Here is a 1,153,433-nt window from a genome sequence, read left to right as displayed (position 1 = left end):
TGCTTCTGGGTCCGCAGGGTGAGAGGCATCCTCTAGTACTGAAGAGGCAGTTGCAGCTAATGGCTTGGAGGCTTTCAGGCAACAGTGGCACTTGCCAGGCATTTCGTGATCGGCTGAAGAATTTATCTATAGGGCTTGGGTGCCCTCCTCTAGGAAGAGGTATTTCTCCACTTGGAGAGTTTGGAGGAGTTGGTGCCTGGAACGGCATTTGGATCACGTGGCAGCCAGGATTTTCCAAATCGTTAATTTTTTGTCTCAGAAAGCCGAGGCAGGATTGTCGTACAGGTCAGTAAATAATTTTTGATCAGCCATTTCTTCTGGCCATGTCAAGGTCGATGGCATTCCAGCAGGCATGCACCCTGTGGTGACTAAGCTTCTTAGGGGTGCGAAAGCTTCCAATCCTCCTTCTCCCAAGTATACGTTCCTTTGTGATGTGAACTTAGTTTTTAACTTGTTTGAGAGATGGCCAGACAATTCAGCTTTGTCAAGGAAGCAATTGCCAGCCAAGTTAGCAATGCATTTATGCTTGGCCGCCTGTCGAGGATCTTCGGACGTGAAGGCTCTGGATCTTGCAGGTAGAGTTTTTACACCGGAAGGTGTTTCTTTTTCGATCTTTAGGAGGACTAAGACAATGTCTATGAGTATAGTAGACTTTGCATTCCCGTTTTCTAAAAAGTTGTGTGTTGTCAATTGCTTAAAAGAATATGAACAGTGCACTAGATTACTCAGGTCGAATCTGACTGGTCAATTACTGATTTCACTTTGTTAGCCTTTTAAGCCTGTCTCTGCAGCCACCATTGCTAGATGGTTGCGCCTTGTAATGGTCGAAGCTGGTATTGATACGCATTTATTTGGAGCACACTCGGTTCGGGGTGCAATGGCATCAAAATCTGTACATTTGGGTGTGTCTGTGCATGATATTATGAAATCAGCTGATTGGTCCTCGGACTCTACTTTTAAACAGTTTTATTTCAAGCCAGTGGGTGATTTTGCATCTGGAGGGTTTCAGGTAGCTTTGAACTAGCATAATCTGAGCCTCCGGTCCTGCCATAGAATGTAAAATTTGCTAGCAGTCACGCCAAGAATTTTTAATTCTATTAAGGACACGGAGGCGAGGATTATCCCTCCCAAGGATTTATTTGCTGTTTCAGGTGGCAATATGTTAATTGCAGACTATGGGCCTCATTTGGACCCCAGCAGTCTTTTTTCAAGACCGCCGAGGTACCGCCGTGCTGAAGACCGCCAGTGCAGGTGGTTTTCCGCATAGGTATTATGACTGCTGGCAGCCTTCCGCCCTTTCCTGGACGGAGAGCCGCCAGCAGCCATACTGGCAGTCGGCGGTGAAGTGCAGGCTGCTCCACCTCTACCGCCACGTCATCAGAACACCGCCCACCAAATCACATCCCAGGATTTGGTGTGGCGGTGTTCTAGTGACGGGGAGCTGGTGGCGGAGCAGCCCCCATGGATCCCGTTCCCTCCCCGAGGATCACCGGACCAGGTAAGGTGATCGTCCGTTAGGGGAGGGGGGTCTTGTGTGTTGTGTGCGTGCATGGGGGTGTGCGTGTGAGTGTGTAGAGGGGGTGTGTGAGTGCATGTATGCAGGCGGGGGGTGTTGTGTGGGAAATGTGTGCGTATATGTCTGTGTGTATGTGTATGTGTGCGTGTATGTGTGCGTGCATGTGTAGTAGTTGTGTGAGTGTGCGTGTAGGGGGGTGTGTGTCAATGATTGGGGGATCTGGGGAGGGGATCTTACTACCTTTGGGAGGTAGTAGGGGGATCGTGGGTTTGGGGGGAGGACTCTGGGAAGGGGGTGGGTGAGACCCCTATCAATGCCAGAGAACGAATTCCCTGGCACTGATTGTGCCTACTGCCAGAACCCCACGAAATCCATGGCGGTATGCGGGGTCGTGATACCGCCGGCGGTGTAGTGACGGCCGACGGGCTGGAGACCGCAGTCTCCAGCCCAGCGGTCGTTACCAAGCTGGCGGTCGGAGTGGAGAAGTGGCGGTTTGGCATGGCGGTCACCGCCATGCTTGTAATTTCACTTTTTTTACTGCCGGCCTATTTGCAATATTACTGCCACTTCTCCACTGACCGCCAGGGTTGTAATGAGGACCTATGTTTGGATATGTTTGGATATGTTTTCATGTGCCCTCCCGAGTCATGAAGTTGATGTATAGGATGACCATGCTATTATTTTTAGTTCTCCATTTTTTCTTAGGATCAGAGCAGAAGTCGGAGTAACAGGGAAATCCTTTCCAGTGGACCATGGTGCGACATGCTATCTGTGGTGAATGATAGCCTTCAAGCAGTTGATTTTCCTTTGTGGATGTTTTTCCAAGTTCTTGGTTTATGATTCATTGTGATGCAGTTTTGTGAAGCAAAGAAAGAGGAGTTCTCCTTAGTGTTATGGACTCTAATAGGGTGGTCGAGAGGCTGGTGATTGGTGGACATGTTGTGTAAAGCATGATGGGAAATGTAGTTAACATTTTCTGTATTTTGATTGGCTGCTGAAATTTGAGTAGTAAAGGAAGAGAAGCATAATCCTCACCTCCGTATCCTTAATAGAATTGAAAATTCTTGGTGCGACTGCTAGAAAATTTTACATTCTTGACCATTGGTCAATGATAAATGCAACAAATGGTTTAAGGATCGTTCCCACCACACTCTGAATACAATAAAAAGCCATTACTGTGACCACCTTACTCATCCACCATAAAATCCACAGTGATAAACATTGGACTACATTTAGACCCGCAGAACAACTAGACTGCGCACTAACCATCTAAATATCACCAATCAAATCCATCACCATGACATCGGTCCCGCTAGAACACTCACAGACCGTGCTCAAATCTTAATGGTGCCAGACGCTGACAATATTTCCAAAACACTGTCAATCAAGAGTCAAACTTCATGCACTGTACACTGTAAGCGATCCAGCAGAGTCCACCTTACATGCCCGAAATGAAACTCCACTAACTAAGATAACGGAATGAGAACAGACTCCCGGAAACAACTAGACCGTATTCCTAAAAACATCTTTGGTGTTCCTGATGTGCAATGATCTAGCTCTTCCATCAAGCATACTAAACAAGCACTAGTCAACGAAACATATAACATAACCCAAACACAAAGTCAAATTTTTTGTCAAACAATGCACGATGTACAATGATGCAAGGGGATTTAGACAGCACATTGTGCGCCAGAACAATTGCACGATCCTGTCCGTTCCCTATCATGTAGCACACTAAGGTGACTTGCTGTGCTGCATGATCATTTCATAAATATGCCCCTTATTTATTCAGGCCCTTGATAAGATGTGTTGCTGCATTCAGGATGCTGATAACGGTTGCCAGTATGAAATCTGAGAGACAATGTATTAGGGCATTACCACCATCCAGATAGGTCATTACAATGACTTTAACAACAGTTCTGAAGTTGCTTTCTGGGAGAAATTGTTAAGAGGAAAGAGCTGGTACCAGGCCAGCTCTGTATTTTTTGCCAGAGTGCACCTTAAGGGTGAGGTTGGCGTGCAGGGTGAATTTGAAAGACTTGCTATAAGGTGAGAGCTGGGATTTGAAGCCATCAAGGTTGATGTTATTGAGCCAGGTTTGTCCTGTGTCTTGTTTGTTCCGCTGGGCATCTTTCTGTACATTTTCATTCTTACATTCTCAGGGGGCTAGCTGACGTGATGTTGGCCCATTCTAGGGTTTACCGAGTCACTATTTATCTTCTGTAAAGCACTCAAGGAAGATCTGGACACCTTTGGCTTTCCAGGAGGATCTACTCTAGTTCAATATGTAGATGGTTTATTGGTTATGTCTGACTCATTGTATCACTATATGTCTGTGTGAGAAAGTAGCCTCTTTCTAGCCTTGTTACCCCCACTTTTGGCCTGTTTGTGAGTGTATGTAAGGGTGTTTTCACTGTCTCATTGGGATCCTGCTAGCCAGGGCCCAGTGCTCATAGTGAAAACCCTATGTTTTCAGTATGTTTGTTATGTGTCACTGGGACCCTGCTAGCCAGGAACCCAGTGCTCATAAGTTTGTGACCTATATGTATGTGTTCCCTGTGTGATGCCTAACTGTCTCACTGAGGCTCTGCTAACCAGAACCTCAGTGGTTATGCTCTCTCTGTCCAAATTGTCACTAACAGGCTAGTGACCAATTTCACCAATTCACATTGGCATACTGGAACACCCTTATAATTCCCTAGTATATGGTACTGAGGTACCCAGGGTATTGGGGTTCCAGGAGATCCCTATGGGCTGCAACATTTCTTTTGCCACCCATAGGGAGCTCTGACAATTCTTACACAGGCCTGCCACTGCAGCCTGAGTGAAATAACGTCCACATTATTTCACAGCCATTTACCACTGCACTTAAGTAACTTATAAGTCACCTATATGTCTAACCTTTACCTGGTAAAGGTTGGGTGCTAAGTTACTTAGTGTGTGGGCACCCTGGCACTAGCCAAGGTGCCCCCACATCGTTCAGGACAAATTCCCCGGACTTTGTGAGTGCGGGGACACCATTACACGCGTGCACTATACATAGGTCACTACCTATGTATAGCGTCACAATGGTAACTCCGAACATGGCCATGTAACATGTCTAAGATCATGGAATTGTCTCCCCAATGCCATTTTGGCATTGGGGAGACAATTCCATGATCCCCCGAGTCTCTAGCACAGACTTGGGTACTGCCAAACTGCCTTTCCTGGGGTTTCACTGCAGCTGCTGCTGCTGCCAACCCCTCAGACAGGTTTCTGCCCTCCTGGGGTCCAGCCAGGCTTGGCCCAGGAAGGCAGAACAAAGGACTTCCTCAGAGAGAGGGTGTTACACCCTCTCCCTTTGGAAAAAGGTGTCAGGGCTGGGGAGGAGTAGCCTTCCCCACCATCTGGAAATGCTTTGATGGGCACAGATGGTGCCCATCTCTGCATAAGCCAGTCTACACCGGTTCAGGGACCCCCCAGCCCTCCTCTGCACGAAACTGGACAAAGGAAAGGAGAGTGACCACTCCCCTGACCTGCACCTCCCCTGGGAGGTGCCCAGAGCTCCTCCAGTGTGCTCCAGACCTCTGCCATCTTGGAAACAGAGGTGCTGCTGGCACACTGGACTGCTCTGAGTGGCCAGTGCCAGCAGGTGACGTCAGAGACTCCTTCTGATAGGCTCTTACCCGTGTTGCTAGCCTATCCTCCTTCCTAGGTAGCCAAACCTCCTTTTCTGGCTATTTAGGGTCTCTGCTTTGGGGAATTCTTTAGATAACGAATGCAAGAGCTTATCAGAGTTCTCTGCATCTCTCTCTTCACCTTCTGCCACGGAATCGACCGCTGACTGCTCAGGAAGCCTGCAAAACCGCAACAAAGTAGCAAAGACGACTACTGCAACCTTGTATCGCTGATCCTGCTGCCTTCTCAACTGTTTTCCTGGTGGTGCATGCTGTGGGGGTAGCCTGCCTCCTCTCTGCACTAGAAGCTCCGCAGAAATCTCCTGTGGGATGACTGAATCCTCCCCCTGCAACCGCAGGCACCAAAAGAACTGCATCACCGGTCCTCTGGGTCCCCTCTCAGCACGACGAGCGTGGTCCCTGGAACTCAGCAACTCTGTCCAATTGACTCCCACAGTCCAGTGACTCTTCAGTCCAAGTTTGGTGGAGGTAAGTCCTTGCCTCCCCACGCTAGACTGCATTGCTGGGTACCGCGTGATTTGCAGCTGCTCCGGCTCCTGTGCACTCTTCCAGGATTTCCTTTGTGCACAGCCAAGCCTGGGTCCCGGCACTCTAGCCTGCAGTGCACAACCTCCTGAGTTGTCCTCCGCTGTCGTGGGATCTCCTTTTGTGACTTTGGGTGAGCTCCGGTTCACTCTTCTTCGTAGTGCCTGTTCTGGCACTTCTGCGGGTGCTGCCTGCTTCTGTGATGGCTCCCTATCTTGCTGGGCACCCCCTCTGTCTCCTCACGCAATTGGCGACATCCTGGTCCCTCCTGGGCCACAGCAGCATCCAAAAACCCTAACTGCAACTCTTGCAGCTATCAAGGCTTGTTTGCGGTCTTTCTGCGTGGGAGCACCTCTGCAAGTTTCTTCACGACGTGGGACGTCCATCCTCCAAAGGGGAAATTCCTAGTCCTCTTCGTTCTTGCAGCATCCACAGCTTCTACCATCCGGTGGCAGCTTCTTTGTACCCTCAGCTGGCATTTCCTGGGCATCTGCCCAATCTCGACTTTGTCGCGACTCTTGGACTTGGTCCCCTTGTTCCACAGGTACTCTCGTCCGGAAATCCATCATTGTTGCATTGCTGGTGTCGGTCTTCCTTGCAGAATTCCCCTATCACGACTTCTGTGCTCTCTGGGGAACTTAGGTGCACTTTACAACTACTTTTCAGGGTCTTGGGGTGGGCTATTTTTCTAACCCTCACTGTTTTCTTACAGTCCCAGCGACCCTCTACAAGCTCACATAGGTTTGAAGTCCATTCGTGGTTCGCATTCCACTTTTGGAGTATATGGTTTGTGTTGCCCCTATACCTATGTGCTCTCATTGCAATCTATTGTGACTGTACATTGCTTGCATTGCTTTCTATTGCTATTACTGCATATTTTTGGTATTGTGTACATATATCTTGTGTATATTTGCTATACTCATACTGAGGGTACTCACTGAGATACTTTTGGCATATTGTCATAAAAATAAAGTACCTTTATTTTTAGTATATCTGTGTATTGTGTTTTCTTATGATATTGTGCATATGACACCAGTAGTATAGTAGGAGCTTTGCAAGTCTCCTAGTTCAGCCTAAGCTGCTCTGCTAAGCTACCCTTTTCTATCAGCCTAAGCTGCTAGAACACCTCTTCTACACTAATAAGGGATAGCTGGACCTGGTGCAGAGTGTAAGTACCCCTTGGTACCCACTACAAACCAGGCCAGCCTCCTACAGTCTGGCTGTATCTTCTTTTTAGGTTATCTAAGAAAAGGCACAAAACTTCCAGAGCAAAATTATAATTCTGTCTTCACCGTGTTTGCTATCCAGGTCATAACATCTCAGCAGGAAAAAGGCATCTGTCAACAGATGGCATTGAAGCCATACATAAGTTAGCTAGACTAGTCACCATCTCTCACATACGCACACTACTGGGAATAGCGGGTTTTTGCAGATAATGGATACTGGGACATATGACTATTGTTAGGCCCTTCCAAGGTTACATAATGAAACATACCCATGAATGTTTGCACTGGATCAAATTGTGACCATCTCCATCATATAAAGGCACACTCTCATGTCTAGCATCATAGATGCACAATTCTCAGATAGCATGCTGTGTTCTAAACGTTTGCATTTCTTATCACTTCTAGGATCGATTGTGCTAGCGCAGGTGTATTAATAAAAAGTATTAATGAGTGTTCATGTATTCTGAATAAGTGATTTGTGTAGAAAATATAATAACATAGAAAATAATGCACACATTTGAAAATGTGATTACGAAGAGCGGCTGCCAATATTCTCAAAGTGTACTTACTAGTGAATTAATATTGTGAAATGTTGAATATATGTTTGACTAATGTAGTAGTATGTCATATTAAGGGTTTTGCATTATTCTCTAGCTTTATTAATTGTAGACATTAACTTAGCGAATGTCTTGGCCTAGTTTGCCAGGCCTCATGTCAACGCTGTATTTCTTAACGTTTAATAAATAGTTGTCCTAGAGAGTTAAACTGTGATTTCGTTTTGCCTTGTTCAAATGTGCTCATAACATAGGTTATCTCATGAGAACCGACTGTTTGAAGATGCTGTTCTTGTTAATGTAACATTTTATGTGTAATGCGTGTGAGACTGACTTTCTCAAGAGAAGAACAATGGAGATACTGACTGAAGTGGAAGCTGCAACAATATTGTTACCTGGCAAGCCAGAAGATGAGGACATTTGAAGACAAACCAATCAACGACATGTGAACGGAGTAATAGTAGAATTTATAGATTTGGACTTTTAGTTTCATTGGACAAAGTGTGAACCAACGCTGCACTGAGAAAAACACAGCATTCTACCCTTGTATTTAGCCCAGCATTCTACATTTGCTATAGATCATTCTTGCGCATTTTGCATCTTGACAGAAGACGTGCTTAACTTTAATGCTTAAAGACTTTGGTGGTCATTACAACCCTGGTGGACGGAGTTAAAGCGGCGGTAAGACCGCCAACAGGCCGGCGGTAAAAAAAATTGAATTACGACAGTGGCGGAAACCGCCAACAAAGTCAGCCACTATAACACTCCGACTGCCACGGCGATACAGACAAACAGCTTGGCGGTCACCGCCAACAGACAGGCGGAAGTCAAAGTAGCGCCCACAGTATCACAACCTACCAATCCACCACCTTTTCTGGGGCGGATTCACCGCGGACAAAAACACGGCAGAAACAGGACTTAGAAGGGAAAACGCTCACCTCTACACACCCCACGAAGAATCCTGACGCCATGGAACCAGAGCTGCACATTTTTCCAGCCCTCATCTTCTTGCTCTACCAGGAGCACGAATGCCGGCGGCGAAGACAACGGTGAGTACTGCACCTACGACACAGGGGAGGGGGGAGGGAAAAAACAGGGACACACACACGCAACACCCCCACCCCCACCCTCACCCACTACAACACACACACTAATACAGCATGATACATTAAAGTTACACCCCCAAACCCCTCGGAAGAATGCAAAGACAAAAGCAAATGTGTGTAACCATTGTAATATATTAAAATCAAGTACGCAAAAATATATATACACACCATAAACAAAATATACACCAAGCTTAGTAGTCCAGGTAGTGCTCCAAGGAAGTCCGTGGAACACTGGGCCCACAAGGTATGGGCGAGGCCCACACAAGATCCCCGACCATGACGGAGAGAACACTGCAGGGGCATCAGAGAGCTGGAAAACAGGCACCTCAGAGGGAGGGAAAGGGGGGGGCACCTCAGCCAGTTGAGTGCACAACGCCAAATCCACGAGGGGGCCACATGCCCACTGTTCCATCCTGGGGAGTGCAAAGCCACAGTCTCTCAAGTCCATACAGTGGGTGGGTTGCCCACTGTCCCATCCTGGGGAGTGCAAAGCCACAGTTTCTCGAGTCTCTACAGTGGGTGGGTTGCCCACTCTTCCATCCTGGGGAGTGCAAAGCCACAGTCTCTCAAGTCCATACAGTGGGTGGGCTGCTCACTCTTCCATCCTGGGGAGTGCAAAGCCACAGTCTCTCAAGTCTCTACAGTGGGTGGGTTGCCCACTCTTCCATCCTGGGGTTTGCAAAGCCACAGTCTCTATACAGTGGGTGGGTTGCCCACTCTTCCATCCTGGGGAGTGCAAAGCCACAGTCTCTCAAGTATCTACAGTGGGTGGGTTGCCCACTCTTCCATCCTGGGGAGTGCAAAGCCACAGTCTCTCAAGTCTATACAGTGGGTGAGTTGCCCACTCTTCCATCCTGGGGAGGTCAAAGCCACAGTCTCTCAAGTCTCTACAGTGAGTGGGTTGCCCACTCTTCCATCCTGGGGAGTGCAAAGCCACAGTCTCTCAAGTGGATAACAGTCTCCACTGGTTCTGGAGGGGGCCTGGTGCCCAGAGTGCTTCATCCTGCTAAGGACAGAGGTAGTGGATGTATCTCTCCACTGGTTCTGGAGGGGGCCTGGTGCCCAGAGTGCTTCCTCCTGCTAAGGACAGAGGTGGTGGATGTATCTCTTCACTGGTTCTGGAGGGGGCCTGGTGCCCAGAGTGCTACATCCTGCTCGTGACTGACTCAGTAGCGTCAGTGCCCTTGGCGCTCATGGGCCAGCGGTGCTTGAGGCGGTGGTGCCCTGTTCAGCGGTGCTTGAGGCGGCGGGGACCTGTTCAGCGGTGCTTGAGGCGGCGGGGCCCTGTTCAGTGGTGCTTGAGGCGGCGGACTCCTTTGCAGTGACTCAGCTGCTGGCGGTCCTCTCTGTCCCAGCGGGGCTTGTGCTGGCGGTCCTCTCTGTCCCAGCGGGTCTTGTGCTGGCAGTCCTCTCTGTTCCAGCGGGGCTTGTGCTGGCAGTGGCCTCCTGGGCAGCAGGGATGATGATGGCGGTGGCCTCCTGGGCAGCGGGGATGATGGCGGTGGCCTCCTGGGCAGCGGGGATGATGATGGCGGTGGCTTCCACCGTGCTGCTCTTCCCAGACTTTCCTGGTTTCTTGTGGCCCTTCCCCACCTTGGAAGGTGTCGCAGCTAACTCCACACTCCCACCGGGACCCCTGGGAGCGGCTTTGGTGGCTGGAGTCTTCTCCCTCTCCCGCCGGGCACTGGCCAACTTCTGATGCTTGACAGGTGGGGGACTGTCCGTGCTGTGGCTCTGTGCCACACTGGCTGCCCTGGTGGTCGGTGCACTCCAGATTCCGGTGACTACAGGCACCACTGGTCCTGGAGATGTTGTGGCTGAGGTGCTAGGTTGGGACCTGGAGAGTCGGGACCTAGGAGACGGACGGGGTGGGGGAGGTGTGGGAAAGAGGTCAAGGTTGGACAGGAAAAGTTTTTGGGAGACACTTAGACGGGTAGCTGGAGGGTGGATGGGAGTGGAGGAAGAGATTGTGGTTGTAGGAGGTGTTCGTTTGGTGACTTTGGGTGAAGGTGCATGCGCTGGAGGCTGTCGTGAGGTGGATGGCTGTTGGGTGGGTGTGTGCCTGCGTTTGTGTATCTTGGGAGGTGGCGTCACAGACACACTGGGAGAGGACACAGGGGACTTGTGAATGGTAGTGGGGGTGGTGACTGCACGTGAGCAGGGTGTGGTGGTGGGTGTGCTGGTGATGGCAGTAGTGGCTGTAGATGTAGTGCATGCAGGTGTGAGTGTAGACGAGACTGGGAGGGAGGAGGGAGACGAGGAGGAGGGGAACACAGTGGAGGCAGTGGATGTTGGTGTGTCTGCATGTGTGTGATGCTTGCGTGAGTGCCTGTGGGATGTGTGGTGCTTATGTTTTCCAGAGCTTCCCTAGTGTGTTGACGTGTGTGCATGCTGGTCTGTAGGTGTGCTTGGGATAGGCTGGGTTACAAGGGATTGGGTCTGGGTGGAGGAAGTTGGAAGGGGGAGGCTAGAAACAGGGACAATGGCTGCCATCAGTGTTGAGGCCAGAGTCTGAAAAGCTAGTTGAAGGGCCGCCTGACCAGAATGAATGCCCTCCAGGAATGCATTGGTTTGTTGCAACTGCCTTTCGACACCCTGGATGGCATTCAAAATGGTAGACTGCCCAACAGTGAGGGACCTGAGGAGGTCAATGGCCTCCTCACTGAGGGCAGCAGGGGTGACTGGGGCAGGGCCTGGGGTACCTGGGGAGAAGGTGGTGCCCACCCTCCTGGGTGAGCGGGCACGGGGCAAAGGCTGAGGGGCTGCTGGGAGGGCGGTGCTGGTAGGGGGGTGGCAGCTGTACCTGTAGATGCGGGGGGCACAAATGTTGCCGCCACCACAAGGGAGCTCCCATCAGAGGACGAGTCCGTGTCGCTGGTGTCAGCTCCTGTCCCTGCCGTGGAGCTCCCCTCGCCCTCCGTCTCACTGGTGAACTCTGAGTCCATAGTCTTGCCCTCCATGGACATATGGGATGCAGCTCCCTCGTGCTCCGGTGCCACTGCTCCTCCGCATGATGATGCTAATGCACACAAGAACAGGGAGACCACAAAAAGGGAGGGACGACAGAAGAAAGACATGTTGAGTGCATGCATTACCGCTACCATTGGCGGACACAACAGACACAAAAGCCCCCTGCACTACGCCGCGCTCTTGGGCTCTACTGTTCAATCCCTGGGAAATGGCCTACAAGGCTATGGATGACATCTGCACACATGGATGACACAGGGGCATGACTAGGTGTACTTGGCACTCTACAGAGGTGGGGTAGGGTGCCACATGGCCTGCCTTACGGACGGACCTTGCCTACTAAACTCGCCCTGGCCTAGGGGAACCCACAGGCCACCTCCCCCACCCAGACCCCTCCACTGCATGCAAAATCAGCAGGATGAGATTGTACTCACCCCCTTGTGGCTGCTGTGATGCCCTCAAGCGCCCATCCAACTCCGGGTACGCCACCGCCAGGATCCTGAACATCAGGGGGGTCATGGTGCGACGGGCACCCCTCCCACGTTGGGAGGCCATCCCCAGCTGAGCCTCCGCCATCTTCTTGCTCCAGCGGCGAATGTCCTCCCATCTTTTCCGGCAGTGGGTGCTCCGTCTGTGGTAGACCCCCAGGGTCCGGACGTCCTTTGCGATGGCACGACAAATATCTTTTTTTTGGTGGGCGCTGACCTACATGATTTATACAGGGGGAAGAGAAACTTATTACCAACTGCACCGTCACAGTCATTGGCCCCCATCCCTACCCTTACCATGTGGCACATGCACTCACCGTAATTTCAGGCACGCTGCACTCTTCCCCCCTCTCTTACATCCACCCCTCTCCACACAGGCATAGCCCATACAGCATGCTCCCAGTCTACTTACCGGTTTGTCTGGAGGACCGTAGATTAGCGTGTACTGGGGGAGGACCTTGTCCACGAGTTTCTCCAACTCCTCCGATGTGAAGGCAGGGGCCCTTTCCCAAGACACTCGAGCCATTGCCTCTTCCAGACCGAGGTCACAGCAGCAGTTGCAGTGTAGGTCCTCTCCTGTCGAAGATCAGGTATCGAGTGATTGAACAGATAGAAAATGGCGGTCATGTCTGCGGCGGTGCGTACCATCACTGCCGGCGTACATTGTCATTGGCTCCTGGGACCCATAGGGTCCAATGTTAACCAATGCAGCATTGCGCCACTGGCTTCGACCGCCTACCGCAATGGTGTACAAAGACAGCGCAGTTACCTCACATCCCATTGTCCCTATTCTACTCACCAAAGAAGGTGTGCCAGATCATCGTGGCCTGCTGTATGCTTCACAACTTAGCTTTGTGACGACAGGTGCCTTTTCTGCAGAAGGATGGTCCAGATGGCGGTGTTGTTGCAGCTGTGGAGCCTGTGGACAGTGAAGACGAGGAAGCAGAAGAAGAGGACATCGACAACAGGGACTCGTTGATCCTGCAATATTTCCAGTGAGACACAGGTAAGAATACAGACCGGCCTACTACATGTACTTTAACACTACTACCTCTCTACTGTCTGTCGTTTTCAGCCAATGTATGGTCCCTGAGTTGTCACTTTCCCTTACGATTTCACAGATGTGACGTCTGCTTTGATTCCTCATGGACTAGAGCTGTGTGACATAGGTATGTTGACATTACAATTGAAAGAGCTTTTTGCCACAGTAATTTATAATACACTAATTCAAAATCAAAGACTGACTCCAGATTGTTTTGTGCTTCAAGGGTGTTTATTTAAGTGCTCAATATTGGAGGGAGTTGCAGAATGGGGAGGGGTGATGGTGGAGGTATGTCCATGGCAGAGTCCAGTCTATTGGTCTCACAGGTGCATTGCCCAAACGGGCATAGGAAGTGGAGCTGGGGCAGTTTAAGGATGGACAGGGTGAAAAAAAGTGGAACAGAAAGATGACATTCAGGGTAGTCTCATTTCTTGGCAGGGTCTTGGCATTGTTCTCTGTCTTTGTCCTGGATCTCAGGGACCGTTTGCAGGGTGGTTCTCCCTCTGCAGGGGGTGAGGTGCTGGTGTGGTGGTCCTGTGGCGGTGCCTCCTGTCCACTAGCGCCGGCGGAGGTGGTGGGCAGTTCATCGTCCAGGCTAGTGTCAGGGGCCCCTTGTTGTGTCACAGTGTCCCGCCTGGTGTTGAGTACTTCCTTCAGCACCCCTACGATTGTGCCCAGGGTGGAATTGAGGCCTCTGAGTTCCTCCCTGAAGCCCAAATACTGTTCCTCCTACAGGTGCTGGGTCTCCTGAAACCTGGCCAGTACCGTTGGCATCGTCTCCTGGGAGTGGTGGTAGGCTCCCATGATGTTGGAGAGGGCCTCGTGGAGAGTGGGTTCCCTTTGCCTGTCCTCCCCCTGTCGCACAACAGCCCTCCCAGTTCCCCTGTGTTCCTGGGCCTCCGTCCCCTGGACCGTGTGCCCACTGCCACTGCCCCCAGATCCCTGTTGTTGTTGGGGTGGTGGGTTAGCCTGGGTTCCCTGTAGTGGTGGACACCCTGCTGATTGACGTGTCCTGTGAACAGAGGTATGGGCCCGCTGGGTGGGTGCTGTGCTGGTGTTTTCAGAGGGGGGAAGCTCTGTAGTGGCCTGTGACTGTGTGATGGGAACCGACTGTCCCGAGGTCCCCGATGGGCCGGGCTGGTCATCAAGATCCAGTTTGACAGAGCTGCTGTCATCACTGAGGGCCTCTTCTGTTGGTGGTGTGGACATGTCTGGACCCTCCTGTGCGGTGACGTTGGGTAGGGGTCATGCAGGGGTGTAAAAGCATGATTATTGCATCTGTGTGTGCCATGGTGTGCAATGGGTGGGTGACCGTGTTCCCCAGTGCTTGCATTCCTGTGTGAGACCTTGTGTGATGATGGTTTAGGGGGGTGTATGGGTTTGAGCAGTGGGCATGCTTTGGTGTTGGTTGTCCATGCTTTGTAGTTGCATGCAGGGCTTGGTGTTGGGATGTGTGGTTTGTGATATTGGGACATTTGTGAGGAGGTGGAGTGATGGGGGTGAGGGTGGGGGTATGTGATGGCATGCAGGTAGGGTGTGGTATGTAATAGTTAAGATTAGACTTACCAGAGTCCATTCCTCCTGCTACTCCTGCGAGGCCCTCAGGATGCAGAATCGCCAAGACCTGCTCCTGCCATGTTGTTAGTTGTGGGGGAGCTGGTGGGGGTCCGCCGCCAGTCTGCCGAACCACCTTCCCCCAAATGTCGTTCCACCTCTTCCTGATGTCATCCCTATTTCTTGGGTGCTGTCCCACTGCGTTGACCCTGTCCACTATTCTTTGCCATAGCTCCATCTTCCTTGCAATGGAGGTGTGCTGCACCTGTGATCCGAATAGCTGTGGCTCTACCCGGACGATTTCCTCCACCATGACCCTGAGCTCGTCCTCCGAGAACCTGGGGTGTCTTTGCCGTGCCATGAGGTGGTGCGGGTGATGTGTGGGTGGTGATAAGTTTGCTGATATGTAGTGGTGTGTTGTGTGAGGTGCGTGGAAGTTATGTGGGTGATGGTCTGGTGTGCCTGTGGATGCTAGTATTGTTGATGGTGGTGTCTCTCTCTGGTCTTCTCTCAGTGATTCTGGTCGTAGTGGTTTGTGGGTGATGTGGGTGTGTGTTTTGTATTGTATTGGGTGTGTGGGAGTGGTGTGTGCATGTGTATCAGGTGTGTGTATTTTGAATTGTCCAATGTGGCTGTGTTTTGTAAATGTGTGTGTATTTTGAGCGCGGCGGTGTGTACCGCCAATGAAATACCGCGGTTGAAAGACCGCCACGTGGATTCGTGTGTCGTGATAGTGTGGGCGTACTTCTGTTGGCGTGACAGTGGAGGATTTGTTTTTGCCAGTTTATCACTGACCTTTGGGGTTGCGGACTAGTGTGGGTGTCTGAATTTTGGCGGATTTCGTGCTGTGGGTCATAATAGCTGTGGAGGATTCCCGCGGGCGTGGCGGTGTGTTGGTGGTGTTCTGCACGGCGGTAAGCAGCTTTTAACGCCACTGTTATGACCGCCATTGCGTTTTCTGAACTTAGATGCTGAATCCTGATGCCTTGCTAATCGATGTCCTGAGGACGAAGACTGATTCTGCTTGCTGATCCACACTGAGGATAGGTATTATGACTTAGACTGCTGATTATTATGCATATTTGCTTTTCCTTTGTAGGTACCAACTGCATTGTTTTGATAGAGCCATAATTAGATGTTTTTCCAAATTTGTGTTACTAAATCGTTTTGCATGAAGCCCAACATGCTGATGCTAATTTGGTGTTAGTTGAGGAGTCTCACTAATGAAAATATGCTAATAGGGAATAATGCTTGATGAATTTCTTTGCTAAACTTAAATGTACGTAATTACTTTGATGCAGTTGACTCTGTTATTAACTTGCACTGTAGCTCTAGAATGTGTTGTAGTTCAAGCGTTAATTAGATAATGTTTCTTCCGTGGCTTTGGACAGCCAGAATTGTTTCTTTATGTGTTTCATTTGATTTTGAGATTGATCTACATGACCTTAGCATTGTTAATATAACTAAATAAATAGTCTAACTTTTACTGAAAGGTGTGGTTATTCATGACTGTAAGGTCATGGTGCGTGAAAATTACTGACCCCATTGATTATTGATGTTATTGATTGTTGTTGATTATTGATATTGTGTATTGGTCATTGATTATGTGCTGGAGCTATGGTAAGAACATCTTAATTGCGAGTCAAAAGGTTCATTGACCTATACGTGTCCCCTTGTAAGTTTACTTATTAAGGTCAGATGCGCTAACAGAGATGGTAGCAGAGGATGGTTACATCTCCCTAAGAACTTATCATAGATGGCCGGTACAGAGTAACAGGTGTTAACAGAGATAGGTAATGATTTGTCTCCCTAAGAGCTCATCATAGACGTCCGATATAGAGTAACAGGTGTTAACAGTGTTGGTAAGGAGAGGAGAAGGTTCGTCGCCCTAAGAGCCTGGTATAGGTGTTCCCAGAGATGGTAGCAGCTTGATGAGTTGGTCTTTTGAGAGTTCATTATTATTGAGATTTGGATTTTATTTTTCAATGATGCTAATTGGAGAGAAAATGTTCCCTTAAGCCCAGAAATGACTTTCCTAGAATCCTGGATCCTGCTAATGGTTTTTTGAGGATGTTCTCGGCGTTCTAGTGACGGTATGAATGAAGTAGGTTGCGCTTGCACAGCTTATGCAAAACGCGGGTTAATTGTGAGGTTTGTGAGGGTTTTAGGGAGTTTGTATTCTCCAAATGAAGTTGTAGAAGGAGTGTGCGTACTCCGCAGCGTGAGATTAGTGAAGTCGTCAAACTTCACATGTGTGTGGTGCTTGGTGTTCAACAATTGTCCACGTGGTTGTGATGTACGGACCCTGCATGATCTAAGACTCCGGAGTAGTGTATGAGATAGTTGGTCTTATGTTGTAATCTGTTTGGTTTAGTAGGTTGATCAGGTGTGGTCGACAAGTCAGAGTGTGAGTAAAGTGAGTGAAAGAAAATTTTTGACTGAGATTTAGCGAGTCCTATGTACACCAGGACAGACCCATTGATCAGCTGAGAGTAAAATTTGCAGGTCGAATTTTGTTTGCGAATCTGGGAGACCGAGAAAGAAGGAGTAGCTGTAAGAGTGGGAAGAGCCGTCGGTAAAAAATCCATAAGGTTTCTGAAGCGATTGTGTTACCTTTTCTGTAGTAAATCAGCAGATTTGGTTTATGTATTTTGATTAGTGCTCGCAATTTTTGCATTCTTTTCTGTGAAACAGAGTTTGAGAGGACAAGTCGCAAGACTTTGTCAACCGCAGTACGTGTGAGTGTGACGTCATTGAGCTGCGCTGGGATAGGTTGGTTAGTGAGAAGGGTCGCGCACGGATTGGCAGTCGTCCGTGAGAGGCAATTGGTTGAGAAAGTGGGTGAAGGGAATCTTGGGATTAAAGGGCACTTCCTGATTTGATTTTCAATAACAAAAAGGTCAAGAAGATGACATTTTTCAAATCTTTAAAGAGTGCTTTAAAGGGAGATACGTATGTTATGAGTGTAGGCGAGGCTACACCGCCAGAAGGTTCACCAGCTTACATTGTAATGGAAGAGAAGGGCGTTGTGCCATGTCTTTGGCTAGAACAATGGTGCAAATTGACAGAAAAAGACAGGAACTTAGCGTTTCCTACAAATGGGACGTTCAATTTCAGGGTTTTGGAGCATTTAAGGATGGTGCTATTTGAATCGAAGCCCCTTCCGAGACCAGTACAGTTTGAGGCATTAGCGATATGGGAGTGAGTAGCCAGACAGCAACAGAAATTTGAGAGGAGCATGAGAAAGGCAGAAAAGACTTTAACAGAGGCTAGGTGGGACAGTGCTCAGAGAGTTTGGAGGATGGAGACTTTGCACGGAATTAAGTTGTTTCCGGCAATTACGCAGGACAATGAGAAGGAAGGAAGGAAAGCTACAAGGAAAACTAACAGAAGTCCGTCCGCAAGTAGGGAGGCTAGAAAGTCTTCAACAGTGGAGGAGGAATCGGACGATAAGTTTACTACGCAGTTACTGAGAAATCGCCCACCACCATATACAACACATGAGAGTGGTCCAAGTACAAATGCTGAACCAACAGCCCCAACACAGGTTAATGGGACTATGAGTCCGAAGAAGGTTAATGCTAGCCTGACACAGAATGTGATGTAGAATGGTCTTAATGTGCCTACAACTCCTGTAGCACAAAGCCAGGTGTGTCTGCCACAGGTTCAGCGAATTTATCCTGATGTTCCCATTATGGAAACAACTTCGAACTTAATGGTGCCAACGGAACAGGTTTATCCAAGACCGATGTTGGTTCAGACTGAGCCAACTCCACTTTTACTGCCCCAAGTGCAACCACAGATAATGCCTAGGTTCACTCAAGTAACAAGGACACAGTCAGATATGATTCCAATGGTGAATCAAAATATGGGAGTTACTCTCCCACAGAGCGTAAGTGCCAGAACAGCCCCAGATGCTATATTGCTACCTATTACTGTTGGTCAGCTGTACCCTTGTTTGCACAGAAGAAACCTACTGTATGTGAACAGGGAGCAATGTCCCAGAATATAATGAGGGGAGGACATAATGAAAATGTTCAGATAGTCTCTCCTGTGGGACAGACTTTTGATGGATCAAGATCGGTGCTAGACCTTAGTCCATTTGTAGCACTTCCAGATACCATGGCAGGGTCAAAAGTTAGCCAGAGTTTGAAATTATTGACACCACAGAGCCCGAATGCAGTTGCACAGCAGGTGCCACCGGTCCAAGCAAGTAACATTTTGTTGCAAGGATTGACAGGTTGAATGGTTAGACAAGCTGAATACCCCACAGAGTGCTCCTAAGGGAGAGGAGTATTTGAATTGTGCTAGGCTAAGCATGTCAGTGGGTGAACTCATTGAGGGAACTATGGGGGTGAATAGATTAGAATCCTACACAGAGGCAGAATTGAGATATCGGTGCACGAAGATTACGAGAGAGGTGAGCAATGTACATCAGAGACTAGCAGACCTGGCAGAGAGCTACGGCATAGAAATAGAGAAAACTAAGCATTTGAAAAGGAGTTGCAAATTAGATTTTGAGGCTAAAGATTTTGAACACATGAGATCTGCCGGAATGAAGGCACACCCTAAGGAATTGCTTCAAAGTGCTCAGACCTGGGGAGCATTAGACAAATGGGAAGGCAGATGGGTAAAGAAAAGAGACAAAGGAAAAAGGGATTCTTTGGAGCTGGCTGCAAATGTGTAGCAGGATAAATATCCAGTGAAAATGTTACCAATGAGAAAGATTCCAGAGGGGAATTTGTTAATGTCTTGTGGAGCAGAAGTGACATTCTGTCATTTACAAATGATTATCCAAAATTGAGAGAGAATGCAGTAGAGTGGTATCAGCAGACATACAGGTTTGTGAAACTTGCTAAGTGCCTATGGGAGGACTTGAACGTATTACTAGAGATTGTGGTTGCAGCTGATCTGTAGATCGAGTGTAAGAGGAGTGTAGTTTGGCCAACAAGCGAAACAGAGAGAGACAAAATTATACAGGTGCACCACCTCCTGAGGTAATGAAATATTACTATGAGGTGATTGAGTTTTTGAAAACGAGAATTTCGCCAAAGAATATTGATTGGCAGAGTATTGACAGGACAGCTCAGGAACCAAAGGAGTCGATACATGCGTATTATGAAAGATTGTTGCAGGCGTTCAAGCATTACAGTGGTACAGAAACAATTGAGGCAAAAGACATGCTCCATTTTGTGTTCAGATTTGTGGAAGGATTGAGACCTGAAATTAGCCAGATGATTAAAAGTCACTTGATTTGCTGCAAGCAAAGACGATTGATGAGGTGTTGCTGTATGCGAAATACTGTAATGACGAGATTGAGTTGAAGCAGAAAAAGTTGAAAGAGAAGGCGATGGTGATGCAGATTAAAGCATCTCAGACGGGAGTGCAAGGGAATTTTCCATAGCAGTTACAACAGCAGTAGCAGGTAAACATGATGTTTCAGCCCCAGATGAGAGGTAGAGGTGATGGAGGAAATATGACGCGTGGTCCAGACTTGAGTACTGTAGTGGTTCAGAATGATGTGCAGGGAATGAGGACGTTATTGCCATGTCACGTTTGCGGAGCCATTGGACATTGGAAACGGGAGTGTCCAATGATGGTGCAGGAGGGTGTTGTTCAGCAGAGTAATTACATCAATTCATTCCAGAATGTGAGAGGAACGAGAGTGAGAGGTCCTAATCCACATTTTCAGAATAATGTGAATCAAGTGCAAAATGTCCAACCCATGCAGCAGATGCAAATGCCACGTGTACAAATGACACAGTGGTAGCCGATGCAACAGCAGGTTCCCAGGATCCCTAGACAGCAAATTTAAATACCTCAAACCCCGATGGAACAGCAACAGATGATGCTTTCTCAACAGGTCACAGGTCAGAGGCTTAACCAAAGTAGTAAAACAGTGCACCAATTCCCCTTACACAGTGAGAATGGATTAAATGATGACTGGACGAGTGACAGCTCAGATGAGGAGCCATATGTGCTTGCAACTTCCTTAGAAATAGATCAAAGAGGTCCTTATGTGAAGGGAAAGGTCATGGGTCACAGAGTCCATTTAAATTTGCATTCTGTACTTTTGTGTTATATCCTAATGTTCACAAGGTGCCAGGGGTCTGCTTGTCAACCAGCTCTATGATTCACAGACTATTTACTTTTTGTTAACAAATATTTTCTGCCTCCAAAATCATGTGGGCACAGATTTCTATTGACATGTAGTAGGTAGCGTTTCTGTTTAAAAGAATAGCCTTGACTTGTCATTGAGTTTTTTAAGTGTGATAACAAATATTTTATAATCTTTAACAATAAACCTTTGGGTCCGCTCTTTGTTAGTGTAAGCATTGAATGCTTGACCATACTTAATACAAAAAGGCCAATGAAATGGCAAGAATCTATGGTTAAGTTTGTGTACAATAGTACAAGAGATCTTGATTGATATGTTAAGTATGTAACCTCACTTTTTATATCCATCGTACCTTCCAGCACCCAACAAGGGTCGGAGAAAGAGTCTGGCACCCAGTATGGGCGAGTCCTTCTCAATTTAGTATAGAGCAGCACCCTGCTCCCACCAGTGTGCGCCAGTCTAGACCTCTCAGCCCTGTCATGTTCACAACATGGCAATAAATCCAAGCAGTTGGCAAAGTGTTGCCACCTCAGAACGTCCCTTACTCACTCAGGCCCGTATTTATACTTTTTTAGCGCCGCATTTACGCCGCTTTTTAACGCAAAAGCGGCGCAAACTTACAAATTACAATTGGATTTTGTAAGTTTGCGTCGCTTTTGCGTCAAAAAGCGGCGCAAATGGGGCGCTAAAAAAGTAAAAATACGGGCCTCAGTCTTCTCTCGGAGAGCCTAGAGGACGACTGAATCGGGCTACAGCACACCCTGTTGTGAACAACTCGGAACCAAAAGTCCATTGCTGCCTTTTCATTGGAAGCTCAACAGCACACCACGCTCCGTGCTCAGACCTGTCTCACATGAGCACCAGAGGGCGAGAGCTAAACCCGACTGCACCCACACATGCAGCACTGCTCAGTTGCTGGTCAACTGTGCCATGTAACAACCCCAGCACTTCCTGCAGGCAAGGGACAGCCGTTCAATGTTGCTGCCTGCGCTGCGTGGAAACGTCCTGTGCCGCACCTGCCCAACACCCGGTTCGCCATCACTAACCAGAAAGTTGGACATTCAGATCTTCACTTCACTGATAAAACACAGTGACTCCAGACCACAGTGACTTTGGTCAGTGATAAATTCTACTACAAGAGCACGGAGTTTCCGAACACTACCAGGCTGTACTGCTGATGCTAATGTAAACGCCTCGAGCAGCACGCCTAGCATGCCTCTCCCTGCCATTCACTCTTTTTCTTTTCTTTGCCAGGATAGTCTCCTTTCTCCCTGTCACCTTCCACCCCAGTGCCCCCGACCCCTCGGTTCCTCTTCCTCATTCTCCCAGCCCAATTCATTGTAGTTCATTGCAATTCGATTACATTGGCATGACCAACTCTCTTCCAGTCTTTTGTCTACCCCGTATAAGCCAGACCATGTCTCTCCCTGCCCCCTAAGTCCCCCTCCTGCTAAACGCGGTCTTTCACTGCCCCCTCTCCCAGACCACTTTCCGTCCCCTCGCTCATCCCTCTCTCCCAGACTCTCCTTCTCTCCTAGTCTCTCTGCAGTTCCTCCCTATCGGTCACTTTACCCCCTCTATAGTAGTAGCCCGGGTATCTCTCACTCGGTTTCATTTCTGTTGCTTCCTTTCCTACTCATTCCCAGCAACTCCTCACCCACCGCCGCCAACAGTCTTCATGTGTGTGTTTACACAATATATATATATATATATACACAAGTCAGCCTTGATATATGTCGTGAGCCCGTCTTTCACAACCCTTCCTCTGCAGCCCATTCCCGTTTAGTCCTGCTTTTTCATAGAATCTCCTGAGTTAATTTAACTCTTTGAGTAGTGTATAAACTCTGCGTTTTAGCCGGGCAAAACAGCAAAAACTCGCTATTTTACAAGCTGCCGGCTAAATAACAAAAGGAACTTTATTATTCTTCCCCCGCTGCCGGCTAAGCAGACACCGCCTACTCTCCCAGTCTGGTTCTCCCAATACCATATTTGTTCCTGCTTCCCACAGTTACCCCTTAGTCCACCTTTCTTCTACTGCTTTTCTATCAAACACCCCTCTCTCCCGGACCCCAGGCTTCCAGTCCGTCTCCTGCAGACCCCCACTCCCACCAGTGTCAAAAATGTAATGATGTCCGACGACCCCCCCCCCCATCCACCCTCCCCCGCCCCCAAACCCAGCCCCTGCAGAATGGGATGAGAGGCCCCCCGAGTCTCTCGTATCTCACAGATATTAATTCTAGGTGGGCTGAATTTGCCACTTTAGATGATTTAAGTCCCATATGTAGGTGGGGGGGGGGGGGCTGCAGGGGTCTGCGTAACGACCCAGTCTCCCACGGTCACTTTTCCCTGCACCGTCTCAGTTCACGGATAGGCTACCAGCTCTCTCTCTCTTTCTCCCATTATTTTTGGATTTATTTTTTTAAATCCATGTCCTGTCTCGATATATTCCAGCCGTTGAACCTCTCAGCCCACTCTCTGACAGCCCCATCGCTCAGTCCCACTCGAGCTAGTTCTCACCTTTCTCTCCCTTATTCCCTCTCTCCCAGCTTCGGACTCCCAGGCCCCGTCTCCCTGCCCCTCCCGGACTCCCCGCCTCCGCGGGATCCCTGCCCCGCACTCACGCCCCGCTCACGGCCGAGACAGGCTGGGTCCAGCTGTTGCTGTTATCATTGTCTCAGCCGGTCCGGGCCCCCTCCGGGAGCGCAGGGGGCGGGGGCGTGAGTGTTTTTTTTCAAAAGGAGGGGGGCAAGTGACAGGCATTTTACACACATCTGGACCGAGTCAGCAGCACTGAGCTGCTGGGGGCAGCTGCGAACTCTGCTCCTGAGAGATGAGCATGGCCCGGGCTCGTGCCCTGCTGCCGCCGCCCTGGACCCTGGTTCTGCTGATGCCGGTGATGGGTAAGATGGGCACTCTGTATTCACGATGGGAGGGAGCCGAAATACTTTATATTTCGTATCTGTTTGGTCATGACTCGCGGGGCAGTGCGGCAACTGCCCCAGGGAGGGGTCCCTGGAGCGGATGCCCTTCTTTCGGAGGGACAGCACGCACCCACTCCTCAGGGGGGCACGGCCAGCCGGGGTCATAAGCTACCTCATCAGGGGTGACAGAGTGACCTCTGCGGGCACAAGAGCAGTAAAGGGCCCTCTCTCTAAGAGGGACCACTGTAGTCAGGGTCCCTCCGGAAGGGACAGTGAGTGGCTGTCTCGTCAGGAGTGTCAGGCGGATGGGGTCCTTCCCTAGGAGAGACAGATAGACACTTTTCCCAGGGGGCTCTGTCCAGGGACAGTGAATGGACGTCCCGGCAAGCTCTGAGTCTGGGGTCTGCCAGATTACAGTACCACGGCCCTTTCTCACAGAGCCCTTTAGCTGAGGCGGGGCCCTCCCAGGGAGGCCTCGTGCTTAGGAATGTTCCTCCCGCCCAGCCAAAATAACATAACAGCCGTAATGTCATCCCTGGAAAACCGAGGACTGGCTTCTGGCGGGCTGAGCCTTAGTCCCGCTCCTGAACATGGTCCTAGTTTGAAGGGGGGTGGCGGGGCTCTCGTTTTATGTTAACCTTCTCTACCACATGCTTAAACAACGCCGTTTCACTTTATTGGTGCTAAAATGTCCAATGCAGGCTCGCAGGTAATCGTGTCAAGGATGCACAGAACGTTGCAGTGGCGTGACAAAACTTGAGGGTTGGGGGTGGAGGGGGTGCAGCACAGTACATGTTCTCGGGGGTCCCGGGGATATACACGTTTATGAGGGACACAAGTAGTGTCTGCAGAGAAACAGGTGGTTTTAATGCCATTGTGGACACAGGTGAAGTTCTGACGAGTACAGGCGATGTGTCCCGGGGCACACGTTGGATCCTCAGTCACACGGGCAGGGGCCTCACGCTCACACAAGATTTCCAGAGTCCTAGTGATGCTGCAGCTATGGCTGACAGGAGTTTCACTGGCAGGGCAGTCAGTCCACCAGGAAGCCACGGCACGTTTACAAGGACACTGGGGAACTCCAGGTGACTGGAGGAGAGTGGGAGGAGCACAGACTGCATTGACGGAGAAAAACATTCGAGTATCAGGGACACAGGTGAAGTGCTCAGGCCCACGGGCAATATTCCCAAGCACGCAGGCATTGCTACTAGGGTAATATTGATCGTGCCAAAGTCTCTGGGACACAGAAAATGCTGAGCACTGATTGGCCGAGTAGAAACCCGGGGTTGAAACACCTCTTAGAGTTACTTGGTATTGTAAGAAATCCAATTTCAGAACCTAATATCTCAATGAGTATTGTGAAAGGAAGTCCGAACTCTCATTAAGGGGAAGGGGATTACAAGTGCTGATTGTGTCAGCAGACTAACGCGTGTGACAGGTTTAGGTCTGGGTGGAGCAGTTCTTTGTAAATACCAATGGATGTTTTACGCAGATGGACGGTGTGTGAGGGGTCATTTCTATGGGCTCGCGGATGTGCAGTGACCTCCTTAGATGTTCCAGCGCAGAGGTCACCGAGCGGGGTGACGGAGGGCTCAGGCGTTTAATCTCTTTTCTATACCCCTACCCTCTAATGCATCCTGACCACTGATGCAGCGTCATCAAGGCCATCTATGGTTTCCTGGGATAAGCACTGCCCCTACCCTGGGTGCCCTTTACCTGCCCCTTTTAATGACCTTTCTCTCGTCGACGCCTCGCTACCCATGTTCCCGTTCACTTTATTTGTAATTCAGTGTGAAGCTAATGCTGGCCTCGGCGAGAGGTCTCCACACCGACCAACCTCCACCCATCTTCACTGTGAGAGAATTCATGAGTTCCGGCTGGCTCCTGAATTACGTCGCGTACTTTTTAGGTAGTTGCCCGACTTGTCATGATAAGAACGTATTTTTCATGTTGCATTTTTACTCCACTGCGCTATCGATGGCTCATTTAACTGACCTAGGGTACAGCCCCAAACCTTACACCAACTTCATAATTACTGTACTGACAAGCTTTAAACCAGAAGTATTACTATTAGACGTGTTTTTATGGTGACACATCTCACATTCTCTGGAGTTCCTCCTTTACCTCCAACATTTCCCATTTACCTTAAACATTTGTCTTAGCAGTTATTAGATTTCCCTCCTGCAGTACACCCAGATTTGTATCCTTTTTGCAACCCCATCTGTGTATTTTCTCACATATTCAGTGTTCTCTTGGGACCGGAATGTAAAGTCCCGTTACTTTACGAGGCCACGATACATAGAGAAAATGTTTATTCTGCAAGTTCATATTCACTATCCTGCAAGGCCTTTTCTCCGGGCCTTGGCCGGATGTGACGTAGGCAGTGACGTTGTTTGGTTCTGCTCTTTCTCCTCACGGTTCCATGGCCCTGCACTGTGCTGCTTCACTGATTAACTAGGGCACCCCTACTCTACTCTTCGGTGTTAACTCTGGTTGAGCAGGTGAGGCCAGCTCCTGTGGGCAAGGTAGTGGTTGTGATTCACACTAATACGTTATCAGACTTCACAAGATTTAGTTAATGTTCAAAGACCTTCTTTGAAAAGGAATATTTTTTAAATATACTAACACAACAAGATAACAGCTACAATAGAACACAGCAGTGAAAACCGAAATTACCCAGCTTTTACAATTATCAAGATGTGACACTAGCCATTTTCCAGTGCTACTCTATGGAAGTAAAACATCCGGCAGTGTAAGCTGATAAGCACACTTAACAAAATATTAGGAGTGGGTGATAAATATTACTCCTCTGGCGGAATTGGTGGAATTTTGACACACTTGTAATGCAAAGTTCCGGCTAAATTCCACCAACTGCTGCATGGCGGAGGTTTTTCTCATGCATGACTTGCTAACAGTAAATTGGCGAGCGTGAGAGAGAATTGATGTTCCCTTGAACAATTTTCCAGTACTAAGATGGCTCCCGATGAGATATTCTCACTGTGAATAGTTGCAGGCAGTCACTATCGTTCGCAGTGAGAATGCTGACTCTCGAGTAGAAAATCTACTCGAGCGGCAGCAAAATCAGCTCAAGCAGCAGTGCCCTCTGACATGCCACACGGTGCTATTCGTGCTGATTTTTCAGCACAAAATGTGCTCCCAGCACTAAAACTCAGTGTGACGTGCAGATTTCTCCCCGTTCACAGGACTCTGTGGACTTTCGTACAGTTTTCACGTAACTCTGCGGAATTTCGCAGAGTGAAACCCCACAGGTTCCACCTTTCCCTACAAAATATTGGCTGCTGGCATTCTTCACCAAATATTAGCTGATGGGTTTCCTCACAAAGTATTGGCTCAGGTGTAGGTTATTACTTGATTGTTTACTACCAGTCAAAGAAAGGGTACACATTAGCTTCAGATGTTTGTCCAATGGTCCCTCCCCATAAGATTGACACGTCAGCTTAGCTCAGCAGATATGGCCCCAACTGCTAAGTTTTAGTCAAGTATTAAAAGCTCACCAAACCAAATAAAAGTTATTGTTTTGTGGAGGAATTAGGGCTTCTGTGCTTGCGATACATTCCATATTTTTTCACCATTGTCTGGTGTTCTGGAGCCTCCCTTTGCTCCCTGATATTGATTGTGGCTAATGTGGAGACAAAAGAGGGAAGTAACACAGAAGTGGAGAGTTGTTTAATTCTTCTAGTGCCTCAAGCTTACTTGGCCCATCAAGGGCCTGCATTTTGACAAGGACTAGTTGTGGGCAAAATCCTTTGGAGCTCTATTGGTCTGATTGAAGTGAGAGCCCAGGTAGTTGGGGTTAGGATTCCTCATAAAGTGCAGGGTCTAATACTTTCCGAACTCCTACATCTGGTTAAATGTTTTTGCCAGTTGATCCCTAAATTAATTATTTACCCTTTCAGATCATATTTCATCACTCACAAGATAGGGAACCTTGGTAATACAAAGAGGGGCAGACACGTGTCTATTTAGCGGCTGGTAAAACCACAGGAATTGACCTTAAATCCTTTATAAGGTGGGGTCTTTTTGGAAGACCTAGGTGTCTTTGGACAACGTCACCAACCCTGAGGGTCAGCCCCAGCCGTGCACCAATGTGAATCTGAATGGAGACAAGCCTGAGCTGTTCTTCACTGTTTGGGGCAATTTTACAGATGGTTCATGATCAGCGCAGATGAGCAGGCTCACCAGACTTTCTGATCAGAGCTGCTTACTTGCATATTTTATGTTGCTCTCATTCTTCTCTGGATCGCTGGATCTATGCACCCATCCCTCCAAAATCACTTGTCCTCTCTTGGGATCTAGGCTAGTCAACTTTGTAAGTATGGTGTGCTCCCTCCATACAGCTCTTTGCAAGGCTGGCACGCGTGTCAGTCATCTTGCAACAGAAACTCTCCTAGCTTGCTTCTAGCAGGAGGGGGGTGCCCAGTTCAAGTTCCATATGTCCTAGGACCACCTATTTTGGTGAAGTTCCTATAAGTATGGCCCAAGAAGTCCACTATATTGTTAGTTCTTCGAGGACTTTAAAAGGATTCCAGCTCCAATCAGCTGTAACGCTTTCTTCAAAATATGGGTGGTGAAGGTATTGGGGACTAATGCTATTTTGCAAGCTCTTCCCTGGAAGTTGCCACATTAGGTTCGTTCTAGGTTGGAGCTGGATGTTGAGCCCAGTTTTCAAGCTTGATGTCAGAGAAATAGCTTCTTGCAGGGTGTTTCTTAATCAGACATTATGTGGGCAAGGGGCACAATTGCACAAAGACACGGGAGCCTTCCTGACGATATGAGGGGGATCTCCTGCACTAGTCACCTCCCAGCAGAGAGCCATGGTGACTTAATCTCATGAGGAAGGGTTTGGCCTGCAGTGGGGAACATTGTCACGGCCTCTTCACAGAGACCACTGACGCATTTGAACCTACGTTTGCACTATACTAATGCTTCTCAAACTGTGGGCTAGGAGTCCATTTTTGATAAGTCACGTAATAGCCAAGCAATAAATAAAGATGCCTTGAAATTCTGCATTCATCTTGCTGTGCTTCCAAGACCAAGGTCAAATGTTATGCCATGTCTTTTGAGAAATTGCTGCATTTTTTACAAGGGGATCGGTGTTTACAAACTCCTCTCATTTTGCAGTCAGAGAAAAAAGTAAAGTAAAATATGTGGCAATCTTGCTGGGGTACAGGAAAGGCTGAGAGTGAAAGGAAAGACTAGAGGATGTCATTTTTGTAACACATAACAAAATGTAAATGCATGTAAATGAACAGTACACATTCAGCAGTTAGGAAAACAAAAAGCAGAAAGCATTTGCAATGAAATGGGTCTCGCGTTTGCTCGAGTTAGAGCTTTTTGTGTTGTAAATTCCTGACTGGACTTTTCTTGCCACATAAATTGAAAATGAAAAGTAAAACAGTTGACAAAAGCACGCCGATTCAAAGCACCATGGTCACCACGAGCATGAGCATGAAGATGAGACACAAAAGGAAAAAGAAGTTCGCTTGCAGTCAAATGTATCTGCAAAAGTGCAATTATCCACGTAACATGGTCGATTGCCAAGGCAGTAACAAAACTGTCCCAAGGAGGAACAAACATAAACCATTTTGCAACGATAACAAAAGATTTTTAAAAAGGCAAGCCCATGAACGAGTGATAGTGATGGGCATGCGGTGGGCGTGGTTAAAAGCCCACAGAGAGATTACAACAGGCCAGAGTGCCTGCGCGCTCGACCTAAAAATGAAGCATTTTTTGACATTCTGAAGTGTGATGGAAACAAAGATTGTAATAGGATCAAAACAAATCAAGATAATTTACTTAGTGATGCACAAATGTTAAATATTCACTAAAACCCAATTTCCACACATTATCTGTGATCTATATAGTTTTATCAGAAAAAAATCTATGTCTGTGCAAATTGAGTGGCCATTTCAATGGAAAATGTACTGTTTGTAAAGGACAGCGCGCTACCACATAATGCTTCAGTTACATTAAAAAATCGTCTGCCTTATGTTAATTAAAGATATGTTGGTCACAAAAGTTTTTTGTCCTAAAACTGGGTTGCTGTTCTAAAAAAATTGGGAATCACTGCACTACAAGTATATTAAGAGAAACACGTTTTTATTTCATCTACACTGTATCTCCCTCACCTGGGAGATAGATGGGAGCGGGAGGGTTAGACCACAGAAACACATTGCAAATCTACAGGACCCATTATGAAGCATAATCCCTCTACTGGAAATGAGGAGCACAGTGGGTGCTGCTCGACCAGATAGAGTTTAACTCAATTTAGTGGCGCATGAGAGCTGCCACCTTTGTGGTATCGGGTTAAGAGACTGCCAGGCAAAAACATTTCACTCATGGATCTTTCAGTGAGGAAAAGTAAGTATAACGTTGCTGCGTGGGGTGGGCGGACAGACATCTCTAGTCTTTCAACCTCTCAGGTATCTGTGCTTATTTTACTCTTGCACTTGCAGAACTCATAGCTTTTTCGTTTATGGATTTGACATAGAGATTAACTTTTCTGATGTGATGTTTTCTCCTTCTTTTAAAGGGGCATCTGGCACATGATATCTTGGTATTGTTATGTTCTTGATGGTTGGGTGCCCTGAAGCTAAGTTATAAAGGTAGCTGAGAGATTATTAATTCTTTTTTTAACAGAGAACATTTTGGGAGTGGCTCAAGGCTGCCCAGCCTGCTGTACCATAAGTCTTGTTATACTGATTATGAACTTCCTGGGTTCCAATATCTGTGATTGTATTGCACGCTGTTGTGTGAACAAATCAGCATACATGTGTGGGTGCTGGAGGACAAGTGGAGAGTCCAGGGCCAGTCCTAAGTGTTTGATGAGGCTGGCATCTCATTTCCTCAGCGTTAATGACTGGCCTCTTCTAGTTCGGTCTTTGTAGATGGTTGTATTGTATTTATATAGTGCTTACTACCCCTGACAAGTACATGCTACTCCAGAACCCAAAAGGATTAGTGATGGAGTTGTATAGGGAAATGTGAGTTAATTTAAGCGGTGAACATGTGAATCTGTTAGTTGGATTGAATGGAATAATGGACAGATGAAAGGGGGAAGAGTCCAGAAAGTGTTAGTTGGGAGATCTTAGTAGTAAGATGAGGTTTGTGATGAATAAAAGGAGAGCTGGGGGAGGGAAGAATTTGTAGAAGGGATTAGGGAGATCATAGTAGTAAAATGAGGTTTGGGGTGAGTCAAAGGAGAGGTATATGAGGGAAGATTTTAGTAGGGTTGTTTGAGAGATCCTAGTAGTATACTGAGGTTTGGGGTGAGCTAAGAGGGCTAGAAGAAGGAATGGTATAGGGAGCGTTATTTCAGAAATCATAGCAGTAGAATGAGCTTTAGGATGAGTCAGAGAGTGGAGATAGTGGATAGATTGAGAGAGGTCTAGGGTGAGACAGAGTAGTGCATTGGAGAAAGTGAATTTTTTTCCCTCTTGTACAGTCAGATTATGTATGCCTTTTTCAGATCTCCTTGAAATATTCCCATAGTTTTAAAAAAATTGATGACTCTTCTTACTGGCGTGGGTGCAGATGTAGATGAAATAATGCTCTTGAAAATGGATCAGAGGGCAGCTGGAAGGCCTTCTTGCTATGACCAGATCCACAAATTCACCTGTGATATTTGTTTGAAGGAATGCAAAGGCTGGGTTGGCTTACTCTTTCAGGGGATGTTTGGAAATAGGTTGGTGGTTTCCCTTTGTTTTAAATAGGAGCCTAACATGTCTGCTTTGATTGCGTATTGATTTGCCTGTTTGTCTGTGGATTCTTGAGTAATAGGATGAGTTCCTTCCATCCATGTAGGTTTACAAAATTTTAGCATTTTGAATTCTGTCTGAATAGTACCTTTTTAGCTTTTTGGCTTGTTGTCTATATTCTGATAAGTTGCCATAGGTGAAGTTTGTCTTGATTGCTGTTTTTTCTGAGCCAGGTTCATTGCAGCCTGTTTGTTGTCTTTATCTTTTTTAGTTCTGTATTTCTCCAGGGTGCATGTTTCATTTTGTCCTGTTTTGTTGTTGTTAATGGTGTCAAGATATCGAACGCTTCCTGTAGTCATTCAACGTTTGTGAATTACATTTATTGTGTCTAGATCTGTGTTGGATGTTAGTTGTTTTTATAAGTGTCCAAAATTGAGTTTGTCCTGTGGTTGATAGGTGGATACATGTAAGGTGGTCTTGGGTGTGTTGATTTGTGAGGTTTTATGTTGGGAGGTTACCAAATGGTAGTCTGGCCATGTGATTGGAGTAATCCTTTGAAAGGTAACTAGTTCTGGATTTGCAAAAATTACATCTAGGATGTGTCTAGTGATGTGTGTGGGTTTGTGTATGATCTGATTTAGGATCAGTGTAACGAGGCCAGTGATGATAGTTTTTGGAATGGGCTTATTGGGTTTGTCAAACCAAATGTTTAGGTTCCCAAGAATGCATAGGTTTGAGCGTAGTGTTATAAGGTGTGAAACTGTGTCTAGAAATGTGTATGGGAATGTTACATTGCTAGGTGCTGGTCTGTGAAAGAGTAGGAAATTACAGGAGGAAGTAGGTGCAGGGTTGCATCTGGTGATGAGGGCCTTACAGCCTTGTATGGAAATGTGGTCAGTTTTGGTGAGATTTATTGCTTGCTTGAATATAACAGCTAGTCAACCTCCTCTTTTGCTGAAAGTATTTTGTACTATAGTTTGATGGCCTGGAGGGATGGCTTCTTGCAACATTGGGGCCATGTCATCTCCCGCCTGTGATTCAGTTAGGATGCTGCTGTTCTTGAAGATGCAAGATGGTGCAGGCCGGCAAGGGGGTCAAAGACGTCCCGTCAGATTGGGACTGATATGGTCATATTTCTTCAAACCCTTGATGAGGTGTGCTGCTGCTTGTTGGGTGGCCTCAAAGGAGCCAATTGGAGCCTGAAAGGCTGTGTAGCGGGACACGGTTACCATCCAGACATGGAAGGAAAAAGGCTCAAATAGCTGTTTTGAAGTCACTTTCTGGGATGAACATTTTTTCTTTCTTTGCTTCATACAGAGAGACGTGGTGCCATGCTATTTTTGGTCTTCATGGGGATGTGTTCCCTGAGGTGTAACTCAGTGCCCAGAGTGAATTTGAGTGTCCTGGTGGTGGTTGAAAGTTGTGGGTTGACTTAATCTAGGATCTTGATGTTTATTTTGTAGGAAATCAATTCCAAGCATTTACTACTCTCACTCTGAAGAGCTTCCTCTCAGAATTTTGAAGTATCCCTGGTGATCTGCTAGTGCTAAATAAGTAATTGTTGTGATTATTATCATCATCATTGGAATGTATATTATGATTATTATTATAATTATTATACACAATAATTGTGTTGTTGTTACCCATGACTTTGCTGTTCTTGTGTTCTGACCTCACTTTTGAGTTTAACCCTGATACATTTTTTATCTCATATATCCTCAATGGAAATCTTCCAAATCCTTGACTCTTGAATGACGCTATTTTGGGAGATAAAGAAGGGTACCTCAAGTTCTAAAAATTGACATATGGCATATTTATGAAACCTGCTGGTAAACAGGGTTGGCAGTTGTATGAGCCAACTACTGAAGAGACATGACTGCTTCTTCTTGCAGGACTACTTTCAAGAAGTGTGAGTGGATTTTCACAATTGTCCTTAGATTACTTTTTCACCTAGAAGCAATTTAGATATCTCATGGACATTCTAGGAATGTGATTAATATTGAATAAGTTCATTAGATGGGATATTGCATTATTTGACTAGAACAATGTTGGAGGAAGAGTTAACTTATAGCACCTGACCTCGGTGAAATCACAGGAAGTGCACGCTTGACAAACAGTATTGCTCCTATCTGTGTATTAGTATCACAGAGGCATTAATCATTGACCCCTCCCTCAGTATTCACACTCGTTTATGCACAAGCTTAAGACACATGATTGTCCTGATTTACCTCCTCTGGTACAAGGTGCATTATGGTGATGTAGAGAGTTCAAATGGCTGGAGAAGTTTCCTGTGTCGAAAGGCCTTCTTCACGGGAGTTGCACTCTTCATCTTGACCACAGAAGCCCTGTAGACTCCATCTCCTGCACTCAGCCTGCAGCTCCAGATGAGGTGTAACTTCACAGTGAGGTTTCAAGGATGAGCCCTCTAGCTCTATCTATTGCTCTCCACCTGTAGCCCCGGTGTAACTTCACACTAATGATTGCAGGGATGAGCCTTCTAGTCTCCAGCCCCTCCTCTCAACGTGTAGCCTTAGCTGAGGTGTAACTTCACACTGAGGACTGTAGGATGAGCATCTACCCCCCCATCTCCTGCACTCAGCCTTTGCTCTGGCTGAGGCGTAACTTTGCACTGAGGACTGAAGGGTTGATCCCTGTGCTTACAGGGATCAACCCTTCACCCCAACCCACTCACTGCTCTCAATCTGTAGTTCTGGCTGAGGTGTAAATTCCCACTGAAGGCTACATACAGGGGCGAGGTTCAAAACTCAGTAGTCAGTGTGGAGCTTTCTGTTGACATTAGAATAGTAACATTTGGGTCTCTTTTATTCGTCGGCAGGAGAAACATTTTATTTTAGTTACAGACGAGCACTCTAATGTTAGAGGAAGAGTGATGTTGACGGCGGTGTCCTGGGGGCCCTATGAGTGTGCATTAAAATCCGACGCAGAGTGAAGTCTGCTGCTGACCTAAAGGGCGAGCCTGGCATAATGAAAACATCCTAAACTCAGTCTTCTCTGCTGCAGGTGACCTGGGATGCTGATGTCTAAGAGGACCATGAAAAGTCACCTGCCCCTCCCTTCAGCATTACAAATAATACTGGTTGACGTTTTTTTCCATTGTATGGACTGTATTGATTCCGACTTTAGAGAAAGTAGCCTTGGCGGCTTTGTGTTCGTGGTGACTGCAGTTACTCTGTACAGCAGCTGTGCCACAAAACATATTTTTAAAGCGTGGTTTTCCTGAGAGCAGACCGAAACGCAGACACGCCTTGTTTTTCAGGGATTCGCTTGAAATCGTGCAGGGAGACGGTGATTCTCAGGCCCGTATTTATACTTTTTTTGCGCCGCATTTGCGTCGTTTTTTGACGCAAAAACGGCGCAAACTTGCAAAATACCATTGTATGTTGTAGGTTTGCGCCGTTTTGCGTCAAAAAGCGGCGCAAATGCGGCGCTAAAAAAAGTATAAATACGGGCCTAAGTTTCTAAAACAGTGGTATTATGCTTAACACTCTCCCGTTCCAGCAGTGACACATCTGGGCGCCGCGGGGAGTTGTGCCGCCGCACCCTCCGAGCAAGAGTGCCCATGTGAGTGAGGGTATCGATGCCCCGGAAGAGAGATCCGCAGGGGTGATGTGGACTGGCACAGTTAACGAAGTGTAAGGCACGTGGTTGTTTTGACAAGACAAGGCACATATTGAAGAAGTCATTTTTTTGCTAGTGAGAGCTTGTAAACTGCACACAAATTGCTGCACTTATGGGAATTAATCACGATAGAGAGGATGTGGTGTAAGGGCCAGGGCTACCGACTTTGGAGGTGGGGAACTACCTCGAGTCTCGGCAAATCACGTAATCTCCCCGTGCCTACCAAAAAATGAATCTGTGCTTGTGTAACTGTTGTTCATGCAAAGCACCCCAATACCTTCGGGCCAAGTCACACTATACAAAAAAACTACAAAAAACAATGGTAGACCATGTTGTCCACCCCCAGTGGGGCAGGGACAAAGAGGGCAATTTCCACCATCCAGTCTAAGACTAAGGCCCTCATTACGACCCTGGTGGGTTGCGGTGGCAGTTGGACCACCAGCACTGCCACTTTACCACCACAGGACAGACTGGCGGTGCTGGAGGTCCTAATCCGCCAGGGGGATTACAACTCCCCTCTCTGCCAGCAGTTTCATGGCTGTGATACCGTCATGAAACAGCTGGCGGAGATGGGGTGCAGAGATACACTTGGCATGGGCAGTGTAGGGCTCCCCCTGGCCAGTCATGGTGCTGGTGCACCCTCCACGCTACAGCATTGCCGCTGGCTCTATTACGACCCGGCGACAATGCTGTAGCTCGTTTCCCACTGGGCCAGTGGGTGGAAGCTCTGTTTCCGCCCGCTGACCCAGCTGGAAACTCGGAATGGGGCTAATGGGGAGGCGGCCGCACTGGCAGCAACCTACCCGTCTGGACTTCAGAGGATGGGCTTTTCCGTCCACTGAAGTCACAATCGACCCCATAGTGGCAAAGGTATGGCCAGAGGTGGGCCCCTTGCTGGCTGTGCCACAGTATCCAATCTATTCCTAATAATCGGTCTGCAGTTGCTTGTGGTCCCTTCTTGTGGAGCCCTTGCCTGACAGTTTGGGATGGACGGTTCCCATGAGGAGGGTCTGTACTGGTTTGCATGAGGCCTGATTCTGTCTACAGTGGCACAGTGTGTAAAAAATAGATGGGCTAGAATGCTACCCCGAGAGATTGCCAGAAGTCTGAACCGTTGTCACGCCCCCCTCCAATCACCTTTTGTGCATGCAGTGTTAAATTGAAAAAACTAAACCTGGCCTGGCTTGTGTTGTTGGTAATTCCGCTGAGCCTTGCAGTACCAGAAAGATGACATTCAGAAGAGGAATAGAAAGCACCAGCTCGGCATCTCTTGCTCAGAGCAGCCGCTCCGTGCCCTTGAACTCCAAAACAACCTGGTGCAGAGGAACAACACACTCAGCACACGCTCCATCCTTCCGAGGGCCAGCTTTCACTTCTGTATTAAAAGATCTATTCTGGGGTCAAGATCTCTGGTCACGCAGCAACCTCACCATATTGCACATTGTTGTGTCCTGGAACCGGCCCAGGCTTCATAGAGAATTTAAAATCGTCCCATATGGTGTCTCTGGGACAGACGAGGTATGACGTGAGGCCACTAACTGCACATATTTCTATAACTATACATTTTGTAAAACACCAAAATACTTTCTTTTGAACTCTATGCAGCCTCTTTGCGCCTGGGCGCTGGTAATTGTTGCTCTGTGTGGTTTATGTGTCATTGCTTGACCCGTATGTTCCTCTGCTTTCCAGCATCCGGCCAAGACTGGGACAAGTAGCCTGATGTTTACCTCAATTTCTTCTGGGTTCCAGAAGGCTGTTCTGCAGTCGAGGTTGGAGGTTGGGCAAAGTCGGGGCAGGTTGGCAGTGGGCTTGGGAGGGAGGAGGGGTTCGTGCACTGGCGGGCAGTGGGGTGGGGGAGTGAACAAAAAAATAAATAATAATAAAAACAAACTTACCTCAACCCCGCCACATCGCTGTCGCTCTTCAGGTGTCTGCTGCACTATAGGCAGGCACAGGCTCCCAGCCTGCCCCGCGGCCAGTCCTGATGCGGCTCTCATGTTGCTGGCAGCATGAGAGCAGTGTTAGGATTGGCCTGAGCATCCTGGCTTTGCGCTCCCATTCAGACTAAGAGCCTGTGCATCTTTCTCCAATTCGGCAATGCAGCTCGGGTTGGAGACAGCTCAGTGGGCATGTGTGTTTGGCTGTCCTGAGACGGCCAGCCAAACACACATGCATACTGAGGGGAGTGCACACCACCTTCTGCCTGTCATCTCCCATGGCCCCCCTTTAAAAATAAAACAATATTAAACAGCGTTTATTTACATTTTGGGCCAGATGTACGAACCGTTTTGCATGGCGCAAACTGCGAAAATCGCATTTTGCAGCATGCAAAACGGCCATCGCGATGCACATTCCCATTTTGCGAGTCGGTACCGACTCGCAAAATGGGAATGCGACTCGCAAATAGGAAGGGGTGTTCCCTTCCCATTTGCGACTTGCACCACAATTCGCAGTTAGCACCCACTTGAAGTGGGTCCACTGGGACCCCTTACCCTTTGTAAATGTCGCACAAAATGTTTTTTCAGAGCAGGCAGTGGTCCATTGGACCACTGCCTACTCTGAAAAAACGAAACCAAATGGTTTCATTTTTTATTTTGTATTGCAACTCGTTTTCCTTTAAGGAAAACGGGCTTCAATACAAAAACAAAAAACTGCTTTATTGAAAAAGCAGTCACAGACATGGAGGTCTGCTGTCTCCAGCAGGCCACCATCCCTGTGAGTGCAGGGAATCGCAATTGGGTCGCAAATTATGACCCACCTCATTAATATTAATGAGGTGGGTCTTTGCGACCCCCTTGCGATTCGCAGAAGGTGTCTGAGACACCATTCTGCATACAATTTGTGAATCAGTAATTGCGAGTCGCACTTACTCGCAATATCCGATTCACAAATTCATATCTTGCTACATCTGGCCCTTTATTCTTTAAGTTTTGCAGCTGCTGCTGCTGGCGGAAGAGGGGAGATGCTCCTCCGCCGTAGCGGAGGAGTCTCGGCTGCTGTTCTCTTTAGTTTATCAACAGCAGGCAATGGGAGTTGCTTTCTGGGCCAGCCCCCCTCCAAAAGGAATCTAGAGTAGGCCTGGGAATAATTTTAATTGCAACCGAGCAATCAGAGTAATTTCAGTAATTCCACGCTACTCTTTGACACAGAATTACCAATAATTATGGAAATATTCCCAGTTGTGTTATAAAGAGTAATCTAGGGAGAAAATAAACACAGAAACAATGAACTTTGTGAGTGTGCACTGCTGTTCATGTTGTTTTTTCATTCACACTGTTTTCTTAGTGTATAATGCATCCTGGCACTCTTTTTGAACCTTAGGGTGCATTTTGCGCTAAGGAAATAGCGGTAAATGCAGGGAGTATGTTAGGAGAAATATCAGGCTGTTATTTGTGTTCCTTTGCATTTAGCTCTGTTTCAAAGCAAAAAATGAACCCATGCATCCATTTGGGATGCAAGGGGCATGTTTTCTTTAAGCAAATAGTGCTAAAGCTGAATTACTTTTATTTCTGTAGGAAGTTGGCTCTGTATATACTATCTCAAAGTGAGAGATAGTGTGCACAGAGTCCAACGGTTCCCCTTAGAGGTTGATAGTGGCAAGATTAGATAATACTAATGCTCTATTTTCTGGTAGTGTGGCCGAGCAGTAGGCTTATCAGAGGGTAGTGTTAAGCATTTGTTGTACACACACAGGCAATAAATGAGAACACACACTCAAAGACTTAACTCCAGGCCAATAGGTTTTTATATAGAAAAATATTATTTTCTTAATTTATTTTAGAACTACAAGATTCAAATTTTAGGTAAGTACATAAATTGTAAGGTACTTCACACATGTAAGTATAGAACTTTGATTTAAAACAGTAGTCCACACAGTTTTGGTAAAAATGGCAAATGGCTATTTTAAAAGTGGACACTGCAAAAATCAATAGTTTCTGGGGGACGTAAGTATTGGTTAGTTTTTCAGGTAAGTAAAGCACTTACAAGTTCAGTCTCCTGGGCATAGGCAGCCCACCGTTGGGGGTTCAAGGCAACCCCAAAGCCAAAGCACCAGCAACACAGGGCCGGTCAGGTGCAGAGGTTAAAGGAGGGCCCAAATAACATAGGCGCCTATGGAGAACAGGGGTGCTCCAGTTCCAGTCTGCTAGCAGGTAAGTACCTGTGTCCTCGGGGAGCAGACCAGGGGGGTTTTGTAGAGCACTTGGGGGGGGACACACACAAGCACACAAAACACACCCACAGCAGCACTGGGGCAGCCGGGTGCAGTGTGCAAAGTAGGTGTCAGGTTTGTCATAGAAAACAATGGAGGGACCCGGGGGTCACTCTGGCGATGCAGGCAGGTTACAGGGGGGCTTTTCAGGCCAGCTACTGACTGGGCTAGGATGAGGGCCGCCTGCTGGTCACTCCTGCACTGGTAGGTGGTTCCTCTCGGTCCTGGGGGCTGCGGGTGCAGTGCTTGGTCCAGGCACCGGGTTCCTTTGTTACCAGGCAATCGCGGTCAAGGAGAGCCTCTGGATCCTCTCTGCAGGTGTCGCTGTGGGGGTGCAGGGAGGTCCACTCAGGGTATCCACGTCGTTAGAGTCGCCTGGGAGTCCTCTCTGCGGTGTTGGTTGTCCTGAACTCGAGCCAGGGGCATCGGGTGCAGAGTGTGAAGACTCACGCTTGTGGCACGAAGTTGGAGTCTCTTTAAAGTTGGTTTCTTGTTGCTGTTTTTGAACAGAGCCGCTGTTCTCAGGAGCTTCTTGGTCCTTTAGGTGCAGGGCAGTCCTCAGAGTCCTCAGAGGACGCTGGTCCCGCTGGATGCTTTGCTGTACAGGTTCTTTGAGTTGGGAGACAGGCCGTAGGGCTGGGGCCAAGTCAGTTATCATTTCCATCATCTCTGAGGGGCTTTCAGGTCAGCAGTCCTTCTTCTTTCTTCAGGTTGCAGGAATCTGATTTCCTGGGTTCAGGGTTGCCCCTAAATACTCAATTTAGGGGTGTGTTTAGGTCTGGGGGGCAGTAGTCAATGGTTACTGTCCTTCAGGGTGGCTACACCCTCTTTGTGCCTCCTCCCTGTGGGGAGGGGGCACATCCCTAATTCCATTGGGGGGGAATCCTCCAAAGCAAGATGGAGGATTTCCTAAGGCAGGGGTCACCTCATCTCAAGACACCTTAGGGCTGGCCTGGCTGGAGGGTGACTCCTCCTTGTTTTTCTCATTATCTCCTCCGGACTTGCCACCAAAAGTGGTGGCTGTGTCCGGGGGGGCGGGCATCTCCAGGGGCATTGTAACACAAAGCCTGAGCCTTTGAGGCTCACTGCTAGGTGTTACAGTTCCTGCAGGGGGGAGGTGTGAACACCTCCACCCAGTGCAGGCTTTGTTTCTGGCCTCAGAGAGCACAAAGGCTCTCACCACACAGGGTCAGAAACTCATCTCAATGACAGGCTGGCACAGACCAGTCAGGCCTGCACTGAAGGATTAGGTAAAATACAGGGGGTATCTCTAAGATACCCTCTGTGTGCATTTTTCAATAAATTAATAAATCCAGCACTGGCATCAGTGTGAGTTTATTATTCTGAGAAGTTTGATACCAGACTTCCCAGTGTTCAGTGTAACCATTATGGAACTGTGGAGTTCATTTTGACAAACTCCCAGACCATATACTTAATATGGCCACACTGTACTTACAGTGTCTAAGAATGGACTTAGCCACAATAGGGGCATATTGCTCATGCAGCTATGCCCTCACCTGTGGTATAGTGCACCCTGCCTTAGGGCTTTAAGGCCTGCTAGAGGGGTGACTTACCTATGCCACAGGCAGTATTTTGTGTGCATGGCATCCTGAGGGGGATGCCATGTCGACTGCCTTTTTCTCCCCACCAGCACACACAATCTACAATGGCAGTGTGAATGTGTTAGGTGAGGGGTCCCTTAGGGTGGTACAACACATGCTGCAGCCCCAAGGGACCTTCCCTCGTCACAGGGCCCTTGGTACCACTGATACCTTTTACAAGGGGCATATCTGTGTGCCAGGGGTGTGCCAATTGTGGAAACAATGGTACCTTTTTAGTAAAAGAACACTGGTGCTGGGGCCTGGTTAGCTGGTTCCCAGCACACTTCTTAGTCAAGTCAGCATCAATAGCAGGCAAAAAGTGTGTGTGTGGGGGGGTTACTGCAACAGGGAGCCATTTTCCTACAATTGCATAATTATGTATTCTTGCGTAATTTTGCAATCTCTTTTATTGCATAACTACACGTAATCTTACATAATTCCATGGAATTATGGCACATCAAATTACACGAGTTACGCCCACCTCTAACCTAGAAGCATTATGGAGCATTGTTATATTCAAAGGCTTGTCCAAATAAAACACATCAAGAGGTGTCCTGAACGCAAATAGTTTGGTTGTGCCCTCAATGATTGATGTTCAAAGATATTGTACAGCCAGAGACCTGGCCCTCATAGGATCTGCCTCCTGGTCTGGTGTATATTTACTCAGCCTGCTGGATAGTTCGAGCATGGCTGTATATGTGGCATCTGCTAAGGGTACTGTGGTAATGCAGAGCTGCTGGTCCTTCTGGGCTCATGTTCCCCAGCCAACGTGCATAGTGCAAAATGGATTGACTTGTCCTTTACCTGTACTCCAACAGGAGTCGCTGAAGAGAGGTCAGACTGGCGTCACTGTAAATGCCACTGTTATTGTTTTTGAAAATAGAGACACAAGTTGGCTATCAGCTGTGTGCACTTCATAGTTTTTGGATTTTATTTGGGAAAAGTCTAATGATACGAAACACAATCTGGTTACCCAGCCGGGCCCTGTCTAGGAAGGTGAAGAGATCCTCTCTAATTCCATACCAGCGTGGTCTTGATGCCTCTCGTAGGTCTCAATCCAGCTGCAGATTGTAGTCAGTTGTTGAATGCCATGCATTCCCGTGAGTGTGGTGTTACTTTGATTTCTAGAATTTGGTGATTTATAGTGGGTTTGAAATGGAGACAGAGTTTGCAGGTTACTTGGGCATGCAAGGATTCTTCTGCGAATGGTGTGAATATTTTATGTTTCAGCAGGTCAAGGGCCGGGATGTTTTAGAGGGATATGCACAAACGTTTGGTGTTGTCTGGGGCCAGGTCATTGAAGCATTGTTATAGGGACGTTGTTGTGAGTGTTTGGTAGTTCTAGAACATTAACCTTGTTCATTGTTTTATTGAGTTCCACCAGGTTCCTCGGGTGGATGAAGGAAGATTGTTGAGAGGATGGTTGTTCATTGAAAGCAGGACCTGGATTTGTTGGTTTTGGTATCAAGAGTTTTCAATATTTTTATCTCAAGAGTGACAGGAGATTTACTGAGACCTGCACAATCCGGGTAGGCCATGCTGGATGTGTGTAGCACTCTGTCTACCCAGTCTCTACACTGTGAATGAGTCCCCTCATAGATGGCCTGATTTAGATCTTGGTGGTCTTACTGCCATCCTGCGGCAGCGGTGGTCCCTTATACTCCATTGAGTTGACAGAGCACCGCTCACCGTATTTAGATACCTGTGTTTGAGTAACCGCTTGTGGCAGACTGAACTCTGCCACTGTTGGCCTGGCGGTATACTGCCGACCTGATTTAGATGTTCCCACTGTACCGTAGGTGTGACAGTGGTGGGTTGGCAATGAAGGAGGAGTGTCCTCTTGGATATATGTGTTGACACAGATGTGTTAGATACAAAGTATGCAACTACCTATGTCAACACATATTCCAACCCCAAGAAAAACAAAAAACACATACTTAGATGTATGCTGATGGTTGGGCCGTGTTCGACGGTACAGACTCACCCTTTCGCTTACAAGTCCCATGTATTGGTCACCTTCGTATCTGGTGACAACAGGGTCGGTGTCCTTCAGGGTGAAATGTCAGAAGAGCAATAGCAGAAGTTCTCTAGTCGTGTTCCATTTGAAAAGGTAAGAGAAAAAGGGGGAGAAGGCGGATTTTCACACCCTTTCTCTCCCAATCGGTCAGTCTTGGGTGGGAGGTGTTCCTGCCACAGTCGGCCTGACAGGAAGGCACTTCTAAATCAGAATGGTGGTAACAAAGGCTGCAGTCCTGCCGCCAGCCACTGTTCCCTATTGCGCTGTCGACGCAGGTTGAGATTCCCAGCAGAGTCGGCGGGACTGTGGCGGTCTGTTGCCTGTGGTTCTGTCAACATCTAAACATCGGACTGCCAGACCGGAGGATGCGAAAACCATCGAAAATTGATGGCTGGACTGTTACCGCCAATAGTCTGTCTTCCTACTTTAGTTTCAGTCTTGTGGCCTTTGCTCTGATTTGTAAAAACTGCAATTTTCAGATTCTCTGCAGTGGGTTTGTCCCAATATTAGTCCTATGAAGATACCTGGTAGCTGTGATCCTATCACCTCCTCCCTGACTGCATCCCTACCTCTGTTGCTTTCAGAATGCTCCTATAGTGTTCTAACGTCTCAGAATGCTATGCTTTTGGGGAAACATGTTACTCGTGAGGAGGAAGGAGTTGCCTGTACAACCTAAACCTGTGTCCTGTAGCAGCAACTGTGCCAAATAAAGTAGGGGTTGTCAGGGCTGCACAGAGAGAATCTAAAATCAAGGAAACAAGCATTGGCATGGCCACTAGGTTTCACCTACTCGCTTTGCCAATGTCTTTTAGCCATGTTGTAAACACCGTGGCTGTGCACGCATGGCTAAAAGTAAAGTTAGAAAAATGCAATATGAAACGGCCACGCCATGCCTCTTTTTTGTCTTCTTTTGGGTGGAGTTGGGTAAGATGTACAACAGGAAGAAGTGTGGGAGAGAAGGAATGGGCAAGAGGGACACCATGGGAGAGAAGGAACGGGCAAGACGGACACCATGGGAGAGTTTGGGAAAGTAATACAAAAAAGGTACAATGGTGTAGCCAGTGCTGGTCGGCTCAGAGCACTTTTTTGTTATGTTGGGTAGGGTGGGGAAGGCAACACAGACAACGGAGGGTGCAGGTGGAAGGGTTAAGCAGCCTGGATAATGGTAGTGGTAGAAGGTATAGAAGCAATAAGCTACTAAATGGTTAGGGAGTGGTAGGTTAAGAAGCAAGAGAGGTGGGATGGGAAGAAGCAAAGGGGCAACAAAAAGTCAAATAGTACCTGGAGCACAGTGAGAAGCAGATGGACAGCAGAAGGACACCAATAAAAGTAAATCAATTTGCACTTGGTTGCTGCTCCTAACTGTTGAACAAGAAGCAACATCAGCAAAGCTGGTCAATTAGAAGGCAGTAAATAAAAGTGACAAAGAAGCCAATAAATGGCTCCAACCCCTCTATAGTACACAATAAAATACCCCAATTTACAGAAGACAAAAACTTAGGATTCAATGAGAGAGCTCATTATTGTAAGGCCAGTGCAACCCTACATTTAACCATTGTGTTTTGCTTTTAGAAGTAATCCCATAATCATTTTGTAATTTAGCTTCAAACTTAGAGCTTTACTTTCACCTAAAAATGGCTCAGTGAGTTGGATGTTTATTGCTGAAGCACACAGGATAAAATCACAGCAGGACTGACTCACCTTCTCAGGGTGAGTACATTTAGTTCCAGTAAATTGGGAAACAATAGCACATGTTATTTATAGCACTCAAAATCGGTAGCAGTGTGGTTTGAAGCATTACAGAGAAAACAAGTTATTATTAAAGTTGCAAGACTCCTCTTTCAGATGGTGGCAAGAATTGTAGCCATGAAAGCCCACAGATAGCCACTGTAAGAACCCTTGGAACTGTTTGCAGTGGTGGCCCTGCAAATCACCATCTTGTGTTTCAAGGGGTGTGATGATGTCAGCAAAGATCTTGATGAGGAGATGGGAGTGGTAGCCATCATAAATTGAGTACTAAAGCATTACCCGCTCATCGGTTCCCTTTGTCCCAGATCATAACTAGATGAGGAAGCCCCAGCCTCCACACAGGCTTGTACCTTACAAGTCCTATTTCTTTTTTTATGTCCAATGTGGACATAAGGCTCCATCCCCTCTTGAAAAAGTCCTGTGTTTGTTCCTTTCTTTGACAGGTAAGGCTACGCAAGTTCTTAAAGTTGGGGTTGCCTTTAATATTAAATTGTTTTACCCATACCAAGGCAGTAAGCAAGTGGTAGCTCTGCCTGCACCACCCGCAATTGTGCTCCCCGTCAAAGTGCAAGGCTGGGACAGGAAGTGCCAGTCTTTTAGGGGCCATGAAGAGGTTTTCCTGAACCCTGCGGAGTGTACAAGTGTGCATAAAGGCAGGGGAAGTTGCTGGCTGGTTGTTTTGGGCAACCAAGTCACTTTTCTCGAGAGACTCGGATGCTGGGCAACCAGTACAAATAGGAAGTTATAGTAGGCCTAAACTTAAAACTTCCTGGAACAATGGAGTCTGCGGGCTCAGGGATGAGGGCTGAGGAACTACATAGCATGAGGCTTTGAGGAGAGGGCCACACCCATAATATCTAGAGTAGACTCGCAGCAGCTAATTAAGCATGCTGTTAATAAGGCAATGAATGACCCTCAAACAAAGAGACAGAGATTGGGATCCTCATGACGACATGAATGTCTCCCCACAAGGGAAATTTGTTAAGGGAAAGACCTTTATTGATATGTTGTGCCACATAAAAGAGGTTTTGGGGTTTGAGAAGAAAACACAAGATGATGAAGGGTTTTACACCCAATACAGCAGATTATTGGTGGATGAGCTTCCTTTTCAGGAGTTGATTAAGGAAAAAGTTATGATGGAATGGAGGGATGCCAGTCAGCAGAATATCCCTTGGTTGTTGAATAAAAAATATTTTATGAAACAATTTAAGGAAACATTTTCCCAAATTCCTAGTGTTAACTTTATTCTTTCTTGTATGGCTTACCCATCATCAATATCATCATAATTATTAGAATCTCCTTTTGCTGATTCAATTGACAGAAAAGTGGAAAATACATTAAAAAATGCCCATGCAGCTTCAAATTGTGGTAAAAGGGCAATGTCCAATGCTGCACATGCATCCCAAGTTCTCTTGAACGATTTCCAGAGACTATTTGATTGTGTACAATCCAATGGATACCCTACTGCAAGTTTAGCTCAGATGGAAGCGTTATCACAATTAATTTCTGAGGTGACATTTGATTATCTATGGGCTTCTTCATCTGAAGTGGGGCTATGATTTCTGGAAGAAGAACACTCAGGCTAAAACCTTGGAAATTGGACTCCACTTAGAGGCCCTTGGTGGAAAAAAAGTCAACATACTGGGTTGAAGCTTTTTTGGAGAAGAGCAGAATGGCATGGTGCAGATATCTGTCAAGGAGAAGAAGTTATTAAAGCCCTTCAAACTCTATCAAGGAAAAAAATTATTTGTCCAAAAATAGAATCATCAAAGGCAAGAAGGAAGATGTCTTTCTCATTTTCGTGACTGAGCTTGTCCTCAGGGAGACGTGCTCACTAATAAGTTCTGATCTCAATGATAGTCTGAGAAAGATGTTAACCCTAAATGACTACATGGAAGTTGGAGCCAGACTAAAGTTCTTCCTTCCTAAGTGGGCTTCTCACGTAACTGATTCTTAGGTTCTCTTGATAGTGCAAGAGGATTACAAAGTTTCTTTCAAACAGTTTCCTCTTTTTCCAAATTTCATGACCACACTGTTGTCAAACTATGAGACAAAAAGGTGATTGCCCCTGTCTAGTCAGAGCCTTTTCTTTGTATTTAAAGTGGATGGGTCTTTTTATCCAGTACTGATCCTGAAGGTGTTAAACAAATGGGTCCACCTTGAACAGTTTTGAATAGTCTCGTTTTTAGATGTTTATTACTCTGGTCAAAGATGGCAACTATTTGGTGAGCCTAGATGTAGAGGACGCCTATTTCAATGTACCTATCCAACCTAACAATCAACATTACCTAAAACCTGCAGTGGAAGGGAAGCATTTCCAATTCCAGGCTCGCCCATTTGGATTGTCAACATCTCCAACAACCTTTACTAAGCTATTAGCACCAATAGTGGTGCTTCTATAGCTTGTGGGGTGAGTTGGGGGGTTCTATCTCCCCTTCCTGGATGACTGGCTAGTCTGTGCTTCCTCTCTCGAAGGCTCAAGAGTCAGTGATCACAACAACAGATCTTCATTTCTCGATTCAAATTGAACAACCTCAAGTCTCGCTTGATGCCAGTCCACGTCACACGGGGCAGATTTATGAAGGGTGGCACTGCACCTAGTGCCCCCCTAACGCCACCATTTGTGAGCCTTATTTAATATACCACACACCATGGGGCAGTTAGGGAACTAGCATCATAATATTTTTTGCTAATGCGGCACAGGATTACCATCAAAAATGTTGATGCTAATCCTGCAAAGCCCATTGAGGCCCATTGTAAACAATGGTGTGCCTCCTTTTAACACCTGCTCTGAGCAGGCATTAAAAGTGCAGAAAAAAATGAAGCAACGAAGTCTCCTAGATTTCTTTGTGCCATTTTTTACCCCCCCCCCCTACCGGGGGAACGCCCCCTTTGCATACATTATGCCTGGCGCAGTGATAATGTAGCTCAAAGCGTTACAAAGTGGCGCAATACATGCATTGCGCCACTTTGTAAATTTGCCACTGCGATTTTGGCCTTAATGGGCCACAATAGCATTACAAAATTATGCTAATGTGGCGCAAGGAGGCACTTAAATCTCCCCCTCAGTTCAATACACAGTAAGATTCTATATTTCTCTCTCAGTACCGGATCGTTATGCTCTAGAAAAAATCTTCAAGCTCTGTTGACTTATCCATTAGCATCAAGGAGGTGTTGCTTGAAGAACTAGGTGCAGATGATTTTGATGATAGCCATAGTCTCAACCCCACCTGAAAACATTGGTGAATCACCTCCGGAGTTATTGTGATCCAGTTTCAAGAAACTATGAGGCAGAAAGTCTAGTGTCTTCAGAGATAACTCTGATTCTCATTTGGCGGTTGCCCACCCCAACATGGAGAAAGGAGTTTCCTTTCAGATTCCTCTTCCACTCCAATAACAACAATTAAAAGTCTGTGATGATGGAGTGCAACATTACAGGACTGGAAATGCAAGGGGCAATGGTCCCAGGAGGACAGACTTCACTCTTCCAACTGTAGGCAACTGGCAGCAATGAAAGCAGTTCATTTTTTTCAACCTCACTTCAGGCGAAGAGCCTGATTTTTCCTGTAGTCAGGTTCCATGATACTACCTGAATCGGCAAGAGGGGACAAACAATTCTCTGCTAAATTGGTTAGTGCCTCAAAGTTGTTCCAGGGCAGAAAATCACCTATTATTCCTGAGAGCAATTTACATTCAGTGAGCATTGAATTTTCATGCAGACAGCCTGAGTACCAATCTGCCTTCTTCAGTATTATTCCACAGGGTGATTCCTCAGTTCCAACAGATACGCCATCTATTTAGAGAATCTGTGGATAGACATGTTTGAATCTTCACAGAACTTTTGGAAGCGTTAATAAATGGAACAAGCATTTGCAATGCAGTGGGTCTCACGTTTCACTTGAGTAAAAGCTATTAGCATTGCAAATTCCTAACTGGACTCTTCTTGCCACATAAATTGAAAACAAAAAGTAAAACAGTTGACATAAGTGAGCCGATTCAAAGCACCATGGCTGCCATGAGCGTGAGCACGAAGAAGGGACACAAAAGGAAAAAGAAGTTTGCTCGCAATCAAACATATTATCAAAAAGTGCAATTATCCATGTAACAGGGTCAATGGCCAAGGCCAGTGGTTCCCAACCTGTGGGCCGGGGACCCCTGGGGGTCCGCGAAGACTCATCAGGGGGTCCGTGACTGCTCAGAAAATGTAATAATGTTAGGTTCCAACTATCAGTAATGACTCAGTGGGGGTCCCCGGATTCCAATAATGATTCAGTGGGGGTCCCCGGGCTCCAGTATTGATAAAATGGGGGTCCACAGAAGTCAAAAGGTTGGGAACCACTGGCCAAGGCGGTGATAAAACTGCCCCAAGGAAGGACAAACGTAAAGCATTTACCAATAATAACAAATGATTTTTGAAAGGCAAGCCCATGAACGAGTGATAGTGATGGGCGTGCGGTGGGCATTGTTAAAAGCCCACAGATTGATTACAACAGGCCAGACTGCTTGCGCACTCGACCTAAAAAGGTATCCTTGTCCATTCTAGCTATGTAGATTTGGCAGGCAATTTCCCAGCCTTACAAGTCAATTGAGGAACTGTTCCATCCCAGATCCAAGGTCAATCTACCAGATCTGTTTCAGCTTCAGGGGCAGAGGGGAGTGGAGTTGCCATACAGGAAATATGTAGGACAGCCACATGGGCATCCCACCATACACTTGTAAAGCACTAGAGGTTGGATGTATTGGATGAAACATCTAAAAATTGTGTTTCAAATGTTGTTAAAGTAACAATGAAGTAATTTGTAATAATAAACCTTGATGAGCATTAAGAGTTGGTGCAGAATTATTTTTTTTTAGGGTTTGTGAATTGCCGACTCTCTTTTCAGACTGGGATGAGGGTGACCAATAGGGAGTTATGAAACTATTACTTACCAGTAAAGTTAATTACCACAAATTAGGTTCCTCTCGTCCCAATCAGGACCCCGTCCTCTCAGTGAGTATTTATACAGCACCTCCTTTTAGGTCCCCTTGCTACTCACGGGATATTTGTAAGTTGGAAGGAGCCTTATGTTCACACCCTACATGAAAACTGAAATAAGGAGTTGGGGTGGGGCGGTGGGAGGAGGGCACCTCACCTTGTTACTCACTGGGAAGAAGGGAACTTGATTCTGGGTAATGGAGTTTACTGGTAAGTAATGCTTTCATTACTTAGAGTCATGACTGCAATGTACACCGTCTGTCTGCGAAGTGCAGCAGCAGTATCAGTCAATTTAGCTCAGAGTCCCCCAGCGAAGGGGCAAAAAACTGTCAAAGCCAAAGTCCGTGACTGTAGAGTTTTCCACACAACTATGGATTTACCTTGCTTTCTATTTATTCTACCACCTGCTGCATAATTTGCCAATCTAAACAAAAATAGTTTCTAGTTTCAAATAGTTCAAATTTACAAAACAAATTGCGGGGCAGTGGCACACTTAAGAAAGGTTAACTGGTCATCTTTCAATTTGTCGATTGCTGTACTGTGATATTAACTGTTACTTATGAGGTACAACCTTGCCTAGAAAGTGTTAATGTCCCCAATGTAAGGACTGAGAAGGGCTTTTGTCTACAGCATGAAATCCTTATTGCAACAGAGTGTAAATATTGCTTACCTTTATGCCACAAAAATGTTTTGTTTCGTGACTTGTGCAGATTCGTGTTGCTCCACAGACACACAGCAAGAAGGCACTCAGAGTGCAAAAATTACAAACATTTTTACTCTTTTTAAGGTCTATTCTCCTTAATCTTACAATGTCTTCAAGCACAAGACATATGCTTAATTTTCCATTTACTGTTGAACAGTTTAGGGCATCCAGCCACATAATTTGGTCCTCTGCTACTGCATAATTCCAGTGACTGACTTTAGGTGTCGTTTCATGAACGATTCAAATTGCTTTATAAAGATATGTAAATGTTTATTGTAACTGGTATCTGGTATCTTCAAGAGTAGACGCTGTTCTGTAATTTTATGGAGATATTCAGGTAGTAAGTATAGTGTATGGCATGATTAATTATAAGCATGCGAAGTTGTCCGCTCTTTGATGGCTCTTTTTGGTGTTTTGATTATAGACAGTGAATCCCATGCCAATTTTAAGTTCCATTTTTAGAGCAGTGACTGATTGCATATGTATTCATTATATGTTATGGAAAGATGTTAAACCTTTATTATTTCTATATGCTTCTTAAAGTTCATCTTATTTGGCGCTTTACGAATAACCAAGTAAACTAAACCCTCTCACCGTGATTACATGATGTGGGTGGTTCTGAAGTAAAGTCTCTGATACAGTTTCCTTACTTTTTTCCAGTCTCCATGGGATCTGCAGTCACTGTGACTGGGTGGGTGGGACAGCCAGTCACACTCCCTTGCAGTTATGCTGTTAGAACGGCACCAGATGTCAACCCAGTCTGCTGGGGACGTGGGGCTTGCCCCTATTCCCAGTGCAGTGATCCACTCATCCAGACAGACCAGAGGAGGGTAACGTGGAGGAAATCCAACCGCTATCAGCTCTGGGGACAGCTTACCAGAGGGGTTGTGTCGCTGACCATCCTGGACCCCAACCAGGGGGATAGCGGGACATACTGCTGTCGCATTGATGTGCCTGGCTGGTTCAATGACCTGAAATATAATATTGAGCTGAAAATGATGGAAGGTGAGCCTACACCTGCATGTTTCTATAGATTTGAGGTGAATGGGTGATGGATGGATGAATAATATGGGGATGAGGTACATCGGTTTGCCAGGTGAAGGCTTGTGGCCTACTGGAAGAACCCTCCCTGCCACCTAAATAGATGTCAAGACACGAGAAAATTAAGCACATGCATTGAGCCCAATAAAGCTCGGGAGGCATAGAACATAGTGAGAGAAAGGCATGGTGAGAATACTTCAAGTGGAGAACAAGATGAGTTGAGGTGAGGAAAATGGATGCCTTTAGGAGGAGTAGAGTATTAAACTTATCTGGTGGGAAACATTGTTGAAAACAATTAGATAGCATACACGGTTCTGGCCCCAAGTGGATCCACTTGGCTCTGACCCACTCTGATTTGGGAAAGACTGAGGTTTAGCAACCTAGGATGGAGTTACTCTGAAAGAGTGAAAGATGGTTGTCCGGGACATTCATGGTGATCCATGTCACAGTGTATAGGTAGAAGGAGTTAGCATGTGGCGTGGGACTAGCGTGGCTGGCTAGAGTGAGAGGATGACCATGGATCCATTGAGGGAACCCAATGCTGACGATGTAACTGCATTGATTACATCTGTCAAAAATGCAGGAAACCAATAATCCTGATTGAGACAGATCCCTTATTGGTGGGGGTGGGGAGGTGCACCATTAAAGGGTGAGGTGGCAACTCCTAGTCCACAAAGTAGGCAATCTAGCATGAGAACAGTTTGGGCATCAATAGTCAGCAATCAACTGCCCAGTAGGTGAGGGTTTTAATTATGGTTGTGAACAAGGTATAACTGCAAAGAAGGAGAGACAGTAGAGCCACATTGGAGTGAGTACCTAGTTTATTGGGACTTGAGTGTGTTACAAATAGAGACATAGACTACTCCACAGAGGACTCAGCAGAGCGTGACAGTTTAAGGTTTAATAGAAGAAGAACCCACACCTGTCTATGAACAAGATTCCGAGGCTGATAGGGTGCATGGAAGATACCCAGATAGAGTTTCACCCAATAAAATGAAGGCTAGCTATACAAATATGAATGCACAGTCAGATGCTAATAAGTTTAAAAGGCATTGGAAACAATGACTGTTTTTGCCAGGCAGGCAGGTCTTAACTACATTTAATCTTATTTCTTTAAGTACGGCGAAGGACTCCTTAACATCCTGCTCTTCAGGCTCCCTGCTCGACCCATGCCATCCCAAGATCTTAGAACTCGGGTCAGAAGCTGTCAGTACTCCACTCTGAAAGCTCTTAAATAATGTATTGGAGCTCGGGACTGTCGCTTCTTGGGTGCTGCCATTACGAAAGAAACAAACACTCTGCAGTTCCAGACAATGTTAGGCCTAGCACTGCCACAAGTCCTTTTCGAGATTTTCTCTCTGCCTTGACCAAATGGATGCACCAACGCTGTCTTCAGTTTGACTCTAACAAAACAGAAATGTTGAATTTCGTGTCTCAAGCTCGATCTGGACTCTTTTCTGGTGGCAACCTAATCTAGATCAACCCCATCTCCTTCATCAAAATATTGAAATTTGGGCCCATATTTATACTTTTTGACGCTAAACTGCGCTAACGCAGTTTAGCGTCAAAAAATTTAGCGCTAGCAGACCGGCGCTGCCTGGTGTGCGTGGAAAAAAACCACGTAGACCAGGCAGCGCCGGCGTAGGGGGAAAATGGCGTTAGGGCGTCTTAAAATGGGGCAAGTCAGGTTGAGGCAAAAAAATCGCCTCAACCCGATTTGCGCCATTATTTTCGACGCCCAGACGCCATTTAAATGACTCCTGTCTTAGTAAAGACAGGAGTCATGCCCCCTTGCCCAATGGCCATGCCCAGGGGACTTATGTCCCCTGGGCATGGTCATTGGGCATAGTGGCATGTAGGGGGGCACAAATAAGGCCCCCCTATGCCACCCAAAAAAAATTAAAAAATATAAAAAATTATACTTACCTGAACTTACCTGAATGTCCCTGGGGTGGGTCCCTCCATCCTTGGGTGTCCTCCTGGGGTGGGCAGGGGTGGCAGGGGGGGTCCCTGGGGGCAGGGGAGGGCACCTGTGGGCTCATTTTGAGCCCACAGGCCCCTTAACGCCTACCCTGACCCAGGCGTTAAATAGTGGCGCAAATGCAGGGTTTTTTGACCCGCCACCTCCCGGGCGTGACTTTTGCCCGGGAGTATAAATACGACGCATTTGCGTCGCCGTCATTTTTTTAGACGGGAACGCCTTCCTTGCATCTCATTAACGCAAGGAAGGCGTTCACGCAAAAAAATGACGCTATTTGCCCATCCTTTGGCGCTAGACGCGTATAACGCCAAAGTATAAATATGGCGTTAGTTTTGCGCCGAACTTGCGTCGAAAAAAACGACGCTAATTCGGCGCAAACGGAGTATAAATACGGGCCTTGGTGTTTCTCTTTAATCGCGACCTCTCAGTTAACTCACAGATCATGGCTGTCTCAGCACCCTAATTTAAACTTCTGAAAGCTCTCAGAAAAGTTTGGACTTCCTTCCAGTGTCCTGAAGGAAATCAGTTATCAACGTCACAGTCGACCTAGGGCTGGACTATGGTAGTTCCATTTATTTGCGATTACCTAAATATTCCATTCAGCACCTGAGGTGGTGCAGAACGGGGTGGCTCGATTGCTGCTCCAGATGCCTCCATTTCAATTGATTTGCACCCATCTTCGGGACCTGCACTGGCTTCTGGTGTACAAGAGAGTGATTTATAAGGCCATGGTACTCGCAAGGTGCTCCAAGACAATCGCAAAATTTAGTACAGCTATATGTTCATCTTAGAGACTCAAAAGCTGCTTAGGCTATGCCTTTCTCCTCCCCTAAGAATGCAAATGGACGCTCCTTTTCTTTTTGGGCAGCCAAGCATTGGGCTCTTGTGCCATTTAAAGAGTGTTTTAGCCGCCTTTGTCCATATTTAGAAAGAAACTGGAAACACTGCTTTTCAGTCTTGACTAGTTTATCCCCTCTGGGCTTGTAGGATATTATTTTGATGCTGGGACACCCTGGTTTGCTCTTTGTAGGAAACTATTCTGTTAAACAGAAACTATTTTGTTGAACAATTGTATGTGTGCCTGACCTGGCCCCAGCCTGTCAGGAAATCCCTTTTTCTCTCCACAGACCAGTCCGCCACTCTGGGTGGCGAGAAATCTTAGGGAAACATTCTTGAGTCTGGCTAGAGAGATTATCTAATCCTCAAAAGAAAGGTCTGCAAATGTGGATTAGTTGCAGTGCCACAAACAGCACGAGGGCTTGTTTAATACTATCTCAGCCAATAAATGTTCTCTTGTGCTGGGGGGTCACAGTCAATAGCAGAGTGAATTATGAAAGGAAATCCCCTGGGAAGAAGGTTATATGGACCAGTAATGTATGGTCATTAAATCTCACTGTTCAGTCCACTTCAGCCCAACTTTATAGACCCAATAAAGACGCAGGTGTTAGTTTAGGGCAGTAGTGCGTATTGTAACACCCCCTATCAGTGGGTATTAGATCCACACGTAGGAGACAAAGCCAGACATTACAGGTTTTTCCAAGGCTTTGGTTATCCACTAAAGCTTCTGGTTTCCAGATGTGCATTTTGTGCAACCTATATGACAGGACCTTCAAAAAATACTTGCTAGCCTGCCTAGATGTCGGTCTCTATATCTGTCTATGCCCAACAATGCTAGCCTATTATGTGGATGGCATACGATAACTCCAGGTCAGAGAACCCCACCATAGACACTGACAAATCCAAACAACAGTTATTTGGGGAATCGGAAAACAAACTAAAGGAAATATGAGGAAAAGAGAGTTTGCAGTCGCAATTGGGATTAATGTAGACTTTCAGTAGTCAGGCTTTTGTGAGCCAGAACCCTCACATTTCTTTCCTTAGACCCCTAACCACTTAGGTGTGAACATAGCTATTCTACAGGTGCAAACAACAGCTATATCACTATTAAGATTGCACTGGATTAGGACATGCTTATCCATAGACCTGTAAATATTGTGGTACGTCTTGGGCACTTGGATTCAAGCAGCTAGACTAAAAAACCTAACACTTGCTCTTTTATTTTCTATTTCTCGGCCACCTGCCTTGCTCCATATCGCTCTGTTGTTTGTCAAAACACTTCAATTTCATTACCTCTCACTTGTCCTCTTTTGTTTTACATCTTACAGTAGTCTCTACGGGCATCACAATATCCCTAAAAAAATTACAACAAGTGATTATTAATTCTTATTTTTCAGCTCCTACAACTACAGCAAGAACAACTACAACAACTACTACAAAACCCACAACAATATTTGTAACTACAACTGAAGCCACAACCACACTGGAACAAACAACCACTGCTCCACCAACAACCACAGCTGCACAAACACCCACAGCTGCACCAACAACCATAGATGCAACAACAGTCACAACTGCACCAACAAGCACATACTTACCAACAACCATACCAATAAGTACAACCAAACAAACAACAATGCCAACAACTGCACAAACAACCACAATCACAACTCTTTCTGTATCAACAACCACAGAGGCCCAAACTTTACCTACCAGCATACCAGCAACTACACCAGCAACCACAATGATTACCACACCAACAAACACAGTGAAATCCACACCAGCAACTACATTTGTAACCACATACACAACAGCTATACCTGCCACCACACCAATTGCACATAGTGCTGCATCAACCACCACCCCAACACTTTCGCATACACCTGCACCAACATGTGAATCAAAATTCACCGCTATTACTACAGCTGGGACCATACTAACAACCATAGTCAATACACTTACAATTGATGAAACAGCAACAATAACTGCTTTGCCAAGTTCAGGGATATCTTCTCCACCAGCAATTCCATATACAACTGCAGACATCACCCCATCCACAGCTACACCTTTTAAGCCACTTATCACTAAAAATTTACTAGTTCACACAACAGCCACAGTCACAATATCACCTCCTGTTTCTGCAACCATTGCTGTTGCCAGCACCACGCCACCAGATGCCTCTACAAATGCTGCTATTCGTATTAATAGCATGCCCACAACTGCACCGTCTACTAAAACTGTACCGGCATTTAGTTTCACTAAAACACCAACCACACCTGCAAGCATTCCTGCGATCATAGATTTAATAACTCATAAATATAAAACCACAACCAGATTTACAGACGCAACTACGCTGACCGACTCAAGAACACTTAGTTCTCCCTACATGGATTCAATGGGAAGTTTTCCAACAACTGCGAAAATAAGCACACTGGTGTTTGGCAATGGAGAGCGGCAACCAGCTCCGACAGGACAACATACCACACAGACCATGAGGCCAGCCGCCAGAACTGCAGGTAGGAGGTGCCTTCCTCTGCATATTCTCTTGTGCGCTAGACTATTATGATGGTTAGGTTTTTTTCACCTCACCACTAATCACAGACGTGAGGGCTTCCTCTTGAATTAAAAAATGTTGACTGCAGAGCAGCTCTACGTCTCTGCTCCCTAGCATGGCTCAGTGGAGTAATGCAAGATCATGGGCCCCCTGCAGAATAAGAAGAGGGGCCCTAAGTCTCCTATATCTCCCTTATATTCATCGGTCTTGGGCTGAATGGGCACACCTGAAGGGTTGACCACCCCCTCCTAGGCTGCAGGGGTTTCAGGAGACTGTGTTACACCCCTGGCTTAGCAGAATGGGAGGCATAGGTTCCGGGAAACTTGTCTTCATAATGACAATGGAACAAGAAGGTTGTGTAGTTTCTATATGTACATAATGTATCTGTGCAGCTAATGAAATGATAGTAATGCTATTTTTTTTTTTTTTAAAGAGAGATAAGTGCAAAGGCGCAAAGTTTCTGTTAAAGGGTTGCAGCTGTGTGTCCTTTGCACCTACTGGGTAATCCCAGCTTTCTGTACTTTAATGCCATAGAGTTCCTATGGCAGGCCTATTGCTGTGCCCAGCACTCTATTAGTCTTCAATTAGATTTTTGCAGCACTATGGAAGTGGCAAAACATATGTTACATATTGCTATTTGTTTCGCATAAGTAACATTCGACACTTATGCAGACATGGATTAATCCCGGTTCCATATCTCAGTTGAATAGCTTGGCTAGCACTGTTATTACATTGTCATCATGTTTTTGTAGTTTATAACAGAAAACAAACTATAAGTACCAGAATTCAATCAAAAAGTATGACTATGTTAGTTACCTTTGTCTCATGTATCAGCTTGAGGCCTTCTAATAGTTTTGACTGGGGGTGAAAACTAAGGGGCATACTTACAAGAAGTGTTGCACCGCTGCACCAAAATTGACAGCAAGAAATGCAGGGATACATCCTATTTACAAATATACAGTGCACTCCAGTGTTTCCCTTAGTTCTGGCGCTAAATGTAGCTGTCTAGCGTGAACGCAGGCACCCTTGCAGCTAAATTTAGTGCCATAGACAATCATTAATGGCCTTTTGCTCTTTCTATGTGTGCTGCAGAATGCAGAAAAAGCCAAAACAAGGAGAAATAAAAGTATTTCTCCTCGTTGCGTCATGCTAACACCACCCTAGGGATGGTGTTAGTTTTTGGCACTGCCTCAGATTTACTTTTCCTTGTAAATCTGGGGCAGCGTAAAAAAGCAATGGGTGTTGCGTGGGCATGTCCACAGCAACACCCATTGCACACCCCTCGGCTGCAAAAAACTGTGCCGAGGGGCCCTATTTACAAGCAGGCGTTAAGCAATGCAAAGTTGCTTAACGCCACTTGGTAAATATGGCACAGGGCACAGTGCCACCAGAGAGTCACAAAAAGTAATGCTCCGGTGGCGCTAGGGACTTGTAAATATGCCACTAAATCTGGCCATGCCGATGCTAGAGGAAACAGCCAGTCACACATGGCTGACGGAGGGCTTAGTCCATCAACCACAACATACTTTGTCCTTCCAACAAACATTTGATGTGGATCTTTGCTTCTTCATTGCTTCCTCTTATACAGAGCATCCTAGCTCCACTATCTCTTGCAGTGCCCACCCTACACTGGCCCCCTCTCATACCACATGTCCTTTGGCGATGGAGGTTCCATACTGATCCAGGCTGCCTTTATAACACGTATCCCTGCATATCCGACTCATGGTGCAACAAGAATCCGCTCTCCTATGCTCTGACCCTGCAGCTCTATCTGCTAGTATATCTATCTGAGCATGCACTGATCAGCTGGTGTACGTGTCCTATTATACACTTCTAGCTCATAAATGGGTGTCTACCTTCTTGCCAGGTCATTTCACCTGGCACTCAGTTTTCTCTCTATTGTTTCTTTCATGGAAACAAGAAAAGGAAGAAGGCATCGTTAGGCACTGGGGCAGTGCTTAATTTGTGCTTGTTGTTTCCGGTGCTGAGCACCGGCACTTATTTTTGAGGGCTGGGGCTTATTCTTCTGCCTCAAGCATTTGCTGCGAGCAAAAGACACAGATGGGAAAGACGGATGAAGGGAAAAAGGAAAAAGTGTCACAAAGGGAGAAATTAGAAAGCTGCAAGAGTGAGCTGAAGGGACAGCGAGTGGCTTTAAATGGATTGGAGAGGCCCGAGATGGCTTCAAGATTACGCTGCCTCCGTATTCCATGATCACAAATTGAATTGCAGCAGGCGCGTGTTTAAGAGGAGGGCTTTTGGCACCGGCACCTTTTTATTTACAAATTAAGCACTGTCCTGGGGTGAACCTGAGTTTAGAGCACTGCACAAAGCCCATCACCTAATAGGTCTGAGAATTCAGGCCTCTCAGCCCTCCCTGCCACTCGGTGTCGCTCAAACTCAGTGCTTTCTGTCTGCAAGTGTCCCAGTGTCTAGGCCTCTCAGCAGTTTTCTCGCTTCAGGGGCCCAAAAGTCTGGCCCGCTCTGTAATTTTGCTGTGTCACCTCAAGGGCATTTCCTGTTTTGCTTTTGTGCATGGGAGCCAAAGACTAGAAAACACTGTGATAATGAATATGATAGAGTCATCTGCACGGAGTGTCACATCCAGGTTAGGAGTTCCGAAATCTGAACATAAATGAAAGTTGTTTGGGGTTTTCCAGCTCAGCTGCTGCTCTTCATTTGCACAATCAATCCACAAAGTCCACTGTGGGCTGGTGCTGCTTTTAGCGGTACTGGTTAAGACATACTGGTCACTGTAGTAAACATATACAAAAGGAGGATTAACGTTACCTTCTAGGGCAGGGGTCTTCAAACTGGGGATGGGACCCCCCAGGGGGCAGAAGTGATCCCAGAAGGGGCGCCAGGCTCTGGCCAAAAGAAGCATTATATTATTCTGATACAGGGCTTAGTTTTAAATTGAAAAAAATGAGCAGCAGCAAACCGCTCTGTAATGGGCCACCACTAACTTGTTTTGCCATGAATATCCAAGCTGAGAGTATGTGTCAAAAGGGAGGGGACTCCAAATACTCCTCAAAACCCCTGTCTCCAATAATCACACTGTGGACTCTTACATTTTAGTAGGCCTGCCTGACCAGAATAGTATGTTTGGCATTGTGTATTTGTTAATTAATTAAGTGTAGACATATTTAAACATTGGCAATTTAATGGAACAATTGTGAAAAATTCAGAGGGGGAGGCCAATGATTTTGTTTTTCACTGGGGGGGGGGGTGCAGCATTAAAAAGTTTGAGGACCACTGTTCCAGGGTCAAGGAACAGTATTTAAGACATTTGTGGCACACAATATTTGTGTACCGATTTTTTTTGCAAATACAATAGTTATGCACTATGTAAATATTGGAATCTGGTTTAAGAAAGAAACATTTCAATACAGTGAGTAATTAAGCTTTTCTTTTAGCTCCACCAAAATGCCTTATGTTTTTTCGGATTATGCAGGCTGCAGCTTCTCCCACGCGTGAATGTGCTTTGTGTACAATTTACAGTGGTAAACCTGGAAAGACCCTGTTGATGGTACTTGTTGGCACTACTGCAAATGTTTGTGAATTACGAAAGGTCATGTACTTACCCCTGTGCAAAAGAGTGAATGTACGGATCTAGACGTATAACATTTTTTTGTGACTTGGACCCCACAATATAAATCGTAAACCATGTAGGTAAAGAAAACAAGGTCTAGGTGGCAAGATCTTGTATGTCAGTGCTTATGGTTAAAAGTTTTGGGAACTGCAAACGCCACATTGTCTCCTCGTTAAGGGTTTGGGTGTGCCAGTACTTGTGCATCGTGGACATCTCACAGACCTCTGTCTGCTGTGCCCATAATCACAAACAACACTTTCACAAAAACATCAACTACACCTTCAAGCATTCCTGCGATCATATATTTAATGACTCATAAATATAAAACCACAACTAGAATAATAGATGCAACTGACTCAAGAACACTTATAAAGTGGACATTCCTTGGTACTGAGGAGCAGCCACGGGTCTGGCCCTCTTGGGAAGGTGGTGTGAGTGTTTACAGGCCCAAGGGGACACAACAGGGACCACGCAGTGCCTGTGATTGCTTTTTGATCTGGGTTATGCTGGATGTCTGTTTCCCAAGCTTCACCAAACGGGTAATAAGTCGGGGACACTTTTGCCCTCCAGGCCACTTTGGGCCACGCATATGTTTATATTACAGCAGACAGGCGTTAGTAGTTTTGGGAAGGGGAAAATGCCAATAAGCAAATGTTGACACAGGGAGATCGTGTGCGCACCAGGCAGTCACCACTGAGTTCATTTGAACCTGATGGCTAATCTTAGACACCTTTCCTGCTTTACTGCTATCTCTGGTTATGGCTAAAGGAGCCTTCTTGGCACGCTGTGTCTCTTGACTCCTTGGGCTGTGGGACCGCCACAGAGACAAGATCAGCATCAGTAGCAGAGAAAGGTATCAGAGCTCTAGCAAGGCATCAGGCTTGTGGAAAAAGGCAACATAGATCTTGAGAAACTGGCAGCACGCAGCTGCAGCAGGATCTACTCGGGTTTCATTTAAAGGAGAGCTGGTAGAGAAGGGCTCCTACCAGTGCTTAGTTGGGGGCTGCCACCAGCACTTAAGTTTGGGCACCAGTGCTTATTTCCCCACATCAGACATTTCCTGAGAGCATCAGTGGGTAAAAACACACAAAGCGGAAAGGCAGAGGAAAGGAAATACAGAAAATCTGTCATTAGGGGTCTATGCAGCCTTGGTATTCAGCAAGTTCAAAAATCCAGCTTGTAAGGTTACAACACTTTCTCACTACTCAGAGGGGATGGGTGATAGAGCAGGCCTTGCACTGATGTCAGAATACAGTATGAGGTCTGAGGCCTACATGACATATGAAGAATACACCGCCCAGGGGTCTGCTGTGATGAGAAACTAGACTGTAATCGCCAGGAAGATCCTGAAGTCTGTGGGCCTCGTGCTAAGGCCTCTGGTACCTTGATTTGGATTGCAACAGCCAATCTTATTACTGGCTGAATCTTATTCCATGATCTGCAGTAACCCAGGTCAGTATTGTTTCATCCTGATATGGAGCAACTGGTTAAAATAATGGGGAAAAATAAGGAATGATAGGGGGATGAAAATTACTGATCCATCTGGTATTCCTAATTTTACTGGGGCTTTTTATGGTCCAAATTGCAATCCCTATTAACTCCACCGGCCCCAGAGTTACTGGAATGTTAAGTATTGTTAACTCATTGGAGGGGGTGGGTGTAATGAATTTCATAGGGTAGATACCTAGGACCATGTAAGGAGGATCTATGCACAAATGCTATGGACCTTAGGAAAAATAGAAGTTTCCTACAATTCATCAACTGCCTATCTTTTCTCATACCCTGATCTAGGTTAGGATAATAAACCCACTCCTCACATATACTATGTGGAATGCTTCGTCACTGAAGTCACTCTTTGCTTGCAATAGCCTTTTGCTGATGGGCCCACCATGAGCTATTTATTTCACAATTGCGTTTGTTGGAGTATCCAAATTCAAAATGTGAGGGGCACTGCTTCCTGTAAGTGCACCAAAAATTACCTGGTGTGATCTTGAAAGTTAAAATGTTATGACAATGAATATAAATTTTTGTATTAATTATCCATCTTGTACATGAGTAAAACACTGGAAAGGGTTTTAAGGGACCTGCCTTGTGTAGCAAAGAATTATAAACGTACATCTTATTCTTCCAGGTTTTTGTTAGTCTGTCTAATAAGGCACAAAGTAGAAAGAGAGGAAAAGAGCAAGGATGGGCTGTTCACATTGTTTCTTTGTGGACAACAGCCATCCTTCATCTTACATTTTCCACCCAAAGAAGAAGACCACCTAATTGTAACCCTAGCCACAGGGTCGAATTGGGATCACACTTAGGTCCGGACACTCCAAAAAAGTGGCCACATCCCCTCATGATCATCCCTCTTATGGCTCACCATCTAGTTAGTCTCATTGGAATCCAGTTATTTTTTGTTATTTTTTTGTGTAGATTTATATAGCGAGAACTCAGTCCAAAGCCACTGGAGCAATGTACACGAGCACCTGTTACATTACACAAGATCAAATTATTTTTTATTTTCGGTACGGCTATTAAGTGATTTACCTGGAATCACAGTTTGTTGAGCTGACACTGGGACTCAAACCTAGTTCCAACATCTGCAGCTCTGACTATAGTGCTACATCCAAATTTATAATAACCTCCTTCTACCCAGCAAGGCCTAAAACATATTTAGGCTAAGGTGGCAACAACTGGCCCCTACAATGGTCACTTCTCTTACCACCACCCCAACCCACTATAGCCTCAGGGCAATGACCTGTCAAGGGAGGTGTCAAAGAACCACACTGCTGCTGCTCCAGAGGGACTTAGGTGGGAATGGTCCAAGGGCACAAAATCACCTAGCCCCCCCTGAAAGGCCGGTGCATACTTCCACCCTCCCCACACCCACTATGGCCTAAATGTGATGGCCTGGCACGGTGGGGGGTGACACTGCTTCTGGCAGGGCAGCCCATACGAGGCAAGGGGACAAGGTGAGAATGCTCCAGAGGGTAAAGCCTCAATTTACAGCATGGCAGGGGAGTGACCATGATACTGGTGCCACATTAAAGTGGTCTGGCAGGGACTGGGAAAGAAAGTAAGGGCCTAAGTTATGAAAAGTTAGCAAATATAATTATATTTTGTAAGTTTGCAACGCTTTTGCGTCAAAAAATGAAGCAAAGGCGGCTCTAACTTTTCATAAATCAGGCCCTAAGTTTCTTAGGCTGGTTCACAAAGGTACTAAAAAAATCGTCCCACTGGTGACCCTGAGGCATTGCCTGACTGCCCGCCTTCCCAATCCGACTCCGCCTAGCCACTGGTGCATCAAAGCCGATTGCAGTCAGGTTTCCACCTCCACTCGCACCAGTGTTCGCAATTCAGTGCTGTCTGCAAACATTCACGTTCATAGTAATAGCCAAGGCTGATAGAGGTCATTGAGCTTTATCTACAATTAGAGGACTGTCACCATTTCTCCTGTGCGCAGCTGCCTACACTCCAAATTACCCAAAGATCACCTAGAATTAAGGCAAATAAACTATGATACACCACTCAAGACTACAGGGTGGACAAATCAGTTGATGGTCTTTCCTGTCCCAGAATACTCTACTTCTCTGCAGAGCACTACATTTGCATTTAAGAGGTCCATTAGGGATAATGGCTCTCAAAGTGAGACACAGAGGGAAAGCATCTGGGGACCTAATTGATAAAGATAGAAATGTGAGGGATATGAGAGGTGCTTTGACTGGTGGCTCAGTGGACTAATGCATTCACCACATGAATTTGTGTTTGACCTCATGGTCACAGGGTTTAAACCCAGCATTTCCACTGAAGCTTTCATTCTTCTCAGGTCAATAAAATGAGTGCCATTCAGTTGAGTAACAATAAATGCCTGTTAGTCAGCGCCAAGAGGACTGGGGAAGGCTGAGTTTTACAAACACTCATTATGTTTTAGTTGTACAATCAGTTAGGTACTTTTTGCCAGGGACACTGATTTCAAATGAATGGTTGGACAGGAAGGAGGGCCACGTCCAAGGTTACATTATGTGCCTAGCTAAGCACAGTTTTTTTCAGGTGTCTTCCATCAGGGTCTGAACTGGCTGCTAGGTTCAAAGGTAATTGTGGAGATTTCTAAATAAAGAAAGAAATCACGAAAATTAAACAAGCAGCAAACTTTTGACCCAATACAACCAGGAAAAAAGAGTGAGAAGAACTTTCAGTACATTCACACTCAATTTAATCATTCATGAGAGTATTTGTGTGCGGCACAAACTCCTTGAAGATTTGAATTGAATAGTTAACAAGTTAGAAAAACGTGAGAAAACAAAAACAAAGCATTATATTCGATCTATTAGTGTCTTCACTTTGCATGTCTCAAGCTGGTGTTTTAACATCTCTTTTGATTTACGAAAGAAAACTCTCTGCTCCTCTATAGAATATTTTAGCACATTTTGTCTATAGACAATGCCATCCTTACAATGCATTTTGAAAGGGTCTTTCTGCATCCTTTTGCAAATGCTCTTGAATGCAGTGGTTGACAGTGGCGGATGGAGTGCATCAGCCACGTGGGATACCGGTGCCCTTAATATCCTCTTCAATCTGTGAGTGCTTCTTTGTTTGGATCCATCCTCTGCCAGCATTTCTTTAAGAGACCCCTGCCCGAAGAACAAGATAGCCAATGATTCTCTCAATGGATTTTGTGATTCTAGTGATTGCGCCTGCCTGTTTGTGAGTGACGAGGCTTTAGGATAGAGCCTAGAAACAAAATGGCACAAGTCATCATCCCCCTATAATTCTAGCCCTCAAAATCTCACTGTTTACATACCACAAGACAGTAGTAGTGGCAAATAAAAAAATACTATTGGAGAAAGGCAATGAAGCCACAACCAGACAATAAGTAGAATTCAAAGAAGTTCAAGAGCTTATCATTCTCCACTCTACTACATGGCCATCCCGCATATGACAGACTTTTGCAGCTCCTTGGGCAACTTGATTGGCAAGAAAGTACTAACAATGAGTGCAGATGTTGCCCTTGTGAGCCAAACACCAACAGCCACAAACACAGTATGTGGCAACACCCTCTCCGTAAAGAAAGCAACCTAAATCAAACTCTACCCTATTTCTGAGTCATGAAAGACTCAGGGGTTCGTGACCATCTGCCAATGTATCCTCTCATGCAGAATCCCTGGCAGTAACTATACAAGCCTTCACCATTGTTCAATATGTGTTGGTATTTGGAAGAAGTGAGCACCAAAACTCTTTTTTGGGGCCAGAGACTTATTTTTATCATCAGACTTTAAACCAGAGCGATGAGAGAAAGACAGAAGAGAGAAAAAGAAAGATAGGGAAACAGTGACCAAGGTAGAAATCAGAGACAAAAAATATCCCGTAAAAGTGAGATAAAGATACTTGTAGTGTAGGGCAGTGGAAGAAAGGGCAGTAGAATCAAGATGAGGTAGCCTTGGAATATGGTGAACCCATCATTCGCAGCTCCAGTGACGGGCTAGTGATATAAACTCTGCCCCCTGCATATTATTTTCACAAATTAAGCAATGGCTCCTTATCAATAGCTTTTTACAGTCCGCTAAAGTACACTACATCCTGTAGCCATTGAACAACTAACTCCCTTAGCAAAAGCGCCAATCTCGAGCCAAACAACTGCAACCCTTTTGTGGGTTCCCATGAACTCAAAAAAATCCAAAACAAATCTGTCACCACCAAACTCACATTGAATCTCACAATGTCCTAAATACTACACAATTTGGCTTCTGCCCTAAACATGTGACAGAAATGGCCCTAATTAGATTCAGGGGTGACCTAGTAGACGTAGATGATCAAGGCTCACTAAGCATGCTGGTTCCCAATACCTTCCGGGTTCATTCAACACTGTCGGTCACATCATCCTCATTTACCGCTTACAGTCAGTTATTCACATCACCATCCACTTTGTAAAATGGCTAAAAACCTTCCTTACTGACTTCTCACAAATAACCACCCTGTGCGACCTGTCCTTTTCCGCTGGCCAGGCCACGTGCAGACTACCACAGTCATCCCTCTATCCCTTCCTCTTAAAATGGATGTGATGTTCCTCATGGACTTCCTAAGAATGCACAACTACTTCTTCCACTTCTACAGGGTTGCGACATTCGTTTACCTGATGACCATAGGAGACAAAAACAATGCAATAATGTAATAATGTATTGTCCTCATAAATAGAGGAACTTGGACGTGTCAGCAGACTTCCAAGACAGCAATTCTGGTGCTTCATCTGCTTCACCTGCTCAAATACATACTCACGCTGCTCTCACGGGTTGAGTTTGAGGACTCTGTTTCTATCAAAATCAGCGAGGAACCTAGGCATAAATCAGGACGAGGATCTCAGTTTCAACTCCTGATAGGCCACATTCCTCCAAAACGCCATGCCCTTCATCCTTAACGAAAACACTCAAACCATGATAATTGGAGCACTATTACGTTCACACATTAAATACAGCAAATTTCTGCATATCGATCTCACTCCTACCAAGAGTTATTAAAATGCTTGAAATGTGGCCGTCGGCATCTTTTCTGTCCTACAAAAGCAGACAATAGCAAAAGTGAAAAAGGCTCGCTGGCTATCAGTAAAAGCAAGGATCAGCTTCAGAACGCTGTGCTGTCTTCAAATGCCCAGGAAGCTCGGCTCCTTTGTACCGGTGTAACATAATTAAATGTCAGAAATTAGCCCAGCATGTAGGTTCTGACTCAGCCATTTAAATGTCCCAAAGACCAATTATAAAAGCAGAGGTGCTGGGCACTTCTTAGTCACTGGCACTTGCTGCTACAATGGCCCTACTCACATCTGTAATGCCCCTTCCCCTATGATCTTCAGGCCTCACCTATTACCTCATCTGTTCTGACCAGTCAAGTTAACTAATGAGTGCTATGCAAGTCAAATAAAAATAAGTCCTGCAAAACACAGTGTAAGGAATTCTTACTATGGCCCCTGAATGTGCCAGCTCAGCCTATCATGTCCCAGCAAGGCTGAATGAGAGTAGACTGCTCTTCTCATTTAAAAGCAAAGGCCCGGACATGAAGAGAAGTAGTTATAGGCTGGGTGCGGAGAGGCGACTGTCTCCACCTCCCCCGCAGCCCTGCAAGCTCCGTAGAAATAGCTATGGCTCCCTGGAGCTTCTCTCCTAGTTGCCAGAATCTGAATGGGCCCAGAGGACATTTTCTACCCACTTTGCAGCGCTACAAGACCTTAGTGAGGATGAGGAGGAGAAAGACCTTACAGGTGTTCAAATGGAACACATTACCTACCCAGCTGAGGATTCCTGCAGATGTAGGGAGTACAGAGGGTAAGAGACTAGAGAAGTGGACAGCAGGGAGTTTCTCAATAGCAAGAATGAGCAGTTAATGCCCAGCAGAAAATTGCAATTTTCTAATCAAGGACAGGAGATATTTACTCACAGGGGAAGGTGATTTTCTGGCAAGCACTGGCAGGATTTACTGGCCCTGATTGTCTCTCCCTTTTCACTTGGGCAGAATTTTCTGTGACCAAATTATGCAATGTTTTCAGGCATAGATGTCCATGCTATGGCTTGACTTTTTTTTTAGCTAATTATCTAAAGCAGCAACATACATTGTACTCTAACAAAGATGTAGAGTGACAATATTTTTATGTATATAGTATTTCTACAGCACAAACCTAGTCAAAAGGCAGCATAGCACTGTACAAGTTCAAAGACAAGCATAAATTCGAAGAGTAAGAAGGGCGAAAGCCGGGTTGTGGCTTATTAATGCAAGTGAGTCTATAACTCTCTCCTAAATTGGAGAAGTGTTGGGATGGTCCCAATGAATATGGGGATGTTGTTTCATATCCTGGGTGCATAGAAAGAAAAGGCCTTTTGTCTTTTCTTTTGTTTTTTACGCCTCTTAGTCTGCAGTCTAATGGTGTCGTAGTTGCAGGTGTACAAAGGTCCTCAGAGGTAGTGCTCTTCTCTGCAAGATATGTGCGGGTGCTGGTCGTAAAGCTTTGTAAGTTATGCAGCTGGTTTCGAAATTGTTGTGGATTGGCAGGGGGAGGCAATGGACTTCAGTCAAGAAGAAACTGATATGATCATATTTCCTCAGGTCCTGGATGAGTGTTTCTGCAGTTTCAAGGTCGCTATTAAGGGGTAACAGCCTAGGAGGCCTTGGACCAGGACTTTAGCACCATCCAAATCCAAGAGTAGTGGGGTATGAACAGCAGTTCTGAAGTTGTTTTCTGGAAGAAACTGTTCCACTTTGTTTACCAGAGAGAACTGGTATCAAGCCATCTTTTTGTTTCCGGAAATGTCATTTTTGAGAGTGATGTTGGGGAACAGGGTGAATCCAAGTGACTTGGACTTGAAAGTTAGGGTTCAAAGTCGTCAAAGTTTGTGTTGTTGAGTCAGTTTTATATTGTATCTTGTTTATTGGTTTTGGAAAATAATATGGTTTCTGTCTTGGTTAGGTTTAGATTCAAGTAGGCACTGGACATCCAGGTCTGGATGAGTTGCAAGTAGTGTTTGAGGTGTGGAATGTCTAGTCTACCTCCTGTGTCCCTTCAGGGTGCGACCCAACTCTTGGTCTTCTTCTACACTTTCAAATGCCTGTGCACCCTTTCTTTGTCTTTGTTTCTCACCAGTTGGCTTGTTCTTTTTCTGTCTTTTTCTGTCACTCTCACAATCTCCTCTCACTTGCTCTGACTCTCCTCCCATTCTCCTTTTTTCTCTCTATTTCCCCTCCCTTTTCCTCTTCCCCACTCTATATCTCTCTATTCTCTCTCCTTCTTTCTCAGCCTTCCTCCCTTTTTCTCTCTCTCGGCCCCTCTCCCTCTTTCTCCCTCTCTCTCTCACATTTTCTTCCTGTTTGGCATCTACTCTCTGTAGTCTGTGGTTTGACTCACTCCTCTGACGTCTCAAGTTTTCCTTGCTAAGCCGCAGCAGCCGTTCTATTTTAGCATTTGGTTTAGTCCCTGCCCGAGAATTGCAAGAAAATGCAGATATGTCCTACATTGGATTTTAAGTCTGTTACAGTAAACTTCCATTACATTACTACGGTATATTCAAAGGCTCTTTTTAAAAATGCTAAAGGCTCGTGGCACCCCTAAAATATCATTTCTCTCACCTGCTGATACATAATCATGAAATATGCCAGAAAGCATAATTATGAACCATAGAAAATCCCGTAGTAATGACAGAAAGTTCTCCTTAAATGTGCCACGTAATGCGTGTCTGACATGCATCACGAGATTAACTTCTGTGGCACATACTATCTGTTTCGCATGAGGCATAATGACCTCGCCAGGTGAACCGTGTGATGCCTGTTTCCATCGGAGTTGTGACGTCACGGTGGCCTGCTGCCAGAGCACGCGGGCAATGTAAAGCACAGGTTACTGAGTAGGATTGTAGCTGCCGGGATTGTTCATTTTACAGATCACATCTGAACTTTTCCCCCTGGAAATTCGCCCTTATTAGGCCACAGGAATTCATTCATGTTAACATGTTTGTTTCTTACACCGCTGGAGTTCATAACAACAAAGCAGACTACTGTTTGAGGTTGCCTGACATTTAAACCCAAAGCCAGTTTAGACATATTAAATTGTATGACAAATTACAAGCACAACACAAAATTATTTTTATAGTACATAATGAATGGGTATTTTACAAAAACGCAACCATAGGATGTACTACAAGAAGGAACAAGACACTTTTTATTAAAATAGGGCTGCAGGGAGGGCTATATCTTCGTGATTATGTACTATTAGTAATAAAATGCTTCATGGTGGACATAAAATGGATATTGCAAGTCCACCTTTGAGTTCAGAGAACTATAATCCCCATGGAATTTCTTAGCGACTTGCAATATCCCGATAACACACACTTCTCTGTTATACAGCTCCTGTAATATATACTCGAAATGCGTGCCAGGAAATATCCCCATCATATGAACTCTAAAATATAGCATTATAATGTCTCACAAGATGTAACCATCACATGACTTCACAGAAATCTCTGATACTTATATAATAAATTCAATTCATTTAAATTTATTGCATGCAACTATAGGAAAATCTGGAAAAACTTTAAGAAGCCTTCAGTACATGCACCAATGTTTATTCCCTAAAGTTAGCGGAAATATTTAATGCCAGCCTTATCCCAGTGTTCATGTCCCATTATTTAAATTTTCTGTTTTTGTATTAACCACAACTGGAAGTAAGCAGAACTTCAGCAGAGTTAGTTATAGCCGAGCACATGTGTAAATATTGTAATTAATGCCAACGGCTCTAGCCCGTATTATTTTATCTATCCTATTTTACTTAGTAAAGTCTACTCAAGCCACTGCTCCTACTATGGAACAATCAAAGAGATTTGTTGTACATTTTGAAAATTCTCAGATGCATTTTCAAACCGCACTAACTAAATGGAAGAACCTAAATCAATTATTGGTATTAGATGATATTGACCCACTTACTTAAACTTTTTTTTTACATTTATGCCATTGTATGTACATTTTATCTTCTTCGTGTATTTTATTTACGTTTATTACTTGCACTATGAAGATATATTTCTTCTATCTCTTTAGGATTTACATGGTTGGAGGAGAAGTTGCTCCTCCCCAGAGTGCTGTCATTAATTACTTTTTAGGTTTCGTAATCATGGAGAGTTCTGAGTTTTCTGATTCTAGTTGTCATTCTCGACTCCATTTTGTTGACTGCTATGCAAAGAAATATTGTAAATGTGTTTGATGAGGATATTTGACATACGAAGGCCTTGTTAAGTAGATGACACCCACTGATGTGTGAGTTTCTGGGTACTCACAAACCTTTGTTAGGAACATTCTCACCTATGACTGGGGATTTAGGTTTTTCAAGGGCAGGAGCAAATCTAGACCTATGAAGGGAATAGAGAGGGAACACTACCAAATGGTTGTGCATACTGATAAAGGCTTTCAACACAGAAAGATTATTTTCCTCGTGAATAATACAAAAGTAACAAGCACATTTGCACTTTAGTCTGATAATTTAACATGATTAATGTATATATGGGTATATTTTCTCAAACAAAAAGTACATCCACAAAAGAATTCTAGGTAATCCTCCAGGAAAACTAAGCCAGTCCGATCGTCCCAAGATTAGTCAAGCAGACCTTTGTGAATGTCAAAAAAGTCAGAAATGTACTTCACACGTAGGTGCAAACCTCCAAACATACATTTCAGACTGATTTCTGTGAATTGGGCCTCATGTCACACTTTCCATCACACTGTCCCTCTGTCTTGCACTTTCGTGTAACATTGATCTCTTTATCACGTTTGTCTCCTCCCCCCATCTATTTAATTTTCTGTTTTACCCCAAGGTATCCTGTCTTACTCTTTCTCTTTAGTCTCCACTGCTTCTGTTTCTCATTTCTCCACTCTCTTCTGATATGTCTTTCACTTTTCTCCATCCATTCTGTGGCACTCTGAATGGAGTCTGCAGTGGCAGCAGGGCCAAGAGGAGGTGTTTACTGTTGTAGGTGGAGGGCTGATGTTTCTGGTTTGCACTGCTGCTGTGAGGCCTGGCTGACAGCCCCTTCCTGATCGTCCCATGTTAGAAGCTGTAAAGTTAGCATCATTTGCTGATGTTCCCTCACCTCCCTGTGCTCAATGCAGTCACCTCATTAGTCTCTATCTTAAAATGGCTTTCAGTTCACCTTTGCTTTGAATATTTTGTACTACAATAAAGTAGGCATGAACTCTCGCTCTCACCAATAGTGCTATCTCTTTCTAGTCCTTCCCCAGAAGAAGGTACTGATGCCAGATCTCTGCCGTCCTACCAGAGGTGCTACCTTGCCCATTCATGTCTGTGCTGCCTATAATGCTGCCTAATTTGATGCTATTTATGTTCCCTGAAGCAGGGTGTGTGGGTCCAGGCTTATGTATCTTCTGTTGTTATGAAATAATAAATGGTTTATATGCATTTTAGTGATTTTCTAACTTTTGGTATTACATTTCTGAAATTCCTTATACAATATTATAGTCAGCTTAATTCCCTTCTACCCACTATGCTTCATTAAAATCTATCACTAAGCGTCTCTCATATTATGTGGGTTTTGCATTTTTTTCAGAAATCCCAGTTTCTAAATCAGATGTCTCATTGTCTGGAAACGAGATGAAAACAGAGGTGAGAGTTGATGATGCAACGCTATAATAGCTGTTCGAAGGACTTTCACTGTCATGAGCTTTATACAGGTGACTGGTGTTCCAGGTTGCACCATTCTGCAGCTCAATATCAAGTACAATGACAGCATTTGTTTGAAGGTAGGATGAAGACAACTATGCCCTCCACTAATCAACTTCAACATCTACCATGCTGTGGCTCTACTCTGTCTTCCTTCTCGTGGAGCGAGGCCTCTGGGCTCTGCCACCCCGAGCGAGATGTCTAGGATAGCTCTTCACTAGGCTGGAATAGCTAGATGACATTCATTAATAACACAGGCAAGGCATAGCATCAGTGTCCAACCAATGCTGGAAAAACACACTACAATATCGATGTCAATGTTATAGTGATATTATAATATTAACAATTAAAGTTAAGTCAATTAACATGGCTCAGACCCTGATGGTTTAAGCGGGCCCAATCAGCTGGTGCTCGGTACTCTATGAATTGATTAACTGGTCATATTTCCAAACTTTATGTTTATTTTCCATTTAAACTTGAGTTCCTACAAAATAGTGAGTCAATGCCCACGGCAAGGTCATTCTGCTTGACCCTTATTAGAGTTGTCCACTAGTTTGAAGCCATCTTTTTCTGTTTAGTGAGGATTTGTCACTGAGTGCCCAGACCAGGCTTGTTGCAGCTTTGGGTCATTGCACCTACTCTTCTAAGAAGATCTAACTGCACGAATTGTACACTTGGTATTGGCTGGCATAGATTATGATAGTCCATTCTAGGTGGGAACAGTAGTTCATCTACTCTCTGGTCTGCAGGCAGTGCCAAATACCACGGCTAGGGTGCTGAAAAGGTCTTCTGTGTGACTCCATACAGGAGAGCTCTACAGTGGCTGCCAACTAAGTTGTGTTTATTGCGTATATATATGCCTGTATATGCCGTATTGGGCACTCATTGTAACCACCGAACCGTTCTTAAACGACAATATCCTTTTACTGTATTTAGCGGATTGTACCAATCCTCTGTGCATTACTTAATTCTATTTCTCAGACATTTTTGTTGAGTGAGCTAAAGTTGCTCCTTGTTTCCTGGAAGGGCTCTGGAGCCAGATTCACTTCAGGAGCTTTGTGAAGGCCTGACACTGACATATCACACATAATGGTTTGGACTGTCTCCAAACTGCCAACAGGCTAATGTACTGCTTATAAGGCTGCAACATGTCAATGCATATTATTCTGTGAAGTCATGAGACACTAAACGGATACCAGTTGTCTTGCAATAAATAATGTAATTAAAATATGTGCATTACAACCCTGGGACACTCTCAAAATGTATGTCAAGCTGCTTGGATCCCAGCTCACAAAGTCTAAAGCCTTGATGTTGTCAAGTGGAACATAGAAGGAAAACATGCACAATTCCTGGAGTTTGGAAGTTATCAATTGAGGTAAAACCTTGGTAATGGAAACATCCTGTTCCCCGTGTTTTAGAAACGATCCAGACGGCCATAGCACTTTGCAGTGAACAGTAAGACTGTGATTTCTTACGCTAGAAGTGCCGCGGTGCCATAGTGGACCCTCGACGTCCCGCTAATAATAACCTTGCCTACGTGTTTGAACCTAGCTGGGCAATGGCAAAAGATAAAGTAAGGAGACTTTCTGTGCACAGCTGCATATACTAGTTGTAGGTTTGCTCTCAAATGTTTGCAAAACTTCTTAATAGTTTGTTAAAATTTGTATAAGAAAAATGATGCTAATGCAATTACATTTATTAGTATTTCAACAAAGAATGTTAGCAGCTGAATGTTGGGCTCGGTTAAACGTTTCATTGGTTTTACAATTAGAAATGTTTATTTATAATGGACCAAACAGGAAACATGTTAATTTAATATATGCATTGTTAAACTGAAAAATAGTATTTTACATGCCGACATAGTTCACAATCCTTACGATCTGCATATTTATAATGGGATGCAATCAAAGGTGAAGGTGTGTATTAAGGAATTTGTGTGTGTTTTTTAAACAGTCTCTGTAGTCCAAACGATACCGTTTGCTGTTTTTGTGTTTTTTTTTTACCTGCTCCAAGCAGATTGAAAAGACATATGTCTCGCAGAATATATGGTGTAATGGATAACTGATGTCGCTATGCTGAGCCCCTATTACCAAATCTATGTGCCCATGGTGGGAAGAGCGAGGAGCTATTGCACGGAGACTTTAATATGAGTTGATTTTAGTGTACGCCAAGCTCTTATAATGCCTTCACATTTCCTTCAAAGTGCAGTTAATCATTGTAAGTTTGAGCTTCACATCCAATCAGGCTCGTGCTTAATTACTGTAACTGAGAATACAATTTGGGTAAATGATAACACTTTATTAATTTAAAACCAGAGTAACCACCAATGTTATGTGCATTATATAAGGAGACACACCTAGATCAGCTCAAGGACCCACAACGTCATAATCTTTTAATTAATCATTCTTGAAATTGAATAATAATAACTATCTCTCCTGTAATGTCTGTGACAGCATAGGTATCGTGCTTCTCCCCTTCTTCTGAATAGACATGCTCCTTCCCTGTTTGTAATACACCCTTATGCCTTTCACCCTTTCACCACTGGGAGAAAGATGCCCTTAATGTTGGCACCCGCCTCCTGCCCTCCCCCTGGTCTTCCCTGTTTTTGTATACTATTGCATCTGCTGCAGTTTTTTTCCATGAGAAATGAAAATTCCCTAATGTCTCTCCCACCGTACCTGAAGACAAAAGCCTTTAATGTCTCTACTCTAAACCTGAGGGAGAACCTCTGACTATGGTTTTCCACTAGCTTTGAGGACAGACCTCTGACGTCTATGTAGTTCCTAGGGAGTGAGTCCCAGTGAGATCTCTCTGGACTCATTTCATGTTTCCTAATCACCTGAGGTCTCTTCTTCTTTCCAGAGAACATATCTCCTCTCTCATCTCTTGCTGTCTCTCCATCTTTTTCTAGAGTATGGCTGCCCTCTCTAGTGCCTCACTCATTGCTGTGGTTTGCGGATGCGTGGCCTTCTGTGTGCTCATCCTGCTGTTCGGGCTAAGAGTAAAAAGTAAGTGAACCTTTTCATGGAAATGTTTCAATTTGGGGGGGAGGTGGGAACTGGAGTGTCACACCCACAATAACTTGCTTAATATAACTCCAAATATTTTCAAGGTCTTAAAGAGGTAACAAGAAGTTGAGTAGAATATGAAACATCTTATCCTCATTCAGTCCATCAAGAATGAGTGAATATTTCATGCAATAGTGGTTGAAGGAGATGTTTGCCAGGTGGGTGATGCGTGTTCTGTAAAACGGACTCCACAAAATGTCTGAGAATGGGCCAAGCAGGATGTCAACTTGTGTTATATGCTATTTAGTGATTCAAACAGTTCCCATTCCACTGACACTGTGAGAAGACAATGACAGAGTTGAAACTGCATCAGTGTATCTATGTATGTGTGTATGTATGTGATATTCGCAAAACCAACCGAAAGGCAGCAGAGCGCTTTACAAAATAAGCATAAACTTAACAAGTGACAGGAGAGGTAGCTGATTTGTAGACTAAATGCACGTTGGTGTAGTGTTCTTTAAAGAGCTGCGTCTTCAACTCTTTACTTCACTGGACCAGCAATTTACAAATAGTTGCAGATGCACCTCTTTTAGGAACAAAATACCACAAAGCAGGGGATATAACAGTACTGGATCTGAAAATAGTGGGTACTCGGGCCTTTTTCAGACCAACAAGCAAACGATACTGATCAGGAACGCCAACACTCCAACAATGTCTGCAGTGCTTATTTTTAGCTGGTGGTTGGAGGTAAGGCCCACCAAGGCTTATTTTTGGCATCTGGCAATTATTTCCCCTCATCAGACTTTGGCGCATGCCAAGGGAGGGAACACATAAGGAGGAGAAAAATATGAACAGAAAGATGGACAACACCATGATAATGGAAGAAAGCAGGAACCATTAAGAGAGAGTTAATGGGTTGGGGGGCTCTGGTGGTGGATTAAAGAGGCTAGAGGTGGAATCAAGACTACGCAGCTTTGGTATTGCGAAAACCGATATTCGATAACCCTGGCTGCAGGCTTCTCAGCAAAACCCATGGCCTTAGCACTTACCCTTTCGTGAACTAAGCACTGAGGGCCTGCATTGTAAAATGTGGCAAAACAGGCTTACCCCAAATGTCGAATGAAGGTCAAAACGTATGGCATTGGTCCTTCAAAGACGTATTACACTCAGAGCAAATATGGCCCAAGAATAGATAACCGCATAGCAGACAAATGTAACACTCACAGAAATTGGGGTTAGCCCAAAAGACGGTACATAACTGGCATTAACCTTCAATACATTTGTTTACCTTATCGGAAAACATGAGATGTCATGCCACATGCAGCAACCTGCAACTTTGTACAGCATTTTTAAAGGTATACAAGTGTAGGAATGTGCAAAGCTTGCAACGAAAAAAGGCAGACTCAGGAGCCCTCCCTGGTAGTGGAAAACCATCTTGCTGCTGCAAGCACAAGGGGGTAAACTGGTGCCACTTTGCACCCATTATCAGTAAGACTCCTCACTCCGGCATGTCCGTACCAATCCTCTGTACTCACAATGTCCTCTGATGATTTAGCTGCCCTCCTCCTACCCTGACATGAGCCCCTACTTATGGTCTCTAAGACGCCTGTGCAGACCCTCATACTTCACTCCCTACCACATACCCCATCCACCAGCCCCGCCATGTCTCCAATGCCAGTGCCCAGTTGTAGGATACCCCCACCTTCCACGGGTATGAAATCATGCATTTAGAACACTCTGTGTTATTTGGGCCGTGAACAGGGAGACTTTGCCTCTTCGAAGTCAGAATATGTTGTCTGCCATCGCCCAAAGTTTCTAACTGCATCCTACTTTGTGGATAAGGCTTTCGTTTGATCCACTATTAAAGTGGGTCACCAGAGCATGCACTTTTGATCAAGTGACTAACAACATCACAGTTTGTTAACTCCGAGATGTGAATGATCACACAACCCCAAATGCCATTACATTGGTAGATTGGATCCCCTGAAATGATTGAGCCTGGATTCTTAAATACTTTTGAGTCGATGGGAGACTAGAAAGAATTCTTCATTCGCCCCACCCCTGCTTGCCCCAATCCAGCCAATAGCAGCTACATTGTCGGACTGAAGAAACAAAGAGATCTCACTGACAAAATCTGCAGTGTGGAATCTATGTTCTTGTCTTTATTAAACTGATTGGCAGTTCTCCTATGTGTCACTGGAGTACACTTGGCAGTGCAAACTGCAGGCGAGCAGACAGGACAGGATGAGTCTTTTTCAAGATACCAGTGTTGATGACCTTTTTGATATAGGAAACATTTTCTATTACAATTAACATGCCCCACCACCGTTGGGGCTGCCCTGAATTTTTAATAGGCTCATAGCCTTCCTTTCAAGCCAACTCACATGGTGGACCTTAAACACTTAAATTCAAATGTTTTTTTAGCGGCTGTCAGATACAGCACTATGCATACAGCACTACACAAATCTCTGTTAATATAGGATAGCCTAAAATCATAAGTTAATGCTTCCTGATCATAGAACAAAAATTAATAAAGTTGCAATGAGACAGGGTCGAACTATACACATATTCAAGGTAGGGTCATGCGTAAAGTAGGGAAGTACCAGCTTTCTTTAAGGATCTGCAAATAGGTGTTTACTAACATTCAATGTATGAAAGCATCAAAGTACTTCTTAGACCAAGCAAATGAATTTCAGAAGAACAAACAACTCTCAATCTCCACAGAAAAATCAAATTAAGGAAACAGAGCTCTAATCCAGGACTCACCAGACTGTCTGCCCTCTGCATATAATCTAGTTGCAGGTAAACAGAGAACATTTTCCAAGTACAGCCTAAACCACATTCAATAAGGGCTGGAGAGGCATCTATTGCTAGTGAGTAATGCCCTCACACAGGACATTTTCAGAGCAGCAACTTGAAGTTGCACATTCATTCAGTGATTATAATTGTGCTGATGTTATGTTAATACCTATTACAAAGCACTCGTCCAGCAAAGGTTTCATGGAGCTTCGTTGTACCTTCTGCAGAGAGCCTTTGGGAAAAAGCAAGATTTTAGAGGTTTTCTAGACAATGCTTCGAGAACAAAAAGATTCGACTTTCACGGGTAAAGGGTTCCAGGTGCAGGAGCTCGAGCATAGAAACTGAGCGCATTCCATGTGTAGAGTCTTGAACAAAATACACTCTCCTATGGGTTGCCCTTGCAAAATGCTGCAATATTTTCTGGCATAGATCCCCATGTCAGCTGCCTGGTTATGAACGGCCTGAATGCACTGAAAATAATCAGCAAGGCCCAAGTAGAGGGAGTTGGCAGAGCCCAACCTTGAAATGCCCATGGCCATAGTGGTCCAATTTTAGTTCTCGTCATTAAGATCAGTGGCGGCCGGCAGCTTTAGGAGGGAGAGGGATGGCCGGGAAGCACACAAACACTCATTCTTTCACACACACATGTACATCCATTAATGACATTCAAACATGCACGCATGCACCAAACATTCATTTTAAAAGATCACACACTCATTCTTTCACACACATGCACGCACATCCATTAACAACACTCATAATATTCAAACATGCACGCACGCACCAAATATTCATTTTAAAAGATTACACACACACGCACACATTACCTTTAGCCTCGGACTTCCCAGAAGGGTTGGGACTGCTGCCGTCCCCCTGACCTTAGGTCAGCCAATGAGGGAAGGCAGCAGTCCCAGCCTCGTCACAGAGTGGGATCGGGTCAGTGAGACTGCTGAACCCACCCCACTCTGTGACGAGTGTCACTGATTGACACTCACCCATGGCGCTTCAGGCCTTAAACCTGAAGCGCCCAGGTTGAAGTCAATGGGTGACGCTTTCTTCATCACCCAGGGGAGGGCCTTCGAGGCACCTTTGCTGAGCCGAAGAGGTCAGGCCCATAGGAGCTGTGACCTCCTCAGCCCAGCAAATTTCAGCTCAGACAGCCAGGAGTCTACGCAGATCACGCATGTCTGCTCCTGGCTGCCTGACCTGAACATGAAGAGTGTCTGTCAGGCTGACCTTTGCTCAGCCTGACAGACACTCTTCATGAGGGGCAAAAGGTGGGGTGGCGTGGCCCCTCTATCCTAAAGGACGGGACGCTCCTGATTGAGATACGGAAGAACGTTAGTTGTTAGTCCACGGGGAATACACTGAAGCAAAAGATGCTGTACTCAGAATTGACTTCTAGATTTGAAAGTGATGGCTCTGGAAATGTCAGTCCCCCATCTCATTAGACACATCAGTTCACCCAAAGGTCTGACCTCCTATTCCCCACCATCACCCCCGTTATGTCTGCATTTACTAATGTCCTGTGCAGTTTCAGATGTACCTCACCCATTGTTGAATTGCAGGGTTGGTGATAAATCTCGATCTAACCTAATGATTATTGTTGGCGATTACGGAGTAGAACCGATGTGGAGAGGATTGGGAGGAATCAGGGACATATGTGTCCCCCATCTCGGCTAGACATGTTTCTAATTGTTGTTAGATTACCTGTAGAAATATATACCCCAGTAGTGGACGAGACTAGTAACTAGTAACTGCCCAACATACAGTTTAAAGAGATGTAGTGAGGAGATATATCCCTGTGAGATCTCACAGTTTATAGATGTAGATGAGACTGAAAAAGGACGAAGAGGGACTGATGTAAGAAAAGGTGAAAACAAGGCGAGTATTGATTTGAGGATTCCTGCAGTCCCTAAATAATGCAACAGTGGTCAAATGCAGCTGACAGATCTAAGAAAATCAGTGCACTTATACTACCAACCTCAAATACAGATACTAAGGAGGATTCACTGAAGAGGGACAAACTGTACTTAAAAACTTATTCCATCTGCTGCAGCCTTGAACCTGCAAGCAAGTTAAGGATATTGCTTACAATTCTTGGAGCAACGCAAGGAACTAGAACAGATGTAAAACAGATTTATGCTGCAAAAGAAACCATTTACCTACTAGCAATTGCTTTGCTGCTGAAATAGTTATAGTTTGGCATGTAAGAGTTACAATATGTTTCAATTGTTCTCTCTCTGTCGCTATCTATCCTTTTTAGGTCGAGCATGCAAGCGCTCTGACATGTTGTAATCTATCTGTGGGCTTTTAACCACGCCCACCGCTCACCCTTCATTATCACTCAGGCATGGGCTTGCCTTTCAAAAGATCCTCTGTCATCATTGATTAATGCTTTACGATTGTCCCTCCTTGGGGTGGTTTTGTTACTACCTTGCAGACTGCCCCTCTAACATGGATAATTGCACAATTGCTGATACATTCGACTGCAACTGAACTTCTTTTTCCTTATGTGTCTTTCCTTTGCGCTCATGCCGATGGCGATTGTGGATATTTCAATCGGCTCGCTTATGTCAACTGTTTTACTTTTTTATTTTCAATTTATGTGGCATGAAAAGTCCAGTTAGGAATTTACAGCGCTAATGGCTCTAACTCGAGCATTGAGACCCATTACATTGCAAATGCTTGTTCTCTTTATCTGTTCCTCTCTTTCTCGCTCTCTTCTCTCCCTGTCAGACACAAAAATAAATCACTCCCAAGTGACACTCTACATTGTTTAACAGGAGCAAGAGAACTGTTAATGTCTAACCACTAGAGGGCAGCATATACATTACATACTGTTTTAAAACAATTCAAGCTCGAAATCTGTTCTAGGTTAGGGTTTCTCCATAAACAGATGATGTGTCATGGAGTTTTTATAACCGTTACGCAATCTGTTTACTCCATTTTTGCTCTGGTTAAAATATGGGCAGGAGCAAAATCTGGTGCCTACATATCCTATCAAACAAACATCGAAAGTTGCACTACTGCAAAGTTTCATATTCTGGCCGCAGATGGGCATATCCAGACAATAAATTGTCTTGTGCCTCTATGACGAGGGTAATAATGCAGGGGCTCCTAGAGGTAGAAAGTAGCCTCTCTATACCAAATAAGGGAGTCCATGAATTCTGCGCCCATCCCCACCAAAGTGAATGCCATCAGTGTGTGTTCTTGCCATTGGCAAGTTGAATATGACAAAGGTTTTCTAGCTTCCTCTAGGGGTCTAGGGGTGTTACCTGGCTGTCACCATTTGGCTTCTCACATTCAGCACACAAACCACAAAAACATTGCTGGTGTCAGACAAGGAATCCTGGGGCCTCTGGTGCCCCGCGGCGCCGTCCTGTAGTGCTGGGACTGAGGTGGCGCTGCTCTTGAGGGCAGAGAAAGGAGACTACTATTAGATAACCCGTGAAAGTGACAATGAAATCTTACAGCCGATTGAACTACAGCAGCGGACAGCGGTATTTCATTTGACACTTAAATAGTTTGAAAACGTTCCCATGGATGCTCTGTCGATAAACTCATTTTTGGGAAAGTTGACTCTTTTAGGCTCGTGTTTGTTTGCTCTCACTTTGCCCTGCTTTTTAATTTCAAATAACTGACCTCCCATCTCCTTATCTCCTAGGTAAACTATGGAACAAGTATCATCTGGATAAAAGTGAGAGGTGAGCATGTGGTGTGCAGTCCCGAGTCACTCTGCACTTCAGGTGCTCACAGTTTTCATTTCTTAGTCACATTCTATCATTTTTGGTCCGCACATTAAAATAGAACACACATTTTGAAATGTTTTCAATGGCGTTTTAAAACAATATCACATTTAATGTTTGAATGCAATGCTTAATTTGAGCCGGTGGTTCCTGGTGGGGCCCACCGGCACAAAAGAAAGCAGGATCCTGCAGGGGTGGGATAAAGGGCAGCGGTGCCTGGTAATGGATTACAGAGTCATCAGGAAGATACCGGACTAGGCAGCCTTGGTATGCGGCGTGCCGGCCGGGCCTTCTGTGCTGAGCTTTGAGCACCAACACTCATTTTCCCACAAATTAAGCACTGTTTGAATGTTACTTATTTATTTTTTGAATCTTAGAGGTCTTTCAGACGTCTGAAATGCAAAAAACAGACTTTGAAGGAAACAGCCTTTGGGATGGCTGCGTGAGTTACCCCAAGTTGATGATTTTATGACCAATCAGTGGATTAACATTGGATTAAACAACAAAGACTCCAGTTATTTGCAGTGCTATGTAAATGCAAATGTATGCAACCCGTGTACAGTAACTGGTAATTTTTAAGCTAGGGACAGACTTGTGATGAAATGGGAGAGACCAAGAGACCTAGTATGTGCCTGTGTCAAAACATGGCTAAGATTACACTCATAATGAAGACAGAGAAAGAAGAGAAGAACTTCCAAAGAATATTAACTATATCTTAAGTGCCATGAAATTCGACGACTCTCCCACAAGCAAGTCACACCCCTGATCTTATTGGCTGCAAACTGCGAGGCATCAGGAGAGGAGGCAGAGTGGAGGCGGCCCTCTCCAAACAGATGTTGTGCTTCCCAATCTTAGATCCTAACTATAGTGTGTGGTCACATGATGTCTAACCAGTTCCATCGCCTCCTTCAGAGAGCAGTGAGTTGCCTCAGACACCATTTAATTCTATCGCTTTTGTCATATTTGCCATCTGCAAACATTAAGGCAACGATTCATATTGAACAATTGAATTTCAGAGATAAAAGCAATACTGAGTGGTTATAAAAATGTAATGTCTCAGGAACAGCGGAAATGCAACTAATCCAGTACCCTTGTGGGACTGATGTACTCCATCCCAGTACATGACAAGTCCTACCTGAAATAAATCATTAAATTAGCATCATTTATGCCTCCTAAGACCCAGAGAAACCTCCTAGTGTAAGGCCTTAGCACATAGATGAATATAATAAAGGACAGGCGCATTATGTGCCTAACAGAACATGGAGGTTTTTTGTTTGCAAGTTCGCATCGGCTATACAAGGCATCTTGCCTCACTTCTAATATGGTAAGAACAACCTAGCGGTTCAATGCCAGCTATGGGTAGAAAGGCAGTTCACTCATCCTCATCCAACTCTCAGCGATGAAGTACCACCTCCACCCTGGCAGAGTCACCCATCATGATACTGCCTCATCCAGGGAGACTTATAAAGTAAATGGAGCTGAGTTTCCAAGCACAAGAGTCCAAATATTAGCTTAGAGTTCAGCCAATCAAGAGGCGTGGGTGGAGGCCCTCTAGGGAAGCATCACCATAAACGTCAATGGGGCAACCTTTCAAAACGAGTAAAAAAACGTAAGTCAGCGTTTGAAGTAGCCACAGTTTGGTGTGTCTCCTGAGTTTGCACACCTGTGTATAACGGTCCGTAAACTCCAAAGCCAATAGCTGTTATCCAACACTAATGTAAAGGCAAGATACTCTACAAAACTCATAGGAGAAATTTGGAGTCAGATTAGGGAGTTGAGAGGATTGGGAGGAATCAAGGATAATATGTTGCATGTTTGGGGCCAGGGGCCTCTGAAGTTGGCAGTACCTGTGGCCCCCATGGCACATGACTTGAAGTCGGGTCGGAGCACAAGCCGCTGGTAAAACTGTCAAGAGCGGTACAGGTTTGAAAGGATGACCAGGCCTCCGGGTGCCCCTTTCTTTGGGAAGCTCTCATCTAGCTGTCTGTACGGCCGGTGAAGTGGGCTCTGCTGCGAGACAGCTTCGTGTGCTCTTAAAGGAACTGTCTGACCCCCCTGCTGGCAAGTGAAGCTGATGGCACCAATGCACTGTTTTGGCTATTTTGGAGCAAAAGCAGTAAAAGTGCAGCGGAAAATTGCACAAGGTCCCTTTCAATGGAGTTTTAGTAGTGTCTGCCAAATAAAAAAACAGAAACCATCAGCATATCATTTGAGAAGTGCTTTTACGTGTATGGCTTTTTACCCAATTAATTTGAAACACTGTGCAGTAAAATAAACCAATAGACCTCATTTAAAGAGCAAAATCTTGATGGGAACACCAGCCAAGCCATCTGGGAGGGGATGGATTTGCACTGTCTCTTGGAGCAATAACATGCTGGCTGTCAAACGTGACCCATCTAACCCTGAGCCTCTTGAGAATGCATCATCTTTCCAACTACCAGGTGCTCTCTGCAACCAACTGGCTAGCTTACTAAACACATTCCATTCGGACAATATTCTGCCCACATCTTGTTTGCAACAGATGCTCAGGGGTAAACGCTTTAGAGCAAAGCACGTCACATTCAAAAATGTTGCAAAAAATGTCCCTGTTTATTCATAATCAAAAACATTCAGCTGTCAACAGACAGTTTGATTGCATGTGGGTATCTCTGAGAGATAGACTGCTTGGGCACCACTGAGTGTCAGGCTCCACCAAGCACATGTGGACATCCCAGAGAGGTAGTCTCCCAGGGTACCTCAGCAAGGCATGGTGCCAGCGTACTACTTAGAGGCAGTCTCCAGCAATGACAAGTGAGAGGCATATCACTGGGCTACTACTGAGAGGCAATCTCCACCAATCATATGTGGGTTCTCCTGCAAGACATGCTGCCGGGCCACAGATGAGAGACAATCTCCTGCAAAGACATGTGGGCACTACCATGACGCATGCTGCTCATGTACCGATGAGAGAGAGTCTCCAGTAATTACCTCTGGGCACTCGGCGAGGTGTGCTGGAGGGATACTGTTAAAAAGCAATCTTCACTAATCATATGTGGGCTCTCCCGTGAGGCATCCCGCTGAGGAACTTCTGACAGGCAATATCCACCAATCATATGTGGGCCTTCCTGCGAGTGATGGTGCTGGGGTACCACTGAAAGGCAGTTTCCATCAATCAAAGGTTGGCACCCAAAGGCACAGACTCAAGTCAGCTTTCAAGTTTTATTTACCACATTTTGACTGCTAGAGTTTGTGGTGTACGGAATTAGTGTTAAAATAATACAATCTCAATGACACATAAATCACAATTATAAAACAAAAACAATAAAGGCGGTAAGAAGGGAGAATGGGTGTAAAATGAACAAACTTCAGGGAACCCTAAAAGTCAAATATGCATTTAAGGCAAAAATAACCTGTGTGCAAACAAAACAATGTGCAGCATTTGCCATTTCAACTGACCAGAGCTACCGCCCACAATCTAGTCGAAGCATACATACATTTTCATCACACTTTTATTTGTAACTGGGCCAATAGAGATGTGAGCATGTGATTGCAACTATTACTTGAACAAAACTAACAAATGTGCAAATGTCAGGATCTTCTTTTAAAAGTGAATGAAAAAAAGTCTTTGTTGACTAGATACAGAAATACAAATAACCACTGACTCCTTTACTTTCCACAATTAGAGCTTCATGGTGCCATTCCTCAAAATGAGGAACTTCTTACTACATAGTGCGGAAAATGTGCAATTTTACAACACTGAATAAAATGGCTTCTGGACCTTGGATACACATGAAACCTTGAAGGCTATTATAGTTAATGTGCACTTCAGGTCAGTATAAAAATGATATTGCAGTTTCCACATGAAATGCATCAGTACACGTTAAGGCATACATGTGCACAAGCGTGTTCATAATAAATACTGGCATTAAGACATGGAAACAAATGATTCGGCTTTCTCAGTGGCAAAGGCTATCATGATCAAGGACATGGACAGAGTGGTCTATTTATGAGGGTAGAGAATGGTCTAGGGTTGAAAATGAGGTAACACATATTACATAGGGCTGAAAAGAGGATTTAATGAACACGATTTATAACATTGATCAGTAACACCACTCCTGGGTAAATGCACAATTAGAAAATATAATGTTTTTTTTTGTTCCAGAAAACATTTAAACAAATGTATATAGTTATAGGGCGAGAGGGTCAATAATCTACCTCAAGACTTGGGAAATCGTTCTTGACTACCTTTTAGCCTTTATCCACCCTGTCTTTTTTGCCCCAGGCAGTAGGTTGCAGCAACTGTAAGAGCCTGCTAAAAAACAACCTATATGAGGTCTAACAGGTCAAATTTATCTTTGGCTGGAAGTGGGCATAACAGGCATATCTGGAGAATGTCTTGTGATCCTGTCACAAAACATTTCCTGCTGCTCTGTGGTCCTGGTCAAGCTAAGACAACACTAGGGTATCCCTAGCAAAGGCATGTATAACAGATGGGATGTTATGTCTTCTACCTCCTACCTCACAAGGATTGAGGGGGCAACAAACAAAGGGCAGGTTTTATCAAGGCTTTGCACTGGTACATTATCATAAAAACGTACACAAATTGGCGCCAATCTTTGAATTGAGATTTACTTTCCAGTGCAGCTCTTGGTTTAGATTGGAAAGTAGCTCTAAAGTGAAGTAGCACTTTGTGCTGTTTAGCGATACTTTGCCCCAAAAGGGCATCCCATGCAATGTTGTACGGGCCTTACAATGGTCTTTCGATCTGGCACTGGAAATTGGCCAGTCTGAAAGGTCAGGTGTGTAGGCCATTTTATGTTTCGATGGGTATAGGGCTCAATAGACAGGGCAGTCTGGCCGGACTGCAATGAGTGGAGCACCCAGCTCCTAGCACTGAATGCTGCAATCAAACAGTTGCTTCAAAGACTACAGAGATGTGCATCGAGCCACTGTTGTGTGTGCACCCAACTCACTGTTCTCCATTTCGGTTACCTCTTTCACCCACCTCCAGGCCGTAATCTACTGTGAGAGCCCTAAGCTTTTTCCTCTAAGGAGAACCTGCACTATCACAATTTAAACTGCCAAGTACTTCCTAAAACCAACAGGATTTGAAGAAGAAGTATGACTTCATGCTTTTTCTTCTGAGAAATGCACTCCCTTTGGATTGTGGCGCTCTGGATACTCTGAAGCACAAATTCATCCTGCCAACTTCTTCTTGTTTTAAGAGAAAACATTACCAAGTAATGTGTATCGTATTCATCAGTGGGTTTCAAATGGTCCCTGTCTGTTTGGAGTCAAATAACTCAAGAGTTCAAAACAGAGAGATTGACCACATATGGGCAAGGATTTTTGGGAGTGGTACCCAAGATGTCTGTTCCTTGAGAGTCAGGTATCTTGGGAACTACGAAGAGGCAAGTTCCGGTAATTTAAGGTAGCATCCCTAAGAGGCAGCTCACATGTGCATTTCTGGGAGCCACATTTTATAAATAACATGCAGGTACTGGTGAGAAGTATGCCCCATCAGTCACAAGAAGCTACTACTCAGAGGCCGGCACTATGGATCATGTGTGAGGACCCCCTGATAAGCAGATTGCATGCAGGAGAGAGCACTTGAGAAGCATTCTCGATGGGTGCAGCTGAGGGAAACCCTCATCGATCCGATTTGGAAACTCATGAGAAGCAGACTCCATTGACCACACGTTGATGGCTTTGTGAGCCAGGTTCCCTATATCATTTGTAAGTACCCCTGAGAGACATACTCCATTGTAGATTCCTAGGACAGGATATAGTAGTAGGAAGTTGTGTGAGTCCTTCAGTCACCAGGAAATAGTGTGCTGCTACTGCACCTACATTAAAAATACTTTGCCACCCTCTCGCAAGTACACACCCTGCCTTGCATACACTCTTTCAGGCATAGACCCTAAGACGCAGGACCATGCAGGTGTTCCCACACACAATGTCAAACACTCATCTTCCACGCACAATAAAGATACTCCTGCACACATGTACAGTGCATCAAGCTTAGCACTTAGACCTACACTTAGTGCACACCTATACCTAGTGTAAACATCACATTTAGTCCTGTACATATACCCAAGCATCTAGAGTCCTGCACATGCCACACATAGACCCTGCCATAAACTATTTATGTGCAGTCACTTCAGACAGCCCCCCACAGTCCTGCACAGCATATGAATTATTCCTTCACATACATCCCCCATGCACAGTAAGTGCCTTTTATACAGTTCTGAAGAGCTGCACTCGCACAGTTCTCTACATCTTTACATGGTCTCATGTACACCACGTCACACAAAGCCCTGAACATACATCATCTCACAGATGCACCAAAGAAAATACAGCACCTTGCAGAAACTGTTGTTCAGTCTTAGATGTATTCTTATACAGAGTACAGCACAACATGCTTAGACTGTACTGTCCCCACATCACTTTCATACACTTTTATATTAAAGACACCCTTACAAACAGCATAAACATGCAGTGCATTTACACAAAAAACATGCTCGCTCCACAGTTATAAGCATTCATCCCTACGTACTCTGTGCTGGCTGAGCACTCAGCATTTAGAAGTCGTGCACTTGGCATGCCACTTACACAGTACTGCTGCACACAGACCCTCACACACACATTGCACAGCTTGAGAGTGGAAATAATTTTACTATATCCTTAGAATCCACTGTAGTGGGCTATACCGGTCATTAAAAGGTCCGCTCTAGCGTTAACAAGGGAGTGGGACTTTAATGGCTGGTAGACCCAGCTATGAAGGGCTATAAGTCTATTAGAATATTCCACCACTAGAGGGCAGAATGTTCTAATAAATAAGACAAAGGTCTCAGGTAGCCCGAGGGGATTGAAATCCCCTTGTACTCCCCAAGGCATTTCTTCACAGCTGTTTGTTTCTGTGAACAAAGAACATTGGACTGTTGAGTTTCCCGGCCATTAGAAGCCCGGAGGTACGCCATTGTCTCCAAAGGAGCTCTCAACATGCCAATGTTATAATAACTTAGCGTTAACCTCCAAATCCTCACATCTTGTTCTACCCCAGTACTTAATGATATTTATTTCTCTCTGTCCTACAGATTCTGGGCTGATGGAAGGCCAGTGGAGCTGTTCAACCGGACATTTAAAGATGGAGATGAACCAGACAATATCTTCAGCCTCTGACAACCGACTCTATTCTGAGTCTGTTGAGTAATGTCACACACATGCAGGTGGTACCACACATCACAGCAGTAATGCCTGAACCACCACGGACTACCCATTACAACAAGAGTAAACCCAGCGGCCTTGCCTGTTCTGGAGAAACAAAGCAGGCAAGGAATTTGACAGACTGGCAGAAGCCTGTTGATACTTTTCCCAATATCCACATCTGGAATGAACCTCTTGGATACAATTATCAAGGACTTTAGCATGATGGGAAATAATCATCAGTTTACTACCACAGATCATACAGAGAAGATATGATTCCACTGAGCTCTGCGAGTGCGGAGATGAGAAGAAGAAAGTAATTTCAAGGATAATTAAATCCATAGCGTTACATATTGCTAATTAATTTTATTAACTCTCAAATTGTTAGTCACAACCTCACTATTTCCAGCCTTGAATGCAGCAGGATGTATATTTTGTATGTGTAATATATAAAGAGAGATTTTTTTAAGGATGTTTAATCGTTCTCTTTATTTATTTCTCAAATGTTTACCATATCACATGCCCATTAGCCAAGAAGAACCTGACAAATTCAGTATACCAGCTCAGAGATAAAGATGTCTTGTCTCGTAGACAACTAACCCATACCCAGGCAGACTACGATCAAACAACACCCATAAACACCCAGGCTACAAAAAGATCCAGTCGCAGCTTGATAGATATCTCATATGAAACCCTTCATAATCCCACACGTAAAACATCCACAAACATCAAGTGCTTTTTAAACCTACTCCCAGCCAATCACCACGAACAACCAATAACAATAGCCCTTATACTAAGACCTTCAATCAATTCCAGAAAGATAGTCTGCAAACAACCAGTAACAAAGAAAAAACACACAAATGCATGCAGACATGCACTTAAACATTCACACACAGTCACAGTCACATTACATCTCAACTACCATCACTCATTCACAAAGATAATAAATGCATGAAAGATCTCTCAAACTACCCTTAACCCTCCTAAAAACACACACGTACACACACAACCAAACAGAAACTGACAGCAACGGAATATTGATTAATTCTAGAGTATTCTGGACATGTCAAACATACAAATCCCTGCACCTACACAAACAGAACTATAATCAATCACTCACAGACACCTACACCCACTTTAAAGCAAATACCCACCAATCAACAACACACACAGGTACTGAATAATCATGTTCATTGAAAGCCTACTCGATAAACTAGAGATAACCCAGAACGAATGCACACACCCATGCACACACGTGCACTGTCAAGCAAAACACAAACGCTGTGGGATAGCGTACCTGGATGGACGGAATGCGGAACCAATCAAACATTCACCCCCAATCACAGATCTGGGTTTAATCCATCCATTATTTTGCTCACCATGCCACCCCAGTTTGAACCCAGCCAAATGCAAATCAGTCTTGACCCTGTTCCTCATGGGAACAGTCCAGCCTGAACTGCCAGGCCAGGTTCTCCCTGGACCGGAAACAAGCATCCTGGGACCAGTTTCGGGATTTCACCCCCCATCAGCCAGGCTAGCTTGAATCCAGTGGCACAGTGAGCCTGGCTGGGTCCAAACTGGGGTGGCATGGTGAGCAAAAGAACGATGGATTAAACCCAGATCTGTGACTGGGGGTGAGTGTTTGCATTGTCAGCACTCCGTCCATCATCCTTTTGTGTTGTTAAAGTCACACGTGCACTGTCACCTTACATCGGGATGTCCACTGAGACATAACCATATTTATAGTTAATTCTTGTAAAGCTACTCACAGGCACATCCCTTCTCCTTTCTGTTAGCACACACACCCACACAGACAAACACATACCACCTAAAACCTTGCAAAACTGCTTAAAAACACACAGCTTGTGGTTCCTCACTACTGCACACACTTTCATTTAGATAATCGCCCCAAAACAAAGAAAAGCACCTATATTCACAACATCAAAACATATTAAACACATCCTGAGTAACATTCTAAAGACAACCTCTCACTCTTTGGCTCTTTCTCTCTCTCTCTCTCTCTCTCTCTAATGCACACATTTACAAAAGAACCACACACATCGATTGCTATCCACTGTGACCAAGTCACATTAACATTCATTGAATGGAAAATTGTCTCATGACAGACACTCTCACAACAAGAAGCTTAACAACCACACATCATATATTAGGGCTGTTAACAATACTCCACCCTAAAAAACTGTATTACCACTGGTAACTCTGTAAGACATGCCGCATTGCAAATAATGTTGCTGGAACCTATGCTCCTCTGAACGTGGCAGACAAACTTGCCATCTTTGGGGGAATCCAAAGCACAAGAAGAAATGCCACCGCTAGGCTCAAAATCAGAAAAAAAGGAGACTTTCCCTGCTACCCACTACACGCCACGGATCTGGAATTCCATTCAACAACATATTATGGTTGTCTCCACTCCAAAAACTTAAAAACTCACCTCTTTCAGGGGCAACTTATCCATAATTAATAATGAGTACAGCTCCTGAGGCATCCTGTACTTGATCTATCTGTGCCAGTCTGTGCCTTGACTCCCTCCCTTGCACTAGATCATGATTGATCCCTTTGAATTAAACACATACTGTATCTTATCCCACACAACTGGCATCCACCGACCTATGAGAGTCATAAGCAAATGGTAAAGCCATCAATCCACGCTACTGCACATTTCAACACTGAAATCACATTACAACGAATAAAAAACTTCCATGTGACCATCTAATGTCGCCTCACACTTGATTGTCCTCTGGGAAATGAAACCAATGCTCAAACTTCATATCGTACACAGGACACAGCAGTGTTTGGAAACGTACCAGGGTACAATACTGAAACATCTAATAATATGATGACCCAGACTAAGGTGTGGAAAGAAAACACAAAACTGCGTTAAAGCACACATTATAAACAGTCGAGCAGTAATACTGGGGACTACTAATAACAGGTATGTGAAATGTAGAGGTTAATAATAGAAAACGCTTTCTCTCTACAGTTTTTCATTGCCTCTCAACTATGTTCCCGCTTCATTAACACCTATACACACACACACCATACTTTAAAGAAAAGACAAACAGCCACTCAACACGTGGAGCAAGCCAGTCACCTACCTCCACCCTCAAAAACATCGAATGAACAATCACTTGGACATACCTAGCAAGATACACACTGTTGACCAGCCACATCCGATCGACAGCTAAATCTACACACCAACACAGACCACGCCAATCACAAACACCACAGAAACGTGAAGACACCAAACACTGCTTTAAGCACCCATCGTAGAGACGTAGCTGGAACATCAACGTTGCTCTTTCCTTCAGACTTGATAAAACCATCCCAGATGGAATCTTATCTGTGATACATGCTAACTTACTTTACCTATGCAGAGATTGTAGGCGGGTTTCAGGACGTGGCCCTTTATAAAATCATAGATAGTTCTCATTGCAGTTTTTTCTAGCCAAGTAAACTCAAACTTTGAGTTAGTGTGGAAGCCCTGGAATCAAATTGTGCCAGTAGTCAAGCTTCAGGTCCCATGCAGCTCCTACTCATCTAGCTCTGCCACGAGGTGGAAGGGGTCCGTGGATCCGAAAGAAGTCCCCTTTCCGCGGAGACCCACTCTGGTTTTTATTTTATTTATTATTCTTTTGTTTTTGTTTTTTATTTTTCACTTTATCTTTGTTTTACGTACCAGAACATTGCGGACCAAATATCATGTGGCGTTCAAATCCTTTATAATAATATCACCCCATTGTAATTAACAAACGGCAAATCTACAACGAATGCGACGATATTTTTGTAAACAATAAATAAAAGTATGTCTTGAGGGATGAAAACGCTATACAAGTTCCTTATACCAGCCAACAGCAGATGTACCACAAAGGGTACTAGATATTGTTATGACAATAAAGGCTAGTCAGTAGGCTCGTGCACATTAAAACATACACGTCTTAGTTCATGTTTTTTTGCCATAGGTATCTAGAAGCTGTTTCCTTCAACTTCTCTTTAATAATTTCTCGGAGCCAGTGAGATGCATGGGCTGGGGAGGCAATTGGTGGGATGAGCGATGCTCTAACACAGCCACACAGAGATGCGAAAGCAGCTGTGGGACGCCATCGCTGGCCCTGATGTGATGTTATGTTGTTGGCATAAGTGTAGCATAAAGCTTACCATATGTCTGTCCTCAGAATGCTGCCAGCTGCTAGGGATGCCTCAGCACGAGATTCCCGGGGGTCTGAACACAGCCAGAGTACGGCTATGGGCCAGAAACAAGGTCAAGGCTGTCCAAAGAGATTGTTCTTAGTCTGGCCTTAAAGCCGAGGAATGAAAGGTAAAGGTGGACATGAGTGGGAGAGTGAATGAGCTCGAACCCACATCCTTAAGTCGCCATTCATTCAGTAGCCTCTGCGTCACCTATTTATCGTGTACTTTCACAGCGTTCAAACATTTTCAAGCAGCCTATAGGCCAAAGGCCTCCCTCACGGGACAAAGAGCGCACACCTTTAGCAAGCAGGAGCCTTTTTGGCTATGTCTCGCGGCTTCACTGGGTCTGATTGGTGTATTATAGAAACGACCCCGCGAAGCACGCGAGCCATTCTCGGAGGCTGCTGTCGGAGGCACGCAGGGGCATATTTATACTCCGTTTGCGCCGGAATTGCGTCGGTTTTTTTTACGCAATTCCGACGCAAAACGAACTCCATATTTATACTTTGGCGTTAGATGCGTCTAGCGCCAAAGTCCATGGAGTTTGCGTCATTTTTTAGCGTGGACACCTACTTTGCGTTAATGATATGCAGGGTAGGCGTTCACGTCTAAAAAATTGACTCCGAGGCATGTGCGTCGTATTTATACTCCCGGGCAAAATTCACGCCCGGGAGTGGGCGGGTCCAAAAAAATGACGTACGGCCGCTTTTGCGCCGTTTTTTAGCGCCTGCAAAAGGCAGGCGTTAAGGGACCCGTGGGCTCTGAAGGAGCCCAGAGGTGCCCTCCCATGCCCCCAGGGACACCCCCTGTCACCCTTGCCCACCCCAGGAGGACACCCAAGGCTGGAGGGACCCATCCCAGGGACATTAAGGTAAGTTCAAGTAAGTGTTTATTTTTTATTTTTTTTGTGGCATAGGGGGGCCTGATTTGTGCCCCCCTACATGCCACTGTGCCCAATGACCATGCCCAGGGCACATAAGTCCCCTGGGCATGGCCATTGGGCAAGGGGGCATGACTCCTGTTTTTGCTAAGACAGGAGTCATTTCAATGGGGGTTGGGAGTCGAAAAAAATGGCGCAAATCAGGTTGAGGCGAAAAATTTGCCTCAACCTGACTTGCCCCATTTTTTAACGCCTAAGCCCCATATCCCCCTACGCCGGCGCTGCCTGGTGTACGTCGTTTTTTTCCACGCACACCAGGCAGCGCCGGCGGCTAACGTCATTGATTAAATACGGCGCCCGCATGGTGCTTCAGAATGGCGTTAGCCGGCGCAAATTTTTTTTACGCAAAACTGCGTTAGCGCAGTTTTGCGTCAAAAAGTATAAATATGGGCCGCAGTACGTTTCCGGCTCTGGGCTGAACATGGCAGGGCTCCTCGTGTTCAGAATGAGTCCGCAGAAACCACACTCTTCTTACATTACACCAACATATGCTTTTAATTAGAGCGTGACTCGGCTATTCCCCCGGGCAGCCTCCCGTTGGACAGCTTCACTTCACAGAATTAGGATACTTAGGCCCGTATTTATACTTTTTTTGTGCCGCATTTGCGTAATTTTTTGACGTAAAAACGGCGCAATCTTGCAAAATACCATTGTATTTTGTAGGTTTGCGCCGTTTTGCGTCAAAAAGCGGCGCAAATGCGGCGCTAAAAAAAGTATAAATACGGGCATTAGGGGCATATTTATAATAACCTTGCGCCACATTCATTTCCTTAATTTTTACGTTGATTTCGCCCAACCAGGCCGAAATCCTGGCACCATATTTACAGAATGGCGCAATGCGTGCATTGCGCCACTCTGTAACACTTTGCGCTACATTATGCTTGCGCCAGGCATAATGTATGAAAAGGGAAGTGTTCCCCCATTAGGGGGGGGCTGGAAAAATGGCACAAGGAAGTCTCTGAGATCTCCTTGTGCCATTTTTACTGCACTTTTAATGCCTGCTGAAGAGCAGGCATTAAAAGGGAGCTTCCATTCTTTAGAATGGGCCCCTATGTACTCTGCAGGAGTAGCACTAATATTTTGGCGCTACTCCTGCAGAGTACATCAATAGCGTCATTAGAAATTATGCTATTGCCCCCTACCCTTAGCCATGGTGCGCCGTATTTTAAATAAGGCACATGGTGGCGGTAGGGGGTGCTAAGGGGCGCAGGGAAAGAGGTGCTGCACTCGGTGCACTGCCACTTTCCACAAATCTGCCCCTTTGTATTATTATTATTATTTTAATTTCTGATGAAACGTCTCATGAGCTCAATGTTCTGCAAGAGGGCTCGCAAGAGACTACTTTTGAATAACAAAACAGAAGAGGGACCCTCGCTCACGAACTGTATTTGTACTTGAATCTGCGGATTGAGTTGAAAAGCACTAAAAACAGAAGTGCTGAAGCCAGCACAATGGTGGCAGATCTAGAAACCCTGTGTGCAGACCTGCCGACATGTAAATATATTTTACTGTGTGAAGCCTTGGAGGGCGAGGGCGTGAACAGCACCAGAGTGGTTACAAATAAAGTGAGAATAATGATGCTGACTAAGGATCCTTAGATGTAGACAGTGCGGTGCACCCATAGAATACTTAAAGACTGCACATAGTTACACAGTGATTAAAGTACAGGGCAGGGAATGTATTGGCGTGACAACGGCAGAATCACATTGAAGCCTAAGGGTAGAGTTGGCAAGCGCCGAAATTCATAGGGCAAATAGCGCCATGGCCAAGCCGTGGGTCTGTCCTGAATCTATAAGCAAAGCACAAGACAAGCCATCAAAAGATTTGCCATGTAAATGATACATCAAACGTCATCTATAGGTATGATTTTGAATTAAAACTAGGTTATTTCTTGAACGCTTATGTTTCAAAGAGTAACCCTGTCTGGAAAAAGGGAAGTCAGGACTTCCTTCCATTGTCATCTCAAGGATTTTGAGGGCCTAGGCAATGCACATTTTGAGGGCCCCTATAAAGATCATTTTTTGTATTTTATTACTCATTTAAAAAAAAATGTATTAGCAGTTGCAAAGAATTAGCATGTCATCATCAGTACAGATTTAGGAATATATAACATAGCATCTTCGGGAAGTCCACTAATCTATTCAAGAGTTGCATGAACAACACTTTATTACCCATTTCTTGTTGAGGCAAGCCCCCATGAAGCCAAATAGTACTGAATTATGTGTTAAACTTTAACGGGTATCACACAAAACAGTTGAAATATGTTTTGCCAGGACCCCAAACATTCTTAAAATGGCATGGAGTAGACAGACAAAGTCAGAGATAGAGATAGGCTTACAAGTAGAGGGGTCTAGAAAGAGAACAGAATACATAGATAGTCAAATAGAGTTTATGTTCCAAGGGGCACCCTTGTTAAGTGATGGCCCTGGGCAATTGTCCACTTTACCCAGGCCTTAAACTGTCTCTGCTTCCTGCAGCCTCCTGAGCCTCAACAAGATGAGTTGAGGATTCTGGGACAAGGAGTGTGATCATTCCGGAAATTCAAAGTTCACATGAAAGGTGACATTGAGTGACCGAGGTTGAGAGGGAGTGGGCGGTAGAACTTGGGCCTGGTAGAGGTGAACTATTGAGGGGTGGGGGCGTAGGAAGAGGGGGCTACAATGGATATGATAATGAGAGGGTCTGGAGGAATGATACAGTGCAGGGGTAAAGTGCAGGGGAAGGGTCAGCCGGAGAGGGGCATTGCATGTGAATACACCCTTATTTGCTTAATATGAGTCATTGTGAAGCACTGCATACCAACCTGTGGCCCCTAAGAGCACTTTTTCAAATGTTTGAACAATATAGGGAAACTTGCTGTGGCCATGAAGAGAGCTGGCAGCCAATCACAATCTTTTCTATTACTGCTATTTTGCACTGTGGAATAAGTAAACTCATACTTTGATGGTTCAATTATGCAATGCAGCTCTGGTTAGTTTTGATTTAGATCAGGTCCCTACTAGCAGACAATACGACAACTACTGATTGCACGTGTGACTGATCTTCCATCTGTATTTTCAAGTCTGAGCTTTGACCCGCCATACTTGTGGCATGTTGTGTGTTTTAGCAGTTTTCGATGATCAGGGCAGTGCAGTAATGAGACTGCAGGGACAAGAGGATCCAGCACACTTCTACGCTTGTAAACCAGGCTTACAAGTGGAACTGTAAGAACCTGGATTACTAATTAGGATGGGTGACTACCAATTTAAGGTGTAATCAAAACCCTTCTCAGGGTGCACCCTGATACTCACCAAATTAACCTGAGCTCAACCCCTTGGTAGCTATGTCACAGAACAAACATGTTTAATTTAGTGCAATGTGCAAAGTACTTATGCAATACTAAAACAGTAATAAAGTAAAAATTAAAAACAATAAAAATCTCAAACCAAATCAGAAAAACACAGTAAAATTTAATAAACAAAATGAAACCAAAATGAAAGATAGTCTAGGAAGGGGAACCAAAGATATGTTTTTTTTTAAACGTTTTAAGTAGAAATAGCACTAAGAAGCACAAAGTGCCAGTGATAGTCATGGTAAACTGGTACATAGATGCAATTCGATACAGGGAGCAATGAAGTCAGGTTTGTCGATTTTGCCTTCAAACCTAGTCGTTTAAATCCAGTCCACCCCACAAGTACACTTTTTTAGCCCCAGGATCTCAGGAGAGGCAAGTAGAGATTCCCAGGGTTTCAGGCAGAGGCCAACAACAGGGTCAAGTCCAAGTCCAGTTGAAACTGGTCAACTGGGCAGTTGAGAAAATGACTCTTGTAGCTTGTTGTATCCATGTAGCTTGAACAGGAGATCAGGCTCATGTCTCTTGGAGTCCATGTCTTTATCCTGGGTAAGAAAGGGAGCAGATCTAGTCCTCCAGGGCTCGTCCTGGTTTACAGACAGAAAGTCTAGTCATGAGCTAGTGAGTTGGATGGAATGACTCTTGAGCAATCCATAACCAATGGAGTAAAAGGTCCCAGGGGTCACCCTACTCACTTTGGGCATTTTCAAGATTGAGAAAGTCTTCAGGCACACTAAATGTGGGCTTGGAGGGCTTAGAGTATGCATAGGGAGTTTACTATGGTAATCCTAGTGTTCTCCCACATCTAACACCAAAAACCCGTTTGAAGCAGTCACTGTACCCTCAAAGAACCCAACAGCAGGAGTCTGGTATGGCTAAAGCATGGTTTTCCATCAGCCAGACAGTGAATACACGAGAATTGTCTTTGCATCCTGTTCCATTTCTTTCAAGTGCACCCAAAGTAGTGTTACATCTAAAGTCAGAAGATCTGTCAAGCCGGATCTGAAACTCCTTCAGGATCTGGCACTATGGTGTCAAATAGAATACACAACGCACCCACCCTCAATTTTCTGTGATGTTCAGAGGAGTCATCTCTGCCCATTCACGTTAGTTTGTTGCTTGTTCCTGAGAGGTATGTTGCCCTTTTTTCACACTTGTTCAATTTCTAATCATGGGCTTGGAGAAGTTGGCGTGCAAATGGAGATTAGCCTTCAGGAACTTTGGGTAGGAAAAGGGTAATTTTCCCTTTCTAAAAGTTACTTTTTCTTGACATTTAGTAAACTGTCAGCTTCACAATTTAAATGGATTTTTAATAATTAATAAAATAGTTGTTTATTTTTCTAACTATTCCTATTCCTGAGATTCAGTTTTAGGTTTTAATCTGTACTCTGGTTTTTCACACAGGACAGCTAGGCCTCCAACAGTAAAAATGAGCTTTTGGGAGCTAATTACTGTAAGGACATGTTAACATTATATTTCTACATGTCCTACTTTTACATACCATGCACCCTGCTTTGTGGGATATCACCTACTTAGGGGGTGACTTATTAATATTTACAAGGGAGTTTTCGACCTGTGAAAAGGTTTTATTTTGAGAGGTGAAATTGCAGTTGTTACACTGCTATAGTCGGGCTACAATGGTGGTGCCATGTTTCCATTGTAACTTTAGTGGATGTCACAATAGGTGCTGCAGTCCACTAGTGACTTTTAACTACCAGGCCCTTCATACATCTTGTACGATATACTAGGAATTTACAGGTAGGTCAAATATGTCAATTAGGAATATGCCAATTCAACCATCTTTAAAGGGAAAGCACAGGCAATTTACTACTGGTTAGCAGGGATAAAGTGCCCAGTTCTAAAGACAACAAAAATATAAAGTCGAGCAAAAGGTGAAAAATTTGGGGTGACCACGCAGAAATGGCTAATTTCCTACAAGAACTTTTTTCATAAACGACATAAACTAGGCAGATACAGAAATGACTCTTTTTGTAGCAATCTGCATTTCCTTATTAAACAAAAGGACTCATAGAATTTTTTTAAGGCACCCCAGTCACTCCCTCCTTACTTCATTATCTGGTTTTATTCCCTTCAGCTACAGAAATGTAGGTAATACTCTTCCACTGTCTGGAACACTAGCTTGACCCCCATCCTGTGCCAAGCTACAACAGGGGCATCCAAATAGAACCCACTTTGCTTTGGTAATTAATACCGTAAGGTAAATGTTAAGGGTAAACATCAGAAGATATTCGCTCCAGCATTTTCCAGAATCTAATTTTCTATGTTTGCATTATTTATCTGGCATATTCTCTAAGGATGCTTTGATCATGATGTTTTTACCTCATTCAACTTGGCATAAAGCTCTCAATGTTTCCCTACAAATTTGTCCCCAGCGATTACTTTATGCTTCTAATCCCTGTGCTGATCGGCTGACCTTGCTTGAGTGGTGGTCTAGCAGCAACCTAGCACCTTAATCCATGGCCTATCAAAAGTACCTAAATACAATTATCTCACAAGTAAATAAAGATTTTCTTTTTTTCATCAGTTTTGTATCTTCTGAGTAAATGCTATCTCAAAAGTCTACTCAACGGGCCTGGTGTACAAAGTATTTTAATGGTTGCAAAGCCTCAAATTCAGTAAATCTGAGGGTTTTGTGACTGCTTAAACATTTTTTTTTTTTTAATATACCTGAATAATAATTTGGAAATTATTTTCTGAATTGTTAAATAGATTAAGTAAACACTAAAAATCTTTCTTTGAAGGGGCGTGTCCCTTCCAAATACCGATTTCTTAAGGTATGTAAGACGTTTTTGTGACCAAAATCCGGATGAAAAGCATTCATATTTTACTACTAATTCAGAATTGATAATAAGCCATTCGCAAACAAGAAGGGGTCCTGCCGAGACCATTTCCCCTTTTAGAATGTTGGCAATAACATTTTTTAGAAGTAGTAAGTAGTCCACCACTACCTACTCCTAAAATGTTTTGTTTAACTTTTCATATTTTTTTTTAAATATGTCCAGTTTTCCATTTAGGAAAACAGACAGCGTTAAAACCCAGATTGCTTTGTTTAAAAGCAATCACTGACATGGTGATCTGCTGATCCCAGCAGGCCACCATGTCTGTGACTCTCTGCAATCACAGTGAGTCTCAATGTGCAACCTGCACCATGCATATTAATTAGGAAGGTCGAAATGCAACCCATTGTGATTCAGAATTTTGTGAACCAACCTATTAGTACATGAATTCATCATTCACTTTCAGATCTTTTAGAACTGAGCTTGGGTGGGGAAAAGGTAGTGCCTGGGATAGCTGGCCCAGGTCTGTTTTGGCTCACTTATTCTAATGGACCCAGGCTTAAGCCTTGCATGACTTGTCCACTCCTACTTACAGGCAGTTGTGGAATTCCCTATGGGCCCCAGGCTCCTCCGTCATGGGCTAGTTTCACCTAAGGCGGCATCTTTCAAGGGTCCTCTCAATGAATGATGTCACTGTACATCTTAAATCCCAGCTGACCTCCTCAGAGCAACAAGCATTAATGTTGGTGATTGTTAGAGATGCAAAACTGTGAGACAAGAATTGTTTTTCTCTAGCCAGGATGCCCTTTAAAGGTAGTAAATAGGTGTAAATGCATTTTGATTTATTTTTAGCAGCCACCATGCCAGCCTGGGTTATCCTCACCATACACACAGGTTGAAGCAGTCTTAAGTTGTGCGTGCATCAAGCGAGATGCTCAGTGCCATAAAAAATAATGTCAAGTGCCGTCCTGGGTGGTCCCTGCCCTAGCGTGGACTTGGTGAACAGGGCACCCAGAAAGTGGACTGCATAGGCAGACTTCAAAATGTTACCTGGAGATGTGGCTTTGAACGAGAGCAGATATTCCACTGATTACCCAGCGTAAAGTTGCAGAGAGTTTAAAGGCAATAATGGGCGAGGGGAGAGCAGAATAAATGCAAAGGTGTGCGGTGCATCAGCCAAAGTATAATTTTTAGAGGTGGTGCTCTCGGTTCCCTAATTTAAAAAAGACTGCTTTTCATCGTTTCTCTTGTATTTTGGCATCATCAACTAGTGGTGTCCTGAGGCTTACTGTAGGCCTGTAATTGCTGACCTTCTGCTAACCACTTAACACCCCCTGCCAGTTATATGCAGGTTAGTGAAGATCCTCCTGGGTGTTTGAGACATCAGATAGAGGCACAGAAGTATCCCCTTTGATACACTCGGCTTCAATCCACAAGCGGTTCAGAGCTGAACAGAGAGATTTTTCATCTAGTATACAGTTTCACGCTGTCTGAAAGGGCAAGCTTTTTTCCACGTGCAAGATAACAACATCTGTATACAACAAAAACAAGCATTGGCAAAGCCAATAGGTTTCGCCTATGTAACCTCTTTTAGCATTATTATTCATTTATATTATTTTTTTGATTGCAGTCTATGCTGCTTTTTAACCTAACTCTAAAAATATTATTATTGTTAGTTGTAATACGAATACTAACATTATTATTATTATTAGTGATATTAGGGTTATTATTATTTTATTTATTATCATTAATGTTATTAGTATTAGTATTATTATGTGTTTCATTAAGGCACTGCCCGGAATAAATGTGCGAGATTATCAAATTACATTTTATTGTGCTATATGAAGAGAGCATGCCCCCGCGTTTGTATATTTTGCACAGCAATTGCTAATAGTTTGGGGTCTCGATGTACCTTCACAATCATTCCTTGGAGGAGAAACCCTTTGGCCCTTATTTATACTTTTTGGTGCAAAACTGCACCAACGCTGTTTTGCACCAAAAAGTTTAGCACCGGCTTGCACCATTTCTGAGCACCAGCTGGGCACCATATTTATGAAATGGTGCAAGCCGGTGCAAAGGGTAGGCTAGCGTAAAAAAATAAAATGACGTCAGCCGGGTGGGGCTGGCGGTATGGAAGAAGGGGGTTTTGCACCAAAAAAATGACATTAGGAAGGTTAGAATAAAAAAAATGACTCTAACCAGCCTAGCGTCATTTTCTGCTGCAAAACCATCCATACCACATGACTCCTGTCTTAGAAAAGACAGGAGTCATGCCCACAACCCCAATGGCCAGCACAGGGGACCAGGGTCCCCTGGGCATGGCCATTGCAACAAGTACCATGTAGAGGGACCCACTTCAGGGCCCCCAATGGCACTTAAAACAAATACTTACCTGTACTTGCTTATACTTACCTGGGATGGGGTCCCCCATCCTCTGCTGTCCCTCTGGTGTGGGTGGGGGTGTCCCTGGGGCCTGGGGAAGGCACCTGTGCGCTTATTCCATGGTGTTTCACCATGGAAATAGGCCCACAGGTCCTCTAACGCCTGCCCTGACCCAGGCTTTTAATAATGGTGCAAAGCAAGCTTTGCACCATTCTTTGACCCCTCCTTCCTCCCGTGCTTGATTTTAGCACGGGGGATAAATTTAGCGCTAAGGTCATTTTTTGCACGGGAATGCCTACTTTGCATCTCATTGACGCAAAGTAGGTTTCCACATCCAAAAATTACTTTAACTCCATAAATTTGGCACTAGACGGGTCTAGCGCCAAAGTATAAATATGGAGTTAGTTTTGCACCAAATTTGCGTAAAGAAATGACACAAATTCAGCACAAAACAAGTAGAAATATGCCCCTTTGTTTAAGAGCATGGCCCGGAAGTATCTGTGGATATGGGTTCATTGTGTTATGCCAGCTACTAAGTCGTGATGTGTCCATTGTTAAATACAGACACACAGTTAACTAGAAAACATTTGTGCTTCATGGTGTATGCCATGTGTAGGAAAGTCCTCCTTTTTTGCCTGATCACCCCCACTCTTTTTGGATAGGTACTGGTGGTTACTGACTCTTGGCTGTGCCCTGGGTACTGCTAACCAGTCCCAGGGCCTGTGCTCTGTGTAAAATTGATATGCAAATTAGGCTAATTATAATTGGCTAAGTTAACCTACCTATAAGTCCCTAGTATATGGTAGGGCATGTAGGTTTAGGGACCACAGCATAGGTGGTGCACACCTAGGTGCACTGCTGAGGTGCCCAGTGTCATTTTTAAAAGCAAGCCTGCCTTGCTGGCTGCTTTTAAATTAAAGTTATATGCAAATTCGACTTTGGAATTAAAGGTACTTCCAAAGTCTTAAACTACCTTATTTTTACATATAAGTCACCCCTAAGGTGTGCCCTATGTTCCCCTAGGGCTGGGTGCCATGTAACTATAAGCAGGGACTTTATAAAAATAGATTTATAAGCCCTGGTGAGGTAAAAACAGCCAAATTCGTTTTTCCCTCATTGAAGTAAATGGCCTTCATAGGCTAGAATGGGCAGACTTTATTTACAATTTTAAAGTCTCCTTAAATGTTACATACCAAGAATTTGGTATCAAATTAATTGTTGTAATAAATCCCACAACTTCCAGTTGTTGGATTTAATGTAACTTGTTCAGGTAAAAAGTTTAGACTTTACCTAAAAAGTTGCCAATTTCAGCTCTGCATTGTTTTTGCTGCTGGGCTCTGATTGGCCAGCCTGCAGCAGCTTCTGCCAGGCTGCCTTGATGAGGTGTGAAGTGGCCTGGCTTCACACAAAGGAATGTGCTTGGGGGAGAGAATCTCCCCTCAGCAGATGGTGAGGCAGGAAGGGGGAGGGCTGCCAAACTGGTCTTCAAAGGCAGAGAAGGACATTTGGAGCACCCAGCAACACCCCCACATCCTGCAACCCCAGACAATTAGGTGCCCCCTTGATTAGATTTGGAGAGGGCAGGAGAGGGGTGTGTTTATGATTTTTAGCCACACCAGTGGGTGGGCTCAGCCAGATGTAACCTCCAAAAATCAGATTCATCCATGTTGGATTTTTAGAGACTGTTGCCTTCTGGGATGGATTTTTGCCACACTTCCCAGGAAGTGGTCATCACAGGGGGACGACCCTGTCCCTGATTGGAGAACCAGGGCCCCCCTGCTTTTCACCCAGGAGCAAGGATAAAACTGGCAGACCTGCACCCACACCTCAGATCCCCACCAAATTTCAAGAAGAAGGAACTAAAGGAGAAGAAGGACTGCCCTGCTGGACCCCTGGCCTGCACCTGGAACCTGCACTCAGAAGGACTGCACCAGCTGCACACTTGGGCTTCACCAAAAGAAGGACTTTGCCTGGCTTCAACTGGTTCAAGGAGGGACTCCCTGTTTGCTACAGGTGAAAAATTGCTATCCAGAGTCCCCTGCACCAACTCCTGAAAAAGTGACCAGCTGACCACTGTCCAGTGGCCAAAAAGGAGTTTGCGCCAGGTGCATTCTGGGAGTTGAAGTCCGCACCCCCCAAGGACCATCACAGAACTTCTGGACCCTTGGGGTGAGCTGTGGACCCCAAAAGAACCTTAAAAGAACATCTGGGTGAAGCCCCAGAAGTTTGGAGAAGATTTGAAAATTTTTGTAAAAAAGCTCCAGAGAGGGACCGACCCGCCGCGGAAATTCTAGCCGGCTTGCCTCAACCGCGACCCGGCCTGACTTCGTGGTTCGTCCCGGTAAAGAAAAACATCCGAAAAAGAGACTAAGTCCGAAGGTAAAAAGTTGACCGGGACCTCCCAGCCATCGTATCCGAGAAGGGCTCCACCGACGTCCGATCAAGATCCAGGTTTACCCCGGTCGAAGGATTTTCATCTCGAAAAAACGACTGAGTCCGAAGGTAAAAATCACCACCGAGGAAACCCACATCGCGTATCCGGACAAGGGCTCCAGGAGGTCGGATTCAACTGGCAGGTTCGTCCCGGTGAAGAAAAACTTCAAAATAAAGACTAAGTCAGAAGGTAACTTTTTAACCGAGGCCTCCCGCGACTTGTAGCCGAGCAGGGCTCCATCGCGGTCGGCCTGAAACTTTGACTTTGCCCCGGTCGAGGTGTAACCAGATGACCCGATTGGCGCTTTTTGTTTCTAAGCGCTAGAAAAGTAATAATTCTTTAAAAATTCATATCTCCGGTTCCCTTTATCCAATTTTATTCGTTTTTGTGTCATTTTAAAGATAAAAATATAAACTATTTTTATAAATTGGTTTTGGATTTTTAAACTGTTTCCTGTGTTTTATTTAATTACTGTTTTGTGATATTTGAATGCTTTACACACTGTCTCCTAAGTTAAGCCTTGACGCTCGTTGCCAAGCTACCAAGGGTTGAGCTGGGATTAATTTACTGAGACCTAACTGTACCTAGGTGGAGGTTAGTGGCTTGTTGCTAGGTGTAGGTACATACCTGCCCTTACCAATAACCCATTTTCCAACATTTTTGGTGGCAGCGGTGGGATCCTGTACTTGTGTTCAGTATCACGTTACAGTTTTAAGTAAAACAAATTAAAAATCCTTTAAATTGTCTTAGTGCAATTTTTTTTTTTTTTTATTTTAATTTTTTTTTTTTATTATTAATTTGGATTAATTTGAATTATTGAATTTTTGTAATTTTTCTAAATTCTTGTTTCCAATTTTTGCAAAAAGTTTTTGTTGACACAAAACTAGGGAACCATGGAGCTTGATCTGGCTAGCCTACCCACACTGACAGTAGTCCAGCTTAGGGGGTTGTGTATTGAAAGAGCGTTGCCTGCAACCACTGATCTCAGGAAGCAAATCCTGATCAAATCCCTGACAGCATGGGCTGAGGCCCAAGAGGTAGAGTCAGAAGAAGCTCCAGAGGAGGGAGAAAGAAGGGAGGATGCTAGCTCTAACCACTCAGGGGAGGGAAGGCATCTGAGCCTAAGTGAGGATGAGGAAGAACGGTCCTCAGTAGATACAGTCACTAGGGGCAGACCCAAAGCTAGTGGTAGGAAGGGGGTCCTTTCAGGAGGAGAGAACCCATCCATCAGAGAAAGAGAGCTGGAGGCCCAGCTAGCATACATAGCTTTGGAAGCAGAGAAGCTGGCCCTAGAAAAGAACAAGTGGGCAAGCAAAGAGAAAAGAGATGGTGGCAGCGAGAAAGAAGCTGAGGTGTCCCTGGGTGGGAGTTTTTCCCCCAGATTACCCAAAGGGGTGGTTCCTGCCTATGTAGAGGGGGATGACATAGATAACTGCTTTGAGAGGGCCCTCCAGATGAGGAAAGTCAAGCCTCAGTACTGGGGTTCACTTCTTTGGGAGTTAGTTCCCAACTCTGGGAGGGATAGGCTCCTAACCATGAGTGGGGAGGATGCAGACTCATACCCCAGTATGAAGAGTCGCTTGACTAAAAAGTTTGGTCTGACCCAAGAGCAGTATAGGCTCAAGTTTAGGGACACCCAAAAGACAAGCACCCAGTCCTGGGTGGACTTTGTGGACATTTCAGTAAAGGCACTGGAGGGCTGGATACAGGGCAACAGGGTAAGTACCTGTGAGGGGCTGTACAATTTGATTATGAGGGAGCACCTTCTAACTAATTGTGTCCAAGAGAGGCTCCGCCAGTATCTGGTAGACTCTAGGTTGACCAACCCCAGAGAGCTGGGGGAGGCAGCAGATGACTGGTTAAGAACTAGGGTTAACCAGAAACCCCCAGGGGGTGATCAGAAAAAGGGAGGACATGGTTCTTCTCAGGGGAAGAACCAGGGGAAAGATGATAAAAAGCCCAAAGAGTCCTCACAAGAGTCCCCAAAAACTTCTCAGGGAGGGGGAGCCCCGAGCCAATTCACTTTTAAAGGGAAAGGGTATCAGGGAAAGAATTATGATCCTGCTAAAGCAGGAAGGTTTCAGGAGCTTGCTAAGGCCGGCAAGTGTTTTGATTGTCATCAACCTGGACATAAAAGAGGAGATGCTATCTGCTCCAAGAAGCCCCCCACTGGTGGGCAATCCCAAGGGATTGCTAGTGTAGGGTTGGGGGTGGAAGTTGGCCCAGGGGTGGAATCAGGGTACACTGAGGTCACCTTAGTATCCGTGGGTGGGGTGGACATTGCAACTATGGCCACCTTACCTCCCATCATGGAGAGGTATAGGCAGAGGCCTAAAGTCAATGGGACTGAAGTGGAAGCTCTGAGAGATACAGGAGCCAGTGTGACAATGGTCACAGAAAAGCTGGTTTCTCCAGAGCAGGTCTTACCTGGTGTCTTCCACCAGGTGACTTATGCAGATAGCAGAACCAAACTCCATCCCATGGCTATGGTGAGTCTGGAATGGGGAGGTGTGACTGGCCCTAAAAAGGTAGCTGTAGCTCCTGCCCTCCCAGTAGAGTGTCTGCTGGGAAATGATCTTGAAGCATCTGAATGGTCAGAAGTGGAGAGAAGGGTCCATGCACAGATGCTGGACCTCCCTGAATGGGTGTGTGCTGTGACCAGGTCGCAGGCAGCACAACAGGGAAATGCTGGACACTTGGACCCTGGAACAATGGGCCAAGCCTCCAAGAAAAAGAGAAAGGGCACTGGGTCTGGATTGCCAGCCCCAACAAGTACAGAGGGTCGGGAAGAATCCAACCCTGAGGGGGAGGATCTGAACTCTGAGGGAGGGACACTTTCCCTGCAAACTATGCCTGATTTGGCAGAACTGCAAGGGGCAGGTGGGCCCACCAGAGAAGATTTGTGCCAGGGACAAAGAGAGTGTCCCACTCTTGAGGGCCTGAGGCAGACTGCTGCCAGGCAAGAACAAGGGGATATCAGTGGGACCCACAAGGTTTACTGGGAGGATGGAGTTCTCTACACTGAGGCAAGGGCCCTCAAACCAGGGGCTACTAGGAGAGTAGTGGTCCCCCAGAAGTATAGAGAATTCCTCCTTACCTTAAGCCATGATATCCCCTTAGCTGGTCATTTGGGACAGACCAAGACCTGGAACAGGCTGGTCAACCATTTTTATTGGCCCCAAATGTCAGAAAAAGTCAGGGAGTTTTGCAGCTCCTGTGTCACCTGCCAAGCCAGTGGCAAGACAGGAGGCAAGCCAAAGGCTCCCTTGATACCACTGCCAGTGGTTGGGACTCCCTTTGAGCGGGTGGGGATTGACATTGTTGGTCCCCTAGACCCACCAACTGCCTCAGGTAATAGGTACATTGTGGTGGTTGTGGACCATGCCACCAGGTACCCTGAGGCAATACCCCTAGGGCCCTACTTGGTGTGTTCACCAGAGTGGGGTTCCCAAAGGAGGTGGTCTCAGATAGGGGCACAAACTTTATGTCAGCCTATCTGAAAACCATGTGGGATGAGTGTGGTGTTACTTATAAGTTCACCACCCCCCTACCACCCACAGACCAATGGTCTCGTGGAAAGATTTAATAAGACCCTGAAGGGCATGATCATGGGTTTGTCTGACAAACTCAGGAGGAGATGGGATGTCTTCCTCCCATGCCTGCTGTTTGCCTACAGAGAGGTGCCACAGAAGGGGGTTGGATTCAGCCCCTTTGAGTTACTGTTTGGGCACCCTGTAAGAGGCCCATTGTGCTTGGTGAGAGAGTCTTGGGAAAAGCCTCTCAAAGAATCCAAGGAGAATGTGCTAGATTATGTACTGGGCCTGCGGTCACGCATGGCTGAGTATATGAAGAAGGCAAGCAGAAACCTGAAGGCCAGCCAGGAGCTCATGAAGCTCTGGCATGATCAAAAGGCTACCATGCCTGAGTATCACCCAGGACAGCTGGTGTGGGTTTTGGAGCCCATGGCTCCTAGGGCACTTCAGGCCAAATGGACTGGGCCCTATCCAATTCTGGAGAAAAAAGGTGAGGTCACCTACTTGGTGGACCTTGGCACCCCCAGGAATCCTCACAGGATCCTGCATGTAAACAGGATGAAACCCCACCAGGACAGGGCAGACATGACCATGCTAATGGTCACTGATGAAGGGAAGGAGGAGGAGGGTGAACCTCTGCCAGACCTCCTGTCCTCAAAGGCAAAAGATGGGTCAGTGGAGGGAGTGGTACTCTCTCCCAAATTGACAGATCAGCAACAAAAAGACTGTAAGCAAGTTTTGGGACAGTTTGCTAGTCTGTTCTCCCTGACCCCAGGACTCACCAATTGGTGTGTCCATGATGTTGACACTGGTGACAGCTTGCCTGTCAAGAACAAGCTGTACAGGCTGTCTGACCAGGTCAAGGCCAACATCAAAGCTGAAGTGGCTAAGATGTTGGACCTCAAGGTAATTGAGCCCTCTGATAGTCCTTGGTCCAGTCCAGTGGTACTGGTGCCCAAAGCTAATCCCCAAGGTGGGAAGAAAGAATTGAGATTCTGTGTGGACTACAGAGGTCTAAACGCAGTCACTAGGACTGATGCTCACCCCATACCTAGAGCTGATGAGCTCATTGATAGGTTGGGGGCTGCCAAATTCCTGAGCACATTTGATCTGACCTCAGGATATTGGCAGATTGCCTTAAGTCCAAGAGCTAAGGAGAGGTCAGCATTTTCCACACCAGAGGGCCACTTTCAGTTCAAGGTGATGCCCTTTGGCATGAAAAATGCTCCTGCCACCTTCCAACGGTTGGTGAATAGAGTCCTATCTGGGTTGGAATCTTTTAGTGCAGCTTATCTGGATGATATAGCTGTATTTAGTTCCACCTGGAAGGACCACCTGGTCCACCTGAAGGAAGTGCTTCAGGCCCTGCTTCAAGCAGGCCTGACTATCAAGGCAAGCAAGTGCCAGATAGGGCAAAGCTCTGTTGTGTACCTGAGCCACCTTGTTGGTGGAGGCCATGTACAACCTCTCCAGCCCAAGATCCAGACTATCCTGGATTGGGAGGCTCCAAAAACCCAGACTCAGGTCAGGGCCTTTCTTGGCCTGACTGGGTACTACAGGAGGTTTGTTCAGAATTTTGGGACCATAGTGGCCCCTCTGACTGAGCTTACCTCCAAGAAACTGCCCAAGAAGGTCATTTGGACCCCAGAGTGTCAGAAAGCTTTTGACACCCTAAAGCAGGCTATGTGTTCAGCACCAGTGTTACTGGCCCCTGACTATAGCAAGGAGTTTGTAGTACAAACAGATGCTTCAGAGGAAGGGATTGGGGCAGTGTTAGCACAAGTTAATGAAGAGGGCCATGATCACCCAGTTGCCTTCATCAGCAGGCGACTATTCCCTAGAGAGAAAAAATGGAGTGCCATTGAGAGGGAGGCCTTCGCTGTGGTCTGGTCCCTGAAGAAGTTGAGGCCTTACTTGTTTGGCACTCACTTCCGTGTACAAACTGACCACAGACCTCTCAGATGGTTGATGCAGATGAGGGGGGAAAACCCAAAACTGTTAAGGTGGTCCATTTCCCTGCAGGGGATGGACTTCACAGTGGAGCACAGACCTGGGACTGCCCATGCCAATGCAGATGGCCTTTCCAGGTTTTTCCACTTAGCTGATGAGGACTACCAGGGTGTAGGTTAGTACCCATCACCTTTCATCTGGGGGGGGCAGTGTAGGAAAGTCCTCCTTTTTTGCCTGATCACCCCCACTCTTTTTGGATAGGTACTGGTGGTTACTGACTCTTGGCTGTGCCCTGGGTACTGCTAACCAGTCCCAGGGCCTGTGCTCTGTGTAAAATGGATATGCAAATTAGGCTAATTGGCTAAGTTAACCTACCTATAAGTCCCTAGTATATGGTAGGGCATGTAGGTTTAGGGACCACAGCATAGGTGGTGCACACCTAGGTGCACTGCTGAGGTGCCCAGTGTCATTTTTAAAAGCAAGCCTGCCTTGCTGGCTGCTTTTAAATTAAAGTTATATGCAAATTCGACTTTGGAATTAAAGGTACTTCCAAAGTCTTAAACTACCTTATTTTTACATATAAGTCACCCCTAAGGTGTGCCCTATGTGCCCCTAGGGCTGGGTGCCATGTAACTATAAGCAGGGACTTTATAAAAATAGATTTATAAGCCCTGGTGAGGTAAAAACAGCCAAATTCGTTTTTCCCTCATTGAAGTAAATGGCCTTCATAGGCTAGAATGGGCAGACTTTATTTTAAATTTTAAAGTCTCCTTAAATGTTACATACCAAGAATTTGGTATCAAATTAATTGTTGTAATAAATCCCACAACTTCCAGTTGTGGGATTTAATATAACTTGTTCAGGTAAAAAGTTTAGACTTTACCTAAAAAGTTGCCAATTTCAGCTCTGCATTGTTTTTGCTGCTGTGCTCTGATTGGCCAGCCTGCAGCAGCTTCTGCCAGGCTGCCTTGATGAGGTGTGAAGTGGCCTGGCTTCACACAAAGGAATGTGCTTGGGGGAGAGAATCTCCCCTCACCAGATGGTGAGGCAGGAAGGGGGAGGGCTGCCAAACTGGTCTTCAAAGGCAGAGAAGGACATTTGGAGCACCCAGCAACACCCCCACATCCTGCAACCCCAGACAATTAGGTGCCCCCTTGATTAGATTAGGAGAGGGCAGGAGAGGGGTGTGTTTATGATTTTTAGCCACACCAGTGGGTGGGCTCAGCCAGATGTAACCTCCAAAAATCAGATTCATCCATGTTGGATTTTTAGAGATGTTGCCTTCTGGGATGGATTTTTGCCACACTTCCCAGGAAGTGGTCATCACAGGGGGACGACCCTGTCCCTGATTGGAGAACCAGGGCCCCCCTGCTTTTCACCCAGGAGCAAGGATAAAACTGGCAGACCTGCACCCACACCTCAGATCCTCACCAAATTTCAAGAAGAAGGAACTACAGGAGAAGAAGGACTGCCCTGCTGGACCCCTGGCCTGCACCTGGAACCTGCACTCAGAAGGACTGCACCAGCTGCACACTTGGGCTTCACCAAAAGAAGGACTTTGCCTGGCTTCAACTGGTTCAAGGAGGGACTCCCTGTTTGCTACAGGTGAAAAATTGCTATCCAGAGTCCCCTGCACCAACTCCTGAAAAAGTGACCAGCTGACCACTGTCCAGTGGCCAAAAAGGAGTTTGCGCCAGGTGCATTCTGGGAGTTGAAGTCCGCACCCCCCAAGGACCATCACAGAACTTCTGGACCCTTGGGGTGAGCTGTGGACCCCAAAAGAACCTTAAAAGAACATCTGGGTGAAGCCCCAGAAGTTTGGAGAAGATTTGACAAATTTTGTAAAAAAGCTCCAGAGATGGACCGACCCGCCGCGGAAATTCTAGCCGGCTTGCCTCAACCGCGACCCGGCCTGACTTCGTGGTTCGTCCCGGTAAAGAAAAACATCCGAAAAAGAGACTAAGTCCGAAGGTAAAAAGTTGACCGGGACCTCCCAGCCATCGTATCCGAGAAGGGCTCCACCGACGTCCGATCAAGATCCAGGTTTACCCCGGTCGAAGGATTTTCATCTCGAAAAAACGACTGAGTCCGAAGGTAAAAATCACCACCGAGGAAACCCACATCGCGTATCCGGACAAGGGCTCCAGGAGGTCGGATTCAACTGGCAGGTTCGTCCCGGTGAAGAAAAACTTCAAAATAAAGACTAAGTCAGAAGGTAACTTTTTAACCGAGGCCTCCCGCGACTTGTAGCCGAGCAGGGCTCCATCGCGGTCGGCCTGAAACTTTGACTTTGCCCCGGTCGAGGTGCAACCAGATGACCCGATTGGCGCTTTTTGTTTCTAAGCACTAAAAAAGTAATAATTCTTTAAAAATTCATATCTCCGGTTCCCTTTATCCAATTTTATTAGTTTTTGTGTCATTTTAAAGATAAAAATATAAACTATTTTTACAAATTGGTTTTGGATTTTTAAACTGTTTCCTGTGTTTTATTTAATTACTGTTTTGTGATATTTGAATGCTTTACACACTGTCTCCTAACTTAAGCCTTGACGCTCGTTGCCAAGCTACCAAGGGTTGAGCTGGGATTAATTTACTGAGACCTAACTGTACCTAGGTGGAGGTTAGTGGCTTGTTGCTAGGTGTAGGTACCTACCTGCCCTTACCAATAACCCATTTTCCAACACCATGCCTTCCAAATATCTTGTAGTGTGCGTGAGACCAAAGCTTTGTGTGCGAGACCCTGAAGTGGTTGTTCATGAGTGGAACAATGAATTAATGCATGTGAAACACTGAAAGGTGGTGGAGAGAACGGGCAAACCACAAACTGGAATGTGGAATGCAGGGCTAATTAAAGAAAATAAATAAAAGTACGGATGAGCAAGCAAAGAAGGGGCATGCAGCAATGGGAGTGAGATGGTGGGAGGGATGGGCAAGCCACGGATTGGAATGCGAAATGCAATGCCAATAAAATTAAAAGTGCCATTACAAGTGGAGGAAGACAGCGAACGAGCGAGAGGGGGATGCATCTCCAATTCTTACAATTTTCCAAACGTTCATACCTAATATATTATTTCAGCCAAGTGTATGGTGCTCTGTGGTCCGATCAGGGATCAGAAGACATGCTCAAGTGGCTAATACACAGTATGTGGAATGCAGATATCATACTTCCAATCCCGGCTTCGACACATGTTCAATCGGGTGATTGTGAACAAATAATTTGATCAGGCTGTGCCTCACCATAGAAATACAAGTATATGTAAATATGGCCAGTGTAAAGCTGAAGCCAAGAGTAGCCTCGAATGGTCGCATTCGTGTATGATCAGCTTTTTATATGCATACAAGGGGCGCATGATGTGCGTCCATTGCCCACATGCAAGTTCATCAAGTTATTCCAGCAATTACCTCATGAAGTGGTCATTATTAGAAACTGACACACAGTTAACATGAAAACATTTGTACAAGTTTCATGGCACTATGCCATGCCTTGAAAATAGGTTTTTAGCACAAGCATGTGTGAGACAAAGCTTTGTGTGTAAGACCCTGAAGTGGATGTACATGAGTGGAACACTGAATTAATACACATAAAACACTGAAAGGTGGTGGAGGGATGGGCAAGCTACATACAGGAATGGGGAATGTGAGGCTAGTTAAAGAAAATAAATAAAAGTACGGATGAGTAATCAGAGAAGGGGTATTCAGCGACAGGAGTAAGGTGGTGGGAGAGACTGACAAGCCACGAACTGGGATGCAGAATGTGAAGCAAAAAAAAAGAAAAGTACCTTTCAAAGTGAAGGGGGACAATGAATGAAAGTGAGGGGGTAAGCAGTTAGATGTGAGTTGGGAAGAGGCTGCAAAGGCACAGGGAGGATAGAGACACAGGCCTGCAGATGCACGTATTGAGTGTTCGTTGGTAAATTAAAAAAAAGTACCTGCAGAGTAAGTAGTCAGCGGAAGGACACTGACTAGTAGCTAGGGCCAGTGACGAAAGGAGTACTTGGTGGTGGATCCATGTAATCACATGGACAGCAAAAGCAGAACAGGAAGCGAAAGCAGACGCGTGCTGGCCAATGGGGAGCAAGTATATTAGAGCGACTTTGGAATCTACAAATGGCAAGTTCAGATAAGTAAGGGGCGGGTTCTAAGGCCCTTTTAAGATTTTTTTGTTTTTAATTTTGATACTTTGCAAGTACAGTGGAAGCGCTGTGCAGGTGAAACCTAAAAAAAGAAACAATGAATTCCTCAAGATATCTTTTAGCTTGTCTTCATGGTAACTAGGGATAATAATGTCCCCTGAATGCACAATTTTATAAATATGCAAATTCATAGAGCGTGTTATCATTTGTATTTGGAGCTGAGTGTGTTGGTTCAGGTTTCACGAGACATTTGTATTTAATGATGATTCTTTTTCATACACAATACAAGTCAGCGTATGTTCTGAAAAGTGATCCACACCCCATCCTTGGATCCTTCAGTGATCTGCTCTGTACCCTCAGGGGTTCTCTACATACCCTCTAAAGTACTGGGTATCCATTTGGTCACAACATCACCCACTTTGACTGCACTAATTCCCTCTTTGAAATTTTCCTTGTGCATCCTTCCCCGAGGTACTGTGTAAAAAGCAGTGATTTGCAAATGTTTGTAAAAAAGCTTTAACATGTCTGGATCAATAATGAATACACTCACTTAAACTGCAATGCAATTTTGTTTTGCAAACAAATTCAGTCTTGGGTAAAGATAGAAAAAGCAACAGAGAACAAAACATAAAAATAGATGGTGGATCCAAGGGAGTCAAAAAATGCAATATTTTTTAGCCCATCCAGACCACTGTTCTGTTTTTGGGTTGTGTAGGCTTCTTACATCACATGTCCTTGGCAAGGGTACAGGAATTGCACATGACGAGGAATGTGCCTGTCCGGCCAAGACGGTCATCAAGGGATGCTGCTGGCATGTAATGTTACTGGGCGTTAACCACTGTGGCCTGAGTCCAGTGCAGGCTCCTAACAAAAGCGTCATGCACAAATAAAGTGTACACGCGCATGTGCTCGTGCCCTGCGCTTGCAGGCACCTCTGTAATCATCAACATATCATCAGAAAAGGCACCACAACAAAAACGGGCATGCGTGGGCACATAGTAGACTGGTCTTTAACTGAGTTTGGCTAATGGCGGATTGACTGGCTGATTCTACAACCTTGAAGTCACCCGGATGTTGTGTTGTCGCTATAAACATCTAAGTTTAAATAAATAAAGAAAAGGATTTAGGGCTGATCCCCTGGAGCTCGGGGCTCTTCTCTGCTGGAATTCACATTAATCCATATGTACTGCAGCGAGTCATGGGATAGACTCTTAGGGGGTGGGTACCTTCTGTAGTCTGGTGTTAAAGAAGAGGGATCCGATTAATATAGAGAGCACCCCAAATTCAATGTCGCACTACTGTAGTCAACACAACACAGTTTAAAAGAAGAATTCTTCAATTAGAAAATAAATACCATGATTTACAGCTCAGGTTTGACAGGTAGCGCATGGACGGAAAGGGTTAGGTAACCTATATCTTGCTTTAGATACCTTAAAAGAGGTTGTTTTGCATCAAAGTGAACATCTCCCACTGCACCCTTTGGTTCTGAATGGAAAAGAAGTATTGAAAAGAAAAGAAATACAAGGGTTTGCAAAATAACTGAATAAAAACGATGTCATTACTTCATACAAGGACGATGCTTATAGATTCCTTGATTATATAGCACAGTCGCATCTGAATGCAACCATTTTGAGGCTGACCTTAAAAATGACAACCCACTAGACCCCCACCCCAGAGCACAGATAGATACGGGTATCGGCATTTTTAAGGAAGAAAAAAATATTTACCCTACTTCTTTATTTTGGATAAGTGGCAAAACACTTATACTGAAATATACAGCACACCCATATGCCAAGAAGAAGAAATCACCATACTATGCAAACCCATAAATCCCAAAGGGACCTAGTACATGAATAAGCCTGCAACCTTTCCTGTACGGTACCAATCATGCCACACAGATGGCACCCAGTGGTGTATAGATTCATATGCAGTTCTCGTTCCCATGCAGGGATAGATGGCACATTCTTATTATAGAAGATGCCACCAATCAGCTCTTTCAGGAACCTCTAGAACTCCCTTAGAATTTCTTTAATAGGGTGCAGAAGGTTGGGTCCCAGACAGAAATTTAATTTGCCCAGAGCAACCACCTACAATCAGAAAATACAAGCCCATGCCCACCTTACCATATTCATTCACTAAATTAACGAAGGTAGTCAAGCATCATATTAATGAACGTGTTGAGGATGGGGCAGCAGCTTGCCATGGGACCCTCTATAAAAATGGAACTTACAGGCAATTTAACAACTACTCAACCCCCTTTACTGAATGATCCAAAGGTAGAAACAGCTTATCGTGCCGAAAGGATCAATGCAGCAGTCTCACGGTTGTCCCCCTTCAAACTTCTCATAAGTCATAAAAGCAAGCCAATGGCCCCTTGTTTCTCTTTGGATCTTAGGGTGCTCACAAATAAAAATGCTGAGACAGGAGAAGATTTGGAGAAGCAATTATAATTCAACCTAAAGAAGTAAATATAAACAATATATTCAGGATTACAAAAATGTAATTATCCCATGAAAATTCAGTATTTTGCTGAAAAACATCAATCAGGCTAAAAACTCAGCGAGAGACCTTAAAACAGTAAACATGCTGTGCAGACTTAACTTGAGAGGTACAGTGACTCCTTGCCAGTCTATATGTGATCATTTAGACAGCTTTTTAAAGAATAAAGTTGAGGCAGTGTTTGGAGAATTGGACTGGAGTTGCAACACCAACATTTGTGCTTCGAGAGATGAATCATTAGGCCTTCGTAATACAGAGTTTGGCGAGTTTCCCCTTCTCACCAGAGAGAGAGTGCTCAAGCTAGTTGCACACACCAGATCAGGGGCTACTTTAGACCCCTGCCCCCTCAACAATTCTTCATGGTATAGCTGGGATGGCAGCAGCTCCTCTTACTGCTTTATTGAACAGCATTATTACTTCTGGACAGTTCTCTATCGATTGGAAAAAGGCGCTCATACTTCCTACATTAAAGAAAGCTTCCCTCAACCCGAATGATGAAAGAAATTACCACCCGAATTCTCGCTTGCCAATGCAGGTGAAAATTCTAGAAAGGCATCTCAACACTGCTCTATCGGGATATTTAAACTAAAATGAGATTCTTGATGGTGCTCAACATGGTTTCAGACCAAATCATACCAGCGAATCAGCCTTAGTAGTAGCTACAGAGGAAATAAGATCGATTGTGGGAGGCTGCGGTGGTCCTTTTGGATTTGTCTGCAGCCTTCAACACTGTGAGCCATTTTGTCCTTATAGATCACCTGGCCAAGATAGGGATTTGCAGAATGGTTCCTGATTTACTTCGATCCTTCCTCACTGATAGAGAGCAGTCAGTCTCCCTCAGAGAATTTAGGTCAAAATCCTTCTCATTGCCTTGTACTGTCCCTAAGGGGTCATCCTTGAGCCCCACACTTTTTAATGCATATGTGGCTTTCCTGGCCAACTTGATTCGATCATTTGGCTTCTCTCCAATTTCCTATGCTGACAACATCCAAATTATAGTGTACATTTACACCAACACTGAAGATGTCTCTTACCGCTCAAACAGTCCCATGCATGAAGTCGTCAGATGCAAAAAGTGCAATAGCCTTAAACTAAACTCTGGGAAAACTGAGGTCCTTCTCTTTGACAAAAGACACCTCATTCTGGAACCCTTTGTGGTGACCCAGCCCCTTGGCCTCCATACCCGGGTCTGAGAGTCAACACCAACCTTACAATCTGAAATCAGATCAATAAACTCACTTCCTCTTGCTTTTTTCATTAAGAACCCTAAGAAAAATTCTTTAATTCATCCCCTTCGACCTTCAGAAGTCATGAATAATTGTGTTGCTACTGTCCAGGCTAGATTATTTTGCCCCTTACCAGGGCATTAATCAACACTCTTTATATAAACTCCAACTACTGCAGAACTTCAGTCAGTTTCTCATGCCCTCGCAGAGTTCCACTGGCTCCCTGTTAAGGAACGAGTAGTCTTTAAGGTATTCTGTATGGTGCATAAATCACTCCATGGGTCAGGTCCAGAGTATCTAAGGAGGAAATTTACATGATGCATACCAAGGAGAGCTCTGCGCTCATTTGCATCCAAAACAGTCCCAGTCCCCAAATGTAACAGGTTATCTTGAGGCGGTAGGAGCTTCCTTTATTCCACTTGTAAACTTTGGAATAAACTTCCCTGGCATCTCAAAAGCTACCAGAATCTGACCATCTTCATGAAACGTCTCAAATCTTGGCTTTTTTCACTTCCTTACTAATTCCTTCTGTTGTTTTACACCTTGCAGACACCAGTGCCAAGATGCCCCTGGGCATTGTTAGAAGTCGGTGGAACTTGCAGAGTTTTTCTCTGTGGAAATCCGCAGAGTTACATAAAAACTCTGTGAGATTCCACAGAGTTCCGCCCACCCGCAATTAACTGCAGAATGCTTTGAAACTAAAAGGTCTGGACACTGTTCCTGCAGCAGTAGGGCAGCTCTGGCAATGACATAGGTACATTACAAAAACAAAGCCCTGTTTTAAGTTAAGCTGTTAATCTCTAGCAAGCTCAATGATGGCTATTTCTGTTCGGGGAGGTGCACATCTTGAAACGCACCAATTTATAATAACTACAGTGGCTTGCTTCTGCAACTGCAGACTGTCGGGCACCAGTAAAACATCACAATTCAAATGGCAGAATAATCATGCAGAATGCTTTTGCCACTTACTTGGTCCGATTAACCTTCCCTCTGGCAGGTACTCTGCATGTTCATCCACAGGATGGGGTTCATGTCTTTGGGACAAATGCCAGCATGAGAATATTTTACAGGAGGCCAGCCTAGAGCCTGGGGTGGGGTATCCAGCAACAACACACGAGAGTTCCACAGCCAGAAAGTCCCTCCACCAGTAGAACTGCGTGCACTACATCGCCGACTTCCTCCAGCACAGATCAAACGCTGTAGAGAATTCAATGCAGGGCCTTCAAACGTTCGCCCGTCTGCAACTATAAAAGAGGTGGGTACATTTGTTTTAAGTTTAATGTCCACTCTCCCATGAACATGACTTACTTTGTTCTTGTGTCGCTTCCTGCTTCTCAGGCCATGGCTAGCTCACCTTTTCAAGCACCAGCCTCTAGTCCCATGTCTCTGCCTTCTCTGGTCTGCCATTTCTCCACTGTCAATGGAGTCGAAGGTACTGTCAGCCATCGGAGAGCTCCTCAGCCCACCTTGACCAGCTTGGTGATCAGCGCTCCCCTTCCCTCTAGCTGTGTCCTGAGAGCAGCAGTGAGGTGAACCAGAGGTTCAGCCCGCTCAGACCTTGCTTTCAGATGAACTTTGAAGCTCTTGCTTCAGTCTTAATGTAACCACACTTTGTTCCACGTCGCAACTATGGTAAAGTTAAAAAGCGCCACCCTTTTATAATCTGGCGGGCACAATCTTCTATCAGCAGTGTGGCCCCGGATACACTCCCTAGTCCATCCGAGGGTGCCTCTTGTGTCAGACTGCCATTCCTAGGGCGAACAGCGAGCCCCTGTACCAGTCGCTGCTCTTTTCTTGAGATTTAAGTGCTCATTGATTGCAGCATGTGGACATTAGAAATAGTGGGAGACAGCACCTGGGGTTGAGCCCCAGTAAACTCAGTCACATGGTGGTTGCCACAGTTTTGGCCGCACTGCGTGCTCCAAGCAGAGCACAGAGTGGTAGATCTCTGCAAACTCTGCCGGTGCAGCGGAGTTTATCGCCCACTCCTAGCATTCGTGCACTTAATAAATAATATCAATATCTATCCCTATACATTGACTATGATGGTCCAGACAAACAAAATCAGTTGGGGGTACAAAAACATAACTTCTAAGATCATACTTTTTGCACCCCCAGAACACTCTGCTCTCATGCCACCCCAAGTACCCCTTCCTATACCAAGAGAAGGAAGAGGGCACTGTAAATTCCAAAGTGTACAAGAAGCCAGGTGAAACGAAGAAACTTTGTTACAGCTTTTATTGGAAGTACCATTGGCTGTGATGTTAGAGATGGGAAGGCCTGTTAGAGAGACAAGCATGTCTCTGTCTGCTCCTACATCACATTTGTGGAATTGAAAAAGCACTTACCGAATGTAAAAAGAGCAGCTGAATTACCGACGACTCAGTTACATGGAATGGTTGCCATTCTTTGTGCAAAACGTAGAAAGACAGGCAAAGCTGTGCCCTCTAAGGAAGACAATACAGGTGAGAAAGGGTCTGACGTTGTCTCCCTTCTCTCTGAAGATGTGATACAGAACTCCTTGGAAATAGAGACTCCACCCTTCCTTTCACTGGCCACAGTAAATGTACTAAGGTTGCAACCTCCGTGTTTAGTGAAAATGTTTTAATAGCATTGATCGCAAGCGACGAGTATTGTTGAGGGTGGAGGTGTCAATATGCTTGTAAATACTAGAGCCAGTATTAGGAAGACACAACACAAATATAAAAACATTTCTCCCTGAAAAGATCTTGTAGCCCTGCAGGGCATTAAAGGGCAAAATGTCACTGGCCACAAAAACAACTGTGTGCAAATAGGGTTTATACCCCAACACAATCCCATACAACACAATGTAGCAGTGGGTTGATCTGAGGACATTTTAGAAATAGGCATCATGAAGCAATGTAAAATTCTAAATGACCTTGTAAACAACATGGTGTTACAGGCGGAAATGTATCAGCACAACAAAAGCAACAACCTTATCCACTGTATTGTTCCACAAGGCATCTGTCCTATGGCAAGCCTGACCCCCTTCCGCCACCAACACATAGCGAGCCCATCAGACAAGCTGTAATAACATATTTTCAGAATATGTTTGCAAACTCCAAATTGAACTGTGGCAAGACTAACTACGTTGCCATAATTCAAACAAAGTGCAACCCCAGGCACATTAAAAAATGCCCTGTGCCGCATTCCCAGCATTGACAAAGACATTAAGACCATACTGCAACAGGATTGTATTGAGGTATATCCAGTGGAACACATATCTGTTTGCCCTAGCCTGGACAGTTAGCATGAAGACTGACACAGATCCTCCATTCTTGATCTAGATCGCAGCGTTCCCCACTACGGGGGACCAACTTAAGAGAGATAGATAGCCCCAAAACAAGGCAGCTTTCAAAGCTTACTACAGACTTTGGGGAGCTCAACCGAGTCCAGGTACCTTTTTATGGCATGTTTTCCTGCACTATTTGGAAAGATTCGACCCGGAGATAAGGTCTACATAGTTCTAGACATCAGTAATGGTCTCTTTTCAATTCCCTCACACCTTCGAAGCTGCAACAATAATGCATTTCATTGGCAAGGAGAGGTGTTCCAGTATTCCCCCAGGATTGAAAGTGCTCCCCACTTTTTATCACCAAGTCGTGAAACAAATACTAGAGACACCCCCCTCTCAAAGGCGGACCATACAATATGTAGATGACATTTTCCTTTCAGTGAAGAAATGCAGTTGCATGCAGAACTTTTGCGGCAAGTCCTACAGGCTATTCAGAGGGGAGATTTGAAGGTTCAAAAATGCTCTAGCCACGTGAGAGCAAACAAAAGTTTCCCTGCCTGACCTAGTGCGGGCAGAGAAATTGCTATGTTCTGGGGTGAACACAGCATGTGAGCAGACACTAAGTCCACTCTCAGAAGCAGGGAGTTTTAAGAATGCTCCTGACCGCTGGGAGCAGACTTTTGCTTCTCAAAATTCCCAAAGTAGTAGTTTACTTTTGATAAACCAAACAAATGGCCCTGGTGTGAGAAAGTACCCTCTTTCTAGCATGGTTACCCCCACTTTTTGCCTGTTTGTGAGTGTGTGTCAGTGTGTTTTTTACTGTGTCACTGGGATCCTGCAACACAGGACCCCAGTGCTCATACATAAAAACCTATATGTCAGTGTGTTTGCCTGTCTCACTTGGCTCCTGCTAGCCAGGACCACAGTGCTCATAGTTTATGTCCTGATGTGTGTGTCTCTATAGTGCCTGACTGTGTCACTGAGGCTCTGCTAATCAGAACCTCAGTGCTTATGCTCTCTCTGCTTTTAAATTTGTCACTATAGGCTAGTGACCTCATTTACCAATTTCAATTGGCACACTGGACCCCCCCTTATAAGTCCCTAGTATATGGTACCTAGGTACCCAGGGCATTGGGGTTCCAGGAGATCCTTATGGGCTGCAGAACCCATAAGGACCACAGACAAACCCGTTCACAGGACTGCCAATGTAGCCTGCGTGAAATAACACACATGTTATTTCACAGCCATTTTCACTGCACTTAAGTAACTTATAAGTCACCCATATCTAACCTTCACTTGCTGAAGGTTAGGTGCAAGGTTACTGAGTGTGAGGGCACCCTTGTACTAGCAAGGTGCCCCCACATGGTTCAGGGCCATTTCCCGGGACTTTGTGAGTGCGGGGACGCCATTACACGCATGCACTACATATAGGTCAATACCTATATGTAGCTTCACAATGGTAACTCCGAATATGGCCATGTAAGGTGTCTAAGATCATGGAAATGTCCCCCCATTCCAAATCTGGTATTGGGGAGCCAATTCCATGCATCCTGGGGGGGGGCACTATGCACCCCCAGTACTGCCAAACCAGCTCACTGAGGCTTGCACTGCACCTACAGTTGCTGCCACCTCACAGAAAGGGTTCTGCCCTCCTGGGGTCTGAGCAGCTCAGTCCCATTTCCTTTGGAAACAGGGTGTTACACCCTCTCCCTCTGGAAATAGGTGTTACAGGCTGGAGAGGGGTAGCCTCCCCCAACCTCTGGAAATGCTTTGAAGGGCCCTAATGGTGCCCTCCTTGCATAGCCAGTCTACACCGGTTCAGGGACCTCTTGTCCCATGCTCTGCTGCAAAACTGGACAAAGGAAAGGGGAGTGACCACTCCCATGCCCATCACCACCCTAGGGGTGGTGCCCAGAGCTCCTCCTGTGTGTCCCAGGCTTCAGCCATCTTGCTTTGCAAGGTGTGGGGGCATTCTAGAGGGCTCTGAGTGGCCAGTGCCAGCAGGTGACGTCAGAGACCCCTCCTGCTAGGTCCTTACCTGATAAGGTGGCCGATCCCGCTTTCAGGGCTATTTAGGGTCTCTCCTGTGGGTTCTCTTCAGATTCTACTTGCAAGTTTACAGCAGGAATCCTCTGCAACTACTACTTCATCCTCTGACCTCAGATCAACCTCAGCCTGCTCCAGGAACCACTGTAACAGCAACAAAGTATCCACAAGGGATACTTTTCTTCTGCAACTTCAGCTCCAGCCAGTAACTGCAACAGTTTCCATGGTGTGCACGCACTAAGGACTCCCTGTCTTCACCCTGCACCAGAAGGACCGAAGAAATCTCCTGTGGGGTGACGGAGTCACTCCTCTGCTCACACAGGCACCTTCTAAGTCGACGACTGGTTCTCTTGGACTCCTCTCACAGTGACGAGTGTGCTCCTTGTAACACAGAGGGTGGACCCCATCGACACAGACTGTCCTGAGGTCAGCTGTCTCAATTTGGAGGAGGTAAGACTTTGCCTTCCCCCAGAACGACAGTACCCCTGTGCACTGTGTCTTCTTCACCTCCTGAGGCCTCTGTGCACTATTTACAAAATTCCTTCATGCACACCCTGGCCCAGGTTACCCAGCACTCTACCCTGTGATGCTCAACTCGCTGAGTTGACTTCCGGCAGCGTGGGACCTTCTTTTGTAGTGCTGCACCAACTGTATTTTACACCTCCTTTGACCCCATGAACTGGGACACCCGTGGGTGCTATCTGGTGCTCTGAGGCTCTCTGAAGTGCTAAGAGACCCCTCTTCCTCCTCATACAGAGTTGAGGCCCCCATGTACCTCCTGGGTCCAGACAGCGCCTAGTTGATGCAAAACACAAGTTTGCCAGAACCAAGGCTTGTTGGAGGAATCCAGCACCAAAACTCACCTGCATCCAACTTCACGATGTGGGACATCCTTTGCATCATGCAGGAGCCTGCTGGCATCTTCCTAGGGTGCATTTCTTCAGTATTCGTTCAACCAGGGACTCTTCTTTTGCACCCTATTCTGGGTTGGCAGGGGCTCCTGTCCTTCCAGGAACTTCTTTTGACTTCTGGACTTGGTCTCCTTCTTTTGCAGGTCTTCAGGTCCAGGAATCCACTGTTTGTTGTTTGCAGACTTGGTTGGTTCTTGCAATAATTCCAATCATGAGGTGTAGTGTGTCCCAAGGAAACTTGCAGTACTTTACTCCTGCTTTTCTGGGCTCAGGGGTGTCGTAATTTACTTACCTTTACTGTATTCTTACTATCCAAGCGGTTCTGCACACACTACACTTGTCTAGGGGAACATTTGTGATTCGCATTCCACTTTCTTAGTATATGGCTTGTGTTGCCCCTAGACCTATTTTCTCCCATTGCATTCTATAGCATTTCCTATTGTTTGCACTATCTTATGTCTAATTACTTGCCTTATTTTGGTATCTAGTGTATATATTGTGTATAATACTTACCTCCAGAAGGATTATTGACTCTAAGATATTTATGGTACTGTGTCACCCTAATAAACTACCTTTATTTTTGTTAACACTGAGTATTGTCTTTACTTGTATATAAGTACTGCGTAACTATAAGTGGTATTGCATGAGCTTTGCATGTGTCCTAGTTCAGCCTAAACCGCTCTGCTATAGCTAACTCTATCAGCCTAAGCTGCTAGAAGACTACTACATTTCACTAATAAGGGATAACTCGACCTGAGATGCAGTGTAAGTACCCAAGGTACCCACTACAAACCAGGCCAGCCGCCCACATTAGTGGTGCAGCAGCGGTATAAGTACTTGCAATTGCTTTACCGCTTTGTTACTGGCGTTTTTCACAAGAAAAGCTTGCTCCAATACTTAGAGCATATATAATATATACCTAGAAGTAATTTTCTAACTTTCTAAAAAGTTCTTTAAACTTTGCAAAAGTTTTTACAAAGTTCTGAAAAGTTTTCTTCTTTTTCTCTAGAAAGTTAGCTCTGTTATTCTACTAACTCTTTACTCACTTTCCTAAACTTTTTATCTTTCAATATGTCTTATGTAGAAGATACCACCAGAGTTGTCAAGACTACCTATGAGAATCTAAACTTTAAAAGTTTGAGGGGTCTCTGTATTTAAAGAAGTTTAGGGATTTGGAAGAACCCCAATAAGGAGTTCCTCTTAAATCTTCTCCTCCAAGATGACTAGGGACTCAGCACTGGTCCAGATGAGACAGGAGAAGAGGTAGAGGATGATTCCAACCAGGAAGGGTCAGAGGAGCACACTGACAATCCTGGGGAGGGTCCTTCCACAGATGTATCTATTAACAAGCCACTTAGTACAACTGGGAGTGGGAAGGGTTCACACACTAGTAGGGCTCCCTTCACCCCTAGAGGCCAGGTCACTAGGGTGGCCTCTGTTAGAGATAGATCTGCCTCTGCACATTCAAATGTTACCTCTGTTTCAGAGGCATCCCACACATCTAACCCTGAGGACCAGTCCCTAGATACGGAACTCAGAAAGCTGAGGTTAGAGGAGGCCAGACTGAGGCTAATGCAGTAACAGTTGGCCTTAGACAGGGAATCCCTGGTCGTGGAAAAGGAAAGGCAGGGTTGGGGTTAGTTCCCAATGGTGGCAGCAGCAGTTTCACAAATTCAAATGTTAGGGAACCTCCATTTGACTCTATGAATCTGCATAAAGTTGTCCCTCCTTACAAGGATGGTGATGACATCTATAAGTGGTTTGCTGCACTTGAGAGGGCATGTCAAGTTCAGAGGGTCCCTCATGTACAGTGGGCTGCTATTCTGTGGCTATCCTTCTCTGGTAAGGGGAGAGACAGACTCCTTATTGTCAGAGAGGATGATGCAGATAATTACCAAATTCTTAAAAGTGCACTCTTGGATGGTCTGGGCTTAACCACTGAGCAATACAGGATAAAGTTCAGAGGGACCAGAAAGGAGTCATCACAGGACTGGACAGACTTTGGAGACTGTTCTGTGAAGGCCCTAGAAGGTTGGTTAAATGGCAGTAAGGTGACTAACTATGAAAGCCCATACAACTTGATTCTGAGAGAGCATATTTTAAATAATTGTGTGTCTGACTTGTTGCATCAGTATCTTGTGGACTTAGATCTGACCTCTCCCCAAGAATTGGGAAAGAAGGCAGACAAATGGGTCAGAGCAAGGGTGAGCAGAAAAGCTCATACAGGGGGTGGCAAAGACAGCACAAAGAAAGATGGTGAACAATCTCAGGACAAGCATGGGGATAAAAGTAAAACCAAAGACCCTTCTTCAGGTCCAAAACACTCCTCTGGTGGTGGGGATAAAACTTCTTCATCTTCTTCAAACTCTTCACACAATAAGAAAAAGCCTTGGTGCTATGTGTGCAGAGGTAAAGGCCATTGGCCAGGGGATAAGTGCTGTTCAGGTAAAGCCCCTGAGCCTACCACCACTAATACATCAAACTCTAGTGTCCCTAACAGAAGTGGTAGTAGTGGTGGGACTACTGGCAATAGTCAAACTAAAGGTGTAGTTGGGTTCACTTTTGGGACCATAATAGAAACTGGGGTAGACAGCCCCAAGAGGGTTTCTGTCACATCTGGTGGCATTGGCCTTGCCACCTTGGCTGCTTGTCCCCTTAACATGGATAAGTACAGGCAGGCAATCTTAATAAATGGTGTTGAGGCCCAGGCCTACAGGGACACAGGTGCCAGTATCACTTTGGTGACTGAAAACCTAGTGTCACCTGCACAACACCTCCTTGGACAGAAGTACCATGTTACTGATATCAATAACTCCACTCAGTCTCTCCGCTTAGCTGTAGTTCAACTTCATTGGGTTGGAGTTACTGGCCCTAAGCAGGGAGTGGTATCACCTAGCTTACCTGTAGATTGTCTCTTAGGGAATGACCTAGAGGCCTCACTCAGGTTGGGCTGAGGTAGAGTTTAGGACCCATGCATCCATGCTGGGTATCCCTGAGGAATTGCTTCCTTTCATTTCTGATGAAATGAAAAAGCAAAGGAGAGAAAAAGGCCTGAAATCTCAGGATCCCTCTCTCCGCCAACAGATAAGAAGGGTATCAAAGTATCCCGTCCCCACCCTGCCATTAAGGATACCATTCCTGTGGTGGTAGAGACCTCTCCTGGGGTGGAACCTCTACTAAGGGAGCCATCAGCTGGACTCCCAGAGGTAAAAGTACCTATCTGTAGGACTACTAATCCAGATGTGCAAAATTGCACCATTTTATTAAATATGGAGCATCCCTCCAGCCCTCCCAGAGAAACTTTAGTGCAGCAGCCCTGCATTACCTCTAAACACTTAGGACAGCAGCCCTGTCCTAGTGTGGAGCTTATAGGACAGCAGCCCTACCCTGCTCCAACTCAAGAGAAACAGCAACCCTGTTCTCTCTTACAGCCACATGGACAAAGTTTTTGCCTAGCTATGGGTTTATTGAGACAGCATCCCTGTCTAGCATTTTCTGCATTTGACATAGGCCCAGTGGACCAATCCCACTGCCCAATTTTAAAACACACTAATAGGAACCCTGAGAATTTACACTCACACTGTTGGTTAGGTAAAAATCTCCAAACAGGGGGGTTTACATCCTCACAAGGAAGTTGCCAGATAGTGGATGATAAAGGGAGTAACCACTCTATTGTAAATCTACTCTCCACTTATCACCACTTAAACAATAAAGTCTCAACTGGACAAGGATAGCCTTATTGTCCTTTGTTTGGGGGGGGGGTTGTGTGAGAAAGCAGTCTCTTTCTAGCATGGTTACCCCCACTTTTAGCCTGTTTGTGAGTGTGTGTCAGTGTGTTTTTACTGTGTCACTGGGATCCTGCAACCCAGGACCCCAGTGCTCATACATAAAAACCTATATGTCAGTGTGTTGTGCCTGTCTCATTGGGATACTGCTAGCCAGGACCCCAGTGCTCATAGTTTATGGCCTAATGTGTGTGTCTGTATGTGTTTGACTGTGTCACTGAGGCTCTGCTAATCACAACCTCAGTGCTTGTGCTCTCTCTGCTTTTAAATTTGTCACTAAAGGCTTGTGACTTCATTTACCAATTTCAATTGGCAAACTGGACCCCCCCTTATAAGTCCCTAGTATATGGTACCTAGATACCCAGGGCATTGGGGTTCCAGGAGATCCTTATGGGCTGCAGCATTTATTTTGCCACCCAAAAGGAGCTCAGACAAACCCTTTCACAGGGCTGCCACTGCAGCCTGCGTGAAATAACGCACACATTATTTCACAGCCATTTTCACTGCACTTAAGTAACTTATAAGTCACCTATATGTCTAACCTTCACTTGCTGAAGGTTAGGTGCAAAGTTACTGAGTGTGAGGGCACCCTTGTACTAGCAAAGGTGCCCACGCGTAGTTTAGGGCCATTTCCCGGGACTTTGTGAGTGCAGGGATGCCATTACACGTGTGCACTGCATATAGGTCAATACCTATATGTAGCTTCACAATGGTAACTCCAAATATGGCCATGTAAGGTGTCTAAGGTCATGGAATTTGTCCCCCCAGTCCAAATCTGGTATTGGAGAACCAATACCATGCATCCTGGGGGCTCCACTATGGACCCCCAGTACTGCCAAACCAGCTCTCTGAGGCTTGCACTCCAGTTACAGCTGCTGCCACCACACAGACAGGGTTCTGCCCTCCTGGGGTCTGAGCAGCTCAGTCCCAGGAAGGCAGAACAAAGCATTTCCTTTGGGAACAGGGTGTTACAACCTCTTCTTTGGAAATAGGCAGGGGAGGGGTGGCCTCCCCCAACCTCTGGAAATGCTTTGAAGGGCACAGATGGTGCCCTCCTTGCATAAGCCTGTCTACACTGGTTCAGGGACCCCTTGTCCCCAGCTCTGGCGCAAAACTGGACAAAGGAAAGGGGAGTGACCACTCCCCTGTCCATCACCACCCTAGGGGTGGTGCCCAGAGCTCCTCCAGTGTGTCCTAGACTTCAGCCATCTTGCTTTGCAAGGTGTGGGAGCACTCTGGAGGGCTCTGAGTGGCCAATGCCAGCAGGTGATGTCAGAGACCCCTCCTGATAAGGTACCTCCTCACCTGATAAGGTAGCCGATCCCCCTCTCAGGGCTATTTAGGGTCTTTCCTGTGGGTTCTCTTCAGATTCTCCTTGCAAGCTTCCAGCAGGAATCCTCTGCAACTACTATTTCAGCCTCTGACCTCGGATCAACCGCAGCCTGCTCCAGGAACCGCTGTAACAGCAACAAAGTATCCACAAGGGATACTTTTCTTCTACCACTTCAGCTCCACCCAGCAACTGCAACAGTTTCCATGGTGTACATGCTCTGAGGACTTCCTGTCTTCATCCTGCACCGGAAAGACCGAAGAAATCTCCTGTGGGGTGACGGAGTCACTCCCCTGCTCACGCAGACACCTTCTAAGTCGACGACCAGTTCTCTTGGACTCCTCTCACAGCAATGAGCATGCTCTTTGGAACACAGAGGGTGGACCCCATCGACGCAGACTGTCCTGAGGTCCTGCTGTCGCAATTTTGGAGGAGGTAAGACCTTGCCTTCCCCCAGAACGACAGTACCCCTGTGCACTGCGTCTTCTTCACCTCCTGAGGCCTCTGTGCACTATTTGAAAAATTCCTTCATGCACACCCTGGCCCAGGTCCCCAGCACTCTATCCTGCGACGCTCAACTCGCTTAGTTGACCTCCGGTGGCGTGGGACCTTCTTTTGTAGTGCTGCACCAACTGCATTTTGCACCTCCTTTGTCCCCATGTCCTGGGACACCCGTGGGCGCTATCTGGTGCTCTGAGGGCTCTCTGAAGTGCTGAGAGCCTCCTCTTCCTCCTCACACAGAGTTGAGGCCCTCAGGTCCCTCCTGGGTCCAGATAGCACCTAGTTGAATCAAAACGCAACTTTGTCAGAACCAAGGCTTGTTGGAGGAATCCAATCAAATCAATCAATCAAAAATCATTTGTAGAGCGTGCTACTCACCCATGAGGGTCTCAAGGCGCTGGGGGAGGGGGATCAAGGGGGCAAATCCAGTGCCAAAACTCACCTGCATCCAACTTCACGACATGGGACATCTTTTGCGTCATGCTGGAACCCGCTGGCATCTTCCTAGTGTGCATTTCTGCAGTCTTTGTCCAACCAGGGACTCTTCTTTTGCACCCTCTTCTGGATTGGGAGGAGCTCCTGTCCTTCATGGAACTTATTTCGACTTCTGGACTTGGTCTCCTTCTTTTGCAGGTCTTCAGGTCCAGGAATCCACTGTTTGTTGTTTGCAGACTTGGTTTGTTCTTGCAATAATTCCAATCATGAGGTGTAGTATATCCTATGGAAACTTGCAGTACTTTACGTCTGCTTTTCTGGGCTCTGGGGTGGGGTAATTTACTTACCTTTACTGTATTGTTACTCTCCCAGCGATTCTGCACACACTACACTTGTCTAGGGGGGAATTCGTGATTCGCATTCCACTTTCTTAGTATATGGTTTGTGTTGCCCCTAGACCTATTTTCTCCCATTGCATTCTATTGCATTTCCTATTGTTTGCACTATGCTATGTCTAATTACTTGCCTTATTTTGGTGTCTAGTGTATATATTGTGTATAATACTTACCTCCAGAAGGAGTATTGCCTCTAAGATATTTTTGGTACTGTGTCACCCAAATAAATACCTTTATTTTTGGTAACACTGAGTATTGTCTTTACTTGTGTATAAGTACTGTGTAACTATAAGTGGTATTGCAAGAGCTTTGCAGGTCTCCTAGTTCAGCCTAAACTGCTCTGCTATAGCTACCTCTATCAGCCTAAACTGCTTGAACACTACTACATTTCACTAATAAGGGCTAACTGGACCTGGTGTAAGTACCCAAGATACCCACTACAAACCAGGCCAGCCTCCTACACCTGGCACCTTCGAAAGTTTCTACCTGGATGAAAGGGTCATTTTCATTTTTTTTCTGTTTGGGACAGCTAGGCTTTTCCAGGCAGTGCCTATGAAGTTAAAAGTACATCAGGAAGTGCTTTTTAAATAGTGCAGACTGCCTGGTGTACTTAGACCGACAGCATGAATCCAAAAGAGACATGACTGTTTGCTTGACTCTAACTAGAGCAGGAAGAATATGAGTTAGAGGGAGCAAGAATATCTGCTCACCAAACTCATATTATCTCCCACAGACTCAGTTCAAACTTCTTAGCCTTCCGAAGGACTCTAAAAACTCACCTGTTCAACCGCCACCTAAGACCTGTAAATATTACCCTTCTTCTTTCTTGTTCCAATAGTCCTGTGTTTCATGTATTAAGATGTCCATTTGAGTAGATCCCCACTATATTAATACCAAAAGATAGAAAGAATAAAGAAAACAAGAAGGAAAGGTGGATCTGAGGAATCACAGTCTGTTTTCTTTTCTCCTGTTTGTCCTTCCTTCAAAGTTGAAGGCACTGGTGTAACAAAACTTAAGCGGGCCATTGCAAAGTACATGAAGGGGGCCCCTCCGGAGTCACTCAAGAGCTCCCATGACAGGTTGCTGAGGCGGCCCCCTGGACTGCGGGGGACCTTTGTTACGTCCCTGGTTAAAGGTATTCTTATACCAGGCTGGCTACTTTATTTGAGAAATGAAAATTCAGTCACTATACAAGATTCACATTTATTTTACTTTTGTCAGAAGGTTTACTTTCTACAATATATTTTTAGGACAAGTGCTTTGACCTGTTGTTAGTATTGTTGTCTTTTAACCATGCCCCCCTCACGCCCATCACTTTCACTCGTTCGTTGGCTTGTTTAACATCCTGCTAGCTTCCCCCCAACCTTAAGAAAACATCCTCCCGTTCCGCCTGTACTAGCAGACTATTAAAAATGTTCCATGAGCCGGGGATGGCAGGCGGGCAGCTCCTCCTGAGCTGCAGCTGGAGAATTGGCTCTGGCGACGCAGAGACCCGAGCTTGGGTCGGCCTGAGGTCGGCTCCAAAAACTCTCCACGGCAGGCGGGTGGCTTTTCGTCGGCAGCTCTTCCCAAGCCAGAGCCAGAGATGGTGGGTGGGCGGCTCCTCTCGAGCTGGAACCGGAGATGGCTGGCGGGCAGCTCCTCTCTCTGGAGCCAAAGTCGTGGATCCGGTGAAACGGAGACCGGGCCTGTGTTAGTCCCAAAACGGCATAGAGAGGCAGCCTGCCGGTGGGACTAGGGCTGATCTCATGGAATAAAGACCTGGGTGCGTGGCAGTCTCATGCAGGCAGCGAAGGCAGCCTGCCTGTGCGACCGGCGAGGTGATCAACCTCGAACGTCGGCAGGTCCTGGGAAGCAGCCGATCCTCGGCCAGGTCGGCGGAGTCGGCAGAGTCGCGCGGCAACTGTCGGAGGGGGCAGCAGAGGGAAAAAGACCGGGATTTTCACAGAACGTGATCCCGTCCCTCAGGAGCTCTGTAGGAATAGCAATAAGAACTACAGTACAAATTGTAAACAAAGAAAGATAAAACAAAAACGCTTCTGTTCATTATACTGAAATCCACATTTTTATAACTCTTTGTAACTCTGTCTACCACATATGCCAATAGATCCGATTCAGACAGGAGAGGTCAAATTTTTCAAGCCAAAAATGGCTTTATTTTAGCTGTCACCGCCTGAAATTGCATCTCCTTTAATAAAAGTCAATGGTGAAATTACATTCTCCCGATTTCTGTTTCAAAATCTCCCACTTCCCTGCCCTAAGATGTTGACAAGTATGTTCTACCTCCTGAGATGGCTGCTGTATTGTTCAGACAGTGAGAGGAGACACAGCCTTACACAGGGGCGGCTCCTGTAGGGGCAAAGCCGCGAGGCGGGGGCACAACAACATAAAGAAATTTAAAAACAAATAAACTTACCTCTGCAGCTACTGCTGCTTTGACGCTTTTCTGGCTCCAGCTCCACTCGCTGCAGACACAGGCTCCCAGCCTGCCCAGCAACCAATCCTAACACTGCTCTCACATGAGAGCAGCATTAGGATTGGCCAGAGCTCCCTGGATTGGCGCTCTGAGGCAGAGTGTGAGTCTCTGCCTGCTCTCTCCAACCTTGCAACACAGTGTCGGGTTGGACAGAGTCCGGACAGCATGTGTGTTTGGCTGGCCTGAGACAGTGGACAAACATACATGTGCACTGGAGGGGCCACGCCTGGCCTTTCATAACAACTAACCCGTTTGTATTGGTCATAGTCAGTGACTTGTGTTCGTAGTGAACGGAAGAGCAAAGTCTGCGGTTCTTTCCTGGATTGGAAGTGATCGTGAATATACCTTATTCAATTGATTTGGCATTGAGTTTCAGGTGATTGGCTGTGTGTAGAGAAAAAAGAGGTCACGGCAGGCAGAATTTTTGTGTATAGAGGTGCAGTCAATTAATGGGGCAAACTTTGAGAGCCGACATCTTGCTTGGTGCTAATAATGATGTTTTTGTTGAGGAAGAGTGGACCTGTCTGATTGCTGGTGTGTTCTGCATATTTATGTAATGGTGATATTTCTAACTACTGGCAGCCAGGGTAAGGGAAAAAAGGTCAGGTATGAAGTGAGTCTACATTGGTAGTATAAGGGCCTGTCCACAAACGGAAGACAATATAGCCAACAGAAATATCTTTTATGGGTTTTATCTCGCTCCCTTGCGCTACCTTTCTGTGTCTCTTTCTCTCTGCCATGTGCACACCACCACATTTAACACCGCCTTCTTGTGTGTGAACATTCTTTTGCAGAAGTGGCTCAAGTCTCATAATAGGAGCCCATTCGCCGAAAATCCCGGTGATGGCAGATCCCTAATGTCATCGTTATGTTTCCTAAAAACATAACCTCAAATTGCAGTTTTCCGTCTTTGGAAACATATAAAAACAACAATGATGGGGTTGACGGCAGTTGGACGGTCTCGAAAACTGCCACTACCCGGCTTCTAAATGAGGCAGGAGATGCCAGCGGTGGGTTTTCTATAAATACAGATTTTTGGACAGATTTCCTGTTTTAGCCCTCCTTTAAATGGAGACTTCTAGGAGGAACTGTTGTGCACTGCAAGTGACTGAGCAGTCAGGATATATGGCACTTTTGTAGCTCTTCTTATTGCAGTTCAGAATATTTGTTATATAGAACAGCAGTGATGCTCCTTTGGGAAGCGTTACCATGAACACGCCAGGACACACAGGCGCGGTTTACAAGGAAGATGGGCGAGACTGCAGCGCTGTTGCATAGATCTTACAGTAACGCCTCTGTAAATACGTCAAGGTTAAATGAATACTTTACTATATACACTTGCAGCACGTGGTAAACATTCAACCGTAATGAGTTCTTTAGGCCATGTAACATCTTTTGGACAGTTTCTTAGTAGGATCAGGGCTGAGTAAATCAGAGGAAGCACGAAAACATTTTTGCTAGTGTGGTAACCGAGGCCTAGTGATATCTTGAAGACACAGGAGAAATGAACTAAGATCTCACATAATTTAGCACAGGAACCAAGGATGCTGTGCTGCCTTGTGCGAGAAACAGAAAGTAGGACAGCACCATATCTGCTAAGCTGGCACACAATCAGGCTGCATAAGGCCACACACACCTTTCCACCATAGTGCTAAGGTGCCTATGTGATGTCTAGCATGGGTTTTTGTAATGGAAGGGTACCCTTACAGTACAAAATACTATACCTAGACACACCTTTTCCACTTTGGATGTTTGCTGTGCAGTGCAGCACACATGAAAAGTCAGAAAAGTTTGGTGAATCATTTTTAAAGCCAGTCTCAAAGAGACATGGGCCCCCATTACAACCCTGGCGGTCGCTGGTAAAAAAAATTGAATCACGACCATGGCGGAAACTGCCAACACAGACAGCCACTTTAACACTACGACCGCCACGGCGGTAGAAACAAACACCGCGGTGGTCACTGACAACAGACAGGCGGAAGACAATGTACTGCCCACACTATTACAAGGCACCAATCCGCAAGCTTTTCCGGGGTGGTACCAACGCCATCAAAAGCATGACAGAAACAGTCTTTGGAAGGGAAACCACTCACCTTTCGACACCCAACGAGGAACCAGGACACCATGGAGCCCGAGTTACAGGTCCTTGCCCATGTTGGTTCACCTCCTCATCTACCAGGAACATCAAAGACGGCAGCGACGATGACGGTGAGTACTGCACCTAGTACACAGGGGAGGGGTAGAGGAAAAAGAGAGTGACACACACACGCAACACGCAACACACCACCCCCCACCCACAACAACATACACACACACACATCCAATAACATCACAGATACACCCCGTCACCCCGTGGAAGAACGCAAGGACCAAATGAAATTAGTTTAACGAGTGTAATAATCGAACAGTCATGTAGCCCAAGATAACTTTAAATCATCAGTATATACAAATATTTACAGCAAGTACCCAAGTCCGTACACTGTCCCATTAAATGTCTGTGGACCAGTGGTCCCAAAAAGCATGGGCAAAGCCCACACATGACTCCTGCCTCAAAACAGAGGGAACACTGAAGGGGCATCAGGTCGAAAAAACACAGGCACCTCAGGGGGAAGTGGCGGGGGGGCACCTCAGCCGGATGATGGGGCGACGCCACTGCTCCTCAAGGGGGCTCCATGCCCACTGCTTGCTCCTGGGGAGTGCAAAGCCACAGTCTCTCAAGTGGGTGGTTTGCCCACTGCTTGCTCCTGGGGAGTGCAAAGCCACAGTCTCTCTAGCGGATGCTGTTCTCCACTAGTTCTGGAGGGGGCTTGGTGCTCAGAGTGCTTCATCCTGGCAAGGACTGGGGTAGTGGATGCTGTTCTCCTCTGGTTCTGGAGGGGGCCTGGTGCCCAGAGTGCTTCATCCTTCCAAGGACTGGGGTAGTGGATGCTGTTTTCCTCTGGTTCTGGAGGGGGCCTGGTGAACAGAGTGCTTCATCCTTCCAAGGACTGGGGTAGTGGATGCTGTTCTCCACTGGTTCTGGAGGGAGCATGGTGCCAAGAGTGCTTCATCCTGCCAAGGACTGGGGTAGTGGATGCTGTTCTCCACTGGTTCTGGAGGGGGCATGGTGCCCAGAGTGCTTCATCCTGCCAAGGACTGGGGTAGTGGATGCTGTTCTCCACTGGTTCTGGAGGGGGCATGGTGCCCAGTGATGCTGCACCAGCGGTGTGGCAGTTCCCATTCCCTGACATAGGAGTCTGCGCCATGAGATTTACCAGTAACAGGTAGCATGATACTCCCTGGAGGCAGATCCACACTCCTCCTTGAGACGACTAAGGCTGCAAACCACTGGTAGTGCCAGTGCTGGTGCCTCATGTAGTGTGTGCAGGGTCCAGGACGTCTCCTGCAGCCTTGGCCGCCTGCCCACTGGGGATGCTGCTGATGTCCGCTGTAGTGGCACTGGCTGGGCACGTCGCGGGGCAGGTGGCAGTGGCTGCGGCAGTGTCTGCGGCGGAGATGTTGCCGGTGGTGCAGGTGTCTGCACTTGTGGAGGGAGACACCAGGCCGTCTCCTGCAGCCTCGGAAGGCTGCCCACTGGGGATGATGTTGGTGACTGTAGTTAAGGCAGCTGGCGTGCAGGTGGAGGTGCAGATGGCGGTGCAGGTGGCGGTGCAGGTGGCGGTGCAGGTGGCGGAGCAGGTGGCGGTCGTTGCGGCGGTGCCCACCGTGGTACAGGTTGCTGGGCTGTCTTGCGAAAGGGGTGACACCAGTCCCTCACACTGAGGCTCCGTGCCCTAAGCTGACTTCCCTTTGCTCTTCTGTCCCTTCCCCACCTTGGAAGTCACTGCTGGGACCTTGCCACTGTCCTCTTTGGTTCTGGAACTGGCCTTGCTGGGTGGTTGGTGCGGCTTTTCTCTTCTGCATGCTGGCCCCTTCTTTACCTTGGCAGGTGGTGGAATAGGGTGGTCCTTGGCTTCACTAGGCGGCACACTGGCAGCCCGGATGGGTGCCCCCTTTGATGTTCCCGGACTTGCAGAGACCACACTGGATGAGGATTTGGTGGCTGAGGTGCAGGTCAGGGCTCAAGACAACCTGGCCCTAGGGGAAGGACGGGGGGGAGGTGTAGGGAAGAGGTAAATGCTAGCCAGGAAATGTTTCTTAGACACACTGGGATGGGAAGATGGAGGGGGTTTGGGAGTGGAGGAAGAGGTAGTGGTTGTAGGAGGTGTACGTCTGCTGATTTTGGGTGAAGGTGCATGGGTTGGAGGCTGTTGTGAGGTGGATGGCTGTTGGGTGGGTGTGTGCTAGCGTTTGTGTACTTTGGGAGGAGGGCTCACAGACACACTGGGAGAGGACACAGGGGACGTGTGAATGGTAGTGGGGGTGGTGATTGCACGTGAGCGGTGTGTGATGACGGGCGTGCTGGTGATGGAGGTAGTGGCTGAAGATGTAGTGCATGCAGGTGTGAGTGGAGATGAGACTGGGAGGGAGGTGGAGGACGTGGAGGAGGGGGAAACAGTGGAGGCAGTGGATGTAGGTGTGTCTGCATGGGTATGGTGCTTGTGTGAGTGCCTGTGGGATGTGTGGTTCTTATGTTTGCCTGAGCCACCTATGTGTGTTGATATGTGTGCATGCTAGTCTGATGGTGTCCTTGGGATAGGCTGAGATAGAGGGGATCGGGTCTGGGTAGTGGAGGTTGGAGGGGGGAGGCTGGACACAGGGACAATGGCTGCCATCGGTGCTGAGGCCAGAGCCTGAAATGCTCTCTGTTGTGCCGCCACGCCAGAATGAATGCCCTCCAGGTATGCATTTGTTTGCTGCAAATGCCTCTCTACACCCTGGATGGCATTCAAAATGGTTGACTGCCCAACAGTGAGGGATCTCAGGAGGTCAATAGCCTCCTCACTGAGGGCAGCAGGGCTGACTGGGGCAGAGCCTGAGGTACCTGGGGCGAAGGAGATGCCTACCCTCCTGGGTGAGCGGGCATGGGAAACATGCTGAGGGGCTGCTGGGAGGGCGGTGCTGGTAGGGGGGGTGGCAGCTGTACCTGTTGTGCCACCGCAAGGGAGCTCTCATCAGAGAAGGAGTCTCTGTCGCTGGTGTCCCCTCCTGGGCCCGTCGTGGAGCTCCCCTTGCCCTCCATCCCACTGGTGCCTTCAGAATCCGTACATTCACCCTCCTGGGCCATGAGGGTTGCTCCGGTGCCACTGTTCCTCCACCAGATGATGCTAATGCACACAAGGACAGGGTGACAAAACAAAAAGTGGGGGAAAGACAGAGGAGACACATGGTCAATGCCAGCAACACTACTACCGTTGGCGGACACAACACACAGGGAGCAGCCCTATGCACTAGCCCATGCACTAACAGTTCTTAGGAAAATCACCTGCCCACGGGGGACTATGCTTAACCTCATTCGCTGCACACCTGAAACCCACAGGAGCCTGACTAATTGTAGATGGCCACTATACTATTGGGGTTGAAGTGGCACAGAGCCTGCCTAACAAGGGACCTACCCTACTACGTTCGCCCTGGCCTAGGGGAACCCACAGCCCACATCCCCCACCCAGACACCTCGTAAAGCGCGCAGAGTCCGCTGAATGAGACTGTACTCACCCCCTTGTGGCTGCTGTGATGCCCTCAAGCGCCCATCCAACTCCGGATGTGCCACCGCCAGGATCCGGAACATCAGGGGGGTCATGGTGCGACAGGCACCCCTTCCACGTTGGGAGGCCATCCCCAGCTGGGCCTCTGCCGTCTTCTTGCTCCAGCGGCGCAGGTCCTCCCATCTCTTGCGGCAGTGGGTGCTCCGTCTATAATAAACCCCCAGGGTCCGCACTTCCTTGGCGATGGCACGACAAATACCCTTCTTCTGGTGGGCGCTGACCTAGAGAAAAGGCAAAGTAAGAATGGAACTTACTCCCCCATCCGGTTCTTCTTACTCATTGGCCACCAGTTCCCACCCATGCCCTGCAACACATACACTGACCATCCTCACATGCAGGCGCAGCCCCCCCCCCATAACATGTATCTTTCATCCAGACCATTCCATACATTCATGTCCCATCCAGCATGCTCACAGTGTACTCACCTGTTTGTCTGGAGGACCGTAGAGTAGCGTTTACTGGGGGAGGACCCCATCCACCAGTTTGTCCAACTCCTCCGCAGTGAAGGCATGGGCCCTTTCCCCAGACACTGTAGCCATTGTCGCTTCCAAACTCAGGTCACAGCAGCACTTGCAGTGTAGGTCCTCTCCTGTTGAAGGTCAGGTATCAAGTGAGTGAACAGATGGAAAATGGCGGTTACGTCCGCGGCGGTGCGTACCGTCACTGCCGGCGTACATCATCATTGGCTCCTGGTACCCATAGGGCCCAATGATAACCAATGCTGAATTGCCTGGCGGTCTTCGACCGCCTACCGCAATGCTGCACAACGCCAGCGCAGTTACCTCATTTCCCCTTATCCCTCCTTACAGGTCAGGCAGCCGCCATTTCAGGGGGGCATGCGGCAGGGCACCTAACTGCGTCACAGCACATTTGGGCAGGAATATGGACAGACAGCGCCACACACCGATTAAATCACATTAGTGCAAAACACCCTTGTGCAACCTATGTGGTATATGACCCTCTGCTCACCATTCTCCTCCATAGGGCACATCCGCTGGGGCAGATGATGAGATGGCGTCACCCTCCGGTATACAGACCCCTGGTGGACCTGTCGACAATGGAAGACAGACACATCATTATCACATGCAGACTTGATCGTGCCACAATCCAAGAACTGTGTGCCCAATTGGAGCCTGACCTGATGTCAGCTATCCGCCATCCCACAGGAACCCCCCTCTAGTGCAGGTCCTGTCAGTGCTCCATTCCCTGGCCAGTGGTAACTTTCAAACAACAGTGGCCATGGCATCGGGGATGTCACAGCCAATGTTCTCTAATGTGTTGACCAGAGTGTTGTCTGCCCTGCTGAAACACATGCGCAGCTACATCGATTTCCCCCAGGTGGAGGATTTGCCCACAGTGAAAGCTGACTTCTATGCCCTGGGACATATCCCCAACATCATTGGTGCCATTGATGGTACACATGTGGCATTTGTCCCTCATTCCCCCCCCCCCCCCCACAGGAATGAACAGGTGTACAGAAATCGTAAATGCTACCATTCAATGAATGTGCAGATGGTGTGTTTGGCAGACCAGTACATCTCTCATGTGAATGCCAAGTATCCTGGCTCTGTGCATGACGCTTACATTTTGAGGACTAGCAGCATCCCTTATGTGATGGGCCAACTCCAGAGGCACCATGTGTGACTAATAGGTGAGCCCAAGGTCCCCACACAGTATGAATAGGTGTCTGGGTATGGGATAGTCCCTAAAGGTTGGTGTATGTCTAACAGATATCCCTCTACATTTGCAGGTGACTCTGATTACCCCAACCTGTCATGGCTACTGACCCCAGTGAGGAATCCCAGGACAAGGGCGGAGGAACTCTACAATGAGACACATGGGTGAACTAGGAGGGTTATAGAGCGGACATTTGGCCTCCTGAAGGCCAGATTCCAGTGCCTCCATTTAACAGGTGGCTCCCTATACTACTCACCGAAGAAGGTGTGCCAGATAATCGCTGTATGTTGTATAACCTGGCTTTGTGACGCCAGGTATCTTTTCTGCAGGAGGATGGGCCTGATGTTGGTCTTGTGGCAGCTGTGGATCCTGTGGACAGTGAAGAAGAGGAGGCAGAAGAAGAAGATATTGACAACCGAAACAACATCATCATGCAGTACTTCCAGTGAGACACAGGTAAGAGACTGGCACTGCTCCTCTCATATCAGACTACTGTAGGACATTGTATAAGTCTGCCTTTTTATCTCTGTGTGTGGACCCTGACAGTTCACTTTGCCTTTCCTTTTAACAGATCTGGGTACCACATTCTGCCTTCTGCTATGTTCACTGCTGCCCAATAACTGTCATACTTTGGTATGTGCAAATGAACATTAACATTGATATTTGTCAATGAGGTTGTAATAACACATTTGTGAAAGTACAGACTGACTCCAGATTGTTTTGTGATTTAAAGGTGTTTATTTAAGTGCTAATAAGTGGAGGGGATGTGCAATGGGCTGGGGTGATGGTGGAGGAATATCCATGGTAGAGTCCAGTCTATTTGTATCACAGGTGCATTGTCAAAGGGGGCATAGGAAGTGGAGCAATGGCAGTTCAAGGTGGTCATGGTGACATAGTGGGACAGAAGGGTGACAATCACAAGAGTCTTATTTCCTGGCGGGGGTCTTGGCAATGTTCTCTGTCTTGAGCCTGGATCACAGGGACCGTTTGTGGGGTGGTTCTCCTTCTGCAGGGGGTAGGGAGCTGGTGGCCTGTTGGTCCTGTGGCAGGACCTCCTGTCCACTAGTGCCGGCGGACATGGAGGGCTGCTCATCGTTTGGGCTGGTGTCAGTGGCCTGGTGGTATGCCACTGTCTCCCTCATGGTGTTAGCCATGTCTGCCAGCACCCCTGCTATGGTGACCAGGGTGGTGTTAATGGACTTCAAGTCCTCCCTGATCCCCAGGTACTGTTCCTCCTGCAGACGCTGGGCCTCCTGAAACTTGGCCAGTACCGTGCCCATGGTCTCCTGGGAATGGTGGTATGCTCCCATGATGTTGGAGAGTGTCTTGTGGAGAGTGGGTTCCCTGGGCCTGTCCTCCCCCTGACACACAGCAGTCCTCCCAGCTTCCCTGTTGTCCTGTGCCTCTGTCCCCTGAACCGTGTGCCCACTGTCACTGACCCCAGGTCCCTGGTCATCCTGGGTTAATGGGTTTGCCTGGGGTCACTGTAGTGGTGGACACACTGCTGATTGATGTGTCCTGGGGACAGTGGCATGGGCCCGCTGGGTGGGTGCTATGGTGGTGTTTCCTGAGGGGAGGTTCAGTGGTGGTTTGGGACTGTGGCAGGGGAACCGACTGTCCAGAGGTCCCCGATGGGCCTGGCTGGTCAACTTGATCCAGGCGTGCAGAGCTGCTGTTGTCACTGTGGGCCTCTTCTGTGGGGGGATTGGATATGGCTGGCCCCTCCTGTCCAGTGACGTTGGGTAGGGGTCCTGAGGGGGTGTAAATGCATAGTTATTGTATCTATGTGTGCCATCTTGTGCAATGGGTGATTTTCCCTCTACTCCTGTGCTTGCATTATCACCTTGGCCCTTGTGTGAGTGGTGATTGTGTGCCCTGGCTGAGTCTCTCTACTGACAATACTCCAAAAGAGGGAACCCTGTAACCCTAACCTGCCCTGGGAACTACACTAATCATAAACACAAATAATCAGCAGGTAGGGACGAATCAAACCATTATTTTAAGAGACCAGTGCTAAATCCTAATTTCATGGGTCAATTACTTCCCCTTATTTATTTAAATCATTCTAAAAGGTCAGCAGTAGCTCGTCGGTGAACATTCTATAACATAGGTATATACATAACATAGATATATACAAAACATAAATATATACAAAACACTACAAACATATTATGACACGAATCTCAGTATTGGCAATATGCCAAAGGAGGGTTATGCCCGACACCATTTCTTTACATTGTGGTCACTGTAACAAGATTGTAGTTGTAATCCACTAGAAATGCGATAATTGAAGGTTTTTTGCTGCACCCAGCTGTCAAATACCTAAACATTTATTTCCAAAGGTATTATGTAGTGCATATTACATTTCTTGTCTAAGTAAATTGACTCAAAAAGCCCTCAATCTCGCAAGATGTGTCAACGCGTTTCGGCCTCTTCAGTCAGGGCCTCATCAGGACTATTGGGGGCAGTGACACCTCTACAAAAATTAACAAAAAGAATAAAATCATACCGTTCCTTACGGTATCAAAGCAACAAGTATACAATCGAGCTGTGCGTCAGTAACATCCAAGCCTAGCTATATAACATCACTGTTACTATTTATACATGAATCTAAATCAATGTAAATTTAGCTGAACCCCACTTTCACCACCGTGTAGCAAGGGTGATAGCTAGAACGCTAGTTAAAGCAATACACAACGTGATCCATAAAGTAAAACCAACCCTCGTGCTCATTGTTCTAAGTGGGCATGCTGTTTCATAGTGCACCACCCACAGAAAAGGGGCTGTTGGTCTTACCTTTTTTCCATTAGGCTTAGTAATGCTTGCAGATTGCTGCGTCTACTATCAAGATGGTAACTAGCTAGTCCAAAAGACAACAGCACATTAGTCTATTTAAATCAAGAACATATCTATCAAAATGTATCTGTGCCTTTTAATAGCAACATAACTATTAAGCTCTAGTCTTACTTTGTAATATCAACTAGGCACGTTCACTATCAGAGCCTGGAGGAATCCTCTTACTAGATGGTCCGATGACGCAATTCCGAGTAAAACCCAAAGTCAAAAACAAAGAAAATACCATTAATCGTTTGCACAAGGTTGCCAGATCTCAATTAATTGCCTCTGGTCTAGGCGTTTCACTTACTCAAATTGCAGTTAGCTATTTCAAATTTTGTGCGAGAACAGCTGGTCCTATGCTGCTCGCGTGTTTCCAGAACCAAGAATGGTTCTTCCGATACGCGCATTTAACGTGGGCTCTCAGGGAGCCTGCACCCACTCCCACCTGTCTTGAAAAGGCAGGGCGGCGCAGCCAGGCGGCCATCTTAGGGGAACCCATTTCCCCATTTAATCAAGCAGCATCTAGCGTGCCCGACTCCATTATGCTAATGGTAAAGGTGAAGAACGAGGAAAAAAACTCTTCTCCTCTAATGGCTGGACATCTAATGGAAGCATCTCTTCTAGTAACTAAACTAGCTCTGACAAAACCTCTGCTCTAATTGCCGCATAATCACTGTACGGAGCCCCGGCCACCTAAAACATGCGGGCGGCCATCTTGGGGGGGAAAAACTACCCCAATTGCTAGTAACGAGTCTAATCTTCCTATAACCATTTAGAGTTCAGTATTGGATGAAGGCATACTTGCAACGGACTACATTCAATCATTAGTGGTAAACATGAATATTTATACACAGCATCTGGTGCTGGGTTAGACCCTAAAACAACACAATGTAGAGCCCTTATCAATCATTACCATCGTGGATGCTGGATCTTCACTGTTGGTTTCACAACCTTCTACATATAGAGTAAGCCCCTCATATATTATATATGCCTTTGTCATAATACCTCCTTATAATCTTTAACAACCGGCTAAACAGATAATGCAATCCCATCATCTGATGAGTGTCCATACTTCATCACAGTCATTTAGTCCAGTTTTAGCTGTTTGGAATTTTTCGATCATCCTTGCTTCAAGTTTCAGCAATTTTGTTGTCATAGATGGTCCGTCTAATTTAGGCTGTATCACAGCCAATACTGTCCAACGTATATCTTTGGGTTTACGATTTTGCTCCAAAAAGTGTGCAACTAGTGGTGCTCCTTTTATTGCACATTTATTCCTTGAGCGATGTTGCATGATACGAGTTTTTACTGGTTGCGAGGTTTGTCCAATATAGGCTTTGTCACAAGGGCACATAATACAGTAGATAAAAAATTTTGTGTTACAGTTTGAGAAATCATTTTGTGCATGCAATTTGCCATTTATTTTTTTATCTTTAGAATCTTGCGTATATTGACAAGCTATGCACTTACAACACCTATAGTGGCCCTGGACTGCTGGTAGCTGCAACATTGATCTCAAGTCCTTTCTTTCTGTTTGTGTTTGTGCCGCCTGTACCCACTGGTCTTTTAGGCTACGTGCTTTCTTGAATGAAAAGAGAGGTTTATCTATGTTGAGGTCTTTGATAATTTTCCAGTTTTTTTCTATAATCGAACGTATTTTATTATCCTTTGGACTAAATGTGATCACACATGTTAGGGAGATCTCTTTTGTTCTTATTTTAGGAACAAGGAGTGTTTCTCTTGGTGTGAACCAAGCTCTTTTTGCCGCTGTTTTTACCAACTTTTTGGGATAGCCTCTGTCAGTTAGTTTTTTTGTGAGTTCCTCTGTATTGTCGAAATAATCAGTTTTTTCAGTACAATTTCTCCTTATTCTTAAAAACTGCCCGTGCGGCAGATTCTCTTTAAGTGGTCTTGGGTGTCCACTAGAGAAATGTAACAATGTATTCCGGTCTGTGGGTTTTTTATATAAGCTTACTTCTAGCTTCCCATTCCTAGACAGAATCCATAGGTCCAAAAAAATTATTTTTATTTTGTCTTTACTCATGGTAAACTTAAAATCAACTGTGCGATGATTCAACCAGTTGAAAAACAAGTTGGGTGCAGCAAAAAACCTTCAATTATCGCATTTGTAGTGGATTACAACTACAATCTTGGTACAGTGACCACAATGTAAAGAAATGGTGTCGGGCATAACCCTCCTTTGGCATATTGCCAATACTGAGATTCGTGTCATAATATGTTTGTAGTGTTTTGTATATATTTATGTTTTGTATATATCTATGTTATGTATATACCTATGTTATAGAATGTTCACTGACGAGCTACTGCTGACCTTTTAGAATGATTTAAATAAATAAGGGGAAGTAATTGACCCATGAAATCAGGATTTAGCACTGGTCTCTTAAAATAATGGTTTGATTCGTCCCTACCTGCTGATTATTTGTGTTTATGATTAGTGTAGTTCCCAGGGCAGGTTAGGGTTACAGGGTTCCCTCTTTTGGAGTATTGTGTTTAGTACACCTGGTGAGGTGTGAGGTACACAGAGTTAAAGAAGACAAAGTCTTCCCTCCCAAGATAAGGAAGTGAAATATAGCAAACATATAGGGTGCGGCTGCTCGTCGGCTGCTTGTTAACAATTTTTAGTGGAATTGCACAAGATAGAATTGAGCATTAGGATGTCAGAACCCCAAACAGTGTGCTACACAAAAGAGCAGATATCAAAACTTCTGGAACTTCCTTCACTACTCAGTGGAGAACTACCTCCTAGCGACGCACCCAAACTAGATAAAGTAGAAAAATTAAAACAACTTAAAAAGAAAAACACAAGGACACAATTGCACGCACAAGTCTTACTAGAGCACTTAAAGAATAATACAATCCCACAGGGTTTACAAGTGAGAAATATTCCCGTGATCTTTACGAGCGACCCTGGATATCTTACCCAGTTCAGTGGAGTAGGGACTAAATGTTCAAGAGACTGGCTAGCCCTCTCAGTTGAGACAGCATTAAGGATCAGTGAGAGCGAACTAAAAGAAATCGCCGAACTAGAGCAAGAAATAGCCACAGATAATACCATACAGAATGCCCAACAACTTCAAGATTCTGTGAACAAAACAATAGCAGAGTTTAAAGTAAACACGATAAACCAAAAAAACAACAAAACTAGCACAGGATATAAAGGGGCATATTTATACTCCGTTTGCGCCGGAATTGCGTCGTTTTTTTGGACGCAATTTCGACGCAAAACTAACTCCATATTTATACTTTGGCGTTAGACGCGTCTAGCGCCAAAGTCCATGGAGTTAGCGTCATTTTTTAGCGTGGACACCTACTTTGCGTTAATTATATGCAAGGTAGGCGTTCCCGTCTAAAAAATCGACTCTGAGGCATGTGCGTCGGATTTATACTCCCGGGCAAAAATCACGCCCGGGAGTGGGCGGGTCAAAAAAAATGACGTACGGACGCTTTTGCGCCGTTTTTTAGCGCCTGCAAAAGGCAGGCGTTAAGGGACCTGTGGGCTCTGAAGGAGCCCAGAGGTGCCCTCCCATGCCCCCAGGGCACCCCCTGTCACTCTCGGCCACCCCAGGAGGACACCCAAGGCTGGAGGGACCCATCCCAGGGACATTAAGGTAAGTTCAGGTAAGTGTTTTTTTTTCTTTTTTTTTGTGGCATAGGGGGGCCTGATTTGTGCCCCCCTACATGCCACTATGCCCAATGACCATGCCCAGGGGACAGAAGTCCCCTGGGCATGGCCATTGGGCAAGGGGGCATGACTCCTGTCTTTGCTAAGACAGGAGTAATTTCTATGGGGGTTGGGAGTGAAAAGAAAATGGCGCAAATCGGGTTGAGGCGAAAAAAATTGCCTCAACCTGACTTGCCCCATTTCTTGACGCCCAAGCCCCATATCCCCCTACGCCGGCGCTGCCTGGTGTACGTCGTTTTTTTTAACGCACACCAGACGGCGCCGGCGGCTAACGCCGGCTAACGTCATTCAATAAATACGGCGCCCGCATGGCGCTTCAGAATGGCGTTAGCCGGCGCTAATTTTTTTTACGCAAAACTCCGTTAGCGCAGTTTTGCGTCAAAAAGTATAAATATGGGCCAAAAATTTTTGATATCTTGACCACATATCCCTACTTGAGAGCAGATTTCTATAAAAATAATAATCCAAACACTCTCAATTTACAATTTCAAACAAGATCCCGCAGGAGATTCATAACTTTTTCAGATACATCCTCTGACTCCGAGTTAGAAACGCAAGGACCTTTCTCTACGGCACAACCTTTTTTAGGCAGAGGCAACCGGAGAGGGACAAGAGGGGGCGGAACTCCCAGAGGTCAATTTCAAGATCAGAATTTTTTCCGCACCAGAAGGCGAGCGTACAGGAGACAATAATGAGATCAGAAGACCCCATCCCGATTTATAATTTATCTACATTTCCTCTATCACAAATAGAAAAACAGGTACTTAGTAAAGGACTATTGTTTGTACCAATTAGAAATCAAGACCCTATAGATAGCAAAATAGAAGTCCTTAGATTCCTTCGGAAAGTGAGATTAAGAGCTTTTGTTAGCTCAATGCCCCTACAAGAAGAGATTACAGATAGTGGACTTAGGCCAAAATCTACCTTTTTACCTGAAAGGAATGATTTGCCTGGAGAGATAAAAGTCTTTGAAGATCTAGTGTTGAAAGAACTAGATGCTCTTAACTCTAAAAAGACTTACTACAAAGATAATTGTTCCAAAATAGAAAAAGAAGCTATCGCCAATCTGGCCGAGAAAAAAAATCATAATCAAACCGGCTGATAAAGGAGGTGGCATTGTGATCTGGGGGTTGGAACAGTACAACAAAGAAGTTATGAGACAATTGAATATTCGGTCTCATTATCGTGAGATCGAATTGAATACACCAAAACAGGTCAGAGATCAAATTGAAATGACGACACATGCAGCTAGGGAACACGGGTGGATCAGTAAAAAATAATTTGAATTCCTGAATCAAAATGAAGGAAGGACCCCTTGTTTCTACATCCTACCTAAGATCCATAAGAATACAGAGAACCCACCAGGTAGATCGATAGTTTCAGCTTGTGGCTCCATGTTGGAACCCCTTGACCAATTTGTTGACGTATATTTGAAACCCTTTGCAGCCAAGACATCTGCTTATGTACGGGAGTCAATGGACATCATCAATAAGCTAGAAAACTTGCCCTATGATGAGGAGAGACAATTTTTGGTCACTTTTGATATAGAGTCCTTATACACAAACATACCACAAGATGAGGCAATAGAGATTATCAAACATGACTCAGAACAACAATATTGAGCCAATGAACCCTCCCACAGACTTTCTAGTTGAGTTAGCCACGCTGTGTCTGAAAAATAACTTTTTCAAATTCAATGAAAAACTATACCGACAAGTGAAAGGAGTAGCAATAGGGTGTAGCTTTGCCCCGGAAATCGCCAATCTGGTGATGGACTGTTTTGAGCAAAAATGGATCTATCCACAATCCAATCCTTTCAAAATACCCATCACTAATTGGTTTAGATACATTGATGACATTCTAATGATTTGGGAAGGGCCAGAATAAATGCTCAACTTGTTTTTCAACTGGTCGAAACATCGCACAGTTGATTTTAAGTTTACCATGAGTAAAGACAAAATAAAAATCAATTTTCTGGGCCTATGGATTCTGTCTAGGAATGGGAAGCTAGAAGTAAACTTATATAAAAAACCCACAGACCGGAATACATTGTTACATTTCCCTAGTGGACACCCTAGACCACTTAAAGAGAATCTGCCGTACGGGCAGTTTTTAAGAATAAGGAGAAATTGTACTGAAAAAACTGATTATTTCGACAATGCAGAGGAACTCACAAAAAAACTAACTGACAGAGGCTATCCCAAAAAGTTGGTAAAAACAGCGGCAAAAAGAGCTTGGTTCACACAAAGAGAAACACTCCTTGTTCCTAAAATAAGAACAAAAGAGATCCCCCTAACATGTGTGATCACATTTAGTCCAAAGGCTAATAAAATACGTTTCATTATAGAAAAAAACTGGAAAATTATCAAAGATCTCAACATAGATAAACCTCTCTTTTCATTCAAGAAAGCACGTAGCCTAAAAGACCAGTGGGTACAGGCGGCACAAACACAAACAGAAAGAAAAGACTTGAGATCAATGTTTCAGCTACCAGCAATCCAGGGCCACTATAGGTGTTGTAAGTGCATAGCTTGTCAATATACGCAAGATTCTAAAGATATAAAAATAAATGGCAAATTGAATGCACAAAATGATTTCTCAAACTGTAACACAAAAAATGTTATCTACTGTATTATGTGCCCTTGTGACAAAGCCTATATTGGACAAACCTCGCAACCAGTAAAAACTCGTATCATGCAACATCGCTCAAGGATTAAATGTGCAATAAAAGGAGCACCACTAGTTGAACACTTTTTGGAGCAAAATCATAAACCCGAAGATATACGTTGGACAGTATTGGCTGTGATACAGCCTGAATTAGACAGACCATCTATGAAAACAAAATTGCTGAAACTTGAAGCAAGGATGATCGAAAAATTCCAAACAGCTAAAACTGGACTAAATGACTGTGATGAAGTATTGACACTCATCAGATGATGGGATTGCATTATCTGTTTAGCCGGTTGTTAAAGATTATAAGGAAGTATTATGACAAAGGCATATATAATATATGAGGGGCTTACTCTATATGTAGAAGGTTGTGAAACCAACAGTGAAGATCCAGCATCCATGATGGTAATGACTGATAAGGGTTCTACATTGTGTTGTTTTAGGGTCTAACCCAGCACCAGATGCTGTGTTTAAATATTCATGTTTACCACTAATGATTGAATGTAGTCCGTTGCAAGTATGCCGTCATCCAATACTGAACTGTAAATGGTTATAGGAAGATTAGACTCGTTACTAGCAATTGGGGTAGTTTTTTTCCCCCCCAAGATGGCCGCCCGCATGTTTTAGCTGGCCGGGGCTCGGTACAGTGATTATGCGGCAATTAGAGCAGAGGTTTTGTCAGAGCTAGTTTAGTTACTAGAAGAGTTGCTTCCATTAGATGTCCAGCCATTAGAGGAGAAGAGGTTTTTTCCTCGTTCTTCGCCTTTACCATTAGCATAATGGAGTCGGGCAGGCTAGATGCTGCTTGATTAAATGGGGAAATGGGTTCCCCTAAGATGGCCGCCTGGCTGCACCGCCCTGCTTTTTCAAGACAGGTGGGAGCGGGTGCAGGCTCCCTGAGAGCCCACGTTAAATGCGTGTATCGGAAAAACCATTCTTGGTTCTGGAAACACGCGAGCAGCATAGGACCGGCTGTTCTCGCACTACATTTGAAATAGCTAACTGCAATTTGAGTAAGTGAAACCCCTAGACTAGAGGCAATTAATTGAGATCTGGCAACCTTGTGCAAACGATTAATGGCATTTTCTTTGTTTTTGACTTTGGGTTTTACTCGGAATTGCGGCATCGGACCAGCTAGTAAGAGGATTCCTCCAGGCTCTGATAGTGAACATGCCTAGTTGATATTACAAAGTAAGACTAGAGCTTAATAGTGATGTTGCTATTAAAAGGCACAGATACATTTGGATAGATATGTTCTTGATTTAAATAGACTAATGTGCTGTTGTCTTTTGGACTAGCTAGGTACCATCTGGATAGTAGACGCAGCAATCTGCAAGCATTACTAAGCCTAATGGAAAAAAGGTATGACCAACAACCCCTTTTCTGTGGGTGGTGCACTATGAAACAGCATGCCCACTTAGAACAAAGAGCACGAGGGTTGGTTTTACTTTATGGATCACGTTGTGTATTGCTTTAACTAGCGTTCTGGCTATCACCCTTGCTACACGGTGGTGGAAGTGGGGTTCAGCTAAATTTACATTGATTTAGATTCATGTATAAATAGTAACAGTGATGTTAAATAGCTAGGCTTGGATGTTACTGACGCACAGCTCGATTGTATACTTGTTGCTTTGATACCGTAAGGAACGGTATGATTTTATTCTTTTTGTTAATTTTTGTAGAGGCGTCACTGTCCCCTGATAGTCCTGATGAGGCCCTGACTGAAGAGGCCGAAACGCGTTGACACATCTTGCGAGATTGAGGGCTTTTTGAGTCAATTTACTTAGACAAGAAATTTAATATGCACTACATAATACCTTTGGAAATAAATGTTTAGGTATTTGACAGCTGGGTGCAGCAAAAAACCTTAAATTATCGCATTTCTAGTGGATTACAACTACAATCTTTTTACAGTGACCACAATGTAAAGAAATGGTGTCGGGCAAAACCCTCCTTTGGCATATTGCCAATACTGAGATTCGTGTCATAACATGTTTGTAGTGTTTTGTATATATTTATGTTTTGTATATATCTATGTTATGTATATACCTATGTTATAGAATGTTCACCGACGAGCTACTGCTGACCTTTTAGAATGATTTAAATAAATAAGGGGAAGTAATTGACCCATGAAATCAGGATTTAGCACTGGTCTCTTAAAATAATGTTTTGATTCGTCCCTACCTGCTGATTATTTGTGTTTATGATTATTTGAGTCTCTCTACTGGACATTCTTTGGTGATGGGTGTCCATGCATGTCTGTGATGGGTGTCCATGCATTGTTGTCACATGCAGAGCTTGGTACTAGAATGTGTGGGTTGTGATAGTGGGGTATCTGTGAGGTGTTGGGGTGATGGGTGTGAGGGTAGGGGTAGGTGTTTGTGATGGCATGCAGGTAGGGTGGGGGATATAATAGTAAAGATTTGACTTACCAGAGTCCAGTCCTCCTGCTACTCCTGCGAGGCCCTCGGGATGCATGATGCCAAGACTTGCTCCTCCCATGTTGTTAGTTGTGGGGGAGGATGTGGTGGTCCACCGCCAGTCTTCTGTACTGCTACCTGGTGTCTGGATACCATGGAACTCACCTTCCCCCATAGGTCGTTCCACCTCTTCCTCATGTCATCCTGTGTTCTTGGATGCTGTCCCACTGAGTTGACCATGTCGACAATTCTCCACCATAGCTCCATTTTCCTCGCAATGGATGTCTGCTGCACCAGTGATCTGAATAGCTGTGGCTCTACCCGGATGATTTCCTCCACCATGACCCTGAGCTCCTCCTCAGAAAACCTGGGGTGTCTTTGAGGTGCCATGTTGTGGTGTGGGTTATGTGTGAGGTGATGGTTGATGGGATGTGTGGTGTGATGTGTTGGGGTGTGTTCTTTGATGTGCGTGGATGGTGTATGAGTGATGGTGTTGTGTGCCTCTGGATGCTGGTGTTGTCTTTGCTATTCTCTCTCTCTGCTTCTTCCAAACATGTCATTGTAAGGGGTTGTGGGTAATGTGGGTGGGTGTTTTATAGTGGTGAGAGTGTGTGGTGTGGTGTGTGTATGTGTGTCAGGTGTGTGTATTTTGAATTGTCCAATGTGGTTGTGTTTTGTAAGTGTGTGTGTATTTTGAGCGCGGCGGTGTGTACCGCCATTGTGTTACCGCGGTTGAAAGACCGTCGCGTTGATTCATGGGTCGTGATAGTGTGGGCATATTCCTGTGGGTGTGGCGGTGTGGGTTTTGCTATCGCCAGTTTATCACTGACCTTTGGTGTGGCGGATTTGTGTGGGTGTCTGTATTGTGGCGGATTTCCAGATGTGGGTCATAAGACCTGTAGCGGATTTCCGCCGCTGCCACAGTATATTGGCAGCCGTCTATACGGCGGTCAGCGGCCTTTAACGCCAGGGTTGTAATGAGGGCCATGATGTTTTAGCGCCAAGTCATGTCTACAAGTGTGAATAGATGGGGCTTTGTATTACAAACCATGGGTCGCTGTGTGGGAACGCCGATATACCATCAATGGCACATTCTGTTCACGCAGAGCAATGGATAGCACTGCTTTGCGTTACTTTATAGCTACTTTCGAGTGCAAATAATGTTTTATGTTGGACATTAAATCCCAAATAAAAATTTGTGTGGGTTGGTATCACTACTGTGATGCAAACTCAATGCAAAATGTTAGCAAACTTGCCCCTGAGTATCTTAAACCTCAGCCATCATTGCCATTCATCCAAGGAACCATGTGGAACAATCATGATCGTTGCTAGTTCAACTAAAATAATTGAATTTCCCTGAAGAAGTTCCCTCAAAGTGAAATTAAATGTGTTGGCTGGAAAAATGTTTTGAAAATGTGAAATAAATATTCGATGAATTGACAATGCTAGAAGAATGACAGAATTCGTTTTTGCAGATGTTTACCATATAGTGCCAGTGATTATACTATATAAAAAGTGCATTGTGTGAGCTATGGTTTGGGGGCATTAGTTTACCAGCTAATCCCATAAACTATCGCTCTTCTTTGCCTTATATGTTTAAGAAACGACCAGTAAGTGCCGTGTTTTATTGCCCTAGCTGCTAGCTGTTAAATCATTAAAGAGTTCCATATTGTAAATATTCCTAATCCATGCAATTCCTACAATTCGAAGGTTGTCCCAGCAGGATTTCCCCTTCAAATTCCCATTCTTGGACTGGGCAGCAAATAATTTTCTCTCCAGGTCTTGAGCAGGGACTAAAGTGAAGCCTGAGCACGATTTGTTTATGCAAGCATAATCTTGTGCAAACCGTCGATAATTGGGTTATTGGTATCTTGTGTAATTTTTGTTTTCATTACACTTAAGCTGATCATAACATTTTTGCCTGCTGGAGACATTGTTCAGTCAGAAAATAGCTTGTGGAAACAAGGGCTGGGAAGACTTGTTTTGTTTCAGAAATGGGAAAGAATTAAGACATTCAAAAGCGGAGGTTTCACAAAGGCTTCCCTTAGCTGCCTGTACTCGGAGCTTATTTTGAGCCGGTGGTTGCAAGTGGGGCCAACCAGCACTCATTTTTGGATTCTGGCACTTAACTTTGAATAATCAGACTTTAACCCAGAACAGAGAGAGAAAGGCAGAAAAGGTGGCTGGGCGAGGATGACGAGAAAATGTCAATTCAGGTAGAATGCAGAGTTTAAAATTAACCTGCAGGAGTGAAATAAAGGGTCAGGAAGTGTAGGGTGATGTAAGAAAGAGGCATGAGGTGGATTCAAAACTCAGCATTCCTGATATTCAGCAGACTCAACATTCCACAGCACTGACCGCGGGCTTCAGAGAAAAAGATTGGGAACTGGAAGTTATTTTTCAAAGTAAAGCATCCTATACTCATTGAGTTCGGAGCGTGTCAGTTTGGTGCCATGTTTCCGTTTCAGGATTGAATAACCTAATTAATCAATAACATTTTCTTCATAATGTACTATGTGGTTTAAGTTTGGTAGGCACACCTATGACATATTGTATGAGACACGGTTTATTTGGTCCTCAGTAAAAGATTCTGGAATATTCACATTTTAAATCGTTGAGTGCCCGGAGCGAGATGTGCCCATTCCAACACTGGTGAGGGCCTCTGAAATGTATCTCCTCTGGTCATGAACAATCAGTCACAAACTAGCACAGGCAGTGAAACATGGTGACCTACATTATTAGGAATTATCCATTATTGTACTTTTTAACATGTGCTAGGAAACATACTCAATAAAACTTCTTGCAATCCTTGAGCACCTTTTTAGTTTTCAACAGTTCCCTATTCTGACAATTCACGAGGACACACTCCGACAAGGAAACCGTGAATCCGCTTACACAGACATTTTACAGTGGGCTACACAATAGGGCCCAACAGAGTTCAGCTAAAAGTGTAACACTAAGAGATGGTGCCATTGATGGTTCAATTAGGACATATACACTGACAGGACAGTGACTACTCCCCCCTTTTCCTTTCATGAGTTCACCTATGGTAGAAGCACTAGACATAGCAAGCACTACATATGAGTCCCCAGTGGTTGCTCCTGTGATTTGACTCATTTTTTTCTTTATTATTTGTTATTTTTCCTGGGGGTGCCAGCACTGGCTCCCCCATACTGACCACAGGTGAGGATACATTTATCAAGTCAAGTAAGGGCAATAACTTTGAGAACAAGTTAAACCTATGCACACAATGACACCTTTGTACACCACTCCTTCCCATAAGCAATTAAGATTAGCATTTCAAAAGACTCCAGCCTGTGAATTGTATGGTATGTTTTATCTCATGTAGCAGAATTAATTTTGCTTTGTCCCATTTTTGCAGCGTTCCAGGTCTTGGACACCGCCATCAATTTGTCCACATTTGCAAAGTGTGAAGTACTGGGTTTTTCAGAACCCAGTGGTGCCAGGGAACACACCCTAAGACTTCGAGTCCTTCCTGTTTCAGACTACAGAAACACAGAGTCTTCTTGGTGAAGTCAAAGATCTTGTTTATTGGCTGCAGCCAGTAACAGGTATCCTAGAAGTACAACACTGTGTATATTCTCAGGAGACTGCTCCTCTTGCAAAGCTAACCTTCTCTTTTATACAAAATATTATGCTTTAGGCAAACATTCCTTATTTTACAGTTGACCATTCACATATTTTCATTACAAAGAAATAGCAGGTTTATGATGACAAGCCCATATTCCAGTTTGTCCAGCCCTCAATCAATTACCCGGCAAGGCTTAGTACTTTCATCAGATATCGACGGACCCCCAATATAAACGGGCACCTCCTCCTTGTAAAGCAAGTCATAAAGAAAGAAACAGGGACAGGTGTGTGTAAGATTAGGCATGGTTTGTGTGTGATAAAAGGTTTATGATGTGTTGTGCCTTGATACTAATCTCATTCGGCCACTGGGAAAGAAACTGGCCGAACAGGTTTGGCTTCAGGCAGTGGAGTCAGCTTGCCCAGGTCACAGAGGAGTCAGCAAAGATGCACGTGTCCTTCAGACTCGTTTTCGGCATTAGTCATTGGCCTATGTGAGGGCAATCACAAAATGGCTGTCGTTTAAATGGAACCCGAGGGTTCAGGGCGGAAACTCTGATATTCGGGTGATTTCGTCACCCGAATATGAATACAATGCTTGTGCATACTATTCTAATAATTCTCGGTCTGCTGATACCAAAATCGTTGTGATACGACGATGTTTATAACACGGGTCCAGAATTTTCAGTACCACAAGTGGATGTAAGGGGAGGATTTTTTTGCTTGTTGCAAAACAATTTAAGCAGCTTGATCCCTAGCTAAGTCTTCATGTTCTAGCTGGAATCTTCCTTCCGTTTTGGAGGCAGAGCCTGTTGAAGGGATTGTACATTTTACAGCTGCAGAACACATGAGGGAGTTGGTGCTCTGGTGAAGGATACCTTTTTGCCATATTTTTCTTGATATGCTCCTTCTTTGTCTTGGACCTTCGTTTTTCCTAGAAACATTTACCTCTTTCCATATGTCTCCAGATATTGTTCTTCAGGTCTTCTTCCTGTGCAAGCTTCCCCAAAGACAAACGTATGCATATGTCAAATCTGTAAAGAGCTGTAAATATATATTTATAAAGAAATTCACTGAAAAAAAACAAGGGTGACAGGGATGTTATAGTTTGGAAATAAAATTTTAAAAAACCATAGAAATTCACTTAAAAAAACAAAGGTTACAGGGCTATTACAGTTAGGCTCACATTTTAAACGTACACAACCATAGAAATTCACCAGTTATAGTTAGAGTTACCTCAAGTAACTATAACACGTGCCCTAAGATAACTAAAATTCACACCCCAGCCATGCATATTTATTTCATCAAAAATTTTACTGCAAGTATTTCATTGATATTATCCATGATGTTATTAAAGATGTCATGAGTGCCATAATTTGTGAGGTAATTATCAGTGCATGGCAAGGGCATGAGTTATAGTTACCTTAGGGCACAAGTTACAGTTACTTGAGGTAACTCTAACTATAACTGATGAATTTTTATGGTTTTGTATGTTTAAAATGTGAGCCTAACTATAACACCCCTGTAACCAACCACCACCGTGGACAACCTTCGACTGTGTGTGGTGGCAGTTGGTCACATGGCCTGGCCTGGTCAGTGACCAGGCCCTGATGCCAACCCCTTCTAAGCACCCAACCTTGCACCATGCATGGCCTTCACCCATGCACAGCGGCGGTTGGCCCCAAGACCCATTGTGCAGCCAGAACCTGCTTCCAAGCCCCCTAACCGCCCAACCCCATGCTGTGCACAGCCCTTCGTCTGTGCGCAGAGGGAGTTGCCGCAGCCTCTACGGGTGTGAGAATATGTGTGGGAGGGTATATTTGGGGGTGAGAGTGCCTATGAGAGTGAGTCTCTGGGTGTGAGAGTGTGTACATCAGTGTTTTAGTGGGTGCATCAGTGTGTGCATGGGTCTGTGAGAGGGTGCATGAGGATGTCAGTGGGTCTGTGAGTGGGTGTGTGAGAGTCTGAGTGGTCTGTGAGTGGGTGCATAACTATCGGAGTGAGTCTGTGGGTGTTGAGGGTCTGATTGGGGTTGTGAGTGGGTGCACGAGGGTCTGAGTGGGTCTGTGAGTGGGTGCATACGTGCCTGAGTGGGTGTGTGAGTGAGAGAAAGATTGAAAGAGAGAGTAAGAGTGATAGAGTGTGTTTTAGGCTCTAATATATGATATAATTAGAATCAGATACTTCTGGGTAAGTTGAAAAGAAAAATGTATTTATCATTTTAAAACAGTAAGATCACCTTTCAGTTTGAGGCTTAAACATTTGTAGTTAAAAGGAGGGAAACGAGCCCGGCTGGACGGGAACCCTCAACGCTTAGTGTGAAAGTCTGTGACCTTTACACTGAGCTGTTCTTTTTATTTTTTTTTATATATTATTTTGTTGGCCCTTTATGGGCTATCTGGGGCTGCAGGGGAACCTTCAAGGGATCCCCACAGTCCCTACATGTTTTCTTTCTACTTTTCTTTTTTACTTTAAAACAAGCCATTTAATGGGTATCTTGGTCCGCGGGGAAGCCACATGGCGTCCCGCAGTCCCATTGCTTTAGCAACCAAGGAGCGGCTTTAAGTAGCAGCTCCGTGGTTGCTGAAGCAAACCTTTCATCTCTGTTCCCTGCACGCACTGCTTTTTGACAGCGGGACCTGTTTGACAAGTCCTGCTGTCAAACACCAGAGTGTTTGCTGTGGCTTGGCTGCAGCTTCAAAGCTGCAGCATGCTAGTAGAATACCAGTGAAAGCCTTCATGCAGGAGGTGCCAATACGTCGGAACTCATCCTACTACATGTTGAAATGTCTGTTTGAGCAATAAAGACCAATCACTGACTATGTCTTTCACAGAGAAGGGCATGCAACTGGGAAAAGCATGACCATGTAAATGGAAAAATGGGGCCTAGTCAAATATCTGACACAGATACTACTTCGTTTTGAAGTTCTCACACGGGAAGTCAGCAAGGATGGCAGTACGACGAGCTAAGCTATCCTGTTAGTGCTACATCTGCTGCAGGACCAAAAAAAAACAAATTTGCTGGTGTCAAGGAACAAGCATATCAGCTGGTTGAGAGCTTAATCCTTTGCTTGGCTGTTAATCCAAGGCTGCAAAGAGAGATTGTGTCCTCCAAAGAGCACATCTGCGCCACAATATTTGATCTATGGTACAAAAAATGCTGCCACTTTCATTCTTTTTTCAGAAGGAGATGTTTCACTATACAAGACATAGATTGTTGAGCAAGTGAGAGACCTGGAAGAAGAGCGTCTGGAAGTTATAGGCCCAGGCAGAAGTTCTGGCATGCAGCCTTCAAACTCCAGGGAGGGCAGTGATGTTGTCTCACAGCAGCCAACGCCAGTAACAACAACACTGGCATCATAACAACACCAACAAAAGAAGAATTGAACCAAACCTATAAAAATGCTTGGTTTCAATTCCAGTGGAGAGGTGAAAGCAGCAGAGATTGAGCAAATGGCAGCACCAATGACCATTCATAGGATAGTCCAAGACTATCTCGATGGCCCTAAAGAGGTTTACCTGGAGCAAAACTCATTGGTCTATTGGTATGGGAAGATGCACCATTGACCAGAGTTCAACAGGCTGGCAATATAGAATCTGGCTTGTGCATTAGCCAATGTGTCTGCTGAGTGCATGTTCATTGTAGCTGGTGCAGTTGTCACTGTCAGAAGGACCAGTCTCTCACCTCACCTCAAAACATTGAGAGATTGACCATAATTAAAATGAAGTAACACTTCATACCACAAGATTACACTGTTCCTGAAACAACACAGGAGGAGGAGGAGGGCAATTGGTCAGACTTGAATGCTTTAGCTGACCAACTTCTGGGCGAACCTCCATGAATTTGAGGAGAAGCCCTATTTCCCTGACTGAGAATGCCACATTATCATTGGACAGCTTGGCAAGAAAAAATTTATATAGTTGATGGACATTTATATATTTGGTGTCTGACTTATGTAGTCCCACCATTTATTCATATGTATGACCAGACTGGAGATGGACAAGTGTGCATAGAAGAAGCCTTGTCATTTGCTTAAAGGACAGAAAGACAATAACCTGCCTCCATCCCATCTGTATCCTTCTTTTTTCTTTCCCTAGCTGAGCTGTCCCAGTAAAGATTATTGATTTACCAGATTACCATTGTGTGGCTTGCTTCCATGGGAAAAGAGGAGATACATTAGACAATGTGTACTACCATGTTTGGAACAGGTAACTATTGCACCAATGTGTGATATATTATTGAGTGAGTGTGAGTAGTGCTGATTGATGTGGTGGCAGACAGTGAATGTGTTGTTCAACTAATATTTGTAAACTTGATTTTGACAATTTGCAGAGTTTAGGGGCTTGTGGGAGTTACTGCTTGAAGGTGATTGGCCTCTCACACTTAGCTGGATTTACTTGCATGCTCCATTCCTTGCTGTACTTCTTATTTTTTGGGTTTTTCAGTGGCAAGCCAGTCTAGTTAACAAATACAATCTACACAAAATGCTCAACTTCTTTTGCAGTTCTTGTTCATCTACAGTAGTGCACTACCAGGTCTATCTCTCTCCATCTCATTTGGGTCAGGAGGACTTGAGAGTCAGATGGAGTCAGGACTTAAAATCAGACTCATGATTCAGGGCGGGACTACCTCAACAGTCAAAAGAAGGAATTTATCTACTTCAAGTTAAAAAACAAACCAACAGGCCTACTCAGCCCTGTGGATTTCACTGGAGAGAGGCGTGTGGACTTGGGAAATGCTGAGTATTGTGCTGGCTTAAAAGTCAACCCCCTCTAATGAAGTGGTTGTGGTTGGGAGCGGGTCTGTAACTGGAGACAGACATGTCACACATTAGATGCAATCGGCAAAATGGCATGACATTTGTGCGATTGATCACAGAGGTACATACAGCTACTTGTCTGGGATTGGTAGTTAAGTTGTTCCACTTCTCAGTTAACCAAACGAGTCATCATACTATTGATTGCACTGCAGTAGCCTATGCTCTTGCTCTTGGCCCACTCCTCATTAAACTCACATTCTCTTTGACTCTATATTGTCAACATTTACTATTTAACAATCCACAGGCCTTTTCTTTTGCATGAAAGCTCCAACACTTCTTATCTTACCTCTGCACCTTACTTACTTACCTTACCAGACTGATTTAGCAATGCATCCAAGATGGACATTCCAAGAATAAGGCAGATGCATCTCTCAATTTGGCATTTATTGACATTATCATTTTTCTTTTAACAATCATACTTTTTAGAAATGTGTGGGTTCACTCCTCCCTAATTTGCATTTTTCAAACCTAGAACAATTAAATAATAACCTGGGTGTCTGTAGGACTGTTTACAATGCATTAACTGAACTGTGCAATTCCTTCATTTTCTTCCACAACAGATTTGATAATGATGATATGATGCTCATGGACCTGATGAATATTGTTGTTGTGCAGTGTTCGTCTTTGTCACACATTTCCCTAACTCCCAGTTCTCATCTGTTCACCAAACACCTAACCCTCTTCCCCCAGGCTGTGTGATATACTGAGGTGTGACTTACAAATGTACACTATAAATGGACCACACACTTGGTGGGGTGGATGTGGTCAAAGCGACACCAACTCACTGCAAGATCTTCCTAGAACTCACAAAGTTATTACTTGTTAAGTTACTGATCGAAAAGTTACTAGTCATAAACTTACACTGCAAGAGTTAGTAAAGTAACACCAAAAGTCTAATTTTACCTTTATGAATCATGCATGCCCTCCCTGTGTTAGTAACAAAATCTATATAACATGGAGTAACCAAAGCTTCTCCTCCTGACTCAAGAACTTTGTAAGTTTAGTTGTATACTTTTTGTTTTATAAATTGGACATTGGATTGTTTAGGAGTTACTACTGGTAGCTTTTGTAACAGGAGTTTTTGTCATGGTGGTCTGATCTCAGTTGTTGATAACCCAGTAATTCTGTGTTTTCTTTCAGTCTAGTTGCCTGTGATGAATCTTTCTGAATGATCCAAAAGTTGGAATTCACCTCTGGAATAGATGGGAGTGGGACTTCGTTATGTCTTCCTGTTAGCACAATAACACTAATAATACCACCAAAATTAAAAGAAGGCCCTTTTGGGAAACACTGCATTAATGCTTGGGTAGATTGCAACAGATACCATAAGATGTGAACTTGAAGACCTAGTTGTTGAATTTTAGAGAACTTATCCTTTGCAAGGAGATATAATAACTTCTGCATTATTGTGCATATTGGCTGTCACCTTACTGGGCAAACGCCCAGGCTGCCTGCTTCTTCCATCGGAAGGAGGAAAGAGTGGGATGTAAGTCGGGAGGGAAAAGAGAGAAACAGGAGAAGGACAGAGAACAGGCCAGGAAAGGAAAACAAAAAAAAGTGCAAAAAAAGTCACCAGAACGTAAAATAAATGCAAAAATAAACACAGGGAAAATGAGACAACTACAAAATAATTACAAAAAGTTAGGATTCGGAATAGGCAAGAGAAGATTGGGTTGGATTGAAGAAAAGGACAGACAGCAAGGAAAGAGGATCAGAAGCAGGCAAAACAAAATGGCTGCACCCTTGCACACCTCATGGTGCTGCTAGCGCCGATTTTTCAGTTAGGAACGTGTTACTGGCCTGAAAAAGCAACACAAAAGGCAGATGAGCACTCAACCGCCTGTTCCCTCACTTCCTCGTAATCTTATGGAGTTTTTTCTTAACTCTGTGGAATTCCTCAGAGTAAAGCTCCTTGGGTTTTTAGGCCATTTCTGCCCCCATCTGCCTATTTTTATTAGGCCAATCTGCCCCCAAGGGAGGCAGAAACCCCTAGACACCAAGGATTTTTTTTGTGTGCCAATTTCACGCAAAGGGAGCGACCCCTCAGGCAAGGGTCACTCCCCGGTGGGCTGGGGGGGCAAATTTATTTTAGGCCATTTCTGCCCCCCTTTGGGGCGGATCAGCCTATTTTTGTAAGGCTCATCTGCCTCCCAGGGGGGCGTAAACCCCACCAGACCCCAGGGAAGAATAGTTTTTTTTTTTAAAAGAGGGTGGGGTTATGGCCATACTCCCACCCTAAATAAATGGGGACAATGTTGTTCTGCCCACCGGTGAGCAGCAATTAGGATCCACAGAATCACCATCAAAACTCGTTCCATGCATTGCAAGCACAAAATCCAAATAGAAATTTCCGTCAGACACGCCCTCAAATCGCGCGTCTCAGCTACCATAGGAAACTGAAACAACGCGCCAATTACACGTGTCTTAGCTCCTCCCCCTTCCTCTCGCTTCCTCACACGTCTCCAAAGGATTGAGAAGCAGAGTGCCAGACACGACAGGCAAACGCTGTGTACCAGTGCCCTCCGCTTGCCTCAAAAGGCAGATAAATGAAGTGCACTCGGTTTCATCCACCGTTGCACCAACGTCCACACCGATATCCAGACCGCTCACTCCATCGCAGGAACTGAAGTCTTTCTGGAAGGAGAGGAAGACAAGAAGCAACTGGGATGACCTAGGCCATGAATGAAGATCAACTTGTCACTAAAATGTGGTAAATAATGTCTGACACCGCAGTATTTTTTAGTTCAAGATGTTTAATTATAGAAACACGACCTAGCGTCCATCCATTCAAGGGATTGGCCAGTAACTGGACTCCCTGGAATGTTACAACGCTCGCATTCTCCACAGAATCTCTAAACAACATTCTTTTAAAAACAATCAACACATAACATTTCCCTATATGGCTGCTGAGCCCTGGACTAAAAACGCAGGTGCCCCCCGCAAAAACAAGTAGTTTTGTATTTGATAATTCTGATGTGTCCAGATAGTGTTTTGGGGCATTTCCTTTCATGGGCACTAGGCTTACCCACACAAGTGAGGTACCATTTGTATCGAGAGACTTAGGGGAATGCTGGGTGGAAGGAAATTTGTGACTCCCCTCAGATTCCAGAACTTTCTGTCACCAAAATGTGAAGAAAAAGTATTTTTTTGGCCAATTTTGAGCTTTGCAAAGGATTCTGCGTGACAGAACCTTGTGGGAGCCCCACAAGTCACCCCATCTTGGATTCCCCGAGGTGTCTAGTTTTAAAAAATGCACAGGTTTGGTAGGTTTCTTTAGGTGCTGGCTGAGCTAGCGGCCAAAATCCACAGCTAGGCACTTTTAAAAAAACAGCTCTGTTTTCTTTGGAAAAATGTGATGTGTCCACATTGTGTTTTGGGCCATTTCCTGTCTTGGGCACTGGGTCTACCCACACAAGTGAGGTACCATTTTTATGGGGAGGCTTGGGGGAACCCTGGGTGGAAGCAAATTTGTAGCTCTTCTCAGATTCCAGAACTTTCTGTCACTGAAATGTGAGGCAAAAGTATTTTTGTGGCCCAGTTTTGAGGTTTGCAAAGGTTTCTGGGTAACAGAATCTGGCGAGAACCCCACAAGTCACCCCATCCTGGATTCCCCTAGATGTCTAGGGCCATATTTATACTTTTTGACGCAAAACTGCGTTAGCCGCCGGCGCTGCCTGGTGTGCGTGAAAAGAAACGACGTACACCAGGCAGCGCCGGCGTAGGGGGATATGGAGCTTGGGCGTAAAAAAATGGGTCAAGTCAGGCTGAGGCAAATTTTTCACCTCAACCCGATTTGCTCCATTTTTTTCGACTCCCAACCCCCATAGAAATGACTCCTGTCTTAGCAAAGACAGGAATCATGCCCCCTTGCCCAATGGCCATGCCCAGGGGACTTCTGTCCCCTGGGCATGGCCATTGGGCATATTGGCATGTAGGGGGGCACAAATCAGGCCCCCCTATGCCACAAAAAATAAAAAAATAAAAACACTTACCTGAACTTACCTTAATGTCCCTGGGATGGGTCCCTCCATCCTTAGGCGTCCTCCTGGGGTGGGCAAGGGTGACAGGGGGGGTCCCTGGGGGCATGGGAGGGCACCTCTGGGCTCCTTCCGAGCCCACAGGTCCCTTAACGCCTGCCCTGACCAGGCGCTAAAAAACGGCGCAAAAGCGGCCGTACGTCATTTTTTTTGACCCGCCCACTCCCGGGCGTGAATTTTGCCCGGGAGTGTAAATACGGCGCACATGCCTCGGAGTCAATTTTTTAGACGGGAACGCCTACCTTGCATATCATTAACGCAAAGTAGGTGTCCACGCTAAAAAATGACGCAAACTCCATGGGCTTTGGCGCTAGACGCGTCTAACGCCAAAGTATAAATATGGAGTTAGTTTTGCGTCGGAATTGCGTCAAAAAAAAGACGCAATTCCGGCGCAAACAGAGTATAAATATGCCCCCTAGTTTTCAAAAATGCACAGGTTCAATAGGTTTTCCTAAGTCCGGGCTGAGCTAGAAATCAAAATCCACAGCTAGTCGATTTCCAAAAAAACACGTCAGTTTTCAAAGTAAAAATGTGATGTGTCCATGTTGCATTTCCTATTGTGGGCATTAGGCCTACCCACGCAAGTGAGGTACCATTTTTATCAGGAGACTTGGGGGAATACAGAATAGCAAAACAAGTGTTACTGCCCCTTGTCTTTCTCTACATGTTTTCCTTCCAAATGTAAGACAGTGTGTAAAAAAGACGTCTATTTGAGAAATGCCCTGTAATTCACATGCTAGTATGGGCACCCCGGAATTCATAGATGTACAAATAACCACTGCTTCTCAAGACCTTATCTTGTGGCCATTTTGGAAATACAAATGTTTCCGTGATAGCTTTTTTCACTCTTTATATTTCAGCAAATGAATTACTGTATACCAGGTACACAATGAAAACCCATTGCAAGGTGCAGCACATTTATTGGCTCTGGGTACCTAGGGTTATTGATGAACCTACATGCCCTATTTATCCCAGCAAGTAAAAGCATCCACCAGACGTAACGGTATATTGCTTTAAAAAATCAGACATCGCAGGAAAAAGTTACAGAGTAAAACATGGAGAAAAATGGCTGTTTATTTCACCTCAATTTCAATAATCTTTTAATTTCAGCTGTTATTTTCTGTAGGAAAACATTGTAGGATCTACACAAATTACCCCTTTCTGAATTCAGCGATTTTTCTACATTTCAGAAATGTTTTGCTTTCCGGGATCCAGCATTGGTTTCACACCCATTTCTGTCACTAACTGGAAGGAGGCTAAAAACACAAAATATAGTAAAATTGGGGTATGTCCCAGTAAAATTCCAAAATTGTGTTGAAAAATGTGGTTTTCCAATTCAAGTCTGCCTGTTCCTGAAAGCTGGAAAGATGCTGATTTTATCACGATAAACGCTTTCTTGATGCCATTTACAGGGGAAAAAACAACAAGCCTTCTTCTGCAGCCCTTTTTTCCCATTTTCTTTAAAAAAAAAAGAAATTTTCGCTGTATTTTGGCTAATTTTTTGGTCTCCTTCAGGGGAACCTACAAACTCTGGGTACATCTAGAATCCCTAGGATGTTGGAAAAAAAGGATGCAAATTTGGGGAGGGTATGTGGACAAAAGTTATGAGGTCCTAAGTGCGAACTGCCCCAAATAGCCAATAAAAGGCCTGGCACCTGAGGGGGGAAAGGCCTGGCAGTGAAGGCTGGCTCCTGCTATGTGCCAAGGTGCCCACCTTGGGACATAACTGTTTGCTGTAACTTGGTGGGAGCTGAGAGCTCCTACCAAGTTACATCAAATACTCATGCAGCTTCTCACACACCCACCCTCACACATACAACAACCAGAAGTGTAGTGAACCATCAACAATATTTCAACATCCCCCCAGCAATTTGCACACCATGACCAATTTGGCCATAGAAGGAAAACTCCAATCAGAAATAAAGTTAACATTTTTTAATTACAAGCACAAGCTCAAAGTCATGTAGACATTGCCTAAAACCAAATTATAAAGATACATTATCACCAAGGGTTGTCCAAGGCGTTGAAATAAATTCAGACAAACTAACATTAAGAAAACTAAACATTCCAGGAGAATAATGCATAGCATCAATAAGAATATCAGTAACACAGATATCACACAATGCTCAGAGTTTACAATCGTTAGTCAATTCAAATTCAGCAGAGTCAATAATCTTTGGATGGGCATAGGTCAACCCTACAACTAACCAAATCAGGGAAATACATGTGTGGGGAGGAACACATGTGGGCAAAATACAAAAAGACCAAAAAGGACATAAATCATTTGGAAAAAGATAATCTTGGACTGCAGAATAGTGACTAAGTTAGGCAAAAAATAAGTAAAAAGAGAAAGCGTCAGCATATCAGAAACTCAGGCACAAGTCTTCTGAAGGGGCAAAATAAAAGGTCACTAAATATAAAAAAGGGAATTTCAAGGATAAGGGCAAATGGCAGAGAGGAAGATACCTCTTCAAGGGATATAGTATTCAGGGACTCTTCATCAACGAGCTATCAGAATCAGCAATCATAAGGATAAGTGCTGCAAACCACAAATGTCTGCTCAGGGAAATGATGCAGACTGACCAAAGTTAAAACTTCCATTGATATATCAAATTACAAGAAACGTTTTGATTTGCCAAAGATGTCACTTCATGCTATGTTGAATAGGGATCATCCAACTATAATTCATCACCAGACTCCAGGTTGCAACCGTCTGACAATTCTCAAGTCTGTCATGGGAACACCTCCTTTCTGTGTGACTCCAAGCAGGTTTGAAACAAATGTAAATGATCTCAGTCCATGTTCCTGCAATTTAATGTTTCCAAGGACAAATGGGTACATCTCTCCACGTTTAAACAATGAACTTATTATAAAAGGAGTTTGCTTCTCATGGGAATAATATCTAAAAGAAGACTTCACGTTATGAAAAAATAATTCAACACTCTTACATGACTGCAACATGCAAGCTCAATAGGCCACACCTATGCTAACACAAGGGAAAATATAAAATGCATTCAATTAATTCATTTTAGTAAAACACATATGATATGCAAACCTATAAATTCAACATGAATAATATTTAATTAGTATGAGTAACACATTTCATATGAATGGAAAAACTTGTTATTGTATTTCCTTAAGTATAAGAATTGCACTTCTCTCATTGTGCATGCATTTTTAAACCCTTTGATCATTCATTAATCACAAGAAATTCAAAATCATTTCTATATGCACAGTTAGTTTAAAGTCTAAATTACATTTTAACATTGGTTTTAACCTTCTAACATGATGCAATTCAAAAGGCATTTCAGTTGAACTTTGAAATACAAGCAATTGCACATTTAAAATGTGTCAGTGCAGCTTTCTAGGATAGTTTTTCCTCTCTTTTACTTTCATAAACGAACATTTGTCACATTCTGATGACTTTTATGACACGAGGGACAGCACTAAAATTTACGCTCTATCAAGTTCTTAGTAGTAAATCGGACAGACAAGGTGGAAAAGGCAACTATCCAAACGCCCATGCAGATTCAACCAGGTTAATGGTAAGAGGTAACAATACACAGTCGCCCACACTCAGTACTGACTGCACATAATCTTTGGGTACATTTCCTTTGTATGTGTGCTTATCAATACATTCCTGGAAATTTACATTGAAAAGGCAAATGGTTTTGGGACACCCTTTTGTGGATGAATTAAAGAGTCATTGAACAAAGGGGTTAACTTAATGGTTTATGGGTAACGCGCAGTTCTGTACAATGAATACCCCCACTGTAAGGTGTAAACAGGAACGGCTTCCTGCTCAGCTTCCTATTTAACTCCTCTTCCCACTGACTCAAATTCATAGCTAACAACCAGAGCACTCTCTGTCAACTTCTGTAGCAATCTTACACACACTATTGGCCAGTGGCAGGACAGGGCTATCCTGCAACACTACAAGAATGTCACAACATTCCATGTAAGTTCCTCCCTCTTGGTCAACATGCATGCAACATTAAGGATCAAGTTCATGACACATATATTGCTTTTGGGTAAGTTTTGAGCAGATTCAAAAGATAGGAGCTATGTTGCAAACACCGTATGTACTTGTGCTGATAGTTATTAGGATGCAACCATGTGTGCAGCACACACTGATGACAGTACAAAGTGCATATGTAAGTTAGGGTTATAGGGTGGAGTCATATTAATGACAAATCACTTTGAATAAGGTGTTTCTAATGAGTAGCTCTCGAGCTACCCATTAGTGTCTCGCCTGTATGAAGCCCAGCCTACAAAAACTGAAAAGCGTGTATTTAAAACAAACATGCCAACTTGTCTGATGTGGTCAGCATTAAAATTCTAATAATATTCGTAGCTCTGGATGATTTTCATTGAACATAAGTAGCTTTTACTACAGAAAAGGTGGAGACCCCTACTTTAATGGAACACAAATGCCTGCAGGCTGCACTCTGTGGACCTGATAGCTAAATATAGACATTTTTCTGTGAGAAAATCACTCTTTCACCCCTCTGGGAATTTCCCTAATCCTTTGGGCATAGGATGTGTTCACTTCGCCCCCATAGATCCAGGATTTTTTTTTAATAATGAAACCCCACAGACACAATCGAGTAGTCAACATGGCAGATGGAGCAACCCAATAAGATCACATAAAATTAGGATTCCATAAAGTAAAACTACAGAAAAAGAACAGAATTAATTTCCACCATGGTTTTAAAAACATGCCAATGAAACTGAGCTCTGTGTGATTTTTGGTGATACTGTAGCACAATACTATTATTATTATACCTCATCCCAAAATACCCCATCGGAGATAAAATGAAGAAATTGAGTACTGGATTATTCACAACAACTTTGGGGAGCACAGCCCAACCCCAGGGAAAATATGGACCCTCAAATTATTGGAAAACACTTTTTTAAAAATATTACATTGTGACATGAGGTTTGTGAACCTCTGTCTGAGAGTCTCAGACCCAAACAGTTATTCTGATCAGTATTTATTTTCATGTATGTGTTGAAGCTCATGAAACATTCATGACTTGGCACTGTCGTGGTGAGTGGCAATATAATTTGCAAACCACGCTAAACAAAAAAAGCTTTTACTGTGTGCAAGGCTTGGACCCACTTGGAGTAGAACATGGCTAACTCCACTCCACTCTGGCTGTTGGGCTTCAAACACTAGTCCAGTGGATTACAATCTCCCTTGTACCCATAATAATCAGCAAAAGGGGTTCCCAAAGGAAGCTTGAAAGGAGCGCAGCAGCAGCTGAATACCTGGGAGCCCTGGGGAAAATGGTGGCCCACAAAGAAGATGATTTTGTCCCTAGAACTTAAATGAAGACTGTGTGAGTCAATAGGCCGAGGTCACCTCTAGAGGTCAAATGGCCCTGCTGGACCGCTTTGGTCATGGGGCCCAGCGGGCCAAGCCGCTGCTACAGACTCACAGCAGAACCTAAGGACATGGAGAGGACTGAGCTGATGGGGGCATGGAACACATAAGATGACCTGGCAAGGTGAGGAGGCCTGTAGGGGATTTTCCAGGGGAGCATTTTGACATGCTCAATTCAAGAGGAGCATCCTGCAGAAAATCATGTGTAACTCAGGGCCATCCCTGAGAGGACCCTGCTGGCGACAGCCCTGAGAGAAACAATTTTGTGGTCCTCCAGCCATTTCCATAGCTGAAAGCCCAATGGCACTGAATCTGGGATCCCACTCCTGCCCCACTGTTGCAGTACCACATGGGGGTAGTGTTGTCCTTGAGCACCTGTACAAGCTTCCCTTTGATGGATGGAAGGAAGGCTTTCAGTGCCAAACTGATAGGTCTCAGCTCCAGAAGGTTGATGCAAAGCTGGGACTCTGATGTTCACCTCTCCCACATGGCAGTCCAGGCAGAGAAGCAATGCATTTGTCCTCACTGTCAGCTCAACATGGGGACAAGAGAGGGGTCTACCATCGGTCCAGTAACCACCATTATAAATATTTTGTAGTCTTCTCTAAAATCTGAATGTGGTCGAAGTGGTCCCCTTGATGTTGGGCCCAAACGGATATCAGATCCCACTCCAAAGCCCACATATGCCACCGGGCATGCTTGGCCAGCAGAATGCAGGAGGTCATCAGTCCCAGCAGCCTCACAATCGATCACACTGAAACCAAGGACCAAGGCTGAAAGATCGGGATCATAGACTAAGGCCCTCATTATGACATTGACGGTAAATGGCGCTTACTGCCGTTCTGACGGCCGCCAACTTACCGCCGCGCTATTATGACACACCCACACCCCAATCTGACAGAATACAGCCGCATAAACAAATCCGCCAGACCAAAGGTCAGTGATAAACTGGCGGACCCAAAACCCACTCCATTACGCCAACAAAACAACGCCCATCACATCATGACCCACAAATCACCACGGCATACATTCAACGGCGGTAAACCATTTGCGGTATATACCGCCCTGCTCACAATGGACACCCACATACAAAACAACACTACATTGGACAATTCAAACAACAAACACCTGACACCCATACACACACACCCACACCACTATAAAACACACACCCACATTACCCACAACCCTTTACCAACAACAATTACTGCCAGGAGATTGACACGAACAGCACAGAGACAACCAGACACACACACCACACACACCCATACATCCCTCACGAACACCACATCACACACCCCACCACATTACCCAACACACCCTCACCAATACACATCACACGACACCCATGGCACCACAAAGACACCCCCGTTTCACTGAGGAGGAGTTAAGGGTCATGGTGGAGGAAATCGCCAGGGTAGAGCCACAGCTCTTTGGAGCACAGGTGCAGCAGATATCAATAGCAAGGAAGAGGGAGCTATGGCGGAGAATCGGGGACAGGGTCAATGCAGTGGGGCAGCATCCAAGAACAAGGGATGACATCAATAAGAGGTGGAACGACCTAGGGGGGAAGGTATGTTCCATAGCAGTAAGGCAACAGCTCGCCATCCAGAAGACTGGCGTGGACCTCCTCCTCCACCACAACTCACATCATGGGAGGAGCAAGTCTTGGCATTACTGCATCCTGAGGGACTCGCCGGAGTTGGAGGAGGACTGGACACTGGTAAGTCTACTTTTAACAATTATCAGCCCCCTTACCTGCATGCCATCACATGCCCTCACCCTCACTCCCATCATTCAACCACATCCCACACACTCCACCATCACATCTCACTAATCCCAATGCCAAGCCCCACATGCTGTACCAATGCATGGACACCCCTCCCAGCCCTGCATGGACACTTATCACCAAAGCATGCACAGCATAGGGAAACTAACACTCCTACAATAGACCAACATACAGAAGCAAAAGCTGGCAGGGGAAAAACAACCATAGAGGGGAAGCTACAGAAGTACACATGTCAGACACCTGAAGCATAACACATCACTTACATCCCCATAGGTGCCCAAGCCAATGTCACTGGAGAGCAGGTGCCACCACTATCCAATCCCCCAACTGAAGAAGCCCATAGTGATGACAGTAACTCTGGAATTCAGGATCTGGACGATCTACCTGGTGTAGGAGGCTGGCCTGGCTTATAGTGGGTACCTTATGGTACTTACACCTTGTGCCAGGTCCAGTTATCCCTTATTAGTAGATTAGTAGTGTTCTAGCAGCTTAGGCTGTTAGGGGTAAATATAGCAGAGCAGCTTAGGCTGAACTAGGAGACATGCAAAGCTCCTAGTATACCAATTATATCACTTAGCACTATATCACAAGAAAACACAATACTCAGGGTTACTAAAAATAAAGGTACTTTATTTTAGTGACAATATGCCAAAAGTATCTCAGAGTATATACTCCCTTAGGAGGTAAGTAATATACACAAAATATACACACAAACCAAAATCAGGTAAGTAAACAGTTAGAAAAGTAGTGCAAACACTGTAAAACACAATAGAATGCAATAGGAGACAATAGGCCTAGGGGCAACACAAACCATATACTCCAAAAGTGGAATGCTAACCACGAATGGACCCCAGGCCTAGTGTAGTGCGTAGAAGGTCACTGGGAGTGTAAGAAAACAATAAGGGTGTCCAAGACACCCCACCCCAAGGCCCTGAAACGTAGGAGTAAAGTTACCCTACTTCCCCAGAAAGACAGTAAAGTCGAGGTAGGGGATTCTGCAAAGACAACAACTGACTGCAAAGCACTGAAGACGGATTCCTGGACCTGCAAAGGAAGGGGACCAAGTCCAAGAGTCACGCAAGTGTCCGGGGGGGGCAGGAGCCCACTAAACCCCGGATGAAGGTGCAAAAGGGCTGCCTCTGGGTGGAAAAAGCCAAAGATTCTGCAACAACAGAAGGTACCAGGAACTTGTCCTTTGGTCAGAAGATGTCCCACGGCGTGCTGGAGGATGCAGAGTTATTTCCACGCAGAATGGCTGCAAACAAGCCTTGCTAGCTGCAAGAGTCGCAGTTGAAGATTTTGGGTGCTGCCAGGGCCCAGGAAGGACCAGGAGGTCACCCCTTGGAGGAGGAGATAGAGGGGGTGTTCAGCAACACAGAGAGCCCATGCAGAAGCAGGCAGCACCTGCAGAAGCACCTGAACAGGCATTCAGAAGATCTGAGCACAGCAGTCATCTCAGCACAATGAAGTCGGAGTCCAACTCAGCGAGTTGGGCAATGCCGGACGGAGTGCTGGGGACCTGGGCTAGGCTGCGTACAAAGGAAGTCTTGCAAAAGTGCACAGAAGCCAGAGCAGCTGCAGTTTACGCAGTACACAGGATTACTGTGTGGGGAGGCAAGGACTTACCTCCACCAAATTTGGACAGAAGGGCCACTGGACTGTCAGGGACACTTGGACCCAGCTCCTGTGTTCCAGGGACCACGCTCGTCAGGATGAGATGGGACCCAGAGGACCGGTGATGCAGAAGTTTGGTACCTGCGTTGGCAGAGGTGGAAGATTCTGTCGACCCACAGGAGATTTCTTCTTCGCTTCCAGTGCAGGGTGAAGGCAGACAGCCCTCAGAGCATGCACCACCAGGAAACAGTCGAGAAAGCCGGCAGGATGAGGCGCTACAATGTTGCTGGTAGTCTTCTTGTTACTTTGTTGTGGTTTTGCAGGCATCCTGGAGCAGTCAGCGGTCGATCCTTGGCAGAAGTCGAAGAGAGAAGTGCAGAGGAACTCTGGTGAGCTCTTGCATTCGTTACCTGAAGAGAAACCCACAGGAGAGACACTAAATAACCCTCAGAGGAGGATTGGCTAAAGAGAAAGGTAAGCACCTATCAGGAGGGGTCTCTGACGTCACCTGCTGGCACTGGCCACTCAGAGGTGTTCATTGTGCCCTCACACCTCTATATCCAAGATGGCAGAGGTCTGGGACACACTGGAGGAGCTCTGGGCACCTCCCCTTGGGAGGTGCTGGTCAGGGGAGTGGTCACTCCCCTTTCCTTTGTCCAGTTTCGCACCAGAGCAGGGCTGGGGGGATCCCTGAACCGGTGTAGACTGGCTTATGCAAGGAAGGCACCATCTCTGCCCTTCAAAGCATTTCCAGAGGCCAGGAGAGGCTACTCCTCTCAGGCCCTTAACACCTGTTTCCAAAGGGAGAGGGTGTAACACCCTCTCTCAGAGGAAATCCTTTGTTCTGCCTTCCTGGGACTGGGCTGCCCAGGCCCCGGGGGGGCAGAAACCTGTCTGAGGGTTGGCAGCAGAGGTAGCTGCAGAGAAAACCCCGGAAAGTTAGTTTGGCAGTACCCGGGCTCTATGCTGGAGCCCCGGGGATGCATGGAATTGTCCCCTCAATACCAGAACGGTATTGGGGCGACAATTCCATGATCCTAGACATCTTACATGGCCATGTTCGGAGTTACCATGGTGACGCTACATATAGGTATTGACCTATATGTAGTGCACGTGTGTAATGGTGTCCCCTCACTCACAATTGCCCTGAACAATATGGGGGCACCTTGGCTAGTGCCAGGGTGCATTCACACTAAGTAACTTTGCACCTAACCTTCACTAAGTGAGAGTTAGACATATAGGTGACTTATAAGTTACTTAAGTGCAGTGTAAAATGGCTGTGAAATAACATGGACGTTATTTCACTCAGGCTGCTGTGGCAGTCCTGTGTAAGAATTGTCTGAGCTCCCTATGTGTGGCAAAAGAAATGCTGCAGCCCATAGGGATCTCCTGGAACCCCAATACCCTGGGTACCTAGGTACCATATACCATATACTAGGGAATTATAAGGGTGTTCCAGTGTGCCAATCAGAATTGGTCAAATTAGTCACTAGCCTGCAGTGACAATTTTAAAAGCAGAGAGAGCATAAACACTGACGTTCTGGTTAGCAGAGCCTCAGTGATACAGTTAGGCACCACACAGGGAACACATACAGGGCACACTTTATGAGCACTGGGGTCCTGGCTAGCAGGATCCCACTGACACAGGCAAAAACAAGCATACATACAAGCAAAAATGGGGGTAACATGCCAGGCAAGATGGTACTTTCCTACACCTGGCCCATCAGGGACCACTGGAAAGCCGGTCATCCAAGCCCACCCACAGACCACCACAGAGCCTCCCCCATCAGGATCCAACACCGCAGCACCCGCCCAGCATACCCACACCATCAATCAGCAGTGTGTCCACCTGTCCAGGGACCCCAGGCCACACCTCGCACACAAGATAATCAGGGACCTGGGGTCAGCGGCAGTGGGCACACAGTTCAGGGGACAGAGGCACAGGCCAACAGGGACACTGGGAGGACTGCTGTGTGCCGGGGGAGGACAGGTGCAGGGAACCAACTCTCCAGGAGGCACTCTCCGAGATCCTGGGAGTCTACCAACATTCCCAGGACACGATGGGCCAGATCCTAGACAACGTGCAGGAGAACAGGCGGCTTCAGGAGGGACAGTATCAGGGGCAGAGAGGACTTGCAGGCCATTAACAACACCCTGATCTCGATAGCAGGGGTGCTGGCAGACATGGCCAACATCATGAAGGTGGCAACAGCATACCAGCGGGCCCCTGCCACTAGCTAGTCATCTGAACAGCCCTCCACTTCCGCTGCCGCTAGTGGGCAGGAGGCCCCGCCACAGGACCCACAGGCCACCTGCACCCCTCCCCCTGCCGAAGGGGAACCACCTCGCAAACGTTCCCTGCGACCCAGACAAAAGCCAGAGACACTTGCCAAGACCACCACCAGGAAATGAGACTCTCCTGATTGTCCCATTTGTGTCCCACTCAGTCACCTTGTCCACCTTGAACTGCCATTGCTCCCCTTCCTATGTCCCCAAGGACAATGAAGCTATTCTACAAACAGACTGGAACAATACCCTGGACTTTCCTCCATCATCACCCCATTCTATTGCACTTTCCCCTCTATATTTTAGAACAACAATAAACACCCGTGGATAAAACTCGACTACTAGTATTTCATGTATTGCATATTTGTATTGATTGAAACAGCTGCAACCGTTGCAAATGAACTGTACATAGTATGAGCATAGAATTAATGGCCTGTAGCTGGCTGTTGTGATCACATCAGGAGAATGTTGTCATATCATCAACATCTGTAAAATGAATATCCATAGGTAGCAGTAAGTAGGGGAAAGAAGTGGGTAATGCCAGCATGCCAATGACACATAGAATACACCAATACTCATAGAAATGTGAAGTTGCACCGTCTCACCTGTTTGTCATTAGAAGTACTGATGTATCACTGATGTTCTGTTGTCCACATCCTCATCCTCTGCCTCCTTATCCTCACTGTCCTTAGGGTCCACTGCTGCCACAGGGGCATCTCCAGTCTCCTCCTCCTGCAGAAAAGGTACATGGCGTCTGAGGGCCAGGTTGTGCAACATGCAGCATGCCACTCCTTTCTGGCAGACCTTCTTGGGTGAGTAGCACAGTGATCCACCTGTCAGATGGAGGCACCTGAACCTGGCCTTCAGGAGGCCAAAGGTCCTTTCAATGATCCTTCTGGTTCACGCATGTTCCTCATTATAACGTTCTTCTGTCCTTGTCCTGGCATACCTCACAGTAGTCAGCAGCCATGATAGATTTGGGCAACCAGAGTCACCCGCAAATATTGAGGGACAATATTTAGCCACACACTATCCTATATGGCCAACACTATAGGCATACACCAACATATACTGGGTGGGAACAAGGGCTCACCTATTAGCCGCACCCTGTGCCTCTGTAGTTGGGACATTACATTTAGGATGCTGCTATTCCTTAGGACAAAGGCATCATGCACCGACCCTGGATACTTAGCATTGACGTGGGAGATGTTCTGGTCCGCCAAGCACACCATCTGCACATTCATGGAGTGGAAACTCTTACAATTCCTGAACACCTGTTCATTCTGGTGTGGGGGGGACAAATGCAATATATGTTCTGTCAATTGTCCCAATTATATTGGGGATATGTCCCATTGCATAAAACCCGGCCTTCACAGTGGCCAAATCCTCAACCTGGGGGAAAGCAATGTAGCTGCACATGCGTTTTATCAGGGCAGACAAGACTCTTGTTAGCACGATTGAGAACATTGGCTGTGACATTCCTGCTGCCAAGCCCACTGTCACTTGGAAAGAACCAGTTGCCAGGAAATGGAACACTGATAGCACTTGCACAGAGGGAGGATCCCAGTGGGATGAAGGACAGCTGAGATCAGGTCAGGTTTCAATTGGGCACACAGCTCTGTGATTGTGGCCCTGTCCAGTCTATAGGTGAGTATTGTGTGCCTGTCCTCCAGTGTAGCCAAACCCACCAGGGGTCTGTACACGGGGGTACGTCTCCATCTCCTATTCATCCGCAGCAGTAGGTATCTAAGGGACACAAGAGTGGGTAGGCTGTCACAAACTGAACAATGGAGCCACAGCAGCAGTCCATAATGGCAAACATGTAATGGGACAGTGTAACTTGTGAAGTATGTGCTTATTGATCCTGTGATGCAGCAATTATCAATAAGCCTGTCCACCCCCCCTGAAATGGCGACCACCTGTCCTGTGAGGAGGGACAGGTGGAGGTGGGGTAAATCCGTCAACGTTGGGTGCCGTGATGGTAGGCGGTTGTGAACAGCCGTGCAATTCCTCATTGGTTAATATTGGGCCCGATGGGGTACAGTGGTCAATGGGGATCTATGCGGGCGGTGACGGCATGCACCTCCGCGGACTTGACCGCCATTTTCTCTCTGATTCCTCACTTGTTTCTTGACCTTCCATAGGAGAGGACCTACACTGCATGTGCTGCTGTGACCTGGGTCTGGAACCTACCATGGCCCGTGTGACCGGGGAAAGGGCCCCAGCCTTCACTTCTGAGGAGTTGAAGCGACTAGTGGATGGGGTCCTACCCCAGTACAGACTGCTGTAAGGGCCTCCAGGTGAGTACACTGTGGGCATGATGCATGTGGCATGAAGGCATGGAGTTGTGTGTGAAGGCCTAGTGTGAGGGGGGGGGTGGATGTCCTCTTGGTGGTGTGGGCTGGGCTATGTGTGTGCCAATGGTGATGCAAACTAGTATGGTGGGCCATTTGTGTGACAGGCTAGACTATTTGTCCAATGGTGTTCTCCTGTCTGTATTGCCTCTGTAGGCCAGCGCCCATCAAAAGAAGGGAATATGGCGTGCCATCGCCAAGGAGGTGCGGACCCTGAGGGTCTATTGCAAGCTGAGCACCCACTATCGCAAACGGTGGGAGGACCTGAGACGCTGGGCACGGAAGACCGTGGAGGCCCAGCTGGGGGTGCCCGTCGGACCCTGACCCCCCTGTTGGCCATCATATTGGTGGTGGCCTACCTTGAGCAGGATGAGCGCTTGAGGGCATCACAGTAGCCACAAGGGGGTGAGTACAGTGGCTATCATTACAACTTACAGCTGGTGGGGTGGTATCCGGGTGGTGATTGTGTGTCAGTGGGTGCCCCTAGGCCAGGCCAGACATAGCAGCATAGGTCCTCTGGTGGCTAAGGGTTTGAATGTGAAATACTGCTTACCTAGCTTGTTAGTATTCACTTCTGGGCAGGGCTTCGTGGGTCCCAGGTGTGCTGCAGTTGGCGGTGTGTGCCCCTCCTCATTCCTTGTTGACTAGCCATTTCACTGGTAGTGCCATGCATAGTGCGTAGGCCTGTTCCCTGTGTGTGAGGGTGCTGTGTACGCCAACGGTGGTGTTGGTGTAGTCATGGACTCAGTGTATCCTTTGTCTCTCTCCCCTCCTTTCTTGTTTTGTCATCCTGTCCTTATATGCATTAGCATCATCTGGCGGAGGAGCAGAGGCACTGGCGACAGAAGGAGCTGCATCCCACAGGACCCTGGAGGCAGAGACCACTGATGCTGAGGGCACCAGTGGGACAGAGGGCGAGGGGAGCACCACGGCTGAGACTGGAGGGGACAACACAGACTCAGATACCTCCTCTGATGGGAGCTCCCTGGTGGTGGCGGACACCTCTGTGACCACCCCAGCTGCAGGTACAGCTGCCACCACCGTACCAGCACTGCCCTCCCAGTAGCCCCTCAGCGAGTTGCCCGTGCCCGCTCACCCAGAAGGATGGGCATCTCCTTCGCCCCAGGCACCTCAGGCTGTGCCCCAGTGAGCCCTGCTGCCCTAAATGAGAAGGCTATTGACCTCCTGAGATCCATCTCTGTAGGGCAGTCAACCATTGTGAATGCCATCCAGGGGCTAGCAGCCCAGATGCAGCACTGCAGTGCATTCCTAGAGGGCATTCACAGTGGATTGGCGGTCCAACAGAGATTGATTCAGGCTCTGGCCTCCTCTCTGATGGCAGCCATTGTCCCTGTTTCAGCCGTCCCCCCTCCCACTTTCACTTCCAAGTCACATTCTCCTCAACCCCAACCCATCCCAAGCACACAGCCAGACGAGCGTGCACACAAGACAACACCCAAGAGTGGCACAGGCAAACACAAGCACCACACTTCATCCCACAGGCACTCACACAAACACCATTCAGTTGCAGACACGACAACATCCACTCTCTCCACTGCCTCCCCCTCCTCCTCCTCCTCCTTTTCCACCTCCCACCCAGTTACGTCTACACTCACACCTGCATGCACTACATCAATATCTAATACCAGCATCATCACCACACCAATCAGAACACACACCTCACTGGCAGACACCTCCACAACATCCATGCACGCGTCCCCTGTGTCTTCTCCCAGCGTGCCTGTCCCTCACTCCTAAAGGACACAAACGCAAGCACTCAGACACCCAACAGCCATCCACCTCGCAACAGCATACAGCCCATGCACCTGCGCCCAAATCCAGCAGAAATACACCTCCAACAACCACTCCTTCATCCTTCACTCCCATTACTCCTCCCTCCTCCCACCACAACGTCCTTAAAAAGCTTTTCCTTGCCCAACTTGACCTCTTCCTTACCCCTCCCCCCATCCTGCATGTATGGGCAGGGTAGCAAGGATCCAGCCAAGCACTTCAGCCAAACAGTCACGGGGCCAGTGGTAGCACCATCTACTCGTGGTGGTAGGGATTCCAGACCAACAATACTTAAAGGGAAGGAGCCTGCACCAGCTGGAAAGAAGGGGAAGGAGCCTGCACCAGCTGGTAAGAAGGGGAAGGAGCCTGCACCAGCAGGCAGAGGGGGGAAGAGCCCATCCACCCCTGCCAGGAAGGGTAAGGGATCCCCAACCCATGACCAGGAGGAAAGGAGGCAATCTATGCCAGCGGAAGCTGTCAGGCAAACACAGCCACCACCACCAGCTGTCACAGGGCCCCCACCACCTGCTGAGGTTGTGCAGCCATCAGAGAGTGCAGGGGCTGACCAGGAGCCTCCCACAACCACCACCACAGTGCAGCCATCAGAGAGTGCAAAGGCTGACCAGGAGCCTCCCGCAACCACCACTGCAGTGCACCCATCAAAGTGTGCAGGGGCTGACCAGGAGCCTCCTACATCCATCACCACAATGCAGCCATCACTGCCAGTGGACAGCATGTAGTTTAGCCTCCAGGGGCTACTGTGCGGCCTGTCCCTTCCAGAACCAGTGGGGAAGACACCCACTTGAGAGACTGTGGCTTTGCACTCCCCAGGATAAAGAGCAATGGGCATGTTGCCCCCTCCAGAACCAGTAGGCAAGACACCCACTCGAGAGACTGTGGCCTTGCACTCCCCAGGACAAATAGCAATGGGCATGTTGCCTCCTCCTGAACCAGTGGGGAAGACACCCACTTGAGAGACTGTGGCCTAGCACTCCCCAGGACAAAGCACAGGACATGGTACCCCCTCCAGAACCAGTGTGCAAGACACCCACTTGATAGACTGTGGCCTTGCACTCTCCAGGAGAAAGCACAGGGCATGTTGCCCCCTTCAGAACCAGTGGGCAAGACACCCACTTGAGAGTCTGTGGCCTTGCACTCCCCAGGCAGGACAAAGCACAGGGCATATTGCCCCCGCCAGAACCAGTGGGATTCTTGCTGCATCCGGCTGAGGTGCCACCGCCACCCCCACCCCCTCTGAGGTGCCTGCCTATTTGACAACTGATGTCCCTGCAGTGCTCTATCAGGATTGGCGCAGGATTCGAGTGGGGCCTTGGACTGTGCCCTATGGCCATGTGGGCTCTTTGAACTATGGACTGGGCAGTGTCCCTTTTTTATACAGGTGTACATATCTGTTTCATGGCCAAATCGGATTGTTGATTTTATTGTTGAACTGATTACAATCAATCACTTTCATCAATTCCTGTTGTCCTTGTATTTTTCTGCAGTTTTTCAGGGTCAAATTGTTTTTGTAATGCATCTGGTTGTGTCTATGGCGTGTGTGTGTGTGTCAGGTGTGTGTTGTGCGTGTGTGTGTCACTCTCTTTTTCCTCCCATCCTCCCTTGTGTGCTAGGCGGTTGTACTCACCGTTGTCGTCTTCGCCAGCGTTGGTGTTCCAGGTGGAGCATAAAGTAGGAGATCATCGGGAGAAACTTGCAGTTCGGGTTCCATGGTGGCGTGGTTCTTCCCTGTGTCTCCAATGGTGAGTCCTTTGACTTTTGTGTTCTGTTTCCGCCAGGCTTTTGATAGCGTTAATACCGCCCCGGAAAAGGTGGCGGATTGTAGTGTCATAATATGGTGGGTGGAACTTTGTCTTCCGTCTGGCTGTAGGCGGCTACTGCCATGGTGACTGGTGTTTCCGCCCTGGCGGTCGGTGTGGAACATTGGCTGTCTTTCGGAGATATCATCGCCATGGTCATAATTTGGCGGTACTTACCGCCAGCCTGTTGGCAGTATTACCGCCACTTTATCACCCACTGCCAGGGTCTTAATGAGGGCCTAAATATCCTAGTCTCTCATTTACCAGTGGAGACATGAAACCAAACTGTGTCCAGAATGGCTCCAATGAGTTGGAACACCTTCAACAGCCAGTTAGAGGAAGACTTGCACCCCTGGCCGCTGAAGGCTTAATGCCACCATCGTCATCACTGTTGTGAACACGTGAGGGGCACTGGTGAAAAGGGAGCACAGCAAACTGAAAATCTTTCTGTCCCGCCATGAATCGCAGGTAGCGCCTATTGGCCGGCAGGACGGGAATATGAAAATAGATGTTTTGGAGATCCAAAGCTACCATTCAATGTGTCCATGGTCTAGGGCAGACTAAACCTGGGACAGGGCGAGCATCTTGAATTTTTCTTTTCTGAAGGAAGGTGTTGAGAGGTGCAGGTCTAGAATAGGCCAAAGGCCTCCGTGCTTCTTGGGCACCAGAAAGTAGCAAGAATAACAACCACATCATACTTCTTGCACTGGCCCCCTCTTAAGAGCCCATTGGCAAAATGGCCTCCACTTCCTGCTGCAAAATGGAGAGATGGTCGTCTGTCAGTCTCTGGGGGGACAGCGGAAGGAGCGGCGGTGAAGAGAGGAAAGGAAGAGCATATCCCTTGCAGATGATTTGCAGAACCCACCTATCTGAGGTGGCGGCCTGCCAACCCGGGTAGGATTGATGGATTCTGACTCCCACCTGGTGGCTGTGCTCTTGGTAGGACATGCTATGAAGGGGTGGCAGGTAAAGCTGTGAGGAGGCAGTGGGCTGGGCAGCCTTTTGACCTTGGCAGCAGGGGTGGTGGGCACCTCGGCTGCTACTGTGAAACTGCTGGGTCACCTATTGTGGTTGGAAAGGCTGGCCATAGGGGACACCTCGACCAAGGCAGCTAATGGAGTGGTGAAACTGCTGTGGTTGGTGAGGTGGGGAGCAGAGGCCCAGAGAGTGAGCCGTAGCCTTGCCCCCTTCAAATCACTCAAGAGCGGAGTCAGCCTTGTCTGCAAATAGGCAAGTCCCATCAAAGAGCATGTCTATCAGAAAGGACTGGACACGCTGGAGAACCCAGCTGAATGCAGCCGTGCATGTCGGCGAATGGCAACACTGTCACCAATAGCCCGCCAGATGGAACCAGCGGTGCCCAAGCCACAGCGAATTGTGAACGTGGCTGTGACCATATTAAACTGTCTGAGACACATTAGGACGAAGATTGTCAGTCACACCAGGGAGGATATGTGGCACTGAGTCCCAAAGGACTTGGGAAAATGGCCCAACAAGCAGCTGGCATTAGCAGAACAGAGGGCCAGGCTGGTGGGAAAGAAGAAAATTCTTCCGAAAGTTTCCACTCTGTGAGATTCTCTGTCAGAGGGAGTAGGTGGAAATGTGTTGGGGCTGGAAAGGCTGGTGAAGGCCTGTCCCAGGAAGCTGTCTGGTGAGGGGTGCTGAGAAAGGACAGCAGGACACCACTAGCCTCTTGTAGGTGTTTGTACCAAGTGGAGGGCCTCTGGGCTCCTCGAGGCCCAAAGCCACGCCAGAGGGAGTCAGTAGGGATACGAAGAGCCTGAGCCTGGCTGCTTTGAACTCCTTGATCTGGCACAGTGTGACAGAGGCCCCGGAAACTTGGGTTGTGCTGGAATGATTTGCGGAATCGGCTCTGACATAGGGAGCGAGATTGAGAAGAACGGCTTCGCCCCCGCACATGCTCATGCGAATGCAAGTGGCGTGAGGGAGCGGTGCGCTGATTGGACTTATTGTGCTTTTTATGCTTACTTGAAGCCTTGGGGCGCAGCAAAGACTCTGGAGCAGCTCTTTCGACTTCAGGAAAGGAAGCGGCACCAAGATCGAACCTTGGACGCTGAGCATGACTTGGAACGGTCCTGACAAGGAGTTTTCTTGTTCTTGGCAATGTAACATTTCTATTACCAACTGCGGACACCAGCTAAAACTTAACTGCTGGACTATATCAGTCGCTTCAGGCAGCAGAAGCTTCATTTAAGTCGGGCTTTAAAGCTCACGGGAGAGGCAGCTGGGAATCTCGCTCACAGACATGGAGTGGGTAAATCGCATACATAACTCGCATAATGAGTGCATTAATAGTAACGGAGTGGAAACAATTAAGAAGCTGTTGCACCGGTTGCACTAGATCTCAAAAAGGCTGCACTCATTCTGCAATTAACTATCAGACACGTGCCAGAGGGAATGATGCCAGAGAGGTTCTTTGTCGTCTGTCCCATAGCAAAGGCCTCAAGATCCATAAATTCTGGAAACGGTTCCCGATGATTTATTTCAAATTACAGGATTTAAGGTCCCAACCTCTTGCCCAGATAATGGAGGCAGATGGGGGCACAAGGACAACTGTCCTTTCGGTTCTGCTCGTGATCAAACAGACATTCCTAGGTAGATGGATGGGTAGACCCCCCAATGGAAGTAAATTGGTAATGAAGGATGTGGCAAAATCTGGGGATGTAGAGATTGCACATGATGTTACAGAAGGGGAATGTTTTCGAAAAACGCTCGGGGCTACTGCTTAACTTGCTAGGAATTAAAAAACACTGCTTTGCCCACAAACAATGGGAACATTACAACTCCTGTCATGACAACTAACTTAACATGATCCCACCAAAGAACCTGCTCGATATTAAAGGCTGGTGTTGTGTGCTTGTTTACCTGCAATCAGTCTGCACATTATTTTGGCAGCTCTGAATCTTGGCTTTCCCAAGTACGGGATTAGGGAGAGGAAGAGAGGTTTAATTTCCTGTTTCAATTGTCCTTCAATGATTATATATTTTTGAAAATAAAATAGAACATATTGAATTCTAAAACTCTTTCACTGTTTGTGATCACTTGTGGTTTGTGAATGACACACGTACTTAAAAAATGCAAGAACCCTTAGTAAATTGCTGTCAGAGTGGGTTCCAGAGCTGGCTGTATTCTTGGTCTTGGGCATCAAGCCTGTGAGCAGTCAGTGGCTGGTATCAGTCTAACAGAGGTATGTTATTTTTCTTCCATTTCGGGCACTTAATTATACAACATGTCCCTCCATGGCAGCTGGTGTCAATGTAAAAGTAATGGTGGGCGAGCCAACAGATGGACAGGACGAGCCGAGCTAATTGTCTGGCTTGGCTCTTAGTGCCTGTGTACGGGTCGAGCCCTGAAAGTTTTTGTAAGGTAAATCGTACAACAAACATCTCTTAAAATATAATAAAGTCTCTTTTAAATTATTACGTCATATACCAGCACTGCATTGAGATCTACTTCTTAACAGTGATCGTTTTAAAAACAAACTTAGAACCATTCCTCCTCCGGTCCCCACCACTGTGCCACCAGTGAACTAAGAGGCTCGACAATTGTCGTGTGAACCCTGTAAGCTGCTACGTTCTCATAGATAGAGTAATCTTATAGATGGAACAACATTAAAGTACGCGATGGTGCAGAAAAAGAAGGATCAGTAAAATAAACTATTTGCCAGAAATCACTCAATTTGGTTCCAGAGAAACCATGATTAATCCAGGTTTTCTGGTTTCACTCTGTGGAAATCAGCCACTTAATGGGTATCTATTTGTCAATCCATGTAACTACAATGTTAATGTTTTGTTTTTTTACCTCTGTGCATAAAGGGTAGAGCGATGGTGACAGACTGTACATGAAAGCTCAGGTATCCAATATGACCTCGAGCTGAGCCAGGCGCGAGCTTTCAGTGGCTGCCTACCTCTAAGTAACAGCAACACTCGACACTTCCTCTTAAGGTATTATGTTCCTGCAATCCTGTCAGACCTGTCAACCGTACGGTGATCTTTCCCCAAACTATTTGCCTTGCTCCTGTTTTTATCAATTTGTTTTGTTGGCCTTAGGACACTGTACACTTTACAATGCTAATCAGTGCTAAAGTGCTTGTGCTCTCTTTAAACATGGTGAAATTGCTTACACCAAATTGGCACACATTTAATTGACTTTAAGTCCCAAGTAAAGTGGTAATACATGTATCATGGCCTGTTAAATACAAACTACTGGTAGGCCTGCAGCACTGATTGTGCCACCCAATTAAGTAACCTTTCAAACATGTCCCAGGCCTGCCATTTCAGCACTGCGTGTGTAGTTTGATAGTGCCATTTCGACCTGGCCGAATGAACCTTTTACCAGGTGCGAACCTTCCTTTTTATCAAATAAAAGTTACCCCTAAGGTTTGCCCTAACCACCCAATACAGCAGGGTGCAGTGTATTTAAAAAGTGTGACATAAACGTTGAACTTTTGTGTGTCCTGGTAGTGAAAAAGTCTTAAATCCATTTTTCACTACTGCACTATCTACCCCTTCCATAGAATAACATGGTTTTACCTAATAGCATTTAATAAGTGAAGAATTCCAATTGGGATCAGGTAAGAAAGTAGAGTTTGGTCTTTAAAGAATTGCAATTTAAAGCCATCTTTAATGGTAAAGTTGAATTTTAAGTCACAGTTCTGACAATGACACTTTTAGATAGTTGGCATTTTCTTGTCCTAAAAACTTGGTGCCCTCAGCCTGTGCCTGGGTCACATGACTAGATGTAGCTGGCAGTTGGTCATTGTGTATTAATCCCAGGCAGTGAGACAAAGGGGGACTAGGTGTTGCCAGATGGCCCATCTCTGTCAGGATGAGGGGAGGAGCTGTCACCTACCACACTTGCACATCACAAAGACTCTGCCTCAGCACACTCACAAAGGGGTTCACACTAGTTTTTTGTGCCCCCAAACAGCTCAGGACAGGGCAGGGAGGAGGAAAATTCCAGACACCTCTGTAGGAGGAGGAGGACTGTAGAAATTTCTTCTTCAGGGTGGGCAGCAGGTAGCGGACCCAACTCTCCAGATCACTTCAGCACCTGTGGTTTCTGCCTGGAAGAAGAGATGCCTACCTGTGAAGTATGCCCTCCTTCCAAAAATCAGCTTACTGACCAAGGCCTGATGTTGTTGCACCGGGACTCTTCTGCTGCTGCCCTGCTGAATCCAGCCTGCCTGTATGGACCCAAAAATTTTTGGAAATCTCAACAGGTCAGTTAGAAGACCACCTGTTTAAAGCCATATGGACATAACAGGCTTTTTTGACATCCATGCAACTCCTTGCATCTCGACACAGCGCAACAAAGCTTACCAATGGCTCACAGTGACTCATCTCATCCTCTGCGCTGATGTATCATAGTGAAAGGCCCTGCAAGCTCAGGTGGCTTCTTTGCAGACAATGTAGAATGATGCTGGCATCAGCCCAGTATGACACATCTTGTCATGTGGCAACGCAGCACAGCGTAAATCCTCGCAAGCTACCACAATGGTTTCCTTGACAACGATGCAAGACCATGTTTTACAAGCTCCCATCGATGGCTTCATCAACTCTGCCGCCAAATGGTGCATCTCAATGTCAGACCTCGCATTGCAACTCCTCATCGATGACTCCTTGACCTTGGCCCACGCAGCTTGACACAAGGATTCCACAGGATTGTCAGTGGACTGAACTCAGCCCTGTATCTGCTCTTGGCTCCATACTGATCAGCCTGAACACGTGATTTAGACAGATAACCGCTTTTGCTGCTTTTTGCTTCTTAGCACTTGATTTCTTCAAAACCTTTTAAATTGCGCATCTTCTCTTCTACAGATTGATTTTTGTCATTTTAGTTTCAAATAATTTAAAAAAACTTTTACTCTAATTCTATAATTGGTATGGGATTTTTCTTGTGTTGTGTTTTCACTTTATTACTGTTTGTGTGCTGCATAAATGCTTTACAGACTGCCAATAAATTAAGCTTGACTGTTTTTGTGCCAAGCTAACAGAGAGTAGGGCAGAGTTTAGTTTGGGGTTTGCTTATATTTCCTTCAGACAAGAATTGGTGAATGCCAACGCCTATTGGGAAATACACAACATTACAAATGCCTATCCAAGGACCCAACATCAGAGATCCAGGAAGAAATTTCCTTCCTAATATCAAGGGGATCCGAGAACAGCTGGATAACCAAACAGGAAGCAGCCTTCCTGATACAAACCAACCCAAAAGTTCCTTACTTTTATATTCTCCCTAAAGTACATAAAGGGAAAACCCTGCCTCCGGGAAGGCCCATAGTGTCAGGTATAGGCTCTGTCTTGAAACCCCTGTCACAGTTCTGTGACTTATTTTTACAACCTCTGGTCAAACAGATTCCAAACTACTTAAAAGACACCACTGAAGTCCTAGCCATGCTAGAGTCCATGCCATTTGATAAAACATCGGAACTCCTGATCACACTGGACTTGGAATCTCTATATCCCAATATTCCCCAGGAAGCCATTCTGGGAGTTATCTGTGACTTACTGAAAAAAAACAGAGGTGATTCACGAACACTTCCAGAATTCAGACTAGACCTAGCACACCTGGCACTAACTAGGAATTATTTTGAGTCTGAAAAGACTTTCTACCTACAGATACAGGGGACTTCCATGGGCAGCACGTTCGCTCCCAGTCTGGCTTGTTTGTATGTAGATAGCTTAGAAAAACAAGTGATCTTCCACGATGACAACCCGTTCCTAGGACAGATCAAATTGTGGAAGCGCTACATCGATGACATCTCACTGATCTGGACAGGTAACAGGAGTGAAGTCCAGGCTTTTTCTAACTGGCTCAATACAGCAAATCCCTTCCTAAAATTTACAATGACAATAGGCAATAATCAATTACCTTTCCTTGATTTACTAATTTATGAGAACAGTGGAACATTAGCCACATAGGTCTACAGACCGCAATAACCTGCTCCAATTTCAGAGCTTCCACCCTAGGTCCCTGCGTGAGAACCTGCCGGTGGGTCAATTCCTACGATTAAGATGAAATTGCTAGGACCTATCCAACTACAAAAAACATGCCCAAAGATTATCCAATAAACTGCGAGAAAATGACTATCCTGCACACCTTATCAGGAGAGCAAACAAACGGGCACGTAATAACAATAGAGACCATTTGTTAGAACCCCATCAAAGCAAACCAAAGACCAAACAGATAGTGTGCGTGACAACATTCAACCCAATGTCCAACAGAATCCAAAAAATAATCTGGAAAGACTGGAAAATCCTGACCTCTGGTGGCCTCCCTTTCTCACAACCCACAACCTCTACATGCCTACAAGAGGGCGACAAATATACGAGATTTGGTAGTCCATACACGACCCATCAAAAAACCTTCTCACATTCAGACTACATTGGGGCAATTACCACCTCCAATGGGTCACTTTCCGTGTGGTAACTGCAGTGTCTGTCGGTTCACGCAGAGGTCCACCATGGTGAACCTAGGCCTAAAAACACCATGGATATTGAAATCACTCACCAACTGCAATAGCAGGAATGTGATTTACATGATCAAGTGCCCCTGCCAACATAAATACATCGGGATGACAACCAGAAAAGTAGGCATCCACATCTGCAAACATAGAATTACCATCCGGTGCAAACAGGACGCGACCAAACGCACCAGCCACTTTATTGAGTATAACCACTCCCCAGATGAGCTGGAATGGACAGTATTAGACAAACTATCACCAACAACAAATGACTTGAGCCAGAAACTGTTCTATTCCGAACAACGATGGTTGTGGAGACTGCACACAGACACTGCTGGACTGGATGATGAGATACCTTGGCCTTCACTAACTAGGTGATTTGATATGCAACCATCACCTCTGAAAACTTGCATGTTCCGCCCTTTCTGCAGTGACTTTTTTGACTTTGTTGAACTAAGTGACCTGGCACACGACCATTGTCCGTCTAGAACCACTATTGCTAATCTGTCCATCGCTTTCTGTCTGCGGAAGTTTCTTGAACCTCCTTTTTTCCCCCCTCCCTGGGCCTTCAACCCCTTATGACCCTCTGTCATCCGTCCCCCCTCACATATTACACACTCCCTTCCCCTTTCCCTCCTCCCTTTCCCATTTCCCCTTTTCTCTCTTTCTCACTCCCTTTGTTTCTTCACATTAGTTTCTTGCCTATAATCTTTCCTTGTTCCTTAATAGCCTCTCCCTCAGTTTTCTTTCTGCAATCCATTCTTAACCTCCATCTGCCTGTTATTTAGGCTTCACAGTTTTATTCCTTCACAACTCACTTCCTCTTTTTTTAAATTTCCTTTTATTGCTTTTAGCTACTCTTTTTTCCTTCTCCTTCCTTCTTTGTCTACCTCCCTTCTCTGCCTTCCCGCTCCCTTTTCCTTTTTTGTTTCCCCCCCTTTTTTCACCCCACTGTTTTCCTTCCTCCCCCGTTTCCTCCCTTGGAACCCCACCCCCCTCCCCCTCCTTCTTTTCCATCTCCTCCTCTCTTTCCACCCAGGCCGGTACCTTCAAGCCTGCGGATCGTGGAAAAGGAGACTACAATTCCCAGACTCCTCGGTCCAGTCTAGCATGCAGTGTCACGTTGCCAGCGTCCCGGGCCCTGGAATAGGACACTGCATTTCCCAGTCTCCTCTGCCTGCTGCGGAACGCAGCGCCACATCCTCTGCGCCACGCCCACCACGCTCCCGGATCTGGCCACGGCTGGCGGGCGGTCACTTACCGGGGTTCTTTATATGCCCACCGCCTCCTAGACCCGTTACGACAAGCGGTCTAGGAGGGGAGCGGTTTAGGTGCTAAGGGAGCGCCTCCTTTGGAGTTGTGAGTCTTTCGGTACCTTGGAACTGTGGCGACGCCCACATGACAGAGATAAGATGTGGAACCTTTTGTTTTTTTCTGATTCTATTTGGTCTTTTTGAGCCCGGCTGTGGGCTTTATGGTTTGGTTACATGGCCGTTAGTCGTTGGCCTGAGATTGTTTAATTATTTATGAACTCTTGAGATACACTTGTATTCTTTGATAAATGTACTTGAGTTTGTCATTTTATCTAGTACACTGCTTCCCCTGTGTTACCAACACAGAGCACTTAGGGCGTCCATTTAATGGACCTCTTTCAACCTGAATTACTCATAGGTTGTTTACTGTTGTGTTTTGCCTTATTCTCCTCTCCAGTGTGTGACTATAAGGGGACGCTCCCCCTCCTTTGACCTGGGGCAAGTAACCACCGAGGATTAGGGTAAGGAACTCGTTGGACACTTATTACTCACGTTTACTCTGCATGACCTTTTGCTTGCTATGTCACTTCTATGGGGGTCATTCTGACCTCGGCGGTAAAAGCCGCTTACCGCCGGTCAGAAGGCCGCCACAATACCGCCGCGGCCGCGGTCAGCCGCCACGGACATTCTGACCCACAACTGCAAAACCTCCGAAAATCCGCCCTCCACTGCAGTCCGCCACATCAGCGGCCAGCGGTAAACTGGAGAAGACCAAACCTCCACCGCCACGCCAACAGAAATACGCCCATCCCATTATGACCCGCAAATCCATGCGGCGGTCATTCAACCGCGGTATTCCATTGGCGGTAGACCCCGCCGCGGTCAAAATACTCACACCTTTACAAACCCCTACCACATTGGACAATTTGAAAGGCACACACCTGAAACCCATACACACACCACTCCCACACATCCAATACCATATAAAACACACACCCACATCACCCACAAACCCCTACCAACAAAAACCAGAGACGAAGGAGAGAGAGACACACATCAGAGAATAGATAGCCAGACACACAGAGGCACACCGCAACATCACACACACCACATAGAAGCACAAAGCACCACACACCAACACACACATCATCACATACACCACCCCACACCTCATACACCCCACCCCATGGCACCACAAAGGCACCCACGCTTTTCGGACCAAGAACTCCGGCTCATGGTGGAGGAGATCATAAGAGTGGAACCCCAGCTCTTCGGCTCACAGGTCCAGCACACCACCATAGCGAGGAAGGCGGAGCTCTGGCAGCGGATCGTGGACAGGGTCAACGCGGTGGGACAGCATCCCAGAAATAGAGAGGACATCCGCAAACGATGGAACGACCTACGGGGGAAGGTGCGCTCGATGGTCTCGCGACACAACATCGCAGTGCAGAAGACTGGCGGGGGACCCCCACCCACTCCACCCGAATTCACAACATGGGAGCAGGAGGTACTCAACATCCTGCATCCTGATGGCCTCGCTGGAGTACACGGAGGAATGGACTCTGGTAAGTACAAGGCCAACCACTTCACCCCACCCCCGGCATGCTAACCCCCACCCTCACCCCCAACCCCCCAGCACACATCCTCCCTGAGAATGTCTCCCCAGCACAACCCACCCAACACCAACCCCTGCATGCCACCCCCAAACTATGGACACCCATCACCTAAGCATGACCACTGCACATACCCATCACCCCCCCCCACAAAACACCCTCACAACACCTCCCCCAAGGGAATGACAGCACTGGGGGACAAGGGCACCTATAAAACGCAAGCTAATGCACACACAGAAACAATAACCATACCCTCTTACCCCATGCAGGACCCGAACGACAACACACCGGTCAGGAGGGACCAGAAATGTCCATCCCACCCCCGGAACAGGCCACTAGTGATGACAGCAGCTCTGTCGACCTGGAACCTGACGACCAGCCTGGACCATCGGGGACCTCTGGGCAGTCGGTTCCCCTCACCCAGACACAGGCCACTGCAGAACCAACCCCCTCTGGGAACAACCGCACAGCTCCCACCCAGCGGGCCCATGCCTCTGTCTCTAGGACAGGTCAAGCAGCAGTGTGTCTACCACTACAGGGCCCCCAGGGTAACCCACCAACCCAACAACAACAGGGACCTGGGGGCAGTGGGAGTGGGCACACCGTCCAGGGGACAGAGGCCCAGGGAAACAGGGCAACTCGGAGGGCTTCTGTGCGACAGGGGGGGGAGGAGAGGCCCAGGGAACCCACTCTCCAAGAGGCCCTCACCACCATCATGGCTGCCTACCACCACTCACAAGAGACGATGGCGACGGTACTGGCCAGGTTCCAGGAGATCCAGGCACAGCAGGAGCAACGCTACATGGGGTTCAGCGACCAACTAACCAACATCTCAACCGCTATGGGGAGCATAGTCCAGGCCCTGAACCGCATAGAGGACACGTTTCGGGACCATATGGCATCACACAGGGCCCCTGTCACTAGCCAGGAACAGGAACGGCCTACCACCTCCGCCGGCGCTAGTGGACAGGAGGCCCCACCACAACGACAGCCCCCCAGAACCCCACCTCCTGCTGAACAACAACCGCCCCGCAAAAGGAGCCTGAGATCAAAAAAACCGACAGAGTAGGATGTCAAGTCCCCCGCCAGCATCACATACCCCCTGAAGTCCTCCCACTGTCCCACATGGCCACCCTGTCAAACCTTGAACTGCCCCTGCTCCATCCTGCCACAGGCGTATGGACAATGCACCTGTGAGACTGAGAACTGGACTCCGCCATGGACATTACTCCACCCCCACCCATCACTGTTTCACCATCATGTACCAATATCTATGCACTAATAATAAATCACACATTGCACTGAAATCAATCAGGACTCAGGCTGTCTTATTTACAAATGTATGACACATTACATATCAATTACGTATTGTGAACATTACACATACAGAGGTAACTTAGCATTAGTCCATGGGCCAACCAAGCCGAGGTCACGCAGTGGCTCATACAGCACAGAAAAGGGAAGGGAAATTCAAACATCATGTCCATAGGTCTGGGGGGAAACCGACAAAGTTGAGATGCAGGAGGCTTTCAGGAAATGTAAAATGGCATGGGTGATCATTACCTGTGTGCTACTGGAAATACTGTGCTATTACTCTGTCCCTGTTGTCTGTGTCGTCCTCTGAGTCTTCCTCCTCTTCACTCTCCGCAGGCTCCACAGCTACTTCAACACCACCATCTGCACCATCCTCCTGCAGGAAAGGGACCTGACGTCGCAATGCCAGATTGTGAAGCATACAGCAGGCCACGATGATGTGGCACACCTTCTTTGGTGAGTACATCAGGGATCCCCCAGTCATATGCAGGCACCTAAACCTGGCCTTCAGGAGGCCAAAGGTCCTTTCGATAATCCTCCTAGTTCGCCCATGGGCCTCATTGTACCGTTCCTCTGCCCTGGTCCGGGGATTCCTTACTGGGGTCAGTAGCCAAGGCAGGTTGGGGTAACCAGAGTCACCTATTAGCCACACACGTTGTCTCTGTAGCTGCTCCATCACATAGGGGATGCTGCTATTTCGCATCACATACGCGTCATGCACTGACCCTGGGAACTTGGCATTTACATGGGAGATGTACTGGTCAGCCAAACAGACCACCTGGACATTCATCGAATGATAACTTTTTCTGTTTCGGTACACCTGCTCATCGTCTTTTGGGGGTACCAAAGCCACATGGGTCCCATCAATGGCACCAATGATGTTGGGGATATGTCCAAGGGCATAGAAATCACCCTTCACTGTAGGCAAGTCACCCTCCTCTGGGAAAATGATGTAGCTCCGCATGAGTTTCATCAGGGCAGACAACACTCTACTCAAAATCTTTGAAAACATAGGCTGAGACATTCCAGATGACATGGTGTAAAGAAATGGCTCCCTGTTGCAGTTACCCCCCCACTTTTTGCCTGATACTGATGCTGACTTGACTGAGAAGAGTGCTGGGACCCTGCTAACCAGGCCCCAGCACCAGTGTTCCTTCACCTAAAATGTACCATTGTATCCACAATTGGCACACCCTGGCATTCAGATAAGTCCCTTGTAACTGGTACTTCTAGTACCAAGGGCCCTGATGCCAAGGAAGGTCTCTAAGGGCTGCAGCATGTCTTATGCCACCCTAGAGACCCCTCACTCAGCACAGACACACTGCTTACAAGCCTGTGTGTGCTAGTGAGAACAAAATGAGTAAGTCGACATGGCACTCCCCTCAGGGTGCCATGCCAGCCTCTCACTGCCTATGCAGTATAGGTAAGACACCCCTCTAGCAGGCCTTACAGCCCTAAGGCAGGGTGCACTATACCATAGGTGAGGGTACCAGTGCATGAGCATGGTACCCCTACAGTGTCTAAACAAAACCTTAGACATTGTAAGTGCAGGGTAGCCATAAGAGTATATGGTCTGGGAGTCTGTCAAACACGAACTCCACAGCACCATAATGGCTACACTGAAAACTGGGAAGTTTGGTATCAAACTTCTCAGCACAATAAATGCACACTGATGCCAGTGTACATTTTATTGTAAAATACACCCCAGAGGGCACCTTAGAGGTGCCCCCTGAAACTTAACCGACTATCTGTGTAGGCTGACTAGTTCTAGCAGCCTGCCACAAACCGAGACATGTTGCTGGCCCCATGGGGAGAGTGCCTTTGTCACTCTGAGGCCAGTAACAAAGCCTGCACTGGGTGGAGATGCTAACACCTCCCCCAGGCAGGAATTGTCACACCTGGCAGTGAGCCTCAAAGGCTCACCTCCTTTGTGCCAACCCAGCAGGACACTCCAGCTAGTGGAGTTGCCCGCCCCCTCCGGCCAGGCCCCACTTTTGGCGGCAAGGCCGGAGAAAATAATGAGAATAACAAGGAGGAGTCACTGGCCAGTCAGGACAGCCCCTAAGGTGTCCTGAGCTGAGGTGACTCTAACTTTTAGAAATCCTCCATCTTGCAGATGGAGGATTCCCCCAATAGGGTTAGGATTGTGACCCCCTCCCCTTGGGAGGAGGCACAAAGAGGGTGTACCCACCCTCAGGGCTAGTAGCCATTGGCTACTAACCCCCCAGACCTAAACACGCCCTTAAATTTAGTATTTAAGGGCTACCCTGAACCCTAGAAAATTAGATTCCTGCAACTACAAGAAGAAGGACTGCCCAGCTGAAAACCCCTGCAGCGGAAGACCAGAAGACGACAACTGCCTTGGCTCCAGAAACTCACCGGCCTGTCTCCTGCCTTCCAAAGATCCTGCTCCAGCGACGCCTTCCAAAGGGACCAGCGACCTCGACATCCTCTGAGGACTGCCCCTGCTTCGAAAAGACAAGAAACTCCCGAGGACAGCGGACCTGCTCCAAGAAAAGCTGCAACTTTGTTTCCAGCAGCTTTAAAGAACCCTGCAAGCTCCCCGCAAGAAGCGTGAGACTTGCAACACTGCACCCGGCGACCCCGACTCGGCTGGTGGAGATCCGACGCCTCAGGAGGGACCCCAGGACTACTCTGATACTGTGAGTACCAAAACCTGTCCCCCCTGAGCCCCCACAGCGCCGCCTGCAGAGGGAATCCCGAGGCTTCCCCTGACCGCGACTCTTTGAACCTAAAGTCCCGACGCCTGGGAGAGACCCTGCACCCGCAGCCCCCAGGACCTGAAGGACCGGACTTTCACTGGAGAAGCGACCCCCAGGAGTCCCTCTCCCTCGCCCAAGTGGAGGTTTCCCCGAGGAATCCCCCCCTTGCCTGCCTGCAGCGCTGAAGAGATCCCGAGATCTCTCATAGACTAACATTGCGAACCCGACGCTTGTTTCTACACTGCACCCGGCCGCCCCCGCGCTGCTGAGGGTGAAATTTCTGTGTGGACTTGTGTCCCCCCCGGTGCCCTACAAAACCCCCCTGGTCTGTCCTCCGAAGACGCGGGTACTTACCTACAAGCAGACCGGAACCGGGGCACCCCCTTCTCTCCATTCTAGCCTATGTGTTTTGGGCACCACTTTGAACTCTGCACCTGACCGGCCCTGAGCTGCTGGTGTGGTGACTTTGGGGTTGCTCCGAACCCCCAACGGTGGGCTACCTTGGACCAAGAACTGAACCCTGTAAGTGTCTTACTTACCTGGTAAAACTAACAAATACTTACCTCCCCTAGGGACTGTGAAAATTGCACTGTGTCCACTTTTAAAACAGCTATTTGTGAATAACTTGAAAAGTATACATGCAATTTTGATGATTTGAAGTTCCTAAAGTACTTACCTGCAATACCTTTCGAATGAGCTATTACATGTAGAATTTGAACCTGTGGTTCTTAAAATAAACTAAGAAAAGATATTTTTCTATATAAAAACCTATTGGCTGGATTTGTCTCTGAGTGTGTGTACCTCATTTATTGTCTATGTGTATGTACAACAAATGCTTAACACTACTCCTTGGATAAGCCTACTGCTCGACCACACTACCACAAAATAGAGCATTAGTATTATCTCTTTTTACCACTATTTTACCTCTAAGGGGAACCCTTGGACTCTGTGCATGCTATTCCTTACTTTGAAATAGCACATACAGAGCCAACTTCCTACATTGGTGGATCAGCGGTGGGGTACAAGACTTTGCATTTGCTGGACTACTCAGCCAATACCTGATCACACGACAAATTCCAAAATTGTCATTAGAAATTGATTTTTGCAATTTGAAAAGTTTTCTAAATTCTTAAAAGACCTGCTAGGGCCTTGTGTTAGATCCTGTTTAGCATTTCTTTTTAGAGTTTAAAAGTTTGTAAAAGTTTGAATTAGATTCTAGAACCAGTTGTAGATTCTTAAAAAGTATTCCAACTTTTAGAAGCAAAATGTCTAGCACAGATGTGACTGTGGTGGAACTCGACACCACACCTTACCTCCATCTTAAGATGAGGGAGCTAAGGTCACTCTGTAAAATAAAGAAAATAACAATGGGCCCCAAACCTACCAAAATACAGCTCCAGGAGCTTTTGGCAGAGTTTGAAAAGGCCAACCCCTCTGAGGGTGGCAACTCAGAGGAAGAGGATAGTGACTTGGAGGACAATTCCCCCCTACCAGTCCTATCTAGGGAGAACAGGGTCCCTCAAACCCTGACTCCAAAAATAATAGTCAGAGATGCTGGTTCCCTCACAGGAGAGACCAACACCTCTGAAATCACTGAGGATAGCCCCAGTGAAGAGGACATCCAGTTAGCCAGGATGGCCAAAAGATTGGCTTTGGAAAGACAGATCCTAGCCATAGAGAGGGAAAGACAAGAGATGGGCCTAGGACCCATCAATGGTGGCAGCAACTTAAATAGGGTCAGAGATTCTCCTGACATCCTAAAAATCCCCAAAGGGATTGTAACAAAATATGAAGATGGTGATGACATCACCAAATGGTTCACAGCTTTTGAGAGGGCTTGTGTAACCAGAAAAGTGAACAGATCTCACTGGGGTGCTCTCCTTTGGGAAATGTTCACTGGAAAGTGTAGGGATAGACTCCTCACACTCTCTGGAAAAGATGCAGAATCTTATGACCTCATGAAGGGTACCCTGATTGAGGGCTTTGGATTCTCCACTGAGGAGTATAGAATTAGATTCAGGGGGGCTCAAAAATCCTCGAGCCAGACCTGGGTTGATTTTGTAGACTACTCAGTAAAAACACTGGATGGTTGGTTAACTGGAAATGAAGTGTGTGACTATGTTGGGCTTTATAATTTGTTTATGAAAGAACACATTTTAAGTAACTGCTTCAATGAAAAGTTGCATCAGTATCTGGTAGACCTAGGTCCAATTTCTCCCCAAGAATTGGGAAAGAAGGCAGACCACTGGGTCAAGACTAGGGTAACCAAAACTTCCACTGGGGGTGACCAAAAGAAAGGGGTTACAAAAACTCCCCAGGAGAAAGTGGGTGACCCTAGAAACAAAGAAAAAGAGTCCTCTGTAGGCCCCCAAAAACCAGAACAGGTGGGTGGGCCCCAAGACACAACCCAAAACAAAGGTGGGTACCAGGGTAAGAACTGGGATGCCACTAAGGCCTGGTGCCACAACTGTAAACAGTCTGGGCACCACACCAAGGACACTTCTTGTCCCAAAAACAGACCCCAGAATAAAATTCCAGGGGTAACCAGTGTAGCCATGGGAGATGACTCCTCAGATGAGGAGGTCTTCCTAGCCTTCAACTGGAAACAGGGCCCAACAGGTGAGTTGGAGATTCCAGAGGGAAGTAGACACTTCCACCACCTACTGGTGAATGGAATCCCAACCACTGCCCTGAGAGACACTTGTGCCAGTCACACTATTGTGCATGACAGGCTGGTGCTCTCAAACCAGTACATCCCAGGTGAGACTGCCAGGGTAAGAGTTAGCCTAGACAGGGTCACTAAGAGGCCTGTGGCTTTAGTGCCCATAGAAGTGGGTGGCACTCTTAGCTGGAGAAGGGTAGTAGTCAGTACAGACCTCCCCCTTGATTGTCTCCTTGGAAATGACTACCCAGAGGTTAGTCAGAGCCCAAGAGAGGAACTGGTCCAGTGCCAGTCCTCTCCCAAGGATTCTGGAAGTCCTGCCTCTGCAGTAAATGCAAGCAGGCCCCAGAAGAAGAAGAAAAGAAAACAGAGTAGGAAGGGTGGACAACCTTTAGCCAAGGTTACAGCAAGCCAGGGAGATTCTGCTCCAGTAGGGGAGAACTCCAAAAATGGCCCTGATAAAGTCCAACCTGACCCACCAGAAGTCCTGGCTAGTCAGGCAACTGTTAAACCTGAGTGGGTGGCTCCTCAGCTAACAGAAGAAAGAGTGGAAGAAGGGTGTTTACTACAAAATGTGGTAACCCCCCACTCTAATACAGCAGACAGGCACCCTGAACCCAAAGAAGCCTGTAACTTAGCCCCTTCCCTTATAGGTGAAGAGCTAAAGGTGTGGTTCTGGGCACTGACAGCTGTCAGTGGCCTCTGCTGGGTGTTAGCCTTTATGGCTGCACTATCCTTGGCATGGTGGTCAGACCCCATGCCAAATAGCAAGTTAGGCCCCCTGACCCTGTTGGTCATGGTGGGGTTACTCCAGCTCTGGGTAACCTCTTTGGGTAAGCTAGGGATGACCCTGGCTAAGATAAGATTAGCAGAGGTGGATACCTCTAAACCCAAAATAAAAAGAATGGGTGGAGACATTGAAGAGGCAGACAAGAGGCAATTCAGACTAGGTCCTATCACTGTGGAAGTGGGTCAGTTCCCCAAATGGAATGACCTGAACAGAAGGATGTAAGGCAGAGTAGGCCCTGCAACTAACCAGCCTATTTCTCCTACTCTTCCTCGCCTGACAGACTAGGAAGACTCTCCCAGCTTGGGCTGAGTCTCCTGGCCTGTGGGCTGGGGGGGGCTTGTGTAAAGAAATGGCTCCCTGTTGCAGTTACCCCCCCACTTTTTGCCTGATACTGATGCTGACTTGACTGAGAAGAGTGCTGGGACCCTGCTAACCAGGCCCCAGCACCAGTGTTCCTTCACCTAAAATGTACCATTGTATCCACAATTGGCACACCCTGGCATTCAGATAAGTCCCTTGTAACTGGTACTTCTAGTACCAAGGGCCCTGATGCCAAGGAAGGTCTCTAAGGGCTGCAGCATGTCTTATGCCACCCTAGAGACCCCTCACTCAGCACAGACACACTGCTTACAAGCCTGTGTGTGCTAGTGAGAACAAAATGAGTAAGTCGACATGGCACTCCCCTCAGGGTGCCATGCCAGCCTCTCACTGCCTATGCAGTATAGGTAAGACACCCCTCTAGCAGGCCTTACAGCCCTAAGGCAGGGTGCACTATACCATAGGTGAGGGTACCAGTGCATGAGCATGGTACCCCTACAGTGTCTAAACAAAACCTTAGACATTGTAAGTGCAGGGTAGCCATAAGAGTATATGGTCTGGGAGTCTGTCAAACACGAACTCCACAGCACCATAATGGCTACACTGAAAACTGGGAAGTTTGGTATCAAACTTCTCAGCACAATAAATGCACACTGATGCCAGTGTACATTTTATTGTAAAATACACCCCAGAGGGCACCTTAGAGGTGCCCCCTGAAACTTAACCGACTATCTGTGTAGGCTGACTAGTTCTAGCAGCCTGCCACAAACCGAGACATGTTGCTGGCCCCATGGGGAGAGTGCCTTTGTCACTCTGAGGCCAGTAACAAAGCCTGCACTGGGTGGAGATGCTAACACCTCCCCCAGGCAGGAATTGTCACACCTGGCAGTGAGCCTCAAAGGCTCACCTCCTTTGTGCCAACCCAGCAGGACACTCCAGCTAGTGGAGTTGCCCGCCCCCTCCGGCCAGGCCCCACTTTTGGCGGCAAGGCCGGAGAAAATAATGAGAATAACAAGGAGGAGTCACTGGCCAGTCAGGACAGCCCCTAAGGTGTCCTGAGCTGAGGTGACTCTAACTTTTAGAAATCCTCCATCTTGCAGATGGAGGATTCCCCCAATAGGGTTAGGATTGTGACCCCCTCCCCTTGGGAGGAGGCACAAAGAGGGTGTACCCACCCTCAGGGCTAGTAGCCATTGGCTACTAACCCCCCAGACCTAAACACGCCCTTAAATTTAGTATTTAAGGGCTACCCTGAACCCTAGAAAATTAGATTCCTGCAACTACAAGAAGAAGGACTGCCCAGCTGAAAACCCCTGCAGCGGAAGACCAGAAGACGACAACTGCCTTGGCTCCAGAAACTCACCGGCCTGTCTCCTGCCTTCCAAAGATCCTGCTCCAGCGACGCCTTCCAAAGGGACCAGCGACCTCGACATCCTCTGAGGACTGCCCCTGCTTCGAAAAGACAAGAAACTCCCGAGGACAGCGGACCTGCTCCAAGAAAAGCTGCAACTTTGTTTCCAGCAGCTTTAAAGAACCCTGCAAGCTCCCCGCAAGAAGCGTGAGACTTGCAACACTGCACCCGGCGACCCCGACTCGGCTGGTGGAGATCCGACGCCTCAGGAGGGACCCCAGGACTACTCTGATACTGTGAGTACCAAAACCTGTCCCCCCTGAGCCCCCACAGCGCCGCCTGCAGAGGGAATCCCGAGGCTTCCCCTGACCGCGACTCTTTGAACCTAAAGTCCCGACGCCTGGGAGAGACCCTGCACCCGCAGCCCCCAGGACCTGAAGGACCGGACTTTCACTGGAGAAGCGACCCCCAGGAGTCCCTCTCCCTCGCCCAAGTGGAGGTTTCCCCGAGGAATCCCCCCCTTGCCTGCCTGCAGCGCTGAAGAGATCCCGAGATCTCTCATAGACTAACATTGCGAACCCGACGCTTGTTTCTACACTGCACCCGGCCGCCCCCGCGCTGCTGAGGGTGAAATTTCTGTGTGGACTTGTGTCCCCCCCGGTGCCCTACAAAACCCCCCTGGTCTGTCCTCCGAAGACGCGGGTACTTACCTACAAGCAGACCGGAACCGGGGCACCCCCTTCTCTCCATTCTAGCCTATGTGTTTTGGGCACCACTTTGAACTCTGCACCTGACCGGCCCTGAGCTGCTGGTGTGGTGACTTTGGGGTTGCTCCGAACCCCCAACGGTGGGCTACCTTGGACCAAGAACTGAACCCTGTAAGTGTCTTACTTACCTGGTAAAACTAACAAATACTTACCTCCCCTAGGGACTGTGAAAATTGCACTGTGTCCACTTTTAAAACAGCTATTTGTGAATAACTTGAAAAGTATACATGCAATTTTGATGATTTGAAGTTCCTAAAGTACTTACCTGCAATACCTTTCGAATGAGCTATTACATGTAGAATTTGAACCTGTGGTTCTTAAAATAAACTAAGAAAAGATATTTTTCTATATAAAAACCTATTGGCTGGATTTGTCTCTGAGTGTGTGTACCTCATTTATTGTCTATGTGTATGTACAACAAATGCTTAACACTACTCCTTGGATAAGCCTACTGCTCGACCACACTACCACAAAATAGAGCATTAGTATTATCTCTTTTTACCACTATTTTACCTCTAAGGGGAACCCTTGGACTCTGTGCATGCTATTCCTTACTTTGAAATAGCACATACAGAGCCAACTTCCTACACATGGCCACTGTGGTCTGGAATGACCCACTTGCCAAAAAATGGAGGACTGACAAAACCTGCACCAGAGGGGGAATCCCTGTGGGTTGGCGGATGGGGGACATCAGGGCTGGCTCCAGCTGGGCACACAGTTCATGGATAGTGGCTCGGTCAAGTCGGTATCGTAGTATGATGTGGCGTTCTTCCATTGTCGACAGGTCCACCAGCGGTCGGTACACGCGAGGATTCCTCCTTCTCATCGCAAGTCCCAGCGGACGGTGCCTAGGAAGGACAACATGGAGCACAGAGTCAGCCAAACCACAGGTACGTACAGACAGCTTGCACAGTTAAAGAATGGCAATGGGTTGAAAGGCGTGTATGTGTGGCAATGCAAGGCCTAGGCCTGTGTGTCGCATTCAAAATTAAGCCATGTAGGCCCTTGAAATGGCGGCTGCCTGACCTGTGAAGTGGGACAATGGGATGTGAGGTTAATGAGCTGGCGGGGCACACCGTGGCGGTAGGCGGTCGAAGACCGCGGCGCAAAGCCGCATTGGTTAACATTGAAGCCTATGGGTTTCAGGAGCAATTGACGAAGTGCGCCGGCGGTCGCGGTACGCACCGCCGCGGTACGCACCGCCGCGGGCGTGACCGCCATTTTCTATCTGCTTAATCACTCGAGACCTGATCATCCACAGGAGAGGACCTATACTGCCAGTGCTGCTGTGACCTCGGTCTGGAAGATACAATGGCTGCTGCGACTGGGGAAAGGGCCCCTGCCTTCACGTCTGAAGAGTTGGAGAAGCTCGTGGATGGGGTCCTCCCCCAGTATGCGGTACTCTACGGTCCTCCAGACCAACAAGTGAGTACACCGGGTGCACATGGAATGGGCTATGCCTGTGTGGATTGGGGTGGATGTAAGTTGGTGGGGTGGGGGGCGAATGAGGAGTGCAACGCCCGACACATGAGAGCATGTGCCATATGGCAAAGTTGGTGGGGGGGGGCAATCACATCTAACATGCAGGTCATTGATGAATTCCTCCTTTCCACCCTGTACATGTCAAATAGGTCAGCGCCCATCAGAAGATCGAGATTTGGCGTGCCATCGCCAAGGAAGTCCGGAACTTGGGGGTCCACAACAGACGGGGCACCCACTGCCGCAAGAGGTGGGAGGACATCCGCCGCGGAACAAGGAAGACCGCAGAAACACTGCTGGGGATGGCCTCCCAACCTAGGAGGGGTGCCAGTCGCACCATGACCCCCATGATGTCCCGGATCCTGGCGGTGGCTTACCCAGAATTGGATGGGCGCTTTAAGACATCACAGCAGACACAAGGGGGTGAGTATCAGCACATTCTCCTATCTTTCTGCGCAGTGGAGGCGTCTGGGTGGGGGAGGAGGGCTGTGGGTGACATTAGGCCAGGGCGCTTTCTGTAGTGTAGTCCTCTCCCTTAGGCATGGCCCTGTGCCCCCGGCCCCCACCTCGGTAGGGTGACAAGTACAGCCATTGAAGGTCCACCATCTCCCATGTGCGCGTTTGACGTCTCTTGGCCTGTTGTCCTAGTCAGTAGTACTGAGTAGTGTACCCCGAATGCGCGGCTTAGTGCATTAGGCTCCTGTGTCTGTCCTCTCCGCCAACGGTGTTGACATTGCATGCACTCAACCTGGTCTTCTTTTTTCTCCCCCCACCCTTTCTCTTCATCTTCTTGTGCATGTGTGCATTAGCATCATCAGGCGGAGGAGATTTGGCATCGGAGCACGAGGGAGCTGCAGGACACAAGGCCCCGGTGGGCCCAGGAACAGACACCGAGGGCACCAGTGATCCGGAGGGCGAGGGGAGCACCACGACGGGGACCGCTGATGAGAGCAGCGAAAGCGACACGTCCTCGGACGGGAGCTCCCTAGCGGTGGCGGCAACATCCGTGCCCCCCGCCTCTACAGGTACAGCCGCCACCCAGCGCACCAGCCCCGCCCTCCCAGCAGCCCCTCAGACTTCGCTCCGTGCCGGTTCGCCCAGGAAGGCGCGCGTCTCCTTCGCCCCAGGCACCTCATCCCCTGCCCCTGTTGCCCCTGCTGCCCTCAGTGCGGAGCTCATTGACCTGGTAAGGACGCTCATTGTTGGGCAGACGACCCTTTTGAATGCCATCCAGGGTGTGCAAAGGGAGGTGCAACAGAGCAATGCGTACCTGGAGGGCATTCATTCGGGTCAGGCTGCCCATCAACGAGCGTTCACTGCTCTGGCCTCAGCACTGACGGCAGCCATTGTCCCTGTTTCCAGCCTCCCTCTTCTTACTGCCTCCATCCTTTCTCTGTCTCCTGTCCCTCAGCCTATCCCATCCACACCATCAGACCAGCCTGCACACACCTCAACACCCAAGAGCAGCTCATCCAAACACAAGCACCACAGATCCCACAAACACTCACCCAAGCAACACCCAGATGCAGACATGCCAACAGCCACTGCCACCCCTGTGTCCCCCTCCTCCTCGTCTCCCTCCTCCCTCTCTGTGACATCTACACTCACACCTGCATGCACCCCAACATCAGCCAGTGCTTCCATCACCACCTCACCCTCCAGTACAGTCCACACTCGTGCAGTCACCACCCCCACTGCCATTTACACGTCCCCTGTGTCCTCTCCCACTGTGTCTGTCACCCCCTCTTCCAAGACACACAAACGCAGGCAGCCACCCACCCAACAGCCATCCACCTCACGACAGCCTACAGCACCAGCACCTTCACCCAATGACAGCACACCTGACTCTCCTACAACCACCTCCTCTACCTCCACTTCCATCTCCACTTCTCCTACCTTTTACCTTGGCCCTAAAAAACTTTTCCTGGCTAACCTTGACCTCTTTCCCCCCGATGAGCTCCCCCATCCATCTTCAAAGAGTCCCAAGAGCACCGCAGCCACCACCAGCCCAGCTTCGGATGTCACTGTTGTGCATGGGCTCTGGAGCCCACCCTTTGCCAGCAGTGACACATCCATCAGCAGCAAGGACACGTCCAGCCCCCCACCGGCAAGAGGACCCGCAAAAACAAGGGCCGCCATGCGAGGACCGACAGGGCTGCCCCCAAGGAGCAATGTGCGGCCACTTCACCACCCACACCATCTAGGGGAGGCAAGGGCCCGAGAGCCCCATCAAAGGAGCGGAAGGGCAGCAGGAGCGCAGAGAAGGTGGACCCCACATGCCACATCCCAGCTGGGAAGGAGGACACTAAGGAGGCCAGGAGTCCGTCCCCGAAGGGTCCAGAAACGTCACGGTCCGAGGGCGACTGAGCCGGGAGTCCAGGCCAGGTCTGGCTCCCTTGACCTGCTGGATGAGCACCGCTGAACCGGGCCCGCGGGGCAGAAGAGCACCACTGAACCGGGCCCGCGGGGCAGAAGAGCACCGCTGAACAGGGCCCGCGGGGCAGAAGAGCACCGCTGGAGATAGGCACCGCTGAACAGGGCCCGCGGTGCAGAAGAGCACCGCTGAACAGGGCCCCGCCGTGGAGATAGGCACCGCTGAACAGGGCCCGCGGTGCAGAAGAGCACCGCTGAACAGGGCCCCGCCGTGGAGATAGGCACCGCTGAACAGGGCCCGCGGTGCAGAAGAGCACCGCTGAACAGGGCCCGCGGGGCAGAAGAGCACCACTGAACAGGGCCCGCGGGGCAGAAGATCACCGCTGAACAGGGCCCCGCCGTGGAGATAGGCACCGCTGAACAGGGCCCGCGGTGCAGAAGAGCACCGCTGAACAGGGCCCGCGGGGCAGAAGAGCACCGCTGAACAGGGCCCGCGGGGCAGAAGAGCACCGCTGAACAGGGCCCCGCCGTGGAGATAGGCACCGCTGAACAGGGCCCTCGGTGCAGAAGAGCACCGCTGAACAGGGCCCCGCCGTCTCAAGCACCGCTCCGCTGGGCCCTTCTTCCCAAGCACCGCTCCGCTGGGCACCGCCTTCCCAAGCACCGCTCCGCTGGGCACCGCCGTCTCAAGCACCGCTCCGCTGGGCCCTTCATCTCAAGCACCGCTCCGCTGGGCCCTTCCTGTCATGCACCGCTCCGCTGGGCACCGCCGTCTCAAGCACCGCTCCGCTGGGCCCTTCATCTCAAGCACCGCTCCGCTGGGCCCTTCATCTCAAGCACCGCTCCGCTGGGCCCTTCCTGTCATGCACCGCTCCGCTGGGCACCGCCGTCTCAAGCACCGCTCCGCTGGGCCCTTCATCTCAAGCACCGCTCCGCTGGGCCCTCCATCTCAAGCACCGCTCCGCTGGGCCCCGCCGTCTCAAGCACCGCTCCGCTGGGCCCTTCATCTCAAGCACCGCTCCGCTGGGCCCTTCATCTCAAGCACCGCTCCGCTGGGCCCTTCCTGTCATGCACCGCTCCGCTGGGCACCGCCGTCTCAAGCACCGCTCCGCTGGGCCCTTCATCTCAAGCACCGCTCCGCTGGGCCCTTCTTCTCAAGCACCGCTCCGCTGGGCACCGCTGTCTCTCCACCTCTCCGCTGGGCCCTTCTTCTCAAGCACCGCTCCGCTGGGCACCGCTGTCTCAATCACTGTTTATGGTTCACTGTGCCCACCATGCCTCCTCCTTGACCAGTGGAGACTGTCATCCACCTGATGGACTGTGGCTTTGCACTCCCCAGGATGGTACAGTGGGCAGCCCACCCACTGTAGAGACATTGAGAGACTGTGGCTTTGCACTCCCCAGGATGGTACAGTGGGCAGCCCACCCACTGTAGAGACATTGAGAGACTGTGGCTTTGCACTCCCCAGGATGGTACAGTGGGCATGGTGGCTCCTCGTGGATCTGGCGTCGTGGATTCATGTGGCTGTGGTGCCCCCCCCTTCCATTCCCCCTGAGGTGGCTGTAGTTTTTACATCTGATGCCCCTGCAGTGTTCTCTCCAAAGGACTCAGGTCTCCTGTGTGGGCTTTGCCCTTATTTCTCAAGACTTTGGCCCACGGACATGATGAATTCGTAGGATGTGCAGGACTTGGTACTTCAGTTATACACTGATGTGTATGTCATTAGTTGTGTTGTGAATATCTTTCATGGTTGTACGATCATTTTCTGGAGCTTTTTGGTACATAAATATTTATTCCAAATTTGATTATGTCCTAGCATTTTTCAGGGGTGTTTGGGTGGTGTCACTGTGACTTGTTGCTCTGCATTGGTGTGTACATAGTTGGGGGGGAGGGTCGCATATGTGTGTGCCCGTAACCTTTCGTCCTCCCCCTCCCGTGTGTCGTAGGTGCAGTACACACCGTTGTCGTCTGCCCCAGACTTCGTACTCGTGGTAGATGAGAAGGTAGACGAGAGCAGGTAGGATGTTTAATTCGGGTTCCATGCTGTCCTCCTTCCTCCTGGAGTGCGTAGTGGTGAGCATTTTCCCGTCCGTAGTCTGTTTCCGCCGTGTTTTTATCGGCGGTGCTCCCGCCCCGGAAAAGGTGGCGGATTGGTGAGTTGGAATAGTGTGGGCGGTACATTGGCTGCTGCCTGGCTGTTGGCGGTGACCGCCGCGCTGTTTGTTTGTACCGCCGTGGCGGTGGGAGTGTTAAAGTGGCTGTCTGTGTTGGCGGTTCCCGCCAGGGTCAGAATCCCATATTTTTTACCGCCAGCCTGTTGGCGGGTTGGCCGCCGCTTTAACACCGACCGCCAGGGTTAGAATCACCCCCTATGTGTGCTGTGCATTTTTGTGGATTACGGATATGTTATAAGTAATTTCCTTGTTTGTTTCCTTCAGGCCGCCTTAGGGTATTCCCCCACAGGTAGGCCTTATACTACTTGTACTTCTATATAACCTTCACTCCTCCTAGTGGAGTAGTCTTTCTCTTGCAATAATAATGCATGACTACTTAGGGATCCTAGGCCCTGAAGAATGCCCCTAGACCTTCCTTGGCTCTTTGTAGCGGGCAGAAACATGTTGGTCAATAATTAGTAGATAGGTGACCCAGTGAGTCATTGTTCTCACATTGGTGTCCCATCCTCTGTTCCTAACCTCACCAGCAGTCACCATGAATAAAGGTGTACTACTACACAGGTGACTGACTAGGTGTTTTTATATTTTCCCTAGCGTAGTTGGATCCCATATACTTCCAGACAATCTGAATTTTCGCACTCGCTCCCGTTCTTTTAACGTTGAGGTTGAGTCTGCCCAGGTGACACTGTCGTACCAGGGTGGGGCTAGGTGGTCATATGATGAAGCATTACACTATATAGTGTGTGAGAGCACCTAGTCCGTAAAGGACACTTCCCTTCCTCCCCCTCACCACGAATTTCTCATAGCACATTATATGGTACTCATAGTCTGAGATTAAAAAGCCCTAGGTAAATCGTTCTTCAACTGCCCCGTCTTTTAAGCGACTCCCATACTCCTTGTGTTAGTGAATTAAGAATTGTGGTTGCTTCTTGAGTTGGGTTCCATCCCTCCTCAACCAGTAACCCAGTTTCTAACCAATCCCATTTTATGGTATTCTATTCTGTAGCCATTCCTTTATGCACCCTGCAGAGCGGTGACTCTAAAAGCAGTGCTACTCTTTTTAGTTTGAGCCTGCAGGCAGTGCACATGCGCTTTCGCTATGGTAAGATCTATTGTATTAAAAAAAAAAAAACTCTACAAAAACGGACTTTCAGTTCACCCATCACTTACCATTTGCTCGCACCATTATCACTCTTCTTTGCTGCCTTCTAATTGGGCAGCCCATTGGATGTCGTCACTTCCTTGTCACTGTGTGGAGCATGGCCAAGTACAGATTAATTTAATTTAATCTAATTAGTCCCCCTCCACCCCTCGCTGCGATTGAGGTACTAGGTTTTTTTTTCGTTTTTAAGTAGAGCAAACTCAACCCAATTATGTGACACTTTACTTGATTAAAGTAAGCAAAAATGTAATTTCATAGATAGTTCCCTTCCATACCCAGCAGATATGATGCATATCTATAAATCTGTCTGTTCGAGTGGCGCTTTGGGTAAAGTTGGTGGTTTTTGTCATGACATAAATACTTCTTCGTAAATCACATGTCTCGAGGTCACGAGTAATGTTTTGCCATCTTATCACTTCAAGTTAACACATAGGTTCAACATAGGACACATCAACAACTACTGCCTTGTCAAGTGCAGCTTTTGCTTAATTTCTAGTGGTGAAGTTTCTCACCAGAGTGAATTTACCACACTTTGCAGGACGTATGTTCATGTAATATAGCCATTAATGGGACCTGGGCCAGTGATTTCTTGCATTGGCCATACCAGGTGTCTTCCCATGATGCTTGAGGAGCTGGGGTGTAACTCTTGTATGTCAGCTAAATTAGTAGTGAACAGAGGACGCGCGTGTCGGCCAATCAGTCCATTTTCAAACTGCATTGTTCATTATTTGACTTGATCGGGGTTGTAACCTGGATATTTTGGAAGTTCACAGTGACATTTCTCACACTAGGTCACAGGTTTCCTCTTAACTTATCTTCTTGTGACAAAACACCCTAGTTCGTGCTACGTTTGTTCAGTACTAGATACCTCACAGTCCTAGTCTGTCAGAAACCGATTGTAATACGGTCCATTTCGCTGGTGCCACACCTCCTTCCTCGTCTCCCTGCCTCCTTTACCTATTAAAATAATCAAGAGTAGGTGGAGGATGGAAAATATAAAGAAAACTATAAGTATTCTACAGCCAGGCAAACCGAACTGCTAGCTAATTAGAACCATGAACAGCCTCTCTCTCTCCATATTCCATTCAATTACACCGCTGAGAGCTGCTTCCCAAGGCAAGACGGAAGCACCTCTCTGGTCACTCATCTGTGACACCGAAACACAGACTCGCAGCAAATAAAACATTCTTTCAACCATGCTCTCCCCCAAGGTGCTCCCTGTGTGAGACGGCCGCCCACAAGGGGGTATAGAGCGCTGTATAAAGCCACAGTGCAATACAATGCCTCATATATTACCCCTACATGATCTACCTGTGCACTCTGATCTTTGACTGTCCCAGTCATGCCAAGACTTCGATTACAAGCGTCAGCATGGCATGTGTTCTTTGAGAAGGATCTTTGGCACTCTTCACTGAAAGAGTGTCTCACCTGAAACTCATGAGATAGTATGAAGTGCTACTGTGGATGAAAACAAGTGCTTTCTGTTCTCATCTGTTTTATGCTAAACATGTTTATTTCATTGAGATGAAGGAGCATATAAATAAACCAGTATCCACATAGTTAAACATGCATCCATTGCAGATGGTCATCTAATCCCCAGGCATTCATATACAACCAAAAAGATTTTATTACCAACTATGCATGTATAGGAATGAGTGTGCGATCAATAAAATTATAGCGGAGCGAAATGGATCAAAGATGAGTGGGCGAGGGAGAGCAACAAAATGAAGGCTTCACAGGCAAAACATCCATGGGAGTTTGCTCCCTATATCCCCAGACATTGCTCCCACCATTAGGGGTAGGCAAGGTAAGGCCCCTCTCAGACCACTACATTGCCTCACCAGCAGGTAGTGAGAATGACACTTCTTGGGCAGGTGCTCCTCACAGTATAGGCAAAGACTATGGTTGCTGACTTTTGCCTAAAGTTTAAGATTAGACTAGAGACAGTATTGCCCTGACTTCACTAACCGCAGAACAACAGTGATCGTAGAAGTATCAATCCAGTTTATACCAGATCCGGACCTGGATTCCCCTGTGGGATCATAGAAGGGTAAACACCCAGAGGGTGCTTCTAACCCTTCTGAGGGCTGGACAGGATGTAGAGGAAATTCTTCATTTCCTCATTCCGATAGTCTCCAGAATTTGCAAAAAGGAACCCTAGGCACAGCTTTGCATCTCTTCCAACCGTAGGTTCTTCTACCTAGCACTTGAACTCATTCCTTTTCCTCAACAAGGAGTCAACTTTCACCTTTAAACGCCCAAGAGTCATGAGTCTAATTTGCATTATCTTCGGTTATTGTTCATACTATGATTCCATCTCCATCAGATTTCCCCAACATAGTCCTCACAGCTTTGACTACTGTGGTGAGAACTCCAGCCTTCTTCACCAGGTCGAGTGGAGTGCATGAACATGCTGAAGCTTTGCAATCTTGTATCTCACGTGCACTTCTTCTTCAATGTGGCACCTCCCAGTGCCAAATCCATAGGATCTCTTTTGCACTATAGCAGTACAGTGTTTTAAAAACGTCCAAACTTGAATATTTTTTCTCTCTCTCAGCCATCTTTTTAGGTCACAGCCTGCCAGACATCACAGCTGTCTGATTTGCTAAAGACATTTGGGGACTTTCAGGAAGTTGACCTAAAAATACATTCCACCCGTTGATTACCATTGGATTTGTAGTTTGTAACTCACATTTTCTGGCTTTCCATTTGCTGGCTTTATTTGCTTTAGACTAGCCAGGGTGAGTTTGTCCCTCCTGTTTCCAAAGCTGTGTTTACTGCATCCTTCAGACATCTCACTTTCTGTAAAGAGAACTTCAAATCTTGTTCTTAACTTGTCACATTTGCTGTGCATTCAGTGCCCACAGCCCTTCCCTGCTTGGGAGATCAAAGGTCTGATGAATTAACAGAGGTCCGCTGGGGGTGACCACCCTGTACATTAGAGTATGCATGAAGGCCCCAAGTCAGGGAAGGACTGCTGCCAGCCAGGAGGGCAGGTCGCCTCCAGGCACAGAAATGATCCTACTTCCCACCTTCTCCAGAAATAGAGTATGAGCACTGCAAGCTGGGGAGCCTGTGGTCATGGCTGTTGCTTTTTTCAGCTACTTTCAGGATATGTTTTTAGGGAAAATGTATCTGAAGTTTGTTAAAGTCGACTTCTGGGGAATAATTAGACCTGGACGGAGTTCTCGGAGTCCAACTCCTTGAAATTTTGCAGAGTTTAAAAAAAAAAAAACTTGGTGGAATTCCGTGGAGGCAGAGTTCTGTAACCTGCAGAGTTCTGAGTGTGCCCAGTCTCAGAAGTGCTAAGCAGGGTTGGGCCTGGTCAGCCAGGCCCGACCCTGCTTGGCGCATCCGAGATCAGGCGCATTCAGGAGAGGACCTTGGCAGTGAAAACTGCAGTTTCAGTAGCTTTCTTTTGCTGCCTGCGGCCCTTGCCTGAATTCAGGCCAGGGCCGTAGGCAGCAAAAGCTGCCATTTCAGTCCTTGTTTGTGCACCAGTGTGCACAAATAATGACACAAAAACAAGAGTACTTACCTGGGTCTTCCCGGGGGGGGGAACATCCTCTCTGACAAATCCTCCTCAGTGCGGCTGCCTCACTCCTCTGCTCCAGTGCGCGCTGCAGCCCAGTCATGCAGATGCAAATTAAAAATGAATGCATTCAAAACCCACCATGAATGGAGCACATGGTGCAGTTGGGGCTGGCGTAGGTGGATGGAGAAAAGAGAACAAATTACAATATCTTTCTTGGGTGTATCCCACTGAGAGCTCATCTACCGGTAAGACAGCTGTCCACACGCATTCACCTCCCTGCGCCCTACAATGTAATGCCCCAGTCCAGCCATACTGATGTACCAATATATACACATACTGACTGATGCACACACCCATATAAGCCTGCAGATGCACACACAGGCACTGTCTCACAAATGTACTCACAGGCTCCGCTCTCATGCAAAGCATATACTGGTACACTCACACAGGCATACAGGTACAAATACATGCAAGCCCACAAACACGCAACATATAAACACATATACATGCACACACAAAGACCCACATATCGCACTGGCATGCTCACACATACAGTATAGACACACATGCACAGACATACACATGCAGACATACACATGCACAACAAAGGCAGAAAGACCCCATTCCTCCCTCCTGCCCACACTGAGGGTGGCTGTTAGGAGGGTTGTTGGATGGGGATGGGACCATTGTGGTCTGAAGGGGGTGTTGCTTCTGGGAACCGCCCAGAGAAACCCAAATGACTGGGGATGTTGCCATTGCAAATCAGACAAACTCCACTCAGTTGGAGCGATATTGGGAAAGCAGGCTATGCCCTTCCCTGTTTCCTTTCAAATTCCTCTCAAGACCTTTCTTCTTTCCCTTTGAAGAAGGAGTTTCCATCCCCATACTAAAAAACAACAAACAAAAGAACCTACAGGGCTGTATCCTGGTGAATAAAGAGATTATTTACACTTGGCCTGACCAGCCTGGTGCCGCAGCCTTTCAAGCATGTGCATCAAAAATGTAACGTTATGTTGGCTAGTCGCTACACACGTTCTGCTCCTATCTTGTCACATTTAAATCAGATTGCAGCTATCTTGGTAGTTGTAATTCTATCTGAAATATATATTGTAATTGTATTTATTTAGTGCTTACTGCCCCTGATGAAGTGATTCTAGGCGAGCAGCACGCTACTCTGGAACCCAAAAGAATTAGTGGTGGATTAGTGTAGGGGGAATATGAGTACAGTATTAGTATAGAGAGATATGATTTAATTTGTGTGGAGGAAGTGAGTCTGTTGGATTCATTGAATAGAATAATGGATGTATAGAGGAGGGAAGAATCCAGAAGTGTTAATTGGGAGATCATTGTAGCACAATGAGGTTTGGAATGAGTAAAGGAGAGATGGAGAAAGGAAGAGGGATTGGGGAGATCATAGTAGTAAAATGGGGTTTGAGATGAGTTAAAGGAGAGCTAAATGATGGAGAATTTAGTAGGGTTGTTTGGGAGATCATAGTAGTAAACTGAGGTTTGGGGTGAGCCACGAGGGTTAGAGGAGGAAATAGTCCAGGAAGGGTTATTTTAGAGAGCATAGTAGAAGACTGAGATTGGGATGAGTTAGAGAGTGAAGATAGAGGATAGATTGATAGATGTATAGGGTGATGGTGAGACAGAGTAAAGCTTTCCAGAGAGTCAATTTTATTTTGTTTGTTTTTTCCTCTTGTACAGTAGGACTAAAGTAATAAATATATAGATACATGATTTCATAGTAAAGGAATATATGTGCAAGGAATATAATAGATAAATATTTAAGCTGTATGGCATAAACACAGACTTTTAGGAGTTGCAGTATTTGAAGGTAATTTATTTGTGTACTTTTATAACTTTTTTTTATCTTTCCTCAATATTTCAATAGTGAATTGCTTGTATATAATTAAAATAATATTTATATATTGCGATAACAATAACAGAGACTCCTAAGCAGCTAATCAAACAACTTATATAAAAACTATGCAATGCACATACATACATTTAACCATAAGTAAAGTATCCATTTGTTACAACGGGCTTAAACAATATGTACATATTTTAAGATAAAATTGTTATTATATTTATTTATACAAAGAAATTCACATATCTAGATATATACATATAATGAAATTGTAAATATTTACATATACAGGGATATGAAGACCATTGCTGTTTGAGTATGATTATGTAGGAAAGAGACGACTGTAGATAGTCTTCTGGAGATAAGATAGTTATCCGTGGATCTTATATTTGGGGGTAATGAACTCCAAAGTTTGGCTGCTTGAACAGAGAGAGATGTACCACCTATTGTCATTTACTTGTATGGTGATATTTTGAGGCGGGTGACAATCTTGATCGGAGGATTCTTTTTTCAATGTATTTTGTGATTTTATTCCTAATAAAAAGCTGTTCTGTTCCATGTAGTGCTTTGTGGGTGATACAAAGCAGTTTAAAGGTGGATCTTCTGGTAACCACTACAGGGCCCCTCAAGGCATGGGAGATGTGTACTTGTGGCTTTACATGTAGGAGTAATATGGCAGTCGAGTTCTGAACGCATTATAGTTTTTTCATAGTAGATAGAGATGATCTATAGTAGAGGCCATTGGCGTAATCCAGTATAGATAGTACAAGAGAGATAGTGGCCTGCAACTTGTGTGAAAATCCAAGGGGGGAAGATTTATTGCAAAGTTTTAATGGTGTCGAAGCTTGTTCTTGCGAATTTCTCCACTTGGGCATTCATTGTTAACTTGGAGTCCATGGTAATTCTAAGGTTTCCAACGTCCCTAGATATTCTGGGAGGTGGTCCCAGATCGTCAGGCCAGGGGCATAGTGGGTCATAATTCTTCCATTCAACACATGAGTATTTCGGCTTTCGAAGCATTCAATTTGAGATGGCTCCAAGTTATCCACTGATCAATTGCTCTGAGGCAACTGAAGATTTGTGAGTTTCCAACGTCTTTGGGGGATTCCAGTTTAAGGAGTATTTGTGTGTCACCTGCATAGTTGTAGCATGTGAATTGAAATTCATTGATCATTGCCGATAATGACATCATGTAGATGTTGAAAACCATGAGTGAGATGATATGCCTTTATGGACCCCTGCTTTTGTGAAGTAGGGTTTGGGCAAGAAAGGGGGAGTATGGATGACATTAATTCTCTTCTGAAGGTAGGATGTGATCCAATCGAGAGCAGTCCCCTCTATGCAGGCTTCGTAGAGTCTTTGCATTAGGGTGTCATCGTCAACTGTGTCAAAGGCAGCTGACAGGTTCAGGAGAAGCAGTGCAGCAACTCTATTGTGGTGTATTATGTGTTTAAGATCATCCCAGATGGCGCTGAGGGCAGATTCAGTGCCTCGTCCCGGGTGGAATCCAGTTTGGTAGTCTGCAAATATGGAGTTATCTTCAATGAATTGTGACATCTGGGCAAAAGCTGCTCTTTCTATCAGTTTGCCCAGGAAAGGTCCATTTGTAATTTGTCTGTAGTTGTTGAGATTGCGCAGGTGCAGGTTTGTTTACTTTAATAATGGGCATTTGTATGCCCTTTTAATGTCTTTGGGAAAGATTCCTGTAGCTTAAGAATTATTGATGATTCTTCTTACTGGTGTGGCAGCAGAGGTAGATAAAATAATGTTCTTGAAGATGTGTCATGGACAAGAATCAGAAGGGCAGCCGGAAGGTCTGCATGCTTTGACCAGATCCATAAATTCACTGCATGATATTTGTTTGAAGGAGTGCAGAGAATGGGTTGACTTACTCTTGGAGGGGATTTTTGGAAACGGGTTGGTGCTGGTGATTTTCCTTCGTTTTAAATAGGAGTCAAATATGTCTGCCTTAGTTGTGTGTAATGATCTGCCAGTTCATCTGTGAGTTGAGTAATAGAATGAATTCCTTCCATGCATTTAGGTTTTCAAAATTTGTTGAGAATGTTTATAAAATTCTTTACTTGCAGATTAGCATTTTGAATTTTGTCTGCTAAGTACTTTTTTAGCTTTTTTGATTGATGATTTGTTTAGTTAAGTTTGTGTAGGTGACTTTTGCCTTGAATGCTGTTTGTTTTCAGCCACGTTCATTGCAGCCTTCTGACTTGCTGTTTTACCTTTCTTTAATTTGGTGTTTCTCCAAGTGCTTGTTTTCTTTTGTCCTGTTTTGTTTTTCTGAGTGGTATCAGGATATTAAAAGCTTCCTGTAGCCACTCAAAGATTTTGAACAGACTTTATTGTGTTTAGGTCTGTGTTGGCTGTTAGTTGTGTTTCTAACTATTCAAAATTGAGTTTGTTCCATGGTTGATAGGTAGATGTATGTAATGTGGCCTTGGTGTGTTGATTTGTTGTGTTTTATGTTGGAATATTACCAAGTGGTGGTCTGACCATGTGACTGGTGTAACATCTAGGATGTGTCCAGAGATGTGTTTGGGATAATACAATCTGATGTAGGTTCAATGTGACTAGGCCAGTGATGATAGCTTTTGGATGGGGCATATTGGGTTTGTCAAACCAAATGTTTAGGTTCCCAAGAATGCATAGGTTGCAGTATAGTGTTATAAGGTTTGAAAATGTGTCTATAAATGTGTCTGGGAATGTTTAATTACTAGGTGGTGGTCTGTAAAGGAGTAGGAAGTTGGTATAGGGTTGCATCTGCTGATGAGGGCCTCACAACCTTGTATGGATATGTCTGCTGTTTTGCTGAGATTTATTGCTTGTTTGAATAGAACAGCTAGTCTACCTCCTCCTCTGCCTATACGTTATGGTTTTGCGAGATGGTTTGATAGCCTGGAGGAACGGCTTCATGCAACACTGTAGCCATGTCATCTCACAAGCATGATTCAGTTATGAAGAGTAAGTCAGGTTGTGTGTCAATGAGCAGGTCGTAGATGTGGTGCTTGTTTTTAGAGAGTGAGCAAGCATTTATGAGTAGACAGTTTAGAGACTGTGTTTTAGTGGTGGTGTGATTTGTTTTGTCAAAGAGAGATCAGTATATCTTGAACTTGTAGCAGGTGTCATTAATGCTATTAACTGTATGCGGGTCATAATGAGGGTCATAATAGTGTTGTATTTCTATATTGTTTTCTTCATCCAGCAGGCTTAGAAAGTAATTTCTAGGGCCTGTGTGTTGGTGGTGGAGATGGTGGTTGCAAGTGACATGGTGAGTTGTGTTCTTTTTGTAGAGTAGCATTGTTGTGCAATAGACCAGGGGATGTGTAATTGTGAAGAGGGACTTGTTGTTTATATTCGTTGTGTCTGTTTAGGGTGGAAGGAGTATGCAATAGGGGGGGTGGTGGAGCATGTGGGCCATATTGTAAGACTCTAAATTGTGCAATGATAAGAGGTGGGTGCTGTGTTGGGATGTATGTTGGTGAGGTTTAAGAATTTAGGAGTGAAGTTGGTTCGGGATTTGTATTATTTGCGATCATGAGGGTAGAAGTGAGAGTGACGGGAAGTATTATAAGTATTATGAAAGTGTGTGCTATTTTGAGCTGCTGGTGTGTGTTTTGTTTATATATATATAAATCCAACTTGACAATGCTATTGATATCTAAAACGTATCATGGTAACACACGGGTTCAGCCTGTTTCCCTCACTTTGATGTAATTTGGAAAGAAACACTGACATGCTGTCCAAAGAGATACCCATCTAGTGGCTAATTGCACATTGCATAGCAGAATGTCTGGTATCAGTCACAGCTTCCTTGGTTGACCCAATTGTGTGATCCTGGGCAAGACTGAATTTCATGTGTCTCCCTAGGTCCCTTGTCACGTAGATGAGAATTTTCAAATGCTTAGGCTTTGGATGTGCGAAGGTCTATGAACCTCTGTTTCGATGTAATGGCCTACAATGTTGTACTACATAGGATGGAATATGGGTTTGCTTTCTAGTCACCACAATATTGCCACTAGGGCTGTGGCAGGAATGTTTCTCAGTTCACAGTTAAAACACATTTTAATTCATATTTCAGCATGCCCGTGGACGAAAGCTTCAGTGGGTCAAAAGCAATGCACGTTCTTGAACGTGAAGGCACCTTCCCATACTCCTATGTCAGCCCTTGATTGCAGGAATTCTGTGATGTTTGTGGCATGATTCTATGTGGAATATGTTTAGGGCACATAACGTGAACAAAACCATAGGTGCTGGTCCGACATGATAGTGGGTTGGCCGTTTTTCGCAGTTTTTCAGCCGGTTTTACTATTATTTTCTCCGACAATAAACAAATGTGCCCGCTTTTAAAGTGACCCATGTTTGCCAGTAAGGGTAGTTTGAACTGGTACTGGCACACTGCATCAGTGTTTGCTCAGTTAGAGGACTCTATGGATTTGAACTTACTGTAGGTCGGGTTTGTATTCTGTGCTTTGCCCTACTTTTCTCGTCATTTTTTCCGGTCCTATCGCAGTCCTGAGTTTAGGAGCTGTCTCTTTCTCCAGCGGGGAGTTACCCAAATCTGGTTGGTGCTGCCTCCGCTTTTGGACACAAGACATTCAAGAACTTCTAAATCATCCGCTATCTGATGAGAGCTAACAATTGATTCACGATTATTTTTCCACAGTGGACCGGGTACAGCACTTAAATACATTTGCTGTGTAAAGATACGAACTATGTAGGGAAGCATTACCTTCCTTATGTCTTGAATTTACCAGCTAGAACACGTATTAAGTGTACAACATTGCAGACAATATGATATTTTATTTTGGAATGCTTTATTTAACACCGACTTCACTGGGAAAGATATCTGTAATTATTCCTCTCTCAATGGCGGTGGAAGTCCTTTAATATGTATTTAATAGTTTCAGGAGCATGTCAATGTTCTCTTTAGAAATGCTGCCTTTCAGGGCTACATAACACACAACATTACCAACATTATATTAGCGCCTTCCAAAGTCGGTAAGCAGGCGGGAATAATTCAGTGATTTCCACAGTTTAGTTATGGGTTGGACCCATTTGTCTGAGGCCATGTGTCGAGGTCTCCCTGGAGCCATATTGAAGCATAGTATGTGATATGCTAATATGCAAAGAGGAAAATATTCTTTTTGTGTTCCATCCCGGGTCCTAACCCACTTAGCATGATATTATGTCTTCGCTTTGGCAGTGTTTCTCATTGTGTCCTTTCTCATCACCCTGGCCTCCAATGAATCGAAGCCGCCTGTTCCTTCAGTTCTGTTCGAGGCCTAGTAGAGATGGCGCGGGTTAACATGGCTGGTGGTTGTGCAATTAAAATTACATATTTACTTGTGCAGCTTTTTGTTAATTGTTTTCAGTCATAGCTTTTATTATGGAACATGTTTTCCAAACATGAATGTAAAGGATAGGGTTAGTTACAGATTATACATATTACCTAAATGCCCCTGTCCAGACCCCTCTCCCCAGACCCTGTCACTGCGTTTCCCTTCGTTGCTTACTTCCCATAGCCCACCCACTGTGTTTTCCGTCCCTTACACCCATCCTTTTCTTCTCCTCATGCACCCACCTACCACTCCCACCCGACCTCAGAGTCATACATTTCTGTAAGCAACGGGTGTACGGCGTGCTCTAGTGTACTGGAATTTAAGGTTAAAAAAGGCGCTATAATGCGGCCAGCACCTACCACGTCATATTGCTTTCATTTTTCTTTAGGTCATGCTGCACAGCAACTCGTGCTGCTGTGTGCAACATGTTAAAAACACAAATTGACAAAGCCAATAGATCTCGCATAGGCGAGACCTATTGGTTTTGCCAATGGTTGTCCTAGACAGGGGTTTTGTTGATTTCACAACGCTACCAGAACTAAAGTACGTTTGGTTCTCTCTAGGACGGGGTATTACTTCAACAGAACGCGCGTTGCCATTGCTAGCCAGCAGGTGTCACTGTAAGATAACACTACTGGTCCACATTGATCAGAAACAAGGTAATATTAAAAAAAGGTTTATTGTTAGAAACCAGGGAAGTGGCAAGGCCAGGACTTACTTGTGAAGAAGAAAAGAAAGATTAGTATTATAGGTGTCACTCTTATCAGGAAAAATCCAGCTAGCCGAAATCTGGTGCAATAAGGCCTCTCCCACTATGGAATCTAAACGTTTGCCTCTATTTTCTGACTTACCACTTGCTGTTCAGGAGAGTATACCTACCTCCGGAGCGATCACAGGCTTATAACTTGAGAACAATTTGAATGATTTTGTTTGATTATATCTTTTTGATCGAAGTGGCCGAAATAAAATAATAACGAAATAATTAAATTTACAAAAAACATAGACAAACTATCATACTTATATTTGCTGTCGGTTGGGATGCACTCTACGTCATATTCAGGGTCGGACTGGGATCACAATTAGGCCTGGGAACTCCCAAAAAAAGTGCCACACATTTTCAAATCATTATTTTTTTGTAGTTTTATATGGTGTGAACTCGGCCAAAAAGCATTGGAGCAATTACCATGAGCACCATCTACATTGCAAAAGATCAAATTCTTTTTCTTAGTTTTAGGTAGGGAGATTTTCTCTGCAAAGGAGACCTCACAGTGAGGCCTATGCAAACACTCCCCCAACGCCTTAACCCCTTCGCTGCCAGGCCTTTTCCCCCTCAGGTACCAGGCCTTTTTTTGGCTATTTGGGCCAGTTCGCGCTTAGGCCCTCATAACGTTTTGTCCACATAAGCTACCCACGCCAAATTTGCGTCCTTTTTTTTTTTCCAACATCCTAGGGATTCTAGAGGTACCCAGAGTTTGTGGGTTCCCCTGAAGAAGACCAAGAAATTAGCCAAAATACAGCAAAAATGTAATTTCTTTTCAAAATAAAGGGAAAAAAGGGCTGCAGAAGAAGACTTGTGTTTTTTCCCCTGAAAATGGCATCAACAAAGGGTTTGTTGTGCTAAAATCACCATCTTCTCAGCTTTCAGGAACAGGCAGACTTGAATCAGAAAACCCAATTTTTCAACATAATTTTGGCATTTTACTGGGACATATCCCATTTTTATGATTTTTTGTGCTTTCAGCCCCCTTCCAATTAGTGACAGAAATGGGTATGAAACCAATGCTGGATCCCGGCAAACTAAACATTTCTGAAAAGTAGACAAAACTCTGAATTCAGCAAGGGGTAATTTGTGTAGATCCTACAAGGGTTTCCTACAGAAAATAATAGCTGAAATGAAAAAATATTGAAATTGAAGTGAAAAAAAAGAGCCTTTTTTCTCCATGTTTTACATTAACATTTCCCTGCAATGTCAGATTTTTTAAAGCAATATACTGCTATGTCTGCTGGACTCTTCTGGTTGCGGGGATATATAGGGTTGTAGGCTCATCAAGAACCCTAGGTACCCAGCGCCAATAAATGAGCTGCACCTTGCAATGGGTTTTCATTCTACACCGGGTGTACATCAATTCATTTGCTGAAATATAAAGAGTGAAAAATAGGTATCAACAAAACCTTTGTATTTCCAAAATGGGCGCAAGATAAGGTGTTGAGAAGTAGTGGTTATTTGCTCATCTCTGAATTCCAGGGTGCCCATACTAGCATGTAAATTACAGGCCATTTCTCATATAGACGTCTTTTTTATACACCGTGTTACATTTGGAAGGAAAAAACGTAGAGAAAGACAAGGGGCAATAACACTTGTTTTGCTATTCTCTGTTCCCCCAAGTCTCCCGATAAAAATGGTACCTCACTTGCATGGGTAGGCCTAATGCTCGCGACAGGAAATGCAATATGGACACATCACATTTTTATATTGAAATCTGATGTGTTTTTTGCAAAGTACCTAGCTGTAGATTTTGGCCTCTAGCTCAGCCAGCACCTAGGGAAATCTATCAAACCTATGCATTTTTGAAAACTAGACACCTATGGGAATCCCACTTGGGGTGACTTTTGGGGCTCTCATCAGGTTCTGTTACCCAGAATCCTCTGCAAACCTCAACATTTGGCCCCAAAACACCTTTTCCTCACATTTTGGTGACAGAAAGTTCTGGAATCTGAGAGGAGCCACAAATTTCCTTCCACCCAGCATTCCCCCAAGCCTCCCGATAAAAATGGTACCTCACTTGTGTGGGTAGGCCTAGTGCTCGTGACAGGAAATGCCCCAAAACACTATCTGGACACATCAAAATTATCGAATACAAAACTACCTGTTTTTGCGGGGGGCACCTGCGTTTTTGGTCCTGGGCTCAGCAGCCATCTAGGGAAACCTATCAAACCCAGGCATTTCTGAAAACTAGACACCTGAGGGAGTCCAGGGAGGTGTGACTTGCGTGCATCCCCCAATGTTTTCTTACCCAGAATCCTCCGCAAACCTCAAATTTAGCTAAAAAAAAATCAAATTTTTCCCACATTTCTGTGTGGGATCACCGCACTGGGACAAATATCCTACTACCCAACGTTCCCCTCAGTCTCCCGGTGAAAATGATACCTCACTTGTGTAGGCGGGCCAAGTGCCTTTGACAGGGAAGAACCAAAAACAGCCAAAGTGGGTCCAAAAGGGCAGTTTGGAAAAAAACATTTTTAGGCTGACAAGTGCAGCAGAATTTTTATCGGTATAGATGAGACAATGTTGGGTGGTAGGAATTTTGTGGATTCCTGCAGATTCCGGAAGGTTCCATCACAAAAGGGTGGGGAAAATGTGTGATTTCCAGCAAAGTTGGAGGTGTGCAGGGCATTTTGGGTAAGAAAATGGTGTGGGGTGCATGTGAAGCACACCACCCTGGAATCAAGCAGATGTTTAGTTTTCAGATGTGTCTAGGTCTTGTGGATTTTTCTATAGGGCAGAATTCCAAAATCAAAAAACTGCAGCCCTCACCATTCCAAGTGGGATGATTTTGAGAGTTACCAAGCTCTGATGGCCCAAATGTAAAACCAAAACCCAAAATAATCAAATGTCCTCTTGCTTGCCATGGGATAAGATGTTTTAATGTGCGGGGGAGAGCTTAAAGACTGTTACCCCCTTCAGTTGGGGTCGGGGCATAACCAGGCCTTTACTGGTTGGTAGCCACCAACCCACTATTAAATAAAAAAATTATATTCCATGGCATCTAGTAGACTTTGTGCCACCCCCGGGTGTGAATCGGGGGTAACTGCCCAATCTGCCCACTGGTGGGCAGAACAACTTTGGCTCCATTGATTTGGGGTGGGGGTATAGCCATACCCCCAACCTCTTGTTTTGAGAAAAAAAAAATCTTCCCTGGTCTCTCGTGGGCTTTCAGCCCCTCTTGGGGGCAGATGGGCCTCCCAAAAATAGGCAGATCTGCCCCCAAGGGGGGCAGATATGGCCAACCACAAAGTGCCCCCAAGGGGAGCGACCCTTGCCCACGGGGCTGCCCCCACAAACAAAACACACACATACATACACACACACCAATCCCTGGTGTCTAGAGGTTTCGGCCTAATAAAAATAGGCCGATCTGCCCCCCTTGGCCTAAATACAATTTGCCCCCCATGGGAGCGACCCTTGCCTAAGGGATCGCTCCCGATAGATAAAGTAAATAAAAAAATATATATATCCCTGGTGTCTAAAGGTTTCTGCCCCCAAGGGGGCAGAAAAGGCCTACAAATATTTCGCCCCCTCTGGGGAGCGGCCCTTGCCCAAGGGGCCGCTCCCCTTATGCGTTAGTATAAAAAAAAAAATACATCCCTGGTGCCTTGTGGTTTCTGTCCCCCCCTGGGGGCAGATCGGCCTGATATAATTAGGTCGAACTGCCCTCGGGGGCAGAAAACCACTAGACACCAGTTTCTGTCCCCCCTGGGGGCAGATCGGCCTAATATGATTAGACTGATCTGCCCCCGGGGGGGAAGAAACCACTAGACATCAGGGATTGTTTTGTTATATCATACTTACCCATAAGGGGAGTGGCCCCTTGGGCAAGGGCCGCTCCCCAGGGGGGCAAATTATTTTTAGGCCATTTCTGCCCCCCCTGGGGGCAGATCGTACAATTAGGCCGATCTGCCCCCAGGGGGGACAGAAACCACAAGGCACCAGGGATGCAGAAATGGCCTAAAAATTATTTGGCCCCCTGGGGAGCGGCCTTTGCTCAAGGGGCTGCTCTTGAAATGTACACCAAAAAAAAGTCCCTGGTGTCTAGTGGGCACCGCGATCTGGCAGCAGAAATGCTTCGAGAGACATGAAAGGAAAGGAAAGGTCTTTCCTTTCATGTCTCTCCCGCCCCACCTCCCGGTTGGAAGAGAAATGCAAGAGCATTTCTCTTCTGGGATCTCGCTGGAAGCGCGATCCGAGGTGACCTCTGATGAGGTCAGCGTGCGATTTGCATGCTGACATCATCAGATGTCACTGGGGGGGTGGAGGGGGTCAGGGGTGGAAGGCAAAGTGATTCCCCTTCCATCCCTGACTGGGGGGTTTGGGCCGGGTGTAGGACGAGCTGGTCTCGAGAACCGTGTGCCTGGACGCGACCAGCTTGCCTGCAGCACCTAAGGGGTTAAAGACACTGAGACTGAGGTGACAACACCTGGTCCCTGGTGAGGCCACTTCTCTTATTCACCCCTTTCCAGCCCCATATAGCCTCAGGGTTTGACCTGGCAGGGACGGGTGAAAGAAAAGCACCGGGCTGCTGCACCAAGGGGACTTAGGTCAGAATGGCCCTTCTGCGAGGCCACTGCATATTCCCACCCTCCCCACGTCCACAATAACCTGTAAGCGATGGCTCAGCAGAGGAATGACACTGCTTCTGGGGTGGGCCAGCCACAGAGGCAGGGGGACCATGGTGAGAATACCCTAAGGGCCAGAACATTACCTGACCGCCAGCCTCAGTTTGAGAGCATGATTGGGATATGCCCAGGATGCTGGTGCCACATTACAGTGGCCTGGCGGTGAATGAGTAAGAATCCGTGGGCGGATTTACAGAGGCCCTAAAAAACAGCCCAAACGTGACCCTGAGGCACCGGCCCAATGCTCGACTCCCTGCCTTCCCAATCCCACCCTGCTCATATTATGTTATCATAGCTAGCATTTATTTAGAACGCTACTGCCACAAATGCATCACTGTGGCACTTGAGCTTCCTCAACTGTTACAGGGGTACCTGTTTGTTTGGAGTGCTGCTAGTTATATTATGTCCTATGTGAAATCGATCCTGCCGGCATTCATGCACATATTTATAGACAGGGCACAAGTCCTAAAAAATATAAGTGGGGGGACTAACCAAGTTAGGCACTGTGCAAGTAACATCCTGGTGTGTGACATCACAGCGTGTGACATTGCGGCATATGATATTGCAAGTGTTCTCAAATGAAGTGACATCACAGGAAGTGGCATCACAACCCATGACCTGACAGTAAGTGATATCACAAGAAGTGACACCAGAAATATATTTATCAGTTCTGTCATGAGTACATTTAATTTTATTACAAGATTTTAAAAAATGACATTTTGCATTAGGGTTGTGTCAAAAAAGTGATGCAACCACAATGCTAAATATGGGCCTCAACTTTTACTTAAAAAAAAAAAAAACACAAAGAAATTGGCAACAAGGAGAAATGTGGAAGTAAATCTGTTCTGCCTGATTGGTTGCAGTCTTAATTTCAAAATATCTTACAGGTTTAAAGCACCTGCTGCAGAGATCATTGTGTGTCCAGTATAATCTCAGGGAATAATGACAATGGCAATATAAATCTGGAAGTAAACACATTTGTTGGAGAAAATTGTGTTTTGTCTAGTCCCAGTTTTGAATCTAAGTAGCATTGAGATTAAATGTATCTCCTGCAAAGTATATCATGCAACACGTAGATGACAGATTGTTTTTATGTAGCTAGGTAAGTGGATTGTTGCTTGTAGCACAGATATCCTTTTATAACTTGCAGTTCATAAATTGTAATCCTTATAATTTAGCGCAGTGCAGTATGAAGGACATCAGACTCTCACACCGTGCAATCCTTAGTGTCCTATGTAACATATCCTATACATTGATTTGCACACTTTCATGATTTATTGTCATTATATGATGTGCATGTACGATGTAAAGCGCTCTGATGCCCTGCATTAGGGTGAGTAGGGCTATTTAAAAAAATAGTGGTATTTCAGTTTTTATTTATGTAAACACTGGGACAGACCAACACATCTGATATTCTTACAGTGCATGCATAGCTCTTATATACAGGGACTGAACAAAGTCAAAACCATGTACCTTTTAAGCACTTGTGAAGTGACAAGAAACAATGTGCCTTTGTTTCACCTAAATTACACCTGCATTTAGGTGTGAGGGTCTAGGCAGCTTTCAGTCAGATCACTCCAACAAAAGGAGGCCTGATGACACCTTAACTATGGCCTTTGATTTGTGCCCAAATGGAATTTAAAACAACCCCCCTTGTCTACTGCAAGTTGCTGCTCAGAACGAAAGCAGAGCACATGCAGGCGCTGCTGAATGTGTGCTGGCGTCTAAAAGCTACACCGGGATGAGTTCTGCATATTTGAGTTGGTCCCAACTTCTTGGCAGGATGCACGGCTCCACCCTCTGAAAATAGTGGGTGGACGCCGTCTATGTGCCATTTTATAGAGGTATAAGAGAAAAATCGAGCACAGCTCATTCAGTATTTGTTTGACGTACCTGATCAACAAATTGGGTATGATGGGCGTGCGAGTCCCACGCTGCTGGCATTGGTATTTTCAGGTTATGTCCATATCTAAAAAGAATATTGTGCATTACCCCACATCCAATATTTCCCTTGCACACAAACCAATCAATCCCCTTAAGGTGGAACGAGAAAGAAAAGCAGTCACCGATCCTTCAAAACAATCATTTTATTAATATATTTTACAAGATTGCAGTTGAAATCATTTAAATACAAATCTTTTTTTATACAGAAAATGTAATAAAGTTAAAATGCTTCCTTGTCGTTTAGCATTATTGCAATGCTTACAAAATTTTGCATAGAGTGTGTGCAAGGACTGATGTTACTGGATACAAAAAAGCTATATATTTTTCTCACACAGACCCAAACATGTGAAAATGTAAAAACAGTCAGAATATCAGAACAAGCCCTGTGGTAAACGTACAAATACTTAGCTTTTGTTTTTCTCGGGTCACCATTGTCGAAGATATCGGTCATGGGGGTCAGGGAAGGATAAGGTTTCACAACGCTTCCAATAAAGCCACTGGTGTGGTCAGTGTCCGGTGTACAACTGTCCTGCAGCCACATACTACCTCACTGCATCGGCTGAAAAACAGAAGACGGGTGCCTTTCTGTCCGCTGAGTGCAGGCCTGCCAAGTTTCCCAGGTCCAAGCATGATGTGTTGCTCCAGTCCGGATTTTGTAGTTTTATGGGACTTGTAGGCTTGTTTATTCCCTTATAAAACAGGACTACGTGTCCCACAATTCAAAGAAAAAAAGCATGAACTGGAACAGCACATCACGCATGGACATGGGGTACATGTGTGTAAATCGCAGCTGGGTGTCAGTCTTTAAAGCAGGGGCAAATTAATTTGAAGAGTAAATGCCCCGCCACCTTATGGCCCTCAAAGAAAAAGGAACTTCCTCGCCGCCATAATGGAAGTTTTGATGCGCGGTGCCTGTGCAGGGGACACAGTCAAAGGCTCGTGGTGGCTCAACAGTTTCTTGCAATTCCATTCTTTAGTAGGGTTCCTGGGAAAGAGTAAAACAGAGATGCGGGTGCCATTGTTAGAGCCAGCCTCTATATTCAGGTGACTTTTTACTAACACCGTAATAGAAGTCAATGTAAAGAACAAAATATATTTAAATCAGGTCCTAACTTCTTGAGATTTTAATTAAGCTCCCCCTCTTTTTCTCAAATAAAAACCTGAGCACGCCTTCACTTTGGAGTTCTGCTGGACTTTTCAGGCACAGACTGGAAGTTCTAGAATCAGATGGCTTCTTATAGGGAACATGTAATCAGTCACTAGACAATGTATAGACCATTTTTGTCCAGCACAGGCATTCATTAAATGAGCCTCATATACCAGAACCAAAGAGAAACGAAGGTTAACAACCGAAGGTGGATAATGGCCTAATGGAGCTGGTGAGAGGCCACAGCAGGACTCCATCCATACATCCCTGAATGGTGAGAAAGAGACTCAAGCTTGGAACATATGGACTCTCAGTTCAAGGTGCCTTTTTTATTGCTATCAATTTACATCTTGAAAGAAAAAGATTTCAAAATATGAAAATGGCATCGTCTTCTACCGAATGGTTCATATCTTTCCTAGAGAAGCCAAGGAGCTCTGGTTACAGCAACATCAGCAACCCATCTCCTTTCTAAAATGTATGCCCAGAGAAAGCCAGGTATGTCAAAAGCTGGGAGGCATTGAAGTTCTCTTTGACTCCTTCAGCCACTCCTCCGTGTTAAGATAGGCTTTACCCATCAGACTACCATTTGCACAAAGCAAGTATTTCCACCAGCAGTGTGCATTATGTATGGAGAATACATCTTTCATCAGGCAATTAGTGCAACGAAAATACGTATCCAGATTTCCAGATGCAATGCGTACACATATTGTAATTCCCTGCATCCACTAAGCACAATTTCCACTCTCTAATGTGTAATATCAACACAATATCTGTGGGATGCTTACAAAATTGTGAGATAGGAAGTTAAAGATTTCCGTAGATTGTAGTGGGGTGAAATAGAAATTTCTGCAGTACAACTGTAGACGTATACTTATCTGGCTGACATTCTATAGTTTCCCCACAGCTTTTAAAATCTCCATAAGTCCCTCCTTCCATTCCTTTAGCTTCAGTCGGGACTCAGAGAATTCCCACTAGCTCGTTTACATTTTGGTTTACTCTAAGAATTAAAACATATAAGGCAGAAAGATTCTGCTTGTCACCTTGACTGTCTATGTACTTATTTTGTTTTGTAATTTCCTACCAAAATACTGGGAACGAAAGTGTTTAGACTTTCAAAAATTAGAAGTACTTCCAGAATTTAGATATGGGATTGTATGACCTCCTCATACAACAAAATGTAACTGAAACTCGGAGTGTTTATCTCAGGTGACAACTTGGTTACATGATTTTGTCCTCAGTATGAACACGATGGATGCTCTGTCATTCTTCAGGAAGGCTTTAAGGAAAGGTCCTTCTATAGACATAGGGAAAATGTTATAGAAAATAGAAAATGCCTTGACCTGTTTCCTGGCCTGGACTTTCGCTTGTAAAACTGTTTGTGTAACCTTGGACAAGGTTAGCATTCAAGCAATCATGTACAAATTCTAGCAGGTAGCATGAATTGACATTGAGTCTCAAAGTATTAATAAAGGATTAGAAAAACAGCCAATACCAAGCCACAGCTCAAAGCAGACAAACCATAGTCGTGACACTCAGGTCTTCATTCTTATGTCCTGAACCCAGTGGCAGCTCCCTTAGAACATTGGATTCTCTTTGATCTGTTCCTCATCTCCATATAGAACCTAAAGAGTCACGACATAAAGGCACCATCTCTTGGAAGGAGAAATGCTTCAGTGAGTTCATCACAAATTAGCAACACTAGAAGTAATACCAGATTTGTTGCTCGCCTGCTGATGAATTAACCACCTCCACTGAGATCTATCCCATGAATCCACAAACCCGGCTGGTTGCTGTGTCATGAGCCCACCATCTTGGATCAGGGCTCTCTAAAGGATCCACCGCCTCTGCTTTAGACTGTTCCATGGATTCTCCTGCTCCACCAGGTTCTGTTCTATGCATCTGCCATTTGGGCATGGTTTTGTTCCAAGACTCCAGCACCTTTGGCAGGATCAATTTCATGAGTCAGCCACTGTTGGTTGCTCTATTTCATGAACCTGTTACACCTCCAAGGTCTCATAGTTCTGTAGGAAACTGTTCCTTAGACCAATGACTCTTTTTGTCCTCCTTGGGCCTACCTACTGCCATCTCATGTTAGGGCATCCTATGATAAGCCTCTTGGTTTGTTGTTCCTTTCAGCTGACACTTTCTTTGTATAACTGACGCCTTCCGTTATTTCTTTCACACCCTTCTCTCTTACTTGGTGTTTATGCAAAGGCGTAACACATCAATGTGAGTGTATTTACCAGTTCAATCCTAAACATTCTGGGGGCTAACCTTCTACAATTTGAAACCTACAGTCTGGTATATTTTAGAGAACCATAAAGAATAGTTATAAGTGCGGGGAAACAGGTAATAACATGATTCTATTGAAAAACAATTAGAAAGATTTCCACATAAATAAAAGGGTTGGATAGTATCTGTGTACTCTTCTTCTAGATTCTAAACTGTACATTCCTTGCAATGGGCGGTGTCAGTGTTTAAAGATATATAAATAAAATAACGTATGGTTTACCAGGGCCAACACAGAATTTGATAGAAGGTATAGTTAATCTGTCCTGGCCCATCACCTCTGCCAGTCCATTAACCACAAACTGCTTTCCTTGCACACCCGCTTTGGCACTGATTCGGCTGTGTTTGCATGCCAGTTTTGGCACTTCTCTGTCCTTCCATGGGAAAGATTTGCCAAACATGGCGCAGTCTGTCTCCCAGCAATACTTTCAAAATTGGCAGTGAACCACCCAGACATGCTGATCCTATGGCCAATGACTATTTTTACCTAGTGGGGCATTGTCATGAATGGGTCTCAGAGCTGGATCTCTGTTTTAGCGCAATGGGTTCTCGATTAATTACATGTATTAAAGTCCACTAAGCTAGCCAGGATGTTGCAAGTTACATCAGGTGTATTGAGAAAAACAGAGCCTCCATGACCACCGTTACTGAACCTGGGTTTTGAGTAGAGTAAATGACAATGCTCCACTAAGGTAATTGTTTACAACCTTTTACGCTATCAGTCATTCCAGTCACAGAGTTATATGGAATATTCCTCATAAATGTATTGTGTTTTGAAGAAAGAAGGAAAACAGTGCCGAACACTATGTGGTCAAACTTGCGTTTTTATCAATTAATACAATGCTATGTTTGTAAAATCAAGCATAACACTGTGATCCTTGGTTCTCTATCACTCTGTGCTGTTGCAAGATATTTTTGTCGTCCTGATGATGACCCTAGAATTGTCAGTGGGTCAGAACTTTGTTGACTCTCCAAGCGACTATAACTGTATACCCTGGTCCATTGGACTAATGATTCATTGTTAGCCTGTTTCGATCACATACATTGCTTTAGGGCTGGTCATTGCTTGGCTATGAAACACATTTCTAATATATGTGATTGACATCAATCTATTCACTGTGTCCACACTAGTGCATAGATCACTTTCTTCACTTTTTCACTAAGCATTGTTTGATTGCACTAACATGTTGTTTTATTGATTGATAAAAAGAAAAGTTTGACGACAGTATTCACTCTATTTTTCTTTTTTTTTTCTCCAAAATTTGCTAGGTATGTCAGAGCGGGCACAGGATCGAAGATGAAGATTAGCTCATGGGAAAGAATGAAGACCTGCCAATCAGGCAGCCAATGACTGCAGCACATGGAGGCTAAATTAGAGTGATTGAGTGCGGCTTGAGCATCAACAAGCAGACCATTCTTTGGGTCAGTCAGATCTGAGGTTCTGAGCAAATGATGTGATGTTTCTACTTTCAACACTGTATAAAAACATGTGGAGTGCGCGTGAATTTACTGCTCCTTCAGCAACTAGGGGACCACTTCACAGATGACAGAATAAACAGAGAACCTATTGTCATGGAGAAAATGAAGCAGGCAAATGGTAGGCGGACAGAAGAGTAAGCCAAACTCTGGAGAGACCGCTGCCATGCGCAGATCTGTGTGCATCCCAACGACAGAGGTCAACAGTGGTAACATCACATCTAGATGTAGGCGTGTGAGAGTACAGTTCCAGAACAATTTATATGCCTACTGCGAACAGGACATGTCACATTTAGAAAATAACCATCCTGGTCACAAGAGGGATAAAAAACAGCAGGTCATACCACTTGACATTTAAGAAGGAGAGAGTAGTGTTCTTTGCACAGTACGTGATGTGAAGTAAATAATATATTACCTTTCAAATCAGAGTACCTACCCACCTTTACTTCACAAATGCAGACAAATGTCACACTGAAGCGAATTTTGAGGAACCTCAAAATACCCACACCCAGCACTCCTCTTGCCTTATCTAACAGTCGATTTCCCATGATCCCAACACCCCCAACCACAACCACAAGTCATAATTCATATCCCAGCACGGAATGCCCATCCTCTCCAACCCTATAATAATATTCATCCAGCAACCCAACCTCGCACTGAACACCCCTTCTTTGCAAAGCAAACAAAAGCGAATAAAGCATTGTAAGAACAAGAAACATGAGATGTGCTTTTCCTTGCAGAGTGCATCGACTTAAGGCATAGGCAGAATCCCCCCTCTTTGAACAGAGATGGTTCAGTCCAGTGTCACAATACAAACAACCCCTGGGGTGACCCTTTGAACTCTAAAGGGGACCAAAGGATTAAAGAGGGTTCTATAGAGTGAATAAAGACAACAAAGAATAGGTTGAATGGGAGAAATTGATAGAGGAGCAGTGAGCTCAATGAGGAAGCAGAGAAAGGAAAAGAAACAGAGCGAGGCATTCGAAATGAAGAGGCTACGCTAAAGAAGAAATGAGATGAGTGGAAGGCAAAGGGAAATACTTTTATGATGCCATCTGTCAGTCGCTGACTGTCTGCTACAGCTTTTACATATATCATATCGAATTAGAGCCTGAAGAAGGCAATGTTGGTTGACTCATGAAGTGTCTGGCCTTGGACTATAAAGCAGCCAATAATTCTCAGGCGAGAGGTAGACAGGCAGAGCGTACAATCACCAGTTCTCAGTCCTTCCATGACAGCTGAGTCTTTCAGCCACAGCCAACGTCAACTGGATTGACAACGACCAGTGCATTGCCAGATGATTTCTGCTTGCAAGGCAGCCAAAATTACAACTGGAGCTAATGATCCCAGGTATGTTGCTATGTGCTTAGAGAATCAAGGGCTTCCTTAATCCAAAATATTGCCCAAGATCTGAATCCAGAGTCTCCGGGCACCGGTAGCAGTTATGGTACTTGCTCTATTGAATGGCATCAGAAGCGTCTCCCAGCCTACTTGCATGGCACATGTGATCAGTCATCCCACTCAGTAGGCAAGGCACAAAAACAGGTTTCAGGGCCTTCAGGTCTAGAAGCATTGACCCAGTCTATGCCAGTTTCGGCCCAGCACATAGCAGTTAATGTCTCTATTTGACATCTCACCTTGGCAATCTTTTCACATGACTTTAACAAGGACAAAGAGACTGAGGTCAGAAGTGGCAGAAGCTTCTTGTTAGCAGTGAAATGTGTAAGTCGAGGGGGCATCACTTTGGTAGAGGTCCGAGCAGCGTTCAGATGACTGCACTGTGCCCGCCTTATGGCATTTCCTGTCCCAAGATCCAACTCCTTTACTTGGCCCATCAACACTACGTGACCGTCAAACACCACTGCGTCCCACATTCTCAGCTTTTACCATGTGCACCACAAGTCTTGCGTTCTAGGATGATGGATCAGGAGCTGAGCAGGGAAGGTTAGAATGGTACCTCGCTGGGTCTCTGGCTAACGGGTAATGTACCTGGGTCACCCTGGGATTCCTTGTACTGAAACGTCATTTTACAGAGGATATATATATATTGAGATATATATCTATATAGGTAAATGTATATTCACGCACACCTTTACACACTCACACACCAAATGTCTTTGATAGGCTTTCTGTGTCTTAGTAAAAGAGTCTCAAGTGCTGCTTGACGGGGCCAAGGCGTGTCTGCACTTTACCAAGTTGCCCTTCTCAGTCGCCTCAGGAGCAGACACCTGAATTTATCTGGCAGGTGGAGCCGCTGCCCGCCTGGGACAGGAAAAGTCTTCCGTTGCTGCAGACGCAAATCTCGTAGACTTTCTGCCTGGCTCCTGTGGAGGTGTACGACCCTCGCGGCAGACGAGGAATCTTGACAGTCGCAGCATCCAATACGATCTAGTTGAAAGAGAGGAAAGGTAACATATTCAGCTCTGTGAAAAAGTCTCAACGTCTTATTTCTCCTTCATCCACCATCCTGCCTTCAGCACACAGGATCACACTCACAAAACCATGCATCAGTATGTGTACTCCCTTGATATTTTAGGAACAGGACTCCAAAAATATGCACCATTTTATCACTTCTGGCTTTCTGTTTTTGACCGGAGGCATTTATATGATCAAAGCAATGAATACATCGTTTTTACATCAGTTAAATAAACATATAGCTATACAGAAATGCTCAACTGGCATAAATGCAAAAACCTTTATTACATCATATAAAAATCTTAGTGAAATACGGCATCTACGATTTTTGTAAAGCTACACATATTGGTTTGCTTCTTTGCCTTCGAAAAAGAGCTGTTCGTAGAGCAATAAAAAATGAAAAGTGGAACAAATACAAGGGGGTGTCACACTCTCCTGGCCATAAGATAAATATTCTGTAAAATATATGGTTACCGGGATGCTTAGATTAGTTTCCAGACATCTCATAACCTGCTTAATTAAACTGTAATGATTGCCTAGTACTTGTTAAAACTGTGGCAAATTTTGTAAGCCCACAGACCAGCTGCATTTCGCTACTATACAGGCCATCAACTTCAAATTACTAGTCACTTGGTGTAGGAAACTGGCCTCTTGTTTGCAGTAACCCTCACTTTTTTGCCTGATATCTGATGCTAACTTGACTGAGTGTGTGCTGCGGGTCCTGCGAACCAGGCCCCAGCGCCACTGTTGTTTCCCTAAAATTGTACCGTTGTTCCACAATGGGCACACCTCTGGCTCACAGCTAAGTCTCTTGTAAAAGGTTCCAGTGGTACCTAGGGCCCTGTGACTTAAGGGCTGCAGCATATATTGTGCCACCCTAAGGGACCCCTCACCAAACACACGCACACTGCCAATGCAGCTTGTGTGGTGTGCTAGTGGGGAGAAAAACGTAAAGTCTACATGGCATCCTCATTAGGGTGCCTTACCCACAAACCACTGCCTGTGGCATTGGTAAGTCACTCCTCTAGCAGGCCTTATAGCCCTAAGGCAGGGTGCACTATTCCACATGTGAGGGCATAGCTGTGTGATCAATATGCCCCTACAGTGTCTAAGTTCATTCCTAGACATTGTAAGTGCAGGGTGGCCATATTAAATACACGGGCTGGGAGTTTGTCATCATGCACTCCACAGCTCAGCGATGGCTACACTGAAGTCTGGGAAGTTTGGTATCAAACTTCTCAGCACAACAAACCCACACTGATGCCAGAGTTGGATATATTGCAAATTGCACACAGGGGGCATCTTAGAGACACCACCTGTATTTTACCCAATCCTTTAGTGCAGGACTGATCAGTCTGCCAGCAAGAGATAAGTTTCAGACCCCATGGGGTGAGAGCCTTCATGCTTTTTGAGGACAGAAACAAAGCCTGCACTGGGTGGAGGTGCTTCACACCACCCTCTGCAGGAACTGTAACAAAGACTCGGGCCTCCTGTTACAATGTCCCAGGGCACTCCCGCTAGTGGAGGTACCCGCCCCTCAGACAAAGCCCCACTTTTGGGAGCACGTCCAGTGGGCAACTTAGGAAAAACAAGAAGAAGTGACCACTCCAGCTAAGACCATATATAAAGGGTCCAGAGCTGATGTGACCCCCTCCCGGCAGAATCCTCCATCTTGGTTTGGAGGACAGAGACCAATAGGGTTAGGTCTTTGTCTCTCTCCCCAAAGGGAGTCGACACCAGAAGGGTGTAGTCACCCTCAAGGACAGTAGCCATTGGCTACTGCCCTCTCACCACTGTAACACCCCTAAATCCAGGATTTTAGTGCCTCCCTGAACACAGCTCACCAGATCCTGGCGACCTCAAGAAAATGACCAACAGAGAAGACTGCAGACACCAACTGTTTTGGCCCCAGACTTACTGGTCTATCTCCAGCTTCTGAAGCCCCTGCTACAAAATGACGACTCATCCTGCAGGCAGACCTCTTAAAGCCAAGAGGACTGCCTGCCCTCCAGAGGACCAAGATCTCCGGAGGGCAGTGGCCCTCTCTACAAAGATAATCCAGGAAAGGACTCCAGAACTGCCCAGGATCTGCGAGTCCTGCCCACTCTGCACCCGACGCCCATGGCCTGTGCCCAGGTGGTACATCCGTCCAGAGCAGGTCCCCAGGCAATTACGACCTTGTGTCCATCCTTGGTTGAGCCCTCCTGGTCAACACAACAACGCCTGCAGCCTAAATCCAGAGGACTCCCCTGACCACAAGAGAACCGGATAAAGATTCCCAAAGCCAAAAGGTACCCCTGCACCCGCAGCCCCCTGGCCTTGGGGAATCCAACCTCCGATGCAGCAACGTTCATCAGACAGCCCCCTCCTCCTCATCCAGCCTGTGGTTTCCCTAAACCGACCTCCTGGACCCAGCTTGCAGCATACTTGTGACCCCTGGGTCCGCCTATTCAAAAGCATTGGAGCCCGATGCTGAGTTTGCACCCTGCATCCAGCCGCCCCAGCGCTGCTGAAGGTGTGTGTTTGGTGCCATCCTGTGGCCCCCTGGTGCTCCCCTAAGCCCCCAGGTCTGCCCACGAAGACGCAGTACTTATCTGCTGGCAGATCCAATTCCGAGAGTCCCCAGTCTCTATAGGAGCCCATTTGAAATCTTGCAGCAACTTTGACGTCTGCACCCGGCCGGCCCCGTGTTGCTGTTGGTAGGTGTTTGGGGTTAACTTGAACCCCAACCTGTGGACATCCTAGCCCCTGGAGACTAGAACAGTGAGTTGTGTACTTACCTCAAATCCGTAATAACTTTTCTTTCCCCTTGGAACTGTGGCTGAAAATTCGACTTTTGAAACAGATTATTGCTCTTTACTTGAAAACTGTTTAACTTGCCAAGTTGAAACAAAGAGGTGCTGATACATATGCTTGCTACTTACTTGCAAATGTACTTACCTGCAAACTGAATCTTGTGGTTCTAGAAATAAAATATATTTTTGCTATATAAAAACAATTGGCCTGGAGTTAGTCATTGAGTGTGTACTTCATTTATTGACTGTGTGTATACAACAAATGCTTTGCACTACCCTCTGATAAGCCTAACTGCTCGACCATACTACCACAAAAGAGAGCATTAGTATTTTCTACTTTAGCCTCTGTTAAGCCGCTGGGGAATCCCTGGACTCTGTGCACACTATATTTCATTTTGATGTAGTTTATACAGAGCCAGCTTCCTACACATGGGTTGTAAAATAACAAATAACTACTTTAAGTGTAAGCGTAACAAATGAGCCAAATCCATTCAGTGAGAGGGTAGGATGGTCTAGTAGTGGGGTCCAGTGGTGAATTTTACAGCATGTATTCCAAATACATGGCTAGAATGTGGCATGATATTGTCTTTTGTAGAGAGAGCTTTGTCGATCAAACTGCCTCTTTGTGTAACTAAATTATTAGAAACAACCTATGAAACACAAACTCAGTTTGATTGGGCAGAAAGTGAAATCTTAATTAGCAGTGGGAGAAAAATTCCGCTCTGCTGGCAGAATTTGCTGAGTTCTGCCCACCCCACTTGGAACACAGAGTTCCAGCAAACCTCCACCAACCACTGCATGGTGGAGTTTTTTCTTGCATGCGGATCACCAATGTTAAGTTGGCAAGGGCAAGAAAGAATTTGTGTCCCCTAGTGTGATTTTTGGGTGCTAGAATGCCTCCCGTTAAGATTTCTCAACATGTGTGATTGAGGCAGGTTGCAACCGTTCACGTTGAGAACGCTGCTGCCTGAACAGAAAATCTACTTGAGTGGCAGGAAAAAGCAGCCTACTCTGGAGCACCGCATGGTGCAGACTGTGGTGACTGTGCTGATTTTATAGCTCGGAACAAGATCCCAGCGCTAAAAATCAGTGCAAGCAGCTTGCCAAGCCTGAATTCCGCCTGCTCCCAGAACTCTGCGGAATTTCACTGAGTTTTTATATAACTTTTAATTGTTTTGCACAACTTACTGTTGCCTTTTTTAATGTAAAACCTGAGGAACTTTTGTGTTGACACAAATTGACATTGTGCTATGAATCTACTTCATATTAATAGGTTCTTTCTCAGTCCTCCAACAAGTGCTTCATTTGAGCCGGCGGTTGTTAATAAGGACTCTGGTACTTATTTTTCTCCATCACACACTTACTGAGAACAAGAGAGGGAATACACGCAAAGAGGAAAGACAGAGGAAGAGAAAGACAGAAAAAACGCCACAAAGAAAGAAAGAAGCAGGACTCTACAAAAGTGAGATAAAAGGCAGGGGATGTCTGGTAGTGGGTTAAAGAGGCATCAGGAGGATTTAAGTCTACCATCCTTAATATTTGGTGTCAGCATTTAATTGTACAGACTGCAGGCTACTGAGCAGAGCTTTGGGCATCAGCACTCATTCTCTTTCAAATTAAGCACTGCTCCCAACAGACCAATGTATCGTGACCTCACATCCTAAATCACAAGTGGTAGATCATTCAGCCACATAGTGTGCATGCTTCATTATGGGGTTCTTCTACCTTTTCAAAAGAAACAACCTCTAGATCATCCATGCACTTCCTTCACCAGACATCTGGGGCCTTAATCAACTAAGGCCTGTATGTATACTGTTGTTGTTTTCTGATGCCAAGTTACCACGATAGGGCCACACTAATAACTATATATTTGTAAAGCTGAACAATAAAAATGTAATTTATAGCTTTCCTTTATCACATGATAATAAACCACAAGAATCCTTAACTGGGTTCTCCATATTCCAGCAGCCTACATGTTTCTGCCAGCAGGAATACTGTCCTATCAATGCAGCAGTTAAATGCAATAATATACCTCATCGTGCTGCAAAGTAACTTTATTTCTCGGACTATGGGGCAAGGCAAACACCCAAAACATTGTCAAAGGTAAGTTACAATTCAGCAGGGTCTTGTGGCATATGCCACCTCGTGCTGTATATGGAGGACTGCAAGATCTTGGCAGGACACTATTGCCCTTATAAAGAAGCGCTTACTGGCAAAAGCTCACAGTGCCTTCTTTGGCACCTATGTTTTTATGAATCGATTCATGGATTGCTGACTGGTGCTGGTCTGTGGTTGCTTCCGATCTTTGCAATTTTCCATTGATTATACGTGCTGCACATCTTTTTTCATCTGCGTGTATTACATATTAGTGTTGGAACTAATCAGTAATTAAGCAATCAAATTACACAATGCAAGCACAATGGCACTTTGGTTTTAGTGGAGCTGCATGGATACAGATCATGTACTTTTCTGCCGTTATAAAGTTGAAAAGCTCCCTGGTGCACTTCAATCCTGACTATGAGATACGGCCAGGAGGTTTTCTGCACATGGGCATTTTTATTAGCTTTCGTACACACTAACCACATTTAAATTCGCAATAAAATGTTTAAAGACATGCCTGCGCCTGGCTTGCTTTGCGAGGGCCATACGAAGTACTTCACCACGTTATTGATACAAACCTGTTTTTACAAAAACGTTTTAGCTTAAGTGCTATAAGAGAGGGTTACATAGTGCACATGGTCCATCTCAGAAAACTCACTATCGCTGGGTAGGATGCCCTGAGATCATGTGATACCAGATCTTTCCCTGAGACATTTCTGCCTAAAATCCGTGACTATTCTTAAGGCCCCTTTGCTCCTAATATTAATATTTGATTAAAAAAGTCAGGCTCTGTATTACTTTTCTACTTCTTGCGATTCAACGCTGGACCACGAATTAGCGCCCAGATGCATGGGACAGCTGAGTTATAGAAATGAAGCACACAAGTGACCTGGGAAATGATAGCATTTGAGAGAGAAGTTTAACCAGCAGATCATCGGTTCCTCCCAACTGCACAGCAGTAACATTGTTACCGAGCTCCTAACTAAACTTCCAGTTAAATCGCTATAATACCATGCTTTCTAATCTACATCAAAACGTCACCAGTTTCTGAAACGCATTATTCCATCTATGCACCACTAGGACAGTCTTTTCTTGAGTCCCACCCAGTGCTTAATTTGTAACTAAAAAGGTGCCGGTGCCCAAAGCCCTCCCCTTAAACATGCGGCTGCTGCCATTAAATGTGTGAACATGGAATACTAAGGCGGCGTAATCCTCAAGCCATCTCGGGCCTCTTCAATCCATACAAAGCCACTCCCTGTCCCTTCAGCTCACTCTTTCAGCTTTCTACTTTCTCCCTTTGTGAGGCTTTTTCGTTTTCCCCTTCCCCCATCTTTCCCATATGTGCCTTTGGCTCACAGCAAATGCTTGAGTCAGAAGAATAAGCCCTGGCCCTCAAAAGTAAGTGCCGGTGCTCAGCACCGGAAACAATAAGCACAAATTAAGCACTGGTCCCACCACAAGAATGATTTCTTCAGCTCCTCCACCTCAATACTTTGCTAGTCAAACGGTATTGCACCAAAACCTTCCAACACAATATTTTTTTCGCCAGGTTCCATCAACATATCGTACCTGAAAGTCTCACCAATACAATGTTCTCCAATGCCCCAATACAGCTAACATCAGGGCCCTGGGATGAAAATGAGGGCACCCCTTTGTTCCCATGGCAGTAGTAAGCCTCAGTAACTGGGGGCTTGCCTGGTAACGCTTGGCTTCTGTGTGTGAGTACTTTTCCGGGATTTAAGAAGCTAGATGTGGCGTGAACTCCCAAAGGTTCAGCACCGGATGTTGGGTATTCCTGATCCTTATTAGCTAATCAAGTGGGAGGCCAGCTTAGTTTATTTCGTCATTGGCAGCCCTTGGATTACTCGTAAGTTAACCGACTACCTTACCAGAGAAACGTACAACATAACTTTCTCCAAGTCATCTCAGTGATTCGACGTGTGGACTTTTCCTTTAAATGCATTTAGTCAGTGTGATATATATATATATATATATAGAGAGAGAGAGAGAGAGAGAGAGTGTGTGTCAGTGTGTGTCAGATAGACTGACTAAGGCATATTGGGTGCTATGTTTTCGCCAGCTACACCAATGAAATGTTTTTCTTCAGAACCCACAACATGCTACTTTTGCCAGTTAAACAGTATTTCACCAAAATCCCCCACACAATACTTTTTCACCAGGTTCCAACAACACAATGTACCTGAAGGTCTTACCAATGCTCCGCAAATTCCCTCTAGATTAATGTTTCTGTAGGTATTTTATTCCACCATCACGTTTTCCAAGGTTCCAACAACATCAACATTTCTCACGAACAAACAAGAAAGTTTCCAGGCCCCACACACTCTGGCTTTTTACCTCCGGTGCAAGGAATCCACGACTACTAAATGGATTGCTTTCCTTAGACTCACCTCACCAACTTTGGATTCCAGGCGTAGGTCTGTCCTACATGTTGCTAGCAGGTCCCCTGCCTCAGCGTCAATTTCAATTCCTTTAGGAGCCTCCAATGTCAGTGACCGAGTAGGTGACTCCAGGCTGTACAAACAAGAGAAACAGACTGGGTAAATAACCACACCCAAGAAGAACACCTACTCCATTTGTACCATGTGGAATGCCAGGACTCACAACATCTGCATACCTGTGGCAGTAATGATGGACAGCAGAAGTACACCAGTGAGTGATGACATGACAATAAACATGTCATTCACTGTGATAGCTGTTGATGTGGAGGATGCAAGAGGACACTGTAGCCAGTCCAGAGTCTTTCTCCACCCACTGGCAGACTGCTTCAGGAACAGTGGAGCGTGGCTACAGATGATGGATTCCCTGCACTGTTCACAGGCTACCGTGTTTTAACAGAGAGGAAATACTTACCCCTGATTCTCATGTTGAAGCTGGTGTGAACACACTGGGTTCCAGAAGACTAAAAATGGCGTACTGTGGTAGCCACAGCAGAAAGTGGAGAATAGTCGGAAATCTGAGGAGCACGCACAAATTTGTAGATACGTATTTTCAATTGACCTACTGGTTCTGATTGGAATAGGATTGGTACATCCTTCTTTACGGCAGTAGTCTAATGGTTTGCCCCACCTAGCCAGCCCTCTGTAAATCCTCTGCTGCTCCTCTGGAGGATGGGCGTTGTTGAGAGAGTGGGTGTGTGTGTGTGTGTGTGTGTGGCGCATAGGCACACATGGGTGTGCCTACGTATGTATGTCTCTGTCAAGGCCATCTCTCACCCCGGTTAAAATGCTTCCTTGTTAACTCTTTGTCCTCTATTACCCTGCACCGAACAAACAAATTCTGCTTCCTGTAGGCACTCTTTTCTCGCTAGAAACAAACTCAGGGAAAGCTTGGAACATCTGAATGAAGCAACACTGTTGATGGGATGCTGGATTTTTTCCTAGCTTCTGGAATCATAGTGAACCGTTGGGACCAGAATAAAAGAATTAGGATGACTGCTTGTTCTGGGGGACTTGCATGCTCCTGCTTCTCAGATGATTCGAAAGGACAAGGGCCAGGACAATTTTTAACTGATCCCATGAAGTTCAGCATCTTTGGAAAGGTGGATGACATTTCCTTACTATGAACAGCTTTGCCCAAGGTGACGTTTTCTGTCACTTGCCTCCTACTTGCTTAGCTGAAGCTCCATCCAAGATGCCAGATTTTTCATAGGGCACAAATCTGCCACATTTTCTGCCAAAGGAGGGAGACATCCCTGCCATTGTGAATTGTTGTTGTTGAAAGCCCTGAGAGGCAGTGGGGAAACATTAGTAGCTGATGCACTTAACATTCACCTGAAATCGACATATGCAGTCGCTGAAGAGCGGCAACCTCACCTCAGTGCAGAATGGGAGCAGGGACTATTTTGAACTATCAAGCAGAGTCCTCTTTGCCCGCTTTCACTTCATGCAGCTGCAATTTGAAACAAATGTTACTTGAAAGTACAAGAAACTTGCCTTCACAACTTTGCAGATGCAGTGTGGCCAATTACATTCCCACGTAGGGCCTAGCTGAGAAGAACTGTTGCTCAGCAGTCTGCTTCATGTTTGCCTGCTGACGGAGCTGCCTGAGGACTGGAGCAACCAGTATAAGGAGCCAGGGAAAATATTCAGGGCCATCTGCTCACCAACAGCAGAGGAGTGGAGCAACCAGTCCATGAGTGCTGTAGTGACAATCACAAAGAACTGCAGAGCCACCAGAGACCAATGTACAATGTGGCAAGCTTAGCCTTCCTTGTAGTCCTGCAAGAAAGCTTAAGAATTTTAATGTGTGTCCCTATTCTTGACCTCATCCCAGAAGAATGTGTAAGGCTGTGACTGATGATCACAATGGATTTGTGCAGGGGGTGGGCGAGTCATTAGAGGACTCTCCCAGCAAAAAGTATATACTCCACTCCAATCATACATGCTTATCTACAAATATATGTTTGCCTCTCAGAAGTCCAACTATTTTTTAAATTTTAAGGTTTGAGGTTTTGCAATTTCGTAGGTAGAGTTCAGCATTACTATTTTGCTACTAGGACATATGGTGCAGAAAAAATGTAATTGCAACTGCCCAATTTCAAAATGTAGGCCCACAAAAGCGAAGTACTTTTGGGGCCTAACTATTCAAAGACTGAATGATTATGTCAACGCTGACCTCTCATTGACCTCTCAATCTTTCTGGTAGGGCTATCCATTGCAAGAGCCGAGTTAGGTCGTGTGAGAAATAGAAAAATCCAGAACAGCAACATTTGCCTGCAGAGACTGTGAAAGAGCACAGGTGCCCCACTTGTTGTGACAGTCCCAGTTTGGGACCTAACTCGACTTCACCCAGTGCTCTGTGGCAGGAACCAGAGCTACTGAGTTGCCCTGAACTAAAACGACATCAAACTCTTGTGTAAGACTGGGCGGACGCGTAAAAGCAAAAGTCTACCTCACCCACCTCCATTGACTGATTGTCTAGTTGTAAAGCACAGCAGTAACCTTCAATCTATGTTGTTAAAAGTGCTTAAAGAAAGAGGCCTCGTAGATTTACAAGGGGTTGGGTATGGCCATATAGGATGATACTGCTTTGTGTTTAGGTTTTTGTCACAGCCCCCCTAAGGGCTCGGCATATAAGCTAAAATACACATATATTATATTCATCTTTATGATATTTTGAATAGTTATTGTATTATGTTGTTTCAGAGCCAAATCCACCATCAACTTGACTACATGCCAACAGCTAGTGCTGGTGAGCAAAGAGGGCCAAGACAGCTGTGTGTAGCTTCTGCAGCAAAAGTATTTATAACCTTGGCCAGTGAGGGGAAAAAATGATGGTACAGAACACTTGAAAGTGACCATAACTCCCTATAATCCTAGGACCTTATGAAATCACTTCGGGGGAAGGTCTGGCCAGCACAGATTATCACTCCAGTGACCTGGTTTGGTTTGTTTCTGATGGCATCTTTGGGGCACCTTGCCCCTGATGCTAGGAAGATATTTTGCTGGAAGAAGAATACATTTTGGAGAAAAGACATTAAGAAACCATTGACAGTAAGAGTGAGGTAAGGAGGGTCGCTTCATTGGAATCATGGTTGCAGCTCACCTGGATCAGTCACCACTAGAAACATCTTAAGGCTGCTTTCTGCTAGATGACATGCAACCTCTCTTTCTTGTATAATTTGTGCATGCTAGAGTACGTTCAGGCTGAGAGAGAAATTATTTGATTTTTTTCTTGCCTGAAGAATCCGGGAATGTATGGGACATAATGAACTTGACCAGTTACCCTTCAACTAGTCCTCCAGGCTGGCCATGGCCTCTCCTCAATTCCTGTAAACCTCAAATGTTGGTATTAGGAGTGTAATCCGTTTGGGGGTGGGGGGATCAGGGCGATCATCCATAGACAGATCATCTACGTGGCAAGCTGGAAAGGAGTTAGTAGAATAGAAGGGTCTCACTCGTGAGACGAAGGTGCTGGGAATGACTGGAATATTTTACAGCCACTTCAACGTTATCTTGAGTGTTCCCAAAATCAAAGGAATTCAATATTTCTATTTTCTGTGTATTGTGAGCTACATCCTAACCACTAGGCTTTCTTTGCACATAGTTTATGGCGTGTGAATTTTCACTTATTTTTCTAGAAATGCAAGGCAGAGGATTTGAGCGGTTTTGAACTATATGTTACATGTCTTTTGACAAACAAAGACTCATATTACACCTGATCCCATAATAACATATGATGCAAAGCCAGATATTGATTACTTTGGAGACTAGAATAGACTTACACTCTCCTGCCACACACTCATTGCAATGTTCCTGATCTTACCCTAACTTGTGACTCATGTACCTCGGTTATACACAGCTGTACAAATATTAAATAAGCATAATGTACTAGCATAGGCTATTGAGACAAGATCTGGGGACAAATAGAATTGGGAGCAAACTAATGATATTTAACTATAAGGCTCACAATGCAAAGCAAGACAAAAGAGAGAGAGAAAGGGCTACTTATGCCAAAAACTACACCATAAGTGATTACTATTAGTAGGGAACGTCCCCTGATGTGTTTCAACCCTTGACTTCACAATAGCTTCAGCAATGTCAAATAGTTTTGATGCCTCGTACAATCTTTTCAACAGCACAGTGTTGTTAAGCTTCAGTTTTCACTATATCATTACCAAGTATACCCACACCTCTAGATGACGTTACCTATTCATGCCCCAAAAATACTAACACACAAGTTCTTAACCGCGGAGCATCTGGACTCCTGCAAAATTACCCTTAATGCTCCCACTTCTTTTCTTTATTCAGCCTCACCTGATGTTCTTCAGCACTATTAACTCTCTTCTCTCCCATTCCCACTGGAATGACCTGTGAGGCAAACCCACCTCACTGGCAGTAGCTTTGACAAATAAACATTCTTCTAAAGATCTGAACTATCAGGAGCAATGCTCATCCCTTACAAGGACCAACCCCACCAGCCCCCTGGCTCCAGCAGCCTCCCATACAGCCATGCTGAGCCCCCATTGAAGAACGAATTCCTATACTCCGTTGCACCAAACCACTCATGGGTTCCCTATAATGCTTTCTCCCCAGACATTTTTTAACATCTAGCCTTATCTTCAACCATGCTGCTTTGCCTCGCCTCTGGTCCTCTACTCACTCTTGTCTTGTATCTACCATGAACCCTTTCAGCCTGCAGTCACTTTACCCCTTCCAGCAATGCCGACCCCTAGTTGCTCCACCACTCCAAATCCTGACCAGTATCTCAAGTTCTTGCAATCCTCCCAGATTTCAAATTGGTACGGGTGTCACCATTGTTTTAAACTTTTTAGAACTATCTTACTTCCACACATTACAATACCCTCTCTGTGCCATACTCATTTTGACTTCTGCGTTTGATAGTGACAGCCACTCCACCACGCGTCTAACCCTTGCCTGCCTTATGAGCAGGGCACTGGGCCGGGCGCCTGCTACCTCTCTCATCACTCTTTCTCAGTCTCCTGGCAATCCTCACACTCCCCACCTTCCAGCTGGCATACACCAAGGCTCTGCCTTGGGACAGCTTCTATTTGCCCTCTGCACCAGCTTCTGTGGTATCATAATATCCTCCTTTAGTTTCTCGCTTTATATAGTTGGTGACAACTCTCAAGTCCTTTATTCCTTTCCTTCCCCTATAGCACTTTTACAAAGTACAGCTATACAACACTCGGTGGCACCGTGCAAAAGGGAAACATTTTTTCTCGGGTCTCACCTGCTCCTATCTCCCTCCCCTCTGCCTTTTCCAATTCCCTTCCCCAAGAAGGTGACATGCCATTGTAAATGAGGAAGTGTTTGATAAATAAAAAACGAATCATCAAAAACACTTTAAACAAAATCTTGAAAAAAAGAACAAGTGAAAATGTTTAGATTAAGCTAAATCTTAGTTTGAGAGTTAGTCAAGGGTTAAAAGAAAGGGCACCAGCCAGAGTCTGACTAAGGGTAAGAGACAGAGTAGGAATAAGTGTAGTGGATAGGTTTGGTATTAATGTGAGTGTTAGGTTTAGGGCTATGTAAAAGGTAATATGGATAGAAACAAGTGGAGGGAGCACAAGGTCCCCCTAATTTTAAAATAAAAAACAAGCAAAAATGAAATCTGGAATAAACCTTAGCTGGGGGTAGGACCCAGAGATTTTTTAAACCTGAATTTAATCTCCCAAAATTAACTTTCATTTATTTTTAGCCTCTAAAATGTCATAGAACCCTCCACTTCCGTGACACCTCAACACCCTCTTGTGCAGTCACGAAATAGCCGTACTGTTTACTTCACCACTGGATCAGAATACTTCACCTTTTCAAGCACCAGTACCTTTCCAAAGCTGCATTTATGGTTCAATGGTTACACAAACTGTGCTACAACACCCCAGCCTCATTCACAGCACAAATCAAAAAACAAACACAAGAAAATCCAAAAGAAAGAATCATATCTACATTACACTACATTACATTCTCCTATTTTCCCAGATTCTATACAAGATTGAATGTTCTAAACAGCTGCTATGATTTTGTAAGACTTACTTCCATCTCTTTCTCAGAACATCAGGCTGATTTCCATTACTTGGTCTCCAGAATAAAGCTTTTGGGAAACTCACATTACTTTTCGGGCCTCGTTACGAAGCCCTAGATGAGGGGGTGTAAATTTTGTGTCCCCTGATTGAATGATACTGGGAGTCCCCTTAACTTGGAGGGTGCAGTATCACAAAGGATTCCGAGTCAAACCCTTTGAATCCCATAAGAAATGAGGAATTACCAAAGATTCAGTAATTACGGGTCTGATTCACTTGAATATTGTACATCATTGGGGTCCCCACGAAAAAAACTACAAGGTTTCTAGTTTTGCCGAAAGTCTTGGAATCTCGATGAGGCTGGTAACTGTTCTAAGCACCCCTGGGTATCATGCTTTTTATTGATTTGGCCATTCCTGATCTTCATGTGTTCTCTGACTTACTCAAAATTTAGCAAACCCATTTCATTGAACTATAGCAATATTTTTTGGTAGCCTTACTGCAGCAGCTTAAAAGAATCAATTATGCAGTGGAAAGTGGAGGTAAATAGGGGGCTATTCATAAACTGCATTTTGGAGTAAATTAGTAGTACCACAGCAGTACTACTAATGTACTACAAAATGCTATTTACAAACTTACACGATGAGGTTCCACCTTCCCCATACTTTTCTGTGTACAGAGCTCGGTCCCAACTGCAGAGTTTTTGCATATGGAAGTATACATACTTGTAGTTAATGTGGGAGGGATAAGTGGGAGTGGGTATTTTACAATGGGAAATATTTACTACTCACAAAAAAGAATGAGCCCATTCTTATCCACAAACTCCACTTCTAAAGCTACAATAGCCAAAAAAGGATGCAAAAATGGTCATAAATGTACTCCATCCCAAAGCTGGAGTAAGTTCAGCACCACACATGACCACTAAGTTGTACCACAGCACCCTCCTACAGAAAATAGAGGAGGAAGGGACTTAAAATAAAAACCCATACGAAATAATGCTAGATAAAATTAAATTATTTGAAATAGTAAACAATATAGATCATTTAAATTTAATGTTCAAAAAGATAAAAATAAAACATTATTTAACATATCATTAATTTCTATTAAAATATAATAAAATATAATTACATCACCTATAATAAATTCTGTACATCACTTTTAATAATTATAACTGCATAATCATAAATAAAAGCAAAATTACTCAAAATTAAGAGAGTGAACTTGTACATGTTGAGTAATTCACTTGTATGTTTACCTTTGTGAATAAGGCCTACAGTCTGAATTCAGAATAAAAGTAATAATTCTGCTCTGGTAGAAATACTCCTGTGAATGGGTGCACATTTACTACTTTTTGCAGTTCACCAGCATGGGCATTAATATGCCTGGAAAGCAGCACCACTTGTAGGTTTTCAAGCCTGCCATTGACAATGTCATGTGAAATATTTAGATATTTCTATTTTCCCATTATGGAACTGTTCGTATAGTGCAATGCCGCAGATAGGAAAGACAACATGCTCTGCAATTGCACAATTTTTATTCACGAGGCAACATATTTCCCTTTTGTGGGCCACCTTTCATCATACCCATGAAAAGTTGGGGAGTGTTCTATTTCCTTACACCCCCGCCCCCATTGAAGAGGATTAGTGGCTATATTTTGTATTTAGCTGGAGCAAATCTGTTACCATTGCCAGATTGGGGAAACATCACTTTTGAATTTGTGAATGACATCAAACTCATGAGATTGGTTTGTGAACATTAACAAACATACAGGACAAATTATGCTCTGAACCACTCACTCCCAAGACCTTGCGCTCGGTGTACTACATGCAGTCAGCCCAGTCACTGCACATAGTCACAGTAGTCAATTTATGCCTCTTAGGTTTCCTTTTATGGGCACCTAGCAGGTGTAAATCCAGGCATTTTCGACAATAAACATACATTTTTTGGAAAATAATAGCAAGGCTTTCAGGCGGGAGATATACGGTGTCATTGGGCTTTGCATCGCTCTGCGCCAGAACCAAATCAGAAGAAAAATGACTTTGGGGATTTTTTCATTGCCAGGACATGAAAAATACTGAGCATTTTCACTTACCACAGTTGCCATGGAAGAATGTATTCCAGCTAATTGTACTCCATTTTTATTACACTAATAGTGAATAATATATTAATATTCAGTATTAGTGTGATACATTATTGGCAGAAAACAAAGAGTGGAACCCCAACTGATATCCATAGGGCGGAGAAGCCAATGCTTTCCTGGCACTGAAATTTCCACATCTGAAGCCAGGGGCCACAAAGGCAGTGCCAGGGATAGCAAAGGGCAAGCCAGAGGTCATAGCTGTGATCCCTGGCGACCCCCTAAATGACGCCCAAGGTCAGACTCCCTCTCTCTCCCCTTCTCTCTCCCTCACACAACTCCTGCCCCCTCTACTGCCTCTGTTTTCTTCTGCTCACAACTGTGATGTCGCTGACACTCCTCAGAGAGCCTTTAAATATGTGCGCTGAGAACCCCAAATTAGACATTGTTATTTCAACGGGAGGTGGAGTCGAGAGGCAGACGAAGCAGTCTTGTTGTCTGCCACCTATACCACCTGCTACTTTTCCCAACATCAGAGCAAAGCGCCAGGCTTCTCGATGTCGCAGATGCATTTCCTGAGGTCTCATGTAGCTCTCAGCTCTCACCGCACCTCTAACCTCACCCCCATGTCGTACAACTCACCATGACTCTCACCTGACTTCCACATCTTACACCCCCTCTCACCTCACACATTTTACAACCCACCATGCCTCCCACCTCACACATCTTACAACCCACCATGCCTCTCACCTCACTTCCATATCTCACACCCAACCAAGTCTCTCACCTCACACATCTTACAACTCACCATGCCTCCCACCTCCCACATCTTACAACCCACCATGCCTCCCACCTCACACATATTACACCCCACCATGCCTCCCACCTCACTTCCATATCTTACACCCCAAGTCTCTCACCTCACACATCTTACAACTCACCATGCCTCCCACCTCCCACATCTTACAACCCACCATGCCTCCCACCTCACACATATTACACCCCACCATGCCTCCCACCTCACTTCCATATCTTACACCCCAAGTCTCTCACCTCACACATCTTACAACCCACCATGCCTCCCACCTCACACATCCTACAACCCACCATGCCTCCCACCTCACACATCTTACACCCCACCATGCCTCCCACCTTACTTCCATATCTTACACCCCACCAAGCCTCTCACCTCACACATCTTACAACCCACCGTGCCTCCCACCTCACACATCCTACAACCCACCATGCCACCCACCTCACTTCCACATCTTGCGATCCACCGTGCACATCAGCACCAGGGTGGGACACGACCATGGTTCTCCCACCTAAGGGAAGGCGGCCCCAATTATCTTTGACTTTCAACGTCGTCAAGCCTATGGATCAATGGTTTGCTGAGTGTAGAACATCAACCCACTAGCAGAGACCAGAAACCTTTCAACCTCACTGATGCCTTTCAAAGGCAGTCACTCTCGAAGGCACCTCCCCCACTGACATCGCTGTGACCCTGACGCTGTGAGTCACCCCTCACTAGCATCAGCCATGATCACTGACATCACATCGGCCCTTCAAAAAATATTTGTCACCCTCACTGACGGTGTCGGTATGAATGCCATTACAACCCTCTTGTTGGTATAATAACCCTTGGTGACAGCATAAAACCATTCAGGAAGTCACATATACCGGCATCATAAAATCACCCTCGGAGACAGCATAACAACCCCTATGACATCGTAGCGCCCCTCATGGACATTACACTGACCCTTACTAGCACCATAATAACCCTCAGTGCCATCATAGCCACCTTGCTGGAATCATAGTCAACCTCGGTGGTATCACAACGGGCAACATGGACAAAATGGTCACCCATGGTGGCATCATAGTTACTCTTATTGACATCACACTCACTGACCTATTTGTCATAGTTGCTGGTTTAACCAGCACCCTTGCTGGGATCATAACCACTCTCAATGGCATCATAACGCCCCGCCCCCACACACGCATCTCATGGGCACCTTCCCTTGCACCTCAGTCACCCTCACAGGCATCATAATCACTCTTTCTCACATCAAAAAACCCTCAGTTATACCATAGTCCCCCTTGTTGACATCATAATGACATCAAAGTCACGCTTGCTGTCTTCTTAAGAACACTCAATAACATCAAAGTCATAGTCGTTCTTACTGGCATCAATGACGTCATGATGACCCTTGCTGGCATCAGTCACTGGTTCCCACATCTCATACACCTCTCTACTGGCATAATTACCACAAGACACATCTTTACAGATGTCACCTCAAGCGCCCAGGAGTCCGAGAGCACCGTGCACGTGCATTTTACTATTTAAAGTGAGACCAAGACCCCGAAAATAATGAGTAAGCAACTTTTTGGTACGCGATGTTCGAATCAGCGCCTTCAGCAGTTCCATGCTACAAGAAGCTCTCTGCTACTCTTGCTGTCTGATCTAGGGAGGGTCTTAATTACTACAAATACATTACAAATTATACCACCAATGCCAACGTTTTATGACAAAAATGTACTTTTACTCGCCTGAAAATTCTTCTGCCAGGAATAAAAACATGGCTGTTACATTAAAAAAAAAAATGACAAAATGCGTTTTTTACAACATGGCTAAAAAGCATTGCAAGAGGCAATATGACTCGTAGGCGAGATCCAGTGGCTTGGCTAATGTTTGTTCTTCTAGCCACCCTCTAGCATAGCTCTCAGGTAGTTTCACTTCTGCATCATCCTTCAATTTTAGCACTCACTACACCAGTCAGTGCTTCTATTTGTCCAGACATAACCCCTCACAAGTGTTTATATACTAGTGTGTGACATCTTTTCCTGAGTTTATTCCCTTGTGTAATTGATCCCTAGCATGTGCTTATGGTCATGAATAAGGAGCCCTTGAAACATAGGGAATGATTTAGCCTTTGGCAGATAGGTACTCTGTCACAAACATGGAGGATATCCTGTTTGCCTGATTACAAGTTCATTAGGATATATTGCCTAAATTACTTACTGCTAATGGCATTACTTTGAGTCCTACTCCCTCGCTTTCATTCATATTATCTCCTGCCCTCCCAGTACCTACAACGGGCATATTGGTTGGTTGAGAGCTTGATTACTGACAGGAGGTGTTGGGGGGGTTTATTTTAAATGATTGTGTGTGATTGGGTCTAATGAGGCAGAGAAGCCTCGTACATAAGGAATGAAAATGAGGGAGGGCCGATAAGGTTATTGCACTTGTGTAAGTAAGAACTTACTGAGTATGTTATCCCTTACACACTAAGGGCCTGATTTAGAGTTTTGCGGATAAATACTACATTACAATTGTGGCAGAAATCCAGTCTGCCAAACTACAGGGGCTACATTAGAATATGATGCACTTGTAATATGGCGGAGAGGATACCCGTTACTTTTGTGACAGAGTACTTGTCCACCAAACTCTAAATCAGGCCCTTAGTGTGTAATTGATAACTTGTAGTTGTAGTGTGTAATTTATAACTATTCAAACAATTTCTGATAAAAACTATGTTTAACGACACCTGAATACTTTCTATCACTGTGTATGAGAACTTTCATGAGCTATTGACCTAGTATCAAAGATAAATTGCTTGCATTTATAACAGTTACTACATGCACTTCTTTGTTTTCGATATTTGCTATGCTATGTGGATTTATAAAGTGCATAGCTACTTGAAGGCTTCCCAGCACTGAAATTAATCATAGCGTACACCAGTGAGCTTCTGGAGCAGTAGATATATAAGGCAAATGGGGGTATAGCCATGTTTTGAGCATTTTTCTGAAACTTATATTGTTCATTTTGTTTCTCAGTTCATCAGGCATCATATTCCATAGCTTAGGGGTCGGATACGAGAAGGATCTGCCTCCCCATCTGTTCCATTGGATGCACAGAACCTTTAGTAGTTGTGCCTTGGAAGATCCTATGGTCCTACTACAGCTGTAAGGTGCCAGAAAGTCAGTTATCAGAGAGGGCCCTTATGGGCAATTCCCCTATCAGCCACTGGAAGTCAGTGCAACGAGGCCAGTGCACTTTGTGCAGAGGAGTGTTTGGGTAGTTTAATGATAATCCTTGCTGCCGCCATTTGGACCAACTGGAGTCTCTTAATAATGTATTGGGTGAGCCCATATGCAGGGAGTCCTTGTAGTCCAAGCGGGAGAGAATCAACGCTTGAACCACTGTTCTCCTAGAATATACGGCTAGGAGGTCTAGAATTTTGCATAGATTTCTAATAATGCCAGAGCAAGATGCATTGCTTGACCCTCCATGCGTAAACAACTGTCCAACCACATCCCTAGGCTCTTTATGGGGGATGAGAGGGTGGGTAGTGATCCTAGACACTCCGACCATCCGAAGTCTGTTTGCAGGGTTGGCTTGTTTTGTAAAATTATCAGCTCTGTTTTATCTATGTTCAGCTTAAGTGAGTGGTTCGCCATCCACCATGCAACTCTCTCTAGACACAGGGCCAGTTGTTATTGATGGAGCCTGTCCCCAAAGTAAGTGAGGCGACCAGACCAGTTGGGTGTCGTCCGTGTAAAGAAACAATCGACGCACCAAATTCCTTGATGATATCTGCCAAAGGGTGTAGATAAGTATTGAAAAGTGTGGGGCTCAATGGTGAACCCTGCAGAACCCCAAATTTTAAAGGTAAGACATCTGAATAGCAGGGAGGTTCACGGATTTGAAAGGACCTATCTTGCAGAAATGAGGAGAGCTAGCTCAATGCTCCATTTATTATTGCTATTTCACTCATCCCTAAGCCTGCTTAACAAATGTATGAATTACGTACGGTTAAATATATATTTGATTGGATGCTTATGGGTCTCCATTTTATTTTTCAGAATAGGTAAATATTATTTTAACTATTTATCTACAAACATTTCACTATTGAAATATCGAGGAAAAAAATAAAAAATAATGTTATAAAAAGTACACAATTAAATTACCTTCAAATACAGCAACACTTGAAAGTCTGTGTTTATACAATACAACTTTGCATCACAATATATTTTCTTCCTTATATGTAATCATGTATCTCTATATTTATTACTTTAGCCCTACTGTACAAGAGAAAAAAATTACTTTCTCCGATACACTACTGTCTCACCCTAAACCTCTCTCAGTCTATCCTCTATCTCCACTCTCTGACTAATCCCAAACCTCATTCTACTATTATGATCTTCAAAATAACCCTTTCAAGACTCTTCCCTCCTCTATCCCACCTGGCTCACCCCAAAACTCAGTTTACAACTCTGATCTCCCAAACAGGCCTGAGTTTGTACAAGGTTGTAAGAGTAAGGGATGTCCAGGGTGGCAGCAGGAAGCTTGATTCTTGCCAGATTTTTACGTTAATCACTGATCATGTATATATGTTTCATTGGGATCAAATACATATAAATTTATCATGGGTGGATATTCTGATGATATTTCTTGCATCAGACCTAAATTAGACACAGCTGCTGTAAGCTATACCTTGCATGGGTTTATGCCGGTGGGCAGGAGATGCCTGGACTTTGCATCTGTCCATGTTCCTGTGTACGCGACTACTTGCATAAATTGATGCCTGTGATTAAATTACATCTTGTTTTAGTTTTAGACCAATATGTATAAATGTATACTAGTGTTTGACACCTTGCCTAACATTATTCATATGGGTTTTTGACACCATGAATGAGTCTATACTAGTTTGATTACTTACGTTTAAACAAGTGTGACACTTTGCATAAGTTTATGATTAAGTGGTACCTTGCATGCGTTCCTACCTGTGTATAATACCTTACATGACTTACACCGGTGAGTATTTGATACCATGCATGCATTTATACTAATCTTCTAACTTCCATATGTGTATGCTAGTGTAGTGTGCAACATTGCATATGTTTAGGAGTCTTTAAGTGCAGCACCCGTGCGTATGGGCTGAGGGGCCATGCCCTCCACATTTTTCCTGAAGTGAAGAGCGTCAGGATGAACAAAAGTCAGCCTGACAGACACTCTTCTGGTTCAGATCGGTAGCCAGGAGCTAGAGAAGTGCTAAATGTGCAGACTCCTGGCTGCCTGAGGTGAACTTTGCTGGGCTGAAGAAGTCACAGCTCCTGTGCCCATGACCTCTTCAGCATGGCAAAGGTGCCTTGAAGCACTCCCCCTTATGACAAGGGGGAGAATCACTGATTACTTCAGACCTGGGAGCTTCAGTTTTAAGCCCTGAAGTGCCCAGGCTGAGTGTTAATCAGTGACCCCTCATCACAGAGTGATCAGCAGTCTCACTGAGCCCCATCCCACTTTGTGACAAGATTGAAATAGCTGGCTTTCCGAGGGAAGGCAGCAGTCCCAACCTAATATCAGCCAATGAGGGAAGGCAGCTGTCCCAACCCTCCTGGGACCTCAGAGGCTTCCCTGTCAGAGCTGTTGCTCTTGAAGTAAGTTTTATTATTTCATGTTTGGTGCGTGCGAGCATGTATGAATGTATCTGTATTTGTGAGCGTTGTTAATGTATGTGAGAGTGCATGTGTGAATGAATGGATGAGAGTAGGGTGTATGTGTGCATGTGTATCCCCGCCCTCCTCCCTCGTAAAATTGCCTGCCGCCACTGCATTAAGTGTTAACTTTCATGAGTTTATACTAGTGTGTAATACAATACACATTTGTATATGAGTATGCAATTGATTCTAATGTTTCGTATCTTCAGAAGTCTATCCCTGTGTTTAAGTTTACACCATTTGTAAATGGTGCAGAGTTTTTAACAAGTGTGTAGGCAATATCTTTTATGAGGTTATACCAGTCAGCAAGAGATGACTTTAGTTGATACTATTATATACATTGTAATTTGCATACGATGTCTTCTTATAGGGGCATGTACTTCCTAACACGTTCACATGAGAATACCAGTGCATTATCACTGCCCTCAAAGCCTCCTGCTCATACATATCTCCTTACTCGCCCTATGCAGACTGGGTGAGGGGAGTACGTAATAATGGTAGGCGCAATCCTTGAAGACAAGAGGAAGAATATAAGACAGTGCTTGTCTTGTTTTATTTTGTTTTTTTTACAGAGTTGCAGCACAGAGGAATACTTCCGCAGTTCATTGGATTCTCCACAAACCTAAGCAGCGGAAAATTGAAAACAAATGGAAACAACAGCATGTAGATAATTAGAAATATGCGTATCACTCACCCCGTGTTATCTGTGACGGCTCCAATAGTTCCGTGATGGCTTATTTCAGCTGTGAGGGAAGCTGCAAGATCCCGCTCGGGTCCACGAAATTAAATTATAAATTGTGCTGCAGGAGCTTTTCTAGATCTGCTGTTTGCCAGAATTCACTCAAAGCCGAGTAATTGAATAAGCAGGAGAAGTGAATCTCCCCTTGGTCACGTCTCCACATCTTGTTGAGGGCAGAAGAAGGATGGAAGGTTTAGAAAACGTCGGCAGGCATTGGTTGGTACAGAGGTAGGCTGCCCAGGGTGCTTTGTGGTACAGGAGTGAGATTAGACCATGAACCTCCCTCCAGCTCCACCTTATTGCACTGCTGCTGGTTCTCTCCTGGCTTGGATGCGAGATAGGCCCCAAAGTTCAGAACTCAGATCTATGGAAGTCTCCGGAGGTGAGCTGGCCTCTAGGTATCTGCATCCACAAACAGATAGTGTCTTCAAGACTAGCCAATGGGTACAACACGCGGCCTAGAAGGGGAGGCAGGCTAAACAGTGATAGCTGAACAACGACGGGCATTGAACAACGAACATGGGTGGTTAAGGCAGAGGAAAACAGACTCAGGATCGGAGAGGACGTGGTCAGGTAAGTGGGGCTGTGGTAGAGTTTGTGGGTAGTTTTAGTTTTTAATGGCGGGGTGTGGGGTCGGGGTAATTTTAGGTTTTAATGGCAGGGGTGGGGGGTCAGGGAATTGTATTGCTTAGGGGCGGGGTGATGGGGTCGGGGTGGTTTTAGGGGCTGGGTTGGGGTACTTTTCGGTTTTAGGGGTGGGGGTCGGGGTAGTTTTAGGGGTGGGGGTCATGGTAGTTTTAGGAGCAGGGTGGGGGTAATTTTCGTTTTTAGGGGTGGTGTGGGGGTCAAGATAGTGTTAGGTTTTAGGGGCAGGGTGGGGGTAGTTTTAGGGTTGGGGTGTGGGATTGAGGTAGTTTAGGTTTTAGGGGCGGGGTCACTGTAGTTTTAGGGTCGGGTGGGGAGTTGCAGTAGTTTTAGGGGCGGGGTGGTCGGTCGGGGTAATTTTAGCTTTTAGGGGTAGGGGTGGGTGATTAGGGTAGTTTAGGTTTTAAGGGTGGGGTGGGGGGTCGGGACAGTTTTAGGGGCAGGTGTGGGGGTCGCAGTAGTTTTAGGTGCAGGTGGGGGGTTGAGTAGTTTTAGGTTTTAGGGGCAGGTAGTTTTAGGGGCGTGGGTCGCAGTAGTTTTATGGGCGGGGTGGGGGATCAGAGGGGTCACATGCTGGAACCATACATGCCTTTACCAGGAATGGGTTTACAACGAAAAATCGTTGTGAATGCATTTGTGGAAAAGGCATTAGTGGTAACAATGCAGTCGTTGTTCCGACCACGTTGTTCAGAAATGCGTGGTTCCAGCATGCGTTGTTCCGATGTATATTCGCCTAGAAGATGTATATTAGTGAGAGTGAGATACAGGGAAAGAAAGGGCTGAGATGAGACATTTCACAAAGGCACAGCATAAACCACAGATAGGTTGACTGCTGAGCCGTTTCAAAATCCTTAAGGAAAAGGAACAAGGAATTAGTTTGTCAAAATCAAACAACATAGAAGCATGAACCATCACCCACATGATACACCTTACAACACAGATATATCTACTTTGACAATCTGTCCATCTCTCAAGGGTACTCACTTCGCGAGGGGCACTTGCTATTAGGGTACCATCATCTGCGCATCAATACTGAAGACCACCTCAGATAAAGCTCTCACTATGTTGAGGACATCCCGCGCCCAGGGGATGCCCCTGACTCACTGAATAATGAACAAAGCCACAAAATAAAACCTGGACCCTGACATTCTTGCAAACTACAGAACCCTTGCTTACTTGTTGTTCCTGGCACAGTCATCAAAAAGGCAATAATCACCAAGTTTAATGAGAAGATTGATGGGTCAACCAGTGGGTGTGTTGTTACGGTCAAGGCTGTTGACTTTGCTACTGGGGAACAAGCTGTCAGTCTTGGTATTGGATCAACATTCTGTGATTCTGTCCAAATCACTTAAACTCTCCATGCCAAAAAAATTAATGTGACCTTGTGTAATGTAACTGACGCTAATGTAAAGGGCTACAATACCTTCAGGTCGAGTTTGAGCTATATAAATCTGCAAAAGTGAACACAAATTACCACAAATCTGATTCATCCCACAGTGTAGTACAAAGACAGTTACCATACAAGTATAAGACAGCACCCACCACATCACTGATTACAGTAACTCCTGTCTTCTCAACCTACTCAAGCTCCAGGAGCATTCCACAATGTAAAACATCATGATTTGCTTAATACCTTCTCCTGGAGGAATGGTTCTTCTCTTTCTAGTCAACAGATCCCAGGTCTTACAGATGAGCTCCTCTAGTCTTACTTCTATTTCCTCTACAAATTGCATTCCCAGTGTTACATCTTATTACCAGTGATCTTCAAACTTTAAACATGAATGTCGGATTCATCTATGAGCATATGATATTGAGCTCTACCTCAGGATACCGTTGGGTGGCAATCGTTAACAATTTACAGGCAGTCTCACTGCTGCCCAAATCTAAATATGAAAAGTCTACCGGAAAAGTGCCTCACCCCTTGCATCTTCGAGATTGCTAAATACCTGACACCACGCTAATCTTCCGTACACACTTTGCCAAAAAGACAAAAACCTCTTGCCATTAACTCCTCCGAATACCCAGATTAAAGGCTTTTTTTCCCCAGAATCAGCCTTTTGAGCTGGCATCAAAGCATGGGGCTTATCACAAGTTAACAGAGGCAATGTCCTGCTCACTTGCATTCAAAGGCGACCACACTAAAAACCATTCTTCACGCTGTGTCCTGTGTGAACTAAGAGTTGTAGTCATGGGAAGGGATCACCTTCACTCTCCGAAACCCGATCTGGCTACTACTGGCTACCGGCATCTCCTTCAAAGTCTGTGCATCTTATTCAAGTCAGCGACCCCATAGAGCCCGCTCCACCTGGCAAACAGAAGCAAGGCCTCCTTTGGCTTAGCAGCACCTGCAGCGTCATCATCATCATCAGGGTGGAAACCAGAGAGGTGAAGTACAGAAGGCGGGACAACAAGCCATCTCCCACAACGCTCTGATGATCTCAAACTCAATCCAAACCCAGATCCAACAAGGCCTTTCCCTCTCTCACTTCTGAAAGAACTGATGACCCGTCCCCTGAAGCGGTATCTCACCTCTGTGGAACTTGCTCAGGATGATGGATGGCCTTTATCGAGGCCTTGTGTAAATCTTCAGATTTTACCTCTTTACTGCCATTTATCCGTTGCGTTCCATTATCTGGAAGCATTAGGTAATCCGTACGTGTACCCTTTACTATAGTATGTGTTGTTTTGTAGCTAGAATTGAACTTTGTCAGTGCTCTCACATACACACACATAGGTATAAGAAGTTCTCTCAGATACAGGAAGTGAAACCTGGATCCTTTGGCACCTCTTACTTAGCCAATGATCAGCTTTATCACAGTAGTGAACAATTTTGTTTTAAAGACCCTAAACAGTGAAGTCTTCACCTGGAGGGTGTCGCCATATCAACTGAAATATACAACTATTTCAGCCTCGGGTTGTCAAAGTCGAAAAGTGCTGAAGGTCTCAACTCTGCAAGAATTCATGCGAAACAGGTAACTATTCAGACTTTTAAAAAATGAGGGTGACAAAGTGAAGGCGGGACAGCTGCTGATAGCCACCCATCCACCCAGTTTTGGATACGAGTCTCACACCGAAAAGAGATTTCTTGACACAGAACCAAATGGCCTAAACCCACCTAACTCGCCCAAAGTGTTTCCCGACTAGAAGCCTGTTTTCCAGAGGCCACCACACTCTACCCCATAGCGCAGCCCCAGAACCCTCCATAGCACTCCACCCCACTGTCTCCCTCTTCTTCTGCACTGTCCAGGTCGCACTCCCAGCACTTTTTGCTTTCTCATGGGTGGGTGTAGTCTTTTCGCTGCCATTTCCTCCACCGAGATGTCCCAGAGCAGAAAATAGTAATAGGAGCAATGGCATGGGTAGTCGACTCGTAAGATATTGGAAAACTTCAGCTGCCACTAATGGACAGAATTTACCAATGTTCACCAACTGCACAAATGGTTTTTACTCCCCACTCGTAGGACAGATTTCATCACAAAGTTTATTCTTTATCTGACACTCTTTCTTCATTCCTTCATAAAATTCAGACAAGAACCATGCTGCAACTTCTAATGTTCCTCTTAAGAATAACCACAATCTGTGATACTAACAAAACCCTGCCCCATATCTAACCTGCCTGAAGTGGACAAAAATACAACCCTTTTCTGGAGCACAATTAGTGGTATTTATTGCAGGTATTCAAATTGAAATTAAGAACATTATGACACAAATGTATGACTGGATATTTGCAAAATCAAACACATTAAAAGTGAACTTTAGGGTCAACATGGCCCTTTTATTTGATCTGCCCCAGTCGGTAATAGCATACCATATCAGTATGTGTTACACGTCCAAAATGCTTTTAAACACATGCATCATGGCTACAGTTCCAGCAACCTAGCCTTAAGTCTCTGTCCCCAGCCCATGAACCTGCAGGGGAACTGACAGATGTTCAAGATATATGCACCATCATCTGTGCAAAAAGTAGGCTACCCCATACCTGTTCTGCACCCAGAGTAGAAATTATTTCTGAGTTATTTTGTCCAGTTGTAAGATGTGAGGTGTCCTTTTGTGTTCTCGCAAGAGACTGCTCCAGCTGCTTGTTGGGGACAGCGTTAAATACAATACCCAACAAACCAATCCTTTCTCAAGATTGGATATCTTGTGTGTCAGGCTCAGTTGTCTTGGTCGTATTTATTGCTTTCTTCAATTTCTGTGTTTGATAGGGTACGTGAGCCTTTTGGTTTTGCCGTCAGTAGATTCACCATTTGTCCTTCTCCAAACGCAAAATTACATCTAATCAAACAGCCATGTTTAGACAACGCCATTTTAATATATGTCACTGCCACCTGGTGGTCACTAGAATAACTTCAGCAGGAAAGTGAAAGATTTAACATCGATTTTGAAAGACAGTGAAGACTACTATAAGGAACCGTAGACAGTGCAAGCTGGTTGCACACTTGTATGTGAAGGTTACAGAGACCGATTGGCATTACCAGTGCTTGTTTACAAAAGAGAGAAAACACTGCATTAACAACAAAGCAACCCTTAAAAGATCCAAACCAAACATAAAAACGTTTCTATACACAGCCTATTACACTATAAAACCTGGATTTGGGAGGGTAGGAAACAAGAACACCCATTGCAGATGGCGGTGCAAGGCTTTGACTCTGGTCACTGAAGTGTCTAGTTGCATACAGTTCACAGTTCCTTTTCCCCAGGGTCTGATAGCCAGTCGAGTGCGTGTGTCAATCCCAGTCTACTCGTGAAATAGTATCACATCCAGGCACTGGACACCACAGACCCAGAACTAGGTTTGCTGATGCTGTCTCTGGTCGGCAGCCATGCTAACGAGCCTAACTAGTTGCAACGGCTAGACAGGACTGCTACCTGACCCAGCCTTTATAGGGTCTTAGGGCCAGATGTATCAAAGGGTTTTTACCATTCTGTGTCAATGGGAAAATGTGTTCGTACCTATGGCCCTTAGTTCCTTGTTCATTACTTTTTCTGGTTCGGGTCGTTTGTCGACAGAAGGTAGCTGGCTGGCCAGGGAACCTGGGGCTCATCAACTTGCAGTAGATCTCTATGTAAACACTTGAACTTTTCCCCGTGCCACATATGATATAAAACACAAACAGTTTGTTCCGGTGTGTTTTGACTCGCTGGAAATAGTGCCCTTGATGTGACCGCAGAACTGGAAACAAATATCCGACATCTAGCCTCCACTCCTGGAAGCCATATTCCAGATGTGGGCTTCAGGGCTGGACCAAATGCTCCAGGCTTCACCCCTGGGACTGGGCACAGTCGTGAATAGATGCCCACCAGACACAGACACAGTATTAGTGTTGAACATTATTCCTGGAAGTGATGCATACAATCTTTCCATTCATGACAGCTGTGTAACTGTTTAGCAACAGCACAGCCACTGCCAAGCACGAACAGGCACAAATAAGTAATGCATGTCCTCTGTCACTATAAAATATCTCGTTAGCTGAGAGCTCCCTCCCTCGGAGCACTCTCGGAGTCATTCTCAATAACTCCCTAGACTCTAACAGTCTTAAACCTGGAAACCTTAATGTCGCCTTTAAAATATGTTTTTCAGGTTGAATCTATCGATTCTCCCTGGCGTCCTGATGCATTCGCGACAGCATGGTGCTTACATTCAATACGGTGCCCTGGGGAGGATGCTGCCCGCAGCAGAGGAAGGACACGGGGCTACTGAGGGGTCTCAATAAGCTGTAACACGGGGAGCCCCCAGCACAGCTGGTCACAATCAATGGCGTGCCAATCATTCCCCGTGACAACCTTCTGAACTCGGAAGGGAAGAAAGGCCTTCACCTCAAACCTGAGCAGACCTGACGGGCGGCTCCATGTCCAGCGGTGTATAGATACTGAGATTTTTACATAAATCGATAACTTTCATCAATAGCGAAATCATTTACTGCCATCTCCATGGAGACCGTGTGCGACAAAGACCCGTGAAAACCATTCAGAGTAGTCTTGTGCTTCTGCAACATTTCCGTCAGCATTATTGCCGAACAAACGCCGACCCACAAAGGATGGACATACAGGACCGTCACAAGAAGAGGTTAGAGAGGGAAATATACCACTAGGCCCCGTCCTCTGGTTGGATCTCCTGTCCCTCCTCCTTCAAAATATATTTTGTAATGAATTTATAAAGTAAGTTGCCAGATTTTTTTTTATCACCATTGACGAGGCGGCTAACGCGGAAATTCCACTAGATGGCAGCATATGCTACATAAAAAAACTAGGAGGAAATGTTGCACTTAGAATCAAGTGCTCCGTTCCAGTGCTCTTGCCACCTGGCATCAACTGAAGAAATGGGCTCTGCATAAAGTCTTTTCATCCAGACCCCGCATACATTCCTGACATAACTGCAGTCCTGCTGCTGCAGGAGGCACAACCCAAAGGACCCATCCGCCTCGCTCACCCAGTGTGTGACTTTGCATGGATTCCCTTTTATCCTGGGGGCGCTCACTGCAAGTCAGCTATGCAAGTGCAGAATACAATCACGTCCTGGAATCCGCGCATCAGTCAGAATCACACGCCACAGATCCCATGTCCGGATTCATGTGGGTACTGCCAAACTCAACAGATGTTGTGACACGTCGTAGGCCACCTGAAGTTCATGGTCAGCTGTGCCACATGCCTGCCCTTTGTAATGTCGGTGCTATGTCAGCACCAACATTAACGCTTAATTGGGGAGCGAAGCGGCCAACAGACTCACTCGACACAGTTGGTTTGTGATGCAACATCAGCGTGGTCGACGAAGGCCAGCCACGCTCTCAAGGCAGCAGTACGGGTCCCCCGTCTCACTCTGCCTGCCGCGTGTACCTGGCTCCCGGCCACGCCTTCTTTTATTTATAGCTCCGAGGCTCATGCCTCGGAGCAAACCAAATTAACTGTCACCACAAGGGGGAATCCGCTCGGCAACACCCGAGGATTCCCCCACACACCAATTACAAATAAGCTGGTCGGCTACATCACCGACCAGCGACATTACATTCCTCCCAATTTTTTTTTTTTTTAAATCATAACGCAACCAACAACACAAAAAAAAACTTTCCCACAGTTCAAAAATCACACAGATGATCGCGCAGTCGAACAGAAGGGCAAGGATTGCTGCGCAGGTTGTATCGAGTGGACTCGGACCGATGAGACAGCATGAAGTAAGTACACTGGCTCTTCTTGTTCTTTCCTTAAAAGTTTATTTCCAGTTATAATGTACAGACAGAGATACATGAGCTTGCCATCCCCAAACCGGCACAACTCTGACCTTTCATATGAAAACATTCCAATCCCCAGTCACAGCCTGCCCCAACATTCCACTGCCCCTGATGTCATAGCATTCTTCTTTTACATACAAACCAATACATCCCTACACATCCCCTTCCCTTAAAAAAAAACACAAAAAACAAGAAAAAAAATAAAATAATAATATGTATATAAATAAATATATATATTTGTATTTAATCACACACAAAATTTTCTAATACCTTAGGTTTTCTCAAAACCCTGCCGAAACAACTTTTTTTCACTTCACCACAAACTACATTTTTATTCTGTTCACGCTCATTCACATTACATTCAAATTCTCCCATATTAATACGAGTCTGGACACCTTCCTGACAGCCCCTAGCTCCCAATTCCCCAATAACTCTAGAATCTTTGTTACCATCAATATCACACTCCAACCACCAATATTTGTTATTATTACCTTCCAGCAAATCATACTGCACAAATTGTTGTTTGCAAGGCTTAGCAATAGCAACGCGACTCATGTGACATACACTGCCATCATCCAAAATGACAGTATTTCTCATCACTTTCTTAATTCTTATAGGCTCGCCAAACTTGCTCTCACCTTTAGCCACTTTCCTTACGGATTTCACTCTCACCCAATCTCCCACATTCAAATGTGCTTCTTTAGTGCCATATTTATTATTAAAATATTCCTTGTTCTTTTCTTGTGAATTCTTTATGCACTTTCTTACATGTTCCTTGCTCCAAAGTACTTGTCTGCTTCTTTGCATCCAACCAGGGTTAATCTTCGAAAATGGAATTCTACCTCGCATTATATCAAACGGACTTTGACCTATTGTCTCATGAGGTGTCACTCTATAAGCCCATAACATTTTCCTTAACTCAGAATCTATATTACTTTTGTTTCCATGCTTTGCAATTTGAATGATGCCCTTGAAAATCCTATTTATACGTTCCACTACAGCATTCCCCCTGGGATGATATAAAGCTGTAAACCTTTGTTCAATACCAGTCATTTTAGCAAAAGTTTTCATTTCCTCAGATTTAAATTGAACACCCTTGTCCGTCAATAAAATTCTGGGAAATCCTTCCCTCAAAAATATTTCCTCCAAAAAATTAATCACTGCCTTGGTATCAATTTTTTGTAACACAGAAAATTCAATCCACCTTGAAAACAAATCAACTAAAACCACAATAAACTTTGAAGTCCCATCATGCCACGTAATAGGACCCATAATGTCTAAAGCAACTTCTTCCCATGGTATATTAGGACAACTTGAAGAAGAAATTGGCGGGTTAAGTGTCTTTTGAGATTTGTCACTATTCTCACACTCCATGCAGTCACGTATATATCTCTCAATTTCTACATCAATTTTTGGCCACCAATAAAGTACTTTAATTCCTCTTTTGGTGCGAGATATTCCTGAATGACCTTCATGTCCAATAGCAATACGTTTATTTCTAATACCACAGGGGGGAATAATCTTCCCACCTCTACACACAAAATCACCTTCAATGCTCAATTCATCTCTCACTTCCCAAAAAGCTCTTAACATATCACTGCTTTTGACTTTCTTGTCATTATACCAGCCGAACATCACTTTGTTTTTAACTTCTTTCAACACTTCGTCTTTCTCATACTCCATGATCCATTCTTCTTTTTGCAATGAGCTTAAAGTATTCTCATCAAACACACCAGCTACACACCAGTCATTCCATGGATGTTGATCCAACTCTCTTAAAGGTAAGGACATTCTACTTAAAAAATCTGCAGTAAAAATTTTTACCCCAGGAACATACTGCACTTCATATAAGAAATCTTGTAGTCTCATAGATAGTCTAGCTATTCTCGCAGATGCTCTACATAAACCTTCTGTAGTTAACAATTTTGTAAGAGGCTTATGGTCAGTCCGTATGATGCATTTTTGCCCCCAAACAAATTTCCGAAAGTGTTCTAATGCCCATACACATGCCAAAGTTTCTCTCTCTATTACAGAGTATTTTTCTTCTGTGGGAGACAAAGAACGGGATGCAAATGCAACCACATATTCTTTACCCCCATTGTCACTTTGTGTTAATACACTACCAAGGCCCTTACCACTCGCATCCGTAGTGATAATAGAACAAGCTTTTGGATCGTACCCATGCAACATTGGAGCACTCACAATTGCATTCTTAATTTCCTGAAAAGCCTTCTGACAACTTACATTCCATTCAAATTTCACTTTGTTTTTTAGTAACAGTCTCATTTGGTAGGTTTTAGCTGAAAAATTTCTACAAATTTCGAATAAAACTCGGCTAGACCTAAAAAGGATCTCAAATCATCTTTAGATGTGGGGCATGGGGCATTCTTAATAGCTTCCACCAACTTTTTTTTTTAGGTCTTATGCCTTCATGATCAATCTCATGTCCTAAATACATTTCTTTTCTCTGTGCAAATCTACATTTACTGATCTCTGCGGTCAAACCTTTTTCTTGTAAGATGTTCAAAACATTCCTCAATTCCTTATCATGATGTTTCTTGCTACTTCCCATAACTAAAATATCATCCTGAAAGAATGTAACATTAGGCAAATGTCCAAATAACTGCGCCATCAACCTTTGAAAGACGGCAGCCGCCGACGCCAAACCAAATGGCATACGTTTGAAACGAAAACAACCCCATGGTGTACAAAAAGTTGTAAGATGTCTGCTATGATAGTCCAACCTAACCTGGTGGTAAGCAGACGACAAGTCCAAAGTGGAAAACCATTTAGCATCTCTCGTGGCAGACAACATCTCATCAATACGAGGCAAAGGAAACTGATCTACTATGATATTATTGTTCAAACCTCTCAAATCCACACACAAACGCACTTTGCCATTAGCTTTACGCGCAACAACCAAAGGTGAAACCCACTCAGAAGCTTCAACTGGTTCTATAATCTGTGAATTTTGTAACCTGTCCAACTCTTTTTTTACCTCTTCCCTGACAATAAACGGAATATTCCGTACCTTATGAATTTTTGGTTTGGCATCCTTTTTGAGTCTAATCTGATGTATAAAGCCTTTCAGTTGACCTACTTGCCCATTGAACACTCCTGGAAATTCTTGTGTGACCCATTTCTTTGTGCCTTCTTCATCACACATTACTAAGACTTGCTCTACACTGTTAGGATCAAGCACAATATGCAGTTTCTTTTGGTCTTTCCAGCCTAATACCGACGGACCATCCTTAGCCACATATAATTTACATACGGCGTGTCTTTGCTTAAATTTGAATACCAGCAATCTAAAACCAATAATATCTATTCTATCACCAGTGTAACTTTCAGGCGAAATGTCAGAGGTTTCTAAATGTTCCCCTAAACTATGTACAAAATGCTTTTGCCATGTGCATTCTGAAACAATACTGTATGGGGAACCAGAGTCTGCTGCCACCTGCAACATAACTCCCCCAAATGATATCCAACACAAGGGTTTGTTTGACGTTTGTCCTGAAATGTTCCAAACCACAGTTTTGTGACCCCTCAGTTTATAATTTACGTCTTCATCACTGTCATCAGAACAGTCTTCCACCACTTCCTTAATGCAGGCCACTTTACTGTTCACCTTCTTCAGTTGTTTCTTCCTGCACACCCTAGCAAAATGGCCTACAATTCCACATTCCAAACACTTAGCATTTTTAGCTGGACACCCATCAAATTTTGCAGAATGAAAGGAACTCCCGCAATGGAAACACTCATTTCTGGATCGATCAGGCATGTTAGATTTTTGATTTTTTGCAAAAGTTTGATTTTTCTCTTTTTTAAAGTCATTATCCCGCTTATCCATGGACCATTTGTTGTGCTTGCGATCACTAACTTTGGCAACAACTTCTTCAAAGTTCTTATCCTGTGCCAAAGTGATTTTCGCACATCTTTCGGATAATTCTGCTTTCTTTACTAAAGCAATAATATCCTTTAGACTGGATTCGCCTTCAATCCACAACCTCTCTTGAATAGATTTGTTTTTAGTATACATTTCAATCTGGTCCCGTACCAGATCATCATGTAGACCAGCAAACCTACATGAGCTAGCTAAATGTTTTAAAGTAGAAACGTAGCTCTCTATGTCCTCGTGTTTCTCTTGTTTCCTGTGGAAAAAAGCGTGACGAGTAACCGCAATGCAAACAGCAGGAGAAAAATGATCATTTAAATCCAAAATAGCACTTTGAAACACATCTTCATCGCCTCTATCGTGTTTTTGTAGTTGATTGTAAATACGAAGACCTTCAGAGCCTAAACAGTGCATTAAGATCCTTTTTTTTCTTTCAGCAGAGATTAAACCATTGCAATCTTCTAAATTTGCGATGTAATTCAAAAAATATTCCTTCCACTCCTTCCATTGTACAGCTGGTTCACCAGGAGACGCAAAAAATTCCTTTGGTGTACTCAACTGCAAAGAAAGCGACGTCCCTGTACCAGAAGAATCTCCACTCGAAGACATGGTGTACTAAAAATTATAGCTGTAAAATATAACTCTTTAGCTTACTTCTTCAGCAAGACATGTATCTCTGTTATAATAATTTCTGTTAGTTTTCCTTTGTGCCGGATAAACTTCAGCAATGAAGTTGCTAAAAAATTAAGAATAGTAAAAATAATACCATGTACTTGGTACTAATTAACATTAAAAGGGCGCTGTTCCTGCTCCCATGTAACTTCCAGCGCAAGAACCAGCACGTTCACAAGACATTGTTATTAAGCATTATGTTGTCCAGGCAACCAGTAACCAAGCGGGGGTGCACGCGAGGACCGAGGCGATGAAAAATCTAACGTTTGAGCAGTACACACGCGCCTCAAACAAAGTAAACAAACGGCAACTGTATTAGAGAAAGAGAAAAATAAATAAATAATAAAAAAAAAACTTCCCTCACTTGCTTAAAATAAGTTGCCTTTAACAAAGCAGGTCCGAAAATAGCTGCTCTCCAATCCTCAGTCTGATGTCTGTAGCGTTGCCTTCCAATAATTGCAGTTTTCTCAGTCCAATGCTTGCTGCTTTACAATCCCATCCTCGTCGCCATGTGAAGTAAGTACACTGGCTCTTCTTGTTCTTTTCTTAAAAGTTTATTTCCAGTTATAATGTACAGACAGAGATACATGAGCTTGCCATCCCCAAACCGGCACAACTCTGACCTTTCATATGAAAACATTCCAATCCCCAGTCACAGCCTGCCCCAACATTCCACTGCCCCAACATTCCACTGCCCCTGATGTCATAGCATTCTTCTTTTACATACAAACCAATACATCACTACACAGCACCTCCGGAGTCACATCACTAGAGGCAGTGTCAACTGGGCCAGGAAGGGGACCAGCATCCGTAAAAATAGCTGAACGAGACACTGAATCATCCACAGCACAACCTGGAGATGACGGAACCAACTCCTCAGCATCACCAACCTCATCCCTGACAGCACCCGCTGGAGAGTAAAATCGTTTAAACAAAGATACGTTGCGGGTCACAGTCTCATCGCCACGCCGGGCTACAATAGCCGAACCTTTTCGTTGAACAATAATCCACGGGACAGTGCCGAACGGTGTGCGAAACTTGCTTCCTGGCACCGTTTGTTTCAACAGCACTTGATCACCAACTTTCAGCTCCGAGGGAATGGCCCGGCGCCTACAGGTCGCCTGCTGATTCGACATCCTCCTCTTCTCCTGAACCATGTCACTGGACACAGCTGGAGAAATCCAAGACGAATGGTGAGGAATAGCATCCAACAAAGCCCTCCCAAACGCAAGGTGAGTTGGAGCTCTGTTGGTGGTGGAATGTGGTGTTTGCCGATAATTCCTCAGGAATGAAAATATAGCATATTCAACAGATTGACCACCAGCAACAGCTATTCGAATAACTTTATTAAGAGTCCGCATGAACCTCTCAACCTCACCGTTAGCTTGAGACCAACGTGGAGTAACTCAACGGTGATAGGTGCCAGTGATGTGTAGATAGTCTGCCAACTCTTTACTTTGGAAAGGAGGCCCATTATCTGTTTTAATTTCCGATATCAAACCATGAGTTGCCATTGCTTTTTCCAAACCGGAAATTACTACATCAGCTGTAAGAGTAGGGATGATTTCCACTTCAGAATATTTTGAAAAATCATCGATGAGAACCATAGTGTGATGACCATCAGGTAAGCTTCCAAAATCCAAACTCGCCGATACCCACGGGCCAGCTGGGGCGGGGCCAGTTTGGACTGGATCAGGTCGACTCGGCTCACCTGTGACTTGACACCACCGGCAGGACCTCACTAGATTCTCCACTTGCTCGTCCATTAAAGGAAACCACACCTTCGACCGGAGACGGCTCTTCGTTTTAACCATCCCTTGATGACCATTATGAGCCAACTCGACCGCTCTGGGAGTAAGGGAAGAGGGAACAACCAATCTATTTCCTCTCAAAAGACAGCCATCGGCGTCAGTTGTTAGTTCATCCCTCACATGGTAAAGACTTCCGATAATGCGTTGGGAGTCGGGAGTTAGCAGAGGCATCTGTCTTTTCAAACGGTGCCACTGATTATGGCACATAGCCACCAGAACTTTCTGCAAACACTCGTCACGCTTAGTGGCTCGCACGATTTCACTCAGTGTCATTGGTATTGGCTGGGACCTGTCCGTAACATATCGGACATACTCTTCTGTTTTGTGTGCCTCTTCCATCTCCACCGAAGAGGCCTCACGGGGATGCCTTGAAAAATAGTCCGCAGGATTCTCAGATCCAGGTCGGTATTCTAACTGGCACCGATAATCTTGTAACTGTAACATCCACTTCTCCATCCTGGGAGGTGGTTTTGACGCAGTGCCATTAAAAAGGGGAAGTAACGGCTTATGGTCAGTAGTCACGACGAATGGGCGGCCATACACATAAATGTGGAAATGCTTACAACCCCAATGTACCGCAATAGCTTCTTTTTCTATCTGCGAGTACCGCTGTTCCGTGTCAGTAAGTGATCGGCTGGCATAGGCCACAGGATACCACATGCCTTCGGGATATTCCTGCAGTAACACAGCTCCTAACCCTTTGGGCCCAGCATCAACGGCAATTTTGGTGCTGCGTTTCGGGTCGAAAAACTTCAGGATAGTTTCACTGGACAGCGCATCTTTAACCATATCAAATGCCAACTGCTCGGGGACTCCCCACCTCCATGGCTCAGAAGCTTTGGTGAGATTCCTCAAGGGTTGCGTGAGGTTGGACAAGTCCTTAATGAAACGGCCACAATAATTCACCATCCCTAGGAAGCTCCGGACTTCAGTGATATTGGTGGGAGGAGGAGCACTTTTAATGTCACTCACTTTGGCTGGATCTGGAGCTACTCCACTTGAGGAAAACACATAACCCAAAAATTGTATCTTGTCCTTCAAGAATTCACATTTTTCTCGATGAAGGGTGAGCCCCGAGTCCTGAATACGCTGTAGAACTTTCTGTAGTCGAGAATGGTGTTCCGCAACAGTGGGCGCATGAACAAGAATTTCGTCACTGACATTGAGTGTTCCAGGCAATCCAACCAATAACTCCTGAATGACATTCTGGAACACCTCTGCAGCACTAGACACTCCAAAACTCAGTCTTTTATACCTCCGAAGCCCAACATGGGTCGAGAATGTAGTAATGTAACGTGAGTCTTTGTCCAGTACAAGCTGGTGGTATCCTGATCGAAGATCCAACTTCGAAAACCATCGCGAATCACTGAGCTCCCCCAGGATATCATCTATTGTTGGCGTGAGGTGTCTTTCTCTTCGGATGGCAACATTAGGAAGTCGCATGTCCACACAAATTCTCACCTCACCAGGTTGGTTGGGCTTCCTGGCCACCACAATGGGGGAGACCCAGGGAGTGGGTCCCGACACCTTCTCGATGATCCCAGATCTTTCCAATTTCTCCAGTTCTCTCTCTACTTTGGGTCGAAGATGGAAGGCCACTCGCCTGTGACGAAGAGCAACTGGTTGTACCGTAGGATCAATGTGAAGCTTGATTTCTCTCCCTCGGAGACACCCTATGCCATTGAACACCCCTTCATATCGGGCGACCAATTCTGTCACGGACTCTTGATGAATGCTGAAAGCGAATGTTACAATTGCCAGCTCTTCAGCAGCTTTGCATCCCAATAGCATTCCCATTCCTCCTTCAGTCACGTAGACTTTTGCCGAAGTGGACTGTGACCCATGCACAAGATTGGTTTGGAACACGCCTTTCAAATCCAAAGGGGTACTCTGTCCATATGCATATACCTTAATGTTAGTCTTGGCTAATGTTGGAGGCTGTGCCATCCGATTGTACTCTTCCCCAGCTAAAAGATTTATTGATGCCCCTGTGTCCACTACAGCCACAATACTGTGATCGCCCATCACTATTTGGCACCTTGGAAGAGACGCCTGCTGAGGACTAAAGGGTTTGACCGCAAATAAAGAATGTACCACATGAATCATCGTCTCATCGTCATCCATGTCACTCCCTCGCCCTACTTTTCCAGGAGTAGCCTCTTCCAGTGCAACATTGACCGATGCACTTGCAGCTGTCTTCGACCGGCAAACCTTTGCAAAATGGTTCATTTTACCACAGCTGGAGCATATTTTCCCTCTGGCTGGGCACTCAGATGACTTACGTGGTATCCCTCCACAATACCAGCACTGCCTTGTTCGGACTTTACTCAGTTTTTGTCTGGGCCGGTTCACAGGCGTGGTGGCTACATTGACCACCTCTTCTTTTATGGGTCGTTGTAACGCAGCTTCCATGTGTGAAGCTCTGGCTTTCGACAGTTCTTTTGTGCGCCCTAATTGTAAAATATCTGGCAATGATTTTCTAGATTCCTCCAGGATACGCTCTCGAAGTCTTAGAGACGCACACCCTTGAATCAACTGCCCTCTTACCTCCTCCGTTCCATCATTGAATCTACACGTGCTTGCCAGCTCTCTCAACCTTAGGTGGAACGCATCTAGCGACTCTTCCATTTGTTGTCTCGCTTGTCTAAATATGAATCTTTCATAGTCTGTGTTAACCATAGGTTCAAAATGCCTGTTTAGTGCCGCTATCAGCGTAGCATGCGTTTTGGGTTCATTCTCCACTAGGTTTTTTGATATCTTGTATATGTCTCTACCACCTATGTGGATCAGCAATGAACGCTTCTGGTCATCTTCTACCTTGGTGGCCTGAAAGAATAGGAGTACTCTTTCTACCCATTCTTTCCACTTTGGAGCCTGGGCAGATGGTGCTCCCTCTACAATGAATGGCTCTACCGGAGGTATTGCGGACATTATTGCTGGTTTGGTTGAGAAAACTTTCCGTAGACTTTACTTCAGCTGTGCAGGTGACAGAGTGACAGAGGTACTTTCCCTTTTTTTTTTTTTAGCCAGAAAAAAAAATGGTCCTTTTCAACTACTTTCTGTTTCCCCCTTTTTTTTTTTTTTAGAAAAAAAAAAATTGTGGTGCACACACTAAACCTCTTTCTTGTTAGGGCGTGGAAAAGAACTTTTCTAATTGCACTCTGCACTCTCCTTGTGCAGAAATGTCTTGAGACAGAGCAGGCACGAGCACTGTGTCACTCACGGCCGCCTCTCTGTGTTGGAAACAAAAATAGATTCGGCACGAGCACCACGCGTTGCGCGGCCGCCGTTCAATTTGTTGATTTGTTTTTTTTTTTAGTTCGGCTGTGCAAACCCCGCACTAGCACCACGTGTTCTTCACTCGGCCGCAGCGAAATACAGCCAGGGGCGAGGGTTCGCGCACCCTCGTCGCCAATTTGTAATGTTGCGTGCTATGTCAGCACCAACATTAACGCTTAATTGGGGAGCGCAGCGGCCAACAGACTCACTCGACACAGTTGGTTTGTGATGCAACATCAGCGTGGTCGACGAAGGCCAGCCACGTTCTCAAGGCAGCAGTACGGGTCCCCCGTCTCACTCTGCCTGCCGCGTGTCCCTGGCTCCCGGCCACGCCTTCTTTTATTTATAGCTCCGAGGCTCATGCCTCGGAGCAAACCAAATTAAATGTCACCACAAGGGGGAATCCGCTCGGCAACACCCAAGGATTCCCCCACACACCAATTACAAATAAGCTGGTCGGTTACATCACCGACCAGCGACATTACACCCTTCAAGCAACGGCTCCATCTTTGCACTGCCAGCCCGCTACCGTCTGGTGGCCGCCCTACATGGATCCTGTAAATGGATTCAGGGCTTCTCTACAACTATCCAGTGTGATCAGTCTGAAGATCGCTTAGGCAAAGAACAGAAATAGTTTATTTATTTGGCGGTTTTATACAGTGCAGACCATACTTCCTCGGTGTTGGAGCACTTTAGACCTTACAGTGTTACAGATGAGATGGAAAAAAACCGAAATATGATGGAACAGAACTAAGAGAATAGGATACACCTCAATATTGAACACATAACTACATATCTACAAAAGTGCTGGGATCAAACCAAGCAATGTAAGGAGGCAACCGACACCAGAATCTTATATTCACCTAAAAAGAAAATACGGAAGTAAACTGATGCAATCAGTATATGTAAGCAATGGATGTAACCGTTCAATCGTGCAGCGTAAGTTGTATTGTGTGCAGCAAACAAACTAGATATCATCCAATTACCAAACAGAGAAGCAAGAGACACAACCACCTAATCACAGACTGTGCTCAGTCAACAGACACAACCAGCTGTCCTCCAAACAATGTACATGGGCAGTGGATGCAACAAGATCCCTTCTACTGGCTCAGTTTGATCAGCACAATATCTAAAAGGATGGGACCACCCCACTTTGTACCACCCTGCTTGTTAAAGTAAACAATGCCACCAGTGGCTCTCAGACTGCTCGGTGTTATTTAATGCATGCAACAGCCTACTGAGCAGGATTACTCAGGACCCCCTAAAACCTCAGGAGGATCAGGTGTCTTCAGTGATCATTAGGTGCCTTCTGAACTTTCACTGATCATCAGGTGTCTTCTGAAAGTTTCAGGTTGGTCTTGCACATCCATTCCTATATAGGGTGATAGTCAGAAACCTGAAATAGATTATAAAATTCCAATAGAGCTGATTTTGTTTTAGGTCAGACTTGAGCCACTCAGATGCCAAGGTCCCTTCTTTATATGCCTGGGTGTTGAACAAATATTTAGTGGTGTTGCAAGTTATGTGTATTTTCTTTTCAAGTCTTCAGTGGTTCTGCTGACAATATGACGTCCACTGTGCCACTCTGCCAGGCATGCTGCTCAATGTTTTACTCATTTTGAGCTGTTAGGGGTCTCAAAAATGTCCACTAAAGTTCAATCAGGCCATTGCTCCTCGTTGTGTCAGTGCTGCTCTGCGGCATGCTAGGAGAAGTTCACATTACTTATGCACATTGTAAGCATTCAGAGTACCACGGAGGAGCAAGGGCTCTCCTTACCTCCTTAAACTACCTCCTAATCAGGCAAGCACTGTCTCTCTAAGAGAGAACCATGTCAGCCTTCTGGTAACAACTTGACACAGGAGGTCTGGTGTGAAACAGCACCAAAACAAAACCGGAATCAAGAACTCACTCAGCAAAACTCCCAAAACAATTTCGTAAAATTAAAACGTGTGTTATATTTAGAAAAAGACCAAAATTACCAAAGTTGAATTCAGTTTAACTACATTCTGCAAGACTGTCAATGAAAGTTCCTGCACCTTACAAGTGGCAGTGGAGGTTTCCTCCTACTCCAAGAGCACAGCAAGCCCTCCAGATCCAGGCTCCCTCGAGGGTACAGTCTGGCCAGAGGGGCTGGGTGAGAGTCCATTGCTTTGTTCAGGCTGCCCAGCTCGAAGCTTCCAAACGTCACAGAAAGTGGAATATCTCTGCAATAAAACACCCACGGCTCTAGGGGGAACTATTTAGCCAGTCTTCCTAAGACCTGATTTAATTTGATCGATTTCAGAGTAGAAATTGCATTCAAAAAATTGTAAAATTGTTAGACAATAATGAGACTGGAAGAGGAGCAAACAGATTAAGTATCATCTTGACTAAGTTGGAAATTTATTTTTGAGGACTCGAGTTGTGGTGCTGTAATTGGCATTTATGTTATCATTTGTCTTCTTGGTGGAATTCAAGAATGATCCTTGCTGGCCCTGAGGTCCAGTTTGAGGATTAATTTTGCCAATTTTTCTCCAGCTGTCGGCTTCATTGTTTTGTTACTTTAAGTGCAGGGTAAGCATAACCTTCAAGATAAATTTAAAAATAGGCCATCACTGTGGGGCCAGGGAAGAAAGAATGCAAACTGTTGAAAATAATTTTGTGAGTTTTGTTATGCGCTGGTCTCGTAGACAAAGGATCCCGAGGCAAGTGAATTTTTCTTATCTCTCCAGTCCAGAAATATAACTCACCATTGCCAAGCCATGCCACTGCAAACTCAGTGTCTAGTCTGCTAGTGCTGGGTCTCTTCCATAGCATCTGTGCGGCCTGGCCACTGAAGAAGGTGAACTGGGACCAGCAGCTGGACTGGGGTTCAATCTCAGATGGACCGTCTTCTTCGAGGATACAGCATCGTACACTGGCTGCAGCACTACTCTTTGACATTCCTGCTTCCACAGAGCATGCTGTCTTTGGGATATGCACTATAGCGAAAGCCAGAGCCAAGACAGGCTCTGTGCTGTTCAAACCATCAATAGTTGGGAACCACAAACTTGTGCTGCTTTCAAGCTCATTAAGGTACACTTTGGTTCTTGTGTTCTTGGGATGAGAGAGAGGATGGTTACACGCTGAAAGGGACAGGCGCTCCCTGTAGAACTCCTCTAAGAACATGCATGGTTTAGCCATTCAGACATGATAGCAGTGAATGGGACGCAAGCCTCCTCACGCTCCTTAGGGGACCACCCACAGTGGTCAAAAGTGGTGGATCGGTGCGGCATGGCATGCCCATACTTTTTTAATTTATGAAAAACCGTCCACCAACTTTTGGTGAAAAAGACAGCTGTCCCAAGGCAGTTAATTCCAATAGTTTAAATACTTCAGCTGAATTATCATCCAGTGAGCCTACTGTACTGTGAAATCGAAAGCAGGCAGACAGAAAAACAATAAACAAGCCTTCTTGCCACGGTGCCTGCTTGCCTGAAAGAAATGCGAATGTGCCCTACGAGTTAATCAGAAAATGTAAACGGTGCTTGAGAGTTGGTGCTGGCTTTAGTGATGGAATCACTTGAAGCTTTGTGGTGAGAAAAATTTACTTGTTTTGAGTGGTAATGCAAGGGAGTTACCAGCTGAGCTGTGAAATGTGTGCTTTTAAGGGACAGCTATATAAACACAAAATGCATACAGTTTGGGTGTTAATAAGATCTATATTTTGAAAGCACTATTTTATCTTAAACATTGGTGTATAATACAAGTTTAAAATAATGACTAACATATTCACAGTGCTTTCTATCACAGACTGGGGTCAGGTAGCACTAAAACCACGTCACTATTCTCTACTGCACCAACCAAGGTTTAATTCTGTGGCTTTGTGATTACACCAAGACCTCTGCATTGTATTAACGTTAGCTAACAGAGGTTTCATAATGTACTACAGTACATTTGCCACTCAGTAACTTAACTTTTTTTAAATTAATTTCTCATTTAAGCTGTGTGCTATTTTATAAGTAGCTACTGGAGGGTGAAAGACCAAATAAAACTTACTGAATATTTTGTTTTTTTGACCACACCTTTGACCCAGCCCCAACACTCACTGACCACGCCCTATTGTATGCAGCATCACAGTTCTCATACTTTTTTTTTTAATGCACTTCGACCGCTACTGCCCCCACAGGCAGCCCGGGTGTTCCAGTTGATAAGTGCAGTCCTCAGACTGATGTATCACACCAGCCCTGGACATCTCAGAGACCTATTTCAACCTTCGAAGCCTGCCGGGGATCTAGCATCGACCTTTGGCAGCCCACTCCTCCTTCACCCAACAAAGCACATGTGGGTGGGGGTGGACCATTCACTGCCCCAGGCTCTGTACCATTGAAACCTTCATGCATCCACCTCAGAATTGAGGACGCTGTTCCCACCGGCCTGCTATCCAGTCATAGCATGAAGACTAGAAAATGCAGGGGATCCATGGCACCTTTTAAACACTAAGGGGGTTATTACAACTTTGGAGGAGGTGTTAATCCGTCCCAAAAGTGACTGTAAAGTGACGGATATACCACCAGCCGTCATACGAGTCCATTATATCCTATGGAACTCGTAATACAGCTGGTGTTATATCCGTCACTTTTGGGACGGATTAACACCTCCTCCAAAGTTGTAATAACCCCCTAACTGTAGAATTGTCTCTTTGTTACTTCACTCTTACCTTTTGCCTTTCTCTCCTACTAAAAGGTGCCTTGTGAATCCAGAACCCTGCAGCAGTATTTAGAGAATCAAAAACACAGTGTGAATCCGGAACCCTACAAAGGCACAGTGTAGGTTCAGTTCCATGTAGCAGCATTTTAAAGCTGTGAATCCAGAAACCTGCAGTAGCACCTTGAGAGCAAAGAACCACGTGATACATCTTAGGAATACATAACATCCGACTCCGGTGATTAAAATAGAACTCAGCTCGAGAAAGTTTGCAATCTAGAACCCTGCAATAAAGACACATGAAAAACCTGCTGTCAAGTTAAACCATGCTTGACACCGTCTGAACCCAGAAACCTGCAACAAAACTGCACAACTACAGAGCCTCTCGTCAACAACTTTAAATCAAACCATGCAGCATTGCACTAGGGACACTAAACACTGCAACAGCACCTTGTGAGGTAGAACCCTGCACGTTGTGAATGGAGAAGGCATTTTGAAATCGAGCCCTGCAGCAGCCCAGTGTGAACTTGGGTCCGGGTAGCAACACCCGTAATTGCTGTGTGCAAACACAGAACCCCGAAACAGCACCTCATGAGCAGTGGCGTAACGCAAAATGATGGGGCCCCTGTGTCTCCATTATCTCACATACTGTAGGAGGCTGGCCCGGCTTGTAGTGGGTACCAAAGGTACTTACACCTTGTGCCAGGTCCAGTTATCCCTTATTAGTAGAATAGAGGTGTTTCTAGCAGCTTAGGCTGATAGAAGGTAGCTATGGCAAAGCAGCTTAGGCTGAACTAGGAGACATGCAAAGCTCCTACTATACCACTTATATCATATGCACAACATCATAAGAAAACACAATACACAGAGTATCTCAGTATCTCAGTGAGTACCCTCAGTAAGAAGGTAAGTAATATACACAAGTTATATGTACACAACCCACAAATAGGTAAGTAAGAGTCAGAAAAGTAATGCAAACAGTGTAGAATTACAATAGGTTGCAATAGGCAAGCATAGGTCTAGGGGCAACACAAATGATATACTCCAAAAGTGGAATGCGAATCACGAATGGACCCCAGACCTATGGGAGCTTGTAGAGGGTCGCTGGGACTGTAAGAAAACAGTCAGGGTGTTCAAGATACCCCACCCCAAAACCCTGAAAAGTAGGAGTAAAGTACACTTACTACCCCAAGAGACCACAATAGTCATGATAGGGGGATTCTGCAAGAACAACAAACACCAGCAGTGCACTGACAATGGATTTCCAGACCTGAGGACCTGCAAGGCAAGGGGACCAAGTCCAATAGTCACAACAGTGTCCAGGGGGGGCAGGAGCCCAGGAAACCCCGGATGAAGGTGCAAGGAAGCTGCCTCTGGATGGAGGAAGCTTGGAATTCTGCAAGAACAAAGAGGACTAGGAACTTCTCCTTTGGAAGACAGATGTCCCACGTCGCGATGAAGGTTGCAGAAGTATTCCCACACAGAAATACTGCAAACAAGCCTTGCTAGCTGCAAGGGGCGCAGTAGAGGTTTTTGGGTGCTGCTGAGGACCAGGAAGGACCAGGATGTCGCCCCTTGGAGGAGGAGACAGAGGGGGTGCTCAGCAACTCAGAGAGCCCTCACAGAAGCAGGCAGCACCCGCAGAAGTACCTGAACAGGCACTTGGAAGATTTGTGAACCGGAGTCCATGCAGAGTTACAAAACAGGGTTCCACGACGTCGGAGGCCAACTCAGCGGGTTGAGCACTGCAGGACGGAGTGCTGGGGACCCAGGCTAGGCTGTGCATGAAGGAAATCCTGGAAGAGTGCACAGAAGCCGGAGCAGCTGCAAATCATGCGGTACACAGGTTTGCAGTCTAGCGTGGGGAGGCAAGGGCTTACCTCCACCAAACGTGGACTGAAGGGCCACTGGACTGTGGGAGTCACTTGGGTAGAGTTCCTGTGTTCCTGGGACCACGCTCGTCAGGATGAGAGGGGACCCAGAGGACCAGTGATGCAGTCTTTTGGTGCCTGCGTTAGCAGGGGGAAGATTCCTTCGACCCACTGGAGATTTCTTCTGTTCTTCTGGTGCAGGGTGAAGGCAGGCGACCCCCAGAGCATGCACTAGCCGGCAGGATAAGGCGCTACAATGTTGCTGGTAGTCGTCTTGCTACTTTGTTGTGGTTTTGCAGGCATCCTGGAGCAGTCAGCGGTCGATCCTTGGTAGAAGTCGAAGAGGGAAATGCAGAGGAACTCTGGTGAGCTCTTGCATTCGTTATCTGAAGAATTCCCCAAAGCAGAGACCCTAAATAGCCAGAAAAGGAGGTTTGGCTACCAAGAAAGGAGGATTGGCTACCAAGAAAGGTAAGAGCCTATCAGAAGGAGTCTCTGACATCACCTGCTGGCACTGGCCACTCAGAGCAGTCTAATGTGCCCCCAACACCTGTTTCCAAGATGGCAGAGGTCTGGGACACACTTGAGGAGCTCTGGGCACCTCCCCTGGGAGGTACTGGTCAGGGGAGTGGTCACTCCCCTTTCCTTTGTCCAGTTTCGTGCCATAGCAGGGCTGGGGGATCCCTGAACCAGTGTAGACTGGCTTATGCAGAGATGGGAACCATCTGTGCCCATCAAAGCATTTCCAGAGGCTGGGGGAGGCTACTCCTCCCCAGCCCTCCACACCTATTACCAAGGGGTGAGGGTGTAACACCCTCTCTCAGAGGAAATCCTTTGTTCTGCCTTCCTGGGCCAGGGCTGCCTGGACCACAGGAGGGCAGAAACCTGCCTGAGGGGTTGGCAGCAGCAGCAGCTGCAGTGGAAACCCCGGAAAGGCAGTTTGGCTGTACCCGGGTTCTGTGCTAGAGACCCGGAGGATCATGGAATTGTCACCCCAATACCAGAATGGTATTGGGGTGACAATTACATGATCTTAGACATGTTACATGGCCATGTTCGGAGTTACCATTGTGACGCTATACATAGGTAGTGACCTATGTATAGTGCACGCGTGTAATGGTGTCCCCGCACTCACAAAGTCCGGGGAATTTGCCCTGAACAATATGGGGGCACCTTGGCTAATGCCAGGGTGCCCACACACTAAGTAACTTGGCACCCAACCTTCACCATGTGAAGGTTAGACATATAGGTGACTTATAAGTTACTTATGTGCAGTGGTAAATGGCTGTGAAATAACGTGGACGTTATTTCACGCAGGCTGCAGTGGCAGGCCTGTGTAAGAATTGTCTGAGCTCCCTTTGGGTGCCAAAAGAAATAGCGATCTCCTGGAACCCCTGGGTACCTCAGTACCATATACAAGGGAATTATATGGGTGTACCAGTGTGCCAATGAGAATTGGTAAATTTAGTCACTAGCCTGCAGTGACAAATTTAGAAAGCAGAGAGAGCATAAACACTGAGGTTCTGGTTAGCAGAGCCTCAGTGATACAGTTAGGCACCACACAGGGATCACATACAGGGCACATACTATGAGCACGGGGGTCCTGCCTAGCAGGGTCCCAGTGACACAAGGACTAAAACAACATACATACAGTGAAATATGGGGGTAACATGCCAGGCAAGATGGTACTTTCCTACACATACTCACTGGGCATAAAGGGGACCTCCCCGAATGCTTGCCCCCCCACCCATAAAGCAGGGCCTGCAGGGGTGTGCTTTATGGCGCTGCTCGTGCGCACTGGGCCAGGTAAAGACACTTAATAATAATATTGTAACAGCAGCACCAAGGCTTTTACACAGGTAAACTTACACTCTTGTGTAAGTTTACTTTTTTTTAAAATATATATATTCACAAACTGCGTGTTAATACTAAGTCCACAACTGCTGGGACTCCGCCGTCAGGGCTGAGAACTTTGCACATAAAAAGATAGGACAAGCCTGTTATTATTATTTTTTTTTAAGTTTACCTTTGTGAATCAGGCCCTGACTTTGAAACAGGTCGTCACCCACCCCTATATTCATGTCTAACTTCAGAAGAAGAACACTGGCATAGTTCCAAAAATGACTGCAAGAGCATTTGCTTTTTCCAAATGGTATGTTTCTGTAGTTTTAATATTTTAATTGGTACTGCATGCAGTGAAAGGAGTCGCCTCCAGATGTCCAGGCGAGGATGCTGTGGATGAGCGGCGCACATGATGGAGCATGAGTGGGAGCCCTGGGCTGGGGCTGCAGGCACTGCAGGTTTCTCAAGGTGCCTGTCAGTGTCTTATAAAGGTGATCAGCCTAAGCGTCCATCCAGTTTTTGGCCTCTCTGAAAAGTGCATATAGAGCGAAGGTCATATCAGTGCCTATTGCAATCAATGTTTATGTGAAAGACTGAATGAAGCATACACCGTTGTTGAAATGCTAACAGCAGTAAAGGAAAATAAATGCTTTGTTTATGGAGAGGGAGAAGGACAGGGAGAGGGAGAGGGAGAGAGAGAGGGAGACTCACTGAGTGTGTGATGAAAAGAAGATACGGTGAAGGGGAGGTGATAAAAGGACCCAATCGAAACAGTGATGAACAGGAAGGAGGAGTGTGAGGTGAGCAGTTGGAGATTGTCAGGGAGCTGTCTGTATCTAATAGAGAGAGGATTCAGAGGAGGGTGGTGTGAACAGGAGAGTGGGAGTGACTGAGACACTCCACAGACCAGTGAACGACTGACTCTTCCACAGACCTTAGCCAAGTTTAATAAAATCTCATGTATTCCGAACTGAGACATTTTTGTTTTAATTATTCTCAACCAAACAATTGCTGCTATTCATTTATGTGAAACTGATAACAAGCATTGGCAAACCCAATTGTTCTGAATATATCCAGATGCAAGAACCTAAAACTCCTAGACCAATCAATATGCAGCTGATCAAAATCTCACGTGATGAGTTCAGGCTTTTATCCTTCTGGGTTCAATGAAGTGAGCACCAGTTTAGATAAGTAACAGTATCTGGATAAAGACTGTTCAATGTCAAGCACTTTAGGCAAAAGTACTATGTAAAGCACACCTTGCAGGGAAGGAACCGAAAGGTGGCATGCATAACACTTTAAAACCACAAATAAATTCATTAAAAGTGAAGGAAATGAATGATTCTACAAACGGTGAAAGGCTGATGTTTTGCTTCCTGATTTTTCTATTTTTGTTAACAAGACATAAAAGCGTGCCCCCTCAAACACTTCACAGACATCCAGTACGTTAATGTAATTTTTGACTTGTTGACAGGAAAGGCGCTGTTAATATTTAGGGCCTAAAACAGCAAACAAGGTTAAATCGCCGCAGACACTGGGAGCTCCAAAGACCCTTCTGTGAGATAGAGGAAGTCTTGTCAATTGACTTCCCCGAGAATTCTCCTCCAGTCCAGGTTTGCGCCTGCGCACCACTGACAATTTAGATCCTTTGGCATCTATTGGCCTGGCCACCAGATGCGATAAGTTGTGTTTTTTTTCAAGAAGGGTGAGCAGATGGAAAGGAAGTGACAAACCGAGTCACTTCCTGACCTCCTGCAAAAGAGACCTCCCATAAGCTGTGCGTGCTAGTGTAATTTATGGAAATTAATGTATGTGTGTGGGAAGTGAGGCTTTTTGCCAAGCTCACAGAAGCTCCAGATGCTTTAGTCGAGTTGGGTCAGCGAGGCTTCGGTTTACCCCAGACCAGTGCTTGAAATGGGCACATAATGTCCCGTCCTGAGTACCCACACTTTCTTAATTTGAAAGGAAAAGAACCTGCACTTCTCAGCCCTGCTGAAATACATTTAATGGGAGGTACACGCACTTCTCAGAAATAAATCGGTACTCTAAAGAGTGAGTGCCTAAACTTCTACATTTCCATTTAAAGCGCTGCTTCCGACGCTGATCCTGCCCCTACACTTCTCCATCACGCTATGCTCTCCACACCAGTTCCACACATGCCAACGTTTTAGACCTGGAAAGGGCAGGATTTTGTAAAAAAAAAAAAAAAAAAAAAGTGTGAACGTATTTTCCCCATTAACTTCGATTGGAGCAGAGGAAATGTTAGGCAGTAGGCAGCTTAAATAAAGCCATTTTGGGCTTCTAAAAATAGGAGTCTCCTATCTGAATCGAGCATGTTGGCATGTACTCGACACTATTTTGACCCTTCCGAAACTGGTCATGCTGCCCTCCGCACTGACGCCTCAATGGCTCATCTCCCTCTTCATTTAACCCCTCTGTGACACACCAAGCTCTTTCTTCTAGGGCACAGTGAATGGGTTGTCGTCTGCCCAGAACTATCCGCATTGCTTTCTGCACCCATGTGATGCTCCAACATCTTCTGCATATTATGCTGGGCATTGTCTCTTACACCCATCCCTCCTCATCACAGTGCTGAACCCTTCCCTGCCCCAAACTGCTCACGCATCCCGGTCACAGCCCTCCAAGCAGCCAATGCTCACCTCCTCCCACGCCAATTATCCACTGATCCACACTTCAACCAGTCACAGGTCACCATCCACTACCCGCTCACAATCAATGTCCATTCAATATTGATTCTGACTTCTCTAAAACTGGACACCAAACTCAAGATGAGAACCCAGGAACTGACCACAGAAGTGCCCTGCAGATCAGAAACAATAAGCCGCTGACAACCTGGAAAGGTAAGAGCAAAACTCCAGGTGAGAAATTAGTAACTCAGCACAACACCCAGGATAGGGTTCTAGCACTTTACGCAATCCCCAAGGAACTTTCAAAAAGCTGACCCAATACTTCAGAAGATGTCTCCAGATTTGGACATAGTGTTCCAGAGATGGCCCATAAATGTAATAGCATTAGTGTGTATATAAATTCTAATTGTGAATAACAAAACCAATAATAAATTATTTAAGCTCAATATTCCATATAAAGCAACATACTTGAAAGTAGGAATTACTATTGATTTGCACATTTTAAAGTTGTAACAACAAGCTCAGGTTCTTTTCTGCTGCTTTCTCTGCTACATACTGCTGGTTATTTACTTGAAAAGCCACTGGCTGTATTTTCAGCGGATGTGTTGCCTTTCTGTTTTATAAGTAGACTGTAGTAAGCTGCCCTGCCGCAGTCACACAAAATGCCTGTCCTTCTCAGAAGGGAGCTGCAGAAGATCTGACTCCCTCTGTGGATCTCACTGGGGTCTGCAGTCCTAAAGGGGAAGAGGGGGTGGCATCTACCTTACTAGGAGGCACCGAGGAGAGAAGAGAGGAGTGTGGAGTGGGGTTGGTCCCACCCTTTCAGTGAACATTCAAACACCTAGCAAGGCTGAGATGTGACAATGGTGAGATATATGTTTTCAACCTGTTGCCTACTGATGCGAAAGATCAAAGGTCAGCAAGCCAGTTTGAGTGTGAAAGCCTTTGTATTAAAAAGGAGTGAATATCCTAAATGAGCTAAACAAGGGCAACCCAGTTCTGGTAGAATACTAATGTAACCTTTTGAAAAACACTGATTCATTTAACACATTTTTCACTGTAAATCAGACTGCAGTAGATTGGAGATAGAAGAATCAGAGTTGAGGCCTCTGTACCCATCTCTGGTAAAAGAGGGTGAGGACTTTGAAGTCAATACCAAAGTTTGGATTGGCATCTCCAGTGGGCTCTTGGAAGTGCTATGCAGCAACGTTAATTCATTGTCCATGCAGAGTTATGAAGCCATATGGACTGGGAAAGTCACTTTAAAATGCTATTACTTTGCAGTGACTGGTCCTTTTTTTGTTATAGTGCCCTTATTTTAATCATATGTTTTCATTTTGCTACATTGGCCTAGATGCTTTACTGACTGACCTCTTGATGCAAGTGTTGTGCTGGTATTGCTAGGCTAACCCTTAACACACCTTCTCTGTAAAAAACTTCTGTCTCGGACCTGCACTTCTAATGTGTAGAACATACTGTCTTGGAGAAATATTGTTTGCCTATTGGTTTTGCACCATCGGGATGAATTTGCCCCACTGAGCAACCCTGCTTCCTACAGACAGGGGAGTAGCTTCGGGGAGGGGGGATTTTGGGGTGTTACACCCCTCTAATAAATCTATTTTCTGAAGGGTAGTTAGGTACAGTTTCTTCCAGTTTGGTATGGTGAGGTGTCTGTCAGATTTCACCTGGCATTTATGCACACACACACACACACACACACACATTGTTTATTATTTTACAAAATATTCTGTTTCTGTCAATTAGTACTCCCACCAATTTGCATATCTCTACCTTTCCACTGCCTCTTAAGCCCCTCTAATACACCCTGCTTATGATATAATGTACTTTAACATTATTGTTGGGATCATGAAGCTCACACCCCCTAATCTTACCGACCAAGCTACGCCCCCCGCCTACAGTTAGTTTGAGATCATTCAATATGTGAAGATTAGATGCTTAAGAGAAAGGGACACTTCTGTGGCTTCTGCTACTGCTAGAGCAGTTTCTTGTGTCATGGGGAAGCTTGCACTACCCCTACCAGTGTTGTGAGGTGTATAAGAGGGATGTGTGCACTGTGCACTGCAGGCGCTCTATGTGCATGTTCTGTGAGTTGGAAGGTGGCACTTTTGCTGCTCATGTCTGACTTGCACTGCATGTTAGTGAAACCTAGCCCAACTTTTTAACTATACCAAACCTAAAAGCGTTATAAATTCCTGTTTCATTAAGAAAACAAGAAAGGCCCTGGCCCATTAAAAAAGGAATGTGCAAACTTTTATTAGGTGAGAATAATCTTGCAAAATTCCAGATTATTGGCCTACCTGTAGTTAGTGGAGCTGGCTGCCTTCCTACCCTTCTGCACCAGCGTATGCTTCCCTCGTGACTAGCTGGCCCCGACTGTCACTAGTGAGCCTTTTGCCTCCAAGTGCATACCTCCTTGTTTTACTCAGCAGGAACCCTAGTGAGCCAGTAACTCGTATGAGGTTCGTTGATGAGACCACTCATGGATTAGCCTGTTCTCCCGAGTACCCAGAAATCATGTTGTACTGATAACTCGTGGGCATTTTGTAAATATTCACTAACATTCTGTTTTTGACATGAAAGCTCAACTCCCATGGAACTTTGTAACAGAAATACACGAAGTTCATAAGAGAAAACCTTTGCAACTTCGCACATCTCCTAATAAAGTCAAGATTCATGTGATTTTCCTTGCTCTGTTGTTCCCTGGGTTACCGACTATGGCCTAACGCCAAGTTTATCACGTTTTGCAGTAAAAATAAATAGCAGATCTGAAAATCTTGAGCGGAAGTTTATTTGGGGCTCTGTTGTTTGGGCGGGAATTTCCTGTGCTGAAATATCTGGATCATGTCCCCTGGCATGAATCTCCTGCCAGCGCCACGTGAAATCCATCCTCCAAGGACGCAGTGTCCTCCGATGACATCGAGGGACGAGAGGCACTAAATTACTCTCCTCGCCAGGCCCTGTCGGCCATACATCTTCTGCCCACTTTGGCTGATGGAAAAGCTGCGGATTATGGAGGCTTGGAGAGTTCAAGGTTAAAACGCGGTGTGCCTGGATGCCGAATCCGGCTCGGATCAATCCATGGCGTGTTTATCCCATTCTGTACAGAACACAAGTACCCAAAGTCCCGCCTTTGTCTCAGGAAGGATGTTCTAGGAACGACCACAGTCCTAGAAAATATGCTTCGAGGAATGGGATTCCCAGGTCTGAAAATTGATAAATAAAGCCGCGCGAGATAGGGGGAAGAAGAGGTGTGAAAAGGAAGGAACATTCTGAAAAGGAGAGAGAGAAGGACAGAAGAGGTGATTCATGAAGAGAAAGGGAGGGAGAGGTGGGGGAAAGGGTGCAAACAAATTAGAGTATCATGGGGAAAGGGAGGGGCAGTGGAGATGGAGCGAGAAAGAGAAGAAAACAAGTGTCTGGGGAAGGATGGAGACTGTCAGAAGATAGGGGAAACAGGGAAGAGAACGGTTTGAGGAGAAACTAAGGAGTGGAAAGAAGGAACGTGTAAGAAAGGAAGGTAACTTGAAATGGAAAAAAGGGGAACACGGGCGATAGCTAGAGAACTCAAGAGCGAAACAAGAAAGTAAGAGAATGATAGTGGGGGAAGAGAATGGGAGAGAGCGTGAAAGTGACGGGACAATGTCGAACAGAGAAAACAGAACAGAGGACTAGCATTGGCAAATGGTGCATAAAGATAGCCACATACGCATACAGCCACGCACGCACAATCAGTAACAAAATAAACGCCCATGCAAAATATGCAACCCCCTATTGGCAGTATAGATTGTACTGGCTGCCATCAGAGAAGACACCCATGACCCTACTAGGCAGTGTTGACGGTCTTGCCCCTCATGAGCACCTGGGGCTGGTGAAATTATTCAATATTTGGTAGGATTTATAAGCCACTTTTAGTGCGTTTTTTTATCCAGTGAAAGAAGATCACCATGAGATTAGGATTTTGTATTGACATGCCAGTGAATTTGTGTGGCCAAGATGTTTTTCTTGCTTGCTATTTGGCATGGCGTGTGCCATGCTTACGTATGGCACTGTGTCTTCTGCGCAGGGTCTGTGTTTGCATTTATGAATGGCTGATCAGAGCAGGATAATGCAGTGTTTGTGCAGTGCATTTCAGTGTGTATTTACGGCAGTGCTGCTCACTTTCTAAGTGAATACAGGCAGGTGTGATGTGAAGTGTGCCTGATTGCCAGTGTTCACTGCCTGCATGGATGTCCAGCCAGTGGTACCAGGTGGTGAATAACTTGAGATCCTCTTGGGAGATGCTGGAGAAGACAAGGAGGCTAAAATGCCAAGTTGTGAGTTTTACATCTAATGACACCCCCACACTCAAAAGCCTTATGAGGGTTGTTTACCTCTGGCCACTGCAACCCAGAGATGCTTGTGGGCTGCCTAGAAGTGTTCTTCTGTTAATGTTTATTTATAGTATGTTGACACTCCAGTTGTGAGCAACTTCCTCTGCCACTACCTGGTCTATGCCGCTGCTCTCCATTTTGTGGAGTGTGCTTCGCATGTGCCCCGGACAGCTATATGAAGGCTTGGTGGTGATGTGGAATAAAGCATATGAAAAGGCCAGTGGTGTAAGGCAAACTAAACCCCCTTACCCCACAGAATGTGATGAGGGCCCCCTGAGTCTACCATATCTCACAGATATTCCTTCTACCCTGCTCAAACTGTTCTCCACAGCAGAAGCCTTCTACATATGGGAAGAAAGGCTGACATTTTTGTCAGTCTATCATGCAGGGGTAAAATAGATCAACAGGAGGTCAGCAAACTGCCCATTTGTTTTGCAGCTGTTAAAGCAACTGGTTAAGTCCCGATTAGGATAAATGTTGAGTTATTGGTGAGGCATGTTCCAGGTACTGTTAACTCAATAAGGGATGCCCTTTCTTGATTCCAGTAGGACGGATCTAGAGGACCTGCCCCCATGCAGAGCAGCAGATTAAGTCTTTCTCCATGGAGACTGGTGCACCGGATCTGTTCACTCTGTTGAAGTGTGCCCTAGCCTCAAATACAGCCAACAAGTACCTGAAATATCCCATCACTTTCAGACATGCAGCGGGTATCAACGAGATAGGCGAGAATGCAGGTATTAGACAAGGCCATCGGGGGGGTTATATTTTGGGCATATAAAGTGGGAATTAGCAAGACCTGGGCACAAAAGCGCATGGCAGCGGTGGCATACTTCGCAAAGCTCGGAACAGAGACAGACCCACCCAATAACCTGTAGCTGCCAGCAGTGGTGAGAGGTAAAGTGGGTCTGAGAGACAGGAGGAGATACCCCAGTCCGCCAAATGTCCCTATCAGGCTGGTAGCAATGATGGGGACAACAGAGATTGAATGTGGCTGAAAGAAGCCTTTGCCATTGCATTCACTGCAGCACTCCGGTTCTGCACACCAGTAGCACCACCCAAGACCACAGGGGGTTATTCCTGTCTAAGGGCACAAGACATCCATCTAGGGCACAATATAGTAATTTGAAGAATTAGGAAACCAAAAACTGACCAGGAGGCCCGAGAGAAATGTTGGTTTGTCATGGTAATGCCTAATAAAAGAGTACTTTGACATTAAGCCACAGGGTGGTGTCCCCTTACTGGTATATACCTGGCAGCTAGAGCCTAAACAAGTCCCAGTTCATATCAATCATGCGCTGGGTGCTAAGCAGAGCAAGTTTACCAGCCCCTAATTTTTCACCCACTTTTGTAAAGAATTGTGGTGGCAATAACAGCTGCCCTACACAGCACAGCTGAGGAAGGGGTCATGAGAGTGGATAGGTGGGTGTCCAATGCGTATAGGCAATACACAAGAATGTACATGTTGTAATTGTCTCGAAGCTCTGCATTGAACCGCATCCCTGTCTGCTCACAGGGCAAGCAACCAACAGAAGGTGGTAACCAGGGCCAAGTAATGGGCAACTAAAATGAGAATATTCAAGAGGGTGTGTTTTATGAATACAAAAGTCGAATGGTTCGAGACCCCAGGCATGAAATGGAAACATTCGATCCTGGTCCAGAGGGGTTTAAACACAGACCAGGAAAGTCCAAATATCCAAGTAATACACTATGGAGGGAACGATTTAACTGGCATAGGCAAGGTGAAATTGTTTAGAAGAAATGAAAAAAGGTACGACCCATATCGCAAGATCAATGAGCAGAAAAAAATTATATGGGCGGAGATTATACATAGGTGCAAATGAATGGGGCGTAAACCCCAGTGGTACAGTTCAGAAGCCGCGCAAAAGCTAAATACTGCCATATGCAAGTTCTGTAGAGGAATGGGGCTGGAATACGCAAGGGGTTAATGAGTTTGAAAATGTCGGGTTACTATACGCAGGATGAGGTGCCCTTACCAACAGCAGGCATGGACATGTTTGTCTAGAACAAAGCAGGCCTAAGAGTTAGCAAGATGCAAGAAGGGTTGAACAGGAACCCGGAAGAATGTAGGGGAAAGAGGGAACCCACGAAGAGGCGCCAATCCCCTATCAGCATGGTGGCAAAGACTAATTGAGACTGCCAAGCACCCCTGTCCAATGATGGCCAAAGGAGGGTGTTTAGCAAGCCATGAGCCTTGGATTGTGGAGGGGCCTGCTGTCGGGCGAGGGCTCTCCCTATGACAGACACAGTACTCACAGCCCAAAGCTTGCGGCGTGACCAGCTACCTTGGTCAAACCATACAGTATCGAGTTCAGCGTAGAATCAGTAAGGGGGAAGTGGGATACTTATTCCTGAGAAAGGTCTGAAGGAGGGGCAAGGATAAAGGGACTATTTAGACATCAGATCATTCTATTATGACACTGATTGAAAATGTATATGTGACTAATTATTTAAGGCCGACTGTGTGCAGATTTTGAAGAGATGTGTGTGAAGGAACTCTGGCCTTTAACTTCAACTACAGATTTAGCACAATTGTTAGGGGAGCGAACAGTGCTTACTTTTTACTGGCAGCTGCACAAGGTGCACACGGGCACTTCTTTTTGGGGACCAGCAATTATTTATCTGCATCAAATATTTATTGAGTGCAAGATAGGGAAAAATCCGAGAACGGAAAAGCAGAGAAAGAGCAAGACTACAAAACTGTCACAAAGGGAGAAAGCAGGAACCTGAACAAGTGAGGTAAAGGGACATGAACTGTCTAGTGATGGATTAAAGAGGCATGAGGTTGATTTAAGACTACCATCCCAGGTATTTTGTGCACTGTGGTTTATTTGCCCTAGCTGCAGGCTTCTGAGCTGAGTTGTGGGCACCAACCCTCTTTTACAAACTAAGTACTGGGAGCAAAGGGTCTGGTGGATTCTTGGAAGAGGGCGAATGGCCCGAGAGTACAGGTAAACACTCAAACAGGAAGTGATATTTCTTTGTTGAAGCTAAAATGAAGTGTCCCTGGGTGAATCTGATCCTATAAGGTAACAGGATAACAGTTTAGCAATTGCACCCCAGAAGCTTCCAGCTCCTGACGAAATGCACATTCTGTAGCGGAAGCCAGCGCAGGTCAAAGATTTTCTTCCTGAAAGAAAAATGAGGGTTCGAGTTGAGAGTAATTTTGAGTTCTCTGCCAACCCCATATGTGGGGTCAGACTGGGACAAAAAAGAGGTCCAGGAACACTAAAAGAAATGTCCCAATAGTAAATTAGATAGCTAAAAAAAGTGGCCCAAGTTTTCCAACTGGACAGATTTGAACTTGAACATGCTGTATACATGTTTTGCAATTTAATGAAGACTGCATTAATTTGAGCTTGTTTTCATATCAGAGAAACCAACAGTACAAAAAGGCAGCACAGACTATAAAACAGGTCCATAGACAGCCACAAATTGGCAATGCCAAAAGGTCTGGCTTTAAGGGAATATTGTATGGTAATGTGAAACACTGCAAGTAAATGGATGTGAATAGATATTTGTGTGGAAGCAAAGAATCGTAGAATAATACTGGTGTAGATTAAAAGGCCAGGTGACAGTTGCACCTAAGAATCCATGTAAGTTAATGACTGCCCCGAACCCTTTTGTGCTGCTGCCAAAGAAAAGCATCATAAATTATCAAATTATCTAAGAAACTCTAATAGCATTATATGTCATGCTTGTCCCCAAAAGTTCAATCTTAGGCAGCTGGATAAATAAACAAAATGATCACAGCCAGTTGGAGGGGCATTTTTGTGGACACACACAACTTCTGCCCTATCAAAACATGTTCTCCTGGCTCCCAACATGTGGGCAGAGCCAAAGACCCTCTCTAGTGATACTCACATAATTGTCTGGCAACAGCTGCGCTGTGAGGCCACAGAATAAAAAGGGCCCAAAGACTCATCTGTCACAAAAGCCAGAACAGGCACTGCCAGATTGCCCTGTAGGCCAGCCCAACCTGGGCCTGAAGGTACAGAAGTGTTTTTAAAGCATCCAAGTAGGGGACGCAGGAAGAGACTATTTAAACCCAGTGCAGACACAGAGTTGGAAGTTGTAAAGCTCCTTCACAATGCAAGTAACTGCACCTCCATCAGAAATGGTGAGTTTCCTATTAGTAAAAAAGATCTTCCACTGGACTTATTGTTAAAATCCAGACCTTCGCTATATGAATGTTTAATTATCAACACAAGAACAACAGATATAACTTTGATCTAAAAAAAAATATACCCAATTATTCTCCAACCAAAATATTTAGAACCTCATAAATATTTAATAAAATTTGTTAATGTAGTTTATCATCCATTGGACCAGATACATCATAAAAACATTTGGTTAAAAATTAACATAGAAAACAGTTTTATACAATCAAAATACTAAACCAGTTATTGTGCTGAGCAGTGTTTGCTGGCTCCTTGACTTTTATCCAACCTTCTTCGGGACCAATAATTGAATTAAAACTATGTTGCTCTTACTATCATTCTTTCATACATAACCACATATTAAAACAGAAAGACATGATTATATTATCAACATGCTGTGTATTTTTTGTACATAGCAGGCATCAAAAGCCTTTTAATCATGCAGTTTCTTGTTTTATTGGGAAAGAAACATACTGTACAATTATGGGTGAAGGACACTAAAAGCAAGGCAATTTCAATAAACATGATATAAATTCCTGGAGGATATCAATTGGTAAGAACACTGTTATAACAAGTTAGCATATAAAGGAAGGAAATTTAGGATGTCCTATATTAACAAATGTCACTGGTATTTTATGTGTAATTTAATAAATATGTATAAAAGCATAATTGGTTATTTTTTATATCAAAGTTATATCTGTTGTTCTTATGTTGATAATTAACTATTCACATAGCAAAAGTTTGGATCTAAGCAATAAGTCTAGTGGAAACACTTTTGTATTGGTTTGGCTGAACACTAACCACTGGGCCTTTATAAAAGAGGTTACTCTCTAAATTGTAGTCGACAGTTTCTAATTAGGCAAGTCAAGGACTACCCCTAGAACGCCTGCCCTTCTTTGCCCCAAAGTTCATATGCCATCAGTGATCACATGCACATCACTTCTTTCCCAGTGATTGGCAGTAGGCCCAGCTCTGCTCCTCCAGCTGTTATAAACACACAGGCTTAGGTTTAGGGCTGAAATTTGGAGGGTTGTGGGTAATCTTGTTACTGTTGTGAGCATAATGAAAAGTAAGGTTATGGTAAATAAAAATAACGATTAAAAGGCTGTATATGCTAATGAGGTTCCAATAGTTCATTTAAAACTGAACTAAGAAACAGGTAGAAAATGAATTGTTAGCATCATGACTGGTGCAGTAGGAATGTGGCATGAGACGGGTATTGAGAGTTAACACTATCATAGACATAAGCTACTGGGAACAATGTGATGTGAAACACACACAGGAGTGAGTGAGCCTCTGGAAGCTGGAGCGCTCGAGCCTGGTGCTAAGTTCTAGCTCAGCCCGAGGTCTTCTTGGGCCCTTGAGTCCAAAGTGAGCTGAGTTTTCATTGGCTTCTGTTTGTCACCTATGCTCTACCCTCATACGCTAAGAATTATCAGCAAAGCAGTAACCTTTGAGGAAAAAACTTGCAAGGGAAAGCGATATTCATTTAGTGGCTAATCTTTGCAATATGAAATTAAAAAACGGGGATCAATCCTGTCTTCCCAGTTTAAAAAAACTGCCTGATCCTTGATAAATATTTAATTTTACAGATCCTCCTTTTTCGAATTATCACATATGACAACACATTCCAATATGCAAGTTTAGGAGATGTGCTCTAGGAAACTTCTTGTGTTTGTTTTAAAAAGTTACAAAGTTGTTTCACCTACAAATCTTGGCCGTGTATTACAGTGTACACATGACTAGTGACATGCCTCTTCCCTCACCACTAGCATTGTTGCCAGGGTGTAGAGGGGGCATCAATGTTTAAAAATCTATTTTAAGAAAAGCATCTCAATGCAGTGGTACAATCAGATGTACTAAGGTTATACACTTAGACATGTTAATAAAATCAGCTTTTTTTTAATTTTGAAGAAACTTTATTATATTGTGCTGCATGGTTTACATGGCAAATATTTTCAGGGCTCGACTCGTGCACGGGCTCATAGAGACCAGAAAGACCCTTGGCTCGGGTCTTGGTCAGCTCTCCCAGTTAATTTGTTGTCTCGCCCACCTCTAAGCACACACTCACGACCTCTTTCCATTATATGCAAGCAGTGACACAGACAGACCACACCGAATATGGCCTCTGCAGCATCATGACTGGACTGGCGCAACAGGCTGACTACTAGTGCTCCAACACGAGTAAGCAGATGGAGCGTTGCAGGGATCGGCGTGGGCAGAAAAGGAATCACCTGTCCAGGCTGCGGCACGGTCACTAATGGCATCTCTAATTACATTTCAACGGATAGGCTGCATTTGTACATTTTTTTAAAGCATTGCATAAAACTGACAGGTGCAGGAAGTCAATAGGTAAGTGACCGCAATGCACGAGTTACCTATTCTCAGTAGTATCTGTGTGAGAGAGAGTCTCCATCCGAGAATGCTTTGGATGCTGCCAGTAGAGACAGACGTAGGACTAACATGCATCCAGGCTTATAATTAGGACATTCTGCTTATCTGCAGCGCACTCACCACACATCTGGGCAGATGTGCTGAATGCTGTGTATGTCAAAGGGGGTTCTCTTCAGAAATATATGCTGAGATAGACACGGGGCGATATAATAATTCAGACTCATTCTGGATTAGGTGATTTTATTGAATCAAATGTTTAATAGAGTGATAAATATTCAGTCAATAGGGAGCGCTTTTGGCCTCGATGCATCTGACTGTGAGAGCGCCGTCCTGGACCTGCGTCTGTCACAGACGTTTCCTTGCAGATTATTTAGGCATTGTCATGCACAGCTAATATTCAAACCAGAATAAGGCATTTTATCATTTAATAAGGCTGGATTTGACACTGTGTTGCCAGGACTGCAAGACATTGATAGCAAAGAGTTCAGAAGCACGGCCTGCTACTACAGGAAGCTTTCTTTTGTTACAAACCAGAAACACATTTAATCCAGGAGAACATTCCATGTGTCACGTGGTCTGGAAATTGGCGCCTTTGTTAGGCTTTAAGAAAAAGGGCAAAAGTGGGGCAGAGATTGTGAAACACTGTGAGCATAGAATAGTCCCAGTACAGCAGCAGGCCTCGTGCAAAGAGGCACGAGCTACAGAAAACCAAAGCCCCTCTTGCTGCTGAGTTCAGGTGTACGCAGTGCAAAGGGCCTGCTCGCTGCTCAGAGAGAACTGGAATAAAATGAAAGGAGCCCAAACCGAATCTAGCGGAAGATGGAGACCCCGACTCCTAAGGAGAGGGGCTAGGGAAAGAGGGTGTGTCCAAAGTGTGCAAGAAAGGGACACCCCCGTTCCATGCTCATGTCAATAGTTTTATAATTTAGGGGGACGAATAAAAAAAAGTGGAGAGTTATAAGAAATGAAGAGTCGGGGGCAAGAGCAAGAAAAGGTGGAGAATAGAGAAAGATGGGTTATAGAGAGAAAGAGTAAAAGGAAGGGGGGAGGCACAAGTATTGGCATTGCCAATAGGTCTGGCTTATGAATGAAGGGTCCTTTTGTGTCGTTAAAAGGGTTTAGGCTCTCAATAAGTTGCCATGTATGCACCCTGTCATGCATCTTTGCTCTCATGTATCTATTCATCCAACAACTGGCTCATTCCTGCATTCACAATCAACTGCAGTAAAATACACAGACTCAACAACACATGCAAGATAAAGTAAAAGAATACAAGTAGAAAAAAGAGAATGTGCTGCCATCACAACATGGCGGTACACTAAAGTATACAAAAAAGTGTATATAAAAGTGATGCATGGAATGTCTGAATTAATCTCAGCCACAGGTAGTTACTCGGGCCGCATCCCACTCCATCATTAGTTTGCACACCATGTCACTTTAGTTTGGACCCAGCTAAGTGAAAATCAGATTTGACCCAGCTCCAATCTGAAAAGTCGAGCCAGAACTGGTCCTCCCTGAACTGGAACAGAAGCAACCCAGGACCGGTTTCACCCAGGACAGGCTTCACCTAGGACAGGCTTCACCCTAGTTATGGGCTCATCAGCCAGGTATAGCTTAGTTCCAAGGACACAGTATGCGCATTATCCACATCTGGGCATACCCGGCCTACTTAAGGGAACAGATTTTAGTATATGAAAAAGTGATGGATGGAATGCTTGAATTATTCTCAGCAACAGGTACTTACTTGGGGCCAAATCCTAATCCATTGTTATTTTGCACACTGTCACCTCAGTTCGGACCCAGCTATATGCAAATCAGTCTTCCCCTGCTCCAATCGGAACAGTCCAGCCTGAACTGCTAAGCCAGGTCCTCCCTGAACCTCACAACCTCATAACCTTTAGCATTGACTTGTTACCATAACCAACTCAGACCTTCAAGGCAACCATCAAGTATACAGTGACAGCATTAGAAATATGTACAAAATTACAGTTGTCTAAACAATAAGACAACCCTGCTAATAAAGCCTATTAAGTATATCCATAGTGTAAATCTTCTATCCCCATGGTTTGTCTAGGCGGGTCACCATATCCCTTGCCTACTACTGTAAACTAAGATTCAATGTAACAAAGAACCTGCCAAAATCCTGTTCTTTTACATAGTGTAAAGACAATGCACCCCTAAAAAATATATTGCCTTTAGCACTTGCTTTTTACACCAAGGAATCAGGCATACTTGCTTAGTCATAACTTGTCATACTAAACAGACCATTCCTATGGCTAACAGAACCTTTCCCAGCACATCAATCTGGCCTACGACCTTTACCATTGGCGTTGCAGCATAACAATCTAACGTCTACTATACTAGCATACGGTTTCCCACAAGGGAAACATGAGGCATACAGTCATGAAATTACAAATTCACTTCAAATTACAGTTAGCAAAGCAAAATGTTATCTCATCTAGAAAGGCTTAGCATGGATTGTCACAAAACAAATGTTTGTAACCAACACCAAAACTCTTGTCTACCGTAGAAATCTGTGAAATTCCATGCAACAAAATACCTACTTGTAATACAGAGTAATAACAATCCATCCTTAAATGCCTGCAGACCAGACTTTAACATACACTTTTCACAAGAAATATGTCCGGCTTAATGCCTTTTTCATAGCAGTTAATAATATTCAGATCAAGCTTTGAATCATGGTCAGTGTCTTGCCACCAGAACCAACGCAGGCGTGCTGTATTGAGTATAACCTGGATTCAAGCTAGCCTGGCTGATGAGGGGTGAAACCCCGAAACCGGTCCCAGGATGCTTGTTTACAGTCCAGGGAAGACCTGGCCTGGCAGTTCGGGCTGGACTGTTCCCATGGGGAACAGGGTCAAGACTGATTTGCATATGGCTGGGTCCAAACTGGAATGGCATGGGCAGCAAAAAAACGATGGATTAAACCCAGATCTGTGACTGGGGGTGAGTGTTTGCATTGTTCAGCACTCCGTCCATCATCCTTTTGTGTTGCTTGAGTATAACCTTTGCCACAAGTCAAAAAGTGAAATACAAGCACTTCCTTTTTAGTGGAAGCACACAACTTTGGCCAAATCAAATGCCCTACTAAGGGAAACAAACAAGTGGGTGAAGCTTAAGACCCTCTCTCATGAGTATTCTCAAAAATTTTCTTTTTTTGGATCACATAAGTTTCAGTGAGAGCTAAGCTGCCAAGGTAGATCTAAAAATGAATGTAGATAACCGTAGCCCTGGCTATCCGTACTACTGTCATGCACACAACTGCACTGTCAAGTCTAAATTAATGATGGAAAGAGAGAAAGGAAGGGGATCTGTGCTGCTGCCAGAGAAAAACAAACATTGTCAATTATCTTCTAATCTAAGGTACTTTAACTGTGCCATATATATGCCCCTGAAAGTTTAAGTTCAATTCCATTTTAAGCTTGATACTTTATGCATGTTAGTGAGCCTTCTGTGGGCATCCTTACTGCTGCTGGCCCAAGTAGTTGGTTAAACAAACAAAATAATCAGAGGTGCCCGAAGGGTAAGTGTTTTTTTTCCTGTGGAAGCATCCAATTAAAACACGTACTTCAACCCCACAACATATGGGCAGAGCCAAAGCCCTTCTCCATAGCACTCCTGAAAGCTATATTTCAGGGTGATCACATAATATATGGTAACATCTGTACTATCAGGCCAGAGCTAATAAAAAACAACACACCCAATACAGCTGAATAACGTAAGGAGCAAGTGAAAAGATCAAGCAACTGAAAGGTATCTCCACCTCAGCGAGGGGACAGAGGTGTCCCTTATGGCACATGGCACTTACCCCAACAGCAGCAAACGATGGTGAAAGAGACTTCACGAAGAGGTACAACAGCCATCACAGAGACAGCGTATAGGAATGGGCGATATACTGCACAGAGACTGGAGGGATGGTATATAGAGAAGGAAAGAACGCACCTACAAACGTGAGAGCCAGCACACAGACATGAAGCAAACAGCACAGAGAAAAGGAAAAGACATCACACAGAGAAAAAAAGACGGTAGATGAAGAGAGGAAAAGCATAATCGTATTTAATGTATTATTGAAAATCTCCTCGGCAAGCAAAGTTGTTAACCCCGGGGTGTGTTACTACGGGGTATCTGCAGCAAAAATAACTTCTCTAGCAGAATATTTTCATGGAGAAGGTGAAAGGGAGAAGGGGGGTAGACAGACAATATGGAGGCACAGCTAAGAAAAGTGGTGCCTGGCACACTGAAATTGTATGCACGGGCTTTGTAGTGAATAGCAAAAAAAACTTCCAATCCGTTTTCAAGTACCTGCTAAATTCCAAATTATGCACAAGCCAGCTGAGGCAATACAAAGCAACCGCCAATAAAAAGAAGTGGCTGTATGGTAGCCCAGCAGGCACAGATAGATTCTGCAATTTAAACTCATTGTCGAACCCCTGTGAAAAGTTCAGAATGGGCAGGAAACCTAATTCGGTTTCACAGAAGACAGACTGGAGCAAGCACCCTGGAGCCAATCTGACGACATCGCTCCAGGAACCATGAAAAGGCATCGCAGAAACAGCCTGAAAACCAAACGTCTGCAGGAAATCATGAAAAAGCAGTAGAATCGGAAAGGATAGTAGCAGACATTGAGAATTATCACTCCCCTAATAAAAGGCTGAGTGCAATGCCCACCTACAGTTGTGCACAAAAGTAAATATTTCTGGTAACATATCAAATATCACCTTATAACCGTAGCACTTCTCCGACACATGTTCAGCATATACATATACGTGCACACACACATACATACACATATTTACAAGGCTACCTTACATTATATTAGCTATTGAAGAGCTCTACCCTGAGTCCTATCTTCCTCCCTTCACACTCCTCTCTGCAGGCAACCTCCTACTGCGCTGCAGGAATGAAACACACAAACACATACATTCCTTAACAATAGTATACTTTTCAATACTGCTTTGAAGGATGACCAGACCTTTGTACCAGAAACCGGGACATGTCTACTTTTCTTTAAGTGTCTAGACGCCAGGACAGTTCTCTGAAAACTGGGACTGTACGGTGAGATGTGGGACAAGGGAGACCGTTGACTCAAACATATACAGGACCACTACTCAAAGCTCAAAGATTGCAGAAATTAAAATACACATGTAGAGCAAGGGATAATATCAGATACTCGAAAGAATGGCTATTTTGAGACATAAATCCAAGGGTCACTAACAGACACCCAAAGGTAATGGGAGTTAGGTACACCAAGAATCAATATCAGATACACAATGGTATCTGGAATTTTAAGATACACGTTCAAGGGAAACACTGAGACACTCAATGGTAATGGAAATTGTAAGACACAGTCCAAGGGACACCACCAGACATCCAAAGAGAGTGGACTTTATAGAGTACATGAAGATCAAGGACATTATGAGGCAATACAAAAAAAATTGATATTATAAGACTGCAGTATCCTGTGTGATCCCATTCCTAGTGTGTCTGTACTGATGTCTGCAATGCTGAGAGTGAATGATGTATTAGACTCTTGGTGTGGAGTAGGAGCTAGGAGATAAGGACAATTGGAAGAAGGATGGAGCCATAAGGAGACCTACCTACCTGCTCTTATTGTAACTTGTAACCTAAGAGCCTAACATGAAATAAAGGACTTACCTCCTACATGAATGGTTCCAGACTCTATGAAACCCCTTCCCTCTAAGTTCAAACAGCCACAGTCTGTCAGACACTTAAAGGCAAAAGCACATGTTCAAACACATACAAGCTATGAGTAGGAGGAACTCGTGCAGTTTCACTCTGTGGATTTCCATGGAGTTCTATAAAAACTCTACAAGATTCTGGCGGAAATCCATGAGTGGCGTAATTCGACACATTGTGCTGCTCACGCTGATTTTTTAGCATCAGGAGCCTGTTCAGCACTGTAAAATCAGCATGCACCGCACCACACAGCGGGCCAGAGGGAGTGCTTCTTTCTGCTGCTCGAGCAGCAGCTTTCTCAACCCGAATGGGAGTGACCTGCAGCAACTGCCTGCGTTGAGAAATGTCACTGGGAAGCAATCTAACAGTTGATTTTCTTGCTAGCCAACTTAACGTTGGAGAGTCGCGCAAGAGAGAAAACTCTGCCACGTGGCGGTTGGCAGAATTTTTCAGAAATTCTGCACTCCAAGTGGAGCACAGACTGGGCAAAACTCCGCTAAACCTGCCAGTGGAAAGGGATTTTTCACCCTCCCTTAATAAATAAAACAACAAATAATATATAATGCCCAAAGACGATTCAGCACTTTCTACAAAAAATGGCACATTATCAGATACTCAAAGACCATCTGCCATTTTCAGACAGTGAAAAATCAACTGACACTTTCAGACACTCAGTGATCATCTCACGCTGTCAGACACTGAAATACCAATACACGTAACCAGACATCCAGAAATGAATATGAGTATAAACATCGTGTCATATGCCAATGACACACAACTCATCATTTCCCTCACCGAAGACCTGGACACGGCCAAAAGGAACTTTCACGCAGGAATGGAAGCCGTCGCCACCTGGATGAGAGAAAGCTGCCTCAAGCTCAACTCCGACAAGATGGAGCTCATCATCTTTGGAATTGCCACGTCAGCTTGGGACGACTCCTGGTGGCCCACATCCCTCAGCACCCCCTCTGCACTGACCGAGCACACCCGCAACTTAGGAATCATCCTCGACTCCTGCCTATCCATGACCCGCCAGGTAAAATCTGTCGCCTCCTCCTGCTGGCACACACTCCACAAACTCCAGAAGATCTTCAGATGGATTCCAGCAGACTGCCGCAGGACAGTCACCCACGCCTTAGTCACGAGCAAGCTCAACTACAGCAACGCCCTTTATGTCAGAACTTCAAATAGGAACATCAAGAAACGTCATCTCAACTTTAACGACTTTCCACGCCAAAGAGCAGAGCCGATAAGAACACTGAGATTGGTGCACCAGAGCTAAGGACCTGAAAGGGGAATCCCTTTCCCTAGAAATCAGTTCGCAAGTGGGGAGGATGGGTGGGTCAGTAGGGAATCTGCAACTAGAATATGTCTCGACCAGATATTTTGTTACTGAAGGTAAGTAACTTGTCCATCTAATATAGACTTCTAGTTGCACCTTACCTTAGAATAGATACTCAAGCAATGCCATCCTCGGTGGAGGGCTGCGAACCAAGATCATACTAGAAAGTCCTGCAGGACCGAACGACCAAAGTAGCTGTCCCGATGGACCTGACTGTCTAGGCAGTAGTGTTTAGCAAACGTGTGCAGGGATGCCCACGTAGCTGCCTGGCAGATATCCAGGACAGGAACTCCGAATGCCAATGCAGTGGAAGCAGCAGTTGCTCTGGTGAAATGAGCACGCAAGCCTTCAGGGGGTTGCTTCTTGGCCAAAGCGTAGCACATCTTGATGCAAAGAAGAACCCATCGAGAGATGGTACGTTTTTGCACCGCCTTCCCTTTTTTCACACCCACATACCCAACAAAGAGTTGATTGTCCACCCGGAAATCTTTAGTATGATTAAGATAGAACGCCAATGCTCTTTTTGGGTCCAGATGGTGGAGTCTCTCCTCCTCATGGGAAGGATGTGGAGGTGCATAGAAAGTAGGCCGGATGACGGACTGGCCTACATGAAAAGGCGTAACCACCTTCGGAAGGAAGGAAGCCTTAGTGCACAACACCACTTTATCAGGGTGTACAGACAAGTTTGGAGGTTTGGACGAAAGGGCCTGAAGCTTTCTCACCCTGCGAGCAGAGGTGATGGCAACAAGAAAGACAGTTTTGAAGGTGAGGAGTCGTAAGGGACAATTGTGCATCAGCTCAAAAGGAGTACATATCAAGTAAGTAAGGACAAGATTGAGGTCCCACTGAGGCATGATAAATGGAGTGGGAGGAAATAAATGGGTGAGACCTTTTAGGAATCTACTCACAATAGGAGATTTTAAGAGTGAGGGCTGTTCAGGTAACTTAAGAAAGCCCGAAATGGTAGACAAATCCCCTTTAAGGGTACCAAAAGCAGAGCCCTGCTGGGCCAAAGAAAGAATGAACAAAAGAACCTCAGATAGAGGGGCAAAGATGGGATCAACAGATTTGTTGGTGCACCATGCCACAAATTTATGCCAACAACAGGTGTGTACCATTATGGTGGAGGGGTGTCTGGCTGCCAAGATAACATCATAGACTTCAGGTGGAAGATCAAAAGTCGTCAACTGTCGCTGCTCAACATCCATGCATGAAGGCAGAGATTGGACAGGTTTGGGTGGAGAACAGCCCCCTGCTGCTGCGACAGAAGAGCCGCCCAAAGAGGCAGTCTGAGTGGAGGATCGATGGCCATTCTCAATAGCTCTGGATACCCTGCTCTCTGCGCCCAGTCTGGAGCCACCAAGATGTCTTGGGCCCGGTCATTCCTGATCTTCTTGAGAACTATGGGCAGGGTGCAGTATATGCGGAAAGAAGGCCGGAGTGCCACTCGAGACGAAAAGCGTCTCAGAGCGAGTTCCGCGATGGAAACTCCAACGTGTAAAACATCTGACACTGCGCGTTCTCTGCAGAGGTGAGCAGATCTAACCAAGGCTATCCCCACTGCTGAAAGAGAACTTGCACCACCTCTGGATGGAGATGCCATTCGTGATCGGCTGTGCATCGACGGCTGAGTTTGTCCGCTCTGGCATTGACCTACCACGAATCGTAGGTAACATCTGTGGGCAGGCAGGATGGGAATGTGGAAATAAGCGGCATGCAAGTCCAACGCTACCATCCAGTCTCCTGGGTCTAAGGCAGACATAACCTGTGCCAGGGTAAGCATTTTGAATTTCTCCCTTTTGAGGAAGTACTTGAGGTTCCAAAGGTCTAGGATACCACGTAAACCCTTGTCCGTTTTCGGCACCTGAAAGTGGAGTGAATAACAAACACGAACTACTTTGGGCACAGGGACCTTCTCTATAGCTCCCTTGGCCAAGAAAGATGCGACTTCCTGGCAGAGAAGTGCCAAATGTTCCTCCGGGAGTTGGCTGAGTAATGGAGGCATGGCTGGTGGGGCAGATTCGAAACGGAGGGAGTAGCCCTTTCGAACGATCTGCAAAACCCACCTGTCCGTAGTGATGGATTCCCAGTGAGGCAGGTGATGGTGAATCCTGCCGCCAACTGGATGGGAGTGACTGCGAGGGTTTGGAGGCTGCAGCGGGGGCAGAGGTGGACTGGGGGCAGACCTAGGGTTCCCTGTCCCACGTCCACGTGGGATTCCGCGTCCCCGGCCACGCAGTGGCTGAATAGCATGGGTGGCATGGTGGATGGGGGGATGAGACAGGGAGCCCCTCCGGGGCCGCGAAAGGGGTGAAAAGCAGACTGCAGGGGGTGGGGGGCAGAGGAAAGACCAAGGGACCGAGCTGTAGCCCGGGAATCCTTGAATCTCTCCAAGGCAGAGTCTGCTTTGTCTCCAAAGAGACAGGAGCCATCAAAGGGCATGTCCATGAGAGACTGTTGGACATCCCCACAAAAACCAGAAGTACGCAACCAGGCTTGGTGTCTCAAGGCCACTGTCGTAGCAACTGATCTGCCCAGAGAGTAGGTCGTGTCCAGCCCACATCGGATTATGAACTTCGCCGTATCTCTCTCATCGTTGACAGCTTGAGAGACGGTAGCACTGGCCTCCTCAGGTATCTGCGGCAGGACTTGCACAACCGTATCCCACAGAAAGTGGGTATAGCGGCCCAAAAGGCATTCAGTGTTCACAGATCGCAGCGCGAGACTGGAGGAAGAAAACAACTTCTTCCCAAATTGTTCCAGCCTTTTTGATTCCCTATCCAGGGGTGAGAAAGGGAATGCGTCTGAAGAAGAGGAAGCCTGGATGACAAGACTCTCAGGCGAGGGGTGTTGGGACAGGAATTTAGGGTAGTTTGGGGCAGGCTGATGTCAGCGTGGGCTAGTCTGTTTCACAGGAGCCCCTGTGTTGGGTTTGGACCAAGTACCCAAAAGGACATTGGTGAGGGCTTCATTGAACGGAAAAAGGGGCTCAGATGTGGAAGCCCCTGGCTGAAGCACCTCCGTCAGGATGTTGGACCTGACCTCTACAGTAGGTAGCTCAAGGCCAAGGACCTTGGCCACCCTACTCACCCCCATACCATAAGTCGCTCCCTCTGCCGTAGCCACGGTAGGAGGAGACAGCATGCCAGCATCTGGAGAAGTGCCCAGTCCACTGGCATCGCCCAATTCCTGTGCCCAGTCCAAAGACGGGTCATCCTGGAATTCATAAGGGGTCCAGGGACCCCGCCAATCCTTCCCCAAATTCGTACCCATAGGAAAAAGGGTCCAAATCCGACCTGGGGTGAATAGGCCCCATCGAACACAAAGGCAGTGGCCGCTCCAACTGAGTCGTCAGGGATAAGGATCGGGCCGATGTTGATAGTGGGCACTACCAACGTCGGGAGCGTTGACAATCGACCCGGCACCGGGGAAGCTCTCAATGGTGCGACTGGCGCCAGTGCGAATCCGCGAGCGGATCCAGAGGGGACCTCGGTGGCCAGAGCAGAACCCGAAGGCCCCTCAACCGAACCCTTTGGGCCCGAAGGCATCGTATCGGGGTCGGTCCGCCCAAAGATGAAGCGCATGGCCTCATAGAATTCCTTAAGTTGGGCGGGGGTTGCTCCGGCTCCCGGAAACTTAAGGAAGCGCGGAGCAGACCCAGATGCAGGCTCTGAAGACGGAGGTCTTGAGCCTCGACGCTACTCCTGCGTCGCGTCAGCCGAGCGACGGGACGAAGTCGAAGAGTGATGAGATCACTTCGACGACGACTTCTTATTACCTGCACCCAAAGGTTTTGAGGACGACAAGTGGCGATGGCTCCACGAACGGTCTCGAGAACTTCCTCTTGAGCGAGACCAGGACCTACGCGAAGTCGAGTGCTGGGCCGCCATGAGCTTGAGGGACCGCTCCCTCAAAGCCTTCGAGTTCATGGCCCGGCACTCGGAGCACGACTTCAGATCGTGGTCGCGCTCGAGACACCACAAACAAACCCAATGCGGATCCGTCACCGACATCATGCGGTGACAGTCATCGCACAGCTTGAGCCCGGTCTTCGGGGACATCCTCGACGCACCAAAAGCTCACTAGAAAACTCCATAAAACGGTTGAAATCAGTCAAAAAGAGACCAGGGTAGCTCTCTCCGGATCAGAGTATGGCGCGGAAAGAAAAGAACAGACTTCACTGCGCTGAGGCAGAGTCTACATACTACTCCCGACTTCATCACGGCGAATACGATGCCAACAACACCCGCGGAGTTGACCAATACCACCTACCAACGTGCAAAGGTATTGCTCGAAGAAAAATCTCTGGATCCAGTCTGACACCTGGGGGAAATTCCAAGGTAAGGAATCTGCAACTAGAAGTCTCTATCAGATTTCCTAATTCTAAGTCTTCTAGACAGTGTTGCTAGCTGCTTCTTGGGTCCCAGTGGCAATTCCTCATTCTTAGACCTCTAAGAAGTGCTGCTAGCTGCTTCTCTGGTCCCATCAGTAATTTCTCATTTTAAGTCCTCTTGACAATTCTGCAAGCTGCTTCTCTGATCCCGACGGTGATTCCTCATACTAAGTCTTCTAGACAGTGCTACTAGCTGCTTCTCGGGTCCCAGCGGTAATTCCTCATTCTTAGTTCTGTAGACAATGCTGCAGCTGCTTCTCAGATACAAGAGGTAATTACTCATTCCAAGTCCTCTAGACAGCACTGCAGCTGCTTCTCTGGTCCCAGTGGTAATTCCTCATTCTTAGTCCTCTAGGAAGTGCTGCTAGCTGCTTCTCTGGTCCCGTTGGTGTTTCTCATTCTAAGTCCTCTAGACAATGCTGCAAGCAGTTTCTCTGGTCCCAGTAGTAATTCCTCATTCTAAGTCCTCCAGACAGTGCTGTTAGCTGGTTCTTTGGTCAGGTCAGTAACTCCCCCATTCTAAGTCCTCTAGGCAGTTCAGCAGCTGTGTTTCTGGTCACGGTGGTAATTCAACATTCTTAGCCCTCTCAACAGTACTGCTAGCTGCTTCTTTGGTCCCATCAATACCTCCACTATTCTCAGTTTTCTAACCAGTGCTGCATCTGTGTCTCTGTTCACAGTGGAAAATACTCATTCTAAGTTCCCTAGACAATGCTGCAACTGCTTCTCTGTACTGGTCAGTAACTCCCTCATTCGAAGTCCTCTAGGCAGCAATGCAGCTGTGTCTCTGTTCCCTGTGATAATTCCTCATTCTTAGGCCCCTAGACAGTACTGCAGCTGCTTCTCCGGTCCCGTCGGTAACTCCTTCATTCTAAGTCGTCTAGACAGTGCTGCAGCTGCGTGTCTGTTCATACATCCACTACACTCCAAACCAAAACACTTTGACAAACAACATTGTTATTTACAATGCCAGCAACTCTAACGCTCACAAATGCAAGACCTATTGCATTGCACATGCTTGTTTATTTTCTTTAGCTTCCTTTTTCAATAGAGTGTGAGTTTAGATAAAGAGTTTCCCAGAGCATGTGCCCTCTCATCAGTAAATGCATTTTCTTGATATAGATTATTGCACCTGTATGGGGAGTAATGGGTTTGCCAATAACGCCTTGCTGGGTGTATTAATACACGGGCATTAATGGGAAGATGATCAGGTAAATTGTTGAGTGGCACTATGTCAGTCCTTTCTGAGGAGGAAGGGTTTGGCTCGATTCAGCAATAACTGGGTCTGACGCCAGATTAATGTCTTTGAAACATCCTTGCACAAAGAGTGAAGATGCAATTTTGAAGAAGCATGTGTACAAATTACCAGATGGGGAATTAAATTCAATGTCTATGAAATCTAATTCTACAAAAGCCAAAAACATAAGAAGGGTGTTCAATTAGCCCTAGAAGTTATACAAATTGTGCGCAATTCTTGTTCCTGTATCTAAGAAAGAGAAAAATCATTCAAATGTTTTAAAACCATGAACACTCCAAAAGTGACCCATATTAACCTTCCAAATGATTGATGTTTATAGCAAAAGGAGACCTTAACTAGTATGTCACAAAACGTTATCGAAAACATGGACAAAAGCTAAATATGGGCTGTGCAACAGCCCAGGGTCAACCACAAATCTATTAAAAGCCTTAGAGGTGCCTGGGGTAGTACAGCGAGTAAATCCACATAAGACAGAGAAAGGATCGGTCAATCATGATAGAGGATGCCAGCCAACAATGTACACTGAAAGCCTATGGCACTAGCTTCTTTTTTTGAACACTCTGACATAATGTATTTTGACTTTTGGTTGTCATCTACTGGAAGGAGAAGTCTATGTGTTGGGACGGAAAAATGACTGCCTAGAGCCAGCTTCAGAACTGATTGTTGGCACACACAACAATTTACAACTTTAGCATAAAGATGAAACAAACATTTTCCAGCCAGTGTGCCAAAATGTATCTACCATTAATTGGGGTCTGTACACCAGTTGGGACCAAGAAACTCATTGTGCTCCAGGCTTTTTACTACCGAGATTCCCTTCACAAAAGTCTAAGAACTTTAACAGTGACTGGACCTTGGTTCGAGGGTAAAAGTCAGCAGTCTACTCAGAAGGGACCTTCGAGGTGCACTTGCACGAGGGAGATAATGCTCTGAAAGAGAAGGACCACGAAGAAGCCAAGGTGATTCGAGCAGACGACATCCAATGCAGCACCAGGGAAGTACCTGCTCCTTTATGCCAGAGTGAAGCCCAGTGCCCCACAGTAGGAGTCAACCTTTTAACCCCATGTATGGATGGTACTGAGGAACTCAAACTTGCCCGATTTCTTTCGAGACACTACGGGCCCAGAAGCTGTAAGGTGCTGAGAGAAAGCAGGACCGGGGCCCACACGAAAGAAGAAAGTGCTAGAAGAGAACAGCATTGTATGAGAAGCCTGCTCCAGGACCCAAGTATTCACTATTACAAAAGAGGAGGGGCTTCTAGTTTGTTGGGGTGATGAGTTCTGGGTTTGGGCCGAAGGAAGAACCCCAGCTGCAACATCTGCCAAGACGAGAACAAGGGGCTTGATTACAGCCACCTCAGCTAGTGCTGACACTGCCTCCATTTCCCTGTAAAACTGAGTCTGTATCATAACTTATGCTTGTGTACCAGTCAACAGTGCAGGGGCCATGTCATTGCCCCTTGCACTCAACGGGCTGTGAGATGCTGTCTAATTGGACCAGCACTGCCCAAGTGAACACCAGAAGACAGAAAGCTCTGCCTTCAATGCCACAACTAAACGGACATCATACTGTACAAATCAAGAGTGAAGTAGACAGAGTTTTCACATAAGAAGAGGGAGATAATTGCAAGAGCTGGCTCATAACCTGAGTTGCCTACCCAAAGGAGTTTGTGTCCCAAACCCCCTGCAAGCCAGGACAGCTGAGATTAGACAGGAACTGTTGCACAAAGAGTATTAAAGAGGTTGATCCACGGGAACAGTTCAGACTGTTTCCCAATATCACTGGAAGTGTTTGATAACTCAAAAATACAGTTGACTGCCATCTGAGGTAATAGATAGAGTGGAACACTTCACTCGATCAATCAATCAAACATTTGTAAAGCGCGCTACTCACCCGCTTTCGAGGTCTTGGCGGGTGGGAGCGTGGAAGGTGAGTCGCTCGTTGAGGTAGGCAGGGCCCATGTTGTGAAGAGCTTTGTGGGCGTGGATGAGGAGTTTGAAGGTGATCCTCTTGGTGACGGGAAGCCAGTGTAGGTCTCTGAGGTGGGCTAAGATGTGGTTGCGGCGTGGGATGTTGAGGATGAGGCCGTGCGGAAGCATTCTGTATACGTTGTAGTTTCTTCTGGACCTTGTCTGTGGTTCCTGCATAGAGCGCGTTGCCGTAGTCCATTCGGGTGCTGATGAGGGCATGGGTGACCTTCTTGTTTCGGTGGGGATCCAGCTGAAGATCTCGCGAAGCATGCAACGGGTGTTGAAACAGGAAGATGAGACAGCATTGACTTGATGGGTCATGGTGAGCGACGAGTCTAGGATGAAGCCTAGATTGCGTGCGTGGGTGGTGGATGTAGGTGCGGTTCTTAGAGTGGCTGGCCACCAGGAGTCGTCCCATATGGAGCGGTTAGAGCTGAGGATGAGGATCTCGGTCTTGTCCGAGTTTAGTTTGATGCAGCTCTTTTCCATCCAGTTGGCATTGGCATGCAGTCCATCGTGGAGGTTGGTTTTGGTGGTGGCTGGGTCCTTGGTGAGTGAGAGGATCATCTGGGTGTCGTTGGCATAGGAGACGATGTTGAAGTTGTGGGATCGGACAATGTTGGCGAGCGATGCCATGTAGATGTTAAAAAGAGTTGGGCTGAGAGGAGACCCTTGGGGAACACCGCAGATGGTCATGGTGGCTTCCGACAGGAAGGGAGGGAGGCGGACTCTGAGTTCTGCAGGAGAGGAAGGATGTGATCCATTCCAGGGCCTTGTGGTGGATCCCAGCGTCGTAGAGGCGAGTGCAGAGGGTGTAGTGCCAGACGGTGTCAAAAGCAGCCAAGGGGTCCAGGAGGATGAGGGCCGCGGTTTTGCCTTTGTGTGTTTGGGTAAAGTACTGGCTGGACATTGGATTATTAACATGTATTGGTCAATTTATTGAGTTCTGAGTCTCTAACCCCACACTACCTTCCTGGGTAAGCCTTGGATCCATCAACTTCACTTCCTTTTGGGCCAGATGCTAAAGGGGTGTACTTGGTGCTTAGTTTTAGGTTCAACAGTAAGGTTAATCCCCAGGACAATAGTGGTAAAAAGGCTTTTATTTGCCACAATTTGATCCCATTAATCCCTGTCTGCCCTGGTACTCCTGTAAAGGTTTCCAAACCGTGGTTGAAGATTCTGCACAAATTCTTCATGACTACTGGTTCTGATGCATGCTCTTGGTATTCTGCCACTAGAAACTGGTACTTATGGGGCAAGTAATAGTCTCTATTCTGTTATCCACTGCTGTCTTCTGTAACATGATGCAACTAGTGGCAGGACTTTTAAGCAATGTAAAGTACATGGGCAGCAATATTCTTATTCTAAGTGGTGGATTTAGGTACAAGGAGCACAGCACACAGGTCACCCTAACTATCCTTCAGCATGTTCAAGTCATGGGGAGGTTTTGCCTTCAGCCATATGACCCACACTCCCGAATATAGGGAATCTGAGCTCTCTGAATTATAGGGCAGGTTTGAATATGCCTTGGCCAAGCACACATGGAACTAACATACGATGCCTTTAGCATGTCTTGGACAACTCTCTCTAAATGGTTGTAATGGAGAGCTCTTCAGGATAACACTCATGAACAGAGAACAATCTGTTGGAAGGTCCAGTATAGGTGCTTGTTTAAGTATCAATGCACCTTCATTAGAGGCACATTTTACATAAGAGAGCATGGGTAGGCAGCACAGTCAGCACATAGTTATATAGCAGGTTATGGGGATACAGGGTTAAAGTGTTTTTACCTAAAACCCTGGTATGAATCCTTTGTTCCAACCAGGTGCTCATGGTAGACAGTAACCTCACTTTTCTCGGTGATGACTCCAACAATGTCACATGACTTGCTTGTCTCAGTGATGCACTCCGGCATACAGGGTCATCCTATCCTCACAGTACACAGACTCTGGCCCAATCAGCATGGTGAAGTCCTTGGTGGTCGCCCCCCTCCTGGCTGACAGGCTTATGGCCCACTACCGAACATAGACAACAGCCCTTATAACAAAGCAGCCTTCTCACCGTGCACCTCCTGACACACACGGTCACTGCTCTCCCACTACACACACAGGTCCTGACTCAGCAATGCGCATTGCTCAATTCACAGCGACACTCCGCTGGCATATGTGGGTCACTGATTTCAAGCTCCACATCGGAGATGACCCAGTTGGTTGGAGAAGCCATCTCCTCACACCTCACAGAGGGAGTCCACTCAACAGGGTTCCCCACTGGGCCTTGCATCCCCAACGCTCTCCTCTTTCTCACAAGGCACAATGGTCTTGGCAAGCAGGAAGACGCTGGTGCTCCAAAATTCAGAAGAGGTCATCTTGGATTCCCTAGGTGATATTCCTTCACCCAGCACAGAGACTAGGAGGCTTTGGTCTCAAACCTGGTCACAGGAAGAAGTCTTGCAGAGCTTCCCCTCCTCACAGCCCATCTGGTTACCTGACAGATGATTTAGAGCCTGAGTCTTTGAAGTTTATATTGCAGATCTGCTTCTTTTGAAGTGCCCTCTTCTCTTCAATCTTCTTCCTTTTCAAAGTAATCTGTCGCTGCAGGAGTGGCTTCAAAGCTAATAGACCCACAACTGCATTCATGCCTAGTGTCATTAGGCATTTATTCATCAGTACAATTGGGTATTCAGAGCAGGGGTGCACACCCATTACCATGAGAGGACTTTTCCATCCCAACAGACACCTTTCCTAGTTCAGAATACCATGAACCAACTCCTAACCTGCAGTGACTGGGTGGTCAGACTGGTAAAACAGGAGGGAAAGTCCACCAACAATTCAGTGGCTGTAGTGGCTGGGTGGTCAGACTGGTAAAACCAGTGGGGAAGTCAATCAGCAATTCAGTGGCTCAATCTGGCTCTGTGCTCTAACACAAAGTGTAACCCTTGCAAAGAAATAGACCATATCAACAACTTTAGATTCTCTCCATTCATAGCCATCAACTGTGATCCCAAACGTAGGGCCTGATTTAGATCTTGATGGTGTTACCTCCAAGCTGCATCGGCAGCAGACTCAAGAACACTGTCAAGTCAACAGTGTTCTGCCCACCTTATTTAAATGTTCCAGCTCTGCAAGCAGTGGACTGGTAATGGATTGCTGATAGAGGGAGACAGAGGCGGGACTCATTAGACATTGTACAATGGCAGGGGCAATTGTATAGAGGTAAGTGACACACACACTGTACCTTAGCCATATGTATCCCCCTGCACAACACAACACACCACCATGCACACCATCATCCATTACAATTCCAACACACCACAACTCGTACATGCCAAAAACATACACTCGTGACAACACACACACACACACATCATTGAGACTGCACCCAGACACAACACAATCACAACCAACACAACTTCTTACTCAGCCACACAAACTCACACACAAGCACTACACACATCATGACAATGTTCGCCACACAACAGCACTCACCTAAATGTGTCACACAGCAGACTCAAGAACACTGTCAAGTCAACAGTGTTCTGCCCACCTTATTTAAATGTTCCAGCTCTGCAAGCAGTGGACTGGTAATGGATTGCTGATAGAGGGAGACAGAGGCGGGACTCATTAGACATTGTACAATGGCAGGGGCAATTGTATAGAGGTAAGTGACACACACACACACTGTACCTTAGCCATATGTATCCCCCTGCACAACACAACACACCACCATGCACACCATCATCCATTACAATTCCAACACACCACAACTCGTACATGCCAAAAACATACACTCATGACAACACACACACACACATCATTGAGACTGCACCCAGACACAACACAATCACAACCAACACAACTTCTTACTCAGCCACACAAACTCACACACAAGCACTACACACATCATGACAATGTTCGCCACACAACAGCACTCACCTAAATGTGTCACACAGCAACACAACATACGTAACAGCGATCTCACATGCAAATGACACACATACAGACACAACTACATCACCTACTCCAGCTCTCTCCACCTCAACCAGACAATCCATACACACACACACACATGCGCGTACTGACACACAACAGAAAGCACAAACCTACCAGTACAGGTCCCCTTGCAATGTGCGTGTAACATCATTGTGGTGCCAGCATTCATTTGGCAATGAATGACACCACAACGACATGTGAATGTGTGCGATATGCGTGTTGTGCAAGTGTCCCCATCCATGTGTGATGCAATTGTCATCCTGACATATGGATGTCACATTGATTTTAAAAAGAACTACCTTGAGATGTATATACCTGCAGTGGTCCCGACCTCCTGCGCTTTGCCCACCCAATGTACCCTGGCAATGCAGCGTCCCTACCTTTGAGTTTAGCGATGAGAGAGGTCATGTTTTCTCTCTGAGTCAGTGGCAGCAGCAATGGCAGGTGTTGTCCAGTTGTGTCCAGTCAAAATCGGAGGAAGAATCAGGAAAAAAGGTGAGTTTCACCCCTTCTCCATGCCCCCAATCTGCCAAGTCAGAAGTGAAGGTTGGACTGCCACTTTTTGCTTGGAGGTAAGGCACATCCAAATCTGCATGGCGGGAAGGGTGGCTGGGGTCCCACTGGCATCCACTGTCCCCTATCCTGCTGTTGACGAGGGTAGTGTTTCTTGATGGTGGTTTGAATGTGGACTTTTGCCTATGGGACCCCCAACATCTAAATACAGCAGGCCAACCTTCAGGGAAGAAGATGGGTTTTCAGTCGAAAACTTGACACCAGGACCATTAACCGCCATGATCTAAATCAGGCCCTCAGTGCCAAACAAATAAGAATGGAACATGCGCACGGCCCACTCTATGACAAACTGCTCCCTTATTAGTAGCCACCCAGTTCTATCTTCTGGTAATAACCTCCTACTAATAAAGAATGCTTGACTCCTTCTACTTTTGTCATCCAGTTGAGCTAGCACGGCTCAAAATCATTTGCCAGAGTTATCTGTCTGTACTATGACATGTTGACTGTAGTCAGGTGCTTTCAGTGTAGGTGCAATAAGAAGGGCTTTCTTCAATTCCTCAAATACTTTCTGATACTTCACAGTCCATATCACTTACCCACAACTTCTTGGCGGTCAAAGCAGTAAATGGGCAACTATTCTTCCACAGTTCACCACAAAATTTGTGGAATACCCAGTGAATCCTAAAAAGTCCAGTAATTCAGTATAGAGTAGGGGCACTTCCCATGTCATCACGAACTGAATCTTGGCATCCAACAAGAGAATCTTCCCATTCTCTACCTCAAGCCCAAGTTAGACTATAGTGGACTGACCTCCCGGGCACTTGTTTGCCTTGATGCTCATGTTTGCCTCCTGAACCCTATCTAACACTTGTCCTATGTGTCTGAGGTGGCCCTGCCATGAAATGCTAAATACTTCAATGTCATTCAAGTGAGCCACACAGAACACTTCCAGCCTTGTGAGAACATGGTTCACCAGGTGCTGAAAAGTGGCAGGCGAATTCTTCAACCCAAAGGTTAAAAGCCTTAAACTGATAAAGCCCTTTTGGCACAGAAAATGAGACTATGCATTGCCATTTGCTGCCAAAGCAATCTCCCAATATCCACTGATCAGATCCAAGGTGCTCAAGTACTTTGAGGCAACTAACTGATCCATCAGCTCATCTGCTCTTGGAACTGGATTAGCATCAGGTCTGGCTAACTCATTGAGGGCTAGGTAGTCCACACAGTCAAGTCAGTAGACCCTTGATTTTGTACTAGACCCACAGGATTAGACCAAGGACTGCGAGATCTCTCAATGACCCCCAGTCCAAAATTTTGGCATCTTCCACCCTAATATTCCGCTGAACTTGGTTAGACATTCTGTACAACCTGCCTTTCACTGACAGACTGTCACCCACGTCTATGTCATGCACAAAGACAGCTGTCAACCCTGGAATCAGTTAAAAAAGATTGGCAAACCATCAGAACACTACATTATCTCTGCTGCTTAGGGGTTAACTCAGGGGCTAACTTAACCCCTTCCACAGTGCTATTCTTCATGTCACTATGCAGCAAGTCGGGAAGAGGCTCATTGTCTTCCTCAACATCCTCAGTCAAAGCCATGACATTCACTCTGCAATCGTTCTGGAGAAAAGGCTTCAGCCTGTTCACATGGAACACCCTCTTTGGTTCCCTTGTGGCACCTGTATCCACCAAGACGTTTACCTAAGAAACCTTCTGATCTACTTTGTATGGCCCACACCATGTGTGCTCCAAAGTCCTGGAACAAATAGGCTTGAGCAACAACACCTCCTAACTTTCCTGATATCCAGTCAGAGTAGCTTTTTTAGTCATGTTACTCCTTCATCGGCTCTTGTCTGGCCTGAAGGTTTTCCTTCACCTCACTCAAGTATTGCACTATCACGTTCTTGCAGCCAATCACATAGGCGAGAGGACCCCACACCAGGTCCATACAGAAGCTCAAGGGGACTGAACCCTATCCCCTTCTGTGGAATCTCTAGGTAGGTCAACAAGAGACATGGCAGGATAAGATTCCACTTCCTCCTGAGGTTTCTGGCAGAGTTATCATCATGCACTTTAGTGTCTTGTTAAACCGCTCCACCAAACTATTGATTTATGAGTGGTATGCCTAGGAAACCTGGCTGATGATCCCTACATAGGGTGAAATCAGTCCTTGGTAGGTTGTGTTCCGGTTCAGTAAGGACCTGGCTTGGCAGTTCAGGCTTGACTGTGCCCACTGGAGCAAGGTCAAGGCTGATTTGCATATAGCTGGGTCCAAACTGAGGTGGCATGGTGTGCAGAGTAACAGTAGTTTAGGATGCGGCCCAAGTAATTTCCAGTGGATCAGTTTACTTCAAGTAGTCCATCCATGACTTTTTTCTATACTTAATGTGTCGCCCTAAGTGCAATGGATATGCCCAGACATGGCACCCATGCACACTGTGTCATTGGAACCAAGCTATACCTAGCTGATAAGCCTTAAGTAGGGCAAAACTGGTCATGGGTAGCTTGTGTCCCAGTTCAGTAGGGACTGGGCTTGGATGTTCAGGCTGGACAGTACCCATTGGAGAACAGTGAAGGCTGATTTGCATATAGCTAGGTCCAAACTGAGGTGGTATGGTGTGCAGAGTAACAATAGATTGGGATGTGGCCCAGGAAATTACCAATGGCTGAGTTTTCCATCCATCACTTTTTTAACACATAATGTGTCACCCTAAGTGGGAAGGGTTTGACAGATGTGTGTCCAATGCACACTGTTTCACTGGAACCAAGGTATACCTGGCTGATGAACCCTAAGTAGGGAAAAACTAGTCCTGTCCCACACCCCGCTGACAGAGCTTCAGAGGCCAACCTTCAGAGTGGGAAAGAGAACGTCATGAGAGTCAATACAGACTTTTATGGCAAGCTTTGCTCACCGAAGTTGTTCGAGAGATCCCAGGCAGACAGTTTTCTGGAGAGCATCTCGAAGACATTGGTCTGGAAAAGAGAGAGGGCCTTCACCCTGGAAGAGCTGCACTTGGTCGCTATGACCTCCAAGAGAGGCAAGACCCTGGAAGTTATGGTTTCCCGGTGGAACTTTATGTCAAACTGTGGGACGTGATCGGGCTGGACTTGCTGGACCTCTACGATGAAATGGTGGCAAAAGCAGTATGCCACAATCCCTGCGTGAAGGTATGATAATGCTTTTGTACAAGCAGAAGGGAGAGAGAGAGGACATCATAAACTGGAGGCCCAACTCGCTTCTCAATGTGGACTACAAAATCCTAGTAAAGGTAATGGCCAACCACCTAAAGAAGGTAATACCAAAGATATTTCACCCTGACAAGACTTGTGGGTTGGCAAAACACCCTTTTCTGGTCTAGACTGACCAAGGCCACCTGAAACTTTAGCTCTTGCCGTACTCTTTGTGTCCTGTACCCAGAGGTGGGTCTCATGCACACTGTGTCACTGGAACCAAGCTATTCCTGACTGATGAGCCCTAAGTAGGGTGAAACCAGTCCTGAGTTTCTTGTGGTCTGGTTCAGGAAGAACCTGGCTTATCAGTTTGGGCTGGACTGTTCTCACTGGAGCTGGATCAAGGCTGATTTGCATATAGCTGGGTTCAAACAGAGTTGGCATGGTTTGCAGAGTAACTATGAATTGGGTTGTGGCCCCAAGTAATTATCAGTGGCTGATGGGGACAATTATTCCCACTGGCTCCAAAAGAACACCTACAACTAGTTGAGGCACTAACAGTGCCTTGCTACAATATACTATGTAGATTTTTATAGTGTGCTAATCACCTGTGAAGGTATCCAGATGCTTGGCAGTGGTTAGGCGGGGCTTGCCTAGAGTTAGTTGAAGAGTCAGGTCTTCAGCTTCTTGCGCAATTTGAGGAGCAATGTGGTGGGGGAGGTTGTTCCAAGCCCTGGGGGGCTCCTGCTCTAGTCTTGTGTATGAAGAGGATGAGGGTGAATCAGAGACCGGCAGAGCAAAGTTGTCTAGAAGGTTGGTAGAAGTGGATGGGTGTGTTGAGGTAAGCAGGGCCTATGTTGTGTAATGTCTTTTAATTGTGTGTGGGAAGTTTCAAGTGAGTGTGTTTGTGTATGGGAATACATACTGAAGCCATACTCCTTGAGGTGTGGAGTGGTGTTGGTGTGTCCAGGGAGGTTATGGACAAATCTTTCTGCAGTGTGCTGGATGATTTGGAGTCTGTTCAGGACTTGTTTGCTGATTTTAGCAAAAAGTGTATTGCTGTAATCTAGTACACTTATTATGAGGGCTTATGTGACTGTTTTCCTGGTGTTTTCCGGTAGCCACATGAAGATTTTTTGCAGCATCTTCAGCAGGTGGAAGCAGGTGAGGTGACTGTGTTGACATATCCTGTCATTTCCAATTTTGCATCCAGGATGAATCCCAGATTTCTGGTGTGGGGGGGTAGGAGTTGGGGTGGCTCTGAGGTCTACCGGTCACCAGGTGGAGTCCCACAGGGAAGTTTTGCTTAGGAGAGCACCACTTTGGCTTTGTATTTGTTAAACTTGAGGCAGTTGGCCCTCATCCACATGGCTAATGCGATCATCCAGGTGTTGAAGTTGGCCTTTGTCACAGGAGTCTTCTCGGAAAGGGAGAGTATGATTAGAGTGTTGTCTGCATAGGAGAGGATGTTTTGGGATCTGATGACGTCAGCCAGTGGTGTCAAGTAAATGTTGAACAGAGTTCGGCTAAGAGATGATCCTTGGGTACTCCAGAGATGAGATTTCTGGCTTCCAGTGTGCAGGATGTCATGTTGACTTTCTGTGTTCTTCCTGTGAGGAAGGAGCAGATAAAGTTGAGGGTGGAAACCTGGGTGCCTAAGTCGTGGAGTCTTTTGATCATGGTAGGTTGGGAGACCATGACTAAAGTGGCTGAAAGGTTGAACGGGATGAGGTTCACTGTTTCTTCTCAATCAAGGAGCATCCTGATGTTTTTTGTGACTGCAATGAATATGTTATTTTGCTGTGGTTTGGTCAGTCAGGACTGCAAGGAGTCCAGGAACTGGTGTTGGTTGAGTTGGTTGGCGAGTTGCCTGTTTATGAGCTGCTCCATGATCTTTGCCAGAAAAGGTAGCAGGGAGCTCGGTCTGCAGTTTGATAACTGAGTGGAATCTGTTGAAGTTTTCTTAAACAGAGAGTTTACCTCAGCATCTTTCCAGGCATCTGAGAAGGTGGTGGTGGAGATGGAGGTGTTCAGGACGTGGGTGAATGATTCATGTTGTAGGTATGGTGTTGGCATGGGTGTGAGGGTGATCCAGGGGGGATGATTCTCATGATGCTTGTTGTTTTTTCGCCAGTGGTGGTCTTCCAGGCAAACTGGGTGGTTGGTGTGGTGGGTTGGTAGGCTGGCGGTGAGGCTCTAAGGGTCCGGTTGAGGGTCAAAGTTCCTGTAGATGGTTTGTATTTTGTCGGCGTAGTCTAAAAGTCTGTTGCAGAGGTCATGCAGGGGGAGATGTTGTGTGAGGAGGCGGATAGTGAGGTGAAGTCTTTGACAATCACAAAGATTTCTTTGTTGCGGTTAGTGCTGTTCTCTGTGTGTGTTGGCTAAAGCTTTCTTTTGAGTTTCCATGATCCTGCAAATATATTGTCTTTGGGTAGCTTTGAAGATGTCATTGGCAGTCTCTTTTCAGCTAGTGTTCCATTCCCTCTTTAATTGTTTGTAGTGCTGTTTCCTTGCTCGGAGTTCTCCTGAGTACCAGCTGGCCTGCTTTATGGCTCTTTTTGTTGGCTGTGTTTGAGGGCTGCCAAGGAGCAGGCACAGTCAGATAACCAGTAGCTGAGTTGGTCTGTGTGGACACTTATGTATTCGGTGAGGATCGGTCTAGTCCTGCTTAGGTCATCAGCCCCGTCTGCTTCTGCGCTACTGTGCCAGGTGTGGCTAGCCTGACTGGTGTTGGTGGGTGTCTTGAGGCGATAGGGTCATTATCTGGAAGTGGATGATGGAGTGATTTGTTGAAGTGCAGGGTTGTGGTGGCAATGAGCTTGACTAAGTTGAGGGTAGTGAAAATGGGGTTGAGGGTATGTTCAGTGTTGTGGGTGGGTTTGGTGATGTTTTGTGACCTGTCTATGTCTGCATATTCCTGGCCAATAGAGCAGAGGGAGCAACCTATCCTGGGTTTTCCTTGCCCCTAAGTGACCTACTAAAGGCACTACATGGACAAGTGACAAAAGGAAGACCCTGTGTACTAATGGAACCACTAGGGTCTTTCTAGTTCCTGGCTCAGAATTAACTGACTCACTAGAAATTAGGCCATCCTCACAGCCAACAAAGTATGTCCTAACCACTCCTTTGCTGATCTGATCCTAGGCTTCCTTCTGAAGTCCCACAAGCATACAGCAACTTCTCCTGTGCCTAATGGAAATCTTCCTGGGTAGGCCACCCAGCAGGCCCCCTAAGCAGCTAGCAAACCCTGAAGCTCTGAAAGTGACCCTGATCAGCTTCAGGAGCCTCATTCTGAACCTCCTCCTGGAGCAGAAAATATGACCTTCAAGGCCACTGCCTTCCTGGACTCTGTAGGTCAGGTCACAAAATACTGAATTGAAAGGAGTTGCAGAATGACATGCCTAATCAATATTCATTAAAAAGGTCTTACGTTGCGACCCTGTGTAATTGGCCACAATCAGAGAAATGGTTGCCTGCACGCATCAGCTGCCCACCATGTCTGTGATTAAATAAAGAAATATTTTTTGTTTAGACGCATCCATCTTCCTTACAGAAAAACTGTTTAAAACTAAAAGTTGTACAAAGTTTCACTGATAGTTGGCAGTGGTCCCGTGGACCACTGCCTAACCTCCCTAAAAGTTTTTCAAGGTTCAAAAAGGGGAAGGGGGCAGTTACCACTCTAACGCTGGAGTCTGTAACTTTTCAACGTTTTGCGACTGAATTCTGAAACTATTTCTAAACCCATTTAGCAATTAATCAAAACATTTCCGAATCACTAAGTGAGGTTAGCACATTTGAAAAAAGGTTTTAGCGTTTGCTAACCCTCCAATTTACTAAATTTGAGGGTTTGCAAATGCTAAAACCCTTCATAAATTAGGCCTATAAGTCGGACCGGGATTCTTTCTTACGAAATGTGAAATTGCCGTGGTAATTAGTATTTCAAATCTGCTTTCCCCTGATTAGTCTCATTTTATGCACAACATTTCACAAAACGTGTTCAAAATGGACCTTGTAATTCCATTTGGGCTGATAACTCATTAATAGCCCCATCAGCATGCGGTAGCCATTTGTAATACCCTTAGCCTGCATTCTCTGTCTGCCATCGTTTCAGTCCTGAATCCATCACTGTGTTCAATGGCGCTTTACATTTGCTCCTTGAATGAACATGCGAGGGACGAACGCCCACCTTCTGCTAGCGGCTCCTATGAACTGGTGAGCTGTGTAATATATAGACCAAAAGAAAAGGGGGCTCCCTACCCAGACTTTAGCGTTTCGGTGATTTCCAGAATTCAAAACCAGTTCTACAATCGCGGGTCAAGCTGACAACACCAGAGCCTGAAGGTTTCGAAGGCCATCGCTTCTATCAACTGTCAAAGCCAAGCCAGACGGGAGCTTTCACGGCTTTCCATGCTCCGACATCTTAGGTGCGTTCCTCAATCCTCTAGTAATTGCCAGTCTGCTTCCTCCGTTCACTCCTGCCCTCCAAAGGCCCATGAATTCTGCCACAGCTAAGTGCTATGCAAATAGCGGAATCACATCACTGCTCCAGCCAGCACACCCGCGGGCCGGGCTCTTCCAAGTCACGCTCAGACACTCAAGGTAGTCTGAATTACAGCGCTCTCCTGGCGTCCCAGAGGGAAGGCAATATTTCTAATGGACGTCCTTGAGCGCATGAATCAGCCCTCTCCCCCCGGGGAGGCGGCCGTGGCTCCCGCCCCAGTGCTAAAGCATCCTGTGCGACAAGTCGTTGCCCGCGCCATGCCGAGGCTGCCGGTCTACCTGCAGTCAAAGAACATGTGGCCTAGAAAGAGAGGAGGGTCTATGTGAGCACTACAAACCTTTAATAATAACTGATAAAGCACAGAGGGCTGACTCAATGTGCTCGAATGGTAGCTGGTATACATGCGGCAGCATTACCAACCTTTAAAGAATGAAATGGTGTCTCATCCATGCCACAGTCCGAACCAAGGTCGATGCTCAGCACGCGGAGCCACCTTACTGCCACACTGCAGGGGCTGAAACTTTATAAACAAGGGACTTACCAGCATGAAGTCAATTCACCAAAATGCCAGGGGTAGCGGAAGTGACATCACATGCCCTTTGACCTTCAGTTTCACTCACACACACCAAACATGCTCATCCATAAATGTTTATACATACACACATTCTCACTTACACTCTCGCTAATGTACATTCACCGCAAGCGCACACACAACATACATTTAAACACAATTTTTAACTTAGATGCCAGGAAAGGTCACAGTCCAACTAATTGTACTACATGTTTTATAACACTACTAGTGAATAATGTTTCAATATTCACTATTAACGTATATGCAAAATTCAAGCGAAAACCTAGAGTGGAGCCCCAACCGACATGCATAAGGGCAAGCCGCCACTGTGTTCCTGGCACTGATTTTGTCACCTCTGTGTCCCGGGGTCAGGTCGCACAGGCAGTGCCTGAGGTCACATGTGACAAACCAAGGGTCGCAGTTGTGACCCTTGGGGACCCCTAAATGACATCCATGTTCACCAGCTTAGTAGAGGGGCTGTAAATGGGACTACAATGAGACGGATCCATTCCAGCTTCAGAGGCTGCCTTGTTGACTAACGGACTGGGTCGTGCAGTAACTTTTACCAGTAGTTCTCAATTTGCGGAGACTCATGGGGCACCCTAGTAGTAGAAGTGAGCCAAATGCTTCCTTGCAAATACTGCTCACGTTACTATTCACTGCAGTATTAAAAGTATGGCATTTATAGCTGCCAAGGGTGCTCATGGAATGTGAAGCCGCTGTACCATGTATTTAGCTGAAATATAAATCTTTATAATTTCACCTTAATCATGTTTCTGAAAATAGGCCAGGTCAAAACTCTACCTTTCTTTCCTTTATTTTGTGTCTGTAGATCTCCATCCGGAAGGTGGAGATATCTGCACATGTATATGCTTTAGTAATAAATGTAGAGGGGACGAGGGGAGTGGCTGGAAAATGGGGAATACTTACTACTAAATGGAAGGTGTTAAGTAAGGATTAAGGAAGGGATATTCACCTTCCTACAAAAGAGTAAGCCAATTGCTAATCACAAACTATAATTCTATAGTTACTACAGCCACAAAGGAACCACACAGTGGTGAATGTGCTACAGGTTACAACAGAATAAATTAATCACCACACATGGTCAACCACTAATACTGCAATACCATCCTATAGAAAACAATGATGGCAAGGACATAAACTAAAAACTTGCAGGAATTAATGCTAAACTGTATTACCTTAATTGAACGTTTTAAAAATATAAATACATTTAATTTAACAAAGCATAACTTTAATTTATTATATAATATGGTAAGAACCTTTTTTAAGAGTAAAAAAAAGTAACTTTAATAAAAAAAGAATTACATTAATTCTATGCATAACATTTAATAATTTTGATAGAATAAAAATAAATGTAATGCAGGTGGGATTTTTACTTCACTTTCAGTACGGTGAGCACCAATCTAGTTGATGTTAGATTACGGCAAAATATTTTACATCAGACAGCAACAACAAACATTGTGCTTTAACCCATTATGTGCGGGCGTCGGCCACTGGTCGATGACCGCTCTACCTCACTGATGCGGGTCAAGACAAGTGGCCGACACCAGGGAGGGTGTTAAAAAATCCTCCGGTGCAATGCAGCGGAGGATTTTTTTTTTCTGTCTGGGAGACGTGGAACAACTTCCGCATCTCTCCCCCAATCCCCCTTCTGCCTCTCTGTGAAGTCAGTGCACAGCGAGGCGCGCTGACGTCACATTTTTGCTTACCAGAGCAGCAGAGGAGCGAGTAAGTGTCCTCTCCCTACTCTGGTGGGGAAAAAAAGGCCAAAGCAGTCTCCCCAGATGCCAGGGAGGCATCGATGGAAAGAGGAGACTCTCCCCTTTCCATCGATGCCTCCCTGGCAAGGTGCGCTGCGATCCATGATCAGGAAACGCCCCTAGGCACCAGGGATCTTCTTTGGGGGTTCAGCCCCCGTGGGGGCACTAATGAAAAAAATAGGTTGGGGTTGCTTTGGGGGGCGATCGCGACCCCCAGATTAAAAAAATATATATAATTTGAAAAAAAAATGTAAAACAAAATGGCGGGGTCGGCCTTCTGAACACTGGACGACCCCTGGGGATCACAAAAGATTCTAGTTTTCCCTGTGGGCGATCGGGCCCCCCCAGGGAATATTTAAAAAAAAATAGAAAATGTTGGGGGTCGTAGGCTGGCCCTCTACGGGCCGTTTTTTTTTATACATGTATGCTTTTCCAAGTGATGTAGAGAGTTAGTCTTGTGTGTATATGTATATATATATATATATATTTTTTTTTCATTTGTTGTTTTCTGGGAGCCACAATTGGGCCCCAGGGAAACCACACATATATAAAAGTGATATATTTATATATATATATATATATATATATATGCATACGTAAATATATATATATATATATATATATATATATATATATATATATATATGTGTGTGTCTTTTGTCTTGATGCCATAAAGCAGTGCTGCAAAGGATATACATTTATATGTATTTAGCGGAGTGGATTAGTAAAGGCAAGCGTTACCTGCCCTTTAAAACAAATGATATGTGAGGGGGACTATGGAGATATAATGGGCACTTTTTCTGGGTGGTACTGAGGGAATTAGAAGAGGAGGTAATGGGAGGCAGAGCACAAAAATGACTGTCACGCTGGGTGCCACCAGCGCTAAAGGCTGTGATGATGGGTATGTGGTAAGGTGAAGTAATACAGTCTTTTTTGTTTTTTTCAGTGTCTTCAGAGAATCTGCCAATCAGAGAAGAAGCAAAGGTAAGGTGACGACATTTCCTATTGGACACAACAAACATACCCACAAGCAATTTTGTGACTATCTGCCTTCTACTTAGGCTAGTAATTTAGAGGGACAGTTTAGCCAGTAGCAGAGATGGTGTCTCATTCGATGAATGCTGATCAAGCCCTAACTCAGGTTATGGAGGACAGTTCTGATGTAGGATCAGAGACTGAGAAAGCAGAAACTGGGACAGCATCTGAAGGAGAGGACAATGGGACAGAATCTGGGAGTAACTTTTCAGTCGGCAGAGTCCCATCCGAAGACACCTCTTCCAGTGAGTCTGAAGGAGACGTTGACGACAGCCGGGCTGTCCCTTCACAAGCACAATCTGTGCAGCGGGACAACACTGGATTAACTGAACCCAGAGAACAGGTGCATGCAGCCACAAGCACAGAGAGAGTGCTCTCTTGGCAGGCCCCTGTTTATTTGAGCCCCAAATTCCACCTTTTACTGGTGACGCTGGATGTAAAGTCGATACAGCTAACTTTTTGCCAGTCGACTCCATCCATCTACTTTTGGATGTTGACTTCCTTCAGGAGATTGTGCAGCAAACAAGTTTGCGTACAGACCAATTTCTGAGGGAGCCTGGAGGCACTTTAGGGCCCCATTCTAGGGCACGGCATTGGGCTCCCACTTCGCAAGCGGAGTTGAAGATATTTTTGGGCCATATGCTCAAAATGGGGTTAGTGCAGAAACCCACCTTGCAGTCCTTCTGGACGACTCGCACGGTTTGGGTAAGCCCCATCTTCGCACCATACATGAGCAGAGATCGTCTTTTGCTACTGCAGCGCAAGCTGCATTTCAATGACAATTCTGCTGCATTGCCCTGGGACCATCCAGACCATGACAGGTTGTTCAAAATTCGGCCTGTCGTGGAACATTTGTCTGCCAGGTTTCCAGAGATCTATACCCCTGGAAAGAATATAGCAGTCGATTAGTCCTTGATCCTGTACAAAGGACGGCTGTTTTCAGACAGTACATTGCAAGCAAAAGAGCTCGCTATGGCATAAAGCTGTACATGCTGTGTGAGAGCTCTTCTGGCTATGTGTACAGCTTGATAGTGTATACAGGGAAGGATTCTACCCTAAACCCTGTAGGTTGCCCTCCTGTGTTAGGGGTCACACGTAAGATTGTATGGGAACTTGTCCTGCCACTTCTTCACAAAGGTTATAACCTTTATGTGGACAATTTCTATACAGCATTAGAGCTGTTCAGTGAGTTCTACAAAGCTGGCACTGTGGCCTGCGGTACAGTTCATTGTAACCGCAAAGGATTCCCGCAGGAACTTGTTTGCAAGAAGCTCCAGAAATCCCAGAGTACTGCATTGTGTTCTAACGAACTGCTCGCAGTCAAGTTCTTGGATAGGCGTCATGTATACGTGTTCACTACAATTCATGATGAGAGCACTTCCCCCTTCACGGTTTGGGGTCAGATGGCCCATCTGTACACTTGATTACAATAAGTACATGGGCGGAGTGGACAAGAACGACCAGGTTCTTCAACCATACAATGCGTGTCGTAAAACTCGCACTTGCTACAAGAAACTGTTTACCCACCTGATTCAGATGGCAACATACAATGCGTATGTTGTTTACCGTCAGACAACCACAGGAAGACTCAAGACTTTCATTGACTTCCAGTTGTCTGTAATTAAAAGCCTCACTGCTGTTACAGAAGCAGCAGCAGCCTCTACCTCATATGTTCTGGAGGATGTGGCAAGGCTGCAGGAGCTACACTTTGCTGATCACATTCCTAAAACACCCAAACAGGATCGTACATGTCGTCACTGTAAAGTGTGCTAGAAGCATGGAAAGCGGCAGGAGAGTCGGCAATACTGTCCCCAGTGTCCATCACAACCAGGCCTCTCTATCACTACTTGCTTTATGTTGTATCACACTAAAGCAAAGTTCTGGAAAATTGACTGATGTTGAGCTGCCTTTTGGTAATCCTTTCAGTGGCAGTGCATGGATACCGAACATCCATGGGTCACTGCTTCGTTAGGCAAGGAGCCACAGAATTTTACTTCATCTACTTCATCAGGGACTTCCTTATGGACTGCTTGGGAGCTAAATCCACCGTCAGAACGTGGTAGGTGTTCTGATCAATTAACATGCATTATTTTCCCCCTACTGCATATACTAGTGGACAGAACATATTCCACATTGTCACGGAGTACACTTTCTTCACCAGCATGTCTACCTTAGTTTCAACGGTAGATATGCTCACTCAGTTTGAGGAATCACTTTGTACAGCATACTTGGACACCCCCAACTTGCATCGACAAACTAGTATAGGTTCACTTGGCAATTATACAGGATTAGTCAGGACTCTGATGAGAATAGAGACATGGATGGGTAAGGAAAGCTTATGGTAGGAGTGCCTTCACAGGGATATTGCACAGGTAGAAGGCAGATAGTGAAGTTAGTACAGATGTACATCATCTACACTTATGGATTCAAACCCATTGGTGCCATCCCAGCACTGAAGGAGAATGACTTGTATAGGTCAGTCTTTGACCTGCTTTTCCTGTTCACCCTCCATCAGAACTTAGTAGATGTTCAGTTTGCTGTATAAGTGCATTACAGTCACAGCACTGCACATAGGGGTCATTCTGACCCTGGAGGTCCATGACCGCCAGGGCCAGGGACCGAGGAAGCACCGCCATCAGGCTGGCGGTGCTTCCATGGGCATTCTGACCGCCGCGGTCAGAAACGGGAAACTGGCGGTGTCCCGCCGGTTTCCCGCTGCCCCAGGGAATCCTCCACGGCGGTGCTGCTTGCAGCGCCGCCATGGGGATTCCGACCCCCTTACCGCCATCCTGTTCCTGGCGATTTTCACCGCCAGGAACAGGATGGCGGTAACGGGTGTCGTGGGGCCACTGGGGGCCCCTGCAGGGCCCCACATTGATTTTCAGTGTCTGCCAAGCAGACACTGAAAATCGCGACGGGTGCCACTGCACCCGTCGCACGCCTTTAACTCCGCCGGCTCCATTCGGAGCCGGCTTCCTCGTTGAAGGCGCTTTCCCGCTGGGCTGGCGGGCGGCCAGCGACAGCCAGAATGGCCGCCGCGGTCATTTGACCGCGGTGCGGTCATTCGGCGGCTCCCGCCGGGCGGGCGGTTACCGCCACCGGCGGGAGTCGGAATGACCCCCATAATGTTGGCTGGGACATATGCTACGTTCTCATGGACTCCTCTGTGCCAAACACTACCCTTTTTCATTGCCTATGACCTTCTCTTTAGGAAACATCATGAGAAATCCCAAGCATGTCTCCCTTAGTTTCAAAGGTAGATATGCTCCCACAGTTCGAGGAATCGCTTTGTACAGCATACTCGGACACCCCCAACTTGCAACCACAAACTGGAAGGAGTTGGATTTAGCACAGTGAGTGCGTTAAAGGCACATGAAAAACATGTCTTCCTGAGCCTCAGGTGGCTGTCACAGGAGTCATTAGTAAATGTTTGTTACACATGCATTTGGTAATGTTAAGGAAGAAGGAGGCAGTTACTAGGTGGTAAAATGTAGTCAAACTTATTCCGTTCTGTGGCATATGAATGTGATGGGCCCTTGTCTGGCAGCGGTAAGTTAATGTGAGTGCAGTGATTGGTTGGATTGGGCCCGTGGCCAGTGGTATGAAAGGGTTGTTTGTTGTGCGTGGATGGCGTGTGAATGGACCATAAACAGGTTGGTGCCTGGATGCTGCTTTATGGCCCACCTTCAGAAGGCTTGGTGTCAATATTCAGATACTTTGATAAGTATTTATGCTTTGAAACCATAATTTCTGGATGTGCTAAAACCAACCAGTGTGAGTGGTGGGTTAACTTTAACAAACTAGTACCAGGGGAGTCCAAGGGTGCAGGACGTGCGTGGCTCTCACCAGTTTTCCTTCACCCAGAATCCCCTTGAAATCACAAAATGTGCTTAAAAACATATTTGCTTTGCATTTCAATGAGCAGAAGACCAGGGATCTGCAGGCAGCCCCAAATTTTCTACCACTCAGCGTTCCACTAAGTCTCTAGCAAAAAACTGCCTCACTTTAGTGAGTGGGCAAGTGACCACAACAGGGAAGTACCCAAAACGGATTGTGGAGACATTAAAATTACATACAACAAAACAGACTTGTTTTTTAAGGCAGTCACCTAAGTATTTGGTCCACTGCTCAGCAGCCATATAGGGAAAACTACCAAATGCAGACATTTCTGAAAATTAGACACCCAAGGCAGGCCACGTAAGTGTGTCGTGGTTGGATTTCACAAAGTTTTCTTACCCAGAATACCCTGCAAAAATGAAACGTTAATTAAAACCACTATTTTTCCTTTCTTTTTTTATCACAGAAACTACAGGAATGTGCAGGGATCCTCAAAATTCATACGACCCAGTGTTTCTCCACTTGTCCTGAAAAATACACAACCCCACTTGTGTGCCTGTGCCTGGTGCCTGCGTCAGGAATGGATCACTCCCGGGTTAACAGTAGTCCTCATGCAAGGACTACCGTTGACCCTTGTGTGATCCATTCCTGTCGCAGGCACTAGGCCTACCCACACAAGTGAGGTACCATTTTTATCGGGAGACCTGGGGGAATGCTGGGTAGGAGGACATTTGTGTCTCCTCTCAGATTCCAGAACTTTCTGTCACCGAATTGTGTGGAAAAAGTGTTTTTTTTGCCAAATTTTGAGGTTTGCAAGGGATTCTGTGTAACAGAACCTGGTGAGAGCCACACAAGTCACCCCATGTTGGATTCCTGTAGGTGCCTAGGTTTACAAAATCCACAGGTTTGGTAGATTTCGTTAGGTGGCGGCTGAGCTAGAGGCCAAAATCCACAGCTAGGCACTTTGTAAAAAAACAGCTCTGGTTTCTTTTGGAAAAAGTGATGTGTCCACGTTGTGTTTTAGGGCATTTCCTGTCGTGGGCACTAGGCCTACCCACACAAGTGAGGTACCATTTTTATTAGGAGACGTGGGGGAACACAGAATAGCAAAACAAGTGTTATTGCCCCCCTGGTCTTTCTCTACCTTTTTTCCTTTCAAATGTAAAACTGTGTGTAAAAAAAGACATCTATTTGACAAATGCCCTGTAATTCACATACTAGTATCGGCACCTCGGAATTCAGAGATGTGCAAATAACCACTGCTTCTTAACACCTTATCTTGTGCCCATTTTGGAAGTACAAAGGTTTTCCTGATACCTATATTTCACTCTATATTCCAGCAAATTAATTGCTGTATACCTGGTACAGAATGAAAACCTATTGCAAGGTGCAGCTCCTTTATTGGCTCTGCACATCTCTGAAGTCCGAGGTGCAGATACTAGTATTATATACATGCTTCCCAACTACAATCCTTCCTAGATTGCCACCAACTCCAACTCCCCTATACCAAACCTTCCACATTCCACTACACCACATTCTATGGATGAGGACCACAGATCGTTTTTCATCCCCTCATACACTTACTACTGCTACTCTTTTGGGGTACTGGGATAAAATTAATCACAGTCCGGCATCCCGACTCTCCCCATTATACAGAACCCTAAATACTCACCATGCATGATGGATACACATTTTGAGGAGTGGTGGGAGGGGGCACCTCCATTACTAGGAGATCTTTATGGGGATGAGGCCGCTCTAGACAGGCCTACATACAGAATTTTTCAACTGACCAGAGCGGATGGGTTCCACCTTACTCGACTCCTTCACTAGGCGAACACACCAATAGTAAAGGTCAATGGCAGCAGAACCAAGACACATTTAGAACACCTCTTGTCTCAGGAGTTTGCGTAGAAGGGTATCACCCATCTTTGTACAGCCCTATGCAACCTATCACAGGCACCCCTATCATTCAAAATGGGAGCAGGACTCAGGAACCACTTTGACAGATGAGACGTGGCAGCTGCTTTGGTCAAGAGCAGCAGAGTCTTCTATTTGCCTACAAAACAATGCTAATTCATATAAAATTCTTACTAGATGGTACTTTACTCTGGTACACCAACATGCAATATCAGGAATGTCTGATCTCTGTTGGAGGGGGTATTGGACCCCTGGCACCTATTTACACACGTGCTGGCGATGTGCACAGTTAAAACTGTTTTGGGTGGAGTGTTACAGCAAGTTCACAAGATTTGCTTGGGGGCCTTGCCACTTGACCCATTGGTATTCTTGTTGGTTGCGGCAGAGGAGGATTTCGTCTACTCATAAACTGCGCCTAGGGACAGATTGCTCACTTCACTTCTACTGAAAGCAAGCTTAACCATAGCCCATACTTGGAAGATCCCCTTTCCGCTAAGCCTTACATTATGGTGGACTAAAGTGTAGCATATTTATGCTAAGGAACGTTTGACTGCTGTAATCAATGATAAGATGTTTAATATGATTTAAAAAGAATGGGTTACATCAGGGATTGTTTTACTCAGGGATGAAGTAGGGTGTGTTATTGGAGTTGAAGGCATGAAGGAGAAGTGAGTTTTCTTCACTTTTATGATGGATAGTAGGGATGTAAGATGTTTACGTTCGGTAGAATTTGGGCACCATTGAAAAGTTACGTCAAGGGGGACAGGGACCGTGTGAACCCATCCACTACTATGCTGCCTCTCCTACAACGACCTCAACTGGGGGAGCTTTCGTCACTCGACAGCGTATCTCATGATGATGATGCTGACCCATCATGAACTGTTTGCTATGTGACTCTGCCTAACAGTGGCCCACTGGATTGCTGATTTTATTCATGTATCATGAGGATTTGTACCATGCCCTGTGCTGCAATGTGGCATCAATAATTTTACTTTAAATTGTAAACACTCTGGATCTCATTCAAAACTCAAAAATAAAGGATTAAAAACGAATAATTTTAATGTAATTTAATATAGTCAAGACAATTAAATGCTTAAGTGAAAATTAAGAGAACAGTGCTGTTGATTTTTATATTTTTCCCCACATTTAAAATAAATATATTAAATTATATTACATTAATATTTAAATTAAAATATTTTTACTTGTTTAAGTTTAATAAACTTTTCCCTGTGCTTTACCATAGGGAGTTATCTGCTCAGGTGACTGAGACATCAGCCTACAAGCAGTAACCTTACCCTCATGAATTAGGCTCCACCTCCTGAATTTAGGGGGTGGGCATATGTAGCTCCACGCATCTCAGTTACTTTACAATTGTAAACGGTGGATACCCAAAAGCAGTAAAGTTATTCTAAAGTGTAAAAATGAATGTACTTGTAGTAAATGTACACATATAAATGTAGGTTTGTGAATAAGGCCCATGGTGTTTAGCTGTTACAATAGTCTCCAATTACTGGGGACAGATACATAACAGGATACACTGGCCATCATGTCTTGAATATCTAGCACTTACACCATTGATGAAATGCGTAGGAACAGCAGAAGACCAAACAGACTTACCAGAGATAGAAGAAAAACAAATGTTTATGTTTATTAGGGCAGCTGTGTATTTTGCTTTCTCTTTCAGTCAAGCTGAAAAACTATTGTTGACTTTCTAACTCGTACTAAAACTGTATATTGTCCTGGCTGTTGTGGGATCTGTAATTGGTTGTCCATGGTAAGAACTAAAGCTCATCATGGGAGATAGCAACAGATATCCAGTGTCCTGTAACGTCCTCATTCCCAGCTAGTTGTGTGGCGAGAGTTCTCCTGGGCGCTCCCAGGTCACAATATCATCTGCTAACCTTGGTAACATGGTCAGAAGAGGCATGAGCCTCACACTGGTTCTGCTCAGTGTGTTTATGTGTTACTGAAAAACACTTGTTATGATGCAGTCCCATGTCAACAAATTGAGTGGAGGTAAAAATGTTAGTGCTGCACAAAAGTGCCAATGCTTGTGATAACAGTGGCCAGACTACTTTCTGGAGAAGGGAGTCTGTGCCTTATGAATCCTGGTCCCTTAACTGGAATACCCAGATGATTTAAAGAGAATGGGTTACATCAGGGATTGTTTTACTCTGGGATGGAGTAGGGTGAGTTTTATCACCGCTGGTTATTAGACCTGAAGGCATGAAGGAGAGGCGAGTTTTGTTCACTTTTATGAAGGATAGTAGGGATGTAAGATGTTTAAGTTTGAAAGAATTTGGTCACCATTCAAAATGTATATTAAGAGGGACTGGGACCTGGTGAACACGTCTAGGACTATGCTGCCTCTCCAACAGTGACCTCAACAGGGGGGCATCTGATGGTGATGATACTGACCAATCGTGTATTGTTTTTGCAATGTGACTGCCTAACAGTGGCCCATTGGATTGCTGATTTTATTCATGCTTCATGAGGCCTTGTCCCATGTCCTGTGCTGCCAATGTGACATCAATAATTTTGCTTTGAATTGTGAACACCCTGGATCTCATTCAATACTCAAAAATAAAGGTTAACAAATATTTTTAATTTAATATAGTCAAAACAATTAAATACTTAAATCAAAACTAAGAGAACATTGCTGTTGCATTTTCATATTTTTTAATAGAGAGTGAAGGACATTTATTTCCAAGGGCTTCATCATCTATGAAAGACCAGTAAGAGCGAATTTATGTTTCACAACCCATGTGGGTATTCACCCTGGGAAATGATAGTTCAGTCATTATATGTTTTGGTTTTCCAGAACAAAGATGCTTGTGAGTATTACATGGATGCCTAAAATTGACGCGGTTCTGGTTTTCCAGAATGAGGGTACTCCTGGGTGATACATGGGTGTCTGAAATGGATGTAGTGCTTCTTCCAGAATGGAGGGTGCGTGCTACACAGAGGTCTGAATTTATTTTTAGTTTTCCCATGTGTTTGAAATGAAGATGGGATTCGATGAGGAGTCGATTTAGCTGGAAGATAGTGAGCGGAATGCAATCCTGCCACCTGAGGCTATTGATTTGGTCAACCTCGTGTGGCGAAACTGGCAAACAATACAGAGGCTTCCATCTCTACTACGGGGTGGTCCAGTGGGTTGGCACAGGGGCACAAAGCTGGTAACCTCTAGGGCTGAATGAATACAGCAATTGGCACTGAGACGGGAAGCCTGTGATTTCTATTACTAGATCTGCAAAAGAAATAGACTGGGATAGCGAGCCTTTCACTTCTAGCACTGGGTGGCTAAGGAGATTGGTACGGGGATAAAAGGCTCTCACCTCTGGGGCTAGGTGGCTATGGAGACCGGCACAGACACAGAACGCCTGTCCCTCAGCCCTAGAACTGGATGGCTGAGAGTACTGGCCTGCCATCCAGGGTACCGACCTGGATGGCTAAGGTGGTTGTTAAGGAGCTGGTTACCTCTAGAACTGCATGGTGTGGCGCAGGGGTATGAAGCATGTCGTGACTTACACTGGATGTCTAAGGGGGCTGGCCTGGAGAAGCCAAGCCCTTCACCTCTGTGCTTGATGGCCCAGGAGAGTAGCAGGGGGATACAAGGCAAGTCACTCTGGTCAGGAGCACCTCTGGGAAGGGGCACAGGGAACACAACATTGGCCGTGTATAATACAGGGAAAATCCCAGTCGGATGAGGGCATCTTTAGCAGATGGATGGGCTGAGATGCCCAGCTAAGCCTGGCACAAGGACACACAACCTTTTGTCTGTAGCAATGCTGGGTTCGTTTGAGAACCATTATAAACTGAAGCATAAAACCTAGTTTTGTCTCATAAAATGATTTTGCCCAGCTCGCTGATAATGAATGTAAGGTGCAGGCGGTATTACCCATACAACACTGCAGGCTGAGCACAAATGGAACACATTTCTGTTGTCAAACACGAACTCTGCATTGAAAAGCAGACAAGTGCTTAAAATGGAGTTAATTGAAGGTAGAGAGCATGGAAGTGACAGGGCTGGGCAGGCCTGCTATTCACAGAGAAGAAAGACCCCATTACCATGGCAACGAGGGGCCGCATCTGCATACACAGCAGGGGAGATAAGGAGCACAGCCAGCAGCAATATACAGGAAGATGCATAATAGCATGTTGCGGTGAGGGTAGAGGGTGCCCCATTCAACTAGTCCCCTCCCCCAAGGCCTCATCTCTTGGCAAAGCAGGTAGCTGTCGCCGTAGTCAGTGACGCAAGGAAGGGGCCCAGGGCACAATTTACATGACGCATATATTTCAGACTGAGTTAACTAGATTAAAAACTAACAGCAACTTCTGGCATTGAAAGGAAGCCGCGAAAACCTAAAACGTGTGACAGTTATCTTTCACACAACATTACAAGTGATGTTATCCCATAATGAGTAGTATTCAGGTGAACCGGCGGTGCTTGATATCTTTGGGATGCAGACACCTTAAAGTCTAAGGTATTCAAAATAAATCATAGAAGGAGCGAAAATGTGTATAAATACATATGCAATAGGGTGGTGAAACGCCAATAGCATACAATAGTCGTCTCTCGCTGAGGACCGTTAGGCGTATTGTGTAACAGTGTTATTTATCTATCATTCTGTGTATACATAATTTATGGTGCGCCATTTTTCTATTGCAATTCTTTATTATTTTGCTGTGACAGAAGTACAGAAAGGATTCGAATACTGGTCACAATATAAAGCAAAACTACAACAGCAACCAAAATTCAAGCATTACTTCAGTGATCATACCATGATACCACGAGGGGCGACCGAAATAAGCGTAACAGTCAGGAGGGAGGCGTATGAACAGACAAGGAACATGAAAAACAATGAAACTGCAAATGAGAAGGTAAAAACACAAAAATGGAGGTTGAGGGTGATCCCCCCTTAGTAGGGAGCAGAGGTAAATCCACCCCTAGACCTGCCCGGTCTTACCATGGTGGCGCTTGTAATAGCGCATACACCAGTGGTTCCAGGCACCCTGCCAGCCGTTCAACATGGAGCCCTCTATGGGAGAACGAGGAGCGAGGAACAGGTGCTCAACAGGGCAAAACAATATGCCATGCCAGTATCCAGAATAGTATCAGCAGAGGACTATAGGATGAGTCAGGGACGCTTAGATACCAAGGGCAGAATGGTCATGTGAGTTGCAAGCCCACAGTAGATAGGTTCAGTGGTACCGTCATCCCTTGAGGAATGGGCCCCTGATCTCTTTAAAGGTCTGCAGCTTGCCATTTAGCTTGGAAATTATTAAGAGTGCAAAGTCATACATTCTTTCCAGTCCAGACTGCAATAGGGAGTGTGGGTGTGTTCCAGCGATGCAAGATCGCCATCTTTGCCATGCCAAGGACAGTCGAGAGCCATCTATTGATGTATTACGTCATGGAGGAGAGGTCCAAGATATCGTGTAGTAGGACCAAGCATCACTCGTAGCTCTCCCTTCAAGTGGTCCCAGATCTGTTCCCAGAAGTCTTGTTGCATGTTGCATTCCCATAATACATTACCTATGTCACAGTCTAGCTCTCCATATCTCCAACACCAAGAATACGTGCTGATATGGGCTTTGCATAGTTTCACCAGTATACAATGCCAGTGGTGGTGGATTTTGAAATAGCGATACTTTACCCATACTTTAGCCGTGCCCCCCACAACCCCATGGTGCCCTTGTTATATTTTCAACTTTTATGGCACAATAACATAAAAGTGATTCCTTAAGTCCTGAGGTGCTGCTGCAGTTTCTATTCGACTTTCATCCATATTGATATATTTATATATATACTTATTCAGTAGTTAGGCAATAACCAATATTTTCACTAATCTCTCAGGGCATAAATCTCGTTGTTGGGCTAAAAAGCCCACCCCCTCCACAATATTCTCATAAAACTCAGAAGCATTTGCTTATATCTACCCTTGAGAAATGCACTCTAGGGCAGTGGTTGAACTGCATTAAAAAAAAGTCTGGGAACTGTGATCCTAAGTCCGGTGGGGGCGGGGTCAGTGAGCATAGGGGCAGGATCAAAGGCGTGGCTAAAAATAAAGTATTCTGAACCTATTTTGTTGGTCTTTCACCATCAAGTAACTGCATATACAAGCTGCATGCATCTTAAATGAAAAATAAATGCAAGTTAAACTAATAAGTAAGAGATGCACTCTTTTATGCAAAACCTCTATTGGTCATTGTGATGACTTCAGATATATGAGTGTGAGCAGAGAGCCATAGAACTGAATTGAATTCTGGCCGGTGCAACGGGGAAGAGGGACCTGTGGGTTTCTAGTGTTACGAGGTCCCAGCCTGTGACAGAAAGCACTGTGAACATGTACACCATTACACACAGTATATAATAGGCTGCCACAAACTTTAAAAAAAAAGATTAGGGTTTAAGATGAAAAAAAGGACTTCACAAAATAGTTTTGAATAATATGCAGACTGTACTTATTGCAAACATTTTCTAACTGTCCCTTAAAGGACGTACATTACAGCTCGTGAGGTCACCGTACATTTCGCTCTACTTCAGCTGAGAAATCTCAAATGTCAGAATTAACCGTCCTAGGGCAGTTGCCATTTAACATAAAGTAGGGGAACTATTTTTGTCAAATTAAAAAAGTATGGGCACGTCATGCCCCTCAGATCCCGCCCACTTTGACCTCTGATCTAGGGGCAAATATACCTGAGTGTACATGAGAAAAATATTTAGAATTCCCTAGATTAGCCACAGTTATAATTAATGAAGATTCCCTTGCTGCCTAAATCGCCGCAGGGAACTCCTGCAATTAAAGAATTAGACTGCATGGAATGACAAATAACTCTGTGTACCCAGCTTTTTCAGGCGATATTCCGCATGGAAGTCTCGATTCCATGATGTTTCACACAGGAATTCACCACCTGCTCAGAGCAGATGGTAAATGTCTGCGAGATCTTCTGGATGGGGTGGTGACTGAAGGAGGAGGATGGCAAGGGCTGAAGAAAAAAGAGAAAGATATCCTCTTGAACAGGAGTCCATATAATGCACCTTGGATGAGGGTTGACGATAGCTGACAAACAGGTCTGGGCTGTAATGAACCCATTTCCAAAAGCAATTTCATCTCCTGGAATACCCAGCGGGTAAAACCAGGTCTAGTGTTCCCACACCGAAGAAACCCAGGAGCAGCACAGCGGGCTACTTATAATTGTGAGGACCAGAATTCAACTTTTAAGTGGACCCAAGTGTCGTATGCTCAGGTTTAAGAAATTCCTATGGTCCACAGGCAGAAAAATTACCTGTTCTGAAAGTATTGCATATATGCTTATCCAGTGCTTACTTTGAGCTGAAGAAAGGTGGTGGTGGCCACCAGCACTTATTTTAGGGGACTGGCACATATCTTTCTGCCTCAGACATTTACTGAGAGCAAGAGAGGGAAAAACAAACAAAGCGGAAAGACAGAAGAAGAGAAAGATGGAAAAAGTGTTACAAAGGGAGATAGGAGAGGCAGGCAAGACTGGGATAAAGGGGGCAGAGAGTGTTTGGCAGTGGATTAAACAGGCCTGAGGTGGATCTAAAACTACCAGCCTTTGGCATTTATATCACAAACATTTAATAGCACCAACCACAGGCTTCTGAGAAGAGCTTTGGGCTACAGTACTCATTCTTTTATAAATTAACTACTGTTCTCATCCACATCTCCTGTAGTATCTCTCCAAGCTACACACATTTGTCTTCAGTGACAAAATAAACATGACATCCTAAGAAGACAGCAAAGCCATGTGAGTGTGAGTTGTGGCTTTAAAAGCGGGTGCTATCTCAATATGTTTCTATTGATAATGATATTAAACTAGGCTGTGGTTTATTATTTGCACATATTTCAGAATCCAGTCCTCTGATTTGACGATGAGAGGTGAAGGCTCCACCCCCATCTAGGAGTTCACGAGTACCAGACGGTTGTTGAAAAAAATGACTTGATGATGTTCTGTTGTGTACATTTTTTAAAATATGTGTTTACCTTTTCTGCAACACTGGCCTCAGTTATGATCTTTGTAGAGGTGCATGAGATGGAATTTCTACTCATTGTCCGAGTTGATTACCAGCCCAACGTCCAGCTTCTAATGACTGATTTAGGTTACTATGTAGTTAATGGTGTATAGTGGGACCTCCTGACGATAACATGGAGGGTCCCCTGGTTTCACTGAAGACATCTAATATGAATAGGTGGATATCAATGAATAGCTGCAGGGATAACACCCCAGATATGTGAGGTTGACTAATTTATTTTGCTTGTCTGAGTTATTGGGTCTGAGGCACATTGTATGTCCTGAACTGGCTTCCTTACTTCTAACAGTTTTCAAGCAAGACACCTATAGTGGCGAGTGTCCACATTTCAAGCTGACATGCCTCATAGTGTATGCCTATGTTATAATTATTAGTCTGCACAACACATTTTGTTTACTTCTTGGATAATTAGCAAGGTCGGAAATTGAATGATTCTCATGATGTGAAAGCCAAAATGGACACTTACTGTCACCCAGTCATATTGCATATAGGTAAGGTAGGAATTCATTGGCCTCATTACTCTGGAGCCTGGATGCAAGGATTAGCAGCACATTCTCGGGCATTCTTGCTCATTAGACCAGGTTTCTCATCAATCACAAACAGAAATCTGGGCCCTACACCGATAAACATGCATACAAGGATGGAGATAGTTTACCGTAATTCCTTGAAGGGGTCTGCTCTAACATTTGGCGTTTCTATGGATTTCGGGAACACAGCGCCTTCAGCCCCTGAAAGATAAAAGAAAAGGAGGAATACGTGAGAAACTAAAAGAGAGGTATGGGGTGTGAGAGAGGGAGCTGGGCCTTGGAGGACCACAAGAGAGGGCAGTGAGAGATGGAGAACCGATGATCCGTAGTACCGATGACCTTTAGTGGAGAGATGAGCTTTGGAGAGGCAGCTAGAGGGGCAGTGAGAGAGGGTGGGTCCTTGATTTTTGTTGGAGAGAGGGAGATGGGCTAGTGAGCCCTAGAGGATACAATGTTTGGGGGAGGTCTCATGGATTGTAGTGGAGTGAGGATATGGACTTTGGAGGGACTGCTAGAGAGGGGTGGTCCATGATTTGCAGTGGAGAGGGGGCAGTGAGAGTGGGAGATCCTGTGATCTGTAGTGGAGGAGGATGATGGCCTGGGGCTGAGGCTCTACAGTGTACCTGGTACAGGGAGATCACATGATTTGCACTGGCCAGAGGGAGATAAATTTGGAGAGGCAGCTAATGAGAAGGACGCCCCACAATGGTCACTGAAGAGATGAGCTGGGCTTTGGAGATGCAGCGAGAAGGAGTGTGAGTCTCCCTGACTTTTGTGACTAGAGTACCACGTGCCCTACAGCAAAGGTGAACGTTGAGCCATATTCATGACTTTAAGAAAAGAATAGCGTTTGCATCAAAGGTACAACACACAATAGGAAGAACAGTGAAATGAGCTATAAACAGCTCTGGAGTGATTGCCATGTTACCCCATTCAACGGGCTGGTGTGTGTTCACAAGCTGTTGTCACAGAGTTCAATGTACTATATTATGAAATTTTATCATGGATGGAAAGGCCTGGGGAGAGGGAGAAGCGTAGGGAGAAGGTACAGGAAGGGTTCAGGAATTAGGTTCCCTGGGCCTGAGATGGGAGAGAGGCCTCGAGAGACCGAATGTGTCATTTGAAGGGGAGATCTCAAGAGTAAGGCTGGAAAGAGAGGCGTCACGAAGAATATTCTTCTAAAAAAAAGCACTGGATTACTGTGCTCAGTGTAACCATTTCTTGCTTCTAATTTTATTGCGGTGTTTGAAAATAAATGCTGAATTTAAATCTAGATTCACTTTGAAACGTAATTACATCGCACGACTTTAAAGATTCATATTATAATTTGAGTATTTTCTTTGCCCTTAGGCGAAACATTGGTCATTGAAATTCTGATACAACTTGATTTATAGTGACGTATGTGTCATTATAATTTAAGGAACTTTTTTGAATTTGTCCCCTAATGGAAGGCAGGTTAGACTATGCAGCTCAATTATTAAAAATACTGATTGTATAGCAATTTGTCGAAGCAGAAAAAGTTGATATAAAGATATCTACAGGTATAATTCAGTTGAAAGGTTTGCCAGTAATTGAATGTGATGTCACAAATAAATGGTATCGTAAACTTTCTGGCTGTTGGTATGATTGACTGTTCAAAGATATTTTATAGTATTATGTTGCTGGCGTTCAGAAGTTGTGTTCAAAATAAGAACATTCCGATTGTGATTGCAGGTTCGAAGACAGAACTAGCCACCGAAGGCCATTAGACACTACTCCCCATTAGAGCCATTAATTAATTATTCAATGAACCGGACCTCTGAGATATAGCCTAGGAATCTGTTGGCCGATCCCTGTGTTTACAGAACACTTCCAGGAGCTTAATATATATAAAAAAAAAATACATCGTAGCCACCCTGGAATTCCCTTTGAGAGACTATTTATTACAGATGATCTAGTATAATTTTGCATGTCAATGAGTGAAACCTTAAATATTCTGACTGGTCACAAATTGCTGCATTTGTCAGCGTCTGCAGCATGTGTTGTATCTTGATAGAAATGAATGGTGATGATGATGCAGGAGCGGGTAGAGTGTGATAGGGAGATTTCAGAATTCAGACTTCGCCTGAGCCGGGTTAGGGACATAGAAAACCAGTGGGCGGGAATAGTGCAACAGAGTTCCCGGGAATCAGGCTGGGCTTGACTTGGGACAGAAGCACATAGAGTCAAGGAGAGGAGACAGTGTGAGCGGAGATTCCAGGATTCAGGCACGGAGAAGCAAAGACAGGGCACAAAGAGGCAAAGACAGGGTTCCATTTGATGTTGCTTTTGTTGTTGACCAGGAAGTGCTTTCGAAGCAGTGTTCGGCGCAGTGAACCAGGAGCTGGGAGCTATACGAGAAGCTGGCTGCTCGGGCCGCGACTGTGTCTGCCTACTGCTGCCCTCCTGCTCCATTTAATGCCATGTCCAGAGCAGTGAGCAGCGAGGTCGGGGAGCTCCAGGAGAGGTTGCCCGCTGTGTCCGGAGCAACGAGCAGCTTGCCAGGAGTGTGGCCCGAGAGCGGACCCAGCAGCCTCTATTCTTCATTTGGCTGCTCTGCTCACTTACCCAGCCGCCTACCGCCTTCTTGGCCCGCCAAGATGATTGTTGAGTGGCAGCCTGCTTGGTGGGGTGGGGGGAGGACAGTGTGAAAAGCTCTGCTGATGGCATGCAACCACAACCCAGATCCAGCACTTGGTCCATAATTTTTGAAGCACTTGTCGGACCTCTTCTGAACATTCAGGACACCTGCGTGGATTTCTACAATGAGAGGAATGGTGTCAACATCTGAAATTGAGGAAAGGTGAACAGAGGTAGGGATCCTGCATTGGTGTCCTCCAATAGAAGTGGCCCCTTCAGGAGGGCTGTGCGTTCAGCAGCAGAGGTGGCCACGGGTAGTTCGCGATGCAGGTTGTTGCGCCTCTCCTTTTGCCAATGCTCACCCTCCCTGCTCAACTGAAACGGGTTGTTTACGGGATGTTTTAGAAAAAACGGCAGCTCCTTGCAGTTGCCAGTCTTATCTGGAAGTGAGGATTACCCTACTGTTTGTAAGGAGGCCCACCATTGAAAGCCTCAAAGCTGACATCTTCAGTCTTCATCTTTTGATTGGGCTTGCGCCTGTTGCTCAGCCCTGTGATCTGAATAACCCTACCTACAGCGGGATTCACAGGCAGGTGTTGTGCACAAGTGAGCTGTGGAAGCGCCAATTGACATCGGGCGCCAGGACAGAATTTTTGCTAGCCCTCAGTCGGGTATAGTGACCAAGCTTCTTCATCTGAAGGGGATAAGAAGTCCCTCCCCCTCCAATCTCAAGAATCAGGTTGTGCTTGTGCATTGGAAGTACGCGATGACTGCAAAGAAGCTGAGATCGGGTTGTCTGCCTCCAGGAAGGGCCTTACTCAAAAACTAGAACTAATCCCTTATGTAACAGAGGTATCCTAGTCTCGGCTCTGAAAGGCATAATTCCATTTTTTTTCTCTTTCAGAAAAGGAGAAGCCTCCGTCAGAGGCCTTAGGAATAAACATAAGCATACGTGATGGCTCTAATGGGGCTATGTGGCCTGGAGACCCAAGTGTGCCAAACCCGGAGAGGTGAAACCCATCTGCTAATCTGCGAGTTGGGCAGGGTGAACCCCATGGCTCTCCAAAATTTATCACCAATTTCTAATGTTTGAGATAACCTTGCATTTCCACAAAGGACACATGCATAAAAGTTCCTCCATTGACACTCATGCTCTGTTAAGGTTTATTATTACAAAACACAGGCAGCAGTGGTTTAATATAAAACTGTGATTACTGCAGCGGAGTCCACAAACTGAGCCTTGCAGATACTATATTGTCGCCTTTTGTAAAGACAAGTTATTTTTCTCAGAGCAATTTTTTTCTCTTAAAGGACAGATATAAAGGAGAAAGCAACAATAGGACAAAACAAATCAAAGATTATCTTTGTTGTGTTGAATAATTCCAACTGGCCCAAGTGATGAAGGGTATGTTTGACTGTGAGCAGGGTGGAGAATTAGACACATAGGGGGTCATTCTGACCCTGGCGGTAGACTACCGCCAGGCCAACGACCGCGGATGCACCGCCAACAGGCTGGCGGTGCATCCATGGGCAATCCCGCCGGTTTCCCGCTGCCCTGGGGAATACTCCATGGCGGCGCTTCAGGCAGCGCCGCCATGGGGATTCCGACCCCCTTACCGCCAGCCTGGCTCTGGCGGTTTTGACTGCCAGAACCTGGCTGGCGGTAACGGGTGTCGCGGGGCCCCTGGGGGCCCCTGCAGTGCCCATGCCAATGGCATGGGCACTGCAGGGGCCCCCTAACAGGGCCCCACCAAGATTTTCAGTGTCTGCCAAGCAGACACTGAAAATCGCGAGGGGTGCAACTGCACCCGTCGCACCCCTTCCACTCCGCCGGCTCCATTCGGAGCCGGCATCCTCATGGAAGGGGGTTTCCCGCTGGGCTGGCGGGCGGCCTTCTGGCGGTCGCTGCCAGCCCAGCGGGAAACTCAGAATTACCGCGGCGGTCTTTTGACCACGCAGCGATGTTCTGACGGCGGTACTTTGGCGGGCGGCCTCCGCCGCCCGCCAAAGTCAGAATGAGGCCCATAGTCCTCGTCACTCCAATCCACTCCTGCCACAAATGCATAGACCAATTAAATGCTTCAAGCTCGCTGAAATGTTCATAGGCCCAGGGCAGTGGTAGGGCACGGCACGCGCCTCACATTTCATCTGCACTCATGCTGGTACATGTCATGTTGTTGGTCTGGCATAGACTAGATTCGAGCAGCAACGCATTGTGCTGTCAGGATGCCTGACAAAATATCGGGTTGCAACAAGTGATCTGGAGAAGCAATTTATTCATGAGACACTGACAGAAGAGGAAACAATTGGTATTGCCGAGATGAAGACCTTGAATGATTTCCAGCTCCAATCAAAATGAGGAAATATCCTTTTAATCCAGCCTTGGAATGTGTGTCTCCTAATAAGAACTTGTGTAGACTGGTGCTCTCTGTTTCTGAGCGTTAGAGGTCCTCTCTCACCAAAGCTGGAACCACTTTTAAAGAGCCAGAGGCTGACACCATTAAATGTCAGCTAGGCGAATACCAATGCTACGTAGTCCTGAATCCACATCAAGCCCCTTTATTCCAATAACAGACATGCCCTGTCCCTTTTTCTCACTGTTGCAGGTTCCTACTTTTGCCCTTTGTGATGGTTTTGTGGTCTTCCTCTTCCCCCATCCTTGCTATTGTATTGTAATCGTATTTATATAGCGCTTACTACCCCTGACGAGGCGTTGAATCACTTTTCGGTGAGAAGCACGCTACTCTGGAACCCAACAAGAATTAGTGATGGATTAGTATCGGGAAATAATGAGTACAGTTTTAGTATTATTATGAGTTAATTTGAGCCGTGGATATGAGAGTTTTTTATTTAGATTGACTGGAGTAATGGAGGGGTGGAGGAGGAAAGAAATTCAGAAGTATTAATTGGGAGTATATCCCTCATTTACTCATCCCAAAGGCTTGGGATGAGTAAAGGGGGATGGAGGAGGGAAGAGTATGTGAAAGGGTTTGGGAGAGCATAGTAGCAGGGTGAGATAAATGCGGGAGAATTTAGTAGGGTTGTGTGGGAGGTCACGGTAGTAGAGTGAGGTTTGGTGAGTTAGATGTGGAAGCGGAGGGAAGAGCTTAGACAGAGTTATTTAGGAGATGAAAGTAGTAGAAAGGATTTGGGATGAGTCAAAGTGAGAATGGAGGATAGTTTGATAGAGACATGACGTATCATGATGGGCAGATAAGTGTGATAACATGAGAGCAGGAATTCATAGATATCTAGTAAAACAACCCACCCAGGAGCCCTGCAATGACCTACGAACATGCCAAGCACAGAAACAACATATACACATACATATATATATATATATACATACACACACACACACACAAACACACATGAATACACACAGATATGCACATACAATACATAATTAGAACCATGGGTAAAATATACTTAGTCAAACAGGTTTAAAGAGTGTGTGTGTATTTTATTGTTATGACATAGTAGCGATACATATTTTCTAAAGAACTATACATAACTAGAAATATACACATAATCTGAAAAAAATATTTATCAACATAGGCATATGCAGTCCATAGTTGTTTGAATATGGTGGTTATGAAGGAAAGAGCCAACTCTTGAGTAGTTTTCTGAAGACAAGAAAGTTATTTGTGGCTCTCATAGTTGGGGGTAATGAATTCCATAGTTTGGCTGCTTGAACGGAGAAGGATGTACCACCTATTGTCTTTTTCTTGTATGGTGGTGTTCTAAGGCGGGGTGCCAATCTTGAGCAGAGGTTTCTTTGTTGGATGTATTTGGTTATTTTGTTTCTGATAAAAAGCGGTCCTGTTCCATGTGTAGCTTTGTGGGTGATACAAAGCAGCTTGAAAGTGCATCTTGTGGCAACGGGTAACCAGTGTAGCGCTCTCAAGGCAGGGGAGATGTGGGCTTGCGGCTTTACATGTAATAGTAGCTTGGCTGCGGAATTCTGGATACGTTGTAGTTTTTTCATAATAGAGCGAGATGATCCATGGTAGAGGCCATTGGCATAATCCAGTTTGGATAGTACAAGCAAGATAGTAGCTTGCACCTTGTGTGGAAATCTGAGGTGGGGGAAGATGCGTTGTAAAGTTTTCAAGGTGATGAAGCTTGTTCGTGCTAATTTGTCCACTTGGGCATTCATAGTTAACTTGGAATCCATGGCGATTCCTAGGTTTTTAACTTCCTTGGATAATTGAGGAGGTGGTCCGAGATCATCAGGCCAGAAGCACAGAGGGTCATAAGTATTCCAGTTACCACATATGAGTATTTCTGTTTTGGAGGTATTTAGTTTGAGATGACTCAAGGTCATCCACTGATCAACGGCTCTGAGGCAACTGAAGATTTCTGACTTTTCAATGTTTTCGGGGCATTCTAATTTAAGTAGTATTTGTGTGTCATCTGCATAGTTGTAGCATGTGAGATGGAAATTATTGATCAGTTCTGGTAAAGATATCATGTAGATGTTGAAAAGCAAAGGTGAGATGATTGATCCTTGGGGGACCCCTGCTTTTGTGAGGTAGGGTTCGGACGAGAAGGGGGGCGAGTGGATGATATTAGATCTTTTTTGAAGATATGAAGTAATCCAGTCGAGAGCAATCCCTTGTATGCCGGCTTCGTGGAGTCTTTGAATTAGGGTGTCATGGTCAACCGTATTAAAGGCAGCCGAGATGTCCAAGAGAAGTAGTGCAGCAACTCCATTTCGGTCGACTGTGTTTTTAAGATCATCCCAGATTGCTATGATTGCCGATTCAGTGCTGCTTCCTGGGCGGAATCCAGTTTGGAAGTCTGAAAGTATAGAATTGTCTTCAATGAATTGTGACATCTGGTCGAATGCCCCAAATATTCTATTTGTGTCTTTTTCCCTCTCTTGTTTTTGGGAAATGCCTGAAGAGGAAAAATAAGTGCCTGTCCCCAAAAATAAGTGACAGTGGACCCGCCAGCAACTCCCAGCTGATAGAGGCACTGGCCATGAGTTACCAGAGTAATCCAATAATCTAGGGGTTAAGGAATTCCATGACCATGCCAGTCCAATAAGAAGACATGACACTTTGACATGTCATGCACCCATCAATCCCCAAGGTACAGGTGAAAGAATTTCATGACCGTGGTTATTCAGTCCAAAGATATTGGACTTTAAAGATTTCAAAAGTTCCCTAACCATCATGTATCAGGGGTTTTACTACTCCTGGAGCACCAGTAAATCTCAGATATCCCCCTGAGCTAGTGCTCAACAAATAGCTAAAGAAGCACAAATTCATGAACAATGTCCCAATACTGGACCATTAGGACTGGCTTACTTTTCAGGCCATATTGACCCACTTTGTGCATACTTTTCACAGGATTACTCCATCCCATTTTAGCCTATCACAGACAGATTTATGAACCAGCATCTGAACAAACTGTTAAACAACTCCCAAACTGAAAAAAATGCCCCAACCCTAAATCAAGACCTTTGAATACCCCAAGTACAGTTAGGGCTACTGTTCTTCCGAACATATCGAGCTATTCATTCTCAAGCAAAATCTCTGACTGGGCGCTATTGCTAGTCCATGTGTGGAAATTAGTTTCGCTATACTGCATCTGGTCTCAACCTTCATGCTCACTTTCCTTTACTGCTTGGCCAGCTACCTTAGATATTTAAGGAGACAATGAAGGTGAAATATTATACAAAGTATCCAGCATCGAGGTCAGTATAGAACATGTGCAGTCTCACTTCTGATTCTGTGGTTGGGTAGTCTCCAGGAGCGGGGTCAATGCTTGACAGTCCTTGAAGGGAATTTCAGGCACAAGCATGATGCCGTATTTTGGAAACAATGCAGTCTTTTTAAAAGATGCAACCAACGCACCATACCATTGACGTAGTCGAGCCCACGCAAGACTAGAGAAAATGCAACTTGGACCTGTTGCCAATCGAAGTATATTAAAAGCTTTCTAAAGGGTTTCAATCTATGACAATAGTCTGTAATGATTACATAATGACACTGGAAAAGATAACCCAACAGCACTTTAAAGATTTTTAACAGCTTCACAGATGTGGGACAATCACCCTGCTTATGGAGCCACATGTGAAATATGGAGGCCAGATGACATACAATTACATCTTTGAGGGAATTCAATTTCAAGAAGTTCTTATATCTGTAATAAGCAAGATTGGGAGGCAGTAGCTGGCACATTACCAGATGTGGTATATTTACTCTCAAGGGGAAGCTTCATAGAAACATTAGACAGAGGGCCTGATTTAGATGTTGGCAGACAGGTTACTCTGTCACAACAGTGACAGCTATCCCGTTCGCCAAAATGATATCCAATTATGTCCTATGGGATTTAAATTTCTATGGTACTGTTGTGATGGAGTAATCCGTCTGCCGATATCAAAATCAGGCCCAGAATAATGAGCCATAAAAGCTTAGGATCCAATCAAACAAGAAGCATTGATGATAAAATGGGGGTCCTATGGCCTGCATGGTCAGCCTCTGGTCAGATGCCATGTAAAGAACAGTTGCTGCAGACATTTTAGAAACAATTGAAACCATGGACATGTGAACATTGGATAGACACGTTTCTGTACAAGAAAATGCCCGATTCATAAAACTGAGCTTGGTTCATATGCAGAATTTAGCATAGTTTGGTTAAGTATAAAGTGCATATTGATAAACTATCATTTATTTGAAAATATGAAGAGCTCCTACAGAGGGCTATTTGCATTTTTTAACCCAATATTGCTCTAATTGTCCAAAGTGAATGCCAAGTTGTTCATGGTTATCTGGTCTTATCTTGATTTTGATTCAGCCATCCAGGCACACTCCCTGTTCATACAAATCAACACCACTATCCTCTATTTGCTCCTGCCAGACCCCCTTTTATCATGACAATGTCAAAACCCAGTTTTCCATCACACCATCCACAAACACCCTCCCCCTCTCTTCACCAATCACACACAAACATACAATCCTTACACTCCACTCCAACACACATATTACCTCTTCCAGTGATCAAAATAAACACAAACACCCCTAACTCTCATCCATCCCCTCTTATACACCTCATTTTTTATTTTTTAAAATATTTTATTGGTTTTATATTTCCAATATACGTTATAGGCTGTACAATTGTCGGTAACAGGATCCCCTAAGAAATTAATCAGTGTGAAAAACATATAACAACCCCAAACCCCACACATTAGACACGTCTCGGAACATTACCTATCCTTCAGTAACATTACTTGCTGCAATGGCTGGAAACTTTAGCGTGTGTTAAGTATCAGAGGGGGTGCGCACGCGTGACCAGTGTGGACCCTTTACTGCTGATCCTATATCGCATGTCGCCTGGTAGTGGCCCAGCATGGGCTTGGTGGCAGCGTATGGTGACGGAGGTTAAGTGTTTACCCTACGTGTTATAAATATTCTTGTGCTGGTAGCCTAGTGAGCTGACTGTGCGGGAGGGGGGGGGTTGGTCAAGCCCGTTCTGTAGTGGCAAGCCGCACTCCGAGTCGAGCTTCTGCGGTGGGGTGCGCCGGAGGGTTTGGGCTCTGCTTGTTCAGCCTGTGTGTTCCCCAGTTCATGGGGGCTTATCATCATTTTTGGCCTCAAGTTTGGTTATCAATGTTTCCCAGGCGGCGCACCCTGTGTGTTATTGCCCCTCTCACACCAGCTTCTTTAGTACCTGGTATTCCGTGCGGGCCCAGCGTAGTGTTAGGGTGTACCAAGAGTTCCGATTGGGTGCTTTGGGCACTTTCCAGTGCATTGCTATCAATCTTTTATACATTAGACAGGCTAGGTCTGCAAATTTGTGAAGGTGTCTATGTTTCTTAGGTCTTGGCCTCAGCCCCAATAGGCAGGACTCGGGGTCTACTATCAATACAAGCCCCGTTAGTTCGGAAATCCCCTGTGCCACCTCCGTCAAAGCTTTTTGTATGCTAGGGCACTCCCAGACCATGTGGTAAAAGTGTGCTGAAGGCGTTTTACATGCGCTTTATTCTGGCAGGGGACAAATATGTTTGATGTGTGAAGTTGAACTGGGTGTACCTGAATCTGGGGTTCCTTGACACTCCCCGGGCGTGATACAGAGCTTTCGACCATTCAGCTTGTGGGATCGGGTCAGGGAGAACGGCATTCCATCTCTCCCTGGCTCTCTCCGCATGTGGCTCGGGGGGTTTATTAAGGATTTTGTACAGGCTTGATGTTACTTTTGTTTGGGTGTCATATTGTAGGATATGATGGATTACAGGGGAGGAATCTGGTTCTGAGGAACCTGCCCCCCACGTGTTTTTAATTGCATGGCATATGGCGTGGTATGCCAGAAATTGGCCGGGGTGCACCTCGGTGAGGGCCCGTAGGGCCTCGAACGACATTAGCTTGCCGTCTTCGAAGCAGTCGCCCACTGTGTGCACGCCTGCCTCTGCCCATGCAGTCATTGTTTGCGTACCGGCCCTGGTCCACCCCAGGAGGTGATCCAACGGAATGTACGGGGAGTAGGGGAGCTTGTTACCCCCGCTATGCACATATTTAGCCCAGCACGCATGCGCCACTGCCAGCAATGAATTAACAGATTCCGCCTTGGGGCATTTGGATGCCAGCCACTTTAGCAGGGGGGACCCTTTTAACCAGGACTCTAGCCGCATGGGCTCTGCCAACGCCGGTCTATGGATCCAATTCTGAACCCACTGCAGCTGTGCGGCTGCGTAGTAGCGTTCGAAGTTGGGGGCTCCCTGTCCACCCATGTCCAGTGGTCTTTGCAGCGTGGCTAGGGCCACATGCGGTCTGCCACCGCCCCAGATGAGTTGCAGCAGCGCTGTGTTTAAATTACCAAAGAAGCTTTTGGGAATAATTATCGGTAAGGCCGCGAAATAGTATAGCAACCTGGGCAGAATCAGCATGTTCGCGATCGCCACCTTCCCTGGAGGTGAAAGCAGTAGCTTGTTCTAAAACTGCAGCGAGACTTTTATGGAGGCCAGCGCCCTTCCCAAGTTCCCATCTCTGAGATCTTCTGTGTTGTGGTATATGTTTATCCCGAGGTATTTGAACGTTTCAAAGCACCATTTCAGACGGCCCAGCGGGGGAGCCCCCTGCCTTTCTGGGGGCCACTTTACTAGCGGGAACGCACATGACTTTTCCCAGTTTACCACTAGACCTGACATGTCTCCGAACTCATCTAGTAAAGATATTACTGTGGGGACAACCTTGTGGCCTTTCTGGGTATATATTAAGGCATCATCTGCATACAGCGAGATTGTATGATGGAACCCGTTCCTGACTATTCCCCAGCTGCGTTCCATGGAGCAAATTCTTGCCGCTAATGGTTCCATTGCTATAGCAAACAATAGCGGGGATAGGGGGCAGCCCTGCCTCGTGCCCCTAGTGATCAAGAAACTGTCGGAGATCACCCCGCCCGTCTTCACCCTGGCTTGTGGGCTGGAATACAGTGTCCGAACCCAGCGTATGTAATTGGGGCCTATTCCCATGCAGCGCATTGTGGCCAGGAGGAAGTCCCACTCTAGCGTGTCAAACGCCCTTTCGATATCCAACGAGAGCACCATCTCTTCGTATGCATCTGGGGGAGTGTCTCCCATTATGCTCAGTAATCTACGGATATTCAAGAAGGTGTTGCGCCTTGGTATAAAGCCATTTTGGTCGTCGTGTATTAGGGTGTGGATGATGGGGGCTAGTCTGTTTGCCAATATTTTGCCTAGTATTTTGCAATCTAAGTTTAGGAGCGAAAGTGGTCTGTAGGATTTGACATCTGTGGGGTCGCGGCCCTGTTTGGGGAACACCACTATCATGGCTTCTCTCTGGGATGAGGGCAGGCATTCATTGGCCCACGCTTCTTCGAACACCTTCAGCAGGTGAGGCTTTAGGCAGGACGAGTAGGCAGTGTAATACTCCAGCGGGAGGCCATCTGTGCCAGGCGCTTTATTCCTAGGCATCTGCGCTAGGGCTAATTCTATTTCTCCCATTGTCATGGGAGCTTCGATTATTTCCCTGTCAGTTTGTGCTAGCTGCGGCAAGAGAGAGCCCGCAAGGAAGGACTCGAGCTGCGGGGAAGTGCATGAGGTGCGTTTGGTATATAAGTTTGAGTAATATTCTCTAAACGTTCCGTTTATCTCAGCTCGTGTAGTGGCCATAACGTGTGCGTCGACACGTATGGCCCCTATTGGGGATTGCTGTCTATCCTCGCGTAACAGCCACGCCAGCATTCTGCTCGATCTATCCCCTTCTGTTTGCAGACGCATTAGATGATAGTTATAATCGTGACAGCGGAGTTTGCCGTCAGCATCATTGTATTTTGAGCACCTTTCTTTTAGGACTGTGTGGGGGATTTCCCCTAGCGCTACTGCTATTTTTGCCGCTCTAAGCTCCTTTTCTAACTTACCGATTTCCACCTGTAAGGTGCGTCTTACTCCCCACGTGGAGGATATGCATAGTCCGCGGACCACTGCTTTGTGGGCGTCCCACTCTATAGCTCGTGATGTTGCGGTCATGGCATTTGTTTCCCAGTACTGGCTTATTGTGGATTTCAGTGTTTCGGCAAATGCCTGATCTTGTAAGGCTTCCACTTGTAATCGCCACATGGGGATCACCTGGCGTGTCCTACCCCAGTTCAGTGTTACTCTCAGTGGTGCATGATCCGACAGTGTCTTCGCTAGGTATTCTGTCTCACTGACCAGTGCTCCTATGTCCTTAGTGCCCCATATTATATCAATTCTAGTGTGGGATTTGTGTGGAGCTGAGTAGAATGAGTATTCCCTCTTTTGCGGATGTCCTAAGCGCCATATATCGTATAGCCTCATATCGCCTGCCCATTCCTGCAAAGGGCCTGGGGTTTTCCTATTTACTAACAAACTCGCTTGGGCGTGAGATCTGTCCAGTGTTGCAGTTGGAGTGCTATTGAAGTCTCTGCCCCAAAGGGCCAGAGCCATTGGGTTTGACAATAGTGTCGGTGTGAGAGTGCCCAGGAAACCCACAATCCCGCTGTTTAGAGCGTATATGCCAACTACAGCTAACTGTCTGCCATCCAGCCGGCCTTCCACTACCACGTATCTGCCTCCCTGGTCTATTTTGTGTGCCGATAAGAGGAATGGGACCCCAGCTGCTATCCAGATCAACACCCCCCCTCGCGAAAGCAGAGTACGCAGTGCCTATCAGCTGGCCCCCCCATTTCGCGTGCAGCTCTCGCAAGTCAGCTTCCAGCATGTGCGTCTCTTGTAAAATGGCAATGTGTAGTCCTAGTCGCCTAAGGCGTGCGTGTACTCTGGTCCGTTTACTCGGCGCTCCCAGGCCCCTCACATTCCATGTTACTATGACATACTGGTTTTTGTTATTTCTCCCGTGAGGCGCCATAAGGGTTTCTAGTGTGTATCTCTGTGCATGGGTTTTGGACCTTGAGCTTGGCCCACCTGGTCACTGCCCCTCTGACAGAGCTGTTTGTTAAAGGGGGCGTGTGCAGCTGTTTTCCTTGTGGTTTGAATGATTCCGGCGCGTGTATTTTTACTAAACTACTAACCCTACCCACCCCAAATGGATCCCCATCCCTTCTAACAACTTGTGTGGATCTACTGAACCCGTGAGTGTGTGAAAAAACCCGTATCCGATTGGATTTTGGTGGTGGAGTAATCATATCTACCAGATGTGGCTCTTTTACGGGGCACATATCTTTCCGCAGACTTAGTCTGCTGATACCATTGGGCGCCCCCGGGAAGTGAGATTGCTCCGCGCTTCGCCCCCACACCCACAGGATCCTCCCCCCGAACCTCCTGCATCGGTTAGCTATACATTTATACCAAAGTTACTCGTTGCTGGAGGCGCGTCCATCCCAGCCTCCGCCGCCGCCCCCAGGCCCCCAGTGGCTTCAGAGTTCAGCGAGTGTTAGTGCAAACGGGCCGGCAGAGCAGTTTTGTGCGGTTAAAGTTCGTCCGCGGATCTGGGAGTGACCCTCTGCCCCCCTAGCTCTCCTGTTATTGTAGATGCAGAGCTGGCCGTGTCAGAGTCCGTAGCCATCTCAGGGGGCTTCCTAGCAATCGCGAAGTTGCTTTGCGTGAGCAAGGGAGTCTCTTTCAGAACTCTTGCTCTTTCTTCTGCTACTTGTTGGTCGTTGGGTTGGCCCCTGGCGCGCCTTCTGGACCGCTTTCTTAAGGCAGAGATTTGCCATTCCTCATCTCCTTCCGCTTCTTCCCAGGGGCGAGTGAGGCCCTTGGCGGGCAGCCATGTCCAGGCGTCCTCAGGAGTGGTGAATATGTATGTGCGGTCCTCCGCTACCACCCTTAGATTCGCAGGGAACAGCAAGGCGTACTTTATGTTGTGTTCACGCAGGCGCTGCTTAATTTTAACATAGGATTTGCGTTGACTCTGCACCTCCTGCGTGAAGTCCGGAAATGCGTTGATGGTCGAGTACTCATACTTGTATGGGCCTTTGTTGCGGAACTGTTGTAGTATTGCGTCTCTGTCCCTGTAGTTTAGGAATCTGGCGATCAGTGGTCTAGGCGATTGGCCTGGGGCTGGGGGCCTGCCCGGGATTCTGTACGCCCGCTCCACGGAGAAAAACTTAGATGGAGCTCCATTTAACACCTCTTTGATAAGCCATTGTTCCAGGGATATTTCCGAGTCTGGCTGCCGCATACTTTCTGGAAACCCCAGGAAGCGCACATTGTTGCGACGCGCCCTGCTCTCCATCTCCTCCGATCTCCTCCAGAGCACTTTCAGTTCTGCGTCTATGCGCTGTATCTGTTTTTGATTGTCTTGAGCCACAGGGGTTAAGTCAGAGAGTCCTCCTTCTGCACATTTCACTCTTTCCGCTAAATTGCGGTGGTCCACACGTAAAAGATTCAGGTCTTGAGAGACTCCGTCTATTCTGTTTTCCAAGGAGGATTTAGTGTCCATGATCGCCTGTAGTACTTCCTCAAACTGTGCAGAATGCGACATGAGGTTATTTTCCAATGACTGTAGGGACAGGTTTGTCTGCTGGTCATTGGGTGTTGTTCCAGGAGTGTTGCGGTCTAGGTTCTTGGATGATTTGGCCCTGCCAGCCATTGTGGCTGTCTGGTAGTTGCCTTGTGAGATGTTGTTGCGCTCGGATTGGCACTATCCTGTCGGCGGGCTAGCCTTTTGCCTGTTGTCCTCGGTTTGGCGTGTGCTTTTAACTCTCCGGGTGTGACGTTAGCTAATAGAACTAGGAAGGAGCTTATTCTTAGTTTTTGAATGTCCAGATCGTGCGGCTGTATGCTCACGGTGCGGTGGCCGCTAGCCCACCCGTTGAGCTCGACGTTGGGTCGCCCCGGGGCTATATGTTACACCCCTTGCAGGGATGGGTCTCGTGTGTATTGAATTAGAATACCGGATCCTCCAGGGGTAGCGACGGAGTCAGGGAGCAGCAGCGCCCCCAGAGAGAAGGGGGAGCGCAGCAGGAGGTAGACAAGGGGAGCACAACAGGGCGAGTCAGCGGAGGGGGGGCGGGCGTCCGGCCCACAGACGGGCTCCGCGGCCGCTCCTGCAGCCGCTAGCAGAGATCTGAGGGAGCAGCCCGTTTCCTCCTTCACACAGCTAATCAATGGGACCCAGGTGTGGCCCCCCGGCTCTCAGTCCAGGCCCGCCGCCGGCTCAGAGCAGCCCTTCAGGGCGAGGGCAGTGGGGTCCCTGTGCAGATCTCCGGTGGAGGGCCACCTTCCATGCTCAGGTGGGGTGCGCCGCCATTTTGGAGCCGTGGGACGGCAGAGGAAGAAGCGAGGGGGGGAGGGAGGAGTACTTGGGGGCTCCCCCCGCGTAGGCCAAGCCTCCCCGGTAGGTCCCCCCTTACCTCTATGTCCCGTGGTCGCTGCTTCAGTACTTTTTCCGGCCCCACCTTGGGCCAAGAGCCGTGGTGCGTCCCGTTTGCAGGCAGGCGAGTCTGTCTGGTCCGGCGAAGGGGCCTGTTCCTCCTCCGGCGCGGCTCTATTCAGTGCGGCGGTGTGGCCCAGTCCTGGGCCCTCGTCTTCGCCCCGCGGGCGTTTTACGGTGTTGCAGGGAGCGCAGATTGCCGCTCCCGAGTTCCGGCCCCAGCCGGGTGGGCCACGGCCGACGGAGCGAGGGCGGAGGTCCGCGCCCCCGGCCCCCCCGGCCGTGCGACAAGCCAGGTGGGTGCGGGCGCCGCCGGGCAGAGGCGCGCCCAGGTCCACCGGCACAGCGCCCTCCCCCAGCGGCCACGGCTGGGTCAGGGTCCGCGTCCCGCGACTCCCGGCCTCGCGGGCGGACTCCGGCGGCACAGCCTCGGTCCGGCCAGCTCCCAGCTCACGCGTGGTGCTCCGTCCCGCCCCGGGCAGACCACCACTCCCTGTATGTCAGTGGGGTTCCGGGGGGCGCCCTACAGGATGTTCTTGGCAGGCCCTGGACGGAGCGCTCGTTTCAGGCGTCCATCCCGGCCGCCATTTTGGCTCCTCCCTCCCCTTATACACCTCATACAGTCTTCTCCAAAACACATCAACACCCCCTGTAATTTTCTAATGCCACTCACCAGCATTAAGTCACATATCCTTCACAGAAAACCACTACATCAATATATCCTCTCACTATACCACAAAAACAAAACAAACCACACATCACCACATCACAATAACCCAAACTTTCATCCTTTCCATCACACCCACTCCCACCCTCATGACTACACAAATATATACAAATCCTGACAAATCTTTACTCCTACATTCTTACCCTTCACAAACATCTACCACAAGTACCCCCACACAGCAACATTCATTCACCCGCCTTTCATCCATTGCACAATTTAGAGCCTTACATTATGATCTACATGCTTCTCCACCACCCCAAAACATAGTCTTTCCACACTAAACAGAGACAAACAAAATGAACAAAACACCACTCTTACCAACTTCGCATCCCCTTGTTTATTACACAATAAGGCTACTCTACAAAAAAAACTACACTCACCATGTCACTCAGCCACCAAGTCCCCCACCAGCAAAATGCCTCCTAAGCCTGCTGGACAAGGAACACTATATAGAAAAACAGGACTATTGTGACCCTCATACAGTTATCACAACTAGCAACACACCTGCTACAAGCTCAAAATATTTCACCATTCTTCAAAACAAAATGACACTGCCACAAACACACATTTTTTAAACTGCCTACTCATAAATGCTCGATGTCTCTCAAAAAACAAGCACCACATCTACAACCTGCTCACTGACACACAACCATGATTTACTATTCAAAATGGACTCATGGTTGGGAGATGACATGGCCCCAGGGTTGCATGAAGCTCTTCCTCCAGGCTATCAAACCATCACCCAAAACCGTAAAGGCAAAAGAGGAGGTGGACTAGCTATTATATATCAAACAAGCAATAAATCTCAACATTTCCATACAAGGTTGTGAGGCCCTCCTCACCAGATGCAACCCTACCGCAACTTCCTCCTGTAACTTTCTCCTCCTTTACAGACTTCCACCTAACAATTCAACATTCCCAGACACTTTTCTAGACACAGTCTCAAACCTTATCCCATTATACTCAAACCTATGCATTCTTGGGGACCTAAACATTTGACAAACCCAATATGCCCAATCCAAAAGCCATCACCACTGGCCTAGTCACATTGAACCTATATCAGATTGTACACAATCCCACACACATTTTTGCAAACCCTGAACTAGTTACCATTCAAAGCATCACACCAATCACATAGTAAGACCACCATTTGTTAACTTTCCGACATAAAGCACTACAAATCAACGCACCCCATAGCACCTTCCTTACATACATATATGGACCATGGGGAAAACTCAGTCTTGAAGACTTACAAACACAACTAACAGCCATCACAGATCTAGACACAATAAATTCTGTTCCAAACCTTTATGAGTGGCTACAGGAAGCTTTCAATATCCTTATCACTCAGAAAAACTAAACAGGACAAAAGAAAACCAACACCTTGGAGAAACACAGAACTTAAAAAGATAAAGCAACAAATCAGAAAGCTGCAACTGACCAGGCACAAAACAAACCACATTCAAGACAAACATCAGCTACACAATCTTCGCAGAATATACAAATAATCAATCAAAAAAGCTAAAAAAAGGTACTACTCAGATAGAATTCAAAATGCTAAATCTGCAACTAAATAATTTTATAAAATTCTGGAAGGAAGTCATCCCACAACTCATGATTTCACAAACAAACTGGAAATTCATTACACAACAAAGGCACACACATTGGACTCCTATTTAAAACAGAAGAAAACCATCAGCACCAACCTTTTTCCTAAAAGACTCGCAGATCTTCAGTTGCCTCGAGCCATTGATCAGTGGATGACTTGGAGTCATCTCAAACTGAATGCTTCCAAAACAGAAATACTCACATGTGGCGACTGGAAAAATGATGACCCACTGTGAGCCTGGCGATCTGGGACCACCTCCTCAAGTATCCAAGGAAGTTAAAAACCTTGGAATTACCATGGACTCCAAGTTTACAATGAATCCCCAAGTGGTAAAATTAACACGATCATGCTTCATCACCTTGAAGACTCTGCAGCGCATCTTCCCCCATATCGGATTTCCACACAAGGTGCAGGCTACTATCTCTCTTGCACTATCTAAACTGGATTATGCCAATGGCCTCGACCATGGATAATCGCTATCTATTATTAAAAAAACTACAATGTATTCAGAACTCAGCTGCCAGGCTACTATTACATGTAAAGCCACAAGCCCACATCTACCCTGCCCTGAGAGTACTACACTGGTTACCGGTTGCCAGAAGATCCACCTTCAAGCTGCTTTGTATCACCCACAAAGCTATACATGGAACAGGACCACTTTTCATCAGAAACAAAATAACCAAATACATTCAACAAAGAGACCTCCGCTCAAGATTGGCAACCCGCCTTAAAACACCACCATACAAGAAAAAGACTTTAGGTGGTACATCCTTCTCTATTGAAGCAGCCAAACTATGGAATTCATTACCCCCAAATGTAAGATCCACGGATAACTAGCTTGTCTTCAGAAGACTACTCAAGAGTTGGCTCTTTCCTTCATAACAACCATATCCAAACAGCAATGGACTGCATATGCCTGTGTTGAGAAATATTTATAATCTGATTATGTGTAAATTCTAGCTATGTATAGTTCTTTAAGAAATATGTATAGTTACTATTTCATAATAATAAATTATACATACTTTTTAAGTCTGTTTAATAAATGTATATTTACTCACGGTTAAATATATATATGTGTGTGTATGCGTGTGTGTGCATGTGTGAATATACATATATATGTGTATATTATTCTATGATTAACATGTTCATAGGTCCTTGCTTCGCTCCTAGATAAGTTGTTATATATAGATACTTATAATTCACTGCTTTCTTTTTTATATTGCAATGAACAAATGTTGTCTTAACTATTTCAAAGCAAGCATTTCGCTACTGAAAAATTGAGGAAAGATAAATGAATGTTAGAAATGTATACTTATTAGTTAACATAAAATTTTATAAATCTTGAAAGTCTGTGTTTATACAATGCAACTTTACTTCTCATATTATTTTAACCATCAATATATTCCTTGCATATATATTCCCTTACTATGTATTTACATATCTATTTACTACTGTAGTCCTACTGTATAGGTGAAAAATATATAAAAATAAAACAAATATATACATTTCAAAAAATAAATAAATACATAATTAAATAAAAAATAAATAAATGCAAAATAAAATGTACTCTCTAGTAAGCTTTACTCTGTCTCCCCATCACCCTATGTCTCTATCAATCTAGCCTCCATCCCCACTCTGATTCATCCCAAACCCATTCTACTACTTTGATATCCAAAATAACCCTGCCTAAGGTCGTCTCTCCTCTACCGCATCTAGCTCACCCCAAACCTCAGCTTACTACCATGATCTACCAAACAACCTGTTGTAATATAGTGCATCAAAATATATATGAAGCTCATAGGTAATACTTTCACTAGAGGATAAGTAATTCTAGGAATAGTGTTGTAATAGCATATAAATTAACAGAATGAGATTACACATAACTAGGAATGGTAGATCCTTCTCCCCCTGTTCCTAACTTGGCTCATCCGGAATGTTGGGTACAGGAGGGCAGAATAGAATGTTGGATTCTGTGAGAGCTGGCTGACTAGAGAGGAGCTGCCAAGAGAAGCTGTCTGAAGAAATGACCGTTGAAGCAGTGGAGATGTAAAATAAAGCCTTTCACTTGAACAACGATTGTGGAACTGTCTTTATATCACAACCCTACTCAATTCTCTCTCATTTAACTCACCTTTGACTCATCCAATCCCCCATCTACTACTATGATCTCCCTAACCCCTTTCCACAGACTTCTCCCTCCTCCATCCCCCCTTTACTCATCCCAAGCCTCATCCTATTACTTTAAACTCTCAATTAACACTTCTGGATTCTTCCCTCCTCTATCCCTCCATTACTCTAGCAAATCCAACTAACAAACTCACACACCCTCCTCTCCAATCCACTCACACTATTACCCCTTGTCAGAGGTAGTAAGCGCTATGTAAATACAATACAATACATCAGAGCATTTTCTCTATTTGTAAAATTCCAAAGTGCTTTCAGAAACCTGGCATCCTTTAATGTATTGACAGGTGTCACAGTGGTCTGTAGGTAAGGCATCTGATTGTGTTTCTGACTGATTGCAAGTGAATCATACTGGTCGCAGAGCAAGGGTGCAGGAGGCGTATGCATTGTGTACTGATGCATTACACCGGGTAGCAGCTGGCTGGAATCCGTTCTGGATCTGGTTGTGCCAGTAAGCGCATGGAGTCATGTGGTGAAGGACATTGCCTTTTGTTTCCCTTTGATGCTCTATACCATACAATTACCCTTATGAAATGGAAAGTGACGTAAGCCTCACGACTGGGGAGAGAGCCGGAAAGAGATTTGCTGCAGGGCTTCAAACAGCGAGGGAGGGAGACGTGAGGTAGGTCCTCAATGGGGGAGGGACGGCGGGGGCTGGCACAGGGCCTCGCAGAAGTGAGGTGAGGAGGCAGACGTGCATGGGAATTGATGCAGCTACGTGCTTTAAAAGAAATATTGGACATAGGCTCTACTCTTATCTGATGAAAAATATATAAACGGGCGAAAGAAAGTCGTGTTTTGGCCGAAGGATTATTTCAGTTTCCAGCTTTCTTCCCCACAGGCAGGCACACTGTATGTGGATGACACTGTCTGACAGCACCGCTGGTGGGCAGCAGGGCAGATATAGTACCCGTCCCCTCCCCCCTCACTTCCTGGCTGCCTCCCTGCACGGGTCACGCATTCACGCGCGCCAGCGCGAGCCCGGGCACATGCAGCCGCATCTGCCGGTGACAAATCATTTTTATTTCCTTTCCAAGGGCCCTGTATTAAAAGTCTGAGCTGATCCCACCTCTGCCACTTTGTAATTTACTGACGATAAATGTTCATAAACAGTTTGAGTGAAAAATCCATAAAGCTATTCCGGCTTTATTTTAAGTTCCATTTAATGTCCCTCAAACATGATTTCATCAATGTCTCTCCATTAGCTGCTTCTCTGCCCAATAACTTCATTCTCAGCTATCCGTCAGGGAGTGCTGGAGCGTGCGACACCAGCCGTGCAGGCGATCGGGTGAAGCTGTGCTGGTTCCTCCGTGCTGGATGTAGACACACGAGCTTCAGTGATGCTGGCTTCAGCCTGCAGGCTGTGCCCGTGTTGGCTGCAGGTGTGCCTGCTGCTCAGGTGCTGACTGCAGACATGCAGCCTCCATGAGTTCTGGTGCAGGAGTGCAGGCTTTAGTGGTGTTTGCTGCTGGGATGCAGTCACGGGTTGTTTGTTGGATGAAGCTGTGCTGGCTGTACAGTAGACACAGGTTATACAGTGATGCTGGCTTCCGCTGGCAGGCTGCAACTGTGTTGTCTGCAGGTGTGCCAGCTGCTCATGCGCTGGCTGCAGGTGTGACTGCTGCTCATGCGTTGGATGTAGGGGCGTCTTCTGCTCATGTGCTGGCTGCGGGTGTGACTGCTGCTCATGCGCTGGCTGCAGGTGTGACTGCTGCTCAAGCGCTGGCTGCAGGTGTGACTGCTGCTCATGCGCTGGCTGCAGGTGTGACTGCTGCTTATGAGTTGGCTGCAGGTGTGACTGCTGCTCATGCGCTGGTTGCAGGTGTGGCTCTGGCTCGGGTGCTGTGGCAGTTGTGCCTGCTGCTCACGTGCTGGCTGTAGGGGTGTCTGCTGCTCATGCGCTGGCTGCAGGTGTGACTGCTGCTTATGAGCTGGCTGCAGGTGTGCCTGCTGCTTATGAGCTGGCTTCAGGTGTGACTGCTGCTCATGCGCTGGTTGCAGGTGTGGCTCTGGCTCGGGTGCTGTGGCAGTTGTGCCTGCTGCTCACGTGCTGGCTGTAGGGGTGTCTGCTGCACATGCAGTGGCTGCAGGTGTGAGTGATGCTCAGGAGCTAGTGGCAGGTGTGCCTGCTGCTCATATGCTTTCCGCAAGTGAGCATCCTGTTCAGGTGCTGCGGCAGGTGTGACTGTTGCTTGGAAGCTGGTGGCAGGTGAGCCTGCTGCTCATATGCTAGTATATGTAAATACGGGGTGTTTCCATGTAACTGCACTAAACCTGGGCCAGAAAATATAAAAGCAAAAACTGTGCAGTGGGAACAGATTGTGAAAAACGTACTCCTATCCAGAGCACACAAATTAATCCGGGGCAAACAAAGAAAATTAAATCAGCTCAAAGAAATACAATAGCAAGAGAAATAAATATGATAAGCAAGTCAGTTACTGGCCAATGTGGAAAAAACTATTGCGGAATTTGATACACACACAATTAACACCAAAACCGCAAAGGTATCTAACTAAATACAGAGTTTCAAAATTGAAAATGTCTATCCCTATGTAAAAGAAGATTTTTATAAAAACAACAATCCAAGTAATTTGAATTTGCAGTATAGAGGGAGATCACAGAGAAGGTGTGTAATCTTTTCTGATACATCCTGAAATACAGAAACATTGAAATCCTCTCCTTCCACCCTAGAGTATCAGAGAGCACAAGCCCCTTTTTTTGGCAGAGGAGGACGAGGAGGGAGAGGTGGCGGTTGGAAGCCAGCCCACTGAGTAAGGTATTTGGAGGACCAAGAGGAGGGTATACAGATGGTAATAATGGCTTCTGCAATAAGAGAAGATCAGATCCCAATACATATCCTGTCCAAATATGCACTCACAGGTAATGAGAGGAGGGTGCTAAGTAAGGGACTATTGTTCATGCCACTAAAAGTACAAGATCCAATATAAACTAAGGCTGAAATACTCCAATTTCTCTGCAAAGTAAGATTGAAGGCTTTCTTTAGTGAAGAAAGTGGTGGCAACAAGATCAATATCAATGGGCTGAAGAATAAGTCTTCCTTTTGTCCAAGTGGGTCTAATATGCCCCCTGAGATTCAAATAGACTGTCTCAATACTAAAAAGACATTTTTTAGACAGAATTGTACTAAAATGGAGGTGACAGCGATTGAGAGTTTGTCAAAGAATGACAATGTTGTGATTAAACCATCAGACAAAGGAGGGGGGGGGTAGTGATTTCCGACACTGAGAAATATGATTAGGAGATAATGAGACAACTTAACAACCAATGTCATTACAGACCCATCAGAGAAGATCTAACTAAGGAACTAAGCAGTACAATTATTGCACTCACAGAAGAAGCTATGGGAGGGGGGTTGATCTGTAAGAAAGAGTTTAAATTTCTTAACAGAAAACAGTGCAGAACACTGGTCATATATGTTGTCCAGAAATTCACAAAGATTTAGAAAATCCCCCCAGGAGATCAATTATATCTGTCTGTGGTTTGCTCTTGGAACCTCTAGCCCAGTATGTAGATTCCTTCCTGAAACCTTTTGGGTGTTTGTCAGGGACTCTATGGATGCTATCAATGAGTTTGAAGGCCTTGCATTTGACGAAAATTTCAAACTTTTGGTTACATTAGACATTGAGTCCTTGTATACCAACGTTCCTCAAGATGAGGCCTTATATGTAATCCATTCGGCACTCGAGAAAAGACCAAGACCACATAAGATTCCCACAGAATTCTTGGTGACTTTAGTGACAATGTGCCTCAAAAATAATTTTTTGAAGTTAAGGGTGAATCAATCAATCAATCAGTATTTGTAAAGCACGGCTACTCACCCGTGAGGGTCTCAAGGCACTCCAGGTGAACTATATCTCCAAATTAAAGCGGTAGCTATGGGTTGTAGCTTCATCCCAGAGGTAGTGAACTTAGTGATGGACTATTTCAAGGAGCAGTGTATTTACAGCAACTCTACAACCAGAACATCAGACAATGGTTTAGATACATTGATGATATCTTTATGATATGGGCAGGCAAGATAGACAACCTCACTAGTTTTGTTGAATGGCTCAATGACAGAAGAGTGGATTTGAATTTCACAATGTCCAGAAGTCACAAGAAGATTACTTTTTTAGACCTCTGGATTAAGGAAGGAAAATTATTGGTCAGCCTATCTAATAAACTCCCAGACAAGAATACACTACTTCATTTTTCTAGTGGGCACCCTCGGAGTTTGAAGGACAACATGCCTTATGGACAGTTTCTCTGGATAAGAAGCATCTATTCAGAGAAGGAAGATTATTTAAAAAATGTAAACATTCTAACACAAAAATTGATAGAGGGTACCCTAGGAAATTGGTCAACTCAGCGTCCAAACGGCCTGGTTTACTCCTAGGGAAAATGTACTTACTCCCAAGATTAGGCAGAAAGAAGTGCCCCTGACATGTCATTACATAGCACCCTAAAGCAAATAAAGCTAAGAACATTATTGAAAGAAATTGGAAGATATTGGCACCATTACAGATCACCAAACCAATGTTCTCATTTCGTAAGGCTCGTAATTTAAGGTAACACTTAGTAAAACCAGCCAGCAAAGAGCCGAAAAAGAGCAACTTGAGAGAGATGTTAAGTTTACCTCCAGTGACAGGACACTATAAATGTGGAAATTGTGCAGCCTGTCAATTTACAGAGAATTCTCAAGCAATTAGTATTAATACAAAAGTACATTATCAAAAAGATTTCTCCAACTGCAATACAAAACACACCATCTATTGTATGCAATGCCCATGGGGTTTAGCTTACATAGGACAGACTATGCAGACTGTTAAAGCTTGTATACTTCAATACCGGTCAAGGATTTGATACGGTGTAAGTGGCGCACTAATGGTGGATCATTATAAAAGAGTCAATCATACAGAAAATGAGATTCAATGGTCACTTATATGCACTGTTAAAAAACAAGGCCACTATCGACATGTCACCAAATCCTAAACAGGTTGGAAGAAAAAATGATTGAGAAATTTGGTATAGCCAACAATGGATTAAATGAAGCAGATGAAATATGGGCTCTTATCAAGTGAGGGCTGTCTTTACAGTATAGTCTATGTAGACATGAGTGGTAGATAGAAGTTAACACTTTTGGCTTAGGGTTTTTTACGAGGCGACAGTATTCCATAGAAAGTTTTAATCATAGGTCCATATCCATGTATATCTAGAAATTTCAGTGCTGGAATTGCAATTATATGCTTGTTACATTGATGGATATTGTCAGTTTCTTTTCTATAACAATCTGGGGTATACATATTGTCAATATGCTTGTGAGATCGATGCACAATGTCTGTTTCTTTTGTTTACTAATTTTGAGCATATATTTTGCTCATTTTTTGTAAGAGTTTTAAGGTGAAAGGGGTTGCATTTTATTGTACATTTCTTGTATTTTCAGTTATTGTGTTTTAAGTAATGTAGTTTCCTCCATTGCTCTGCCGACGATCAAGAGACACTCAGCGGGGCTGTTTAGGACTAGAACAACCTTTTTTTATGACAATCACAAGTTTAATTATGTATTAAGCCGGTCAATTTTACATCAACCCGTGGGTGGCGCATCTTAAATCTAACTATTTCAAGATATACTATACACACTGAGATACAAAGTGACTTGCACTGCATGATTTATTGATGGTCGTTTCGGTCTAAACTTGTTGCTCACCGGCAGAGTAATGAATCACTACACAAGAAACATGCGTTTGGCAACTCTTTTTTAACTTGGATAGTTTATCAGAGTGTGGTTTGTGATTAGGGCTTTAAAACTGGCTTTTATTGCTTTCATGGATTGAGATGTTTTTCCCCGTGTCCTGAAGAGGTCTGAAATTTGCAGGACCGAAATGCGTCTGGCTTTTGGAAGCCGATTGATGTCCTTCCCCGTTTCCTGAAGAGGCCTGAAATTTGCAGGCCGAAACGCGTCTGGTCTTTGGAAGCCTAGATTAAGATGTATCCCCCCCGTGTCCTGAAGAGGCCTGAAATTTGCAGGGCAGAAACGCGACGACATACACTATTGGAGGAGTCAATTCAATCTTGATTTGGGGTTAGAATATTGGTCAAGGGCATCGTAGTATTTGAATTATGAGAGTGCATTGATTTGTCCTAAGCCCTAAAAGGACTACTTCACAAAGGTTTTTTTTTTTGTAATAAGAATGCAGCCTATAAATAGATGATCAGTAGAAGACAATGTTATTTAATTGTTGAGAATATAGGGCCTGATTACAACTTTGGAGGAGGTGTCAATCCGTCCCAAAAGTGACAGTAAAGTGACGGATATACCACCAGCCGTATTACGAGTTCCATAGGATATAATGGACTTGTAATACGGCTGGTGGTATATCCGGCACTTTACCGTCACTTTTGGGACGGAATAACACCTCCTCCAAAGTTGTAATCAGGCCCATAATGTCTAAATGTGTCCACAAGATGGTGTTTTTTTTTATATAAATAATTGTGAATGGCACTCGAGACTGAGGACTTCTTCTTTTTCTTTGTAAAAAACTTATGAAAAGTACGGATTTAATTTTCTTTGTTTGCCCCAGAGTAATTGGAGTGCTCTGGATAGGAGTAGGTTTTTGACAATCTTTCCCCACTACACATAGTTTTTTACTTTTCTATTTGCTGCTCATATGCTGGCCACAGGTGCGTGTGCTGCTCAGGTGATGCGACAGGTGTGTCTGCTGCTCATGTGCTGGCTGCAGGTGTGTCCTTGCTAGAAATACTAGAGCAACAGCATAGGGTCGAATGAGGAGATGTGGTGGAGATGTCGGCTAAAGACTGTTCTGCTGGTGCACTGGTTGCACCCAGTGCATCAAATGGCTCCAGAAGTAAATGCTGGACTTAGGAGGTGCTGCTAGGTGTAGGAGAGCTCAAGAGTAAGTAGAAGGTACCTGTGAAGGAATTGACTGCAAATATGTCGCTGGGTACAGGGAGTGCTGGGTACAGGGAGTGCTGGGTGCAGGAAGTGCTGGGTTGAGGTGCTAGGTGTAAAACTGCTTGCTGTGGAGATGCTGGAACAATAGTCCTTATTTCTACGTATTTATCAATTAAAGTCTGAAACAATTTGAGGCAGCCGTCCAACATAGTATGTTTTTAGTTTTTTCTCAGAAGTTAAGCACCTGTTCATTTTCAATTGTTTAAAAAAAAAAATATTTGTATTACATAGTTTTGCAAATACAGGGTAGCAAGTGGTCTACAAGCATACAGTTAGCAACACCATTAAGCAATACACTTCCATTAATGGCATATCAAATAATGCAAAGGTGTGAAGAACAGTAGTTAATAGGAGTGAGCAGACTACCGCATCGGAGTGCAGAGGGCATAGGATAGCCAGAGTAATAAAAAGATGGAACACATCTCAACTTCGAACAAAATAACTAGCCGATACCTACACAATAAACGAGGAGACCTGGTACAATATTAGAGCAAGGAAAAAGCTGCGACCTGAAAGGGAGGGACGGACAACAACGCTCAAGAATGGAAGTACCATTCGGGGAATCCAAAAACGCCGGTCAGGCGTTAGGCGAAATGTATTAAGGTTATTGTTTCTCAAAGAAGAACATAGCTCAGCCAGCAGTGTCCTAGCCAGCAGAAATAGGATATTTACGCAGCCTGCGCCCAGGCACCCAATGAGTGAGCCCAGGCAGGGAGTTGAAGGGGGAGGGTCGGCTTAAATCTATGAGTAATCAAAGTTTAACTAGCAGGAGAGCCTGGTCCGAGAACCGCAGAGTTACTTTGTTCTTTTTGCTGTGTCTGAGCATAACCAGCAGGCACACCTCATGTGCGGAGATAGGAGTTCTCTCTATAGAGGACTCATAGAGTTGCGATACCTAGCCAGTACTGGGAGAGTGCAGGGCACATCCGAAACATATGCAGGAAATCAGTGTCTGGCAAGAGGCAGTGTCTGTGCGGTGGATGTACTGCTTGATTTTGTCTGGTGTCAGGTAGGCCCTGTGTAATATGTAGGACTGCATTATTTTTAAAATGAGTGTTATGGGACACCAAGGCTAGGTATGCCAGAATGCTCTGCAAATCGTTGCCTGCACTGGGGCACCCCAGCTTGTGGCCCCAGTAGTGGCATAGTGATGTAACAGGCACTGCAGCATGCCTACTAGCAAACCATTTTATTATATGGCTGCCCGTCCCCATGACATGCAAATATTGAATTATCAGGAGCACTGTGTGCTCCTGTTGTATTGCACCCCAGTGTACCCCCTCATCATCCAGGTAAGGGAACTGTATAGTAGGAATTGGCCCGGGTGAAGCCTGGTGTCAGTGATGTGCTCCCCCATAGGAAGGAGAATGCTAGCTTAACAAAGATCACCAAGACTATGGAGTCCTACTTCATGCCGAAGGCACACCTCTGCTAGGGTAGTAACCAACCTATCTCTAGGTGTACCGAGTAGCGGAAGCGCCTGAGCATATAGTGTCACTAAGCGAGTAAGGAAGAGTCTTCTCCGGAAGTGATCAGCATGAGACTAGAGCAAGGCAATACTAGTTTGGAAAATGGATTAAAAAGATGCAGTATATGTGTTAACTCCCACAGGGGTGATGTAGTCATGGAATCATCCAGCTGGAGTCCTGATAACCACCTGGTCACCCACTGAAGTTGAGATGCTAGATAGGAATGCTCAAATCTGAGTATCCTAAGGCCCCCTGATCAGGCGGGAGGTAAACCTTCATGAGTGCATTCTTTTGTCACACAGTGTGCCAAATAAAATCACATCAGGGGAGGCTGGTAACCTTAAAAAGTGGTGGGGCGAGCGAAGTGCCCCACCAATTCCCAAAAAAGAAAATAAAGCACCCCCTCCCACCAAAAGCCCCAAATAAAGCACCCCGTTCCTCAAAAGCCCAAGATAAAATACCCTAACCCTCCAAAAGCCCATAATAAAACAACCCCTCCCTCCAAAAGCCCAGAATAAAACTATGTTATATAAAATTAAAATTAAAGGTACTTACGAACTGCAGCATATCCTCCTCAGTGTTCTGCAAACTGCAGTCTGCTGTTGAGCTCCCCTGACCAATCCAGACGCTGCTCTCATGCCATTAACTAGCATGAGAGAAGCGCCTGGATTGGATGGAGTGGGCTGGCTTGGTGCTCCTTCAGGCCCTGGAGGCCTTTGCTTTGTCTCCAACCAACTGTCTTAAAACAGCTGGGTGAAGGTCTTCAAAGTGCGCATGTCACTTTGCTGGCTTAAAACAGACGTCCAAAGTGACATGCGCACTTTGGAGCATCCAGCCAGGCACTGCTTGTGTCCTGCATTTTGCCAATCAGCAGCATAGGACACGCCCCCATTACTTTGCCTCAGGGGAACTGCAGCTTGCACATCAGGGGGGAAAATAAAATGGCAATTAAATCATTTGATTGCCATTTTATGTTTTTCACCTGTGGCTCGCAGTGGGCTGGGGGGAGGGGGTTGGGAGGGGACGGATGCTCCACCGCCCTCATGGAGAAACTGCAGCTGAATCACATGTCAATTGTTCAAGCGACCAAAAGAGGGAGATTAGCAACAACAACAAAAAATACAGTAGGGATGGTAGCACCACCATCTCTTTGCGGGCTATGCGACCTGCTACTAAAAGTGGCAGGGACCGTCCAAAAGCCATCTATGCTCACACTGAGGACACTGCATGCGTAAGATTGCTATCTAAGAGGTCCCCAGGCATATGGTATATTCTTATTCCTAAATAACAGAACGTGACAGAATGCCAGGGTAAATAGCACCATTTCTTCTAGTGTCAGGATCAGGCATAGCAGCATCCAATAGGACAAAATGATTTAGCCCAGTTAACTTTTAGGCCCAGTACATATGCAAACTCAGTGAGTGTCTGCACTTCGTCACATTGGACATCATGTATGTCCCATAGGTAAAGGAGCATATTGTCTGTACAGAGGGAGACTAAATGAGCTCTGTCTTCTAGCAGAATACCCCACTATTGACCTTGCACACAGAGGACATGAGCCAACAGTTCCATGGGTAAAGAAAATATTAGTGGGGATGGAGGACATCCCTGACGGGTATCTCTGTGAATCTATATCTGGTCAGAGAGGAGGCGGCTTGTTTTTACCCCTACAGAAGGTTAGGTGTAAAGGAGTTTAATCAAGTGAATGAAGAAGGCTCCCAGACCGCATTTCGGAAGCACCTCAAACAAGAAGGTCCACTCCAGTGAATCAAAGGCTTTTTCTAACTTCAGCACCAGACAACTTGCCTGGCGCCAGAAAGCAGGGGCATACTCCAGCAGGTGAAAGAACCTGCGCAGATTGAGGAAAGTACTCCTTGCCCGTACAAACCCATTTTGGTATGGGTGAACCAGATGGGGGACCAGGGAGTGCAGGCAGTCAGGCAGTATCTTACCAAGTATCTGGTAGTCTGCATTAAGGATTGCAAGTGGTCTATAAGGCTCCAGCCCGGGTAGACCGCTGTCTTGTTTAGTATAGAGATAAGAAGAGTTGCAAAGTGAGGGTAGAAGACAAGCAGCTCTTATAGCCTCGTCATAAAACATCTTCAAGCATGAGGCAAGAAGGGAAGCGTAATTTTTATAGAACTCAGTATCTAGCCAATCTCAGCGCAGAGTCAAGCCAGATGCAAGCATGTATAGCTTCTTTCTTCTCAAAAAGTGAGATGTCACTATTAGGTTCTTCCCCTTGGTCCAGTAGCACTTAGGGAGGAGACACATTAGCTAGGAAGGACCCGAAATTTGAACTTGAAGGTCCTGAGGGTGTGAATAGAATGAATATACTTATGTTGAGGCATTTAGCAATTGCCAGATGTTCACAAGACTCCAGTGATTTAGCCAGACAGTTAGCGTGCGTACATTCGAAGTGGCGGCAATGTGAGGGAGGGTTGGAAAGGAGCGATCCAATTCAATGTTCAGAACACTAATAAAGACCCAAACCAACCAGCCAGGCGAGTCCACTTTAGCACGACAGAACCCCAAATAGAGTATCCAGGGAGGCGGCCTGCTCAGAGTTAGAAGCATATATTGCTCCAAGCAACACATGGCAGCCCTCCAATCTGCCTTATATAAAGATGTAACATATCTCTGGAACTGGATCTCTGGCATCTGCAATGAAAGAGACCTCTGCTCTTATCCAGACTAAATCCCCATGAGCGTATGTGGAGTAGTTAGTAGAAAATAGCTGTCCACTTCAGTGCTTCATACAAAGAGATCAGAGGGACAACAGGTTTCTGCCCAATCACGTATACAGAGAGCACAGGCATGCAGAGCTTCCTTTCTGGCTAACTACCCTGAATTGGGAGGGCGCAAAACACCCCAATGCCAGGTGGTTTGGGAGCACGTAGGGCACTCGGTGTGAGCCTCTAAGGCATGAGGCATAGTAGATTCAATGTAGTTAGCCAGAAAGGAAGGTTTGCATGGGAGTGAGAGTTTGTATAGCAGGGCAAAAAGCACAGTTGCAAGTCAAATAGAGTTAAGGTGGCATTCACAGCACCTAGCATATTAACAGTCTGAGCCAGATATTAGCAACAACGGCACCCCTTACAGGCCCAAAGCACAGGTCTGGAGACTGAGACCTAGAGGAGGGGCACCAGTTAGGCACCCCACCCACAGCAGCACACAGGACTAGGGTATTACCAGGTAGACAGATTTAGCAAGCAGAGGACTCACATATTGGGGAATGCTAGAGGGGGTTGTCCATCAAATACGGCAACTCGTGGCAGCAGGCATGAATGGAGCAGACTCTTGAGCTGACTAGGTCCAGGAGTCACACCCACAGAGGGCAGTCTGTACTACAGTGTCAGGTCTCCTGTAACACCATAGAGCTAGTAAAAGAGAGTGTTCTGTGTGCAGCCAAACACGTAGGTGAGTAACATTGTTAATACAACACAGCAAAATGTCCTTTGTACATGAGTTCAAGTATTCTGAAGAATTATTCCAGTACAAACAACAGATGCCAAATTAGATACACATGTATGCCAAACTCCAACCCTTGAGGAAGGAAAAGACAAACACAGAAGTGTCCCACCACCAGAAAGAGTTCTTGATGCGAGGGATCATCAATGTGTTAGCCCCAGATTGCTACTCAATACAGTTCTGGAATTTGCATAGCCATGGATCACAAAATGTGCTTCTTCTTTAATTTCCAGAGATTACTCTCTCTGGTCTGAATCTGGAGTGTTCCATGTTGGTGACCTCTCACTCCCCTGACTCTCTTTGGCATCAAGGGCTAGAAATAGATTTGGATTGACTGAAGATATGAATGTGTCCACTTCAAGGTGATGTATGGGCGTCCAGGCCTGCACAAATGGCACCAAGTGTGCTCAATGCAAATAGAAATACCAGTATAATAGCATAATAGAAATAAACAAAGACAACAAATTTCATGCTAAAAAAGTACAATAAGATGGGATACCTTTCGGTTGAATTGCTTGAAACTCCCTGATCCTGGCCTGCATCAAACTATGTATGGGTTAGGATTGTAAATTTCCATTTACCTTTACAGGAAGTGAGGAGACTCTACCACCTGGAGCTTGAATTTTCTCACTAGTTAGTCTTGTGATGTAGCCAAATATTCATTTTGGCCAGAAGTATAAAAGCTCAGCTCTTAGGATCGGATCACTTAGGAGCAACAGAATGATTGCAACTAATAAGTTGTAAGAAATTTGTCTTTTTGTCCACACGGGAGTCAAGAGAGGCTCAGGGCACCACTGACACAGCAGTAATAGTAACAGTGTAATGGACCAGGGGAGAACAGACCGGTTCATCTCTGAACTTGGGCAGAAGTCTCTGTAATTTCCAGGGCCTGCAGAAAAAGCCTGACTCAAGGATGCTGGCTATGAAGCTACAAGTTGCAGGAACAACTTGCATGTATGTTGCTGGTGTTACTGGTTGAAGAAGAGCCAGTTCCATTCTTCAAACACTTTATAGCTCGCCTTTCCTAACAACACTGCCTCGGAGATGACCTGTGTACTACCTTCAAGCACAGTTTCCCAGTCCCTGGCAGAGGGCAGAAGTGCTGGAATGGATGACAAGGAGGAACACGACTCTAGCAAGTAATGAAGATGCCTCTGCTTCCTCGAATGTTTCTAAAATCCAACATCCTTTTACATGAACGTGGCAAAATCATACCTAAAAGGACTACAGCATTGTTTCAAATATATCAGTGAGAGAAAAATGTAAACTAACATCATTTGTGACAAAATGTATTGGAGGATGTTAACCTTGATCTCAACAGAGCAATCCATGTTTTGCCTCAAATATTCATGATATTGTCCTTACAGGATTTATTGCAAGACAAAAACGCTACACAATATGACTTTTTAACTTTTCATCGTAATCTATTGAACTTCCAATGAGAAGTTTGTCTGCTTGTTTTATTTTGCATGTATGCCTGGTAAGAAATTACAAAAGGGAAGCTGGATGTCAATTTCCCATACACTTATGTGATTGCCTCACATCCCACTACTGTGGTTTAGCATTCTTACTGCATTTCACAAATGTAATGTGTGAAATATTAAATGTATTGCCACTTTTCTATAGGTCACTACAATCTTTAACTCAATGAGCAGCTGGCACAAGGTGAGAAGACCGCTGCTTAAATATTTAACTGTGCTAAGATTTTTCTTCTGACCACTGTTTGCAAGTAACGTTCCTTAAAAACTTTCGCTGATTTTCTGATTGACAGTGCCCCAAGATATGTCAGTTTCAATTTCTGATTAGTAAGCAATCTTACCTAAAACACGCAGCCTCTCCGCTCCGACGACCACCTCTTCGTTAGTTGCAGAAAAGAGCAATTTCCCCGAGTTTGACATCACCTGGAACCGCTTCCCGTAGGCATCTACACCCTGTGCACCTGCAGCGGGAGGGGTGAGAGCAACAGAAGGGTGCATCAGCTTGCGGGGTGGCGGTACTACTATGCAAGGGCTGCCATCCTGGAACAGACCATTCACACTATCATGCATTGTGGGCAGAGGCGTCGTGCATCCCCCACTTTAGCAGCTACTGTGGGGTTCTTGGTGGGCCTCTTCTGCCTGCAACTCTCAGATGAAGGCTCATGATTAACGTGAGAAGGTGGGTGAGTGTGTGAGTGAAAGGATGTATGTAAGAATGGATGTGTGAATGTGAGGGAGGATGGATGGGTGGACACAGATGGATGAGTGAAAGGATGAATACATGGATGGATGAGTGAGTGAAACAATGGAAGGATGAGTGAGTGAAAAGATGGATGGATGAATGAAAGGATGGAGGCTGAGTGAAAAGATGAATAAATGGAATGGAGGATGATGGGTGGATGAGTGAACGAATGAATGGATTTGTGAAAAGAAGGTAGACTGGATGGATGGACGAAAGGGTGGGTGGCTGATAAGCGAAAGGTTAAATGGATAGATGAGTGGATGGAAGGATGTGTGGATGGATGAGTGGATGGAAGGGTGTGTGGATGGATGAGTGAAAGGATGTATGACTGAGTGAAAGGATGGATAAATGAGTTACAGGGAAGATAGATGGAGTGAAAGGAGGATAGATGGAGTGAAAGAAGGATAGATGTAGTGGACGGGTGGATGGATGGGTGAGCGAAAGTATGGATGGATGAAAGTGGGATGGATGGATGAAATGATGGATGGGAGAATGGATGTGCTAGAAGATGAATGGATAGATTTGGATGTGGCTGACCAAACAGGTGGACGGAAAGTAGAAAGAAAGAAATATGGATGAAAGAATGAATGTGTGACAGAATGTAAATGTGCAACGGTGGATATCAGCAGGTGAATGGAAGGATGAACGGATAGATGGATAGATGCATGGGTGGAAGAAACAAAGAGCTCTTCTGGGAAGGGTCGCAATGACTTGCTTTGCATGCCTGGTGCAATAAGAGCTTTGGTTCAAAGCAGGGGGTATTTTCATTTTCTGGCTAAACCCTGGATTGTGGAAATAATAAACCATGCTGGCTAAGTGAGGTATTTGGGACCACATGAGGGACAAGAGTCAAGAGCCATGGCCCAAGAGCCTCTTCCTCCTGCATTAGCAAGGCCTGCAATTTGTGACCCAATCATTTCTGGGTAAGCCTGTCACCATCACCAATGTGAACATGACTAGATAAGCTGGAGACCATGGCAACTCCTGTGTGACTGCTTAACACGGCCACACTGAATATACCAGCATAACTGTGTAACTGAAGCACAATAGCCGATTCCATCACAAATGGACACCACTGCAAATAGCGGCAACATCAAAATGGTAAGGTAACAAAGATTTCAAAATAAATGGGTAAATCGGCGATTGTGGGCATTGCTTTTTAAGAACAAGCAACCTACAGCACTGAGGCTATTAACATTTTGAAAGCACAGAAGATAGTAAGTTAATACCAACCAGAGCAAAAATGCTAGAGATATATGTTACATAAAACTGAACAGCCAACAACACGTGCTATAATTTCCTATAGACCTTATTCCTACCTGTTATTACTTGGGTCTGAACTTTCATTTCGTCGTCAAGAATATTCACTGTCACGTTTCTGGCAGACTGAAGGTACAATGGATTACCCTTAAAAAACATAAAATGGCATGTTAAAATAGAAAACAGTAATGAAAAACAACATAATTGCATCTGATGCTAGCTGACCAGGCCAAAAAATTGTCAATTAACATTTGAAGGCCTATGAAAACAGAAATTCACAATGAAAAGTCCAACACGAGTAAACTGAATGCAAGAGGCACCCTGGACTACCAAGGCAGACTCAGAATGAGCTGCCTGGGAAAGGCATTTATGTGCAACTATAGATGATTGTCTACTGACCATGCAGTACAAGTTCGGGCAAAAAGTTGGTTCTTTTCTCAGGCCTCCAATTAAATACTACTGCCTTTGCATTTTCATCTGGAACACTAGCGCCAAGTTGCCCTAAGGCATTTGAGTGTTATATAAACTGGTTATTTACTTACTTTAGGGAAAAACATGAAGGATGATGAAAAGTTGAATATGGAGGTCCATGGAGCTTACGCCACTGTTTACAATAAAAGTCCAGGAATGGCCACGATGATGATGAGGCTTCGTAACCTATGCAGGATGAGGTAAAGCCAATTATGAAGGACAAGGAGTGGCCACCTCTGGAGGATCAGGCTGGGCTGCCTCTGAAGGATCATGCATCGCCACCTACAGAGGATGAGGCATGGCCGCATATGGAGGCTCAGGCATCTACAACTATAGGATCATTCATGCCCAAATATGGCCACAGCATCAGGGGTGAGTGCACGGCTGGACTGGAAGGAAAACACACCCTAGAATATATTTTAATAAAAATCACGTTCAACTGAGAAAGTATAGAAAGTGGGTCCTTCCTTCTTTCGGCGGGATTTGGGGGTTTACTTCCAAAGATTTTTTTTTACATGACTCTAAAAAATTCATTTAACATTATGCTTTTCCGAACATATTTGTTACAGGCAGAGAAATGTATAACATTTTCCAACATGCCACACTCATTACATCCAAGAGTATTAATTTGTCACAGGTGCAAAACAAGCAAGTGCCTAGGAGAAAACTGTGTGTCAGCCCCTGGGCCCTACTTTCAGGGCTGCAAGAGCTGAGAATACCCATTGCGTGCAGACCTGAAAGCAGCTTTACCTCCCCACCTCCCTGCATACAGCGGGACAGCTCTTTACCATTCATGGCCAGACTATCAAGGGATAGCTACTCCTGGAAACCTAGGCATGGACAATGATGGAGGGCTAGAAAGAGCCTAATATCAAGGATCAGGTCTAAACAACCAAGAGTGATTAGACATAGAAAACTATGGAGGAACAGAAACGCCCAACTATGTAGAAGAAGACATGACCAAACATGGATTATAGTCAATTAAAGATAATCTCGAGTTGAGTACAATGGAGGATCTGGCATTTTTTCGCAAACTGAAAGAGTAGGTGAGGTCAACTACAGAGGAGTAGGCCTGGTCAGTCCTGGAATCTATGAAGAACCTGACATGGGCAATTCTTGCTTTCAAAAGTCTTAGAAAATACAATTTTCTCCCAGTCTCTGGTTTTTCTGGAATCTCAAGAGTGGTGAGAATCTGGTCACTCAGGATTCAGGACTCATCACTATACTGAAAGCTTTGTTTGATGATGAACTGGCAGCAGCTCATCAAGGGATCTGCTTGCTCTTGTTGTCCTACATGTGTCGCCAGCATTTGAAAATTTGGACTTTTACTTTTTGTTCTCAAGATTGATCAGACGCTGCATGTCAGATGTGGCATTTTGGTGGTTTAAATCCTTTTTGAGCGGCAGCACATTAAAGGTCAAATATACCCCTGCCTGTCCTCTCAAAAAAGGATGGAGTTTGGAGTACTTCAGGATTCCACTATGTCTCTCCTGCTTTTTTAAAACTTCATCAGACCATTCTTTGTTTCCTGATTAAGCTATTCTCTATCAACAAGAAGACAGGTCTGCAGTACATAATTAACTGTATGAGGCAAACCATTGGATGAACAACAGAGGGTGAAGTTTGAAAGGAGACAAAACTGAGGTCTTCCTATGGGCCATGGTTATAATCCTACCATCAAACTACTTTGCTAAACTAGCAAGAGATGTGCGTAATCTCAATTTTTAGGCCTACGTAGGGTTACTGTTTAATTGAACGTTTTCTTGCTTTCGAAAATGAAAACAACACCTGGGCTGAAAATAAAACCAAAACACTGTAAAATACGAGGGGTCTCCCTTACAACTGAAAACATTCCTAACGTGCTCATCAGTAGAGTAAACCGTAAATGTACAAAAATCCCATTGCAGCTACGTCTTTAATGGCACCAAGCGAGTGAGGACAGTATGTCCAAAATGTCCTAGAAAGGTGTGTGTGGGGAGAGGAGTAGGGTTCCCTGTATATAAAGCCCAGAATATGCCAAGGAGGGTCATTATAGACCAGGTCCTCCATAATTTCTGTAATGGTCTAAGAATGCCAAGGAGGGCCACCATAATGATGAGAATGTCCAATATAATCGCAGGAGGGACATTTTATGCCCAGGCCATAACAATGCATTGAACACCCACCACAATCTTTACTGGAGTCACTATCAATATCCCGGTGTCCTTCTCTTCACTACCGCTCTATAACCAGACTACATCGATTTCGCAGGTACTCTTGTCTCCATTTCCAAGGCTTTTTCTTTGCATGAAGGTCAACCTTTCTCCTTTATCTCGTTTTTCTGTTTTACTCTTTCTTTCACACCTCTCGTTACTCTTTTATTTCAGTCTTTGTTCACTGCCTTTTTCTCATGTTTTCCTTCCCGTCTCTCCTTCTTATTTGTTTCCTTCCTCCATCACTTCATCTGTTCACTCATCCGATGCTGTGGCAATTAACTCTTTTAACATCTGTCTGCCTTTTACCTACTTCCGCTTTCTTTTCGACTGCACCTTCCTTCCCCACTTTTCTCTCGTTCCTTCTTTACATTTCTTTCTTGATTTTTCTTCTGTTACCATTCTTCATTGTTTCTTTCTGCTCTCTTTTCTTCAATTCTTCTACTCTAACTCTTTCTATCTCTCTCTTTTCTTTGTACTTCCTTTATTGGCTTTCTAATTTTCTCTTTGTTTTATTCTCTCATTTCCTTTCTTCTCTTCTCTCCTTTCTCATTATTTTTTATCAATTCTTTTTCATATATGCACTCTCACAATTTTACTTTTTATCTCTTTCTCTTTCTGTCTTTTTTACTATCTTCCTTCTTTGTCTTTTTTTCTTTGTTCTGTCTTTCTTCACTTCTACCTCCCTTTTTCCCTACCTGCTTGTTTTTCCTCTTTCCCACTTTGTTTTTTTTTGTTTTTCTCCTGGTCCCTTTTCCTTTCTAAGCTCCTTTTTCATTTTTTATTTTCTTTCTTATTTTTCTTTCCTTCCTTTTTAGTTTCGAGCCTGGCTTGCAAGACTCTGTTGTGTTCAGTAAAGAGCTTAGAGCCCGCCTGTCGCTTACCATTTGTTGGCTTGTGTGGCAATCTTCTTTACAGCCTCATATTTAATCACTGCAGGCCTGGCATAATTTCCGTTCCTCTGTGTGGAGCAGGGACCAAGCACTGAATTATTCAACTTAATCAGTGCCAGTCAGCTGTTCCTGGTGTGACGGAGGTACTATTTTGTTCTTTTCAACCTTTAGTGTCCTGCAACAGAAGGCTTGTGCCTGGCAAAAACATGCCTAGCAGAATAAATAAAATTGCAACGCTCTATTTCTCAAACTTAGCTTTCTTTTATTTTGCCAAGTTGTCTTTTGTCATTTTGCACTCATGTTTCATTTTGTTTTTGCTCGTGGACACTGTTCTCAAAAGATGATGATTATCTTGTTCTTAATATTGCAGGAGACATTGGGCCTGATTAAAACTTTGGAGGAGGTGTTAATCCGTCCCAAAAGTGACGGTAAAGTGACGGATATACCACCAGCAGTATTACGAGTCCATTATATCCGATGGAACTCGTAATACGGCTGGTGGTATATCCGTCACTTTACCGTCACTTTTGGGATGGATTAACACCTCCTCCAAAGTTGCAATCAGGCCCATTGTTTCTTTGTTATGTGTAGTTTCTGAAATTATGCTTTACCACATAATCATGCAGTACACCCCACTCCAATTCGCCCCACTACAATCCACCCCAATCCACCTCACCTCACCCCACACTAATCCACCCCACTCCAATCCAAACCACACACCCCAATCCAATCCACTCCAAACCCACCCCACCCCACTCCAATCCTCCCAACCCACCCCAATCTAACTTGCCCCTCTTCAATTCACCCCACTTCAATCCAAAACAATCTGCCACACTCCAATCTGACTCACTCCAATCCAAAACAATCTGCCCACTCCAAGTTGGTTTTTAAATTGTAACTTTGAAAATGTCACTTTTAAAAAGTGAGCATTTTCTTGCTTAATCATTCTATGCCTCTGTTTGGCTGTGGGATACACGTCTGGGTCAGGATGGCAGTTGGGCTGTTCGTGAATTCACTCTAGGCAGCTGAGGTGTGCCCTGCATATTCTGATGGGTCTTCCTGGGATAGAGTGGTGGGAGGAGCTGACATTTGCACCTGAATAAGGCTGTGCCTGTCCTTATACAAAGCAGTCTACAACCCCGTGGAGTGTGTCTGGGGCTGGAGCAGGAGAGGTAGGTTCTTGTGCACTACAAAGTCTTTCATTTGAAGTTTGCCTACTTCAAAGGTAGATAGGAGTATAAGTATTGGACCTCTGAGACCACAACATTGGAATCCTTCTGGACTGAGGACATTCTGCCAGGAAGAAGATGCTGTAGGAGGGACTGTCACTCTGCCTGTTGCTTTGCTCTGCTGGCCTGCTGCTTCTGTCCTGGGAGTGAAAGGACTGGACTTTGCTTTCTAAGGCATGTTTCCAAAGGGTGCCCAAGGGCTTGGACTAAGCTTACCTCCTGTTAGAAGTCTCAGGGACCTCAAAGACTTCATCTGCCATCACCTGGGCTTTCTTGCTGAGAGTCCTGACTCACCAAGTGGTGCCAATTGCAGTTCCTGGACCCTTGGGAGTGGTTTCTGGTGTAACCAAGAAGAAACCAAGTACATTGACTCCAAAGCGACTTCGGAACCAGCGCCGCTGTCTGACTCCACACCGCTGCCTGCACTGGAGGAGTGGTCTCCGCTGGGTGCAACGACTGCGACTGATACCGCAGGCCCGACACCACTGCATCGTCCCAAAGTCTAGCCACAGCGCGAGTCACGAGTGCTGTGTCACCGACGTCCATGACAACCAACTCCGGCCGGCACCTGTGGCCCTGTGGTGTGATTGCGACATCATGAAGTCGACGTCTCAAATGTTGACCTGCTGGATTCATTGACCCCGCCGGATTGTAAGGAACCGACACCTCACCACGGACACTGCATCACCTCGCCTGCAAGCGTAAGGAACCATTGCCTCACCTCCCCTACCTTGTAGTAAGGAACCGGTGCCACACCTCCCTGGTAGCAGTAAGGAACCAACAAGGCTATGGCTCCAGCGACGCCTCACCTCCCTGACTCCAAGCAATGTCTTTGTTACCTCATCATTTTCAAAGGTACTGTGTCTTGGGTCGGTGCGACTCTGTGACTGGCTGGCACTCCCTCGTGAGTTCGGAAAGACTCCATCGAGACGACGTGATAGCCCTAGTTGGAGCGATTGTGTTTTTAAGCGCTTCACTGAAATGTAATCTTAAAAAAAAAATCTTTGCTTGGGTATGTTGAATTTTTGTCAATTTGGTCTTGTTTTACTCAGATAATTTTGTAAATATTGGTTACTGTGCTTTGGAGTACTTTTTTTGGGAGGGTTGGGGTATATATATATACACATATACACTCTACACATTGCATCTGAGATAAGCCTAACTGCTTGTGCCAAGCTGCCAAGGCGGTGAGCAGGGGTTATTTTATCTGTGTGGCACCCTGACTAGAATGAGGGACCCTACTTGAACAGGGTGCAAACCACTTCCAATTACAGATCCCATTTTGAACACAATCCAAAATAATACGCCCCACTCCAATCCACCTCACGCCAGTCCAATCCACCTCACTCCATCCCAAACCACTCCAATTCAATCAACCCCACTCTAATCCAATCCACCCCACTCCAATCCAACCTGATACAATCTTCCCCACGCCAATGTGCTCCACTCCAATCCAAAAGGATCTTCCCCACTCCAGTGTGCCCCACTCCAATCCAAAACAATGTCTCACGCCAATCTGCCCTACTCCAATTTGCCCCACTTCAATCCAAAATAAACTGCCCCACTCCTACCTGTCCCACTCCAATCCCAAACACACCACTGCAATCCATCACAAATCACCCCAGTACAATCCAGTCCACCTCACACAATCCAATCTACCCCAGACTAAACCAATCCACCCCAGTCTAGCCCAGCCCAGTTTACCTCACTCCAATCCAATACACCTCACCCCAATCCAATTCATCCTACTGTATCCCAATCCACTCCAGTCCAATCCACCCCACTCCAATCAAGACCACCACTACCCTCACCACCTCACAATCCACCCTCACCACCTCAATCCAACCCACTCCAATACAATCCACTTTAATCCACCTCAATCCAGACCAATCCAGTCCGCATTAATCCACCGTACTCCAGTGCAATCCACCCTACTCCAGTCCAATCCACTCCAATCCACCCCACCCTAATACAATCTGCCCCACCCCTATCATTCTACCCCAATCCAATCCATCACACTCCAATCCAACCCACTCCTATCCAATCCAATCCACCCCAATCACCACACTTCAGTCCAATCCACCCCAATACAATCTACCCCAGTCCAATTCAATCCACCCCACTCCAATCAAACTCACTCCAGTCCAATTCTCCCCACTCCAATCTAGTATACCCCTCCAATCCATCAGTCCCACACTAATCCAATCCACACCACACCAATGCAATCCACACCACACCAATCTAATTCACCCAACCCAATCCTCCCCATCCCAATACAATCCACCACATTCAATCCAATCCACCCCTAAATCCAATCCATCTCAATCCAATCCACCCCACCCCACCCCAATCCATCCAACCTGATCCACCCTACTCCAGTCCACCGCATCCCACTCCAGTTCACCCCACTCCAATCCAATCCACCTTACCTCAATGCAATCCACCCCACTGCAATCCACCCCTCCTCAATCCAACCCACGCCAATCCAGTCCATCCACCCCACTCTACCTCACCCCAGTTTAGTCCACCCCACTCCACTCCACCTCAATGCAAACCACCCCACTCCAATCCAATCCAATCCACCCCAATCCCACTGTAGCCCACAACACCCCAATCCAATCCACCCCACCCCATCCTATTTCAATCCACCCCATTCCAATCCAATCCACCCCACTCCAATCCACTACACCCCAATCCAATCCACCCCACCATATTTCAATCCAATGCACATCATTGCAATCCACCCACCCCATTGCAATCCACCTCCGCTCGCTCCAATCCACCCCACTCGCTCAAATTTACACCACTCGCTCAAATCCACCCCACTCTATCTCAATCCAGTTTACCCCACTCCAATTAAATCCATCCAGCCCACCCCTCTCCAATTCAATCCACTCCCCTCCAATCCACCCCACTCCAATCCATTCCACCCCACTCAAATCCACCCTACTCCAATCCAATTCACCCCACTACAATCCAGTGAATCCAATCCACCCCACTACAATCCAGTGAATCCAATTCACCCCACTCCAATCCTTCCACATGGATCAGCACTCTACCTCGTGAAGCAGCATTCTGCCTTTTGGAGCAACACTCTGCCTTACGAAGCAGCACTCTGCCACATGGAGAAGCACCCTTCTTTGTGTAGCTGCATCCAAGGTATGGGGTGCAACCTAGTCACTACTGGAACAGTAACACCCTTGAAGTTTAGGCAGCACATTGAGATTACTGGCAGCACCCTACTATGTTGAGCAGTGCCCTGTGATATTGAGATGCACACTAAGGTATCAGCCGAGTTCTAACACACTGACCAGCACACCTGGATGTTTAAACAACAATTTTTCACTACTTTTGGAACCCTGAGATGCTGAACATCCCATTAATAATATTGTCAGTTTATATAGATGAGCTGACAGCACCCTGGCGTATGGTAGCAGACATTCTGATGACATAAGAATTCTGATGGAATGTTTGCTGGCACAGAAAGTGTGGGTTACATTAAATTCTCAGCATGAAGTATTTTGCACTGGAGCTATTTCTCCGCAAACCGTATGTCCTTATTTCCTCCTGGCCACTGTGATTGAAAGCTGTGCAGCTACTGCAATGTAGCTAGCAGTTTCTGATATGCTTCCAGTGTTCCTACCGACTATGTCATTTTCAGGTTGTTATATAACTGCATTTGCTCCTGAAGATGAATGATGCTCCTGGGTACGATACAAAACCTGCTAGAAATGAATTTGTTTTTGAGCTCCTCTTCACAAACGTCAACAAAATGTGATATGTTAGTCAATGCATTTGATAGACTGTGCCTTACGACTATAATTTGGTTCAGTGTATTCTCAAAAAAAATCTTAAGGACAACATGGGACATACCTCTCCAAGCACACCTAGAAAAGTGGTGGCGTCACATGATGCTCTCGCTTGCACTTGGTGACATGATATCAGTGGCCCGAAATTCAGCAAAAAGATTTTTGCTTTATAGTCATGGCACAGATCGTGTAAGTGCAGAGCCTGATATGATAACCTACTGGGCTGATGCATTTATGAAAGGGATCTGTTTGTTGTCTGCTGTTGTATCAATTTAGCGTTTCATCCTTCTGAGCTCGATAGACGACCATCGGCTTGGGTAACAACTTTAGCATGCAACAGTAGGAAACCAAAGTATGTGGTAGAAAGAACTACGTAAAACAGCATTATCAGTTGAAATTATTCTGGAGAAACAATATTCCTTTAGACTATTTAATATCGTTCATATATTGTATAAAAGCTGTTTGTACAGAAACATGCTTTTAAAGGGCCTGTTCAAACCTTTGCTAAGGATGAACTCAGTTGTTGCCCACAGGCCAAACTGAGGTGTGCTTTAGCTCAAACATGCACTGACTTTTAATAGGCACTGATTATGCTGCCAGTAATGCATGAAATTAAAATTCTCAGAAATCTCTGAGCCATTGGTTTTTCTATCAAATGGAGCCGGTCAAGGTCTGAATGTATCATAGGGTGACTTGTGGTTGCATGCATAATTCCTCCTGTTGCAAAACTGTTCCATGAGGGGACAAACAGAACACTTTCACTAACATTGCCCTTGCATGATAAATGCCTGGCTCTGGAATGTCCCGGGCAGACCACTGTCATTGAAGGCAGCTACCTCTTTTAGCAGTGTCCATGCAAGGCCAAGGCAAGCCAGTGTAAGGTCCAAGTATGGCACCATCATGGATTTCAAATGGTCTCAATGCATGAACCCCAAAGATTCCTCCTGAATGGTTCCCGTCTTGTTCCTTCCTAAAGCCAAGGGATCTGTGATTCTAGGAGATACCTCCTTCAGTAGAGACCTCCTTCTTCCCTGAATGATCCTGGTATGGCCTTTGCAGTGCCTTGTTAGATCAATGCAATGCAAGTAAACCTCCCACGCATGGCCACCAATGCAGGGCCTTTATGAGTTATTCTAAAATAGACCTACTTTAGTGTGGATTAGGCTTTACAAGTTCAGTTCGGTGAACATCAGAGATCCCGCCTCCAGCATTCCTCAACTTGCCCCAAGCATGTACCCTGCTTGCCTTTCGCTTGACTTCAGCATGCCGACATCTTGATTCCAAGAGGTCCCTGACATATCCATGGTGTGCCGCTAGCTTGACTTCAGCATTTTAACATCTTGATCCCAACTGGTCCCTGGCATGTCAGCAGACAGGCCCACAAGGGCATCAGAAGTGTGAGGAGAGAGATTTTCAAGGAAACATCAATATACCTTGATAGCCAATGTGTGTCTTCCGGGGTTTATTTCTCTGCAGGAATCATTTTGTGGTGTGGGTTCGTCAAGCTGAAATGAAATTCAATCATCATAAATGAATTTCAGATGAGGCAGTTGGGCTTGGTGTCTAGGGGACGCTCACATGCCCTTCTGTCCAGGCCTGTGGCACCGAACGTGCATTGTCTGCTTGCATCTATGCGCATTCTTATGTATTGTGCCTCAGGGACTTTCACAGAGTTGTAAAATGGGAGATGAACCTGTTGGTGGACGTCAGTCTACACCTTCCATTTTTGTCATCCGAAGCACATTAATATTGGTTCCATTGTGCACCCTTGAGAATGATCGGTTCGGTGGACAGCAAAATCCGCCGTTTCAACACACATTGTAGCTCAGAGGAATCCGTAATTTAAACAGTCCAACATGTCACTACACAGTGAATTTTGGGGTGAAATGAGGTTGGATACATTTTAATAACATAATCTCGTTTTTTGCACCATTTTATCGGTTCAATACAGGCCTCGTTGTCACAGTCTGCATTGTTGCCTCTCATTCAGTTTGTGCTACTTTTCCTTCTTCATCAATGATGTGCACTTCCTTTGACTTTTCTCTATCTTTGGCTGAGTATGATGGCTCACTGGACTATCAGCATCCACTCCAGGGGCCTGTGTTTAACTTCATGGCCACAGATTTAAATGCCAGAAGGTCCCCTCGACTTTTCATCCTTTTACGGTTGACAAACACGGTCCCTCTAATTGGCTAACAATAAACATCCTTTATCTACAATTAGCACCAAGAGGCCTTCAAGAAGATGAACCTGTGTTTTACAGACCGTTTATTTTTAGAAGTTTTTGTTAATTAACTACCAAATGTTCTGGCTAAATGTTGGTCTTGCAGCTTCAAATATCTTTACTTTATTTTTTCTTTGCCACTTCGGCCCTCTGTTTTTTTTATCCTTTCAACATTGTTCAGTTTTTGTATTCCTCAATGATCAGATTCAAATTAGAATCCCCCTTGCATAATGTAGGAAAAGGAATTTGTGCTCTGTAGCATGAATAATTGTGTTTTAAGAACAACCTGTCTTCAATAGGTGACAGCATGAGATCATCTGCGGTTAGTCATGCCGTGATTGACAATGTTTGACACTCATGATTGGTCACAAAGGAATCTCCTAATAGACTACGTCCTTAGCGTGTGATGCCTGACCTTCCAGTTAGCAATACTCAATTTTCCATCGCCGTCCAGGCTGGATCTCAGTAGACGATCTTGCAAAATTGTCCTCGCCTGATCCTTCATGGTTAGTAATGTCTGGTCCTCACTGGTTTACCATGTCTCATTGGGAGGCTTCCGTGATTCTCTGTTGTTGGTCATGCCTGATCCTCTCCGGCTTGTCATGTCTGATCCTCCAGGGTCTGGCCAGATAATCATAAATGTTCTTTCTTTTTTTAAAGTATTTTTTAGGTGTGTTTCAAAATAATTGACTCTAAACATCACTTCAATTTACAGAAACATAATATATCCTAATTTCAAGCACATTCATTATTAATATCATACAAAGTCACAGGCTTTGAGGTTAAATTGGAATGTTTTTCTAGCCTTTCTTAGACCCAGTAGAGTAGACTTGCATTTTATTTCCTCTTGTTCCTTTCTGGTCCCCGACAGAGTATCTTTAGTTACTTCCCAGTGCAACTAGGTTCTCTAGATTCAAGGATGCACATGACTGCCTGACCTTAATGAAATTGCTGGGGATATTGAAATACCATTTGCCTTAGCTAGGGTGCAGACTTTCTAGGCCATTTAACAACCAGTAGGTCCATTAAGCTAGGGGAATTCCTCAAATAGATGTTATGCCTGCCCTGATGTAGTAAGAAATCCTTAGCCTGAGAACTAACCTTGCTGGTATGTTTCGCAAAAATTGGAGACATCCAATCAAATACATAAGTTAGCTCTCTTATGATGCCATTAACTTCAAGTGAGCCGTGAACCCCTGCTCCATCAAATAAAGTGGGGGAAAGAGGGGGTTGCTTCTGGCGCCAACTGGTCGATGAGCTATTCTCACACAAACTTGCTTTGTTCTTTAGGAGTTTCTTTTGTCTACAACAGAAGCTTATAAATAGAACAGCGAGAAAATACCACTACAGAGCCGCAGAAGGTTGGAGAGGGATGTCAGAGTAACCAAATACAGTGCCATAAACAGAGCATGACAAAAACTGTACAAAAAGGTTAGCGCAAGGCAAATTCATTGGGAGAGAGGATGTATTGGAAGAAGAAAGAAGGGAGAGAGAATTAAAAGAAAAAAGTAAAGATGAAACAGGAATAAAGGGAGGAAGGATGAATGAGGGGGAGAAAGGAAATAATGATAAAGAAAAGAGATAAGAAAAGGATTGAGAGACAGGAAAAAGATAAACAAAAATAAGCAAATATTGGTAAAGTCAATAGGTCTCGCTTATACAAGAGCTATTGGCGTTGGAAATGTGTTTTTCCATGTGGGACACAAGTGTGGCGGCTGTTCAGCATGGCTAAAAGTTAGTGGTGTGGAGTGGGGGAGTAGAGTGTCGTAGAGTGGATTTGTTGGAGTGTCCTAAAGTTGAGTAGAGGGGAGTAGAGTTCAGCAGCAGAGAGTTTCATTGAGTGGAGTGGAATAGGGGTAGTGCGTTGGAGTGGATTCAGGGAGTGGATTGGATTGGAGTAGAGTGGATTGGTGTGGGGGTGGATTGGATTGGAGTGTGGTGGATTGATATCGGGAGAGGTGGATTAGATTGGGTGGATTGGATTGGGAGGTGGTTTGGACTAGAGTGATGGGGCTGCTGTGGATTGGATTTGGATAGATTGGATTGGAGTGGGGTGGATTAGATTGGAGTGGAGTGCTATGCCAGTAATGCTGCTCATTGCAGCAAGATGCTGCCCTTGACACTGAGGTGCTCGTCTTCTTCCATACCCTGCTTGTCTTGCAACAAGGCTAATGGACCAAGGTCCTGAGTGGCTCGAGACAGGTGCCCACTGCTGCCTCCCAATGCTTGGAGGATTTGGGGATGATAACAAGCACCATACGAGCTCTCCTTGAGTGATCAATAACTATCTCTTGTCCTGCTCTCTTGATTTGCTGTTGATGTGGTAAACGCAGTATGGCAATCTGCCTAATCTGCCTTTGACCTCTTCTGTAACCAATAAAAGCTACTTTTTTGTTTGCACCTTTCTATAGTGCTGAGCGCCTAAAATGTGCTAATGTGCATTACATATAACAAAGAGAGTTAAAATGGAACTTGATGCTTAAGTCAAGTGATAGAGGGCGAGATCTAGAGTTTGACAAATCGTGCTTCATCTCTCAGCGAGGAGGAGGTCTTTACATCCTCCACCCCGTCAGACTACCGTCCACCAAAGTTAGAGAACACCTCTGAGCTAGTTGTGACCCCTATGCCTTGACAGGAACCGCTATCTTGGAGGTTCCTGTCAAGGTACAAAATGTTTAGTGGATGGCCACTGTCAGATTTGACGGCCACACAACAAACTTTTGCGAACTTTGCATTTTTCAAAAACTAACTGGGAGTTGATAAAAAAGTAAATTAAAGGTCTCCTCACCCAGGGAGTTCCTTTCTAATCCCGGCCCCCTGATATATCTCTGTAAACAAATTGGTGGCCAGAGATTTTGATTTCCATTTTTGGATCATTACAGAAGTCATTTACCTTCAGTAGAATTGCTGATCTGGGCTGATTTTTTCTGGACAACATTTTTGAAAATGGCAGATGTGTTGCAGTGATGGTGTAATGTTTCGGGAACCATGAGACCTATATACTTCATTTTGGTGTCAAAACATAGGTTTTGGGGGTCAAGTAGTCTTATAGAGACAGAAAATAACTCCTCAGAGCAGCCCCTCCTCCATTTTCCAAAATGGCAGCTAAAATAGAAGAAGAAGAGACCTATATAGAAATAAAAGAAATAGTGGTTTTTAATACTTTTATGTATACACCAAGCAATGTTTATGATCTGAATATGAAAAAAATACTGTTTATTACTCATGTTTAAGACACATTTTCATGGTTTATTTTATTTATTTGTTTTGGCAATTGTTCATGGTACATTTCCAGAATGTTGAACATTTGAGAAGAGCTTATCGACAGGGACATCTTTTTGTAGCACAGGTTTTGCAAGTATATGTATGTGTACGTTCTGTGGGTAGAGGCTTTTGAAATTTTGTAGAATTTAGCACCCCACCAATATCTTCCTAACCAAATTCACATGGATCTTTTTCTACATATGCATCATCAAAAACATTTACACATCTTCTGATCAAGTAGAACGCTCTTTGAATGTGTCCACCCACCAAAAATTATGTTGGTACAAGGTCACTTAGCGGGATTGATCTCTTGAACTCCCTGTATCGAAGATAGTCAAATGTGTGATAGTCAGAACCCGTTTTCCACACACGCACAAGGTATTTTTTTATGTCTTTAAAGTCACATTCTTCTTCTGTCCCAGCAAATCCTTTAGAAACTTCACAGGTTCAGCAGTTAAAGCTTTAAGCTTTGTTCCAATTTTACTCATAGTGTCATCACCCGTAAAAATGTGTATTGATTAGAACACTGAGCGTCTCTGGGTCAGGTTTCTTGCACAAAATATGAAGCATGATTAAGTGTCTTTTCTCTCCTGTTCCATAATGTGTCCATAACTCTGAAAATCCTTGACTTATGAACATTGCAACAAATCTAAGAAGCATAATAATAACATCTGTATCATTTGACAGTACAAGGACTCGATTGGAACCATTTCGGACAGCCCTCTTTGTCTCATATTCTTTGACAGATAGTTCAAGACAACTGTCAAAGACAATGTGCAGTTCTTGCAAGGTGCACACTGACTTTAAAACCCGTAGAATAGTCTAAACGACCTCTCCAAAGTTTTGCATGGATGAAATCTTGACCATTCGCAATTGTTACATGTAGTCCACAACAACCGCAGTTTTCAGTGTGGACACATTTTGGAATTGAAATTGTTCAGGTGAACATTTTTTTTCAAGCTCTTGTACGAGTTTGTGCTTCACTGGTTTGGTTACAGCATCTCCATCAAATATTGCATTTGCTGGGAGAAGATCATGCAACAGAATGTCTTTGATATATTCACCCCTTTCTTTTGCTACATCCATCCCTCTATGTGCCTGCAAACGTTTTTTTTTGTATCCTATTTTTTCAGTGTCTGGTTGGGGGAAACTCCTACTATGGAAATTAAAGCGTGGAGGTTTAGTTTTAGTGACTACGTCAAACAGCTTTTTCTCTTTCAATACAAATCTCTCCTGCTTCAGTTCTGGGTGTAGTTTCAATCCATATTCCAGGACATCTAGTAGACATGTCTTTATGTCATTATCCATATACAGCTTGATCACAAAGTTTTGTAGTCGCACAGAGTCCGTCATTTCAAAGGGGTTTCCTTGCTGCTACATGTAATGAAGAAGGCTGTCAACATGATTATTAAAATGTTCCCCTCTTTCCAATAGGTTTGTGGTGAGGAACAGTTTCACAATGGTCCATTCAATTTGAATTTGTCATCTCTCTGATAACATTGCAATTCGAAAGGACTTCATGGTAAACTGGCTGCCATTGAGCAACATATTTACTTTTAAGTGTCTGACCAACAATTCCCTTGGAGCTTTTCTGTGATCTCTGGATCGTCTGTTCCAGTTTCATATCTGGAGCCACAGCACTGAACCTTTCCCTCTCTGTCTTTCACCACAAAATGTCTTTGGATGAATTTTCTGAAGAGGTATGGTTTTCCACCTCTAGCTTCGTCACTGTTTCCAAATACCAGGGCCCATATCTCATGTAGTTTATGGAATCGAATGCACAAAACACAATAATCAATGACTCCACAATCTTCACGTGCAGCTCCCAATCACCTTCCCGATCAGCACGTACCAAGTTTTTGCTAGAGCCATCATGTATAAAACATTTCCTCAGCACTTGCAACGTTCTGATTTTTCTTCACATTCTTTGACAAACTCTACAAACTTGTTTTTCTGATTTTGAACTGAGTGTAATGAATATTGCCTGGCTTTGCATTATGTCTTTTGAATCAGGTGTGCCTTGTTCACTTCTGAGATAAGATATGCAAAACCTAATTTGTCAATCTTGTTACAGAAAGCATTCTAACGCAATGTTTCTATAGTCTCAAATATGATGAGCATACCTTGTAACAAATGAGCTGTGTATACTATTGCGCAGTTTGTGACTTGAGGTGGTATTACTGGTAAAAACTCAACCTTCTTCAGTGGGATGGTATTCTGGGAGATCAGAGCATGAATTCCAGCCCACAGTGGAAATGGCTTTTCTTCATCCTTCAGTCTGCACCAAATAGGCGATATGATAAATTCAGTTAAATCAGCTTTGCAGACCACAAAATCAGGAAGAAGAAGATCCATGTCCTCTGCCACTTTAAAACTTTCTGGTAGAGCGGGACGTGTTGGTGGCTTATGGTGATTTTGCACACGTTGGCAAGGTAGTTGGGTTATAAGTTTGCAGCTTCGTTTGTTTATGCCTACAGCTGACACAACTTGTTGTCCAGCAGCAACTTTATTGGTATAGTCTTGAAAACGCACCATGGCAGTATCATGTGTGCTGGGTGTTCCAGACAAACAAGAGTTGTCTCCAAAATCAAAGTTATCAAGAGCAGCAATTGGTAAATCCTTTCTTGGTGAAGTGACTCAGAAGTGGTGTGCTGTTGGACTCACAAGATTTTACAGCATGAGTTGCTAACACGTTTCTGCTCCATTCTATGTCATTATAACTTGTTGATACACCAATCCTATTAATTGAAGTGTTTAGTTCTCTACTTTTGCACTTGTCTTAGATTACCTGGGCAGTCATAATGTATGGTGGAGTTTTCTTTTTGCTGTGATCTAATTCTTAAATCAAGACTTGGAAAAGACATTTGCACAGCATAAGCCTGTCGGTTCATTGGATTGTATTCCACTTCTTCACTTATATCTTCAAAGCCATCCTCAATGTTGTCAACTTCTGTTCCAAATGAAAGAACTTTAGTTTGCAACAGTTTTGCTTTGCTGATATTAAACAATGATGTAAAAAATGTTAAGACAACATCAGGCTTTCTTGTTGACTTCCATGATTTGCAGAGCTCTTGAGCATCACAAAATTTGCCACTTAGTGCAAAATTTAAAATTTTCAGGACTTTTCTTAAAATGGTTCCTGCTGATTTTACTGCATCCTGTGGTCTTATTTTGGCAGCAGGAACTGTAGGAGTAAATTCAGCTGAGAGCACAAGAAGTGGCTCATTTCTTTTTGTTAGAGTGACAAACACGAATTCTGTCATTGTGCATTCTCACCAGAAAAATCGTAATTTCATTATTATGGTTAAATACAGTTTGTTGACCATTATTTCTCGGATCTCACTGAGTGTGAATCCGTAGCCAGCACTCAAGAATGACTTTACAACTTAATTTGCTTTTTCAAAGACTGCAAACTTAACTAAGAGCTGGTGGCAATATTGCTGCTAGGAGCTCATTGTACATTCATATTTTCAAACCTATGCGCACATGCAGTTCGAGTGGGCATACAAATCCGCTGCAAATACATTCTCCTCGCTGTTTAGATCAGCTACTCGGCTGAAAACTTAATCTTGGAAGAAACTAGATGCAGATAAAAACATGTTTGCCCTTTGAGACTCACATACTCTGTTCTTTCATCAATCTCTTCTGCCCTTGTTCTGGCTAACATATAGATAAAACTTTGAAGATCCTCCGCTTTTTAATCCGTTGTTGGTGGTTGACGAGGGTTAGCCATCAATCTTCTAAGTGCATGGGCATTGGGTTTATTTGTCGTCGCTTTCTCAGAAGACTCAGATTCTTGTTGTGATTCACTGGTTTCTACTATTTTTTTACAAACTTTTCCAGGCTTTTTTTCTTTGTATACAACTTGTAGCACTTGTTACAATGATAAAATATTTGGTTCTCTTCACCCATCAGTATCAGTCTTTTGTGAACTTTGTCTTGACGTATTTCTGCAGCATCTAGAACTCTCTTCTGTCCAGGCGCAGTTGATGTTAGTTTTTAATTCAGATTAGTTTGGCATATGACACATTTTTCTTTGTTGAAGGAGTCCTCAGATCTTGTAGTCAGCAACACTCTGTCAGGAGGTAAAGATCCTCTGCTACCACCTGCTTTGCTCATATTTATGAATTTGAATAACTGGAAAACCTGAAATAAAAAAACATTAAAATAAATTACCAATATGATGGCTAAAACACATCATTGTAGAGCTGCCAATATAGAAAATGGCATAAGGGTTACTCTGAAATCATCATCTTCGGCCCCAACAAGACAGTATGGGACGACTTCTGGCGGCCCACCGCCCTAGTACCACCCCAACACCCTCCACCCACGCACGCAACCTCAGCATCATCTTAGACTCATCTCTCTCCATGGCCCAACAAATCAACACCATAACATCCTCTTGTTTTAACAACCTTTGCATGCTACGGAAGACCTTCAAATGGATTCCCATAGAAACCAGAAAAACTGTCACCCATGCACTCATCAGCAGCATATTAGACTTCGGAAACACCCTCTACGCTGGTACCACAGCCAAGTTTCAGCAGAAACTCCAGCGCATCCAGAACGCAGCCGCACGTCTCATCCTCAACCTCCCATGCCACGAACACATCTCTGCTCACCTCAGATCCCTTCACTGGCTGCCCATTAGCAAAAGGATCATCTTCAAAGTCCTCATCCACGCTCATAAATCCCTCTACAACACTGGACCAGCCTACCTCAACGTACAAGGGAACTTCCACGCACACACTCAACTCCTCCTTTCTGCTGACCTCTCCCTCTCCACAGTCCCCCTCATCCAACGCACCACCTCTGGAGGCAGATCCTTTTCCTACCTCGTCTCCAAGACCTGGAACTCCCTCCCCACCAACGTACACAAGACCCAGGACCTCCTGACTTTTAGAAAGCACCTCAAGACAAGGCTTTTTGAGCAGTAAACGGCATCCCCTGACTCTCCCCCCCCCCACACACCGCCTTTAGACCCTATCAAGTGAGTAGCGCGCTTAATAATTTTTTTGATTGATTGGTTGATTGATTGATTGAGGAGTCATTTTCTGTCTCTATAAGACTACCTGACCCCTAAAACCTATGTTTTGACACCAAAATGAAGTATATAGGTCTCATGGTTCCTGAAATATTACATCACCACTGTAACACATCCGCCATTTTTAAAAATGGCATCCAGAAAAAAAATCAGACTAAAATAGCAATGTCTGCCCAAGCTAAATGACTCTAATCTCTCTAATGATCCAAAAACACAAATCAAAAATGAAAATCTCTGGACAAAAACTTTTTTTTTTTTTTTACAGGGGCTTATCAAGAGGCCAGATCTATTCCCTGGATGACTGGGGTAGTTTATTTTCTGTCGCTCACAGTGATCAACAAAAAAAGGCATCAGATCATCTACCATAAAAAGGGTGAGCAGGGTAATGCCCTTCATCCGATGGTGCACTCCGTCGGGACACTGAAGGATGCCAACACCATCTATGGAAAGCTGGCGGTCCTCCCAACCATGAGTAGGGTAAGTAGACAGCCAGTCTGGTGGTCAAGGTACTTTATCACATTTACAGTGGAGTGCCAGGTCCACAATACTCGCTGCCAAATCTAACACAAAATCAAGTCAAGATACCACAAATGCAAACAAATGCATTGTAACAATGCAGGAAGATACTAGTTGAAAGTAAATTAGAATACATTTACAATGAAGGAAGATACTAGTTGAAAAATAAATTGGAATACATGTATTTTAAACCATTTTCTGAAGAAGGGGAAGTCTGGTTGTGCCCTCGAAAGGGGCATAAGAGAGTTCCAGACATCAAGAATGGCACCGGGTGGTGTCACTGAAATTCAAAAGGTTTTTTCCCTTATGAGCTGTGCCCACAAGAAATGTTGGTGCTAACATTCCCTTCCCAGCATGCTCTAGGCTCACAGAGCCATCCTCGCCCGACCTGCGGGACACGCTCTGCCGGTCGAGGAAGGTGAGCAGATGGCAAAGCTGTCAGCCTCACAGTAAATTACTGCATTTAGCGAAGATGGTGGCATGGGTGTTCACTATATCGAGCCTCTGTGACAGATGGATTCTCCAGGCGAACCTTCCAGCCTTTAATAATCTTCATAATTTATGTGCCAAGCAAGAAAATGTAAAGACACCAAATCGGCTTCTCATGCACTGAACAAATTGCACCTTGCTTCCTCGGGTAAGACTTCATGGTCCGACTCACTTCTTAATTAAAAACAGCGGCTGCTCCTGTTTTCACATGTGAGTGGAAAATCTTGTTTACTCTGCAGAACGTGGCATTCTGAGGCGGTGGATTCTCTCCACACATCTTTGCTCTGTTTAGGCCTCAATTCTGTGATGCAAAAAGTCCAGAAACACACACTCTCTTATGTTTAAAATGACAAACTTTCCAAACTCACCTAACTTTAAAATTCATATGGAGGGTCGATTTTTAAAAATACCTAAAGCATCGTGTAGAGAGCAATGTCATTTACAGACAGCACATTTTCTATTGACCAGGAGACTAACTTTGCACAGACATACTGTTTTTATGATAAACCTATGTAGCACACAAATGATAATGTGTGAAAATCGGGTTTCTGTGATTAATAATCATTAGAGTATCACCAAGTAAAGTTTCTTGATTTGTTTTGTTCCTATTAAAATCTCTGTTTCCAGCACACTTCAAAATTGCAGAATAAATGTGCTGCATTTTTGCTTTTCCTAACTGCTGAAACAATGCAGTTCATTTACAGGTATCTACAATGTGTTGTGTGTTGCAAAAGGTAATGGCACCACATTTTTCCTGCAAGATTGTCACATAATTCACTGTGAACACTCCTCTGGCTTTGCAGTCAGAGAAAGAAAAGTAAAGATCAATCCCTTAAGCAGCAATTTGTCAGAAGACATATAACCTGTCATTTGACTTCTGCCTTTGATAAAGGCAGAATTTAAAGGAACCTTTATTTATTGCTCACACTTTTATGACCCACCAAAAATTGGCTTGCAACCCAGGAGGTGGTCGCAACCCACTAATTGGAAAAGGCTGCTTTGAGGGTATGTTGTCTAAACCTCTTGATTTCAAAATGTATCAGTGCAGCAGAGGAAACAGGACTTGCCAAAGATCACACAATGAGGCTAAGTCGTGGCACTCAGCTTCATACCTGAAATTAAGACCATGAGATGGGAACTGTCTAAAAGAGAGCCCAACCATGGAAGTTACAGAAGTATCTGCAGTTCCTGCGATGCTGCAATGGGCCCTGACCATTAAGGTGGTCAACTTTTGTCAGAAGAGCTTGTCTCTGAGGTGGTTTGATTGTATGCCCACTTTGCCCTCTGTTTGGAATCAAAATGGGGAGCATGTTGAACAGCTGTAGGTTTATTCCATAAAAGGCCCATCAGGATTTGGTGAGGTTCACTAGGGGTGGGTGGGCCACTGACAGTGGGTCCACCTTCAGGGGTTGGTGTAGTTTTCGAAGTCATCATAATCTATGGACCTAGTTAACGTAGAATGTCCATGGATATGGTGTGTGGTTAGGCCTGCCCTCTCTGCCTGCCACTAAGGCTTTGCATTGTCTTTCTAATGAGCGAGGCATATGGAGCCCAGCAGGTATCCACTTCGAACTTCCATCCAACACATGGGACAAAACTTGGTTTTATGAGTGGTTGGAATGGATTAATTATTTTATTTGACAAGGTAAGAAAGTCTCCATATCTGGCCTTATTACTTGTGTGGGTATACTGGAGCCGACAAGTCCACTGGGCCAAAATATGTCCTCGGTTCCTTGGTGACTAATGTGTGACATGGTAGCACATTCAGACATAGGCTGCCATTTGCTCCTCAGTAAACAAGTCTTGATAATAAACATTATCCTACAAGCTGTATATCATTATGACCACCTGGTAGGGACACCTGGCCCAGGTCGGACCTTTACCTTCATTGTGGCATGGGTGGGGAAGTACAGGACCCCAGTTGGACCTACTTCTCTTGCACCATGAGAGACAATACCTAATATTAGTTGAAGGGGGTAAGCACCCACCTCAAGCAGTAATCATGGTCCTTGCCAGGGTGAACCACTTAAGTCACTAAATAAACCTGAGCTTAATTCCCTGGTAGCTATGGCACAGAGCAGACAGGCTTAACTTAGAAGCAATGTGTAGAGTGTTTATGCAGTTCTAAAACAGAAATAAAATCAAAGAGCAAAACAATAAAACCCAATAAAAGAATTTGAAAAATAGAATGACAATTAATAAAGAAAATTACACCAAAATTACAAAAAGCCTGGTAAAAGATTTTACATTCTGACTTTAGTCCTTTACGTCCCAATCCACCATGGGACTACACTTGTAAAGCCCCTCAGGGAGGCACTTAGAGACTCATAGGGAGACAGGCAGAATCCAATCCAGGCCCAGTTGCCACTGATCAGCTAGGCAGTTGCAGGAAAGGCCCCTTGTAGCTAGTTGCATCCTTGTAGTTCAAACAGAAGGTCAACCCTTTGGCCCTTGGAGTCACCCTTTTTGTGCTGGCTACAGGAGAAACAGCAGGTCCAATCCTGGTTGCAGATAGCAGATTAAGTCCTCTTTTGATCTTCCTCAGGTGCAGGGGTGTTCAGAAGTGGAAGTCTGGAGATACCATATTTATGCCTGGTCACAAACTTGTGGGTGGGAATGACCCATGTGGTCACCCTAAACAATCAGGTAAGGTTCCCAGGGCTAACTCTCCTCACTTTGGGCATTTTCAAGAATGGCCACACTAAATTTAGACTCTGGGAGCTGGGTTTGTGACTGAGGAGTGTTATATGGTAACCGTAACTGTATAACCATATTGTCCTCCCAAATCTAACATTAAAATCCCATTTTAGAGGCTCCCTGAACCCACGACAACCTCAGAAACCAGAGGCTAGTATAACAAAGCCCAGTCTAATTGAAGCCTGACTGGCTGGGGAGACAACAAAAAGATCCTGCCTAAGTGTCAGTCAACATTTGTCTGTGACAGAGGATGCCTCTTTAAAGTGTGTCCCAAGTATAAAAAGCCCAACCAGATCTGTCAAGCACACCATAACATTATAATGTCAAAAGCATCCTCCTAGCCTCCTTTCATATTCTGTTGGGTTCAGAGGGGTCATCTCTGGTCATACAGGTCAGCCTATTCATTTGCTCCTGTGACCAAGTTCACAGCTCATTCACACCTATTTAAATGCTAAAAAAAAAACAGCTGAACAAAGTGGGAGAACAAAATGCAGATTCAGCTGGCAGAGACTTCAGGCAGGGTAAAGGTAACTTTTTAAATGTTATGTTTCCATAATATTTAGAACAAATACAGCTTCACCACTGATATGGATTTTAAAAACTATTAAACATAGTTGTTTAATTATTTTCCTAGATAGTCCAGTTCCAGTGATACAGGACTAGCATTTAATATTGCACCAGAGTTTTTTCCAATGAAATAGTCAAACCTGCAACAGTGAAAATGCATTGATGGCATTTTCACTCTAAGGACATGTTTAACATTAAAATTTTACATGTTCTACTTTTAAATACCATGCACACTGCCTTTATGGGCATTAGGGCATCCTTAGGGTTGCCTTATAAATGTTTAAAAGGAAGGTTTAGGCCTGTCAAAAAGGGTTATTTGGACAGGCTGAATTTGTGGTTAGAACTTGCACAGTCATTTGTGCCGCAGTCCACTTGTGGCATTTAACTTACAGGCCATGGGTAGAACTTGGTATCATATACTAGAGCAAGATTTCACATACTCTGGGTCGCGAGCCGATTTTTGGTGCGCCACGAATGCCTAACCAATAAATGAAGATGAATTCAATTCTGTATTAAACTTGTCACATTTCCTGTGCTTCAAAAAGGGAGGTCAAATTTCAGGCTACGCCTTCTGAAACATTGCTGGTTATTTGTTAATATGTGGATTGGCATTTACCTACTGCTCTCACAATGCAGTTGGAAAAAAAACAAAGGTAAAGTGAATTATGTGACAATCTTGCTAGAGTATAGGGAGTGTGAAAGCAAATAATGTAAATGAACTGTACACATTCAGCAGATGAAAGCAAAAATGAAGCACACTGGCTTTCTAATTCTGAAGTGTGATGGAAAAAAAGATTCCAAAAGGAGCAAAGTAGTAGCTCCTCCTGCAGTCTATGCTGGCTAGCATACATACATTTATACATTCTTCTTCCCACTCTGTTAGTTTTGTTCCTGTATTCCTCTTAAGGGTTCTCCTAAGAGGAGTGATATTGACAAATGCTGCCTTACGGTTGATCGTCTCTTTGAACAGCAATGGAATGGTTTGATTGGTTGCTTCAGGCATCTCTAGTTCCCCTTGCAGGGGATGATCCCCTGCTGGGCTTTGAGATAATAACCTTGGTAGGGATTTGGCTCCTTGACTGATGTCCTCTGGTCATTGTCTAATACTGAGCTCCTATTTTGGGTGACTTTGGACTTTTTAGTAATGGTTCCCTTAAGATACCTATGGTTAGAGTCCAGTGTGCGAGCTTTAGATTCCTTTTTCCTCATAGTTTTTTTTTGTTTAGTCTTAGTTTTGGGATGCCTGTTCTGGCGTTTTGTTCTTGGCATTTTTAAAATTTATTTGAGACTGGTATTACACTGATTTAGCCAGGACATGATGCGATTTCTGTCCTTGTGGGTTTTCTGTTTCCTCATGGCCTTGAGTATGCAGTGATGCCTCAGTAACTCAAGGGTTCGACAACTTGCGTGTCTCTACCGCTGTTGTCAGTGATGATTCTATTTTCCGAAAAGAAAGTTGGTATTTGGTAGAGATCGGATCATGAGACTACTTAGTGCAAACTGAGATGAGAAAGATGTTGAGGTGATAATGCGATGGTTACTTACCAGCAATGTTCATTATTTGGATTACTCTTCCTCACCCCAGTAGGTACGGCCCTCTTTCTCTTCCATGATCATGAATATTATGCTTAGGGATTATAGGTACATCTGGTGGTATCTGTCCCCTTAATAGGCCCATGAAAGGAAGAGCATGAAGGAATGGGCGGAAATGGACTGGAAGGAGGCCAGTTTCAAGTTTCCCAGGTCACATGGTGTCTTGGAGGAGGTGGACAAACTTCAATTAATGCATACTGGGACATAGAAGGGCAGTGCTTAATTTGTAAACAAAAAGCTGCCAGTGCTAAAAGCTCTCCTCTTAAACACGCAGCTGCTTCAATTAAAAGTGCGAGCACATAATACTGAGGCAGGTAATCCTGAAGCCACCTCGGGCCTCTTCAATCCATTAACAGCCACTGCCCGCCCCTCCAACTCACTCTTGCAGCTTCCTGCTTATCCCCTTTGTGATGCTTCTTTTTTCTCTTCCTCCGTCTTTCCCACGTGTCTTTTGCTTGCAGTAAATGCTTGATACACAAAACTAAGCCCCGGCCCTCAGAAATAAGTGCTGGTGCTCAGCACTGGAAACAATAAGCACAAATTAAGCTCTGTGGAAGGGTAATCGGAGTAATAAAGATCACCAGTAACTAATTGCTGCATTACATCTGAAGAAGCACAACTGGGCTCTATGGCCATACTCTAGTTAGGGTGGAAACCTAAGGTGTCTACCCACCACGTGCAAGCAGGTTGTGTGTGCCTGTTGTACATGTGAAAGCTGAAAATAATTGTTGCTGTTACAGGGCCTGCAGGATCTAGCAAAACCTGTTACAAGGTTTGTGTAAACTAGTAATCTATATTGCTTGGCATGTGGAAACTGGGAATTCATTTTACTAGGCATGTGGAAACTTGCAATATTTGTTACCGGGCATGTAAAACTAGAAAATAGCTTTGACAAAGTATAAAGAAAATGGAAATATCAGTCACTGGTAGTCAGCAGCAAAATCTATTGGGGGAGTGTGAATACTAGTAACAGCTGTTACTGAGCAAGTGGAAAGAGACACTCTCTGTAAATGGGCACACTCGACAACCATATATGTATTTGAAGCTTGTGGAAATAAGTGGCACTGACACACCCAAACTGGCACTATCTTTTAGCAATCTTGTGAAACTAGCAATAACAGCATACCAAGGGCCAGATGTATCAAAGGTTTTTACCCATTCTGTGTCTATAGGAAAAAGTGTTCGTACAGATGGCCCCAGATGCAGTGAATGCTGAACATATCTGCAAATTGGCGTGCGTTAATATGTAAAAGATATGGATGCCGCAATGTTTAACAATGCTGCGCGAGCAGTTGCAGATCATTGATGTATTTCTCAATATTCTTACAAGGATGTGAAGCATAGTTGAACCATCCGGACTGCCCTCCCCGCCACCTTCCTTTGTTTGTTGGGGGGTTTGTTTGTTTGTTTGTTGTTGTTTGTTGCAGCCTGACCATACACTAACTGCTAGATGTCCCTTACCAGGAATGAGTGATAGAGAAGACGGACAACTTACATGTTCCTCCACCATTTCTTAACTGTGCTATGAAAGTTTCTTGCAACAAAGTTGAGTGCAGAGCATGACCCTTCAGATATTGGAGCACCGTAGGTGCAGTGTATGAAGCAACAATTGTTACCAATACATAGAATGCACCTTGTAAGTTACTAATGTGACAGATGGGCGCGGAATTGCTGCTAGGGGTGCAACTTTCTTTTTCCTGGATTCATGGAAACCCAACGGCACCCTTTAGAAACTGGTCTGTTGGAGGAGGGCTTACAGTTCAGTCCACATAGATACGCAGGTTTCGATAAGGGTATGCTTTGATAAACGTCTGCAGCTTGGTCTGAGCAACAAGGTGAACCTCAAAGAAAGTGCATGATGGTAATGTGCAAAACAAACCAACATGGCACATATGCAAAAACAAATAAATAAATAAATAACATTTCGACATCAGGTTCGTTAAAATAAATAAGTAGAAGACAAACAAAGGCAAAAAGGCAACAAACTCTTACAGGGTCGAAAGGTTACAACAATATGACCAAGCACTGTTAAAGCCAATAGGTATGCCTTTAATGAGCTAACACATGCATGCACAAGTCATAGCTGCCACGTTTCCCAGATCCATGAAGTGATGTGCTACTCCAGTCTAGATTTCTTTTCTTTGAACTCTAGGACTTGTAGTATAATCTAGTATAAGGGACTAAGTACGACTACAAGACTCAGAATTCAAAGAAAAAAACAGGACTGGAGCAGCTCAGCATCCATGGACTATTTGTGCTGTGTGTCTGTGAAACCTGTCTTTTTCTGTGCCTCCCAAGTCCGTGCCCTACTTTATATTGGACATCCATCTGATGCTACATGAAACCCGCCCCAGACGCTTCGGAAATAATAACAGCAGCCTGCAAGTATTGGGACTTACACCTACCACTCTAAATGTACATATAATTCCTGGTCAGTTGCACATGCTGACATTTCTGTATAGAGAGCCAATCCACACACAACTCTTTTCGTGCTCCAGCGATAATAAAGCACTTGCTGCTGAACTCTGTGAGCAAGCTGCACATCACAGTTTTGAGCCCTGGCTGGGCCTGTACATGTATTCATCATTTAAGGGCTGATAAAAATAAGTACTAGCCAATTTAGTAATCAACTGTCATTTTCAACATAAAAATGGCAATCACTACCGCATCAACATACCTATAAAACCGCAAGTTGTTAATATTACCTTAGTTATGACCTGTATCTCCTATTAAAGTTGCACCACTGGAACACACAGTCAATGTACCTCAAACTCCACAAGTCCCCTTGGCATCGCAGCACATCTAACACAAGATCTGACAAGGCACCTCAATTCAGACCTGCGTCACCCCTGCTCTTTCAGCACTAGGGCAAGCAGCACTGCTCCCCCATTGCATCTCAATGCAGAAGAGCATGTCCACCTATAGCCTGCCACAGCACCTCAATGTCAAGGTATTTGTTCCCAGATGCAGTCTAAATTAACTCAAATTCAAGTTACATTAACCTGTTGTAACATTGTGGTCTCCCAACCGATACGCACACCTTAGGAATGCCATAAGAAGCAGGTGTAAGTGAATGGCATACATGCACAAATCTCGCACGTGCCTTCCAACGTGAGTAGCCTACACATTGCGTAGAGTACTCATATCTAGGTTTCCAGCATTTCAAAACGATTTCGACTAACACTTTTTACTTTTCACTTGAGAATATTAATAGAGCACTTTGCTGCACTTCTACTTTCACGTGGATCTTTCATGTTTAACTTGGATGTTCTTTGAAGCGCAACACACAACTTTTCAAAAGTTTGCAATTCATAGCTAAGTTCAGACAGTGTGGGTGTTCACAAGGACTTCCTTAAGCGCTCTCATAAAAACATCTGTGAACGTCCACTAGTTACTTACACTTTTGGACACGCAGACCCTGTTGTAGGGGGATAGCTAATATTATCTGTGCATCCATTTTCTATGAGGCCAGCGCACTTTTAATGGGCACATCACATGACTGTCCTTGCAGCTGTAGAGGAATGATGCTCCTAGGTGTTCAAAGCGATCCTGGGGCATCCGGTTCACAGGGATAAGCATTTCTACACCCTTTTGGCCAATGTATTTTTCGGGACCCTTTAGCAAGACATTGATCAATCAATCAATCAGTCATTTGTATAGCACAACACTATCATCCCTAGGGGCATCTGGGTGCTGAGGGTGCTGCCCCTGCGTCGAAAAGCCAGGACTTGAGTTGCTTTCTGAAGACTGCCAGTGAGGGTGCTGTTTGAATGTGGAGGGGAAGGTCATTCCAGGAGTAAAGAAGAGCGCAGGTGTCTTGAGGGAAGACTGATGGAGTAGATCTTAGAGAAAAGTAAGTTCAAGGCTGGGTAATCCTGCTAGGAATGGGCACTTGTCCACGGTACACTTTATTCATGCCTTCTCAGTGTTTCTAGTGCTCTTGTTCTGCAGGGCAGAATGTTGTGTCCGGACCCTGGCACTCTCAGTAGGCAAGTTTTAGGGACCAAGTAATAACTCCAACGTGGGCAGCATGGCCCCCTATTACTTTCTAAACTGGCACATCCCACAGCTCACTTTGTAGACAGCCATTGGTAGATAGAGCCAGACCTGTCCCTGTTGATGAAGCACTGTGTCCTGGGCTGGGCTGGCCTTGTTTTCCACCAGGCATTTCCCTGGTGGGCTGGAGCCCTCAGAGGCCAATTTTGAAAGCCCAGGGAGGTTCGGCTCTGTCACTTTCCCCAGCAGGCAGGGGAGGCTTCAAAAGAGAGAGAGAGAGACAAAAAGAGACAAAGAGAGCGAGACAGAAAGCAATCAGAGAGGGAGAAGAGACCATGAGGAGACAAGGAATGAGAGAGGATGGATGAATTGATGGATGGATGAAAGAGAGAGGTTGCACCAGGAGACGAAGGGAGGAGGGCTCGTTTAATCCTTTTTTGCCAGAGCTGCTTTTGGTTCCTCTTTCTTCCCCTGATTATGTCCAAGTGGCCCTGATTATGTCCAAGTCCATGGCAGCCTATTTGGCTCTCAATAGGACCAGTTTCAATCTCTGACATGGGTAGGGTGGTTGGGCTTCACTCAGTTCAGGTTCCAGTCCCTTATCTGCATTTGTCTCAATGAAAGATCTGAATAACTACGCGCGGGAGGGAAAAGGGGCGGTGCAGGATGTGTTGCGGTGGTAGGCGGGACAACAACAAAATAAATAATATTTTTTTAAACGTGCCTTTCGCACTGCTCCGATCCACTCCGGCCCTCTGCTGCAGGCACAGGCTCCCAGCCTGCCCTGCATCCAATCCCAACAATGCTTTCATGCTGCTGGCAGCATGGAAGCAGTGTTAGGATTGGATGGAGCGCCCAGCAGTGCCGGGGTGGAGAGAGCCTATTGCGCATGAGTGTTTGGCTGGCCAAACATACATGCGCACTGAGGGGGAATGCTATGCACTTCACCTCAGTTCCTGTCATCCCCCATGGCCCACCCCTTTTCCAAGAAAAACGATAATAAACATAGGTTATTATTGTTTTCTTGTAAAAGTTTAGCAACTGATGCTGCTGGAGGGGGGTGGGGGGGAGTTGACACTCCTCCGCCATAGAAGCCGCCCTTGGACGATCCAGTCCTTCAGCATTCAAACATTTAGCACAGGAATGGGCTGGGTTTCAGTGGAACAAAGGTTTGTCGGTCCTCACAACTGTCAGAGGATGTTAGTGTTACTCTGCGATGGACGAGCATGCCTGAGGCATCCTTTATCGATGGAGGTGCAATACCTACTCCTTGTAAGGCATCCTCTGCCCCTTTCAGTGTAGTAGGCGAGTCAGTGCTGCAGCAGGCCGAAGGCCGCTGCATGATGGCAGGCATACCTTTACAGGCCAAGTTGGGGCCTGGAAAGTCGTTTAGTTTTTCTTCACAAAATACCTGTCATTCTCACAAAAACTACAAAAACCAAAGCAGTGCTTGATTTGTGCCGGTTGTTTCCTGTGCTCAGCACCGGCACTTATTTTTCAGGGCCGGTGCTCATTCTTCTGCCTCAAGCATTGTAAGGAAATGCCTCCTTGGCATGGTTGCCCCCTGACTTTTTGCCTTTGCTGATGCTATGTTTACAATTGAAAGTGTGCTGAGGCCTGCTAACCAGGCCCCAGCACCAGTGTTCTTTCCCTAACCTGTACTTTTGTATCCACAATTGGCAGACCCTGGCATCCAGATAAGTCCCTTGTAACTGGTACTTCTAGTACCAAGGGCCCTGATGCCAAGGAAGGTCTCTAAGGGCTGCAGCATGTCTTATGCCACCCTGGAGACCTCTCACTCAGCACAGACACACTGCTTGCCAGCTTGTGTGTGCTAGTGAGGACAAAACGAGTAAGTCGACATGGCACTCCCCTCAGGGTGCCATGCCAGCCTCTCACTGCCTATGCAGTATAGGTAAGACACCCCTCTAGCAGGCCTTACAGCCCTAAGGCAGGGTGCACTATACCATAGGTGAGGGTACCAGTGCATGAGCATGGTACCCCTACAGTGTCTAAACAAAACCTTAGACATTGTAAGTACAGGGTAGCCATAAGAGTATATGGTCTGGGAGTCTGTCAAACACGAACTCCACAGCACCATAATGGCTACACTGAAAACTGGGAAGTTTGGTATCAAACTTCTCAGCACAATAAATGCACACTGATGCCAGTGTACATTTTATTGTAAAATACACCACAGAGGGCACCTTAGAGGTGCCCCCTGAAACTTAACCGACTATCTGTGTAGGCTGACTAGTTTTAGCAGCCTGCCACAAACCGAGACATGTTGCTGGCCCCATGGGGAGAGTGCCTTTGTCACTCTGAGGCCAGTAACAAAGCCTGCACTGGGTGGAGATGCTAACACCTCTCCCAGGCAGGAATTGTCACACCTGGCGGTGAGCCTCAAAGGCTCACCTCCTTTGTGCCAACCCAGCAGGACACTCCAGCTAGTGGAGTTGCCCGCCCCCTCCGGCCAGGCCCCACTTTTGGCGGCAAGGCCGGAGAAAATAATGAGAATAACAAGGAGGAGTCACTGGCCAGTCAGGACAGCCCCTAAGGTGTCCTGAGCTGAGGTGACTCTAACTTTTAGAAATCCTCCATCTTGCAGATGGAGGATTCCCCCAATAGGGTTAGGATTGTGACCCCCTCCCCTTGGGAGGAGGCACAAAGAGGGTGTACCCACCCTCAGGGCTAGTAGCCATTGGCTACTAACCCCCCAGACCTAAACACGCCCTTAAATTTAGTATTTAAGGGCTACCCTGAACCCTAGAAAGTTAGATTCCTGCAACTACAAGAAGAAGGACTGCCTAGCTGAAAACCCCTGCAGCGGAAGACCAGAAGACGACAACTGCCTTGGCTCCAGAAACTCACCGGCCTGTCTCCTGCCTTCCAAAGATCCTGCTCCAGCGACGCCTTCCAAAGGGACCAGCGACCTCGACATCCTCTGAGGACTGCCCCTGCTTCGAAAAGACAAGAAACTCCCGAGGACAGCGGACCTGCTCCAAGAAAAGCTGCAACTTTGTTTCCAGCAGCTTTAAAGAACCCTGCAAGCTCCCCGCAAGAAGCGTGAGACTTGCAACACTGCACCCGGCGACCCCGACTCGGCTGGTGGCGATCCAACACCTCAGGAGGGACCCCAGGACTACTCTGATACTGTGAGTACCAAAACCTGTTCCCCCTGAGCCCCCACAGCGCCGCCTGCAGAGGGAACCCCGAGGCTTCCCCTGACCGCGACTCTTTGAACCTAAAGTCCCGACGCCTGGGAGAGACCCTGCACCCGCAGCCCCCAGGACCTGAAGGACCGGACTTTCACTGGAGAAGTGACCCCCAGGAGTCCCTCTCCCTTGCCCAAGTGGAGGTTTCCCCGAGGAATCCCCCCCTTGCCTGCCTGCAGCGCTGAAGAGATCCCGAGATCTCTCATAGACTAACATTGAAAACCCGACGCTTGTTTCTACACTGCACCCGGCCGCCCCCGCGCTGCTGAGGGTGAAATTTCTGTGTGGACTTGTGTCCCCCCCGGTGCCCTACAAAACCCCCCTGGTCTGCCCTCCGAAGACGCGGGTACTTACCTGCAAGCAGACCGGAACCGGGGCACCCCCTTCTCTCCATTCTAGCCTATGTGTTTTGGGCACCACTTTGAACTCTGCACCTGACCGGCCCTGAGCTGCTGGTGTGGTGACTTTGGGGTTGCTCTGAACCCCCAACGGTGGGCTACTTTGGACCAAGAACTGAACCCTGTAGGTGTCCTACTTACCTGGTAAAACTAACAAAAACTTACCTCCCCCAGGAACTGTGAAAATTGCACTAAGTGTCCACTTTTAAAACAGCTATTTGTCAATAACTTGAAAAGTATACATGCAATTTTGATGATTTGAAGTTCCTAAAGTACTTACCTGCAATACCTTTCGAATGAGATATTACATGTAGAATTTGAACCTGTGGTTCTTAAAATAAACTAAGAAAAGATATTTTTCTATATAAAAACCTATTGGCTGGATTTGTCTCTGAGTGTGTGTACCTCATTTATTGTCTTGTGTATGTACAACAAATGCTTAACACTACTCCTTGGATAAGCCTACTGCTCGACCACACTACCACAAAATAGAGCATTAGTATTATCTATTTTTACCACTATTTTACCTCTAAGGGGAACCCTTGGACTCTGTGCATGCTATTCCTTACTTTGAAATAGCACATACAGAGCCAACTTCCTACATTGGTGGATCAGCGGTGGGGTACAAGACTTTGCATTTGCTGGACTACTCAGCCAATACCTGATCACACGACAAATTCCAAAATTGTCATTAGAAATTGATTTTTGCAATTTGAAATGTTTTCTAAATTCTTAAAAGTCCTGCTAGGGCCTTGTGTGTTAAGTCCCTGTTTAGCATTTCTTTTAGAGTTTAAAAGTTTGTAAAAGTTTGAATTAGATTCTAGAACCAGTTGTAGATTCTTAAAAAGTATTCCAACTTTTAGAAGCAAAATGTCTAGCACAGATGTGACTGTGGTGGAACTCGACACCACACCTTACCTCCATCTTAAGATGAGGGAGCTAAGGTCACTCTGTAAAATAAAGAAAATAACAATGGGCCCCAAACCTACCAAAATACAGCTCCAGGAGCTTTTGGCAGAGTTTGAAAAGGCCAACCCCTCTGAGGGTGGCAACTCAGAGGAAGAGGATAGTGACTTGGAGGACAATTCCCCCCTACCAGTCCTATCTAGGGAGAACAGGGTCCCTCAAACCCTGACTCCAAAAGTAATAGTCAGAGATGCTGGTTCCCTCACAGGAGAGACCAACACCTCTGAAATCACTGAGGATAGCCCCAGTGAAGAGGACATCCAGTTAGCCAGGATGGCCAAAAGATTGGCTTTGGAAAGACAGATCCTAGCCATAGAGAGGGAAAGACAAGAGATGGGCCTAGGACCCATCAATGGTGGCAGCAATATAAATAGGGTCAGAGATTCTCCTGACATGTTGAAAATCCCTAAAGGGATTGTAACTAAATATGAAGATGGTGATGACATCACCAAATGGTTCACAGCTTTTGAGAGGGCTTGTGTAACCAGAAAAGTGAACAGATCTCACTGGGGTGCTCTCCTTTGGGAAATGTTCACAGGAAAGTGTAGGGATAGACTCCTCACACTCTCTGGACAAGATGCAGAATCTTATGACCTCATGAAGGGTACCCTGATTGAGGGCTTTGGATTCTCCACTGAGGAGTACAGGATTAGGTTCAGGGGGGCTCAAAAATCCTCGAGCCAGACCTGGGTTGACTTTGTTGACTACTCAGTGAAAACACTAGATGGTTGGATTCAAGGCAGTGGTGTAAGTAATTATGATGGGCTGTACAATTTATTTGTGAAAGAACACCTGTTAAGTAATTGTTTCAATGATAAACTGCATCAGCATCTGGTAGACCTAGGACCAATTTCTCCCCAAGAATTGGGAAAGAAGGCGGACCATTGGGTCAAGACAAGGGTGTCCAAGACTTCAACAGGGGGTGACCAAAAGAAAGGGGTCACAAAGACTCCCCAGGGGAAGGGTGATGAGACAACCAAAACTAAAAATAGTAAAGAGTCTTCTACAGGCCCCCAAAAACCTGCACAGGAGGGTGGGCCCAGAGCCTCTTCACAAAACAATGGGTACAAGGGTAAAAACTTTGATCCCAAAAAGGCCTGGTGTCATAGCTGTAAACAGCATGGACACCAAACTGGAGACAAGGCCTGTCCCAAGAAAGATTCCACTCCAAACTCCCATCCAGGTAACACTGGTATGGCTAGTCTCCAAGTGGGATCAACAGTGTGCCCAGAGCAAATCAGGGTCCACACTGAAGCTACTCTAGTTTCTGAGGGTGGGGTGGATTTAGCCACACTAGCTGTCTGGCCGCCTAACATGCAAAAATACAGACAGCAACTCTTAATTAATGGGACTAGAATAGAGGGCCTGAGGGATACAGGTGCCAGTGTCACCATGGTGACAGAGAAACTGGTTTCCCCTGGCCAATACCTGACTGGAAAAACTTACACAGTCACCAACGCTGACAATCAGAGAAAAGTACATCCCATGGCAATGGTTACTTTAGAATGGGGAGGGGTCAATGGCCTGAAACAGGTGGTGGTCTCCTCAAATATCCCAGTGGACTGTCTGCTTGGAAATGACCTGGAGTCCTCAGCATGGGCTGAGGTAGAACTAAAAACCCATGCAGCAATGCTGGGTATCCCTGAACTGGTGTGTGTGAAAACAAGAGCACAGTGCAAGGCACAGGGTGAACAAGTAGAGCTGGAGTCTGGAAGAATGGCCCAGCCTACCAAGAGAACAGGAAAGTCAGTTGGGAAACCAACTGCAACACAGCAAAAGAAAGGGAACCTCTCTTCTCAGGAAGAAGTTCTGCCCTCTGAGGGAACTGAGCCTTTGGAGCTTGAACCTTACCAGGTTGAGCTCTTAGGCCCAGGGGGACCCTCAAGGGAGGAGCTGTGTAAGGGACAAGAAACCTGTCCCTCTCTTGAAGGCCTTAGGCAGCAAGCTGCTGAAGAGTCCAAAGGCAAGAAAAATGGAACGCATAGGGTCTATTGGGAAGATGGACTCCTGTACACTGAGGCCAGAGACCCCAAACCTGGTGCCACTAGGAGAGTGGTAGTGCCTCAGCTGTTCAGAGAGTTCATCCTAACATTGGCCCATGACATTCCCCTTGCTGGACATTTGGGACAAACCAAGACGTGGGAGAGGCTAGTCAACCACTTCTACTGGCCCAATATGTCCAACATGGTTAAGGAGTTTTGCCTCTCCTGCCCCACCTGTCAAGCCAGTGGTAAGACAGGTGGGCATCCAAAGGCCCCCCTCATTCCACTTCCAGTGGTGGGGGTTCCCTTTGAAAGAGTGGGTGTGGACATAGTTGGTCCACTGGAACCTCCCACAGCCTCAGGAAATATGTATATCCTGGTAGTAGTGGATCATGCTACCAGGTATCCTGAAGCTATTCCCCTTAGGTCGACTACTGCCCCTGCAGTAGCCAAGGCCCTCATTGGTATCTTTACCAGAGTGGGTTTCCCTAAGGAGGTGGTGTCTGACAGGGGTACCAACTTCATGTCAGCATACCTAAAGCACATGTGGAATGAGTGTGGAGTGACTTATAAATTCACTACACCATACCACCCACAAACTAATGGCTTGGTTGAGAGATTCAACAAGACATTAAAAGGCATGATCATGGGGCTCCCAGAAAAGCTCAAAAGGAGATGGGATGTCCTCTTGCCATGTCTGCTTTTCGCTTACAGAGAGGTGCCACAGAAGGGAGTAGGATTCTCACCCTTTGAACTTCTGTTTGGTCATCCTGTAAGGGGACCACTTGCTCTTGTTAAAGAGGGCTGGGAGAGACCTCTCCATGAGCCAAAACAAGACATAGTGGACTATGTACTTGGCCTTCGCTCTAGAATGGCAGAGTACATGGAAAAGGCAACCAAAAACCTTGAGGCCAGCCAACAGCTCCAGAAGTTTTGGTATGACCAAAAGGCTGCACTGGTTGAGTTCCAACCAGGGCAGAAAGTCTGGGTTCTGGAGCCTGTGGCTCCCAGGGCACTCCAGGACAAATGGAGTGGCCCTTACCCAGTACTAGAGAGGAAGAGTCAGGTCACCTACTTGGTGGACCTGGGCACAAGCAGGAGCCCCAAGAGGGTGATCCATGTAAACCGCCTTAAGCTCTTCCACGACAGGGCTGATGTCAATCTGTTGATGGTAACAGATGAGGATCAGGAGGCAGAGAGTGAACCTCTCCCTGATCTTCTGTCATCAGACCCAAAAGATGGTACAGTAGATGGAGTGATCTACTCAGACACCCTCTCTGGCCAACAGCAAGCTGATTGTAGGAGAGTCCTACAACAGTTTCCTGAACTCTTCTCCTTAACCCCTGGTCAGACACACCTGTGTACCCATGATGTGGACACAGGAGACAGCATGCCTGTCAAGAACAAAATCTTTAGACAATCTGACCATGTTAAAGAAAGCATCAAGGTGGAAGTCCACAAGATGCTGGAATTGGGAGTAATTGAGCGCTCTGACAGCCCCTGGGCTAGCCCAGTGGTCTTAGTCCCCAAACCTCACACCAAAGATGGAAAGAAAGAGATGAGGTTTTGTGTGGACTACAGAGGGCTCAATTCTGTCACCAAGACAGATGCTCATCCAATTCCAAGAGCTGATGAGCTCATTGATAAATTAGGTGCTGCCAAATTTCTAAGTACCTTTGACTTGACAGCAGGGTACTGGCAAATAAAAATGGCACCTGGAGCAAAAGAAAAGACAGCATTCTCCACACCTGATGGGCATTATCAGTTTACTGTTATGCCCTTTGGTTTAAAGAATGCCCCTGCCACCTTCCAAAGGTTGGTGAATCAAGTCCTTGCTGGCTTGGAGTCCTTTAGCACAGCTTATCTTGATGATATTGCTGTCTTTAGCTCCACCTGGCAGGATCACCTGGTCCACCTGAGGAAGGTTTTGAAGGCTCTGCAATCTGCAGGCCTCTCTATCAAGGCATCCAAATGCCAGATAGGGCAGGGAACTGTGGTTTACTTGGGACACCTTGTAGGTGGAGGCCAAGTTCAGCCACTCCAACCCAAGATCCAGACTATTCTGGACTGGGTAGCTCCAAAAACCCAGACTCAAGTCAGGGCATTCCTTGGCTTGACTGGGTATTACAGGAGGTTTGTGAAGGGATATGGATCCATTGTGACAGCCCTCACTGAACTCACCTCCAAGAAAATGCCCAAGAAAGTAAACTGGACTGTGGACTGCCAACAGGCCTTTGACACCCTGAAACAGGCAATGTGCTCAGCACCAGTTCTCAAAGCTCCAGATTATTCTAAGCAGTTCATTGTGCAGACTGATGCCTCTGAACATGGGATAGGGGCAGTTTTGTCCCAAACAAATGATGATGGCCTTGACCAGCCTGTTGCTTTCATTAGCAGGAGGTTACTCCCCAGGGAGCAGCGTTGGAGTGCCATTGAGAGGGAGGCCTTTGCTGTGGTTTGGTCCCTGAAGAAGCTGAGACCATACCTCTTTGGGACTCACTTCCTAGTTCAAACTGACCACAGACCTCTCAAATGGCTGATGCAAATGAAAGGTGAAAATCCTAAACTGTTGAGGTGGTCCATCTCCCTACAGGGAATGGACTTTATAGTGGAACACAGACCTGGGACTGCCCATGCCAATGCAGATGGCCTTTCCAGGTTCTTCCACTTAGAAAATGAAGACTCTCTTGGGAAAGGTTAGTCTCATCCTCTTTCGTTTGGGGGGGGGTTGTGTAAGGAAATGCCTCCTTGGCATGGTTGCCCCCTGACTTTTTGCCTTTGCTGATGCTATGTTTACAATTGAAAGTGTGCTGAGGCCTGCTAACCAGGCCCCAGCACCAGTGTTCTTTCCCTAACCTGTACTTTTGTATCCACAATTGGCAGACCCTGGCATCCAGATAAGTCCCTTGTAACTGGTACTTCTAGTACCAAGGGCCCTGATGCCAAGGAAGGTCTCTAAGGGCTGCAGCATGTCTTATGCCACCCTGGAGACCTCTCACTCAGCACAGACACACTGCTTGCCAGCTTGTGTGTGCTAGTGAGGACAAAACGAGTAAGTCGACATGGCACTCCCCTCAGGGTGCCATGCCAGCCTCTCACTGCCTATGCAGTATAGGTAAGACACCCCTCTAGCAGGCCTTACAGCCCTAAGGCAGGGTGCACTATACCATAGGTGAGGGTACCAGTGCATGAGCATGGTACCCCTACAGTGTCTAAACAAAACCTTAGACATTGTAAGTACAGGGTAGCCATAAGAGTATATGGTCTGGGAGTCTGTCAAACACGAACTCCACAGCACCATAATGGCTACACTGAAAACTGGGAAGTTTGGTATCAAACTTCTCAGCACAATAAATGCACACTGATGCCAGTGTACATTTTATTGTAAAATACACCACAGAGGGCACCTTAGAGGTGCCCCCTGAAACTTAACCGACTATCTGTGTAGGCTGACTAGTTTTAGCAGCCTGCCACAAACCGAGACATGTTGCTGGCCCCATGGGGAGAGTGCCTTTGTCACTCTGAGGCCAGTAACAAAGCCTGCACTGGGTGGAGATGCTAACACCTCTCCCAGGCAGGAATTGTCACACCTGGCGGTGAGCCTCAAAGGCTCACCTCCTTTGTGCCAACCCAGCAGGACACTCCAGCTAGTGGAGTTGCCCGCCCCCTCCGGCCAGGCCCCACTTTTGGCGGCAAGGCCGGAGAAAATAATGAGAATAACAAGGAGGAGTCACTGGCCAGTCAGGACAGCCCCTAAGGTGTCCTGAGCTGAGGTGACTCTAACTTTTAGAAATCCTCCATCTTGCAGATGGAGGATTCCCCCAATAGGGTTAGGATTGTGACCCCCTCCCCTTGGGAGGAGGCACAAAGAGGGTGTACCCACCCTCAGGGCTAGTAGCCATTGGCTACTAACCCCCCAGACCTAAACACGCCCTTAAATTTAGTATTTAAGGGCTACCCTGAACCCTAGAAAGTTAGATTCCTGCAACTACAAGAAGAAGGACTGCCTAGCTGAAAACCCCTGCAGCGGAAGACCAGAAGACGACAACTGCCTTGGCTCCAGAAACTCACCGGCCTGTCTCCTGCCTTCCAAAGATCCTGCTCCAGCGACGCCTTCCAAAGGGACCAGCGACCTCGACATCCTCTGAGGACTGCCCCTGCTTCGAAAAGACAAGAAACTCCCGAGGACAGCGGACCTGCTCCAAGAAAAGCTGCAACTTTGTTTCCAGCAGCTTTAAAGAACCCTGCAAGCTCCCCGCAAGAAGCGTGAGACTTGCAACACTGCACCCGGCGACCCCGACTCGGCTGGTGGCGATCCAACACCTCAGGAGGGACCCCAGGACTACTCTGATACTGTGAGTACCAAAACCTGTTCCCCCTGAGCCCCCACAGCGCCGCCTGCAGAGGGAACCCCGAGGCTTCCCCTGACCGCGACTCTTTGAACCTAAAGTCCCGACGCCTGGGAGAGACCCTGCACCCGCAGCCCCCAGGACCTGAAGGACCGGACTTTCACTGGAGAAGTGACCCCCAGGAGTCCCTCTCCCTTGCCCAAGTGGAGGTTTCCCCGAGGAATCCCCCCCTTGCCTGCCTGCAGCGCTGAAGAGATCCCGAGATCTCTCATAGACTAACATTGAAAACCCGACGCTTGTTTCTACACTGCACCCGGCCGCCCCCGCGCTGCTTAGGGTGAAATTTCTGTGTGGACTTGTGTCCCCCCCGGTGCCCTACAAAACCCCCCTGGTCTGCCCTCCGAAGACGCGGGTACTTACCTGCAAGCAGACCGGAACCGGGGCACCCCCTTCTCTCCATTCTAGCCTATGTGTTTTGGGCACCACTTTGAACTCTGCACCTGACCGGCCCTGAGCTGCTGGTGTGGTGACTTTGGGGTTGCTCTGAACCCCCAACGGTGGGCTACTTTGGACCAAGAACTGAACCCTGTAGGTGTCCTACTTACCTGGTAAAACTAACAAAAACTTACCTCCCCCAGGAACTGTGAAAATTGCACTGTGTCCACTTTTAAATCAGCTATTTGTCAATAACTTGAAAAGTATACATGCAATTTTGATGATTTGAAGTTCCTAAAGTACTTACCTGCAATACCTTTCGAATGAGATATTACATGTAGAATTTGAACCTGTGGTTCTTAAAATAAACTAAGAAAAGATATTTTTCTATATAAAAACCTATTGGCTGGATTTGTCTCTGAGTGTGTGTACCTCATTTATTGTCTTGTGTATGTACAACAAATGCTTAACACTACTCCTTGGATAAGCCTACTGCTCGACCACACTACCACAAAATAGAGCATTAGTATTATCTATTTTTACCACTATTTTACCTCTAAGGGGAACCCTTGGACTCTGTGCATGCTATTCCTTACTTTGAAATAGCACATACAGAGCCAACTTCCTACAAGCATTTACTGTGAGCAAAAGATATATGGGAAAGAAAAGGAAGCCAAAAACAAAAAAGCGTCACAATGGGAGAAAGCTGCAAGAGTGAGCTGGAGGGGCAGTTGGTGGCTGTACATGAATTAAAGGGGCCTGAGCTGGGTTCAGGATCACGCTGCATCAGTATACTGTGCTCACATGTTTAACTGCAGCAGCCCCGTGTTTAAGAGGAGAGCTCTGGGCACGGGCACATTTTTATTTAAAAATTAAGCACAAAGTACCTTTAGATCGGCATCATGAGTGCTTCAGTGTAAAACGTGTGACTATACTACATTTTCGTATGTGTGTGTCGAGCCATTCACAAGAAAAACCTAAGGAAGGAGTGCACTCACAAGCAAAATGAACTCAGAAGCTACCAGGTTCACTAACACTCTCAGTATAGTACAACCCAGATGCGTAAAGATGGGAAAACCAGGATTCCCGCAATGCAGTGGGAATGCCAAAAACAGGAGCCCAGGGCAACTAGGCATGTGCAGTAAAAACTTTGCACACCCTGCTCCTAGGCCTCCCTGGTGTGGATGAGGTCTGTGTGGTATTTATGCAGTGCTTCATTTGTACACAATTAAGTGCCAGGGCTCAAGGTATTTTACATGAGTCCACTGCAGCTGGCACTACATATATGTAATTTAAACTGTACATGCAAGTCCTACCGTAATCATGTTTTTAAAAATATATTAAATAGTTAAATTCTCCACTAATTAATTCTCCTAAAAAACACACACACACACACCCAAAGCCACTAAGTAGTAGAATCCCCTATACATGTGCTGGTTATACAAATTAGTGCTGGTGTCGAGTGCTGGCAAACACCGGCACAAATAAAACACTATGTTTATCTAATCGATGAAGGATACACATCTCTATTGTACATATCACACCCCTCTCCAGGGAGACAGCCAACACTCACAAATGTGTGCTTAACTCAAGCTATTATCTGTTTGTTAATAAAACTCTTCTCTTCTTCATCAGTTGTGACTCCGTCTGTTGTGTTCTCTGCTGGTAAGAGACCCTGAAGACTTAGGGTGTCCCCTCCACCGCTGGGAGAGGTGAGGCCGCCTTTCCCGGTTCTTCAACATTGTGAGGATTTACCTCATGCCAAGTTTCACGATGCATTTTCCGTGTTGGAAAAATCCCGAATGTTGTGTTCTTTCCTGCGTTTATGTGGAGGGGCAAGCAAAGGGGTGAGTGGTATATTGTCCATTTTTGTGCCACAAAAACGCGTTATAATTTTCTGGCATCAACCAGGTAGCCACAGTGCAGAGTGCTCGGTAAAGTTTACTTGCATGAGATAACAAGTCACAGCAAGGTTTGTTATTGTGCCTGGTCACCAAGTTAAGATCCTACATAATAAAAATCAAACTGGGGTAAATGAAAAAAATCAAAGAAATGCAGGGGATGCGTGACTAACTTTCTGTCCCAGAGCACTCATGCCAAAAACAAATGAATTACATGGAAGGATTAAAAAAGGGGGAACTGGAGCATTAAGCAGTCTCCCCAAAATAGTTCTTCGATGCAAAAATACCATCAACCAGCCAGAATTGTGACACACAATCCCGAATATTTAGATGGTCTGTTCTCAGTCCAAAAGCACCAGGAAAAAAGAGAATGATTCCAAACCAACCTCGTAAATGTCATCTCCCTAATAACAAGTGCCATTTATTTTCCGTCCATACCTGAGCCAGCAGAAACTGTATTTTCTTGAACATTTGTGTTAGCCAAAACACAGCAAAATGCCCTTCAACGGAAATCCCATTTCCAAAATTAGTATCTCAGGGCTTTGGCAATGTTGCAGACAAAGTAAAATTGGATTGTTTACATTAAGTGGATCGGTAATCTAATTCATATTCTATGGGTGCCAAACCTCTGACTCACTCAAAGCCCTGCAGAATCTCTTACAAGAGATGCTGTCTGTTTTATAGGTTCAGATAAAGAGTCTATTCTGTGCTCAGTTTCAATGATGCATCTTGAGAGGGCATACGTGATTACACCCGAGGACAAATACAATAGTTCAGGAAGGGAAGACGTTTTTAATAATTAAATCTCCCATTGGTACACATAGCTAGAAGATATTTAGGTCAAGATTTCATGCCAGTCTCCAAAAAAGTAGTACAGAAAAAAATCTCAGAAAATCTCACATTAAAATGTCTCGTTTGACTTTTTCTCAGCTGGGCATGTTTCCATTCTGCCATAATCTCCTATGTATATGATTCACAGTTTACCTCTGCATACGGCACAACTTCTAACATGTGGATACGGTCAATTACATAGCCCGGCCCACTTCCAATGCCACTGCGAGGAAATCGATCATTGTGTGTGTTCCCATCAAAACGTATATGTAATTCTGAACAATAAGGTAATTGTCGTGGTTAGATGTGTTTTCCCAAACAGTGCTTGTACCAGTTATGGCAGTGTTGCATGTAGCATGCATGAACTCAGTAGAGTGCCTACCACAGCCAAACTGTCCTCAAACTCTAGAGCTTGCTCGTATTCCCTGGAAGCCGAGTTGCATCAGACACCTGGGGGGCATGGGGTGGTGCGTAGTGAGATTAGCCCCAGGCCATCCAGGTCACATCTCCCTTTAAAGTGCTCTATCAAGGCCCCACTTTTTCCAGCTCCGACGAAAGAGGTAGCTCTTTGGAGCCAGATTCTACAAGATGGCCAATGAAGACTTGTGGGTGAAGATTTTCTTTGAAGCTTAAAAGGATTTACTGGTTGCACAGAGCGGAATTAGAGGGCAGAGACAGCGTTTAGCACAAAGGTGCAAATAATCCATTTTTTTGAGGTTTTTTTGGTGCAAAAGTCAGTGGGAAAGCATTTGCCTTAAAATACAGCCACAGAACAAGAACCGGACCACACCTTTTGAGATGCCCTTTGTAACCCACCCACAGAAAGAAAGTGCATGGAGCAGATGAAAAAATAAGACTTCTCCTTTTCCTCGACAGAAACAAACTCCTATGGCTTGATATAGGCCTGAGGATGTACATGTGCCCAAAAGGTACATTAACGACTGTTGCTGGTAGTCTCTTGCTAACTTCCAATAAACGGCACAGGTCCTTGAAATCAAGCTTTCTTGATCCTGTGAAACGTCCTTCCTCTGGCTAGAAGAAGTAGAAGATCCTGAGGACAAAGGGCATTGAGTCTGCAGTTGAAAATGTAATGGACCAGTCTGAACTAGACCTGTTCCAGTGGACCACGTTTCTACTGCTTGTGTGGAACTTTCCTTCTCTGATTGGAGGGTATAGAAAGTTCTAAGGAAAGAGGAAGTTCACACTATTGAGGGCATTCCAAAGACCTAGTGGAACCATCCAGTTTGCTATGGACCTGTATTGGAGGTTTAGGTAACCCTAAAACTGGAATCTGTTGACTGGTTCCTGGAGGACCAGCCCCCGGATTTTCAAGGCTCTTATCATGCTATTTCTTTCATCAACAACATGTCATGCACAGCCTGGTAGTATTGCTGCAAATTAGCAGAACGTTTACTTTGAAAATACATTTTTTTAAACAATTTCTTTTTTCCTGAAGATGCTCCTGGGGGCTTATGGATTCTTATAAAAGACAAAAAGCAACACACTACTGTCTGTCGCCCATGGTTGTTTAGAGAAAGGAGCTATTTGTTATAAAGTCATATTTACCAAAAGTCTCCCAATTCATTTTTGCCGAAACAATTGCTTCCAATCCCAAATTTCCTTCGTCTCTGTAGAAATATACTGTATAAATTGCTTTCCTTTTAGCTAATGTGCTTAGGAGATTTTATTGTGCTTAACTCTTTCTTGTTTTCTTCAGCTGATGCACTTGTACCACATCACATCCACGTCTCTAAGAACAGCCTTCTGGGATGAGCCAGTCTATCAAAAGAGAGAAATAAATTCCTATCTACCTCCGATGTGTCAAATTATGTAGGCCTTAATGGATCTCAGTAATAGTTCACATTAAGACTGTGGCCTCCCACATAGAACATTTAACATTGATTTTAAATTGTGATCAGCTAATCATCTCCACATTGTCTGATGCTGATATTTTCTCACTCATTCATTTAAATGCAGTGATTTACATAGCTTCAAGGAGTCTGATTATTATGGTCTCAACATAGATTTCAAATATCTAGGATGACAATTAGTTCAGTTGCATTTTTGTGAATAGCATAAATTGCTTGTGCCAATTTTATTGGCCACATCCTTTCTCATGCATAATCCCAAGTCATGCAGTAAAAGACCTCAAGAGTTAAAGTATTTTCAGAAGGAACATCGAATGTTACAGACTCAAGAAAACAGTTGAAAAATTGCAGCCTGGTGTGAAATCCTGATGATTGTAATGAACTAAAAGCTGAAAAAAGGCATGTTAAAAAGATGGTTGGAATCTATACAAAGATAATTAATTGTAATCTTACCAATTTTAATAAGTTGTTCATAAGAGAACATCTTTGCAATTCTTAAGCACAACAATTGTAAAACATTACCATAATGCAGGTATTGTTCCATAAATTTCTATATCCTAAAGTAGCACCATGGAGAATTGGACTAACATTACCTATTTTTTTTAATCCTCTCAACGCACAACATGTGAGGACTTTCTATTTTGCCAATCAATAGATTTTCACTTATAATTGTGATTTCTCCTTCTGAATCAACTAATCAATTACATTTGTAGCTTCCAGTAAAAGTGAATTAAATTCAAAAGAACCCAAAGAATTCAATAATACAAATTTCCAACTAATCACTTTGTGTTCAATAAAAATACAAGGAGATAAGGTACTCTTGGTCTTTTTATTGTTGTCAACCTATTGCTTAGCCCGAGTAGCCAATAATTGGCCACTTGTGTTCATTTCATAGACCTGAATGTCACAGACTAATACCGTCTGAATTGGCTTGTAGCTGAAGCGATTTTCAGTCTCTGGCATATCTTGTTCATTGCTATAATCAGTCATGTATGCTCTTTTCCATACGAATACACTATGGCCCTCATTACAACTCCAGTGGTCTTTTCATAAGACCGACAAAGCCGCGGACACCAGAAGACCGCAGAATTCGAACACCAGTCGTACTGGCAGTCGGCAGTGAAGAGGGGTGTGAATGTATGTATGTGCAGGAGGGGAGAAAAATGCTGGCAGTCTCTTGCGTCATAATACAGCTAGTAGTATTACGGTGCCCCCGTGCTGGAGATGTTCATCTTCAGCCTGGCGGACCGTGGAAATGAGGTGGGACGGGCAGAGTATCGGAGGTTTGGCTTCGGCCAAACCGCTGAACTCATAATTTGGTGGTCTTCAACACCAGCCCATTGGCGGTGAGACCGCCACCGCGGCTCTGGCGGTCTTTGGACCACCAGAGTCGCAGTTAAGGGCCTATATGTCTACCTTGAGCTAACAGCCACCATTACTCCTTGAACACAAATAAGTTGTTTTCCACGATTCTAATGCTGGATTCAGCTTAAATAAAGCAGCCCTTACAGAATATTTTAGTACGTCTAAAATGGTGCTTACCTAATGTACATCTTCTATTTCTACGTCCCATTCACAACAGAAAGATGTGAGAACTACCAAAGAATAGTGGGGCATATATACAGTCATGACTTGCAGGATATTAGGGTCTTGAAATAAGCCAAACATGTGTAATGTACACGCCTACATGAATGAAAAGAAAACCCAAGGAGACCAGGATGTGCCACCACCATACCAACCAAAGAGAGCAAGGGAGCATTTTTTATGGAGAATGTGTTTCTGGGTTTTCTAACTGATTGATTAATGCATAGCTAGAATATACAGATTTCCCAAGATAAACAATCCAGCATGCATTTAGCTTTAATATGTAGATGCTCCAAGATAAGGATTACACACCAATGCATGCTTTAATACTTTACCAAACAATGTGCACTTGTTGGTAACTCATCTGCATATAGGATCCATGTGCACTTAATTTGTGCCTCATAATTGTTTTAAATAAACACAGTTATCCCCAAATATGCTGTTTTTAATGAGCCAATTACCAAAGTAACTTCCATTCTTAATGTGGGGTATGTGTTTCATCATAGCAATATCTGGTTCTTTTGAGTTTCATAAAGGCTGTTGAAGTAATAGACTCATATTTCACATTAGGATTGTTGACGTTCCATATGCCCAATATTCATCTGTTTGCCATGAGCTAAAGCCAAGAAATATTTTGCCTCAGCCTCGCCGTATTAATTCTAAATGTATTTCTAAATCACAGCTGCAAACAGAGACATTTGTAACTTTGTAACTTTTCTGTAGGCTATTTCTCTGGAACCAGAGAGAAGACTATCCTTGCCGATCAACCTTGCCCACTATGCAGAAACCCTAAACAAGTATAAAACTGTCAATGGAGAGGCACTGAGTACAATACTAGTCAACAATCACTGTTAACAACATGCATTAGCCCATGAAAACTATTAGCTTTGTCAATGTTTTATTTTCTAGATGGCTTGCACACGTGTGTGCTGAAGGAAGGTCCTTCGTGTAATGATTTTTCTTAAACCAAACGAAAAATTATTCAAAATTGCTGCTTATGCATGCATCATTAGGCCATCTTTGAAATATTTGTCTTTGGTTTTCAAAAAAAATCATTACAAGATGCTCGTCATGCTTAGCCATCTTTTTAATTTACTAATAATGTACCATTCCAACATGGCAGAAAGGCCTCTTGGACTGGTAAACTTAAATAAATAGAGTACGTATGGGATGCCATGTAATGGAAAAAAAAGCGATCGGCCTTTTAACAGTTGCCTTGGCCTTGCAAAAATAATAAGACTAAAAATGTAAGAGGTACGGCATGGGGGATTTGATGAGGCAAGTAACGGGAAAGGGAGAAAGTTGATGGTGCAGGGGGGGTAGGGTACAAAGTTGATGGCACATGGGGAGGGTGAAGTGGACAGCATGGGAGCAAGTTCCGAAAGGTGAGTGGCCCTGTAAGAGTGTGCAGTTTCCAGGCCCTAGCAAAAAAGTAAAGAAAGTAATGAAAAATCAAGTAGGGGCCAGGGACAGAGAAGAGGGACAGGAAAGATGTGTGCTAAAATGGTGTCATACAAGGAAAAGAAAAAAAAGTACAAAGATGCAAGTAAGCTAATCAAAATGAAAGCAAATAGGTTATGCTTCAGGGTCACGGCATAAACAGGAATAGGGATGAAAGCCTTCAAATAAGGTGCAGGGATCTGAGAATGGTAAGAAAGCCATAAATCATGTGAAAGGCACTCACCCAAACCCATGCTATGCGTGTTGTGCTGTAATGCAATAAGCCTTACGTCTTATACAACAGGCAGCTACAGCAGTCTGCAGGTTGAGATCTAAAGAGAAAAAATATGAAAACTTGCACAATAGTAAGCGTAAAGTATGACAGATGAGAAAAGGGGCCTAGAACTCGGGGTGGGTGAAAAATTCCGCTCTACTGCCAGAGTTCACAGAGTTTTGCCCACTGCATGCTCTGCTTGGAACCTGGAGTTCTGGCAAAACTCTTCCAACCGCCGCGTGGCAGAGTTTTTTCTCATACACGGCTTGCAACGTTAAGTTGGCAAGCATGAACAAGAATCTGCATCCCCTAGCATGATTTTTGGGTGGTCGCAGCTGGTAACAACCTTTCACATTGAGAAAGCTGCTGCTCAAGTAGAAAATCTACTCAAGCGGCAGAAAGAAGCAGCACCTTCTGGCTCGCTACATAGTGCAGTTCGCATTGATTTTACAGTGTGGAACAAGCTCTCGGCACTAAAAACCAGCACAAGTAGGGCGACGTACATGAATTCCACCAGCTCACGGAACTTTGCGGAATCTCACAGAGTTTTAATGTAACACTGCAGAATTCTGCAGAGTCAAAGTTTGCGAGTTCCGCCCAGGCCTACCTAAACCTGTTTTGAGGCCAAACAAGATTATTTAAGCCCCAAAAACTGAGTTCACTCTTACATTTTTGTATCTGCACATTTTTCTGAAAACAACAGATAGTTTAGTTAACAACATATTTATACTTCTTTGAAATAGTTTCAATTGTTGTGAAAAGCTCTTATTAGCCTTTAAAGCCTCTGCCCCATCTGATACAAGGATACAATAATATTTTGTATATGGCTGGATGTTGGAGACATGCGGTATGCTCAACATCATTAAGGTTATCAATGTATGCTCTCAGTTGCTTGCTGTTTCAATTCAATTTAGTTTATTTTCTATGTGACTTCTAAAATTGTCTCTCGCCCAATAAACAAATGTTACTATAATATTGTGCATAATCAATAAAGCAGCTCGGACGTAATCGCTACAGTTTGTGTCTTTGATTCAGAGGTATTCTTGTGCATACTTCACGTTGGTTAGGAAGCATAAGCAGAGTGTAGGGTTTTTTCCTTTGTTCCTGAATGAGGGTTTCAGCACAATTTTAGATGCTGATGATACAGCATCTTTCAGAACAAGAAGATCTGAGTCTTTCAGTTCTGAGTCAAACTCAAAAGTCGTATTTTCATTATAACTGGGATGTCTCCTTGTAGCTAAGAAAGAATATATATTCGGTTTCAGAGGAAACTATGCTGCACTCCATTAACCAACCAGCGCAGGAGTTGTGTGCACAATCAGTGCAGGTAATCAGTCTAGTCACTGTAGGAACTTCACTAAAACCAACCCTTTGTTGGTTTTACCACTACACAACCACTAGTAGAACCACTTTTCTGAGGATTGGTTCTTCTCATAGACATACAAGGACAAAGAGAGAGGGAGGCAGATGAAAAGGGACATATTCAGAATCTTAATGCTAGAGGTTACCTTTCAGGATAATTGCTCCTAAGCCACACGGATATGATCTTGTCTCTATGGGAACACTAACAGGCTGTACCTATCAGCTATACCTACACAGAATTAGCCATCACCTAGCACTTTCCTCTCATTATGCAACTTCAGCTCAGACCCACAGCCATGGGGCATTCATTTCACATCTGTTAATGCCGTCAGCACTGGAAAATATTCCTTATGTAGCTAACTGAAGTGTGTTTGGTAGCTGAGGGAGCAGCATATACCGAAGCACATATGCAGATTTCACTGAAAAAATTACATTCATGCTGTGACCTTGTTAAAAACTGAGAGTGGGCTTCGTACCACCTTTTCTAAAAGCATATGTAATTTAATTTCCAATCTCACTGTAATAAAATATGTTCATCTATGCAGACATGACTAGATTTAATAGGCATGTCAATGCTTGGTTACAATATAGCAATTACATGTATAACCCACTATTTTAAAACTGTTCAGTTGGAAAGAATGTATGTATTTTCAACACATGCACTTATCACTCAAGCCTTTACCACGCAGCCTAACATTACTACTCAGATAACTTTATTACACATGCCTTTACAACCCATGGTAGGTGTATCTAAGTTAGGTATACACCCATAAACCCCATGTTTTCATTTACTTCTAACCTCCAGTCGGAAATGGCCCTTTCTGCAGGGTCATCCCCAGACTTTTTGCCTTCTCCCTCCACTTTTTGCTGAATCCGTTTTTGCTGGCTCTAGAGCTCTGGAAACCTTATCAATACTAACTAGTGCTAAAGTGCACATGCCTTCTGCTTAAACATGGCAACATTGGCTTGTCCACAACTGGCATATTTAATTTACTTGCAAATACCCAGTAAAGTACACTATAGGTGTCCAGGGCCTGTAAATTAAATGCTACTAACGGGCCTGCAGCGCTGATTGTGCGACCGCTACAGTAACACTTTAAATATGTCTCATTCCTGCCACTACAGAGCCTATGTGTGCAGTTGTAAACTACCATTTCAGCCTGGCAGGTGTAACTACTTGCCAGGACCAAACCTTCCTTTTTATTACATGTAAGTCACCCCTAACATAGGCCCGAGTTAGCCCCAAAGGCAAGGTGCAGTGTATTTAAAAGGTTGGACATGTACTTTTAAGTTTTACATGTCCATGTAGTGAAAAACTGCTAACTCTATTTCTCATTATTGCAAGGTCTATCTCTCCTATAGGATATTGTTGGGATTACATTAAAAAAAAATAAGTGTAACTCCGAATTGGGAAAAGATAGAAATGCCGAGTGTGGTGTCTCTGGACTCACAATTTAAAATCACAAATGATAGTGAAGTCGTGTTTTAAATTGTAAGTCAGAAAATGCCACTCTTAGAAAGTTGGCATTTTCTTACTTTAACTACTCTGTGCCTCTGCCTGCCCATGAATACACATCTGGGTTGGGTGACAGTTGGGTTACAATATAGCAATTACTTGTATAATCCACTATTTTAAAACTGTTCAGTTGGAAAGAATGTATGTCTTTTCAACACATGCACTTATCACTCAAGCCTTTACCATGCAGCCTAACATTACTACTCAGATAACTTTATTACACATGCCTTTACAACCCATGGTAGGTGTATCTAAGTTAGGTATATACCCATAAACCCCATGTTTTCATTTACTTCTAACCTCCAGTCGGAAATGGCCCTTTCTGCAGGGTCATCCCCAGACTTTTTGCCTTCTCCCTCCACTTTTTGCTGAATCAGTTTTTGCTGGCTCTAGAGCTCTGGAAACCTTATCAATACTAACTAGTGCTAAAGTGCACATGCCTTCTGCTTAAACATGGCAAAATTGGCTTGTCCACAACTGGCATATTTAATTTACTTGCAAATACCCAGTAAAGTACACTATAGGTGTCCAGGGCCTATAAATTAAATGCTACTAACGGGCCTGCAGCGCTGATTGTGCGACCGCTACAGTAACACTTTAAATATGTCTCATTCCTGCCACTACAGAGCCTATGTGTGCAGTTGTAAACTACCATTTCAGCCTGGCAGGTGTAACTACTTGCCAGGACCAAACCTTCCTTTTTATTACATGTAAGTCACCCCTAACATAGGCCCGAGTTAGCCCCAAAGGCAAGGTGCAGTGTATTTAAAAAGTTGGACATGTACTTTTAAGTTTTACATATCCATGTAGTGAAAAACTGCTAACTCTATTTCTCATTATTGCAAGGTCTATCTCTCCCATAGGATATTGTTGGGATTACATTAAAAAAAAAATAAGTGTAACTCCGAATTGGGAAAAGATAGAAATGCCGAGTTTGGTGTCTCTGGACTCACAATTTAAAATCACAACTGATAGTGAAGTCGTATTTTAAATTGTAAGTCAGAAAATGCCACTCTTAGAAAGTTGGCATTTTCTTACTTTAACCACTCTGTGCCTCTGCCTGCCCATGAATACACATCTGGGTTGGGTGACAGCTGGGTTCTTTGCATTCCCTTTAGACAGCCACACACAATGGGAGATTAGGCCTTAATGGGCCATTAATGGGCTAGATGGGGGCGAAGCCTAACACTGCCTTACTTACAGCTGAATAGCCTTGTACTGTTCACCCAAAAATAGGACTTAAAGACACAGTAATGTCACTCTAGCCAACCTGGAGCCAGGACAGGGGTGGCGGGGTATCTGTACATTTCAAAGACCTGCCTCTGGAAGCTTCTCCCACATTCCAGAACTAGGCCACCAAAGTATAAACACCCGACCCCAAATCCAACCAAATCGTATTCTACTGGAACCAAGGACACTTTGCCAGGAAGAAGGATTGCTGTACTGCCAGGAGGGACTACCACTCTACAACTGGATTGCTGTGTTGGCTTACTTCTGGTGTAGCAGGAGGGACTGCCACTTTGCTGTTTGTCTGCTGTGTTGGTCGACTGATTCTGTCTTGCAAGGAGAAAGACTGGACTTGTCTCTACATCCTTGAAACCAAGAATCTCCAAGGGCTTGCTGGCTTGCCATCTGTTCTTCTGCAGTCTCAGGGACAAAGATTGCCTGCATCGCACCTGCTACAGCACCTGGACTCTGCCATCTGTGAGCCTACTCTGCCAAGTGGTGCCACCCCAGTTCTGGACTCTTAGAAGTGGGCCTAAAGTACTCTCGCTCTGTAGTTGTCATCAGAACTGCTGTGAAGCAACGTGAAGCATCACAAAGCCTTGCAAAGCAACGCTGTGGAGACCGCACACCAGGATTTAAGGTACTGTGTTCAGCGGGCCCAAGTGGGTCCCAGTTGGCCTGAACTTGTGACTGTGTCCCGGTCCAGCCTGACCAGATAACCCCCTTCTGCACTTTGAACTTCTATGGACTATTTTCACCTGAATCTTTAAAATTGAATATCTCAGGATCTACTTATTGGACTTTTGTTGTTTTGGTCTTGTTTTAATCGGATAAATATTATCTATTTTGCTAAATTTGTGTTGAGTCTTTTTGTGGTGCCTTTTACTGTGTCACTGTAATTAAGTGTTGCGCAAATACTTTACACATTGCCCTTTAAGTTTAGCCTGACTGCTATGTGCAAAGCTACCAAGGGATGAGCACAGGTTAAATTACAATGTGTATCTGACTTATCCTGACTATTATTGTTTTCCCTACTTGGACAGGGTGCAAACCTGTGCCAATTAAAGACCCAATTTCTAACAGCTCCCATTACCACTACCAAGCTCCCAACCATAAAATTACCCAACCTTGCCTTACCACTGCCCACCCCAAAACCCTGAAAGTATGCATACCTCCTTTTAAAACTACTCATCCCTCAAATACTGTTACCTCTCTTTAACACTACCCATCCCTAAAACCAAAAATTACCCCAAACCAGAAACTACCCTTAACTCCCTATACCACTACCTACCCCTAAACCCAAAAGAATTATCCTTACATACCTTTATCACTACACACCACTAAATCCTAAAATGACTCTTACCTCCCATTACCACTTCCCACCACTAAATCCCAAAAGTATGCATATTTCTTTTTAAACTACCCATCCCATAACTGTAAAATTCCTCTTAATTTCCTTTACCCCTACACATCCATAAACCCCAAAATTATCCTTAAACCTTAAAATAACCCTTACCAGCTCTTTACCACTACTCACACCAAAAACCTTTAAATAACACTCTTACCTCCCTTTACCACTACTCACCCAAAACCTTAAAATTGCCTTTACCTATGTTTACCTCTACCCGCCCTTAAACCCCATGTTTTTAATTCACTCCTAACTTCACTTTACCACTACCCACTCCTAAACCCTAAAATTACCCTTATCTTGTATTATCAGGACCAATCCCAAATCCATAAATTACCTTTACCTCCCTTTACTGCTACCCATCCTTAAACCCTCATCCTTCCTTACCACTACTCACTCCTAAACGTTTAAAATAACCCTTACTTCCCTTCACCACTACCCATACAAATCCTTTTTTTTAAAACATAATTATGTTGTTAAAAAATACTCACCTATGTGGTAAAGGCATGCGTCGTAACGATACAAATACCTGCATGGTAAAGACTTAGTTGAAATGGCTGTTTCCAAACGAAACACATTATGAAGTGAAAATAATTCTCACTCTGCTGTACACATTCCCTGTGGCTTTCATTAGAAGCGGTCACAGCATATTCTTTTTGTCACAGAATAATGATGGCTGTTCATGACTACTGTATTCTAACAAGCTTAATTTGTGTAACTAAAATGCAGCCGTCTGCTCAATTTTCTTTTCTAAATACGGTTCTGCGATTACAACCCTGCCCAAAACAACATCATAAGGAATTCGTAAATTTTACAAGTCATTGATCTAAATATCTAGTTATGTTCAACAGGATTTTTATAGGGGAGGTATACTATTTTCACATGCTTGAAAGCAAAGAAAAGAGCACGTGTTGACTGCATATTGCAAAGTATTGATCTCCTAAAATGTGCATAAAACACCTTCAAAGGGCCTGTAGCAATGTATAAAGATATAAAATGAATACTGAGGCCTAGGTGACACAGTTATTACCATTTATAGATTTTTCTCTGAGATTGATGGGATCTCTTTAGACTTCCATAGACTTTCCCATAGAAAAACCACACCATTCCATATATTTTGAGAGTATAATTCGGACCACAAATGATGAGGCTCTTTGCAAGGGAATTCGGAGAACTAATCTTATTGTGCAGAACGTAGTTGAACATTAAAGTAAATCTTTAGAATACCCAAGTGAACATATCAATTCATGAGTGGTATACAGACCTCCCGAGGGTGGACTGACTTAGAAACGAAATAATGGCATTTGCACTCACTGCTTCTAAATGATGTGTACTTATCAAAGAGAAGTAGCGATCAAACAAGCCTACTATGTTACTGATTCTACCCCAGTTCTACTGGCTTTTCAGAAGGACCAGCTTTTCAGAGCACACGCAATGAAGCTGTGCAATTCCTTGGCATAACACATCAATTGAAAAGCTGATGCGCTTGAACCTCACTTTCACTTAAAGTAGGAGCCCTCTAGTGCAAACTTAACCAAACTGTATCCCCTTCACAACAAAACCCAAACCACGCTCTTTCATCATGGTAACGAAAAAAGAAGAAAGCAATAAACTGATCAAAGTTTTAAACATAATAAAACTACGCTCACAGACCACCCTCTAAATATATAAATATATACAAGAGCATTCTCCTACAAACCTCTAATGTCAAACAAGCCACTGAGATCATCACTTCATCTCTATCAAATTCATACAATTCTGTTCCTTGGGATAGTACTGAAAAGCTTTTTCGCAGACCTTTAACTCCATTGAGAGAAATATATTCCTTTCAGACAGACCGACAGAATTACTTCGAAGTATTAAATGAGAATTAATTTCAATTTGACATGACCACAAGAACACCATAGTTTCTGGTGTATTTGCTCATGCTCAGACAATTATCAGACCTTGCCACTGAAGACCCCCAACACAGGAATCCAGGCCACAGTCTCCGACTGGATAAAATCCAATCTCATTGACGGAGCCGAATTGTAACTTTTCTATCATTCTCGCCGCTTAGGCAGGTGTTCCCAAGACTTGATCATCACCCCTCTCCTCTTCAATGTATACCTGTCACCATTCCTGATCTCTTCAATTCCTTCAAGCTTATGTGCCCCAACTATGCTGATTACACCAACATCATTTTAAAACTACAAACATTATTGGAGTTGAACATTACCAGCCTTGGCTACTACTTTTTGGCAGTAGAGCAGTGAATTCTAAAGGACTTAACTCATCCAAAATGGAAATATTCACCCACTGACCAAGCACACATATGACACTATATTCACTTGGACCCTGGAGACAGGAGTGCTACCAACCACAATGAAGGCAATGAAGAACCCCGCCTTATCATACACCCCAACCTTTCACATGTTAAAGTGACCAGAGTTACTTTAATTCATTATGATAAACACTGCGAATTACCCTTGCCTTCTAGAATTCACTCTAGTTAATAGCTGCAAGAACAATTTCCTTCTGAGCCCTTGTTAGACTTGACATCCTTAGAGTGGTCTTACCCCAGTCTTTTTGCCTTTACCTCCTGTTTTGTTGCTCTATCGTTTTGTTGGCCTTTGGACTCTGAGCACGTTACCACTGCTAATCAGTGCTAGAGTGCATGTGCTTCTCCCCTAAAACATGGCAACATTGGTGTGGCCACAATTTCCATATTTAATTTACCTGTAAGTTCCTTGTAGAGTGGTATACCATATACCCAGGTCCTGTAAATTAAATGCTACTAGTGGGCATGCAGCACTGATTGTGCCCCCCACTTAAACAGCCCTGTAAACATGGCTCCGGTCTGCAACTGCAGGCCCTGTGTGTGCAGTCTAACTGCCACCCAGACTTGACAGTTAAAACCTTTTGCCAATCCCAGAACTCCACTTTTCTTACATATAAGTCACTCCTAAGGTAGGCCCTAGGTAGCCTGTAGGGCAGGGTGCCATATAAGCAAAAGGCAGGACATATACATTTAAGTTTTGATCTCCTGGCAATGAAAAACTCCCCAAAGACATTTTTCGTTACTGTGAGGCCTGTCTTTCTCATAGACCAGCATTGGGAATTCCTTATCATACTTTTAAGCTGTAATTCCAGATCAAAGAGGAGTAGCAGCATAATGTGTACAATTATTGGAATGATAATAATGCATCCTCTATACTGGTAAAGTCGGATTTATTATTACTATTTTAAAAATGCCACTTTTAGAAAGTGGGCATTTCTCTGCACCCACTGTCGTGTGTGACCACAGCCTATCTCCAATACACATCTGGCTTGGGCTAGGTGACTGCTACACTTGTGCATTCCCTTCAGACACCCACAACACAGGATACTCAATGACATCTGCATGCATCTGAATACTGATTGGTCTTTCTGGGGAGGAGGTTGGGAAGGGTACACGTTTACACCTCAAAGGGTAGTCTCTCGAGTCCACACAAAGGAGCAGATTACCTCCACTGATAGTCTGGAGCTGAGGCTGGTCTGAAAGGAGGACCTGTGCGCTTCACAAGAACTCTTTTTAGTCACCCCCACACCAAAGGCACTTTCTAGTGGAAGTACTGGGTTCCTGACCCCCTAAAATCAGTACACTTGACTGCTCTCAGGGACTGCTGCCCTGCTTTGCCACCCTGCTGCCTTCTGATTTATACCCGGTAACCCTAGACTCATCCTCCAACCCCAGAGTGACTCTGAGGGGCTTCTGCTTGCCTTTTCAGCTCCCCTACAATTCTAACTCAAGCAGCTTTTGCCAAACTTCGCCACTTGCTTTTGTGACCTGCCCTCAGCAACCCTCCTTTCCTGTGCTGCCCACCTTCAATTTCAACCTGAGCGGCTTTTGTCAAACTTCTCCACTCGCATCTGTGACCTGCCGGGAGTGGCCCTGCTTTCCTTTGCTGCTCGCCTTCAATTTCAACTCGAGTGGCTTTTGCCAAACTTCACCGCTTGCATCTGTGACCAGCCCGGAACAGCCCTGCTTTCCCTTGCTACCCGCTTTCAACTTCAACTCACTTGCCACTCTCTACTTTCAAACCCAACACAAGCAGCTTTGTCAACCTTTCCCGCTTACACCCAGATACTGTCAGGAGCAGCCCTGCTTTCCTTTGCCGCTCGCTGCTCTCACTCAAACTGAGTGGCTCTGCCTAGCCTAGCCACACACCGATCACCGAGAGGAGCACAACCAGAATAGATCTGGAGTCCACCAGGACATTGTACACCCATGCAGAGGAGTCCCCGGTACCACCTCTTTCATCTATTACATTTGCTCATCAACCTGGCTATTTTTGAGCTTACAAAGCCTACAGTTCGCAATTTGTGACTTGGATCTGTATAGTGTTGAACTTAAAAGTAACCAGATAAACAAGCTTTATTTTTCTACAGCCATGTGAAGTATTTTTCAGTGGTGTGTCTCATGAAGCTACTGTGTATGTGTGGCAACAACCTGCTCGACCCTTCACAAACCGGATTCCGAACCAACCACAGCACTCAACCCATCCCTCGTCGACAGTGGAACAAGATCCCCGAAGAGCAACTCTTCTCCGCACTCGCCGCCAACCAACCCACCCTCACCACCGACCCCAACGACGCAGCCCTCAGCCTCACAAACTGGATCTCCAACTGCGCAGACAACCTTGCTCCCCTCAAACGCACGCATCGACAGACCAACACCAAAAAACCTCTCTGGTTCTCTGACACCCTCAAAGAATCAAAGAAAACTTGTCACGCTCTTGAGAAGGCCTGGCGCAAGGACCACACCGCTGACAACATGACCGCCCTCAAGAACGCTACCCGCGAACACCACCACCTGATCCGCGCTGCTAAAAGGAACTTTTTCACCGACAGACTGGACAAAAACAGCCACAACAGAAGAGAACTCTTCAGCATCGTCAAGGAGTTCTCCAACCCCAACGCAAACGCCGTCACGCCCTCACAGGATTTGTGCGAATCCCTCGCCACCTTCTTCCACCGCAAGATCAGCGACCTCCACGACAGCTTCGGACACCAGACCCAACCAAACACCACCGAAACCGCACCCCCGACCATCACCCTCAACAACTGGACCCACATCAACACTGAAGAAACCAAATCCACCATGAACTCTATCCACTCCGGCGCCCCTTCGGACCCCTGCCCTCACTTCATCTTTAACAAAGCCGACAACATCATCGCCCTGCACCTCCAGGCCGTCATCAACTCTTCTTTTTCTTCTGCTACCTTCCCCGAATGCTGGAAACACGCCGAAGTCAACGCCCTACTAAAGAAACCTACGGCTGACCCAAGCGACCTGAAAAACCTCCGCCCCATCTCTCTCCTGCCTTTCCCAGCCAAGGTAATAGAGAAGACCGTCAACAAACAGCTGACCACCTTCCTGGAAAACAACAACCTGCTCGACCCTTCACAAACCGGATTCCGAACCAACCACAGCACGGAAACCGCCCTCATCTCAGTCACAGACGACATCAGAACCCTGATGGACAACGGTGAAACAGTCGCCCTCATTCTCCTCGACCTTTCGGCTGCCTTCGACACCGTCTGTCACCGCACCCTAATCACCCGCCTCCGCTTCACCGGGATCCAAGGCCAGGCCCTGGACTGGATCGCCTCCTTCCTCTCAAACCGTTCCCAAAGAGTTTACCTCCCTCCGTTTCGCTCAGTACCCACCGAGATCATCTGCGGCGTACCCCAAGGCTCATCACTCAGCCCGACACTCTTCAATGTCTACATGAGCCCCCTCGCCAACATCGTACGCAAGCACGACATCATCATCATCACCTCCTACGCCGACGACACCCAACTTATACTCTCCCTCACTAAGGACCCCGCCAGCGCCAAGACCAACCTACAAGAGGGTATGAAGGACGTCGCAGATTGGATGAGGCTCAGCCGCCTAAAGCTGAACTCTGAAAAAACGGAAGTCCTCATCCTCGGCAACACCCCGTCTGCCTGGGATGACTCCTGGTGGCCCACGGCCCTCGGCACCGCACCGGCCCCCGCAGACCACGCCCGCAACCTCGGCTTCATCTTGGACCCTCTTCTCACCATGACCAAGCAAGTCAACGCTGTGTCCTCCGCCTGCTTCCTCACCCTCTGCATGCTCCGCAAGATCTTCCGCTGGATCCCCGCCGACACTAGAAAAACTGTGACCCACGCCCTCGTCACGAGCCGCCTGGACTACGGCAACACCCTCTACGCTGGAACCACAGCCAAACTCCAAAATCGCCTGCAACGCATTCAAAACGCCTCGGCCCGCCTCATCCTCAACGTACCCCGCAACAGCCACATCTCCGCACACCTGAGACACCTGCATTGGCTCCCAGTCAGCAAAAGGATCACCTTTCGACTTCTCACCCACGCACACAAAGCCCTCCAAGACAAGGGACCGGAATACCTCAACCGACGCCTCAGCTTCTACGTCCCCACCCGTCTCCTCCGTTCCTCTGGCCTCGCACTCGCTTCCGTCCCTCGCATCCGCCGCTCCACGGCGGGTGGGAGATCTTTCTCCTTCCTGGCGGCCAGGACCTGGAACTCCCTCCCCACCAGCCTCAGGACCACCCAGGACCACTCCGCTTTCCGGAGACTCCTAAAGACCTGGCTTTTCGAGCAGCAGTAACCCCCTCTTTCCCCTAGCGCCTTGAGACCCGCACGGGTGAGTAGCGCGCTTTATAAATGTTAATGATTTGATTTGATTTGATTTGGCACAAGTACTTTACACCTTGCCTTCTAAGTTAGGCATGCCTGTTCTGGTCCAAGCTACCAGAGGGTGAGCATAGTCTAATTTATGTCATGTTATTGACTTGCCGTGACTAGGATTGTGGTCCCTACTTGGACAGGGTGCATACCTCTGCCAACTAGAGACCCAGTTTCTAACAGCCCTCTTCATCACTCACCGTGTGATCCATGGGATGGGACCACTGCATCTAACTCAAAACTGGGCAGTAAAATGAGAAACCTTAGAAACAGAATAGTTCCACTCCTGGTCATTCCTGTCTTTCAAAGACCCCACAATGGTGGAAGTTCCTATTCAGTTCAGATATGCAAGTTCTGGAACTGGAACTCAAAGAGAATAAGGATTATCAAAACCATTTGGTATTCAGAAAAGCAAGAAAAACATGACTATTTCCAAAACTATAATTTAAATGACTCTCAGATTAACAGTCAGTATAAGTAACCAGAGAAATAATCCATATTATGTTATGTTATGCAGATTTGAAAAGCGCACTATCACTCAGGAGAGTACACTGGGCTCAGCATGTGTGAGTCTAACCAATCCTAGGGCCTAGTGGGACTATTCGAAAAGCCAGGCCTTCATCTACTTGTGGAATTTAAGGAGTGAGGAGGAGTCTCTTATGTGTTGTAGCAGGTCATTCCATACTTTAGGAGCAGTATAATAGAAGGCTTGAGCTCTTCATCTGGTTTTCTGTATGTGTGGAATGTGCGCGAGTCGGAGTCCAGACAAGCAGAGGTGTCTGTAAGGTTTGTGAAAGCAGATGCAATTGATTAGGTATGTTGGGGCAATGTTATGAAGTGCCTGTAAAATGTCGGTAAGGAGTTTGAATTGTGCTTGTTTATGTGTGTGGTGCCATTGGAGCTTCTTCGGGTGTGGTATGATGTGAGTGCAGCGTGGGAGGTTGAGATGATTCTGGCCTCCGAGTTTGGAAGGGCTGCAGCCTTTTGCTGATTTTTAAGTTTGATCTCGACATGACTTGGGCGGTCATGTTGAGTTTGCTGTTGACGATCCTGAGGTCCTTGGCACAGGTGGTGTAGTTGGGTGTCGGTCCTAGCACTGTTAGCCACCAAGTGGAGTTTACGGTGATCTGTTCTTCCTGAAGATTGCAATTTCAGTCTTGTTAGTGTTCAGCTTCAAACAGACATCACAGTCCCCTGGCATGCATGGCATGTGTAACATGTTGCTACATTCCACTGAAACATGCCTGGATCACATTTTAGGGCCTCAAGTATAACACCAAAACACAATGTCAGAGAGGACACTGTAGCTAACCGTTTCAGAGCACGCACAACAAATGTAGCAGCTACTTGCTCGACCAACCCAAGAGTGCTTTACTGTCTCATCAGAGGGTAGAAACCCTACAGAGAAATGTTATAACACAATACAATACTAGTGCATGATCTCAAAAAATTCCAGTCCACTTCTATATATATAGTAGGTCAGAAAATGCAATCAAGTGCAGTAACTGATCTAAGAATGACTAGTGTCCCCGGGGATCCCCAGGTATCCCCAGAATTCAGATTTGTCTTTGTGTGATGTTTGTAACAAGCTCAGAGGCTTGTTGAAGATTGTCAGTCACATTTGTAACCATTAAATATCTCAGAAGTCTGGTTTTCCTCAGGGTACTTTTAAGTATGCATTAGACATTGCAACTTACATATCTATTTGACAATTGACTTCAGCTTCTCAGTGTTGGTCACAATTGCGTATTGTAGAAAATGTTTCCTCTATAGATAAACTATTTTTATTAATATTAGCATGTGCTGCCTGTACCGTAGACATAATCTCCTAGTACTGCTCCTTTGATGCAGGAATGTTCTTGTGCCTGCGCTACTCTGAGTTGCAAGTTTTGGTAGGCGGATTGTTCTTTACTTTGTTCTTGGCAGAGCGCCTCAGAGTAATTGCAGCAATTGATGAGATTGTATCAATCACTCAATCAATCTTTTTATTTGGGTATAATTCATCCACAAAGCAGCAGCACCAAATTCACACATAAACATGTTTCCTAAAACACACTAGAGATGGCAAACCAAAGTGAAAACAAAATGTGACAGAACGGTGTATTTTATACATTATCAAAAACTTTGTTCAGCAATAATATAACGATTATTAGTTCAATTATAGTTTTAGGTATGTCCTCCTAATCTACATTGTATATATATATATGACAGATACAAATCCTATAAACTTATTGCAAGTGAACAGGCACATTCCAAGGCAGCATACATATCTTATTTTTTTAATTCTGGAAAACAGGAACTAGCTAGTCACTCTTTGTTGAGGACAGCAAAGCAAAAGTTGGATTCCTGTGTCTAAGCCCCATCAACATAGACATAGAACTCAAAGACTTACGATGCCCAGATCAATTCATAACTTGTTCACCAGGTAAGATATATACTGTGAAGCTGATATAAACAGTCTGTATTTCTGGGATAAAGCCTAGTCAAATATGGCTGTTTTCTTGGGACAGGTTTAACTGCCAATGGTTCTAGCCCTTGGTTTTTATTAAAGTTATCTTAAACTCTCTTTTCTTATCTAATGTCCATTACTTTTACTGCAAAGCTGTTGTGTTCACCGACATATTATTGGAGTTATACCCAGTAGATCCCTAGGGAAATAGCCTTTACAACACAGCGATTAGCACACAGTTCCTTTACCACACATGTTTTTACCATGCAAATGTTTACCGTGCCTATACCATGTATTTAAGGTAAGTATAAATGATTGTGTGTGTGTGTGTATATATATATATATATACACACATTTAAGGGTTGAGGGTTGGGTAGGGGTTTATGGAAGGGTAGGGGTATTTATAGGGTGGCAAAAGTATTTTAAAGTTTAGGGATCGGTAGGGATATAGGGTGGTAAGGGTATTTTTAGGGTTTGGGGTGGATAAGGGAATTGGGTGGTAAGGGTATTTTTAGGGTTTAGGGGTGGGATATGCTGAGGGGTCACACTGTGCACCACTTGGACCCCTCCATGTGTCCTTTGGGGTCAGGATAACTGTATTCTGAACCCTTATGGGTTTTTACACTTTATTTTTCCCTTCCCCGGGCCAAGCGACAAGGAAATGGAGGTCGTAACTTTCTTGTCAGGTTGCGGACAGCCAATCAGGGCCTTGCTTACCCCAGGTCCGCAGATTCTCTGCAGGTGGATCCACAAAGGATTCACATCCCTAGGTGTCTCTATTTATTTTCCTTTAATAACTCCAAAACTACTGAATAGATCAACATCAGATTACAACAAGCATTGGCAAAGCCAACAGGTCTCGCCTTTTGAGCCACATAAGTGTTTAGCCATGTAGCATATTATCCTGGGTTAAATACATTACACTAAATAATAAAAGGCATAGAAAAAAAATGGTGACCAAGACATCGTGCCTCACCTTGTTTAATAAATAAGGCTTCATTTGTGGATTTTTGTTTTACAACAGTTCTGTTGACTAAGTTGCAGAGTGATCAAATCATAAATGAATAGTGTTGTGCAGATAAGTGAAACGGATTGGACATACTACAGTAGCCAGAATTATAGACATCTCTGATTAGTCTAGCAAAAATCCATACTTTACTGACTTGATCCAGCATTGCAGAGTAAACCAGCCACAGACCACCAGATTAAGCACTTCCTACAAACATAGAGGTGTATTTTTAGTTTACTTTAGCATCTGTTTAATATGTTAATGATCTGTAGTTTAAAGATGTTATCAGTAAATCTGTCACACCTTTTCTCTGTCCACTGTCCCTAGGGGTTGAGAGATACAGCTGCATACAGGGCTGTCACCTTTTCAAGAGAAAAATACCATCCATTTGTTTTTGTTTTAAGCGCCTGCAAAGGCCCTGATATTATTCTAAATAGGCCTTTAAAGAAATGTGCAAGTATTAATAGGTGCCATGACCTTCTGCCTTTGTTTACTTTAGTTGTTAGTCAGGAGTTTTTAATGCAGAACCAGAACACTTTTAAAAGCACTTTCTATTTGTATTTGCTGTTTCAATCAGGCATCGGGGAAGACAAAAAATGAATGGCTCCCACAAGCTGGCAAATCAAACAGCGTGCTGGTAGTGCCCAAGACACACTGAGAAAGACTTGCCCATCTGTGAGCTCATTCATTGCGAATACGGATGGCAGCTGGGCATCGCCAGATGTGGCTAGGTCAATACCGGCACACAAAGTCTGATCACAGCAACAAATGTGACGATAAGAACATGATTTACAGCCTGTTTACAATGGCCAGGTTCTGACCACAGCCAAGGGGTTTGTTTATAGGCTGCACATTTCCATTAAGCTGCAGAGGGACATTTTATGTTCCCGCATACTGCGCCGCACAGCATCAACCAAATTCAAAGCGCACACCTGCGTACTGACCCTCAGTAGGATTGAGAATCCTGAATCTTTTCAACACATCAGACCCGATTCAGCACGCAGTTGTTAAAGCCTGCAGAACTCTCCACGAACCTACCACACATCAGAAAGCAGAGCAGGGAGCACTGACATCAGATTAAAGCCAATTTGGCACTCAAAGGGTAATGATCGTTTAATCAGGCCTGATTTTACTGCCCAGTTCTACCACCAACAGCCACTTTGTTGCGCAATTTTGCAACCCCTGCATTGAGCTGGGAGTGTAATGCAATTTTTTTTTTTTTTTTAAAGCAATGCGCAATGTCAACACCGTGCACGTGCAAATGTTTCAATGCTGCAGAGCACAGAATAGAAACCCAAGTGTGGGTGTAAAACCCCTGCATAAAGATGAAGGTAGCACGAGGTCTTCAAGACCGAGTGACGTAAAAAACAACCAATGACATGATAATGGCGTGGTACAGGCAGCGCACCGAGCACTCTCACGGCACACTGGAACCAGTGCTCAAGAGGCTGGGTAAAAGAAGCGCTATAAAACAAGGGCTGTAACGCAGCTTGCCGAAGCTCTGCATTAAACCCTTTGATGGGCATCACCCTGGCGGGGCCTGGGCACTCTCTAACCCTGGAGTAAATAGAAGACGGAGCTAAGTATGGTGTCTTCTCGGAGTCTGCCCTTCCATAGCGGTGGCTGCAGCAACACTGAGTGCCCTTGGCGGTAACAAGAGCCTCCTCCCAGTGCTCTCAGAGGCAGCCCAGTGTGTACAGCCTGTGGATGCTGGGCTGTCAGGAGCCTTGCGAGCACCCTGCAGGAGGGCAGTTACCACCGCTGACAGCAGGGAGGTTTTCAGTGCAATAAAATGTCACATAGACAGCAGGATCAAAGCAGAGGCACTTTTGGGAACACAGCATGCCTCTGATTCCATCAGAGAAGGCCAAAAAAGGAACCAAAACCATGCATGTTTGAACTATTTCCTTCCCTCTACAATAACAGAGTGGAGGAAGGGCGGGTTGCACATGGTGCATAATGACGAGCAGCATTTAGTGCACTTCATGGCTACATTAACATTGTAGAATTAGGAAGTTAGCAAATCCAATTATACGTTTGTTCATTAAGGGCCAGATGTAGCAAAGGGTTTTACCCATTCTGTGTCTATGGGAAAATGTGTTCATACAAATGGCCCTAAATAACTATTACACAAGTCCATATTTTCTAAAGGCATGAGGAAATTAGGTGATTTGTCCAGAATCACCGGGTGTCCTGAGGACACCAACATTCGAACCTGGCTGATTTACAACCCTGTTTACAATGGCGCTGCAGCAAGTGAAAACACTAGCACTCCTAAGGAGGGATCCCAGAAAAAGGAATAAAGTAAACCCTTTTACAGCTGCTTTAATGGGACAAGTGGAACACTACAAGTACTGGGGAGCCGCTCCATGGGAGTGAACGACTGATGAAAAGGTGGGAAAAATTGAAAAGATTAACCACTTGGAAGCAAGGATTTTCAAAGGATACTGAAAGAAACAAATGAAAAGCACTGGGTGGAGTGTTACCCCCACAAAGTATATACATCAGGACTCGAAGAGACAGCACAAGCGCTGCCTCGCCTCGACCTAAAAAGGGCTCTTTCTAAACCAGGATCTAGGTTTCTGTCAAATTTGGTGTATTTCCGTTCAGCGGTTCGAACTGTAGTCATACCTACAAATTGCAAAATTCCCATAGATATTGCATGGGGAAAAAGTGATTCAGACCCATCTTTACAAATCACCCTGACAGCAGCTGAACTAGCTTGCGTATTAGTTTTGAGAAACTCGTGAAGATTCATCATAGGGTGCCAAAGTTATTAGCAAAACAAAAAACACTTAGTCTATGGGAAAAGTTTGTCCTAACTATAACTACAAACTGGCAATCACTATTAGGATATATATATATATATATACGCACCTGCATTTTAGGGGCAATATGCGTGTTAAAAGGCACAAATTGTAAAAACAAATATATCATGGTAAAGGCATGAGTGGTAATTGGCAACGTTGTAATATCATACAGCACTACAGAATTATGCTCCATTAAATGGCGAGTGTTAGGAGTCAGACAATCCTGTCAGCGAAACTCTTATCTGCAGGTGATGAAATGTAGAGCAGTGCCGTTATACCTAGAATTAACAGGCACACACAATGATTGGTATTTCATAATTTTAAAGATTATTTATAATGCATTACTTGCGTACATAACAAATGCATCAGACTGGCCATGATTATTATAAACAACTCAGCAAGTAAAGTGCAAATTAGTGAAAAGGTTAAGAATCCTGAATTATGTTTCGGTGCACATCCCTAACCTGTTAGTCTATTTCTTACCAAATCTATCTTATATAGTTTCCATCCAACCTATATAGCTGGTTAATTCTTTATGCTTTATTATAGCAAGCTGAGTGCAGTTTCCCCCACATACTTTAAGCTGTCATCTGGTCAGCAGCAAGAATTCAACTCTTCACCATCTCCCCTCAGCAACAAGTCCACGTGTATCTACACCCCAGGGCGGTACCTTACATGCACCAATTGCTAATGGTTTCTTACGGAGCGAGTTAGGGTCACGCTTGCCACACTTGATCAGCTCTTGCTTGGTTAGGAAAAATGTCCAAACAGTGCCCCATTGTAAAAGCATACAGAAGCCATGGATGATAATGCAATGCTACTTTACCAGCTTCCTTCCAAGACAGATCTGTGCAAAATCATTTTCTCCTGACTACATCACATGCATCAGAGCATTGGAAAGTTTTCCCTTCTCTGTCTTGTTAGGAGTTTCCAAAATTAAAATATGCTAACCAAGTGTACATTTGTCACCGTTACCATTCAAGCAATATGCTTTTCTAAGCCCAGTGTCTATGCATAGATTAACTAATGCTAAATTAGGCAATGGTTACACTAAATTAGGCCTGTCCTACATGTAAAATGCACTACTGTCATAAGAAAGCCCTGCCACACATGATAGGGGTCTGACATTATCACGTATACGTTGATCCAGGGTGCACCAAACTTGAGGCATTTCAAGGTTATACCACATCCCCTTCTAGATAATAAAGCCCGAACAGCATCTCATTAAATGATGACCTATGGGTTGGTTCAGTCTTACCCAGAAGATTAAGAGAAGCATTTCAGCCTAGTATTCAATCTAGGATCCCTAGAGAGAAACACGTTTGGTGTAGCCAATCTAATGAACGCTAACACTTCAGAAGCTAATTCTGTGATGGTTGCAGTATCTCAACCATCCCAAAACCCCACAGCTCTGCCCCATATAAGTTGCAGGAAAGGGACTGGAATTGTACACCGTATTAATAGAATGTTTACTAAATATCTTGTATGATTTTATGTCCTCAATCGATGCAGCCAGGGCATTTTGGTACTTGGGAATCAGTTCAGACCAAATGGTGGAAAACAAAAACTTATGCCAAAGTAATCAAGAGATCTGACCTGATCTAGTTTGCTACACTCAAACGTCTGTCTTCTAAGTTTTGCTGTTTCTCAACCACCAGCACTTTGCATTTAGGAACCTTAATCAATACTATGTTTTCTTTACAAAACCTTTCAAAGCTGGTTAACAGTTTGACAAATGTTCAGTGCTGGGACATAGAACTGGATCAACTGCATAAAGAAGAAGTGGGTATGGTGGGGGGGGTAGATATTTTCCTGTCACAGGGCAACACATTTAAAGGTTTTTAAACTAGCATTTGAGTTAATATATGCATTAAATAATGAAGGACTCGTTGAAGATCCCTAAAATGCTAACTTTGGGTAGGCAATTTCACCAGTAAGATTCGACAAAGAGTAATATATCTGATCCTCACGATCGTTTGTGTGCAGAGATTTTATCTCAAGCAAACCAGACAAGACGCCTGTGCTAAGCATTGTCAAAAATAGTGCTTCCTGTGAACTTCTTCAAAAGCACTGTTGGCCTTTGATTCAGAACACAGCCTCCCCTGGATTACTTTGCTGAAAAAATTAAGAAAGAACATCTATGTGTGATATTAGATGGAATTGGATGGATTTGACTGGATCCCTTCGTGTGAACTGGGCCAATTATAGCCTTCCACCACAAGCCAGGAATCTTCCCAGTGTGTAGCACTGGGTGTAACACACAGAGAATGAAGACATTCCAGACTACTGGCTTTTTCTTGTATAGGTCCCTAGGGACGAGAGGAGTCTCGTCCAATTTAACTTTCTATAATGCACCAAGAACGTCCTGAAAGATGATTGGCTATATACTTTGCACTAGATGAATACTAGGTATGGTACCAAAATATCACAACTCAAATATTGTCTTAATACTTAATACTGTGTCATAAATATTGTTTACAAAAATATCACCACATTTTAGTTAATAATAATAAATCTACATCCATTACGATAATATTTTTGCTAGGCTGCCACTGTACATTCCTTTATTGTCGAAAGAAGCACCAGCTGCTTACATCGACCTCACTGCCACAAGCTGCTTTCAAACTACTAAAATAAAGCAGTCTCCTCCCTATGACGTACCTGTACTTCACAGTGTGAGCCTGAGATGCAATATGTGTTTCTTAAAATGTTCATAAGGTTTGTGACCCTCTTCTGTGGTTTTGTGCTCAAGTGAGAATGTATAAAACAACAAAAATATTTCAAACAGATTTCATTTGATTCCATCCAATGTGCATTTAATAAAAGCATCCTATGAAAGTTAATCCAGCAAAAACATGATCAACTTCAAACAAGAAATAAGGAAAGAAAAGAAAAAGAACCCAAAGAAATGATACAATCATAAGGGGATATTCATAATAACCTAGACCTGCTCTACACATCGTTCACTTCGACAAGTTTCTTCTGATAGTGCGAGCACTCACTCGATCCATGTGTGAGCTTTGACTCAGGGACTCATTTCAAAGCCCTCTTTTTGCCTACAGCTGTTTTATTCTAGTGCAGGTATCTTCTGTTATTAAATTGATGAAGGTTATTTTCAAATAGTAATTAGTGCATCTAGTGGTTGTGTACTTCTCTTCATAACATGGGCAGCTCAACATTCTTGCTTGTGATGGCCAAAAAAGACACCTAATATATCATTTTTCTGGGCTTCCACGATTGTCAGGCTTGACTTTTCTTCTTTTCTAAGGAAGTCAAGACCTAGATTCCAAGTCAAAAATACATTAAGCAGGACTTATTTTTCCTCCGTGCTCTTGTTTTACTATATCTTTTCCTGGAGATGGGCCTACAACCATTAACGGGCTGAAACGTCATTGAATAACCAAGGGACCTCAGTGCTTGTCTAACAAGACTTCATTCATTCTTTGATCTTGATTAATCTTGTGTGACTAGCTCTACTAATAATCATACGGTGGGACAGTTACTTACAACTGAAATGCAAAAATGCATGCACACACATTAGACTGACCACTAGTGTTTTTATTGGCTAGTTTTATTGTTTTTTCCACACTTTAATATGTAAAAACTGCTTATAATTGTATCATTTCATGACGTTCCTTCGATTTTCTTTCCTTATTTCTCGCATGAAATTGATCATGCTTTTGCTAAATTATTTGACATAGCATGATTTGATTAACTGTAAATTAGGTGGGATCAAATGATAAAAATTAATGTTATTTCTATTTAGGGTCCACCTTCAATAGGGAGTCACAGGGAAGCTACTATTTTATATAAGTACAGGTTCGAGTATTGCTTAGGGCTTGTCAATAGTTCTGGCAACTATGTACATTTCTTGAAAATCAAATTAGAAACCCATGTCTAATGAACAAAATAATTGAAACTCCAGTTAGTGGGAAAAACACTAATGGAAACATAGTTTGGTCAAACATAATAAAAGAAAAAAACAACTAAAAATACTTACAAAAAATAAACTGTTAAAAAAAAAAAAGAAAATTGTCAAACTCTCAGCGAATTCCGCTTAGAGTGCATAGTTTTCATATTGAAGCAGAGAAAAGATGTGAGGAGACAAAGGTAAAAGGATGTAAGGGAGACAGAGGGGTAATAGAAGGAATGGGGGCGTGGTAAAGCCTCCTTGAAGAATACAAAAGGTGGCGCTTTGAGCACTTTAAAAATGGCTGAAGCAGGGGGCCACAAAGGGCAGACAGTGGAAGCAGGGGGGTGAGGAATAACCTCTGGGAGCGGCAACTTAATAAAAGTCTAAAACATCACCCATTTTCAGGATGTGGCAAGAGAGCGTATTGTAAAGGGATCGTAGCATTCCTTGCATAAAAAACGACAAACAACCCGCTTTGAAAGCTCATGGTATTTACACCTATTTAAAAAATCACGTGAAAGACAATTTCGAAAAACTAAGACATTATACGAATTGTTTTCTCCCAAATGCTAAATGTCGTTCATCTTGAATATTTTTAATAAACAATTTAGGTGAAATGGTTTCCCAGATAAGGTATCCCAGATGTGTTTTTTTCGGAGATCACATACAGCGATAGTTCCTGCAGCACAGACATGCTGAAAACGTAACCACAGCATAAGTAACTAGCAACAGATTTTTCAGTTTATCGCTCTATGCATCTAGTAAAGTTGAATATGATGACCTCCTTAACTTTTTGCACCCTTGCGAGTTGATTAATTTACACATTTTTATTTTTGAGATGCAGTGTTCTGAAATGATGCTTAAAAACGAAGGAATGGACTCCGTTCTGGAAAGTATTGATCTCCTAAATAAACCTCCGACTGTGCAGGACTCCCATCGGGCCTGGAGCGCTCTATAGAGACATAAAAAGAATGCAAAGGAATAGGTGACACGATCATCCCCGTTTATAGATGTGTCTGGTGGATTGATGGGACCTCTGCACACGCCACAGATTTTACAATATTAAAGCCATGTCGTGCCTTCTATTTGTTGGGGGCGTGTCTGGAACACAAAGTTTTAAGTGCTTCAGAAGGAAATGTGGCAAAATTAAATTTTTTGCAGGATGTGGTTGGCATTAGAAAATTCGTATGGATGTTACCAACAATGACAGCAATACCATGGCTGTAATTCTGTATTACAATTTCCAAGGGGTGGACAGGTCTACTAAGACATCATGGGATTTGTGCCCATGCTTCCAAAAGATCTTTAGTGCTGGGGGAGAGACAGTCAGTGGGCAAGCACGCCTTACATGTCAGTGATTCTGCCACAGTTCTACCAGCTTTCACTGGCACCAGCATTTCATGGACCCTCATGATGCCCCCCTATAGTCCACCTTTCATTTGTGGCGGGTCAAAACTGCAAACATCACCCCGGGCTGTAGGGATTAACATTGGATATCAATGTAGCCATCAAAGTACCCTTCCTCCCTGCTGCACAAATGTACTTTACAGCGCCTTTGTATAGAACTAGACCGAAGACTTTTTCTCAAAGCCCCAGTCATTGGCCCTCAGAAGTAGAACCTTCATTAGTGCCTTTAAAAAGAAAAAAAAACAGCAAAGGGTAAAAAAGATGATGACGGATGAGAGACATATGGTGAAAAGCAGGGAAAAATACTGCAATAGGGCCTGCTCCACTTACTGGTACCCTAGAGCAAGTGGTAACTGTATGGAATGCTCACGTCTGCATTTCTGTTCTCTTTCATCTTAGGGGCCAATTAGAATGGCAATAACAATCCTTGCAATCGCAATGGTGTGCTAGAGAAATGCGGAATGTAAGGCATTCCACTGTTATGGTGAATCTGGAATCCCCTTGTTGATGCTGGGTCTTGTGGTACATCAGACTTGCACATCCACTGGAGGGTTGGATGGTTGAAACCATGGTAACAGGTTTGAATATCTGAGGGTCCCCTTGGATATTCATCCTTCCCAGGTAGATATAGTGCGCACCATTGAGTTTTGTAACAATGAACACACATTGCCTGTAAATTGTGCTCTAGGCTGAACATGCGCTCTACAAATGCAATGTTTTTGTTATGATATGTAGGGTCCACGTCTGTGACCAGTGGGAAAAGCGCCCCACCTACCCTAGTATAGGAATGGCCACCTGGACTGGGGCATGTCTGGAGTTCTGGGGGAGGCTTTGTCTCTGCAGTCCAAACCAATGCCAGGCCTGGAGATACAATGCACACACTGGAGTAGGGCTTCCTTCCCTTGCTCTGAAGATCCTGTCCGCACTGAAAGTAAAGGAGTGCTAATGTGTCCTTGCCTACTGCCGGAACAGATAACAGGAACATTATTCACAGTAAAAATCAAATGTCGACATTTCAGAGTCCTCTTTGGAATTCAGAGGAGACAAGCAGTAGACAATAGGTCTCCTTAACAAATGGCTTGGGCTGCAATAAAACCTATCTTCAAAATAATCTCTGGAGTGCAAACAATCTGCTAAGAGCTCTGCACCATAATGCGTGTTTGCTCATTCTGCCTGTGTGTATTTTATGCAATAATTTCTGTATGCAGGTTTGCTCTGTGCCGGCCTGGTGGCAGACCGGAGGTACACGATGAGAGAAAAAAGAAAGTGCTCACCATTGATTAGACAGGGGTACTCCAGCCACAGAAAGGCCGCTCACGTAGTTAATACTTTAGAACAGGTCTTAAAAATGGACCGAGAGTGGCTTTTAGCTCAACCCAGTAGAGTATTACTTCCTCAGCCCATTCCATTGACTGTGTGGTGTGTCCTTCCACTCTCATGGAAGTATTTCCTATGAAATACATGTGGCACTATTTTAAATCTGAAAAGCACAATCAATCATCACTCTTTTTTTGTCACATTTAATTATTCATTCCCAACATAAATTTCAGTTAAAAAAGCGCATAATGATTTACTACATATATTTGTGTATAATTTTATATTTGTACTGGCCCTAATGTGTGACTTTTTACATTAACAGTTAAATATAGTTGGAGTGTGGTCACGGTAATTTAACAGGAGTCACTGTAGGCCTCAGTTAAAGGCTCCATTTTAAATGAAATGTTTTATTCCTGCAGATTGAGCGGAATCTTTTTCTTGCTCCAGGAGCCAAATTTCATTGTGTTAATTGTATTGTTAGATTTCGTGTGAAGGTCATTGCTGTTCCATTTTAATGGTTTGGATGGTGAATACCAGCACCAGTGTGAGAAGGGTGAGGGAGAAGAATACCTCCTTGTGCGATATCTATGAAGGCCACAGTGATGGAACATTCTGCATTGTATTAATCTTAAGAAGTGGGCCTACATCAGGTACATCGTGAACGTTCATTCTGATTGGTTCTTTCCTTGTGGGAAGCATAGGATTTCCATAATGTTTCCAAATTTCACGATTTAATTGCGTGTTTTGGGTATTAGGGAGCCAGACTTACTTCTGCAGGTGGACATTCCCTTTTCCACTTGAGACTCATTGTTAGTTTTGCTCAAAGAGACCGTTTGTTTTTGGAGTGAGCACATCTCTCTTGTCCTGAATGAAACTTTCATTTTGTTCTATTTTAGATATTGTATTTACTGGCACCTGCTGATTATGAATTTCCCAACTTTGCCTGCAACTTTAGCTTAGCATCAGGGGAACACAATCTATTATAATTTGACTATTCTATCTTTAAATAGCCTGCTTTGCAATTGCCTATAGACATTGCCGGATTATATTCACATATGCTGTATTCAGGTGATTATTGATTTATGAGTAAACTGATTTGATTTGAAGTCATAATTTACGAATGTGTTAATAAACCTTTATGGTTTGCAAATGTTCTCCCCTCTGTCCTTACTGTAGCTTCTTCCCCATCCCTGGACCCTGGATATGAATTATGCCACACTGGAGCTGCGTTCAAACGTTACTTTATTCCTCAACGTACACTAACCTACTGTGCATAACATCATGCTTTGTTTCCCACACCTGCTATCCATTTTGTACTTCCTGCTCAGAGTCCGCCCAGTACCACAAGGGTTCTAGTACATATAGCCTCCAGATGCTACAGCTCTCCCATTGTGAAATAAAATGGTGGCAGACGTCACCAAAATCAAATTTCCTTAATTAATCAGCAAGGCACTCTCACTTGTCTGTCAGCTCGATTTGAGGTGATTGAGGCTCACCCTGATCGGGCACTGGGCCAGTAGGCTAATGCTCTTAAAGCGGACAGCATGGCTGGGTCATTTCCCTTACAGTTTCAGGGCTCAGCGAGTGTCTCAGTAGGTTTTTAAAATGTGATATGACAAGAGTGATGGATTGTCCAGAATGATGTGCCATCACCATATCTCCTTTGCACGCCACAACCTGTAAAGGATAAGCAGCAAAAGGAGTGTCCTTTTTCCATCTGCGTTTCTGCTCAACCAGTACCTAATTTCCTGTGTCAAAAACTGTCTCTTGGGTGTGGCGATGCTGATCTGCATATGTTTTCATTTTTCTTTGCTGAATCTTGTCAGAAGTCACTGATCAATTAGGACTCCATTGAGATAGTTTTGTTCTGGTGACCCTCCCAAATAGCAAGTTTACAGGACTCTCACCTGTTGTGGGATGAGGAGTTGATCAATAGGCCGGGAGGGCCTGACACATGCGTTGGTTCATGTTTATTCCCTTCATAGATGCTTGTTGAATGACCATGAATCATTTGACTATGCCATTGGCTGGTGGACAGTGAGGTGTGCTCTGTTGGTGTTTGAAGTTGAGTCAGACGAAGAATTCTTTGAACTCTCTGGTGTCAAAGCACAGACCATTGCTGTAGTTGAGAATCTTGAGGATACCTCACGGTGCAAAGATGTCATCAAGCCATTCTATGATTTTGTCATAGGTTGATGAGAATAGGACGTCCACGAAAGGGAATTCCAAATGTGGCATGACTTCAGATCTTTCTCGGCTATCTCATCTGACAAAGAGAACCACACTTGATCTCAGTGCTCATTTGGTGGATACAACACCCCAGTGTTTCTCATGAGCCAGCTCAATGACTCGTTGCCTTAGGCTTCGAGGTATGACATTTCTCGAACCTCGTAGCATCACACCTTCTTGGGTGACTGCTAACTCATCCTGTACATACTTGAACTTCAGAATTCAACATCGTTGGCAAGGGGCCGGATCTCTCTCCTCCATGACTGTAGGTAATCAGTTCTTTTATTGCACTCATGTCTTTGTCTGCATTGGTTGCAGCAAAGATTTTTTCCATAGACAGAGCTGCTGGTGTGCTGGAGTTACAATAACATTGAGATATGCTTCAGCTGTCTTGGCTGTCGAACTGTGATGATTCAGCGGCATTCGTGAAAAGTAATCTGTGGAGTTTTGATCCTTCCCCAGTTTGTGCACAATCTCATAGTCATATTCTTGGAGTCATAACCGTCACCTCTCTATCTAAGGCGGCAACTCAGTCTTTCACTTTTTAAAAATTGTAAGCAACGCCTGGTTGTCCGTGATGATGGTGAATCGTTTTCCATAGAGGAATACACAAAAGTGTTCGCAGTCCCACACCACACCACAGCCAGACTTCTCTTTTCTGGATGAAAGTAAGCACATTCTATAGCAGAAAAGCTTCGACTTGCATAGGCAACAATGTGTGAGAAGATAGTCAGTCAGCAGTCATCCAGAGACCCACAGGATCAAAACTCAGCAAAAGTGACTCAGCTTCAGCCCTTAAAGTCCAATGAAGTGAGTAGTATTATCATGATAACAGTGGCTGTTTTGTTTTTGCTGTTCTTATTTATTAAGCAGTTTACAAAGCGCATGTATACCTAAAGGACTTATCGAAATCCAAGGGGTGCCCACGTTAATTTCCAAACAACTGAGGGCACAATTTGCAAATAGACAGGTCTAGCAAAGCAGATGCAAACTGTGCTCCTGCTTTTATGGCCTTTCTCTGAATTGGGTTGCATCACAAAATATCCAGTCAAGTGTGGGGGAGAGGGTGGTTGCAGCAGGACCTGCCTAATGAATACTAATTATGCAAGTCACTACTTCTAGTCCCTTCTACTTTGCTACAACCATAGGATAGTGGCCTGCAAGGAACAGCAGATCAACATTACTATTTTTGTATTACCAAATGTAAAATGTTGTCTTTTAAAAGCAGGTCATGTTCCTTGAAGGAAAATATGCTGTTTTAAACATATATATGTTTTCCTTTTGGGAATACAAACATAATAATGGTGGTCTGCAGGTCCTTTGGACCAATGCCTACTCCCCCAATTTCATTCAACATGATTTACAAAGGTGAAAGTATCCTAGAGTAACACTTCCCTTTTGACAATCAGTTACCGCCCCACTGAGACTTTGGTGAATGATAAATGGTTTGAGACCACAATTGCGGGCGCAAACAATTTTTCCATAGTACTACAATTCGCAGTTAGGAGGTAATACCCCTTTCATTTCCCCACCTAACTGCGAGGATTCAGAATGGATCCCAAAACCCATTTTTCAAGTCAGAAATGCTTTTCTGACTTGCAAAATAGGTTCTGATCATGGAATACAATAATTTTGCCTTCACAAAAGTGTTTAATACACTGGTCCTGAGTTCTTCAAACTTTTCTGAAAGCATAATTCCAGTTCCATTGCTTTTTGTATAGTACAAACTTATTTGGGTAGCAATGGACCACTGTACATTATAGGGGTGTTGGAAAATGATACACGATCGTGCACATAATGTAGGTATTTACATATTTGAGTTTCACTATTATAGTACATTTCAATAATATAGGAACACGAAATGTAAAGGTTTTGCCCAGAAATGTTTAGGCAAATTCCTAGGCCATGAATTCAAACTTTGATCCCATGGCTGGGAGCTTAGCCACTAGATCCCTTCTCAATCCAGATGTGCTTAGCAAAAAGTCTCAAATAGGGCACATACTTTTTGTGAATCCAATCTCATTTTGTGAACCAACCTATGTACTAATCGGTCAGTTCACAAAATACAATATCAGAAAGGGTCTCAGAACAACTAGCTTAATTAATGTTAAAATTGAAAAAGTGACTCAAACCGATTGGCTGCAAGGACGGGGCTGATGGCGTGCAAGGCAAAGAAGACGGTCATGTCTGACTTTGCCTGTCAAAACTGAACACTATTTTTTTTATTAAAGACGCAGATTTACTTAAATAAAACTTAGCTGCATTTAAAATAGTTTTCATTTCTGAAAAATTTCAGTGAGAGTTGGTAGTGGTCTCCAGGATGACTGCCTACTCCCTCTGAAGCTGCCACCATGATTATCAAAGTGGAAAGGGTCTACAGGGAACTCCCTTCCCTGTTGCAAAAGGATCTCTGTGACAAAAGCAGTAATTCACTCAGCTATCCACATAAAATACAGATCTGTGATCTGAGTGGTATGCATCCTTTGCAGCAGGCATGTTAACCTTCCTCACTACTTTATGGTGAGACAAAACGCCATCTCTCTTTCTAGCAAGTACATTAATCACAAAAGTTATCTTGACATGTTCATTGCTGCCTGAAAGCTGGGAGCACAAGGTACTCTGCAGCAGGTGTTTTTAAATTATGTTATTTCAAAACACAGTGCCCCCATTTTTCTTCCTCTAAGTCAGCACCCTCTTACCCCATGTCAGCACCCAGTGCAGCTGCACCAGTCACACGGCCCTGAAGCCAGCCCTGCACAGAGTCCAAATCAAAATTTGGAAGGGAAGACCAAAACACGCTTCTTCCAAACAGCGATTCTGAAAACATTTCTAAATCTAATTAGCTATTCAGAACAATATTTTCAAATCACTAAATGGATTTAGTAAATTTAAAATAGTGTTTTATCAGTCACAAATATATTATTTTTTTGTGAAACACAAGTTGTCATACAACTAACCCACATGTAGTGTGGAGACCCATGAGTGACATCAAAATAATTTGATGTGTGTAAACTATTAGGCAGTAAACACAGCAAAACCAAACATAGTGCAGCAATTTTGCTCCTCTTAAAGCTATTAGCATTGTAAATTACTAACTGGACTTTTCTTGCCATATAAATTGAAAAGTAAAACAGTTAACATAAGCAATTCAATTCAGAGCGCCACGGCTGCCAGGAGCGTGAGCGCGAGAATTATTGGCTCTTTGCGTGAATGTCTAGAAAGGATTGCGGTTGGGATGATAGGCAATCCGAAACTGGGGGAAGGAGACATCACACGCTGTAACAGGAGGAAAAGTGACACGGTATGGTGGCCAACAAAAATGTTCACTAAGTGAAATCGCCTGGGAGGGAACTCAGCATACAAAGGAGGGACATTTCACAAAATAGACAAATAAAAATGAAGCATTTTAAAAAAGCCATCACAAAGTAAGAATAGCAAGAGTGGGCGTGGATAAAAGCCCACAGAGAGATTATAACAGGCCAGAGCGTTTGTGGGCTCAACCCAAAAATAATAGCTAATTCGTAAATTATTAACAGCTATTAACTTAGCTTATCGTATTACAATCTGGAACATCTGTATATGTAACAAAAAGCAACTGATGACCATTTTAGTCAATGAGATGCATAAAAGGCAAACATTATGTCTTGACTCTCTGAACTAAGGTGGTAGAGTTTTGATCACGATGCTGTATGTTTACTGTAAAGCAGGTATCAGTGGGCTCCACAAAAACCTCTATCAGCCTGGTTCATCAGTAATGTTCAACCATTACAGAGAAACGGCTGTTAACTTTGTATATAGAATTTAATGAAGCACTACAGAGAAATTTCAAGTAAGAACAACTATAATACTTGGATTTATCTATGAAATAAAGATAGGTTTCCAAATGCTGGCATAAAAAGAAAAAGTATCAAAGCCAACCATGTGCAGATACAATTGTTATGTATCATCGAATACACGAAATTCTACAGATGCAGCAACATAAAGTGAACCAATTACTAAATGTGACGATTAGTTATTTTTGTCAGTGAACCCTGCTGCCTCAACTGCACCTTTTGGTAGGGTGAAATAAGCTTGCAAAGCGATGCCTGTTTTGTGCGTCTCTGAAGCTTGGTAAAACCATATCTTCACACAAAGCTGTGTATTACTCAGCATGCATCGTCAAAGGTGAAAGAAAACTGGAATATATAATTCAACTCTGACAGGCCTCTGCTGACTTTCACTTGAAGCCATAAACGACTTCAACCAGCACTGGCTAATAGGACTGGGCTTGGCAAGCTGCACTGTTTTTATTGACTATTTTGTAAACATATTCAGTAGACATTAAAAGTTTAAACGTAATAAAAAATACAATGGTGCCATTTAAAGGTTTAGTATCGTGGGATAGCAAAAATAATTAAAAAGTAAAACCTGAATGTAAAAAGCAAGAAATAAAAGCAGAAATGAAAAATGAGATTACCCCACCAGCCATGGCAGTAAAAGTGACTGCTTTTTAGGCGGATATGCACATGTGCGTAGGCAAAATGCTGCCACTCACAGCAAAGGGAGCCAGTGTCCCAATGGCTGAAGTGCATTAAGTTGATGACCCTTTCTGTACGTTGTGATGGGAGGAAGCAAAATGTGAACGACAACTGAACAGAAAAATGAATTAAGACAGCTCATCGATAGCAATGTACCTGTAGCGCATCAGGATAGAGCTGCATTGCAAGAGATCTAGGAATATTTTAGTACTATGATATTTATGCATGATCTTTGGCGGGAGAGAGGTATGTCATGAAAATTCTATGGGCCATACTAAAGGTCGAGATCGAGCTCCATTGTGAAAGGTCGATAGATATTTCAGAACAGAGACTGCTGCATGATAGAAAAAGATGAATAGAGGGACATCGAAAGACCTAAACATATTAAAATAATGTTTTGAATGTATTTTAGGGGTCATTAGGTACATTGAAATTTGTTTAAGAATTCAACATACACTTTGTGTAAAGCGATATGACTCAGATGTACTTTTCGATTACACTGAACAGCCAATAGCTATTTGTTCATTATGCTCTGCACCAGATGTACATGACCCATTTCTTACTGGGGCGCTATGCAAAGAAAACACATTATGGACCTTTGACTTGTGAAAAACTTGAGTGAGTAAGTCACCACACTTACGTAGCACCTCATATTCCCACTCACCCATCTACAGACTCAGTGGGCTCTTGGGCTGACTTAATTAAATCTTTAGGAATTAACCGGCTACTCCAATAAGAAAAAAGAGGGGCAGGATACAACGTCCCAATGGAGGGGAATCTAGATAACAGAGTCTGATTTAAAACATCTCTTCAACCTAGGATTAAAGAAGAAACCAAAGTACAGCCATGTGCTTCTGCCTAGCTAACCTTAAATATATGCTTAAACAATCATCACCTATAAGGGTCAGCCGCTGACAGAAACCTGTATGCAAGTGAAGCAACTCTGGAAGAAACTCCAGAGTATATGGAAATCCAGGGAACTGATGACTGTGCTACAGAAAAGTAATTCTGCTTTCTATGACAACAAAAGAGTCTAACATGATATTCCAGGGTTCTTAAAGTTATGTTATGTGCTACTAGCATAAAGATTACTACCAAACCTCAATTCATTGCAGATGGAGGTGATGGAATACTTCTGAGCTTGTTGTAGTTCTTACAAAATGACTGGAATCCCACTAATATCTTTGGCTTGAATTACATTTGTGACCATTCCCCTTCTGGCTATAAACTTACAGGCCTGGACCGTATTTCTTTGGCGTAAAGAGGTTTCAAGAATTCGGAGTCTCCTTCCAGCCTTAGTCCCTTCTCCGTGATTCTCAGGTTCCCCATTCCATCCTGGAATAAAAAAAAAGACATTAATTTACTAACCATGTCCCACAACTAAGAAGACAATAACAAACTCAGCAAATCTTGAATGAGAGAGGGAACTCATGAGAGAGAACTTCATCCACTGCTCAACAAAACAGAACTGCTCGTATCAACACAATAGGGAGATCTGCAAACCATACAGCTCCCACATAAGCACATGCAAGGACAGAGACCTGTACAAACAGAAGAAAAAAAAAAAAAAAAACAGAAAACGTAAAACAAAGGGCCAGTTGAAAGCCTTATAATGGTGGAAAAAATACCTTACACAAGAGCTACATCCAATTTTACCCAGACTAGGAACACTTTTTTTTTTTTCTTCTTTTCTTTTTTTTTTTACATTAGAGCCATCCAAACGTAACCCAGAAAAATAACCAGATTATCATCCAGTTCCACCACCTAAAGATACCATTGGAGGGCTACCCAGCATTAACCACTCAGGAGCCCATCAGAGTAAAGAAGACTACGCATCCACTCCAAGCAATGGAGGTCACAATCCACAAGATCTTCAACACGCTACTAATCAAAAGAAAACATGGAAGCATAGTCCAGTGTAACTAGCAAACAGACAACCAAGGATAAACAAGTGCCAAACAATTGGAGAACCGCCTCAACACAGGAAAATAAGAAAATATATGGAGACCATGAAACCAACAAAACCTAGTTAATCCATATCACGCACAATAACCATTCAAGTTTCTCTACTCAGGGGAATCACATGACATAGCTGTTCCATTCTACGTTGGTACCACAGGGCGACCACAGGGAAATCAAGTCCTAATAACCACTGAGGGTGAAGGATACAGGAACATCAGTAAACGACATAGTACAGGAGCGTCTTCCAACTTTATTGCCGTAGGAGAACTGAAGGACACAGGAGGAACAACAACTATTTAATGTCTTGAACATCAGAAGAAATAGACATGGTGTACTATATGTTCATGAGCTGGGGAATAAATGCTTGACGCCGCACTTTAGTGGTCAGCGAGATTGTACTGTAAGGTTGTGATGTTCTTTCTAGGAAGGTCAAAGCCTCACGAAATTGATATTTCCAGGAAGCAAAAAACAGCTTTTAGCGGCTACACAAGAACCTGTGGCATCGAGTCCTGAAGAGAAAAATGAATGCTACCCATCATCTTCAGAGGCCTCTTAGCAGACGCGGATGGTCACTGGCACCAGAGACAAAAGGAACCAAGGGGAAGGAACCACAACAACAAAGAGGGGGATGTCTAATGCACGATACAGATGAAGTATAATGTACGCGAAGAAGGAGCAGGGTATGAGAGGGAGGATTGGTGTTGTATGACAGGGAGGAAGACGAGGGCGCGACATGGAGGAAGTGTATTGTAGGACAAGGAGGACATAAAGGGTACAGCAAGGGGAAGATGTACTGTGCGACATGAAGGAAGCATAGCTTGTGACAGGGAGGAAGTTCAGGGTGGGTCAGGGAGGAAGTCCAGGGTGGGACAGTTCAGGGTGGGACAGGGAGGAAGTTCAGGGTGGGTCAGCTCAGGATGGGAGAGGGAGAAAGTTCTGGGTGGGACAGGGAGGAAGTCCAGGGTGGGACAGTTCAGGGTGGGACAGGGAGAAAGTTCAGGGTGGGACAGGGAGGAAGTTCAGGGTGGGACAGGGAGAAAGTTCAGGGTGGAAAAGGGAGGAAGTCCAGGGTGGGAAAGGGAGGAAGTCCAGGGTGGGTCAGGGAGGACGTTCAGGGTGGGACAGTTCAGGGTGGGACAGGGAGAAAGTTCAGGGTGGGACAGAGATGAAGTCCAGGGTGGGGCAGGGAGGAAGTCCAGGGTGGGACAGGGAGAAAGTTCAGGGTGGGGCAGGGAGGAAGTCCAGGGTGGGGCAGGGAGGAAGTCCAGGGTGGGACAGGGAGGAAGTCCAGGGTGGGACAGGGAGGAAGTTCAGGGTGGGACAGAGAGGACGTTCAGGGTGGGACAGAGAGGACGTTCAGGGTGGGGCAGGCAGGAAGTCCAGGGTGGGACAGTTCAGGGTGGGACAGGGAGGAAGTTCAGGGTGGGACAGTTCAGATTGGGGCAGGGAGGAAGTCCAGGGTGGGAAAGGGAGGAAGTCCAGGGTGGGAAAAGGAGGACGTTCAGGGTGGGAAAAGGAGGACGTTCAGGGTGGGACAGTTCAGGGTGGGACAGGGAGAAAGTTCAGGGTGGGACAGGGACGAAGTCCAGGGTGGGACAGTTCAGGGTGGGACAGGGAGGAAGTTCAGGGTGGGAAAGGGAGGAAGTCCAGGGTGGGACAGGGAGGAAGTCCAGGGTGGGACAGGGAGGAAGGACAGGGAGGAAGTTCAGGGTGGGACAGGGAAGAAGACCAGGGTGGGAAAGGGAGGACGTTCAGATTGGGAAATGGAGGAAGTTCAGATTGGGACAGGGAGGAAGTTCAGGGTGGGACAATTCAGGATGGGACAGGGAGAAAGTTCAGGGTGGGACAGGGAGGAAGTTCAGGGTCAGTCAGGGAGGACGTTCAGGGTGGGATAGTTCAGGGTGGGACAGTTCAGGGTGGGACAGGGAGAAAGTTCAGGGTGGGACAGGGAGAAAGTTCATGGTGGGTGAGGGAGGAAGTTCAGGGTGGGTCAAGGAGGAAGTTTAGGGTTGGACAGGGAGGAAGTCCCGGGTGGGAGAGGGAGGACGTTCAGGGTGTGACAGTTCAGGGAGGGACAGGGAGGAATTTCAGGGTGGGACAGTTCAGGATGGGAGAGGGAGTAAGTTCTGGGTGGGACAGGGAGGAAGTCCAGGGTGGGACAGTTCAGGGTTGGACAGGGAGAAAGTTCAGGGTGGGACAGGGAGGAAGTCCAGGGTGGGACAGGGAGGAAGTCCAGGGTGGGTCAGGGAGGAAGTCCAGGGTGGGTCAGGGAGAAAGTCCAGGGTGGGGCAGGGAGGAAGTCCAGGGTGGGGCAGGGAGGAAGTCCAGGGTGGGGCAGGGAGGAAGTCCAGGGTGGGACAGGGAGGAAGTTCAGGGTGGGACAGGGAGAAAGTCCAGGGTGGGAAAGGGAGGAAGTCCAGGGTGGGAAAGGGAGGAAGTTCAGGGTGGGACAGGGAGGACGTTCAGGGTGGGGCAGGGAGGACGTTCAGGGTGGGACAGGCAGGAAGTCCAGGGTGGGACAGTTCAGGGTGGGACAGGGAGGAAGTTCAGGGTGGGACAGGGAGGAAGTTCAGGGTGGGACAGGGAGGAAGTTCAGGGTGGGACAGTTCAGATTGGGGCAGGGAGGAAGTCCAGGGTGGGACAGTTCAGATTGGGGCAGGGAGGAAGTCCAGGGAGGGAAAGGGAGAAAGTCCAGGGTGGGAAAAGGAGGACGTTCAGGGTGGGACAGGGAGGAAGTTCAGGGTGGGACAGGGAGGAAGTTCAGGGTGGGACAGGGAGGACGTTCAGGGTGGGGCAGGCAGGAAGTCCAGGGTGGGACAGTTCAGGGTGGGACAGGGAGGAAGTTCAGGGTGGGACAGGGAGGACGTTCAGGGTGGGACAGGGAGGAAGTTCAGGGTGGGACAGGGAGGAAGTTCAGGGTGGGACAGGGAGGAAGTTCAGGGTGGGACAGGGAGGAAGTTCAGGGTGGGACAGTTCAGATTGGGGCAGGGAGGAAGTCCAGGGTGGGAAAGGGAGGAAGTCCAGGGTGGGAAAAGGAGGACGTTCAGGGTGGGACAGGGAGGAAGTTCAGGGTGAGACAGGGAGGAAGTTCAGGGTGGGACAGTTCAGATTGCGGCAGGGAGGAAGTCCAGGGTGGGAAAGGGAAGAAGTCCAGGGTGGGAAAAGGAGGACGTTCAGGGTGGGACAGGGAGGAAGTTCAGGGTGGGACAGGGAGAAAGTTCAGGGTGGGATAGGGAGAAAGTTCAGGGTGGGACAGGGAGAAAGTTCAGGGTGGGACAGGGACAAAGTCCAGGGTGGGACAGGGAGAAAGTTCAGGGTGGGACAGGGACAAAGTCCAGGGTGGGACAGGGACAAAGTCCAGGGTGGGACAGGGACAAAGTCCAGGGTGGGACAGGGACAAAGTCCAGGGTGGGACAGTTCAGGGTGGGACAGGGAGGACGTTTAGGGTGGGAAAGGGAGGAAGTCCAGTGTGGGACAGGGAAGAAGTCCAGGGTGGGACAGGGAGAAAGTCCAGGGTGGGACAGGGAAGAAGTTCAGATTGGGAAAGGGAGGAAGTTCAGAGTGGGACAGGGAGGAAGTTCAGGGTGGGACAATTCAGGATGGGACAGGGAGAAAGTTAAGGGTGGGACAGGGAGGAAGTTCAGGGTCAGTCAGGGAGGAAGTTCAGGGTCAGTCAGGGAGGAAGTTCAGGGTGGGATAGTTCAGGGTGGGACAGTTCAGGGTGGGACAGGGAGAAAGTTCATGGTGGGTGAGGGAGGAAGCTCAGGGTGGGTCAGGGAGGAAGTTGAGGGTTGGACAGGGAGGAAGTTCCGGGTGGGAGAGGGAGGACGTTCAGGGTGTGACAGTTCAGGGTGGGACAGGTAGGAAGTTCGGAGTGGGACATGGAGGAAGTTCAGGGTGGGACAGTTCAGGGTGTGACAGGGAGGAAGTCCAGGGTGGGACAGGGAGGAAGTTCAGGGTGTGACAGTTCAGAGTGGGACAGGGAGGAAGTTTGGGGTGGGACAGGGAGGAAGTTCAGGGTGTGATAGTTCAGGGTGGGACAGGGAGGAAGTCCAGGGTGGGACAGTTCAGGGTGGGTCGCATGCCAAGAATTCCATTACACAACACATCCCCCTCCTTTACAAAAAAAACAAGAAAAAAAGGAATAATGCAAACAAGAAATAACCAAAATGAAAATCCTGCAAAACACATTTTTACAAAACACTTTGTATGGAACCAAAACAAAACAAAGTTCACAAATTGCAACTATATATATACACTGGTTACACTTTTTTTTTATTGAATACTAGAGATAAACCATAAGGCACTACATAACATAATCCCGTAAATACCCTGGGGGTTTACGGCCCCTAAAACGTATTCTCTTAGCACGAACACTCCTTGCATTCACTTCCATACTCATATCCGCTTCTGTCTCTTGTCCATGTTCAGATTGCAACTGAACACTCTTGTTGTACACCATTCCTTCTATTGCCTAACAGATCCTCATCCCTCATGAGTAAAAAACCACTATCACCACCTGGAGGGTCCACCCTTCTTTCACCCTTTCCATCACCTCTGCGATACAAAGCCACTCTCCTCTTGCTCCATTGTTCCCCATTACTCAACACAATATGAAATTCACATACATCTGCAACTACAAACGGTCCATGGAATTTCATACCACCACTTCCTGCACATCCTGTTTTTATTTTCACCAGATCTCCCTTCATAACATCCTTTCCCCACAACGGCTGCGATGTTCCAACACACTTATTGACTAACCCTCCTTCCTCTAAAATTGATGACATCCATGGTGGCTTAACCTTTGTGCGTGCTCTCCTACCTCTCATTTTCTCAAACGGTATCTTTCCCGTTACACTATGTGCAGTAGTGCGATAAGCCCACACTAGATCATTCACCATGGTACGTACATTTTTGCCACCTCTTATTGCCATATGAATGACCCCCTTTACCACCTGATTACACCTTTCCACCATGCCATTGGCCTGTGGATTGTACAATGCAGTACGGGAAAAGTGAATCCCTGACTGTTTAAGAAATTCCTCCATTTCATGGGACATTAATTGTGTTCCATTGTCCGTGATTAATTTTACTGGACATCCTTCCTCATGAAATATTTCCTGCATAATCTTAATAGTAGCCTTAGTGGTGATTTCTTTCATAAATTTCACCATCAACCACTTGGAATGAACATCGATCATTACCAAAGCGTATCTCAAATCCCACAGAACACCATTTAAAGGTCTGATGAAATCCATGCATTAGGTATGCCACACTATACCAGGATCAGGTATAGAACCCATTACACGCTGTTTGCCCACTCTCAAACTCTTTTCACTCTCCACACAATAAACACCATTTCTCAACCCAAGCATTAACATCATTGTCAACCCCGGGCCATCAAAAATTTTCCTTTAATCTTTTTTTTGTTAAAGTTTGCCCTAAATGACCTTGATGAGCCAATGTAATCAACTTGTAAGTCACACCCTCTGGAGGGACAAATCTATCACCTCTCACCACAATGTCCTTCGTTACAAGAGACAACTCCTTCAGAACCTTCACATATGGTCGAACCTGAACATTCAATGCACTCTCTTCTCTCTTCACCCAAAATCAATTTGACAACGTCCTTCATCGCCTCATCTTTCTCCATTCCTTCACACCACTCCTCGCGGGACGCCACGCCTTGAGTACAATCAAGAACATCCTCAACACTTGCAACTGCCCCTCATCTTCACACTCTCGTACATGTTGTTTATCTACATCCTGCCAATTCAAAGGTAAACCGGACAAGCAATCTGCCTGAACATTACGCCATCCAGGAATATACTCAATGGTAAACTGATGTTCTTGTAACCTTGCAGCCAATCTTGCCAGACGGGGCGACACCTTGTTAGCACCACCTGGTGACAGTACCCTCAACAACGGTTTATGATCAGTACGGAGTGTTATCTCACGCCCCCAAATGTAAGTCCTGAAATATTCAATACCCCACGCGGCAGCCAATGTCTCTTTTTCGATGACAGAGTAATTCTGCTTTGATTTAGTCAAAGAACGCGAGGCAAACGCTATTGTCACTTCTCCCGTATTAGAATTTTGTGAAAGTGCAGCTCCTAACCCAATTGCACTTGCATCCACTGTTACAATGGTTTTCGCTTCAACACTGAATGGTACTAACACTTTGGCTTCACACATTTCTTTTTTTATATTCTGAAATGCAAACTCTTGTTCATCTTCCCATTGAAATTTATGTTCTTTGCGTAGCAGTTTCCTTATACTTTCAGTCTTATCAGCAAAATTCTTTATGAACTTGGAGTAGTACTCGATGAGTCCTAAAAATGACCTCAATTGCTTTTTGTCCTGGGGAGATGGGACCTTCTCAATGGCCTCCAACAGGTTTCTCTTAGGTTTGACTCCTTGCTCTAAAAGGGTATACCCCAAATACTCAATTTCGTTAACTAAAAATTTACACTTCTCCTTCTTCAATGTGAGACCTGCTCTTTTAACTCTTTCCGATGTACACTTGAGGACTTGGTTGTGCCTTTCCAAAGTGTCCCCGAAAATCACGATGTCATCCTGGAAATAAATCACATTACCCTTCAAATAAATCACTCATCATTCTCTGAAACCCACCCGCAGCAGAGGCCAACCCAAACGGCATCCTAGTGAATTGGAACACACCATCCATTGTGATAAAAGCTGTCAACTCTTTAGGTTCCTCATGCAACTTAATCTGGTGATATGCACTTCTCAGATCTAATTTTGAAAAGTACTTTCTACCCCTCAAAAGTAGAATTAACTCATTAATGCTCGGCAAAGGGTAATTGTCCACCACTATATTTTGATTGAGTGATCTGAGGTCCACACAAAACCTTAAAGAACCATCAGATTTGCTCGTGATAACCACTGGAGAAATCCAGCTCGAGGTCTCAATACATTCTATGATACCCTCTTGTACCATATCAGAAATTAGTTTCTTAACTTCTTTACTTGCCTTAATAGGAATTTTCCTTTACTTATGTTGCACTGGGATTGCATTCTTTTTAACCACAATCTTGAGAGTATACCCTTTAAGTTCTCCTAACTTGTCAGCAAAAACTTCTTTGTTCTCCTCTAAAATGTCATCTAGGATGTAGTCTCACAACATCATAAGTCTATTATCCGCCCTGGGATCTAGTCTGATGAGCAGATCATATTGGTGGTGCCAACCCAAAATTGGCAGACCATTAGTGGCCACATAAACCTTCCCTTCAATCTGTCTCTCGCCAAACTTTATTTTAGCCAACATGAAACCAATGATGTCTATTTTTTCACCCTGATAACCACCAGGATTAATATCTTTTGGCAAAAGACGTACTTTAGGCCACTCTCTGGCAAACATGCTTTGAGGCACAATTGTGTATAACGAACCAGAGTCAATCATTAGTTGGACACTCCTCCCACGCACCATGAAATTTGCTGTTAGCCTGGGTGGTCTAGGTACATTGCTCTTCCCAAAACTTATGTTCTCTACAGACAGAACTCTATCTACTTCTGCTTCCTCACCCGCCTCAAAATTTTCTTCATATATGACACCCACTCTAGATTTTCCGTTGGTCTTGCACATACGTGCGAAATGCCCCTTTTTTCCGCATTTCAAACATTCTTTACCCAAAGCAAAACAAGATTTAGAGTCTGTGTTGTGGAATTTGCTCCCACACCTCATACATATTTTACTTTGAGTTTTGCTCGCATTGCTATTAACAATCTTATTACTATTTTTTTGCGCACCCACACCCCTGGTGCCTGCTAACACATCGCTGCTTTCTTTCGTAATCCAGTTCGTGTCCACGTCTGAATTGTCAGTGAACAATTTCTCCTTCTTTTCCATCTCCCTCATACAGTGCTCAGATTGTTCCACGATTTTTGCTATTTCAATAGCGTCCCTCAAAGATGGGTTCTTAGCTGCCCATAATCTCTCCTGCATTTTCTTGCTGCAACACTGTACTATCAATTGATCACGTATCAACTCCTCTGTCATAACACCAAATTGACACTTAGTGGATAACTCCCTCAACCTCGTCACAAATTTGTTGATGCTCTCTTCTGATCTTTGTGGCTGAGTATAAAATTCATGTCGCGCCATGACAATATTGACTTCCCTCGAGAATCTCTTTTCCATTCTTGTCCTCGCTTCTCTGTACATATCAGCTTCTGGTTGACCATCCTGTCCCAGAATAGGAGGTAAGTACTTAAATATGGGCTGACCCTCCTGGCCCAGCATGCTCAAAAGAACAGCTTTCTTCCTTGGTGGCCTCAAATCTTGTCCATCAAGGGCCACCAAATAAATTAAAAAAATGTCAATCCATTTATCCCAAGGAATAGGTGGATTCCCTGGATGAGAAAGAAATGGGGGGGGGGGCGCAGAACTATACCTTGAGCATTGATTGCCATGGGTAAAATTACTATGTACAAAAACACAAAAAAAAAGAAAAAAAAAAAGGCTCCAAAGATGAACTCTGCACCAAATATAGTGTGCACAATGAATTGTTGTATTGTTGAAAATACTCTATTTATATTATTGGTTTTCTACAACCAAATAGTTAATTTTTTTTATCTGAGGTGGTTTTCTTTATGTGAAAAGTTCCTACACATTGATGTTTCAAGTAAACAACACAAAGTTCATATTTACTACTCCCAATATGGCCGCAATGTTTTTTGACGTATTATCCGTAGGCGGTGGGGATTGTTTCGAATGAATCCACCCAGACCAGTGCACCCAAAAAAAAAATGACATTCACTGCGCGTGCACGTGCAATAGCTATAGAAAGAAACCTATGCGCCAATATGCAGCCTAGACGATAGTCGACAGACTTCCCCCAAAGAACGAAAAAGTAATCAGGAACGCAGTACACCTGAAACACAGGAATCGTGGGTACTAATCTCTCGCGTCCTTGTACTTCCGTGACGTAGAGACGAAGATCCCATCCTCGTCACCAATGTAATGAAGTTAAAAGAGGCTCTTCAGGCTGGTACAAGTCTTCCAGCATTTATTTAGTACACAACAACACGGTAAGTAGAAATGTGAATCCCTCGCCGACCTCTGACACTTCCCCTCCATCCAACTCCAGCCCAACTGTCTCCCCCGAATGTAGAATTCTCGACATGCGTCGCATGCCGAGAATTCCATTACACAACACATGATAACAGAGGGAAAGTGCAGTTTACGAAAGGGAGGCAGCACAGTGTGGTAGTAGAGGGTACAAGCATGGGCGGGAGCTCAGCATACCTCAAGGAGGAAGCCTTGTGTACAACAGGAAGGAAGCAGACTTCATACTAGTGAGGAAGCCAAGGAAGAGGCAGAGCGCACACCGGTGAGAACCACAGGGTCCTACAGAAAAGAAGCGCATTTCATGAACGGGGGTGTGGGTTATGAAAGGGGGTAGCACGGTGTGTAAGAAGGAAGCACAGCGGAAACACAGTGCACAATATGAAAGAAGCAGAGTGTAAGCAAAGGAGGAAACACTACAAGAAGGAAGAAGCACGGAAGGACAAGGTGCACATATGATGAAGCAGAGTTGAAGTGCCCGTGAGGAAGCATTGTGTCCTACAGAAAAGAAGCACATTATATGAACGGGGGTGTGGGTTATGAAAGGGGGCAGCACAGTGTATGTATGAAGGAACCACAATGGATATAGCATAGAGTACAATAGTGAAAAAGCACATTTTGCGAATGGGAGTGAGCACGTGAAATGGTGGAAATATGGTTTATAAAAGCGGGGAAGCGCAGTGGATGGATGACAAATGTGGCTAACGAAAGGTGGGGGAGACGGTGAATGACAAAGAGTGCACAGTTGTCTGAATCGTGTTGCTTCATTCCATTCCATCAGCTGAAAGCTCATCAGTAATGCCCTTGTGATATTATAATGAAGCTCTCCAAGCCCACGTACAGCGTACACATGCAACAAGAAGGGCCGGCTGCAAAGGAACAGACCCTGAGTTACATTTATATAGTGCTTCATACCTCTCAGGAGACACCCGATCGCTCACGAAGGGTACCACGCTACACCGTGGGGTACTGCTTGATAGAAGGCGTGTTAGAGTCGTGAGTTGTAGCATCGCCTATGTGGAACCTTTCTGGTTCCAGAGGGTGCTCTAATCCCATCTCAGACCGCAGCACCGATGAGTGCGGTGGTTGGAGGAGCAGTGGGAGATCACAGAGAGTTTATATTAGAGGGACCATCGGGTGAATGATGTCACAATATGTCTCAAAGCCCGTACTGACATCATTAAACAAAGCAATATTCTAGAACACCTGCTGTTGGTGATTGTTAACAATGGAGGGTTGGATAAAGGGTGGGATAAAGAGAAATATGTGTCTTTTTTCTCTGCAGGGCCCCATTTTTTGATTATTGACATTGATTGACAGGGTCTCTATAGAATCCAGTCATGAGGGACAGAGGAGGAGTATGCGCTTGCAAGAAAAAGCATGAGCAAAGACTGAAACTAATTCGAAAAGAAATCAAAGCAATACACTCCATAATGAATGAAACAGTGGAGGGATGCATCTTGAATAAGGTGAGAAGCCCCATCATCTGATGCAAGGAAGAGACAACAAGCCTACTGAGGTGAAGGGTTAATTGTTGCACAGTGTCTAAGCCTAAACAAATGACACACAGCTGTGCAACACAGACAGCCCTAGGACAAAGCACGATATATCAGGCTTTCATCCAGTACAGTTTTGCTCACCGCCCAGGGACAATTGTTGGACCTGGCTCTTTCTGCAGGTTCATTCCCCAATCACTTTTCCTTCTCCTCCAATTTTTCTGACCCTTTTGGCTAATGTTATGACTCTGGGTACTTTACCACTGCTAATCAGTGCTAAAGTGCCTGTGCTCTCCCTTGTAAACTTGGTATGATTGACTTATACCTGACTGGCACATTTATTTACCTGTAAGTCCCTTGAACAGTGGTAACTCTATACCCAGGGCCTGTAAATTAAATGCTACTAGTGGGCCTGCAGCGCTGCTTGCGCCACCCACTGAAGTAGCCTTTCAAGCCTGTCTCATGCCTGCTGGTGAAAGACCTGTGTGCACAGTTGGCTGCCACAGGAACCTGGCATCTAAATCTACTTGACAGGCCCAGAACTCCCATGTTACTACATGTAATTCACCCCTAAGGTAGGCCCTAGCTAGCCCTATGGGCAGGGTGCCATGTATGTAGAAGGCAGGACATGTGTCTAGTAGTGTGGCCTATCCTGGTAGTGACAAACAGCCTATTTGGTTTCTCACTGCTGGGAGTGCTGCCTTCTCATAGAAATGCATTGGGAATGCTCTGCCTTATGTCTAGGGGGTATTGTCTGATTTATGAGGGGTAGCATAGGCATGTTTGGTATGGTTGTAATGGAAGTGAGAAATGCTGCTTACTGCTGTAGGTGGATTTTTTATTATCATGACAGAAATGCCACTTCTAGAAAGTGAGCATTTCTCTGTGCTTATGACTCTGGGGTTTTGCAGCTTGACTCCAGTCCACATCTGGGCAGAGTGACAGATGAGCCTTGTGTATACTTCTCAGACAGCCTGTACACAGGGGTCACTGAGGTGCATATATATTTTGAGGCTAAGAAAGGGGGAAGGCGGGGCACATTGGCATCTGTAAAGGCTGTGCCTTGGACTCACACAAAAGGGTTGTTTACTCCCAACTGATGTGTGGAGCCTGTGATGGAGGACAGAGGGGACACCCCAGAACCAGTTGTAGCTGGTTGAAACCCCCTCTCCTCTTCATTGTAAATGCTTTGCAAAACTGAGTATAAGTACAGGGGATTTTTCCCCACAATTTGGAGACACTCTGAACTTACTTGTAACTGGACACAGAATGCTGCTGGAGGGACTCACCAGGAACTGCCTAGAACTGCTGCTGCTGTGCTGACCTGTGACCTGCCTGGTCACTTGGAGGAACTGCCACTGACTGAATCCTTTTGTGCTGGCCTGCTTCTGGGCCCTGCCACCCTGTGCTCCATCTGCTGTGTCCCACAGGAGCTGGGTGCTGTAGCCCCTGACCCCCGCAACTGCCTGCTGCAGCACATAAGGAGTGCTGCTTGTGCTTCATTTCTCTGACAAAGCACTGTCTTTTAAGCCCAGCGCCTTAGGAAGCACTCTATTCACTAACGCGCCTGGAGAGGGCTCTGTCCAGTTGTCTTGAAGCGCCTTGAAAATGCTTTTTCTTTGAGTTGTTTTGCACTCTGAAAGCGCGTGTTTTGCTGCCAGGAAACTCACCGCCGCAACCCAGGCGTTGCCCGCTGTATAGCGCTTTGCTGATTTCCCAAAATCACTGCCGGGCTGTTTTCGCCAAGCGTGCCAGAGACGCGTTGTCCCTGGGACCCCCGGGGCACTCTTGAGTGAAGAAAGGAGTGGGCGTGGTCCTAGCATGCCCCTGGGGCGAACAACACTCCGAGGAGCGCTCCCGGGGCACAAGCAGGCACCCACTTTGGTTCCTGCTCACCCCTGCGGCCTGGGCCTGCTTCTCTGCTTTCTGGAGGAGACAGGCAGGTAAGGAAGTCTCATCAGAGGCTCCCAGCCCCACCGGAGCCATAATTGTGTTTTTGGAGACCACAGGTGGAGTGGAAGCCTCGCCGGAGCCCCCCGCACTCCAAGGTCCCCCCTTTATTGGCACCGTATTGTTGTTCTGGATTGTCCCCCCTTCTAGAGGGCCAGTTGCGGTCCAGTGGGGGGCCCCCAGAGGGGCCTGGCATAAAACACGGAGTGGGTGCGTGCCGCTCTCCTCCCCCTAACATCAGCCCAAGGCCCCCATTTTGCATAGATGAGCGCCGGGTGCCCCCTTGTGTTACTTCCTGGCACCGGAGGTGTCTCATCATGGGAACAGGTACTTTTAATGGACACATACTCTTTTCTTATGTTCCTGGTATGGACATTATGGACTGATATGTTTTCCTGTCTCTTTTGATGATGTGCCATATATAAGCTGATGTTCCTTTTATGAGCATGACATGCTGATATGTATTTATGACTTGCCATAGGCTTTCTAATGTTCCTGGTATGGGCATTTATGGTATTTTTATGACAAGTGCATTTCTTTAGTAATGTGATTCCTGGCTACTGCTTATGTTGCAGAATAATAAGTAACTTATGAGTTATGTGTGACTACTGCTGGTTTCTGCAGAGTAACTATTGTATAACGTTCTGACAACTGCTTGGATAGCAGGGTATTATTGACATGTTGTGTTTGATCTAATTATGCTGTGTACAATACAGTTTATTTTTATATACCTTGGTGTTGTGTTTCCTTTGTGGTGAGGATAGTGCACCACTTGTGTTGTGCAAACGCTTTACACATTGCCTCTAGGAGGCCTGACTGCTCGTGCCAAGCTACCAAGGGGTCAAGCAGGGATTATCTTGGACGTGTAACTCCCTTGCACTGACTAGAGTGGGTGGGATCTGCCTGGCTTAGGTGCATACGCTAGCTAACCAGAAATCCCATTTCTAACACAAAGCATTAGAAAAACATATTTTCACAAAGTAGTCTCATGATGTATACGGCTGGGTTGAAGAACATCAATTGAAATAACTTTATAATGTGAAGGCATGGAGCTGAAGGCACTTATTTTTCTGCCTCAAGCATTTACTGCGAGCACAAGACAAATATGGGAAAGACAGAGGAAGAGAAAAACGAAAAAGCATCACAAAGGGAGAAAGCAGAAAGCTGCAAGAGTGAGCTGAAGGGGAAGGAAGTGTCTGTTAATGGAGTGAAGGGGACCGATATGGCTTCAGGATTATGCTGCCTCAGTATTCTATGCTCGCACATTTAATTGCAGCAGCCCCATGTTTCAGAGGAGAGCTTTGGAATCTGGCACCTTTTTATTTACAAATTAAGCACTGCCTCATCCCCTCTTCATTTTACTATGTTAGCTATACTTCTCTGGTCCATAGCACTGAAGTCTAGCAAGAAAATATGACGGACTAAAAAAATATTTGTTCCCAAAGAAGCAAGCTCACCAGTACAGCACCAGTACAGCAGACATTGACTATTCGTTCCCCAGGAAACAAGCTCACTAGTGCAGCAGGTGTTGACTATCTGTTCTTAAAGGAACAAGCTCACAGTTGCAGAAGACATTTACTATCTGTGCCCAAAGAAACAAGCTCACAGTACAGCACACATTGACTATCTGTTCCCCAGGAAACACGCGCACCAATGCAGCAGGCACGGACTATTGGTTCCCCAAAAAACAAGCTTTGCAGTACAGCAGGCATTGACTATCTGTTCCAAAAGAAACAAGCTTACCAGGTACAGCAGGCATTAGCGATCTGTTCCCCAAGAAACAAGCTCACTAGTGCAGCAGGTATTGAATATCTGTTCCCAAAGAGACAAGCTCACTAGTGCAGCAGGTACTTACTATCGGTTCCCCAAGAAACAAGCTCACTAGTGCAGCAGGCACTTACGATCAGTTCCCTAAGAAACAAGATCACAAACGCAGAAAACACTGGCTATTTGTTCCCATAGAAACAAGCTCACTAGTACAGCAGGTATTGACTATCTGTTCCCCAAGAAACAAACTTTCTACAGAAGGCACTGACTATCCTTCTAATACAGAAGGCACTGATTATCTGTTTCCAATGAAACAAGCTTACCAGTACAGCTCTTTCCCCAAGAAAGAAGTTTAGCAGCAAACACTGAGTATCTGTTCACCAAGAAATAAGTTTACTGGTATTACAGGCACTGACAATCTGTTCCCAAAGAAGCAACTTTACCAGGCACTGACTGTTTCCAAAGAAGCACGCTTACCAGTACAGCAAACACTGACGATCTGATCCCCAAGAAACAAGTATAACAGCAAACGCCGACTATCTGTTTCCCAAGAAGCAAGGTTAGCAAGGTTAGCAGTACATCAGGCACTGACTGAAACAAAGTATCTTTCTTTTGACTGAATAGTGAGGCTCACTGAGATAAATAAAAAATGTACAGCTAAGCAGCAGCAGAGCAAGCACTTTATTATAGAATGAAGGGGCCCGCGGAGACAGAGACGCAGTCTAGTCTCTCCGTGGGCAGTTTCGGGAGAAGGAAGTGGCGCGCAAGGCTCCCCATTGGGTAAAAGGTAAGTGGGGGAGGGTTTTAGGTTAGGGAATATAAGGGGGGTGGAGGGTGGGGTCGGCCTCTTCACCGCGCCGACTTAGCGTGGGAGGGTCGCGTAAATTAGGAAGGAGGTAAGGAGGCAGTTGTAGCTAGGCCAGGGGAGTTTAGCTGAGAGTAGTCTCTCAGGCAGGCACACCGTCCCGCGGGGTCTGCAGGAGGAATAGGACACCGGCGGAAGGGGAGGCCGGCTCCTTGGGCAAATTTTGCACGAGGGCAGAGACGAGGGAGGCAGCCCCCCCCTTTTGGGCATTTTTGCTGGGCATTCGAGCAGTTAATCGGCGCACGGAAGCGGGGAAGGCCGCTATAAAAAATATATATATATATATAATATTATTAATTGCCGTAGCGCGCGGAGACGTGCGATCGGCAAGAGGCGCCCCCCCGGGGTTTTCAGCACCGCCGGGAGAGGCGCTGCCGAAAAAGCAGCAGGCACAGGCCTTGCTGACGCGGAGGCGCCGCCACACCCCCGCGGGGGCCCCCAGGGAAACAAAAGGCACGCCAGGGATAGGGAGGGCCCCATAAAAAAATAAAAATAAAAAAAATAATAATAATACATATAATTTTGGGGGAATTTCTGGCAGCAGGTCACAGGCAGCTGGACACATCCCCAATGCAGGGGATAGAGTAAGGAACACCCAGAACGGGTGCAGGCCAGTTTTTGGGGCACATCAGGGGGCAAAAAAAAAAAAAAAATATATATATATATATAATAATACATATAAATAAATATTAAGGAAATAAAAGATAAACACTGATAATTATCAGAGACTCATAAGAGGAAGCACCTAATAAGGCTGTGGTAGAGGAACAACCGACGTCTCGGTCGGCAACATGGCCACCGGCCATGACGCGGAGGCAGTAAGGGCCGCTCTACGCGTTTTAGGCGAAGCAGGCAGGGCGGATTTACTTAGACCAGGGGTCCTAGACCAGGCCTGGGTGGGGATGACACGCCCCAGTAGGGCGGCATCGGGCGGGTGGCAGCTGCAATAGCGGCATGCGAGTCACAGGACTCTGATGGGGAGAGGGATGACGGATCTGTAACACCCGGGCAGGGCGCAATTGCGCAGCAAGTACTTCACGGGACACAGAGCCCGCTGATGTTTGGCGGGGAGACACAGGCCACGCAGGACGCAGGGACAGCTAGCGCGCAAGTAGGCGCGGACCCCGCAAGCAGCGGGGGCCACACAGCAGGGGGGGCCGGGGACTACAGGCATAGTAAGGAGGCAGAGCAACCCATACCGGGGCCCAGTGGGGATTTCGCCCCCTTAGATTTGTCATACCACAGGGGGGAGGGCCCCAGCTCTGGGTTTTTCGGGGCGCCCGTAAAGAAAAGAGGCAAGTATGCCGGAAGACACAGGGTGGGCCAGGGAGGGCCAAGGCAGCGCCACGCCAGGCCAGGGGAGGGAAAGTCAAGGCAGCACAGGAAGCAGGGACCGTGGGGGATCTGAGTCCGCACACGCAGGGGGCCTGGGACCAGGCAGAGACATGGGATTTAGAGGCCAGAATAAGGGAACAGCGTAAGGCCGTTGTAGAAACAGAGGCCAGGTGGGCGCAGCTCTGCAAGGACAGGGACGAGGCGCAGGCCCGCATGGAGACAACTACAAAACCCAGAGAGGCCAAGGGGCAGGCAGGGACACAGCAACCAGGGCAGGGAAGTGGAACCTGGGTATGGGTGCCACAGGCAAGGGGAGAACAGAGACAAGAGGCTCGAGCGGCCGAAGGGGCAGTAGGCACGGTGAAACCCAGTGACGCAGACGGTCACGGGGGCAGAAGGGCAGCAATGCCAACGGCAGAGTTTGGCAAGAGACGGAATACGCAGACTGGGCGCAATACGGCCCAAACGCATTGGCACGAAGCTCTGGAGGGGTCTGCGGCGGCCTTCTCCACACCGAGGGATCACGGACACCGTCCCGATGACACGCGTCATGCGGGTTTTGAAGCAAGTGCGAGTACATCAACTAATACTAGAGATTTCGGCCAGCGTAAAGGCCAATGGGAAGGAGATGAGGAACTGGAACTGGACTATGAGGAGGAAGGGGATGAATGGGAGGATGGCGAAATACGAGATTGGGAGGTGAGCATGGTGACAAAGGGTGGCGGGCGAGGGCGCAAGTGCGGCGCAACCTCTTCGTGCTCTGTTTTACAGGTGGCAGCTCCGCTGGAAGGCCCCACGGGTGGTCGGCAAGTTACGCCGCGTGGCAGAAGCCTAAAAAGAATACCAAGGAGTCTGGGAGACACCGCTGGAGGTAAGAATTGGTGGTCAGTGTGGGGTGAAGGGAGCGGGAAACCAAAGGAGGCTAACACAAGAAGGTCCATTGGGGTAGGAGACGGGTCAGTTTTAGAGAAGGCAGGTGATAGCGACATTCAGAAGACGGTAGAGAACATAGATAAAGAAGGCACCGCCACGAGTGGTACGGACACAACGGGGAAGGTGGATACAGGAGAAAAGACGGTAGAGGACAAGGAAGGGGGAGGTCACAGAAAGAGATTGCCATACATGGGTCTAGCCATGCCACTAGGTTCGCATGTGGCAGAAAAAACTAAAAACAAAATATGGAAACATGAATATGTAGATGTGTTTAAACTGTTGCATAGGGACATACAGGCAAAGGAAGGGTCCAAAGAGGAAGAATGGGAACTAGCACGTAGGCCTCGGGTGCCGATAACAATGGATAACTAGACATCGGCTTTTCTGATATTCGCCAGTATTTACTGCGAGAAATACCCGGACAGGGCCATTGCACTTTTTAAATACATGGATATAATTAGGAAGGCCCAAATGCATTTTGGAGGGTTCGCATGGCTCAGTTACGATGAAGAATTCAGGGCCCGGGTGAGTGTCAATCCGGAAAAACCGTGGGGTGACCTGGACCACGAATTGTGGATGCAATGGATGGCATCAGCGCAGACAGCGGCGTCCACTCACACTGCGAGCGGCCTGCCAGTGACTTATAAGCCTTTTCAAGCTCGCCCCGCCCAAGGAGGGGTGGGCAATACCACTAAGACAACAGGGACAACGGCGGGGGCTTGTTGGAACTTTAACAAAGGCTTTTGTTCCAGGGCACAATGCAGGTTCAAGCATGACTGCTCCAAGTGCGGGGGTCGTCATCCAGTCACCCAATGTTTCTTCCTGTCCAGCCCAGCTGAACAGTGGAGGGCGGCTAGAGGGAGAGGGGCGCATGGCACTCCTGCGCCTAAAGGGGCCTACACCAGTTAGACTGGAATTTCTGTTGCCATGGTTACATATATACCCAGACATGAATAAAACGTGTTTACTTGAATGGGGTTTTAGAGAAGGTTTTAGAATAGGTTACCAAGGCCCGTGGCAACGGAGATGGGCTGACAATTTGCGGTCAGCCAAAGAACACCCGCAGATAGTGCGTGACAAACTGGCAAAAGAGGTAGTTTTAGGCAGGATAGCAGGACCATTCTCCGGGTGGCCAAGTGACACCCTGATGATATCCCCCTTGGGAGTGGTACCCAAGAAAGCACAAGGGGAATTTCGGTTGATTCATCATTTGTCTTGGCCGGAAGGGACGTCTGTCAATGATTTTATTGCCCAAGAGGACTCTAGAGTAATTTACGCGTCAGTCGATGATGCGATAAAGTTAGTTTTAAAGTTTGGCAGGATGGCGGAATTGGCAAAATGCGACATTCAATCAGCCTTTAGACTGCTCCCTTTTCATCCAGCAGATTTCGACCTCTTGGGCATGCAGCTGGATGGCAACATTTACGTGGACAGGGTGCTGCCCATGGGCTGCTCGATATCATGTGCTCTTTTCGAGACCTTCAGCACCTTTTTACAATGGGTTTTCGTAAGAGCGAGTGGACATAGGTGGATGACGCATTACCTAGACGATTTCTTATTCGTAGGGCCTGCGGCATCTGGGGTGTGTGGGTGGGCTCTGGACGCTTTTCAGAAGCTGGCGCAACAGGCAGGCGTGCCTTTGGCTCCGGAGAAAACAGAAGGCCCGTGCCGATTCTAACCTTTTTGGGCATCGAACTGGACACAACAGAATTGGTCGCCAGGTTACCAGCGGCAAAAGTGAGGGAAATGCTAGATTGCCTGGCAGAGGTGCGCACTTTGCGCAAGATGGACCTGAGAATGACGCAGAGGCTGTTAGCTTACCTGAATTTTGCGTGCAGAGTAGTTAGGGGAGGTAGAACCTTCTGTAGGCGTTTGGGACTTTCCATGTCAGGTGCCGTACTTCCGCACCACAGGATACGAGTATCATTGACGTTACGAGAAGACATGAGAGTATGGGAGATTTTTCTGAGACATTTCAACGGAGTGCCGATGTCTTTTGGGGAGTCGGACACGGTATGGCAAGTACAAATTTTCTCAGACGCAGCAGGAGCATCAGGTTTTGGATTGTATTGGGACGGGAGGTGGTGTGCGGAGACATGGCTGGCATCGTGGATGCAGCAAGGGAGAAGCATTGCGTTTTTGGAGTTTTTTCCGCTTTTAGTGGCACTGGCAGTGTGGGGGAAAGAATTAGCCAACAGGACAGTGATTTTTCAGATAGACAACATGGCAGTGGTAGAGTTGGTAAACAGACAGAGAGCAAGGGACCTCAGAGTTTTGCGCTTGTTGCGCCAGTTCATGCTTTTATGTTTGTCTTTGAAGGTTATATTTAAAGCTGCACATATACCGGGGATCTACAACGAGATTGCAGACTCACTATCTTGTTCACAGTGGCAGCGTTTCCGCGAGTTGGCACCTGGAGCTGATCAGAACAAGACTGTGGTCCCGGCAGACATCTGGGAATGGGGGGCATGATGATCACGGGGCTGGTGGAGATGTCATTAGCAGTATCCACGCGGCGTAATTACAGAATGGCATGGTTGGAGTTTCAATCTTTTGAACAGTTTTGGGGCAATTTCTGGGCACAAAGCCGGCCAATGCTTGAAGCCAGGACTAGACGTTTCGTGCTGTTTCTGATCGGGGAGGGTTTATCTCCAGCTACAATTGGGGGGAAACTGGCTGGCGTGTCTTTTTATGGCAAATTGTTTTTCGGTTGTGATCCAGCGCGCAATGATTTATTGGGTAAAATGCTGAGGGGATGGAGCAAGGTTAGAGTGAGCGGAGAAAAGCCAGCAAGGGAACCCATTACTTTTGAAATGTTGGTAGAGATGGTACAGGTGTTACCAGTTTGTTGTAGGGATGAATACGAGGTGGGCTTATTTCGGTTATGAAGGATAGGGCGGCGCGCAGGTGACTATGGAACGCACTCATTTAGGATTGGCGCGGCAACGGAGGCGGCACACTTGGGATGGGATTGGGCTAAGTTTAAGGCCATAGGGAGATGGAAGTCTAGGTGCTGTGAGAGATATGTTAGGCCTTGAAGAACACGGAACAGACAGAAGAGGAGAGATGGGGGGGCGGGGGTTTGCGTATACAGGCAATTGTTACAATGTTTTTTCTTTACAGGCTGCGTGGCTGGGCCGGAGACGGGAAAGATGACGACATGGTTGGTCGGACATTCTTTTGTTCATTGGGCGGCGAAATTTGCAGAGAAGCAAATTTACGGCAGATCATTGGGACTGCCCAGCAGAAGCCACGAAGTGCGTTGGTGGGGCAAGAGTGGTATGAGGTGGGGGAGCCTGCTTCCATTTATCACAAGTAACTTGCCTCAGTGGGGATGCCCAGATTTGTTATTGATACATCTGGGGGAGAATGATCTGGTGAAGCTATCGGGGCTCACTTTGATTCAATTGATGCAGAGGGATTTGGAACTTTTAAAACAAAATCTATGCGGAACATGTTTGATATGGACGGAATTTTTGCCGAGAAGGGCTTGGAGAGGGGCTATTAATCACGGAGCCATTGAGCGGGCTCGGAAAAAATTTAACAGAGCTATGAGAGTTTTCTGCTGGCCGCAGGGGATCAAAGTGTTGAGACACGGGGACATAAAAGAACAAGAACAAGTTTTGTTTCGTGACGACGGGGTCCATTTATGACAGTTGGGTAATGTATACTATATCACAGAACTGAGACTGATGTTAGAAAGCGTATGGGGTACAAATTTGTGTACCCGGAAATAAAAGAAGGTGGGGCAGCGAAACGCCTCACGGGTTTCTCTGGTTGGCAGGAGATGGGGGAGGGTGGAGAGCCAGGTGCGGGCTTGTCCACCCTTCCAGGGGGAAAAACAAGGAATTGAAGGATCAGAGTGGGGAGGGGTAGGCTACAGGCAGGGAAGGCATGGGAGGAATAGGGGAGCATATACGGTAGGGAAATTGAAGGGAGATATTTTAAGGAGAAAATAAAGGAAAGGGAATTGTTAAGTTAAAGTCTGTTTAAAAGGAGATACAGTTAAATGTTTAAGTAATGATGTTTAAAACCTGTTCTAATAAATGACCTTTTACACCAACAAGAGTGTCACGTATGTATGTCCCTATGAAGGGGCCCGCGGAGAGAGAGACGCAGTCTAGTCTCTCCGCGGGCAGTTTCGGGAGAAGGAAGTGGCGCGCAAGGCGCCCCATTGGGTAAAAGGTAAGTGGGGGAGGGTTTTAGGTTAGGGAATATAAGGGGGGTGGAGGGTGGGGTCGGCCTCTTCACCGCGCCGACTTAGCATGGGAGGGTCGCGTAAATTAGGACCACCCACCCACCCAGCTTAGGAAGGCAGAGGGAGGAGAGGTTTAGTTAGGCAGGAAAAGGGGGGTCAGGTAGGGGCGGTTAACAGTCATTTAAGACAGGTGAATTTGAGAGTGATGGCAGGAGATGGGGAGGGTGGAGAGCCAGGTGCGGGCTTGTCCACCCTTCCAGGGGGAAAAACAAGGAATTGAAGGATCAGAGCGGGGAGGGGTAGGCTAAAGGCAGGGAAGGCATGGGAGGAATAGGGGAGCATATACGGTAGGGAAATTGAAGGGAGATATTTTAAGGAGAAAATAAAGGAAAGGGAATTGTTAAGTAAAAGTCTGTTTAAAAGGAGATACAGTTAAATGTTTAAGTAATGATGTTTAAAACCTGTTCTAATAAATGACCTTTTACACCAACAAGAGTGTCACGTATGTATGTCCCAAACAGATTACTCTGATTAGTTTACACGGAATCATCATAGAAGGAACCCAGTTGCTTTACTGTGCATTAGATTTTTGCAGTAGATTACTATGGTTGCTTCACCCTACATTTCATAAAGCACAAATTGCAAGAATCGTCATTAGACCACAGCAAGTCATTCTCTTTATCTGTACTTTGCCATTTTTGGATTCAAGGGAATGACACTGACTACTTGAACATGTGTTAGGTTACAGAACGGGTTAGTTCAAAATAACTTATCCGATATTAAGGGCCTGATTTAGAGTTTGGCCCACGGGTTACTCCATCACAAACGTGATGGATGTCCCGTCTGCTGTATTACCATGTCCATAGGAAATAATGGACTCGTCAGTGGTGTAACAAAGGTCCCTGCTGTCCTACAAAGCACCCTCAGGATGTCCGTCTGCTGTATTACCATGTCCATAGGAAATAATGGACTCGTCAGTGGTGTAACAAAGGTCCCTGCAGTCCTACAAAGCACCCTCGGCACAACATTTGGCCTGAGAGAGTCCATAGGGGCGCACCCTTCCATGTTCTTTGCACGGGGCACTCCTCCAAATTTGTTAAACCATTGGAACCCGTAATACGGAGGACGGGATATCTGTCACGTTTGTGACATAGAAACCCGTCTGCCAAACTCTAAATCAGGTCCCAAGTCTGAGGAGGCTATTACCATAATTATTTTACCCTGAATTTTGTCATAAGGGAATACCCTGATTACTTAACTCTGTACTAGATGACACACATTCTCCAAACACAACTGGAGCCCCACACACATTAATGTCCAGTCAGAGATAAAAACCGGGCAAGGAGAATGTCACAGACTGTGAAGGCTCATTTAGAAGTAATGCCTAAAGAGGCAATTATGTAAAGCCCCTCCCCCCACACACACACATTAATTAATTATGCAACCATTGTTATTCATGTTTTTCTGCATGTACTTTGTTAGCGGTTGTTGTCAAAGTCCTGGCCTGGGAAAACGATTCTCCATCACAAATGTAATATTACCACAGCACTGATGGTCTTTTGGAAGACAAAATTAAGAATTGGATTCAAGCTCATCGTTGACATAAAACAACATTCCTCTCTCTTACATAGTTGGGAAAAAGACTTCCATGCAACTTTACCATACATCTTTCTTACCCCTCTATCCTATTTACACATCTCGTGTCCTATAATTATTCTCCACACAAGAGGAATTGCATTGGTTTCAAAGACAATTACCCCAACGAGGTATGTGTTTGTTTTTGAATATACAAAATAATATATATTTTTCAAAACTATTACTGTAAGCAAACACTGTTAAGGTCTGCACGTCTGGCTTTAGCTGGACCTCACAATTGTTTTAGGGAATGCAACGTCCTTCTGTGCTTAAATATCTGTTGCACAGTGGGGATTATGGCCCACACTGTTGAGAAACTGTTCCCTTCCCTTATGGATTGGCCATTTCTCAGTCTTACTTTGCTTCATGGTCTAGCAAGGACTTGGGGGCCAGAGCAGTTCACTGCGTTGCCATGCTCAGGCGGTATAGGTTAGGGGCAGGGGGACAGCATCTCTAATTATAAGACAGCTCTCACTTGTAGGGCAATGGTCAGGTACACATGGATTTACTCTCTTTTTGGTGCTCTATCTGGAACAGGCATGAAGACAATTTCATTTTTAGGTCTCACCTGAACAGCGCATGCACTGTCACCTGAACGCCATTTTTTTTACTACAAGGAGCTAAGAGCCCACCCATTACTTAACCATTGATTGACTTCATGTTCAGTCTCATTTTCTTGTTTCTTATTGGTGAGTATGTGCCAGATTTACATCCTCTGTGTGTTTGCCCCTTTTGGGAAGCATGGACCAAGTACTGCATCCTGCCAATGGCCAGTGTCCTTCCACAGGTCGTGCACATCCGGAGCTACTTTTTCTTCTTTAAATTGCAGTACTACAAAAGAGTGCATATGTTTGCAGGCTGTCTTTCCTCCCCCATACAGCTCAGTGTCAATGGTTGCCCGTCTTCCATCCACATTATCTTGTTGTTGTTGCTTGCCTCATCCCCCTCCACATCTCGCATTGCTGTTTATCCCTTCCCCTTGTGGTGGATTGCCCAGATCCCTTCTCCTATCCCACATTGTTGCCCTTTCATCATTGTTTGCGCCACTCCCCTTCCTGAGTTGCCCCCTGAGCCATTTCCCCTCTCTACTCACATCATTGCTTCCCTATCGCTCCCTCACCCTCCACAATCACTGCTTGCCCAGCCCCCCCCACCTCACCTTGTCGTTGCCTTCCCTGTATCCTCACCCTCTTCTCCTGTCATTGCTTGAACCATACACCTGGCCCCCTGACCATCTCCTTCCATGGTTGCTTGCACCTTCCCCTTTTCTTCCCCTCCTGTCACAAAACAACACTGTGATGCAGTCAGCACTGGCCGCATCATAGGGCTTTTATCCTGTGCATTGTCAAAGCCAATATGTCTCACCTATGTGAACTCTACACACTTTGTCAATGTTATCTGCCATGTTGAACAGCAGCACAGCTGCTGCGCAGCATGGTTGAAAGAAAAAAAAAAGTGCTATCATGCCAGCATTAACCACGCAATAGAACCTTTTCTTTAAAGAAAAAAAATACCTTTCAGCCATGCTGCACCACAGCTGTGCTGCTGAACAACATGGCCAAAAACATACTGACAAGCGAAATAGATCTTGCATAGGTGAGACCTACTAGCTTTGGCAATGCTTGTTACTGTGTATTGTAAAACTCTTGCAGAGCACTCCTCTGCCATAATTCCACTTCACAGCGTTTCCTTATTCTGAATCTGAATGACATATTAAAAAGAGAGAAAGGAAGAAACAAACTCAGAAATTATTGCAAGTTCTGGCGAGACTCTGTTTTTTAAATTATATTTATGTATTTTTTTATTTTATTTTTTTTTAACAATGACAGTACTTAAAGCAGGCCCTCTGTTAATTTGTATTCTCATTCTGCCCCTTCATCAAGTGGAGAAAGAACATGGAGAATGACATCATGTTGACCGTGTGCCTTCTGTCAAAGAAAATATTGCTTCTCTATGGCAGGCTGAGCTTTAAGAGATGACATCAGAGGCAGCTGCTTCAGGGTCTTCAGCTGCTCTGCCTCCTAAAAGACCAGTGTGCTCTGGGTCCTAAAGGACCAGTATCTGATCTTGACCCAATAGACAATAATTATAATCATTGTCCTTTGTCAAAGGGGTAATCTGTTCAAGAGGCTTCACTGATTGCAATTCTCGACCATATTTGTGTGAACTGATGGGGTTATCAGGAAACCTCAGCTAGGTATCTCTGATTATTTTTATGCTCAATATGAGTCTCCATCAGTTTTTTTCCAAGGAATTTCCTCTCTCCTTGCCAAGCATTCACTGTTGTCAGTACGCCAGATCAGAGAAGCCTGAAGCTTTATGTCATCCTCTTTCTAGCTCCCAGGCCAGGTGGATGCTTCATACCTGTCCTGGATTTGAAAGACATTAATCACTATGTAAACACATCCACTTCAAGATGGTATTACTACAGGCAGCGACTCCCTTAGTAGCTTCCAGAGATTTTCTTGTGACTCTGAATTTGAAGGACGCCTACTTTTATTTTCCCATACATCAAGAAAGACAGTAATTACTCAGATTTTTGGTGGGATCTCTGCACTTTTAGGTCAAGTTCCTTCTTTTAGGTTGGTTTGGCACATAAAGTTTCTAGATACTTGCTTCTGCAGTAGCTTCCCTACACTTTAAAGGTATTAAAATGTCCCCTTGCCTCGACAACTAGCTAATTTCTGCGCACTCATTTCTGAAGGCAGAATTCAACACTTAAAAGATGTGCTGTTGACTACAGGAGTTGAAGCTTCTGCTGACCAATGGTAAATCTAATCTAATATCAGCACAGACTTGTCAAGTCATTGGGGACCTCTTCAAAGCCAATCTGGACTATGTTGTTCTTTCAAAGGACTGAGCATGATGCAGTCAAACTTTAGCTCTAGAGATTGCTAAGTCTTGCATCATCCTTTTATTTAATTTGGATAAAAAATAAACAGAAGGCTGATCTTTATGGCAAGACCTTAATAAGCGTCTCACACACTGGTCCTTTCAGGGTGGCCATTTGGCAGTGCCAGACTGTCCGAGAGGCTAGTCAAACCATGGAGAAAGCTTCAGTAATCCAGATGGCCTTCTACTGGCCATGTCACCCCTGGTTACCAAGACTTCTTCAGGTTGCAATAAATCTTCCATTCCACCTGCCAGTATTTCTGTCTCTCCTGAAACTCACCAACCTCTACACTTGGTTTCTTCTACACTTTCACCTCACAGCTTGGAGGTTAAATACAAAGAGATAGAATTCCTGGATTGTTTCCAAACTGTAGCATTAGATATCCAATTGTCAAAAGCCATCTACGTTAACTTCTTTTGTTTAACACTGGGGACATTTTGAAGCATCATGCCCAAAAGAAAGTTGGTCTAAAAACTAGATCTTGTGAACTCTTTCTTATCATGGATTTCTTATGCAATGGGTTTTTTAAAGGATAGGGTTATTCCACCTTGGATCATCAAAAGGCTCATTTCTGAGAATCTTGGTGTTCACTTTCTTCTGTAAATACTCTATCCACTCAACTCCTTCAACCTTTTTGCAGTCCTCTCATTGTCCACTCTCCTCTTCCTACCTGGGACCTTCCAACAGTTTTACCGGGGCTGCATACTGCACTCCTTGAATCTCTTGAGGCAGCTTCTCTGTCCTGACTTTCTGCAAACTTCTCTTTTCTGGTTGCAATTACTTCATTGGGATTCGGAGAGTTATCCTCTCTAACTGTCATTCCTTCTTACTTGAGGTTCTTTCCAAACCACATTATCTTAAGGCCAGGACCAGATTTTATTCTCAAGATCTTGTTTCGATTTTCATTATCCCAGGACGTAGTTCTTCTAGGTTTCCACAAAAGGTTTTGAATAACTCAATTCATATTTTAGATGTGCAAAATGCCCTGCTCATTTACTTGCATTTAAGGATTTTTGTGCCTCAGAGTACCTGTACATCACGTTTGGAACAGCTGACAAGGGTAAAAAAACAACTACTTTCACACTGAGCCACTAAGGTCAATCAGTCACATCTCAGTCTTATTTGTCTCTGGGCGAGTTTTGTCCTAGGGATATTTAACTAGGGCTATTGCACCTACTTGGACTGAAGCAAATGGAGTTCCCCTACATGAAATTTGTTGTACAGCTACTTGAGCACATTCTAACATTTTTGTTTACCACTACCATCTAGATGTTCTGGATATGGGTTGTTGCTGTATTGGACAGGATTTACAGATCTGACCTCTGTTTAATACTTATGTTGTTTTCTTTTGTTTTTCTTGGAATAAAAGCAATTGATTGCATCTTTCAGAGTTCTGATTATTTCAAATGTCCAATGAAGAGCTTTATACATCTCCACCAATGTCAGGAATGTGACATGGAAGACGGATAAGGAAGTAATGTGTTGATTACTTAATTATAATGTTCATTACTCTAAGTTCTAGTTTTCTGAGTTGCAGTATATTCTCTCTTATTCTCCCTCCTACTTAACCGGAATATTTCCTTTAGTAGACTTTGATAAAAGTGAATCCTGTTGTGAGGAGGACAGATTCTAGGGCATCGGATGGTGTAATTAGAATAGGAAGAAAAGACGATTCTTTATAAAATTGGAGAGGCTTTTTTTTTTTTGTAAACTAGGTAACAATGAAGCTTGCCGGTAAGTAATCAAAACATCAAGAAGCCCAATGAACCAGTCCATGTATAGTTTTATCTCAGATTCTTAGACTACCTACCTTATGCTGATTGAGGAGTTTTCACTTTTTCTTTGTGCTTTGATGTGTGTCCTTGTGTGCATTATTTGTATATTAAAGAGAGCCCGGTCACTAAATAATACTTTAATTCTTCCACGATTTATCAATAGTTTTACAAGTGTATGAACAATAATAGAATTCTGTACAAACTTATTACACTTTTATGGTAAAATACATTTGCATCAGTATACCGATTGCTACATCTTATACAAATAATGAAAACCTAGATTATTATGACACTTTTGTTTACAAGAATGTTTCACTTCCCTACTAAGTGAATAACTGCTGGTGCACTTTTTGAGAAAAGGCATCTTTCCCAGATGGATCCTTAGTGCTCTCGAGTAAACCAAGAAGTGCCCGGAGCACCACTCTCTCTGTGCGGGAGCTTTGGGATAGGCCATGGAGGGATACAGAGCGGATGATGTTGAAGCACACGTGGCCCCTACATCACAGCATTATCTGCAAGGGTCTCTCTCCTAGAGGGGGCAAATTTATTTTAGGCCATTTCTGCCCCTCTTGGGGCAGATGGGCCTATTTTATTAGGCCAATCTGTCTCCAAGGGGGGCAAAAACCACTAGGGATTTTTTTTGTGACAATTTCATGCAAGGGGAGCGACCCCTTTGGTAAGGGTCACTCTCTTGGGGGGCAAATTTATTTTAGGCCATTTCTGCCCTCCTTGAAAACCTACTAGATGTCAGGGAATGTAAAAAAAATAGTGGGGCGGTTGCTACCAACCAGTATGGGCATGGCACCCCAACTGAAGGGGGTAGCAGTCTTTCAGCTCTCCCCCCGCACACTAAAACATCTTATCCCACGGCAAGCAAGAGGACATTTGATAATTTTTGGTTTTGGTTTTACGTTTGGGCCATGAGAGCTTGTCTAACTCACAATATCGTCCCACTTGGAATGGTGAGGGCTGCACTTTTTGGACTTTGGGACGCTGCCATGTAGAAAAATCTACTAGACCTAGACACATCTGAAAACTAAACATCTGGGTGAGTCCAGGGCGGTGTGCTTCACATGCACCCTGCACCATTTTATTACCCACAATGCTCTGCAAACCTCCAACTTTGCTTGAAATCAAACATTTTGTTCACGTTTTTGTGATGGAACCTTCCGAATTTGCAGGAATCCACAAAATTCCTACCACCTAGCATTGTCGCATCTATACCGATAAAAATTCTGCCCCACTTGTCAGCCTAAAAATTTTTTTTTCAAACTATCCTTTTGGACCCGCTTTGGTTCCCCCTCACTTTCGACTTGTTTTTGCCTCTTCCCTGTCACAGGCACTTGGCCCATCTACACAAGTGAGGTATGATTTTTAACGGAAGACTGAGGGGAACGTTGGGTGGTAGGAAATTTGTGCCTGTGTGGTGATCCCACACAGAAATGTGGGAAATGTGAGAAAATTTTTATTTTTTAGCAAAATTTTAGGTTTGCTGAGGATTCTGGGTAAGAAATCACTGGGGGATCCATGCAAGTCACACCTCCCTGGACTCCCTCGGGTGTCTAGTTTTCAGAAATGTTTGGGTTTGGTAGGTGTCCCTAGATGGCTGCTGAGCCCAGGACCAAAAACGCAGGTGCCCCCCCAGCAAAAACAGGTAGTTTTGTATTTGATCATTTTGATGTGTCCACATAGTGTTTTGGGCCATTTCCTGTTGCAGGCACTAGGTCTACCCACACAAGTGAGGTACCATTTTTATTGGGAGGCCTGGAGGAATGCTGGGTAGAAGTAAGTTTGTGGCTCCCCTCAGATTCTAGAACTTTGCAGCACCAAAATGTGAGGGAAAAAATAGTTTTTTGCCCATTTTGAGGTTTGCAAAGGATTCTGGATAACAGAACCTGGTGAGAGCACCCCAAATTACCCCATCCTGGGTTCCCCTAGGTGCCTAGTTTTCAGAAATGTTCAGGTTTGCTAGGTTTACCTAAGTGCCGGATGAGCCATTGGCCAAAATCCACAGCTAGAAACTTTGTAAAAAAAACAGGTCAGTTTGTCGGTTTTCTTTGGGAAAATGTGTTGTGTTCACGTTGTGTTTTGGGGCATTTCCTGTCGCGGGCACTAGGCCTACCCACACAAGTGAGGTACAGTTTTTATCGGGAGAGTTGAGGGAATGCTGGCTGGAAGGATATTTGTGGCTCCTCTCAGATTCCAGAATTTCTTATCATTGAAATGTGACGAAAGGGTGTTTTTTTTGCCAAATTTTGGAATTTGCAAAGGATTCTGGGTAACTGAGCCTGGCGAGAGCCCCACAAGTCACCCCATATTAGATTCCCCTAGGTGTCTAGTTTACAAAATGCAGAAGTTCAGTAGATTTACCTAGGTGCCGGCTGAGCTAGGGGCCAAAATCCACAGCTAGGCACTTTGCACAAAACAGGTCTTTTTTATTTGGTAAAATGTGATGTGTCCTTGTTGTGTTTTGGGGCATTTTCTGTCACTGGCACTAGGCCTACCCACACAAGTGAGGTACCGTTTCTATCAGGAGACTTGCGGGAACGCTGGGTGGAAGGGAGTTTGTGGCTCCTCTCAGATTCCAGAACTTTCTGTCGCTGAAATGTGTGGAAAAAGTGTGTTTTTTGGCAAATTTTGAAGTTTGCAAAGGAATCTGGGTAACAGAACCTGGTGAGAGCCCCACAGGTTACTCCATCTCTCTATTCCCCTAGGTGTCTAGTTTTAAAAGATGCGCAGGTTTGGTAGGTTTTCTTAGGTGCCGGCTGAGCTAGAGGCCAAAATCCACAGCTAGGTACTTTGCAAAAAACAGGTATTTTGGGGGGGGGGGAAATGTGATGTGTCCATGTTGCGTTTCCTGTTGTGTCGTAGGCATTAGGCCTACCCACGCAAGTGAGGTACCATTTTTATCGGGAGACTAGGGGAAACACAGAATAGCAGAACAAGTGTTATTGCCCCTTGTCTTTCTCTAAATTTTTTCCTTCCAAATATAAGACAGTGTGTTAAAAAAGACATCTATTTGAGAAATGCCCTGTAATTCACATGCTAGTATGGGGACTCTGGAATTCAGAGATGTGTGAATAACCATTGCTTCTCAACACCGTATCTTGTGCCCATTTTGGAAATACAAAGTTTTCCTTGATACCTATTTCCCACTCTTTATATTTCACCAAATGAATTGCTGTACACCCGGTATACAATGAAAACCCATTAAAAGGTGCAGTTCACTTTGTGGCTCAGGGTACCTAGGGTTCTTGATGAACCTACAAGCCCTATATATCCCGGCAACCAGAAGAGTCCAGCGGGAGTAAAGGTGTATTGCTTTCGAAAATCTGATATCACAAGAAAACGTTAGAGTAAAACGTTGAGAAAAATGGCAGTTTTTTTCACCTCAATTTCAATTTTTTTTTTATTTCAGCTGTTATTTTCTGTAGGAAAGCCCTGTAGGATCTACACAAATGACCTCTTTCTGAATTCAGAATGTCATCTATTTTTTAGAAATGTTTAGCTGTCTGGGATCCAGCATTGGTTTCACACCCATTTCTGTCACTAAGTGGAAGGAGGCTGAAAGCAGAAAAAATGGGGCATGTCCCAGTAAAATGTCATAATTGAGTTGAAAAATGTGGTTTTGTGATTCAAGTCTGTCTGTTCCTGAAAGCTGGGAAGATGGTAATTTTAGCACTGCAAACCTTTTGCTGATGCCATTTTCAGGGAAATAACCACAAGCCTTCTTCTGCAGCCCTTTTTTTTTTTTTACGAAATTTTTGCTGCATTTTGGCTAATTTCTTGGTCTCCTCTAGGGGACCACAAACTCTGGGTACCTCTAGAATCCCTAGGATGTTGGGGAAAAAAGGACGCAAATTTGGCGTGGGTAGCTTATGCATCCAAAAAGTAATGAGGGCCTAAGCTTGAATGCCCCAAACAGCCAAAATAAAGGCCTGGCCCCTGAGGAGGAAAGGCCTGGCAGCGAAGGGGTTAAACGCTACTGTGCAATGTGAATCCCACCATCCACCCTCGTAGATGTTGCTGAGCTGTGAGTTGGAGACAGGCAGCCCAAGGGCAAGTACTTGGATATATATTTGTATGTTGCTGCTGTAGGCAGGCGGAAAGAACTGAGCTCAGGATATGGAGAGATCACTAGAAGAGATGTACAGGGAAAGATCTGAATGAGGACGGAGTAGGACACAACCTAGGCCTAGAATGAGGTATGTGAAGAAGAGAGCGGTAGAGATTCAACAACAAAGAGTAGGAAATAGGAGATCTCACATAACCATGATACCATGTGGAAAGTTAAATAGGAGGATGGTGGCAGCAGAGTACAAAGGGGAGGGCAATGTTTGGGGAGATGGGTTTGTTTGTGATGTTATAACACTGCTAGGGGTTTAGCTTGTGCAGCTAAAGTGCAGGATTGCTAACAATTGTGAACTCTGATTGTCTCCAATAAAGCTGCCTTTTCCATAAAACAGAAAGAATCATGAAGAGTCCTCCCAAAAATGCCCTTCTTGACGGGAAACCATGAATATGAATTTCATCCAAGCGACACACTAAACCTTTAAAACTGCAAGGATGAAGCATGTTACAGGTTGGAAACTGCCACAATATGTTCCTCCCTTACACTGCATCTCTGGAAATTGTAATTACACCGAGCCAAACCGAGCAAGTCCTTCTGCTTGTGAGTAACCTCACCGCCTGGTGAGGACAGAAGGGGCACACCTGGCACAGGATGAGCTTCACCTGCTGGCCTGAGCTCGAGACAGACTAATGACTGACAGCTCATTGCTCCGGAGAGGCTGTGAGAGGCCTGCCGAGTCACTGCAAGCCTGCCTCATTCCAGCCTCAGGTGTCCTGCACGCCTTCATAATGAAAACATGGGTCGTTCATTAAAACAAGGTTTCTCTCACTAAGTAGTCTGACAAATACAAAAAGTGACGCTGATTTGCTGCATAAGCAGCTTCAGTTGAGCTCATCAGCACGTTCGCCCTCGGCCCCGTCCAAGAGACGTTGCTTAGCAGGTCATTATGTTTCGTAACCTTGGCAGTCCCTGGCAGTCCTGCCATGCAGCTACCCACGGCCCCCGAATGGAGCACGAGGGGTTTTGACAGATGGCTCTGCAGAACTGCGCCATTCATCACTGGTACCAGTCTGCCAAGTTGCCATTTTAAACAAAAATAAAACATTAATTACAGCCGCCCCTTCCTAATGATGGTGCGGTTAGCTTTCCGACTACTAATATGTAATAGGGATGCGTTGTTTAATGGCAATCAGAGGGTAATGTACCTCGTGGGTCACTGATGACCACAGTATCTCACGTTGGATTGTACCAGCCCTTGTTGTACGACAGACACTTAAAGGGTGGTCCGCCTGTTCACCGGGTTGGTGGAGTCCCTTGCCTCTGGCCCACTTGAGGAAGCAGCCAGCCAAACTGCTTCGCTACCTGCCAGAGATTTCCTTATCGAAAGAGTATTCGCTGGTGAGTTGGTTGCCCTTTCGGGAAAGATGAGCGCCAAGAGAGACGCTGTGTTTTTTGGCCTGGTCGCCAGTCTCTTTTTCTTTCTCAAAGAAAGACTTGACAGAAAGAAGCACCTTCCCCGCCAAACAGAAAGTTTTCTCCCCGTGCATGAGTGCATTCTTGTTCTCTCTGTCCGGGCCTACCATGCAAATACTGGCACACCCGGATATGGAAAATATGCATCAAATGGGTGGAACGCGCAGTGCAAAACATGAGACAGCCCTGGGCTAGGAGTGCTGCTGCCTTCGATTGACCAGCTGGTACCAGCGCTGACTTTACCAGTGGCCAATCACTGTTTCCCCTTCCATTAAACTAGATGTACAGAGCACGATTTCCCGTCCCATCAAACTCCATATTATTTCCTTATTATGCTTCAATTAGACACCTGCAGTGCTGGCCTCCAGGCGAACCCAAAACGAGCAACTAGGAGGATGGAAACTGCAGTCGGTGGAAGTACTGGCACTGCCCCAGATTTATGAGAAAGAATGAGGAAAAGAGAAACTAACAACATGTTAACTGACTAAACAGAAAGACTCAAACAAAAGATGCCCACAGATGCTGATGAATGGATTGAATAGTACGCCGAGTACCGGCACTGGTCAAAAAGACATCAATAATGGATTGGACAGAGTTGGTGCAACGCAGTAGAAATAGTCAGCTATAGATTGGTTAGTACTGTGGAGATATGAGTAAAACGTTGAGTGGGCTTACAGAAATCAATAACTCGGACAGATACTGATAAAATGGTTGGGCAGATAAATCCAACCATAAGACAGACAGATGACGATTACAATTGCAAAAATACACTGATCAATGGTTTGAAGGGAAGGAATCAGGTCTGAAACTATCAACAATTTGGACGAACATGAACAAATCAATCTATTCCTCAAACACTTATCATGCAGGGGTGGCTCCTCCATTAGAGCGGAGAAGCATAGCCCCACCAACTAAAATGTCCGAAAAAAGCCCCAGAGATGAAAAATAAAATTGTAATAAAGTGAATTTATTAACAGTTTATTTTCCAGAACCGAGTGTCGGAGAGAGGGTTGGTGGAGGGAGTGGGGTCTATGAGTGGCAGCAGCAGCAGGGAGGAGTGGTGGGATGCCTGTGCTCCTAAGTTTAAAGTGTGCACCCTTTGGCCAGCTGTCTAGCGACGGCCAGCCAGATGTGACTACTTTAAACCTCTCTAACCCAGCTGTCATAAGACAACTGGGTAGAAAGCAAGCACAGGCATACTGAGAGAGGCTGCTCCCTCCGATCCTGGCATTTCTCTTGTTCTGGTTGCCAGCATGAGAGCAGTGTCAGAATTGGTTAAGGAAGTTGGCTGGGGCCTGCGCTAAATACCGGACTGGAGCGAAGAGGAGGACATGTCATGCATCATGTAAGGTAAGTGATTTTTTTGGTGTGCAGCACACTATAGTGCACCCACGCACCACCTATTTGCCCACCCGACCGTTCTACATAGATGCCAGCCGCCACTGTTATCATCAGAAGCCTCTTGAGGGATCCCTGGGCACACATGGATTACTGGGCCCCAAGTTAGGTTGCGTCCATTAACCACTGATGACTTGAGCTTGGCTTACTATGGATACGGATAAATGAGCACTTGACTCTCAGAGAACGAGCAGGCAGTTCAAATTCAGGGAGGTGGTGTGTGGTTAGATATTTGGAACTCAACAATTCTGCCCAATTATGTCATGTCCAGCTATATCATTTAGTTAACAAGATAAAGTGCTTTAATATACTACTACTACTACTACTAATAATAATATATAATTTATAAAGCACATGGTTACTCCACACACGGAGTGTCCCCGCACTGGGCGCTGGGAGAGAAACAGCAGCCATTCCCAGAACCCAAACCGGAACACCTCTACGACTAACTAAAAAAGAAATCTCAAGTTTCTTGCACAAGATAGCCTCACAACTTTCCTGTCTTAGGTCAGTAGACAGGGAGTTCCAGAATTTAGATGCCAGAAATCCAAAGGAATGTCCACCCAGATGTGCTCTTGTAATCCTGGGGATGACTACTCGAGAGACACCAGCGGATCTAAGATCTCTATTCGGAACATATCTTTTTACCAAAGTGTGCAAATTGCAGGGGCCTCTCCCATTTAAGATTCTGTGACACAAGAACATCACCTTTAAAGGGACTCTCTTATTTATAGGGAGCCAATGTAACCTACTAAGAGCTTCTCAATAGAAGCCTATCTGGGGATGTTCAGCAGGAGGTGCACCACCACATTTTGAGCTCTCTGGACTTTGATCAGACACACCCAGATACAAGACAATGCAGTAGTCCAGCCTTGTGATGACTAGAACCCAGACTACAGCTTTCCTGGATTCAACCGGGAGGAATCCTAAAATTTTGCTCAACACTTTCAAAATGCCAAAGCACTTCCCTGCCAAACAGGAGATCTGGTCATCAAAATATAAATTGGCATGTAATCAGATACCAAGATTTTTCACTTTCAACTGCACCACTGGTATAGCCCCTAGTACATCAGGCCACCCTACAGAGGACGAAATTGAGGGCTGATTTCCAACTTGTTAGTTTGACTGTTGTCTTACCACCGTTGAGCTTAAGGCAGCTCCGACACATCCATTCTGCTAAGCCTACCAGGCAGGATTTAAGCCAGGAGGCGGATACTCCACCATCCTGGGAAAGTGTCGTAACAAGCTGTGTGTCATCAGCATATGATATGATCTTAAATCCATAATGGTCTATAACATCAGCAAGGGGGCACATATACAGATTAAACAAAGTAGGGCTCAAAACTGAGCCTTGGGCACCCCTTTCTGCAGCGGCACCACCTCAGAAACAACCAGTTGTTGAACCACCTGGAAGGTGCAATCCTGGAGGAAGGAAGCTAGCCACAGCAGAGCCCACTCCCCAAATCCATACATGCACAACTGTTCCGGCAATGTGTTGTGGGAGACGGTGCCAAAAGCTGTGCTTAAGTCTAACATAATCAACACAGCAGTCCCCCCCGTCCACTAACTGTCTCAAGGACTCACCTCCTAACAACAGTGCTGATTCTGTACTTAACTGAGGACGGAAGCCTGATTGTGACTCATGGAGTACCTCCTGTGTGTTAACAAACTCTATCAATTGATCGTTCAAATGCTTTTCAGCCACCTTGGTGAAAAAAGAAAGAAGACAGCTAGGCCTCAGATTTTCCGGTTTTGCAGGATCAAGAGAGGTTTTTTTTTTTTTTTTTTTTTTTAACAATGGCACCACCATGGCCTGTTTCCTGCCCAGCTGTGAAGGACAATTGACAAGGTCACATAGCCCTGAAAGAATTGCCTACTTGCCTCTTTGTACAATCTTAGCAGGGGCCAGATCATTGGGGGAACCTGATTTCACCACCCATGGAGCACATTCTCGATCAGGATCGGGAGCACCGAACTCAGATAATCCTGCCTTAACCTGCCGGGGTTTAAACCATATATCGAAGCAGGGAGCCCCAGTCACCTCCTTAGGGAATGAGTCATAAATATTGAAAACCTTTTCACGGAAGAAGTGGCAATTGTGTTGCACCCTTTCTCAGTGGGAGTAGAAGTCGGGGCCACCGCTCAAGGGAGGGCAGTGCCTTTACAATGGAAAAAGTTCTCATGAAGAATTCTGTGCTTGCTCGAATTTTGTGGCTTAAAAAAGGCTGAGTGTTTTCCTGAACTGCTTATGATAGTCTCTATCCAATAGGTAGTTTCCTCCTCTTCATTATAATTAAGATGCCAACATCACCCAAGGCATTTACAAGACTCTTTTGTGTCCAACGTTCTTCATTGAACCATTTGCCTGATGATGTATGCTGCTTCATCATGTGACTTGTCACTGGAGGGATACGGTGCAACACACCCGTAATCCAATTATCTAGTTGAGTATTTGCTTGATCCACATTTTTGAATAAAATTGGGCAATTTGATGCTAGGTCCTCCATAAAAGCTACCGGAGTGACCCTCCTCCAATTGCGTGAGTTGTTCTGCCTATCAAAATTTACACTCGTTGAGACACTAGGGATTGGAATCTGAAAAGGTATAATGCAGTGTTCAAACCAAATAAGAGGGATGTGAGCATCAACCACCCCCCAGCCCAATTAGCAAATATCGGGTCTAAGGTATGACCCATATTGTCACTGGGTAGGTTGACCAACTGGACACACTGAAAAGCTTCCAGATCTTCTACCAGCAGAGCAGCTGCTTTGCACTTGGGGTATTCAAAATGCAGATTGAGATCCCCTAAAACTAAAAAAAGGGAACAACATCATAGAAAAGGAGGAAGAGTATCTGCTAGTGCAGTCACAAAATTTGACACCAACCCTGATGGGCTATAGAATAAAAAGAAAGCTATAGAAAAATTCTCAGATGAGTTAGGAGAAAAGTAGGCTGCTTCACTATCAGCAATATTAACTGCTGAGAAAGTACACTGAAAATGTTGCTTAAAAATTATAGCACCCCCCCCACACACACTTTCTTAGGGTCTGTCTATCCAGGTGCAGAATAGAACACCCGAGGACCTGCTGCTAAAATGTCTAGTGCTGACAGTTCGGTAAGCCATGTCTCAGATAAAAAGAGAGCATCAAGATCCTGCTCTATGGGGAGGTCAAAAACCTCCATTGTGTTTTTTACAAGGGAGCAGCAGTTAAGCAAATAGTACCCTTACTGACATATATTGGCCAGCTTTTGGCATGGGGCAGAGAAAGTTGCACTTACCGCAACCTTATATGCCCTTCATGACATCTAGTCTGTATCGGCATTCCCCTGAAATAGCTGGGGCAAGCCACCTCAAACCCCTTGATGTATAACATATAGGGGCTGTCTTAAAAGAACAGGGCCCTAGCCCCTGTTGACGTCCTGGTGCTGACGTCTGGCCTTAGGTGCTCCTTCTGCATGCCAGCGACGCGCCTACTTTGTGGACGCACCATGGCCACAAAGAAATACTTTCTGAAACCTCTGAATTCAATGTAAGCCAAGGATCTCCATGTTAGAGCCTCATTTTGAGGTGTGAGACTTGGTATCTCTGCGGTAATACCATCACAAGCTCTTCCCATTTTTACGAGGAGTAGAAACACTCCAGGTAAAACCAATAACTTCACACAAACACACACACACATTTTCCTTCAGCAGGAGGAAAATGTGTGCAGAAAAGGGACCTGAGTAGGAACGTCCCAAGACTAAAGGACCAGGTAATTATGGGTCCTGTATGGTAATCACCATTCCGAGCACAGAATCTTTCAATGGTCGGTAACTGGAGTGAAGATGCTGGCCTGAATTTCACACTCTGTGGGAAGTGAAGATGAGCAGTTTTAAGAGTGGCTTAGGGTGCAACACTCAGGTAGCGGTACTACAATGGAACACAATTAAAAAATGATCAAGTTAGTGTTAGAACCTCTTCTAAAAGTATGACTCTTATTCACAATGAAAGCTTTAATAGCTAAGAGAAAATACTGACATAAGACTCTTAGTAACCTACGTTCAGATGCAACTATATACATACAATCAAGCTCTCCCTGGTATGCAGCGGGACACCAGGCAGTCGTACAAGCACATGTGCACTGCTTGTTTCTTAGTCGTTGGAAGGGACGATGCCCTTTGGCATGGTGCTTCTCAAGCCGATCCTTCTTCGCAAGGCACAGACTGACTTGTCCAACCTGGTCCAATAGAGTGAGGTGAAAAAAAAACATCCTTTCTGGTTCCAGTCATTTTATGAAGCTAAACTATAAATGCACAACAGCCTGGCTACAAGTGCCATTGTGTGGAAAGGAGAGAGCAGCACAGGACATGCAACAAGACAGAGGAGACATCTACTAAGCCTTCCAGATTTACTATGATAACTCGCCTTCTTTGTGCCAAATGCGTGCTAGGGATACCTCTGTCTAGGGACCTTAATCCCACATTTTTGATGGATTCGGGGTAAGTGTGATACTAATGAAGACTGGCTGGGAGCAGGTGAGTTTTTAATAGCATGCAGAGGACACCTCTGTCCATTTATGGTTAGATACTATCTATCCAGGCCAAATGGTGCTGATGTTAACACCTAGAGGGGCCCAGAACCTGAATGCTCAATGGGGCAGAGTCTCTGAACACCCGACAAAGGTAGCTCCTAGATAGACAAACAATGTTTCTAAAAACATTCTCATCTACATCTTCTGGTAGCACACAACTGTGACAGATGGTTACTTCAGAGAATTTGCATTAAATATGAGTGGGACCACTTGAATAAATAGATCTCTGAGGTAAAACTCTGTAAGAATTTAATGAAATCAAAAAGTATTTTATTATTAAAGCAAGACCAAAATTACAAACAATTGAATCACGGACTATAAAGATATAGAGCTTCATGCTAACACTCTTATTCTCCACTCTGTATGGAGAGTCCATGACAGTTCTTGCACGTTGCTTAAACATGGCCTCTGAGGCTTCCTCTCGCTCCAGAAGCAAAGCACAAATCCCAGCTCCAGACTGCCTCTTGCTTTCAGTCAGGCTATAGGAGATGAATGTGTATCTGTCTCCTTGTGTTGGCACGGTTTACAGCTTCCAATGTTCTTCTAAGCCGTGTCCTTGGATCTTGGTTGCGTTCTTGTAGGTGACAGAGTCATCTGGTCATTCAGTTCTGTGTTACATGATTGTAAAGCTTAACAGTTATCTAATGATAAATGGACAGAAGGAAACTCTGCATGGGATTAAAGAGTCACAGACTCTCAGGCAGTCCTCATTAGTACATCACATACCCTATGCCTGTAGATGGTGGTCTTCACCTTCCATTTACAAATTCTGTCTTAGGTTACTGACACCAAAGTCCTTGACTTCCACTTGAGAGTTCTCATTCTAGATATGAGTTTACATAGAGTGGATGTTGGATTTGTCACTCACTTACAATCTCTAGCAATGAATCTTTACAAAGACCAGTGTAAACCCAGTTATAACTAGTCAACTCGTCCTATTTCACAAAAGGAACACTCTTAGGTATCCCTTTTTTGTTCCAGGTGGCCAACAAGTTGTGATCCAACTCTGATCCTCTTTTATAACACACAGTTCTTGGTCAAGGCAGTTGTAACTCTCACCCACAGTTCAATAGTCTCTTGCCTGAGTCCAATTTCTGGACCATGAGCATCCATGGTCAAATGGTCTTCCTGACGCTTTGCAAAAATCCCTACCATTGCCTTTTGTGTGTTTGATGCAATGCCTTAAGTGGCCAAGGGCATGCCTAGATGTGGGTTCTATGCTCACTGTACCTCTGGAACCAAGCTTCACCCGACAAAAGAGGACCAATTGTGCCAAAACCGGTCTTAGGTTGCTTGTAGCATGGTTGAGAAGAGACCTGACTTTGTAGTTCAGGCTTGACTGTTACTAGGGCCAAAGCTGATTTGCATAGTGCTGGGGCTGTTATGAGGTGGGATAGGGGACAAAAGGTTAGGCTGGAGTATCACCCAGGGCAATTGCCATTGGTTAGACTATTTGTAAGCATTCCTATCATCACCTTTTGTGTGTTTGATGGAATGCCCTAAATCAGGGTTCGAAAAATCTACTCACCACTCCCATTGACCAGTTATAGTTTATGAGGTGAGCTATTTTTAGATTCCACTGGACCCTTCTGGTGAGTGGACAAAGAATAGGTGTTCTGTTCAGTCAAAAACGAATTAGCAATTAAGTTGCCTTTAAATGTTATTCTTGTCACATTTGCTCTGTGTTCAGAGAAAGAGGTCAAAAGTCAGTTTGTCTTCTTACAATGCAAATACTGTTTTTTGTGACTGCAGAGTTCCAGGATTTTCTGAGGTGAACTGTCTGACCTATGTGAAATGAAAGGCTTTTGATATCAGGTTTTTCCTAACACACAACATTTATATAACTAACTCAACTTTACAAACATTTTAAAATATATTTCAGTAGCTGTGAAAGACCATTTACTTCTATTTCTGTGTGATGAAAAAATATTTTAATAGAATGGAGTAAAACTTCAGAACACTTTACTTAGTGATGTACAAACGCTAATCTTTTTCTGAAACCCAATTTTCACAGATTATTGTTAATACACTATATAGTTTTATCAGTAAAGCTGCAATTTAGTGGGAATGTTTTTGGACATTTCTTGGAAATGTACTGTCTGTAAATGACAGTGTGCTACCACATCATGCTTTAGTAATATATTTATTAAAAGTGAGTGTCTAAACATAAACTGAGAAACACTCCTGTCCTGATGGCAAAGCTATTAGTAAACTAAGAGGCAAGTCACGCATGGATCATGTGTACCCTGTATGTGGGCTAGATTTATTATACATGGAGCAAATGTTTAGAGTATTTAATCAAACAAAAGAGGATTTTTTTCTACAGTAGAAATGATGAACTGACATGTTTGAAGGTGCACTTGTATATGAGAATGAAGAAAAAAGGCGACTGTAAAATACAATATTTGCCTGGGATCACACAATTTGAGACTCGTTTCTGGGTCAAGTACATTACAGTCAGGTCGAGTAGATTATTCAAGCTACTTGACCTGCAGGTCTAAAAATATTTTTATGGTTTTTCGAGGCCTACCCTAACTGCCCAAAGGTATCCCAGACATGGGATCTGTACTCATTTTACCACAGAAAAAACTACAAATGACCAAAGAAGCCCAACTGGTCTGAAACCACCCTTGCCTTGCTTGTGTTCCAGATTAGATGGCACCTGGCCTGGCAGCTTGGATTAGACTATTCCTACTGTAGTAGGGCTCAAGCTGATTTACAAATCAGAGGGCCTAATCTGAGGTGGCACAGCCAGCAAAAAACAAGCTGGAATGTTATCCCAAATGATTGGCAATTGTAAGCAATCCTTCCATAAAATAAAATACCTGCAGTCCATTCGAAAGAAATAAGCAAGAGATTATGTAAAAGGGGTGTGATTTCTCACATGGTGGACCCCCAACCTAAATGGCATCCAAAAAGCTAACCCATAACATGGAGCTTTTCACCATCTAGGCTGAAGAACCATGAAAGAGCGTCCACAATAATGTGCTTACTCCCTGAAGAGTATTCAACTGAACAGTATATTTCTTGTGAGTAGATGAACCACCACAACAGTTCTGGATTCTCCCCCATTAGCTGGTGGAGCAAGTTATAATCAGTGTGCGCCTGTAAATAAGTCTCAAACAGGTACAGTCACACTTTGCGTAACAACCACACTACAGCCGAGGCCTCCATTTTGCCAGTGTCTCACTACTGTTCCTGGGGCAATGGACACCTACTGTGGAAGACTACAAGTTGGTCCTGCCCCCACTTCGGCATTCATCTGAGACCTCAACCTTTCCATTGCCCTCAACACAATTTCCAACCCCATCCTCATAGAATGACTCCATGACTCTACCTTAAGAGGACCTGCTCTCCAAAGGTCTTTCCCTTTTTCATGGAGCATACCCAGTTAGTCAACGTGGCAAAATACACACCTACGGCCATCAAACTGATCTGTGGAGTCCCCCAGGAGTCCTCACTCATCTCGGAGCTGTTCAAAATATACATGACTTCGCTCACTGGCATAATATGAACCCACAGAATCAACACCATCAACTATGCAGACAACATCCAACTCAGGCTCTTCGATGACACACCCAAATCTCAGACCACTTTTGCCACCTGCATGTACGTAGCTGCCAGCTGGATAAAAGTTTACTGTTTTAAGATAAACTTCAACAAGACAGAGGTGGTACTCTTCAGATAGCACACCTCTCTGTGGTCTCTGGCCTGGTGGCCAGCAGAACTCAGATAAGAACTCAACCCCACCAATTATTTCCAGACCCTGGCCATAATAGTGGATAAACAACTCTTGATTACCAGCCAGGTCAGCACAGTGGCATCATCCTCTTTCCTGTCGATCAAAGTCCACAAAAATATCTTCAAGTAGCACCATCTTGATACCTGTTCTCTCTCTCTCTCTCTCTCTCGCTCTCTCTTTTCCTTCAGCCTTTGCATGTCTGTGTTCTGTTTCCTCTCTTTTACAGACAATGAGATATATAAAACTCCCAATCAAAAAAATGAAATGAAACAAAAATGATCACCAATTAAAATAAAGATTTGCCTCTAAAACTGGTCAGGAACTTTTAGTTTCTGAATCCAAAGTTGTTAGGTACTGCTGGAGCTCGGTCCTATCCCGGCTTGCTCTTATATTTCCAACGTGCAAAATAAGCTTCAAATTAGGAAATCACTGTTCCTCCGGACAAATCTCATCTAACCCCTATCAAAGTGCAGTGTTGTCATTCTAATACTAATACTCCATTCATGGCACATTACAGTCCAGAATTTCTGTGATAATGTTTTAACGTTGCCTTACTTGAATGCATTTACCCTATAATAATGCTCTGCTTGTTGCCCACTATATTGCAATGAGACAAATAGCAAGACTGTGTAACTAGCATTATATACTGTTACATTCATGCATTAATATTGTGTTGATACTCTGAGATATATATATATATATATATATATAAATATATATTATATAACATAATATTAAACAAAACATACATGTATTGAAAAAGCGCACACTAATCCAGGAGGGTATCTTGGCATCGAATAACAGATGTTTATTATAACTCAACTCAATGGTACTCATTTTATCCGCCTCAGAAGGAGAAAAGGCTGAGTGGACCCGCCAGGATTTGACCATGAGGTGGAACATAAGCCCCTATAGCTGACTCATTAATCCACCAACCCACTCAGAGACTCACATAGTCACTTTCAGGCCCACTCACTTACACACCCATTCACAGACCCAGTCAGACAATATGCACCCACTCAGAGACTCATGCACCCACTCATACACTCACCCACCAACTCACAGACCCAGACTCTCATTCACCCACTCACAGACCCACTCAGAGACTCATGCACCCACTCATATAGTCACTTAGAGACTCACATAGTCACTTTCAGACCCACTCACTAACGCACCTACTCACAGAGCCACTCAGACTTATGCACCCACTCACAGACCCACTCAGACACTTACACACCTATTCACAAGATTTACTCATTCATGCACCCACTCACAGACCCACTCAGACCATCATGCATCCACTCACAGACCCACTCAGACCCCCATGAACCCACTCACAAACCCACTCAGACACTCACTCCCAGTCTCACGCAGACAATCATGCATCCACTCCAGACCCACTTAGAGACTCACATAGCCACTCACAGATCCACTCACATCCTCATGCACCCACTCACAGACCCACTCAGACACTCATGCATCCACTCACAGACCTACTCAGACCCTCATGCACCCACTCACAGACCCACTCACACATAGACTCACAGACCCAATCAATCATCCACCTACTCACAGACCCACTCAGACACCCATGCACCCACTCACAGACCCACTCAGACACTCATGCACCTGCTCACCGAGCCACTCAGACACTAACACACCCACTCAGACAGTTAAATACCCATTCATAGACCCACACAGACACTCATGCACCCACTCACAGACCCACTCAGACAGTTACACGCCCATTCATAGACCCACACAGACACTCATGCACCCACTCACAGGCCCACTCAAAGATTCATGAACCCACTCGCCGTCAGTCAGAGACCCAAGCACTCACTGACAGACCCACTGATGTACTCCGGCACACACTCACAGACCCACTCAGAGACATGCATGTGAAGTTGGGTGGCTTACAGGGCTTGGCTCCTGGCCCTGCAGCCAACTCCTGCCACCCACAGCTGAAAGCTGCACGCAGCAGTGGTTGTATTTACGTATAGTCATTAAAATTACTTTAAATTTTTTTTTTTAAACTGAAATTCACTGAAAAAAACAAAAGGTTACAAGGACGTTATAGTCAGGAAATATAATTTAAAAAACATAGAAATTTACTGTAAAAACAAAGGATACAAGGATGTTAAAGTCAGAATTGGAATTTAGCCGAACAAATCCATAGAAATTCAGCTGTTACAGTTGTGGTTAGCTCAAGTAACTATAACTCATGCCCTAAGGTAACCATAACTCCCACTTTATCACAGAAAATAACTGCAAATGACAGAAGAAGCCCAACTGGTCTGAAACCACCCTTGCCTTGCTTGTGTTCCAGTTTAGAGGGCACCTGGCCTGGCAGCTTGGATTAGACTATTCATACTGAAGCAGGGCCAAAGCTGATTTACAAATCAGACGGCCTAACCTGAGGTGGCACAGTCAGCAAAATACGAGTTGGAATGTTATCCCAAATGATTGGCAATTGTAAGCAATCCTTCCATAAAATAAAATACCTGCAGTCCATTCGAAGGAAACAAGCAAGAGATTGTGTAAAAGGGGTGTAATTTCTCACATGGTGGACCCCCAACCTAAATGACATCCAAAAAGCTAACCCACAACATGGAGCTTTTCACATTTCACCATCTAGGCTGAAGAACAATGAAAGAGCATCCACAATAATGTACTTACTCCCTGAACAGTATACAACTGAACAGTATATTTCTTGTGAGTAGATGAACCACCACAACAGTTCTGGATTCTCCTCCATTAGCTGCTGGAGCAGGCTATAAATCAGTGTGCACCTGGAAATAAGTCTCAAACAGGTACAATCACACTTTGCGTAACAACCACACTACAGCCGAGGTCTCCATTTTGCCAGTGTCTCACTGCTGTTCCTGGGGCAATGGACACCTACTGTGGAAGACTACAAGTTGGTCCTGCCCCCACTTCGGCATTCATCTGAGACCTCAGCCTTTCCATTGCCCTCAACACCATTTCCAACCCCATCCTCATAGAATGACTCCATTGCTCTACCTTAAGAGGACCTGCTCTCCAAAGGTATTTCCCTTTTTCGTGGAGCATACCCAGTTAGTCAACCTGGCAAAAGACACACCTACTGCCATCAAACTGATCTGTGGAGTCCCCCAGGGATCCTCACTCATCACACAGCTGTTCAAAATATACATGACTTCGCTCACTGGCATAATATGAACCCACAGAATCAACACCATCAACTATGCAGACAACATCCAACTCAGGCTCTTCGATGACACACCCAAATCTCAGACCACTTTTGCCACCTGCATGTACGTAGCTGCCAGCTGGATAAAAGTTTACTGTTTTAAGATAAACTTCAACAAGACAGAGGTGGTACTCTTCAGAAAGCACACCTCTCTGTGGTCTCTGGCCTGGTGGCCAGCAGAACTCAGATAAGAACTCAACCCCACCAATTATTTCCAGACCCTGGCCATAATAGTGGATAAACAACTCTTGATTACCAGCCAGGTCAGCACAGTGGCATCATCCTCTTTCCTGACGATCAAAGTCCACAAAAATATCTTCAAGTAGCACCATCTTGATACCTGTTCTCTCTCTCTCTCTCTCTCTCGCTCTCTCTTTTCCTTCAGCCTTTGCATGTCTGTGTTCTGTTTCCTCTCTTTTACAGACAATGAGATATATAAAACTCCCAATCAAAAAAATGAAATGAAACAAAAATGATCACCAATTAAAATAAAAAAGATTTGCCTTTAAAACTAGGCAAGCACTTTTAGTATCTGAATCCAAAGTTGTTAGGTACTGCTGGAGCTCGGTCCTATCCCGGCTTGCTCTTATATTTCCAACGTGCAAAATCATCTTCAAATTAGGCAACCACTGTTTCTCCGGACAAATCTCATCTACCTCTATCAAAGTGCAGTGTTGTCATTCTAATACTAATACTCCATTCATGGCACATTACAGTCCAGAATTTCTGTGATAATGTTTTAACGTTGCCTCACTTGAATGCATTTACCCTATAATAATGCTCTGCTTGTTGCCCACTATATTGCAATGAGACAAATAGCAAGACTGTGTAACTAGCATTATATACTGTTACATTCATACATTAATATTGTTTTGATACTCTATTATGCATATATATATATATATTTATATATATATATATATATATATATATATATATATATATATATAAAACATAATATTAAACATAACATACATATATTTAAAAAGCGCACACTCATCCAGGAGGGTATCTTGGCATCGAATAACAGATGTTTATTATAACTCAACTCAATGGTACTCATTTTATCCGCCTCAGAAGGATAAAAGGCTGAGTGGACCCGCCGGGATTTGACCATGAGGTGGAACATAAGCCCCTACAGTTGACGCATTAATCCACCAACCCACTAAGAGAGTCACATAGTCACTTTCAGACCCACTCACTTACACACCCATTCACAGACCCACTCAGACAATATGCACCCACTCATATAGCCACTTAGAGACTCACATAGTCACTTTCAGACCCACTCACTAACACACCTATTCACAGATTCACTCATTCATGCACCCACTCACAGACCCACTCAGACCATCATGCACCCACTCACAGACCCACTCAGACCCCCATGGTCCCACTCACAAACCCACTCAGACACTCACTCACAGTCCCACGCAGACAATCATGCATCCACTCACAGACCCACTCAGAGACTCACATAGCCACTCACAGATCCACTCACATCCTCATGCACCCACTCACAGACCCACTCAGATACTCATGCACCCACTCACAGACCTACTCAGACCCTCATGCACCCACTCACAGACCCACTCAGACACTCACACACAGACTCACAGACCCACTCAATCATCCACCTACTCACAGACCCACTCAGACACCCATGCACCCACTCACAGACCCACTCAGACCCTCATGCACCCGCTCACTGAGCCACTCAGACACTAACACACCCACTCACAGACCCACTCACAGACCCACTCACAGTTAAATACCCATTCATAGACCCACACAGACACTCATGCACCCACTCAGAGACCCACTCAGACAGTTACATACCCATTCATAGAACCACACAGACACTCATGCACCCACTCACAGGCCCACTCAAAGATTCATGAACCCACTCACATAGTCAGTCAGAGACCCAAGCACTCACTGACAGACCCACTGAGGTACTCCTGCACACACTCACAGACCCACTCAGAGACATGCATGTGAAGTTGGGTGGCTTACAGGGGTAGGCTCCTGGCCCTGCGGCCAACTCCTGCCACCCACAGCTGAAAGCTGCGCGCAGCAGTGGTTGGATTTACGCATAGTCATTAAAATGACTTTAAGTTAAAAAAGAAAAAAACAGAAATTCACTGAAAAAAATCAAAGGTTACAAGGACGTTATAGTCCGAATTGGAATTTAGCCGCACAAATCCATAGAAATTCAGCTGTTACAGTTGTGGTTAGCTCAAGTAACTATAACCCATGCTCTAAGGTAACCATAGCTCCCACCCTCACCATGCCCTGCTAATTATTCCACATATTACATCACACATGACATCTTTAATAACATCAATGTAACATTTGCAGAAAATTATTTAGCAGAAAACTGTGCATGACAGGGGCGTGAGATATAGTTACCTTGGGACATGAGTTCTATTTCCTCACTATAACGTCCATGTAACCTTTGCTTTTCCAGTGGAAAAAAACGATATATATCTATATGTGATACTGTCTCCAGAACAATAGCGCATTATTTCTATGTTACGCTCTAGATTTAGCACACAATTGCCAAAGACACTAGAATTATGTGATTCAACTGCAGCAGCTTTTTTATGTGTAGATATGTACTTGACTGACTTGCCATATAGTCCACTCTCTGTAGCATACTTTACAGATGCCAAATCAAAGATTACTAGAACACTGCACACAGGGACCAACCCAGTTCTATGGTATTTTTGAAAAGTGAACTGGTCACCTTTCACTTGTTCATTCAGTATTCGGGTATTAAAGATCAAGATTGTTGCCCAGAAAGTGTTAACATCCTTATTTCACAGACTAGGTGAAAGGCTGTCGTCATCAGCAGTCACGAAACCCCTTACTTATTAGAATGTAATTCAGAGTGGAAAGGAAAAAACATACTCTTTCTTGGTCATAAAACTGTTTTGTTGTACTGTTCGTATAAACTCATGTTTAGTTTAAAAGTACTCTTAGCACGGCATGTATTTAGGAGGGCATTCAGAGTTCAGAAGAACTCAAATAATTTTTAGCTCTTCCCGTGGACTAATGTTTTTTTAATCTTAAATTGCCTCCTTCTGAGATGTGTACATCAAACATTTATAATATACAATACTGCTCTGCTGATGCTTAGCATGCTTTACATTGTGCACATCGAGTAAAACAAGTTTCAAAATACAAATTAGATAAGCAGACTATAAACCAATCCTATTGTTACACTGTGTAGAAGGAAGCTTGTTTTCTGCCGAGTTCTATGTTATGTATATATTACACATACTGATTATTTTGTGATGTAGAAATGACAGTGATTAAAAATGTTTCCTTAATCCTGTTCAAAACAAGACAAAATGTTTACCTGTTAGTGGATAACACCGTGAATAAGATCTGTTGGACCTGTATAATTCCCTATTTTCCATAGAACTGGGCTTCCTTTTGTATCTGTTTGTGTAACAAATGGCTAAACAGTTAATTATATTGACACCAAATATGTTTCACAATTTCTCTCTAATTGCCTAATGTTTTGCATATTCTGCCAGTAATCAGACTCGTAATTTGCTTTTTATGTCATGCTACTTATTTAATGCAGTCACATAACTTGGCACCCCACTGCTGCAGATCCAGGGACCTTAACCATAGTGTCACATTCATGTGATTATGCAAGAGATGTGGCACATCATTCGCATGGCCCAGTAAGGCCATGGCCATTAGAACTATGCAGCAAAAGAAGGCCAAATTATGTAACATTGTTTATTAAACTATGAGGCGTGAGGAGCAGATTATGCACAGCAAGACAAGATAAAATGTGCTGCATATTATACAAGTAAATGCAACCTATCTGGCACATTCTGTGGCATTATAGCAAAAAATAATTTGCCATTTTAAACATACATTGACACAAAAGATTCCCCAGTGCTAATAAAATGTATAGGTTGCTCAAGACAGAACGCCCTTCAAACTAGTATTTTGTACCTTGTATGCTTCTTGCTGGTATTCTGGGGTTCACCACATTAAATTTAAAAAAGAGATATAACATATTTCGGATTCTCCTGAAGTCGGAGTGCCCTCTGGAAATAACTGAAGCCATTACAACAGTCTGTGATATAAATGATGTGTGTGTGACTAGTGACACATTTTTGTGAAAAATACTACTCAGTGAACGCTATTTAAATTGCATTTAATTTCCTTTTTAGGTCTTGCATAGACAGCGCACGCACTGTCTCTTCAAGACGTGTTGTTTACAGTAAGTGGTCCAAAGCCCGACCCTAGTCTTGCCATTGGTTAGCTTCAGCGTGGCTTCAATTACCTTCTTTTCTATTTGCCACGGCATTAGTGCGTCATATCGCCATTTGAGTTTACCCGACCCCTGGAGCATGGACTAAATACTTGTGTGCTTCCACGGCTCAGTTTTTTGGACCTACTTTTTTCTTTCTTTTCAAACGTACGAGTGTTTGCGTTTTCAGGGCCTCTATCATACACCGGTTTACGTTGCTTCTTTTCCCTGCAGCCCCCTTCTCTCCTCATTGCATCTCTCTCCTCGGCCCTGACCCTGTTTCATCTTACCGCCCTGTCCCATTTCTCTCCACTCACCTGGTATCTGCTTCTAATTCCCCCATTTGTTCATCCCTAGTTCTTGTTCTCCTAATGTATTTAGGATACAGAACAGAGATGGAGTGAACTTGTTTGCTGGCTGGACTCCGCCATTTGTTTACTTTTCTCGCTGCCTTATCTTGTAGCTCCTGTTACTATTAATGAAGGATTGTGTTCAATAGCGCCGGCTAGTTCCCATAGGGTACGATGCATATGGATGTGTGCATGTATGAGGATTTTGCAGATTGTTTAATTCTTTTTGGGTGTACGAAGTGTTGGTCTGCCATGAGCTGCAGACTTGTGTATTTTTATTACTAACACTGCCCCCGTCCCCACTTCCCTCCCCTGCTTCTCAGAACACTTTGATTTCACAGGGAGACTGCCCTTAGAATTGTAGCGAGTAAACAGGATGTCATTCTGTTTCACCTCAGCCTGAAGGGAATGTGCCCTGGCAGTGTGTGACATCAGCTTGCAGAGCCGCATGACCAAAAATAGTCAGATTTCCACCATCCTTTGACTGGAGCACTAGCTACAAATGATGAGCATCTGCTATATGGGAAGATAGGGACGGATATAAATGGAGGATGCTGCTACTGACACTTTACATGAACCCCTTGACAGCTCACGTGACACTGGCTGATACTTTAAAAGACATCACAGTCAAATGCTTTACTTAAGATATCATTTGTATGTAATGTTCTCTCTTTAATTAGTTTGTTTTAAAGGGGTAGCTTCCCCATTTCTTTTTAAACATTCTTTGAAGTACAGAGACCATTATTTTCAGCATAAAAAGTTTGTATATTTCACCTAGATTAGCATGGATAAAATCTGACTACAACGTCTTTAACCAGCAACCAGTCAATCATGGATTTGCGAAGTGCGGCTAATCCCCCATAGGGTCTCAAGGCACTGAATGAAGGCGTACTGCTCAGTCGAAGAGCCGGCCTTGAGGTCCTTCCTGAACTGCTTCAGTGATGGGGTCTCCCTGAGCTTGAGGGGTAGTGTGTTCCACGTCCGGGCTGCTAGGTACAAGAAGGACCTTCCTCTTGCTGTATTCTTCCAGATCTTGGGGACGGCTGCAAGGGCGAGCTGGGAGGAACGGAGATGTCCGTTAGGTACACAGAAGGTGAGACGGTGGTTGAGGTATATGGGTCCTATGTTGTGCAGTGCCTTCAAGGTGTGGATCAGGAGTTTGATGATGATGATGATTATTGCTACTACTACTACTATTATTCGTAGTAATAGTAGGAATGGTAGTAAAAACAGTATTATTATTGTTGTTGTCAATATTGGTAATGGTCATATTAATAATAAGACCTTTGATCATTATACTCATGATAAAAATTGTTATAAGCCACTCAAATACCGACAGAGATAAGCAGTGACTTAGGAGAAGGAAATAAGTTGAATTTACTTCAGGGAAATAAACTATTTTTGCACTACCTGAATTGCTTTCTCCTAGTCAATATAAAGGTAATATAAATCGTACCTTGATTTTATATGTAGCGCCTTGTACCAACAGATTGCCATTATATGGCCCTGTGAATGACAGATGTTGGTATTACTCAACTCATTGTTGGTCGTTTTATTAACCTTGGAAGAATGAAAGACTGAGTCAGTCCTGCTGGGATTCATACATGTGATCGGCAGAGATCCCTTAAGTGATTTCACACATGAGGCTCAAAATAGCAGAGATAAAACTTTTGTGACTTTTTTGTAACTTTTGTAACATTTCAGGCACCTGGCAATGGACCAAAGTGCCCTTGATGACACTTCCTATTAACAATATGAAAGGGATGAAAGCAAACTATAAACTGATTTTCTACTATTACTGCTGTGTTTTTTATAGGAAATGGAGAAATAAAAATTCCGTTCCTGCTTTGTCTCTTGGGGATTGCTGGTACCCTGTAGGGTGAGGGCTTGACCACCTGAATGTTCTTAACTTTCTCAGTTGTATTCTGGATGTTGTGCCTACTTGTATTTAGCCGGCAAGTGCAGGCCACACTTTCCCCCTACACACACAGTGCTGCTCTCAGGGGCAGGGCCTGCTGCTGGGCCTCTTCCCACATAATACCACCCCACATAATTCCACAACTAACAATTCCAATCTAGCCACGTAATTCCACTCCACACCACATACATCCACAACACTCCAAATAAAACACATGGGTAAAAGGCATTACCATTTGCAACGCCAATAGCTCTAACTCTCGTAAATGCTAGACCTATTACATTGCAAATGCTTGTTATTTCCAGGTGCTGGAAAAAGCCCTTCCCTCTGTCCATCAGGCGGAGATGTCTTTGAAGGTTTGAACACAGGAAACAACAAATGAAAGGTACGTGGTTAACTTTCATCTTTTTGTGGGCATTTTAATAGTTTTTGATTTGTTAGAGTTAGAAACTATTGTTTTGTTGAAATCAGTCAATTATGCAGCAAATGATGGATTGAGTGGCATGTGTGGCAAGTTCACATTAGTGGGCGAGGGTGGTGGGTGAGACACGAAATTCCTCTTTCCAGGGGCCCTGCAGTGGCCATGACTATAACACGGCATCTCTATCGCACTATGTGTCAGGTGCACTGGTGTCGTTCCTCCCCTCTGACCCATCTCCCTCCCACCCCTCCCCTCGGCTGACCCTGGCTGCAGTGGGCCTGCTCCTACTGGATAGCTCATGTAAGGGTGTACTCTGTGCTTGCCTCGCCTCTTTTCCGAATACATTAAAAGGCGAAGACTGATTAACTGTTACAAGCTACTCTCTGCATTTTAACGCTCGAATGCCATTGATTTTGGCAGAACTTTTTCTCAAGGTTGCCAGACGCACAAATCAATTTGTAGAACAAACAGTCATCAGTCATTAATCGATTCCTGATTCCACTTTGTGCATCAAATAAAACAATATCTACCAGATGGTCCAACTCAGGCAAGACCAAGGTTTCAGGCAGTAGACAAAGTACACACTTGGTTGTGGTTTCACACAGTCTTTGTGTGAGAGATACACAAGACCCCTGGCGGTCTCACTCAGTGCCGGACTCAGTCATGCAGACCTTGGTGGTCTTCCAGAGTGCCTGAGGATATCACACTAGACAGGAATAAGAAACATTCCACTGTGTCTAATAGTTGTGTGACCACCTGTGCCACATGTGTTCTAAAAGTAACCCACTATGGCATATTTTGTGTTATTGTTTTGTATGCATGCTACTACTCTGGAACTCGGAAATAAACAGATAAACAAAAATAATAATTAAAAAAATCAATCCCACTTGTGCTACAAGCAGCCAATATTTAGATAGAGCTCATAGCAATGAAAACGACTGATATGCCCGTAAGTGCACACCCCTTTGCTTATCCAGTTTCTAAACATCTGCATTCATGATAGATAGGGAAACAGAGACACAGTGCTGGGCTTGCCTTTGGCTTGTGTGTTGAGCTGGTCAACTACTGGACGACATGAGATCCTTGGATGGACTATGCTTGGGGTTGGGATGTGTGTTGGATTGCGCTGTACTTCAGGCAGAGCTGGTCTATGCTATCAGCAGGGGCTAGATTTAGGTGTAAGATCAGCTGGGCAAGCCGTGGGCATTGTTCTAAGCTCATCTCTACTCATCACGGTGGTCTAGACTAGATTGGGCTCCGCATGGGGGGACCTCTGGATTGGATAAGCTATGGTTTGTGCTGGAACTTGATAGAGGGGCCGTCCTCCGAACTCACTCAGAAGCTCTGCCCCCACCCTGTACTGCGGGGGCTGTAGGGGCCTTTGTTACGCCACTGAGCGGCGGATGGGGCTGAGCTGTCAACAGGGCAATGCAGCAAGATGTTTCATCATCTAAATTAAGCTCTGCTCAATAAATTGCTATATTTTTCAATTATATTCAAAACCGAAAAGACAGCAAAATAACACACGCAAGCAGACACCTGCTGGTCACAAATATAAATCCATGATTCTCAACTCGTTCTTTCATAATTTCAAAGTCGATAAAAACGATTGTCTCTCAAATGAGTAACACTCTGAAACATGAGGTTACAAGAACACTGGATACAGGAGCGTCCAATCAAAAAACTTCAAAAATAATACTTCTAGAAACACTTCCCAAATATTACTTCTAAAAAAAAATCACATAGAAAGAGAACACTTCAGAAAGTGCTCATTCCCAAAATCTATTGAGGTAAGGACAATGTAAAATTCATGCAGTGTTTAGGATTAGGAGTTAAAAGCATATAGCATGGGCTGTGTGGGTTAAAAGTAATAGGGTTAAGGTTTGAGAGAGGTAGGTAAGTTTTAAGGTATTGAGTAAGGTTTTGGGATATAATTTTAAGGGATTAGGGCATAGGGTCATAATATTAAGGCTAGGGGAATAGGGTTAAGATTATGGGGGTTTAGGGATTTGTGGTTTAATGGCTAAGGGTATGGACTACAGATATATGGGGTTAGGCGTTAGCATTTATGGGTATAGTGTTAAGTGTTTGGGGTATAAGATTAATTATTTAGGAAGGTCTTTGAGGTGTAATGTTTAAACATTAAGAATTGGGGTTAGGATATAGGAACTAAATATGTGGGATTAGGGATACTGAATGTATAGGGCTAAGGGTTAGGGCTATGGGGTATAAGGTATAAGAATTACGGGTATGAAGTTAAAGGTTATAGAGTTAAGAGCATATGGTTAAGGGTAAGGGTTTGGTTAGCTTTCATGGTTGAGGTTAAAGGGGTAAGTTTAAAGGGTTAAGGGAATTAGGTTAAGGATTTGGGGTATAGGAATAAGGGGTTTGCCACTGTACCCCCATAAAATATATTTTTTAATATATTTTTTTTAAAAAAGGACTGGTGTCCAAGATGGCACCGGGATGGTAGCACAACTGCAGAGCTCTGCCGCTCTCCCCCATCAGGACAGGCAAAACAACCTCAACCCTGCCGTAATCCCTCCCGGGCAAGGACGCCCAAAAACTGATGGTGCCCTTTTTCATGCACTTCAGCTACACAATCACCAGATCCACAGGCTGGCTTGATTCAGGCCTCGGGGCAACCGCACGTAAGATGGCGGCTGCCATGCGCTGAACGAAGGAGCGGACCGTGCTGGGCCCCCAACGATGGAGTGGCACACCACCGAACCAGGACTTGACCACTACCTCCCAAGCTGCGGGTTGGACAATAGCAGCCACCTCGCCGAGACAATCAGAGGCTTTCCGGCCCAATGTTTGGGATCCACGGCTTGGTGCACACACAGTGGCTGCCCACTGCTAGATCGGGCGGCCGCTCTGCCAGCTTGCAGAGGAGACCTTTGGTTAGATGTAAGGCCAGGGGAATGGAATGTACACTAGGCTCGACCATTCGTACAGCTCAACTCACCAGGGCGGCACAACCAGTGCAAGCCACCCACGAAGCCACAGCTTAGCGCTTCTGCAGCTTCACCCTAACTCCAGCTCTGAGCCAGGCAAACACACACTGCCCGAACTCTGCCAACACTGAGCAGTGACCACGTGCCGGCAGCAACCCACTCTGCGCCCCCATTGACAGAAAGACATTCCCAGGCTTACCTGGCAGCAGCGTTTGAACACTCATGACTCGTTTTGGCCTGGTCCAGTTAACCCATAGTGACTGCTGTCCACTCACTGCGACCCACCCTGGTCTGAGCCATCGCATTACTGGGCATTTGCCTTGCCTATTCCGTGCACACTTAAGGAGGTGAACTGGGGAACACGCTGAAAGTACGCCGAGTAGTGTACCTCCCCCCATGGTCTTCACCCTCAACCTGCCATCGGTCTCACCTTGTGAATGAAGCTTAACCCTGGGGCATTTGCCTCCAGCAGTCACAACTAAGACCCTAACGGATGGCATGATCACACATGTTAGCAACCCATGCTGGGCTGACCACATCTTTTGGACCTGAGAATCTTTCCCCAAACTGCAGTTCGCCAACCCCCTACAACCAGCTTGAAGAGCTATGGCAGCACCATGCTCGCACAAAAAAAGACAATTCCTTCAAGGGCCTCTTTAAAAAATCTACCAAAAAGAAAGTAGCCCCCACTGAAGATACATTCCCACTCTTTCTCAATCTGATGACACCCTCCACGGGCCAGATGGACAAGGATGCTCCAGTCACTAGGGCCTTTTTAGAGTGTCTTTGTAGTACACTGCGTGCTGACATAGAGGCCCTTAAGCAGGAAATGGGGGCTGAAATTAAAGATGTTAAGAGAGACTTGGGGAAATGGGCCAGAGGGTGGTGCTCTTGAGCAATTTGGTGACTGTTGTGAAGACGAATTGGACTCCTATCAGCGTGAGCTACTGGAACTGCAAGACAAGAACACTGAACTGAGTTTTCAATTAGAAGACCTTGGAAACCGATCGAAGTGGTCCAACATTAGAATCAAAGGGGTCCCCCTCCAAGCGGACACCGGGAATCTGGAAGAATTTGTCCGCCGGCCCATCCACGATGTAGTACCAGAACTCACACCCCAGGACATAATATTAGACCACACTCACAGAGCTGACCGACCGGCTAAATTCCCAGGGATGCCCTAAGACATCTTCATCAGCCTACATTACTATAAACAGAAGGAGCTGGCTCTAAGAGATTGCAAAGCCATTGAATTTTAAGGTACCAGAGATTGGTTGTATCAAGATCTCTCTCTCATCACTCTACAACATCAATGCCTGCTGAAGCCTGTTACAGAATTGCTGCAGGAAAGGGGGATAAAATACCATTGGGGGGGGACCCCTTTCGTCTAACATTCCTTTGGAATAACACCCTAAAGGATACATCAACTTGTTGGACACTGGAAATCCAACAGACACAGAAGCCCCCGGCCTCTCGTCGCAGACCACCCCCTCTCATCAAAGCCCACAACGTTCCACAGAGGTGAAAGTGAAAGGCTCAGCTCAACCTACAGGAATGGAAAGCCACAGAGAACATGTGGCACTCCTCCGCCGGCTCTGGAATCAGTAGGCTGCGTCAGACCAGGACAGCAACTAAGGAATGACATCTCTGCACCACCTCAACCATGGATCCGCACAAGGAGACCACAAGCATGGATGGCCTTTCCAGAGGGTGGCGTGATTATTGGATCCCGCTTCCCAGAAAAAGTTGGCTTGTTGTTGGGGAAGCTCTCTACCCCTTACTCTGATGCAGAATTATACCTGGCGACCACAACATGCACCCTACTAAATTTACCAATTGCACTCCCAGGCAGGGACCGTGGCAGTTGTGTTTGTTATTAATGTTCTTACCTTTGTTCTTTCCTTTTCCCCCTAGTACCCCATTTACAAAAGCTCCTACGGATATGCCTCCTTATTAGTACTTCAGGCATCCCGCATCCCGCACACACTGCTCCTTGGTAGGACCATACTATATTAGTCACACATGCACCTTTACCTCCACCACACTATAGATGTTCAAAATACTTAGTTACAATGTTAGAGGTATGAATGCACCACCAAAGCACTTGGCACTCCTCTCCATGTTGAAAGACAAGCAATGCGATATATGCCTGCTTCAAGAAACACACCTCTACAAAGCAGACTGGGGGAGTTTACAATCCCGCTGGTTTGATCACCAGTACTTTTCCTTCACCACAGGAAAGAAGGCAAGGGTAGACATCTTATTAGCCTCTCACTTCCCTGGCAGAGTGATCCAGATACAAGTTGAAATCCCAGACAGACTTTGATCCCTCCGCATGGCTATGCAGACTTACACATTCGTACTTGGAAACCCTATACTCTCCAAATGAGCATCAAGAATCCTTTGTTCTAGAAGCAGTGAGACAGGACATGACGTATGTCTTAATTGGGGGAGATTACAACCTAGTGCCAGATACAACCCTAGATAGGTCCGTAGAGAGGGTGGGTCAGTCAGGATCTCTTACACCACAGGGCCACCAGCAAATCGAGGACTACGGGCTTCCCGATATATAGCATTGCTGCCACCCCACAGAACGAGACTACACATTTTGTTCCACAGTCCACAACTCATATGTGAAGATCCATTATTCCTTATAACCCCATGTCTCTTAGCAGCCACCACAGCTGCCGACATTCCGCTCTCTCCAACCACTCTCCAATTAGCCTCATCATACGTCTGCCTTACCTTACTCCCCAACAACACACCTGGCTTCTCAACCACAAACTACTAACACATGCGACTGCTGTCACGGAAATAAAGAATGCTACTAAAGATTTTTTAGAGACCGACAACCCTTCTGAAATATCAGTGGAGCTCCTTTGGGACACTCCAAAAGCTGTAATTAGAGGCCCACCTCAATTGAGAGAGACAAAAAAAGTGACTCAGTTTAGAGGAACGCATAAAGGAATTGGAGGAGGCACATTAACGGACAGGTTCCCACAAGGTGAATTGCTAGCACAACACTGCCTGCAAGCAGCTTAAAGCACTTGATATGGATGGAGCAGAATTTGCTCTTCTCTGTTCCAGGAAGAGATATTATACAGGGGGCGACAAAGCGGGACGCCTCCTGGCACACCACTTATAAGCTCAGGCTGTTAAACAATGGGTATCTGAATTAGAGGGGTCTCAAGGTGATATAATCTCTCAGGATGACCATATTCCACAGGCTTTTGAACGCTTCTATGCCACGCTGTACTCAGTGGATTCATTAGAGGAGGACGACGCTGCTACTTACCTAACTAAAACCCCACTAGACCAAATCATGTCCCAGGATGTCTCCCACCTAGACCAGGATATCCAGATGGATGAAGTTCTGGCTCTCATCTCCTGGCATCAAATGGGCAAAGCACTGGGACAAGGTGGCTATACTTCCAATTTTTACAAACTTTTAGCAACTTTGCTGGCCTCCACCCTTACCCACCTTTATAATTTGTTTAGATCCACCAGGTAACTCACTGACACTATGAAGATAGCCACCATCACCATCATACCTAAACCTGGCAAGGATCCAAGACAATGTTCCTCATGCTGCCCCATAGCTTTCCTAAATGTAGACGTAAACATTTTCACCTCCATACTAGCGGTCACCCTAGCCCCTGCATGCAGCAACTGGTTGACTCTGACCAAACAGGTTTTATAACGGAGTGGGGTGCAGTGGCAACACCAAACGCCTTTGTCACTTAATAGATAAAACCCTGAGCTCCCGCATACCCATTCTTTGACTATCAGTCGATACCGAGAAGGCTTTCAACCAGGTACATTGGCCACACCTTCAACTAGTACAAGCAGGCCTTGGCCAGCGGTTCAGAAACTGTATTTGGTGTAGCTAATCTGGACCCCAGGTCTTTGTCAATGGCCTGACCTCCTCCATGTTGGATGTTGCATGGGACACTCAACAGGGCTGCCCATTATTGCCGCTCCTCTTTGCTTTGTACACAAAGCCTTTTGAGGAGTGTGTCTGCAGGAACCCAATGATAACTGGTATTACAATGGGGGGAGATTATTCATTAGTGCTGCATGCGGATGACGTTATGGTGGCTTTGTCACACTCTCTTCAATCATTGTCCCATCTGGTGAGCGAACAGGACGCATTTGGGAATGCCAATGAGTTAAAGGATCATTTTCAGAAATCCTTAACCTCATGGTTCCCAAACCTGACCATCTCTCACTTATGCACTAATTCCCCTTCACATGGGCCAACCACGGGGTAACACATTTAGGTCTCCAAATCAATTCTAATCCAACATGGACTGCCAAGACCAATTACAACACCCTCCTCATGAGCACTCGCTCTACCATACACATGTGGAAAATATATACTCTTTCATGGCTGGGGTGTCTAGTGGCAGTTAAAATGACGATGTTACCTAGAATCCTCTAAGTCATGCAAATTCTACCATTGCCACCTCCACCAAAGTCCCTACATATCCTAAAACGCCTCCTATATGACTATATCTGGGCAAGCAAGAAAGCAGGCTTGTTTGCCATCAGCAGAGGGAGGCCTGGGAATCACCCCCTTTTAACTATTATTAGCAGGCAGCGAGCTATGTTACTTAGTAAAACTGGCCAGGCCTACTCAGAGAAACATTAGTGTTTCATTGACCAAGTAGTCGCAGGCTTCCAGATTTGGAAAGTACCCTGGCTGCTCAAACTTCCTAGACCACCCGGAGTATATATTTCACCAATTCTTAAAGCCGTTATGGGTGTCTGGGATAAAGTACAGTCAGCAAAGCAACTATCCACCCCTATCTTCCCGCAAGCCGCCATAATTGGGAATCCAGATTTTACCCCAGCCTGTCAGGGAAACACATACATACAATGGCAACAAACCAACTCTAAGCGCATAGGTGATATTTTCGACCACGTAGGGCTCATGACATTTTTTCAGCTGCAACAGAAATATGGACTAACCTCGTCAGCACACTGGCAATATGCTGCTATTCATCACTGGGTTACACAGCCTAATATATGCTAGTCACCATTTGCTGCCCTTTGAACGATGGTCGATTACTAGGAAAACGGATAAGTGCACACTCTCTGATATTTATGCCTTCCTAAACAAGACACAGGTCCCCACCAAAGCAAAAGCCCCCCTTTGCCATTAGAGAACGGGCAGACATCCAGAAGAGGGCTAATGTATTGGCCCTTAGCAGAGCCGGCAAAGAGACACTTCTTAAGTTAGTTCACTATTGGTACTACATCCCAGCACACACTGCACAATGGAAACAGGCTGGAGATGCATCTTGTTGGAGTGATTGTGGAAAACAGGAACACTAACTCACCTTCTTTGGAAATGTCCCAAGCTGCACTAATACTGGGCAGATATCTTAACGGCCACTGACCACACATATGACACAGAACTCCCAAGATTCCCAAGCTATATACTACTGGATCTCCCAGACGCCATCACCTACCCACTCAAGTCCACAAAAGGATGTGATATCACCCTAGCCCTATGCACTGCCAAACAGGTCCACTTGGCCAGATGGGGTGCAGCTAGAATCACACCCACCTAGATTGGCTCCACAAAATTTGGGACCTCCTAGGTATGGAAAAGCTGACAGCTACAATTGACCAAAGGCTACACCAATTTTCTAAGACATGGGAACCCTGTCTACCGTACCTCTCCCAGGAATTTAGGGAACTCACCTGCCTCGCTTACTTGCGCATTCTACACCTCACAATGACGGAACAGCACAACAACGGTATACATATGATCCCCAGCATTCCTACACATCTCCTTACAGTTCCACTAAAGGGAACCAACCTGGATAGATAGGTCATATATTTCGAACCCCCATCTCGTTCATGAGGCACCCCCCCTTACCAGTTATCCCTGTTCTGATTATCCATCACCAACCATTAGATGTAGACGAGTGGTGTTGTACTATTCTCTCCCCTTTTAAAATAATAAAAAACAAATTTTAACTATAAAAAAGGACTGGTGGGGGTACGGAAGAGCGTGTGAGAAGCAATTGGGGAGAGGGCAAGGGCAAATAAAAAAATGGCGAGGGAGGAGATTAAAGGCAGCACACAAGGCCAAGAGGAATGTATGAGCAGGAGGGAGAGGCACTCACGTGAGATAGCAACATGGAGTCCAAGGAGGGGAAGCACATTAGGGGAAGCGAGTGGCACATGAGAGAAAGAGCATCACAAAGCATGGGTTGGGCACTTGAGTGGAAAAAAGCACTCGAGGAGAAACACATGCCCTCTGATGGAGTGCTTAGCCAAAAAGAAAAACGTATTTCCCTGAAAGTGAGCAGTGGAAGAATACAGGTCAGCCAATACGGCAGAAAACAGAATGATGCGACAGAGAAATTCAACAATTAAGAAGAAAGCAATTAAGAGTGAAAATTAAGCCAGTTTCCTCTGTGTGAGAGGTGAAACCTAAAAACCAAAATGTTGATTTTTACAGTAACACTGCACTTAATTCACTTCACTGGAACACGTTACAATTTCAAAGTGAGACGATTAGAACAAACATACTATTTTTCGGTTTAAAGAGTTAACATGGTACAAACCATTCAAACGTTAAAACAATAAACAAGATCTTTGGCTGCCAATATTCAGTACAACAAGTCGACATGAAAAGATGGGGCCGTTATTAGCTCTAGCAGCAACTGATAAAGAAGTGTATGAAGCTCGCCTGAGTGAGGCTCACAGTGCAATAGAGAGACAAAGGCGGCTCATTAGGCTGCACCAATTATGTAGTCCTCACCGTCTGCCTTGGCAGACCTGTTGCTTAGTTTGACGAATGTGCATGTAGCGCGTGACAGCTTTATGGCTGCCAATCTCAGGTTGCACATAACAAGCACGAAGCATTCTCATTTATTTCCTTGTTTATTCATTTATTTATTTTTCTCTGTGTGTTGCAGTACTGGAATTGGTACAAACTGCTGCTTTCATGTTTATGATAAATAAATAAATGTTGCAAACAAAAAAAGACTACACTGATTACTCATGCTCCAAACCAGAGTAGAGAGCTCTTCAAGATTTTTAGAGTAGTAACATATCCTGAAAGTCTTATGTCAAACCAACACTGAGAGGACCTGATAACATTCATTTTAAATTCTCAATATTCAAGCACACATATGGAAAAGAATGGAATCATCATCTTGTGACCCGAACAACCACCTCCCATTCGAACAACCTTCTCTTTTGCAATATTGAGCCTGGAACAACAGCTTAAACTGGATGGTCAATGTAAAGTTTCAGCTATACCGACAAAATCATGTTCAGCTTCGATGATAAAATACAACATCTCCACATAATGTATGGAGATAGTAGACATAAAGTCCTCAATCTAGCAGCTGAGTAGTACCTTGTATATGGCAACACACAATAATAAATCCACTATTGAAAATATATTCGGCCGAACCCACAGGATCTAGCAAATAAAAGGTCAATAATAAATCTCCCACTCATAAGTAAAATCTTAGTAACTTACAGAAACCATTTTGAAATTCCACATGGTAGAATCTCTTTAACCATGCATACAACCATGCACCAACAACACAACACACTGTCAAATGATGGTCCCTCCAGTCTTCTTGATGACCTTCCAGGTCCACATGAACAGCACCCAGATGAAGAATTCCTTCCAATACCATAACAATGGTGACAGGTTCTACACAAATGGGAATAACACAACAAGCTAACTATGCTGCCTGAACTCTGTTGTTGCACACAAAAACAGACAAACTGTACTTACAATTGTGAAATTCATGACTTTGAGGATCCATATGGTCATTGCTAGATTCACCAGGATGAGTATCATCAGGAGGAGCACAAAGAAGTACAGACATCTTTTCCGCCAGCCATAAATCCCCACCTTGTAGACCTGTGGTCCCTCCGGGATGTTATTCCTGTGTGCATACTGTTCTTGAGGCATCTGAAAAGGTACAGAGGGAAAGATGAAAAATGAGATGCTATGAAAGAAATGTGAGATATTGATATCCACTTCCATTCCAAATCAATGTCTTGTCCCTCTCTCATGTTACCCATCATTACACTAATTGGTCTCTTTTCTACCATTCAGTCTTTACAACTCTCTTAAGCCCCTTCCTTTGTTACGCCTTGATTGTCAGTCATACTAAGGATGTATCCACCACCAGATTTAGACATCTTTAAATGCATGAGGTTTCAAACAAAACATGACACTTGAGAATATCCATATTATGTTCGTACAGATATTGCTTATAGTTTCATATCATTCAGCCCACAATGGTGATAGCCATAATAAATAATACAACACCTAAAATAACACAGTAGTCAGAACAACACACACACTTCTTACACATCTTAGATGCATGATATTTTGGGGTCTCATGAGACTTACCACAGTATTCCATCGTTCATAAGACAATGCAACATGCACCAAACACCCAACAGCTACTATGGTTTAAAGTTACACCATTACCCTTGGCACGTGCTCCAAGCTGCACAATGCACATATCAATCCACACTGATGCACCTATTTCAATTAGTAATTATCTCTAACCATACAAATAAAAACAAGACTATATGCATAGAATCAAATCTTTACATGAAAGAACCATACAGGGATGTGGAATTCCTATCACCCAAGCCCAGGACATATTGTTTGGGGTCAAGGGCAACAAGCTTTCATGTTTATTTTGTCCTTGGGACAGGTAGGCCCAACCCCCAGCAGCACGAACCCTTTGGCTGCCAGCTTACAAAGAAGGGAACTGTCTGCAGTTTAGATAATATGCATGCCCATGTGTTAATGCTGTTTGAACTTGTATTTATGGTTCATTAATAAGAAGCCTTCATTATTAGTGTGAGCGCTGTAAATAGACGTTTAAGGTCACACTGCACTACTGACAGTGGTTCCAGTAAAATAAAATTAAAATAAAAAAGTGTACACACGTTAGAAAAGTTTAACGATATGAGGCTAAGTATAATGCTCCCAGATTAGATTGAAACGTTTGCAGAAGCTTGTAAGCAAAAGTGATGATTCTTTGCTTTCAAAATAAAATGTTCAGAAAAAATGCAATTAGGGAAAAAAGTTTCACTACCATTACATTTTAGGTGCTATTTCTTTGAAGCGTCATTTAGTAAAATGTGTTGATGCATGCTAGTATTTCCAAAAAATATTTGTAATGGAACATCAGTGTAACCATTTTCAACATGATTGTGGGAAGCATGAAAATAAACAAGCACTGGGAAAGCCAAATGATCTGACATTTTTTGTCTCTTTTGATTCCGTCAATGCATGTCTTGTTTTGACATGGCTTTCATAACACTTCATTGTTGTGGGAGCTGCCAGGCCCTCACCACTGTAACAAACACTGGCAAAAAGAAAAAAAAAATTGGTCTCAAAAAGCACACATTGCCACCAGTGGTGTAACAAAGGCCCAAGTGCTCCTTTGCACAGCACCTGCCCTGCATGAGTCTCGGGGGGGCTCCATGTTCTTTACAGGGGGCCCCCTCAAGTTTCGTTACACCACTGATTGCCACAATAGTTCCTGGCACTGAACAAAACTCTGCGTGCCAAAATGCTCCTGGTAGAAGAGCAGAATGAGATCACTCGCAGTAAAGCCAGCCGATAGAGAGCGAAATAGAAGTTTAATAATAACAAAATGTCTTTGTTAACGCCAGACCTAATTAGGGACCCAATTCTTAAAGAAAGTCACAAAAGTGCACCCATGGTATATGTCTTTGAAATAGTGGATTTCATGAGTTCACAAGAACTTACAGAAGTAGACCAGGAAATCGTACTCCTAGATAATATTTGTGAACTGTATTTTAGAACGAGCAAATATGCATGTGTAGATTTGCTCATGTGAAAATCTAGTGAGCGTTTATAAGTTCACTTTCCCTCCAACCACTTTTTTCCCAACCCTGGAAGAACTTCTACTTCTGCCACTGACGGGAGTAAATTTCCAACCTTTCTCATTATGGGAAAGGATTAGAGAAGAGCTGATGAAAATCCTTAAAACATGCAAGTTAGTAGGTTTTCAGACTCAAAGCCATTCCAGCCCTGAAACTACTGCTTACTATTTCCTCCAGCCCCAGTAAGTAGATCTGGGGGATGGTGGCAAAAAAAGGAAATTGCTATAGTAGGGATTGAAATTGCAAGTGTTCAAGCATACTATAATAGTAGACCTGGCATAATTAGAGAGGCTGTTATGAGAGCTCTTACATAATGAGATTGCTGCTATAATTTGTCACCACACCACATAGTACCAAAGCGACAAGTAGAATTTTTTACAGGACAAGTAGATTTAAGAAGCAACCTGTCCCATGGACAAGTAGCTATTTTAATAAACTCCACACATCTGACCATATAAATTATGATTCAACTCACAATCAGAAAACAGACTCCTGTTGGTGACAGAGTCCTTAAGACCAGGTCATGGTGGAACCCAGACTCGGAGGAGTGCTGCAAGGCCATACTAATGGTACCTTAGTACTATACAAATCTCTGTATCATAAAATAACATAACATATGACAAGTAGGTTACCATCGAAATGACTTTGGGGTGTCAAGAGCAGGAAAGTTGCTCAACTGTTGACCTAGTGACCTATCCATCATGGGGCTATGGGGTCAAAATGGGGATGATCAGTCTATGTAGGGTGAGACTTCCACCACTAATTTTCCTGCCAGGGATATCTATATGAAACAAGGTACGCCCAACAGGAAAATAGAAAGAGGTTCCAGAGGTACATGTGCAGGAACAACCCTCCTTGCACACAAGGGGCATTTTAAGTGTTTTCTGTCCATAGAATCCCCAACTTTTGGGAGTTTCTTTCCACAGAACAAAAAGGGTGCCAAATTTGCTGCAACAACATGGTGGCCCAGCAGCTTTCAGTTTCAGCAACATTTTCCCTACCAGACAGGCTGGATATTTAAATATGTTTAAACATGATGAACAGAGCTTTGTGAGGTATGCAAAGGCAAGGGCCTCTGCTGACCCAGAAGCCTAGCATGTCACACTTCAGGGGCTGAAAGAGGCCTTCATTTACTTTGCAGTGTCATTTTTATCAAATAGCAGAAGGAGGTTATAGATCAGGAGCAAAACAGATAAAAGTATCTTTGCTTTGCTCACACATGGTACTTTAGTCATTCAGCAGCAACCTACTTTTTCTGGTAGGTCAGAGACAAAATATACATAACATGGTACAAATAAATCAAGCTATAAGGACCTTGTTTGTAACACTTTACATTGTATTTTAATTCACCATCTGATAGTATTGTATACTATTGATCAGTACACGGACACCTGCTTACATATAATCAATGAAAAATCAGATCTGTCATTGCTTTGATTATTGTCTGCTAAGGAAGTGTCTGGTTTCACAACAATGCAAATACATGGCTGCCAGTTTACTTACAACATTCCAATTTCTAAAATGTTCAATATCATTTTTCTAAAATCAAACCTGATTGCTATAAGTTTTATTGCTACAGGTCTCTACCACAGACAATATTAACAAGGTGATCTACATTTTAAAACACTATGAAAATAAGCCCCAATGAATTGCACAGTTTAGGAGATTTTCACACACTGGGAATACTTTAAACATATACGACTACCCCACAGAAGGTTAAATAACTTTTTGTAAGATATCCTACTGCTACCACTTATGGCAGCACAGACAAGAACCATTTTCATTCACATATTCTACCAGCTGCATAGAACAGTGAACGATTTTGATTTGTTCATAAGTCTGACCTTCTGTGTGGAAACTCACCAGAGGCCATAGAGGCGTGAATTGTGCGAGATTTTTACAGTACCGGGCAAAAGTATACTTTGGTCACTTGCTACCTCCATGTAGCAAGCCCTGTATTGAGCCCATCTGATGTTAGCCGACACCCACCTGCTGCCACTTGTTTAAGACAGCCACCTACTAAGGCCTTATTGAAGCAATGACCATCCACAGAAGTGCAGTGAGGTAAAAATAGAGATAACAGGGGAGAGTCTTTAAATACTCCAGCGACACAGAGCTACAGTATAAACACATCTGAGATTGCAGAGAATTGTGGGCGTTAGGTGGCAAAAGTGTAGTGTGAAAACACACCTAAAAACACACCAATGACCATGGAGGGATAGAGTAGAAACATGTGTTAGACTTCAACAAAGACAATGGAGGGATAGTCTGGAAACTCACCTTAGACCCTGGAAGTGGTTTTTAAATAAGTCTGACAGCACAAATGGGCATTGTGGACATTTGGCCCAGAAGAAGATTCAAAACTCTCATAGCTCAATGTTGGTGTTTAATACTATCCTTCCTGGCTGTTGAGAGGCCAGATGGCAGTGACAGATTTCTCTTATCCTGAAATGATCTATATCACTGCCAGACCAGAGATGTCTGATCTCCTGGTGAAGGGCCAACCCATCTCTCATGACCAAGACAAGGTATAACATTTCCTTACAAAGGGTAGGTGACTTAACATAGTTAAGGTACTGCCCAAGCATTCTAATTTTTGGGGATTTCTAAACCCCGAGACCAAGTGAAGTCCCATATCTGTTAAACAAGGAGGTTTCTAATTTCCCAACCCACCAAGCGACTTGTCGCTGTTGGTCTAAGTGTGTCTGATTTTCTTGCCCGGGAGAGTGTCACCTTTCAACTGAGTTGTGGAGAAAAAGGAAAGGGTTGAGAGGATATCTCAATTTGGGTGGTGAGGTGACTATCAAGCTCAACACTCAATGCTGTTTTTGTATGCAGTTGGTGGATATTAAGCTGATGGACATCCTCAATATCCAATGGGCTGAGAGATCAGACATCCCCCATAATAAATGGATACGAGTCACAGGTTTGGGATATCACACAGAGCCTTAGATGGGTTCTCAAAATGTCCCTGTTTACTTCCACATTTCCCTAGCAAAGAACTTTATGTAAGCAAAGAGATCAAGGCTTAGGGAGCTTGGCAGTCAAATCCCTTTTTATGTCCCATATTCTCACTGTGTTCAGACATGCAGTATCAAACGAGAGAGCATTTCTCATGAAATCTATAACAGCGCTCCCATGGACTTTTGAAATGAATGCTCTCCAAATGGTGCTTCAAGCCATACTCAAGAAAAGAAAAAATTAAAATAAATTTGAATTTAAAAAAAAAATTAAAAAAAATCTGAGTACATCAGTTGCATACATAGTTCATGCAGGGCACCATTTATTTGCAAGCTAGTCTTAGGTTGACCCAGTTACACTTTCCCATACTTCAAAGCTCCGGATACAAATCTTTTTTAAGCTTCTCACAAAGTGAGAAACAATGTTATAGATGAAGATGTTTTGTATATGTTTGTGGGCTTTCTGTAAATTGTGTAGAAGTTGAGTGTCTCTTGGTAATAAAACAATTTTTTTAATTCACACAATGTTAACTTTGCTAGTTTTATGTGGATCTTGAATATTAAAAAACATTTTGACCACTGTTGCACTCTGACCTTCACAGTATTTCCAGAGAAGCCTGGGCCACTTTCGGGCTTTTAAGCCCCAGCTTTTTCAAATGTCAAAACATTAAAAGGTGTCTAACTTTGAGGTTCCCAATTAACATGATGCCTAGACCAAATGATCTTGTGTCAAGACTTCACCCATCCCATTGCTATTCTTCTCTTTAAAGTGAAATCTGATGTAGGAACTTATACAGGCGGTTTTGGCACCAGAAGTTTTAAAACAATCCTCCTGGAAATGCTTTGCCACTATTGTCAATGAGACTGAAGAAAGGGTTGGCTCGCCACCCTGTCCAAGTCAGCAACAGATCTCCTGTCAGGGGTACAGTCTCTTCCTTTACAGAAAGACTGAAGGGGTCAATTTTATTTCACACCATCAGTGATGTCAACAGCTATGCTATTTAACATGTCATGAGTGTTGTAATATGTGAGGGGTCAAAAGCAGTGCATGGAAAAGGTGCATGTTATATTTAGCTCAGCAAACTATAGCAGCCAAATTTCAGTGTTTTTCTGCAGTTTGTGAATAGGGCCCAAAATGTCAATAAAAATGATAGTGGTATCCTCAAGCCAGGAGGACAAGGAGCTACAGCAGCCACGAGTCTGCATGTGGTGAGAATGTTATGGCAGCAGTTACGTTACGGGCACAAACAGGCTTGAAACTGGCCTATAGGGCAATCAGAAGATGGGTGACGGACTAGTCTGACTGGTCAGTGTTTGTGGACTTTTTTTTGTTTGTTTTACTATTTGTGGGCCTGTTTTATGGTGTGCTGGGCAAGCTTTCACTATCTAGTTCCCAGATATTAAAACAAACACTGCTCACAGCAAGCTCCGATCCATGCAGTCTTCCACACCTTGCAAAACACTTATACAGAGTGCATTTTCAAGTTTAAAACTGACCCGTTTTTCACAGACCACCTTTTTAGGTCAAGCACACAAGCGCTCTGATGTGTTGTAATCTCTGTGGGCTTTTAACCACTCCCACAGCACACCCATCACTATCACTCGTTCATGTACTTGCCTTTCAAAAATTGTTCAGCATTGGTAAACGCTTTACATTTGTCCCTCCTTGGGGCAGGTTTGTTACTGCCTTGGCCATCGACCCTGTAACATGGATAATTGTACGGTTGCCAATATATTTGACTGCAGGCAAACTTCTTTTTCCTTTTGTGTCTGTCCTTCACGCTCACACTCACGGAGGCCATGGCTCTTTCAATTGGCTTGCTGATGTCAACTGTTTTACTTTTCATTTTATGAGGCAAGAAAAGTCCAGTTAGGAATTTACAGCATTAATAGCTCTAACTCGAGCAAACGTGAGACCCATTGCATTGCAAATGCTTGTTAGATTTTAATTCACTAATGGGAGTACTTTTATTTTGGCTACCATTCCTAATTTCGGTCCCAGCCCACACTGGCCACAAGTCTCACAGTCCCTACGTCCAAAGTGCAGGAAACCCCCAAGCCACAGCGGCAACCCATCCTTACCTTGTTTAGCCCGGGGTCAGCTTTCGGGACTGGGAGACAGCAATGGATCGACGGCTACAGGGACAGGGAGGGCTGGTGTGAACACTGCAGCTCGCGCTGCCAGCGCCACGCACAGTCTCGAGAGCAGCCTTTGTCACACTTTCCAGTGGCTGCATTTAGCCAAGGCCCTGCCCAGCGAGGCTTCCTGCTGTACTTCGTGCTTCGTACGCAGGACTGAAACAACAGACTCCGTGAGGAGAGAAACTCTCTGTGATCAAAGAAAACGCTTGGGGTTCTGGGGTTTACCACGCAGCACTTACCTCTGTGTCCCACACACAGCCTGGGCCGGGTTTTGTGCGCTGCAGGGCCCAGCCAGGAGGGTTTCCTGCTCAGCATACACACACCCTCCCTCCCCAGCACACAGAGCCAGGCTACCGCCGGAGGCCCCGGCCAAGCCCAACTGGAAACATGTGTTAAACTCGAGCATCCCGCCTTCGCCCAGCCTGCTGCTGGCCCCGCCGCCCTCGCCCCGCTGGGATATATTTACTTCCGCCTCTTTTCCTCACTCTCCCGCTTTTAGAGTAGTTCCCTCGACTCCGTTCCTAGCGGGACTCCGACTTTCCCGTTGTCCCTTCTCTTCTCCTTGTGTATTTCTTGTCTGTGGCCCGTTCTGCCGCTTCCCATCCCCTCCTTTGGCTTTTTTTTTGTTTAACCTACTGCCTTTTCTGCACATTCCTACCCCTCCTCCCGCCCATCCCTTTCTCTGTGCTTAACACCAGGTCTCTCTTGCGGTCCCGCATTTCCATCGCTCTGCCCAACAGTCCTCCTGCCCCTATTTATTCGTTCACTTGGTCCTTTCCCTCTCTAATGCCTTTCCGCCTCCGTCCCTCCACCGGGCCTTTCTGTTTTCTCTCCTCCTGGCAGGCTCATTTTAGCATCATTCCCTCTCTCTGTCTCTCTCTCCCTCTCCATCTCCAGCTTCTAACCGTGTTAGTTCCTTCGCTCTCTATCCACCTCAACCCCGTGATAGCCTCTTGAATAAATGTTTCACACCTGTTTGTAACTGTGAAGCAAACATTTCTCTGCGGGTTTGTGCTGTGGGAGCCATGTCAGACAGCACGAGAGCCGGGCCTCTCTCCCGAGAGCCGTGCTTTTTGCCAAGCTGCACAAGGTCTGTGCCAGGTTAGCTGGGAACTGCCAAGCGCAGTGCCAGCTGCAGAAGGCCCGACCCAACCTGCCGCCGAACTCAGCCAAGCAGCTTCAGTGCCGTGCCGTCCTTCCGACAGCTACTCCGAGCTGCAGGAGAGATGTACGACGCGACTGGGAGCTGTGTGCGACTGAAACAGGGCGTGTCTGCTTCACAGGAACCATCACTCTGACCGAGAGCGGAGCCTTGAGCAGTGACAGGTGGTACCAGAACTGCGCAAACTTCCTAAGAACTTTACTACACTGGTTCAAAGTTTAGCCATGACATCCCAGAGGTGTGCCATCTTGCCTCAGAGGCAGCAAACTGCACACAAGCAGGACCTGTGCCTTAATGCTCGCAGGGCTCCTAAGAGCCGCCCGATGCGAATTAACAGCAGTTTACCTCATGACCATAGCAGGATGACAGGGAGTAGATGCAGCCTGCATGACAATCATTAAACATGCCAGGTTCCCCGAGAGGCTGTCCTAGAGGAGGTGAAGGATGCCCAAGAGCGAGGGATGTCAAGCGTCTCTAGTGCCACGTCATGCAAACCAAAAAGCAGACTAGTTTACCACGCAGCGGTACCAATCTGTAAGAGGCACAATGGATAATAGGCTTCGGTGCCCCATAATGGGGTAATAAGCGCTATATAAATGTCACCATGCAATGCTATCAGACTTCCATGGTGGTGAGGGAGTCGGTCACTTGGCAGACAGAGGCTATTCGGGCCTAACCATGGTGGTTGAGGTCGTTTGCTACTGGTGTCCAGGAGCGCATCCTACTATGGATATGCAGAATAGGCCAAGTGCACCCCTTTATACACCAGACTCTCAGGGTAGGAAGAGCAAGGAGTCATGCGCTTCCCAGACAGGTAGTGTAGGGGATGAAACCTCAGAACTCAACAATCAGACAGCAGATACAATAAGTTCAACGTCCAGCCCTGTGCTTGTCTTTTTAGAAATAAAGTATTTTTTAATCTCACATCAGTAATCAATACTACACCATTAAATCCAATATACAGGCCAGTGATCTTGACAACAGCTCTCTTTTGGCACTAGCCCCCTTATCTCCCTCCATGCTATCTCCCATGATGGTGACCGTAGATGAAACTGCCCCTCAGCAATTTATGGCAGAAGTATGAATAAGGCTGTGATGCAGTATTTTGTGTCCCAGAAGTTAAAAGTGCAATCGGTTCACTCATATGCTCAAGGTCTTACTGCCAGTGGTGTAGTTGGTAGGAATACAGTCTCTTAGTCCTTTGCCCTTCATTGAACTCAGCAGCTTGCTGATGCACGTGGAGGCCCATGCTGATCGAGGACAGTCACCCAGAGGCCTCCAAGAAAGCTGGGTGCAACCTACACCTGTCTGTATGTGGCTGCCTGGATTAGTCTATCGTTTGATCGGTGGCCCTGGCACCACTGTATGGGTGCTGGTTCAGCAGCTGCAGCCCCATCCCACCCGGTGAGGTGGATGAATCTGCTGCAGCTTCGACTGGATTGATATAAACACCAGAGAAATCATAGCCCAGACTGGGCTAATGTGGACATCAAGGCAGTTGTAGCTCAACTGGGCTGATGAAAACATCAAGCCAGTTGCAGCCCCTACTACATTTATGTATAGAAGCATGTAGACCTTTTGCAATTCTCTCTGGAAACTATGGAGCAATTGAGAGAGTCCCCGCTGCAGGGGTCACTCTTATCTTCACTCACAGACAGAATGTCTTTTCTGGATATTCTTCCCCTGGAGAGGATGTGGCATAATGGCCAGAGCTGCGGACTCTGAAACTGGGGAACCAGGTTCGAGTCGCAGAATCATCTCAACATCCTGTGATTCTGGGCAAATCACTTAATCCCCCAAGTCTACAAAAAATGAATGGGTCCTTGTGTAGTGTAACTGGTGCTCATGAAATGTGGACCAACTTTCGGGTTGCGTTTGCACTATATAAAACTGCAAGAAAAAAATACAAGCATTTGCAATGCATTGAGCTTCGCATTTGCATCAGTTAGAGCTATTGGCGTTGTAAATTCCTAATTGGACCTTTCTTACCACATAAATTGAAAATGAAGTGTAAAACAGCTGACATTAGCGAGCCGGTTCAAAGCGCCATGGCCGCCATGAGCGCAAAGGAGAGACACAAAAGGAAAAATAAGTTAGCTCACAGTCAAACATATTGGTAATTGTGGAATTATCCATGTAACAGGGTCGGTCTGCAAGGCAGTTTCAAAACCTCCCCAAGGCGGGACAAGCGTAGACAATTTACCACTGATAACAAGTGATTTTTGAAAGGCAAGCCCACAAATGAGTGAAAGTGCTGGCCGTGAAATGGGCATGGTTAAAAGGCCACAATTCTTACAACATGTCAAAGCACTTGCACGCTCAACCTAAAAAGAACACCATACTGGGCTTCTCTTTCTGGAAGTCTCTCTTTCTGCGGGGGCATACAAATTCCTTTCCTCTCTCTCTAGCAGATGTTCTGCGGGACATACAGATTCCTTTCCTCCCTCTCAGCAGACTGGATGGTGTCTACCCATTAGGTATACCCTCAGCTCCTTTGCACAAAGGGCAGACTTCAGGTGATGCTCCCTCACTCTTCAGAGACTTGCTTTCAGACAGACAGTAGTCCTTGAAGTACTTTGCTGAGCACTTCCATCCATAGTCCATGAAGAACTTGGAAGTGGAACAAAATGTGGTGGTTGTTGTCCCACTTCAAACACATTTTCCAGACAGAAGATGAGGATCCACTGTTTTTAACTTCAGAACCAGTTTGGGGTGTTATCTTTGAAGTATCCATAGTTTAGGGTGTTTCCTTTGAATTATCCTTCTCAGGCTGCTCTTCAGACTCATCATTTGTATAAAGTGATGCTTCTCGCGGCAGGTAGTTCTACTGCTATATTCGTACAGGAGCATCCACAGTATGTGCGCATAGAAATGTGAGGTTTCTGCACCCTGCTGCCATCAGCTTCTATGAAGCAGTAATCAAGGATACAAAAAATAGAAGACCTGGCCCAAAACGTTTTCATCATGAACAACAGGAACCCCTCCCACCACAACCAGTAAAAACTAATCCGCAACTCCTTGCTAACAAAGTCTTCATGGAGTTTTTAAAGCTAGCCAAGTCGCCATCCTCCTCACTTCAGTGCCTGGATCTTCATCGTGCAGCCACAGAAACATAAGCAATACACTTCCCCTGCCTGAAGAACTGTCCTCACCCACATTTCGTGCAACACCAAGCCAGGAGCATTCAGAATGGATTCAGTACTCATCCTCATACACATAGAGGGGCTTATTCACTAACTGCATTTTGTAGTACATTTAGTAGTATTACAATAGTACTAATGTACTACCCAGCTACTGCTGGGGGAAGCTCAGCACCCACCTCTATTCATTTTTTGTGCTGAGATCTCTATTCCGACTGTGAAGTCTCCCCACACATAACTGTACTTTTAGAAGTAAATGCGGGAGGAAAGGATGGGACTGCCCATGCTAAGTTCAGCACCGCCCTGGCTGAATCCAACCTGCACCGCTGGCAGCCCGTCAGGAACATTATTCCTGGCGGAGATGCAGTTGTTTGGCAGTCCGACGCCAAACTCTTAATTTGGCAGGCGTACCACCAAAACAGCGGCAGTCATGACCGCCACTGGGAGTCTGGCGGTCTTATAGTCTTCTTTAAAGCCATGCCAGGCTACTTGACACCTAGATCGGCTCCCCAGATGCTTTTACACTGGGCAAATGAACCATGTCAGGCTGCCACTGCTGATTACTAGATAGCCCAAAATATCTGTGAAAAAGGCACAGGTCAGAGTAAACAACACCAGAGCCATTCTCAAATGTCAGTGTTATGCCACGTTTCCTGAGAGTTGTAAGCAGGTCCCAGGCCCAGCTCGCTCGCTTGAGTCAGGCCCCCGAACAGCCAGACTCCAGCCATGCCTTATGCCTCATTTTACCTCTTGCCTTCCCCTGTTTGTGCCTTTTTCCTTCGTTGACCCTTTGGTGCCTTCTTTCTTCTTTGTGTCTCATTTTCCCTTCCCTGCTTTCACCTGATTGTGCTTTTACTTCTGTGACCTCTTTTGTGCCTCCTTCCTTCTGTGTCTTTTTCCGTCTCCAGCCCAGGCACCACCTCCTCCAAGCTGCCCTGTGCCCCCACCGCAGCTGGAACAAAGTATCAGAAAGCCAATGGGCAAAATCCCTCAAGACATCCTACCCTGACACTGCATCAAACTTGGACCAGGATGTCAAAACCTTCAACTCCTGGATCACCACAGCACTGCCCTCACCAAGACGAGCAGACATAGTGGATCCACCAAGCAGGCCAGATGGTACATCAAAGAATTGAGAGCAGCAAATCACGACTGCAAGTAATTGGAAAGAAGATGGTGCACAAACAAGGACACCTCACGGAGGACCACCTTCAAGACCTCCCTCAACCACTACCGCTGGCTACTGAGAGAGACAAAGAGGAATGCCCTAGCCGACCACATAGAGTCCAGCTCCAACCACAGCAAAGTGCTCTTCAACATCGTTAGAGAGGTCTTCAACTCCACAGCCACAGAAAACTCCCTCTCAAGAACCATGTGACAGACTCTATGACTATTTCCACGACAAGATCACCACCATCTACAAGAACTTTGAAACCCAAGCCAAAGCCTTCAGACTTCCTCCACTTTCACAAATTCACCAAAACCAACACCGACCACCTACTTACCCCATAGGACCAGCTCACCCCCAGGACACCACCACCATCATGAACTCTCTTCACTTAGGAGCTCCCACAGACCCGTGCCTGCACCACATTTTCAACCTTGGAAGCCCTAGAATCAACTGCAATCTCACCACCCTCTTTAACTCCTCCCTAAACAGAGACACCTTTCTTGAAGACTGGAAACATGCAGAAATTCAACCACTACTCAGGAAACCATCTGCCTGCCCCAGTGAACTCAAAAACTACTGCCCCTGCTCCTGAAAAAAGCCATCAACTGACAACTCACAAAACTTCTGGAGCAGAACTTTGTCCTAGACACCTGCCAATCTGGATTTCACAGCAACCACAGCTCAGAGACAGACTGCCCTGATCACAGTCACCAATGACATTAGAGCCCTCCTCAACCCAGAGGAGCAGTGGCTCTGATCCCCCTTGACTTCTCTGCAGCCTTCAATACCGTATCCCACCACACCCTGATGAAAAGGCTGCAATCACATTGGTATCCAAGGAGGCACTGTCAAGTGGATCACCTTCTTCCTCACCAGAAGAACACAGAAGGTCTGCCTACCACCTGTCACCTCCGAACCCAAGGACATCATCTGCGGTGTTCCTCAAGGTTCTTCCCTCAGCACCACCCCCTCAACACCTACATGACCCCCTTGGCCAGCATTGTCAGATCCCACAGACTAAACATCATATCCTCTGCGGACAACACAGAGCTCATCCTCTCACTCTCAGAAGAACCCGCCACCACGAGAACTAACCTCCACAGGTGCATGACGAGTGTCATCAACTGGATGAAGGACAACTGCCTGAACCTCAACACGGACAAAACAGAAGTGTTAATCTTTGGCAACACTCCCCCTCCCCCCTTTGGAACGAGTCCTGGTGGCCCTTGGAACTAGGACTATCACCCAAACTAACCGACCAAGCCAGAAACCTCAGCATAAACCTGGAAAGCAAATCGACCATGAAGCCCCAGATCAACTCAGTGTCCTCTGCCTTCTTTTCTCACACTTCACATGTTATGCAAAATCTTCAAATGGCTCACCTTGAACACCAGACATACCATCACTCAGGCCTTAGTCACAAGTCAACTAGATTATGGCAACACTATCTACACACCTTCTGCAGAGACTCCAAACCATATAGAACTCTGCTACTAGACTCATCCTCAACCTCCCTAGGCAGACTTACATCACCCCTCACCTCAGTAAACTCACTGACCCCCTATATAGAAGAGGTGCAATTCGATCCACACCTACAAAGCACTGCACAACCAAGGAAAAGCCAGCCTACATCAACCACCACCCAAACTTCCACCAATTTACCAGACAACTAGACGTGTCACTCTCACTCACCCACACACCCCACATCCACTGAAGCAACATCAGAGGATGCTCCTTCTCCTACCTCTTGGCAAACACTTGGAACTACCTCCCCCTGCAGCTTCAGACCTGCACCTTTCTCCTGGAATTCTGGGAAGCCACTCAAGACCTGGCTGTTCAACTGATTCACCGAACCTTCATGACCTCTCAGTGGAGAGTAGTCATGCTATACAAATTGTCGGATTGATTGATTGATTATGCTTAAGAGCCTGACAGGTAGGCTAACCTGTTGAAAATGTGTGCCATGTTGTGTGCCTGTCGAGAACCTGCCCCATGTTGTGTTAGATATATGCCGGGCAGCCCAACTACTGTGACAATCTTGACAAGAGCTGTGCAAGGCTTATAGTGGGCATTTTAGGCAGTCTATAACCCATGCCAGTCTGTGCCAGGCAACTCCACAGCAGTAATGGGCAGCGTGAAACCTTTGCCAGACTACAAAAGACCAGCAGCCATCAACTTGATAACGCTGCCAGGCCATTTTACAGCTATACTAGTCTGCATTGACGTGCCAGTGAGATTCTTTCCAAGAACTGTGCAGTGCCTCCAGAAAGTGGGCAGATACAATAAAATACCCATTCCATACTGCATGAAAACTATGCCAGCCTAACCAAATGCGGTGTCAACCTGCCTAAAAGCTGGACAAGGCTGTCCGAGAGTAGGGCCATGTAATAAGAGAGCTTTGCAAAGTTCCGCAGGGCCAGTGCTAACTACTCAGGAGCTGTGTGCAGCTTCCCCGGAGTAATGGTGCCTGAAAGCCTGTCAGGCTGCCTGCAAACCTGCCAGATGGTTCATGTGTTTTGTGCGGGTACTTAGGTGTTCTACCGGACTTGTGTCATGCTGACGAAGAGCAGTACCAGCGAGTACAAAAGCAAAATCGTGTAACATCGGAGCCGTGCTAAACTTCCCAAAAGCCATGCCAAACTTCATTACAGTTGTGCCATGCTGGTAGACAGTACAAGAAGCACAGCAAGTGGACAGAGACTCATGCCAGGATCACTGAGAGATGGACCAGGTTACCAGCCGGCCAAGAGTAATGGCTGACTGCCTGAGGGCAATCACAGACAAAGAAAAAGCACACTGAATCCACGAGAACTGTGCCAGGCAGCCCAGTTGTGGTGCCCATGTGTATTTCAAGGATGCAGCATAACTGTGCCAGGGTGAATGCCAGCCAGGCGTGCCTTATAGAGATCACGGCTCCAATGTTTTACGAGAATGCCAGACTTAAACAATAACTGTGCCACACTGCATAATAATAGTGCCAGGATGCTCAAGAATACCATGTTCACAAAACGGGTGCAACTCTGAAAAACAGTCATATCAGATTGCAGGAGAGCCCTACCTGACAACACCAGACCGGTGCACAGCTGCACCAGAGCGCTCCAAGTAGGTCAAAAGCTGCGTCACTGCATTGATGTCAATTCTCCAAAATGCAAGGCCTAGATGAAGTCACATCACTTGCCCTTTGACCTGCACTTGCGCTCACACACACACACTTACTCGTACACACATTCACACTTACAACCAATCTCTTACCTAAACACACTCTTGCACGCAAGCACACACCCAACATACATTTAAACATCTTTGTTACTTACCTCAGCTTCCATGGCAGGTCATATTTAAGCTAATTGTTATTCTAATGGTAAATATTATTATTCACTATTAATGTAATAAAAAAATACAGAAAACAAAGAAAGTAGAGCCCCAACTGATGAACACAAGGAGTAGCTGCCCCTGTGTCCTTGGCACTGATTTTGCCACCACCGAGGCCCGGGGTCGCAAAGGCAGTGCCAAGGGCCACAAAGGGCAAACCAGGGGTCGCAGCTGCAACCTCTGGCGACCCCCAAATGACGTCCATCTATGTCAGGCTGTCCATGAAGCATACCTAGGAGTATAACACAGGCCCTGCGGCCTGGGGTGGCAACCCTTGAGGAGGACCCCACACCTTCAGGAGGGCTCCCGTTCAGCCCAAAGCCCATAAATAATCGCGAGATACTGAAGACTCCGCGACCCCTTGTCACATTCTGCAGACAGGGCCGATCATTTTCGTCACACCACTGACTTACAGTGGTTGCACAGAAGCTATGCTAGGGTATAGAACAGCAACTTCAGCACAGGACAGCCGTAGCCTGGCAAACAGCCATGCCAGGCAGTTTGAGAGCTTGAATAGGCTTGCCAATAGCAAAGCCGAGTCTGGCTTTCTGAGGGTCTTGCTCTGTTTTATAGAGACAGAAACCCTATGTTCTCGTACAAAATGTACCCCGTCGCGCGGTTTGTGGAACTGCCCTACAGTCACATTGGAGGGTGGTGTAGGACGCACCATGGCAAACATGTTGTCTTAAACTCATGTGCACATAGTGCAACCTAGCACGACAACACGAATACCACGGGTCTCTCAATGCACAGCCACGGGTGGCCTGTGGCAGCCCTAGCAGCAGCCACGGTCTGTTCTCTTCGCCACAAGTATGAGGAACGGCTGACAGAACTGGATGGAGTTGCTCACTGTGAATACATTATTTATAAAATGATCGTCAAGCTGAACTTCTTTTATAAAATAAGGAGCCCATTCCCTGGGAAACTGGAAGGTGCTTGTCGCATGAACAAGATAACACACAATCAGACTGTAGCTAACATGGCAGCCCTCCCCCCCCCCCGTTGACTTCACAACTGGTATAACCTTGACAACAGATATGCATTTTAAAAGAAGTGCACTTTTATAGCAATTCTCTGTACAGTCTTTGAAATACTGTAATTCTGTTCAGTGGTTTTTAATTTTACAAAGTCTCATATAGTATTTCTGCATTCCTTTAGGATGTTAGTATATTGTTTTAAAAATAATCTGCACATATCTGTCGACAATTTGGGGGCTGTACACTACTGTTAAGCCTCCCGGCAATTCACAAAGGGAATCCTGTCACCTCATTTACCTACCTTTCGCCGTTTTCCAGGTGTTCTCTTGGAAATGTTTGTCAATTCCATAAACTCGGAAATGTAAGTCTAAGCAGAAGCCGAGATCTTGGCCTATTTTCTGACTTTATTTGTAAATCGGGACCAGTGTATTTTAACAATAATTCTATGCGCTAATTTGTTTAGTGTATTAAAATCAGCGAAAGTCAAGTGAAATACATGCACCTTTATTGCTTTATTTGCTTTGTGCACTACTACCAGTGAAGCAAGCAGTAAAACACAGCCACCACCGAGGCAAGCAGTAAAACACAGCCACCACCACCGAGGCAAGCAGCAAAACACAGCCACCAGCGATGCAAGCAGCAAAACACAGCCACCACCGAGGCAAGCAGTAAAACACAGCCACCACCGAGGCAAGCAGCAAAACACAGCCACCAGCGATGCAAGCAGTAAAACACAGCCACCACCGAGGCAAGCAGCAAAACCCAGCCACCAGGGAAGCAGGCAGCAAAACACAGCCACCACCTAATTAAGCAGTAAAACACAGCCACCACCGAGGCAAGCAGCAAAACACAGCCACCAGCGAAGCAGGCAGCAAAACACAGCCACCACCGAGGCAAGCAGCAAAACACAGCCACCAGCGAGGCAGACAGCAAAACACAGCCACCAGCGAAGCAGGCAGTAAAACACAGCCAACACAGAGGCAAGCAGCAAAACACAGCTACCACCGAGGCAAGCAGCAAAACGCAGCCACCACCGAGGCAAGCAGTAAAACACAGCCACCACCGAGGCAAGCAGCAAAACACAGCCACCACCGAGGCAAGCAGCAAAGCACAGCCACCACAAGCAGGCAGCAAAACACAGCCACCACCGAGGCAAGCAGCAAAACACAGCCACCAGCGAAGCAGGCAGCAAAAAACAGCCACCACCGAGGCAAGCAGTAAAACACAGCCACCACCGAGGCAAGCAGCAAAACACAGCCACCAGCGAAGCAGGCAGCAAAGCACAGCCACCACCGAGGCAAGCAGCAAAACACAGCCACCAGCGAAGCAGGCAGCAAAGCTTCTTTAATTTGCTCTATTATATTTATGTGTCTCCAGGTCCAGATCACCCTCTCGGTTTATCAAAATAAGATACTTCCTTGGTACGAGAGCCAAGGGCACATGACTTCTTTCAAATGTAAATTTTGTAGACAGAATTTCTATTAAAAACGCACACAAAAACTGAGGATATTTGTCTTTTCCTCCAGAATGCCATGGTTTGATCCATAGTGATACAGTTTAGAATTAGTTTTAAAATCTCACCCCAGGAATAGAGCACTACAAACTTAGAATTGTTGTGATTAGTTTGCATTGATTACTACAATCTACACCTCTTTGATCAAGCTTCAGAATCTGTCTTTTTCCTTCAAGGCACTACAACTGTTGAAGAAGGTCGTTTCTGTGCTGGATCACTTAAATATCTCCAGTGCCTGCTAAGTAAATGTTGACATTTTACCTGCTCCCCCTGGGTTGGGAATAAGGCCGAGTATGCTTATGGATAATTGTGAACCCTGAATTGGGGGTGGGGTGGCAAACCAACGGTTTCTTTCGTGGACCCTTGTCCCAACCTTTGGTACATGGGCCAAGGTTAAATAATGACATGCAGGAAGTATTTGGGGTTAACAAGTTTCAGGGCCAGAGTGAGGACCCCAAAGCAGCTCTGGCAAATTGTGTCAAACTATCCCCCATAGGGTGCATAGTGAGCGAGCCTGACCACAGCAATGGCGCTTAGGGTGTTCTCCCACCCCCAAGAACATGTGGGAAAAATGGCAAAAACGGTGCATTCTACAACACATTTTTCATTATATTTTCAATTGCATTAGTTTTTAAAACATAGTAAATGATGACTTTACAGTGCACCAGGACACAGCAATTTTTATTGGGGTTCTTCAATCATTCCCTCACCGTCACCCTCTAAGAGTGCCTCTCATCTCTCCATAGCCTCCCTCACATCCATTTCAATTGTTTTATATCACCTCTCTTACCAGCACAGGGTGTTGGAGCATTTTAGATGCAACACACACAAGCAGACACACACAGGCGCACACAGACACAGATAATCAATCATGCATTTGTAAATCAGTATATAGAAAATGTTGACAAAGAAGACTACAAGGTGTAGGATTCACGTCATCCATACTGGTAGGCATTTTATAGGGGTGCTTGGTCTGGGGAAGCATAAACTCAGAACGTAACACAGTAATTAGGGTTGACTTTACTGATAACTTATTTCTACCCAAACACTTTTTTAGCAAGCTTAGGATAGTCAAAGACTGGGAAAAAAAGATAATTTTCTAACCTGTACCATGCAGTTTGCATGCAGCTCTTTGATAGCAGTTTATAGCTCACTGTTCTAGATTATGATTGTAATTTATGAGCTGCATAGTAACAAAAGGAGCTCTGTGACAAAAACAGTATCCGATTGAGTTATGCACATACATTACGGGTCTCTGATCTGCATAGTACTTTGCAGCAGGCATATTAACCCTCTACGCTACCTTAGACGAGTCAAAACGGCCGCTAGAAGGAACCCCGATCTCTCTCCAGCAGGTACATTAATCACCAAAGTTATCTTGGCACTTTTATTGTCGCCTGAAAACTGTTGGATATATGACAAACTCTGCAGTTCTTTTAAAACTTCTGCACTATTACAAAATCGTCCAATGCAACAAAAGTGGCCCCCACCCTTCCAGCCTCCCGGAGAAACGCCGATGCCCAGTACAGCCAGTACAGCCCAGACAAGGATTCGGTAAGACAAACAACAGTAAACTTGAAAGTCTAGATATATTGGCTATCAGTGGAAGAAGCTCATCTCCTGGGAGATTTCAGTGCCGGGGGTGTTCACAGAGACTGTTGAGGCTGAGGTGAAGTCAATTGGTTATGCAGAAAGCAATCTGCAGAATATTCTCTAGTGATGGTCCAGGTTTTCTAGTGTTTAGATTGTTACTTCGGCCTAAGTTCTAACTTGCAGCAAAAGTTCTTTCCGTAGCTTTAATAATTCTTCTGTTCTCAGGGGATGATGTGTGGACATTATCTGAACTTCAAGTTTCCTGAAGCTGATCATCATATTTGACCAAGCCCTGGATACACCAAATCTCCCTTGTGCCAGAGCACTATACAATGTCTCACTTCTTCTGGCACAGTTGTGCACTGAGCACAATTGCACAGGTTTTAGTCACATTCTCTGCTTTCTTTGCAATCTCTGCTTACCTTGGGTTTGAGAGAAGTTGGGTTGATATCCAGGTGAGAGTTAGAGCGTTAGTGGTAATAGGCTGGAGGAGGTTGGTCTCCTAACCAGGAGGGCGTGTTGTTTGCCTCACAAAGTGTCAGTGTAGAAGATAGCAAGTGAATCCGACCCAGCACTAAATTTACAGCACACATATGGAAATGTCTCCGTAGCCGTCCCTCCGCTAAAATAGTTTTTTTTATCAGTGATAGGTAGCACCTTTTTTACTTTACAGTGCTAAAGTACAGGGGTGCAATGCCACAACAATCTACGCTAGGTATTTGTTAAACTTAAGGTTTATTCCTCCGATGCGACTAGTGTCACATGCTTGTTCGTTTTGAATAGGGAACCAGATTGAGGAATTATAGAGGCAAGAGATTTGGCCATGGCCTGTATCTCTGATGCGAAGATTAGCAAATCAATACCAGCCTAATTAAGATAAACCAAGATAAAGCTTGAAATGAAAAATGTGGCAATTTGGAGAGATCACTTATTATCTAAATAGTCTGCCTACCAAGATTCTTTTACGGCACACCATGTACCTTGCAGATTGATACAAACTTTAACTACGGGCATCTGGTTCTTTAATCTACTGCACTTAGGTTGGGACAGATAAAGATAATTTCTATTAAAGGTAGCAAACAGATCGTGTTAGGGAGGTCAATTGCCATACCAAGAGCTGGGCAGGATGAAACACTTATTGTCACTGTTCCATTGTAATAAATGGCTAATTGAAATTTTAAGGAAATGTGTAAACTTTGTAATGAATTAATATCTTTTAATCTCTTTTTGTTCTTTAATAGTTTGTATAACAATTGGATTATTAGAGGAAATATATATGTTTTATTAATGTTCTAATCAATAACAAACTAAATATTCTAACTGAGTGAATATTGTCAGATTTGAATGACATTCAGATGTTGGTAGTTTACTGGCTTAAAGAGTGCTTCGTACCTGGGAGAGGCATCTGTGACTGGCAGGTATGACAAGATGCCGCGACTGCACGTGCAGAGGCTGGGCCGTGTGTTGGGTGTGCAGACAGAATGTTAAGGACTGATCAGAATGTCTGAGTAGGAACGCAGTGAGTGAGCACTTTATGCCATTTGTTTTAGAAGCTTTGAAAGTACTATCTGAAATATAAGTAATATTTTAAATTGTGAAATGCCAAAGTTATTGTAAAGTTTGTGAAGGCCCTAGAGTGTGGTGGCTTCAATGAAGGTACTAGATCTTAACGAGGTGATGTCATGTTGTTGTGCCCACTTGGCAAATATTTTCTATTTTCATGAAACAAACTTCTGAAGCTGAAGTTTGTTCCTTAAAAAGAACAAATCAATGGCCCTGTTTCCCAGGGAGTTTATTCCTGCTTGCGGGCCATTAATTGATTTCCCTGTTGGGGATCACCAAGTTCGTCCTGGCCGTCCCAAGCAGGAAAATCTAGGTACGATTACCATGCCCTGAATATGGACGGGCAACCGTGACCTGGCAACTCTGAGTCAGATGGACCCCCAATCAGACGTTTACATTGGCAGAGCAGGATGAGGTACACCAGTTTATACAGCACTTCCCTTACTGCAAATAGAACGGGGGAAGCCTCATGTTTGCTGGGGCAGGAGCACCCTCGATTTATGGAGAAAGTCTTACTCTTCAAATCACACTGCCCTTTCCGAATGAGACGGGGAAGGAGAGTGTTATTATAGGAATGCACGTTTGCACTCTCCCTACTAAATATCACTAACACGAATAGCAAACTTATCCACTCTCTGTGCTTTCATGTGTGAGAGGAACTCATCCTTTTGCATGGGTAATTACCTTGTTGAGGATGATTTTAGTATCCCAGTTCTTATAAGCTAGACCTAGAGGGTATTAGAAATTAGAAACTGGTACTGCATGTATGTATTTGGAATGAGAGGATGGGAGTACATAGACAGGGACTCTACATAGGTAAAAGCAGGATTCCAATCATCAAGAAAGCCCTGGACCCAGTCATGGAGCCCCTTCAGGGCCGAAACATGATGGCCTACTTGGACAAGAGTTGCATAATGAAGCCTCATATATCCTAACTTTTATTTTAATCTTCCCCTCACCACCTGCCTAATAAAGTGTAAATCTACCATGGGTAGGTGACCAAAATATTTGCACCTTATTTGGATGCCTTCCCCCATTCCATCCATCTTCCCTGCATGCAACCTCAGCACATAACGAGGGCCTGCCTGCAACTAGCTGGCAGGCGCGGTATGGCCGAGGATGAAGCATGACACCCAGGCGGTGTGTGAGGCCATCCTGCATATTTTTATAAATAGCCTCTAAGTCTTGCCTACAAGAATTGGGATGCTAAAATCATCCTGAACCGGGTAATTACCCATGCAAGTAACGAGCTGCTGTCACATGGAGAGTACGAACAAGGGATTTGTTTGCGATTTGTGTTAGTGAAAGTCTTACTCTGCCAAACTCAAAATGATCTCCATAGACATGTGACGAAGCATAGAACCAGACAACAATACCCATAACACATCATTAGAAGCCAAATTAGACTGCAGTCTGGAATGGTTATTTCAGAATCCATGTAGAAATTCTCGCACTGCCGAGTCTATAAGTCTTATTAGGGGCAGATTGTGTGCTGTATATATGCCATTAGCATAGCAACACCTTGACAAAGGTGACGTATTGGTCTTGGCACACAACATGAATTCATCGACTATACCTGGTTCCTGGACCTTTGCTGCCAGTTCTTCGTTAATGAGCGCAATTGAGATCAAAATAATTGTAGAATGGAAATTGCTCATTGATTTTGTAATACAAAAGCATGTTGAACAATAGTTAGGCTTTTATTTTTGTTGTCCCATTTCCAGTATTTTCTATGCAAATATTGAAGTCATTGACATATGCAGACAGCATAGTTAGTATTGTATGCTGCAGATATTGACTTTTTAGGAGCATACTGTCATAATACTTTTGAGAATTAATACACTAGTTTCTCTTTTATACCTTCATGTTGATTTCCAGAGAAGGCTTATTTCTTACAGCACATGATTTAAATTTATTTATGTGAGTTAATGTTTTCAATATAGGATTTTTCTGTTGTCTTTTGCACAATGGTTGATTAGCGGCACCATAATGTTCCTTTGTAAAGAAGCAACAAATTCAGTGTCTCCAATAATCACCTGAGTTGTTTGTTTAGCTCAATAAAAAGGGATCAACCTTGTCTAAACCCTAGATAAGGGATAATAGGGTGCCAGCCCTGCCTGCTCTGCTTTGTTCCAACAGCCAGCATATATTGGTACTTTTACAAAACACAAACATATTAATATATTAAATTAAGTGTGAGTTACTGGCACGTTCCATAATACGACACATTTGGCCAGTAAGTAAGTCAAACAGTAAGTGCGCCCTCTTCTAAAAACTTGATGAGCGGTCTCTTACCTGTGAGGGCATAAATGCTGATCTATAAGAATGTCATTACAATAAAGACTTTCACTGGTAATAATGTACTTTTCTGACCTCTTGCCAATGTCTGAAGTCCTGGTTTTAATACCAACGTAGGTCTGGTCTTTGTCATTGTCTGAAGCCCTTAGTTTTATTGCCACTGCAAGCTCTGGCATGTAGCTATATGAATCCTTCAGTTTTAATGACAATTTAGATCTTGTCTGCTGTCTGTATATTGACAATGTAGTTCTAGCATGATATCATTATCTGAAACTCTCTGTTCGAATGCTATTGTCTGGGAACCCTGTGGCGGGACTACTAAGGAGGGAGCCCTGCAACATAGACGCTGGAAGTTGGGTGCAGCAATCCCTAAATAACCATACTGAAGTTCAGAAGCTGAATAAGCAATAAAGATGCCTTTAAATGTTGTTTTTATCTCGTCAAAGAGGTCAAATGTCAGGCTATGCATTCTGACAAGTTGCTGTTTATCCTTTTGACATTGAGGTGATTTTTAAAGTGTACAATGTCAGCTTTTTTTCTAACATACAACTTTTAAATACCTAGAAATAAACTTACACACATTTCAAAATATACAAGCAGATGGCAAAGCACAACTATGAAACTTTTTTGTACTTTGAAGTGTAATGGAAACAGATATTTTCATAGGATCAAAGCAAATCAAGGTACTTTACTTTGTGATGTGCAAATTATACATTTTTGCTGAAGCCCGAATTCTATATATTGTCCACTATATAGGTTTTTTTCAGTTAAACTGCATGCTAATGCAAATTTAGTTGCCATTTCAATGGAAAATATGTTGCCCGGGAATGACAGTGAGGCACCACACTAGGCTTTAGTACTTTAGTAATATATTTGTGACGGTGTGCTCTTAAGTGCACCTCCGGCTACACACCAGGCCTTTAACACTCTTCCGCTGAATGGATGTGGGTCATTTGCTACACTTGTTCTTTGTGTGACGCTTGGATTTTTCACAATCCCCATGTCTTCAGTGATGTAACACTGGTGGCAGCAACCCTGTCTCCGAAAACTGTTCCAGCACCACTGCCCTGAATACGTTTGTAAATCCTCTCAGGGTTGTGTGTTATAGCCCTTGCCTGAACACATATCTTCAGTAACCCTTATTTTGTCAAATCTAACCTGTCCACTTTGTTCATGATTGTTGTATTCTTACCTCCACCCCTTCAAAAACACATCAAATGTGCACTTTCAGTTTAACTGCTGCATTGATTCCATTCCTGTCATTGCAGATGATGTACTCCCATAACTGTGCAAGGAATTTAGTGCATACATGTCTGTGCACATTTAGGTCTTTGTTACGGGGTCATTCTTGGATTCTTCCTGCTTCACCCAGTGCAATGAAAGTGCAAAGTAGCTTATTCGCTTCAGAATTTTTAAATGTGCTATATGACATATTAGTACCAGTTTAAATTGTGAATTTATTCCAGTACCATTGTAAAGTGTCCAGCAACCAAAATCTGTGGGTGAAACTCCAGGGGAAATTAAGACTTACCGGGGACCTGGTAATACCGATGTCCTCCATAATTCCTTATTTCGTTAAGGGCCTTATTGTACATCTGCCTCCAGCCCATATTAATCGCCCCCCCTCCCTTCCCAAATGACCGAAGCAGCTCTCACAGTCACAAATTAAGTTTAAATTGAGCTTATTGAAACAAACTGCATTCATATTTGAATGCACACATTATAATCTTTAAAAAAAGTGTGCTGGAGTTCAGTGTCCGATAAATAGCTGCTTACTCTTCTAATCTTGTGATGTTGATTACTTTTCTTTCTCTGACCCCAAAGTGAGAGGATTTTGTAAAGTGAACTAGAATTGTGCTGCAGAGAAGGCCCAAATTAAGCACAAGTTGACTAAACTATGCAGTAAGAAAAAAAACTATGCTGCTTAATGCAGCACATTTTGGGATAACATGACTTCATTATTATTTACTTTTTCCACATGTTATCAATGTTTGGACAAAGGTTTCTAGTCATTAGTACCAGTTCCACAACCAGATACAGCTTTTAGTAACTGAAAGATGGCCAGTCAATCTTTGTGAAGAACCATCCACTGTACAGCAGCATGTGTTGCAGCATTTTTTATATCTTTTAATTAGTTTGAGCTAGAAACAACATGTTTTGTTAAAATCTGTATATTTTGCAGCAAATTGCAGGATTGTGTGGCAAATACACAAATTCATAATTATGTGTAAAGTGCTGCAGCATTACATAATTTTAGTGGCCCTGTGTACAGGGAGTACAAAAAGACTGCAGGATGTCAGTTTGATTATAATACACAAAAAAATTTTAATACCTGTAAATGAACTGTACAAATTATAGTTTTGTAATTTTGAAGTGTGATGAAAATAAAGACTGTAATAGGATCAAAATAAATCTAAGTGATGCACAAATGATAAATACTGTATTGCAGCATTTGTGTACTGCTTACTACCCCTTTGTGTGATACTGAAGCTCCTGCATACACAGGCAGCAAATTATGCCATGTAGGGTGGCGTGTGGTTGGAAGGGTGCTATCTTTGTTTTGTGATCCTCTGAGGGAAGTATTTCCATGTTATGAGTGATGACTACTGAAGTACTGTTATTGAGTTATGGGACATAGCGTATAGCAGTGGTGAATGATGAGATGTGAGAGGCACAGACACCAAGTTTATGGTTTTTCAGTACACTTGAAAAGCTCTGCAGGTCTCTATATGGTATTTCTTATGATTATATTCTGCTTAGCTGGTAACTGCACCGGGCTGTCCAATCAGAAAATTTGTGTATAGTTATGGGTCTGAGCTGGCATGGTTGGAGTGAGAGAAAAGTGGAGAGATCTTCTGGGATGTGGAATGTTACTACCATTCCACATCTGAGTGTCATTGTGAGTTGTAAAGAAGCAGCCATAGTGTAAATATGTTTAAAACCTCCGGTCCTGGACTACATTATAGTCCTTCAATTGACCTGCAGCAAGTGGCAGATCTCTTCAGTTATTCCATGCTTGTTAATTTAGTGATAACTTATTTATTGGTTGCACAATACTGGTGACAGACAACCATTGCAGCACATACATGCTGAGTGAATATAAAAGGTGTCAATTACAGGTAGCTGGTGATGGCTGAGTGTTATAATATTAGTGTGGGTCAGAAATGTTATGTATCAAATTACATAGCTATGTAATTCTCCGGTGAACCATAGGTCAGCCATCCTTAACTTACCTGCCAGTTAAAAGTAGTTTGGTGGTTGGTTGTTCCCAGTCTGTGGATTGTAAACTGAAAATTGAGCTTGAGAGTGTTCTGTTGCTGGAATATGTTGTGATGCAATTGTTTGGCAATACTTGTATTTTCAACTGTCGTCTGAAGTGTATATGCACCTAAGTGCTTCATATAATGGCTGGTAGTTAGTGCCAGAGCTGGGCATCCTGAGAAAGCAGTACCTCCTATGGATTTCTTATGGTAAGGTGGGATGATGATGAGTGGTGCAAGCCTGGAGTGTAATGTCCTGTTTTGTTTCCACTCTTTGTATTTAGTTTGTAGGTATAGTGGTCCTTCACCCTGGAGGCTCTGTGGACAATGCAGAGTGCCTTGAACATTGCCCTTCTTGCTGTAGGTAGCCAGTGGAGTGGTTTCAAGACTTAAGTCATGTGTTCTCTGGGGTGAAGACAGTATGAGATAGTATGAGGCATACGGATGTGCCAAGGTATAGGCTGTTGGCATATTCTAGCTTATGAGTGTGATGTTGGCTTGCAGTTTCAGTTGATATCCAAGGTATGGGAGGATGAAACATAGTGTTTTCATTGTGTAGAATGGCAGTTCCCATGCTTTCTATATTCCATGCTCAGAAAAGTGCATGCTCATACAAGCAATGTTAGCCACATAGAGGGTGCCACCTTGAGGATTTTATACAAGACATCTACTGTATGTGAACAATTGGCGAATGTACATAATTCCTGAAGTGGATGACTCTGTTAGAAGCCAAATTGGAGATACCATGAAAGGAGCATCAAAGAGCAATGTTGTCTCAGAGCAAAATGTTAGAGGCAAACAATTAAACAACCACTCAGATCATTAGTGGCAGTGCTGCTGCCTGCCCAGCTATGGCTCCTTTAACTGGAGATGCAACTAGAGTTCTCAGGCAGGCCTCAGCCCTCAAGTGGACCCATACTGGGCTCACCCATGCCTACCTGTCTTAATGATAGATGTCTAATAAAGGTATCCTTTCATGCAACACATTTCACACAACCTGCCTTTAACTATGAGGGGTGGCTACCAATGTCGACGCCTGCTTCAAGTCCATGCAGTTTTGATTGGTGCTTTTTATGAAATGTACTCAAACGATTCATCTTTTGTCACAACCATATTGTGAAATTCATTGTGGGACCTTATCAACTTCCCCTGTAAAATCACATCCAATCTCTATTTACTTTTCATCATTGTTGCATCCCTAAAATTTCTAAAACACACCTTTAACACTAATTTCCCCTAACGTTCTTGATGGCTATGCTCCAAGCTCTATGTACAGAGATTTTAAATTAGTAGTGATTTAAATTAGCACTTCAGAAGCTGGGCGGGAATTAGAAAACTACACTACACTGTATAAACTATATGACATTTTATAACTGTACGTGAGATAAGGTTTAGTCCCATCAATGTGATGATTTTCTGATGTAGATTGTGACAGGTGGGAAATCCTCTAGCAAAACAAGGTAGAGTGTGGCGTTTGGACATTTACCACCTGAGAGAATAGGTGTGAGAGGGGGGATTCTGACTTGAGATTAAAAAAAAAAAGAACTTCATAAGCTTTGTGTTTCACAAAGCTTAAACAGTTTAGAAAATGCACAAACTTGCAGGCCAGACTATGCTACTGCTTTACACCCCTGTACTTTAAATCACATTCTATTGATAGGATTTAAAGTTGGATTGAAGAAAGCTGATTGAGTGTTCTTTAATATGTACAGTAAAGACCTACTTATTCCTTCACATAGAATCACTCTGTGTGCACCCTAAATATCGAAACCAAGATATGGATAGCACAGAATATCGAGGATAGACTATTGAACCAAAATATTGACAAGTACGTAAGTATAGATTTTCTATACCGTACTCTACATGTACATGTCTACATAATCTCCATATCTTCAAGGTATGTAGATGTGGAGTTAGAAATATTACATCTATGTCATCCTATATGAATGTATCCTTCAATAGTGTGTCATTTAATATTTGTGTAACAAGATATTCTAAGGCAGGAGTCTCTAACCAGTTCATTGTAAGCTACTGGTGGCTCTCAGACACCATCAGAGTAGCTCAAAGCCTTGAGATCATTTTTCAATAAGCACAGGGTCACACTTTCCTTTTAAAGTTAAAGGAAATTTTGTGTTTATTTGACATTGTTATCATCAGGCTGCAGGTAGAAGAGCCTGAACAGTGCTTAGTCAGATTTATGACCCATGATAGGACACAAAGTTGAAGAACTGAAGCACTGAGGTATTTAACTCTTAAATAAAATTCCTTGTCAACTCAATATCGGTGAGAACAAAATGATGTTTCTGAATGCTTTTAAATGGGAAGAAATTAAAATTGAGTTAAATATTTATTTATTTTACTCTTCATTTTAACTTACTCCCATTTCAAAGAGTCTCATTTACAGACAGCAGACCTCTTACTCACGGTAGCTATTAGACACTGTGTCAGATTTATAACTGAAAAATAGAGTTTTTTCTTTTAATTAGAGACATTTAATGAAAAGAAAAATATTTCTATGAAACATTAAGGCCCTCATTAGAAGTTTGACGGGCAGAAAAGGCTGCCCGCCAAACTCCTGCTGGACAGGAGACCGGCAGTGGGCTGCCTTCCCGCTGGACCTAATATGTGTTTCCAGCTGGGCAAGGGGGAAACGCACAACAACATTGACGCCGGCTCATAATAGAGCCGGCGGCAATGCTGTTGTGCATCAAGTGCACCAGCACCCATCGCGCAAATCACTGTCTGCAAAGCAAACCAGACAGTGATTTGCATGACGAGCCTGGCCAGGGGGGCCCCTGGCACCCCATCTCTGCCAACATTTACATGGCAGTGAAATGGCCATGTTAGCGCTGGCGGAGACAGGGGTCGTAATCCCCAGGGCAGTGCTGCTTGCAATGCTGCCCTGGCGGATTGGGAATGCCAGACCGTCTAGAGGCAGAAATGTGGTGGTGCCGGCGGTCCAACTGTGGCGCTTTTGCCACGGTCGTAATGTTGCAGTTGGATCGCCACTTTGGCGGCGGTCCGACCTCGACCATCACCCTGGCGGTCTGGTGACCACCAGGGTTATAATGAGGCCCTAAGTCTTTATGTTTTTATCCACTTTCAATTAGGCCAATTACATCTTAATATTTTATGGAGCATGTTTCTTCACTTTAAATTCCCCCATTCAAATAAATGGTTGTATTTGTCGGTTATAAATATGCCTCTGTGTCTACAGGGTGCAAGATACCTGCAAATGCTACTCTTTGAAATGGGAGCAAATTCAAATGATGGGTTTTATGACTATAAAATAAAGTTGACTCTTCAGTTTAATTTTCTCCCATTTCAAAGTGCTACATTTACACACTGCAGGCATCTTGCTCCCAGTGGCCAATGGTCACGGTGTCATATTAAAAAAAATGGCTGTATGTTTCATTTATTAAGTGGGAGAAATTTAAAGTGCAGAAAAATGTTCCATATTATTAATATTTTTGCACAACATGTTTCTGCACTTTAAATTTCTCCCACTGAAAAAATGTTATGTCCTCTGCCATAAGTACATACGACACAGGCTGCCCCATACACATATATCCCATTCATATGTACACATGTTCATACATCCCCAAAGACCACACTCTCAGTGACACACATGGCAGCCTCATAGTGCCCCTAGTCAAAGTATTTTGTTCAAACCAAAGTATCTGGCTCTATGAACATTAGGCTTAAAGTCAATGAAGCTAGGTGTGGGGGTGTCAGGTAATATTGTGCAAGTGGTTTGGCCTTCAGTAGCTCACAATGATTTTCACTGATCAGAAGTAGCTCTCACTAGAGAAAAGGTTGCAGACCCCTGTTCTAAGTGGTCGATATTTACTAATACAACAAGTATTTGGGAAAGAATACACAATAGAGCATAGCTTTAATTTTTGGTCATTGCTGAAGCCCGTGCCTCGCCTAAAAATATACTTCTGGCTATGGGCCTGCTCACACACACACAATACAGTAATGCACCCAGAAATAATGCTATAACCAACAGACACAAAAATAAACATAATGTAGAGACTATCCACTTACACCTAGAAGTACTTGTCATTTTGTGACACAACCTTGTGCACACCATCACATACGCAACAACCCACAAATAACAGAACTATCCACAGTGGTCTGCTGTTAGAAATTGGGTCTCTAGTTGCCAGAGGTATGCACCGTGTCCAGGTACTGACCACAATCCTAGTCAAGGCACGTCAGCTGCATGACATAAACTAGCCTGTGCTCACCCTCTGGTAGCTTGGTGCAGAGCAGGCAGGCTCAAAGTAGAAGGAAATGTGTAAAATATTTGAGCAACACGCAAACAGTAAATACATTGACCATACCACAAAGACTCCGCACAGGTTTATATAAAAAAATAGAGATTCTTTATCTGACTGAATCACGAACAAAACAATAAAACACCCAGTAGGTATTCACTTTTAAAGAGTATCAAATAAGCGCACATTATGTGGGGCTCATTTTAGAGCCTTTACAGTAGTTTAGGGAAGTTTGTGTGTCCCTCCGCGATGAGCACGGCCAAGTCGCGTTAGGGTCATTCGAGACTGAACCAAGGGTTAGATCGACGTTAAAATAGTAATTATCTCTCAATGTGCAGGGAGTGCAGCAAAAGCCCTCAGGCCATTCAGATCTGCAGTTATCAGGCAAGGTACCCCTGGGGCCCCAGTTTGAGGTAAGTGGTATTGTGGTGGACAGCACTGTGACTGAGATTAAGAAGGCAAGCGCGGGCAGCACGTCTTGATTACCTGATCAGCGCTGGCAGCAACCTGAAGGGGAGCCGTTACAGTGTCCTTGTGAGGTGGCCGGCCACTGAAGTGGGCCGTGTCAAAGTTCAGATGCGGATGGAGCAGCAAGCTGAAAGGAAAGCCTCTCTGAGGTTTCTGTTCAGCGGCAGCAGGCTGCAATGAGGCCTCTTGTAGCTTGATGCACAGCGATGATGGCTGCGATTAGGCTACTTGTAGGTTGATGCACAGTGGCTACGGCTATGATTAGGTCACTTTTAGGTTGCTGCATAGCTGCCACGGCTGTGATGAAGCCACTAGTTGGTTGATGCACAGCGGCGAGTTGCACTGTAGTCACTCAAGAGGTCTTTGATGTCCTAGAGACCCTCAGTGTAAGTAGGGGCAAGCCAACAAGCACTTGGAGACACTCTGGAAGGCAGGAATCGTCCTTGGGGTACAGGGCAGAGATCAGCAGGGCAGCACAACAGGGCAGTCCCTTGGAATAGCCAGTTCTGGCAGAGTGCCAATCCTGACACACAGCAGTCTTTACTCTAGCAGAGTTTCCTGGAGTCCAGAGGTGTACTGATTTTAGTGGGTCAGAGACCCAGTACTTATACTGAAAAGTGCCTTTGATGATGGGGGTGTCTACAAAGAAAGAAAGAAGTACACAGGCCCCCCCCCCCCCTTTCAGGTCAACTTCGGCTCCAGACTATCAGTGGAGGTAATCAGACCCTTTGTCAGAGCTCTGCCTACTACTCTTTAAGATGTAAGTGGGAGCCCTTCCCAACTCCTCCCCAGGAAGACCCATCAGTATGCAGATAAATGCAGATGCAACCACGCACCCCATGCCTTGGGCATCCAAAGGAAATGCACAAGTGCAGCTGCCACCTAGCCCAAGCCAGATGTGCACCAGACACAGGTTGCAAGCACACGGCAGTGAGCGCAAAGAAACTCCCACCCTCTAAAAGTGGCATCTCCAAAACAGCAATAATAAATCTGACCCCACCAGTAGGGAGGATCCACCACCACCACTCTAATGGTACCTAACACAATGCGACGACTCCTCCCAGACCAGGAACCACAGCCTAAAAGCACTACAAGGAATTCCCAATGCTGGCCCAAGAAAGGGGCAGGCCCCAGAGCAAGAAAAACGACTTTGGGAGTTTTTCATTACCAAGACATAAAAAAATTAAAATACACGTCCTGCCTTTTACTTACAAAGCACCCTGCTATATTGGCTACCCTGAGCCTACTTTAAGGGTGACATATAGAAGAAAAGGGAAGTTTAAGGCTTAGCCAGGGGTTTTAAATGTTGGGGTGGAAGTGAAACTGCACCCACAAACTCTGCAGTGGCAGGCCTGAGAAATGTTTACAGGGCTACTTAAGTGGGCGGCACAACCAGTGCTGCAAGCCTACTAGCAGCATTCAATTTACAAGCCCTGGAATATGGTATTCCACTTTACAGGGGACTTACATGTAAATTAAATATACCAATTGTTGATACACTAATGTTAGTATATTTTAGGGGAGAAGCATGTGCACGTTAGCACTGGTTAGCAGTGGAAAAGTGCTCAAAGTCCGAAGCTGACAAAATGATAGTCCGAAAAATAGGAGGAGGAAGGCAAAAAAACTTGGGAATAACCCTGTGGAAAGGGCCATTTCCAATATCCACGCCCAGCGACCCACAGTAGGACACACAACTGGCCACAAATTACACAATGTCACATTTAATGATTCTCCCTGATCTCTCTTCTTCTACTCTCCTGTTCCCCTCTCCACCCCACTCCTCCTCTTTCCCCCCTAAGCGCGCTGCCTCATGGCCATAAATGAGAGCATCTTTGTGCACTGCACCCCTCCCGTATATCATGTAGTGCGTGCCCGCCCCGTCTTGGCTTCAAGACCAGTTTCTATCCTTCTCCCATCTCCTGCCCTCAAGCCCCCTCAGTTGTCTCTATGCGAGGGGTGTTTTGCCCTCTCGGTCTCCTCTCTGTACACCAGGCCCCGCCGAAGAGCTTGATAATTACCGAGAAGGGGAGAGAGCCTCTGGCTGGATTTCTTGTCCCTCACTCCCAAGGTGGCACACGCTGCACACGGAGTGGGTAACAAACAAGACACACATGGCGTTAAACAGTCACACACTGCGCCTCGTGCCCCAACGGCTCACAAATATTCAAAAAGGATTCCCAACTCTTGCACTGGGCACCCCACAGTGACACGCGCCTGAAAAGCTCGTGGGCTCTCCTCGCTTCAGTCCTCCATTACTCTGAGGCCCCCTCTCGCGCTCGGCGTGCTGTGGGATATAATTGAAGCCCGAGCAGAAGCCCGCGCCTTGTTATTAGCTGTAATGGAGACTGCCCTTTTCATTTCTCCGCGAGCGCTAATGCAATCACCCGGCGTCATTTGCCGGACCTCCTGGGCTGTAATTTGCGGGCACTCCTCGTGCTCTGTTATTGAGAAGGGTAGGAGCTCCGGCTGAAGGGCTCTTTACCCCTTCTCGGCAATTATCAAGCTCCTCGGCTGGGCCTGGTGTAGAGAGAGGAGACCGAGAGGGTAGAAGAACCCTCGCATACAGGCTACTGAGGGGCCCGGGGAGGCAGGAGACGGGGGAAGATCAGAAAATGTTCTTGAAGCCAAGAGGGAGCGGGCACGCACTACATGATGTACGGGAGAGGTGCACGGTGCACAAAGATGCTCTCATTTATGGACATGATAGAGCGCGCTTAGAGAGGCGGAGAGGGGGCCGGGAGAAGAAGAGAGGTAGGGAAGTGTCTCCGGAGAGAAAGAGCAAAGCAGGAATAAAGACTAAAGCATGAGTTGGGGAAAAGAGAGAGGAGAAAAGAGCCCTTGCCTGAAACCCAAGTATGGACGTGTGAGCCCGAGCCTAAGCACAAGAGGAGAAACGATGGGCAGATTGCCCGCCAATCTAGATATATGACAGCACGTGCCTTTTTAGGAAAATGAAATGCAGTGAGCCAGGTGGACCGTGAGAAGGCAACATTAGAAACCTCATCAATAAATATAAATAATAGTATACTGCACTTTCTGTGAAAAGTCGATCCCTCTTCACACTTCTATTTCATCAGGGCCACTGGTGTTGTGCGGTGGGGGAGCACAAAATGATGTGGCAGGATTTACAAATTTATGAGGCAAGAAAAGGCAAACTATGCAGCATTATGCGGGACATTTTTTATGCTATTCATTTTTTTGTAATTTTTACACATGATAATACTGTTTGGGCAAAGATTTCCCCTCATATAAGTACCAGTTTACTTATCAAATACAGGAGCAGCAACCAAAAGACGACTAGTTAACCTTTGCAAAGGGCCTTCCACTGGGGGGCGAACTCAAGTTGGCAAGTTTTTATTTACTTTTGATCAGTTTGATCTAGAAACATTTTTTTTGTTAAAATCTGAAGATTATGCAGCATTTCAATTATATGGCAAATTAGGCAATTTCATATTTATGCCAAAAAAGCAGTGGCTGCAGAACTATATAATTCCAGTAGCCCTGTATAAAATAGTCATCACATCACAAACCTCACAGGGGGCCTGGGTCTATCATTCGCATTAAATTCACCGACATTCATCGGAGACAGAATGTGGCCCTGAAACAATGTCAATCGAATGAGATGCCTTCTTCCTCCAAGTCACAATCCCTCTCCTAGACTGCACTAGAGTCGAGACAATGGGCACTAGCGGGGAGGTTAGTAGAGGAGCTACTTTTCTTCAGAAAAGGCCTTGTGCTAATAGTGTATTTTTCCTAATTTGGGAACTCCTGCACCACTGAAGTATTGCCATTATGCTAAACTTTATATATGAGTGCACCACAGTGCATCAGAGTATACAATGCACAGATGCAAGGGTGAAAGGCTGCATGAAAGTGTTAAATTGTAAATAGATATATTTATATAGCGCTTAAGAACCCGGACGAGGCATTGAAGCTCTTTTTGCGGTGAGTAGCACGCTGCTCTAAAATCTCAGCCCTGCAGAGAGGAACCCTTAACAGACTGGCGTCCTATCGCTGCTTCAAAAGCTTGCTGTGTTCTGAGAGGTCCTCCAGCAATGATTAATTACAGAACCCGTTCACGATAACGTGTGATCCACATTTTCTTTGTGGGAACCCTAATGCCAGATACACTCACTTACAGCCTTACAGTGGCATTATGAAATATGTGCGTAGAAAGCATTACCTATGTGCTCTTTCAGAAAGTGATTCTCTTCTTATCAATGTAGTGAGGGTTAAACCACTGTCTCCAAAGATTAGGAGGTTCTAAAATCTGGTTAGTTATTTTCAACTGAAAGCATTAAAAAAAAGTTCATATCAAGCAACAGACTGCCACAGCGCCCATTAATCACTGTCCTTTTTGATGTTTTCGAGACCACTGCTGTAAAATAAGGGGGTATTACCAGTTTATCTTTCTTTACGCAGCACTTATATGAAATGTAATTGATCGTGCTCTGTATTCAGGGTTTCCTATTGAACACAGACCATGTTAACCACTTGCATTTTAATTCTAGTAAATAGTTTTATGGAATTCTAATTTCCTAGAATGAAGAATCTATTGGAAGGGATCAATTACAACTCATCAATGGAACACAAACTGGAGCGGGGAGACACTGAAACCTGGACAAGCAGAAGAGGAGAGAAAATGATGAGCAAGGCACGAGGACTGGGCTGTGAAGGGGCATCCATAGGGGCAAGGAGGGCGGGACACTGAGCAAGGGGACTCAACCATTGGACCATGGAGAGCCGGGACTGTGGAAGGAGGAAACAACAACAGGACAGGGAGGCAGGGACTCAGGACAGTCAAGCATGCAGAGACCATGATACCAGGACTGAGAGACACAAACGCAAGAGACATTGATTCTGGTGCCCACGGATGCGGACACTGAGCGACCTCCCGGAAGCACCATTTAACCGCAGCACTCTCCAGCTGCCCCTCTCCTGCAGCGCTAGAAACTGAACCCCGCGGCTCCGAATCCGCTGCGAAGCGGTTCAAGTGGAAACGCGAGCTTCTGCCCATATCTGTGTCAAGTTTTTCAAAATATACCAATATCTATCTCAAGTTTTTCAAAATATATCACGCTCCTGAGCAGTTTTCCTCACGCATATTTAGCACTGAAAAGAAAAACATGTAATCAAACATGCCAATACTTTAAAACTGAAAAGGGGAGATTTTGAAAAAAAGGAGGGAATGTATTTTCTCCATTGATTTTTATCGAAGCAAGGGAAACTTTACATGGGAGAAAGCTGAAGTAAAGCAATTTTAGCTTAACAAATCTCGAGACTCACACCTGCACCAGCTCTGTCGATATGTATGAGATGTGGAAATTGGTGGGCCAAGATCGGGTTTTGCGAAAATAGCCCGTTTAGAGCAATAAAACAACTTAAAGGATAGGATTATTGCCATAAAGAAAAATACTGATACCCGGGTAGGCAGTTTTTCCAGATAGGGAAGTTTCCAACCACTAAACCGGAAAATACACAACGAACACAATATTATCAAAGTACAACTTAGATCTTGTGATGCTGACAGAAACGACATTTAATGCAACATTTTGGTGAACAATTGAAATGCTACCTGAAGGGTTCTCCATCGGGCATCCTGACAAATAAGCAAGAAGAGGCGAGGAGTGGCCCTCAGCTATAAGTACAAGGTTACTCTCACTCCTGTCACCCAGTGGTGGCTCCTACATTTGGGCGGTAGGAGAGTCGCACCCCGCCAGCAGCGGTAGCTGCAAACCTTTTACTGAAAAAACGATAATAAACTATGTTGATTATCGTTTTTCAGTAAAAGGGTCGGGGCCACGGGGGTAATGAGTAGTGAGGGGGAGTGCACAGCACTCCCCTTCACTGTGCAAGTACGTTTGGCCGGGCGTCTCGGGCCGGCCAAACATACATGCGCACTGGGCTCTCTGCAGCCCACCAACACAGTTGCCGGGCTGGAGAGAGCATGCACAGGCTCCCAGTCTGCCTGGGAGCGCCGTGGCTGGGCGCTCCCAGCCAATCCCGATGCTGCTCTGAGCAGCCTCAGGATTGGTGCAGGGCAGCCTGGGAGCCTGTGCCAAAGGAGAGGTGCGGAGCAGCGTGCAGCGGCAAAGGTACGTTTATTTTCTTTTTTTTAAATTAATTATTTTTTTTATTTCCTCCCCCTACCCCCACGTGCCGCCGAGCCCCTTCTTCGCTTAGTGAGCCGCCACTGCTGTCACCACCCAAAAATTCTCATCTCTCCCTGACATCAGACTTGGGACCAGGTCCCACCCTGTGCCTGCTTGAACCTAGTATACCAAACTCCAGGTGACAATATTTTAAAGAACAAAGGCTGTAACACTTAGCAGCACTTCTAGTGTCAATAAAAACAACATTTACCTGTGTGGGGTTTAACCTTCACTGGGAATTCCAAAAACGGCCCAGCTATAATGAGCTTGAAACGATTTTTAATTGAAAATGACCTCTATACCGTCATTCATTCCCCTTAATCAAAGGGAGCATTCTGGCGCTAATTACAGCAGAGAAAATGTCTGTGGGCGTCCACGAGCCACTGGACATTGACTGGTCTGACCATAGTTAATTGTGTTCACCATAAACCATCAGATACACAAATCCAGTGGTCAACCGGAAAAAGAGAATATCTGGAACAGTAAAATACGCCGTACTGTTACATAGAGTCTCACACACAAGCGCACTGACTACAGCAGATGCTTTTCTGCTTTGTTCTCACATAACAATGAGATGTTATCATTTCTGTAAATACAATTGCCCCTTAAATCAGAAAAGGTGGACACGATATTCAGCTTAATGGTGCTTGTTATAGCCAGATAAACAGAGGAAGAAAGGAAAAAACATTTCTAAACATTCATTGCTCCAATAGACGGGTAATAAGATCTCATAAGTCAAAATATATTTAAAAAAAACTTTATCAGTATTGACCTTCAGATGGATTTTGGGTATCCTGTTTTCAAAAGTTATCTGGGGATTAACAGAGCTGGGCTGATGGCTAAGCCAAATAATTAATTGTGAATTATTTGCGCAACTAAAAAGAAGATAGTCACACCATCTAAGAAGACTAAGATGGGACAGCCCTGTTATCTTTCTAAAAGCTTCCTGAAGAATTTCAGCTGCTATTCACAATTTAACTCAGACAGCTTTCTCAGGAGAGCTGTGGCATTACGGTGTGTCATCGTGTGACTTATGAATGTGCCATGCTGTATGTTTACAAATATGGTTTGGCCACTGTACTTTTTTGGTACCATAACTATGGGTGAGATCCATGGTGCTGAACCATTTGACTCTGTTCAACACCCATGATCAGTAATCCCTGAAACTCCTTCTTCAAGACACTTTGAAGATGAAGCAATGTTGAAGCGAATTGTAGTGAGATTGAACTACTGTGTTAATTGACTGAGTAATGTGTAGATTGACTATGAAATATATATTTTTGAACTTTCAGATAGGTTCGAGGATTTATTTTTGACTGATGAGCAAGAATCTCACAGATAAAATAATAAAGACAAAACCTTCTGTTCTCCTGTCGTGAATCTAAGGAGACGTGATGAAATCCTTTTTCCTTTTAACAAGTGAACCTACGTTTTATCTAAGTCTTTGTACATGACAACGTCAGGTTTACCATGTTCAGGACAGGTATTTCATTGGCTTACATGTATTCACACAAAATAAATGTAGGGAATTTGAGGAAAGTGCCATTGTCTAGAACAAATTGAGCTTTATCGCTTCTCATCTCTAATGCCATGGCAGGGCAACGTCTTCATCCCTGATGATTGATTCCTGTATATATCTATGACATGGTTGTTCATTTAAACTAACCAGTTCTGTGTCTCAAAGTAAAGAAGGAAAGGGACCTATACTTTCCCTTCCTACAAGTAAATGGCTTCAGTCATTGACTTTAACTAATGTCCTTTTGGTGGAAATTTCTCTTTGCAGGTTTGCAATTTTGACAGTATATCTTGATTCGAGAAGCAGCCTTCAGTTCAGTGTCAAGCATGAAGCTCCTTGTCACACATTGCTGTATTTTGACTGTACTCTGGAATATCGAGTATAAGAATATGGTGGCACATTAATATCATGGACTAAATATTTGGAGACAACATACTGAAAGATGTTATGTTATATTGATTTGTATAGCGCACTAATCACTTGAGAGGGTATCCAGGCGCTTGGGCAGGTGCGTAGGTTTGTGGTCCCCAAGGTGCTTATACGAAGAGCCAGGTTTTCAGCTTCTTACAGAACTCAAGAAGTGTGGAGGAGGCTCTGATATGCTGAGGGAGGTCGTTCCATGTCTTGGTTGTGATGTAGAAGAATGAGCAAACCTCCAGGTTCAATTGTGTGGACCTAGGGAACGTGTGTGAGTGAGAGTGACACAGAGCATAGGTGTATGGGGGGTTGGTGAAAGTGTATGCAGCTGTTCAGGCATTCTGGTCCTTGTGTAGGGCTTTGTATGTGTGCATGAGAAGTTTGAGTTGACTGCGCTTTTGAATGGGGAGCCAGTGAAGTTTCCTGAGGTGGGGTGTGATGTGGCTGGGATGTGGGAGGTCGAGTAGGAGTCTTGCATCGGTGTTCTTGGTGGTTTGGAGTCTGTGTAGGAGCTGTTTGGAGATTCTGGCATATTGTGTGTTGTCGTAGTCCAGCCTGCTGGTGATGATTGCTTGCGTGATGGTCCTTTTGGTGTTCTGAGACAAACATTTGAAGATTTTTAGATTTGTCATCAAGGATGATCCCTAGATTTGTTGTGTGGTCTGTGGGTGTGGGTCTTAGCTCTGACATCCACCCGGTGGAGTCCCAGGGGGAGGTCTTGTTGCCAAAAACCAGTACTTCTGTCTTGTCAGAGTTGAGCTGCAGGCAGTTGGTTCGCATCCTGTCTGCTACCATGGTCATGCAGTTGGTGAAGCTGCTTCTGGCAGTGGTTGTTTTGTTCATCAGGGAGAGGATGAGGTGGGTGTCATAGGTGTCGGGCATGGCTAAAGTCTTCTGATTGGATGATGTTGGCAAGCAGTGTCATGTATATGCTGAAAGGGGTGGGGTTGATGGACAATCCTTGTATGCCAATGTCATGGAGTTTTCTGATGAGGGTGTTAAAGGCTGCAGAGAGGTCGAGCAGGAGGAGGGCTGCTTCATTCAAATGTCATAGGTGGCCGCAATGAGTGCTGTTTCGGTGCAGTGTTTCTTTTTGAATCCTGATTGAGTATTGTCTAGAAAATGGTGATATTCGAGGTGGGTTGTGAGTTACTTGTTGATGGCCTTCTCAACCACTCTGGCTGGATAACGAAGCAGGGAGATAGGCCGGACGGTGCTCAGCTGATTCAGGTCCACTGTGGGCTTCTTGAGGAGGGTGTTGATTTCTGCAAGTTTCCACTCATCTTGGAAAGTGGCGTATGTGAAGGAGGTGTCGAGGATGTGGATCAGAGTAGTGCTGATTCATGATGTTCCCAGGTTGTAGATGTGGTGAGAGCAAGGTTCCGTTGGGGCCCCTGAGTGGATGGTCTGCATGATTGCCATTGTGTCATTTCAGGTGAGGGTTGTCCATTTGGTTAGGTGGCCATCTTGGTTGGTGGTAGGTAGGTTAGCAACAAGTTCTCTTGGGTTGGTGTGCAAGGTTGCTATAGATGTTTGTGATATAGTTAAGTATATTGTATATAGGATTGCATACAGTGAAATACAGATTTACTAATCTAAACTCCACATCAATATACATATTGTCAAGGTACATATATGTGGAGTTTGGTATAGAAAATCTATGCATACTTACCTTTTGATATTTTTTCACTTGATATCCTATCCATGATATTAGTGTACCATGAGGTCCTGTGATCAATATTCAGGATCCATACCCTGTATTATTGGGTTTGTGGTTGGGGCTCAGCTCAAATGCCTTTTTTTCTGAAATCCTTCATAGGTAGTCATACCCATTGCAAAAGATCAGGTAATTTATATGGCCAATAAAGTAAGGATGGGATGAAGTCAGGACTTGGTTTCAACTGGACGTACATGCTGCCAGAATCAGCTGCTTTTCCTGTTGGCATGTGTGGATGCAGTTGCTAGATCACGAAAATTGGCTCCATTGGCAACCAAAAAATGAGTGGCTTTTAACATCCTCCTGATATAGATTAGCATTCCTGCTCTGAAAGCATTTTGTTTTATCCCCTGCACACTCCTGAGTCACGGGCAGTATTTTGATGTTTGTCTTCGTCTCTTTTGTGCACATTCTTTTTACCATTGCCAGAAACTGCTCATTCTGCAGTGTTCATGGTTGACTCCATGTTGGCATCCTTGCATCAGCCCTGTCACCTGTATAACTGAATCTAGTTCATGCATAATTTGAACAGGCACCTCCTGAAAGAGTCGAAATGCCAACTATCAATGATGCACAAGCCCAAGGCTCCCTCTTTTTTTACTTCATTTACAGTACTTGATTAATTGCCTTAGCCGGTTGATACATTCACCTAAGTATTTGCCTTTCATTTGAGAGGGTTTCATGTGTGCACCTCTAGTAATCAACATTGGCTTGTGGGTTAGAAGATTCATTGAATACAATACCACTTTAGGCTTCAATTTTCTCTACAGGATAACCCTGTGTTAACTCCTTTTAATGCCCCCTGCTTTATTTATTAGGATGCACAACAGTTGTTTGTCCCGTGACCCTTCAAAATGTTTCTTTGAAGTTGTCAAAACAATTTCAATCAATCAATCCACCTGAGACCTATGCCTGCGAGGCATCTTGAAATTTGATGATATTTTTCAGAAAGGATGCAGCCTTACAGCGGAAGTTATTGCTCATGTAGTGCCAATGCGTAGTAAAAACCACATGCTCGACAAAATAACATTCCATTAAAGATTAACAGCCAAAACACATCCCTCTATGAATCCGATATTTCAGCCTACTAAAAAGGTTCCATCCCATTAAAACATCAACAACTTCCTTCTATTGGTTGCACAGTTCAGAAAGGAACAAATATTGACACAGATGGGGAATCAAATTGCTGCAGATAAAACATATCTAGTCTAGAATTTCTGATTCCCTGCATCCTAATAATGGGAATTAAGAAGCGTTTAGTAAAATCGAGATAAAATTGACAGAAGACAGTAAAAACGCACCAGGCTTTGTGGGGAGGATTCGTAACAAGGGCATACTAATACTCTGGGTGGCACGAATCAGCCAAGGGAAAACCTGAGGTGCCCCTCACGAAGCCTAGCCTACATCTAGCTATGAGTACTCTGTTCCAAACATGGGTCCGGGCTAAGAGAACTATGCAGAACCGCTGACTCCCTAACAGTCAGCTTACTGAGTTCTAGTTCCCCCCTAAGTGATTTCCTCCTTGACTTAAATGCTGTTTTAACCCAGGCCGAGTCAGTTTTAGCCGTAGTTTTTGGATTGGTGAAAAGAGTCGGCCTGCCCAGCTTTGTCAGTTGAATCAGGAGATTTTCAGGCATCTCTCACATGAGAGGCAATCCTTAATGATCTCCCAATAATCAAAGCGTGTGGGTTTGCCCAACTGACACACTACAGAAGTGGGGGGCTTATTTAATAATGTCCTCAACGTAATCTGTCCCCAGCTCCTGGTGCATGATGAAGGTAGAACAGGGAGGTGGAACACCCAGAATTCGCTTGAACACCCTATTGTGCGTGCCTTGAAGGGGACTTATAGTATCCCCAAATTCCTCAGCCATGTGTAAGGACTGAGTGGCTCTTTCTACAATGAACCACCAGGAGGAGGGCAACATGTTTTTCACCAATATGATTAGACACATTAAAAATATACCCCCCGAGCTTAAAAATGATGCACTTTAGCAATACAGGGTCCCCAGTTTCCCTTTCCTCCATAACTACACTCAAATATGAAAAATCCACGTCTGGGCAACAGGATGGCCTTGTAAAAATATGACCCGCATTTTATGCTGTCTATGCTTGCAAACCATAAAGAAGGTTTTTGCTTGATTAATAACCAAGCCTAATGACCCCATAAAGGACACAAATTCTTGAAATAAAACTTTAAGATCATTAGGTGTTCTACAAAGTAAGACAGCATTGTCTGCATAAGGTAGGATTGGCATCTTTTTCCTGATGGTTGAGGGGGCATCTGAAAGCACATTGGATAGGGCTGTGCCTAGACCAATGATAAACAAGAGAAACAATAAAAGAGCCAGGACACACCCCTGGCGCACCCCTTATCTCCAGCTTGAAGCTGCCTGTTCACCTGAGGGGCCGTACCTAACAAAGGCTGACAGGTCATAATGTAAAGCTCTCATAAACCGTACCAAACCATTCTCTACTCCTAGCCCAGATAGGAAGACCTATAGATTAGACCTGACCACACTGTCGAAGGCACAGGAGAAATCCGAGAAGGCCAGGCAGATGCTGCCCTGCCTTGTAACAGTATACTTACTGACCTACAGGTGTAAATTTAGGCATGGCTCCATAGTGCCGAACCCCTCACAAAACCCATACTGCAGCTCCACCAGTGTGTTTATCTCCCTCACCCAGATTAGGAGGCACTCTAGTACGACCCTCCATGCAAGCTTCACTGCGGAGTCCAACAAAGATATTGGTCAACAACACCCTGGTAAATGAGGATTTCTCTTTTTAAAAGTCAGCACAATAACAGTGGTGTGCCATTTTTGTAGAAGTCGCACCTTACAAACAGCATTAAAATAGTTGCACAAGAGAGAGGCCCACAGGTCCACTGATGCTTTATACAAATCCATAGGCACACCATCCAGTCCAGGGGCCTTTTTAAAATACATTTTATTGATTGCCTCCATAACCTTGTCAAAGGGAAATTCCAGTTGTAGTAGGAAGGACACCACCTCCCCAACATATTTATTGGAAACTCTATGCCAGTGGTTCCCAACCTGTGGTCCGGGGACCCCTGGGGGTCCATGAAGCCTTCTCAGGGGGTCCATGAAGCCTTCTCAGGGGGTCCGCGAGAGCCTAGAAAATGAAAAAATATTAACAGATATTGACAAATTAGGTCCCCAGCTTCCAGTAATGACACAGGCAGGGGTCCCCGGATTCCCATTATAATTCAGTGGGGGTCCCTGGGTTCCATTAATGTTAAAGTGGGGGTCCACAGAAATCAAAAGGTTGGGAACCACTGCTCTATGCCCGTAGACTTCTTTAAAATGGTCAATCCAAGCTTCCGGGCTAATGGTAGTTATAACAGTGTTAGGTTTGCCCTTGTATCTTTCAGCCTACAAGCCCTGGCCACCTTCCCGCAAGATTCATTTTGTAGGTCTTTTTCCTGTTCCTCAGAGCGGTCTTATATTCCGCTCTACGCTGTTGTAATTTGCATAAATCCCTGGTTATGCCCTTCAGTGCCTCATGTAATAACAGCCATGCCTTCCTACAGTGCTGATCACCCCACTTAGCCTTGTGCGACCGGGGTCTACGTGGCTTCATAAGCAGACTGCTTATGACTAAATTCAGCTGAAGAAACAGATTGGCCACCACCCAGTGGTCGTCATATGTTGTGAGACTTTCTAACACCAGGTTGGGGGGGGGGGGGATAAGAGTGGGGGACTGGTTGAAACAGAGTTTAGACAAAAAAGTATTAATTTCAACACTTGCCAGGGCAAGTGCAAACCTTGGGTCTTGACCATTAACAAATCAGTAGCCACGCTCTTAGCGCCCGATCCATGGTAGGCATAAGTCTAGGCTTAGGGGGTTGTGGGCACTGTGAGTGCTAATAACTATAGCTGCCCTGGAAACCCTGGGCAACAGATCAGGGGTAACAAAATTATAAGAAATATTAGAGGAATACTCTCCCCTTTCAAAAGAGGCCTTAACATGATAATAATTGGGATACCTCAGTTCAGTCACATTACTCAGGTCGAATGACTTGATCAACTGGAGAAGCGCGTGTCCCCTTTGATCCCTGGGATGATAATCATATCCAATACCGTTGCTATCAAGCATATTGCACCCATTATCCAGATGCAGTGTCCCAAGTTTGGCATTAAAATTCCCCCTAAAATAATTTCATGAACTTTGTGGCCACATTAATAAAAATGTTTGAAATAAAGTGCAACAATGGTAACCAAGCAGAATATACAGTCCAAAGTAGCTCTAAGCCATGACGTTAGTCCTGCCCTGGCTCTGCCCGACAGAGATAAAACTGCGGGGACTACATGGCAAAAAGTAACCATCCAAACTGATGAATGAAGCCAAATAAGTTTATTGGTAATGCCATTATAACTTCTATACCGTTCTGGCCTTACCCATGTCTAAAATACTCTGACCTACAAGGGTCTGCCCTCTTGCCTGGCATGAACTGCCCATTAACTCAATCTGTCTGATGCCACTCAAGGGCTGCTTCACCACTGCTTTAGGGTCATGTCACTGCAAGTGTTCCTGCGCGGACTATTTCAGGGGCCCAAGGGCATTAAAGGGTTACTGCGCCTCTATTGTACCAACTGCTGTCATTTACCATTGGTGTCTTAGGTTCATCATACTATTGTCACCCCAGATTGACAGCCAAGCACACACTTCCAGCACTTGACTTTCAAGGTAGCAACAGCAGAGCAATCCAAGCACACCCCCACCCCTCCCACAGGGAAGATACGTGGGTTGAAACCTTGGCACGCACAATAACACCCAATAAACCGCTGCCCAGGCAGTGCTTTCACTTTTGAAAATAAGAACAACTTTAATGCATACCAAGATAAATACTATACATAAAATCAGTAATATACACACAATCTGCAGTTGGCAAAATAGTATGTCAAACAGTAATCACAAGCACAGTGGGATCAATGCTTTTAAAATCATTACTGAAGAAAACCTTGCAGATAAGCAATGGAAAGTTATGCCCAGAGACTTTGCCAGTTTACCACAAAATCAATAATGAATTTGGAAACACAAACCCCTATTGCCATTCATTATCAAAGCAAAATTTAGTGACTTTTGTACATTTTTCTAAAATACGTTAAATAATGAACATTTCAGCAAAATGAACGTTTTTTTTCAAATATGTGCTTTCCTCTGAAAATGAAGATCTCCGCATGAAAATATATGCCTGCTTTATACACTTGGTTGCTAAGCACTCTCTCTGGAACAAAAACACAACAGAGCCTAACAATACTGCCTAAGCCGTTACATTCATAAGTCCCTAAAGCTGTTAAAACAAACCACAGGCTCTCCTGAGGTCACTAATTCTACCCCAGGGAGAAATAGATTGATATTTCTGCTGCACGTGGGGACTGTTGTGCAGCCCCACCCTTTTTCTCGGGAGCCCACATAAAACAACATGTGGATCCCCATAGTCACTCAGGGAGACCCACAAAAGAAATATGTACTTTTTAAGTGGCTAGCGTGGGCCTAGGGAGAGCTCCTGTGCCCAGAGGAGATACTTTGACGCAACAGCGAGGGTAGTGCCAGCTGTTTCTTTCCCTTTTAATCTTGAAGCACCAACCTGAGTGGGTCTCTGTCCTTGCATTGGGTGCCAATGTCCGTTCTGTGGGATACCCGTATACAATCTCACTGCACACTGCAACGGTCCCTCCCCTCACAACTAATGGGGTGATCTCGGGGTTGTGGGGGTTTGGAGGGAATTAACGTCAAAGTTAGGCTTTCTGACTGTAGTAGTGGAAATGCTGAAAGAGTCCTCCTGGAATGAACACAGCCTTTTCAGATTCTTGTTCTGGTGGGACTGACTACATGTCACACTCTACAGGAGCCAGTAATTCTCAGTATTAGAACGTTCATAGTTCTTTATCTTTCCTGCAGATCTGGGTCTCCTTTGTTGAGACAGCACCCTTTCGCTAAAGAGAGTCTAACCTCTTCCCTCATGATAGATTTAACTTTTTCAGCAGGGTGTGGACTCTTGCACAGCTCCTTATTCACTGGGCAGTTGGGCTAATAACTCCACTCAGCTGGCTTCGTCTCAGGGATGGAGTCAGAAATCCCCTTTCAATCAATCAATCAATCAATCAAAAAATGTAATAAGCGCGCTACTCACCCGGGAGGGTCTCAAGGCGCTGTAGGGGGTGGGGGGAATGACGTATTACTGCTCAAAAAGCCAAGTTTTTAGGAGCTTTCTGGAGGTCAGTAGGTCCTGGGTCTTGCATAGGTTGGTGGGGAGGGAGTTCCAGGTCTTGGAGGCGAGGTAGGAGAAGGATCTGCCTCCGGAGGTGGTACGTTGGATGCGTGGGTCTGTCACGAGGGCGAGGTCAGCAGAGCGGAGGAGACGAGTGGGTGTGTGGAAGTTCACTTGTTCGTTGAGGTAGGCTGGTCCAGTGTTGTGGATGGATTTGTGAGCATGGATGAGGACTTTGAAGATGATCCTTTTTCTGATGGGCAGCCAGTGAAGGGATCTGCGGTGAGCGGTGATGTGTTTGTGGCGTGGGAGTGTGAGGATGAGACGTGCGGCTGCATTCTGGATACGCTGGAGTTTCTACTGAAGTTTGGCTGTGGTACCAGCGGAGAGGGCGTTTCCGTAGTCTAATCTGCTGCTGATGAGTGCCAGGGTGATGGTTTTTCTGGTTTCTATGGGAATCCATTTGAAGGTCTTCCGTAGCATGCAAATGGTGTTGAAACAGGCAGATGGTATTGTGTTGATTTTCTGGGCCATGGAGAGAGATGAGTCTAGGATGATGCAGAGGTTTGCGTGCGTGGGTGGAGGATGTTGGGGGTGATACGAGGGCAGTGGGCCACCAGGAGTCATCCCATACCGTTTTGTTGGGGCCGAAGATGATGATCTCTGTTTTGTTGGAGTTGAGTTTGCAGTGGCTTGCTGTCATCCATTTGGCGGTGTCAAGGAGTCCGGCGTGGAGGTTTGTCTTGGCGGTGGAAGGGTTCCTGGTGAGGGAGATGACAGGCTGGGTGTCGTCTGCGTACAAGATGATGGTGATTCCGTGGGGGCGGAGGATGTTGGCGAACGGGGCCATGTAAATGTTGAAGAGGGTAGGGCTGAGGGAGGACCCTTGGGGGACCCCCCCAGATGATCTTGGTTGCTGGGGCCTGGAAGGTGGGAGGCGGACTTTCTGGGTTCTTTCGGCGAGGAAGGAGGTGAGCCAGTCTAGGGCCTTGTGCTGGATTCCTGCGTCAGAAAGGCGTGTGCGGAGGATTTGGTGGCAATCAGTGTCGAAGGCTGCGGAGAGGTCCAGGAGGATGAGAGCGACGGTCTCGCCCTTGTCGACTCTGGTTCTGATGTCATCGGTGCAGGCGATGAATGCAGTCTCAGTGCTGTGGTTCCTGCGAAATCCAGACTGGGAGGCTTTGAGTGCGTTGTTTTCCTCTAGGAAGTGAGACAGTTGGGCGTTCACTATCTTCTCAGCGACCTTGGCGGGGAAGGGGAGAAGAGAGATGGGGTGGTAGTTGGTGAGGTCTTCCGGGTCTGCTTTGGGTTTTTTGAGAAGTGCTGTGACTTTGGCGTGCTTCCAGGTGTCTGGGAAGGTTGCGGCGTCGAAGGAGCTGTTGATTATGGCGCAGAGCTGGGGACTGATGATTGGGCTGGCTTTGTTGAAGATGTGGTTGGGGCAGGTGTCTATGGGGGAGCCTGAGTGGATGGAGTTCATGTTTTTTTCGGTTTCTTCATCGTTGGTAGGGGTCCAGGTGAGGAGTAGGGTGGGGCGGGGGGGAGTTGTGTTGTCAATCATGTCTGTGGTGGTGATGGTGGGAGCGGATGGTATGAAACTGTTGTGTACGTCTAAGATTTTGTGGTGGAAGTAGTTGGAGAGGGAGTTGCAGAGGTTTTGTGTGTGTGGCGGGTCGATGGTGCCGGATTTGGGTTTGGTGAGCTCTTTGATGATGGTAAAGAGTTCCTTGCTGTTATGCAAGTTACTATCTATGCGTTCTTTGTAGTAAGCCCTTTTGGTGGTCCGGATGAGTTGGTGGTGTTTGCGTATGGCAGTTTTGAGGGTGGAGAAGTTGTTCGTGGAGGGCTCTTGGCACCATGCTTTCTCAGTTTTGCGGCATTCACGCTTGGAGGCTTGGAACTCGGTTGTGAACCAGGGGGCGGTCTTGAAGCTGCGGGTGTTGTTGTTACTTTTCAGTGGGGCGAGGAAGTCTGCGCAGGTTGTTAGCCAGTGCGTGAGGTTGTGAGCAGCGATGTTGGGGTCCTTTGTGAAGGGGGTGGGTTTTGTGTGAGCTTGGCGTTCAGGGGTTCTATGGGGATCTTGTCCCACATTCGGTAGGGAGTGGTGTGTTGCCGGTAGTGGGTGGGGGTTTCTTGATGGAAACGTGGACGCAGTGGTGGTCGGTCCAGTGGAGCTCGGTGGTGTGTGTGACTGTGATGTGGTTGTTGGAGGTGAAGATTGCATCCAGCGTATGTCCTGTTGATTAAGTGGGTGAGGTGACCAGTTGTTTGAGTCCTAGGTTCATGAGGTTGTCTAGCAGGGCTGTGAAGTTGTGGTCGTGGGTGTTTTCCATTTAGTTTCAGGCAGCCTACCACATTCCTAGCATAGGTCTTACCCAGATTGTCCATATTTGGAAGGAACCTAGCAGAGATCCTGGCTGCGGCGTTCCAGTGATTCCCACTCGCCTTGTGGGGCAAGTCCTGTAACTGGTCCATAAAAACACTGGCATGCTGACTTGGGTTTCTACCGAATATTTATCCGAGTACTTAAAGAAAATAATTTGTATTCTAGTGGTCCATCCACCATCTTGTATCATGCATACAGAGAGGATCTAAAATGTATTCCTGTCCGCACACTCCGTGTTCACCATAATCCACATACGGAACATTTACAGTGCACAAGTACTCTTCGTACACCCCCCTTCAACCTACGCAGAGCCCCTTACCTTAGCCTTCCACAGGCAACTGACCTTATATTAAGAGACGTTCTACACGTTGCAGTTCATAATCCAATTTAAAGAGAACTTACAGTGTACGGTATTCCAGTTCAGAAACCCACCACAAGGCATAGGTTAAAATGCCAGAGGTTACGAAACAAAAAACCGGGAGCCTCACTGGTTAGAACCCATTTTCTTAACATTTCCCATTCCTCCATATTAGCATCTCTAAAAGTAAAAATGTATTGCTATCGCTGTGCTGCACAGGACACCTTCAGTGCTGCAGTTACTGCTTCACCATATAGACAAATGATGGTCCCTCACAGGCACTAGAGAGCTCATTTTACAGTGTACAATGCTGTGCAAGAGATAAAGAAACTAGCCACTTGGGGGGCCCTGTTGGGCCCGAGTTCTACTCCTGCTTCACTTCTTGTCATCCTCCCACATAAGAAGTGGTCACTGATGGCCACTGTCTTTTCCCTCAGGATCCTAGGTTCCTTTTTTATTTCACCAGAGGTTCAGTCCAAGGATTGTTTTCCAAAGCAACGCTGACTGCTTGACTATCAAGTTGCCCTTTTTTTTTTAGCAACCTCCACCATTTATTTGCCTATGAATAATATTCCTTCTGGCTTATACTAGGTCTTTGACTTTTACTTCATGGTCACAATCCTATGTTGATGTTGTTAAAAAACTAAGTACATAAGAGTGGGTGCTAACAGGACATCGACTGAAAATCACCTAAAGTCCTGAACAACTGCCTCTTAATTTCATGGTTAGAAACACCAACATGACATGTCAGTTGCCGGTTGACTGCTGCCTCATATAGCATCAAAAGGCTTAACCAGGGCTTAATTTGAGCCGGTCGTTTCCACTGGCGGGCACGGCTCTCATTTTGGAGGGCCCTGACTTGTTTTTCTGCATCAGGCATTTACTGCTAGCAAAAGACACATATGAAAAAGATGGAGGAAGAGAAAAACTAAAAAGCGTCACAAAGGGAGAAAGCAGAAAGCTGCAAGATTGATCTGAAGGGACAGGGAGTGGCTTTAAATGATTTAAAGAGGCCTGAGATGGCTTTAGGATTACACTGACTCAGTATTCTGTGCTTGCACATTTAATAGCAGCAGCCGCGTGTTTCGAAAGAGGGCTTTGGATGCAGCATATTTTTATTTGCAAATTAAGCACTGGGCTTAACCAATTTAGGATTAGTCTTCTGACACATACGCACATGTTTTTGGTGCCTGATTCCATTATGCATGGCATATCAATTTTGGGTAGGAAACAAAGATAAATGTCCTCACATTCTGGCTGAACACCATCTACATGTCAGGGATATTTATTTTAAATTTTAAAAAAAATACCCCCTCTATGAGTTTATCTTTGATAAATGCATTGTGGCATCTGGTTCGCATTGCCACAATCTTGTGGCAGATTGGCAGTCAATTAACAATTTTGCCAAAATTGCTTCCGCTAATTTGGTGGAATCACTTTTGTCAAACAATATCCATTGGTCCAAAGAGGAATTTAGAAAATGGCAGGCGGTGCATTGTGGGACGGCAGATGCGTGGCTCTGGCACTCCAGGATGTTGGTGGTACACTCAATATTCTCAAAATGAGGCACTATTAGCCTTATGTAGAGTTCGGCAGATAGAATAGCTGTCAAAATGTAGATGATATCCAGACTGCCATATTACAAGTGCCATAGGCTATAATACACTTACAATAAGGCAGACAGGACATCTGTCATGTTTGTGATGAAGTACTCCATCCACCTAACGCTAAATAAAGCTCAAAATCACATCATGAGGTCTGTTGTAAGCTGATCCTCAACTACAGTGTTTCCCAAGCTGTAAGTTTGGATCCAGTGGTGGTTAGTGAGTCGATGTTTGGCATGCCTCAAAGGTCCTAATATATGTCACATTAAAAGTACTTGATTTGTAACTCACCCCCGACCTAATGGTCAAAATACTTTGTTTGCAAAGTAATTGCAATACGACACCAGCGGATAGGTGTATTCATGTTGTCAATGATATGAGTGTTTTTGGCATTGTCCTATTTAAATCATGTTACAGCAGAGCAACCATTGTTCCTGTTCTCCTCAAAATGGGGGGATGTGAAGATGCAGAAATATATCAGCGGTTAATCTGCTGGATTTTGACCGTCAGGACCATTAGGACTGGGAAGTTGTGAGTTACAAACCAAGCACAAGCTTCGATTGTGACTGACTTTGACTCAGGACGGGCCTGCATTTACATTACATTGTCTAGGTAGCCTAGCTTCCTTTTGCACTGAAGAAAGGAATATACAGTTAGCAAGACCAAGACATTGTAAACTGCAGCTCCTAACTTGGTTTGAGGCACTGATCTGCAGAAACAGAAAAGCAAATGCCATAAATCTGTCCAGGTGAAGAATATCTGCATATCTTTGCTCCAATTAGCTAGATTTCAGCATTCAGGGGTCAGAAACAAGCTTTAGCCATATTTTATTGTCTTTACCACAAGCTGAAGAAAGTCCTTGGGGCTCAAAAGTCTGATTATATTCTACCAGACTGTGAATGAATTTGCCATAGAGCACCTCCTTGACAATGCACACAACTGCCCTGTGCGCCAGCCATCAAGGGATCATCCTCACACATGTCCATTAAAAGTAGGAGGGTCACGAAAGTTTGTCATTCTAAAAAGTGGGCCGTGGTCCTAAATAGTTTAAGAAGCACTGCTTAACTAAGATCATCCCATCTTGGGGCAGTACTGGCTTTAGAATTTAAAAGAATGATGCTGGGCAAGTCACTTTTGTTCCCTACACCTCATGCCACTTATCTGCCAAAAATTGCAAGTGTGGGTTTAATTCTCAGGTTACCCATTCAAAAATCGAGCCATTTACATTTAATATGTTATCAGTGGCTGCTAAAAAGCTGATCTTTTTCTTTAAATATGGAATCTGTCAGCACTTCTCTCTTCTTCCTCTTGGTAAAAGAACCTGCCTATGACCTAGAGGACAAGGCCCTAACAGCGAAACTACCGTCTTTTGCAGTCGGCTGGAACAAACTCCTGAAAAAGGCTGAGAAACAAACATCATAAAATATTTACAGCAAAAATAAAACTAGGAAGACGTTTGCAGCTTCTCCAAGTATATCGCGCGTGTAATTTATGCTCAGCAGATTTCTTCAGCCGCTCCCTGAGCTCTCTTCGGCTGTGTGAGGAGTTGCAGAAGTCTCCTTCAGAGAGATGAGCACGGAATCTGGTGAATACTGAGGTCTGAGCGCAGTAGAGTTGGGGAATGGTGAGATATGCGAACACAAATAATTCTGAGGCAAATCCCAGGCCAGGACTGGAAAGTGTTAAAGGTAATTTTGAGGTGTGGATCAAAGCAGGTTGGAAGTACTGTGGTCTGCACAGGATCAACCCAGAAGAATGAAGTCGGGAACTGGAATGTGACTAAGCCTATCCAGAGATGGAGACTGGAGTAGGCTGATGTAATTGTGAAGCGTGCCGAGAAAGCTAGTTTCATGTAGGGTTGCTACCTGGCTGATTTTGCACTGGCATGGCTAGTATTTTAATTAATGGTACAAAAGTTAAGAACATTTCTTAAAGCCAGTAAATTTTCACCCTGTCAGTATATACTTCAAATAGTGAATATAAGAAGAAATCTCTTTAATAAACAACGTAATTAACATTTTAGCAAAGTTCCTGGAACTCAAATTGGGGAAATGTCACTCAATCCCTGATACGCGAACCCCACGTGGGGTTCATACCCGGCAGAAATTGAAGACTTCACCCTAGGACTCCGACACCTTCTGCTGTGTTCAGTAGACTCTCCCAACCAGAGATTGGCCCTTTCCGTTGATGAAAAAAAAAGCCTTCGATCCAGTGCAATAGGATTACCGCTTCAGAGTGCTGCACAGATTTGACATGGCTCATATTTTTATTTATACGGATAAATGGCTTTATCATCCCTCCATGGCTCAGGTGACAGTGGAATTTAACGGGTACATTTCCAATACAGAGGGGCATGAGACGGGGGACCCTTTGTCAAGTTCCCACTGGCCCTGTGACACCTGATATTAAGAGAATGCAAACCATGGCTGGGGAACTGAAAGCATTACTGCATGCTGGTGGCATTCTGTTAACTATTACAAAGCCTAGGACCTCCATACCGGCGCTTATGATATTGAATGAATCCTCCTCCGGACTTTCTGGTTTTCATATGAATAGGTCAAAATGTAAGGCTCATCCAATGTCCAGACACACCACAGCAGGAGAGCTAGAGGGCTGTGACTTCAAATGGATCATGCAGATCATGAAATACTTAAGCGTACTTATGAACACAGCATTATATAATATGGTATCAGATAATTTGAAGCCTCTGATACGGCAAACGGACACTAACTTCTGCCAGAGGAAAGCACTCAGTCTGTCTTCCTGGAGTCAGTGCAGGTTAGTAGTAAGATGAGCATTCCTCAATTTATTTATGTGTTAAATATGCTCCTTTCGGCATAACCCCCAAAACTACTGCATCAGATTGACAGAGACATTAAACATTTTAACTGAGATAGAAAGAGGCCCCAGGTTAAGCTTGCAAAATTATATTACCATGAGAAAGGGGGGTCTGGCACTTCAGCAGATAGCCTCATACTAAAAAATATAGCACTTGTCCCAGTTGGTTAATTTTATGCATGATTCTATATCTGAGCCCTCCCCCCAGGGTGAAATTTGAGACAGATATTATGATACAAATCACCTCAGAGTCTCGAGGGGCTGGTGCTGTATGCTGCGGCATGGACGAATGATCATTTGAACATCCAGGTCTTTAGTTCTCTTCTCCATCGCTGGAGTGACTGAGCGGTCCAGAGGTGTTTTCAAGCCTTGGCTGCCAGGTGCAAGAAGAGCGTCTTTTGCTGTTGGCTCGACTGATTCGTTGGGTGTCTGCGAGAGAGAGGGAAGCTGATCAGAGGTGTCTGGTTAGTTGGTGGAAGGTCAGGTTTTTGTTGATGAATGCTGGTCCTTCATTGTGTAGGGCCTTGTCGGCATGGGTTAGCATCTTGAACTGGCATCTCTTCTGAATCGGGAGCCAGTGTAGTTTTTGGAGATGGGGTGTGATGTGGGTCCTTCTGGGGAGGTTGAGTACGAGTCTTGGCACTGAATTCTGTATTGTCTGGAGCCTCTTCAGGATGCGTGCTGTGATCCCTTCATAGAGCGTGTTTCCGTAGTCCAGTCTGCTGGTGATGAAGAACTGCATGATGGTCTTTCTGGTGTCTGCTGAGAGACACATGAAGATCTTGCGGAGCATGCGAAGGGTGTGAAAGCAGGCGGATGAGACTGCGTAGACTTGTTTCTTCATGGATAGCTTGCTATCCAGGACGATGCAGAGGTCTGTTTGGGCCAGAGCTGTGCCGAACTCTGTAGGCCACCATATCTCAGTCCATGGCGAGGTGTTATTCCCAAAGATGGGGACTTCAGTTTTTTTGGTGTTGAGTTTGAGACAATTGTCCTTCATCCAGTCCGCTACGATCATCATGTATCTGTAGAAGTTAGCTTTTGTGGTGGAGAGATCTTCAGACAGTGAGAAGATGAGCTGTGTGTCATCAACGTAGGAGATGATGTTGAGTCTGTGTCATCTGATGATGATGGCCAGGGTTTTTTTTGAAGAGGGTCGGCCTGAGGGATGATCCTTGGGGGACTCCACAGATGATCTTCATGGACTCTGAGGGGAACAGTGGGAGACTGATCCTCTGGGTTCTGCCGGTGAGGTGCGAGTTGATCCATTTGAGGGCATTTCCTTGAATCCCCATGTGGTGGAGTCTGTTGATCAGGATGTGGTGGGAGATGGTGTCAAACGTGGTAGACAGGTCTTGGAGGATGAGGGCTACTGTTTCCCCGTGGTCCAGTAGGGCTCTGGTGTAATCTGTGATAGCAATCAGGGCTGTCTCGGTGTTGTGGTTAGCTTGATATCCAGAATGGGTGGGGTCCAGGAGGTTGTGGTCTTCTAGGTGCTTTTTGAACGCTTTCGCATGGACTTTTGCTGGACAGAGGAGCAAAGAAATGGGGCTTTAGTTCTTCAACTAGGCTGGGTTGGAAAATGTTTTTTTCAGGAAAGGCTTCACTTCAGCATGTTTTCAGACCGCCGAAAAGGAGGCCACGGTGATCGAGGTATTCAAGACCTTCCTGAGCTCGTCGACGATTGTCTTGCTTCCGAGGTTGAAGACGTAGTGGGAGCAAGGGTCCGTGAGTGCTCCCAAGTGTATGGAGTTCATGGTGGAGATAGTGTCTTGCGTGGTGAGGAGTTCCCAGTGAGTAAGAAGGTGTTCAGGTTTGTGTTTGTGCATGTGAGCTGGTTGATGCTGTCTGTGGCGGAGGAATGGCTTTTGAAGTTTTTGTAGATAGCCGGGATCATATCACAGTTCCTGGGAGGGAGTGATGTTGATCTCGGTGGGTGCAGGATTGGTGAACTTCTTCACGAGGGCAAAGAGTTCTTTGCTGTGGTTTGTGCTGACTTTGATGTTGTCTGCTAGTGCATTCTTCTTGGTTTCTTTTAGGAGGCTTTGGTACTGATTTCAGGTAGTCCTAAAGGTGGTGCCATCTTCTGTTTTTTTGCTTCACCACTACCTTTCAAGTTGTCGGTAGTTGCATTTGGAGGAATGCAGTTCTGCGGTGAACCACCTTGCTCTTTTTCATTGTTCTTTGACCTTGGCTGTCTTGGCATGGGCGATGGTGTCAGCCTATTCTGTGATCCACTGGGAGAAGCTTTCTACTGCTAGTTCAGAGTCAGGTGTAGAGTCTGGGAGGTAGGAGCAGGAAGTGATGTTCCACTGGTCTTCTGATACCTTTTCCAAGCTAGATCTGGGGGGCACTGTAACTGGGTATGTGGTTCCTGAGATGGTGAAGTGTATGCTGTGGTGGTTGGACCAGGTGAGTGGTATGGATGTACCTGACCCTGTCGGTGGAGGTGAAGATGGGGTCAAGCATGTATCCTGTGATGTGGGTAGGGTCAATGATGAGCTGCTTGAGGCCGATGTTGCTCAAGCTTTCCACGAGGTCAGTGGAGCTGGTGTTGCTGGAGTCGTCAAGGTGGCAGCTGAGGTCCCGTAGGAATATGCAGTGCTCGAAGTCAATTGGTTGCAGGGCGATGAACTCCAGGACGGTGTTACAGAAGCTGGGGTATGGTCCTGGTGGTCTGTAGGCAAGGGTGCCTCTGATGGCACTTTTTCTGTCTGTGTGGAGTTGGAAGCTGAGATGTTTCATTACCGTTGTCGGGTTGTCAGGGGATGTTGTGCAGTGGATGGTGTCCCTGTGGATGATGGCGAGTCCTCCTTTCTGCTTGTTGGTTTAGTTCCAGTGTGTTATCTTGTAACCCAGTGGTTCTCAACCTTTTTGCTCCTGAGGACCCCCACTGAATCATTATTGGAAACCGGGGACCCCCAAGCAATTTGTATGATTTAAATTTCAAACATTAAAACAGTAATTCACAAAAAATACACAAACAAGTACAGTATACACCAAACAAATACTCAAATTACTACAGATATAATTATTTTATATTGACAAATATGCAAAAATCGAAACATTTTAATGGGAAGGTTGGCACTGCATCTTGATGACTAACTTTTCAAAGTTTGGTTTTATTTAGGGAAGCAGAATCCTCGGGTCAGAATCTACATTTCCGAAGCCATTGTTTCTATTTTTAGGTACACAAGATCTGAGAAGATTTTTCACATATAAAGGTGGTGGGGAAAGGAAGTAAAACCATAAAGACCTCTCTTCTCTCCATAAACTCTCTGTCATATGTAATTCATTTGTATTATAGCACCTCTCATGTAGGGTGTCAAAGCACTTTACAGTGGACTACAAGGTGTAGGATACACATGTCTTCTATACTGGTATGCATTTTCTAAGAGTGCTTTGTCTGGAGATGCATAAACTTGGGTTTCAGAACATAACACAGTGGTTAGCGTTGACTTTAATAATAATATATATCTACGTAAGTAAACATTTTTACAAGCATTAGGATAATGACAGAAAAGGGTAAAAACATAACTTTATAATTTGTGTCATGCAGGTAGCATGCAGCTCTTTGATGGCAGTTCATAGCTCACTGTGCTACATTACAATTGTAACTTTTGAAATGCACAGTGACAATAAAATCTCTGTGACAAAAGCAGTAACCTGCTGTGCTATGCACCTAAAATACTGTTCTTTGTATGATTCACCTTCTTTGCAGCAGGCTCATTAACCATCTGTGCTAACTTAGCGGAGTCAAAACTGCCACCCAAAAGTCCCATCTCTCTCCAGCAGGATCATTAATCACCAGTGCTTTTATTTTTGCATGAAAGCTAGTAGATGAATTTGCAGTGCTTTTTAAACTGCTGCATAAATGAAGCAATCAATAGCAAAACATGCATGTGTTTCTGAGAGACCCCAGCTGGAGACGTGCCTTCCTTCAGACCCCCTGGGAATGTGTCACAGACCCCTGGGGGTCTGCGGACCACAGGTTGGGAACCTCTGTTGTAACCTTCAGGGATGGCAGTGGCAATATCTGGTGCAGAGGTGGGGTTGAACCAGGTTTCTGTAAGGAAGATGACATTCGGGGTGAGGGAGGAAATTGTGTCCCAGACCTTGGTGGGGTGTTTAACTGGTGAATGTGCATTGGGTAGGATGCACTGGAGTTGTGTCGTGGTGGTCTCAGTCGATGTGTTGGGTGTGGTGGTTACTTCGGTGCTGAGGGTGAAGCGGCAGTGTTGGCAGGAGAACAGTACTCTGGTGGTACGCGGAGATGAGTGGAAGCAGTGGTTGTTGCTGCGTCCGGGGTTCAGGGCTCAGCAGCAGTGTATCTTCATTTGGTGGAAGAGCCAGGTGTCCTGGCGCTGGGCAAAGTCCAGACACGGATGAGCACTGGCGTGCTTGCCTTTGGTGCACCTTTGCATGCCAGTGGTGCACCTCCTGTGTGCTGCAGCTGTGCGGCTGCACTCATGCCTCCATTAAGTAGGTCCTGTGAAGAGGGAGGGATGCTGGGAGGCAGTTGGTGGGGCTCGGTGGGAGGCAGGAAAACAGACAGCAGGCGGGAGCAGGAATGCGGAAAAAAGGAATGAATAGAGAAAAAAAGGAGGCCAAAAGTAGGAGAAAGTACTCAGAAAAATGGGGGAAGGAGGGAGAAAGCAGTAAAAATGAGGCACAAGAAGGAGAAAGCACTCAGAAAAATGGTGGAAAGTAGGGAGAAAGCAGTGAAAATGAGGCAGAAAGCAGGAGAAAGCACTCTGAAAAACAGAGGGAAAGGAGAGAGAAAGCAGTGAAAACAAGGCAGAAATCTGGAAAAGGCACTCAGAAAAACAGAGGGAAAGGAGGGAGAAAGTAGCAAAAGCAAGGCAGAAATCAGGAGAAAGCACTCTGAAAATTGGAGGGAAATGTGGGAGTAAGCAGGGAAAATTAGGGAAAAGCAGGATAAAGCACTAAGAAAAACAGAGGGAGAGGAAAAGAAGGTAGTGAGAATGAGACAACAAACATGACAGAGTGATGCAGCAGCAGGGGAGATCTGGTGTGCCATGTATAAAAACTGGAGACTTGCTTGCATCTTTGGACCAAATAGATGCATACATGCTTGTTCTGATCCATCAAGCATTGCAGAAGTACCTGCATTTTTTGTATGAGATCAGCATTACCAGTTTCAGGTCCTCCCATCTGGGCTGACCTCTTCCTGAGGGTCTTCACCAAGGTATTAGCACTCTTGGTAGGGGTTGTTCATGCAAGAGAAATTCATGTGTTCGGTATTCGGATGAGTGGTTACTTTGTTCATCTTCTGTTTTTTAGACTGGCCAACATGTGAAAGAAATTTGTAGTCTAATGGAAGAACACAGATTTTTGCTAAACAGAAGAAACTGCACTTAAATGTAGCACAGGGTGCGTCCTTCATAGAGGTACATTTCGGGACAAATATGGAGCACGAGTTTCTACATGCATCCAGAATACAGATTTTGGTTATGTGCCTCTCCTCTTTTCTGACCCAGGAAGTACCATCTACAGAATGATTGTGAATCCAAAGGGTTGATGGCCTCATCGTTAGTGACCCTTCCTTGGGCCAAGTTATATCTGTCCTCTCTGTGAACCATCTTCTGAGGTGTGCCATAAATACTTTACACATTGCCCTAAATTAAGCCTGTCCGCTCTGTTACATAGCTACTCGTGGTTTGAGCTCAGAATAATTTAGTGACTTTGATGGATCACCCTCAGATGGATTGTGATTATTCTTTGAATTGGGTAGCCACCCCACCACCTGCTCATGTAATAATCCAACTACTCACAAACGTCAACTAGGAGGGCCACTAATTCTTGGATGGCATTCGAGGGAGCTTTAATGCCTGCCATTTGCAATGTCACTACATGGTCTACATGGTCTACTCCCAATGCCTTTATGAAACACTGCAGACTGCAGCTGGAAGAGGTGCTGTCACATCCCCTATTGGCTCGTCTGTTTAGGATTCATTCATGAAACAGTAATGGAGCAAATACACTTCAATCTGGAGAACATTTTGTGTTTGGAGTTTCCATGAATGGTTCAGTTGAAGCTGAATACGTTGGCATGGATATGAGCTCTTTACATAAGGACTGGGATGATGGTTAAGGACATATTAGTCTGGTTACTCTGGGTCCTGGTCTTCCTTGTTGCAGACAGGCTTTCTTTTCCACAAGTTTTCAGCTTCACATGAGTGTGTAAACTTTCTAAACAACTGAAAAGGGGCTATTTAGCTTTCTTTTTCAGGATATAATTAAGATTACCCATAAGTAACCAGGCCATAACATCTGACCTACTCCCTTCCATACCTCAGCCTAACTATCAGCCTGCGCCAGTCCATGCTGCATCATTACCATAAACAACGTGTGACATGTTTCCCAGGGAAAATACCAGCCATTTGTTTACATTTTAAGGTTCTGCTAAGGCACAGGCTTGATACTCAAACAGAACATTAGGGGAAATTGCCTGAATTCATTTTTAACATGGTCTTTATGTCTTTGTTTACTTCAATTATCAGACATGGATCATTATTATGGCAGCTGTAGAATACATTTTAACAAAATTGGTCTAAAATGCAAACAGCACATGCGGTCCCTGTTAGGTTCAGGCATCATGTTTATTAGGAATGTGCTGGCCAGGAAGCCTCGGGAGTGTTTAGTCACTGCCTCTTTGGAGACTGCATGTACCAATCGTGTCACTTGCGAGCCACCGATCTAATAAAACTCGCGCTGGAATCTGTCTTCCTCATACTGTTCGTTGTTAAGCAGGCTCGATATGGCTTCTTCTATTTCTTTCGCAGCTGTTTCACCTGTCAATCGCCTTCCTGCCTCAGAGAGTTTGGGTATAGGGAGGGCACTTAACAAAGAATTCATCTTCTGCTCTCGCGCTTCCATCTCTGCTCTGTTTGATAAAGGTGCTGTGGGAAGTTTGCGACTGTATTCACTGTGGCTTGCGGGTGGCTGTATCTGAACTGTCATCACTCTTTGTGACCTGCATTGTCACTTGTGATTCTCTTAATTTCACTTGTGCAGCTAGAAGACGGACAGCTTTTCACTGTCTTCATAATAGTAATATCTAGGTGAAGAGCATTTTCGTATTTTCAGTAAACAATGAATGTAAAGCAAACTTTTCCATTTCCACTTCTTAAAATAGTACCCTAGAATGACAACGTTATATTTTGGTGACAAGTCTAGTATAGATATCCCCTGTTAATTTACCTCTCAACAGTCCACATGATCTGAGGAGAGGCAACAAGTCCTCATTGTCATTGATAAATTGTTTTATGTGGCTACATATTTGTTTTTCTCTTCTGGTAACCTGTATCTGTCCAGATTTGTCTGCCGTCTTGATATTGTTGGTATGATTCTGCCAGCGTCTAATACTAGTTTAGCAGGTGTGTGGTCCAAAAGGCTACATTTAAAGATCTCACAATTTACTGTCTTCACCAGCGCTAATCCTGAAGTAATGAAGTAGTCTATCCTTGAGCCTGAGCCATGTACACAGGAAAGGAGGCTGTATTTCTTATCCCCACGGTCTAAGGGATGCCTTACCTCTGTTAGAGCATGGTCTTGCATTACATATTATAGGAGAGTTCTGTCTGATAACTTAACCTATCCACAGGTCCTTTCTAAAAAGGGATCTAGTGCTATATTCCAATCCCCAATAATCACAAGACTGGTATTGTCAAATTCAGTCAGGCAGTGATCTAACAACATAAAAAAGAAGCCCAAGCGGGTTTAGGTGCACATACAGAGCCTATAAGGAGTTTCATCCACACTGTTAACATTGGTTAAATATACCAGCCCTGGTAATCTTTCTACGTTTTTTAACAATTTAAGTATGAGCTGTCTCTTAAATATGCTGGCCATGCCTCTCGTTTTTGAGAATTTCATCTTGTTAGTTAGGACAGCTGCTCTAGAGAGTATCTTGCTGCTTCCCTGCACAGTGTTCACCCAGTCTCTACGCAGTGCTTAATATGTGCTTGTTGTTTCCGGTGAGGGGTACCAGCACGTATTTTTGAGGGCCGGCACTTATTTTTCTGCCTCAAACATTTACTGCGAGCAAAAGACAAGACGGAGGAAGAGAAAACGAAGAAGCGTCACATGGGAGAAAGCAAAAATCTGCAAGAGTCAGCTGAAGGGCAGGGAGTGGCTGTAAATGGATTGAAGAGGCCCAAGATGGCTTCAGGATTACGCTGCCTCAGTATTCCGTGTTTGCACATTTAAATGCAGCAGCTGCGTGTTTAAGAGGAGGGCTTTGGGCATCCTTCACGTTTTTATTTAAAAATTAAGCACTGTCTCTACGTCTCTGTTTCTGATGGGGTTAGGTGCGTTTCCTGCTACACAGCTAAGTCAGGTTGTTTTTCAGGTAGTCCTAAAGGTGGTGCCATCTTCTGTTTTTTTGCTTCACCACTACCTTTCAAGTTGTCGGTAGTTGCATTTGGAGGAATGCAGTTCTGCGGTGAACCACCTTGCTCTTTTTCATTGTTCTTTGACCTTGGCTGTCTTGGCATGGGCGATGGTGTCAGCCTATTCTGTGATCCACTGGGAGAAGCTTTCTACTGCTAGTTCAGAGTCAGGTGTAGAGTCTGGGAGGTAGGAGCAGGAAGTGATGTTCCACTGGTCTTCTGATACCTTTTCCAAGCTAGATCTGGGGGGCACTGTAACTGGGTATGTGGTTCCTGAGATGGTGAAGTGTATGCTGTGGTGGTTGGACCAGGTGAGTGGTATGGATGTACCTGACCCTGTCGGTGGAGGTGAAGATGGGGTCAAGCATGTATCCTGTGATGTGGGTAGAGTCAATGATGAGCTGCTTGAGGCCGATGTTGCTCAAGCTTTCCACGAGGTCAGTGGAGCTGGTGTTGCTGGAGTCGTCAAGGTGGCAGCTGAGGTCCCGTAGGAATATGCAGTGCTCGAAGTCAATTGGTTGCAGGGCGATGAACTCCAGGACGGTGTTACAGAAGCTGGGGTATGGTCCTGGTGGTCTGTAGGCAAGGGTGCCTCTGATGGCACTTTTTCTGTCTGTGTGGAGTTGGAAGCTGAGATGTTTCATTACCGTTGTCGGGTTGTCAGGGGATGTTGTGCAGTGGATGGTGTCCCTGTGGATGATGGCGAGTCCTCCTTTCTGCTTGTTGGTTTAGTTCCAGTGTGTTATCTTGTAACCCAGTGGTTCTCAACCTTTTTGCTCCTGAGGACCCCCACTGAATCATTATTGGAAACCGGGGACCCCCAAGCAATTTGTATGATTTAAATTTCAAACATTAAAACAGTAATTCACAAAAAATACACAAACCAGTATACACCAAACAAATACTCAAATTACTACAGATATAATTATTTTATATTGACAAATATGCAAAAATCGAAACATTTTAATGGGAAGGTTGGCACTGCATCTTGATGACTAACTTTTCAAAGTTTGGTTTTATTTAGGGAAGCAGAATCCTCGGGTCAGAATCTACATTTCCGAAGCCATTGTTTCTATTTTTAGGTACACAAGATCTGAGAAGATTTTTCACATATAAAGGTGGTGGGGAAAGGAAGTAAAACCATAAAGGCCTCTCTTCTCTCCATAAACTCTCTGTCATATGTAATTCATTTGTATTATAGCACCTCTCATGTAGGGTGTCAAAGCACTTTACAGTGGACTACAAGGTGTAGGATACACATGTCTTCTATACTGGTATGCATTTTCTAAGAGTGCTTTGTCTGGAGATGCATAAACTTGGGTTTCAGAACATAACACAGTGGTTAGCGTTGACTTTAATAATAATATATATCTACGTAAGTAAACATTTTTACAAGCATTAGGATAATGACAGAAAAGGGTAAAAACATAACTTTATAATTTGTGTCATGCAGGTAGCATGCAGCTCTTTGATGGCAGTTCATAGCTCACTGTGCTACATTACAATTGTAACTTTTGAAATGCACAGTGACAATAAAATCTCTGTGACAAAAGCAGTAACCTGCTGTGCTATGCACCTAAAATACTGTTCTTTGTATGATTCACCTTCTTTGCAGCAGGCTCATTAACCATCTGTGCTAACTTAGCGGAGTCAAAACTGCCACCCAAAAGTCCCATCTCTCTCCAGCAGGATCATTAATCACCAGTGCTTTTATTTTTGCATGAAAGCTAGTAGATGAATTTGCAGTGCTTTTTAAACTGCTGCATAAATGAAGCAATCAATAGCAAAACATGCATGTGTTTCTGAGAGACCCCAGCTGGAGAAGTGCCTTCCTTCAGACCCCCTGGGAATGTGTCACAGACCCCTGGGGGTCTGCGGACCACAGGTTGGGAACCTCTGTTGTAACCTTCAGGGATGGCAGTGGCAATATCTGGTGCAGAGGTGGGGTTGAACCAGGTTTCTGTAAGGAAGATGACATTCGGGGTGAGGGAGGAAATTGTGTCCCAGACCTTGGTGGGGTGTTTAACTGGTGAATGTGCATTGGGTAGGATGCACTGGAGTTGTGTCGTGGTGGTCTCAGTCGATGTGTTGGGTGTGGTGGTTACTTCGGTGCTGAGGGTGAAGCGGCAGTGTTGGCAGGAGAACAGTACTCTGGTGGTACGCGGAGATGAGTGGAAGCAGTGGTTGTTGCTGCGTCCGGGGTTCAGGGCACAGCAGCAGTGTATCTTCATTTGGTGGAAGAGCCAGGTGTCCTGGCGCTGGGCAAAGTCCAGACACGGATGAGCACTGGCGTGCTTGCCTTTGGTGCACCTTTGCATGCCAGTGGTGCACCTCCTGTGTGCTGCAGCTGTGCGGCTGCACTCATGCCTCCATTAAGTAGGTCCTGTGAAGAGGGAGGGATGCTGGGAGGCAGTTGGTGGGGCTCGGTGGGAGGCAGGAAAACAGACAGCAGGCGGGAGCAGGAATGCGGAAAAAAGGAATGAATAGAGAAAAAAAGGAGGCAAAAAGTAGGAGAAAGTACTCAGAAAAATGGGGGAAGGAGGGAGAAAGCAGTAAAAATGAGGCACAAGAAGGAGAAAGCACTCAGAAAAATGGTGGAAAGTAGGGAGAAAGCAGTGAAAATGAGACAGAAAGCAGGAGAAAGCACTCTGAAAAACAGAGGGAAAGGAGAGAGAAAGCAGTGAAAACAAGGCAGAAATCTGGAAAAGGCACTCAGAAAAACAGAGGGAAAGGAGGGAGAAAGTAGCAAAAGCAAGGCAGAAATCAGGAGAAAGCACTCTGAAAATTGGAGGGAAATGTGGGAGTAAGCAGGGAAAATTAGGGAAAAGCAGGATAAAGCACTAAGAAAAACAGAGGGAGAGGAAAAGAAGGTAGTGAGAATGAGACAACAAACATGACAGAGTGATGCAGCAGCAGGGGAGATCTGGTGTGCCATGTATAAAAACTGGAGACTTGCTTGCATCTTTGGACCAAATAGATGCATACATGCTTGTTCTGATCCATCAAGCATTGCAGAAGTACCTGCATTTTTTGTATGAGATCAGCATTACCAGTTTCAGGTCCTCCCATCTGGGCTGACCTCTTCCTGAGGGTCTTCACCAAGGTATTAGCACTCTTGGTAGGGGTTGTTCATGCAAGAGAAATTCATGTGTTCGGTATTCGGATGAGTGGTTACTTTGTTCATCTTCTGTTTTTTAGACTGGCCAACATGTGAAAGAAATTTGCAGTCTAATGGAAGAACACAGATTTTTGCTAAACAGAAGAAACTGCACTTAAATGTAGCACAGGGTGCGTCCTTCATAGAGGTACATTTCGGGACAAATATGGAGCACGAGTTTCTACATGCATCCAGAATACAGAATTTGGTTATGTGCCTCTCCTCTTTTCTGACCCAGGAAGTACCATCTACAGAATGATTGTGAATCCAAAGGGTTGATGGCCTCATCGTTAGTGACCCTTCCTTGGGCCAAGTTATATCTGTCCTCTCTGTGAACCATCTTCTGAGGTGTGCCATAAATACTTTACACATTGCCCTAAATTAAGCCTGTCCGCTCTGTTACATAGCTACTCGTGGTTTGAGCTCAGAATAATTTAGTGACTTTGATGGATCACCCTCAGATGTATTGTGATTATTCTTTGAATTGGGTAGCCACCCCACCACCTGCTCATGTAATAATCCAACTACTCACAAACGTCAACTAGGAGGGCCACTAATTCTTGGATGGCATTCGAGGGAGCTTTAATGCCTGCCATTTGCAATGTCACTACATGGTCTACATGGTCTACTCCCAATGCCTTTATGAAACACTGCAGACTGCAGCTGGAAGAGGTGCTGTCACATCCCCTATTGGCTCGTCTGTTTAGGATTCATTCATGAAACAGTAATGGAGCAAATACACTTCAATCTGGAGAACATTTTGTGTTTGGAGTTTCCATGAATGGTTCAGTTGAAGCTGAATACGTTGGCATGGATATGAGCTCTTTACATAAGGACTGGGATGATGGTTAAGGACATATTAGTCTGGTTACTCTGGGTCCTGGTCTTCCTTGTTGCAGACAGGCTTTCTTTTCCACAAGTTTTCAGCTTCACATGAGTGTGTAAACTTTCTAAACAACTGAAAAGGGGCTATTTAGCTTTCTTTTTCAGGATATAATTAAGATTACCCATAAGTAACCAGGCCATTACATCTGACCTACTCCCTTCCATACCTCAGCCTAACTATCAGCCTGCGCCAGTCCATGCTGCATCATTACCATAAACAACGTGTGACATGTTTCCCAGGGAAAATACCAGCCATTTGTTTACATTTTAAGGTTCTGCTAAGGCACAGGCTTGATACTCAAACAGAACATTAGGGGAAATTGCCTGAATTCATTTTTAACATGGTCTTTATGTCTTTGTTTACTTCAATTATCAGACATGGATCATTATTATGGCAGCTGTAGAATACATTTTAACAAAATTGGTCTAAAATGCAAACAGCACATGCGGTCCCTGTTAGGTTCAGGCATCATGTTTATTAGGAATGTGCTGGCCAGGAAGCCTCGGGAGTGTTTAGTCACTGCCTCTTTGGAGACTGCATGTACCAATCGTGTCACTTGCGAGCCACCGATCTAATAAAACTCGCGCTGGAATCTGTCTTCCTCATACTGTTCGTTGTTAAGCAGGCTCGATATGGCTTCTTCTATTTCTTTCGCAGCTGTTTCACCTGTCAATCGCCTTCCTGCCTCAGAGAGTTTGGGTATAGGGAGGGCACTTAACAAAGAATTCATCTTCTGCTCTCGCGCTTCCATCTCTGCTCTGTTTGATAAAGGTGCTGTGGGAAGTTTGCGACTGTATTCACTGTGGCTTGCGGGTGGCTGTATCTGAACTGTCATCACTCTTTGTGACCTGCATTGTCACTTGTGATTCTCTTAATTTCACTTGTGCAGCTAGAAGACGGACAGCTTTTCACTGTCTTCATAATAGTAATATCTAGGTGAAGAGCATTTTCGTATTTTCAGTAAACAATGAATGTAAAGCAAACTTTTCCATTTCCACTTCTTAAAATAGTACCCTAGAATGACAACGTTATATTTTGGTGACAAGTCTAGTATAGATATCCCCTGTTAATTTACCTCTCAACAGTCCACATGATCTGAGGAGAGGCAACAAGTCCTCATTGTCATTGATAAATTGTTTTATGTGGCTACATATTTGTTTTTCTCTTCTGGTAACCTGTATCTGTCCAGATTTGTCTGCCGTCTTGATATTGTTGGTATGATTCTGCCAGCGTCTAATACTAGTTTAGCAGGTGTGTGGTCCAAAAGGCTACATTTAAAGATCTCACAATTTACTGTCTTCACCAGCGCTAATCCTGAAGTAATGAAGTAGTCTATCCTTGAGCCTGAGCCATGTACACAGGAAAGGAGGCTGTATTTCTTATCCCCACGGTCTAAGGGATGCCTTACCTCTGTTAGAGCATGGTCTTGCATTACATATTATAGGAGAGTTCTGTCTGATAACTTAACCTATCCACAGGTCCTTTCTAAAAAGGGATCTAGTGCTATATTCCAATCCCCAATAATCACAAGACTGGTATTGTCAAATTCAGTCAGGCAGTGATCTAACAACATAAAAAAGAAGCCCAAGCGGGTTTAGGTGCACATACAGAGCCTATAAGGAGTTTCATCCACACTGTTAACATTGGTTAAATATACCAGCCCTGGTAATCTTTCTACGTTTTTTAACAACTTAAGTATGAGCTGTCTCTTAAATATGCTGGCCATGCCTCTCGTTTTTGAGAATTTCATCTTGTTAGTTAGGACAGCTGCTCTAGAGAGTATCTAGCTGCTTCCCTGCACAGTGTTCACCCAGTCTCTACGCAGTGCTTAATGTGTGCTTGTTGTTTCCGGTGAGGGGTACCAGCACGTATTTTTGAGGGCCGGCACTTATTTTTCTGCCTCAAACATTTACTGCGAGCAAAAGACAAGACGGAGGAAGAGAAAACGAAGAAGCGTCACATGGGAGAAAGCAAAAAGCTGCAAGAGTCAGCTGAAGGGCAGGGAGTGGCTGTAAATGGATTGAAGAGGCCCAAGATGGCTTCAGGATTACGCTGCCTCAGTATTCCGTGTTTGCACATTTAAATGCAGCAGCTGCGTGTTTAAGAGGAGGGCTTTGGGCATCCTTCACGTTTTTATTTAAAAATTAAGCACTGTCTCTACGTCTCTGTTTCTGATGGGGTTAGGTGCGTTTCCTGCTACACAGCTAAGTCAGGTTGTTTTGGTACTAGATAGTGCAGACATTTTTACTCTTTACATTGATCCCTTCCTTGTTTGTTCTTATCAATGAGAGGACATCAAGATCATTAAGTTGGATTTAATTGATTAACATGTTTGGGTAAAAATATAAGTGGACCAATTTAACAGACGTTCAGAAATATGGTTTTAGAAATAACAGTAATTAGACCCACATGCAACTAAGTAAGGTTTAACTCATTAATACGTTTGGGTGAAATATATCTGTATTAATGTGTTTCCCAGAATTGTCTATAATTAAAACTACATGGTTATTTACAAAACCTCATTGTGTACTTTACTACAGTTCTTGAGACCTGAGCTAATTGTTATTTTGCAATGTAGTTGACATTTTACAGTAAGATTGTTTTGGACCGCACCATAGTAGAGATGGGTACATTCGCTCCTATAAGCCTGTAACAAAAGAAACATAATTAGTTTGCAATCTATTCCCTGGCATGCCTTTCTACATGAAAGAATGGATATCTTTCAAGTGTCACCATAAACAGCAATATAGCTATTATTGGAATAGGACTAGTATTTATGATAAACTATGTTGAAACACTCCCAACAACCCTAAATAGTCAGGATTTAATGTGTTGCCATTGCTAAACCCAGATACCAATGATGCTATGTCATTATGCACCGGTGACATAACATATACTAACATATGTTTTGTCATTCCAAACTATGTTCACATTGGTCATGTTTTAAATAAAAAAAATAAAAAAATTATGATTGAACTTGATGTATAATTTTAAAATATAAAATTGTGGCTGCACGTTACTGTACTGACCCCCCATTACGTCATGGTTCGCTGCAACAGCGGCACTAAATTGTCTGAAACTGCACAAGGTAAGTATATCAATATTTAGATCACTACTTTGACCTTTGTCGACTTGCACTCAACACCACATATGAAAGGTGTCAAGAGTCTCATTAAGAGGATCACAGTTAGGAAGAAAAGAAAAGACACAATGGCAAAGCCCCACCCACCCCTTGGTAATCTTGTAGCTCTTGAGTGATGATGAAGATTAATCCAGAAGTAGATTAGCCAGGCACCAAACTCTCCCTGATATAATCTAAGACAAAAGAGCCATGTCTGAACATTGAACAGAAGATACAATTGGAAATCTATCTGCTAGGAGCAAAAACAGAGGCAAGAGGGCAATGAATGCAACGTAAAAAAGTAAACAAATGCATTGCAATACATCCATCACTCATTAATGCCTTCTTTTTATATGGTCTAACCAAGAACTGACATCATAGGAAAAGATTCTATTTCAACTTGGATTGGGCAGACCACACAATAATCCCATCTTGGAAAGGGGCTTACATAGGGATTGGCCATGCCCCCGTCTTCCATGCTTGGTGATGAAAATTCACAAGAAGGAAAATACCAAATTTATCATCTCTTGTCTGGTGCGAACTGTGCTGTCCTGTTGACTTTCTTCCAGCCCAATGCTCCTTACAATTTGAGTATCACCCCTCTACGTGGCCATGAATGTAGAGTCCTGTGACGCACCGCCTGGTCACATGATAAGTACACCATCTTCTCCTGCATGTTCGCTGCTTCAAATAAGATTCTGGCATAGATGTAGCTGACTCTAGCTTAATTCTTGCCATGTCATACTCGTTATAGCACTGGCATATTGGGGGCATCCAAGGAATGTCATAACTATGGATGGACCTTTAAGCACATCACAGGCATTTCGTGCATGTAATGGTAAAACCTGGACATGTGAGCAGCACTTGTGTATAGCCGTAGGGCATGTGAGAATTTCATGAAAGTGGCATATCCAATGCTTAGGGGACAACAGGTGTATTTTGAAAAAAAAATGAAAAACGACTAGTTTCAAAAGAAATCGTATTTTTTTCAAAACAATGGAAAGCTCCTGTTTAGTTGATTTTGAGTTTTTTTTTATCGAAATGTAAATTTACATTTGATTAAAAAAAAAATGTATTTCCAAAAACCGAAATTCTGATATTTGGAGCCAAATTGATAGTATTTCCAAAATAACTTAAAGAATCATGAGAATTATAGATAGAACATCTATCGAGAAAGCACCACAGCTGTATTAAAAAATGGCAATACCATCAAGCGTAAGTACAAGATGCAGTGAAAGAGCATGTGTAGGACCAGGTAGGATACCCATGAGATGGGGGGGTGGCATTGAAAAGAAGATGGTTAATTCGGCCGTTACAGAGGTGAGTTAGAGAATTTTGTAGAATTCACATACAAAGATATGCTGGTGGTTGTACTTGAGTCACTTTTGGCCAGGGGTCAAAGGTGTAACGTACTCCCTGGTGAGTACGGTATGGAGGAGCAGATTATACATCCCCTTTCTGCCTAGGGGGTGTAGTGTGTGTGTGTCTGTATATTTATATTTATTCCTATATATAATTATAGAATGTCAGTGATCCCTCACATTTAGGGGCGGGTAGGGCTTTCATCAGTTTGTATTACACCACTGCCGTAGGGAGATAGGGGCGGTATAAGTCTGTCTCTTGCGAGGAGCAGGAATCATGTACAAACCCCTGATTTTGTTTAATCGTGTGTAGTATTGTACATGGTGTCGTCGTTTAAAAGAGGGAGATAGAGTTGAAATGTGCTAGTAACCACGTTACATAGAGAAGGCATGAGGCTCAGGAGCGGGGACTACTTGGGGATTTGAAGGTGAAAGGAGGAAACAAAGAGTCTCTTCACTGGGTTCCAGTAACTGGGAGTTTAATATATTTCGAGGTGTTGCACGGAGTCCTGGATCTTTACCTTGAATCAGACGAGGGTTATTTGAAGATGATATTTGAGTAATAAATTCACTCTGAGTTTGGGAGACTCATTCATGATGTCTTCTTGGCACCAGTGGCCACCAGGGGTCAATTTCTGCTATGACTTCTGTGTGGCAGGATTTAATCATCGATGACTGCTGCTATCTGTGGTGCGGAGGAGTAAAATGGGTGCAACTTGTCTGCCATCTGAACTTGTACATTCCCAGTAGCGTTACTTCTTATGAACCTGTAAGATCTATTGCTGCTGCCTATGGCCTGAGATTGTGAGTTCCAAGTACATGTTAATGTGTCTACCCTGCTCCTTCAAAGTAGATTTGTAGTCATAAAATATGAGTTGGAATCTACTTGAATGGACAGGATTTATAAAAAGAACTAGAATGTAGAAGTGAGCAATTGTTTAACAAACATTTTGAAACTGATATATATATATCTATATCTATTGATATAGATATATATATATATATATAAAATGTTTGAACTAAGATATAAGACCTTTTACCCGATTTGTTGGACAATTGCCCTGCAGAGGCATCTTTTTTTATCACCATTCGCTTTCAGTAGGGAGCTGTTCCATTACCCCTGGTGGATCAGGCTTGCTTGGCCTTCTATGGAAGTACTGGGATGTTTCATGTGTGTCCCCTTAGAACAAAAGAAAAGCTATAGGCTTTTTAGGAAACGTAGATAAAAAATAATCATATGCTTTACAATGCACTACTAGTCTAATTTTGGATAAATCTTTCTTGAGAGACGAAAAACTCATTTGCACTCATGAAAATCTCGCACTTCATTGCTTTGCTGGCTTGGAGAAATCCAGAGAAGTATTTATTTTATCTCACACTGCTTTCAATTTTCACAAGCTACCACTATTCACTGCAGCCTAGTATGTCAACCACTTTGAAAGTGAAAGTTCAAAAGCTACCAGTGAAAATGTCCCACTGCAGGGAAGCAGGTCCTTGAGTGTTGGCTTGGTCTCTTAAAGATGTCTCGAGGGCACATGAAAGTCAGGGTGGGACTGAGGAACCAAAAGCATCCCTGGTCCCTTCATCAACTTGCAAAATCTTTCTCTTTCTATCCACCCATCCATCCCTCCATCCGTCTCCTCTGTCTGCTCTCCCTCGCTGATCTTTCTTTCTACCCCTCTCCCCTCTCCCACTGTTTTCTCTGCCTTGAAACCTTCCTGTGCCTAATGCAATGAACATCGGGGAGCTGGGAAAAGTGGCACAGGCACCAAGAGTGGCCCCTGCCCTAAAAACTGCCTCCTAGTGCTTCAGCACACAGGGAAATGGCTGAGGAGTACAAGGCCTGCTCAGCCTTGACAAATATATAGGCAAGAAGACTGTATTTTATTTTTAAATGGTAAGAAGGGAAACTTGGTAAATCAGCACTGTGCTGGTATTGTACCAAAAACTTAAAATACACTAATTTCCACTTATTGTAATGTGCATTTGTAAAGTGTACATTTACCTCAAGAGTATTTGAACCTAACTCTCTTTTTCACACTTTATTCACCACGGGAGAACGAATGGCTGAGTGGGCCTGCCAGGGTTTGAACCTGTAACTATGGTGTGAAAAACACATCTTTGCAATAGAGGCATTAGTCCATTGAGTCTTCATCTACGATTCTAAGATTTACCCCGTGCTGGCACGGGGCACGAGGGCCACATACACACACACAGCAGGTGTGCGTGTGGTCACTGGACGCCGCTTCTGGTCACTGGAGACCGAGATGGGGATCTGGGCACAACTGCAGCACTTCTGCCCACCCTTAGGAGAGGCAAAGTGAGCCCATCATCGGCCTGCGTGTGGACCAACAAGAAGACAAAGAAATGAAAAAGTTGCCCCTCTAGTGGTCTCCTGTGTCGTCCTTCGGCAGGGGGGGAACAGCGCCCCAACAACTGAGGACAAAGTTGTGAGCCTGGACCGTGCTGCTCACCCTGCTTCACTGCATGCCCCCTCCTGAGTCCAGTCGGCCCTTGCAACCTCTACACCAGCACCCTGTTTTACGCCGCCAAAGTCTGATTGGCACCTACGCTGTGCTACTGCACCCCCGACCTCAAGTCTGCCACAAGATTTGCTGTAAGCTCCGCTGTGCCCCAAGGCCCTAATTAAGGAGAACATAGAACATGCCTAGCAGAGTTGACTATGGGGTATGGACATATTTTGTCAACAAAGGGGTGAGATGTTGGCTCGAGGCACTAGGACCACACGCACACCAGGTGTACGTGTGGTTGCTGGACACCGCTTCTGGTCACAAGGAACCAAAGTGGGGTTTGGGGCAAACTTCTGGTTCTTCTGCCCAGCCCTTAGGGACAGCAAGGTGTGCCTGACATCAGCCTGTGTGTGGGTCTGACAAGAAGACAAAGAAATAAAGAAGTTGCACCTCTACCGGTCGCCTGTGTCATCCTTTGGCGGGTGGCAACAGTAACACGACTCCCTGCAACAAGTGCTAATAAATGTACTCCATTGCATTTTTGGTACCACACATTCAAAACAGGCTACTCTCTTTTCTGCACTATAAATCCCTGTCTTCTATGTATTGCCCTCTAAACAGTCCAAATGTGGAACTTATCACTAAGGTATTTTTGGTACCAATACGAGATGCAGACTGTTGGGTTTTCTGTAGTGTGAAACGCCATATGTTTTGCTTGGCCCTCCGGTGAATCCATATGGGGTGCTCATCTGTTTTCCGCGAGAATGGAAGAAGCTGTAAGCGCTCAATGAACGAGGAATATTGGGATCAGAATCAGAGCATGGTGAAGGGAAGCTGAAGCTAAAAAATCCCTGAAGAATAGAAAAACAGCAGAGCTGAGAAATCCACCAAGAACTGGTGATCTCAGGAGCGGCATCATGTCACACCGAAGGGCACCCAAAGTTGAGAAATGCACGCCACTCCCGCTCTGAGCAAACCAATCTGGAAAAATGGAGTGACACTCGGTGCTGGGAAGTTGAGATTACGCACACTCGGAGGAAACCACTCTGGCAAAACTAAGGGGGTTATTTATTGTGTCAGATCATTTATCATTATTTAAATCCCGTGAGTGCAGCGCAAAATTGGACAGCGCCAAGTGAGTGCCTGCACAATCCTTAATAAATCCTGATGTGAGGTGGGAATAATCATGGAGCTAAAATAATCCAAGGCTCGGGACCCTCAGAGCCAGCACCTGCAGCACTACAGGGTCACTGTAAATAATGTTCCAAAGCTTTTTCTAATAAACTGCACTGAAGCATCTGTTCCCAGCAGGTTGTATACGCAAGCAGTTTTAAATAGCTCATATTCTCTGAAAAGCATTGAACAGGAGCAATAACGTACTAGTTCTGCTAGCAGAACATGCTACATAGCCCAAAGCTTTCACCAAGTACAATTTACAAATTCGACGAATGGTTAAAATAAAAGTGCTAAGCCCTGTTTAATGTAAACTGTGCAGGGCTGATGTTTCATAGAGCTTCTTGAACATTCAACCCCTGTAGGAAATGTAAAAGATCCCTAAACACACCTGAAGACAATGATAAATGGTTATTGCGACTCCTTTTGTGCGGAGTGGTAATTTAGCAGGGATTCAGGTATAGCGAGTAGCAAAAAAGGCGTGCCAACAACAAAGACATAAAGCATCACTAAATCATGCACCCATGTTCGCAGGCGACTTTTTAAAGTTTTGGTTGAGCTTTTCCCAAAAAGAGTAAGTACAACTATACTATAATACACACCATGGTGAAAAAACAAACAAAGAAAAATATTAGGAGAAAGAACTAAAAAGATATTCTAAAATGTATGGATCCTAAGGAAAGAAGAAAAAATTAAATAAGAAAATATATCTAGGCCCCCATAACGAGTTAGGTGGAGCAGAATTGTGTTTCCATTCCGCCCGATTATAAGTGAGTGGCAAGGAGGAGCGTTGCCCAACTTCTTTATGCAGTGGACAAAAAGGAAAAATAAAATGATAATAACGTAATGTTATTATCATTTTATTTTTCCTGGGGAGCAGGGTTAGGGCTGGGCTGGAGGAGGGCTATGTGCACGTAAGTGCGCATGACTCTTTGGCCAGCCGTGTTGGGCCGGCCAAACTGTCATGCGCACTTTCGCACTTTGCACTTCTCCACCCTGCTGTGTTGAACAGCTGGGAGATGAAACTGCACTGGGTCCTACTCCCTATCTGAGTGCCAAAGCAGAGCACTCTGACAAATCACGACGTTACTATCATGCTGTTCCCAACAGCGTCGTGATTGGAGGGGAGTCTGGAAGCCTTGTGCTTCCGGGAGTGCGAGAAGGAAGGAGAGACAGAACCGTCTCTTCCAAGATAAAGGTAAGTCTTTTTTTAATTTCATTATTTCTTATTACCCTACCCCCCCCCCCCCACCGCCACCCCAGTTGACAAGTGACCATCACTGGTTTTAATGCTCGGTTTTCCCCGGTGTGGGATTACCAGACCCGGTTATACTGCCTAGGAAAACTGTCCTGTAAAATTGCTTTAGGCTTCAGTTGCAACAGCAATCAGGCCATACTTGGCTTCTGTTTCAGGCAAAGGGGGAGCTTGCAACGCCCTCCTGCCAGGATACGTCTTGCCCTTTTTTCCCCTTTACTCCCATAATCCTCCATAGCTGTCACCTCCCTCCCCACCGACTTCATTCCTACCCTGAAGCACTTGCTCCCATTTATTACCTGTCTGGAGCAAGAAGTGAACAGGAATGTTAAAGTTCATGTATTGGAAACCTAGTCTATAGTTCTGCCCCATTCCACAAGGTTTAACTCATAATTGCATGGTATTAGCGGGATGTTACCACCCTGAGTCAATAATGAATGACAAGTGCTGAGTTTGCACCCTGCCAGTTCCATTCAACTCATAAAGATGGTCACCGGAGGGAAAAAACTAATATAAGGCTATTTGTTGTCTTCTGTTAAGAGTAATTGTTTTTGATTATCTCAGGGATTTGTTTGCCTGCTGGTCCAAACAAAGTGGGAAAACTGTTTGCTTTTCAGCATACAAAACCTAACATTTCAGGGGCACACAACCATCTTATACAAAGAGAATTATGCACATATTTTAGTAAAATACAAATTAGGTTTATTATGATAATAGATTAAAAAAATCAAATTAATGCAACACATCAATGTCCGCTCCTACAGGTGTACAAAGAATAAACCCAAATGCACGGTACAATGACTAATAAAATTAGCTCAGACTGTAATGTTCCATACACAGAACACAGAGACAAAGATATGTATCTTACAGTTTCCCAGTAATGCATTGATTCTGAATCACATGTGGCTCAATAGTGTTGTATGATCTCAGGGAGCACCGAACTGGGGTCTTTAACATATACCAATATTCCTAAAATTCACAGCAGTCAACAAATAAATCATAGGGTCACAATCTGCATATTAATATCACGTCATATGTTTTGCTCCTCCAAATATGTAGGTGGTGGAGACAAACACTGTCATAAGCACACCAAGTACCAAGTACTGCGCCTCAAGCCAAAATATTAGCTATCACTACACATGTTAAGACTACGAAGTGTCCAAGTTCCGAACCAAGTACATGTATCCCGGGACAGGTTCTCATATGAACAATGCAACAACAGTCTATGCAAAAGAAATGACAGTCCAGCTGGCATCGAAGAGAGTGCTGGCCTCTGTCTGAGGTTTTTTGGGGGGGTTATTGCTACTGATTTAAGGTCTTTAAAAACAATGATATTCTAAAAAATGTTTTCTCCAACGGCCCAACACAGTCGGGGGTCGTTAGAAATTTATTTAGGGTGGACAGTGTAAAACCTTTTTTCCAGTTTATCACTGCCACAGTGACAGTAGGGGACAGAAAAAAATAATAATAATTAACAACACCCTTGGAGATATCTCCCGGGGTGCCGGTGTCATCAGTTTTTGTTAATCAGAAACCAATTCCCGTTTAAAAAAACTGGTTTCTGAAGAACAAAAACTTAGCAAAAGTTAGAATGTAGGGCTGTCAAAACCGTGCTGTGACAGTGCTTCGTTTCAATATTCAGAGATGACCACGGGGCCAGTGGTCATCTCTAAATCTGGACGATGGCAGGCCATCATGATGGCTAAGGTACACCCTCTGCCATTCTGATGGATACAGAGCTGGCGTCAAACCTTAAACCAGAACTTAATTTGCTAAGCTTTACCCATTCCCTAGTTGAAAAATGTAAACTTGCAGAGTTAAATTGTGTGTATACTTGTTATTAAGTTTAAAAATTGCAAGCCTTCACCATGCAGAAAGGAAAACCTGCCCACGGTTTCCTTCTTGGCTGGATTTCATTAAAGTGAAAATAATCTCAAAATGTTGGGAAAAGGATCTTGCAAAGAGCTGTAAAACCTTGTGTGGGCGAAGGTGAAAATAAAGCAGGAAGTTTTTCAGACTTCATGAATATTGAAAACTTGGATCTTTTCAAAATGTTGCAAATCTTTATGGCAGGAAAAGCTCATATATCCCTCCTTACTAGCGCCTTCAGTAATGTAACATGTGCCGTTCCATCTGTGATTTAATGGTAAGGTCATTCAGGATCTTCCTCAGTCCCTCCTCTTTCTAAACTCCAGAAGCGGCAGCTTTGAGTCAAGCATGCATCTTAACTGGTAACAGCATAATGTAGTCATGGAATAAGTAGTACTCTGCCAGTTGTACACTAAGGAAAGACTTTCATTGCACTCTGCTCTGCACCAGCAGCCAGCGGAAGGAGCTGAATGTCAGAGTAATATGATTGTGCTTATCCAGTTTCAGAAGGAAACTAGCAGCTGCCTCCTGCCCCAGAAAACAAGGCGTCTGGCCTTTCCTTGACCCATTTACTTCATCTGAAGCATTCTTCCTGCAAGTTAACCTGACAGCACCTCCAATTTGTCTTAATTTATTGAGTTATTCTTTTGCTTTTCCCAAAGCATTTGGAAAGCTACATTTAAGGTAAGTAGAAATTGGTACCAGGCTATGAACAAATGCGCGATAATAATGTAATTTAGGCTTAGCGTTATTAACAGTATTAATATAATTAATGTGGATAGGTTTAGTTTTGATATTGAAATCATTGGCTAAAATCAAATTGAAAAAAATGTGTTCACATATAATGTTCGAGTTAGCAGAAAGTCTAAAATGTCAAGGTAACTGTTAGGCTTTGCATTAACCGTATGCTCAAGATCCAGCTGAAGTAAAATGCCAATAAAATGCGTTGAAGCAAAGATCCAACTGAAGTAATGTTCTTTTCTGTCTCCCACTGAACCAGCCGGTGACCACAGATAGTAGTCAGTGGCAGATATGGCTAAGAGAGAAAACAGAGACACAGCACTCCACAATGTGCCTCTTCACTTCTGGGGTCATGATAGGTTGCAGATTGTAGTGTAACTCTTATTCTTGCACCTGATAAATAAAGGTACCGTGAGGTATATTATTTATCAAGTGATATAAATAGCAGCTTTTACAAAGTTATCCCACAAAATGAAGCATAATATGCATAATGTTGTTCTTGCAGCATCAAACTCCAAATGACCAGGCATTCTTCCTGCAAAATGTTGACTGGTTTGATGCACCAAAATATACTAGGGGATGTGATTTTTATAGAAAAACTTATAACTCTGATATGTGCAGTAACTAGACTTATCACGCATACTTGCCCAACTTGTAATGCTGGCCTGCATAACTTGTCAAACACTGAACATAACCTGCAAAGGTGCAATTATATACATTAGCAGAATATATATATATATATATATATATATATATATATATATATATATATATATATATATATATATATATATATATACACACACACACACATATATATACAACTCTCAGTGCTATGGGAGGATACTAGGAATCCTCAAAGCTAAACTTAAGAAGCATATCAATCTTGCAGATATACATATAAACATACACATCTCTCTTTTGTAGGATAACTACCTCAGGCTCAGTCACTAATGAAACTCTCATGGAAGATGAATATAGGCCCTCATTATGACCCTGGGGGTCCATGGACCGCCAGGGCCACTTTGGCAGTCTCCCCGCCGCAGGATCGGGGGTGCAGACTGCCATATTACCACAGCAGCGGTTTGCCCACTACCGCGTCCCCGTTAGTCCCGCTGCTTTATCGCGGCCCACCGGGCTGGAAGTTTACATCTGCAGCCCGGTGGGAGTCAGATAACCACCAAGGTTATTCTGACTCGGGACACCACCACCATTTTCCTGGTGGTCTCATCATCACAAAATGCTGGCAGTAAGGTATCCCAATGACAGGAACTTCCGTTCCTGTCGCCAGGATACCCTGCAAACACCTCCGCATACACGCACGCAAGCACCCACATACAAACAACTACACACAGACACGCACACACACACTCACAATATTCACCCCCATAGACATGCATACATACCCATACACATCACACACGCATATCACTCCTCCTCCCTCCCCCCACATTCATGACACACATACACACACTCACACACACACACCCATTGCAGACAACACTTACCTCATCCGATGAGGTGCTCCTCCGTGAGGGGACGGGATCCGGCGCTCCCACTACTGGCACTGCCATGCCACCAGAAGACCGCCACACAGAATTACTGGTTGTAATTCTGTGGGCGGTCTTTTTTCTAGCGTGGCGGTGCCAGCAGTGGAACCGCCTAAGCCCCGACCTCCGTGATGAATACCGCTGGATATCAGACCGCCAGCGGTGGCAGTCTTCCGGCGGCTGCAGCGGTCTTGGCAAAAGATTGCTGCAGTCATAATGAGGGCCATAGTTTCTGATTGATGGCTGTAAAGTGAAATTGCAGGTAATCATTAAGATCTTGTGATTGCCTCTGTTTAGTAATTTATGGACATATTAGAATTCTAATACCTTACACATGTGTGTATAATAATTGAATGTGTATGAAATAGCCTTTAAAGTTAGTCCTGTTCTGTAACTGTAAGTTTAACAGAACATATTAACTCCAGTCTATAGAGTTCAAACACATGTGCAACAGTAGTTCAAAGTTTATTTCTAAATGACACTCGACTTCAGGAAGCTTCTCTGAGATACAAAAAGCCAATTGGCAAATCCTTAAAGATCTAAGTGCATTAGCGATCAAAAACCAACAGTGAAGTCTACAGGAGCAACGTTGTAGCAAATTTTACCTAACATAGAGGCCAAGCAACGAGACAGAAGTTATACTCGAAGATTAAAGATGGCCGCACTCTCTATAGATAAGTGAGAGTGTGTGGTTTACTGGGAAACAGATCACTGTACTATGTGACATGTCTGCAATGTTCCTGCAGTTTGAATCCAGCCAGCACTCGCGCTATGTACTAACCAAAAGCCTTTACTTTGCTGGAAAGGTTCCCACGTAGATTAATGCAGAGATAACATTATTTTTATGACAAGACCGGAGGCTCCTATTATGCGTTTCTTTTCTTGCTTTAATAAAACAGCGGCAAGTGAAGAAAAACTACAATTCCCATGAGCGCAGAGAAAACCAGCCAATGGGAAACAAGTTGTAGTCCATTTACATTAACCAATGAATAACCATGTATGCCATTATGACGTAACTGGACTGCAAACAGCCCTCTTTTCTTGCTGCTCGCAGCCAGTTAAGTCATTTTTCTTCATTACTCTATGCGTATAATGGGTTTTCACTGTAAATATTAGTTTTAATTTGTGTACTTTATCGCGCTTTACTTGCGCTGCTTTGTCATATTAATAACCTTTGTTCTTGCTTCCTAGTCTGCAAGTTGCCGCATTCCTTTTCCCCTGCTCGCGCGCTCTCCTCCGCGCACGCTGTGCTAGTTAGAAACGGTTCCAACCATTCCTCATGCGTCGCGCCGTTATTATCGGCCCGCGCTTGAGGAACGCGCTGTTTGCCGTTTGCCTTGCACTTCAGAAGCACCGCCTGACACGCGTTTGCCTCGCATTATTTAAACAAAGGCTTTTCAGCCCCTCGCTTATCGGACACGTTTGTTCTCCTGAAGAGCTCCTCTATTCTGTGTGGCTTCACAGTAAGAAGTTTCTGCTCATGCCCAGGGGTGGAGTTTCTTAGTCTTTCCACTATCCTTTTCCAGTTAACCCTTAAACTCTTGGTTTCTTTGGCTATCCCTTGTTTTTTTCAATAAATATGGAATCTGGCAGTTCCGCTTCACTTCAGGTGGATCCTGAGGAAGTTTCTGCCATCAAACAGGACATAAATGTGTTTATTCAAAACTCTGTACAGCAAGTTGTAAATAATTCTATAAATAAATTATCAAAAAATCTGGAATCCTCAGTTTTGAAAATGCTTAACAAGTCATTATCAGCCCAGTCTGCAGGGGAGTGCAGACAGCGCCCTTCACCCATGTAAAAAAAAATACACAAAAATTGGTGCTAAAGGTGTGTGAGTTTCCCTCACCCATGGCAGAGGACGCGGTTCCTCAAAAGGCTCCAACTAAGGAAAATAAAATTCCAGAAGGTACATCTAAAAAACGCAAGGCAAAAACTAAACACATTATGGCCCTCATTACAACTTTGACGGGCGGCAGAGGCCGCCCGCCAAAGTTGCGCCGCAGGAATACCGCACCGCGGTCTGAAGACCGCGGCCGGCATTCCAAGTTTTCCCCTGGGCTGGCGGGCGGCCGCCGAAAGGCCGCCCGCCAGCCCAGGGGAAAACGACCTTCCCACCATGAAGCCGGCTCGTAATCGAGCCGGCGGAGTGGGAAGGTGCGACGGGTGCTACTGCACCCGTCGCGTATTTCACTGTCTGCTATGCAGACAGTGAAATACAAGCGGGGCCCTCTTACGGGGGCCCCTGCAGTGCCCATGCCATTGGCATGGGCACTGCAGGGGCCCCCAGGGGCCCCGCGACTCCCCCTCCCGCCATCCGGTTCCCGGCGGGAGAACCGCCAGGAACTGGATGGCGGGAGGGGGAGTCGGAATCCCCAAGCTGGCGCAGCAAGCTGCGCCGGCTTGGAGGATTCCTTGGGGGCAGCGGGAAACCGGCGGGAGACCGCCGGTTTCCCTTCTCTGACCGCGGCTAAGCCGCCGCGGTCAGAATGCCCCGCGGGGCACCGCCGGCCTGTCGGCGGTGCCACCGCGTCCCGCGTCCCTGGCGGTTACAAACCGCCAGGGTCGTAATGAGGGCCTATGTCTCCTTTAATAATTTCCTCCATACCGGACACTGATGATGATGTACCTGATGCTGATTCAGATGCTGATCCATCTGACCACGATGATTTTGGTTCTTCACCTATTTCCAAGAAACCTAAATTTTCCTCCTCTGAGGCCTTCACTCCGACACCGCTTCTTGATTGCGAAAGCTTGCCTATGTTTGATCCCTCTTTTATTTTACACCCCAATTCGACTGAATGGTTCCCAGCCGCTCATGTGGGGTATTATGTATCGGCCAAATTATTTTGTCCTCTGGATAAACAAACATGCGCCAAGCTCAGATCAGAGTGTCCTCGTCCCTCTCTGGCGCATAAGTCTTCCACAACGCCTTCCATTGATCAACCCATCCTTACATTCTTCACCAAATTTGGCAAGGATCCTCGAAACGGAGTTGATAAAGCCTGGTCCTCTTGTCAGGACAAACCGTTGGACGTCATTGGCCCTCTCACCCGTATATTCGACATGGCTGAGTCCGCCAGAATTGATGGCTCCTTGATTGATCCCGAGGAACTCTCCCTATGGGTTCAAAGGTCTGTTTGCCTCCTGGGGAACGCTAACGCTGCTATTTCTCAAGAAAGGCGCAAAGGTATTCTACTCAAACTAGACCCTAAACTGGTACACCTAGCCACAATCCAATCGCAGGTTAAAACAGAGGGCTTTCTATTTGGTGATAATTTTATTAAAGAACTGGGCAAATACGTAGCCATGTTTACCTCGCTGGACAAGGCTCAACAGTCTTTAAAGAAAATGTTTAGCCAGCAGGTTTTCACCAGGGCCGGCAGAGGCAGGAGCCGCTTTGCTGGCCGCTCCCACTACAATCAAGGCTCCCGTGGCAACTACAACTCAACATACCAAGAATTCAGGCCACAGTTTTATCCGCAAAGGGACAGAGGTTTTCGCACCAGAGGCTTCAGGAATTCCAGAAATGCCAACCAAACAGGTAAATCCTTTCCTTTCTCATGTCTCCGTGGGCGGTCGCCTTTGTCATTTTTTCACATATTGGTTATTAATCACCTCAGATCCTTGGGTTCTAACTACCATTCAGGGTTATACAATAGAATTCTACTCAACTCCAGTGCAAGCCATTGCTCCTCTCCTCCTCTTCCTCGTTTCTCTACAGATATGTCCGCTCTTATTTCCTTGGAAGTCCACTCTCTTCTGTAGAAACGAGCCATTGCTCTCACTCATCCAGATCCTTCAGGTTTCACCAGCTCCATTTTCTTGGTTCAAAAGAAGAACAAGAAAATGAGACCTGTTATCAATCTCAAGTTCTTTAACCAATTTGTTGTTTACCGCCATTTCAAGATGGAAACCATCCTCCATCTCAGAGACCTTCTGCTTCAGAATGATTGGATGGTCCGTTTAGATTTGCAGGATGCTTACTTGGTCGTCCCGATCCACCCAGAGCACAGGAAGTTTCTTCAATTTCAATGGCTCGACCAATTCTTTCACTTTACATCTCTACCTTTCGGTCTCTCTTCAGCTCCATGGTGTTTCACCAAACTCATGGAGCCAGTGGTGACACACCTCAGGGCTCAGGGTGTAAGACTTCTCATTCATCTGGACGATATTCTCCTCATGAGTCAATCGCCACAATTACTTACAACTCACTCAACTTAACCTGTGCTCTTCTATTGGACTTGGGTTTCATCAGCAACAAGGAGAAATCTCTTCTTCTCCCTACCCAAAGTGTAGAATTCTTAGGTTTTCTAATAAATTCAGTTTCAGCCACCCTGCTACTTCCTTCTGCAAAAATAAAATCTATAAAGTCAGAGATTCTTCAAGTTTTACGTCATTCGTCAATTTCCCTCAGGACTCTCGCCCGCGTCGTCGGTCTTCTTTCCTCTTCCATACAGGCTATATTTCCAGGTCCCTTGCATTACCGGGCCCTTCAGCGTTTAAAGATTCAACATTTACGCAAAGGTCTTTCTTACGCAGATACTTTTCCTCTAGATCATGATTCTCATACAGAACTGCAATGGTGGATAGACCATTTAGATGCCTTGGACGGGAGAAATATCTTTCCATCAGCCCCAGATCTCGTATTAGAGTCAGATGCAAGCCTAACCGGCTGGGGGGCCCATTGTGGTCCAATCTCGACTGGAGGTTCATGGTCGTTAGAGGAGTCCAAATTGCATATCAATTGTTTAGAGATGCTTGCAGGCTCCTTTGCAATCAGAAGCCTCGCAAAGAATAAGGTCTGTTGCGCTATCCTTCTCAGGATGGACAATATTTCGGCAGTCAGATACATCAACCATCTCGGGGGTACAAGATCCAAACCTCTGGCAGAGTTAGCAAAGAGTTTTTGGGAATTCTGCCTTACAAACCAAATTTCAGTTCATGCAGAGTATCTTCCGGGAACTCTCAACTCCATTGCCGATTAGCACTCTTGTCATCTCCACGACTCAAGCGATTGGAAGCTCCATCTTGCGATCTTTCATTTTCTACAAGAAAAATGGGGGCCCTTGACGATCGACTTGTTCGCGTCTCGCCTCAACTCGCAACTCCCTCAATATTACAGTTGGCGTCCGGATCCTTTGGCCCTGGCCTCCGATGCATTTCCTCAAGACTGGTCCAAGTCCCTTTCTTATGCTTTTCCTCCCTTTGTTATGATCAGCAGGGTTCTAGCTCAGGTTCGTCGTCAGCAAGCCACTTTAATTCTTATTGTTCCATTCTGGCAATCCCAGATTTGGTTTCCAACTCTTCTGGAACTAGCCATAGACTTTCCTTTTCTCATCCCTACTTTCCCAGACCTCCTTTTGGACCCTCTGCAGCGCCCACACAACCTCATTTTGGACAACCTTCTTTCTCTTTCAGCTTGGAAAATGTTGGGAATTCCCAACATTTCCCTCTCATTTCGTCACAAGCTTCGGAACATATCAGACAATCCTGGGCTCCTGGAACAAGAAAAGCCTATACGTCAGCTTGTGCTTTATGGCAGAGCTGGTGTCTGGGAAAAAACATTGATTCCCTTTCAGCAGATGTCACTTTTATAGTGAATTTTCTTGCAGCTGAGGCTAGAAAGGGTAAAGCCTTTCATACTATTAATTTGTACAGGTCAGCCATCTCATCTAATCACCAGTTCGTCAATGGAAAGCCGGTGGGTGAACACAAGCTTATTTGCCGCCTTTTAAAGGGAGTAAAGTTTTCTAATCCACCGCTACCTAAATACAGATTCTTGTGGGATGTTAATATAGTTCTGAATGTCTTACTCTCATGGCCCGACAATTCTTCTCTTACTCTGAAGATGTTGTCGGCCAAACTCACTATGTTGTTGTGTCTTATTTCTATTAAACGGATTTCTGATGTCAAAGCTTTAGATATTTCCTCTAGACAGTTTACTCCTTCAGGTGTGTTATTTACTGTGTCTCGAAGAACAAAAACAAATTTACAGTCTGTTTATTACCCATACTTTCCGGATCATCCCAAATTATGTGTAGCACAATGTTTAAAAGTTTACGAGCATATGACTGATCATCTAAGAACGTCCTCAACTCATCAACTCCTTGTTTCCTTCAGGAAGCCTTACAAGCCTGTGTCTTCGGCTACTTTGGCTCACTGGGTTAAGTGAATTATGTCTTTGGCTGGGATTGACACCTCTAAATTTGGAGCCCACTCTTCCAGAGGCGCTATGGCATCCAAAGCCTTTTGGACGGGTTCCCGTCTTGAGGACATTCTTAGATCTGCAGATTGATCTAATGACAATGTATTTGGAGACTTTTATTGTAAACCTGTTGATAATGTTTCTACGAACGTCATTAATTTGCTTTAAACATGCATAATAGGAGCCTCCGGTCTTGTCATAAAATGTAGATTTTCCTAGTTTTAATGATGGAAAGTCTTAATTTTCTTAAAGACACGGAGGCGAGTATTATCCCACCCTTATCTTAGTAACTAGTGTTTGTTTCTACTTCTCCCATCCCTTTAGTGTCATCATTGTCTGTTCAACCTGCTACCTAAGCCATCGCTTCATGGTGTGGATGCTCCATCAGCGTCTACTCTGTCACCTTATCCACTTCTCTGTTTGGTGGATCACCAGTGTGCTTCTCTTCACCAGCAGTTTCCTGGACTTATGAACTTTTGCTCCGAATTGTTATCTTTTATTATGACTGTTCTCATTTTGGCTTCTATTTTCCCTTTATTTCGTGCCAGCTGAACTTTAAGCGCAAGAAAAGAGGGCTGTTCGCAGTCCAGTTACGTCATAATGGCATATATGTTTATTCATTGGTTAATGTAAATGGGCTACAACTTGTTTCCCATTGGCTTGTTTTCTCTGCGCTCATGGGAATTGTAGTTTTTCTTCACTTGCTGCTCTTTTATTAAAGCAAGAAAAGGAACGCATAATACTCGCCTCCGTGTCTTTAATAAAAATTAAGACTTTCCGTCATTAAAACTAGGAAAATCTACATTGTGCTGTAATTAATCAAAGAAAATAACTGCGCAGTGAAGAAAGTATTGTCACTTATCATCTCCGGCTTTAATTAAAGAATGGACACCTTCAGTAAACATACAGTATGGTTCTATAAATCAGTCAGAAATGTTTAGAAAAGGTATCAGGAATGTGAATTTTAATATATTTTTTTATATATTTTGTGATCAAACATGTGATCTCAGCTAACGTATGTGTGGACGTTAGCTGAGAGCTGTATTAATCATGATCTTCACTTTTTTTTTTTTTTTACTCATGATAGTTTCTGAGTTTAATAATGGAACTGACACAATTTTATTTGTTGTGTTTGTTTGGTAAATGTAGTGAATGGTGCATGATTTATCTTTACTAGAAAATAATTATCACTTAATGACCCTCAGCGCACATGGTCTCCATGTACTGCTTCTTTGAACAGAGCACCTGACTTGCTGATAAGCGGCCCTGCATGCATCCTGACAGTAATTTACTTTAATTTATTTGATTTAATGTAATTTAATTTAAGGTTAGCTTAAGAAATAATATAAAGATAATTATTAAGTTTAATTTGAATTTAATCATTTATGTTGATTTTTTTTTTCCTTGAATTAAGTGGGTTAAAAATAGGTTTAGGGTTACAGTTCATAATATTTCTAAAAGGAAAATAATGTGATTTATTTTAGTTTAGTTATGGTTAGATTTTGATTGTGGTTTATATATATTTCAATTATTTATATGGTTGGGCGGTGAACTTCACTCGCTGAGTTTGCAGAGTTTTTCCCTCTCGCGCACAGTTTTTTCCTCATTCGTGCTCACAACGTTAAGTTGGTGAGTGCAACAAGGAAAATCTTACTCCAGACCACCCGCCAGTGAGATTTTTCAACGCGGGTGGTCACAGATGGTCACTGCAGCTCGCATTGCAAAACCTTCTGTTCGCAGTGAGGAAGCTACCGTTCAAGTAGACAAGCTACTCGAGTGGCAGAAAAGAAGCAGCGCCCTCTTCTGCTGGGTGTGGTGCTGTTCACTCTGATTTTTCAGAGTGGGACAAACGCCTAGCACTAAAAATCAGCACGAACGGTGCGACCTAAAGCACTCCACTGCTTGCTGAGCTCGGCGTAGCACAACAGAGGTTTCTGGTCACTTCACGGAGTTCAGCTATGCAGAACTCCGCAAACTCAACCAAGGCCTAATTATTTACAAAACAAAGGAGTTTAATTCAATTTAAGGGTTAGGGTAAGGGTTGGCATTATGTTAATGTTTAGGGGTGGGGACAAAGTGATGGTAGGATGCAGTAAAAGTAACGAAGGAAGGCCAGTTCAAGATCAGGGGTAGATGGACTAAGTAAAGGTAGGTTGATGCAAAAGGTGGGGAAGTAAAAGTATATATAAGTAAAGGTAACACATTCAAACACAAAAAATACATTGCATTGCAGACCACAACAGATGCCACAGATATAATCCAGTCCAGATTCCATAAAAGTGCATATATGGGAAGGTCAAATGGGAAAATTTAATCTCAGCAGGTACAACTGACAGAAGTGGGTACAGGAGTCTCCTTCAATCAAGTGTCAGCAGTGAAGAACAAGTATTGGCAAAGCCTAAGAGACCTACTGGCTTTGGCAATGTCTTGTAGCCGTGCTGTACAGCAGCTCAGTTGGTTTGCAATGTGGCTAAAAAAAAATTTTAAAGTGCTATGAAGCAGCCAGGGCTAATTAAAAGAAAATTTGAACAGAGCTGGATGCAACATAATCCTATTTTTTATTATTATTTTTAGCCATGGCTCATAGCAGCCTTGTTGCTATACAGCAACGTTACAAATGATTGCCGAAGCAATGCCTATTTTGTACGGAAGGAACAAAAGAAAATGGTAGAGCCAATAGTTTCTAAGGCAAGACCTATTTGCTTTACTAATGATTGTTAAGTATCAGCTCAACACCTCTGAGATTCCGAGCAAATCAGTTAATCTACTCATGAGTAAACAACAAATATTTGTGATTTGGCAAAAAATCCTGTCACATAAAGAAATCAATTGCACCCATGTCCATGTTTTAGTGAAAATGCATTTGGAAGCAGATAACATCTGTTGTCACAAGAAAGGAAATCACATCTGTTGTCTCAATCGAAATCCATTTCAAAGAGGATAGGAGCTTCTTTGAAATGTGTGTGGCATAGTAATACATAGCTACAAATGACAATAGGTTTAATAAGCACAACAGGATAGAACAAAGAAATAAAAGTAGTACATCAATCACAGTGTGATCAGAAGAAGGACAGCAATCATGCTGAAGCAATCAGTACTTGGTCTGTGCTCCAGCCAAAAGAAGAGACGGGGAAGCCAGCATGTGCTTGCAAATTAGAAGGCAGCAAATAAGAGTGGCAATGAATCCAATGAATGTTAAGCAATGTGCAGGCTGCAAACCACTTGTTGTATACAATATTCCTCTCAAGCAAGAGCGCATAAAATGCATGTGCTGCTGCAGGTGAGACTTAATGACACTCACAATCCGAAGAATCTGGAATATCTTGGATCTTTGAGGATTGTTGAAATGGAGAATTACAAAGAGGGAAAATAATGGCGTACTAACTTCAGTGACTGAATCTTACCCGAGCAAAAGCAGAGGGTAAGGAGGTCTTGCCTGTAATCAGCAAACATAAAAATATGGGCAACTTAAGAGGTCCAAATGGTGATAGTTGAAAATAACAATTTAAAAAAGCTGTGGGGTGATTACATAGCCATTGGAAATACACAGTTTGATTGTTTTTTGGGCATATAGCCAGTCGGAAACCAGGGAGATAAAGTACTCAGTCTTGAAATTAGCTGTGACTGGAGAGCGTATTGGGTCCTCCATGGCAACAAGGCTTGAGGAGGAAGGCATTCTCAAATTAACTCTCTGCAGTATTTGCACAACCAACTACCAAAGTATAAGGTGTAACTAACCTAAGGCTTCAAATAAGTTTAAGAAGATACCAATGTTGTGAAAATAAGTCACGCAGTGGGGGATAAAGAGTGCAAATGATGAGAAGTATATGTTGCACAAAAATAGCCAAAATCACAATGGAATTAATAGAGTCAGAAAAAGTTCATTGTCATCCAGCAGTATCAAAGTACATTGGGTTGACCTATGTTTTCTACTCCATCACAAACATGACAGATATCCCATCCACACTATTGCAAGTGCATTTGTAAGAAGGGGGACTGAATGTCCGTCCTGTTTGTGACGGAGTATCCGCCTGCGAAACTCCAAATAAGGCCCATTGTATTGGCAGGAGTAGCACAAAGGTATCCTTGTGTGAGTGAACAGCAAGCCTGGGCCAAACCCAGCCCAGGCACCAAGCAAAAACCTGGGGTTCATTTGACAAACTAACCTCTCCTTTATCTCGTAAATCAATGTGATGGTCAACCACATTTACTGTGGGAAACTCTGTCAGTTCTATGGATAAATCCACAGGTAGAGCTGTTGCAACCCTTGAGGTCACTCACCTAAACTACAGCAACATAATCCGCGCTGCCCATCTCACAACACTCATCTTAAAAACAAAAAAAGGGTTGATATTATCAGCCGGAGTGACAGACGTGACTATGAAATGGCAGCTCCGATGTTCGTCAGCTAGCTGTCAGTGGAGTTAAGGAATCAACTCATAAAAGTCTGTCATGCACAAAACCTACTGGAGAACATGATGAAGCTTTCTCCAGCTAACAACTAACATGAGCTGACGCCTCCTCACTGGAGTTACTAGTGCTCTTTCAAGAGATGGAAGCAAGGCACAGAGGTTTAGAGGTTCAGTGTCCAAGGCTCTGTACCACTAAGCTTCCAGATGTAAGAGAGAGTCTGAGCTGAACCCAACTACCTTCACATCAGGGCAATCCTTAAAACTAAGCTGTTCCTAATAACCTGAGCACCAGGCACATGGGCAGCGACTGAGCAAAACTGCCCTTCTGCACTCTAAACCCATTCTTCCAATTCATCCTTCTTCTGTTTCTCAATCTACAGCTGTGAAGTGGACAAGGTGGTGCGTGCTGCACTGTAAAACACTGAAATAAGTTAAAGAATAGGTTTAAAAAATACATATATGGTGTATCATTTTAAACGTCCTAAAACAAAATTGACCATAGTCACAAATGGTCAGTATTTCACCCACCTGACCCTCATTTAGAATAAAAAAAACAAGAAAATTGAATTATTTTGTACGGCTAACATCTATATCACCAAGACAACGTAGGCACTCCTGATATTTTTATGGAACAGCTCGCTCTGCAAATACTTGTTTTCAATATGAGGTGGATATTGGAGGGTTCTAGGTAAGTGACAAAATGTTCTCCTTTTAATTAACCATAATTGCTGCTAAAATGAAAATTAAGTGCTGCTACAATTTCTCATTTTTTGCTGCAATATTTTGCAGTCATTGCTGCCACATCTCGGAGGACCTAAATGGTGTTACAGAAACAGTGAACTTTCTTAGGTGGTAACCATCAGAGAAATTATTTGCAATGGAGAATTGCTCATCTTTTTTCCAGGGTGACTTCACAAAGAAAATATTAATACTTATTTGTGATCTCAGCTGATTTGGTGATTTAGGGATTGAATCTGCTAAAATGTTTCACTTGGATAGACTTATATTCGTAGATTTAAAATATCGCAGCCAAATTCTACATTTGAAAGTTCAGCTCAGTAAAAAGGTTCTATACTATAAATGAATTGCTGTGACATTCGAAGATGTGTTTTATTTTATTTAACTAAGTATTTGTGAGGTTTATATTATAGAGACATGTATAGCACGCGTTCCGCCAGTGGCATGGCCTCGCAGAGCTGCCGGAGTTCTGGTACCTTCAGACCAGTGGCAGCCTGTCCTTTAGGGCGGAGGGGCCACACACCACCACCTTTTGCCCTTCATGAAGAGTGTCTGTCAGGCTGAACAAAGGTCAGCTTGACAGACACTGTTCATGTTCAGGTCAGGCAGACAGGAGCAGACATGCGCGATTTGCGCAGACTCCTGGCTGCCTGAGCTGAACTTTGCTGGGCTAAGGAGGTCACAGCTCCAATGGGCGTGACCTCCTCGGCTCAGCAAAGGTGCCTCGAGGCCCTCCCCTGGGTGACGAGGAAAGCGTCACCCATTGAAACTTGCCCTGGGCGCTTCAGGTTTAAGCCCTGAAGCGCCCAGGGTGAGTGTCAATCAGTGACACTTCATCACAGAGTGGGGTGGGGTCAGCAGTCTCACTGACCCCATCCCACTCCGTGACGAGGCTGGGATTGCTGCCTTCCCTCATTGGCTGACCTAAGGTCCTGGGACCTGGCGGCTGAAGGTAAGTGTGTGTGTGTGTATATGTGTGATGTTTTAAACTGAATGTTTGGTGCGCGCGTGCATGTTTGAGTGTTATGAGTGTTGTTAATGGATGTGCATGCGTGCGTGTGAAAGAATGAGTGTGTGTGATCTTTTAAAATGAATGTTTGGTGCATGTGTGCATGTTTGAATGTTATGAGTGTTAATGGATGTGCGTGCGTGTGTTAAAGAATGAGTGTGTGATGTTTTAAAATGAATGTTTGGTGCATGCGTGCATGTTTGAATGGTATGAGTGTTGTTAATGGATGTGCGTGCGTGCGTGTCTGTGTGTGTGTGTATGTGTGCTTCCCGCCGCCCCCCCCTCCCTCCTAAAGCTGCTGGCCGCCACTGCTTCAGACTTGTCTCGAGGAATCTAATATAAGCTAGAGACTGACTTCCGGTTATTTCAGATGGATTGTCAGCAATATGGCTGTAATTAATAAACTGCTTTCGTGTATATATGTTCATGCACGTGTTATAGTTTTTCTAGTCGGGTCGGTGTGTGGCTGGATGTCTTTTTAAATCTAGCAGTGCTTACTTTCGGCGGTGGTTGCCGCTGGGGGCACCGGCACTCATTATTGGGTTCCTGCACTTATATTTTCTCGTCAGATATTTCCTGAGAGCAAGCGAGGGAGAAACACATAAGCGGGAAAGGAGGAAGGGAAAGGAAACACTGTCACCAAGGGAGGAAGCAGAAACCTGCAAGAGTGTGTTAAAGGGGAAGAGAAGCGACTGGTAGTGGCTTAAAGCGGCCCGAGATGGATCCAGGACTACACAGCATTGGTATTTGGAGCCCTGGCATTTAACAGCCCCAACTGGCCTTCTCAGCAGCACTTAGGGCTCCGGCACTCATTATTTTACAAATTAAGCAGTGGAATTTAGGTATGTAGCATCTGGGAAGATTCGTTTTGGACATTGCCTAACATGAATTATGTATCCATGGACGTCATTTAGGGGTCGCCGGGAGTCACAGCTGGGACCCCTGGCTTGTCCCTTGCGACCCCTAAGGACAGAGGTGGCAAAATCAGTGCCTCGAACACAGGGGCAGCTCGTCCTAATGGATGTCGTTTGGGGCTCCTCTTTCCTGGTTTTCTGTCAATTTGTGTATAACACAAATAATGAATAATATTATTTACTATTTGTGTAGTAAAAATGGTGTACCATTCGCTGGAAAATTACTAGATGACAGCTAAGGTAAGTAAAAATGCTTTCATATGTATGTGGTATGCATGCTTACTGGTGAGAGTGGTTATGTGGGCGAGAATGCGTGAATGCGTGTGTATGAGTAAGCATGCGAGTGAGTTGCAGTAAAAAGTAAACATCATGTGGCATGTGATGCCACTTCGGCTACCCCTGGCATTTTGGTGAACTGACACCCATGCATGTATCTGAGGTAGTTGGGTATGGTGCTCGGTTAGGGGTCCACATTCCTTTATCTATAGCTATAAAATGTTGGGTGGGTGTTAGTTCAACATGTTACATACTACTGTGCAGTGGGATATTGTTTTGTGGAGGACGGGTTGCTGTTGTGAGTCTGTTGAGGTCCAAGTATTTGATACGCCCGAGCTGTCATGGATGTGGATATGTTGTTCTAGCTAGGGTTTTAAGTTGGAGTTTGTGATTGTTTGCTATTATAGCTAGTTATGTTGTGATCTCTTTGATACCCCATAACGGCCTCCATTAAAAGTGTTGTTTTAATTGCAAGACTTACCAGCCCCTTCGGAATTTTCATCCCAGAGATGACTCTGCAAACCTAAAATGCCACCCAGAGACACCAAATGCTAAAAGCAGGAAGTGCCTCTGGTTAAAATATGATATGTGAAATGAAGAACAACCAAGGGGTCTCTGGATCAGAATGACTCATTCTTCTGATCATTCCTCATGTCTAAGGGAACACGCAGGGTATCACTCATAATTGCCCTGAAAATCCACCTCCTCCGAAAGTATCCTGGAACCCCTGGTATTGGAAAATTGGGGGAAGCGGGGTACTGGTTGATTCTTCAGAGCACTCATAACAAGGCTCTATAGGGAATATTTGAGCTGCTTTGGGTGTGTGGTTAGCGTTCTCCCTAAGGTGCTCGTTTGAATGTTGTGTTCATTCCTAGGGGAAGGTTGCATGTATAGCAACATTCAAATACTGGCACATTTGCTGAGCACCACACTCATGTCTACGTGCCGTTCTAGTTTGCTCTGTTGTGCGTGTTGTTCATTACGGTGTGTGCTGGTTGGAGCTCACTGACACTTAACCATAAGGAATATTTGAACTCTGTTGGATGAATGTGCGGAGCACTGCCTGTAGTATTGAATGTGTGTTAGTGCTAAGAGTTACGTACTCGTGGTTGTGCGTGTTATTCTAGTGTTCGGGGTGGAGTGCCCTATTGCCTGTTTATGTAATTTTTTTCCCAGGGCCTAGTTCCTCTGTCTTCAGTTTCCACGTTGATGTCTCCTCGTCCCGGCATGCGCCTCCCTTTCCCTGTGTGCACCTGCTGCTTCTGGTTTTCCCCAACTTCAAAGACGTTTTTCCACGTCCTTATTTCTGTGCATGTCTGTTTCTTTGTTCATGTTGTTTTAGCGCCTAGTTAGAGCTTCCTTCTCCAAGGGCTCATGTCTTCTTGGTATAGTGACCGTGACTGCCTTACCCCAGTGTCGAGTCTACCCCACCCTTGTTAATATATATCGCTCAGGGTCCTCTCCTTCGAAGGGTCCTGTGGGAAGCGTCCAGCGCAGCCTAGCCTTCCCACAGGATTCTTCGTGATGGAGAAACACAGGACAGGATAGGTGAGAGATGGGGGGAGGGGTGTTTGTAGTAGGGCATAAAGGAGCCACAGGAAGAAGGATGGCCTCTTCCTGGGATCGCTGCTCACGCTGAAGGAGACGTTTGCCAGAGGGTGTGCAGCAAAAGAAAGTATAGGACGCTGCAAGGAAGTTTGACAGTGGTGCAGTGATCGTGGGTCAGTTTGGTGTTCCTCCCCACAACCCCCCTTCCATTTTTGTGATGTCAGGTCGTAAACAGGCAGAGGCACTGCACACTGTGCTCTGCACCTTGGGCAATGCTGGTCGGACCAGTTTAATCAGGCCTGACATCCTTGATCAGGCCTGGGTAGGGATGGTCCGCCCAACAAGGGCAGCGTTGGGCGGTGTGGCTGCAGCGGTGGCCGCCTGTAAATCTTGGGGTAACAAGGAGCCCACAAAACGGGGCGGGTCTAGGCAGGCTGTAGCTCTTCCCCAGCATCAGCCGCATCCAAATGTGCTTTAAGGCGTGGAGGCACAGGGGGATCTGTTCCTGTTGTTGCTGGGGCACCAGGGGCGATTGGGCCTCAGCTTGATTAATTGCCCATTGATCTGCTTGTGAAAATAGCAAAAGGGGTGGGGGCTGGGGCAGGCCAAGCTCATGGGGGATACAGGAAGGCCAATCTATTAGGCCTGGGGAGAGGAAGGTATCTGCAGGTGCTGGGGTTTCCTCATAGTATGTGGGGTCCTCAGGTGATGTAGTTTTGGGCCCCATGTCATAACCAGGGCAGGGCCACAGCGTGGTGGGGAAAAAGGGGGAGCGAGAGGCGGATGGGAGAGGTCAGGTCACTGATCGGCCATGTGCAGATTTAGAGGGCAGGATCCAGGAGCACTGCAGGCTGGTAGCTGAGGGAGAAGAAAGATGGGAGAAGCTTTGTAGTGAGAGGGAACGTGCCACAATCCGTGAAGAGCAGTCGAAGAGAGTGAAAGGGGTGTCTGGTTCTTGGGAGGGTGGTGACTTCTCTTGTCAGGAAGTCAGTGATGGGCACTGGGTCTGGGTACCTAAGGATGGTCGTGGAGGCAAGAAGGATGTCAGTACAGCCCGTGGGTCGGACAGCATGAGAAGCACACATCTTCATTGTAGCCATGTGGCAAAAGGAGCGACAAGGCCAGCGGTGGAGGCCAGCAGATAGGGGGAGACACCAATGGGGTGCACAACGGCCCTTGGACGTTGGTCTGTGGAACTAGTGGGGGTTAGTGGTGGTCTTCCCCATGCCAAGGGATCGTTTATGTGCAGTGGATGCCACACTTTACAATGCTGGTGGCAGGGATGTACACCGTGTGGGGAATGTGAGTGCAAATGGGTGAACAATGCCTGTGGCGAATGAATGTGAAGAGGTGGTGGAACTGGATTATGGGGACGAAAGTGATGAATGGGAGGATGATGAAATGTGTGACAATATTGGGGAAAGTGTATTGATTGTACCAAAGGGGTGCAATAGCAGCACAATGGTCTCTTCAGTTGGTGTTTTACAGATGTCAAGTGTGGACCCTGGGGACACGGCTGGTAGATGGAAAGAGAGTCGTCGAGGAAGTTGCAAACGGGATCAAGAACCTGGATGGTTGCAAGATAAGGGACAGTGGTGGTCAGTGTAGGAGGCTCCACATATGAGCACAGTGAAGGTGCAGTGCAAATCAGTGAGAGTGGGGGACGGAGTAATTAAGAAGGGGGAGAGCCACGCACGGACAATGCCACAGTTTTAGGTCAGGGCACTGAGGCTAAGGTTGGCAAGGTGAACGTCAGGACAGAAGTCTTGGCATCAGATAAAAAAAGACGAGAATGAGACGGACACGGAAGGTAAAGACAGTGGGGGGGGGGGGGGCACAAGAAGAGTCTGCCTTACATGGGCTTAGCGATGCCTTTGGAGTTGCATGTTTTGGAGAAAACCAAGGCCAGAATAAGGAAACAAGAGTACATTGATGTATTCAAGTTGTTACATAGGGACATACAGGCATATGAGGTGTCCAAAGAGGATGAGTGGGAGTTAGTGCGATGGCCCAGAGTAACCATTACGATGGAGAACTGTACGTCTGCTTTCCTGATCTATGCTAGCATGTACTGCAAGAAATATCCAGATACGGCTATTGCTCTATTCAAATATATTGACAACATCAGGAAGGCACAGATGCACTTTGGGGGTTATGCATGGCTCAGCTATGACAAGGAGTTTAGGGCTAGGGTGAGTGTGAATCCTGACAAACTATGGGGTGATGTGGATTCTGAGTTGTGGATGCAGTGGATGTTGTCATTCCAATCTGTGGCCTCGACACATATGGTGATTGACATTCCTGTTGTATACAAGCCCTTTCAGCCTCGTCCCACCCAGCCAGGGGTGGGTGGCACACAGAGACCTTCAAACACTAACGCAGGAGCATGCTGGAACTACAATAAAGGTTTTTGTTCCCGACACCCATAAAAGTTTAAGCATGAGTGTTCCAAATGCGGAGGTACACACCCAGTTACCCAGAATTACACATTACCACTGGGCTAAAAGGCTTGTACTGCAATTAGGCTTGTAGGGTTACTACCCTGGCTGGTGCTATACCCTGACAAGGAGAGGGCTTTGAGGTTGGAGTGGGGTTTCAGGGAGAGGTTCAGGGTTGGGTATCATGAGCCTAGCGGTAGGAGGTGGGCTGACAATTTGCAGTCAGCCATGGAGGCAATGGGAGTGGTGGCAGAGAAGCTGAAGAAAGAGGTTGAGGAAGGGAAAATTGGCAGCCCCTTTTACTACTGACCATTTTAAGACTTAGGGGGTTATTCCAACTTTGGAGGAAGTGGTAATCCGTCCCAAAAGTGACGGTAAAGTGACGGATATACCAACAGCCGTATTACGAGTCCATTATATCCTATGGAACTCGTAATACGGCTGGTGGTAAATCCGTCACATTTGGGACGGATTACCACCTCCTCCAAAGTTGGAATAACCCCCTTAATGATCTCTCCTTTAGGTGTTGTTCCCAAGAAAAAGGAAGGGGGGTTTCGCCTGATACATGATTTGTCCTAGCCAGAGGGGGCGTCTGATTTAATTTAATTTTGATTTAATTGCACCAGATGACACAAGAGTTGTTTATGCCTCAGCTGATGCTACTATTCGACTGATACGTTGGTGTGCTCGAGGAGCCAAATTGGTGAAGTGTGAAATCAAATCGGCCTTTCGGTTGCTACCTATATACTTGTCTGATTTTCTGTTGCTGAGAATGCAGATGAATGGAGCCATCTATGTTGACAGGGTGCCATTTGCCATTTTGTACCTTTATGCAATGGGTCTTCACGAAGATGAGTGGGCACCGTGCGGTGTCACACTACCTGGATGATTTTCTTTTTGTGGGCTAGGTTGGGTCGAGTGAATGCGGAAGGTTCCTGAGGCAGTTTTTCGGAATTGTCCAAAGATTGGGAAGCCCATTGGATCCAGAAAATATGGAAGGTCCGAGCACAGATTTGACATTCCTAGGCATTGAGCTGGACCCAGAACAATTGGTGGTGAGACTGTCCAAAGAAAAGGTGGATGAGATTCAGTTTTTTCTGTGACAGGTCGTGGTAGTGCGCAGGATGGAGCTCAGAGTGGTGCAGCAATTGTTGGGCTTTCTGAACTTTGAGTGCAGAGTGGTCCGGGGAGGGAAGACTTTCTGCAAGGGACTGGGCCTGGCCATGTCGGGGGAATCTTTGCCTCCCTGAGGGTGGACATCATGGTGTGAGAGTTCTTTTTGGAGGATTTCAATGGGGTCTCCATGACTTTTCAGGAGGAGGACACTGTCTGGCAGGTACAGATCTTTTCAGATGTGGCAGGGACCTTAGGTTTTGAGCTATTATGGGATGGCAGCTGACGTGCAGATGTTTGGCCTAAACGTTTGCTGGAGCAAGGAAGAAGTATAACCTTTTTGGAACTGTTTCCACTGCTGGTACCCCTGGCAGTTTGGGGCAATGAGCTGGCTAACAGCACAGTGATGTTTAATGTCGATAACAAGACGGTGGTTGAGCTGGTAAAAAGACAGAAGGCAAGGGAACGTAGGGTCCTGCGGCATCTGCAACACTGCATGTCACTATGTTTAGGATGAATGTAGTTTTCAAGGCAAAACATGTGCTGGGGTCAACAATACCATAGCAGATTTGTTGTCTCATTCACAGTGCCAATGTTCTCTCAGCCTGGCACCTGGAACAGATGAACACAAGAAACCTGTTCCTGCAGAGATTTGGGAATGGGTGGCATGACAGTCATTAGGCTGGGTGAGAAGTCCTTGGTGGAGTCCACACAGAGGAGCTATCACTTGGCATGGTCTGAATTTCAGTCCTTTGAGGGGCACAGAAGGGAAGGTTTGAGGCAAGAACAAAGTAAACTGGCGGCAAAGGTGATACCTTTTGTGATCAATAAGGGTTTGGCACCTGCAATGATAGCAGGTAAGTTGGCAGGTTTACCTTTTTATAGTACCTTGTTTTTGAGTTTGGACCCGGTATGAGATGACATTCTGGGAAGGATAATTAAAGGGTGGGGCAAAGAGAAGTCGGTGCAGGGCAGGGAGTTGAGGGAAGCTATTACTTTTGGAGGTTTTGTATATGTTGCCTAATTGTTGTACTGACATATATGAAATTGCTGTTTTTTGGCTACATATGAAATGGATGTTTTGGGGGGCATGTCGAGTATCTGAGCTGTTGGGCTTGGGAGGAGATGCAGGTGTGCTACAGGGGAGATGTGGCTGAACAACGGTCAGCTGGGGATTTGGTTGAGAAAATCCAAGACAGATCAGCTGGGAAGTGAAAATTGGGTATGGTTGCAGCAAGGGGGCAACGAGGAGGCATGCCTGGTGCAAGAGCAGTGCAGGTTTTGCAAATGGAAGGGGAATAGACATTTCTGTCATGCTAATGGGGACAAGATCATGGCCTTTCAGCTGTTGGCCTTGGGGAAGTTGGGGGGAATTCATCTAATTTTGGGACTCCTCCTTCAGAATTAAAGAGCTGCTAGTCTGGGGTGGAATTGGACACAGATCTGTAAGATAGGCAGGTGGAAGTCACAATGTTGTGAGAAATATGTCGGCAAGTAAGGGGGGTGGTGAGGGATGGGTGATGTGTTGTTGTTGGGGTGCAACTAACTTGTTTCTTCTTTAATTGGCTGTGTGAGCAGCCCTGAGAGATCATAAATGCTCACTTGGCTGGTGGGACATTCGTTTATCCATTGAGCAGCGAAATATGCAGAGCAGCAGATCTATGGATGTAATCTTGGATTACCCAGCAGCCGACATGAGGTTTTTTGGTGGGGGAAGAGTGGGATGGTGGGGTAAATTGCTGCCTTTCTTAACAACGTTGACACTGAAATATGCCGGTCTTAAAGGTGGGTGAAAATGATTTGGTGCACTTACCAGGGCTCACCCTACTGCAACACATGCAGTGGGACCTTTTGCTAATTTAGCAAGACTGATAGGGACATGTCTAGTATGGACAGAGTTTGAGCCCCATAGGAAATGGAGGGGAGCAATGAAGCATAGGACCATCAATAGAGCCAGAAGAAAACTGAACTGCGCAATGAGGGTTTTTTGCTGGGTTCGTGACATCAAGATGCTGGCTCATGGGGGCATTAAGGAGGAAGGCATGGGGTTATTCTGCTCTGATGGAGTACATCTTTTGGACATGGGCAACACATATTACACGCTGGAACTGAGGGACATATTAAGGGACCTTAGGAAAGAAAAGGTATGGTACAGAAGCAAGGAATGAGAGATTGCTGTGTTGCAGAGGGTTCACTGGTGGGACAGTAAACCACCCTTTGGGGTTTTTCTGAGTGGCATTAGTGAGGGATGAGAGTCAAATGCAGGCCTGTCCACCCCTCTGGGGGAGGGTGGAAGAAGAATATGTGAAGGATGACAGGGTATTGGATACCCGGAAGAGGGCGCAGAATTTTCATTGAGGGATGCTTGGATGAAAGAGGTGAGAACGAGACAACGTATGGAAGGAGGTCATGGCCAAAAATGTGAATGGAAGAAGGAAACAATGAGAACTGTGGTGAAAGTGCGAGAGTGAAAGTGACATGCTGGAAGACCAAGGGGATTGGTTAAGATATTGCACAGATAATTCTTACAGATGTTGAAACGTTAAGTTAATTGCAATCCTGTGCTAATAAATGGCCTTTAACACTGTATCGGAACTGTTGTGTGCGATAGCATCACGATGAAGGGTCCCGTGGGAAGCGTCCACTGCAGCCTTGTCTCCCCATGGGATTCTTCGTGATGGGGAAACACGTGGCAGGACAGGATAGATGAGAGGTAGACAGGGGAGGTGTTTTTTAGTAGGGCATAAAGGAGCCACAGGAAGCGGGTCAGCCTCTTCCTGGGTTCGCTTCTCATGCAGAAGGAAAGGTTTGGCCACCCACCAAGTCTACAAGGTTGGGCAAAGGGTTACAGCAGATAGCACGGAAGGCAGTTCAAATTTGCCAAAATAGGGCAGGTTGCAAAGGGGAAGCATTAGTTGTGGGGATGGAGAGTCAGATGCGGGCCTCTCCACCCCTCTGGGAGAGGGGGGAAGTAGCATAGGTGAAGGATGACAAGGTATTGGATGCCTGGGACAGGGCAACGAGTTTTCATTGAGGGATGCTTGAGTGAAAGAGTTGAAAATGAGACTGGATATGGAAGGAGCTCATGGACAAAAAGGTGAATGGAATAAGGAAACAATGAGAACTGGGGTGAAAGTGTTGGAGCGAAAGTGAAATGCAGGAGGTACAAGGGGGATTGGTTTAAGAAAGTTAATTATTACAGATGTTGAAATATTAAGTTAATTGCAATCCTGTCCTAATAAATGGCTCTTTACACTGTATCAGACTGTTGCATCACAACGGCACCAGAGTTGACATCTCTTGCATTTGTATCTTCCTGTCCTGGTATCATGGTCTCTGCATGCTTGACTGCCTGAGTCCCTGCTTCCCTGTCCTGTTGTTGTTTCCTCCTTCCACAGTCCCGGCTCTCCATGGTCCAATGGTTGAGTCCTCTTGTTCTTTGTCCCTCTCTCCTTGCCCCTATGGATGCCCCTTCACAGCCCAGTCCTCGTGCCTTGCTCACGTTTCCATTTCTCTCCTCTTCACCTTGTCTCCTTGCTCAGTTTTCAGTGTCTCCCCGCTCCAGTTTGTGTTCCACTGATGAGTTTTAATTGATCACTTCCAATAGATTCTTCATTCTAGGAAATTCGAATTCCATAAAAATATTTACTAGAATTAAAATGCAAGATGTTAACATGGTCTGTGTTCAATAGGAAACCCTGAATACGAGAGCATGATCAATTACATTTCATATAATTGCTGTGTAAAGAAAGATAAACTGGTAATACCCCCTTATTTTACAGCAGTGGTCTCGAAAACATCAAACAGGACAGTGATTAATGGGCGCTGTTGAAATCTATGGCTTGATATTAACTTTTTTTTTTACGCTTTCAGTTCAAAATAACTAATGAGATTTCAGAAACCCCTAAGCTTTCGAGACAATGGTTTAACCTTCACTACATTTCAGAATCACTTTGTAAAAGAGCACATAGGCAAAGCTTTTTATGTACATAATTCATAATACCACTGTACGGCTGTAAATGAGTGTATCTGGCATTAGGGTTCCCACAAAGAAAATGTGGATCACACGTTATCCTGAACGGGTTCTGTAATTAATCATTGCTGGAGGACCTCTCAGAACACAGCAAGCTTTTGAAGCAGCGATAGGACGCCAGTCTGCTAAGGGTTCCTCTCTGCGGGAAGAGAGAGATGTGACATGTATGTAAACTTCAGCTGAGACTTAAGAGCAGCGTGCTACTCACCACAAAAAGCGCTTCAATGACTCGCCAGGGGTTGTAAGCGCTATATAAATAAATTTACAATTTAACACCTTTGTGCAGCCTTTCATCCTAATACCTGTGCATTGTATACTCTGCTGTGTTGTGGTGCACTCATATGAAGTTTAGCTTAATGGGAATACTCAGTGGTGCCTGCGTTCCCAAATTATTAAACATATGCTACTAGCACATGGCATTCCTTGGGGAAACTATGATCCTCTACCGTCCTCCAGGCTATTGCCCTTTGTCTACACTCTACCCAAAGGATAGTTCCCATAAGACATGGTGGGAAGTAAATACCCGTCCCAAATTCTTTGAAGTAAACAAGAAAAGTAAGCAATTGTCACTTCCTCCATTGGAGATCAGCGCCTGAGAAAATGAAGGAAAAAAGAGGCAAAACAGTGTGTTGTCCAGCGTAATGTTCACAAAAATGTACTTCATTCATGTACCAGGGAAGCCTAATCTCCCATAGGAGTGTTGTAGGAAGACATCCATAGCCAAGAAACTTTTATGTGAAAGGTTGCAAATGTTCGATTTTCCTGCTGAATTTCCCTAAAAAAAGGTTTTAAAACCATAGGTGGTGATGGTAGTTCAGAAAACGCAAATGTGCAAGTCCTTTCATTATTTAGAAGAATTTCATTTAATTTCAACAATTTACTTCCTTTGTGGCTTGGAATCGCCCTAGGAGGGGTTAGGTTGAAAAATAAAAACAAGCATTGGTAATGTCAGTAGTTCTGGCTTATGAATGCAATGTCAAGCCAGACCTAAACATCCATGAATAAATTACTTCCGTCCTCCCATCTGAAAATATCCATGTGTCACCATCAATTACCTAGTTATCTAGACACATTATTAGAATTTCAGTGGTATGTGTGAACCCCTCAAAGTTCAGGCTCGAGGAGCTTGGTAAATAATCAAATAAAAAGATCACACCTGTGTGCAGGCCAAGCACTTTTTTGTGGAAGCACACAACTTCTGCCCAATCTAAACATGTACCTCTGGCTCTCCACATATGGGCAGAGTCAAAGCCCCTCATCTAGTGATACTCACATAATTGCCAGGCGACAGCTGCTCTGTCAAGCCAGACCATAACTACACATATCTTACAAACTCCGGCCACAGACAGTGCAGCCTGGAAGATGTTCTCGAATAAGTAACACAGATATCGCTCAAATTAAAGACTCTTAGATTTGTACAGCTGACTGGTGCTACCATGCATGCAGTGAGTATCATTTGGATATCAGCTTTAAATTTACATTTGGAAATACAATACAGCTGTCCACAAACACCATCTTACAAATACATACATTTTGCTATGAATTAAAAGCTTTTTTAATTTCGAAAAGTAAGCTTATCCCCGACGCAACATTTTCGTCTTGAAATACTAGCTTTCAGTTTTAATAAATACATCTTTGATGCTCGAGCATCAATAATTCCTCACCCGTATTATTGACATAGATGGATAGATTCTGCCTTTCATGTTAGGGATGACATCATGGCATTATGTCACAATTATGCAATAAACCACATTGTTTTAGGAGTGTGCACCTTCACTCCATTGATGCCCACAATATACCAGGAATTACCACCATTATGACAAGTTCGATGGATCTCAGAATGAGTGCTGTGTGTTGAATCATTCTATGCATGTAAGCTTGGCATAGGCTTTACAGTGTTCTGTCTTCAGATGTTTCTACTCTTGTCTGCAGTGCTTAGTTCCAGGTTTAGACTCCGGTGGAGCCTTAGCCATTCTGGCACTTCTTAATTGATGCCAAGTGGTGTGGGCCATGTGTGATACCGCTAGGCACTCCAATACTTTTATCCAACAACACTTTAAATGCTGAAATGACTTCTAAAAGCAAAACTACAAGTATTTGGCATACAGTGTGCTCTTGGTTGAAAATCTGGGACTGGCTGAAGGTGTGGCTTATGAAAGTGGACCACTTGGTAGCTGTGCGTGTTCGAAATCTTCAAACTATGGGAAAATCTGTGCATGCTTTTCTTGTTATGGCTTTTGTCGTCGAGTTACTTGATTGCCTGTTCTTGGGTCTGATATTTCTCGATCAAATGTTACTCTGTGACAGAGTCATCCTGACTCTGTGTCCCACATCCTTCTATCTTCTTGTCCTTTTGTTTACCCATTTCTGTGCGTCACTATCATTTAAGGAACAAGGGGCCAGATGTATGAAAATATTTTGCACTCGCAAACGGTGCGAATCGGTAAATTCGGCCGTTTGCGAGTGCAAAATAGTGGTCTGCAATGCATGAAAGGCATTCGCAGACCACAAAGTAGAAATCGCAAAAATTGCGATTTCTAGCATTGCGACCTGGATTTTGCGAATCGCAATTTGCAAAATCCAGGTCGCAAGGCAATGCTGCAAAAAATCGCAAATTACGATTTTTCGCAGAATGGCATTTTGCACATGCAAAATACCATGAAATGCAACCAGGTGGTAACCTGGTGCAAAATATAAAAATGCAGTTAAACTGCATTTTTAAATTGAACATGTAAAGCACACATGCCCTTTTGGCATGTGTGCACCTTACATGTTGCTAAAAATGATTTTGGGGTGCAGCAGAGGGGGCCTTAGGCCCTCAGCACCCTGGCCTGTTGCATTTCCAAAATTGCGATTTCTGGTTCAGAAATCGCAATTTTGGAAATGCAAAAAATTCGCAGCTATGGGCCAATTTGCGATTCGGTAATAGCATTTGCGATTTTTAAGAAATCGCTATTACCGAATCGCAAATGTGATACATGGCACTTTGCGAGTCGGTAATAGCGATTTCTTAAAAATCGCTATTACCGAATCGCAAAGGGCCGGGATGATACATCTGGCCCAAGATCTCGGTTTATTGACTTCCCCTTGAAATGCCGGTCTTTAAAGCTCCCATTATGGTCAGTATTACATGATCTAACATAGGATTATCACTGGGTTCTGGGTCGCTATCTGAGTCTCCCAAAGCATTTAAGTGGGATGCTCTAACATGGGTAGTTATCTCAGTTCCCCGCACAAGGACTGCTTCTTCCATGGCTAGATGGACAGCGACATGTAGAAAGGCATAGATATCTCCATGAGTAATCGAACTGCTTTCTGTGGTAAATGAGGAAAAGCACTGCTCAATACGACCAACGAGGGATGAATCAACTGAGAATGGCTCAGCTCTCTTTGTCGAAGTTACGGATAGTTTAACTGGCTGCCTGAGTATGTGATAAATCAGTTAAATAAAGCACAACTCTCCTGTCTGTTGCAAATGAAGCATAGCTATGCCATCTACACCGGGTGATGTATCAATCGACTAAGCAAGAGTTAGCTCTGTGGTCTGAGGCAGGAAAACTTAATGAGACCTGAACTCAGCCACTTCGGAAACATCCCATTACACTTCACACTAAGGGGAGGAAAGAACCAAGTTCAAGGCCTGGTGTAAATCATGAATAAACAGAGAAAGCACATCTCTTACAGAACCTGCTCTGTCTGGTCCAATGTTTTGGCTTATGGCACAATTTTCATGGAAACAATTTTGTTTCAAATTTGAGAACTTCCTGCAATGACTCAAAGGATTCAAAGGCCGGTGTCAAAAAGAGATCACTCAGAGCAAAAGCAGATCTTAAATTTCCACGTGCAAGCCCAACACTGTACGAAATGTGATTTTGGAGCACTGATTGTTGAATGACTTTATGCATACCGTATCTCAATGGTTTTAAGACACTTCTCAGACGCACATTACTATGGTTTTGGTTGAGTACACGCTTATTTTAGGAACCTTCGTCAACATTCATCCGAGATAGATTGTGTGATGATAGTGAAAAGAGTATCTAATGCATTATGTGTTAGAGGTGGGAAACGACGCTATTCATACTTAGCAACAATGTTTCTGGCACACATTCATGAAGCTATCAAAAGATGAGAATAATTCATTGCTCTGCTTAGAAGGCGATCTATTTTTAAATGTCTCTCCTGTGGTATTATGGAGCAAGATAATTTGTTAGAATTCTTTATTTTACAGATTCTAAAATACATTTTTATCCTTTGTGTGCGTCATCTCAATGTATGAAGCTCAACACTGCAAGTCTTATGGTCGCCAAAGCCAAGAACGTTCAATAATATTTTAAGTTCTACATGGGCTAGTGACCAAAGGTTTGCTCTTTATCCATTGCAGAGGCAACCGAGATGTATATTGTACTGAGCTCAACCCATACACACGCATCGAAATATTATAATAAGTGTATAGTACTAGTGTTTCCACTTGGCTTTTTTCTTTCTTTATTTTTGTTGTGAGTTTCTGGTTTCTTAGATGAGTCCCTTTAATTTCCCAAACTAGTGATTACAATTCCTCTAGGTACACTTTGCCTCCAAATAAACAAATAAACCTTCTGTTTTTTTTTAATGTAGATGCCTGCAGGTTCTTCAGACAACTTCTGTGTCTTTTGCATTATTATTCATAAGCAGCCCAGATAGAAATCTTTGAGGCGAAGTTCACTGACTTCCTTTCATCACTATCCATATAGAAGAGATCGACAATCATTCAGCCACTGACTCATACATCCTCATCAATAAAAACAGTCTGAAATAAAATGTATGCTACTTGTATTCCAGCACACACACACACACCTAGCACTCACACCCTCGCTCTCCTTTTGCAAGCAATCGCTGATACATTCAATAAAAAAAATCGCACTTACGTTAATTCACGTTTGGAAAAATAGTTAAAATCTTAACGTACACGTGGATTTGTTTGTGTTCAAAATTAGTGGTTTCTTCTTGATTTCTTCTGAGATGTTCCTTGTAAATAAAAATATTTTTGGATTCCTTGGAATCAAAGATGTCAAGTTGTTCTATGTCGAGTTTAAGTAGCTTGTTTCATTTATTTTGTAATTTAAGTCATACATTTGTATTGTGAACTTCAGTTCTACAATTATCAAAATGCAGAGAACAAAGGCCCTCATTACAACCTTGGCGAGCGGCAGAGGCCGCCCGCCAAGGTTGGACAGCCGAGCGGCCGCCTATGTGGCCGCAAACCCGACAACCACATTACAACATCCCCGCTGAGCCAGCGGGCAGAAACAGTGTTTTCGCATGCCGGCCTAGCGGGAATGTCGGGCGTAACATTGCAGCCGGCTCCTAATGGAGCTGGCGGTGTTGCGGCCGTGCGACGGGTGCAGCTGCACCCGTCACGCTTTTCACTGTCTGCTGTGCAGACAGTGAAAAGCAGTGTAGGGCTGTGCCTGGGGGCCCCTGCACTGCCCATGCCAGTGCAGGGGCCCCCAGGGGCCCGCGACTCTCCTTCCTGCTAGCCTTTCCATGGCGGTCTCTACCGCCATGGAAAGGCTGGCGGGAAGGGGAGTCATAATCCCCAGGGCAGCGCTTCCCTGGTGGATTATAACCGCCGGGACAACGATGGCGGGAAACCGCATTCGTAGCGCCGCGGTCATAATATGGCGATTTGTACCACCAGCCTGTTGGCAGTACAATCACCAAAGCAACCCTGGCGGTCTTTGACCGCCAGGGTTGTAATGAGGGCCAAAATGTCCAACACAACATTTTGAACAACTTGCTAGACAAGCAAAAATGCAAATAGTAAATACTGTCCATATTAAAAACAGGGTAAGCATACAAATGAAAAAAGGAACCACAAGAAACATAATAAATATAATGTAGCAAAATTGCTAATTTAATTGTGGGCATATGAGATATATACACAAAATATTAGTCAATTTGAGTGGCTTCAGGTCTACTTTTGAAGGTATTTACTCAGCAGCAATGGTTTACTTATTTTTTGAAGGAGTTGGCCGAAGGGTTAGATCTAGTATCATGAGGAAATGTGTTCCATATTCTAGGGCCAAGAACAGAGAAGGAGTGGTTGTAAGTTCTCTTTTTTTTTAATACCTGTGGGTTCAACAGGAGAGAGACAGAGCTTCTTCGGGACTGACTGATTCTAGACAGTATTAGTTTTTTGGCCAGGTAAAAGGGAGTGTTATGATGAAGAGCTTGGTGCCTCAAGCATGCTAACTATAACTGAATCCTTGCGTTGAGAGAGAGCCGTTTGAGTTGTATTAGATCTGGTGTGATGTGATTGTGTTTTTTTGATCCCGTGATAAGTCTTGCACCTGAGTTCAGTGAAGCCCTTAAAGAAACCAACCTAGCATTGGGTAACCCTGCCAGGGATTACCTAAATGGGAGATTACTAGTGATTGGACTGCTAACTGAAAGTCATCAGGCGGCTGGAATGGTTTGATTTTTCTTAGAACGTTCAGCTTGAGATTAGCTCCTCTGGTAGTTGCACTGGTATAATCTTGCATATTTAGGTATTTGTCAAGGTTTATGCCTATTGATCAAGTGGAGTCAACAACATGTGGGGTGCAGTTGAGTGCTATTCGTTGTTTGAACCAATTTTCTTAGGTGGCAGAGTGGTTGTGAGGGGACCATCAGGAGAAATTCCATTTTGAGGGTGTTTAGCATAAGGTGATTGCATGTTAACCATTGCTGGGTTTTCAGTAGGGCACAGTTAAGAGTTTTGATATCTGCAGATGAGGACATTGGTGTACACATGATAGTGTATGTTTAAGTGATTCAGAATTTTAGAGGTTCATTGAACACGTTGAAAAGCGTGGGTGAGAGTGTGGATCCTTGAGGCACTCCACTCCAATTGAGAGCGGCGTGACATCAGAAAGTGGTTGATTGACTTTGATTCTTTGCATTCTGTTATGAAGAAACAAAGCAAACCAGCTTAAAACAGGACCAGATAATCCCATCCTTTTCTCAAGAAGATTAATCATATTGTCATGTTTGACCGTATCAAACGCTGAGGAGAAATCAAGAAGTATAAGCAGGCAAGGTTTGTTCTGGTCAAGAAGTATCAGGTCGTCATCTGCAATGTGTTTTAGAGCCGTTTCAGTGCTGTGACCTAATCTAAAGCCCAATTGGTATTGGTTAAGGAACTGAAACTGCTCGATGTGGTCACAGTGTTGTATGTGTATGCATTTCTCTGTGTTGTAATTCTTTATTAATAAAATGCAAAAGTATGCAAATACATTGAATATTTCTCCTTTTTTTCTACATTCTGCATATGGAGGACATTTTTAGGGTATCAGCGTAGTCGAATAGGGAGGAAGGACAGAGGGGGGAGAAAGAGGTAGGGCATGTAGGGAGAGGGTCTGAGCACAGAGAGGGGTAGGGGTATAGTTGCCTATACACTCACGTAAAGCAGGAAGACATCTGTTAAATAAAACAATGGATCATATCTAGAGGACACCGATGGTTGGTTCACAAACAACTCTGTTTCCTATAGCATTTCAGTGGTTCAGAGGTTCAAAGAACGCCTCTCCTTTTGACAATCGAGTGGCATTCTCAACATCTGATGGCTCAAGAGAAATCCAAGTGGGTCAATTGGTGTGTCTCATTGTTTCCCTTAAGCCTTGGAGGTAGGGGCAGCAATCTGAAATATGATCGTCCAACCAAAGCTGTAGGGTGCATTGTTTGAATGCAGTACACAGTAGGTCCGAGGAACGTCAAGTAGGGTTTGATATATGGGAGTGTATCATTAGATGGTAGAAACTAAAAAGACAAAGCAGGCTATTGTAGAAGTGGTAGTGATAAGTTATAAAGACCGAGAAGGAAAGGTGACTAGTCTCAGATACATTGTTGCTTAGGTCAAAGAGAAGGTGTCTAGAAGGTAGAAAAAAAGGCGAGATGCAATAAATAAGGGCTAAATGGGAGGTGAATGGGGGAAGTAGGAGGTCAGGAGAACTATGAGAATTGGATCTGAGCAAATCTGAAGTGAGGTTAGATGTGGGGGGTGAAAAGGTGGGAAGGTGAAGAGGTGAGAAGAGAAGAGAAGAAGGGTAGAAGGGCACCCAGTGCCCTGCTCAGGTATTATATATGAAAACAGTGGGGGGGGTGGTGGGAGGCTCTTGGGTGATTTGCGTTGGTAATATGGGTCATATAGGCAAGCTGGTAAGCAGGTAGTGAACTCACTATGAGGCATCTGTGAGAAAGGGTGCCCACACTTGCGGAAATAGGGCGGCTTGATCCTGCATGTTATATATGGTACGTTCGGAGGCTGCAATCCAAAACATTTCTACCATCTATTCTTCCAAGGTGGGGGGTGTAGAGGATCTCCAGTGACAGAGCACACAGAACTTCACTGTCCCCAGGGCTATGTGCAGTAGCCACTGTTGCAGCCGGGATAGGTCGGGAATCTGTTCCATGTCATGAATAAGGATAAGAGAGGGGGAGAGCATTGTCTGTAATGTCATTAAAGTTGCCAGAGTAGTGCCCACCGTATCCCAAAGGGGTCGGACCGATGAACAGTCGCAGACGATATGTCGCGGATCACACCTAGTCTTCGGGCATCGCCAACACTCCACATGTCTTAGTAGGCCCACCTTCTGTAATCTCATTGGGGTCCAGTACCAGTCATGAATTATTTTAAAAAGGCAGAACTTCATTCTGACTTCCTGGACACCTCTATCTATGGCCATCAATGTCCCTGTCCAGCTCTCTACTTCGAGTTCTGTGTGGATGCATACTTGCCATTTAAGGCTTAGTTCTTCAAGGAGGGTTTTTGAATAAAGATGTTGTGTGATAACATCGTACAGGCCCGCCATCATGCCTTTGAGGTGGCCCCACGTTTTGAAATAGGAAACAATAGGAGATATCTGGAGTGCCCATGGAGTAGCTCCCATACTACTATGCAGGCAGTGTTTGAGTTGTAGATACTGCCATACCTGATTGGGGTGGAGGTCATATTCCTCTTGTAGATGCTCAAACGATTTTAGCTCACCATTCTCTATGATTTGGTCCAGTGTTTCTATGCCCATTGTACTCCAGTGAGCCTAATATAGGGGTAGCCCTACAACCTGTATGCCTTCATTTCCCTAGAGGGGAGTGTCAGAGTGAAAAATTGGGTTGGTGGTTAATAGGTGATGTGCTCTGCACCAATCTACGTACATCAGATTGATAGTTTGTGTTTGGGATGTTACATGTATTATGTAGGCCACTGAGCCCTCCCCGATGAGAGAGTAGTAGGTGTTTTGTTGTGACCCATTGTGGTGGGTCAGGTATTCCGGGTAGCATATACGCTAGCTGGGAGAGGTGGAGAGAAGGGGTATAGTGTTCTATCGATGGCAGCCCCATGCCTCTGCAAAAGAGGTGTGCCATGAGTTTTGCCGACGATAGGCGGGGGCGAGATGTACCCCATACAAATGCTCTGATCGCTGCAACTATTAATCTTAAAGTTGACAGTGGCACTTGTATAGGGAGCATACCTAACACATATGTGAAGCGCGGTAAGGTGACCATCCATACTGCCTGTGCCCTGCCCCACATTGAGAGCCCTAGGTGGGACCATTTCTCAAAGTCCATCTTCATGCTTGCAATGAGTGGGTCGAGATTATGGGCCACCATGTTCTCCAGTCCTCGGCTGTCAAGGATCCCAAGATATTTAAGACGGAGTGGCGTCCACCAGAATGGGAATCCGTGTATCGCTGCACTTGTAGTAATGAGGGAGAGGGGTAGTGCTTCAAATTTGTTCCAATTTACTCTGTAACTGGATAGGGCTGCAAATTCTTCGATAATCTCCATTAACAACGGGAGGGATCTATCAAGATCTGTCAGGGTAAGTAGAATGCCATCTGCAGAGAGTCCCCCACATATTGGGGTTCCAGTAAGAAGTGGAGATTGACATACAACGGCCAATAGTGGTTCCAGGGCCAGTAGGAATAGCAATGGTGAAAGAAGGCATCCCTGCCTCGTCCCCCTGCGGATGGGGAAAGGAAATGAGAGAAAGCCTCCACAGTTAACCCGTGCCAAGGGACAATCATACAGTAGGCATACTTTTGCAATGACTTGGTCGCCCAGTCCGAATTTTCGCAGGGTCGTAAACAGTTAACCCCATTCTACATGGTCAAATGCCTTTTCAGCATCTAAAGATAAGGCTATAGCTTCTTCTGGCATATTCCTGGCCTTCCATAGTGTGTGGAAGAGAGTAAGTAGGTGGTTTCTAGAGGTACGTCCTGGAACAAATCCTACCTGTGTTTGGTGTATTAAGGAAGTGATAACTTTGCGCAGCCATGATGCTAAGACAAGGGCCAGTATTTTGATATCACCGTTTAAGAGAAAGATGGGTCGATAATTGCCGCAGTGGAGGAGGTCTCTCACGGGCTTGGGTATTACCGCGATCGTTGCCTGGTTCGAGATTGCACCCAGCATCCCTTCCTGGTCTGCCTCCCAGAAGGCTTTGTACAGGGAATCAACCACTTCTTCGCCTGCCCATTTATAAAATACTGCAGGAAACCCGTCCTCTCCCGGTGATTTATGATAAGGGAGGTTAGAGATGGCTTGCGCTATTTCAACCTTACTGATCTCCCCATCTAGCAGGCCATGGCCCTGGGCTGAGATGTGCCTTTTCCAAGAAGGAGTCCACTCTTGCGGAGCTGGGTACCACTTCTGGGGTATATAAATGTTGGTAGAAGTCCACAAAGTAATTCACTATGTCCTGCGGTCGGGTAAGAAGTTCCCCGTTGGCAGATGCAATAGCAGGAATGGCCTGCGCCACCTCTCTCTGTCTAAGCTGAGCCGCTAGAAGTCGACCAGCTTTTTCCCCATGTTTTTAGTGCCTTCTTTGCATATGTTGTAGGGCATATTCAGCCTGGGAAGTATAGAGGTCATTGAGGGCCATAAGGACCTGTTCTAGGAGGTGACGGGCTGGCACTGAGGACTGTGCCGTATATAGTTAGGTGAAGCATACAATACTGTGCTCTAGCTCTACTTGGTGTGCTAAGCATTGTTTATTGGCCGGTGCAGCATCTCTCATCATTTGGCCATGCAGGGTCGCCTTTGCCGCTGCCCACAGAACCCTCTGAGAAGTGACCGTGCCTTTTAGTATCCCGCATATACGTGGAAACATGTGCCTATAGTTGTGTTTCGCCCTGTGGAGTGCGGTATCGATGCACACCAAAGCGCCAGGGTTTTCAGCCCGGAAAAGTTAGTCCTGCATCAACTATCAACAATATCGGAAAGTGGTCTGATAAACCACCCTCCAGTATATGAGAGTCCTGTATCTTGGCTACTATGCTATGTCTCACAAGGAAGGAGTCCAATCAGGATTGAGTCCCATGTTCTGGTGACAAGAATGTGTACTCCTTATTGGTTGGGTGAGTTAGCCTCCAGAGATCCACTAATCCATGATCTGAGGACACGTCTGCGAGAATGCTCCTGTCCTGATTATTACATTCGTCCATGGCCCAGTTCTGTCTAGCACTGCATCTCAGGCCAAATTCCAGTCACCTCCAATGATGTTGCGTGTGGCTCCTATCTCCGTAAGTAGTTGGTTAATATGAAGGAAGAACAATCTTTTGGGGCCTGTGGCTGCATATATCGAGCCAACGCATATCGAGGAGTCCCCTATTTTTAGTTTTGCAAAGACATATCTCACCTCCGGGTCTGACCACGTTTTAATCAGCGTCACAGGGAGTGTCTTACGAATTAGAATTGCCACTCCGCTTTTCCATGGGATCCCACTGCCTTGTGGCCTAGGTGTCATGCAGCAACTAAATATCACCCTCCCCACCCAGTCACGGCATAACTTGCTGGATTCCGTCGCATCTAGGTGCATCTCCTGAAGAAGAGCCACACCTCTTTTCTTTTTTTTTTTACTGTAGATAGGATAAAACCTTTTTTCTTTTCACTTAGTGGGTTAAACCATTAACATTCCAGGATGTAAGCCGGAATGGTCAGGTACGGGTTGAGTTCCTGCTATTCATAACCGCAGCAGTTATGTGCGTCACTCTAGGGTGCTAGGGTGATGATCGGGCATGGGCGGCAGTATTGAGAGTGATTATTGTATCGGATGCATTCTTCAACCAGTTTTGCCGGAGTCAGATGTCAGCAGTTGGACAGAAATTATTGAGGTCTGACACACCTGCATTCAGTTTTTTTTGGGATAGGGTAACGTGTCCTATCTTTAGGCAGTCTGGAAACATGCCCTGCAAGAAATATTCATGAACAATCTTGGTCTAGAGTGGGATAATGGAAGATCTACTCTCTTTGAAGAATTCGGCAGGGAAAGGGTAATTGAAGTGGTTTGAATGATTTATTGATGTTATTATTTTGAGTAGCTCATCGTCACCTGGAAGTTTAAAGGTATACCATGTGGAATTATTTTTTGCAGTATAATAAGTAGAGTCAGTATGAGGGAAAGTTAACATGGGGATCCGCGGGGAGGGACTCTGCAGGGCCTGACCGAGGATATGAGGAGGCGAGTTGCAGTTCTGATTTAATCTTCCTTGTCTTATCAATGAAAAGTGTGGAGTACTCCACACCACTTGGGAGTGATTTATTGTTTGCAGATTAGGAGTTAGTGGAGTAGCTATCTTACTGTTTGATTATTTCAAATAGTTTTTTGTGTCTGTTTCTGGCATTGTCCAATTGTGATCTAAAGTGTTTGACTTTGGGGCTATGGATAGGTTTGTTATACGAGCTTCAAGACGTCCTCAACCATATAGGGTGTGTTTTGGAAGGAGAGTTTCTCTATGCTCTCTCAGCAAGCCTTAATTTATGCCTTTCTTCATTAAGGAAGCCAATGAATAAGGGTTTGGAATGTTTGCTGGGAATTCTTTCAAGTTTCTTCAGCGCAATTGAATCAAATATGTCTGTCATAGAATGGATGCAATGTTTGGTAACGTCATTCACGTTTGTCATGTTAAAGGGCGGAGGAAGGAGGTTGTTGCTAATGGAAGATAGATCAGTTATGTTGACATTTCTCAGATCTCTAGACCATTGTTTGGTTTTGCCAGGTTGGTTTTGTCTAGTCAGTAGCTTTTCCAAGGTGAGAAAAGAGATTAGGAAGCGATCAGACCTGTCACAAGGTGATATGGATTCCAGTTGTATGACATTGTCCTTAGCGATAATTAGATGGAGGGTGGAGCCTTTATTGTGGGCAGGTCCATTGCACAACTGGGTGAGGTTTAGATCAGGGAGGAAGGCCTTGAAGGTATTCAGTATGGGATTGTGTGCATCATTCCAATGTAGATTGAAATCCTCAAGGAAGATTTGGTTGGGGTGTTGGTCAGGGTTAGGGGATATGGTTTCCATTTTTTGTTTGATGAAAGGTAGGTTGTTTCGAGAGGGTGGTAAATTGTGTGGAGTTTACACACCATCTTGTTGTTGGTCCAAATGTTGATGCCAAGGTATTCAAAGGAGAGCAGTGGAACAGTTCGTACTTGTCTCCTGGTGAGCATGGAGCAATAGATGCATGCTATGCCGCCTCCATTTTTGTCATGTCTATCCAAACTGATGATTTCATAGTTGGGAGGAACAAAAAGGTCCAGAATAGGTGAGGAGGTGTCATTAAGCCATGTTTCTGTTAAGATCAGGAGGTCAAGATCCTGCACAAGTATGAGATCGGCAATGTCAGCTGCGAGTCTTAACGCTGACCTACAGTTAAGAAGCATAGATTTGATAAGGGATTTGGTTACTACTATCTCTTGATGTGATATGGGGATATGTAATAAATTATCTTTGATCATAGCTCTAAGGTTGAGACTTGGTTCTCTAAAAGGGTTGGAGGGAATAGTTTTGATATTGATCGGTGAGGGTGATGAGCCAATATGAGTGGAGTTGTATAATAGCAGCAGTGAGTGAATGTCAGCATCAGATAGATGTTCAGTAACCCTCTGGGGTGTGCAGTAGGAACTTCAATGGAATTGCAATCTCCACTAAACGTTTGGTGGGTTCTTCATGGTCGACCAGAAGTGTCTAACCCTTGTGGGAAGATTGCATTGTTTAGTCTCTGGGGTTCTGTTAGACTCAGAGATCAGGGTGTGGTTCCAGAGTTCCTAGTGAAGTGTAACAGTTTCCGTAGACCCGTTTTAACTAGTTGAAGATCATGCTTAAGGTCAGCAAGCTTATCCTCAATGGAGGGAGGGTCTATAGTATAGATGGATGTTCTAGGGGTAGCTAGCAAATGTGACCCCTCAAAGGAGGGAGAGGTGATCATCAGGGTGGATTGCCAGTAAGTGGGAAGGGAAGTAGTCAGGGAGATGACGGAAAGATGTGGGCTAATAGATGGTGTACTAGAGGTGAAAATGGAAGAGGGGTAGGAAGAGGTTTCAAATTAGCTTTGCCGGTGGGCCTCATGTGTTGTCGGGCAGTTGCTACTGGTGGGTTAGGCATTGAGATGGACGAGTGAGTCGCCCATTGGGTCACAGATGTTGTAGAAGAAGAGCAATTAGTAGACCTACAGTTCTCCAGATTGCTATTGTTGATAGCTCTAGCGCAATGGGTATTGTTTCCCAATCTATTGCGAGCAGAGGACGAAAGCAGGTCTGACAAATTGGTTCTCAGGGAGGGCCAAGAGCCATGATTTGTGATAAAAAGCCTAGGTCTATCAGCGATGGTTCCATTGTTGGCGCAAGGCAAAAGGTTAAGCGGAGGCAGAGGTGACGAGGTAGAGTTGATAGATGTAGCATGTGTTTCAATTGTGCAGCATGTTAGTCTGAAGCATAGATGTTGTAACTCCCCTCCTTCTGTTGGTCCAGAAGATAAGGTAATTTGCCACTATACATTTTGAGGTATAATAGTAGAAATCAGAGATGAGCATTTCGGGGTTCCATTTGAGTAATTAATGTTTGAAATGTTTATCTGTTTTTTTAGATAGGTTAGGGGGGGGTAATCAATCTTGAACGCATTATGACCCACTAGCGACAGCAGGTTATCTTTATTGTTAATGCTGTTTTCAGCCATGATGAAAAATTGTAACAATGTTATGAGGGTGATTGTAGTTCTATATTGGTCAAGGATCTTCTAAGTATCATTACAAGATGGCTGACCCATTTGTGATGTTAGTAAGTTGTTGTTCATAGAGTCCTTCCTTCCTTTCCAGGCCCGGAAGGGTCTACAGTCCTGTTTCAATTATGTTTAGGAGAAGGGGCCGCCATTGTAGGAAGGGATCTCCATATGGGGGAAGGGGAGAGGTCGATTCTAAAATGGAGGGCAAGACCAGTCAAAAGAGAGCCTGATGACTGCAGTACAATCATGCGAGTCAGGCAAGGAAACCAATACAAGTCAGAGGTGCTACGAAGCAGGTCCAAAATAAGTAAGATTCACAATCAGAGCCCCACTGCCAGGTGACCAAAAAATGATGCAAGTTAAGTCAGATCGCTCACATTCGGGGAATGATAATGTGGCCATGCTACAGCCTGAGACAAACATGAGTGCGATCAGCGACCTGCAATGGAGTTGTGAGAGTGTTAATGCTCGGGCCATGACTTTGCCAAGGCTAGTGAGTATGGAGAGGCCCACAGTACAAGGAGTTCCAGAAAGGACACTCCTCAACTCAGACTAGCCAAGCAGCAACAGGGAAGCAATGCTAGCAGCGGAAAACGTCCAGAGAGTTGCTTGCACTCGCCAGGTCCTATCTGTTGCTTCATGTGATGCAGTCTTCATCCCAAGGTACTGCGGTGCTGCAGAACCTTAATTCAAGGCACTGGGATGGCCAGAGGTAGGGAGGTCGACAGGTCAGCAGCTAGATGAGGCTGGGGCGCCACCGTCACTGCGACGACACATTGGAAGAGGAGGCTTCCACAGATAGGCCAGATGTGCAGTACCACCAAGGCTCCACAGATTGGTGGCGAGAGTCAGGGTCAAATGGGAGGCCATGGTCCTGGCCAGCGTTACCAAAATCCTAGACCTCCAAGAAAGGAGGAAGAACACGTACCATAGTCAGCAGCTATTCCAGAGAAGGATATTCAACGAATGTAGAAAGGGGCATCAGTTTCAAGCCAATGTTTTCCTGATTGCGATGAGACAAAGTAGTAGGGTGGATGGAAGGGCATATTCAGGAATATTCTGTGATTAGAGATCCCAAACCCAGGAACATCTTAATGGAGATCCAGCTCAGCGACCATTATAGCGATGAATGTAGTACTCACAGTATGTGTGAGAATTTTGGGACATTTGTGAGAGGGAAAAACATGCACATTTAAAGAACTCTAGACACTATTTCCCTAACACACCTACACACAGTACTAAATATTCAAGAACACCATGGGAGAAACCTTCCAGCTCTCAGTCACATCAGCCCACATTCATGACTCTCAACACTACCTACGTAGATCATAGTATAAACATACACCTTTCTAACCACGAACACCAGGCTTCATTGTCTTAAAACCGACATGAGGACAGCACTCAGGACCACAACCGGATATAACACAAGGCAATGATGTATTACAATGTACGTAAGTATCAATATTCACAATTAAAGGTTGCCGTATACATTAGCTTAATTGTGTGATAGAATATAGCAATTTAGTTTACAATGCATGAATATAGTACTGCTTATGGCTCCTGTGGTGAGAGTTATATTTTTTAATCAGCATGTTTTGGAGGATTTAAATTTCTGACAGTGCTTTAAATGGGCCGGTACTCTCCGGTACTGAGTACCGGCACTTTTTTATTTTGAGAGGGAGAGTACCGGCATATCTCAAGACAAACGTAATACTTTTAATTGGAGAGTACTGGCACTTCTCAGAAACAAGCAGGTACTCTATTACCTCAGTATACATATTATTGCTTCTTTGTACTTCTGATGTGTTCTTAAGGCAAAATCAAAAAACAAAATTCAAATGCAATCAGATAACAATCCATAAATCAGTCTTTGCAGTTGTTTCATTATCATTTTCGCTGTAGAGGATATAAAAGAGCCAGAAAAAAAGAATGTTTATGAGATTAAAATTATCTTTTAACAATTTGAAAATTTTCATTAATGAGTTCTTGAACACTGTGCAGAGAAGAGGACACGGGGATATTTTGAAGCTAAATTGCCATCTCTGAAGAAATAAATACATATTTTATTTTTTATATTTTCTCTTTCTTTTGTTTTTATTTGTACAAAAATCAACATTAAAGACTACTCGAAACACCTCCACCCCTAAGGTCTCAAGGACTCTTTCAATGCGTTACACTTTAATAACAGTAACTGATGGCTTAGGAGAGTTGCAATGTGTTTCTCGCGAGAAGTTCCTGTGATTCGTTCGAGCGCTACAATCACTGCAAGTGGATTCTCATGTTATAATCAAGACTCAAAAGTCCCAGTTGGATTTTTTCGAGAAAAAAAGTATCAGAAAGATCCATCCAGTTCTCAAGTTGCAAAGAAAATAATTTTACAGTTAGCAATGTAATAACATAAACATCAATTTCCAATGCTTGCGAATAAATATTTACAATTAACCTGGAAAACTTCTGTTAATTACGAGTATGCCAGGGTCCAGTACTCATCACCAAGAGAAAAGGAGAGTAAGAGGAAAAGAAAAAGAAGGAAGAGAAAGATGGGGAAAGAGTGATGGGAAAAGGATGGACGAAAATGTCGTATTGAGTGAGATAAAGAGACAGGAAGTGGATGCTACTAGAAAAAAGAGGGATGAGGTAGAATTTAGGAATAGACAGTCTTGGTATTGGTCAGCTGCCCACCCAGGAGTACTTACTATGACTCCCAAGAAAACCCTTGAGCCCCTGCACTTTTAAATCATTTATTTTTTGTATAAATTAAGGACTGAGGTATGCCAGTAACCAGGATCTGCGTGAGATTTCACTCAGATAATAAAAATCTGCCACACCTACTTTTATGTAGAGTAAGCAAGTGGCCGTGCATCAAATGTGCTGGTTGCTCTAATCCTGGCCATATTATTAAAACCGATTTCATTCGCACTGTATCAGCGTTCTTTGCTAGTTCGCCGGTGATAATTTGCTATAAGCGTTGTGAGAGCACCAGAATACAAGACAGTCCCAGGAACAGAATGATGCAGCCAGAGCCTTCATCCCCCCTGTTTAGCATCTTCGCTCTCATGAACCGAGAAAGAAAGAGACGTTTACTATTCTCGGTATGGAGCAGACAAATGTTTTCTCAGAGAAGATGAAGATTTTTCAAAGAATAAGGGATGCATCTTATTTTTTATTTGATTGCCTAGTGACAGCTGTTTATTGACAGCGCACAGATAATTCGAGTTGTATTCCTCTTCTTTGGTTCAGAGCTGCATCTCCCAAGCGCCAGTTCATTTGCATGAATGTGCCATCATCTCATGAATAATTCATTTCCACAAAGATGGTGAACACTTGTGAAGCTGCTTTAGCATCTCGGCGGATGATGGCACTCGGGGCGGCTGAATTCTTTTTGTGACACGTTGTCTCATAATCAGATGAAGTTGTCCCACTTTTGGACTTCAAGATGGTATTTCTTTTGTAACACGCTTGAGCTGTCGAAAATATATTATTTGTACTGGTATGCTCTGACCCTCGAACTAAGTCCCAATGAATAATACATTTTAATTTGTTTAGAATAACTGAAATGATTCTCCAAATTGCATGGTGCCTGCTGCCCACAACCCGCTTTACATAGTGCTGTATTGCCTGCAGAAGCCCATTGTCTGCGAATAGCTATTTCCCAGGACGACCTGAAAATGATTACTTCAGCTATATGTAAAAATAACTCGTGCACTCTATACAGCATCGAAAACATTTACTGACTCCCAGGCTCTCAGCCTATAGTACGAGGGAAGGATGGCTGGTGCATTAAGTCATTATCCTATTACAGTGGAAGATTCTGCTTAGCTAAAAAAGTACTATGATTGAATACTTACCCATAATTGGCAGTGCTACTGAGTCTAGTAATAAGAGCAGCAGTTGTTCTACCACCGAAAGACTATTCAGCTCGTGATGTGCACTTTATAGACAGATGTAAAGATTGCTATTGGGATTATTATCAGAACGCTGGAGGGATGAGAGCTCCAATGAAGACACTGAGGCCCATATTTATACTTTTTTAGCGCCGCATTTGCGTAATTTTTTTACGCAAAAGCAGCGCGAACTTACAAAATACAATTGTATTTTGTAAGTTTGCGCCGATTGTGCATTCAAAAACTATGCAAATGCGGCGCTAGAAAAGTATAAATATGGGCCTGAAAGACTTAGCGTAAGCAATGGCTGGCATAAACCTACTGATGCAACAGTATGATTAATGTCTTTCTGTTTCTCTCTTTTTATTTTAGAACATTCTAACCTCAGTGGGTTGAATGTTCTATTACCATTACAGCCCTTCTGCCTCGGGGTATATCGGTTTTTAAAGGTCCTCTTCCTTTTATCAATCCTCGCCCACAGCACTGGCCTAGGACTCAATAAGGGGGCTAGCAATGGGTCTGGCTCTTGAAAGTAGTCTATAATGCTCTATTGTTGTTGTGGCTATTGTGGTTGTTGCTATTGTTGTTGTCGTCGCTGGTGGTGGTAATTGCATTTTTAATACCACCAGGAATTATGGTTCACCCGGTGTACTTTGTTGAAACTTGTGTATTACAAGGAGTACAAGGCTGTCTTTCTGCAGGTCACTGCCGAATTCAGACCTCCACTTAAATTTTGCAAACCAAGTGGAGTTCATCTCCACTTCACAGTTATTGAGTCACCAACCAACACAATCGAAATACCTGTCAATCCACTGTATGGACAGTCAAGCAAAAAAGTCAAGAAATCACCATTGCCAGACCTACTAAACATCTCACAATGAAATCAATACCAGACACCCAAGGGACATCCTCACTGCATCCAAGCTTAGAGCCCATGTGGTAGTGGCAAACACACCTCCCTCTCCTATACCCGCAACCCCCCACTCTTTGTTAATAGATACCAGAAGTAAACCTGACAAATGCATAACCAATAACAGGGCTGTAGGCTATGAAACCTTATACAAACCTTCGTCCACTGCTAAGAGAAGAAATTCCCGAAAGACTACCTTCCTCAGAACCCTGAAACCTTCTCTGCAGATTTTCACTACATCTTAAGATACCATAACTTAAATAAAGCTCTTTTTCGGTACACCAGTCGTCCAACCTTCATCACACATCACCTCTCTCTCTTTCCTCCTCGTCGGGTGCTACAACAGAATTTCAAGATAAGTAGTACTGTCTTATCAAAATATTAAATCCAGACTATTGACTGCCATGATATGGTGAAGGCAAGTGCTTATAGGTGAGATACTGAGTCACACCCTGTCTTAGTGAGATGTGATACCTTGAACACAGGAACTGGACACAACCTGAACCGAAGCATTGAGGAATTGCTCCATTAGAAAAAATTGCAATTACCAAGAGAGGTAAATTGAGCTTCCATTTCCACAAGTGGTCATCGAGCTTGAAGTAGGCACAACCATCCCACCAGAAGCTTTTATTTGTTCTACCCATATGCTTCTGTTCAATATTTACTGAATCTGCCATTGACAGCACTTATCACATTCAATTATGAACCTTTCAAGAGCTCTTTAATCAACTTTCTTCAGAGGTGCACTCTTTACTGCATAGTTGTTGCCAAACAGGTCACAAGTATACACAACTTTACCTATGATAGCAGCTTTAGTTATTTACTCCTCAGTGACTCCCAGCCCACCACCATGTCTGGTTCAATACTATCTGAGCTGCCACCTTTAGACTAAAATATCCTCCTAAAAATATAGAGAAAACGAATGTGGGGTAACAAGGCTTAATCTTACCCAATTCAACTGAAAGATGATGAATGGTTTACTAGAAACCTTCGGATACCTGCTGGTAAAGTGTGTCACCTGTAAGTCAGTCTAACATCCTCCTACGAAAATGCATCAACCTTTCATCTCTTACCCTGGTCCGTACCTAGCAAACCTCATTCTGCTCCCCCTGCTCATCAAACTGATCACCGGACCCGTCACAAAAGCAGACACAGATATGACAACACTTTGGGATTTACCCAAATGGCCAATAATTTCACCAGTGAAGCAGGATGGTCCTGACATTTTAGATGGCAAAATACCCAATCTTCGCAACTCTGACTAGCAGCTCTTCTCATGGTCTGACCCGGCTTCATTTTCACCATTCATGGTGAACACAGCAACAAGGACAAATCCTTCCTCTGTGAAACATGCTTCACTGTGCGCTAGGTGGTATTAACATCAGTGCTGATGCTCTCCTGCAAAACCGTTCCAACCTTATAGTTCACTGTATCCCACGTGCACACCTTTAGATCTCCTAGACCTGACTGAAAATGGTGCTGCATGGTGTTGTCTAATTGGTTCCTTTTTACGATGCAGAAAGTCAAATTGTCCAATACTCTCAAAACAAATTGATCACTGAAGATTGCCACTTACGTAAGACCACAGCGGAAAAACTGGAAATAAAGCAGTTCGGCTGGTATAAAAAACAAATTAGCTCACCCACTGCAAATACTATATGCTTGCACTCATCAGAGCAAAAAACTCTCTTTCATTCCCACACCTCTGATACTACAAATCCCTCCAAATAACTTGCAGCAAATTTGTTTTATTTCTCACAACAATCATCCTCTTCAGTAACTCAACTTAACAATGAATTCAGCGTAAGCCATTCTTCAGCCTCATTTTTATCATATTTGTAACAAAACTTAGGTCAGACAACCTGCTTCAGACCCTTGATGCTTTGTGGGAGGGTTCTTGAGGCAAAGCCCTGTGCAAATTATCTTCTGAATCCATAGTACCTAAGATTCTAAACATAGTTTTTCCTTTTTCAATGTTTTTTTGTTATGTTTGCCATTATAATTATATACAGATAACAAGTAATACAAGAAGATAATAATCAAATTAAATAGAACCATTCTTCAATATACTTGGGAAATCTGAAACAAACTAATTGAATACTACGTTCTCTTCCATCACTTCCTTGAAAAAACATTGTAGTACTTTATTACAGCATTCAACACTTTATCCTTCACATTCTGAAACTTTGTGCTGCATCGAATGACAAATCCCCTCCCTTGAAGACTAACTGGCGCTTTCCTCACATTCCTTGAATGCTAAATATCCTACAAGAATTTGAATCATTTCAACGTTGCTGCCGTCTGGAACAAAATTGTCTGATGAGTGACTTACAAAAAAGTTTTTTTTAATGGAAGCCTGAAACTACCACCCGGAACATTAAGGAAGACATGCTCACCTGCAAAGACCATACTCACGCCTCTGTTCTAATTACTCTTCATTGCCTTTGATTCCATAGAGCACAAAATACTTCTACCTCTTCTCTCTCTATCCAGTGGAATTAGAGGAGTGTACTGAAGCCATTGTTATTCCTCCTACCAATCTCATCCACTCGGTATAAGATGGATCATGACACTCCTCCTGTAGAGGGTCTCTGCAATGAGCTCTGTCTCCAGCTCTCTACAGTATTTACAAGCCACCACTCAAGAAGAACCATTATGGCCTATTCCGAGGCCACCACATGGACTAGGCCTGTTACTCTTCCATAATTTTGGAACTTACCTTCTTGTAATTTTAGACAATCACACAATTTCAAATTCCACAAATCATGCAAAATGCCAGGAATTATTCTACAGCAAAATGTTGCACAATGTTTTGCTGCAGAGGACTGGTTTCAACAGAAATGCCTTTTGGGAAACAGGTTGAGCAGAAAATGTTTTGCAAGAGATCTTTTCTCCATGATCTAGTTCCCAGTCAGTATCTTGACTGACATCTAAAGGCAAAGTGTGCCCTTGCATACAATTTATACTGGAGCTACTCCAAAGTGTATTTTACAAAACGTACCCATAGTTTTACATACTTTGCCTGACATTTTGCTGAATTTCAGGGAAATAAATATATGATTTTGCACACTCTTAATAAACACTGTTGACACCTCAAAATCCATGAGGGGGCTGGAGGCAAGAGGTAGTCTACACAATTCCACACCTCAGCCATAAGATAGATACTGCTTCAGTATCTCTGCCACAGTGGTCCAAAAAAGAGGTCCTTCTTCTAGGCCAAGTTTCTAATTGAGATCCTTCTCCTGGGTCTTGGTGACTCTCTCAATTATTATCCATTGGCTCTACATTGGCTTTATCCTACTCCATCAAAGAAACAACTCAGTCTCGGGGTCTTGTGCCACACTGACCACCCTCTCAAAACCAGGACAATGTGGTTACCAAAAAACTACTTTACCTCATGTACCCTCTCCATTGGATTATTCTGTTTCTCTCGCTGCCTCCTTCGTGGGCCTTGATCATACCTATGGCTGTCAGCCATCTCAGTCAATGGAATCTGTTCGCACAAGATACTCAGCCAAAAACTGTTCAAAACTAAAAAAATTTAAAGTCACATAGGTTCGTATGCAATCTCACATCATCTGCACTCTAAATTATCTGCAATGGCAACCAGTGGATTCCACAATCCTCTATATGTTTAGTACATATGGCTTGTCAAGAGTGCACACAGTGCTCACTAAGAGGCAGATGTCCTATTGCACAAACAGAGACCATAAGTTGAGCTCCCTAAAGGTGCAAAAGTTATGGGGAAATTTCATTTATATGAAAGGATTTAACCTATGGAAAAGGGCTGTAAACGTACTTCTTCCACCTTGTGAATGCATTGGACTCTTTTTAGATTGAGCATAGAAGTTTGCATGCACTGCTTTTCCGACGTGTTGGCATGTATATGGGCTTTTTACCACGCCCATCGCACATCAATCACTATCACTTGTTCATGGGCTTCCCTTTAAAAAATCCTTTGTTTTCATTGGTAACTGCTTTATGTTTGTCCCTCCTTAGGATGTTTTGTCACCACCTTGACCATCGACCCTGTTACATGGATAGCTGCATTTTTGCTGATAACTGACTGCGAGTGAACTTCTTTTTCCATTTGTCTCTCTCGTTCGCTCTCACGGCCGTGCTTTGAATCGGCTCGCTTATGTCAACTGTTTTACTTTTTATATTCAGTTTGTGTGGCAAGAAAAGTCCAGTTAGGAATTGAATACGGTAATAGCTCTACCTCGAGCAAACGCAAGACTCATTGCATTGCAAATGCTTGTTTCTAACATGTCAGCCCATTATGGCTAGTTTCCAGCTAAAAGAAAAATCAGTTTTTCCCTCTCAGACCACACCAACTTCCATTAAATGGTTTTTGAGAGCAGAAATTGCCCTAACACTAGAGCAGGGGTCTTCAAACTGGGAGGTGGCCCCTCCGAGGGGAGCCTCAAATGATCGCAGGGGGGTGTTGCAAGGTTCTGGTCAAAAGAAGCATTATGGTGATAAACCAGGCTTTGTTTTAAGCTGAATTTTTTTTTGCTGCAGTAAACAACTGTGTAATGGGCCATCATTAACATGTTTTGTCATAAATACCCTGGCTGGGAAAAGTGACAAAAGGAAAGGGACTCCAAATACTCTTTCAAACCCCCAACCTCACTTCTAATAATCACACTGTGGACACTTTTGCATGTTAGTAAGGCCTGCCTGAACATAATAGTATGTTTGGCATCATGTATTTGATTGCATTCTTAAAACAGTAACAGAACTTAACTGCAATGTTTAAATAGCTCTAGACATTTTAAACATTGCCAACTTAATAGAATTATTGTGAAAAATTTGGAGGGAGGACCCCAATGATTTTTGTTCCACTGGAAAGGGTGGGACATTAAAAGGTTTGGAGACCACTGCACTAGACTAAAGCAGATTAAAACTAATGAAATTCCTGAGGGTCATTAAAATGGGTAACTTAATCAGGTCTGCAGTAATTATGTGATTCTGCAGTAACAGACATTTCCACATAACTAAGGATTTACAAAATTTGAGTTTCAGCTGCATACTTTACAGATTTCGGTAAAAAATGTTTATAACTCAAATGGATGAAAGTTGCTTAAAAACACCCAAAGTAGTGTCATGCCTGACAGACCCTTTGCAGACTATTATCTCCTCATCTTTCAGTTGCCGAATACTGTAGTCAGTTTTTGAACTGGTACTAATAAAGTGACATTTTACCAGAACAGAAAAAATGTGCCTTAAATTGACAAACTAGCGAAATATCAGTGCCGTAGAATTTGGAGCACCATGCTGCATAATATGTTGTTTTATGCTGCCTAATTTCACATAATATCTCGCATAAATTCGGCCTCCATTTTCACATCGATAAAATTGACCACATAACAATAAAGGAAAAATAATCAATGGTGGTGTGATGCTCCCAGGCCCATGACTTTTTGTAGCTGGCGAGAAATTATCATTATTCCAAATCATCTGATAATTTCATCCAAAAATGATCAACCAATAAATCAGTACATTTCTGTAGTGCTGAAAGACAAACAATGGAGACAAAGTGCTATTGTGATGGAGTGAATGGTCTAACAGCACAATTAGGTGTTTTCATGACTTTAATAATAGGTCGGAGATATTCGATGTGATACTTTACTCCAGAAGGAACATGCACTTCCTCCCCGCCTCTTCAGAAAGATCAACAGTCCTTTCTCTGGTAATCTTAAAAGCCTGCCCGGACTCTACAGTATGAAAAATTTCTTCAAGTAATTGGGAGCTCTGTCTTTTGATGGACACTCACATCTGAGACAAGTAAGGGCACGGTGTACCTACTGAAATAACAAACCCAATTAGCCTTGTGGAGCAAACTGACATCATCAATGAAAGTCTTGGGTCTAACGGGTAATAGATTGAGGGCATTCGGTGTTGATAAATTCAAAAAGACTCAGACTAACTGAGCGGATAATCCTACCAATTGGTAAACACTCTGTGCCACTAAATCCTGCTCAGGAGGGAACCTTCAGGATGCCCATGACCAGCCTCCCCTTTCCTGTGGATACTTCTGGAGGTCCTGCTGCCACTCAACTCGAAGACTGTGTTAACCCACCACCATCGCCTTCCTTCTTCCCAGTCCCAGTCGCTTCGCGCCGTACCATTGACAGATGGCAATTCTCCCAGTATTCAATGCCACTGTAAGGATTATTTCCAATACCGACCTAGCCACATAGTGCTGCTCGAGCAGGCTGCGTCCTTCGACACAGTTGACCCAGAGGCTCCGGTGGCTCCACAAAGGCATAATTGATTCTGCTGCAGATTATCCAGACACAACAGAATGACATCCACACACCACATTGCCAGCAAATCACTGATGCTTTTAGATCAGCCACAGGTTTGTTCACCACCTTTCTGTCATATTTTGTTTCAAAATGACTCGTCTTTACTTCCCCTCTTCTGTAATCACACGTAGCTTCCAACCATGGCTCCAAACTCCCTTCACTGCTGCTAAATTACTTCAAGGTAACCCTGTGAGTACTACTCACATACCAGGACATCTCCCTCGATTGATGTACTGACGCCATTGAACTTTGCCTCACAGTGTCATCAGCTGATGACGTCTGATGTTTCAGATGTAGCCCGAACACCACAGAACACTGGATGTCAGCAGTACACTGAAAATTAAATCCACCATGATAGAGTATGTTCTTGTCACTTATGGCACGCTTTGTCTACAGATCCAGGCATCGTGGCAAGTTGACATTAACCCTGAAGGCTTTCCTCCCCGCCTAATCATCGGCTCCTGGTCACATGGCATCCACATAGATTCCGATCTGACCCTCAAGGACCAAGTTTAGGAAGGAAATCCAGACAATCAGGTGCTAAATCAAACCATTCTTGCACAAAAGCAACTTCAGTTCAACAGTCCAGAACCTGGTTCTGTCTGTCTCACACTGACTGCAGCCCTGTACTCCTCCTAACCAGCCTGCCAGGCTCCACATGTGCATCCCTTGGAGGCAGCACAGCACTGCCCTTGTAGACATGTTTCTCTGCTCCTGCTGGAGAATGATCAAATCTCATTTGCATGGCTGGTCTCTGCCTAGAGTGGCATATAGGGCAAATAAAAAACGATGGACTGCGATGCAGCCCTGAACGATCACCAGTGGTAATCAGTGGCTGAGATCAGTTCAGGGCTTCCTTCCATCACCTTGTTTCTTGTTACATTCTACATGGGCACGCTGGCTAATCCCACAAGACCCGAGAGGTTGATTGCAACACAACCCGGAGCTAGGATCAATTCAGCCCATGCTGGCACATACCTGCAATGTTACGAATTTGGAAGCATACATAAAGGACCATTTATTCACTTCTGTTGATGTGCCGTGCTGATGTGCTTCACAGATCTTTGTTTGTGCGGGTGGGTGTCTAAATCATGCAAGTATTTCTCCCACATTATCTGTTCTCTGGGACCTACTGAGGGGCAGACGTGTGTGTCGCGGTTAAAACAGCAGGGGCGGCATCTGTGCGTGCAGAGCCAGGACATTATGCCCCCCCCTTCCACCAGCGCATCATTCACCCCAATCTATGAGACGACCTGTCTCTGCTGTGCCTGTTAGGGGCTATTGGGGCTGAGAGTGCATGAAACTCAACGTGCGCCTTATTGTTCCGCGCCAAGCAGGAGGCTAAGGAGTCCTTAATCAAACGAAGAAGCAAATGAGGACTCGCTCAGCTGTGGATTGTCGATTAGTTGACCGACCCCATTGTGCACACCACCTACGGAAGGGTCTTATTGAAAGCCATTTTAACCACCTCTAAAGAATGAAGGACTGGAAATAATCACAGCTTTTGAGGTGGGCCTAGAACGGAGCACAACACTTTAAGTGTGGCCTCAACACCTGGATAGTGAGTGTAAGTCAGAGGTGGCTTCCAGGGCTGAGCACTGTATTGGTGATGCCACTGTGGTATCTGAGTATTTTCCTAGAAGGTTACATTCCTAGACAGGTCAGCTGTCTAGTGTTTGTGTCATGAACACTATTTACGGTTTTAAATTTTAAAATGTTTTATTGTGAACATGTGAAGGTTCTGTGGGGTTCTCTGAAGCCGAACTTACTAGATAGTGGATGGAGTTGCTGTATTGTGAATAAACTAACATATTCACCCAGGTCAGAGTCATAGCTATTTGTGTGCCTGGGTTTTTAGATTACTACTTTTTTGGTGGTTATTGAAAACCTAGGCTGTCTCTGGAGGAACTTCAATAACATCTTCATGCGCTAATAAAGCTGCACATCGCATATCGCACATCATATGGTTTCACAATGTCTGTCAGAGGAATATTAGTACTGTTCTGACAAAGTACGTTTCACACTCGACTTTACCAAGCCTGATGAAAGAAATAAGAGAAAATTGCTTACTGTAATCTGTCTCTTTGGGCTTCAGACATGCCAACCAAAACAAAAATTTCAGTGTGTGAGGTTGGAGAGGGACTTTAGAGAGGGCCGGGCCTCATGCTGAGAAGTACCAAAGAGGCACTTTTGCCCCTGCCTCACCCCCAAACGTCACCCTCATTAAAAAATATATATATAACAAAAAAAAATAACCCGCTTCCTGAGGCTGGTGCAAAATATCCTGGGGTCTATTCACACCCCTTAATCAGCAGTTCAAAGCCTTCGAAAACAAGCTGGAAATTCAGAGTTTACAGTGGTTTCATCTCATTTCCCTGCCACTGTCTGATATCTGGTCCTCACTGGGTAATCATGTGAAGGGAGCCAATATCATGTATCACAGGATGGCCCTGTGTGAGTGGCAGCTCTGAGTTTTTGTCTTTGTTACTGCTGTGCTTCTGGGCTTGGCCTTCACTTCCGTATCATGTGATCTTAGAGTAGTAGTTTTCTTTTCATTTAGCAGCATGCCATCTGGGGTTTCAAGTCCTACTTCATGCAATCTTAGTTTCTTCTGTATATTTATATTCACTATCACATTTTGCTTGTTCAACCATAGTGACTTCATAGAGGCCTTTTAATTACAGTAAGATTTTTTTTTGTTTTTTTCTCTTTTGTGTTCACATGATGTTCAGGTACCTAATTGGTTAACCGTGAGTAGGTGATTTCAGGTACACCCGAAATCACCTACTCGATGGCCCAAATTTGGTCAATCAGTCCACAAATGAATGACCACCAGTGCAAGCGCCAGTGGCTCGTCTTTTGTGGTCAGAGAGCATGAAAGACTGCTGTCACAAAAAACAGGGTCCCATGTTCTGTAGGCTCAGTCCACCTCCCAATCACCACCATATCATGCAGCAGTGACCCACATTTTGTGGCCTGTGTTTTGTGACTAAGTCAGCAAAACACAGACCACTCCCACATCCTCAATGGTTCTCCTGTTATAAATAAGTCTACTACACAAAAGCCACCAACTGCTGCAGCTTTGACATGTTTTGTGGCTCTGTACACAGAGGACAGATAGCAAATGCAAGTCAGAGTGGCCCAGTGTTGGGACACGAATACCTCTTACATGATGAACAGGCATGTACCTCTAAACTGAGTGCCTGATGGCATGTGAAACTGGTATCCTGTTTTTTTTTTTCTTGTTTTTTAAAAAACTTTTTGGGCCATTGCATCACACTAAACTAGCTTGTGTGAAAAGGCCTAGGCCTGCCCTGGTAATGCATGGTCCAAAGCCTGTCCTATGACCTCTAGGAACAAGCAAAAGTGTGCCCTCATGGTGGACATTGGACTACTGACCATGACCTTGTGTACCACATAAAGCAGTGGTGGCAGTGTTCTATTTTGTGAATCAGCAGTGTGACCAGATCTTTTTGTTTCTGTCAGGGAGAGGTGTGCCTACTGGCTTCTCTCATGTAAAGTCCTGTGGTTTTGCAAAACCTAGACCTTTGCACTGACAAATCAACAATGAACATGTTGAGTGCATGTATGCACATTGACTGTGTAGGAAATGTGGTAGTAGGATTCTGTTTGTGTGGTGTGAGTCAGTACTGAGGCCAGTGGGAAACGTTTAGGATTCCCATGGTTCAGCAGTTTCACAAGATGGAGGATGAGGACATCTTCCCTAGCCAGTGGACATGCAGTGTCTACAATCCTGTGGCTGGAAGGTAGAGACATTGAAGTGAGGAAAAATGAGACAGGTCTACCGATAGACATTTAATGAGGACTTCTGGTTAGTTTTTCCAGTTGATAGATGGTAGTGGTGATGGTTGGGACTGTAATTTCTATGGTTTGAGATGAGAAAGTCTTTGATTATCATCTCAGGAAGGCTGATGACAGCCAGGTGCAGAGATTAAATTTTCCATTGTGCCCATTTGGCTACCTCTGCTTGGCACACATTCCTTTGTTACATGCGACACCCCTCACTCTGCATAAAGGCTGTCAGGAGAGCAGCCTGATAATCACATTTGAGAAAGAACCACCCCAACCTGATTCTGAAACCTTAAGCAGAGGACTCAAATTCCCTTTATAGAAAATGTGTATAAACGTTAGATCAAAACCACTCCACTTTTTCACTCCCAAGATATTCTTGACCATGAAAGGATGCAATCTGCATAGTGCTCAAAGAGCTGCAGTGCAACAAAGGCTGGTGTCTTCCGGACAGTCAGACAACTAAAGGTGAGGGACATCACATGAGGTCTGGACTTTCCCCTGGAGGATCTGGTGTCTGCCTGAAGTGCCTAAAAGCTTGCCTGCCTTAGAAAGAGGGAAGGTGTGTACCTGGCCCTCCAGGAGGACCCACTGTCCAGGGGAGGGCGTGGAATGTTCCCAGAATAAGCAACACCCAGAGAAACATGACTTGTCCAGAGAGCAAAGCCAGGAGTGACCGGTATCTTGGATACGTTCCCCTAGTCACTCCACAAGGTGCCCATGTGAGCTACATAGAACTTACCTGAATAACCTGCGGTGCCTGACAATTTTCAGCAGGTTTACTAAACTAGTGCTACTGCGGCTGATGCTGTGGGTTAACACCGTATATTTGCTTGAGTAGGAAGTCCTCATTGGCCTGGAGGACACAACTGTCAAAAAGACACCATCATGAGGGTTTCGACCTAGACGCTACAATTGCCGTGCCAGAATGCTGGTCTGCAGCCGACCTAGAGAGTCTCCACTGCTGAAGATGAGTCTGTCCACATACATCTGCCTCACTGATGGCCCCATTAATTTTGTCTCGAGTGAGGCTCCCTGTGCAGAAGGAATCACTGCTTTGAAGGTGGGATCCCAGACCACATTTGTTACACAGCAATAACCAGCGGGTAAAATGTAGGGCTTAGCCTGAGACGTGAACAAGAAACTAAGCTTGCAAAGATGAGTCTGCAGATCACGCCAAGGCTTGTTGCTGGATGGGATAAAGAGACATTGAACTGCGTTTCATGTTTGACCTGAGAGAGCATTCAAGCCATCTGCACCTGTACCTAATTCTGCCTATACCCTTAGTGTGCTCGGGACTGTAGATACCGAATCTCAATCAAAGGTGGAAGGAAGGAGGATACTAAAATGATTCAGGGAAGAAGGGTGTGCAATGCCTCTCTGTTTAACCCAACTCACTTTGGAACCCTGTACGTCTTTTCCATTAAGTTGTGTAGTATTTAGTTCTGCTACATGATTAAAATACTAGGTTAACGTTATTGTGTCCGCTGGTTGACCACTTAGTTCTGAGGTCTTGCACTCCACACTATCTTCCCGGGAAGCCTGTGCCTGCTCGCCCTCACTACCCTGCGAGTCAAATGCCGAAAGGGCTGTATTTGTCCCGGTTCGCAGAGCCATAGCATGATGGACCCCACAACATGAGTGACAAAGAACATTAACCTCCACAGTTGGGGACACAGTAGTCCTGTGGGCCTCTATACAGGGCTTAACACCCAGCTGTTGTGAACCAGTTCATCAGATAAAGAACACCACGTTGTGTAGCAAAGACCTATATTTTGTGTCCACCACACACCGGCCCATGTTTTGTGAAGGTATCCACATTATGTGACTCAGTCCACCAAACACAGACCACTTCCACGTCATTGGTTGCTTCAACTTTGTAGAACATTGAACCACACAAAGAAGATTACCTCATACAGCCATAGTCTACATTTTATGGCACTGTCCACCAAACACAGATAGCCAACAGAAATGAGAATAGAGCAGCTATTGAGGATCTATCTATCACATAAAAGGCCACTGCTGAACAAGCAGTAACACAAGTTTTGTGACTCAAACATTTACTGTAACCACAAGTTTCCATGACCTAAGTTTGCTAGATCAGTTTATCAAACAGAGACTGAAGGTGTAAGAGGCATCATCCCAGCTTGCTGTACTGTTCAGCCAAACATGCACTGCAGCCATAACTACGCATGATAGGCCGCTCAGAACCACAAGGACTATGGTTGCAAGTCATATTACCCATGTTTATTAATCCAGGCAAATGCATATTGTAATCATTTGCAGCTGAGTTTTTAATGATCAGGACACTGAAACAGATAATGGGCAGATTTGGCTCATGTGCATATTTAGTTGAGGTGACAATGGGAATAGCAAATGAAGAACACACTGCAAGTCCAGTCTCGGGAGACTGGTTGAGTGCGGCTAAAACATCACTAGCACCTATTCAGCAGGGAGCACACAGATGACACTGGTCCTTAATTAGCAATGAACCAAAGAGTTCATTTTCCTTTATTTCCCATGGAGCCCGAATTATCATTTGCACTATGGTAGATGTGAACCAAAAGTGTTATTGTTCCTCGGAAAGAAGCAGGACCCATGGCATAACTGAACATTTTAGCAGTGATCCCACAAAGTGAAACTGGCCATCGGTGGAGTGAACATCCAGAATGGCCATATCTCAGCAGTCTGTAGGTAAGGCGTTATTGTTACCCAGTAGTCATGTCCCATGACTTTTTGGTCCTCCAGAGGTAGCCCCTAAAATGTTGTTGTCTCTAAGTGGCGAGTCCCCAAGGCGCTATTGAGCTTAGAAGCCTTCTCATAAGGTGTTACTGGAATCAAGCAGTGCGAGCACAATACCTTAAAAGTGAGCCCCAAAAGTGTTATTCCCTGTAAGAAGCATCCGCAAAGGTGATAATAGTCCTCTCCAAAAGCTTTATGCACCTCAGTTATGAGTGAGGAATTGGCAATGTATAGCAAAGAACACTCAAATAGCTCCTTCCCCGCAGGTGTCATGACAACCCTCACATTCACCGCAGATTCCACTAGGGAGGCCTTAGGGCATTATTGGGCCTCAGGAAGGCAGTATCGACCCGCAGTTAGGAGTGAGCCCTCTAGTCTTTATTTGCCCACAATTAGCTACGAGTCCCTAAGGTGTTTGTGGAGCTCACCAGTGAGCCCTACTGCATTTCTGTCGCCTCATGTTAGCACTAAATCGGGGAGCATTTTTTGGCCTCCGCAGTGGCTCCCAATACATTACTGGCTCTTCTCAGCAGTGGATGTCGAAAACGTTTAGCCCTCAGGTAGAAAGGAGACCTTAAGTTGTGATTGGACCTCTGTATTGAGTGCACACAGCACTGAGGTGTCAAGGCCTTATTGGCCCTCAGCATGAATGAAGCGATGAATGCCCCTGCGGCCCCCTCACGCTGACTGTTCAAGTGAAGAGCAGGGCACTCCGAATTGGCACCAGGCGCATCCACTGAGCGCTTCCCCAAGCGCCAAATGAGCTTATTTGAGAGAGTCAATTTGTTTGCATTTGTTTTTTTCTGTATAATTCATAGGTTGCCATGAGGCTGTAATGAGGGGGGCGTTCCTGGCGGCAGCACAGCCCTCCTGCGTCCTCATTAGCTGGTCCCTCACAGTGCCGTCCATGCCCCAGATACAGACGCCGGCTTCGACGTTTAGAAACCGCCGCAGCTCTGTCGGCCTCGTGCCTGCAAAGCAAGGTCGGACTAGGACGCAAAATAGGCTGGAGCATAATTAAAAGTGGCCCCATTAGTTAATTAGTTACCTAAAAAAGTTTCCTCTGTATGCAAATTGGGGTGGTTTTACACTTGCAAAAGCACATATTATGAGTGTTATGCGAGGTATGGAAGAGTGCATGGATTTGAGCTTGCTGCAGGCAATGTTTGTTTGGTTTTATATTAGGTAAATCAACATTACAATAAAAAATTTAACTAGGTAGGCCCACAAACAGCCAAAAGGCGGCCTACACACTGGCCTATTGGCCAGTCCAACCCTGTGCAGAAGCTGCGTATATGTGCTGCCAGACTAACAACAGAGAGCAGACATTGTGCGGAGACACACACCTCACGCTGCACCTTATGGGCCTCTCTCTACGGATTTTACTTCATCTGGTGCGCGAGTGCACATGTGAACTTCGTAACGTCATGGATTGCTACCAAGGATAGATGAAAACACCATGCACCTAGGATCTTGAACAACATTCCTGTACCCATCAACAGTGGTGTAACAAAGGCTCCCTGCGTGCCGGGGGTGGGGCGAGCTCCTGCCCTCCCTCTCCTCAGCACAGAACACTGGCTTGAGACCTCCTGAGTGAGTCCACAGAGGAGACCCCTCCATGTACTGTGCAGGGCCCCCCTCAAGTTGGGTTATACCACTGCCCATCATGATTATCTCAACCCTGCTCCATTTTAGGAAATAGTTGACACACTTCTTTAAATAACATTACATGACATTGCACAAACCAGATACCTCTGAAATCACTTGTTGACAACATCCTTTCTTTTGACCTTGAAGATTGCTTACTGACTTTAACAAGAGCTATACAACCTCACACTGTAAGCACTAAGCTGTCAGCTGGCGATTGGTGTTTCCCAGAGAAGCGCAAAATGACATCATCCTATTTGGGCCTTGCCGGTGAGAATAAACAACGTTATTTGAGGCAATGAAACTAGGAGACCGCTAACACTGCAAAACCATAAATGACAATGCATCTCCTGTGGCACATTCTATCTTTCCCCACGAAGTTTTCAGTGGCACTGAGCTGCAGTGGAATTTCTTTCTTCTAGGCCCCTCCTCCTCTCCGCTGAGGGTCTCTGTGAAGGGGTACTCAGGAAAGCCTCAATTGCACACACGGTCCTTTAGCCTCTCCCATTTATAGGGTGAAGACAGAACATCCAAGACAGAACAGTCCAGAGGCACGGCAGCAACACCCATGGGTCTCTTGAGAAGATAAAACCCCTGTGGATCAGCCAAGCTTGCTTACTAGGCCCACTAACAAGGATGGATGCAGGCGGGAGATTTCTTTCACAGGATCACATTCAAAACAGAAACCATTTTCTGAACAATTGCCACCTAGTCACAGACCCATGACCGGTTCTTCTAAGGCATTACAATGGTTAAGAGGCGGGGGACATTGCTAGGTCTGTACTGTTGCAGCCACCCAATGTCAAAACACCCTATGGCATGTCCCCTGTTCCACTCTCATCCTTCAAATAACTCCCCCACAAGATGAGCACCATCCCCGCCACACACAAAGGTCAGTATGCCACACCACTCCACAGGTTTTCTCGTAGCACGAAGCTACACCCTTCAATGCCTGAACATCCTGTCAGTGATAGAAAAAAAGCTCAGTTGTGAGGGCGGCAGACGGGAAGCCTTGACGAAGTGTAGCACAGCCGAAAAACTTTGCAGTTTCACTGAGGCAAGTTTTTGAATTTGCCTCAGTTTACAGGTTTGGGCTTTACCTTCACTGGCCCCTACCAGATTATAAACTTCTACATTAGGCTATGGTGCAGTGGTTTCAATATTGCACAACCTAAAAAAATTCCAACAGCACCTTGATGTTGATTGAATTTTTAAAGATTCGTCATGAGGTTGGGTCAAAGGGAGCCTGACTGAACATGAGATAAGGCTGTGCCAGCCAGCTTCAGTCCCATATTTTGCTTGCATCGCTAGTCTAGTGACATCTAATCCTGAAAACAGTGGCTCAATATGTCTAGTGTGAACTCATTTGTCCTATTGCTTGAAGCTTTGGATGGGATACCTGACCCCTTTCACTTTGAACTTGTAGTTCTGAGTTATCATTGGGAATGTCTTTTTGGCAGAAGGGAGCCTTGTCTTCAAATTTACCACAAACCAGTGTGAGGAGGCAGAGATGAGGGACGGATCTTGTGTCTTTGGTTTTGACATGATGGTCAAGTCAGGAATTGGTGTTTTTGTATCCATAGTGGTTTTCTGATCCTGTGTGAGTCTGAGTGTAAATATCTTCCTCATTGTTTGGAACTGGTTATTTCTGACCGTGACCCCTTAAGGCAGACCCAAAGAAGATAGTCCCTCGTTGGCTCAGTCGTAGGAGTCCAAAATGTATGCACTCATTGTGAACTTTTCCCAGCATCCTTTGCATCCTGTCCCTTCCCCACTTCCTAAAGACCTTTAGCAATCCTGACTTTGTAGCACAGGTAGACATGGTGTCTGAAGCAGAGCCAATCGAGCTAGGATTGGTGGAAGACGGCACCTATATGTATCAATATAGATATTTATGTTAATCTTAAGCACTGTAACGGAGTTCCCGCACCCCAAAATGACCTTGCTGCCAAAGGTAGCAAAATGCTAATCATGGGAGCTGAACAAATGACTTAATTAGTAGTCTCCCCACTCACATATTGGTCGAGATCGCCTGGGACCAGCTGCATGGGTGTAGTCACTTCGGGCCATATGTATGAACACATTTTCCCACAGACAGAATGGGTAAAAAACGTTGATACATCTGGCCCTTAGCAAACTCCTCAAGTGTGGGTGAACTTTTCCCTGGGTTGTTGCTGACACAAATACACTGCTCAGGGTCTGAGCGAGGCCCACTCGGCCTCACTGGTATCCTGGCTACACTCACTGCGGGGCCGGGTGAAGTCCCTCTGGGGTCGCTGTGGCTTGGGTACATTCTCTGGGGTTTGCAGAGATCTCCTGGGCGCTGCCGCTCATTGGACGGCACGCCTCATAGATTGGTTTATTGGTAATGGCTCTCTGCTGTCCCTATCAAAATGCCTTGGGATCCTTTTGATATTATTATGTTCAAGAGTTATCGGCCGAATGCGGCGTATTGACCTAGCAACACCTCTCCCCCTTCCCCACCCCCCATTCCGCGCTCCACACACACAGCCAGTTTCTCCTTCCAGTCCAAATTGGGGGTGCCGGGGGTGGGAATTAGTAATTTAGTAATGAATAATAAGGAACTGTCCTGCGTTCTCCTTCACCCTTCCCCTGCCCTAATGAGCAATTAATAAAATACCCTCGTCAAGCAGCCTACGTTTGGCGCAGAGTTTACTCTCTCATCCCCGCTGCACCCTCTCGTCCTGGGGGCTGGGCTGATGATGAATTGGAAGGAGGACCCACCCGTTCTGCTCCATCCTTTCCCCGCCCTTGTGCAATTAATAGAACACTCAGCAGCGTGTCCCTGGGCACGGAGTTTACCCCCCTTCCAACATAGCGCTGCAATTACCACCTTGGCGTCCACTCTAGGGGCCGAGCCGATGATGAATAGGAGGGCCGCGCCTTGTGCTCTGCTCATTGCGTTCCCTCTCCCAATGGGCAATTAATAACCCCCCTCATCGGGCAGTGGCAGATTAAGAGTCCCAGGCTCCTGGGCAAAGGGAGGTGCTCTTTCACACGCGCCGACAGCTCGAGAGCGTGGGGGAATCCCCTAGCCTTGCAGTGAAGGAGATGGTAGCTTCCCCATTAACACGCTGACCGCTGGCAGGCTTGGAGAAACCGTTGATTTCACGGGTGGATCCGGATAGTGTATGGCTGGAATCCGTGGTGCGCATCGATGGTTACCCCTCGGTCACGTGCGGGCCTGTTTGCGAAGCGCAGAAATGACTGCAACACCCACACATGCTTATATAGAGCGGCGAGGCTACGAGTGACCTTACCTCCATTTATTTATACCCTTGGCCGAGTCCTCCCACAGGGTGAGTGCTGCAAAAATGATAGTAGAGGCCAGGTGGCCCTCTAAATCTCTCCCTTCGTTTTAGTGAAACTTCGTGCCAACACCACAGGGCTTCACACTTGACAAAGTCGCTCAAGCTCTGCCTAGGAGCCGGGTTCAGACGCAGGCCATACCTCCGACTGCGGGGTGCCGGAATGACCTGATCGTTGCTGGAAGCATGGTCTGTGCCCCTAGGGCCCGGAGATCGTAGCACGTTGGAGGCTCCGTCGGATGACAGGGCCCTGTTGTGCCTGAAGCACTGGGCTCGGTCAGGAGGTGTCGAGTTCTTCTCCGCCTCTGTCATGCCCGCCAAGGGGCTTCCCTCTTCGGTCTCCCTCTACTAAGTCCCACACTCTCCAGGGATGTTGTCAGAAGGGACCACTCTTTTGAACTACGACACATTGCGTACCACAGTCTACCCTACTTTCTGAACGGTGACCATGGTGCCATCGACTTTGGTTATTTCCCACGTCTTGGTCTCAGGGAGCCCTCCACTTCCACCCGGGAGTAGATCTTTCATCACCACCCGATCGCCCACACGAAGATCAGGACTCAGCGCATGTCTTCTCAGGCTTGCCTTCTCATTGGTCTCCTGAGCCTCTTTCACACACAGCTTGGCCGGGAGCCAGCTGACATCCGCAGGAATGCAATCCCTCAAAGGCTGTCTAAACAACAGGGCTACAGGGACACAACCCATGGTGCTGTGGGGCATTTGACGGTACACCTGTAGAAACTTGTGCAGACACCACTCGAGGTACTCCCCTTGGTCAACACTAATCCGCTGGGCTCTATTCAGGGTCCGTATGAATCTTTCAATGTCCCCATTGGCCTGAGGCCACTGAGTGGTTATCCTTCGCAGCTAGATCGCTAGGGAGGCCATAAACTCCTGAAATTACTGGCTATGAAACAGCAGTCCTTTATCAGTTCTGACTTCATCAGGGAGACCCAGCAGGGTAAATATTTTCTCCAGCACAGGCTTGACATATGTAAATGCCATAGACGCTACCATCTCCACCACTGGAAACCGGGTGCGTGAGACAATGAACACTAGCGCCCTTAGACAAAAGCAGCCCTGCCACGTAAGAACATGGGCTATATTGGCATACTGAAGGAAACAGTGGTTCTTATCTATAATAAACTCAAATACTTGGTTCAGTCCAGCAAAATGGCCTCTATTAGCTCTGCCGCAGAACCTACAGACAGGAAGAAAACTTACACACACACACATACCGATAATTACTAGATCCACTAGTAAAGTTTTGAACAGATCTATTTGTGTAAACTGCATATAAAAAGTTATACATTACCCCATCAGCTTGTGTAAGGTACCCTGGAGGAGGTATATAATGCCCAAAACAAATGGAACCTACAACATATAATGAAATACATATAATCTGTACATTAAAATAGGTTTCCAACCAACAGCCATACACGACTCAAATTAGGTAATGTCCATTCACTTGCCAGAATCCCCTCTGGCAATTTCTTTAGAGTTTCTTGTTCTTCACGTATGAAGCACAGTTTATGTTTATAGTGGACTGCACAGACCTTGTGGTTGTGAGAGCTTAAGTTGTGATTTATACTGTGGTAATTCTGCCAGGACCCATGCTGGTAAAATGTATATTTGAGTCCTAAAAAGCCATCTGCCGCTTTCCATTGCCCGCTGACTGCTGATTCTGAATTCCATTTCACAAAGGAGAGACAGTGCAATGTTTCTCCTTGTAAGCAGAAAGTATTTTTTATACACTTTGGTGCGTGCACTCGGGGATGGATTTTTTGTTTTTGATAGAAGGTATCCCCTTAACTGACTCTTGGCCTGATGAGACCCCACATTGACCAGAGTTTCGAAACGTTGTTGACTAGGCCTTTAACATACTCTAATGAAATTGCCACAGTGGATTCTGGCATGTGAATGGACATTACCTAATTTGAGTCATGTTTGGCTGTTGGTTGGATATTCTGATGCACAGATTATATGTATTTTATTATGTGTTGTAAGTTTTATTTGTTTGGGGCACTATATACCTCCTCATGAGTACCTTACACAAGCAGATGTTTTTTGGGGGTATTGTACAACTTTTATATGCACATTGCATAAATAGATCTGTTCAAAACTTCACTAGTGTGTGTAGTTATTCTCAGTATATGAGTGTGTGAGAGGTCTTTCTGTCTGTAGGGTCTGCTGCGGATCTAATGGAGGCCATTGTGCTGGACTGTACCAAATATTTGAGTTTATGAGCCAATGAGCACGGAAGTCAGGTGGCCAAAAGCTCCCAAAATCTATACTCAGTTTTGTCCACAGCTTAAGGCTGGGTTCTTCTGTCAGCACCAGAGCGGGAGGCTGTTCCACTGCTGTTAGTGAGCATGGGTGGCATCTTTTGAGTCACTCGAATGAGTGACTCAAACCCTCCATTCCTGGGAAACTACACCCTCCATTCCTGGGAACCACACCTTACTGCGCAAGCGAGCCTTTGTTCTGCCATCCCTTGGGGCCCTTCATGGGTGAGATTCACAACCCAGTCCCAGAGACTGCAAGGTATAACTAGTCTGCACCCCACAACATTAGACCACCTTCGCTCCCTGACAGTTCACTCCTTACTCTCCATAGTATCTGCCTCATTGCTTGTTCCTCTGATGGGAATGTCTTGGCTCTGTGAAGAAAGCATTGCCACGGTCTTGAGCCCAGCGCATCCTTTACTTTTTGGAGACTTGGGTCTTCCAGAGTAGCCAGTCAGTCAAAGAACTTTATTTTGGCTACAAGAGCAACACAACCAAAGCAACAATGAATAATTACACTGAATTAAATAAATATGTGTATAAAATATGTGCAGTACATGTATACGAATAAAATGATAAAATTACATAGGAATTCGAATTTAAATAAAAGTAAAGATTGAATGTGCTACCGAGGTAAGTCTAACATTCTTGCTAAACCATTATATTGGTAAAAACTTCCCTCTGACAATCCAGCCTGCCCCAAGGAATTTTGCAACAGCAATCACTAACATAGGTCGAGTGTCTGATCTAAGAATTCGAAGGGCTAAGTCGGACCTGCGCACTCCCAGCTGTCTACAGGCTGGGGTAAACCATTTCCTGTGTGGAGCAGTGTATGCAGGGCAGACAAATAGGACGTGGGGGAGGTTTTCAATGGGGGCTTTACAAGCTGGGCAGATTATTGTTTCGTCTTGTGACCAGCGACTAGTGAATAGTCTTAATGGCAGGGTGCCAATACTGAACTGGAAGTACAACTTCCTCTCTCTTGGCACCGTGATTATGTCCCAGAAAGCCTCGTATTTGCATGTCTCTTTTAGGTTAGTGAAGTCACATGATAGTGTAGAGTGAAGAGCGACCTTCGTGTCTTCAGAGTCTGCCATGTGCCAATACAGTTTTTTAAGATCACTTTTGGAGGGAAATGAACTAGTGGTTGGGGAATCCCACAGTTCTCTGAGCCCAAACGAATAAAGTAACCCCTTGATGAATCTAAGCCAGGGGATACTATGGGCATGGTCAGCTTCTAGGATGACCTGCAGGGCTGTAGTAAAGGAGGCGAGCTCCGGGGTGGTCCAAAGGTGCCGCCAATACAAGAGGGGGCGTAGGTGGGCTTTGTGGTCAATGCGTTTCATGCCTAGGTCTTTAAAAAGAGGAAACAGTGGAGTACTAGACGGGAGGGACACTAGATTCCGTAAGAAGTTATTTTCTGACACATTTATTTCTTGGGCTTTGGCATAGCCCCAGAGTTCAGCCCCATAAAGGGTTGAGCTTACTGCCTTGGTTTCATATATCCGGATCTTCCAGAGTAGCCTCATCAATCCTTGCTACAGTGAGTGCTGTAGGAAAAGACATTCGTACGAGCATTTGCATGAAACACTGTCCATTGTTCCTCCTCCTCTGCCCTTGTAGATCGCACTTGCTCAGGGTGTCTCGACAGGTAGTCGTCCAGGTTATTGACAGCTCGGCGGTACACAACTTGAAATTTGTAGGGTTGCAGTTGTACTGCCCACCTCTTGATTCGGGCGGTGCAAGCCTCACAGTGCCATTAAAGAGAGGGACCAGCGGTTTGTAGTCAGTGATCACATGAAACTCATGTCCACACAGCTATAAATGAAAGTGTTAACAAGCCCATCTAATAGCTAGAGTCTCCCCTTCTATCTGGGCATAGCAGGTCCCTGTTTCAGAAAGTGCGAGGCCTGCATATGCTACTCGCATCCATTCACCGTTAGACTGCTCCTGAAGTACCACCGGTCCCAGCCCAACAGGGTTAGCCTCTACCACCAAGTCAGTCTTTCCTTGCTGCTAAAAGTAGGCTATGGTGGCCTGTGACCTTCTCAATTATGTGTAGCTTTTCCAACAGATTCAGCTGTTCTCCACCAGCGACCACAGGTGGGAGGGCATCCATCGGTGTCATAAGGCAGTTGGCTTGACTGACTAGTCAATGTTGAGTTGGACTTGTTTTCCCTTTAGCTTCCCTAGTCTTGTGAATAGCTGTGGTAACACTTGTACCAGTTAGTTGGTGTGCGAGTCATGGATTTGTCTGACCAAGAAAACCAGCTCCAAATCTTTGGTGGTTTGACACCCAAGGAGTGCTCCTTTTCCACCCTTCGTCACGTGAAATCGTGCCTTTGTGATTGACTCACACAGGTGATCGTCACCTCTATTACTCCTCAGGGGGTGAGCTATTCTGTGCCGCCGTATGTGTAAATTCTGTCTCTACTTGGGGACAGCATTGGGGAGGATGTCAGCTTGTCAAACTGTTCCATGTCTATGACATTGAACGAGGAGTCCGTTTTTCATGAGAGCTGACACCGGTACACCCTTGATATCTATCTTGCACATGGGGCCCCAGTCTTTTCTTAGGCCCCATTCGTCCTGTAAACAAGATGACAAAGATGTTCTCGTCGTCTTCATCATACTATGCTCCTGCCAGAGTGGTGTCCATGACAACAGTCACTGGTTTATCATCTAGCAACAGCTGGCGTATGGCAGTGGTTATCTTCCAGAGCTGATGTGGGGCTTTGTACCAAGCATAGTGCTAGATTTGTCCACATTGAGAACATGTCTTCCCTTTAGCCGGGCATGCACCTGCCGTCCTGTGTTTAAGACTGCAGTTTCAACAGTTGCCATTTTCTTGTTGGGGGGCTGCAGCCAGATGTTGGGGAGGGAATGGCGTCTGAATGACGTCCACGAGTTCTTTTTTCACTGCAGCCACCTTCGACAATCCAGTCGCCACCACAGACCGGCCCAGAGCTGCAGCCATGTCTTTCGTGCAACTGTTTGACACCTCATGCGACCTGGAAAAGACTAGAATGTCGTTTAACTGGATACTGGGCTGCCTGAGGATAAGCTTTCTCAGTAGATTGGAGTGACAGCCTTGAATTAGCTGGGCTCTGATCTCATGCTGATTCAGGCCTGTACACGTGCTCGCCAACCTTCGCAGCCTTGCATAGAACATGTCAATGGATTTGGTGGCTGTCTGCTGGGCTTGGCACAGTTTAAAGTGCTTGTAGCCTGGATTTAATTGTGGGTCAGCCACCACAGTGTTGAAATCATCATTGCCTGTGTTAGGTAGGGTCTCAAAGAGATTGTACAGTTCGTTGCCACCAAAGTGCATCATCAGCAACCTCATTACCGCGCCGTCTGTCTCCCTGGTTCAGCAAAAATAATGGCATAGTCTCCCCAACCAATGGTGCCATAGTGGCACTGCCATGGCGGGGTCCTCCAATTACCTGAAGGGGGGTAGAGGTATGACGGATGCATGGGATCCAGTGGCATTAGCTTGAGGTGCTGCGTCCCATTGCGGCAGTGAGCCCGCAGTGGCATGCACTGATGGCTGAAATTACTCTGTTGGTCCTGCCGCAGACATTTGGTGTGCAGCCACCTGTAGTGCTCAGCCGGTCCTGAGATTGAGGGGTGACAGTGAGGGTATGCACCCTCCACTTGGTGTCTATCCTTTTGATTTCTTCTTTCCCCCTTTTTCTTTTTTTGTTTCACGAGTATTGTAGTGATTGTCTTTGTAAGTCTCTATTTTCTTTTGAACACAGAGCCCCAGAGCCATGGTATCCTATGCTATGACAAAGCGTACAAGTCTTTTTTTTTTTTTTTCAGTGGACCCTGGGCCTGTGTTGCTATAGAGCAGTGCTGGGGACACGTGGTGGCAAAATGAGGCCTAGTGGTGATTGACAGGCCGAGTTCCCGGCCTGGTTTGTGAACAGAGCACACATCCAGCAGAGGGACTGCTGCAGCACGAGGTGAGAGATGCACATGCCCTATATCCTTAGGGCAGCACCACACTCGGGTGGGTCCTCAGGCCTGTCAGCAGTCAGAGGCAGATGTGTATCAGGCAGTCACAGGCACGCAGCCTCTCCATGGCACTCCGGCGATCTCATGGGCCCTCATGCGGTCGGGAGCAGGCGTGCCGCGCTCATCAGAAAGTGCGCGGCAGCGGGTGTCGTATCGACCTCTATCAGCCTGGTGTAACAGCACCGAGGGGGAGGGGCACCAGAACAGCCACAGGGTGTGGTTCCGAGCCGCGGGTTGGACACCGCAGACTTCGATGTCCTCCATACCTTGCCAATGGTACAGGCCCAGCGCTGGCTTTGATATGCAGCTCTTGCATGCCTAGCAATGCCAGAGGCAGGCAACGGGGTGGGTCACGTGACGGGTCACGTCCCTCCACAGTCGCCAATGTGGTCGTTGCTGTTGATTACCCCTCAGCCATGTGCAGGGCCTTGTTGTGGAGCGCATAAAGGAATGTGACACCCACACATGCTCATATAGTGCGACAAAGACCACTAGACACCTTATGCCCTTTTATTTATACCCTTGGGCCAATCCCGGCCCACGAGGTGAGTGATGCAACAAATTATAGTAGAGGCTTAGTAGCCCTCTAAAGAATACTCCGCTTCCTTCGGAGAGGGCTTCACCCTCCACCACCATGACAACCCACTCCAGGGTGAGGCAGATGACTATGACTAGTGTGGACACTGGACCTGGGATCAGAACAGAGTCTGGGCCCTAGCGAGAGATTCTGAGGATCTGCAGCAGTAGTGTTCAAACTTTGTGTTACCTTTTCCAAGCTGCACCCCTTTGAATCCCCTCCCATTTATGAAAAAATATCTGATAAAATCCACCAGCACATGGCACACTTTATCATAACAATTCTGTAAATTGCTAATTATTACAAGCATGTAATCATTTAGCTGGGGCTTTCAGGCATTCCCAAAGATCTTTTAAGGCATAGGCAAAGTTGGCAATTGTCCAGGGCCCTGAGCTTCCTAGGACCACCCTGAGAAAGTTAACTTTCTCTCTACCTCATTTCTTTGTATTTATGTAGCTCAGCCTTCAACATATAATTCAATATTTTTAGGCAATTTAGGGCTTAAAGTAACAGAAAATAGGTAATAATATTCAAAGCTGTTCCAAACAAGGGCACCAAAAATATTTCTGGCCCAGGACCCACAAGTCCTTAAGATGACACGAAATGTAGGCAAAATAGTCAGTAAGTTTTAGTTTTTCACAGTAAATATTATTGGTGGGCGTAACTCATGTAATTTCCTTTAGCATAATCATGCGGAAATATCCAAAAATTCAGCGAAATTAGGCAGAATTATGCCACAAGAGTAATTCTACATTTAGCGCTATAATCTTAGAGTAAAAATTCCCACCACATTTTTAATGGACACAAACATATATTTTGTTCTAATAAATAGCCCTAAATGCATGCAACAGAACATGAATAACAAGTGCAAGCAGCTGCACTTTGGGTAGGATTTTCCCCCAACTTACTCCCAGTTATTTACATAGTCGGTGTGAGGATGCACTTTGAACTAAGAAATAGCGCTAAATGAAACAGAACGCAAATAGCAAACACAAGCAGCTGCTCATGCTTGCTAAGTGTGTCTCTTGGGGTAGGATTTTTCCCCAACTTACTACCAGCATTTAGCACTACTTCTTAGAGCAAAATGCACCCTTGCCTTTTGCGTTAATAAACAGCTCTAAATGTATCAGGACAAGAATAGCGAATGCCCGCTCGCACATGCTAAATGTGCCCTGGGTTTAGGATTTTACCCCCGCAATCCCTTGTAATTACATAAGCAGGAGTAATTGCATAAATATTGACCATTCCCAATCAAAGAGAAATGTGGAATTACTGTAATTACTCCAATTACTCTGGTGTAATCGAGATTCTGCCAAGGCCTAGTAAAGTCCTGTTGATTAATTAACTAATAGATTACATGCAGGAGATGTAAGCTTCCAGAGTAACTGAACGACATTTTGTGAACTAGTGGAAGCATAAAACGCATCCTGTTTTCCTTTAAGAAAAATGGACTGCTTTAAAAAAATGCTTTATTTAAAAGCATGTATCCAGCAGGCCACCATCCCTATGATGGCAACAAATCCTAGTAGGCCACAAATTATGGCCTACCTCATTAATAATAATGAGGTAAGTCGAAGTGCAACCCACTAATAATCGTTAATTTGCAAAACGACTTATTAGTACAGATAACATTTCACAAATTGCCAGACTGGTCACAAAAGTACTGGTTGCAAATTGCGACCAGTACTTTGTGACCACTTGCAGGTACATCTTGCCCTTAAATGTCTTGGAGGTGAGGTCTCCCCAGCGTGTTATCCTTTCAGCTGTTTCATAATGCAGGTGGGTTTGTGGGGGTCAGACCACCACTGTTGTAAGTTTATGATTCTTTTTAGACTTTGAGGGGTGGTACAAGCATTTAAATAAATCACAAACAGCTGATGCAGTGTTAGATCTCCTCTTCTGGCTGAAGTACCAGTTACTCTTGCACAGAAACATTGGTCTGAAGGTCAGCAGGGTGAAGGCACTTCTAGAGATGGGCATTATTGTAGATTATTGGAGATGCAGGAGGTGCAGTGGCCCTGCAGGGCAGCGGCCATTCTTGAAGGTGCACCAGCACACCAGGGCCCATCCTTCTTTTACATATTAACACTGTGGTGAGGTAGGACCAGTGATGCAAGCCAATTGCAATCTTGAAGAGGCTGGGATGGGACGATTACACCATGGTGACAATGCTGCTGAACATCACACTATCAGTGCTTCGTTACTGGAGTTGAACACAGCAGGTATACAGGCCTAAGCAATGAGTTATAACACCTTACCGAGACACTGTGATGCTTAGTGTAAAGGTGGGTCAAGCAAGCAGCCTTGGCAGAAGCACTGGATGCAGAAGGTGCAATGGCTGTGACTCCTTCAGGGTACTTGATTGGATATTTTTCAGATACTAATAATGGTGCTTTGACTAGGCACAGTTCTCAATCTTGGGATCGTTGCACTGTGCACAGTAGGGGGTACTCTCATCACCTAAATTCTATGGACACCTGCAACTTTGTGGGGAAGGTGGCATTGCAATATTTCTTCTCAGCGTCTGCTGTGGCTCAACAGCTTCTTTCTCTTGAGGACACAGTTGATCAATGCTTAGGCAGAGAGTCAGAACTGGGAGTGATGACTTTCTGCAACAGGTCATTCTTTTGCAGTGACAGTCTTAGTTTGAAGGTGGAAGGCAGACAAAAACGAGCACTGAATGTCTAGGAGGAATAGGGTACCTGCCTTTTCCACTGGCTAAGGGAAAGGCCCCCTTTGGGATGCCATCCCTGGACCAAGCCAGGAAGGAATTCCCTGCCCACTAAGTGCTGGTATAGGACCTGGCTGTGGTCTACAACTAGAAGAAATTAACACTGCACCTATCTTGACTCAATGGGATGCTTTCCTTTGGAGGATCCTTGCTCTGAATTACTGTTATCCTGACCCATCAGCCACTTGGCACCTTGTACACACAATATAGAGCAGAAAGTGGGAAGGCATGCAAGATCACTTCCTTAGAGCCATCTAATCTGTACGTAAGTCTGGGCACAAAACAGTCGCCTTTCTAGCTCGGTGTGTGCTGACCCCTATTGCAGGTGGCATGTCAGTTGCAAAACTACAAAGGTCCTTGCAGGTGTTCCCTGAGCTCGAGAGGGAGGATTAGTCCTTCAGAGACACCGAGGTCCTGAATTGTTTGGAATGTGATAGAATTCTTCCTCACACTCACTCTCCAGTGTTGCACAGGACTTAATGGGGAGGTCACAAACTGCAGTAATATGGTGCACTGCGGGACAGCTTTAGGTCAAAATAATCAACAGGACCCAGTCAAATTATCCTATGTCACGTATATGTAAAGCTCAGAGGACATCCATGGATTGGCTGCAGATGTGTTAGGTTGCTCAAGGACAGTTCCAAAAAATCGAAATGGGCTCAGTCAGCCCAGAGCAGGATCCCTATACAGTTTAATTGGAAGTGCAACACATACCATTCGTGTAACTCCCAATAAAATGAGTTTGGCAGACAGTACCCATGTCTGTGATATTTGAGTAGATGGTGGTGAAATTGATTTTGACTGCTATAATCTGTGTGCAGCCGTAGGTGCAATGACTCATTCACTAGGCACAGTGTACATAGGGCTTGGAGCACTGCCATCATTCACCACCAGATGAATGAAGGCCACTCTTGTTAACCAGACATTGCTGTGCCATCTTCAGCAGACTTATGAAGAAAGGGATTATACCCTGCCTGAGGACTCGCTTTTCATTCAGAGGCACTGGTGTGAGTAACAAAGGTCTACAACCGTTCCAGTATCATATTATTGGATTTATGAACTACAATTCCTGTATGTCACTGATGTCTGACATTTGTGATTCCTGAAAATCAGTGGTTTGCTACATTTGCAGGCCCTGCCTTTTGTTGGGCATGACATTAAGATCCACAAGAAATTCCCAAAACATTAGTGTTTCGAATGTCTTTTGCAAGACATCTTAACTAAATTGTTGATGTCTTTCCCGTAAAGGATACGCACTTCTGTTATCAATATTATGTCTGGACTGTGTTTGTGAGTGTGAGGGGCATCGTCCCTGCGGCTTGCTCTGCGGTTCCTAGCTTGCACTATTATTGTCTCTGTTGTACTTCTGTCTTTAAGGGAAGTGTTCACTGTCGCTATCCAAGCTGTACGCCTTCGCATGTGTTATACGTATTGCATCAGAGGATTTATATCTACCCTTGAGAGGCTGCAGAACCCAATGAATGTCATCTCCAAACTGAGAGGCACTCTTAATGTGCATGACTGGGTTTGGGTTTGTGGGGTGGCCTTGATGGGAAGTGTTGAATGTGCTACATAGGGTTGGACGCATTCTCCAATCATATCCCTCAGTGCTCTTGCTTGCACTAAAGTGGATACTCTTCTTTGCTCTTACATACTTATTTAAGGGCACCGAGCGGTATGCGCTGCACATTGCAGTGCCCACTCTGGCCCTTCATGGAATTCTGTAGAATTTGAATGCACTTACACGGAATTCTGAGGAATGAAACTCCACCAATCCCGTCCCCCCTAACAGTGAGGAATGTAATGCTCTGAGAAAGTCGAGATTGTTGTTTACTATTATTAAGCTGGCAGAGACTGAGTTCCAGAGCTTGATGTCTAGAGAGACACTCTGAACCTTTCCTCAGTCCAGAGCACGTGGAACTGACAAGATCTCACCCTCCTTCACTGCAGGAGGCCAGAGGTTTGGCTTCTGAAAGCTCAGGTATGGGAATTGTGGCACCACAAGTCACTATGTTATTGGCATATATGGAAACATTTTTTTTCATAAAAGCTCTGCCCCAAAACTTCTGTTATTAGTTTTACATCCTGTCAGTCCAAAAATCATAAATAAAGGAGTTGCGTCCTCTCATACATAAGTATTAGGGCCATTCCATGAACATCTTCAGTGCTTATGTTCAGGCCCACAAGGGTTCCAAATACTGTTTTTTTCTGAAATTGTTTTGCCTGCACTGCATACAGCAACTTAGAAAATCTATGAGTTAGTATGTGGGCTTTAAAAGCACAGCTCAGAAATGTTAGGAGGTAATACCTACAACATTGTGTTTGTGAGCCGTACTTTCTGAAGTTTGTGTTCCAATTTGAAAATTTACCATGTTAATGCATGTATTGACAATTGTGGAATTTCATCAAAAACGAGTGTATGGGCCATTTCTGAGCCCATGTGTTGATGTATAAATGTTCACGATACTGCAACAGCACCACCTGGTTCAAGTTACATTTCTATGGCTTCCAAAGTCCAACTGAAGCTCGGAAATTATGTTGCTGAAGCAAGGCTTCACACTTGGCAACATCAGAAAGGCGAAGTGCCTTGTACAACTTTCACTCATGCCCCACAGGAGCACAGGTCCCACACCAATTTCAGATAAACAAAAGCCTCCAGGCCTGGCGGAAATCAACCCATAGCATTCATTGAAATGTCTTACAAATCAAAAGAAAATTCTGAAGGTTTGAGCCAACACTCTAAAAATTAACACAAGGAAAAAAAGAAAACACATTCACGAAAGTACACAGATTTTGCCTTGATTATGTTCACGCGTTTACCTCTTCACATCTAATGGCACACCAGGCTAACTGCGTTCACAGTACAAAATGCACAGGCAGCCCCCAAGGCCTCCTGCAGTTTCTGCATTACCACATCTGCTTTTTCAAACAGTAGCACATTTTTCTGTCACCAAAGGTCACAAAGCCATTAATTCCTTAGCAGACATTTCTTCTGTGATCGGGCGAGCTGGAATAAGCCCTTTTCAAACAGCAGTGACACAATTATTAGCTCAGTGCTTTCTTGGTATGTTAAGACAAAGAATGGGGAGGTGTGACAATGGCTTACAATAACAGAGCTCTGAACCTGTTATTTGTTTGAAGAATAGAGCAGCAGGAAGGTGTATGAAATGGCCGTGTTAACCCTTTCCTTTATCTTCTGCAACCAAATCTTAATGAGGAGCAAGCGCAACCACAGCCATGCACATCTTTGACCAGAGGTGGGAAAGGACTGCTTGATAGAGGAATTTTGAGTGTGGAGACAAAAGGCAGGCAGGGAAATGAGAGAAACAAGTTAACCGAAAGAGCAAATTCTAGGAAAGGATGGTAGGAAAGGGGTGAGGTGCAGGACTTTATCCAGTAAAATGGGTGCTAGGAATGGAAGAGGAAGTTAATGAAATAAAGCAAAATGTTAATCACTCTGTGGTTTTCTTAGGGAGCAAAAATGGCTAAATACTGCTAAACATTTAAAACTGCTCATTTTAATTTTTTTTGAAAGATTTGAACACGCTTAAAACCACAGCATCAGCATATCAACAACAGAAATATCACCCTACATACAAACATCATATCCAGAAATGGTATACAACACTATTGTGCAGGTAAGCGTTAAGGTATGTGGAGTTAAGAGTAATACATTTCAATATACCTAAACATGCCCACCTTCACAGTATTGTGGTAGTTGATGTCTAGGACACAGTCATTTTGTAAGACAACATTGAAACATGGTATTGTGGTAGTACACCTGGTGTATGAGGATGTGGTGCAGTTTATAGGGCTGTGTTCTGTTACAGCAGACATGAATAGCAGCACCAATAAATGTGTCCAGTTACCTAAGTTATGACATCCATGCAGTCCTAGGTTTAAAAAGGGGGCACATTAGGGGCAGGGGCCGAGGATCCTTTTCAATTTCTTAATACACACTGTTGGGTGGTCATTTAAAGACTAGCAAAGTGGGAGAACAACCATAAATTGACTGTTTTCCTATCTCGCCAATCAATGTTTTTTTTTGCTGAAGGTGGTCCTACTGTGTTGGCAAGAGAAGTTCTGACAAAAATGTTGCAGCAACTAACTAATTCGGTGGGAGGACTGCAGCAGGCTAGAGCGGGTGGCTGGCTCGCCCATAAGAATATAAATGACCTCCTCAGTGTTAATGATTGTCTTAATAATTTAAATCTTTGTGTCTTATCTACATCATGTTTTCTTTCTTACAGTTTTATATTTTTCTCTAACCTTCAATAAGTGTTAGCCATGTACTCATGATTTATTACTCTTCCTTGGAATGTGTGTTTTTTGAGGTGAATATTTCACTTATCTTAGGTGACTTTATTGTTAGGGTTTTTAAATGAGCAGAGGTGCCTCTATTGACCAGAAAAGCATTTACTGACAGCAAAAGGATTCTTTCTCAGACTGGAGAAGCACATGAGGGGCTCTCAGGGAAAGATAAAAGACTGGCGAATGACCGGCGAGGTCCAGCAATAGACAGCAGAACCTTCCATTCCATCCAGAAACACAGACATACACGCTGCTCTCTCAAGAAAACAGGATCAAAGCCAGAGCTTACCTTAGCAACCCAAGTATTTTGATACTTTCAGCTCTATCCACTTCAGAGCACCATTTGAATGAGGACGTCTCTTCACCGTCTGCCTCCCTCAATCTCTTGGGGCTGCTGCTAAGGCTCCCCGCAGTGCAGCAGGTCTGCCCCCTAGTGCACCCACTCCAGGCTGGCACCTCAGAGTGAGGTCCCAGGGGATGGGCTCAAACTCTTCCGCTGTTGACGTTTTGAGGAACCTGCAAGGAAAGAGATACCAGTAACTAGTTAGAAACACAGAACCGGGTGTATACAAATACAAGGGTCATGGTTTGGGAGATTAATTCCAAGAACATTCATCATATGTGGCACTTTTGGGACAAGCATATCTGAATACATAAACTGCAGTTGGAAGTTCGGCTCAGTTATGTCGTGCACTGAATTCCATTTCATGAAGATTCACAACTGCCTACATTGGGAAGGTTCGTGATCTGTGTGAGCAAATGCTTAGCTTGCAAGTGGCCTTCTGCAGGAAAACTACTTCTGATTTTAAAAACTAGAAATCTAACTTTTCATTTTTTCTTTTTGGACATCCACAAATAAACCTCTATCATACATTCGAACATTGATTTAGAACACCCACAGTTTCTGACTCATAGTGTCCCTCTTATCAATGTTTTAGAGTTGTAATGAGGTGAATACAGAGTGTGGCCGAATTAATCCCACCTTTCAAATAAAGTGAACAGACAAATCAGCCAACAGCAAAGCTAGAAGTCTTGCCTGTAATTAAGAGACCATCGACTCACATCTTTAACCTGTACATAAAGTGCTTCTCATCAGTATAGGAATCGAGATCCACCATACACCAACCAGATTGAGCTCTGTGTCACCTACTGCAAAATCTTGACATCCATCGATTAAAAGACTTCTGCCCTCTTATGTAAGCATGTCTACTAGATGCCACCCTCAAGCTGAACCCATCGAAAGTTCAATGTATCATGGCCAGTACATCCAGGCAAGCTCAGTTCCAGGCCTCGCACTCTGACAATGAGCAGTATGTATTGGCCACAACTATCCACAGGATATAGGAATCTGCATTAACCATTGCCACTGATGTAGCTTTTAAATCTCCATTGCTAAGAAAACATATTCATGTTGGACCAGATCACCCCTCTACACAGAAGGAAACATTAACTGTCCATTTGAGGTTAAGAATCACTGCGTGGGCCCAGGATGGTGGTGACCTTTCACTCAAGAACGTGTAAGGCTCCATCCTGCCAACATCGTGCGTGCTCTTCTGGGGTCATCAATGTACTAAAACAGTACAATCACATCAGTATCACGCTGTTGCTGCTGAAATTGTTGCTCTAAGCTCAGAATTATTTTCAACACTTAATTCATCACCTAAAAGACATTGGCATCCAGTATCCACCTATCCTCCGACCTGGATGAACGAGCATAGGCAATGCCAATCGGTTTGACCTATAACTAAAAAGTCTCTTTCACTGATAATGTAAGGCCCTCAATACATCGTCATGCATACACTCTGTCACTCATTCTTGTACTCTTACACCAATCCATCTACCTTCTGACTCATCTCATTCATGCATTTATCCACGTACCCATTCATAATAAAACAGACACACAAACTTCCACAAGCATATACAAAATAAATGAAAGTAATAAAAGTAGGATAAAGAAAATATGCGACCATTTAAGCTTGGCAGGCATCTGTTGACCATCTCGGAGCAGTAAAGCCTTCATACATTATGCACCATATAATTTCAAAGTAAATATCACTGTGGGTAGCCACCTTTGAATGTTAAAGTAAATACTGGTACAGTATTGTACTAAGCCAAGGTAGCAAACATAGGGGGTCATTCCGACCCCGGCGGTCGCCGCCCGCCTGGCAGGAACCGCCATATGGCCGTTCCGCGGTCGGAAGACCGCTGGGGCCATTCTGACTTTCCTGCTGGGCCGGCGGGCGCTAGCCAATATAGCACCTGCCGGCCCAGCGGGAAAGAGGCCTGCAACACTGAAGCCGGCTCCGAATGGAGCTGGCGGTGTTGCAGGTGTGCGACGGGTGCAGTTGCACCCGTCGCGCTTTTCACTGTCTCCTAAGCAGACAGTGAAAAGCTTCATGGGCCCCCAGGGACCCCAGGACACCCGTTCCCGCCATCCTGTTCCTGGCGGTGAAAACCACCAGAAACAGGCTGGCGGGAAGGGGGTCAGAATCCCCATGGCGGCACTGCTTGCAGCGCCGCCATGGAGGATTCTCCCAGCCGGGGTTAATCCGGCGGGAAACCGCCGGACCCGGCTGGGCGACCGCGGCTGTACTGCCGCGGTCAGAATGACGTTTGAAGCACCGCCAGCCTGTTGGCGGTGCTTCCGTCATCAGCCATAGACCGCCAGGGTTGGAATGAGGGCCATAGTGTTTTTAAACATGGTGGCTATCTTGGAATGGTAAAACAATGACACACTATATAGACAAAAGCATTCAAAGATGACTGTCCAGTTTAGAAATAGCAGCAGCACAAGATACAACACACTGCAGATGAAAAGTGGGGCATGTAAGTAGCCCCGTAAGGCTGTCTAGGGACCAGCAGGATGCTCAAAAAAAGAAGAATTGAATAACTGAAAGGGGATCTAAGAATGGAAAATGGGAAACTAAGGACTGGCCAGCAGACCAGACAACTAACCTCACTCATTTTCAGGCTGATATGGACATGCGATCAGGCCAAATGCCATCACTCACAAGGCAACATACACTAGGGTAGAAATGGGCTAACCGATTGCCCCATGCAGTAAGCCATCAAGGGGAGTGGCAGAATTAAAATGACACCTGAATAAACTGAATAAAGTTGGCCTGGAGATCCTCTATATATGCATATCTATGCTTGTGCAGTTTTTTAATGTTCTTTTTTTATACACTGCCTGGCAGATATTGTCCCACTTAAGTAGGTCTAACAATAATTACCACAGTATTACCCTTCCACCCCAACATCGTAACCCTTGTTTCCCTATTTAATCTATGCAATTTCAGTTTACAGTCTTTAATACAGTCTAATTGCAATCCATCATTGAGGACCTATTGCAGTTAATAAATTTCACAACAGGTACATCAGGCCTAATATCTTTCTCATACCTTTTAATAATAAACAGGTCAGATTTAAGGCACCTGACACAACATTTCCTAATTTATCAATCAACCCTACAGCCTTCATCTTTGGTTTGTTACCACAGTGAATATCGGTCTATATTGCACATAAACTGACAATCATCAGGAACAGTCATAAAGTTACACATATATAAACAATTACATTCAGCAAAACAAGAGACAGTCTCTGTGAAGAGGGCCAAAAAAGAATTATCATATTGTATCAGATTACAAATCTTCAACTCCAAATTTTTGTCAGATTAGGCAACCAACACCAAAATTCTTTCTTGCTATACTAATGCACTAATCTGTGAAATTCCTTGTAGTAAAATATCTGTCTAAAGTCTTTAATACAGTGTAATGAAAATCCACCTTTAAAGGTCTAGTGACATTTACAAATGCTCAGCGTGCCATTCCTAGGAAGTGCAAAACACCAAATAACAATGGATAAGCACACAAGGGTCTCAGTACGCCACTCAGGCCTAGCAAGCGTGAAACACCAAATATCACTGAATAAACACACGAGGGACTCAGTACGCCACTCAGGTTTAGCAAGCGTGAAACACAAAATAAAACACGAGAAGCCCACAAGGGGCTCAGTACGCCACTCAGGCCTAGTAAGCGTGAAACACAAAATAACAGCAGGTAAACATGACACATACAGTCATCTCTACAAAAACCAAAGCATGGATTACTTTTGGCAATGACTCAGGCATGAAATAATGGACTCGAACTTCCCTAAAATAAGGCATAGACTCCTATGGGCAATAGGAACATCATTTGTGGTTGTAGCACAGTCACCCCCTTAGTGATGAATTGTAGACTGATATCTACTAAGACATTGCCAAGAATTCCATCTGATAAATGATTTAAAAAAATCACTGCTGTCAACATAAAGCATGAATTCACACCCGCTAGAGGCAACGCCTGCAATCCCACCTACCAAGCGTAAAAGAAAGGGCAAAAACCCACCAAGGATGGTGAAAGAAGACAGATGATGGCGAAGCATGCACTCCTACATGGAGACACACTGCATACTTCTACCAAGGGTAAAACATAACCAAATAACGTTTGCCATATATAAGACAAAGGCTCACACTTGTCAGACATAATACATGGAATCGGACCCGCCAGAAGTAAAATATGAAATTATACCTGCCCCAAGGGGAAGGAAATTGCAGTGTCACATCAGAAGAGGCTAAGCACAGAATGTACCCTTGCCAGCGGTAAAGCATGAGAGCGCATCAGACAAAGGCAAAGCAAATCAAATCATATTTGCCATTTACAAGACATGGCATGACAGTTGCCATGGACCAAAGCGTGGAATCACAAATTCAGAGACAAGCCAGGGAAACGCACCTGTCAATGACAAAACATGGCATTTTGCCATTAGAAGTCAAAGAAAGGAGTCACGAAGCAGGGAACGCACCCGTCAAAGACACAGCGAGGAGCTGAAGGAGACAGAGGTAAGGCAAGAAGCTCACCTACTACTCGTAATGCCTAGCATCAACCATGCCATAGGCAAGGCACGTGCAAGCTTGCCTTGGTCGAAGCATTTAATCACAACTGCATGAGTCATATTAATGAATCCACCCTGACAGAGGCTGACAGTAGAAAGGCTGGTGTGAGAGGCAAAGCATTAAATCATGCCTGCCTACAGCAGATCGTGAAATCAGGCCAGCAAAAGATCGAAACATACCTGCAAACGGTAAAGCATGCAATCCCTTCCGCCAAGGACAAAGCAATTACACTTGACACTGGCAGAGCAGGAAGCAAAGAACACCTGAGCTGTGATATCTATATTGGAAAACCAACAGTCTGTCTGGGTTCTGGTGTTTGTGGGTGACAAAGTGGTGAGAACAAGGGTGGGCTGCTTGTTAATCATATTGGGTGAATGTCTGGGTGGCCATGTGTATCAAAGCCTCTAGGACTGGTCCTACAAGGTTTAAGGCTTCCTCACTGCAAGTGATCACCAGCCCTCCCTTTCCTCTTCCCGCAGCAGGTCTGGTGCTCGACAGAGATCATTTCCTCATGAGGCAATTTTCGAAAGTTGAGTTCAGGGTGGCGCTCACTGTGCTGCAGCGCCACATTCCCAAATTGGTTTGTGCTTTAAGTATGGCAGAGCTTTGTTCACAACTGCCTCCTTCAAGGATGGACTATGTGCGGACCCGACAAGGTGCTGGAGTACTCGTGTGAAGCAAATTTGTAATCTACATTCCTTACATGGAGCAGTACTTGAGAAGTCATTGGCCTCAGGGTACTATTTGGTGTCTCGGTGTGCGGACGCTGTCTGCTCGTTGTGAGTTTTCACAGGCTCTGAAGGTGTACCCTACAGTTTCAGTCACTGGTTCTTCACCCGCTTGTCAGGGTGGTACCCTGTCCTGTCCCTTTATTCTTGAGTGAATTGTCCTGTCAGTGCAAGTCCAATCCCAGTGTTTGTGTCTCCTCTGTGTACATATGTTGTCTCTCTTTGCTCTCTTTTCTATCCCTCTACCCATTTTTGGAGCTCGCCACTGCCAGCACCAGAGTACAGCAGCTTCTCACAGGTCACCAGTGCTGCCAAGTGCCACGACCACCGCAGCACAGAAGTTGGCATCATACTGGAGTCTTGGGAATTTGAAGGTCCCTTATGTAATGATGGTTTTGGAGTTGCCATTAGCCCTAGAGCCTAAAGAGTCAGACAATGGCAGGTGATGAAACCAGTGCGCGGCAAGAGGCATGCAGCGATGAGATCATGTACCAGCCACCAAAAGGCAAGAGATAGCTCAATGAGGCAGCAACAACATCAACATCGGCAACAACATAAGCATGGACGTCATTTAGGGATCGTCAGGTGTCGCAGCTGCGACCTGTGGCTTGCCCCTTGCTACCCCTGGCACTGCCTTTGCGATCCCTGGTCTCAGAGGTGGCAAAATCAGGGCTAGGAATACAAGAGGAGCTCGTCCTTATGGATGTCGGCCGAGACTCCACTTTCCTTGTTTTCTGTCAATTTTTTATTACAGTGATAGTGAATATTATTATATAGGAAACCAGAAATATTATTCACTTTTACTGTGATAAAGAGTGTATTACAATTAGCTGGAATATGACCCTCCCAGCTAAGGTAAGTAATAAATGCTTTTAATTATATGTTGTTTGCATGCATGTGGTTGAGAGTGAGTTTAAGTGAGAGAGAGTGTATGTGTGAATGTGTGTGTACGCATAAGCATGCATATGTGTGTGTAAGTGAAAGTAAAGGTTAAATGGTATGTGATGTCACTTCCAGTACCCCAGGCATTGACGTTCATGAACATAAGCAGCCACTCCAAAACCACCAACACTAGCAGCATCAGCAACATCAGCAGCAATTCCAAGGCCACCAGCACCACTAGCATCAACAGGAAGACCAGAAGATACACCAACTGGTAGGCCACCAACAATGGGAGCAGAACAACCACACCAACACCACAAGCAGAGGCAAAGGCAGAAAAGGCATCAGATGAGGATGATGACGAAGGGAGGCTTAAGGAGCTTCAGCGCAGGGGAGAGGTAGCGAGGGTGGAGATGTTATCTCTGCTGCTGCAGGGCGACACTCTTAACCTTTACAGATTAACCTGAGAAAGCAGTAGGAGTGTCCAGGAGAGGCAATGGGGTTGCCACATATAAAAAAACAAAATCTTCATAGGTTTCACTGGAAAAATAGTAGTAAGAGGAAGATGTTGCCTCTTTGGTGCAGCAGCCCCAGGAGTCCAGTGGATTGTTAATTGTCTTGACATAAGAGAGAGAGAGAAATCATGAAACATTAGTCTCAGGAGGAAGATGAATTATTCTAATCCTAGGAACTAATGTCTTTGGCTTTCTATTTCCAAAGTGCAGCAAGAAGCAGGAAGTGCGTTGTGGATTGAGCGGGAGGGAGGCGATAGAACATCACCTAAAAATACTCTAAAAGCAGACAGAGGACTTGTGGTGCTCTCAAACCAAGACTACTCCCTCTCTCCATCACTTTCTGTCATTATTTCTCTTCGGCACTCTTTCTGTAGTGTCTTCCTGTCTTGCTATCTTGTTCACTCTTTTTCTCTTTCTTGTTCTCTTTCAGTCTGTCTCCCTCTCTCAGGAATCTGTTCCTGGACTATAATAAAGTCCTATTTACAGTCGTGTGGTAGAACTAAATCCTCATTTGTGGATGAGGAACAGAGTCCTTGCTACCTGTCCAGAATTCACACGCAAAATTATTCTCCCACAGGAAAAATTTGGTGGAGTTATTTTCACCAACTGATTTTTCACTGGTGGAGAGGTCTCGAGTAGAAGATTCTGCACTTCCTCCACAAATCCTGTGCTTTTCTAGTATCTTTGTCCTCTAAAACTAGTGCTGGAAAGGGTGCAGGGGGATCCCCGAAGGTTAGGTGAGCTGGCCGCCATATGCATGAGGCAGCAGGGGTACCACCTTGGCTAGCTTATTCATGACTGGCTTGCCAAATCAACAGATTATTGCTAAGGCAGCATCATTTTCTCATTGAAATATTCCACATCTTCATGACCAGAGTACTATGGCGAAAAGGATCAGTAACTGCAGGTCTGTCATGGCATGAAGGCATGGCAGACCAGTTGGCGCTTTTATTCTTTGAAGACAGATCCAGAGAGCGTAGTTGTATTTTCAGGAAAAACACCAGCAGACATGACATTGGAAAGCTCTTCTATAGGCGTTGTTGGAAAGGCTGACTGTTTAAGAGCAGCCATTTTAAAGCCCTGCCTACCATAGGGTTTTCCTGAAGCAGAATCCTCAATATGAAAAAAACACAATCTTTCGGCATCTAAATGAGACTGATTATACGAGTGGTGTGGAAACCAAACCTGAACATTTTCCATAAGTCAGGTGGCAACCAAGTCAAGCAGGGAGTTTTCAGGAAAGGGGAAATATGAGCAACTGTTACAGCCACTCAATTAAACGCCCAGCTGAATGAAGTAGGGTCTTCACAGCAAGGGAACATTTCAGAAGCCCACTTGAGAAAATACTGAAGTCAGAACAACAGGATGCTTTGCTAGCTATAGAATGGTAAAATAGGGTTTACCATTAATTGATAACATATGTCAGTTTGTGGCATGTGCTAGTTGTATAACAGAATATCGAGGATGGATATATTGTTAGGCTAAAATATCATGACAACCCTATTGAGGACCAAAATATTGAGAAAGTAAGTGCATATAGGTAAGTACAGATGCACTATTCATTACTCCACTCCATTTACTGCCTTAAAGATGTATGTATATATATATATTCACTTAAAAAACCAAAGGTTACAGGGACCTTATAGTTAGGCTCACATTGAACATGTACAAACCATAGAAATTTACCTGTTGTAGAGTTATTTCAAATAACTATAACTTGCTCCCTAAGATAACTATAACTCGTGCCATCACCATGCAGTGCTAACTATTCTACAAATTACAGCACACATGACATCTTTGATAACATCATTGATAATGTCACTGTAACATCTGAATAACTGTGCATGGCAGGGGCGCGAGTTATAGGTATCTTAGGGCCTGCAGCCAACCCCTATAACTTCCCAACCCCGTGCAGTGCCATGTGCAGCAGGGGTTGACCACAGGGCCTGCCCTGCCGCCAAACCCCATAACAACGCAAGGCCTTCAGCCTGCGCGCAGTGGCCTATGGCCAGGCCCTGAGGCCAATTCTCTTGCATGCACCCAAACCCAAGCTGTGCTCAACCTTTGGCCATGCGCAGCATGAGCTTGGATGTAGTTGGTGTAGTTTTTTTTCATTTTTTTCTGGACCCGCAGGTCCAAAGATTCACTTGTGGATCCACGTATCTGCGGTTTGGGGAAAAAAAGGGCAATTTTTGGCCCAGGTAGGCTCCCTGTGTCCTGTGTGGCAAGGATACCTTTATCCTGACTTCTAATGTGTTTTTTTCACTGCTAGTTTCCCACCCGAGTCGATGCGACAAAAGCAAATGGCAGCCGTAACTTTTCTGTCAGGGTGGGGCCAGTCAACTAGAGCCTTGCTTTTCCCCATGATTCGCGGATCCAGACCTGGATTCATGGGTCCGGATCCGCAGAGGATCCGTGTCCCTACACATGTATATTTTTTGGCTTTAAATTACTCAAACATTACTGAACGAATTTGAACCAAAACACAAAAATTCTAATTTGTGCAACAGGATCTACCTTCCTGCGACATTTGGTGTAATTCCCTTCAGTGGTTTGGGCTGTAGGCATGTCTAAAGGTCCTATGGAAAAATAAATGGGGAAAACGCGTTTTGGGACCCACTTTTTTTCTGGGCCTCCGTTTGATGGATCACCCCATAACTTTCAAGGAACCAGGTGAAATGGCAAAAGTATACGTTTTGAAAATTTTGTAAAGATTTGTCAAGCGGCGACAATGTTATAGGCAAGAAAAAACGCTCAGTCTATGGAAACTAGGTCCTAACTATAACTACCTAGTGGCGACTGCCACTAGTGTCTAGGGTTATCCACACATATTTTGCCTTCTTCCTTCTATTTTTTCTGACCTCTTTTTCTTGGCACTTTACCATTGCTAACCAGTGCTAAAGTGCATATGCTCCCTGCCTAAATTGAATTGGTGATTGATTTATTCATAATTGGCATAATTTATTTACTAGTAAGTCCTAGTCACATGCACTGTGTGCACCCAGGGCCTGTAAATCAAATGCTACGAGTGGGCCTGCAGCACTGATTGTGCCACCCGCATGAGTAGCCCTGTAAGCATGTCTCAGATCTGCCACTGCAGTGTGTGTGTGTGCGCTGTTTTAAACTGCCATTTTAACCTGGCACATACACCCACTTTCCGGACCCAAACCGTTCCTTTTTTTTTTTTACATTGAAGTCACCCCTACAATAGGCCTAAGGCAGGCCCATGGGCAGGGTGTAGTGTATTTAAAAGGTAGGAGATATTCAGGTGTGTTTTACATGTCTTGATAGTGAAAGACTGCTAAATTCAGGTTTCACTATTGCAAGGCCTTTCTCTCCCATGGGGTAAAATGGGGATTGCCTTCAAATATCATCTAAGTATAATTTCCCTTTGGGAGCAGATGGATATTTGGAGGTTGGGGTCTCTGAACTCACAATTTAAAAATACAACTTTTGGTGAGGTTGATTTTTGAATTGTAAGTTTGAAAATTGCACTTTTAGAAAATGGGCATTTTCTTGCTTAAGCATTCTGTGCCTTTGCCTGTCTGTAGAATACACGTCCAAATCAGGATGACGTTGGGCTGTTGTGAATTTACTCTAGACAGTCACACAAAGGGAGCTGAGGTGTTCCAAGAGCTAGAATGGTGGGAGGAACTGACACCTGAATAGGGCTGTGTCTGTCCTTACACAAAGCAGTCTCCAACCCCCTGGAGTGTGTCTGAGACCAGGACAGAAAAGGCAGGGTCTTGTGCACTACAAACACTTCTGTTTGAAGTTTACCTACTTCAAAGACTAAAATTGGTATAAGTACTGAACCCCTGGCCCCACAAAGTTAGGACACTTCTGGACTCAAGAAATTCTGCTAGGAAGAAGAGCTGGACATAGTCGGAGGGACTGCCTGATGCTTTGTTGTGCTGGCCTGCTGCTTGCTGCTTCTGTCCTGGGAATGAAAGGACTGAACATTGCATTGTACATCCTGTTTTCCAAGGTTCCCTAAGGGCTTGTGTTGAGCTTGCCTTCTGTTAAGAAGTCTCAGGGACATCAAAGACTTAATTTGTCAGCACCTGGGCTCCTCTGCTGAGACCCCAGTCCTATCAGGTGGTGCCAAATCCAATCTGGGGCCTTGAAAAGGGTTTTGATACTATAAAGAGCAAATCCAATCAACAACTCACTGTGTCATTTCGAACTTACTCGTTGCTGCAAGAGTTCGATGCATTGCTGCTGCCCGCACCCCAGCATGGCCCCCGCTTGATGCAACCAAGGTTTTCAACGCAAACCGTTGCTTTCCATCATAGTGCATCAGAAGAACCACTGTTGCTTAAGTTTTGAGCACCACACCACCAAAGTCCGTGACGCAGCCCCCTGACTCTGAAGCAGCGCTTGCTTTGGTGCTGTGAGATCAACGCATCTTACCTTGACTTGCGATGCATCATCGATGCATCATCCCTCAGCACCATGTTCATTATGGATACCACACTGGAGTAAGAAACCAACACTTCGTGACACAAACAACATCACCTACCCTGTGGCAGTAAGGAACCAACGCACCACCTTCCCCGCAACAACATGAAATCGATGCTTCTGTGGCTCTTTTAATGCATCACCTCCCCTGTGGCCTGTATCAGTTTTGTTTTTGACATATCACAAGTACTTTGCCTCAGTCAAGCGCTTCCTTGATTTCAAGGAACTACAATTATATTTTAAAAGTTCTATCTTTGCTTGTGTATTTTGGATTTTTGTTGTTTTGGTCTTGTTATACTCAGATAAATATTGGCTATTTTGGTATAGAGTACGTTTGTGGATGTTTTCATTGTGTGAGTGTATACACAAATACTTTATTGCCTCTGAAATAAGCCTGATTGCTCCTGCCGTGCTACCAAGTGGGTGAGCAGGGGTTGTCTTAGCTGCGTGGCTCCCTTACTCTGACTAAAGTGTGGGCCCTTACTTGGACAAGGTGCAAACCACTGCCAACCAGAGACCCCATTTCTAACTATATAACAACGGTACCGCACCCAAGGGATCTTTTTTGAGGAATTTATTTTGTAGTAAAGCAACTGTTGCACAAACCACTGACACTTTTCTTTCGCTTTTCTTAGTCTTTCTCATGGTTGGTGAGTCAGTTTTCTCTTTTAGTTTATATAGTTTAAGCACTACAGAAATAAGGCATTCTGGGACATGTAGGCCAAACAAACATATAACGATAATCAAAATAGGACTATCGCTTTTCCACATACAAGAATCCTTTTAGGTCGGGTGTAGACATCTTTATTATAAGTAAATGCAGTAGCGTATTTGTGACTATTACAGCTCATGCATATAGGCTGAGTGCCAATACATAATTAACAAATTATTTAGTGATAACTGATGCTGTCGCGCTCAGTGGCCATTTCTTCCGTTCATGAATATGAATCATTATTTAAAACATTGTTTTTCTTTTTCCTTCATATTCAGTAACCAAAAAATTATTTTAAGTGTCCTTGTATTTTTCATACATGAACTACATTTTCACTAATCTATTTGTTCTCAAATTAACCTGCTTGGATAATAAAGGACCAAACCATAATTGCATTAATTCATTCTGCTCAAGCTGCTATGTTTTTTCATGAATTTTCTTTCAGAGTTACTGCGTTACAGACAACCAGCTCCAAATTCTTGTTAGTTTATCTCCTCATGCAGTCTCTACAAATGAAAACACAGTTCCTCATCAGCATTAAGGCCTTGTGTTTTTTTGTGTGGAGTCTGATGATAGAATTTCAAAACTCCACGGAATGGAATTGAAGTTTACTTCCTCTTTTTTCATCCTTGGATATACTTGCCATGTCATAATAACGCATTATTTTCCAATTACTCATATGATCTTGTGTGTGATGTTTTGTCATGGCATAACTGGTATCTTTGTTTTGAACCACTCTAACATGTTCTAAAATCTTTGAGAGGACAATTGGTGCTACCTGCATACTTGAGTCCACATTCACATTCCAAAATGTATACCACAATGTTTGTCTCACATGTTATTCTTTGTCTTATTTGTAGTCTTTTATTTTCTTTGGGTTTTCTCAATTTTGCATGCTTTGCATCTCAAACATTTTACAAATGTATTCTGTTGTTTATCTAGCCATGTTTGATTTACTATATTCACAAAATGCCTCTTCACTAATTTATCCCGAAGTGTAATTGGTGATGAGTCATTTCGTGAATAGGCAGCTATAGTTAGGACTTGGGGCTCTAATACGGGTTTGACGGATGGGAAAGCCTGTCCTCCAAACTCCTGACAAGATGGCTGCCACCCACGCGATGACCTCCTCTCAGGAGTTAAGAGTCTCCTGCTAGGTCAGAAGGCGGAAACTTGAGTTTCTGTCCGCTGGCTTAGCAGGAAACAGGCTAGAGCATTGTCTCCGGCTTGTAATCAAGCCGGCAGCAATGCTAAATATATATTCACTGAAAAAATAAAGATTACAGGGACGTTATAGTTAGGAAATAGAATTAAAAAAAACTTAAAAATTCACTGAAAAGACTGAAGGTTACAGAGACATTATAGTTAGGTTCTGAACTTACTTGTACTAAACCATAGAAATTCACCAGTTATAGTTAGAGTTATATAAAGTAACTATAACTCCTGCCCTAAGGTAACTGTAACTTGCACCACCCCCTCTCTATATTTTTCAGGTTGCCCCCAGGAAGTGGTGGTCCCGGGACTGCGGAGGGCGCACGCCCTCCCCCACAATCTGATGAATGCTCTCGGGAGGTGGTGGTCCCCAGGGTTGTGGGGGAGGCTGACTGGCCTCCCCCACACAATTAAGGCATTTTACCCAGGTGAGGTGGTGGTCCTCAGGATGCAGGGGGGCCACGCCCCCCGCATATATCACAAAAATTGCCCAGAGAAGGTTGTGGTTCCTGGGGAGGCTGACAGGCTTACCCCACACAATTAAAGCATTTTTCCCAAGGTATGTGGAGGTTCCCTGGCACCGTGAGGCTGTGCCCCACCCCACATATCACAAAAATTGCCCTGGGTAGGTGGTTTTCCCCTGGACTGCTGTGGGGCTGGGACCCTCCCCCCCATTCAAAATTACGAATGCCCCTGGTGACCTGGCCCACCCGGTGGCTTATTCAAACACAAGCACGGGCTTGTTTTTTTTTTAATGTTTTTGCCGCGTATTCGTGAATATCGCGAATACACGGAAGTGTTTTTTTATAAATGCTTTTTTGCTCTGGGGGAGTCCCTCTGGGATCCCACCACCAGAGCTTAGGGGTCTAAACCCTGGCCCTCTTTTCTTGTGTTTTTTTCGGGGACTCGGCTGAATCAGACTCCCAAGATGGCTAACAACACTTCCTGGTTTGGAGTGTTGGCAGCCAATCAGAGCTGTGCATTTCCCTGCACAAGTGTGTCTTTTTTCACGAATACATCATGGCCAAAAACTACTGAACAGATTTAAACCAAATAATCAAAGCACAATCTGTAAACCGAATTCTAGTTTTCTGCCAAATTTGGTGTAATTCCGTCCAGTGGTTCGGGCTGTAGACATGTCTAAAGTCCTATGGGAATTAACATGGGAAACACAATTTTTTACCACAACTCGCTTTTTCTTGGCCCCCGCATGATGGATCACCCCAAAACTTTCTGTGCACAACAAGAATTACTGCAGCCCTTTTTTTTTTTTTTTTAAAGATTCATAAAACGGTGCCAAAGATACAGGCAAGTCAAAAAACACTTTTTCTATGGAAATATGGTCCTAACTATAACTACCTATTGGTGATCGTCACTAGGTAATAAATATAAGTATTTATATATTATATATATATTTATTTATATATTGTCAAGGTACATATATGTGAAGTTAAGTACAGTAAACAAATGCTTACCTATGTAAACTTATCTTCACAAGATTTTGAGTCCCTATATTATTGCTGAAGTACTTTGGGGCTTTGATATTTTGTAGTCAGTATTCAGGTGAAATACCACTTTATCTTTGCCAAAACAATGACCCAAGAGGGTATGACAATTAGAAATGGGTGAAGAGTTCTGCTCCGCCGGTGGAGTTTGCAGAGTTTTCCCCACTCTGTGCGGAGTGCCGAAAGCCTCCCAGTAGTGCTGCGGAGCAGAGTTTTTTTCTCTCGCTCGCCAATGTAAAGTTGGCTAGCACAAGTGAGGACAATAATTAAGATGGCAAGCGGAAGCAAGATTTCTGAACGCAAACGGTCATGGAAGGCCTTGACCGCTCGTGAAGAAAAAGCTGCAGCTCGCTTTGAGGAAACTGCCGCTCGAGTAGAAAATTTACTCGAGCGGCAGAGAGAGGTTAGTGCCCTCTGCCACTCTGTGCGATGCCATTTATGGGAGAAACTTCTGGCACTGAAAATCAGAGCAAACAGCGTGACTTACCCAAACTCTGCCACCCATGGAACTCAGCGTATCATGGCGTCATTTTTTCAGCACTTCACAGAGTTCCACGTAGTAGAACTCTGCGAACTCCGCCTAGGCCTAGTGACAATGAACAAGACCTATCTGGGCAACTAGAAATTCTCATTTCACACAAGATTCCGTTTTAAACTTCCATTGTTAGCCTAGGCCTCAATTACAAAAACTATGGCCTCTTTTTCAGCTACAGCACTGTTGGTACACACAACGCCACCCAGGATCCAATCACTTCTTTGCTGTTCTTCAGCAAATCACTGTAAATCCCAGCACTCTCCCTCTCCTCAAGTGCTCTGATTCTGTCAGATCTCTTAACCTGAGTAATACTTCTGGCATCTAATGCCTTAGTCTGTTTAATCGGTGTAAACCAATGGAACTGCAGTCTGAAGCCTGAGTCTGCTGTATCAACTGTGTAACTTGAGGCAATAATTCTTCTGTTTGAGACCTTAGCTTATAAGGCTTTAGAGGGAGGTGTAGGCCTGTGAGATCTATGTAATATGGAGGATAGGCCTGCTATCTGAGCCAGTAAGATCAGATCTGCAGGGATTGCGGCATAGCTCTGATGTTTGATTTCTAAGTTTGTACTGCCACTGCATCAAGAGGGGTGGCTTTTTGGTCTGGCGTGTAAGTCTGTAGTGGGATAACATCACTGCTTGAGCCCTCAAGATCTGTAAGCGGAGACTGGTGCACTGTATGAGTTTTTAGCATATATATTTGCTTTTATTTGTTTGGGTCCCAGAAAGAGCCAGCTCTGTTCTGCGGAGAGTTTCGCCCTGATGACCTTGAATAATTCTTAAACAAGATTGTTTTAAATATCGATTTCCGTTCATTTATTTTAATGTGGGTGATGTGTGAGAATCTACTGCAGGCAATTTGCAGAAAAAGTGTGTATAGGTTTCATGCAACATCCATAAAAAGTTTCTTTTAGATCAAAACAGGACCTCACATATGAAAAATGAGAGGGTGTCACAGAGAATATTTGCAGTGATATTAGTGAGCTGCTGCTGTGTTACAATATTGAAAACATGTCACTATCCCTGAACAGGAGATGTAAACACATTAAGAATCTGGACAACTGTGGCAGTGCACTGTCAGGGAGTGGTCAAAGAGGGCATTAAAGAGCTGAAATTGGATCATAAATTCAAAGCTGTTCCAAACAGTGGGCCCCAAAAAAGGTTTGGCCCAGGGCCACCAAAGTGCTTAAGATGTCCCTGGATCTGGTGCCTTGTGCCTGAGTCTGTAAGATCTGTGCAACTTGGGAATAGCGCGGCTGCATGAGCTTTCAAGAACTGTGAACTTTAACACTGCACCACTGAAACATGAGTTTGGATGTCTTTAATGCGAAGGATAGCTCTGCGGAGGTAAACTGAAGTGGATCCTGCAGCCTGGGCCTGTGTCTGTAGTAAAATGTGTGTAACCTGAGATATCACTGCTCTTCAAATCTTCAAGATCTGCGTAATCTTATGGATAGCTCTGCTGTTAGAAGCCCGGGCCCGTAAGGTTTATTTAACAAGAGGAACAACTTGAAGCCTCGTGTTTATAAGGGGCAGCTCTGCTTTCTAGGACCCCACACTGTCGTTAGCGAGAGGGATTGCTCTCCGGTGTCAGTCGTTACTCTGCAAACTTTGAGTAATCTGACGGCTCCCTCTGCTGCTTGAAACGTCAGCAGGCAGGCTGCAGTGTGCCGCTAAAGACCCAAATCGGCTGCAGTCAGCTCCGGTTTCTGATGGGGATTGATTGCTGCGTTAACGCTGGGCTTATGCTGTGGACACAGGGGACCACTGGGCGGCAGGTTTGTCACTTTCCCTGAGCTCAGCAGCAAAGACTCAATTACTAGCAGCTGAGGGAGTAGTGTTCTCAGGCTAGACCCTTGATTCAGCAGACCCCGGACCCGGCTCCTGACAGAGCTGCTGACTTACTGACCCCAGAAAGAGGGGGCGGGATGGATAGAGATCACAAGGGGTCCTAGAGCAAAGACCTCAGCCGTCATCTACACCAACCAGCACTTCCTATGCAGAGCAGCAGTAAATCACCTTGTATAGCTTCAGTCTCACCCTCACCCCTTCATGGTATTGGCAAGAAAATGAAGTCTGGTGTTAGCAAGCTGGTATGACGGATTACTGTTTTTTCTGTGTTTTTTTTTTATTTTGAATTGCAAGCACACGCCTCAAAGTCGAAAGAATAAAAAAAAAGAAAACATAACACCGCCTAGATGTGGTGGCCATATGCTTGCAATAAAAAAAACTGTAAAGTAAACAAATACCCATTATATTTAATTTTGTGTTACAGTATGTGTGCTTCATTAGCAGGCGGGTGTAGGTAGGAGGAATAAAGAAACAATATTCAGTTTTAATTAGCATCACAGGGCAATTCTGTTTCTTCTTGGCACCAAGAAAAAGTGAAATTAGCTTTGAATTAATGTAATATGAAAAGTTATCCTGCACATGAATGACTATAAAAAAAAATAGAAATTATACAGAATGAAAAGTAAAAAAGCGCTGGCAAAGTCAAGTATCAACTCCTCATCCCTGAATCTGAAATGCACTTCTTTTGGGCAGATGTGGACATTCGGTCAAGAAGATACTGTCATTCAAAGTGCAAGGGAGCCAATATCTCTTGTAAGGTGACCCACTCTGATGCAGTGCACTGTGGTGAACGGAAGCAAAGTCTTAATGACAGCTGAGCAGGACTCTTTACAAAGAGGATCTACCCAAAACCCTCTATTCTTAAGTAGTTTTTCTTTATATTATTTTATTATTTAAGACTAGCAATACAACTATATAGTCTCTGGGCCAGAACTGCAAAAGGCACTATTACTACATGTTCATTGAACCTTTGTTCAAATTTTTAAGAAATGGATAAACACGTTCATTGATGCTGGAAGGAGGCAGGGAAGCTGAACCAAACTACATCGCCGAGGAGTATTCTGAGGTTCCAGAGTCTTTACTCCTACCCAGCTCTTCTCTGCCTTCACCTGTTAGGATTATTTAATCTCCCTAAAACAACAGAAACACAGAACTTGAATAATGTGGAAAGTGTAGCAGAAAGACTCCAGAGAAGGCACCTAGTCAAAAAGTTGATGAAACCCACCTTCTCTAGCCCTGGACGGCAAAAGTGTGCAACTGAGAACTTTCCAGATTCTCTGGCCATTTATGGAGACTTCATGGTACACAACCCAAGGGCTTGTGACATCATGAGAAGAGCAGAGGAGCACTGAAAAGGCTGCGTGAAAGACTAGTACTTTACAAAATACTGAGCCATTTTGACTCCTCATTGCCCCACGCCATACCATCGAGCCAAGAGAGCCCCCAGGTCACCAGCTCACATCTGAGAACTTGGCACATGATCTTCAAATTCCAAGGAAAAGTACAAACCAGATACTATTTCAAAAACTCTGATTTATTTAGTCAAATTGTAACCACTGCCACACAAAATGCAGCATGATCCATAACTTGTTCTCTATAAATGCTCACAGTCACTCTTTTTAAGGTTAGCTAGCTTAGACATCAAGAAAAGCCATGGGGTCAAGTTGGTGCTATGCCTGCACAAGACTGATGCCATCTTCTGAATCTTTGGACCTTCTTGTTGTATTATTGGGCCACTGACTGGAAACAAGAGCTGTAGTTCACACAAAGGCCATATACCTGAGGGCTCTCTGTGCATCCCAGAGATTTGCAGATTTTGGAACCCTGGTCCTTGGGTTAAGAGCAGCATTCATCTGAGAGGTCCTAGATGCCATCTTTACGATCTTAAGATATATTATGCTAAAGCAGTGGTCCCGATCCGAGAACCATCATGGCAATCTAAGGTGCCCCTTTTTTGCCATATTGACCAATCTATTTATTTATGTGCATGTGAAACAGATATCATTTTAAAAAAACACGTGCCTGAACATTGACTTTTATTTATTACAATAGCATGTATTACATTGTGACCCTAATCATTGCTTGAATACGAGTTTATGTTTGTGACCCTCTGTTGGCGTTTGTTAATGTCCAAAGGTGATTCTTGGTGTGATTCAAGGCACTACAAAAGGAAAGAGGCCACAGCAGTGTTTATTGGTACTTTAGTGCAGTTATGGTTAGGTCAGATTTTCCATAGGAAGAGTATTTGGCCATGTATAGCAGGAGGTTGGCCGACTGCAGTGGGGATATATTTGCGGAGCCTGGACATAGGCCAAGTCATGCTGTCAACATCTTGCTGCTCACAGCCAAAAGGCATGTGCAGTGGGGGGGGGGGGTTGTCTGAATGTGAAAAAAGAACAGAAAATCACTATAAAAAAGTTTAAAGTGGGGTTATAGTTAGGTACTATAATAAGATGTTCCCATACATTTAAAAAAAATCACTTAAAAAAACTAAGGTGAAAGTGACAATATAGTTAGGTGTTGAAATTAGATAAAAATTAACATTTAAAAAAAACAAAAGAAAACTGAAAATCTCCAGTTGTAGTTTACTGAGCTAACTATAACTTGCACCACCCCACCATGCACTGCTTTATAAGCACACAAATTACATCACTCATTACAAATTGTTAAAAGACATTGCTGATGGCATCTAAAATTGCATAATTGGTGACATCATCGATGACATTATGCAGGTATTGTGACACTGTCCTATAGGACTAGAATTAATTGAACACACTAACCTCTCAACAAGTTTCTGTTAACCTTAATGGGATTAGCCTCTTTAAGACTTCATGTGACTCACAAGTTTAAGAGGTTGACAGGCATACATTTACCACTGAACAGATGCCTTCTGTTAAGCCCTAGGTACAGCCCTTCGTATCTTAGTAAAATACACTACACACATAGGCACATTAGCATACAACCTTAGAACCATACTTACAATACCAGGGTAAGATAAAGCACCTCTAAGTGAGACACCCCTACATTTGTCACGATTCAACAATGTGCAATATCTCACAAGATTCAGCAGCTTTATAAATCTTCTTGCTGGATAGAATGTGTCTACAGCATTCTATTATGTTATTTAACAAGAGCAGGTGCTACACACACATTACATTCCTAAACCCATTACATTCCTAAGATAGGTACATTGACATACAAGCTTAGAATTTTGTCAACAGCACTCTAATATGTTATTTAACATGGACAGGTGACAGATATCCACTGGTGGAAAATGTTTTGTCAACTGAAGCTTTCACACAGATTTTTTTGGAACAAACTTTGGCTTTAAGTTTCAATCTGCTACAAACATACCTCGGCAATCTGCATCTCTGTACTCTACCTACTTTAACAAAGAAGTAACAATTAAGCCCTAAATGTAGATATTAATGAATGGAGCACCATAAAACTTTCAACAAGCAGAATCATACTTCATCAAGGGCTTAAGCTATTTCCATTCTATGGACCCAGACATGTACATTCAGTACCTTTATGTTCCATGACTATGGTGTGATCAGTGAAGTGATCAATGATGTGATTTGAAGTGTCATCACTGGTGCAAATTAACATGTCATGAGTGAGGTAATATGTGAGGTCATAAGCATGGCAGGAGTGCTACTTAGAGTTAGTTCCCTAAAACATAGGCCACAAATGTCAGGGTTTTTAGGGCCTGTAAGCATTAGTTTATATCTTATTTCATAACTATAACACCATGTTAACATTTTTTTTAGTAAATGTTTAAAAAAAAAAAAAAAACCTTATTACCTTACTACAAACCTCACTGTAACTCTTGTTTTTTAAAGTGAATTTCAGTTTTTTTTTAACCATATTTACAGTTGATCATATGCTCAACTCACTCGGGCACCTGCACCCAACCTCCAAGTAGTGGTCAACCTCTTCTTTGTACAGTCTTTATCCATGCACAGTGGGGTTGGTATAGGGCCTGATCACATTCAGCAAACACCCTGAGATGGGGGGCTGTTTCCGCTGTTCACAGTCTTGGCATCATCAAGCCAGTGTGACAGCATCCTATAGGGTTTGTGGACTTAAAATAATTGAACATGCTACACTTAAGCCCAATTTTCAATCACCAGTCAAGTAATAATGCCCGTAAAATGTGTCCACATGCTGGTCTCATAGCACATCTGTCAAATCACCCACATTCGAGTGACATTACCCACTTTTTACTGGTGATCACCCACCTAACAAACAAAATGCCTCGATACACCTCTAAGGATCGACTGCTTTTTAAACTTTGAACAACATCCTCTTTAACTTCACTGATCCACAATTTTAAATCAAGAGTGATAAATATGCATTTACCACTGAAAAGACACCATATGCCAGGCCCTATTGACAACCCTCCGCAGTTTAGTAAAATAGACTACACTCATTCTTGATATACACACAATGGCATACAAACTTCGAGCCATGCTTCTAATCCCAGCATGAGTTGAAGCACCTCTAAGAGGGTCACTAAATCTTTAGCAAAGTTCTGGAAATAAACACCCCATCTTAGAAAAGTCCTACTCACATAGAATTTGTCTATACAGCGTATTACAACAATTTAACATGGGTACATGCCTAGAAATCCACTGGTGGATAATATATTTTTAACAAACACTTTGGCATTTCTCCCCTTTGTTCTTTGCAACAGGCTTTGGCTGTAGCCAAAACCTACTTGAAATATGCCTCTACAACCCACATCAGGTGTGCTCAGCCTTTACCTTGTTTAACATGGAGCATTACTTGCAAACCAGTTGTAAGAAACGGGGTCTCAAGTTGGAAGTCAGTTTGCACTTTGTCCAAGCAGGGACCCTCACTCTAGTCAAGGTAAGAGAGTTACACTCCTAAGACAACCTCAGATCACCCACTTGGTAGCTTGGCACAAGCAGTCAGGTTTATATCAAAAGCAATGTGTAAAGTATTTGTACCAAACACACAGTAATACAGTGAAAACACCACAAAAGGGACACAATAACAGTTTAGAAAAATAGACAATACTTATCTAGATCAAACAAGACCAAAATGACAAAAATCCAACATACACAAGCAAATTTATGATTTTTTAAAGTTAAGAGTCTTAATCCATAGAAATCAATAGATGAGCTGTTTTTACACAAAGCACCTGGTTTGCATCAAAAATAAAGCCGCACGGGCGAGCGTGCATCCGAAAAGTCAGCAATGTGTTGATTCCTTAGTCACGAGTGAGGCCGTGCTTTGTTTCTTTTCCAGTCACGTAGGCAATACATCTTTTTTCTCTCCCTCACAAGGGCGATGCAGCAATTTCCAGACAGGCAACCTTGGGTCCATGCAGGTTCACTATGGTTTTGACGCCCAGCGATGATCTGTGTGAAATTCCGGTGCACAATGGTGAAGTCCCACGATGTGTGGGTGATGTGTCGATTTCGGCAGCCGCGCACAGGTGTTACGTCAATTTACCAGCCGCGATGCAGGTGGTGTGTCGATTTTTCAGCCGCGAAGCAGGTGCTGTGTCGATTTTTCTCCTGCACAGTTCCTGTGCCTACATTTCAGTCTTGATTTCACCAACTTCTCTTTTCAAAGGTCCAGAGACTGGATTAGGCACCACTTGGCAGGGTAGGCATCTCAGCAAGAGAGTCCATGTGCTTGCAAAGGAAGTCTTTGATGACCCTGAGACTTCAGAACAGGGGGCAAGCTTAATTCAAGCCATTGGAGACACTTCACAAGCAAGAAAGCACAGCAAAGTCCAGTCTTAGTCCTCTCAAAAGACAAGAGCAGCAACTGCAGGCCAACCCTACAAAGCACACTCACGGGCAAAGGGGCAGTTCCCCTCCTCCAGCTCTTCTCCATGGCAGAGGTTCCTCTTGATCCATAAGTAATCTAAGTAGGGGTCCACTACTTATACCCCTTTCTGCCTTTTGAAGTAGGCAAACTTCAAAGGAAAGTCTCTGTTGTTGACAAGATCCTGCCTTGCCCAGACCTGGCCCCAGACATACACCAGGGGTTTGGAGACTGCATTGTTTGAGGACAGACACAGCCTTTTAAGGTGTCTCAACTCCTCCCTCCCAACTCTAGCCCAGGAGACTCATCAGGATATCCAGGCCACACCCCAGCTCCCTTTGTGTCACTGCCTAGAGGAAATTCACAAACAGCCCAACTGTCAGTCTGATCCAGACGTTGATTCCACAAGCAGGCAGAGGCACAGAATGGTTAAGCAAGAAAATGCCCACATTCCAAAAGTGCCATTTTCAAACTGACAATCTAAAAAACAACTTTACCAAAAGACCCGAAACTCCATATTTCTATCTACTCCTGATGGGACATTGAATTTAAAAGATATTTAAAGGAATAACCATGTTAATCTATGAGAGAGTTTGGCTTTGCAACAGTGAAAAACGGTTTGGCAGTATTCCACTGCCAGGACATGTAATACACATCAGTACATGTCCCACCTTTAACATACACTGCACCCTGCCCATGGGGCTACCTAGGGCCTACCTTAGGGGTGCCTTACATGTACAAGAAGGTTTGGGCCTGGCAAGTGGGTACACTTACCAGGTTGAATTAGCCATTTAAAACTTCACACACATGCTGCATTGGCATGTCTGAGCCATGTTTACAGGGCTACTCATGAGGGTGGCACAATCGGTGCTGCAGGCCAACTAGTAGCTTTTGAATTACAGGCCCAAAGCCCCTCTAGTGCACTTCACTAGGGACTTACTAGTAAAGCAAATATGCCAAATCATAGAAACAACAGTCACCAATACAACTTAGACATAGAACGTATGCACTTTAGCACTGGTTAGCAGTGGTAAAGTGCCCAGAGTCCTAAAGCCGACAAAAACAGGTCAGAAAAAATAGGAGGAAGGAGGCAAAAAGTTTTGGGATGACCCTGTAAAAAGGATTTACAAACATCCTTTACTGTTTGTAAATGGTGCACCATATACATTTCAACATGGAAGCCAAATATGCTCCAGGGCATAAGCTATTTCCATTTTGTCATCCCACATGTGTACACACAGCAACTGTATGCTATATAGGACTATGATGTTTTCAGTGGTATCATGAGTAATGTCATTAATGATGTGATTTGTGATGTCATCAGTGATGTAATCAATAATGTAATGTAACATGTCATGAGTGATGCAATATTTGAGGTTATCAGCAGTGCATGGAAAGGGTGGAAGTTATCCTTTAACTTTTTTTTGCGAATATATATTATTAACGGATTTGCAGTTGTCTCCATGTGCTAGGATTCGCTTGACGTGCATTGGCACAGTTGTGCCTGGGTCTCATTACAAAAGCAGGGCTGCTGCCTGACAGACCGAAGACATATGCTCTGAGTGAAGTGAGGTTCTAAATTCTCCCACAAGGAACAGTGCTGCAGGGCAGAGGCGCACTGACGGTACTGCAATGATTCTAGGATAAATGCCAGCCTGGGAAAATGCTCCATATCCTGGGCTGAACTGAAACCAAGGAAATTATTAATTTTCTCTTAAAGGAGAGTAAGGGCTCTTTTTGTGGGGAAGAGGGCGTTGATTACTATTTTCAGCCATTTATTCAATAAGCCCTATATTGAAAGCCGACTCTCCAGCACAGATCCTTACAGACTCAGCTCATTTCATCTGAAAAAAACTGCAACTTAATTGCCTGATTTAAATTTGGCCGGCGAAAAGCAGACTGTAGCATTACTCGTTTAATTATGTTAATTTATAACCGAAAAGCTAAATTTACAAAGGCAATAACATTAATTATTTACTCGCGCATTAAAGTTGAATATATATTACCAAGCTAATTGACTTCCTGAGTCTGCCAAAAATGTTGAAATAGAGGGGGTGCGCTGATGTACGAAGTCCGACTCACGCGCATTGCAACAAATGACAGCTTCCTATTGGTCAGACACCTTTTGAGAGAGACGAGGAATCAAAATCCCAAGAGCACACCGGACACTGCACTACAAAAAACACACGATGAACCCTAAGATGGTAAAGTGCGCCCAATATCACACGTTGCGCTACACGATCACACAGTACACCCTGCCAAAATACAGGGCGCCCAAAATCACACAGGGCGTTTTGACCACTGCCTCCAAGTGCACCTCAACTTAATAATTTGCTATCCCTGAGCACTCGTCCTACCATGCATTTCTGTAGGATTCCCAAATAGGAGCATTTATACGCTATTTTACAGCTTACAAAGCAGAGGTACACAGTCAAGTTTCCAGAGAACCTAATTTCTTTCGTTAACATTATGAACTAATGTCTAGAAAACACTATTACAAGCTATTCCTGAGTTGTACCCTTGTTTAAGTATGTTTGGGGGATTGGAGGGCCCATCACCTTTCACATTTTTCTACAAGACACCCTCTTCCTGACCACTGCAGCCCTACTGCCCATCATCCTCAACCATTCTCAAGCAGGCCCCTCCCGCTCCTCACTGACAGGAGCAGGCCCCTCCAGCCCTTCTCGGGCACTGCTACAAAGCGCAACATAGCGCCTGCAGCTCAGTGCCTCTGCCCCAGACTGCTGCCTCTTTATCCTGCTTAGCCCTCTTCAGGCCCCCCGACTTCCCTGCACTCTTTGTGTTTGTTTGTTATTCCCATGTGCCCCTGCTCAGGCCCCCCTGCTTCCCACAGCCATTTTTCCCACCTTGCTCCCCTCCTGCCCCTTGTGCCCACCCCCAGGACCTACTTAAAGACAGTCGCTGTACTACCAATTGAACAGGCCCCCTCCAGCTCCTCCCTGGCACTGCTGCAAAGCGCTACATAGTGCCTGCAGATCAGTGGTTCTGCCCCAGACTCTTGCCTCCTTAGCACGCTGCCTGCGTAGCCCTCTTCAGGCCACCCCCACCCTCCATGCACTCTTCCTGCTTTTTACTATTCCTCTGTGCCTTCGCTCAGGATTCTCCACGTCCTGCCATAATTTTTCCCGCCTTGCTCCCCCCCCCCTGTGTCCCACTCCCCCAAGGACCTACTTAATGGCAGTTGCTGTGCAGTTGTGCCAAAGGCAAGCCCGTCTCCGCCCATCCACTCCAGACTGCACCCTGCGCAGGACCCTGGATCTGCAACCTGGCATCGGTACTCCTCCAACAAGATCAAAAATCTCAGGACAAAAACCAAGAACTCCACTGCCTTGCCTCAATCCTGCCACAACTGCCATTTCTCTACCCAGCAGACTCCAAGCCACAAGCCTCAACTCCACTGCGTACTACTCAACATCCAATCCCTCTGCAAGCATGCCATGGAAATCTGGGACACCATCACCATCCTTGCACCCAACATAATGTTCATCACTGAAACCTGGCTCACTCCGCTTCTGCACCTGACATCGCCACCGGCACACGCCTGGATAAAAGATGATGCACCATGACTGCCTCAACAGACACAGCGGAGGCATCACCATCATCCACAAGGACTCCCTCCACCACACTGCCTCAGGCAACGACAATACATCTCAACTTCCATATCAAACCAGACTCCGTAGCCTCTGCCACAGCTTCTGCAACTCCATCCCGGACTCCATCACCCCCCTGGCAATTCACTCCAACCACTACATCTTCCTGGGGGATCTGACCTTTCACCTAGAAGACCCGGACGAAGCCAACTCCACCTCACTCCTCAATAACATGAGCATTATCGGCCTCTCTCAGCTAGTCACCACCCCAACGCGCAGTGCAGGACACACACTAGAGCCCATCTTCTTCTCCAGTGGCATAGACAAGTTCTCCCACACCTCTGAGGTAACTTGGACTGACCACAACATCATCCATTTCATCATGGAGGTATCGCCTGGAGCCCCAACAAGACCCCCGCCTTCCCCCACTGCACTGATCACCGCCCTCAAAGAAGCCAGTCCCTTCCCCGTGGACACCCTCAAACACTGCATGCAAAACTTCTCCAACTGGATCTCCTCAGCTGCCGACACCCTCACCAGGCTGAATAGAACCACCAGCGGCAAGCCCACCAAGCAAGCCACATAGTTCACCCAAGAACTTCTGACCCTCAAAGTACACTGCAGAAAACTAGAGAGACACTGGTGCTCCAACAAGACAACTGCCAAATTCAACTCCTTCTGGACCGCCCTCCAAAGATATCACCCCCACTCAGACAGACCAAGAAAGAAGCACTCACCACCACATTGAGGCAAGCACCAACACCGCCAGAGAACTCTTTATCATCATCAGAGAATTCTCCTGCCCCTATGCCACAGAGAAAACAATCCACCCCTCCCAATCCCTCTGTGACATGCAGTTGGACTACGTCCACCACAAGATCACCGACCTCTACAGCAACTTTGACCACCGACCTCGACCACCCCGTGCTCCTTCCCACCACTCCCCCCTTTTTTTTGGATCACTGTATGGAAGCAGTTTTCTACTGATGACACCCTCTCCATCATGGCCTCTATCCACTCTGGGTCCCCCACAGACCCCTGCCTGCATCGTTTCTACAACCTAGGAGGAGAAACAATCTGAACGTCACTCACAGAACCCCTCAACACCTCCATCTCCACAGCCACCGTCCCCAGTGCCTGGAAGCACGCTGAGGTCAAGCTCCTCCTGAAGAAACCGTTAGCTGACCCCAGCAAGCTCAAAAACTACTGCCCCAGCTCGCTCCTCCCATTCCCTGCCAGCATCTTGGAAAAGGCCATCAACCACCAGCTCACGGACTATCTCGAAACACAATAATTTGCTCAACCCATCCCAATCAGGATTTTGGCCCAATCACAGAACCAAAACTGCCTTAATCACAGCTACTGATAACATCAGATGCCTCCTCGACCTAGGGGCAACAGCGGCCCTCATCCTCCTTAACACCACATTCTCATCACTAGACTCCAGAGCATTTTACATTCAAAACAACGCACTCAATTGAATCACCTCCTTCCTCTCTGAACACAGAGGATCCTCCTCACTCCCTATGTCTCTGCACCCAAAGACATCATCTGTTGCATCCCCCAGGGCTCCTCCCTCAGCCCTACCCTCTTCAATATCTACATGACTCCACTGACAGAAATTGCATTCACACACACATTGTCTCCTACACCGACGACACCCAGCTTGTCCTCTCCCTCTCAGATAGTACTGCCACCACACAAACCAACTTCCAAGACACCATGACCGAGATTGCCACCTGGAAGAGGACCAACTGCCTCAAGCTGAATTCAGACAAAACAGAAATCCTCATCTTCGGGAACAAGCCCTCCCCCTGGGATGACAGTTGGAGACCCACCACCATCGGTTCCCCACTCACACCCACAAACCAAGCATGCAACCTCAGGATTATCCTAGAAACCCAACTGACAACAGATCAACACTGTCTCTTCTGCCTGCTTCCATATACTCTGCCTGCTCCACATGATCTTCCAATCGATCCCCATTGCTACCAGGAAAACAGTCACCCAAGACTCTCTTCTGTAGCCGACTCAACTACGACAACGTGCTCTATGCCTGAACCATTAAACAGCTCATGAACCGCCTCCAAACCATCCAGAATGCAGCAGCAAGACTCGTTCCCGGCCTCCCCAGAAGAGCCAGCATCATCTTCCACCCCTGGGCCCTTCACTGGCTCCCTGTTCAGCAAAGTTACTTCTTCAAGCTCCTCATGCATGCATAAAAGGCCATCCACAATGGCGGAGCCGTCTACATCAACAACCCCCTCTCTTTCCACCAACCAGAGACCTATGCTCAGGCTCCCTTGCCCAGGCCCACGTTACCCAGATCCACCGCGAATGCTAAGGAGGTCACTCCATATCCCACCTCGCCATCAGATCCTGGAATGACCTACTCCTCCACCTGCGCACTTTCCTTTCCCTGAATTATTTCAGAAAGAAGCTCAAAACGTGGCTCTTCGACTGCCAGCAACAGCCTAACGAGATCCGCAGTAGTTGCAGTAACATTGTTCACATTATGTACGGATGGTGTAGACACCTCTAAATTAATAAATATATTCTTGACCCAGGCCAACCTCCATCATCCTGAGCTGTGGTTCAACGTGCTTGGCAGGCACCCCCCTTCTAGGTCACCATTCACTCTCCAAGTCCATCCTTCACTACTAGCTTACCCTCTACCATCACTGACTAGTCCCTAACTTGCTAGGTCACTTGTTGCTCTTGTAAGCAACATTGTTACCTCAGGGCACATCACATGCACTTGGGCCACTCTTCGTCCTCCAGGACCACTGTCCACATTCCTGGATCATCCACCGAGGCCACTCTTCACTTCGTGGGACACTCTCCAGCCCCTGGACGCATCAGTGCCCTCTTTCACCATTCTTTCCCTTTGTGAGCCAGCCTTCTGTCTCCTTGTACGCCCAACCTTTCTGCCAACCCACCATTCAAGGCCATCCTCCACAGTTCTTTGTCTCCCTCCACACTTCTGCGTCTGCTCTTTGCTGTGCTCCTAGTCACCTGACATACCTTACCCCGTTCGTAGCCACCCTTCTAACATCCTGAACTATCTTCCTCCTTCCTGAGCTGTCTTTCATCCTCCTTAGCTACCATTCTAACCTCCTGTGTTACCTCCTCTCTCCTGAGCTGTGCTCCTTAGCTACTCTCCAAGCCTTCAGAACTATCTCCCTACACCCTTAGCTACCATCCTAACACCTGAATTACCGTCCTCTCTCCTTAGCTCACCTCCTGAGCTACTCTCTTCCCTCCTGAGCTTCGCTCCTTCCTTAGCTACTCTCCTAACTTCCTGAATTAACCTCTTCCCTCCTGAAATGCCCTCATTCTTTTAGGCCTACCTTCATCCGGACTATCCAGTCCCTTCCGATGAACTGCCCCCTGCATCAGCTCTGAATCTTTTATGACAGCCACAATCTAGGCCGGGCTCCATCATTCTTGTCCAGTCTTCAACACATTAGCCGTCTCACACTTCTGCCTGTGCCATCTTGTACCACCCTCGTAGTACACCATCAACTTTTCTGGGCTAGTGTTCACCAGCAGCCTAGTACAGTGCTGCTCCTGGCCCATCTACTACCTCTGTCCTTTACTGCCCCTGGTGTCCATTTTACAGAGTGACCAGACATCCTGGATTTCCCCGGACAGTCCCGGTTTTTGGAACAAAGGTCAGGTCACTCTGGATTTGAAAGGTATGCTCTCCTTTCCCCAGAGGTGGCTCCTCCCGTATAGTAGAGGAGCGTCACCCCCCCACCCACCTCCCTTCTTCAGAAGCAGCAGCCGTAAAACTTGAAAAGTAAAACAATAATAATCCATGTTCATTATTGCTTTATTTTTCAAGGGGGCGGGGACATGGGGATGAGGGGGCGTGGTGTGCACTTCCCTCAGTGTGCATGTGTGTTTAGCCAGCTGTCTGAGGACAGCTAAACACACATGCGCACTGAGATATCTCCAACCAACTGAGGCCAATCCTGAGGCTGCTCTCATGCTGCCAGCAGCATGACAGCAACATTAGGATTGGCTGCAGGACAGGCTGGGAGCCTTCAGTGGAGCCTGAAGACCATAGTTGCAGTGATGCGGCAGGGAAGTTTCTTTCCATTTTATTTTTTGTGTGTTTTTCCCCTCCACCCCACCACCTTGCCCCAGCACCAGCGACTGCATTTCACTGGAGTCTCTGATATCTGAAGTAAAGTAAACTATGTTTCGCAGCACACAGTGCATGGTCCCAGCAGAGGAGAGTGGCAAGGACAGCAGGGTGAGGGTCTTACCATAGCTAATCGCTAATGTTATTCAAAATACACATATATATTTACAAGGCCATGCAAAAACGGGACAGGCTAGACGGAGAATTAAGACTAAGGGCTTTAGTCCTACTTTTATGTTTGTCCCCACCGTGGTATCATACACGATCCAGCAAACATCCTTTCTACTGTATACGTCTTCCTTCTCCGTATCTTGAAAACTGTCTCTCATCTCACCATCTGCTTCACCCTCCTAGGCAGTTACAGTAAAATCCTACTACCATACATTTCATACCATCCATCCAGGAGAATCTGCAGTACCCTGTTCCAGCCTGAGCCCATAATATTGCCACCCGCCCCGCCATCTCCCCAGGAGGTCCTAGAGGCACGCGGTGCGGCCTGGGCTCGGAGGCAGCGCCAGGCACCACTCTCATGCGGATTCTCTTGGGATGCCAACTTACCACCCACCAGCACCCAGCCCCGAGCCAGTACGAGACGCAGACATGAAATGGTTTTGATTAACACTCACAACACGATTCGGAGCCAACATTTACGGCAGAAATCGTGGCCGCGGCATGTCCCCGTTTAGCGGTTGGTGCGCAGCGGAGGGAGAGAGGAGCCGGTGTTTGTGCATGCATGAGAGGCCAAAACAAGAGACTGAGATTGCCAACGCCTGCAGGGTAATTAGCACAAGTATTTTCATTAATATGTAATGAAATGCTAATGCGCGCACCGTGGCTGAGACATTCTCGCTGTGTTTACCAGTGTCTGCTACTTTATTAAACATGGGAGCCACGGGAGGACAGGAAAAGTAAAAAGATCTGCCAACTTTGCTACTGGAAATATCTACCAGCAGATTATTGTTCTTGAGCTCGGATCCATCAAGTGTAAGCAAAGCTTAGTCGCCTGCCCAGGAATGTGCCATCGCGCCCCAGAGGGAGTCCCCCAAGAGAGGTCCTGGTGGGGGAGGAAGAGACAATGGTGGCCTCGTCTAGGAGGAAACAGGGAGGACTGACAGACAAGCACCAGACTCACAGGCCTGCACGGCTGAGGCTCGGCAGGTCCACGTGACTGCCACCCTCTTAGGTACAATGTCTATTAAGGGCATTTCCCAAACTCAATACCTGCTAGTCAGCTGCTGATCAGTGAATGTGAATAATAACATTAGATATTTACAATGTGCGCTTTTCAAACTTTCTGCTACTATTTACAATCGAAAGACACAATTTTATGAAAGAAAAACGTATTTTATGGAAAAAGACCTCACACTGGGTCTGAGTCACAAAGGTAAATTGACACTTTTGTGTAGGTTTACGATTGTTTGCCAATCACAAAGGGATTTGTGAATAGTGTCTTTACGAGTGCGCAGTCTCCGCACATAAAATGGTCTATCTTCATATGTGCAGAGACTCCACATTCGTAAAGATACTTCTCGCAAATCCCTTTGTGATTAGCAAACGTACACAAAAGTGTACGTTTACCTTTGTGAAACAGGCCCATAATGTTTGCCACCCGAAACTCTCACAATACTGAGAGTTAATGCCTGTAAACGTAACTTTGCTCATATTCAGTGACCAAATACAGCCTTTGGTGCTTGAAAAATCTCAGTAGTTGATCTGAATGCCTCATCATGTGGTGATCTGGTGTCTTGACACTAAAAAAATCCTGATATTTAGTGCCTAAATAGCTCGCAAAGCAGACACTAGGCACTTTTAAATTATCCAATGCAGATATTCGTTCCCTGCAAATAATTCTCATTGAGAAGATATCAGGGCTAAAGATTTCACCTTTATAATATCTGGTGCCCGTGTGCCCCTAAATGTTGAAACACAGTTCCAAACAAGCATTGGCAAAGCCAATAGCTCTTGCCTATGCAAGTGCTATTGGCTTTGCCAATATGTATTAGCCATGTTGTACACCAGATTGGCAGATGTTCTGGATATTTAAAAGTTAGTGGCATAAAGGAGAGTGGCGTGGAGTGGAGTGTCGTTAATTAAGTGTTGTGGAGTAGAGTTGGTGTTATAGAGTGGCGTAGAAAGTAGTGGAGAGGTGTAGAGTTGATTGGAACGGAATGAAGTGGCATGGAGTAGCATAATGTTGTGGAGGGAATTGAATGTAGTAGAGTGTAGAGTGTTGTGGAGTTGAGTGGAGCACAGTATCAGAGTGGAGTAGGCTTTCAGAGTGGAGTGGCATAGTGTTGTGGAGTGGTGATGGAGCACAGTGGCGTAGAGTGGAGTACTTGAGTGGCATAGAGTGGAGTAGACTGGAGTAGTGGGTCATAAAAGGAGTACACTGGCATGGAGTTGCATAGAGCATTGTAGAGTGAAGTAGTGTCTTAGAGTGACATAAAGTGGAGTAGAGTTTAATAAAGTAGAGTGTCACAGAGTGGCGTGTTGTAGAGCGTCACAGAGTGAAATGGTGTAAAGTAAAATGGTGCAGAGTGGATTGGCATAGAGTGCAGTGGCGTAGAGTACAGTGGTGCAGAGTAGTTTAGAGTGGTGTAGAGTGGATACCATAGAAAGCACTGGCGTAGAGTGGAGTGGTACAGAGTAGAGTTCACTAGCATAGAGAGCAGTGGCATAAAGTGCAGGGTTGCAGTGTGGAGTAGCATAGAGTGGAGTGGCAAAGAGTGCATTGGTACAAAACTTGTGGGGGCACCCATGCAAAGTACATTGAGATGGCACCCGCTAAACCCAGTCAGAGGCCTGCCCCCTGTGCACAGTGTACTGAGCTGAGGGTGTCCACCTCCACTCAGGGGCCCCCACACCCTCGGGGCAGTGGGGGCCTATGTTACACCACTGCACAGTAGAATAGAGTGGGGTAGAGTGAATAGGCATAGAGTGATGCAGAGCAGAAAGGCGTAGACTGAAGTGTCCGAGTGGAAAGGTGCAGAGTGCAGTGACAAAGTGTGGAGTGATGCAATGTGGAGTGACACAGTGTGGCATGGTATAGAGTGGAGTGGCATAGAGTGCATTGGTACATACTAGTGCATTGATACATACTAGAGTAAAGTGGATACAATGAATTGGCGTAGAGTGATGCAGAGTTCAGGCTAAAGCAGCATAGAGTAGAATGGTGCAGAGTGTAGTGACAGTGTGGAGGAACATAGTGTGGAGTGGCATAGAGTGTAGTGGCATAGTGTGAGTGGTGCACAGTAGAATGCAGTGGTGTGGAGTGGTGCAGAGTAGAGTGAAGAGGAGTAAAGTTGAGTATGCATGGACTGGTAGTGCACTTCCATTACAGACAACACATCTTCAATTGAAATGACCATTACATTTGCAGAGACATGTAGTTTTACTGATAAAGGATACAGTGTGCAAACTATAATGGGTGGAAATGTCATAACCTAATGTATTGATTTGTTTTGATCATATTTAAATATTTATTTCCACCACACTTCAAAATTACTCCCTAATAGCCAGCATTACTATCACATAAATCCTTTCACTTTGAAGTGAGAGAAACAAAAGTAAACACCAAGCTCCCTCTGAAGTTGGAACCTGACATTTGACCTCTGACTTTGACTGCACAGCAAATGTGACAAGATAAGAACAAGATTTAAAGGTCTGTTTACAGAAAGGGAGCACTCAGAAGGACTTTGTAAATAAGATTTTGCAAGGGAAGGCATAAGCTCAAGGTGGTCAGCCTAAAACAAATAAATCCAGGAAATAGAAAGCAAGAAAATGTGAGTTACAAACCAAAAAGCGAATTGTAAGCAACAGGCAGAATGCATTCCCAGGAAGGATTTCTGAATGTCCCAAAGATGTTGTTAGCAAACCAGAGAGCACAGCTTTATGCAAGGCTTTGACCTAAAAAGCACCCAGCTGTTCTGTTTGTCTCAAAATCCTCAGATTTATTATATCTGCAGTGTCAAGTGCCTACAGTGCAGATATGTAATGCATGAAAAACCTGTAATTGATAACCACACGAGGCAGCTATTTGATGCCAGAATACATAGCAGCGCTCTCAGTTAGATCATCACAAGCAGTGACATTTGGTGTCATACACTCTGACAATTCTGATGTAAGGTGGTCACAAACTTCTAAATGTTAATTGACGTATTTGATGCCAGAAAAAAAGGCAATGCTGATATCTGACGACTGGAAACCTTACAATATTGATATCTGATGCCTGGAACTCTCCTAATGCTGATGTCTGATGCATTGAAAACCCCATAATGCAGCTATCAGGGCTGGAAAGGCTCATAAATTACTTACACTTCCAATGAAGGAGTTAATACCAATCAGTGCTGTTATCTGGTAACCAGAAAAGTCATAACACTGCTATCTAGTGTCTGAAAAACTCAGAGTGCTGATGTCTGGTGCCTAAAAACCTCACAGTGCTGATATCTAGTGCCTACAAACCTCACAGTGCTTATATCTAGTACCTGAAAACCACAAATGATGATACCTGGTGCAATGACTTCCTTAAATTCTTGATGTCTGGAAGTGATTGAAATTCAGTGTTCTAAAACCTCCAAAGTATTGGTATTTGGTTAACGAAAACCTAACAATTTTGATAGTTTGAAGGATACAGGCCTGAAAAGCTCACATTGCTGCTTTTTGTACTATGCAAATAATTGGTCTGAAAACTTCGCAATGAGAAAGTTTGATGTCTAGAAACCTCCTAGGGACGATATTTTGTGTCTGAGAAGCTCCCAGTGCTATCAATTGGACCTGCTAGCGCTCTGAGACCTGTTTCATTCTCATCCTCAACCCAGAGATCGCGTCTCCATGCCCTTGCAATTGGACTCCTCCAGACCAGCGACCCCGCTGTTGTACATGATTAGATGACCCACCTTATTCATTGGACTCCTGATGTCTGTGGAAGCAGCAGCCTTGAATAGCTCTATTGTACTCTATTGGTACCTATACTGGAACGTGCCAGGTTCTAGAGATTGTCAGCATTGCTCTTGCATGTGCAACTCAGCCTCTCTTTCCTCTTTCTTTAGAGCTCTGATGTGGTGCCTGCGTGGAAAAAGGCACCTGTGAGGTCAGCAATAAGCAAATAAATAAATAAAGGAAGACTTTACTGGTCCCTTAGAGGACACATGCTATGGTAGTGCAGTATGGTCGCTTTGCTCTGAATGCTAAAAGAAGGTGTCACCTGGAACTGATGGACACAAGGTGAAGTACATAAAGTGGTGTAGAACGCAGGGCATTGGTTACAGCGGCTGCCACATTTGCCTTCATGGTTGGAAACAATATTACTTCAAGGCTGGTAGACATTCCCCTCTCCCCTCGCAGTGAGGCTAATGTTTTTCTATTTACGGTTCCAGCAGATGCTGGCTGTATTATAACCACTGAAGCACGACAACTGAGTATATCCGAGTTATTCCTTTCAGGTTCTTATGAAAAAATGTCCTTGCCACAAGAAGCCTGCTTGCAAAGGGTCCTGCCCGCCCCTTCAGCAACAGACCGTTTCTCTTAAGTATTGAGAATTAAAAGCTTTCTTTCCATGCCTCACAGTTGGTGAGCAGCGCTACATTCCCATGCCGAGGAATCTCCATTTTATCCCAGGATGGAGTCTCACGGAGGTTACATGAAGAGGTTTTGTGCTTACTGGATCCCCCCATCCCTCCTTTCAATGAGGTCCCTTCTGGGGTAGGGGCTAGGGGACTCAGTTATAGTTCCTAATCCAACCTCTTCCTTTTTCTTTGCGGGCCGCAGTGGATTAGTACTGAAAATCAAACAAAAAAGTGTCCAAAGGGGGGACTCTCTGACAATACCGATGGAAGCGTTTGGCTGGACCCCAATGGAACAAAAATATATCCCTGTCTTCCCTGGCTTCTGAGGTGCTGGGGTTGGAGGGTTGCCTAAAATCGCTCTGCCATGGGGCTACGTTCTCCTGGACTATGGTCTCCAGGTGGTTGGTACATCCCTTTGAAGCTGTGGAGGTACTGCATCATGTGTTATGCAGCCTTGATGCTTGTTTGTTGTTGATTAATCACGCTGGCAGCCAGCGTAGGTAGTATCATCACTGGCTGCGTTTGGATCTCTGGTAAGTTAACCTACTGCCTTGTTTAATAATCCTCCAACATAACTTTCGCCCACAAAATTGTGCCCTGCCTCTTATTAAATATTTATTTGCTATACTTATTTTAATGCACTTGTCCTAATGAGTTTGGGTTGGTTACTTGGCTATGGGATAGCAGCAGTACTTAATTTGGGCTTGTGATTGCTGGCAGGGGACATCTGCACTAATTTTTAGGGACTGGCACTTATTTTTCTATGAGAGACGGAAAAACAAAGCAGAAAGAAGGAAGAGAACAACAGAAAAACCATAATGGAGGGAGAAAGCAGGAGCCTGTTAGCTTGAGATAAAGGGGCAGGGAGTGTCTGTTGTGAATTGAAGATGCCTGAGGTGGATTCAGGTCTATGCAGCCTTGGTATTCGCTACCCTCACATTTAAGCGCACCGGCAGCAGCTTTCAGGGCAGAGCTTTGGGTACTGCCACTCATTCTATTACTAATTAGGCACTGGATAGCAGTGGTGTGTTTACTTCACAATTGTTCTCCTTTTGTAGAAATCATCCTAGGCCTATATCTATTCTTTGCTATGCCTATGCCTTTTCCACTTTTTCACTGATTAAAAATATTTATGTCCCATGAACCTCAGTGGACAATCTCCCTGTAGCTTCACACAGATGTCTCTCATTTTTGGACATAATATGTTAATTTTTCTTTTAACCTCTTGAGCGTATCTATCTCCTAGCCTGTTACCTGGAGTTTCAGCCCCCATGAGCTTCAACTTTCAGCTGTAACCCTACAAATCCGATCTCTTTTCTAATGTGTGATTAGACTCGCTAGGGGCCCTGCTTGTAGCACAGGGTGAAATGATGGATGGGGACAGAGAGCACACTTTATAAAGGAGGAAGCACGTGGCCACAATTCACATCACTCTGTACACTGGTAAGGCAAAGCTGCCCTCCTGCTGCTGCGGAGTAAGAAACGTCCTTTGTGGGGATTAATAGGTACAGACATCTCGAATAAAGAGGGTTGCATTTGACACTTCAGGGTTCTAGGCTAAGACTATCACAATACAAGGCACCTAGACAGCAGTGTTAAATGGAGGGGCAGTGCCCTCTGCTCTCATAGTGAAAATTAGAGATGGGCAAGCCACTGAAAGCTCGTGCCAGGCTCTAGCCAGATGCATGGCTCTGGCTCAGCTCGAAGTCTCCTTCGGCCCTCAAGCCCAACACAAGCCTCCTTTGGCTTGTGCCTGCCACCATGCTCTTAACTCGAGGACCGAGATTCGGAGACAAAACATTAATTATTGACATAAAAAGGGAGAAAGAAAACAAACGTTTATCTATCTAGGGGCACCACTGCACGATGTGCAACAAGAAAACCGGTGAGCAGTCTCATTACCATAATCTCAAATTGTGCAACCCTAGGCAAATATTTTATTTAATTGAGTTTCTTATTTCGTTATCACCTCATAGGAGAGCACTTTCAGATACCTAATTTCACAGTGTGCACTGTTCAAAAGCCAGTTTGTGTTTGATTTAATAAACTACAATATTGTTCTATTTATAAGAAGAAACTGGCCACTTATAGGCTTACACATGGCAACTGACTTGCCTCTTAGTTGACTAATCCCTTTATATCAGAGGGGCAAGGAAAAATGGGGAGGACTGTTTCCAAGTTTCGGTTAAAACTCTATCCCATTTGATAAACCCTTCTCAATGCAATGACATAATCTGAGGTATTAAGGTGAAGAGCTTCTGTGTACTAAATAAATACACTGCTTCGTATTTTGATTAGACCTTGTATTTTCTCATGATGTTCGGTGCATGATTTACTTGCCAAACAATTTGTCAGCTCGGCTCGAGCACCGGCTCTTAGAGCGAAGCGAGAGCCTTGGCTCTGCTCTGGTTCAGCTTCTACTATTAATTTGTTGCCTCCGAATTAAGCTTCCCCTGCATTGGCAAGAATCCTAAACGTCTTAGCCCCGAGGGTCACTACGACCTGCCTAACAATCTGCAAGTAGGTGGGGCATGAGAATTTGCCTCGCTCCCTCTGTTCCTCGGTGAATGTTTCTATCATCAGAATTGTACTTCCGCCCGCCATGTTGCAGCAGATTCTCTCAGCGGTGCCCGGAAAGCCAGGCCTCGTGCTCCACCGAGAGAAACTCGCAGTAAATAGAAATCATATGAATTATTATTAATTTGAAGGGCTTCGCTGTGCTTTCCTGAACACCGATAAGTCTGTGTGGTATTTACAACCACGTTACCACTGTTTAAAGCATGTACAACGGCGGCGGCGGCGGGTCAGGGGATTTTAGCAACAGAGCGATGCTAAGCGTTACACGCACATTTACCGCACAGACCACCAACTTTGTGGTTCCACAATAATGGGAAACTCCACAGCTAAAAATAAAGCTCTTATTACATGACAAAATCTACCTTTTTAACAATAAAAAGTAGTAGCAAGAGGTTAAATGCTATTTCTGTCTTTAGCAGGCATTTTAAGCACCCAAAGGAAGGATGATCTCCCCAGAGACCCTGGATCTACAAGTATCGAAGCAAATGTTAGGAAACAGTTTTTTGTGAAAACTGGAAAGATGGGTTGAGGTGGCCAATGAGATGTGCGTAGGCGCATTTATGAGTGGCACAGTAATGGCAGGGAAATAACTCAACATCCTCAGTTACCTGTACCTTGCGGTATTTCCCTGCCATTACCTTGTCATTCAGACCTAATAAACCTATAATGGGGAATACCACACGGGCATGGATTTATGGGTCTGCTTCTGCGTGTCTTCCCCCATTGCTGGGACATTTTGCGGGCATGACTTACTTCCTCTTGTTTTTGGAAAAAGAAACTCTGTCAGTTTTGTCGCAGATAGTCATGTAAATGCGTTAAAACCTTTGGACTCGAGTTCAGAAGAGGTGGTACCTCCTGAGGAACTACTAAACTACACAACCCGTAATTGGGCCTTTAGTATTTTACATGAGATCCAGAACCTAGATGTCAATAGGTCTGAGTCAATAGGGTGGCTCTCAGCTGGTATGATTTTTCAACCAACAGCACTAAGCATGCAGGAACCCATAGTTTCATTGTATGTATGTGACTTAAAGGTCCAACATGCTTAGTGTGATGAGAGAAAAACTAGGACTGGCTGCAAATCATCTTCCTTGCACGGGGCTAGCTGCCAGCTATACCCATGTATGCTGCCAAGTCTCTCATGTCTCTCTGACTAGTAAGGGAACACTTTCATTTCAGGAATATTTGGGGTGGATGTCAGAATGGCTGAGCCTAAAGCTTGAGTTCAGATTTGTAACGCTAGCCTCCTGCTTCCCCCTCCCGGCCTAAACTGCGCCTTACGTGGCAAAGTCTCTCAGGACTTCTCTCTCCTCATATTCCGTCAATGCACTTTCCTTGGCATGGAATCCACAGGAATCAATAAAAATGGATTTAGTAATTTTTAATAATGACCCCCGCCCCTTTGCTTCTGTTCACCCAGCACTTGTGCTAGGCCTGTTTGCTGACAGAGCCAGATCCCCGACTTGGCGCAGGCCGCTGAGTCAGCCTCAACTAACAGTCAGCATTTCCTTCCTTACAGAAGCACCACCTGACGCAAAACCATGCTGCGTAATCTCATTTTCCATCTGAAAATTCTATAAAAAGGTTCTTAAAAATCAAAAGACATCCAAAATAATTGACAGCCATTTTATAGCTCGATTCATTTCTTACCAAGAATAACCCTGGAGCATTTTATCTACTTTTTTTTTCCCGACATTTTTGTAAGTATAAATTTATTTAAAGATGCAAAGAGTTTATATTGTGCTCTTACTGCTTAGGCCACTTAAAGCGCTTGTGAGTTTAGACAAAACCAGGAGGGGGATTAGGTGACAGAGCGGAACATGGCGTATAGGTGTGGGATAAAGGATTGGTGGAGCATTAAGGTCAACACATTTCCTCCACCTGTGGTTTGCTTTGGAACACAAGTTAGATCATTTTGGGCACGCTTTTCAGATAACTTTCCTGTCCCGAGATCTTCAAACACACATGCTTAATGGGGTTTACATCTCGAAGCCAGTCTACATGCTGCCAACTGACTTTGGAGATTTAAATGTAAAATGTGAGAATGACCCACGTACAGTAATAGGAATCTGGAGATTGAAACTGTCATATATTGATCAGCTACATAATCATGAATTTCTCGTATGTATACAACGCTTAATATCACACCACATGGAAAACAGATGCAACACCTCTTGCAAACTGCAAAATTAGACTTGCTATGCAAGGGGAAAATCCCCTAAACCAGCTCAAAAACACATGCAAACTACTGGAAAGGCGTCATAGCCACTGCTAGAAATACAAGTAAACTGTTGAAACTGCTACATGCAAATCGTTGGAAACACTACCTTCAAACCACTAGAAATGTCCCCTAGAAGCAGCTGGAATCACCTGAAAAGCACTGAAAATACAGGATGTTTTTGCAAACGTCGCCTTCAAACTACTAGATAAACTCAACAACACCCTGAAACACCTCTTGCTACCCAATGGGAATGGCTCGTGCAACCTGTTGGGAACCTCTTGTGCAATACTGGGCATTCTCATGCATTAAGGGCTCCCACAATGTGGTCGAGCCCATCCCAACATGAAATTGTCTTAGTGAAGGATGGGACTTGATGAAGCATGCCATTAATTGCACGAGGGTACCAGTCTAAATTCTTAAGTGTGTGCTTTCTTTTTTTGCTGAACTAGATCAGCAAACATTTAAGCACATGAAGGTTTAGCTGCCCCCTACTTTCCTCCCCCTTTAAGTGTTTTAACATGTTCATGCAAAGCCGCTAGGATTGCCTCCTGAAAACCATCAGCCAAATCTTGTGCAAACTAACATCATACGTGTAGAAATCATTGGGCATGACGTCTGTAAAACCAATCAGCACACCTACAAACCACAGCACACTCCTACTGCAAGACAGCAGATATGACTATTTCAGCTCAATATTACTGCATTCTGGAGCTACTGGCCTGGCACCTAGGACCATATTCTCCTGTGAGAAGTTTGGATTTTTTTCCAGAAGTCTCATTTGGTTTCCTAGCACTAAAGAACCAACACTAAAATGACAACACAAAGAGAAGAGGGAGACAGGATGTTAAAGAAACGAAAACAGAGCCTTTATCTTTCTACTGAGAGAGTGCAACTGATCAGATTACACAATGTGATGGAATACTGCCCCAGATAGACTACAGAGACCCGGAGGGGGTTACTCTGATTGAAAAAGTAAACAACAGTGCTTTGTAGAATCAACAAAATCCTCTTTAGCACGCAGGCAACTTGTCAGGAGAACTTCTTGAGGAGTGTGTGTGAAACGTAGGAAGAAATCAGTGACGGGAACCAGAAAGAAAAGGAGTGGTGACTTTTGTGAGTGAAAAATGAAGAGAAGGACCACAAGAAATTGTGAGGCATAATAGCAGAAGAGCAACAATCAAGAGGACATAAGAGGTTGTCATGTCAACCCATATTTCCATATAGGTCTTTTCTCTGTGGTCGCCACACTGCGTTTTTGTACCATTTCTACAGGGCAGCCTACAATGTTATTTCCTCATGAATAGTGGAAAAAACATGCATATAACATTTTCAAAGTCTTTGGTATCAGGTAGAAGATTGAATAGGGTTCACGCCTGAAGAACTGAGTATAGATTCAAGATAGGAACATAGTCAGAGAGCCTCAGATGTGGGCTACATGGAACAAATTTCGTTTAAGCAAACATTCTTAATAGGATGGCAGGAGTGGAAGCTTAGAGATTAAATGCCATCAGGAAAGGTACGGGTTCTCAATTTATTGGTTCTTTGCTTCTGAAAGATAAATTAACTTCTTATCTGGTCATCCTTTAAAATATTGGCCTTGCAACAGTATGAAACAAGTGTGGCAGTATGCGAAAAGACCCTTATGCCATGGTTGTCCTGTATTTGTGTAGTGTAACACTTGCCTATAGATGGTCACTAGACGCTGTTGGGCGGCTCAGTATGTAGCTGTCATCTCCTAGATGTAGGGTGTCTTCACAGTAATGACTCAGCAGCAGGTTTAGTCTTAGTGAGCAGAATGTTAAGCTGTGATTTTTCTTACTGAAATTCATCCAACCAGTGCTTTTGCTTGAAATATTCTTGTTCAAATAGTCATTTTGTTGAGTTTCCTATCACTCCTACAAAGCAACACAAATCCCTCTTGAAAACATGCAGAATTATAAATAAGTAATAGTGAATAACGGAATGTTTTTCAGCACAAAGTTCTGAATGACATCAACGAGTGAAGCTTGAGGTATTTATGATGTCACTCAGAACCTGGAGTTGGAGCACATCCCATTATTTTTTCTTACCCTAAATCTAAAATGTTATGCTATGTATGTCCCCTCCATTTCATCCTCCAATGAGTCATCAGGCGTGAAGAAGAAGGGACATCAGGAGGGAGACTGAGGCAGCACGACCTAGTGTGGATCTGCCCCAGTCCCATATTAAAGGTCATTTTGAAAAATATGTGGCAAATGCAGTAAATCAACAATGATGCAGTAAACGCTGCAGCCACAGAATTGCATAATTTCACTGACCATTGCCCTTTGGGTTTTTTTTAAATGTATTAAAAAATGTTAACAAAAGCTAAACATTCCAATTCCAATAAGTGCCCATTGTTCGCAGCACATTGAAGAAAACATATTTTCCAAGTAACTTTCTCAAAATAAACATGCAATATAAAAACACTATGTATGGGTACCATGTGTAATATGGTGCCCGATTGTTGTTCTGTGGGTTCATCTGATGGCTCCAGAAACCGGCAGATGAAGGATACACTAAGGAGGTCTGTGTGCATTTCTCAGTTCTATTATTACTATCAGGGCCTGCAGACACCTCGTGATCAGCCGGCATCCCTGTCTCCTGGTCCCTTAGGAGTCAGTCGACTACTTCCGGGTCTGTGGGATCCTCTGTGATCTGTTGATTAAGCCCGCGTTTGTGAGCCATTAAGTCTTGAGAACGATTCTCCAACCTCAGTGTTAAATTGAGCAGCAAGAGAATATCAAAGCTGAGAGCTGATTAGCATCCAGGAGGAATTGGTATGTTTTCATGGGTACATTTCAACATAAATGCACAAGTAAGGTAGCTGGCAGACAATCCCAGGAAATTAACATTTTATTTAAAAACAAATGTCTCTAATAGCGGTGGAGGTGGAGATAACATTTTCTACCCACTCTTCTCTAAAAGAGCTTGGGTAAGTCCAAAGCAAGCAAGCATACAAAGAAGCATTGATTGACAGCTCAACTCCGTTCCACCCTCCAGAGAACACAACCCCCTCGATCCTCTGACCAGCACCTAGTTTCCTGTGTTCTACACAGAGACCAGGAAAATCTTATTTACCTGCACAGAACGCAGACAGCCCCCTCCTCCCACGTGGATGTCATTTAGGGTTCGACATGTGCGACCCCTGGCCTTCCCCACTGCCTTTGCGACCCCTGGCCTCAGTAGTGGCAAAAGCAATGCCAAGAAGAAGGTAAACAGTGCCATAATGAGCACAGTGTTACTTTCTTCAGCTCCCAATGCGACTTCATTTTTAATTCTATTAACAAATACATTCAGTAGTTCAATATGCACTTTACTGAATTATATAAAAAAAAAAGAAATGTGATTTAAACGGAAGGTTACCCAGTTTTCGTTACTGTGAAAATACATTAGTAGCATAGCTCACTTTAAAAATATCACCTACATGAATTAGTACAGAAGGATAAAACAATTTTTGTATATGCCTTCCTGTTGTTTACTAGTATATTTCATTCTTGGATATCCACTTGAGGATCTAATACATTATGGGTGTATGTGATTTCAATAATTTTGGTTCCCAGTGTTTCTCCTTTAAGCAAACTCATATGTTTTCATGCAGTAAAACAGAGAAATGTGTAATGTTCCTATAATATGAGTGCCCTATTTAAAATAAGTGACGTATATATAATAGACATTGATCCCTGTTAGCATCTATTGTGTAAGTGCACACATTAGAGGATACTACCCAACAGTGTCAATTATTGTGATGTCATCGAGGTTATGTGACACTACTTCCTAGTCGAATTATGTTTTAAAAATCATATGATGTCACTTCCTATGATGACATAGGGGCAAAGGGTGGGTATGTGAGGTCACTTCCACTACCCCTGGCATTTTGATGAATCAATGTTTATGTCCTGCCTGTCATAGTTAACAGAGAGCTCCCAATATAATTTACACAACACAAAGAGGTCCCTCCTGCCTTCCATGGTTGACAGAGCTCCCTCCTGCCATCTACATAACACAGGCAGCTCCCTCCTGCCATCCATAGTTGACAGTCAGTGCCCTGATCTGTCCTCTACAAAGCAGATAGTCCCTCAGTTCCTGCTTCACTATCGGCAGCTCCTGCCCACCACAGCTTACAGGCAGCTCCCTTTCTGTCTTTTGAAATGCAGAGTGTTCCCTCTCTTCTCCATGGAGCACAGGCAGAGCCCCGCGGACTACCACAGAGCACAACCAGATGTGTCTTGTGCTCCCTTAACCTCATCTTTCTCCGATACTATAGTACCCATCTATTGCTTCCCTCTTGCTACCGACGGGGCAGGGAAGGCTCTCTAACACTGCCTGTACAGACATCCCCGGACAGAGCACAGGTTATTTTTCTTCATTATCTCATATGAGAGTACCTTCAAATATGTGAGTTCAGGATGTGCACTATACAAGAACCTCTCATGTTTGATTTAACAAACTATACCATTGCTCCATCCATAATAAGAATCTAGGACACTTATAGGGTACACACAACTGACTTAACATTTAATTCAATAATGGCATTGCTGAAAGACCTAAGGTTTTGGTGGCAGGAATATTTCTATCTTTAGGTTTAAAAACTATCCCTTTTTTAATACATGCATCTAAATGCCCTGATGTAATCTGATGTACTAAAGTGAAACAATTCCACAAGAAATACACTTTTTTGAAATTTTGAAGAGGCTTTAACATATTTTTTGCAGTGTGCTTGTTGCATGATTTGCATGTTAAATATCTTCATGGCTCGGCTCATGCGCTGGCTGTTAGATCCTAATCAGACCCTTGACTCGGCTCTGGCTCAGCACACCTTAATAATTTGTTGGGTCTTTCCAGATGGATTATTAATAAATAATAGGCACTTTTCTGGTAGGTCAGCACATGAACTGTTGGTAGGCGGCCACCTCCTGCCTCCTCGACCTGAAACCACTTTGGGATTCTCAAAAGAGCACGACATCTATGGAACCATGATCTCTTGGCTGTTTAGCTACCAGACCAGTTTACTAAGGAGTAGCTACATATTAGATCTTTAGTAGCAGCCCATCCCACAGACACAACATGGAACCAAAAATCATAAACGGGCGCACAATGACTAGTCCCCTTACAGACATTCATCTATTCAACACTCTTCCCTCTCAGCTAAAAATGAAATCTTCTCCACCTCCAGCAGCTCAATTCTATAGTCTTGTCTTCCAGCTCATCCTTGTCGAAATGTTCCGATTGCAACCTGACTCAAAACCCTTCCTCAATAATGCAAGCATGTGCCCATCACTCAGCTTCTTCCATCCTTCATGTGTGAATTATTCCCCCCTCAGGACCTCTGGCTCTTATGCATCCAAGCCCCTAACAATCTTCAAAACCTCTTTACATGATTGGCTTAAAAGCACAGACACTACACGTTGCTTTCTGATCTGTCTTGCTCTTCCTGAACCACAAACACACTCTGTTGCACCCAAGGTCGTCAATCACAAAAAACACTATCTAGTTCACCAGCTCCTGCGCCCACGATCTCTGTGCTACCAGCAGCAGAAAAGCTCCAGGAAAGCCATGCCATGTTTCCTCTTCCAGCACTTACAGCACTGTTCCGCGCATTTGCTCCCATTGTTCCAAAAGCCAACACCTTTAGCCACTTCTGTATGAAATAATCTAAGTCTGATCTCATCAACCCACATTGACACTTCATTGATGTCAGTGACATTGACAAATCTTCTTTCACTCCCCTATTGTTCTTCCTTGTGCTAGGGGCTTACATACTCTTCGGAAGGCCAGTGTCACTCCTACAAAGCTAATCTTCTACAAACAAAACACCTTGAAAGTAAAGTTCAGGGCACAGACATAAGTTTCTTCTTTTTTCATAAAAGAAGGGGTATGATTAGATCTGTACAGGAAAATTAAAGAACGTAAAGTTTACAGGGTGAAACTCACGGGCCCTAGGTGGATGCCCTTGAAAGGGCACTGTGAATGCTGGAATCAACCAGTTATCCACCGTACTCTGCACAAGCATGAGACCACTTGTCTCCTTCTGCAGACTTCCCAGCTCACATGGTGTCATCATGTGTCCCACTATTTCAGCTTCCTTCACTAGTTGAAGAGCTGATATCACATAGTGATGGGGAAAACGAGCTGGGAATCACTGGGGAAAGCGGATTTCCAGCTCATCTTTCAAGTCTCTGAACAGTCGATGTCCATTATCAGGTGCGAAAACACCTCAGGACATTAGCACCAGCCTTAGCAAGATTTTTTTTAAATGTTTTTTTTGGGAGGAAAGGGGGAGGGGCAAAAAAGCTTCTTAAGTACTTCTTTGCACAAGGCCCCGCACCCCCCCCCCCCTATTCTCACCGTGGAATTTTTGTTTTAATTGGCAGGTCTGTGTGGGTCACCAGTCTGTGTCCATCGGCCACATCATATGTGATGTAAACTTGTCCTCGTAGTGCAACCCAAGCGCTTTGTAATGTTAGTGTACGCCTGCCTGGAGTAGATTAGGTTTCCTGTTGGGGCCAGAGAAGGGATAAGAGTGGATAAGTGAAGATGTTAATGTTGGACAGATAAGGTAGTTAAACACTTGGAAAAATGGATGGAGACAAGGTTAGAGGGTGAGAAGTACTTGGTAATGGCAGCTGAGGCGAGCTGTGGGCTGACTCAGACACCGACACCCAACCCAGCAAAGGCTCTCTTCTGTCCACTCCCCCCAGCACTCCCGAGACGGACACAACGACCGATGAGGGCAGAGCGGAGACCCCGACATCAAGCCAAAAGAAGGCTGACGAGATGAGCGAGTCACTGATAGCTTGATATATAGATCTTTAAAAACTGATCTTCACGAGACGTCTGCTAACAGTTTCTAACTTTCTAATACGTAGCCAGTTAATTCAGTTTGCTAGTTTATTTGTTTCCATTAATTTGAGACCCAGATTTACTAAGTGTTCACAACAGGTTTTATCTTCTTTTCCCGCAGAAATGTAAAACAGGTCTGCAGATCTTCGTTGGACGCAGAGGGTTAACGCCTGCCGTCCGAGGCCTTCCCACCAGCTCAGCACTGTTGTTGAGCACGGGCGCGCGGTCTCCCATGGCAACGGCAAACAGAGGCGCCCAGATGCTACACAAGACTAAAGAAGACGAGTGCGGGGGCACCAAGAGACTCACCGACAGGGAATACTGTGGTTTTACCCCAAATCAAGAGCATTTTAAGGCGAATCCCGAAATCAAAGAAATATTGAATTTGTGAACAAACCACAAATCCCTTAACCTAAGAAAATACCTGACTGCTGGAGCAGTCCGGATCAAGAAAGTTGTATACTGGTGTTGCCCATAAAGGAGGTTTTTGTTAACTAGTAGAAACTCAAATTAGGGATGTGCGCGCAAAACGGAGATTGTTGGGGCGTAGCTCCAGGAGGGGTGTTACACTCCCCTAAAAAACGTATGTTGTACTAAATAATTGGGTACAGGTGATTTCAGTCGGGTAAGGTGACGTGTCTGATTTCACCTTAGATTTTTACATACCCTCACAGACCAAAAACACACACCCTTGCTCCTCCAGGTTTTGAAGGCCTTAACAAAAGCTCCACTGCCCCTTGAGCCCGATACTTGTCCTGCTTCTCATATAATGTGTTTTAAGAAAATATCCCAGCGTGATTGTTGGGAAATCTTAAGCCCTCCCCCAGTCATACTGACCAAGCTATGCCCCTCACTGTCCCATGGTCTACTGGGCCTCAGCCGGGGCAGCGGAGGTGGTTTGTCACTGGTGTCCTGGGGTCCATTGTACTTTCGCTCTATAAACTGGCCAAACACAGCCCTTTCCACACTTGATTCTCAAGGCAGTGAGGAGGAGCAGACAAAGGCCTCTCGGGAGATACTATTGAGAACAAGAGCTCACAACTCAACAGTTAATCAACAGACACAATAACATACTCTTCAACCCACTATTTATCATTTGCTAAAAATAAACTACTTTAATATCACATTAGGACTAAATACTACACAGTTCAATAGGCATTTTACATACATGGTAGTAATCTCAGTTATGATCTTCAGTAAGGTACTGCACTGCTCCACCCCCACCACCATTTTCCGTATTCTCTCGGCCCATAAGAGGATTTTTAAACGCTACACTCCCAGCATGCCAAAAAGCCGTCATTTAGGAATCAGTGCAGATTGCTTCAAGTTCCCCCACTGATCCAATGCTCCACTCACTTCACGTCGTTTACCACTCAGCAAAAGGTCTTAAGTACAGATTGCAGATTCTACTGCACGTTCTGATGCAGGAGTGTGGACTTTCCAATCCAACAGACTGGATCTTAGCATCCAATGGGCAGATCTCTCCATTGCCCACCTGATACCAAGGATAGACCACAAGGAATTGCTCCCCTTGTGCTGATTTGCATTGATGATCAGTTTTGCTCCCTTTATTTAAGCCAACACCTGTTGTTAGTGCCTCAGGTGGGCCTACCAAGAATTGCTAAAGGTAGCAATGTCATCAAGTTTGGCCATGTAGCTCTTTTGCATCCTGAGAGAATATAGATTGCAAGGCATAGAAAAAGTGGTAGAAGCATTCTTAAGCAGAGACGCAACATAAAATGATGGGGCCCCCCTGCACAGGCACAAGAGGGGCCCTGAGTCTCCCATACATCACACGTATTCACTGACCTTGGGGCAGAATTGGGCATACCTGAAGGACTGGGGCCCCCCTGTGCCCAGTGGCTCGAAGGGCTAATGTTATGGTCCTGGTCAGTCCCTTGTTACCTTTGCCCCTCTGAGATAAACAGTGCTCTATGGAAGACACTCTCTGAGGACCCCCCCCACCAACTTTCGAATTGGACCTTGTTTGTCTTCAATCCCGGGTTTGCAAGTTGTCAGCTCAGAGCATGCTTATCACTGCAGCTGCTTTAGAGAGACACACATGTTTACTGCATAGACAAGCTGATTTGGCTCCCTTCATATACTGAAGTCTGGGAACCCATGCACTGCAGGGGTGTCTGTTACGCCCCTGTTCTTAAGCTCAAAATCCATAAACCTGAACTGATAAACTCACTATGATGTAAAGTTTGCAGTCTTCTCCTTGGCACTATGTGCTAATTCAATCCGTCAAAAGTCACTGGTCGGATCAAAGGGACCCAAGAAGCGAGCAGCACCAACCGATCTACTACTTTATCAGCTCTGACAATCCAGTGAGCATCTTTCTTGGTACCCTCACTAAGAACCTAGTAGTCAACAAAAAAAAAATCACAAGTCTGTGAATACTTGCTTGAGTACCAATAGGACTGGACCAAGAATTACAAGAATGCTGAACAACCCCTAATTCGAAAATCTTGGCAAACTCTACATCAGTGGTCTTCAAACTTTTTAATGCCGCGCCCACCCAGTTGAAAAATAAAAATCGTTGGCCCCCCCCTCAGAATTTTTCACAATTATTTTAGAAAGATGGCAATATTTAAATATGTCTAAACCTATTTAAACATTGCAGTTAAGTATTGTTACCTTTTTAAAACTGCAATAACATGCTTCTGCTTAAAACAAAGGCATGTTATCTGTATAATATTTATTTTGGTCAGAGTTTGGCGCCCCCCCTGGGATCACTTGAGGCCCCCCTAGGGGGGCCCGCCCCCCAGTTTGAAGACCTCTGCTCTACATTGATACACTCCTGGCTCAGTCTGACTTCCTGTAAACCTTGCTCTTTACTGCCAAACTCTCTTCTGCATCTGTGTCAAGGGCAGTGTGTCAACTCTGTAGTCAGTGAAGAAAGATGGGTAAATCATCTCAGTACCTCTATACACTCTCTATGTTAGTTCAGGGTCAAGTTGTACCCTATCCGCAGAGCCATCTTTCTCACCACTGTGCAAGAGGCCAGTAATTGACTCAGCCTCCTTTTTCAGTGCTAGGATGGGCCTGTTAAACCTCTCTGGAGGTATGGATTCAAAGAACCACCAATGCCAATGAACACACACTTGAATGCAACACCTGCTACTACTGGAAGAGGCACTAATAGGCCGGTGCCTGATCTTCTGACTTATCTCTTAATAAGCAAGTGGCACAGGTTCTACAGACACCCTCTGAGGCTCTGCACATCCTTCACCAGTAGACCAAAGAATCCAATCCGGGTCATTTTCATGCCCAAGTGTTCTGCAAATGGCACCTCGTGAGCCAGTAAACAGGCGTGCCCTATCAGCTTTATCTATGGCTTCTTGTGTGTTCTCACATAAAAAACATAAAAATCACTACTCTAGAGACACCACATATATATCTCCACCACACACACACGTGTGATTTCATTCATGATACCTCAATGAACCCTGTAATTAGACTGAATACAAGTTTAACATTTTCAACAGATGCTTTTACCCTCACATGATCAGGTCCAAATGTACTGCCCACAACACTCAAAACACACGTATGTGTGTGTATAGGTCTTGTACATGGGACACATGACTAGTGACTTGCCTCTTGGGTCACCAATGGCATCCTGTCAGGGCAGAAACGGGCGGGGCAGGTCATAACCGTTTCTAATGTAATGTTTACAAACGATCACATCTAGTAAATGCCACTGCATAGTCTAATGCAGTAAACTGAAATGATTCCAAATGTAGAACATACATGCACTTGACATGTTCACTCTATGTCAGAGAAATGTTCTGAGGGTTCGCATTACAGCAGAAATTTACAAAAGAGAAGTCAGTAAACCGTACTTTGCATAACACAGAGAAAAGGCTGGACCCACTAATGTGTCATAACAACTCTGTATGCTTCAACCACCATTTTATTTGCCTCACCCTTGGCAGGGATAGAAGTCCTATGCCCACTAAGGGGGAATGCTCTGTGTGCCCCTCGAAGTCATAGAGAAGGCTCTGAGCCTCGTATAATCAGGGACTGGCGTTGGCCTCTACACACAGGGTAGATTATCATGAAGCTAGGGCCAAACAAAAAGACTCGATGCCAATTTCACACATTGGGTAAGGGTGTGCAGTGTAAAATGTAAGGCACTTTCCTGTCCCAACAGACTCGAGTACAACTTGTCTGGAAGAAATGAAATTGCACTTTACTGATTCCTCTAGACTGTACTGGCGGTAGTTTGACTCTGGATACTGAAAGCTCACTAACTGGTTTCCTAGTGCATGTAAATATGAGGAAAGATCAAGAAGTTCATCCTATGAGATTCTGCTGAATGATTGTAAGTCCATTGCATTTCTTTTCTCAGCTGCAGGCACACACCCTGCCTGTTCCTTTGTAAAAGGTAGCTGAGCGCGGGGAGGGGCGTTGCTTTTGAATGATCTCACAGAGAGCTGTAACTTAGAGCTGGGGAGGAGGATTGCTCCACTGGGTTCCTTAGGAGTTGTCCTTAGGAATGTGAATAACAAGGCATCTCAGCAGATCTTTTAAGAGGCATAGATGAGCTAAGGACAGTACACTAGATGTATAGTTCTGACGTATGTTTGGAGTTCGCATCGAATCGTCCTAGGTCACCAAACCAGTTGTAGGTGGGACCAGTATTGGTTTATCAATAGACGCATTAAATACAGAGTAGACTTTGCTTGGTGTATTCCTTCCTCACCGTTAGGGTGGGCAAAGGGTTGTGACATTGTGAAAAGCTTAGAACTATCCACTTACCTAGAAGGGGTTTGGGTGTAAGAGAAACAAAATTTCATATTCAGTGGCAGGAGCGAGGATGGGAAAAGAGCAGGGACATCTCCTCACCCCAATTTATGTTACTATAACCAACAACGTCTGGCATCAGACCATCATAAGATGCCTGCAATCTTCGCATGATGCTGAGGCTGTCCACGCGCAGGATGTGAACTAGACACAGACCAGTTGGAAAGAAACAGTCGGAGATGGTTTGTGCCTTATCGCCACCAGAGCCAAGACTTGTATAGACTTCAGAAAAGACCAAACTTGCTTGGACTTTCAACACGCAGTGGGATTTGCTAAGTCTTGAAACCTGCTTGGGCTGTCCAACCAATGATTATGGGGGATAGGAAGAGGGCAAAGCAGCAAAGGAGGATTTGCTGAGCTCAGGGGGTGAGAGAGGGAGTTGTGCTGCTTATGCCCTAGAAACCTGTGCGTGCTTCTCAAACGGCAAGAAAATAACATATTTTGAGAACCAGAACAGTCGCCAATTAGAAATGAAGTCATTTTGTTTTTGTGAAGAATCCTGTTAGAACTTGGTGGTGATTGAGAAGACAACTTCCACTCCACTACCGGTAAGCTGGTATTCTGAAGATGAACTCTCTAGTGGAAGAGTGGGCCTTTGATGTTAGCACCAAAGATTGAACTCACAAACTGATGTTGCACTACTTGCTTGGATAGACTTAGAAGAAGCAGAAGAGGCTCTGCCTTCCTTGGTAACGCAATTCAGGAATTATGAGATGCTGGTTAACTGTGAACTATGCTAACGAGGAGACTGATTCCAACCCAGCTTTTATGCCCTGACTGAAAGCAAGAGGCAGTCTGGACCTAGGAGTGGAGCTATGTTTCTGGAAGGAAAGGAAGCTTCTGAATAATTTTCAGCGCCTTTCACTGACTGTCGATGCAGAACACATTTTGCAGGGTACTGCAGAACTATTATTTGGAAATTCTACATCTTTGATGGACTGATCCAATTTTTGTCATGCTGTCCTGATTTTAATAAAACAAAATATGTTATTGATTTTACTATATAGCTTTGATACCATTACTGAGGGGTTTCTTGATTCAAGATTCAAGAGCTGTGTAATAAAGCCTGTAAGCAGGGTACACCTGCTATGGAGGAAGCTGACCATGTACTGCTTAATCTGTAGTAGATAACAGATGCTGCTATTTGAGAGATCAGTGATTGCCTGATTAGGAACTAGTTTAGCACAGTGGTGAGATACTTTTCCCCACCAGAGTAGTCCCGCTTCCTATATGCAGTATTTACCAAACTCAGAAAAATACTTGTGATTTCGAATTTCCCTCAGGGATATAAGGACTTACCAGCAGAATTGGTGCTTTCCACACCCATTCTGCATGTCTTGGTATTTACCAAGTGTTTTCCCCGGGTAAATGTCTGCAGAGTCTCCCTTCCAAAATGTACCTGAGGAAAACTGTAGGCCATGTAGTGATTACTTCACAACTCATAATTCTGATCACACGTAAACAGGGGTTTGAAAATTCACTGGAATTTTGCAGCCTAATTGTAATGAGGGCCTAAGATTCTTGGAGCACTGAGGTGTTGGACAAGGCTAGGACACTACTAGCATCGCTGGCACCCACTCCCAGTCACTTTTCTGCCGTTCTACGGTTTAACCTGCTTAAACATTGTTTCTACCACTTATTACCTCAAAACTAGCATGCAGTACAAGGCTGTTTGCAGTACAACCCTTGTAAATGTTGTTTCTACCACTTATTACCTCAAAACGTATCTCCCGCACCATAAATGAAGAATTCAAAACGAGGGGCTTAGTTCTTGCAGCTTCTGCTCCAGACTTTTGAGATATCTGTCTCATGTTTAACCTCAGATGTACGCCTTGAAGGCTCTGTTATTAGTTTTGAATATTATTTGCTGATCTGTATAGGGCTTTTGAGAATTCCTTTTTGCTCTACAGTTTTTTTTAAAGACTTTAGATAAGCTGTGATGTGGCTGTTCATCTCAGTCTTAAGATCAACGCCACAAGCATACCACTACCCTTCCTGCCCATCAATACAACCCCAAATTAATTTAAAAGAGAAGAAAATCAAACTTTAGCTGGTGCAATCATATTTTGAATGGATGATCAATAAATGTTTGTCCCAAACGTTTGCCACGGATGTAAATGATACTTCAGTTCCCTTAATACTGCAAACAATCAACTCAGGAACCAAACAACACAGGTGGTAACTACCCAGTTTCAAACTAGCAGTCACGAAGCTACAATTCTGCTAACAGAATTAGGAACAACACACCACTGTTGCACCACACAAATGTATATAGTTTGTTCATTTTGCCTTACTCCACGTTGGCTGCAGTTTTCCCACAAAAAAGATGGGGAATTTCTAAGTTCCATATCTTTCAGAAAGGGCATTCTTTCACTGTGGAGCTCCTTAGTGATCCTTCATGTCTCTACTACATTTTTATATTTACACTTGCCCTGTGTTTCAATTGATCAGATCCTTTTGGCTTAAGGTACTTTTGTACACTGACAACACTCAGGTTATCATTGGATTAGACCGGTCGGATATTTGGCTATTCAGCAGCGGGTGAAGTATAATCTACTAAAACTTAATACATGCAAAATGGATCTCCTGCTTTTTGCAAAAGACCAACCATGTTGGAAGAACATATTGTCGCCAATTGAGTTGGGACACCCCACCCAACAAATTTCTGCTCACAAAGCGAAGGTGTTGGGAGTCTCTATCAACTCTGAATCCTCTCTTCCTTCACCCATTTACTCCATGGCTCTAACGTGCATCTTGACAGTACACATGCTTAGGGAACAAACACCCGGCAGTGGTATCTGCTTTGATGTTATTACAATTACGCTACAGCAATAGTCTTTATCTGGGATTTCTGGGATATTTTTGGCGAAATTGCATCTTATCAACATTTTGCTGTAAAGATGGTTTACACGTATTGCAAATGTAATCATTTCTCTAATGCGCCCCACTCTTTACCTTGGCTCCATATTGAACAACATGTGCATTCTAAGCCTTTATGTATTATGCACAGTATTTTCTGTGATAAGGAATGTTTTGCCATAAAGAACATCTTGAGCCCAACTACCTTGTACTCTGAACCCACCATCTCTGTCCAATATAACGTGTGTGAATAAAGTGCTAATTTGAGGATGTTATTTTACATATTTGACACCCAGGCTCTGAAATTCTTTCCTCTTGATCATTAGAGCCCTCAACTATAATCTGGCTTGTAGACGAGTGCTTAAAATGCTCCTCTTCCCCAAGTCGAACTGCTGTCTAGCACCGTTTGTGTCCCAAGATGCTAATAGTGCCAGAAAACCTATGGGTGCTGGTATGTTTTATAAACAGGTAACTAAATAGGTAAATACAGTAGTTTGTTATGGCAAGATTTATATCCTGCAAAAACATACTCTCTGTGGACCTTAGCTTATAGCTTGTAGGAAACCAGGCTGTTCATCAGGGTAAATTTTTGAACCAACATGCAAACCTAGATTTTAACCGGTCAACCTATTGTACCTCATTTTTTGTAGTGTAAAACCAAGACGGCATACTACTTCAGAGAACGATATTCAGGGATCAGCAGTACCAACGCAACACTTGAATCATGAAATCACTCAGCAAGGCTCCAAACCAGATTTAGTAAACTCAAAGAGTATTATATGATTAAAAAGTTACAAAAACTGGATCAGCCACTGCAAAGATGTAGTGTTTCAAAGTAACTGTAAAATTGCACATTTCTTCTCTGTTCCGCACAGCCAGTCAATGAGTACTGCTGTGTGTTACACACAAGTGACCACTTCAGGCTTCCTCCTAATCTAGGATTACAGAATAGTTGCCACCTCCATGCTGTCTCTTGTCTTTAGTCAGACCACAAGAATGGAATGACAGTCACAGTTCCCAGCTTCCAAGCTTCAGTAGAGGTCCTCTGGGGTGTCTCTTGCTTGCATCTCATGGCTCAGTGTGTCTTCTGTGACTCTTCCAAATCTGCCTAAGCCAGTAGCTGGCACCACTGGTTTTCCCGGTGAATGTTCAGGCCTTGCTGCTTACATGGAAGTCTTTACCTTCCGCTGGAGAGTTCCCCTTCTAGGGGTCCACTCACGGTGCGAAGTCAGCTTTGTCTGACATTTCCAGGTTCCAACAAGAATCTTTCCAAAGGCCAGTGTAAAATCACTTACAACTGGTCCGCTTCACAAGAAAAGTCTTTTCAGTGCCCTGTCATGTCCCCGGGGGCGACCAAAAGATTGCTCACTCTGATCCCCTGTCCTTGTGTACGGGCTGCTATGTGAAGGTACCAGTCATAAGAGGAGCCGGGAGGGCAAAATGGCACGAAATATGGTTTGCACCTGTACTTTTGGTGGTCTTTTTCCAATGACTTTATTTGAGGGATAGCTTTTACAAGCTCTCAAATATTTCCTTTATTTAAAATATCAAACGGACCTTTTAAAAAAAATATTGTTATTAAATACTTTGAATTTACATTGGTTTATAAACCGTGTCTATAAGGTGGGTGACGAATCTTCTGTTCCCTACACTAAGTAGCTCACCTGTCATCGTTCACTATTGATTCTTGTAAGCAGTAGGTAATGAGTGTTGCAACAAAAGCCAGACCGAAAAAGGTAAGTCTTCAGACTTCACATAATCCTCATATAACGCAAATGACACTTGAGACAATGTGGAATCAGACGTATTTACCTTTTAAAAGGTATTTCTTAAATATATATCATATTATAATAAGGGCTTCTGGAACAATTTGATTATGAGGTCAACTGTTTTTTCTGCAAATTATTGGTTTGTCTTATTTGCTGCATCGAGTGTATTATTTACAGATTTTAACAAAAAAGTATTTGCTAGATCAAACGGATCAAAAGTCACTAAAAACGTTGCCAGAACTGCTGACACGCAGTGGCAGACTCTTTACCACACACTAAAATGTCAACTTTCCTTTGCTGATTAATGCATTAGGTGGAAAACTGAGACCAGTGAGGAGCAACCTTGACCCAAACAATGTTAATGTAAAAAAATGACAACAAAATAATAAGGAGACACTGCCACAAAATGTGCTGCATTGTTTCCTCGTGATTTGCCTTTTCTTGCTGCATCTCCAACTTCATTTCCTCTGGTCTCTGCAGCTTGTTAGTTTGGCTCAAGGGTGGAGGGCAATGGAGGGGGATCTCAGCTGCGGAAGCTGAAGTATAGTTCAAGTGTTTGAGGACCTTAGCAAGGGTGCCAGACCTTGACTCCACCCAGTATCAGACAGATTGGATTTTAGAGTATACTGCAGGGCACGCAGGTAGCATAACTCACCCAGGTGGGCAACCATGCTATCGGTGTGGGCACAGAAGCGTCCTTGCCAGGGGAGAGGTGCGGAGCAAGTACCCCTGTACTGAGCACATGCTCGTGAACTGAGTGTGGTGCTTTATCCAGGGTGCTTCTGTGAGATCTGATCACCAGACCTTGGAGAAGACTACTTTGGACGGTGTTGGTAAAGGCTGGGTCACTACTCTTGGGATCATCTGCACATTATTGATAGTGTTGTTGCCAATGGGCCAGTTCTCCTCTATTAGGGACATTGGTTGGCTCTGCATAAGGTTGACTGCGCTTGGATCATAGCAGACAATCAGGAAAGGATATTTTTTTTTTTAATCCCAAGCGTCTGTCATGTGGGAGTAGAACATTTCCCCTGGTTTCTACCGAGATGAAGTGAAGAATTCTAGCTTGGAGAGAATTTTGAGCATCCAAGCCGTCCAGGTACAGATATGATAAAACATCTTCTAAGGGTTTTGTCATATCAAAGGGAAAGCAGGATGGGAAACCCTCCTAATTTAGTCCTGATACTGCACGCAATTATCTCTCTAAAACAGACTACAGTTTTACCTTACAGACAAATTACCAGTCACTCATGGTGTACGGTACAACATATGGTGTATGACACAACATCTAGCAGATTGCACTTTACTTTAAAGGCAAATTACCACACATTCAATTTGTGGGAAACAACATATGGTGTATTACACCACATCTAAAACACACTACACCTTTACTTTATAGACAAATAGCCACACACTCATTTTGTGTGCTACAACAGCTGCTGTGTGGTACAACATCTACAACAGATCACACATTTGCATTACAGGAAAAGTAACCATCTGTTACAACGGATGGTGTATAATATGACCTCTAGCACAGAATACATCTTTACCTTAAAGATAAATTACCCCACACTCATGGTGTGTGGTACAAGAGATGGTGCACAATACAACCTCTAGCACAGAATACACCTTTACCTTAAGGGTAAATTATAGAGAACTGCATGGGTTTTAAATAAGTAACCATGTACGTACTACCTCTTGCTTGCAACCGAATGGTGTGCCACAAAAACCATGACTGACTACCTCCAGCTGGATGATCACCAAATAATCATTTGCGCTCGGTTACTAGGGGTGGACGTAACTCGTGCAACTCCACATAGTGAAACACAGTGAATTACCTAAGAATTCTGCAAGTCTACGCTTGAATTACGCGAGAGGAGTAATTCTGCATTAGGGGATATTTCGTAGCACAAGAATGTCCCCTTGCATCCAAAACGGACACAAGGATGCATTTTGTGCCAAGAAATAGTGTTAAATACAACAGTACACAAATAGAGAGAGTGAGCAACCGCTCAGACTCGCTAAATGTGCTCTCACTGTAGGATTTTTTTCCTTAAACTTACTCACTGTAGGTTTTTTCCTCAAAGTTACTCTCAATTAAGCTAGCAGGAGTAATAGGAGAATAATCAATAATGTCATGTCAAAGAGTAACGCGGAATTGCAGAAACTTCTCGGATTACTCTGGCGCAATCGAAATTCTGCTCAGGCCGACTGGTTACGCCTCAGAGTAGAGGAGACCGGGCACTTTGGGGTGATATTCAAGGCCTCTTCGCCAGCAGCAGCCAGCGGCCGCACACAGGGCTGCCACTGTCCGTAGACTGCTGTGACCAGAAGCTGTAGTGTGGACACCGCTCTCCGGTGATGTGTAGGCAGCTTTGGAGTTTGGTCGTCTGTCTCCACACCTAGCAGCAGGAAGCCCTCGAGGGGAGGGGTTTGCGATACAAGTTCAGCAGGGATCTGCCCAGGGAGTGCGCTGCCAAGGGCTTTCACGGAACCAGCCTTGGTTTTCCCGGCAGTTTTGCTTGGGTCACCAGGGCGAAGCAGGTGCCTGTGACCAGCGCTGCCCTCGCAGGGCTCACGACTCCCAGCTGACTTGCAAGGGGCATCCTTCGAGCCGGCGGCAGCGAGAAAGGTTCAGGGAGCCAACGAACTAATTAACAGCAAGTCCCAGAGATGCCCTTGAGGCCTTCCAAGGGTGAAGTACTTGAGTACAATACCAGCTCCAGGCTGGCATGGCAGCACACCCACACAGCGCGAGGGGAGGGGGCGGGAGGCAAGGCGCCCGAGCTGGAGTCGCGACGCTGCGGTCTGGGGGCACCAGAGCTCGATTCACGACGCGTCTCTATGTAAGGGGGAGATCTCAGAGAAGAACATCTCTCCGTCCCTACTCCTGCACTTCTGCTGAGCGTGAGCGTTATTATCAAACAGGTTAGAGGAGCACTCCATCTCGGTAAACGAATGTGTGTGTACGTTGTTTCCAGGACCACTGGAATTATACGATTCTGTGGCCACAGCGTTTTCCCCATAATTAAGGCTGTGTGGCATTTGCCATAATCCATCATTTGCTGCATAATCTACAGATTTTAAGAAAGAAGAAATGTATTTCTAGCTCAAACGAATCAAAAGTTATTAAAAACGTTGCCATCCGTATTGCTGCACAGTGGAAGTCCATATGTAAAGGTTGACTGGTCATCTTTCAGTTGCTGATTACTGTATTTAGATGTTAAACTGGTACAAATGAGATGAAACCCTTATACTGACAGTGTTGATGTGAAAAAATTACAACATTTTGAGTACAATGTGTCACAAGAAGCCACATAATTTGTCTTTTCATGACGCATAATATGGTCAACCCTGCTGCATAATTTGGCCCTTCCCTGCCACATAATTCCAGTGGTCCTTGCTGTACCGTATGCCAGGGTGCATACTTGTGCAGCTACACTTTCAAGGGAATTTGGCCCAGATACCAAATGGCAAACTGGTGCCCTTTGCACCTCTATTCTCAATGAATTTCGTAATCCATCCAACCATCCTTCCTTATCTCTCTATTCTTCCTTCTCTTCATCTTTCCTTTTCAACATCATTCCATGCATCCTTCTGTCATCCTTTCTTCCTTTCTCTATCCATCCTTCCTTTCCCTCATCATCCACCATACTTACTCTCTATTTATCCTTACTTGTCATTGACCCATCATAAACTTAATCTTTCCTTCCAACATTTTCTCTACCCTGTCTTCCATCAAGCTTTCTGCCCATTTGTTTACCAATCCTTCCATCCATCTGTCATTTCATCCATCCATCTTCTCACCCACCAGTCGATCGACCCATCCATCTTTCAGTCCATCTCTCCATCCATCCCCTCTTTCCTTCCTTCATTTCATACTCTATTGTTGGATCGGGGTCAAAAGAGTTTAGACAGCATTTTTAACATTTTATGGTATGCACACTACCCTGTGGCACCCACCCCCCTCAAGCTGTGGGGATCATGGCACAGCTGCATGTGTTTGTCTGTCCACTTCAGTGTCCGTTTTACTCTAGTTGGACCTTTCTCTTTTTCATCTTTCCAAAGCATGAAATATCTCAAGATCTCTATAAGAAAATTTAGATCATTCCCTTATTTCAGGGTAGACTTGGTATCATTTGATGCTTTACAGTTCTGAATGTTTCTAAGTTCCAACCCACACCACATGTATTCACACGTATGGTATTGAGCAGTTGTGTCCAATTGTGCAGTGGTTGAGGCAAGGGTCAAGATGCCTTCAAAGAAATGCAGTATCCCAAAACCGCTTCACCGTGGTGATTGGTAGGAATATTTCTGAGGTCTGGGGGCCATTAAAGGCCATCAGTTTATGGTCTTCATATGATCAAAATGTTCTCTGGAAATTAACCCTTTGTGTGGAAGAATGCCCCATATGCCCTGTAACTTTCAACTCAAATTTGATCAGTTCAGAGTGAATTATCAAAAATAAGGACCCACCATTGTGCCAAGAAGAGCTTAAAAAAGTCTTAAACAGTGGCGGCCGGCAGCTTTAGGAGGGAGGGGGGCAGGTGGTATAAACACACACACACACTCATTCTTTCACACACAGACACGCATGCACATCCATTAACAACACTCATACCATTCAAACATACACGCACGCACCAAACATTAATTTTAAAAGATCGCACGCACACATACACACACACTTACCTTCAGCCTCCAGGTCCCAGGAGGGTTGGAACTGCTGCCTTCCCTCATTGGCTGATCTGAGGTCAGCCAATGAGGGAAGGCAGCAGTCCCAGCATCATCACATAGTGGGATGGGGTCAGTGAGACTGCTGACCCCACCCCACTCTGTGACGAAGTGTCACTTATTCACACTCGTTCTGGGCACTTCAGGGCTTAAACCTGAAGCGCCCAGGGAGAGTGTCAATTGGTGACGCTTTCCTCGTCAACCAGGGGAGGGCCTCAAGGCACCTTTGCTGAGCCTGGGAGGTCATGCCCATAGGAGCTGTGACCTCCTCAGCCCAGCAAAGTTCAGCTCAGGCAGCCAGGAGTGTGTGCAAATCGCACATGTCTGCTCCTGGCTGCCTGAGCTGAACATGGAGAGTGTCTGTCAGGCTGACCTTTGTCCAGCCTGACAGACACTCTTCATGAGGGGCAAAAGGTGGGGGGGCGTGGCCCCTCTGCCCTAAAGGACGGGCAGCCACTGGTCTTAAATATGTTGGCTTGACAAATCACGGACAGCTCTGGAATCACTAGGAGCATTTCCAATATGTCATCAAAATAATAGAGGCGCGTTAATATGAGCCTTGCAAACGTTATGAGATCACAAACAATGACTGTGATGTTGCTCAGCATTAGGACTCCACAAAAAAGGTCAGTCGGGTGCTAAGTGAAGCCTTGTATGCAATTGTGACATTAGACAGCAAAGAATGTTGTTGTGCTGAGCTTTGTGCAAAGAAAGGAAGGCTCTTTCTGGGGATCAATTAAGTCTTGTGGTCATTTCTCTACCATGAAATAATCATGTCAAATAATGGATTATTTTTCACCATTCATTAAACTTATTAGTTTTTTTGAAGATTTACAACCATTGGTTAACACATATATACAGGACACACTACAGTCATATTACAGAGATAGTATGGTTTCTCGTCCTTCATGCTTTGTACAAAACTGTAGGAGTTTATACAATTATTTAGTCCATAATCCATCTGAAGGTCATTCTAATCTCAAGGAGCTAAATAAAGAACCCATTTTCGCACCAAAACTCCTCAATTGGTAAATGATGCGTTTCGGCATATCATGTCACTTCCGCCTCAGTATTTTGAGTGCCTTCCTGAAGTGAAGATGGGTGTGAATCATTTCCAGGTTGTTAGGAAAAGTGAACAAAGTGTTCCAAGAAGCGGCCAACACTGAAAATGTGAGTCCACCTAAGTGGGATTTGTGGAATCTTGGAGCAGTAAAAAGATGATGGTTGGTTAGGCATTTGGTCAAATACTGAGGAACCCTGACAAAGATAAATCAGTGAACAAGATAGAGCACCTTAAAAGAAATATGGTCTCCAGTGTAAAGACTTTAGAATGTGAGCTGAGGAACTGGATTTGGTAGTATGAGAGCTACTGGATTTTTGGATTGAATGGCCAAGAAGTGATCTTTTGATGCCTAAATAAAGGCTGTTGGGGCACACAGATGGAACCGATCAGATCAGCCACAGCCAATCACAGGATATTTAATCACAGGGCTGAAGTCAGCTAGCCATAAACTAGCTTGCCAAAGCAAATTAATGGGAAAAGTCTTTTGTCTGCAGCAGGAAGCAAAAAACTCAAATACGTAAATATTAATAAAATAAGGTGGAAATAGTGAGTTCTTTTTGTCATGACAGTACTTTGTTTCACTAATCACCCACATTCATGTCTACATCATATACACTGTTCTCAAATCTACAGTTTTGTCAAGATAACACTAGAGTTTATCAGAAACCAAACATGTTGCATTCCTTACTAAAGTCCAGTGCTTTGGGTCTTAATGTACTTCCTGACAAGACAAGTACATAATAATGATGATTGCACTGTGTTGTTCTACAGGGATGTTTCTTATTGGGCACATATATTTCTGGAGGCTGCACAGTGTGTAAACTATGCAAATCTAGAACTAAAAACCCTTTGAAACATAGCTCGGATTAACCAAATAAATGAGGTGCTCCTTTTGTTGCAACAAACGCATGCATAAAGGTTCGTTTTACACTGGGAATTAGAGAGGACAGTGTAAATGAAATGCTGTTCTTATAATTCTTTATGTAAATAAGACCTACTGAATATAGATTTCTTTCACAAGAAACTTTCTTTAAGCATTGGGAACCATTTTCTAGTAGCATGTTACAATACACAGGAAGGCTAGCAACAATGCCATATTTTGCTCTTGATCACAAGATATGCAGCAAAGTTTGCCTTTCTTGGCCCAAAATGCATCCGTTGCTGCAAACGTTGGTCAACTCTTTTCATAATGTTGTCCTCTATCGGTGTATAACTGCAGTGCCACGACGGTGACACCATATGATGAAGGACAGTGCCAGGTTGATCAGGAGGTTTGCATGCACTTACACCGCATACTGTAGGACAGCGATTGGCTGATGGGGGCTCACGTGCACTTTGAAATCACGCAGTGATCATGCAGCGCTATTAGAAGCAGATTGTGCACAAACAAGAGGTGGGTGAGCCGCTGAAAGTGCCTGAAGCCTGGCTCTGGCTCAGCACCAGCTCCTGTTGGAACCTCGAGCCCATAACGAGCCAAGCTTTCATATGGCTTCTGCCTGCCTCCCTCTATCCGGGATGTGACGCCAAGGCCAGCATCTCCGACCTTAGACCGAAGGACCCTGGGTCGAGTCTCTGCGTCTGCACAAAATCCTGTGATTCTGGGCAAATCGCTCAATCTACCAATGCCTGTAGTCAGTGGATGTGACCACGTGTAACGTAACTAGCGCTCATGTAAAGTGTTCCAAATTGGCATTTTTGTCATGTTCATGCTATGTAAAAAAATGCACAGGGGTAAAACTAAATCCTTAGCATATGGAAAGACAAAAGTCATTTCCTGACTAATTTGTGCAAAGTGAAACTAGAAAACCTGGATAAATCTCAGCTTCCCCTCTTAAATTGCGTGACCCTGGGCAATTATTTTATTCCACTAAAACTCTTTTTTCTTCATTATCCTGTATGAAAACTCTTTCAAATATGTGAATTCAGAATATCAGTTGTACAAAAACCTTTTGTGCTTGATTTAATAGTCTATCCTGTTGCTCCATAATAATCTGGGCCACGTACACGGTATAAATAGCAACTTTTTGCTTCTTAGTGCACTAATTATGTTTAAAAACTATTACTTTTAGTAAGCACTTCTCAGTAAAGTGATATAATGTGATGTATGAATTCATATCAAAGGTTCATGTCATTTAGAAATGCACATTTTTGAATTTTGAGGCAACTTTATCATCATTTGTGTGATAGTTGTTGTGTAAATTACATAGAAAATATTTTTAGGGCTCGGCTCGTGCCGGGCTTTAAGATCCAAGCCAGACCCTTTGCTCGGTTCTGGCTATCCTTGTAAATTTATTAGCCCGCCCACCTCTAGCACACACTGTGCAACTAGTTGTGTTTGCATCTGCTCATTTTCTTTGCATTCCGAGTTTTGTGTGTGGGATTTTATAACGCACGTATGGCTTCCCTTAGCATAGTGCCGCCAGTGATTGTGTGGGGTCGTAATGCATGCAGATCGTCCATTTACACGACATCGTTAGTGTCTGTGTGATGTCATGATGCACAAAAGGCTCCTATAAGCAGAGCACTGTCTGTCATAGTGGGATACTGTCACCCACGCGAGCAGCATCAGACTGGCCTACCGGGCAATCAGACAGAACCTGACCGGCTGGTCTGACAGGTCTCCATGTAATTCGGTTTTTCAGCTTTTTGTGGGTCTGTTTTATAGTCTTCTGGGCCAGTTCCTGCTGTTGACTTCCTTGATATATTAAAAAAAAATTACATACAGCAAGCTCAAATCCATGCGTCTTCCATTCCTTGCAGAACACTTTTTCAGTATGTCTGTACAAATACAAAACTGCACTATTTTCCAAACATAGGCCACTTTTTTAGCTTTTTAATTCACTAATGGGGGCCACTTTTCTTTTTATGTGCAGGCCTATTTTCTTTCCAGTCCGACCCTGCACGAGGCTCCTGTTAGCTCAGGATTGTCTGTGACAGTGGGATTATATAATGGCTGCATAATGTGCTCTGGACTCCCGTTAGCGCAGCATTGTCCGTGATAGTGTCATAAAGATTGCATAATGTACACTGGGGTCCAACTAGCTCAGCATTGTCTGGGATTATGAGATGAATGATATAACAACTGCATAGTGTATGGTGGGCTCCTTTTAAAACAACATTGTCCGTGATTGGAGATGGCATAATGATTGCATAATGTACAGTGGGCTCCTATTTGCACAGCATTTTCTGTGATTGATGATGTGTGTGAGGGCGGTGCTGATCGGTGATGCATCATGGTTGTAGACATGGTGGGGGCAAGGATCTGTTGGGGCCACTGAGTGGATGTTCGCATGATGGTGGCTGTTTCTTTTCTGGTGAGAGGGTCTGATTGGTATGTTAAGTTGCTCTAGACCTGGCTCTTCGAGCACTGACCCCCTCCCCCCCAGCGCCTTGAGACCCTTATGGGTGAGTAGCGCGCTTTATAAATGTGATTGATTGATTGATTGATTGATAGATGTTTGCGATTTTGCTGGGGAAGAAGTTGGATATGGTGAAGCCCTTAATGAACAAGAAGATGTCTTTGCACTGTTAGAACTCCCCTCAGTGCACTCAGCTAGCACGCTTTCCTTAGTGTCTCTCAGTTGTGTCTGAGTGCCACTTTGTAGGTCATTCTGTTGGTGGTTTCGTGGCCGGCACTACTTTTTCTTTCCAGCTGTTTGCAGTGTCCTTTGAAGTCCCAGAGGGCAGTTTTCTAGTTATTCATCCAGTTGTTGAAATTGATGATGTTCTGAATGGGCCCCCAAATGTTGTGCTCAAGTAAGGCTGAATAGGGCTGAATCTGATTCATTTGTATGTCAACATTTGCCATTATCCATTCCCTTTGAATGTGTGGTGTACATTTTGCACAACCCTTCCATGGGCCCTGCTGCTTTAGTAGCACCAAATTTCCTCCATAACAATATCCAAGTCTAATTGTGTGCTGGTGGGTGCAGATGGTGAACCTGGGCACTCATTTTGGGGACCTGGATTTATTATTGATCACCAAACTTTGATGTAGACCAAGTGAAAGAAAGGCAGAGGATGGAGGGAAAGATAAGAAAACAATAAGAAACCAGGGACAACGGGAAGAAGCAGGAATGAAAAAAACCTGCAAGAGTGAGAAAAAGACTACGAGCATGGTGGACGAAGGAAGCATGAGGAGGATTTGAGAATAGGCAGGCTTGATTTTCTGCAACCATGGCACTAAACAATGCCAACAGCTGGCTCCTAAGAGAAACTTTAGGGCATTTCACATGCTATTATCATAGTTATTATTATTATTATTGTTATTAATATTATTATATTTGCTAAAATGTTCCAGAAGCATTAACTGGTGCTTCTGTTCGCCTTGCTGCAGAAGGCAAGCTCTGAGTTATCACAGCCTCCAGATGTGCTCCTGGCCTCTGTCAGGCAAGCTCGGGTCTTTATTCAACTTAACTGATAGGTGTTTAGTCAATGCGTGAATTATGCAGACACCCAAACAGGGCTATTTGCATAAAACACATCCCTGGCGGCAGGCTCGCGAGCCGCTGACACATTGCAGAACACGGCGATCTATAAGCTTTGGCAAGCCTAGTGCAGCTCAACTCTGCCTGGAGCTGCAGCGCAGCTCCCTCACCATGCAGCACGGTATCACAGTCAGCAGCCAGGGTACATGATGGAAATTGAATGAGTCTCAAAATTTAGAATTCTGTATCAAGGAGCAGAATTTCTAAGCTGTAATTTCAAGATGTATTAGTTAAATGTGCCCACGCGTCTATGGCTGAAAAACCGGGAGGACTTTGAATTTTCACCAACTAGAATGCAGGACCAGCCACAAATCTGATACCCAGCATCTGACAGTTTTTGGATGTCTTAGAGAAGGTTTCCAGTTGGCTCTCTCTGACCTATATCTTCACATTATTCCCTCTTTGATATGAGATGTGCAAAGTGGACACACTGTTAACTGTCCCCATGGAAGTTACTTGGTGGAGACAATATTGAGCAACCTAATAGGTCTGCACACCCCTACCACTGGAAATGGAGTCATCAAGCCATCTCCTAGATGCTCGTAGTAGTATGAAAGTTGTTACACTGTGTGGTAAGTGGTGCCATCCTGCCATTGACTTGATATTCTAGCTGACCCTATATTGTTACTCTGGGGGACGAGATGTTTGCAAGCAGACAGAACGAGCTCTACGTGTGTCTTCTGGAATGGATTTGCCCCCCGCCCAAATTAACACCCGTTCATAATAGAATGCAGCAACCGTCTCTTCACCTGCCTATGAGGAGACTAATAGAGGATGACAGCTGTCATTACAGCTTATCATTGGCAGAAAAGTGCTTTTCTGGCAAAGCACCAAGGCAAATGCCATTCCTCATCTCCTCCCCTAGGACTTGGAGAACAATGTCTGTTTCTGACACTCTCATGGACATGCACAAACATGGAAATGCAAATTGTTTTTCCAAACAGGGAGAGTTACAAAACTAATAAGGGCATATGAGAAATTAATTTGTCGGGTACATGACTTCTCTCTTATGTTATTTGTACCCCTTGAGGATTTTTAGCTTTTGTACTCTTTACAGGCTACTTAGCAGCTGTTTTTTGTTATTAGGTCTCATCTCGTTGTGAAAGACCTCGTGAGCCACACCAAAAACTTACGGTGGAATATAGCAAGACCACTGCTTACCATTGGTTATCTATATTGTTAATCTATTTGCTTGCCTTTTATCTGTTGGCTTATTTTCCTCTTCTCATGTTTGTCCCTTTTTTGCAGCACAGCCTCTTCACCAACTTTTTACTGGATGGCTTGTATTCTTCTACTGGTAACATTTGTTTTTCTTTTTGTTTGAACACTCTATGCTCTCTCCTTCATGTGCTTACCCTGGCTGAAACAGCCACCCCGCGTGCTCTTTGTTGCTCCCTCACCCCTACTCCCAAGGTCCTTTATTGCTCCTTGAACCCCTTGCATCCTTTCCATGCTTTTTTCATATTTTATTTTTGTTGAGGGCCTCGTAGGTGCCATTTGCTGCTGGGCGTCTCTGCAATGTAGCTATTGCACAACTATTTTTTTTATTTACCTATCTTAATGGTATCTGCTATCTTGGATCGGTAAATGCACAAAAAAAAACAATACCCACGTCATTCTAAAGGCATGCATGAGTCATCATACTTGTGCCCTATGACATGCCTTCGATGCAGGGCAGATAGGATGTTAAGTATGACGGTACTGGGAAGAGCCCCGAAAAGCCTGCATCAGTGGATGTCCCACTTCCTCTCCGTAACCGAGGGGGCCCAAGGCAGTCACCAGCAAGGGATTGAGAAATCTCCTCTTTATCCCAAAACAAGTCAGTGCACTTACTATTGGGTACCAAAGGGAAAATGACCCGCTGGAAATTGAAGGGATCTGAATAACTAGCATTGAGGTCTTGAAGAAAGCAGACAACCTTTAGGCGCAAGTAGGCTGAAACATGTGGGGCGCTTTTTAAGATGTGGAGGACATATAATTTACTCCATGCACATCATATTTCTTTTTTGTAACATTACCTCTATCTCTGTCCAAATAAAATTACACATTGTTTGGGGATAGTAGGTAATTTTAACTTCACTACATGTTTTTTTCCACAGATCCCACCACTTCTCTATATTAAGAGGCTCTCCCTCCTGGTGGAGGTAAAGACCCAATAAAGATGCTATGGCTACTAGTACATCAGTTGGAAACACTAAATCACTGGCTATTGAGGGTCATAAATAATTTTAAAGAAATTCTTGATTTTGAGAATGGTGTGGGTTCACTCCTTTTTTGATATTTTCTAGCTTTGCCGGGGAAGCTGAGTGAATCTTTCCTTAACACTTCTCACTACCTTGTTCTGATTACTGAGGTCGAGCCTATGCAGCGTGCATGCCCTGTCTTCAAGACATGCTGCATTCAGTCGGTGGGCTTTCATCATGCCCCCCACTTCCCATTCGTTACTTTGTGTGCTTTTCACAATTCCCTTCCCTTCTATGGCTAATTTTCACATTTGTCCAACCTTTTGGCGGGTAATTCCCATGCCTGACGACAGTTCCTGTTACAGGTATTATTGCTCTTCTATTTCGTTATGTTTTGTTGTACTTCCTTTTCTGTTACCTTTGGTTCATGCATTCGTTTGTTGTATTTTTTATGCTCTTTAACAAAACAAGCTAAATCAAATATAATTTGGTTTGTGTCTTCAGCTTGTTGTGTTTTTGTTTGTGATTAACAACATGCACTGAATTAGATTTTAATGTATTCCGTTGTATTAACTGTTATTATTTGTGTGTTTAGTGTGAGTACTTTAGTTTTTTCTGTTCGTGCTTCACTTTATTTTGAGCAGTTTAAAGCGGAGAAAAATATTCTGAGAATGAGATCAGTGCCTCTTTATGGAGTAAGTCTTTCCTAGTTACATTTCTTAATCTTGAAAAGATTCTTACCGTGAGAGCGGGGCCAGCTTAGGGTGCTAATAAGCTTGTCTAAGAGGAGCATGTACTTTTCAGCCTCTTTATAACCGTTGCCATGTAAAATAACTTTGTTCAATATGTTTGGGCACCAGAATCCGTTATAAATAATTAAATCTATATTTTTGCTAACAAAAAAAATGTGAGTGCACTCTAAAACGGTTGTAACTTATTAAAGGTACAGTAATTAAAACATTCTAAATCAGATTCCCTACTTGTTTGCCCTGTACAGTGTTATGAAATCACACATTTCAAGATGGTGGCTATGTTGCAGTGTAATGGAGGCCCAGACATTGATGTATTATCATCGGCTGTCTTCAGTTTCCATGAGATATTGAGTTTGCTCAGCTTTCTGCCATATGACAAAACTTTTTGGAAACTGGTCATAGAAGTTCATAAAAGACTTGGGCTGCAAGCACGCTAGGTGAGCCCCGTCTTGCCCTTCTAAGGTATGAGTGAGTCTATGTATGACATACCAAAGTTTGTATGACAGACTGTAGCATGCCCCGCTGACTTCGAGGTTGAGCGCGAGGAGGGAGAACATTTCGCCACATGACCGAGCACCCCGGAAAGACCGAATCCTATGTGGTTCGGCAGCAACTGTGTTGAAGCCAGGTAACTTTTTGCTCAGTTCATGCTCTTTTCACAGTCTCCCTTGGGTGTCTAGTTTTCAGAAATGTCTGGGTTTGGAAGGTTTCTCTGTATGGTTGCTGAGCCCAGGACCAAAAATGCAAAAACAGATAGTTTTGTATTTGACAATTTTGATGTGTCCAGATAGTGGTTTCCTTTCACAGGCACTAGGCCTATCCACACAAGTGAGGTACCATTTTTATCGGGGGACTTGGGGGAACTCTGGGTGGAAGGAAATGTGAGGCTCCTCTCACATTCTAGAACTTTCTGTCACTGAAATGTGAGGAAAAAGTGTTTTTTGGCCAAATGTTTAGGTTTGCAAAGGATTCTGGATAACAGAACCTGATGGGAGCCCCACAAGTCACCCCATCCTGGATTCCCCTAGGTGTCTAGTTATCAAAAATGCACAGGTTTGGTAGATTTCCCTAGGTGCCGGCTGAGCTAGAGGCCAAAATCCACAAATGGCACTTCCCAAAAAACAGCTCTGTTTTTTGTGTCCACGTTGTATTTTGGGGCATTTCCTGTCGTGGGCGCTAGGCCTACCCACACAAGTGACATACCATTTTTATCAGGAGACTTGGAGGAACTCTGGGTGGAAGGAAATTTGTGGCTCCTCTCAGATTCCAGAACTTTCTGTCACCAAAATCTGGGGAAAAAGTGTTTTTTTGGCCAAATTTTGAGGTTTGTAAAGGATTCTGGATAACAGAACCAGGCGAGAGCCCCAGAAGTCACCCCATCTTGGATTCCCCGAGGTGTCTAGTTTTAAAAAATGCACAGGTTTGGTAGGTTTCCCTAGGTGCCAGCTGAGCTAGTGGCCAAAATCCACAAATTGGCACTTCCCAAAAAACAGCTCTGTTTTCTGTGGGAAAATGTGATGTGTCCATGTTGTGTTTTGGGGCATTTCCTGTCACCGGCGCTAGGCCTACCCACACAAGTGAGGTACCATTTTTATCGGGAGACTTGGGGGAACACAGAATAGCAGAACAAGTGTTATTGCCCCTTATCTTTCTCTACATGTTTTCCTTCCAAATGTAAGACAGTGTGTAAAAAAGACAACTATTTGAGAAATGCCCTGAAATTCACATGCTGGTTTGGGGACCCCAGAATTCAGAGATGTGCAAATAACCACTGCTTCTCAACACCTTATCTTGTGCCTATTTTGGAAATACAAAGGTTTCCTTGATACCTATTTTTAACTCTTTATATTTCAGCAAATTAATTACTATGTATCTGGTATAGAATGAAAACCCATGGCAAGGTGCAGCTCATTTATTGCCTCTGGATACCTAGGGTTCCTGATGAACCTCCAAGCCATATATATCCCAGCAACCTGAAGAGTCCAGGAGACGTAAGGGTATATTGCTTTCACAAATCTGACATCACAGGAAAAAGTTACAGACTAAAATGTGGAGCGAAATGGCTGTTTTTTTCCCCTCAATTGGAATATATATTATTTTTTTGCTGTTATTTTCTGTAAGAAAACCATGTAGAATCTACACAAATTACCCCTTGCTGAATTCAGAATTTTGTCTACTTTTCAGAAATGTTTAGTTTCATACCTATTTCTGTCACTAACTGGATGGAGGTTAAAAGCACAAAATATAGTGAAAATGGGGTATGTCCCAGTGAAATGCCAAAATTGTTTTGAAAAATATGGTTTTCTGATTCAAGTCTGCCTGTTCCTGAAAGCTGAGAAGATGATGATTTTAGCACCACAAATCCTTTGTTGATGCTATTTACAGGGAAAAAACACAAGCCTTCTTTTGCAGCCCTTTTCCCCATTTTATTTTTAAAAACAAAATGGTTGCTGTATTTTGGCAAATTTCTTGGTCTCCTACAGGGGAACCCACAAACTCTGGGTACCTCCGTAATCCCTATGATGTTGAAAAAAAGGACCCAAATTTGGCGAGGGTAGCTTATGTGGACAAAAAGTTATGAGGACCTAAGCTCGAACTGCCCCAAATAGCCAAAAAAAGGCCTGGCACCTGAGGGGGAAAAGGCCTGGCAGCAGAGGAGGGAGAGGGCTGGCAGTGAAGGGATTAAAGATGAGTGAAAAATCTATTCTGAACTATCTAATAATTTGTTTAAAGACTGTGTAAGAACTTGATAGCCTCTGAGAGTATTTCGTGTCAAAATGTTTTTTTAAGGCAATACTTGCTACAGAAATCAATCAATCTGAAAAACAGTTTATGCTAAGTGAGTTTTCGTATTTGCAGACTGTACTGTGTGCTCGCCTTCAAACGAACCTAATTCCATCAGGTTCCTGAATTTTTCCCTGATCTAAGGAGAAAGAAAAGCTGGGATCTGGCATTACTGAAACAGAAAGATGAGACCCGTTAAATCAGATATTCTTGTATTCCTGCAAGTTACAGTTGAATGACATTTTACTACTTTCATTATATTTTACATTCTGAAACACAGTAAAATGCACGTACTGATTAAATGATAAAATATATTAAACTGGAGAACGAGTTTTACTCTATAAAAAAGGTGACCGTTTCGCACATTACCTTGAAATGTGACAACACAGAATTGAGCCACTAATTGCTAGAATTCAAAGAAGTAAACTGATGTTCTTTCTTAAATCCGTGTAGCTTTCCTAGCTCCTAGAGGACAGCGCTAATATATGACATTAGTGATGTTACACACTTTATGGCAGTGTTCATTTGGTAATGCAATGGGTCTGGCACCGTATAATTCAGTATTTCATTGATTGTGATACATAGTTGGCAGGCTGTATTTGAGAACTACTATGTAATAATGCATATAATGCGTCGTCTGTGTTAATTCTGTGAATTCTGCACAAAAGTACAGTACTCTTATGTAAGGCTGTGGATCTGCCACATTATAGCCCAGTAATCTTGTGCTACTAATAGAAGGGATAAATGGCCAGATGCATCATTTTATCCAATAGCGATGACCTAATTGCGATATTTTGCGAATCGCAATTAAGTAATCGCTATTGGAATGTATGAAACTCCAGGAGTTTCATACTGCGATTCGCAAGGGCTCGCAAATGGACCTACCTCATTAATATTCATGAGGTAGGTCGCAATTTGTGAGCCATTGAGAATGGCTAAAATCACAGGGATGGTGTCCTGCTGGGCTCAGCAGACCACCATGTCTGTGATTGCTTTTCAATAAAGCAATATTTGTTTTTTAAAATGCAGCCCGTTTTCCCTAAAGGAAAACGAGATGCGTTTAAAAATGAAAAATGAACAGTTTTCTTTTCATTTTTAAAGCATAGGCAGTGGTCCGTGAAACCACTGCATGCTCTTAAAAAATGTTTTTGCATGCTTTCACAAAGGGGAAGGGGTCCCGTGGGGACCCCTTCCTCTTTGCGAATGGGTTACCACCAATTTGAAATTGGTGGTAACTATGATTGTTTTACGACCGCATTCAAGGTCACAAACAATCATACATACCTCTGCGATTCAGCATTAGGAAGGGACGCCCTTGACACGCCCCTTCCTAACACCGAATCCGTATGTAGTCGCAATTCCATTTTGCGATTCGGTAACAAGTTACTGAATCGCAAATTGGATTTGTTACATATTGCGATCGCAAAACACTTTGATACATCTGGCCCAAAGTACCCCCAGTAGTACAGTGATATGGTGTGCACAATTTACAGCATTACTATAGAAATATTGCACTATCATGCGCAAATCGTCAACATTACCCTAGACACGCTGCAGTATGTTGTGGTAAGCCCACAATATTAACTGTAGAAATACTGCACTATAATGTGTCAGATACAGAGCATCACTGGAGAAGTACTGCCTTGTGGTGTGCCACATCCAGACACTATTGTAGAAGTAAAAACGAATACACAAAAGTTGCAGCAAGCTCATGAACAACGCACCATCCCTATTAATACCCAATAGTAAGAAGTGCAAAATAGAGAAAAGCAATACTAATGTTAGGTTACAATGAGCGTGCAACTACACCAAAGTTCCTGCTGCAAAAAGGAACTAAACAGGGCTGAAGCAGCCCCACTGGAAAATACTCAAAGTCGCGGTGCACCGTAACGAAGAACAATAATATATATAGTATAAGGAAATGAAGCAAAGTCCAATGTTCTAATAGTACAGATGAACAGTCCTTATTTTTAATATTGAATGGCAAGTCCGAAATGTTGATTCCACACAGTTCCGTGGATAAGATGAGTTAGAATAGAAAGTAATAAAGTGAACAGACAGCCTTATATTGTTGCAATTCCATGGGCCAGGTAAATGTAGCTCAAGATGGACAGCCCAGGTAAATGTAGCTCAAGATGGACAGCCAACGCGTTTCGCCCAATAGAAGGGCTTCTTCAGGGTATCGATAGTATCCAGTCAGTAATAATAGTATCGAGCAATATAATAACCGCTCGTGTCAGATTAAAGCATGTCGCGTGCTCGGAGCGTTCGATAACGCGATCGAGCAGTCACCGAAAATCACACGGAGCCGGCCCGAGTATGATGCCGGCCGCCGAAAAGAAAGCTGCTTAAATGAAAGCCTGATGGCCTGAAGAAGCCCTTCTATAGGGCGAAACGCGTTGGCTGTCCATCTTGAGCTACATTTACCTGGGCTGTCCATCTTGAGCTACATTTACCTGGCCCATGGAATTGCAACAATATAAGGCTGTCTGTTCACTTTGTTACTTTCTATTCTAACTCATCTCATCTACGGAACTGTGTGGAATCAACATTTCGGACTTGCAATTCAATATTAAAAATAAGGACTGTTCACCTGTACTATTAGAACATTGGACTTTGCTTCATTTCCTTATACTATATATCTTATTGTTCTTCGTTGCGGTGCACCGCCTCTTTGACTATTGTAGAAGTACTGCACATCGTTAATTGAATCACTGAAGATACACTGCACAGTAGTGGGGGATATCCACAATTGCACAGTAAAAATGCTGCAATATAAAGTGCCAAAACCACAACATTATTACAGGAACGCTGAGCTACAGTTTGCCAAATCCAAAGAATTCACGTGGGATCTCTGCTTTAGGACGTATCAAATCCATAATGCACTACAGTCTCACTGCATTCCTGGTTTGATGCTGGTAATTTGGCACAGTTTGTGCAGACTCACTAAAGCAATCTTTGGATCTGGCTCTTTGTGTGCGAATGCTGTGGATTTGGGACTCTACTGTGCAGCACTCCCACAGTAACATTGTCGGTTTTGCAGAGCAGCATTTTTTATGGCAATAGAGCCCCGTGTTTGGCACATTACAGGGCAGCGTGTCTGGAGTAATGCGGATGGTGTACGCCACGATGAAGTGGCGCCACTTTGATGCTCTGGGGTTGGCACATTATATTGCACCATTCATCCTGTGGGAATACTGTGGACTTAACACCTCATGCTGCAGCTTTCTTACCGCGATGTTGTGGACTTCGTGCACCATATCTCGGTATTACTAGAGTAACGCTATGTGTTTACAACACCTCGGTGCTGATGCGGGTGTGTTTGGCACACTTTAGTGCTTCACAGCTCCAAAATTCATTTGAAATAAACGAAATCACGACTTTCTGAAAAATGTAAAAGGAGTCGTGTTGGGTTTACTGCTGAGAAGAGCAGTACACAAATGACAGAAACATTTACATTTCTAATTTCAGACCTCAGACATTGTCTGTTTTTTTCTGTATGATCGGTGACTGCTTAGTGAAAAGCACAACCAGATCTTCTGAGGTCTACAGTGTCTGATTATAAGAGACTCACCTCCTCTTATAAACAATATGTATCTTAAGAAACGCTCTGTATTTGACAAAAAAACTAAAATTTTTCTTCAATAATGTTCAGTATTTGGCACAGCGTATCACAGTATTGAAACAGTAATGCTCTGCATTTGGCACATTATAGTCCAGTTTTTCTACTATAATGCTCTGTATTCGGCACATTATGGTCCAGTATTTCTACAGCAATGCTCTGTATCTGGCACACACTTGTACAGTATTTCTACAGTGATACTCTGCATTTGGCACAATATAGTTCAGTATTTCCAAAAGAAGTACTCTTTTTACAAAAGCCTCAAAATTTGGCACACCATAAGGCAATATTTCTACAATAATGTTCAGTATGAGGCACACCATAGCACAGTATTTCAGGAGTAATGTTTCGTATTTGTCACACCATGATCTAGTATATCTACAGTAATGCTCTATAGTGGGTGTACATATACCACAGTACTTCTGCAATAAGGTTCTGTATGTGGCACACCAGAGCACAATATTTCAGCAGTAATGCTCTGTATTTGGCCCACCCCGGTGCAGTATTACTAAAGTAATTTCTGTATTTGGTACACTAGTGTACAGCATTTCTACAGTAATGTTCTGTATTTGACCCACTATAGTCCAGTATTTCCACAGTGCTGATGTGTATTTGGCACACTATTGTACAGTACTTCTGTGGTAATACTCTGTATTTGATACACTATAGCCCAGTGTTTCTTTACTAATGCTCTATATTTGGCACACAATAGCACAGTATAAGTATTTCTACATTAATACTCTGTATTTGGCATGCCATATCTACAGTAATGATCTGTATTTGGCAAACTGTAATCCAGTATTTCTTTAGTAATGCTCTGTATTTAGCACACCACAGTACATTATTTCTGCACTAATGTTCAGTATTTGACACAACAGAGTATTGGTTTAAAAAGTATTCCTCTGTATTTGTCACACTATGGCCCAGTATCTCAATGGTAATGCTCTTCAGTTGGCACATAATTCCACAGTTTTTCTATAATATTGTTCTGTATTTGGCACACCTCTGTGCTTGCACATTATGGCTCTATAGTAGGCACACAATATTTGTACAATAATAGCTTGTATTATTTAGTGCAGTATTTCTACATTAATGCTTTGTATTTGGCACACCTGAATGCAGTGTTTCTGAATTAATGGTTTGTTTTTGCTTTCTATTCAGCACACCTGGGTGCATTATTTCTACATTGATGTTTTGTATTTGGCATACCTGAGTGCAGTATTTCTGCATTAATGCTTTGTTTCTGCTTAGTATTTGGCACATCCAAGTGCAGTATTTCTAGGTTAATGCTATGTATTTGGCACACCAGAGTGCAGTATGTCTACATTAATGCTTTGTATTTGGTACCTCTAGTGCAGTGCTTCTATTGTAATATTCTGTTTGTCACACAAAATACGCCAGCATTTACACAGTAATACTGTGTGTTCAGTACTCTACAGTGCAGTGTTCTTCTGTAATACTCTGTATTCATCACTCTACAGTGCAGTGTTTCTTCGGTAATACTCTGCATTCAGCACCCTACACTGCATTGTTTCTTCAGTAATACTCTGTATTCAGCACTCTACAGTGCAGTGTTTCTTCGGAAATACTCTGCATTCAGCACCCTACACTGCAGTGTTTCTTAAGTAATACTCTGTTCAGCACTCTACAGCGCAGTGTTTTTTCTGTAATACTCTGTATTCAGCACCCTACAGTGCAGTGTTTCTTCTGTAATACTCTGTATTCAGCACCATAAAGTGCAGTGTTTCTTCTGTAATACTCTGCATTCAGCACTCTACAGTGCAGTGCTTCTTCTGTAATACTCTGTTTTCGGCACTATACAGTGCAGTGTTTCTTCGGTAATACTCTGTTATTCAGCAATCTACAGTGCAGTGTTTCTTCAGTAATACGCTGTATTCAGCACTCTGCAGTGCAGTGTTTCTTCTGTAATACTCTGTATTCATCTCTCTACAGTGCAGTGTTTCTTTGGTAATAATCTGCATTCAGCACCCTACACTGCAGTGTTTCTTCGGTAATACTCTGTATTCAGCACTCTACAGTGCAGTGTTTCTTCGGTAATACTCTGTTATTCAGCACTCTACAGTGCAGTGTTTCTTCAGTAATACTCTGTGTTCAGCACCCTACAGTGCAGTGTTTCTTCGATAATACTCTTGTTATTCAGCACCCCACAGTGCAGTGTTTTTTCAGTAATACTCTGTATTCAGCATTCTACAGTGCAGTGTTTCTTCGGTAATACTCTGCGTTCAGCACATTACAGGGCAGTGTTTCTTCAGTAATACTCTGCACTCTACAGTGTAGTGTTTTTTTCAGTAATACTCTGCAGTGCTTAATTTGTAAATAAAAAGGTGCCAGTGCTCAAGGCTCTCCTCTTAAACACGCGGCTGCGGCAATTCAATGTGCGAGCACAGAATACTGAGGAGATGTAATCCTGAAGTCATCTCGGGCCTCTTCAATTCATATAAAGCCACTCCCTGCTCCCTCAGCTCACTCTTGCAGCTTTCTACTTTCTCCCTTTGTGACGCTTTTTCGTTTTTCCCTTCCTCCGTCTTTCCCATATGTGTCTTTTGCTCGCAGCAAATGCTTGAGGCAGAAGATTAAGCCCCGGCCCTCAAAAATAAGTGCCAGTGCTCAGCAATGGAAACAACAAGCACAAATTAAGCACTGATACTCTGTATTCAGCAGTCTACAGGGCAGTGTTTCTTCGGTAATACTCTGCTTTCAGCACATTACAGTGCAGTGTTTCTTCAGTAATACTCTGCGTTCAGTACACTACAGTGCAGTGTTTCTTCGGTAATACGCTGTATTCAGCACTCTACAGTGCAGTGTTTCTTCTGTAATACTCTGTATTCAGCACTACACAGTGCAGTGTTTCTTCGGTAATACTCTGCTTTCAGCACTCTACAGTGCAGTGTTTCTTCGGTAATACTCTGCACTCTACAGTGCAGTGTTCCTTCTGTAATACTCTGTGTTCAGCACTCTACAGTGCAGTGTTCCTTCTGTAATACTCTGCGTTCAGCACACTACAGTGCAGTGTTTCTTCGGTAATACTCTGCGTTTAGCACATTACAGTGCAGTGTTTCTTCGGTAATACTCTGCACTCTACAGTGCAGTGTTTCTTCTGTAATACTCTGCGTTCAGCACACTACAGTGCAGTGTTTCTTCGGTAATACTCTGCGCTCAGCACATTACAGTGCAGTGTTTCTTCGGTAATACTCTGCACTCTACAGTGCAGTGTTTCTTCTGTAATACTCTGCGTTCAGCACACTACAGTGCAGTGTTTCTTCAGTAATACTCTGCACTCTACAGTGCAGTGTTTCTTCGGTAATACTCTGCTTTCAGCACATTACAGTGCAGTGTTTCTTCTGTAATACTCTGCGTTCAGTACACTACAGTGCAGTGTTTCTTCGGTAATACGCTGTATTCAGCACTCTACAGTGCAGTGTTTCTTCTGTAATACGCTGTATTCAGCACTACACAGTGCAGTCTTTCTTCGGTAATACTCTGCGTTCAGCACTCTACAGTGCAGTGTTTCTTCGGTAATACTCTGCACTCTACAGTGCATTGTTTCTTCGGTAATACTCTGCATTCAGCACTCTACAGTGCAGTGTTCCTTCTGTAATACTCTGTGTTCAGCACTCTACAGTGCAGTGTTCCTTCTGTAATACTCTGCGTTCAGCACACTACAGTGCAGTGTTTCTTCGGTAATACTCTGCGTTTAGCACATTACAGTGCAGTGTTTCTTTGGTAATACTCTGCACTCTACAGTGCAGTGTTTCTTCTGTAATACTCTGCGTTCAGCACACTACAGTGCAGTGTTTCTTCGGTAATACTCTGCGCTCAGCACATTACAGTGCAGTGTTTCTTCGGTAATACTCTGCACTCTACAGTGCAGTGTTTCTTCTGTAATACTCTGCGTTCAGCACACTACAGTGCAGTGTTTCTTCAGTAATACTCTGCACTCTACAGTGCAGTGTTTCTTCGGTAATACTCTGCTTTCAGCACATTACAGTGCAGTGTTTCTTCTGTAATACTCTGCGTTCAGTACACTACAGTGCAGTGTTTCTTCGGTAATACGCTGTATTCAGCACTCTACAGTGCAGTGTTTCTTCTGTAATACGCTGTATTCAGCACTACACAGTGCAGTCTTTCTTCGGTAATACTCTGCGTTCAGCACTCTACAGTGCAGTGTTTCTTCGGTAATACTCTGCACTCTACAGTGCATTGTTTCTTCGGTAATACTCTGCATTCAGCACTCTACAGTGCAGTGTTCCTTCTGTAATACTCTGTGTTCAGCACTCTACAGTGCAGTGTTCCTTCTGTAATACTCTGCATTCAGCACACTACAGTGCAGTGTTTCTTCGGTAATACTCTGCGTTTAGCACATTACAGTGCAGTGTTTCTTCGGTAATACTCTGCACTCTACAGTGCAGTGTTTCTTCTGTAATACTCTGCGTTCAGCACACTACAGTGCAGTGTTTCTTCGGTAATACTCTGCGTTCAGCACATTACAGTGCAGTGTTTCTTCGGTAATACTCTGCACTCTACAGTGCAGTGTTTCTTCTGTAATACTCTGCGTTCAGCACACTACAGTGCAGTGTTTCTTCGGTAATACTCTGCGTTCAGTACACTACAGTGCAGGGTTTCTTCAGTAATACGCTGTATTCAGCACTCTACAGTGCAGTGTTTCTTCTGTAATACTCTGTATTCAGCACTACACAGTGCAGTCTTTCTTTGGTAATACTCTGCGTTCAGCACTCTACAGTGCAGTGTTTCTTCGGTAATACTCTGCACTCTACAGTGCATTGTTTCTTCGGTAATACTCTGCATTCAGCACTCTACAGTGCAGTGTTCCTTTTGTAATACTCTGTGTTCAGCACTCTACAGTGCAGTGTTCCTTCTGTAATACTCTGCGTTCAGCACACTACAGTGCAGTCTTTCTTCTGTAATACTCTGCGTTTAGCACATTACAGTGCAGTGTTTCTTCGGTAATACTCTGCACTCTACAGTGCAGTGTTTCTTCTGTAATACTCTGTGTTCAGCACACTACAGTGCAGTGTTTCTTCGGTAATACTCTGCGTTCAGCACGTTACAGTGCAGTGTTTCTTCGGTAATACTCTGCACTCTACAGTGCAGTGTTTCTTCTGTAATACTCTGCGTTCAGCACACTACAGTGCAGTGTTTCTTCAGTAATACTCTGCACTCTACAGTGCAGTGTTTCTTCTGTAATACTCTGCATTCAGCACACTACAGTGCAGTGTTTCTTCGGTAATACTCTGCGTTCAGTACACTACAGTGCAGTGTTTCTTCTGTAATACTCTGTACTCAGCACACTACACTGCAGTGTTTCTTCGGTAATACTCTGCATTCAGCACACTACAGTGCAGGGTTTCTTCGGTAATACTCTGCACTCTACAGTGCAGTGTTTCTTCTGTAATACTCTGTATTCAGCACACTACAGTGCAGTGTTTCTTCAGTAATACTCTACAGTGCAGTGTTTCTTCTGTAATACTCTGTACTCAGCACACTACAGTGCAGTGTTTCTTCGGTAATACTCTGTACTCAGCACACTACACTGCAGTGTTTCTTCGGTAATACTCTACAGTGCAGTGTTTCTTCTGTAATACTCTGTGTTCAGCACACTACAGTGCAGTGTTTCTTCTGTAATACTCTGTGTTCAGCACACTACAATGCAGTGTTTCTTCTGTAATACTCTGTATTCAGCACACTACAGTGCAGTGTTTCTTCTGTAATACTCTGTATTCAGCACTCTACAGTGCAGTGTTTCTTTGGCACTGCTTTGAACAAGCCTCTGTTACTCCCTTCCCTCGGCTAAGCTCCGCTTGCCCCTGTAAAGCTCAGGGAGGGGCACACGGCAATGCCCGGGCTGCGGCACCCAGTGTACTCTCGGGGTCTCCATTAGCTGTTCCCACCCCCGCCTGCGGAGCTGCGCCGCCTCGAGCTTGCTCAATGTTCCGTAATCCGTCGCCCCTGCTCTGCTTTACAGCGCAATCTTCCAGAGACCACTTCCTTGAATTAATTTACTATTTTTGTCTGCACAACTTCTGTCGGATGCTTTTCCAGCAGCCACAGCCTGTTGCGTGAATACATTTTTTATGTTACCCCTAATCCTCCCCCGCTCCCTTCCAGAAACATATTGTGACCTCTAGTTCTTCAAAGCTTCTTCTCTGAAAAATGAAACTTTTTACACTTTATTAACTCACTGCATGCTAATTTATTTCCCGCAGTCCACGCTTTCCTTTCCTCCAATGCACGGATATATTCACCCTCGGAATTCTCCTTATAAGGTCCTCTTCTTATTATCAGGAAGAACAAAGACAAGGTCTTGTGCAGGAGAGGAAGGCCCCGGCCAGATTTCCAGGACAGCCACATAAGATAATCATTGGCCCAATTAGTCTAAATGGTAATAATTTGCAACATCAGTGGGTATCCTGAAATTCTGGTTCACTCTGGTCCTCTTGGAACTGCTTTGGACACCCGTAATTTAGAGCAATTCATTTTAAGATGCTAGCTTTGCAGCCACCACAGCCCCTTGTACAACTGAAAGAGTATTCTCCGCTCAGATGTTAGAGCCCTCGCCTTACAAAACACGCTATTCACCGTCACACACTGTGAATTGCAATTAAAATGAATGCAGCCTATATAGATGCACGTGCCTCGCTTTAGCGAGTGAGGTGTTAACAAGTTAGCTGAACGCATGAAAGGCAGAAATATTCCTCTATTTTTGTTGCATTCATTCAGATTTAATTACACCGTGTATGAAAGGTAAATGCTTGTTTCATAAAAACAGGAAACGTGCATTTATGTAGGCTGCATTCATTTTAATTGCAATTTACAGTGTGTGATGGTGAATAGCCTGTTTTTGAAGGCGAGGGCAGCACCAAGAAATCAACGACTCTGTGCTCTATTCAGCCTGTTACAGGGCTGAGGACGTGCAAGCAACCTCTGCATTTATCCCAGGAACAGTTTTGAGGGAAGATGTGTTAGATCGAGGATGTAATAATAAAGGCACTTGTTTGGCACGCCTGTCCTTAATGAGAACCTCAAATACTGAGAGACAACCGGGCATAATGCATGGGAACTTAACGCTATGTCAGCATTTGGGGCTGAGCAAAGTGCTTTAAGGATAGAGGATGTATGTCCAGCTAACCAAGACCACAGTGTATCAAAGGTAAATGTTTGTTTTATAAAAACGGGAAACATGCATTCAGGTAGGTTGCATTCACGTTGGTACTGTTGGGTTCAGGGGTCTCTCGGTTGGTGGAGGTGCTTTCATTGTGTGCGCCCCACTGGTGAGTCGTGTTTAGATGAAATATGCATTCAGGGAGGTGCCCTGTTGACAAAGATGCATACACTGGTCGTTTCCCGGCTGGCAGAGCTGAATTCAATGTGTTTTTGTAAGCTGGTGGAGCTGCATTGAGTGATCGCTCCCCTGCTAGTGGAGCTGTATTCAGTGTGTGTTTATCACTTGGCGCAGCTGCGTTAGGTGTGTGTTTATCAGCTGGAAGAGCTGTATTGAGTGCGTGCTTAGCAGCTGGTGGAGCTGTATTCAGTGTGCGTTTATCAGCCAGAGGAGCTGCATGCTGTGAGTGTTTATCAGCTGGCGGAGTTGTATTCAATATGTATTTATCAGGCTGGCGGAGCAGTATTAAGTGTGTTTATCAGCAGGTGGAGCAGTCGGTGGAGTTGTGTTCAGTGTGTGTTTATCAGCTGGTGGAGCTGTATTCAGTGTGTGTTTATCAGCTGGAGGAGCTGTATTGAGTGTGTATTTATCAGCTGGTGGAGCTGTATTCCGTGTGTGTTTATCAGATGGTGGAGCTGTATTAGATGTGTGTTTATCAGCAGGTAGACCTGTATTCAGTATGGGTTTATCAGCTGATGGAGCTACATTAGGTGTGTTTATCAGCTGGCGGAGCTGCACTCAGTTTGTGTTTGGGGAAAGCGCCCCCCCCCCCCCCAGAGTGGGGGGGCGCGGCCCGTTAGGGGTCAGGCCTCCGAGGCCCAGCACTCCCCTTGGGTGCACCAGAGGTGCACAGGGGCCGGCCGGACTTCCTCCCATGGGCCACGCGAGTTCTTGGGGCGGAAGTACCCCCTCAGAGCTGGACGTCGGACCCTGACCGGATCAGGCTGCTGCAATCTGGTGGGGGGCTATTTAAGAGCCCCCCTAGAAGGCTAGCCCTTCTTTACCTTATGCGGCGGCTGGATGCGTGCGGGGGCCCGCGTTTGAGGTTCCCGCGTCAGGTCTCTTCTGGGTTCCCAGTTCTTCGCCGTCGGCCGTTGCCGCTACTTCAAATCTGACGCTCAGGACTTTTCCAAAGTCTGCTATTTGGCTGTGTATCGGCTTGTAAGTATCTCGCGCCGCGTGGGGCTAGCAGGTTTTGTTTTAGCGACGGAGTTATTTACGCTCGGCGTAGCTGGGGCAGCGCGGAGCAGGCGAAATCTCTAACTATAGCAGCGCGTAGCTAGCAGGCGCAATTAGTTTCAGGACCCCGGGGGCACCAATTATCATTCGGGGTAGATCGTAACAGGTGCAATTATAAAGGCTTACCCTTTTACAGGGCGGCATTTTGTTGCAGTATCCTCAAGGGGGCAAAAGTTATTCAGGCACCGGATTGCTTGGTTTCCGGGTGTGGTGGCATACTCCCTGAGGACATACAACGTGTTTCAAACGCACGCGGGTTATATGTTGTGATTTACATTTACCGTGTTATTATGCACATATTTTGAATCGTTTGTCTAATATTGCTACAGTTTTCCAATGTCGCTTTGATTATTGTCCGTGTTTTAAAACACTTGTATAGATCTTGTTTTTGACTTGCATTCACTTTCTGCCTTCAGAGAACTAGTCTCGTTCTTGTTATATTGCTCTTGGGGTAATGCTGTGATTTGTGGGGTCCCACTTCTGCATCTGGGGGGCTTACAGTTTTCTTTTTAGCATTAAGTTTGAAATTTTCTCGGGCTGTGGTAACTCCTGCTTGGGTAAGTCCATCCTGTACTAACACATGGTTTCAGCCAAAAGAGATGGTGGCCCTGTGTATGCATTAATTGCCTGGCTGGTAATAGCTGGGTTAGGAGTTGATACTTGTTACCCTTGATTCTCTAGTTAACTGTGTTTGTATTCATTTTGTTGCAGGATCATCAATAACACATAAAAAAAAAAAAAAAAAAAAAAAAAAAAAAAGGTATTTTCTTGACATTTTCAGAGTAAAGGGGCTCCTTACATTTACATTTGATCATGCCCCCTAAGATGGCGAGCGCCTCAAAAATAAATGGGAAGGATCCAGTATTATCCCAGTTGCTGAGACTGGTCCTAGAAAAATTGGGGAGAGAGGAAGCAGGCGAGGTCTTGGGGTCACCCTTTCGGGATGTTGGTGGGGATAGGAGCATTCGCCCTAAGCGGTCACATGTAGCTCCAAGCGCTGCTTTTCCCCCAGTCAAGCGTAAGAGGAATGGAAAAACGCCAGCTCCGGCCTCCTCCACGCAGACCCCCAATGCAGTAGCCAGCCCCCCAGTTCATATTGACCTACCAGAACCCCCTGCCCTGGTCGCAGCCCCTTCCCCCATGACCCAGGGCGTAGCAGTAAACACCTATGCACCACCAGTTCCGGGGTTAGAAGGGGTCCTAGCGGATATCCGGAAATCCTTGGCCTCCTTTGCACCCACATCACAGTCAGGGACCCCACCCGCCCCCTTACCTGTGGTAGCGTTGCCCGCAGCAGTACCTGCAGCGCTACCTGTAACCCCTCCTACTCCTAAGGCTCCAGAGCATCAGGCACAGGTGCAGGACCCATCCAGGCAAACGTTACTTGAAGTATCCAGGTTGTTAGCCAGTATTAATGCACCACCTAACAATTCGCCCCGCCTACAAACCCGTGGGGAGCAGATGATTTTTTGCAGAACACACTAAAAGAACTAAAATGCCAGGTGGACGCACTATCGGCTGCATATACATCACATCTGCAGGCATCTGTTCACAGCCCGAGTGTCACCCTGACACCGGGCGCTGTTATCACCTCACCCTCCATAGTTCAAAATGTCCTGCCTAGTGCCAGCAGGGTTCCGGGTCAGGCTAACTCTGCAAAGGAAGGGACAACAGATGCACTACTATCCAGACCAGGTAAGCTGACAGCACACGTTGCTGCAGATGTAAAGGAGAAGATCTGGAAAGGGGAATTTGTGGACAACTTTTCCTTGATAAGGGCTAAAAGGAGGGAGGTCGAGTCTAAAGATAAATTACCTAAGTCTTCATTCTTTGGTGATAGGAAGCCCAAGGTGGAAGAGAATATTACAAATTGGTTATTGGGTTTCAACGTATTCATGTCAGCCTTGTTGGAGAAAAAAAAACAGAGTTGGGCTCCTCTTTAATTTACTACGCAAATAAAATATTGAAGGCCCGGCACACGTTTGGGGGGTACGCTTGGTTAGAATACGACAGGGATTTTCGCTGGGCTAAGGTAGAGGATCCATCCATTGGATGGGATCAAACTGAGGTTAATGTCTGGCTGGAATGTGTTAACAACAAGGTCTCTGGGAGGCAGCCCTTTTGGCCACAGGCGCCTTGTGAGAGGAAGGGCTCTTGCTGGGCATTCGACAGGAAGGTGTGTTCACGCCCCGCAGGTTCCTGCAAGTCCAGGCATAACTGTTCCTTTTGCGGGCACCCTTCCCACCCCGAATCTAAGTGTATCAATAAGTCTAAAGAGAGGGGCAGAGAACCCGGTAAGCCAGCAAATTGACCACCCTCTGCCTTCCCCCATTAGACGAAACACATTGCTTCCATGGTTACAGGCTCACCCAGCCTTAGATTCCGCAAAGTTACTTCTTCACGGGTTTTCCTATGGTTTCAGGATTCCCGCCACAAATGCCGTACCAGTAAATCACTGTAAGAGTTTAATCTCAGCATCACAGAACTCTGATGTAGTGGCCAGGAAGCTGGCAAAAGAGCGGGCCCTGGGCAGGCTAGCGGGCCCCTTTGAAAGACCACCTTTACCAGGCTTTGTGTGTTCCCCTTTGGGTGTGGTGCCCAAGAGGGAACCAGGGCAGTTCAGGCTGATTCACAATTTGTCTGCCCCCCGGGGGTCATCGGTTAACGATGCCATTGATCCCCAGCTTTGCTCGGTCCGATATGCATGAGTTGACAACGCTTTGGAAAAGGTAAGGGCGCTGGGCCAAGGCACCCTGTTAGCAAAGACCGAAATTGAGTCAGCTTTTCGTCTTCTTCCTGTCCACCCTGACGATTATCATCTTTTGGGTTTTCAGTTCCACGGGGAATACTTCTATGATAAATGCATGCCCATGGGTTGTAGTATATCATGTAGTTATTTTGAGCAATTCAGCACTTTTCTCCAGTGGGCTTTCTCACTTCGCACTGGCCACCGCGATGTCGTTCATTATTTGGATGATTTCCTAATCCTGGGTCCCCTGGGGTCTGACAAATGCGGGTGGGCTATCCGGGCATTGATTGCAATGTTTGAGGAATTCGGGGTCCCCTTGGCCCCCGAAAAAATGGCTGGTCCCACTACGTGCATCACTTTCCTGGGGATTGAAATTGATTCAGTGGCTGGGGAGTGTTGCTTACCTCAGGAGAAGTTGTTGGCTTTCAAGGACTCCATTCACGTAATGTTATCGCAGAAGAAAGTTACCCTTCACCAGCTCCAGGTGCTGATAGGCCAACTAAATTTCACACTGAGAATCATCCCTATGGCCCGCCCCTTTTCTAAATCTATTGCTCGTTGAATGTCCGGGCTGTCTGAAAAGCATCACCACACCCGGCTATCTGTGGAGGTTAGGGGAGACCTAAGGTTGTGGGATCTTCTTCTGCAAAATTTAAATGGGGCTGTCATTTGGCCAGAGAGGGCAATCTCCAGCCCAACGCTGGGCTTGTACACTGATTCAGCTGGTAGCATAGGATTTGGAGCAATATTGGGCCCCCGGTGGTGCAGAGCTGACTGGCCCAAAGATTGGGTACGCAAGGGTTGGACCAAGAACAAACCGCTGGTGTGGAATTGGTGGGGTAGGCATCACCCAGCTTCTGCATTTGGTCAATATGGCGACAGGATGTGGGGGTCTACAGTCCCCGGATCTTATCATTATTCACTTAGGAGGCAACGACTTGGTGCGATTGGGCCGCAAGACTCTAAGAGAAACAGTATTTTTAGAGATTACTAAGTTGTCAAAGCAATTTCCAAATGCTGCAATAGCGTGGTCCCACATGGTGCCACGGCGAAAATGGGGCGCAGGGATCAGGTCAAGGACTATCAATGTTTCGGTACGCCGGCTTAACGCGGAGATGGCAAAACTCTGCCTAGGCCCGGGGCGGTTATGGAACATTCCCCACAAACTTTTAAAAGGCTCACACATGTTTCACAAGGACCAGGTGCAGCTATCTGATGCAGGGACTGATCAATTCATTCGTGACATGTGGTCTTTTGTGCGTAGTCTGTTCTTAGGTAGGGAGGGCGAAGGACCTTCTGGGGCCTGGTCACCCTCGTGGCGGAAATTGAGATATAAATGTGACTAGAAGCAATGGGGGGGTCCCCAAGGTGGAGCCCCCGGGAGGACACTTGAGATAGGATCCTGAAGTTCTGAGCCAACCAACGGCTGTACACACCAGATCAAGGGGTAAGGGAGCTCAGATCGCTGGGGGAACATGGGGCTCCAGCTCTTGGCCACCCCGTTAAACCCAGAGTCTGATTGGTGTTTGGAGGGGGGGCGGAACCCGAAGCATGAGGACAAGGTACAGTGTAGTCAGGGTAACCGCCCCTCCTAGGGATACAGGTGAGATATGGGTCATCTGTGTGGTCCAATGGTGGTTCAGGACAGGAAGGGATCCTGTCAGAATTGATTTATGGTCATAAAAATGCTCATGATATGTAAATATGAAAATGTAAATGTGATAGGTGTTTGGTGAACAGATACCAGTTATTCTGGCGATATCTAGTATGCTTAAAAAAGTTATAAGATGTTTAATGTTTAAATAAACCACTTCCAACGATTAAAATTTGTCGGTTTGTGTATTTCTGGTGGGGGAAGTGTGGGCTGTCTGGAGGCCTCCAGATCCTAGGGTAGAGCGCCCCTCCCAGAGTTGGGGGGGGGGCGCGGCCCATTAGGGGTCGGGGACTCTGAGGCCCAGCACTTCCCTTGGGCGCACCAGAGGTGCGCAGTGGCCGGCCAGACTTTCGCCCCTGGGCCTCGCGAGGCCTTGGGGCGGAAGTACCCTTCGGAGCTGGACGCCGGGTCCGCGTCGGACCATGACCGATCCGGCCGCCGCAGTCTGGTGGGGGGGCTATTTAAGAGCCGCCCCCAAGAAGGCTAGTCCTTCTTTACCTTTTGCAGCGGTTGGATGCGTGTGGGGGTCCGCGTTTGACCCCCCACCCTCTCCTTTAGTTAGGCTGTAGGCATAGCACTTGCGGAAATTGAGATATAAATGTGACTTGAAGCAACAGGGGGGGGGGGGTCCCCAAGGCGGGACCCCCGGGAGGACACTTGGGATAGGATCCTGAAGCTCTGAGCCAACGGCTGTACACACCAGATCAAGGGGTAAGGGAGCTCAGATCGCTGGGGGGAACAGGGGCTCCAGCTCTTGGCCGCCCCGTTACACCCCGAGCCTGATTGGTGTTTGGAGGGGAGGCGGAACCCAAAGCATGAGGACAAGGTACAGTGTAGTCAGGGTAACCGCCCCTCCTAGGGATACAGGTGAGATATGGGTCACCTGTGTGGTCCAATGGTGGTTCAGGACAGGAAGGGATCCTGTCAGAATTGATTTATGGTCACAAAAATGCTCATGATATGTAAATATGAAAATGTAAATGTGATAGGTGTTTGGTGAGTTATTCTGGTGATATCTAGTATGCTTAAAAAAGTTATAAGATGTTTAATATTTAAATAAACCACTTCCAAGTTGTCGGTTTGTGTATTACTGGTGGGGGGAAGTGTGGGCTGTCTGGAGGCCTCCGGATCCTAATCTGCTGGCGGAGCTGCATTCAGTGTGTTCATCAGCCGCAGAGCTGTGTGCTTGTCAGCTGATGGAGATGCATTCAGTGTGTATTTATAAGCTGGTTGTGCTGTAGTAAGTGTGGGTTTATCAGCAGGTAGAGCTGTATTCAGTATGTGCCTATCGTTTGGCAGAGCTGCATTAAGTGTTTGTTTATCAGCTGGTGGATCTGCATTCAGTGTGCATTTATCACCTAGTGAAGCTGTATTCAATGTATGTTTATCAGCTGGCGAAGCTGCGTTCAGTGTGTGTTTATCAGCTGGTTGTGCAGTATTCAGTGTGTATCAGCTGGTGGAGCTGTATTGAGTGTGTACAGTGTACAAGGGTAGTAGTGGTGAAAGCGTTGCACCGGACGGACAAGGCGCTCCTCGCACAACATACAGGGTCACCTTTGGAGGCTTATCAGGGCCTTTACCTCTTCAGTTCCGATCACTGGACCACTTAGCACTCGCAGATACCAGGCTCAGTGCTTACTTCCTACCTACCTTCATATCGGTTTGCTGCTACCTCTTCCCTGGCCATACAGGCCCAGCCTTGATAAAGCCACTTGTGTGACGAAACACGTGTTGGCTGTTTTCTGCAAGACGATACTAACCTACGACAAACTTGGTCTAGGAATAAAGACACCATTCAACACCAACTGGGAATCAGCGTCTTTTTCTCCGCTTCTGGATTCATACTACCGGAGATACTCTTCTCCCATCACGTTTCTGGACTCTTTACCTCTGTGTGCCTTGGTCTTTTTTACATTTATACATTTTTTGTATTGAGTGTGTGTTTATCAGCCGGTAGAGCTGCATTCGGTGTGTGTTTATCCGCTGGTAGAGCTGTATTCAATGTATGTTTATCAGCTCGCAAAGCTGCGTTCAGTGTGTGATTATCAGCTGGTGGAGCTGTATTCAGTGTGTGATTATCAGCTGGTGGAGCTCTATTCAGTGTGTGTTTATCAGCTGGTGGATCTGCATTCAGTGTGTGTTTATCAGCAGGTGGAGCTGTATTCAGTGTGTGTTTATCATCTGGTGGATCTGCATTCAGTGTGGGTTTATCAGCAGGTGGAGCTGTATTCAGTGTGTGTTTATCAGCTGGCGAAGCTGCGTTCGGTGTGTGTTTATCAGCTGGTTGTGCTGTATTCAGTGTGTATCAGCTGGTGGATCTGCATTCAGTGTGTGTTTATCAGCCGGTAGAGCTGCATTCGGTGTGTGTTTATCAGCTGGCAGAGCTGCATTCAGTGTGTGTTGATCAGCTGGTGGAGCTGTATTCAGTGTGTGTTTATCAGCTGGTGGAGCTGCATTCAGTACGTGGTTGTCAGCTGGCAGAGCTGTATTCAGTGTGTTTATCAGCTGGTAGAGCTGTATTCAGTATGTGGTTGTCAGCTGGCGGAGCTGCCTACTGTTGGAGTTGTCCCTTTGACAGCTCTACAGTCAGTGAGTGTTGGCCGGTTGGCGCTTCTACATACTATTTGATCTAACTGCATAAAGTTTGAGTTGCCGAGTTGGCAGATCTGCATTCAGTGGGGTTACTGGGTGATACCACCACGTTCGGTTAGGGTGGCCTCGTTGGTGGAGCTGTGGGAAGCTGGCGGTGCTTAGCTAGCACACCGAATTTAGTATATTTGGCCGCGATGCGTTCAGTGTGGGTTTACCAGTTGGTGGGGTAGCATAGAATTGCATCTTCCCACTTCGAAGAGGCGCACTCTTGTTGTATTTATAAATTGGGAGGCCAGTTGGTGCAGTCCACATATTTTTGGGTCCTTCCACTTCCTAGAGCTGTATTCAGTGACTGTTTTACAGTTACTTGAGCTAAATACAGTTGGAATTTCCGGGCCTCCCTCTTGGCAGAGATGCATTCGATGGATGGTACATCCTATTCATTCTCTTAGGGTTTTCCAGCTGATAGAGCTGCATGCAGTGGGCTTGCTGGTTGACACGCAGCATTCCGGTGCTTGCCCAGTGGTGGGATGGTACAGCCCGTTCGGTAGGGGTTGCCACGTTGAGGGACGGCGCAGCCCATTCGGGTGGGGTTGCCCAGGTGCTAAGATGCATTCCGTGGGAATCGCCCGTCGCTCCTCCTCTCCCAACCGCTGGGTACTTCACTCTCAGTATCACTCCAGCCTCCTTCTCGGGGGCGCAGCTCCAGCAGGGCCCCTCTTCTCGGGGGTAATGGCGTGTCCCCTGCTGTTACTGGAGGCGCTGAGGATTGCAGGCGCAGCAGGCCACGCTTCTGCTCACAGGTTTGTGGCCACGAGGGCAGTACTGCGGGCTGCACTAAGCGCTGATGCTGAATCTGCGACACGCACACGCGCTTCTCCCTGAGAGGCCAGGGAGGCATAACCGGGAGCGCTCGGCACATCACCGGCGCTGAGGCGACATTGGGTGGGCAGACGAGGCCAGCCGCCTCAGAAGGCTATGGAAACGACCATACTGCCTGTGCTGCCGCAAGTGCACAATCTCAGCAAGGTTGAGTGTTATTAATCGTCAAAATTCAACGTGTGACTTACAAATTAACGTGTTAAAAGATTCTTTCCTAGAACAAAAGAAAAGAGGCCCCTGTTTCCTGTCAAACAAGGGTAGATATCGTCCAATCCCCATAGCCAAGGAGAGGAATAACTGATGTTTAAGAGACAAATTGGAAAATATTCTTGAGGGCTCAGACCCTAGCCCTGGCCCAGTGGGTCAAAAAGGACGGTGATTTTTTTTGGACCCCAGGAGAAGAACGTTCTTGGGCTCTCCTAAAACAAAAGACTGAGGAATGTTGCTGATCACTCCCACTACAAAGAGTGACCAAGATTCCTAATCACCCCCACAACAAACAGCAACAAAGGTTTCTGATTACGCCCACAACAAAGAGTGGTGAAAGTTCCTGGATCACTTCCCTCAGCAAACAGTGGTGAAGGCTCCTGTCACAAAGTCCATTGCCTAAAGGCAGGGACTCAAAACCACCTCTCCACAAGGCTAACAGAAACATTCTGAAGACTGTGTGCGCACAAGGAGAAATGTTATACTGACCTGGTGAAAGAAACCCACAGACTTCTTACTAAGAAGTGTTAGGTCAGGATTGAAGCTCAAGAATAACTTTCTTAAGGCGCTCAGCCAGCGGGCAGTGGGAGAGGCAATTTCTCACACTAGACCAGGGTTCATTTTTGCTTGACATTGGCCCCTTCTGTGATCAAGGTCATTAGCACTATGACTGGCAGGAGCCAGATACATACCTCAGATGGATGCTGGGGACTGCCAGGAAGAGAGCAGGCAAGATCTGAATAGGCTTGGAAGACGGTGTGAAAAATTGACGTAGTTCCTGTACTTCTCGAAATTCCCCAAATTGCTCTAAATTTCCTGTTGTGCAACTCTGTGACATTTTTTCCATGCAAGAGGCTCATTCACGCATAAAATATCTTGCCAGGAGACATTGTTGTTTGAACCAGTCTCTCACCAGTATCTTGCTAATTTTTTTACCTGAAGTGCACACACGCATAAGAAAGTCACACAGCATACTGTCAGACCACATTTGGCACTAAAAGCATCATTTTGTGAATTATTTCTATGGCATTTTACTAAATTTTGCAGGAAACAAATTACACAAAATCACCACCCTTAGTCTCCTGGAATCTCCTGGCCTGGCTAGGCAAGGCTGGGAAATGATATTAAAGTTAGTTTGGGCACACTGGCCCAACCCAAGCTGCAGCCACCTGCCCCTTCCTCTGGGATCCGTCGGATCAGTGAGTCTACTGCAGGTTAACATGCAGCCTGAGCTGCGTCTCCGAGCCCAAAGGCACATCCAGAAGCAAAGGCATCTCAAGGTGGCTGCAAGCCTTGAAGATGTGATTATTATGTATCATCCTTCTGAGATGAGAATGTTTATCGCCATCTCCTCCTGGGCCTGTCCTTCGAATGTGCAGCGGTGTTCAGAAACGGGTGAATCAAAAACCTGCTGGAACAGAGAACTGAACGCCTCTTCTTGACAGGTTGGAGGGCAAACACTTGGCCGTTGAGGACAGCGATTTACTAGTGGCTTGTGGGTGGCACAGCGGTGGATGTGAATGTAGGAAACTTATCTTAATAATCAGAATGTTGATGTCTGGGTAGTGTATTTGTTGATTAATCTTTGGATAATATGGCTATTGCATTTGTAGTTTACAATTAGTTATTACTTTTGCATTCATTTATCAACCTCTCAGATCCTGGCTGTTTTCATGTTTCTGAGAACATCCATAACATAGGCCAAACACCCAAAGCAGCTCACCAATTCTAGAATAAAATATTTATTTTTATGACTTTTTTTCCCTAAAGATCACGTGAAGTTCAATATTTCCTATCTCTATATTGCGGATGGAGGGCAGGTTCTTCGTGCATGTGTCTTAAATCATGTAGTAGTTAGGTTTTTTATTTCATGTTATGCCCTCAGGCTACAGCACCAACATGTAGGTTCTGCCTGGGCTCCATTTTCCCACCAACGGTTCCGGTCTCCTAGGTCCCACTCCACACCGCAGTACTCTATTACACTATTCATCATCAGCATTTAAGATTAGACATACAGGGAATGGGGACACAGAGGATACTACACTCCTCACTTCTTACAAACAACAAAACAAAGAACAACCATTCTCTTGCAGAAACAATACTGCACAGTCATTCATAAAAATCTCCAACATGTCTAGCTTACACATCCACCCAATAGCAACCAGTTAAACTCTCCAATAACCACCCATACACAATAAATGGAATTCACAGAAACTCTGCGATGGGTCAAGACATGAGGCTTCCTCCACCTTATGATAAACAAAGCAATGAGGCAACAAGTAGGTGTGACTACCATTGCACAGCAGTCCCAGATGTGAAAGTCTTGCAGCCTTATCCAATATGAGTCCCTACTACCAAATGTCTGCCCACTCACAATGACAACATACAACATTTCCGCGTGCAGGACATGTCATCACTGATGCCCTGTCACATGGCAGCCAACTACAGGTTTCCTTGTGATGCCCAAGTCTGCACACTCAAGGCACACAGCACAACAAACCCTTATACTTTTTCCATCTTCAACAAGCAAAACAAAATTACCCACAAGGGCAACACACACTCAAGCACACCCTCAAGTGCAGCCCAGCTCTCCAGCATAACCCATACTCAGTCATGCTGGCTGGCCAAACCATGATCAAGTGCCAGGTGGAAGAAAGCAGGTAATCGGCACCTAGTGCCCTGCCCTCTGGAAACTGCACCAGAAGAAGTCTGGATATCTTCAAAAACAACATCAGCCTCCAGTAGATGCATACTGAAACATTATTAACAAAACACAGCAGTCAAACACAAAAGCAGTCCAGCATTACAACCATTGCTACCATCCATATCAGCAAGTAAAGAAGTACTCTCCTACAGCGCAACAGAACTACCTCAAACAGTATCATTCGAATGCAGCATTGACCGACTCCAATATACTCAATTGACTAAAACACACCACAAAAATCACACACATACTATGCCTCCTGTGCCACTCACATGTCAAATCTTCCTATGTTTACAGAATGATGACTGGTCCCAGAGCACACACAGACAACATTTGTAGCTATCACCCACACCATCATGGGATTCTTACCCTTGTAACCACTTGCACTGGGATACTTCATGCCTCTCACTAAGGAAACCTCGGGGTACTCACCATGCAGCTTCTCATGACAGGGTGCTAATCTTCCCCACCTCAGCACACCCTGGGGTACTCCCTCATGCACCTTCTCCTGACCAAGTACTACACTTCCCCCAACTGCGCCTACCGTGGAGTATCCCATGCGCACTACCTCTAGCGAAGGGGTACTGCTCTTTCTCCAGTTTGTTGTCCCAAACACACAAATATACTGCACTCATATCTCTTGTGATGGGTTACTACTCTTCCATACATCCATGACACGTGGTCAGCCGCAACCAGCACATATCTACATAACAAAATACAGATGGGTACCGCACCCTCTTCCCCACACTGCTAACTAGGCTCCATCATATCAAAATACAAAGACTCGTAAGTAACTCCTCACATTGTACTTCCAAAACAACCTAGAGGGGATAATTTAAACTTCCCAACCTTTCTTGCAGTACTAAGCATACAGCGCATCACAATCATTATTAAACTGACATTCTCAAATAACAGAAGTCAAGTTACACAGACACTTACTAATCCAAAACATGCATCACCAATAAGGTATAGTGGCACACGTCAACACACAAGAATCGCCATCCAAATTATTCCTAAATTTATAAACCTCAGTTAGTGGGTAACAAGGCACACCTCTTAACAGAGGCACATCGAATAATACAAACTCCATGAATAGCACATAATGCTGCTGATTAATTAACTGAATGTCATATTGTAAAATTGCAATTGGACACATGCCAGGAAGGTGATGTTTTGACTCCTCATGACGTCAGGACATATTTTACTCTCCAACAATGCAGTCTGATTTCTCAGCAGAGCAGTGACTGGGCTTGTGATGTATAAGCGCAGCACTTGTGACTTCGCCTTTATTGGGAAATCATACTGCACAATCGCCAAGGCTTCTCTTTATGTGATCACCATCATTGATTTTATAACTGCCTAAAATTCCATGGGTCATTTCAGAATTATGTTTCCTATAAAGAAGGTTTCTTGCCTCTTCCCACTGTCTCCACAGTGCTGCCCTTGTAACACTGCCTCTGTAGTGATGTCGATGGGCTCAGGACTATAAACGGAACACATCACCTGAGGCACAACTCCCCTCTGCTGGCTCCTTGCCAGATCTTACCCACCCTCCTCACCGGGCTCTGCCTGCCCAGAAGCCTGCTCTGACGCCTCTTGCTGTTGGATTTGAGGGTGGTAAGCCCCTAGCTAGTGCTCCCTGGTTAGAGGGCCGTCTTGCTTCTCAGGACAGGCCTCCTCCTATACCAGGAATGGCTTCCAACTTCCCTGAGAGTCTTGGTGCATTTTCATGCAGGCTTTTAATAACTTGTCCCTGATATGCTGTACTTGGAGGGCAGGGTCTTCATACAGGAATGTGGACTAATTGAAGTAGAGATAAGTTGATTACTTCCTGGTGGGCCCTCAGGGTACAGGAACAGTAGGTAGGTCCTGTCAGAGCTCCATCCCCCCCCCCCCACTCTTCCTGTCTCACAGCAGTCACTCCGACTCACAGACCGACATTCCATCACAGAATTCACTCTCATCATTATAGACACCAGCTCAGACATACAGGGAGTGGGTACACAGGGTACTTCAGTGAGCTGCTGATCCTTGCACATCTTAGATGGCGGGAACCAGATGAGTACCCCAGCTTGAGCTCTCCCCACTTTAGAAACAAGGAGCTGCAGACAGGTCAGAACCACTGGGAGCTCCCTGATAAATAGCAGATGAGAGCCTTTGATAAATCAGATTGTTCCTACCTTTAGAAGGTCTTATCACAAAGAGATCAGCATTTAAACTCTACTCCTGGTTAAATACCTAACCAATGGAGCTCCCATTGGACATTGGACATATGATGACGTTTCTGTTAGTGGACACTCTCACAGCCAAATTGTGAACTCAAAGGATGGACGACAACGGGTAACCAGACAGTCTTAGAATCAAGCTGTTACACTCGTTCTGGGTTGGGCAATGCAAGCGGCTATTACAAGGCATGATGAGGCTTGAAAAGAAAAAGCAATAGTTTACGGAGGCAGGAGCTGACCACACTACTCGCTTGTTTTTTAAGTGATTCTCATGATAAATTACAGCTCAGACGGTCTGAACACTGGCTGCAGAGGAGGGGAACTGCCATGAGCACTGGCAATAGAGTTGCATTCAATGACGTTCTTTCTGATGACGAGCAGCTTCGTTTTACTCGAATTGTGTCTAAGAAAATGACAGCACATTCACCAATGAGCCGCCTCCAGGCAGTCTTTCAATCTCGTGACATAGCAGGACTTTTCCACTTAGCCAGTTAAGGAACTGAGAGTTGTCTGCACATGACATTACTTTACAGGCAAATTATCTACAGTAGGTAGACAAGGGACAGATCATGTACATGTTAAACAGTTTGGGGACATAGCTGGGCCCTGTGGGACTCCATATGGTACATTGGCTTCCTCAGACCAGCGCCCAGGTCTGCGGCACCCTTCTAAAAATATTGAAACCATGTTCATAAAGTGCCACTGATCCCTGATCCTGCTGGGCACTGCGCAGGGACACCATAGTCGAATCCCAAATGCGGTGTTACACACAATAAACTGGATTATGGCTAGCGCTACCACAAGTGCAGACTCTCTTCTTTGTCACATATGAAATCCAACTTGATAAAAAATGATCACCTCTGCTTACAACTACCTTCTTCGCCTCTTTACTCGGTGCAGGGAGAAAAGTAACAAGCAGGTAGTCTCTGGTGTCTCTCTGGCTAAGACTGGCTTTCTTCTGGAGAGGTGAAACTAACATTTTTACACAGGTCTTGCACAATTCCCATAGATAGTCTGGCATTGATTATGTCTGGAAGCCAAGTCTTGTGGTACTAGGACAAAATTGAGACCGTAGAGTAGGTTAAGAGACTGGGGGTAAGAATTATGAATTAATAGAGGTAATGAAGGGCAGGAAAGATCTGCGTGTAGAAATAATTTCAATGAAACATATTTTTTTGGGTTTTCACTGCTTCTGTCTTTGTTTTTAAGTGTAGCAAAACACTTCTGCCGTGAGTTGGCCTAACAGAAAAGAAGGTTTTTTGAGTGTGTCAGAACATTTCCATTAAATTGGTATTGATCAAGGAAACTCTGATGTTCCCAGGGCAGATACTTCCTGCTACCTCTACTATTTTAAGGCTGTGCAATAATAACGCTGAAGCAAAACAACCATTTGTAGCTGCCTTAGCTCCCCCCAGAACAGCGAAGTCAAGATATCAAGAAAGTGGTTCCCGAGAGGAACTTTGATATCTCCCGAGGGAAGGAGGTGTTGTCCGGCTTTCTCGGCCAAACCTGTGATTAACAGGTTATTATATGCTAATAACCTTTTAGAACATTGTAATGCTGGGGGCTCCATTGAAAACAATGGAGTGCTGCGGGCTTTTACTGGCCGGTAAAAGCCCGCAGCGCCAACATTCCAATGTTCGCTTTGTTCACAGCAACAGCTGTGAACAAAGCCTCACGGAGCCCGAGGGGATTTTAATCCCCTCAGGCTCCGTGAACATTTTTTTTTTTAATAGAACATTCTGCCCTGAGTGGCAGAATGTTCTAATAGCCTTAGAACCCGCCGTAGCGGGCTCTACCGGCTATTAAAGTCCCTCTCGGGCATTTAACGCGGAAGCGGGCCTTTAATAGCCGGTAGAGCCCGCTACGGCAGGTTCTAAGGCTATATTCAGACTGCGATTCTTGTGCGCGGATTTTAAGAAGGGAATCGCTCTTTCTTAACTAACAGAAGCAGTGTGCAGTTGGATACTGAGAGCTAACCCCTGTGTTGACTCCGGATCTTTGGGGCACAAGAAATGACCCCTTCCCCTTACTACTAAGCTGCGACAGTTCAGCAAGGTCCTGGTCCGAGGCTCTGGCCTTGTGCTTGCAGCTGCGTGGGTCACATGTTTAATCCAGTAATGTGGGGGGTCAAATACCCAAACCTGCTTGTGGGGTCACATATCCAGACCTGTGTCTGATATTGAATCCTGCGTGTGGTGTTGCATATTAAGCATAAATTGTGTGTGTGTGTGTTGGTGTGCCGGGGGTATTTATTACATCCCGGCCATGCTGTAGATATATAGGCCCTAATTACGACTTTGGCGGTCTCCCATGAAGACCGCCAAAGCCGCGGGTGCCAGGAGCTGGCAGTCTTCCGGCAGTACCTGTGATATGGTGGGTGGATTTCCGCCACACTTTTGGCAGAAATCCAGCAGTAGTGGTGCTGGCAGGCAGAGGCGCTCTGGCAGTACCACCAACAGCCCCACCCTGCCAGTCGGACACCGCCCGCCATATCACGGACCATGATATGGCCTGGCGGTGTCCTGCTGCCGGGGTGCTGACGGTGGTGGAAGCACCCCTTCCCGTTCCCTGCCGGACGACCTTATCCTTAGAACAGGTAAGGTGATCGTCCGACAGGGGAGTGGGGTGGGATGTTGGGGAGTGTTGTGTGTGCTTGTTTGAGTGTGTGGTGTCTGTGTGTGTGCATGAATGTGTGAATGTGTGGTTGTATGCGTGTCTGAATGAATGTTGAATTGTGTGCATTTCTGCATATAAGGGTGTATGGTTTGAATATGCGTGTTTGGATGGGTGTGAGTATGAGTGTATGAATGTTGTTGTGAATGCCTGTATGGATGTTGTGAATGCATGTATGGATGTTGTTGTGAATGCGTGCATGGATGCGTGTGAGTGGATGCATGTATGCAAGTGTCGTTGAATGGGTGTACGCGTGGTGCGTGTGGGTGTCTGTGTGCGTGTGTTGGGGAGGAGGGGTCTAGTGCTTGCTGGGAAGGGAGGGGAGCTGACTACTAGTGACAGGGAATGAATTCCCTGTCACCAGTAGCCTTTCTGCCATGGTTTTTGTGGCGGTTCTACCACCGCGGAAACGATGTCGGAAGGTCGGCTCCTAATACCGCTGGGGGCCTTCTGTTGACTGCAAGGTCAGAGATGATCATCTCCGGCCCATCGGTTCTGACAACCATAGCGTTATGAGTGTAGATGTGATGTTTCAGTCTGCACCAGCAGCCTGTGGGTGACTGCCAGGGTCAAAACGACCACTATAGTGTTCAGCTGAGTAATCATACTCTCTACATACATAAGATGGAAATTTGGTGGGTGGCACACTCATGGGTGTGGGGTGTGCCAGCTACATCACTTCCTTCATTTAACTTAAAAAAGATGTACTGCTGGGTTGATAAAATAATTTAACTTTCTAAAAGAATGCCACACGCTTGAGGACATTTTGCCATCTCCATGTAAGACCAAATCGTGGCTTGTCAAATACCAACTTTGTTGCTTAACTCAGGAAAATTTAAACAAATGTTGGGGCTACCTCATAAACGTGTAAACAAAAGATGCACTTTGTGCAATCTTTGCAGTCCCACTATTAGGATTCGAGCACCATGCGTTTAAAGTCTGCTGCTAAGAGGAGTTTCAAAGCCTCGAACTTTTGCTTCTAAAAAGAGTTTAAGTGGGAGTGTCGTGCCGGTGACATTCTAGAAGGGGGCAGTTTTCAATAGCAGGGAATCCTGAGGCAGTGGCCACTGCAGGGGGTGCTGTGCATGGGGGGGTGGGAGGGGGAGTTGCAGGAATACAGCAAGGTTTTTTTATCGACCTACAAAAATATTGCATCCATTACATCGCCAGCCATTACATTCTCAAGTTAAGTAATTTTCTACTCGTAACACCACATCTACTTACACCATACTCGCCTTGCCATACAGCGAGTGGTTCACTCTTGTGATTCAGTACTTCTGCCAGGCAATGTATCGCATAAGATATAGAGACTACTGCCAGGGCTGCCGATCTGTACAGAGCGGTGTTGTGTCTCAGGTGTGTGCTGTGCGCTCAGGTGTGCTGTACGCAGTGCTTGAAATGGAAAAATGGAAGTGCGGGTACTCCGTGCCAGAGTACCTGCTTGTTTCTTGAGAAGTGCAGGTACTCTCCCTCTGAAAATAAACAGGTGCCGGTACTCAGTGCCAGACAGTACCGGACCCATTACAGCACTGGCTGTACGGCAGATGCTGTGCTGTTCTCGGAGGTACCTGGGTTGCTCTGTGTGCCGCACGATACTGTGCATCAAGTGAACTCTGTGTTAAGCGCAGGCGTTGCTGTGCCTGAAATGAGAGTTGTGCGCAAGAGATGCTGCAGTTGGGGTGGTGTGCTGCGCCCTGGACTTGCTGGGCCTGGGCGGAGTGTTTTGCTATACCCAAGTTGTGCCAGGGCTTCGGTGCTATATTGTGCCTAAGAGGTTTTGTGCTTGGGAATCGCGTGTGCAGTGCTTAGGCTGGTAATGTGTTGTACCCATGGGCGCTGTGCCTTCAGCCGTAATTGTTGTGCACCAAAGGAGTTCTGTGTCTATGTGAGTGCTGGGTGTGAGAGTTGGGTGCTGTGTAGGACCCAGGAACGGCCATGGCCAGGTTGAATGCTGTATTGTGCCCGGGAGATGATGTGCCTGCTGGAGGATGCGGGTTGTGTCCAACAGATGCTGTGCTGGGTGCTGTCCCAGAGAGTGATTTGCTATTCCTAGACGCTACTGTGCCTTGAAAGGAGCTGTGCTGAGTCCAAGGGGTGCTGTGTTGTGCTCTGACCGTTTTGCGACTGTGCGCTGCTGTTTTGCGCTTGGGGCGCCGTGCTGTGGGTACTATGTTTACCTATTGAAAGCTGAGCCTGGATTGAGGGCCGTGTTGTGCCCGGCGGTGCTGTGCCAGAAAAGGGCGTTGTGAAGTGCCCAGGTGGATGTGTCCTCGGTGGGGTGGCACGCTTGGGGAGGGTGCTACGTTTTGTCCAAGATGGAGTCCCTTTTTGTGCCCAGGAGGTGCTGTGCCATGGATGGGTGCCGTGTTGTGTCCTGAAGGTGCTGTGCTTAAGGTTGGTGCTGTATGATTCCCACCTGGGGCTGTGCCTAAGGTGGATGCTGCACGGTGCCATGTGATGCTGTGCCCAGGTTGCATGGGTGCCCGGGAGGTGCTGTGCCCGAGGACTGAGCTGAGTGTGTCTCCTAATGAAGATATATTCGGCCTCCAGTCGCCCTCTGAGCGCAACTCACCGCGGAGGGGAACATTCATGTGGCACAGCCTGTCCCTTTTCGTCCCGCACTCCCCTCACTCCTGGAGCTGCACAGATTCACAACACTTTTGAAAAGGAGATGGAGGTTTGCTCTTCAGGAGGTCGCTTCTATGACGACATAATAAAATGAACCGAGGCGACGACAGAAATACTAACAAGGACAGAGATGAAGGGAGACTTGAAGAATCAAAGTGCGCGGAGCGTGTAAGAGGAGGAGGTGGGAGTGAAAGAGAAGACAGGAAAAATGAGAATGATACCATGCCAGGAGAGTGAGGAAAGGCGGGAGAGTGAGAAAGGGCATGAGAGGGAACCTGGCATGGGAAGGGGGTGTGTTCGAGGGAGGGGGAATGCGCAAGGATATTTGAAAGGAGAGAAAGTGAGGAAGGGCACAGTTTCAAAGCTGGAGTTCCGCAAACAAGTGGAAATTGGCACACTGCACTGCTCTCACTGATTTTCAGTGCCCGGAGCATCGGGTGCCCCATGGCCTGGACAGTGTAGGGGCCCCCAATGGACAGCCCTGTCACACATTTCACTGCCCGAATTATGTGCAGTAAAATATGCGACGGTGCTGTTGCACTTGACACGCCACAACATTGCCGCTGGCTCGATTACGAGCCGGTGTCAATGTTGTTGTGGGTTTTCCACAGGCCCAGCAGAAAACTCCTAATAGGGTGGCCAGCATACTGCCAGCACTGGTGGTATGCTGGCTGCCACGGCTTTGGCGGTCTTGAAAAAAGACCCCCGAAGCAGTAATGAGAGCTAGGTCTGGCAGAACAACCTCTTTAAGGGATTATCGTCCACTATAATAAACTGCAGGATGGATCAGTGAGTGGAACACTCGCTGCTGACAACTGAGTTGACCCTTAGTTCACCATGTCATATCCTGGCAAGGTAGCCCCAGCCTTTAATTTTAAATTCAACAAATTGCCATCATATAGGGATTGATAATTCCTGTTGTTGCAGCACCAGTGGTGTAACAAAGGCCCCCGCAGCCCCTGCAGTGGCGGTCGGGGGGCTCAACACAGTACAGTGTTGACGGGTGGCAGGCCCCTTACTGGGTCCAGGGGTGAGGGGGCCCCCTATGTGTACTTTGCAGGGGGGGCTTTAAGTTTTGTTACACCACTGTGCAGTGCTTAGAAGTAGTAGGTATGTGGCATGATATATTAGAGAAGTTGTAATTACTACTGTCTACTTGGTCTATAGAAAGAAAGAGAGGCGCTCCATCAATCAGTGCTGCTGTAAAACCAGATGAGCTGGGAAGCGTTAATCACATGTCAAGCTCACCTCCGTTTTACTCAGCACACTAAATCCAATAGGAAACACACCTCCCTAAAATCAATTTATTGAAGGGAAGCTACATCCCTCGGTCCATTTATAATGTGGGCGAAAACCCTCCCTGTGCCCAAGGGAAGCATATCATCCCTCAGTCTCAACTATACCAGTCAAAGAATTTTCACATCTCCATAATCAATCCTGGACAAGCGCCCGCCCTCTCAATCATTTTAGCGAATGCAGACCACCCCCTTTCCATCCTTTGGGATGAGGACTGCATCCCCCAGAGATGCTGGCAGTGGCCCATTCACTAAGGCAAATTGACACGTGAGTAAATCTACACATGCAAAAGTACTCCTACTCTTTGTAGTAAATGTACTTCTTTTGGCTATTCACAATTTCTAAGTGTAAATTTATTACAATATAACAAAGTGTAGATTTAAATGTCTCCACCCCCTAAAACAGGGGGTGGAGTTATATTTTAATGAAAGTAACCTTTCACATGTAGGCTGATACAGCTCTCTCTACTAAAGAAAGCTAACCATTTTTTCTCGAAAGTGACTTCAGAACTGCTGCCCAAGCCTTTGTACACTTGCACCTGGATTTTTAAAATGCCATACTCTATGGCCTCCCAGACTATGCATAAGCCCCCTTAGGGGTATCCTAGATGCCTTAGCATGTCTCATTCAGGATCTCTGGAAAATGGACCAAATCAGCCCCATGCTGATGAAACTCCATTGGCTCCACTTGCCAACCTGCATTATCCTCAAAACTAGCTTAATCATTTACAAAGCCATCCCAACCAGCACTCCAGCTTATCTCACCATCTCCGGTGGTTGTCAGTATACCCGTAGCCAAGGCACCATCAGATTGCAGAATAAGATATGCAAAAAGAAAAAAACAAGACAACAGGCCTGATCCATGCACTCAGGATCTGGAACAACTTTCCTGTGGACTGCCTTAACCCCGCTCTAATTGGGGAAGGAGTTGAAGGCTCACCTCTTTGAAGTACACTACATCACAATGCATTAACCATCTACAGCTCAGCTTCCTATCCCCCTCCTTACTGACTTTAAGCTTGCCTTTGACCATCTTCAGCACTCTGCTGAGTTTTGGCTAAGTTAGCGCTACAGAAATGCCACATACTTACTTACATACATACATGCATACATACATGGAAGTCCTTGCCACCGGGACGGAGATAAAAGTTATGCATAGAATTAATGCACATTATTGTAATTATTTTTTTGATTAAAGTTATAATTTTTTTTAATGAAAAGGGTTATTCAAATATGTTATAATAAAATAATATTTATTTACATGTGATTTTACCATTAAATTAAATTTATATCTATATTTAACTTTATATCCAGTCGGACGCTACTCGAAGACCATGGCTCCACTATTTTCTATGGGACTGTGTTGCAGTACCTGTGAGTGGCCATGTGTCATGCTGGACTTACTCCAAGGCTGGACATCAGTACATTTCTGACTCTTGCAGCATTTTGGGCTGTAGTAACTTTAGAAGCATGAGAATAGCAGTGGTTTTGTTCCTTTGTGGCGGAGTGTATGTCCCTTCCAAAACCTCTCCTTATTCTTCCCTAACTCTTCCCATTTTTTAATACATATTAGTCATTTTCCCCTCACTCCCCTGATCCCTCCCAGGGGCAACTGGTGTTCATGGGCTCCCTCAGGAGAGAGGCAAGAACAGGGAAATAAACCCAGAACAGCTGAAAATAAATCACTGCTCTGAGACAGTGCGCTGCATGCCCTGGGTGAACTCTAGTGAACTTTGCAGATGTCGTACAGAGCAAGTGCCAGCGGGCGAGGTTTTCTTTGACCTACAGGCACAAGCTACAGCAGTGACATCATCGGAGAGGGAGTGCTGAATTACAATGCTGTTGATCCGGTTGCTTTTGGGACGCATAAACAGTGGCCCTGGGAGGAGTTACAAAGCTCCATCCACTTCAATGACTGGGGTTGGAGCTGACCAATGAGACAAGGAGGGAGTGGGTGGCAACAATTTGTTGGTCATAACAAAAGGGCAGGCTGCAGGAGGGGTGCAGGTGGCTGCTCCCCTGGCAGTAACACATTTAGAACTGCATTTGGTTTCACTTTGAAAAAAACATGGCAACTGCTCCTTATCTCGACCATAGAAGCCAAAGAGAGGAAAGTAACCAGATGTGGACAACAATTGCACTAGTGTATGAAGAGATAAGTGTGCAGTTAAGCTTCTGCCTGCATCAGGGTCATCGTCAACCCCCCCCCCCCCCCCTTGCTTTGGCAGCTACAGTGGGGTGAGGTTCTTGATAGGTCTCTTCTGTATGCAGCTTGACAGGCAAAGGCTCATAATTAACTTGGGAGGTTAAGTGAGTGAAAGGAAGGGTGGATAGATGAAATGGTGAATGGATAGATGCATGGATGAATGAGTGTAAAGATGGGTGTAAGAATGGAAGAGTGAAAGGGAGAGTGGATGTATGAGTGAAAGGGAAGGAGGTTGAATGGATGGAATTAAAGGATGGGTTGATGACAAAGGATGGATGGTAGAATGAGTGAAAAGATGGATGGATGAGTGGAAGGTAAATGGATGGATGAGTGGATGGATGGATGAGCGAAAGGATGGATAAGTGAAAGGTTTATGTAAAGATGGATGAGTAAAACAATGGATGGATGAGTGAAAGGCAGGGTAGATGGATGTCTGGATTAAAGGATGGATGGATGAGTGAAAGGGTGAATTGATGACTGAATGGATAGATGGATGAGTGAGTGAAAGGATGGATTGGTGAGTAAAAGCTTAAATGGAGGGATGATGAATTGATGTTTGGGACTAAGAGTGGATGGGTGGATGTAAGGATGGATGGCAGAGTGAAATGGTGGATAGATGGGTGAGCCAAAGGGAGGATGATGTATGGATGGAGTGAAAGGATGGAGAGATGGAGCAAAAGGGGATCTGCAGCTACGCTGCACCCTCCTTGTTTTGTGGTCCATTTTTACTGTATCAAGCATGAATAACTATTCACGCTTGATATAATAAAATTTAAATGCAGACCTGCTTCGGGTCCAGCAACAAACTGAGGCAGCTAGTGATATTGTGTGATCGCTGACACAGGTGCATGAAGGTGCCTGCCCCATTCCAGCACTGTGAGCATGTATGTTTGACTGTGTGTGAATTAAAGTGAGAGAGAGTCAATGAAGGAATGAGTCAGAGTGAGTGAGAATGAGTGACAGAAGGACCAGTGTGGGTGAGAATGAATGCGAGTGAGGGAGAACGACAGTGAGTGTAACTGAGTGTTACTGAGTGTGAGACTGAGTCAAAGTAAGACTGAGTAATTCAGAATGAGCGAGAATGAGTGGGAGTGAGCAGCGACGGCTTCTCCGTTGTGGCGTGTTGCCCTACTGCCTCTGAAGCATAAAATCATGTAAAATAAAATGATAATAAAGCAGTTTTATTATCATTTTACTTTACATGACAGGAGCAGAGTCTTGGGGACAGGGCCAAGGCAAGCATGGAGGGCACTTGCAGTGGTGGGCACTGCAAGTGCGCACAATAGTTTGGCCAGCTTTCTTAGGACAGCCAAACGGTCATGCACTCTCAGATGTCTCCAGGCTGGTGCATGGAGAAAAGCTGGCACAGGCTCCCAGACCCTCGTAAAACCAGCCCGCTCCACCCAATCTTGATGCTGCTCTCAAGCTGGTAATACTATTACCAGCTTGAGAGCAGAATCTGGACTGGTGCAGGGGAATCTAGAAGCCTGTGATCAGGAGAAGAGCTGTGAGCACTAAGGCAGCAGATACGTTTTAATTTAAATGTATTTATTATTGCCCCACCACTTTTCCCTCCTGGCAGCCTCCACTGGTCCTTCCCACATTTAGCACTAAGTAGGAAACGTGCATGTGCTAAGATCTCCCGATATAAAAGATAGGAGATGTGGAGGTAGAGATTTACATCTGTAGTTTTGAGAATGCATTTAGTAGTAAGTAGTAATACTGAAGTACTTCACAAGGCAGATTACAAACCGGGCCCTCAGTGTGCCCACTCTTCAAAGCACTTCCACAAAGAAAATCTGTAATCCACAGAGGTCAGTAGCATCCTGAGTATCAGGAAGTGACATGAGGGCAGGGACTGGGTAAGGGTTTTATCCACACAGTCTTGTGAACCACCTTCTTATTCAGTGTCCCATTATCAACTGTCCACCACTTTCCTCTGGTGTAACCGGGGCTCAGCCTATAGTAGCATCTCCTGGTCATGTACTGGTCACACCAGTGGAGCGCTCCAAGTTAAGCTTGGCTCAGTGCAAGTCTGAGGTCTCTGTCCTTTGTTCCAGCATTGACTGACAAAACAGAGGCTGGCCGGGTGTCTAGGCCTTCTACAGCTGAGGCCTCTAGGCCCAGAAGCTCATGAGAGCGTCATCCATCCCTTGTCACCAGGTCAGCGATAGAGGTCTGCCACTTTTGCATAACGAGGTAGAGAACAAACTGTGTTCTTTTCAGTTCTTCGTGAGAGGTCCAGGAGCCAAGATGTGAATTTTGCCAGGAGTGCTGAAAATCATCACACCATTCCGTCTCCGGGCTGCATGGCTTCAACAGGACATGACTGCTTCGGGGATTTCGAAGAAGGATTCGAGACCCTCCAAAGATAGTGAACTTCATTGCATGTGTAGGGTACCCCTTAGCACACGATCCTCACTGCTGAAAATCCTGTGCATCATTTTCTATTCAGACCTGAATACCTCTTCTTAAATTAATACGGTGGTCAAGTAAATACGTTTACAGCTCGCCCTCGTCCTGAAAATCCTCCTCTTCCTCCTAACTGAACACAGCATCAAGCTGACATGGGCACAGGTCCTGCCAGACTGGATTACTGTACAATACACACTGGCTCCACATAAAAATAAGCATTTGCAATGCAAGAGGTCTCGCATTTGCGAGACTTAGAGCTATAGGAGTTGTAAATGCCTAATTCGACTTTTCTTGCCACATAAATTGGTCAAGCCTGCCTTATAATTTGGCCTTTCCTGCCACATAATTCCAGTGGCCCTGCATTTAACTAAGCACTTCCATTTACCTTATTCATCTATCTGATCAACCTAAAAATGACCATATAATGAAGCAATACTGTCACACAATATACCACATAATGACGAATAAGTTGCCTTTACTAGGCACATAATTTACTCAACCCTGCCACATAACTCCAGTGGCCCTGGCTATAAGTTTAGAGATCACAATACTAAGTAGTGAGCACTTGTATTACTGTGAAATCTTCCTCTTTATGGATAGTATTGTTGGGATGGTCGGTGTTTCGCTGTGTTAGCTGCAGTTGTAAAAGTACAGTTAGCTCGAGCTTTATTGTTAGGCCTGAGCTTTTTGGGTAAAGAGAAAATGTATGAAGGTTTGGCTGGTGGGACAGAGGAATGTTGTGGGTTCCTGAGGGGTACTAATGTGGTGTTGTGTTGGTCGCACCGCTTCTCAGAACAGCTGTTTGGATTTTCTGCATTTTGTCCCTGAAAGAAAAAGCCAAATTAAATGCAAGCTAAGCCCCTTGGGTTTGGGGTATGTGGCAAATGCTCTTGCATGAGGGTCAAATAAACAATTCTGCTAGAAAAGTTAACAGGGACTGTTAAGGGTTTCTCTTGACATTCCTGAAGTTTTCAGTCAACAGGTGTGACCTTTGGCAAGTAGAAGGAGTGACTCTGGTGATGCATTATTAAGTATAGATGCTACCCACATTAACACACACATACAAGTAATTTGCCCCCACTTTTAAATGCTTATTAAAGTGACATTTTCCACTCAGAGCATATACTCGCTGAAAGGTGTTCAGCAAAATGGTTTCCCACTATGCACCTATTGAAGTTAACAGATTTTGCGGAACATGTTACCTGTAGACTTTACCACCAGTTTAATGTTGATATTTTTCTTGTGCAGAAATAGGGGCAGTCATGCCTAAATAAATACTGGAAGATATGCTGAAAGGTCAGTTTGCCAGAAGAAGACAGTGAAAGGCCGGTGGAGCCGTGGAAGAGTCAGTAACGTTAGGCTACGTGGCAACAACAACTGCTGCCTTATAGAGGTGTGTATTTCCACCTACTGAGGGGCATCTTGTCGCTCACTCTTCCTGGTGTAATACTTTGTTTATCCACTTGTTACTGATCTGTTCCACCTCTATTGTAAAGAACATGAAGTACGAAAGAAAGGCGCAGCCGCCATTTGTAAACATAAAGCACGGCGCGCCATGCGGCATCAATTAAAGGAATTGGAATGCCTTAGAACAAAAGAAAGGTGATACATAAACAAAGCACAGCATGCTGCGCTGCAACAATTAAAGGAACTGGATGCCTCATGACCTCTATGGAAGCCTGGTAGAATAGGGAGAAGGTGTGGTGCAACGACTAGAGCTGGCAACTTTGGAACCGAGGACCTGGCTTAACTATTCGACAGGACTGTTCCCATTGGAGTAGGGTCAAGACTGATTTGCATATAGCTGGATCCAAACTGAGGTGGCATGAAGTGCAAAATAATGGTGGACTGGGATGTGGCCCAAGTAATTACCAGTGGTTAAGATTAATTTAAGCATTCCATCCATCACTTTTTGCATACTTTAGTATGTCACCATAAGTCAGACGAGTATGCCCAGATATGGATTTCATGCACACTGTGTCACTAGAACCAAGTTATACCCAGCTGATGAGCTTGTACAAGGGAGAAACTGGTCTTGGTTGCCTGTGTTCTGGTTCAGGAGGACGTGGTATGGTGGTTCAGGCTGGAATGTTCCAATTGGAGCAGAGTGAAGACTGATTTGCATATAGCTGGGTTCATTCTGAGGTGGCCTGGTGTACAAAACAATGATGACTTGAGTACTTACCAATGGCTGAGATCAATTTAAGCATTCCATCCATCACTTTTTGCATACTTTAGGAGACTATAATACATGGCATTAAGCATTACGGAACATTACCCATAAAGTGAATGAACTATAATTAGATCTAGATAAGCACATCTGTTCAGCCTACAAGGAATTATTTAGTTACTACTTTATACACTATGAAAGGGAATACACATGTAAACTGAGCAGAGTAAAAACAGGATACTGATAAAACATTCAAAACTCTTGAAGTACTGTTTTTCTTTCTGACACTTCCAATCTCTGTCCTTCATTCACCTCCTCAGGGTTTTACTTCCCTCCTTGTCTTTCCAGAGTATAATTCTCAAATCATATTAAGGCCTATCATTTAACTCATATATTAAAATTAAGATGAAGAACACCAGTTATCAAGGAATTGGGAAAATCAATTTGTATTTCTGAATAAAAACAACAACAAAAAATGTCATCAAATTCTGAAAGTCTCTCTGAATGCAAATTTAAAAAAGGGACAATAAGTTGGATATTTTTAAGTATGGGTTAAAGTAAAAATATTCTCCTTTTTTTACTCACTTTGCCACGTTATGCCTTGCTCTATTGGGTTTTAAACCACATCTAGTGCATTGACTAGATTTGCAGGGTTCTGTGTGTTGAATATTTGAAAATATCTGATCGACATCAAAAATTATGGAAACAACTATATTTAGGCTTTTCAAAAATAAACTGTACTTGACAGATGTTTGTAAGGAAATATGCTTATTGTGCCAAAGGGTAGAACAAAGGACAGAAAATTAGTGACTTTCCAAGCACTGGTGAAAACATCAAGGAACAGTCACAATTATGGAGGCAAAAACCACAATGTGAGAAGGCCATCTTGTTCTTGTGCACATTTAATTGAAATCAATACTTATCATTCCTGTGCAAATGTAATTTAAATTCATGGTGCATTATACTTTAGTGAGTTTAATTCAATACAATGCATTAATCTCATTCTTAAATACATTTAGTTTGAACCACTATCTTAATCTCTTTTTTGGTTGAGTTAATTGAAATTCACAGAACCGTCTCATTTTTGCTTGAGATTAATTTAAATACATTGCTTATTCTCATTTTGGAGTGAGAGTAATTTAAACCAATTGCCTAATCTCACTTTTGTGCACAATTTGCTTAAATTTCTAATCCATTTTCATTTTTGTGGGAGTTTAATATAAAACAAAAACGTAATCTTGTTCTTGTTAAGGTTAATTTAAGCAAGTAGTTTAACGCCTGTCTCACACCAAATTCAATTTAAGCCAGTTGTTTAATCTTGTCCTTGTGTGAATAATTTAAGCCAATCATTATTGTAGTTACTGTGCATGTTTACTTAAAGCCAACAGCTTAATTGCATTCATATGCACATTTAAATCAATACCTTCATCTCATTCTTGTATAAATTTAATTTAAAACAATAGTTAAGTTCATTCCTGTTCAATTGTTATTTAAACCAATAGTTTACACTCATTAAAGTGCCAATGTAATTTAAGACAATATTTTAATCTCAATATTTCGCAAGTTTCATTTAAGCCAATAACTGCCCACCCTGTCCCAAATATTAATTTTGCACAAACAGAATTTTGAGGCCTTGACCAAGTTGAACAGGGCCAATGTGGTGTTCGTGTGTATGAAAAAGTTGAATATACACTTTGGATTTGAGCAGCTAGAAGCAGGCCCTAAACTTTAAGACAAGTGGGTGACAGGGGCGACCCAAGGAGAGTCTCACAATTTACATACATTTAATTTGCATTGTATATTATCTCCTATGGTCATTTGTCCAATTTATTGACAAATATCATGTCATTGTTTAAAAATTTATGATCTTATACAGGTATGCTCCGAATACCGCAATGGTGCTGAAGAGAATAATTTGTTTCTAAATGTGGATTGTTGCATCCAGGTGTCATCTGTGCACAATGTGGTTCCGAAATGCATTACATATAAATCATGCTTTTCAAGCGCATCAAAAAGGTGCAACCACTGAAGTGAATGGAACCAAAGATTTATTTTACAGAAAGTGGAAACATGACAAAGAACGTCTAATGCAAAATGCTACCTGGGCACTTAAAAAGCTCCTTTCCCCTGGGAAACCGCTGGACCTTTTCGGAACATTTTATGAAAAGTACAATCTACATAGTGTGGTGACTAGCTCCGTGTGAAATTTGATGTGGATTGATGCAGCCAATTTCATGCTACAAGTGAGGAAACCTTTCAGTATGAAATCTATGTAAAGAAGGATTTTGGCAGCCTCCTATAATTTAAAAATAACAAAACCAAAGGTATAAAATTTAGCATGTAAAAACTGACGAAAAGAGTTGGTGTTAGACGTTTCGGTTATTAGTTAATCTTTGACAAAATTATTTGCAAATCAACCCACACAATTAATTAGAAGAATTCATGTAGCACTAACCGTTTATCCATCAAATATTACTATGGGGTTTTCAGTTTGCCAGTTCTTTGAAAACCACAAGTGTAGATTAATGTGATAGACAAATTAATGTGATGAGTAACTGTCGTTTATTTTTATGTATTTGTCAAGTTGTTTTGTATGGCACCACGCTGCCACCATTCAGCCTCTCTGGAGCACCATGCATACAATATGGTAGAATAACAGTGGATGTAGTTGGGCGGCCGTGTGCTACTGATGAGAGCTATTAAGTGTGGTGGTGAGTTTGAATGTCCCAGGGCATTTAGGCCTTACTAGGCCTTATTTGCGTCAGTTCGACCCTTATGGTGTCCTGGGCCACCTTACTATTTGGAACAAAATTGGGCACTTGACTTTTAGGTATCGAGGCAGAACAGTCCATAGGCTTCCTCAGGGAGATGATGTGAGATCGAAACTCAGAAGTCGGTATTGACAAGAATGGCACAAACTAATGCTACCACGTCAGACAGTGCTTTTACTTTAAAGAAAACAAATACTTTATTACAGACTACATAATGGGCATGAAAATATGAATGAACAAGGAGAAACAACAAGCAACATAATACCGGCTGTACACAATAAATGAACGCTGCCTACTGATTTTGATAAAGGATGTCCATAAGCAATTAGATACTTGCTTCTGGCTTTAAGAGTGGGTTTTAACAATTAACCTTCCCATGCTTACGCACTTTTATATAGGGTTTTTCACAAGCAATAAGTCACTGCCTGGTGGATTTAACAAAGGATTCTTCACAATCAATCTCCAACTGCCTGTGGACTTTGATGGCAGGATTTATTTAGCGTACGACGCGCTACATAACCCTGTGGTTTCCCTCCTGAAACGCTGCTCACATCAAGCACTTGTTTAGATTACCACGCTATAATAACTCAATATGTGGAGCGATATTGTTTTTTTGTTTGTTTTTTTAAACAAAGTTTATTGCTTTGCAGAAACAAGACACTGGTGAACCATTAGGGCATACCATTCACAGTCATCAAATAACATTTAGCGATTGCAGAATTCGATCCAACAGTCCACCCCTGGTAAACCTAGCATCCCCAGTCCACCCCAACTCAACCCATATCCCTCCCCCTGTGCACAGTTTGGATCACTAACATGCCTCCAATTTCTAGCCCATCTACCCAAGAAGCAATGTCACCCAACCTGTGTCGAACCCTAGGGCGGCTAATCTCCGGTGGCATTTAGTCTCGACCCATCCCTATGTGGAACGGGTCGGGAGTTTGTAGAAGGAGAGATTGCCTGTTTGAGTTCCTCCACTAACATCGCCCAAGCCATAGCTCTGTCTGATGGTTGACCAATCCAGCGGGCTTCCAGCGCTAAAGTTTCCCCTAAATAATCTGCCCATCTCAATAGTTCCCTTCGCCATGTGAGCACCTGGGGACCCTGGGGTGATTTCCAATTGCAGGCAATCTCCCGTTTAGCCAGGATAAAGCCCAGATCCATGAATTTACTGGATATTTTTGTTTTCGAAATGTGGGGAAAACAGGCAGTATGCTGGGTCCCTAGGTACATCCCTTTCGACTAGCTTTGAGAGGGAGTACACCACCTCTTACCAGAGGCTGATAAGTAGAGGGCAGCTCCAAACCGTATGAAAGAAGTCTACCCCCACCAGGTCAAATTTTGGGCATCTAATCCCGGTCAAGCTACGCATCCTATTCAACCTGTGAGGGGTTAAATAGGCTCTGTGTAAGATATACAAATTAATTAATTTGAATCCGGCATTGTGTGATATTTTAGGTATCTTATCTAGTACCATGTCCCATCTATCATCAGAAAATGCCTTCCCCATATCAGTTTCCCATTTCAGGCATATGTTTGTTAGGGGCTGCAGGGAGTCCATGTTTATCCTGCGGTATAGGCAGGCTACTGCCTTCAACATGGCTGCTGCTGTTGCAATGTATGCACATCCATTGTGTGTGGGTGGTTCTTTCCAGCCCGACCCTGTGTTGTCTTATTGTAGCTACTAAAGCCCCGGGCACCAGGAAGTGATGAGGGTGTAAATCGAATTCTGCTTGCAGTTTGTTGTATAGGAGTAACATGCCTTCCCTGAACGGGTCCCCTACTGTGTTTATACCAGCCTCTTTGAGTCAGTAGAGTCCTTGCCAGTTGTTTCGGTGTAGGAGAATCGTTAATCAAATGTGTAGTGATATTGTTGATATGTTTCTCTGACAATTGCTTTGATGATACTAGCTTCTCAATTATACTGTAAGTGTACGTGGCAGGTGCATGCAACTGTCCTGGTATCATGGCCCGCGACTATCAAATACGTTTTTTGGGAATGTTCAGTAAATTCAGGCTCCTTTCTTTTGGCCACGTTTGGCTAGATTTTTAATGCAGGCCAACTGGCAGCCACCCTTTCAAAGTGGTGTAACTAACAGCCCGCTCAATCACATAGTTTTGGGGTTCCGTACGATTACACTAAAGACACAGGTGACCCACACTGATAGATGAAGTGAGAAGTATGGTTCTCTACCGGCTTTGCACTCAGCCCGGGTCACTATATAATTTGTGTGCCCTCTACAAGATGGCAGTTTTAATGGCGCCTTTCAGTCATGTGACCTAAGAGTCCGCACAGTGTTAATAAGAAAATCGTCTCACGCTCGATTGAAAATCTTGGCAATGAGGCCAGCCAGAACACACCTGGGATACAACTGAATTGTCACCTGAATTCATCTGCCACCTTCAGTTTGCCTTAACCCACAGTACTATATTTCCATCTGGATGTAGTTTTCATATGCTCCATTTTTAGAACTGGCAGTCGTACTCTGTGAAATTCATACCCCGTGTAGCACTTGTGCATGCCAATTTAAAAACACCCTTAGTATTTCACCGCTACAACATAAATAAGGGTGAGCTCCACAGTGGCTCCCGCATGGAAGGACGGTGTCACTGTCGTACCGTAGTAAGGGTGGGCGCTGTTATTTATATCGCATTAGCCATGTTGGCATATGTGCTACTGTGTACTTGTCCAAAGGACACTGGATAAATATTCCACAATCTTCGCGCTGCTATCAAATACTGCTATTAGCTGGATTTTTTATCTTTCGTTTTTTGTGTTTTTTTTTTTTTTTTTAAGTGATCCCTATTCATCGGAAGCCAAAGTGTATGTATGCGGGCCCCGGAGTGAGAAAGTAGCCTCTGTGGCTACCTCATTTGTTACCTGTTTATGTAAAATGTGTATCATTGCGCAATAGAAAGAGATGGTGAACAAGGTCGGCATTCTTTATTTGTAAACATCCAGATACAAAAGTAGACAGCGGGTTACATACTTGCTTCTTTTAAAAGTCCCGAGTAGGGCTAAATTCTGTCGACCGAAACATGTCAACCATTTTGCAAAGAGTTTACAATGAAAATTACATCAAACATCCAGATTGTTTCCACTACAAGAAACAGAGGCTGATAATAACAGACCGATGTCCCTCTATCTTGTTTCTTTGATGAGCACATCATGCAATTTAAAATGGTTTCTGTTTTATATATATATATATATATATATATATATATATATCATCCAAATTAATGAATTGCAATGCACTATAGAACAAATCACTTGTAAATCTCATAAACCGTATTGTATAAGGTCTTCTGGGTATGTTTTAAAGGCCAATGATACCATGTCCAAACTGCTTACGAAGGTCTCATCAGTGACTGTTAAAAATTACCTTCGAAACACATTGCATGTGTCAATAATGGTGCCGGCATCATTGTGCAGCATGACTGCTGCACGGGTTAATTGATCCCTAAGAGAACCTTCTAGATGACACACAAGCAGCACCAAATATATTTTCAACAACTATGCCTTTCTGGATGGGGTCTGTGGGATTGACAGCTTAAAAACATTGCTGGCAACCATACTGAGCACTCCCAGGCCAGGACGGGAGACCGAGGAAGCTCTTGGGGCAATCAGAGGGATCAACTGAGAGTATTAGCAATGGAGAAGACGCGCCACATTTCATTATGGGGATAATCCCGCCGAGCTTCGCAGACATGGTATTTCTTCACCCTCCTTCCACGTCTGTGGTCTCCTCTTATCGAAAGTGCCCTCCTGCAGGGGCACACCTCTAGCACCACTCTCACCACGTTGACAGTTTCCCTCGAGACTGATACAATACTTTCATCAGGGTCAGGATTTTAGTCTCGCATGGAACTTTTCGTCATCAGGCAGCAGGGCTGATGGGTCCACAAGTCAGGCTTTCCTCTGGGGATGCAGTCCAGTAACCCCCTGTATCTAGCAGACAGTTCTTCGTTCTGTATGCAGTCAATTCCAAATTTTTCAGACAGCCTTCTTTGGGTTTTGTTCCGAACCTGTCAGGGTAGATGTCAACTACATCAGCCATGGAGATCAGAAATCTTCTCTTCCATACTGGTGTGGGGAGCCTGGACCCTGGTCAGTGAGAAATCCCTGAAACGCTGACCTGAGTTTTTTGCCTACTGTTTATCCCTGGCTGGCAGAAGCAAATATGAATTCTAATGTCCCTCTCTGTTTTTGGTTATGTTTAGTTTTCAAGATGTTGGAAAGTTTAACACAAGGTGCTCCAGTCACGGTATTTGTCTTGAATAATCAGCAGAACGTGACAGAAGAGCTGGGAGTGCCCAGATAAAAAGTAAAAAGCAATGGGCCAAGGGACAGTAATGGGGTCCTACGGCCCACTACCCATACCTGCCAACAGTAACACCGTCAGTGGGCAAGGTTTCTGCATCCTAACCCATTTCAATTGCCAGACTGTGGAATGTTCAAAGGCTTCCCTCAATCCATAAAAGAACCTAAGCTGACTCACCGCTGTCCTCCATCTTGTGATTCATCCACACACAGGCGTTTAAGGATTGACTTGTGTCATTCAGAGTAAACATGCCCCCTCCATCCATGTCACACTTGTATGCAGGAAAGGACTCAGTTCATTTGACTGAATCAGAGCACCTGCTTAGAAAGATCGGTAGGCATCTCTCCTGGAAAGGCAAGGGATGTAAAGGACCTCTCAATCCCACTACAACCAATTGCTGCAACCGTTGCAAATTCCTCTCATCCCAATCTCTCATGCCAGTCATTCTCCATCAGGGAAAACCTGTGACTGCCATGTTGATGAAGGCGAAAAATCTAAAATGTACAGAGGCATTCAGTAACTGCAATCTAACTCAGAGCAGGAGAGCACACACCCGGGAGTCATGAAAGAGACATTTCTGTCCAATAGTAAAGCTGGTGCAAATAACCATCTACCAATCAGACAGGTAATTCGTTTTATGCCAAATGTGACAATGAGCAGAACAGTCATACAGTAGTAGCAGCTGTTTAGCAGGAGGACATCAGATTATGGGTGGACACTGTTGATGTGGTCACTCTGCCCAGTTAAAGTTTAGACACCAGGACTTCAATCTTGCTGTTTCTTAGGGACTTTCCAGTCAGTCATGTTGCTGTTTAATGATTCACTTTTCAGTAGGTTCTGAACAGCAGGTATATTGGGTCAATATAGAGACGTGCCTCTTAGTTTCAGCCTGTTAGGCTTTCCTCAACAGGTGATTTGTGCACTGGTCTGGTGTGGAGGAAAGTGAATCTTTATGAAGAGATTTTTTTCTTCATAAAGAAATCAAACCGATCTAAAAAGCACATTTTCCAAGAATTTTTTGTTTACTGGTGTATAAATAATTACACACGCAGGTACTCCTGGAAAGCCGTGACCTATACAGCTCCTCAGAAATAATTTTAAAAACTCCATAATTTACCTGTTGAAGAGAAACAAGAATAATTGTGCATTTTATTTTTGTGAATCGGACTCGTAGATTCTTTTTACTTTTTTTGTGTACTATATCACGTTGCAGGTAGTTCCTTAAGGATCAGAGCTACCCAATGTCCTCCGCTTACAGAAATGAGGTAGTCCCCTCTCAAATCCATAAAAGACGGTGTAATGCATTTGTGATGCGACTTCCAATTCAAATTATACTGTGACAGGAGAGGTTTAAAAATTATCCATGGATAGCTATGATTTCAGAAAGATTTCTTTAAGAGTGCACGATTGCCTGTTTCAGGCATTCAAGCACTATCCCACTGGCTACTCATTTACTGATACAATTTGGAAAAATAATGTTATGCCAGCCGCTGGACAAGGCTGCCACCGTCAGTTTAAGGCTTTAAGTTGGAAATACAAGCTTTTAAAGATAATGGACTCATTGGGGTTATGGAAACTTTATTGTGTTGTCTCTTATGTTATTTTTCAGATTTATTGTAGATTCGTGGAAGGATAAGATGATTGTTCTATGTTGTGGGACAATATAAACAGGTCGTTTCTTGCAGCTTCTGGGTTGATTAGCTCAAAGATCATTTTAAGTAGTTACTTGGTTTGCTTGGTTGTGTCATTGATGGAGCTGGGTACTGAGTTCTTACAGCATCCTTCTTTGCGGTACTATATGCTCTTCTAAAGGTTCTGCAACAGAGTCATTCTACATCAGTGTGTCTTAACCTGTGGTCTGAGGACACCCACTCAGGGGGTCCTCAACTGTTTTGTAAATGAAACAATATTAACAGATTAATAAAATATGCATACATAAAAAAAAAAAAATGTAAAAGCTTCGTATGCATATGACGGAATTTAAAATTAGAGACTATAATTAAGTTGCCTCCTTGGCTTGATTTGAGCGATTAGTGGAAAACACATCAAACAGAATCTGGATGGTTAGTGGCCTCAATTGAAGCTCTGGTATGCGCCGTCAACAAGGGAGCATGCATTAGAAGCAAAGGAGACAAAGTGGTATATCAGAGTCTAACATATTGCTCTGTCTTTTAGAAGAAACTTGTTTGATGTATACTTGTTTCTATATTATTGTGTTTTGTCTTGAAGTTCTAATAGCAGAAAATGCTTATGATGGAGTCCCCGGCTTCCAGTAGTGAGTCACTGGGGGGTCAACAGAAGTCAAAATCTTTAGAACATCTGGCCTGCCTCAATGTGTGAGGACTGGCATAGTTATTTCACATTTTCTCTCTTTCTGGCCACATTCTCAAGCTCATTTTTGTACCATTTTGTAAACTTTTTTATTTAATTCCTCCCTTTGGATGGCAGAGACTTCATTGTCATGGCTACTAGTCATTTTACTGTGTTGGTTGCCTTTAAAGAGTGTTCCACGTGTTCTTTGCTTTATGGAGCTGTCTAACCAAGATGACTAAGGTCTGTGGCGTGTTGTATGGTCAAAGGACGTGTCTTGTTGGAAAGATGCACAGTTATCAGAGGATGGTCTGACTATGATTGGTGTTGAACTGCATCAATCTTGCTTGTCATAAATGGGACTGGAATATTGAGATTGCTACTAACGAGTTGGATGAAGTCCAAGGTATCTGTGTTCTACATGAGGTCCTCATCAAGTTTATTTTAGCACCAAAAATGTATTATGGAAGGGCTGATGACTCCCTTTACTGACTACACACAAATTATCAGGCCACTAGTAATGAGTAAGAGTTGGCAAAACTCAGGCAATTCAGTGCAGCATAATCACACGGAATTACCTTAGAATTGCGTGAGATTACAGATAGTAAAACAAGAAGGGTAATTGAGCATTTAGCACTATTCCTTAGTGAAAAATGCCGCCTTGCATCCAGAATGGACGCGAGGGTAGCAATAGCGAGCAACTTTCGCTCAGTAAATATGCTTTTGGTAAGAGTTTTTCCCTCTAAATCACTCAATTATGTGCGTAGGAGTACGAAAAATTCACCAGAGTACTCTGATTACTCTGGCATGATTCAAATTCCGCCTGGGCCTAGTAACTAAGAACTGTATCATTTCAAAACGCTGTGCCTAGTTAACTGAAAGAGAATTGTGGGATAAAAGCCTCATCTACAGTTAAGAAACACACCTGTGACGCAGCAACACAAACCTCCACCTGCCTCGAAATATACGTTTCCCAAAGTTTTACCTAGCTCCAGTGTATGGGCTTCCAGCCAGTTGCTATGAGCCCTACATGTATAGAGAAAAACAAAAACACAATCGAGGATGCACATAACACAGACAGTGCACACAATTCAAGACGCCTGTAAACACTGCCCTGAGCTAAGACGGTGGACTCAGCACACATCGATGTATAAAAAGCAATGACAGAAATAGGTCATGAGCCCAGACTGCACTGCTCTTTCCCTACAAAAAGCACATGCTTGCTCCCTGCATCGAGTGTCCTCAATGAGTCAGGCACTGTAATATTCTGTTACTTTGCTGCCCACCACACTTACATATACGGCAATTTCACACATATCAAATGTCACCGATTCTCACTTGTCACCCATTTCCAACCACTTCAGTAAGTTACAGGTCAATAAATATGTTTTCAATAGCTACTTGCATAAAGGAGTTGTAACAAGGATACACGTCAGCATGACAACACACACATTCAAATCCATCCACACACGTAGACCCACGTATGTGCACTTGCAGAGATACACAGAAACAAACAATGGCATAGATGCATTAAAACATGCACATGTACGTATATTCTTACATACAATATCACACACAAACACTCACAGGCAGAAAGAAAAACACAATGCACACAAGAACACATACAACTGTGTGCACAGCCGCATATACACAAAAAACACATGGAAAAACGTTAATACAACAAAATGCACAGAATTAACATACATTATGCATGCAAAAACTCACTGGCAGAACGACAAAACACACAGATGCATAGACGCACACAAACAAAAAGCATGTATACATAATCATAACACACATGCAAAGCCACAGATGTAACCTCACACACAAAACGCTTTTAAACATGAAACACAGACATATATACTGACACATGCAAACAAAATACACACGCAAAATACACACGCACACTGCATGCAGCAACAATAGAGCCACACACTTGCAGACATAGACCAGAGGCCTGTTTTCACACAAACAGACATCCACGTGCCCCTAGCACAAACGCTCGAATACGCTTTAGACACGCGATCACACACTGATCATACTCGTATCTCCTCCAGAAAGACACTTAGAATCAGATTCACAAAGTCATTTTCAGTTGTAAGCTTATCCATGGGTGAAATTGGTTTCATTAATACCCATTAAAAATTAACAGAAGGATGCCTGACAGAAGTAAATGGTTTTACTACTGCAGAACTCTGTTGCGAGTGAAGCAACAACTGTAGTAGTTCAACCCCCGCAGAAGGTTTGGTGTGTGTCGATGAAGGTGTAGTTTGCTTTAAAAAATGTAAATCCCTTCAATCTTTTGAAATTGTGGCCATTCACAGACTCCTTTCTGATCACTTCCTACCATGGATACGGTCAGAGATGTACTCCAGCAAAGAGTATTGCAAGGGATGCAGACTTGTTACCTTTCCGTATAAATCAGGCCTACCGACACCAACGGTGTTATATCCTTACTTGGACCTTGTATACTTCTCAATACCTTTTCTTGATTGTACCTTTGTTTATTTCACCTATCCAGAGTATTAAAATGCCACTTACTTCATCCTCTTTACTTTGACCTACATTCCATGCCCCTATTCCTAGCCCTAAACTTTTCCATGATGTTCACTGTTTTTAATCTAATTTTAAAGGGGCCATCCAGTGCAGAGAAAAAACTACTCTCTTTTCCCAATCCTTAAGCAGTAACAAACACCAACAATAGGCATTCTAAAATGTTGACTGATGATGTGAGGTGGGGTGTTTCATTTACATTAACTAGATTACATTTAATTTACACTAACCCATTACTCTAACCATAAATATAATTTAAATAGTTTGTTGAATGAACACAGTGCATCTCCTTATTTAAACCCTAAACCAATCTTAAACAAAATAAAACGAATGCATTTTATATTTTGTATTAAGCAAATAAGCTGTGCATGTATCAATGTATGTGTGTTTGTATACTTCAAACCTAGCTAAACAGCAGCTGAGTACTGTACTGGTTGAAAATAGGTATACAGCATGTGATTCCTAGTAGGAGTGTTGGGTTCTGGTGGGGTGTACAATTTACTCCATCATAAAATAATGTTATTTTTTCTGATCCTAATCCTATTTTTCCATAATCTATTTATTTTAAATTAAGAAACTGGTAATGTGGTTATAATTCCAGTCCTGAACCTAATAACCCTATAATTATTGAAATCAGACTAATATTGATTTTTTCATATCAATTAAACAAATATTGACTTGAACATATCGCTATATATATATGTATATATATGTGTATATATATATATATATATATATATATATATATATATATATATATATATATCTTAAAGAGTACTTATTCAAATGATACATAGATACGTAGATATGGAAGTAAAAACTCAAGACACATATGTTCCAGAATTAAGAATAGTGAGTCTATATGTACCTATAAACATTTACCTTCGCAAAATAGTGATAGGGGGTATTCTCCAGTTAATATTTCTGTAAGTTGGTATTTGTGACCTCAGTATTCTGAAATGTGATGATAAATCTGACCTTATAATTCATTAAATAAATTTAGGTTTTATTCCATTACATACACTTGTAAATGAAGTCTAGTTGTATCTGTAAATGTTGTTGAATTATATTAAATTATATTCAATTAAATGCAATCAAAATGAAGATGTTAATATAACACCAACTCAAATGGTTAATTAATTGTAATTACATTATGTTAATATTTGTTGCATGATGAATGACCCTAACTCTAGATTGAAAAATAGATCGAAAAATGTTTTATACAACTGTGTTTTTAATGCTAATGCTAATAAATACTTACAGGTATCTTAATAAGTTGTTTACCCGATATTTTAGATTAAGTAAAACTTACCAAACAAATGGAGATGAGGTAAAGGGGTAGTAGACTAAATAGCAGGGAAGTTAATATCATACGAGGTAAAGGGTAAAGGGGTGATGCAAAGGTCGGAAACCAAAATAACTCATGCTTGCAATAAAGTGCTGGAAAGTACAGGGAGTGCAGAATTATTAGGCAAGTTGTATTTTTGAGGATTAATTTTATTATTGAACAACAACCATGTTCTCAATGAACCCAAAAAACTCATTAATATCAAAGCTGAATATTTTTGGAAGTAGTTTTTAGTTTGTTTTTAGTTTTAGCTATGTTAGGGGGATATCTGTGTGTGCAGGTGACTATCACTGTGCATAATTATTAGGCAACTTAACAAAAAAAAATATATACCCATTTCAATTATTTATCATTACCAGTGAAACCAATATAACATCTCAACATTCACAAATATACATTTCTGACATTCAAAAACAAAACAAAAACAAATCAGTGACCAATATAGCCACCTTTCTTTGCAAGGACACTCAAAAGCCTGCCATCCATGGATTCTGTCAGTGTTTTGATCTGTTCACCATCAACATTGCGTGCAGCAGCAACCACAGCCTCCCAGACACTGTTCAGAGAGGTTTACTGTTTTCCCTCCTTGTAAATCTCACATTTGATGATGGACCACAGGTTCTCAATGGGGTTCAGATCAGGTGAACAAGGAGGCCATGTCATTAGATTTCCTTCTTTTATACCCTTTCTTGCCAGCCACGCTGTGGAGTACTTGGACGCGTGTGATGGAGCATTGTCCTGCATGAAAATCATGTTTTTCTTGAAGGATGCAGACTTCTTCCTGTACCACTGCTTGAAGAAGGTGTCTTCCAGGAACTGGCAGTAGGACTGGGAGTTGAGCTTGACTCCATCCTCAACCCGAAAAGGCCCCACAAGCTCATCTTTGATGATACCAGCCCAAACCAGTACTCCACCTCCACCTTGCTGGCGTCTGAGTCGGACTGGAGCTCTCTGCCCTTTACCAATCCAGCCACGGGCCCATCCATCTGGCCCATCAAGACTCACTCTCATTTCATCAGTCCATAAAACCTTAGAAAAATCAGTCTTGAGATATTTCTTGGCCCAGTCTTGACGTTTCAGCTTGTGTGTCTTGTTCAGTGGTGGTCGTCTTTCAGCCTTTCTTACCTTGGCCATGTCTCTGAGTATTGCACACCTTGTGCTTTTGGGCACTCCAGTGATGTTGCAGCTCTGAAATATGGCCAAACTGGTGGCAAGTGGCATCGTGGCAGCTGCACGCTTGACTTTTCTCAGTTCATGGGCAGTTATTTTGCGCCTTGGTTTTTCCACACGCTTCTTGCGACCCTGTTGACTATTTTGAATGAAACGCTTGATTGTTCGATGATCACGCTTCAGAAGCTTTGCAATTTTAAGAGTGCTGCATCCCTCTGCAAGATATCTCACTATTTTTGACTTTTCTGAGCCTGTCAAGTCCTTCTTTTGACCCATTTTGCCAAAGGAAAGGAAGTTGCCTAATAATTATGCACACCTGATATAGGGTGTTGATGTCATTAGACCACACCCCTTCTCATTACAGAGATGCACATCACCTAATATGCTTAATTGGTAGTAGGCTTTCGAGCCTATACAGCTTGGAGTAAGACAACATGCATAAAGAGGATGATGTGGTCAAAATACTCATTTGCCTAATAATTCTGCACTCCCTGTAGGGTCATCCTGTTGGACCCGATCCAGCAGCTATTTCTGGTTCAGATTTGGGATCTGGCCAGACCCAGGGAAAAATGTTGATTTTGACACCCGGATGTAGTTCAGCAGTGCAAACATGTTGATTGCCTTCCACTCAGAGCAACAACCTGCAGACTTGGAGGGGACTTTCTTATTTTCACTTCCAGCCGGGCCCAAAACAAAGGCCTGATTTAAAAGGCCATCAGACCTTCTTTTGTTCAAGTGTCTCCCTGGACATAAGCCGTTTACCAAGATGCCAATGGAATGGAATTAAACAAAGGCATATATCTTATCACTTCAGAAGTACTTTTGAGAAACTAGGACATGGGGCAGATTTTTTTTTGTTTGTTTTGTTCACCCCATCCAGACTAGTACACAATATATGTCAAGAGCGAATGGTCAGGAGAAATATAAAGTCAGGATATAAAACCTAACACACGTACTGTGGTTGTCTGTACTAACAAGACTTTATTACTTCCCAAAGCAACCCTTCTTTGCAGTCTTGGAAAAACAGATTGAGAAAAAAAACAACAAGGAGCTAAACCCACGACTAACAGTTCGCATGCAGCTCCATGATGCTGAAAAGTAGATCACTGTGCTATATTAGAAAACCTGCAACTTATGAACTGGAAGTAACTAAATGATTTGTGTCAAAAGCAGTTGTCAACTTACCTATCTAAATGCAAAGCTGTGATCTGCATGTTGCACGGTGTGCTTTGACGCAATTCCATTAACTCTTTATGCCACTTTATGAGTCAAAACTGTGACTGGACAAACCAGAACTGATTAATAACTAGAATTAGCCCAGCGCTATTTCAATTCCCTTAAAATTGCTGGGCACAGAAAAATCTGCGCAGCGGGTGAACAGACTTTCAGCAACGTATGTACTTGTTGACAACTTCTTTGCAGCAGATTCTGTTGTAAAAACATGTATTACTTGACGTCAGAGTCTGCTTTCAGGCTTCCAGCTACTGCTATGGCACCTTGGCATTTTACCCTGGCCATTCTCCCTCCATACGGTGTACATCTCCCTCCGAAAAGCTTCACACCTTCCACGCCAGGGTTAAAAAGAGCTGGCAGGCTGGTTGGGCAGGCTAGGCTACTCCAGCTCTACCATACACATGCCTCACTCCCTCGGCAGATGGTGACCCAGTTTCCGGGGGTTGGCATATAATTAGGAATAATGCAAGATGCCAGCCTGCAAGCTGGAACCGACTGGGGTCTGAGACCTTCCTTGCAGTACACCTGTCCTAGACAGAATGAGGGGAAGACGTAGGGAGCATCTGCAGGTACTGCGCCCCTCCCCCTGTCCGGCTACACTCTCCTAACCGGCTCGCTGCAATGAGGTACCCCAGGCCGAAAGCCTGCATGCTAAGAGGCCAAAGTGTGAATGTGCGAGCAGTGGGCTCACCTGCTTTGTGGCATCCACCACTCCCAAACAGCTTTCTCACGTGACAACTGTTATAAGGCAGGTGTTTCACCCTCAGCAAGGGTGCTCTGAGGTTCTACCGGGGATACCCAAAGCAGCAAACTACTGTTGTCAGCTGGAAAACTACCCAATACCTCCTGGGTGCGGATTGACAGTAAAGAGTTTTACAAAAGAAGTACATGAAATAGGAGAAATTTTACAGTGCTGCCCCTTTTCTCTATATTCGAATGGGGAAGCGGGTTTTCAGGCAACAGGCTTCGGTGACGCCAGCACATATTGAACTGCAGCTGGCTGTGCTGTGCGAGGGAAGCTTGCACTGCTGCTGGGGTCTCTCCTGTGCCTGTTCTAAGCGTGTGGGGGGCTTAAGTTGCTGCTCAGTGGAGGGTCGAAGTGCTTTAACAAAAAGTATGGGAACTGTGATGCTGTGCCCATTGGGGTTGGGAGAGTGTGGGGCGGGCTAAGTAAAGAAACCCAAAATAGTTCAACTTTTTTTTGGTCATTCACTCTCAGGTAACTGTATATAAAATAATGCACAACTTTAATGAAACTTAAGTGTTAGTAAGGTTAATCAGTGGGGAATGCACTGCCCTAGCTGTATAAATGAATGAACTGCAGGGATCAGTGTCTGTAATCAGAATGTCACAGAAATTAATACTGGTTGCAGCAGTGGAGAATAGTAACTTTTGTATGCCCAGTGCTACGAGGTCCTAGTCTGTGAAAGAAAGTACTGTGAAGATTTAAGTTAATATTTTAAGCCTGCAGGAGACACAGTATAAGAAAGAGTGCTACAAACTGTGCAAAAAGTTTAAAGCTAGAAAAGTGCTTCCAAAATAGAGATTTTAGCAATACCTAGATGGTTCTCAAAGGACATTTTATAATAACTGTCCTTTAAAAGCACACACTTCACAGATCAGCTAGTAACTCCTTGCAATTGCACTCACAGAGAATAAATCTGTGTCATCAGGAAACTTCAAGTGATTATACTAATTAAAGCCAATACCGCCTTCCAAGCACCCTTTACATTTGCAAAGTAACCAGTTGTGCTCATTTACATTTCTCCTTGACAGAAGCTTGCACTGATGCGGTCTGTGCTGCACCCCTTCTTTGAGTGAGAAGGAAGCTTACATTTCTGCTTGAGAGAAGCTTGCACTGATGCGGTCTGTGCTGCACCACTTCTTTGAAGCTTACATTTCTGCTTGAGAGAAGCTTGCACTGATGAGGTCTGTGCTGCACCCCTTCTTTGAGTGAGAAGGAAGCTTACATTTCTGCTTGAGAGAAGCTTGCACTGATGCGGTCTGTGCTGCACCACTTCTTTGAAGCTTACATTTCTGATTGAGAGAAGCTTTCACTGATAAGGTCTGTGCTGCACCCCTTCTTTGAGTGAGAAGGAAGCTTACATTTCTGCTTGAGAGAAGCTTGCACTGATGCGGTCTGCGCCGCACCCCTTCTTTGAAGCTTACATTTCTGCTTGAGAGAAGCTTGCACTGATGCGGTCTGCGCCACACCCCTTCTTTGAGTGAGAAGGAAGCTTACATTTCTGCTTGAGAGAAGCTTGCATTGATGCGGTCTGTGCTGCACCACTTCTTTGAAGCTTACATTTCTGATTGAGAGAAGCTTTCTCTGATAAGGTCTGTGCTGCACCCCTTCTTTGAGTGAGAAGGAAGCTTACATTTCTGCTTGAGAGAAGCTTGCACTGATGCGGTCTGTGCTGCACCACTTCTTTGAAGCTTACATTTCTGATTGAGAGAAGCTTTCACTGATAAGGTCTGTGCTGCACCCCTTCTTTGAGTGAGAAGGAAGCTTAAATTTCTGCTTGAGAGAAGCTTGCACTGATGCGGTCTGCGCCGCACCCCTTCTTTGAAGCTTACATTTCTGCTTGAGAGAAGCTTGCACTGATGCGGTCTGCGCCACACCCCTTCTTTGAGTGAGAAGGAAGCTTACATTTCTGCTTGAGAGAAGCTTGCACTGATGCGGTCTGTGCTGCACCACTTCTTTGAAGCTTACATTTCTGATTGAGAGAAGCTTTCACTGATAAGGTCTGTGCTGCACCCCTTCTTTGAGTGAGAAGGAAGCTTACATTTCTGCTTGAGAGAAGCTTGCACTGATGCGGTCTGCGCCGCACCCCTTCTTTGAAGCTTACATTTCTGCTTGAGAGAAGCTTGCACTGATGCGGTCTGTGCCACACCCCTTCTTTGAGTGAGAAGGAAGCTTACATTTCTGCTTGAGAGAAGCTTGCACTGATGCGGTCTGCGCCGCACCCCTTCTTTGAGTGAGAAGGAAGCTTACATTTCTGCTTGAGAGAAGCTTGCACTGATGCAGTCCGTGCTGCACCCCTTCTTTGAGAAGGAAGCTTACATTTCTGATTGAGAGAAGCCTGCACTAATGCGGTCTGTGCCGCACCTCTTCTTTGAAGCTTACATTTCTGCTTGAGAGAAGCTTGCACTGATGCGGTCTGTGCTGCACCCCTTCTTTGAGTGAGAAGGAAGCTTACATTTCTGCTTGAGAGAAGCTTGCACTGATGCGGTCTGTGCTGCACCACTTCTTTGAAGCTTACATTTCTGATTGAGAGAAGCTTTCACTGATAAGGTCTGTGCTGCACCCCTTCTTTGAGTGATAAGGAAGCTTACATTTCTGCTTGAGAGAAGCTTGCACTGATGCGGTCTGTGCTGCACCACTTCTTTGAAGCTTACATTTCTGCTTGAGAGAAGCTTGCACTGATGAGGTCTGTGCTGCACCCCTTCTTTGAGTGAGAAGGAAGCTTACATTTCTGCTTGAGAGAAGCTTGCACTGATGCGGTCTGCGCCGCACCCCTTCTTTGAGTGAGAAGGAAGCTTACATTTCTGCTTGAGAGAAGCTTGCACTGATGCGGTCTGCGCCGCACCCCTTCTTTGAAGCTTACATTTCTGCTTGAGAGAAGCTTGCACTGATGCGGTCTACACCACACCCCTTCTTTGAGTGAGAAGGAAGCTTACATTTCTGCTTGAGAGAAGCTTGCACTGATGAGGTCTGCGCCGCACCCCTTCTTTGAGTGAGAAGGAAGCTTACATTTCTGCTTGAGAGAAGCTTGCACTGATGCGGTCCGTGCTGCACCCCTTCTTTGAGAAGGAAGCTTACATTTCTGATTGAGAGAAGCCTGCACTAATGCGGTCGGTTGCCGCACTTCTTCTTTGAAGCTTACATTTCTGCTTGAGAGAAGCTTGCACTGATGCAGTCTGTGCTGCACCCCTTCTTTGAGTGAGAAGGAAGCTTACATTTCTGCTTGAGAGAAGCTTGCACTGATGCGGTCTGTGCTGCACCACTTCTTTGAAGCTTACATTTCTGATTGAGAGAAGCTTTCACTGATAAGGTCTGTGCTGCACCCCTTCTTTGAGTGAGAAGGAAGCTTACATTTCTGCTTGAGAGAAGCTTGCACTGATGCGGTCTGTGCTGCACCACTTCTTTGAAGCTTACATTTCTGCTTGAGAGAAGCTTGCACTGATGAGGTCTGTGCTGCACCCCTTCTTTGAGTGAGAAGGAAGCTTACATTTCTGCTTGAGAGAAGCTTGCACTGGTGCGGTCTGCGCCGCACCCCTTCTTTGAGTGAGAAGGAAGCTTACATTTCTGCTTGAGAGAAGCTTGCACTGATGCGGTCTGCGCCGCACCCCTTCTTTGAAGCTTACATTTCTGCTTGAGAGAAGCTTGCACTGATGCGGTCTGTGCTGCAGCCCTTCTTTGAGTGAGAAGGAAGCTTACATTTCTGCTTGAGAGAAGCTTGCACTGATGTGGTCCGTGCTGCACCCTTTCTTTGAGAAGGAAGCTTACATTTCTGATTGAGAGAAGCCTCCACTAATGCGGTCGGTGCCGCACCTCTTCTTTGAAGCTTACATTTCTGCTTGAGAGAAGCTTGCACTGATGCCATCTGTGCCATGCCCTTTCTCTTTGTGTGTGGGACTCACTTTGCTGTAGCTTCCTGTGCTGTAGCCCTTTCTCTGCATTTGAAGAGCTTACATTTCTGCTTGCACTAATAATGTCTGCGCTGCACCCCTTCGTGGTGTGCGAGGGTTGCTTACATTTCTGCCTGCACTAATAATGTCTGCGCTGCACCCCTTCGTGGTGTGCGAGGGTTGCACTAATAATGTCTGCGCTGCACCCCTTCGTGGTGTGCGAGGGTTGCACTAATAATGTCTGCGCTGCACCCCTTCGTGGTGTGCGAGGGTTGCTAGCATTTCTGCTTGCTCTAATAATGTCTGCGCTGCACCCCTTCGCGGAGTGCGAGGGTTGCACTAATAATGTCTGCGCTGCACCCCTTCGCGGAGTGCGAGGGTTGCACTAATAATGTCTGCGCTGCACCCCTTCGCGGAGTGCGAGGGTTGCACTAATAATGTCTGCGCTGCACCCCTTCGCGGAGTGCGAGGGTTGCACTAATAATGTCTGCGCTGCACCCCTTCGCGGTGTGCGAGGGTTGCTTGCATTTCTGCTAGAGAGAAGCTCGCACTGCTGCTGGTGTCTCTCCTGTACCTTTCCTCCGGGTCTAGGGGGCTCACATTGCTGCAGCTTCCTGTGCTGCACCCCTCTACACTTCTGTTTGCAGGATGGTCTGCGCCGCCCCTTTTGTGAGGGAGAGCACCTCACACTCCTGCTCGAGGGACGCTTGCAGGGATGCGCTGGGTCAGGTTCTTGCACTGCGGCGGTTGCTTGTTTTGTAGCTGCTCTGTTGGGGGAGACTGGAACCCCTGCTACCCGTTCCCTCGGAGGGAAGACAGCATGTCTCGCTCCTGTGCCTATCCTCGGTTCGGGAGGGCGGCCCGCGCGGGCGTCAGCCCTTGTTTTTCCTGCGGTGTATGTCTGGAGGAATCACACCGGTGCTCTAGCCCTTCGGTGCCTGCTTGGGTGGCTGTGTTCCTGCTGCATGTGTTATATCTGCTGTCTGTGTGCGCAGGGCTCGCCCACTGCCTGTGCTGTGCCTGTTCGGAGTACTCTAGGAGTAAGTGTGTGTGGCTCCTACCTGTACTGCACCCCTTCTATGCACGGGTGAGGCTCGCACTTCTGCTGCCCGGGGTCTATGTGTAACGGATGCCTGCTTTGTGGCAGCCTGGGGGCTGCTTTTTCTGGTCGCTGAACTTGTTCTGTTTGTGACGGCATGTGACAGCCAACCCCTGCTGTGATCTGTGCTTGTCCTGTGTGTGGGGGGACCTGGGCAGCTGTCCTCTGCTGTGATCTGTGCATGTTCTGTGTGTGAGGTGACCTGGGCAGCTGCCCTCTGCTGTGATCCGTGCATGTTCTGTGTATGAGGGCACCTGGACAGATGCCCTCTGCTGTGATCCGTGCATGTTCTGTGTGTGAGGGGACCTGGACAGCTGCCCCCTGCTGTGATCTGTGCATGTTGTGTGTGTGAGGTGACCTGGACAGCTGCCCTCTGCTGTGATCTGTGCATGTTCTGTGTGTGAGGGGACCTGGGCAGCTGCCCTCTGCTGTGATCTGTGCATGTTCTGTGTATGAGGTGACCTGGGCAGCTGCCCTCTGCTGTGATCTGTGCATGTTGTGTGTGTGTGAGGGGATGTGAACAGCCGGCTCTTGCTGTGATCTGTGCATGTTCTGTGTGTGAGGGGACATGGACAGCTGCCCTCTGCTGTGATCTGTGCATGTTCTGTGTGTGAGGGGACCTGGGCAGCTGCCCTCTGCTGTGATCTGTGCATGTTCTGTGTATGAGGTGACCTGGGCAGCTGCCCTCTGCTGTGATCTGTGCATGTTCTGTGTGTGAGGGGATGTGAACAGCCGGCTCTTGCTGTGATCTGTGCATCTTCTATGTGTGAGGGGACGAGCCACCGCCTGCTGCCACTTCCTGCTGTGATCTGTGCTTGTCCCTGCAATAGATGGCTGGGTTGAGTCGACGCTGGTGATCCCTCAGCACCTTTTCAAAGCACGGCTAACAAGTGACACGAGCTGCTGGTGCAGACGCAGAGGTAAAAGACCTTGTCCCAATGAATGTGATTCACAGTCACTGAATAGGCGCCCAGCAGGCGTCCAGCCTCGCGTTGTGCCTCAGGCTGCAGGGGCCCTGCCTTACTCTGGTTGGCTCGGCGATTCCTCACATTTCATTTAGTCATTTCAAATAGTTATCACATGGTGTGAAGGAAAGGTTCTTGTTTTCAGGGAGAATGCCAGGCTTCTTAAAGAGGGTCTCCAAAGACTGAATCCAATGAAGCTGAACCAATTTAGAGGAGCCACGATTTGCTGGATAACAATAGGTGGTAAACTCCTGGGTTAATGCGGTATTGCTCCACTCATCATATTCGAAGCAGGAAGAAGATGCCAGGAGCTTAAAGGCAAGTCATCTGGAAAAGGGCTGGGAGTCAGTTATGAGGCCCTTTGCATAATTTTAAGATCAATAAATTCTGACAGGGAAGAGAGCCAAAGCTTAGGAGGATGGATTGCTTGAAAGTTAAAAGCTTGACTGCTGATCAACACAGGGCTGGGACTTCCGGGCTATTGGACACTTCTGGATTGATTCAGGTACAGTTGTATAAAATACCTGTGATTTAGGATCCCTTTACCTGGCAATGGTTTGCAATTGCAGTCCCACTTTAATAGTATAGGTGGGCAGAACTTGTGGAGTTTCACGTCACTGTTCCACGGAGTTACATAAAAACTCTGCGAGATTCCATGGAGTTCCGCAAGTGGAAGGAAATTCAGTATGTTGCACTGCTCGTGCTGATTTTTAGCACCAGGAGCTTGTTCTGTGCTGCAAAATCAGGGCAAGGACACCACAAGGAGTGCCAGAGGGCGCACTTCTTTGCTGCCACTCAATTGAATTTTCTACTCAAGTGGATGCTTTCTCACCATGAACGGTCTCAACTGCCTACATTGAGAAAATCTTACCAGGTGCCGTTCTTGCACCCGAAAATCGAGCTAGGGAATACCAATTCTCGCTTTAACTCACCAGATTAGCATTGGTGAGCCACACGTGAGAAAAAAACTCTGCCACGTGGTGGCTGTCAGAGTTTACTGGAAATATACAATATAAACATTGCGTGGAGCGGCCAAAACTCAGTAAATTCCTCCGGTGAAGAGAACATTTTCACCTACCTCTATTTAACAGTTCATTCACCCGTGATAGTATCCAACCCATTTGTTGCATTTTCCTTCTTTGTTTATTCATGTTCCCTATCCTGATTTCCTGGCTTATTGGGGTTTGTCTATCATGGTTTATCTGGAGTCAACCAGCTACTGTTACATGATCTCTGATGCCTTGGTGTCCTGAGAAGCAATGCCAATATGTAGGTGGGCATCTGCTTTCACTGCTGCAACACCCTCTCAGGATGCGGGTAAGCATGTCTGCCCTCGCTAAGGTGGACCGCACACTGTGATATTGCATGCTGGTGGTAACTAGCTCCTCCCTTACCTTCCTTTTCTCACACTCACACAGATCCTATCCATGTCAGTAGGAGAGTGAGCGCTGTGTCCTTTTCACAGCATCCTGTATGTGCAGCAAAGGCATAATATATAGAGTACTGACCCAGACTCCAGGCCATGCCTTACCATCTCCGACCTGAGCAGCAAAGGCTCCTGTGTGTGCATGTATATATATATATATATATAAAAAACATCCACATCTTCTGTAGAAGCATGACTGAAGGGTTTCCTTTATGAGGAAGAAGAGGCAATGCAAGTAAGCTTTTGCATGACTATCTTATATTGCCACAGGAACACTGATTCACTCATTGCCCAAGAGCACTGAGGAAATATCACCTGACTCTGGGGTTAGAAGGAATGCAGACTGGATGGAACATGTGAATAGGTCTCTTGGTGGAACCAGCTTAAAATTAAAGATGCATTGTGCTCACAGACACTTTGCTGGGACATGAAGAGCCCAACAGTCCCTTTTTATGGAGAATCTCACCCAGGTAAGTCACTGGAACAACACACTTCCAGTAAGGAGATAAAATGGCTAGACCCCTCTGGGGTGAATGAGAGCCAGGACGTGAGGTTAAAAGTAGAGAAGGCTCTGAGGATTGTAAGTGTAACAGGAAACCAGTCAGGAAATAATATTCAGAAGAGAAATTAAATTAATACTAATGCACCCAGCCGGAAGCGTGGAGCCATACTTACTGTGAAAGGACGCAGCACATTGCTGGGTGCCTCTGGGCAAGGAGGATGCCCTTAAAACAGAAGACATAACATTCAGAAAAGGTTTGAAGACAGGGGCCTGTATGATCGAAGTTTGTATCTTCATATATACTCGAGGTGCATCCTGTTTGTTTTTACAGGCAGTTCAACTTTGAAGATGATTTGCACTGTTCACTGTGTGAAATAAAGGAAAGGTCTCTGAAGGAGGCGGGGTCTGGAGAGAGTGTCATGCTTCAAACCCTTCTGTGGCATCCACTAACGTGGGGCCTTAGCAGTAGGGAGCTAAAAAGAGGAGACAGGGCCTAGAGGCCGGCATGGTCTGAAGAGACCCTTCTACCCCCGTTGCTCCCGCCAATCTGAAACACTGACAGAAGCTTTAGAGGCTGCTGCCGATGCCCCCTCCAACCAAGAGCTAGACACCTTCTTTGTGTCCAGGTTACAGGCCTACCTTGTATTCACTGAGTGATACCCACTCCTCACTGAGTGACCTTGTGAAGAGTGCTGGTACAGTGCGACACGTAGTGGTGCCTTGTGAGTTGGCAGGTCTGTTATGGCGTTTTTCACTTAATGAGATACATCAAGAATTTCAAATTAATAAACTAACCTAAAAGCAAATAGCTAAGTACAGTATAAAGCCTGCAGAGTGATGGAGGCACACTAACTGCTGTAGTTCCTCCCATCACATTCCTCACAAGCGCTATCCACCCCCATTTCTCTATCCAGCTGGTCAGAGAGGTAGGACATCACTAGCCGTCAGCCAGGCCAGATGACAGTGATCCCCTTGACCCCACCTGCCAGACCTCCCCCACCTACTCCAGCGCTCTTCACAGACCTTTCAGAAGTTCACCAATCAACTTCAGTTTTCCTCTCTTGCCTTCACTACAGGCAAAGCGCTACGAGGCATCTTTTACTGAATGAAACTATTTTCCAAAAAGAGAAGATGCAATATATTTACCGCCCAACTCCAGATTTTTCTCTTAATGGCTTTGTCTCTTTTGGCCAAGAACAGCACGGACAACTGCTGAATACGATTAGAATCAGAAACGCATGGCCTCGGTTCCAGGTGATTTTATATGACGAGTCAGATTGTCCTATGCGTGTACAGATGTTGAGGGATGTAGGGTCGAAAATGGCACCTGCCCTAAGAGCAATTCTAGTCTCAAAATAAACCCCTCCTACGGGGCAGTCACTCCCCTCTCCTCACTCCTAGTCATCTGCATTATGTACCTTGAGTTGTGAGATGGAAGCGGGGGGGGGGGGGGGGGGGGGGGAGAGGAGGGGCAGCTCTAATTATTTATTTATATACCTACTTAATGAACCTGAGTATTTTTTCTTTTTAATCGATGATGAAAAGGTCTATCACAATTGTGATAAGTTCTGAATACAGAAACATATTCATCTTAAAGTGCCTTGCTAACTCTTTCTTCTACTCGTTTGTCCATCAAACATACTTTTCTCTAGGGGTGGGCTTAACTCATGTCATTCTGTTCAGTGTCATCATGAGGAATTGCCTAAGAATACGGCAAGATTAGCCTTGAATTACATGAGAACCGTAATCCTGCCCCTGAGATGTAGATGTGTCTCAACCCTTGCCCAAAGCCAGGTCAAACAAGGGTCTGTGCCCTGCCCTTCCTGCACCTCCCATACCCAGCATCTCGCGAGAAGAAGGTATCCCACTGACAAACACCTGTGGCTCTCCTCTGTGCGCAGCTCCCTGCTCTACCAGAGTGGGAGAAGCAGGTCCATACACCTGCCCGAGCAGCGAGCCCCGGTTAGTGGGACCCTTGAGATCCTTGCTCATCCTGGGGGTTCAGCATGGGACCGCCACTGTTCTCCTAGCTGGCGAGGCAACCCCACGCAGCGCAAAACTGTTGATCCGAGTGGTGTGATTACCACTGTTGTAATTTGTAAACTGGCACGAGGAGCGGGAGCTTCTTCAAGTGAAAGAGGAGGGCTGGGTAGGGGGTCCTTGGTAGCCCCATATGCCCCAGGGCACAGCGCGGCATAGCAGCCAATGCATGCAGCATTCCCAGCAGCGTCAATACACCCAGTGTCAATGCAGTTAACAAAGCACAGCCAGAGCCTACATACCAGAGTCACGTGGGAGTGGACTCTGGTCAGCACTCAGCAGCGGTGCTGATTAACTCCGCCAGTGGAGCGAAGCCGAGGGATTTATTACTAACTTTGTTACAGGAGTAACGCGGAATTACTAAATTCCTCCATTTCCGTAGGTAAAATTAAGGTTTGGCCCACACCTGTTGTTATCATCTACATAGCTACCTTCTCAGTTATGAGGATGATGAAGGGAAAGTGCACGATTGGTGCTAAGTGAGTAACAATTTGAGAATAAAGAAGTTAAGGAAAACTATAGAAAAAGAGTTTTTGATGTGTTACAAAGGGCAGGTGATTATCAACTAGTACTAGTAGTCACTCTTCCAGATCTTGAGTCTACTTTTCATCAAAAATAATTGCAATTTTGAGTCTAGAATAAAACAACTTTTGTTAGTAGTCTTCAGATCCAGAAGCAAACTCATGATCCAGAAGTCATGACAACAAACACATCCATAACTCATATATTTCAACTTAATCTTATAATTTTGTTTTGTTTGCTGAAAGATTATACTCAAATGCAACTTGAAACCAACTTGAATATTGCCCACGTAGATTGAAACACTCGATGATTTTGATTATGATACGATTACTAATTTAGAACTTGGGGGGGGGGGGATGAAATGTTGTTATGTTCCTCCTTTATGTCACCTGGTGGTAAATTTGTATTCATTTGATTCAAGTTTAGAAATGGAGTACATTAGAAGTGAGCAAGTTACAAATGCTCCCTATGCTGTGGACCTTTATGAAATGTTTTTAAATTGGAACACATTTTTTTTTACCATGAATGCCCTTATTATGAGTGATCTTTTAATGCCAAAGAGACTAGTAATGAGAGTTAGCTTCCCACTGGAATTACAAGATCCACAGTAACTCTGTGAATGTCTGGTCTCCCTCAGACTCTTCACCTGACAAAAGTAGGTGGGGACTCTGGGTGAGAAATCGAGGCGACACCTTGCCCCCAAACTGATGGTTTTGCTTGTTTAAACTAGGTGAATTATCTCATTTGCGCCTTTAATCATGTTTCACTCTGTTCTTGGGGGGTGGGGGCTGGTTGTGTGTGTGTCGCCCTCCTTATAGTCACCTCCAGAGCTAAAACGGGGGCTCTGAAGCTGGCCCCCCATGCAAGCAGTGCCTTGGTAGAGTGAGATCAGAGCATGAAGGTTGTTAATATACAGATGGATGAGAGCATGAAGGTTACGGGCAGAGCTTGAAGGTTATGGACAGATGGACTTGTCTGACACAGATTTTCTGTCCAATAAAGCTGTCCGTGAAACAAATGTCCCAGATAAATGCTCAGGGGAAGGCTTGCCAAGCCAGGGAGACCTGGGAGGGCAGAGAGCCACTCACTGCCCGTTTCACTAGGAGATTTTGTAAGCTTATTTTAGAAAATACGGCCAATTGTGATGAGGGCAAATAGGGGTCATTTGGAGAAAGTACCTTAGAAGATAATTTCTATTTTTAATGACAGACGTTTGCTATTTCTAGCCTCAGTTAAAAAAAAAATACTCAGTTAACATACACAATTCCCTGCATTTTAGCAGATAAATATTGCCAGGAGTCAATATTTATTCTGGTGATAAAAAATAAAATAAAAATAAAAAACTACTGCCAGCATTTTACTTTGTACCGATGATCGGCAGAAAAGCAAGGCAGCCAGTTGCATGAGGCAATCACTTTACTACCACAGGTAACTCAACAGCGTGGGATTTTAATGTCTGTTGCTATTACCTTCTGTACTGGGCGACATCGTTTCACCAACTCTTACTGCTATCTGGAGGTATAACAAGGCTCCTTTTCTTTATGTCTTTCGTTGAGTTTGGGAGCGTTCACAGGTGGAAGAGAGAGGGAAGAGGTCACACAGGGGATCATGGGAAGTGTAGTCCTAGACAGAATTCCTGTTTACTTCGAGCCAGTGGAGCGGCAAACGCCTTACAATCAGCCAAAAGATGCTCTCCCCACACTCCGCCACCTTGCATCACTAGGATAGAAAGGGTGAGCTCGCCTGCGGATCGGAGGCTCCTTTCTGTCACGAGTTTAAAGCAGACATCTACCGAGCACCTCTTGTGTACCCACCTTGCCATACTACACCTATGGAGGCCAGATGCCTCCCGCGCCAACACACACAGATCAAAGCAGCTTCTCTCCTGCATCTTGCAAGAGAGCAAACGTACAGGTGCACAAGTGTTGTGTGAAATGCATAAACAAGATCAGTGTGGCCCCTGTGCACATCATGGGCTTCTACCCGCAAGCACCCCTGGCATCCCACGCACCACAAGCCCAGCCTTGAAGAGACATCGATGCCAGCTGAAGGAATCGCCAATGTGCCCTCTTCGACACACACTCTGCTAGCACAAGTGAAGCTCAACGTTTTACCTACCACAAATCAAGCCCTCTCTTCAAATTAGTTTCACATAACACCATCCTCCCAAGAATAAAAGTCTGAGTCAACATATACTGTTTCAAATCTGGATCACTTAGGTTGCACACACAAATTGCACCTAATTCTTTCACCAACTGAGTTGTTTTGCTGCTCTAGGTGTTACTAAAATCAATGTTTTTTCCTGAGAAATGTGCATCAGTGGCTCTGCACTTTACTTAATGGTGTGAACCATAACAGCTGTTTAGTTAATTGTGTTTACCGAACCACCTGTTGTTGGGTGAGTAACTGCGTCACAAATCTTTTCTTGTTTACAGAGTGATGCGTACCAAACATGTTTCTATTTTCTGTCTGGCGACCCCCAAATAATCAGCTATTTATGAATGTGCTCCAGAGCGTCCTCTTTATACTGCGCGATGTGCATCAAATTACGTGCCGTGTGATGTGCAATAAAGCCCATGCGCTGCTTCTGAGTGGTGTGTCCGAAGCTCTCAGCTGTTTATTTACTGATGAGCACCTAATCATTAGGGGTGACTGTGTGAGGTGGAACAATCCATGTCCTGCTTTCTGGGAGATGCGCACCACACGCTCGGGTGTTATTGAGTGATGTGCGAGAAACTGTCAGCTATTACATTAATAACGTCAACCAAACCATCATGTTGTGTAAGTGAGAGGCATAACACCAAATGCTGTTTACTGAGAGAACTGTAGCAATCCCTCTGCTGCTCGTCGAGCGGGGTGCAAGGAGCCATCACCTGTTTAGGGGGTGAAGTGGACCCCTCCTTCTGCATTCCGTCGAGTGATGGGCACCGATCCCGCCTAACGTCCATCTGGTTGTGCAGACCAGACCTGCTTCGTCACCGTAGGCTACTGGCCGTCCATTTACACGAGTCGTTCTTAAAAAACACATGTGTTCAGAAATCGGAAAGCGCTTGCAGTTTCATGGAGTTTTGGTATTTCTGGTTAGTTTCGGTGAAATCGCCACAGTGACGGCGTCTAGCTCCCCCGGTTCCTCCTGTCCGAGCTGCCGGGAGCGGGGTGGCCCTCCCCCCCTGACACTGATGGAGCGGTGCAGGTGGCCGGCCTGGCAGGACCCGCCACCCGTGATTGATAAAGTAATGGAGGTGTCACCGCTCTCAGGCGGCCATTAACGGCCCGTCGAGGGACGAGCCCGGGCCCACCACAGGCCGCACGGGGAGGAGGGGAGCAGTTCAGCCGTGGAGGGCGGATAACTCACAACCGGACAGGACAGGAGGCGCTGCGCTCGAAGTAGAGGGGGCGGGTAGTTCTTCAGATGGGGAGGGTGGACCACTCACCAACCAGAGGGGGCTCTCTGGCTATGGATGGCGAACTACCGTGCAGCCAGGGTGGGTGGACAGCTGCCCTCTGGGTGGGTGGACAGCTGCCCTCTGGGTGGATTAGACACAGGGTGGGTGGACAGCTGCCCTCTGGGTGGATTAGACACAGGGTGGGTGGACAGCTGCCCTCTGGGTGGATTAGATACAGGGTGGGTGGACAGCTGCCCTCTGGGTGGATTAGATACCGCTCTAGCTGGTATCCAACCAAGGAAGGCGGAGAGCCCTCCAACCAGGGAGGCCCACTGCCCCTCATACAAAGAGCGCCTAACTACAGCAGGTGCTGAGGTGGACAGGCGGCGCTACGCCCACGGATGGCAGGTAGATCTTCGCCTAGGGAGGTGGGACCGACAGACATCCAACCAAGGAGCAGATAATTCTCTGGCTCTACAACCAGACAGCGCGGATAACTCTCCAGCAGGAAAGGGCCAGAGAGGACAGGTAGCCCTGGAAGCAGCGAGTGCATATGATGTTCTCACCAACCAGAAAGGATGGATCACGTTGTGATGCGGGAGGGCCGACGATACCCAGCTAGCGAGGGCAGATAGGTCTCCTACCTGGACAGACAGACCTTCCTCCAACCAGAGAGAAGGAAGAAAGAGTAGAGATCTGCAGCAGTATGCCACAGCTGTCAAACCCCCAAGTGCACCATCCTGAGGATCACAAGTAGCGCTGCTCCTGCTAAACTCTACTCAGCAGCTAGGACAAGAGCGTAGCCAACTCCTCACCTACTCCACATTCCCTTTGGCAATAACCCCTTCATCGGCTGTGGCTGTATTGCCTGGTCGGTAGCAGCACGATAAATATGTGACACTTTTGGCCTTTTTGATGCATCAAGGTGTTAACTATAGAGACCTACACAAATGGATATGTTCACGCAACCCCCCCTTTGAGTTTACAGTAACACCAAGCAAACGACTGCCTGACCTCTGCGTAAAAGGAGGCACGCGTGCGACATGGAGCTTTCCTGAAGAGGCCCAGCAAATGAATATCGTTTACATAGATCTTTATTGTGTGAGACAACCTTTGTGTTGCATTATGTTGAATGTAAAAATGTACTAGCTGTATTAAAAATGAATAGAAAATGCGATTCCTGACAGATGTCAATCCGTCACACGTGGCACTGTTATTTTGAGATTTCCCTCCAAGGCGCTGTGGGATGCAGTTTTCTAAAAGTGAAATCAGAACTGTAATTGCAGATTATTTTGAAATGAATGTCTCAATATCGTACTGCAGGGGAGGCATTCAAAGTTTACATTCATGTCATTTTTATTTCAAAGAAGGTTGAGGTGCTCAGGTGTGCAGGGCTGAAGGGGGCGACTTGGAATGTTCTCTAATGTGCATCGAAAAAACATACATGAAAAGTGCACATCAAGTGTCCTTGTGAGACTAACAAACCTCTGCTGTCCTACAGAGAAGCAGTTTATAATGGGATGAAATATTAGGCAAATATGGCCACTCGCTTAGGTACAGTGAAGGGAACGCCCAGCTAAAATACTTTGTCAACGAAATCACCCCAAAACATAGCTGCAATAGACCCAGCAGATGACCAAGTCTGCACCAATGGTGACATCCTAGTTGGATTTGAAGATTATTACGTGATCTTAAACACTTTCACGTTAGTAGCTGATACCATGCAGGTTTCTTCCTTTCTGGATGATGTGGCTCTAGCTAGGGTGGGTGACGAATACAGAGGGCTCTTACTGGAACCCCTCGATGTAGCAGAAGTTTGGTTATTTTTTTTTGTGATTTTATATAGCACGACCATGGCCCTGAGGTATCCGAGCACTTTGCAATAAAGCAAAACATGTCAATAACAAATAGAAAATATACCTGCACATTAAAGGTGGAGGGATCTCACCAGGGTAGCCTTCCCGTGAGGTAGAGCATTTCACATATATTCGTGCTACGGAACAGAAATGAAAAGCAGGAGGTGGAATACCACATGAAGATCTTCAAGAATGCTACAGATTGTCTTGCTAATGGCGGGGCCCCTGATCTGACGGCATCACCGAACTTTACTGCGAATTCAAATAACTATTAGCCCCACATATACTCGAGGTCTATCAAGAAGTGCTAGAAGAAAGACAATTGCTATCTGCAGCTAAGCCAATCATTATAATGTTTAAGCACTATACGGATGAATTACAGTTTCAATTCTACCATCTACTGTCGCTCCTAAATCAAGACGCAGTACCAAGCCTAATGTTAGGTATGTCTTTCCTGCCAGAAAACTTTGAGTCTCTATATGAGGATAATAAACTATTTCTTATTCATTAAAACCCCCCAAATCACACCCTCTTCCGTTATTAAAGAAATTGATAGCTATGCGAACCTTTGCAGCATACTGATTAACTGAGGGCAGCTGCTCACCATAGGCGCAAAGTAGGTCAAACTGGAGTATTCTATACATTGGTGCATAGAGTCGTTGCAATATCCGAGTATTTATAGACACAGGGACAGAAGGGTTGTAATAACAGATTACCGTAATGTGCTAGACACCTTAGACGCAGAGACCAGTGGATTGCTTTTTCGGTGTCCTTGGCTGTCAGAATTGCTAATATGAAAATAATGCTACTGTCTTAGACTTTTATATCTAGTTAAGAACATACTAATGCCATTAAATACCCCCTCTTTACGGAGATTACGATCTACATTATGAGGCTGGTTTGTGCAGACTCATTAAGATACGAAATGTAAGTCTCTATTGTGAGGGGGTTCAGCTCTTGGTCTACAAATATATCACTTTGCAACCCAAGGTCGTTTTGCCATTTATTGTTTTCAGCCATCTTTCCCTATGTCACATCTGTTGGTTATGGAACATAATGAGATTGAAAAAGGTACACTGCAGACGTCCATGATGTCAAATACATCTAAACCTACTTTTCTGATGTAAACTGATAAATGCACTGCTTGGGATTGAAGAAAGTAAGTACAAAGTTAGATCAGGCTTTTCTCATCTCACACAGTCCCACGCTCCCCTCACAATAGAAGAAGCTACAGGAAATATACTGAAAAACAGCAGCATAATCCACCCAGGGCAATTCTATACAAACTGAAGGTTTTTGACATTAGGTCTTACTGTAATCAAGACACATTAAGCAGTTACTTATTTTGGAATAGAGCAGGGTGTACGAGCTTCCACCTCACTTTCCTGGTTGAACTACCTGAATTTTCACCTCGGACCAGGGTCATAGCTTTGGGGGTGGGGGTGTTTGAGGTGCTATACCCCCCTAATAAATGTATTTTCTGATGAATAGTTGGGTACAGGTACTTTCAGTCGGGTATGGCGAGGTCTCTATCGGATTTAACCTGGGATTTTTGTATGCACACACTGACAAACACAAATACACACATACCCACAAGTCCTAAAAATGCTGGTTATTTTACAATTTATTGTGTTTCTCTCACTTAGTACTTTTACTAATCCGCATTCCTCTGCCTTTTTACTCCCCCTTAATCTCCTTGTTTGTGCTCTGCTAGTTGTGTAGTGTAATTTACCGAGATATACCAGCGTGATTGTCAGGAAATTTGAAGCTCACACCCCCAACCCTACTGACCAAGCTACGCCCCTGCCACAGACACAACCCATACTTACCCAAGACACTAGAAGATGGGTGTCCAAACTACATACCTTATTTACTATGAATTGCGTGACTACCATATACCCTGCTCACAGATTGCAAGAGAGACATTTAGATATGAACATAGCTGAAAATTACTGGAGAATTACTGGAGACAACAGCAGTCTGCAGACAGAAAAAGTGATGATAAACTATAGTCCTAAACTCGTGCATTTTAAGTTCGGAAACCACATTTATTATACCCCGGTACCTTTGAAAAGGTTAGAGCACCAACAAGTCCTACGAGCCACAATTATTTACACCTTCATGCTGACTTTATGCACCTGGCATGCCAATGCCCAGACATCCCAGACTTATGGAGGGAGATTTCAGACACCGCATCTTAGATGTTAAACACGCTTGCCAGTCTCTCACTGCTAGTGTTGCAGATATTTCTAAACCAGTCCAGTGACTCACCGCACTGTACGTGTTACTAGCTACACAGCAAGCAGTGATGACGTGGTAGAAAGGACCCTCCAGAGAATACAAAACTAGCTTAAGGACACCATATTTGCATTGATAAAGGCCAGTTATACTCCTCAATGAATCCCATAACAAAAAAAAACCATATATGGGAGGACACGTCCTTACTATTTGCTGAACGTGGACACAGACCACTGAATTCAGAAGCAAATTTATACTGTTGATTGAGATGTTCTGAGGTAGTGCTCTTTGGGTCTGTGCAAATTTTTAATTACAATGGAGAAATTCAGAAATTCTTGAACTTCATGTTACACGAGCCTTGTGGAATTTTTAAACATTTTGCATTACATGATTTCGAGTAGCTTCTTTACCCGAGTGCAACTCATGTAAAAAAAAAAAAAAAAAAAAAAAAATCATAAAATACTTGCAGGGCACTGGCTCACACAGAAAACGCCTTGAAGAGGCATTTTATGCTTGAGGCCCTATCCTGCTGACACCTCACAAGACTACTTCCGTGTGCTTGCGCTGGAGTAATAAACACGACAAGGGATACTGGCAAACAAAACTTTTCTACAAAAGCCTAATTTTATGAATTTTCCAAGGAATTTCACGAGAAAGAATTAAACAATTTATAACAGTTTAGGGATTGTTTCAAGATTGTCTGATGATCTGAGTCAGCACAAATTAATGACTCAGATAAAACTGTTTGGATGAAGGATCCACTGTTTTCTATATTTGTTGAGGTTATAGCATTATCGATGAAAATTCAACATTAAACGTGAAAAGATGAAGAGACAAGGTTGATGGTCCAGGTCACTAGTTTATTCCAAGAAGAAGCGGCCCCTCGACAGAAAACATCCCGGAACGTCCTCGGATGTGCTAAATTCTCTTACTTGTGCAGCTGCTTGCTAAAAGTTGTTACTTTTGTTGTTGATGAAAAAAACATAAAAAGTAAATCCTTCGGTTCTTAAACATAATTTCTGCTATGCCTGGGCTGCCATTGTCATCAGCCTAACCCCTCCAAAATGTGCTCCTTTCTATATATAAAAAAAAGAAACAGTAGGGAAAAGAGTTGCAGATGCTATTTTATTCATATAGCCGGGTTTCAAAGTGTTTTTAACCCCATTTTCTACTAAAAGTAACACACAAAAATATGCAGCACTGCATATTAAACAGGACTTAGCACACAAATCCAGCACTGCTGAGATACAAGAACCGACAGGGCCAAGGCACATTATGCCTCAAGCACCATCGTTCTTCAGGGCTCTGCTCCCACGCAGAACATGAATTGCAGAAAATGAATTTATGATTTTAAATGCACGCATTCCTGTTAAAAACTGAAGAGGTGGCTGAACAAGACCACACCACTAGAGGGCGCCAGATGCTGGAACTGCTTAGTTTTCTCTTTTCTTGGAAGATTTTAAAAAAAAGAGAAGCATATTGGCCTGCCCGGAAAGACTTCTACTATGTCTGCACTGATAGGAAATGCACTTGGGTATTACCATGTACAAGCAGCACACTCCCTAATCAATAGTTCACATAAGAATGTTATTACACTCAATCAACATAGCCCAGCTAGGCAAGTAGACGAAAATCATTGCGCCCTGCACCACTACCAAATCATTTTATTGCACTCACATAACATGCCTGGCAATAAATAAGTCAATTAACCAAGACCACAACTAACCACGTTTGGCAAGACCACGTCCATTGGACCTTATATGCCATTCATTATTTATTAAGACCAGATATTTAACATAAGCTTTAGGGGTCAGATTTTGCAGCTCTGGTCAGCAGTGAACACAGGGAGCCTCACTGTTGATGCAGTTAGATGTTCCGTGCAATGTATAATCTGAGAAGGAGCCAGGCACTGCTCTCCACCGTAGAGAGGAAGACGATAGCTCTCCAACCTAAGAGGCGCCTCTAACCAGGGAGCTGGCTCTGGGAGCACGGGTGTGACTCTTTATCCAGGGAGGCGGCTCTGGGAGCACAGATGTGACTCTTTATCCAGGGAGGTGTCTCTGGGAGCACGGGTGTGACTCTTTATCCAGAGAGGTGGCTCTGGGAGCACGGGTGTGACTCTTTATCCATGGGGGTGGCTCTCTCACCTGGAGGAGCTCCTACCCGAGGGGGTCTACAGTTCTCCAGTAAGGGAGGGATTAACTCTCTACCTCGCACGGTCTTAAAAGAGGGCAGCTGCAGCCTGAGGCCTCGGAGTGGATTCTGGGAGAAATAAATTGTGCATAAAAACAAGGTCAGCAGTTCACTCGCCTGGAAAACTAAGGTAAGCACATTCAACCGTATACCTTCTGAATGTGTGTGACCTCCCACAGCACTGTGAGTCAGAGAGAAGCGCGGTAAAGATGCGACAGGGGAAAAGGGTACCAAGAATGAGAAAACAAAGACATTGGAGACAGAGAAAAAAGCACAAGATAATGAGCAAAAATGAAGAAGAAATGAAATAAGGAGAGGGAAATGGCCAGCAAGGAAATGTGAGATAAATAAGCGGGGGAAAACATCAAGCCTGGAATGGTGAGAGGATAGTGACTAGAAGGAGCGATGAATAAAGGAAGATAAAATTGGGACCAAAAAAATAAAGAGGGAAGGAAATAAAGAAAATAAGGAAGTAAAAGGTGACACAAGCGGGTTGTGCAAAAGAAACGTGAATGTACAGACTGACAGAGAGGCAGCTCTGGGAAAATGTGAGAACCAGTGGAGAGCTGCAGTAAAAAAGAAAGTGGAGGAAGGATTAAGAGCAAGGGTTCAAGACGGAGAAATATGAAATATTGTGTAGTAGAAGCAGACACATGAAACAACACTAGACTTGCAACATCCAAGCTCACACACCATTTACTCTAGCAAGGAATCGTGGTGATCTGTGGTGGAAAGAGCGCCCCCTTTTTCCTCACATGTTCCACCTTCGCCCTGTAACAAAGAGGTTGTGTCAATTGCCTCCCAGAGAGAGCACAGAGGCATGACCATCAAGGAAGGATTAGTTTCAAGTACAGTGTAGCATTGATGCCTCCTTGTGAACACAGTGCTTTTGGTGTAAACTGACTACACTGTTAACCCCTACCCCGAAAGAAATCATTCTCAAATGCAGATTTCCTTGCACAAAGTGTAGACCTGGGCGGAGTTTCGCAATGCAGAACTCTGCGAAGTGACCAAAAAACTCAGCAGCGCTATGCGGAGTTCCGCAGACAGCAGAGTGCATTAGGTCAGGCCATTCAAGCTGAGTTTTAGCACCGGGTGTTTGTCCCGCGCTGAAAAATCAGTGCAAACGGCTCCGATGCAGCACAAGAGAGTGCTGCTTCTTTTCTGCCGCTCAAGTAGATTTTCTGCTGAAGCGGCAGCTTCTTCAGCGCGAATGGAAAGTTTCTCAATGCAAGCGGTCGCATTCATCCGCGACTGCCCGTGTTGAGAAATCTCACCGGGAGGTGGTCTTGAGTAAGATTTTCCACGCTTGCCAACTCAATGTTGGCGAGCGCGAGTGGGGAAAAACTCCGCTAAGCAGAGTTTTTCAGAACACTGCGCTCTAATTGGAGCGTGGAGTAGGAAAAACTCTGCAAACTCCATGAGCAGATTTCACTGCCCACCCCTAACAAAGTGGTTGCATGAATTGTGTTTTTTTCCCGAGAGTTCTAGTGCTGTAAACCAGGAAGGGATACCAACCATAAGAATCCTCTAAAGCACCCCCGATCCATATTTACGTAACTATTAAGATAGTTGCCCCCTGAATCACCTTATTCTGTAGGTGCAGACAGGTATGGCTTTGTGTGTTTTTTAAGCTCTATATGCTTGCCAAATGTAAAAGAAAGACAGCAGTGATCTTTTAACAAATCGTTTTTAAATGTCGAGGATAGTATAAGTTGAGTCTAACCAAAAGAGGGGGGACACACGGAGAACTACTTCCGTAAGACTGCACTTGTACTACTGTTGAAGTTTGAGGTCACGAGCTCCTGATAAAAAAGGAAGATCCTGGTGGGAAAGTACTTAACTCCCAACTTTCCATAAGAACTCTTCATTTGAAGAAAAGTACGAAGCCCTGCAGAAAACATTCCAAAACACAAAAACCAATGTAAGGACACTTAAGACATCTGTATAGTAGATGTCCTGCCCAGAGACTTGCGCCCTCATTATGAGTGGCCTCCTAACTGGGCTCGATTTTCCACAACCCCTGGAGTTACCGAAACCAGATGTGCTGGTAACTCCATGGGTGCGGAAAATCCAGCTCATTATAAGTTTGACCCTTACAGTCCACTAAACCATGAGGAATTGCCAGGGAAAATTGGTTATTCCTGGCTTGATTATCCTAGTAAATCCTCATTTTAGGCTAGACTTCACCTCGAGATATCAGCTGATGAAGTTAAGAGATTTGCAGGTTTTCTTAAGAGCTCTTCATTCCCATGGGTCCAGCCCAGCAGAATTGGGAGGTCACTTGTAATGGAGGCCTTAGTGCAAAGGTGCATTGAATTCATTTGGAGCAACCTACAGACTCAGGCAGCTTAACTGCATCAGAATCCATCAGCCAGGAGCTGTGCATTCTTCTGTGTTGACGGTCTATAGATGCCCCCAGGAAGTAGTTTTGAGGAGGTGAATCTAAGATGAATTATGCCTCTTTTTTCAGTATGACCTGGGTACCACCTTAGCTGACCTGACCACCAGAGCTGGTCTCTGTTGAGGTTTACTTTTTCCCTAGAAATTCTATATTTCCTTAAAAGGAGAGGTATAGAGATTTTTGGTTTACAACAAGCTTAAAACATTCTTAAATATTCTGGCTTGCTTTTCCCAGGTTTTATGTTTTAAACTTGACTTCCACATGGCCCCGTTATGCTACGGCCATTACATTAGTCACATAAATGATGACTTTACCATACTTGTCAAATAATACACAATGTGCTGCATAATCTGCAGATTTCAACGAAAATCTTGTGTTTCTAGCTCAAACAGGTCAAAGGTTACTGAAAAAGTGCTACACATTCTGCCACACAGTGGCAGGCCCTTCCCAAAAGTTCTCTACTCGCTACATTCAGCTGTGAGACCGATACTAAGGGGATTACATTTTCACCCAGACAGTAATAATGTGTTAAAATGACAAAATAGCTAAATTATGCTGCAGTGACATGTTATGACACATGAATGCCTTTTCTTGCTGCGCAATTACATCAACCATTCTGCATAGGTTGGTATTGGCTTGTTTTCACTGTTGTTGGGTAGTGGACCCAAAAAACGGTGTGTTGGTGGGAAGGTATCAGGACTGACTGACCTCGGAGGCAGAGGGGCGGGGATCTGGGTTTTGCAATCAGGAACGATTTAAAAGCAACTGCTGCAGAGTTGCTTGTGTGTCCACCTTTCAGGTAGCAATAAAAATGCCAAGATAACTCTTGTGATTAATGTTCCCACTAGAGCGAGATTGGACTTTTGTCTAGGTTCATTTTTGACTTTTTTGACTCGCCACAAAGTAGCGTAGAAGGATCATATGCCTCCTGCAGGGAACAGATCTATATTGGATGTGGATAGCTGAGGGGAGTAGTAAAGTCAGCCTTAACCCGCGCCTTAAAACAAATGAATTGTGGTTGAGGGTGAGGCTACGTAGAGATGAGGGGCACTCTTGATGGGTGGTACTGAGGGAATTTGAGGACGAGGTTATACAGAGAGAGAGGGGCATAAAAGGTTGTTGCACCAGGCGACACCGATGCTAAAGCCGGCTTTGATCAGGACATATTTGTCAATTTTTTGGCTCTGCATTATACACTTTTGGACTGCCCTTTTCAAAATATAAGATAACTTCCTCATCAAACGAAAAGGTTGTATTGCTAAGAATCCCACAGAGTTGCTCTTCCATACAGATGGCATATCCAGTATAGCAACACATACCCTAATACACTACATAGTACCAAACAGCAGGCTAGAACTGAGTTGGACAGGAAACACTGTCCTCCTTGTGGTCTGAAGATATTTATTATTCGCCCTTCTGCTTGTGGCGGCTTTAAACCGTGACAGTGGAGGCTCTCCCCTTCCGCTGTGTGGGGAGCTCATCTCTGGCATCTCAGAGCAGGAGTATCTTTAATACTCAAGCTAGGGCTGGTGCTCTTACCGCCTGGGAGGACCAAAAGCAACTGTGGCTCTCCAAAGACAATAGGAGTCTGAGGGAAAGCCATGAATGCGCGGGAAAGAGTACCCGTGGAAGTTCCACGGCCCTGGCACTGAAAGTCCGCACTCACAGCCTTTCACGACGGCCCTTGATGACGTGCGCACGCTCTATTTTAACATCAACCCACGGTCACCATGGAGACGGCGTTCAACTAGAAAAACAAACAATTGATACATCGATTTTGGCGGCACATGCTGCCAGTCCCACAAAGTCAGCTTTTGCCAGCGTGTGGTCTCACAGCTGTAAGGCAGTCGGCGGTTCTGCCGCAGGATGGGAGGTACTCAGAGACACAGAACCCACTCCTAGCTGTGTAACCACAGGTAGAGAAGCAGTGTGGAATGGCTTTGCAATGCAGGTGCATGACTGTGCGCTGTCCAACGTGCTGAATGGTAAAGGCAGGATTGCGGGAACAGCTGCTGTATAATGAACGCCATTTTCCTATGAAGTTAGAAAATTCCAGGATTGGGACCAGGCACCGTTTGTAACCGATTTAGGTGCTGCAAGATGTGTAGAGATCCCGCTATCCCGAGTTTTTGTCCTGTTCCCATTTCAGGTAATACTGCGGAAAATGAAACGGTGAAAAGAAGTCAAAATATGGAAATGAAGTGAGTGATGTGTTGTGTAACGCTCAGCATGTTGTTTATAGCCACTACCGAACGTATTACTCCTCTAGCGCTATGTTTTACGTTCTGAAATCAGTGCACCTGTGTTCATGGAATCCCTCTTTAAAGTTCTTCCTTTGACAGTGGCTCATACACTGGGTCACACAGGTCGTGCTCATCTGGTTTTGGGATTCTTGGAATTCACTTCCATTTAATTATACTTAGTCTCCTGGCCCGCCATTCGGTGATTCTGACTACGACAGGGCAATGTGCAATGACTCTGATCCCATGCTGCCTGGAAAGCTTGGAAGGTGATGACATATTTTTGCCCCAAATAAAATCTCAAGGTGCAGTAATGGATGTATCCTGGTTCATTAGGAAATTAGTTTCTCTGAGGTCAGATTGAGGGCTCAGGTGTGACTGTGTCCTGTCCAGGCACCGAATAGCAGGCAGACACAGACACACATACACATACACAAATCATACACAATGGATAGGCGAGGGAAGGTTTACTGCAGGTTTGGTGGTTTCTCTGCAGATACAATACACATCTGAAATAAATAGGAGAGAGCCAGTGTAATGTAGGTTTCCAGAAGTATTGAGGTGTGCGTGTGCCCCATCCTCAGTGTTGGCCACATACACACCCACACACATCCCCTCCCCTTCCTTCCCCAGTTGTTCTTGTGACCCATCCATGGTGCAGAATGCTGCTGCATAAATACACTTATAGCAGAAAATAGACATAGTTCTAAGATCCACACATGGGAGGAGTATGCCTTGTCCATGGTTGTTAAAAGCTTATTCACAACTGCAGAAGCAGCTGCATCTGCTAGTAACCTTCTGGAGATAAATCAGTCTGTGGGGTGTGGGGAGGAGAGCCATGATGTTGTCATCGAGTCATTGCACAACCTACTTATCAAGTGGACAAAAGACCGTATCTGCCACAAGTTTGCATGACCTTCACACGGGGAATATCACATGTGGAGCCACCGTCTCGCTACAGTATTCAGTAGAGACATTCGGACATCCCCACCACTGGGCGATAGGCTAATGGGCTTAGTTTCTCAATACAGTAAGTCTGCCTGTCACCCCCTCCGTGCCCCTTCTTTGGCTCACTAAATAACACCCTAAGTGATCTATCGGCTGAAACTCCAAGAGCAGCAATGGCTTGCACTGAAGAACTTAGGTCAATGTAGAGGTCTGACCAATTCATCTAGTCTGGTTATCATTAAAGACTATGTAATGCCTGTATAAGTACATCCATCATCTCCAGGCCTATATCTATTTATTCACAACTGATTTTTATTTCCATTCTGTTACTTTTTATTTCGGAATTCTGTACTAAATGTTGCTAGCGTTGTTCTAAACTACACCTGATTAAAGCATGCCACTGGAAAGCGGAGCCGCTTCGAATCGAGCTTCAGAGCATCAAGAGACGCTGCCTGCTTCAGGACATGGCTGCCTGCGCGCCCTGTTTTACAAGGGAGGTATCCTGTGCTTGTGTTTGCAAGAGCTCCGCCCTGAACTCTGCATTTCTTATTTTACGCCCATTTTAGGAGCTCTTGCCTTCTGTTTAACGAGGACCCTAGGTTTTTCCTGACTGCGAGCAAGCACCCTACCAGTCAGAAAAAAATGTTCAGCAAGAACAGCTTTTCTCCTGAGAACACTTGATGTGTACTAAATGTGAAGATAGCTACTGTAACAAAACTGGCACACACAATCCCTCATAACCACCGACCTACCAGAGACTAACCGACTGACCACATCCTGCCAGGCACAGATCGAGGCACGCATGCCACAGATACAAGGACATACAGGAACAGAAGCATGTACATACCTAAACAGACGTGCATAAAAATACAAAGCCTTCGACACAAGACCACAAAGGCACACCAAAGCACGCATACTGACATTGATGCACATATATGCCTACAGATACAGACCTATGCACAGTGACACGAGTCATGCGCATTTGACTACAGATGCAAACATTTGTATACGTACATTCAAAAGTAGAGAAATATAAATATACATGGATCATGTATGTAGAATCATTGACATACATACACGTATGCATAACCAGAGCAACTATATGCCTGCAGGCAAAGCTATTCACATATCAAGCCACATATATCTGCATGCGTAGACTTCGGTACAGATACGTATTGATAAATACATGCACATGTAGATGGCGAAATATGTAAATTTTGATACTACAGTATGCACACTTTATGCCTAGACATGGGCACATGTTGCAAACATATATCCACACAGATAGAGACGCGCCTATGTGAATACTGAGAAATGCACATGTAGGCACAGATACATGATCAGATATGAACTCCTGAACACGTGCACTATGCTCAGAAATATAGGTGTATACATCCAAACATAAAATAAATATATATATATATATATATATATATGTATATATATATATATATATATATATATATATATATATATACATATATATATATATATATGCTCACGTGCATTGATACCTAGTCGGATATATGGATACAGAGACAGACCCCCACCCCATGAACAGGGAAGTAAAAGCAGGGAGGCGTGTGCCTGAAAAGACAAGGAGAGACACCTGAACACACACACACTTTTGTACACTTACACACTAATAATCCAGGAAGACGTTTGCACATTCTGTGCAGACGTGCAGTTCGGCGCACATACACAGGCCAGCCCCCCAGGCGCACATAGGTGAGTCATGCTTGGAACTCCGCCAAACCTCTTCGAAAAGCAATCAGTGCAGAGTCCGTGCTGCATGGAGCCTGCAGGCCGCTTCCATGAGCAAATTCCCGCTTAATCAGCTGTAAAAAACAGAAAAGCCGCAAAGGACTTCTATCACCTGGGGAAGCCGACTGGGAAAGGAATTAGCGAACTAAAGCAATAGGAAGAGAAATCGCAAGTTGCCTAGTATGCAGGACAATGATATTAGAGTCTCATTAGAGCAGCCGGCTCTCCAGTCACTGATAATCACCCCCTCGCTGCGAGGTGCGGCAGCGCACACTGTGCAGCAGGGGCGGGAGAGGAGGCGCCGGGATCTCCAGAGCTTTACCGCGCAGATTCGGGAAACGAGGAAAGCACTGAAGCACGATTTCAAAGCAGAAGGCGCCAGGAAAAAATAACACTAACAAGAGCCGCTTCTAGACATTGGAGTCCAAATCAGAAGTCACCATGGAGCCAACAAAAGCTGCTTCCAGAGGTAGGATTTCCAAACTAGAAGAAAGTGTGGGGCCAACAAAACCTGCTGGTAGGAGGTATGATTTCCAAACTAGAAGGCAGTGTGGGGCCAACAAAAGCTGCTTCCAGAGGTAGGGTTTCCAAACTAGAAGGTAGTGTGGGGACAACTAAACATGCTACTAGGAGGTATGATTTCCAAACTAGAAGGCAGCGTGGGGCCAACAAAACCTGCTGGTAGGAGGTATGATTTCCAAACTAGAAGGCAGTGTGGGCCAACAAAACCTGCTGGTAGGAGGTATGATTTCCAAACTAGAAGGCATTGTGGGGCCAACAAAAGCTGCTTCCAGGGTAGGGTTTCCAAACTAGAAGGTAGTGTGGGGCCAACAAACGCTGCTACTAGGAGGTATGATTTCCAAACTAGAAGGTAGTGTGGGGCCAACAAAAGCTGCTGGTAGGGGGTATGATTTCCAAACTAGAAGGCAGTGTGGGGCCAACAAAAGCTGCTTCCAGAGGTAGGGTTTCCAAACTAGAAGGTAGTGTGGGGCCAACAAAAGTTGCTACTAGGAGGTTGATTTCCAAACTAGAAGGCAGTGTAGGGCCAACAAAACCTTCTGGTAGGAGGCATGATTTCCAAACTAGAATGCAATGTGGGGCCAACAAAACCTGCTGGTAGGAGGTATGATTTCCAAACTAGAAGGCAGTGTGGGCCAACAAAACCTGCTGGTAGGAGGTATGATTTCCAAACTAGAAGGCATTGTGGGGCCAACAAAAGCTGCTTCCAGGGTAGGGTTTCCAAACTAGAAGGTAGTGTGGGGCAAACAAACGCTGCTACTAGGAGGTATGATTTCCAAACTAGAAGGCAGTGTGGGGCCAACAAAAGCTGCTGGTAGGGGGTATGATTTCCAAACTAGAAGGCAGCGTGGGGCCAACAAAAGCTGCTTCCAGAGGTAGGGTTTCCAAACTAGAAGGTAGTGTGGGGCCAACAAAAGTTGCTACTAGGAGGTTGATTTCCAAACTAGGAGGCAGTGTAGGGCCAACAAAACCTTCTGGTAGGAGGCATGATTTCCAAACTAGAATGCAATGTGGGGCCAACAAAACCTGCTGGTAGGAGGTATGATTTCCAAACTAGAAGGCAGTGTGGGGCCAACAAAACATGCTGTTAGGAGGTTTGATTTCCAAACTAGAAGGCGGTGTGGGGGCAACAAAACCTGCTGGTAGGAGGTATGATTTCCAACTAGAAGGCGGTGTGGGGGCAACAAAACCTGCTGGTAGGAGGTATGATTTCCAAACTAGAAGGCAGTGTGGGGCCAACAAAACCTGCTGGTAAGAGGTATGATTTCCAAACTAGAAGGCAGTGTGGGGCCAACAAAAGCTGCTTCCAGAGGTAGGGTTTCCAAACTATAATGCAGTGTGGGGCCAACAAAACCTGCTGGTAGGAGGTATGATTTCCAAACTAGAAGGCAGTGTGGGGTCAACAAAAGCTGCTTCCAGAGGTAGGGTTTCCAAACTAGAAAGTAGTGTGGGGCAAACAAAAGCTGCTACTAGGAGTTATGATTTCCAAACTAGAAGGCAGTGTGGGGCCAATAAAACCTGCTGGTAGGAGGTATGATTTCCAAACTAGAAGGCAGTGTGGGGCCAACAAAAGCTGCTTCTAGAGGTTGTGTTCCAAACTTGAGGGTACTACAGAGCATAAAGGAAAATAACACTTTAATAACAGCCGCTTCTAGAGTTAGGATTCCCAACCAGAAGGCACTTCAGAGCATCAAGGAAAACACCTAACCAGATCCTCTTCAAGATGTAGGACTCGGAACCAGAAGAGACCCTAGAGAACGAAACAAAGCAACACTTTTACAAAAGACCCTTCTAGAGGTGGGATGCCAAGTCACAATCCAGCATAAACTAAAACCAGCTTTGCGCCACTCCTAGAGTTGGAATTCCAAACCAAAGCATCTAGAAAGACAGTTTAATAAGAGCCATGTCTAGAGGTAGAATTTCCAAACCAGAAGGAACAGTGGAGCCACACCATGATGTGAGCCGTTTCTAGATGTAGAATTATAAACCACACACTGAGGAGCATGAATGAAAGAACTTTAATAAGAACTGCTTCTAGAGGTACAATTTCCAAACCAGAAGAGCATCAATGAAAACGGCACTAAACATAAGCCAGCTCTCGAGGCAGGCTTCCAGACCAGAAGGCACTGCGTGGCATGAATGAAAACACTGATCAAGGGCTGCTTCTTCCAAAGGTAGGATTCAAAATCAGAAGGCTTTGAGGCCTAATGGTTAAAATAGTGTCTCATATCCATCACAAGAACGTCCACATTGCGGAGGAGAGGCAGACAATGCCCCCCCCCCCACCAAAGCGTATATTTATCTTTTGTGAAATATGAATGAAAAGAGAAAAATACTGGGTCTCAGAAGAGTCATTCCTAGAGTTCGGATTTCAAACTCGGAAAGCACTGTGGAGTGTCAAGTAAACCACTTTAATAAGAGCCATTTCTTAATACAGGAATCCAACCAGAAGTCACTACATTGTGAAACCTGGAGAATTTGGGCAGGCAAAGCCTTCAGAGCTTGTACTTGTACAATGGCGAGCATCAATGAAAAGGTAAAGAAGCTTTAAAAACAGAGCTCTTTCTAAAGAGAAGATTTCCAAACCAGAACAAAGTGCGGCTTAATGGTTTAAATGCTGTCTATCAACCTGGAGGGGACTCAGCCACATTCTGAAGGAGACTTTAGTAGTGTTTAGGTTACACGTAATATTCAACTTACATTAGTATATTTACAGTATATAGATGCACATGTTGCCACAGAACCGTGTGGTGTGACGAGTGTGATGTGCACCGTATTGTCAAAATAATGGTGTTTCCAGTTTTTATCCCTAAATTTCCTATGCTTCTGTTGAGAGTGTAAACGCACAGAGCTTGTGGGCCTTTCACTTGTAGCACTGTTATCCCAATGTGTGTTGCTTAGCAGTATCCTCTAGTCATTTTGTTCCTAGAAAGGGTATTTTACTAACAGCACTTGGTACACAGTAATGTCTGCTGAAAGGTCTTACTTCTAAAATATGTAGCGAGCAGGAAAGAGTTAATGCCATCAGATTCTCCTTGCCATCTGCCACCTTCTTTTCGAACTGGCCGCTCTGCGATTAGGAAGATGCTTTCCAGGACTTTAAAATACCCACACAACCATTATGGTTAACAGGCAACAGAAGGGGATGTGCTGTAAAGGCAAATGCAACCAGATCAGGGCGTTTTCACCCATTTCCCCCACTGGCCAAAGCTATGTGATCCGAGCACATTATTTTATCTCCCATTGCCACGGATACCTTTATCTGCCAACTTTGGGAGCAGCCTGAGAAAAGGTGAATTCCATTATTACACACCAAATAAAGTAACTGGACCAGTGCTTTAGATGCACAAACATTTCTAGCGGAAGAGTACCAGCATGGTCTCATTTGAAACAACTGTCAACAAGGTTTCTTGCTCTAGCAGTCACGGCCTAGTCCATGGGAGGTATGATGAACACGGAGTTAGAGACAGTTTACCAATATCATTACTCACAATAACAATGACTTCCAGCGGTTCCTCTGGTTCACAGATTGACTATGTCCTGCGCATCTCAACACAAAGAAACCTTGGCTAACACCTCCTTTAGGTTAGGAACTCTACAGAATATTTTATCTAAATGGGATCGTCAGTCCTGGGTGCATGGGTGAGTCCTTCCTGGTTGGGCTAGTTTGAATAATTCCATCTGAAACAAATTTATAATTCCTGTCATTTTGGACAATGTTTGTAGAGTGGACCTCACAGATCCATTGCAGGAGCTCCGAGTCCCAGGATGAAGGGTAAAGCCTAGAGGTGGACATTTGCAAGGATCAGCATGGTGGACCAATAGTGTAGACTGAGGACACTCTTTTAGTACCAAGGACCAAGCTGGTGGTGTCTGTGCTCATATTATGCAGAACGAAGTCTACAGACAGTGGTAGTGAAATGGGGATCCTGTCGGCTGTCAAGGAACGATCGCATACCCTCAAAGTCTCCGCTCTGAAGTGTTTAGTCAGCTCTTCCCTAATTTGTCATGTTTGGTCTCACTAGACCCACACTGTCCTCCAGGTGCCTACACCGCCTACTGCAGTGAAGAAGGGCACGATGAACTCCAAATCTGATATAAATAGAACTACTCGGAGTCCCTCACTCCCTCGCCAAGTCTGGCCGGAGTCTCATCAGCCATCCTGTCACTGAGCATGTTTTTCAGCAGGAGAGAGAGATGCTGTGCCAGATCCGAGGGATGCATTCCTCGCGGCCTTCAGAAAGTGGGTCTGGATGCTAAAACCTCAATGCCTGGGCATAAGCAGCTTCTGCCACGATCACACAGTCCTTTTAGAAGGGCACTATGGGGTTGAGATACACTGATGCCAGTCTGTGTGACATGCGTGCCAAGTCTCGCCAGACTCAATCAACCACTTCCTCAGAGTGCAGGGTCTGAGCTGTCGGTTGTCATCTGTCCCTGCATTAAGCGAGGAGGAGACGCAGCCAGACTCTGCCATGGCAAAGCGGTAGGCAGAGAAACAAATATCACTCTGTACGTAAGGCACTCCCCTTCTTTCCTAAAACCTTATCCAATTACACTTAACAATATCGTAGAGATGGGAGTGGCGCTAGGGAGAGCCGACATCAGCAAACAGAGCACACCGCTGCTGCGCTGAAGCGCAGAAAGCACAACACGTACAAGGACAACTCTTCTGAGCAGGCATCAGCTGCAACAAGGCAGAAGGAGCACGGAAGTACAAGGCATGGGGGTGCAGCGGAAAGGGATGTAACGTAGTATTCTAGTTTGAAAAGTGTTTGTTCACCACTAACGTAGTTTCTTGGTACTAGCAACAGGTATTTTTAATGTTTCCCAATGCAATGTGCTTATTGTATCGACCCCCAGACAGGTGAAGCCTCTGTTGACCGACAGATTCAAATTTGGAACCATGTTTTTTAACAGTGACCGCTGGAGTCAACAAATGACTCCACCGAGCCAACATACCATGATCAAGGCGTAGGGCAGAATGTTGTTCGCCTCCTGCATAACCCTGTGCCCCTGCCCTAGAACGAAAAAGCACTACCTCAGTGCATTTTGTAAGCCAAAAGCCTTAATGAGATCCTAAAAGGAGAACTGGATAGAGTGGTGTGCAGAGCACTGTTACAGGTGATGGAAGGGGCACTACGCATACACACAGTAATGCGAAGGCAGTTTGTGGAACCTTCTGCTGCCTGGAAGGGTCTCCCAGCACTAAAGCAAGAGACAGAATGGTCCATCTGGACAAAAGGCCCTTTTGGAAATAGACAGGTCTTGCATTTACCACATGTACTGTTTGAAGCACAGTGATAGGGTTTCGGGTTCCTTTTGTGGTTTCTGTGTTGTAAAAATTATTCTATCAGTGTGTTTACATAGATTTTTCTGGGGCCCCAATGTCTTTAACATAAACATGAATGGGTTTCATCTGCAAAGCAACTTTGTCCTCAGTGGCCATCATTTTAAGGCAAACATCCCTTTGTTAGCGGCCACCTATACCGAAATCAAACAGCATTTTGCATTTATGAATTAAATGAAAATCATTCTAGACTCTGAGTTCTCCTTGACATCATCACTCTGTCGCAGTGACATGCACAATGCCATCATTCAGAGACGGTTGGTTAGTCCAGATCTTCTGCATCCCATTCACTTTCAGAGAACTGAAAATAAAAGTATACCACATGATTGGTTACCCTGAAGCAGTACTCCTTCACATTCATGGATTGCACTGAGGGACTTGAATGTGAGGTTTCTCAACATGAATGTTGCACAAGTGTTCACTGTACATCTAGAGGTTCCAACACTAGGAGCAAATTGTAATAGACCCTATGAGTATTACAGAATGGAGATCTTGTGAAAAGTATTATATGCTGCTGCTGGGAACACCCATGAGATGCAATATGGCCCGTCTAGGTTAATGTCTTTCTGTCATAATTAGGAAGGGAAGCCTTTTTGTACTAGAGAATTGGCAGACAAAGTGTTAGGCTGAGGTTAGGGTGGATATCGTTCATATCTCCACCATACTGGAGCAGTACAAGAGTGCATATAGTCACCTTCAAAAGTCATGAATGTATGGAAATATATATGTTGTAAACCTAACTTTAAAGCAACGGAGCATATTCGAAATGTGGAGGTAAATGTGAGATTTATATGTGCAGAAGAGACCCTTTTCAATTGTGTTCTGTTCTATTTCCACTGCCTTCACTATGAGGCTGTTTTGGTAATTCTTTGCCCACCTTCCACATGGGGAACTGTTTAAGCTGAGTATTCAACAAAGCAGTAGAGAAGGGGAAAGATAAATGAGAGAAGGGGAGAAAGAAGGGAAATGAAGACTTTTGAATTCAGAGCTTTAGGCTACAGAATTCAGCCTATGACAATCCTACAATTAGGTATTGCAACGTTAGACCAAATTTTATTCAATGTTGCTTTTCTCCTTACAAGCCTCTGCTCTCCACTGTCCTTTTCCTGCGTCTGTGGTCTCCACCATATAACTAAGGGTGGGCAAAATATTATGTTCCGCCCGCAGAACTGGCAACATTTTGGACACTCTGCATTACTCTTTAATGTGAAGGTCTGGCCAAATTCTACCAATCGCCGCATGGCAGAATTTTTCTCCCATGAGGCTCCAAAATATGTGAGCGCGGGCATGATTTGGCATCCTGTAGCGTGATTTTCTAACACAGATGGTCACTCTCTCTCCCCTTCCCCGCCAAGGTCGCTGAGAAGTTAGTGAACGCCCGCCTGTCTCACTTCCTAGAGGAAAACAACGCACTTGACGCCTCCCAGTCTGGATTCCGCAAGAACCACCGCACTGAGACCGTCCTCATCGCCTGTACAGAACCAGAGTCGACAGGGGGTGAGAACGTTGCACTCATCCTCCTGGACCTCTCCGCAGCCTTCGACACTGTCTGCCACCAAATACTCCGTACACACCTCTATGACGCAGGAATCCAATACAAGGCCCTGGACTGGCTCGCCTCCTTCCTCGCCGAAAGGACCCAGAAAGTCTGCCCCCTTCCAGTCCCCAGCAATCAAGATCATCTGCGGAGTTCCCCAAGGGCCCTCCCTCAGCCCCACCCTTTTCAACATTTACATGGCCCCGCTAACCAACATCCTCCGCCCACACGGAATCACCATCATATCCTACGCAGACGACACTCAGCTCGTCATCTCCCTCACCAGGAACCCCACCACCGCCAAGACCAACCTCCACGCTGGACTCCTAGACACCGCCAAATGGATGACAGCAAGCCACCTCAAACTAAACTCCAACAAAAACAAAATCATCATATTCAGCCCCAACAAAACAATATGGGACGACTCCTGGTGGCCCACCGCCCTAGGATCACCCCCAACACCCGCCACCCACGCACGCAACCTCGGCATCATCTTCGATTCTTCTCTCTCCATGACCCAGCAAATCAACTCTATCACCTCTTCCTGTTTCAACACCCTCTGCATGCTGCGAAAAACCTTCAAATGGATACCCATAGAAACCAGAAAGACCGTCACCCATGCACTCATCAGCAGCAGACTAGACTAAGGTAACGCCCTCTACGCTGGCACCACAGTCAAGCTTCAGCAGAAACTCCAGAGGATCCAGAACGCGGCCGCACGCCTCATCTTGAACCTCCCACGCCATGAACACATCTCCGCCCACCTCAGATCCCTTCACTGGCTTCCTATCAACAAAAGGATCATCTTCAAAGTCCTCATCCACGCACACGAATCCCTCCACAACACTGGACCAGCCTACCTCAACGAAAGAGTGAACTTCCACATTTCCACTCGCCACCTCCGCTCCGCCGACCTTGCCCTCGCCACAGTCCCCTGCATCCAACGCACCACCTCTGGAGGCAGATCTTTCTCCTACCTCGCTCCCAAAACCTGGAACTCCCTCCCCACCAACCTTCGCAAGACCCAGGACCTCCTGTTCTTCAGAAAACACCTCAAGACATGGCTTTTTGAACAGTAAAACAGCATAGTCCCCTCCCCTTATTTTCTCCCCCTCCCCACCAGCGCCTTGAGACCCTTACGGGTGAGTAGCACGCTCTATACATTTTTTGATTGATTGATGGATTGACTGGTAAGTGCAAGCGGTCAGATTGCTGTCATTCACGTACATTTGTTGCCACCTCATAAACTTTCTGCTCAAGTGGCAGCAGAATCAACTAAAATGGCCACACACTCTAGCTCAACGCATGGTTCCTTTTGCGCTGATTTTCAGGGCTGCTTGTACCACCGGCGCTAACTTGCAGAGCGGGCAGCGTGAGCTGCAAATGTTCCACAGAATCTCAAGGAGTTTTTCTTCAACTCTGTGGGATTCTGTGGCGTGAAACTCCACGAGTTCCACCCACCCCTACATATTACCACTTCTTTCCAGCTCTTGAGAGCATACACTGTTATTATTGGAACCAACAATATTTGCTTGAGGGAATTCATGTTTTTCCTGCAGGGAGCCTTTTGCTCTTCCTTTCAACAATGTTTGCGGTTTGCAGTGAAAACACTGTGTGGAAAAAAGAATAATTTCCCCTGCCGTCTGAAAATCTCAACTTCCCTTTATCAGTGCCTTTTCTTTCACTGTAGCAAGTTTCATCTCTTCGTCTCATGATCATTTTGTCACCCTGCCAGACGCCTCAGTTCAACGCTGGATGAGATTCTGCTTACCTTGTGGAGTCTCTAATCTCTTTCTCGTGAGCATCCATTTAACTTCCAATAAGTTCCCCTGTGCCTCCAACAGATCTCTCTCACCCTCTCGTCAGCTCTACTAAGCCTCCCCAAAGTCTACTTTCACCCCGAAGGAGTCTCTGCAAGCCCATCAGAGAATTACCGCAGAAGTCACAGGAATATGCCATTAATCCTCAAAGAATCCTACAGCAAGTCTATACTCACTATTTCAAGACCTCCACTCAGTCTCAAGGGAACCACTATTCTACCAGTCTGTGCTCAGTATCTTCGTATATACACCTCCCCTTTCTTCCATCCTCTAAGCTGCGCTGTCACACCCCTCACTTCCAATAAAGGCAAGGGCAAATGAGGCACCAATCAATAAAGGCATCTGAATAGCCGAGGTTTGCACTCTGATCTATGACTTCATATTAAGAGTAGAGCTGGGGACAGATGAAAATTAAGTAACGGGGCAAAACAAAATCATGAAATGCATTTAAGTGGCAAGATATGCCTGGGCTAAAATCCATCAATATATAATAAGGTTGTGCATGGCTCCACGGACGGGAAAGAAGCCTCGTTTCGAAACCTTAATAAGAACCTCTCGGAGAAAGGGGTGATTTGGGACTTGGAGCCACTGAATGAATGCCAAAACACTGCATTTCTTTTAATAAGTCCTTTTAATTATGATTCCAAGAGGGTTGGGTTTGTGACCAACTCAGAACTCAAACATTCACTTTATGCGAGCATATTTTGCTGTTTACCCTTTTGCACATCCTCAGCTATATTTAGGAACCAGAGCTGCCTCAAGTGGTCGTGATAATGGCACCTACACTTTTTAAAGATACCGCTCTGGTGATACAAGGAATCACAAAAAACTTTCCAAGTTATTCCATTTTAATCTACGACCCTATAGTAATGGATATTGAGCAGTTCTTACATGTTTCTACCCTCAGGACAACAGAAGGTGATGGGTTTTCCTTCAGTTCAAAGTTTGATTTACAGGAGCAAAGTCACTCCTAGATTCGAAAATTGGTCTGGTAGTAGTTTGTGTAGTTACCTGATTTCCCGGTGTTTGTGATCTTACATAGTTTTTCCCTGCAGACTGTTCATTTTGTCTCAGAAGTCACAGTGGATGGTGTAAATGAATGGTCTACTTTCTCACGAGTTTTCCATAACACTTTAAAACTGAATAGATGCCTGCAACCTTTTGTGTTAGAAAACAATCTAAAAGGGACCAAAGTCCAGATTTTAATGCGAAAATCCATCTGGTAAAAACTTTGTGAACTACAAGTAGTAATTACGCGGATTTAAGGAAAGTCAGAAGAGATAATGCTTACAGTTTCGCACAACTACAGCTTTCTTTGGCCAGATGCTAACTATGATGCACAATAACAGTATGAAAAAGCACATTGATGGGCCCACCTTTGGCACCAGTCTATGTGCAAAGCAACATAAGGAGTTTCAAACAGAGGGCGTTTCCCTAGACTCGGGGCTAAGTTATGGCGTGGGTCTACTTTCAAGCCTCGATTTTAACCTAGTGACTCTCAACACATTGTAAATGCCAGCTCTGGCTGTTATTTTGTTCCACTGCACTTAAGTCAAGAACCTCAGAAGGACGGACATCTTAGTCGGCCTTGCTAGGGCTTAAACTTGTGACCAACTGGGGTCAAAAATATGTCAAGCAGCAGCACTCCACTAGCTAGATCATCTTTGCAGCTAACCGTGGTACCTCTAGTTATATCTGGAATGGATGTGTCATAAAAAAGATAACACTTTAAAGGTGTTGGAAAGAAGCCTGTGGACCACACTTATTTGTGGTACTGTTACTGCGACAAAATGCTGGTGCTTTAGTATTCCAGAACAGAAAGATAAGCTGTGCAATCCTTGCAGCTCGCAGAAATCCCTTAAATGAGAGAGCTTGGTCTCACTTCTGGGGTCTTGCAAGGAAAGCAGGGGTAGAGTGTTGGAAGCCAGGACTATCTGTAAAGCACTGCAACAACTTCGTGGAAATACATCGGGGGGGCTCACTGCTGAAAAGGACGCTGAGAATCATTAAGCTAACGAGAGGTTGACAAGCCACTGAAAGCTCGGGCCAGGCTTAAAACAGAGGCCTGGCTCATGATCAAATCAAGATCCTCTTAAAACCTCAAACCCAAAAGGGGCCGACCTTTCAAGGCAAATGACATGGCCTAGTGGTTACAGCTGGCAACCATATTACATGGGGGCACCAGTTTTGAATACCATATTTGGTGTCTCATGAATCATGGAAAATGTCTCTTTGCTGAAATAATAAAACATGTAACTGTGTCTGTTGCGAAGTACTCTTTTGTCCTTGGGCAGGATTCGCACAATGAAAAGCTGCCAAAAGTTAAATCTGGATTCTGCCTCTCATTCACGATGTACTCTCATCCGCCAAGCATTAGTACCTAAGCATTAACCTTGGATTTAAAAAGAGATACCAATCGAGTGGTTGAATTGCACAGTGTGAAACTGGAAAATCTGGTATTAATCCCAGCTTCACCGTCTGACTACATTGTGGTGATCCAAAGCAAATACTTTTTTTACCATCTCTTTTTTTGTTCATTATCACATATCAGAGCACTTTAGATGCTTTCACGATCTATGATGTAAAGAAAACTCAGTTGCTAGGTTTAGTAGCATATAATTTTGCTTTTCTATAGTAAAAATCTATGCTTAATGTAAAGGGACACATAATAATTGACCATACTCCTAATTCACTATTAGCATTATCACAGAGGGGTAATGAAAGGTCCTCAGTTCTGCCGGCGGCCGCTGCAAATGTCAAGGGGTTAAGGGGGAAAACAACTAAAATAAACTTTTAAAACACTTGCTGTCTCGCCACTGCCTCCTGCCACCTCGTTCCTCTTCTGGTTTCCCAACATTCACTGGGACACCAGCACAGACTCCCCAGCAATCCTGGCACTGTTCTTGCTAAACTTAGCATGAAAGCAGCACCAGGATTGGTCTTAACGGCTAGGACTGCCTTGCAGACAGTGCACTGGGTTCTGTGCAGTTTCTCCAGCCCGGCTGTTCAACACAGCCAGGTTGGAGAAACCTATGTGCGCATGTGTGTTTCGCCGGCCTGAGACAGATGGTCAAGCTCACATGCACACTTAGGTGCATCCTCTCCTCCTCCCTTCCCTTCTCCCCCCTTTCGCGGCCAAACCCCACCCCTCCCTGCACTGCTGGCTGAGCCAGCAGATGAAAAATAAAACGATTGTAAGCTATTGTTTTATTTTGTATCTGCTGGCTTTTAGCCAGGGGGGCAACGCTCCTCCGCCATTGTGGAGGAGCCGCCCCTGCTCAGTTCATGTTTAAAAACTATCACTTTTAGTAAATACATATCAATGCAGAGATATAATCTACTGTTAAAGAAATAAGCTTTTTTGAATTTTGAAGACACCTTATCATTTTCCAACATGATCTTAATTGCATGATGTACATACCGAGGGTCTTATTTAAGAGCCCCTACCGCCCCCTTAGCGCCGCCACAGCATAACTTTTTGAATGCATGCATTTCACATCTTTGTAAACCCTTGCGCCACATTATGCCTGCGCCAGACATAATGTATGCAAGGGGGCGTTCCAGCGGCTAGGAGGCGTGCTAAAATGGCACAGTGAAATTTAACAGATTTCACCGTGCCATTTTTGGCATCATTTTTAATGTCTGCTCAGAACAGGTGTTAAAATGACACTCCCATTGAAACCTATGGGCCTCCATGCACTTTGCTACACTAGTGTCAAACTTTTTTGACGTTAGTGCAGCAAAGCGCCACAATAACGTCAAAACTTTTGAAGCTATTGTGCTTACTACCGCCATGGTGTGCCATATTACAAATATGGCGCAACCATGGTGTCGTTAGGTGACGGTAGAGGGGGCACAGAAAAAGTGGCGCATCAGCTATGATGCGCCACTTTCTTGAATATAGGCCCAAATATTTTCAAGGCTCGGACCTGGACAGGCTCTGAGAGCAAGACATTACTTGTGGCTCGCCTTTCCCTGTTCATTTGTGGAAATGCCCACATCTAGGGCTAACGTGCCATGCCCTCAGGAGTATCTGCCTGCACAATACGAGGTTTCCCCTCATGGTGTTTTGAAGTCTCTTTGTTTTGACTGAGTGCTACCTCTCTTTGCAAAACAATACCCTAGTCTGGTACACGGTCTTTTCCAAGGTAAGGGAGGAGGAGCCTTTTCAGCTTTGGAAGCAGGGGAGAAGGAGCCTGTCTACCTGCAGCTGTGGATTTTACTTCTTATCTAACCAACCACATTAACAGTTTCTGTGCCACCTGCCAGCCACAAGACCATCCGTACTCAGGGTATGTGCCGGTATTCATCTTCCAGATCCTACTAGAGAAGACACAAAGTCATTGCCAAGCCAGGACACTACCCTTCTGTGCCACCTCCAACAGCACAGAAGATATCTCAGTTCGGAGTAGAAGAACAGCTAAGAAATAACACGGTGTGTTTCTCAAGTTCTAGGTCTCTGGACATCAGTCCCTACCCATTTCATCTGATGCGCTCCCCTATTCCACTCTTTTTCTTTGCTGTCGTCTTTAACCTTCTTTTTTTCTCTGCCACCTTCTGCTCGTTACTGATGAAGTCAGGAGGGCAGCAGACTGGTCTTCACTGCGAGATCGTAGTGGTCGTTGTACAAAGGGCCGGACACCGAATGGTGCATGAGAGAGCAGGAAAGCGCTTGAGCAGGTGCCCAGTGTTCAGGCCTAGTATTCAGGCCCCTCGGCTTCTCTCAATATTGTCCAGGGTAGATCCTGGCACGTAAACATGTTTAAGGTGGATAAAATGAGTGCCATTGTGTTGGGTAGTGTGCACACCTCTAATGTTAGTACCATCAGGCAATTCTTTTTTTCCACACTCGGGTCAAGATTATTACACTAGCTTTTATTAGAGTCCTTCCCGTAGACAGACGTAATGCCATGCATGTGCCACACCCGGCTGGTGGTGCAGACAGGGGCTTCTCTCCAGGGACCCCACAGACTCTGGAGAAGGGCAAGGCCGGTTTGTCTCGATATTCCCACAGTTTCTTACACCCCCTCATCCAGTCACTGCTAATCAACTCTGCGCTCAACACTAATTAAGAAAAACTCGCCAAATTGTTCAAAGAATCACAAAAGCTAATCAACTGTGCAAACCATGAATCAATCTCAGGCTGACGGCGTTTAATCTCTGCGTCTTAGCGGCGTCACCTGTTCTTATTAACATGCCTCCTTCCTGCCCGCCCAGGACATTAGGCTAAAATCCTTGTCGCGCCCAGCAGAAACCGGGTCAGAAAGCACAGTGTGTCAGTCTCCATCAGCAAGGGCACACGTGACAACAATGGGCGATAGCCTAAGGCAAAGTTGTACACACTTTTTACATACAAGCATACCAGCCTTCCCAGCGATCAGAGCAGCCATAGTTTGTGTCAGCGGGACAGTGGTCGAAGTACATTAAAAACAAGCATTTGCAATGCAATCGGTCTCGCATTTGCGAGAGTTAGAGTTATTGGCAGTGTAATGACAATGGGCCTGATTACAACTTTGGAGGACGGTGTTAATCCGTCCCAAATGTGACGGATATCCTGCCCACCCCATTACGAGTTCCATAGGATATAATGGACTCGTAATACGGTAGGTGGTATATCCGTCACATTTAGGAAGGATTAACACTGTCCTCCAAAGTTGTAATCAAGCCCAATGTCTTTTACCCATGTGTTTTAGTTTGGAGTGGATATATTCGGTTTGGAGTGGAATTGTGTGTGTTGAATTGTGGCTCTAGGATTTGCCTGTCAATCGGAAAAGAAGCAACAGGTCTTGCAGCAAGGAAAGGGTCCAAAAACACAGAGTGCATATGTTGGACAAATGTGTGAATTGTTTAAAAGGCATAGGTCCCGACCTGGCATATCATCCTGCCAAGGCCGATTAAAAAGGAGCTCTCTTTAGGTTCCCATTCAGAGAGCAGTGCAAGCAATGTGAGGCTGGGAAGGAGTGAATAGGGCAGTCCCAACTGCATCAGCATAAAAATGGCCAAGCAGTAAGAAACGTGTGCAAGTTACAGCAACAGTGGGGGCAAACTGCAACCATGACAGTGGCGAGCAGCAACAAAGAAGGAGACAACGGCCAAAAAAAACACTGTTGAAGTGGTCCATTATGTTTGTGTGAAGGAATTGTGTTTTTGTGAAGTCCTTTTTACAGAAAGAGTCAACAGTAAAAGTATATTATGTGGCAAAGTGATAAAGCAGACATTATGTACAAACCACCGAATTAATTTTTAAAGCTTTCCAGTAAAGAACAGAATATTGTAGTTTTTTTTAAAGTATGTCAATTACACTGTTGATAATATAAACACATCTGAGGCATTATGGCCCGTCCCTCCCTTGCCTTCTTTCTGAACCAATGAGGCCCCTTGCCTCCAATAGATCCCTCCCTCCTCTAAATAAAAACTCCCTCCACCCTCATCCTCGTATTGTTCCTTTTTCTCTAGCCTGTTGGCTTACCTCTTTACTCCTCCACGGCGGGGGTTGGGGGTCTTCAGTGCTGGATCTCGGTGGGGTGCGGTGCTCCCTGCGCCAGTCTCCTGGCCTGGCTGCGTTCTCGTGGGGGAGCGCGGCTCTCTGTGGGTCGTTGCTTGCAGACGCTGTGGCGACATCGGGCATTCCTGCTGCAGCTGGGGCTGTGCTTCCGGATGGGCGCCTGTGCCAGCCTGGGCGTGTGTGCGGTGGCTGTGTATGGTGTTCCTGTGGCAGTAGGAATGGGTTTGCTGCCCGTTTTCTTTTTGTCTCCTGCTGCTGGTCTCTCTGTCGGGGTGTGTGCATGTGATCTGCCCATTTTCTGTGGTCGGTGGCTCCGTATCTCCTGTTGGTTTTGTTTGCCTGCTCGCATCGTTCACCTTGGTGCCGCCCCATGTGAACCCCTATGATGCCATACCACTGGAGGTAGGCTTGCTCAACTAGACTTTACTGTACGGAAAGTGTCTTGTCACAGCTGTGATGCCACAGTTCTTTGCTGTTTTGGGCAGTGGTGTAGGCCCTATTTATACCCTGCCTAATAGTGCGTCTTGGGTTGCTGCTGGATGCTACGACAGGCCGAACCTATTTTTATTTAGTGTTCTGTGGTGCCTTCCTACAGTGTCTTGGTGCTGTAACTTGCAGTTGTTACATTTACTCTCTTTCTGTTCCTCAACTTACCCACTTCCAAAGATTGGGAGACTGGGTTTGCCTCACCTGGATTCAACATCATACTCAGTATGCTACATATGATCAGTGTGGACTCTTTGGCGCACCGCATTTCTCTGCGATGCGCATTAGTTTCTCTGAGCCTTCCTCCCCATATACTTTGACGACTCTGCCTAATGTCGTGCAGCTCATACAGCGATACGGCTTCTAATCACTTTCAAAGGCCAGAATGTTCCGGACCAGGACACTGCCAGCAGTGAGCATCTCTGACAGTGTATGAGGCCAGGCTTCTGCATGTAGTGGCTTCTTCCTCCTCACCCGAACAACTTGTGTGTGGTCTGCTTGGGTCGTGTCACTGTCTCTCCCGCTGGGGGTTGGGGCTCTCTTCAGAGTGTGGCTTCTACCCTTTACCACCTCGTGCCTGTTTGGGATTCTTCCGATTCTTTCTCTTACATCACGCTCGGAATTGTAGTCCATGTACTATTCAATTGGATGGAAATTAATTTGAATTGGAATCTGTGTTGCTTCCTGTGCTGCCTTTATTTATCTTCTATTGTGTATATATGTTGGACTTCTGGGGGAACTACATATGTTGCCCCGGCTGATGGTCCCTTCGGGGTTTGGGCCTTTGTTGTTGGCTTCCCTGCCGTGTGCGGGGCTCTGAGTGGTGCTTTCCGGGCTGGGTGGTGTTTTTCTGTCCTCTGCCTGGCTGTGGGCAGAGTGCTGTCTGCATCCCTGGGTCGCCTGCTGGTCCCGCTACTTGTCTTGCTGGGGTCCCCTTTGGCCTTCTGGCTTGGCTGATGTGATTTCTGTATACTGTGGGTGTCTTTTTCTTCCTGTCAGTATGCTTCTGCATGTCTTTTCTGCATCTGGGTGTCGCTTGTTCCAAGGTGGGGTATTGCGATGCAGTCCGGGGTGCTGTAGTGTTCTCATCTTTTCCTCGGGAATCTTCTGCCTCGCGTTGCTGGCCTTCACCCCCTGGTGGCCTTCGTGCCAGCTCTCTTCGGGGCTTCCTTTTCTGTGTGTGTCCTGGTGCACTGTTTTTTCACATTCTGGTTCACTGTTCTTTTGGCCATTGACCGGTTGTGCGTTGTTCTTCTGCGCACTGGGTGGCTTTTGATGAGGCTATCATTTGTTCCGGTCTCTGGGCCTCACCTGGCCTGTTGTGGTTTCTGGTGCAGTGGCGTCTGGTGTCCTTTCACTCTAGTACTATCTTTCGGATGCTTGGACGTTTCTTTCTTTCTTTCCTGGTTGGACTGTGTTTGGGGTTCCTTTCTTTCCTTTCTCTACAGTACTTCCTGCGGCTTCTACCTTGCACCTTCTGGGCTGCCTGCCTCCTGGCTTTCCATTTGGTGGTTGCCTTCCCTGTCACTAGGTTGGTTTTATGGCCTTTGTATGGGGCTATAAGGGTCATCTGTGGTCTTGGGGTTCAGCTTCCTGACCCTCGTGCAGCTGCGTGTGTGTTTCGGTCTTCTTTCACGCCGCCTGGTCTTGGTTTTGGTCCTAGGGACTTCATTGTCCTTTCCCTTCCTTGTGGTGTGTTGGTTGCCTGTTTCCAGCTTCTCTATAGTGCTTACTATCACCGCCTACTCCCTCGTTTGTTGTTTCTATTCTCCACGTCCACAGCTCCTCCCTCTCAGTGGTTTGGTTGGGTGCCCCGCTTCTGTGGGTGTGGTGTTGCGGGTTCTTGTCGTGGGGGCCTTTGGGAGCAGCTAGCTGATCTTTTTGAGGTGATCCTGCATGGGTCTGTATGACTGCTTTGGCCTCGGTTTTTGGGTGCCCTCTCTTGCTTGGGGGCAGCCCTTTGTTTACTGCTTTTCTCAGCTTGCTGGGTTCCGTGCCCTTCTTGTTCCTTTTGGATCCTGGTCCTGTTGGTGGGGCAGGTTGTTGCTCTGCTTTCTTGTCTTTGCTTTCTGCAGTGGTTGGGCCCCTCTTTCTGGAGGGTGTTGCTCCTCTGGATTCTCTTTTGTCTCCCCTCCTTGGCTTGGCTGCCTTGCTCAGATGTGTAGGGTTCCCTCCACTGCGCTTTTGTGTCATTCGCCTCTGGTTTCGGGGCTGCTATGCTGGTTTTGTCTGCTGGTTTTTCTCTGCAGCTTTGACGCCGTACTTGGTACTGGTCTTCCTATCGCTGGATGTGGCTTTTGTGGTACCTGCTGTGTGCTGTACTCAGTTTGCTGCTCTGGTACTCTGTGCGAGGTTGTTGCTGCTGTTTGGTTGGCCAGCTCCTTCTTCCGTGGGGCACTGGCTGCAAGACTGGGAATGTTTTTTTGGCCCACTGATCAGCGGTCCTGGGTGTTGCTGCACTGATGTGCCTTCTGTTGTGAGTCGGGTGCTCTTGGTGGGCGTTTTCCTGCCCTTTCTTCTGGGGCCTTTCCTGCTGGTTTGCTTGCCTTGCTCTTTGGTGTTGGTTCTGGTCATTGGGTTCAGGTCTTCGTGGTCTGTAGCTCTGTTGTGGGCTTCGGTCCTGTTCCCCCCTTTGGTTGGCTTTCTCCTGCCTCCAGTTCTGGCGGCTGTGGGGATTTGTCTGGCCCTTCTGTTGGCATTTGGCGGTTTGTGGGCATTTGGGGCTTTTTGTTTGCTGCCTATTTCTGGTCTCATGGTCGGGGCTTCTTTCCTCCTGTTTCTGTGTCTGTTTGAGTCTGGGTCATTTTTGCCAGTCCAGGTTGGGCTTCGGGGTGGTCCGTGGGCGTTCTGTCCTCTTCCACGCCTCATCTGGGATGGTGTGCGTTCTGCCCCTCTAACATACTTTGCTGTCCGGGTGTTGTTTACGGAGGTGGTGCTAGTTCTGGCATATGATCTGGGGTGCCGTTATTTTGTCCTTTGACTGCAGGGCCCGTTCTGCCTCCCTGGGCATGCTTGCTCTGGGCTTTTTGTACCTGTCCTCTGGGTTCGGTTGCTCTCTTGGAGTTGCTGTTTCTCTTCGGTGGGTGGACCTATCCGGGCCGGTCTTTTGCTCTGGTTGGGCTTTGCGGTTTGTGTTGGTGTCCTTCTGTTCCAGTTCCTCAGCTCTTCGGCCTTAGTTTCATTGGCATCTGTTGTACTGGCTTTGCCGGGGGCCTCGGTGGATGGAGTTCATTTGGCTTCCCAGTCTGTTTTGGTTTTTTTTCCCTTTTCGGATTGCTGAGTGGGAAAGTCTGGCTTTTCTGTTGGGTCCGCTGGTTGGGCTCTCTCTCTTTCCTTGGATTCTGTTCTGACTCACTTGTCCGTTTCTTTTTTGCTTGCTACGTCTCATTGGTTCAGTAGGAAGGCGAGGGAGGTACCGGAGGTAATGCGTCCCTTACTTACCGTTAATGGCATTACTCCTCGTCCTACCCCTCATCTTCCTTCTAGTTCCCTCCGGCCCTCCCAGTACGGTCCAACTGAGTATTTGGGTTGGCTTGTTTACGTACAGGACGAGGAGGGGGGCAGAGGGAGGTGTCTAGGTGAGGCAAGGGGCCTCATTGGTTCAGAAGGAAGGTGAGGGAGTAGGACTGAGAGTAATGCCATTAACGGTAAGTAATGGACGCCTTACAGTTTGTGTGCTTAAGACAGCCGTATTTTTTTTAAAAGACACATTTGATCTTCTAAGCCGTGTGCTTAAGGGCGAGTCTGCGAGTGGTAGGTGGTGTTTGAATAGTTTATAGGGCTCTGTGAAAGTAGCAGTGTATGTTATCTAGACGCAGTCTGAGCCTTTGCAGCAGCGCTGGGACCTGTCTGTGTGTCTCTAAGAAGACACAGTGTACACACTGAGCCCTCTCCCCACTCCAGCCACTTCCCATCCCGTTCACGTATTATGTTTTGTAAATCGGTCTAGTAAAGTTGAAAAAAGGGATGACAACTCTTGTCATTGTCAGTGTGCAGCTGAGGCTCAGCTCAGAAGGGGCTGCTGTGATCCGGGGCACAGCCGGTCCGACCGTGAGACACGCAACGGGGAAGTAAAAAAAAAAAAACACAACACCGACGTCGTGACATCACAACGTTAAGGGCATACAAAGATGCAGAAAAGTATTGACATCATGTTATTCTGGAAAGATGCGGTTTTACATTTTTTTTGTTTTTTATCGCATGTGATTTATCCTCGGACTAGGGCTACTGGAACTGTATGCAAGGCACATACAGAGGTCTTCAAAAATTTTCGGGCCATCGTAAAAAAAAAAAAATTGCATTAATGAAAGTTTAAAATAGTAATCCATGTTGCTTTGTCAGACGCCAATCACCATTACAGCTCTGTGCTAACAGAATTCCTAAATGCTTTTAGAACCCAGATGAGTGTCAGCAAGTCCCTGCCCCCGGGGCATGTGACAGAGCGCCCCTGCCCTGACCCCTAGCCCGGCTGCCACTTCTCAGACAGAAAGGAAATTCCAAATGCGGCTGCCCACGAAAAGCAACAATGAAAACACTGACGGACCTCCATGGGTTTTCACCAGAGTCTGACCTTTAAAGCACCACTAAGACGCTAAAATAACAAGTGAAAGGGTGTGTAACATATACAGCTGTCAAATTTGGGTGAACGTTTACAGGAACAAAAGCAGTGAAAGCGCGAATAACACAAGATTCAATGGCAGCGCTGGACAGATCGGATCTAGAGATGACCGAAAAGACCTGACTGCAGACGCCACTCTCAATTGTGTTCACGTGACACCCAGCAGCGCAGGGATACTTTAGTACTTTATAATAAGAATTGTGCTATTACACGCTAGGAAACCCGAAATTCCAAATATATATGTATGGAAATAAAAATAAAATAAAAAAAGACAATGGGTATTGATATATATATTGATATATCAGGGGGACAAGTATGGGTTTTTACCACCAGCCAGTGGATGACAGAAATAGAGGGCCCCATAGGTTCCTGGTTCAAAGTCCCTTCCTTTGCTTTACCAGTGCCTGACCCAGGCAGGCTCTGGCCTGCTTGGAACCGTTCTGGAAACCTTAAAGCCATGAGCAGCGGTACAGTGGCCCTCTCAGAAGTGATGGGTATCTGAGTTTTCACAGCCATGCCAGGTTGTATTGGGGTCATTAGCTATTGAAGGGGTCATTACAATCCTCTCAAAGGGAAAAGGAATGTTGAAGCCCTCCCAGAAGCCGTACAAAGCATGGAAGGTCTCCCAGCCACGTTTCTTTTAAAACGTTGGAAGATTCATACAACGCATCACAATCTCTCCACATTAGGAGTTTACTGACTACCACACACAGAGGGTGATACTGACTGGATAATCTGCAGGTGAGCCTGAGCCTGTAATGACGTTAATCTCTTGCCGTTCTGATTCCAGAAAAGTGGCCCATACTCTCTCACTCCATAAATGATTGAGATTCAGGATCCAAGGTAAACCAGTTTATGGAGCAGCAAATACCTAATCCATGCAGCGGTGCCCTGTGTGTCATGTCCCTGTAACGCTGTATCTGAAGATAGTGCCTGTCCTGCCCTGTAACACAGGCGGACATGATCTGGGGTTTAGACAAATTAACATCCTATAATCTGAGCAAAGCCATGTAAGAGGTTTAGAGATCGGGATTCTGTGCTATCAGCAAGAACAGACTCCATAGGAAGGAGGTCAGGGAGCCCGCGGGGTGGGAGCCGGGGACCTGCTCACATGGGCATGGGATGCCTGTGTCCGGAGCACACACACAAGAGCTTCTCTTTTGATGGTGGCTTAGTGGATGCTGCCTGTATGTTCAGTGCCCAGGGTGGAAAGGGCCCAGCCGCATGTAGTGGGGAAAGTTAATATTTGTGCTTGTCATTCTGAATTTCTGGTAAGACCCCAAGGTTCTCCTTGCCCTTGTATTGAACTATCACAGCCTTTCTCTTGCCCTCTCTCTCTTATCCCTGCTTTCCCCTCTCTTGAGACATCCCTGCATTTCCCTTATGCCCCCACTCTCTTTTTCTCTTACCCTCTCCATGTCCCTCTTTTGAGACACCTCAAGTTCTTCCTTCCCACTTCCTCTCTCTAACACCCTCTCTTTAGCCATCCTTGTTTCTATATTGAGTCATCCAAGCCTCCCCTTATCGTCTCTCATTGGCTCTCTCTTAAGACAGCCCTGCATTTCCATCTCTTCACTCTCTTTCCCTGTTGTTTCACTCATTAGAGTCATTCCTTTGAATTTCCACCATTACTATCAGTGGCTGCTGGCAACTCAGAGAGGTGCGGCGGGCGAATGGGTGGAGCATTCACGAGCACTAGATGCTAGGCGCCTACAAAATAAAATAAAAATAACTTACCTTGCTTGCTGCAGCCTGCACAACGACACTTCTGCCCCAGTCCTCTTCTGCTCTCCTCAAGGCTCCAGAAAACTCCCTAAACCAATCCTGGCACTGCTCTCACGCTTTTAAGCAGCATGACAGCAGCACCACGATTGGATAGAGTGTACTCTCTCAATGCTCCTAAGAGCACTGGAGGCATGTGCTTTCTCTAACCTAGCTGTCTAAGACAGCTGGGTTAGAGAGGTTTAAAATGCTCATGTGTGACTGACCATCGAAAGACGGCTGGCCAAAGAGACATGCACACTTTAAACTTAAACTGCCCTGACAATCACTGCTCTCTGCTGCTGCCAGTCAGCAGCAGCCCCGCCTATGTAAAGTAACTCTATTGCCATTTTATTTTTCATCTCTGGGGGCAATTTAGATAGTGGGGCGACGCTCCTCCACTTAAACGGAGGAGCCGCCCCTGCTAACTATACAGATGATTCTTATGCTCCAAGTTTTTTCTGTCACCAGCTTACTACCTTCCACAAAATCAAGAACATTAGGCCTTCCAGAATCAACCACTTTCCTACTGATTTTCCCTTTTTTTGTTCTACTCTTCAGGCATGCACTACTTGATCATTTTTCCACCTTCCCTCCAGGTGTTGCAGGAGTTAGCTCAGAGCAAGTCAGGTTCTCCCTCAGATCCTATTCTAGTTAAGTTCCTTTCCCTTCCAAAAGATCATCTTGCTCCAGTGGAACTTTCCAATGTCTCATTTGCCTCCAGTATTGATCCCCGTACTTTCCAAACTAGTTCAGTGATTCTTCTTCTGGAAAACCGGAGCTCAACCTGGCTGCCGGCCATTTATCATCCAATCACCCTTTTGCTTGCAGAGCCAAAAATGCTACAAGCAATGATAGTAAGACAGCTGTGTTTATTTCTGCAATTCAACTAAGTACTGAGTGATGCACAGGTGGCTTTTGCCCACATTGTAGCAATGATCTACGAGATCTATATTTCGGAAACACATGCTGGCAGTTGTGGATGACATTCGTATAGAGGTTGACAGCAGTGATATTATAAGATCTATCAATGACATTTGAAAATGTGGACCACGATGCTCTCATGAAGTAGGTATACAATACAAAGCTCTTGACAGGTTCACCAACTTTTTAGCTGGGAAAACTCAATAGGGTTCTATACTGTTCTTCCAGACGTCCCTGAAGTGGTCCACGGGCTCTCCTCTGGCTCTGAATCTATTACACACAGTCAAACACAAATATATATATATATATATATATATCCGAGAGAGAGGCATGATACGCAACTGCTGTCCAAGCTAAGAAACTCATCCAATGATGTCCACCCTCCTCAGAGCTGTCTTTGTGCAGTGCGCAACTGGATGGATAATGCTGGTTTAAATTCAATACAAATAATCCCAAAATCTTGATCACCAGAGGCAAACATAATTTTTCTCATAAACATTGTGTCTGATTTTCATTCTCTTCTCTAGTCAGTAACAGCACCAAGAGACCTTTAGGTGGTGGTGTGCTTTATAAATTCAAATTCATCCCGACCTCTCCCTTCCCGTCCCTCTGGTCTCTACTCCACTCCTTCTAGTGAGCCATCCCAGCTTCACGCACTCTTACCACTGTATCAGTTTGTCTCCCCCTCTTTTCTTCTCTTCAACAGTGTCCACCTTTCTATTCCTTTTATCTCCCTCTTTCTTCCTCACTACTTGCTCCTCTTTGACCCAAGCTAGTCTCTCCCTTTTGTCTCAACTTTACAACCCTCTCAGCGACTCCCTGGCCTTCTCTTCTAGCTTCTCTCTTCTCCACACCAGCCTGAGAATGTCGCTATCTCCTGGACTCATCTCAAAGGCTCCCCGTCTGCTGTCCCTCTCTTCTGGACTCGCACTGGCCTCTCCTGTCTCCCTCATGAGGTCCTTCAGGCTCTAGCTGACCCTCTTTTCTGGACCTTAGCACGCCTCTTCTCGGCTTTCTCCCCTGGAGCGCTCCCAGCCTCCCGCCGGCTCCTCTCCGAGTGTGAATCCCGTCACAGGCCCTAGCCTCTCACTAGATGCCTGATGTGTGCCTCTGAGGGCCTCATTATGTGCTCATACGAAATCTCTTATAATAGGACCCGAGACGTAGTACAGCTGTGAAAGAAAATCAGACCCTAGAATCACAGGCCCTCCGTTGTGCATGCCAGTAGCGAAACAAAGGTCCGGGGGGGCAGGTGGGGGGGACGAGCTCCAGAGGCCCCCTCAACCCTGAGAGCTCCTGCGTGAGTCTGGGTGGGGTCCTCTTCAGATAATGTTTGGGGGGTGGGGGGGTCCTCAAGTTTCGTTACGCCACTGGTGCATGATATTGATAATCCGGAGGGGAGATTAAATCACTACATTTTCTGCTAATTTTCGAGGGTAAAGTTAACACATCTTCCCCGACACCTAGATATCTGCTCCCCATAGCAAGCCTTTAGATCTACAACCCCTCCCCATCGAATAGAGACGAGGAGAAAGGCGAAGTCTCAGCAGCCGCCAACGGGCACGCGCAGGCGCTCGCGAGACAGACGACTGCCCTAGAGCTGCGCGCTAATTGGGTGCAGTGGGGCCTTGGCTGCCACGAGCTTCCAGGCGGAGATGTCTCCCCTGGCCTTAGAGGTGCCCTTCCTATTCCAGGAGTCTGGTGTGCGGGGCCTCAAACAAACTTACATTCTGCCCTGTCATCGTTCGAGGAAAAGGCCTCGCTTACTTGGGGAAGAGAGGGTCTCCTCTCGCTTGAATTGTTTTGGTGATGTGATGTGTTTCCTTTCCCCCGTAAATTCAACACATGCACAGCAGATTCTTTAACAGATGTAGGGGCCTTTAATTTCACCCAACTTCCACGAGACGCCTAAAGCAGCGTTCATAATTTCCATGAGAAATCTGGGACAGTATCAGTGAGTGGGAGCCCTGCTGCCGCATCAAATGTGCCCCCATTTCTTCTAATCCACTTGCTTACTGCGAGTTATTATTTTCTCTGAAACGAGAGGGTAGATAAGCTAGTTTAGAGGTTTAATGGGCCCGCGTCAGAAAATTCCGAGCAAAATGCAGGACACGGATTAGAATCCCGGCAAATCAGATCAAATTTTCATGTATTGAGATTTGCTAAAAATTGTCATCACCACTAGGATAATGGTAAGAACTATAGAATAGTAGCTTCGGAATATTATAAAGTACCTACATATTCATAATTTAATTAGAACCCAAGTATAATCTCACACACGTCAATGTGGAAATTAATATGTAAATATGAACCTTCCACACAGGACAAGGTGCGCTAGCATGACGATTTGGCTTTTCTTAGAGCGCAATATGGAAACTCTCACAGCAACACTTGCTGCATAAAAGAAGATTGTGCAACCTCACGGTACCACAAGATGTACCTACCGGGCACATCCGTAAACTATGATTTACATACTAGTGTATTGTGGAAATAGTTATGACTATGTAAACTTTACGTACAGGGGCAATGTAGAAATTGAAATCAGACTTTGTCTGCTGGCACGGTGACCAGAACTCGTGTATTTAGATAATACCCTTGGTGGTTTGACACACTGAGCATCGTTTTATTAGCAGTAGCAGACTCTCCAGCCAGTTCCTGTACCACCTCTAAATGTTCAATGCTAGATCCTGGCAGGTCACGGGTGTCTTCTACAGGAATCCTCTCAAGCTGATTCCGGGCAGTTTCTTTATGTGTTTTCCACTAAGCTTGGTCCGGCCATAACGTTTTTTTTACAGACTTGGCAGTAAGAGGGGCTGGGCAACGACAGCCCTATGGGGGTATAAGAGACTAAGTGGCAAAGGGAACGATGTGGCATCTCTTCATAAACCAGATACTGTGGGAAGGGAGAGGAACGTTCATGGGCTGCTCCGAAATAAAAAGAGCAGGATATATCACCCTGACCCACCAGGCACTGGAGTCCAGCTGTTGAGATAATTGTTGGGTACCGTTCAGGAGTGTTCGAAGGCCACCTCTCAGGTTAAACGAAGTACATGAGCAGCCTCAATTGAGCACTCCACCGAAAGGAATCCCAAGACGGATTTCTGTGCCTAGTCAGTCAAGCACAGGCACACATACATGTTCCACAATCACTTTACCTCAGACATGCAAGCACATATGGTGCCCTCCTGGCCTCGGAACCATGCTCTAGGTCATAATTCACTTAAACAGGAGGCACGATTGTCACGTTCCCGGAGGCAAAACTCAAAAAAGCTGCATGAAATTCAGTGACATAAGCAGCAGTCTAACATAGGGAAGACCAGTATGCTCTCCAGTGGCATGGATGGGACATTTGTGCTCCGAAACACACAGTTTGACTTGAATTGTTTCAAGATTTTGATGGAGGAAACCTCCAGCCTCCAAAAACCAGTGGAGGGAGCGTGATTGCTCACTGTAAACGCTGGAAGCAGTGTGGAGCTTATACACATTCAGGGATGGTCTTGGACCCCAGTTCAGCCATAGCTTACTTTTCTGCTCAGGCTCCTCTGTAGAATATGTCAAGGCCTTTCAAGAAAAATTGTCAATTGACTTAAACCCACAGTCATCTTCCCATATAGCCGGACATACGCCTCATTCTTGAGCCTCAGCAGCTGGCTCAAGTCATGACTGAGAACCGCTACAATCCAAAGGGGAATATCAGTCCCAGAGTTCCTGGAAAATCAATGGATATGCAAGAGGTGGACTTCCAGATAATGAAAGTGTGAGGAAGATGTGCAGGTTCATATCTGGCACTGAGCCCTGCAGGGCAGAGGTCAGAGTGATCAACCTGTGATTGTCACTCAGCTCATTGAGGTCATGACCCCTAAGATGCATCTTTCTCCTGTAAACCATCTGGTTACATGTTCCTGAAACACAGCAGCTTCGCTTCTTCGTCTCTAATGTTAGGTCTTGGGATATCAGTAGTACAGGGGCAACACACCAGCATCCCAAGATGATAATTTGTAAGCCCTGTGTGCAAATAAAAAAAATGCCATCTCATACAGTAGTTGGTGGTGGTGGTGGGCGAAAGAGGGTGGGGATTCAAGCTCAAATAAAAAACAATATCATGGAAGATGAAAATTCCACCACATACATTTGTGAAGGCATTACCATATTCTTATTCCCAAAAATATTAAGTGTTCTATAAATTGTATATTTTATACCTGTAAAAGTTATAGAATTCCGCAGGAGCTTTACATGCAGCCCTACACAGTTGAGGGCACAGGGAATCCCCACTCAGCCCTGGGGCTTGGTATAAGAGATCTAACATAAACCTCTGCTGCATAGGGGGCACCACAGTTCAGTCTAGAACCTATAGATACCTGTGAGATATTAAAGATTCAGAGGGGATGGGCCCTTAACACATTCTGCAGGGACCAGTATCATTTTGCATTACGCTGCAGCTTGGTATCTCTTTGAGGTTACTTTACTAAGCAATTGGACATAGTGTGTGTGTTTGTGGTATTGGGGTCTGCCGGGGACAGGGGACTCCACCAAAGTCTCCATCTGCAAACTGTAATATGCTTTACACCAGTGATTCAGCTGAAATGACTCTTGTTTCTTCACAACCCACAAAATCTTGGAGTCACTTCACAATTGCTCCTGTAAACAAATCATGCAATCCTGTAAATGGAGGCCCAGAGCCACGTACCTCCTCTAGCACTTAAAAAATCATTCGATCCTGCAAACACAAGCTACACCCCGTGCTCTTTAAACACCCTGCATTCCTGAAACCAGGACCCATGGCATCGCTTGACTTGAAATATCATGCATCCCTGTAGAGATGAGACTGTGCTCTCCTTAAAACTGGAATCCATTTTATAGAACACACAACGAGTACTGGGCTGAAGGCACTGTATGTATTCAAAATGTGCTTTTCAGTATGAATACAGACTATTTGATAAACCGAAAAAAAATATTTACACAATGTGAGTGATGTTTTTGGGGGCCCGGACCTTAGGATGCGCAATGGTCTGGCTTGTGTGGAGGGAGCTGCAATGGGGTGGGGTGGGCATGCTGTGATCCGGGGTAGGCATGGGTTGGCTTGCGCTGGACCCTGGGGTGCAGTGGAGCTTCCATGTAAAATCGACTGATTTGGGGCAGGAGTGGGTACAGGGCTGATGTCGGGCCAAATTTGGCTCAGGGTTTAGAGGCCCTGTGCGTTGGGATTGGCTGTGGTTTCAGCTGGGTGGGGCTGGACTGTAGCTAATACAAAATATGCCCAATAAATGTATTATGTGACTTTCAGACCCGAAAACCCTATCAGACAACCTCGTGGCTTGGTCCTTTCATGTCACAGGGTTCAATCTGGGTTGCCAGTAAAGGTTTTCATCTTCCCAAGATCGAAAAAAACAAGACTTACATATATGAGTGGTTACATACAATGCAGTATGTGGTGGGAACAAGGTAGTTAAGTCTAACTAAAAGGGGGAATTGTGTGTCATAATAAATACATTAAAATACTTCTCAGCAGAAGGCCCGTCCGTAGCCCTTCAGTTGGAACAAATTAAATGTTGTCATGACAAAGATGGAGTCCTCAAAAGTAAAAACGTAATACTTCTGAGGAGAGTAGGAGAGAGCACTGGATTGTTCCTTCATAGTTCTGTCTGTCCATCCTCTGCCAGCCTGAAGACACACCACTAGCTAGCTAGCTCTTATCATGTCTTAAGAACACAGCCTTTGTAATGTTTGAGTTAGTCCATCATTAATGTCAGTGACATTCACAGTTAGTTCTACAGTATAACATGGTCACGCACTGTTAACTTTTAATATGCCTCACAGTTCGGCAGTCTTTCTCCATGGTTTCCAACTACAGCTAAGGCAGTTGCAGATTGAGTTTCATGAAGATAAGACATGCTGGACTTGGGCTCCTGTTTTGTATAATAAATCCGTGATATCTCATAACGCCACCTGCCTTCTGGATATTCTTTTCTACGCAACAGCCTCTTAGAGTAAATTATAGAGATCAATATTACCATGTATATCTGTACTTGTAATCCTAAAACTGGCTGTTCAAACCAGATGTTTACATCATAATCAGAGGAAATAACACTTCATACCAAAAAATGCCGAAGTAATTACATTTCTGGGGATGTTGGCATGCATCCATGACAAAACATTTGGGGGCAGGAGATCTCTGTGACAAAAAACAAAATGCAAGCCAGTACGTAGGATGGCTTCTTTATGGAATCCTCCTCATTTCAGTTTTTAAGTCAAAAAGCAAAAACAAAAATGCAGATCCAATTGGATTTGTTGACGTCCTTCTCTGTGAGAGGGACTCTTCGATATTTTCATTTTCGGCTTTTCATTTTACAGAAGTGCGTATCTATCTTTTAAAACACTCCATTCTGCAGATGTTCAGATAAGTTGTGCCTTTGCCACTTATAAACCCATGTCTAGGCACCAGACCACTGTCCACCATCACACTTACGTCTGAGTTTAACCCCTAGAGTGCGGGTCACGACCTGTGGCAGACACCATGGAGGGGGTAAGAAATTCTCAGGTGCGTGCACCCGAGGTTTTTTTTAAATTTAAAAATACCCCGGGAGACACAGAAGATCTTCTGTGTCTTCCCCGGCCCCTTCGTCCGCCTCTTTCGGACGTCGGCTCACTGACATCACGGTTTGTTTTCTCCACCGGAGCAGGAAGCGGCCGCTTCCTGCTTCGGTGGGGAAAACAGCCCCAAACGGCCTTGCAGACATTTAGGAAGGCCTCGTTTGAAAGGGTGACACTCCCTTTTCAAACGAGGCCCAAACCGGTTTCCTGGCCCTCCATCGCAGCGCAGCTGAGATCGAGGGCCAGGGAACCCCCACTAGACACCAGGGATTTCACTTGGAGGGGTCGGCCCCCCCTCGGCAAATGCTCTGCCCCAGGGCATATATATTTTTTTTAAGGTAGGTTTATCCCGGGGGGAGGGCGAAATTGCACCCCCTAAGGGGTGTAAAAAATGTAAAAAAAAAAATATATATATATATATATATATATATATATATATATATATATATATATTAAAAAAAAAAAAAAATTAACAGAGGGTCGTCTGTGAACAGGGTGACCCCCTGTGGGGGGGATACATTTTTTTAACAGCTGTATTGTATCCCTGGGGGCCACTATGACTCCCAGGGAAACCACACAGCTGTTAAAAAAAATATAGAAATCTATATATATATATATATATATATATACATACACATAGAGCGATCACTTTTGTCAACGTGTGTGGTTTCCCTGGGGGCTGCGACCGGCCCCCAGGAAAACCACACCCAAATATAAAGGTGATCTCTCTCTCTCTATATATATATATATGTATATATATATATATATATATATATATATATTTCGCCACTAGTTCTCTTGCAGTTGCAGCTTGCATCTTCAAAGCAATGCACATACTTCAACTGACGCATTTTAACTGTAGCTTTTTGGCAGCAATAAAAAAAAGTCAAGTAACTCTTGTGATTAATCTGACTTTTGCTTAGTTGCAGTTTTGATGCTATAAAGTAGTGCAGAAGGTTTATATGCCTACTGAAAGGATCAAAACTGTATTATATGTGAATAGCTGAGTGGATTAGTAAAGCCAGCTATTTCCTGCGCTATAATACAAATGGAATGTATGTGCGAGGGGTGCTATGGAAAGATGAAATGCACTTTTGCTGGGTGGTAGTGAGGTAATTGGAGGAGGAGGTGGTAATGGGAGTGGGAGAACCAATAATGATTGCTGGACTGGGCACTAGAGGCGCTAAAGACTGATGATTGGTATGTGACAAGGTGATGTAATAGTGTGTCTTTTTTGTGTTTTTGAGTGTCTTGACGAACATGCTGATTGAGGGAAGAACTGAAGGTAAGGTGACCTCTACTGTTGCAGGTATCTCACACACACACACACCAGCAATTTTGTGACTGTCTACGTAGGCTAGTGTTTTACAGCGACAGTTTAGCCAGTAGCAGACATGGCATCTCGTTGGACGACTGCTGCTCAAGCCCTAACTCGGGTTAGAGAGGACAGCTCTGACGTAGGATCAGAGACTGAGACAGCAGATAGTGAGACAGCATCTGAGGGATAGGACAATGACACAGACTCTGGAAGGGATTTTTCAATCGGAGGAGTCCCATTCGATAACTCCTCTTCCAGTGATTATGAGGGAGGTGATGAGGACAGTCCTGCTCTCCCTTCGTAAACACAGTCTGTGCAGCGGGACAATAGCGGGTTAGCCCAACCCAGAGAGCAGGTGCATGGGGCGACAAGCACAGAGAGAGTGCTCTATTGGGAGCTCCCCAATTTAGTTCAGCCCCAAATCCCACCATCCAAATTGTATTTTGGAGACATCAAAATTATCTATCACAAAACAAACTGGTTTTGTAAGGCAGGCACCTGCATTTTTGGTCCTGGGCTCGGCGCCCATATAGGGAAACATACCAATCCCAGACATTTCTGTAAACTAGACATCAGGGGGAGTCCACAGAGGTGTGACTTGTGTGGATTCCCCAACGTTTTTACCCAGAATACCCTGCAAAGTTGAAATGTTGAATAAAAACTGTATTTTTTCTTGCATTTGTCACACAACCTACAGGAATATGCTGGGATCCACAAAATTCCTAACACCCAGTGTTTCCCCACCTGTCCTGATAAAAAACACGACCCCACTTGAGTGCCTGTACCTAGTGCCTGTGTCAGGAATGGATCACCATAGGGTCAACAGTTGCCCTCATGTAAGGACCAACATTGACCGTTGTGTGATCTATTCCTGTTTCGGGCACTAGGCATGGCCACGCAAGTGAGCTACCATTTTTATTGGGAGACTTCGAGGGAACGCTGGGTGAAAGGAAATTCGTGGCTCCTCTCAGATTCTAGAACTTTCTGTTATCAAAATTTGAGGAAAATGTGTTTTTTGACAAATTTTGAGGCTTGCAAAGGATTCTGGGTAGCAGAACCTGGTGTGAGCCCCACAAGTCACCCCATCTTGGATTCCCCTAGGTGTCTAGTTTTCAAAAATGCACAGGGTTGTTAGGTTTCCTTAGGTGCCGGCTGAGCTAGAGGCCAAAATCCATAGCTAAGCACTTTTCAAAAAACACGTCAGTTTTCAATGTAAAAATGTGATGGGTCCATGTTGCATTTCCTGTAGTGGGCATTAGGCCTACCCACCCAAGTGAGGTACTATTTTTATCGGGAGACTTGGGGGAACACAGAATAGCAGAACAAATGTTATTGCCCCTTCTCTTTCTCTACATTTGTTCCTTCCAAATGTAAGACAGCGTGTAAAAATGACGTCTATTTGAGAAATGCCCTGTAATTCACATGCTAGTATGGGCACCCCGGAATTGAGATGTGCAACTAACCACTGCTTTTCAACACCTTATCTTGTGCCCATTTTGGAAATACAAAGGTTTTCTTGATTCCTATTATTCACTCTTTATATTTCAGCAAATGAATTGCTGTATAACCTGTATAGAATGAAAATGCATTGCAAGGTGCAGCTCATTTATTGGCTCTGGGTACCTAGGGTTCTTGATGAACCTACAAGCCCTATATATCCCTGCAAACAGAAGAGTCCATCAGACATAATGGTATATTGATTTTAAAAAATCTGACATTGCAGGAAAAAGCTACAGAGTAAAACATTGAGAAAAATGGCTGTTTGTTTCACCTCAATTTCAATATTTTTTTATTTCAGCTGTTATTTTCTGTAGGCAAACCTTGTAGGATCTATGCAATGTCCCCTTGCTGAATTCAGAATTTTGACTACTTTTCAGAAATGTTTAGCCTTCCAGGACCCAGCATTGGTTTCACACCTATTTCTGACACTAACTGGAAGGAGGCTGAAAGCACAAAGATAGTAAAAATGAGGTATGTCCCAGTTAAATGCTAAAAAATTGTGTTGAAAAATGTAGTTTTCTGATTCAAGTCTGCCTGGTCCTGAAAGCTGGGAAGATGGTGCTTTTAGCACCGCAAACCCTTTGTTGATGCTGTTTTCAGGGGAAAAAAACACATGTCTTCTTCTGCAGCCCTTTATTCCCATTTTTTGGCAACAAAAAAAACATTTTCAATGTATTTTGGCTAATTTCTTGGTCTCTTCCAGGGGAACCCACAAACTCTTGGTACCTTTAGGATCCTTAGGCTGTTGGGAAAAAAAGGACGCAAATTTGGCATGGATAGCTTATGTGGACAAAACGTTATGAAGGTCTAAGTGCGAACTACCCCAAATAGCCAAAAAAGGGCTCTGCACTAGTGGGGTGTGGGGAAGGCCCAGCAGCTAAGGGATTAAGAGGGCTGCCCATCCCCACATCTGGAGACAAGACCTATTACCACACCCATGTCAAATTACCAGAGTGCTGCCCGTCACCACACCCATTTCTGGGTACCTATGAGTGCCCATCACGTCACAAGTGTCTTGGTATCAGATCGTGGCCCAGGCGCTACAGAACTGCACGCTACAGAACCGCACATCACCACACCCGTGTTTAGTATACAGCTCATCACCACACCCGTGTCTAGAATACAGCTCATCACCACACCCCAGGTTTGGGTACCCGGATATGGTCCGTCAGCACGTAGATGTGTCGGTAGCAAAGAGTGGTACATTGCTACCCTCGTGATTGAGAACTTGAGCTCTGCACGTCACCCCATCCATGCTCACTCGGTACCGGAGTGCCAAGCATCACAGGCAGCATCGGTGGGCGTGGTTCCATGTTTTCAGGGGGCCCTGACTGATATTCTGAACAATGCTAACACTGGGTTTAGGTTGTACGGGTGGTCGTGAGAGGATGTGCGTAGGGGCACTAGTTGATGGCTAGCCCAGGCATGAGGATTACTGTTCTGTGACAGATCGGGAATCCGCCGGTCAGGACGAATTCAAGTTCAGTTATCGAGCTAAGAGGACAGGCGTTAAAATATTAAAGGATGTGTCGGCGAATGTGGCCATGACACAGATGACAGGTTGGCATAATGACGTTGTCATACTGTAGCCCTCAATGAGCACATAAACAAGCCCCCAAAGTTACCGCTAAATGTACAGTGTTAGCTGGTTTTCTTTGAGGGCTAGGCGCCACCGGGGGCAGAGCCTGATGCGAGAGGCCGAAGGTGGAAGAGCTATGTCGAGCGAGATAGAGACGAGAAAGGAAAGAAAGAGGAAGAAATGAGGGAGAGAGAGCGCGGAGTAGAGCGTGGAGAGAGAGGTGGGGAAGCGTGGAGAGAGAGGTGGGGAGACGCGGAGAGAGAGAAGGGAGCGTAGAGAGAGGGGAAGGAAGAGAGGGAGAAAATGGAGCGTGGAGAGCGAGAGAGAGGGGGATTGAGAGAGTGAGCGCTCTGTGTGGGGGGCCTCTTTGATGGTCAGTCAGTGCTCCCAGACAACGGATATGCGCAGGTAGACGGATGACTTCACGGTTCAGTGATTAACCAGCATCATTTTCATAGCCTGGACACGTTTTTTACAGCGCTGTTTACATTCCAGGGGAGAGTACACAAGCTGGAGCCCCGGCAGGCACCGGGCTCTCACGCAGATTAATGGGTGGCTCTTGGGAGTGCCCGGCGGTCTCAAGGGTCGTGAGGGGTGTGTGTGTGTGTTGGAGGGGGAGGGGCGATGAGGGGGTGAGAGGGAGGCAGCGCGCCCGCCGGGAGAGCGGGACGACCCACAGAGCCACATTGAGATGCTCCTCTGCGCTCACTGAGAGATCCGTGGTCTTCACCATCCTCCCTGAATACCAAGTTACTGTTTCTGCACGGAGCGCCCCCAGCCCGGGCGTGGGGGAGGGGAGCCATTAGCTCCACAGGCCGGAAAGACGGGCTGCTAGCCAAGAGGAGTCATGTCTCAATGTCGGAGGACGACGAGGCTGAGAGAGATTGTACCTTCTCTACAGAGAGGGTGAGTGGTTCGGTATGGCGCCTCCCCTGGGTCCGGGCCGTTAGAGCGCGAGAGAACTAGGAGGGGCTAGAGACGGCGAAGGGACCCCTCTGCAGAAGTAAGATACCCTGCAGGCGGGCTGGGAGGAGGCGTTTCAGTGGGGTGTTCTGACTGACCCTCTCCCGCCTTATTGATATCTCAGAGATGCTAGCGTGCACTAACCCTCCAAATACCCTTGTTATTAAATGTAAGAAGCATATACACATTTGAAGGTTATCATGACTTGCCCAAGATCATACAATTTGTTGAAGCCTGCCTACGGAATCAGGTCTGATGGATTTACGATGAAGATAATCACTAAGCCCAGGCATTTTCGCACGGAATGAGATACTTATTAAAACACGCAATGTGAATCAGTTTATGCCTCTGTGTATTCTCAAGTGCACTTGATGCCAAGGCTCTGCCCCTTGGCACTCTCGTGAAGGTTGACTGGTTCTTTTTTTCTCCTTTTTGCTGTAGTCTCTAGGAATCTCACTGCATTGTTAGAGTGCCAATATGAAACACCTCAAGTTTCACCAAGGAAGCAGCTCACACAGTCTAGTGTATTCTTATTCCCGGCAAGCAAGAATATCTTGATTGCACCGCACACCTGAAATAATCAATGTATCTGCTAAAATGTTAGCTTCCGTAAAAAAGCAACACGTGTTACTCATGTGAAATGAAATCCCAGGCCAAGTATAACTCATCCTGCTGATTCTCACCTTTTGGAACACAAGCCCTCACAACCTCATTATGTGGCCTATGTACATGCTAATGACGCAATGAAAGATTACTGGATGTGGCTCGGTGAAGGTCTGCTTCTGCTGCTGCAACTGAAAGCCCAGGGAGGGGCAGACATCTTCTACAGGGCCTATAACCGAAGCCTTTGTCAAGGGAACATCTGCTCTCTGCCCTACAGCTGAATCTCATGGGATGTTCAGAATATCCCTTCACTTGCTGAGTCCTCCAGGGTTCCCTGTCACAGTCAATCTCTACATGGAGTCCTTGGGACTCTAATCACCAATAAAAACATCACATTTTAACAATTAGCTGACGAGACAACTGTAAATGAAAATATCTCCCACTGCAGACATCCAGTGCCTCAAACACTGCCTGATTGTTATCCAGATCTGGGCGCACAGCCCGTACGTCAAAGACCGAATACCTAGTATTCACAAAGAACAACAAACAACCAGTTCAAATTTGTCTCAACAATTTGAACCTGGATAAATTCACATCCCAAATTTCACCCAAAACAAAGTCACTCCGATTGAACCTGGACACTGACCTTTCTTTCAAGGAATGCACTGCCCAGAAATCAAAGCTGGACTGGTACTAGCCCTCGCTACAAAAGAAAGTGAAACCATTTCTCTCAGAAACCTACTCCATAGCTGCTACTCTCCTTTCTGAATAGTGACCACACTCTGCTTTATGCTCTCCCAAACTCCATACTGTCTCATCTTAAAGGCATCCTTCAAGTTGCAGCGTGTCTCATCCAGGTCCTGAGAAAGTATGGCCACATGACCTCCACCTTGATTGAACTCCACTGGTTCCCCTTGACAGCCCACAACATCTTCACAACCACTAGTCTTACCTCTAGGTGACAAGCTTAGCACCTCCATCACAATCGAGACAAAGCAGTGCAAAAGAGAAATAACAAGGCAAAAGGCCTTCTCCATTTATGTAGCCATGACCTGGAACAACATCCCTGTATCCACCAGGAATATCTGGTGGGAGCAGAGGTTACTTCTGGAAACTCTAGCTATGGTGAAGTTCTACTGGACACTTCGTCTCTTACCTGTGCCTGAAGTCTGGTGTGTGTGCTCTTTAGGCCTGCAGCTAAAGCTTCTTCTAATGCCACCTAATGAGAGAGAGAGAGAGAGGGCTGCTTATTAAAATGCCAGGCTTTCCTCTCAGGGTGCCTGTAATAGGCAGATCAAAAAGATACACAATCACTAATCAATGGGTTTACAAATTCCACGCCGGAGCAATAGCACAATGTCCGATGACCCCTGTGATGCGCAGCAGCCAGTAAGCGCGTAATGGGCTGTCGGGTGGCGTGCTCCTGCTGGCTGCCTCATTTAAAATAATAATTCAAAATAACACTCAAAGTGCGTGAGCCAGAACACAGCATACGTAGGAGGGTGGACATACTCGAGCTTTTTGTCCTGGAAGCTTTTCAGCAGAATGCAGAGGTTGGGAGGCACCTCTGCTAGATTGCTCTCGCTATTCCTTGTGGTCCCAACTGTCATGTATTTATAACACTAATCCTAAAAACATTCATAGTGCATGCACTAAAATATTTATTCTAATAATGCTCAAAAATGGAAATAGTAAGCTGCTAAGGTAAGCTTATACACACTATCTCTCACTCATGACACACACAGTATTAGTGGGCACTCATGTTGGAAGTGAGGGAGACATTGGTCCTACCTAAAGGGGGTTGTTGGTCGTGCCTGTGATGGGTCAAGAAGTGATGTTCTTGGAAAACAAATGTGGGCTGATCCCTTTTGGACTCCTTTTTTTCCCCAGCAGTAGCCTATGACTCTGCCCGAGATAATCTGAGTTGGTCTACTCGTGGTCTTTATTACTGGTGAACACTCAGACCTGCACTATAACATAGACAGGAACTGTAAAAATCAATGCTAAAACATAAAAAATAGTAGGATGGTACTGGTAGCACAAACAACTATGGACTTTCTTTCCTAAAAAAAAAAAATGCTAGAGGCATCAGAGCGGCTACCCTCTCTCCCCCACCAAGCCATTCACAGCCTGCAGGCCAGTTTTTGATGGTGCATGACTGTTAGCAAACTGTTCCAAAATGAGGATCTCATTTAAAAGGACATCAAAAGCCGGATATAACAAACTGGATTATTAGTTGGGGTGGATGACTACCCACCTCAATAAATAATCACATCCCTTGTCAGGATGAACCTGTAAAGTCACTAAATTAACCAGAGCTCCACTTCCCTGGTGAATAGGCACAGAACAGGCTTCACTTAGAGCACTGTTAAAGTATTTATGCAGTACCAAAACAGTAATATAGTTGACATGCAAAACAATAAAACAATAAAATCTCCGAAACAAATTAGAAAAACAGAGTGAAATTTAATGAACAAAATGACAAAAATCCAATAAGGGGAAGAAGAAATTTGATTTTTTTAAAGTTTTAAGTGGAAATACGGCCAAGAAGCAAAGTGCCAATGATAGTCAATGATCGCGGTAGGCAGGAATCTAAGTGAAATTTAATGCTGACTGCAATAGAGCATGGGGTGGATACACCAACTAGGTTCACCCTGGTCATAGATTTTTACCTTCTGACTTTCGTCCTTTGAGTCCCAGTCCACCACAGAAATATACTTCTAAAGTCTTCAGTACCTCAGGGGAGGCACTTAGAGAATCATATGGTGTCAAGACAAAGACCAAAATTAGGGTCCAGTCCAGGTCCAGTTGCCATTGGCCAGCGGGGTAGTTACAGAAAAAGACCTCTTGTAGCATGGTGTGTCTGTGCAGCTTTGACAGAAAGTCAGCCTTATAACTCATGGAGTCCACAATTTGTCTTGAGCGCAAAAGGGAGCAGGTCCAGTCCTCCAGTTCTCTCAGGTTACAATACAGCAGGCCCAGTTCTCTTCTGTTATTCCTCAGGTCCAGGAGTGTTCCGAACGGAGGAAGGTATCACTTTTACAACTGGCATGAGCAAATTGGTTGAAATGATTCCTGCATTCTCCCTAACCAATGGAATAAAAGTTCCAATGCCAACCTCACCCACTTTGGGCTTTTTAAAGATGGAAAAAGTCTTTAGCCACACTAACCTTGTTCTCTGAAGGCTGGGGTATGTGAGGGAAGTGTACTATGGTAATCCTACTGCCCTCCCCAAACACCAAAATCCAGTTTGGGACAGTCCCGGTGCCCACAATAAACCCAGAGGCAGAAGTCTGGTAGGATAAAAGTAGTGTATTGCAGCAGCCAGACAGTGGATACACAATTGTTTTAGCATACTATTTCCCTTCCTTCCAAGTGTTCACCCATGTTATATGTACTTACTGACTCATGGGGCAGGGGCCATCAACCACCTCTGTCCTGGGCTTTTCTTTCAATGTGACTCCAGGCATAACCCATCTCCTTGCATTCAGTCTCGAGGCCTTGGAGCTTCTTGGCCTTCCTCTTTTCCTTTTCGAGTTCCAGGTCATGGCTTGCCTGGTGGAGTTTGATGGAGGCTTGTGAGGTTATGACCTCTCCAGCTCCAGTTTTTTTTCATGATTTCATCCTGCGCAGGGAGTTTGAAAGTCTGCTGTCATAGGTCGTTGTTGCTGATGGTGTTCGGCCAGCACATTTGGAGACAGGCGTTGATGAAGATCTGGACTTTGTTGGTGGTAGGAACTGCTGTCTTCCAAGCTTTTGCTCCATACAGAGGGCTGTTAAAAATCCTGACCTTAGTTTGCAGCATTAGTTCCTTGGAGCTCCAGATCTTCTTTAACTGAATGAAGGCAGCCCTTGCTTTGCTGATCCTTCCCTTGACACTCATGTCTGTGCTGCCCTGCTTGTCTGTGACACTGCCCAGGTAGGTGAAGGCCTCAACCTCCCCCCAGTGCATCGCCTACAAAAGTGACCGCAGTTGTGCTGGCTGTCAGCCTTCAGGATCTTGGATTTTCACCTGTGAATGTTGAGGTATATTTGTGCGGCTGTGGCTGCCAGCTTGTCAGTCATCTATTGCATCTGCAGATGTGTATGGGAGAGTAAGGCCAGTTCGTCTGGAACGTCTAGGTCATCAAGCTGCGTCTAAGGAGTCTACTGGATCCTATTTTTTCTCCTTGCTGTGGATGCCTACATGATCCAGTCTATGGCCAGGAAGAAGAGAAAAGACAAGAGAAAACAACCCTAGCAGACTCCGTCCCTCTCTTGAAAGGCTTCTGTGAGTCGTCTCCATGGACTATCTTGCTGATGATTCTTACAAGTTTATCTGGCACAATGTAGTGGCTTTGAAGTTTCCATGCTGTCGAATGCCTTCTCATTACAAATGAAGTTGACAGAGGGGGAAGTTCCATTCCATCCACTGCTCAAAGATGATGCACAGTGTTGCAAACTGATCTGTACAGGATCTATCTTTGTGGATGTCAGCTTGCTGATATTGCAATTGAGCTTCAACTTGTTCCTTCATTTTGTTTGGGATGACTGTGTTGAACACTTAGCCTGGGGTTGATAGAAGAGATAGCCTTCTGTAGTTTGTGCACTTACGCAGGTCACATTTCTTGGAGACCCAGATAACCTGTCAAGCAGGATTTGACACTAATGTAAAAAAAAAAAGACACTCAAAGCCCCACCCTGCATATCCTGCATGTTCCCAGAAGTCAACTCTGCCCATTCAGGTCAGCCTATTGTTTGCTCCTGGGAGGCATTTCACACCATTTCCTTATGTAGTCAAATGCTAGTTAATGGCTGGCAGAAGTGGGAGAGCAAATACAAATTTACCCTCCAGGAACCTTTGGTTAAAAAAAGGTCAATTTCTAAAATTCAGTTGTCCCTAATAGTTATTTAAACCTATCTTCATTACTGAATTATAATTTTAATAACTAATAAAAATGGTTGTTTCGTTATATTTCTAGCTAATCTCATTCCCTCGTGCAGTATTAGGATTTTTAATCTGTCTGTGCTTTTTCTACAAATGATAGCTAAGCCTGCCACGGGGGAAAATAGCTTCTGGGAGCTAGTCACTGTAAGGACATGTATTACATGTAAATATTACTTATCCTACTTTTAAATACCCTGCACTCTGTCTTGTGGGTGATCGTGCCTACATAAAAAGGGAGGATTTGAACTATCAAAATGTTTTATTTTGACAGACTGAATTACAGTTTTGACACTGCCACATTGAGACTACAATGGTAGGCCTGAAGTCAATGCTTACTTTGAGGTGGGGGCCAGCGGCACTCATTTAGAGGACAGACACTTATTTTGCCTCATCAAGCCTGACTGTGAGCAAAAAAAAGAAAAACACAAATAGGAAAGAAGGAGGGATAGAAAGACGGAATAAATATCACCAAGGGAAAAAGCAAAAGCCTCAATGAGTGAGATAGAGGGAAAGTAAGTGCCTGGCAGTGCATTAATGCGGCCTGAGGTGGATTAATAACTAAGCAGCCTTGATATTCGGCGCGCTGACATTTACTACAACACTAGGGGGATTTTACATTACAGGAGAAGATTAGTCTCTAGATTTGGTATTAGTTTAAGAAAGTGAGTGAGAATTCATCACTACGGCTCTCCAATCTGTATCACTGGAGTCACCTGAAAGTAGGTAAAGCCTAACATACCTCAGACTGTACAGTGCAGGTTACATCTTCTCTGAAACCATTTTCTGCACACAGTTTTGTCATCAGCTTGGAGACAGTGAAGTGTGCATAAAGAAGCACGATGCTGTGAGATGCGTATGATGACGTCATTGTAAGTGAACAGTGCGCATAACGAAGTCAACAGTACTAAGATAACGCCGTGCACACAGATATGTTATCACCAGTGGGCCGAAGCATTGCCGATGATGTCATCAGCTCTAATATGGTGCGGCACACACACTGTGAACGTGTTGTGCAAACAATGGTGACATCAGCTCTTGGACCCCGTGGTGCCCTTCGCACACAGTTATCTCATTAGCTTGGAGATGGGGTGGTGCACAGGTCATGTCATCAATGCTGGGACTATGGGCTGCAGACAGTGAAGTCTTTGGAACTGATATGCTCGAATGCATGTTTTGATATAATCAGCCCTGAGCCTCAGCGATTAATTAGGCAGTGCCTAAAATGTTGTAATCGGCTGCGGATTGTGCAATGCATACACAGATGCTATCAGCTATCAAAATTATTTTGAAGTGTGCACAATATATTCATAAGCACTGATGTTGTACTGTGCACAGTGCTCTGACACTATTTGATGCACAAAAAGATGTTGTGATATGTACATGTTAGTATGATTATTACATTTGCATGTTTCAGATGTACATTAGTATTATTGTTTACTTTTACATGCTTCAACTGCTGGTTGGTCGTTACCTCTTTGTAGAACACTGCTTGAGGTTCTAGAGCTCACGGGAGGCACTTGCATTCTAGCTATCAAATCAAATCAAATCATTAACATTTATAAAGCGCGCTACTCACCCGTGCGGGTCTCAAGGCGCTAGGGGAAAAAGGGGGGGTTATCGCTGCTCGAACAGCCAGGTCTTTAGGAGTCTCCGGAAAGCGGAGTGGTCCTGGGTGGTCCTGAGGCTGGTGGGGAGGGAGTTCCAGGTCTTGGCCGCCAGGAAGGAGAAAGATCTCCCACCCGCCGTGGAGCGGCGGATGCGAGGGACAGCAGCGAGGCCAGAGGAGCGGAGGAGGCGGGTGGGGACGTAGAAGCTGAGGCGTCTGTTGAGGTATTCCGGTCCCTTGTCGTGGAGGGCTTTGTGTGCGTGGGTGAGAAGTCGGAAGGTGATCCTTTTGCTGACTGGGAGCCAGTGCAGGTGTCTCAGGTGTGCGGAGATGTGGCTGCTGCGGGGTATGTCGAGGATGAGGCGGGCCGAGGCGTTTTGAATGCGTTGCAGGCGATTTTGGAGTTTGGCTGTGGTCCCAGCGTAGAGGGTGTTGCCGTAGTCCAGGCGGCTCGTGATGAGGGCGTGGGTCACGGTTTTTCTAGTGTCGGCGGGGATCCAGCGGAAGATCTTGCGGAGCATGCGGAGGGTGAGGAAGCAGGTGGAGGACACGGCGTTGACTTGCTTGGTCATGGTGAGAAGAGGGTCCAAGATGAAGCCGAGGTTGCGGGCGTGGTCTGTGGGGGTCGGTGCGGTGCCGAGGGCTGTGGGCCACCAGGAGTCGTCCCAGGCGGATGGGGTGTTGCCGAGGATGAGGACTTCAGTTTTTTCAGAGTTCAGCTTTAGGCGGCTGAGCCTCATCCAATCTGCGACGTCCTTCATACCCTCTTGTAGGTTGGTCTTGGCGCTGGCGGGGTCCTTGGTGAGGGAGAGTATAAGTTGCGTGTCGGCGTAGGAGGTGACGATGATGTCGTGCTTGCGTACGATGTTGGCGAGGGGGCTCATGTAGACATTGAAGAGTGTCGGGCTGAGTGATGAGCCTTGGGGTATGCCGCAGATGATCTCGGTGGGTTCTGAGCGAAACGGAGGGAGGTAAACTCTTTGGGAACGGTTTGAGAGGAAGGAGGCGATCCAGTCCAGGGCCTGGCCTTGGATTCCGGTGGAGCGGAGGCGGGTGATTAGGGTACTGTGACAAACGGTGTCAAAGGCAGCCGAGAGGTCGAGCAGAATGAGGGCGACTGTTTCACCGTTGTCCATCAGGGTTCTGATGTCGTCAGTGACTGAGATGAGGGCGGTTTCAGTGCTGTGGTTGGTTCAGAATCCGGTTTGTGAGGGGTCGAGCAGGTTGTTGTCTTCCAGGAAGGTGGTCAGCTGTTTGTTGACGGTCTTCTCTATTACTTTCGCTGGGAAAGGCAGAAGAGAGATGGGGCGGAAGTTTTTCAGGTCGCTCGGGTCAGCCGTAGGTTTCTTTAGTAGGGCGTTGACTTCGGCGTGTTTCCAGCATTCAGGGAAGAAAAAGAAGAGTTGATGACGGTCTGGAGGTGCGGGGCGATGAGGTCGTCGGCTTTGTTAAAGATGAAGTGCGGGCAGGGGTCCGAAGGGGCGCCGGAGTGGATAGAGTTCATGATGGATTTGGTTTCTTCCGTGTTGATGTGGGACCAGTTGTTGAGGGTGATGGCCATGGATGCCGGTTCAGTGGTGTTTGGTTGGGTCTGGTGTCCGAAGCTGTCTTGGAGGTCGCTAATCTTGCGATGGAAGAAAGTGGCGAGGGATTTGCACAGATCCTGTGAGGGTGTGACGGCGTTGGCGCTGGGGTTGGAGAACTCCTTGACGATGCTGAAGAGTTCTCTGCTGTTGTGTCTGTTTTTGTCCAGTCTGTCGGTGAAAAAGTTCCTTTTGGCGGCGCGGATCAGGTGGTGGTGTTCGCGGGTAGCGTTCTTGAGGGCGGTCATGTTGTCAGCGGTGCGGTCCTTGCGCCAGGCTTTCTCAAGGGCGCGACAAGTTTTCTTGGATTCTTTGAGGGTGTCAGAGAACCAGAGAGGTTTTTTGGTGTTGGTCTTTCGATGCGTGCGTTTGAGGGGAGCAAGGATGTCTGCGCAGTTGGAGATCCAGTTTGTGAGGTTGAGGGCTGCGTCGTTGGGGTCGGTGGTGAGGGTGGGTTGGTTGGCGGCGAGTGCGGAGAAGAGGTGCTCTTCGGGGATCTTGTTCCACTGTCGACGAGGGATGGGTTGGGTGCGGAGGTGGCGGGTCTCGCGTCGGAATGTGAAGTGGACGCAGCTGTGGTCGGTCCAGTGTAGGGCGGAGGCGTGGCTGAAGAAGACGTGTTTGTTGGCGGAGAAGATGGGGTCAAGCGTGTGTCCGGCGATGTGGGTGGCGGTGTTCACCAGTTGTTTGAGGCCGAGGTTGGCGAGCAGGGTGGTGGTGTTGGGGTCGTTGTTTTGTTCCAGATGGAAGTTGAGGTCACCTAGGAGGATGTAGTCCGGCGAGGCGAGGGCGTGCGGGGAGATGAAGTCGGCGATGGCGTCGCTGAAAGGGGCGCGTGGCCCGGGAGGACAGTAGATGAGGGATCCTCTGAGGGTGGTCCTCGGATCGGTGCGAATCTGAAAATGCAGGTGTTCAGCGGTGAGAGGGGTGTCTTCGGTGGAGGTGGTGACGCTGATGGAGTCTTTGAAGACGATGGCGATACCTCCTCCTACCTGGTTGGTGCGGTCTTTTCTGGAGATCTTGTAGCCTTCGGGGATGGCAGTGGCGATGTCAGGGGCCGAGGAGGCGTTCATCGAGGTCTCCGTGATGAAGGCGACGTCCGGTGCTATGGAGTCCAGGAGGTCCCAGAGTTCAACGGTGTGTTTGTGGACGGAGCGAGCGTTGACTAGGATGCACTTGAGGTGGTTGATGGCGCGTGGGCTGGTGGTCATGGTTGTTGCGTGGTGGAAGGTGCGTTTGCAGGAGTTGCAGGCGAAGGGTCCATGGGTGCGTTTGGGGTGAGCTTGGAAGCAAGTGTTGGAGCGTCCTGGGTTGAGGGCGTGGAGAGTGGTGGTGGGGTCGTAGCGGGTCAGCGGGGCTTGGGAGAGCTGGGGTCCAGGGGTCGTGGCGCTGGGCGCAGGACAGGCACGGACGGGCGCAGACGGGCTTGCCTCTGGCGTGCCTCCGGCGCGCCAGCGGCGCAGTCACGCAGCGGCCGCCATATGAGGTAGGAGGGGGGGGGGAAGGGTCAGGTGGGGGCGAATGGGAGCTGGGGGGCGGGGGCGTGCAGGAGGTCGCGGCGGGAATGCTCGAGGGAGGGGGGACAGGTAGAGTGAGAAGAGCTGGGGGAGGGGGGTTTAAGGGTGGAGGGGGGTGAGTGTTAGGAGGTTTAGGAGATAAGGGAGAAAGATAGGAGTAGGGTTGAGAAGATAGGGGAGGGGGGGTTGTAGAGGTGGGTGAGGGTGAGAGGTAGAGTGAGAGGATAGGAAGATAGGTAATAGAGGGGGTGAGAGATAGAGAAATAGATAGAGAAAATAGATAGGGAAATCGATAGATAGGGAAATCGATAGAGAGATAGGAAGATAGGAGGAGGTGGAGAGTGAGGGAGTTAGATAATGGGATAGAGAGATAGAGAGATAGGTAGATAGGAGGAGTGGGGGAGGTAGATAGTGAACGGGTTAGATAGGGGAGATAGAGAGGGCGATGCGAGTGGGGGAGGGGGATGAGGCAGGAGCAGGAGGGCAGGCGCGGGGAGAAGAGGACGGAGGAGGCAGAAGAGCCGAAGTCAGAAGACAAGAAGAACAGAAGACAAGAAGACAAGAAGAACAGAAGAACAGAAGACCGGAAGGAGAGAAGAAAGGAAGATCAGAAGACCGAAGGAGAGAAGAAAGGAAGACCGGAAGAACACAGAAGAAGATACAGAAGAAGATACAGAAGAAGATACAGAAAACGAAGAACAGAGGGCAGAAGACCACAGAAGAAGATGAGGAAGAAGAGAAGTAGAGTGAAGACGGGGGAAAGAAGAGTACAGAAGAAGATTACAGACGAGAAGCGAGGAGGAAGAACAGAAGAGCAGAGAAGAAGAAAAGAAGAAAAGAAGCAGGAGCAGGAGAGAGGGTGAGTAGCGCAGGGCAGAGCGAGGGGCTGGGAGGTGGGGGGTACTTACTGTGAGGTGGGTCTCAGGAACTCAGGAACCTGAAGGAGCTGCAGCGGCAGGGGGAGCGACCTACCCTTGGGTCAAGGGTCGCTACCACTGTCGCGCAGCGGCCGCCATATGAGGTAGGAGGGGGGGGGAGGGGTCAGGTGGGGGCGAATGGGAGCTGGGGGGTGGGGGCGTGCAGGAGGTCGCGGCGGGAAAGCGCGAGGGAGGGGGGGGGACAGGTAGAGTGAGAAGAGCTGGGGGAGGGGGGTTTAAGGGTGGAGGGGGGTGAGTGTTAGGAGGTTTAGGAGATAAGGGAGAAAGATAGGAGTAGGGTTGAGAAGATAGGGGAGGGGGGGTTGTAGAGGTGGGTGAGGGTGAGAGGTAGAGTGAGAGGATAGGAAGATAGGTAATAGAGGGGGTGAGGGAGGGGGGGAGAGATAGAGAAATAGATAGAGAAAATAGATAGGGAAATAGATAGAGAGATAGGAAGATAGGAGGAGGTGGAGAGTGAGGGAGTTAGATAGTGGGATAGAGAGATAGAGAGATAGGTAGATAGGAGGAGTGGGGGAGGTAGATAGTGAACGGGTTAGGTAGGGGAGATAGAGAGGGGGATGAGGCAGGAGCAGGAGGGCAGGCGCAGGGAGAAGAGGACGGAGGAGGCAGAAGAGCCGAAGTCAGAAGACAAGAAGAACAGAAGACAAGAAGAACAGAAGACAAGAAGAACAGAAGAACAGAAGACCGGAAGGAGAGAAGAAAGGAAGATCAGAAGACCGGAAGGAGAGAAGAAAGGAAGACCGGAAGAACACAGAAGAACACACAGAAGAAGATACAGAAGAAGATACAGAAAACGAAGAACAGAGGGCAGAAGACCACAGAAGAAGATGAGGAAGAAGAGAAGTAGAGTGAAGACGGAGGAAAGAAGAGTACAGAAGAAGATTACAGACGAGGAGCGAGGAGGAAGAACAGAAGAACAGAGAAGAAGAAAAGAAGAAAAGAAGCAGGAGAGAGGGTGAGTAGCGCAGGGCAGAGCGAGGGGCTGGGAGGTGGGGGGTACTTACTGTGAGGTGGGTCTCAGGAACTCAGGAACCTGGAGGAGCTGCAGCGGCAGGGGGAGCGACCTACCCTTGGGTCAAGGGTCGCTACCACTGTCGCGCAGCGGCCGCCATATGAGGTAGGGGGGGGAGGGGTCAGGTGGGGGCGAATGGGAGCTGGGGGGCGGGGCGTGCAGGAGGTCGCGGCGGGAAAGCGCGAGGGAGGGGGGGACAGGTAGAGTGAGAAGAGCTGGGGGAGGGGGGTTTAAGGGTGGAGGGGGGTGAGTGTTAGGAGGTTTAGGAGATAAGGGAGAAAGATAGGAGTAGGGTTGAGAAGATAGGGGAGGGGGGGTTGTAGAGGTGGGTGAGGGTGAGAGGTAGAGTGAGAGGATAGGAAGATAGGTAATAGAGGGGGTGAGGGAGGGGGGGAGAGATAGAGAAATAGATAAAGAAAATAGATAGGGAAATCGATAGATAGGGAAATAGATAGAGAGATAGGAAGATAGGAGGAGGTGGAGAGTGAGGGAGTTAGATAGTGGGATAGAGAGATAGAGAGATAGGTAGATAGGAGGAGTGGGGGAGGTAGATAGTGAACGGGTTAGATAGGGGAGATAGAGAGGGGGATGCGAGTGGGGGAGGGGGAGGAGGCAGGAGCAGGAGGGCAGGCGCGGGGAGAAGAGGACGGAGGAGGCAGAAGAGCGAAGTCAGAAGACAAGAAGAACAGAAGACAAGAAGAACAGAAGACAAGAAGAACAGAAGACCGGAAGGAGAGAAGAAAGGAAGACCGGAAGAACACAGAAGAACACAGAAGAAGATACAGAAGAAGATACAGAAAACGAAGAACAGAGGGCAGAAGACCACAGAAGAAGATGAGGAAGAAGAGAAGTAGAGTGAAGACGGGGGAAAGAAGAGTACAGAAGAAGATTACAGACGAGGAGCGAGGAGGAAGAACAGAAGAACAGAGAAGAAGAAAAGAAGAAAAGAAGCAGGAGCAGGAGAGAGGGTGAGTAGCGCAGGGCAGAGCGAGGGGCTGGGAGGTGGGGGGTACTTACTGTGAGGTGGGTCTCAGGAACTCAGGAACCTGGAGGAGCTGCAGCGGCAGGGGGAGCGACCTACCCTTGGGTATCTACCTGTACAGACGCTTGTGCCTGCCGTGGACCCGTAATAAATACTGTGTTTATTTTCAACAACTTCAACACCGAGTGTGAAGAATTATTTGCTGGAATGTTTACACTTTATGTGTATTGGCCTTCCCTACATTTTATGGTACCAAGAGTGGGGCGACGCCAAAGAAACAGTGGCGGGTTCACTGACTGGCAACGTTTGCACCAAAGTCATTTTTGGTCGGATCGAGTGTTGCTGATTTGACTGGTATCGCCGGACCGAATTTCATTTTTTTTTTCCAGAGGTACATTGGACTACATTCTTACCAAGAGTTCTGTTGTTTTGAACAGTCTCGATAGCGAGCACTCATGTAACGGTGCTCACATGTGACGTCAGTGAACGCTGAGCGCTGATCAGCACTTACGTGCGACTCCTGTGATGTCAAAGAGACGAACGCACGTGAATTGTGGCTGCCTGGATACCTGCTATACACATTGGAAACGCGCACCACGTGGCAAGTGGTTGCCAGCATACTGTTTCAGCTGGATACCTGCTATACACGTTGGAAACGCGCACCACGTGGCAAGTGGTTGCTAGGATACTGTTTCAGCTGGATACCTGCTATATACGTTGGAAACGCGCACCACGTGGCAAGTGGTTGCTAGGATACTGTTTCAGCTTTGAAAACGCGTACATTTAGCCTGTGGTTGCCAGGATACCCGTTCAGCATATAAATTCATCGGAGGAGTTGTGCTGAACACCAGGAAGAGCTGTGTGATATGTAATAATATATGTATTTTTTTTCGTGACCTGTCAATTCATCTTTAAGGAGACCGACACAATACTACATTTTTAAAGCAAATGAAAAAACAAAATAAATATATAATATAATAGAAACTTTTATTATTGTTTGGATGTAGATATATTTCGTTTCCACAAAATTTTACAGTTTTTGTGTGTTTGTTACGGTACTTGAACATGGCGACAAATCATACTGTCGTCCAACCACCACCATTCTTACCAAAGGGTGGAAAGCCGGAGATTAAATGGAGTGAGTGGTTAAGAATTTTTGAAAATTATTTAATTGCAATTGATGCCAACGATTATTCACCAGCAAGGAAGTTAGCTCTTCTTTTCAATCATCTTGGTGTGGCAGGGCAGCATGTATTTGATAATCTGCCTGCTATACCACCACCAGTTGGTGATAACATTGTATGGAATGTGTACGTTGAAGGGAAAGTAAGGATTGGAAAACAGTATTTGGATGAGTCTAATGTGTTGTTAGAGAGGTTTAATTTTGCAATGTGTAAACAGGCTGTGGATGAATCTGCAGATGAGTATCTGGCTAATCAACGTGTACTTGCTGCAAAGTGTGATTTTGGCGGCAATGTGGATATGCACATTAGAGATCAGTTTGTTTTTCATTGTCATTCTAAGAACATTCAGGAACGTTTATTGGCATGTCGCAATCCCTCCTTGGATGAAACTGTTGACATAGCTAAGGCTGTGGAGAGGTCTATTGTTACGTCAAGAGTGGTGTGTGGTCAGAGTGAACAGACTGCTGTTAATCAGGTGCTGGACGATTCGGAAGTGTGTTACATTAAAGAAAAATCTGTGAAGCAAGGCAAAAATCAATTGTCTTGTTATCGGTGTGGCTTGGATAATCACATTACCAGTAGTCAGTTGTGTCCAGCGTCGGGAAAGAAATGTTTAAAGTGTCAGAAGATTGGCCATTTTCAAGCGGTTTGCAGACAGTTTAGCCGCAGCTATAAACCCACTCACAGTAGAGTGAAAATGAAAATTAATAACGTTTACACCCTGGATAAAGGTAATTTGATCCAGAATTGCACAGGGAAATTATCCAATGTTGTATTGACTGTAGACATTCCTATTGATGTTGGGGTGAGCGTTGTAAAGAATATCAGAGGACCAATTTGTCAAGCAATTATTGACACAAAATAAATTTCTGCTATGGCCGATTCGGGAGCACCTGTCATCATACTAACAGATACTACATATAGTAAACTTTGGCTGGTAACAAAAGTGTTACTGTGTGCTGACATCAATCCCAAGGCTTTTGATTATGATATTGATATTTGAGTTACTTTTCCACTACTATAGCTATTTTGGGAAAGTGCATTGGGACTAAAATTTATGTAGCTATGAATGGAAGAGACATTGTTGGATGGAGAGATCTAGCCAGATTGGGTATCGTGCTTCGCCCTGGGTGCGATATTACAGTAACTTTAGGAGATAAACCCAAATGTGAAGCTGAAGAATCTATATTGTCTACCATCTCTACTGATGTTGTAACAGAGTCCTTCATAACAAAGTCTCCTAGTGTGTTTGCTGATAGAGTTGGAACGGTCAAGGGCTTTGAGCATTGCATCAGAAACGAGGATGGAGCTGTCCCTGTTTTACATAAAGTGAGACCGGTTCCTATTTCTGTGAGGGGACAATTGAAATTACTGCTTGACAAATTGGTTGATGATGGCATTGTAGCTCCCACTGACTCATCGGAATGGGTTTCGCCTATTGTCCTAAGCAAGAAAAAAAATGGTGATTTGAGGTTGTGTGTGGATCTCAGATCATTAAATAAGAACATTCTTGTGGACTGTCATCCTCTACCACACATCCAAGAACTAATTTCTAATCTGGGTAATTCAAGAATTTTCGAGGCCTTAGCTTGTGTTTGGGCAGTGCAAAGATTTAAGACGTATATTTGGGGGACCTGCTGTGTTCTCTATACTGATTACAAGCCCCTCATGTTTCTCATGAGTGGTAATGGCCTGGGAAAGCATCTGCCAGGCTGGGGAGTTTGCTTTCGAGGTTACAGGAGTATAACTTAGAAGTATGTGTCTGGTGGGAAAAATGTTCGGGTAGACTGTCTTTCACGTCCGCCACTGCCATTCTCCCAGAATTCTGCTGAAGATGAGGACACTGAGTGTGTGGTTGGAGTTCTAGATGTGGTTTCTGCATCTGAGGGGATTTTTTCTGAACAGGATTGGAATTTAGCAATGTCTAGGGATGTGATATTGTCAGAAGTTTTATACCACATCAAGCATGGACGGCCAAATAAAAAGAAATACAAAGGCAAACTTAGCACCTACTGCCAGTTAGATACTGAACTGTCTAGTGAAAATGGTGTCTGTATGAGGGGTTCTGTTTGTATTCCTCCTTATGATCTGAGACTCATTTTCATCAGGTCTGCACATGAAGGTCATATTGGTGTCCCAGCCACTTGCAGGAGACAAAAACAGAAATATTGGAGGCCAAGTCTAGATAAACAAGTGTCATATTTTGTCGATAAGTGTCCCTATTGTGTTGTGTCAGATAAACACTGGAAGAGTAGCACAAAACCCTTGTGTACAGTACCTTTTCCAAATAAACCTTGAGAAAGTATTGCTATTGACTTGTCCAGGACCCATCCACTTATTCCCTAGGGATATGACGTATTTGATAGTCGCTGTAGACTATTTTTCCAAATAGATTTATTATACTTTTGTTGAGCATGCTGATACAGATACTGTAATTTTGTTTTTGTCTAATCTTTTCTTTTTAGAGGGTCCACCATCAGTTATTGTCACTGATAATGGTGTACACTTTACTTCTAGTAGAATGGAAACCTTTATGAACAAGTTCAATATCAAACACTCACGTGTGGCTTTATATAGTCCAGCTTAAAATGGTTTGGTTAAAAGGGCCAACCGTATCCTGAAGGAAGGTGTACAAACAGCTTTGGCGGCTAATTGTAGTGTAATTGATTTCCTGAAAGAGAAAGTATGGGCATATTCAAATACACCACATTCTACCACAGGAATTTCTCTGTTTGTTCTTCTCAGAGGTAGAGAGTCCAGATCCAAACTTCTACCAGCCTGGATGGTTGGTTCACTGAGTGGCAAGTGTATGGGTCCGGAAGTGAATTTAAATGAGTTGCGGCGCAGAGTGTATGAGAAGCAGATGTTACAGAAGTGCGAATATGATGCCAGAAAGAGTGTGAATGATGTTGAATTTAATGTGCATGATTGGGTTTTGATAAAAAAACACACAAGGTGCCTAAGGGAGAATATACATTTTCTCTACTTGTTTAAGTGATTAAAGTGACAAAAACTTCTGTACTGTTAGAAGGTAAAGGGTGGAACAGAAACAGCGTTGTTCCTATATCTACTTCGCAGGCTGAGATTTTCAGGCGTGTTTATTCAGGAAGAGAAAACAATGCCAGTCCTAGTGGCATATTTTTTGAGGATTTGTCGACTAAACAGACAAAGAACAAAGAATTAAACCAGGAAGATGGTGCTACTTCAAGTGTGGAGAACACTTGTTGTGTTGATGGAGCTGATGATACTTCCTTACTGGCTTCAGAGCCTGTACGCACACGCAGTGACAGACTGTTCAAGCTCCCATCCAAGTTCGATGAATTTGTCATGGGTTAAATCATTTTAGTTGTTTATAAGAGGGGGGAGATGATGTGATATGTACATGTTAGTATAATTATTACATTTGCATGTTTCAGATGTACATTAGTATTATTGTTTACTTTTACATGCTTCAACTGTTGGTTGGTCGTTACCTCTTTGTAGAACACTGCTCGAGGTTCTAGAGCTCATGGGAGGCACTTGCATCCTGGCTATCTATCTGTACGGACGCTGGTGCCTTCCATGGACCCATAATAAATACTGTGTTTATTTTCTACAACTTCAACACCGAGTGTGAAGAATTATTTGCTGGAGTGTTCAAACTTTATGTGTATTGGCCTTCCCTACAGATGTCCAACTTACTGGTTCCAAAATGTACTGTGTAATGCAGTGGATCACAAAGTGACGCAATCTGTGATCAGACTGGGGGGTAAATGATGTCATTGGTTCCAAAGCCATGAAATCCACACAATAAATCATTAGCTGTAAGACTGTATGGTTCACTTGACAAAGTCATCTTTTGAATGCGCGCATGCTAGATACAACGACGACAAATGTTCTGAGATCATGCAGTGAACAGAATGCCATTGGCTGACACACTGCTCCTGATTTACAAGGATATCTTACCAGTAATAAAATTACGAGTGCGGAATCTCCACACTTGGGCACTGCGCACTCTATGTAGTGCTCAGTGCGGAGATTCTCCCTCAAGTGCGGAGATTTGCAGTCGTAAATTACCTTCGTGAATCGTGCCCACAGTTTCTCAAAAGGTAGGGCCACCTGCTGCGAGAACGGAGGCGTAAAGGTATCAGCGCTTTGCATGAGCCGCACACAGTGGTGTCACAATGACATCATTTATAACACTCACATTCAGAAATCACATATTAACCGTTTCCACAAATCCTTAAATTAATACTCAGATCAAAGAGCATTCTTACCTACCAGCGTGTTAGTATAACTTGATAAACTTTATGTAAATTCGATTTAAGGCCAATATTTCCGATCAACACTTCCACAATACATTCATTTACTCAAAATGTTTCCGATTATATGCAATGTCATGAAATGAGTTATCTATAAAGCACCCAAATGCCCTCTGGAGCAAGCGTCCTGTGGCACTATTAAGTAAATAAACTGTATGGCACTCAACATGATAGTAACAGCTCTGGCACTGTGTCTAAGCAGTGCTTAATTTTTAAATAAAAACGTGCCGGTGTCCAAAGGTCTCCTCCGAAACACACAGCTGCTGCAATTAAATGTGCGAGAATAGAATAGGGAGACAGCCTAATCCTAAAGCCATCTTGGGCCTCTTCAATCCATTAACAGGCCCTTCGGCTCATTTTTGCAGCTTTCTCTCTTTGTGAAGCTTTTTCGTTTTTCTCTTCCTCCGTCTTTCTAATATGCGTCTTTTGCTCGCTTTAAATGCTTGAGGCAGAAAAATAAGTGCTGGCCCTCAAAAATAAGTGCCGGTGCCCCGCACCGGAAACCACCGGCTCACATTAAGCACTGGTCTAAAGTGTATATATACACAATACAGTGCGCGTGACGATGTCATCAGCTGCGAGACTGTGGGCGTAAATTGCGATGTCATACAGAAGAGTGGAGCCAATCGATGATGTCACCAGCGCCTGCGAGACAGCAGGGCGCGCATGAGGGCTGAGTGACAGCAACACGTGCGAGGCTGTTCTAAATGTTATGTCACCATCTCGGAGATCGACTCGTGCGACTCAGAGGCGAGGAGGGGCTGGGGGGGATGGGCGTGGAAGCCATTTATTTCCATTCTTAAATTGTAAATCAGCCTTCACCAAGCTCTAGATGGAAGCTGTAGGTTTGCATTTAGACTCAGGCGAGCTCACCTCCAGGATGCCCTGTCTGTTTATTGCTTGAGAAACCTGGAGTAATAGAAAAAGTGTCGTCGCCCTCCCCGAGCAGCCAGGCTGCCTGCTGATATCCCAGTCAATGTCAGGGTAATTGAAATACCCGGAGATTTATGTGGCTTCCCTCAGACGAGGCCTTCTGCGGCCAGCCATTTCCTAATCTGCCTCCTCATCATATGCTGGCACTTCATAACACTCTTCCAGGATAGATAGGCCTGAGGAGGTCTCCATTATTCACTCGTGAGGCCCAGACACTGCCTTGCCTGCTCTAGTACTGGGCCCTGCCAGCGCACGCTCGCATCTCCTGGGACGAGAGCGCCACAGAAACCATCCAGGACAAGCTGGAGGACAAGAGAAGTACAAAAACATAGGAGCGAAGCAGAGCAGGAGAGGACGAAGAACACAGATAGCTCCAAGAGGCAGTCGTGATTTGCTTAGGCCGCATAAATCAGTTCAATATCTAATATAAAATCGCAGTGCTCAATCCTCAAGTTGCGCCTGCCTACAACCAAATGTCTAAATGAAAGCCATGAGAAGAGCACATCACTTTAATACACGACTTGTTGATCCAATTTTAAGCTCTATGTTGAGCTATTCCCATTACACAGCAGTGAAGACGCTCGTCAATCAGAAATAATTCTCATCCAATAATTCAGTACTTTTCAGTGTTTTTGTTATCTATATTCCATTTCAAGTGATCCAGAATAATAATATTCACAGAATAAAACCTCAACCTCTATATACACATACCCCGATTTCCCGAGCATTTGGCAATTAAAAAATCTGTCACAGCCACATATACCATAACGTCCTCATGCCATTAAGTTATCCAACCTTATACATAAAATTGAATTTCGTACATTACTCCCTCTATTGATATCTACTTAAACTACAGAGTCCCTCATCTTCTTATCTTATTAAGTCCCTCAAAAGAATATTTAATAACACTTACATGCTATCTAGTATTCCTCATATCTGGTTAAAACAATTCCCCAAAGTCTTAGGTTGATTAATCTCTTGAACGAATACACAATTAAATGAACTCATTATTTCATGCCAAATTGTATATTGCTTAATACCATGTCTTCCTATATTCACATAATATAACTTTTTATCATTTGGCAAGACCTTACTCTAAAAGTAATTTCCAATGTATACATTCCACTTAGTTATACATATGGTACCCTCCACATTCTCTTTCCAATCATATCAATGAATTAGTGTCAGTTTCTGTTATATCATGATACTCCGAAGACTGCATAGCTGATTATACCAGTAGTCCATAATTCAACATCTAATCTGATGATATGACAGTGGTATACAAATGAAAAGTTGGCAATACCATAAAAACACAGTAATCAATGTTGTAGCAGCAATATCTTAACACAACATCAATACGTGTCAATTTTTAACTCCACCCTGTGTTCTCCACATGCTACCTCAATGTTACTGTTTTGCGACCCCAAATCAATTACACTTTCGCTTGAAATATTTTGTGTATATGATAATACTTCATAATAGAGCTACCTTACGGACAAAAGACATCTAAAATTACAATAGCAATCAAATAAGTAACATCCAAATCCAGCCATATAATGGTATCAGTACTTAGTACTCCAATACGGGCATGTGTAACCAGCTGTCATGTATCCCTAGTTTAGTTAAATGCAATCCAAAAACACAATCTCCTGGATATGCCTCTGGTGTGCACTGAAAGATTGCCTGCATCGAGAGTGAGGAATTCATTTAAAACTGGTAGCGATGCAAGGAACACAAGCATTTGGAGTCACAGGACCACTCCATGCCACCGGGACACCATTTTTCAAAGCCCTCTGTTTTCTTTTTACAAACTGTTGTAAACTGGCAAGTTATTCTGACAGGTGCTAATGAAGTACATTTACTCAACCTGCAGAATAAATTGATTTAATACATTTATGCACAGGACTGGAAGGATGGTGCCTTCGGTGATATTATCTGGTCACCAACACACATAGCGTCTTACAATTCCAAGAGAAAGCATGACAAATGCCAAACCCCAAAGAGTTGGGCTCACATGGGATCAGCACGTCTTCCATTACTGTTAAAGAGCAATGCATCAAAATCAAAGCAAACCAGGAAGAAAACTTCCAGAATCAGTTCATTTGTTACTCCGTGGCCCTTGCCAAGTGGATGAAACGAACTCTAATCATGTCAATATTGTCCAGAAGATAAGAAGAGAATTTCCCGGAATTGAGAACAGCCTTGAAATCCCAACGTGTCTGTGAGACTGTTCTCTAAACCGAAACTAGCCAGGAATGTGTTCATAAGAACCAAATGTGCTTGTCATGCAGTGTTATCATTTGATCATTCCTGCAATGAGTCGCTTTCTTTCCCAGGATCACCAGTGCTTCTTCTAACTTGTTGTGAACCAGGTCCCTTTGCTCTGCATGCTCTGTGTCAACTAATTTTTAGAAGAGATGGCCACCAGAAAAGAGTCTCTGGAGGGCTGAGTAACCAGGTTTTTCCCTATCTTACGTATTCCCTTGCTCTCTTGAATATTACTTTCATTCTGGGTGGGCACAGAGCATAAACAATTTAAACTCATGATTTTAGCACCCAGGATTAGTAACCAACTAATATAAATTTCAAATGGCTAATCAGATTTAGAATTTTAGTGCTTGAAAACATCCAGATGTCTGCTTGTACTGTAGAGTACATCATTTACTTGTTCGTATCTAGAAATTGGAATTGGAACTGTCCATTGATTTTCAGGCAGTACGTGTTATACATGGTGATTGTGCATGCAAGATGGACAATGAAAGGTAGAGACACTGAGAAAGGACCCCTATACTCCAACAAAGCACATTAACAATGCTTACTAGCGTCGCCATACGACTGCCTCTAAAACAAAATCTAAAATTCTAAACCATTGGGCTGTCCCTCCAGTGTTCCTTTTAAATGGGTAGGGAGCACAGTAACCCTATACACTAGGGGTGGGCGGAACTCGCGGAGTTACAGATATTCTGCGGTGCTCCAGCTACCCCTAATGTGTTGCAGACACTAGATGGCACAAATACAAGAGTGGGTACGGGATACTGAAACCAGGACGACACTGGTTGAGGATTGTATATGGGACCCTCGTGCCTGTTGTTCCATGGTTCAAGTATATGAGTGGTGGCCGTTGACACGCCGCTTTCAGCTGCAGTACATCTGTGAGTTGTAAGAGAGAGGGAGAGGTGGGCAGATAAGGTCACTCTGTCTGCTTATGTTGCACTTGTGTGGGGGGTGTCTGTGTAGTGTGTGTGGCTTGTGACAATGTGCCTGTTATTGCAATTATGGAGCAATGTGTTTGTTTTTGTTGTGAAGGTGGCATGTTCTGAGGGCAGACAAACCACAGCAGAGGTCCAGCTCGCTAGATATAGCCTTAATGTCAAAACCACGTAGGTTAGTGCATGATTGTCCCCCAAACTGTGCACATTTGTTACTAAGGAAAGCCACTGAGTCTCTCATATTGGAAAGAAGGCTCTCTGGGTTCACTTTCCTTGGTGTTGAGTGAGTGAATGTGCATGTCACATGTGATAGCAGAGGGCTACATGTATGTGCCTGGTGGTATATGTTGTTATTACACAGAGAAAGGGCCTGCCCGCCATTACTTCTTGTGCTAACTATCCGGTAACAGACACTGTGCTCCTAACTGCTGTTTGCAATATGGAGAAGATGGTCTGTGGCTACTTGCATGTGTCGTGAAATTTCAGCAGTGCCACCTTAACACGCGCACACAGCGATGGCCGACCCTCTCGGAAGCCGATACGTCCCAATGTTCATTTACATTTTTGAAAATACAGTGTTCTCAAACCAACACAATCAAAATACCACAAAAGGGGCGGCAAGTAGCTCGCAGGAATCACAAACAAGATACTTTACACCTTATAAACCCCACGTTTTAGCTAGTTGTCCATGTTTAATGCTTAATGAGACACGTTATCACAACGTTATCACAACAGTTGAATAACACTTTAGAAATCACGTGGGAAGTAGGTCTGCAACTTTCACGTCTGCAGAAAGATACAATAGGTCTACCTAGTTCCATTCAGTGGTCGCCATAGCTCATTCCATGAGTGAGTTACCACCACTACCCCTACGTATGGTGTGTTCAGCAACTAATCCAATGCTTGGCAGTGTTCTTATGCTGTGGTAACTGTCTGCAGAAACCTTCGAGGGACTGAACACCCTCAAACTCAACCACTGCTGCCCGAACAAAAGAGCCAAGGCATGCCTCACCTGCAGCACACGTTCCGTGTGAATGATGCTGGCACCATGCAACCAAGCTCGAGCACATCCGAGCACAGTCCACATTGCACACAACCAGCTGCTCCTACGGTCACCATTACTGCCACCACACATGGCGGGTATACAACAGTAAACTGTGAGTGACTGACAAGGGTCAAACAGAAAAGCATGACAGGAGACTTAAACCCTCCAATCCCTGACCAGCTTTTTATCTGAGGGTCATACGGCAAGCATCACCGTGGCAGCTACATTTTGGTTAGAGCAACAACTAGAATGCTAACTTGGCTTGTGAATTAAATAAGTAGGGGTGGGCACTGGTAAACTCCGCCACACAGTCGTTGGTGGAGTTTTTGCTGAACTTGGTGCTCAAAGTGGAGTGTAGAGTGGCCAAAACTCTAAACTCTGCAGGAAGAGTGGTGTTTACTGTCTACCACACCCAAGGCCAAACTGGCTTTACCGGGCATTTCCAGAGGAGGCTGGAAGTGTGGGGGCGATTTTATTACGGGGGGCGATTTTGTAGCAGTGCAGAAGTTTTAAAAGCACTGCAGAGTTCAGGCAACATTAAAAGTGCCAAGGTAACTATAGTGATTAATTTACCTGCTGGAGAGGGATCAGAGTTTTGTTTAGTGGAGGCTTTGATTCTTCCAACATAGCGCAGAGGGTTAATATGCCTGCTGCAAAGAATGTGTAACTATGCAGATTAGAGAACAGTATTTTATGTGCATAGCTCAGTGGGATACTGCTTTTGTCATAGAGAGCCTTTAGTTACTGAGCAGTTCATAAGTTATAATCTAGCACAGTGAGCTATGAACTGCCATCGAAGAGCTGCATGCAAATTGCATAGTACAGGTTAGAAAGTTATGTTTTCCCCAGTTTCTGATTATCTTAATTTTGCTAGAAAGGGTTTGTTTGGATAGAAATAATGTGCTATTAATAAAGTCACCCATAACCACTGTGTTACATTCTGAATCCTGGGGTTAAGCTTCCCAAGACCAAGCACTCTTAAAATATGCCTTCCAGTATGGATGACATGCAAATCCTACACCTTGCAGTTTCCTTTGTCTTATTTAACATTTTCTATACACATATTTACACACACGGTTAATTGTCTCTGTATGTGTCTGTACTATAAAGTGCTTTAACACACTACACTGGCAGGAGAGGCACTATAAACAAATGAAATACATGTGAGAGAGGGGATATGAAAACATGAGGGGCACTGTTAGAGGGTGATGGTGAGGAAATCTTTGAAGAGCACTAATAAAGATTGAAGTATTCAGATGCTCTGTAAGGTCAACATTTACTATGCTTTCTCACTGTGTAACCTTTAGGGGCTGGTCTGACAAAATTTGGCAGGGCAGCTTTGGGTTCCCAGATCGGCCCTGCCCATGAAACAAGAGGTTGCAACATACTAATACATGACATTCTAGAAGGAAAAAATGTTAAAGTTGTCATAAAATTGGGGAAGATCGGAAACATCCCCAGTGGTATGTGATATGGAATCCCATATTGAATTAAAATGTGGGTTGCTTTGCACAGCGCTTGATTATTGCTGACCACCACACTCACGTTTTCTTCACAATCCTATAACCTCTTAACTTTAAGTTCCACCTCTTCCCTTAGAGGCACATCGCCCTTGGCACCCGAGGGGTGACTTCATGGAAATCACTGTGTAGAACGCTTGCTTATATGGGGACACTTCTGAATGGTATGTACTCTTGTTCATAAGAGCTCATCCATGCACCACCTCTCTGTAACAAACATCTCAGACTTGTGAACGATTCTAGAAACTTCTTGTATTAGAGAATACAATTGTACTTCATCTCAGTTAGGGGGTCTCCTTTGTGATGCTGGAGATGCCTCTTACTCCGTTAATCTGTATTTCACAGCGATTCCCTTTTTAATAAAATAAGTTTTCAAACTTGACTGACTGTTGAAGCCAGAGTTTTTTTTTTTTTTTTTTTTTTTTTAAACACACAGTACTTATGATTACAGTTGAATGGACAAGAAGTAATGTTCCACTGTTGTTTTAGCACCGCCCGAATTTACTACTAGTACGATCAGTCGGATATTCTTAGCCTGTGGCCCTCACAGACTCTACAAGTTAGAGTTTTCCCATTGCTCTGAAGCACGTCTTACACCCAGGCCTTCGCTACCTCTGTGCCCGCGGTCCTCTCAGTGACACTTGTGTGAAGTTACTAACTAATGCCTTACAGCCAAGGAGAAAGGCAGCACTACACAACTCCAGGTAACGTCGCGGAGCTCAAGTCCACCCTTCAAGGCCTTCTGAGATGACAGGACACAAACCATCTCATGGTGTTTTAACTCAGCATGTCAGGAAGTTAAGGCACCCTCACTCCTACAAAAGAAAAGGGGTCAAAGGAGCCAAGGTTTCCCCACCAACTGATCACTGGGAGGCTTGCCCCCGAGTAGGGCGAGCCGACATTTATGGAGGGTCACAGTGGGACTGGCGTTTTTGAAGAGTGCAGGGCATTTCAAATGATGCCTCTTTGTGAGGCATGTCCCACCATCTTGCAGAGGAAGGTCTGCAAACTCACTCGGCGCCACTGTGGTGTGTCACACAATATCGGCTCTATTCACACGGAGGAGCCAATATCACATGGTGGCGGATGTTGTGTGTTGGAAACCAATTCACATTGTCTTGAGTCTGAGCCCAGCTGATGTCCATAGGGGGGTTGCCATCAACAGGACATCAGTTTGCAGCCCTTTGAAGCTTCCTTTGTGTTTTTAGATGGGTTTACCTGCACAAAGCCCAACATTTCTCACTGATCACGCCGCTCCTAAGCACTTTCATTGCTGCCGGGCCAATAGGTTTAAGGTCTGGTCCACTCCCCAGGCTCTGCCGCTGCCCCTGCTTGAACCATCCCATCACATGGTGAGATTTTGTTCGAGACTGGTAGGTCTGCAAAGGCCCTGTCCCCACCTTGATCTTGCACCGGCGAGGGGAGGTGATGGGCATAGCTATGCTGGTGGTAGGCAAAAGGCAGACGAGGCTACTGCATGTACTACTAACAAGCTCCTACTCACGCCGCCGGAGATGTGCAGCACGAATCAGGAGCCTTTCCATGCTGGATTGCTTACCTTTTGCTGGCCGCTTGCTCCTGTCTGCTGCATGCTTGGAGTACAGTGGAGCGGCAGCTGACTGGGAGTAATGAGGCAGACCCCTGGTGGTCGCTCGCAGTGGCCTTAAGAAACCTGTGGAGTCCTTGGGTCGTTTCTTTGCACATGAGCATGATTTTCCTTGGAGCTTAAGAACTTTGGTGGAGGTTGTTGGGGGCATTTCCCTTCACACGGGCATTGTTCTGGTTTAGGGCACGGGTGCTGGGACTCATTTAACCCTTTCCTGGGGTCCTGGAGAGCTCGGGGGAGGTGTCTGGGTCATTTATCTTTGCCTGTTCTTAGTTGGCGCGCAGGCACTGGGGGTCATTTTAAGTTTTTTCCTGGGGGCCTAGGCAATTTTACTGGATTCTTTCCCTTAGTAAAAGGGGGTCCTGGATTCGTTCCTTTTGCCAGATTCTTGATCATGGGCTGCTCTGTTGGTACCCCCACCCTTTTTGTCTCCACCCTGCAGCTGAACTTGATTTCTGTGTCAACGGCCAAAACACAAGGACAAACGAGGTAGGAAGGCGGAGTGTTGGGGTCAATGGGCCAATGCAGAAAAGTTGGGCTATACTACACTGTTTGAAAGCTATTACTGTTTTTTTCCTGAGGCGTTTTTCGTGGCCCTAAGTGTGCAGCTTGTCCCCAGAAGCAAACAAGAGGGCAGGTAGCAGCAGCAGGGACAATGACATGGCGTTAGTGATGCAGAGATTGGATTCCGGATGAGTTGCTTGTGCTGCTGTACTCAGCGCTGCTAAGTACGGACAGGGCAATTGCTCCTGCACCTGATGAGGTCCAGGAACAGCCAAAGAGTACAGAGTTCCCCTGCCGGCATCATTTCCCGCAGTTCCAAAGAGACCAAGAAAGGAGCCAGGGCAGGCAGGGGGTCTTCTACGCACCCTGATAGGGTGTGTAGCAGCAGCACCATCTCTACCAGTGCCCAGTCCGGATCGTGAGGGTGGCCCTTGTTGCTCTCTGGGGGTGGGTCCATTGGTAGTACCAGCAGTGCACCAGAGTGGGGACAATTGTCTAGTGGTAGGTGAAGCAGCCACTATACTCAAGACAAGGTGTACCCCGGGGAGGAGTGGGGGTAGTGGGTCACAGGCAGCAACCAATTCCAGACCACAGCCAGGTTTTGTTGTCAACCTGGCAAGCATGTTGTCATGCCTGTCCAATATTAGAGGTTTGTCCACTTCTCTTATGGGGGTGTATGGTCACAGGGATGCCTTATAGTGATAATTTTAAAAAAGCACGGAAGTTAGTTTCTCAACTTGGAGTTGGAGAGCCAGGGCAGTCATGACCACTCCAGGTTGTAACCCAGACTAGTCCCCCAATGGAAGGGTGAGCACCAGCCATACACACAAGACAGAGACCAGAGTCCTGCAGGTGGAGCTGGGGTGCCACAATCAGCACAGCCAGTCAAGGGCAAGGAGGCCGTCACCGCAGGTAATGTATTACTATTGCTTAGTATCGGTCTGGGTTCTGTGCAGTTTGAGAGTGATCAGTTGAGAGGTGGCTTGTCCATTGAAGTGAAAGAGAAGGTTTGGAAAAAGGCATTCGTGGAGATAATTGGTTTTATTTTGAATGCCCCAGTGAGGGAGCAACTCAACCGTGTTCATGCTCAAGAGATTGCTCTCACACCCACCGCAAACAGAAGGTAGAAGAAACATCGTCAAATTGGTTGAATAGTTTCACAATTTTTCATGCTGTTATGGTTGAGAAGTTCTCTGAATTGGGACAGCAATTGCTGTGCTACCAGAATAAGAGAGTGTGCACACATGACGAATTTAGGTCTAACTCTTAAAAGGATTACAATAGAGCATTCAGGAGGATGAAAATATGCCAGACACTTTATTGGGACCAGACTGATGTGAATTCTTGGCTGCTGCATATGAGACTTAAAAAGCTGGAGCTTTTAAGCCTAGCCTAGCCTAGAGCTGTGGCCCAGTCATAAGATTACCTTTCTAGGCACCGAGTTAAACTCAGTCACTGGGGTCTGCAGGTTCCTTAGCAGGGGTGTGGAATTTATTAAAATATCTACTTGTCCAGTGGACAGGTTGCTTCTCAAATCTACTTGTCCTGTAAAAAGATCTACTTGTCCCTTTGGTGCCATGTAGTGTGGCGACAAATTATGGCAGCAATCTCATTATGTAAGTGCTCTGATAATAGCCTCTCTGATTATGTCAGGGCTACTACCATAGTAGGGCTTAAATACTTGCAGTTTCAATCCCTACTGTAACAATTTCCTTATTTTGCCACCTTTCTGCAGATCTGCATACTGGGGCTGGAGGAAGCAGTAAGCAATAGTTCTAGGGCTGGAATGCCTTTGAGTCTGCAAACCTACTAACCTGCATGTTTTAAAGATTTTTACCAGCTTCTCTCTAATATTTTCCCATAATAAGAAAGGTTGGACATTTACTCCTGACAATGGCAGAATTAGAACTTGTTCCAGGGTTGGGAAGAAAGTGGCTGGAGGGAAAATGAACTTGCAAATGCTCAATAGATTTTTACATGAGCAAATCTACACATCGTATTTACCCATGCTAAAATACAGTTCACAAATATTTTATAGGGTACAACATATACCATGGGTGCACTTTTGTGACTTTCTTTAAGAATTTGGGGCCACATGTAGGTAGGTTCAGATTTGCGGCCTACAAATTGCGAGTCGCAAATCCGAATGTAGGATGGTGTCCCTGACACCATCTGTGATTCGCAAGGGCTTCGCAAATGCCCACCTCATGAATAATCATGAGGTGGGTCGCAATTTGCGACCCCCTCGCGAATGGCGGCCCTCACAGGGATGGTGGCCTGCTGGAGACAGCAGACCACCATGTCTGTGACTGCTTTTCAATAAAGCAGTTATTTTTTTTGTAATGCAGCCCGTTTTCCTTAAAGGAAAATGAGATGCATAACAAAAATGAAAAATGAAACGTTTTCGTTTCATTTTTTCAGAGCAGGCAGTGGTCCACAGGACCACTGCCTGCTCTGAAAAAATGTTTACAGTGACATTCACAATGGGGAAGGGGTCCCATGGGGATCCCTTCCCTTTTGCGAAAGTGTTAGCACCCATTTGAAATGGGTGCAAACTGCGATTGGTTTGCGCCCGCGTTCGCGGTCACAAAACAATCCTACATTGCACTGCGAGTCGCAATTAGGAAGGGAACACCCCTTACTAATTGCGAGTCGCAAACCCGTTTTGCGATTCGGTAACCAGGTTACTGAATCGCAAAACTGGGTTTGTGCATCGCAGTGTGCTTTTTGCATGTCGCAAACAGCGAAAGTCGCTGTTTGCGACATGCAAAAAGCTACCTACATGTGGGTCTTGGTCCCTAATTAGGTCTGGTGTTAACAAAGACATTTTGTTTTTATTAAACTTCTATTTCTCTCTCTTTCGGCCGGCTTTACTGTGAGCGATCGCATTCTGCTCTTCCACAAGGAGCATATTGGCACACAAAGTAGTTTTGTTCAGTGTCAGGAGCTACAGTGGCAATCAGTGACGTAACGAAACTGGAGGGTGCCCCTTTGTAAAGAACATGGAGGAGCCCCCTCTCCAGACTCACTCAGGGCAGGTGCTGTGCTAAAGGGGCCCCCTGGAGGGCGGCTGCGGGGCCTTTGTTATGCCACTGGTGTGCTTTTAGAGAGTTCAAAAACTTTTTTGGGGGGGTTTGCCAGTGTTTGTTACAATGTTGAGGGCCTGGTAGCTCCCACAACAATAAAGTGTTACAAAAGCCATGTCAAAACAAGACACGCATTGATGAAACTAAAAGACTTATAAAAATATGTCAGATCAGTTGCCTTTGTCAGTGTTTGTTTATTTTCATGCTTCCCATAATCGTGTTGAAAATGGTTACACTGATTTTCCATTAGAAATATTTTTGGGAAATACTAGCATGCATCAACACATTTTACTAAATGACACTTCATTTGCATATAATCAGAGAGCATTCTGGGAGCATTAAACTTAGCCTCATAGCCTAAACTTTTCAAACATGTGTATACACGTTTTTTTTTTTTTGTACTGGAACCAATGTCAGTAGTGAAGTGTGACCTTAAAACATTTATTTACAGCACTCACCCTAATAATGAAGACTTTCACATAATGAACCATAAATACAAGTTCGAACAGCATTAACTTTTGGAAACACATTAACTCAACTGCAGAGAGTTCCACTCTCTGTAATCAGGCAGGGGGTTGGGCCTACTTGTCCCAAGGACAAAGTAAACATAAAAACTTGTAGCCCTTGACCCCAAACAAGATGTCCCGGGCGTTGGGCGATAGGAATTCCACATCCCTGCTAACTTAGGGAGAAGGTTGCCCTGTTCAATGAGTACTGCAAGGAATGTCTGACAGTTAGAAAAGTGATGCTCCATCAGTTGCAGGTCTTGGTAGGGTAGCTGAATTTCGCACTTCACACCATACCCATGGGGAGTTATTCTCCAGCACCATTGTCCAGGCTATGTTGGGCATCAGGCAGATGCATCATCAGACGAGGCTGTTGATGGAAATTAAGCAAGACTTGAGAATTTGAGAGTCTTTCATGCAGTGCTTCACTTAGTCCAGGCCAGGCCTCCCCCTGATTCAGTGCAGAGGTAGGTTTCTTCATGGATTCTACAGGGTATTTCGGTTTTGGAGCTACTTTGGGGGCATGATGGTGAGTGCAGCAGTGGTCTGGTGAATGGTTTCATTTTAATCCGGTAAAGAACATAGCCTTTTTGTATCCTTTTTCCCATAGCAGTTGTGCTAAAGGTTTGATCAGGACAGCTCAACAACCAGTCAGTGATTTTTGGTCAGACAACATGACAATGGGAGACTCCATAAACCAACGGAGATCTTAATGTTCAGGCTGCCTAGGGAATTGACCTTGCTATGCTTGCTAAGCAATATTACATTCTCAGGAGAATTTAATTATTCTATTCATTATTTATCTCCCATCAAGCTACAGGAATTCTGAAACTTTCACCCGTAGGCAGCAGTGCATCCTACAACATTCCCAGACCACCTCTGAATAATTCGTACCTCGTCCCACCAGATTCTGTGACAGCCACCATTGAATCCAAGTAAAAAAATCCTATGATGGGGAATTCCAGTTATATTTTCATTTGTGGGGAAAGGGGGCAGTGGCAAAGCTTTCATTCGGTCTTCTTGGGTCACGTTCCTCACTAGGCTTAGGCAGGAAGCTGATCCGCTGTGAAGCTGTGTGGAAAGTGGCAGTGTTATTCGTCTTGCAAAGCTTGGTGGGCATAGGGACTGGGCTGAATCCTTTCTTATTAGGAAGGCTTTGAATGGTTGGCAGAGATTGAAGAGTGGAAGCCAGGACTTAAGAAGGCCAATAGATGTGCAACGATTAGGCAGCATTGTCTCCAAGCTCTCAGAAGTGTGCTGGTCTGATTTTGAGGCCCCGCTTTTCAGGGTGGCCTTTTATTTAATATACCATGAGGCTTTCAGGGTGAGGGAGTTGGTGGCAAGGTCCAAAAAAAGAGATAAACGACTTCCTCTTGTTATAGGGAGAGAGCTGGCCCAGTGATTCCTCAACAGTAATGTTGCCTTTTTCTAAAACAGACCAGCTGGGGTAATATTGACCATATTTTAAATAGAACCGTGGTCTCTCACTGTCATCCAGTCCAGACCCCCCTGGACTACTTGGCAATCTGCCCATTAAGGTTGGTGAAGGTCCTGTTCTTACACATAGATTGATCCCCTGCGTCAAGAATCAAGTTTGCAAGGGTGTTGAAGATGACCATAGAAGCAGGATGATCAAGCAGTCCAATTTTAGCGCTCACACGATCTGCATATGAGTGGCCATGTATCCAGGAGGAGTGGGTCCGATATCGCTAACCAAAGATGAAAAAGCTATCTTGTGGTCTCAGGCTGTCTTTTGGGGACAGGGGGAGAGGGAATATCCCTTGGTGTTATACTACATTTCTTGTAGACCGAAAGCCTCAACTTGTACCCTTCCTTATGGCCGCTACTCTTGCTGAACTATATAAGACATTCCCTCATCCTCCTCTAATACCGCCCTCGCCTGTCCAGTCTCTCACCTCATCCTATGAGGTAAATCATGCTGACTCACCACAATAACCTGAAAATTTCAATCACGAGTAATTCAATATTGTCTTAGCCAGCAGAGCTAACGCTCAAGTTACAAGAGATCTTTCAGGCTCAGTTCTGATACACTTTCCACAATGTAAGGAACCCCATAGAGCTTCAGCCAGCAGGGAGCATCCACAAAAGGGAAAGATCCAGAAAAATGCATCTGGAACCACAACTGCGTTGTTCACACAAGTGGAATGACGCTTGCCTGAACAACACAGGCCTTTTTCTCTGCCTTAACCATGCATGTGCTGAACAACGCACATACGTGGTTAAGGCAGAGAAAAAGGAAGATCCATCAGGAGAGGACAGGGTCAGGTAAGTGGGGCTGGGGCACGGTTGGGGGTAGTTTTTAGGGGTGGGGCGGGGATTGAAGGGGTTGGGGTGGTTAGGTTATTTTATTTATTTTAAGGGGTGGCGGTGGGTGGGTCGGTACTATGATTTTTAGTGCAGGGGCAGTGGGGCCGTGGTTATTTTGTTTTTAGGGGTGATGGTGGGGGGGGGGTCGGGTAATTTTGTGTTTAGGGGGTTGAGTTTTTAGGGGCGGGGTAATTTTGTATTTAGGGCGGGTGGGGGTGTCAGGGTAATTTTGTATGTGGGGGTTGGGGTAATTATGTTTTTAGGGTGGGTGGAGGACGGGTTTTTAGGGGTGGGGTCGGGGTAATTTTGTATTTAGGGTGGGTGGGGGGGTTGGGTTTTTAAGGGCAGGGGTTGGGGTAATTTTGTTTTTAGGGCTGATGGGGGCAGGTTATTAGGGGTGGGGGGATCGAGGTAATTTTGTGGGGGGTGGGTTTTTAGGGGCGGGGTGGGGGATGGGTTAATTTTGTATTCAGGGCAGGTGGGGGATCATGTTTTTAGGGGCGAGGTGGGGGGTCGGGGTAATTTTGTTTTTAGGGGTTGGGTCGTTTTATTTTTGGGGTGGGGGCAGTTTTAGGGCTCATGGTGGGTGGAGGTATCGGGGTAGTTTTTAAAGGCAGGGGTCGGGGTACTTCTGTTTTAATGGGTAGGGGGTCAGGATAATTTTGTTTTTAGGGGTTGGGTTGTTTTATTTTTGGGGTGGGATCGGTTTTAGGGATCGGTTTTAGGGCTCAGGGTGGGTGGGCGGGTATCGGGTTAGTTTTTAAGGGTGTGGGGTCGGGGAACTTCTGTTTTTAGGGTTGGGGTGGCATGCGACAACCACGCAAACCTTTCCACACATACCTTTACTAGGCATGCCTTTGCAATGAAAAATCGTTGTGAAGGCATGTGTGGAAAGAACACGGTCGTTGTTCCGGCCGCGTTGTTCAGGCATGCGTGGTTCAATCATACAACCTCACAAAAAACTGTCGAAAATCTCTTCATATAACTGGAGCCCTCTCCCAGACTCCTCAAGCGCAGGAGCTGGAAGGCCCGGCACTGTTCACTGCTCTGCTATTCCACTCGCTCCATCCGCGTCTTCCCTTCCTCAGTCCGTCGCCCCTTCTTGTTCCTCTCTCCCGCCTCTCACTCTGTCCTGCGTTGCTTCAGCTAGTCTGGTACACACTCACCATTGTCGTACTCTCTGCTGCATAGCTCGGCCGATAACGCGCTCAGAAACACGAGGCCTCGTTACCCACGGAGGTGTGAATAGCGCTGTACCGAGGTTTCCATCTTGTCTCAAGAAAGCACTTTTCCTCTTCAGGTCTCCCTTCGGTGATCCGGCCTCTCGCGTAGCACCAGACCGGATCCCCGGAAGAGATCTGACGCTGGTCCCCCCCACCACCCCCCTCCACACACTTACAGTCAAACTAGCCCTGGGTCCTCCTCTCCCAATAACTAGACTTCGAGCAGAAAGAACATCTTAAAACCAATGATTTATGTGCAGGCGCCCCAGACAATCAGCAAAGCGCCGAGAATAGTTTATCAGTGTGAGGCAGGCGCGGTGTGCGGAGGGATAAGCAGGGGGGCAGAGGGGCACAGCAGAACTCCCGCTCACTCCAGGCACATGATGGATATTTTTTGTCCCAAATCTATTTATCGTGCTTCTTTATTCAACAGAGCCTTCGGGTCCGCCTATCGCTCGGCGAGCACATTTTCCAGAGCGCGTGGAAGCCGCTCCTCTCTGTGCGGCGTGCACCGCATCTGGACCGGGGGCCGGGGAGGGGAGTGGAAACCACAGCCGGGCCTCGAGGGAATCAGCGGAGTGCAGGAGGGCGGGGGGCGTGTTGGAAAAATGAGGAAGGCAGAAAACGTCAGATGGAAGATGAGCGCCGGGACACGCGCGGAAGGGGAGGGAGAGCTAGGAAAGAGTACAATGCAAAGAGGAGATGGGGTCAGGGTGATGTGGGAGAGACGATGGGTGCAGAGGGAAGAAGGTCGGCAAGAAACGGCAGCTGCGGTCAAGGGAGAGGGAGTGATGAAGATGAATGGAGGCAAGGGAGAGAGAGAGAAGATAAAGATGGGAGGGAGGGAGCGAGGGAGGGAGGGAGAGACCCATACAAAAAATAGGGATACATGTAGAAATAAACAACTTGCATACCCCGCAAATACCCAGGGAAAGAGTGTCCTACTCCTGGGGCCGGCGGAGTGACGAAGAGTGGGGGGCGGAGGGGGTGAAGCAGCACAATGATGGACGAGGAAGGAGTAATAGAAGGTACATGTTCTGACTTTGTGGGCTCTGCCTCGGAGCCTTCCTCGGCGCGTGGGGTTCTGCCATTGCGGCACGTACTCTGAAGAGAGACAGCAGCCTAAGCACGGCGTACATCGTTTAGGTGGAGGCGCCACGGGGAATCGGCACCAACCCCAGGATCCCCTCACGCAGAGCACTGCCGAGCGGCTCAGAGCCTCACTGCCTGCAGGGCCGGACTCACGCTGGATAGGGTGGGCTCAGCGCGGGGGTGGAGCCACCAGACAACTGGAAACCCTGTCTGAGAGCTAGCACAAGCCGCAAATCAAGAACATGTAACTAACTAACTAACAAGTACACTTATTGCTGCAAAGGCTGCCAATAGGCCATGATGGCAGTGGAATGATCGCAGGCTAATGTTGAACCCTTCAAATGCCAAAGCAATTGACTGTCAATAATTATTTTCCCATAGGGCCAGCTAACTGCTTCAGTAGAAAGGTGTAAAGCTACAACAATATCAAAACAAAAATGTAAAAAAAAAAAATATATAGCAACTAGTACGTATAGGTTTACTATACTTAACTCCACCTAGAAGTTCCTTCCTAGTTTATTACATGTACATGTCTGGATAGCACTTGCAGATCCTATGCTTAAAGACTTTGCTGAAAAAAAGTCAGAAGGCTTTGTCACTTTTCTTCACTGCTCCCGTGTGGATGGCACTGCACCAATCCTATGCTTAAAAACTCTGCTAGGAAAACAGACATTGGAGCTGAGCAGTTTTACTGTGTTGGAGGTGTAAGCTGTTCTCCACCTAAAGCTCTGGAACTACCCAGGGTTTCATACTTCCTACATAGTTTGCACTAGAAGGATGCAGAAATTCACAAGATTTCACAAAACTCCACCGAGTGGAAAATGTGTTGCTAGCGCTGCAATTTAGTACTGGTAGCACGAGCATTGCTAAAAATCAGCACAGACAGCACTATGCGTTGTGTGCGGCCTTTCGAGTTGATTTTGCTGCCCTCCAATAGAAAATTTGCTGAAATAGCAGACCTCTGACCACGACTACTTGAGAACGCCGGAGACTGCCTGCATTTGAAGTGGTAGCATCGCTGTAGGTAAGAAGAAGCACCACTGCAGGTAAATGGTTGTACTACTGCGAGTAACAAGCGGTACCAGAGCAGGTAAATGACTGCATTACTGGTGGGTTGTACGCCTAGAGATAAAAGGGAGCATTCCTGCAGGTAATAAGCACCACTGCAGGTAAATGGCTGTACTACTGCGAGTAACAAGCGGTACCAGGGCAGGTAAATGACTGCGTTACTGGTGGGTTGTACGCCTAGAGATAAAAGGGAGCATTGCTGCAAGTACCTGGATACATCACTGCACGTGCTGAACTACAGCAGGGCTGAGCCTGCGCCATGGTGCATGAGATACTGCAGCTCGATAGATTTCAGACTGGACCACAGCAGGGAGCCTGGTTCATGGCTGCAGACAACAGGTAGTATGGCTGTAGACTGCTACACTGCTCTGAAAAGCTTGGTCTACCTCATCACACAACTGGCTGTATCACTGCAGATAACTACACAGCTTCAAATAACATGTGCCTCGACTACAGTGATGCACCTTGACGTCTTCATTGCGGCCCCGCAGCAGCTAACAAACACCACACATCTGGTAAATGCCTGCATGTGTAATTCTACAGACAACAGTCCCTACAGCAGAGTGAATACCCTGCACTGATGTGGAAACCAGCCTGCACCACGCCTGACAGAAGGCTGGACCACTGCAGATAAAAGGTGGCGCCACATCAAAGAACAGGCCACAAGGTTGCAGTAAACAGGCTGCATCCTGCACGTTGCAGAAAACAGACTGCACATTTTTAGCTTCCAGAAAGCCCTCTTCAAGGGCTTACTGAAACTGCAGAATCCTTAAGGATCATGTTTCCAGCGTTGCTGCAGGCCCTTATACCAGCCAGTATGACAGAACCAATGGGTTCCCCAGACGTTTGGGCTGCAGGGCATGTTACTAGAACCCTCTTGCCTGGTCTTTGTCAGCATGGTCTCATATCTGTAACAGGTGATGCAGCTGCACCACTGTAGCTGATCAACAGTGTTTCCTTATTCACCTCGCACGAGGTGTGTGCCCGGTGGGAACCCTGGACTCACCACACATGGTTCTTCTTGCATCTCTTGCTGCTCCAGGTGGGTTTGCACATGAACCATATCTCTGAACTTAGATAGTTCTGATACATTTCCAGTCCGGTAATTCATGCATCAGAATTCCCAGACCCTGTTCCTTCTCGTATCTGGTAACACTGAGAGCTTCCAAGAAACCCTCTCAACAACTCCTGTCTTCCCTTGCCAGCTTAGCACTGGCTGGTTCTACCCACTTCCCTGCCAGTCTAGAACAGACTCCTCTTACCAAATTCCTGTGACAAGGCAGCAATGTCTACTTCTCTACATTTCCGTGCCAGCGGACCGATTCTAGTTGTTTTTTCTTCTTTGTTTTTTTCTGCTTTTCACATTCTTTCAACTTATTTTCTTTAACTTCTAGCCCAACCCTGGTTTGTAATTTCACTCAACTAGTGATTGTGTTCTCTTCCTCAATTTGTTTTCTTTTGACTATATCCTTAAATCTATTTGCGGGAGGAGTCATTTGCTTGTTTATAAAATAAGATTTCGTTTTGTACAATCTTGAGCCACTCATATGTCTATTTGCAGTTATACCTCTTAATGTCATAAAACCTTTGCTATCACCTTTATATCTTTCCAAATATTCACAGGTACACTTTACTCGCCTAAATGCCCTTTGTCCTATAGTGCTAGTGTGAGAAAGAGAGTAATGCTCTTCTCCCCTCCAATGGGAGCCTAATTCAGTCTCCTCATCCTTGGGCATGTGGTTGGAGAGCCACAGGAGATAACAGGTTGCACCGTCTCACACAACAATCTAAAATTTCACACACAGTTTCCCATCTGATAGTTAGCTGTACTATACCCACCTTAAAGTTTGACCTTACATTCACATTTAATGTTATCCTTACATTGACCCTTGTACATATAACACTTGGATGCAGATTTTATGCAAACCTGATCCTCCTCAAAGAACATTTGATGTTCTGTATATCAATGTTTACCACAAATTCTGTCCAAGGATGGTGTCATATTCCACGGTTCAAAATCAGCTATTCCGTCTTCGATATTCGTCTCCTATAATACCTTGAAATGTTAATCTGCGATTTTACTAGTTAATGTCCATCCGCTACTTAATTCTGATATTCTTCTACTATTCAATGTTTTGATGTTCGACTGCTCTTTCACTCTACGAGGTTTATCTGCTATGCAACTCTTTGATATCGATATATAATTTCCTGTCATTCTGTGCTCACTTAATATGGAATCCTTTGAAGCCTGCCTAATATTCCATCTTTCTGCATCCATCTTATATTCGAGCCATTCATATAACGTCCTTCAATATCATTTAATTTTCCCCTTTTAATATCTATTAGTATTTAATTTCTGTGTGAGCCATCAGATATTTTGCACTTTGATATCCACCCTCCATATTATATTAAGTGTGTTTCTAGATCACACTCACACCAATCGCATGGTTCTGAAGCAAGTTTGGAACCTGGTCATTGTTTTATGGTTTGGGATTCTCATTGATCAGAGTCAAATAAATATTGAGGCGGACACATCGATACCCTCAGCCAATTAAAGGGTGACTCCCACCTCTCCCAAGGCAACCGTTCCATGAAGTGACAGCCCAAGACACAAATCTTGTTGTTTGGATAGAAATCTAAAAATCTCAGATCATATTTATTCTGCAACATGAATTTCAAAAGTATATGCACTAACAACACAGCATTCCTCTTCACTTGGTTGTGAGATAATGTCCCTGTAATACACGGTGAGCAAGATATCAAGTCATCTACAACCCAATATCTTGCTGCACATTAAAAAAAGCATTCTACAAGCTCATGGGTTTTCCCTTCAATCTAGTCCCCCTGGCATCTCTCCCTTCAGAGGCCCTCTTAAGGGGGACCTCTCCAGAGCTTAACCCAAAAGAAGTGAATTCATGATAACAATCCCTTGGAAACACTTGACTAGTACTAGACTTACATATAATTTCCCGAGGTGTGACCAATTCATACAAGAATGGGTGGGTGGAAAAACAGTCTTACCCACATTAGCTCCTTATGCTGCGGGACTTCTCTCGATGAGGGGAGTCTGCAAGGCTTGCAGCGAGGAAGGCAGGAACAAAGAGTCCAAACCCTACCTCGCTGCACCTGCTGCCCTTTGACCATGTCCATGTTGCAAGTCCACTCACAGTTTTTGCAGGTACTGGAGGACTGACAAGATGTCAAGTCGTGCCTAGCGCAGGGACCTCCTTTGTTAGGCGGTCCTGCTGGTCCTGCCACGCCCTCGACAATTTTTGAGCCTCTGGACAGTAGTCTCTTGATACTGTATTTGGTTGTATTTCATAGTAAGGAGCTGTGAGACATGCGATAGGAGCTGATAATGTTGGAGTAGACTAGTGCATTGTTTGGTGATGGGTTTCATTGGATGATGGCCGCTAGATCCCGATTCCTGTTATGGATGTGTGCCAAAGACCACCGCCATTAGTGGGGTTCCAGTGTTCCAGGTAGGCCTTAGTGTTCCTCTGTGCCCCCATTAGCTGTTACACCAATTGTTGTCCATATGATACATGCTCCAGTGATATTGAGCCCTGGCTGCTCACGGGCAGCCTTGGACACAGCCCCAGTCGAAAAGGCCCTTTGGTCGGACAGGGCTACCCGACAAGTGGTCGTGACCTGCTTCATTTACTTTTTGGCATCCATCGGCTGGAAGATGAATACATTTCTGCACAGGAAGTCAGCAGTACCTCACACTGAAGAAATAATAAAAACGGACACTTCATTTTGTAGGACTCTCCCCCCTCTTTACGGCCCCCGTTTTGGTTGTTTTCTGCCTTGTGTTAAACAAGGGAGCAATTTATGGCCTGTGCTGTGCAGATAATGCGCGCAGCTCATTGGTGCTCGGCGTTTAATGTTCTGGCTCACGGAACCTTTACGGGGCGGCGGCATGTGCTGCCCGCAGTTTATAGGCCCTGCCAGTTCCAGGCCTCGGCTTTACGGGCTCGACTTGCCTCTTTAATCTCACCCAATTTTCATGTTCTAAATCAAGGGGTATAAAAACGTCCAGCCAGGGGAGAGGTTGGTGGAGGGGGCGAATAATTGTCTGAGCTGTGCTTTGTGAGTGCAAAAGCAGGACTAGCTCTGCAAACATCACGGACACCTCTGCTGACTTGACCCCTTGTCTGAACACTCCGGGGACTGCACACAGGCACGTATTTAGGGACCCTGCAGCTTCCGGCTCTGTCGCTTGCCCTGCTTCCAAATGCCTCCGTGTGCGCGTGACAGGCAGCGCCGAATCTGCCTGCCGCTACGCGCAATTCCCATTAACTACGCCAGAGCGACGGTGCATGTCAGGGCACAAGTCCTAAAATAACAAGCATTTGCAATGCTATGGGTCTCGCGTTTGCTGCAGTTAGAGCTATTAGTGTTGTAAATTTCTAACTGGAACTTTCTGGCCACACAAACTAAAAATAGAAAGTAAAACAGTTGACATAAGCGAGCCGATTCAAAGCGCCGCCATGAGCGCGAAGGATAGAGACAAAAGGAAAAATAAGTTTGCTCGCAGTCAATGTTATCAGCAAACATGCAATTATCCATGTAAGAGGATCGATGGCCAAGGCCGTAACAAAACCACCCTAAAGAGGGACAAACATAAAGCACTTACCAACGAAACAAAGCATTTTTAAAAGGCAAGCCCACGAATGAGTGATAGTGATGGGCGTGCAGTGGGTGTGGTTAAAAGCCCATATACATACCGAGTCCAAAAAGCAGCGCTTGTGCGCTGCTATTCTCAACCTAATAACTGGGGGGACTAACCAAGTTAGGCAGCATATAAGTTACATCATGGTGCATGACATCACAGCGTGACATTATAGCATCACAGGAAGGGACATCACAATTCATGACATCATGAGAATTGACATCACAAGAAGTGACAGCACATCTTAATACTTCACACACATTTTGCAGGTCTATCATGGGTAATATGAGCGAATTATGAGGATTTAAAAAATGAGAGTTTTCGTCTGGCTTGTGCCAGAAAAGTGGCACAAACCTTACACAAAATGTGGGTTTCATTTTATATATTTATTTTTTTAAACTGTGCCACAAAGAAGTTGGCAACAAGGAGAAACATAGCACTAAATCTATTTTGAAAAATTGGTTGCAAAGTCCATGTTTTACAATATCTCGTGGGGGTTAAGTCACCTGCTGCACTGATCTTTGTGTGTCTAGTAAATCCCAGGTAACAATAACTTTGGAGGTTATTGCATTTGCTGGAGAGACCTGTGATTTGTCTCATCGCAGTTTTGAATCAAAGTAGCATAGAGGGTTAATATGCCTCGTGCAAAGCACTTCATGCAGATGACAGATTTTTATTTTATGTAGCTGGGTAGGTGAGTTACTGCTTTTAACACAGAGATCCTTTTGTTATTCGCAGTTCATAAATTGTAATCCTTCAAATATAGCACAGTGAGGTATGAAGGACATGTAACTCCTACACCTTGTACCCCTCACTGTCTTATCTAACACATTTTGTACATTTATGTACACATTTGTAGGATTTATTGTCAATGTATTTTGTGTATATGTGATGTAAAGTGCTTTGATACCCTGCATTGGGAAGAGTTGCACTGTAAAAGAAATAAACAAAATAGAGGTATTTAAATTGTTATTTGTGTAAAGACTGGAACAGATCAACACATCTGACATTCTTACAGTGCACGCATATCTCATAAATGGGGATTGACTAACCTAAAAAACATGCCTCTCAAGTATTTGTGAAGTGATAACAACAAGCTATGTGCCTTATTTTCCCTTCCCTATGCATCTAGGTGCCAGGTTTAGAATGCTCCCAGTCTAGATAGTGAAGCAAAAGGAGGCCTAATGGCCCCTTAAATTCAGCCTTTGTTATGGGCCCAGCTGGAATCTGAAATACGAATGCCCCCTCCCGCCTGCATGTTGCTGCTCGAAACAAAAGCAGACAACGTGCAGGCGCTGTTGAATGTGCCCGGTGTCTGAAAATTACTCCAGGACAAGTTCAGCATATTTCAATGGAGCCCACTTGTTGCAGGGTGGACGACGTCCACCCTGTGAAAATCGTGGGTGGACGCTGTGTACCCACGTGCACGCCCAACTTGTGCCATGGTGCCTGTGTGTGTGAGTGTGCATGTCTCTGTCAGCGCCTCTGCTGTAGATCTCAATTCTAATTGTCAATACCAGATTAGGACATGCGTGCCAGTGATGCATGATGTATGTGTTTATGTTTGTGAATGAATAGGTTTGTGTGGCTGCCTAGCATTACAATAGTCATTCTACTCTGTCTGTTATTCTGGTTTTCTCTGTCAGAGGGACTGTATTTGTGCCAGTGTGTCTGAGTGGTGCCTGCAGGTCTTCATCTCCCGTTTCTGGGAAACTATATGCTCACCTGTTAGTCGGTCATCTTTATGCATCCCTATCTCGCTGCATCTCAGTTTGTCTGTGTCGGTCTGGTTACTGTCAGTGCTACCAGTGTCTTCCATCCTCGACTTGTTTTGTATTTCATTTTCAGAGAGATTACTTTTCAAAGTGGATCACAGTCTACCGTGGCATCTGTGTCGCTGCTGCCTGATGATTAAACCTCTTGAAAAACTCTTTAAGCAACTAAGCAGGAAGTAAAATGAAGTCCTTCCATCCCATTTTTAAGAAGTTTCCAAGAGCATCATCACCTAAGTGACACGAGCCAAGGCCTGATGAAGCAAAGGTGACTTAGGTCTTGTTATTTTAAAGTCTGGAAAGGGTGGAGTTATCACCATCTGCTTTCCCCACACATACCCTGCACAATACCCATCCTCATGAAAATACTTAAGTATCACACCTGCAGCCAGGACGGGTGCGTCACCACACACAAAATGATTATTCACATTCCTTTCACCAGCTCTCATAACAAGCAGACTGCACACACTGCCTCATGCTCATCAATAAATATTCTGCAGTTCCATATGCAGCTGACATCTCAGACAAAATATCCACACACAAAATGGAGGTTCTCTTCATCAGGAAAATCTGGAAAACACCACCACCACCATTCAAACCTTTGACATCTTATTTTCATTAGGAAACTAGATCCTACATGTTGATCGGCCATAGAAGACAAAGGGTGGACCTACAATCATTCACAAGTCCACATGGCTGTGCACTTTCCTCAAACAGTCCTAAATCAAGTCTTTTAAACTCCTCACAGGTTGCATCACAGTCTTTGCAGCCAAATTCGCCTCATCTATAGACCCCCCCATGGACCAAGCTCCACCTAAAACATTGGAATCACCACAACCTCTTTAAACTACTGTAGCAAAATTTTTCTTGTTGACATATGCCTGTCTGAGAATACAACCACCAAAATCGTTAAAGCATTTGTCAACCTCCTAAACGCAGCTGACATTAAACAACACAACTCAGTTCCTGCCCCATTCAAAGGCAACACCATCAACATCGTCCTTTCCGCAATGACCATCATTACCCATCATTCACTCCAAATCTTGGACTGTAGCAGCAAAGACCTCACATATTTCATCCCAGCATATTGTGGCCAACCAAAACCTTGACCCCAGGGTAGGTCGCTCCCCTGTCCTCACAGCGCCACCAGATCCAGATCCCCTGTTCTGCCTTCTCTTTTGCCTGCATCGCTGCCTGTGCCCCGAGTGTCTGTGTTGCCGTGTGTCTGCGTTCGCGCTCCCCTTTTTTTCCTTCTGTATCCCCGAGTGCCTGTGCTGTGTGATCGCGCTCCCCTTTTTTCCTTCTGTATCCCCGAGTGCCTGTGTTGTGTGATCGCGCTCCCCTGGTTTTCTTCTGTATTCCCCGAGTGCCTGCATCTTCTGAGTGCCGTCCCCCTTGCCCTCCCGCCGTCTCCCCCTTGTTTTTCCTGTTTTTCTGCGCCTTTCGGCACTTCGCCATTTTTCTAGGCCTCCTCGCCTTCGGAGCCTTTTTCCCGCCGCTTTTTTGCCGCTTTTTTCGCCCTACCCGCCCTCCTCCCGCCTCCCAGCTGACCCCGCCTCCCCGGCTACCCCTTAAATGGCGGCCGCTGCGAGGCAGCAGTAGCGACCCTTGACCCCAGGGTAGGTCGCTCCCCTGTCCTCACAGCGCCACCAGATCCAGATCCCCTGTTCTGCCTTCTCTTTTGCCTGCATCGCTGCCTGTGCCCCAAGTGTCTGTGTTGCCGTGTGTCTGCGTTCGTGCTCCCCTTTTTTTCCTTCTGTATCCCCGAGTGCCTGTGCTGTGTGATCGCGCTCCCCTTTTTTCCTTCTGTATCCCCGAGTGCCTGTGTTGTGTGATCGCGCTCCCCTGGTTTTCTTCTGTATCCCCGAGTGCCTGCATCTTCTGAGTGCCGTCCCCCTTGCCCTCCCGCCGTCTCCCCCTTGTTTTTCCTGTTTTTCTGCGCCTTTCGGCACTTCGCCATTTTTCTAGGCCTCCTCGCCTTCAGAGCCTTTTTCCCGCCGCTTTTTTGCTGCTTTTTTCGCCCTACCCACCCCCCTCCCGCCTCCCAGCTGACCCCGCCTCCCCGGCTACCCCTTAAATGGCGGCCGCTGCGAGGCAGTAGTAGCGACCCTTGACCCCAGGGTAGGTCGCTCCCCTGTCCTCACAGCGCCACCAGATCCAGATCCCCTGATCTGCCTTCTCTTTTGCCTGCATCGCAGCCTGTGCCCCGAGTGTCTGTGTTGCCGTGTGTCTGCGTTCGCGCTCCCCTTTTTTTCCTTCTGTATCCCCGAGTGCCTGTGCTGTGTGATCGCGCTCCCCTTTTTTCCTTCTGTATCCCCGAGTGCCTGTGTTGTGTGATCGCGCTCCCCTGGTTTTCTTCTGTATCCCCGAGTGCCTGCATCTTCGGAGTGCCGTCCCCCTTGCCCTCCCGCCGTCTCCCCCTTGTTTTTCCTGTTTTTCTGCGCCTTTCGGCACTTCGCCATTTTTCTAGGCCTCCTCGCCTTCGGAGCCTTTTTCCCGCCGCTTTTTTGCCGCTTTTTTCGCCCTACCCGCCCTCCTCCCGCCTCCCAGCTGACCCCGCCTCCCCGGCTACCCCTTAAATGGCGGCTGCTGCGAGGCAGTAGTAGCGACCCTTGACCCCAGGGTAGGTCGCTCCCCTGTCCTCACAGCGCCTCCAGATCCCCTGTTCTGCCTTCTCTTTTGCCTGCATCGCTGCCTGTGCTCCGAGTGTCTGTGTTGCCGTGTGTCTGCGTTCGCGCTCCCCTTTTTTTCCTTCTGTATCCCCGAGTGCCTGTGCTGTGTAATCGCGCTCCCCTTTTTTCCTTCTGTATCCCCGAGTGCCTGTGTTGTGTGATCGCGCTCCCCTGGTTTTCTTCTGTATCCCCGAGTGCCTGCATCTTCTGAGTGCCGTCCCCCTTGCCCTCCCGCCGTCTCCCCCTTGTTTTTCCTGTTTTTCTGCGCCTTTCGGCACTTCGCCATTTTTCTAGGCCTCCTCGCCTTCGGAGCCTTTTTCCCGCCGCTTTTTTGCCGCTTTTTCGCCCTACCCGCCCTCCTCCCGCCTCCCCGGCTACCCCTTAAATGGCGGCCGCTGCGAGGCAGTAGTAGCGACCCTTGACCCCAGGGTAGGTCGCTCCCCTGTCCTCACAGCGCCACCAGATCCCCTGTTCTGCCTTCTCTTTTGCCTGCATCGCTGCCTGTGCCCCGAGTGTCTGTGTTGCCGTGTGTCTGCGTTCGCGCTCCCCTTTTTTTCCTTCTGTATCCCCGAGTGCCTGTGCTGTGTGATCGCGCTCCCCTTTTTTCCTTCTGTATCCCCGAGTGCCTGTGTTGTGTGATCGCGCTCCCCTGGTTTTCTTCTGTATCCCCGAGTGCCTGCATCTTCTGAGTGCCGTCCCCCTTGCCCTCCCGCCGTCTCCCCCTTGTTTTTCCTGTTTTTCTGCGCCTTTCGGCACTTCGCCATTTTTCTAGGCCTCCTCGCCTTCGGAGCCTTTTTCCCGCCGCTTTTTTGCCGCTTTTTTGGCCCTACCCGCCCTCCTCCCGCCTCCCAGCTGACCCCGCCTCCCCGGCTACCCCTTAAATGGCGGCCGCTGCGAGGCAGTAGTAGCGACCCTTGACCCCAGGGTAGGTCGCTCCCCTGTCCTCACAGCGCCACCAGATCCCCTGTTCTGCCTTCTCTTTTGCCTGCATCGCTGCCTGTGCCCCGAGTGTCTGTGTTGCCGTGTGTCTGCGTTCGCGCTCCCCTTTTTTTCCTTCTGTATCCCCGAGTGCCTGTGCTGTGTGATCGTGCTCCCCTTTTTTCCTTCTGTATCCCCGAGTGCCTGTGTTGTGTGATCGCGCTCCCCTGGTTTTCTTCTGTATCCCCGAGTGCCTGCATCTTCTGAGTGCCGTCCCCCTTGCCCTCCCGCCGTCTCCCCCTTGTTTTTCCTGTTTTTCTGCGCCTTTCGGCACTTCGCCATTTTTCTAGGCCTCCTCGCCTTCGGAGCCTTTTTCCCGGCGCTTTTTTGCCGCTTATTTCGCCCTACCCGCCCTCCTCCCGCCTCCCAGCTGACCCCGCCTCCCCGGCTACCCCTTAAATGGCGGCCGCTGCAAGGCAGTAGTAGCGACCCTTGACCCCAGGGTAGGTCGCTCCCCTGTCCTCACAGCGCCACCAGATCCCCTGTTCTGCCTTCTCTTTTGCCTGCATCGCTGCCTGTGCCCCGAGTGTCTGTGTTGCCGTGTGTCTGCGTTCGCGCTCCCCTTTTTTTCCTTCTGTATCCCCGAGTGCCTGTGCTGTGTGATCGCGCTTCCCTTTTTTCCTTCTGTATCCCCGAGTGCCTGTGTTGTGTGATCGCGCTCCCCTGGTTTACTTCTGTATCCCCGAGTGCCTGCATCTCCTGAGTGCCGTCCCCCTTGCCCTCCCGCCGTCTCCCCCTTGTTTTTCCTGTTTTTCTGCGCCTTTGGGCACTTCGCCATTTTTCTAGGCCTCCTCGCCTTCGGAGCCTTTTTCCCGCCGCTTTTTTGCCGCTTTTTTCGCCCTACCCGCCCTCCTCCCGCCTCCCAGCTGACCCCGCCTCCCCGGCTACCCCTTAAATGGCGGCCGCTGCGAGGCAGTAGTAGCGACCCTTGACCCCAGGGTAGGTCGCTCCCCTGTCCTCACAGCACCACCAGATCCAGATCCCCTGTTCTGCCTTCTCTTTTGCCTGCATCGCTGCCTGTGCCCCGAGTGTCTGTGTTGCCGTGTGTCTGCGTTCGCGCTCCCCTTTTTTTCCTTCTGTATCCCCGAGTGCCTGTGCTGTGTGATCGCGCTCCCCTTTTTTCCTTCTGTATCCCCGAGTGCCTGTGTTGTGTGATCGCGCTCCCCTGGTTTTCTTCTGTATCCCCGAGTGCCTGCATCTTCTGAGTGCCGTCCCCCTTGCCCTCCCGCCGTCTCCCCCTTGTTTTTCCTGTTTTTCTGCGCCTTTCGGCACTTCGCCATTTTTCTAGGCCTCCTCGCCTTCGGAGCCTTTATTCCCGCCGCTTTTTTCGCCCTACCCGCCCTCCTCCCGCCTCCCAGCTGACCCCGCCTCCCCGGCTACCCCTTAAATGGCGGCCGCTGCGAGGCAGTAGTAGCGACCCTTGACCCCAGGGTAGGTCGCTCCCCTGTCCTCACAGCGCCACCAGATCCAGATCCCCTGTTCTGCCTTCTCTTTTGCCTGCATCGCTGCCTGTGCCCCGAGTGTCTGTGTTGCCGTGTGTCTGCGTTCGCGCTCCCCTTTTTTTCCTTCATTATCCCCGAGTGCCTGTGCTGTGTGATCGCGCTCCCCTTTTTTCCTTCTGTATCCCCGAGTGCCTGTGTTGTGTGATCGCGCTCCCCTGGTTTTCTTCTGTATCCCCGAGTGCCTGCATCTTCTGAGTGCCGTCCCCCTTGCCCTCCCGCCGTCTCCCCCTTGTTTTTCCTGTTTTTCTGCGCCTTTCGGCACTTCGCCATTTTTCTAGGCCTCCTCGCCTTCGGAGCCTTTTTCCCGCCGCTTTTTTGCCGCTTTTTTCGCCCTACCCGCCCTCCTCCCGCCTCCCAGCTGACCCCGCCTCCCCAGCTACCCCTTAAATGGCGGCCGCTGCGAGGCAGTAGTAGCGACCCTTGACCCCAGGGTAGGTCGCTCCCCTGTCCTCACAGCGCCACCAGATCCCCTGTTCTGCCTTCTCTTTTGCCTGCATCGCTGCCTGTGCCCCGAGTGTCTGTGTTGCCGTGTGTCTGCGTTCGCGCTCCCCTTTTTTTCCTTCTGTATCCCCGAGTGCCTGTGCTGTGTGATCGCGCTCCCCTTTTTTCCTTCTGTATCCCGAGTGCCTGTGTTGTGTGATCGCGCTCCCCTGGTTTTCTTCTGTATCCCCGAGTGCCTGCATCTTCTGAGTGCCTTCCCCCTTGCCCTCCCGCCGTCTCCCCCTTGTTTTTCCTGTTTTTCTGCGCCTTTCGGCACTTCGCCATTTTTCTAGGCCTCCTCGCCTTCGGAGCCTTTTTCCCGCTGCTTTTTTGCCGCTTTTTTCGCCCTACCCGCCCTCCTCCCGCCTCCCAGCTGACCCCGCCTACCCCTTAAATGGCGGCCGCTGCGAGGCCGCGCAGCGGGCGCGCCGCTGGCGCGCCGCTGGCGCGCCTAAGGCAAGCCCGTCTGCGCGCGTCCGCGCCTGGACCGCGCACAGCGCCCGTACCCCTGGCCCCCGTGCCCCCCGCGCCCCCCGCCTGACCTACGACTCCGCCACCCTCGTCAACCTCAACCCCGGCAATACTCCGGGCTGCTACCGCGCCCCCCCCAAACGGACCCACGGACCCTTCACCTGCAGCAACTGTCACTTCACCTGCCTACGGACCAACACCGCTCCCGTCAAGAACGACTCCCCCGGAAGCAATCTCCACTGCATCCTGGTCAACACCCGATCCGTCCACAGGCACGCCATCGAACTGTGGAACCTCATCAACTCTACGAACCCGGACATCGCCTTCCTCACCGAGACCTGGATGAATCCCTCCTCGGCACCTGACATCGCCATAGCCATCCCCGACGGCTACAAAATCATCCGGAAAGACCGCACCAACCGCATCGGAGGAGGCATTGCCATCGCACACAAAAACTCCATCCGCATCTCAACCGACACCGACAACTCACTCCCCGACGCCGAGCATCTCCACTTCACGATCCACAGCGACCCCAAGACCACCCTCAGAGACACCCTCATGTACAGACCACCAGGACCCCGCACCAAGTTCAGCGAAGACATCGCAGACTTCGTCAACCCTCACGCACTCTCGTCCACCGACTACATCCTCCTAGGAGACCTCAACTTTCACCTGGAGAACCTCACCGACAACAACACCACCGCCTTACTGGACAATCTCACCAACCTGGGACTGAATCAGCTAGTCAACACCCCCACCCACTACGCCGGACACACGCTCGACCCCATCTTCTCCCCCAGCAAACACATCACCTTCAGCCACACCACCGAACTCACCTGGTCGGACCACAGCTGCGTCCACTTCATCTTCAAGAAGACCACTGTGCACCACCACACCCAGCAACCACCAAGAAGACACTGGAATCGTATCACCACGGATCAGCTGGCATCAACCCTCTCCCAGAACCGACCCACCAGCACCACCGACCCAAACGAAGCCGCCAACAACCTCACCAACTGGATCTCCGACTGCGCCAACCTCCTGGCCCCCCTGAAAACTCAAGCCAGCACCAACAACCACAAGAAAAACTCCTGGTTCACCCCCGACCTCAAGGACTCCAAGAAAGAATGCTGCGCCCGCGAGAAGACGTGGCGCCTCAACCAGACCGAAGAGAACATGTCAGCTCTCAAGGACGCCACCCGCCAACACCACCAACGCCTCCGCGCCGCACGAAAAACAGCCTACCGGATCAGACTTGACAACAACGCCCACAACAGCAAGGAACTATTTGGCATCGTCAAAGAGCTCTCCAACCCGGACGCAGAAAACAACTCCATCCCTCCATCACAGGACCTCTGCGACTCCCTCTCGACCTTCTTCCACCACAAGATCACCGACATATACAACAGCTTCCCGACCACCGACGCGAACCCCCCCCCCGGAACCCGCTACCGACATAGCCACCATCCTCACCTGGAGCCCAACCACCACCGAGGAGACCACCCGCGTCATGAACTCGATCCACTCCGGATCCCCATCGGACCCCTGCCCGCACCACATCTACAACAAAGCCGACGACATCATCGCACCGCATCGCACCGCACCTCCGAGATGTCATCAACGCCCCCTCACCACCGCCACCTTCCCGGAGAGCTGGAAACACGCAGAGCTCAACGTCCTCTTAAAGAAACCCACAGCAGACCCCACCGAACTCAAAAACTTCCGGCCCATCTCTCTCCTGCCGTTCCCCGCCAAAGTGATTGAGAAAATTGTCAACACTCAACTCACCAACGCCCTGGAAACCAACGACTCCCTCGACCAAACACAGTTCGGTTTCAGGACCAACCACAGCACCGAAACCGCCCTCATCGCAGCCACGGACAACATCAGAGCCCTGACCGACAAGGGTGAGACCGTGGCCCTCGTACTCCTGGACCTCTCCGCAGCCTTCGACACGGTCCTCTCCGGAAGGACTCAGAGAGTCCGCCTGCCCCCCTTCAGATCCACAGCCACGGAGATCATCTGCAGCGTACCTCAAGGATCCTCCCTCAGCCCCACTCTCTTCAACATCTACATGACCCCCCTGGCGAACATCGCACGCAAACACGGACTCGACCTAATATCATACGCCGACGACACCCAGCTCATCTTATCCCTCACAAACAACCCCACCTCAGCTAGGACCAGATTTCATGAAGGAATGAAGGAAGTGGCGAACTGGATGACAGACAGCCGCCTGAAACTGAACGCCAACAAGACGGAGGTCCTCATCCTCGGCCCCACCCCCACCGCATGGGACGACTCCTGGTGGCCCCCCGCCCTAGGCAGCACTCCCCAACCCACCGACCACGCATGCAACCTCGGCTTCATACTGGACTCATCCCTCACCATGACCAGACAGGTGAACTCGGTGACCTCAGCATGCTTCAACACCCTACGCATGCTCCGCAAGATCTTCCGCTGGATCCCCACCGACACCAGGAAGAATGTCACCCACGCCCTCGTCACCAGTCGCTTGGACTACGGGAACACCCTGTACGCGGGCATCACCACCAAGCTGCTGAGGAAACTCCAACGGATCCAGAACGCTGCCGCAAGACTCATCCTGGACATCCCTCGCCACCACCACATCTCAGGACACTTGAAAAAACTCCATTGGCTCCCCGTCAACAAGAGGATCACCTTCCGACTCCTCACCCACGCACACAGAGCCCTTCACAACCTCGGACCCAAACTCATCAACAACCGCGTCTCCTTCTACACTCCTCCGCGCACTCTACGATCCGCCGGACAGGCCCTGGCAGCCGTACCCCGCATCCGCAAAGCCACCGCCAGAGGAAGATCCTTCTCTTTCCTGGCAGCGAAGACCTGGAACTCTCTGCCCAGCCACCTTCGCGCCATACCTGAACACCTCTCCTTCAGAAGGCAGCTCAAGACCTGGCTCTTCAAGCACTGCCCCCCCCCCCCCCCAGCGCCTTGAGACCCTTTATGGGTGAGTAGCGCGCTTTATAAATGCGAATGATTGATTGATTTACTGATCCACTCATTTATAATCTTCTCATTTTGAGATCCTATGGTTCTGATAAAGGATTAATAAGTGAATCTGTTTATGTAAGACAGGCATCCCCAGTTGTACACGCATGATTTAGTAACTGGCAGCTCATTAGATCCGTTTATAAGCTAGTCAGGCGGAATATGGTCTAGTCTTATATATATTAAGCATGTAAGAACTAAGATTTTTGTATTCTTGTATCTAACATTGTTGGCATAATACGGATTATTTATGGAGGCTGGAGAGCCATGAAGACTGTCTAGGCACCGAGGAGTGCAAACCTGCATGTCTTGTAGCACCATTGGACTTTAAAGGAACAAGGTGCTGCGCTACTTCAGGATCCAGCAAAGGATTGAATTCAAAACTATCAGCCTTGTTTGTAAACCCCTGATAAAAGTAATCCTAACCTTATAAGGAACCTGCTGCCATCTTATCAATCGACCAGTCACCTACCAAAATAGATGACCGCTCCACCTTGTCAGATATAATTGTTCAGGGAGAGTAAGAAACCAAACGTGTGACTCTACCCTATGAAATCCCTTGCCACAGAACCCTACTATGAGGCTGAGGGACTCCCCCCCCCCCCCCCCACAACACTGCATGCAGTGTACTGCATGATAACAAACATTGCAATCACTACATCAACCTAAACCCTCTGTAGCAAGGTAAGTATAGTCTAATCAGGTGTGGAGTTAAAATGTTTAACTCTATCGTCACCATAAGAATGTAATGGTAGATGATGTAGTGGATGGAATGTTTTTGCAGGTTGCTATTAAGGAGCTCTAGGAGGACTAGTGTTGTACACCGAGGCTGAGCAAGGTAAATACCACAAAGGACTAAAAACGTAACTTTCTGATAAGTATACAGCTTAGACTGACCCCAGAATACTTTAGGCTGTCAGCCATTCTTGACAGCAAACAACCCTTTGCCACTCTCCTCCTTGCTGTGAAGCTGTGAAGTTCTCTGGTACAGACAATCGTGGGTGCCCTATATAAAAGCAATACATGAATTGATGATTAAATGTAAGCAAAAACATCTGCGCAGCACATTGGTTAAGAAAGTTTAAATCAACTCATTTTCAGAACACAAATTGTCCTGCTTTATCTTTCTTTATCCAAGAAAACCTGGATAATGGAGAAAATGCAAATTCTGAATACAATTCAAACTCCCTTTGCCAACTTCACAAAAACTACAGGAATGTTTTTTTCTGTGGCATGGCTGTTTGACACTCCTGTGTCTATGAGAATCTAAAAAAACATTTTGATACTCTTGTGTCTCTGAGGACCTAAAAAACATCCTTTTTTTCTAACTGGGGCAAATAAGTGCTCTGAACTGATATGGTGGTAAGAGATTCTTCACTGACCTCCAAATGGACAGTGTTCTCCCGTAGCCAGGCTCTTCCCAACGAGGTGCTATTACGTTCTACATTAGGTGCAGTAAAATAAATGATGCGTTCTCTGGCAAAAAAGGGGTAAACTGTTGGTTCTAGAGAAGTTGTATGCCACTCAATGTAAATAGCTTGAACTGGTTTAAAATTCCCAAATCCTCTAAACCTTTCTCCACTCCGTTAAAGGGGGCTTCAATTAAAATTGGGATTTTTCAATTGGAAGGTACCGAATAACTTCCATGAGAGTAGAAAATGCTTTAACTTTTTTTTTTTAAGCAGATGGGATCAGATTTTGAGGAGAGTCAGCTATTTAGCACTGAGCCCGTTCTCATAGCATTGCAATAACCCAACTCTGACTGCCAGTGCCTTCCCTGTGCTCAGGCAGAACTTCTCTCTTCACAAAGGTTACAAAAATACTAAATACACAAATGTATGTTCATCATCCAGACTGGGTGCAATAAACATGATTATGCCACACAGCTCGCCTGATATTTGCCTCAGTGACACAGAATTATGTATTGGCATTGATGATAGGACCTAAGAAGAAGAGGTCTGAGCTGTGATGTCCTCTCTCAGCAGACAATCAAGAGCCATGTAGCCTATCAGCAAAGCAGCACGCGCAGAGCACATCCTGCCCACCTGTGTTAACCTTTCACACATGGTACCGCCGGACAATCCTAGGACGGAAAAACAGCCAGTTCTAGAAATGGTAAAAATATATTGAAGTGGCTGCTCGCTCAGCAGGAATCCTATCTGGATCTGTCGCACTGCTGTCAGGGCACCGAGAATGCCGTTTGTCTCACATTATCTACAATAATAGAGACCGTCCTTCAGGGTAACAAGGTGCCACCGCCAATACTGTCCTCAGCGCGAGACACGCCAGAGCAATGATTTCTTTATTTACAGGAGCAGCACGAGGCCGGGCTCGCGCCAACCGAGGAGCCTGCGGCCTACAGCTAGCGGACGGATTTGTGTACCCAGGCGTAGGCGCGTGCGCACTTCCCTTCACGCCCTTTTTAAAGCGGATCAGAACCCGCTCCACGCATCGACTGCGCGCAACCGAGGCGTGAAAATTACACTACAGCCTTTTCAGTCCCTGCGACTGGAAAGCCAATATCACGGTCCATTCCACAGTGGAGATGGGGTGGACTCCGAAAGGTCACACTGGCATTTACCAAGCTTTGAAGGCCTTTTTACCTGTGTTGCTCTCAGAGGACTGTAGCTCTGTTACTGCGGGATGAACGTGTTAAATACTGAAAATTGACTAATGACTATTCACAGCGCACAAAGCAAACTGATTTGACTCCGAAAACTCGAGTAATAGGTATTATTGCACAATGCACCTGTACTCAATGCATCAGCATCGGAAGGCTGAAAGTCTGAAACATAAAGTATTCATAAAGGCGGTAATTTGCCAGCTGCACACAGGTCTCTGTAGCACACACTGTCTCTACTACGCAATTTCATCAGCACATTTTCAGGGGAAGTCATAGAACCATTTTGCACAATCCTCAGTTATTTTTACCTCACAAAAAATGGTACAGACTTTGCAAATGTGTAAACAATGCACGGCAAATGGCACAACTTATAGATATTTGCGTCGAGTCATGAAGATGTGCAGATATTTGGGGTAAATTCCCACTGTAGTAGTCTTCCTTTTCAAACTGACTCATTTCTCAATGGAAATGACAGCTCTTTCTTCACACACTCCCTTGGCCGTGAAAATCACAAACACATCAGTGGGGTTAGGGTGGCGAAGAAGGGTCTGAGAAGGACGATGAGGTGCTTAAACAAAGGATATGCAGCCGGGGGCCCTATTGACAGATCAAGAACGGAATCTGGAGAGGTATCACAAGCACGCTAAGGGCCCCAGTGCATGATAAGAACATGCTCCCCACTCTAAGTTATGTACTAAAAGACAGGTATAGCTGGGGTGCAGTGGGTTACTCATATCCAAGGACATCAGGTCCACTCCACCTACCGCACTAATGACAGCTGTGCTCCTGGCAATCAGGGCACCAAAAGAGTAAGCATGCAACACAACTCTTAGGCAGAAGATGAGGAGCATATCCCCGCTGAATGAATGTGACTTCTGTAGCGAAAGTCAAGAAACGGAGTAGTACCCTCTAGGCTCGCCCAGCCTGAAAAACGATGGAATGACCGTTACATCAGGCGTCCTTTCAGTTTTCTCCTCAATATCGATGAGTCTTCCTCAGTGTTTCTTAAGCCTCTGAGGGTTTCGCAGTGGTCACATCAGAGCCCTTACCCACAGTTTGCAACCCTGCGGCCTGTTAGGTTTCTATCTTAGGACACACTCTTTTCTTCCCGCCAGGACATCCAGGGTCCCCTCAGATTAGTCCCCATTATTACTGGCAACGATCCCATGAATAAAGCAAGTGAAATAATCAACAAAAGACGCAATGTCAAATGCTGGAAAAGAGGTGTGCTCTGTATGATCATCTGTGGGTGTTGCAATGCCCATCCCTTTCCAACCTTTATCACAATTTTTCACCCCAAAAATGAAGTTAGATGCTGTTGGGGTAACTAGGTTATGTTTAGAACTACTTCTAAAAGTGCATGCCACACAATAGGGCTTCGTGCTACTATATGCTTATAAGCCAAAGGAGGGACACCCAATGTTTATCCTGAAGCATTCCAAACAAGAGCTGAGGGAAGTGTCCCAAACTGCATTCAGCAGCACTGTTAATGTAACATTAACTCTCAGTATTTGGGATATGGTTCTTCCCAAATGTAATTACTGCCAATTATAAAGTTACACATTGTCTAAATCTGTTTTTAATGTAACTGGCACTTGGTTTGGTATAATTGCAGCTATTGCTTTGGGATGTAAGAGACGGAGCTTGAAGCCATGCAGCATTTCCCTGCCTACCATGTAATTTGTGTTTGTAAACTGTAACCTGGTCAATGGAGCAACAAAAAAGGTTCTTTCTTAAACAGAATTCTGCATCTGCCTCCAAGTATGTACATCTACATCACATCATAGAAGAGCACAACAAACAACAGCACAATATAGGTAATTACTTGAGAACGAAACTACCTGGTTGGATGAGTCTTGAGAAGTTCAACTGCCCATGCTGCACTGGTCTTTGATGAATTGCTCTGCCCTATGGCCCAAAATGATGTATTTGAAATCGTGGTACCTCGAGTCTGAGTGTTTTTATCCTTTTGCTGCTTGAAGAACACCAAATGTCTGTCGCTTGGACCGTTGCAGCAACTGCATACAGCACAGAAAGCAGAAAAGGGGTTTCACATAGTACGTGGACAAGCCTGCGCCTGGGAAGAAAAGCTCGAGAGGCGATGGTGGGCGCCCTAACAATGGCGGCCCTGTATGCACAGCCAGAATAGGACATTCCTTCCTCCTTGGATTCCTTCCCACATGACCGCAAGCGCCCCCAAAACAGGGTTGTGTTGGCATGGCCACAAAACAAAACAATATGTGTTTGTGCTGACAGGCAGGCGAAGAAGAGCTCACATGGGCTGAAAATAACTCAAGCCAACGATATGGCAGCCCCTGTCCTTTTTCATTCACCTCTTACTGTTGAGGTCTGCCCGGCTCAGTATTTCATTGATATGTATGGTATTGATATGATTTGTGGTGTTACCATGCCAATAGTGTTATAAAAATGCTTTGTGATACGACAACTTTCAATTATAGTTTTAGTATATGTTGTCCTCTTTAGTGGTGGTAGTCAAACCTCACTTTATTGTCATAATTTATGATGATGTGACTCAAGTCAGCCTACAATACAATGAGTGATTAGATACGTTGGCCTCAGTGACAGCATTCCAAAAGTATCATGTGAACAACTGCACGAGCACTGGTGGATCAAATGTTTGGATGACGTATTTTGTATGAATGATCCAAATATTATCCAGTCCTCTTTCATCCAGCGATCCACCGCTAGACTACTGCACTGGTGATGGTGCGCTGGGTTCTAGCTGGTTCTGCAGCAGTATCGCTTTATCCTGACAATAGGGGAAGCATTACAGACTCAGGTGTAGAATATATTCAGTGACTCAAACAGATATGGTAGGGGAGTGTGTCCATCATCGCACGAAAGAGCATGATTATGAGCTTAGGCAAACGGTAATGGAGTTAAAGGGTCACTCCCCAGTCCTCGACCGAGGTAATGGATGCTCGGCTGGTGGACACAATCTTTATGTCACATGAGGTTTCCGTATGTCATACTTTTCCATACAGTGATCTCCATGGAAGCCCCGGAAATACTAACAATGATGGGAGCACAGTGGGCTGCATGGACAAGTTTATCACTGCTGCCATTGTAGCTCTCAGTTTGTGAAAATGTGCTCCTCACCAAACTACCACAGAGGTGACACCACCATGGATGGCTTCACAATGGCAGGGTAGTACGATATGTAATTAGAGCCACCGTGTAAAATTACGCGACGTTACGGTGTTACAATACAATATATTATCAAACAGTTTATCACAACTCGAAATAAATTCAGAAGTACTGGTTTCATCGGGATTCTTTCTGTTATATCTATTCAGCTCATTATTCACAATCTTGGTATTATGGCATGTAAATCATGGTGATATCACGAGTCTCTGTGTTAAAGACCATGGTTTTAATCAATTCTTACTTCCGCTAAATGTAATCAATGCCCCAGTCGTTATTACTAATATTATCACAACTTGTAATGCAAGCCAAGACTCGTAGTGTAAATCCCAACTCTTGGCATTAGTAGTTTTTCATCACATTGTAAATTGGTGCATGTTGCATTACGTTGTGATGACCTAGAACATTATTCACTGACTTGGTGTTCCTTCATCTCAGAATGTTATAGTGATTTGTAGAGGTACCAAAGCTCGGTGTGTTACCTTGACACCGGGATCACAATGAATGGAGATATTGTGACTTATGGACCACGGGTTATTCCGATCCCTGGTGACACTAAAATGTGTGTTGTTACCCAGTGTGTGGTGTCATTACAATATGTATTAGAATTATGCGTTTTGTGGTAAACTCATTAATTTAAATCTGCCGATATTGGTTGTGTTGATGAAATGCCCAGTAAATATCAGAGCATGCAGATTTTGGTGTTGCAGAGCGTTATTCCCCAACAAACCTGAGCTAGGTGGTGATTATTACTCCTGATAAATCCTTAATCACTTGGTGTTGGGTTCTTTCGTTGTGATCATTATTGCATTCAATAAGGGGCAACTCGTACTACGGGCCTGGGGTTTATCGTGGCTCGTTGTCGCCTCATGGAACATTGTATTACACCTGACATATGCTCTTATTACCATGACCGATTTCACCAACGCCTGACTGCTTGTGTGAAAACGGTGTCTTTGATGGAAAATGCAAAATGGCAAGAGAATGCACGTAGCCTGCATAATACACAACTGTGTATCAAACCTGATTTTATAATTGGAGGGCTGGGAGGTTGAGATCAATACACTTAGCCCCATTATCTGTCTGCTGACCTTTCATGGTTTCATAAAATGGCAACAATCTCACAAGCCCTGATAAAGATAAAGGAGTTTCAGCAAATGGTCACATGGACAACGTCATTCTTCTAATATAAAATATCAGCTGTTTGGTCACAGAAGCATGATGTGATGCTGTGGGCACCCGAGCAATCATAGTGGCACTAATTAGGACCTGGTCTAGCACCCTCGGTCTTCCAAGGGGGTGGCACAGTGGGAAATGTGGCTCCACCCGCAAAGGCCTTGCTCCTCGTAAAGGCTGGCACCCGGGCCAAGCAGGACCCAAAGCAAAGGAAGGAAAACTGGTAAGAGCAGCATCACCAATGACGACATCCTGTCGCAGACACCCCACTAGGCACCAAGGGCCCAGCAGCAAAAGGAGGCACTCTGGTAAGGGTGGATACCAAACGAAATCGAAGGTTGAAGCCTCTTGTTTGCCCACCTATAATGTTATCTCCTTGTAAGACCATTTGTTAAAGTATCGCTGTGCTACCTAGGTATGTTCTCCAACCAAAACCACATTAACCCATCACCTATTTGCTGTACTCTATTAAGTGTAGTCCCCATGTGCACTGTGCGCACCTACTGCCAGTGAACATGGGGACTGCACTCACTGGAATACTGCAAATAGGACACAGGTAAGCAGCATCACCAATGATGGCATTCTGTACAAGACACACCACCAGGCACCAAGAGACAATTACAGGAGAAACGTTTTCCTGGTCATGGTAAAATCAAGGTCTGGGATATTGCCTTCTACAGGACTAGGTGCCACTGCACAGACAGAGAACAAGCCAACCAGGGAGTGCAGAAATGCACAGCATACACCCTTATAGAGCCACACAATGTCAGGCTTTTTCACTACATACCCTTTAGTGTAGGGACAGGTCCCAGCTACGTCGTTGACTCCGTGGTAGGTGTGTCGAAGCAGCGAAGGCTTAGCTCATTGGCAGTGGTGTGGATTTTGGTTCAAGAAGCAATATAGCACATGTTTATCACAATCAATAATGATCACCGCAGAGTCAGGGATATTATTTTGATAAAAAATACTACTTAAATAAAATAATTCACACTTAAATAAAAAAACACAAGTAATGGACCAGTCAACACAAATTAAACCTAGAAGTTGCTATCAAAAAATATCACTATTAATCAGCTTGTCCAAAAGTGTCTAATTTACAACATTACAGGACAGCAATAAAAAGTAAAAACAGAAAAAAACGTATCAAAAGATATACAGCAAAACTGGCAGTTAATTTAGTGGTAGGGAGTTTGAAGCCTGGAATAATTACCTCTGAGGCTATCTCCTCTTCCCTGTAGATTAGCCCTCGCAAATACTCACAAAGGGTAGGATCTGAATTTATTGTTGGTGTTTTTTTCCTTTAGTGCCTCGGCAAAGCCGTCAACTTTTTGCGCCCCTATGTTTTACGGTCAATATTAAGCTCTGAAAATAACGCACCCTTGGTAATTTAACAACTGCTTTTTGTTGCTGAAATTGCAATGTCATTCTATGGAAAGGTAAGAGGGCAAAAAAAATGTGCCCCAGGTGCAGGGGTTGTAGTCCGCGGGAGAATGTGATAGTTCTCCGAGTTTTTCTGCCGGCACAACATGCAGTTGGGAAAATAGTATAATTTGTGAGGAAACATGTTAGCCCTTGGTATGAACCTAATTTCTCAGTTTTATGTGGTTCCTCGTCTCCTTGTACCTCTCGATTAAGTTTAGAGGACCCTGATTGCCAACCAGCCTCGTATCGTCTTCCCTCTTGTCAGGATAGTGACTTTCTCGTGCCTGCTGGGCTGCTGCCCCCTTACCTTTAGGGATATGAGGCACTAGGAACACAACGGGGCGTGGCCAAGCCACTAAGCATGGTGGACGCGAGCCTTTAGAGCTCCGCGCCGCATCCGGCTAATTTGCCTCAACTGGAGGGGGACGAGGGGGCACTCCGCTCCCCAACAAGTTGGATCGGAGCCTGGGGGACTCAGAGGCTTGTGTGAACTGCGAGCGGGATCCCGGCGCCCTGCGGCGGTGGAGCGGTGCTGCAGCCGCGTGGAACGCGCCAGGGATCCCGCGAGACGGAGCGGCCGTGGGCAAGAGAGCGGCTCCCATAAGAGGAGCAACGTTGCAGTCGCGTGGGCCGCGCCCAAGGACTGATCCGCGGAACAAAGCGGCTGGGAAAAGAGAAGCGGCCTACGGCGGCAGAGCAGCGTCGCAGCCGCGCAGACCGCACCTAAGAACTGGGCCCCGAGGTGAGGCAGCCAGCAAGGAGGAGGCGGCCGGGTGACCGGAGCCGCGTACAAGGTTTGGGGCCTTCTGGGTCCCCCCCCCCCCCCCGATTACTGGCCGTGCCGTACCTGGAACGACTCATGGTGGCCCTCCGTCCTCGGACCCCCGCCCACCCCTGCCAGCCACGCAAGAAACCTCGGCTTCATCCTGGACTCCGACCTCACCATGTCCAAACAGGTCAGCGCCGTCTCCTCCTCCTGTTTCAACACCCTTCGAATGCTCCGCAGAATCTTCAAGTGGATTCCAACAGATACCAGAAAGACGGTGACCCAAGCCCTCGTCAGCAGCAGACTTGACTACGGCAACGCACTCTACACAGGCATCCCAACCAAAGACATCAAACGACTCCAACGTATCCAAAATGCCTCCGCCGACTGATCCTCGACATACCCCGCCGAAGTCACATCTCCCCTCACCTAAAGGAACTCCACTGGCTCCCGGTAGACAAGAGGATCACCTTTAAACTCCTGACCCACGCTCACAAGGCACTTCACAACACCGGACCCTCCTACCTCAACACCAGAGTTAACTTCTACACTCCAACACGTCAACTCCGATCCGCCAACCTCACCCTCGCCATCGTACCCCGAATCCAGCGCAAGACATCCGGCGGCAGATCCTTCTCCTTCCTCGCCGCCAAGACCTGGAACTCCCTCCCCACATCTCTCCGCCAGACCCAGGACCTCCTCGCATTCAGAAGGCTCCTCAAGACCTGGCTCTTCGACCGCTAAATCAGCAGCGCTCCCCTCAGCGCCTCGAAACCCTGACGGGTACATAGCGCGCTTTATAAATGCTATGATTGATTGATTGATTGATTGATCAGGCCGCGGGGTGGGGCAGCCCGGGGGAGAAAAGAGGCAGCCTGTGACTGCGGAGCTGCGCCGCTGCCGAGCCAGAGGACTGAGCCGCGAGGCAGAGCAGCTGGGAAGGAGAAGGCGACCCGAGCGGCCTGAGCCGAGGGAATGACCTGAGGCCTATTGGATTCCTCCCCCAGTTGCCAGTGAACACGATCCGGGGGGGCTGGGGGGGGAACGGCAGCCCTCCAACAGTGAAACTAGGTGTGAGCCCGAGCGGTGCCTGCGAGCCTCCTGGGGAACCAGAGGAGCCGGGTGACCTCTTCCTCCGCCTCTGGCTGCAGTCGTGGACTGGAGAGGGTCCCCCCCTTGATATCCGGGGCTCTGGATTGAGAGGTGAAGGAAGTGCTGTTGAGCGGAGAGGATCTGGGCCCCTGCTGAGCCCGCAAGGGTCACCTGACCCACACCTACGTTGGCACCAAGCACTCCTGCTCTATTGGGAGCAACCAGCACCGTAAAGGACCTCAAGGACGGAGAATTAGGTGTCAGAGGACCGAGCGGATAGAACCGCTTGGCCGGGCTGCTCGTGCTGTCACGGGGGGGCTACCGTCAACCCTCAGACAAGCGGGCCCCGGCCTCCCTCCAGTCATCTTGGACACCTAGACAAACAAAGACTGTACTGAAGATTGTAGAACACGCTAGAAGCCGGAGGCACATGGCACACTACATAGGAGGCGACACCAGGTGCAGCCTTCCACTGGACCGGCTGTAAGGGGAGATCTACAGCACAGAGCCTAGGGTGACTACTGAAAGTGTGACCTGGCGTCGAGCTGCGCAGACCTGGCGGTGAGCTACCTGCTGGTCCCCTCACTACCCCAATTGTGACCAGATTGAAGTGCGGAGCACACGCAGTGGCCGACAAAACGGTGGTTGACGATCTGAGACTGAGCAGAGGCCCCTCAAGAACTGGAACATGGCCGGAACAGGAGGCTTACGCTCCGGCGCTGGAACTGGGAAACCACAAGATTCGTCAATTCAAGACAGCCAAAAACTAGATGCAGTACTCGCTGCAGTGGAGCACATTGGAGACTCACTGGAACGTGCCCGCACGTTGTTGGAATCCAAGATAGACAAGGTGGCGAGTGATCTTGTCCTGCTACACGCAGACCACCGCAAGTTAACGGATAAAACCAATGAGATTGAGGCTACAATAAACGAACTAACACCTGCGACCGCCCAACTGAAAACTGGAATGGAGGACATACAGGCCAGGGTGACAGAACTGGAGCGCAGAGTCGAAGACGCAGAGGGCCACTCCAGAAGAAATAACATTCGGGTAGTGAATTTACCGGAAGGCACCGAAAATCGAGATCCGGTGGCCTACTCGGAGAACTGGCTGCGAGGGTTGGTGCCAGAAGATGAACTTACTCCCTTCTTCTCTGTGGAGCGTGCACACCCTATTCCGGCACGGCCGAGACCACCGGGAAGTGCTCCGCGCCCATTCATCATCCGGCTTCTCCACTATGCAGATAGGGACATTATACTACGAACAATGTGAGCCGGCCCACCTCCCCAGGTGGACAACATGCAGATCTTGCTGTTCCTAGACTACACCCTAGCGGTGCAAAGAGATAGAGCCTCCTATTTGCCCCTGAAGCGTAAGCTACGATCCCTAGGCTTAACTTACTCTATGCTATTTTCTGCTAGACTGCGAGTTGTGGAGGACAAAACACATTTCTTCCCACTCCTGAGGCGGCATGGGAATGGCTTGAATCATCGGGACTATCCTCTGGAGGCACACCTGAACGAACTGGACTGACGCCCCGGCCCAGGCGCAGTCAAACCAGACGGGACCGAAGAAGAAACACAACTCACACTGGACCAACAAAATGCGCTCCAGACCTACAGTTAATCCAGGAGAGAAGGGAAGCGATACACACTGCCGCAAACATAAGTGCATCACCCCTACCCTCGGGATCAGACACAGAACTCTCCCAACCGGCCAGTGACCGCCCTCTCACGCCGGATCGCCTGTCTGAGTCAGACCTCACTGGAGGGCCCCCTGTGACACCGGCCACTGCAGGCGAACTTTTTTAAGGGAACCTTGAACAATATCGAGAGACCATGCACAGCAGGAACTACCTGGCCAGCGATATCTGCATGGATGTGACTTGAGAGATGAGCAGGCCACGGTTCTGACTGCTGAATACATGCATCAGCCTATCAGCAACCATGTGCACACCAGATGGCCCGATGCCTTGCCCTGAGCGCTGTACTTTCCTGCGACTGGGGGGTGTGGGGCTCCCCCTATGTTCCCCTCTATTGTTTCTGTTATCTGCCACAACCGGATAAGCGGCATGTGGCTGACTCACTCCCTCTTGTAAACTCGGCCTACCCCCAAGCTCCTATCAGTGGAGACATACAATGTATGGATGTGTGACAACACGTTATTGGTTTTGTTGTTGTGTTTGGGTGGTGACCTATTGTTTATCTGCTCTGATGGCATTAGTTATGTTTTGTTACTGACGGTCGACACTTACTGAATTCTTGGTCGCTAGTGGGGAAGAGGGGGGAACAAACGATGTGACACTGTACAGACGGGCGGGACGGGAAGGCACGAAAGGAAACTCAATGCCTATAATATGGCCACATACACAGCAATTACTTGGAATGTAAGAGGCATTCACTCCCCCAAGCGGCGATATGCTATTTACTCCTACTTCAAACGTCACTCAGTCCACATGGCGTTCTTACAGGAGACACACCTAGCGAGCCCCGAAATTCCCGATTGCGCCAGCACTGGAGAGGGCAATTATATGCGACGGGACACTCGGCATATGCCAAAGGTGCACTCATTTGGATTAGAGGTGGTACTCCCTTTGTGGCGGAAGAGCAGATTGTGGACCCACAAGGTAGATTTGTGCTAGTCAAGGGAAGACTGCGGGACACATGGTTGTACTGGGCTCTATATATGCCCCAAACACAGACCAAACTGCCTTTCTACATAATCTGCCCCACCAACTGGCGGGCTGGAGTAGCCTTCCGTGGCTGCTGGGAGGGGACTACAACAGTGTGCTTGACGTGGAGTTAGACCGCTCCTTTCCCCCGCTGCCCACATCACCAGTGGTAGCTGCCTTGCGGGGTCTGGTAAACTGGACCCAACAATGGCAATTGGTAGACGTGTGGAGGCAGCGACACAGGGCGGACAGGACCTACTCCTTCTACTCTGCCCCGCACTCCCTACACGTGCGTCTAGATAGAATGCTCTGCACCATGAGTTTCGCCCCGGTGGTGGTGAACTCGGAATATCTGGGGCGCACACTACGACCACAACCCCCTGATTGCGCGCCTGTGCAGGGGATCCCCCCGTCCAGCTATTCCCACATGGAGACTATGACCGGAGCTATTGGAAGACGCTGCTTTCAGAGTGCCATTGAGCACCGTAATCCCAGAATTCTTTTAACAAAACGAAGGCACGGCCACGTCGGGTTTGATAGAGTGGGATGCATTCAAGGTCTTCGTGCGTGGGCACTGTCTGGGAGCTCAGTGTAATCTGCGCCGCTCCGTTGAATGCGAACTGACCCGAGTGGAGCAGGTCTTGCTACAGCCAGAGAGGGGACACTACTAGAGCTTCTGCGATGTCTAAATTACACTGCACACTCTGCGAGAACCCATGCATCGGCCGACAAGGCAGGCAAGCTTCTAGCCTGGCTAATCCGATGGGACTGTGAGAGGAACCCGATAGTGGAAATTCGCTCGCAGAAGGGGGGAAACTGCTGTATGCGCCCGGGTAGATAAAAGCCAAATTCACGAGACATTACAAAGCACTGTACTCCTCGAGGGCACCTCCTGGAGGCGACACCGGCGCAGAATTTCTTGCTGGAGTGGGGCTCCCACATTTAGAAGACGATCAGTCTGAGGCACTTGAAACACCACTCGAATCTAGAGATTAGATCTAGTATCTGTGAACTTGCGTTCGGCAAAACGCCAGGCCCAGACCGGCTCCCGGTTGACTTTTATAAGGCCTTCGCGATGCAGCTGGCATCCAAACTGCTCCGTGTATACGAAGCAGCAGAACAGGAGGGCCATTTTTCAGCCACTCAAAGGTCTCCCTTCCCAAACCCAGGAGGGATCCAGTAGACATGGGTTCATATAGACCATTGGCAATGCTGAACACCGATTATAAAATATTAGCCAAACTACTGGCGACGCGCCTTGCGCCAACAGTGCCGGGTCTGATACACCCAGACCAAAATGGGTTTGTCCCAGCCAGGGACACCTCCCACAACATCAGAAGGTTATTCCGAGTCATGCAATATGCGAGACATGACTGGCCGCGAGCGGGCTGCCTTGTCCTAGACCTGGAAAAGGCCTTCGACTCCCTGGAGTGGCCCTACTTGTTCAAAGTGTTACGGCAATTCGGTATAGGACCATCCTTTATTCGTTTAATTAAATTACTATACACCAGACCACTAGTCCGGGTGAGGTTGGGATCCGAGATATTGGAACCGATCCGGGTGCGTAAGGGCACGAGACAGGGTTGCCCTCTCTCACCGTTGCTATTCTCAATTGCTGTGGAACCCTTAGCGGCGGCCCTGCGTAAGGAGGGGAGTAACTGGGGAATCCCATTAGGGGATGGTCTCCACATAGTGTCGTTATACGCCGACGACCTTCTCCTATACTTACGAGATGTCACGCGGATCCCTCCTGAGGCCGGCTCGCGTCTACAACAATTTGCGTCAATATCTGGCCTTAGGGTCAATTGGTCTAAATCTTGCCTCTTTCCCTTTGACCCGGGACTCACAGACTCAGGACTTATATTGGCCGAGAACCCTGTTCCATGGTAACCTCACACGTTTAGATATCTGGGTATTCGAATCTACCACAGCGAGAAAGATATATTTGAGGGCAGTGTCCTCGGTCAAGTCCCAAATGATATTTTGGAGGACACTACCGCTGTCAGTAGCAGGCAGGATAGCACCCCTGAAAATGGTGGTTCTGCCCCGACTCTTGTACTTTTTCCTCTAACCTCCCGCACTATGTTCCTTCTGGCTTCTTCAGGGCACTGGAGACGGGACTGAGGGAATTCATTTGGAATGGCAGCCGTTGTAGAGTTGCTCTAAAAAAACTATACCTACCACCAGACAAGGGCGGACTAGCAGTCCCTAACCTGGAACACTACTACCTAGCGGCCCAGCTTCAGTGGATATCCAGATGGCTGGCAGACGCTCAACACGCAGACACAGCATCAGAGAGTGGACCATGGTCACTCCAACAGATACAACACTTATTCCACCCACTCACACAAGCGCAGAGCCCGCTGCAACTCTTTCTTAGGGTAGCCCACAGAAGTTTCCGCCGATCACTCCGCCTCACAGACTCAATAATCCCTTTTGCACAGGCCCTAGCACTATTGGGCACACCAAGAGGCCCCAGAGTCACCTCAGAATCTGAACTACGCACATGGCACGAAACAGAATTGTACACATTGGGAGATCTCTATGAAGAAGCCCAGCTGCTCCCCTTTGCCAGGCTTCAGGAGATGGGATTGCCACCTGGCCAGTTCTTATTACACTGCTCCTTGGTGAGGGCACTGAGATCTGGGTGGGGAGACATCTCAGTGGCGCCTCCTACTCACTTACTGATATCTACAGGTGGTGGGTCGGGGGCGCCACCTGATCAGCTGGCTGGCAGATGCCCTGAGAGTCCGGACTGCCCTTGAAAACGAAACACTACGCGTGGCATGGGAAACAGACACCGGCGATTCGATTGCGGTAGCGCGATGGAGGTCTGCTCTCTCAGGCCACCTTAATGTGACTCGCAATTCTCGATTTCGCTTAATCCAATATTACATAGTGCATAGAGCCTACCTCACCCCAGCCCGTGTGAACAGATACTTAGCTCGCAGAGATGCGGCTTGTCTCCGATGCCGTGAGATCGGTGCAGACTTGTTGCACATGCTGTGGTCCTGTCCTGACTTGGGCTCATACTGGAAGGTGGTAACTGACAACTTGTCTGACTGTATATCGCAACAAATACCCTTCACATGGGAGGCATGCATTCTAGGACTATTCCCCAGAAGCAAGCAGCGCAGAGCGGAGGTACGCTTCACGGGCTTAGGACTCATTGTGGCAAAGCGATTAGTGACCCGCAGGTGGAAATCACCGAATCCGCCATCAGTACAGGCCTGGAGGCGCTCTCTCGAGGTGTGGGCAGGGGCTGAGGGCCGGCGCTGGCGCGGGAAGAGGTCTTGGGGTTGAGACAGTTTCCGCTGTCCGCCAACTGGGAGGGAATGCTGCTGCGACTGCGTAACAATGGAGTACGCCCAATAGGGGAGGGAATGGAATAACACAAACGGATGTCTGCCGACGAGAAAACGCACCGCACGAGGGAACTGAATGTGAAAGTTAGCGAGATACGCTCCGATACTGGGAAGTAAAGAGATAGCATTCACCTGACCTTGCACCCAGCCCAGCCCCTCTGTCAGCAAATAGACTCGTAGCAATGAGATCCCCACCCTGACTGGAAAATATTTACGTGTGAAACTTGTGCAAGTGTCTGTTACCGGCAATGTTATTGTTATTTTCTTTTTTTCTCCTTTTATTTAAAGGTTCGTACATATAAAATTCATAATCTCTGCCTTCTTACCAAAATCGCCTCAATTAAACATTTGAGTTGAAAATAACGTTAAACCGGCGAGCGCTGTCAACGACGCGCTAGCCGATGGACATTAGATACATTACTGACTTTTCAAACCGTAACCACGCAACGAGCCGACAACAATAAAGCTCACCAAACAGTAAAAACAACACTGTAAGACAATTGCAGCCAACATAATGACTAGAATGAATAGTTGAATAACTACAAGTATATGCTGTACAATATGCTGTAGCAATGCGTTTCGTATGTATCAACCAATGTGTAATGGTATAAACAACGCACACCATACTATGTCAAAATGTAATAAGTGTCAAAACATGAAGCAATGTAATGATAAAATACCAATAAACAGATTTATGAAAAAAAATGAGGCACTAGGAACACAACGGCCCTGTATCTTCATTCGCACTGGTTGTCGTAAAGATTTCCAGTCCTCAGAACCTCGGCAAGCTCCTGATTCTAGGTCCAAGGAAGGCTGCACCTTTGGATTCTCTGCTCACAGTTAGGATCTTCTGCACCAACTTATCCCTCCTCTGAGTATTTTGCTGAAATCAAGCATGGCTGGACTCCTCGATGGATGCTCCACAAGGCTGCCAGGTCTTTGTAAATAGTTGGCCTAGTAGAAAGGGAATCCAGCGCTAGTTCTCAGTGCCACCAGGGCTCCCGTACCTGTCCACGAAGCTGAACCGTAGTCCATCCCCCAATAAAAAGGAATTCTCCTATAAACTTTGAATGTATCTTGTGCTCAGGAATAAGTATTTTTACTTGTTTTTCTTTGAAAAATGGGACAGGACAGGCATTGTGGGAAATTTAGTGTTGTTGATGCATGAAAACAGCCTTATAATGAGATGGGAAATTTCTGGCAAGGTTTCAGATAAGTGGTCAATGACTCAGGACTGCACCCAAGATTAGGTGCATCACATACAGACATGCACCCCTTTATCAGGTATTGCACTTGAGCGTCATGAGGCCTGACATTATAGTAAAGGCGAGAGACATAGGGACATTTAGGTCTCACTCCGCGATGCGGTGCAAAGGCTGCACTAACACCCACATGACAGAGTGCCATCATCCAGGTAGTGTCCAATAACCAGCCGGGAGCAGAGACTTCTCTTGATTGGCAATCTAGGGCTCTCCTGGAGATACCTCCCTTAAAGCCTGTGACCATTAGAGACCAAGGGTGATAAAGACAAAACAGGGAGCCAGTGTAGTAAAAAGGGAAAGAAATATAGGGTCGGACAGCTGGAGAAAAATCCTTAATTTTATTGCATGACAAAAGAATCAATAAACTTAATGAATCAGAAACATGCAAGCAAACACTTTCCCATGAAAATAAACCACTGACCAAGTACGAAAGTGTATGAGGCACTCTTCGCACGTCCCCCCACAGACCGGCACGCGCTGCTACTTGCGATGCAAGCAATGCCTGTTTCGGCAATTAATGGGCTGCCTGAAAGCTGAGGGGCCGTGATAATCTATAGCTTGGTACCGTCTCTTCTCCCTGTGGTCCCCCATGCCTTTTCTAGCCAAGGGGCAACGCAAGCCCCAGCAGCCCCAGCGGTGCATGGGACACCCAGGCTTCCCAGCCCCTCGCCCCCAAACTCTTCAATGGGGCCACATTCATTCTAACGTCAATGAATAGCTGCGCGGTATGGGAGACTCGGGGCCCCATCGTCACATTCTGCAGGGGCCCCCCCATCATCCTGCGTGACGTCACTGTTTCTAGCTCAAATTGTTGATCTTAAATCCAATCCAAAAACTGATTTCGTCGGTCCTGTCTGTGGTTTCTCCTATTACTTCATTCACGCCTCTTATTTCTACCCCTTTTTCTACCAGGGCAATGGTTCTTCCCATGTGGCCCCCAGAGCAAATCATTGCACTTTACACGAAAGAAGGGACGTTCAGGACACACCAGGTTAATCCTTTGTAACCTAATCCGTATTCCAGAAGGTACATTTCCTCGCCTCTTACTAGAAGCTTGGGAACAAGGGAAGAAAAGTAGGGCCCCATATGGGGATGAAGCCATACGTGCTTCTTCCCCTATAGAAGTTGGCATACTGCGTGATACCACCCCGGGTGCGCACGCAGTGCCCAGGGCTCCTTTCTGTTGGGCTAATGCACTGGATGTCAAGCAATATCACGTCAGGCCAGCTCTTTTCTTGCGTTTTTCACTGGCTTTATTTTTGTCGCAAAATGTATGGGATGTCCCTGCGTTCTCTGCACAACAAACCGAGAATGGGCTTTGTTTACTGACATTTTATCTTTACTAAATCTTCAATTTTTTTCTTTCTCTTTTTTTTTTTTAAAAGAAAGAATGTTTTATTTCCCTGTGGCTTGGATTGTATTCACTGCTCTCCCACTGATCAATGCTGCCAAATCCCTGAGGGGAAACAAAACATTTCATTTTTTCAACAGCGGAGATGCTAGAATGAAGAAACACCAGGAAACTAAACAAAGCATTCTGCCTTTTCATGCGCAGGGAGAAAGCTCGGGTACAAACAAGTTACTAACAGGAACACTGCAGCCAGGCCTTCTAGGTGCTGTTTGTACACGACTCCAGGTCTCACCGAATGTTCTTCCAATCGGCCACCTGCTCAGATACCGAGAGGACAGCAAGCCGGACAAGGCCACCATGGAATGCAGTCGACAAAAACACCAGAACCAAAATGTTTGTCCCAGGGCACACGGTGTAATTTTTTCAATTTTAATCTGTGTGTAGGGGCGATTTTGTCCATTTCAAATAGGGCTGGACGAAATGTTAACTATGGCAGGGTAATCGCAGTAATTCCAGTAATTTTGCTTGTCTCTTGTGACACAAAATTACTAACAATTAAGAGATTACCATTGCTCGTGTAATTTAGAGTTATTTGGGGGAAAATGCCTATTGCAAGAGCACAGGAACAGGGGAGTGGTAGTTCTCTGCTGCTGTTCATGTTCTGTTGCATTTAGAGCTATTTTGCCATCCTAGGGCACATTGTGAATGCAAGAGTGCATTTTATGCTAAGAAAATAGCACTAAATGAAGGGTTACGCTCGTCTCATAATTCAATTTAATTTCATGCAATTCTGCTGTAAAGTTATGAACTAACATACAGCAAATTACATGAGTTATGCCCTTACTTGATTTCAAGGAGGCTTGTAGTCAGTGTAGGGATTTTAACAATAAGAGGGACTTCCTCAACAACATTTTCTCATTGAAAACATTGGGAAATCCTACAAGGGCCCTGCACCATGAATAGCCCAAAGGCTGCCCAGATTGACTGCAGGTAGGGCCCATCAGCACTCATTTGTGGGGACCAGCACTTATTTTTCCTCATCACAATTTGATCTAGAGCAAGAGAGAAAATAAGCACAAAATGGGGAAAGAAAGAGAAAGGAGTAAACACAATGACAAAGAGGGAAAGCAAGGATGGAAAGAACATGAAAGAGTGAGATAAAGGGGTACAAAGTGTCTGGTGGTGAATCAACGAGGCATGAGGTGAAATCAAGACTACACATCCTTGGTATTCGGCAGCTCTCAAAAAGAGGCTTCTGAACTAAACTTTCGGCCTGATTTCATCCTTTCACAAATTAAGCACTGTTCCAGGTGACTTAATACTGAGCCTCTCCAAAACAGTATATTCCTTATTATTTTCTTAAATCAGAACAGTTAAAGAACAGATAAATCAAAGCTAGATAACATTTAAGCTATCTAAGTTCCTACTAGATAACTTCATATTTTATGTATCACCGGTGTCCAAGGGCTCTTCCTACCTGTAGTGGATTTAGGCCTCGAAGTGGACATCAGCTCTCTCAGTGTCACAAAGCAACTATTTGCAACTTTCTGAGCAGATCAGACTCCGCACTATGCATCCAGCTCCCTGGTGGTGTTAGGCCTGGCACTGCACACCCATCACTCTGGTAGTGCCAAGATTTGTATTCCAATCACAACTTTCAGGAGCGTCAGGCCTGCTAAGTCACAACAAGTGATCTGGGGTGTTAGGCCCAGTGATGCACAACTACTTCTTTTGGTGAGTAAGTAGGGATGAAAGGCTCAAGCAACTGTAGCAGTTCATCCACACTCTGGTTTATTTTTCAATGTTCCTTAAAAGGTCCCTTGTTTCTAGAATTTTCAGGTGGCTCTTTATTCAAGTAACACCCTCTTATTCAAATGCACCCACATGTGTCACCCTGAGGTAGTTGGGGAATACGCTCAGTCGAACCAGCTATGTGGGGCGGCCTGGTTGGTTATGATGATCCTCCTATATGTGGGTGGATAGACCCCTATTTGCTGTACCCAAAGGGTGAGTTTTGCACTCAAGGGGTGAGGTCTATGGCCCCCACTGTACTCTCAATCAAGCCACTGTATTGTGGTTCTCTCTTCCTCCACCCCTACTATAAACTGGAAACCGGACAAAAAATGTTTCCTCAATTGGATGGCTTCTGAAGCTTTTAGAGTTGCTCCATCGCTTACTGGGTCTGGGTCTGGGCCCCTGCCCAGCTCCCGCCCCTTCCAAGAATAAATATACACTGTTTTGAGGCAGTTCTTTGAAGAATCTCGGACCTTGAAGTTAGACCTGATTGAATCTTGTCCTGGTGCTTCTTGGACAGTGGAACTGCGTTTTGTCCATCTCCCCAAGGCTAGCACCAAACCTGAAAAAGCTCTGCGGGGTGTTCTGTTGCTGCACCTGTCTGTAACGGTGTACTTGTCTGAAAAAGGTGCCTTTCTGAAAGCAGCGGCTCCCCAACAATAACAGTAAAGTAAACCTCATGAGAGTGTGGTATCTAAACATAGTAGTCCGAATATCATCTGACAGAAATATCTTGCCCTAAATATTGCTTACAAAAATATCAACCCACTGTAGTTATTGACAGAACATCCTCATAAAATGGGATATTTTGTAAATGACATTCTGACAAACGGTCATCCTGGGGAAGCCTCTATGATTCTCTTGGGTCAATGCTGGCCAACCAAGCAATCCAGTTGGGGATCCCAAGAAATGATGACCTCTGTCAGTGCTGCGCTGAGGACTGGTGGCTCACCTCTAGGAGTTGTGAGAAGCATCCAGAGGTACAGTCTATGGGGGCCTCCACTGCCTCTGCTAGGCTCTGCAGAGGTTCAGCAACCTCCAGACCCTGTGCCCTCAGCTTTTCCACACGATGCAAAGCCCAGTCTCGCGTTGGGCACACCTGGGTCACGATTTCACATCTTCTATTTAGAGCGCATTGATCTGCCTATCTCCTCCAACAGCAAGAGGGTTCCAGAAGATTCCAGCACCATCAGACACAAGGAGGTTTACACCTCTGGCTTTGGTAACAATGGTTTCAAAAGGTCTAGGGGAGCCCTAATTCTAAGTCAAGGACAGCCAGGTTATCGATAGGCCAGTAGAGTGTTTCAGCTCTGATCAGCAGTTAAAAATAAACAACATTGTTAGTTTGTATTCCAAAAGGAGCTGGAATATTTTATCTGCAACTGGTAATAGCACATGCTATTATTAGGTCCAATAACTAAACGTTTTCTTGATGCTCAGCAGGACATTTTTCCCTTTTCCCCTTTTAAACGTCCTCGGGGATTGCGCTTCAGAAAGCTGCGGAAGTTTTACAAAAGGACAGGACATGTCTATTTAACTTTTCCCACCACTAATAAATATTGTATCTGACCCAGCATATACATCAGCCCCAGGAGAGAACCCGTGACCGCTTGACCTTGACCGCCCCGCCACCTAGAGCCGGAGAAGTTGCACACAACGTCCTGCCTCAAACCATGAAGCCAGCATGCTGGTTAGTACAGAATGGACACATCCTTCTTTCCGCTTCAGGGGTTGGGGAACACACGGGAAAACCACAGCAAATTGATAGTCTCAGCTCTCTGGCCCCACTAACCGAGCAGCTATCCGGGCTATCGCGGAATCAGCGCTGCACGCAAACATGGCGATGCTATCAACAGTACAGATCTTTGGGCAAGTCACTGCATCAGCACTGCACACCCGGCTCTCCTGTGATGTCACACGCCATGCTTTCGGAATAGCACTGACCCAACACTGCACACACAGATCTCGGGAGATGTCATGGATCAGCACTGCATGCACACCGAGCTCTCCGGGAATATCATTACCCCAACACTGCACATGCTGGTCTCTGGAGGGGTCACCGGAACAGCACTGCACACTTGCCTCTCCTCGGATGTCTACAGCCCTGTGTCACACACCTACATCTCCGGGAAGAACAGTAACCCAACACTGCACATGCAGGTCTCTGGAGGGGTCACCGGAACAGCACTGCACACTTGCCTCTCCTCGGATGTCTACAGCCCTGTGTCACACACCTACATCTCCGGGAACGTCACTATCCCAACACTGCACACGCAGGTCTCTGGGGGTGTCACTGGACACCTAGCTCTCACTGCACACCTAGCTCTCTTCACTTGCACACATAGATCTCCGGTGTCATCGCTAACCCAGCACTGCACCTACAGGTCTCTGGGGGTGTCACTGGACACCTAGCTCTCACTGCACACCTACCTCTCTTCACTCTGTCACACATAGATCTGTCACTGGACACCTAGCTCTCACTGCACACCTACCTCTCTTCACTGTCACACATAGATCTCCGGTGTCATCGCTAACCCAGCACTGCACCCCTAGCTCTCCTCGGATGTCTACAGCCCTGTGTCACACACCTACATCTCCGGGAACGTCACTATCCCAACACTGCACACGCAGGTCTCTGGGGGTGTCACTGGACACCTAGCTCTCACTGCACACCTAGCTCTCTTCACTTGCACACATAGATCTCCGGTGTCATCGCTAACCCAGCACTGCACCCCTAGCTCTCCTCGGATGTCTACAGCCCTGTGTCACACACCTACATCTCCGGGAACGTCACTATCCCAACACTGCACACGCAGGTCTCTGGGGGTGTCACTGGACACCTAGCTCTCACTGCACACCTAGCTCTCTTCACTTGCACACATAGATCTCCGGTGTCATCGCTAACCCAGCACTGCACCTACAGGTCTCTGGGGGTGTCACTGGACACCTAGCTCTCACTGCACACCTACCTCTCTTCACTGTCACACATAGATCTCCGGTGTCATCGCTAACCCAGCACTGCACCCCTAGCTCTCCTCGGATGTCTACAGCCCTGTGTCACACACCTACATCTCCGGGAACGTCACTATCCCAACACTGCACACGTAGGTCTCTGGGGGTGTCACTGGACACCTAGCTCTCACTGCACACCTACCTCTCTTCACTCTGTCACACATAGATCTGTCACTGGACACCTAGCTCTCACTGCACACCTACCTCTCTTCACTCTGTCACACATAGATCTGTCACTGGACACCTAGCTCTCACTGCACACCTACCTCTCTTCACTGTCACACATAGATCTCCGGTGTCATCGCTAACCCAGCACTGCACCCCTAGCTCTCCTCGGATGTCTACAGCCCTGTGTCACACACCTACATCTCCGGGAACGTCACTATCCCAACACTGCACACGCAGGTCTCTGGGGGTGTCACTGGACACCTAGCTCTCACTGCACACCTAGCTCTCTTCACTTGCACACATAGATCTCCGGTGTCATCGCTAACCCAGCACTGCACCTACAGGTCTCTGGGGGTGTCACTGGACACCTAGCTCTCACTGCACACCTACCTCTCTTCACTGTCACACATAGATCTCCGGTGTCATCGCTAACCCAGCACTGCACCCCTAGCTCTCCTCGGATGTCTACAGCCCTGTGTCACACACCTACATCTCCGGGAACGTCACTATCCCAACACTGCACACGTAGGTCTCTGGGGGTGTCACTGGACACCTAGCTCTCACTGCACACCTACCTCTCTTCACTCTGTCACACATAGATCTCCGGTGACATCGCTAACCCAGCGCTGCACCTACAGGTCTCTGGCGGTGTCACTGGCCCAGCAGCACTGCACACCTACCTCTCTTCACTGTGTCACAAACCTAGATGACTGGGAATATCACTAAGCCAACACTGCACACACCGATCTCGGGAGAGGGCCAGCACCGCTCAGCTAGCTCTCCTGGAAGATCCGTAGCCCTGCATCACACACCAAGCTCTCCAGGAATATCACTAACCCAACACTGCACATGCAGGTCTTCGGAGGGGTCATTGGCCCAGCACTGCACACATAGCTCTCCTCGGATGTCTACAGCCATGTTTCACACACCTACATCTCCGGGAAGAACAGTAACCCAACACTGCACATGCAGGTCTCTGGAGGAGTCACTGGCCCAGCACTGCACACCTAGCTCTCCTCGGATGTCTACAGCCCTGTGTCACACACCTACATCTCTGGGAATAACAGCAACCCAACCCTGCACATGCAGGTCTCTGGCGGTGTCACTGGCCCAGCACTGCACACATAGCTCTTCTCGGATGTCTACAGCCCTGTGTCACACACCTACATCTCCGGGAATAACAGCAACCCAACCCTGCACATGCAGGTCTCAGGCGGTGTCACTGGCCCAGCACTGCACACCTAGCTCTCCTCGGATGTCTACAGCCATGTGTCACACACCTACATCTCCGGGAATAACAGCAACCCAACCCTGCACATGCAGGTCTCTGGCGGTGTCACTGGCCCAGCACTGCACACATAGCTCTTCTCAGATGTCTACAGCCCTGTGTCACACACCTACATCTCCGGGAATAACAGCAACCCAACCCTGCACATGCAGGTCTCTGGCGGGGTCACTGGCCCAGCACTGCACACATAGCTCTTCTCAGATGTCTACAGCCATGTGTCACACACCTACATCTCCGGGAATAACAGCAACCCAACCCTGCACATGCAGGTCTCTGGCGGTGTCACTGGCCCAGCACTGCACACCTAGCTCTCCTCAGATGTCTACAGCCATGTGTCACACACCTACATCTCCGGGAATAACAGTAACCTAACCCTGCACATGCAGATCTCTGGCGGTGTCACTGGCCCAGCACTGCATTCACAGCTCTTCTCAGATGTCTACAGCCCTGTGTCACACACCTACATCTCTGGGAATAACAGCAACCCAACCCTGCACATGCAGGTCTCTGGCGGTGTCACTGGCCCAGCACTGCACACCTAGCTCTCCTCAGATGTCTACAGCCCTGTGTCACACACCTACATCTCCGGGAAGAACAGTAACCCAAAACTGCACATGCAGGTCTCTGGAGGGGTCACTGGCCCAGCACTGCACACATAGCTCTCCTCGGATGTCTACAGGCATGTGTCACACACCTACATCTCCGGGAATAACAGCAATCCAACCCTGCACATGCAGGTCTCTGGCGGTGTCACTGGCCCAGCACTGCACACCTAGCTCTCCTGGGGTGTATGTAGCCCTGGAGTACACACCTAGCCCTCTCCAGTACCACCGACGTAGCTCTGCACACCCAAATCGTTGGCGATATCACTGATGCTTCTCTGCACACGCAGGTCTCTGGAGTTGTCACTGGCCCCAGCACTGCCCACCCAGTTCTCCAGTGATCTTATTGGCCCAGCACTGCACGCTTAGAAGGCTCTGACTGGAAGTATAGCCGGATTACGCGGCTGTTTTTGCAGCATTGCTCTCCAGACAGACTGACTGCACATACAGAATAGTTAGTCAATAAAAGTATGTTTGTGCCTTTTTCCGAGTTACTTGTCGCCCTCCCACGTTGTCTATATTTGTGGCTATACTCGCCCAAGAGACAGGATGAGTCAGTTGTCTGTGTGCTCTAGGCACAGACATCTCAGTGGCCCACACACCAAACCCACTGATGCTGCTCTTAGGACCCAGTGGGACTCCCCCGCTTCCCCTTTCCTAAAATGAGTTTGGTGTTACTTCTTCCTATCAAGTACTGTCAATCAAACACAGTACCAGCAGTACAACACAGAGCCGGCTGGTTTAGCCTCACCTCGCCCACACTGTGCCCGTCACAGCAGCTCCTGCAAAACAGGCATGTGAACAACCCTGTCAATCGAAGGCCTACCCATGCAGCAAGCAGTATGAGACATGTGCCAGAGCTGTGGATCCCTGATATGGAGCAGGGAAGTGCACTTTTTTTTTATAACCAAAGGGACAATAAAAGACACAACAATTTCAGCAACAGTGTGCTAGCGGTTCAGTTATGTATCATAAAAACAATAATTTGAAACTATAGGTGGGAAGGTAAAACACAAAGACACTGATGTTCTAGTTCAGTGTCACCTTTCAATGCGCCCATGTACCACAGGCAGAGCACAAGCAAGCACCAGCATATAGGACAGATGTATGAAACTTTTTTGTGGTTGCAAACACTGCAATTCAAGGTTCGGAACCATACATTTTTTTTTTGCCAGGAATCAATTCTGTTTTATGAGCCTGTACAGTTTTACTGACTCCTAGGATATGACTGCAACTGAATACCAATTCGGTATATGGAAGGGGAATGTTGTGGACGTCCCTTCCAAATACCAAACTGGTACAGGATGAATCAATGATTTCAGAATGGAATTCTGGTCACAAACTATTGACATGTTACTGACTCCCAAGCTGAAGTGGTAATTTATTCAGAAAAGGGAAGGTGTCACCTTTTTAGGCCACCTCTCCTTTGTGAATTGTGGAAAACGCTTCAGAGGGAGCAGACAGTAGTCACCAGGACCACTAGCAACTCTCATAGAACCTTATTAAAAAAACGTTTTAAAAAAATGAAACACAGCTCTGTTTCCTTTAAGGAACAGAGACTGCTTTAAAAAACTCTTTATTAAAAAGCAATCACCAACATGGTGGTCTGCTCACCATTGCAGGCTACCATCCATATGATTGCCACCAATCTGAATGAATCGCAATTATTGACATACCTTATGAATAGTAATGAGGTGGGCAGGACTGTGACCCACTCCAATTTGGAATTTGCAAATTGATCTGTTAGAACATAGGTCAGTTAACGAAAATTCAATACTGGTTGTTAAATGACTGATCACAAAACACAAGCATTTTTTGTGACCACTAAAGTGATACATCTGGCCTATAATGCGCTATGTTCGCAACACAAGAGATCCAACATTGGTCAGCAAATTATCCACAAAAACTTGACCTCATGCATATAATTCGAAGTGTCTATACATTAGTGCACCACACACACAGAAACATTTACTGATTTTATTAAATCTGACCTAACAGTCAGCACCATAGTATCTACACAGGAATGATCAAATAGTAGGAAAAAAAGCAATCATAAGTCACATTCAATGAAGCAATAAATCAATCATTGAGCATGCAATTTAATTGCTTTTTTATCAAAACATCTTTGCACATCCTGCCAACTAAGACAACCGTTCTGATTACAGCAGTCATTTTTGTATACATCAACAAAAGTGAGCACTTCCAAACCTTTTAGTTTGTGCATCACATACATGAAACACTTAAACATAAAACACTGGACAGTAAACATAGAACATCAATGATTGGTCCAACAATCCTCTCCTTGTTCCGGAAGCCATGTGGTATTCATTGACACCTATATAGAAAATCCACATGTAAGAGGTGGTTGCCTAATCTGTTCCAGACCTAAAACATCCTTATTTTCAAAGAAGAAAAATTGGAAAGGCCTGTGGTGTAAAGTCCTTAAAGGCAAAATTCAATCTTGCTTGCAACCTCTCAATAATATGTAGTCGACGCGTTTCGGCCCCTTCAACTATGGGCCTCCTCAGGACTAATGGAGAGAGCCACACTCTAAAGCGGCGTAGTTTTTTATATACGCTGATCGATGTGAAGAAATTCTTGCATTACATGAATAAGTGATCCCGAAAGCGATGTCCTAAATGCTTGCATCTGTTTAGGACCCTTTGCAGCTTTGAGATTTGGACGCATGGGAACCATAAATAGTGAGTCGGAGTGCCCGAAAAACAGTCAGCACAGCCAGGTCACTTGCACACATGTACATAGGTATCGGTTTAGCATTTTAAACAGCGAACAAACTCCAACTTTTGACACTCACCCAGATGGCTTTTCACCCCCAATCAAATTTATGGAATCTAACTCCATTCCCACAAACTCCCTCTCACATATTTATTTCCCGCTCCTTGCACAGCTTTGATCCATCCCTAGGTTCATGTGTCTGAAAAGTGGTGAAAGAGAAGTTCTCAGCATACCAGATCTAGAGTGGTTCAGATAACTGCGGAATATAAATGCAAACCTGAGTCCAGCAGACTGCCATCGTTGCTAGAGCTAAAAGACTTCTCAAACTGTAAATAGGTCCTGAGATTCTAATTTCAGACGGAACTCCAGCAAAAATGGGAGGGATACTGTCCCATAAATGGGCCAATTTTTGAAAAGCTGGAAAAGGTACTTTTACAGTAAAATAGGTGCTAGGCCGTGACACTGGAAAGAATTATAAAGAGTGTTTTAGAGGGTCTCACTTATAGCTATTTATCACCGTGAGCAAATGAGTTTTAAGTGAGCTCGAAGCCCTCTCCCATTGGTGGTCACTTACTGTCCATGTTAGCAGAGCAGCCCCAGAGGTCCTAACCAGAGCCAAAGAATGGACAGTTCGGGGTGGATTCCAGCTAGACACCAGTGACATGTGAATACTTAGGCCACACCACAGACCTTCGATGGCACCCTCATGGCAGCAGCATCACTCAGTGACGGGGACTTCAACAAAAGGTGAACTTGATGGGATCACAACAGGGGTGACCATTGAGACGCTAATCCAACAAAGTCCACAACAAAATCAATGGAAATTCCTGTTTGGCCTCTTGCAAGTGGTTTCTACTGCATTGCCTGCTGGTATATGGTGCTATTTAATTAACTTCTGCAGGAGAAAACTGGCAGGTGCATCCCAGAGCAGGTGACTGGTGTTTATTGCTTTCATCTGCTATTTTTATTTAGCCAGTAATTTTCCACTTGTATTTTTCCTGTGGAACAGCTACAGACCAATGCCTGATACGACCGTTTGATCCAGTACAAACCAGTCATAACTAATAAACTAAAATCTCATCTTGCTTGGAAAAGCGAGAAGCATAAATTTATCAAAATTCTTAAATATGCAAACTTTTTAGGTCACATCTACAAAAGTGAGAAGAGGCTGACCAAACAGAGGGAGACTGGCATGCCAAGCTTTACTGTGGGTGAACTTAGCATGAGCCCATTATATTTCATGAGTCTCTCAGAGCACTTTCTGTAAACGTGTGCTTACACCCATGCAACTGTGGCCCCTATTGAGGAAGCCACACTCATGGCTTTAGCGGGCACCAATGGTGACAGAAGGCACTCTTAGTGATAATGGTTCATCAGAGTGGCAGACTGTGCCTCAAGTGGATGCCTAGGCCAGCAGCAGGCACCTGTGGCATGAAATCAAACTCCAATGGTTGCTGGCAGTGTGGAGACTAGGAATGTGGTTAGTTTTAGCAAACACATTGTTAAACAATGACAAAGATGTTCTTTTCAAGCAGTTTTTCACTTATGGCAGGGTCAAAGGTCTCCGGAATTAGAAAACTCAATATTCTCGAAGTATTACAACCCACACCATATACAGAATTGGGAGGCAGGCACGGTTCAAGCCCCTTCACTTCGACACTCACAACTCCCGGGCCCCAGAGGCTGGTGGTGGGCAGCTCTGGACACCCCAGTGGGCAGGACCGGACTGGGAACCCAAAGCAGTCCTGGCAATTTTGTCAGACCAGTCCTCCATCCAACCCTCCCACCCCATGAGCAGGGGGCAGCAAGTGTGAAGAAATGTTGCTTTTGTTACTGGAGGCTGATATTGCAGCACCGCTGAAAAACCGACCCCAGAAACAAAACTGGCCTCCACCCTTCCAGGCTCCTGGGGAAACGCTTGACGCCTGCTACCGCCAGGCCAGCCCTGCCAGTGGGATCCAGAATACTGTCATCTAGATGTGATTTCTGCATATTTATGCATTTGCCAGATGTTCCCACAGAATTCATTATCCATCTGCAGCATCATTTGCAGATTTTAACAAAAAGAAGTTTCTTGCTCAAACTAATCAAAAGTTAATAAAAACACAGCAGCACCTGTTGCTATGCAGTGGAAAGCCCTTTACAAAGGTTGATTGGTCATCTTTCGGTTGCTTATTGCTTTATATGGGTCTCAAACGGGTACTTAAGAGGTTGTACCTTTGTCCAGATAGTGTTAACGCCTGAATTAATGACAAAACAATGAGCCAAAACTACATCAACATGCGCAGCATTATGCCACCTAATTTAGCCAGTTTGCCACATGATTCGGTCCGCTCCTGCTGCATAGTTCCACTTACCCTGCCTGACACCCATGATATGATCTAAAAGTGTTTACAACATGCACTCGTGTGTCTACAGGGGGAATTTATGAATAATACTTATTTTGATGGGTGTCACCAATCAATTTAAAAAACGGACAGCATATTTTAAATTAAAGAATAAGTAGGCGGTCGAGGTGCTGGACTACGTGACATCAGATAAAACAGCGCCCCCTACTTGCGTGAGTAACTTCGTGGTCACTTATCCCGTCCCCTCCCCCCTCGCTGTCAAAACCCCCTGCCACTTTCTGGACCCCCAAAATAACCCCTGTGTGTCAATCTCCGATAAACTCAGCAATGCGACCTGGGTACCCAGAAACGGGCATTAGGAGATGGGCACTGGAAACTCGGCAGCGCGGTCTGCACATAAGGTTTTGGCTCTGGGTACTGCGAGGCAGGCAATGTGGGCTAAGTGGTGGCATATGGGCTCTCCGAGGTGTGCCAGGGGATGGGCAATGCCATCGGAGCAGTGCGGGCTGGCAGCTGAGAGGTATGCGGTTAGAGACGGGCAATGAGATATGGACTCTCTTATCTGGGCAATGAACGCTGGGCGCTAGGAGCTAGGCACTCTGAGGTGCCCCCTTGAAGCTGGGCATTGGTGGGTGGGGCTAGAACCTGGGGTCAGAAAGTGGTGCGCTGGGGCAGGAATCAGGACACTACTAGCTCGGCACTGGAATCTGGAAGATGGGCAGAAGAGGATGGGCACTGGCAGATGGGTGCACTGCCAGATGGGCAGTGTGAGCTTGGGCCCAAACACAATGAGGGCTTCCCACTGGAAAAAGTTGCTAGGAACTAGAAGCTGTCGACTAAGAGTGTGGTCACTTCCCGACGGACATTAACTAAAGCTTAGCATCTGAACTCACAGAAAAGGATATGGCTGCGATCCGTGGAGAGAGGCGAGGGCCGCCACGGAGTTCGGCGTAGGTCCCCAGGGGACACCGCCAAGGTGTGCAGTGGAGAGAGTTTCTAAGGTGTCTCAGAGACAGTAACCAGGGCACGGGAAGTTACGCACCTGTCATGAAGACGATGGGGCGGCACACCCCCGGCGAGCGCTCACCCCGGCAGTGCCACCGGTCCATGCCGAGAACAGCAGGGCGCACAGCCGGCCCCTCCATGGGGGCTTCAGAGGACGGCCATCCGAGCCGTGAGTGCATCAAGGGGAGGGCCTCCGGCCCATGAGTGCATCAAGGGGTGAGCATCCAAGCCATGCGTTGTTCAGGGCGCGCGCATCCGAGTGGGACGGACCAGGTGCCTCAGAGTGAGGGTGTCTGATGCATGGTGGCCACCATGGCCGAGCGCCACAGAGGGGCTGCAGACAAGCCAAAGATATCCGAGCGACGGGCACTTCAGAGAGCAAAGCGCGAGCCGCGGGACCCCGAGTCAGGGTGCTGGAGGATTCAGAGGGTCGGCGGGAGGCAGGTGCCACAGCCCCGGCTCATCCTCTGCAGCACGTCCACCTTCCCCGGCAGAGCATGTGTGAGGCAAAGAGCTGTCTGCACAGGAAGCACTTCAGGAGAGGGCGGTGAGAGGATGCTGGCCCTCCTCCTCCCCACTCTGGTCCTCCCCCCGCGGATCCCCCTCCTCCTCACGCTGATCCGCCGCCTGCTGCTGATGCCCTGCCTGCTGCTGAAACTCCTTCTCTCCCTGCTGATCCAGTGCCTGCTTTTGCTACTCTGCCTGTTGATGGCCCCTTATTCGTCAGCCGATCCTCCGCCTGCTGTTGCTGGTCTGCCTCCTCCTGTCCCGCCGACCCGACCGACTCGAGCTCTGCTGGTGCTGCTCATTCAGGTGTTCGTCTCCTCCTGCTGCGGATGATGATTCCCTTCCTGCTGAAAACTCTTTCTGCTGAGTCTCAACTGGCTGATTCTCCTCATGCTTACCCTCTCCCTCCTGATGCTGCCCTTTCACCATCTGCTGTGGCTGACCTCCCTGCCCCCTCTTGCTATTGGTCTTTACCCACCTGTTGCTGGCCCTTCTCGGCTTGATGGTGGCTATTCCCTTCTGGCCCTTCACCTCTGTTAAAAGTCCCCTCGCCGCTAGGTCCCCCCATTTTTCCTTCCCTCCGCTGCTGGTACTTTCCCTCCCGCTGCAAGTCCTTCCCCTCTTCTTGCTGGCCCTTCCCTTCAACTTCCTGTCCTTCCCCTCCAGATGCTGACCCTTCATCTCCTGGCCTTTCACCTCCTCTGCTGCTGGCCATTCACCTCTGTCACAAGTCCTTCCCCTCCCGCTGCTGGTCCCTCCGTTCCTGCAGTTAGTACTGACCCTCTGGCTGATAGTCTATCCACTTAACCCCCCCATTGCTGCCGGTACTTTCCTCCCTAGTCCCCTCTCCCGCCAGTGCTGACCTTTCTCATCCTGCTGGAGGCCCTTCCCTCTTCCTATGTTTTAGGTCGAGCATGCAAGCGCTTTGACCTGTTGTAAGTATTGTGGGCTTTTAACCACGCCCATCTCGCATGTATCACTTTCACTCCTTCCTGAGCTTGCCTTTCAAAAATCACTTGATTTAATTCATAAGCGCTTTATGTTTGCCTCGCCTTTGGGCGGTTTTGTTTCCGCCTTGCAGACTGACCCTGTTACATGGATTATTGCACTATTACTGATATAATTCAGCTGGGTGAACTATTTTTTTCTTTTGTCTCTCCCCTTCGTGCTCCATGGCGGCTATGGCCCTCACAGCGCTCACAGCGCAAACTCGATCGCCGGTAATGAAGCGCAGGTCACATTGTTCACAGTTACCCAATCAGAGTCATTTCTTTTGGCTCTCCACTTCACACTCGTTAGCTTTCACAAAAATCCTTGTAATTGATAAATGCTTTACATAAAAAACAGAGAAATCTTCAAAGTGGCTCTCCTGACACATCAGGAGAGCCGATACTACTATACTCACTGCGGGGACGTGGTTTGGCCGCCGAAGGAAATGGCCGCCTGATTAGTGAGCTACGCTCGCCGAGTGGGGCCTGGGGACACGCAGGGGCTACCGATCGACGGGGGTGCCTCCCCCTGCTGTGTGCTGCTCACCTGCGTGTGCGGCAGATGCTCGGGGGGCCCGCTTCCCCCCCCAACAGACGGCAAGGTGGCTGCAGTTGCACCGCTGCCCTCTGATGCGTGAGGAGCTGCGGCCTGGATTTTCTCCCCACGCGGGGACGACATCAGGTGAGAGAGGCGCTGGGGCAGATCGCGCCCGGTCGCATGTGGAGGATTGGGGCTCGCCCACTTCTGACGACCCCTGGTGACCTGGCTGAGGCTTCCCCCGAGCCCCTGGAGAAAATATGGGAGCGGAGGGAGAGTTGAGAAGAGGCTGCCTACCATCCTCTCCCCAGCACTCGCTTGAGCGGGTCCATCCGCTCTGGTGGGCAGGTGGCAATCATCCCGCACCCACCCGCGGACACCCTCACCAGCGGAACACGTGAAGTTTGCAGCACATGTGGGGGGCGCGCTATTGCTACCCACCGCCCCGGCTGTATGGATTTGCTACCCTACCCAGCCACGCATAGCCCAACAGGCAGGCTCTAATCTGCAATTGCTCGCCCCTAGAACAGCGCGACACGAAAGAAGAGGACGCCATCGTGGAGTGATAGTCCACACAGATTGGGAGTTGCTAAAGGGGTGGATCGTACCCCCGATCCTCCGAAGGTGCACCTTGCTCCAGGAACTGGAACACCACCCTTACCAATGGGACCGGCCCATATCTACAGCAGGCCCACCTTGCCTTGAGGCGTCACACCTGGCACGACCAGGGCTGGAGCCCCACACTGGGATTGAGCCTGATCGTGACAGGCCAAGGCTGGGGCGTTAGTGACGCCAAGGGTCCAACCAGCTCACGGGCACCTGTGAGGTACGTTAAGCCTACCACTCAGGAGATCAGATACGGCCACATAGCCCCGGTTATACGTTGTCTCCAGGCTTACTTTGCAGTGCACAGTGAGCGGTCCTCGCACTGGATTTTCCACTAGTGGAAGACACCTACGTCCCCTGCACAGCCACAACATAGCCCCATCGTTACGAAGATATTCTGAGGATCCTACCTGGACCCCTTCTCTCTGGGTGGCGATGCCAAGTGGGAAATCATCAGGCAGACTTTCCCGCCAACTACTGTTCTCTGAAGCTATTGCACTACCGAGACCCATGGCGGCGCAGGCGATCCATCATTGCTCCACGACTCTGCCGGCCGACTCCCGTTCGACCGATGTCACTGACCGTGTACTACAGTAAATCACTGCAGTGGGACGGCGCTTAGAGGTAATGGACTTGAACATCTCAGACCTCTCTGCAGCCTCCACCTCCATACGGGCAGATATAGCCTGTTTCCAAGTGACAGTAACAGACCTGGACCAACCCCTCACGACCGTCAAGGATCGCATCGCGACAATGCCGGTACAGGACACAGAGATACAGCACCTGCGGACAAAGATCACTGACTTGGAGGACAGGAGCCAGAGAGGCAATGTCCGTTTTGTTGGTATACCGGAACTCATGGAAGCCTCTAATGTCAAGGCCTTTCTTAAAAACTTTCTTCCTGAACTCACAGGCCTAGATTTCTCCCCACCATTGGAGTTTCAAAGGGCCCACAGAATTGGTCCTCTGCATAAAGCGACCTCTGGACGACCTTGTGCCATCATCACATGCTTCCTCCGTCACAAGCAGACCCGCCAAGTCATCTCTGCAGCCAGATCTCAAGGCCCGTACTCATTGGAAGGTCATGAAATACCGGTGGCCGTGGACTTCTCAAGAGTAATGAATGAGAAACAGAAAGCTTTCTTGGCCTTACGACCACAACTAAGGACGCTGGACATCAAATTCGGTCTTTTTGAACCTGCTCGTATGTGGATCACCCAGGATGGCAAATCAAGAGACTTCCTTGAACCTGCGGACCTTAGTTCCTTTTTGGACGACCTTGCTACACAACCCATGGATCACACTTCAGCCCACCCTAGACCAGGCTCCCCTGCCCTGGGAGATCCCCCCTCCATTTCTGCTCCTCATCACCATGCCGCTTCGCAGAAGAGAAGAAGGACCTATGATCGCTCACTGAAATCACAGGACGGCCGAGAGCATGCCCTTCAGGCTGTGATCGCTCTCAGCCAGGATCAAGGCAGAGACAAATCCCGCTCCCCTTTGAAACCATCGCCGACCGCAGATCGCCCGTCGTGCTGAACTTCTGAAGAAACCGAGAAACCGAGCCCACCAGTCAGGAGCGCATACCTCCCCGCTGGACAGCTAAGTGCCCTGCTCCCCCTCCCCGTCTCTATCTACCTCTGTTATGGTGGGAGTTGTTAGCACTGTAGTTATTGCTTTCACCGCTACTGTTGATATTGTGTTCCCCTTTGCATAGAGCTACTTAAACGTCTGGCTCATAGGGTGTACTACGTCATTTCTGAAGCCTTGCCCCAGACGGGGCTTCAGGGACATAGCGTAAGCTGACTACCTCAAGTGTTCCTCAAAAGTTCCTGGCCGCAATCTACCCCGGCTAGTATATTCACTGTTAAAAGTTAATAGTACTTTATGAGATGTTTTGTCTTCAGGCCGATGTTTGACTCATGCTGTTGGGTATAGACCCGCCTCTTGGTTCCATCCTTTTTACTGAAACTCCTCCACCCGTCATGTCGGTCTGAGACTGTTACCGCCATAGCCCACTGAAGTACACAACATGAAGTTCACTACTGGAACCAGCATGACCCCACTCCATGTTTTCCCCTATATAACCGTCCATTGCCCTGGGGTGACTTCCAGGCGACTCATGGTGTTCCCCTTCATCTCCTGCATCCTGGACCTCCCAACCTCCCATAATACTTACTTCCAGCACCAAATCTGCTGCCCCCGGCTTGAAGGTATACTCCCTCCAACCCTTCTTCAGGGATACTCGCAGGGCTGCCTAGAGATATTGCCACAGAGACCTCATAGCTCCTCTCCGGTGCTACTGGCCCGGTGTGGCTGTCACCCTTTCTCTTTCAACCCGAGACATGCTGAGGCCCACTCATCTCGGTTCTACGGCAGATTCCTTCCTGTTTTCCTCTCAGTCTTCCCCCTGACACGATACGCTTCCCCGGGGCCCCCTTTGCAGTGTCTGAGCATACTGCCTAGTGTTGTCCACCCCTGGCTGTTTGTCACTGGTCCCTCGGGGCTCCCTTCCCCCCTTCCTCTTCTCCTCTGCACTCGTTCAGCAGGCGGGCCATGCAGGTCCCGACCTGCAGCTCAACAGGGCTCACAGTAGTGAGGTATTTGCCTCGGCTCCTATAGACCCCGGCTCAGTGTGTTCTTTTTTGTATCCTCCAGTTTTTATTCCCCAACCTCTACCTTTCCTCTCTAAGCTCGCCCTTCACTCCTTTTTATCTTATTCTACTATATTCTGAGTTAGCCTGTTCGCACCTTACTTCCCCCCACGTATTCTGTTCTTTCCCGCCTCTCTTTCTTTGTCTCTTTGTCTGTCCACTCGCCCCTCTCCTCTTTCCTGACCAAGGGTCCCCTCCACAATCCCCCACATATCCCCCCAGCGCCCACCCATCCTAAAATTGCCATTACCATAGTGTCTCTTCTTTAGGAGCGCTAGAGTACAGGGGACCACATGCTCACTGAGACCCGATAGACTAAGCCTGACAATGGGGCCGACAGTTTTGCTGGCGGTCCTTTCGTGGAACGTACATGTCATGACTCATTATATTAAGAGGCAAAAAGTCTTATCCTACCTGCGGTCCAAAAAAACGGACATCACCCTTCTACAAGAAAAGCATCTTTCTCTCTCGCAATCGGAGAAACTGCGTAGAGATTGGGTGGGGAAGGTGCTCTTCAGTGGAGCCCTGTCCGTGCGTTGTGAGATGCAGGGCTCGGGGAGGAAATGTGGGGTAGCGATTCTCATTCGTCGATCCCTACAGTTCAGACTCCTCAAAAGTGGTCTAACCTTGAGGGACGTTATATCCTCACCAAGCTTAAATTGGGCGCTTATGCGGTCTGTGTTGGCTCCATTTATGCCCCCATGGGCTCCAAACGGCTTTTTTTCCTCTCCCTAAATTGGTTACTGACGGAGATTGGAGCGTCCCAGTACTTACTGGGTGGGGATTGGAACCTGGTGCAAGACGCCTTTCTAGACCGATCGGGTGGCCTTGACGTAAGCAACAACGCTGAACGGGCTCTCCTTGGTGATATCCTTTCAGATCATGGTCTGCTGGATCATTGGCGCCTCTCCCATCTATCAGACCATGAAAATACTTTTGTCTCACCAGTTCATAGGACCCAATCCAGACTAGATCATTTCCTCGTCACACCAGCTGCTGCACACAGTTAGGGAGTCTCAGATCTTACCGGCCGCATTGTCTGACCACTCCCCTGTTCTTTTGGCCCTGGGGCTGGCGTCTCCGGGACATAAACCATGGCGTCTTTAGACTTCTAGATATCAGACACCGAGGGGGGAAGAGCAACTCTGATCCCACGTCACCACTTATTTACTCAACAACAAAGGCTCGTCCTCCTCACCCCAGTTGTTGGGGGCTGCAGCGAAGGCGACGATAAGGGGGCAACTCATGAGGGACGCTGCCATTACCATTGCCCATAGGCGTGACAAACAGCGAGCTCTAGAGGATTGCACAGCCCAGACTACCCGTGAATACACCCTGTCTCCCTCCTCCTCCACCCGACGTCGCCTGGAACAGGCCAAAATGGAGCTCAATGCTTTCTTCACCTCACAAGCGGAAAACACGTTACAACGATTGAAAGGTCGTCACTATGAGCATGGAGAGAAGGCTGGATGATTATTGGCTGCTCAACTCCACCAAAGAGAGGCGGCTCTGGCCATTCCGGTTTGCATGGCACTGATCGTATGCTTATTACACACCCCCAGGCAATAGCGGACGAGTTCGGATGCTTTTACCAGACCCTATACACTCTTGAAACAGTAGAAGACCAGGATAAGTTGACCACCCTCTCGGAGGCTGGCAGGGCTCTTTTAGAAGGGGAAATTAGCAAAGAAGAGATCGCAAAAGCAATAGCCAAACTCCCTTATCATAAGGCCCCTGGGGAGGATGGATTCTCTGCAGAATTTTATAAATGGACGGGTGCGGACACAGTAGACACCCTATATGAGGCCTTCCGCCGGGCGGACCAGAGAGGTTCCTTACACCCTCTCTCTGACAATACTTCCACAGTAGTACTACCCAAAACAGGTAAGGATCCCCTCTTCTGCGGCAGTTACCGCCCCATATCTCTCCTCAATGGAAACGTTAAAATACTGGCAGGCATTTTAGCGAACCGCCTCAAAAAGGTCATCCCATCTCTCATACATCATAGGCAAGTGGGTTTCGTCCCCGGCCGTTCATCTCAGAATCATTTGCGTACCCTGCTCCATGCTCTCTGGGAGACTCAATTCTCTCGGGAGGAGGCCCTTGCCCTCTCCCTGGACTCTGAGAAGGAATTTGATCACATAGAGTGGTGGTACCTTTTTGAAACTCTAAAACGGTTCGGACTCAGGACCAGCTTTATAAATAAGGTGCGTTTGCTATATGACTCGCCGACAGCACAGGTCAATTGCGGTGGGTTTCTATTCAACGTCTTTCCTATCAGGAGGGGACTCGTCAGGGCTGTCCCCTATCGCCACTATTGTTTCTGCTGGCTGTAGAATCCTTAACGGCTGTGATCCGCAGATCAAGTCTCATTTCCGGAGTACCCATTCCTGGCGGTAGTTCCACCATTTACTTATGAGCCGATGATATCTTACTAACTCTCACTGAACCAGCTAAGTCCCTGCTGGCGCTCCAAACCATTTTATCTGACTTTGAACTTCTCTCGGGTTACAGGATCAAATGGGATAAGAGCGAAGCACTACCTCTATACCCTGTGACAGTAATCGCGTCCATGCAGGGTTTGCCGGTCAAGTGGAAGCAGTCACGTCTTAAATATCTCGGCATCCACATTAATAGGGGATTGGAGAATATGATGGCTGACAACCTACACCCACTGCTTGCCAACATGAAAAGGGACTTTAACAAATGGGCACATCTGTGCCTCTCTATGTGGGGCAGAGCTCAGGCAGTGCACATGGTGACCCTGCCGAGATTCTTATATGTTCTCGGCATGTTGCCGCTACAGATCCCTCTGACTCTCCTTAGAGAGATGGATCGTCGCATCCGAGCCTTTGTTTGGAGATCACTACGCCCCCACCTACCCAGGGATACATTACTTGCCCTGCGCAAGACCGGTGGGCTGGGTCTCCCCTTGGTGGAACATTACGCCCTTTCATTACACCTCTCGCAATTGGTCTTCCTTCAAGATCCGCCACTGTGGGTGGAGGTGGAACGAACGCTCTAGCGCTCCTTACCGGGACTTAACATGCTCCACAGCACTGGACATACCCCCCTTGGCCAATCAATCCCATGTTCAGAGCCATGCGGAACGCCTGGTGGCAGTGCACCGCTTATTAGGAATGAATCCCTTGATACATTACAGGGCTCCACTCTGGGGCAACGCAGAATTCATGATTGAGGGAAAGTCTATAGACTGGGAGGAATAGTGATCGAAGGGTCTTCTGCGTATTGGTCAACTCCTGACCAATGGCCAACTGAAGCCTTTCGTGGATCTCCGGAAGGAATTTGATCTACCCGCCCATTACTCGTGGCGTTTTCTACAGCTCAAACACTGTCTCGGGAGACGTATGGGGACATATCCCTGGCAACTCTCCCAATCCCCGGTGCTCCACTACTTAGAAACCTGGGGTCTTTTCCAAGGTGTCAAATCTGGAATGTATACCCTGCTGAACCGCCATCTATTTTCCCTTCCCCTCTTGGTCTCTCTCAAAAACAAGTGGCAGGTGCGACTTCAGACAGAATATGAGATGGAGGATTGGGCAGATCTGATTGAGGCATGGGATCATGGGACTCGGGAAGCTCGCTTGAAATTCAGTCTCCTCAAGACACTTCACGATTGGTACAGGACTCCCCAGAAACTGTGGTCTGCAGGGTTACTACCTCACGTCACTTGCTGGCGATGCCCCCACACCCGCTGCGATTTACTTCACATCTTGCATGATTGCCCTGCCATCCAACCTTTCTGGCGATCAGTGGGGTGTACCCTCAGGGAAACACTACCCTTACCGCCTTCTCTTATCCCTTCCCTCCTATTGCTGCATGATACCAGCGACATATACGACCTTCCTCGACCACAGCAACGTTTACTGCACACAGCACTAGCCACGGCCAAATTGTGCATCCTCAGACACTGGTGCGCAGAAACAGCTCCTTCTCATGGACAATGGATCACTGCAAGGTATCAAGCTGCCTCTCATGAACGACTTATCTATAGCCTCCAGGATAAGGTGGATATTTTCCTTCGGACGTGGGCCCCCTTCCTCTCTACACCGGAGGACTGAGCGCTCCCTTACTACCGACTTGTTCTGGGATGCATAACGGTAATGGCAACCTCCCCGCACAGGGGCTATACGCATACAAACACATTGCTCACCCCAGCTGTGTTTTAGCTACATACATGCACGTGCCTGTGTTTGGGTCTGACACTACCTCCTCACTGACGGGCCTCCCCTCTCCTTCCTCCCTCCTTCTTACCTCCGTCCTCTCACTCATGTCAAATACACCCTTTCTCCCCCCCATAGCACCCCCCACCCAGTCACCTCTACTGCACCCCTCCTCCACTTTGACTCCTATCTCTTAGTATTCGACTGTGCCTAGACATGTACGCCTGCTTCTTGCTAACCCCTTTTCTGTTGGCTTCTCTGCCCCCTCCTCTCTCTCTGTCCTCTCTAGCTGTCACTGCATTCCGCGACCTCCTTTGGTACATAGGTATGGCACATACTGCGGTCACCGTGGCTTATATCCTTTACTGAGCGCTTTCCTTCTTCTCTCCCCCCTAGACTCACCCAGGCTTCCTGACATTTTGGTTATCTCACTTGCACCCCCCCCTCTCTCCCCTGTACGTCCCCTGCTGACTCTTACTTCTTCTTCATCCTTCTCTTCCCCTCTTTTCCCCCTTTCCCTTCCTCCTGTGCATCCATTAAACTCCCATTCTACCGTCCTGGTTCTATCTACCTGCCTCAGGTTCATGACCTCCTCCCTCGAGGATCCGGGGTCCTGCGTTATCACCCTCAATAACTGAACACTCTTGGCTCCACCCCTGTCATCTCTCCCCACATTTGGTGGATTTGAGTATCCTGGAAGGGCCGAATGTCACCACGTACTATACCCGCTTCCTAGTCTGTCCTTGCCCTGCTAATGTTACCTGGACCTAGCCAACACGCAATGACACCCAGGGTGATTCTGTGGAGGGGTAGTCGAAAGTGTCTTACCCAGATTCCTAGAGACCCAGTACAGACTGGGCACGGGGTAGCTCACTGGCGGTTTCCCGCACTTCGGTATGGTTAACATTTGCTTTTTCATTGTGCTCCTGATTTGATTCAGAGCATGATAGGCTCTCTTGTTTATCTGAATATAACAATATACCTAATTGTCTCTGTATTCCTGTATTGCAGTGTTCGTACCGCCAAGTTTGTGTACTTTGCTTTATGGAAGGCTCTATGTAATGTCTTATTGTTTTTTGTTTTTTTCCTTGAATAAAGAATTACTACACAAAAACAATACTCACTATACTATTGAGAAATATATAACAAAAACAGTACTCACTGCACTTGGGAAACTCGCCCCACAATCCTTTTGCAAAACATTTTTGCCAATAACTCAGCCTGTGATGGTCCTGGTACAATAGGATCACCACCAAACCATTTAGCATGCCATGCTCTTTCTGTCTAGGTCATCTCCCACCATTCAGTGTCTTTTAATGCTCTCTCATGGCTGGAACATTTGTTTTACAGCTGGGAATAGCTCCTGTTTTAAGGGCCTTATTTATAATATCATTTCTATAGGATTGCTACCCCTGAAAATGTGTAATGCACTGTGTGCTCTAGGGGCTACGTATATGGTAAAACTGCATTATTTAATTACATTTTCTTTTTGTGTGGTAATGCCCTCCAGGGCTAACTATACAGTTACATGGCCATGCTTCTTACAAATGCTGTTTTCATTGTGGTGTCCTCTAGGGGCTGTTCTGAGCATTGCAGTCAACATACTATAATATGTGTGGCACAAAAGATTGCCACATAATGCTTTGCAGGGTATTACTTTTACAAAACATGTTTGCTCATAACTCAGCCTGTGGTGGTCCTAGGAGAATGGGACCACCTTCAAAACGATCTTTCTGTCTACGTCATCTCTGGGACCCCACACTAGTTTAATGGGGGGTCCCGACACTAGTTTAATGGGGACCCCAAAATAATAACCCCTCCCACCAATCAGTGTCTTCTAAGCTTTCTTATGGCTAAAACTTTTGTTTTACAGCCGGGAGAAGTTTTGTTTTAAAGGCCTTGTTTGTAATATCATTGCTGTAGGCCTGCTAGCCCAAAAAACACCCTATAATGGCTAAGTATATAGTTACACTGCATTACTTTCTCCTGTTTTTTCTCATGGGGTTATTCCCTCTAGGGGCTAACAATATGGTTACATGACCATGTTTCCTAAAAATGATATTTTTGTTATGGTGCACTCTAGGGCCTGTTTTGAGCATTATAATCTAATGCCAACGTTTAATTCTGATAAGGGTTTATATGATAATTGTATATGTTTTAATAATCTCTCCTTATAATAATTATGACAATGATTCAGGCCAACTTAACATCCTTATTACACTATGACCTTTTGAACACTCTTGATATTTTTGGGTGACAATTCTAGTTTATTTCTTCGCCGTGGCTGTCTTGTGTCTTTTCTGGGACTTGTGTTAACCAGCCAGCAATTCCGATAGTGGGGTGGTGAAAGTGGTATTCTATTGGAATTAGCATGACAGATTTAAATTAAGATGCTAAATGCCAACATTTTCATTTTTTGCTGCAGGTTGAAGAAGAAGGTAAATGAAAGTGCTTTAGTTATATGCAGGACCACTGAAATTATGTGTCCCAGAAAGGACGAAAATATGAGGCAGGGTTGACCACTTTATGTTGCAAGAAAAGTCCAGTTATGAATTTACAATGCCAATAGCTCTCACTCAGGTAAATACAAGACCTATTGCACTGCAAATGCTTGTTAAATTTCCTGTCATATGGCTCCTGAATCAAGACAACGATGACACTTGGTCACAGTAACAGGAGCCGCAGCACATCCTCACAAATGTTTGCAAAAGTAAGCATATTGGAGTATCACTTTAAGGTAGTTTATACCTGCAGTCCAACAAACCATGCCAAAGACAATAAATAAAAACCTAATCTTTTACTTACTGGGCTAATCTAATAAAAATAGTTAAAAGGACTAGTGCAGTGCATCTCAAACTAAATATACTATGTTATCTGGCACTTCTATACCATGGAATTGTCACTAGTCTGGCATTGTGGCACTCTAAATTTTTGAAGAGATTAAACCCAAACTGGCATGTTTGGGTGAAAAGGTGTCTGGTATAGTATGTGAGGCTCTGACAGAGTAGTCTGGTTGTGTTGTGGTTAACGTAACCCTGCTGGTATATGGTTCATCTTTGTAGGGTGTAAGTGATGTGAAAGGGTAGCCTCATGCATAATTACTCAAACAGCCCTGGATTAGTGAGCCCTCACAGTGACAGTGTATTATCTTGTCCATTCTTTCAGGATGAGGATTTCCAGGTGTAGACTGTGCTTGTGGTCCAGGCAAGAGAATACTAGCATGGCAGAAGCCCAAACTTTTGTGGGGGAAGCCTATGTACAAAATATCCATTCTAGGTTTTGGAGCATATTGGGAGTTCTTTAGAGCAACTATTTGAGGTTCTAAGGTACGCTCTTCATCTAGAATGATTCCAATTCCAAATGTTATCACTGTGCTTAAGTCTGTGGCCCAGGTGTTAAGCCACTTTGTGGAAGGTCGTTTTACACATCTGAAGATGTTTGCTTTGTCCAGGTTCAGTTTAAAATGGTTGGCAGTCAACAAGGCTGTTAATGGTGACCACACATCGTAACTGTCTGGGTATCTTGAGGGTTTTTAAAATAAGGATGATCTGTGTAGATTGACCAAAACAGACCAAAGCATGGAATCAACCCAGGCAGAGTGCTGGGGAAGCTGCTGAAGAGAAAGGGCAAACATTTTTGAGCTTTGAAAGATACCAGTATCCAGGCAGCTGAAGCAAGCACCATGTGGTGTCAGGGATGTAAGGTGGTTACTTGATGCAAGAAGGGGAAAATACTGGTCAGTGATGGAGAGTAGTAAATACAGTAAAGAGCTCTAGTTGAAGCTACAGGCTGCCTCACTTAAGACAGCCTGGGTTCTTAGCCTGTCCACAGCAGAGACTATAATAGATACTGTCTCCCTGCAGGGTCCAAACCTGCCTCGTGTATTTAAAAGGTTGCTTTTCTGCAGTGAATTTCAGAGTCTGAACGTTGACTCTCCTTTGTATTAGCTAAGCAAAGGCACTTTGGTTTGCTGATGTTCTGTAGTTTGCAGGCTTGTCTGCATCCAGTTCACGCTTGTTTTAGGAAATGTTTCAGGGATAAGCATTGGACCTTTTTTCCCAAGGTACTCCTAGTAAGTTAGGCATTTGTTACCTTTCACAGAGCTTGCACAATTTCCTTGCCTTTTTGCCTTTACATCCTGTTTTGTTTCTGTAAAATGTTGTTGGCCTTAGGACTCTGAGTACTTTACCACTGCTAACCAATGCTAAAGTGCATATGCTTCTCCCCCAAAAATGGTGACGTTGGCATTTCCCCAATTGGCATATTTAATTTACTTGTACGTCCCTTGTAAAGTGGTATATGGCATACCAAGGGCCTGGAAATTAAATTTTACTAGTGAGCCTGCAGCACTGATTGTGCCACCCACTTATGTACCCCTATAACAATGTCTCGGGCCTTTCACTGCAGAGTGTGTGTGCAGTTTCACTGCAACCTAGACTTAGCACTTAAAACTTCTTGCCAAGACTTAAACTCTCCTTTTCTTATATATAAGTCACCCCTAAGGTAGGCCCTATGCAGCCCATAAGGCAGGGTGGCATGTAAGTAAAGGGCAGGACATGTACTCTTACGTTTTACATGGCCTGGTAATGCAAAATGACTGTCCTGGTAATGAAAAACTCCTAAAGTAGTTTTTCATTACTGTGAGGCCAGTTCCTCTCATAGGCCAGCATTGGGAATTTCTTAAAATGTTTTAAGCTGTAATTCCTGATCAGAGAGGAGCAGCTGCATCATGTTTAGTATCATTGGAATGGTAATGATAAATCCTCTTTATTGATAAGGTCAGATTTATTTCTATTATTTTAGAACTTCCACTTTTAGAAGGTGGGCATTTTTCTGTTCTCACTGCCCTGTGTGCCTACAGCCTGTTTTCAATACACGTCTGACCTGGGCTAGGTGACAGCTACACCTGTGCATTCCTTCCAGCACCCACAATACAAGGTACTCATCTGCATCTGCATTCATCTGCATACTGATAGGTCTTTCTGGGGAGGAGGTTAGGAAGGGCTCAGACTTGCACTTCAAAGGGGAGTGACCACAGCCCACTGCTGATTACATCCTACTGATAGTCTGGAGCCGGGGCTGTGCTGAAAGGGTCGATCTGTGCACTTCAAAGAAACCTTTTGAAGTCACCCCCCCCCCACATCAAAGGCACTTTTTAGTAAAAGTACTGGGTCTCTGACCCCCTAAAATCAGCTTACTTCTGGGCCAAGAAGAACCTCTGTTGGAGTAAAGGCTGTCATGCAGAAAGAATTGCCCCACTGCAATGGCTTACTGCCCCTAGGAACTGCTGCTCCGCTTTGCTGCACTGCCCTGACACCTGCTGACACCTGCTCTGCCAAGAGGGACTACAGATTGCAACCACAGTGACTACAAGGGCATGCTGGCTTGCCCCCTGTTGCTCACGAGGGCTCAGGGTCAACAAAGACCTCGCCCCACCAGAATTCATCAACCAGGATGTACATCTCTATCTGCAAACCACTGTGCCAGCCCAGTGGTCGTGGGACCAACCAAACTTCCCTGCCACCCTCTGGAGACACCCTGTTCTGCAGTAAGAGGTGGCCTTCATCCCAGCTGTAGCACCAGCAGTTTGATTCAGAACGTGGTCTACGTACTCGCGCTTTAAAATCTCCTGCAGCGTGGTGCACCCTGCTCTGCTGTTCCCTAGAAAGCCGCGCTCTCATCAGAGAGACTCCTCAGGGCGCCACGCTCTTTGCAGCAACAACCAATAGTTTAGCCGGTACGGTGGGCCTGGGCTGTCTGAAAGGAACTCTTTCTTTTGCTTACACCCATGGCTCCACGCCCTGCACGACACTGCACCACATCAATCTTCAAAAGTGCAACCGAACTTACAGTTCCGCTGCTTCCCAGCACCCCTAGCTACATCTCACCCCCACCGTGGTGGGAGAAAGACTTGACTGACATAGCAACACCCGGCCTCTCTAGAGGGCAGAGCGCGACCAGAGATAATACCGTAAACTGTGTGGAGGAAGCAGACTCCTATTTCAAAATACCTGCATCATTTGAACCACACAATTGACTAAACGGCACTGCATAGGAGTAATTAATATGACTTATACTGATTGAATCTTTTTATTATTTTGGTGTTGATTAACCCAAATAAATACTCTATTTTCATATGCCTGTCTGTAGTCTTTTTGTGGTGCTTTTCATTGTGTTACTGTGTGTAGCACAAATGCTTTACACATTGCCTTCAAAGTTAAGCCTGCCTCCTCTGTGCCAAGCCACCAGAGGGTGAGCACAGGGTAATTTAGGTTGTGTATCTGACTTACCCTGACTAGGACTGTGGTCCTTACTTGGACAGAGACCCAATTCTAATAATGACCAATTTGTATTGAGTGTAACATTAGTACTTACAAGTCTGATGTTACAAGAGAAAGAATGACTTTAATAATGCTTATTTGAGGTGTCAGAGAGCTGGGATTATTTGGTGGTATCTCTGAGTTAAGGACAGTATGTAGTTTTTTGGCTTCTCCCAGGAGTTTGGGAGAGAACTGGTTCATTTGAGCAGGCTCTATGGTGTTTACCTTCTGAGACAATTATAAAAACGTTCTTTGTGGGGCACGAAAGGTGAGAGCAGTAATAGTTTTTTCATTTTTTTGGTGGTTGATGTGTAAATGTGTGGATCATGGTTAAATTGTTGTTGGTTGTCCAGTTCAGTATTTTAATTTAGTGACTAATACATATTTTTGGCCTATAGACAAGCACTTAAGACATCCGTACACTTTATTCCTTGCCATATCTCGTAGCCATCTCCAGGTAAATTGGCCTTTCACAGCTCTGCCTCAAATAGCTACTTTCACCGCTGTGTTGTTGTGGAAAACAAGTGCTGTGGAAACCCAGTACTCATTAAGCTCAGTAGTGTTGAACACCTTTCAATTAGAGAAGAGTTGCTTGAAATTTTAAGTGGTCTACCACTCAGCACAATTTTTTTTATTTCTTCTTGTACCTTCCTTGACAAACTAGAAGTAGGCACTTAAAAAACTCCATGACCTGGAGGAGTGAAGGAGAAAGAGATTCATGTCTTAAGTCTGGGCCTCTAGTGTGAAACAACTATATTACAGGTATGTACCCATCGAGCAAGAACGCCAGCCATGCAATCCATGATTTTTACCCTACTCTAAGTGTTAAATTAACCTTTCTGATATGGTACACTGCATGGGTTTTATACACGGGGGCCTGTAGACCTCTCTCCAGGCATGCAGTAAAAAGGTTTACTCTCAGTGTCCAATAGACTGGCCGTAGGAGGCAGGCTCTCTATGTAGTGTGCAAAACCAGGCCCACTGTGCAGAGAATCTGGACAACTACATGTTGGTTTACAGAGGTAAAAACTAGACCATCTAATTCTTAAATTTTTATGGTAACTTGGTCGAGCAGTTAGGCCAATCCCGGAGAAGTGCAAAGCATTTGTTGTTCTCACAGTATAAATAAATGAAGACAAACACTCAAAGGAATAACTCAAGACCAATTTACAAAAATACTTCAGATTGTTATAAAAATGTTAAGAGCAAGATCATCAAAATTGGATAAGTACTTTTTAAGTTATGAATTTTCAAAGTTTAGAAAATGTCTCAGTTCTGTGCGTAATTACGCACCATACTAAGCAATGGATAAATATTTTAAAAATGCATATAAAATCAGGCAATACATTTACCAATGTCTCCTCTCGATTGTAGGTCGAGGTTGTCGGTGGACATGTGGACCGGCTGGAGAAGTTTCGGCATGGCCAGCTGCAGAAAGTCTTTGGACCCATTGCAAGGCCACTGCAGGGGACCAATTGGAAAAGCACTGCACAGGTGGACTACAAGGTGAGTCTGGGGGGGTCCCCTTGGAGTGTCAATGTTGCAAGGGGTGGGGGACCCTTTGACCACAGCTGGGTCAATTAATCGATGAGCCAGGAGCTGTGTGCAAAAGTGTCCCTGGAAGCAGGAGGTAGGTCACTTTGGGGGTCGCTTGCAGGTCAGCAGGGGCACTCTGGTGGGTGGTCTTGGTGTTTTCTGAAGTCCCTTGACTAGGGTGTCCTCCTGGTCCTTTTGAAGTCCGGAGTGGTTTGTCCTTCTTGGAGTCCGATGTTGGGTGACCAGTACCTGGGGCTATTGCACGGTTCAGCCACTGGAGTTTGCAGTGCCATCAAACTTGTCACACTGGCAGGTTTTGTCCTTGCGGTCAGTTGAGTGACATTTGGTCCAGCTGCAATGTCTGGTTCCTTCGTCAGCAGCCTGTCAGTGAACCAGACTTCACTGGTCTTTTGGCTTTGTTGCAGGAGATGGATGCCTTCACTCTGAAGGGAGATCTTCAGCAATTGTTAGAAGAGTGGAGGTCCTCCGGGGGTTTGTAGAATCTGTCCAATGCCCGAGCAACCACTCAGCGGCGATTACCGAGTCCTGGTTGCAGCAGGCAGGGTTTGGCACCTTTTTTCTTGGTGCAGTAGGACTTCAGTTCTCGAGCCTTGGGTCTTCTTTGTTGCTAGACTTCTTGTGTCTTTGGAATCTGTGGAATCTGAATCTCTGATCAAGGGATGCCCACTAAATATTTAAGGAAGTACGTAGTAGTGACCAATGGGTCATCTACTTTAGGATGGCTAAACCCACTAAGCGACCACTTCCTGTGGGCAGAGGTCACTTCCCTATCCCTGACAGACTATTTTCCTACCATGCAAGATGGAGGAAAATGAAATGGAGAGGTCATCTCACATGCAATACCATAGGGGTGGTACTAGTGTAGGTTAGCTTTGCCGGGGTCACCTTGAAAGTGACCCCTGGGTACATTTTGCAATAAATCCAATACTGGTACCAGTGTGGATTTATCATTCTGACTTGTTTGACACCAAACAACCCTGGGTTCAGAGTGGCCATCATGTAGCTGTGAAACTCATAACGACCAGTGTCCAGCACATGCATGTAAAATGGCTGCTCTGTTCACTTACTATGTCCTAGGTTTGGCGAGGACATAGTAGAGGCATATTGCTCATGCAACTATGCCCTCACATACAGTATTGTGCACCCTACCTTAGGATTATAAGGCATGCCAGAGGGGTTACTTACCTATATTGCATGCAGTGTGTAGTGGACAGGACATTCAGGCTGTGTGGCATGTCGAGTTTGCATTTTAGTATTGCACCAGGACACTTTGCCTGCAAAGGCAGTGCTAGGTGCATCAAGATACATGGCCTATGAGGGAGGCACCATCTGTGCTGCTGCCCTCGGGGGCTTCCCCTTAGCACGCAATGCCCTGGGTGCCTAGGTACCATTTACTAGGGACTTATAGTGGCAGCTAAAGGTGTTGCCAATTGTGTCAATGCATCACAACAGTTTTTGGAAAGAGATATGGCTCACGGAACCTGGATAGCAGGGGCCCTGGGCCTAACAACTTTGAGACTACATCAACTGCCAGGCAAAAAGTGGGGGTTAACCATGACAAAAGAGGCCTTTTCTCACACTGGCATCAACAACGTGGCCCCAAATTACTTGGAGAGAGAGCGCTTTCTGGAAGATAGAACTTTAGTGTCCAGCCAGCCAGTCACAGCTCTGCTTGTGAATGCGAGAGTTGACCTCCCTCGGAAAATAAAATGGTGATCCATCAAGAAAAAAGCAAAAACAAAATGCTAAGTGGGAAAACCGGCACCCAAAGCGCCAGACTTTAAACCTTATGTGTCACTCACCCCAAAAATAAATACAAATTTCCACTTTTTTTATTTCCCTGGGAATATCCCCATTAGCACTGACCAGTTAAACTGCGGCTTTGGATTAAGGGGGCCCTGGGCAGTAGGTTTTAGATTCTACTGTCTGTGTCCGTGTCCATGACCAAGGTGAAAGTTCCATCCTGCAGACTGTTCTCAGCAGTTGTGCTTGAACAATTGCCAGAGTGGGGGTACGGCCATCAGTGTTATGTCACTGAAGTCACAGACTGTGAAAAAGTGTCACAGTAGGAATAAGGGTAGGAAATTAGCACATTCAGCAGGAGAGTGGTAAGGGTCTGGTAGTGCACATTAGAATACATTGTTACACACATATATTACTACACCATGGTGTGGTAGCACACAGTCATTTACAGATAGCACATTTTCCATTAAAACAGCCACAAAACGTGCACAGACATGCAATTTTACGTCTAAAACAATATTTCACACAAATTGTAATGTCTGGAACTGCGTTTCTTAAACATATATCATTTGTGCATCCCCAAGTAAAATTCCTTGATTTGTTTGGTTATGATAAAATCTATTTTTCCATCAAACTAAAAAATAGCTTTATTTGAGCTTTCCTAGATGTTCATGATTTTTTGAATAATTTGTACAGTCCATTCACAGGTGTTTACATTTTTTTGTGTGTTAAAAAAATCCTATAGCTGTTCCTTTCACACTCCCTGTACCCTGGCAACATTGTTACATATTTTTCTGTACAAAATGCTCACACATTTCAGCCAGAGAAAGAAAACACCATTCTTCATTTTTAAAAGAAAAAGGAGCAATTTGACAGAAGACATAACCCGGACATGTGACCGCTGTCTTTGAACGCACAGCAGATGTGAAAAGGTAAGAACAAAATGTAAAGGTACATTTATTTCTCATTCACCTTCTGCACTAACAGCATGAATATTTTAGGAGTCCTACAGTGCCCCCACATCCCTCACCTCCATTAAAGCAGGGAGTTTAGCTGTGAAAGTATGATCTTCTATAAGGGTCTCCAGCTTGCTCTAAACCAGGGGCCTTCACACTGAGGGGCTAGACCCCTAGGGGGGCCTCAAGCGATCCCAAGGGGGCAGTAGGCTCTGTCCAAAATAAGCATTATGCTGATAACAGGGCTTTAGTTTAAGCTGAAAACAATGATCAGCAGTAAACCGCTCTGTAATGGGTCACCACTAACATGTTTTGTCATTTATATCCAAGCTGGGAGTATGTTTTTAAAGGGAAGGGACTCCAAATACTCTTCAAAACTCCTACCCCACATATAATAATCACACTGTGAATGCTTTTACATGTTTGTAAGGCCTGCCTGACCAGAATAGTATGTTTAGTATCATGTATTAGATTGCATTTTTAAAACAGTAACAGAAAGTAACTGCAATATGTAAATAAGTCTAAACACATTTAAACATTGCCAATTTAATGGAATTGTGACAAATTCTAAGAGAGACCCAATAATTATTTTTTTCCACTGGCGACTGCAGCCCTAAATAGTTTGAAAACCACTGCTCTAAATGGCCACAGCTCCCCACAAGTCTTTGTGGCACACTGATGTGTCTCCTTCAGATTTTGTCAGTGCCTGGTGGTTACGTTTATACAAAGCAGGATATTCTACCTCAGCCTTGCAGAATACCGCCTTCTTTGAATTTTTGCTTTATAAACTATTCTTGGTGCTTCTCAAGACGAGATTGTTAGTGTCGGTACTGGGGTCATCTGAGCCAGCACAGGTTACTTGTGCACATGGGCAGGCAGCTCTGTGGCCTCTGCAAATAACCCACCAGTGGCAGTCCCACAGTGCACTCCGCCTTGGTACCCTGGTTATGTTATGTTATGTTATGTTACAGGGATTTGTAACATACATTTATCACCCGTGGAGTATCCAGACACTGAAGTAGGTAAGTAGGCTCATCAGTCTCCTAGTCAAATAGCCAGGTCTTCATTTTCTTGCCTTAATTTGCTTAATTTGAGAAGGGATTGGGAGACCCTGATGTATTATGGAAGGTCGTTCCAGGATTTGGTGGTAATGTAGGAACCAGAGTGTCCTCCAGACTTGCTCCTTCAGATGGGTGGTATTTGCGTGAAGAGGGATGAGGCTGAGCACAGTCGCCTGGTGGGTTGGTGGAAGTTGAGGTGGTGGTTGAGGTAGGCAGGCCCAATATTGTGGACAGCTTTTTAAGCGTGGGTGAGCAGTTTGAATTGGCGTTGCTTCAAGGTGTGGTGTTATGTAATTGTTGCAGGGATGTTGAGGATGAGTCTGGCAGCGGCGTTCTGTGTGGTATGGAATATTTGCAAGAGTTGTTTTAAGATACTCAAATAGAGTACACTGCTGTAGCCCAGTCTGCTGGTGATGAGGGCCTGGGTGACCACGTATCTGGTGTCAGTGGGGAGCCAGCAGAATATTTTGTGGAGCATGCATAAGATGAAGAAGCAGGAGGTGACGGTGTTCACTTGAGTGGACATTGTGAGTTTGTCGTCCACAAAGATGCCGAGGTTTTAGGCACGGTTAGTGTGGGTGGGGGTGAGGGTGAGGGTAGTTCCCAGGTCTGTTGACCAGGATGAGTCCCATGGAGAGTTCTTGTTGCCAAAGATCAGGACTTCAGTTTTATCTGTTTTGAGCTCTAATCGGTTCCGTTTCAGCTAGTTAGCTACGTTGCCCATGCAGGTGTTGAAGTTGGTCCTGGTGGTGTTGTTGTTTGTGGGGGAGAGGATAAGATGGGTGTCGTGTGTGTAGGATACAATCTTGATTCCAAGCGATATTATGACCAGTTTCTTGGGTTCGGAGGTGTAGAGCGGGAGCCTGACTTGCTACATCTAGTCAGAGAGAGGAAGGAGGCCAGTCAGCTCAGGGCGAGACCATGTATTCTGGAGTTGTGGAATCTTGTGATAAGGACACTGTTGGAGACGCTGTTGTAGGCTGTGGAGAGGTTGAGTAGTATGAGTGCTGCAGTTTCTCCTTTGTCCATGATGGTCCGGATATCTTCAGTTTCTGTGATGAGAGGGTTTTCTGTGCTGTGTTTATTGTGGAATCCAGACTGCGAGATGCCTAGTAGGTGGTGTTGCTCGAGATGGTTAAAGAGTTGAGATTCTGTATGAAAGGACTGGCCTTTTGAATGCTTCAAGTGGGCCAGCTATGAAGTAGTCAGACATGTATTCACCAACAACTAATTCTATAATGCAATTTCTATGCAGACAATCCACTAGGAGATCTTTTTGCACTCACAGTTTCACAAGTTTCAATTTTAAAATGATGAAGTTGGTCCCTATAAGCATCAAAAGATTTACAAATCAGCTAGCCCACACAACCACACTCCATAGTCAGTCCTAATGTTCAAAGGAGGTGTTCTCTGCCAAACAGCAACCATGTGCTAAGATTGCTGCTGCCACAGGCACATAAATACAAACATGTTTCATTCACTGAAATTATTCAGGGCTGTAAGTGACATGATTATACGTAAACCATAAGTTTTAAAATTTGAATAATAAAATTGAAAAGAAAACAATAGATCTAAAACATATACACAATTAAGGCACGAGAAGAAAGTCTCACTTTTGAACTCATTCTAATTAATGGCTGATAGGGAATTAGAAAGTCAAGCACAAATGAATTACATTTTACTCTGAATCTTAATAATCCATAACCATACATACACTTGAAGTAGAGGAGGGTTCTAATGGTAGACTTAGGGCCTTTAGTGATCTAATTGGCTGAGATCTATTGAGTGACACCCATTTTGACTAGCTGGTCACTATGGTCGCAGAGAAGTTGGTTACTTCATGTAACCTCTTTGCTCCTTTAGATAGCTCTCAGAGTCAATAAACATATGGTCAACTATGGTGATACTGGCCACAAATGAAAATAAACAATTCTCTAGTTTTTCAGCTGAACCACACCAAGATGCACGGGCACTCCACAACTTCTTCGTTTCCCTCAATGGTCAGACACCATTACACCAGCCCGCAGAATTAAAAATAAACAATTTGTATCATACTAAAGCCTCTAGAGCTTGTGTCTTCAGATATGAGCGTCTGCCAACATAGGAAGGACACCTATTTCGATTCTGGTTATGCCTGGCTGTCTAGTACCAGGGCCCTTCTCCAACTCTTAGGTCAGTGGTCGGTGCTCTTCTTCTCTTCACTGTCCCAAGGCCACAGATACAGGAAGCGTCCTTCACCACAACTCCGTAACAACAAAGTTGTGGACAACGAAAGCGGAACAACGCTTTCGTTAACCATGACTTTCTTGTTTGGTGCCTTAACCATGCATATGCTGAACCACGCACATGCGTGGTTAAGGCACAGAAGAAGGGAGTCGGCAGAGGAGGACGACGTGATCAGGTAAATGGAGCTGTTTTAGGGGCTGAGGAGTCGGGGTATTTTTACTTTTAGGGGTGGGGGATCGGGGTATTTTTAGTTTTGCGGGGTCGGGTGGTTTAGGGGAAGGGGAGAGGGAGGGTAGAGGGGTATTATTTAGTTTTAAGGGCGGTTTAGGGGCAGGGGAAGGGGGGGTCAGGGTATTTTTAGTTTTGGGGGAGGTTTGAGGTATTTTTAGTTTTAGGGGTGGAGGGTCATGGTGGTTTAGGGGCGGGGTGGTGGGTCGGGTATTTTTAGTTTTAGGGGCGGGGTGGGGGGTCAGGGTATTTTTCGTTTTTGGGGGTGGAGGGTCGAGGTGGTTTAGGTTTTAGGGGTGGGGGTGGGGGGTTGGGGTGGTTTTAGGTTTTAGGGGTGGGGGTTGCGGTAATTTTAGGGGCAGGGTGGGTGTTTGGGGTGGTTTTAGGTTTTACGGGCGTGGGTGGGGTTGCGGTAATTTTAGGGGCGGGGGTGGGGGTTTGGGATAGTTTTAGGTTTTAGGGGAAGGGCTGGGGGGGTCAGGGTAATTTTAGGAGCAGGGGTGGGAGGTTGGGGTGGTTTTAGGTTTGTGGGGCTGGTGGGGGGTTGGGTAGTTTTAAGGGCGGGGTTGGGGTGATTTTAGGTTTTAGGGGTGGCGGTGGGGGTCAGGGTAATTCTAGGGGTGGGGGTTGGGGTAATTTTAGGGGGAGGGTGGGCGGTTGGGGTGGTTTTAGGGGTGGGGGTTGGGGTAGTTTAGGTTTTAGGCACGGGGTGGGGGGTTGGGGTTGTTTTAGGCGTGTGTGGGGGTGTTGGGGTGTTTTTTTTTAGGTTTTAGGGGAGGTGGTTTGCTGTAATTTTAGGAGCGTGGTGGAGGTTAGGGTAGTTTTAGGGGCAGGGGTGGGGGGTTGGGGTGGTTGTATGGGTGGGGGTGTCACGGTAATTTTTAGGGGCGGGGCGGAGGGCCTTGGGGGGACGCATGCCGGAACCATGCATGCCTTTCACTAATGCCTTTATCATGAATGTCTTTACAATGAAAAATCGTTAAGGCATTCGTGGTAAAGGCATTAGTGGTAACAACGCAATAGTTGTTCCGACCTCGTTGTTCAGGCATGCGTTGTTCTAGCATGCGTTGTTCCGACATACATTCCATGGATACCGGTGTTGGTATTGTCTGAGGCTCAATTAGGTTACTTGACTGTTAAGTGGTAGCTTTGCCCAGTCAGTCACGTTTTACTCCTAGAGGGTGTTACAGTGTTGTGCTCAGAGGGAATATCTAACATAATCATTGACTCAGATATTGAAGACGGATGTGGATTTAGAGGAAATTATTTGTTAAGAATCCTGCTTTAATACTTTTTTGGAATAGTGGCATAGGTTACACAGAAGAGGAAAGTGAAAATATGAAATGTTTAGCAACAGTCTCTATGTCAAGCTATTTCAAGATAGCTCCCTGGCTTAGCCTCCTGTCATGGAGCACTGCTATAAAGTCAATTTAGGTCACAACTAGGGAGAGACTGAGTGGGCCGTTTCGTGAGGCCTGCAAGCCACGGTTTTATAGCAGGTATTCTTGAAAATTGCCAATCCTGGGTAATTCATTGTACTTATTTCTTAAGGGCGGGTGTCTAACGATTGGCATTCATGGTCGCAGCACGTTAGTGCTGTCAGTGTCTGGGGACCCAGTGCCATGGCTGGTAAAGGTGTGGTCAGACCGAAAATGTAGCGTTTGTCGTTCCAGAGTTTGTGAGGATGTCAGTGGAGTAGTTTAGTGCTTTGGTGCATCGCTGCCGAGAGCTGCGTGAAACCTGCAGGCCACAGGCTGGAGTACTCCTCAGGCTGACTCAGCCTCTCATTGAGTCGAGTATGGACGAACGCTGTTCATGCAGTGCTACTAACGCGTAATGTTACCAGGAAGCTCTATACAGACGTCATTGTTACCTTTTCTTCACCATGTTCCAACGTGTTAGTCTGGCCGCTTATACAGCTGCAAACCGGAAGTCGCTAAAGCGCGTTATGGACTGTTTAAAAGGCCAAGTTGAAAAATCAAATTTAGAGACTTTAATTTCGAACTTGTTTAGTGACGGCATCAAAATACATACGCGAGTGCCCTGCACAGTAGCTCTGGCGGACTGCACTCACACACTCAGATTCACCCTTACTTCGCACCTAGGGGTTGCAGGTGTCAGTGGAGGAACAGGTAGTGCCAAGAAGGCCATAGGGAGGGCAGTGTGCACTGATGGTTCCACGTCTGCTTCAGCGTGGGCCTGCCAGACAACCGGCTACAGGTTCCCACATGTGTGAGGTGTGGGCTTTGCGTGGTTCCAAGGCCAGGCAGTGAATTGTCAGTGGTGTTAATTGACCCAATCTAATCAGAGAAGCGCCCCTCGACTTCGACAGGAAGAATACACGGCCAGTGGCGCCCTCTGGTGGAGCCTAATAGTTTCCCAAGGAAACCGTATTATCTTACATTGGTTTCAGAACAGACACACACTATATCACCCAATCACTACCATCCTTTGACAGTGCCCCTCAAGCCTCCATAACCAATCTCGCTTAGATGCATGTAATTAGTTTTATAGCGCCACTTATTCCCGTGTAGGGGCTCAGAGCAATTTACATTTCACCCACATAACACAGAGACAAATAATCATACGAGTGTAAATCAGTGTATCAGAAATGTTACATAAGACCAGAGGACTACAAGGTGTAGGAGTCACATGTCATCCATACAGGAAGGCAGTGTAGTTTGAGTGCTTAATCTGGAGAGAAGCACAAATTCAGAATCAAGGGCCAGGTGTAGCAAAGTTTTGCGAGTCGCAAATGGCCCAAATCGCTATTTGCGACCCCGCAAAATCCGAAATGGGATGCAAAAATCCCATTTCCGATTAGCAAATAGCGATGCGCCCCAGCACTGACTCGCAAAAATTGCGACCTGATTTTGCGACCCGCAATCTGGAAGTCGCAAATTGCGAGTCGCAAACCATATGCAAAAGCCAGTCGCAAATTGCGACTAGTCTCAAAAAGCCCGTTTTGCACACCCAGATTACCACTGATTCAGAGCAGGTGGTAACCAGAACCAAAGTATAAAAGGGGACCCAGAAGGCATCTGGGTGACTCTAAATGGCTGAACTGTACGTGATTGCATGGAGGAGGAGAGTCCAGGCTGCCCAGCAGAGGAGGAGGAGGCAGAGACAGGAGAGGATATACCGAACCAGGCAGACACTATTTCAACAAACTGAGGATGAGATTTATGATAAATACAGATTGAGCAGCGCAGTTATCCTAGAGATCATTGAACTGGTGAAACCTCAGCTAGAACGCCAGACAATGCGTGGCAGCGCCATCCCCACACATGTGCAAGTTCTATGCTCACTGCACCTCTTGGCCTCGGGTAGCTATCAGGGGGTGATTGCAGTGGCAGGTGGGGTATCCCAAAGTGCACTCTCACGATTTTTCAGATGTTTCCTAGATGCCATACTCGCACACATGTCCAGATATATATACCTTCCCAGGAATGAGGCAGAAATCAACAGCACCAAGTTGGACTTCTACAGAATTGCCAACTTCCCCCATGTAATAGGGTGTGTGGACAGGACACATATACAAATTTGCCCACCTGCAAATCTGGAATATGTGTTCCGCAATAGGAAATGTACCCACTCACTAAACATCCAGGTGGTATGTGACGCCCATAATGCCATTACTGACATTGTAGCTAAATATCCAGGGAGTACACATGACTCATACATATTCAGGTACAGTGGGATATACCAACGCCTAGAACGTAGGGAGTTTGGAGAAGGATATTTATTAGGTACTGTCTAGTACACTCTGATGCCTTAAATACATGTCACTGCGTAACCCTGTGATGCCCTGCAATTTTTTATTTTTTTTTGTCAAACAGGTGACAGTGCATATGCCCTGAGACCATGGATACTCACCCCATACGTAACACCTGGCAATCAGAACGAGAGGCGATATAACATTGCACATCGGCGGACCAGAACTGTAGTCGAGAGGACCTTTGGCTTGCTAAAGGCAAGATTCCGATGCCTCCACAAAAGTGGAGGTGCACTCCAGTATGCCCCAGAAACAGCATGCAAGATAGTTGCCGCCTGTGCCATCCTACACAACATTGCCACCAGACGTGGGCTACATCTCACCCCTGAAGACACAGAGGATGAGGAGCAGGAGCTACCACACCGACAGCCTTGGGATAGAAGCATCGCAAATGAGGGCAGACAGAGACGGAACCACATTGCACCCAATACTTTGGCAGGTACGTGGCCACCGTGGCCACCGTGACCACACTCACTAATGTCAGACACACATAGCCCAGTTGTGTAGTGAAACAAAAAAAACGTTTTATTGCTAAACTATAATGTCATTAGAAATGTGCAGTATGCCACAGTCTGGTATTGGAAACAGTCAAACAGACACATTAATTGCATGTGCTCAGTACAAGTACATGTCAGTGGCTCACAGCCTCCTCTGACTGCGGCCACCATGGCTCACTCCAGGTGGGTCCCCTGAGCCCTGCCGTGCACTGCTACTCCGCAGCACACACGCATCAGTGGCAGACACACTGCTGATGGTAGAGCCCTCCTCGCTGTCCTGCGGGGTATCCCCTGTACCCCTTGCAGCCTGTCTGGTCTCCATTTTGTCAACCGCATGGCTGATGCGGCCAAGTCCCTGTGCCACATCACCAGCAAAATGACCCAGTCGACCTGCAGGCTGACAGCGTGCCTTGACAGGCAGGTGGTGTTCATAGCCAGGTGCCCAATGGATGCTGCAAGTCTGTCTAACCGGGCTGCAGTGTTGCGCTCCCTGCGGCGTGCCTGTGCCCTGTCAGCCACCAGTTCCCTGACCAATAAGTCGATGGACTGTGTCAGGTTCCCCAGATGGCTGTTCATAGTTTGGAACTGATTGTCCACATTAGCCAGCCCATGGGTCAAAGTGGTCTGCAGTCTAGTTAGGTTCCTGTTAATTGACCTCAACTGTCTGTTTTGCAGGCGCTGACCCTGTACTAAGGATGCCTCAAGTCCTGCAAACTCAACATCTGCGACATCCTCCCTGTGCACAGACTGCATTCTGTGGCGACGTCTGCGCACTGCGCCTGCTGCTGGCTGTGTATGCCTCTCCGTAGGCCATGGCCCTGGTGCTACCACTGCTGCCTCCATATCCAGCGCAGGATCTTCCATGGACTCAGGTGGCATTTCCATGGGTGGTGGTCTACTGCTGTGCCCTGCTGTGTCAGTGGCAGCCTTCTCCTGTGGGTCTGGCCCATGTTCCTCTCCCTGCACATGTTCGCTGATGGGGGGGCTTGTGGGAGACCTGTGGGACATAGGGGATACACTGTCAGTCTTGCACATCTGTTTTATGCCTCATAATAAACATTTGCCTATATTTGGACTACTGTACTACATTGCCCATAATGCACTATTCTAGAGGTTGCTAGACTGGAATGGAGCTACTCTGGAGGTGCCTGCTGCTGTGTACTGGGACTGTGTGTATATACATTTGTGGGTGTCAAAGCATATATCATGGTACTCACTTTTTGATGTTCCAGGCGCCGAACTGTCCACATCTCCTATGCCCAGTACAGCCTCCGGCTCCAGTGTTGTCTCCACCATGGTTTCCAGGGCTGTAGGTGGTGGAACGGTGGATGGGCTTCCTCCAGTGCCCTTCATCTCCCTCATGCGCTCCGCAACCCTCTCCTGGGTCCTGGAGCGAAGGTCATACCACCTTTTTCTGATTTCATCCAGGGTGCGGTGGCTTACCCCAGTGGCATTCATTTTGTCCTGGATGTCTTGCCATATTTTTTTTTTTTTGTGTCAGGGACACTCATTGCTGCCTTGCCAAAGAGTTGGTCATGGTGGAGGCAGCACTCCTCAGTAAGTAACTCCAACTCCTTGTCCGAGAACTTTGTTTTTCTCTTTCTGCCAGCACCGGGTGACTCCTTCTCCATTGTTGTTGCAGCTCCTCTCACCTGGGTGTGGCTCTGTAGATTGGGCTGGGTGTGCTCCTCCCTCCTCCCAGTTCTATTTGGTGACTTCCTGGTTCTGATGTCATCACTGAGAGCCAGGAAGTGGGTATTCAAACTGTTTTGTTCCACCTGCAGGCAATTTGCGAGTTAGTCGCAATTTGCGAGTTAGTCGCAATTTGCGATACCGGACCACACCCTTCGTGCAATTTGCGACCTCGCTTTTAGCGTGGTCGCAAATTGCGACCTTGTTTAAAGCGGAGGTCATAAATTGCGGTGCAACACCTTTGCGACTCGCAATTTGGAATGGCAAGTCTTTCTCGCATTTGGTTTTGCGAGTTGGAAATAGCGATTCGCATGGAGTCGCTATTTCTGAGTCGCAATTTTTTACCTACCTACATCTGGCCCTTAAAATTTAACACCATGGCTATATCCAATTAACCCCTTTTTGGAACATTAGGATAATGAAAGACTTGGAAAAAAATTATAAACTCTAATCTATACTCTGTGGAATGCATGCAGTTCTTTGATGATAGTTAATAGTTTACTGTTTTATATTAGGATTTTAACTTATAACCTGCAAGCAACAACAAAAGCAGTAAACCACTGACCTATTTGCGTTATATGCACTTTGTGATCTGCATGATAGATGCTCTTTGCAGGAGGCATATTAACCCCCTGCTCTAACTCTAATCTCTTTCCAGACAGAACATGAATCACCAGAGTTATCTTGCCATTTTTATTGTTGCCTGAATATTGCTGGAGGCAAGGAACGCTGTAGTAGGGGCTTATAAAAACTAAAATATACTAGCAAACACAGGAGCCCCCTCCCAAAGTCAGCACCCGGTGCGGTGGCACCAGTCGCACCACCCTAGAGCGGCCCTGCACCAACATTCACCCTGATGGTGTAGGGTGCTATCCAACCACATTTGCACTTTGGGGCCTTGCCAGGGGTGTGAGGCACTACATAGAAGCAACAACAACACAACACAAAACAATACAATTTAATTATAAGACCAGATGCCCGAATGCACTGGGACAGGAGAAGGAATGCAAACCAAAGTCAGCCCTGGAAAAATGTTCAAACCAATCCCACTCTGGAGAAGGCTATGAAGTTAATGGTGCGAAAGCGGTTGGTGGAGTAATGGCCGATCAGCAATCCTTGAGCACGAACCCCACGAGATGACTCCACAGCGGCAGAATTGTCATTGTGGCTCTTGCCGGACTGCAAGCGGCTCAGGGAGCACCTGAAAGTGCTGTGTGTGTGGGCCAGGACATGCATCCTCAAATCATCTCCCCTTTGTAGAGGCCTCTTTACTCCTTAGTCTCATATAAAATATATTACTTTAAAATTATTTATTTGCTTTTATCACCTTCCGCTGGCACATAACACTGGTTTGTTACGTGTTACCCAGAATGTGTGTAGGAAAGGGAGTATGTGACCAATATTTCCACTGCTGCACTTTCTCATGACAAAATAAACTGTTATTTGTGCGCCAAAAGTAGCCAACAAAAAGCAGATTAAAGTTTATCTCCATCTCGACATCTGCTAGGGCAATGTTGATATTTTATTTGTGCTGTTTGTAAGGACAAATATGGAAACATATTAAGGCCCTCATTCTGACCTTGGCGGTCGGCGGAGAGGCGGCGGTCGGACCGCGAACAGACCGGCGGTATTAAAAATGGCATTCTGACCGCGGCGGTCCCCGCCGCGACCGACCGCCACTTCCCCACTCCGACAGCCACGGCGGTCATGACCGACGGGCTGGAGTCTGCGCACTCCGGTCCGGCGGTCGACCCAAGACCGCCAACGCTATCATGACCCTGCTTACCGCCGCGGTTTCTTGCGTTCGGGAACCGCCATGCGAACCATGGCGGTAGGCACTATCGGGGCCAGGGAATTCCTTCCCTGGCACTGATAGGGGTCTCCCCCACCCCCCACTGCCCCCCCGAGTCCTCCCCCCACACCCTCCACCCCCCTGCCACCCCCCAGAGGTGGTACGAACCCCCTCCCCACCCCCACCCCGACATGCACATACATGCACCCCGACATGCACACACCCCCAACATGCACATATACACACCCCCTACACACACACATACACAACGGGGACACATACCCGCACACATACATGCCGACATGCGCACCCGCCGAACTACACACATTGCCCATAGGCACAGCAGCAATCCCCGCCCGCATGCACGCACTCACACACCCCCTCTACACACTCCCACGCACACCCCCATGCACGCACACATCACACAACACCCCCCCACCCCCTCCCCTCACGGACGATCAACTTACCTTGTGCGTTGGTCCTCCGGGAGGCGACGGGAGCCATAGGGACGTGACCGCCAACAGAAGACCGCCAACAGAAGACCGCCACACAGAAATGTGGGTCGTAATTCTGGGGGCGGTGTTCTGCTGGCGTGGCGGTGGAGGTTGACCAGTCTCCACTTTCCCGCCGACCGCCAGTGTGGCTGCTGGCGGTATTCCGGCGGAACGCTCCCAGCGGTCGGAATACGCGCAGCGGCATACCGCCGCGGTCGGCGGTCTTTACCGCGGCTGTAACTCGGCGGTCTTGCGAAAAGACCGCCAAGGTCAGAATGAGGGCCTAAGTCTCTTGAACCAATGAGTCAAATTATCAAGGTAAAAAAACACTAAGGGCCTCATTCTGGGGACGGCATTAATGGGATGGCGGATGTCCGTGCCTCCCTACTTTCCCTAAAAAAACAAAACTAAAAAAACTTTAGAGGTCTGGCATAGATGCTGCTACCAAAGTTGGAGCCACTGCGTGCTCCACTGTCCAAAACACCCACCTGAAGCTGGGCTATAGCCAATTTATGAGAGGCCATCAACTACCATGTCTGCTATTGTTGGGTTTGTCCAGCACCTCCAATGAAATCTTGGCAGCCCATCCAGAACATTTTTAAAATGCCCCCATGTACTGGTAGAACAACCCTAACACACTGGGGACAATTATTATATGTATCTCTGCACTGGACACCATCCGGAGGTCTATCTTCAAGGCCCAAGTACTTATTCATTTAAGGTTGTTCAATGCTGCTAGCCACTCAATTGGTGGCCTCCGAATGCTCAAGGAGTGTAATAAACTTTGAACAGGATGTGCTAGATATACTAACCCGTCCCCAACATGTCTTCTGTTATTAAGTCATATAACATTTCCACTAAGGAGTTCACACTGGTGTAAAAGCTGTGAGCGTGGAGAAGTCCAGATCCCAGGTGTAAATGGAGAACTGGTTTTAGTTGTTTGACCGGTAGAAGTAGGATAAGGCTGAGATTTTCTAATGCTGGGACAACAGGATTATCAAAATGAAAAAGTGAAAAGAAGCATCCATAAGGATGTCATAAGCTTGAAGTAATCTTTCTCAAGTCTCGGGTGGATGGGTAGTGCATTCCAGTGGGAGGAGCCCTGGTAAAGACAGGAGCGGCCACCATATCTTTTGTATCTGAATGGTTGCAGTGGAGCAGGCCTATATTAGATGTCCTGGGACTCCAGGTTGATTGATGAGGAGCAGAGGCTAGCCATATAGTCATGGCTAGCAAATTCAGTCATGTGGTGCCCTGTGGACAAGAGCATTTTACATGATGCCACAGGGCCAGCAGAGAGATCTAAGTGCTGGAGGCAGTATGGTCAATGTAATGATAATGATGGTTGCATCATGGCACCATGGAATGCTAGATCTGATGCTCCAGTGCATGGGTACTTGCAAACATTTTCCCAGGGGCCAAAAAGTTTGTTATGTGACATGCCTGGGGGCCGCATTGATGCCAGGGCAGTGGCGGTCGGGTGGGGTGGCTGGGGTTATTGGTGGCAAGGTAGGTGTAGGAGAAGCAAATTATATACATCTAGTGGCTGAAATAAAAAAAGAAACCAGAAAACCTGGAACTAATCCAGGCTTACCCACTTTTCCAAATTGTGTGATCCTAGACAATTGTTTAGTCTCTCTTTCCCTCCTTTTTCTGCATTATCACATTTAAGATGACCTTGAAATACATGATTCATGGTGTGCTGTATAAAACCTGCTTCTATGTTTGTTCTATTAAAGTGTAATGTTGTTCATGTATGATAGGAACCCAGGCCACCCATAAAGCGTACATACCAAGTGACTTGTCTCTTTAATTTACTATTGGTGATGTTCTCAGGGTTAGGGAAATAATTAATGTTTCCAAATTTATGTTTCCAAATTTATGTTTGAAAACTATCACTTTTAAGTGGATACATCTCAATGCACTGATAAAATAAATTGTACTAAGGTGAAAAGGTTCTGCATGTAAACTAAATACACTTTTTTTAATTTTGAAGAGTCTGTCTTAGTTTTACACTTGTGTTGCAAGATGTCTTTAAAAATGAAGGCGTTTCCAAAGTTAAGTGCAGGAGTCCCTAGTTACTTCCTTTCTTTAAGACCAATTGAGCTTGAAATAAATGATTGTGCGTGTATTTCATATTTTTATTGTTAGTGCAGAGCCGAGCAAACAGCTGCCCAGTGCTCCTGTTGCTCGAAGGGCCGCATGTAAAGGTCAGAGGGGCCGCATGAGGCCCACGGGCCGTACTTAGAGTATCCATGCTCCAGTGTATTTTGTCCTGTGATAGCTCCAGGTATGCATACAGGACCCGGTGGGGGATCGAAATACCTGCTGCAATGGAAGTCAACTTTAAATTTGGCACAGCAGCTTCAGTTGTTATAACCAATAGAGTGGCTCTGACTCCTGGCAGCAGAACACCAAAGCACAAGTGCGCCCCTAAATAATAGGGCCTGATTTACTATTTGGTGGTTATGGACAATTCTCCTGTTCTTGGAGGAAGTTCTACATCTGAAGCAGAATGCACAGCGGAATATCTCTTTGGTGGAAGAAGTTCTATATGTGGATTTTTCACAAATTTGGTGCTTCTTCTAGAAATCATATGTTTTTCCCTACCACCTGAATTTCAATTACGCCCTTTGGTGGAGTGGTGCTGCAGCCCCTGCAAAATAACCATGCTGAAGATTGAAACGGGAATGAGCAATAAAGTTTTTTGTTTTTTTATCTTCTCACGTTTGCTGTACATTCAAAGACAGAGTCGTAATGTCAGTCTAATCTTATGACAAATTGTTGCTTATAATTTGAACATAGAGATCGGTGTCTACTTTTCTTTCTCTGACTGCAAACTTAGAGGATTTGGTAAAGTGAACTATGTGACAATCTTGCTGCGGTGCAGGTGTGAAAGGAAAGGCTGTAGGATACCATGTTTTTCTAACAAAATTAAATTACCTATTCAATTACTTGTATAAATATTTCAAAATATATCAGCAGACAGGAAAGCTGAAATGAACCGCTTTAGGAATAAACAAATTCTCAACACTTTACCTGGTGATACCAAAGTGTCAAATATTCGTTTAACCTTGATTTCCACACAATATTGTTTGTGCACTGTAGTTTTATCACTAAAACTTTAGCGGTCATTTCAATGGAAAATGCGCTGTCTGTAAATGACAGTGTGCTACCATACAATGCTTCAGTAAGATATTCATGACAGTGTGCTTCAAAATGCACCACCAGCTCCATGTTTAACCCTTACCACTACCTTGCTGAATGGACGTGGCTCATTTGCAACGTTTGCTCTTTGTGTGATGCTTGGATTTTTCAGAATCCCTATAGGTTCAGTGATGTGACATTGATGGCAGTACACCCACTCTGAAAATTGGTCCAGCACCTCTTTGTGCTTGTGGGTGTCTCTATAAGCATGTGACCGCTGCACGAGTACTTCAGTAAGTGTTGTCTATGTGCATGCGTGCATGCCTGAACCGTTTTTGCTTTGTGTGTGTGGGTGTCTGCTGCAGGTATGCAGGTGTTTCTGCATGGATGCCTGCAGGTGACTTTCTATTTCTGCATGTGTGAACATACGTTTGCTATGTGTGTACTTATGTTCTGTGAATTATGTGTGTGTCTGTCTGCATGCACTGTGCAAAAACGAAACCTGTTTTTGCCAATGTTTCTATGCTTCTTGCCTTTTCCACTACGCGCAAGCTTTGCTTCCCTCCATATTGTTTTGAAATATAACCAACATGAGGGAGTTTGCCTTATATGTTTTTTGCTAGGATACGTGGAAATATGTACCCTAAATCTCTCGGTACGGTTTGGCAGTGTGAGTTTCACTCACTCTCCGTTTCTTCCTGGCCACACTGCTGGTAGATCCTATCCTCTCTTAGTTTCTGATTGGATTTGTGCCTGTCAGCAGAGACACAGCCTTACATCTGCGCCCCCTTCCACCCCACCGCCTGGTTCTGGGAATTTTCCATAGCTATTTGCTTTCTTCTGACAGAAAAGGACACACAAAGTTGGACTTAGCTACACTTTTTATTGTTGATTATTTCCAGGCCAAGTAACTGGAAATTTAATCTTCAAGTGAAAGGGAAATGGAGAAAATAGCTTTCCCTCAGGCTTCAACCTACAGTGATGAAAAAGCCTGACCTTCCTCCCGTGGCTCTGCTAAAATACCTGCAAACCGGCCCCCGCCCCATCCCTCCCCACCAGAACAAAGAAGTCTGCCTGAGTACATCAACTGTGCTATTTAATAGAGGCGGCTGGACACAGAGACACGGGCAGCTTATGAGCAGCGCATGCAGACAGGCCTCACAGCTCTGTACACAGCGGGAGCTCCTTGTACAGCGCCTTCTGTGTTTGAAGCAGTCCAGACATCAGTTCTACCCTGGTACTAATTTTCATTGAGGTGGAAAGGGTATTTGGTTCTCCTAGGCATCGGAGAGGGCATGATCTGTTGAACAGCCTTCTATATGTAGAGTGGCCCCTGTGGAGAGGGTGGTCTGGCAATGTTGTCCCATCTCTCTGCTAACACTGGTCTACGCAGTGCGGAGGGATATCAAAGATAAAAGCGTAGACACAGCAGGAACATGACACTCTATTGTTAGACAATGCATTTATGCACCTGGGAGATGTTTCCACTGGCCTACACACTACCACCAGTGAGGTACAATAGAAAGTCAACTGGGCCAAGTGCCTATGCTTCTGCATGAACCCTGCACAGACCCATTGAGGAGACCACCTCCGACGCAGTTCGGATGTAAGAAGATACTACATTTGGATACCGCAGGGTCAATACATATCACAGGGATGCAACAGTATTTCATGTAATGTACAAGATGTTTTATTAGGGAAAAGAGGTGCTATGTCTTTTAGGAAATATCTTCCATTATAGGTGATAGGGGACAGCTTTTTCGGAAATAGCTGTTTTATTAAGACTTTTTTTTTACCAGTTTACCAATCAGCCTGTGATTCTACCAAGTAGAATATTTATAAAGCTGGACTCGCTCTTGCTTGAAGAGATCTGGCGGTCTTAGTGCAGTGGTGAAAAGCTGATTCCAAGTGAGGCCAGGGTGCTTGGACGCACGTGATTATGAACTCTTTGGTCTGGTATCTGAACTTCGATGAGTGGCTAGCTGGTTATTTGGGGTGAGGCAGAAAGAAAACACTTGTTGGAATTAGAGTTGGGTTGCAAAACTATAGCAATGGCACTTTATGAGCCTAAGGGTGAAAAAAAGAGTACTCATAAATTAATATTCACATCTCGGTATTGCTGGGGTTGATGACTGAACTGAACGGCAATCAGTAATTCCATACGCCTTTGATGCCACGTTTTGATCCTTGTATAAATTACATTAGGTTGGTCGATTTCTGGACACGGCGTAGGAAGGGTAGAGGTGATGGCACAATGTCCAGGTGTGGGATGGAATATTACTAGTCATGACCAAGAAGAAATCAGGTGACAGACTATCGTGGATACAGGCTCGTACAGCAGGAATAGGAAAGACGTCAGACTAAACTCCACTGCCTATTGGCCCCTGACCAAGAACCTACCAATACGAGCGATCCCTGCCATATCACTTCCCCCGAAAACAATGCAACAGTTGTATCAACGCAAGTGGATGCACAGTCACATTTTGTTTCTTTAATGGTTTCAATAAAATCCATATTTGGAGATAACCAATAATGGTCAACAAATAATACTGACAGTATGTAAACATACATATATGTATGCGTACAATGCGTACAAGCCATGTTAATGTTATGTGAATTATGAAAAAGAATACATGATTGATAATAAATACAATATATTTTACAAATATTATATTGTGGAGAAGTGTGGCTCAATGGTTAGAGCGGCAGACCCTGATGCAGAAATCTGGCCCGGGACCAGAAATCTGGCCCGGGACCAGGGTTCAATTCCCGCCTCGGCCCAACAGTGCTGGGATGCCTGGCTTCACCTTGGAGGTTGCCCAGGAGTGGGCACCTCACAGGGAAAAGCCAGGAGGGGTTCCACAGCGGTATGCGTACAGGGCCTTGAGACCCTAACGGGTGAGTAGTGCGCTTGTAGTGTGGTTAGTTTTACGTATTCATTGCGCTTTAGCTTCAGGCTTTAGGCCTTTGTGCATTTTGCCCTGAATATATTTTATTCATTTGCTGACAGCTTAGAGCCTCTGTGTACTCTGCTCTACATGCTTTTTATTCGGCTTCGTACTGTTATTTTTCAAATAGCCAGTTCTACGGTGTTGTTTTTTATTCATATCACACTGTTTTGCATACTTCAGCACTGGAGTTCTCCATAACATATTTACTCTGTGCTTCAGTCAAGGATACAGTCTGGTACATTGCCGATAGACGTGGTAAGAGTTTAGACTTGGCATTCCTGCGTAGGGACATTTTGTGATCACGGTGACATGTTAGTTATAAAATCACTTCCTTGTCCCAATACACGCAAGAGGGAGATTCCGACCAGGGAACCACAACTTGACGCTGACTGCCTCGTTGCAGATGCTGAACCAAGATCACAGGTCTTTGCTCAGGTATGAGGGATGATATCTCCACAGTGATTCTAATAGGCAAGCTAGAAGCTTAACATGCTGTGCTCTAGATAGAACAAGCAGAGGGAGAGTAGAAACTGTTTGACAATATGATAGCATTGTTTTTATGTTTTACTCTCCTGGTAACTATTACAATCCTACTGTGTTGTATCGTTCTGGTTATTGCGGCTCACGCCTTAATATCTAAAATACAGTCGTTTTATTAAAACATTATATAAAACTTATACTGTCTTTGTCATTTGTATATGAGATCATATTGGAAATGAGAGAGTTGGTTTGGATCTGAGTAACCACGACTTCCCTGAGAAGTTCCAAAGATGTCATGCGCTCGGCTGCCAAATCATTCCTTCCACATGGGAGAAATGAGGCACTGCTAGTTAGCCGGAGCAAAAACCGGATTTAGGGTGACAGAGTTCTTTACACGTGGGTCAGACTCAGTCCCCCACACCGTTATCGATCCTGCTACCTAGAAATCCAGTAGTCTCATTTAGAATAATGAGAGCCCACGCGACGCACAAGTACGAAGTTTACAGTTTACAAAGTTAAAAAATATAGGGGGTTATTCCAACTTTGGAGGAAGTGGTAATCCGTCCCAAAAGTGACGGTAAAGTGACGGATATACCACCAGCCGTATTACGAGTCCATTATATCCTATGGAACTCGTAATACGGCTGGTGGTAAATCCGTCACATTTGGGACGGATTACCACCTCCTCCAAAGTTGGAATAACCCCCATAGTATTTCTGTCCTCGGACCTCATAATGCTACACAACAAGCAGGTTAAAACTAGCACAGCTAGTGGCTCAGGAGGTTAGCGGCTTTGCTGACATATGTATGTGTAATGCAGCTCACAAGTAGAAAATGGTGGTACCTGGACCTTTCATAGATCTGTGAAATGTAATGAGCAAATGGCACATAAAGTTAGTTTTCTATACAGGAGCGGTTTGCAGGGCTTTGTTGGGCTGGGGCGGCACAGGGGAGGGTGTGGGGGGCCAAATAATAAATTTAAAAAATCACTTACCTGCTTCTCCGCCACTGCAGTCGATGGACCTCACATCTCCTGCACTGCAGGCAGAGACTCCCAGCCTGCCCTGCAGCCAATCCTGACACTGCTCAAAGCAGCGGTCGGATTGGCTGGGAGCGCCCAGCCAGGGCGCTCCCAGGCAGACTGGGAGCCTGTGCCTGCTTTCTCCAGCCCGGCCTACTGCGCATGTATGTTTGGCCAGGCCAAGGCAGTCGGCCAAACATACATGTGCACTCCTCCTCAGTTCTCGTCATCCCTAATGCCCCACCCCTTTTAGTACAAAACAATAATAAACCTAGTTTATTATCGTTTTGTAGTAAATGTTTTGTAGCTGCTGGTGGGGGGGGATGCTCCTCTGCCATAGCGGAGGAGCTGTGGCTGGTTCTATATTCTTTTCTGACACTACTGTACATAGAGAGTACACCAGAGACATCACATTTTGTCCTCTGCCTCATATTGCTTTTCAGCAGTTTGTCACCACATGCCTCAAACAGCTTTACAGATTTTTTTAATATGAAGTACTTTCTAGCCTTCCACTACACACCGCTTGAAAAGTGGCACTTTCTAACCACAGACAATAGGGGGTACACATTGCAATGCACTGTGCTACAACTGGTAACAATGTACAATCTCTGTTTTCCAACATAGCAGCACTTTACGGGCAGAATGTACATTGTGCAGTGTTTTATTCCAAACAGGTAACAAATAACAACTCCTGCCCTTACATTTCACGGTTATTTACAGTTTCCACGTATTAGACTTCGCCGCATTTTACAAACACGGTCCACCTCACAAACAAGGCACCTTCTGACCACGGATCTTCCAGTTTTAAGGTTGAGTGCGCAAACGCTTTGACCTGTTGTAATCTATCTGTGGGCTTTTAACCACACCCATCACGATCACTCGTTCATGGGCGTGCCTTTCACAAATCCTTTTTTATCATTGGTAAACGCTTTACGTTTATTCCTACTGGAGGCGGTTTTGTTACGGCCTTAGCCATTGACCCTGTTACATGGATAATTGCATGTTTACCGATACATTTGACTGCGAGCAAACTTCTTTTAACTTTTGTGTCTCTCCTTCGCACTCATGCTCATGGCAGCCGTGGCGCTCTGAATCTGCTCACTTATGTAACTGTATTACTTTTCATTTTCAATTTATGTGGCAAGAAAAGTCCAGTTAGGAATTTACAACACTACTAGCTCTAACTTAAGCAAACACCAGACCCATTGCATTGCAAATGCTTGTTTACAGAGAGGCTGCACTTCATATTGCAACTTCTGTTATTATACGTCACGGCACTTTAGAGGCAGGCAATGTATTAGAAAGCCACTCCTAAACTCAGACCTCACTGAGTCTTACAGTTTGTACATGAAACAAATCTCATTACCAGACCCTGCACCACATTACTGAGCAGTCACACATTATTCAGCACTTTTTAACCCCACTGTGCAAACATCTTGTACATTACGCAGCAGCAGTTCACTCTTAAGGTCATACTACAGACTGTTTTGCACATCACACAGCACTTCCGAGATCAAGACCACTCTTTCAGGCGTTTGCAAGATGGGAGTCAGGCCTGGCAGTGTCAGGTGGTGATCGCACCAGAGCACGTCTCTTGAGTGTGCTGGTGGTTAGGCGTCAAAGCGCTAACCAGATGGGTATGTGCTTGTATTGTCAGATCACTAGATATATATTAAGGATTAGGTGTGTTTTAGAAATGTGTAAAATAATGATAAGGACTTTGGGTATGCCTAACATTTAAAACAGCACTCTCAAAACCAACTGGTCTCGCATTTGAAGGCTATTGGCTTTCCATTGGTTCTTAGCCATGCTGCACATCATCCCCGAATCTATGCAGCACGAGTACGTAAGAAAAAAAAGTCCATGGCATGGCCACTTTTTTTTCTTTTTATTTGCTGGTTCAAGCTGAATCAGCAAATAAAAAAAGGAAAACAAGTACAGAATTATTTGTTTTGAAGCACGGGTGGGGGAGCCACACGGAGGTACCGGGTGCGGTGAGCAGCACGGAGAGCATCAGTGGGACAACACAGAGGGAGCAGGTGAGGGAAGCAGTACAGGGGAGGAGAAGCACTGTCAACAGAGAAGGAGAGCATGGGTGGGGGGATCAATGCACAAGATGAAGGAGATGGAAGCGACACAGGGTGTGCGGGCGAGGCGGAGAAGCAACAGGTGACAGGGAAGGAGGGCACGAGAATAGGAAAACAATACAACAAACGGGCAGAAGAAACAAGGGGGCTGGGTAGGGAGGAGCAGGAAAGGGGATAGAACAACATGAAGTAGGCAGGGGAGTAGCGCACAGATACGAAAGCAATAGTGGGAGGACTCGATAGCGAGTACAATATGGAGGTGGGCGGGGAGACCCACAGGCAACAGAGAGCAACATGGAGTGCTGAGGGGAGAAATGCATGAGGGAGACAGCTGGAAAACACATGCACTCTTGTTGATTATTTAACCAAAAAGAAAAAAAGTAGCACTTGAAAAGCAAGCAATTAAAGTGTAGAAGCCAGCCAATCAAAAGAGACGGTAAAGTAGCTATGCTGCATGAGAGGGAGAAGGCCAAGACTGACAAGGGATATAAGTCCCTGTATGTTTTGGTAAGTCCACAAAATATCCTGCAAGACACTGTGCACATGCTGTCTAGGAGGCAAAACCTAAAAATAGGAGCATGGGGGTTTACACCTTCAGACACTGGCACAACATGGGCAAGTTCTGATTTTAGGGGGAGTGTGACGACAGGCATTTGCATGTGTGTTTTCATGCAGTGAGGGGATGCAAGAAAAGATGAATTTCCCTAAACCACCCACCATGAGCAGAAGGACCCAGAGACACACACAGAGAACATCAGATATTTCCCACTGCAATTTGCAGGGGAAACATAAGAGACACACACTGTGTTATGGTTGCCATGCATAGAACAGTCTTTCATAAGAAGATGCAAGGTATGGTGACCATTTCCTTAAAGTGAGTGGGAGGGAAGAATCATTTTGTCAAATACATGCAAGAGCAAGGTGAGATTGTAAAAGATGATAAAACAACATTGCATAAGTTGATAAATCTTTGTGAACTGGGCTAACCTTAGAACAGAGGCTGTGAGGCCAAACCATGTTGCATTGCACGACTCAGAAGTGAGAGCAAACCTTAATTTAAGGGAGATCCCACCGTATGCATAGTGTTACAGACTGCCACTTGAACAGATCATACACTGAAGTGTAAAGGAGTTGAAGAGAGGACCTGCTGTAAAGTGGAAGTGGTGCAAGCCAGTAAAAGAGGTGGCCATGAAGAAAAAAACGAATGTTTGTAAATTGATAATGGGAATGTGTCTTAGAGGAAGAGGTGCCAAGATAACGGATGACACAAAGGTGTGCTGCAGGTGGGAGTTCATAAACATTTCACATGTTTTGCAGGTAGTTTGAGACAGAGGCCATATGCCCTGTGTTGTAAAAATTATTTGAATGCCAATTTGCTGCTGAGCTGTCATCAAATGCATGTGGGCATTTGTATAAAATGACCCACAAGTAGACTGAACCTTTCCAAAAACTTATGTTGCTGTAAATGTTGCAGGTCACTATTGTCCTTCAAGGTTCTGCTCCGCACAGAAGGACCAATCTTACCTTAGTGTTAAAAAGCCTAATTTTAGTTTGCAGCATTAGGTCACTGGAGATTCAGATCTTCTTTAGCTGAATGAAGGTAGCCCTTGCATTGTCAATTTGGTCCTTCTGCATGGGACAGAAACATGGAGAACAACAGTGACAACCATCAACAAAGTCCAGACCTTCATCAACACCGGTCTGAGGAAAATACTCCAGATCTGCTGGCCAAACACAATCAGCAACAACAACCTATGGCAGGAGACTTTCCAACTCCCTGCTCATGACGAAATCATGAGAAGATGCTGGACAGGTCACTCCCTCCACCAGCCCACATCTAACACCAGCAAACAAGCCCTCACCTGGAACCCTCAAGAGAAAAGGAAAAGATGAAGGCCAAGAAACATTTGGTATTGAGGCCTCAAGGCTGATTGCAAGGAGATGGGTTACTCCTGGAGTCAGATTGAAAGAAAAGTCGAGGGCAGTGATGGCCAGAGAGTCCTGGTTGATAGCCTATACTCTAGGTGGGCCAGTAGGCATAAGTAAATAAATGCAGGTCAATTCTCCAGAGACACCCTTCACCGAAACTGGCAGCTCAAGAAGAGACATTGAGGATCATTCACCGTACTGTCTCCTTCCAAACTAATGAACACTAAGGAGTTTGGTGAGGTTTTTTTCTAAAGCAGGGCTACTGTCTTCCTACCTAAAATCTATAATCCTATATGACTGACAAATAAAAATATATTTGATGAAGTGGTCTCACCCAATTAATGTGGCATGCTCCATCATTGGCCATCTCATCCGACCCTGTTAAGATGGTACTCCGAGGGTGACTCAACCTCTGCTGTGTTGAGGGAGTTCTTAAGATATAATGGTCCATTAGATAAAACAGGGATCAAATTATCCTACAAACACCAGGGCTACCCTTTATTTGGTGGTACCAGGTATAATGTTGGCAGCATCCTAATAGTCTCCCATCAAGTTGCTCCTCTTATTTTTCAGCCTTAATCTGGTTTTGGGCATTCCTCAAAGCTCTACATGGACAGTTATTCCTAGCTGTGTGTGTCTAAATACCCAGCGATATTAGGAGGAATTTCCTACTTTATCTATTTTTCAATGTTTTACCCTGAACAGGATATTGTTTTGCTTTATGGTCTGAAGAGAGGTAGTGACTCCTGTAGTCATACAGTCGTCAAGGTGTCGTGCCTGCCTATTTGTCTATTTCACCTTTTCTTTCAGCTGAACTCTCCTAATTTGTCTCAGTTGAAAGAAGGGGCGAAGTAGGTTGGTAAATTTAGTCTGAAGGCACAGCCTCCAGCTGATCGCTGCAGCTGAAATGTGTTATCTTGGCTTGATAAACTGTCTAATTTTAAAGATTGAAGTACATAAATTGTTCATTACCAAGAATGAACAACTGTTGCTTATTTCTTAATAGTTTACTTTGAGGTTGATTAACATATTAACAACGACATATTGCCTCTACATATTACAAATTTACAAGATACTATTCAAAATCCACACTATAAAAAATTAAAAGCATTCCACATTTTTCTCATTTCATATATTATATTCTTTTCACCACCATTCAATAATCATTTAGCAACATATTTTCCAGTTCAGAAGTTAGTAACTACATGGATTTCACAAGATTTGCAGCCTAGGTATTTGAAAAGAATGAATATTTCAATATTGCATGCAGTAATGTTTCAATTGAGCCTGACACAAATGATTTTCATACATTACCCCAGACCCGACCCTGCACATATTAATACACTTATATGTATAAACCAAATCCATAGTTAAATAATCCTTGTTGGGAGCAAAGGGACATATGTAAATATGCCTGGATTTCTCTTGAGAAGCAATGTTTAATTTATGTTATACATTCACTTTCCTGAAATTGCATCCTTATCTGCCATTTATGCAAATACTTTTCCTTACCTTTTTGTGATAATGTTAAACACATTTGTTGTAAATGTTAGCATTAATACAGAGGTCATTCTAAGGTAAATCCTGAATGACCTGATGATAATTTATGACGCAAGCATTATTAAAAGACTTAGGCCCTCATTCTGACCTTGGCGGGCGGCGGAGGCCGCCTGCCAAAGTCCCGCCGTCAGGTTACCGTTCCGCGGTCGAAAGACCGCGGCGGTAATTCTGACTTTCCCGCTGGGCTGGCGGGCGGTCGCCTTCAGACCGCCAGCCAGCCCAGCGGGAAAGAGGCTTCCACGATGAAGCCGGCTCGGAATCGAGCCGGCGGAGTGGAAGCTGTGCGACGGGTGCAGTTGCACCCGTCGCGTATTTCACTGTCTGCGCAGCAGACAGTGAAATACATGTAGGGGCCCTCTTACGGGGGCCCCTGCATGCCCATGCCAGTGGCATGGGCACTGCAGGGGCCCCCAGGGGCCCCGCGACCCCCCCTACCGCCATCCGGATCTCGGCGGTCCGACCGCCGGGATCTGGATGGCGGTAGGGGGGGTCGGAATCCCCGCGGCGGTGCAGCAAGCTGCGCCGCCGCGGAGGATTCAATGGGGCCGCGGTACACTGGCGGGACCCCGCCAGTGGTGCCGGTCCGACCGCGGCTTTACCGCCGCGGTCGGAATCCCCATTGGAGCACCGCCGGCCTGTCGGCGGTGCTCCCGCGGTCCTCCGCCCTGGCGGTCAAAGACCGCCAGGGTCAGAATGACCACCTTAGACCCTCATTACGACTTCAGTGGTCTTTCAAAAAGACCGCTGAAGCTGCGGGCGCCACTATATCGCCAGTGCTGGCGGTATTGGTGGCTCCCTATTATGACATTTCTGCTGGGCCAGCGGACGGAAATAGCGTTTCCGTCCGCTGGCCCCGCGGATAAGTCACATCAACATTGCAGCAGGCTCATATTAGTGCCGGCGGCAATGTTGATGTGCAGCGGGTGCAGCAGCACCCGTCGTGCATTTCACTGCCCGAAATTCGGGCCGTGAAATGCGTGATGGGGCCGTGCCGTGGGGCCCCTGCACTGCCCATGCCAGTGCAGGGCACCCAGAGTCCACCTTATTGCCAGCCTGTCCATGGCGGTGTTTACCGCCATGGACAGGCTGGCGGTTGGGGATTATGACCGCCTGGCGGAAGCCTGCGGTCAAGTGGAGGTACCGCCGGCTGCCATGGTCATAATGATCCCCTTAGATTGGTAACCGTTCGCAAAATACACCGCTCATTTACTGCACTTTTAAGCACTAGAGGCATTACAATATTAGAGCTGTCCTTGTAATTCAGTATGAATATTGTCAGAATAAAATAAAAAGTCTAACCTATAATCTCTGTTGAGGTTCATTCATGCACGTCCCATTTTTCTCACATTGTCTAGTCTCTGACCACCTCCTCATGCCATCTTTTTCTCAAATAGTCTGGTCTTTAACCGCTTATCAGAGAATAAGCGCGACCAAGATCTTTTTATATGGAAATTATGAGAAAGATTAGAAAACTCAAGGGAAACAATTGTGTAGGTCAGAGTATATCAGGTGTCAATCGTAGGTTAAGCAAGTCTCCCACATCCATTTAAATTACGTGTTTGGTATAGGTGGATATTCACACTACTCCTATCACCCCTACATACTCTCTGGGACTCTTTAGTCTGCTTTTCTACATAAACACTGTCACTTACACTATTGTCAGTTTCTTGCATGGCGGTGATCAGAGCAAATTATCCCCTCATTTGACTTGTTTTCCTCAGTGTGGTGCTAGTTGCGCTGAGTGCCTATATCGCCATTCAGTTTTGAAATAGCAGATTATCAGTGCAATATTTGCACCCTCGTGTCTGGGAAAGGGTGACCCAAATGAATGAAGCATTGGGTACTTCAGTGCTGTGTCGATGCTAGTAACAGCTGGAAAATTAGGTAACATGCTTCTAGCAATCAGAAGTCTCCCCCATTTCCCTTGGTTATTGGCACTACTAGAGTAGACCGAGTATTCATGTGAGTCAAATCCTTCGGTACTCCAAGTGTCCTCTTTCATAATGACTCAGAAGGACAATAGAAATTCCAGCATAAAATTGTCTAATTGGCGTTCTCAGCAGGCTTCTTTCCAACTGATGAAACGCCAAACAGCTGTACAGAAAATGTTTCCAAGATATTGAAACCAAAGAGTTATCTCTTGCCATGCTTGCATTTTAACACTGTTTGATTATTTATTTGTACAGTGCAGTGTACAACTGAAGGTCTTCTTGACACTCGACATTGAACTCAATCAGGCGAGAGTCAAAAAGAAGATATAGCCAAATTACCACGTTTTTAGTTTTTTTTTAAACTGTAGTAGATAAAAAAGGGACGTAGATACAGTGTCTCTAAAGTTTGAGGTCAGAACATCACATATTTGAACCCCTTTTGATGATCTTCAGAAAAGAGGAACCTGAAGGAACCACTGATTAGCTCAATTTTCTTGGCTATGGCCTTAATTAATTAGTAATAATATTAGTAGTAGAGAAGAGGTGATGGAATGTATTGTGCAGACTCGGAATTGAGAGTTATACAATAGCACTTTCTTGTCTTTTGTTCTATCAGTCATACATTGGTAGAAGATCCATAACTGTCAGGACACAACAATGTATAGTGAAAACAAATCATCAAAATGATTGATGGGGACTTTCTTGGTATTGTTTGTCAAGTGAGCGTGTAGTGATAGCCTGTAAGGTTTACAACCCCAAAGTCCTCAATGAGAGATTAATTTAATGTTTTTCACAAAGGAAATGTTTATAATTTCAAGTAGTTTATGTTATAGAATTTAAACATTTTAAATTTGTATTGCCAATAGCATAAAAGCAAATCATTGATACCATGTTTCTTTGTTTTGAAATAAATCCAGAGGCTAAAATGTTCGATTGAAACTACTGATATTTTCATGTTTTGTGGTCGAATCCCGCTATAAATAAATACATTTTAAATAATTGAACCATGAAGACGTGATACATGCTGCAAAGGACATATGAAAGCTATTGTTCTCCTCACCATGCTCTCTTTCAGATGGGCAGTCAAGCCCCAAAACATGAGATATTGCTAAATGTAGACATTTCTTTAATGATGCTTCTTCAGCAGCATAAAACCACCCACCGTAACCTTTAGGGCTTTCTAGTGAGAGCTGACACCTCAAAGATTATCCACATAAATCCAACAGTACTGGTAAGTCTACATCAGAGCCACTGGAATTATGCAGCAGGGGAGGACCAATTTATGTGTCAGGGTGATTAAATTGTGTAGCACGAAAGTGCAAATTATGTGTCGTAATGTGGCATATTTTACACCTTGAAACTCTCTGAGCGAAGTATTTATGACATTACTACCTGTTTAACACCTAAATACCGCAATAATCAACTAAAAGGGGGCCTGTTGACTTTTGGGCATGCCTTCCACTGTGCAGTGACATGTCCACATTTTTAGTAACTTTTGGTCCGTTTGAGTTACAAATAATACTTTCTTTAATTAAATTCTGCAAATTACACAGCAGATCATGGATTGTGTTGTAAATGTAGCAGATCCATAAGTATGCTGAAAATTCTGCAGCTGCAAAATCGCATTATTCCACTGGATCTGGCCCAAGTGTAGATTGTGTGACTGCCTCCTAGGATTAAAAAAAATGTTTGAAAATGCTTATGTGGCAACATTCACAGAAATGGCTGACCACTGGCTAGGGTTTACGTGCATCGCAATATTAGGATTTATGGTCAATAAATTAAAACATATGGCAGAGACATATGTGCTTTACTGGTTTGCTATAAAAGAAATTGATTAATTTAACAAACGCTCTTGACTTTTACTTAGGGAAAAAAAGTTTTGTGTGTATATATGTATTAAATATATTGTTTTATGGATAAATATCAATAAAATATAAAATGATTAAATTTAGACAGACCTACCACTTATGTAAGGGTAACCATTTTATTATGTTTAAATATCCATCTTAAGCATTAGAGAAAGTGGCATCTGATGATTCATATTACCTACATTTGGTCAAATTTTTGCCCCTTCTGTATTATTTTTTTGGTTTATATTTTCGTTATTCCCCACCAATCCCGGTCGATACACCAATAGCTCACTGCAGCGCACGAGCCTCAATTGCATGACAATTGAACCAATTTTAGATAACACATTTGTATGCTTGATAAAATATATTTTATCCTAATAAGTGCAAACCTTGTTGAATTTGAAGTATGGCACATTCATAACATCTCTCAAACGATCATCAGTTCAAAAAATTGGAGACAATTCCAAAAAACAGACAGTAAGTAGAAAACCAAGCACATTTTCCAAAGCCACTAACACTATTATCAGTGTGCCAGGCATTTAAGTGCTATCATGTGTGCCATTTGAGAGCGTACCTGGCGCAGAGGCACTAAAATAGCAGCTTTTAGGTTCCTAAATAAATGCCCACGATCTTACAATTACTTTCAATTTGTAAACCCCAGAGCTGTCTGCGCGGCAGTATTTTAACATGAGTAGGTATTTGGCAGAAGAATTACACTTTTACTAAACCAAAAAAGAATAAGGGTTACATGGACGTCAATTCACTCAAATAGCAGAGGAAGCAGAAGTGACATCACACCCCTTTTGACCTCCACTTTCCTTCACACACGCATACTTACAAATACACACAAATTGACACTTAAACACACACACACACACACACACACTCACATAAACACACTCTCACCCGCCAACAGGCACACAACATACATTTAAAAGCATTTTTACTTACCTTGTCAGCCATGGAAGGGCATTTTCCCAGCTAACTCTCCCCCATTTTTAATACACTAATTGTAAATAATATATTATTATTCAATATTAGTATAATAAAAATTAACAGAAAGCAAAGAAAGTGGAGCCCCAACTGATGATCATAAGGTTGAGCTGCCACTATGTTCCTGGCACTGAATTTGCCACCTCTGTAGCCAGGGGTCACAAAGGCAGTGCAGGGGGTCACAAAGGGCAAGCCAGAGGTCTCAGCTGCAACCCCTGGCGTCCCCTAATGTTTTGAACACAACTGCACACCACCTCCCTACAAGAGTGTCAGAGATGTAGGTAGCGTTCATCCAGTCCAAGACACTGCCGGGCGTGACCTCGTGTGAGGCGCAGAACTGGACATCTTCACATTTTATTTAGTTCTAGTATGAAGGGGGGGGAGTCATGGGTGAGTGCAATGTTGACAGAGTGCTTTACATATTGGATAAACAGTGCTTATGGAGAAATGTACCTAGTGGGAGAGTTAATTACAACAGGTAGCATGACATTTTCATAAAACAGGGCTCTAAATGGATATATGTATATAAAAACGATAGATATGATATCCCATATGTGACGTTCTGCATTAGAACTGTGTTGCCTGCACTCGCAAAGAAACCCACATTAGACCTTGATGACTTTGTCATCTACTGTCCCATTACTCACTTAGCCTTCATTTGCAAGATCATTGAAAAAGCAGTTTATGCTCAACTCAAAAGATCACATTAGTGCTAAACATTTCCAGCATAACCACCAATCTGGCTTCAGAGCATGATGCAGCACAGAGACCACAGCCTTACGCAGCATAGACAATGCCTTCCGGACTACAGCTAAAGGCGACCCCTGTCTTCTGATATTGCTGGCCCTCTCAGCTGTTTCAGCACAGTCAACCATCCAATGGGATTCATTGGTAATATCCTTCATTATTTTCTCCTCTTATCTTTCTAATCAACACTAGTTTGTTCACATGGGCACCTCCAGGCCTGAGAATTCCCTTCAGGATTCCATACTGTCTCATGCCATCTTCAGCCTCCACATGATGCCCCTCGGGTTCCTACTCACAGATAACAACATCAAGATTCACTAACATGCCGATGATGGATAACTCTTCCTTAAAGTCTGCTCTGCTCCGGACATCCAACACCCCTACTACTGCCTGTACCTCTTCCAGACCCAATAGCTGGTATCTTTTCAATAAAAAATGAAACAGTTTAATCTAGAAAGTGACTACAGAATTACTTTCAAGCCCTCGTACTCTTGCATCTGTATGGCAGCCAAGCCCAGCTCCATTGCCTCCCAGATGTCACATAACATAATTTAAGGGCATCCTACACTCTGTGGCATGTCTTGGCCAGGTTTGTAAGAGATATGAACATATAACCCCCACCCTGATGGAAGTCTGTTATTTCCTGTTGCCATCCCACACCACCTTTTTAACCAGCCCCATCATTTACAATGCTATCATGACCAATACCCCTGATTCTTTTGCAGATAAGCTTTCTTCTCTGCACTGTTCCAGACATCCAAAGCCTCAAACACTGCCTGTACCTCTTCCAGACCTCAGAGTCCAGCATCTCCCTGAAGCTCGACTCAACTAAGAAATAATTATTATTTGCAAGAACAACAAGCAAAAAATAGTATAAACCTGACTCATTGACATGACCATTTCACTGAATGCCAAGTAACTAGAACGCACCTTGTACACCAACCTTACCTCAAAATAACACATGCCAAAAAACAAAGATGGTCTGGCATCAACTCTGTTTTCAAAAGAAAATAAAACTATTTATAAGTAACTTCAGAACCGCTGTTCAAACCTTGCTCACTCTCATCTAGATGGTGGTAATGCTCTGTTCCATGGCCTCCCAGACCGCCACCCTTAAGGGCATCCTACAAGCTGCAGCATATTTCATCAAGGGCTGGAAGGAATATGATCATATCAACCTATGCTGGGGGAACTCCATTGGCCTCCCTTGCCAACCCCCACCATCTTCAAAACTAGCTGCATCATTTACAAAGTCATCATCACCTGCTTACCTTGTGGGCACGCTCACCATCTATGGTGGCTCTCTGTACTTCTGCAGCCAGGGCACAATCATAAAGGAGACTAAGGAGTGTTTAAAAAAAAACAAGAAAGAAAGAAAGAAAAAACAGGCCTTTTCTATCAATGCAGCCTGGATCTGGAACAACATCCTTATATCCCGAAGGACAGCCCCAACACTGCTCCAGTTTAGGAAAGAGGTGAAGACATACTTCTTTAAAGAACACTAACTCATAATGCAGTAACAATCCAATAACCAGCCACCTATCAGTGTGCGATGGGTGGAGAGGCAGAGGAGTAAGCAACCACTTTCCTGAGACTTTCCCATCCACATCTCACTGGACTATAAATGTTTGCATATTTTATTGGCTAGAGAGCCTAGCACACACCTTGCAGAGGCAAGCTTACTGCCCTTGGGTTAATAAAGTGAAAGGGACGGGAGGCCTTGTCTATCAAACATTGCATAGTGAGGTTTTACACTCATGCGGCCCTTGGGCTAAAGTGAAAATCCGAAAACAGGTGGGGCCTGCGCATTTGCATAGTGCCTACTGCAAATATATAGCGATCTCTACTTCCTATGTCTCCTGCATCAAAGAACGTTATGATAGCACAAGGTCTAGATGTTTCTCAAGCTTACTTTGGGAGAAATATGTTTTGTGTATACTTATAAGAAAGACTTGCAAGATCCAGAAAATCTTATATGGACAAAGTGCTTCAGTTATCATCCATCTGGGAATGAACCTAAAGTAACCACTTTTACAACGTGTTTACATGTCAAGCAGATGTACTACAAATAAAGGGATAATAGCATGCATCATCCTAACTTTTTCTAAAGCTTGCCCAGTGATTTCTGCCTTTCATGTTCTCCCTGGCAGTATACATCACAGTTTAAAGAGCAATGGAGCTCACAATTCTCAAATGTGCCCATTCAACCAACCACTTTTACCACATTACATTTTGTACTACACAACAATTTCTTTCTTTCTGAATAATGTCAACTGTGCTTACGCTATCGTTATACTATAAGATGAAAGCAAACGTGTTTTCAAAGGACTTCACCCAAGACACCCCAGCATCAATATCCCGCCGTGTGACTTGCATTCAAGACTTCACGGGTGGGACATGCAGTGAACAAGCTGCACCTCTGGTAAGTAACCCTGGATCCAGATGTAGGAGACAGGATAGAACACAGTCTCACATCTGTAGTGTAAGCTTCAGCCTGTCCCCTAGTGTAGAAAACAGGAAAGACAGAGTCGCGCCTGTGGTGTAAGCTTCAGCCAGTGCCCTAGTGTAGAAAACAGGATAGACAGAGTCGCGCCTGTGGTGTAAGCTTCAGCCTGTCCCCTAGTGTAGAAAACAGGATAGACAGAGTCACGCCTATGGTTTAAGCTGCAGCCTGTGCCCTAGTGTAGAAAACAGGATAGGCAGAGTCACGCCTGTGGTGTAAGCTGCAGCCTGTGCCCTAGTGTAGAAAACAGGATAGACAGAGTCTCACGTCGATGGTGTAAGCTTCAGCCTGTCCCCTAGTGTAGAAAACAGGATAGACAGTGCCTCACGCCTGTGGTGTAAGCTTCAGGCTGTGCACTAGTGTAGAAAACAGGGTAGACAGAGCCTCACGCCTGTGGTGTAAGCTTCAGCCTGTGCACTAGTGTCGAAAACAGGATAGACAGAGTCACAACTGTGGTGTAAGCTGCAGCCTGTAACCTAGTGTAGAAAACAGGATAGACAGAGCCTCACGCCTGTGGTGTAAGCTTCAGCCTGTGCCCTAGTGTAGAAAACAGGATAGACAGAGCCTCACACCTGTGGTGTAAGCTGCAGCCTGTGCCCTAGTGTAGAAAACAGGATAGACAGAGTCACGCCTGTGTGTAAGCTGCAGCCTGTGCCCTAGTGTAGAAAACAGGATAAACAGAGCCTCACGCCTGCGGTGTAAGCTTCAGCCTGTGCCCTAGTGTAGAAAACAGGATAGACAGAGCCTCACGCCTGCGGTGTAAGCTTCAGCCTGTCCCCTAGTGTAGAAAACAGGATAAACAGAGCCTCACACCTGTGGTGTAAGCTGCAGCCTGTGCCCTAGTGTAAAAAACAGGATAGACAGAGTCACGCCTGTGGTGTAAGCTGCAGCCTGTGCCCTAGTGTAGAAAACAATAACAGGATAGACAGAGTCACGCCTGTAATGTAAGCTGCAGCCTGTGCCCTGTGTAGAAAACACGATATACAGAGTCATGCCAGTGGTGAAAGCTTCAGCCTGTCTCCTGGTGTAGAAAACAGGATAGACAGAGCCACACACCTGTGGTGTAAGCTGCAGCCTGTGCCCTAGTGTAGAAAACCGGATTGACAGAGTCACGCCTGTGGTGTAAGCTGCAGCCTGTGCTCTACTGTAGAGAACAGGATAGACAGAGTCCCGCCTGTGGTGAAAGCTTCAGCCTGTCTCCTGGTGTAGAAAACAGGATAGACAGAGCCTCACACCTGTGGTGTAAGCTGCAGCCTGTGCCCTAGTGTAGAAAACAGGATAGACAGAGTCACGCCTGTGGTGTAAGCTGCAGCCTGTGCTCTACTGTAGAGAACAGGATAGACAGAGTCCCACCTGTGGTGAAAGCTTCAGCCTGTCTCCTGGTGTAGAAAACAGGATAGACAGAGCCTCACACCTGTGGTGTAAGCTGCAGCCTGTGCCCTAGTGTAGAAAACAGGATAGACAGAGTCACGCCTGTGGTGTAAGCTGCAGCCTGTGCCCTTGTGTGGAAAACAGGATAGACAGAGTGACGCCTGTGGTGTAAGCTGCAGCCTGTGCCCTTGTGTAGAAAACAGTATAGACAGAGCCTCACGCCTGTGGTGTAAGCTGCAGCCTGTGCCCTAGTGTGGAAAACAGGATAGACAGAGTCCCGCCTGTGGTGTAAGCTGCAGCCTGTGCCCTAGTGTAGAAAACAAGATAGACAGAGCCACACCTGTGGTGTAAGCTGCAGCCTGTTCCCTATTGTAGAAAACATGATTGACAGAGTCACGCCTTTGGTGTAAGCTGCAGCCTGTGCCCTAGTGTAGAAAACAGGATAGACAGAGTCATTCCTGTGGTGTAAGCTGCAGCCTGTGCTCTAGTGTAGAGAACAGGATAGACAGAGTCACGCCTGTGGTGTAAGCTGCAGCCTGTGCCCTTGTGTAGAAAACAGAATAGACAGAGTCACGCCTGTGGTGTAAGCTTCAGCCTGTCTCCTAGTGTAGAAAACAGGATAGACAGAGCCTCACACCTGTGGTGTAAGCTGCAGCCTGTGCCCTAGTGTAGAAAACAGGATAGACAGAGTCATTCCTGTGGTGTAAGCTGCAGCCTGTGCTCTAGTGTAGAGAACAGGATAGACAGAGTCACGCCTGTGGTGTAAGCTGCAGCCTGTGCCCTTGTGTAGAAAACAGAATAGACAGAGTCACGCCTGTGGTGTAAGCTTCAGCCTGTCTCCTAGTGTAGAAAACAGGATAGACAGAGCCTCACACCTGTGGTGTAAGCTGCAGCCTGTGCCCTAGTGTAGAAAACAGGATAGACAGAGTCACGCCTGTGGTGTAAGCTTCAGCCTGTCTCCTAGTGTAGAAAACAGGATAGACAGAGCCTCACGACTGCGGTGTAAGCTTCAGCCTGTCTCCTAGTGTAGAAAACAGGATAGACAGAGCCTCACACCTGTGGTGTAAGCTGCAGCCTGTGCCCTTGTGTAGAAAACAAGATAGACAGAGTCATGCCTGTGTGTAAGCTGCAGCCTGTGCCCTAGTGTAGAAAACAAGATAGACAGAGTCATGCCTGTGGTGTGTTACTGAAAATATAGAAAGAGAGGGCCCATTTTTGTTAAAGCAAGAGTTGGGAGGAAAACGTGCAGAATCATATATGCTCAGAGAGGAATACAGGCCCTGAGTGCTCATGGCATCCAAGTAAAAGGTCAGTACAGGAGACAGAGAAGAGAGACAAAGGCATAGTTATCCACAAAGCAGCTACACGTAGAAAGGCCTAGAAGATTGCAATAATATAGTTACAGGAAAGGCACCCACGTTAATGAGGAAAGGGAGTTTCTGGACAGGAATGTAAAAGCTTTGATGCTAGAAGGTCAGCAGCTGTGTGAGGGAGGTCAGACAGTCGGGGAGGGCTCCAAGCCTGGAGTTAGGAAAGGTGGAGATACAGACAGCCTTAGAACGTGAGATAAAAGGTATTGCTGTTTTTCACTAAATGTGCACGTGATAGATATGTAACCTTCGCTTTTCTGCAAATGTGTAATTAGACACTTTCTCATGAGAAATGTGGCTTCATGCTGAAAGCAGTGACACAATGTACCACGTGAGCGCTTAAATCAAAATGCATGACAAATGATAAGATGTATTCAAGGTAGCAAAAGTATATAAAAAGGGCTGCTTGAGTTGATGATTTTGAGGGCAGTTTCAGACTTAGAGCTGTGCTGTCCTCCCGGCCGTTATTCATAAATGCTCATATTACTTGCCAAACTGAATCCTGTCTTTCTTTATCCGGGACCTGCCAACAACAGGTGTAAGCTGCAGCCTGTTCCCTATTGTAGAAAACATGATTGACAGAGTCACGCCTGTGGTGTAAGCTGCAGCCTGTGCTCTACTGTAGAGAACAGGATAGACAGAGTCACGCCTGTGGTGTAAGCTTCAGCCTGTCTCCTAGTGTAGAAAACAGGATAGACAGAGTCACGCCTGTGGTGTAAGCTGAAGCCTGTGTCCTAGTGTAGAAAACAGGATAGACAGAGTCTCACGACTGCGTTGTAAGCTGCAGCCTGTCTCCTAGTATAGAAAACAGGATAGACAGAGCCTCACGCATGTGGTGTAAGCTGCAGCCTGTGCCCTAGTGTAGAAAACAGGATAGACAGAGCCTCACGCCTGTGGTGTAAGCTGAAGCCTGTGTCCTAGTGTAGAAAACAGGATAGACAGAGTCACGCCTGTGGTGTAAGCTGCACCTGAGTCCTGGTGAACAAGACAGGACAGGACAAAGGCTCACGTCTGCAGGTCTAAGTTGCCGGGGCCCTGGTGAAGCAGCCCGGATAGAACACAGCATCTTGTCTGCGGTGTAAGTTGCACTAGGCCCTGGTGTAGAAGACAGAATAGCATACTGGCTCTCGTCGGCAGGTGTAAGCAGCAAACAGGGAGTACATTACCTCACCTCTGAGGTGAAAGCTGCCTGGGCCATGGTGCAGACTGCAGAAGGCAGGATAGGACACAGATTCACGTCTGTGGTGTAAACAACACTCTGGGCCCCGGTGTAGAAGACAGCCTGCAGAGTAAGGAGCACGCCGGTTCCTCCTTTAGGAGAAAATACAGGACACAGCCTCAGGTCTGCAGCGTTAGCTAAACCCCGAGTCCCGGTGTAGAAGGCAGAATAGAAAAGTACCTGACGTCTGCAGGTTTACACTGCACCCAGTGTCTGGTGCAGAATACAGGGTACAAACCAGCCTCGTGTCTTCAGTGTAGGCAGCACACGGTGTCCTGGTGTGGAAGACAGGAAGGACGCAGCCTCACACCTTCAGGTTTATTTTATACTACACCTAGTGTCCGGGTGCAGAAGACAGGACAGAACACAGCTTCACGTCTACAGGTGTAAGGCACCCTGCATCACGGTGTAAAGACAGGACAGAACACAGCCTCTTGTCCACACGTGTAACCTGCACTGCACCCTGGTGCAGAAAACAGAATAGAGCACAGCCTCACGTCTACCGGTGTAAGTTGCCTTGCACCCTGGTGTAAAAGACAGTAAAGAGCACAGCCTCACGTCTACAGGTGTAAGGTTCCCTGCATCCTGGTGGCACAGCTTCACTTCTACCGGAGTAAGGTGCCCTGCATCCTGGTATAGAAGACAGGATAGAACACAGCCTCACTTTTACAGGTGTAACCTGCACTGCATCCTGGTGCAGAAAACAGAATAGAACACAGCATCACTTCCACAGGGGTAAGGTGCCCTGCATCCTGGTGTAAAAGACACTAAAAGAGCACAGCCTCACGTCTACCGGTGTAAGGTGCCCTGCAGCCTGGTGTAGAAGACAGGATAGAACACAACCTCACATCAACAGGAGTAGGGTGCCCTGCACCCTGGTGTAAAAGACAGGGCAGAACACAGCCTCACTTCTACAGGTGTAAACTGCACTGCACCCTGGTGCAGAAAACAGAATAGAACACAGCATCACTTCCACAGGGGTAAGGTGCCCTGCATCCTGGTATAAAAGACACTAAAAGAGCTCAGCCTCACGTCTACCGGTGTAAGGTGCCCTGCAGCCTGGTGTAGAAGACAGGATAGAACACAACCTCTTGTCCACAGGTGTAACCTGCACTGCACCCTGGTGCAGAAAACAGAATAGAACACAGCATCACTTCCACAGGGGTAAGGTGCCCTGCATCCTGGTATAAAAGACACTAAAAGAGCACAGCCTCACGTCTACCGGTGTAAGGTGCCCTGCAGCCTGGTGTAGAAGACAGGATAGAACACAACCTCTTGTCCACAGGTGTAACCTGCACTGCACCCTGGTGCAGAAAACAGAATAGAACACAGCATCACTTCTACAGGGGTAAGGTGCCCTGCATCCTGGTGTAAAAGACAGGATAGAACACAGCGGAACACAGCCTCACATCCACTGGCGTAAAATGCCCTGCATCCTGGTGTAAAAGACAGGAGAGAGAACAGCCTCACATCCCGAGATGTAAGGTGCCCTGCATCCTGGTGTAGAAGACAGGATAGAACACAGCCACGCGTCCACAGGTGTAAAGTGCCCTGCATCCTGGTGTAAAAGACAGGATAGAACACAGCCTCGCCTCTACAGGTGTAAAGTGCCCTGCATCCTGGTGTAGAATACAGGATAGAACACAGCATCGCGTCCACAGGTGCAAGGTGCCCTGCATCCTGGTGTTAAGGACAGGATAGAACACACCCTCACATCAACAGGAGTAAGGTGCCCGGCATCCTGGTGTAAAAGACAGGACAGAACACAGCCTCACGTCCACAGGCGAAAAGTGCTCTGTATTATGGTTTAAAAGACAGGATACAGCACAGCCTCACATCTAACAGGAGTAAGGTGCCCCCCCCCCCCCCCCCCCCTCTGCTAGGCCCGGTGATTAAGGCTTGCCTGTGTGTCCCTTTGGCACTCAGTGTGTGTATTTGACTACTATATGTTTTCGTAATCCTCTATTCTGAATTCAAATACTCATGTTTGCTTGCTCCCATATAATTTTAAAGCGCCATTGTGTGTATCCGGTCTACTTCGGCGCTACATAAAAAAATTAAATATTTGAGAATAAAACTAATAGTAAATAATTGAGAAGTGTGACGACCCTCTGCCTTTATTTCTAGGTTAAATATCAGTCATTTCCACTTTTTTTGGAACACTTGCGGGTGTTCGTTTTTTTGTATTTTATTCAACAGTCGCAGAGAGCGCGGCCGGCATTGCGCGGAGGCGGCAGTTTGTGTTACAACTTCAACCATTATAGAAGAAACAGAAACAAACACTTGCAGTTTGTGTAAACTTGATCTGAAATGTGCCCTGTGCGTGTAGTGCCCAGTCTGTGCCACAGGTGGGGTAGCCTGAAACGCAGAAGGTAGATGACACACGCCCTGGCTTGTAGAGAGCGGTCCCCAGGGGCCTGTGGTGGGCGGAAGGGCTGCTCCTCCAGGAATGAATGTGAAAGTGACCCTCCGGCATTCATGGCAGCTGAGTGCACAGTTTATGCATTCTCCGTGGGAGGGCCGGCCCCGGACCGCTCCAAGGGACCACCTACTGATGCTGACATCAGGCGCTCCGGCACACCCCGGGTCCACACGACGCCGATATTCGCCGGTTTTATCACAGACTTATCGTCGTGCAGTGCATAGAGCGGCATACAAGCGACGAATGTTCACCGTGCGCCCACCCGCTGCACATAACAGCCTCCTCTGCTGTATGAAGGCCTGTCAGTGCTTTAAATGGAAACATGGAAGTGCAGGTACTCTCTATCAGAGTACCTGCTTGTTTCTGAGAAGTGCCGGTACTCTCCAATTAAAAGTATTACGTTTTTCTTGAGATGTGCCGGTACTCTACCTCTCAAAATAAAAAAGTTGCGGTACTCGGTACCGGAGAGTACCGGCCCATTTAAAGCACTGCCTGTGATAACTGCAACACCCGAAAACACACGAATCTAAACATGTGTCTCGTGAGCAATAGCGTGGCAGTGATGCCACAGGCCCAGGAACAAGCAAGTGTCCCAGTATCGAGGTACTCAAAGAAACACCTGTGCCCTGCTGCCACTGCACCTTCCGCACTATTGATAGTTACGCCCTTGCTAGTATACACGCCTCCCTGTCCCTCTCCTGGGACCTCGGCAAATAAAGACACATCACAGCAACTGTATCGACGAATGCGGCTACGTTTCAGGATCACTGCCTCCGTGTGTGTCGCACCAGCCATCAGACAGAGAAGGTGTGATATCTATCTATCTATCTATCTATCTATCTATCTATCTATCTATCTATCTATCTATCTATCTATCTATCTATCTATCTATCTATCTATCTATCTGTGTGCCTGCCTGTCTGTCCGTCTCTGTCTGTCTATCTGCATACCTACCTATCCTCTTTTTTCCTGTCCCCAACTCTTGAATCAGAATATGGTAGGTGATGCCCCGACCTCAGAGGCCTGTATCAGACTGCTCAGCGAAGAACAGCTCCCAAAAGACCATTACATGAAGCGCCCTGGACTCTGAAGTTCTAGAACACGAAACAGAGCAGTCCTTACCACAGCGGCATGAACCGAGCCCCGTCCCGCCCCGCCCAGGAGCCCAATGATAGTCACCAGAGAGCTGAATACTGCGCAAAAAAGTGTATGCTCAGTACTCTACTCCAGGTCCCATCCATGGCGGAACAGCCACTCCAGGGAGCCACAAAAACACTGCACTGGAAGTAGGAAAGCCGCCTGACGCCCTCGCCCCCACCGGAAACATGCCGAGGACTCCACGAAAAGACGCCGAGACCCCCCGGAGGCGCTTGTTTCTTACCGTAATACTGTGGTTCCAGGACCCCTGTCCGGCCTCCGACTTTACTGCAAGCTGGTGAACTATTTTGGGTCCCGTCGGAGGAGCCATATAAGGATAGAAGCTCCCCCCCCCCCCCTCCTGCAGCCGGCTCCTCAGGCACCACGCCCCCAGCCCTGACGGACACCTGCTGCTGCAGCGGCCAGTCGGGGAGACAGGAGTTTAGGGCAGCGATTTTAAAGGGTTTTCTGCTTTGGCGCACTGATTTGGTAATCCCAAAACAACGTACCCGCTAAAATCTTCTCAATCTAAACAAATACTGCTCAACCTAACTCAAAGGAGCGAAACTCTCAAAGTAATGTCGTAGAAGGAAAATAACGTTCTCCTGTGCTTAGTATTTTCTCAGAATGAATCCAGAGCGCGAGGAGTGAAGCTATTGCGTATGAATGTTCAATTATTTTGATTTGGATAGTCTGCAAAATAAAACAAGCGTTGGTAAAGCCAATAGGTCCGCTCTTTTGCAATCTGGTGCTGTAGCTATGTTTTATTATTTTTAGTGCAGCCACACGCCACAAAAAATAAAACACGCCGCAACCTTAACTTAACGCCATGTGCTTGCAGTACAATATTGAAATGTACAAATACCTTAACGACCACAGATAATTTTAGTTGAACAATATAGGTGCTCCCCCCAAGCAAGGGTACTTAGAACTTGTGTAGAAACTCGTTTTTAGTTTTAATGCACATCTCAGGAAAATATGAATTTTCTTAGCACAAAGAAACAAGGTACTATTGACAATTACTTGCTGTAACCTGAAGAAATAATGTAAACACACAAGGATGGCTACAAAATAAAATCAATGGCTAAACAAATGGACAGAACAAAGGTTTGGTAACACATTGGTCTGTGCCACCTTCCAGTGGTGTGTGCTTCTTTATAGGTGGAGGAGCACATGTAATCAGGAACACTGCCGTCCTCGCAGGGTAAGAGAGCCGGCGCCCGAAGGGCCTGGCTGACGCTGTCTGCTGCGATGGACACTGACACAGCGTGAATGACACGTAGAAGTGGAAACGTGATTACAAAATGCCTCACTCTGTGTAAGAAGATCATTCATTTACATATGCATGACTGGACCAACGGAAGTACGTACATATCTATTGTTGAATTCGTTTTTTAATTACAAGATGCTGCTGGGACAGCCTGAGCTGGGACAGACCTAACATTATGTCCAGTGTTACCTTTTCGTGTCTAGTGTAGTGATGACACATTTTACCTTTCAATACCCCACGATCTCAAGCTTTTCTGCTTTTGCCAAAGGTTACGCTCAGGTCTGAGCTTCGAAAGCATATTGTAAGGAGTACATAACGAGTGTCAGTGGCCTTCAGAGGCACACAAGAAGTGGCCGGGGCAGGCTCACTCCTGCCTGCTTCTTCGCAGAGTCCTGTACTCCTCTGGTGTTATAGGTTGCCGTGTACTCTGTGCCCTCGTGCCAGGTATGTCCACATCGCCTACAGTCCTAGGGTGAAACCACTGAGGGCCTGGGTTACCGGGTCTTTGATGGAGAGGTGGGCCTCTGAGACCTCTTTGCTACGTCTGGCCATATTGGTTAAACACTTAAGACCCAGCTCGCAGTAGGTGGTGTGAAGGTTGAATCTGAAACCGAGTAATTGCAGCCAGTGGAACTGTGCTTCACTGAACAACCAAACTATGTAGCAAGGTTGAATAAATTAAGTGGCAATGAATGACACAGTTTGCCACAAAAGAAGAACAATTATATGTAATATTATGCACGTAAGAGCAAAATAAGGTGCCAAATCTGTCTTAATCACTATCTGGGACATTCTCAAGAATACTGCAGATTCTAATTGAGTTGCCTTCCCGCTCCTTCACAACCCCTCTTCAGCCCTCTTCAGCCTATAACACGGAGGCTCAAGTATTCCTTCAAAGACTAAGGCCCTCATTACGACCCTGGCAGTCGGTGGCAAAGCAGCGGTAAGACCGCAAACAGGCCGGCGGAAAAAAAATTGAATTATGACGCTGCGGTCATTCGCCACTTCACCATTCCGACCACCATGGCGGTGAAGACCGCTGGGCTGGAGATTGCGGTCTCCAGCCCGGCGGTCGTCACTAGACCGCCAACGGTATCGGGACCCTGCATATGCCATGGATCTCGGGTGGTTGGGAACGGCCATGAGATCCATGGCGATAGGCACTATCGGTGCCAGGGAATTCCTTCCCTGGCACTGATAGGGGTCTCCCCCACCCGGCTACCCCCCACGAATCCTCCCCCAACACCCCCCTGTCACCCCCCAAAGGTGGCACAACCCCCCTCCTCACCCCAACCCTGAACATGCACATATACACACCCCTACACGCACACACCCGAACATGCACATATACACACCCCTACACGCAAACATACACCCCGACAACATATATCCGCACAGACATGCACACCGCCCGACCTGCACACATTTCCCATACACACAGCACTCCCCGCACGCATACACTCACTCACTCACCCCCTCTACACTCCCACACGCAAACCCCCATGCACGCACACAACACACAACACCCCCCACCCCCTTCCCTAATGGACAATCAACTTACCTTGTCCGTGATCCTCTGGGAGGGGACGGGATCCATGGGGGCAGCTCCGCCACCAGAACACCGTCACCAGAACACCGCCACACCGAATCATGGGACGTGATTCAGTGGGCGGTGTTCTGTTGACGTGGTGGTGGAGGTTGAGCAACCTCCACTTTCCCGCCGTCCGCCAGTATGGCTGCTGGCGGCTTTCCGTACGAAAAAGGACAGCGGGCTGCCAACGGTCATAATACGCAGCGCGGAAGACCGCCACCACTGGCGGTCTTCAGCACGGCGGTACCTCGCGGTCTTGCGAAAAGACCGCCGAGGTCGTAATGACCCCCTAAGTGATTCCAGAATCAAGGGCACTGTCTTTAAGTGGATCATCTCCTACATAGCTGGTAGAACCCAAATTATCAGTCATCTTCCTTACTGTTCATCTCCTTCCAGCTGCTGTTTAGGCATCCATCAATGTTTACCTAGCACCCCTGCTCTTCAGTGGCCACTTCAGCCCTCTCCTAGAGACTGTCAGCTTATTCGAAGTGACCTGCTACAAGCACACTGATGATGTGCAGATCAATCTAAAGGTGGGAAGTATCCTTCTGACCTGGGCATCTGTGCTTCCAAGCAGGAGGCCACTGGATGCAGCAGAACCTTCTGCACTCCACTTCCTCTGAGATCGAGATTCTCATCTGCAAACCCTGGTCTAACTACAACCTGAATACCTTTTGGCCACTAGACCCAGACTGCCGCCAACCCTCTGGGGTGAATCCATACACGACCAACCTTGCATCTCAATGTGAGGTGACACTTGTTGCACTACCTAGAAAGTGCTTCATGTCTTTTAGTCGTTTGAAGTGCTATACAAATGCTACAATACAATACAACTTGAGATAAACACACTACCAACAACCAGTAGATGTCTTTCAAAACATTATTTTCCAACAATTTACAATTGCTCCTTCACAGAAGCAAAGTAAGGTAGTTTCATTAACACTTTCCTTTCTACCTCTCGCTCTAAATTTTGCAAACCATATACAATGTTGCACTTGGCCAAAATACATACCTACATATACATAATATTTCTAATAATAAAAGTTGTGGCTCTTTTATTTACTGCATCTCAATGATGCTTGAAAACCTTTTATGTTTACTCTGTATTCTGTCTGCATGAACCTCTTTCCGTCAGGAAATATCCTTGCAGAGCAGTATTGTAGAACACAAATTTATTATGTAGTGCGTCACTAGGAGACACTTTAAGATTGAAGACACTGGACTTTGAGACACAATGCCTCCTGTTTGGAGTACTAGTCTCAAGACCTCTTGTAGTAGCTGCAGCTTTAAAAACATAATTTGTGATGTACATATGTGTGACTGGTGAAATAAACACGTTAATGTAAAAGAATAAGCCAGTCTTCTCACCTCGAGTGAGCTGCATTTGTTGGTGTTTTTATTTCTTGCTGCAGATAGTGACTTTTCTCCAGCGCCGGAAGTGGACATTTCAACACAATCTAGGCACATTTAGTACTTTTAAAAATGCTTGAATTCAACAGTCTCCAGCTGAACGGTGACCTTGTAACATTTACAAAGAGTTATGTGTGGGTTTTTCTTTGTTAAAATCTGCAATTATTGCAGCAGGTGGTGGGTTTTGCCGTCAGAGCTGGGAGCAGCAAATCCATATTGACACAAAGAAAGAAGCGGCCACTGAATCACTTTTTCCATTGTCCCCTTAAATATTTAGTACACATTCTAGAAAAAAATGCCTTTGTGTTTTCATATGTTCTAAGGTTTTGAACTCTTTATGTGGCTCTATGACTTTTCAATCGGGATTACATTTTAAAAATAACTGGTCCCTTAATAACCACAGCACTATCAAAATGAGGCAAAGGGGGTTATTACAACTTTGGAGGAGGTGTTAATCCGTCCCAAATGTGACGGATATACCACCAGCCGTATTACGAGTTCCATAGGATATAATGGACTCGTAATACGGCTGGTGGTATATCCGTCACTTTACCGTCACTTTTGGGACGGATTAACACCTCCTCCAAAGTTGTAATAACCCCCAAAATGGCAGTAGGCCCGGCAGTGCTAAAGATCTAAGTCAAACTTGAGAGGCATCAAGATAACAACCTTAGTGGTGGGACCCTGCTCCTTCAGTCACTGAACGGTTCGGAGTGAGTTCAGTGTTTTGAGGACTCTCATATTTTACAAGTGTCCAGTCCCAAAGTCAACTCTGGAGTTGTCCCGACTGCTGAAGTCCTGGGAGACAGACTTAAAATGCTGCCTGCGGGCTATGGTAGTTTAAAGTCACAGACAGAGGAGTATTTGGCAGCACATTCTGGATCTACACTTTATGGCCCTGTCATAATTTGAGGTTTACTTTTAGACTAGACGAGTCATATTCACTTAAAATGAAAACAACATTGAATAAAAGTTAAGTTATCACAGTTACTTCTCGTTGCAGTAAAAAATAGAAATACGATTTCCTCATATGTGGCAATTAGTGGCCAGTGTAGGCTATTGGTATCAATACATTCTGATCTACTACTTGCAGTTGGAATGGTTTGTAGTACTGGTGTACCAGGCTAGACTCTTAGGGTCACCCCTGTATTGAAAACGGCCATATTCCTGGATCTTTGGTCACAATCTAAATTTTCAACTGTCGTAGATTCCAGGTGGGGCCTTGCTATCCTCCTTTTAGAGTCAGAGCTTCCTGAAAATGCAGAATTATAACTAGCCATGGGCAATGGTCACATAGCTCCAGTGGCCCTTGTTCCCTCAGGAGTTCTACTTGTGGTGGTAGGTGTAGGGTTCTCTCTTACGTCTAGGCACTCACGTGCAATCCAACAAAAATGAGCTGAAGACTCAAACCCTGAATTTCTGCCGACGAACTCTGATCCTGGGGTAACCTGCTCAGCTCAGCTCAGCAGTACCATGATGCCCCCAAGGATGGCTCAAGAACACTTTTCCAGCACCAAGGCAAAGAACCAATGGTGCAGTAAGTTCTTGATGCCATCTCGTGCATCAGACCCAGCTCCAGGATTCTGCATCTGGGAGGGCTATGAAAAAAACATGAAGGCACACATCACCAAAATGTTTTTTTTTTAGATCTGATGTTTAGTCTGACAAAATCTTTCCAATACGGATGTCAAAGAAGTGAAAGTAACACACATTTAGTAATGTTGGATCTGGTTGGTCGAGCTGTGGCCATGCTCAGAACCCATTTTTCTGTTTGACTTTAAACTATCTTCTCATGGGAGCTTGCATTATTTGTCTTCAGTTGTAGTGGAGTGTTGTGACATATCTTGCTATTGATTTGCAAGTAAGTGATGGATGTTATAACATCAGCTTTCCTCCTCACAAATGCACATATATCCACATAGCAGACTAGTCAGAATGGTTTGTCGGGTCCTTCTGAAAGACGACTTGGTTCTTTGCCAAAATGTTTTCAACCATCTATCACCCATGTTTCACTTCAAAGATATTGCAGTGTCACTGGTCAATAGTGAAAGTATTTAAATATTTTTATATTTTTATACAGGGTTAGTTCTCTGAGGGAACTTTTGAAAACACGAATGACTAATGGAGCTTTTTAAAACAGAGTGGGCAAGTAACATTGATCAAAAGAAAACTTGTTTTGTAGTTATGGTGAGATGGTACCACCTAAGAAATTTCAGGGAAAATGAGTAAATGGTGTATTTTCTCATATATCGGACCAGTAACTTTGATTAAAATGTGGTAGGATTTAAAGAAGATTTTACATGGAACTTATTATTTCTTTCTAATAATTATTTAAAGGAAAAGGCATTAAACACACTTGGGACAGTAGCAGTGATCAGCAATCGGTAGAGTGAGGAAAAAGCCCACAAGAGAATTGTTTTAAAATGCACTTAGAAATAGGTTGATTGTATAAGAAGTTGGAATGTATAACGTGGGGATAAGCTATGACTGATTCATTTACATGCTGAGCGACAATATAACTGATGTATTCCCTGACATGTGACTAATTCTGATATAGCCCTATTAGCCTTTCATAAACACCATCTGAAATAAACCTTAACATGAATTGTCAATTGGCATTTCTATATTGCTTACTGCACTTCTTGTTGAGCCCTCAAGGTGCACTACTATTAGGCTGTTAGGTAGGACCCTGAAGCGCACATGTGGATGGGTGTTAGCTGTGGTGTCAGCTACAGTGTAGTTTTAGTATGCGTAACGCCGTGAGAGTGTGCTTCAGACTTGTCACAGTACAATGTAAATGTATCCAGACGTAAAGTGGTATACAAAAGTGAGCATGAGCATCATTCAAGTTCATCTGTGTTGTTTTTTATGAGAGTGCTTGTCTTTATTGGTGATCTGAATATTAAGTGCTTTTATGATGATTATTCATTATGGAGGTGAGATTCAAGCTTTGTATGTCAGAGCAGAGAAGGTGCCCCCTCGAAGGGGATATCGTTGGAGTTGGTCCTTTCACAAAAACACCCCAACTTCTGTTAGGGTGTCAGCAACCACAGCACCGAGACTGCCCTCATCGCTGCCACAGACAACATCAGGACCCTGCTGGACAAAGGCGAAACCGCGGCCCTCATCCTCCTGGACTTCTCGGCCGCCTTCGACACCGTCTTCCACCACACCCTACGCACGCGCCTCCATGATACAGGGATCCATGGCAAAGCCCTAGACTTGATCACCTCCATCCTCACCGACAGAACTCAGAGAGTCTGCCTTCTTCCTTTCCGATCTGAAGCCACCAAGACCATCAGCAGCGTACCGCAAAGATCTTCCCTCAGCCCGACCCTCTTCAACGTCTACATGGCACCACTCGCCAACATTGTCCGATCTCACAACATCAACATCGTCTCATACGCTGACGACACCCAGCAGATCCTCTCCCTCACCAAGGACCCCACCACTGCCAAAACCAACCTCCACAAAGGAATGAAGGCCGTCACCAACTTGATGGAGAACAGTCGCCTGAAACTGAACTCAGACAAGACAGAGGTCCTCATCCTCGGCTCCACCCTCTCCGCATGGAACAACTCCTGGTGGCCGGCCTCACTGGGAGACACACTGACGCCCACCAACCACGCACACAACCTGGGGTTCATCCTGGACTCATCACTCTCCATGACCCAGCAAGTCAACGCCGTCTCATACTCCTGCTTCAACACCCTCCGCATGCTCCGCAAGATCTACAGGTGGATCCGCACCGAAACCAGAAGGACGGTCACCCAGGCCCTCGTCAGTAGCTGACTGGACTACGGCAACGCTCTCTATGCGGGAACCACAGCCATTCTCCAGAAAAGACTGCAACGCACACAGAACGCCTCCGCACGCCTCATCTTCGACATCCCCCGCTGCAGTCACATCACAGCCTACCTGAGAGACCTACACTGGCTCCCCGTCAACAAGAGGATCACCTTCAAGCTCCTCACCCAGGCCCACTAAGCACTCCACAATGCTAGACCAGCATACCTCAATGAACGACTCACCTTCTACACCCGAACCGACAGCTCTGCTCCACCAACCTTGCCCTCGCCACTGTTCCACGCATCCACAGGACAACAACCAGTGGCAGATCATTTTCCTACCTCGCCGCCAAGACCTGGAACACCTACCCCATCCACTTATGGCAGACCAAGGACCTGCTGACCTTCAGGAGACACCTCAAGACCTGGCTGTTTGAGCAGTAGCAGCTCCCCCGCAAGCGCCTTGAGACCCTCGTAGGTGAGTAGTGCGCCTTACAAACGTACTGATTGATTGTTGGTCCACCAGTAAATCATTTTATTGAGTCTACTGAAGATCAAACAAACCCAATTTCCGAATGAGCTTTTTACACCACCCTTAAACTACCTTATGGAATCCACCAGAAGTAGTAGAATGGTGTAGACCATGGAGGAACATTTAGGCCAGGGTACGATAATTACTACATATTGTGTAGTTTCCGACTTAGTCGTGTGCACTACATTACTGCAGCTAGACAGATCACAACAATGGACATACATATGCCTAAAAATAACAAATCTATTTGTGTTGCCAATGCTTAATAGCAGTATCAGATAAAGGATTAACAACGATGAAGCTGAGAATTATTAGCTTTGAAAATGTTTCAGTTCTGAAAATAAGAGATTTTGTATTAATCATTACTAAATTCTGTCTAGTGGTCTTCTGAGTTTCTCGGTAACTCTCTCCTTCCCCTTAACAATCATTCCCCTGCAGTGTCTCACAACCCCCTTCATGTCTGCCTTTTCAGACTGTCCTGCACATACTTCCATATGTTACTTCCCACCCCCATGCCCTCATTTTTTCTTCACACCTGTAAATGCAGTGTTTTCCATTGGTGCTGTCAATATTTCACTGGTTCTTTTACCATGCTTCACCCACTTTCACATAAAAATGCAGATAGAATTGGCGCATTTGTGACTATTGCTCTTTGCACTTTGTAGAGGCGCTAATGATTTCATAGACATGAAATCTGAACACCCTCGTTGCCCACTGACTCACAAAGTAAGGCACTTGCACTGCCTTGAGCCTCAATCCAGAAATCTCTGTTGTGCCCCATCATTAACAGCCATGCACACCCTGATCTCACCAAGACACCTAGAGGTTACCTAGTTCACTGTATGCACTACAAAAGGCTCATATGCTGCATTAAAAAACTACTGAGACACAACATCTGGAGGAATCAAAAATCCATAGGTAAGGCAAGATGAAATAAAATGTGAAAAGTGAACATGGACCTCATCACTGGTAACGAAAAGGTGTTTACAGTCATTGTTTAGAAACCGATCAATTATTTTTCTTGTTAAGGACATGAATAGAGGACCGTGGACGGACCATTTTCAAAATAAGTTTTTAATTATTGATGGGTCTGAGCAATGGCAGGACCCATCTTAGTTAAAGCCCCGACTGTAGTCTATAATGGTCACAGCGGCTGCTGTTCCCTATCTCCACAGCAAGCCAAGCCTTTACAAAAAAAAAAAAATGTCCCCTCCCCATCTGGATTACCTTAAAACTTGCTTGGGGACTTGGACCACTAAACAAGAGAACTATTCTATTGGTTTTGTCGCTAAGATGACCCCACAAACAGCTTCACTAACAACAAAAACCCTTTATCTCCAGTGTATGTAGCTGTGTGAAGTTTTTTGCTTATCACTGCATGGGCCAGTACAAGGCCCTATGAACTTAGGGCACACTCAGGCTTTTCTTACTCCCTCAGCCATCAGTCACACCTGCTGTCAACCACGATTCAGCATAAGGGACCTCCTTGACATTGCCATAAACGTTTATTTACATTTTGGAACGCCGATGGAGGTCCACATAAGAAGTACAAAAATGCAAATATAGCATACATTTATACAGTCATTGTTACAGCGACAATATAAAAAGAACGACCTTAAAAACTGGCGATGCGTCAAGTGCAAATAGGGCATATGAAACTATATGATTAGAGTTTGATGCTTGAATACAATAAAATTAACACAATGCACTTAAAAAGTGCAGGAACTCAATTAGAAACACATTTAAGCAAGCATGATTGCAAATAACAGTGACAAAAACAAAAGGTTAAAACATATTTAAAAAACATTTGGAAAAGTTAAACATTTTAGCGCAAAACATCTCTTGGGGGCGCGAATAAACACTGACATTATATTTGAAAAAGATCAGTCTTAAAAAGTGGCGACATGCAGAGCAAAAGTAAGGGCACTAAAAGACACATGATTTAAATCTTGTAAATGTATATAACATAATTCACAAAGTCTCTCTGCTTTTAGTACGCTTTCCCATATTCCTGTGACCACGGGCAAAGGGAGTAATTTTAGTCTTAAAAGTGAAATAGGTCTACGCACTCCAGGAGGGACATTCTAGGTAAAGTAAGTCTGAGGATTTTCATATACAACTTTTCTGAAGAACCAAATTTCTCACATGCTAATCACAGAGAAAAAGATCCCTTTTCATGCTTACTTTATTCAAGGATTTTTTCCAAAATATTTTCAAAAGGGATTTTGGCAATGAAAGATACCCAATTTGAACAATCTCAAACATTTGATAAGCTTTTATAAAGGAAGGAAAAACACTTTTCTCTCTCGAGACATCGAAAAAGTTGTGCTTTAATTTTGCTCTAATTGATCCCATTTGACTTCTGAGCAGGCAGTTCTCCTGCCTTAGTACTGCCCCCAGACCAAGCACAGCAGTGGAAGGAAGCCCAAACTCAAGTTGAAGAGCATGATGGGAAACCAGAGAATTCAAATTACAGGTTTGACACCAAATACACCCCTCCACTACATTGAAAAAGGGCCAATGTTTATGTCCAGCACTTCACAGGTATAATTTAATGTTGACAAAGCTGTTGCCTTGTAAACCAACAGGACATGTGCAAAGTGCTATTTTTCTCACAGCTGTTGTACAATCTGTTGATAGCAAAAGCTTTGGATAGTGCCTTGCTTGTACAGTGGTTTATATGATCCCTAGCGCAACAATTGCTGGAAAATATCTTTGTGAAATAAGGGTAAAATTGCACTTTTCCACTGCCCAAATAACAGTTGTCATTCTGCCCGAGTAGGGGCACATTTTAGGATCCTGATAAATCATGCAGAAGCCTGGGCACCCGTGGCTTACATCTAACTAATACCACTTGATTTCACAAAGAGTGGCTGTCCCACATTAGCCCTGAACAGAAGACCGAGTCCCTCTCTTCCTCCATAGGAGTGTTATGAAACTGAAATACCCTGGATTTCGTTCCTGATGGAAAATTACTTTCCTGCAGGACCCTCAGTCCTGTCAATTGCCCGGGCCCCTCCAATTGTCTTACTCCAGACTCTCCACCCAACTGAGAAAGTCACTTTCAAAGAGTCTCAAAAGTATTGAGATTTCACAGACACTAGTATAGGTGGCTGGGTGACAAGATCAGCGACTGTACACTGATGCACTAGAGGTCCAGACATTCATACACTGGCATACAGCCCCAGACTAAACAAAGCTTAAACGCCATGTATTAGCTGTCTCCTAAACAAGCAAACTACCATAGGCTTCAGAATAACATAAGCAAATACATGCTGGTGCAGATAACAGTTATCAAAGTGATCAATACAAAAGACATGTGATAGCTGCGAGGTTGTGGAGCTCATCATTCAGACCACAAATTATGTAAGAGGCAGCCTTGATAAGTTTGTATTAAGAGTAGGATGTAGCTTAGATTTACTTTCAAACATATCATGAACTTGCAGATGCAAGTGTTACCGATTGTTTGCAAATATAGTCACTGAATAACATACCTTAACTATCTTGACAGTGCACGTATTGATGGCATGACGTTTCACATATGAACAATACTTACACCCTTCTTACAGATTAGTCACCACAGCCAAAAAACGTTTGCATAAGTGATGCTCAAGCAAACACATGACATTACCTCCACCAGATTACAGAGTTGTTTATTTACAGAACCAGTAAATAGGGAATTGCTTCCGGCACCATCCCTACTCAGAGCACCACGTGACTGACACACCTTTCACCCAATTAACGGTCATACTGTGAACAACCATAGAGTGGGTCTGAACCACCAGCAGGTCAACCCACCTCCAACCAGCCTCTGTGCCCAACTCAAATCCTCATGAGTGGGGTTCAGATACTGCATATAAAGATAATCTAGACCATAAAAATGATATCTTTTGGCATAATTAGCAACACGGTGAGGAAGTTTCTGTGAACATGTTCTCCACTCCACAAAAGGTCTATTTTTTCAGCAATTGCTTCTGGCTTCGAGTCATAACCTTCAGGGAGATGTCCTTCAACACCAAATAGAACTCAAAGTCAGATGTAGCATCCCTACCAACCAGCAGCTCTGGACAACACCAGGCCATACATAAGAAATGGGAAAATAATGGCAGAACTCAAGCGGACGCAGCTCACCCTCCTAACTAGGAAACTCTTGGACTTGCTAACGGGCCAAACTGCATCTTTGACCATTCAATGGCCCACATCCACCTACTAAAAAAGAAAAATTGGCCTCATCCACACGCAACACAGTAGGTGTGAGGTAATATTATAGAACTTCAACGCTGGACACAGAGTGCCCTCCTCGGACCAGAATATGAAAGATCAGTTCTGCCATCTGACTACCTAGAGCTGCAATGCTCTCTCCAGTCCCCCTCTATTATACCGAGGCCACTACTGTGCCCACAGCCCAGAGACCACAAGGGGCTATGGGAGCGCTACACAGCACACACCAAGTACTAAGCAGTGCTCTTACCAGCCACTACCTGTGCTCTGTAATGGCCACCAAGATACCCGTGTGACTATACTTCATAGCTGAGGAGCATGGGGCTGGAATTCAAATTGACAAGTATAGTGGTCAGAAAGGTCTGGCAGACATGGCCTCTACCTGGCCAGCTGGTCTACCCTCTTACTCATGCACCTACTAAGTGGCCTCCAGTTAAGGCAGTCCGTGTCTGCTAGAAAAGCTTGTATGCCTGTGAGTAAATTGGATCACCCCTCGAAGGATCTACTTTTTAACCTTGACCCATTAGAAATATCCTTAACACTTCCAAACTGAATTGACAAGCACATCACTACTGGTTCCTGAAAACCCCCAGCACCAACACTCTCCCCAGTCCCCCTGAAGTATACTTGGGCAACTGCCAGGCAGTATATTGTGGCTATAAGAAACTGTGGGTGTAAGTCACAGCATGCATATACTGGGTGATGTTTTTTTCAGGCTACACCATTGAACTTTGGGGGCCAGTCAATATAGGCCCTGACCTTCGAAGATAATTGTATGACTAAAATACTTCAAAGTAGAGGGTAAGAGGCCTGGGAAGGATACACTGTATAGACTCCATCTGAATGATTGGCCAGTGAACCTACCTTTCTGTTCATGCCCTTACTAGGTAATGATCTCGGGACAGATTTTGCCACCTACTTAGCTGTCTCCAGGTGACACCCCATTCACCTACATCTGTCACTCTCTCAGCAAAATCTGTGGGGAGTGGACAAGTAAGCCTGCAAACTTGAGAGGTCAACTTTTGTCCTTGACCAGATAGAAACCTGGATCTCTATGCTTGGGACCTCCTCCTAGAAGTCTTATGAAGGCTAATGGCTCAGCTCACCTCCATATGGCTTTCTCGTACTAAACCAACTCATTATACTGTATTACAGTTGTGATGTAAAATATTTCTTCAAAGCAAATCCATCCTCTCTATGGCTTCAACCTGCAACAATACCTCTTGTTACCATCATTCAGGCCTAAAGGTGCCCTCTCCTGCGCCTTCTTACATTGGCTTAGTTGATGTTGGTCTCATTCAGTGCTTTAAATGAACAGGTACTATCCGAAACCTAGTACCCATGTATATTTAATTTGAAAGAGAGACTACCTGCAATTCCCAGCTCTGTTACAATGCATTTAATGGGAGAGTAGCAGCATTTCTCAGGAGCAAACAGGTACTTTGAATAGTGAGTGCCTGAATGTCTATGTTTTCATTTGAAGAACTGGTCTGGTTGTTATACGATTGTGTGCTCAAGTCTCCAAATGCTCCTACAGCATGCCTAGGGTATCTTAACCCTAACAAGACTAAGGAGGTGTATAGCCCCACAAGGGTTAGACAAGGTGCACCGTAGATTTTAAAACCACTTACCATGCCCCCCACAGGTGCTACTCATCCCAACCGGAAGAGACACCTCCTGAGAGGCAATCGGTCCAGACTGAAATGGCCTGGTGAGGTAAGGAGAGGAACACAGTGTCCCTTCTGCCTCAGTCTCATTTCCCACCAGGAGCAAGACTAATGCCTCCCTTCTGCGATGTGCAGGGGCGCTTGCCAGGAGCACGGACGGGCAAATCCAGAAAGCAGTAAATGCTCCAACAGATTTAGCTGTACATGTCTGAAGGTAAAGAAGGGCTGGGGTGGAATCATTTACAAGCCAAAGTCTCTGGTAGATCAGGAGCTGTTGGTCACATATAAGCTGGGGCAGGACCTCTGAGGCCACACTTGTTAAGCAATTGCTAGATATCTCTATGTGCCACTCGCTCTGGCTATGTGACAGAGGCGCAACTAGACTCAACCTTCAGGGGGGCTAATGGGGCAGGGGACATATTCAGAACCTGGGTCAAAATGTCTTGTGAAGATTCTCGTCACTGTTTTTGTATGATGAATAATCTAAGTACCATTTTTCAGGACAACATATAGCAATGGGTGCATTTTAAAGCATACTTGGCTAACAACATTGGTCTCAATTTAATATCCTTTAGTGTTGTTTAAGGGTTCTCCATCAAGAAACTTTAGCAGAATTTACAGTGAACATTATATTCAAATGCACATTTGGCCGGTAGACCATGTCGGATGTGCAGTTTCAGGAAAAATAAACACCACAAAGTGCATTCCAAAATGCACTGGGCCAGTTGAGTTGGTATTACCTTATAGAGATTCAAAAACACAGGATATTTAAGCATAATTCCACAAAGGAGATTTATCAAAAATTGTAACAATTGGTGCAGTTTGAACACATTTATTTTGTCATTGTTCTGTTCGTAGTTCATTTCCCTGCACACAATATGTATATGTTAGAATACAAGCATATTTGAAGCAACAACTCTCTTCATGTCTCTCAAACATATGCTTTATTCCTAGGCACTGCAACTTACAAAATAGTGAATCTGTATTCAGTGGTAGTGCATTGTAATCCCGAGTTCAATCGCTCATCAAGTATTCATTGTTTTAATGCACTTGGCTAGTACCATTGCCTGAAACGCATCTATCATTTGGAAATAATTTGGTGTTAACAGCAAATGGAGTGCAGACACTGAGCATAAAGTGTGATTATCAATGGTGCCTCTAATCCTACAATTTACGCTTAACTAGCATATCAACATGTAGACCTTGTTAGGCCATTTGCTAATGAGGCACTGTCCTGCCAGCTGCTGGTTTTGGGGTTAAGCAATACAGTGGCAAGATCAGAAATTAACCACAGTTAAAATGTTCTTTGGCTCACACTCCTTTTCTTCAAATTAGAGGGGTCAATGGAAGTCTGGTGAGGAAGTTAATGTGGATGAAGGTGTCAACCAGAAATAACCATTTTCTGGTCAACGTGTTTGATGTCACTTCCACTTTGGTATTTTAGTCATTTTAAGCCCATACCAGTACAGACCAAAAACCTAAGCATGTATCATACACATGAACATTAATATCTGGAGTGGTTTTAATAATAATACTTTCTTGAAATATGCAGCAACACTGCATGGTGAACAAAACGCTACAACTTCAAGTGCTACGTCTGTGGAATTTAACTTAATGTGTTAAACATATCATGGTGTATATATGTAATTGGAATTTTGTGTGTGGCAAAATGATCATGAAATATGACGTCTTAGGGTAATTTTCAGTAGAAACATAAAAATGTATTTATATAAAAATGGTAGACTGGCTTATAACAGCAGTGATGTGTGGAAATTCAAGAGATTTAAGAAAATAATTTTGGATAAACATGACTAATGATAACTGCTCTTCCACTTAACCGAACCCATTCACTCACACACCGCAAACAATTGTACAAAGACCTAATACATAACCTTGATGCCCTCTCTGCCTTCCTAGGACCTCAAGTATTCCTCCAAAACGTACTCCATCTTCAGCAGTGAGCACACAATGAAATATTACTATTAGAAGGAGGCACCTGAGAGGTCAGCCTTTAGGTACTGCAGAGCAGCTGAGCAGTTTCCGGCCTCAATGGAACACTTTTTGACCCTCCTTAGCATCACTAATAGTATACCATGATTTACAAAGCACAGTCACTATCTGATTCTTCTCACTGTCACTCCAAACACCTACATCTATCCCATCACCCCGCCTTACCTATAAATCACTGTTGCCTATAGGTTGCCTATAGGGTGAAATACCATTGTCCTGGGCAACACCAGCTTCACCCACAAGTGGCCTTTCCTATTGACTTTGTCCTGCCCATGTTTTCTCTCTCCCACTTTGTGCCTTTTGATGATCTTATCACAGCTTAAAAGGTTATACAAATAAGCAATGCAACAACGTAAGAGAGGCAACAACTGAAGTGCTTTCATTCTACAAGTATACAGTTTCTTTACTTGGAATCACTAATATGTTTCCCTCTCTTCCTCTTTGTATCTCTCTAAGTATCTCTCTTATCAACCTAAAATTTCACTTGGTCTTTGTCACTTTCTCTGGGTCTGTCTCTGATGTTAGGCTTCTTTCAGTGTCTCTCTTTCTTTCTCTCTCATCCTCTCATTCAGTGCCTCTTTCTCCAGATCTCTCTCTTAAGTACCCATGATGCAAGTGCATAGCGACAGTGTAGAGAACAAGAGTGATTCAGGAGACTTTGAACACCAATATGTAATCTCTGCTGCCATGCTCTCTATCATCCTCTAACAAACAGTCCCTATTTCTCTCCCATAAAGTGGATCATTCTCTTGGCCCAGAGTGGCAAGACCTTCCACATGCCTCTGAGTCCCTCATCTGCTCCTCAACCTACAACCACTAAGCACTTCTTCTTCCCTTATCCATCTCCCCTTTTTGATTGGCCTACTCGTACTTCATCTTTCAGATCTTCCACAGAGATTTTCCTCCTTTTTCCCCACTTAGCCATGCTCATCCCATTTGCTGTACACATCCTTTACTCTTACATACTTTCCATCTTTCAAACAAACTACACTACTAGCCTCTCTTCTGACTTTCCTTCAACCTTATTCTCCACTGGAAAATATGTTTGCTCACTACATCAATCTCCCATCTATCTTCTTCCCCAGTCCTCCAACACAGTGAATTGCAAGGCCTGCTACACAAAACCCTGGTAGAGGATATCTCGTGGGTCAGGTGCAAGTGGTATTGACATGAAATACAGATCGCACAAAGTCAGAAACTTGACCACCAAATGGTAGGGAATGCTTGCCGCTAGATGGTCACCATGTTTCCTGCCACAAGTCCTTTAACAGTTTAATGACTTTTTGGCTGGTGGGATTCATGGGCCACATAGTTTGTCAATGGCCTGGCTCCCTATTTGACAATGCTGTTCCAAAAGCATGAGAATTTAAATATTTTTAAAGTGGCAAAGGGCACACATTTTATTGCAACTTTTTATGCAGAGCCAACTCTTAGGATAAAAATATTTTGGTACTGTTGTAGGAAATGTAAAAAAATAAGCACAATGTAGAAAATATGAAATACGAAAATGTTGCCCAACATCAAGACTAAGCAGAAACCACACAGCTGTTCATAGATAAAAAAACAGTTTAGGTCCAACTCCCACACTGACACGAACAAGGTGAAAAGTTTACTTAAGAATGTAGGGGAATAGGAAACTTGAAATGGCTTTTAGTTAAAGGCCAACTAATGTCTATCTGACCCAAAAGCATTTATGGTATCAGCACACAAGTCCCCCGGCACACACTCTGTGCCTTCAAACAGATTGTGGTCTGATTAGACAACAGGTAATTGAATTAGCCCAGAGCACAAAGGCATTTGATAAAAAAATGGGTGCAGGAAAGAAACTAAATTCTGAGCCCATGGAGGCCTCAGGCACACAATGCTGCCAGCACACACTCTAAGGAAATTGCATCTACCGTGAAACACCCGCAAATCCTTAGGCCAAAGAATGTCTTGCCATAAAGCATTGTCAGAAGAATACTGAAGAATGTGTAGTAGATTAGTTCAGGAATTCAGGATTATGGCGTCACATGTCTTTAAGTGTTTTTTCATCTTAAATCTGTAACTTGCAAGTCTACTATTATTTCCTATGTGTAATAAAGCATTGTATTAATTTCTATAAAAAGGCCTGTCTGTGAACAGGCATTTGAGAAAAACCACAGAGATAGATTGAGCAGGGCTGAGGTGCAGCCCGTAGTGTTTTTCTCCCTGACGCGACAGTTGGTAAATACTGTCTTTGGATTGCCAAGAAAAGTCAGCATGGTTATTTGAGTTGGGATCGTTTGTCTACCCCAAAACAGGAAGCCAGATTCCAGGAGATACTTTTGCCCCCCCACCTGACCCCAGAAGACCGCCTATCCCCCGGCTGCAGAAAGCGCAGGGCACACATTTTGGTGAGATAACAGAAGCCAGGTTTAGCTGAAGTTCTGCCTGTGCACGGATGTTGGGAAGGATCCGGGAACTGCTGTCCTTTTAAGGTGAGGAAAAAGCGGATAAAGATCCTTGTTTATGAATAAGCGTGTTCTTTGTGGCAATGTAAAATGCAGATGTAAACATGATGTAAAAATAAGATTTAGGGGTTGCAAGAGACAGAAGGGTACTGCATTCAATCTTTTACGTTATTGGAGCATTGTGTACATGTGTTGCACAATAAACAAGGAGCCTACATAACTATTTATCTTGTGATTCCCAAAAACAGGTTGGAAGTGGCCTACATGTGAACTTTGAAATTGGAAGAGGCCGATGTGTGTTCCATTTGACACTGAGGGACAGCTGAAAAGCTGATGTCGCTAAACTTTACCGCCAGTTAAAATCTCAACACTCAAATTCCCAGTCCTGGACCTATTGTCTGGTAGTCTTTCTGTGGTTTCTAAAATGAACAGTCTGGAAAGAATCTCCTCTGGGGTGTGAAGGAAAGTGGCCAGGGGTTGCTAGTTGCATTTACTGTAAAGTAGATTACAGATGTGATAATCGCCCTAGAATAGAATTTTGTCTTCTATCCTCTTTCTTCTTGCCAATGTTAAATTCAAATGTAAATATAAGATGTAAGGTAATAAGAGAAAGAAGAGTACCACATGCAATTTTTATGTTATTGGAGGATTGTGTACATGTGTTGCACAATCAACAAGGCGCCTACATAACTAGTTAACCTGTGATTCCCAACAGCGGGTTGGAAGTGGCCTACGTGGTAACGTTGAAATTGGAAGGTACGATATGTGTTCCATTTGACACTGAGGGACAGCTGAAAAGCCGGTGTCACTAAACTTTACTTCCAGTCAAAATCTGAATACTCAAATTCCCAACCCTGGACCTAATGTAAGGCAGTCTTTCAGTGGTTTCTAAAACACACGGTGTGAAAAGAATCTCCTCTGGGGCTCGGGGGAAGGTGGTCAGGAGTTGCTAGTTGCATTTACCAAAAAGCAAATTTGAGATGTGATTATCACCCTAGAATGGAATTTTGTGTTGTAATTTTTGTGTAACTGAAGGTGAGTGTGTGCATATTTGAATGAAATGCGGCCACAGTGTGATGCTGTTGTGTAGTATTGTATAATGCGCAAACTGTTGTTTTGAATATACATTGCATGGATCAAAAAGTTTATAGTGTAATGTGCCCCGTAGAATTGGTGAAGCAAAATTAAAGATAGAATGCATATTTTCATAAAAAAGTTTGAGAAATTGACAAAATACTACCACTATAAGATTAGTGCAAGATTATTTAATCTGGTAGCAGAATAGATAAAAGTAAAAATATTAAACACGCCTAATTATGGAGATGCCCTTATAGCATAAGCAGAAGGTGTTCCCCAGTGACAAGAAAAATTACAAAAGTATAGCCTGGAGTGTTTTAAAGCCACCCAAAAGCATATGTATCCTTGGTCAAAAGAAGGAATGTTCAATGATAGGATAATTGAACATGTTGTCATATGCCACCAAAGTATATATGCAGGAGCCAAATTAAAGAAAAGGGAAGCCACTGTAGCCTTAGGGAGAATATTTTGTGAGAAGTCAAAAGACTCCTTACAAGAAGATACCCCTAATACCCCATTTTCCCACCACCCCCATATGACTCTATGAGCACCGCGCCCACAGTGCCTTGTATCTACCCACTAGTGCAGCTGCAAGAAGCCTCAGTAGAGTTACATATCCCTTAAAATGGAACCCCTTCACACTCCCCGACAGCAGCCCCACAAATACAAAAGCCAAAGAGGGCAAGCACTCCTATGCAGAAAACTATGGTAGGGGACTCCCAATGTTCAGGGCAATTAGAGACGTAGTTCGTATTGTATCTAGATCTAGTCTTTCCCCAGCAGGATGAGAGCAAAGAACAGAGTTCAGGGGATAGTGATGACCAATCACATATATTTCATTAGCAATGTTGTGGTTGCTTCAGAAAAGATTTACTGCAGGTAGAGTCATTAGAGAACAGGTGTCCCCCTCACAGCAAAGGGACAAAGGGAATGCAGGGAGGAGTAAATATGTACATAGGGCTATAGATACAACACAACAATCAGTATCTCAAGGAAGGAAGCAGGAGCATAGAAGGACCGAAGGTAGTGTGCCCCCTTGCTAGGAGGAGAAGGGGGGCACTGTAGTCTCCCCAGAGAGTGTGTAGGACTGGCTATCACACAGTGAGAGTAGGAGAGAGACAAGTGAAGTAAGGAGAGAAGGGTATGATGATGACTTTACAGGACAAACACAGAGAAGTTTTGGGAAATGAGTGTATACCAGCATGTGGAGAGCATGGGTGAACTGCTTCAAACCCAAGAAGTAAGTCACCATACTTATGACATCCAAGATGGACCACTCATTGACTTAGACTACACAGGGGGCACATGGAGACTGCCTAAACTAATTGATGTTCAGGAAAGAGAGAAAGATGTGCTCCCTAGAAGTAGAAAACCTCGAGCTACAGAGCTTGAGCAGTTACAATTCCAAAGCACCCATGGCCAGCCAGACCCCATAATGGGATCCAGCGAGGTTAGGGGGGGTGGGGATCACACCACAACAGAGCAGCACAGCAAATAAGTGCCCAAGCAAATTTGTGCAGTGCTGTCCTCATTCCCAGTGAGACTGTCACTGAAGGAGAAAATAGCTGCCACATTATTGTACCATTTGTAGACAATTTAGCAGATTGGACCGAGCAGTTAGCTGCACACATGACCCCATGGCCACAAGATGGGTACTTTGACCCACATGACATGGCGAATGCTGAAGATTGCATTCTGTATGGTGAGGGCAATCCAGATTGGGAATACCCTTACATGAGGAAATGTCTGCGTATATGGCAGAATTACACCAGACAGCGCCATGCCCAGCATGCAACCACCCCTTTGCATCAGATGCCCTATACACAACTGGGCACCACATTATGTTCCTTGGCCACAAATGGACAAGGAAAACCTCAGAAAACAGTTGCTGCTGCAAACCGAAGGAGCAGGGAAATGGATCAGGACATTTGAAAAACAGACTGCAGGTATTATCCTGGAAGTAGGAGATGTAAAAAGCCTGCTTACTTCCCTCATAGGAGATGAAACAGACACTGTATGTCAAAAGGCAGGCATTAGAAGTGTGAACTTCACTGATACCAGGTGTGATGGGTCTCCATTTAATGTGGTCAGATCTGTAGTGTGGGATCAGCCGAGGAAAATGTACCCTGATAGACCAGACATCGTATCCCTCATGACTCAGTCTATACAACCAAATGAGGATCTCGCCCAATATATCAACAAGATGAAAGAAAAATTGACCCAGGAAGTAGGTCAGGGCTGGGAAGTGACGGGAGGTAATGCAGTACTGTTTTATAATGTAGTCAAGAAAGGGTTGCCCCCGTGATGTGCAGGACAGCTTAGATAACATAGTGACATTAGAAGCCAAGCCCTGGACTGAATTTCAAGCACACATAATCCATTTTTGCAAGAAAAAGCAAGAGGAAGATAAAGGTAAACAGGAAGTAGCAGAGAAAGCAGCAGCCAAGCTGTTGCAGCAGAAATTAGTGAAGAAAGGAGCAATAGAAGGTGCTGTAGTGACAGCTGCCACTCAGATGACTGCTATATCTGCAGGAACAGTCCAAGGGACAACCCTATGACAGTACCCATAACAGAAGAGTGATGTAAAGACACAGTGAAGTAGACGAGGAGGACAAGGAGGAGTAGGAAGATGTACAATGGATCCTGCAAGAAACAATCAGGCATGTTGTTATTGTCACAGGTTTGAGCATCCTATTAAAGACTGCAATATGAAGAGATGGGATGAGCAAAATGGAAGATTGAGGGTTTATTGTCACAGGTTTGGGTATCTTATTAAATACTGCAATATGAAGAGATGGGATGAGCAAAATGGAAGAATGGGGCTTTATGGTCAATCAGGAAATAGAACAGTATAGCCACAGCAAAGTCCACAAAATAATATATGTTCCCCAGACACCCTCACAAAACATGTAGCTGCCAGCAATGCTCCAAGTGCAGCAGGGACTGCCTCAGCAGAATTACCAAGCACCCCCATGAAGATTCCACTCCAAAGTGGACAAGGACGTGCAGTTATGAGGGGAGGAAATCCTTTTCAGGTTTGCCCTGTGGAAGAATACACACAATGAGGATTCCCACAGAGTATTTCTATTTGTCCAGTCTTGTCAGTAACGCACAGGCCAAATGAGAACCCTTCTGTGACGGTAGCCATCAACGACAAGAGGTATGCATTCATCATAGATACAGGAACTATACAATTGTGTGTTACACAGGGAGGCCTTTGGATCTCAAACAGATCCATGGACATACAGGGATTTTCTGGGGAAGTGTTCCTTTTACCAAACCAGAGGAAGTGGAAGTAGGAAGGAGGCACCTTAATGGCTGTTTACTGTTCTCTCCAATTTCTCTAGCAAATGTGCTAGAAAGAGATCTGATGGCCAAATGAAATATGACCATTTATTTTGAACAATATGGTAGCATGAGTTGTTCCACATCTGGAATTCCACCTTCCAGAATAATGGCACTCATGGTAGATTCTTCCAGCGGAGACCAAATTAGAGTACAACACACTGACATGAAGGCATTTACTACAGTGCTACATACAATCATAGCAAAGACACCAGGGTTACTGGGAAAGTAGGTTCAATTGCCCAAGGACTTTCTTCTTAAACAACAGGGACAGGACTCTGGGCCATCAAATACTGAGGTGATATTACAGCTACAGGCTTTGGAATGAACACTGTTTTATGGCGCTCTAATAGTCAGCAACCATAATAATGTTTTGTGGGCATGTGTCATCTTCCTTGGGCCAGGAAAGAAGGTTAGGGAGATACTGGATGACCAACTGTTTGAAGATGACCCCAAGAAAACAGTTTATTTTTTCAGTAAGACATACCACTAAGGACTGTATTAGAAGTCAGAATGCCCACACCAAGCAGAGAGTTTGATTCAGGAAAAGAAGCAGATCTGTAACTAGTACCAGACACCTTGTGAACTAAGGACCCCCATGATGTTGGTCTTATCCGCACTGCTGCACAATTTCAGATTACATTGAAAGAATGTTCCCTCTTACACACAGTGAAGCAATATCCCCTGTCCAAGAAGGCATCTTTCGCACTATACAGGCATTGCTAGTACTAGGAGTAAATTACCCTGTAAACAGAGAGGACAGGATAATATGGACGCCAGAGATGAAGGAAACTTTTCAGAAGTTTAAAAGTGACATAAAAAATGCTCCAGTCTTGGGAACTCTATATTATACCAAGGAGTTCTAATGATTCTGTCATTGCAATGGTCAGGTGATGACAGCTGTTCTCACACAGAAGTATTCGCTAGGGCACAAACTGATTGCATCCTTCAGTGGGCTGCTGGACTCAGTCATGAAAGGACACCACCCTGTGAGAAGGCTCTGGCCACTGCAGTCTTTGCAGTACAGAAGAGCACCCCCATAGTTATAGGGGCACCCATGACGCTCTATGGAGAACATGCAGTGTTTACTATTATTCAGAAGGCCAAGACCAACCTGACTACTCAGAGAGTGTCAAGATATAAGAATGAGGTGATACTGTCCCTAACATCTTCGAAGGTTGTGAAGTGTCATACAATGAATCCTGTGACATTCTTTGCCCACTGAGTATTAAACTCAGAGGAGGATGAGCATGACTGTGCAACACATAGTCCCAACAACTGCAGTCAAGCCACAGAGGACCCTTTACCGGGTAGCATTTTCTACTTTGTTGACAGTTCCTCCACAGTTGACCAAGAGTCAGGAATTAGACATACAGGGGCAGCAGTAGTCAAGGCTCAGCAGCACTGTTCCTCTGACACACTGCAGGTCATAAAACGATTACCATTATCCGCACATTCTTCCGCCCAGCTAGCAGAACTAACAGCATTAGTAGTGGCCCTCAAGTCCGGAGCAGGAGAGGTAATTACCATATACTCAGATTCAGCATATGTAACAACAACTGTGCACTCAAGCATTATGAGATGGAGCAGGAAAGGGTTTCTTAAGTCAGATGGTAGTCCTGTGATGCATAGAAACCTCTTAGAGGCTTCAATAGAGGCACTTGCAGTGGCGGTTATGAAGTGTGCAGCATACACAAGTGGACAAGATTTTGTGCCACAGGGTAATGTACTGGCAGGTCAGGCAGCTAAGGATGAAGCAAGGTGCACACCCTCAAAGGTACCATCAGACCCACATCCTGCCACCATTCTAGTGGTTCAGACTGTCTCACCAACGGAGCCTGGATCCAAGACTAACACAGAAAAGGACATACCTCATTACACCGAGACAGCAAGATTATATCTGAGAGAACTGCAGGAAATGTTTCTTCACATGAAAAGCAGTTATGGGTACATCCAGTCAGGGGATGACAGTGTATAAACAGCTATCTAGGGGAAAACCAGTAATGCCATAGGCTTTGCTTGCAAGAGCCCTTGATCAGATCTATTTGCTTGTTCACATTTCCAGGAACTGTTTGGCAACACAAATAATCACGATTGGTTTGATCTGCCAACAGTCGTCCCCTAAGCCCATCTTAAAAGTGATAAGTTTGCCCATTCCACAACCACAGCGTCCCTTTAAAGCCGTTCATTTGAACTTTGTGGAAATGATCGATAGATGCAATAATTACAGGTACCTCATAATAGTGGTCTGCCCCTTCTCCCGATGGGTCCAAGCAGGACCATGAGTCCATTGTGATGCCACGTCAGGAGCCACACTCCTAGTTTGGGAAGTGATTCCCAAAAGGGTTAAGATTCAACAATGGAACTTATTTGTCCAGCAGAATATTTGAACATATCACAGCAATGTTAGGGATAAAGCACAAATTTTCTTCTATGTACCACCCCCAAAATAATGGCATGGTGTAGCACCCGAATGGCCTTTTGAAGAGCAAGGTCAGCAAGCTATGTGCTGCTCTAAACAAAAAATTGTAATACTGTGGCCAAGAGCACTGTTTTCCCTTAGGAATACAGTAAGTTCAGATCATCACTTGACGCCACATCAAATAGTGACAGAAAGGTCCATCAGTGTACAAGTCCCTGCCACTATAAGCAAACTTCAGGGAGAAAGCTTCTCACAGGGACTGAATGATGAAATGCATATGTACTTGTGTGAACTGATAAAGTGTGCAAGGTTTATCTCCAAACAGGTAACAAAAGGAAAAGAAAAGGGTGCCAATCCTGAGGTCTACCTCCCAGCTGTGAAGGTAGGAGATCAAGTGTTGGTACACAATTGGGTCCGTAAAAGGATGGAGAAATGATTGAGGACTCCTATACTGTCACCATGGTCACACTAATTGCCCTCAAGGTGGACAGCAGGAAATCCTGGATTCATCACAGCCACCTGCGTCTTGAGCCAGCTTTTCCCCAATAGTAATAACCAATGCAAATGGAACAAGAGGTGGGGACATAGATTGTCACGTCAAAAGCACTCTCCAACTGTGTTTTTGGACTAGTTTGTGAAAAGACAGCACAAAAGAATATGTATTTTTGTTTTTATGCATCTCTTTTGTCTCTTAATACTATCCTTTTTTCTCTTCGCTCACAAAGTAGCCTCTAATTGTAATGTCTTTCACGTCTTGAGACAGCTCTCTAATAGCAATGTGACCCGTAATGCCCAAGCTAAATTGTCAGATAACATGTGGTATCAGCACATGTCAAAAATGAGTGCAGAGACCACAAATAAGTCATGCTTCATATGCTCCCTAATTCCTCATGCTATTGGGTCATATAGATTGCAGTCCATGAAAGACATACCACAAAACACAGCTCACTGTTTATTACATCTGTACTTGTGTAGAATTAAGGCCCGAATGCAATTAGCACATGTCAATGTAGTGCACTTTCTAGTTAATGCTGCATTATAAGATACTTTACCAGAAGTGCTATACATTCTCACAGATAGGCAGGGCATCAGGGAAGAAATATTACATATGAGAAAGACAGGTTGCCCCACCAGTGTAGATTGGATGCAGGTGGTCCTAGATCTAGGATTTCTAGGAGTAACACACCCACTAACTGAATGAAAAAACTATTTTTTAACCCTTTACCCCTAGATTGTGTCCAAAGACCAAGGCTTAGAGTGACAGGGTCAATCTTTACCCATGATCAATAATATCCCCAAACTGAAGTTTCCTGTAGGACTATGTCATTATGGAATGGCACTGGTGTCAGCCAGTATGCAATAAAGGAATGTACAACCACCTGGGATAAGAATATTCAGTGCTATACTTGGGTAGATAGTACTGTAAGTCCCCAGACTGTCATGAAACTAACTTCTGTTTATGGCACCATTTATGTGGGTTAAAATATTGGTTGGAAGGTCACAGACTTCCGTGCCGACATGCAGGGGGGCACCTCCGGCCTTATGGATTTCTTCTGGCAGTCTGGAAAACTGTTGTATGCACAGTTATGACTCAACTGTGGAGGGATCTGTTCTATAATAACTTTGCATCTACCAGTTTTGGCGATCCCTTGAATAAACATATCTGCTTTGCAGAAACACCCCAAGAGTCATCCAACAACCTTGCTACATCACAGCCGAAGGAAGAGAACTGCAGAGTATTATGGAACAAGCACCTTGAATTAAGTTATCCAAAAGTATCCATTGCCTGTGCAACGATGCTGACCTCTTCTTTGGGAGCATCTTGCCATCTGTCCATGCTAAAGCAACAGTTCCTTGGTGCCAAATCACAAGGTGGGAACTCATGAAGGTCATCAACACCACCGATTATGGCTTCATTGTCAGAAAAGAAGAACTGCGTACACTAAGAATAATGGTGCTGCAACACCGTTATGTATTGGACATTATGATAGCCATGCAAGGTGGTGTGCGCAGGAAGATATGAATTGTGTGCTGCATGTTTATACCAGCAAATGATGCATAAAATGGAACTTTGTCAGAAGCAATGCAGACACTACATAATTTACAAACTAAAATGATAGATGAAGGAGGTGCCCCGGATAGTTGGTTCAGGGGTTGTTTTGTGTCGCTACCATCCTGGATGTCGGGACTGTTGGAGGCTTTGTTACTAATGACTGTGATCTTGCTACTGATATATTGCATCCTACAAGTAATTTTTGCATGTGGTAGGAGAATAGGCACTAAGGCAGGAGTGATGTTTTCAGTTACAACACCAACACAGGTAGTAGATTCCCAGGGAAACCTGTATCACTTGGTGCCAAGGACAGACCAATATCTAAATAAAGAGGTTAAAATATAAACTAGAGGGGAAAATGTTGTAGGAAATTTAAAAAAACAAACATGATGTAGAAAATATAAAACACAAAAATAACGCACAACAGCAAACCCAAGCAGAAACCACACAGCTGTTCATAGGTAAAAACCAGTTTAGGTCCAACGCTCATACTGACACAAACAAGCTCACTTAAGAATGTAGGGGAATAGGAAACTTGAAAGGTTTTTTTTTTGTTAAAGGCCAACTCATGTCTAACTGACCCAAAAGCAAGTATCACATCAGCACATAAGTCTCCCGGCACACACTCCGTGCCTTCAAACAGATTGTGCCCTGATTAGAAAATCAGTTCATAATCAAATTAGCCCAGACCACACAGGTGCTTGATTAAACAATGGGTGCAGGGAAGAAACTAAACTGAGTATATGGAGGCCTCAGGCACACAGTGCTGCCAGCACACACTCTAAGGAAATTGCATCTACTATGAAACATCCGCAAATCCTTAGACCAAAGAATGTCCTTCATAAAGCATTGTCAGAAATTTACTGAAGAATGTGTAATGGTTTAGTTAATGAATTCAGGGTTATGAAGTTGCATGTCTTTAAGTCTTATTTAATCCTAAATCTGTAACTTGCAAGTTGACTATTATTTAGTATGTGTAACAATAATTCATTGCATTGATTTGCATAAAAAGGCCTGCCTGCGAACAGGCATTTGAGAAAAAATGTAGAGGTAGCTTGAGCAGGGCTGAAGTGCACTCCATATTGTTTTTCTCCCTGTCGCAACAGTTAGTAAATACTGTCCTTGGATTACCAAGAAGAGTCTGTGTGGTTGAGTTGGGAGCATTTGTTTACCCTGCAACAGTACTCCCCACCCTCCCATGACATGACCTACTAAAAGATTTAACAATGAAAATGAAATACTTATGTGAATGCATGCTTTTCGATAGAAATTTAGAGTACTTGAGTGGACTAAAATCAACAACAGGAGAACAAACATTAGATTATCTGGTACCTTATGCTTCTTCACCCTTCAAATATGCAAAAGGCTGGGATGTCACAGCATTTACAAAAGCACCAGTCAGTCCAGGGTGTAATCTCCAGCGACATTCAATGAACCTTTTATTCATTACACACATATATATATAAATAAGGTTACTTGCTACTGCAGGTTTTGCAGAAAGAAAAAACAGCGATTGGTAGGATTCTTGAATTATATCAGTCACTTGTAATTACTTGGTACCATGCTCCAGTCCATCGGTTTTGATTTTTGCCCAGCATGCCATCTCAGACTAGAACATAGCCTTGGACCTGTAGTCCTGAAATTGGAATAGCCTAGGCAAAGCTACCAGGCCAGGAACCTTATGAATGTGAACACAAGTAACCCTAAACCAGTTTTGGCCTCTTTGGGGCTTAGCAGTAGTCTACAGCTTGAGTGCTAAAGCACACTGAAAATAGGACCTAGGTCTGGGCACACCCATCGCTATTTGAGTATCATACCAAAGAAGGTAAAAAAAATTGATGAATGGAATGCTTGAATTAAATTCAGCCACTGGTAAATGCTTAGAAACGCATTCTAGTCCATTGTTGCTTTGCCCACCATGTGAACTCAGACTGGAACCAGCAATATGCAAATCAGCCTTGGTACTTCTCTAATTTTGCATTGCTGCAAATGATGTGTGCTGGCTATAACTAAGTTATATTCATGTTGCCAATCCCAGAAAGATGAATGTTTGAGACACTCCTACTGGAATTCAACATTTATGCAGGGTGTGTGTAGATGTCTGCATATGGCACAATCTACCAATATGTAGTTGCCTATAATGTGAATTAAACAGAAAGGAACATTATTTTTACCTTGATGATGAAAAGCCAGTGCTCAATTTGAGCCTGTGGTTTCCGGTGCGGGGCACCGGCACTTATTTTTGACAGCCGACACTTTGTTTTCTGCATCAGCCATTTACTGCGAGCAAAAGACACATATGGAACAGAAGGAGGTAAAGAAAAATGAAAAAGCGTCACAAAGGGAGAAAGCAGAAAGCTGCAAGAGTGAGCTAAAGGGGCAGGGAGTAGCTGTAAATGGATTAAAGAGACCCAAGATGGCTTCAGGATTATGCTGCCTCAGTATTTTTTACACAATCAGCTGGACAGGTGGCACACGGCCGGGCCCGTCTTTACTTCTGGTCACCGGCCTCTGTTATTATATTATTATTCTGGATCGCCGCGCAGCAACTATTCGTTATACTTTCCTCCAGAATCTCCATACGCCTTTGTTTATGCGCACATCGCGCACAACAATTTTGCTTCATTTGGAGTACCACCTTTGCCCTGAAGAAGCCCATTTGTATAGAGCGAAACGCGTTGGCTGCTTCTTTTCATGAAGTTTATGTTGTAACAAACTCCCTACACCAATTAAAGCCTTCGGGAAGAAACTAATAGAAGCCTTTCACTATTATTTGCTCAATAGTATTGGACTTCCTGTACTCACTGTGTCTCATTGGATGTTCTTGAGTGGTGCACCCCCTAAATGTTCTTGTATTGCTGGGGTGTTCTCTCGCACCTCAGGCCCTTTCTTGCAGCAGGGGCCTTGGTGGAGTTGCACACCATAACAGTCTAAATAAGCCATCATTGCATACATTGTGATCTACTGGGCACTAATAGGGATTGATGCGTTCTCTTAGGGCTTGCTGCATCCTGTTCTTTTAGTATTTTTTGCTCACATATTAAATTGCAGCAGCCGCGAGTTTCAAAGGAGAGCTTTGGGCACCTGCACCTTTTTATTTACAAATTAAGCACTGTAAAAAACAATATTTCCTTTGTGCACTTTATGTCACTTTCTGTTTCATTAGTGTTGCACAACATTGATGTCTTCACGCATCAATAAAGCATGAGAAAATATGCTATTAAAATGTATGTCATACTTTAATATAGGAGGCTGTAGACTTATATGGAAGGCAAAATTCTTTTAGCAAAACATTGTCTATCTTTTAACTGCCTTTTGATGGAAACATATTCTAGCTCTTTGGTTAGAGTGAAGATGTTGCTGGATACTCCGTTGCTTGGTGTGGGGTGCAATAACTGCAGCTTTGCCCCATTTCACTCATTCACTTTAATGGCGAGGCACAACTCTTTATTATGGAGAGAAACAACCATGTTATATAATGACAACATGGGTTTGCATTTCGCTTGTAAAGGCAAAAAAGACACACACAGGACTGTCAGGACTGCAGATGTCCCTGCAGGAATACTTTGTTGTCGTGGCAGAAGTCAGACCATCAGCTCCAGCACAGCCTATATAATTTTGGAACTGGTTGTGCCTGGCATTTCACTTCTATAAGCCGAGGTGAACCCTCAAGTCACAAAGACCTAAGGAGATGAGGCAGGAATATTAATAACCAGTGGAAGGACACAAGCCTCTGCTCCAATATACTGGGGTAAAAATAGACTGCGCTCGGTGCCAAGAGCCCAGTCCGGCCTCCTCCACTGCAGCCCCATCTGACCTTAAGAGAGATGGCAGCGCGTCAAGAAAGCTCGAGTGTCTTCCACCGATGCCAACGAGAGCGAGTCCTGATGGGCAGTGCGGCTGGCGCTGGTTGCCACTGCCTCTGTGCGCGTTCAGGTATGTGAAGTGCATCTAGTCCAGAGAAGACACCAAGCCATACATCCTAAAGCTCGAGGTGGGCAAATATTCGTCTCAGTTGTTTAATCAAGACTGTCTATTGTCTTAATGGCTGCCATGAATAATTTTAGGGGCATCAAAGAATAATAAAATGTAACACCCATTTCGCACCATAAAATAAGCCTGAGAAATCAAAACGACAACATTCATCGTAATCCTAGAAACATGTTGCAGTTTATTCAAGGCTAAATGTGAAATTCATGACGGCCCTAAGAAATTTAGAATTAGCGCAATATAATACAGGGCAATTATGGGGGTCATTCTGACCCCGGCGGTCTCAGACCGCCGGGGCCAGGGTCGGCGGGAGCACTGCCGACAGACCGGCGGTGCCCCGCAGGGCATTCTGACCGCGGCGGTTCGGCCGCGGTCAGACAAGGAAAACCGGCGGTCTCCCGCCGGTTTTCCGCTGCCCTTGGAATCCCCCATGCTGCGCCGCCATGGGGGATTCTGACACCCCCTACTGCCATCCTGTTCCTGGCGGTTCGCCCGCCAGGAACAGGATGGCGGTAGGGGGTGCCGTGGGGCCCCTGGGGGCCCCTGCAGTGCCCATGCCAATGGCATGGGCACTGCAGGGGCCCCCGTAAGAGGGCCCCACTGTGTATTTCAGTGTCTGCAATGCAGACACTGAAATACGCGACGAGTGCAAACTGCACCCGTCGCACCCCTGCAACTACGCCGGCTCAATTCTGAGCCGGCGTCCTCGTTGCAGGGGCATTTCCTCTGGGCCGGCGGGCGCTCTTTTGGAGAGCGCCCGCCGGCCCAGAGGAAATGTCTGAATGGCCGCCGCGGTCTTTTGACCTCGGTGCGGTCATTTGGCGGCTCCCTCCAGGCGGGCGGCTCCCGCCGCCCGCCGGGCTCAGAATGAGCCCCTATATGTCATTAAGTTCCAAAAGGTTGCTCTACAGTTAGCTGTCCCTGTGATTGTACCACAGGCCTCAGATATCTATCACTGGGAAGGATGAAAATCCAACAGAAAAAGAAAAGGTGCATGTGTGATTGGCTAGAAAGGGACTTGCGTGGGCATGCAGGAGTGCAGCACTCTGGCACTCTCACTTTAGGAATGCTCACCAAGCCTGCCAACAGGTCCATTTTGAAGACAGTCATTCAGTCCGTTCACATAAACACCAAATCCAGGTAGGACTCCATAGTAATTGAGGGATTTGTTAGAATATCCATCATCAGGGATTTTTTCCCAAACTCCATCTTTTCACTGCCCCATGTTACCTGATCCCCATAGATTTAATGATTCACTTTTTGGCAGCTGAAGGAAGTTTGCTCGACTTGTCCCTAGTAAAGGTATCACTTATGCGTCAAACAACCTTGTCAATGTAGCTCAGCTATGAGATGGAATGCGACAGCTGCCTCCCCATCATATCCTAAAGGATCGCTCTAGTGAAAATAGCCTTGGGTTTAGCCAATACCAAAATCCAACGTGCAATAGGGACTAATTTAATTTTATCCTGCAAATGCTGCAAACCAGTCTCTTAGCAGGAGATGAGTATGGAAATCTCAGATGGAAATCTTTATTAGAACTTATTTTCAATCACCCGTAAATGATGTTGGTCTACATGGACTCATAGACCATGCCTAGGCTTTTAGCCTTATATACTTTGATCATAGATGGAACATGCATACTCCTACACCAATTTGCATGAATAAAAATCCACCCTGAAGTTTGCAAATAATTATTTTGAACAGGGGAGTTCAATTCAACTTCCATTCAAAAATAATTCCTAGATATGGGAAGAGGTTCACCATCTCAAGCAGGTGATCACTGAGTGCCATGGATCTCATTTTCATATAAGACTTCCAAATGACCATCATCTTTGACTTGCTTATATCGGCCAATAGGCCAAGAGGATTTGTACAATGTTCATATCTTGCAAAGAGATGTTGTAGAATGTCAAAGAAATGAGAAAAGCACCATCTGCATCAAGGAGAAGGCCAAGTCCAAAGTACCTATATGTGGTAGTTTGTGCTTAATAAATAACTTTAAACAAATACATTGCTAAATCAATAGCTAACTAAATAAATAAATAACTAAACAAACAAACAAATGAATATCTTACTCCAGTCAAGGGGGAACCATACCAGGATCCAGCAATGCAGTTTTAAGCCTTTTATTATGTAGAATGATCAAAAACGGCACTAGCATACATCCCTGTAATACTCCCTTAATTGAACAAACGTGAGTAACACACTTCACATTCCTCATATTTAAGTGACTGAGGATTTAAGTCTTCTATGTAGTAAGACCAGGAGGGCTCCCAAACTCCTAGTTTCACCCAGTGAATTCAAGAAGTCTCAGATTTTGGATCTGTCCACCACATCAAACCCAGAGGTCAGGTCCACAACTGCCAGCTAGATATATGTTTATATTTTTTGATATTACATACTAAGAGATACAAAATAAAGATGAATGCCTCGTTATAAGGTACATAACTCTTGCTGGAATCTCAGTTTAACGTCCAACAATATACAGTCCCCTGTTGCTGACACTTGAAGTCTCTCCAATACAACCCTTCCCAATAGTAACAACATGGATCATATTTCTGCCTTTTTTAAATATGGAAATGGTTTAGGAGATTTTAGAGTGCCACAGGTGGCATTACATTAAGCAACCAATTTAAAAGTGAATACAATGCTCTAAGCTGGATGTGATGCATGGTAGTAACACTGGTAGCGAGGATGTGGACAATGTTCATAGAATGGTCTTGATTTAGTGTGGTTTGTCCAGTGATGACACTGGTCTTTACCTATTCATTTGTGAATCACCTGAAAGACTGCTATGAACAATCCCTCTCTTGATGTATGCGTATGAAGTGAATGACAGTAGTTTTGATTATTTACAATTATGGTTGGTGCAATTGCGAGTTTGGTAATTATCAAGTACTCAGAATATTTATGCTCTGTTGTATGTGTGCACTGTGCTCTGTCAAAGATGTACTGTTGGATGTTGGCTATTGTCCGCTGGAAATATTGTTTTTACTGCTATTTCCAAGTACAACTCACATCCTCTCATCTTTGTATGTGCAAGTGCAGTTCTTACAAGCATGCACTGTCATGCATGTTGTTTATTTTCGTGTATGCTGTTGTGAGCTTGTTGATTGCTACCCAACCATGTGCAAAATGTCAGCTTTCTTAGTTGGGTGTGAAATATAGTGCACAATGTGCAGTAGTATTGCCTGTTCATTGGACAGGGGTAATACCTACTTTTAGTGTTCCTGCTTCTTGTTGTGTTTAATGATTTATGTGGGTGCATGTCATAGTTCTGTAGAGGTTCTGCATACTCCAATCTACCCGTTGCAGAGATGTACCTTTGCTGGTTTTTGCAAACACAAACTTCCTGAGCAGGTATTTCAGCAAATCAAAATATGGCCCTGATGTGCTGAGAGTTTTTATGAGTTTGTGGGAATATTTTTAGTGGGAAGGACTTGAGAAATTGCAGCGAGTTTGAATTGGCAATGCAGTACACATTTTTGCTGTATGTCAGAGCTTAGATACCTGAATTGCCCTACTTTATGCGTTTATGAAGGGCAGGGAAACATTTACAGAACCCAGTGCTCTCTGCTGCAGATGTAGTCATATATTTGCTGGCTGGTTGACCCAATTTACTTGGCTCTGCCGTCGGTAACACAGTGGTTTCCGCGAATCTAAACACAAAGAGGAAACCATGAGTTTGTTGGATGTTTTTGGCAGAGCACCATGTTCACCAAGCTCTGAGTGAACCCCTCTGGTTGTAGGATACCAGAATTTTAGATTTTGAAAGAGAACTGCCTCAGCCTTGATATGACTTGTCGTTGAACTTCAACACAATCAAAGCAATGTAGCATATGGATAGAAACCAGACGTATGCAAAGAGACAGAGTTTATGCTGGGTATCTATGCATTAGCAACACTAAAACAAAATCAGAATCAAGAAATAAACAATATACAAATCCCAAGCCAATTTAGATACCATGAAAATAAATGAATGATTTAACTCCTTCGCTGCCAGGCCTTTTCCCCTTCCGGAGCCATGGCTTTTTTTTGGCTGTTTGAGGCAGTTCGCGCTTAGGCTCTCATAACTTTTTGTCCACATAAACTACCCACGCCAAATTTGCGTCCTTTTTTCCAACATCCTAGGGATTCTAGAGGTACCCAGACTTTGTGTGTTCCCCTGAAGAAGACCAAGAAATTAGCCAAAATACAGCAAAATGTTTTTTTTTTTTTAAATGGGAAAAAGGGCTGCAGAAGAAGGCTTTTGTTTTTTCTCCTGAAAATGGCATCAGCAAAGGGTTTGCGGTGCTAAATTCACCATCTGCCTAGCTTTCAGGAAGAGGCAGACTTGAATCAGAAAACCCAATTTTTCAACACAATTTTGGCATTTTACTGGGGCATACCACATTTTTGATATTTATTGTGTTTTCAGCCTCCTTCCAGTTAGTGACAGAAATGGTAGTGAAACCAATGCTGGATCCTAGAAAGCTAAACATTTCTGAAAAATAGACAACATTCTGAATTCAGCAAGAGGTAATTTGTGTAGATCCTACAAAGTGAAGTAAAAAATATTGAAATTGAGGTGAAAAAAACAGCTATTTTTCTACACGTTTTACTCCGTAACTTTTTCCTGCTATGTCATATTTTGTAAAGCAATATACCGTTACGTCTGCTGGACTCTTCTGGTTGCGGGGATATATAGGGCTTGTAGGTTCATGAAGAACCCTAGGTACCCAGAGCCAATAAATGAGCTGCACCTTGCACTGGGTTTTCATTCTATACCGGGTATAGAGCAATTCATTTGCTGAAATATAAAGAGTGAAAAATAGGTATCAAGAAAACCTTTGTATTTCCAAAATGGGCACAATATAAGGTGTTGAGAAACAGTGTTTATTTGCACATCTCTGAATTCCGGGGTGCCCATATTAGCATGTGAATTACAGGGCATTTCTCAAATAGACGTCTTTTTTACACACTGTCTCACATTTGGAAGGAAAAAATGTAGAGAAAGAAAAGGGTCAATAACACTTGTTTTGCTATTCTGTGTTCCCCCAAGTCTCCCGATAAAAATGGTACCTCACTTGCATGGGTAGGCCTAATGCTCGCAACAGAAAACGCAACATGGACACATCACATTTTTACATTGAAATCTGATGTGGTTTTTGCAAAGTGCCTAGCTGTAGATTTTGGCCTCTAGCTCAGCCGACACCTAGGGAAACCTACCAAACCAGCGCATTTTTGAAAACTAGACACATAGGGGAATCCAAGTTGGGGTGACTTGTGGGGCTCTCACCAGGTAATGTTTGCAAACCTGAAAATTTGGGCAAAAAACACTTTTCTTCACATTTTGGTGACAGAAAGTTCTGGAATCTGAAAGGAGCCACACATTTCCATCCACCCAGCCTTTCCCCAAGTCTCCCAATAAAAATGGAACCTCACTTGTGTGGGTAGGCCTAGCGCTCGCGAAGGAAATGCCCCAAAACACAACATGGACACATCACATTTTCCCAAAGAAAACAGAGCTGTTTTTTGCAACGTGCCTAGCTGTGGATTTTGGCCTCTAGCTCAGCCGGCACCTAGGGAAACCTACCAAACCTGCGCATTTTTGAAAACTAGACATCTAGAGAAATCCAAGATGGGGTGCCTTGTGGGGTTCTCACCAGGTTCTGTTACACAGAATCCTTTGCATACTTCATAATTTGGCCCAAAAACACTTTTTCCTCTCATTTCGGTGACAGAAAGTTCTGGAATCTGAGAGGAGCCACAAATTTCCTTCCACCCAGCGATCCCCCAAGTCTCCCGACAAAAATGGAACCTCACTTGTGTGGGTAGGCCTAGCGCCCGCAACAGGAAATGCCCCAAAACACAACCTGGACACATCAAAATTATCAAATATAAAACTACCTGTTTTTGAAGGGGGGAACACCTGCCTTTTTGGTCCTGGGCTTAGCAGCAATCTAGGGAAACCTACCAAACCCAGACATTTCTGAAAACTGGACACCCGAGGGAGTCCAGGGAGGAGTGACTTGCGTGGATCCCCCAATGTTTTCTTACCCAGAATCCCCAGCAAACCTCAAATTTAGCTAAAAAAATCGAATTTTTCCTACATTTCTGTGTGGGATCACTGCACCGGGAAAAATTTCCTACCACCCAATGTTTCCCTCAGTCTCCCAGTAAAAATGATACCTCACTTGTGTAGGTGGGCCAAGTGTCTGTGACAGGGAAGAGCCAAAAACCTGTCGAAATGGAGGGGGAACCAAAGCAGGTCCAAAAGGGCAGTTTGAAAAAAAAAATTTTTAGGCTGACAAGTACAGCACAATTTTTATCAGTATAGATGAGACAATGCTGGGTGGTAGGAATTTTGTGGGGCAAAAATAGCCTAAAAATAATTTGGCCCTCTGAGGAGCGGCCCTTGCCTGAGGGGCCGCTCCCCTTATGCGTAAGTATATATAAAAAAAAAATCCCTGGTGTCTAGTGGTTTCTGCCCCCAGGGAGGGCAGATCAGCCTAATTATATCAGGCCGATCTGCCCCCAGGGGGGCAGAAATGGACTAAAGATAATTTGTCCCCCCGGGGAGCGACCCTTGCTTAAGAGGTCGCTCCCCACACATATATTTAAAAAATATATCCCTGGTGTCTAGGGGTTTTCTGCCCCCCAGGGGGCAGATTGGCCTAATTATATTAGTCCAATCTGCCCCCACAGGGGCAGAAATGGCCTAAAAATAATTTGGCCCCCTGGGGTGCGGCCCTTGCCCAAGGGGCCGCTCCTCTTAGGTGTAAGTATCACCCAAAATAATTCCCTGGTGTCTAGTGGGCATTTCTGCTGCCCGACCGCATTGCGATCGGGCAGCAGAAATGCTTGCAGAGACATGAAAGGAAAGGCCTTCCCTTTCCTTTCATACCTCTGCCGGCCCCCTCCTCCTGAACGGAAGAGAAATTTTGAGCATTTCTCTTCGTCATTGCGCTGGAAGCATGCTTTCAGCGTGATGGGAGGTGACCTCTGATGAGGTCAGCATGCGATTGCGTGCTGATGTCATCAGATGTCACTGGAGGGGTGGGGTGGTGGGGCGGAAGGGGAAGCTATTTCCCTTCCAGCACTGCCCTGAGGGGGTGAAGGGTTGGCCCTCGGGGGGAACGCTAGCACTTCCCCAGAGGGCCGGTACCAGGATGTAATGGTTACGTCCGTGGCGCCTCAGCGCTGCAGCCACGGACGTAACCATAACATCCATGGTGGGGAAGGGGCTAAATGGCCTACAAATAAGTAAGTGAGCTACATCTGGTATATTTAAAAAAACTAACAGAGATGTTTTTATGTCAAAGGTAGTCTCTGGTTTAAAAATGTAAGCACACCAAAGCTGATAATAATTTTTAAAACAGTGCCACTCGGGGGAAACAATACATTCAGTTTTTCTGTAAATCCAAGCAAATCCCCTTCGTCTGAGGGGATGTGGGAACATGAGAGGAAATGTCTTTTTGTGGTTGCTTCCAAGTTGTTGAACTGATGCTGCTGGTTTTTTGACTCAGAGTGCACTGAGGCCTGCACGTCCATGCCAGAGCCAAACATGTATGTTGAACTGGCTGTACACAGTTGGAAATAGCTCACTTATCTGTTAGTCACTAGTATATGGTACCCAGGGCATGTAAGTTAGATGTGTAGTTCAGGGTTTGCAGCAGTGGTTGTGCTACCCTGGAGGTCCCCCAGTAAAACGAGTCTCCCAGTCTACCACTGTGGACTGGTAGAGCAGTCATGCTGTAAAAGAAATGTTTTTAAAAAAACATCCAAAATGCATTGTCCTGATCATAACTGTAGTGGATGAAAGCAAATTAACGTTGAGCAAATGTTTTATAACATCTTCCCTAGTATTTTAAACATTTCCACATTTCCAACAAATGTTCTTTGTACGCCAGACCACAGTTCAATTGGAATGAGCACTTTCCCCCAATTCCAATCAAGACCATAGCCAAAAGTTGTGTTGCAGCTGTCCTTCCTGGTTCGTTTTCTTCCTGGACCACCTTCTTTCACATCACCACGAGAGCAGCCATTCTGAGACAAGGGGGAGCTGGAAGAGCATTCCACAATCCTTCCCCTTATAGAAAGTGATTCTCCAATAGAAGTTTTATTGATGTCTTCTGATTTCAAGCTGATATGAGACTTGTGAGAGCAGTGTTTGTTCATAGACAATGCCTATACTTTTGCCTGCCTTTGATTACTGCTTCAGGAACAACAGCCAGATGCAGAGATCACACATTCCATTGTACCCTTGTTTTGGATACTTCTGATTGGTGGCAAAATCATTGCTGCCTGCAGTGAGAACCATCACCTTGCACAAAGGTTCCAACCAACTCAAACTGATTCTGAGAATTTAGACAGTGGATTCACATCTCCTGTCTGGAAAATGTTCATAAAAATGTGAACCAAAAAACCCACCTGTTCCTCATTTGAATTCTACTTGACCAAGAAAGGGAGTGACCCACAAATAACTTAAAGAACTGCTCTCTCCCAGAGGTGAAAGTGCATTGACTGAAGTCTGCAACTTGCCAGAGAAGCTGAGGATCTGCCTAAGCACATAGAAGCCTGCCTGGCTGCTCAGGGAGAAAAAGAAGAGTGACCCTGAAGGAGGAGAGGCTCTCCAGTAGGAGAAGCCCAGTATGTTCCCAGCATGTGAAACACCCAGAAGTAGCTAACTGCTGACAGGAAGTACCACTGATACCAACTAGAAGCATGTGGAGTCCCCTTGTCTCCAACTGTAGCTCTTGCAATGACCTGGACAAGAAGGTCTTTCCTCAACCATTATTGTGTTGCATGACATTTCTTTTTCTGGATCTGCAGACTAAAAGCTGCATCCTGTGAGGAGCCACAGTATCAGCCTGGAGGCCTTCACTGCCCATGATGAGTGCACTGTATCAGTCCATGGTCTGAACGTGCTGAAGGCAAGCTCCACCTGCATCAGCCCCAGGGCTACAGATTTGGAAATCAAGCTTAGGCCTGTTTCAGCGTTCCAGAGGCGGCACCTGCTGAAGACAAACACCCACTAGTAGCGGCCCAGATGCAGTGGCATCTGAGGAGCCATTGGCATATGCTGTTCAACTTCAGTATTCCGTTGAGTACCACAACTGCTGTCTGCAGTACCCCGATGCCAGCACTAATGCCCAAGGGAGCGAAATCGGAGACTGCCCCAGGTTGCACCACAGACTTCTACCACCATTAAGCAAGTAGAGCAAGGCAGTGCTTCTTCAAACCCAGAGACTGTGCATAATGTATGCAAAGGGAATTTTGTCAGCTAGAACGATTACCTTAGAACAGAAAAATCCTTTTGGAGCTGCATACCATTAAACTGACCTAAGAACTAACAGTTGGGGTAATTGCTAGTGATCTGTATCCGTGCCTTATCTACATCTACTCTTGTATCTTTGCCAAAGTTACCTGGGTGGAAGTGGCCAATATAAAGGATGTCAACTTTTCACTCTGCCTTGTAGGGATATTGAACCCCTGTTACTGAAATCACCTATAGAGTATGTAGTATTTTATTCTGTTGTATAAATAAAGTACTTTATTTTACATAAAAGAGAAGCATTGAACTGGAGAATATATTGTGGTGTCTGCTATTTGTGTCTATTGAGTTCTGAGCTCACCTTCCCTACAGAACCTACTCGGGAAGCTTTTGGCGTCTCTCTACCTGAGTGTTGAGTGCTGAGGGGTGTTCTTAGCCCAGTTTCCAGAACCCTAGTAGGGAGAATCCCAGGACACAGTGGGATAAGATCCTCAACCACGATGGTTGGGGCCCAGTAGCCCCTTTCTGCCTCGGACCCTTAGAAAGGGGTCTGACACTTTGCATTTCAGCAATGAGGCTTCACCTGCAATATGACATGACTGCTTCCTGACTCATGTGATAGAGCTACCCAGTGACGGAGGATAAAGCCTCGCTGCGGCTCACACATGATAACTGACTTGGTACAACCTGCTCTGCACTATTTCTGATTACTTATCGCTGACTTACGAAAATGTCAATCATGCAATCGAACAGAGACCAAGTGGTTCCATGTTTTAGGGAAGGCAAGTGCTGTGAGGGGCTGCTTGGCAGTCTCTTATTGAACAGCATTCCAAAACTCCAACCAATCCATACCTTCAAAGAGGTAAAACATTCAGGGACAGCTGCGTAAAAGATAGACTTCCTACACAGGCTACTTAGCATTTTACCGGAGCAGGATACCACTGAACAGGCCACAGATAACTTATTGGAAATCTTGCCAAGATTTTCAACCTAAAACGGGGTTTGAAATAGTTTAATCATTAGCATCGTGATTATAGCCAGGTAAAAAAGCTTGAACCACTATTCTCTGGGTGGGCTGTTTGATCGGAGAATTTTTTTGTACAGGACTTATCTTTTTAAATCCACCACACAAATGATGCACATTTGAAATAAGACACTTAGGGCCAGATGTATCAAAGGATTTTGCATTCGCAAATGGTGCGAATCATAAAATTTCACCGTTTGCGAATGCAAAATCGCCTTTCATGACTTATGAAAGGAATTCGCAGTACAATTTTAAGGAATCGCAAAAATAGCGATTCCTTAAAATTGCGACTCCAATTAGGGAATCGCAATTTGCGATTCCCTAACTAGGTAATGGCAAATAGGGAATACCTATTTACAATTACCTATTAACATGTATCATGCATTTCCTAAATGCAAATTTGGCATTTAGGAAATGCAATTACCACAAATTCAAATTTGGTGGTAAGTATGCGCAATTTTTAAAAATGCAGTACAAATACATTTTTAAAAATGACATGTAACGCACACATGTCCGATGGGGCATGTGTGCGCTTTATATGTCCACAAATATTTTTTTGGGGTGCATCAAAGGGAGTCTTAGGCCCCCAACACCCTGGAGTTTGCATTACCTAGTTTGAGAATTCCTAACAGGAATTCGCAAATTAGGTAATGCAAAACCATTTGCACCTATGAATTCTGTAATTGTGATTCAGTAATAGCGATTGCGACTTTTAAGAAATTGCTATTACCGAATAGCAATTTTCATACATCCCATTTTGCATTTCTGAAATAGGGATTTCTTGAAAATCGCTAGTTAGGAAATGCAAACCGGGATGATGATACATCTGGCCCCGAGGCCCATATTTATACTTTTTGTGCACCGCATTTGCGTGATTTTTTTACGCAAAAGCGGCGCAAACTTACAAAGTACAATTATATTTTGTAAGTTTTCACCGCTTTTGTGTCAAAAAATGGCGCAAATGCAGCGCAAAAAGGTATAAATATAGGTCTAAACATCTCAGTTTTTGCGGGGTGACCTGTAACAAGTGCATCCACAGTCTCCATCTTAACTCTATCGGTATGGTGTCATACCTAAAAATAGGCTCTATGTGCTCTGTGTTTATTGTTCATTATTTTGCATTGAGTTCAAAGATATTTTTCTTGACAAAGTAAACATTAATGACTCGCCAATCAGAGTTATTGACTTTAAGGGATTATTTAATTTAACCCGCAGCACAAATCACACACGCAACACTAGAATTAGAATTATAACTTCACATGCCTATAAATGGAAGAGTGCCTCCTTATAAAACCCACTAGCGTATTTTTTTATCACAGGCCCGTTGTTACATAACAGCGTATCTGTAAAAAAATTATGTGTATTCTGAATCCACAGAAGGTTGAAAAGCGGCGCCTATTGTTACTGTTGCGAACGGTACGAAGTGGCACGGATGTCCTACATGTATTTTTCTACGTGTAATTTTATTGTTCACTTTGACCTTCCCCTATAGTGGCTCCTAGTCCATTGAACCACTCATACATTAGTTCCAGTGCTCCCCCAACAAAGCTTTGGATTGCTAATGGGAGAAGACGAACCCAGACGTCTCCGCCTCCTTGACAATGTGAAGTATAATCCCTTGATGTCAGGTGAGAGTTTGTCTGGGTGATGTCACCACATTCTGTGTTTGGGATACAGCCCTTTTTCACTGTGCCCCGACGTGAGGTCTATGGACCTCCATCCCTTCCAAGTTAAAAAGGATTGATGCAAGGTAGACCATCTTGTTCCCCACATTACTGTGTATAAAGTATGTATGCCTGCAATGGTGATGGGCACGAGTTAACCCAGCCAGCATTGATGTTGTGACCATTTGTCATCCTGCCATTCCAGAGAGCGAGCCCGACTTCTTGGTGCTTTTGAGGGGTTCTCTCGCACTCGCCTGCACTGTACCTTATTCTCTCATGCATTCTCAGAGCCCCACTCACTCACCTTTACTACTCAAATTCTTACTTTCACTTTTATTCATTCTAACTTACTCAGTCTCACTCTGTCTCACTGATTCTCACAACCTCAGTCTGACCTACTCTGTCTCACTTGTTCTCACTCAGTCACACTCAGTCTCACTCATTGTCACTCATTGTCACTCATTTTGACTCACTCAATCTCACTGTGACTCACTTATTCCGTCTCCCCGGTCTTCTTCTGACTCCCTCTGACTCACTTAGTCCCAATCGGTTGCACTGAGGCTCACTTTGACTCACTCAATCTCACTCTGACTCACTCAGTTTCACTGAAGCTCTCACATTCTTACTCTGACTCACTCAGTCTCACTTTGATTTACTCATTTTCACTTAGTCCCACTCATTCTTGGTACCTCAGTCTCAATCATTCTCACCTAGTCTCACCTAGTCTCACTTATTCTCACTCAGTCCCACTCATTCTCACTCAGTCTCACTCAGTCTCACTCTGACTAGCCTAGTCTCATCTCAGTCTCACTCATTCTCACTCAGTCCCACCTATTCTCACTCATTCTGATTCACTGTCACTCAGTTCTCACTCTTACTCAGTCTCGCTCATTTTCTGACTCACCCAGACTCAGACTCACTCAGACTCTGACTCACTCAATCTTACTCTGAATCCCTCAGTTTCTCACACAGTAATGCTCATTTATACTCACTATTTCTCCCTCACACCTCACATTCATTCTCACTAATATTCATTCTTCCTATCACTCATGCTCACTCACTCTGACCCACTCCTTCATTGACTCGCTCACTTTCACTCACTCACACACATGCACAAACATGCTCACACATAGACACACTGGGGTTCATTATGACCCTAGCAGTCACTAGACCGCCAGGGTCACGGTTGCGGTGGGATCACCGCCAAAATGGTGGTCCAACCACAACATTATGACCATGGTGGAGCCGCCATGGTCCAACCGCAGACACCGTCAGACTACCACCAGCCTTCAGCCTGGCGGCCCTGGCAGTTGTAATCCATCAGCCTGTCCATTGTGATATCACGCAGAAGTTTGACTATGATCCATCTTGAATGAACATCAACCATGACTAAAGCATTTTGAAAATTGTTCCTTATGCCATGAATGGGACCAATAAAATCTAAGCAAACAGTACTTCAAGATGAACCTGGATCTTCTATGTGTCCACACACACTTGTGGCTCCAGTTTTTAATCTCGTTTCACTTTCTTTGCAATCCACACAATCTTCCACCCATTGAGAAATCAAATCATCCATACCAGGCCACCAAAAATTCTCTCTAACCCTTTTTTTGTTGTCCAGGACTGCCCCAGATGACCCTCATTAGCCAATGCAAAAATCTTCCTTCTGATACCCTCTGGAGGTACAAAGTTGTTATTCCTCATTAACAGCTTTCCGTTTATTAATGTCAACTCATCAACTAATTTTACATAAGGTAGCACCGCTATACTGACTGCGCTCTCTCTCCTTTTTCCCCTTAAAACCATACGTACCACTTCACTCAATATAGTATCCTTCTCCATACTCCGCTCCCAATCTTTAGCCCCAAAAGTTCCAGCCCCACAGTCTACCACATCAGACAGCCAAGCTACCGCACCTTCCTCATCCACACAAACCACATGTTTGTCATTGACATCTTCACACTCCAAAGGCAATCTAGATAAGCAGTCAGCTTGGGAATTTTTCCAACCAGGAATGTGCTCAATCACATATTTATACTCTTGCAACTTGGAGGCTAGTCTAGCTAACCTGGCAGAGCCCTTACCAGCCCCCCCGGACTTAAGATTTTGAAATGGTTTTGTATTAGTTAACTTGTTTTAGTTTTGTTAGATTTTCAGAAAGGAGGGAGATGTGTTATGTTGTCATGGTGCCGTGTGTGTTCGAATGGAATGCGTGGGTCGTAGCTGACCGTCTGTTTGGACAGTTGGATATGACTGGATCACATCCCACTCTCGTCGCCAAATGAAGTGACGGAGCTGACACGCAAGGTTGATTAATTCAGGTAATTTCTGTTGATTTTATTGCACCGAACAAGTACGGCTCCTTCCCTCTGGCCAGTCACATCCAATTGTCCAAACAGACGGTCAGCTATGACCCACGCATTCCATTCGAACACACACGGCACCATGACAACATAACATTATTTCATAGAGCGCAACATATATCGTAAGGTGTCTTGGTGGTAGGTGAATGACCACGTGGACAGCATCTCTTCCTGAAGATCAAGGAGTCTAAAGGCATGATAAATCTAGGTCACCGTTAAACAGCCGGGTTTTCACAGCTTTCCTGAAGGCCGATAAATTAGGAACTGATTTGAGGTAATAGGTAGAGCATTTCACGCCTTGGTAACTCCACAAAAAAGCTTCTGCCACCCCAGGCCAACTGGTTGAACCTGGTGACAATAGCCTTCATGCTAGATGCTGACCTAAGTCTCTGCCTTATAAGAAGCCAGTGCAACTTGATGTGTTTAGAGATCGAATGATGATTAGGAATTTTCAGAAGTAGGCGTGCTGCCACATTCTGCAGAGTTTGTAGTTTCTTTAGTACAGACTGATGAGCAAAGAGAAAGAGGCCATTACAGTAATCTTTCTTTGACAATACCAATGAAGTAACGACCAGTTTCTGTAAATAATCAGGAATAAAAAGAAGAATCTTTTTTAGAAACCTAAGCTTAAAGCAAGCCAAGGTGGTTACCACCTTAACATGATCAGAGCAGGATGATCTATTGTCGATTGGGATTCCCAGATTATGGGTTTTGACTACAAGTGCCGGGAGTGCGCCCAGATCGTATGGCCAACAGGAATCTGTCCAAAAAGAGGTATGTGACCCAAACAGTAACACTTCAGTCTTATTTGAGTTAAGTCTCTGACAATCTTTATTCATCCAAGTGCTGACTGTGCTCATGCAGTCACAAAATCTAGAACACACGTCTTTATCTTCTTTATCTTCACTGGGAAAGGAGACATCAATTTGTGTGTCATCTGCGAAGGATGTAAGTGAGATGCCGTGTGATCTAATTAAGCTTGCCAAAGAGGTGTTAAAAAGGATTGGACTGAGCCAGGATCCATGGGGGACCCCTCAAGGAAGGGAGAAGGAAGGTGAGACAAATTTGTTGCCAGGCATTGGTTAGAGTTGTGCCGGGCTTGTCAGATTGAAAGGGATGTGGGGTAGAAAAGTGGCCCTGGGCTACAGAAAAGCATGTCCATGCCCCTAGAATAATTAATGTGTAATACAAATTGCACCCTGTTACTCTAAAATCCCTGAGAAAGGTCAGAGGCCGTGGTGGGAGATGGCAAGGTTTTAGGACTGGGCATCTTTAAACTCATCCTCACACTATACTGAAGGCTTATAGGGTGCACCCACAATTCTGGGACTAGTGAGCTACACCGGAATTGTTCGCTAGCTGAAAAAGATACTTGAGAATTTTACAATTTGAAAAGTTCTGCAGCATGGATAGTCAGCACCACAGAACTGTTAAGACTGGGTGCAGTTTAATTCATCCTACCATCATTACTCCCGTCCTCCATTGTAAGTACACAGGCACTCACCCACACGGCTTGGACAGAAGGAAAAAGGTCATGGCATTGAAAGATGTGATTAGTGGAGGAGAGCACATTAGAAAGTCTTGTCACTGTTGGGGATAGCAATCAACACATCAAATACTCTCAGATACTCCAAAACCATGTAGGAAGCTAAACGTCACTGGCAAGCAATCTGCTTTTATAGTGCTGGTCACTCTTATGGTGCTCCTCACCCTTTCATACTCACCTACCCACCACACCTGGAACCAATTAACAATCATGGAAATGTCCATACAAGAGCGGAGCCCAAAAGGACGGTCTCCCCGCAACGTCCTCAATATGCAATATCATCTGAAGGACTGCTCACGTTACCCAGACCTGATGCAGCTTTCCTGTGGAAGAACTGTGGAAGCAACGGTACCCCAACATTTAGACACCCCAACATTTACCTCAGTCACTGTTCCCACATTTTACTGGATCTGAGACAGTGCTAAACCTCACTTTCATGAGGCAATTTGTGCCCTCATTAAGGCACCTCCCAAGTATCAAAATTAGGAAAATATAATCAATTAGATAAATGATTGAGATTAAATGAGACCACTCAGTAGCTGATTTCTAGATCAATAATAAATTGAAGGTGTTTATTACAAACTTCAAAAAAAAATTTCTATACAGCTGCAGAACTATTGCGGTGGTACTACAGTACTAGACTTTTTACTGTCCCTGTTGCTGACTTACTTTCCCTCTTCTGTAAGAAGAGTTTACTTGGTTTTTGTTCCTCTCCACTTAGTACCCCTCCGAAAACCCCTCCTACTTTGACTCTTGGCACCCCTGATCCAGTGAGGCCATCCTTGGGGGAGTGGTACATAAAGGAAGATTCCCTCTCTCTGATCTACTGCTGGTGATCCAGAGTCTCAGTCACAGTGTATTCTGGATCAGGTAGTTCACTTAGGGAGTCTGGGAGTTGCCAAGGAAATATCAAGAACACCGACTTAAAAAGTGTAGCATAAAGACACCTAATGATTATTGTCCTTGCCTCGTTTCTGCTTCCTTGGTATCACCCCTGTTTGTTTGCCAACAACCTGTGCGGCTCTCGCTGCCCAGTCTAATGCTGGTTGGCAGTTCTTCCTTAGGATAGGGAGGCAGCTCTTCAGATCCATTCCTGAGGAGACACCTTCCTCCAGCACCAGAACAGGATGCTAAATATGTTTAGCTGCTGTGAAGAGCTATAACAATAGAGAACCGTAACAATATCAGAATATTACCTTTGGGGAAATTAAATTCTACTGTTTATATTAAGCAATATTACCTCACTAAAATGTTATCAGTATGTTATTGCTAAAATGAAGACTGACAAATAAAATGAAAATGGCAAGAACTACATCTACCACAATGCAGTGGTTCCTTACCAAACACACAAGCGTTATACATTTATTGCTGCTTTCACTGAGTGCTGCCACACTCCGATTTGATGAGTAAATGTTAGTGTTTTCTAATTTGGATAATTCTGAGTTTTTTGTTCAAAATGCTAGTGAAAAGCAACTAAGAAAAGAGCATACAGTTGAGTCATCAATGAAGGCTTTGGTGTTTAGGAAAGAGGAGGTAATATGGTGTGTAGATGCAGATAAAAGCAAAGATAAATATTTAGTTGAGCAGCAAAAATAAATGAAGTGGAAATGGAAGGATGGATCCATGTAAGAATGTTGAAGGTGAGGCAGCAGAGCAGATTGGTTAGGAAAAAAATGGGAACGTGTACACAGTGCCACTTCTAACCCATGTAGTTTGGTTTTAGTGGATTACTGACTTGCAAGAACCGATAAGCTGTGGTTTCAGTCAGGGCCAAAAATCTGGGAAATCCACTTGCAAGAGGCCCAGGATGTCCTCATTATTTTTGAAGGTGGAGGAGGCATTGAGGTGGATGTCTCATAGTGAGATGTTGAAGGAATGACCATGTCAGGGATGCTCAGTGTTGTATTAGGTAAGATCAGAAACAGTGCAGGGTGAGGGCATGGGTAAAAGGTACTTCATTTAACTATAACTGGTGAATTTCAGCGGTGTTTACACTTTAAAATGTTATATTTTAACTGACACTTTCCCTAACTATAACATCACTTGAATCTTTGTATTTCCTACACATTTCTGAGTGTTTGTTTAATGTAAAGTGAGATATTATTACCACACCTAACTATAACATCACTTTAGCCTTTGTTTTGTCAATGAATTTGAGAGGGTTTTTTAATGTAAAGTAATAATATGAAGTGGTGTAATTTTAAGTAAGGCAAACAGACTGACTTTGTCAAAGCAAAGGGTTAGAACACCAAACTATAAAAGGGAGAACTGTTGGCTTTTTATCCGGATGTCTGCACACCAACATGTATAAAGCAGACCTATTGGCTTTGTCAAAAAGTCACCACAATAATTTGTAATTCCAATGAATGCCCAATAAATACACACATGACAATGATCAATAATATTTATTGTCACAAAAATACTTAAAATAACGCATTTTTATTCACAACAACCCTAAACGTGCTTGAGTCTTTCTTTAACAATTTCCAGGCCACACAATGCAGTCAGAAGACCAACCACAAGGGCTCCCCACAATCCAACTGAAGGGCATTCAGCTCCATCTCTGAGTGCTTTAAAAATGATGGTAATCTCTCCTGGGGGTCATGCATTCAATGACCATGGGGACTTGCAGTCTATTTTAAACATTTCTTGGGGGCTGATGTGCTTGCTGCATCCCTCACCCTATAACATTTTAAGTTGGTGGTGCCCCTGTCCCTCCTTGGGGCACAACAACAACTTGAATGTTCTATACAGTCAGTCATACTTTATTTGACTCAAAAGAACCATAAAAAACATAGTCAATTACATATGCAATATTCAGCAAACTTATTTTCCACTACTTGAAGGCTCCTGCAGTCGCCATAGCCCCAGACCCTAGCTCCAAACAACCCAATAGAGAAACATTTACTTTTAAAAACAGTCAGCATTTCCCTCATTGGTTTATGGCCTAGCTCCTTTGAGAACCAAAAAGAAGCCTATACGGCTCTTTGAAACTACAAAACACGAACACTTGGTTACAAATTTCCAGTTAAAACCAATATCTATCAGGACCTCAAGATACGAAAATTCTGAACTTTTAGTATTTCTGAACCTTCAAGAACAAATTTCTTAGTTTTTTATAGCTTTGGACTGCTGTTCATCATATAGGACTTTGTTCTATTTGTACTTAGGCCAGGGCTCCCCATAAAAGTATTGAAAGCATCCAACAAAGACTGAAGGCCATTTGCTGTCCTTGAAATAAGGACAGCATCGTCCGCATAGAGTAACTGGGACTGGCTGGGAATTAATGATTGGTAAATCCTTCTCCATCTTCCACAAACAATCTTCCAGACCTTTTATATAGAGGAGGAAAAGGAAAGATGCCAGCACACATCCCTGCCTAACCCCCTTTAAAGAGGGAGATTCCTCTGTCAGATTGCCCCCCTGACTGAAACGGGCCCTAGCAGAAGTGCAGGTGTGGAGTCTGCTGAGAAGAGAAATTATACCTTTCTCCACCCCCATGTCTGATGTAACAGCCCACAGTTTGGGTCTGTTAACTGTGTCAAAAGCACAGGACAGATCCATAAAGGCTAGATGGACACAGCGTGTTTTGGCCTTAGTATATTTTTGTACTATCAGAGTCAGGTTGAGAGTCTGTTCAATTGTGCCCAGCCCCGGGCGAATCCCAAACTGTACCTTTGATAAACAGACGGTCTCCATGGCCCAGGTCTCCAATTTCTGCTAGTACCACTCGGCCTAAGATCTTAACAGAGCTGAGCTGTCTAAGATGGAGATTGGACAATAACACTGTGGTTCAGCTCTATCCCCTTTCTTCAAAATAGGTATAACAATCGCCTCTCTCCACGTGTCTATCAGGGGGCCTATCACAGCAGATCTCACAACATTGGTAAGTAATGGCCCCCAGAATTCTGGTATCGTTTTATATATGTCGGCAGAGATTCTATCAGGTCCCCGGGCTTTGTCAGGAGGGCAATCTTGAATGACCTGAAGAACATCGGATACTTCAATTGAGTTACTAAAGGCTATGGCTAGAGAGACATCTTTCCCATCAATAGAGCCATTCACCGTTTCCTGGAGAATATTATCCCGGTTTTAAATGTTTTAGTTCAATATTCCACCCACACTTGGGCTAGGATGACAGTGTCTATTACAGCACTATCCTTGCCAGCCAATGGGGTGGAATTACCCACTCACCAAATAGCCTTCATATCTTTATTATTACTTGCTTCGATTAAATCGTTCCACACCTTCTCCCTCAGTTCTTTCTTCCAGGCAACAAGGGTGTCCTTGTATATCTTTCTTTCCAATCTCACCTCATTCCTCGCCAAATCCCTCCCTCCAATGACGCCACCACGCAGCGTGTAATCTCAATGCATGGATCACAGAATGCCCCCTTCGACTGACTTCGGCCAAACGCGAACCTAAGAAAGCCAGCTAGTTCACCAGTGAACTCCAAGAATCAAAGCGTACCCGCAGACATCTAGACAAAAAATGAAGGAACAGCCAAACCAGCGAAGGCCTCGCCTCATTCAGAGCCTCAACCGCCGCCCACCGACAAAAAATCAAGAACACAAGGAAGGATGCACTCCGGGAGCGCATCAACTCCTCCACACACAACTCTAAGGAACTCTTCTCAGTCATCAACAAGTTCACAGAACCTCCCTCCGAATCCACCCGCATCCCCCGTCACACGACCTCTGTGACAAACTCAGCACCTTTTTCCACCACAAGATCCAAGACATCTACGGCAACTTCCTCCCTGAAAATCCTGGCACTGAACCCACCCACACCATCCACAACTGCTCACTACAGAGGAAACAGTCAGCATCATGAACAGCACCCACTCTGGAGCCCCAACGTACCCCTGCCCGCACCACATATACATCACAGCCAACGCATCCATCGCTCCTGTGCTCTGTAACACAATCAACTGCTCCATCAACACTGGCCCCTTCCTGCAGGACTGGAAACATGCCAAAATACGTCCTATCCTGAAGAAACCTCGGCCAACCATCAGAACTATAGAATTTCTGGCCCATCTCGCTGCTACCCTACCCCACCAAAGTACTGGAGAAAGCAATCAACATACAACTATGGAATTTCATCGAGGCTAACAACTTCCAGGACAGTTCCGGGTCTGGGTTCCGCAGCAACCACAGAACGGAGACAGCCCTCCTCGCAGCCACCGACAGCATCCGACTACTCCTAGACTGCGGCCACACCGCAGCACTCATACTCCTCGACCTCTCAGGAACATTCAACACTGTCTCCCACAGCACTCTGCGCACCAGATTCCACGACATAGAAATCCGCGGAAGAGCCCTGGAATGGATCCACTCTTTCCTCTCCAGGAGGACGCAGAGGGTTAGACTCCCACCCTACACTTCCAGGCCAACAGGAGTCAACTTCGAAGACCCTCAAGTATCCTCACTGAGTCCCACACTGTTCAACGTATACATGGCCTCTCTCGTTGCCATCGTCACAAGCCACGGTATGAACATCGTGTCATATGCCGATGACACACAACTCATCATTTCCCTCATCCGAACATGGCCAAAAAGGACTTTCACTCAGGAATGGAAGCTGTCGTCACCTGGATGAGAGAAAGCTGCCTCAAGCTCAACTCCGACAAGACTGAGCTCATCATCTTCGGAAACGCCACCTCAGCTTGGGACGACTCCTGGTGGCCCCATCCCTCAGCGCCTCCCTGCACTGACTGAGCACACCCACAACTTAGGAATCATCCTCGACTCCTCCCTATCCATGACCCAACAGGTAAACGCAGTCACCTTCTCCTGCTGGCACACACTCTGCAAACTTCAGAAGATCTTCAGATGGATCCCAGCAGACTGTTGCAGAACAGTCATCCACGCCTTAGTCACTAGCAAGCTCGACTACTGCAATGCCCTCTATGCTGGCACCGCAACTAGAAACATCAAAAAACTACATCTCATCCAGAAAGCCGCCGCCAGACTCATTCTGGACCTCCCTTGCCGAGAACACATCTCCCAACACCTGAGGACCCTCCACTGGCTACCGGTTGAGAAGCAAATTACCTCCAAGCTACTCACCCACAGGTACAAGGCCATACACAATGCAGGACCAGCCTACCAGAACCACCACGACTCCTTCCACATCCCCGCCAGATCCCTCCAATTCACCCAGATGACCCTTGCCACCATCCCTCGTATCCGCAAAACCATTGCCAGAGGACGATCCTTCAGCTACATCGCAGCAGAGAGCTGGAGCAACCTCCCCCTGCACCTCAGACAAAGCCAGTCACTCACCATCTTCTGGAAGAACCTCAAGACGTGGACCTTCGGATGAGGGTCCCCTCTCCCCCAGCACCTTGAGACCCTCACGTGTAAGTAGCCACGCTTTACAAAAACTGATTGATTGATTGAATCTGATAGTGATTTGATTACGTGGGGAAGTGCCAATAGCCTTCTTTAAGGCTTTGAGAGCGGACATACATGCATGATTGAACCAACAAGCGCTCCTATCTTTATTGACACTTACTCACTGTAACTTATCTGCCATATAGGTTGTTAAGACAGAAAATGCCTCAAAAAGTTTATGCACTGGAGTATTTTCCCCCAGAGCAGCCATGACCTCTTCCTTCTTATTTGTCATCAGGTCTCTATAAAAGCTACATTTATCAATGTTTTCCCACTGGATGGTCAGGCCTTTCTGTCCAATAAGCCTCAACTGTGGTTGCCGGACTTCAACGCCAGAACCCTTATCCAAACCCATCCTTGTTTCCAGAATTAGGGGATTATGATCACTCATACAACTTAGCGTCACACTTACCTTCCCTACAGAGGGAGCTAAATCTTTTGAATAAACTGCAAAGTCAATTGTGGATTGAGCACTTCATCCCAAAAATGTAAGGACCCCCTTGACTTCCAGGGATGGCAAGATCATATAGTTGGTGTGCAGCATTCTGTTGAGTGCATTCCCATAGTGGGAATGTTTAACCCCTTCGGCGCCAAGGACAAAATGGTTGCGTCCGATGGCGCAGAGCTGGTGCGCCACGGACATAACCATTACGTCCTGGTACTGGCCCCCGGGGGAGTGCTGGCGCTCCCCCCATGGGCTTCCCACCCCTCCTCCCATGGGCAGGGATGGAAGTGATACCCTTCCAGTCCCGGACCCCCCACTCCACCACAGTGACATCTGAGGTCACCCCCATCATGCTGGTAGCTCAGCTTCCAGCGTGATTAGACAAGAAATGAAAGCATATCTCTTCCAATCAGGGGTTGGGGGACGCAGAGAGGCATCAAAGGAAAGGAAAGGCTTTTCCTTTCCTTAGATGTCTTTCTGAGCATTTCTGCAGCACGATCGTAAAGCGATCGGGCTGCAGAAATGCCCACTAGACACCAGGGAGTTTGTTTTTAGAAAGTAAACAATAAAGGAGAGCGACCCCTTGGGCAAGGGTCGCACCCCTGGGGGGCATTTTTTTATATTTTTTTTACTTTTCTACACATGGGGAGTGACCACTTAGGCAAGGGTTGCTCCCCTGGGGGGCAAATTGTTTTTAGGTCATTTCTGCCCCTCTAGGGGGCAGATCGGCCTATTTTTCTTAGGCTAATCTGCCCCCAAGAGGGGCAGAAACCACTAGACACCAGGGAATTTTTATTTTTATGTCAGTTTCACACAAAGGGAGCGGCCCCTTAGGCAAGGGTCAGTCCCCTGGGGGGCAAATTTATTTTAGACCGTTTCTGCCCTCCCTTGGGGGCAGATCGGCCTATTTTAATTAGGCCTATATGCCCCCAACCGGGGCAGAAACCACTAGGCACCATGGATTTTTGATGGGGAGCGACCCCTTAAATCAAGGGTTGCTCTTGTGGGGGGCAAATTTATTTTAGGCCATTTCTGCCCCCTTTGGGGGCAGATCGTTCTATTTCTATTAGGCCTATCTGCCCCCAGGAGGGGCAGAAACCACTTAAGCACCAGGGATTGGTGTGTGTGTATGTGTTTTGTTTAGGGGGGCAGGCCCTTGAGCAAGGGTCGCTCCCCATGGGGGCACATTACTGTTGGCCATTTCTGGCCCCCTTGGGGGCAAATAGGCCTATTTTTGTAAGGACTCTTTGCCCCAAGGGGGGCAGAAAGCCCACCAGACACCAGAGAACAACTGTTTTCAAAAAAAGAGGGTGGGGGTATGGCTATACCCCACCCCAAATAAATGGGGACAAAGTTGTTCTGCCCACCAGTCGGCAGATGGGGCAATTACCCCCGATCCACTCCCTGGGGGGGGGGGAGCAGAAAGGCTACTGTATGCCGGGGAATAAAAAAAAAATAGTGGGGTGGTGGCTACCAACCAGTATGGACTTGGTTATGCTCCTACCCCAACTGAAGGGGTGTAACATTCTTTCAGCTCTCCCCCGCATACTAAAAGATCTTATCCCAATGGAAAGCAAGAGGGCATTTGATTATTTGGGGTTTTGGTTTTACATTTGGGCCATGAGAGCTTATCTAATTCTCAAAATTGTCCCACTTGGGACGATGAGGGATGCACTTTTTGGACTTTGGGGCGCTGCCATGTAGAAAAATCTATGAGACCTAGACACATCTGAAAACGAAACATCTGGGTGAGTCCAGAGTGGAATGCTTTACATGCACCCGCCCTATATTTACTTACTCACAATTCCCTGCAAACCTCCAACTTTGCTTGAAATCACACCCTTTTCACAAATTTTTGTGATGGAACCTTCCGGAATCTGCAGGAATCCACAAAATTCCTACCGCGCAGCATTGTTGCATCTATACCGATGAAAGTTCTGCCCCACTTGTCAGCCTAAATTATTTTTTCCTTAATCTGCCCTTTTGGGCCCACTTTGGTTCCCCCTCAATTTCGACATGTTTTTGGCTCTTCCCTGTCACAGGCACTTGGCACACCTACACAAGTGAGGTATCATTTTTATCTGGATACTGAGGGGAACGTTGGGTTGTAGGAAATTTGTGCCGGTGCACACAGAAATGTGAGGAAAATGTGAAAATGTGATTTTAGCTAAATTTGATGTTTGCTGAGGATTCTGAGTCAGAAAACACTTGGGGATCTACGCAAGTCACATACCCCTGGCCTCCCTCAGGTGTCTAGTTTTCAGAAATGTCTGGGTTTGGTAGGTTTCCCTGCATGGCTGCTGAACCAAGGACCAAAAATGCAGGTTCCTCCGCAAAAACAGGTTGTTTTGTATTTGATCATTTTGATGCTTCCATGTAGTGTTTTGAGGTATTTCCTATGGTGGGCACTAGGCCTACCCACACAAGTGAGGTACCATTTTTATGGGGAGATGTACGGAAATGCTGGGTAGAAGGAGGTTTGTGGCTCCCCTCAGATTCCAGAATTTTGCAGCACCGAAATGTGAGGAAAAAGTGTTTTTTTGCCAAATTGTGAGGTTTGTTAAGGATTCTGGATAACAGAACCAGGTGATAGTGCCACAAGCTACCACATCCTGGGTTTCCCTAGGTGTCTAGTTTTCAGAAATGTCAAAGTTTGCTACGTTTTCTGAGGTGCTGGATGAGGTAGAGGCCAAAATCCACAGCTAGGCACTTTGCATAAAACAGGTCAGTTTTCTTTGGTAAAATGTGATGTGTCCGTGTTGTGTTTAGTGGCATTTCCTGTCATGGGCACTGGTCTACCCACACAAGTGAGGTACCTTTTTTATCTGGAGAATTGGGGGAATGCTGGGTGGAAGGAAATGTGTGGTTCCTCTCAGATTCCAGAACTTTCTATCACTGAAATGTGAGGAAAAAGTGTTTTTTGCCAAATGTTGTGGTTTGCAAAGGATTCTGGGTAACAGAACCTGGTGAGAGTGCCACAAGTTACCCCATCTTGGGTTCCTCTGGGTGTCTAGTTTTCAAAAATGCACAGGTTTGGTAGGTTTTCCCAGGTGCTGGCTGAGCTAGAGACCAAAATCCACAGCTAGGCACTTTCCAAAAAACATGTCAGTTGTCAATGTAAATATTTGATGTGTCTATGTTGTGTTTTGGGCCGTTTGCTGTTGTGGGCACTAGGCCTACCAGCACAAGTGCGGTACCATTTGTATCTAGAGACTTAGGGGAATGCTGGGTGGAAAAAAAATTGTGGCTCGTCTCAGATTCCAGAACTTTCTGTCACCAAAATGTGAAGAAAAAGTGTATTTTGCCAGATTTTGAGGTTTGCAAAGGATTCTGGGTAACAGAACCTGGTGACACCCCCACAAGTCACCCCTCTGAATTTCCCTAGGTGTCTAGTTTAAAAAAATGTATAGGTTTGCTAGGGTTCCTTAGGTGCCTGCTGAGCTAGAGGCCAAAATGCACAGCTAGGCACTTTGCAAAAAACAGGTCAGTTTTCTTTGGGAAAATGTGATGTGTCCGTGTTGTGTTTAAGGGCATTTCCTGTCGCAGGCACTAGCCTCCCCACACAAGTGAGGAACCATTTTTATTGGGAGACTTGGGGGAATGCTGGGTGGAAGGAAATGTGTGGCTCTATCATCGAAATGTGAGGAAAAGTTTATTTTTTTGCCAAATTGTGAGGTTTGCAAAGGCTTCTGGGGAACAGAACCTGATGAGAGCGCCACAAGTCACCCCATCCTGCATTCCCCAAGGTGTCTAGTTTTCAAACATGCACAGGTTTGGTAGGTTTCCCTAGGTGCCGGCTGAGCTAGAGGCTAAAATCCACAGCTAGGCTCTTTCCAAAAAACACATCAGATTTCAATGTAAAAATTTGATGTGTCCATGTTGCGTTTCCTGTCGTGTGCATTAGGCTTACCCACACAAGTGAGGTACCATTGAGGTACCATTTTTGTCAGGAGACTTGGGGAACACAGAATGGAAGAACAAGTGTTATTGTCCCTTGTCTTTCTCTAAATTATTTTCCAAAAGTGAGACAGTGTGTAAAAGAGACGTCTATTTGAGAAGTGCCCTGTCATTCACATGCTAATACGGGGACCCCGGAATTCAGAGATGTGGAAATAACCACTGCTTCTCAATACCTTATCTTCTGTCCATTTTGGAAATACAAAGGTTTCCTTGATACCTATTTTTCACTCTTTATATTTCACCAAAGGAATTGCTGTATACCCGGTATACAATGAAAACCCATTGCAAAGTGCAGCTCCTTTATTGGCTCTGGGCACCTAGGGTTCTTGATGAACCTACAAGACATATATATCCCCACAACCAGATGACTCCAACAGATGTAATGGTATATTGCTTTCAAAAATCTGTCGTAGCTGGAAAAAGTTATATTAGAAAACTTGGACAGAAATGGCTTTTTTTACCTCTAGTTCAATATTGTTTTTTTTAGCTGTTACTTTCTGTAGGAAAACCTTGAAGGATCTACACAAATGACCTCTTGCTGAATTCAGAATTGTGTCTACTTTTCAGAAATGTTTAGCTGTCTGGGATCCAGCATTGGTTTCACACACATTTCTGGCAGGAGGCTGAAAGCACAAAAAGAGTAGAAACGGGGTATGTCCCAGTAAAATGCCAAAATTGTGTTGACAGGTGTAGTTTTCTGATTCAAGTCTGCCTGTTCCTAAAAGCTGCGAAAATTGTGATTTTAGCACTGCAAACCCTTTGTTGATGCCATTTACAGGAAAAAAAACACAATCGTTCTCTGCAGCCCTTTGTTCCCATTTCTTTTTTTTAAACAAATTTTTAGCTGTATTTTGGCTCATTTCTTGGTCTCCTACAGGGGAACCCACAAACTCTGGGTACCTCTGTAATCCCTAGGATGTTGGGAAAAAGGATGCAAATGTGGCGTGGGTAACTTATGTGGACAAAAAGTTATGAAGGCCTAAGCTCGAACTACCCCAAAAAGCCAAAATAAAGCTTGGCACAGGAGGGGGAAAAGGCCTGTATGAGACAATCATAATCATCACAGATCCTGCAACAGTCTAAAAATTTAAGTTCTCACAAATGGGTGTTAAAGTCTCCAACCAAGATAATCATAAGTTCCTTCTTATGTTCCTTCCGTAGCTTATGCACCCTTGTCTCAAGATCATCAATAACACTAATATATGGGGAATCAAAAACATTGTTATAAAAGTTAATCAACAAACCATCATGTGGCTCAGTTAATTTAAGAAGAAGAACCAAGTAGTGTGGTGTTGCATCAGCAAATCGTACATCCACCCCCCTTAAAAGTACAGACATAAACGTGGCCAAACTCCCCCTTAGCCCTTCCTGATTGAGACTTAACTGCAGGGGCACAGTAGTTGGTAAAACCGTTAATATGAGGGGGTCTAAAAGTCAAGTTTCTTGGCAGCATATATAAGAATATTGCCTTAACCAATCTATACAAAGCCCTTGCAGGGCAATATGGAGTGCTTCTGGGAGGGGGGTGTGAGTATTTAATGAGTACACTCACTGTTTCAATATTGAACATGCGAGGTCACAACTTATTTTCTATTGTTTCATTCTGTTTTATTCATATCCAAGGTTTATCACATATTTTGTTTTGGCAGTGTGGGGAGTCCACTCCCACTCTGTCACACCTTTTTAAAAGAAAACTCTTTTGGGTGCCACTGTCTCACCCTAAAACCACTGACAGAGCGGGGAGCTCACTCCAGCGCTGCTGAGTTGGCTCCTCACCTATTAGCACACTCAGTGTTAAACACAGGAACCATAACCTTTCTACTCCCTGTCTGCTCCATGAGGGCAGAGTGCTGCAGTATGTGTCCTGCTCTCCCAGTCACAGTCAGTAGGAGGGCACATGGCATAATTTTTGGTCTAGGGAATTGGTCTCCAGGACACCTAACAACCCTGTGCCTCCCCGCAGAGATGGGGGAATTAGTATGGCTTCCTCTATCTTGGGGAGGGAGCCCTATGCTTGCCTCCTCATCATATATTTTTAAAAAATGTTTTGGGGCCCTCCCCGTTACAATGCATAAGGGGCCAGGGTATCCCTACTTTACTTTTGGGTAAAGGTCTTGCTTTCTGGCACATCTAGTGTAATTCCTTTCAACCATTTTAGCTGTAGCATTGTCTAAAGTTCCTATGGGAAATTGCAGAGGAAAAATGCAATTTCTCGGCCTCTGCTTGGCTGATCACCCTAAATTTTCCTGGAAGAAGCTGAAGTGGGTGAACGTTTTCTGGAAGGTTTCCTAAGAATTCATCAAGTGATGTCAGTTAGGAATAAATTTGAACTCCAGGAGTAAGGCGCCTCTAATGCTTCTGCTGATGGTGTGGTGCCTAAAAATTCAATTGTTCATGCTCCAGCATCCGGAAATAAGGAACAACTTTTTTCACCGGAATGTGTGAATAATATAGCAAGTTTATTAAGGATTGTGTAATTAAAATGGAACCTTTGAGAGAACTGACGAGGAAGAATGAAGGGTTTGTCTTGTCTGATAAGCAACAACAAGCATTTCAATGTACCAAAAAGATATTGTGGCAGCACTGACATTTAAACTTTAATGCATCAATAAACACTGTCAGCACTGTTGCAGGAGTATAGTTTCAAAGTTGAATTTGCCCCACGAAAGTGCAATGTGAGAGCAGATTGCTTATCAAGGTCATTGTGCCACTTATGTGACATTGATAAGTGTGTGAGAGATTTTTAAATGATTGCAACTCTAACAAATGTTGCTTCTGGACACTTTGAGGTGTTTGTGTGAAGTGGGTAGAGAATGAAACCAAGGATGAACTATGGCAAGTGGCTAGGAAGTGTGTGATGGAAGGTTGACCTAGGAAGAAGAAAATTACCATTGAGATGCTACCATTTTAGAATATATCTGGCGAATTAGAAATGGAAGGTGGATTACAGTTTGAGGAAGGTAAATGTGTTCCTCAGGGTACAATGCAAGAAGTGATTTTCAGTTGGGGCCATAATGGACATTCTAGTATGTCTTCCATGAAAAGACCCATTAGGACATGTTTTTGGTGGCCTGGAATAGGTAGAATGGCAAATAAAGTGCTACGGGAGTGGTGTTAGGTATGTCCTAATGGGAAAACAACATTAAGAGTCGACCCTGCACCTTTGAAACCAGTTGTATGGCCGGAATCTCCATGAGAAAATTTCGATATTTCAGCACCATTTTCTTTTCCACAACAGAAAGCACAGTTCACTTTGGTATTGGTTGACTATCACTCAAGGTGGCCAGAAGTGAAATTTGTTGGACAAGCTACAGCTTATTTTATTTTTGAATTTTTTAAAGATGTCTTTGCAAAGGAAAGATGTCCTGAAGTTCTGATTACTGAAAACAGCGTTCAATTCAAATTGTGGGAAATAGGGACTTTTCTTAAAGATTGCAACATGCATCACTTTGTACGAACCTCGTAGTAATGGTCTAGTAAAGAGGTTTAATCGTGTTTTGATGAATTATGTGGTGGAAGCACACAAGTTTGGCTGTGAGTGGAAAAATATGTTGAGAGAGAAGTTGTGGACATATCGCATAACAACTCATATGGTTAATGACGTCAGTCCGCTCAAATTACTTAAAGGTAGAGACCCAGTTTCCATGGTGATTTAAGAAAAGGTGTGGAAATGTTGTACGGGATTGCGATCTGAGTCCAGTCCCTAGAAGAATGGAGGAAAAGCAGAGGAAAACTAAAGAGTGGTATAATTTGAAATGAGAAATAAAGGAATACTGACTAAAAGTGTCCCCAAGCATGGAAAGGCAATGGAAGTCATAAAAGATGGTAAAGTGTGAAATGAAAGAAGAGTTGTTAAGTGAAAGAAATGGTGCATCATGATATGTCTGAGCAGGTGGTTGCAGAGCAGGAGAGTGATGATTTCCTGGCTAGAATCAACAGAATCCAAAAGGAAAATGTGGATCTGGGTGCCTAGGAATGTGGCTTGTCATGAGCACAGTGAGTGTGAAAAAAGGCAGCAGAGTGACTTGGAATCAGGTATGAGGAGTGATGAGGCGAGTGAATTGGTGGATTCAAGAGTTAAAAATATAGGCAGGGATAGACTTTATACTGTAAAATGTGAAGGTTTCATTTAAGAGCTTTGTGATATCATTTCTAATAATTGATTTGTTCTGACATCTATTTTCCATTGTTTTTATTTCTTAAACAAATGTGCTGCATAGTTACTCGATATTTACATTTCTCCTTTGTATTTTTGTATGTATATTGTTTGCGTTTGACCTACATTCTTTTGTTTTTTTGTAGACACATTTTACAGGTTTTGGAGGGATAACTACAACAAGGTAAAGTACAATAACTTCACACTGCACCACCCATATCCAGGTCCTCAGGCAGATCAGGATGGATAACCAACTGCTGGAGTCACTCCCCCAGACAAAACCAACAGACCACAGTATTCCCCCCACTTGTCCCATATCTTATTATATTTCCGGGGCAGGCCCGGCAATATAAATGAGCTCTTCCCGCTTGGCACACCAGTCCATACCAGCCCTCCACTCAGATAATGTTGGAAGGTGTTGACATTTCCACTTGCATGCAATGTCCCTCTTAGCGACCACTGTTGCTTGGCCCGCCAATGTCTTTTCCCTTCGGACACTCCCAACCTCATTTAGGAGGCCCAGGAGAGCCAATTTTGGTATCAGATAGAACGTGAGATACAGATGGGGTATTGGCTTCCAGTAGTGTGCCACAAAATAGCACTGCCATACCATAAAGAAAAAAATCAGCATTCGAAAGTGATCACACTGTGATTCGGGGAGGATGCCTACATGCCAGAGCTGCTGTGGGGCATAAAATAGGTAATGTGCAGATAGAGCACTGATGTCAGTCGCAGGCATGTTGGTTTTGCAATTTTGCAGGGGGCCAGGCAGGCCTGCCTCTACTTAGAGCCCTGCAGACTGCCCACCCACTGCTCCCACTTGTGTCGGGGTGTCTGAAGTACCTTTGGGGCATTAAAGACCAGGAAACAATAGATCTGAGAGATGCCATCGCGGCCCAAGCATCCCATTAGCAACTTAATCTCCAGCAGGCCAAATTCAGCTAAATCAGTGAGGTTTGCGGGGTGCATTGTGGGTGCATGTCAGAGTTGTAAATATTTATTACATTGATTATGCGAAAGTTTGAAGGAAGCCTGGAGATCCTGAAATTTGCAGCTCGCTACAGATGTCCCCAATGTTGTGACTCCAATCAAGTCCCAGCCTCTGAAGCCCTCTAATTAGGCTGTATGACTGTGCAAGCGGCCTCTCCAGAGGAGTGTCTGCTGGGCTAGTCTTTTGTCTTGCCAACAAACAACAAAAAGCGTCTTATTGACTTCTTTAGTGTGGGAGGAGATGGGTCGTCCAAAGAGGGTGTGCATAACATTATTGAGTCCTCGATGGGCCAGTTCCGGTTCGTACACCAGGTCACTCCAGCCCCCAGTTAATCATTCATTGTTAACAAGAAGCTGAGACACCCTTTAGTGTAACCAAAAGTCTGCCACCCACTACTCCCCATCATAAACCGACTGGCAGCACTTGTTATTAAAGGCTATATGAGGGGGTCTGCCCCTCCAGAGAAATGGGCACAGGAGCATCGCAGTCCCAGTGAACCAGGAGTTAGGGACGTGGAACAGGAAAATCTGCAACACATACAAGAAGCACGGGAGAATCATCATTTTAATGAGCGCTACTTGCCCCATTGTATGTAGGGGGAGTTTATTACAGGTATGAAAGTGGGATTTGGTGGCAGTCAGGAGAAGAGTGAAATTGAGACTACAGTTGTGTTCTGCTGTTGTAGCAATGCGAATCCCTACATATTTAAAAAAGAGACAACGGACCAGGATGTCCAATTGCCAGGAAACTAGGGAGTTGTTCCCATGTAATGGTATTAGAAGTGATTTGCTGTGGTTTACATAGAAGCCTCAGGCCTCCTCAAACACTTGCAGAATGTCCAGAACCCTGGGACCGGACGATTGGAGGTCCCCAAGGAAAAGAAGGATATTGTCCGCATACAGTGCTACCTTCTAGTACCCCGCAGTAGCTCCATGCCTGCACGGGGCATCACAACGGATAATTCTGACTAAAGGCTTCATGACCAGAGTGAAGAGGAATGGAGAGAGAGGGCATTCCTGCCTGATCCTGTGCCAAACTGGGAAAGTGTGTGACAGTACCCCGTTAGTGAGGACTTGCACCAAAGGCATCCTATAGAGAAGCCCAGCGTACTTGCAGAAGGCGGGACCAATGATCATACGCTGGACAACTGGGTCCAGGTAGGTCCTGTCAACTGAGTCAAAGGCTGTTTCAACGGCTATCAGCAGTAGCACCCTTGAATCAGGTAGTTCACAAACATGGGCCGGTGCAGTGTGAACACCCCTGATGAAGTACTAGGTGCTACAGTTGGGCATAAAGCTGCACTGGTCTGGAATAATAGGGAACCCAGGACCCATTGTAGCCTGGTTGCCAGTGCCTTGGCAAAGAAATTTTCTGTCAGCATTTATCAGAGAGTTGGGATTATATGAGGCACATTGATCCAGGGAGCGTCCCGCTTTAGAAAGGACCACTATGGTAGTTAAGTCTAGGTCAGGCATGAAGGAGCGGAACTGCGCCACTTCACTGCAGAGTTTAAGCTGGTGCGGGGCAAGGACGTCACAAAATTTACAATAATACTAAAGAAGAAGCCCATCTGGGCCAGGGGTTTCCCCCAGGTTTAGTGTACGCATTGCCACCTGTATATCATCTTCGGTGAGCAGGGACTCCACTTCATCCCCTTGAGACCTTTGTAGTGCTTTCCTCTTAGCTAGTTTCTAAAGCACTAACATAACACAACAGAAATGCACTTCTTAGGTCAAAGAAGACTTTTATTGTTGTTAATTCTTCCCCAACCACAATATTTATGAATGACGAATTAGTAGCTTTCAAGTCCGCGTTAATCAAACAAAATATATCAGTTTGCAATATACACAGCAGGTTATATTTATAAGATATTGAATGCAAAGCAAAACAAATACTTCACCGTGTGGGAACTATTTACAGCTTCATCTTTCTAAGGTCTGCAAGCTGATGACCCCTGTCAGCCGCGAGAAAGAGATTCATCTACCCACACGGGATTGCTGGCAGCTGGCGCCAAGCTCCAGCACGAGGTCCGGCAGATTCGAATCTGATCCTCTGCAGCCTGTTACATTCGTTACAAAGGTGTGCCCCCTTCTCTCAGACCTGGGAAACTGAGCAAGCCTTTTGGAGACTGGCCAGCTCTCCAAGACTACTCCTGTTCCCAAGCTCAAGCGAAGAAAAACAACACCCATGTACTCTCTCTTATCATGTCTAGTCTACTGTGAGAAAAACATCTTGGTTCTCTGGTGCAAAAACACAGCTTGGAAAAATACAGCTTGGATTCTCAACTGCAATGTCTAACTCCACGTTAAAGGCAATGGGCAGCTAACCTAAATATCAAATACAATGTCTAGTGTCATGTCAAAGCCAATAGGCAGCTGAGTTGAATACAAAATGCAATGTCTTATATCCTGTCAAAGCCCATAGGCAGCTAAGCTGAATATAAAATGCAATGTATAATATCATGTCAAAGCCAATAGGCAGCTGAGCTGAATATAAAATGCAATGTATAATATCATGTCAAAGCCAATAGGCAGCGGAGCTGAATACAAAATGTAATATATGATATCATGTCAAAGCCAATAGGCAGAATATCTAATAGCATGTCAAAGTCAATAGGCAGCTAAACTGAATACATCATGTCAGAGTCAATAGGCATGCAATGTCAAAGCCAATAGGCGGCTAGACTGGATACAGCATGTCAAAGCCAATAGGGAGAATACAGAATGTAATGACTAATGCAATGTCAAAGCCCATAGGCGGCTAAACTGAATACAGAAAGTAATGGCTAATGCCATGTCAAAGCCCATAGGCGGCTAAACTGAACAAAACATACCATGTGCTACTGGTGAACATTGAGCAACTAATATGCGCAGTGGTGAAACACAAAGTCATTGGTCAAAACAAACTCCATCAAATGGCAGTACATTCCGCCCTTTGACCAATGAATTTTTGTTTCACATATCTCTTGTTTCAAACAAAAACAAAAAAAACAAAAAACATCAGCACAAACAAAAAAACATTATCAGCAAGTCAGATTTGAATGATCAAAGCAATCCCTGTAAAGCAATAGAAGTGAATTAACACATTGATTTCATAACCTTTCACATCAGATACATCTACATAGAAAAGACTGAGCAATTTGTACTCTGAATGAGTCTCTAATTCAACAGTGTTAGCAATTTGATGTGGCATGAGTTCTGCTCATGTAAAGGTGCACGGTCCACCTGAAAGGTTTTCTGGAAGGTAAGCAAAAGTCAGAGTTCCATACGAGAAGGGAAAAAAAAAAAAAATCACAGCTTAGTTCCAGTGGAAGAATACAATCAAACAAGTTGAACTTGAACTGAAGGCGCAGTTTGCGCAAAATGGATCCATGGTGCTGGCACTTTACTCAGCCAGGTTCAGGTTGGGGATTCGGTCCCTTCCCCGACCCCACACGCACACACCGGAAGGGGGACCACACAGCACACTCAGGGACAGTGGCGAAACGTGGTAGGATCTGCAAAAGAAACAAGTATGACTTTTCTTGCAAATAACATTTTTCATTTAAACTGCACCCTTCCTCTTTCTTTCCCTGTTTTATAATCAGCAGGACGTTTTTGGGGCCCTTTGTTACATTCGCTGCAGGTTCTGGAGGATCACTTGGGGCTTCAGCCCACACATCAGCACTGAGGTTTTTATCTGCTGCGCCACAGCTTCCCTTTTCTTGCACTGTCAGAAGGGCTGGGGCAGACTCATTCTTTACCAAACCTCCATTCACTGCATTTTTGTCAAGTTGGGCCATTCTGTCTCCAATTTGTATGAATGAATCAGATTATTTTCTAGGTATCAGCATAATTTCGATTTTTCCTTGGTAATCTGCAGCAATCACTCTCCCTAAAACCTGATCACTTTGCCATTCCTGTCCTGGTAACTTTCCTCTCCCCAACTGCTCTGTGACTGCTTGCATGACAGATTGCTTTTGTGCGTGCTGCACAGTTTTTATCAAATCTAGGGGAATGTGCATCTCTCTCATCTCTGCCCACCTGTAAGTGGCTTTTTCTCTCAGCTGTTCACATTTCTGGGGCACCCACTTAGCCATCCCCACTAAGGCAGAATTCTGGGTGAACACTTCTCTCTCTGTATTTTTCTCATTAACATCTGCAAGGTAATTGAACCAGTTAGGTGCTAAAACATTAGCAATAAACCAAAAATCAGCGTAAAAATGACACATCTCACGTAGCTCTTGCTTTAAAATCTGACACACATTATACAACGCTGTTCCTTCTACTGTGCCAGAAAACAACATTTCAGTCAATGAATCATTAGTAAAACAAACATGCTTTTTATCTTCAGTAGACACGAATTCAAATGGTGCACACAACTTCATTGATAACTCTTTTACCTGTGGTACTCTAGCCCTGTCTTGCAAGTACCAGATCCATTGTATGATTCTAGCTAGGGGCACTATTTTCTTTCCTTGTTCTTGAGTTACATGTACATAAGTATTTCCTTCTTGCACTGCGCTGAAACCTAAAGTCTGCATTATTTCATTTGCCAAATCACAAGCGCGCAACTGCATATAATTTTTCACAGTGACCATATACAAAAGTGTTAGGATTTCACTCAAATGAGGGATATTCTTTTTCCAAAAATCAAACAAGCTAATGAAACTCTTTCGTTTTACTTGTGCATTTTGCAACGGTAACTCGTAAATCACATTCTGGTCTCTCTCGTCCGTGTTATCAGTTAAGGAATGCATTTTGGCTGCCAAAAACCCTGGCTCACACGGAAACTCAGTGCAGCTCGAGCTGTCTTAACCCCCTCATTACTAGAATGGGACAAGAAAGATTCTTCAAAAACAGCATTTTTATAACTTTCAGTCGGGCTAATTTGCTCACGTAAATTCCTATTTTCATGTTCCAACTTCCTACATTTCTCCTGCATTTCTCTGTAAGCAGATAAAGGTATCCAGACCTTTCTGTCATCATTACTTCCAAAAGACACTTTTTCTACATATGTACAACAGAAATTATTTCTCAAAACACTATCAGGCATTTTAGCTACACATGCATTTTCAAAAATGGTCTGCTGTGCTTCTGTAATTCTCCAAACAGAAAACAATTCACAGTTTTTCTTAGCACCATCGGGCAGTTTACCAACACATGCATTCTCAGACATGGTCTGCCGTGCTACTGTGATTCTCCAAAAAAACAATTTCTGTAATTCTCCAAAATACAAAAACAATTACACTTTTAAAGTGTGCACTTAGAAATCTACCAACTCGTCAACACCCTCTTAATCACCTCTTAATGACCGACACCCCACTTCTGGTACCAATTGTAGTGCTTTCCTCTTAGCTAGTTTCTAAAGCACTAACATAACACAACAGAAATGCACTTCTGAGGTCAAAGAAGACTTTTATTGTTGTTAATTCTTCCCCAACCACAATATTTATGAATGACGAATTAGTAGCTTTCAAGTCCGCGTTAATCAAACAAAATATATCAGTTTGAAATATACACAGCAGGTTATATTTATAAGATATTGAATGCAAAGCAAAACAAATACTTCACCGTGTGGGAACTATTTACAGCTTCATCTTTCTAAGGTCTGCAAGCTGATGACCCCTGTCAGCCGCGAGAAAGAGATTCATCTACCCACACGGGATTGCTGGCAGCTGGCGCCAAGCTCCAGCACGAGGTCCGGCAGATTCGAATCTGATCCTCTGCAGCCTGTTACATTCGTTACAAAGGTGTGCCCCCTCCTCTCAGACCTGGGAAACTGAGCAAGCCTTTTGGAGACTGGCCAGCTCTCCAAGACTACTCCTGTTCCCAAGCTCAAGCGAAGAAAAACAACACCCATGTACTCTCTCTTATCATGTCTAGTCTACTGTGAGAAAAACATCTTGGTTCTCTGGTGCAAAAACACAGCTTGGAAAAATACAGCTTGGATTCTCAACTGCAATGTCTAACTCCACGTTAAAGGCAATGGGCAGCTAACCTAAATATCAAATATAATGTCTAGTGTCATGTCAAAGCCAATAGGCAGCTGAGTTGAATACAAAATGCAATGTCTTATATCCTGTCAAAGCCCATAGGCAGCTAAGCTGAATATAAAATGCAATGTATAATATCATGTCAAAGCCAATAGGCAGCTGAGCTGAATATAAAATGCAATGTATAATATCATGTCAAAGCCAATAGGCAGCGGAGCTGAATACAAAATGTAATATATGATATCATGTCAAAGCCAATAGGCAGAATATCTAATAGCATGTCAAAGTCAATAGGCAGCTAAACTGAATACATCATGTCAGAGTCAATAGGCATGCAATGTCAAAGCCAATAGGCGGCTAGACTGGATACAGCATGTCAAAGCCAATAGGGAGAATACAGAATGTAATGACTAATGCAATGTCAAAGCCCATAGGCGGCTAAACTGAACAAAACATACCATGTGCTACTGGTGAACATTGAGCAACTAATATGCGCAGTGGTGAAACACAAAGTCATTGGTCAAAACAAACTCCATCAAATGGCAGTACAACCTTGCAAGGTGCGGAAGAGGTATATCATTCAGAAGAAGATTAGCCCATTTCTAAGCAGGTCTCAGCACATGAGCATAGAGCCACTCGTAAAAGTCAACAAAAGCATCTGCTTTTGCAACTGGCGTATGTAAAGAGCATCCTGATGGGTCTGTAATGGAGGGCATCAATTTGGAGCTAGCATCCACAGTAGCAAGCCAGTAAAGGAGGTTACTGCTTTTATCGCCATGCTCATACACATGCCGGGCAGACTCTCTCCAACATTGGTGAGCCTTGTTGAACATAGGCTGCCACAATGATACCCTGTAGAATTGTCAACGCAGTGACTCAGATAGATCAGTGACATTTTTGACAGTTTTAGTCTTCAGATGCAACATGCAGGATTAAAGCTCTGCAATGTGGCTAAATGTGTCCTGTTTGAGAGAGGTCTTGGCCACTCCCCTAATTGTGGCCTTGCCCACTGCCCACTGCCCAGACAGTCCCCACCCTGCCATGTGACCCTCCGTTGATCTCAAAGTAATATTGAATCTCCAGGCATTAGGGTGCCAGAGGGGATGCTTGTGCAGCACTGGGGTCACCACATGAAGCATCAGTGGTGAATGGTCTGCCATCCTGTGGGGAAGAATGTTTGCGGCTGTTGTCTGTGTCTTATTGATCGTGGGGAGGAGTAAGAGGTCAATGTAAAAGAGAGTTTTTGTATCTGCGGATGTATGTGTACATGACTGTTCATTTGGGTGTCATTTCAGCCAAGCATCACATAGTCCCAGGGAGTCCCTCCAGGAGAAGAACACCTTGAATGTCTCCTACTGGTGACTGGTTGGGGGGGGGGGGTCAGACACATTCACATCTAGATTTATAGTGGCATTGAAATTGACTTATGGATCACTATTCCCAGAGGCAGGTTGGCTATCATACCTGTGAGCTCATCAAGGGTCTCTTTCTGTCATTGCTGGGTATGTATAAACTGAGAATGTTATATGGCTTCCCTCAAGTGTTCACACCACCCTGATCTAGCAGCCCTGTGGGCCATGGATGATCTGTTTAACTAGTGGGGGGGGAGTTCTTGTGGAATAGCATGGCAATCCCTCTGGAGGCCTTACTTAAGCCCAAATGAAAAAAAAGGTTGTAGCTGAATCTGTGCAGAAAGAAACAGGAGCCCAACAGGTGGGTCTCTTGCAGTAAGGCAATGATTGATGCAATCAAGAAGGCAATTAATGTTCCAAGAGAGGAGGAGTAAGTTAGCCATGAGGGTAACTAGTGGACTTGACTAGTGTTTGGTGGATCAGTGTTAAGAAGCACGGTGGTTGGTGTCAGGTATGTGTGAGTACTATATGGTACAGCAAATTAGAACCAATTGAAACTTTAAACAACTCTCCCCCCCCCAACAATAACAACTCAACACCCTACACTTCCACCCCAAAAGTATCTGTTGCCCTAAAATCCCCAGCAAAGAAAACACATTACATTTCCAGGTATTCAAGGTGAAACTCCTCCAATGCAGGATCGCATGACTATGATCGCTGGATGCCCTGACCCCAGGGCATGTAAGCAGACACAGGACAAGTCTAGATGTGTTTCATAGTTGCTGCTCCTGTCAATGCTGGGATCCCTCCGCCCCCACCCCCACAAGAAGCCTCTGCATGAAAAGTGTCCAGACATGCACAGAATGTTGGGACAGCAGGGAAATAACCCTTCCTCATAAGGAAACCCCAGTGATCGGTGTCTGAGGATTCAGGGGAAAGCTTACATGAATCACACCTCCATCTGGATTGGGACCACCGGCACAGTTGAGGCAGCATGGAGGCAGTGACAGGTGGCGCCGGGTGTCTCCCAGCGGCAGCATCTTGAGGATTATGGCATCTGAGTACCCTTTTCTCTGCCACCCATTCCCAGGTTTGCTCTGGTGTATCAGAAAAATAAGTGCATGACTTATGAATCACCTTCAGTTTTTGTGAGAAAGGCAACATATATTGCAGGGACTTTGTCTTCAGTTTTAGATTAATCAAATGATTTGCACTGTTTCTGGACAGCCCTTTTATGATCAGGGAACCACCTCCATGAGCAAAGACTTGATCTAATGTTCTATGAAGATTTCTTGTTGGGGGGATTCGGGATCCTCTGGGAACCCCACAAAGTGAGGATTGTTGCATGTAGAGCTGTTTTCCGCCTTGGCCGCCAGGATGTGTGTAGTAGAGGTCAGCATGGTCAGTTTCACCTTAGGGTCAATGGCATCATCTTCCAGGGTGGAGACTCCCTTCTACCACAGTAACCCTCCTAACCACATTGCGTAGATCTTGACAGAGGAGGGCAACACCCACCTTCACCTTACCAATTTTTGTTTCAATTGCCTCATGGGAGGTTTGAATGGCCTACAGAATTTGTGTCATCTCCATGACGCTTAGAAGCAAACTGCATTGTGTTTGGTGACCTCCCAGGGTCAGGTGGTATATTTATTTATGGCCTGGCACCCAGCAGCAAGCCCTTGTCTTTCCACATACCAGCTCCAGGCTAAGCGGGTCAAGGCTCCAACACTGGCATCAGGGTTGTATGGGCTGCTGAAGCCTGGCCGGTGATGTGGGCACTATCACTGTCTCTGTGAGAGCATGCAGGCTAGGTGTCCACTAGTGGCCAGCTTATCTCGGAGAGCCACAGAGGCAGCATGATCACTTGGAGGTGCACGTGCTGAGACTGGTCTTGTAAGGAGGAGGAGTGTGTTATGCGTTGTCTTGATATGTGCTCAAGCGACACCGACCCACAAGGGAGCACCCAAAGTGCTAAGTGGGGTCAATTGAAATGCCATTTGCCAGAATGGCCCTGCAGCAACCACATCTTCTTGATGTGTGGGACCCAGGATCTAATCAAAGAACTGTCCTCAGCCCGCCCACCCCCAATTCAATTGTAGGGGCAGCTCAAGCAGCCGGGGGGATTCCACTAGCTGCCCCTGCACCACTGGCAGCCTGGATGGGGCAAACTGCACCACCAGGCCCAGCTGAGTCATCGAGGCAGGGCGGGAGGGCAAAACCACTGGCCTATTTGGGCCCAGAGATACACAGGCCAGGCCCACCACACCACAGCACCACTCCTCACCTGTCAGCCCAGTGTGTCAAGGAGCCCCCCCTACAGCTTGACCAGGATGCAGGCCAGGAGCGAGAGCACTTTGCACCAATCAGGTGCACCATGGATACTGCCTTTACAATGTGGGCTGAGCTACGCGTGCCATTTCCCCGCAAGTGGAACAACGCTTGCCTGAACCACAACTCTGCCTGGAGTATGCCTTAACCCATGCGTATGCATTTTTTTTTTTTTTTTTTTAGGAGTGGGGCGGTTTTAGGGCTTAGGGTGGGGGGAGGGGTCATTGTAGTTTTTTTGCCAGGGGGAGGGTTTTAGGACTCAGTGTGGAGGCATGGTCAGGTTAGTTTTAACGGCAGGGGCTGGGTTTTAGGGCTCGGGCAGGGGGTAAGAGGCAGTTTTAAGGGGTGAGGGGTCAGTTTTACGGCTCAGGGTGGAAGGGCTGGGGTTGGGGTAGTTTAGCAGGAGTCAGGGGTTTTAGGCCTCAGAGCAGGGGGAGGGGAAGGGGTAGTGTTAAGGGCAGTGCGGGGTCATGTTAGGGGTCAGGGAGTAGCAGTTTTAAGGGTGGGTGGATTAGAGGGCTAGGGTATGGCGTGATAGGGCACAGGGCAGCGGGAACGCATATTCCTTTAAAAATCATGCTTTTACAATGAAATTGTTGTATGTGTGGCAAAGGCATACATGGTAAAAACCTGGCCGTGGTTCAGACTGCGTTGTTTAGGCATGCGTGGTTGTGTCACACAAACGGTTCCCCAGTAGTCCAGGCTCACGTGCCGACCAGTGTTGAGAAGTCCTTGCACCATGCCCAGTCGAGCGGGAGCGCCACCTCATGCTCAGCGGTGTTGTTCCTCAGTATGCTGCGGTGAGCCCTCACTATCACCACCGATCGTTGCAATCCGGATCATCGCCAGCTTCCTCGTCCATGCCAGCAGTCAAACAGCAGGCAACTGTCTACAGCTCCACAGCCACAACAGGGACGCTCAGTGGCCCGACAGTGGGATTTGGGCACCGATTGCCCAGTGAGGCTGGCAGCGAATGGTGGAGGAGGTCCGGGAGCATTGTTAAGAGGCATCCGCCATCTTGGCCTCCTCGGCCACGCAGTCCCTGACCTGCATTCTTTAGTGGAATGGTGCTACCATACACTGCCCTGAATGTAGAATGCTGGTGGGGGATTTCTGCTGCCTGCTTTGTGACTGGTGGACGGCGCGTGCTGTGCTGCTGTAATAAAGATCCTTAATTGTATGCTTCCGTGGATCCATGGTTTGACAGGTACAACTAACATGCAGCTGGAGTAACGGTGTGAGTCGGCCGGGGGTTGCAGGAATGGGGTTGAAGAGAGTACAAAATGAAAGGGGAGGGGTCATTTTATTTCCACCTAATGTTAATTACCCACCAACTGTGAAATAATTGGAAGACCCCAGAAGTCCATTCAGCTGCCAGTGCTGAGTAAAATCGTTTGCTTGATATCAGGCTGACCTCATTTGTGCATCTGTGGGAGAGATAGGAGTAAAAGTGGGTTATGTGAAACATAAAATTTATGGTAAGTTGCTCACCTTATTGTTGAGAATTCAACATCTAATTATTGAATCCTATTATTCTTAACACTAAACAGACAGAAAATACATGGAGTTGTTAAAATCATATAATAATAATTTTTGGGCCGTAGCAGCATAGTCTTGATGTGTAATTGCCTGAATACCTAAAATTGACACATAGGCCCTCATTATGAGATTGGCGGCAAATGCCGCCTACCGCCACGGCGACGGCCACCAACATACTGTCGCCGTGGCTACCGACCGTCCATGCCATTATGACTGGAGACGGAATCCCGCCAGAAGGCTGGCGGAATTCCAGCGATGGTCATGGCGGTGGTAAGGTGGCGCTGCTGCCAGCAGCAGCGCCACGCAAGCAAAACACTGCCTACCGTATCATGTACACCGCCTACCGTATCATGCTCCATGATACGGCCTGGTGGTGTTTTGCTGGCGGACGCTGCTGCTGCTACTGGCAGCAGCGCCGCGCCCGTCTCCTGCCAGAGGACCCCCTTCAAGCAGGTAAGTTGGGTTCTCCGACAGGAGAGGGGGTGGGGGTGTTGTGTGCATGTGTCGGGGTATGTGTGTGACTGTGTTTGAATGCGTGCATACGTATGTGCATGACTGGGTGTGTGTTCACGTGCATGTTGTGTCGTGTGCTTGCGTGTGTGCCTGGATGTATGTTTGTGAGTTTTGAAGTGAGTGTGTATGTATGTATGCATGCATGGGTGGATGTGTGTGTGCGTGTGTGTATGGGTGTGTATATCTGTGCGTGTTTGTGTGTATATGTGGGGAGGGGGGCCGGGAGGGGAACGGTGGGTGGGGAGTACTCTGGGGAGGGGGTGGGGGAGACCCCTATCAGTGCCAGGGAAAATATTCCCTGGCACTGATAATGCCTACCGCCATGGTTTCAGTGGCGGTACAGAAACCACGGAAACCATGGCGGTGGGCGTGGTCAAAATTCCATGGGTGGCCTAGTGACAGCCGCCGGACTGGATACTGAATTCTCCAGCCCGGCGGTCGTTACCGTTGTGACGGTCGTGTTGACTTGCGGGTTTGGCAAAGCCAAACCGCCAATGTCATAATAGTGGAGGTAGGTCCCGCCAGCTTGTTGCCGGTAATACCTCCACTATAGCACTCACCGCCGGGGTCGTAATGACTCCCATAATGTGGTCAAAGTCACATAATTCATTTCTAGCTGCATAATTCCAGTAGAGTGCCCATTCAGAGGGAGGCTCAGGACAGTCATCCCAAGAGAAGCCAAAGAGAGAATGTGCATGACGCTGACTTCCACCTTTCACTATAGGTAATCCCTTCATTGGTTATGGCTTGGTTATATACCTAGACTTTATTCTCACTATAGGCAGGCATTAGCTGGAAGCAGTCTCTTCACGTGATCCTTGACTGAAAGGCTAAGACTATGGCTCGTGGTGACGGCTCTTCCGGAAGCAGTCCAGGTTTATAGGATTCCCATGTTCGCCCCATTAATTAAGTCCGACCGTGCGACAGACCGTGCGACATTCATGAGCTCGTCCAGTCAGATAATGAGTGCGCCTCTCTGCACCTCCTCGCGCTCGGCAGACATTTAAGAATCCGTCCATAGCCGTCATTTCTCATTCAGGGACCACTTATCACAGGCGGGGCTCTCTAATGACTCTCTGAAAGGTGCACTCAGAAAAAAAATCCATCTGAGCTCAGAGACGTCTCAGAGCAGCGTGTAGGTTTCGCTTGTCGGGGTGGGCGAGGGGCGGTTCAGCGCCGGGCACAGCGCCCCGACCCCTACGTGTGCGCAGAGACCCCTCGAATACCCAAGAAGCTGCACCCCCACCCTGGCGCTAGAGGGGAGAGCTTTCGATAATAGCGGGACCCAGCACCCCAACCATTAGAATTTCTTGCTTTCAGATTTCTTGCACGGCAAAGCGGGGGTTTGGTGCGCCGGACGCGTGAATACTCCCATTTTGCACCGTTTTTCTTAGACCACTCTCAGACAATAAGGCAATGCTTGATGCTTCTGGGGACGTGCTGGAACTCGGACGCGGACGGAGCTGCATAGAGCGAATTTCTTAAGGACGGACCCTGCTGTGAAATCGGGCTTGATGTTCAGTTATGTTTTGGCATCCCGACACGTAAGACAAGGTGAATTCGAACCAAGAGATCCTGACGTCCATTACTTTTGGTCATAGCCCCAGGTGTGTACATCCATCCTTTTGATTCAAGGGAAGCCGTCCACAGCCACAGCTCCCAGAGCACATTAGGTTGTGAAAAGAATGACTAGGACTGGAAACATGTAGACTTGGTGGCATTGAGCGAGGTGGTGGCACTGGTATTCACGGAGACCAGCTCGACTCTCGTGCCCGTTCACAGAGATCAGGGTGTCATCGCAAAGGCACTTGACATGCCTGCACAATGCCCAGAACTCTACTTTTAGCGGGGCGCTTTTTAGCTACTGCATTTACCACATTTAAGCGGTTCACCCTACTCTCAAATTCCGAGAGTCCCGGTCCTTCGGGAGCAGAGACCGTAGGTACACAAGAGGCACAAAGGTTCATTGAATGTGACCATAATCCTCAAGAGTTTCTAGAACCGAAATACAACAAAAATATAAGCTCTTAAAACATGCTGCATACAAAGCAAGAAAAAGAAAACTTTTCTACCGAGTCAGAAAAGGACTTTGGAAAACTTGCCAGAGGCTCATGCGACAATTTATTTGCTGCAGCCTGCAAACACATTGGATGGCTGACACAAAAGAGGTATCATCCTTTCACAGGCGCTTCAAAAAATCACGAACATAGCATTTGATTTTTAACGATCGAATTGTGAGTGGAGATTTTATATATCCATGCAGAGGCGGTAGTCTAGATCTTGCTGTAATTCCAGGTAAGAATCCATTAGTCACCTATTTAAATCGAGCTCCCGAGTGAGCTGGCATACTGAGAAAGGACAGACAGCGCGGGAAATGCAACCGGCTTCACGAAGCACTGTTGAGGAACAGCGAATGAAAACTATGACTCAAGCACAGTCCAAGGTGTTGTGTCTGACAAGCACAATTTTACATTTCCGTCGAGCCAGGATGGTGAAGTAGAGCCTAAAGGCCGTAGAGGCGGTGATTCTTGTAGGGTGCCGGTTTGCCCAGTGGGGAAAATTCTACACCCACCATTCAAATGTATCTGCTAGTCTGGCAAACGCAGTTTCTCTAAGACAGCCTCGTCTACCCCTTGAGAACGTAGGTCCGAGACAGAAAGCAACTTCGGAAAATTGCAAAAACAACAAAAATGTCACTGCCGAGCTGTAGCTTCTTAAAGTGACAGTTCAGGTTCAGATGGCTTCTCCATTCTTCGAGGGCAGTCAATGAAAGTTCCCGCGCAGTACTCACAAGGGTAAATGGAGGCTCCTACCCCCCTCCAGTTACGCATCATAATTCCTAGCCCCAGCTGCCTCTAGCCATCAGACAGACGGAAGGGGCTGGATGAGAGTCAGTCACCTTGTGCAGGCTGACAGTTCACAGCTTCCAAATTACATTGAGCTGCTCCATCTCCTCAACAGAGTCTATCTGCTCTTTCTAAGTCTGCCGAAGACAGTAGCAAATATCTCCTCCTCTTTCCCAGCCACCAGGACTGTCCTTGGTGTTTACCTCACAGTCCTTGCCTTTCTCTGGAGACTCCCTATACCAGATACCAGTTCGCAGTGAGTGTAAGTTAGCTTTGTCACTCACAAGTTCAGTACCAGACCAATTACAAGTGGTCATCTGGTCTAATTTGTAAGAAGAGTCCTAAGATGCTTTAGGATGGTATGGTTGAGGAGGATCCCTTGACACTGAACCATCTGTAGAACACAACACACCAGTCTTGGTCGACGTGGGCCACACTCCCACCCAGGGTTCAGCAAACTCGGTCTTCTTCCAAGTCCTTCACCATACAAGTTCATGGGTCTGGAAGTTATGATCTTCTCAGACATCCAGCTGTGTTCCAGACCTGTTTCCATAGCTATCAGGCCTCACACAATCTTCCCCTACAGTTCATGGGCTTTCTGTTTTCAAGCCTCTGAAACAAATGTCAGGCTGCAGAATTATTCATGTCTCCAACCCGATACACTCCACTACTTTGATCTGAAACACTAGCAAATGGGGTGGGAAGGGTGTTTGTGGTGTTACACCCCCCTAAAATAGAATTCTGTAGTAAATAATTGGGTACAGGTGCTTTCAGTCTGGTACGATAAGCCGTCTGTCAGATTTCACAGTGGATTTGTACATGCACGCACAGACAAAAACACTCACATACACACACACACTCTCTCTCATCTGTCTTAAGACTTGGGTAACTTGAAAACAATTGTGTTTTAAGTACCCCTAACAATCCACACTCCTCTCTCTTCCACTGCCTCTTAAGACCTCCATGTGCACCACTTCTAATAATGTATTATAACAAGATATGCTAGCGTGATTGTTGGGAAATCTGAAGTTTACACCTCCTCAATCTTATTGACCAAGCTACGCCCCTGCAAATGTGGCACTGAGTAGAGATGGGAGAGAGATTATGCTTATTATAATTCTCCATACTGCCAAGTATAATAGTCTCTCCTTCACAGCCAATACCCTTCTAAATCAGCCACCACTTCAAGCTTGTTTAAAAGGTTACCCTACTAACATTCGAAAACTGGAGTGCCCTTATTTAGCCTATTTACATTGGTTCCCTCCCATTAAATCCCAAGGTTGGGCTCACTTGAACTAGTTTGGTGATCCTTGATCTTAGGCTTCATTGGAGGTTGGCTTGTCAGTTCCTTTGAAGTTATAAGTTATAACTTCACCTTCTTTATAAAGGTGGTCAAAGATTCTTGATGTTGCCTGCCTGGGTTTGAGGCAACTCTTTACTTCAAGTAGGCTTTGAGCACCCAAACAAATATTCAAAACTCGGAATTTGCCGATGACCAAAAAAAGCCTACTTCATTGAATGTATAGTGTTATTTCTTGATAACGGAAGCATAGCTCAGCTGGTGCATGTTTTGCTTAAGCATATGGTGCTCTGAGCTTTCTGAAGGCACTATGTCACTTTTTGAATCTGGACCCAATATTTGAAGGGCCTTGACTTGCATAACGGGGCAGACCATTTTATACAACAAAAGTTTCAAGATTGAAAATTAATCAACAACACTTTTTCTTTTAGGATTCCCTTTGTTTACTGTGCTGACCCCAAAAGTTGCATAAGTGTTCTGTCTTGAAAGAGTGACACACGTTAAAGTAAATAATGTAGGCTGTGTTTCCTTCTTCAATGCTGTTCAAGGAATACATCTACAAACCGTATCAAATTCCCATTTCATTGACGAATTATGAATTCAGGATAATTTAATTGAGTGCCATAAGCCTTGGTTCCTTTTAATTGTTATGCAATACTGGCTATGTTTAATACCTGCAGAGAGCCTATTAGCACCAGTGCTTAATTTGAGCTGGTGGTTTCCGGTGCGGGGCACCAGCACTTATTTTTGAGGGCCAGCACTTATTTTTCTGCCTCAACAATTTACTGCGAGCAAAATACATATCTGGGAAGGACGGAGGAAATAAAAAATGAAAAAGTGTCACAAGGGGAGAAAGCAGAAAGCTGCAAGTGGGAGCTGAAAGGACGTGGAGGGCTGTAAATTGATTAAAGAGGCCCGAGATGGCTTCAGGATTACTCTGCCTCAATATTCCGTGCTCACACATTTAATTGCAGCAGCTGCGTATTTCAGAGGAGAGCTCATTTGTATTTACAAATTGAACACTGATTAGCACTATTCTTTGCCTCTCACCCCAAACCAGAAACTACAGCAGTTCTAGCCTGTGTGCTACTGAAAGCCCCAAATAACAACTTTGCATGTGCCTAACAAAATATAGAGTGAAATATTGTCTCCCAGGTTTTATCCTGTTTGGAGGACATCTCAAACACAATGAAATCCCTGGAGCAATGCTCTAAATCTACGTACATAGTCTGAGTTGCAGTTTAGTGCAAAGTGAGACTTGGGGAAGATGGGCCTTTTGATCCCATGTTACACTCTAACCATCTTGATTCCATTCACAATGGAGGGATGCTGGCACCAGACCCAGTTTGGTGTGGTTAAGAAGAAGAGGACTGCTTATTACCATGGACACCCCCATGGGTAGGCTACAAGCATCCTCCAGTGGGAGAAAGAGCCTGTCATCATGATTTCCCTAAGAATAGTGTACTAGGGAATAGTATGTAGTCAATCAATCAATCAATCAGTATTTATAGAGCGCAGATAATCCCCCCACAGGGAATCCAGAAGCTTGCAGGTCTTGGAGGCTTATTCGAACAGCGAGGTCTTGTTGGCCAGTTGGAATTCCAGAAGTGAGGGGATGGTCTAGAGGTGCGTGGGGAGGCTGTTCCACATTTTTGCTGCAATGTGAGAGAAGGAGCATCCTCCACTTATGACTCAGTAGATGCAGGGAGTATGGGCAAGTGAAAGGGAGGCAATGATTGAATTGGCTTCTCTTCTGTATGGGGAGTCAGTGGAGTTCCCTGAGGGAGTGTTCATCAGGGAAAGCCGAGGATGAATCTGGCTGTGGCATTCTGTATGGTCTGAAGTCTCTGAAGGAGGTGTGAGGTGATTCCAATGTAGAGGGCGTTGCCATAGTCCAGTCAGCCGGTGATGAGGGCCTATGTCACAGTGTGTCTCATGTGTAGGTGTAGCCACTTGAAGACCTTATGTAGGATGCGCAAAGTGAGGAAGCAGGTGGAGGAAACGGCATTGATCTGTGATTTCATGGTGAGTTTGTTGTCAATAATGATTCTGAGGTTTCTGGCATGGTCAGAGGGAGTGGGTGCGGGTCCTAGGTCTGATGGCCACCAGGAGTTGTTCCATGTGTTGCTACTACTGCCAAAAATCAGTAACTCTATCTTAGCTGTGTTCTGCTACAGGCAGTTGTTTTTCATATAGTCAGTGATACTTGTCATGCATCTGTGAAAGTTGGCTCTGGTGGTGGAGGGGTTGTCAGTGAGTGAGAGGATGAGTTGGGTGTAGTCTGCAAAGGCAATTATGTTGAGACAGTGGGATCTGATGATGTAGGCCAATAGGATCATATATGTGTTGAAGCGAGTGGGGCAGAGGAATGAGCCCTGGGGGACACCTCAGGAATTCACCTTGGGTTCAGAGGTGAAAGGTGGGAGGTGGATCCTCTGGGGTCTTCCAGTGAGGAAGGAGGTGATCCATCTGAGTGCGTCCCCTTGGATACCGATGTGATGGAGTCTTTCGATCAGGATGTGGTGGGATGCAGTGTCAAAGGCTGCAGAGAGGCAGAGGAGGATCAAAGCTGCTGTTTCTCCTCAGTCAAGAAGGGTTTGGATGTTGTTGGTGGCTGGTGTCCAGGTATGTCATGAGCTGCTTGTTGATGATCTTTTCCAGTACCTCCTATGGGAATGGGAGCAAGGAGATAGGCTGGTAGCTTTTGGATTCACTGGGCTTGGCAGAGTGTTTTTTGAGTAGTTGTCTGACTTGGGCGTGTTTCCAGGTGACAGGAAATTTTGTGGTGGTGATAGAGGTGTTAAGCAGGGTGGTGAGTTTCTGGCTGTTCCTTTGGTTTCCAAGGTTGAAGATGTGGGGTTCGCATGGGTCTGTGGGAGCTCCAGAGTAGATGGATTTCATGGTGGAGGTGATGCTGTGGGTGGAGAGGATGTTCCATGTGGTCAGTGTGGTTTGTGTCGGTTACAGTGGTGGCCTATCTGTCAAAGAAATCCGTAGGTGTGGATTGGGGTTTGAAGTTTCTGTATATGGTGTAACCTTGTCATGGAAGAAGTGGCGAGGTTGTTGCACAGCTCCTGTGAGGGTGTGATGTTGTTTTCACAGGCAGCTGGGTTGGAGAATTCCTTAACGCTGTTGAAAAGTTCCTAGGTATTGTTGGCTCTGTTTTCGATGTGTGGAGCAAGGGCTGTCTTCCTTGTTGCCCTCAGTAAGCGGTGGTGGAGGTTGAGGGAGGTCTTGAAGGCTGCTCTGTCAGAGGCATCCTTGCTGGTGCGCCATCTCCTTTCCAGCTGTTTTCTGTCTCGTTTCACTGTACTGAGTTCTTCGGTGTCCCAGCTGGCCTTTTTGAGGATTTTCTCTGGTTGTTGCTCTTGACGGGGGAAGATGCTGTCAGCGCAATTGGTGTTCCAGGCGTTGAAGTTTTTCACTCCCTCTTCAAAGTTGTAAGACTCTTTAAGATGAAACAGGCAAGATCTCCTCTTCTCCCCTCAGGCCTTCCATACTCAGCGCCTGGATACCCTCATGGGTGATTAGCAGTGCCCGACAAATCCACATAACATAACACAACAAGGCAAATAGGATGTGATGAAAAACAGAATTTTTACCATCTGACCAGGGAGTCAGCTTCATACACTGGTGAGTGTAATACACAAATGTGCACCTCACCCCAACTCCTCAGAACACATTTGAACCTGTGAAAGAATAGAGGAGAAAGAGGAGAAAGAAATCTCCCAAGTGTGACCTGTGAGGAGACCTGGATGGCTGATAAATATTCTTCAAGGGTCATTTGGCTGCCGCCTGTGTGGCTACAGGGACACAAGAATCTGCAAAAGGCCTTTCTTCAAAGTGATCAGTTGACCAGTTACAAGTGGACCATGACTTTCCTCCGCTGGTGCTTCTACTGGAGTGAGTCCTTTTCATTAGGTGCTATCCTTGAGATTCTTGGAGCCATAATGGGGCTCGGAGAAGCTTCTCTAAAAAGAAGAAAACCGGGACTGAACATCAAGGCCAATCGACCAAGGTGCAAACTCGACAGGTAGGGAAAATCAGGTTGATCCCGCTCTGGGCCTTTTGCTGCCCAAAAGATGGCTTTAGCAGACCCTCACAGCAGGGGTGTTGACTTCATTCCTCCCTGCCTGATGTGGGCACAGAGAACACCTAGATTCATACTGCCCAAAAAGACACTTCAACTATATGCCCACAAGTGAATGAATCGGGGACAGTGTTAAACCTTAGTTTCATAAGGTAATATGTTTCCAAGATAAGGCACAACATAGCATATCGAAACACTATCAATTAAGTAAGGACCGACTCAATGAGTTCTATGGCAGAATTTGAACATTCAAAAAGATTTATTATATAAACATATAGGATACAATACAAACATTATAACAACAGAAAGGTCATCGGCTCATCCCCAAATCTGATGGCTTACAAAGGAAATCTTCTCATAGAACAAAATGAAACTGCACAGTCATCATGGTGTGAGTATCAGTATACAATTGGAGCAAATCAGAACACAGAATCATTAAATGCCATATTGCCTTACCATCTAAACATTGTCCCACTACTTGAATATTAATTCTGCCAGAGGAACTGAAGTCATCCGGAGATAGCAGAACAAACTAGTTACAAAAACAACAGTGAACTATTGAGATTCTATGTAATACAGCAGGCAGATGAAGAGGCCGTGAATGGTTGCAACATTACTGAACCTATGCTGGAAAAGTTTTCTTCAAGAACAGCAGGAGCAACGTCAATGGAAATAAAAAAGCATAGTTTTGCTTGACAGTGTACAGCAGAAATAATAAACAGTGAACCTGCAGCATCAGACATGCATTTTGAACAAGATGGTGTTGAGGTCAAACTGAGGCTTAGTTAGCATACGCCACAAAAAGGCACTTTAAAAAGCTGTAGCAAAATTGTTTGAAAAACAATAACATCAGATAAGTGTTTACATATAAATTCAAATGTAGGTCCATATTCTGCAGTTTGTTAATGATGCACAATTTCACAAATACACAACAGCTCCCACACTGGCTACAACCTCATAGCTTGTCCTGCTGTATAATTCCTCCCTTCAAAAAAGTAAACTTACTCTCAGCCTAGAAATCATGCCCGAAAGAAGGCAGTCTCAGTATCCAGCCAAAGAGAGGACTTCAGTGGGCTCAATATTTGAATTTTTCTTCTTAGAGCTTTTCCTGCCAAAAGCAACAGCTTCAGCAGTACCTTATCCAACACGAATCCGACATCAAGAGGACTATGCCAGATACAGCCTCCAACATTGCATGCTGGAGAAATCCAATTTTCAGAAAAGAAGTCTAATTGTAAATGTAAAATTTTTGACTGAGTTAACTCACTTGGATTAGCAAACCTCTGGTGCATCGTGGTTGACCTTTACTAGAGCCTACTTTTTGGTCTATGTCTGGCCATTTTGTTTTCTCTGTCTCTCCGTGCATGGTGCTGGGCCTAACTTTAATCATCCCTCAATCTTTGTGATCCCACCCTTTTCTAAATTACCTACCCTGCATCTTCCTTTATTTCATTAGTGTGAGCCTTTGTGTTTGTGTATTTAATGTTTCTGTCATTTTCTTGGTGTGTTTTTCGTGATTTTTTGAATATTTTATATATTTTTTTGCTTTTCCCTTTCCATCTTTATCTTTTTTTCTTACTTCTTTCCTTCTATTTCTTCCCCTTTCTTTTTTCCACTGAGCAGCGTGGCAGAGCAGGGTGACAGAGGGAGTGGCAGTGCCCGTGCGGATGCTAGTCGCCCTACCTTGCGGACATGGGCACTATCAAGGGGTGCAGCTGCACCCCATTCTTACAAAAGCAGAAGGGGCAGCATTTGTGTTTTCTGTGCAGCGCCACCCCCCCTCCATGTTGGCAACAGGCGGGAGGCCTGGGAGCCATGACACGCTTCAGGAGTGTTGACTGCTGTGGGGGAAGGTGCGCTAGATGGTGCATCGGCACACTGGGGTCCTGCTCCCCCAGCAGCAGTTAACGCACTATTGCATGGACATACTGGACCACGAGTAGGACCTACTCGACCTGCTGAGTGTTGAGGTGTCGAGGCTCAGTGAAGTAAATAGTTCTTTATTTGTTGTGTGTGTTCCACAATGCTAATTTTTTTCTAATATTAGTTCTGCTGACTCTCAGAGGTAAGTTAAGTTTACAATACAACTAATATTATGAGATCCAGTTTGAGCTAGCCAGGTGCTCAGTCAGCGCTTCCTAATTGTACTAGTCATAACACGTTTGGGCTGATTATTTAAGAAGCCATGCAGACTGGGACTCCTCCTGTCACCAAGAATAAGATTGTGGTAGTAGTATCAGTGAGTTAGCATTCGCTTCTTTGTGCCTTTCTTTATGTAACTTATGCAGCGATATGTAGTATCATAGTATGCATCTGTGCATTGTAGATAAAGGGAGACTAAGCTGTCCCATCAAAGGTTGTGGAGAAGATCGTTTGAGCAATATGAATGCATTAATAGTGGTTCATAGTTACAAATGTAGTTTAGGAAATTTGGAGCGGGGCTTAGCTGTAGGAAATTAATAGGTCAACTGGAGTCGAGTCGACACTAGTTCTATAGGCGACCTGATTTAGAAAAGTAAAATGTTACTGTGTTTACCTTTGCCTGTCAAAATATTGTTTGAGAGATTAGTTATACAATAAATAATTTTCTTTCTTCATTTCTTATGTCAGCACCCAAGGGGAAGAAGAGGGCAACATCTGAGGCGGGTCCCGTAGGTGAGGGTGCCAGTGCTGCAACTGGCGGATCTGCTGGCCCCAGTAAGTCACCTCTCCTCATTTCTAATAATTTTTGTTTTATTTTTACTGTGCCTCTCTATCTTTTTTTTAAACTTATTTTCGTTCTAGCTAAGCTTTGTTAAATTCTTGTTCTCCCTGTATTTTTCTATTTTTCATGTTTCTGTCCCTGACTTCCTCCTGTTTGTACTAGTATGTACCTTTTTCTGCTTTATTACAAAGCTTAACTTTCCATTCTCCCCTTATATATGGAGCGGACTAGTACTGTAATACTAAGAGGATAGATTTTTAGGACAGGTACTCTACCAATGAGATTACATGCCCAAGTCAGTTTTTCTACAAATGTTTACGAAGGTTTTCTTTTCCTTGCTCATGCCCTTTGTATTTGCCAACCAAGACCGCACCATGGGCCAGATGTAAAAAGGGTTTTACGCGTCGCAAACAGCGAAAATCGCTGTTTGCGACGCGCAAAACCCACATTGCAATGCCCATTCCCATTTTGCGAGTCGGTAACCTGGTTACTGACTCGCAAAATGGGACTGCTAGTTGCAAATAGGAAGGGGTGTTCCCCTTCTTATTTGCGAGTCGCAGCATGATGCAGGATTGCTTTGTGACCGCAAACGCGGTCGCAAAGCAATCGCAGTTACCACCAGGGTCACACTGGTGGTAACCCATTCCCCTTTGTGAATGGCCTTGAAAACATTTTTTCAGAGCAGGCAGTGGTCCTATGGACCACTGCCTGCTCTGAAAAAATTAAACTGACACGTTTCATTTTTTCATTTTGTAATGCATCTCGTTTTCCTTTAAGGAAAACGGGCTGCATTACAAAAAAAAAAACTGCTTTATTTAAAAGCAGTCACAGACATGGTGGTCTGCTGTCTCCAGCAGGCCACCATCCCTGTGAGTGCTGGGACTCGCAAGGGGGTCGCAAATTGCGACCCACCTCATTAATATTAATGACGTGGGCCTTTGCGACCCCCTTGCGACTTGCAGATGGTCTCAGGGACACCATCCTGCATCCTGCATTGCGACTCGCAAATTGCGAGTCGCTCAGACTCGCAATTTGCGAGTCTAAATGCAGAATTTTTCTAAATCTGGCCCCATAAGTCCTCCTAAATTGAACAAAACATTCCACCCCTTCACTGTGCTTCAGTGACTTAGCTCTGCCCCTCAATTACGAAATGTTTGCGATTGATTTGACTATCTGGCTTTTCTAACATAGCTAACCCACAAAATTCCTAAAGTGAATGATAAAAGAAGATCAAACTGTAATCTATTGCAGTTGTATTTTGTTGAATTAGTTCTTAAAAAATAACAAGGGGAAGCGTATCTGGCATCTAAAATGTGTAACATTTTTTCCAGTCTCACCGACCACCAGTGCAGGGGCCAGTGGCAGCACCAGTGCGTCGCACACAGCAGTGGTTGGAGGGAGAGAACTGGCGGCAGCAGGGACATGCTTCTGTAAGTCATATTGCTCTTGCTTATTGACAATTACTAGTATACTCACTGCAAGGGCATTGCTTGTGAACCCCCGCTTTAGCCTACAGTGGGGGTTGAGATCTTAATGACCTCTTCTTTCTGCAACTCAGAAGACAAAAGCTTATAATGAAGGACTGTCCAAATGATGGGTTGATGAGAAAGCAAAAGAAGGATGGACGGCTAAAAGAAAAGTTCAAATTTTACCCTATGACATTCATCAACTACAGCCAGGCATGTGTGGGAAAAACAATGGCCCTGTGAGTTATAATCAGCCACAGCCTAATGCCAATGGCCCTAGGGGGCCAGCAATCTACCACTACTGTGCCACTCTACTTTAAAAAAAACGTTTGCACAGGGCACTGTTTATGATTTGTAATTCTCTTTTTTCTTTCTTGCTATAGCTACTGCTGGTGGACATTACCCTGTACGTCAGAAGATAGCAGCCAGGCTGCGATGGAAGAAGGTGGAGGCCATCAGCACCGAATATCAGCAGCTGGTGGCTCTTCAGGAGGAGATGGACAAGGCCAGGCAGCTACCAACATGTCTGCTGGTCTGAGCTCCTCCAACTGGCTGCCAATGCCTCCAGCCTCCCAGCGGCACCGTAGCACAGCCACGAGACAGCATCAGTCCGTCAGCACCCTACCACTACTGCCCCGCCCATGCTTGGACTCCAATTCCAAGCGCCACATCGAGCCTGTGCTCGCGTGGACCGTGGGGTGGCACATATTGAGGCAACCCTCAATGATCTCAGGACCTGTGTGGGGAATGCCCTCTTTTGACCTTTTTTTAATTTGTTTGTTTTGGTGGGAGGGACGCTGTTTGGAGAGGGTGGGAAATGGATTTGGGACTGGATGTTTTTGCACTTTGGACTTTTCTTTGGTTTTTCATTGTGGACTTTCTTTGGACTTTGGTTGGGGACAGGGAGCTTCATTTGGGGAGAAGGGTGGGCCTGTTGTGAATGGAAAGGGTGAGGTTTCTATTTGTAAATAATAAAAGAGGATAACTTATTTTACATCATTTATGCCTCAAATCTTTATTTTGGTGTTTAGTTTGCACAGCTGTCTTTTAGTGTAGTCCGTTTTTTAAATCTGCTAAAAAGTATATGTCAGTTACGTATACCCTTGCTCTACTGCCCTTTGTTACTATATTGACAAGTAGGGGTGAACCTAAATAAACGCAAATAACATCATCTTCAGTAGAAGTTAATTACTAACTAAACAAGTTAACTTCAATCCATAGTTCTTTTTTTTACCTGAATAGATGAAGCAAGGGCTACTACCTCAGTCTTCTTACTGCAGGGTTTTCCCAAGGTGGCATATTATTTTAAGGTGGTGGTAGTAGTAGTAGCAGGCTGGCGCTCTAATGGAAAAGACACAAGGTGTCACTCCCACCAATGCTAGCTCCGACTGCAGGATTAATCAAAAGGTTATCTATCACTGTCAACTAGATGGAAAGAAAACAGAGAGTTAGTGGGTTATATTATATTATATCATATCTTTAGAAAGCCTCAACCAGACTACCATGATGACAATATATGACACACAGCAAAGAAGACCTGATATGATAACAAAAACTAACAATATCAACTTCTTTTGAGCAATGGGGAGCTAGTATTTAATGAAAACAAAACTTAGGAAATTAAAACCTCAAGTCTGAAGGAGTGGGCTCAGAGTTAGGAGTGGTGTGGACAAGGTTAAGCATTTACACAACACACAACACAAGGCCTGAATGGTGATGTTGACTAATAATGCATGGGTGGGTAAAGAGGGCCGGTGTGGCCTATTGGTCAGGAAATAGAAGATCATGCAGTGAGCTGGTGTCGCTTCTACCACATCCGCCCTAGCAAGTATGTGATACATATATGGTATAAAATCAAGCCACACCTCAATAAAAATCAGGCAGCACAAGGGAAGAGGAGTAGGGGCTTGATGAATGGATGGGAAAGGGGATTTGGGGAAAGGTGTGACAAAGAAAAACAATGCACAAAAGAAACAATGAAAATATCTATCAGGACGCTGAGCAGCACACCACCAACAATTTATTGTGGAAGGAAATGAAGGAATGAATACGACACATTTCAGTTAAAAATGCATTGCAAACAGTCCTTCTGCCCCAGAGAGGCCCAACATTGTATATCTCTAAATGTTTTCTCTTTTAGGTTTAAAAAATACAAATGATGGAAGATCGAAGTTAACCCACTCAGTTCTAAAATGATCATTGTCATAAGGAAAATGATACTCTATTGCCAAATTGGGTGGTGCATCTCCATTCTTCTCAGAATGTCCGTCACACTTGGGTGCCTGGCTGAGCCTGACTGATAGGTAAGCTGGAGTGTTGAGCTTTCACCAAGTTTTGTTCATGAGGGGAGGATATGAGAATGCCTGTGTATTGAAAAATAGTAACTGTATTATAGAGTAAAGGAGAAGGACAGAAGGAGTCAAAGTAATGTTCATGAGGAGTCAAAAGTGTACAAAGAAGACTCAGAGGCAGAGCAAGAACATAATGAGGAGTTTCATGTTTGAGCCAGCATTGCAGCAAACACACACTAAGCAGCATTTTCCACATCCAGTCCAGGAATTAGAGTCCATCCTCAAATGCAGGTGGTTCACACAGAAGTTGGCCAGCTGACACACTTGATACTTGATTTTGATCTATCCTCCTCCTCCTCCTCCTCCTCCTCCTGTGGTCTTCCGGGAATGGAGTTATCAGGTGGTATGAAACATTGTTTAATTTTGATCAGGGTCAATCTCTCCATGTTTTGAGGCAAGAGACGGGTCCTTCTCACTGTAACAACTGAGCCAGCGGCACTGAACACACTCTCAGCAGACAAACTGGCTACAGGACAAGAGAGATACTTTATTGCCAGCCTGCTGAGCTGTGGCAATTGATGCATCTTTCCATACTACGACACAAATGGGTTTTGATCCACATACACCTCTTTTGGGTCATCCAGATACTCCTGGAGCATCCTCTGAATGGTCATTGGTATTGCCACTTGCTCGACCTCTTTTGTCTTTGCCTCTGCACTGGACTTGCCACTTGAAAACAAGCCAGTGAAAAGGTTGGGTACAATTCTTCTGTTGATGTTATTGTCGGAGTTCTTGTTGGTGTTGGCTGCTGTGAGACAAGACTGCCCTCTCTGGAAGTTGAAGGCAGCATCCCAGAACTGTGGAGTGGGACTCTAAGTTCCAGCCATTCTTCTTCCACGTCTTCGGCTTGTTCAGCAATCCACTTCTTTTATTTTGAAACATCCACTTCAGAAAAAGGAATGAAAGTGGGAATTTTTTTTTGTAGTATGGATCAAGTAGGGTGGCACAGATGCACTCTTTGGATGAGATAATGACATTTTGCAGCCTTGCATTACAAGTTAAGCGATAGCTTAAGCTCTCAACCAAGGCATGCGCTTCTGTGTTTTCGTTCACACCTCTGAATGGGAACCTTTCAGATACTTTCTTTAGCTGGTCATGTAGCAGATGCAACAACGGGATAGCTTTGCCCATCATACTGTCCTCCTTTCTAACTTCCGGTATGAAAACCTCGAAAGGGTGCAGCATCTGTGTCAGGCATTTGACTGCACCCCATTTTTCTGCATTTATGGTCATTGCTTTCCCAATTTCATCCTCTCCTCTTTGAATGACATAGTCATTGATCTGTCTGTACTGCTTAAACAGACGTTGCAACATATAATAGGTTGAGTTCCAATGTGTTTGCACCTCCTGTATCAGGAGCTTAACTGGTACTCTATTAGCACATTGAATGATCTACGGTTGTTTCCGGTATATAAAACAATGGCTGAAATTACTGCAGATTCCTCTGCAGGTGGTCAGAATGTTGCTATCTAGATCTTTTTTGAGAAACTGAACAATCAGGTTGATGCAGTACGGCAAACACAGGGCCCTGAAATAGCCACTGTCTGACATGGCCTTGACTATGTTATGGCTATTTTCCATGGCAACAAATCCATTACGAAGACCTCTGGATCTCAGCCATTCAGACACCCTGCTGTTAAATTTGTCCAAGATTTTTCCAGCTAGATGTGATTTCTCCATGGCGAACATGGCTACTGTTGCATGCCACCAAATGCTCCTAAAACTTTCTTCAGGGCCAAGACTGTAGATTGTTTTTGCTTTACCCCCACAAAAGAGATCCAGTGTATAGTGCTGCACATGTAATCAGTCGCCTCACAACTGGCCAACACGTCTGTTGTCAGGTGGATCTAGTGGACAACACTTTGCTGCAAAGCTTGTCCGACCATTTACAGCACATCATGACGCAGCACTGGAATCGCAACTCTGGCAAAATCAGTCCAACTTGAAACCTCCCATTACGGGCAGATGGCTGCCACAAATTCTAAGACTCCCACTCCTTCCACAAAAGAAAAAGGAAGAAGGTCCATTTTTTTCAGCTTCAAACTTGCCATTGGGTGGTTGCAGTCATAGAACCACTCCTGCCTAAACATGCCTGTCAAAGTAGCCTGGATTTTCTTCATTTCTGGGGCCACTGATGCAGGTGACTTTTGAGAAGTAGGTGGTGATAGACTAAATATGTGTCCTGGGGCAGTCACTATATGCCGTGGTGTTTGTTTCAGACTCAGAGTCTTCTTGTGCCATTGTGAGGTCACTAAGGTGGGCGATTCTGGCGCACACTGCTGGGGACAGGCCTGCTTCTTCTTCATCACCTTCCACCGTGATTTGACTGGTTGCAGCTGAAGTTTCCCATCTCTCCTTGCCTTCACCTCCACAACGACACTTAGCAATTTTTTTAAGGTGCTCCTACCACAGGATTGCGTGATGTTTTTTCATGTGGGTCATCTATCCTCCAGTACCATAATGTGAACCAGGCTTACCTCAATGAACACTTGCATGGCAAACGGAGCATATTGCTATGTTTGCCTCCTGTTTGCTAATCGTCAAAAAGTCCCAAACTGGGGAGAAGTACTTTCTTACTGGGTCACTGCCAATGGCTAAAGAAGAACGGGAGGTAGGTGGATGTGTTGATTGCCTCTCTCTGGTGCATACTTCTACAGAGGTAGGGGTTAGTGCAGGCCTCTGCTGTTGCCTTACAAATATAGGAGCTGATGGTGCTATCTGTGCCACATTCCTCGGAGCAGGTTGGATAGTAATGTAGGACTCCTCTGTGCCAGCTTCCACAATGACTGGCTCATCATCTCCGACCTCATCATCACCCCCTTCCATGATTCTAAGGCTTTCAGGTACTTTTCTTTTCCCCTTGCCTCTCCTAGCATCTTGCGGACTCTGTCGAGGTCCACTCCATGTCTCTATCATCATCATCAGAAGTGGTGCTTAGAGAAGGTGGTGGAGTTGTACCCTTCCTTTTCCTTGCTGGAGATCTGCAAGCTAGTGACTGTAAAAGTGGAGGTCCCTGCTTGGCAGGAATCTCGACTTCCTGTACTGCTCCAACTTCAGGAAGATCCACTATTGTTGGCTGCAGCTGCTGTCCACTTTGCCCTGTTTCCTGAAACAATTGGGTACTACTTTGTGAAAGGGACAAATCCAATTCCAGGTCACTGCACATCAGTGACGCCATGATTGCAGTGGCTGCCTCACTGACAGACATGGTCTTGGGCTTAGGTGGTTGAGGTGGTGCAGGAGTGCTGCTCCCAGGGTCCTCCCCAGAGGCTGGTGTGGCAGGCACACATCTCCCAAAAAAGGTTGTGGTCGGCAGGCCACTGGTGGAAAGTTGCTTCTTCTCACTGACCACTTTATTGGGAACAACTTTCTTTGAGGCCATTTTAAAGCCCACAGTTGGGAGTGGCACTAAACTGCACAAGTGGAAGGGATTGGAGGACTGAAATCACTGTACAGGCCTTCCCTTTGTGGTATTGCGGGTGATGTCTCTTCTTCTCCTGTGCACGTAAATGCAACCAAGCAAGAAAAACATGCAGTTAGTTAAATGTGGCAGTGTTGGAGGTTGAAATAGTACAGACACATGCAATATTAGTGTGGTTGGTTACTTATGTAATAAAAAACTATTTATCTAATCATTGTAAGGTCAAACCACACCACCACCATACCATAACATTTCATTACAAATCAGGCAATACAACATACAGGCCCTCATTCGGACCTTGGCGGGCGGCGGAGGCCGCCCGCCAAAGTCCCGCCGTCAAAATACCGTACCGCGGTCGCAAGACCGCGGCGGGTATTTTGACTTTTCCCCTGGGCTGGTGGGCGGCCGCCGAAAGGCCGCCCGCCAGCCCAGGGGAAAACGACCTTCCCACCATGAAGCCGGCTCGTAATCGAGCCGGCGGAGTGGGAAGGTGCGACGGGTGCTACTGCACCCGTCGCGTATTTCACTGTCTGCTGTGCAGACAGTGAAATACTAGCGGGGCCCTCTTACGGGGGCCCCTGCAGTGCCCATGCCATTGGCATGGGCACTGCAGGGGCCCCCAGGGGCCCCGCGACACCCCCTACCGCCATCCTGTTCCTGGCGGGCGAACCGCCAGGAACAGGATGGCGGTAGGGGGTGTCAGAATCCCCCATGGCGGCGCAGCGAGCTGCACCGCCATGGGGGATTCAAATGGGCAACGGAAAACCGGCGGGAGACCGCTGGTTTTCCATTTCTGACCGCGGCCAAAGCGCCGCAGTCAAAATGCCCAAGGGAGCACCGCCAGCCTGTCGGCGGTGCTCCCGCCCCCGTTGGCATAATGAGGCCACAGATACTATTTTAAAGGAGACCCTTGCAGTACTCAGGGAGGTGCATGGGTAAATGGAATAATCCTGAGGAAACCTATGGCTGTATGGTGGTCCAAGTGAAATGGAATAATCTTTTTAAAAAGGAATGACGCTGATGATGTATCTGCAGTGCACCACAGCCAGGGTTCCCGGAGGAAATGGAATTATACCTAAAGAAACTGAAGCTGTAGTGCAGCTGTGTGCCTATGGTGTATGAATGAATGGACGGACAGATCAATGTTAAATGGAAAATAAAATACATTAAAAAAAATAAAAAATAAAATAAAGAATAAAAAAAAAAAAAAAAAACTAAAATAAAAAGTTAACAAATGTAATAAAAACTAAGAAATTGAAATGATAAAACAATTCAAAGAAAAAAACTAAAATTAAATAATGTAAAAATATATAATAACAATTTTAAATAATACAATTAAAATAAAATATTAAATTACAAAACATCAACAATTGCCGATGTTTTTATGATGAGAAGAAAGAAGCCTATTGTGAGGCAATTAGGTGCAAAATAAAAATGCAAAAAAAAGGTAATAAACTAAGCAATGTTTATCAAAATCATATTCTTAGTACACACAGTTCAAAATGATCCCCAAGCATATTATTAAACTAGTATCTATCCGTGGCATAGGCACACTGGCTGGATGCACAAAATGGTCGCCAGTAACATGGTCAAACAACAACAGCGGCAAGGAGGCACGGAACACAAATAACACATGAAAGCCGACAGCAAAAACACACTGGTTGGATGCACAAAATCACCATCAGCCACATGGTCAAACCACAGTAGAGAGCAAGGAGGCATGGAAAACAAAGAACACATGCAAGCGTATGGCAAAGGCAGAAGGGCTGGATACACAAAATGGCCACCAACCAAACTGTCAAACAACAACAGCGAGCAAGAATGCATGGAGAGCAAAGAACACATGTAAGCTTATAGCAAAATCACTCTGGCTGGATGCACAAAATGGCCACCAGCCACATTGTCAAACAACAACAGTGAGCAAGGAGGCATGGAGAACAAATAACACATGCAAGCCTATGGTAAAATCACACTGGCTGTATGCACAAAATGGCTGCCAGCCACATGGTCAAACAACAGTGAACAAAGAGACATGGAGAACAAAGAACACATGCAACTTATGGCAAAAGCACACTGGCTGGATGCACAAAATGGCCAGCAGCCACATGTTCAAACAACAGCGAGCAAGGAGGCATGGAGAACAAAGAACACATGCAAGCCTATGGCAAAATTACACCAGCTGGATGCACAAAATGGCCACAAGACCATGGAGAACAAAGAACACATGCAAGCGTATGGCAAAATTATACTGGCTGGGTGCACAAAATGGCTGCCAGCCACATGGTCAAACAACAACAGCGAGCAAGGTAGTATGGAGAACAAAGCACACATGCCCATGGCAAAGGCACACTGGCTAGATGCACAAAATGGCCGCCAGCCACATGGTTAAACAACAATAGCGAGCAAGGAGGCATGAGAACAAATAATACATGCAAGCGTATGACAAAATCATACTGGCTTAATACACAAAATGGTCACCAGCCACATGGTCAAACAACAACAGTGAGCAAGGAGGCTTGAAAAACAAAGAACACATGCAAGCCTATGGCAAAAACACACTGGCTGGATGCACGAAATGGGCACCAGCCACATGGTCAAATGACAACAGGGAGCAAGGAGACATCGGGGACAAAAAACACATGCAAGTCTATGGCAGAAACACACTGGCTGGATGCACAAAATGGCCGCTGGTCAAACTACAGCAGCGATCAAGGAGGCATTGAGAACAAAGAACACATTCAGGCTTATGGACATAGACTACACAAAATGGCCCCTGGCCGCATGGCATGGAGAACAAAGACAAATGGTCGCCAATGACACACACACACACACACACACACTTACACATACAGGCCAGAGAAAGGAGGCATCTGGTAACACAGAAGTAAACACTAACATTAATTCAGCAATGCAAAACATGAAAATTAGCTGAGCTATACAAATTTTACAATAACACACACCCTCCTATGCCATCAAATATTACCTCACATATACACTGCAGAAAAAAATGAAATGCAAACAATAGCCAACATTTTGTATTCGATCCAAAGCCATGCCTGACCTAAATTAAGTTTTAAAATCACATACCACAAACAGTTCTTTATTGCACTGCTGACTAGTACTAGGCATACAGGTTAGATGGCTAATCTAAGCCACATACTAAAATAAATGAATATTGCAAATGTAACAAACATAGAGAAAAGGTTCTGAGTTGTACAACAGTTTTACAAAACATGAAAAATCAATGAAATGCAAAAAAAAAATAACCAGGCCCCTACTTAAACTCCGGGCCACCCGCCGCAATGAAATTTAAAAATCAAATGAAAGTACAAAGAAATACTGGTGCATGCCATTTCAAAGAAGCAGCACCCTTATACAACAGGTTTTTTTTAAACTTACTTGTGTGAGATCACAAACACAAAGGGGGTCATTCCGACCCTGGCGGTTGTCTACCACCAGGGCCGGGGACCGCGGATGCACCGCCAACAGGCTGGCGGTGCATCCATGGGCATTCTGACCGCTGCGGTACAGCCGCGGTCAGAAACGGGAAACCGGCGGTGTCCCGCCAGTTTCCCGCTGCCCTGGGGAATCCTCCATGGCGGCGCTGCAGGCAGCGCCGCCATGGGGATTCCGACCCCCTTACCGCCAGCCTGGTCCTGGCGGTTTTGACCGCCAGAACCTGGCTGGCGGTAACGGGTGTCGTGGGGCCCCTGGGGGCCCCTGTAGTGCCCATGCCAATGGCATGGGCACTGCAGGGGCCCCCTAACAGGGCCCCACCAAGATTTTCAGTGTCTTCCAAGCAGACACTGAAAATCGCGACGTGTGCAACTGCACCCGTCGCACCCCTTCCACTCCGCCGGCTCCATTCGGAGCCGGCATCCTCATGGAAGGGGGTTTCCCGCTGGGCTAGCGGGCGGCCTTCTGGCGGTCGCCCGCCAGCCCAGCGGGAAACTCAGAATTACTGCGGCGGTCTTTTGACCGCGCAGCGGTATTCTGACGGCGGGACTTTGGCGGGCGGTGGAGTCAGAATGACCGCCAAAGTCCTTAAAACCAAAGGTATGTATCCAGGAGACAAAAAGAGTGATCCTTCCAACTTGAAATCCAAGTGAAAAATGACCAGGAGATGGACAAAGAATTGGGAGGAGCCTGCTCGACAGGAACAGGAAGTTGGAATCTGTGTGGCACTTCCTTCCTGTTCGGAAAAAAAACTAAAAAAAAAAAAGGCTTCTTGCACTAAAAAATAATTTGAATGGTCTGTTGGAGCAGAAAATCCACTCACAAACCTATTTTGGAGTATATTTAGCTGCTTCTCGAGTTGAAAATCTACTAGAGGTGCATTCAAGCTTGTGAGTGGCACTATATTGGCACCATTGAGGCCAGAAGTCACGCGCAAGTGGGTGCGAAATCTTACACTTGTGCACTCGCTAGTGACCTTAGAATATTGTGGTACTCACACGCAAGCGCCAAAAATAAACCTCTCCCATGTGAACAGAAAAAAATTAACTCCTCTTCATGCCAGATGGCGGAATTCGAGAACTCCGCCTTGCTCCGCATAGCACAAAGTGACTGAATTCCCAACACTCCACAAATGGAGCCAAGTTTTCTGCACGGGCCAAATATCTATTGTGTTCTGATTTGACTTGAATCTGTTTTGAAACTTCTAAATACTTCATAAGTGAAGCATGTCTGCTCTGTGTAGCAGCAGATTAGTTATTGAAACTATGTGTTTGACCTGACAAGATTTTGGACTTAATACTTTGGAAATGACTCACGTTCTCCCCAACTGAAAACCCAGTTTCCTACAAATAGGTAATGCAGTGCAACATCAAGCTGCCAGTTAAACAGGGAGTGTCCTGGAGTTTGGGATCAAGAGTTAACCGTATCTGGGAAGCTGTTCCAGACTTACATCCCAGGGTGGTGACTGTCCACTAAAAGCCCACAGCTGAAGGTCAACCAGAGGACACAGCTCAGATTGACTCAGAAGTGACCAACCTTCATGACTAAGAATTGTCGTCTAACACACAAGCAACAGTTTGCAGGCAAAACACAGAGGAATCATACTGGTCACACTGGACCATGATCTGGACTTCCATAGATAGGCCATTTGGGCATTGGACTTCCTGCCAAAAAGCGGAGTCTTAAAGAACAAATACAGCAAAAAAGGTGATGCAAGAATAGAGTATGTTATGCAAGATCTCACCAATCAGTTCACATCCAGTGGTGTAACAAAGGCCCCCTTAGCCCCTGCGATGTGGGAGGCTCCCGAGCTCCAGAGGCTCCCCTCAACACAGCACCCTGGCCTGAGAGCTCCTGAGTAAGTCCTGAGGGGGGGCCCTCCATGTACTTTGCTGGGGGGCGTCCTCAAGTTTTGTTACACCACTGTTCACATCCACTTGTACGAGTTGTTTCTTGTGGCACCCATCCTGCAATCTCTGGTAAGGGTTAGAGGGGGCTTTAACGCATTGTGTGCTGGTCTATGGACTTCTTTGATTGACTGGTGCCTTCCAGGAAAGCAAGGGCAACAGCAGAGCAGGTCAGCAGAGCTTCTACAGGTCTTTTAAGTTTGTTCCTAGCAAACAAGAAACAGGCCGCACCCAACGCATTGTCATTCAGAGGCAGTGCGTAACAGAAAAGTAAAAAATCAAACAAACCAGCTGAGAGCAAATTTTCTGCGCTCATAGGGGTTTTTGGGAAGAACACTTGTTACCCTTTTCCCTGAATACATTCCAGTGACAACTGACTAAAGACAGCTCTCCAACCATACTCTCCAAGCACCTGCTTTGGTGGTAAATTTTGCATACTGTTCCAGACAGGACCTAGAACAAGGAGAAGGAAAGAACGAAGTGCCAAATGGAGCTTTCTTCTCCTCTAAAGGCAGCACCCGCCCCCCATCTTACAGCCTCCACTCTCACAATGTTGCATGCTGTATGTTCGTGGTCAGCTAGGTGTGACACTATTGACAGGTCCCCAAAATGTAATCAATATCAACCTCCTGTGCACAGGTTCTGAGGCTTATGATAATCAGGGCAAGTCCTATACACATAATATTCACAAATATTTTAAACATGCTAGATAAATAAAAACAAAGAGGTTGCCATCTGCCCCAGCTGCAGGGCCAGACATGAGGCATTACCCCTGAGAGGTCTAATGTACTCCAAACCTATACATGTTCCTGCTAACTCGTCCTTTGATGTTAATTTATTACACATTAGGACTCGTTTTAGGCCAATGAATCTTGTGACCCAGTGGAGAGACACCGTAGGACGAGATAACTGATCAAGATGTCAAGCAATATATCAATAATGTCATCAATATTTACCACCACAATGCACTTCACTTTGGTTAAAGACATTAATCAAATTGTCGACGCAACCATGGCCTTTCAGCCATGAATAACCACTCCTGTTAATAGAATTTTATGTATTTTATTCCCTATTGGTTCCAATCTACGAGCAAAAGAGTTAATCTCAATACCAAGAAGCATAATAGCATAGTCACGATATGGCAACTGTGATAAGATTTCATTAATGCAAGAATCACAAACATCAGAACATAGCACGGCGTAAACATAGATCAGAATACAGCAAATGTCATATACATGTCAGTTCAGCATAGCGTAATGTTAGTCATTTGTCTATTTGCGTCAGTCTAAATGAACTCCTGTCCTAACCACTGATTAGCATTAGCATGTTGGGCTTCATGCAAACAATTTAGAACACCAATTTGGAAAACATCTAGCTATGGTCTCTATCAAAATGAGCAGTTGGTACCTAGAAAGGAAAAGCAAACAGACAAATTACAATTGCATTGTCATAATTACCCTCCAAGGATTAGGTCAGCACACAGGATCAGTCTTCGTATTCAGGACATCAGTCAAAATGCTATCAGTCTAATCTCGACTAAGGGATAGGGGCACTTCCCTCGTATGGAGGAGAAGCTTTAAAAGGCAGTCTATGGGTGAGGGAGGTTTAATAAGTCTCAAAGTCATCAAACAGAGTGACAGAGTTTCTGGATAAAATCGATAGCATTCCCTACCTAGTTCTAATGACCCTTCTGTGACATGGGTTTTTATCCCTTTTTCTTAGTACATTCCCCCAAAATTCTATTGGACATTTACTATACCCCACTATCTTTAACCTATCAAATGATGCATTAGGTAATTCTAATTGTCACCCCACATTTATTCATAACATTTTGATTGGTCTTCATAATTGACGTCTTCAGAGGTGGCACATCCTGGGTTACTTCATACCTTGGCACGTCTTCTCGGGTCAGCAGTTCCATTGTCCATGGTTTAAACGTCCTTGTACATTACATTAATCTACATTTGTTTCAATTCTGTATACAAAAACTTTAACTAAGGCACCAAATAGGCGGTTGAGAACGGAATTATAAAGATACATTCATCTTCCAAGTTGGAGAAAAAGAACATTTGCAGGGTCATGGCCCTTTGCGAGTCAGCACACTGAAAAACAGAAAAATGCTTTTAATATGAGAGCTAGGCAGCTAAAACCCACAGCTGACGCTAACTTAAGGCCTATAAGATTTTCAATATAAATGCAATACCGTAAATGTTAATATAAACTTCATTAACCCTAGCATTAACAATTTTGCTTCTCATTATTAGTTCACGAGTATATATTGGTGGCCACACATCGTGGTCATAATTCAAGTGCACGTTTAAGCAAAGTCACTTAGCGCCTTGAGACCCGCACGGGTGAGTAGCGCGCTTTATAAATGTTAATGATTTGATTTGACTGTTGTCGTTTTCTATGCAGCATCGCTAAGCATTGATATAAGGATTTCATTTTAATATATAGGTATTATTTAAACTACGCTCTCTCAGTCCCTCCTCTGATGACGCTCGTCATCACACAAACCTTTCCCTTGACCTTTCACTTTTAATTTTTCACTTTACGCATAATGCGCATTTCAACATCTTGCCCTTTGTGTGAACTTTCCCAGATTTCATTGAACATTTTCTCTCTTTCACTTTCTTCATTTCTTCTGGTTCTTTTAGTCCAATTTCTCTTAATTTTATCATTGATTTTGCATGCCCCCCATAATCCTAATAGACAGGCCAAAACAATTAATAAACCCATTAGTATTTTTGCAAACACCCCATTCCAAATGTTGGTAAACCAGCTCCCTACTCTGGCAATTCCTTTTCCAAATTTCTCCCACACTCCAGGTCCCTTCAAATCCTTCAAATCCACACTATCTCTAGTTAGGTTAGTAAGCATACCTCTAATCTTTTTACTATTGTCCGGAATGAATGAGCAACAAGGGCGCTCATTGAGCATCTTGCAGACCCCTCCACTCTGCTAAAAGAATGTCTAAAGCAAGCCGATTTTGAAGAGTCATAGCTCTCTCTGCAGCAAGTTCAGTATCCATCAGGAGTATAGCCCCTGTGAAATTTTTCAGCATGTTATCCACAATAGTAGACAACTTTTGGACCTTTATAGAATTCATGATAACCCCTACTGAAGGGATTATAGCTCCAAATAGATCACCAATGACAGCAGCCACTGATTCTCATTTTTGCCTGGTATGTTGTAATTCAGACGTTTTAGGTATTTGTTTTAAGTCATCAATCTGGTAAATCTTTGGAAAAACTATTCCCAAATAACATGTCCGATTCCATCGCTTAGGGAGACGGTAATAAGCATTAAGCTCACAGATGTAGTAGATTCCACGGATCGCTGGATCTTGTACATTCAACATAAATGTCCACTTACTTTGAAACAAAAACACATGTCTGTATTCACTCGTTCCTACAAACAAATTGTCCTGCTCAGATTTTGGCCTATATATACAAAGCCTGCCTACGTGTAATGCATCTATAGCTAGCTTGCCTTGTGTCTTGATTGCAGTGTAAGCATAATCATTTGCATATGTGCGTTTCTCTAATCCTTTTTCTAATCGCTCTTTCAATGCTTTGCGTCTATCATCAGTGTGATCTAAAAAGCTTTTCTCTACAGGTGATAGTAAGCAAGTCAAATTATTGCGGTGTGCATAAGCAGTTCCAAATGAAAGTGTCGGCTCAAAGAATCCTCTAACTATTTTTATGTCATGTTCCTTAGCTAGTTTGTTCAGGAATTCAATCACAGGCACAAAGAAAAACACAACATTCTGATTTGAATAAAAGTATTGCACATGCTCTTGATTATAAAATCTGGTTAGCAGCAAACTACAGCTAATTCCGTATGTTAAAGGAAGGCTATGGTAAGTAACCCCTTCTTGCACAGATGAAGGAATCTTAGTGCACACATAACAGTTTTTCGCATCCATGGTCTCCACATACTCATTTAGCAAGTGATAGAAGACATTAGTAGAAAGTTCCCCCCTTGAATTAGTTCCCTCATGCAAGTGTCTTGCATCCTGCTCAAATCTTTCCTACGGTGTTAGTGTTGTAGTTTCAGGTTTTGTAGTAGCGTTAATAGTTTCTTTCTCTATCCATGGCATTCCCACAATCACTCCCACAATTATTATTGCACACACAATACCTACTATAAGACCTAGCCAACCACACGCCTTACTCCCCTTGTTACTACCTCTATTATAAGCCATGTCTGTATAGAATTAGATAGTAGATTAATAATCAACTTGAGGATGATTTAGAATGTTCTCTTGCTCTCTGCGTGTATTTACAGCGTCTTCACTCACTCCAGGATCCCTTTGTCAAATCAGGTTAGCAGCTTGTCATAATCAGGTTTCTCAAAGTCGAATTCGGTTCTAATTTCACATTCGGTAATTTATAAAGTCTCTCTTATCAGTTTTCAGATTTTCAAATTTAACCAAGTCTTTTCCTTGAGTTAGTTCAGGTATAGTAGTATTGGCCTGGTACTTCTCGATCAAAACAAAATGCTAGGAATTCTTGTTGCCATTCAGATGTTGTAGCATACGCCCATTCAGGACCTGTATATCTTCTGTTTGCGACTCTTTTTCTTTTCAGCCTTCGTTCACCCTGCTGTTCTCCTTCACTTAGGTCTTCCACTCGAGATGTATCGGTCTCCTCCGTTATTGTTTCGTTTGGTATGTTTCTTATCCTTAAGAGTGGTTTCTCTGGCCAGTTATCACCCTTATGCGTCTTCTTTCGATGTGTCTTTTCAGGACGTTGGACAGCACCCTCCTCTTGTGATATGGTATTTTCACTTGATGGACCTGCAGCTGGCTCAGGGGAAGCTGGCACACTCCGATCTTCTTCTATTATTTCTCCTTCTTCTCCTTCTTCTTCTTCTTCTTCTTGGTCTGTACTGGGTTCAAGTTCTAACCCGTATCTGTCTACTTCTGGGAGAACCTCTCCTTGATTTAGCTCTCCTGCTGCCTCTACTGAGATAGGCACTCTGTCACCTCTCTCGAACTCATTCACTGTTTGAGGGACGAGGCTGTTCTCAGTGGGCCCTCCGGCAGTCTCAGTTCCTTCTTGACTGTTTTCTAGCCCTGAGACTTCTCTTCCTGGAGCTGTTGTGCCGGAAACTTCAAGTTCCTCTTCAACAGGACATGTTACCTTCTTTGTGTGACTGTCATGTATCCAATTTGGAACTCCTGCACACTTCACGGCAGTAGTAGTTGTCAATATTACTTGATACGGCCCTTTCCAGCGTGGCTCCAAACACGACTTTCTCACGTGCTTTTTGACAACCACCCAGTCACCGGCTTGTAGGGTGTGGCCTGGATCTCCAATCGGTGGCAATGTGTTAGCTTCCACCTGGTGAGAGAAAGAGCGAATTATATCAGCCAAACCTTTGCAGTAGTCCAACACCATATCATCTGTGAAATTCACTAGAGCATTTGCAGGTACTGCTGGCAACCTCATAGCTCTACCCATGAGGATGTCATGGGGGGACAGTCCTGTTTTATTGTCAGGGGTGTTTCTCATTGACATCAACACTAAGGGCAATGCATCTGGCCATTTCATATTGGTAGCTGCGCACATTTTTGCCATTCTCGATTTCAAGGTACGGTTCATTTGCTCTACTAGTCCTGATGCTTCAGGGCGGTAGCTACAATGCAGCTTTTGTTCGATGTCAAGTGCGGCACACAAGAGTTTAATCACCTCATTGTCGAAGTGTCTGCCCCTATCTGACTCTATAGAGACCGGAAACCCGAACCTTTGTATTAGTTCCCTAAGCAGCAGCTTTGCAACTGTGAGACTGTCATTTCTACGTGTGGGGTAGGCTTCAATCCAGTGACTGAAAGCACACACAATCACCAACACGTACTTCAATCCTCCACAAACAGGCATTTCAATGAAGTCCATTTGCATTTTGCTGAACGGACCACCAGCTCTCCCAATGTGGGTCAAAGTTACCACAGTTCCCTTTCCAGCATTCATCTGTTGACAGATGATGCACCTGTGACAGATAACCTCGGCAGCATATCTGAATTTTGGGTTGAACCAGTCGATTTTAAATGACCTGATCATTGCATCTCTCCCAAGGTGAGATTGTCCATGATATAGCCTGGCAAACTGGGACAGAAGACTGTTTGGCAAGACTAATTTCCCTTCTTCTGAGACCCACAAATCATCGGCCCTCTGTACACATTGCATTCTTTGCCAGGAACGTTTTTCTTCCTTGCTAGCACGACTCTGTAATGTTTTTAACTCATCTAGGGTATCGAACACCCTTAATGCAAGGTTCAAACATGTGTCGTTTTCAGTTTGTGGTAACAATTCCCACTGTTCCTTGAACGATATACAGTTCAATGCGACAAATCTTGCGACTTGATCGGCATAACCGTTTCCCATGGACACAAAGTCTTGTGATTTAACATGAGCATTGCATTTTACCACGGCAATTTCATGAGGTAACTGAATTGCATGTAACAAATCCTTTATTTGTTCACCATTTTTCACAGGAGAACCAGAAGAGGTCATGAAACCTCTCTGTGACCATAGTTGGCCAAAATCATGTACAATTCCAAATCCATATCTGCTGTCAGTATAGATAGTGACTCTCAAATTCACAGCTGCATGGCATGCCTTAGTAAGGGCAATTAGTTCTGCCACTTGTGCGGAAAACACTCTCTCAAGCCAAGAAGCTTCAATGATACCAGCTATGGTACATACCGCATAACCAGCTCTCAGTGTTCCAACAGAATCTCTTAAACAGGACCCATCTACAAACATGATACAGTCATTTTCTTTTAACTGTGTGTCCTGAATATCTGGTCGAGGTTTGGTACACAATTCTGTTACCTCAAGACAGTCATGTTCAAATTCTTCCTCATTGTTAATTCAGGGTTTTCAACAGGAAGTAAAGTTGCTGGGTTCAATACAGTACATCGCTTTAGTGAAACATTCGGTGACCTCAATATGATTGTCTCATATTTAGTAAGACGTGCATTTGTCATGTGCTGAGTTTTGGTTCGAGTCAACAAAATTTAAACTGAATGCAGAACCATTACTGTTAGGGGATATCCCATGACTATGCCTTCACACTGCGTAAGGCTCTGACCAACTGCTGCAACTGCGCGCAAACAACCCGGTAAGGCTGCTGCGACGGGGTCCAAGGTAGCTGAAAAATATGCTACAGGGCGATTTGCACCTCCATGGACCTGTGTTAAGACAGACAAAGAACAAGCATCACGTTCATGACAAAACAGTAGAAAAGGCTTTGTATAATCAGGCATGCCTAACGCTGGTGCCCTGCACATGCACTCTCTCAATTCCATAAATGGCTCAAGCTCTTCTTTGGACAAAGTTATGGTATATGGCTCATCCTTGATCTCTTTGCCTGTCAGTCTTATCAAAGGTTTTGAGATGATCGAGAAGTTGGGTATCCACTGGCGACAGTAGCCCACCATTCCCAGAAACATCCTGACATCCCTTTTTGTCGTTGGAGGGTTCATTTGTAATATGGCTGTTATTCTTTCTTTTGATATTCTCCTGGACCCTCTTTCGATAGATGCCCTTGGTATTTCACCTCTTTTTGACAGTATTGCAGCTTCTTAGGTGACACCTTGTGTCCATTCTTTCCCAAATGATTCAGTAAGGCAATGGTATCGTATTTACAGTTGTCCCTTGTTTTGGATGCAATCAGCAAATCATCGATGTACTGCACTAGAGTCGAATTGAAAGGCAGTACTAAGGATTCTAAATCCTTTTTCAATATCTGATTAAAAATGGACGGTGATTCAGAAAACCCTTGAGGAATTCTGCACCAGCTGTACACTTTATCCAGGAATTTGAAACTGAACAAAAATTGACTGTCCTCATGAAGAGGTATTGAAAAGAAAGCTACAGTGGTCTATAACAGTGAACCACTCAGCATCGCATGGAACTTGAAACATGATTACCGCTGGATTGGGCACTGTGGGCAACATTTTACCACAATCTCATTTATTTTTCTCAAATCCTGCACAATTCGGACTTTTCCACAAGGCTTCTTCAGACCCATTATGGGAGAGTTACATGGACTGCTCAAAACTTCCTTAAGGACTCCCTGTCTCAGAAAATCTGCAATTACTTGTGACACTTCAATAAGAACATCTTGTGCCATATGATATTGTGGCACCTGAGGAAACACTACATTCGGCTTTACCTGTACTTTGACTGGTTCCACGCCTTTTATTAGCCCTACTTCTTTTAGTGTCAGATCCCACACTTTCTCTGTTACCGTCCCCTGTAACTCGACAGGTAGATCAATCATGGTAAGCATCGGGAACAGGGTAAATAAAGGATAATACTCATTAGCAGTCCCTGTCCCTTCCTCTGAAAACTGACCTTCATCTCCCTCATCGTCACTATTTGTCTGTACTTCGATTCCGTCATTGGAACAGGTAATCGAACATTTTGTCTTGCACAGTAAGTCCCTTCCCAGTAGGGATACTGGACTTGAATCGCAGACTACAAACATATGTAGCCCCTGGAAGTTGCCGATCTCAACCTGCACTGGGTCTGTAATCAGATTTGTCAGATATTGGTTTGCTACTCACACTACCCTTATGGTACGCCCTGAAAGTGGTAATTTTGGAACCTCCGCACTTCTGACCGTAGAGCGTGTAGCTCCAGTATCGACCAGAAACGAGACTTTTTAACCCATCACCTTTCCTTCCACATATGGACCCCTCCGATCCACCTCTAAGGATGCTGCAAGCCTGCACTCTTCGCTGTCTGAGCTATCGTCTGACCACTCTCCATTTATGCCATTTTCACCTCGTAATGGGAACTGTTGTACTGTGGTATTTTGACTCATTACCTGGCCTGTGACCTGTTGAGGAAGCATCACCTGTTGCTATTCCATCGGAGCTATTGGTAATTGCATTTGCTGTCTAGGTACCATGGGAACCTGCTGTTGTACTGGTTGCATTTGTGCTGGCTGTAAACGCGGCATTTGCATCTGCTGCATGGGCTGTACCCCTTGCATTTGCACCAGGTTGTTCTGAAAATTCGGGTTTTGATGTCTCATTTTTGGGCCTCTTACATTTTGCAATGTACCGACATTAGTGCTTTGCTGAACAACACCATCCTGTTCCACATTCGGGCACTCCCGTTTCCAATGCCCCACGCCCCCGCACGCGTGACATGGTGACATCTTTTTCACCCCTTGTACGTCATTTTGAACCACAACGGTATTCAGATCTGGACCGCGATTCACAAACCCTCGACCTCTCGGCTGCGCCTGAAACGCACCGTTCATTTGAGGTTGCTGCTGTATCATCTGTTGAACTCCATTTCCTTGTATTCCTGCCTGTGCAGCCCTTATCTGCATCACCATCACTTTCTCTTTCAGCTTTTTCTGCTTCAGCTCAATCTCATCACTACAGTATTTTGCATACTGCAACACTTCATCAATCGGCTTCGCTTGCCAACAAATCAAATGATTCTTAATCATCTGGCTAACTTCTGGTCTCAACCCTTCGACGAATCTAAACACAAGATGGTTCATGTCTTTCGGTTCAATAGTCTCCGTACCGCTGTAATGTTTGAATGCCTTTAACAATCTCTCATAGTAAGCATGTATCGATTCCTTAACCTCTTGAGAGGTCCGGTCAATCTTCTGCCAATCAATCACCTTCTGCGACACCTTTTGTTTCAGAAACTCAATCACCTTATGATAGTACTTCATCACCTCTTCAGAGGGTGCCCCGGTCACCTTATCCCTTGCCGGCTCCTTTGTTGGCCAATCTACCCCTCTTTTGCACTCGAGCCACAAATCAGGCGGAACAATGATCTCAAATAAGGTATTCAAGTCTTCCCAAAGACACTTTGCAAGTTTCACAAACCTGTATGTCTGTTGGTACCACTCGATCGTCTTCTCCCTCAATCTGGGATAATCATTAGTAAAAGATAGGATGTCTCCTCTAGACCATGGTACATGAACTAAGACACCACCAGCTGTTTCTCTCATGGGTAGTATTTTTACTGATTCCACATTGGGTGAGGCTTTGGCTTGATTTGACCCTGGACTGTCACCCTTTTCCTTATCTCTTTTCTTTGCCCATCTGCCTTCCCATTTCTCCAGTGCACCCCAAATTTGCCCACTTTGCAACAATTCTTTTAAATGTGCCTTCATTCCCGCAGACCTCATGTGCTCAAAATCTTTGGAGTCAAAATCTAATCTGTAACTTCTTTTCAGATGTTTAGTGTTTCCGATATCAATATTGTATTTATCCGCCAGGTTCGCTAATCTCTGATGTACTTTACCTACTTCTTTGGTAATCTTGGGGCACAGGAATCTTAATTCTGCTTCCGTGTATGACTCCAATCTATTTACTTCCATTGTACCTTCCGCTAATTCAGCAGCTTCTGCCCCTAATCTTACAAAATTTAGGTACTCCTCTTGCCTTTCCTTTTCCGGTTCGACTATAGTCCCTGCAACCTTTTGTGAAGTATAGGTCTTTTCTAGCCATTCGTTTAGCTGCTGGACTGTGAAACCCTGCAGTGAGATGTTTCCTGCATGTATCATTGATGACTGCGAGGCGTTCGTACTCATCATCTGTGGAGTTAAAACCCCTAGCACCGCTTGACGCATTGCTTCTATGGGTGCTCCCACTGGGCTAAGGTCTATTAAAGACCTTGGCTTTTCAACTGCTTGTTCTCCCGGAGCCATTATCTGGGGGGTTCCTATAGACCCTCCTCTTATCATATCTTGGGTCATTACCCCCTGATCACATACGCCAGTTTTGCCTTGAGCATACAATGGCACTGGTGGACCGACAGTAATTGGCAATGATATGGCAGCAGGTGCCTGACCTGGTCCCAAACTCCGCGGAGTAGTAACTCCATAGGTCTGTTCCAAAGTACCCGGGACAGGCACTAATGGTGGACCAGCTACTGGGTTGTACCCTGGTATCAGTTGTGGTTGCGGCTGGGACAGCAATTTCGGAGTTGACTCCATTTGCACTAACCTTGATTTCGTATATATCGGGTCTGGCGGCACTATCAGATTTGTAGTAATCTCAAGTACTGGAACGTCTGGGTAGATTCTCTGTATCTGCGGTGGAGGTTGCAACTGTATCGGTATGTCTGGTGCAGTGGGTACACTGATGCCATTCTGTATCAAAGCCGTATCACCAGTCTGTACCGTATCAGCAACTCCCTTCTCATGCGTCTGGTTCCCAGGATCTACGCTAGTGCTTGGAGCACTATCGCTCACCCCGTAAGGTGGCGGGCGATCATGTAATAATCTGTCCATGAATTCCTCATCATCTGAATCATCTTCCTCTTCCCAAGGTCTTTTATTCTCTTTAGTTTTGTCAGAATCTTTATCTGTTTTACGGGAGGCTTTCTTTCCCTGTGTTTCTTCTCCCTGTGCTATCGCTGGGAACAATTTTAATCCATCAACAATTCCCCTTCTCCACATTTTACTCTTGTTATCCCATCTAGCCTCTGCATAGGATTTTTCTGCCCTTCTCAGCCTTCTCTGAAACTTTTCTTGCCTCTGTTTAAGAGCCATTAGATCCCAAACCGCTAAAGCATCATACTGTGCTGGCCTTGGAGGTGGTTTCTGTGTACTTAACATCCACCTCAAATTCTCTAGCACCCTTGTATTGAACGTCCCATGTTCTGGGAATGCTAAACATCCCTCTTTCTCTGTTAATTTACGCCACAGTTTCATCCATTAACAAGGCGCAACATCTTTCTCTTCCATAACTATATAAGCTGGAGTACCCTCGGGTGGTGTAGGCTCCCCATCAGTTGCTACAATATATGCATCTCCTTTCAGAGCGCTCTTGAATGCTTTGACAAAGTTCATTTTGCGATTTTCTTCTATTTGTATTTTAATAAGAAAGTGACTTAGGCGGTCATTCTGTCCCTGGCGGTCATAGACCGCCAGGGCCTGGGACCGTGGATGCACCGCCAACAGGCTGGCGGTGCATCCAGGCCAATTCTGACTGCGGCGGTAAAGCCGCGGTCAGAAAAGGGAAGCCGGCGGTTTCCTGCCGGTTTTCCCCTGGCCTGAGGAATCCTCGCCATGGGGATTCCGACCCCCTTCCCGCCAGCCTGGTTCTGGCGGTTTTGACCGCCAGAACCTGGCTGGCGGGAACGGGTGTCGTGGGGCCCCTGGGGGCCCCTGCCGTGACCATGCCAATGGCATGGGCACTGCAGGGGCCCCCTACCAGGGCCCCACAAAGATTTTCAGTGTCTGCATAGCAGACACTGAAAATCGCGACGGGTGCAACTGCACCCGTCGCACCCTTTCCACTCCGCCGGCTCCATTCGGAGCCGGCATCCTCGTGGAAGGGGGTTTCCCGCTGGGCTGGCGGGCGGCCTTCTGGCGGTCGCCCGCCAGCCCAGCGGGAAACTCAGAATGACCGCCGCGGTCTTTTGACCGCGGTACGGTCTTCTGGCGGTTCCCGCTTGGCGGGCGGCGGGATTAGTATGACCCCCTTAGTTCCCAGGACACTCTTCACCCACCTTTCTCAACCTATTGCCTCTCACGGACGGCAGCCAATCCGTGCGCAACCCCTCTCGACAACTGACCTATCTCAGCGCGGCACCACTGACGTCACACTCACACACACTGCAGCTGACAAAGTCTTGCGGCTCGTCCGCTCCTCATTGGATCCACACAAACTAATGAAATTATTGCAAGCACCTTAAATGACAACACAAATCTGCCAGTTTACTACAGAAAGTGTAACACATTTGCTTCAGAACTTTACAGAGATTTCACTTGAAGCCTCAGCCGCTACTTTCTCTTTAGCAGCTCCCGCATACGCAAGCAGAATTCGACCCGCAAATTCTACTCTCGATTTGTCAATGGCTCGTCCTAGTGCACTTTAGAATTTGACAAATCTCCATCGAAGGTTTCACACATACGTTTCGACTCAAACCTGACTTGTCAACCACGCCCGATTGACCTATTAAACCGCACAGATTACAACATAAACCCAGGTGTCTCCTACACTTGTCAACATACTCCGGAGTCTAAGACCACAACAGGTCCGAACATAAACAACCAACCACGTGGATAATTTTGAGCACCAAGCACCACACTCATATGAAGTACACCAACTTCCCTACTCTCATACTGCGGAGTACGCCCACTCCTACTACAACAACATTTACTTGGCCTAGATACACACAAATTTCACAATCACCTGCAAAAAGGCATAAGCTAAGCAAGCGAAAAAACCCTAAACCACACGCATTACGGCACTGAGAACATCCCCAACTCACTTAGGCAGGCTCCGAGATCCCGGGAAAGTCATGGTGAACTTAGAAATCCATCATACCTCCAATTTGCATTATCACAGAAAAACAAATTAAACAATGATTCTCCGTCCTAAGGCCCCCAAGGGCCAAAACCATCGCTCTGCTACCAGAACTGCTAACGCATCATTTTATGTTAATTTATTGCACATTAGGACTCGTTTTAGGCCAATGAATCTTGTGACCCAGTGGAGAGACACCGTAGGACAAGATAACTGATCAAGATGTCAAGCAATATATCAATAATGTCATCAATATTTGCCACCACAATGCACTTTACTTTGGTTAAAGACATTAATCAAATTGTCGACGCAACCATGGCCTTTCAGCCATGAATAACCACACCTGTTAATAGAATTTTATGTATTTTATTCCCTATTGGTTACAATCTACGAACAAAAGAGTTAATCACAATACCAAGAAGCATAATAGCATAGTCACGATATGGCAACTGTGATAAGATTTCATTAATGCAAGAATCACAAACATCAGAACATAGCATGGCGTAAACATAGATCAGAATACAGCAAATGTCATATACGTGTCAGTTCAGCATAGCGTAATGTTAGTCATTTGTCTATTTGCGTCAGTCTAAATGAACTCCTGTCCTAACCACTGATTAGCATTAGCATGTTGGGCTTCATGCAAACAATTTAGAACACCAATTTGGAAAACATCTAACTATGGTCTCTATCAAAATGAGCAGTTGGTACCTAGAAAGGAAAAGCAAACAGACAAATTACAATTGCATTGTCATAATTACACTCCAAGGATTAGGTCAGCACACAGGATCAGTCTTCGTCTTCAGGACATCAGTCAAAACGCCATCAGTCTAATCTCGACTAAGGGATAGGGGCACTTCCCTCATATGGAGGAGAAGCTTTAAAAGGCAGTCTATGGGTGAGGGAGGTTTAATAAGTCTCAAAGTCATCAAACAGAGTGACAGAGTTTCTGGATAAAATCGATAGCATTCCCTACCTAGTTCTAATGACCCTTCTGTGACATGGGTTTTTATCCCTTTTTCGTAGTACATTCCCCCAAAATTCTATTGGACATTTACTATACCCCACTATCTTTAACCTATCAAATGATGCATTAGGTAATTCTAATTGTCACCCCACATTTATTCATAACATTTTGATTGGTCTTCATAATTGACGTTTTCGGAGGTGGCACATCCTGGGTTACTTCATACCTTGGCACGTCTTCTCGGGTCAGCAGTTCCATTGTCCATGGTTTAACCGTCCTTGTACATTACATTAATCTACATTTGTTTCAATTCTGTATACAAAAACTTTAACTAAGGCACCAAATAGGCGGTTGAGAACGGAATTATAAAGATACATTCATCTTCCAAGTTGAAGAAAAAGAACATTTGCAGGGTCCTGGCCCTTTGCGAGTCAGCACACTGAAAAACAGAAAAATGCTTTTAATATGAGAGCTAGGCAGCTAAAACCCACAGCTCACGCTAACTTAAGGCCTATAAGATTTTCAATATAAATGCAATACCGTAAATGTTAATATAAACTTGATTAACCATAGCATTAACAATTTTGCTCATCATTATTAGTTCACGAGTATATATTGGTGGCCACACATCGTGGTCATAATTCAAGTGCACGTTTAAGCAAAGTCACTATTGTCGTTTTCTATGCAGCATCGCTAAGCATTGATATAAGAATTTCATTTTAATATATATGTATTATTTAAACTACGCTCTCTCATTCCCATTGTTTATGTAGAGACGGTTGATGGGAGCAACCACTACAAAACAACATTATGGGAGGGAGGCGAAGGAGTGTGTCCCCAATTCATGGCCGCTATACATTGTCCCTCTGGAGCACCACCTTTGCTGTTTGATGGTTCCCCAAGGATCATGATCCCTCAGAATTCCCATAAATTGCAGGCAAAAGACAATGAAAATGTTGATTACCAAGTGTATTAATGATGAGAATGGTGCTGTGAACGTGGGCCTTTAGGCTCATACTGTGGTAATGCAATAGTCCAACTTGGACAGCAAGTTACTCAAAACTTTAGGCTGAGATTACACTGTAACTGAGTCAACCAGATTTAAATGCCTGTCGATGATCACTAGTCTCTCATGCACAGAATGATCAGGAGTACAGTACACATGGGTCCTGTCTGCTGCACTCACACTTTACATACCAATGCCTTATAATGTGCTGATTACTCACTAGCATTCTTCCTTGCCCTGCATCTGGTCTTTCTCCTCACAGTTCTTCAAAGCTGCCCTACCCCATCTATGGCTCTTGTTTTTTATCTTTTCATCAACAGTAAGGTGGACCTTGTACCTTCGGGACAGCGTTTAAACAAATATATTTAGAATTTGGGGCACATTAATTGCCTGTCTTACCTCACCCATTAGGGTTGTGCTGAATAGGACCAGTTGTGAAATTAGTTTATTACTTAAACTATAAACATGCATCGTTCAATCAGCCACAATATCGGGCCCACATCAACAGGAACTAAAAACATACGCAAGTGAAAACATTTTAAATCAATTGGTCATGCCTACATTTGCCCTAGCTTGGCACAAGACATCCAGCACGGCTAGAATCAGGACATCTTATGATGGCAGATCTCCTGATACTCTTTCCCTCCACGTTGGCTGCCACTGTTTCGAGCCTGAAACCAAAATGGCGCGTGCTATAAGAAGCATTTTCCAGAAAAGTGCATTGTGCAGTAGATCAAGGGGCATAATACACGCATAACCATAAACGAGCTATAAGATTATCCGTGACCAGTTGAAAAACACAACCAAAAAACGAAAAGCATGGCTAGAATCACGAGGTCTTGTGATGGTAAATCTCCTGATAATCTCTCCTTTAGCGTTAGCTGGCAACAGTTTGAGCCTAAGACCAAACTATTGTGGGCATCAATTCACCAAAATACCTGGGGTAGCTGAAATGACCCCACACGCCATATGTCCTTTACTTTAACTCACACACACACATACATGCTTACAAATACACATGCCTTCACACACACACTCACATAAAAACACATTCTAACACACAAGCACGTTTATACCATACGTTTAAAAGCCTTTTCACTAACCTCCGCTGCCATATACTGTTATATTTCAGCAATTTGTACTCATTATTTCGTTATACCAACAGTGAATAATATTATTCTGTATTTGTGTAATAAAAAACGGACAGGAAACTAGGGACGTAGAGTGTTTTAGGCACAGATTTTGCCCCCTCTGAGGCCAGAGGTAGCAAAGACATTGCCAGGGGTCGCAAGGGGCAAACTAGGGTGACCCCTAAATGACGTCCATGCAAACCATGCACGCTATCAAGAGCATCGTGCAGAAAAGTGCAGAAAAGTGCATTATGTAGACAGCCAAGGGGCATAATACGCACATGGGCATAAACCAAATAATATCAATGTAGCCATAACACAAGCTGTTTAGGGCCAGATGTATCAAGCTCCCGGTTTGCATTTCTTAAATAGCCAACTTTAAGAAATTGCTATTTTAGAAATGCAAAATGGAATGTATAAAAATTGTGAGTCGGTAATAACGATTTCTTAAAATTTGCAATCTCAATTTGTGAGTTGCAAATACCGATTCGCAATAAATAGCGAATCAGTATTTGCGAATCACAAATTGCGAAAACAGCAACCTGGGACAGCCTGATGACATCACAACCAGGAAGTGAGTCAGCCCATGCTCCTTCCAGATGCCCCACCAACAGGAGAAGGAGAGAGACCCAGCCAAGCACCAGGGAGGCAGCCTTGGGAGCCAGCCAGGCCCAAACAGGATTATGGCTACTGATGGGAATGTGAAGGAGAAAGGAGACAGGAAGCGCAAGCTCAAATTCAGTGAGCAGGAATTGGAGGTGCTCACTGAGGAGGTGGTCAGGAATCACAACAAACTTTTTGGGAAAAACTCACTACAGGTACCTGAAAGTGAGAAGAGGAAACTGTGGTCAGACATCTAGACCAAAATATGTACAGTGGGTGTTGCGCAGCGCTCTGTCGGTTACCTACGCAAGCGATGGTACGACTTGCGTTCACATGCTAAAGAGAGAGTAGCCAGCAGGCTTAAGGAGGCAAGGAGCACCGGAGGAGGACCACCTACCCAAACACTGTCTACACCAATGGAAGACATGGTGGAGTCCACACTGCTTCCTGAATCTGTCAGTGGTGTCACTGGCATTGACACCTCAGGCACACCTAGCACCTGCAAAGGTAAGGACAGTAATGATGTGTTTCCCCATATGTGCATGTACAAATGGCCCTTAGCAAATGGCTATGGCACAATGAAGTGTGATAAGTAGTCCATGCCACATCTTACATACAACACAACAATGCCTTATGGGAGTGGTAGTCCACACCCCTAAAGTGCAATTACCTTCAGGAGCAGTGCTAACTCGCCCACAAGACATTGTAAACGAGTTCGCCAAGTACTACCCACATTTGTACACTCCTGAAACAACGACAGATCAAACACAAATGGAGACATTCCTTACCGCGGCCAATCTACCCCGTCTGTCTGAGGCAGGCAGGGCCCTCTTGGGCGGTAACATAAGCAAAGAAGAGATAACCCAAGTTATAACAAACCTCCCCTACCATAAATCACCAGGAGAGGACGGATTCCCTGCGGAATTCTATAAATGGGCTGGGGAGGAGGCAATAACCGCAGTACATGAAGCACTGACGGAAGCATGTCAAGAAGGCTCCCTGGGCGCTCTATCCAATAGAGCCACGATTGTCATCTTGCCTAAGCCAGGGAGAGACCCCCTTCTTTGCGGCAGCTACCGTCCTATCTCCCTTTTGAATGGGGATGTCAAACTCCTAGCCAGTGTTCTAGCAGCGCGGCTCCGCAAGGTGATACCATCATTGATTCACAATACCCAAGTAGGATTTGTACCAGGCCGTAACTCCAGAAATCATATGCAAACTCTTTGCCATACACTGTTAGAATCCATACAATTACCTGACGAAGCCCTAGCCCTGTCCCTAGACGCGGAGAAAGCATTCAACCGCATTGAGTGGTCCTACCTATTCACAACCATGAAGCATTTTGGCCTGGGGGAACAATTTATCTCTAAAGTACGTTTATTATATGACCACCCCACAGCACAGGTTAACTGTGGGGGCATCATGTCAGACCCATTCCCTATCGGAAGGGGCACACGCCAGGGATGCCCCTTGTCGCCACTTCTATTTTTATTGGCCATGGAACCCCTAGCTGCCACCATACGAAATTCTCACCAAATAAAAGGGATCCATATCACCGGGGGCATATCCAAAATATATCTCTACGCAGACGACATTCTGTGAACAATGTCCGATCTAGAAACCTCGCTCCCAGCACTTCTTTCCACTATAGAAGACTTTGCATCCCTATCCGGATATCGGGTAAACTGGGATAAAAGTGAGGCACTACCATTATCCCGCATAACGACGAGGGCAGCGATACATGGCCTTCAATTCAAATGGACCCCGACCCGCCTTAAATATTTAGGAACGTTCATTAACAGAGGTCTAGAACATATGGTCAGGGACAACATAGACCCCCTTATATCTAAAATGAAACAAGACTTTGCCAAATGGTCCCTACTAGGCCTGTCCATGTGGGGCAGGACACAGGCGGTCAGAATGGTCACCTTACCACGCTTCACATACGTGCTAGGCATGCTCCCCCTACAGATACCTCTTTCCTCACTCCGATTAATAGACGCATCCATAAGGGCCTTCGTCTGGGGCTCCTCACGCCCAAGACTGAAACCTGCAATAATTCTGGCACGACGGCTCTACGGAGGATTAGGACTACCCTCGGTAGAACAATACTCTCTGGCCCTACAACTCTCACAGCTAATATATACACTTCCGGATATAGCCGATCCACCGCAATGGGTGATCACAGAGAAACTCCTATATGGACAGTATACGGAGATGGGAGGAACATACGCCGACCATGTTCCCTTAGCTAACCCCATCCTCAAGGCTACAAACACAGCATGGTACAGAGCCCATCGACTACTAGGAGTACACCCCTCCCTGCATACTCAGGCTCCCATAGCAGGGAATAAAAGCACTAAAATAGGAGGGAATATTCTCAGATGGCCCCAATGGTCCGAGGCAGGTATCCACAATATATCTCACATAATAGATGGAGATAGCCTCCGCACATTCGCCTCCCTCCAAGAAGAATTCGGTATCCAAAGTAACCAGGAGTGGTGATATCTACAGCTCAAACACTGTATGCGGAGAACATTAGGAACCCCCCCGTGGATGCTCAAAACCTCACCCATCGTCACCTATCTTCAGAAATGGGGCCGACAAAAAGGAGTCTTGGCTGGCCTCTATGCCGAATTAACTAACCACCTTTACTCTCAGCCTTTACTTGAACGACTACGCTTAAAGTGGCAGGATATACTAGAGATAACCTACACGGATGAAGAATGGCCAGACATACTAGAAGCCCTCGACAGGGGCGTACGTGAAGCACGCCTGAAATTTTGCCTATTTAAAATCCTTCAGGGGTGGTACTGGACCCCCGTTAAACTCTTCAGGTCAGGGTTGATACCTCACGCGAACTGTTGGAGATGCACAGAGCCATATTGTGACCAACTTCATATTTTATGCCACTGCCCAACGGTACAGTCACTATGGGACGCGGTACGCCTCGCCTTATCGGACTTCATACAGATACCAAAACCGACCCCACCAGCATTTATCATTCTATATGACATTCGCCCGTATCCCTCCCTATCGCGGGCACATAAACGATTAATCCACACGGTGCTAGCCACGGCCAAAATATGCATACTCCGGCACTGGAGATCTAGCATTGCCCCCACACCCATAGAATGGATGACGGCCATGTATCAAACGGCTACCCATGAACGAGTGATTTATAACCTACAGGACCAAGCAGAACAATTTGAGGAGGTCTGGCGCCCATTCTTGAAGAGACCATGAAGCGGCTGGTGGATGACCAACGGATGATCAATGTTCAATGATCAATGATTAGGGAATATCAATTACCAATCACCCTCTGAGAATCCTAGACTCCGGAAACACATTTAATTTCCTACTGTCCCCTCTCTCTCTCCCTAGCTACGCTATCCTCTCTTCTTTCTCTCTTTTTTCTCTCTCTCTACCAATCCACAGGCCTCTAATTTTGTCATATGCCCGAGACCCTGAACTACCCAACATAGTAATACAAGTCGCTTCCTAACACAAACAAGGACTGAGAAATCAACTCATATAAGACGTAGACACTCTCTAACCGACCTTACCATATCTAACATACATACTATCTACCCCTAGATAATAACTTGCTACAGACGGAGAAGTACAGAACGATCTACTCTTAGGCCTGAACAAGCTAGTCTCTGGATACAAAGTCCCCCTGCCTACCTCGAGTCTCTTCATTCTACATTCCCCCGCGATTGCCCTTCCTCTTTCTCCCTCTTTCTTCCCCTTCTCTCCCCCTCCCCATTTCATATGACTATTTCGTCTCTCCCCTATACCAAGATCAACCCCCCCCACACAACCCTATCCTCGCTCCCCCTCCCCTTACCCCCCCCCCACCTGTTTTCCACTTTTCTTCAAAATAAGGGTACACAACTCAACTATGCAACTGGGAATTTTTACTTACCTGACAGTACATGCATATATGCTTACAATGGAAATAATTGTGGTAAAAGAACAATAACAATGTTTTGAAAGCTAAACAGTTTGTTTATATGCTGTACGTACCGCCTTATATATTCTTAATAAAATTTTTGAAACTTAAAAAAAAAAAAAAAGTGCAATTACCACATAAATAACAAGATAGTGTAAAACCAAAAAGAGAAACAACACAAAATACTTTCAGTGATTCTATGCCAGTGTACATTTAATACTATTACACAACTGTTTGAGTACTAATCAAAAATTACATGCTGCATATTGTTGTTGCAGATGTTCCGGGCTCTGATGCAGCAGAAGGTGGAAATGTGGGGGATAGCGAAACTCAGCCACAGTCTGACTCAGACACCAGTGAGTCCTTCATACATGCACCAACTAGACGCAGGGCAAGAGTGCTACCTCTCCCTGAGTATAACCTGGACTCTGATGAAATGCCAGATGAGGTACCCACACCACCCCCAGAGGCTAGACAGACAGCAGTCCCTGCCCCAGCGTCAGTCCACTCCCATCAGCAGGCACCACGAAGCAGGCAGACGGTGCACAGAGGAAGGTGAGGGCCCATCACTGTTTGGTGGCCTTGAGACTTCCATGCTAAAAGTGCAGCGCCTGCAATGTAAACACATGAGGTCAATGCACAGGCAGTTGGTATCAATCGATCATAACATGGCCACAATGCACAGGAGGTCTGAGTCTCACAGTGACAACATGGGATCAATGCAAATGCAGGTGGATGCACTCAATGAAAACATGGGATTAATGCACAAGCAGTTCGAGTCTCTCAATGAAAACATGGGATCAATGCACAAGCAGTTCGAGTCTCTTAATGAAAACATGTGCAAGCTGCATGAGGGACAGCAAACAGCAGCAGAAAATGCAAAGGAGATGACAAACGCAATTAGGGAACTCAGCACTGTGATGCAGCAGAAGCATGTCAGCCACCGTAGGCGCCATCACCAATTGATGGGCAGTTTGGATGGGTTCTGCAGATCTGTCAATTGGCTCATGACCACAACTGCCTTGGTTTCACGACGTGCTGTGGGCATACAAGTGGAGATGGCGCATTGCAGTCGGGACATTGCAAAAGGATTGGTGCAAATAACCAATGTTTTGGAGACAATGTAGACAGCATGGAGTGCTACAGACAGCGAACTGGGTGGTGGGGATAGTGAGGAACTCTCTAGGCTCAGCAGTCTCACAGCCCCTGTGATGAATCCTAGGCATCGCAGTACCAGACACAGTACTGTCTTTGAACCCGCTACAAGAGGTGCCACTGAGGCCACTGAGCACTCAAGTGGAGTGCGTGGACGTAGGAAGTAATGTTGAGGGGTACAGGGGACTTGCATTACATTTAGCAGAGCAGTTATACTATGATGCTAATAATATGACACTGCTTCTTGAACCTCTCAGTGTATAGTGCATACCTATGTCCTAATCACACATATATTACCTGAAGTCAAGGCAATAGAGATGCTACCTACAGTAATACATAAAATAGACGTGGTATTGTCATTACTTACATCAGAAATGCGTGATCTCAGCATCTCTTTGTCAGCCCTCTGCTGCACTGCGTCTGTCTGCTGGCTGAAGGGGTGGCAAGGGATCATCATCCTCATCTGAGTCCGGCTTGGTGGGTTCCACAGGTATGCTCCTCGTTGTTGCAATGTTATGCAACATGGCACATGTAACTATGATTTTGCATGTTGTTTCAGGGTTCTATTGCAGTGCACCACCACTGTAAGCATCTGAAGTGGCTCTTCAGCAGGCCAAAGGTCCTCTCAACAATGCTGCAGGTTGTTCTGTGAGCAGCATTATACCTCCTATCAGCTGGCATTGCAGGATTTAGATAGGGCGTCAGTATCAATGAGCGCACGGCATAGGCACTGTCTCCTAGAATGACAGGAGAGTAAAATTAGTAATTGTTACCTGTGACATTGCATATACATCAAGGCGACATTGTCAACTATAACATTACCAAGTAGGTATCCTTCGCCAAACTCCCCAGCAAGTAGTCTTGTGTATATTCCACTGTGCCGAAAGATGTAGGAGTCATGTGTGCTACCTGGGTATCTGGCCACGAGATCTGATATATGTTGGAGGCATTGCTAATTACTTGTATGTGTCAGAAAAAGGTACACTGTTCCTGAGAAAAAAATAGGCAGTACAACAATCCAGGCACAGGTTCAAACCAAAAAATATTAGAGTTTCAGGAGCGAGAACCCTCACAAATTTATTGGATGTCATGCTTCATCATAGGGTCCACTCCTAGTCAGACCGGCGCTGCAATGCCTGACGGGCCCCACAGGGGAGCACTTTGCTGGAATACTTATTCAGAAAAGTGTGCTGTGACTTGGGGTGGGAATAAATTTAGACTTCATCTTAAGAGAGAGCAGGAGAGAAAGAAAAGGTTAAAATTGGCTCAAGAGTCTCCGAACAATCAATTTTAGTTGGCGAGGAGACCCCTTGGTCAATATTAAAAACACACGGAGTGGAGAAGAATAGTAGGTTCCACCACTCACCAAAAGAAAAATAAAGCTAATGTGGGCAGTGTCCAATTTAGCTCATCTATACGGTCAACATGTTTCGTGCCCCACATGTCCCTACAGATCAAACGGCGCTTCGTCAGGACCAAAAAAGAGAAAACAATGAAAAACTCCTCAGCTACAAAATGTCTCCTAATCAGGTTCTTCGAAAACATTTTGCTTACATAGAGTGCTATACTAACTATAGCCAAGGTAGGTGAACCCTCCCATATTAGAGATCAGGTTCCTTGAGACAGAGCAGCCTAATGGACTCACGTCTCTTATTGTGACCTGGTACTGCGCTGAGGACCTTTCGGTTACATGATTTAGGGAGGCTGCATACTGGACCTTGGTAAATCTCCCTGTCCCTCTTGATTGTGATTAGTAATTACTTGCATGTTCATGGAATGTGTACTTTTACGGTTCCGATAGACATACTCTGTGGCCGATGGTGGACAGATAGCTACATGTGTCCCATCGATGGTGCCTATTACATGTGGGAATTGGGCAATCTGGTAGAAACTGAATTTTGTCTGTAGTAATTCCTGAGGGGTGTTGGGGAATCTTATGTGCTGTTGAATTTTGCACAGCATAGCATTGAGAAATGCATTGAAAAAGCGTGTGAGAGCACTCTGTAAGACCCGCCAGCACCTGCTATGACCCCTTGATAGCTCCCTGAGGCTAAGAGGTGCAGGGAGCATAATACCTGCACATGGGTAGGTATGATATTGATCCTGTGTGTGTTTTGCTGCAGTAGGGGTTGTAGATCAGCTATCAGGTCAAGCGTCATATATATCTTCCTCTGTCTGGTCAAAAAGGGTAATGCGCACTCTAAAAATGCACTCCTGTCTCTTCCTCCCGCTCCTCAAACCTGCCAGGATCCTCATCCTCCTCGCCATGATGTAGAGTGCAGCCATTGTGGAAAAGAGGCTGAGTCATTTTGGGCGTCTTTATATAGGTTGCACCTGTTTACCACCTGATTTCACTTTGTGGTAAATTGCACATGCAAAAGGCCATTCTGCGAATATTCGCAAATTGCGATTTGTTGATGCAGTGCATTGCGAGACGGAATTTGTGATTCGCATTCTGTGAATTGCAATTTCAAGGTGCTATTAGCGATTCGCAGAATGCGGCCCGCAAATTCATGTCATAGTTGCAAGGAATCGCTATTTTAGCGATTCCTTATATTTGCACTGTGAATGCCTTTCATACATCGTGAAAGGCGATTTTGTATTTGCAAAGGTGGAATTTACCGATTCGCACCGTTTGTGAAAGCAAAATCCTTTGATACATCTGGCTCAAAATAACTTGTGACCAGTTGGAAAACAACAAAAAAATAAAGGCGGTGCTGAGTATGACGAGTTCATATATAGCATACTGTATTGATAATGGGATATCTCAATGCATGGCATGATAGAAATTAACCATATGTTCTCGAGAATTATGTGCAATGAGGTATTTTAGACTGGCTTTTATTCTGGTTGTTCAAGAGAATGAAAATGTGTCTGAAACTTTAGCATTTGCAACCTTGGAAGTCTTTCAGGTGAATTCCTTTGTTTTCTATTGTACAATTTCAAACTATTGGAACCTTTCAAGCATACATTAGTATTCACAGAGAACACTGCACCTACTCCAACTGTGCATTACTCTAAAAGAGGCCTGCTCAAAGGTGCATGTACTAAGGAAATGATGGGCTCCCTGCCTGCATTTTCGGTTTTACTCTCAGGGAAAACCAGAGCACAGTCTCTCACATGAGACATTCTTTCGAGATAAAAATTATTTTATTTTGGTTTATATTTTTTGCTCTATAGCAATATTTTAGTAAACCTGAGTAGCAAGAAAGAATTAAAAATAATGGTCACTGTAGCTTAGGGATGATGTTCAAAGAGGAGGTAGGATTTGTTTTGTTCAGAAAGGTTCTGCACAGATGAAAAGGGCACCAGTTGAAGTGGCTAATAGATGATGTTCAAGTCCTAGAAGTTCCTCCTGCATAAAAATCAGTTTGTTTCACTCAAAAAACACACTCAATAATTAATTGTAATTGTAAATTGTATTTACATAACACTTACTACCCTTGACGGTGCATTGAGAAGTTCTGCAGGTGAGTAGGACGCTATTCAGAACCTCAAGATTAGAGTTAAATAGTTAGTAGAATAGTAGTATGCGCGTCCGTTTTTTACGGGATTCTTTTTTCCTTTGTGGATTAGCTGTGGTAAATTTGTTAATTCTGTGCTCTCAAGATCTACATATATATCTTGAGAGCATAGATTTAACAAATTATCTATATATCCATATATCTCGAGGGCACAGATTTAACAAATTTACCACAGCATATATATATATATATATATATATATATATATATATATACATATATATATACATATGTACAAAGGTTACAGGGACATTATAATTAGGAATTTGAATAAAAAAAAACCTTTAAAATTCCCCAATAAAACCAAGGTTTCAGGGATATTATAGTCAGGTCCAGAATCTGCACACACACAACCATATAAATGTTTTAGTTATTGTTAGTTATCTCAAGTAGCTGTAACTCGTGCTGTAAGGTAACTATAATTCAAGTCCTGCCATGCACAGTTTTCTCATCAATACTTTTATTGCAAATGTTACAATGATATTATCAATGATTTTATAAAAGATGTTGTAGCATCTTCCCCAGCCAGGGTACCTTATAATAGCTACGCCACACATGGAGATATATATTACATGTCTTTATTTCTCTGTGTGTAACCGCAAACTCAATATTCTAAACCTGCATTCAATTCACCATGTTCTAAGACTTACATCACAGTTCTACAGAGCCCTTCAGGAGCCAAGAGAGTTCACTCATTCATAACTCACACAGCACTACATATCCCCCTCTGTTAAATAATTTTTTTTTAAGTTTTACAAATGTCTATACAATCATAGCTCTTCCATGAGCCTTCGTGGCACATGTCTGATTACTCATCCCGATCGTGACTTCTGAAACTGGAGACCAACAATAGGAGTGTCCATGATCTGCATTGGCTATGCAGAAGCAACAGCAATTTGGTGTTTTTCAATTGTCCTTTATGAACAAGTATGTACATTGACATCAGTACCTGAAGAGTGGTGCGCCACATGTTTGAAATGTGGGGAATCTCACATAATGGATTTTTCCAGGACGGTGGGCAGTCACCACGTGTCCTTTTCTTGTTACAACATGGAATGTCTCAGCATCAAATGCAGCATCAGATATATATTTTCTTGGCTGACAGACAAGCACTCGATCTCTTCTTGTGAAAGCAATATCTTTTTGTGCTGACGCTTGTCTGCATAGGCCATCATTTTCTTTTTACTATCCAAGTCTTTGGTATGGGTTACTTCCTCAGTACTTGATCTTATGTTGATCCACTGAGGTAACTTGTTCGTCATTGCTCTCTAGAACATCAAAGTTGCATGGCTTTAACCTGTGGTTGAGTGATGAGTTGAATGGTAAGCTCATAGGGTAGAATTGAAGACAGATTTAAGGTTGAGCTCTTTCAATATGGTACACTGAACAGCTTTCTTTAATGTACTCAAGAAACATTCAACAAGGCCATTAGCCTGTGGCCAAAGTAGTGTAATATTCTGATGATTCACATTGAGATGACTGAGAAAGTCTCTGAAGTCTGACCTGTTGAAGGAGAGGCATTGTCAGAATACCCCATGTTGCAAAGAAGCTGTCTAATCTCTCTATGACTTTTTTTTGAGTGATAGATGAGATATCTACCAATGGAAAATAGGAGTATTCATCAACAATCACCAGCAGGTGATGTCCATTGTCAAGAGGACTGAAAAAGTCCACAGCAATTCTCAAACCTCTCAGGATAAAGATTTGTGAGTCACTGACATTTCATCCTTAACATTCTTCAACTTCTGTTATTTGCTGTTGCTAGCAAGAGGTCGAGTATGCTGGTTCAAAGACTTATGTGTAGTAAAGTCTTTCAGTTTTAACATGTCACTATCTTGAGTCATGGCAGTGATAATTTGCTCCAACAATATGGCAGATGGTGTGTTTGATTTCACAATGAAGTTTATGTAGGCTTCAGCTGTCTTGGAAGGGGTACCCTGACACTGTATAGGCACTATGGAAAAGTAGTCAGCAGGGTTTGATCTTTCCCTGGATGATGCACAACTGTGTAGTTGTACTCTTGTATTCGTAGATCCCAACGTTCAATGCAAAGAAGCATCTTGGCTTTTAGATTGCCAAAGATAGTCAACAATGCTTGATGATCTGTCACAATCATAAAAGGCTTTCTGTATGAGAACACCTGGAAATGTTCACAAGCCCACACCCCTGCTAAAATTTCTTTTTCAGGTTGTGAATAAAGCACATTCAGTTTAGGACAAACCTTTGTCTGCATAAGCTACATAAGCTACAATATTTCTTCGAGCATTTGGGTTTCCACTGCGCTGTGCAAGGATTGCGCCTAACCTGTCAACAACTACTTCGATAGGGAGTTTTGGATCATAATATGCCATTTCAGTAGCATTCCCAAAAGCTTGTTTGATTCTCTCAAAGCTATGCTCGCATTTACATGACCAATGAAATGAAACATTCTTTTTTGTCAAGTCTTTCAATGGAGCACTCGCAGTGGCAAAGTCTTGTATGTATCTGGAACAGTAACTGGCCATACCAAAGAATGAATATGGTGCAGTGTAAATGTTGGCTCCACCCGACATCACAACGTCAACCTATATATATATACTTAACATGACATAAAATGTGTGTTCCAACAAGTTAATAAAGTTTTGCACTCAAATTTAGAAATGAAGTGCATTCACTGTAGAACTAGGGAATCATATGCATTGTGTGCCTTAACCTTATTAAATGAAATGTAATCATTTGAAGCGAATTAAAAACCATCCTTGCATTAATGAAGTGTATTTACCTTAGGAACAAGAGAAAAGTTGGGAGACGCATGCATTCATGTTTTACAGATCACTTCAAGAATGTAGTTCTCAGTCACATTTATGTTCATGTATTCAGATGTGTGCATTTGTTCTAGTTATAACATGGAGTTTTATTTGAGATCATGTAACTGCCATTTGCATTTATTTGGAAATAGAATATGCATGAATAACATGAAATTGAATGTGCATTAGTGAATGATATTCTAAAGTTGAACTGACTAGGCCTGTATTTCTTTCAATGTGAGAAACTGTTTTCCGTTTCTGCTTGTGTGTCTTTTTTATTGCATGTGCATTAACATAAAATTGTTACTTTGGAAATAGATGTCCTATTGTGTTAGTAATAGAAAGCTTGGTGAAAAGACCTTGATGAAAGAACATTGAGAAAACGAGTGTGGGCTGATGGGCTGAAAGTCCTTTATTCAGAAATTTGTTACCAGCGATGTCCAGGCAACCAAGGACAACATCATTCTCAGGAACTGTCTGGGAGAAACTGTATATGTTGCAACTTACAACATGAGATTGGAAACCTGATGGCGTGATGATGGGTGTTATCTAACTGATTTGTGTGATGTTAATTACTGTTCTCACAGATTGATTTCTGATATTATCCCTTTTTGATTTTGAGAGGTATAGACCTCTGACTTTCCCCTTGTCCCTATGCTTTGTTGAGTGTGGCTTAGGCGATCACTTAACTCTCTTTAAAAGAGTGTTGGCTGAGCTTCTGAAATGCTGACAACTTGTACTTTTCCATCTGTGAGTATACATATATTTTCCCTTTTTCCATAATTTCCTGACTTTTTGAGACTGTTAGCCATAATTTTTATAGATTAATTTAGATACATGATCATAGATTGTGTCCATGTATAGGAGAGAAGACCAAAGACTTTTCTCTGAACATCAAATTGTATTGCTGATATTTTGTATTGCTGTAACTGAACTTTTGGTTTGCCTCATGCCAATTTGCCTAAACGTCCTCCGGAGGTTTGGTGATCCTTTTATTACCCTGTATATCTATAACATGTTTTGGAGATTTGTCTATATTAACCTGATAGTTAACTTGTAATAAAATCCTTAACATTATTTCTAATTTGGGTCTTTATTGTGTGGCCTCATTTGATTACACTGAAATGTAATGTTGATTTGGTTAAGAGCTAACTCCTTTCTTCTCTCCCTTCGATGAAACAAGAACCATCACCTAAAAATGTATGGAAGCTGGTCCAAATGCTCCATCAAGCTTGTAGCAGAGGAGAGTTTCATCAAGGAAGTGAGGGAGTTATGGTGTTCCATTAAGAAATTGCAAACAATCTAAGCCCATGGTTTGTTTGGAGGATTAATGGAGTTCCCGCGTGCTCAGGAACGAGCTGTAGCTGTGGAAGTGTGAATATCAATAGGGTTGCATGTTGCTTATGCTTGCAGTGTTTTGTGGTGATTGTGAAGTGAAGTGTTTTGCAGAGATATTTTAAGTTGTTGTGTGAATGTGGTGCTTGTTGCAAAGAAGTTGAAGTGGTTATTGGGTCAGTCGTGGCTTAAGATCCTGGGATATATAAGAAAAGTGTGGAATACACTGTGTTGTTCTTGTTCTGCTGTGTTCTGGTACTAGTCGTAGACATTGTCAGCAGTACTATTGGATAGAGACTTTCTTTTGCATGATTGTGAGGTAGGGTTTGTGAATGCCAAACAGAGGCATGTGAGTGAAGAATCATTTCTTGGTTGGAAATAAAAATTCATTGTTAAAACTGTAATTTGATTGAAAATGAAATCCTTTAAAGCATTGCAAAGTTTGATAAAGGGAGATATGACTTTACCTGTTAGAGGGGGAGAAAAAGCATCTCCCAAAGGTACACAACAGTCAATATATGTCAATAAATGTAGGTCTTCAAATGTATTTAGCTTGAACAATGACATAAGTTCACTGAGAAAGTGGGGGACACTTGCATGTCCACGTTATGGAACACATAATTTGAGAATCATTGAACATTGAGATGGATGCTGTTTGACATCAAGCCGCCTCCTACACCTACACAAAATGAAGCACTTAATGCTTGGGAACACATATCTCATCAGAAGCAGAAAGAAAGATAAGAAGGAAAGGCTAAGAAACCAATGCGCACTTGTGCAGATGCTAGATGGAATAACTAACAAAAGACTTGGAGAATAGATGTGATTGATGGAATTAGATTATATCTTGCCTTGACGAGTTCAGAAGAGGGGAAAACTAAATAAAAAGTAAGGAGAAAGAAGGAACAGAAGGGAGAAATTGAGAATAGAGGTGAGACCAGAGCTAGTAATCCAGACAAAGAGTTCTTAAATGAGCTACTGTTGATCCACCCTCCTCCATGTAATGTGACTCAAGAGGGAGGAACAAGTAATGTAATTGAGAAGAAAATCCTGATGTATCTACAGCACCAGTACATCTAAATTCAAATCAGACAGGAGAGAGTTTAGGGACAACAGTTCCTCAGAGTCCATCCCCAGACGCACAGACTGTTCCTGTTACAATTGGTCCTGTAGTCCCTCTGTGTGGACCGGGAATGAGAGAGAGTACATACAGTAACTGTTCAAGCTAAAAAGGGTGTTTTGGGTAACAACTATTTAGGGAGTTCAACAATTAGAATACTTCCTTCAGTCCTGATACCAAAGAATACCACACATATCACACGTAGGATTTTCCCTGAATGCAAGGGTTCCTCAGGGATCCCCACTCTTTTTTATACCTAAAGTGAACACCATTCCAAACGCTAAATACAGTACTCCCAGGACAGACATACTTTTGAATTCACCAAATTCTACAATGTCCATTGTTAATACACCAGATAATGTAAATCCTGATACCTCCAGAGAAAAGAGAATAATAAATACCCCAGCAGAACAACCAAGTCTTTGTGCTGCCAAGGAACTAGATGATTGGCTTAAGGGTATACATATTCCAAATGAGACTGAAGACTCAGGATCTAGTGGGAAGATATTTCAAAGCCCAGAGAGAGAGAAGGCAATAGATGTGGCTAAATTGAAACTAGAGTTCAACGAAATGATGCTTGGAACGTTTGACATGTCTCAATTAGATACCTATCAAGAGGATGAGTTTTTGTTCATGTGTAAATATACCACAAAACATGCATGACAAGTTCATGAGAGGTTGGCTGAGTTAGCTCGGAAATATGAAGTTGATTTGAATAAATACAAGGAGTTACAGACAAGCTATCACCTAAGCTTTAATGAGCGAGACGTTTCTAACATAAAACGGTCAGGAATTAAGACACAGATTAGGGAAGTAATTGGCTACATTAAAAAATTGAGTAAATTTAGTAGATGGGAAGGATGATGGCCAAAGAGGAAGAAGCCAAAGAAAGTAAGGTTCATCTGCCTCCGGCCAGAACAGTGTGGGAAGAAGATATCCAAATGCTCCCAATGAGGGATGTTCTAGGTGGAGGTTAAGTTCACGTGCATTGGAGTAAGAGTGATCTTGCATCATTCACAAATGACTTCCCAAAGAGGAGGGAAAACCGAATTGAGTGGTACAGACAGGTTGATCAATTTGTGAAAATATTGAAGGTCCTAAGGGTAGATTTGAATATCTTGTTTGAGATTATTGTTCAAAGTGATCTATGGGTTGAATGTAAAATAACTGTCTAATGGCCTGAAAAAAAACCTATGAGATACCCAGAGATGAAGGCTCCAAATCCAATAGTGACGAGGAAGTACCATCAGGTGAGCACATTTTGGAAATCAAAGGTGTCTCCAAAAGACATTGAGTGGGTGAAAATTGACAGACTCAAGAGTCTAAACAGTTGATACACTCTTATTATGAGAGATTACTACTGGTGTTTCAACAGTATAGTGGCACAGAGGCTGTTGAAACTAAAGACATGGGACATTTTGTGTTTAGATTTGTCCATGGATTGAAATCCCAAATTAGTTTGATGATTCAACAGTATTTGATTAGTTGGCAGAGTAAGTCAATTTAATGAAATCTTGAGATATGCAAAATATTGCAGTGATGAATTGGAGATGAAACTGAAGAAATTGAAGGAAAACCTGATTATGGCACAGATGAAAGCTGCACAACAGAGCCAGAATGCACAGTTTGCTGAAAATACTGGTGCTATGCAAGGAATGCATCAGTAGGGAGTTCCTATGATACAACGGGGTGATGGATTTCAACAGCCGAATCAAGGACTTAGGTGGCCATTACAACCCTTGCGGTCGGTGTTAAAGCGGCGGTAAAACCGCCAACAGGACGGCGGAAAAAAAAAATTGAATCACGACCGTGGCGGAAACCGCCAACATAGACAGCCACTTTAACACTCCGACACCCACGACAGTACAAACAAACACCGCGGCGGTAACTGCCAACAGACAGGCGGAAGACAGTGTACCACCCGCAGTATTACAACAGTCCAATCCGCCACCTTTTCCGGGGCGGATTCACCGCGAACAAAAACACGGCCGAAACAGGAATTGGAAGGGGAAACCCTCACCTCTACACACCCCACGAGGAACCAGGACGCCATAGATCCGGAACTCCAGATACTCCCTGCCTTTGTCTTCCTACTCCTCTACCAGGAGCACGAAAGCCGGCGGCGAAGACCACAGTGAGTACTGCACCTACGACACAGGGGAGGGGGGAGGGAAAAAAGAGTGACACACACACGCAACACCCCCACCCCCACCCTCACCCACGACAACACACACACTAATACATCATGATACATTACAGTTACATCCCCCAACCCCCCCGGAAGAATGCAAAGACAAAAGGAAATTATTTGAATGTTTGTAATCTATTAAAATCCAGTACTCAAAAATATATATCTACACTATAAACAAATATATACACCAAGAATACAAGTCCAAGGTATTCCACCATTAAAGTCCGTGGACCACTGGGCCCAAAATGCATGGGCGAGGCCCACACAAGATACCCGATCAAAACGGAGAGAACACTGCTGGGGCATCAGATCGAAATACAACAGGCACCTCAGGGGGAAGGGGGGCACCTCAGCCGGATGCGTGCACAACGGCAGATCCACGAAGGGGCTCCATGCCTATTAATGTATTCTGGGGAGTGCAAAGCCACAGTCTCTCAAGTCTCTCAAGTGGGTGGTTTGCCCACTGCTTTATCCTGGGGAGTGCAAAGCCACAGTCTCACAAGTCTCTCAAGTGGGTGGTTTGCCCACTGCTTTATCCTGGGGAGTGCAAAGCCACAGTCTCACAAGTCTCTCAAGTGGGTGGTTTGCCCACTGCTTTATCCTGGGGAGTGCAAAGCCACAGTCTCACAAGTCTCTCAAGTGGGTGGTTTGCCCACTGCTTTATGCAGGGGAGTGCAAAGCCACAGTCTCACAAGTCTCTCAAGTGGGTGGGTTGCCCACTGCTTTATCCTGGGGAGTGCAAGGCCACAGTCTCACAAGTGGATAACAGTCTCCACTGGTTGTGGAGTGGGCTTGGTGCCCAGAGTGCTTCATCCTGCCAAGGACTGAGGTAGTGGATGCCTTTCTCCACTGGTTCTGGAGGGGGCTTGGTGCCCAGAGTGCTTCATCCTGTCAAGGACTGAGGTAGTGGATGTGATACTCCACTGGTTCTGAAGGGGGCTTGGTGCCCAGAGTGCATCATCCTGCCAAGGACTGAGGTAGTGGATGTGATACTCCACTGGTTCTGGAGGGGGCTTGGTGCCCAGAGTGCTTCATCCTGCCAAGGACAGAGGTAGTGGATGCCTTTCTCCACTGGTTCTGGAGGGGGCTTGGAGCACAGAGTGCTTCATCCTGCTCTTGGCAGCCCCAGTAGCGTCAGAGCTTTTGGTGCTCACTGGCCTGCGGTACTGGTGGCAGCGGTGTCCTTGGCAGCGGTGCTGGTGGCGGCGGTGTCCTGTGAAGTGGTGCTTCAGGCGGCGGTGTCCTTGGCAGCGGTGCTTGTGGTGGCGGTGTCCTTGGCAGCGGTGCTGGTGGCGGCAGTGTCCTGTGAAGTGGTGCTTGTGCCTTGGCAGCGGTGCTGGTGGCGGCAGTGTCCTTGGCAGCGGTGCTTGTGGTGTCGGTGTCCTTGGCAGCGGTGCTGGGGGCGGCGGTGTCCTGTGAAGTGGTGCTTGTGGCGGCGGTGTCCTTGGCAGCGGTGCTGGTGGCGGCGGTGTCCTTGGCAGCCATGCCGGTGGCGGCGGTGTCCTTGGCAGCGGTGCTTGTGGCAGCGGTGTCCTTGGCAGCGGTGCTGGTGGCGGCGGTGTCCTTGGCAGCGGTGCTGGTGGCAGTCTTGTCCGCCGTGCAGGTTTTCGGCGACTTGCCTGTCTTTCTGTGCCCCTTCCCCACCTTGGATTGTGGCGCAGCTGTCTTCCCACTCCCAACTGTACTCCTGGGAGAGGCTTTGGTGGTAGATGTTTTGCCTTTCTCCCGCTGGGCACTGGCCAACTTTTTATGCTTTTGAGGTTTGGGACTGTCCGTGGTCTGGCTCCTTGGCACACTGGCTGCCCTGCTGCTTGGTGCACTCCAGAAGCCGGTTTCTGCTGGCACCACTGTTCCCGCTAATGTTTTGGCTGAGGTGCTGGGTTGGAACCTGGAAAGGCGGGCCCTAGGGGACTGAAGGGGTGGGGGAGGTGAGGGGAAGAGGTCAAGGTTGGACAGGAAAAGTTTTTGGGATACAATGGGACGGGTAGATGGAGGGGGTTTGGGAGTGAAGGAAGAGGTAGTGGTTGTAGGAGGTGTACGTTTGCTGACTTTGGGTGAAGGTGCATGGGCTGGCGGCTGTCGTGAGGTGGATGGCTGTTGGGTTGGTGTGTGGCTGCGTTTGTGCACCTTGGGAGGTGGGCTCACAGACCCACTGGGAGAGGACACGGGGGATGTGTGAATGGTAGTGGGGGTGGTGAGTGGTTGTGAGCGGGGTGTGGTGATGGGTGTGCTGGTGATGGACGTAGTGGCTGAAGATGTAGTGCATGCAGGTGTGAGTGGAGACGAGACAGGGAGGGAGGAGGGAGATGTGGAGGAGGGAGTCACTAGGTGTAGTTGGCTCTGAACACAGGTGGGGTGGGGTGCCACATGTCCTGCCTTATGACGGGACCTTGCCTACTAAAATCGCCCTGGCCTAGGGGATCTCACAACCCACCTCCCCCACCCAGACACCTCCACTGCATGCAGAATCAGCTGAATGAGAGTGTGCTCACCCCCTTGTGGCTGCTGTAATGCCCTCAAGCGCCCATCCAACTCCGGATACGCCACTGCCAAGATCCGGAACATCAGGGGGGTCATGGTGCGACGGGCACCCCTCCCACGTTGGCAGGCCATCCCCAGCTGGGCCTCCGCCGTCTTCTTGCTCCAGTGGCGAATGTCCTCCCATCTTTTACGGCAGTGGGTGCTCCAGCTGTGGTGGACCCCCAGGGTCCGGACTTCCTTGGCATGCCAAATATCCTTCTTCTGGTGGGCGCTGACCTACAGGAATAGTACAGGGGAAAAGGAGAAGATATAACCGTCCGCACCGTCACAGTCATTGGCCCGCATCCCTACCCTTGCCATGACGCACATGCACTCACCGTCGTTTCATTCTCGCCTCATTCTCCACCCCCCATCTTCCATCCACACCACTCCACACAGGCATTTCCCATTCGGCATGCTCACAGTGTACTTACCTGTTTGTCTGGAGGACCGTAGAGTAGCGTGTACTGGAGGAGGACCCCATCCACTAGTTTCTCCAACTCCTCTGTGCTGCCTGGAGGCAGTGGATGTTGGTATGTCTGCATGGGTATGATGCTTGTGTGAGTGCCTGTGGGATGTATGGTGCTTATGTTTGCCAGAGCTTCCCTTGTGTGTTGAGGTGTGTGCATGCTGGTCTGATGGTGTGCTTGGGATAGGCTGAGGTACAGGGGTTTGGGTCTGGGTAAAGGAAGTTGGAGGGGGGAGGCTGGACACAGGGACAATGGCTGCCATCAGTGCTGAGGCCAGAGTCTGAAAAGCTCGCTGTTGGGCTGCCTGACCAGAATGAATGCCCTCCAGGTATGCATTGTTCTGTTGCAACTGCCTCTCTACACCCTGGATGGCATTCAAAATGGTAGACTGCCCAACAGTGAGGGACCTGAGGAGGTCAATGGCCTCCTCACTGAGGGCGCAGGGCTGACTGGGGCAGGGGCTGAGGTGCCTGGGGCAAAGGAGATGCCCACCCTCCTGGGTGAGCGGCCACGGGGCACACGCTGAGGGGCTGTTGGGAGGGCGGTGCTGGTAGGGGGGGTGGCGGCTGTACCTGTAGATGCGGTGGGCACAGAGGGGCCCGCCACCGCAAGGGAGCTCCCATCAGAGGAGGAGTCCGTGTCGCTGGTCTCAGTTCCTGTCCCTGCCGTGGAGCTCCACTCGCCCTCCATCCCACTGCTGGCTTCAGACTCTGTTGTCTCGCCCTCCAGGGCCATGTGGGATGCAGCTCCCTCCTGCTCTGGTGCCACTGCTCCTCCGCCTGATGATGCTAATGCACACAAGAACAGGGAGACCACAAAAAGGGGGGGGAAGACAGAAGAAAGAAATGTTGAGTGCATGCATTACCGCTACCGTTGGTGGACACTACAGACACAGAAGCCTCCTGCTTAATCACAAGGACATGTGGTACAAGGCCTATGCCCGATTGCTGCACACATGGAAGTCACAGGAGCCTCACTAGGTGTAGTTGGCTCTGAACACAGGTGGGGTGGGGTGCCACATGTCCTGCCTTACGACGGGACCTTGCCTACTAAAATCGCCCTGGCCTAGGGGATCTCACAACCCACCTCCCCCACCCAGACACCTCCACTGCATGCAGAATCAGCTGAATGAGAGTGTGCTCACCCCCTTGTGGCTGCTGTAATGCCCTCAAGCGCCCATCCAACTCCGGATACGCCACTGCCAAGATCCGGAACATCAGGGGGGTCATGGTGCGACGGGCACCCCTCCCACGTTGGCAGGCCATCCCCAGCTGGGCCTCCGCCGTCTTCTTGCTCCAGTGGCGAATGTCCTCCCATCTTTTACGGCAGTGGGTGCTCCAGCTGTGGTGGACCCCCAGGGTCCGGACTTCCTTGGCATGCCAAATATCCTTCTTCTGGTGGGCGCTGACCTACAGGAATAGTACAGGGGAAAAGGAGAAGATATAACCGTCCGCACCGTCACAGTCATTGGCCCGCATCCCTACCCTTGCCATGACGCACATGCACTCACCGTCGTTTCATTCTCGCCTCATTCTCCACCCCCCATCTTCCATCCACACCACTCCACACAGGCATTTCCCATTCGGCATGCTCACAGTGTACTTACCTGTTTGTCTGGAGGACCGTAGAATAGCGTGTACTGGAGGAGGACCCCATCCACTAGTTTCTCCAACTCCTCTGTGCTGAAGGCAGGGGCCCTTTCCCCAGACACATGAGCCATTGTCTCTTCCAGACTGAGGTCACAGCAGCACTTGCAGTGTAGGTCCTCTCCTGTCAAAGATCAGGTATCAAGTGAGTGAACAGAGAGAAAATGGCGGTGACGTCCGCGGCGGTACGTACCGTCACCGACGGCGTACATCGTCATTGGCTCCTCGGACCTATAGGGTCCAATGTTAACCAATGCAGGATTGCGTCACGGTCTTCGACCACCTACTGCGACGGTGTACAACGCCAGCGCAGTTACCTCATATCCCCTTGTCTCACATTACAGGTCAGGCAGCCGCCATATCAGGGAGCCACATGGCATTAATTTTAAATGCGTCACACATATCTAGGCCTTTCATACACACTAATACAGGCACATAGCGGTTTAAACATTTTTAGGAATAAAGTTGTGTTAACGTACCTCAGTGTTGGTTGACTCTCTGCTCGCTGTTCTCCTCCATAGAGCACGTCCGCTGGGGCAGGTGAGGAGGGGGCGGCATCCTCCGGTGTACAGACCGCTGGTGGACCTGTCGACAATGGAGGAGCGACATGTAATTGTCACCTACAGACTTGATCGTGCCACAATCCTGGAACTGTGTACCCAGTTGGAGCCAGACCTGATGTCAGCTATCCGCCATCCCACAGGAATCCC

The 1,153,433-nt window shown here is 45.3% G+C and overlaps 2 protein-coding genes across 8 annotated transcripts; one reads left to right on the top strand and one right to left on the bottom strand.

Moving 5' to 3' along the window:
- Positions 1-23,220: 23,220 nt before the first annotated feature.
- On the top strand, positions 23,221-89,705 carry LOC138245755 (mucin-2-like). Its single transcript, XM_069199636.1, has 7 exons — positions 23,221-23,673; positions 50,967-51,311; positions 55,563-56,681; positions 72,383-72,438; positions 75,407-75,503; positions 81,970-82,009; positions 89,128-89,705. Exons 1-7 carry the CDS (start codon positions 23,604-23,606, stop codon positions 89,210-89,212), a joined length of 1,812 nt encoding a protein of 603 aa, XP_069055737.1. The 5' UTR covers positions 23,221-23,603; the 3' UTR covers positions 89,213-89,705.
- Positions 89,706-227,926: 138,221 nt separating this feature from the next.
- Positions 227,927-1,016,538, bottom strand: SGCD (sarcoglycan delta). 7 transcript variants are annotated; one of them, XM_069199628.1, is made up of 10 exons: positions 1,016,399-1,016,538; positions 873,171-873,233; positions 680,284-680,510; positions 524,470-524,649; positions 459,619-459,720; positions 378,337-378,424; positions 376,617-376,736; positions 342,072-342,144; positions 242,432-242,555; positions 227,927-235,101 (listed from the first exon to the last, which is right to left on the bottom strand). In XM_069199628.1, the coding sequence occupies exons 4-10, from the start codon at positions 524,647-524,649 to the stop codon at positions 234,928-234,930; spliced, it is 861 nt and encodes a 286-aa protein (XP_069055729.1). In that variant the 5' UTR covers positions 680,284-680,510; positions 873,171-873,233; positions 1,016,399-1,016,538; the 3' UTR covers positions 227,927-234,927. The 7 variants fall into 7 exon arrangements, with proteins under 7 accessions (XP_069055729.1, XP_069055731.1, XP_069055730.1 ...); XM_069199630.1 differs by lacking the exon at positions 1,016,399-1,016,538 and adding an exon at positions 955,652-956,285; XM_069199629.1 differs by lacking the exon at positions 873,171-873,233 and having other exon boundaries at positions 1,016,399-1,016,512.
- Positions 1,016,539-1,153,433: the final 136,895 nt, after the last annotated feature.

This window comes from Pleurodeles waltl, chromosome 7 (assembly GCF_031143425.1).
Source record: "Pleurodeles waltl isolate 20211129_DDA chromosome 7, aPleWal1.hap1.20221129, whole genome shotgun sequence".
NCBI classification, from domain to species: domain Eukaryota; kingdom Metazoa; phylum Chordata; class Amphibia; order Caudata; family Salamandridae; genus Pleurodeles; species Pleurodeles waltl.
This window is presented reverse-complemented; position numbering and strand designations above follow the sequence as displayed.

Bases quoted from the DNA above. Each gene is read 5' to 3' on its own strand.
- SGCD (XM_069199628.1), bottom strand. From the start codon at position 524,649: ATGCCTCAAGAACAGTATGCACACAGGAATAACATCCCGGAGGGACCA. The intron at 378,425-459,618 runs GTAAGTTTATAG...ATGTTTTTTAAG, and splicing joins AAGAAATACGGTCCAGGCCT to GGTAATCCATTGTACCTTCA. The intron at 235,102-242,431 runs GTGAGTCTAAGG...TCTTTCAACTAG, and splicing joins TGGAATCCAAAGTTGGTGAG to ATCGTATTGGATGCTGCGAC.
- LOC138245755 (XM_069199636.1), top strand. From the start codon at position 23,604: ATGAGCATGGCCCGGGCTCGTGCCCTGCTGCCGCCGCCCTGGACCCTG. The intron at 51,312-55,562 runs GTGAGCCTACAC...CTTATTTTTCAG, and splicing joins TGAGCTGAAAATGATGGAAG to CTCCTACAACTACAGCAAGA. The intron at 56,682-72,382 runs GTAGGAGGTGCC...CATTTTTTTCAG, and splicing joins GCCAGCCGCCAGAACTGCAG to AAATCCCAGTTTCTAAATCA.